The following is a 1,136,552-nucleotide window of genomic DNA, read 5'->3' as shown; positions in this document are numbered from 1 at the left end:
ATATCACCTATCTATTCTTTCAAGAGCCCATTATCTCCCCTAACGATCATGTACTGTCCCCAAATCCCTACATCTCCACTCCCTTTTCTCTGTTAAGATAGTGTATAAATTCTCAACTCTCACTGATTTGGGGGGTATTCACTTTTTTTTCCTGTGATACCTCTGTGCATGTAATAACAATTAATAAATGTATACCTTTTCTCCTGTCAATCTGTCTATTGTCAGTTTATTTCATAGACCCAGCTAATAAAACCTGGGGGTGGGAGGTGGGTAGATAGTCTTTCTCCCTATAATATACACTCCATGTATATCCAAGTTGAGATCACTTAAAAATAACAACGTCCCAGTAGTAACCAGCACACCAGCACCCAGATTTTCATGTCTAATACTATTGTTCCATAAAAGGAACCCAGGATCACTGGAGAAATGGCCAATTCTAGGACCGGGCAGGGAATATACAAGATGAACCTGGGATAACTTGTAGTGCCAGTTTGTAAGGAAGTGCTAAAATCACACAGACACAGAATATAAGAGGCAATTGAAAGGGTTCCCATGACCAAAGCTGGAACAATTTGAGCAAGAAAACACATAAAGTAGTTTTGGATTATAACCCAAAGCATGAAATACATATCCACAAGTTCATCCTGATTAAACAATAATTACATAAATAAATCAATGGGAAAGAATAAACAAATTTCCTGTAGAAGAATAATTCCAAATAATTTATGGAGATAATGCCCCTTCAGAAAAGTGGAGCATTACTTCCCACCCCTTAAATGTGAGCTTTTACTTTCCAAACAGTACAGTATGGAAAGAGTAGGGGGAGCAACTTTATATTGAAGAAGCCTGGCACATACTACTTCAGCCATGTCATCAAGCTTAATGCTATCAGTGATAAGTCATGTTGACAGCATATGCCCATGATAGGATATGATGAGATGAGAATGTCACTTTACATTTCTGGTCTTCCTCTCAAGGAACCATAACTCTAGGTTGATCATGAGAAAAACATCTGACAAACTCAAAATATCTGACTGGTACTCCTCAAAACTGTCAAGGTCATCAAAAGCAAGTCAAGTCTGAAACACTGTCCTAGACAAGTGGAGACTAATGACACATGATGATCAAATGTAATGTGGTATCCTGGAAAGGACTCTAGAACAGAAAAAAGACACTAGGGAAAACTAAGGAATTTGAATAAAATATAGACTTTAATTAATAATAGTGTATCAATATTGGTTCAATAGTTACACCAAATGTAATGTACTGTGTAAATGTGTAAATATTATGTTAACAATTGGAGAAACTGCATGCTAGATATACAAGATCCCTATGTGTAATCTTTGCAACTTTTCCATAAATCTAAAACTATTCTAAAATTAAAAGTTTATTTTTTTAAAAAGTAATTTAATAAATTCTACCTGAACTCTTAGTCATGTCAGTGACTACCTATTATCCCCTTTACAATAAATATAATTTATGTTATAAATCATGAGTTTCTAATGACTTCTGCTTGTTTTACTTCCTTTTTATATATTATTTTATAGCAGCAATGTAAAATTCACATCAACTCACTCTCCTTTGTAAAACATCGATCTGTAATTTTCCATGTGAGCATCCGATCAACATTTAATAATTTTCCCGGGGGGTGGCAAGAAATAATAGGAATCTACTTGTTGCAATACAAAAGCGATTAGTTCACACTCAAGAGGGTCTTTGTGTTCGACATATCCCCATACTTGTAGAGGTTCCTACTAAGTATGGGGTGTGCCTCTAGAACACCCTGGAAGTGATCAGGCTGTGTCAGTAAGAGTCTATTGGCTTAGAGGACCTGAAGAGCCTCACCACGGTTGAAAATTATCTGCTTTGGTAAACACTGTACAGGAACACCATCTCCTTCCCTCACCAACTCTCAAGGAACAGCCTTAATCTCAGAGACAGTCTACCAATAAGAGAGTTCAGAGGCCCCAAAACATTTTAAAAAGTCTTTTAGGTCAGCTTGCCAGGGTTGATATCAATGTGACCCTGTGGCTTTAGAGGACCCTGGAGAGGAAGCATGCAGGGAGAAGTCCTGCAACCTGGCAACCCCATTTGTACACCTGCCTAGCCATGGAACATCCTCAATATGTCTTCATATCAATGAGAGGCCCCCTCCCAGGAGGAAATAACAGGTACTGATTACTCTCTGGAGTGTAAGGCTTTAAGAAGATTTGATAACTGCTTCTGACAGCAGCACCTGTTTTTTTCTTAGTAAGAGACCTCCGGCTTATGAGAATTTGAAAACATTTCTGCCTAAATATCTCCAGGATACTCTATATCATACTTTGAAGGTCAGTCACTCTGAATATCCAATGGTTATTATGAAGACTATCTGTACATTGAACAGATGACATAATAGAGAAAAAAATTGCACTTACTATGTATTCTTAACTCCTGCCCTCTAGGAATCAGGTTGGGTCTTGGCTTTCCTATTTGTAAATTGTCAATTTGATCTAACTCTCAAAGAGGCAAAATATTATCAGACAAGGTTTTAAAAAAATCTTGAGTTGGGTTAAATATTAAATTTAAATTAATTTGGTTATATTTATATATTAAATATATTTTTATTATAAATGTGTACTACATTTAATTTTCTATAAACATATTCCAGGAGTATAGTAAGGTGCTAATAGTGGTGACCTTCAAGTGGTGGACATATTTTTATTTAATATTTTTTGTTTAATTTACCTTCTATATTACCTGTACACTAATAATACAAGGTTATTGTTTTTAATATATGCTATTTTGTGCGTTCAAGTGCACTAAATTTCTCTACTTTCTACCTGTTCCCTGCCTGGCAGAAAAGTAGTTTTTAAAAGGATAATCTATTTAATGAAATAGAAAAGCTACAAAAATACATACTAAGAATGTTAATATACTGAGTTTCTATTAATAAATAAAATGCGTTTCAAAGTTTTCCATGAGGTGTTGGACTTCAAGATGGAAATTTCCAAACTATTTTCACTCGCTACTATAAAAGTTGCATGAGTGGTCAGGCCTAAACACAGATGGGAAAACCTGGTGATGCCTGGATGACAAAAAGGATAATAAGGGCCAGATGCTGAGCTGTTTTCTTTACACTGCACCTTGTCTATGAGGGCCCAAAGTGCCCCAAAGGTGATGGCATAATTGGTTGTTGAGAAAATGAACTTAATGTCATGGAAAGGTCAGTTGTAACATTGAAAACTATTTGAACCGAGAACTTATTGCCAAATTACTTTGAACCTAATTTTTATACAGTTTTTTCTTCAACTGTTTTCACGCCTGGGATCAGTTTAAATTCTGGAACCCCTGAGAACAATGTTTGATAAAGTTCTCTACCTCTGCTGCTTATTAAATCCTACCATAACAGAATGCCAGGCAGGAAAGGAATAATTCCAAACCAGGGCTGAAAGAAGTTCCTTCTGAAGCCCTCTTGGGTCATCTGCGGAAGCAGTCTGTTTTTACCCTCAAGTCGACAATAATGCCTATTTTAATCTAACTGATCAAATAAATAACAAGCCCCAAATTCTTATTTCTTAAATCTTATTTCCTCTGTGATACTCAAAGCGCCTTGCATACCTGTTCGACCCGGCTTTCCCACATTCTGGATAGCCTGGGAGTTAGGGATAGCAGCTGAAACCAAAAAATTTGGTCCAGCTCACAAGTGATTTGCTTATCTATGGACAATTAATTGTCTATCTACCAAGCCCTACCTCCGCTTTCTTTATTTCCTTTCATGTCAATTTATATAGAACTTATTACTTAAACACTGCAAAAGTAAAAATCAAGTTTAAATACAGATTTTTAAAAGGTTTATTACTTCTTTCAATATTCTCTCAAAACAATGGTCAAAGTAAAAATTTCTTACCTGTATGTTTTCCAGACATTTGATAGAGAAGAGAACTCTTTGGAAGCGGTTTGTGACTTTACTTGGCATATGCTTTCTGCACTGAGATTTTTGTTTTGTTTTGTTTTGTTTTTCTGCTAAGAATTTGGAGGTGTGCTTTCTTTCGAATCACTCAATCCACAAATACTAAACACCTACAATCTGCAAAGCAACACAGACATTGCATGCTCTAAGAAATATAAATTACAAGGCCTAGTACTTACTATTAGAGTTTATAATCTAGCTGAAGAAGTCAGAAATAAATGTAAAAGTTTTAATAGCAACAGCAAGAGGTAGAAATAGGTTATAAATCCGATTCTGTGGCTGAATATGATAAAGTTAGACTATCCTTAGATGAGGGAGGACATCAGCAAAATGGTGGCATAGGAATTTCTAGTGCTTTTACAGAGCATATTGTAGAAGTAAACTTTCTTAGGAATACCATTTATAAAAATTCAGAACTTAAAGTGAATTTGAAACATGCACAAAGTGATAATCCCACAAAATAATAGACAAAGAATAGGACCAATAGAAGTGGAATAAGTAAAAAGTAAAAGAAACTATATCGGACCAGAAAAGAAACCATTATCTTAAATCATCCATGATTTATAACTTTCACCAATACCTGAAAGAGGGGGAATTTAAAACACTTATGTGTGTATGTATTATGTATATGTGTGTAATATCTCTGGAAGATTACACCAGACATTGATAAAAGAGGTTGTTTCTGGGTAGAGAAACTGGGACACAGGGAAGAGAGACTTAACATTTCACTGTGCACCCTTTTTATTTTGTTTCATGAGTATGCATTAACTAGTTTTAAAAAACAAAGCAAACAATTTTTAAATGAATGCATGTAACATCTAAAAGGATTCATACTAATGTTAATATTGGTTTTTTTTCTCTTTTGTATTTTATATTTTTCAAATTTTCTACAGTAAATATGTTTCTAATTTATAATCACAAAAATACGTATTTTTAAATTTCTCTGAAAACAAAAAATAATGAATAACCAATAAATCAAAATAAATAAAATTAGTAATATCAATATTCCCACTATATATTACTAGTTGTTGAATATAATTTCACCTAAGTCAATAATATAGAACTAAATACAGTTCTCATTAAACAGTATTCATTTTCAACTAATCTCTTTTGTTTTCTTCATTAATGCCACATCTAAAGGACCCTTATTATCAGGCATTATTACAGATTCTTGAATTAAAAGGTCCCTGCCCCTGGATACTGAGATGTCTGGGAAGTACAAAATTGGATAAGTAGAACCCCAAAGATGCTTTAACATGGTTAATTTCTATATATTATCTACTCAAGGCTGGTCCTAGAGAAGGAGATGCAGCTAACAAAGAGTAATTTACAAATTAATATTTCATAAATAAAATGTCTTTAAAACATTTGTACCTATACCTACTGATGTCTTGGATTAGTAGGTGAAATGAGGAAATTTCAAAACTTTTCATTATGACATTTCTCCAAAGAAAATATACAAATGGACAGGCAATAAGTTCCTAACATGATACTCAACGTCATTAATCATTAGGAAATAAAAATGAAAATCACAAGATACTAGTTCTTCCATGAGAATGACTATAATTAGTAACAGACACTAACACTAGTTGGCAAGGATGCAGAGAAATTGGAACCCTCATGCATTGTCGATGGGAATATAAAATCATGCAGCTGTTTTGGAAAACAGTTTAGTAGTTCCTCAAAAAGTTAAACCTAGAATTCCCATATAACCCAGTAGTTCTACTTCTACATATATACCCAAGAGAAATGAAACACATATCCACAAAAAAAACTTGTACATGTTCATAGCAGGATTATTATAAACAAAAAGCAAAAATAGCACATTTGGCCATCAGCTGATGAATGGCTAAATAAAATGTATATCCATAAAATGGAATATTATTTACCATAAGAAGGAGTGAAATACTAATAAATGCTACGACATAAGTGAACCTCGAAAACATTACATTTAAATGAAAGAAGCCGGGGTGCCTGGGTGGCTCAGTTAGTTAAGCCTCTGCCTTTGATTCAGGTCATGATCTCAGGGTCCTGAGATCCAGCCCCGCATCAGGCTCCCTGCTCAGCGGCGAGTCTGCTTCTGCCTCTTCCTCTCCTTTTGTGATCTCTCTTGTTCTCACTCTCTCTCTCTAATAAATAAATACGATCTTAAAAAAAAAATGAAAGAAGCCAAACACTGAAGACCACATGTTATTGCATGATAACATTTATATGAAATGTCCAGAGATAGAAAGTGGATTAGTGTTTGCCAGGAGCTGAGGGGAGGAGGAATTGGAAGTGACCACTATTAGATACAGAGTTTCTTTTAGAGGTGATGAAAATGTTCTGGAATTATAACAACCTAGTGATGATGGCACTAAAAACTGAATTGTATATTTTCATGCAGTGAGTTTTGTGGTATGTGAGTTATATCTCAATGAATTTTTTAAATTTCATTATGAGCTTGCCTAAATTTATTGACCCAATGGCATAAGAATCATGAGGGCTGATTCTTTAGGAGACCATGATGATATTATTACTTATTAAATAGCATGTTTAACCCAATGTAATACAGACCATATTTAAAATCTCTTCAGGGGTAAACTAATTCTTTTTTTTTTAATTCTTTTTTTTAAATTAATTTTTATTGGTGTTCAATTTACCAACATACAGAAAAACACCCAGTGCTCATCCCGTCAAGCGTCCACCTCAGTGCCCGTCACCCATTCCCCTCCAACACCCGCCCTCCTCCCCTTCCACCACCCCTAGTTCGTTTCCCAGAGTTAGGAGTCTTTATGTTCTGTCTCTCTTCCTGATATTTCCCAACATTTCTTTTACCTTCCTTTATATTCCCTTTCACTATTATTTATATTCCCCAAATGAATGAGAACATACACTGTTTGTCCTTCTCCGATTGACTTATTTCACTCAGCATAATACCCTCCAGTTCCATCCACGTTGAAGCAAATGGTGGGTATTTGTTGTTTCTAATTGCTGAGTAATATTCCATTGTATACATAAACCACATCTTCTTTATCCATTTATCTTTCGATGGACACCGAGGCTCCTTCCACAGTTTGGCTATTGTGGCCATTGCTGATAGAAACATCGGGGTGCAGGTGTCCCGACGTTTCATTGCATCTGAATCTATGGGGTAAATCCCCAACAGTGCAATTGCTGGGTCGTAGGGCAGGTCTATTTTTAACTCTTTGAGGAACCTCCACACAAGGGGTAAACTAATTCTTAAAGTTTACTTTGGAACTTATTACTAAAAGAAAAGTAATATGACACACAAATAACAGCAAATTTGCTTTTTTTCACAAACTTTTACTGTAACAGTATAGTGGTTCTGGCTGTTTTTAGAATTCTTATCACCAAGCTTGAACTACCACACAGAGAAAACTGGCAACAATATGGCCTCAAATATCAAATTGGACTTATTACAGCAAGTGTGTGACAGCATATAGAAATATGACCCAAGTCTTGACTTCTAATATCCATCAATATATTTCCTTCTATATTATACACAAAGATTGTGCAATCTGTGTTTTTATTAACATAAACTAAACATTATCATACTGATTTAAAATTATAATCCTTTTTCAATATTGAAAGTACACTGTAGTTTATTCAATTTCTATGTATTTAGACTATTTCAACTAAAACATCTAAATTTTCTTGGTTTGTCTCCTGAGTTATTTGTTAATATAACATTGTAAAAGGAAAATAAAATTGCTGAATAACAGTTCTCAACCCCTCATGTCCCTCTCTTCCCCCATACACATCAAGTACTCAAATTTTACTTAGAAGTGTTAAAGTGCTAATTAAAACATTTTTATTTAGCACTTTATTAGGACTATTTTACAAGCCAATAAAGAAGATGTTATTTTATAAGGCTGAATTAACTATTTACTGCTGCATAACAAATTACCCCCAAATTATAGTGCCTTAAAACAGAAGCATTTATTATCTCACAGTTTTTCTGAGTTTGGAATTTCATAGCAGCTTAGCTGGATGACTTAGGTTCAGAAACTTCCATAAGATTGTCGGAGCTACATTCATCCAAAGGCTTAACTGAGACTACAAGATCCATTTCTATAATAGCTCACCTACATGGCTTTTGGCAGGAGGCCTCAATTCATCACTGAACATACATAGAGCTTTTTAATGTATCCTCAAAACCTGTCAACTGGCTTCCCCCAGAAATCAGTGACCCAAAAGAGAGAGCAAGAAAGAAGCCATGATAAGTGATCTAGTCCTGAAAGTCACATATCACCATTTCCACCATATTTTATTAATATAAAGTGATTCCAGCCCACACTTAGAGGGGTGAATTAGGCCCTATCTTCATAAGAGAGGAATGGCAAAGAATTTGTGGACATAATTTTAAACCTCCACAAGCCCTTTAAAATCAATTAATTAGCATAATTATAGTTAAAGCATTGAAAATAAACCTTGTATATATATAGGGATCCCTGGGTGGCGCAGCGGTTTGGCACCTGCCTTTGGCCCAGGGCGCGATCCTGGAGACCGGGGATCGAATCCCACATCAGGCTCCCGGTGCATGGAGCCTGCTTCTCCCTCCGCCTGTGTCTTTGCCTCTCTCTCTCTCTCTGTGACTATCATAAATAAATAAAAATAAATTTAAAAAAAAAGAATTGTTTATAAAAAAAAATAAAGAAAGAAAATAAACCTTGTATATATATATATATATTAATTTGGCTCCAAATTTTACTTGACTAAGTGAACTTTGGAAGTTCTATAATGGGACTCTAATTCTTTTGTTTGGAAAAATTTCCTCTATTTCATATATCACTATTTTCTGAAAGAAAAAGTCAAGGATTAACAATAAAAGCAATGTGACAGAGACTATTAATTCTCATCAAACATGCCAGGGCTTCTGTAAATTTCATAGCCTTCCTTACAGTTTGTTTGAGGTCATATAATAGGTTCTGAACAATAAAATGTAAGTGGAAGTGATGAATGTCACATTCATGCTGAGACAGATAAGGCTGGGTTGCCTTATTGGAGCCTTCTTTCCTCCCTTGGCAACCATGAATAGCACATGTTCTAGTTGGTGGATCTACAAGAAGGAAGATGTCCCAACTGCTATTGGACTGTGTTGTAAATGAAAAGTAATTATATACTGTGTTAAGCAACTAAAACGTTAGGATTGATTTTTTTTTATCCAGCAGAGCATAGGTGACTCTGACTCATAAGGTGACTAATTCATACTGCTAATGCTTTAGTTAAATATTTAAAAGTATAATTCTCTTATGTCCTAAACAAATGTTTTTATCTTTACTGAAAATTAAGGTGTTCCCTTTCAAGAATAAATGAAAGCAACTGATACCAGAATATTCAAATCCAGTCAATGGAGCTTCATACTGAATCTCAGTTAACTATAGTCTAATTGTAGACATAAAGAAAAATAACCTCAAGAACAAAGAAACTTTGAGAAAGAAATAAGGATGGCAACTCAATCTAAGCAAAACACAGAGATTAAGAGAAACAATGAAAGTTCATGATTTTATGTTGAATTTACTCCAGTATTTCTTAAAGCTGAATCTAAGACTTAAAAATAATTCATGGATGAGTGAAGACAAAAAACAAATAAGCATATTCGTAATCTTTGGAGACTACAGTCTGAGATAAATTATTGTTTTACATGTCACAAAACCTAGGGCTATTTACATATCAAATAATCTAAAATTAAATTCTTAAATCCAATCACTATTGTTTAGAAATCTTGTCACAGGTGTCTTTTGATGTACCAGAAAATAGATTAAGGGAGGTGAAGAGGATGATGTTGCTCAAAACAACAAATGAGAATTGGGAATTTAAAAAAAACTAGCAACAAAGGAAAAGCAGGAAATATCAGTAAATCAGTGAAATAAAGAGAGAGCCAGATTATTTTAAATTAAGAAAAATAGGTATTGATAATGAATTCAACTTCATTTGAAAAGAAAAAAGGAAAAAAAAGAAAAAAGAAAAAGAAAAAAGGACCAGTGATTTGTTATTTTATTTTTTGCCTGCAGGTGGCAGCCTCTGCTAGATATATAATGGGAATGTGTCCGAATAATTTCTACACTATCATGATGTCAGGCTCTCACTTTAAAAAGGTGTGGGGGTAGGAGTAGAGCAAAATTGTATTTCAGTTATTTCTCATATAATACCAAAGTATATAATTTTTCAAAATACCGTTAATTCTCAAAAAATATAAAACATAAAAACATTAAAAATATAAAACATTAAAAATATAAAACATAAAAACATAAAAAATATAAAACACAAAAAATATAAAACATAAAAACATAAAAAATATAAAACATAAAAACATAAAAAATATAAAACATAAAAAATATAAAACTTCCTGGGGCATATTAGAAACAAAATAACAAATGTATGTACATGTCTTCCAATCTAGCAATTCTCAGTTACTTCTTAAACCTTTGAGGACTGTGTCTTGTTTTGTTGTTTTGTAAGTTTTGAATTGTTAGAACCCATTGGTGTACTGTAGCTCAGATAATGAAATGCCAGGATTGGGTGGATGGAACAAGCACTATACTCATTACATTAAAAAATGAGGGGCACCTGGGTGGCGCAGTCGGGTTAAACATCTGCCTTTGTCTCAGCTCATGATCCTTGAGTCCTGAGATTGAGCCTCACATCTGGCTCCCTCCTACGCAGGAAGTCGGCTTCTCCCTCTCTACCTTCTGATCCCCTTGCTTATGCTCACGTGCTCTCTCTCACGCGCGCTGTCAAATAAATTTTAAAAATCTTTTTAAAAAATGATAAATATATGCAAAGACCACTGTTTATTTTGTCAAGGATACGTATATTTCTTAATAGTTATCAGAACAGTGTATTGGAAGAGCATGTATTGCATGTACTAATTCTAGAGTCTGTGGATGAGAGGGAATGGGATTAGGGACAGAAAATGAAAGGAAAAAAATTAAGTACATTTAGATTTATACCTAAATAGTTTATGGTTTTGTTGCTTTGGTAAATAGTATGTTTTTAATTTCAATTCCCAATCACTTGTTTTTAGTATAATAGAAATATATTTCATTTTTATATATTGATCTTATATCCTAAAATTTTGCTAAATTCACTTATTGGCATTACTATATTTTTTGTAAATTCACTGAGATTTTCTATGTAAGATTATGTCATTAGTGAATAAAGACAAAGAATGCCTATTACCAATCTGCATTGCCATTATTTCTTTTCCTTGCCTTATTTCACTGTCTAGAACTTCCATGTTAATAGAAATGGTGAGAGCTGATATCCTTGCCTAACTCCTGGTTTTAGCAAGAAAATATTCACTCTTTCATCATTCAGTATGATAGTAGTTGTAGGTATTTAATAGACTCCATTTATCAGACTGAGAAAGTTTCCTTGCATTCCTCGTTTGCTAAAAAATTTTATCACACATGGATATTAAATGCTGCCAAATACTCTTCCTGCATCTAGTGAGAAGATCAAATGTATTTTTCTTTTTAGTCTGCTAATATGTGGTATTATGCTGATTAATTATTGAACTGGAACCAACCTTACATTCCTAGGGTAATCCAGTTAGGTTATAATGTGTTATCTTTTGTTTATATTATTAAATTTGATTAGCTAATATTTCGCTGAAGACATTTACATCTATACTTATATTTCTTCTTGACATGTTTGGTTGAAATCACTAGTGGAGCCATCTAAGCCTGGAATTTTCCTTGTGGGGAGTTTTTAACTACTAATTCAACTTCTTTAATAGATCTATTCCTTGATCTATTAAAAATAGATCTATCTAAATTAAATAGATCTATCTACTTGATCTATCCCTTGTTGAACTTTAGTATTTTGCATATTTCAAGGAATATTTCCATTTCTTTGAAATTATCAAATTTATTGGCATAAAGTTGTTTACACATTAGCTTATTTCCTTTTCATGTTTGTGAGATCTGTAGTAATTGTGTTTATTTCACTTCAAATATTGGTAATATGTCCTCTCTCTTATTAGTCTAGCTGGCAGTTAAACAATTTTGTCCATGTTTTCAAGGAAACAGCTTTTTATTTTATTGACTTTCTTTATATTCCTGTTTCCTATCTCACTAATTTCTGTTCTTATAATTATTTCCTTCCTTCTGCTTATTTTGCCCTTCTAGTTTCTTAAGGTAAAATTTGAGGTCATTATTTGTGAATTTTCTTCCTTTGATATAGACATTTAATATGATATATACATTTAATGCTATACATCTCTCTTAACTGCTTCAGATGTCCCACAGTTTTGATATGTTGTTTTCACTTTTATTCAACTCAAAATATTCACTAATTTTCTTTATAATTTCCTCTTTTTTCCAAGGAACCCATTTAGAATTGTGTTCTTTCATTTTCTGATATTGCAGGATTTTCCAGATAACTGGAAACTGATGTTTAGTTTAATTCTTTTGTGGTTGAAGAATATCTTTTTTATGACTGCAGTCATTTTAAATTGGTAGAGATTTCTATATACAGTCTACTTTGGTGAATATTCTATCTGTACTTAAAAATATTTTTGATGTTATTGAATGGAATACTCTATACATAACAATTAGATCAAGTTGATTGTTTAGGTTTTCTAGATACTTAATGATTTTTGGTCTACTTTTTCTATCAATTACTGGGATAGGAATATTGACATTCCAATTATATTTATGGATTTTTCTACTTTCATTTCTATCAGTTTATGGTTCGGTTTTTAAAAATTGTGTTATTAGGTGTGTAGATATTTAGGATTACTATATTTTCTGATATGTTGATCTCTATCATTATATAATACTTCTCTTTATCTTGGGTAAAATTTCTTGCTCTAAAGTCTACTTTCTCTCATATGAATACAGCCACTCAAGGTTACTTTTAATTAGCTAATGCAAGGCTAATTTTTGTGAGACATTTTTTCTTTTTGCTGGTATATGTTCTCAAATTTAAATTGCACTTATTCTAGGCAAAATATAATTGGGTCTTGTTTTTATATTCAGTCTAACCAAGTCTACCATCTGACTGGGGTGGTAGAAACATTTATATTTGATGTAAATACTTACATAATTGATTTTAAATCTACCACCTTGCTATTTGTTTCCTTTTCCCTGGCACTAGACTGTCATTGCTTATTACTTGATGGGCAGCTCATAGTGGGATAGAGAGGGTTCTCATTTCTCCTGTCTATCTTTGGCCTTAGGCAGGCTATGAGTTTTCAGGACCTTGGCTATGGGCTTTTTCAGTATTTCTGCCTCACCCTGGCTCAGGAATCAAACACTTGGTAGTCGGGTTGGAGAGAGTTTTCTATTACTCCTCCAGAACCCCTTTCCTATTTCCTTAGTGCAGGGCTCATGGTAGTGGCGAAGGGCTTCCTGTTCTAAGTTCTGTGACAAATGGCTTTTGCTTCTACCCCTCCTTCAGCAGAACTGTATCTCTGCCTAGGTCCAACAGGACCCACTCCCCCACCATCACCCCGACACACACATGCACACACACACACTGAGGCAATAGATCTTTGACTGGGTCCTAGGAACAGAATGGTTTCATGGCCCTCCCCTGGAGGTTTACAGTTTTTGTTTTGCATTTGAGAAAAGTCTAGAAGGCAGACAGATTTTCATGTCTGTGTGGCTCTACCTGGTCTTTACAAAAAAGACTCGATGTGAGTAGGGAGATCTGAGAGCATGGCAATGGAAAAGCACTGACAAATGAATGAAGACTCTAGAACTCCCAAAGATGCTAGCCTGTCATACAATTGTTTCATCTTTGGCACAGCACAAAAGGAAGAGGTTGCAGCTATAAAAGAAAACAGTTAACATACAGGATTAGTTTCAGGTGTACAATATAGTAATTTAACCATTTCATGCATCACTTTGTGCTCATCACAAGTGTGTTCCCTAATCCCGATCACCTACTTAACCCATCTACCCACCGACCTCCCCTCTGGTAACCATCAGATTGTTCTCTATACTTAAAAGTCTGTTTCTTGCTTTCTATTTTTTCCCACTTGCTCGTTTGTTTCTTAAATTTCACATAGGAGTGAAATCATATGGTATTTGTCTTTCTCTGACTGATTTTGCTTACCATTACACTTTCTAGCTCCATTCATGTCATTGCAAATGGGAAGGTTTCATTCTTTTTATGGCTGAATAATATTCCATTGTGTATAAATATCACATCTTCTCTCCGTTATTCCACCAATGGATGCTGGGCTGCTTCTGTATCTTGGCTATTGTGATTAATGCTGCTTTAAACATAGGGGGTGTATGTAGCCCTTTGAATTAGTGTTCTTGTATTTTTTGGGTAGACCTAGTAGTGCTGGATTTTAGGGTAGTTCTATTTTTAACTTTTGAGAAACTTCCATACTATTTTCCTCCGTGGCTGCAACAGTTTGCATTCCCACCAAAAGTGCACGAGGGTTCCTTTTTCTCCACATCCTCACCAACACATATTGTTTCTTGTGTTATTGATTTTAACTATTCTGACAACTGTGAGGGGATTTCTTGCGGATGCTCAACCACAGAATCACCCAGGCGTCCCTGTGCACAAGCTTTTTATTTGGATGTAGTCCCAGTGTTTTATTTTTTGCTTTTGTTTCCCCTGCCTCAGAAGACAAATCTAGAAAGAAGTTGCTATAGCTGATGTCAGAGAAGTTACTGCCTGTGCTCTCTCCTACCATTTTTATGGTTTCAGGTCTCACATTTAGGTCTTCCATCCATTTGGAATTTACTTTTGTGTATGGTGTAAGAAAGTGGTCCAGTTTCATTCTTTTGCATGTTGCTGTCCAGTTTTCCCAATGCTATTTGCTGATGACATTGTCTTTTTTTTACCATTGGATATTCTTTCCTGTTTTGTTGAAGATTAATTGACCATATAGTTATGGGTTTATTTCTAGATTTTCTATTCTGTTTCATTGATCTATGTGTCTACTTTTGGGCCAGTACCATGCTGTTTTGATCACTACAGCTTTGTAATATAACATGAGGTCTGGAATTGTGATGCCTCCAGCTTTGCTTTTCTTTTTCCAGGTTGCTTTGGCTATTTGGGTCTTTTGTGGCTCCACACAAATTTTAGAATTATTTGCTCCAGTTCTGTAAGCTGCTGGTATTTTGATAGCGATTGAGTTAGATGTATAAAATGTTTTGGTTGGGCAGCCCTGGTGGTGCAGCGGTTTGGCACGGCCTGCAGCCTGGGGTGTGATCCTGGGAACCCAGGATCGAGTCCCTCATTGGGCTCCCTGCATAGAGCCTGCTTCTCCCTCTGTTTGTCTCTGCCTCTCTCTGTATGTGTGTCTCTATGAATAAATAAATAAAATCTTTTAAAAATAAATAAATAAATAAATAAATAAATAAATAAATAAATAAATAGTTTTGGTTAGTATAGACATTTTAACAATATTTGTTTTTCCAAACCATGAGCATAGAATGTCTTTCCACTTTCTTGGATCTTGTTGATCCAAGATTTGATCAACATTTGAGCAATGTTTTATAGTTTTCAGAGTACAGGTCTTTCACCTCTTTGATTAGGTTTATTCCTAGATATCTTATTATTTTTGGCGCTATTGTAAATAGGATTGTTTTCTCTTTCTGCTGCTTCATTATTAGTATATAGAAATGCAACAGATCTGTACATTGATTTTGTATCCTAAGATTTCTGAATTCAATTATCAGTTCTAGCAGTTTTTTGGTAGAGTCTATATATAGTGTCATGCCATCTGCAAACAGTGAAAGTTTTACTTCTTTTTTATTCGTCTGGAGTCTTTTTATTTCTTTTTGTTCTCTGATTTCTGTGACTATGACTTCCAGGACTGTGTTGAATAAAAGTGGTGAGAGTGGACATCCTTAGCTTCTTCCTGACCTTAGGGGAAAAGCTCTCAGTTTTCCCCATTAAGGATGATGTTAGCTATGGGTAATTTTCATAGATAGTCTTTATTCTATTGAGGTATGTTCCCTCTAACCCTATTTTTTGAGGGTTTTTATCATGCATGAATGTGCTTTGTCAAATGCTTTTTCTGCATCTATTGAAGTGATCATATGGTTTTTATCCTTTCTCTTATTGATGTGATGTAACACGGTTACTGATTTGCAAATGTTGGAACACCGTTGCAGCCTGGGAATAAATCCCACTTGATCATGGTGAATGATTCTTTTTTTAATGTACTGTTGAATTAAGTTTGCTAGTATTTTATTGAGAATTTTTGTATCTGTGTTCATCAGGGAAATTCTCCTGTATCACTTTTTTTTAGTGGTGTCATTATCCAGTTTTGGTATTAGAGTAATGATAGCCCCATAGAATGAATTTGGAAGTTTCCCTTCTTTTCCTATTTTTTGAAATAGTTTGAGAAGAATAGGTATAAACTCTTCTTTAAATGTTTGGTAGAATTCACCTGTGAATGTGTCTAATCCGGAAATTTTTATCTTTGGCAGTTTTTTGAATGCTGATTCAATTTCTTTGTTGATTATGGGTCTGTTCAAATTTTCTATTTCCTCCTGTATCAGTTTTGGTAGTTTTTAATGTTTCTAAGGATTTATCCATTTCTTCTAGGTAGTCCAATTTGTTGGCTTATAGTTTTTCATAATATTCTCCTATAATTGTATTTCTGTGGTGTTGTTTGTTATTTATCCTCTCTCATTTGGGATTTCATTTGAAATCTTTCTGTTTATCAATTTTATTTTTTTCAAAGAACCAGCTCTTGATTTCATTGATCTATTATTTTTAGTTTCCATATCATTTATTTCTGCTCTAATCTTTATTATTTCCTTCCTTGTGCTAGCTTTGGGTTTTGTTTGTTGTTCCTTTTCTAGCTCTTTAAGTTGAGAATTTTCTTGCTTCTTGAGGTAAACCTGTATTGCTATTAACTTCCCTCTCAGAACTGTTTTTGCTGCACCCCACAGGTTTTGGACCATAGTGTTTTCATTTTCATTTGTTTCCATGTACTTTTTAAAATTTCTTCTTTGATTTCCTCTTTGATTCATTCGTTATTTAGTAGCATAATTTTTAACCTCTAAGTATTTGTGGTCTTCCCAGATTTTTTCTTGTGGTTGATGTCTAGTTTCATAGCATTGTGGTCAGAAAATATGCATGGTATAATTTCAATCTTCTTACATTTGTTAAGGTTTGTTTTGTGGTAATATGTGATCTATTCTGGAGAATATTCTGCGTGCACTTGCAGAGAACATGTATTCTGCTGTTTTAGGATGGAATGTTCTGAATATATCTGTTAAATCCATCTATCTGGGGCACCTGGGGGGCTCAGTGGTTGAGCATCTGTCTTTGGCTCAGGTCCTAATCCCAGGGTCCCGAGATTGAGTCCCACATAAGTCTGTCTGGGGGGAGCATGCTTCTCCATCTCCCTATGTCTCTGCCTTTCTCTATGTCTCTCATGAATAAATAAATATTTTTTTTAAAATCCATCTATTTCCACCTGTCATTAAAGCCATTGTTTCCTTGTTGATGTTGTGTTTAGATATCCTATCCATTGATGCAAGTAGGGTGTTAAAGTCCCCTACTATTGTTGTATTTTGATCAATTAGTCTCTTCATGTTTGTTATTAACTTTTCTGTATATTTCAGTGCTCCCATCTCGGGAGCACAAATATTTATAATTATAATTATTTATAATTGTTATATCTTCTGGTTGGATTGTTCTATTATTATATAGTGCTCTTCTTTGTCTCTTGTTACAGTTTTTCAGTTAAAGTCCATTTTGTCCAACATAAGTTTTGCTACTCTGGCATTTTTTTTTAAGATTTATTTATTTATTTATTTATTTATTTATTTATTTATTTATGATAGACATAGAGAGAGAGAGAGGCAGAGACACAGGAGGAGGGATAAGCAGGCTCCATGCCGGGAGGCGATGTGGGACTCAATCCCAGGACTCCAGGATTACGCCCTGGGCTAAAGTCAGGCGCTAAACTGCTGAGCCACCTAGGGATCCCCGCTACTCTGGCTTTTTTAAAAATCCATTTGAATGATAGATGTTTATCCATCCTCTCACTTTTAATCTGCAAGTGTCTTTAGGTCTAAAATGGTTCTCTTGAAGGCAGCATAATGATGGGTCTTGTTTTTTATCCATTCTGCCATCCTATGTCTTTTGATTGGAGTATTTAGTCCATTTACATTCAAAGTAATTATTAATAGATATATATTTGCCATTTTATTACTTGTTCTGTGGTTGTTTCTGAAGATTTTCTCTGATCCTTTCTTATCTTTCATGTTTTGCTGATTTTCTTTAGTGATATTTGGATTTCTTTCTCTTTATTCTTTACATATTTATTAGCCGAGTTTTTTTAAGGTTTTATTTATTTATTCATGAGAGACACAGAGAGAGAGGCAGAGACAAAGGCAGAGGGAGAAGCAGGCTCACTGTGAGGAGCCTGATGCAGGAAACAATTTCAGGACCCCAGTCAAAGGCTGAGTTGAAGGCTGACGCTCAGCCTCTGAGCCACCCAGGCATCCCTTATTAGTGGTTTTGATATATGGTTACCATTAGGCTTGTGTATAACCACTCCATGACCTCTGCATTTAGCAGTCTTCTTATTTGCTGCTGTTGTTAACTTCACTCAGTGTAGAGAAGCGAATTTTCTTGCCAAATGAATCGAGTGTGTTCTTTTCTTCTTTCTATATTTCTTTTTTTTTCTTTTTACCAGCTATTGGAAATACTTGTATAGTATTAAATCTTGGAAGGAAGGACTCCAATTATGAAGAAATTTTATGAAATATTCCAGTCCTTAATAAAAGATTCCACTATTTCTTAAATCACTTTTTAAAATAAACTTTTTATTGGTGCTCAATTTGTCAACATATAGAGTAACACCCATTGCTCATCCCGTCAAGTGCCCCCCTCAATGCCCACCACCCAGTCACCCCCCACCCCTCGCCCTCCTCCCCTTCCACCACACCTAGCTCGTTTCCCAGAGTTAGGAGTCTTTCATGTTCTGTCTCCTTTTCTGATATTTCCCACTTATTTTTTCTCCTTTCCCCTTTATTCCCTTTCACTATTTTTTATATCCCCCAAATGAATGAGACCATATAATGTTTGCCCTTCTCCAATTGACTTATTTCACTCAGCATAATACCCTCCAGTTCCATCCACGTCGAAGCAAATGGTGGGTATTTGTCGTTTTCTAATGGCTGAGTAATATTCCATTGTATACATAAACCACATCTTCTTTATCCATTCATCTTTCAATGGACACCGAGGTTCCTTCCAGTTTGGCTATTGTGGACATTGCTGCTAGAAACATCGGGGTGCAGGTGTCCTGGCGTTTCATTGCATCTGTATCTTTGGGGTAAATCCCCAGCAGTGTGATTGCTGGGTCTTAGAACAGATCTATTTTTAACTCTTTGAGGAACCTCCACACAGTTCTTAAATCACTCTTGATGGCTTCTTTTTCTTCACATAATTCTAATGTTCCTCAACTACCCATTCATTCTTAATATAGTTAATCATGTATAAGTTGCACAGTATGTGCCAGGCACTATGGTAGAAACTTTTATATACGTTACCTTCACAGCACATAGCCTCTCTATTTCTTGTTGCCTTCATCTTCTGCTCTGTCTTGATTTTCAATTCTAGTATCTCTAGGCCTGATCTTTGTCCACATATTGAGGTACACATTTCCAACAGATTACTGGGTTGTTGTTTTTTTTATATATTGTTCTCACTTGCCCTTCAAACTTGATATGCCTGACATAGGAAGCATACATTTATACTTTTACACATTCATTTATGCCATTCCAGCTGCCATTTTATATCACACTAGAAAATATGTCCTAAAAAATTACCACAGAAAGTACTATAGCATATTTCAATATTGACATAATTCTATATACCTCAAACCCTATACAATTATATTTTTAATTTGATATTCTTTACTATATTATTGATCATGATAAAAGGAAAATAAAAGGCAGCTGAAAAAAATCACAAAATATTTTAAGCACCTGCTTTAAGTTAAACATATGAAAATATAATTCCTAAAAAGGATGAATTTCACAAAATTTGTGAGTAATAAAAATCATTCTCTGAATTTTTTACAGTGTTAGAGTGTTCCCCCAAATTCCATCAGAAAGATTATAACTCTTTCCTTAATTTTATCAAAGAGAATAAATATAAAAATAAACTTCTGGTATTTTTTATTGTTGTCTACAATGGTATAATGGTAAGTAACTGAAGGATAATGATCATTATAGAGTCTAAAATAAGACAAAGAACAATGATTTCCCAATATTTGTCCACTTTATCCATAGCAGAAGGTATTGTGATTGATCAATTGAAGCATCTGGGTCAGACATACCATGTCTTTATAGTAAGAAGTTATTCTACTTTGATAACTACTTTACACAGGCTCATCTATCTACTTTTTCTTTTTAGTGTACCAAGTTGTTTTTCTTATTGGGAGGAAATACACTCAAAAAACCAACTCCCAGATAATTGAAAAATTGAATTCCTGTGTCTTGAAGCTAAGACCTGGGCCTTTAACCAGAGATGACTGACCCATTTATGACAGAGCTCCTCCTTGTGGCTAAGCAAGAAGAATCTATTTTCTCATTCCTCCACCACATCTTATAATAAGCTTCATTTGTGTAAAATTCTGCTTGGTATGACTTAACAAAGTGTTCCAGTTTTTATTATTGACCTAGAATTTTGTTCTTCATTCAAATAGCAAATCCATTTGCTTTTGCCTGAAATTCTTGAATGAATTTTTATAAAATTTGTTTTAAGAAAAATTATCAGTGTCTTACCTAAATACTGGAAAAAAATTGTAAAAGGAGAGAAAATTCCATAATTTTGTTATTTTAACACAGCTATTTTCATTTTTTGGTCTTTTGTTCTGGTCATATTGCTTTATAGAGGAGTGACAACAGTTGACAAATCAGTAATGTATGTATACTGTGGCAAGTTTTATTTCTTTCTTCAAAGGGCCAGATGGTAAATATTTTAGGCTTTACAGTGCATATAGTCTCTGGTGCAACTATTTGACTTTGCTTTGGTAGCACAAAAGCAGCCATAGACTTTATGGAAATGAATGAGTATGGCTCTGCTCCCCAAAAAAAATTTTTGAATTCTATGTAACTTTCATGTATCACTAAATATTCCCCTTTTGATTTTTTTCAGCATCTAAAAAGGTAAAATACAGTCTTGGCATATATGCCATACAAAAGTAGGCAGTAGGCTGGATATCCATGGGTCATAGTTGGCCTGTCCTGTTTAAAACCATAGCTCTAGTTTTGATCTATATGCTCAGCTCCTCAGCCATATTTTCAGGTTTTTCCTGTCCATCTTGATATGAATATCCCAAGAGCACCTCAAATCGAAATCATTTAAATCCCAACTCAGAACATAAGCCTCATCTAAACTATCTGCTTCTCTGAGATCTCCTACTTCTTTCCATGGAATATTGTATCTCAGTCATCCAGATCTGAAATTTAAAAATCACCCTTGTCAAGTCCTGTCCTGTCTCAAATATATCTTCAGTTTGTAATTCCCACATCCAGCATCTGAGTTCAGCCCTTCATTACTTAGCCTACATTGTGGCTATGGCATTATAATTGGTTTCCATGACTCTAGTTTCCCATACTCCAATGTATCTAATATACTGCTGTCAGAATAAGCTTCCTAAAGTGCTGCTCTAATTATGTCACTACACTACAATATTTTAAAACCTTGTACAACTCTATTGTTTACCAAATCATATTAAAACTCTTTAACTAGCATTCAGAGCCATCCAAAACATTATCCCAAATATATTTCTAAACTTGCCTCATCCTAAGCCTTTGTTCATTCATTCAACATATATGAATGAACACCTATTAGTGCCAAGGCAGTGTGATGGATACACAAGGAGATAAAATGACAAGAACAAACCAATCAAGACCTGCGGTCTTAGAGATTATAGCCTCCCTGTGGAAAAAGACATCAGTCAAATAATCACATAAAAGCTACAAGAATAAAACTGGCATGCAAGAAGAGCATGAAAAAATATTTTCAAAATAGTGAAAGAAAAGAACTTTGAATCTAGGATTTTACATAAAACTAAACTATGTATCTAATTGTGTGGCTGAAATAAAGATATATTCAGGCAGACAAGGAATCAGAACAGTCATCACATTCCACCTTCCGTGGAAACATTGGGAGTAAGGTCACTTAAAAGTTTGATATGGCTGGGACACCTGGGTGGCTCAGTGGTTGAGCATCTGCCTTTGGCTCAGGGCGTGTCCCGGGTTCAAGTCCCACATTGGGCTTCCTGCATGGAGCCTGCTTCTCCCTCTGCCTATGTCTCTGTGTCTCTCATGAATAAATATATAAAATCTTTAAAAAAAAACTTTGATATGGCCTGGTTGTGGTGATACTTTGTGCACATATGTCAAAGCTATATGAAATCATATGCTTTAAATATATGCAGATTATCCTATGTTAATTATACACCAAAACTACTAAATATTCAATAGCAAAATTTTATAGGAGTATATAAACCTAAAAATAAAAGAATAAAAGAAACACCTGTGTAGCCAATATCTCAGTTTTTAAAAAAATCACATAAATAAGTACAAAACTATGACTATGACTGGTGCTATGAAGAAAGGCACAGTGAGCCTAGAATAATGTTGTTGGACTTGGAAGCCTTCCCTGTAAAAGTCATGCCTAATCTGAGATTAATCAACTAACAGCCAACAGTTACATAGCTATGCTATATGCCAGGTACTATTTTATGTGTTTCACATGTGTTATTAACCCATTTAACCCTTACAACATTGCTTTAGGTGGTTCTTTTGTTCCATTTTTACAGCTGAAAAAATTAAGGTACATAATAGTTAAGTGTCTTGCCCTGAGATCGCACAGCATTTAGTAGTAAAATTGAGATTATAAACCAAAGTCTGGTTCTAGGGTACACACTCTAGACTTAACTAGAGTTTTAACTATATAATTAGTAAATTAAGAGAGAGGAGAAAAATCACAGGCAGATGAAACAATACACGAAAAGATCCTATGGACTTGGCAAGTGTGAGGCACTTAAAATAGGCCAGTGTGGCTAGGGCTGTGAGGAGAGAGAAACATAAAAATGCCTCTGGAGAGATGTAGAGACCCATCATGCAGAACCCTCTAAACCAGATTGTAGAATGTTATCCTTATTTGTAGGGTGAGGGAATGCCATTTAAGTATCTTAAGTAGGGGATAACAGAAGACATCACTGTTGCCACTACTACTGGATAATGCCAGCACTACTGTAAATGACTTCTCACCATCCTTTAATCTTTGCCTTTAAATCTTGTTCCAGATGTAAAGCCCTGGCAGGAATGTCCTGATGGTGAAGTCTAGGTCATATGCCCATGTTTTTTATTAGAAGACATAAAAAAAGGAGGAGTCAGCCTCTATGGCTTCTAAGCTTACAAATAGTGGGGGGGCGGGAACCTTGCTGCCAAAAGAAAAGATGAGGAGGAAGAGCATGTGTTCAGCTGTGGATGTGTTGAGATTGAAACATCCAAAGTAAGATGTCAAGTAGGCAGATGTAGTACAGGTCTGGAGAGTATAATCTCTTCAACAGCCTCCTGTGTGAAGGCTCCTCCAGCTCGGGGACAACTGGGTCACCCATCACCTATACAATGCCTCTTACATAGTTGACAGTTGCTAAGTATTTGTTGAAAGAAATGAATAACCCTGCCTTATTAGTTCTATTCTGAGCTTCCCTATATTTTACATGATATTTCTTCAACCTGAAATAGCCTTCTTTCACTCTCTCTGCCCAATTATAACTATTAAATTTTATCCAACCTATATTGAGGAATGCAGTCTCCTTACCTTAAACCTCTTCATGAAAGTTTAATGATTCCCCATGCGGGTTGTGATTGTCTCTCCTTTGAAACTTCCTAGTGGTTATTTATACATAGAGTACTTAACACATTCTCTCTTTTCATTTTACCCACCATTCTTGAACAAGTATCATTATGTATTGAAATATACCTTGTTTTGCTTTAAAGTACTTATGAATATTAAAAAAACTAATGAGAACTTACAGTTGGAAATAAAATCTACTCAGGATATTAATACTTATATATTTACCATTAAAACCCTGCATAAAGAGGGTGGTTCATCATGAGACATCAAAAATTTCAGAAAACTGCTGAGTATAATGTATCACAAGCACCTTCAGGCAAATAATCCAATGATATTGTGAAAAAAATTTTTAAAGGTTTTTAAATTTATTTATTCACGAGAGACACAGAGAGAGAGAGAGAGAGAGAGAGAGAGAGAGAGGCAGAGACACAGGCAGAAGGAGAAGGAGGCTCCATGCAGGGAGGCCGATGTGGGACTCGATCCCGGGTCTCCAGGATCAGGCCCTGGGCTGAAGGCAGGCACTAAACCACTGAGCCACCCGGGCTGCCCGTGAAATTTTACTTGAAGCAACTTTATTATTATTGATAAGAAAATTAGCAACTAGAGCACCTAGGTGAGCCCATACTACAATAACATCAGTCTATTATATTAAAGCTATGATAAAAGTCAGCTTGCATAATAAATGCGATAAAGGAATGATGAAAGTAAGATAAATTGGAAATAGATTTTAATTGAACAATAATAATTCAATATATCTTTTTTCAGTGAGTTCTATGTGCCAGATGTTTGTCTTGGTTTGGGATACAAAAATGACTAAAAAATGGAACGCCTGGGTGTCTCAGCAGTTGAGCATCTGCCTTCAGCTCAGGGGTGATCCTGGGGTCGGAGGATCCAGTCCTGCATCAGGCTCCTCACAGGGAGGAGCCCTCTCCTATGTTTTCCTATGTTTCTCCCTCTGCCTATGTTTTTGCCTCTCTCTCTGTGTTTCTCACGAATAGATACATAAAATATATATATATTTTTTAAATGACTAAAACACAATCCTTGTTTTGACCTTGAGGTGTTCACATCCTACTGGATGATTAAATTCAGTAAGTAAAAGGATAAATTGCAACATGGGGGATAATTGCAACGTGTGTAATTATTGTAAAGCTTTATTAATATAGTTTTGTGGGAACCCAGGCCTTGTTATTCACAGCCCTTCTGCTCTTAGATCCAGTCAATCATTTTGTCTATTCATATGGCCCAACACACACAATCACAGTCAAACTAAAAAAAGAAACATCTATATTCCAAATTAGAGAAGCACTAAACTGAAAGTGAAATAAGTCTTGTCACAGGTATTTTTCACAGCATGCATACTGTGAAAATCAGCATTTGAAGCCTAAAACTTTCGTGGTTCAAAATTCAACAAAATGACATGTTCCTCATAGATTTTTCCATTTACTTTAAGAACATTCTAGCTATCAAAGAGGAAGTGTAACCTAATAATAATAATAATAAAATAGAAATTCTATTTGCAGCTTTATGATTGTGGGAATCCACTTATAAAGATCATTTTTATTAGATTAAGATCTCAACATCTTCACATTAAGCAAAGTGTTAAATGCATTAAACTAGAAATGTTCCTGATAAATGTGGTAGAGGACATTTCTTCTCTACTCAGCATCCTTTCCTTTGGAGGACCCTCACCCATTTCATATTAATATTTTCAGTTCATGTAAAGCAGGTAGGACTACTGTGACATAAGCAAAACCAATCAAAATATCTCTGAATCATCAGAGATTTCATATGTGGTCACTACGAGAAAGTAGGATATTCTCTTTTTCTGGAAAAAATAATTTGTAAAATGAAGCATATCTGAAGCTAACAATAGGCGTCTTTCCATTATGATATTTTCTTTCTGAGATTAAGGTCAGGCAGAGCTGGGCAATCTGAAAAACAGACAGATACAGAGTCCTAATGATATCATTTCAACCCTTGTATTTAGATGTGTCTTAAAACTCTAGCTCCTCCTACAGATGAAAGAAATTTCCACAGATGTGAGCTAAACCAATACATTTTCTGCTTAAGCTTGTATAAACTGAGTTTCTGTAGTCTACAACCAAAAGGTCCTGACCACTTCATGCAAGAAGTACATTAACATTTATTGCTATTATTTAACAATTATTTAGCACCAGCAAAACGCTGTTGAGGTATTTTACAATATAAAACATATGCTTATTGCAATTCCTATCATCTAGGAACTTACCATGTAAGTTAGGTCATGAGAAAGATATTATTCCTTTGCCAGGAAAGAAACCAAGGTCGATAAAAAGGGAAAGACTGTGATACTACATTGATCTCCCCAAAGTGCTTTTCCTCAGACTTCTCCCTTGCTAGTTTGGAAAGCAGAAATTTGCTGATTAAATCAAGTGTGAAAAGGTAGATTAATGTCTAACAGGAGGATAGTTAAATTACCATATACTCAAAGAACTAGAATATTAACAGTAGTAAAAAAATGAACCACACCTTCACACATTCATATCCCTGAACCTCAAAAACTATGTTGAGTGATAGAGCAATATCAGAATACTATAAAAACATAAACACTTAATAATATACCATTAGAAACATTTATTAATATATAATGCATTTTATATATTAATAATACTTGTTAATATGATATATAAGTATTAATGGTATATAATATATATGTAGTAAAACTATGATGAAAAGTGAGGGAATGATAAGATTAATAGAATAGTTGTCACCTTTGGTAGAAAAGGAGAGAAATGTGACTGGAGAAAGGTATACAGGTGTTCTTAGAGGCATGGTTAATGTTCTATTGATCAACGTGGGGATCTGATACTTAGGTATATTAGTTCTCATTGTCACTGTAACAGAGTACCATAAATTTAGTAGTTTAAAACAACACAAATTTACTACCTTTCAGAGTTCTAATTCAGACATCTAAAATGGGTCTTATGGGCAGCCAGGGTGGCTCAGTGGTTTAGCGCCGCCTTCAGCCCCGGGATGGAGTCCCACGTCGGGCTTCCTGCATGGAGCCTGCTTCTCCCTCTGCCTCTCTCCCTGTGTCTCGAATGAATGAATGAATAAATAAATAAATAAACAAACAAATGGGTCTGATGGGGCAAAAATCAAAATGTTGGCAAAGCTAAGATCTTTCTAGGATCTAGAGGAGAGAACATTTTTTGGCTTTTCTATCATCTAGAGTCTGCTACATTCCTTCATTGCTGCTACATTGCTCCCATCCCTGCTTTCATCATCAGATCTCCTCCGATTCTGGCCTTCCCTTATGATTACATTAGGCTCACACATATTATCCAGGATAATAGCCCCATCTCAAATTATTTAAGTTAATCATACATGCAAAGTCTCTTTTGCCATGTAAGATACGATATTCACATATTCCAGGGATTAGGACACAACAGTTGCATTATTCTTTCCAACATACTGGTTGTATGTTTTATTCTGTATGTCCCATTTATATGTTATATTCATATGTATAATATGTTATATATGATGTATATATTATATACATTACATTATATATGTTATACAGTCATATATATATAAAAGATCCTGTGGTGGGGCAGCCCCAGTGGCACAGTGGTTTAGTCGCCGCCTGCAACCCCGGGTTTGATCCTGGAGACCCGGGATTGAGTCCTATATCAGGCTCCCTGCGTGGAGCCTGCTTCTCCCTCTGCCTGTGTCTCTGCCTCTCTCTCTGTGTTGCTTATGAATAAATAAATAAAATCTTAAAAAAAAAAAAAAAAGATCCTGTTGTGTACCACCCAGATCTCTGTTCAAACCTAGGGCATTCTTTCCCCTGGCTTCTGGGAGATTTGGGGAGTTGACAGCCCCATTGAGTTCTCTCCAGGAATTGCCCTTAGCCAAAGAAAGTCACCTCACCCAAGGCCTTGCCCTTTCCCCAGGATAAGCCTGCATCCCATGACTGGTAGATATAGGAGTACAAAGCCTGGTCTCCAGAGATACTCAACTCTTCCCTCTCTTAAATCTTTTCTTTTATTGGTAAAGTCTCTAAGATTTTTTAAAATTAATTTTTAAAAAATTTTAGTGTGACACACAACATTACATTACTTTCAGGTGTACAACACAGTAATTCAATAAGTTTAAACATTATGCCATGTTCACCATAAGAGAAGCTACCATATGTCCCAGACAATGTTATTATAATATCACAGACTTATGCTGTACCTTTTATTCCTGTAACTTAGTCACTCCATATCTGGAAACCTGTATCTCCCACACCCCTTCACCCATTTTGTCTATCTCCCACCCCCCCCCCCCTTTACTGCCACCCATTAGTTTGTTCTTTATGTTTACAGGTCTGCTCTTTGTTTTTTGGTGTTTTGTTTTGTTTTGTTTTGTTTTAGATTCCACATATAAGTGAAATTATATAGTATTTGTCTTTCTCTTTTTTTTTTTTTTAATTTTTTATTTATTTATGATAGTCACAGAGAGAGAGAGAGAGAGAGAGAGAGAGGCAGAGACACAGGCAGAGGGAGAAGCAGGCTCCATGCACTGGGAGCCTGATGTGGGATTCGATCCGGGGTCTCCAGGATCGCGCCCTGGGCCAAAGGCAGGCGCCAAACCGCTGCGCCACCCAGGGATCCCGTATTTGTCTTTCTCAGTATGACTTACTTCACTTAGCATAATACCCTCTAGGTCCATCCACATGGTCACAAGTGGCATGAGCTCATCCTTTTTTAAGGCTGCTTAATATTCCTGTGTGTGTGTGTAACACATATTATATCTTCTTTATCCACTCAAAGCCGTATAATCAAAACAGTATGGTACTGAAATAAAGACACATAAATCAATGGAACAGAAAAATCAGAAATAAACCAAAATTATACTGTCAATTAATCTATGATAAAGGAAGCAATAATATACAGCAGGGCAAAAGTCTCTTCAACAAATGGTGTTGGGAAAACTAGGCAGCTACATGCAAAAAAGTGAAACTGAACCACTTTATTACACCATACACAAAAATAAACTCAAAATGGATCAAAGACTTAAGTGTAGGCCTGAAACTATAAAAATCCTAGAAAGGGACACAAACAGTGATTTTTCCAACATCAGCCACAGCAACATTTTTCTACATAGGTCTCCTAAGGCAAGGGAAACAAAAGCAAATATAAACTATTGGGACTATATCAAACTAAAAAGCTTTTCCAAGTAGAGGAAACCATCAATTTAAAAAAAGGCAGCCCTGAATAGGAGAACATACTTGCAAATAATTTATCTGGTAAGGGGTTAACATCCAAAACATGTAAAAAACATATTCAACTCAACATACACACAAAACAAACAACTTAAAAATGCTCAGAGGATCTGAACAGATGCTCCAAAGAAGAAATCCAGATGGCCAACAGACACATGAAAAGATACTCAACATCACTCATCATCAGAAAAGGGCAAAAATAAACCATAATTAGATATCACCTTGCACCTCAAAATAGCTAAAATCAAGAAGACAAAAAATAACAAGTGTTGGTGAGAATGTAGAGAAAAGTGAATTTTGGTGCACTGTTGGTGGGAATGTAAATTGGTGCAACCACAGAAAAAAAGTATCGAGCTTCCTCCAAAAAACTGAAAACAAAAATACCAGATGATCCAGTAATCCCACCACTGGGTATTTACCCAAAGAAAATGAAAACACTAATTTGAAAAGATATATGCACCCCTATGTTTATTGTGCCATTATTTACAATAGCCAAGCTATAGAAGCAACCTAAGAAACACTCTCAAGACTTTCTTTACTCCCCTTAAAGGTACTGACTCCAAGAGCATGTCCCAGTAAACTGCTTAAGCATAAATCTCCCTTCCAGAGTGTATTTCTTGATCTAAGACTACATTATAAAGATTAAATATTTCATAACCATTTAAAACATTGTTAAAAACTACCTGGGGTACTTAGTAAGGAATAAATTCAGAAACAAAAACAAGATGAACTGGTGTAAAAAGAAACTAGATGCACAAAGTCCAATTTAAAATACTGGAGATATCAGGATACCTGGGTGGCTCAGTCAGTTAGTGGCTAACTCTTGATTTTGGCTCAGGTCATAATCTCAGAGTCATGATTTCAAGCCCTGCATTAAGTTCCATGCTCAGTAAAGAGTCTGGTTGTGGTACTCTCCCTTTCCCTCTGCCCCTCCACCATACTCTCTCTCAAATAAATAAATAAATTTTTAAATAAATCTATAAATAAATAAATAAATACCATAGATACCTAGGAGTATTAAATGCTTAGATTGAGGGATTAACGGTGGACTTGGAAAGAGTTAGATCAATCCAGTATTTCAAAATAATTTTCAACAAGATTTAACAACTGAATTATTTAGGGAAGGTAGGGTTAGCATTTTTAATTTGGATTTCTGAATTCAGTTCTAACTCTACTTCCTAACTTTTTTGGGTTGTGGTTTCCTTGCTATGAAATGAGGTGACTGGCTGCTAATTTTTAGTCTAAATAGTTCTAGAATCTTGTTTTGTTTTTTTAAAAGATTTTATTTATTTATTCATGAGAGACACAGAGAGAGGGGCAGAGACACAGCCAGAGGGAGAAGTAGACTTCTCACAGGGAGCCCAAAATGGGACTATGTGTCTCGATCCCTGAACCTGGGATCATGCCCTGAGCCGAAGCCATATGCTCAACCACTGAGCCACCCAGGTGTCCCAGTACTAGAGTCTTAATCTAGTCATAAGAAATAGAATTTATGCCAATTAGAAGACCTGCAAAAAGAGGGAAGAAGTAAACCAAACAATTTGACTTTGGAATAAATACTGTATCTTTTGGTCTGATAGCCATCATATACTCAATGGTTCCTAAGTCCTGAAAGAAAAAGGATGGAAAAATCCGGTCTTCCAAAGACAGTCAGTGATAGTTTAAAATCTGCATTTAAAAATATTTTCCTCCCTACTGACAAAAATCTGAACAAATTCTGATTTTCATATTTTACCTTGCATAAATTTCAAATATAATTAAAGATTAACTCAAAATTTCTATTACTCCTCTTAGAATATTAAAATTGTTTTGTAGATCCATGAATGAATGTATTTATTATTTTAGAATAGTACTTTTCATGTCTATCATGTCATTACAAAAGTAAGTTAAATATTGTATATAGCTACTATCCACAACAGTGAAAATTTATTTGGCTAAGGAAAATACATTATATGAACTGACAAACATGGGCTGATGTTCCCTGTAATCACTGAGTCACTGGTTTCGAGCCAGCCCTAGAAGCATAGCTCTAACCATCATGAGCTCACAGATTGGAAAGTAGTCCATTGTGGAGTAAAAACTTGTTCATTATCAAGTACAGGCTTTATGACAGTGTGTATCTAGAACTCTGACCCTGGCCTACAGCCCAACACAATTTTAGAATTCACAAAGTACTCTGAATTAAAAATAATAAGTGATTTTGAAATCCTATTTAGTGAAGTTCTAATACTTTATTTTTGCTTTTGTTTCCTTTGCCTCAGGAGACATATCTAGTAAGTAGTTGCTACAATCGATGTCAAACGGGTTAGTCTGTGTTCTCTAGGATTTTGATGATTTCCTGTCTCACATTTAGGTCTTCTATCAATTTTGAATGTATTTTTCTGTTTGGTGTAAGACAGTGATCCTGTTTCCTTATTTTGCATGCTGCTGTCCAGTTTTCCCAACACCACTTGTTTAAGAGACTGACTTTTTCCCATTGGATAGTCCTTCTTGTTTTGTTGAAGATGAATTGGCCATATAATTGTGGGTTCATTTCTGAGTTTTCTTTTCTCTCCCATTGATCTATGTGTCTGTTTACGTGCCAGTACCATACTGTTTTGATCACTATAGCTTTGTAATATAACTTGAAGCCTAGAATTGTGATGCCTCCAGGTTTGCTTTTCTTTCTCAAGATTGCTTTGGCTATTTGGGGTCTTTTGTGGTTCCACACAAATTTTAGGATTCTTTATTCCAACTCTGAAAAATGTTGGTGGTACTTTGATAAGGATTGCATGAGATGTGTAGATTGCATTGGGTAATATAGACATTTTAACAATATTTGTTTTTCTAATCCATGAGCATGGGATGTTGGAACTTCATCAAAATAAAAAGCTTCTGCAAAGTGAAGAAAACAACTAACAAAAAACGGCAACCTATGGAATAGGAGGAGATATTTGCAAATGTCATATCTGATAAAAGGCTAGTATTCAAGATATATAAATAATTTATAAGGCTTACTATCCAAAAAAACAAATATTCCAGTTAAAACATGGGCAGGAGACATGAATAGACATTTTTTCAAAAAAGACATACAAATGGCTTACAGATACATGAAAAGATGCTCAGTATTACCTATCATCAGGGAAATACAAATCAAAACTACAATGAGATACCACCTCACACCAGTCAGAACAGCTAAAATTAAAACAGGGGAAAAAAAAGGTGTTGGTGAGGATGCAGAGAAAGGGAAACCCTCTTACACTGTTGGTAGGAATGATAACTGGTGCAGCCACTCTGGAAAACAGTATGGAGGTTCCTCAAAAAGTTAAAAACAGAACCATCCTATGATCTAGCAATTGTACTACTAGGTATTTACCCAAAGGATACAAAAATACCTATTCAAAGGGATACATGCACCCCAATGATGGAAAAAGCCCAAATCCATTAATTGAGGAATGGATAAAGAAGATGTGGTATGTGTGTGTGTATGTATATATAGAGAGAGTATATATAATGAAATATTATTCAGCCATAAAAAGAATGAAATCTTGCCATTTGCATTGATGTGGATGGAGCTAGAGAATATTACACTAAGTGAAATAGGTTAGAGAAAGGCAAATACCATGATTTCACTCATGTGCAACTTAAGAAACAAAGCAAATGAACATAGCGGAGAAAGAGAGAGAGGCCAATCATAAGACAGACTCTAAACTAAAGAGAACAAACAGGGTTGATTGAGGGGAGGTAGGAGGGGATGAATTAAATGGATGATGGGGATTAAGGAGTGTACTTGTGATGAGCACTGGGTATTGTACATAAGTGATGAATCACTAAATTCTTTACCTAAAACTAATATAACACTGTTAACTACCTGGAATTTAAATAAAAATTTGGAGGAAAAAAAGAAATCCTATTCAGACCCAAGTCATGATTTTGTCCCGTGTTGGCTTTGTGAACCTGGATGCACCATCTAATTCTTTCAACTTTAGCCTTCTCATCTGGAAATCTAACCTACCTCATTGAGGAAAAATTTTTTTAAAAAGTAACTGAAACTATTTTAGGATTCTCAAGGGCTCTACAACTGTGCTGTTTATGGTGGGGTTAGTATTGATGTGATGGTAAGAGTGATAGTGTTACTACCTTTTCCATAATCATTAGAATCAAGATGTTAGAAAAAAAAAAAAAAGAAATGACTACAACAGCAGCATTCAAGAGGCTAGATGGGGCATGTTTTCTTGCCATTCAATAAATGACTAGCAAATGCAATTACTAATATTAATATTGGACTTATATACTAAATCCATTCACCTTCTAGGCAGCCATCCTATTTAACCAGTGAATCTTGCTAGCCCTTCTTTCCAGATTTGTAATTCATAAAACATGCCTACCTCATAGAAAACAGTTAACTGAGCTATATGCTCATTCTCATATATACTAAACAAGAAGAGAAACCACAAAAATCATTAAATGGGTGTTCTCAAGATAGTGTATCTGATAATTGCAGGAAAATGCTAAACATGAGTTCAATCCTCTTTTCTTGCTAATGGTTCTAATTAAGGCTGGTGGTTCAAAGGCCTAACAGATTATAGAAAAGGAGAGAAGAAACTAATTTAGAATATTAAAAAAAGACACTAGTCTAGCTGTCAGCAAACTGAATTCAAATGCTAGCCTTTCTGTGAAGGAATAGTTATACTTGTATAAGCCACTTTGGCTGGCTGGGCTTCTACAATTACAAATGCATTCATTATTCATTAGCTTATTTATTCAACAAATATTTCCTGATCATATGCTACGCGCTAGCCATTGCATTATTTGGTAGGGATTCAGTAGTGAGCAAATATGGGTATAGTCCTCACCATTGCAAAGTTAACACTAAAACAGGTTTCACTGGATTATTTTGAGAATGAAACATGTTAATATACCAAAAAATATTGTTATAATGAACTACATTAAATCCAAAAAAAAATCTCACTGTCCACCACTCTTGAATTATTTAATTTTTGAAGCACTTAGAAAAGTATAGAAGATAACATAAACCTACATGTACCTATCCCCTAGTACTGGTTGATCTTACCATATTGCCTCTTTGGGTTTTTCTTTCTTTTTTAAAGCTCTCCTCTCCTCTCCTCTCCCTCTGTTTTTCACCATCTTATTTCCCTTCCTTCTTCCCTAGATAAAGATACTGTCCTAAATGTTGTGCTTATTATTCGTATGTGACTTTGTAAAAAACATGTACTGCATTTATCAGTACCTGTATGGTAGTAGCATGTTTTGGAATTCCACATAAATTGTATTACACTGTAATATCATTCTGTGGCTTGCTTTTTTTCATTAAAGTTTTTATTGATGATTTAAAAAATATTGTAGTTCATTCATTTTCAGTGCTATACAGAAAGAATTGGCAAAATTTTTTTCTGTAAAGAGACAGATACAAAGTATCAGGGTTTATAAGCCATATGGTCTTTGTAGCACCTACTCTACTGTTGTCGCACAAATGTAGATATAGATGACATATAATACACAAGGATGGCTATGTTCTAATAAAACTTCATTTACAAAAATAGGCAACTGTAGGCTTCATTCGCCAATGTGCTGTTGAACAGTGGTTCTCTTCCTTGGTGGCACACTAGTGTTACTGGGAAGCTTTTTAAAAATACTCATGCTGAGTACTGAGACTAGAAGGATTAAATCAAATCTTAGAAGGTACACCCTGGCACTGGTAGGCTCCCCCTCCTTTTCTCAAGAAATTCCAAGATACTAGTAAAAATATTTTACAATTTGAAATCATCTAAATTAATATAGAAATAAATATGTGGATTCACAGATTTAAAATGTACTTTATCCCCTAAATATATTATAAAATTATATAAAACTCCTTGTTAGTAATATAAGTTGTAACGTGCATCATTCATTAAATCATTCTACTAATTTCCAAATCACTTACTGAATTTCATAAGTTGCTGGTGCAATCTTTTATTTTACATAGGTGTCCCTAGTTAAGTGACACTTGTCTCTTAGTCATAACTTGATATTGGAAACTATGTCAAACTGTTTTAATAAATTCCTCACTAAATTGAAAATCAGTAAGTAACTTGTTATCCCAATACCTAGAGAGGTTCTCTTAATAATTTTAAGAGAATTAAAACCAATAACCAACTAAAATATTGTTCAGCAGTGAGAGCAAAGTAAAGGTAAGAAAGCCATACAACTATGGCATTTACTGTTAAGATAACCGGAATGCTTTCATACTGGTTGGTAAATAGCTTTTGCCCCAAGTCCTTTGGATGTCCCATAGGACATTCCCTCCCCTCTCTCTAAAATCCAGCCATTAGAAGGTTAATGCCTGGCATATAAAGGGGCTTCCAGGACCTTGTTCCAGCCCTGTGATTGGTGTCTATCCTGATTAGTTGGGCCCTGCCTCTGCCAAATTCTACATCCGAGGCACTACCATTGGATGTCCAGGGAACCCCCAAAGAACTGGCCTATTCCTTGCCTGAGTCTATCACTTGACCCAAGTGGTGGTGGGAAGTCCTTGTGGGTTACTGAAAATATATGCAGGTGCCTGTCAGCGTAGAGGCCTACAAGCCAGGCTGCTGGGACTGCCATATGCTAGCTCCCATAATGCAAAGTTCACCAGCTAAAGTGGGCCTCTATTCCATTGTAGCAGCACTTGTACTCTGAGGGGCAAATGCCCAGTACCATTCTGGCTCCCTTCCCAATGCTGTGGCCACCTTCTGCAAGCTGGTACTCCTTTGGAGTCACCTTTGAATGGCCACTTAAGGGAACTGTAATCTCCTTAGGACTTTGACTCTGAGAAGCCATGGAGAAACAGAGAAATCAGTTAATAGCCAGTAACGAATGCCACCTTTGTCCTTGGCCAAATATTACAAGTTCTTCCAGCACAGAAGACATTCTGTGACAAGAGTGAAGCCATGGAAAATGGGCAGACCCATATGGGTAGTTTGGAGCCAAGGGATGCCCTTTTTTAGTACCATACTGATTTTCAGTTTTATTTAATGGGATGATTTTGCTAAAAACCTATTTTATATACCCTCCCTCACAGGCACACATTTGTTTTTATAATAAAAAATCAGGACTAAATTATATACTGCTTGCTCTGTGCAGGCATCACTGTAAAATATATTAGTGCATTTGGATGGATAATAATCATTATCACTCTCATTTTACAAATGGCAATACTAAAACATAGTAAAAACTTTGGTTGAAGAGGTGGGATTTGAAAGCCTACCTAGATGCAGAGCTAGTTGCAATCATTGCAATGTTATGCTTTTTTTTTTGGATTGTAGGAGGAGGTTCAATCTAATTATGATATTTCAGTAAGAGATAATAGAGATAGCAACTGTGTAAAGATCTTAGTAATACTAGAATTAGGAAAAAATCTAATGGAGGCCAGTATTTCTGTCATCTATGGTTGCATAAAAAATACCCCCAAAATTATTGCCTTAAAACAACTTATTATTTCTCACTATACTGTGAGGCAATAGGATGGTTCTTCTGCTTCATAAAATATCAGCTAAGATGCTGGACAACTAGAGGGGCTAAATGATCTCACTCCCATAGCCAGCAGTTTGTCTTGGCTGCCAGCTGGAAGCTCAGCAGGAGCTGTCAGCTAGAGCATTTCAGTTCTCCTCCACATGGTCTCTTTATGGCAGCTGGATTCTCAATTACTAGATATATATACAAAAGTTAGGATTCCTATGCTTTCTTAATTAATTCACCTTCTTCTCACAATGAAACAACCCTCTGAAGAGGCTCAGAAAGTCTCCCCAAAATATGCCACTTGGGCATGGGGATTGTTTTGAACTAAAGGCAATCAAGACCCATTGGCCTCAGGAAAATCTTTACTTCCCTCTTACCTGTATAAAAGAAATAAAAATTTCCCCATTTATGGTGAAATTATGCAATTACAAAGGAAATTTATACCAGAAAGTGGGCCTGTACCAGAAAGAGAACTATTATCAGAGATAACTTTTTACCTAAGAAACTGGTGCATATATCATAAATAAATAAAAAATTAAAAAAAAATAGGGATCCCTGGGTGGCGCAGCGGTTTGGCGCCTGCCTTTGGCCCAGGGCACGATCCTGGAGACCCGGGATCGAATCCCACGTCGGGCTCCCGGTGCATGGAGCCTGCTTCTCCCTCTGCCTGTGTCTCTGCCTCTCTCTCTCACTGTGTGCCTATCATAAATAAATAAAAAATTAAAAAAAAAAAAAAAAAAAGAAACTGGTGCATAACAGCACAAGATTGGTTTCCCAGACATCTCTTCTCCCCTTCCTATGAATGGGCTTCCCCTTGATAACCCCAGACCTCTGTACTTTTCCTTAACTCAGGATGTTACAGAAACCTCAGTTGTCTGGATGCCTTTTAAGTTTCATACCTTTTGGGGACTCCCATACATATGTTATTAAGTTTGTTTCTCTGTTAAAATCTGTCTTTTGTCATATTAACTTTTAGACCAGTCACAGAACCTAGAAGGGTAGAATGAAAATTTTTCCTCCTTAAACCTGTTTATCACTAGTAATGTTCTTTATAATGATGTGTAATTTGTCTGATATTAATATAATCACACCAACTCCATGATTAGTGTTTATATGGTTATATTTTTCTTCATCCCTATTTTTAATCTATGTTTTCACATTAAAAGTACATCACTGTGAACAACATGTGGTGAAGTCTTTTTTTTTTTTTTTACGGGGGGGGGGGGGATCCCTAGCTTTTAATTGGTGTGCTTAGCCCAATTACATTTAAATTAATTATTTATAAGGGGGCACTTGAGTGGCTCAGTCAGTTAAGCATCTGACTGGCTTGGGTCAGGATCCCAGGGTCCTGGGATCAAGCCGCACTTCAGGCTTTCTACTCGGTGGAGGAGAGCCTACTTCTCCCTCTCCTTCTGCCTGCCACTCCCTCTGCTTGTGCTCTCTCTGTCCAATAAATAAATAAAATCTTTTTTAAAAATAAAAAAAGTACCCATAGAATTGGTTTAAGTCTACCATCTAATTTGCTTTTCATTCGTCCTATCAATACTTCCTTCTTTTTCTCTCTTTTACTGCACTCTTTTGGATTGAGTTCTTTATCATATTTCCTTGCTTTTAATATTCCCCTTTACCTCTTCTATTGGCTGTATAGCTATAACTAGTTGGGGTATGTTTGTGTATGTGTGTAATGTAAATTAAAAGACCATTGCAGAAATAAAGGCATTTGAGAGCAGAGATTTTTAAAGAGCTAAACCACTCTGCATAACAATGCAAAGGTTTGCATTGTTGGCAGGGTTGGTTCACTTGGACTTTTTCTGGAGAAATATTGGGCTTTTAGGTGTTAAGCTATGATGTGCCTGCAAAATGTTACTCATTCTGATGGAAATATGTTTTCCCTTGAACCACTGTTGAGCACTACATTGCTGCAGCTGGGCTTAGCGAACCTAAATTTTCACTTTATAATGTACATAAATATGTACAAAAGAACTAGGTAATGCTGGATCAAGTTAACCTAGGCTGGACTATTGTTCCTTTTTTTTTTTTTTTTTTTTGGACTACTGTTATTTCAGGTATTATTAAGACTAAATATATAAGACTTAGGAACCATAATGATACTGGATTATTATATTATGAAGAGAATGTTCTATTTGTGTTTCCAAGACAAATATTCCTAGTTGGTAGGGAGTGAAGTCTCCCCATAAATCAGTGAATAATCTTACTTTCAATCATCCTAAAAAGAAGCAGATCATGGGACAGACAACCTGAGAGGTGAATATTTTCCTCCCTGTAGCCACACTTTCTTAGACCCTGACTTCAAGCAGAGGTATGGAGCATGCCTGAGTGCATGTCTAAGAGGTAGAATTTTGAAAAAGTTAGCATTTTTAACAGAATGCTAGACACATAACTACAAAGGAAAAAATAACTTGTTGATTAACATCTCCTTCAAAAAAAAAAAAAAAACACATCTCCTTCAATCTGAGGATAATAAAAACAATAGCTAATATTTAAATTATATTTAGGGTATTATAAGTAATTATAGTTATGATATATATAGTACATTATAGAAATTATAGTATAATCATATTATACTAATATAATAGTATATTATACTTGATATTATACCAAGCCCTTGCTTTTAATATTATACTAAGCACTCAGTTAAATGCTTAATCATTTATTTTTAACAACAAACTCATAAGGTAAATTTTATTATCTTATTATCTGTATCTTATTATCTGTAAGTTACAGCCATTGTATCTAGTATCCTGCTCCAATGAATTAAAAGAATGTATTTATGTCCATGTTTGGACCACTGTGGTAATGGAGCACAAAATTCTACCCCTTGAAGGGACCTCCTAATCCTCAGAAAAACATGATTGTAGCAACTGATCTCAAAACAACAAAAAGTGATTAGTAGCCAATACAGGAATTCTGAGCAAAAAAGGATTCATATTTGGAACCATATAATCCAGAAGACAACTAAAGGTATAGATTGCATGCTGACTCCAGAGTATCCATGAGATAAACTCTTCTTCAGCTTCAGAATAAAGCACTAGAGAGAAAGGAACTTTGCAAGGCATGGGGAAGGAAAAGTTCCTGCTATTTGGAAGGTGGGTAGATGAGGTCTCTAGCAAGCTGATAATAAGTGGCCATCACCGTTAATAATCTATGTCTCTTACTGGTAAATTGAATAATCTGCCTGGCAAACCACCATGAAAATCAATGTTCTAGGTGTGATAATTAACAGAATATACTTGACTATTGTTTTTACTGATTTCATAGCCATGCCCAAATGTAGGATTAGAGACACAATACTGTGCCCTGGCAGAAGCACAACAAGCCTTGTTGTCCAGAGACCTGGAGTTTCTTCATCTCTTGCCTTTAATTCAGTGACTCTGTGCAAATCATTTTAATTGCTCTAGGAGTCTTCTTTCTCATCTATAAAATGAAGTTCACCTGCTTTACAAAACAGCCCTTCCAGTTACAGGGTTTCTCCCTGCTAATTCTGCTTAACTAATAGCAGATCATTCAACTGATTGTTTACAAACTTTTAAAGCTACATTACAATGAAGATAAGATTCTTGATGTCAAATTTGGTGAAAAATTGCATGATAAAGTCCAGTAACCTCTTATGCTTCATAACTTAATATATTTCTGGAAAAACATTAAGTAGCTCAACTCATTAGAATCCATCAACATTTAAATCCTCATCACTTTCTAAATGTCTGCATTTACCATCAAATTTAATTAAGCTCACTATCAATTAATCCTTCCTGCTGATAGGCCAGATTTAAAAAATTTTCTGATTATTTTAAAAATTTGAGAAAACACAAAGAAAAAAATTCCCCCAAATCCACATTTTTTTCACATTCTTGATATAACTATTATTGTTATTTACCAAATAGCTCTTATTTTCCCCTAGGAATATATGTACGAAAGAATGTCTATGTATTTAAGAATGTATATGCTTTGTTTTAAACATGATTTGGAACACACATTATATATAATTTTCTATCCTAATTTTTTTCATACATTATTCTGCAGCATTTTGCCATGCTATTAGTTTTTTTCAAAATAGATTTCAAATGGTTATATAATATTGTAAGACCAAACCAGCAAACTTAACCATCCTTCAATTATTGAACATTAAGTTTGTTTCTGGCTCTTGATATATTTCCAAACGATTTTTCAGAATGAGTTTCACTATCCCCAGTTCAGGAGAATACTATTTCACTGTCTACCTGCAAAAACTGAAAATTTCATTTGTAAATTTTTGTCAACCTGACAAGTAAACAATAACTTTTCTTTGTGTTTGATTTGCATTGTTTTGATTAGTGAGGTCAAGTTTTAAATGTTTTAATCATTTGTACTGATTCTGAGGATCGTTCATATCCTCAACAGAGTTCAGATCTACTTTTTTTTTTTTTTTTTTAAGATTTATTTATTCATGAGAGAGAGAGAGAGAGAGAGAGAGAGAGAGGCAGGCAGAGACACAGGCAGAGGGAGAAGCAGGCTCCATGCCCGGAGCCCGACGCGGAACTCCATCCCGGGACTCCAGGACCACGCCCTGGGCCAAGGGCAGGCACTAAACCACTGAGCCACCCAGGGATCCCCCCTCAGATCTACTTTTTTTTTTTTTTTTTAATTTTTATTTATTTATGATAGTGAGAGAGAGAGAGAGGGAGAAGGAGGCTCCATGCACCGGGAGCCCGACGTGGGATTCGATCCTGGGTCTCCAGGATCGCGCCCTGGGCCAAAGGCAGGCGCCAAACTGCTGCGCCACCCAGGGATCCCCAGATCTACTTTTAATAGAGGCTTATACTAATGCCTAAAGCAAAAAGTATCCATCAAGTGTCCATAGTTGCATTAATTGTGGTGTCACAAATGCAATTGTGAAAAATAATAGAGAACTCACCACATATATCCTTTACCCAGTTTTCCTCAATGGTAATATCTTGCAAAACTGTAACGTAATATCACAAATAGAAAACTGACATTGACACAGCCAGGACACAGGTTTTCCATCACCACAAGGATCCATTCCCTCCTCCTAACCCCTGGCAACCACATAAGCTATTCTCTGTTCCTATCATTTTGTCATTTTTAGAATGTTATATAAATGGAATTATACAATATGCAAGCTTTTGAGACTGGCTTTTCAATTCCATATTATCTGTAGATTCATTTAATTTGCGTGTTCCATTTAATATAGCATGTTCCTTTTTCTTGCTGAGTAGTATTCCACAGCTTTCTGTAGAGCTTTATAGTTGAAGTTTTAAAGATTATTTCACAAATATATTTGCTTGATTTTAGGGGCTGAAAGAGGGATAGAGAAAATGGGTGGGCAATATCAGACAGGAAGATAAACCATGAGAGACTCCTAACTCTGGGAAACGAACAAAGGGCAGTGGAAAGGGAGGCGGGTGGGGGGATGGGGTGACTGGGTGACGGGCACTGAGGGGGGCACTTGATGGGATGAGCACTGGGTGATATGCTATATTTTGGCAAATTGAACTCCAATAAAAAAAATGAAAAGAAAAGAAAAGAAAAGAAAAGAAAAGAAGAAAAGAGAAGAGAAGAAAAGAAAAGAAAGAAAAGAAAGAAAAGAAAAGAAAAGAAAAGAAAAGAAAAGAAAAGAAAAGAAAAGAAAAGAAAAGAAAAGAAAAAATACAGTTGCTATTTAGGGATTCATTTAGTCATTCCACTAACAATCACTGGCTGCAGCCTACTGGGCCAAATATATACTTACGCACTTAATTACAAAAACGACTAAGACCCGAATAAGGTCAAAATGATTTAGGTAGCAGTTCTAAAATCGAAACCCAGGTCGGCCTAGATTTCAGGAAACAAGTAAATGAATAGCTCAAAGAACGTTTTTTTTTCATCAATAACAATTTTCTAAAATGTAACACTTTTCCTAGGGTAAATGAATGCAGGCTTAAAAATAGTTTTTTTTTTTTTTTAAAGGCATTTTTATCCAAAGGACGAGGTTTTTATTAAACCACGCCTTATACCCGATTTCCCCCCCCCAAATTCGATTGTAAGGCCAACCACCACGTCTCTCTCCACCTACTAGAGTTCCCGGCCGCAGGCTTGGATCCTCAACGCTGGTGCCCCTGAGAAACCCGGGCCCTCTTACTGCTTCTGGACAACACCCCCCCCCCCGCCCCGAAATCATTTGAAGATTTGATTTTAAACAAAACAAAAAGAGGCCAGTAGGTCGCCATTAAAAAGTCTCTCTAGGGATCCCTGGGTGGCGCAGCGGTTTGGCGCCTGCCTTTGGCCCAGGGCGCGATCCGGGAGACCCTGGATCGAATCCCACGTCGGGCTCCCGGTGCATGGAGCCTGCTTCTCCCTCTGCCTGTGTCTCTGCTTCTCTCTCTCTCTCTCTCTGTGACTATCATAAATAAATAAAAATTAAAAAACAAAAAAAAAAAAAAAAAAAAAAAAGTCTCTCTAAAATACTCAACAGTACGGAGGGAGAAAAGCAAACTAGAGACCAGACGAGAGAAAAATTCTTGGTGGGTTCAAAACTCCAATCAGCCCCCTGACTGCCACTCACGGTGCCGTGTTAACAAGACCTGAGCACACGCCCCACGGAGAAGCGCCCGTCCTCACACCCGACGACTCCTGGCCTTGGGCTCCAGGCAAGCTGCTCACAAGGCTTTGGTACAAAGTTCGAAGGCTGAGCCCTAACCGTCGCGACACAAAACGTTCAGGACCTAGAGGCGGGAAAAGCGAGGAGAAAGAGATTTCTAGTCAGGTCAAGGTCCAACGAAACAAAACACCCCCCCAACTCGGGAACTGAACCCGCCGCAAGGCCGAAGCCGCGGACACTGGAGCTTGTGGAAGTGACGTAAGAACCGGTGGCCGGAGGAGGCGGGGCCGCAGAGGGCGGGCGCCCTATGAGGGCCCGGGAGCGGCCGGGGGTGTGGCAGCGTCGGCCGCGAGGCGCCGGCCCGGGCGCGCGGGAGGGCGGGGCCTGAGCGCGCCGGTCGCGCGGACTGGCTTCCTCCAGCGGCGGGAGGCGGTCACTTGTGCTAGGCTGGGGTCCCGAGGCGGGCAAGGGGCCATGCGGACGGCCGGGGAGTCCCAAGCCCTGAGCCTGACACTCCTCCCTCGAGCGGCGGCGGCTTGCTGGCCGCTGGAGTAGCCGCTGCCTTTGTTCCGAGCGCCCAGCCCTCCCGTCACCCCGGCCCCTCACGCCGCCGCGCTCCGGCTGGCCCGCCCTTGGTCCCCGAAGCCTCATTCGGCTGGTGCCGCGCGGATGCGGCTGCCGGGCCTGAGTGTGGGCTTTGAGCGGGAGGAGGAGCAGCGGCGGCGGCGCCTGGGCGGCATGCGATGGGGAACTGCTGCTGGACGCAGTGCTTCGGGCTCCTCCGCAAGGAAGCGGGGCGGCTGCAACGTGTAGGAGGCGGTGGAGGGTAAGCCCGCTGGGGGAAGGGCCGGGCTCCTGCTGGCTCCTCCCGTTCGGCCCCTCGCGGGGAACCCCGTTCACTGCCTTGGCTGCAACCGCTTGGCGTAGGCCGGGAGCCCCTCTGCGCTCGCGACTTGCCGGGCGTCGAGCAGGTGGTCGGGGGGAGGCCCTGAGCCAGAGGGGCCTCCCAGGGCGAGAGCGGAGAAGGGGGCGGGTGTCGCTCTAGCCGGCTCCAGCAGGGCTCCCTCCGGTCGCGCGGTCACACGGGGTAGGAGCCCTGAAGGGCATCATCTCCGGGAAGCCTGAGGCCCCTTCTCTGAAAGGGCAGTGGGACAGGCAACACAGCGACCCGGACACACCCTGCGTCGGGCTGGGGCTTGATGCCAGAGGTGGCAGCTCCGTATTTGATCCTCCCTTGGCTCGGACAGAGCCGCTGAGAACCTGGCCCCAGAAAGTTAGGTACCACAGAGGGAATTTGAGTAAAAGTCATCTGGATGCTGTAGTACAATGAGGTTCCGGACATTGAGTTAACTCTTTGACGTGGACGAAGACTTGACGAATTGCAGGGTTTCCAGTGGGCAATCGCATTCTTGGTACTGATAACCAGAGAAGCAGTGCGTAGCTTTTCCGTATTCGTTTTTTTGGTTATTTCCAGAGAATTGCTGTGCTGTGATGGCTACCCATAAGCTCTGTAATAATAGAGAAGTAAAATAATAATAATAACTAATAATAATAATAATAATAATAATAATAGAGGAGTAAGTCTTTCTGAACCTTACTTCGCTTGATTAAAACTGGCATATGTAAAACTGACCTGCATAGGTTTTTCTACCCACAGCATCCACAGGATAATAGAATTTCATGATATTCCGGTTTTTTTTTGGGGGGGGGGGTGTTTGTTTGTTTCTTAGGGTATTGAAAAAAATTAGAACAGATTCCTTTGAAGCTGGCTTTGTTGTTGTGAAATCTTTCCCAGAAATTCACACTTTGAATCAAAAACCGGAAGCAAACCGCTTTATGTAAGGAATAAGACTTTTTTGCACTTCATGGAACAGATTGCCGAGTTTTCAGGATCTGTCTCATTCTAAACGACGTTAATAGGCAATAAGGCGTTCTGAATACACAAACTGAAGCTACACGATTTATAATTTGGATCTTACATGTGATTCACTGATTTTAGTTCATTAATTGCATTCATGGAGTCACCTCTCTGATACAAAGTAGCCAAGGTTATAGACTAAGTATCCCTGAATGGAAAAATAAGGAGTTAAAAATTTTGTGCCTGGTTTAATATTTTGATTTCCCTGACTTAAGAGTTATTATTGTCAAAGGGGAACATGACAGCTGTTTTTATCATGTCAGAGAGAATCGTCTAATTTATTTCTGATTTTTGTGTGCAGGTGTACCTGTGTAGTCAAGCGTGCATAAATTTGTTTGCCTAAGGACTAAATACCACAAAGTCTCTGGCTTTGTTAATATTTTATTTGTAGTTCTGTTGTAGCGTGTTAAATCCCAATTGTAGAAATGGAGTCTTATACTCTAATTGGGTAAGCAAAAATCGTTTGTATTTGATTTTGAACTACAGTGTGGTATCTGGGATTTTTGTTTTGTTCTTTCATTGTGATTTTACAAACTAATTATGTTTTCCTTAGAGGGTAGTGTTAAAATTGTGGATTTTACTCCCTGAGCAGGTGAGCTTGGAAGCATAGGGAAGGGGCTAAGAGAAATCAGTGGATTAGTGTGTTAATTGTCTGTAGATATGTCAAAAACATAATAGATGGATCTCTATTCTTTTGTTATGGACAAAATGTAAACAAACAAACCTTGTTGAAACAATGAACATCTGGGGGTGTGGACACTGTCATCTAAAACCGTATTTTGGTGATATTGATACTGTTTGTTTCAGTTCATAAACAGAAGTTTAGGCAGTTCACTTACTTGAATATTCTGAATAACTTACTGTTTTACATTAATTTTCACATTATTTTAAGAGCCTCCAGTAAGCATGCAAGGACAGGTAGATATAGTTAATTTTTATTTACAGAATAAAGTTAAACTTTGCCTCTCATTTTAGTTGCTTTTCTGTTTTCTTAATCACCTGGTAATTCGGATTTTCTTTTAGGTTTAGGTCTAAACAGTTAAGTAATCGTTCGTCTAAGGGCAGAAAATTTAGGGATGATCACAAAGACTTCATCTGATTTATATTTGTCACTGTAATGGCCACAGGTAGAATAATCCTGGGCTTTCTTAGACTGTTTTAAGCCGGACATCACAAGAATGCTTTATGATCTAGAGCCTTAGCCTGATAGATTTCTCAAGGGCATATCAAAAGTCAGATCACTCAGTTTTCACTATCCAGTTTCAAAACCAGAATTACTAATGTTTTAGTTTATAAGATATTAGAGAATTCTGGGTTTTACATTCTAGAATATCTGTCACTAGTCATATTAATATGAGAATAGAGGTATGTCAGGAACCTTGCTATTAATAAAATTATTTGGTGATTAAAGCAAAGAGAGTTAAATATCTTTAAGGAATAAAATTTAGAAGTCCTAATGAGTCATCCTTTTTCACTATAGGGAGTTTTGTTTACCAACACATTTTTAGAGGGCTCCACCTGCTGGTCGGTTCTTAGGTAGTATAAAAATCTTTTGTATAGATATTTTTGGTGTTAGTTTTTTCTCAAACTGAAGACTCATTTATGTTTTGCTGTGTTGTATTTTAATTATCATTTTTATCTTGCCGTATAATTCCACACAGTGGTTCCAGTTAAGATGTGCTATAGTTTTATATAAAAGTATGGTCATGTGTTTTATCCTTGATATATAACATTTGTTGTTGGCTTTTAGGCTCCTGCGGCAACTTGCCTTCAGACAAAGTTTACAGTGATTTTTCATTTTCTTTCCTGCCAGCATTCAGTTACTTCCTATACAGGCTCTGTTATAGGTACTTTACATTATCTCCTTTATTCCTCACCACAATCCTGTGAGGAAGATAAGTACTATTATATACATTACAGATTATATATACATTATAGATTGAAACTGAAGCGTGGAAAGTTTAACTTCCTCAGGATAGCTGAACTGGGATTGAGCTCTGAATTCAGAGCCTTTATCCTTAAACACTAATAGCTCATGGCTTTATCCTTAAACACTAATAGCTCATGGCTTTTTATTTTGTAGGTAATATATGCATACATCTGAAAAACTTGACAATTCTGTGGGATAAAACTATTCTTTTCTTGAAACTATGGACTTGACCTCTGCCACATCATTTTTATTATTTTCCTGTGTCTGTCCTGACCTTACTCCGTTTGCCTATTGAATACAAAATTATTCTCTGTCTCTTCTTTGCTTTAGTTAGTTCCCTTCACACATATACCCACCCCGGAAGAAATCTCATCCATTCCTATGATTTCAACCACCACAACTTCCAAATATGACGTTCTCTGAGCAGATCTCTTTTCAAAGGTTCAATACCATATATTCAGTTGCCTACTGAAGGGATACACTAGGATATATGAAGCCTCCTCAGATTGGCCTATCTCAAATATCTGATATCTGTGTTCCAACAAATATCTAGAATAGATAGTTCTTTCCCTCAAAATTTCTTTTTCCTATGTTCTGTGTATTCTCTCATTCCCTTAACAGTTACATTTATGGTTTTCCAAGCTACAAACTCAACTTCATAGTCCTCTACCTCTTTCTCATCAACTAAGTTAGGCTCTCCTTAATACATATTGAAGCCATCCATTTCCTTTGTTGGTACTTGTGTCTTTCAAGTCAAATCTCCCCTTCTCGACTGTGCTTCCCTCTTGTATCTCTCATACTTCAGTCCCATCTTCCCTTTCTGTTATTGAAGCTAGGCTTTCTAAAACCCATACTAGATCATGCCATGCCCTTGATTAACCACATTCTCTGTGTCCTATTTCCTACAGCTAACTTGCTCAGGCTTTTTCCCTTCTATGACAGATGATGAGTTGCATGGCATTCAGATGTGTGACATAATATCCATTTGTATGCTCAGGATTTTATGCAGTTTCCTTGTTTGGGGATAAAGAGTGTAAGCTCACTCTTTGTTCTCCAATTCAGAAAATAATGTCAGAATACAAATCAGTGAGAATAACATTAAAAGGAAAACAATCTATTCTAATTTCAAAAAACTTAAACTCATTCATAAACCTTCATATCTTAACTTTTTTGATAAATGATAACCTTCCATTCATTGAGAGTAATATTAAATTTAAACTCCTGACAAGGGTGCGTGTGTTGCTCAGGCCATATGTGTTTGAGACTTGATTTTGGCTCAGGTCATGTTCTCAGGGTTGTGGGATCAAGCCCCATCAGATTATCTCTCCCTCTCAATTTATCCCTCCTATCCACAGCATGTGTGCTCTCTCACTCTCAATAAATAAACAAACCAACTCCCAACGAGATAACCTAATCTTAGTCTATTATACCAGCCTAATTGTGTTTTCTAATGATGTTTTTCCTAGAATATACCGTTAAAATTGTAGATTTTACTTCTACTCACATGAGCTTGGCAGCATAGGCAGGGAAAATCAGTGAAAGTATTCTCTGCCATTCTTTCACTTGCCACATCCCCAGTATACTATATACTAGGTAGACCATATGCATTCTTGTTTTCCTGAAATACAGTGTTTTCTCATCCTTGTTTTTGTGTGCAATATTTCTTCCTTTCCTGTTGTTGGTGAGCTTTTACTTATCCTTAAGTATTGCTTTTTCTGTGAAACCTGCTCCAGCCCCCTGAGACAATATAATCTCCCTGAGGAAATAGTATTTTCTATGGGCTTAAATCTGCTTTATGACAGGGATTGGCAAGCTTTTCCTGTAAAGTGACAGATAATATATATTTTAGGCTTTGCAGGCTTTCTTGAAACTATTCAACTTTGCTGTATTAGCACAGAAACATAGACAATATGTAAACAAATACATGTGACTGTGTTACAATAAAACTTCACCTTTCAGAAACAGGCATTGGACCAGATTTGGCCCAGTGGACCACAGTTTGCTGATTTTTAGCATCTCCCATGGTATGGGTTGAGAGCTCCTCAAGGTCAGGGACTCTGCTTTATCTTTCTCTCTCTCTATTCTCAGTGTCTTGTGTTTGTTGAATGAATAGCCAGAGTATTATTTTTGAACTTTTGAGATATAGAAAACAGTATTCTCTTATCCTTCTTTTTCTTTTAGGCAATTGACTTTGGCAACAACATCATTCATTCACAGAGTTAAAAATATATCCTACCAGTTTTATGTTGATTTAGTTAAAAAAAAAAAAAACGACTGTATAGAGTACCAATGAGAATTTAATATTTTATCATTATATGTGTTGCTAAAATGATAATCAATAGTGTCATTATTGAGAGATTTAGTTTGGTTTTCTGCATGTTTGCCAGCTTTGAAAATACATATAAGATATTTCTCTTGAAATTTCAGAAATTAGGAAGGAAAACAGTAGATTTAAATGGATATGAATTTCTGAATATTCTGTATTTTATCTTAAAGACTCCCCCAGAGCTCTGTTCTGAGCCTCACTCTATTCTTCCTTAATGTATTTTTTCTTCTTTAATGTACTTTTTCTGGGTGATGGCATGAAAACACATGGCTTTACCTATTATGTGCATACTAATGAGCCTGGTCAACTCAGTGTTAGCTCTGAAATATCTTATTGCCCACTCAGTATTTCCTTTTGGGTATCAAACATAACTTCAAATTCAGTTCGTAAAGCTGAGCTCATCTTTCTTTCCTTCCTAGCCATTTCCTCATTTTTTTCTTTTTTAAAGCCCCAACCATTTCTGCTACTTTGTGTGCTACCTTGTGAGTGGCAAACAATGTATAGTCACCTAAGCCATGAGAATCATGTTAAACTCCTCCCTTTCAATTATGCTACAAATCCAGGTTGCCAAATCCTGTAGATTATACCTTCTGAATGGCCCCTACCTACATCTTTCCAACTTCTACATCATCGTTGCCTTTGTACAGATGTTTCCGTCTTCTAAATTTGTAGTTCTTTCTCTGGCTGATACCTTTTTGAGTTTATGTCTCTCTAATTTGAAAACCTAAAAGAAAGAAACATAAACTTACTTAGACTCTTGCATCTTCTCTAGCTACTACCCCATTTCCTGTCCTTTCCCTTTAACAACCTAAAAAATTCTTGATATCTCCATTTCCTCACTTCTCACTCAGTTTGCGAGACAGCTAAAATTCATTCTCCCAGCCACTGCTGCCTTTGTTGCGCTCCACCTGCATAACATCAAAACAGCCATCGCAATCCAGTAGGTATTAGTAATCCTTACTGTACTTGATCTTTTAGCTGCATTTGATGTTGTTGGCTCCTCCCTTAGCTCCTGTAATTTCCCACTCACCATATTTTATATCTGCCTCCCTGGGTAGTGCAATTTAAATTGATCTATCTTCCCTATCTCTTATGAATGTCCATTTTCCTCGCTTCAGTCATTAAATGTTGGAGTCCTTCAGAACTGAACTAGAAACAAAGCAAAACAAAACTGAACTAGATTCTTCTCCTACTGTACTTTTCTTAAAGCATTGGATGCATGTAGTCACTAATCTAGGAGCATCTTTGTGTTCTCCATCATCCCACATTTCTTAGTCAATCCTCATAACCAGATTTTTTTTGATACCTCATAGTTTTTCAGCCTACCCATTTCTCTCACTACTGCCCCCTTGTCCCAAGCTGTCCTCATTTCTTGCCTAGATTTCCAATACTCTGTGTTAAAGTAATACTATTCCTCATTCACCAATTTCTGACACTGCTTTAAGCTCTCATAGCACTTACCACTCCATGAGTTTGTAAAATCTGAATATTTGTTTGTTTGTTGTCTGTTCCCCTTTAATGAAGTATAAATTTTATGAGGTCGGAGACTTATATTTATTTATTTCTATATATCCAGTATAGCAACAGTGGTTGCCTCATATTAGGCACTCAATAAATATTTCTTGACTGAGTGGGTAGATTACCTTTGGATCCATCCACCCACATCTATTTCTGACCTTTATCAGTTGAGCATATATTTAAGTGCAAATCTGTAATACAAACACAGTTTAAAATTCTTCAGTGGCTTCTTGTACTTGTGGGATAAACACTAAAATCTTTAATGTAGGTTTCAAGGCTTTACATTATCTATACTTTGCCTTCCTTTTTTTGGGGGGGGGGAGGGTGGGGACCTCACCTGTGTTATACTCTACCTTGAATCCATTTCTTTCCTTTTTACTTATGTAACTCCTGCTCATCTTATAGATGCCAGGTGAAGGATTATTTCCCACAGAGGGCTTCCTAAACCACCTTCTACTCTCAGGGGATAAGTCATCATACCATCATTGAATCATCTTCCTTTTCTTCTGAGCACTTCTTCAGGTTTTTATTATACCTGACATAGTGTAATTATTTGGTTAATATCTGTTTTCTGCTTTCAACGTAAAGGAATAAGTCCATGACTTTTTTTTTTTTTTCTGACCATTGAATACTCAGCTCCAAGTTATATGCGTAGTATGTCCTATGTAGGCAATAAATACTTGATCACAGAATGAGTATGCTTCTTAAATGTATCTTACTCTTTTCATTCCCCCTTGCCTTTGGTACCTGCTACTCCCTGAAGCATTCTTTTTTTACTACTTGGCCTGCCTAATTCCCCTTCCAGCTGATTTTTGATGCCCTTCATCTGAACATGTGCCATTCAAAGCACAGTGGTTGTTAATTTACCTCTGCATCCATCCCATTAGATCCTAAGCCTCTTGGATACATGGCTCTATTTTTATTCAGTTTTGTATTTTAACAAAAAGCTATGCCTGTCATTCAGTAATCCAGGGAACTTCAGTCAGAATTAGAAAGTTCAATATCATAGATATATAAGTAGCAACAATTTCTAAAAGAAGGTAGTCAACAATTTCAGATGCTGCACACAGATTACAAAGGATGAATGAGAAAGAAGCAAAAGACCTCTAAAGTCCTTTCTAGTTACTAGTTTCCTCTAAATCAAGCCCCTAATAAACAGCAGTGACCTTCATACCATGCATCCTTTTTGACCATAATACTATGAACCTAGAACTCAACCACAAGGAAAAGTTTGAAAAGACCACAAATACATGAAGGTTAAATAGCATGCTACTACACAATGAATGAGTGAAGCAAACAATCAAAGAATAAATAAAAAATTTCATGGAAACAAATGAAAATGAAAACATGATAGTTCAAAACCTCTGAGATGGAGCAAAAGCAGTTCTAGAAGGAAGTTTATAGCAATGCAGGCCTACCTCAAGAAGCAAGAAAAATCTCAAACAATGTAACCTTGTACCTAAAGGAGCTAGCAAAAGAACAACAAACAAAACCCAAAACCAGCACAAGGAATGACTAACAAAGATTAAAGCAGAAATAAATGATATATAAACTTCAACAATAGAACAGATTACTGAAACCAGGAGGTGGTTCTTTGAAAAAAAATCAACAAAATCGATAAACTTTTAGCTAGACTTATCAAGAAAAAACAGGATTCAAGCAAAATTGCAAATGAGAGAGGAGAATTAATAGAAATACAACTGTAAGAGAATATTATGAAAAATTATATGCCAACAAATTGGACAACCCAGAAGAAATGGATAAATTTCCAGAAACATATAACCTACCAAAGCTGAAGCAGGAAGAAATAGAGAATTTAAATGGACTGATTATCAGCAAAGAAATCACTCAGTAATAAAACTCCAAACAAACAAAAGTCCAGGACCAGATGGTTTCACAGGGGAATTCTACCAAACATTTAAAGAAGAGGTAATACCTCTTCTCAAACTCGTCCAAAAAAATAGGAAGGAAAACTTCCAAATTTATTCTATGAGGCCAGCATTAACCTGATATCAAAACCAGATAAAGACATGACCAAAGGGGCACCTGGGTGGCTGTGATTGAGCATCTGCCTTTGGCTAAGGTTATGATTCCCAAGTCCTAGGAGCCTGCTTCTCCCTCTGCCTATGTCTCTGCCTCTCTCTCTCTCTCTCTCTCTCTCTCTCTCTCTCTCATGAATAAATAAAATCTTAAAAAGAGAGAGAGAGAGAGAGAGAACTACAGGCCAGTATCTCTGATGAACACAGCTGCAAAAACCCTCAACACAATATTAGCAAACCAAATTCAACAATTCATTAAAAAAATCATTCACCACAATCAAGTGGCATTTATACGTGCATTGCAAGAGTGGTTCAGTATTCACAAGTCAATCAGTGTGATACATCACCTCAAGAAAAGAAAGTATAAAAACAATATGGTAATTTCAATAGATGCAGAAAAGGCATTTCACAAAGTACAACATCCATTCATGATTTAAAAAAAAAAAACTTTAACAAAGTAGATTTAGAAGAAACATACCTCAACATAGTAAAGATCATATATGAAAAACCCACACCAAACGACATACCTGTTGGAGGGAGACTGACTTTTCCCCTAAGGTCAGGAAGAAGCTAAGGATATCCACTCTCATCACTTTTATTCAACATAGTCCCAGGGATCCCTGGGTGGCGCAGCGGTTTGGCGCCTGCCTTTGGCCCAGGGCGCGATCCTGGAGACCCGGGATCGAATCCCACATCGGGCTCCCGGTGCATGGAGCCTGCTTCTCCCTCTGCCTGTGTCTCTGCTTCTCTCTCTCTCTCTGTGTGACTGTCATAAATAAATTAAAAAAAAAAAAAAAAAAAAAAACATAGTCCTGGAAGTCATAGCCACAGAAATCAGACAACAAAAAGAAATAAAAAGACTTCAGATCAGTAAAGAAGTAAAACTTTCACTATTTGCAGATGGCATGGTATTATATATAGACTCTATCAAAAAACTGCTAGAACTAAAAACCGAATCCAATAGAAAGTCTTAGGATACAAAATCAATGTACAGAAATCTGTTGCATTTCTTTTTTTAAAAAAATTTATTTATTTATTCATGAGAGACAGAGAGAGAGAGAGGCAGAGACACAGGCAGAGGGAGAAGCAGGCTCTTTGCAGGAGCCCAATGCAGGACTCAATCGCGGGTCCTGGGATCACGACCTGAGCCAAAGGCAGCTGCCCAACCGCTGAGCCACCCAGGCGTCCCTGTTACATATCTATATACTAATAATGAAGTAGCAGAAAGAGAAATTAAGAAAACAATCCCATTTACAGTTACACCAAAAAGAATAAGATAATCTAGGAATAAACCTAATCAAAGAGATGAAAGACCTGTACTCTGAAAACTATAAAACATTGATCAAAAGAAATTCACGAAAATCCAAGAAAGTGGAAAGACATTCTGTGCTCATGGATTGGAAAAATATTGTTAAAATGTCTATACTACCCAAAGCAATGTACACATCTGATGCAATTGCTATCAAAATACCAACAGCATATTTCACAGAACTGGAGCAAATAATTCTAAAATTTGTATGGAACCACAAAAGACCCAAATAACCAAAGCAACCTGGAAAAAGAAAAGCAAAGCTGGAGGCATAATTCCAGACCTCATGTTATATTACAAAGCTGTAGTAATCAAAACAGCATGGTACTGGCCCAAAAATAGACACATAGATCAATGAAACAGAATAGAAAATCTAGAAATAAACCCATAACTATATGGTCAATTAATCTTCAACAAAACAGGAAAGAATATCCAATGGTAAAAAAGACAATGTCATCAACAAATAGCATTGGGAAAACTGGACCACTTTCTTACACCATACACAAAAGTAAATTCCAAATGGATGGAAGACCTAAATGTGAGACCTGAAACCATAAAAATGGTAGGAGAGAGCACAGGCAGTAACTTCTCTGACATCAGCCATAGCAACTTCTTTCTAGATATGTCTTCTGAGGCAGGGGAAACAAAAGTGAAAAATAAAACACTGGGACTACATCCAAATAAAAAGCTTGTGCACAGGGACGCCTGGGTGATTCTGTGGTTGAGCATCCGCCTTTGGCTCGGGTCATGATCCCGGAGTGCCAGGATCAAGTCCTTCATTGGGCTCCCTGCATGGAGCCTGCTTCTCTCTCTGCCTGTGTGTGTGTGTTTGTCTCTCTCTCTCTCCCTGCATGGAGCCTGCTTCTCTCTCTGCCTGTGTGTGTGTGTTTGTCTCTCTCTCTCCCTGCATGGAGCCTGCTTCTCTCTCTGCCTAAGTCTGTCTGTCTGTCTGTCTCTCTCTCTCTGTCTCTCATGAATAAATAAATTAAAAAAAAAAAAGCTTGTGCACAGCAAAGGAAATAATCAACAGGTCTTAAAGTCAACCTACAGAACGGGAGAATATATTTGCAAATGACATATCTGATATTGGTGGTATTCAAAATATTAAAGAACTTCTAAAACTCAAGAACTCTAAAACATTCCAATTTCAACATGGTCAGAAGATATGGACATTTCTCCAAAGAAGACATACATATGGCCAAAAGACATATGAAAATATGCTCATCATTACTCATCATCAGGGAAATGCAAATCAAAGCTACAATGAGATATCACCTCACAGCTGTCAGAGTAGCTAAAATCAACAACACAAGAAACAACATGTGTTGGTGGGGATGTAGAGAAAAAGGAATGCTCATCTACTTTTGGTGGGAATGCAAACTGTTGCAGCCACAGAGGAAAATAGTATGGAAGTTTCTCAAAAGTTAAAAATAGAGCTACCCTAAAATCCAGCACTACTAGGTCTACCCAAAAAATACAAGAACACTATCAAAGGGATACGTGCACCCCTATGTTTACAGCAGCATTATTTACAGTAGCCAAAATATGGAAGCAGCCTAAGTGCCCATCTGTAGTTGAATGGATAAAGAAGATGTGGGGTATACAATAGAATATCATTCAGCTGTATTAAAGAATGAGATTTCTCTGGGCAGCCCCAGTGGCCCAGCAGTTTAACACTGCCTTCAGCCCAGGGTGTGATCCTGGAGACCCGGGATCAAGTCCCACATCAGGCTTCTTGCATGGAGCCTGCTTCTTCCTCTGCCTGTGTCTCTGCCTCTTTCTCTCTGTGTGTCACTCATGAATAAATAAATAAAATCTTTAAAAAATGAAATTTTTCTATTTGCAACATATATGGGGTTAGAGAGTATAATGCTAAGTGAAATAGAGCACTCAGAGAAAGACAAATACCGTAACATTTCAGTCATATGTGGAATTTAAGAAACAAAACAAGCAAAGGGAAAAAAAGACAAAGCAAGAAACAGACTTTTTTTTAAAAAAGATTTTATCTTAAAGTCTTTTTTTTAATAAATTAATTTTTTATTGGTGTTCAATTTACCAACATACAGAATAACACCCAGTGCTCATCCCGTCAAGTGTCCCCCTCAGTGCCTGTCACCCATTCACCCCCACCCCTCGCCCTCCTCCCCTTCCACCACCCCTAGTTTGTTTCCCAGAGATAGGAGTCTTTATGTTCTGTCTCCCTCTCTGATATTTCCCACACATTTCTTCTCCCTTCCCTTATATTCCCTTTCACTATTATTTATATTCCCCAAATGAATGAGAACATACACTGTCCTTCTCTGACTGACTTACTTCACTCAGCATAATACCCTCTAGTTCCATCCACGTTGAAGCAAATGGTGGGTATTTGTTGTTTCTAATGGCTGAGTAATATTCCATTGTATACATAAACCACATCTTCTTTATCCATTCATCTTTCGATGGACACCGAGGCTCCTTCCACAGTTTGGCTATTGTGGACATTGCTGCTAGAAACATCGGGGTGCAGGTATCCCGGCGTTTCATTGCATCTGAATCTTTGGGGTAAATCCCCAACAGTGCAATTGCTGGGTCATAGGGCAGGTCTATTTTTAACTCTTTGAGGAACCTCCACACAGTTTTCCAGAGTGACTGCACCAGTTCACATACCCACCAACAGTGTAAGAGGGTTCCCTTTTCTCCGCATCCTCTCCAACATTTGTTGTTTCCTGCCTTGTTAATTTTCCCCATTCTCACTGGTGTGAGGTGGTATCTCATTGTGGTTTTGATTTGTATTTCCCTGATGGCAAGTGATGCAGAGCATTTTCTCATGTGCATGTTGGCCATGTCCATGTCTTCCTCTGTGAGATTTCTCTTCATGTCTTTTGCCCATTTCATGATTGGATTGTTTGTTTCTTTGGTGTTGAGTTTAATAAGTTCTTTATAGATTTTGGAAACTAGCCCTTTATCTGATATGTCATTTGCAAATATCTTCTCCCATTCTGTAGGTTGTCTTTTAGTTTTGTTGACTGTATCCTTTGCTGTGCAAAAGCTTCTTATCTTGATGAAGTCCCAATAGTTCATTTTTGCTTTTGTTTCTTTTGCCTTCGTGGATGTATCTTGCAAGAAGTTACTGTGGCCAAGTTCAAAAAGGGTGTTGCCTGTGTTCTCCTCTAGGATTTTGATGGAATCTTGCCTCACATTTAGATCTTTCATCCATTTTGAGTTTATCTTTGTGTATGGTGAAAGAGAGTGGTCCAGTTTCATTCTTCTGCATGTGGATGTCCAATTTTCCCAGCATCATTTATTGAAGAGACTGTCTTTCTTCCAATGGATAGTCTTTCCTCCTTTATCGAATATTAGTTGGCCATAAAGGTCAGGGTCCACTTCTGGGTTCTCTATTCTGTTCCATTGATCTATGTGTCTGTTTCTGTGCCAGTACCACACACTGTCTTGATGACCACAGCTTTGTAGTACAACCTGAAATCTGGCATTGTGATGCCCCCAGATATGGTTTTCTTTTTTAAAATTCCCCTGGCTATTCGGGGTCTTTTCTGATTCCACACAAATCTTAAAATAATTTGCTCTAACTCTCTGTAGAAAGTCCATAGTATTTTGATAGAGATTGCATTAAACGTGTAAATTGCCCTGGGTAACATTGACATTTTCACAATATTAATTCTGCCAATCCATGAGCATGGAATATTTTTCCATCTCTTTGTGTCTTCCTCAATTTCTTTCAGAAGTGTTCTATAGTTTTTAGGGTATAGATCCTTTACCTCTTTGGTTAGGTTTATTCCTAGGTATCTTATGCTTTTGGGTGCAATTGTAAATGGGATTGACTCCTTAATTTCTCTTTCTTCAGTCTCATTATTAGTGTATAGAAATGCCATTGATTTCTGGGCATTGATTTTGTATCCTGCCACGCTACCAAATTGCTATATGAGTTCTAGCAATCTTGGGGTGGAGTCTTTTGGGTTTTCTATGTAGAGTATCATGTCATCAGCGAAGAGGGAGAGTTTGACTTCTTCTTTGCCAATTTGAATGCCTTTAATGTCTTTTTGTTGTCTGATTGCTGAGGCTAGGACTTCCAATACTATGTTGAATAGCAGTGGTGAGAGTGGACATCCCTGTCTTGTTCCTGATCTTAGGGGAAAGGCTCCCAGTGCCTCCCCATTGAGAATGATATTTGCTGTGGGCTTTTCATAGATGGCTTTTAAGATGTCGAGGAAAGTTCCCTCTATCCCTACACTCTGAAGAGTTTTGATCAGGAATGGATGCTGTATTTTGTCAAATGTTTTCTCTGCACCTAATGAGAGGATCATATGGTTCTTGGTTTTTCTCTTGCTGATATGATAAATCACATTGATTGTTTTACGAGTGTTGAACCAGCCTTGTGTCCCGGGGATAAATCCTACTTGGTCATGATGAATAATTTTCTTAATGTATTGTTGGATCCTATTGGCTAGTATCTTGTTGAGAATTTTTGCATCCATGTTCGTCAGGGATATTGGTCTGTAATTCTTTTTGGTGGGGTCTTTGTCTGGTTTTGGAATTAAGGTGATGCTGGCCTCATAGAACGAATTTGGAAGTACTCCATCTCTTTCTATCTTTCCAAACAGCTTTAGTAGAATAGGTATGATTTCTTCTTTAAACGTTTGATAGAATTCCCCTGGGAAGCCATCTGGCTCTGGACTCTTGTGTCTTGGGAGGTTTTTGATGACTGCTTCAATTTCCTCCCTGGTTATTGGCCTGCTCAGGCTTTCTATTTCTTCCTGTTCCAGTTTTGGTAGTTTGTGGCTTTCCAGGAATGCGTCCATTTCTTCTAGATTGCCTAATTTATTGGCATATAGCTGTTCATAATATGTTTTTAAAATCATTTGTATTTCCTTGGTGTTGGTAGTGATCTCTCCTATCTTAAAATCTTTAAAAAAAGATTTTAAGTCCCCGACGTGGGACTCAATCCTGGGTCTCCAGGATCATGCCCTGAGCCAAAGGCAGACAACCGCTGAGCCACCCAGGCGTCCCAAGAAACAGACTTTTAAAGAGAACAAACTGATGGTTACCAGAGTAGAGGTGGGTGGGAGGATGGGTGACATAGGTGATGGGAATTAATAAGGGTGCTTGTCCTGATGAGCACTGGGCAATGTGCTATGTGTTGAATTACTATATTGTACATCTGAAACTACTATAACACTGTATGTTAACTATACTGGAATTTAACATTTATTTAAAAGAGCAATGACCTTTTTTTAACCCATGTTTTCTGTCTTAAACATACTTAGCAGAAAGAGTTGTCTTTCTCTTCCAAGGCATAAAATAAATTTTCTGAACATCTATTCTTCCTAAATTTATCTTAATTAATGAGGGACTTAATAAACAGTAAATATTATTACTTTATTAAAATTACCTATTTTGATTCTATCCCTATTTGGAAAATCTATTGATGGATTATCCCTTGGGATTTGAATTTTTACAAAAAAACCCATTGAAGAATTTGATAATAATTGAAAAATGATGTGTCTGTCACCTTTATTGCAATAGTTTTTGTAGGGCATCTGATTTGTAACCTTTTCCAATCTTGTTGAGAAAAAAAAGTCTTGAGAAGCTTTTAATTTTTAATATGCTTTGGAACAATTTACCATGGTGCTTCATTATTTATTTATATCAAACAGAAAATGTAAGGAAAGACTTTCTTATTTATTTTAACATATATAGGACAGTATGAAAAAAGGAGCAATATCAATGTAGGATTTCTGAAAATTTTTCAGTTATCTTTTACTTAAGTCACTTTGGTGTAAAAGAGTACCTGCTATGCAAATAACATGTAGAAGCATAAAAACCTGCATTTTCAGTCTATTCTTTGAGACTGATTTTATTCTTTTTGAACAGTCATCATGATATCTGCCTTGATAACAGTGATATGCAAGAATCTTCAACATAACACATTTACTTTTAAACTCTTCCAAATTTTTTTAAAAGATTTATTTATTTTAGAGAGACAACGTGCAGTGGGGAGGGGAGAGGGACATGGAGAGAATCTCAAGCAGACTCCCTGCTGAGTATGGAGCCTGTCACAGAACTTGATCCTACAACCCTGAGATGATGACCTGAGCCAAATCAAGAGTCAGAAGCTTAGCCAACTCAGCCACCGAGGTGCCCCACCCTTCCAATTTTTTTTTTATGTGCCACCACCATTCAGAACATGATAACCTGTCTTTTTTACCTCTTTAATACCCTTTACATGTTTTGAGTTAACTCTCACATTTTCAGCAGTAATAGAATGAATAAACAGAAACTTTATTTTGTTTAGAGACATAAGGGATATAAGGATTATGTATTAAATGAATGTCCATAGATGCCTTTAGGGAGCTCTAGACTGTTATGGAAGAGGAAAAATAACCTACTACTTTCTCCAAATCATTGTTTTTGGAGACACTTTATTTCAGCAGCTCAGTTTTCACAATTAATATACCTGAATATATATGCTCTTAAATAGAATAGTGGATTGTTGTCCATATTCTTTCTAACCTCCCCTTTCCCTCCAGGGCATATGGCTGAATTCATGAAAGTTAAATGCACACATGATGTGACTTGAACCATTTTCTTTATAGCTTAGCTTTATTTTTTGTGATACTGGATTCCTAAGGACTCTGCCAGCTTCTCATACCACTTTATTTGTTTATCACTTTATCATATCATTTATTTATCACTTTATCATATCATATTTCTTTATTCTTTTCACCTCTAGCATTTAAGTCTTATGCCTTGGATTTGCCACATTTATTTTTTCTCTTGTACCTCCATTCTTGGCTCCTGCTTCTTTCATATTATATCCCCATTAGGATTCTGACTCTCCCCATCATGTCATTTTCCAGTCCATCCTCCACCCAGATGATTTTTATTTTGTAAATGTTTTTTTCATCTATCCATTTCTCTCACTGACTCCACTGTAGTACATCCTATCATCATTTGTAAACATTATTTATGCATTCACTTTTTATGCATTTATCTCTCCTTATTTGTCTAGGAGTTACATGGTTCCTGGCACTTGCAGGAGCAAATTTTATGTGGGCCTAAATTTACTCCTAATTTGAAAGGAAGAGTGGTATTTTTATTCCCCTATAGTCTGAATACAGTAAACATTGATTAATTTTTTGAGGATATTGATTCTTTCTTGGAGTATTCAGAATTTCCACTTTCATGCATGCAGTTCTGGTTCATTCATTCATTTATGCTCCTGTTTAGTGTGTCATTGTATAAATAGGCTATAATTAATTTATCCATTCTCTTATTGATGAACATTTAGATTATTTTGAGGTTTTCTTGCTATTGCAAACTACTTCAGTTAATATTCTTATAAATGACTCTTTGTAGGGACTCCTGGGTGGCTCAGTGGTTGAACATCTGCCTTTGGCTCAAGGCATGATCCTGGGTTCCTGGATCAAGTCCCACATCAGGCTCTCTGCAGGAGAGCCTGCTTCTCCCTCTGCCTATGTCTCTGCCTCTTTGTATCTCTCATGAATAAATAAATAAAATCTTTTTAAAAAGTTTTTTTTAAAAATATCCCTTTGTATATGTATATAAGAGATATTTTAGATACCTGTATACATAGGAATGAAATTGCATAGCTGACATGCATCTTCAAATTTATTAGGAAATTTCAAACTTTTCAAAGTACTGTTACCAGTTTATACTTTTACCAGCAGTGGGTTTTCATTGTTCCAGTTCCTAACACTTGGTATTGTCAAATATTTTTCCCTATCAATTTGAAATGCTATCTAAAATTATACTAAAACTTTATTCCTGTATTCCAGCAACAAACAGATAGTGTATATTTTAAAAATCATTTTCCATGCTAGCAATGAAAACCATAAGAAACAAGGAATATATCAATGTTGGACATATAAGACCAAAATATTTAAAAACAAAAACCTGAAATAAATGGAGGAAAGCGCCATGTTTATGGATGGAAGGATAAGAATTGAGTGCAGTTCCAACAGTTGCACTGAACATCACAGGCTGATTCCAATGAATTTTATGAAAACAAGAAACCAAAGATAGTCTCTAAATTTTGAGGAAGGCAACTTGTCTTATCAGATAGGTTCTAATAATCAAAACCCTGTTATATTGGCACAAGGCTAGATGAATAGATAAGTAGAACAGGATGTACTCCCCAGACTCTGGGTATCAACCTAAGAGGGAGCTCAGTAATCTTCATTGAAAAAAAAAAAAATTATTTATTTGAGAAAGAGAGAAGGCATAAGCAGGGGGCGGGGCAGAGGGAGAGGGCAAAAGCAGCAGACTCCCCACTGAAAAGGGAGCCCTGGAACATGACCTGAGCCAAAGACAGATGCTTAACCAACTGAGCCACCCAGGCTTCCGCAGTAATAATTTTTTAACAAAGTGATTGTTACATGCCGAAGTATAAGAATGGCTGATTTACTAAAACAGCTATTAGAACTAAGTACATATATTATTGGAGGTATTTTTACATATTGTGTCCAGTTCAGGGACTCACTTTTTTTCTTCCTTATCTCAACTATCAGAGGTGTACAACAGTCTCCTGTCAGTAATAATAACTTATTAATTGATTTTTGCCCCAGGATGGGGAATGGATGCCTTCCTAGATTTACTGTTGCTATTTTCTCATGTTTTCTCTCATACTTAACAATATTCACTCCTCCGAAAATCTCTGGTCTGTACAAGCTTGAGAATTTTCTCTTGGAGAAAATTATTGTTATTATAAATTAAGTGCATTTGAGATTCAATAGTGTTAGTCAAGAGTAACAAATATGAAAACAGAGTATGGTTTTTAGCTGCCTATTTTTATTTTTAAGCAGTTATGTTTGCTTAATGAAAAATCTTAAATTGTTCTGTACTGATATACTTCAAAAAATTTTTTAGTGAAATTTAGGGAGCTTTGTACAACATGACCCACTTATATGCTAACAATAGGTCTACAAAAGTAGGATGGCTATTCTTTATTTTTAGATTCTTAAGGAGTTAATGAAAGTATTAGACCAAATTTTCTTATAATTTTAAATGTCATCAGATTTATTTACCCCTAATATTTAGTGAAGAACTCTATTAATAATAAAACAAATACTTTATGGATAATAGTAAAAGCATATATTGTAAGCAGAGTTACATATAAAATCAACACACTTTTAGATTCTAAGCTACACACATTGGAACATGCACATCAGTGTTTTCAACTGAAGAACTATGACCAACTGAACTTAGAGGAAGGAGGAATTAAGGAAGATCTAAAAGATATTTATCTATGTTTGATCATGGATATTTGTTGAAAAGAGCTCAGTTATTGGAGTTAGATCATTTTACTTTTTTTTCCAGTTTGTACGAAGTCTTCAAATCCAGTGTCTGTTTGAAATATTCAGACTGAATTCTTTATTCAGACTAGCCATATTTCAAGTGCTCAATAGCCACACATGGTTAGTGGCTATTATATTGAACAGTGCAGATCAAGAAGATTACAGTACCTCATAGTATTACTGTGGAAAGGCAAGTATATAAATATACATATAAAAACTCAAGTTCATTAAAAAAAACTCTATTCATACGTATATAATAATACCTGGCCTATTGTAGGTACTCAGTAAATGTAAATCTCTTTGCCTACCATTACAGTAATAAGGTTGTTATATACTTTGGTTTTGTAACATTATATATACTAGGAAGCTTCAAGTCAATAAAACATTTTTTTCAAATTGAAGAAAGCAAGATGTTATTTCTCTAAACCAAGTAATAGTAATCCAGAGTTAGGCCTTTGCAATAGACATTGCTGATTATAATCATTTTGTTTTTTATCTCTCCTTCTAAGATTTAATTTTGATCAAAAGTTTTTGGAAATGTAGTTTAGTTGTTACTGAATTTCTTTTAGACTGATCCAGTTTCTTTTTATCTCATTTTCCTCTTCTTTTTTAATGGTGACACTTATATACAACTAAAACTTCATTCTTGAAGAAAATATTCTCAACTAGGACCTATGTACTCTAATGAAATATTACTGCATAGGACTTGGGAGACCTGAATAAGACCAGTTCTAGCATTTTTCCTATGGCTAGTTTTGTTGTTTCATTAACACACAGTAATTTTGTCTCAACAATCACATTAGTGATTTTCCCTTGCCCCAGGCTCTTACTCGCAGCTTCACTGGGTCAAGCAGAGAAAACTAGAAAGCATATTTGGTAATTAAAAATGTGAAATATAACTGTCCAGGAACTGCATAGTACTTGTATCTTCAGTTAAGGACATTCTTTCACTATGAGTAAAGAATAATGGGATGGAAGTTCTTAGTGACTATAGATTCAGAAAAAGTTAGGCAATTCAAATAACCCATCACCTTGGAGCACTGTCAGTATACCACTAGGGCCAGACAGCTCAGTTCCTTGAACCAGGGACTCTTCTACAGATAGGTTTTGGATTAACTCTGCTAACATTTGCTTTTCTGTTTTCTGTCTTCCATTTCCTCTACTTTAACATATTTTTCTTTTAGATATTAACTATTTCTCTGTACTTTAAGTCTCAAAATCCAGGAGCCATTCTGTTTCTTTAAGGTAATTTAGCTTGTAAAGATAATAGGTACATTAATGAGATATTGCTTTTATAATTTTAATTTTTGTTTCTTATATTTCCATCTTTTTGGGAAATAACTCATTCTTCCTCTCTTTCCCAAGAATAAGCTATATTTCTATTTCTCCATAGCAGTTAGAACTAAAATCCTTAAAAAAACAATAGGCATGTATATATATTTGTGATAACATGAAGCAGACGTATGGGAGAAGAAAAATTGCTGGCATTGCATCTTTGTTAATAGGAAATCTTCCTTTAGACAGGAGAAGAAAAAAAGATAAATTTCCTGGGTTTGAAACCAAAAAGAAAAGAATGGTGTTCCTAAGGATCTGGAATTGAGAAGTAGCCCCAGGGTTAATTATAGACAGTATAAGAGGTTTTTGGACTGGTTTTTATCTTAATGTGCTAGACTGAGAATTTGAATAGAGGACTCTCATCCAGACTCTTAACTCTGTGTGTATGTCAAGCTTAAGGCATCTAAAAATACCAGTCCACTTCTTTCCTAGCCTTTTTCCTCTCAGTAAATGGCAATTTCTCATTCTTCTAGTTGTTCGGGATAAAAACTTAGGAGACATCCTTGATTCTTCCTTTTTATGTACGCTCCTACGACTAATTCATTAGCAAATTCTGTCAGTCTTTTCTTCAGAACTGCTTCTTATAACTTCAACTTGATGATCCAAGCTACCATCATTTCTGTGCTGTACTATTGTAAAAGATTTCTAATGGGCCTCTTAAAACTTAGATCTATTCAGGATCTTCCAATGAAGTTCTTATACAGCTAATAGATTCTTAAGGAATGATAGAATTAGAAAATCATAATTTTGTACTCATGAAATAATGGAGCTAAGCAGTGATTAGCAGTGGATGCTGAAATCATTTGATAAAAGGTTGATGGGAAGCTTTATAATGGATAAATTAGGCTGATAATAGCTGAAGCTACAGATCATTCTTAGAATCAGTAAAAGTAAGGCAGACAAAAATAAAATTCCTTATAATTTGGTTCAATAGCAAGTACCACATATGAAGTGTTCTTGCCTTAAAAAACTGCACTCGGGGGCAGCCACGGTGGTGCAGCGGTTTAGCGCCACCTGCAGCCCAGGGCGTGATCCTGGAGACCCGGGATAGAGTCCCACGTCAGGCTCCCTTCATGGAGCCTGCTTCTCCCTCTGCCTGTGACTTTTCCTCTCTCTCTCTCTCTCTATGAATAAATAAATAAAATCTTTTAAAAAAAAACAAACTGCACTCAATTTAAATCAAATTATTAGTACATAGGAAACAGAATAGAGGAAGCAAACAATACCAAGAGGAAAAAAGTCAGTCAAATCTAGGAAGTGAGAAATTCTCCAGGACAAATGACACAATTTCTCCAACAAATCAGTGGCATGAGAAAAGGTAATGGTGTAGCAAGGAGGGCTGTTATAGACTAAAAGAGGCCTAAGGGGCCTAACAAGCAAATGCAGTGTGTAGCATAGACCTTGTTGGAAATCTGACCAAATCATGTATAAAAAAGATAGGGAGATTAAAATATAGACTGGCTGTTAGAGAAAGAAATGATTTTTAATTTTGTTAGGTGATTATGTGGTTAGGTTTTGTTTTTGTTTTTGTTTTGTTTTGTTTTTTTAAAGGTTCTTAACCAATAGAGATGTTAACTGAGGTAAGGGTGAAAAAACATGTCTAGGATTTGCTTTAAGTTACTCTACCAAAACACAAATGGAGTTGTAGGAATAAGATTGGGAAAAAGGTAACTTTATAAGTAAGATGATGGGTATAAGATGCTTCCTATCTCTACTTTGGTGTATATTTGAAAATTCTCATAATAAAAACTAAAAACAAAAAATTATAAATGCCAAAGACTGAAATATCTTTTGTGAATTCTCAGCTATTAAGAATAAACTCCAAAACCCTTTCCTGGCCTACAAAGGTCCAATTCTCAGCTATTAAGAATAAACTCCAAAACCCTTTCCTGGCCTACAAAGGTCCAAGGTCCTGGGTGTTTCTCAGACCTTACTTCTTTCTCCTGAACTCCAGCCATTCAGGTCCCCAACTTACTTAGAATATACCAGGCACGATTTTGCCTTAGAGCTTTTGTGTTTGTCTTTCTTCTGCTTAGAATTCTTTTCCTCCAGTTGTCTCGCTGGTTGGCCTTATCATAGACTTGGAACAAAATTGTTCCAATTTTGCTTTAGCAGAAAGACCCTGACCACCCTATATAAAATAACCTCCCTCTCCTAGTTACTATCTTTGCTTACTCTGAGGTATTTATTTTTTCATAGCATTTCCCGTCACCTGATCATTTATGTACTTGCTTATTGTCATTCATTCCCAGGAATGTTAGCTGCAAGGCGACAGATTCTTTATCTGTTTACTGACAGTTGTATTGTCAGCACTTTAGAACTGTGCCAGGGAGTTAGGTACTCAATAAATATTTATGAAATAAAAATATAAACATTTGAGGCCACATTTGATAAGTACTTTTTCCCTCTTCTCCTCTGTTCTACTTAAACCTTTCACTTGTATTCTCATCTATATCTAGAAATGAGTAGTAAAGGATTGCCAAAGAGCCTCACTCCTTATTGTAGAACAAAACTGTGAGGTAGAAAATACAAAACATCAGGGCAGTTAATTACAGGAAACACTGAAAATGTTATATTCCAAATGTGTTAGCAGCCAATAATATGGAAAGCAGCCAATAATATGGAAAGATTTTAGTTTTAATTTCTTTCTTACTGATTAAGTAATGGAGAGTTCTCTGAAATCTGAAATGCTACTTTCAAACAGTTGCCTTTCTAATTACTTTGAAAATGTATATCACATTTCTTGACTTTTCAGAAAAATCCCAAGATAACGCTATTCTAATAAAAAAATTTGCCCCTGAGTTTGCCAAGTTGAGTAGTTGCCTTAATCTATTAATGTAATCTTGGCATTTATGATAGTAGGAGATAATATATGCTCTTTGTCAATAATAAAGTCTCAGTCTATCTTAAGGAAAGCTGAAATGTTTTTTCACTTATTTTGCTTTTCTATTTACCTTCCATTTTAATTGTTTTGGTTTGTTTTTTGTTTTGGTTTGGTTTGTTTTTCCTGTTAATTTGTTCTTTTGCCATTCTATTACATAGACTCATGTTTATTTATTAGGGAGGACTTTTGTTGTGGGGACGGAAATCCAGATCAAACTATCTTAAGCAAAAGGTAGAAATTCTTAAAAGAATACTAGGTTTCTCAACTACTAACCAAACCATGGGCAGAGTAGGAATGTAGCTGGTCCTTAGGGATGACTCAACACTATCAGAACATTCTTTTGATTGATTTCATTCTTCTCTTTACAGATTTTTAGATGCTTAACTCCTAGCACCTCCCTAGAGCTCTCAGGAAGATATTGTCTCTCTGCTCAGTTTCTGTATAACTGAATCAATCAAATGAGGTCTGGGGGTGGGCTATGGTCTAGTTTGGTCAGATAATCAGAGAGTCAGAGTCATGCAAGAGCATGAGCATCCTCACTATAATTAAATGTGGATAAAAGGGACAGAAAACAGACATTTACCACAGCCAACACCTTGGACTTCAACTAAAGTTAGGCATGAATCTGTGTATAATTGGAATAGAGCACAGTGCTGTGCCATCTAATAAGTATAATAGGATGTAGAGTATTACTTCCCTTGGTTTGGACAGCGTACCACCTGGCTTTAGGCTCTGCTTCAGCAATGAAGTCACACTGATGGTTTATTTGTTCAGTTACATCACTCAGTAAGTCTGGAAGGAGAAACAGATAAATCAGAGACAGATTCTTCATCCTGGGAAGAGAATGATAGTTACAAGGAGAGAGCATACAGTACTTTAAGCATGAATCATAATGCCAGAACACAGTGCTATTCGAAGGCTTAACTCATTTTTGTTTTTGTCTGAAAAATAGGGAAAATAGAAGAATGGGGACAACTAAATGATTAGAGAATTAAGATTATTTTGTTTGTACTGGATATGTTTCATAAATTAATAGATCTGTGAAATGACAACCCCAGGATTCTTCTCATCTCTTAAGGGATATTTTCTTTTGGATCCTGTCACATAAGGAAACCTCAGTGTGACTTTTGATCTCTGTGGGGGCATGGAAGTCTTCTCTTCCAGTAATTTGAGCAGCTATAGTAGGAACCACATTATAAGTTAAAGTCTTATAATCTCCTGGCACTTCTAGTAGTAAAGGAGTTTGGGTACTTCTGCCCTATAACCAACTTTCATACTATAATGGAGGACATAGAGTTAATAGAATATGGACAGGTCTTTGGAGATTCTTATTTGATTACATGTAAATTTCACTAATAGGCACAGAAGAGAATGATTAAAATTTGTATGGGCATGGAAGAATAAAAAGCGTCTAGCTTTGTTTAAACACAAGACTACCATCTTGAGGTAACCCCTCTTAGCATTTTGGCATATATCTTTTCAGATTTTTATTGTTTTGCATATATTTAAGAAAATTGAAGACATACTCTTACACATTTAACACATCGGTATTTTAACATGATACTTTCCTTGATATAGAAAAAATAATAAGGTAAATTTTTAAAATTGTATTCTGTTCTATGTAGTAAATACAATGAATTAATTTGTTATTACAGGTTTAGTAAATATTAGTGTCAGTAGAAAAGTACTGGCTGAACACTTTTAAACTTGTAACTTAGTTTGAAACTCTGGAAAATGTTTTTGTGGAAATGTTTTTATTCTATTATATTGGCTTGCTTTTAGTATTAATTGTGATTTTTAAAGTTTTTCTGTTTATCTTCCCAGATCCAAGTATTTTAGAACATGCTCAAGAGGGGAGCACTTAACTATAGAGGTGAGTAGAGTCATGAATCTGATTGGATGAAAGTACCTTCAGGAAGGCAGGAGGGACATTTTTCCTTTTGTTAAATTTAGTATGGATTTTTTCTATTTCAATATTATTGATGCTAGTGAAGAGGGAAAAAATTGAGGTGGTGAGGGGAGCGGTGAACAGGGAGAAGTTTGCAGAAGATTAAGGTCCTGTTCTTCTAATAGAATTGCTATTTCTTAAGAAGTGGTGTTTTTGTTTTTTGTCTTTTTTTCACCCCACCTAATTCAGAGAGGGTATACTCTTCTAGCAGTTACAATGGCTCAGTAGGCATTGATTCTAGAGATAGATGTTTGACCTGCCCCAATAGAGAGGTGTAGCAAGATCAAAGCAGAAGGCTGATTCTAAGCAACTCTACAGTATGAATCACTGAGCTGCTTATTCTTTGTATGTAAAATATAATAGAATCTCCTCAGCCTCTGCTGTGTACCACCTACTTCAACATACAGTTTATAAATATCATCACACATAATTTTTAATACAATTGTGTTGAATGGGTGGCAGTAATTCCATTGTATGGATGAGAATCAGAGGCTTGGACAAGTTGAAGAAGTTGGGCTTTATTACACAGCCTGTAAGTGACAAACCTAATTCCAGTCCCAAACTGCCTGGCTTCAGAGCTTGAACACTGTATTTCACTTCTTTCCATATTAAATAAGGAAACATGTAAACCAGGAAACAGTTTTGTTTTTAAATCACAAATAAAAAAAAAAGTTCAAGATAACAATTTTAAATAATTTTAAGTCATCTCTATAAATTTTTGTCTTTCTTTTTTTTTATATAATAAATTTATTTTTTATTGGTGTTCAATTTGCCAACATACAGAATAACACTCAGTGCTCATCCCGTCAAGTGCCCCCCTCAGTTCCCGTCACCCATTCACCCCCACCCCCGGCCCTCCTCCCCTTCCACCACCCCTAGTTTGCTTCCCAGAGTTAGGAGTCTTTATGTTCTGTCTCCCTTTCTGATATTTCCCACACATTTCTTCTCCCTTCCCTTATATTCCCTTTCACTATTATTTATATTCCCCAAATGAATGAGAACATATAATGTTTGTCCTTCTCCGGTTGACTCATTTCACTCAGCATAATACCCTCCAGTTCCATCCACGTTGAAGCAAATGGTGGGTATTTGTCATTTCTAATGGCTGAGTAATATTCCATTGTATACATAAACCACATCTTTTTTATCCATTCATCTTTCGATGGACACCGAGGCTCCTTCCACAGTTTGACTATTGTAATTTTTGTCTTTCTAAACCTTTTGAATTCATTGTTTTCTTGATCTTTAAGTAATAAGACAATGTTAACAATAAAACTGTTTTCCCCAGTGTATTTAAAATACAAATATTTTTGTTATACAATTTAGTAGTAATGACTTCATCTGGTCATTTGACACAATAGTGTTTATCATATCATCATCAAATTGTTTACATCCCTAAGCTGTAAAAAGTTAAACTGTATTTGGGAGTAGTGACTACCATCTGGCAGATTTTAATAAATAGTTAAATGAATGAGTAGATGAATAAACATTATAAGATAAATTTTTTAAAGATTTTATTTATTTACTTATGAGACACAGAGAAAGAGGCAGAAACAGGCAGAGGGAGAAGCAGGCTCCCTGTGGGGAGCCTGATGTGGGAGTCAATTCCAGGATTCCAGTATCATGCCCTGAGCCGAAGGCAGATGCTTAGCCACAGAGCCAATCAGGCACCCAGATAAATTCTTATTTGGTTATCTTTGAAGTCCCTGTTTCTTGAGTAAATTCTCCTTCTTACGACATTAAATTTGTTCTGAACTCAAATGGAAAATTCTGGTTGTGGATTTAAAACACCCATATAAAATAATTTGGTAAAAGTTTTAGTTTATAAGTTTTAAAGTTTCTGATTTATGAAAAAATTGCTATAATTCTCCTTTTTATTTTTCATAAAAATCATAAATAACAGTATATGCTTATCTTGGCTATCTTATAGGCTTGTTGGATATATCAACTAGTGTATGAAGGGACACATGACTCAAATATCTTAAAAGTATAAAGGTATATTATTTTTTAAGAAAAAAGGGACAATTTTTTGTGAGATGTACCTTAAATATCCTTTCTAACATTTACTTTCTTGTTCTTTCAGTTTGAGAATCTAGTAGAAAGTGATGAAGTAAGTATTTCCATAGTAATACAAAACCTATATTTATTCTCTTGAGGCATCTCATTAATTCTAGCAATTATTTTTTAAATTTTTATTTTATTGTCTTTTATTTCAGAATTTTTACCTTTTGGTTTTTATTTTTACTCTTTAGTCACTTATGTCCTCTTACTAATTTATATTAGCATATAATTCAGAATTTTCTCATATATAACATATATAATAATAGATATATGGTATACATAGGTTTATTAGTTTATTCCATGTATTATATATATATAACTATATGTATGTATATCATATTTTATTTATTTTTTTTGTATATCATATTTTAAAGCATACTATAGAACTCAAGGAACTTTAAAGAGGGATATTTCTAACCTCTTGCCATTAGGCAGGTTAAATTCCTCAACAATCCAGGATAGATCCATTCTTTAACCATAGTTTTCATAGATTTTTTCAGGGTAGAAGTTATACATGTCCATTCTACAATCACTTTCTGACTGTGGCCATTATCCTTTTAAACAGTTATTCTTTTTATTGATTTTTTTTGCATTTCATCTCATCTAAAACTTAAATGTAAGATCACTTCCAAGTACAGATATGTGAAAATTTGAAAAAAAAAAAAAAAGTATGGTTTAGAATTAGTGAAATGTGGTATATATTTCTTATGCACTGATTGTAGTTAGAACTGAATTTTAGTTTGTGAGCTAAGTTTTTTTTTTTTAATTTAATTTTATTTATTTATTCATGAGAGACACAGAGACAGAGGCAGAGACACAGGCAGAGGGAGAAGCAGGCGCCATGCAGGGAGCCCAACGTGGGACTCAATCCCAGGTCCCCAGGATCACACCCTGGGCTGAAGGCGGCGCCAAACCGCTGAGCCACCGGGCTGCCCGTGAGCTAATTTTCAACTTCACTAGACTAACTATATGAGTGTACAAGTTACTTAACCTTCCTTGGGCCTACTTTATACAACCCTAAAATGAGTTCTACTATAAGCTCTGACCTTTTGTCACTTTTTGTTTTCTAAGGAAAGAGGAAAATGTATCAACCTAAATTTAAATTATTATTTAGCCCAACATTTCCCACAGTGTGAACAGAATACTAGTCTCAGAATGAAAAATTAGCACATTAAAGCTAAGAAGAACTATTAAACTGTTGAGAAAATAATTTAAATCTATTCAACTTAGCATTTCTCAAATTAATTGGGTATAAGTCCTTTTTTAAAACGATAATACATGTTTATTATCAAGTAAAATATATTTGAGAAACTAGCTTAGCCTTTTGTGTCCCAGTAAAATTTCTCCCAAATGTTTCTTTTTTTTTTTTTTTAAGATTTTATTTGTTTATTTGTGAGAGAGAGAGAGAATGAGCAAGGGAAGAGTGAGAAGCAGGCTCCCTGTTGAACCAGGAGCCTGATGTAGGGCTCATTCCCAGGACCCTGGGATCATGATCTGAGCAGAAGGCAGACGCCCAACTGGCTAAGCCACCCATGGCCCCTCTCCTAAATATTTCAATGTAAAGAACCTAATTTCTTCCCCATTTCAAAAGTCACTTTAATTCCATGTATTTTTTAAAACAAGTATAAGCAAATACTTAACATAATATTTTTAAAGTTTCTAAACTTTAGAAGTGCTAAATGTAAGAGTTATTTCAACTTTTATTATATTTCATCTCAGCATCACACTGCATTTTAAAAGAATGTGGTTTCATGTATTTTCCTTAAGATACTTTTTGTTTGGTTGAATTTTTGTTCGCTTTCATTTTTACTAACCAGTCTTTTCCTCTTTCTTCTCATATTTTGTGTTTGGTTTAGTTGAACATCATCTTGTTTTATAGTGCTATTTCATATCATTTAGAGTTTTATTCCTGCTGTTACTTGACCATGTATTTTAACTACCACATGTGAATAGCTTACATGTATAAGAAAGATATATAAGTCCAAATCAGTCTTGAAAGTAGTTATGGTTTACTTTGGAGGAAAAAAAAAACTGTAGGTAATTTCATAACCATATGAAAAAAAAACAATTGATTCTCATTATTTGTAGTAGTTATGTCCTATAAAGTTGTCATAAATGCTGAATTAGTAAATACCAACTAGAACATTACTCTCAGGGGGAATAGAGAGTTAGATTCCTGTAAGCTTCTAGTCATAACAGTTTCATCAGCCAATCAGTAAAATACCTTAAGTTTCTTTTTGACAACTTATTTTCATATATATTATTGATTCATTAACTTTGAACTCCTGGCCAGCAGCACTATAAGTCGTACCTGAACAGAAGCCTGTCCAACACCAACATTTTCTCCCTTAGCCTTGCTCCAGGCTTCTTGGTACTAGGAACATTAGATAGCACTTCAACACCACACAGGGGAGTCATTTTAAACAGTGAAAACGCCAAGAAAAAGGACAAACATGCAAAAAAAAACCATGGTACTCAATAGACTGTAAAGACGACAGTGTGAGAACTGAAACGAGAAGGCAGAGCATCACCATCTCCTCCCTCCACAGGGAATATGCATATTGGACAACTTGAAGTTTTTGCTGTTCTGTGAAAGTCTTTTCATGATCTCAAAAGCACAGAGATTATTAGAGATGTTACAAATATGTTTTAACTCATAGGTGATTTTGCAAATATGGAATCTATAAATAATGAGGATCAACTGTGAATGATGAGAGCATAGAAAATATGTTGTCTAGTACCATCCTGACTCTAGGAATTTATTTGGTATAGAGTATATATTTATTTTAAAAAATTAAGAAATGTCCAATAATTAGTTGTTATATAATTAAGTTAGATATTAAATTTTGCTTTTGAGAAATAGTAAAATTTTAAAGTTTTTAAAAACATTTTAATAGTAAAATTTGTTTACTATTATAAATAAAATTTGCTTACTATGATAAAAGCAGATAAGCAGAAAGTATTTTGATTAAATAAAAATTTTATTGACTTGCCTTACATAGAATTCAGCTAGAGAAATTTCTTTAATTGTTTAATTTTTGTACAGGGGGAAAGCCCAGGAAGCAGTCATAGGTAAGGCTTTTTAATTTTTTTTTTTAAACAATGTCTGTGTGAACCAGGAGAAGCTCTCTAAGAATCGAGGCTCTATCATTTGCTTGCTGGAAGCATTGAATAATTTACATCTCAGAACTTTAATTTTCTCTTTCTGTAAGTTTGAAGCAAATAATAACATCTCAAAGTATTGTTTTGACCATTAAAGAATTTAATGTACTTAAGTCCCTAGTGCTCTCCTGTTAAACCTAAGTCACGTATTTTTTAGTTTAAAAAAACCCATTTAATATCAATAAATACATTTCCTTGAATTTTTAAATGATTATCCCCTTTTCCTTCCTCATAACATTCTAAAACTTGTTTTACTAACTAGGTTAACTAGAACCTTGATACTCTAATTTATTTAAGCTGCCTTTTCAGATTCTTTTAAAATTATATGAACTACTTGAAAAAGAACCATCTGTCTTTAACACGAGAATTCTTAATATCAAGAGAATATTTTCATACACTGTTTTGTATTTTGAATGCATATTCTTTACCTTATTTAGTTTAGCAAACATTTATTAGGCGGTTATGTGGCACTGTGCTAGGCACTAAAATGAAAAAATCAAACATGTTTCTCTACATTAGATGGAAGAATATTCTGGTCTGGGAGGTAGTTTGTATAAATGACTAATGTCAACATAAGATGGAAGAAGAGATTAAATAGCAGTTCTAAAACATGAAAAGAAAACCTAAAGGAGAGACCATTTGCCCAAAATGTGTGAGAAGATGTATGTCCAGGCAGACTGCTTTAAGGAGATAACACTTAGGTTGATCCTGGAAGTGTTGGCTAGTGATAACCAACCTTTCAGACAGAGGAATAGAGCCTTTCTGACAGAGGAAATTGCATGAAAAATATGGGTTGACTGAAAAGAGGCACAAGAGAATTTTGTGGAGGAATGGATATGTTTGGGTCTTGGAGTGTATGCAATTGCCAAAACTTAATGAACTGAGCACTTAAAATTTGTATTTTATTTTATGTAAGTTATACCTCAAAAAAAAAAAAATACAAAAACCTTGGCAGAAGTTAGGGGCTAGAGGAACAGAAGTAAGAGATATTACTTATACTGATGGTTAAAACCATGATAATGGTGATATCAAGATTACCTACCTGAGATTGGGAACAGGAGGAAGTGGGATGGTTGGAGCATGGAGAGAGAGAGAGAGCAGCAGTCTGAGGATTGAATAGGCAAATATCATAAGAGGATTCTGAAGACGACCAAGACTCAGTGAGCAAAAAGAAGTAATCATGGAAAGCCAAGGGAGGACATAAAGACAAACTGGCAGATGGATGGAATGGAGGGAATGGCCAACGCTGTTGCATCAAACTAAAGAAGATAAGAACTTAAAAGTATCTACTGTATTTGGCAACGTAGAAGTCACCTTTGCTAGAGTTATTAGAGTTGAAAGCAAAGAAAGACTGCCATGAGGTAATGAGCAAATGGGAGATAAGGTCATAGAAAGTAAGATAAGCACAGAAGAGCAAGGAGCCAGACTACTTGGATTCACATCATAGCTTTGTCACATATTATGTGACTTATTGGACACAATCTGTCTTCGCCTCATTTCCCTCATATATATCATCTCTATATCTACCTGATAGTGTTGGTGTGAGGATTAAAATTAGTTAATATGTGTAATGCACACAGAAGAGAACCTGACACAGTAAGTTCTAGATGCACTATCAGTGTACATTTAGTTTCACTAAATGTGAAGGAGAGATGGAGCAGTAGCTAAAGATAAATATAGGTCAAAGGAAGGTTTTTTCTTTCTCCTTTTTTTCTTTCTTTCCTCCTCTCTTCACATGAAAGAGAGGTAAAGACAGATAAGAAAAAGTAGGCTAACATGAAAGAGAAGTGCTAAATGACAGAGCAATGTCCCAGAGAGTTCCCTAGAGTAGGGGAGGGAGGGTGGCATCAGTGGTGAATGAATTAAGAGTGTAAGTGTAGCAGATGACCTTGAAAAAGTTGAAGAATGCCACCTCCTCAGAGGATGGAGGGAAGAATAGAGAGAATACTTAAGTAAGAAGAGGAGTGGCAAGAAGTTGAAGGAGTTGGTGGTTGATGCTCCCCATGTCTCAAAGTGGGGTGAAATTGACTTCTAAGAGAAGAGTTTGAATGAGAAACTTAGCATACTTGAAGATTTGAAATAGCTACCTTAGGATGTGAGAGAGAGTTGAGTATGTCTAAGAAATGGGTTATTGCTAGGGAACAAATAGATGTTAGATTTCCTCTAGCAGCTCTCAGGAGAAAGAGCAAATCATGGAACTGATCCAAGGTCAGAATGTAAGCTGGGTGAAGAAGGTATCATGATAGGAGTACAAAAAGGTGAGTATGCTGGTAAGAAAGTACTTCAAATTTGCCATGGTGTCCATGTTGGCTGTATGTGAAGTGTGGCACGGTAGACTAGGAGAAAAGGGAAAGACCAAGGGCCTGGACTGGCCAGTGATTGAGCAGGATAAATAGAGGGTAATGGCTTTGAAAGTTAAGAGTCCCAGGATGGTAAGAGGGTTATCAGAGCATAGCGTACTGAAGTTTATACTACATGGTGAACATTTTGGGATATGGTCAGATGGCTGAAGCAGAGCCAAAGTAAAGGTAAATGGAGTCCACATTTCCTAAAAGTGGTTGTAGTGCTAAAAAATGCTCTGATAATATATCATTCTATTCAAAGTATATGCTAAATTATGGCAAGTGTTAGAATGTATGTCTTTTTACTCTTAACCATTGAAATTATAGCATTTAATACATTTTTGACAATAAAATTTTAGTATTTTTCTGGTTGATGATTTTTTTTTGGACTTGTACTCATCAGAATTTTTTTTTCTTTCTTTCTTTTTTCTCCCTCATTTTTTCTGTAGGCCTCTTACTGAGGAAGAAATTGTTAATCTAAGAGAGAGGCATTATGATTCTATTGCTGAAAAACAGAAAGATCTTGATATGAAAATTCAAAAAGAGGTAAATAGTCTTTTATGTTGCTTATGTTGTTATAAAGCCTCTGTTTATACCATGGAGAAAGTTGTCATTAATATAATGTATATGGACAATCACTGGACCTGCATTTAGATATTATACAGACAAAAATTATTTAAAAGTAAAAAAAAAAATCCTAGTCTATTATAGTTTGTTTTATTTTAATTTATCAGAAATCATGCTGCTAAAAATGAAGAGAATACATTCTTCTAAAACCTAATTTCTTAATTCACAAGTAGAATCTCTGGCAAGATACATGTATTTTTGTGTTTAAAACCAACTTCTAAAAAGTCTGTTTCACAATAAATATTTTTTGTCTTTTGTCTTTTTGTTTATCTTGGGCTTATTTATTCTTAGTGAACCATAACTATAATCACAAATGTTATATTTATTTTAATGTGTTTATGGGAATGACCTATAATTTAGTTTTGCTATTCACTAAATGGAATTAGTCATATTCTGTTATACATTTAAGAATAGCCTGTTAAGTACCAATTAGTGATTTCAACAGCATTAACTTAAGCTATGCAGTAGATTTAGCCTAATAGATATTAGGCTAAAGAAAATGTTGAAATTTTATTTTTAAATTTAATTTGATGTGCAATAGGTTATCACTAAAACAGGTTGTATGCCATTATGAGTGGCAAGAGTTTAAATTTGAAAGTGATTTTTTAATAGCCTGATAGTAATAAAATTCAGGATACGTACATCAGTGAGACATCAACTTTGTGAAAGCTTACTTCACTTTGATAGATGGTGATATAATTGGCCTTAGTTTAAAGACCTTGGACTTATAAGAGCCAACACCATTAAACTAGTCAGGGGGATAGGCATTGGAACATTTTTGAGAATGAAGATCACTGCATATTCTAAAGGAAGAAACAATTTTGTATTTCTGCAAATGAAATGCTACTACTTCATCATTAATCTTCTAAAGAGTTCTATAATATGTCTGGTATCATTTGAATTATTTTGTAAAAGGAGAAATTGAAATAAGTCACAAAAATTTCAATTTTATTATGCTTTGTAGAGATCATTTATTTTTTTAATAATTTATTTTTAATTTTACAAACAAACATTTTATTTTTAGAGCAGTTAGACAGGTTCTGGTTTTTGTTAATCCTTATTGTTTTGTTCATGTACAGTTAGCCTTACAAGAAGAGAAGTTAAGACTAGAAGAAGAAGCTTTATACGCTGCACAGCGTGAAGCAGCCAGGGCAGCAAAGCAGCGAAAGCTCTTGGAGGTGAGGGGAAAAGACCCCAACATATATTAAGGCTGCTTTTCTCCTGATTTTCTCTGACAAATCTTAGTTGAGACTTTTCCCCCTCTAGAATCAAGGGCTTCTTGTTTAACAACAAATGCATTTATGTATATATTCTTAGGAATTTTAAAGGCAAATTAGCTTGTCTTTAACAACTAAAAATAACATCAAAGTATATGCTTGATATGGAATGCTGTTTAGCTTTAAATTAGCAGAAGCTAATTTTTGTTTATCCCAAAGATGAAATGTAGCTTTCTAAAATCCAGTATTTGGGGAAAATAAATACACTCTTAGGTGGAAACATTGCAAAACTAGTCTTTAAATATAATTTCTAAAAAAAAATAAATAAATAAATAAATAAATAAATAAATAAATAAATATAATTTCTACAGCATTTTTTTAGTTTACTTTTGTGAGTATTTTTTTAAACAATTCCTTGAACTGCTGGAATTTCTTATACTTCTTTGAATCTGGTAAGGTGGGCAAAATGCCTCATTTTTGAATATTGTGTATTTCTCATCTTTATTCTTGTGTCTTTGAGAGACTTGGAATTTGAGTTTTTATTTTATCTCACCATACTATCTGCTAGTATGGTATTACTATAATACCAGATCACAATTAAAAATATGCATTTATAGTATTACTGTTTTAATTAGTTTACATTTTACTTTAAGCCTCACAACAATCCTAGGAGATAGGTATCATTTTCAGTCCTCATTTTATAGATGAGGAAGCCAAGGGACAGAGATGTTAAGTAACTTGCTTAATAAGATCCTATAGTTAATAAGTGGTAGAGCCAGCATTCAAGTACTGTGGTGCTTAGCCAGTTCTCCTACTCATCGTTCTCTATATTTTGCCTATGTGAACTCTCTGCTGTAATATTCACTGAAGTAGTACAAAGATCATGTCACTTAATAATTACTGTAACTTAGAAAATAAAAATCATGTGTCATATTGCTATGAGTTTATATGTCACCTGTGCCCTTTCTCTCTCTTCTTCTCCCTCTCCCTGCATTTTGATTAATCTATTTCAGCAGATTAATTAGATTACATGGGAGATGGGGTCTTTGTTTTGGGTTTTATTTTTTATTTTTTTTTTGTTTTTTTTTTTTAGTTCTATCTAGTGGAAAAATTTAAAAATTAATTCACCTTCTAAAAAAATAAAAATATTTTTCTGGCTCTTATTTAGATAACTCTTTTTACTATTATAAAGTCTCTACTGCTCACCTTTGAAAGACAAAAGCAGTCCGGGCAGCCTTCTCGGGTTCTCACTCTCTTTGGGAGTTTTGTACTGTCATTCAATAAACTTTACCATCACTCAATAAACTTTGTTTTGCTGCTCTTCCCCCCAAAGAGACAAAAGCATTCCATATGCAGCATCTATTTGGGTTCTCTGAGTTTTTCCAGAGTGTTTTTCTGAGTGTTTTCTTCCCTGACTAAATACTAATGCAAGAACACCTAACAGTCTGTACAACATACATTGGCACACAAAGGTATACAGATATATATAAGTTCATTTGATTTTCACAATAGCCCCATGAGCTTGCTAGGGCAGTATTATAGCTTATCTATATTATCTCTATAATTTACATATGAAGAAACAGAAAGTAAAGGATGTGCCACCAATACACAAATGATAACTGTCAGAGCCCTAACTATCTGACAGGTCTTTTAAATCCTTTTCTTTTATTATTTCTGAGTCAGCTCAGCCAGGTCTTCTGGATCTTTTGTTTTATTGCTATTTATTTGAGCCAAAATAGAGTTTCATATGCTGTTTTAACAAGTTTTTTCTTACCCCTCATCCTTCCAGTTATTAGATGTTCTTAGGTATAATAAGAATGTTGAGTACACCAATATATATCTGTTTTAAAAGTTATTTTTTAATAACACTGTGAATATTCTGACCCCTCAAGGATTATACACTGAAAGATTGAGAGAAATTCCACCCATAGATAAGAGGATATAGAAATGAACAATGATATATTTAAGGAAGAAGACTTCAATAGAATAATTTAAAGTTTGGTGGTTTTTTTAGGAACTAGAAAAAAATACCTTTGGGTGTTGCATGAATGATGAATGATTTTTTAAAGTATAACTTTACAACAGAGTGATTTTGTATTGCATTATGTTTCCAAAGCAAGAAAGGCAGAGAGTTGTGCAGAGATACCATCCTTCAAACAATGGAGAATATCAGAGGTAAATAGTGAAACATATTACTTCACTTTGTGGTAGAAAATGTTATTTCCAAAGAGAGCACAGTTCAGCTCTGGGTGTTTATATACATACTATGTTTGTGTCTTCCCTAAAAAAAGAGACACTACCTTGTAAGAATGCTGAGACCATTTGCTCTCTTTATATAGGAAAGTGATCATTATTTATTTGAATTGATTTCATTGCATCTTTTAGAGTGGTCATATCTTCTATACAGAAAATGATGCAAAAAAGAAAGAAAGAAAATGATGCAGTAACACATTGAATGCCTTTGGATAAATTGCTTATGCCTTGCCTTGTTTGTGTTTTCCTTAACATGTCTCATTTTCTTATAATAAAGTTTATATGTGACATTTTTAATTTTATTTATTTTTGTAAATGTTTCAACACTGTTTTTTCTTAAGATTTTATTTATTTATTCATGAGACATACAGAGAGAGGCAGAGATATAGGCAGAGGGAGAAGCAGGTTCTATGCAGGGAGCCCGATGTGGGATCCGATCCCGGGACCCCAGGATCACGCCCTGAGCCGAAGGCAGACGTTCAACCGCTGAGCCACCCAGGCATCTCTGTGATCGTTTTTTTAAAGACACATTCCAGAGTCACATTTTACACTCATTCAAAGAAACTTGTTCATGATTCATTATTGTAAATTATGAAGATGGACTTATTACTAAGCTTTGATGTCAAGATTAACCAAAATGTTATCATTTTGAGTTTACTGCTAGCATTAAGAAAATTAAGATCTATTTTCAGTAGGTTACTGTAATTGTAATTATAAACTTGTATGGAATAGACCTTCAAACTAAAATGCCATAAATTAACTTAAGCATGCATTATGTTGTGTCTACTATGAATATATTTCTTTTACTTTAATTACAGTTCAGGACCAGAAGATGACTTTGAATCTTGTTTGAGAAATATAAAGTCACAGTATGAAGTTTTTCGAAGTAGTAGTAAGTTTCTTAAAATATATGCATTTTTTTTTTTTACTTTATGCCATAGTAAACAGATAATTGGAGATTCTGGTTCTGTTCCTATAGAAGAACTTCCTTGCCCTTTAAATTTGTCTTTTCTAGATAGGTCAGTTAACTCATCCTTAGTTGTACAACTTTATCTTAACTTTTTAAAACATTTTTATTTTTTAAGTAGGCTCCACCCACAGCGTGGAGCACAACACGGGGCCTGAATTCATGACCCCAAGATCACGCCCTAAGCTGAGATCAAGAGTTGAGCTCTACGCAACCATGCCACCCAATCACCCCTTTCTTTCTTTTTTAAAAGGGAGTTGGAGCAAAGAAAAACCTCAGGCTATTGCTGTAAATCTGGATGGAGAGTCAGGCACTCATTTTTCCCATTTCTACTCTACGTCTCCCCCTCCCAGAAAAAGAGAAGGTGGGAAGTAGTACAAAAGTGTACTTATTTTACTTATTACAAATTGATTACAAATCAATTTATAAGATTAAAGTATTTTTCTCTAAGTTTCAAAAGTCAGAACTCCTGTGCTTCCAATAATGGAAGCATAGTTGTGGTTTCTCTTGAAAACAGACTATTTTCATTTTTATTTTTTCATTTATTTTTTTGTCCCTTTTTATAATTGACTATTAAAAATATTACCTATAGTTCATTATATTGGAAAAGTTTATAATTCATTTAAATTTGCAATTTATCATGCTGTGTGGCAAAAAAAAATAAGGGGAAAAAAGCCTTTAAATTGTTCCTAACAGAAACTTACCAGTGTGATGATTTCAATGATTGTTTCTTATGATGTTAAAAGGAATAATAATATTTGGAGAAAGATAATATTATAAAATAAATGGTTGTGGTAAAAGAGTACAAATGACCACATTATATTTGGTGTATGTCCTAGGATTGTCATCAGATGCCACAGTTTTGACACCAAATACAGAAAGTAGTTGTGATTTAATGACCAAAACTAAATCAACAAGTGGAAATGATGACAGCACATCCCTAGATCTAGAGTGGGAAGATGAAGAAGGTATTTTATATTCACAATTTTACCTGAAAATTTTAATCCATGTTAATCTATAGAAATCTACTTGATGTTTTAAATTGAAATGAATTCAGGCCTTAAAAATATCAGTATCAAAGTTTCTTAGTCTCTTACTGTATTAGTGATTATCATTTGTTAGTAAATGGTTTAGAAAGTTGCTTAATTCTTAATGTTTCTTGAGCTTTAGAAAATAAATGTTAATTTTTCACTTTAAGGTTTCTGTAATCCAGCCCAGATTATTCTATTACTCAGTAAGAAGAATTACTGCCCCCTAGTGGTCAAACCTAAAGCCAAAATTTTATTATCTTTTGGTTCATTATGAATTAGCTGTTAGGGGTTTTCTTGTGTAGTTCAAAAGCTATACACGGACATGGGTTTGAATTTTAGCTGGTATGTCTTCCTAGCTGTAGTACTTCAGTAGATTTCTTATTCTCTTTAAGCTACAGTTTGTCCAGCATAAAAAGTTAATAATAAACCTACTTTAAAGGATGATTATTCACCGTTGTATACCCAGAGTCTAAAATTCTTGACACATAATAAGTAGTAAATAGTTGAACAAATAAACATCTGAATGTTGTGAGAATGAAATAAAACTTATATAAAACACCAGGTACAAGGTGTGCCACATAGCAAGAACTCAAGAATTGAGTAGCTAAAATGTGAAGAATTGTAGCTAAAATGTGGATTTTTTCACAAGTTTTCATTTTTACTTTAAGAACTAGGTAATCCATGAAAATGAAGAATGAATTACAGAATGTAGGACTTCAGGAAAAATACTAAGCATTAAATAGTTCATAGAATTTTGAGATTGAATGAACTTTGACTAGTCCTCTAGTCAAGCCATTTCTTTTATCAATAAAGAAGCAAAGATACAGGGCCTTGAATAACTTTACCAAAGCTTGCATTAACTTATTTACTTACTTAAGTCTTCTTCTCAGTTAAGCACTGTTTCCAGAATCCTGTACTTAAGTTATTTCATATCTGGATCCCAATCAGCAGACTTTAATAAAATTTATTTATTGTAGCATCTTGTTCAGTTTGATCTTTTAGATCTTTTAATTCCTGATTCTGTCATCTACACTCTATGCTAATTAGATTTGTAGATATTATGACTTTTGAGGTTCTTATTCAGGTTGTTAACACAGTTACTAAACTAGAATAGGTAGAGGACAGAGCCTACTAGAAACCTTCCCTTAACAAGGCCTCCATAGGACTGACTCTTCAAGTAAATTTGCAAATCAAGTCTGATTGTTAAATAAATATTATTAAACTGTAGAGTCTCTTAACGTAGCTTTTAAAATTTTCACTGAGATTCTAATAACTCTTTCCAAATAATAGGAATGAATCGCATGCTTCCAATGAGAGAACGTTCCAAAACAGAGGAAGACATTCTTCGAGCAGCACTTAAGTATAGCAGCAAGAAGACTGGAAGTAATCCTACATCAGCCTCTGATGATTCCAACGGGCTGGAATGGGAGAATGATTTTGTTAGTGCCGAAATGGATGATAATGGCAATTCGGAGTATTCTGGATTTGTAAATCCTGTATTAGAACTGTCTGATTCTGGCATAAAGCAATCTGATACAGATCAACAGAAACGATAGGGTAAAATCATATGACCCTGTTTATTAGTTGTGACCAAATGTTAAAAACCAACTAGAATGTATAAACGATTGTGCTGAGCCTTTTTGTAAGAGGGAAATAAACCATGTTGTAAGTGCTTATTAGAAAGGAATAGAAATGATAGGTTATATCTGAGTTGCTTCAGAATTAAGTGCAATTTCATCATCTGCCTTCTGCTTTTCAAAAACAATTTAATGATTCTGTCATGTCATCAATTAAATTAATTTCGACTCTTTGTAGCATTCCTGTTTACTATTTGTAGATTTTCACTTTTAAAAATAGTTTTATTAATTTTACTTTGAATGCTTTCTTAAGCCTATTTCAGTAGTTGACTGTGAAAATATTAAGGCATTTTATGTTTATTCTCAGCAGACGTGAAGGGAGCATGAAGACCATCTGCCAGATCAGATTTATAGTGGTGTTCCCTTTTCCACCTATTCCAGCATTATCTATTCCTATGACTTATTTAAATTTCATTATCTAATAGTAAGCACAATTGAGTAGATGACCCTAAAGAAATGCTGAAATATCCGTTTTTTTTTTCTATACTTACTGCATATCCTAATACAATAATGATGATTTAGTCTGAACAAAGGATGTATGTGAAAATAAGCTTTCAGAGTTCAGACGCTTGAAGCTAGTAATCAAAAGTAATATTTAAGAAAATATATATATTTAGGTTTTTCACTTCCTTTTACATGCTGCCACTATAAATGAATATTTACTTTAAGTTAATTGATATATTAAATTTCTAGGTGTTTTTTTAAATTCTATATTTCCGATGAATGGTCTTAGAAAGATTTTACACAGAACATTCTCTGTGCATGACTTATTAAGAAAGGAAACCTAAAAATGCAATACGGGTATTTCAAAATAAAATCCTTTCTGGTGTGAAAGGATTCATTGATTTTATTAAGCTTTCCTTTGCCTTGTAATACAAGGTGATTTAATGGGATGGAACTAAGTCTATCAATAAATATAACTGGTATTCATGATGTACAATGAACTCTTCTTTTCCCTAAAGTTTATGTATCACTTTGAAAGGCCAAGGCTATAAAGCACTCCCTGATTGCTTGTCTTAATTTTGCTGAGGATTGCATATGATCTTAGTAATAAGTAAACTGTTTTCTGATTTTTCCTTGGTGTTTTTTTTTTTTCTTTTTTTCTTGCAGCAATGACAGTGCATGTTCTCAAAAATATAGGAAGGTCCAGATATAAATAGTAACTTAAAGTTCCTGCTGTACTTAAAAAAAAAAAAAATCATGTGGCCCTTTCAATATTTGAACTGCTAGGCAATGACATCTATAGTTTCATCTTTTTTTAATCTCATAGAAATAAATATGACACTTTAAATATGTAAATATATTAGGTAATGCTATTATTTATGACTCTCAACATGATTTAAGTTGTAGCTTTGTCACTAGAAATATTTTAAAGGTAATCTATATTCACATTGCCTGTGTTATGCTTTTTAAAGTTTGTATACATCAGATGTATATTTTTGGTTTGGCATAAGCTACTATTGTAATTTTTCTTGGCATTTTGTTCATAAAAAATTTTTTGAAGGAATGGTAATTTCTCAAGGATTGTGAATAAACACATTTTTACATTTAAAAATAATAAATTATTTGATTATTACTAGTTTTGCTCTATAAACATGTAATAATTCTGACTGATATAGGAGATATAATTATTTTATTAAATCTGCTATGAAGACAAAAGGAGTGAATTAGGAAAGCAGGATAGAACTAAATTTGAAAATGTTTGTGCTTTAACTGCTAAGGAAAGATACTAATTTTCTTGTTTTATATATTTATAAAAAACACTGGATATAACATTTTTTATTCAGCAGATATTAGAGAATCTACTGTGTCTGATAGGGTTTTAGGGACATAGTAGTAAAAAGACATACGATGTACAACCTCTTTTGCCTGCAGTCTAATAAGAGAGACAAGACAGCATAATAACAAACAAACATATAAATAAGAAAACCACAGAATACAACTAGGAAATATACAAGATGATAAGAAGCAGGATAGCTGGGAACCAAGTGCCTACTTTGGTAGGTCAAGAGAGTCTTCTCTGAGATTACATTTGAGCTGAGACCTAACTGTTGAGCAGGAACCAGCCTTAACTTTAAAAGTTTGGTGAAGCATGTTTATAAAGCTCCTGAGGTATAGAGAATATTTACTATGTTCTGAGAATGAAAAGACCACTGGGACTGAAGCATCGTGAGGTAGAGTAATATGAAATTATTTTGGAAGGGTATTTAGGGGCCAGATCATGTAAGGTTTTGTAGACCATAGTTAAGAGCTAATTTTATTTGATGTGTAAAGCCACTGACTTTTTTTGTAAGCCAGAGTGTACAGTGATAAGATTTGCATTTTTTAAAAATTCCTCTAGCTGCTCTGTAGAGAACGGTTATACAAGAGGACAAGAGTGTATGTATAATACTTACAATGGGACGTGGTGTGACTTGAGTTGATAATGATGATAGGAATGCAGAGCTAATAAACCTCAGAGGTAGAATTAACAAAATTTTCTGATGGGTTAGATATGGAGGCAAAAGAAGGGGTGAAATCTAAGATAACTAGGGGTAATGCATCCAGCATGGTACCCTGGCGACCTTGCTCACTGCATACCTATATAGCAACTCTCAACCATACTCCAACCCAAATCTTGACAAAGCCCTGTAATCCTCCCTGGACCATGGCAAGATAGGCAGTCTTTGAGATGTGACAATGCCATTTATCATCAGCTCCTCTGTCTTGCAAGAAGGCTGCTATGGGGCAATTTCTTATCCAACTCCCTGGTTCTAGAGAAGCAGGGATTTCCACCTCACTCCCATTCACTACAGATATAATCTAATAAAACTGCTTGGCTGGAGTTTAGAGTTGGCTCTTCAATAAGAGAGCTACCTTCCATTTATGTGTCATTTGGCCTCCCTGGTCCAATGTCTTAGGGACATCTCTAGTGACCAGGGATGTGGGACACTGACTCCATGCTGATTTAGCTTTTGCTATCTGTGTAAGTAATAAACTAAGTCTATTCGAGCTCATTGGTCTCCTTGCTGGTTAAACCTATGGAAATGTGACAGCCAACCTAGCAGCTACAACTATGCTTGACAATAACTTAGTTTCTAACTTAATAAATATAGTGGAAAGAACAGATTTAGGAAGGTAAAGGAAATTAAGAGTTCTGTTTTGGAAGTCAAATTTGAGGTTTATGAGAAATTTGAATGAAGACATCAAGACAGTGATAGGATATATGTCTGTAGTTCAGAAAAGGTAGAGATACAAGTTCAGAAGTCATTAGTAGGTAAATGGTATTTTAAGTCATTATACTAGGTAAGATCACCCTGGGGAAGAATATAGGCAGAGAAGCCCAACTAAGTGTTGATAGTTAGAGGTCAGGGGTAGAGAAACAACCAGAAGAAACAGATTCAGGAGGGATGCAGAAACCAAAGAATGTGCTATTACAGGAACTACTTGTGACCAGGTGCCACCATATGGAGTGAGGAACATGGAAAATGAGCCAATATGCATTGAGGGGCAGAGCTGAAGGCATCTTAATCCCCAGCCACAGCCTCTGCCTGGGGTTTCTGGCACTCCTCCCTTAGAGTAAGCAGCCAAAGAATAGTTCTTTCCTTTCTTCAGAAAGAGTTTCAAAGAACATGGTTACAGAATTAAACTTTGACTTTATTATATGTAAGGGCGCTGTTAAAATTTCAAATTCATGGAATTTTAAAAATGTGTGGTACATAAAAATCAATTTAATATTTGGTGAGAAAACTGAAAAAATTCTAAACATAGCAATGGTTCATTAAAATGTCCAAAATATTGGTTTTAGATGCTGAATATACATAAGGAGAACTGTATTTTTGGAAATAAACACTATTATTCTACAGAAAGGAAATCATAGCAAAGGTATTATTGTTCAAATAAAGCTTCCATATTAAAACCACAATGATTCATAGACATTGCTCCAAAACACATTACAGTAGCACTCCAGTACTGCAGGTACCAACAGGCTACACTGCCAGTAACAACCTGCCCATAGCCTTGACCTTGAAAACAAATGGCTGCTTGTGAAATAATATGACCAAACCAAGAGATGGTTCCTTACAAAACAAAACATAGAACTAAAAGCAAGCATAAAAAGAAAATAATATAACCTTGAGAACACTATTCCTTCATCACCAAAGATACTTTTCGTACATTAGCCCTCACAGATATATACTCAAATACACTTAAACATTCTTCATACATCTAGGAATGCAACAGATGACTAAATCAATGACTAATACAATTTAAAGACTTCAAAATGATAATAAGAGATCCCAAATTTGACAACAGATGACAGTAATATACTAATAAACTATGAAGTCTCTATAAAACATTTACAGATTTCTTCATCCTTCATGATTCTCCTCTTAGCTGTGTTCACAATTCATTTTCATCCATTTCTGTAGGAGAAGTGTTTTGGGTGAAGCAGGATGAGTAACTGCCATACTCAGGAATGGGCTTCTGTATTGGCCAGTTGTTTTCTTGTAAGAGTGATCTTGGAGACAAAATAAATTGAGTTTCAAAAAATTCTAATGACTCTCCATCTTCCTTCTCTATCAGGAACTGATACTCACCAAATCTGACCATGCACTTGTAAGGCAGGTCTATTTTATTTAGGTAACACAGCTCCTTGTTGTCCACAAGCAGGCTGGTCTTCTTACTCATATTTTTAATTTCAAAAGAGAGAACTGAACTATCAAACTTTTTAAACAGCTGCAGAGAAAACTGAACTCGGGAAACCTGTTTGTCCTGAAAGGTATAACGACAGACGTTGGAATTTCGGCCAAATTTCACTACTTCACTGGAGGGAAGTTTTTCTCGGTTATAAAACCTTATTGATTGGAATATTCCATTTTGCAGCTGGCCAGGATGGTAAACAGTTATCTGGAGACAAGTTACTGTCTCTTCTGTGTCAGCATCTTCAAAATTGGACATCATGTGTTTCAGAATCTGATCTGCCTGCAATAATCAAAACAGCATGTTAGTTTACTCCCATATTTCAGGCATCAAAGTCTTTAATTTTAATTCTTTGATGAAAATCTTCTGATAGGTGATTTATTTAGACTTTAAGAAGACAATACACAGAATACTTTCAATTAACAATTAACACAAATGTGAAATTTTACACCAACTCCCATGAGATCTGGTGTATTAACTTTTTCTATCTCTATTTCTCACTTCTAGTTTGACAATAAGACCATACATAAAATCTGGACAATAATAAGGAATGCTAGTCAATAACAAAGTGATTTGGCAGGGGTATAAAGAAACGTCAGTTCCTTTCTCATTTAAATAGAGTGACTTGGCCCAGAGAAAACATGACAGTTATATTTTTTAAATCAGGAATAAATATCTTTGGTTTGAATGCCCTCAGAGGATATACACATAAAGAAAACCTACAGTTTATTAACTAGATTATAATTAGATATATTACGAATTTTAAATCCTGATTAAAGAAATTCAAAAATTATAAATAATTGCAACATTTAAATATGCTTTACATCCTCACTTAGATTTCTAGTAGGTAAAGGATTAAATATAATAAATGCTTAGCTAAGATAGAGAAGCAAGCTAAGTGTCCATCAATAGATGAAAGGGTAAAGAAGATGTGGTGTACACACACACACACACACACACACACACAGGAATATTATGCAGCCATAAAAAAGGGATGAGATTGCACCATCTGCAACAACTAGGATGAACCTAGAAGGTATTATGCTAAATGAAATAAGTCAGACTGAGAAAGACAAATACCATGTGATGATACTCATATATAGAATCTAAAAACAAATAAATAAACAAATAAAAAGCAGAATATGACCTACAAATACAGAGAATAAATTGATAGTTGCCAGAAGGGAGAGCAGTGGGTTGGGCAAAATGAGTGAAGGGGAGTGGGAGATAAAGGCTTCCAGTTACAAAATGAGTAAGTCACAGGAATAAAAGGCACAGCATAGGGAATACAGTCAATAATACTGTAACAGAAAGGGAGACAGAACATAAAGACTCCTAACTCTAGGAAACGAACTAGGGGTGGTGGAGGGGGAGGAGGGCGGGGGGTGGGGTGAATGTGTGACGGGCACTGAGGGGGACACTTGACGGGATGAGCACTGGGTGTTTTTCTGTATGTTGGTAAATTGAACACCAATAAAAATTAATTTATTTAAAAAAAAAGATTTTATATATTCATTCATGAGAGACACAGAGAGAGGCAGAGACACAGGCAGAGGGAGAAAGAAGCAAGCTCCCTGCAGGGAGCCGGGACTTGGGGCTTGATCCCAGGATTGAGGATCACGACCTGAGCCAAGGCAGATGCTCAACCACTGAGCCACCCAGATGCCCTAGTAATTGCTTTAAAAGTTGATTTTATAATTTTAAATTAGATATTACATAAGTTAGTTCTATAGTCTGCACTCCTACTGGAATTATTTACTTTTATCAACTGTTCCTAATGACTGGACAAACTTTCATTAACCACATTCTAACTGCTGTTAAGAGTTAACAGCATCAAAAAAAAAAAAAAAAAAAAAGAGTTAACAGCATCCCTCTCGAGCTCTTGGCCCTGTGGTGCCTTCCACCTACACTTGCTTACATGTATCTTTAAAAATCAGGGGAGTAGGGATCCCTGGGTGGCGCAGCGGTTTGGCGCCTGCCTTTGGCCCAGGGCGCGATACTGGAGACCCCGGATCGAATCCCACATCGGGCTCCCGGTGCATGGAGCCTACCTATGTCTCTGCCTCTCTCTCTGTGACTATCATAAATTAAATTTTAAAAAAAAGAGCCATTTACATAAAAAAAAATAAAAATCAGTGGAGTAAAGTAGTATTACAGGATAATTAACAAAATCTTTGAGAGATTATTCTGATACAGAACTGCCATTCAAAACTAATTTATTTCAAAAGAATTAAATGCACACAATTCAAAAATTGATACAGTAAAAAAAGGATTTTTAAAAAGAGTATCTTCTGAGGATGCCTGAGTGGCTCAGTCGGTTGGACTTCTGCCTTCAACTCAGGTCATGATCTCTGGCTCCTGGGCTGGGCTTCCTTCCCTGCTCACTGGAGAGACTGATTCTCTCTCTCTCTCTCTCTCTCTCTGTCTCTCCCTTGGCCCCTCCCCAATGCTCATTCTCTCTCAAATAAATAAAATCTTAAAAAAAATAAAAAGACTGCCTTCCCTCCACCCCAATCCTTCTAGAGTCAACCACTGTAAAAGTTGCTTTTATTCTTAAACAAATTTTCTTTATACAAGCATAACTATGGGTGTGCTCATAGATGCAAACACCTGTTTCTACACATAGAGAAAAATTTTTCTTACACAAATAGGAATATACTATATTTAGTTCTAGACCTTGCATTCTTAAATTAATAATACAAATAGGTGATTTGTTACCATATCCACACATACAGACATGCCTTATATTTAAACAGCTACACAGCAGTTGAGCATCTACCTTCAGCTCAGGATGTGATCCTGGAGTCCTGAGATCGAGTCCTGCATCAGGCTCCCTGCAAGGAGCCTGCTTCTCCCTCTGCCTGTGTCTCTGCCTCTGTGTGTCTCTCATGAATAAATAAATAAAATCTTAAAAAAATAAATAGCTACACAGAATTCCTTTAATCTAGCATGGTGATAAATTACACCAATAGAGTGAGCTGAGTATTCCCTGCATTCCTTAAAAACTGTTTAGGGTCTGGAAATCAATAATCTTAAGTGAAGCTGATTTGTGGTTTTGTCTGCCATCTATATTAGATGTTAGTATCAGAACTATTATGCCAGTTTAAAAAAAACAGAATGCTTTCCTTTTCTTTCTATGCTTGCTATTTACTTTTAGTATATGATCTTTTCTCCTGTTTTGCAAAATTATGGTGCTATTTTTTCTTTTTAAAAATTCTTTAGTGAAATTCAATTTAGTTAACTTATACTGTATTATTTATTAGTTTTAGAGATAGAATTTAGTGATTCATCATTTGCATATAACACCCAGTGCTCATTTACATCAAGTGTCCTCCTTAATGTTCATCACCCAATTATTCCTTCCCCTACCTACCTCCGCTCCAGTAATTGTCAGTTTGTTTCCTAGAGTTCAGCATTTCTCTCTTTTTATTTTAAAGATTTTAATTATTTATTTTTACAGAGAGAAAGTGTGTGCACAAGCGGGGGATGGGTAGAAAAAGAGACACTACAGGGCTCCCTGGGGGTTCCCTCCCACAACCCTGGGATCATGACCTTAACCGAGTGAGCCACCCAGGTGCTGGAGTTCAGCATCTCTAATGCTTTGCCTATTTTCACCTTATTTTATTTTTCCTTCCCTTCCCCTATGTTCATCTGTTCTGTTTCTTAAATTCCACACGAGTGAATGCTAAAAATCAAACTCAATTTATTCAATTTTTCAACAAATGTTATAGCTAAGCAAAATTCCTTTTTTACTGATTGGGAAATATATCTTTAATTTTAAATTTACTTTTGTCATATACTCTTTTTTGGACATTATTACTTCATATCACATTACCCAAGCAGATAAGACATGCCCAACTAGAAGCAGAAAATATGAGAGGAACCCTCAAAATCATGGGCCAACAATGGTAAAAATTACTATGAAACCAAGGCAGAAAGAAAAATCACACAATAGGTAGAATTGTGATTTGAAGATACTTTTTTAAAAAGAATTTATTTATTTATTTATTTATTTATTTATTTATTTATTTATTTATTTATGAGCACAAGCAGGGGGGAGCGGCAGGCAGAGGGAGAGGGAAAAGCATGCTCCCCACTGAGAAGGGATCCCAATGTAGGTCTTGATCCCAGGACTCTGGGATCATGACCTGAGCAGAAGGCAGACGCTTAACTGACTGAGCCACGCAGACACCCCTGAAAATAGTCTAATTATAATAATGAAGTCTCATTATTCAAGAAGCTGACAACATTAAAGAGAATACTTATAACAAATCATCAGATGATACAATTAATGGCTGACAAGAAAAGAATGAGCTGTTAACAAGTAAAGAACCTAAAAAGGAAAGGCAAGAATCTGTCAGTGATCTCAGGTTTATCTAGGAAACACTGTCATCAGTCTAGTTCATTCTTGGACTTTGGATAATGACAGTTCCAAAAGGACAACTGGATTAAAAACCATGGTGTAGAGCAGCCCAGGTGGCTCAGTGGTTTAGCGCCGCCTTCAGACCAGGGTGTGATTCTGGAGACCCAGGATTGAGTCCTGTGTTGGGCTCTCTGCATGGAGCCTGCTTCTCGCTCTGCCTGTGTCTCTGCCTCTTCTCTCTCTCTGTGTGTGTGTCTCTCTCATGAATAAATAAATTAAAATCTTTAAAAAATATATAAAAATAAAAACCATGGTGTATTCTGGACACAGTTTTTTGGTAACACCCAAATTTTGTTTTCTATACTTCATATAACCAATTAGCTTAGAATTCATTCTTTTTGAACAAATCTACCACCAAGAAAAGTTTCTCTCATACAAGTTCTTATGCTGAGTTCTCAGGGTAGATATATTACTCACGTAAGGAAAAAAAAAAAACTGGCATTCTGGTTTATCAAATCAGTGACTACAAATATCTTGGTGTGAATCAACTCTCAGGGTTTGATAAACTTTTGGGATCACAACTGTGGCCCTCCAAAATACTGAGGTAGATGGTAAAACTGTCAAATATTTGCTGCCCTTCCCTACCAGGCCTACACCTACTGGTTCTGCTCCTTTAGAGAGATAATACTTCCCACCCCATTGACAACCATGTCAATGAAACATGAATAGAAGTGACACAGAAGCTTATTTCCAAGCAGAAGCTTTGAAAGCCACTGTGAGGTTCCACCAATCTTCTCTGCCTCTACCACATCGGCAGTCCCCCAAAGCAGCTCAGTCTCCATTCCAGAGGGAAGAGCCAAAGACAGAACCAAAAAGAACATGTAATATGAGCAAGAAATCAAATCTGCTCTTTTTAAGTCACTAGTTCCTGAAACCTAACGTAGTCTGGGCTGACATGCGTTCACCTAGCCAATGAAGGTATGAAATGATTGATAATCCTGACAGTTAACGGGGTTACTACTTACTGTATGCCCTTCACATGCCAGGTACACATATTGTCTCATCTTCAAAATAACCCTATGAATCACCACTTCACAGATGAGGGAGCTAAGTTTTAGAGGGTTAACCTGGGCTACTTAGCCAGGTTACAAACCCAGGTTCAAAGTCAAGATTCAAATAGAACAGAAAAACACCCTCTCTTACCCACAACAAATAAGGCTCCCTGTTACCAGTTATTCCACAAGCTCTAGCAGTTAATCTGTAGAGAGGAAGGCCATGCAAGCTTACTAAAACCAGCAAGACACCAACCTAGAATCTAGTGTTCGGGAGGGAAATATGTTGTTACTGCTGCCTCATAAGAGAAAGAGGCTCTGCAGCAGCATGTTACTATATTAGTTATCACTCAGTCTTTACCTATGGATGTTAGCATGGACCCAGTACTCACTAGTAATTGTTTGCAGGTTGTTTGGGGAGCTCCAAAATTGAATAAATCATGGTCACGGTCTCTAAACACAAGGAACTGAGAATTTGTTAATTTCCAGAGCTGCAAGTTCCCTTTACAAAGTGGCCTGAATCTCTGCCATTTCTGAGTGGTCAATAGAAAAACAGGAAAGACTGAAACGAACAACAACAAAAAACCTAAAATAGGGGATGCCTGGGTGGCTTAGCGGTTGAGCCCGTCTCCCTTTGGCTCAAGTCGCAATCCTGGAGTACTGGGATGGAGTCCCACATCAGGCTCCCTGAATGGAGCCTGCTTCTCCTCTCCCTATGTCTCTGCACCTCTCTTTCTCTCTCTCTCTCTCATGAGTAAATAAAATCTTAAAGAAAAAAAAAACCTAAAACTAAGATTGGTAGATCTTTTTTATAGATCTTTTTAAAAAAGAAATCACTAGTGTACAAATGCTAAAAGGCAGCTTTTTGAAATCTGTTTGACATAAATTATCAAAGACAGAAGAACAATGAGGTTAAATACCAGTAACAGTGGTTACCTTGGGAGAGGGAAACGGGTCAGGGGTAGAAAGAAGACTGTTCATTGTATACCCTGTATCTGTGAAATTGTATACCATGTGTACTTAATATCTAACCAAACATAAAACAAATATTTTCTTTACAAAATTACAAACCATGTGATTCTTATGGAATTACATGGAGGTAGAGATTAGCTAAGTATTGAAATGGGAAACTGTGATATCTGACATCAAAAAGTTGTAAAACAGGGTTCACCTGGCTGGCTCAGTTAGTAGAGCATGCAACTCCTCATCTCAGAGTCCTGAGTTCTAGCTCCACGTTGGGTACAGAGTTTACTTAAAGAAAAAGTTGTAGGGATCCCTGGGTGGCACAGCGGTTTGGCGCTTGCCTTTGGCCCAGGGCGCGATCCTGGAGACCGGGGATTGAATCCCACGTCGGGCTCCTGGTGCATGGAGCCTGCTTCTCCCTCTGCCTGTGTCTCTGCCTCTCTCTCTCTCTCTCTCTCTTTCTGTGACTATCATAAATAAATAAATAAATAAATAAATAAATAAATAAATAAGAAAGAAAGAAAGAAAGAAAGAAAGAAAGAAAAAGTTGTAAAACATTGCGATGATATCTGATACACAGTAGCATCTACATTCAGAAATGAACTACAACAAATAGATAAATATATAGAAATAAAAATCAGCCCCGCTAGAACTTTATCACAGAAAGCATAATACAGAAGGTGAGTGCTCCATCCTTGAGTGTCAGAAGAAGAGTAAACCTCTCCTTTGCTGGTTCCTCCTCTCCAAGAAAATAAAGGATATATATGTATAGAGGTGTTATGTGCAAAAACATGCTCTCTATGCCTGCTCACACTCCCACACCCCCCATGCTTACTACTCTCCCTCCACCTCTCTATCTCTTACACACACACACACACACACACACACACACACCACCCACCCCTCCCAAAGTTGGGCAAAGCCAATAAAGAGATGTGATACCCTAACATTGCAAAAAAACTGTTTGAACCTCAACTGTCATGAACAAAAAGATATTTTTGCTCAAAGGAGGAACCAGGTGTCCAAGCAGTTTAACAGAAAGTCTGGTGCCCCTGGGTGGTCATGCATGCCAAGAGGACTCTCATGCTTTAAGTTTGTTTTTTAAGATAAGATCTACTGCAATATTGGAGTGTGTTCTGAGCAATGTGTTAAGGAAGGTATTCTAAAAGTTTTACTTTCATCCCTCCTCAGCTCCCACTATCAATAATCTCAAGAGAAAGTATGACTTTTGTCTTGTTGCAAGTAGCCTTTTTTCAAAGGCTCTCCCCGCCACCAACACTCAACACTGAGCTCATAGGAGAGAAGAGAAACTCTGAAGCACAGCAAAAGACAGGGCACTCCTCCTGACCAACCTCCCTCCTGACCACCTTCCTCCTGACCAACTCCCCCACACTGGGGTAGTAGAGTTCACAGATGTCTTCGAATCCACACTGGGGTGATGACCCCAGTGTGGATTCGAAGACATCTGTGAACTCTACTACTGTTCAGCAGAATCAACTCTTAAATAATAGGTTTTTGGGGGAAAAAAAAAAAAAAAAAAAGGTCGTGAAAACCAAAAAGAGCAAGATAAAACCCATGAGAGAGCTCACTTTTTCCCAAAGACAGTGTCTTCTTTGTCCCGCTCTGTCTGAGGAGCCTGTACGCAATCAGATTTGCAGAGTCCAGCTTCTTCGGTGGCTGGGGACATCCGCTATGAGGTACAGCGTGGGTTCTGGCTTCCGGAGGATTTGGGAAATTCCTCATTTCAATCTGAAAGCTGGGAAGTCCCAGAAAACAGCCGATTACCCTATTTTTCTAGGGAACAGCTAAGGTAAGGAGGCCAGGGCCGGAAGACCCCGCAGCAGAGAGCTCCAGGGAGCCCGCGGCCCCGTAGCCAAGTCCCTGCAGGTGGGAAGGGGCCTGGGGGACGCCCGGGGTTCACGCACCATTGCTGTGAGCTACACTTGATAAACGGAATTCTTTTTTGTTTTCTGATGGGGGGGGGGGGGGAAACACCTTGCAAAGCACAGTAAAGCACAAAGAAAACACACCCCATCTTCTGGTATTTCCTTTCAGTATTCCCCCCATCGCATCTATAAATATTCCTAAATTTTATAAAGCTGGGGCCGTGCTGTAATTGCTCAAGCGCCCCCGCGCGCTGGGCCGGCGGGAGCAGGGGGTGTGACTTTCTATAGCGCACCCCGAAAGACCCCTACACAAAGAAAGCTTCCCCCTCGGGGCGACAAACAGACCAGACACCCTCCGCACTTCACCCCCAGACCGCAGCCCGCCCGGATACCTCGCGGCCGGGGAGTCGGCGAACTGGCTTCCCCAGACCGGCTTCGCTTTTCCAGGCCCCGCACGAGACTACAGGGGGCCTGCGCCGAGGCTGGAGTCCGCCGACCGTCGGGGCCCCCCGCGCGCCCCCCGCCGCAGCTCCAGGGGGCGCCAGACCGCGCTGGGAGCCCAGGGGAGGGGGCGGGGCCGAAGCGGGGGCGCGGAGGCGGCCGCGTCCGCACCGCTCCTCCCGCTCCCGGCGAAGCGCTCCCGCTAGACGCCCCGAAGCCTTTATAAAGGCCGGAGCGTGGCGCGGCGGTTCTCAGGCCCCGCCCCCCCGCGCGCCCCCGCGCCCCCCCGCGCCCCCCGCGCCCCCCGCGCCCCCTCCCCTCTCCGCCGGGCGTGCGAGGCTGCTGACGCGGGGTGCGCGAGAAGCCCCGCCCCCTGACGGTCTTTCTGAGGTTCCAGGCCAGGTTTGCAGCGCAGTGAAACTGGCGAGTACCTTACCTCCCCAAACAGGTGGCCCCTCAAAAGGATGTGGCTAGTGAGCTAGAGCTTGGAAAGGGAGCGGAATCGCTGCAACGCCCTGTCCCCGCCCTGTGCCGCCCTACCTCGAGTGTTGGCCCGGGACGGGGCAGGGGAGGGCGGAGAGTTGAACTGACTTCCTAAACAGGCGAGGTGCACGGCCTGTAGGAGTTCATTTAGTCCTTACGGGTGAGTGACCTGCAGCCCTCAGGGTGGCTAAGTGTCCCGTTGAGCCAGGGCAGAGACCGGGTTTGGGGTGCCGCAGAGCTCCTAGTCAGCACTCACCCTACACCAGAGCAGCCCAGGGCTTCCCCCGCCGCCCCATCCACCTGGAGGGATCTCTCACTCAGCATCCAGAGTCTGGGGTTCCGCACGCATAGGCTGGTGCAAGGTGCATTGAGAAACACTTAACCCGCCCAGGAGTCCTTTATGGCCTCCAGTGGAAAAAGTAATCGTATTTTTCTGCCTCAGGGAGAAGGTTCGGAATAAACTACAGGTGGAGGAACTTAAAGACAATCAGTGTCTAGAGCGGGGTACGAGTAAGACTCTATATCGAGAGTGAAAGACTGAGGAGAGAGGACAAAGCTAGCAGTGACCAAGGTTAAACTGGCCCACTTACCTCAGAGCTTCGGAATCTACCTACCAATTCTGGAAACTACTCATCTGTCTGGATTTTGACCCTGATTTGCAGGAGAGTTGCTCCTTTGCAGGTCAGTTTCACTGGCCGTAAAACGACATTGATACTTGCTACTTCCCCATCTGATAAAGAGATTCTTTGAGGGGGTTAAATTTTGACCTCTCAGAGTTGGTTAGGTATAATTAGGAACCATAAACCTGAGGAAGGAAGAGTATGACTACAGAGGAAGCAGATTCCTGTAAGGCTGCAATTTTGTTTGTTAATCATCAGCATTTATTATTTCTTCTCTGGAGTGGAGATAGCTGGAGTATCTTCTTTCAGCTGAAGAACATTAGAGCATGTAGAAGGTAAGATACACAACTTAACTATACCAGTAAACCTAAACAATAAAATAACATTATCAGAATTGTAGTTTCTGATCTCCAGCCTTTGATATTAAGATTTGAAAATGCTTTATAAGTGGCAAAGGACTAGTATAGTAGATGCTATTAATAGCACGAATAAAGAAAATGCAACAATTGCCAAAATTTATGATGCTGAATATTATTCCATGTTGCTGTTCCCTTATATTATTCCTAGGCTACCGATTTAGGAAGAGATTAAAAGGAACCTTCAGGGAAATGGATATCTCATAAGTCAGGCTAGAATTGTTTATCAAGTCAAAATAGAAGAAAATAATAGGCAGATATGTTGTTGATTCTGAAAAGAGTGATTTACTGTTTGAACTATCCGTGATGAATCATTTAATGTAAAAATAACATAAAATGCCCACAATCTAGTATATTTTTACAAGGAAAGAATCTTAAAAATAGTTTTAGATACTTTCAGTAGCCCATTTTTAGCAGATATACCTGAAAGCCTATTGCATTTCACTAAGATCAAAAAATAATTCGTGGTAATACAGTCACACCTTAGAGAAGGAAAAAAAGAAGCATTGCTTGTTTTTGTTGCTTGCTGGTAATTGGGTTATATGAAACCCACCTTCTATTCAATACACTCTAACCCGCCTGGATGCGCTCTAACTCTCCACTGCCCAGCTCAGATGCTCAGATTTGGGGTAACTCAGCTCAAGAGTGCCTCACTCCACGGCTGAAGCTCTCTACCAACCTATGAAAATACTTCGAATTACTTGAAACAACTCACTTAACTTTTTCCATTATTCTCCAAAGGAGGGAGACAAGTGGATACCCAAAGTGTTGAGATTGAGACAAAGGAAAGCTAGTGTGGACTTCTCTTCCTCCTCCCTATTCCTGGAGTCAAGTGACTATGATTAAAACAAACAACTTAGATTTATGCGGAAAGATCTGCGAGATGCACTACTAAAGAAAAAAATCAAAGTGCTGAACAAAGATGCTGCCATTTGTGAGGGAAAAAAAAACAACCTGTCTGTAAATGAATGAACTATCTGCAAAGAAAGCTAAAAACAGAATGATTAGGGATCCCTGGGTGGCGCAGCGGTTTAGCGCCTGCCTTTGGCCCAGGGCGCGATCCTGGAGACCCGGGATCGAATCCCACGTCGGGCTTCCGGTGTATGGAGCCTGCTTCTCCCTCTGCCTATGTCTCTGCCTCTCTCTCTCTCCCTCCGTGACCATCATAAATAAATTTAAAAAATAAAAAAAAAATAAAAACAGAATGATTAATCTGAGAAAAATAATTTGGAGGGAGAAGGCAGCCAATCCATGTGGGGAGGTATTTTTCACTGTGTGCTTTTTCATTCTATTTTGTCTCATTTACATGCATTATGGTTACACACACAAAAAAAAACCCAGCTTTTAAAAGAAGAGCCAAGTAAGAGAAGCCTCCCAAGAGATAGGTTTCAATGTTCTAATGCCTCAATATTTCTCAAAAGGTGGAAGGCTGCAGTAGAACTCAGGTTCCCAAGAGTGTGGTCAGAAGGTAAGGTTGAAATTAGAGCCTGTGCTCTCTGAATGGAGCCTGTTTCTCCCTCTGCCTCTCTCCCTCTGTGTCTCTCATGAATAAATAAATAATCTTTAAAAGAAAAAAAAAAGAAAGAAATTAGAGCCTGTGAAGGCAGGGCACCGGATGGTGGAGGAGGAAGAGTCAGCCTGTTCGGGGCCATCTGTTCTGCGCCTCCCTGGAGGCAGTTGTGGGAAAGTTCCGGTGGTAAGCAGGGTTCTAAGATAGCCCCTAAAATACCAACCCACTGGTAAAAGCAATTTATATAACCTCCTCCCCTTGAGTGTGGACAGACCCTGTGAATATGATGGGATATCACTCCTATGAGTGGGTTTCTAATCATTTGTTTTTGAGAGATAATTCAAAGGGAAATTTCTAGCTGGGCTGGCCCTAATCGCATGAATCCTCAAAAGGGACTGAGCCCTTCAGAAAGGGAGAGACACACGCCCAGACTGACCAGGAACTGCCTATGGAAACCACATGGCAAGGAACAACAACTAAAATTCTGCCAACAATCTGAATGAGGCTTGAAGGAAACCCCAACCCTCTGATTAGAACTCTAGCATGCCCTACTATAATGGGCCCAGACTTCTGACCGACAGAAACATAGAAATAATAAACGGGTGCTGGGTGTTTTTGTTTTTGTGTATCATAGAGCCTTTATTATTTTTTCCTCTAAATTTTTAAATATTATATAACATCCATGTTTGAGTTACCATTTACAGATATTTAAAATACATCTTCATGGGGCACCTGGGTGGCTCAGTTGGTTGAGCACCCATTTTTTATTTTGGCTCAGGCCTCAGTCTCAAGGTCATGAGATTGAGCAGTGGGTCAGGCTCAGCGCTAAACAGGGAATTTGCTTGTCCCTCTCCTTCCCCCTGCTGGTGCACACGTGTGCTGTCTCAAAAAATAAATAGAATCTTTTTAAAAAATAAATAAAATGCATCTTCATTTAGAAATATTTTACATTTTGTCTATAGAACAGATAATTGAATGAGTGCTGCTTTAAGCTGCTAAATTTGTGGTAATTTTTTATGCAACAACAGAACACTAGTATAGTTTTTTTTTTTGTTAGAAGAGCTCAGTGGTGGGATCCCTGGGTGGCTCAGCGGTTTAGCGCCTGCCTTTGGCCCAGGGTGTGATCCTGGAGACCCGGGATCGAGTCCCACATTGGGCTCCCTGCATAGAACCTGCTCCTCCCTCTGCCTGTGTCTCTGCCTCTCTCTCTCTCTCTCTCTCTCTCTCTGTCTCTCATAAATAAATAAATAAATAATCTTTAAAAAAAAAGATATCAGTGGATTATAAGAGTTCCCAGTAGATCCTGGTACTAATACCCCATTATGAGATCTTGTGGCTTTGTAAACAGGAAAAGGGCCAGTTTGGGAGGGTTACATTATTTCTGTCAGATATCCTCTAAACCAAGTAACTTAATCTTTCTTGTTCAGTCTAAATTTTGTCATATAGTACTCCTTACTGGTGTAATTTTTAGTAAAAAAGTAAAAATCCAAAAACCTCCCCCCTCCTTTAGTATTACTGAAGTCCTTACTAATACTTACTAATACTTAATAATACTTAATATTTACAATGCATTTGTTAGTGCTTCTTGATTAATTTTTAAGATTTAAGGAATCGCTAGCATCCTAACAAATAACATTTTATACTACTAACGAGGGATCAGAAGCTATACATTATTTAATTTATAATTCAGTGATTTTATTTTCTCATAAAAAAAATGTTGCCTTGGAGAAATGCCATACTTGGAATAAGTTCTCCATCTATCCTCTATTTCTAGTTTTCTTTTGATGTTTACCATAATTGCGCTTCCAACTAAGTACAGAATTCTGGGAAGAAAGTTCCAGAATGACATTCTGGCCATGTCCCCATAGAAATGTCTCTATTACTTGCTGTTTGTGGCCTTCAAGTTTATTATATAATTAATTATATAATGTAATTAAAGGGTAAAGTTAGTTTTGAGATCATCTTGCTTCAACACTGAAATAACTTCAGAAGTGTAACCCCCTCTGAAAGTAGGCTCCATGTGCATATTTTATTTAACCTAGGCTTAGATGGAAAGGTTCTCTTTCTACTCTACTTATTTCTTACTTTTTTGTATTTAAAAATATTCCACCTGCCTTCTGCCACCACTTCACTGATTTTGTTCCTGTTAAAGCTATCTTTGACTTACTATACTAGCCAAGCCAGTGGACACTTTTCTGTCGTCACCTTTTTTCACTTCTCTGTTCCATTTAGTGCTGTTGACCACTCCCATTTTGAAATGGATCCCTAACATGAGTTTGTCTGTTGATAATAGATCAAAAACAATGCCATGTTCATTGCTTCTTACTGACATTTCTCTTTCCTTGGCCCTCAGAGGACTGTCTCTCCATTCTGACTTAATTCAAATAAGGAGGTTCCTTGGACTTTGTTTAAAAGAAGAATCTTCTCCGTAGTAATACAACTCCCAGAATACATCTCACCAAAGCCATCCCTAAAGGGGTGTGTCCTATGGTGCAAAACTGCTGAAAGTCCCAGAGTTGAATTACACAATCGGATTCTGAGACAATGACAGACTATTTTCTTTCAAATTTCTACTTCCTGAAACCGAGGCTGTTTATGAGAAACAGTGTATTTCAGGGAGATTGTGCTAAAATTAACCGTTTTCAGAGTTAGATTTGCTGGCAGTATAAGTGCTTACTTATCCTTTTCTTCGAGACAAAGGTGAGTATCAGCCTTTAAATGACAAACCACAGATGTGGGTACAAAAGATGGTATAATGTATAGACAGTATTTTTTTGAACTGTGACCTTGTTTCTAATTCCTGATCTTGTTTACATTTAAATAACTTTAAAGCTCTAAGAATACTTGCACTTCTAAAAATGCCACAGAAAGGGGTTGAGGGTTGGGAAGAGGAAGGACCAGTAAATGTAGATTTCTAGGGAAAGGAGAAAAAGACCTGTTTTTTTTAAGAAGATGTGGGGATTTTTAAAGAAAGCTTTAATAAGAAAGTCCTATGTCAAGGAGCTTGCTACTGGACACCTGATTTTGTCACTGAATCAAGATGTTTGATTAAACCATTAAGAGAGGTAGGCTCACTTATGTGAAAAAGTAACCTGGGACTTTTGCCTCAAGTACGTATGTAATCATAAGACAAGCCTTCACTTGTATGATGACCTCACTGATTTTTCCAGGAAACAGATAAGAGTGGAGAATTACTCTTTTCATATGGGAAGAACTGACAGGAATTCTGGGCATGATGAAGCATTATGTACACAGAAGGGATCTAGAAAAGTTAAATTCTTTCACGCTTTATGCAAAAGAGTCCCTTCATTAACACATTTTTTTATTTGAAATCAGGGCTCTAAATCACTTTGGAAAGCCACAAATTATGACCTTTAAGATAGTTTGGGACTTTCAGGTGGGTGAGAGTGCAGAGGCAGTAGTGTCAGGAAGGAGGGAATTTATGTCACAACATAATGGCCCCTCTAGAATATTTATTTCTATCTCCCTCTGTCTTTTCTTTCTACTTAGTGCAGCTACTGTTCTTATGAGAAGCAATATCTGCTTTTGGTTAGCTGATACCTCATTGTTAAAAACATTTTAAATTCCTTAACACATAATCACTGTTGCTGTTTGAGTCTCTGCTGTTGTCTCTATGTGATGCTTCAGCATAGTCTCCGCCCTCTTTAGTTTTTCCTCTTTCCTTCTTGGCCTCAAATACAATTGAATTATATAGAGCATTAGTAATTGTACCATAGAAGCTGTGCACCTCTTTCTAGACGGGGTGTCATCATATTACATGTCTGTATGGTGAGCACGATTTTGGGTCGGGGTGGATATAGATCAACTTACCACCTGAGAGACACACCAACCAGACCTCAACAAATGCCAAGTCAAGCCGTTATATCCACTGATCAAAATAATTTACTTCTCTCTTTCCACCTCCTCCTTCCAAACTCTGTCAACCTGCAGCGTCAAGAGAAACAAAACATTTAAAATTATTCTAGCAATAATTTACTCGCCATCTCAAATATCTTTTGAATCCAAGATGAATAAATTCCCCAAGTTCTCTCCCAACAAGACACCAGAATTTTATAGTATCCTTCACTAGCATGAAGGATGGCTAGTCATGTTAGGGTGGCTGGTGTTGGGAGCAACAAAGAATTTTACAAAGAGTGGGGCAATAAGCAAGGGAGAGTTTATTCACTCTCCAAGGGAGGATAAGGGCCAGACATCAAGAGAGATGTTAGCCTGAGTTTCTTTTAGGCTGGACCTTTTAAGGTTGTTGGTTTTTTTGTTTTTTTTTTTTTTTAGATTTTATTTATTGATTCATGAGATACACAACGAGGCAGAGACACAGGCAGAGGGAGAAGCAGGCTCCATGCAGATGTGGGACTCGATCCCAGGTCTCCAGGATCTTGCCCTGGACCGAAGGTGGCGCTAAACCGAGCCACCCGGGCTGCCCCTTTTAAGGGGTTTTGAAGGATTGTGAGAGGGTTGAAAATGTGCCTCTGAGGAGGAGGGCGGAGAGTTGAGGAAAGGGGCCAACTGTTGGCCAGGTAGAGCAGGAGGTGACAGGTTTCTTGAGGAGCTCTGTCCAGGGCTTGTCCAGAATGTGTGTTGTGGTCAAGCTAGAGAAGAATATGTTTTGTAGATGGGGTCTATTTTCTGAGAAAAAAAGAGTACCATGACCTAGAAAACAAAGAGTTATGGCCAGGTATAAACACCTGTGAGTTTTGTCTATACAATTGGCTGGGGAGGGGGCTTTGATTAGATTCCTTTCAAGTAAGGAGCCAATAATTGCTTTAAACTTTAAATATATGTGTATTTTAAAGCCATATGTAAATCGTGATGGATGTTATAAAATCTCTCATAGAATAATACTGTGTAATGAACACACTTGACATATTAAGCATAATAATTTCCACTTAAGTCCTATATGATCTAAGTTTGGGTTTAGAACCTGGAATTTTCTTTAAGAATAAATGTATTTACTTCAAAATATTTCTGAAACTCCATGGTTCCTTCCATGCCAAAATAATTTCACTAACCCCTTTACCCCAAACACAATACACATACTGCTTTTTCATCTCTTTCAGAAAATGTTTTCCTGAAATGTTAAGTACCCGTGTTTTGAAGAATTTTAATAGGGATGTACATTCAAACTTTTGTTGTAAACTCATCCCATATTTTTGTTATTGTATCTATTGCTTCTCTATATGGGGGAGTCTTTGTTTCTTGTTGACAGTGACATTGATTTTTGTAGGATGTTGAGATTTCCTGTGTTCATAGAATTCTGTCAGATAGACAAATTTAAAAGTAAGAATATTAAAAAAATAATAAAAAAATAAAAGTAAGAGTATTATCTGGTGCTATTACCCTTCTATGTCTAAAGAACAAAGCTGATTATAGCTTTAATATCAGTTATATATTAATACAGTTTTTTCAAAGTATGATGTACAAACTATTGATTTTAGGTGGCACATGTCCAAACTTTGAAAATTTGAATTACATCCTTAATTTAATGTGAATTAAAAATATAATTAATCAAGGGAGACTGGATGGCTTAGTTGGTTAAGCAAACTCTTGATTTCAGCTCAGGTCATGATCTCAGGGTCCTGGGATCAAGCCCCATGTCAAGCTCTAAGCTCAGGGTGGAGTCTGCTTGAGATATTCTCTCTCTCTCTCTCTCTTTCTCTCTCTCTCTCTCTCTTCCTCTGCGGCCCCACCACTCCTGGCCGCTTATACATATGCTTGCTTTCTAAATAGGTAAATAAATAAGTAAAATCTTTCTAAAAACCATATAATTAGCTCATAACATTTGTGATTTCATGGATATTATTGTTCAGGAGGATGTTAAGTAAAAAGAAAGTGAGGTGTTTACTACTGATTTTAAGAAAATGAGTAAATTGTGCTTGCTTCGGCAGCACGTACACTAAAAAAAAAAAAAGAAAATGAGTAAATAAATACTCTCATAGATAATATGCAGATATAGTAAAAGTTGTGAAGGTGGCATGTAAATAGCTGAAGTTTTGGAAATATCGAACTGATGTATTTGATAAGTGGATATTTTCTGAACCAGTGCAGAAATTTGAACCTCACTGGTCCTTAGTTATACAGCTCAATTAATAATATGATCTGGGGCAGCCCAGGTGGCCCAGCGGTTTAGCGCTGCCTTCGGCCCAGGGTGTGATCCTGGAGACCCAGGATCGAGTCCCATGTTGGGCTCCCTGCATGGAGCCTGCTTCTCCCTCTGCCTTGGTCTGTTCCTCTCTCTCTCTCTCTCTGTCTCCCATGAATAAATAAATAAAATCTTTAAAAATAATAATATGATCTGTTAAAATTCTTAATTATAGCTGTACAAAATAGTTGGTAAAAAATGCTTCATCATTTTAGCATATCTGCAGTCCTCATGAATTGTCAAAAAATTGAAGGGAGTTAGAAAGTAGCCAACCTGGTTGAGCAAGCCACTGAGATGCATTGGCAGATGCTCAACCATTGAGCCACCCAGGTGCCCCTGTTATTTAACATAGTGTTTTGGCTTGCATTGTGATCCCAGGGTCCTGGGATCGAGTCCCGCATCAGGCTTCCCACAGGGAGCCTGCTTCTCCTTCTGCCTATGTCTCTACCTCTCTCTGTGTGTCTCTCATGGATAAATGAATAAAATATTAAAAAAAAAAAAAAAAAGAATCATGGAGAGAATGGAAGCACCTGGGTGGCTCAGTCAGTTGGGTGACCAACCTGATTTTGGCTCAGGTCATGATCTCAGGGTCACAGGATCTGCCCATTATGGTCTCTGCACTCAGTGTGGAACCTGCTTGGGATTCTCTGCCTCTGCCCCTTCCCTGGCTTGCTCTCTCTCTCTAAAAGAAACAAATAAATCTTAAAAAAAAAAAAAAAGAAGAAGAAGAATCATAAAGATGATGAATCATCCCAGAGTAAGCACTATATAGTTCTACTCAACCTGCTTCACCCAGACACTGATATCTTTGAAAGGTGGGGAGGGGTGGAATGAGGAAAGGGTGAAGAAGAGAACGGGACCATAAACATCATCTAGATCAAGGGTCATTAATGTATCATGAAGTGTGTCAATGGCCGTTTAAAAATGACCATACTGGCAATTTCTTTTGAGGAATCCATTCTTGGAAGGATATAATTCTTATTATGGAGAAAATTCACAAAGGTGTTTATCATAAAGGTATTTATGATAAGAATTGCAAGCATTCTAACAAAAGGGAAAGGTTAAGCAAATTATAGTATAGTACTCCCTCCCTTATCCGTGGTTTTGCTTTCCGTGGTTTCAGTTATCTGCCATCAACCATCACCAGAAGCAGATGATCTTCCTTCTGACACTTCGTCATATGCCTGCATCATTCACCTCTCTTACTCTCCTCACATAGGCTTTTTACTGGCTCACATCACCACAAGAAGAAAAACAGTGAGTATGGTACGGGCATATCTCATTTTATTGTCATCACTTTATTGCACTTTACAGATACTGATGTTTTTGCTATCTGAAGGTTTAAGGCACCCTGAGTCAAGCAAGTCTGTTGGCACAGTTTTTCCAATAGCATTTGCTCACTTTGTATCTCTGTGTCACATTTTGGTAATTCTCTTAATGTTTCAAACTTTGTCATTATCATTGTGTTTGCTATGGTGATCTGTGATGAGTGATTACAACTTACTGAAAGCTCAGATGATGATTAGAATTTTCCAGTAATAAAGTATTTTTTTCAGCAAGGTATGTACATTTTTTTAGGCATAATGCTATTGCACACTTAATAGACTATAGTGTAAAAATAACTTTTATATGCACTGGGAAACCAAAAAGTTTATTTGACTCGCTTTATTGCAATATTTGCTTTAATATGGTAGTCTAAAACTGAACCCAAAATATCTTCAAGTTATACCTGTACAGTAAGATATTTTGAGAGAGACCGCATTCACATGTTTTATTAACAGTATGTTGTTGTAACTGTTTTATTTTATTATTGTTGTTGTTAATCTCTTCCTGTGCTTAATTTATAAATTAAACTTTATGTATGTATGTATAGGAAAAAATATGGTATATATAGGTTTCAATATGGCTTCAGGCATCCGTGGTCTTGAATGTATCCCCTAAGGATGGGGGGGGAACTACTGTATATCTGTAAGACAAGATGAATAATAATACCAGCGTAGAAAATGCTAAGTGAGGGGCATCTGGATGACTCAGTCAATTAAGCATCTGCCTTCAGCTCAGGTCATGATCTGAGGGTGCTGGGATCAAGCCCTGCATTAGGCTCCCTGCTCTGGAGACCTACTTCTCCCTCTTTTCCCTGCTTGTACTCTCTCTTGCTATCTTTGTTTGTGTCTCTCAAATAAATAAATAAAATAATTTTTTAAATTCTGAGTCAAAAACAGATTCAGGGTCAATGAACTATTATACTTACAATTATGTAATACATATAAAATATAGATATAGATAGATATAAATTCACAAATATTCTAAAAGTGGTTATTGTCTTACAGTGATTAATTTTTCATTTTCTTTTTTCTATGTCTGTATATATATTTTTACCCTAACTTTTTATAACATACTTATATATTACTTTTTTGACAAAACTAATAGAATGTGTTAAATAAAACTATGCTGCTATATAGTAACTACAACTGTGCAGTCTTTGGAAGATAAATCTTGCCTTTATTTACTTGGCATACAAATAACTAGCTATTTGAAAAAGAGGATTGAGTCTCAGTGCTAGAGTGAATGAACATAGGAGAGTCAGAAAACATAGAAACACCAATTGAAATACTATCAGTTGGTTTTTCTTGCATAAATTGCTTCTGTCTAAGCCATACTGCAGTCAACGTATACTTCTATTTTGACGAAAGGAAGAAAGAAGGGAAAGAGGAATGGGAACTTTACTTGATATGTATGCTAATAGTTTCCTAATTTGTTTCTCATTCTCTTGAATTCCTATAACCTGGATTCATACATTTATACATATACGTGTTGTATTTACATTCATTTTTGCCGTATCTTTGCACATATTATTGTACCTCAAAGTATATCATGTCATTGGCTTGGCCAGAAAATATGGCTTAGAATCTAAACCCTAGCGCGTCTAGTTACTATGGTACATTCTCCACTAGTGCATTATAAGCACTAGAAAATATGCAAAGTCTTCAATAAAAGTCTTGTCTGTTCATAGTTTTTTTTTCTTTTCTGTAAAAAAAATTCTTAGAGGGAATCCCTGGGTGGCTCAGCGGTTTAGCGCTGCCTTCAGCCCAGGGCATGATTCTGGAGATCCGGGATTGAGACCCGCATGGGGCTCCCTGCACAGAGCCTGCTTCTCCCTCTGCCTGTCTCTCTCTCTCTCTCTCTCTCTCTCTCTCTCTCTCTCTCTCTCTCTTTCTCTCTCTCTCTCTGTGTCTTTCATGAATATATAAATAAAATCTTTAAGAAAAATGCTTAGAGCCTCATCATATGTCCTTTTATTTGACCATTTCTTTGAAATAACTTAATCTCTGGTTAAAGCTTGGCTGCTATCAGTCATCATTTTCCAAGATAACTATATTCCTACCCAGAAATTTGCTTCCCTAAATCATGTGCCGAGTTAGTGTGAGGGATAATAAAATGTGAGTGAATAGCACCTCTTCTGAGATATTAATCAGGTCTAATTCACATCTCCAAAAGTTGCAGATTATTTAATAAGAAACATCTGAAGCCTTTTGGGCCCAGATTCCCTGCCACCCCACCTCCCCTATTCCCCAGTGGGCAAGAGAGACTGGGAGGATACCAGGAATTAGGTGGAGCTTCTTTTTTTTTAAGGTTTTATTTATTTATTAATGACAGAGTGAAAGAGAGACATAGGGAGAAGCAGGTTCCACACAAGGAGCCCGATGTGGGACTTCCTTCAGCTCAGGGTGTGGTCCCCACTCCGGGATCACACCCTGAGCCAAAGGCAAACACTCAAGCTCAACCACTGAGCCACCCAGGCGTCCCTAGGTGGAGCTTCTAAAGGCCCAGCTTGTCAACAGCTGAGAAGCAGACAGAAACACCCCTCCCCAATTAATTCCAGGCTGCAGGCTCCAGCCTTTTAAGGTAGATGTAGCAAAGCACTTCATCTTTGTAGCTCTCCTTAGGTATTTGAGACATATTCTTTAAATATATTTTCACTCAATAAAATGACCTCTCATTACTTAGTTCAAATCCAGAGGTCACTTTTTAGACTTCATCTTTCTCTCTTTTTACAATTTTGACACTGTTGACTTCTGCAAATTTTCTTTTTTGGTTTCCATATCCCCGTGCATTTCTGACTTTTCTCCTACTTCTCTGGCTACAGTTCCCTTTTATATTTTCTTTCTCTGCCCACTTCATTTACTACATTCTGCTCTCTGCATATTCACATTGGATGAGTGCCCGTTGCTGCACTTATACCAGGTTACACCAAGGGCCCTGTGTTTCTTCTTCCAGAGTTCTGGACTCTTACATCCAAGTGTAAACATCTATTACTAAATCTCTCTATTCTGCATCCCACAGGCATCTCACATATAACATTTTCAACAGTAGACCCATTTACCACCTCCATCAGTATTTTTTTACATTGATATCTGGCACTAAAAGCCATGTACTTGCTCAAGCTCAACATGTGGGGCTCTCTACACCCCTTATTTCTTTACCAACAATGTCTAATCATTTTTAAAGTTACATTGATTTCATAAATATCTTTGGGAACTACCCATATCTATTAATTCTTGGTTTAGGCCCTCAACATCTCAAGGCATATCCTGATCTCCTCAGCCTCTAGCCTTTGTCCTGTTGGATTAGACATTTCCTAGGACCCAGAGCATTCTTCTACCCCAGAACATTTTGCAGTAACCATTTGGAAAAGTAAGATATGTCTTCTATCTGAATTCCCATTTCCTAGCCCAGTGCACGACACATTGTAGATAACTAATATGAATTTGCTAAATAAAAATTTTTTGGATTCCTACTTTTCTGCCCTATTTCTTTTGTTTAAATGAGACTTAGCACTACCTAAAGCTCCCTAGCTCACAAAGGACATAATTTTTCCCCAGAATAAATAAAAAAATAAATCCATCAACTCAACACTTGAAGAATTGCATCCACTTCTCCACACATGTATAATGATATCTACTCCACTAGAGACAGTAGGAGGTTGAGACATTTAAGAGGCTCTGGGCCTTGGCAAATGCCTCTTCTAATTTGGTGTTGTTTTTTTAAAAAAAAAATCCAGAATTTTTGCTCCATTTAGATATATATAAGGATTCCCAAAAGGAATACTATATATTCTGTATTAACAGGCTCACATTTTAAAGCAGCTTGTCCATAGCATGGCCTAGTTTTTGCTTTTGTGCTATTATGTTATTTTTTTTTAAGTTTTTACTGTCTAGTCAAAAAAGAAAAAAAGATCTATTCTAGGCTACTTTTATCAAGTATAAGTGCTATCCTATGATACAGGATGCTTTTGCTCTGATAAATTGATTACCCCTGTTAGAGTCAGTTTTGTCCTTTCTTTTTTTTGCTACAAGACTTATATACATTTTTTAACTTAATAGTCATTACAGTGAGTCAGGTACTATTATCAGCAGTATTTGCTCAATAAATAGTAATAATTATTTCCATTTCTTTGCTACGTTGTCATTAGCATGGCTTCATTATTTTACCTCATTTCTATATACTTCCTCCATCTCTAATTCTAGCTGTTTACTACAACTATGCCATTTGTCCAGTAATAGCTCTTTTGAGTGAGATGACATACTTGCCAGACAAGATTTTCCTTATCTGTGTCTACAGTAGCTGCAGATGTGTCTGCTCTTCAATGTACCTTCCTGATGTAAATGAATAGCTCCAGAGGAGGTTCTGGCCCTACTCCAGTCTCTTCCATCCTGCTACATTTACATCATGCTTGTCCTAGACACAGTATGAGAAACCTTTTCCTAGGATAAGTTTTGATAAACATTAATACTCACTGATGAGGGATGGCTACTAGGATTATTAGTCACTTGTATTAGATGGAATGTAAAGGGGGCAGCAGAGTGGTGAGAATGTCTAGTTCCAAAGCAAGGCTGAAAGAAAAATGGAAGATGATACATGCAGAAAGCATGCTTAAGTTAACCATAAGACATGAGTGAAAGGAAGTGTCACTAAAATATGTTCAATGTCACAGTGTTTTGTTAAATCACTCTGACTACACTTAAGCACCTCAATTAAGAGGCAAAAATCAGAGTGCTCAATTGTTGTCAAAGAATAATTAGTTAAGTTTTGAAAACTTACACTTTTAAAAAGTTTATTATAAATATGAAGATATATGTGTATATATAATAAAACATATATAAACATATCTATGCAGAGAAACAATGATATCAAAATTTTATAGTGCTTATTTCTTTTTATTTAATTTTATTTAAATTCAATTTTTCAACTATATGTTGGCAAACCCAGTGCTCATCTCATCAAGTGCCCTCCTTAGTGCTGCTCGTGCAGTTACCCTATACCCCCCACTCTCCTCCCCTTCTGCAACCCTTTGTTTCCCAGAGTGAGGAGTCTCTTATGGTTTGTCTTCCTCTTTAATTCTTCCCCACTCAGTTCCCCCCCTTCCCTTATGAACCCTTTCACTATTTCTTATATTCCACATGTGAGTGAAACCGTATGATAATTGTCTTTCTCCTGTTGACTTACTTCACCCAGCATAATGCCCTCCAGTTCCATCCACATCAGTGTAAATGGTAGGTATGCATCCTTTCTGATGGCTGAGTAGTATTCCATTGTGTGTGTGTATATATATATATATATATATATATATATATATATATATATTTTGGTAGGGGGTGCTTATGAGAGATACACACACAGAGAGGCAGACATAGGCAGAGGGAGAAGCAGGCTCCCTGCAGTGAGCCTGATGCTGGACTCGATCCCAGGACTCTGGGATCATGACCTGAGCCAAAAGCAGATGCTCAACCTCAAAGCCACCCAGGCGTCCCTATATCACATATTTTATATCCGTTCATCTGTCAAAGGACATCGTGGCTCCTTCCACAGTTTGGCTATTGTGGACATTGTTGCTATGAACACTGGGGTGCAGGCGTCCCATTGTTTCACTGCATCTGTATATTTGGTGTAAATATGCAATAGTGCATTCCTGGGTCATAGGTTAGCTCTATTTTTAACTATTTGAGGAACCTCCTCACTGTTTTCCAGAGTGGCTGTATAGTGCTTATTTCTTAGTGGGACTATGGGTAATTCTTATTTTCTTTTTTACTGTATTTTTTCTCCAAATTTTTAAATAATACCATTTTGCACTCATTATAATGAAATGTTTCAAAATCTAGATCTTTAAAAATACATCGGAGACCACTATGGTACAATCTTCAGGATTTTCATGACCCAAATACTTTATGGAGCCTATTGGAAGACCTCCAGTAGACTGGTAATACCTCTCACTTGTGAGCCAGAAGCCACTGTGTATGAAAAAGCAAGTTACAGTGAAAGAAAAGAAAAGCGCTACTTATTATGCAACATAGATTTCAGAAGTCTTACAGTATCTCAACACACTCATTCCCCAAATCACAGTTGTCAAGGAAAAGCTTTTTAGACCACAGCTGCACATGCACAGAGTGTGAAAGGCTGAGTGAACATGAGGGAGCCAGGGAGTCCCCCTTGCCAAGTTTTCTCCAAAAGATGTATTCCTTCAGGGAAAAAAAGAGAAGGGTAGGAAACAAACCGTAAAAGACTCTTAACGATAGAGAACACACTGAGGGTTGCAGAAAGGAGCTGGGTGCGGGATGGGCTGGATGGGGAGATGGATATTAAGGAGGGCTCTTGTTATGGTGAGCACTAGCTGTTGTACATAAGTGATGAATCACTGAATTCTACTCCTGAAACCGATATTGCACTGTATGTTAACTAACTAGAATTCAGATAAAAATTTGGGGAAAAAAAAGATGTGTCCCTTTAGATTCTGTGTCCCTATCTGTTCCCATTCAGCGTCTTATGAATGCACAGCTCATCTAAGAGCTGGCCTTTCATTTCACTTTCCTGAAAAAGGTAGAGTCATTAGCTGAGACTGATTTGGAGTTCAAAGTGAACATGTTGAGAATGTGATGTTTACTGGATATCCAAGCACAGGTATCCAATAAACAGTTGAAAATATGCATCTGAAAATTTCAAGAGTTTTTGACAGTTGAAGTTTGGACTGGAGATACAAAGTTGGTGATTGTCAGCCAATACATGATATTTACAACTATGAACTGAATGAGACTACCAAGGAGTAGATTTAGATAGGAAAGAGAACAGGGTCAGAGACTGAGCCTTTGCACATTTCAACATTAAGGAGTCTAGGAGAAGAGGATGAACCAGCCAAAATAGCAGAGAAGGAGAGATCAGTGAGGTAGAGGAATAAACATCAAGAGAGTGTGGTATCCCTTTTTTAAAGAAAGATTTTATTTATTCATTTGACAGAGCACAAGCAGGCAGAGCAGCAGGCAGAGGGAAAAGGAGAAGCAGGCTCCCTGCTGAGCAAGGAGCCTGATGATGGGCTCATTCCAGGACTCCGGGATCATGACTGGAGCCAAATGCAGATGCATAACTGACTCAGGTACCCAGGTACCCCTGAGAGTGTAGTGTCCTGATGGACAATAGAGGAGGAAGGGTCTGTGTCACATGCTGTTGGTAGGTTACCAAGGAAGAGGAGTGAGAATTGACCGTTGGGTGTTGCAATTGAAGTTTACCGGTGACTTTGACAAGGGCAGTTTCAGTGGAGTAATGGAGCAGAAGTCTGATTGAAGTACATTTAAGAGAAAATGGGAAGAGACAGGTTGAAAGCTCAAGTAGGAGCGATTCTCTCAAGGAACTATGCTGCAAAGGGCAATAGCTATGAATGGAAGCGAAGTCAAGAGACTTCTAACACGGGAGAAATAATGGCATGTTTGTAAACATCAGAATGAACCAATGGAGAGCAAAAACTCAGAAGAGAAAATTCAGCAATGAGATTGAATAGGAAGAAAGGTGGAATTATTGTTTGAATGGAGTGACTGGTTCTGGATAAGAGAATGGATAACTCATCTCTGAAAGCAAATAGAAGGTCAGAATATGGGGTGCAGCTGTTGTTAGATTGGTAGAGGTGAGTGGGAGTCTGTGGAAGTCCTCTTCTGATTGCTGAGAATGAGAGTAGAGGACAAAGGGAGAGAAAGTATGAAATAGGCCACTAAGAGTGGAAGGTAGATGGACCTGAAAATCACAGTATGATTGCCGGGCACTATTATTGGCATCACTGAGTTTTAGAGTCAGAAATTTAAAATGAGATCAGGGGGCATGGTTATTTTTTTCTCCAGCATTGTTCAGCTGTGTAAAAATTGTATTTAACTGGAGTTATGATTTTGACATGCACATATTAAAAACAAGGGAATCAAAGGTGTATGCATGTGATGATTATCATGATTGACCACGGAAATTAAACTGGGTATAAGGAGGAGAGAGGACCTCAAGTTGGTGTGGACCCATAGAAAGGGTAGGATCAATGGATTATATAGGTCCAATGGGATTTTAGGATTGTTGGATTTGGGAGAATAAAAGAAGAAAAGATGGATAGTATTGGACAGAAAGTTGGATACATGAATTTGAGAGTATGAAAGAGTTGTTATTTTTGCTAACAATAAAGTCTAGGCAGATGACCTTGAAAGTGAATGCCTGAGGTTAGGTGAAGGACAAGATCTTCAGAAGGAAGGATTTCAAGAAACCAAGAGTCCCTAATCACTAAATAATTGTTGAAATACCAAAAATAGAGGTGTTTAGAGAGAGTAACAGTGATGCGGAATCTAAAATGTCCTAGGAGCTGGTAGTTGGCATTAACAGTGAGAGGCAGAGGGTGATGACATAAGATTCAAAGATTAGGGAGAGGTATGCAGATTAAACAAGGAAGGTAAAAGCAAAGTCCAAAAATGGCAATGGTCATGAGGCTGCTCACTTAGAACCAGTGGTTCAGGGGCTTACCAGCATAAGCTGCGCCTTGAGAGATTTTTCAAGGTAGTTGAAAATGTAAAGCACTTTATGATATGTAATATATTGCTATTTCTAGCATATGAAAAAGTAGTAATTATTATTGCAAACTCATTTAGCAAAATATTTATAAAAAAATAACCAGGAGGATTTTCTTTTTCTGGTAATCCTCAAAAAGTAATAAATAGATTTCTTTTCAAGTTACTGAGTAGAAGTTCAGAACTTCAAGATAAAATATTCAGAAAGGTTTTTCAGCAAAATCCCTTTATTTCATAATCTCTTCATTACAAAATTGTCAGTACCACCCCTGATTATTTAGACCTCTGATAGTGTGAGGTTTCTAAAATGTCAAAGGAGAGATTTGAAACCCTACCTCTATTTAAGGGAATGAGGGGAGAGATTTGTTCCATTATGCACTTTGGACGGGATTTGGTCTTCCTTGATTGACATTTTTCCTCTATGTGTTTCTAAAGTGGTGAACAGGAATGACCAATTATAACTTCTCCACTCTCATTTGGTACTCAGGAAGGTGAGTTCCTCTGTTTCTTACCTGGATATTTCAAGTAACAATCATGCAACAATGCCGATGACATAATGCAAGAAATAAAGAGTAGAGATTATTCCTTATGCTGTCCATTCTTTTATTATAATAAAATCCTCTGTGTTTAATATTTTTTAAACTAGAAAGTTCTAAATTAGGAATGGATCAAAATTATGAACACCAGTTTTGGATGTTTCCACATGAAACTTTTGAATTAATTATTTTTCCTAAATTATATAGCTACACACAGTCATTGTAGAAATTATTAAAAGAAGGGGGAAATAATTGAAAAGTATTACTGAGAGCCGGACTCTTAATATTTTGACAATTTTTTCTGATTATTTTGTGTTTAAAAAATTGTGGTAAAATACACATAAAATTTGCCACCATAATCATTTAAAGTGTACAGTATAGTGGTACTAATTTACATTCAGTGGTTATGTTACCATCACTCCTATCTATCCACAGAATTCTGTTCATCTTGCAAGATTGAAACTCTGTCCTATCAAATGATAACTTATCATTCTCCATCTTCCCTCATCCCTTGCAACCACTATTCTACTTTCTATCTCTATGAATTTAACTACTAGAGGTACCTCATGTAAGTAGAATCATGCGATATTGTCTTTTTGAGACTGGCTTATTTCACTTTGTATAATGTCCTCAAATTTATCCATGTTATAGCATTTGTCAAAATTTCCTTTTTGAATAATACTTAATTTAATATAAATAATATTCCCAAATGCTATAACATGGCAATAATATTCCTAAATAATATTCCATTTTGTTTATTCATCTGTTGAAGGAAGCATAAGTTACTTCTACCTTTTGGCCACTGTAAGTGAGTGTTGTTATGAACATGGTATACAAATGTCCCTGCAAATCCCTGCTTACAGTTATTTTGAATATGTTCTCAGAAGTGGAATTCCTGGATTATATGATAGTTCTATTTTTAATTTTTTGAGGAAACACCGTAATGTCTTCCATAGCAGAAATACCATTTTATATTCCCACCAACAGTGTGCTAAGATTCCGATTTCTCCACATCCTGGCCAATACTTTTTTATTTTCTGTTCCCCCCCCCCCACACACACACACACACAGGAGCCATCCTAATAGATATGAAGTGGTTTCTCATTGTGATTTTTATTTGCATTCCCTAATTATTAGTGATGTTGAGCATCTTTTCATGTACTTATTGACCATTTGCATATCTTCTTTGGACAAATGTCTATTCGAGTCCTTTGCTATTTTTTAAATTAGGTTGTTTGTATTCTTATTGTTGAGTGGTAGGAATTCTTTATATATTCTGTTTATTAACTCCTTGTCAGCTATATGTTTGACAAATATTTTTCCCTTTCCATGGGTTTCCTTTTCACTCTTTTTAATATGAACTTTGATGCACAGAGGTTTTTAAGTTTCTTGTACTCCAACATATTTGGGGTTTTGTTTGTTATCTGTACTTTTGATATCACACCCAAGAAATCACTGCAAAATTCAGTATCATAAAGATTTTCTTCTGTTTTCTTCTAAGACTTTTATAGTTTAAGGCTTGATGTTTTTGAGTTAGTTTTTGTTTCTGGTGTAAGGTAAGGGTCCAACTTTATTCTTTTGCATGTGGATATCCAGTTTTTCCAATACCATTTATTGAAAAGATTGTTCTTTCCCCCACTGAATGGTCTTGACATCCTTGTTAGAAATCATATGACCATATATGTGAAGGTTTATTTCTGAGTTCTGTGCTATTTCATTGGTCTGGATGTCTGTCTTTATGCCAGTGCCTCACTGTTTTGTTTTAAGATTTTATTTACTTATTCATGAGAGACACAGAGAGAGAGAGGCAGAGACATAGGCAGAGGGAGAAGCAGGCTCCCTGTGGGGAGCCGGATCGATGTGAGACTTCATCCTGGGACTCCAGGATCATAACCTGAGCCAAAGGTAGATGTTCAACCACTCAGCCACCTAGGTGTCCCCACACTGTTTCGATAACTGTAGCTTTGTAGAAAGTTTTAGAATTAGGAAATGTGAAATCTCCAACTTTGTTCTTCTCTTTCAAGATTGCTTTGGCTATTTGGGCTTTCTGAGATTTTACATGAATTTTAGGATGGATTTTTTTTCTATTTCTGGAAAAAATGGCATTGATCTTCATTGACTTTTTTTTTTTTTTACTTTTTGTTTTTATTATGTACTACATTAATACATTGCATAACCTTCTAGAAGGGGTAGATGAACCATAACCGAGGTATTTTCCATCAATCAGGAAAATGCTTCCTTAATCGATATTCTCCAAACCCTTTGACACATAGTAACGATTAACTCCAGAGACTCGCCTATCTCTTTGCATCAAACTCCACTGATATGGATAATAGGCAACCCTTTTTTCCTTGCCCCCGTTAGTGAACCTGTGGATGTGCGCCGTGGCTATGCCGGGGATGACCAAGCACACGGCCATGACGCCGATCCCGGGCAGAATCTCGAACCACATCGCACCGCAGTTGGCAGGGCCAAACCCTTAATTCCCCACCCCCGGCAAAGGTGACCGCGGTCGGCTCCTTCCCAGTAGGCTCCCGACTTTTTTTTTGAAAACATAGCTGTTACACTGAGTGAACAATGATATGTTCTGCTTTTCTTCCTTAATATTATACTTATCTTATTAAAAATAAACATTACTTCTTGGGGTACCTGGGTGACTTAGTTAAGTGACCAACTCTTGATTTCAGCTCAGATCATGATCTCAAGGTTGTGAAATCGATCCCCACACCTGGCGCTGCACTGGGCATGGAGTCTGCTTAAGATTTTATCTCTCCTTCTCCCTCTGCCCCCCCCTTTATAAAAAAATAATAAATATAAAATAAACATTACTTCTTTTAATTTAAATTTTTCATAAACATACTTTACAATAACGACATAAAGGAAAATGTACAAATGGAAGTGTAATTGAAAGATTAGAAAAGTTTCTACCTCAAATTATGTGATTTGGGTATACTTTAGATACTATAAACATAAAAATGAGAAAAATTTGATACAAGACTGTAATCCTTATGTTATTTTTTACCAACTACAATTCTGATTCTGGAATTCATTTATTTACTTAGCACATTACTGAGCATTTTTGAAGCCCTGGAAACCTAGATATAAATTAGGTATGATGTTCATCCTCAGGGAAAGGGAACAAATACTAAAATTTAGCAAAAGTCTAGTATGTGTCATGAGTTTTCACTTTCTGTTTTAATGTTTGCATTAATCTTAAGAGGAAGTGGTGTTAACTCCATTTAGGGATGGGGAATATAAGGTTCATTTCAGAAAGGCTGAAGTCAGCTGTCAGACGTGACACAGAGAGTGAATGGCAGGGCTGAGATATAGCTCAGGGTTAACCGCTTCTAAAACTTATGCCTTTTCACTCTCACTAGTTGCCTTTTAGCACTTACGAACAAGAGACGATACATATAGCTAGGTGTAATGTGAACAAAAACGATTATAGTTATGAATTCTGCTAGAAAAGAGTCAACAAAGGATTTAGAGAAATAGCATTGTAATTTAAGACTTGAAAACTGAGAGTTTCATTAGATATAATGAAGAGAGCAACATTCACTCATTCATCCATTCACAAATCTGCATTGAGCTTCTACTGTATGTTTGGTCACACAGCTAGCTCCAGCGGTGCAGTGAAGATTTGAAAAAGAATGAGTGTGACACTGACCACCACCCTCAGGAATCAGTCTCTTGGAAGACAGTTAAGTAACTGATGTACAACAGAGCCTGGTGCCAAGCTCTGCCAGAGTCAAAAACAGAGTGCTGGGGGACACTCTTCCGGGGTACTTAGCGCAAGTGCACAGTGGCAGAGGCCATGCTGAGCACAGCAGCCTGGATTCTCCATACCAAGTTCAGACGTTTGGACTTCATCCGACAGGCAGCAGACATTTTTAAGTAGGGAAGTGAAAAGGTTAATTCTGCTTTTAAGAAGCTATCTGGCAGTATGTGAAATACAGAGTGTGGGAACATGGGAAGAGATAGGTGGTAGGAAAACTGGTCTGGAAGCTAACAGTCCCAAGTAGAGATGGAGGGAACCCAGTACAGGCAAAAACAGCAGTGACAGAGAGTAGAGACTATGTTTACAAGAAGATAGCAGAATTCATTGACTGTAAGATGTATAATGAGAATAAGTTAGGAGTCAAGAGAACAGCATAAACAAAAGCTTCAGGATATATATATATATATATATATATATATATATATATATATATATATATATTCAGAACCACTACATTGCTTATAAGTGAAGGACTCATTTAGCATTTTATCAATAAGTGATGAATGTTATTTGAACTATCAGTATTCCTTTTATTTATTTAGCCATTCTAAAATCCTCTAATAGTTTATTGGATTTTTTTTTCTCCCAAGCAATGGCCTGCAATGCTATTTACACTATTGATTCTGTTAGCAAACTCTTTCTACATATATATTATAAGTGAAATTTTTATCATTGTTGTGTTGAAACATCATAGATTTTGAAACAATGGATTAGTGAATTTTTTTTCTAGAATGAAATTCAAAAGATTGACTTTTTTCTGAAAATGGGGTTCAGGAAAATAATAAGCAAAACTATTTTAATGTTTCACAAAAGTTTTCCACTTTCTTAGGTTATTAATAAGTCTTGAAATTGACTTGGTTCTTTTTTGTCCTGTAGAGCCGCATTCATTTTCTTTTTTTTCTTTTTTTTTTTAATTTTTTTAAAAATTTATTTATGATAGTTACAGAGAGAGAGAGGCACAGAGACACAGGCAGAGGGAGAAGCAGGCTCCACGCACCGAGAGCCCAACGTGCGATTTGATCCCGGGTCTCCAGGATCGTGCCCTGGGCCAAAGGCAGGCGCGAAACCGCTGCACCACCAGGGATCCCTTCATTTTCTTTATTAAGCAAAGTTATACATCTGGTTAAGTGGAATCTCTCATGCCTGTATTGTTATGTGTGACCAGAAGAGGGTGGCAGTGAGGCACTAGAAAGAACCAACAGGCCCTTAAATTGCAGGCAGTTAAGACCATCCTGTAAATGACATAAACATTTGTTGGGGCTGACATCTTAATTAACTGATTCATTTTCTGAGCCAGAGACTATGATGTAAACATTGTCACAATTTCAGAAACATCAGATAATGTTCTCATAATGCAATAGGGTAATAAATGTGTGGGAATTCCTGTTAAGAGTGATGACCATTGGGGCAGCCTGGGTGGCTCAGCGGTTTAGCACCGCCTTCAGCCCATGGTGTGATCCTGAACTCCTGGGATCGAGTCACACGTTGGGCTCCCTGCATGGAGCCTGCTTCTCCCCCTGCCTGTGTCTCTGCCTCTCTCTCTCTCTCTCTCTCTCTCTGTGTGTGTGTCTCTCATGAATAAATAAATAAAATCTTTAGGGAAAAAAAAAAAAGAGTGATGACCATGAACACTGAGAAGTATTCTGAAAATTTTACATCAGTCTGAAGGGAAAAGATTAGAAAATAGATTAAAAGTTAGAATTTTTTCTTGTTTAAGAGTGTAGGCAGAGAATTTAATAGTTTACAAAGACAATAGGAGGAATCTTATTTTCTTTGAACATTGCAGATATCCCTGAAATAAAAAGAAATATTTCCAATTTGTCAAATATATAGTAAGCAAAGCATAAGATTAAGCAACTAAGAGAGGTTGCCTAGATTCAGTAAATATCTCCTTTTATAAATAACAAAAACAAATGCTTTTTGAGTACCTCATATGTGCTAGGAATTATTCCAGGTACTAAATATTCCAGACTGTGGAAGGGAACAAAACAGACACACGCCCTGCCCTATTGGAGTATTTATTATAGTGGGGAAGATCAACATTAAACAAAACCACAAATTAAAGCATAGTTACAACTGAGAAAAAAATGGAAAGCAGTCTACCACAGGGCCCCAAGTAAACTTATTTAGGTTCATTTTCAAAACTGGAAATTAAATAAAATTGAAGATAGGACTTAAGAACAACTCAAAGTTCTTGATACCTATTTATATTATGTATTTCCTTTAACAATAAATAAAATGAGTAAGGGGAAATTTACATATTAATGAAAATAACATTGCAAAAGAGTATTTGGGTAGTTGATATACAGCAATAAAACACAGTCAGTTGAAGTGTCGTAAAATGCCCCAGGGTTTCTCTGACTGCCTGAACTTGATTAAACACCGTGTCAGTCATCAGGCTGGCCCCAGCTGCAACCGAGGATCTGTCCTCACTTGGTCCACTCTAAATCCCAGGTCCCAAACCTAGAGAACACTTGTGTAAATATAATCTGCTACCTCCTCTTTTTCATTCATCTTTTTTTTTTTTTTGGCTGAGTACAGTATACTTTATTGATAGTACATGACAAGGTAGGGCTCCCCAAGCCCCTCCCCTTCCTGGGGTCTAGGATGTAAATTGGAGGTCAGGAGATTCTCAGTGTGCTGGGGGATTAAGTTGGGGCAGGGACTCCCCAGCAACTGAGGGCCTCTCTCTTCCTCTTGTTCTTGCTGGGGCTGGTGGTCCAGGAGGCTCTTACTCCTTGGAGGCCATGTGGACCGTGAGGTCCACCACCCGGTTGCTGTAGCCGAATTCATTGTCATACCAGGAAATGAGCTTGACGAAGTGGTCATTGAGGGCAATGCCAGCCCCAACGCCGAAGGTGGAAGAGTGGGTGTCACTGTTGAAGTCATGGGAGACAACCTGGTCCTCAGTGTAGCCCAGAACGCCCTTGAGGGGGCCCTCCGATGCCTGCTTCACTACCTTCTTGATGTCGTCATATTTGGCAGCTTTCTCCAGCCGGCAGGTCAGATCCACAACTGACACATTGGGGGTGGGGACATGGAAGGCCATGCCAGTGAGCTTCCCGTTCAGTTCAGGGATGACCTTGCCCACAGCCTTGGCAGCGCCAGTGGAAGCAGGGATGATGTTCTGGGCAGCCCCTCGGCCGTCACGCCACAGCTTCCCAGAGGGGCCGTCCACGGTCTTCTGGGTGGCAGGGATGGCATGGACGGTGGTCATGAGGCCCTCCACAATGCTGAAGTGGTCATGGATGACTTTGGCTAGAGGAGCCAAGCAGTTGGTGGTGCAGAAGGCATTGCTAACAATCTTGAGGGAGTTGTCATACTTCTCGTGGTTCACACCCATCACAAACATGGGGGCATCAGCAGAAGGAGCAGAGATGATGACCCTCTTGGCCCCGCCCTTCAAGTGAGCCCCAGCCTTCTCCATGGTGGTGAAGACCCCATTGGACTCTACAACATACTCAGCACCAGCATCACCCCATTTGATGTTGGCGGGATCTTACTCCTGGAAGATGGAGATGGACTTCCCATTGATGACACGTTTCCCGTTCTCAGCCTTGACTGTGCCGTGGAATTTGTCGTGGGTAGAATCATACTGGAACATGTACACCATGTAGTTGAGATCAATGAAGGGGTCATTGATGGCGACAATATCCACTTTGCCAGAGTTAAAAGCAGCCCTGGTGACCAGGCGCCCAATATGGCCAAATCTGTTAACTCTGACCTTCACCATCGTGTCTCGGGGATGTGGCTGGCATTGCACCAGAAGATGCACTGTCTGTCGAACAGGGAGGAGCAGAGAGCCTTTTCATTCATTATCATTGGCATCTCTGACATTCCAGTTTGCCCAGACTAGGAGCCCACTTCTAGGCCCTCCAACCTCTCTCCGAGCCTGGACCCCTTGGCTCAAAAGGTTATCTCTAATTTGTTTGTTTGTTTGCTTGGTTTTTGTTTTTATTGAAGTTTGACTTGCCAACATATAGTTTAACACCCAGTGCTCATCCCATCAAGTGCCCTCCTCAGTGCCTATCGCCCAGTTACTCCTTCCCCTCACCCACCTCCCCTTCTGCAACCCTTTGTTCGTTTCCCAGAGTTAGGAGTTTCTCATGGTTTGTCTGGTTATCTCTACTTTTAAAGGCACTTTTGACGTGAATTATGTTCCTTCCTTCTACCGTATACACTTTCCAGATGTGGATTGACTGAGACAGCCCCTGGCTGACTCCGATAGCATCCATTGCTGATGAACCACAGCTGGACCATCACTGATTCTTTTATTCATCCTTAACTGACTGTCTTTCCAATTCTCTACAGCCCCTGTTTCAATCCAGGATCCCCCTTTTCAAGCTGAACTCACTCCTGCCACCTTACCTCCCAGATCTTGATCTGTTTGACTTGGGATACTGGGTTATCCATGATGAACTCTCAAGTTTTCTCTTTCCCTTCTGCCTCAGAGAGACAATATTCTCTACCTTGTACCTAGGTCTGTTCCTTCTGACTTCTTAAACCAACTCCTTTTAAACTTCTTTTGTTATTTTTTTTCATTCATATTCCCTCTCTTTCACCTTTTTTCTTTTCTTTTCTTTTTTCTTTCTTTCTTTCTTTTTTTTTTTTTTTTTTTTTTTTTTTTTTTTTTTTTTTTTGCCTTCTGACACCTCCTTGGCCTACACACATGTTCACATCCAATGATTCTTAAGAAATGTTCATTTCTCTGGGATCCCTGGGTGGCGCAGTGGTTTGGCGCCTGCCTTTGGCCCAGGGTGCGATCCTGGAGACCCGAGATCGAATCCCACGTCGGGCTCCCGGTGCGTGGAGCCTGCTTCTCCCTCTGGCTGTGTCTCTGCTTATCTCTCTCTCTCTCTCTGTGTGACTATCATAAATAAATAAAGAAAAAAATATTTAAAAAAAAGAAATGTTCATTTCTCCTGAGACTGTATTCCGTCTTTCTCCTTCCCTTAACACAGTGCTTCTCAAAGTAGTCTATATTTATCCCTTTCACTTGTGTAGCACTTGCCCATCCATTTTTTCCGGTCTGCCTTCTTCTGAAATATCTATCCAGGTGATCAACAAGAACTTTCCAAACACCTGATCTAATCCCCTCTTCCTAATGGTTACTCTGGGGCTTCCTGTGGAAATTGTTGCCTAGTGTCATGTCTCCACCATTCTCACATTTCTAGCTATTTCTTTGGAGGCCATTATTTTGCTATTTGGTTCCCAACAGGAGGCATTCTCTAGAAGTCCATGTCTTCTTCATATCCTACCTTTGCTTCCTTTGATCTAGTGCAGTGGCTTCTATTATTACCCCCATGTGAATGATCCCCAAATTCTTCTCCAGTCTTAATCTCTCTCTCTCCTGAGTTTGACTCACATTTCCCACCTCTTACAGAGAGCTTCATTTCTCTACAAGATTTATGGGTACTTAGAACTGGGAAAAAAAAAAAAAACAGAACTGAGCTGGACTCAGCATCTCTCAATGGTGCTCCATGCACCCCGGACCACCTGCTAACTCTAATCATGATCTGCAACGTCCTCTTGTGCCTTTGCTCTTGCTGTGTTCTCATCCCAGCCCATCTTCTGGAATGCATCTCTTTGTACCACTTTTCTTGTTCCCCAGACCTTGCCTCTCTCATTTTCTCCATTTGTTGGAGTCCTACCTATTCTTCAATGTTTAGCTCATATTTGGCCTTCTTAACAAACAAGAACTTAACTAAATCTCACCTTCCCCATTCTTCATCCATTCTTTGCTTAGAATTCAAACATACCTGATCCCCCTCAATCTTGTATTTGAGATACACATTTATGTTTGTCATCTGTATTAAACCCTGAGGACTAAAAGTCCTGGGACTGTGTTTTACTCATCTTTATCTCCTGCAGGACCTGACACATAGGAGAAACCCTAGAAATTTTGGTTAATTTGCATTGTTGGAAGAAAAGTGTCACAGACCTTAATTTTTAAGAATTATAAAGAGTGTGAAATTTATAATGTGCAGGCTTCAAATTTGAGAGACTATAGGAAGTAAGAAAACAAATTTACATCAAATATGGTTAACATTTTTCCTTTGTTCTATTTTAGGTAAGGCAGATTTTGAGAGGATTGCATAAAATTTTGCTTTGTAAGGGCCTTTTTTAGGGGTGATGAAATTCTTGGGAATGAAGATCAAGTTTCAGGGTCTGGGAATTTATTTTACTCTCTTTAAAGTTAATATATTAGCCTGCTATTGTTCCATGGGTGCTGGCAAAAGACATGGGACGCTTGGGCCAAAGATAGAGGACTTTATTTTTGAAAGCACAGCAAGCATCATGAGCATCATGTAGACATCAGTTTCTCATGTTCTCCAAGTCACAAAGGAGTGATACAGAGCAGTCCGGGTAGATGTGGGTGGGTTTGCGCTGAAGCCAAGGAACATTGATGTTGAGGAAGCCACTGCTTTTATAGCAAACCTGCTTTTGTCCCAGAGTGAGACATTACTTCATTCCTCAAGGTTGCTACAAATACAAACCTGATTAATAGCCCAGGAGAAGGGAAATCAGGTTGGTATTCTTGACACATTCAGCAAGAACTTGCAGAGATGCCCACAGTCCTTGGTGGATTGCCTTTCCCAAAATCATTCTGTGAGAGTAAGACTTTTGGTTATCCTGGTGCATCGGAGGGACTCAATAAATATCTGTTGAGGGATCCCTGGGTGGCGCAGCAGTTTGGCGCCTGCCTTTGGCCCAGGGCGCGATCCTGGAGACCCGGGATCGAATCCCACATCAGGCTCCCGGTGCATGGAGCCTGCTTCTCCCTCCGCCTGTGTCTCTGCCTCTCTCTCTCTCTGTGTGACTATCATAAATAAATAAAAAATTAAAAAAAAATAAAAATAAATATCTGTTGAATCAAATTAATTAATTAGTGAGAAAAAGGGGAACCATTGAGGAATTTAAAAAGTCAAATAGAGTGAATCCCTGAGGGAAGAGTTCTAGATTTCAGATCTGATTAGGAGGAAAAATCAGAAGGGTAATGAGAGCTAAGACTTTGTAGACCACCTGGCTTAATAATAAATAAGATTTCTAAAAATTTCACCTCGTGGGAAGTGAGAAGGACTCATATACAAAGCAATCAGATTAAATCCAAAAAACCTAAGACAATGCCTGTAGCTTGCTAAATTAGTATTACACTAACTACAGTTCTTTACATCTTCAGAGTTTTGCCATACAATAAGTTTCGTTGAAAGTTTAGACACTGTGCTCATTTGGGATCTATTAGCACACATTTCTTAAAACAGTGAATTGAACTACAAAGTAGATTATGCTAATGAGTTTGATCAGAATTAAATACTTGCCTTAAAAGTTGCAAACAAATGAAATATCTTAACCTCTCAAGATTCCTTTTAAAACTGAAGTATAATTAAGTATTAAATTAGTTTCAGTTGTACAACGTATTCAATAATTCCATGCATTACTTTGTGCTCCCCACAATAGGTGTATCCACCATCTGTCACCATATAAAGTTATTACAATATTATTAACTAAATTCTCTATACTGTACTTTTCATCTCTATGACTCATTTATTTAATAACTGGAAGTTTGTACCTCTTGATTCCATTCACCTATTTTGCCTATCCCCCCACCCACCTCCCCTCTAGCAACCAACAGTTTTTTTCTCTGTATTTAGGAGTTTATTTTTTTGTTTATTTGTCTTTTTTGTAGATTGCACATATAAGTGAAATCATTGGGTGTCTTTTCTGACTTTTTCACTTAGCATAATACCTTCTAAGTCCATCTATATTGCTGCAAATGGCAAGATCTCATTCTTTTTTATGGCTGAGTAATATTCTCTCATATATACCACAATTTCTTTATTCATCTATCAATGGACACTTGGGTTGCTTCCATATCTTGGCTATTATAAATATTGCTGCCAATAGAAATAGGGGTGCATATATCTTTATGCATAGTGTTTTCGTCTTCTTTGGTTAAATACCCAGTAGTGAATTATTAGATCACATGGTATTTCTATTTTTAATTTTTTGAAAAACCTGCATACTGTTTTCCATGGTAATTACATCAATTTACATTTCCAACAGCAGTGCCTGAAGGTTCCCTTTTCTACACATCCTCATCAACGCTTGTTATTTTTTGTCTTTCTGACACTAGCCATTCTTTTTTTATGATTTTATTTATTTATTTATTCATGAGAGACACAAAGAGAGAGGCAGAAGAATGTGAAAGAATGTGAAATTTATAATGGGGGGAGGAAGAGGGAGAAGCAGGCTCCCCAAGGAGCCTGATGCGGGACTCGATCCCAGGTCCCCAGTATCATGACCTGCGCCAAAGGTAGATCCTCAACTACTAAGCCACCCAGGTGCACCCTGATACTAGCCATTCTGAGTGATATGAAGTGGTATTTCATTGTGGTTTGATTTGCATTTTCCTGGTGATTAGTGATGTTGAGCATCTTTTCATGTGTCTGTTAGCCATCTGTATGTCTTCTTTGGAAAAATATCTATTTAGGATCTGTTCCCATTTTTTAATTGAATTTTTGGGTTTTTTTGGTGCTTAGTTGTATAAGTTCTTTATATATTTTGGATATTAACCCCTTACCAGATATATCATTTGCAAATATATTCTCCCATTCAGTAGGTTGCCTTAGAAAACCATCAATAACAAAAAGGCAACCTAGTGGATCAAGATTCTTTTGAAGAAAGAATTAACCTAAAGTATCTTGTCAGGGGATCCCTGGGTGGCTCAGCGGTTGAACGCCTGCCTTCTGCCCAGGGTGTGATCCTGGAGTCCCAGGACTGAGTCCCACATTGGGCTCCCTGCATGGAGCCTGCTTCTCCCTCTGCCTGTGTCTCTGCTTCTCTCTCTTTCTCTCTCTCTATCTCTATCTATCTCTATCTCTCTATCTCTCATGAATAAATAAAATCTTTTAAAAAAATAATAAAGTATCTTGTCAGAGTGTAGAAATGTGATATTTGAGGCACGCAGGTTGGAAGTCCAGATTTGTAAGGGAAGTTTATAATTGATTATTATAACTCTTGTTTCTCAAGCCCAAGTGACTAAAAAACTTTCAGCTACAGTCACAAAATTTTGTTACTGTTTATCTCAACTTCTGGCATCTCTTCTTTCCTTTCTTTTCTAGATGTTTTCCAGTCCTTACAAACTACTGTTGCAGTACTCTGTTCTCCATCTGCTATTCTCAAAATTGGAGATTGATTGCCTCCAGGGTTCACAAATGTTTCTGGCAAACTCAGATTCTTTGAACTTTTAAGCAGCTACTACAGGAAGGCTTTGTGTCTAAGATCTATAGTCTCTCTACTCTCCCAAGGAAGGTCACCCAGGTTCCCCTGAGGCAGCGGAGTTAGGAGACTTTTTGAGTAACCCATGCCTCACTCAGAGATTTACACTCAGACTGAAAACTGGTGTCCCTAGATGGGCCATACATCTGGGAACACTTCTCTACTCCACGGTGAGTTCTCAGCTTTCCTGAGACACTTTCCTTTTCTTTCCTCAAGTTTATAGAAACCTTCATCATCCATTTGTCTTTAAAAATCTTTATAATAGGGCAGCCCCGGTGGTACAGTGGTTTAGCGCCCCCTGCAGCCTGGGACGTGGTCCTGGAGACACAGGATTGAGTCCCACATCAGGCTCCCTGCATGGAGCCTGCTTCTCCCTCTGCCTGTGTCTCTGTCTCTGTCTCTGTCTCTCCCTCTCCGTGTATGTCTCACATTAATAAATAAATAAAATCTAAAAAGTTTTTTTTCTTAACAATAGAGATTGTCATCATTTCCTTCACCAATTACATCCTCTTTACCAACATTCCTTTTTCACACCATTTGCTCTATTCTCCTCTAATTGCTGAGATTGTCCCATGAAACGCCTCTTCCCTGAACTATCAGAGTCATTGTTGCTATACCTGAGTGGACCAGTGGACAGTTGATGCCAGAGGTAACAAGCCATGTGTTTGTGCTAAGATTTTGTCTTTGAACTAAGGATGCTGAGACTGAGTTAGTTTTTGTTGAGGGTTTGAATCAGGAGGTCATATAAAACCATGGCAAGTGGATCAAATAAGAATGGTCTATAGAGAAGAATAAAGCTCGTCTCTTTTGTTTGCCTCTATACTCTTACAACCTGACATGGTACCTGATATATAGTAGGCTCTCCATAAGTCTTGGTGGAATGAATAAAACAGACTCTGCAGGGAGAAAAAGAGAAAGAGAGTTAGAGAGAGAGAGAAGGAGATTACTTTTGCTTCTAACAGCTTTCCATTCCTGACTGTAATCCCTCATGAGAACTATCTGCATTTCCTGTTCTTATGTCCATAAGAGATCCCTGTATCTATCCAATAAATCCTCCTTTAAACTAAAGCTAGTTTGGGTGTGTTATGTTCCTTACAGCTAAATTAAACCTAAATATAAGGTTCCTAATCATTAGACTTTAAAACCTACCCGTCCCCAGGGAGTTATGGTTCCTCATGCAAACCAGAAATCGTTGAGTTCCAGAAGTAGGCATACCTCCACTTTGCCTAATTGAACCTCACATTTTTGGGACAAGGAAAAGAGTAGAAATGCAAATTGACCTGAAAATAAAGGAATTACCTCCAAAAATAAAGCTTGACGGTCTTCTTTAAAAAACAACCTCTCAGGGCACCTGGCTGGCTCAGCTGGAGGACCATGTGACTCTTGATCTTAAAGTCTTGGGTTTGAACCCCATGTTGGGTGTAGAGATTACACAAATAAATAAATAAACGTTTTTAAAGCAGCCTCTGAAGAAGAGCTCTAGAAACTTCAACCTGAAGATCTTTTTGCAGAAAGGGCCAGGCCCTAGGCATTGTTGATTGAATGTGACTTTATTAAAGATCAGGCATAATCAGGAGACACTTGCCAACCTAAGCTCCAGGTGGTGGAGGAGCAGGTCACAGTTTCACCTCGACTTCTGGAATGCTGTTGGACTAAACTTGGTGACGCAGGAGACTTCTTTGTAGTTTCTAGTTGTAGTCTTCATTATTATACAGCACATGGAGAAGAAAGGTTATTCTTTTCTGTTCACTAAAGTAGCAGGAAGACAATGCCTGTTTGAGAAGGCAGTATAACCTCTAAAAGGGGAAGGAGGTAGTTGAAAAAAGCCATAGGCAATCATTCTAGAGTTGAAAAACAGAAAATAAAATACTCGGAGGCAGTATGGTGGGTTTGCCAAGAACATAGAAAGTGAGACAGGTCTCCAAAACCACTTATCCAACTTACTAACTTAGCTCTATGCCCTGGATTAAGCTGCCTAAACTCTTATAACTTCAGATTTCTCATGTACAAGATGAAAATAATAGTTTGTAAATTAGATATAAATATTAAATTAGATAATGTCTGTAAGCTTCTTGGCCAGGGTACCAAGCTAAGTGCTCAGTAAATAGTAGGGATGATTAGGATTGTTAGTACTTAGTAATCCAAGCATTAGTAAAGAGTGTGTCATTTTATGTTGACCAAAGGGAGACTGATATTTTTTTAAGTTAAAGAAATATGTCACTAAAACATATAAATAATAGCTCTTCTTTATTTTTTTAAACATAAATCTCTACATGATAGAATATGTAAAAAAGACCAGTAAAGGGGATCCCTGGGTGGCTCAGCGGTTTAGCACCTGCCTTCAGCCAGAGCGTGATCCTGGAGACCTGGGATCGAGTCCCACGTTGGACTCCCTGCATGGAGCCTGCTTCTCCCCCTGCCTGTTTCTCTGCCTCTCTCTCTCTCTCTCTCTCTCTCTCTCTCAGATTAAATAAAATCTTTAAAAAAAAAAAGACCAGTAAATATCTAACAAGATGATAGTTGTACAGTAAACAGCCTTTGATTGTGGTATCAACCAACAGTTAGAAGTATAAACTTCCTTTTAAAAAAGGAGAAGAAGAAGGTCCCTAAATAGGAGGCACATCTGAATTCTCACAGGCAATCTTCTGACCTTAAAAGTAGTTGCAAACTGTATGACCTGTAGATGGCGAACTTGGATAGGGTGAATACCTAAGCAATGCCTACCTAGAGAAGAAAGCAATGGTTTTTGTTTTGTTAAAGGAAGGACTAAGTAAAATTGACTCGTTAATAAAGGCTATACGCTACAAGAAGACAAGAGAATTCTTTGCTGACACACTCTTGTTCCTTCCTCTAAAGGGACCATCCATCTGCCTGTCGAAGTGAGTCTACCACTAGTCATATATGCTGTCAAAGGACAAGACTTTACATTAGTTTCTTGGTTCAGCATTCATGCTGGCTATTAGTCACTGATACAAGAGAACTGGTTGCTAGTCCTGATACAAAAGAACAGAGTATCAAGTAGGGAACATAACTATATTTCTTATAAGTCTTTTGAAGAAAACAGAAATGTTACCCTCTCAGAATAACCATATGTAACACTTTAATTATCTGAGCCCCTGTACATGTCCAAAGTATCCATATCTTTTCAACTATATAAATAATTATATCCTCCCTTGCCCGCTTATTGACACTCTTGAGTATTTGTCCTATACACTTCCCAAGGCAATCCTTTAGGGACCAATTACCGCCCTTTATTGACATCATCTCCCTGGCTGATGGAGATTTCTAGAGTACCACAAAGGGCATTCAGGATTCCTAAGGGAGCTTTGTGTTACTTTACATATAACCTATGTGCCTGCTTGAGAAACATTTTCTTCCTTAAAATTCTACTTTGGGGCATTAGTTTTACCATATTTACTAGTTTGACCAGATCATAACTATATATAATATATGAATTAGTAGGAAAATTCATGTGACTTTCGAAAACTGTCTACTCATGCAGTGGCTTGAGATGTTTTGTTCATTCTTCCAGTTGTGAAAAAGCCTAGTAACTCACCCAACATGATAGACTGATGACCTTTTGCTGCATTATAAAAGGGTCACTGTTCCCAAAGCGCCTCTCAGTTTGTGGGACAGGTGAAGGGACATCTGTAGACTTCTATAATGCCTCTGTCCTGTCATTTATCACAAGGAGTAATTATTGCCTACACATTGGCCTCCCCACAACTATGTACTTCTGGAGTCCAGAAACTGTACCATATTCATCTGTTTATCCTCAAGCACATGGTGTCTGGCACATAGTAGATACTTATGAAAATGTTGAATGGATTAAAGAATAAGTATATGCACTTTGGAAGAATAAGAGAAGGCAGATGGAAGAGAGAGCAGAACAATTTAGGAAAAAAAAGAGGAAGATAAGCTAACCATCCATGAGGAATTGTATCTATGTTAGACAAATATTATTCCAAAAAGTATAGAAAAAAAGAAAACAGCAGTAGATTGTGTTCAGCCCAGTACATTTGTGTCCAGCTTACAGCATTGCCCTTATCCAATCCCATCTATTTCACATCTTCATTCATTTCAAAATGAAGAAAGGCCTTAACTTTCAGGATGAGACAGTTCTGGTTTTCTAGTAACTTCTAAAAGTTTCTAAAGAGTTGCAATTACTCTAATATATGGTAGATAGAGAAGTTATCAGAAACTTCAGAAATTGTAAGATCTTATCTAAGAGTAGATTTGGATTTAAAGATCCCACTGGTGAAAAGCCATATCCTAGAAGGTAAGAGTGAGCAACAAACAGAAAGAGGCTCTGAAAGACAGTCCAAATAAGAGGAGCCCCACATTACCCCAAAATGTTATCTATGGAGTTTGCCATAGGGCCTCTGACATGAAATAATAGGGATGGCAGAGGGCATAAGGACCATACACAGGGATGGAGAGTGTAGGACAGTCATGTCTGCACATAGTAAGCACTCAGTAATGCTGACTGAATGAGCAGGCCATTGTGTGCCTGAGCTTCTGCTAAGGGAAGTCATGAATTGCTTTGCTAACAGCAGGGTTTATTTATTTCCTTATGTATTTACTTAGCTACATCTAAGAAGGAACTGAAGTGATGTGCACTATTAAAATGTACATAAATCAAAAAAAAATAAAAAATAAAAAAATAAAATGTACATAAATCGGAATAGGAAAAGTTAAAGCAGAAAGTACTTAGAAGAAAGGAAAAAAAGCAATGTCCTGGAAACCTGAGTCAAGAGGATCATTACAGTAGAGCTTATTGGAAGCTCAGAGCTTCCTGAAACCAGTTCAAAAGAGAAACATGCTAGATTGTACATTCTCATCAGCCAGTAAAGGGAAATTTGTAAATTCACCTGGAAATGGAGACTTATTCTTGGAACTTAATTCTAGAAAGAATTTATTGCATGGACACTTAAATGAGAGGAAGAAGACATTTAATGCATTTTGCAAAAGCTACATACATGTTATTCATATACCAAACAATAAAGGTAACCAACAACAACACACCCTATATAAAATAATAGGTGACAAGGACAGAGAGGAGAAGGGGTTAATATATGAAAATACACACTACCACTCAAGAGAGAAAATATAAATATTGACTACAGTCCCCATGTATGCAACTAATTATGAGAAACATTTATGACTTATTTACTGCCTGCACTGTCAGTAAAGAGGCAGGTAGTATGGGAGGTTCTTTTTCTACTTGTTCCCTACAGTTTCTGGACCCATGTAATCTGTCCTTGGATGAAACAACACCATATATTGGTTATTGATTTGGAGCGTACACCGTTTCCTCTGGACCAGTAAGTACCCTCACCTCATAAGATGTCCTCCAGCTGGCTCTGTAACTGAGTCTTCAGTAGACTATTGCTTTGCTCTAAAGGCCAGCTGCTCCTGGGTTATGGTAAGACTAGTGAATCCTGTGGGAGATGGCCTATAGCATCTTCACCACAAGCAATGTTATATGGATTACTGTTGGTGAATTAAGCCTTTCATAAGTACACAGAAGATATTGCTAATAGAAGCATAGCAGGAAAGTCAAATTTATATCCAAAATCTCTAGTGAGAAAAATGGCTACCACATCCACAATGAAAGGGGTTCAATATAATCAGTCAATAGGAAGCTGGTCATGCCACCTGCATTGTTCACATTTGGAACTGTACGCAGGGCTCAGCATGAGTCTCTGCTGCTGGCAATTTAAGCATTCAATAGTGGTAGTAGCCAGATCTGCCTTGGGACGGGAAGTTCATGAGGTTGAACCCATGAATAACTTCTCTCTGTCACCATGGCCACTCTGTTTCTGAACCCACTGAGTAATACTAGTGATGCCCGGAAAGAGGACAGATGACAGTTGCAATCCAGGTCTTCTTGCCCATCTGATTCTGGAGTCTTCTCTGCCCATTGATGAGCTTTCAGACGCAAGCATTCTCACACCATCAACGTATTTTGAGAGGTCCATGAGTGTACCTCTATGCTAAACCTTCTTGTAATCCAATATTGTTCCTTTCAGCTTCCTCCTCATCAAACCAAACCTTTAGGTTCTATGTATGAATCTTCACTATAAGAATCTTCCCTTCTAGGTAAAGTGTGGAGTTTGATCTACTTCTCAAAGTTCTGCTTATTGTGAAGATTTATCTCCCTACTTGTCCTTTGTAGCCAACAATGAGAAGAGCTCTAATGCTATATCAATTTATTTATGGCTGGTGCCGGTATATTGTATTCATAATCATTACTAACTCAATCTTGAATCTTTTTTTCTCTGCCTACAGGGAAATTCCATAAGGATACATTAATGAGTGAGGGAGAGGTGGTATTGCAGCAGGATTAGGTGCCATAAGAGTTGAAGCAATTCTCTCAGGAAACTTTCTTGTGCATTTAAAACTTGCTCAGGCTGCTCTTGTATATGCCACTGCAAGTTGAGGATGGAGAGCCGCAGTGCACAAATTTGAGAACAGGTCAATCAAATACCATTTAATTTGGAAGGCAGCTCAGGTCTCATAACCAGTTCATTTCCCGTGGCCAGATATTTAGTCTCTACCAGAACCCAACAGTAAACATCAGGAGATGTTTCTCAAGGAAAATAGTTATTTGTCAGGGAAGTATGGCTTTGCTCTCAATTATGGGGCTGCACTATGGTTCTCTTATTGGGGAGTTTCATAGGCTCAATGAACTATTACAGACACTTTGTACACATTAGACTTCTGAGTCATGAGATCTAAGTAGCAAGAGTGGCTTATTCTTTGAACTGGCTAAAGAATATTCTTTTGCTTTGGGTTTCCCTTAAATTAAGAGCCTTATGGTTTATTTGGTAAGTAGGAAGAAACAACACCATTGTAACAACATTATTTTGCCTCTGTAATACTTAAAGCCCACCAAATGTGTGTGGCTCTGCCACTTTCTTCATGGAGCTGGGTACAAGGTGTAGCAAATTGTCTTTCACTTTGGAGAGGATACCTCTAAATATTCCAGATGTCTAGACTCCCAGAAACATCAGTGAATTAGTAGATCTCTCATGGAATTGATCTCTTATCCTCAAATATGTTTCTTATCAAGGCATCTTATGTATTTGTTATTTTCTGACCAAATTGTGATAGCCAAACCCACCTAGTGGAACTAGCACAAGGAACCCAGAACCTCTGGTAAAAGTACCCATGTTAATAATTTTGACCCAGGGATGCCTGGGTGGCTCAGTGGTTGAGCGTCTGCCATTGGCTCAGGACATGATCCTGGGGTCCCGGGATTGAGTCCCACATGGGGCTTCCTGGATGGACCCTGCTTATCTCTCTGTGTGTCTCTCATGAATAAATAAATAAAAATCTTTAAAAATTTAATTTTGACCCAAAGGAGCTATGTTGCTTTTTTCCTCCTTAGTCTAGCATTTTAGAATTCATTTTCACACATATTCCCTGGCTTCTGCTATAGAGAAAAGTCTTACAAGTCTTAAAAAGTCTTAAAAAAGTCTTAAAAGATATACAAGCTGTCTCCTCTAGGTATAACCTGGTCAGACTCTCCTTGTATTTAGATACCTCCACCCTGCAGTTCCAAGAAATAAGACACTGAAGCTCCTTAATTCTTTTCTTTCTTCTTTTATGTTTCTTTTATATTCCCTTCGTTCCTCCCCCCCTCCCTCCCTCCCTCTCTCCCTTCCTTCCTTCCTTCTCTCCTTCTTCCTTTTCCTGGGTAAGCAGCATATATTGGTTTTATTTTTATTTTTTTAACTTGATATACAGTAAAAATGACCTTTTATTTGGCCTTTATTTTATAATTTTAACACATATATAGATCTGTGTAATAACCAACATCACAATTAGGATATGGAACAGATTTCCCTCTAAGCACTGCTTTAGCAGCATATCATAGTCCCAAAGGGAAATAGTGTTCCTAGTCCAGATTGCCAACAATTGAAACTTTGTCAAGACCATTGTTAAAACTGGCATGTATTTAAACAGTGATTCAAATAGTGTAAACTTTGGGAATATTAAGTTTTAGAAAGTGATCAGCATGGTTCTGGATATATAGGAATTTTAGTATATTAGCAGGGGATATATATATCTCAGAGTGGAAAGTCAGGATAAGGATGAATATTTCATATTATTTTAAACCAGGTAACTCAGAGACTTTACTAAGTTAACCCAAATCCTTGTGCTTATAGGGTCCCTTTGGATCTGATTACGCTACTAGAAGCTGGATAAGAAAAAATCTTGGGATAATTTGTTTTATAAATCTTTATTTATTATATACTGTTTCTGCTAGAACCAGGAAGGCAGACTGGATGATGAAAATCTGTGCATTTGCTTTTGTCAGTCCTGTCACATTCCACAGGGAGGCAAGGGAGTCTTCATGGTAGTTATAGTAAGAATTGGAAGAAAACAGCCATTTGTTTTGGGGGGTTTATTATTGTCATTCTAATCATTGAGATATAGTCTTATCTGAAAGGAAAAAATAATCCAGATGGTTAAGTTTCTTTTCATTCTTCAAAAGATGGGCATTAATATTTTTGAGGTATGGGATGGTTGGGATACTGGTCTCCTGGAATATTGGATGCTTTTAGCTGGAGTAGAAGCTGGTGCCATCTTGGGTAGAAAGGAGTGAACTCGTTGGGATTCTATTTGAGGCAGGACAGAAACTAATATCAGTATGAAGGTGAGTCTCAGAATCTCAGCTTTGGGAGAACTGCATTATAGATATATTAAAGCCACATAAACAAGAAGCAAAAATCTAGCTTCTTATATTTTTCAATGACTTAATATAATCTCAATATTAATATGCCATTTCATCTGGATATGGGAAAGGTTGACCTAATTAAGTCCAAGCAGATTCTAATAACAAACATTTTTTTCCAATAATTCCAGGTTTTCTTGGATTTCTGAGGATGATAGGTACAAGGCTTTCACAGAAGGTCAGTTCAACATCTTTGATTCATTGCATGAGTTCTTGGGATCTTTATCCAGCCTGAATGGATGGAGAAAATGTTTATTGTTTATAGTCCTTCGCTATGAATTTTTCATGTGGCTTTGCATTTTGGAAAAAATAGATAAAAACAAACAAACAATAAACCCAGGCCCTTGACTTGAGTCTCTCTTTCAAAACTATTAAGGCTTCTTTTGTTTACTGCTGTATCCCTAGGGCCTAGAATAGGGTCTGGCACATAGTAGATGCTCAGTAAATATTTGTTGAATATCTAGATGAAAGTGAGTAGATGAATGAATAAAAAGTCTAGACTTTTAGGGCACCTGGGTGGCTTAGTCAGTTAAGTTCTGGATTCTTGGTTTCAGCTCAGGTCTCATGGGTCTTGAGATCAAGTCCCCTCCTGTGGCTCTGCACTCAGAGAGGAATCTGCTTGAAGAGTCTCTCCCTCTGCCCCTCCCTCACTTGAGTGCTCTCTCTCTCTCTCTCTCTCTCTCAAATAAATAAATAAATACATTTTTATTTTTAAGTCTAGGCTTTCACTAAGTTTTAGGCATCGTTTCCCCAGCAGAAAAATAATCAAATGAACAACCATATACACTGGGGATAGAAAAGGAATTAGTAGATTCACTAATAGAGCAGGTAATATGAGATTCAGTTAAATGTCTTTCAGTATTGAATCAGAGACAGGATTCAGACAGAAACTATATTTGGAGGTATAAATTCTAATGTAAAAAAAAAAAAAAGCTTTAACTGTAAGCAAGTTACTTAATTATCTCCTTGAGTGAGTCTCCTTTGCCTATTCTCTACATAAGGATGACCAAAAATAAATGAATGAAATTTAGCTAAATTTATAACATCTTTACTGAGATATAATTTATAAACCATAAAATATATTTAGGTAAGTGTACCATTAAATTTTTAAGATAAATTTACCAAGTTGTGCAAATATCAGAATCCAGTTTTAGAACATTTTAGTCACCCAAATACAATCCCTTATGCTCATTTACGTTTAACCAGTGTTCCCATTCCCAACCTTCATTCCCACTATATTAATTCTACTTTCTATCTCTCTTGATTTGCCTTTTCTTAAAATTTCTAATAGATGAAATCACAAAATACTTGGTCTTTTGTGTCTTGGCTTCTTTCATTTAGCATGGTTTTGAATTTCATCCATGTGGTAGCAAGTTCCTTTTCACTGCCAAATATTTCATTTAATGGATTTTGTTTATCCATTCATCAGCTGATTCCGTTGTTTCTACTTTAGGGCCATTATAAGTAATGCTGCTATGAACATTTGTGGGCAAGTCTTTAGGAAGACTTATGTTTTCATTTCTTTTGAGTAAATTTGATAAATATATGTTTAATTTTTAAAGAAACCATCAAATTATTTTTCCACAGTGGCTATACATTTTATATTTCCACAAGCATAGTATGCAGGCTCCTGTTTCTCCATATCCTTGCCAACTTCTGTTATTTTCTGCCTTTTTTTGACAATAGGTAATATAATTTTATGAAGAAAAAGCAATCACCTGTGTTTATTTATGCCAGCTTTATTGCTAGTGATATAATGACAGCTATGATTGGGATTGGGCGGCCCCGGTGGCGCAGCGGTTTAGCGCCACCTACAGCCTAGGGTGTGATCCTGGAGACCTAGGATCAAGTCCCACATCAGGCTCCTTGCATGGAGCCTGCTTCTCCCTTTGCCTGTGTCTCTGCCTCTCTCTCTCTCTCTCTCTCTCTCTCTCTCTCTCTGTGTGTGTTTCTCATGAATAAATAAATAAATAAGTCTTAAAAAAAAGATATGATTGGGATCATTTAAAATATTTGGAATGGGAGTTATAAAACTTGAAGAGTAACTCTCTGCCATCCTGTTAATTTTCTTAAAGCTCTGTCTTTTTCTAGTCTCTCTTCTATTAGAAACTCTTTGGGACCCCTCTTGGTAGTCTGCTGGGGTTGTCTCATACAGGGGTTTATGAGAACAATTATTACATTTTCAGGAATTTTATGGGCAACTTGTTAAACATAACCCCAAAATTAAATATATAAACTTAAAATCAGTAAGCTATTTAAAGACAAAGACAAAACTTATTTCTTAATTATTTTATGGCATTTTACTATAATCTGTTTTGAAGTTTCCTATGTCTATTATATTTGCATAGTAGACACAATACATAGTGGTGTGCTACTGGACATCTCTTCCCAAAGCTATTTTCAGTGATCCCACTTCATTAGCTTGAAGTCACCTATGGAAGGAATATTTACACCACAGAAATTGGCATGTGCTACAAACCAGGGCTTTTTTTTTTCCCTCCCAGAAAAGTGGCTGTTAAATATGTACTAAGTCTAAATTTATCCTGTTGGTATTTTTTATTAAATTTATTAAAGGTGTAGATGATTTTGGAGAGAATTACATCATTAAAATATTGAGGCAATTATTTGGTTGGTTGTTCTTCTACTCACTTCAGTAAAATTTTCTTTCCACTTATAGCTTGAATCCACTTCTTAGTAATTTTATACTTGGCAATTTATATTTTGGAGATAGAAGTAGGCAACAACTATGTCTACTATTGTTATGTATTTTTCTCATTGTCTTGGTCAGGTATTAATTATAGTATTATCTCAGCCTTATAAAATGAATGGGAATGTCTTTCATATTTTTCTATCCTCTGTAATAATATAAATTCTCTAGGAATTACATATTTCTAAAAGATTTGGTCAAAATTAACTATGACATCATCTGAAACTGGCACCTTTCTTGGAAATAATAGATAAATTTTTTTACTCATTATTAGTCTTAAGTAGATTTTAGATTTTTTCTTCAATTTTAATGGTATATTACAATTATCCTAGAAAATAATACATTATAGACAAATGTTCACATTTTTTAGAAGGATTTGTACATGATAGCTCTCTCTCTCTCTCTCTCTCTCTCTCTCTCTGTCTCTCTCTCCCTGTCTCTCTCTTTGAAGATTTTATTTTTAAGTAATCTCTGCACCCAACATGGAACTGGAACTCACAAGCTTGAGATCAAGAGCTGCATGCTCCACCAAATGAGCCAGCCAGGCACCCCATGATAGTCTCTTATACTTCTAAAATCTTTTTTTTTAAGATTTTATTTATTTATTCATGAGAGACACAGAGAGAGAGAGAGAGAGGCAGAGACACAGGCAGAGGGAGAGGCAGGCTCCCCACAAGGAGCCCAATATGGGACTTGATCCTGGATCTTGGGACCACACCCTGAAAGGAAGGCAGATGCTCAACCGGTGAGCCACCCAGGCATCCCATACTTCTAAAATCTTAATCATAATGGTGTTTATACCGCTTTTCCCATTCTGAAATGATTCTTTCTTCTTTTTTCCTATTAGGTTTTCCTGAAAGCCAATTAATTGGCCTTTTCAATTAGCTACCATTTTGATTTATGTGCTATTTTGTAAATCGTTATTTTTAAAATTTTTATGTTTATTCTTTCTACTTCCCTATGACTTAGTTCGTTAGTCACTTTCCACTTCCTTAATATGAAAGCATAGTTTATACCTCTTCATTTTTATTATAAAAAGTTATCAAGCCATGGATTTTTTTTTTCTGGGTATAGTTTCGTTTGCATTCTTTAAGTTTGGAAATATACTGGAAAAAGGCAATAAGGTGAGTTGAAAATGCTATTGAAATGTGCAAGCAGGCCAATTATAAAATCTAATTTTTTGTTAATAATTTAGAGCTTTTATGCATTATGGCCAAATAATTTTTTCTTTTGGGGGTTTGTGATGTTTTCTAAGACTACTGTATTATTAATTTTTTAAATGCTCAATGGTAGCACACATTTAAGTATATATTTTGGATAAAAGCTGAAGGGTTTGCATTTTTAAGTCATTCTGATTAATAAACTATTTTATGTCATTTTAATTCTTAAGTATAATTATACTGAATGGAGATTTTTTTTTTTGGAAGATACTTTTGAATAAAATATCATTAACTTTAAATATACCTCTACTTATTTTCCTACCTTGTTTGAATTAGAAGTATGGAAAGAAGGTGATAATAAACAGTCAATCAGGAAGATATGTGAGAACATAACAATCACACAAAAGAGATGCTTTAATAAGTTTTAAAGTGGCACAGACATAGAAAAGGCACACTATCTAGGAAGGGTATTTTCTAATACCTAGATGATTAATGTAAAATCTTTCAGAGTATGTTTAACCTTAGAAATGACCAGGATATAAAAATAAGCAGAGAATTATACTAATTATAAATGAGACTTCAGTTCGATTTTAATTGACACTGGGATTAAAGGGCATACAGCATGACAACTCATAGCAAAGTTTTTTCCTACCATCTGAAAGTGCCCAAGTGGCTCACAGCAAGAGAAATAATTGGTCACCTGTCTCAAAGCTTAGTCATCTCAGAAGAGCAGGCAAATAATGCCTGCCACATAGTAGATGTGTGACAAATATAGGCCTACTTAACTCTAAACCCTGAATTCTTTCCATTTGCCATAAAGCCTTTCTACCATATGCTTATAAAGAATATGGCCAAATTAAATATGGAACACTATTGTGAAATATATTTTAACTTGCACACATGTTCAAAATTATTTGAAATTACCTGTAATGAGAACACAGATGTGTCTAGAGCTACTAAACTAAGAGTAAATAATGTAGGCCAAATAATGAAGGGCCTGAGTTAGATGATTTGTACAAGATTATCTAAGTGAAGGACACCCGTGGAATTGTTTACAGAACCTGGTTCTGAGTTTCCTGGGAGTAAAGGCAAAAAGGGACAATGTGATGGGGTTTAAATCCTCATAATCTAATAAAAAGAAATGCATCCATTTGGTATGAAAATCAGAATGTCTCCTGCTTTAATCATACGAGAATTTATTATTTGGGACTTTAAGTAAAGATAACACTAAGCAGTATAATAAACATCTCGTAAAATTTTCAATGTTTGTTATATTTTACTGAAATTGGATACTGGGGCAGCCTGGGTGGCTCAGCGGTTTGATGCCTGCCTTCAGCCCAGGGCGTGATCCTGGAGTCCCAGGATCCGGTCCAGGGCTGGGCTCCCTGCATGGAGCCTGCTTCTCCCTCTGCCTGGGTCTCTCTCTCTCTCTCTCTCTTTCTCTGTGTCTCATGAATAAATAAATAGAATCTTAAAAAAAAAAAAAAGAAAGAAAGAAAAGAAACTGGATACTGGATTATCTACTTGCTCTTTAGTTGGGAACCATCATCTGAATCATCTTCGTCTATAGGAGCTACCTACAAATTACTACATCTAAATGTTATCCTATAACATCTAAATGTTATTCTGTAAAAATAATGTAAAGGAAAAAAGACCTGTGACATCACTGAGACTCCTTCTCCTGATTATCCAGGATCAGATTCCCTAGACAGAAGATGTGGTTAGCATTTGATCCTAATCAAAGGACCCCAAATACTTGGATATAGTTCATTTTAATCTTAGTTGAAAAGATTGTGGATAGACACTTAGGAAAAAAGTGAAATCAGCATAATATCTCCTCTTCAAGTGCAGTCCAGCTTTCAGAGTGGTAATGTGGATTTCAGCCTCCTCATAATTGTCCTTGATGAAAATAGAAGGATTTCACAGCACAGAAAGCAGTGGTTTATGAGGCTGGGTACAAGACAGACGTACAAGAGAACTCTGTTCATCGTCTTCAAAGTGATGCAGCGATGGCACGGCTGCTGCTGTGGCCACATGTAATATAGCCTGTAGCTCTTTAAAGAGGATTAGCTTTAGCGGCTGGGAGCATTCAATGTTGGATTTCATGTAGAGTAGAATATGCTAATGAAATGTAAATGTCCAAGGCAAACATTGCGTAATATCAAAAACCCTCAAAACTGAGCTTTGTCTCTTGCACAGTGAGAAAACAAACTTTATCATCATCAGAAGTAGAAACGGAACGACCTTCCACTTTTCTGCTTTATGTATCTGCTTCTATAAAAAGTGTATTTAAATATATATACATATATTTATATTTAAATTAAATTTTAATGTCAGTGGAAAAACCAAAGTTCAGTCATTGAAAAACATCTTGATAGATCTATGCCCAGAGATGGATGTGTAATAGTTTATATTTGTAGAAAAGGATATATACATAATATATATATGCAATAAAAAATGTAATATTTTAACACTATTTTTTAAATGCTATTTTAGGTTTACAAAGGGCTTTGCAGAGCAGGTCCCCACTCCATTTCACCTTAAAATTTTTTCTGCATAATGCCCTGTTGCTCAATGTTGAACTATTTTGTGTCTTTATCATAATTTTCCATTCAGTGTTTTTACTACCTTATAGGAAGCCAGTATGAGACTTAGTCTCTCAAAGCTGCATATGCACTCAATTAATATTAAAGTTATTTTCACATATTTAGAATTTCAGAACATATCTGACATTGAGAAGGTGAATTCACTATAAGATGTGTGATTTGCAATCCATGTAACTTGGAAGTGTGAAGCAACCTGAAATCCATACACAGGGTTCCCAAAGACTGAAAGTCCCCTAAACAATTTCATTCGAATTGCTGGGAAATAAAGATCCTAAGAAACACATGGAACCAGGTGCTATGTGCCCTTTCGTTAGTTACTAGCATTTCACTACACTCAACTGAGTAGCTTAGGTTCTCTTAGTTTTGTTGGTCAGTGGTGTGTGTGTGTGTGTGTGTGTGTGTGTGTGTGTGTGTGTGTTATACTTCAGTTTTGAAGGTTTGTCTCTGCAGACCCAGAGGAGGAATGGTGATACATATTCATGAAAGAGTGCTCTTTCCAGGCCCTGCTACCACTGACAAAGCCTTAGCTGTTTCACACAGCAAGCTGACTGGGATTGTGTGGGGGGGCTGCATGGCCAGATGAGTGCAAACAGCAAGCCCACTCCTCTGCTTGTTAGGCCTTGCCTTCCTGACAATTTCCCCAATTGTCACTTGTGACAAGGCTGTCATTAGGTGATGGCTTCTTTTGGCCATTTTCAGATAAAGATAATTTCCTTAACTTCCATTTTATTTGACAACAAGCAGTTTGGGAGAGAAAGGAAGTGCTTCAGTAGTTTATGGATTAGGGTTTTGTCACTTCAAAGGCATCTTTGATCTAAAAATATGTGCTGTACCAAATTCATTATGTCTTTCCTTAAAGAGCCTTTAAATTTATTGATCTTCTCCTCAATTATTCTCCTTTTACGTCCAGTAATGATGTGTGAGATGGTAGTGTTGGGAAAAGCCTAAGGAGGAGTGTGGGGAAAATGCAGCCAACTGGTCACTTCTAAGGCCATTACAAGAACGAAACAACAGGTGCTTTTGTTTAGTGTCGATTCTCTTCTGAATCCCTGTGCAGACAAAGGCCCTTCTGCTGTTTATCACCCAACACAAAGATATCAATACCAATAGGATAAGACAAAATTATATTTGGTATTAGAACCTAATAAAGATAAAAACTTCACAATTTGTATAAAAATTGTGCCTGTAATTGTTTTCATTCTCATCACTGACTACATGAATTTCAAAAGCCTGGGTACGAGTAATAGAGACAGAGTGGGTGACTTCTTTATGGACCAATCATTTGGCTTCCCTTAGAAGCAATCTTACATTGTACTGAGGCTCAGGTTGCTAAAATTCTTAAAACTGAATCGTTAGTCATAGAGAGCAGAAAATAAGAAGGTAGGAATCCATATGTGAAAATTTAGTTTAAAAACCTAGCAAGATGAGCATTTACAGCTTCCATAGTAGCTTTTCTTGTTTAGAACGTCTACTGTCTCTTTGCCCTCCTTTTGTTGTTGCTATTGTTGTTGTTCAAAACAATTGCTATGTGGAATTATTGTGTTTTAAACAACACCTGGGACAAAGAAGTAAAGAGTTTACATCTGAACTATCATGATTAACCATTGTCTTCTAACACTTCACATATAATAACTTCAATTTAGGACAGAACAAGGTACTTACTCCGTTTCTGCAACTAGAAAAAGGGAATTAAAACAAACAGCTTAATTTCTTTTTTTGTCTAAATGTATTATATTATTAGCCTCTTGGCAGAGTATTTTATAATTTAGAGATAACCAGATGCTTTTGATAGTTAGAAAGTTCATTTTAGCAAAGCATGATTTTAAAATCTTACATATTAGGGATGCCTGGGTGGCTCAGTGGTTGAGCGTCTGCCTTCAACTCAGGGTGTGATCCCGGGATCCGGGATCAAGTCCCACATTGAGTTCCTTGCAGGGAGCCTGCTTCTCTCTCTGCCTGTGTCTTTCATGAATAAATAAATAAAATCTTTTCAAATAAATAAATAAAATCTTACATATTAAAAGAAATATGTAATTTAAAAGCATGACCTTAGGATCCTAAAAGCAATAAAAATTGTTTGAAAAGTCCATTTTCTGAATTTCCAAAGACTAGTAGAACATTTTTCATTTTGAAAAATTAGTTTATATGTTTGGGACTCTACCCTTAGGCCATAATACTCCTCTCTATAAAGTCAGGATAAAAAATAGCCCTCAATGCAAATGTCAGAAACATTTTTCATGTGTTAGGTTATTTTATCCTTATTGAGACAGATACTATTGTTAATTCGATTTCACAGAAAGAAACTGAGGCACAGAGAGGTTAAGTACCTTACCCATTTTCTCATATCTAATAAATGGTAGACCCAGACTAGGGTACCTTGGTTACAAAGCCTTTGTTCTTAATGCTAGGGCCTAGAGGACATAGGATCTGGACTATCTCCCGATCCTGAACAAGTAAGTGTTCTCTTCTCCTTCCCATCCTTCAGCTACCCAATCCTGGTCCCATGCTCCACACAATCCAAGAAAATGGGAAGAGAAAGAAGGAAAGAAGAACATGAGGAGAGTCGATCCAGGTTTCCTTCCGCCTGCATGTCAAACACAGGGGGGCTGACATGCCAAAAATCTGATAAATTCAGACAGTGGGGTTCATGGTTCATCATGCTCTTTTCAAGGAACCCTCCACCAATTCATTACAGACCTCTGATGTAATTTCTCTTGACTTCATTTTAACCAGGAAATCTTAATTTTGACTTCCTTGTGAAATCAAGAAGGAGGAGGAAAGGAGTACTTTTTGAGCAAGAATGATTTGGGGAAAGATCTGTGTTTTGTCTTAGAGTTCACCTGCTTTGTGACACATGAATACACCACACATAAACTGGCAGGCAGCAACACCATCAGCCTGCCTCAGAAGAGACAAAAGTAAACACTCATTTCAAAGAGATTGCACTGAAATATGATATCAGCTGCAAGAGAGGGCCATCTCCTCTGGTCAAATGAGAAAAATCATATTATCCTCACTGTGGTATACAAATAGCTTGTAAGCCACATTCTCCATTTGAATGATAACAATAAAGTGCTAACCTCACTGCTGCAGGCCAGGGCCAGCCTGATCCCATCTCCAAACACAAACACTTCTGCCTCGGTTTTGGCTGGGGGCTGTGCAGTGGCCTCCCAACCCCCACCTTTTCTCCCCCCCGCCCCCCTGTTAATTGGCTGAGACCACCAGAATTTGGAGGACACAGATGTCACTGATAGTTTTCCTAGGGAGCACATTCATGCCCATCTGTTGCAGCCTAGAAGGCTGTTCATATATCCACAAGGCCTTCATTTAATTCTTGTCAGAAAGTAATGTAAATCCAGTTTACCTCAGAGGTCGCAGCCGAGATTTATGCCAATGAGCCCCCTGCAATTTACACACACTGTAGTTGTATAGGATGAAAAGAAAGCCTTTCATGTTGGTGCATATTAACAAGAAAGCCTGCCTTCCGAGAGGGGCTTTTTGATTGAGGTTTCTCCTGATTTTAATACAGCCGATGCCAGTTGGTATACCCAGCTTTAGAAAAAGGGAAAAAAAATCTAATCTTTAAACTAAAGTTTCTTCTTTTATAAGATGTAAAAGAGAGAGAAATCCTAGCAAGTGGCACTGCTATGTCTTTAATTATCTGTTAGAAGACAAAACTCCCCTGAACGTGCAGAAGATAGAGTGTGATAGGAAAGCATGTTCTGGCCCAGAGTCTAGGGAGAATTCAGTTGTATGCAATTGTCTTTCTGACATGAAAATAGTAGGAGTGACCAGTTGAATTAGTCTCTGACTTTTCAGTTGCCTCTTTGTAGTATGTTTAGAGGAAATTATGGAATTTGATTAAGTTACTTTGGACCAGGCTGGTAGAAATTGATTCATCAGAAAAGTATATATCACATATGTGATATATACATATATATTTATAGAATTCTTTTATTTGGGAATCTAAGAGTACTTAAAAGGACTTCCATTAATCCTATTTTTCTATATATTTTGAAATACTCAGGACTGTGCCAATTAAGCTGGAAGGCAAAATGTTTTAAGATTTAAACACCCATCCTGTCAAAATCTTCTGGAAAGTCTGAATATGCTTTTTATGAAGTATGAGACCTTGGGCAAGTTACTTAGCCTCCAAAACCTCAACTTTCTCAATTCTAAAGTGGAAATAATAAAGCCTATCCTTTAAGATTTTGTGTCTGAGGTATCTCCCATAGTACCTAAAATACAGAAAGGATTCAACCAATGATAATTTCCCTCTCCACCCTGCCTTTTGGCAGTGTCTATGAGAGCGAACTATATATTAAAAGTATTGGTTAACTTAGTTTAAAAACTCCAAGCATTCAAATCATCAGATTACTTTTCCACATTAAAAAAAAAAAATTAAAGAGAGGTGAAGTTGGAGATTTTCTTTCTACAGTTTGGAATTTTTGTTTTGAGTTGTTTAAATTTTTAATTCTGTAGAAAGTAGAATAACAGAAGTGTGTGACATAGTTTTGTTAAAATCAGGCTTGGCTTCTCTACTCATCCAGGAGTAGCCTGTGATTTCCCAAGACAGTGTTAATAGGGGGCGTGCTTCTCTTGTTTTTGTAGACAGTGCTCATTTACCCGTGCTAATGGCTTTGAAGTATTGGGTATGATTATTTTTGCACACGTTTAACTTTTTGTTTATATTTTACTTCAGATAATATTCAAATTGGGTTGTGATTTCTAAGCACACACTACTAACTGGGAAGTGCAGCAGAAAAGCCTAAATTATATGATGAGGATGTAGGTGGAATGGGCTGAGATTAAAAACACATGTTGTTGATAACTCATTAAGCAAACACTTGAAATATACGTAATCATAGTCTGGACTTAATTACAGAATCAGATGAAGCAGTGGCTTCACTTTACAGAGTAGGGTTCATATCAGGAAGGCTAAGCCCAGTTTTGTTGGCTATCTAAACCTGGGACTAGGCAGATATAAAATAATTTCAGAATGGTCTTTTTCTGTTTCTCAGAGTTTATTAAGACCATTTCTTTTTGCTTACAGTCCTTGAAACAATATTTAAACTTTTTTTATTAGAAATTACAAGCGTATTAAAGTGGAGGGGTTGGTATAAGAAATCATATATTTTATTCAGCTTCAACATGTAACAATCTGTAGCCAATCTTGTCTAATTTGTACCGTCACTTTCTCCCCACCTCTATACCCCAAATTATTTTGAACCAAATCTCAAACTACTTGCAATTTCATCTGTAAATATTTAATATTTAATAATATTTAATTTTAAATATTAGATATTTTCCCTAAAAGATATGAACCCCTTTCTTTTCTTTTTTAAAACAAACTCCTTTTTTAACATAACCACAGTACTGTTATCTCACCTTAAAAATTAACACTAATTCCTTAATATCATTTATTGTGACTTAATATAATCAGTGAGAAAATGGAGGGCCCCCCCCCCTTTTTGAGGAAATGGATTATTTGGCTTTCATGTTACAAATTTGCTCCCATGACACAAGAGTTTTCATGGATACTCTTTTGTAACAACTTTTATTGTTGATTTATGTGGTTGCAATGTTTTGTGATATATGGTAGTATCTTCCTAGAATGAAAAGTTGTCATTTTATTGGAAAATAAAAATTGCATCATTATTCTAGTCCTACTCCACCTTCATTGATTCATTTGGATAAGTGTTTTCCTAACTTAGTCTCAAATGAAATTATACATGGAAAGCCACTATGTAAAACGGATGGAAATGAAATTGCTCTGGGGCCATGCTGCCCACTACTCGTTTGGCCCAGTCTTTCCCCATGTGGGGTCTTGCAGGTTTTGGTAAGTAAAATGCCTTTTTATAAATGTATACCATTTTCCCATTTTGCTTTTAGAGCAAGACAAATTACTGTATGAAACAGTGTAAAGAATAAGAGAGGTTTGCATACACAGTTGAAATGACCAAAAATGACAGTACAGTATGTAATTTTTAAGCTTACTACCACTAAAAAGAATGTTTCACTTAAAGTAATTAAAATGTTTATTGTAATGGGAAAAATCCACTGTGCTCATAAATAATGGCCCCACTTCTTAGTTGACTATACTGGGGCCTCCTGGGAGGAGATGTATTTGCTCCCTGTCAGGATTAATCTATAAATGCAATCACCACTTAGACCTCATCAGTTCTTTCCTTCCCCTTCATTGGTCCCTCTGGAATTATATTGTAGCTTGAATAAGGTCAAAATTAGGATACTTTTTCCCCAGGAAAAACACAGCCGTTGTTATTCCAGCACTTTAAAATTTGAGAATCAACCCGCAAGATGTTTCTTTAAACAGCCTAGCATACACATTTCTGTCATAGAATCAATATTCTACCAAAGTAATGCATTCTGTTTTTCAGTGTATTTATTGGTTCCTTCCCCACAAAAGCCAGGGATTCAGAATGGTCTCACATAAAACCACAGTGGATTGGATGTTTAAAAGCTTGTATTAACACCTATGAACTTGGACAAACCACTGAACTTCTGACTTTATCCTCAAATGGGGGCCATATTACTAGCTATCTTCCTCATTGTAATCTTGTAAAAGTAAGATAATTCTATTTCCTTTTGTCAAGATTTAATATGAATGCCTTTGCTTCTATAATAGTGGAAAGGATAGAATGAATTCTCCAACTTGTCTAAATGTAAGTAAACTCATCCTGATGAGTCAGAATATTGCTTTGGAATTTTTTATAAGCTAAATCATAAACTTATTTTACTTCCCCGATAAGGCTGTCTTTGAGGGGTGTCTATTCTGTTTCAACACTCAGAAGTATCAAGTACAATATATAATGAATGGGTACTCAACATATATGCTTAACTATCATTCAGGAGTTTGCAAAGGCAGTACCTATTATTTTATAATTTAAACCTGTAAGTTAGCTATTAAAGCCAAACATTAAGGAAACAGTAGGAAACACATCATTAATTTTTGCTAGTAAAAGATTGTATAAAGGGATGCCTGGGTGGCTGAGTGGTTGAGTGTCTACCTTTGGCTCAGGGTGTGATCCTGGGATCTAGGATCGAGTCCCAAATCGGGCTCCTTGCAGGGAGCCTGTTTCTACCCCTGCCTGTATCTCTGCCTCTCTCTGTGTGTCTCTCATGAATAAATAAATAAAATCTTAAAAAAAAAAGATTGTATAAAAACTAATGTGTTTCTCTTGCTTACTTTGATTTATTTATTTTTAATTTTTTTCTGTTAGTTCTACAGTGGCAAATATTCCTTCATTAGCTAAAAGCAAAGAATAGAATTAACACTAAATCTCAGATCTTCATCCTCCTCATTAAAGAAAAGAGAAAATGTGAGTTCTTCTGCTTGAGGAACTACCAAAGAAAGTGAGTGGAGTAGTTCAAAAACAATCAAGTTATCCCCCAAATCAGGTGATTGATGCCCTGAGCACATTCACTCTGTGACTGAGCAACATTTTACCCAGTAACAGAACTCTTATAGAAAAAGTGGAGAATCCTGACATTCTAAAACTATACTCATTTTCCAAACCAGCCTGATGAAAGGAGGGCCTCAAAGCTCTCTGCAGGTTAAAGGGAGAGCAGAATTAAATCTGGTTTTCTAATAGAATCTTTCTGGCTCCTAAAGTGACCCATGTTAATTAAGGACTCTGTAATTTGTATATACCGTGGGATGCATAGGAGCTGTCAAGAGGTAAGTGAAAAAAATAAATAAATAAATGTGCCGCCTTTTCTCTATAGACACCTTTTTCCCCCTTACAAATCACACAGGAATAGTAAAATCCTACTGTGAACTGTCCTACAGATCTTCTTGCCTCTGGGCTCTATTGGTTATCACTGTGTTGAAGTAGTTCAGTGTGTGGATGTTTGCCTCACTGAATGTTACTTTTGCCTCTGTGCCCTCAAAGTATGTGGATATCCCGGTGGTTCTGCCTCAACAGACTCTTGCCACTCGAGAAAATGCAAGTCGTATTTGTTCCCAGGCCAGTAGGAGGCTCCCTGCCAAGACCCATCCGTTGCTGGTGACATGCACACGCTGTGTGAATCACAGGGCCACATGGTGGACTTTTATTATGTCAGCCCAGGAGTGTGGTCTGCCAATCCCCAATCCAGAAGCCCACCCCCAGGCGCCTTTGACATTTTAAGTAAAAAATAAATAAAGAGCTTTGTGTGTATCTCAGGGTGAAGAAGATGATGTGGGCCTGGGGGTGTTTCAGTCTGATCTGTAATCCCATGGACGCTCTTTCCCTTAGCCACTTCAGGGCTCACTTTCCTGCCACCTCAGACAGAGGGAAGAATGGCTGAGTGCTGGACACAAACAGCTGATTAAACCAAGTTGGCTGGGTTTTAAGGGCTTTTTTTTTTTTTTTTTTAAGCAGATAAAACTCACATCTTCCTGAAAATATCTAACTGGCCGTAATATTTCAATTCTCTAACAGATTTTTATTCATTAATTGAATGTGGATCTAGGGAATTACTTAAGGAATAATACAATTATTATAGGACTTTACACTGGGAAAAATATTGAGACTCCAAAAACTGTGTAGCCAAGCAATTTTCTGTCTTAAGAACATAAATGCTAATTTAGTCAACAAGCAGATCAAACCCAAATAAGATAATGAAAAATTAGGTTAACTTTAAAAAGTTAAATTTCATTTCCTGAAAATTTTATTGATAACAATAACTGATAACTATGGAGCATATATTACATGCTAGGCCATATCCCTTGTGTTTTACATATATATTTACATTTTTATATTTATACAATATTACAATATAATTCAATTGATCCTTATAAAACTCTGTGAGATTGGTCCTATTACTACCCTTTTTTAACAGATGAGAAAGCTGAGACATGACTTGTGTAAGCCTGCTCAGCTAACAAGCAACAGAACTGAAATTTTTTTTTTAATTTTTTTTTTTATTTATGATAGTCACAGAGAGAGAGAGAGAGAGGCAGAGACACAGGCAGAGGGAGAAGCAGGCTCCATGCATCGGGAGCCCGACGTGGGATTCGATCCCGGGTCTCCAGGATCGCGTCCTGGGCCAAAGGCAGGCGCCAAACCGCTGCGCCACCCAGGGATCCCTAGAACTGAAATTTAAACCCAAGAACCCTAATTGCAAAATGCATGTGCCTTCCTTGGCTACCTGCTGATGGCTCAGAGAGCAAAAGTACAATTCTTCATTTTATAATTTTTTTTTTGATTTTTATTTATTTATGATAGTCACAGAGAGAGAGAGAGAGGCAGAGACACAGGCAGAGGGAGAAGCAGGCTCCATGCACCGGGAGCCCGATGTGGGATTCGATCCCGGGTCTCCAGGATCCCTCCCTGGGCCAAAGGCAGGCGCCAAACCACTGCGCCACCCAGGGATCCCCCAATTCTTCATTTTAAAATCATCATTTTGCTGCTTCTGTCATTTCAGAGCTTACACATGCCTTTTCTCCGAGATAGACTGTTTCTTTTGTAAGCTACCTCTGACTCAAAATCTATGTTGACTTTGCAAAATATCTTTCCTGGCTATGAGAATTATGAATAGAAATTTGAAAATGTTTTGTTGCACAAGTAACCATAATCGCCACATTTGCTGGCTTCATCAAAAGTATGTAATGCTTCATAGCCTTGGGAATTTTATATCATAGTATACTACATGCCATTTCCATATACATACCACACCATCATCTGGACTTTCCTCCTACTCCACCCCTGGAAACATCCAGTAGGTTTGCCTTTCCGACTGTTAAACAGAGCATTTCAGTTGCCTCAACCACCAAAGCAGAGGCTATAATAACAGTTGAGTCTGCACCATTTCTCCTTTTAAAGATTTCTCTTCCAGTGAATTTATTCTTGCTGTGTTTTTCTCTAGAACTCTGATATCTATTTAATGAGAAGGTAAGCGTGTTTTGAGGACAAGTCAGAACCCCTGAATTCTTAATCTTGATCTTTGCTTGGGACTTTGGGCAAGTTACTCAACCTCCTCCTGACTCAGATTCTCAGAGTTTGGGTGGACAACATTTGCCTCCTAGAGTATACTCCTCAGTTTGAAGGCCCATCAAAATTTGTAAGGTAATTTTTTCCTGCTTTATGAAGGCCCCCTAGTGTCATAGCAGCTCTGGATTTGAGGACATATGGTGTTAGTATATGTGGCAACTCTTCTCTCATTTAAGGTGCAAAAATACAAAGAAAGCTCTTACTGAAAATACCCTTTGGAAGTATAGGATTCTTGAACAGAACCAGATGGCAGGTTTGGCTCACCTTGACCTGAGATGTTGCTCTTCTAGCGATGGGGGCCAGGCTCATGATTCTTCAGATGTCACCATAGCTGATGGAGTGGGTAACCGTAGCTGGAGAGTGTGAGCAACAGCCCCTGTGATGATGACCTTTTTTTCCCCTCCTCTTTCTTCCTGAGGCCAGCAAGTAACCCATTCGTGACCCGGAACATTCTGATTGCACTTTTCTGTGCAGTCACATTTGATAAACACCTTGAGCAGCCGGGAACTGGAGAGGGTGGGGCACACAGGCAGGAGGGACAGACAACTTGAAGAGAAGTTCTCCCACTCTGACAAGGTGTGGTGCTTAGGCTGGAATTTTTGAGATAAATAGAGCCATTGGAGAGAACTTCTCTTTCACTTATAGAAATCCCTACCTTTTTTTTTTTTTTTTAAATCACAGCACACTTCTTAATTTTCTTTGTAAGTGGAAGGAAAAGGTGAATTGAATTTCTTGGCAATCTAGTGTTTGTTAAACTATCTCATCTTTATTTCATCTTTATTTCAGTAGGCCCTGCTAACTCATGGATCCTTAATACAAGATGAGGATCTCCTCCTCAAGGTCTCTTGTCACATCACTCTCCAGCTAGGTTTCTTTTCCTCATTTCTTTTCCCAGCTATTCCAAGTCCTAGTCCCATGAGAAGTCCTAAGACAAGTGCTCCTCCATGCTCTGAAAGGCTCCTTTACTATCTCTCAGTGGAATCACTGAGCCCAACCCTAAGGACAAGAACTGATATTTATTACCTATACAATATTCCTAGACTGGAATTTCTATTTCCCTCTTTTTAATTTTTTCATTAAATATCAATATCAAAAAATTATAAAGTAGGTGTAATATACCCAGAACATGATGGATGCTCATATATTAATCTAAGCAAAAAACATACCACTTTCTTTGAGTCTCATAGATTAAGCAAAAAACATACCACTTTCTTTGAAGTCTTCTGTGTTCATACATTTCCCTCACATCTTCTTCACTCTTTCCTCAGTAAATCCACTGTTTTGAATTTTTAGTTTATCATTCACGTCCTTTTCTTTGTAACTTTACCATATAAGTTTGTATCCTATAATGTTATATTGTTTAGCTAAAAATGTTTTAAATTTTATGCATGTATCATCTGTGACTTGCTTTTTTATATTCCTAAGATTCATCCATAGTGCTATATGTAACTGTAAGTCTTTCATTTATTTGCTTATTCTATTCCAGTGTATGAATACACTTCAGTTTTTTAATCTATTCTGTTGAGGGACATATGGATTGATTCCTTTTGCTTATTTGCTATTACAAACTGTGTCACTGTAAACATGCTTATATTCCCTAGACACAGGTCCAAGATATTCTCTAAACTAGAGTATATGTCTAAGAGTAGACACCGGATGGAGCACCTGGGTGCCTAAGTCAGTTAAGCATCTGCCTTTGACTCAGGTCATGATCCCAAGTCTGAGATAGAGCCCTGTATCAGGCAATAAGGAGTCTGCTTCTCCCTCTCCTTCTGCCCCTCCCTTCCTTCTGCTCATGCATTTTCTCTCTCTCAAATAAGTAGATAAAATCTTCTTTGTTTTTTAAAAAGAGTGGACACTGGGTTACAGTGTACCCACTATGCGCATTTTCGTTTTACTGAATAATGTCAAACTATAGTTTCCAACAGTGGTGAATGGAAGTAACATAGACTGTTCTTGACATCTGTTAGCCAACATAATTTTTTTCCCAATTAAGAAGTTGTGAATAGTTATGGTTTGAATTTGTATTTCCTGATTACTAATGAGGTTGGACACATTTCATGTGTTCATTGGCCATTAATGTTTTCTCTTGTGTGAAGTGTCTGTTCAAGTCTTTTGCTTATTCTTTTTTTTTTTTTTTTTTTAACACATCATCAACATTTATTGTTCAGTTGTTCCGCAACTGGCCAGTGCTGGGCCCAGGGGGCTGGGCCTCTATGAGAAGCAGTTGGTCTGGGGGCCCACTATGGCCCCCCTAATGTGCCCTGAGGCCTGGTGGTAACCCCTGGGCCTGTCAGTCTCCCCTTAGGCTTTCCAGGTCCTGAAGTCCTGGTGGGGCCTGGGGCTATGTCAGACCCAAGAAAGCTGCCTCAGAGGAGGAGCAGGCCACGTGGGGGAAGGTTGCATGGTGCCTCAGAACCTAACAAGTCCAACATCAGCAGGTGACAGGAGGGAAACTGAAACAAAATAGAACTCAGAGGAAAAGGTGACAGGGAGTCTGAAGGTGAGAGGGAGACAACCAGCATCTTTCAGGCCCTGAACCAGAAAGGGGTAAGAGGGAGGCTTCCCAGTAATCCTCCTTCCTGGCTTCTGGAAAGTTGAGCAGGAAGGAGCAGGCCTATGTGGTAGGTCCTGAACAGCCCATCCCCGGGATGTCCAAAGGGAGCCCTGGCTTGAGGGAGCCATGGTGCCTGGATGGGTCCTGAGCACCCCCACACTTGGAGGGGTGGCAGAGGGGTGCCACCAGCCTCAGCCCCACTGGGCCTTCACTGAGCTTTTTTGGTCCCCTTCTGGTTCTTCAGCATCACGTAGGTGATGAACACTCCCACAAACAGGAGCAGCAGGAGGCCGGCAGCCAGTGGGATGGCGACAGCATAGGCTCAGGGCAGGAAGTACTTGTGGATGACACGCTGACTGTCGATGGAAGGCAAGAGAATCACCCAGGCGATGTAGTATATGAAGATGATTAGGCTAATGGCAACGAGGCCGAGTCCCACCACCTGGTCTGTCCCCGTGGCCATCTCCCCCACGATCTCACACCCCAGCCGGAAGCCTGCTTATTCTTTTTCTACTATGTGATTGGTCCTTTTCTCATTGACTTATAGGAATTCTTTATATATTCTAAAGAGAAATTATTTGTCAGTTACATACATTACAGATACTTTCTCCCAGTTTAGGACTTGTCTTTTCACTTTCTTTATGGTGTCATTTTACTAATCAGAAGTTTATCCCTCCAATTAAATATCAATCTTTGGTCATTTGCTTTTTTTTTTTTTTTTTTTACAAATGTTTGAGAAATTCTTCCCTAACTAAGGGATCAAAAGGATGTTCTCCCTTAGATATTCCCCTTTAGAAGTTAGATATTTTTGTCTTTTACATGTAAGTCTTTAACTAGCATTGATTTAAAAAATAACCAATTAGCAGGGTACCTGGGTGGCTCAGTCAGTTAAACATCTGCCTTCAGCTCATGTCATGATCCCAGGGTCCTGGGATGGAGGCATTGGGATCCCTGCTCAGTGGGGAGCCTGCTTCTCCCTCTCCCTCTGCCTGCCGCTCTCCATGCTTGTGCTTTCTCTCTCTCTGTCAAATAAATAAATAAAATCTAAAAAAAATAAATAAATTAGCTCAATATCATATGCTGAGGTAGTGTAATAAACTGAATTTCCATATATACATATGTCTCTTGCTGGACTCTATTTTATTTAGAAGGTCAATTTGCCTAGCCTAGTGCCAATAACTTTTGCATCATTTAATATGATTTTATGTTAATTATTGACAAAAATTATGACATTCCCCCTCCTTCTTTGTTATTTTTCATTAAAAGTATTTTGAATATTCTTGAATGTTATCCTCCCACATAAGTTTTAGGATCATTTTTTCAGGTTGACCACAAATACACATAGAGCTGTAGTGATTTTGATTGGAATTGCATAAAGATAGATAAATTTGGGAAAAATTGATATTTTAACAATACTGAGTTTTCCAGGACCCTACCACAGAATATCTCCTAATGTATTTAGATTTTCATTAATGTCTTTCAATGAAGTAGGTTTTATAGTTTCTCTCTGGAAGTCTTACATATTTATTATTAGAATTATTCTTAGGTTACCTCATATATTTATATATATATATGTATATATATACACACACATATATATATACACATATATATTTTTATTATACCTTACATATTTTTGCCATGGTAAAAGACATATTTTTATTAAATTACATTTTCTAGCCACTTGTTGCTGATTTAAAGGATATTTTGCATAAGATTGGATTTATTGGCCTATTGAATGTTTGGTAAGATTTTGCTGGTAAAACTGTATATTCCTGGTGTTTTCCTTGTAGGAAGATTTTTCAACTACTAGTTACATTTCTGTAAGATTATAGGAGCATACAAGGTGCCTGGGTAGCTCAGTTGTTTAAGTATCTGTCTTTGGCACAGGTCATGATCCTAGAGTCCCTGGATCAAGCTCCCCGATGGAGCCCCATGATGGAGCACCAGCAAGGGCTCCCTGCTCAGCAGGGAATCTGCTTCTTCCTCTCCTTCTGCCCCTCCCCCTGCTCGTGTTCTCTTTCTGGCTTGCTCACTCTCTCTCAAATAAATATATAAAAACTTAAAAAAAAAAAGATTATAGGACCATAAAGTTTTTCTGTTTCTTCTTGGTTTCTTTTAAGTAAGTTATGCTTTTATAGAAATTGCCCATTTTATAGTTTTCAAATTTGTTGGTAAAAAAATGTTTCTAATATTCCCTTATTTGCTTTTTAAAAATCTCTGTAGCATCTGTAATGCCCCCTCCTAAAATGATTTGTTCTCTCTTGATCAAGTTTACCAACAATTTGTCAATTTCAGTGGTCCTTTGAAAGAACTTTATTTTGTGAAACTTCCTTTTGAATATTTGTTTTTTATTACATTAATCTCTGTTCTTATTTGTATTTCCTTTTACTTTTTTCATTTATTTTTTCTATTTATTTCCTTTTGGTTATTTCAGCTCAACTCATTAATTTTCGAACATTCTTTATTTCTAAGTATTTTGCTTATAAATTTCCTTTCATAAAGGGACACCTGAGTGGCTCAGTGGTTGAACATCTGCCTTTGGCTCAGGGCATGATCCTGGGGTCCTGGGATCGAGTCCTGCATCAGACTTCCCGTGGGGACCCTGCATCTCATTCTGCCTATGTCTCTGCCTCTCTCTGTGTGTCTCTCATGAATAGAGAAATAAAAATATTTTTTAAAAATAGTAATAAAAAATTTTCCTTCTATGTTCCACTTTGAATTCCACATTTTATCTCTATGATTATATATTTGCATATTTTTCTTTATGGTTCTTTCACTTTTTGTTTCATATATATTTAAAGCTATGCTTCTAGATGCTACAAGTTTAAAACTACTATAACTTCCTGGTGAACTGAACCATGTATCATTAAGTGGCTTTTTAATCTTCATTAACATTTTTTTTGCCTTAATGTCTATTTTGTCTGATATTAATATACGTATACTTTCTTTTAGTTAGTATTTTTTAAAACAGCGTTTTCTATATTATTACCTTTGAGCTTTCTTTATTCTTATGCTTTAAGTAAATCCATGTAACTATTTTTAAAAATCAAATCTATCTTTATCTTTTTACTGTAGCATTTAGTTCATTTATATTTATTGGAAGTACTGATATATTCAAATTTATTTCTACCATCATATTTTGTATTTTAAATTTATTCTGGTGTGTCTGAGTGGCTCAGTCATTAAGCAAATGACTCTTGGTTTCAGCTCAAGTCATGATCTTGGAGTTGGGAGATCAAGCCCTGCGTCAGGCTCTATGCTCAGGATGGCATCTGCTTCAGATTCTCTCTCCCTCCCACTCTCTTTCTCTCACACAAATAAGTAAATTAATAAAATCTTTAAAAAAAATTTATCCTGACTCTTCATTAGTTTTTTCCCCTTTCTTTTCTTGTCTTCTTCTTAAAGATTGATTTTATTTATTTATTTATTTATTTATGAGAGAGAGAGAGAGAGAAATTGAGAGTGTATGAGCAGGGCTCTTTGCTCAGTGGGGAGGGACAAGCAGACTCTGCACTGAGCATGGAGCCCAATGTGGGACCTGATCCCAAGATCCTAAGATCATGACCTGAGCTGAAATCAAAAGTGAGTCACTCAACCAACTGAGCCATCCAGGTGCCTCTCTTGCCTCTTTTGGATTGTTTTGTTTCTTTTCAAAAAGTTTTTACCTTCTACTAGTTTAAAAGTTATAGTTTTTTATTTAAGCTTTTTAAGGATCACCTTAGAAAGTTTTATCAGTCTAAAGTTAATATCTCCCTTCATCCTACCAAATCCAAGATCTTAAAACACTTTAACATCACTCTCTTCCTGATATATATGCTGTTTTTATGTGTATTTTTCTATTTTTCATCTCATAATATGTTGTTATTGTTGTAGCTTTATACAGTCAATATTTATATTTAGCCAACAAGTCACCTTTTATTGCATAGTATTTTTTCTTGAATCTCAGGCCCTTCATCTGTGATCACTTTCCTTTTACCTAAAGTAGATACTTTAGAGATTTGTTTAGTAACAACCTGTTGATGTTTATTTTTAAATATTTTTATTTTTCAAGGTTTCTCCCCCAGCATATGAAGATATCCTTTCATTGTCTTCTAGTTTCCATTGTTGCTTTCAGTAGGTAGCTATAAATTCATTGTTGTTTCTTTGAAGTTACTTTGTCTTTTCTCTCTGGCTACTTTAAAGATGTTCTGTATGCCTTTGGTGTTCCCTAGTTTTGCTAAGATATTTCTAAGTATAGATTTTTATTTATTTCTTTAACCTGCTTGAAGATTATAGATATTTTAATTACTTTCTCCTGTTCTAAAAGTTCTTAGTCATTATCTCTCCAAACATTTCTCTTGCTTCCTCCCCTTCTTTCCATCTAGGATTCTCATGAGACACATGTTAGAGTTTTTCCATGAATGCTCTCTGTTTCTTAACTTCTCTTTTGAATTTTCCATCTCTCGGTCTTCTTTTGTTGCATTTTAGATGAGATGTTTTGATTTATCAAGGAGTTTAAAAATTCTAACTTCAACCAGAACTAGTATTTTACCAAACCTAATTCATGGAATTTTAAATTTTAAATTATTATTTTTTCATTTATAGAAATTCTATTTGATTCTTTTTCAACCTTCCTATGCCTTTTTATACTTTCTTACTCATAACTCATACATTCAACGTAATCTTTCAGATCTTTAAACATGTATATTTTATAGTCTATATATGATAATTCCACTACCTAAATTCTTTGAAGTTCTGATCTATCTGTTGTTTCTTCTTTCACCCATTATTTCCTCTTACCTTATGCATTTTGTGAGCATTGATCAAGAACTCATATTTCTTGGTATTTTAAAGATGGAAATTCTTTCAAGCTTATTTTGAAGCTGGATTCCTTTTGAGAAGATTATGTTTCATTCCACCAATTGCCTGGAAAACTACAAACCTAGAACCTTTCTTTTTTTTCCATGGACTTCACATATGTAAAATCACCTCTTATTTGCTGTAGCTATTTTAAATAGAAAACACAGGGTTAGAATATTATTTATCTCTGGAGATCTTGAGAAACATTGTATAAAAGCTAAAGAATAAATGAAAAAGATGTCTAGGTATTTGACATGTTTTCAATAAACATAGTTAATTTAAGAATTTACATGAAATCTGCATGATCTAAGGTGGGGATGTCATTATGTTATAAATTGGAGTTTACAAGGTGTGTCCTCCTGAAGCTTTAGGATCATTTTTAAATAACGTATTTTAAAGTAATTATCAGGTAGAGGTTTTGTGGATCTCATGACTTCAAATTCTCAAGGGGAAAACATTTCACTTTCCTCTAAGAAGGAGTATGTTTTGCCACAGGCAAATTTCTTGGGAGGTGGCAGGAGAGGATAGGGACTTATTTTTAGCTCACCCTTACACTGAAGATTCAACCTTTTAGGACATGAGTTTTATGCAAGGGAGAGTTTCCTCTTATATGTCCCACCTTGGGGAGGCCTTTGGTTTTATTTCCTCTCTTTCCACACTCCAAGATAGTGAAAACCAAAGTTTTGTCTTACAGTGTTTGCAAATACACTCAAGGCAAAGGCTAGTTTCTGTGTTCGTTAACTTTCTGGGTTCCACTTGTACTTGGTTGGTGTTTTCTGAGTAGTCTCTCCTTTCTTACCATGTTATTGATACATTTTAGAGGTGTTAAAGTGTTTTTCCAGCATTTTTACTTGTTTTCAGTGGGAATATTGGTCAGGATGTTTAGACTTCCATACTGCTAGAAATAGAAGTCTACTCTTTCAGGTTTTGGTGACTTAGAGTTGCCCTCTCTTCTCCCTTTCTATTCAATTTTAAAATGCTAACAATGGCCATTACCCAGAAATATCTATCCAAGGCACACAGTTGTCTTACACTCCAATCAGACTTCTCTTTCTCCTTTTGTTTCCCTACTTGCACCAACCAGTAGCAGAGGCAGTATGGTCAGAGTTTGTATGTAGGGTTACTCAGGGGAGGGTGAAAGGGTGGAAAAAAGCTGGATTGTCATTGCTAGTGACTGATTGGAGAAATGCATTTTGTTGTTCTATGTTGGAGACCAGAATACATTTTCTCATAGAAGCAATATGATAGGTGATTTTGAATGTAGATCAAAAAGTATGTTTAGTGTAATTATTTATGTACATATGAATTAAATGAGCTCTGTGGGTTTGCTTATGAATTATGAAATTGTGAAATTATGAAATTATGAATTATGAAACTGGTCATTAATTGAATTCCAACAAAGATATTTTAGACTGAGCTTTTGGACTATAATCATGTTAAATATGCCTTGTGTGGTTCATTTCAAAGTATTTATGTCTTATTCTTGTAATTTATAAACTCCTTGACAGTATAGACCATCTTTCCTACTTCTTTATCTTCCCCACATCTTCTAGTTTAAGAATTATGAGTAGATGGCCAGTGGATTATTTCAGAATGTCAGCCGGTAGACCTTTAGAATTCTTTTATTTTCCCTAATTTATCCCCCATCTGGGTACTAATTGTCCAAGGAAAAAAACCTCACGAATTCCAAAAGAAATGGGGCTTTGAATAAAACTTTTAATGATTGCTGATTTGTCAATTGTAACTCAGCCACTCAGTTAAATTCTAGGTCACCAATAGAAATGAAGTACACAAGTATCAAAATCAAACATGGAATGTATGAACACGTGATCATTTGGGTATGGGTATGCCTGTGTGCCTTAGATTCTAAACTTTGTTGGGTATCTAGTGTTATTCTAAAGGTATCTACTTGTATGTCCTATTGCTTTTGCTGACCTCTTTCTGTTTAATTTTTAGAAAAAAATATATAGGGGGATGTCAAAATAGAAAAACTAATCCATACATTACAAAAAATATAGGGAAACTAACGTTCTTCAATTTAGAAATAAGTACAGCTCGCAGAATGCCACAGTTCAGGGAGCAAAAAATTGTTATGTTTTGAAATTGAAAATGATTCTTTTATAAAGGAAGCTGACCACAATTTCCAGCAGGACTGTTGCCTGAAGGAAAATTTCCTAGGCTTCAGCCTCTGTTATGCTTAACAATGAACCATACAAGTCTGGACAGATGGTTGGATTCCAAAGTGTTTCTCATGTTACAGTATTTTTTTCCTATTGTCTTTCCTGAATTCTGCAGGGAAAAGAGAAAATGCTATAACTTTCAAAAAGTATAAAGAATATCCTCAGTACATTTTGGGAAGTCACAAGTACTAAATATTAATTATCTCAGAAATCTCTTTTTGTTTTTTTAGAAATACTTTCTTGGTTAAAATCCAATTGCTAAAAAAAATAAATAAAAATAAAATAAAATAAAATCCAATTGCTTATTCTGGACAGTATGACCTATTTTCCTTACTATCTTTATTGCTAGAAATACAAAATGTAAGATGTATTTATATCTTTTCCTAGAAGATCTCTTCTATGTTCCTTGTCTCAAAGTATGGTAAAATTATCCATTCCACTTTGAGCTATGGTGAAGTAAAAAAAAAAAACCTCAGGATTCCTTTCAAGGACATTCATATCCATCCAACAGCAATACTGCATTTATTCTCTAAACAGCCCTCAAATTTGTCCAATTTTCTGTATCTCTATTACTCTGGTCTGGTGATCTGATATTTCTCACCTGGATTGTTGCAATAAATGCCCAACTGATCTACCTGCAATCACCTTTTTCCTCTCTTCCCCTAATATACGCTACAATCCAAACAGAATGAATGTTTCCAGATGCAAATCTGCTCATGTTCCTCCTGCTACCAGTAGTGTCCTATGACACTTAGGGTAAACACAAAATTCCTTACCTGGCACACAGGTGCCAGCTAAACAACCTGAACAACCCCTACTTAACTCTCCAAACTCACCCCATATCAACTTTCTCCTTTTATCTCTAGGTCAACTAATTTGGCCTTCTTTCATTTCCTCTATATTTCTTTCTACATCAGAGCTGTTCTTCACCATTTTAACTTCATTAAGCCCTGTTCTTCTTACAGAGTTTAATTCCAACATCACATCCTTAGGGAATCCCCCATTCACCTTCTCTTGTTTTACCCAAATTATTAGGTCAAGTCCTGTTGTTTTCCCTCACAGAACCACATAGCTTATCTCTCTTTCACAGCACTTAGACAAAAGGAGGAGATTTATGATCCTGTGCATTAAGCATCCGGGTTTCAAGTGAGGGAACAAAAGCAGAGTTATATTTATTTAGTAATCCACCTCTAAGATTCAAGCCAACATTTCTAAACCACAGAAAAAAGTGTACATAAAAATATTATACTTAAGTGTTCTCAAAAGAGCCAGGAATTATTCAGTAAATAAGTATCAGATGTTCTTCAGCAATAGATAGGCTGCTGAGTATGTAATTTAAGACCTAGAAATATATTAGCAATTATTCCCACTTAACCCCCATAAAATACAGAGAAGAAAAATGAGTCTCAAAGTGAATCTCAAAGGTATCACAAATACTTAAAGATGAGAATGAAATAGAATTAGTCACAAATATCTATTGAACACTATTATGTGTAACAGTTTTCCTATAACCAAGTCTGCTTTTTATTACTACATGCTATTTCTGTTTAAACATTTACAGAAACAGAGCAATTAAGATTTATTTTAATTTTTCAGTATAACAAAAGACCTTTTAAGCTTTCTACCTTAAAAGGATAATATGGCACCAATAAAACATTACTATATGCCTTTTAGACAAAGGGATGATGTAAAAGTATATTACAGTACAGTATTATTTCTTTGTGCATGAACTCTTCATATTTTCTTATTATACCCCTCTTTCTACACGAAGTCCTAAAAAGGATCCTAGAAAAAAAAAGAACCTCCTTCTTGGTTTTATTTGAAGAAAAGGGAATGCGTCCTATTCACCCATAGCTAATTTCAAGCAAGGTTTGTTAACTTTCCGAATCACCAACTGCATTTCTCAATCACCAACCTAACCTCCCATTCTAGCCACATCTCCCTTTTTCAAGAATGGTGGGAATGGAATGCCATAGCTACATGGCCTCTTACGCACACTAGTCCACTAATTAGCTCTCTGACCAGCCCTTACTTCTTGATTCCTTTCGTAGAAAGACAAGCTAATGGTCAGCTCTTACTACACAACATTGACTTAAAAACACTTGAGCTAAAAGGGACATTGAAAACCAGTTAGTCCAACAACCCAAACCATACAGGAGTAATTTCTCAAACGTCTTACACAGAAGAGAAATTTAATTTATAGTTATGCTTAAATATTTCTAGTAACTAATTCCTCACGATCTCAACTTTTTTGGGGGGGGTTTATGATCTCAATTTTTGTGAATATTCTTTCAAGTCATAAGAATTTTGTATTCAAATACTCTACTTATATTCTTCACCAACAATACACAATTATTTTAATGAAACAAGCCTGTAACATCCTAAAATTCTGTTTTGGCAGTTTATCTGTATAAAGAATGTGTGTGTGTGTGTGTGTGTGTGTGTGTGTGTGTGTGTGTGTTTAAATCCAAAGCATATAGAGTATACCAGTCACGTTAGAATGAAAAATGAAAAGTGTAGATTATACAATTAGCTCATCCTTCATTTTGTGTTCCTGTTAAGTCTTAGAAAAAAAAAAGTTAGAAAAAAATGTTATCTTGCTTTTTGAAATTCAAAACTAGCTTCTTAAAGTGAGGCCTTTTTATCCAACACTTACACAATAATTCACAGCTTTAAGATTTTCAATGATTACTTCATTGCATGTATTAAGTTAGAAGACAAAGGGACTGGAGCCATCCATTTATCTGTTACTCTCTTCCCTTTCAGACTCTCTTGCTTTGGTAATAAAATTCTATGTGCCCTCTAAGGGTGTCTAAACCAGACAGCAGCTCCACATTCTATTCTGACAAACTCAGAAAGAGTTTCTTTGTTTCATTTGTTCATTATAAACAAAACAAAAGGAAGTTTGTTTTGTTTACAATGTACATTCTTTAATAAAGGGAAGGCAGACAAAAAGATTTGTTAATCTAGTGACTTTCTGGTATTTATTTGCCAGGCATTTTTGTACTGTCAGTAATTTATTTTGTTCTTTAAATTACCTTGACTGCCATAGATTATTACAGCATATTCACATTTACATATGAAATCTCTCAACTGTACATATGTTAAATAGCAATATAAGTAGATTCACCCATCCATATAATAAACTCATCCATATGATAGATCTAGGAAATTGAGTTATCTAAGATACCATTTCTCTATTTTATTTGGCAACCTGCCTGGCTGTGAAGAGCTTAAATTTGGTATCTGTCATTGCCTATCTTGGTCCAAATTATATGATGCTAAGTACCATGAAGAATACTTCACAGGGGAACTCAGTAGTGGGTTATGAGAATGGTAAACTTCATATCACCATGGGCCTGTATCTGAATATTAGAACTGTTAGCCAGATGCTTCCTGTAGACTTACAGACAGACAGAAAGTGTGGTGCCACTGGGATCCAGAGACACTGATGTAAAGTATGCAGGAGATACATAAATCATAGGGTATATTCATTTCATTTGGCTTCGTGGGATTCCACTGACATCACTGCGGGTAACCAAGGTCTGCACGAGGAGCCTCTCCCTTCTGCTCTCTGACGCCTTCGAGGTGCTGCCCATCTAGACCAGGCCCTGCAGTAATTTCACACACTCCCCTAATAAAGTCTTCAGGGGCTGTCATGTATTTTCATGTGTTTGCCCTATTATCCCTCCCTGCTTGAGTCTTACAGATAATTGATGATGCTTCAGTTAATCATCTTTCTCCCGCCTTTGTTCACCAGGTACCTCCGCCTTGAAGGGACTCTTTTATTGAGAATCGATGTCTTCTTCTGAGTAATTGATCACCATAGACCCGGGGACACTTGACTCATCATTGAGGAAGAGTAATTATCATGAATAATCAAAAAGCTATAGCTACACTACTGCAAGAGTGCAAGCAAGTGCTGGACCAACTCTTGTTGGAGGCGTCAGATGTGTCGCAGGAGGACAAGGGCGAGGACCAGCAGTACAGAGGTGAGGTCCTGATGGGGGGCACTGGGGGAAGGGGGAAGCCAGCAGGTTTGCTCTCAACTCCCCTGCCTGAACGACATGTTTTCATCTCTGCCCTATTTTTCTTCTCTTGGCAGATGACCACCGAGAGATGAGTGGATTTCTAGGGCATGAATGGGACATGGGCTGCAGGCGGACGGGCAGGGGAGGAAGCCCACTTTGTTGCAGTGAATTGCTGTCAGTTCTAATTTTAGGCTTCAGTAAACATGAGGCTACAAGAAAACAGTTTAGTTCAAGAAGAACAAAGCGTGCAAGTGGGCTGGTGCACGTAAATTTCAATTATTAAAAAATTGAAGCAACTTCTGAATGGTGGCACATACTTTTTTTTCAAACTAGGCTTTTGTGCCTCATCAGTTTTCATAGACTTCTATGGTTTCCATAAATATGTCATCTCATTGGTTCAATTGACACATTTCTCATGCTGCATTCACATGCCGTTTGTAAAATAAATCCTCTCCTACTGATAAATACTGATTGCATCATTATTGGGGTATAAGAATTTGGCCTTTTGCTCATTTCATAGTTTATGCCATTCATAGTTTTAGATAGGTCATTGTTTGGGAAGTTTTGATCACAAAGTCTAGAGAGTTAAAGTATTTCTTATTTCTTCCATAGCCAGTTTTGGAGAGAAAATCTTTTTTCCTTAGATTTCTTTTTAGCATTTGAATAAATTTTCCTCTATTTCTATAAGTGTGTCCCTTTTATGGGCTTTTAATATTTTTCTTTGTATTTTTAGTGATTTTCTATTTGTTGCAGAAATAAGATTACTACACAAAATACATACTACCCATTTCTTTTGTTGTTGAGGATTATGTGATGGGAAAACATTCTGGAGGAGCCTTTGCCTTACATTCTTGTATATAGGCACACACATTTTTTACAGTCACTTTTAGGTACCTATAGATGTCTTAAATTTTTTGTAATCTGTCATTTATGCTTCTTTCAAGATTAAGTGCCCTATGTTCCATTGTTTCTCAATACCTTAGTTTATGCATTTTCCTTATTTACTGGCCAGAAACACAACAGTGTGATTTTGCTTGCTAGTTATTTGTACCCATCAGCCTGAGCACACACTGGCAGGTGTTAGCCCCTTGTCAGGGAACAGCAGGTACCTCCAGAACATGCTTCACTGCTGCTTGTTCTAGTTCTCCCCAGGGGCAGTATGTTGTGTTCTATCTACTGAAGTTTTTCTCTTGTCTTTTTGTTACATGGCATCCTTTGTCTCTTCAGCCCAAATTCCTTTAAGTTCTGTGTTCTCCCTAGTGAAAACTCAGAGCCCCCAATTGGGTAGCATTTTCTTCTTTTTCTTCCCAAGTGCCACAGAATAATCAGTTTAGAAATAATCAGAAATAATCAGTTAAAGGAGAAATAATCAGTTTAGTTCCAGGTATGGCAAATTAGGGCCACAAAATCACTCAATTAGCAATGGCCCTTCAGGTAAGCTTCTTGGAGTGATTAGAGAAGCAGAAGAGGGTACTGCTCTTTCAGGGGCTGACTGCTGGGCTTGGCTGAATCTGATAAGCCAGTGGGAGAGGAAATCTATGCTGAGCCATTGACAATCTCAGCATTAATTGATCCCCATGGGGGCAAGCTGCATGATCCACTCCAAGCACCATCAGTACAACTGAATGTGGTCTGAGCATTCAGTACTTCCCTTAGCAGGTGGTTTCTGATTAATACAGGTGGGCAGACTGTGGGCAGACTGTGCTGCCACCAAAGTTGTCATTTACATGTACTCCAAGAGAAAGGCATTATTACAAGGTCACCTATGGTGACAGGACAAGTCAGAGGACTTGAACATGATTACTGTGATTTTATTCTTCCCTCTCCTCCTCTCAACCCTATACTCTTCCCTCAGAAATTGTCCCTGTCAACATGGGAGACTACCCCTAGCAACTTCCTCAAAAATAGAGAAGGAACTAAACTCTAAATGTAGACACATTTTTAAAATGTATTTCAAAGGCACCATTTACTTCAGTATGCCACAGTGGACTATCCAGGGTCTGGCATGATCTTCAGGGAAAGGTGTGGTATGAGGAAGGCAAAAATGAGTTGTATGGAATAGATTTTTCTCTGTCATCATGAAAAAAAAAAAGAAAATATTTATATAGTGCCAGTGTATGGTGAAATTCTTTGAATCCAAAAATCAGATTCCAGTTGTCATTTGACTACCCTTTTGACTCTTGAGCTTGATCCTTATGGACAGAATATCCAAACAATTTATCAGTCAAATGGGACACTTGAGAGTGAGAAGGAGCACTATTACTAAGTGCACTGGGACCCCACTGGAATGACCTAAGTGAATAGGACTAAATAGTGATCCTAATCCTTACTATTTAGAAATATCATTTAAGAGACTTTTTCTAGGGGCACCAAGGTGGCTCAGTTAGTTAAATGGCCAACTCTTGGGTCATGGGTTCACTGTCGTCAGTTTCAGCCCTGCATTGGCCTCTCTACTCAGTGTGGAATCTTCTTCAGATTCTTTCTCCCTCCCCCTCTGCCCCTCTTTCTCTCTCTCTCTCTCTCTCTCAGTCTCTCTCTCTCTCTCTCTCTCTCTCTCTCTCTCTCCTCTCTCTCCTAAATAAATAAAATATTTAATTTTTTTTCTCTACATATATATTGGAACACTTTTGGCCATCAGAGGGCCAGGCTTTCTAAAGATTATGACCACATAGGCTCCTAATATGGCTCTGCTTTCTTTGAAGGAGTGCTATCACATAGCTGGTGCTCAGTAGTTTTGGATTGCTGAAGCAGAGAGCAATGGTTTCAGTGTGATATTTGTAAATCATCCTCAGAAGTCCATACAGATTACTCATTGGTGTGGCCCATTTGATATCTCCTCAATACCAAGCAATGTTTTCCCATCAGCAGTATTCCTTACATTTGCCCAGTTGGTGGCAAGGACACAGATGGGCATCATAGACTAAGGCAGAGTTAGGTTTTCTTCCTTCTCTTCTTTTTGTTTTTCACTCTATCATATCTCTTTTTTCCTATTTAGCATGTCTCATGTAGATATAAGACTAATCCTTCTTTTAACCATCATGGTGTGATTTACAGCAATGATAAGACATGATGCCTGTCTTCAGGGAGCTCAAAGTCCAATGAGAGGACAGTGTGATTACAGAGCAATGGAATGAACACTGAAAAGCCATGCATTTTGGAGTCTGGGAGCACTCAGGAGAGACATTTTAATTCCACAGAGGGTAATCATGGCAGGCTGATAAGAAGTAGCCATGTTTGCCCTGAAGCCAGTGGGCCTGAGCTTGATCATGAAAGAACTGGGAGAGAGCAATGAAAAAATGAAGACAAGATATACAAAACCATTAAAGAATTTTATACAGGGCAATGGCCTGGTCTATCTTGTGTTTTAGCAAAATGAGGACCAACAGTGTGGAAGTTGGAGTGGATGGAGCAAGACAGGAAGTGGTGATTCAGACAAGAGTTACTGATAATGAGAAGGAGGAAATGGATTTTAGGATCTATAGAACCCAATAACCAGTTAGATTGAGGGAGGAAGAAAGCAAAAAGCCTTGACTGACTTCTAGATTTCGGCTTGGGTGACTCAGTGAATGGTGGTAGCATTCATCAAAATAAAGAATAGAGAAACAGATTTAGAAAAAAGATGGTGAGTTCAACTTTGGATACTTTTAAGTATGAAATGTCTGCAAGACAAGAACCTAAGGATTTATAATTGGCAGTCATATAATCAGGTCCATAACGCCATATCCAAAACACTGGGAGTTTACATGTGCTTGGGAATTCAGAATTCTTTCAAATGTTAGGAAGATAGTCTGGTGCAGGGGCCATCTGTTACATTCACACTCCAGCAGAAGTTGGGGCAGCATCTACAGTCAAACATTAAAATCTTTGCAGCAAAACTTTTGGCTAATCTCACTAAGTAAGTTAAACAAGACCATAAAGAGCCTTTAGTCAATTCAAGTCTGGTTTGGATGCTAAACTTAAGAAAAAACATTCTCGTTTCCAGAGCTTTTTGCATTTTCCAAGTTTGGAAAGGAGATTGTAGACCTCTATAATTAGGTTTGGCACCCAGGAAGAGATCAAATGTATCTACTAATGTAAAACAGGGACATTTCACAATACATTGATACCATTTCAAATTGCATTTGGGTTTTTTGTATTAATTGTCTATATTCAAATGTAGTCCATAGTGAAAGTATGAGATGAAGTGAGGTGAGGTCTTGGAGAAGTAAAAAGAGTTTGTACAAATTGACTCTGCATTACCCAGCTGCCACAAGTCCCAGGTGTCATTCCATCACAGGCCCATTCTCATTTTACAAGGAAAATAATATTTCCTTCATTCCTTTCTCTGATTCTTCATGCAGAGATAGTCACTGAAGTGTTTTACTTCCTGCTAAAAACCTTTCTTAATGCCTGACTACCCCAATTTACCTGAAGGGCAAAGTAGACCAGGGCCACCCCTGACAGATAGCTTTGCACTATTATTCTTTGAGTCAGAACCACCAGCTTTAGACTAACCAGCAAGAGGTAGGAAATTTTTTTTTTTTTTTTTTTTGCCACTGAGGTGCTTCATCATAACATTGGTAACTCAACAGCCTTTTCTTTGACTGCCATTTCCTTACCTGAACTCTGACCTTTTCAGCTTCACTCCCCAGCGAGCTAAGGACCCTGATCCAGGAGGCAAAGGAAATGAAGTGGCCCTTCGTGCCTGAAAAGTGGCAGTACAAACAAGCCGTGGGCCCAGAGGACAAAACAAACCTGCAGGATGTGATTGGCGCCGGGTTGCAGCAGTTACTGGTAGGAAAAGACACACCACCTGTTCCTCTGACACCCCAAAGTGAGGCATTTAGTCTCTAAGTGGTCTAATAGATTAAATTTCTTTGAAGCATAAGACAGCCCCTACCCTTATGGTCAGCTCTGCCAGATTGACTAATGTGGGGGAAATACCTTTTAGAAACATTGCTTGCCTATAAGGCCTTCTGTTGGAAAGCCAAATCAAGTAAAAGTGAAGAAGGGTGGACAGTGGGTCTATCAAGAAACCTGTCATCCAGAAATGTGTATTATATCCTTGGTAGGCTGGAAGCGGTAGTTTTGATCCTGCCATATGTCATAACATTTTTATTTTGAAATGCTTTTTTTTTTAAGTTGACTAGCTTAAAAAAATAAATTCACCATTATTTCATCAATATGACTTGCTGTCTGCCGCATACCCACCACCCCCTGCCCAAACCCAGGATCCTCCTCACTCCCTTATCTCCTCACGACACAGGCTATTCAGGAAGCATGGAATCAGAGTCACTGACCTGCTTATTCCTCAGCTCTTTTACTGGAAATTAATCAAACTGATATCTCTACCTTGGATAGAAGAAGGCCTCAGGAATAGCACATGAACTCAGACTTGAGCTCAGATTTCAGCCTTAGGTTCTGGGGATGCTACAGGGAGTGCCACTATTCTTTTTGGTAGCATTGTTTGTTACCTACAGTCTCTCTGACAATTGCCAAGGAAGAGAGTCTATTAGCTTTTATATATATTTTTTCTCATATAAAAATATTAATTATCTGGAGATCAGGCATTACAAGCACTGATAATATCCTAAAATCTTTGTTTCAGTTTATATGGGAATGTGGTTTTGGATCATCTCAAAATGAATGTATAGACTTTGTCTTTGCCTATCAAAACAGAAATCTGAGAAAGATTCCCTGATCTACATACATAAAATGGCATTTTTGGAGGCTTAATAAAAATAGTAAAACCCCACTTTTCCCACACCCCTCCCCCCAAAAATAAACAAATAGACTGGGGCTAAGTAGACTGGGAACTGCAGGCAAAAGAGAATGAATATCTGGAAAGAAGGCAGTGATGAGCCAGGGATTTTAAATTTGCAGTCTTGGTATAGGTGGAAAAGCAGAATGGAATAATAACTATAATTTGTCTGTCACTGTAGATTTTACAAAGTGCTTGCACATGAATCACCTCATTTAATTCTCAAAACGGCCCTCCGGTGATTATTACCATCATCATCCCCATTTTGCAGATGAGGAAATTAAGGTGCAGGGAAATTAACGTGTCCAGGGGAACAGACCAGTGAGTGGTGGCACTACTCCTTCCTCCATCTCACTGCCAATTCTCTGTCAGGTGGAATCCTTGAGACTTGTTTACTCTAAAGCAAGATGTAAGGCTGTCCAGTAGAATTTGCTGCAATCGTGAAAATGTTCCATATCTCTGCTGCCCAATACATTAGACCCTGGCCACCTATGGCTCTCCAGCACTTGAAAAGTGGCAAGTATGACTGAAGAACTGAATTTTTTTAGTATTACTTAATTTTTAAAATCATTTTCTATATAAATAGCCACTTGTGACTAGGGCTACTATTTTATTGAACGGGGACCTCTTCAGCAGTGATGCTTAAAATAAGACCTCACATCAGGAGCACTTGATTACCTGGAAATGTGTGGGATATTCGGATTCTTACCCTCCGCCCCCAGTCTTACCAAATCAAGAACTCTGGGGCTGGGAGTCTAACAATGAGCATTAGACAAGCCCTCTGGATGATTCTTGTGCATGCCTGAGTTTGAGAACCAGCCTTCTAAATAAAAGAATAGAATGAAGAGCGAAGGGGAAAATCAGAGAGCCTGACCAGGGATATGAGGGGAGAAGGGGCAAGGTAAGGTGTAAAGGAGACTCCAATGTGAAGGTTGCAGGAGACCAACAATAAAAGCAAACTCTCCTTCCCATCAATTCCAGGAACTTGTTTAGACTGAGACCAGCTCCTGAAAAGCCAATAGTTGCTTTACTTGCTTGGAGAGCCTTGGGTGATTTGGCCATTGGTGGCATAGAACTCTCAAGGCTTCCAAAGAAGGTGAGAACAGGATCGCTTCAGAGAAGGAGGGAACCCTGCTTTTGACCTCTGGGGCTTAGAAAGTTCCTCTGAAATTCAAACATAGGCTGAGTGGGGGAGACAGAGCACACCACCATAACCAGTCCATCCCACAACCATTAGATCCCCCTCAGTGCATGAAGCTGATAGTGACTTTTGCAGAAAAACTTTTGAAAATTTGGTCTTGGTGCATTTGGGGGTTAATGTGAGTTGGGAGACAAGCTGCTTAGTTAGACTGTTTTAAGGATCCATTTATTATTTCTTCTACCTTCCCTCTGTATACTGCACGGATGTCATGGTTGGGGGAAATGGAGACATAGGGAATTTAAGATGTTTGTGTCCAGCTCACAAGATTACTAGTGGCAGCTCTAAGAATCAGTCCATTAGGCTTCTTTGGCCCCTGATGTATTTAACCTGGGAGCTTTTTGAACTCTCAGCATCATTTTCTTTAGCTTCCCCAGCAAGCTATAAATTAAGTAACCACACCTCCTAAAGACTCTTAGGATGCTTTCCTATTGTGTCAGCCCCCAAGTGCACAATTACCAAACCACTCTGTTTTGTAAATAAGAGAACTATAGCACTCTGTGAACTCGTGCGACTTTTGATATCTTAGCTTGTCAAAAGTATCTCAAGTGAATTCCGTGATTTGTTTTTATACCATTCTCCATTGATTTCAATATTATACTTTACTGAAGCTGGATGGCCATGATTTAATAATCAATTAATTACGAGACTCTGTTCTGAAATAAAAAATTAGTCAAAGGCTGCTGACCTTGTCTTTTCAGCCAAGTTATCTCTTCTTACGGTTTTTTCACAAATCTAAACTTGCCCTGGTTTTCTTTGCCTTGAAATGAATCCTTCCCATAAAGAGTTTCCCCTCTACTTTTAAAATTCGCATTACACTTAGAGTGTAAACACTGCTAAGTTTAATTTATTAAACTTAATTCCGCGAATAACAGATCAAAGTTAAGCATAGACTTATGCTGAGTGCCTGAGTTTTGGTGAAATTAAGAGTCATTTATAATGTTATTCTCCTTAGACTGAACATAATCAAGAAAATTATATATGTTGTACGCTTCTCTTTCTGTTCTCCACAGCCTCCCTCATTTCCTACTTCCCTATATGCACCCCCCTCCTTTCCTACCCCCAATCTTTTTTCCTTTGGTGTGTGGCCACAGACAGAAATTTATGGCAGGGGCCAACCTCCTTTACATTCCACACAAAGCTTGCTGACTTGAGAGAGTTTGTTCGCTCTCTCCCAGAAAAAACACCTGCAGTACGCTCCCCAAGAAACCTGGAGAGATGGGAGATGAATGTGGCTGTAATAGCTGAGCAGTGTTTTTGGTATTATGCCCTCTCCCCAGGTAGATGGGTCTTTTCTGAGATGATACCAATTATTTATTGCTGAAACATCTGTTGATAACTGCAGCTGCCCTGTGAAACAAAGCATATCATGGGGTCACGGGCTATAGGGACCTAAAATCCTACCTCATGCTAGTTTGAGACTATTCAGTAACACTCTCAAGCCCATGGGTTACCATCATCTTTAATGTCTCATCATGCCATAGAAAATACTTTGTAAACACTGCACTGCCCTGCCCTACAGGCTTTGAAGTATTATTTCATCTTCATCGGTAATTTATATTCCAGTGCCATTGTGCTGTGGGAAAAAGAGGGGGAACCTTTTTTGTTTTCCATTTAATTGTATATTGCCTGACACTTTGACCTGTATTATTAGTATTAGTCAGAAAAAGGATTTTCTCCCTCTCTTATTTAAAAATAAAATTTCAAGGGAAAGTAAGCGCTCCTTCAGCTCTTTTCACTCAAAACAATGTTTACACTCTAAGACGGGAAGATGAAAAGCACAAGTGATTTTTTTCGAGTGTCGGAGAAGGGCATTTCAGTTTTTGAAAGAGAACAGTAAGGCCCTTATAAATATCATTCAGCAAAACCTTTGATGGATTTTTTCAAAAAGTATTGAAGGCATTTACCATTGGCTTCTGTTTAGCTTGCTCTTAGGCAGGCACAGTAGAGTTCTTAGTAGTAAATCTATCCTTGCTTCTGAGATGCCAAGGAATGATGGCACCAGCCTCAGTGTAGATGCCAACTTTTGTAATTTTTCCAGTAATTTTTACACTTCTAAAAAAGATGATTTCTGCACAATTCTTTAATTGAATTGAATATGAAAATAAAACTTCTAAAGAGGAGATAAAGAACATGCTTGGATTTGCATATCTGTGGCAGTTGAGAGCAAACTGGATTGCCAGGCTAAGAAAAAGTGTTGGGTAGGCCCTGGTTTTGAGCATTCCCTGCAGCTTTGGGGGCCCTGATCTTGGTGAGGAACTGGCCTCTCCTCAGCCCTGTTTCTAAAGGAATGGAATCTAAATTTCGTGTGGTGCCTCTGCAGAGATACACAGTAATTTTTAGAGGTTGACTAAAGTAAGGTCCAAGGAGGTAAGACAGTCTCAGAAGAAAGATATTTTTTCCATTTTCTTTTCAATTGTACAACCATAAAAATAGGTAATCTTATAAACTTTTATTTCACAAGTATTTTTAGAAATATCTGTGCTACCTTGCAGTAATTTGAAGAGTGACCCCCTCCCCGCCAAAATGATTAGTTGTTTTCCTGTCCTTTTTTTTTTTTTTAAGATTTTATTTATTCATGGGAGACACAGAGAGAGGCAGAGACATAGGCAGAGAGGGAAGCAGGCTTCATGCAGGGGCCCGATGTGGGACTTGATCCTGGGACTCCAGGATCACGCCCTGAGCCAAAGGCAGACACTCAACCACTGAGACACCCAGGCGTCCCTTGTTTTCCTATCCTATCTTGGGTGAAAAACCTTTGTGGATGAATACAGTTTGATATCTTTATTTTCCAGAATATTTTTCTAATATATCTCTTCAGTTAATCTTGGTGCCTTTAACTTATTGCTATTTTTATTTTTAAACTATTTAAAATACTAAGGAGTCAAAAATTAAAACATAAATAAACATGAGTAAATATAAGAGTTGATCATTACAATATTGCGGGGAACTGGTTTAAAAATGTCTAGTGTAATTAACCTAGGAACAGAGAGGGGCAAGAGTGTTTAGCAAAAATAAGCATAAATTTATTAGATAATGAAAAATCAAGTTGAAGAAAGATACATGGTGTGAGGATTAGGAAAGGCGAGATGCTATCCCTGGGAGCAATAAAATTCCCTTGCACGAATAAGCTCTGGGTTAATAAAGTTCTTAAAACTCATTTAAAAAATGTTTTCAGGTAGCAGTTTTCATATTAATAATAGAAGATTCAAAAGCAGTAATAGGTGATTTTTGGATTTTGATTTTTTTACCAAGTGATTTTTTCAAGTGAAATGTTCATCTTTATGTGCTTTGGGGTTTTAGTAGCTGAGATCTTTTTCATCAGGATGTAAAAAGCAAGATGAATGCAAGCTTCATATTCATTCATTTATTCACAGAAACTTTATTGGGTATTAACATGTGCCAGACATTTGATATATAGAACATGGAGAGAAACACAAAAGAAAAAGAAGATGTAGTTCATGTCCTGGAAAAACTACCAGAATGAAAAGATGGGGCAACCAACCTTTTGTCAAAAGACCCACTTGTTGAAATGGTTCCTCCCATTTATTGACCACCTAATATGTGGCAGGTGCTCAATACATATTCTTCTAATTCTTACAGTCTTGGCCACATGACCTGTCTTAGCCAATGAAGGGTGATTTGAAGTGACATAAGCAGAAGCTTTATAAGCCATTGTGTAGTTCAGCCATTGGAAGTTTTCCTTTGCCACATGAACAAGATAGTGACTACTCCTTCAGCCTGGATCCTGAAAAGGGCAAGATACATGGAGCAGAGTCTCAGAGTTAGAGCCAAACTGCAGCCAATGCCAAATATGAACATCAACCAAAATAACTTTGTTGTTAAAGGCATTGAAAATTTTGGATTATCACAATCTTACCAAGTGATATAGGTTAATTTATCCCCACCAAAATACATTGAAGTCTTAACCCTTAGTGTCTCAGTATATGACTTTATTTGAAAATAGGGTAATTGCAGATGTAATTAGTTATGGTAAGCCTTTATTCCAATCTGGCTGGTGTCCTTATAAGAAGATGGCCATGTGAAGAAGACGCAGAGACAGAGAAAGAATGCCATGTGATGACAGGAGCAGAGAGTGGGTTGGACAGCTATAGGCCAAGGAATGCCAAGGATTTCTGGCAACACCAGAAGCTGAGAGAAAAGCATGCAACCTTAGAGAGAGGATGGTCCTGCTCCCAACCTGATTTTGGACTTCAAGCCTCCAGAACTTGGAAGTAATACATCTCTATTGCTTTAAGCCACCCAATTGGTGATACTTTGTTACGGCTGTGGCAGGAAGCTAATACACTAAGGGAAAGCTGGATGATGTACATGTGGAAGATAAGGCAAGAAAGCTCTCAAACAACTTCAAGATTCTTAGTATGTGGCCCTATGCCTCTATAGAGAAGAAGGCAAAATACACCACAGTCCACAATCAAGAACAAAATTTGTTCAAAAGAACATTTCAACAAAAATAATGTCTAAAGCAAACAAACACAAAAAGGTAGGGTATAGTATTCACTATATTATTTCATCCTTACACATGAGTGAAGAAAATAGTTTGGAAAAAAACATACTATTCTTTCTACTTCATTCAGTTTTGGGCTGCAGTACAGTCAACCACCCATTAACCATCTCCATTCATATGTCCCAGATATCTCAAGTCTACTAGGGCCCAAACTGGCTCATCATCTTCCAACTTTTTTTCATATCCTCAACCACATTTTGTTCTCCTTCAGTGATCACAATATCAATGATACCATGAACCTCCCAGTTACCCAAATCAAGACCTAGGAATCATCTTTAGTTCTATCTTCCCCTTCAATCCTCATATCTTTTTGATTATCAAGCCCCACTGTTACCTCTTAAATGTCTGTCAAATACATCTTCCCATCTGCAAGCCTACTGCAACTATCACATCTCCTTCCTAGGTTATATCCAACCCCTCTTCCTACCTCTAGTCATGTCCTCTGTAAATAACCATGGTAAGGTTATGCTGCAGAAAAAACAATGCCAAAGTTGTAAGGACTTAAAGCAATAAAGGTTTGTTTCTTCATCTTTCTGTATGTCTGTCCGAGGGGAGGGGGCAGAGAAGAGACCTCTGCTTCATGTCACTCTCCCTCAGGGACCCAGCTTGATGGAATACCTACCACTTAAAATATTGCGGGTTGCTAGGGCAGGAGGAAGGGTAAATGATAAATTGCACTATGGCTTTTGAATACGTACATACAGAAATGACCATAGGTCACTTTAAGGTGGTTTTGGTGGTGACCATGGGTCAAATTAAGCCATGCAGTCACACCTCACTTCGAGAAGTCAGGGAAACACAATTCTACCAAGTGCTCAGGAGGAGACACAGAAAGAGATTGGCAGATAGCCCCCATTATCACCATGGCTTGACAGCTTTACTCCACACTGCAACCAAAATCATCTTTCTAAAATAGCAGTCTGACCCTTTTTCTTGCTTAAATCACTGGGAGGAATTTCAATTAACTTAAAAAAATTTTTTAGCATAATCTTACAAAAGTAGTTAATACTAATCCTGAACAACAAAATCTAAATAACTGTGGATGAAACGTTTTCATTAAAGTCATAGGATTACTAGTTACTTTTTTTTTTTTACTAGTTACTTTTATTCTTTATATATTTTTCTATTCTTCCCATTAAACATCTCTTACCATTACAAAAAAGGAAGGGGAGAGAGAGAGAGAAGCGTATCTTTATCAGTCACCTTTAAATCTAGGTAGGGCCCAATGTTCAGAAAAACCTAAGTAAGGATACTAAGACTATGCTGCACTACTTCTCTCAGAGCAAAAACAAATACTCAATTGCTTGTATCGTAACAATGAACAAGCTAACGTCATTAATTAAGTGATTTGGACAAGGCATCTTTCATTGATAAAGTAAGGAATATTCTTATTTCTGAATCTTCTATTCCCATTTGATGGCCTGCTGTAAGGTATCATTCTGCTCCTGCTTTGTCTCTGGAGATCATTTTAAATGCACACAGCTGTGTATCCACACATACACATATGGAATATATATGTGTATATATCAATATAATTGGTATTCACCAATACAAGTTATTTCTTTATCAAATGATAGAATATCAAAGCTGGAAGGAAATTTAGAGATCATCGATTTTGAGCCCATTATTTGATAGAAGGGGAACTGAAACCCAGAGAGAAAGAAGCGGCTCACCATAAATCACAGAGCCAGTCCGTAGGAGCAACAGGAGCAAAAGAGGTTGCCAAAAACATGGCAACCAGGTTTCCTGATCCTGACCCTGATGTTTCCTCTCTGAGTCTGCACAGTCCCATCCTTCACACAGGACAGTTGTAGGACTGGGCCAGCCTTTCCCTGCTACCTTGCTATGCTTCCTGCTTCCCTGTAATCTGCCCTCGGCATTCCCTCTGTTAACATGATTGGACTTTTTTACTCAGAGCAGAGTCAGTTAAGACAAATTTTAATTTCCAGTTATCAACATTTAAAGCTTTAGTTTCTTCTACTGAAGAAAGAAGAACTTCTAGTTCTTCTCTTGAAAAGCAGCCAGACAAAATGTTCAGGTTCATCAAAAGTTTCATTTAATAAGTGAAAATTAGGTGCCCTTGGAAGACAAATATTAGCCCCAAGGCCTATGAAGTTTCAGACTTTAAGATAGAGTATGATTAAAATCACCAAGGACTTAAGCCCTGCTCTAAAACTGTGCCAAAAACTGCCCCTTTTAATACGGTACTTTCAAGTTTCAATGGAAGATAAATTAAAACGATGACTTGTTTTTAAAATTCTACCAACGAAACTTTGGTTGCCACAGAATCAGGCATGCGAGTTATCCCTTTGATGAGGGCTAACCCTGTGGCATGAGTTTCATGTCTCCCCATAATGAGACCCAAAGGCTGAGCCAAGCCTTGGAGGAGTTGATCCGACTAAGATGAATGGGCAGAGCAGCCCAGTTCAAAATGTGGGAAATGAACAGGTTGCAAAACTGGGCAGACATAAAAAAGCAATGACTCGCAGAAAATGGTAAGTCCTAGGGGTGTGTTTGTTCATTCCTGTCAGAAAGTAAGAATAACATCACCTAAATCTTATATGTGAAATAAATAAGGAGCTTAAACAATAATATTATCTCTGAAAATACATCTCCATATGCTGACGCTGTTTGTATTAAACGATATGAAAATATTGTCTTTGTATGTCAACAAATGTCAAATAGTGGCAATTTAATATGATTCAATCTGATGTGTTTTTCACAACATACACTCTTGAGGAAAACCCTGGAAAGTAAATTTGATTATGCCCATTTTGCAAATGAAATGATTGGCTCAGGGAGCTTGAGAGATTCTCCTAAGCCACACTACAATGTGGCTAGGCTGAGATATAACCCAGACCTCTCCCTTGTGCCACCTCCCTTTGCCTGCCATCATCCTGTTATCATGTGGAATCACCTACCAGGCTTATTAAACCAGCTTGCCTCACTCTCAAGGGCAGACATCCAAAATTTTTAAGCTCAACAAATTTCACAGGTATTTGGAATTAGCCCTTTTTTTTTTAAGGATGTATTTGTATAGCACAAAAAAGAGACTTGCATTATCCCACTGATAAATTTATTCTGAATCAGTTGCCTTTAATCTTTTTTTTATTGCTCATCCCATCAGTAAAAACTTATTAGCAGGCACCCTGATATACATTTAATTTTTCATATAACAAACATGTTAAATGCATGTACTATGCATTCTTATGTTATATATTTCTATAGAATGAAAATTTAAAAACAACACAAAGATTAAATGACTATTTTAGAATATTTTTAATTGCATTATTGGGGGCACCTGGGTGGCTCAGTAGATTAAGGGTCTGCCTTTGGTTCAGGTTATAATCCCAGGTTGGGGATCTCTGCTTACCATGGATCTGCTTTCCCTCTCCCTGCTTGTGTATGAGCTCTCTATTTGTCTATATGTCTTTCTCTCTCTTTCCTTCTCAAATAAATAAATAAATAAATAAAATCTTTTTAAAAATAAATAAATTGCAGGGGATCCCTGGGTGGCGCAGCGGTTTGGTGCCTGCCTTTGGCCCAGGGTGCGATCCTGGAGACCTGGGATCGAGTCCCACGTCGGGCTCCCGGTGCATGGAGCCTGCTTCTCCCTCTGCCTGTGTCTCTGCCTCTCTCTCTCTCTCTATGTCTATCATAAATAAATAAATAAATCTTTTAAAAAAATTTTAAAAAAATAAATAAATAAATTGCATTATTGGCATGAGAATCTTTTTGTTCATGTTAAAATTATAATTGAGTATGCTTAATTAGTTTTTGAAATCTTAACACTGTACTTTGAAGATGTGGCTAGGACAGGTTTTTTTCAATACTAAGTTTTAATGGCAGTCATAGTTGAAAAAAATTATGCTTCCAAGCTTGGTAGATCCAAATAAAAAGAGGTCAGTTAATTCGTGCCACTCATATTTCAATTCATCCATCAATCCTGAAGAATCATTTGTTGAAATTCAGCTACTAAATTTCTACCTTCCTTAGTGTCAGTTGTGTCTTTTTGCAGGTTAATTGGGAGATATCTTTTTTTTTTTTTTAACAAAGGATGTAAAACTCTTCGTGTGGAAGATTTTTAAACAGGTTAAAAGTTTCCCATTTGTGTGAGTTATTTTTATGTGGTACTTTATTTTGGTATGAAGATCACAATGATGAAAAACATTTCCAGCCCTTATTATCTGAAAAATATTTTTTCAAAATACTGCTTGGATAGAACACTATTGTCAGCCACCTATCACAGGAAAAGGGGGAAATTTTGGAGAACTTGTCTTTTTATAAAAGAAAATGTCTAAACTCTTCAAATTTGACAATTCTTTAAAGAACTTTGCTTTCAGATGTCTGTAGTCTTTCCCTCTCTCCTTATGAATTATTCCAAAGTGTCTATAACTTGTGATAATGTAATCTGCCAATCTACTTAAGTAGGTATGTATAAACTGCAATACAAGCAACTAAAAACTGAGTTCAGTACTCTCATTGTTGGCCCCTCCAAGATGAGGAATTCCCCAAGGACCATCTGTGACAAATGGCCATCTGACATCCAGGCAAAGTAAGGAGCTGGTGTCCATCCATTTTTTTAAATGTCAGTAAAGTTTAATTTCCTTCTTACTGGTAAATTTCAGTGGAATTTTTTGTAAATTTTCTTTCTATTTTGAGATCTGAAAGACTGATTCCATAGACCTCCTCCCAATCCACTCTCAAAATTATGAGTTATTATTTTTTAAGCAGCTACTAGTGAGCATTTTACATACATTTTCTTTAATTTTCTCAGTGATCTACATAGTATTATTATCCTTATTTATATATAAGAAAGTTGAAATTAAAAAGTCAAAAAATTACCCCAAATCAGGTAGTGCCTCAGTAGACTCAAAGCACCCACTTTTGCACTTGCTTGCAGTATCAACTTGTAGCAACTGAGGTGACTCGTTTCCTCATGAGAATACCCTCAACAAGTTGGCTTCTTTTCTAGATATATGCATAATCTGTCCCATTTTGAAAGTATTACCAACTCATTCTGTAACTAGTTATATTTACTCAACATTAAAGACTGGAAGAAAGATATGCTTCTTTATGGTTACTGAAAATTTATCATACTAGGCATGAATTATTCCCACTGACACTATATATGAGATTGAAATCTCTGGGCTTTCTTGAGTCAGTGTCAGGTGGAACCATAAAAGGGCTTGCTTCGAAGTCAGATTCATAACCTTCTCTCTCAGCAGGTTTCTCATTTTATTATTTTGAGCACAAGAGTGTGACAGCTTCCCTTCATATACTTGAAATGTGCATTACTTATACCCGTTTATGACTTTAGTGGCTTATGCCAGAGATTCCAAATACTGTTCAATGAGCTGACTGAATCAAGATGATCTAGGATATGTGTGTGAGTTGGGTGAGAGGATGGGGGAAAGGACAGCTTCTTTAAGATATTCCCTGGAGACTGTGATTTTAGATCTCTATTGAGATCTAAGAATCTGTATTAATAAACCATCACTAGTGACTCTAATGCACAACCCAATGGAAATCTCACTATTGTACTCCCTTTTTAAAGTATCTTGTCATTAGTAGTATATTTATAATTGAATCATATTTAAAATACATTATAGAAGCTCTGATTCAAGAATATTATAGCGAATCATGAAGACTACTTTGTGACATGAATAATCATTCCTTAAGTTGACATTTTCTAGTATAGGAATCTGAGATTTTTTTCTTAATAAGGGTTTTATTAAAATAAGGCTAACCCTTACTGATTGATTGAACATTTATTTCTGCCCTGTTTATGTGAATATGATTCCCTTGGACTATAAGATTCTAATGTGACAAATCAGTCCATTTGTTTCTCTAAGTATGCATAGCTGTTAAAATTGCAACAGGCACAAGTAAGCTTTTAATCCTTTCAGTGATAACTAATACTTTAAGAACCAGTAAAAAGCCCTATGGACGATGAGGTCCAAACAGTTTTCTTTGTACTTATACTGCCACTATTCTAGTATATATTTTTTAACAATGACAATGACAATCTTGGTAAAATTAAGACAGTATAGGTAGGGGCTAAGGAAGCTGACTTGGTAGCTATACTGCTTGGGTTTGAATCCAGGTGCTGCCCCCTTATTAGCTTGTCATCATGGGCAACCCATGTAAACGGCATCAATAATAATAATAACAACAACAACAACAGTACCTACATAGACTAGAGGATTGAGTGAGTGGATAACATGGAGTGCTTAGAATGACTGGCATTCAATAAATGGTAGCTATGATAATGGAATAAGCTAATTGACAATAGGACATGGCCTAGGAATAGATGAGATTTTTATACTTATGAGGCAAGACAGAAGCTCAAGGGAAACAAAAGCAAACATAAACTATTGGCAGTACATCAAAATAAAAAAACTTTGCACAGCAAAGTAAACTGTCAACAACATAAAAAGGCAACCTACTGAATGAGAAAAGATATTTGCAAATGATATATATGATAAGGGGTTAATATCCAAAATATACAAAGAACTTCTACAACTCAACCCCAGAAAAGCAAACAATCTGATTAAAAAATGGGCAGAGGACCTGAATAGATATTTTTTCCAAAGAAAATATACTGATGTCAACAGACACATGAAGAGATTCTCAACATCACTAATCATCAGGGAAATGCAACTCAAACCCACAATAAGATACTGTCTTATACCTGTCAGAATGACAAAATCAAAAGGACAAAAAATAAAAACTGTTAACAAGGATGTGGAGAAAAAGGAACCATCATACACTGTTGGTGGGAATGTAAATTGGTACGATTACAGTATATAAGTTTCTCAAAAAGTTAAAAATAGAAATGTCATATGATGCAGTAATTCCACTACTGGATGTTTATCCAGAGAAACAAAAATACTGATTCAAAAAGATATATGCAACCTTATGTTTATTGCAGCATTATTTACAATAGCCAAGATATGGAAGCAACCTAAATGTCCATCAATAGACTAATGGATAAAGAAGATACGGGGTGTGTCTGTGTGTCTGTGTATTTATATGTAATGGAATATTATGCGACCATAAAAAAGATCATACTATTTACAACAACATAGATGGACCTAGAGGGCATTATGCTAAGTAAAAAAAGTCAAACTGAGAAAGACAAATAGCATATGATTTCACTTATATGTAGAATCATTTTAAAAACGAATAAACAAGTAAAAAGCAGAATCAGACCTGTATATACAGAGAGAAAACTGATGGTTTCCAGAAAAGGGGAGTGAGGAGACAGGAAAAATGGGTTAAGAGGAGTGGGAGATACAAGCTTCCAGTTACAGAATAAATAAGTCATAAGAATAAAAGTCATAACATTAAAAAAGAAAGCAATATATAAAATATTTTGTGAATTTTCAAATATTTTGATATTCCAATGTTACCTTTACTATTCATTTATATTTTTAAAACATACTATTTAGTTGTTAACAGACTGAATTATTATTCCTAAAAATCCTCTCAGGGCACCTGGGTGGCTCTGTCAGTTAAGCACCTGTCTTTGACTCACATCATGATCCCAGTGTCCTGGGATTCAACCCCACGTCAGGCTCCCTCCTCAATGGAGAGCCTGCTTCTCGCTCTTCCTCTGCCCCTGTTCCCATTGTTGTGCTAAATTACTCTCTCTCTCTCTCTCTCTCTCTCTCTCTCTCACACACACACACACACACACACACATGCTCTCTCAAGTAAATAAATAAAATCTTAAAACAACAAAAACAAAAACAAAAAAAAAACCCCTCTGGAAAGACACATAAGAAATTGACAAGGTCAATCACCTTCTTGGAGGGGAGGTAGGAGCCTGGGCCCAGGGTGGCACACTTTTCAGTGTATTCCTAAGTACATTTTGAACTATATGACTATACTATCTACACAAAAAATGAATGAAATGTAAATTTTTTAAAAAGACTGAAGGTAAAATCAAATAATTAAGCCTCTAGCCAAATTTTGCTATCAAGACATCAAAAATGACTGAAATATTTTCAGACTTATCTATTAATGTACATAAGCAACCTGTTAATGCAAAAAATTTAACATTCCAAATAGTATGTTAATGAGTCTGACAGGAACTTCTTCATAAATTCCTCCTTCACTACCAGCAGACACACACCACCACTATTTAAAGAAAAGAGAGAGAGAGAGAGAGAGAAAAGTTCTCACTAATGTAGCCATGAGAGAACCCCAGACTTCAGAACTGATTGTCAAGCTGGACTCTTTCTCTGCAACCATTGATAACAGCCATTGAGATTTAAAAAAACAAAAACAAAAACAAAAACAAAAAACTGTAAGTGGTGGTAACCCAGTACTTTGGATTCCTCCCTGAAATGCCTTAAGAGCAAAGCCTAAGACTTCTTAGCTATAATCCTTCTCACAGAATCTGTTGGTTGTTAAGAGGAGTAATACTGGGGCCTGGGTGGCTCAGTCCGTTAAGTGTCTGCCTTTAGCTCAGGTCATAATCTCAGGGTGTTGAGATCAAGCCCTGCATCATGCTCACCGTGCGCGCGCTTGCACTCTCATGCTCTCCCTGTCTCTGTCAAATAAATAAAATCTCTTAAAAAAAAAAAAAAGAGGAGTAATATCCACATGAAGTAGACTTAGTTCCCACGAAACAAAAGAACACCTTGTAACATTAGTTACAAGAGTCTTCCAACTCACTGTTAGATAAGAAGGACTTTTGCCTTTGACCTTAGTACTCTTTGGGAAGGGAGGGCATCTCCCCAGGAGCCAAGGTGGCTAGGACATGGGAGAAGAATATATGTTGTTCATCAAATAATCCTTCCTCTAGGGACCCATTTTTGGACTTGCGTTCAATGTGTTGACTGAGATTGTAATGCTAAACTTATGGTCTAAATATTAAATTTTTGTTTTTAACCCTGACATTCATATGTTTTATATTTTCTAAAAGCCACCCAATCCATTTTTCTGGGAATCTGCATCTTCAGAATGTTTACGATCAGATAACACCATGTCTGTCTTTGTTATTACTGTATACCCAAAGCCTATAAGATGCATCTAGGAGATGCTCAGTAAATATTTTGTTTGGTGAATGAATGCATTCTCAGTAAACCATATGCCAACAATTATTTGCTACATTGTAAGGCTTCATGTTCAAAGTTTTCCTCTATTAATAGAGTGTATATTGCAATGATGAGATCCCCCACATTTTTGAGATTAAGCTCGTGGACCCCAAATCAGTTAAGTTGTGTCCACAGTCAAGTGTTACATCAACTAATATAGACTTTTGATTTTGCTTTTCGTTTTACGTTTATTTCCATTGAAAAAGCCCTCTAAGAAAATAGTTTTGCTATAAGCTTAGAGACATTTTAATATTTAAAAAAGAAAGAATAACGATTACAATTTCTCAGGCTTCACTAATATTTCTTTGTCACTACATATAACCATGACATTAGCATCAATAATATTGTAGACATATGTACATAGTTTAAAGGCATAGCCAACAGGATTTGCTGATGGATGGGATGAGAGAAGAGTCATAAACTTGGAGTCAAAACCCTAAAGTTTTGTCCTAAGCAAATGAATAGATGGGTTGTATTTACTGAGCTGGAAGACACAGAGGGAGAAGCAAGTACAGAAGAGAAAATAAAGATCTGTTTTAAATATGCTGAGTTTGAGATACCTAATTGACAAGTTGGCAATTGTCTAGGCAATTTCATATACAAGGCTGCATTTCAGGGAAGAGACTTAGGATGATATTCAAATTTGGAGTTCACCAACAGAAATTATATCTGAGGCTATGGGACAGTGTAAGTGAATGTAGCTAGAGAAGAGAAGCAGTTTCAGGACTGAATCTTAGAGCATTCAACATTCAGAGGCTGGAAAAGAAGGAAATTCCAACAAAGTAGAATGAAGAAGAGAAGCCAGTGAAGTAGAAAGAAAACCAGGAGAATGTGAAATGCCAGAAATCACATCAATAAAAAGGAGGGATTAATTGGCTCAACCAAATACTTCTAGGAGTTACAATGAGGATTAATAAATGGTCATTAATAAATGGTCATTGAAAGTTGTTGGCAACCTTGAAAAGGATGGGTTCAGTGGAATGTTGAGAATGAAAGATAGAGATTTAAGAAAGAATGGGAAATGAGGATGTAAAGACAGTGAATTTAGACAACTCTTGAGATTGGCTGTAAAAGTAGGCAGAGACAATGGGATAGGAGCTGGGGAGAGATTATCATGGACCAAGTTTACATCCCCTTACCCCCCCAAATTCCTATGTTGCAGTCCTAACCCTCAAGGAAAAGGTATTAGAAGGTGAGGGCTATCGGAAGTGACTAAGCTGTGAAGACAGAGTTCTTATAAATGGGATCCATGCCTTTATGAAAGACGACCCAGGGAGACCCAGAGAGAAGATAAACTCCGAAGTGGGCTCTTACCAGACACTAAATCTGCCAGTGCCTTGCTCTTTGACTTCCCAGCCTGCAGAACTGTGAGAAATAAATTTGTGTCGTTTATAACAGAGTTTATACCACCCAGTTTATGGCATCTTATGTTATAGAGTGTGAATAGACAAAGACAAAGATGTATGGGTGGGTGGGGGAAAACTTTAAAGATGGAAGATAACTAGATTTGGATGCTGAATGAGAATGACCCAGCAGATATGAGGAAATTAATGATGCAGAAAAAGAAAGAGGGTGTTTACAGGCAGTGTCCTAGAGCAAAGAGGAAGGGATAGAAATGAGTATATAAGGGGGAGGCTGGCCTTAAACCTGCCAATGGGAGGGTAGGTGGGAACATGGGCTCCACAGCAAAAGGGTTGATAAATCTGGGTAAGATAATGCCGAAAGTCACTTCTCATTGAGGGCTTTCTCAGTGAAATAAGAAGCCAGGTTGTCCATGGGGAGTGTGGCAGCTTGAGAAGAGAGCAGAAAGTGTGAGCATAGCTAGACTGTCAGGTGCCGAGGACCAACATAAGGCTATGGTCATAGATTTAAAGTGTCATGGTTAAAATAAATAAATAAATAAAGTGTCATGGTTGTGTGTTTTTCTCCAGCCACATTCAATTGCTTGAGTAGAAGCTCGGGTTGGGCAGAGAAGTAGGTATAATTTGGGGATTGTAAGTGCCAATAAATAACATTCATCTCCACCTCCTGTGTTCAAAACCAACTGAAAGATAGATGCAAAAGAGCAACCTTCATTATTCTAAAATGGATAGGAGAATGTAGCTTTAGGTATTCAGACAAGTGGGTTGGTAAATTCTCTACCCCAGACTTATCTTATGGCTAGCAGGCTCCTTCTCTTGTTAGAACAGGGAGGTAATTTTGAAAAGATGGGAATGGAGGGTCTGAGGCAGGTGTGCCACTCTCATTAGATAATTCATTCCATCTTTAGCAAGAAGGAGGAAATGAGGGATGGGGAAAGGCTGACAGGCTAGTTCGGGGGTTTGCAGCTGTACCTGCACTTTGGAATCACCTTGGGGATATTAAAAGAAATCGATGGGTAGGTACACTTCCAGAGAGTCTGATTTAACTGCTCTGGTGTGCCATCTGGACATCTGAACTTTTTATTTTATTTATTTATTTATTTATTAAATTTTACTTATTTATTCATGAGAGACACAAAGAGAGACAGAGGCATAGGCAGAGGGAGAAGCAGGCTCCCCACAGGAAGCCCAATGTGGAGCTCCATCCCAAGACCCTGGGTTCACGACCTGAGCTGAAGGCAGAAGCTCAACCACTGAGCCACTCAGGTGCCCCTCATCTGAACTTTTTTAAGTCCCCCGAGGTGATTTTAATATGAGGCCGGCATTTTCCCCTAACAATAAATATGATTGGAGTCCTGACAAACGACAGAAGCAGAAAGTGACAAAGGAATCAAGAATACTTTTTTTAAAAAAGTCACTATATTAATGCACCGTGGGAATTTTAAGAGTCAAGTGAGAACATGAGGGGATTGGTAGCACAGCAAGAGATAGGGTCAGTGAATTATGTCATTGTCCCTAAAGAGTTGCAGAATTGTTGGAGTTGAGTTATTGAGAAAGGCAGCTAGAATACAAGATAAAGATCAGAGAATCAAGTAGTCAAGTTGAGGTTCAGACTGTGCCACCGATGAAATGGCAAGTTCTAGGGTATGAATGACCATGGTAGTCGTACATACCGTAGTCTTAGGGACCAAGGCTGGGTGTAGAACAAAATCATTGGAGATTCAGAGACTGTAGCAAGAAAGACCAGTGTGCTGAGTGAATCATGGTTGTGGATTTTGAAATGACCAATGATGACTGGCGTCATGGTGGCCATAGCAACCTGGAAGAGACTAAGGCATGGAGGTCCCCGGCTCCCAGGGGCCATGAGATTCACAGTGATCCTGGGTAGGTTGTTCTCTGTTTTGAAACTTTCTTTTTCTTTTAAAAGACAGTCAATTACATCTACGGTAGATTTGACAGAGAGAGAATGAAAAGAGATGATTGAAATGTTATCTTTAGGTATATGGAGAAATATATAACTATTTTCCGAAAGGACTTGAATCTGCATGTCCCACAGGTAAAACAAAGGAAGGTTGATTAAATGTTAACGGGCCTTGGGCATAAACCTTAGGAAAGGTCAGGATTTTTTTTCCCTTCCTCCTTCCTCACGTTTCAGTGGGTGGACAAATACGGAGCACGACATGCTTGGTCTTCCACTGACCTTGCATAATCCAGTTCGATGGCTTCTACTCTTACTCTTCTTCCATTGTTGATGTATAACTATGCAGGCATCATCACTTTTTATTTGTTTATTCTGCTAATTCCTCACCTCAGGACATCTTCCCTGCACTTTCCCCTGCCTTTTTCCAATCTCCCAATTTGCTATGCAGCAATAATTTCCCTTTACACTATTCCTGCCAATTGCAATGCCAGATGGCTTCAGTTCTGAGTCCTCTCACCCAGCCCCCCTAGAGAACAGCTGCCATTGTCATTGCTGTGAACACATCCCAGCTTTGAACCCATAGCTGGGATCCAAACTTGATGCTTGGCGTTGGGAGGGGCTAGCACTAATGCAAGGAACCATGAAAACGGCACACACTTTTCCTTGCTGCTGTTCAGCCAAAGCCCTTAGAAAAGGCTCTTTAGCATTTTTTCAATCATCTGTGTATTGAAATCTCATTGTGGAGTTTAATTCCTTTACCACCTGACTCAGCTTTCTAGCCATGAAGTTCCCTTTGTGCCATAAACTCAATTAGAACCCTGTCTTTCCATTCTGAAAACAGATGTGAAAAAACAACTGCTGAGTTGTTGCACACACATGCACAAGTACATTTGTAAGCCTGTCTCTAGAAATCCAGCACACTCTCTTATCTATATCTACATATTTGTATCCGAACATGATCAGTCAGCAAGAGAAATAATCTGGTGGCTTTGTGGACATGGACAATCTGACATCCCTTCCATCAGGCTGAAAGAAGACAAAGGGATAGAATTTCTGTTTTTTTTTTTTTCTTGAGTTATCCTACATCGATTCCAACACAAAATTCTGTTACTGTGAGAGTGTCTAAAAAAGATAATATTTTTGAGTCCTCTGTGATGGCAGGTCAGTCATAGGCCTACAAACCCAAACAAAAGAATCCTGAATCAAATTCCATGTAGACCAATATGCATTTCAAAGGCACTGCCCATGTAGGCAGTGGGTGAGGGTTTTTGTGTTGTTTTCTTTTTCTTTCTTTTTTGGGAAGTGGGGGTGGGGGAGGGACTCTCTTTCATGTTAATCTAATTGTGCATAACCCAGGCACATTTGACCATGTAGGGAAACCTTCTCTTTTAGTGTCCTCCCCTGCCACACTCTCTGGCCTCCTTTCATTCCCCTCCCTCTGAAGTCACAGTGCTCCCCCGGCGTACATTTGGGGGAGATTCCCAGGATGGTGATGTATTCTGCATTGCTGCCGAGGAATTTACTATCCCCTTACTTGGCAGCAAATGAAAGTGGGTATTAATTTCTCAGAGTGCTGGTAGAAACGCGAGAGAGGGGCTACAAGAATGATACCCACCTAAATCTGTATGTAGTGCACAGCATGCTGCTGTTTCAAAAGAGGGAGAGGAAACACAATGGCAAGAAAGAAAAGATTCTCCTGAGTTGACTTCTCTGCATTTTGCATCGTTAGGTTTTGGAGAGAGATGCGAGAGGTTCGGCCCTGAACGGAGTTAAATTATGCAGCTGTGGGGATGCCAGGTCCTCCAGAATAGGATGCTTCGTTTAGATTTTTCACAATGCTATTGAAGTGCTTATTTTCCTCCTGAAGAGACACAAACAGATGCAAACTTCTGTAAACACTTTAGAAATGAATTCAGTGAGTTTGGCCTCTCAGCAGTGCTCAAAAGCTGACAGAAAAATGTCTAATTAGTGCAAGTGGAAATAATAGGGCCACTTGGATTCCTTCCATCCTCCTCCAAGTCTACTTTTCCAAGGAACTCAAAGGGCCTTTGTCTGGCAGGTCACCCTCTCTCAGGCTTTTGTGCTCCAATCTATTAAGAGTAGAAGGGGGAAAAATAGATTAGGCAATGTTCTCTGCTCAAATATATGGCGTGTTCATGCGGGATGCAGAATAGGGTGTTTGCAGCATCAGTTTACAGGTGCTTGGGGAGGGATTCCTCCATTGGCCACAGGCAAAAGCAACTCGCACGTGCTGAGAAGGCCCCCTTTCAGGAACCAGCTTTCCCTCACCAACCCCATAAAGCCTGCTCATTTTCCTTTCTCTTTCTCAGTTTCTAGTAACATCGCTCCTCAGAGTTGGTGAAGAGAAGAAAGAGATTAAAAGAAATTAGAGGCTTAGCCATTTTCTGAAATAAGCCTTATAGATGCTATATACATGATCTATTATTTCCTTTTTGCTCTATTGAAAATTCCACTGACACTGATTTCCAGAGCCTGTCTCTTCTTGTTATTTCATCATGCAGGAGAGTAGGAATGCATAAACTGACTTTTTTTTCCTTATTTTTTTCCCACAGTGTTTCCTGTCATTTATTACCCCACCATGTGCCAGGCTCTGTGCTGAGCACTTGACTCACTTTTCCTCTAATCCTGAAATAGCACTGCAAATAAATATTATCCACATTTCACAGATGAAGCCAATGAGACTCAGAGAATTTAAATAACTTGCCATGGCGAATAAATGGCAGCTAGGAGACAAACTCAGATATCTGTGGTTTCATTTCAGGCATTGTATATTTTTTTAATCTCTAGAAGTTTGATTTGGATCATTTTTACATCCCCCCCCCCCATGTTTTTAATTCCACTTAATTTTTACTCTACCTTCTGGAACTGATGAAATAAATACAGGTATAAAATAACCATCATTTTGAGATCAGTTTCTATTGATTTATTTTTCTCTGCAATATGTGCTTTTTTTCATGCCTGGTAATTTTTTACTTGATGCCAGACATTGTAGATTTCACCACATAGGGTGATGGGCATTTTATGAGCCTATAAATATTCTTGAGCTTTGTTTTGGGACTCAATAAAGTTAGGAAATTGATCTTTTTCAAACTTGCTTCTAAACTTTTGGAGTGGGCCAAGAGCCATCTTATTCTGATTTGTTCTCACTATTGAAGTGATGCACTTCTGAATACTCTATCCAATGCCATGTGAACAACAAGATTTTCCTTTTCAGTTGGTGGGAAACACAAGGCCTACATGAAGCCTGGGGACTGTTTCCTCTAGTCCTTTCAGGTAGTTCTTTCTCCAGCTTTGGGTACTGTCTTTCCATGCATGAGCCCTCTTCATATTTCTGGACTTCTTGCTTTATGCAGCTCTCTCTGTGAACTCCCAGGCTCCTAGAAGCTCCAGTGTCTCAAGTCAGGAAGATCACCTCATGAAAGTTTCCACTGGACTCGTAAAGTGTCTTTACAACTTAGTATGAAGAATGTCCACTGGAATAATTTCCAGATAATCACCAAATCATCATTTGCTCTCAGGGTACCAACTTTTACTAGAGAATTTCAAAACACTGAAATTAAAGGCCATCTCCTATAAAGTTTTCTTTTTCTTTCTTTTACTTTAAAGACACAATGAAAACACTCTTTTAAATTGGTACCTTTTTTTGTCCCTTTTAGAATTTGCTCCTCACAATAAATGATATGGTTTCCTTAGAAACTGTTTGGATGCAGTGAGTGACAAGTTTAGCCCTTCCTCCAAAGACTGGCTTCCTCTGCCCAGATTAGGGACTGAGCAAAATCATCTCGATTAAACCATAGGGAGAAAACAGAAGAAAAACTGACCCTTGAGTCATTTGTGTTCCTCAAGTGTTGGCCAAGAATATGGAGAAATTGGAACTCCTTTCATTATTCGTGGGATTGTAAAATGGTGCAACCTCTAAGGAAGACAGTCTGGAGCTTCCTCAAAAAATTAAAAATAGAATTATACCACGATTCATATATTCCACTCCTGGATATCTAGCCACTAAGAAGCAGGATTTAGAAGAGATATTTTCATGTGCATGTTCTTAGCAGCACTATTCACAATAGCCAAAAGTTTGAAGCAACCCAAATGTCCATTAACAGACGAATGGATAAACAAAGTTTGGTATATACATACAATAGAATAATTCAGCCTTACAAAGGAAGGAAATTCTGTCACATGCTATAGATGGTTGAACCTTGAGAACATTATGCTAAATGATATGTCAATCACAAAAAGACAAATACCATATGATTCCACTTATTTGAAGACCTAGAGTATTCAAAGTCATAGACATAGATGGGTAGCCCCGGTGGCACAGCGGTTTAGCGCCGCCTGTAGCCCAGGGTGTGATCCTGGAGACCCTGGATCGAGTCCCATGTCCGGTTCTCTGTATGATGCCTGCTTCCTGCTTCTTCCTCTGCCTGTGTCTCTGCCTCTCTCTCTCTCTGTCCCTGTGAATAAATAAATAAAATCTTTAAAAAAAATAAAAATAAATTAAAAAAACAAAGTCATAGATCTAGAAAGTAAAATGGTGACTACCAGCGGCTGGAATATAATGGGGAAAGGGAGTTATTGTTTGATCAGTATAGACTTCCATATTCACAAGATAGAAAAGTTCTAGAGATCTATTCCACAACAATATGCTTAACACTGCTGAACTGTACACTTAAAAATGGTAAAGATGGTAAATTTTATGTTATGTGTTATTTACCACAATAAGATAATTTTTTAAAGAAAGATATAGACTTGGATTCCTGCCTGACCCTTTGGACTTTGTAAATTTGGAAAGTTATTTAACCTCTCAACTTGTTTCCTTACCTTACTTAGATTTTATAGTTACTATAAATTTAAGTAGGATAATGTATGTGAATGTTTTTCATAAACCAGATGGTGCTACAATGATGGAAAGCATTTTTATCAGAGAGGTAAAGATTGAGAATCACCTCTAGAAAATAGCTTGTCACTAAGCATTGCATCCCAAGTAGGTATACAGTTATCCTAAAACTGAAGTGGGGCAGCTGTGAGAAGGGAGAGCAGAACTGACCATCAGGCATACACCAAAGTGCAACCTCCAAGAGAGGGAATTCACTATGGCTTGCTGAATCATGAGCAGCGTGATAGCAATAGCATTGCTCTTTCCAAGAAGTTTCAGGAAACCTAGCAGTGGAAGAGGCTGCCAGCCAGTTCTGCAGATAACAGCTGAGACTGCAAACTAAAGAACTGTGTCATGGGTACCTAGCATAGGAAGGACTCTTGACTAGAGACCAGCCTTAGTGAACAGAGCTGGGGCATACATAAAACCATAAATTTCCCTTTCCATTTGAATGTAGAGTTTATGAATGTCAGTTGGCTGACTTGTTCATGTTTTAAAATTTGACAATTCTCAATAGAAGCTTTGAACATTTCAGTTTTAGATTTTTCTTGGGGGGGGGGGTTGGAAGAAACAGGTTCACTCGAGCAAATTCACAAAATGAGGTGTACATTTTTACAAAAACATAACGGAAAAATAAAGGAGGCCTGTAACTCTAAGAATAGCAGTCATGAAAAAGTACATTTGGATTCAGAGCTGTCATTTGTCCATCTTCAGTCAGCTGTTGCCCATAAATGTAACTTAGCTACATTCTGTTTTCTGCTTCTTTCTAACCTGACTACCATTTTTTCTATGTTTCTTAGTTCAGATTTGAAAGTTCATTTTTTCAAGCCAGGCCACAGTCATGGGGCCAGGGATCAGATGAGTATCTTAGGTTAGCTTTGACTGGTGGGCAGGGAGAGGGTGATTGGAAATGGGGTCAAGGTCGAGTAGCAAAATGCATGCCAATTTCAAAGGCAGGAACTGTGAGCAGAGCAGTTTTCCTTAGAAAGGATTATGGTATATTAGGCAATGATTAACGTTGGAACCTTTAAAGGATCCAGGAATCTTTCCTGCCTGGATTCTGAGCAGACAGAGAAATAAAACAAGAGTTAGGCAAACGAGAGGTTAAACATTACCTTTATTTCTGATAAAGGCTAAACTGAGAGATGTAGCTTCATATTAAAGCACAGGAGGTCTGCTAGCTGAACCCCAGAATTATGTAGACAATCCTCATTCAGTCACAGAGATTACTAGGGCAAGCAGCACACCACATATAGGGTGGCTTTCTAGGTAAGACTCATGATACATAATAGCAGAGTATCCTGCTTCCCTTAGACAGCTGTTCCCAAGGGGAAAAAGAGAAGAGCTAAGTCTGGCATGCCCAGTTTCTTCTTCCCAAATTTCCCAATCATATTAGTCAGTCATTCCACCTTCCCTGGGGCAGAGTGGGTAAAGGACTAGAGAGGCCAGGAGTGCTTCAATAAGTAAGCTCCCTTCACAAGGAAGGTAACACCAAGGGGAAGGGAGATATCCTACCCCCACCCCCTATAATTGGCATCTCTATCACAATGAGAACAGTGATCAGTTTGAACAAAAGAATAAATACAAGTGCAAATTATCACTTTCTAGACTTAATAAACACAGTGATAGTTTAAAAGACTTAATGAGTTAAGAATGCATCAGTATGAAAATAGGGAGGTTATTGTGCTGGTTGTTGGTAGGCATTACCTGATTGATGAATACCTATAAATATAAATGTTATGTTCTATATGCAGTGCTATAGATCAGCACACCAAAACGTAAGTCAAATCACGTGAATAAGCACCATTGATAGAACTCTAGAATGGACCAGATATAAAAGTTTAGGCCTGTTTTACTTAGAGATACATACACAAGTATCAAATTAAAACTCTAAAAGAACAGTTCTAGGCAGAAATTGAAAAGCAGAGGTTACTCCCTCGCAATTTGAATGCATCTTCTCTTAGTTTCAATTTGTTAAAGTAAGTTATGCTCAGACCAGCAAATGTAACAACACTGATTACATATTTGGTATTTATTTACTGGTATCACTGCGAGTATCAAATAATTGATATCCAACTCCTGTTTTCCTAAAATAAAGTCGGTACAACATGGGACTTGAACATGTGAGACTGGGACCTAAACATCCTGTGTTCAAATTTCCCCAGCTAGTCACAGGTCATGTGACCTTGGGCATGTTACTTAACCTCTATGAGTCTCAGGGTTCCCATCTGTAAAATGGGGGTATTGATTGAATCTACCCATTGGGATTGTTGGAAAGAGTAAGTGAATTAGTACACGGAAAGCACTTAGCACTGTGCCCCACATCTCGTTTTACCCAGTATTAGTACTTAGGACTATGTGGTGAGGAAAGCAGTGCTTTGTGTAATAACATTGCACTAGGAAAATGAACAGTGCTTTCTTGGACTTCCTATGTGAGCTAACATGCTCAGAAAACACTGCTTGATTTAGTTTAGCAAATGAAGAAAGTACTACTGAGTGGGAAACTCATTGATGCTGTTGGCTACATGACTTTGCAGGTCTTTAGTATAACACCTTGGAGACCAAAAGATGATGTGTTTCCATAGAAGTTTTACTCATTTATCTCTACTTCTCACTCTTTGTTACCCCTTCAGTTCATGCCCGTTTCCTTCTTTTTCTTGTTTCGTTCATTTAACTAAATATAAGATAAACCAAATTTAAAACGTTACCTAATATCCTACATTTCTTCTTAGTTAAAATGTAGGCAAAATGTGAAGCCTATAAATGTTATGAACTGATGTGGAAGCTCTTCTAAATTGTTACGATGACTGAAAGAACCAACCAGCATAACAATAGATCTGGTGTAATCTCATGTAATAAGAGAGAAAAAGAGGGAGAGGAGACAGGGGAAAGAGTAAGGCAAGACAAGGAATCAATGTCTAAATATACCTAAAAGAGTATAAATTTCTAGAAGGATCGCTCTGAAACCATCATGAGCTTGGATGAGAATGAGATTGGGGGAGGGGGAGGAAACATCAGGCAGAGTAGGGAAACTAAGGGGCGCTTCTCATTTTTACCTTGTGTGGTCCGAATTTTCTAGTAACGGGAAATATGCATTTATCACTTGCATAATTCTAGAAATGTGGTGGGGAAAATGAAATGAAAGAAAGGTTCTCTCTCACAAGTGAATTGGATTTTTCCTCATCCATTTTTTTCTTTCAGTTCAGCCGCCCATACATATATTTTTCTTGCCCTAGGTCTAGGTTTTGTCGTTCTTGTTTGGATTAAAAAATAAGATAAAAACCGGGCAGCCCGGGTGGCTCGGCGGTTTAGCGCCACCTTCGGCCCAGGGCGCGACCCTGGAGACCCGGGATCGAGTCCCACGTCAGGCTCCCCGCATGGAGCCCGCTTCTCCCTCTGCCTGTCTCTCTCTCTCTCTCTCTCTCTCTCTCTCTCTCTCTCTCATGAATAAATACATAAAATCTTAAGGAAAAAAAAAAAAAAGATAAAACCCGCCTAGAAGGCTAAGCTCGGCGCCTTCCCTGCTCCCCGGCTGCTGCTCCAGGCGTCCCTGAAAGCCTCCATCCTCGCCGGCGACTGCGCGACGGCGGCGGCCATTGTGTTCCTGAGCGACCGCTTCCTGTACGGGCTCGACGTCTCGGGCGCGCTCCTGCGGGTCGCCCAGGCGCTGCACCGGCTGCAGCCCGCAACGCCCCTGGCCCCGCAGCTGGTCATTCGCCAAGCGCGGATCTCCGTAAACTCAGGTAGGCGCCCTCCCGCCGGCCCTCCCGCCGCCCCTCGCCGCCGGGCGCCGTCGGGCCCGCGGCTCGCCTTCCCTCCGCCCGCCCTCGGGGCTGCCTGACTTCCGCGCGAGGCCGGCGGGCGCCCGAGGCCTGCGGGGCCATCTTTTCAGGCGGCGGGTTCTCCCCGCCCCCGGCCCTCAGAGGTGCCCTTGCACCCGCCTCCTGCCAGCACAAAGGCCCTGGCATAAAGGGTTTCAGAGCCAAAAGCGGTAGAGAAAATTGTGAAAGGGTGTGGAAAATACTAATTGGAGCTTTTGTCTTCTAACAAATCTGTCCTGCTGCTTTCAAACAGGGGTATCTGAATTGCTATACTTCTGACCAAGAGCCTTTAAAAAGCAGATTAAAATTCTACTATTTTCTCTTAGTTCTCCTGTCTCCTTTCTGTAGGGCCACTTGACTATGCTCACAATAGAGCTGACAAATCCACTGAAGTAATTTGAGGGTTTTTTTCCATCACTGGGAACACCGGTACAGTACCTGATTAGGCCTTAAAGTATCTTTTTTTTTTTTTTCCTTCTGTCACTTTGAATGAAATGAAAAATGAGGCTGACATTCTAACTTAGGATGTAATGTGGAGGGGCGTTGGAGGGAGAAAAAGGCCTGCTAATGTATTACAGTGAAGTGTCCTTCTATAGAATTTTTGAATTCTTTAAATTACTGATAACCTCGAGGTTTAGAAATGTGTAGCCTGCTATTCTCATTTCTAAGAGTGAAAGAATAAAGGACAAAAGTAGAAGGCAGATTTGCCTTTCCCAGGAACAGGACTGGCTCATTCTTTAAATGGATTTTAGCTATTGTTATTGTTTTAGTAAGTCTGGCCCTTCAAAGGGTTAAAATATCTTTACTTCATTTCCTTTGAAAAGGAACTGTACAGACATACTAAATGGGACAATTGTTAGATGCAGAGAGCCGCAGAGATAAAAAAAAAAAAAAAAGACATGAGAGAAATGGGCTTGTGAAAGTTAACTTTTCAAAAGCCCAACTTCATTCACTTTCAAGTTCTTGCAGCTGTGCATAAATTGTGTCCGTGTTTATTGCTTTTCTAGAGTAACTGCAGGGACGGAGTTGAACTTAGGAACACTTCTCACTTCCAATATCCCTAATTTGGGACATTTTACAATGTTTGGGGTTTCTATTGTCTGGGGTATGAGTGAAACCGAACTTGTGTTCCTTCGGATGGCATCAGATGGCAATGATGTGTGTGCATGGCATTCTGTGGGGAGAACAGAATGATGAGGGCTGGGTGTGCCCAGGCAGAGTTCTAACTTTGGTTTCTCCTCAGGTAGAACTTGGAACAGGGATGCCTGGGTGGCTTAGTGGTTGGGCATCTACCTTCAGCCCAGGGTGTGATCCTGGAGACCCAGGATCGAGTCCCACATCGGGCTTCCTGCATAGAGCCTGCTTCTCCCTCTGCTTCTGCCTGTGTCTCTCTCTCTCTGTGTGTCTCTCATGAATAAATAAATAAAATCTTTAAAATCCCTATCAAAATACCATGGACTTTCTTCAGAGAGTTGGAACAAATTATCTTAAGATTTGTGTGGAATCAGAAAAGACCCCGAATAGCCAGGGGAATATTAAAAAAGAAAACCATAGCTGGGGGCATCATAATGCCAGATTTCAGGTTGTACTTCAAAGCTGTGGTCAAGACAGTGCAGTACTGGCACAAAACAGACACATAGATCAATGGAACAGAATAGAGAATCCAGAAGTGGACCCTCAACCTTAGGGTCAACTAATATTCAACAAAGGAGGAAAGACTATCCACTGGAAAAAGGACAGTCTCTTCAATAAATGGTGCTGGGAAAATTGGACATCCACATGCAGAAGAATGAAACTGGACCATTCTCTTGCACCATACACAAAGATAAACTCAAAATGGATGAAAGATCTAAATGTGAGACAAGATTCCATCAAAATCCTAGAGGAGAACACAGGCAACACCCTTTTTGAACTTGGCCACAGCAACTTCTTGCAAGATACATCCACAAAGGCAAGAGAAACAAAAGCAAAAATGAACTATTGGGACTTCATCAAGATAAGAAGCTTTTGCACAGCAAAGGATACAGTCAACAAAACTAAAAGACAACCTACAGAATGGGAGAAGATATTTGCAAATGACATATCAGATAAAGGACTAGTATCCAAGATCTATAAAGAACTTATTAAACTCAATAATAAAGAAACAAACAATCCAATCATGAAATGGGCAAAAGACATGAAGAGAAATCTCACGGAGGAAGACATAGACATGGCCAACAAGCACATAAGAAAATGCTCCACATCATTTGCCATCAGGGAAATACAAATCAAAACCACAATGAGATACCACCTCATACCAGTGAGAATGGGGAAAATTAACAAGGCAGGAAACAACAAATGTTGGAGAGGATGTGGAGAAAGGGGAACCCTCTTGCACTGTTGGTGGGAATGTGAACCACATGTGCAGCCACTCTGGAAAACTGTGTGGAGGTTCCTCAAAGAGTTAAAATAGATCTGTCCTACGACCCAGCAATTGCACTGTTGGGGATTGACCCCAAAGATACAGATGCAGTGAAACGCCGGGACACCTGCACCCTGATGTTTATAGCAGCAATGTCCACAATAGCCAAACTGTGGAAGGAGCCTCGGTGTCCATTGAATGATGAATGGATAAAGAAGATGTGGTCTATGTATACAATGGAATATTACTCAGCCATTAGAAACGACAAATACTCACCATTTGCTTTGAGGTGGATGGAACTGGAGGGTATTACTCTGAGAAAGTTTAATATGAAGAGATGTTAACTATATCAGGAGGTTAATGAGGGATTACTAGTAAGTAGTAAAAAGAACTATAAGGAATACAAGATAAGCAGTTATAAGGAATAGCCACTATCCCTTGTACTGAGAGCATGCAAGAAAAAGTTCACAACCCTACAGCCAGGCACATCAGGAGTATGATCCAGACCTTGTTGGAAAAGGCACAGCCATAACTTACTGGATGGCAGAGAAGTCAAGGAGGTTCCATGCCAGCAAAACTCACTGGAAATCCACCTTTTTGGGTGCTGGGGGACTCTGTCGACAAAAAGATGCCTTGGAACTCACCACAAAGCTGCCTTTATGGAATGGCAGGAGGAAACATTCATGGGGAAGTCCCTCACTGGCAGCACTGTACTGTGAATCACCTGAGAGGATGCTGTGGGAAGCTGCTGGCCGGGGGTGCTGCTGACCTCTGCACACTGAGGAGCCAAGTGCTGGAGAAGCCACCTATGTTGTAGGAGGAAGGCACAGGAGAAGCCAGGAATGCTGCAGGAGGCAGGCATTTGAGAAGCTATATGCACTGCAGGTGCCTGGCAGGAATTCCACACTAAATCAGAAAGAGAAGCAGCCTCCCCTTGCAGTGTCTCTCCACACCCTCCGATGACAAAGCTGGTAAAGGAGAATTATTTACAAGATCTATTCCCATTATTGCAAAGCAGGCAATGAAGGGTGAATTTGGAACTCAACAGCAATAATCTGATAGCTGCATAAGAAGAAACTTTTTTTTTAAGATTGTATTTATTTATATTTAACAGAGAGAAAGAGAGAGAAAACACAAGCAAGGGGAGCAGCAGAGGAAAAGGAAGAAGCAGACTCCCCATTGAGCAGGGAGCCTGACATAGAGCTCCATCCCAGGACCCTGGGATCATGACCTGAGCCAAAGGCAGATGCTTAACCCGACTGAGCCACCCAGGAGCTCCAAGAGGGAACTTCCTAACCTGATAAAAGGAAGCAACTGAAAACCTTGGCAAAACTACTGATAAAAAATTAGAAATATTCCCCTTAAAATCAAGTAAAGAATAAAATGTTACTTATGATCACTTCTATGTGATACTGACCTGAAGTCCTCCCAATGCAATGAAAAAAGAAAAAGAAATAAGAGATATAAAGATTAGAAATGAGTAAACACAACTATCAGGATCTACAGACAGTATGATTGCTCACATAGAAAACTTCAAGAAATACACTGATTATTAGAATTAAGGCATTCAGCAAGTTTGGTGATTACAAATCAATATATGTTTAAAATAGCCATCCTGGGGCAGCCCCAGTGGCTCAGCGGTTTAGCGCCACCTTCAGCCTAGGGCATGATCCTGGAGACCTGGGATCAAGTCCCACGTCGGGCTCCCTGCATGGAGCCTGCTTCTCCCTCTGCCTGTGTCTCTGCCTCTCTTTCTGTGTGTCTCTCATGAATAAATAAATAAAATTTATTTTTAAAAAATAAAATAAAATAGCCATCCTTAGCAGCAAAACCTAATTAGAAGGGTACCTGATGGCTTAGTTGGTTAAGCGTCCAACTCTTGATTTTGGCTCTGATTATGATCTCAGGGTCCTGGAATCAAGCCCCACATAGGACTCCCCACTCAGTGGGGAGTCCACTAGAGATTTTCTCTCTCTCTCTCTCTCTCTCTCTCTGCCTCTATACTTTCCTCTGTTCGTGTGCTCTAAAATAAATAAATACATACATACATACATACATACATACATACATACCTAAGTAGAAAATATAACTTTTAAGAAGAAAGATACCTTTGGTAAAATTCATTTACACAGGTATTTCATGCTGTCTTTTCTAAACACATTCTTTCCTTCTTTCCTTCCTTCCTTCCACTTTCAAAGTTTCATTCATTGAAAGAAGACATAACGTTTTACAAGGGTTTGCCTTTACTTCTTAAGCCTTATTCTATATGAATGCATGTATATGTGTGTGTATATGTGTATAGATCTAATTGCCATTTCAGATATAGTACAACTTTCCACCTTATCAATTCCTGGAAATGTCATCTTTTCTGTTCACTTTTGTGTATAATGTAGTTATTGATTTTAAATTTTATTTTTTTTAAGATGTGTTTATTTTAGAGAGAGAGAGAGTACATGAGAGCACACATGCGTGAGGGGGCAGAAGGAGAGGAAGAGAGAGAATCTCAAGCAGACTCCCTGCTGAGTGTGCAGCCAGAGGTGGAGCTTGATCTCACCACTGGAAATCAAGAGTCCATCACTTAGCCAACCAAGCCACCCAAGCACTTCTGATTTTAAATTTTAAAATAGAATGTTTCCAAGACAAGTTATGTTCCCTATTATAATGTGTTAATCTTAAAACATAAACTACTAGTAATATTAAAGGCACCTGTTCAGAACTAATTGTGTGATGTTTGGTTGCTTCTTTTCAGGGAAACTTTTAAAAGCAGAATATATCCTGAGCAGTCTAATAAGCAATAATGGAGCAACAGGTAAAGTGCTTTCCTAACTTCACAACGACCTTCACATGCGGCTTTGGTCAAGAAACTTAATTCTCTGTTACTCCGCTTTCTCCAATTAAAAATGAAAACAAAACAACCAAAGTCCTAATATTTCCCTGTTTTATTGTAGAGTGTGTTGTCTAATGAACAATATGCTGTTAAAGCATGTAACTCTATGGCCTCAGAAGAGACTTAGTAGCACCCTTTAGGGGGACTATAAATGGAAATAAAGCCTGTAAATTGAGAAAAATACATATATGGGTTTATGTATTTAAATGGCTTGGAAAATAAATTTGATTTTACTCTATATGTATTTTAATAAGAGCTTATTTTGATGTGGATTTCTTTCAATATTTAATCATACACAAATGGAAGCGCATCCTACTAGTTGAGTAACATATCATTTATATCTCCAGATATCTTGTCTGAATTTCTGGGCATTAAAGTCAACAAGTTTCCCAGTAAGTTGAAGACAACTTCCAGTAGACTTTTAATCCCAATGTGTTTGGATACAAGGCCCCAAGTTTCTTGACACTTGTAGCCACTTCCAGTGGGGAGGCAGTTTGGAATACAGACTTTAACTACATACCCCTCATTCGTGGCCATCACTAACCTAGGATGTGCACACTTCCCATCTTCTACACCACACAACACACACACACACACACACACACACACACAGGGATTAAAAGCTGGGGAGAAAATAGAGAAGGTGATGTGACACAAAATCAAGAGGGGTGTAATAATGAATTTGACTCTATTTTTGGTGTTTGACCACCGATAATTTTCAGTCCCACAACTGGGCAGGCAGGCATGGGGGGGGGCTGTTTTTTGGGTTGTTTTATTTTTTTTTTTTTTTTAAGATTTTATTTATTCATTCATGAGAGACACACAGAGAGAGGCAGAGACACAGGCAGAGGGAAAAGCAGGCTCCATGCAGGGAACCTGATGTGGGACTTGATCCCAGGACTCCAGGATCACGCCCTGAGCCTAAGGCAGGCGCTCAACCTGCTGAGCCACCCAGGTGTCCCTTTTGGGTTGTTTTATTTATTTATTTTTAAAGATTTTATTTATTTATTTATTCATGAGAAACACAGAGAGGAGAGAGAGAGAGAGGCAGAGACACAGGCAGAGGGAGAAGCAGGCTCCATGCAGGGAGCCTGACGTGGGACTTGATCCCTGGTCTCCAGGATCATGCCCTGGTCTGAAGGTGGCACTAGAGCGCTGAGACCCTGGGGCTGCCCTTTTGGGTTGTTTTAAACATACTTATCAGTAAACTGAGCATAGCTTGTGGGAGACCGTACCCCAGCCCCACACCCTAATCACAATTAAAACCAAAGCCACTCACCATTCTTCATTCAAGTCAAATGGACCAGCTTGGGTGTCTGCCTGCCAGAAAGGCTCATTATATGAGTACTTAGTCTTTTCATACCTTCTTGACGTGTGTGTGCATCAAGTCCCAACCTCTCAACCAATTTGGGGTGGATTGGAAAGAATCGCTGGTCTCCTCAGGAACCAGAGGGAAGAGGATCCCAGGCCTCTTAGTGCAGATGCCATAAAGCAAGAGATAGCTCCGATGATAAGGAACACAAATGAAGTCAGTGTGACAGAACACAGTCCATTGGGAGACCAGACAGGAGTTCATTTCTGTGAAGCCTTGGAGGTTACAGCAAGGAGTTTGGACCTTTCCCTATATGTAGAGAAAAGATGGTCTCTGGAATCTGTTTTACTTGTGTTCATGAAGACTTGTGAGAAAGTGGTGTCATTTCACCAGGCTATTTCCTTGATAATTCAAAGCTAAAACTGCTTTACTTTTATCCCTCTTTTGTTGTAGGTACCTGGCTGTACAGAAATGAAAGCGACAAGGTCCTGGTACAGTCAGTCTGCATACAGATCAGAGGGCAAATTCTGCAAAAGTTAGGTACGGTCATCAAACATTTGCTCCTCTCAGGGCTCATTTATAAAGTCCGGCCGTGAGAGTTTACTGTGGAATTTTTGTATCTGGTTAAAATTACTAATCCCCACATCGTTTAGTTTCCTCATCAAAAAGAAAATGACATTTAAGATCCCAGAAGTGTTATAAACACTAATAAAATATTTTCTGGGCAGCCCGGGTGGCTCAGCGGTTTAGCGCCGCCTTCGGGCGTTGGGCTCCTTGGGTGGAGCCTGTTTCTCCCTGTGCCTGTGTCTCTGCCTCTCTCTCTCTGTGTCTCTCATAAATAAATAAATAAGACCTAAAAAATAATAATAATAAAATAAAATAATTTCTGTTGAGTTTTGTTACAGAAACACACAGCTGTGTGATATTAACCCTAGGGTTCTCAAGATTATTTCTGGCGTCTGGCTTTCAGTTCTACAGGACCCCATGTGTTAGAGTGACACCTTATTGTAAACCACCCTGACACCATACCCATTCATTCCCCAGAGGGCATTCCTGACTTTGTCAAACAAAAGTTGTAGAATGCTAATTGGGCTTTAAAATGCATGGCCCCGCCCCCGCTGGTTATAGCCGGGCAAAGCTGAGTGCGGTGCCAACAGTCCACAAGAGGGCTTCTAGCACTGCCCCCACAGACAGGGCAACCTGAACTTGGTGGGGGGGGGGGAGGTGATGGTGAGTGAGCCGCACTAGGGGAGGGGGTCCTGAGGAGGGAGGGACACAGGGCTGAGGCTCTGCTGTAGGCTGGAGAGCGGAGGGAGATGCGCTGGGAGGGAGGAGGGAGCTTCTGGGGCCCCTGTGGGCTTCCTAGCCTATCCCCGCCTAAACACAGAAGACTTTCAAAAACATCAAAAAGGAAGAATAAAAAGGAGCTGCAGGTGCTCAAATAAATAAATAAGTATGCAAACACATCTGAAAAAATTTTTTTAAAGATCTTATTTATTTTTTCATGAGAGACACACAGAGAGAGAGGCAGAGACACAGGCAAAGGGAGAAACAGGCTCCATGCAGGGAGCCCAGGTCTCCAGGATCACGCCCTGGGCTGAAGGCGGTGCCAAACCACTGAGCCACCCAGGCTGCGCACATCTGAAAATTTTTAACACAGAAAATTAGTATTCTTGTTAATTATGGGGCTAATTATTTTTTATTTATATATATTGTATATGGTATATAATAATTCTTTCTGTTTCTCTGTGAAAGGGAAGAATTATCTGTATTGAACCAACTGGAAAAATAGGTTGCTGTTTTTCCAGCAGATTGCTATCGATTGATTGCCATCAGTGTAATTCAGCCTTAAATTTTCCTAACAGGAAACAATGAATCTTCTTTCCGTATTAGTTTTCAAAGATATTTTCTAACACAATAGACAGATACTAGCAGTTTGTCCCATCTCCCCTTTTTCTTTTCAGGGATGTGGTATGAAGCAGCAGAGCTAATATGGACCTCCATCATAGGATATTTGACACTTCCTCAGCCAGATAGAAAGGTGATATATCTAGTGGTTTTTTTTTCCTCCTTTCTTACATTTGTCTTTGGATGATTATCTCCTTAAAGCACAATTCACTGTATCATTTATTAATTTTATTGGTTCTATTTTTCTTTTTATTGGTTCTATTTTTCTTGATTCTTCATGGGCATAGGACCAGAAACATTTGGTAACTTCCTCTTGTGTCTTGCCTTGTCCCCACTCACAGCTAGACTCCTGGCATGTATTTAGTGTTTCTGCATTCATTTCTCTCTATTTATATATTTATTTCTATGATCCATTCATCTATTTATTTTATTATAGATTTAGTCTTTACCTGATTCCATAGCAAAGTTGAAATAGCCAAGTTCCTTATTTATAAAATCATTTTTCCTGAGTTGAGTGGACAGGCTTCAATTAATTGTTTATGTGGCATCTTTATCCAAGAAGTTGAGAAGCAATATTTGTTTTCCTACTTGATGTTTTCATTCTCTGTACCTCTGTAGGAATATTCTCCTTGTTAACTGGAACACTGGGTCATCTTGTTTCCCTGAGCTATATAGCAGTGCGACTGCCTACAATCCTTTTATGACCCAAACAGAATGGGACAAAAGGCCTCTTGCTTGAACCAATTCTTTAGGCCTAGCAGTATGGAGAAGTTAGTGTTGACAGTCCAGTAAAGCCCAACTAAGAAATAGTTGTGTTTACATTGATTGGGTCTGTGTCCTCAGGATGTGATGATTTTGCAAACCCTGTGGCATCCAGTTTAGAAGTATTTTCGGTCAGAATAACAATAACAATAAGACTAAGAAGAATCAGCAGCAGCAGTAGGTAATCTGGAGAACTAATTGTTGACTTTAGGGCTTGAGATGAGAGCAGTAATTGACCATTAATTCCTAATCTGTGTTTTGTTTGTATTTTTCTTACAGGGTATTTCCACGTCACTAGGTATACTGGCAGACATCTTTGTTTCCATGAGCAAAAAAGATTATGAAAAGTTTAAAAACAATCCACAGATTAACTTGGTAATTATCAAGTGTCAAAATCATGGTGCAAAGTGGCATCACCTACAAAACTGCCAATGTTTTTTGTGATTGGTGTATCAATCTCATTCCTTCTCCAGGAGTCAGGGAGCACAGTGTCTCCCCTCTTCAAGTCACATGAACAATCCTGGAGACAATTCTATTGGTGTCCTACCTAGCACCTAGCACAGTACCAGACATATGAGGGTCTACTAAAAAATGACTAATACTAAAAAAATGACTTGTGAATGAATGAATATCATTGAGGTGATAAATGCTTTGAATCCCACTTACTTCCTTTCAAATCATCACAAAATTCAGTTTCCACACTTGGGACACCTCAGTGATAAGGTAAAGGGGTAACAATTTTAAAGATTTCATTTTTTAAAGTAAGCTCTACATCCAACATGGGGCTTGAAATTACAACTCTGAGATCAAGAGTTGCATGCTCTACTGACTGAGCCAGGCAGGTGCCCCAAAGGGATAACAGTTTTAAAACTTTAATTACCCTCTGCTCAAATCAGACCATGAGTTACTTGTCTAGGTTCTTATCCTTAGTAATAATGATTACTAGTATTTATCTATTCTTTTACAATTTAATATATAGGAGCACATAAAACCCTATGAGGTAGGTAGAGCAAAATGTATCATTCTCATTTTAGAGAAAAACTGACGTCCTGAGAAACTAAGTGAGTTCTATAGTTTGCACCCTGTAAGAAAGAATACTAGGAGCAGAACCCAGGTCTCTGACCAGTCTAGAGCTTTAGCATAGACATTGACCTGTTCTCCTGCACTGAACTGGTATTGAGATTTTTAATATTATCATGAAGATTACCATCTTTATTAAATACTAAAGTGACATAGTAATCATATTTAATAGTAATTAGTGTAGCATAAGAATACATGCAGCTTGCTGCTAGCAATCTGAGTCTTAGCAAAATGTTGCTTTTGCTGTCAGACCAACACACAAGAAAAGGGTTATATCCCTTGTTCAGTGAAGTTGTCTTTGATGATTGCTTAAAATTATAAACTGCTAGGCTGCCTGGCTGAGCATGTGACTCTTGTTCTCAGGGTTGTGAGTTCAAGCCCCACATTGGGTTTAGAGCTTACTTAAAAAAAAAAAAAAAAGATTAAATTAAATTTTTAAAAATTGTAAACTGCCTCCCTACCCTGAACCTCTTTGTGGCCCCTTCCTGCTTTTTCTCTAGAACAGTTATCACCATGTCAGATACCATGCATTTTACTCATTTTGTGTATTGACTGATCTCTTCCCCTCAACAGGAAGTAAGTTTATTGTAGGCTCACTGCTATCTCCTTCATGTCTAGAACAGTGCCTGGCACATGGAGGTACACACATTTCTAGGATGAATGAATGAATCTTAATTGCCGTGAAATCATACATTAAAAGGTTCTTTGCTAAGAACAGTGTAGAAATCATCAGCTCATCTGGCTGCAAAATATGCAGAGTTCCTGTGAACAAAGAGTTGCATGATCCTCCAGAGAAACTTGTGTAAACTATTTTGTATAGGCAGGCATTTGTGAATTTTTGCACACATTAGGCCCTCCCTGAGGAGGGAGGGGGGATGGGTTGTGTATGGGTGCTGGGGGAAAGGACACTCACTCAACAATCTAGGGGTTTGGGGCCACTTAACTCTTTCTTGGCACTGTTCTGAAATGGTTGTGATGAGGGGCAGAGTGTTTTTCAGAATACTGAAAGAAAAGCAAAGGAATTTCATAGCCTGACTTTTGCTAATGAACAAATAATTGTCAATACAACACTTGGCTTCCTGTTTTTTCACAGGGTTTTTTGAAGGAGTTTGACCACCATTTGCTCTCAGCTGCAGAAGCCTGCAAACTGGCAGCTGCCTTCAGTCCCTACACACCTCTGTTTGTGCTCACAGCTGTGGTAAGGAGGGTGCAGCCCCTTGCTGAACTGCTCCCCAGTGAGAGGAGTAACCAGTGAGAGGGAAGGTCTAACCTAAAGTGGGCTTTGTGCACATCATTAGATCATTGTGATCAGGCCTTAAGTGTAGAAAAGTTTTATCAGAGTAGTGACATCCTGTTGGAAGCTAAATTAATTCAGCCTAGGGGTATGATATTGTCTGCCTTATACCAATGGCCAAGCACATCAGAATTGCCCAAAGAGTCCTTTAGAAATGCACATTCCTAGTCCACCCTAGATCCACTAAATGCAAATCTCTGGGATTGGTACCCCAAAATCTCTCGTTTTGAAATACTGCCCAGGTGCAGAGGGGTTTGGAAGCTGCTACTCTGTTGTTTTGAGTACTATTAAATAAATGATGTTTTTGTATGTAGCAGCCTCCTTTTCACAGAGAAAATTACTATGTCCATTTCCCATATATAGACTCTCTTTGTTGAAACTAACAACAGCAGTAACAGCAACAACAAATTTATCATCTTTGATCAAAAAGTATCAGGCCTGGGGCCACCCAGCTGGTTCAGTTAGAGGAGCATGCAGCTCTTGATCTCAGCGTCATGAGCTCGAGCCCCACATTGGGTGTAGACATTACTAAAAAGAATAAATAAAAAAATCTTTAAAAGTATGAGGCAAACAGCAAGATTGTAGTTAAAACTAATTTCTTCCCCCTCATGCCAACCAATCACATGTATCTCAGGCCCTGCTCCTGATTCACCAAAAAGATATTAGGTCCTTGACTCAATACTTGATTGTATATATTTTTTAGAATATCTGGCAAGTGTTTATTTTCCTAAAATATTTCTAATTGCTGCCCCCCAGGAATGAAGTTTTTCCTGATTCACTTTCAGTTTCTAATTCAATTTCTGATTTTGTATTTGCTATTTTGCTCAGAATATCCGTGGCACATGCTTGTTGTCATACAGCAGTTCTAATGACTGTCCTCCAGAAATGAGAAATTCATATCTGCATGAGGCCAAAGAAGCGTTTGAAATTGGCCTCCTCACCAAGAGATATGATGAGCCAGTTACTGGAAAACAAGAGCTTCATAGTCTTCTCAAAGCTGCTTTCGGCCTTACCACAGTGCACCAAAGACTCTATAGGGAAACAGAGATGGTCCATGTAGCAAGTCAGCTCTGTAATAAAGCTATGGGAAAGCTGTACAGTTTCAGTACTTCCTCTGGAAGTCAGGAGAGAGAAGCTCTGTCTCAGGAGATCTTGTCAATTATTGCCCATGTAAAAGATCATTTACAAATTCAAAGCTTCTCAAATTTAGATGACAAGTCTTATGTTCCAGAGAATTTCAAGCATGGGTTGGATAAACCCATCTTGCATGGGCAAGTGGATTTCCAAAAAATCCTTGAAGCCTATTCACAGCACCATACTTCAGTGTGTCAAGTATTTGAAAGCTCTTGTGGAAACAACAATAAACAGAAAGATACAAAAACGGAAGTCTGTATCACTACTCTAAAAACCAAGACAAGAAACATAGATACTGTATGTACTACTGAAGACAAACCACATTTTCAAAAAAGCATGGTAATATCTTCCTCCCAAATGGTTAAGAATAATCAGGAGAAACTCAGGAGGAAAGGAAGGAAAAACTGGACTCATTCTGATACATTTCGAGTCTCCTTGGATCAAGATGTAGAGACTGAGATTGAGCCACCAGACTACAGCCATGGTGAAGGAGATGTTTTGAACAAGTCTCTGAGTGGCAGTCATTGCTCTAGTTCTTGGAGCAAGTTATCAAGGGTTAGTTCTTCTACAAGCTGGGAAGAAGTAAATTATATTGATGACAGGCCAACCAGAAAGGAGCCTTGCAAAGAAGAACATTTTGTGGATACTCAGTGTTCCACTGCCTTGTCTGAAGAGGTAGAGCTCAATGAGGAAAACAAAGCTTCACATCCACTGTCTTCAAAGCTTTATGGTCTCTCTCTCCAAGTGTCCAAGGATGACAGTTTAGAGTCTTCTCAAAATCAGCTACAAAAACATGTGCCCTTGACAACCTTTTGTCCTCATAATACAACAGGCATGTTCTTGGCCTCTGGTGCAGAGCTGCTAGGAGCTCCAGAAGGTGTACAGAAAGTCAGAAACACGGGATCCAGAAATACTTCTCATTCCAGACGCTTGTTTGATTCTGCTTCTTTGTCCTCTTCTGATTCTGTTTGGCCCAAGAACATAGCCACATATCCTTTGGTCCAAGAAGAAGAAACCTTTGAACTAATTGAATCTCCAGAAATCAACTGTGATGCCAGAGACAGGCATGGAGAAGAAATCAAGAGAGGCACGGACCTTACATTTAAAGATATTTCCTCCTGGGTTGACCCGGAAGGAGAAACAGTGGAAAAAGAAGAGGCTATGCCCTTAGACTCTCACATAGTCATGGGGGATTCTCTGGACAAAAGTTCTATGATGGCATATAGCTCTTTCACTTTTCCTTGGCCTGTTCAAAATCCTGACTCAGGAAAGAGTAGTGGCTCAGTGAAAGAGCAGGACATCGACCCTGATGCCTCCACAGTAGATGAGGAGGGCCAACTGCTCGACAGCACAGACATTCACCCCACAAGTGGATGTGGCTCTTCTAGCCTATGTGCTCTGAGGCAGCCGCATGGTCAGGGGGCTGAGACACCCAACCCGTCTGTTAGTAGTAATGTTGCCTTCCTTGATCTTAGCAAGGACTGCACTACCACGGAGGAAGGAAACAAGCCAGGAAGCATTCTAAACTGCAGCCAGAACTCCAGCTCATCTTCAGCGTGGTGGTTGAAATCACCCGCATTTTCTAGCGGTTCTTCTGAGGGGGAAAACCCATGGTCCTTTCTGAATTCCAGTGGAAGTTCTTTTGTTTCATTGCCAGGAATGACAAGGCAAGAGATCCTAGAGGCTCGAACCCTGTACCCTGATGACTTTGAAAAACTCTTGGCAGGGGTGAGACATGATTGGCTGTTAAAGAGACTGGAGAATACTGGAGTTTTTAAGCCTAATCAACTCCACCAAGCACACAGTGAGTACAACCTTTTCAGTAGGTACAGCCTCAGGAAGCCTCTATGTACATTTGGGGTCCTCTGAAGAACTTGATATGTAGATCACTTAAAATTCATGAAAGACACAGACCCCTGTTGCTTTGTGAATATACAGAAAATATGTACTTCAGGGATTTCCCTCACTCTTGGTGTGGTGGACTGTAATGGTCACAAAGACTAGAGGCTTACTCAGGCCACCTCATATATTGGGGGCTTGCCATATCCATATATTGGGGGGTGTGTGCCATATCTACTCAGCATCTGTCTTTTCCATGGATTCTCATTACCAATCAGCTTATTTCTGTTTTTCCCCATTCAGATTCTAGAGGGCAGTTTGACCTAGTTAAACATCACTCTTCTGCTAGGCAGAGATTTTCACACCTGTCCACAAGGTTTCTTTCCAGCCAGTGGATTGAGCAGGTGCCCCCTACTATTGCAATCAGCAACTACTTCTTGCTTATGGAACAACTCAAGGTCACTTACCATAGCAGGGAGCCTGGTTTGGGGCCACCCAGTAGTCAATGTGTCTGTTACAGTTTAGAAGTAGTGGAGAGTCTGGGAAGAAGACAAAAGAAGATTCTTCTCTTAGCCCAGAGGATCACATCATAGCACCCTCCAAGATACTGAAGAATTATTTGAAAAGAAAGAAACAACTCTTTGGGTTGCTAAGCACTAGATACTAAAGCAGTAGTTCTCTGGGTATCTGGGTGGCTCCGTCAGTTAAGTATCCAACTCTTGATTTCAGCTCAGGTCATGATCTCAGGGTCCTAGGATCCAGCATCCTGTGGAGCATAGCATCAGGCTCTATGCTCAGTGGGAAGTCTGCTGGAAGATTCTCTCTCATTCTCTCCTTCTGTCCCTCCCTCCACTCATGCATGTGCTCTCTCTCTCTCTCAAGTAAATAAATCTATAAATAAATAATTAAATAAAATAAAGTTGTGATTCTCAATCTTGGGACCATATAAGAATCCCCTGGGGGGAGGGAGCTTTTTAAATTTCCAGTACCTCACCCCTGAGATTCCAATCTAATGGGTGTCTGAGGTTTGGATTCAGGCATCAGTATTTTTTAGTAGCTCTTCAGTGAGTTTTTAGAAAGACAATGTCAGTAACTTTGCTTCAAAGTATTCCAGTGTTTGGCCTGCTGCCTTGAGAAGACTAAAATACAGATCAGGTTGTTAAAAAAGAAGCAAAATGTTCTTCTATAATAGGTTTTCCCTATTCACTATTCCCTTTTTAGGGATTTTGTAGGTTCAGAATCACATTTCTTAGAGTTAGGTAACTGCTTTATTGTTATGCCTATGTGCCAGTTTATGGGTAAAAAGCCACATGTACATGATCTCAAACCCATTATGGGAACATTACCATCCCTAGTGTTCAGATAAGAAAAACAGAGAAAACCCAAAGAAACAAAACAAGTTATACATCCTCCTTCTTTCTTCCCTCAGCTCATTATCCTTCCTATGAATGTGTGCAAGCAGCTTACCTTGTTTCCACCCTCAGCCTCTCTGATTGAGAGGCCCAAATGTGGTCACTCTTCTCAGCCGCCAGTCTTCTCCCTCCCCAGCCCCAGACCTGAGAGTTTATCTTACTTTGCATACTTTCTCTCCTGAGTCTCCTATAACTTCACTCATTATCACAACCTTTTTCACTTCATTTTAACTTGGATCCCAAAATGTTGCACTTCTTCCTCAGAATTCATGTCTTTCCTCTCAAATAAATGCTTTCTTGCTAGCACTGTTCTGCCTTTCCTTAAGGTAGAGACACTTTTTGTTTTTCCTTCTTTTTTTTTTTTAAGATTTTATTTATTTCTTCATGAGACACACACACACACACACACACACAGAGGCAGAGACACAGGCAGAGGGAGAAGCAGGCCCCACGCAGGGAGCCCGATGTGGGACTCGATCCTGGGACCCCAGAATCATGCTTGGGCCAAAGGCAGACGCTAAACCGCTTTGCCACCCAGGGATTTCCCCCTTTGCTTTTCCTTCTTATCTTTTCCTTTTTTGGTTGAGTAGCATCTTTGTACAGTTAGCTGTGTTTTGTCAAGTAATTCCTGGACTTTCCCAACTTAAAACAAGTAAGAGAAAATTAAGGTGCACTCTTCTGGGTAACCATGATTTCTGGAGTTGCCAGGAATCTCTGAGATATATTTCATTTATTTCAATCTATATCGTCTGGCACAGGTAGTAGGCTGCATTATCTGGTGCCCCCAGATAATTAGAAGGTGCAAGCATATATCACTCTTCCAAGATGGTCTCTGGGGTTTTGCTATTTAAAAAGCCCATTGTTGGGGCCCCTGGGTGGCTCAGTCGGTTAAGCATCTGCCTTCGGTTCAGGTATGATCCTGGGGTCCTGGGATTGAGCCTTGCATTGGGATCCTTGCTCAGCAAGGAGCCTCCTTCTCCCTCTCCTCCCTGCTCATGCTCTCTCCATTATCTCTCTCTCTTTCTCTCAAAGAAGTAAATAAATGACCTTTACAAAATAAAAATAAAATAAATAAAAAGCCATTTGTTTTCCACCATTTTCATATAGAAACTCTGGTCTTACCCTAATCTCTCACCATCATAAGCAAGGGATTTTGCGAATCTTTGTTATATTTACTTTTTTATTGTACTACACTAGCTTTGTAGTAGTAGTCAGAGAGGAGGCTGAAATATGAGAAAATGACTAAAGAAGCTGAAGATTTCAGACAAGCTGGATTCAAATTTGTGTCACATTGATTTTATTCATGAATTGTAACATCTTTGAAAATAACATCCATTTTTATTTTATCTTTTTTTCCCAGATGCTCTTTTATTAAAATACTCTAAAAAATCAGAATTATGGACAGCCCAAGAAACTATTGTATATTTGGGGGACTACCTGAATGTGAAGAAGAAAGGCAGACAAAGAAATGCTTTTTGGGTTCATCATCTTCATCAAGAAGAAACTCTGGGGAGGTATTTCTTTAAAACATCTATACCACTAATGTAAAAGGGGCTACTTATGCCTTTTTGCTAATTAATCATTTATGAGATTTTGAAAGGGCTGGAAAAGTTGTCCACATTGTATATTTTCAGATTCCTACTTCCTCCTCCTCCTCATTAATTAATAGCAAGTTACCACACACTGACCAACATTATTCAGCCATTTTACATAGACGTACATGATGTCAAACCTCTCAGGGAGACATTGTTACTCTCATTGTAAAGATAAGAAAAATGGAGTTTCTGACCATATGGCAGAACAGAGAGCCTCAAACACTCCCACTAAAAATGCTGGCAAGAAGTCTAGTTCAACTATGGAAACCATTTATACGTAAATAAATGAGCCTGCAAAAAAGGTAGGAAAATCCTTTGAGGCTAGGGATGAAGACTATCCAGGGATATGGGTGCATAAGCCCTTATGACATCACTATAGAAGTTTTGAGTGGGGTGGGATGAGATGGCATTGACATCTGTAATATGAAGTTACACATGTAAGGGAGTGAGTTTAGAGACCATCCAGATAAAGCAGGGATGCAGGAATGGCTACATACTGAAGGAAAAAGCTATCTTAAAACAAACAAACAAACAAACAAACAGGGATTCCTGGGTGGCTCAGCGGTTTAGCACTGCTTTCAGCCCAGGGTGTAATCCTGGAGTCCTGGGATGGAGTCCCATATGTTTCTGCCTCTCTCTGTCTCTCATGAATATATAAAGAAAATCTTAAAAAAAAAAAAAAAAAAAAGAAAGAAAAAAAAAGAAAGCAAGCACAACACCTCTGGGTGCCTGGGTGGCTCAGTTGATTAAGTGTCTGACTCTTGATTTCGGCTCAGGTCATGCTCTCAGAGTTGTGAGATCAAGCCCTGCATCAGTCTCCCCATTCAAGAGGGAGTCTGCTTGAGACTTTTCTCTCCCTCTGCCCCTCCACCTGCCTGCACTCTCTCTCACTATCAAATAAATAAATAAATCTTTTTAAAAATTCTAAAAACACCCCACTGAGGTAAACACTTGAAAAATTTTTTGTTTGGCCTTAGTTCTTGATGACAACTTCAAGCAAAAGCTCACATGAAAAGGTTAGTCACCTCAGGTGGTCCCCATTGTGTTTGAGGCCTAATTTTACATCATCTGTGTATTTAAAAAGATCTGTAAAGCCAGAATTTTAAGGTGGACCCTGTTATTTATCCAAATCTAAATAATGTAAGAAATAAATAGGAAGAGAGGGAATGAGAGACAGTAAGAAATTGGGTGATTTTTAAATAGTGGAAGTTTATTTCTTGAAAAGGTTGTTGATGATGATAATAATAATAGAAACATGTAAATATAGTTACCAAGTATTTAAGTGCCAAGCCTTATTTTATTTATTTTTATTTTTATTTTTTAAAATATTTTATTTATTTATTCATGAGAGACACACACACACAGAGAGGCAGAGACACAGGCATAGAGAGAAGCAGGCTCCATGCAGGGAGCCTGATGTGGGACTCGATCCCGGGTCTCCAGGATCATGCCCTGGGCCAAAGGCAGCGCTAAACTATGCTGAGCCGCCCGGGCTGCCCATAATTTATATACTAGTTTAATTAATCATCACAAAACACTATGAGATAAATATTATTATCCCCACTGTACAGAAGAGGGAACTGAGGCACAAAAATGTTAAGTTACTTGCCCCATATCACACATACAGGTGATGAAGCCATGTGTTATGGATTGAATGATTTTTCTAAGATTTTATTTATTAGAGAGAGAGAACACGAGCAGGGGTAGAGGCAGAGAGAGAAGCAGGCTCCCCACTGAGCAGGGAGCCCAATGTGGGGCTCAATCCTAGGACTCTGAGATCATGACTTAAGCTGAAGGCAGACATCTAACCAACTGAGCCACCCAGGGACCCGAAATGATTTTTTAACAGTTCTGTACTGTAGTCTCAAATTCATATGTTGAAGTCCTACCCCCTAGTACTCAGAGTGTGATCTTATTGAAATAGAGTCATTGCAGATATCATTAGTTAAGATGAGGTCATGCTTGAGTTAGGTGGGCCCCTCATCCACTATGACTGGTGTTCTTATAAAAGGAGATTTGGAGATAGACATGCACAAGGAGAATGCATGTAACATTGTAGTTGTGTTGCCACAAGGCAGGAACCAACAAAAGCCAGGAGAGAGGATTGGAAAACATCCTTCCCTAATGGCTTCAGATGGAACATGACCCTGCTGACATTTTGACCTTGAATTTCTATGCTCCAGAACTGTGAGGGAATCAGTTTCTTTTGTTTAATCACTCAATTTATGGCACTTGGTTATAGCAGCCCTAAGAAACTAATACAGCAGGATACATCATAGGAGGAGCTGAGTTGGAAAATTAAAGAGAGCATAAGAAATGTGGAAGATGGATTGAGAGGGTCCAACGTATGTCTGATCAGAAAGAAATAACAGAGCAAATAGAGAAGAATTACTATTTGAATAGATAATATGTGATAATTTCCCAAAATTGTCAAAACACATTAATCTTCGAGTACAGGAATCATAGTGAATCCTAAATAGGATAGAGAAGGAAGGAAGAAACTAGGAAGGAAGGAGGAAAGAAAAGAAAAGAGGGCAGGCAATCGAAAATCCACTTCTAGCTACATAGTAATAAAACTTCAGAACACCAAGGATAAAGAAATAATCTTAAAAACTGTCAAAGAAAAAAGAGTTTACAAGTAACAAATCCTTACTAAAGAAAATGATCCCCACAAAATGGCATAAGATGCCAGAAAGAATGAGCCTCTGTTCCCAGATTAATGATCCTGTACCTAGCCCTGGAGGTCCTCTGATAGAATATTTGGGAAGTGCTCCAGTACCAGGGTTTGCTCAGAGTTCTGAACTGATTCAAAGCTATTGCAGGCCCAGGGTCTGCCCGTAGTAGAAATGCTTGCAGCACAGGACCCCCGTTGTGACAACTGCTCCTCTACTGGCTGCTTTCGGATGCCATAGAGGTTCCTCCTCTGTCAGATTTCCTTTTTTTATTTTTTTTTAATATTTTATTTTTATTTATTTATTGTTTGTTTGTTGGTTTGTTTGTTTATTTTCTAGAGAGATAGCTCAAGCAGGGAGAGGGGGAGAGAGGGGGAGAGAGAGAGAGAGAGAATCTCAGACAGACTCTGCACTGAGTGCAGAGCCCATCACTGGCCTCAATCTCATGACCCTGAGATCAAGACCTGAGCCAAAACCAAGAGCTGGACATTCTGGAGAGAGTTTTCTCTAGTTGAAGTCTATAACTAACAATTCTCTTTGATTTTTGGAGGTCGGTCTAGACACATGCAAATTCCTTGTAAATTGACACTAGTTTACAGCAAAATATAAACTATGGTAAGGTGGGACAGTTACTGTTTTGCTCCTTTCAGCACCTAATCATTGACTGCCTCATATCTTGTTTCCAGCTATGCATAAGTCCTTGAAATATACAAATATTTCACACTTCCTTTAAAACACTCAGGACTGGCACAGTGCTACACACATACTAGGTGATGATGGAAACAAGTATTTGTAACGATGAAGTAATCACATAAGGAAAGGATAAAGGAAGGCTTCAGATTGATTAATTGACCTGTGTATGGCCACATTGCAGGTAGTAAAAGACCTGGTTGCAGAGTCTGCACTTTCCAGGGTCCATCTTGGCTCTCTTGGCTTACCAAGGAAGTCTGGCAAACTGCTGCAGTACGTGGACCCTCTCTCTATAATCAGTATCATCCTTAGTCAGTGTATCAGACAGTACTCTTCAGAAAAAAGAACCAAGAAGATGTATATACATATAGACAGAGAGGTATTGTCAGGAATTGGTTTGCATGGATAGAGGCCAGAAAATCTCAAGATCTACAGCTGGCAAGCTGGAGACCCAGGAGAGCTATTGGTATAGTTTCAGGACAAAGGCCAGCAGGCTCAAGATGCAGGAAGAACTGATGTTTCAGTTCAAGTCCAAAAGTAGGAAAAGACCAGTGTCCCAGCTCAAAGGCAGTTTAGCAAGAGGAATTCTCTCTAACTTGGGAGAAGGTCAGTCTTTTTGTTCTACTTTTGTCCTTCAACTGATTGGATTAAGCCCACTCAAATTAGGGAGGGCGACCTGCTTTACTCAGTCTATTGATTTAAATGTGAAATTCATCCAAAAACAACCTCACAAAAACATGCAGAATAATGGTTGATCAAATATTTGGGCACGCTGTAGTCAAGATGGCACATACAATTAACCATCACAGTCAGCCAACATGAATTATGTTCTGTTGTTCAGGAGGGCCTTACGAAATTATTTGAGTCATGAGATAAGTCAAGATAACGAATATTGACTGTCTAAGGTAGAGAAAGAGTAACATCTTTCAAGCATTTTTGCATATCTCCTCTGGTCTCCACTCTCATTACTCTGTGATAAGATCACTTTTGCATTTCTTTTGTGTGTTTTTTTTCTCTGGTCATAGATATGTTGGAAAAGAATATAAGGAGCAGAAGGGACTCTGGCACCACTTCACTGATGTGGAACGGCAAATGACCGCCCAGCACTATGTGACAGAATTTAACAAGAGACTTTATGAACAAAATATTCCAACACAGATATTCTATATCCCATCCACAGTATTGCTGGTAAGATTGAAGAGAGCTAGGGTTTGGTTAAGTGGGCCTCTAAGTATATATTAGGTTAGATTTTTGGTAAAATCCAATAAACTTGGGATGCCTGGGTGGCTCAACCATTGAGCCAACCTGCCTATGGCTCAGGGCGTGATGGGTCCTGGAATTGAGTCCCGCATCAAACTCCCCGCAGGGAGCCTGCTTCTCCTGCTGCCTATGTTCTGCCTCTCTTTCTGTGTCTCTCATGCATAAATAAATAAAATCTTTTTTAAAAATCCAATAAACTCAGTTACCAAAATCCTTCACCTACTTCATCTGCTTCATCTACTTCGAGAAATATGTAAGAACCATGACCTTCTACACCCTGAATACATCATTTGGATCTTCCAAGTCACTCTTTTAATTCTGGTATCTGGTCCCACATGGTCAAGTTAGCGATTTTAGCATCCTTTCTCTGTGTACTGTCTGTACTTTCAAAGAGAGAAGAAGGACCCTAAAGATTTTATGAAGTGCAAATTATCCCAACATGATGCATGAATTCCCTGTTTTACATCTGTTAGTCCCTATCCCTGGCAACCAAGTAATTACTAAGTAATTACTTTAGCTTAAACAATTTTATGTAGAAAAAATAATTATTCCCTTTTCCCTTTCAATTAATTCCAGTTGTTAGGAAGTTCTTAGATTTAGCCCAAATCTCTCTTCCCCTGATTTCTACCTATGAATTACAGCTCCGCCTTCTGGGGTCATTGAGACCAATCTGTTTTTAACTATATAAAAGCAACCATCCATGTCCACAGACTTTTCTCTTTTTGGGATTAAGAATACCCTGCCTCCCAAATAGATTGGATCCTTAGTTCATTCACACATAAAAGATACATATTATTTTACTTTGGACAAAGACATTTTTTAGACTCATATTTTATTACTTCCAATAATAGCTATCATTCACTTTCTTTGTGTCAAGCACTATACCAGGCATTTAGCACATTAACTCTAACCTTTGAAACAACTCTGCAAAATAGATCATACACACAAATGCTTGAGATGATATTCCAGCCCAGCATTCCAATGCATGATCTATCTACATGTCCTGACGAGCTAGCTCCCTAGGGTAGGTCACTTCATGGCCTCATTTTTAAGTGAGCATTTTAATAAAAGAATAATAATAATTTTAGGTTCTATTATACGCCACATAAAGTGTTAAGCACTTTACATGGATTTTTCTAATTTAATTCTTTTAACAATGGTATAAGGTAGCTGTTATTTTAATACCTGCTTTACAAATGAGCAAACCAAAATCTCCAGAAGTAGTCGAGCTCCCAAGTGGCAAAGTGAGGTCTACCCAACCCCAAAGCCAGAGGCTTTTGTAGCCATAATGGTACATTGTCTTCCGTTTCTATTTTTCAGATTTTGGAAGGCAAGACAATAAAGGGATGTATCAGTGTGGAACCTTACATACTGGGGGAATTTGTAAAATTATCGAATAACACAAAAGTGGTTAAAACGGAATACAAAGCCACAGAATATGGCTTGGCTTATGGCCATTTTTCCTACGAGTTTTCTAATCATAGAGATGTTGTAGTCGATTTACAAGGTATGTGAAATTAAGATTTATTTTTTTATGTTAATGCTATTCATATTAAATGTGAGGTCTTATAACTAGCTCTTTCCAGTCATTATATAATAGACTGTTCAATGCCTAGATTACTATTTGTAATTAAATTAATTGATTTTATTGTATGTAGCAAATGATGTCTGGAAAAAAAGCTTCTGCAAGTGTCTACAGGGTCACATAATCAGTAAGAAAACCTGGCTCATATTCTACTGAGCTTAATTCTAGAGCAAATCATGGGGGACCCTTGGTGGCTCAGTGGTTTAACGTCTGTCTTCGGCCCAAGGCGTGATCAGGAGTCCTGGGATCAAGTCCCACATCAGGCTTCCTCCATGGAACCTGCTTCTCCCTCTGCCTGTGTGTGTATCCCTCTGTCTCTTATGAATAAATAAATAAAATCTTTAAAAATAAATTCTAGTGCAAATCCACAGTGACTTTTTAAAATTTCACCTGTGTGTTTGAGTAATGTAGGTTTTTTAATATTGCATGTTTTGATATGTGAAAATCTTTCCACCCTTTCTTTTCTTCAATGGTTTACCTTTATTACAACTATGATATTCATTATAGAATAGAAAATTGTGTGTACTTAAATCTGACTTTTAAAATTTTTTTGCATTTATATTTTAATTTTATTTCAGTTCATCTAGTGTTTTATTTCTCAGAATTATTAGCCGATACTCTTCACTTCATTTAAATGATAAATGAGGTTTATTATCATTATTTTTAGTAATGATACTATGACCATCCCCCAAGATCTTCTCTATCCCCTTCCATAGCATTTATCATCACCCTCTGTTGTATTATATAGTTTGCTTACCTATATTGCTTATTAATCTGTCCCACTTTACTAGAATGTTAGCTCAGTAAGTATAGTGATTTTTTACTCACTTGTTCATTGTTAAATCCTCAGTACTCAAAACAGTGTCTTGTAGTATGTATGCTCAGTAAATATTTGTTAAACAGATGAACTAATGAGTTAGGCACTAAAGCAACTTATGAATCATGAAAGAAATATTTGATATATTGTGACTTTAGTAATTAAACCAAGTGCATTTTATTGCTGTCTAATTCCTTGAAAATTGGTGGTCTAGGTATGTCATATTTGACAAAATTAATTACCTAATATTCAGTTTCCCTTCTTAAACCAAAAATTGGAATACGCAAGACAAATCCCTTAACAGAAACTTATCAAACATTAACCTCAATATGACTGAGTTATTAAAGTACCTCTTTAAGTATATACATTTTCATTTTTCTGAACTACTTCACTGACATTTATAGAGGATTTAATTCTCAGACATGTTTATTTCTCTTTTAGGCTGGGTGACTGGTAATGGAAAAGGGGTCATCTATCTGACAGATCCCCAGATTCACTCTGTCGATCAGAATGATGTCTCTACCAATTTTGGAAAGAAAGGAATTTTTTACTTTTTTAAGCACCAGCACGTGGAATGTAATGAAATATGCCATCGTCTTTCTCTGACAAGACCTTCAGTTGAGAAACCAAATAAATCATAGATTATGTGGCATGGTAATGGGATGAGCTTGGCGCTCCTCACCAGTGTCAAGTCTTCCTCTCCTTGCAGGCACACACGGTATGGCATAGCCTGGTCTCCTTGGGCATAGTCAGGGCCTTGGACTACTTCTGGCTAATAATTTGTGAGATGAATGTGTATCAACTTCAGGCCCATTTAATTGCCAGTGCATGGACTCCTGGATAGCTCAGCGGTTGAGCATCTGCCTTTGGCTCAGGGCATGATCCTGGAGTTCCGGGATCGAGTCCCACATCAGGCTTCCTGCATGGAGCCTGCTTCTCCCTCTGCCTATGTCTCTGCCTCTCTGTGTGTGTGTGTGTCACTCATGAATAAATAAATAAAATCTCTAAAGAAAAAAATAATTGTGAGTGCAAGATGCTGTGGAGTTGCTTTCATCCTGCCACAATTGCCAAGAATATATGAGGATATAGCTGCTTATCAGTGTAAGTCCTGCAGTGAGGGCAACATGGTAGAGGCCTCCACTGACCCATCATGGACACAAAACAGATAAGAAATAAACTCTTATGGCTTAAGCCATTGAGATGTGGAGGTTTTCTTCACTGTCTATCAGCACTGATACTATGACTATTTTCTTTACTCATTCAGGAGTTCTCTGTATGTATAAAAGAATTCAGGATATTGTGATAAGAATTTCAGTTTTCTTCTGTTTGTCTTCTGACATGTGACTTCATATGAAACTTTTTTTCCATGCAGTATTTATTTTATACAGTTGAATTCATTAGTCTTTTATTTTATGGCTTCTAGGTTATATGTTGTATGTAAATCCTCCCTGCCATGGGTTTTCTTTATTCTTAATCCTACCATATGTTCTTCTAGCACATTTGCATTTAGAAAAGGTACAAGGGAAGAATGGTATATTTTAACAGCCATGATAGTCCACTCCTTACATCACACAGATCTGTTTCTTCACAAAGATTTGGGGAGCAGCTCATCCATGATCTTGCTAAAAGGAACTTACAGAAATGATATTGGTGAGGTATTCCCTTACCGAGGTTAGTTTTTAGGAATGCAATTGGTGTTCACTCTCCCTCTACTATTAATTACTTAATTTCCCTCATTCTTTTTTTTTTTTTTTAAAGATTTTATTTATTTATTCATGAGAGAGGGAGAGGCAGAACACAGACAGAGGGAGAAGCAGGCTCCATGCAGGGAGCCCGATGCAGGACTTGATCCCAGGACCCCAAGATCACACCCCGGGCCAAAGGCAGGGGCTAAACCACCGAGCCACCCAGGGATCCCAATTTCCCTCATTCTTAAGTATTACTTCAGCAAGTCTTAGTGGCTTACCTGGTGGTATGACTCAGACCTACAGACATGAGGTTTCTGTCTACTTGATAGTTAAGAGCTTTCTCTAACTAGAGTTTGGAGTTACTGTACAAGTCTGTCCACAATTGCATTTGGGGCAAGTGAGAACCTTTATGGAGCTCCTCCTGGGGGTGGGGAGTGTAGTTGACTGATACACCAGCTTCCACCCCTCTGGACCCACCACTGTGTTCAAACGAAGTCATGCTCCCCGGGGTGCTCTCAGCCAGTGACTCAGCAAGGCCAGGAAACTAGGCTAAGAATATTCTGAACAGGCGACCATCCACACAGTCTTCCCGGTGGCCTGATCACAGCCTTCTTAATGCTGTGCTGTCGTCTGAGACTTTTCCTGCCCAGTCCTCCTTTGCCCTCTCCTTTCACAGGTACCACACCTGCATACCCCTGTTCCCACCACGTAGCCTTTAGAATCATTTCTCCCAATAAATATCTTATTTGTCTAATATCTTTTTGGTATCTGCTTCTGGAACAACCCAAACCAACACAAGTTTATTAAAGAAATGGAAAAAACCTTCATCCTGATAACAAATTAAAAAGGGAAAATCATACCATCTCAAAAGATGCAAGAAAGGTCATTTAATAAAATGAAAATCAATTCTTGGTGAAAAGCTCTTTGCAAACCAAGCATAAAGGAAAGCTTTCTAAATCTGATCATGGGACTTTTTTAGTTCTTTTAAAGCAATGATATAATTAACAGTGAAACATTTAACTTTTTACATTTGAGAAAAGGAACAAAACACATTTGCTCACTATCCAAACTCTAGTCAACATTTGTGAAAAAATTAAAAGTATGTATATTGGTGTCTGACCCTGGTTTCTGGCACAGAGCTCCTAAAAGCCTTGTAATTCCCTAAGTGATAGGAGCACTAGGAGCATTTCTTGTTCTAATATTTGGTCTCTGACTCCAGTCCTGACAGAGAGCTCCTAAACCCCTTGAAATTCCCTGAGTAATAAAAGTATCTTTTGTTTTCACAAGGCAACTCTTGATGAGCTCCTAGATAACTTCTGGATAAGGACTGGTCACCAGAAAGACCAAGCGATGATTAGAAACTTAAAACTTCCAACTTCAACTCCCATTCTCCTAGAAGTGGAGAGGGACTAGCAATTGAGTTAATAATTAACCATGCTTACATGCTGAAGCCCCCGTAAAAAATCCCTGAAGTACCAGTTTGGGAGAGCTGCCAGGGTGCTGACCTACCTGGAGGTCCTGGGAAGGCGATGCTGCTGCAGAGGGAAGGGAAGCCCTATGGCATTACCACCCCCTACATCCTGCCCGACACATCTCTTCCACCTGAGGTTCGTCTATATCTTTCCTCATATCCTCTTATAATAATCCAGTGAATAACTATTTCCCTGAGTTCTGCGAGTCAGTCTAGCATAGTATCAAACCTAAGGAGGGGATCATTAGAATCCCAATTGGGAGCCATTCAGTAAGAAATACAGGAAACACCCAGGACCTACAATTAGTGCCTGAAGTGGGGGAGTCTTGTGAGACTGAGCCCTTAGCCTCTGGGATCTGATACTAATTCCAGGTAGAGAGTCTTAGACACAAATTAAATTAGAGAACATCCAGCTGGTATCAGAGAATTAATTGGTGTGGGAAGAAAACCCCACACATCTGGTTTCAGAAGTATTGTGAATGTGGTGTTATTGTATGTGAGCAAAGGAGAAATACAAAGGGGTTCCCCCCCGCTAAAACATATTAGAGGTATTCCAGCTAATAAACACAGAAAAAATGATAGAATTATGAAATTACCAAACATCCCTTAATGAAATAATGGACCTGGGCAAAAATCATTGATAACTGCTAATACTATTAGGAGAATAGTTGATGAGGCACTTTACAATGGAAGAATCAGGCTGATGCTACTCACACCTCAGTCAATTGTATCACCAAAAGTGGGATAATAAATCAACGATAAAATAACACTTTGGGCATAGTTCGGGATTTTTAGTGTTTACTGAGTGTTAGATAAAATTAGTGAAGTGGTATCTTAACACTAAAGCCCAAAAAAAAAAAAAAAAAGTGAAAGTAGAAGTAAGAAAAACTTGATTCTTTCTTGATAATGTTGAACCAGGGATATGGGTACATGGAGATACATTATATTAGTCTTTCTCCTTTTGTATTTATTTTTAAATGTCCACAATTTTTTCAAATTAGAAGGTCAGAGAAAGGAAGAAATACCAAGGATAATCCAAAGAATGGATAGAAAATAGAGATGATGAATACTATGATGTGTATCAAATAAGCTAATCAGAAAAGAATATAAGAAGTGTCAACGATGTAAAGTCCAACAAAAAATCAAGAAGAAATAGAGTATGTACTGGGTGAGGTCTTGAGGATAATGAAGAGATATGGCTGACAGCAAAAACAAGCCCTTGATTGACAGAGTGCCCTTTTGGATATTGTAGAATAGAGATCAGCAAACTATGGCCCCTGAGCCAAATTCCATCACCACCATTCCAGGTTCTATTGCAACAGGGCCACACTCACTCAGTTACATATTATCTGTGGCTGATTTTGTGTTACAGTGGCAGAGTTGAGCAGTTGTGTCAGATACTGTGTCCTTCAAAGTCAAAAATATTCACTACCTGGGCCTTTACAGAAAAGGTTTGTTAACTCTTGTTGTAGAAGATGAAATCAGGAATGAAGGTCAGGATGTCTAAATTTGCAAAGATATATGGGTGTCTCTAGCAACAGAAAAGAAAAGGAGGTAACAACAATGGATGAAGAAATTGGAAATTGGAGGCGATAAAGAAGGTTGATGAAAAGCATGTGTCAGAGCACCCTTTTCTTTGTAAAGTTGAAAGCCCAGCTACCTGTTGAATGAAATGAGGCTAGCAACGTCAAGGCTTTGAGAGGAGGGAAGGTTATGAAACAATACATATCTCTGTATCATGAAGAGCAGAAATAGCATCACTGAGGGGAATTTACAGAACATTACCTTTTAAAAATCTCTTTCAATTGTTATCTATTTACATCAACACCAATATACCCAATGACTGGCTTTAGAAATTAAATGTAATATTAATGTTGAAGCCTCCAATGACCTTTCCCTAATCTTCATCTCCTCCTCTATCCTAGAGGCAATTACTAACCAGAAAGTGTTGGTTATCATTCCCTTTAATATTGTTATACATTAATTTTATTTAATGTTGTTATACATTTGTATTTTGTGTAAAAGCAACAATAAATATCCAGTGTTAGAATTTTTTTAAAAAATACTTTTAAGGTTTGTATAAATACAAAAAAGACCAGAAGCATTTAAAATGAGTCAGATTGGTTATAGAAAATGAAAATTACAGTAATTGGTATTTATAATTTGATAGAAATGTTAAACCACAAACTAGACATCATTCAGGAAAGAATTCCTGCAATGCAAGTTAAATGTGAAGAAATTAACCAAAATGCAGCAGAAAAATAGAGGGATGGAAAATAAAAAGAAAGAACATGAGACTTGGAGGAAAGAAGAAGGTCTACCATCATCTAGTGGGAGTTTTAGAAGGAGAAAAAGACCATGAGGGAGAAGGAATCCTCTTATGAAGAAAACGAATCAAGAAGGGCATGATCAGTTGTGTCAAATGCTGCTTAGATAAGAGTACTGTGAATACTAGTGTTTACTAGTGTTTACTAGTAACCTTGGTGTGAGCAGATATAGTTGGGTATTGGGGGTGAAAGCCCCAATAGAAAGATGCATTTATTTTTTATTGCTGCATAACTACCACACACTTAGCAGCTTAAAACAACACATATTTATTATCTCACAGTTTCCATGGGTCAGAAGTCTGGGCACAGCTTAGCAAGTCATCTGCTCAGTGTCTCCCAAGGCTGCAATCAAGGGGTTGGCCAGGCTATGTTTTTATTGGGAGGCTTGATAAGGGAAGAATGCACTTCCAAGTTTACCAGGTTGTTCCAAAACTCATCAGGAGATGAGTAGTGGGACTGACATCCCCACTTTTTTGCAAGCTTTTGGCTGAGGTCAATCTCAGCTCCTTGGGGCCAACATAGCTTGTGACCATGTGACTCTGCCAACAGGCTCTCATCAGCTGAACTTCTTCAAGACCAGTGGAGGAGCATCCCCTCCTTCCCAGGACGCAGAGTGAGTTTTATCCACATAACTTAATCAAGAAGCAACTCACAACTTCTACCCACCATCAAGGGGAGGGAATTATACAAGGGCGTGATTCATTGGGGGTTCCCGTAGGGTGCATCCACACAAAAGAGTTCAAAAGAGGACGCCTGGGTGGTTCAGTGGTTGAGCGGCTGCCTTTGCTTTGGCTCAGGTCGTGATCCTGGGGTCCTGGGATCAAGTCCTACATCGGGCTCCTTGCTTCTCCCTCTGCCTATGTCTCTGCCTCTCTGTGTGTGTCTCTCTTGAATAAATAAATAAAATCTTAAAAAAAAAAAAGAGTTTAAAGGAGAAGAGAGAAAAAGAAATGGAGCAAGAGGATATGGAATACTGTGTGAGTTTTTCTTCAATAGAGAACAAAGAAATGGGGTGCTGGGTAGTGGGTGAAGTGGAATCAAGAGAGATAGAGGATATTTTTTATATAGATAGAAGTCACAGCATGCCAATGGGAAAGTTACAGAAAATGAAGAAATGATGATACAGGGGAAAGAGAAGGGAGAATTGTGGGTGCAATGCCCTTGAGGAGGCAAGAGGGATGGAATCCAGTACACAAGTGGAAGGGATAGTATTAGATTAAAGCATGCATCGTTTATCCGTGGTAACAGGTGGCATGGCATGGTACTAGAGTGCAACATCTGTGGGCATGAATAGGTATAGTAGGTAGTACTGTGTGGGAATTCTGTACTGCATCCCTTGGTCTAGCTCTTTCTGAATACAGTTCTTTCTCTGTCCCCATGACCAGAACCTTAATTGAGGCCTGCATGATCTCTGACTCCAGTGTTGCCCTACATCCTCCTCTGAGACACCAGTGATCTCTCTCAAATACAAATCTTACTATATCATTAACTTGCTTTAACTCCTCCCAGGAAACACAAATAAGGGGTTAAAAAAAATAGAGAAAGGATATGAACAGAAAATTCTCTATTTTCACTCATCAAATTGTGAATATGTTAAAAGGTAATACTCAATTCTGGAAAGGTTGGAAGAAATCCTGTTTTAACTGATGATAGGAATGTGTTTTATAGTAGGCTTAATGGAAAGGCTACTATATGCCTTGACAATATATGGTGTCTACTCTTGGACCTAGTAATTCTTCTATGAATATCTAATGAAGAAATAATCAGAAATATGAATAAATACAAGTGCATCTATCATAAGCTGACTCATGATAGCTAAAAATAATGAAATGATTTAAAAATTCGAGAGTAGGGGAGTAGTATTACATATTATAAAGCATCTGCAAATGTTAATCATCCATTGAAATTGAATGTTTTCAAAAATATTTAATTTATATACAAATTTTAGAGTAAAAAAGCAATTTATAATTATATATGAATTTTAAAGTTAAAAAAAGCATTTACAGTATTGATATCTGTATGTAGGTATCTATATGTATATATATGTAAGTAGAAAACATAATGTATAATATATGGAAATGGTTATTATATTTTTTCCCTAGCTAGTGAATTTATGGTAGTGGACATTATTTTCTTCTTTGTCATTTATATTTTCTAAATGTTTTAGAATAAGCATGCACCACTTATCAAATATGTATTTATTTGCACATGATGTAATGAGCATGGATAGTATTTAAGACTGATGAGGTACACCTGGGTAGCTCAGTGGTTGAGTATCTGCCTTCAGATCAGATCATGATCCTGTGGTCCTGGGACTGGGTCCCACACTGGGCTTCCCACAGGTAGCCTGCTTCTCCCTCTGCCTGTGTCCTTGCCTCTCCCTCTGTGTCTCTCATGAATAAATAAATAAAACCTTTTTTATTTATTTTAAAAAATAAATTTTATTTTTTAATTTATTTATTAAAAAAACTGATGAATCAGTGACCCCTACCTCTGAAACCAGTAATACATTATATGTTAACTAATTTAATTTAAATTTTTAAAAAAATTAATATAAATAAATATATAAAATACTTTTTTTAAAAGATGTATTTAATATGAAATTTAAATGGTTCTCTTTTTTTAATAAAAGTCTACATTATCAGATGACTGTATAGGGCCCATCATTCTCCTTAGCCCACCATGCCTCCTAGTCTTGTAATCTACTCTCTAGAAACACCAAACTGCTAATGGTTTCAGTATGAGGTCACCTGTCTCCTCCCACCCCACTATAAGCTGCTTTGTCGCTTGATGACTATTTTCGTGCTTTTCTTACATCTGCAGGGACAGTCACTCCCTATGTCTTCTCATCTTTGAAGATTCACCTCAACCAACACTTCCTGAAAAAATCCTCCTTGATATCCTTTATCCCCATTCTCTTTTTCTCCACAACCTAGTAAAGGACTCCTCCTTTGATGTCTCAAAATAATTGTGCAACTATCACTGTACAGTTATCATGGAAGCTAATACACACTTGTGTCATATTATCTACACTATAATTGAATTTTAATTATCTATTATATTATTTCTCTATTGCTGCTTGGAAAATTCACCCAAAACTTAGAAGCTTTGAATAACAAAGGATTATTATATACAGAGGATTATAAAAGTCTGTTAGCTTGAAATTTCTACAGATTAGAAATTGGAGAGTGGCTTTGCCAAATGCTAACTCGGAGTCTCCTTAAGTTTCCATCACAATATCCGCTGGGGCCGCAGTCATCTGAAGGCTTGACTGGGACTGACGCATCTGCCTCCAAGCTCTCTCACATGACTGGTAGCGGAAGGTGTCTTCCTTGTTGGCTGTTGGCCAGAGGCCTCGGTGCCTCACCACATGGGCCTGTCCCTAGCACAACATGGCAGCTGGCTTCAGAGTGAAAAATCTGAGGGAAAGAGAGAAACAGAAGTCACAGTGTCTTTTATGATGTAACCTCAGAAGTGACACACCATCATTTCTATATACTGTTGGCTGCACAGATCAGCTGTGATATGCTGTGGGAGGAGACCCAAAGGGCATGAATATCAGGGATCTTTGGCTGGCTTGGAGATCATTCTATCTCACCAGCCTAAATGGAGCCCTCTGTACCCACAGCACTTGTTTATATTACTGTCTGCTTAACAATTGGGGCTTAGCTCATTTTTGTTTAAATAATTGAATGAATAAGTAGATGTTAAGTCTATACATTTTAAATGCTCAGTAACTGCTTATTAGCTAACTACCTCTTGCTACATAAGGCAAGAGGCAATAAGGTTTATGTCTTAATTACAGAAGAATGTCTGAGCTCTCCAGACTTCAGGAAACCATTCTAGGACGAGGTAGGATATGGGTAGATATAGTGGATGGACAGAAGGATGGAAAGTTGGAAGGAAAGGATTTCTTCAGTTCTACTTCTAATTTATGAAGAAAGTTGTTTTGCTTCCTTATGTTTAAAATTTTCTAATTTCCTCCCCCGCTCTTATTCTTTTTTTAAGATGTTATTTATTTATTCATGAGAGACACACACAGAGAGAGGCAGAGACACAGGCAGAGGGAGAAGCAGGCCCCATGCAGGGAGCCTGACGTGGGTTGATCCCGGGTCTCCGGGATCAGGCCCTGGGCTGAAGGCAGCACCAAACCACTGAGCCACCTGGGCTGCCCCCCACTCCTATTCTTTAATGCTTGTTTCTTACAGCAAAGTGGCCGCTGGGATATTTTCAAGTAACCTTTAGAAAAACTCCATCGTCTTGTCTCTAAATTGAATAAATAATTAATTTTTAGTTTAAACTTTTGTGTGTAGTGTCAAATGGCAATATGTTAAAAGCTAAGTTTCAAGAGTTGGATTCAACTTAAAGAGACTTAATTAATTTTTGTCCCTTCAGACATCAGAAATGGCAGGCTTTTGTTACTGTCTTTTTGCACTGTTATTGTTTTGGAGATGATGTTTGGTCCGTGTAGTTTGGTTATACAGATGTCCTCTGCCCTCACAGTTCAGTAGAAACTAGGTGTAAAGTGTAAGAAGCAAGAGTGAGAGGAAAAAAATAAATCTCTTTATTATGGTGCATAAACCTTCAGTGAGAGGGAGCTTTGCAGCTGCACAAGGAGAAAAATGCATTCAAAACTATAATGCCAGTGTGAATAATCCTTTCTCGAATGCTGCTTGCAGACTGCTCCAGCTTTGTCAGGTGAACTTGAACCGGGCCATCAGATTTGCCCCCATTCCCATTGCACACTCTGTCTATCACCCCGGGGCATTCACCATCTTGACTGTTGTTTAAAGAGAACAAGCAATCCATCATTGAACCAGGGAGTCACTTTCTCATAGAAAAGTAAAATCAGCATGTGACACTACTCAGCCCTAGTGTTTTGCAGATTAAAATGATACATGGCGACTCACGTGTTACTAGGAAGATTAAGTCGGTTATCTTGTTCCGCTGCTCAGACAAAAGAATTCCCCTCGAGCAGTAAGTGGGAGCTTTCCACAAGCCGAAAAAGTTGGACCCCCACTATACGGTGGTAAAACAGAATTTAACAAGAAGACAGAAAGAGAACGTTATTTACATCTCCACACCTTCCCTGTGGAAGATGGTACAAAGCAAAGTCCGTCCCAAAAGGGGGAGCTGTTAAATCTTTGTGGAAGCCTTTACAGTTTGAGATGCCAATTTTATGACCAGAGACACACACACAATTTATTGTCTGACTGCCTCCTCAATTGATTTAAATATAGTGAAATAAATGAGCAGCCGCTGGCCCTGGGGCAGTTTGCTTCATAAGAGTAGGTTGCAAATCCTGCAGCTACAGTATCAAGTTATTAACACCGTTATTCCATTGTGTGATCTACACAGTAATAAAATTTTAAATGAATCTCATACAGAAATGAGCTCACAACGGACAGCCTTTAATTTGCCAAGCCCAGGCAAATATTTATCAAATAACAGAAAATAGTATTTTCTTTTCATAATTGAATCTGTAACTGTTATATTTGCTTTTACAAAGTAATTTTCCAAAGGAGAAAGACAAAAATAAGTATCCAAGTGTTTGATTTTGGAATAAGTGCATTAATTGAAATTAATGTAGGAAAAATACATTTCTTTTTAATTAAATATTTTTGAAAACTTAAAATAATTTTAAGGCTTATTATGTGTTTTGCCATTTAGATCTTAACCCTGTAAATGATGCAGGTTAAAGAGAAAGAGTATTGTGTTTTCTTTCAGGTTCTGATGAATTTTAGGAAACAACTGTTGTTGCCAAATGCTTTCTTAAAATACAGACCATTTTTCTAGTTGAAAGGGTTTAGAATCAAAGAATGCCCTCTTCTGCTACTTCTAAGTAAATTTTCAAACATTGCTCATCTATAACCATCTATATGTTATAGAAGTGTTCTGTAAGGGTGAATGCCAGCACCGGAATATGTAGGCTTTCACTGCCAAGGACAGACACCAGATTCAACCTTCTTTTCCTACACAAATCACCAGAAAGGAGAAGGACTGTTTAAACACTTTTGTTAGACATTTGACATGGTCTTTTCCAAATAACAGAAGGACCCACAGCGACTGGCTTTGAGGGGCCGTGTTCCCAATGTGCTTTCAATAGGGAACATTCTCTCTGGGCTGAGCACCTGGATCATGTGCAACGTTCCCTTGGGCTGGACAGCAGTCACTGAGCCACCTGCATCAGAGAGGATGGTAGATGAGGGACGGGAGCCTCTGGCCAGCTGTAGCTTTCCCCAGCCTACAGGGCATATTGGAGCAGGAGCCAGGCCAGGCCAGAGCAGCACATGGGCATCCATCTGAGTGGCTGTCCTCTTTGCCCCACCATAGACGAGTTAGCAAGAACCTTCAATGGGTATAAATAAAGGTTAAGAGCATTGGAGCCCGGGAGCCTTTGAAACATGCCTGTGCAAAGACTCGAAGGCATACATTATTCTGACAAAGGCAGTTTAAAATATCAGAGTCCTAGGACTTTCAGACAAGCACCAAGGAAGATGACCTGAGACAGAGCTGGATACTAGAGCAAGCTTTACAATTCAGCATGGCCTCAACAACCTACTGCAAAACAGACCTAAGCTCATCCCCTTCCCCCCATTCCCTCTTGCCCCTCCACCTTAGCAGCACAGCCTCTGCACTGTCTGAGCCGAGCAAGGACAGACACTCAACAAACAAAGATTACTCCTAAGTATCTGGAGACAGTGTGATCACATACTTAACATCTCTAAAACTCTGCAAAGTTAAATACTAGGGGTTTTTTTGTTTTGTTTTTGTTTTTTCTTACACTCAAGTCTTGGTTACCAGAAAGAAGACTATTGCTGCTTTATATTCGTCTATAGGCCGATAACAGTTTTGTTGTTGCTGTTCAGTGGCTACACAGCAACTGATGACTGGGAGGTAGACAGCCTCAGAATGCCCTGAATGTCAGGAGAATGCCAGACTTTGTCATCTGTAACCTAAAAATTAAGCTCAAATGCAGATCAAGATGAATTAAGTGCTTGGTCATTTGATGTATATCAACTATTTCACTGCCTTGATGGTTTTGAAACTGTGCCCCAAATGCCATGCTCAGAACATCTACCAACCAGAATGTATCTCAAATGATTTTTAAAAATAAACTGAAAAAGATAAGGAAAGGAAAGTTAATGTTTTATAAATTTTGAAGGCCAAGTTATCAAGAAAATATTGTTTTCAGGAAGCATTTTATAGTTTGGTATAGCTGATTCATTGGTATAGTAATTGCTAAAAGACAGAAGGGACCGTACTAAGAGGTTTGCATATTTACTGTAGTGTTTTCCATTGGAAGGATTAATTATCTATTCCACTCTGCTGAAAGTGGCTTCCCTTCTGCCCCTGCAAAATAACCTTACAGTGATTTTCTCTTTCAAACTCTAACAAAGTCATGTTTCTTATGGGAGAGGTAAGCCTCAGAGAGGCACCTAAATCTAAATTCAAACATGTGATCTTTAAGGAAATACACTCACTTTTTTTTATTGTTGTTTTGGAGAAAGCTGTTTAAAAATCCAGACTATGAATGGCTGCCTCTCAATTGGAAAGGTCACTTTGAGTGCACTGTCCACAACATTAACTAGAAATGACCCTTGTCATCACTCTCAGCATGTGGGACAGAAGAAACAAATGAAAAGACACACCCAAAAGATGGTTTCTAGAATAGGCCACTTGGATAATAGATGAGATGCTATACTCATGAGTTGCATGGGCCTCCTGAGGCATTGTTCCCACTGCGCATTGTAGTGTGCTGGGTGGCTTCAAGATTACAAGGCCACAGGGGACCACAGGGTCTCAACTGGGCCGCCATCCCAAAGCGATGGAAATGCCATCTAACTTTCAAATTTCCCAAGCTGAGAACACTCCTTTAGTAACATGCTTCAAGTTTTCCTGACAACGTTTGGCAAAACACATATTAAATTCTATGTGCATTTTTTCAGGCAATAAATCAAGAGAAATGTTTTCGTCAAATGATGTCCACACTGTTTTCTCCCCCTGCTATGTGACTGTTGTTAGGAAGGACTTCACTAAGCAGACTGTGCTCTGTTCTTGCCACAGTAAACAAAGAGTTAAGTTACAGAGCCAGCTGGTTGCTTGCCCTGGAGGTTAGAGAGGAAAGAGCAGCCTGCCTGTGCTTTTCTTCCCATATCACCAAAGTAAGCCTTACACACTCCCAACCCCATCTCCTGCCTCCTCCCGTCTGCCCCTTTCTACCTCCCTAAGACCAAAACAATTCAAATTAAAAAGCAAGGACTTCTGACACTGAAGTTATTCATGAGGCTACACCCATCATCTGGTCTTTCCTTTTCTGGGCAATACTTAAACATCAGTTCATGCTCAGTCCCTTCAGGTTCCACCAGCAGTCACTCTCATCAGGCCTCCTGGAAGGAGGGTGGAGGTGGTGAAATCACGTGAATGCGCCCTAGCAGAAGAGTGGCACCTAGCCTTAGAGTTCCAGGATGTCAAATAGGTATAAAAAGACACACCTAGTGGGTGCCTGGGTGGCTCAGTTGGTTAAGCATCTGCCTTCGGCTCAAGTTTTGATCCCAGGTGTCCTGGGCTCGAGCCCCACATAGGGCTCCTTGCTCAGTGGAGAGTGCTTCATCTTCTGCCCCTCCCCCTACCCACTGACATTCTCTTTCTCTCAAATAAAAAAAAAAAAAAAAAAACACCACACACCTAGGGACGCTGTTGTGAGGACTAGAGATAATGCACGAGAAGGACTTAGCACAGTAACCAGCACATTTTGGTGTTCAGTAAAGGAAAGAGTTTTATTATCATTATATCCACGCTCTTTCCACAGCGCTGTCCTGCAGAATCCATTTTTCCCAGTCCCACTCACGCTGACTTTGGCGGCCAAGCCCATTTACCTGTGTGTAACTTCAGAATCACCCCAGACACAAAAACAGTCCTGGTCCTAGGGATAAGTCATTTCTGATGGGGGTGGGAAGTGGAAAATGCAAATTACAGCACCAATAACAATAGAATTAGAGTCTATTCATGTATTTACTGATGCTCAGTCATCATGATCACGTCATCTTGGAATATAATTTAAACCATATCAAATTGCTGTTTTTAAGTCAGATTATTTGTCAATAATCTAATATTGGCAAATTCATATGATTTCAACCTAAATAATACCTGGATATGATCCTCTCGTTTTCTCTCTCTCCAACCTCATTCCCAGATAATCCTTCGTCCTCCAGCCTCTCCTGACTGTGGTTCCCTAAATGTGACAAGCCATCCCAGGGCTCCTCCCTGTGCCTGCAGTATCTTCTCCTACCTCCCCCCTTGAAAATTCTTGTCAATCAAGACACTGCGCTTGTCACTTTTTCAGGGAGCCCTTCTCTGGCCGTTCTCCTCACACTCACACACACACACACACAGAGGCTCCATTACACCATCACAAACCTTTATGGTGGGACCTCAGTTGCACTGTAAATTCTTGTTTATGAATATGCCTCCCCCATCAGATTATGAGCACATGAAAGCAGAGATGATGAGCTCATTTTATCAGCCTCAAGGCCTAGCCCAGCACTCGCTTGTTAATCAGGCCTTGTTGAATGAAAGAAGGAAATCATTAAAAATCTTCAAGATTAATGAAGAGTGTAGTTTTATGATTGGCCCATTGTGGGATAACTCTTAGTATAATACAGTGTTTAACATCGTGCCATGCATATAGCACGTGTTCCATAAATGTTTGTGAACTGAATGAATGAATGATGGCAGGTGAAAAATCTCTTAATTAGATCCAGAGGGTCCTCTTTATTTGTACAATCCAAATAAGAAAGGCGTTCTCAGACACTGAAAAAGCTATGCCGACATCTTTGTCTTACAAAAGACTCATCTGAATGATAATGAGCATGGAAAATGGATTAGCTCTTGGGTGGACAGGGGTTTTTTTTTGTTTGTTTGTTTATTTGTTATTTGTTTTGGAGGGTCTTTTTGGTCTGTGTGCAAAAGTAAAAATGCTTGAGTGCTTCATCATTTAAGGAGATTCAGTTCCCTCTTATTTTCCATGATTTTGATTTTAATACTTATTTAATTAAGAAAATTAAATTATCTGTGAGAAGCAAATTAAAACTGGCAAAAACTAATGGTTCACTGTATTGTATTAATGTTGATTTTTATTATATTTTATATATCTGCTAATTAGATAACTCTGGAGAATTGATTACCATCTCTTCTTGGACCCTAGTGATAAGGCATAATTATCCCTAGGTGTACTTTACTGCTGTGTGATCAAGAAGTGTTGGTAATCTAATTTTTTAAGATGATCAGCTGGGAAATCTGACTGGCTCAGTCAGAAAAGCATGTGACTCTTGATCTCAGGGTCATGAGTTCAAGCCCGATGTTGGAAATAGAGATTACTTAAAAAAAAGATGATCAATATATATTGTTAACTCACAATATAAAAATATATATATTATAATGTTACAATATATATATTATATGTTATGCTCTAGATAAAACATATGGATTATTTTAGAAATACAGAATGTCTAATTTATTGATCCTGGCTCAGAAACCATCTGTTTAAGTCTGTCTTAAGTGCATTAAGTACATATTTTTCAAATCACATGAATTAAAGATTTTACTTCCGTTTTAGCCTGAGCAGATAAGCATTATTGAGATTAAGGGCACATTGCAAAACTATAACAGGCACTTAAACTTGCTGTACCAAAATGCTATGATTGTTTCCCGGCTTTTTCCTGATTAATTTCAGGATCATTCTTCATCACCCCCACCCAAGGGTTAAAAGTAGACTAATAGCATCAAGCTCAAAGATTTTAAGATTAGAAAAAGCACATGTGAAGTTACAACAACTGTGTCTGGTGCAGAGTATTCTGTAAATGGCTATTGTTGCTGCTGTTTTATACCACTATTATTATTTATCCACCACATTTTCATTCTCTAAACCAAAGCAGAGCCACACTTAAGTATCTCAGTTTTGCTTTCCTCTTGACCTAAGGCTATTCCTATATGATTGCCAGTTGCTCTAATTCTTCTTTACTGATAGAATCTGCTTTCTGTATAGTTACCTCCCCATCATCCCACTGTTGTTTCATGGCATCTCCTCCATATTTTCTTTGATCCAATCTCTGCTAAAAGTCCATTCAACATCATGAATCTTACATCCTGATTATGAAAACATGTCTTTCCAAAAGCCTCTTATTCTGGTAACAAAGGATCACAAAATCATTTATGATCAGGGCTGCAGCATTGCCCAGCCTCAGAGGGTTCCATTCACCTGAAATCAACATGTATTAGTTTTCTATTGCTATTGACAAATTGCTACAAATGTAGCATCTTAATACAACACAATTTGTTATCTCCCAATTCTATAGGTCAGAAATCCAGAATGGTGTAGCTAGGATCTCTGTCCAGTAACTCACAAGGCTAAAATCAATGTGTCAGCTAGCTATGTTCTCATGTGGAGCCTAAGTCCCTCTTCCAGTCTCATTCCTGTTACTGGCAGGATTCAGCTCCTTGCAGCTATAGAACTGAGGTCCCTATTTCCTTGTTGGCTGTTAGCTAGGGATTGCTCCAGGCCACGTGTGGCTGCTCTCCAGTCCTTGCGCAGAGCTCCCTCCACCTTCAAAGCCAATGGTACAGTGAAATTCTTCTCATGCTTCAAATCTCTCCGACTTCTGCTACCAGCTGGCGAAAACTTTCTGCTTAGAAAGAAGTCACCTGATTGAGTCAAGTTCACTATAATAATCTTCAGATCTTAAGGTCAGATTTTACATCTGCAAAATCTCTTTAGAGCAGTACCTAGATAAGTGTTTGAATAACCAAGGTATGAGAATCTTGGGAGGCCGTTTCTAAAACCCTGCCTACCACACAATGTGAGTTTAGTTCTTCTGATTTTGAGATGCTGAGTTTCATGCATGTTTTAAGGTTTTTAATTGGAAGGAACAGACACTCTTTGAAGATAATTAAGTTGAGTCCGTATGAGATGATAAGGGAAGTAGTTGCATGTGAAAATCCAAGACCTGGAGCAGACAAAGGATCCAAGGATACACAGCAGGTGTTGAGTAGATTTTTGCTCTGGTGATTTTTCCCATAACATAACTTAGCCACTTCCCCTGATTGGCTCCCATCTGTCCTTCAAGTTTAAATTTCTAGAGTTTGCTTCTATTTAGGATGTAGAATACCAGAAGAAAGACATGGTTCCCACCTTAGCAGCCAAGAAAAGCTAGAAAATCTACAAATTGTTCTTGAGCCCATATAAGAGCTGAGGTTACAAGGCCATTAAATGAATTAAATCCCAAATAATTGCAAGCCCCTCCAAGGTAAGATAAGAAACACAAACTCTCTAACCTTTGGCAACACGTAAAAAGAAAGAGATGGCCACGATATAAGTCACTAGGAAAAAATTAACTAAAAATTTGATGAAGTCTTTAAAAAAATGATTTTATTTATTTATTCATAAAAGAGGCGGGGTGGTGGGCAGAGACCTAGGCAGAGGGAGAAGCATGCTCCATGTGGGAAACCGCAATGTAGGACTTGATCCAGGATCCCAGGATCATGCTCAACCACTGAGGCATCCAGGTGTCCCAACTTAATGAAGTCTTAAAGGACAAGTATGGACTAAAGTATGAGTTTGGAATAGCTGGGAGTCAAAGACACAAGGGGACTTTGCCGTAATTCACAAGTTCTTTTCCCCTGGAGTCTCATGAGAAAAACTAGGGACAGAGTAGGCATGTAGGAGGTGATCAGTGGTACAGGCATATAGAAAATTTGGGGCTGTCACTGTGGCAAAAGTGTGAAAGCCCCCCCAGCCACATGGGTCATTCTCTCATAAAAAGCAAAAAAGCCTGAACCTGCTGAAGGAAGGGGGCACACCTATTGCTTCTGGGAGCTGAATAAAAGCAAAAGCCCTATGCCCCTTAGCAGGAAAACTCTAGGACTCAGGATCCTACACTGGTGTAAAGATAGGTATACTATTTCTGGGAATAAATAAGAAACTCTTTTCTATCCATGATTACAAATCAGAATTCAGCAGGCAAATACTGATAAAGCCCTGTCTTTGAGAATCAGGCCAAGGGTCTGCTGAAGACTGAAGCTATTCCAGAAAAATAATCCCGTTTCCCACCATGAGCCTACCAGACAGTAATAAGAAATGGTAGCTAATAGCTGAAGGAAGATAAAGCACATGTAAGAGAAACGGGCATACAGGAAGTATAGAAAGCTGAAGATAGAGCAGGAGCAATAAGGAAAAAACAAAAAACAAAAAACAAAAAACCAACAACCGTCCACTGGCCCAGGCCCACCCAACTCCAGGCACGAAGAACAGTAGCCACCACTGCAGGAATTTAAAACTTACACTGCAGGGCACCTGGGCAGCTCAGCCAGTTAAGCGACTGTCTTTGGCTGAGGTCATGATTTCAAGGTCCTGGGATGCAGCCCTGATGTCAGGCTCCCTGCTCAGCAAGGGTATCTGCTCCTCCAACCTGTTCATGCTTTCTCTCTCTCAAATAAATTAATTAATTAAATCTTTAAAAAACAATAAAAATAAAGCAAGCTTACACTGCAATGAAGAAAATGAGAGTAACAACAAAACCCAAACCCAGATGAGCTTCTGGCTAAACTAACTCAACCTCTGACATGAGAGCCTGATAAAAGAAACATGCCCATTTTCAGATTTAAATATTCTTTAGGGCAGCCTGGGTGGCTCAGTGGTTTGAGCGCCTGCCTTCCACCCAGGGCGTGATCCTGTAGTCCCAGGATCGAGTCCCACATCAGACTCCCTGCATGGAGCCTGCTTCTCCCTTTGCCTGTGTCTCTGCTTCTCTCTTTCTCTCTCTCTGTATCTATCATGAATAAATTTTTTAAAATCTTGAAATATGTATATATTCTTTAACTCAACTTGTACTACTCTTCTACAAATGATGTCAAGACTGCTGAAATGATAAAAAGTTTTTAAAAAGCGGGATCCCTGGGTGGCACAGCGGTTTAGCGCCTGCCTTTGGCCCAGGGCGCGATCCTGGAGGCCCGGGATCGAATCCCACGTCGGGCTCCCGGTGCATAGAGCCTGCTTCTCCCTCTGCCTATGTCTCTGCCTCTCTCCCTCTCCCTCTCTCTCTCTGTCTCTCTGTGTGACTATCATAAATAAATAAATAGAAATTTAAAAAACAATTTTAAAAAGCATAAAAAAACATTTTTAACAAATAAAGCAATCAACAGAACTAGTTATCAGAGATGACCCAGATGTTGGAAGTATCAGAGATTTTTAAATCACTATGATTGATATTTAAAAGAATTAATAACGAAGGCTGATAGCATGTATGAGAACAGATAGGGAATTTCTGCAGAGACATAGAAACTTTTTTTTTCAAGTCGAATGGAAATTTTACATAAAGAAAAAAAACACATTATCAGAGATGAAGAATTCCCTAGATGGGCTAATCAGCAGAGTGAGCACAACTGAAAAAAAAAAAAAAAGAACCAGTAAATTTGAAGATAGATCTGTATATATTATACAAACTTAAATGAAAAGAGTTAAATAGAAAAAAAAGAGCTGTGTAGCAGTATCAAAAGAACTAATATATATGTAATTGGATTTCCAGAAAAAGAAGTAGTAGAGAATAAAGCAGATGAAATATTGAAGAGGCAATTTCTGAGAAATTTCCAAAATTAAAATCCAAAAACCCAGAGAATTCCCCAAAATAGAAATACCAAAAGAAGCCATACCTAGACACTTTACAATCAAACTCCTGAAACCAACGATAAAGATAAAATCTTGAAAGCGACCAGCGGTGTGAGTAGGGTAGGATGGAGGGGTTACAACATACAGAGGAACAGAGATAAGAATTATAGAAGATTTCTTGTCAGAAACTATACAAGTCAGAAGCCAATGGAGAAATATATTTGAAGTAGTGATGGGAAAAACAGTTAAATATAATTCTATATCCAATGAAAATCTGTCTTAAAAATGAAGACAGAGGGGCAGCCTGGGTAGCTCAGCAGTTTAGTGCCACCTTTGGCCCAGGGCCTGATCCTGGAGACCCGGGATCGAGTCCCACATCAGGCTCCCTGCATGGAGCCTGCTTCTCCCTCTGCCTGTGTCTCTGCCTCTCTCTGTGTGTGTGTCTCTCATGAATAAATAAATAAAATTGTAAAAAAAAGACAAATATTTTAAAATAAACAATAGCTGAAGGCTTTCATCACAAGAAAAACTGTGCTACAGGAAATGTTAAAGGAGTTTCCTCATGCAGAAGTATGATACCAGACAGAAAGCTGAATCTACAAAAACCAGAGTGGCAGAACTGTTTACACTCAACTAAGTAATTAAGGAGAAATAAATAAATATAAATGTATATGTAAAGGATGATTTTCTTATTTGTAATCACTTAAGATAATTGTGTAGAGCAAAAATTATAGCAATGTATTTTAATAGCACAAAGGGTAGGTAAGAGTAAATATAAAAAATAATTATTGTAAGTTTCTTATATTATACATGAAGTGAAATGATATTATTTGAAGATAGACTTGATACGTTCATGGTAGATATTGTAAGCTCTAGAGTAAACATTATGAAAAAGTCCAAATGGGAGTATAGTTACTAGTCCATAGCAAAGATGAAATGGAATCATAAAAAATAATCAAAAACAAGACAGAAAAAGAGGAAAAAGGAGAACAAATAGAAAACAACTAGAAAGATGGTAGATTTAAACCCAATCATACCAGTAATAGTGAAAACATGGATGTGGGGGGAATTTACCACCAAACACTAATCGAAAGAAAGCTGTAGTAGCTATAGTAATAACAAAGTAGACTTAAAAGAAAAGAAACAGTATTAGAGATAAAGAAGGATTTTGATTGGAATAGCATTGAGTCTATAGATCAAATTGGAAATCTAATAAAGTGTCTGACTCCATTTTTTTTTATTTTTTTAAAGATTATTTATTTTAAAGACAGAGAGCAGGGGAAGGGGCAAAGTGTGAAGAAGAGAGAGAGAGAAAGAGAAAATCTCCAGCAGACTCCCCATTGAGCGCCAAGCCTGATACACAAGGCTTTATCCCATGACCCTGAGATCATGACCTGAGCCAAAAATCAAGAATTGGCCAATTAACTGACTGAGCCACCCAGGTAGTGCCCCTCCATTTTTGATGTTTGATTGTTAACAGCTTTGAAGCCCCACCACTCTTTCTTACTTTTCTGCCCCCCATCTGGACAAGGTGACCAGAAAGCCCAGGTGCTTTTTCCTTTGGCACCAGCAGGAAGCAAATTCCAACTTATAGAAAGGGTTCTCAACCAGCACCACCCTCTAAACGCCATAAAAAAAAACCTAAGCCCATTCTTTCAAGCCATTTTAGATGTGTTTGGAAGCCCAGAAAGTTTTATTACACGAGAGATGCATGTGCGGCACCATCAGTCTCAACATCCAAATTTTGCATCTCCAGGCTGATCACAATAGGGAAAAACTGACTATTGTGGCAACAAAGCAACTTCTGATCCATGAGTACCATACATCTCTCCATATATTTAAGTCTTCTTTAATGTTCCCATAAATATTTTCTAGTTTACATCATGCCTATCTTTCCCATATTTTGCTATATTTATCTTTGAGTAGTTGTATTTTTATGCTATTGCACAAAGTATTATTTTATTTATTGTTTTCTATTTCAATTTCCAATTGTTCTTCAATAGGTCATAGAAGTATAACTGAAGTGCCATCAGCAAGATGGCAGAGTAAATGTTCTCCACCTTTATCTCTCCATGGTACGTCAATTTTGGCAGTAACTCACAGACAAGAGTCCATTTATGGGAGTCCAGGAGTCCAGCAGAAAGGAGGCATACCATTATAGCAGAAGAATCCAAGAACAGTTTTATTGAAGAGGGTAAAAGGAACAGTATCACATTGCCTCACTCTACCCCCAAGGTAGGATGGGTCAGAGCCACATGACACCTCTGCAGGCATGATTTCTCCCATAGGGAAAACTGAGAACATGTGACTCAGAGCCCAGCTTCCTAGCCATGCTGGATGCTACCCAAGAGACCTACTTCTTTCTCACCTTGCCCAGATTACAGAGGTGATCTGCAAGTCTAAGGGGTTGGAAGAAGTTAAGAGTATAGCAGCCAGGGCTCTGAACTCATCAGAGGTCCTACTGCTTCATGGTTCTTCTACTAACCAATTCACAAACTCTGTTAGGAAGCCCACTCACAAAAGACTGTGGAGGCCTCAAATGTGCACAACTGCCCCATATCCATCCCGAAGGTTCCCCATGCATAGCCCTACACTCCTCTCTCCCTGCAGGGCCAGATACCATAGACAGTGAGGAGACTTTGCAAGTGACTGCAAGCAAACTCAGAAAGCCAGATTAACTCTATGAGATTAAAGAAGACTCCCAAGCATTTCAGGGCACCGCCCACAGCACCCAGCCTGGTTTTGCAGGATTGAGAGAAGGCATTCAATTTTAGTTATTTCCCCTAAGAGCAAAAAGTGTAGAGTAGCCACCCCCACAGAGGAGGTCTGAAACAGCTCCAGAATCCCTAGCTGGACTAACATGTGAAGGTATCACTCTCCAAAAACCAGTCAGTAAAGCCTGGAGGAGATAATCACTTCTTCAAAAGTGAAAACAGCAATGTAAGACTTCAAGGAACATGAAAATCTAGGGAAACACAACACACCAAAGGAACACAATAATCTTCCAGCAACTGACCCCAAAGAAATGGAGATCTATCAATTGCCTGACAAAGAATTCAAAATGATTGTTTTAGGAAGCTCAATGAGGGCAATTCAATGAGTACATAGTTCATGCTATGAACTCAGTAAAAATATATATATAAAAATAAAACGAGAATTTCAACAGAGATATAAACTATCTGAAAGAGAAATTAAGAAAGGAATCTCATTTACAATAACATCAAAAAATAGGGACGCCTGGGTGGCTCAGTGGGTTAGCGCCTGTCTTTGACCCAGGGTCTTATCCTGAAGTCCCGGGATAGAGTCCCGGGATCGAGTCCTGGGATCAAGTCCCACATTCGGTTCCCTGTATGGAGCCTGCTTCTCCCTCTGCCTATGTCTCTACCTCTGTGTGTGTGTGTGTCTCTCATGAATAAATAAATAAAATCTTTAAAAAAAACACACAAAAAATAAAATTCTTAGGAATAAATCTAAGGAGGGAAAAAAATCTGTACTTTGAAAGCCATAAGACACTGATGAAGAAATTGAAGCCTCAAGTAAATGGGAAGATATCCTGTGTTCTTGGATTGGAAGAATTAGTATTGTTAAAATGTCTATACTATCCAAAGTAATCCATAGATTCAATGCAATCCCTGTGAGAATTCCAATGGCATTTTTCATAGAATTAAAAAAAAAAAGCCGGGGATCCCTGGGTGGCTCAGTGGTTTAGCGCCTGCCTTCGGCCCAGAGCATGATCCTGGGGTCCTGGGATCGAGTCCCACATCAGACTCCCTTCATGGAGCCTGCTTCTCCCTCTGCCTGTCTCTGCCTCTCTCTCTCTCTCTCTCTCTCATTCTCTCTCATGAATAAATAAATAAAATCTTTTTAAAAAAAAGAATTAAAAAAAAATCCTAAAATTTTTCTGGAACCACAAAAACCCCAAATACCCAAAGCAATCTTGAAAAGAAGAACAAAGTTGGAGGCATCGCATTTCCGGATTTCAAGCAATATTACATAACCATAGTAATCAAGGATATGGTATCATTTTATGATTTTATGTCAGTACCATACAAACAAACACACAGACCATAGAACAGAATAGAGAGTCCAGAAATAAAATACAGGCAACTAATCTTCAGCAGTGGTACAAAGCATGCACAATGGAGGAAGGATAGTCTATTCAATAAGTGGTTTTGGAAAAACTGAACATCCACATGCAAAAGAATGAAACTGGACCCCTATCTTATTCTACTCCCCAAAATTAACTTGAAATAGATTTAAAAAGCCTTATGTATAGATCTGAAAGTATAAAACTCCTAGAAAAAATATATGGGAAAAGTTCCTTGAAATTGTCTTGGCAGTTTTTGTTTTTGTTTTTGTTTTTATTTTTTTAATAAGAGCAACGAAAGCAAAAATAAACAAGTGGGCTACACCAAACTAAAAAGGAAAGGAAAAAAATCAACAAAATTAAAAAACAACCTAGTGAGTGGGAGAAAATATTTGCAAACCATATATCCAATGAAGGGTTAATATCCAAAATATATAAGGGACTCCTACAACTCAATAGCAAAAAACAAGTAAGTAAAGAAGAATACTATTTTAAAATGAGCAGAAGAACTGACTAGACATTTTTCCAAAGAGGATATACAAATGGGCAACAGGTATATGAAAAGATGCTCAACATTACTAACCATCAGAGAATTGCAAACCAACCAAAATATCATTTCACACCAGTTAGGATGCCTAGGACCAAAAAGATAAGAACTACCAAGTGTTGGTGGGGACGTGAAGAAAAGGAAACCCTTGTACACTGTTGGTAGGATTGTAAATTGGTATAGCCATTAGAGAAAAAGTATGGAAGTTCCTCAAAAAAATTAAAATAGGATTGCTATATTATTGAGCAATCCACTTCTGCGTATATATCCAAAGGAAATGAAACCAGTAACTTGAAGAGATATCAGCATTCCCATGTCCATTGCAGCATTATTCACAATAGTTAGGATATGGAATTAACCTAAATGTACATCTACTGATGAATGGATAAAGAAGATGTGAGACAGAAAATGCAATATTACTCAAGGAAATCCTGCCATTTGGGACAACATAAGTGAAACTGGAGGGCATTCCACTAAGTAAAATAAATCAGACAAAGACAAATGTTAGATGATGATCACTTATATGTGGAATCTTAAAAAAAAAAAAAACTTAATTTAGTAAAAACAGAGTGTAGAATGGTGGATCCCAGGAGCTAAAGGTAGGATAAGAGGGGGAAATGTTGATAAAAGAGTACAAGTTATAAGATGAGTAAGTTCTGAGGGTCGAAGTATGGCATAGTGACTCTAGTTAATACGGTATGCATATTTGAAATTGGCTAAGAGTAAATCTTAAGTGTTCTCACCACAAAAAGAGAAAAAGAGGGGCACCTGGTTGGCTCAGTCTGTGGAGCACGCAACTCTTGATCTTGGGACTGTGAGCTCAAGCCCCACGTTGAGTGTACAGATTATATATATATAATATACATGTATATATATTTATATATATATATATATATATAAGTTTTAAAAGAAGTATACTTGACTTCTGCAGTATGTGTTTATATCCTCTGATCCTTTTCAATTATCTTAGTTCTAGTAGCTTTTTTATAAGTAATCATGTCACCACTGAAAACTGGTATTTTACTTCTTCCCTTCTAATCTTTATGCCTTGAATTTCTATTTCTGGCCATTATCACTGATTAGGAAATCCAGTATAATACTGAATATAAGTGGTGAGAGTAAACATCCCTGCTTTGTTCCCAGTCTTAAAAGGAAAACATACAGACTTTTATTGCTAACTATAATAATGGTAGGTTTTTTTGTTGGGGTCTGTCATTGGGTTACCAACATAATTTCTTTCTATTCCTAGTTTCCTGGGAGGATTTCTGATGAATTAATGTTGAATGTTGTCAAATGCTTTTTCTGCATCTATTAATAATATGTGGATTTTCTTTTTTAGTTTTTTTAATATGGTGAATTACACTGGTAAATACTCAAATGCTGAGCCAACTTTGCACTCCTGGGATAAGCCCTATTTGATCCTGATGTATTTTATATATATATTGTTAGATTCAACCTACTAAAATTTTGTTAAGCTGTCTTGCGTCAATATCCATCAAGAATATTTATTTATTCACTAAACAAAATAAATATTTAATAAAATGAACTATAAAACTAATTATCTAATAAAATAAGTTTCTTTTATGATAATATCTTTGTCTGATTTTATTATCAGGGCAATCCTTGCCTCATAGAATGACCTGAGAAGTATTCCAATCTCTTTTATCTTCTGGATATGTTTGTGTAGATTTGGTGTTATTTCCTCCTTAAATGTTTGGAAGATCTTGTGAGTAAAAACCAATTGTGCCTGGACTTTTGTTTTATCTTTTGTGGGAAATTTGTAAGATAACACATTCAATTTCTCTAACAGATATAGACCTGACACAAAGAAAAGTAGCCATGTTCTGGTATGATTCATCTGGTACAAAGTGCCTCTTTAAGGAAATAGAGATTGTCTTTCTGGTTCTATCTTAAAGATTTAAAAGAGTGAGAATCTGTTGTTTAGTAGATACTGACTTTCTGTTTGAGTTGATGAACAAATTCTAGAAATGGATAATGCTGATGGTTGCACAATATTGTAACTGTATTTAATGCTGCTAATTGTACTTCCAAGTGGTTAAAATGGTAGATTTTATGTTATGCATATTTTACCAAAATAAAAAAGTAATATGTGTTCAGTGTCAAAAAATAGAAAATACCAAATAAACAAAAGTTATAAATTTTTAAACATTCATAACCCTAACAGATGACTGTTAATATTTCAAGTTTGAATGTGGGACACCTGGATGGCTCAGTGGTTGAGCATTTGCCTTTGGCTCAGGATGTGATCCCAGGGTCCCAGGATCAAGTCCCACCTCAGGCTTCCTGCAAGGAGCCTGCTTCTCCCTCTGCCTATGTCTCTGCCTCTCTCTCTGTGTCTGTCATGAATAAACAGTCTAAAAAATAAATACATACACATACCTAAAGTTTGAATGTCTTCATCTATAAAACAGAAATAATAGTGCCTACATCATTACAAGGGTTATTGTGAGGCTCTTACACAATAATCCATGCAAAAGACTTAGCAATGGCCTTCACATATAGTAAACCCATGATGAAATTTAGCTGTTACTATGCCTATTATGTGATAATTTTACACACATTATTATAATCTGCTCCTTTTAATCTAATGATATATTGGGAAGATGTTTCAATGTGAATAAAAAGACACATAATGTCTTATTCCTGTGCCTTCCCTCAGTGTAAGAAAATTAATTCTGGTGCATAGTTTAGCTACAAGGCTATTATTTACTAGAGCAATGTGTAAACCAGAGAAAAACTGTAAATACTTTGAATATCCTATGATAGGAAATATAGCTACACTCTAGGGGTTGAACCAAGAGTTCAAAAAGGCTAAAGAACGTACTCAGAATTACACCGAGAGCTCAAACCCAAACCAAACTCTTTCATTACAAATGATGTGCTTTTCTTTCAATATACTCCTTTTGACTATCAAACTATTAACCATTAGTATAGTATAGGCAAGAAGGTCTTTTGTTAGACGTTGAATTTTTTGAGAGACTTTTTTTCAGCTTGCAGGAATTCTCATTCTCTCTTCTATCTGTTGTCGCAGCAAAAGGCCACTGTTAGAACCTTCTTCCAACACATGCACCTGCTTTATTCTCAGATCAGCAACTGATCGGGACACCCGGGTGGTTCAGTGGTTGAGGATCTGCCTTTGGCTCAGGGAGTGATCCTGGAGTTCTGGGATTAAGTCTCACATCGAGCTTCCTGCATGGAGCCTGCTTCTCCTTCTGCCTGTGTCTCTGCCTCTCTGTGTCTCTCATGAATAAATAAATAAAATCTTTAAAAAAAATTTTTTTTAAATTAGCAACTGATCAGGAGCCTTATGCACACCAGATGTTTTGAATATGTGGTCACCTTATCCTGGGAGACCTTTTGTCAAATTGCCCTTCGTAGTTCTAAAGTCCCCTTAATACTCAAAATATATTTAATGACTTTATCCCCTTTTCATAAAAAAATAAAATAACAGGGATCCCTGGGTGGCGCAGCGGTTTGGCGCCTGCCTTTGGCCCAGGGCGCGATCCTGGAGACCCGGGATCGAATCCCACATCAGGCTCCCGGTGCATGGAGCCTGCTTCTCCCTCCGCCTGTGTCTCTGCCTCTCTCTCTCTCTCTGTGACTATCATAAAATAAATAAAAATTTAAAAAAAAAATAAATAAAAATAAAATAACAGGGTGCCTGGGTGGTTCAGTCTATTAAGCAAGTGACTCTTGTTTTGGCTCAGGTCATGATCTCAGGGTCATGCTATAGAGCACTGAGTGGGGCTCTGTGCTCAGCAGGGAGTCTACTGAGATTCTCCTTTTCGTTCTGCCCACACCCTACCCCTGCTCATACACAATCCCCCCTCCTCTCAAATAAATATTTTTTAAAAAGTGAAATAAGGGTGCCTGGGTGGCTCAGTAGGTTAAGCGTCTGCCTTCAACTCAGGTAACCATCTCGGGGTCCTGGGATCAAGGCCCCTGGTGGCTCCCTGCTCAGCAAGAGGTCTGCTTCTCCCTCTGCCCTCCCTCCCTGCTCCTGTGCTCTCTCTTTCTCAAATAAATAAATAAAATCTTTTTAAAAAATGAAATAGCACATCGTAAATTATTTTCAGGTAAGTCCCACCATTATCACTGTGCATCTTCCTTAGAAAGAAAAAAGCTTTGCAACACAGCAACAAATGGAATGGGATGTTTGTCAAGTTCCTTTGGGTAATTTTTTTCTCCAAAAATTATACCAGCTTACTATTTAATGTTTATTGAAAAACCAAGAGTCACTTTGACTAAAATGAAGAAATGAAGTTAGGATTGGATGATTCCATTGCCAATCTTATTTGCCTGAGCAGAAGCATCAAGATGACTTGAAGGTGACTTTGAAGAAGATGCCAGGTTAAGGGAAAACCCTACTGGAAAGTCTAGATTTGCTTAAATAGATGTGAAAAAAAAGAAATTTCCCAAGGAAAGGGCTGAAACTGATTGGATTAATCTGAATGTTCAGAAGCGGAAAATAAAAGGGCAGTAAGATTACCCCATGACAGATCACCAGGTCTCTTGGTGTCCTGAAATCGCTGCCCCCTGTTTATTTGTTGTTGAAGCAAAGTAAGGCATGATTTTTAAAAAGGGATAAGGGGCACCTGGGTGGCTCAGTTGGTTGTCTCCCTTTGGCTCAGGTCAGGATCTCGGGGTCCTGGGATGAAGTCCCACATCCGGATCCTTGCTCAGTGGGGAGCCTGCTTCTCCATCTACCTCTGCCTGCTGCTCCCCCTTGCTTATTCTGTGTGTGTGTGTGTGTGTGTGTGTGTCAAGTAAATAAAATCTTAAAAATATAATAAAAATAAAATAAAGGAGTCATTCCCCAATTTGGCAAGTGCCAAATATACACCCTGACAGAAATTTAGGAGACTCATCTTGACCGTATTTCATGTGTTTATTGGCTATTTTTAATTACCTAGGTGATATAAACTTCAATATTTTATACCCTATTGTATATAGTACAAAAAAAGGGCCCTTCACACTCCACCAATCTATCCCATTCCCCAATGGGAAGTCCCCTACTATTATTATTTGGTGTATATTCTTTCATATGCTTTTCTATGCTCATAAGAACAAATGGGTATAGATAAAAAATACGTTGATATTTTTATTTAGGTTGGATGATTTTTAATGCCTGCATTAAGCTTTGCACTGGCAAAATCCTGCATTACAATGGCAAAATCCACAAAGTTAATTCAGCAGCAGCTTGAGAAAGAACTCGACACTTGAGTCACCCGTTCTGCTGTCCCTGCACACTGGACAGTTCCAGTACTGCCTGCCTCCCCCATGCCTCACCTCCACCCCACTCAGCTGGGAAGGAAAGGCAAAGGATATGAGTTCTCACAGGTGCCCCTCAAAGCGGAGTTCCTGGAATGCGGTGCCAAGGGGGGAAGAGCACTGGCTTCGCTGACATCCAGGCCCTGGAGACGTGGCAAGCTAAAATCTCCTAAGGAGCAAATCCAAAGCGCAGGACATGAATGTGTGTGTGTTTGTGTGTGGCTGACAGTTTGGAAAAGGGTGTGGTAGCCTGGAGCTGATAAAGAAGGGGTGCAGAATGTAATTAATTAGAAACATTTTCTTGTCCTGAAAACACATTACTGTTGAAAGTAACTTGGAATATTTTTAAGTTTAGTTCTCCCTCATTGCTTTTTAGTCACTTACTCAACGTTTGTGTCTTCCCTTTGCTAAGGTGTTTGTCACATTCCTTTAGCGTATGCTTGATGTAGGGTCAAGGTCTTTGTGACCATAACAAGTAGATCCACATGGAGGGGATATTATCATGAGAGTATTGTTATCGTCTGAAAAGTTTATCCTCCGCTTATGTGTTTTGGTCCCTTTGCCTGAAAACAAAGTTGTCTGTGTATGGAGCCAGTTGGTTTCCAGTTTCCCTTGACATTCATGGGCAGCACATCATCTAGTCCTTTGTGAGTTCTCTGATATGTGGTTATAGTTACAACGTGATCTTCGGACATGTGAAGACAGGTAGAAAATAGCAAGGCTATGTTGACAGTGGATCTGTTCATCAGCTTGGTGACTTGTCACACTCCAGGCTCATAGCACTTAGGTTTCAAAAACATGTCTTGAACCCTGGAACTCATTCCCAAATGACAGAATTGTAAATGCTAAATCCCCAAATGCCGAGGGTCTAGTGTGTTCTAGTGGTTTCTTAACTGGGGAGTAGTATATGGAGATTTGGAAACTCTTCTATTTTTCTAGATGGCTGAGGGCTCCTGGGCTATGTTCATGTGCTGTTTGACCAGCCCCTATTTTGTACTCTTAACTAGAATGCTATGGAACACGTCTGAATAAAAAAAGTTCTCTATCAAAAAGAAAAGGTTGAGGGGCACCTGGGTTGCTCAGTAGTTGAGTGTCTGCCTTCGGCTCAGGGCATGATCCTGGAGTTCCAGGATCGAGTCCCACATCAGGTTCCCTGCATGGAGCCTGCTTCTCCCTCTGCCTATGTCTCTGCCTCTTTGTGTCTCTCATGAATAAATAAATAAAATCTTTTTTAAAAATTAAAAAATCAAAAAAATTTAAAAATTAAAAAATGTAAAAAGTTGGATAATTCCATATATAATATTCTACAACTTGATGTTTTAATCTACTAAAATATTGTTGACAATTTGCCTCTTGCCTGTTTTGCCCAAGGCAGACTTTTCCAGGAATAATGTAAATGGGAAGCGTGACTATAGCTAATTCAACCCTCTGGCAAAGAGGCCTCCCAAATTATATACACGTAGTTTAACCAAGGTCATCTGGAAATAATCCTTCATATTTGTTTTTATTGTCTTATTCCACAGTTCCTGAATGCTCATCCCAGACTGGTGCCAAATTGGTTGCATCAGAATCATTTTAGTTCTTTAAAAAAACATAGATTCTGGGCTCTAGCTTCAAAAAGTATCATCCATAAGTCCTGGGAAAGGGCTGAGAATCTATAAATTATAACACCAGTGATTCTGGTGATCAGCCAATTTTGCAGACAATGAAACCATCAGTGTTCCTGGAGACCACATTGCTGATATAAGTAATGGAAGATGAGCTTGTGATCATCCCAGCAAGTCAGTTCACTTAGCAATACTCCATTATTTTTTGATGGTGTATAGTGTTCCAGCACATGAATGCACCATGCCTCATTTAACTTATTCCCTTCTAATAAACATTTAAATTGACTCCAAGCTTTTTATTTTATAAGCAACACTATAATACACATCCATGTGTGTGTGTAAAGACAGAGAGATAATGAGAGAGTTTCTGTAGGATAACTTCCTAAAAATGGAATTTCTGGTTCTAGGAGTACATGCTTTCTGATTCTTGAAACAATCCCTTCAAAACCACATTACATAGACTCCTGTCTTTTTTCATGATATATTATCAAAGGATGAAGTATTTTATTTCATCTCTCAAAAGATTATATTACAGTTATTAACTATAAATAACCTCACTCTAAAGTCAATGGTAGTGGGACACCTGGATGGTTAAGCATGGGACTCTTGATCTCTGCTCAGGTCTCTATCTCAGGGTCATGAACTCAAGGCCCATGCTGGGCATGGAGAATACTTTAAAAAAAGAAATTAAGTCAATGGTAGTTATGATTATTCTACATTTTTACTAATATGGATTTTCCTTGATATTTCAATAGAACTCATGTTATTTCTGAAATAACTAAAATTCTAAAGCCTGTAAAATTTTTATATTTAAAATATCATGTATATTTGGTACTCAACTATTTCAAGAAAATAATAGCTACCATTTATTAGGACTTACTGTGTGCCAAACACATGAATGATATGTATTAGCTCATTTTACTCTGTTAGAAAAAGGGAACTAAGGGACACCTGGGTGACGCAGGTGGTTAAGTGTCAGATTCTTGATTTTGGCTCATGTCATGACCTCAGGGTCCTGGGACTGAACCCCATGTTGAGCCATGTTGACCCATGTTTAGTGGGGCGCCTACTTGAGGATTCTTTCTCTCCTTCTTCCCCCCCTACTCACTCTCTCTCTTTTTAAGATTTTATTTATTTATTCATGAGAGACAGAGACACAGGCAGAGGGAGAAGCAGGTTCCATGCAGGGAGCCTGATGTGGGACTCAATCTCAGTACTCCGGGATCATGCCCTGAGCTGAAGGCAGACGCTCAATCACTGAGCCACCCAGGTGTCCTACTCTTATCTCTCTCTCAAATAAATAAATAAATCTTTTAAAAGACATAGGGAACTAAGGTCAAATTAAGGTGCTTAAGACCACACAGATAATATATATTAGAAGTGGGATTGGTGGTTCAGTGGTTTGGTGCCTGCTGTTGGCCCAGGGCGTGCGTGCTCCTGGGGTCCCAGGATCGAGACTTTTGTCGGGCTTCCTGCATAGATCCTGCTTGTGCCTCTGCCCCTCTCTCTCTCTCTCTCTGTCTCTCCTGAGTGAATAAATAAAATTTTTAAACAAAAAAAAGAAGTGGGATTGGAAATCAAGCAGATTGATTCCCAAACCAAGCATATAATACTCAGAGTATTCGAATTTAACTTTATTCTATTGTGATAGCAACATGAATGGAGGCTCAGTTATATTACAATGCATGTAGAAAGGCAATACAATTTCCTTATAACCTATTCAAATAATCGTGTTTATGTAGAATATATTATGAACAGGGTGCCTGGGTGCCTCAGTCCGTTGAGAGCCCAAGACTTGGTTTCAGGTGATGATCTCAGGATGGTGAGTTTTAGCCCAAGTTGGGCTCCAGGCTCAGCAGGGAGTCTACCTGAAGATTTTCTCCCTCTGCCCCTCCCCAACCCCCTACGTGTATCTCTTTCTCTAAAATAAATAAATAAATCTTTAAAAAAGGAATATATTCTGAACCCCTAACTCATACCTCATCCACTACTTCACAGTATTCATGCAAATATGCTTTTCTCAGCTCTGGAAGATTCTAGGTGCAGCTGGAAAAGATGAATTGCTGTATAAAGAAGAAAAATGATTGTTTAGACAGACCCATTTATGACCACATCTATGACAGAAGTTGGGGGAAAGGTTAACACTTGAGAAAAACTACTTTCTTCTTGAAGAAAAAAGGGGATATTGGATGTCTTAATTGAGTATGCATATAAATAGGAATTTCAAACTGACTGTTCTTTGTCTATAAAAAATTACTTAGTCTACATTAACACAACAAATATTTATTGAACTCCTACTGTGTGGGAGAAAGTGTTATAGGTGATGGAGATAGCACTGGACAAAGCACAAACTCATGCACATGCACACACATGCGCGCGCGCACACACACACACACACACACACACACACCTGTCCTCCTGGAGCTTGCATTCTAATGAGGATGACAATGTAAGCAAAATACAAAATATGTTACTTTTGGTTACAAGTGTAAGAAAATTAATGATGGTTGGACATTTCCAAAGTAACTGTACCTCATAACTGGAACAAAAGTTTAAAAAATCATATATGTATTTAATACATTGTCTCTTACTGAATCAGTACCTAAAAAAAGCCACAAGTTTATAAAAGAAAAAGGTCACTTATTGACTTGGATCTCTTAAAGTCTCCGCATCATGAAGGAAAATAAAACCTTCTGACTAAAAGATCAATACTTTTATTACAAAAAAAATACTTTTATTACTTTTCATGAAATTCAGTGACAGAATAGTATACTTCATCATCCAGCCTTCAGGAAAAAAAGGATTATTCTAAGTTGATACTAGGGGAACCCTAGTTCATAGGAGTGAAGAAAAAATTCCCAACTGCAGTGCTTGGAGCTGTTTAGTTCAGATTTCTCTACCTCTCCCCTGTTCTACAACTCTCTGCTCTGAGGCCCCCCCTCTCCCACACTTCAGCAAACCAGACCATCATGTTAATAAGAGTTGATTTGTAAATAGCGTCTCCCTCACCCCATCTCTACCCCCCCTTTGGCCAGGCTCCTACTTTCTGCTCAATGGCACAGATGCGGCTTTGAGCTGACTGGGACCAGGCAGCTATTAGCAGCAAATCCAGTGAGGGAAATTAATGAAGGGGACAACTAATAAAAGACAGCTCAGGACAGCCAGACTAACTTGCTCGGAGCAGTAATTAACTTTTTTTTTCTTTTTTTCTTTCTTTCTTTTTTTTTTCTTTTTCTTTTTCTTTTTTTTTTTTTTTTTAGCTCATGAAGGTAAATATGCCATCAGCACTGGTCCAACTCTTCTTTATTAAAATGGCGAGAGCGGAGCTTTTCATGGGACCTGAGACTTAATCTGTCCCCCCCCCCCCAAGAAGAACAATTTTAAATTACTTGTGTGATGTGTTTATAGATCCATGATGTCCAAATCAAGAGACGCCTTTAAAGTTGAGAAATAAAGGAGACAAATGAAGGAATATGAGTCTGAATAAAAGAAATAGTCGTCCTCTGCCTGGAAGCAGCTTACAAGACAGAACTCTTTTTCAAAGGTTTGCTTTTCTTCCTCACCTAAAATGATGGGCTTCTGTTCAGTGCAAGTGCTAAATGGAAAATAAGATGGGATTTAAGGTGCATGGCAAGTCTTATATGTCAGTGTTAAATACCAGCCTAGCTTGAGGGACTTCCCGGTTGTCTTCTTCAAGCCTTCAGTTTCCATTTTTAAAGACACATTTATTAAAGGTGACTTAAAATTTGGTTCCTCCACCTATTTTTGGAAGTCAATGTCTCTTTCAAAAGTAAATCTTTCTAAAACTATATCAAGATAAAACTGTTAGGGGGGCACCTGGGTAGCTCAGTGGTTGAGCGTCCGGCTAGGGTCATGATCCCGAGTTCTAGGATCAAGTCCCGCATCAGGCTCCACACAGGGAGCCTGCTTCTCCCTCTGCCTATGTCTCTGCCTCTCTGTGTGTCTCTCATGAATAAATATATAAAATCTTAAAAAAAAAAAAAAGAAAAGAAAATCTATTATATTTTATAAGACCTTTGATCATCAGAACTAGAAAAGATTTTGGACATACTTAGTCCCACTGTACACAAATCAGGCTAAGGAACTTCCTCATGGTCACTCAGCTAACTCAGTAACAAAAAGAACTCTCACCAGGAATTCATCCTCTTGACTCAATCAACTGCTCTGGCTTCTCCAAAATGAAAAAGCCTCATCATATACCCTAAATTAATAAGTTATGTAGTACTGCACTTAAACATGTAGTTTAACCACGTGTCCTCCTTAGGCTTGGGTAAAAAACAGGATCAAATGATATTATCACAGTGAGTCTCATCCACAATGTCCCAGGAATCAATCTACTATTCAAGTGAACCTCCAGAACCTATCAAACCACCTCAGTCACGTTCTGGACAGAATAAGGCAAAAACAATTACCTTCAGCACTCTCTTGAGGTTAGGTGGCTTCATTCAAGAGGGACAGATACCCAGATAATGGTGCCCTCCTGCAAAATTGCCCTCAATCAGCCATCTCTATACAAAGGAGAGTACAGCTCCCTATCATGAATTATTTCCCACAACATAGCAGAAAGCGCAGGTGTGGCAAGTGATAGAACTTTATACAATGTTCACTTTTACATCAGCAATATGGAGAAATAAAATTAAATTTTATTAAAATGAGATAGAGAAAAGTGGAGTCAGGGACAACAAGTGCTTTAAAAATGAAAACAGCTTTTGTTATATAAGGTATGTAAAGGAGTCAAATTCATAGACACAAAAAATAGTGGTTGCCAGGGTAGGAAAAATGAGGAGTTGTTATTTGATGGGTATGGAGTTTCAGTTTTGCAAAACGAAAAGTTCTGGAGACTACTTGTACACCAATGTGAATATACTGAAAGCCATTACACTGTACACTTACAAAATGGTTAAGATGATTTTAAAAATCACTTTCAGGCTGGCTATAGATTCCAAGAAATGAAACTTCTTTGCATGGCCAAAGAAAAAAATTAAAATGGATTTTATAAGAGAATCTTCAAAGTTTTTCAGAGATGAGCCACCAAGTTTCAGATAACTATAAAGCGCGCTTTTTTTTGCTACAAATACATAAACATACACCTGTATCAATCAGAATAGGCTGTTATAATGCAATAACCACCAAATCCTATAACGGTTTTATTTATTTATTTATTTATTTATTTATTTATTTATTTATTTATTTACATTTATTTATGTATTTATTTATTTATTTATTTGATAGAGAGGGCACCAGCATGTGGCATGGGGCTGGAGGCAGTGGGCACAGAGGGAGAGAGATTCTCAAGCAGGTTCCCTGCCCAGCATGGAATCCAAGATGTGTCTCCATCTGAGAGCTGGGAGAGCCCTGAGTTGAAATCAAGAGTTGGACACCCCCCCACCAAAAAAAGAGTTGGACACCCAATTGAGCCACCCAGGTGCCCACCTAGTGGCTTTTAACTCACAAGTTTTTCTTTTTTAAGGTTTTATTTATTTATTCATAAGAGGCACACAGAGAGAGAGAGAGGCAGAAGGAGAAGCAGGCTCCATGCAGGGAGCCTGATGTGGGACTCGATCCCGGATCTCCAGGATCACGCCCTGGGCTGAAGGCAGGCGCCAAACCGCTGAGCCACCCAGGCTCATACTCGCAAGTTTTCTTTCCCTCATTCAACATCCATTGTGAGTTTAGGTGACTGATGAGAACCACTGCTCTTTATATGGTCACTCAAAAGCTCAACCAGCTTTAATATTTTGTCCTCACCATCTCAAAAGAAGGCAAAGATGGAGGTGGGAGATGGGGTTTCACCCAATTGGAAAGGGCCTGAGCATGTCCAGTAGAGTTGGAATCTCAGATACTTGGTGGAGACTAGGCAGGTCCTCCATAATACCCAGCAGCAGCGTTTTGTCAGCTGGAATGAAATGAAATAACAAGCTTTAAATAAGAGTTGCAGGGCAGCCCAGGTGGCTCAGCGGTTTAGCGCCACCTGCAGCCCAGGATGTGATCCTGGAGACCCGAGATCGAGTCCCACGTCAGGCTTCCCTGCATGGAGCCTGCTTCTCCCTCTGCCTGTGTCTCTGCCTCCCTATCTCTCTCTCTGTGTCTCTTGTGGATAAATAAATAAAATCTTTAAAAATAAATAAATAAGAGTTGCAGAGTCGTGTAAAGATAGTACCAATGAAATTATGTTTCCTGGAACATGCAGGAATATTGGCTAGTGTATTTGGGAGGCACTGTCAGGACAAGAAATAGGGGGATCCCTGGGTGGCTCAGCGGTTTAGCTCCTGCCTTCAGCCCAGGGCGCGATCCTGGAGACCCGGGATCGAGTCCCACGTCAGGCTCCCGGCATGGACCCTGCTTCTCCCTCCTCCTGGCCTCTCTCTCTCTCTCTCTCTCTCTCTGTGACTATCATAAATAAATTTAAAAAAAATTAAAAAAAAAACAAAAGAAAAAAAAAAGGACAAGAAATAGTTCTACTCAATGACACAAGCTGAAGGGCAACGGCTGTGAATATTACACTTTCTGTGAGAGCAGTGAGGATACTCTGGTATCATTCATAGTTGCCTTGTTGAATGTTGCTTTAAGACTCCTAGTCCCTTCAAACATACCATCAAAATTTCTAAAATTAAAAAAAATTTAAAATTCAAAACTATCACGAATACCAAAAAGTTGAGAAGCCTAATGTTTATGAAAACTTTCCTTCTAGTCCCTCACCAAAGATCTTATGATATCACTTACTTTGCTTGGGTAGAAAAAGGGAACCATTGAATTTTGGTCTCTTTTAGGTGGAAAAATACGTAAGTAGCACTTACCTGGAGAGCAATAACCAGTAGTTGCCACCACAGAGATTTGCTCCAGCCTGCTTTGTAATGTCTTATCATCATTATCATCTTATACATGTTGTTATGGAAGACATGAGTGTTCAAGAGATTCAGAGCAATGTGAAGGTGGGAAGATACCACTGGCGGGTGCCTTCATCGGGTCAGCTTTTTCTGCTGTAGTTCGGTACCCTTTTGATTTGAAAAAACTCTAGGAAGTCTAGAAATCTCTCCCCTGTTACAGGAGAGCAGAGTAGTCTAAGATTCTAGAACAGTTTTACTCAAGTGGAACTGAAGTCCTTTTTAAATTATTTGATCACAAAAAATAAAACTCATTTTTCACTGCACTCTTTCTGAACTTCCCAGACTGAAGATGTTGTCAGATGAACTCTCTGGGTCTCCTGAAAAGGATAGGAGCTTCTTTTGCAAATGCCAAGCAGAACTAGGAGGGGCTTTCCTGCACACATACCCACTGTCACGTGGATGTGGTGAAACATTTTCTTCCAATTAAGAGAAACTGGATTTGAACTCAGGACTTCAAGATCCTTTACTGCTCCCTCAAGAAAATCATGTTTTCTATTCCACATTTCTGCCATGGCAATTTGAGAGTTAAGGAAAATAAGTTTAGATGGGTTTGACTTTAAAACCTTTTTGATCATGTTCTAGGCATTGTGATATGAAAGATGCATTCATGCATTAATACCATACTTATCTAAAGTTATGGTTAGACTTTCCTCCACATAGTTTTAAAGGTATGTTCAAGGTTTTAACCCCATTTGATTTCTTTTCCAAAATTATCTGGAAAATAAGGCAAGACAAAAATTAATCATATCCTTACATTTGATTGGTTTTCTTGTATTTGTTTGCATATGGTATTTCAGTAGATAAAAGAGGTTGAAAAACACGAAATAAAATTAGAGTTATACCCAGAATCCTTCATTTTTAATTATTCAATGCATACGAAGATTTATGAATTACAGAAAGAAAACAAGGGCAAGCCTGTGGGGTTACTCTTTTGTTACACTGGCACTAGTTTGGCTTCTTTCTGCTATTCTTATACCAAGGAGGCAATAAACCCCCTTGAGAGTCATAGAGCTGCCCGTGGAGCCCTGACAGTGCTGAGAAGCTTTTATGCCAAAATACAATGCACAAAAGGATCATAAACACGTTTGAAAAGGAAGATGACCTCTTTGTCACAAGGAATTAAGCTTTATTGCAAGCTGCTGCCATGGAAACCAGCCCTGCGTTCTCTCTGCTTATTTTGAAGGTTCCAGTTTCCATTTTACATGGACTTCAGCACTTTTACTTAATTGTTTCTAGATCAAATAAAATAGGTGAAAGGTTTTGGCTCTTTGCTCCATTGTTTAACATCTCTAGGTATGCCTCCAGGCACTGGAGTGAAGACAAAGGAGAGAAGGTGAGGATGGAATCATTAAAAAGAAAGGAGAGATGAAGAAAAACTACAGTGGCTACCGGGTAACATGAATCTCAAGCACTGTCCCCAACGTCCAACCAAAATGCTTCTTTGGGGAGGAATCTTAAATCCCGAAGTCCTTTTATTTCCTAATATGATTTTGGTCTTGTGAGAAACTGGACACGAAAACCTAATGCTTCCACAGTTACAGTCTTGAAGAGTAATGGGAAAAAATAAGTGAAAAGAGAATTGATAATGAGCTAACCACCGTGGAAGTTCTGCGATCCAAAAGCTGGGCAAACACCTGAAGAGTGGCCGAGAGTCCGCTGGGAGAGAGGCGGGGGCCGGAGAGCGCGAGGAAAGCCCAGCGGACCCCCCTTCTCCGCCTGCACCCCCTCCCCGCGGGATTCCGGCGCTCAGATCCCGGGGGGCTGAACGTCCCTCCCGCAGGTGGGACCTACCCCGGCTGCAGCGCAGAGCTGGCGCCTGTCCGCGCGCTCCGGGGCCCCCCGGCCTTGCACGGGGTGTTCCTTCCTACCCAATAATCCAAGTTGACTTTCCCTCTTTGCGCTTCGAGGGGCTGGAGAAGCAGCCGGGGGCGAGCGAAGGCGGACTGGAGCGCTCCATCTTCCTCCCCCTCCTCCAACCCTGGCACTTAGAGGGGGGGAAAAAGTCATCTGTTGTAGTGCGCGCACCATCAGGATCCTTTCCCACTCCATCCTCCCGACTCACGCCACCTCGCAGGAAAATAATAGCTTCGGCCACACTGGCTTTCCAGTTCTGCTTTCCGGATGACTGCATTTCTTTGCTCCTCTCTCCCGTCGGAGACCATCTGAAACTGCCCCCAAGTTGCGTTCCCAGGATCCCCCCACCCCCCGGATTCGACTCGGGGACTAAAGAGCAAACTCACTTCGGCGTCCCTCGGTAAGAGGAGCTCATCCAGGCTGGATAAACCCAACTGGGAAAAGAGAACCGGGGTGGCGTGGGGGAGGGGTGCGGAGAGACCCGCTCCTGCCGTTCTCGCTCCTCCCCGCCGGGCGGACCTGGCCGGTGCCCACTGCGCGCCACGTGGGGCGGCCCCCGGGAAGGCGCATCCCCCCACACACACACCCCCAAAGGCTTTGGGGGAAAAACTGCCAAGAGTAATGAACCCTAAAGGACAGAGAGAAGTAGAGGGGGGTGCAAAACTTCGTTTTTCACACACCCCCCATTTTTGGACATTCCTTAAGTGTAATCATTAAAATGGATCCTCAAAAAAAAGGGGAGCTTAACGCTGCCGTTTCTGACAATCTGCCCCACACACTGTTAGCGAAGTGAAAGATCTGGATCGAGCTTTGTTACTTCGCTACCAATAGCAGACTTGGGGAGACCAAGCCTCCGATTTCTGGCCACATCAAAGCAGTGATTATGCAAATACACCCCCCCCCTTTTTTTTAAAGAATAAAATGGAAGGGGAATTATTTATCACACAATGAACCCCCTGCCAGGGATGGAAACAATAGATCAGACCAGATAGCCCTTCTAGCCCCAGGCTGGGGGAGCCAGGAGGGGGGTGCTGGAGCCCTCACGTTTTATTGGTCTAACCTAATTTCACTAATTCTCTTTTCACACATTTTCTTTTGCGGATTCGGAGGCCGGGACTTTTCACGCTCCCGGGAGCGCCCTGCATCGGTTCGATTCAAGGGCTGCCTGCTTTATTTAATTAATACATTCAAAGCTCGCCCGGGAGCCCTAGAGCCGAGGGGACAGCGGGGGTGGGGACACCGGGGGCGGGGGCTGGGGAGCCGGGCTCAAGGAGGAGGCGCTTTTAACGCCTTCCAGGTGTCGGTGCCCAGAAGTCACAACCTGCCCAAGGCTGTGCAATGCAGGGGGTGCGGAGGGCGAGGCGGGTGGGGGCGCGCAGGCCTGGGCTGCCGCAGCCCGGAGCCCCTGCACCCGGACTGGCGGGCGGGCGCGGCTACAGCGGGCCTGGGGCCCACACGTCCGTCTGCGTAATCGGGCTCAGGGAAGGATGCACTGGACCCTCGCCCTCTCCCGGACGAGACCGCCCGGGGCCTTCGGGTGCATGGGCCTCAGCCCGGCCTGCAGGGCTCCCCGGCGAGGGCGCCCACCCGCCCCCTGCTCAGCCCTGCTCTCGCCTCCCGCCTCGGCTGAGCCCGGCCCGGGGCCGGCGTGGGCCGAGCCCCGGCAGCCCGTCTCTGCCGCTTGTTTCCTCCTTGCTTGGCCCTCAGCTGGATTCATTAAACACCTGGTGAAGGAAAAATAAGTCAGTTAACAAGGCCTGGGGAGTTCAGAGCAAATAAATACCAGCGGTCCTGGAAGCCTGATGGCGAAGCGGAGCTTCCAACGAGGACAGGACCAACCTTCGCACCTCTCAGCCCCTAAGTCAACACGCGCAGCGCAGCCGCTGGCGCTGGAAAGATCTAGCAACCCCGGCCGCGTGGGACTGAGGCTGCAAGAGCATCGTGGCCCCGTCCCAGACGTTTGCCATCAGAGAGCTGCAGGAGAAAGACTGAAGAATGGCTGCTGGCCGCCCACCTGCCTGCTCCACGCAGACAGACCCAGCTCATCAGGTTGCGGTCATAACAACGTGGGGAGGAAATGAATGAAAGAGAAGAGCGACTATGTTCCCTCCTGCAGACGCTGTGGCCTCGTGGCTGGTTCTCCTGCTTACCCCGGAGGGGCCAGGACGGCTGGGCCGCGGCCCACCCGCTGCGGAGGTGGCTGCGCGACTTCCAGCGCCCGGGGAGGCAGAGGGAACCTCATCCTCAACCGCGGAGAGAGATTGGACGCTATAAATAACCATTGCACCAATTTAGTGTAAAATAAGGTCTGCTGTAGGTGAGGAAGGGAAAGCCCGAGTATAGGTTACAAATGGTAGGCGGGATTCCTGCCATTTATGACGTGCTGCTGCTGTGTGTGCGGAGCTCCACGCTCCAGCTCCACGCGTCTCTCTGGTCCTGTGTAGGGGTGGCTGCTCCATTCCGCTAAGTAGCGGTTTCAGTTTTTCGGTTCAAGGCTGCGATTGTTAGACCATCTCCCCGTCCGTGCCTCTCCAACTAAACACTAAGGGTCACCTGGTTACGGGATCGCCTCACCAGTTGAGGAGGTTTCCCTTAGTCTTGGGAGACTAGCTGCCCCTGAGGGTTTGTCTCCAGTGCTGTGCCTTGAAATGTGTCTTTGGCAAACTTCCAAAAGAAGCACCCTGTATCATCATACGCATCATCACTAGAACAGTTATTTGGCATTAAAACTGTGATGTTTTAAGACTCCCCTACTAAGATTGTTTTACTTGCTGGCTTAGCTTTTTAAACCCTAGAAACATAAAAGTGAATATAAAAGATATAGCACTTTCTCCTCATATCAGTTCATCAAGAGTGGTTAAGGAACAACACAGGCTTTACATTAGAAGGGTTTTCCAACAGATCTCTTTTATGGTCAGCTATGAAAACAAAACAAAGCAAACCCCTGGCTGGGTTCTTCCTTTGATTAAAAAAAAATGCTATTAAGATATTAAACACTTAATATTTTCCATACAGATAGAGAGGAGGAGTTTCAGATAGATATCTCAGGAGAAATTACTGTTACTTAATGCAGAGGAGTGGAAGAAATGAAATTCACAGTGGGTGGGGGAGGGGAGCATGAACAACCAACTTTTCTTTGCTTAGGTGACTTTTTTTTTTTTTTTTTTAGTTTGTGTTGTCCAGTGGACACCCTGGGCCAAGGAAAGGGGTTAAACCTAGAATGTGGTCAACTTTCACTTGGTCATCTTTGATCTATAGTGCTATTCATTTCTGCTTTGGAGGCTGAAGTGCAAGTTATAGAATTATGTGTTTGGGAGATTAGGAAACCATTTTTGCTTTCTCTTTGAGGCAGTTTTGACTATGTAATTATTTTAACAATAATGCAAAGCTTAGCTATTTCCCTCAGATACAATTTTATCCCAGTTCATTCTGGATAGTTTTTCTCCAGTTTACTTTTCAAACCAAAAAGTTTGTCGAAATGGCTAATACAAAACCAGCTTCCAGTAATGAATTACAAATACATCACAGATGTTAGAGCTGGAAGGGACTCTTGGAAATCACCGTCCAAACCCTACAATTTACAGGTGATAACTGAAACTCAGAGTATAAGATCTATACATTCTAACAAGAAACTTCAACTTCACTATTTTTTTTTACATCAAGATTTCTGAACTGTGTAATTTATTATGATTTATCTTTTAACCCTCTCTCCCCTTTTCCTGATCTTGTTCGCTCAGAGATTGATTTCTTAAAAAACAAGTTTTGTTTGTACGCAGTTATACTCTGATGTCAGTGTCAGTGTCTCAAATACGATTCTGCTTCTTGTGATTTCTTAGATTTTACATGTCAGTGAAGTTCTACACACAAAACCCACAAAAGTGGACAAAGGTTAGAATACAACACACAAAAATTATGAAAATTATATATTTATTTATAGTTTAATCACAAGAACAATTTTTTGTTCCAGATGTAAATACATACTAGAATAAACTCTGTAAAATATACAAAAAAATACATACTTTTCCCATGAAAAATTTCTTTATAATAAATAGAAGGGAACACGTGTGTGGCTGATCCTGATAATGCTCCGTGTCTGCTTAGGTTTTCAGTCTGTTGATTTATTTTTAATCTCTTGAAAGAATGGGGGAGTTCCTTCTCCCCTAAAAGGTCGAGATAAATAATGCATGAAGCAATCCTCCCTCCTGATTTTTCCCTTTTCCTCCACATTTTTCCTTTTGATAGAGAGTTCAGCCTAAATTTCCACGCTTGCATTCAATCATTACAAAGCCTACAAATTATACAATGACTTCTAACCTGGCCCTCTAACAAAACAACTTTTTTCCCCTTATAAATCATAAGAGACAGATGGCAAAATGGAGAAGAAAAAGGAAAGAGAAGGACGGAACAATGGGCATTGTGACGAATCTGGGAAACAGAACAAAGTGCACATCAGAGAGGGAAAGTTTGGTTTGACAGGTGAAATTCCCACAGCCCGCAGACAGCAATGGGAATAAAGCAGATGCCAGCCATTGCAAATCTGTGGATAATATTATTACCGGTAAAATCATTCAGATGCTAAGATACATTTCTTTCTACTCGACATTAACATCTCTATGTAGAAGCAAAGGTGAAGAGATCAGAGGAACCAGTTGCATTCCCCCAGGGAGATTCACACGAACCGCTCCGAGTCCCTCGGGCCTTACAGAGAGGGGGAGGAGCGTCAGTCCGCTCTGCAAACTCCTTAGCCGTGCCACCTTCAGCGCTTCCCAGCATCTTTTTTTGTTTGTTTGTTTTTTGCCTTAAGAAACGCCCCCACAATTGTACCATCCTCTTTGACAACAAGCTCCATCACACCGTCAATAAATTAGAGACCGTCCTAAAGAAGGAAACCCTTAGTCAAGGAATGCAGCAAACAACCCAGGATTCAGAACGGCTAAAACTGCCTGCCCGGTGAAGTGAGATGGTCTCCAGGGCATAGACAGAAGAGGGGACAGGAGAAGGGTGGCAGGAGGGCCAGATCGGGGACGGCAACGGGGACCCGCTAGGCCTGGCGCCGGCGGCGGGGATGGCAGTTCTAGATACAGTCCCTGACCATGGGGAGGTGAGGTGCGTAGCGGTGCTTGTCGGGAGGCGGGGGCTGCCAATAGTCCATGTCGGAACCGGCCGGGCTGGCGGGAGATAAAGTGCAGCTGTAGGGGGAGGTGGAGTTGGAGGACGCCGAGGAGGACGGCGCCGGGCTGTTGCTGCAGCTCCAGGTGGAGGCCGGCGACGGGCTGTCTCCGCTGCTGCTCAGGGTGGCGCTAGCGCCTCCCGGGCTCAGCAGCACCGTCTCGGGGAAGAGCGCCCCCGGCAGGCCTCCGCCACCACCCCCGCAGTGGTCCGCCAGGCGCAGGGTCTCGGTGAGCGCCCAGATATAGTTGTGGGCGAAGCGCAGGGTCTCGATCTTGGTGAGCTTGGCGTCCTCGGGGAACGTGGGGAGCACCTCGCGCAGCGCGTCCAGCGCCGCATTGAGGTTGTGCATGCGGTTGCGCTCGCGGTTGTTGGCCTTCAGTCTGCGGGTCTTCTTGATGCGCTGCACCGTCTCGGCCGTCTTGGCGCCGCGGGAAACAGCCCGCGCCCTGGAGGGGCGCCGCTTGCACTCGTGCACCAGCCCCAGCAGCCGCGCCGGCCGGCAGCCCTCGGCCCCCGGCGACGAGCCGCCCAGCGGCCCCGGCCCGGCCTCCGCCGCACGCGGCCGGCGCGCCCCGCCCGACGCGCCCAGCTCCTCCTCTTCCTCCTCGTCGGCGCTGGACGACAGCGGGGTGAGGGCCGCGGAGGCGGGGGAGGCCGAGCCCAGCAGCACCAGCACGTCCTCTTCCTCCTTCAACTCCAAGGTCTCGGATTTGACAAACATCCTACCGAGGAGAGCGGGGAGAGAGAAAGAACGGGAGGGACGTGAACACGGAGGCGGGGGCACAGCCTCGGCGCCCGCGGAAGCACTCGGGCGCGCGCCCGCGAGGAGGGTCGGGAGGGCGCCGAGGCCGAGGAGTGCTCGCCCGGGGCCCCGCGCCCGGCGGGCCGGCTTCACGGCTGCGGCCCCGGGCCGGAGACCTGCTCGAGCCCAGGGTGTTCGGGCGAGGTGGAGCAGGGCGCCGGCAACAGCCCGCCGAGCTGGGAGCCACGCGGCGGATACTCACGTCGCTCGCCCTTCGGCGTGTGCCGCGCCTCTCCGCGCCGCGGGCGGAGCGCAGCGCTGCGTCCTCTGCCCTGAGGCCGGCGGGGCTGGCGCGGCTCCGCGGGGGACCAGACCCGCGGACCAGGTTGCCAAGCGCCCCGGCGGCCGCGGCGATCCGCCCGGGTCTCGTGTGTTGTGGTGGTGGTGCGTGTCTGTCTGTCAGTCAGTCCTCGGCCGTGCGGCTCCTGGCACGCGCCTCCCGGGCACTCCAGTTAAAGCGAAGCTGCTTGTGGTTCAGTGGCTGCGTGTCTGGCACACGACTCTCCTTAAAACCCCTTATATACCACCAGGAAAACAATCAGATCTGCCCTCGGGGCCCCCACCTTCCCCCACCCCGGCCGCCGCCTCCTCTCCCCCCCGCGCCGACCCCCTCCCCCGCTTTTCCCTCCCCCGGTTTATTCTTTTCATTGCATTATCATCATTCATTTCTTTCTCTTTCTTCACCCACTTCCCCCTCCCGCCCTCCCCGGGCCTGCCATCCATCCTCCTCCTCCCACCGCCCCCGCCTCTTTTCCCCCCTTTATCTAATCAGCATAAAATGGTTCTAAAGCTCCTGTCGGAGCTCGGGGCTGCGGCCGCAGCGCCTGAAGCCGCGGTAGCGGCTTCAGCTCAAGCTGCGGCTGTTGTCGCCGCCGCTGCCCATTGTGATTGGTGGCTCGCGCTCGGCTGGAGCGTGCCGCTAATTTATTAATGAATGGAGGTCGCGAGGCGCAGCTGGCCAATCAGGGCGCCCCGGACTCCGGGAGGCCTGCGAGCCACGCGCACCGGAGCCCGCTCCCTTTCAGCCGCTCATTAGGGGCCGGGGCGCCGGGGGCCGTGGGGGAGACCGAGGCTACCGCCCCCGCCCCCGTCGCGGCGGCCGCAGCCCAGCCCCCGGCCCCGGCGCGCGCGCTCGCGCCCTCCCCGGCGCCGCCCGGCCTCTCCGCTGCGGACCGGGGGATCCGGGGAATTAGTTAATGGGGGTCAGAACGCCGGGGCGGGCTGGGGGGGCGCGAAGCCACCCTCTGGTGCTGCCGGGCGTCCCCTGGCAGAGCCTCGTAGGAGCTGTCTCAAACAGTAAATGATTTTAAAGCGCATTCGTCTGGGTGAGGGCGGAATGGGGCACCCGGTGGGCAAGCGGCTTAGGTTCCCGAGAGGCTGGCGGGCGGCGGGGGCGGCAGAGCACGTTGGCGGGTGCACCGCGGCGCCTCCGGGACGGATCGGGTGGGGCAGCGCTGACGCGCTGGGAGGACGTGAGCAGAAGGCCCCGGGGTAGAGCCAGAGGAGCTCTCCTCATTTAGCCTGTGACAGACGGAGCCTCCGGAGCACACACGGGTTTCGCCCTGTTCTGTTCGGTTTCTGGGTTCGCCCCACTGTACCGCAGGGCCAGACCGCAAGGTGGCTTCCGGCGGCGCGGGCAGCGAGCGGAGTGGGAGGGGCGGCCGACCTGCGGCCCAGCGCGCGCCCGGGCTGCGCTGACACTTCCGTGACCCCTGCTCCGCGCTGGGGGGCGTTGTAGGGACAAGGACCCGTCCTCCCGGGACTCCTGGCTTTTCAACGCGAAATTAGGGCTGAGGCTTACTGGACTTTGAGGAGGAAACTTGTCCTGAATTGCTCGCCAGCGCCCCCCCCCTTGTCCCCTCCTCCCCACGCTCATGCCCATCCTCTTGTCGACGCGGCTGTCGGAGAGACCGAAGCAGAGGCCCCCGAAGTGTGTGCTGGGCTGTGCAAGAATAGCGCCGATGCATCTGGACTCCGGTACTTGGGACAGGACGCCCTTGAGACCCCCCCCCCCCCCCCCCGTGCAAATTAAGTCTAAGCAAGGCGCATTTGGAATGTTGGGAGTTGAAAAGTGTCAAGAGGAAAAGATAATTGTCTGCAGGTCTGTCTCACTCCGTTTGTAGGAATTGGAAATTTCGGAGAAGGGCATGATGAAAATGGTTGTTAGTGTTTGGGCATGTTTTTCATTTGTTTAATATTTTCTGCAGGGAGTAATGAGCAGGGTTGGAAGGCATAAAGTAAAGAAAATGAAAACTAGAATCCCACAAAGGAGACTTTCGCCCACTTCGGCTCTCCAGGCTCCAGACCTCCTTCGGTCTTGAAATGATTGTAAAACTGCTACGATTTTCATTTTGCTTGCTGATATTTGTGTTTTGCCTATTCTCCCTTTTGAAAAACAAGTTCCCTACATTTAGAAGCTTTGTTTCCCCAGGTGGCCTCCTCCATCTTTTCAGGGCTTCATTTTGAGGAGTGCAAAAATTTATAAAGAAGGGAGAGACACTTTCAGTCTCCAAAATACAGCATCTGTCTCTCTCACACTTCTTTGGGTCTCTGGTTCTCTATCATGAACCTGCAGAATCAGAACCTCATAAGAGTTGCATCAAGCGGAAGACGTGTCCGTAGTAAAAGTTACCAGAAGCACTTACCGCGGTTGCATGTACACCTTAGCATTATTTTCCAGGTGATGATCACTGATAGCAAACAAACAAGCAAATATTCTTCACAGTCTCCCTACAGGAAAGCCTTCAAAGTCTTGGCTAGCAAGGTTCAGATCGAAAGAACACAGGAACATTGAGTAGATGTAGGATTTGGGGGTTAATTTGAATGCAGCAGGAGATGAGAAAGCTGAGTTCTGAGGAAATGATCAAAAACTGCTAAAAACCAATCCTGGGAGGATGGGAGGAACCTGTGATGTCAGTCTGTAGGTAGCTACATCTCGTGCTGGAGTTGCCTGCAAAGAAAGACAAGCTAATAGGCTAACAAAGCAAAGAAAGGTTTATTTTAGTATCAGTAGAAAGGTACCTCTTTGGACAGGTTGTTTTAAATTTTTAGTTTGGCTAGAAGTAATGGTTTGATCTGATGATAAAATATATTGCGGGGGAGGGGAACAGAATCAGAAACCAGTTAAGAAGAGGCTTAAAGGAAAGCCTGACCAGTTCTGTATGACTCTAAACAGAGGCAGAGATCAAGCTGGCTCTAATGCTTGTGCTAGTGAAACACACAATGGATTTCTTTAGTTGATTGTTAACAGCATTTGGGTGTCTGACTCCCCAGTTTTTATGTTCCTCCAGGATTTTATGTTTTTATGATGCACGGAAAGGGTACATGCTTTCTCTTGTCAAAATCCAAACTTTTTATACTGTCTGTAAGAAGTTAATAATGCATATTGAGGTGTGCCCTCTACAGATATTTAGTAAAAGTATAATATTATTAGGGTAAATTGCACACTTTTGATTCCAGAAGTTTCTTTCAAAAGGAAAAATTATGACAAGAAAGTTAAAGTTCTGTATATTTTCAAACATTGACATCAATAAACCTCTAATCCATGTAAATATAAAGGTATCATGGACTTTACAGAATTTTGTCTTTGAAATAAGGGCTTCTTTGGGTGTATGCGGTAGTGTATGCTAGATTACTGTGTCAAGTACAAGAGTTTTAACAAATCACCCCTAGATCATCTTGGAATTCTAAGAATTTTGGTTGTATGTTTATATTGTAGCTTTCAAGAGAAGCGTCACTCAGTAATAGAACACTTCTGGAACTATTTCCCACTATGAAGAATATTATTTTAAAAAAGAAAAGAAACCACCTCAAGAACCGTTTAACAACGCTAGTGAAATTCAGAAGCCAACTATTCACACCCAGTCGCAGGATTCTATTTGTTCAGCATTTTGCCCAGTTTTGCTGAAAGAAAGAAATTTCGATTTCTTTACTCTGCTTTGCGAAGACGTGACCAGCCCCAAATATCCTTAGCTGGACTCTTCTAGCACTCTTTTAACTTAAATAAATTCAAGAGGCACTTGTGTGGTCTAAAAGATTGTCCAGATGAAACGAGGCTGAAATGTTATGCGAAGGGGGAGGGGAGCGCGTGAATAGCATCAGGGAGGATGGTGACCGAGGGCCGCTCCTGTCCACTGCGTGAACTGTCCTAAAGGGTCAAACTGTTCATCTTCAGCCCCTCTTTCAGTGTGCAATCCTACTTTAAGAGAACAAAAGCTCAAAGCAGGCAGTTATCAAGAAATGGGAGCACAATGATTTAAACTCATCCCTAAGCCTTCGAAAGAAAGGGGGTCGAATGCGTGCAGCCAGAGAAGAGTGAAGTAAGGGGAGGGTGGAGATCTTTAGAAAGTCTTTGTTGCTTCTAAGAAGCTTGAACTTTGAGGCGACCCAAAAGCCCTAAAGTTTAGGGTAGGTGTTGCTGTGGGGCCATAGGCTACATCCCATCCACACTTCGACCTCACAAGTGGCCTAAAGAGGACAAACGGTCTCCTCCCCAAGCTCCCGCTGCGGCAGGTGAATGGGGGGGGGGGGGCGAGGGAGGGTGCTTTTCCCAGAGTGCGCGGCAGGGAAAGTTCGCCTGCGCCGCGAGCCTATCCCCCCAATTCCCAGGAAACCACCCTGCTTGCAAGAAGAGGGTGCGTCGACGCTCTGCTAAAAGGACAGAGTGACGTGCCTGCCGGGGGGGGGGGGGGGGTTGCACCCCAAGTCCTGATCCTCCGAGTGAGCTCTCAGGCGGAAAAAAAAAAAAAAGCGAGGACACGTTAGCCAATCGCGAGCACTGGGAGTGCTGGGGGGGGGGGGCGGGGGGGGGGACAAATGCAGCCTGCAGAGGAGCCGGGGCAGCCGGGCTGGGAGGGATTAGCTTGCCCCCCGGGGACTCGTCGCCCCGCCAGGGTTCCTTGTGTGTGATGACAAGTGCTGGGAGCCAGTGTGAGCTCGGATCTTTCGGTGGTCCCCTTCCGGGGAGCCAAGGAAACCCAGAGGAAATAGCCGTGTAAACTCACGCCCCAGCTTCGTCTCGAACCCCTGCACGGAAATCTCAGTCTCCCCTGCTCGCCCCCCCCCCCCGCCCCCCGCATCCTGTCTGTCCCGGGAGGCGCGAGCTTCACCGCACCAGCCCTTGCCCGACGAGACGCGAGGCAGGGAAGGCCATCCCCCGGCCCCGGAGCCCCCTTCCCGACACCCTTGCCCCAAGCCCGCGCGAAGGGCTTCGGTGTCTCAAACCAAATACTCAGGAAACCGACCTGGACGCCCAAGGCCGGCTTGCTGGCGGCGAGATCTGCCCAGCAAGTGCTGGGAGGCCCCGAGCCTACCAGCTCCCCTCCCGCTCTGGAGAGGCAGCGCCTTGCAGGCTCCTCTTGGCCCCCGACGCGACCCAAGTGCCTCTCTTCTTTCCCAGGAAGGAAAGAAATCGCTGTTGGAAGACTTTGCCAATCCCCGCCAGCTTTCTGATTGTTTTCCTCAGGTAAGGGGAAAAAGAACAGCCGGCTCGTGAATGGGGGCCCCCGGGGGCCCAGTAGTGAAAGGAGGCTCCCCCACCCCAACCCCTCTGTGCCTGCAAAAAGGGACATTGGCTATCCAGGGGAAAGTGCAAGAAAGAGAGCACTAATCGCTGAACCAGGAGACAAACACGATTACCAGCTCCGAGCCTTGAGTCAGAAAGTCTCATAGACTTTAAGATGTTAATCCCCAGCATAATCCTTCCTTTGGCGTGTAGGAATAGTGCAGCCACAAGAGTTGTTTTGTTATTTATATTGGCGTTTAATAAAACTCAGCCAGTGGTGAATGGGCTGCCCACTCTCCAATGGTAATTAATTCCCTATTTCAGTGACCCAATTGTCCTGGGACAGAGCGTTGGGCCCGTCCCGGTGCCCCGGTCCCCCTTTGTGCGGATACACGGCCCTCGTGCTTCAACAGCTATGGAAACTCATTCTTTTGATGTCATTCAAGGAGTTTTCCTTGGGCATCTTCTAAACTTCAAGGACCCTTTTCTTTCTCCGTTTCATGAAAAGCAGTGCGAGCTTGACCACCTCTGTAGAATTTAATGATTTGGTGAAAGGGCCCTTTGGGGTTTGTATAAGGAGTTAGACGGAGAGAAAGGAAATTTGGCAGCCTGCTCCCCAGCCCGGACAGTACCGAACCTGGAAAACACAAAACTTATTCAGAGCAATGGATAAAGATCTGAAAGCTGATTTTTTCCCCCTCTCCTTCCCCTTCCCCCCACCCCAGGCTAAAGAAAAAACAACACCCCCCTCCCCAAACACCGAATTCTCTTCTGGGGGAAAAAAAATGCATTCTTTATTGTTGCTGATAAAGATTAAAAGGGTGAGATTGCGGTATAGAAATTCGAATCTTCAGGAGAGAAGTTTCTTTGACCGTTATCTTTGGAGAATAGGCCATCAGCTTAGCACTTTGACCCATTCACTCCGTCATCCCTCCTTCCTACGTTCAGAATGGACTTAATGAGCGCCCAGTGTGTGCCAAGCACTGCCTCGACCTCCGGGCACCGTGCAACGCACAACACAGACACGACTCCTACACCATCAAGCTTGCATTCAAATTAGCGGGTAAAAGATAATAATAATAAAAAAATCACCTAAGTTAGTGTCTACTTACGTAGACACAGTAAGCGTCATAGGGTCGGTAGCCGCGTCTGCTGGGAGAGAGCGCCCGAGGCCCAAAGTCTATTCTAGAACCCCCAACATCCGGGCCAGCCTGGTAGCCGGGGTTACCGATGCTTTCATCGCCCCCCAACATTTCTGGGGCGCCTCCTGTGTGCCAGGCGCCGTGCGAGACGCACGGCGAGCGGAGGCGACAGCTGCATCGGGCTCGGCGGTCGGGGCCGTCCGGGCGGGAACGCGGCCGCTGACACCGCGCTCGGCCCCGCGCGCCGCCGCCCGGGGTCTCCGGGCCGGGAGGGGGCGGCCGCGGCGCGCCGGGCCCGCGCTCCCTGCACAAGTAGCTCTTCTATGTCTTTATACGCACTTCCAAAAAAACTTCGCAAGTCACAGAAACAATACAGAATTCAACTAAGAAAATACAGAGTGAACCATATGGCCTGGGTGGCTCGAGTCGGCTGCATTTTCCTCCAGACAAAGAAGGGATTGAGGGTTGAAGGAAAGGAGAAAAAAACCCAACTTTCCGGCTGATGAAGCTGTTGTCTGGAGGCAATGATCCCAAATCTGAAGGCTTTATTCCGGCTCCGACGGAGACGTGATATGTCATATGATTAGCATCTTTCATATTTACAAGAGTGGTATGGGCTGCCAGTCTTGAGAGAAAGGCCAGAGAAAGAAGGGGGCATATGCTGAAATGGATTTTGCATTTGAAAGAGAGAAAGGAGATCGGATAAATACACTTAAACGAGGATTTCGTTTTACTCCTGTTGAGTTCTAATGGATTGTTGATTGAGATTTTAGGGGCCTGGAACCGAGGTGTCAGCAGTAATTTAAAGAAGGCATTCAGTCCCCCAGCGCCTCTTTTCTCCATTTCCCCCTCCCGCCCCTCCCACCGTCTCTCATTTACGCCTTCAAGCAGTACCGGGACGGGGAAGGCTTTTAAAACAAAACACAAAACAAGATCTCACGCGAGGGCGATGTCCGAGGGAGCCCGAACGCTGATGGGCTTGGAGGAGGCGCCCCCTACCGCCGGGCGCGCCCCGGGGTCACGCTCCCCTCCACTCGCTCCTAGAGCTTACGGGCCGCGCAGCTGCTCCGGGGAGCGGGGTGCGCGGCGAGGCCCTGGCGCCCCCTGGCGGGATCCCGCGGCACTACGGCCGGGCCCGGGGCCGCCGGCCGCAAACGAGCCTGCGCTGGCCTTCCTCGCGGGGAGAGGGCGCGCTCCAGGGCCTCGCCCCGACTCGGGGTACGAACGCGTGGCGCCGGCTGCCTCTAGCCCTCAGACGCCAAAGCGTCCGCGGGGTGGGCCTCGCAGCCGAAGTAAACATACAAGACGCCACCCCCCAGCAGGCCTCATACCAATAGTAGAGTCTGACTAATAATAAATTATATTACTGTCACAATAATGAAATGTCATACAGAATTTATATTTTTGGCAGATATTTAATCTTTAAAATCATGCTGTAATGCTTAGTGTGACTCCTATTTGTAAACAATAAGTATATCTGGATAATTACAGGGGAATATAAACACACCCTGAAGAGAAAAATATTTATAGCGCTTTTTTTTTTAACCATTGGGTAGCATAATTTCTATTTTCTTCTTTGTGTTTTCCAAGTAAATTTGAGAACACTTAGAATTTAAAAGCCACTGGCCTTCTGGAGACCACCTTTGTCTTTTGTAGTTTTTGTCAAAGATTGGAAATAAGTTTCAGATTACGGATGTCTGAGATGAGGTGAGTGATTCCATAGAGGTCCTCCACAGTTAAAATTAAGGACAAGTAGCTGGACCATTTGGTTTGATACGGGCTTCTGTGACTTGAAAAAAAAAAAATCTAAAACTTGTTCTTGAACTACAATGTAAACATTATATAGAAGAGAAACATTTAGGGATCCCTGGGTGGCGCAGCGGTTTGGCGCCTGCCTTTGGCCCAGGGCGCGATTCTAGAGACCCGGGATCGAATCCCACGTCGGGCTCCCGGTGCATGGAGCCTGCTTCTCCCTCTGCCTGTGTCTCTGCCTCTCTCTCTCTCTGTGACTATCATAAATAAATAAAAAAAAAAAAAGAGAGAGAAACATTTAGTGCTAATTTCAATATTTTTGTAAATCACAACTCTTGGGGTTAGACAGAGAAAGGAAATCTCCTTGATGCTGTTATTTTCTGTATTCTGGGTAAATCACATCTAATTTTCCCAAAGAGATGAGATCTCTTCCTAGATAAGGTTTTGATGGATATCTAAAGAAAAATATTTTACCCATGTCTCAAAGTAAGATATCCCTTTTACTTTTTAAAAGATTTTATTTATTTATTGAGACAGAGAGAGAGAGAGGCAGAGACACCGGCAGAGGGAGAAGCAGGCATCATACAGAGAGCCTGAGGTGGGACTTGATCCAGCGTCTCCAGGGTCTCCAGGATCAAGCCCTGGGCTGCAGGCGGCGCCAAACCACTGCGCCACCAGGGCTGCCCAGATCTTGATTGTTTTTAAAATAGAAGCACTAAATGCTGTATTTTCAAACATAGAATGGGAGAGGAGAAAACTTTTTAACCACTATCGAGAACAGGTCAAGAAGAAATATATTTAAGAAAGATTAGACACAAAGAAATTTCTGTTAACAAGTGTTATTTAAAAGGGCGGATATTGGAGCAGCCGCGGTGGCACAGCGGTTTGGGGCCGCCTGCAGCCCAGGGCGTGATCCTGGAGACCCTAGATGGAGTCCCACGTCGGGCTCTGCATGGTGCCTGCTTCTCCCTCTGCCTGTGTCTCTGCCTCTCTCTCTCTGTGTCTCTATGAATAAAAAATAAAATAAAAACAATCTAGATCCAGAAATTGTTCAATTCTGAATGTTGCTTCCCATTGCTTTTAGGGTTGTGGATTTCTCTGCTGACAGAACCCATCTTTACCCTGAAGGAGGCTACTGTGGGTTTCTTTCTTTCTTTCTTTCTTTCTTTCTTTCTTTCTTTCTTTTTTTTTTTTTTTTTTTTTTTTGGGTTTCTATTTAACTTTGCATTTTTATGGCACCAACCACTACACTGGAACTATGTTGTGTTATTGTCCAGGCATAAGGGAGTAGGACTGAGAATAAGAGAAAGGAAAGGATTTGCAAGAGGTTAATGGCATTCCTCTCAGCAAGTTCTCTTTTTCTCCAAGGTTTTTTATTTTTAAGGCTTTGAGAGTTCATTTTTTCTTGAAGGAAGAAAAAGAATAATCTCACATTTCAATATTGAGCAGGAAAATCAAGAGATACTTTCCGAAGTTTTTTTTAAAAAAGAGTTTATTTATTCATGAGACAGAGAGAGAGAGAGAGAGAGAGAGAAAGGGAGAGGCAGAGACATAGGCAGAGGGAGAAGCAGGCTCCTCACAGGGAGCCTGATGTGGGACTCAATCCCTGGACTCGAGATCACACCCTGAGCTAAAGGCAGACACTCAACCACTGAGCTACCCAGGTATCCCTAAAGTTGTTTAATGATAAACGGGTGCTGAGAAATTTCTGAAAAAGAAAATATAGCTTGTTTTTAAGGTTCCCAGCATCATAGACTCTAATATACCCCTAAAAATTAGAGGAAAATATGGTTTATTATTTGTATGAATCTGACGACCTCTATCCTTATACTTCAAATTACTTGAGTTACACTGGATTTGAGGTCAACACTTTCTCAGAAAATGAGTCATTGGAAGGCTTAAAAGAATATGTTTTAGGGTTAACTGCATTGTTCCTTAGATAAATTGCTGGCTGCTTCCAAAGAATCACATAATGCTTGGTTTCTTCTCTGAATGAATATTTTTTTGGCCCCAGGTCTCATGAAATAGGTATCAACAGTGCTTATCTTCCCCCATAGTGACGCTTAGAAACAATTCTTTTGTTCAAGATAAACTAATTAAGGAGCAGTATCTTTTTTTTTTTTTTAAAAGATTTTATTTATTTTTTCATGAGAGACACGGAGAGAGGCAGAGACATAGGCAGAGGAAGAAGCAAGCTCCCTGCAGGGAGCTTGATGTGGGACTCGATCCCAGGACCCCAGGATCACAACTTGAGCCAAAGGCAGATGCGCAACCACTCAGCCATCCAGGCACCCCAGGAGCAGTGTCTCATTAAAATAAAAGCTTTTTCCTTCCCTCTTATACAAAAAGCTCAAAGTGCTTTTTCTTCATCTCATAAAATAGCGATGAAATCAAATAAGACATACAGACTTTTTTGAGCCTGGGAGGCTCAGTCAGTTAAACCTTCTACTCTGGACTTCAGCTCAGGTCATGATCTCAGGGTTGTATGATCAAATCCCATGTCAAACTTCACGCTGGGTATGGAGCCTGCTTTAGAATCTCTCTCTGCCCCTCCCTCTGCCCTTCACACACCCCCCCCAAATTAAAATAAAATAACAAAAAATATTAAATAAAATATATGAATAGAGTCTAACAAGAAGTCAGTAATACATGTCTTGGTTCCAAGCATTTGGCCAAGAAAGAATACTTAGTGATTTCAATCACAATTTGGCAATTGGAAATGTATGGAGAAATCTAACTAGAAAGCACAGAGTAAATTTAGTCATTGTAGAGAATCAGGTCAAAATTTAGGTTAACATAGTAATCACAGAGGTGAAGACCATCACTTTTTCCTCCTCTTTCTTTTCATCAATCAAAATTGATTATGTAGTACATAGTTCATAGCTGTGCCAAGGCTGTGTCAGATCAAAATCAGTGATCTTAACAAAATTGTCTTCTAAAGTAATGAATTTCTTTTGCCATTTTTTTCTCCATTTAGTCTTTCCCAAATTTTTAGGTTGCAGTGAACAGTCAAAAGACATAGTGTTAAAAAGAGAGAGAGATAGTGTTTTCTGACTGATACCTGATGGAAACTTAGAAAATAGAAAATATTTCTTGTAGAGGGGAGGCAGACTTACAATGAGTCAGACACTGTACCAGATAGCAACTTGCAATATATTATTATTTCATTTAGCCCTCACACGAATCCTAAGGATGACATTATTGTTGTGACCATTTTCACAAATGAGGAAACTATGGCTGAAGGGTGCATTTTAATTAAAGGTCAGGATCCCAGTCACAGGCTAGATCTATCACACTGTGTACCCATACTTGATGATTCCAAGCCTATGCCCTTGAGAAATGAACAGAAGAGATATTTGAAACAATAATTCCCCCCCCCCACAAATTAATATTAGACACCAAACCATAGATCCAGAAACCTCAGAGAATACCAAGCAGGATAAATGCTCCCCCAACACACATACACACACAAAAAAGAAACCCACCTAGGCCTATCATTTTCAAATTACAGAAAATTAAAGATAAAGAAAAATCCTAAAAGAAGCTGGGGTTGGGGGGACACTTTACCTGTGGAGGAACAAAGATAAGATTACAGCTGACTACTCCTCAGAAACTATGTAAGCAAGAAGAGACTGGAGTGAAATATTCAAAGTATTGAAATAATTGAGGTGCCTGACTGACTGGCTCAGTTGGCTGAGCTCCCAACTCTTATTTCAGGTCATGTCATGATCTCAGGGATGTGAGATTGAGTTCAGCATCAGGCTCCATGATGAATGTGTAGCCTGCTTAAAATTCTTTGTCTCCCTCTGCCCTGTCCACCTGCTCATGCTCTTTCTCTAAAGAAAAAAAAAGTGTTGACACATAAAAAAAAAAAACAACCCCACCCACCTAATATTCTGTACCCTGAAAAGTTATCCTTCAAGAGTGAAGGCAAAATATGGACTTTCTCATAAAAACAAAAACTGGAGGGGTTTTTTGCTAGTAAACTTACCTTAGTGGAAATGTTAAAAGAAATTCTTTAGAGAGAAGGAAAATAATGTAGTTCAGAAACTCAGATCTACATAAAGGAGATGAGCATCAACTAAGGAATAAATGAAGATAAATTGAAAACCTTTATTGTTCTTATTTTTGATTGATCTAACAGACAATTGTTCAAACTAATAATAGAACAATGTATTGTTATGTATACTTATATGTGTGTGTGTGTGTGTGTATATATATATATATATGGCTATTTCTTCTCATTTATAGGTGAAATGAATAAAAGCTAAGACACAAGGCATGAAAAAAAGGAATTAGGATTATATTGTTATTATAAGATATTTGTATTACCTGAGAGGTGGTATAGTGTTATTTGAAAATGGATTTGGATTGAGGCAGCCCAGGTGGCTCAGCGGTTTAGTGCAGCCTTCAGCCCAGAGCCTGATCCTGGAGACCCAGGATCGAGTCCCACGTCAGGCTCCCTGCATGGAGCCTGCTTCTCCCTCTGCCTGTGTCTCTGCCTCTCTCTCTCTCTCTCTCTGTATGTCTCTCATGAATAAATAAATAAAACCTTTTTAAAAAATGGATTTGGATTAGTTATAAATATGTATTGCAAACTCTAGGGCAATCACTAAAAATAGTAAAACAAAACTAAGAAACAACAACAAAAAATAAATATAGTTGATATAATAAGAAGAAGGAGAAATGGAGTCATATAAAATGTTCAATTAAAACCAAGAAAGATATAAAAAGACAAGAAGACAAAAGCAGGAATAAAGATCAATGGCAACAACAATACTGAATATGGTAGATATTAATCCAACTATATCAACAATCACATTTTGAGTGCCAATGGTCTAAATGCACCAATTAAAAAACAGAATTTGTCAGAGTGGATCAGAAAACATAACGAAACTATATGTTGTCTGCTGGAAAACCACTTTGAGTATAGACAAACATAGTTTAAAAGTAAGTGGAGGGAGAAAAATACACCACACTAACACTAATCCAAAAAAAGCAGGAGAAGCTATATTAATTTCAGACAAAACAGACTTCAAAGCAATGAAAGTTGTCGGGCATACGGAAGAGCATTATATAATGATAAAGGGGTCAAGTCTCCAAAAGATGTAACAGTCCTTAATGTGTATGCACCTAACACAGAGCATCAACTTAAGGGAGGCAAAAACTGATAGAACTGAATGGAGAAATAGATGAATCTACTATTATAATTAGAGACTTCAATATACTCCCAACTCAGGAATGGGCAGATTCAGCAGGCAGAAAATCAGTGAGGACATAGTTGCATTCAACAGCACCATCAATAAACTGGATATAATGGACATCTCTAGACTACTTCACCCAACAATAGCAGAATATACATTTGTCAAGCTAAAACAGATTCAGGGCCATAGAGCATCATAACACATTTAAAAGTATAGAAATCATACAATATTTGTTCTCAGACCACAATGGAATTAAACTAGAAATTATAATAGATAACTGAGACTAATATATTTTTTAAAGATTTTATTTATTTGAGAGAGAGTGCACTTGTGCAGAGAGAGGGGCAGAGGGAGAAGGAGAGAGAAAGAATCTCAAGTGGATTCTGGCTAAGCAAGGAGCCTGACTTAGGGCTCAGTCTCACAACTCTGAGATCATGACCCCAGCCAAAATCAAGAGTGGGATGCTCCACTGACTAAGCTACCCAGGCGCCCCTAAACAACACACTTCTAAATAACACATGGGTCAAAGAAGAAATCTCAAGAGAAATATTTTAAACTAAATGAAAATGAAAACACAACTTATTAAAATATGTGGAATGCAGCAAAAACAGCGCTTTAGGGAAGTGTATAGCACTGAGTGCACATATTCAACAACAAAAAAAAGATCTAAAACCAATAATCTAAGTTTCCATGCTAGGAAACTAGAAAAAGAATTAAACCCAAAGTAAGCAGGAAAAATATAAGAGGAATTAAAACAGAAATCAATGAAATTCAAGAGGAAATAAGTAAATAAATTAAACCAAAAGGTGGTTCTTTGAAAATATCATTAAAGTGGATAAGCTTCTAGGCAGACTAAGAAAAGAAGGAAGAGGACACAAATTACTATCATAGCAGAAATAAAAGGGAAAACATCACAGATCCCATGGAAATGGACCAACTCCTTGAAAGATAGAATCTGCCAAAACTCATAGAAGAAAAGCAATCGGAAAAGGCCTATCTTTATTAAAGAAATTTAATCAGTAATGGATAGCCTTCCAAAACAGACAGCACCAGACCCAGACATTCACCAGACTGGTGAATTCTACCAAATACTTAAAGAAGAAATTATCAATTATAACAATTCCCTGCACTCTCTTTCAGAGGATATAAGCAGAAGGAATTCTTCCTAACTCATTTTTTTTTGATGCCAGCATTACCCTAATACCCAAATCAGTCAGATATAGCAAGGAATGAAAACTACAGAACAATCTCTCTCATGAACATAGATGCAAAGAATCCTCAACAAAGTTTGAGCAAATCAAATCCAAAAAAGCACAAAAAGAATTATATACAACAACAACATGGAATTTATCCCAGATATGCAAAGTCTGATTCAATATTCAGCAATCAATTAATGTAGCAGTGCCTGGGTGGCTCAGTCAGTTAAGCGTCAATTCTTGATTTTGGATCAGGTCATGATCTCAGGGTCTACAGATTGAGCCCCTTGATGAGTGCCATGCTCAGGGCGGAGTCTGCGTGAGATTCTCTCTCCTTCTCCCTTCTGCCCCTGCCCTACTCATATACTTTCTCTCTTTCTTTCTTTCTTTCTCTCTCTCTCAAATAAATAATATCACTTAAATAAATCGATTAATATAATCTACCACATCAAGAACTGAGAGGAAAAGTCAGATGATTATCTTAATAGATGCAGAAAAGGCACTTGGCAAAATCCAATACCCATTCATGATAAAAACTCTCAGTAAATGAGGAATAAGAAAGGAACTTTCTCAACTTGATACAGGCTGTCTACAAAAAAACCTACAGCTAATAGCATGTGTAATGGTGAGGAACACCAAGCTTTCCCAGTAAGATAAGGTACAAGGCAGGATATCCCCTCTCACCACTCCTTTTCAGCATCATACTGGAAGTCCTTAGTAATGCAATAAGGCAGGACTAGGAAATAAAAGGGACAGAGGTTAGGAAAGATGTAAAACTGTCTTTGTTCCTAAATGATATGATTGATCTATGCAGAAAATCCAAAAGATTCCCTAAAACTAATATACAATTACAGCAAAGTTGCCAGTTACAAGGTTAATAAACAATTGTTTTCCTATGTAGCGACGATGAACAAGTGGAATCTGGAACACAATACTATTTACATTTTCACTTGATTGAATGAAATACTTAGGTATAAATCTATCAAAATAAACAATATATGAGGAAAATACAAAGCTCTGAAGAACAAAATCAAAGAACTAAATAAATAGGTATTCCATCTTCATGCTTAGGAAGACTCAAGATGTCAGGTCCTCCCACCTTGACCTACCGATACAATGTAATCCCAGTAAAAATCCCACAAATTATTTTACAGATACTAACAAACTGATTCCAAAGCTTGTGTGCAAGTTATAAGACCCAGAATAGCCAACATATTAATGAAGGAGAAGAACAAAATTGAAAGATTGATGCTACCAACTTCAAGACTTACTATAAAGCTTTAGTAATCAAGACAGTGATATTGAAAAAAGACTATACAAATAGATCAATGGAACAGAATAGAGAGTCTAGAAATAGATCCCTATAAATATAGTCTATGGATCTTTGACAAAGGAGCAAAAGCAATATAATGGAGCAAAGGATAGTCTCTTCAACAAATGATGCTGGAACAACTAGACATGCATATGCAAAAAAAAAAAAAAAATCAAGACACAGACCTTACATTCTACACAAAAAAATAAGCAAAGTGGATCACAGACCTAAATGTGAAATGCAAAACTACAAAACTTCAAGGAAATAACATAGGAGGAAACCCGGAGAACCTTAGGTATGGCAATGCCTTTTTTGATACAATGTCAAGGGTATGATTCATAAAATAAATAAATGAGGGACGCCTGGGTGGCTCAGCGGTTGAGTGTCTGCCTTCAGCGCAGGGCGTGATCCTGGAGACACAGGATCGAGTTCCACATCCGGCTCCCTGCTTGGAGTCTGCTTCTCCCTCTGCCTGTGTCTGCCTCTCTCTGTGTCTCTCATGAATAAATAAATAATCTTTAGAAAAAAAAAGAAATGATAAGTTGTGCTCCATTAAAATTAAAAACTTCTGCACACACACACACACACACACACACACACACAAAGATCGAAAGAATGAGAAGCCAAGCCACAGGCTGGGAGAAAACATTTGCAAAAAACACATCTGATAAAGAACTATTGTCTCAAAATGTACAAAGATCTTAACATCTCACTAAAGAAAATATACAGATGGCAAATAAGCATATGAAAAGATGCTCCACACCATGCCACCAGGGAAATGTGAATTAAAACAACAATAAGATATCACTACCCATTTATAAGATGGCCCAAATCCAAAGCACCAACAACACCAAATGCTGGTGGGACTATGGAGCAACAGGAACTTTTATTCATTGCTGATGGGAATGCAAACTGGAACAGCCACTTTGGAAGACAGTTGGGTAGTTTCTTACAAAACTAAATATAGGGGAGCCTGGGTGGCTCAGTCAGTTAAGTGTCTGCCTTGGGCTCAGATCAAGCTCTCAGGATCTTGGCATTGAGCCCTGCCTCAGGGTCCCTGCTCAGTGGGAAGTCTGCTTCTTCTTCTTCCTCTGCCTCTCCGCCTCCCCCTGCTCTTTCTCTCTCTCTCTCTCAAATAAATAAATAAAATCTTAAAAACAAAACAAAACAAAACAAAAAAGCTAAACTAGGGCAGCCTGGGTGGCTCAGTGGTTTAGCGAAGCCTTCAGCCCAGGGTGTGATCCTGAAGACCTGGGATCAAGTCCCACATCGAGCTCCCTGCATGGAGCCTGCTTTTCCCTCTGCCTGTGTCTCTGCCTCTCTCTCTCATGAATAAATAAAAATAAAATCTTAAAAAAAAACTGAACTAAATATACTCTTCTCATATGATCCAGCAGTCACATTTCTCGGTATTTACCCAAAGGAGAGAATGTCCAAACAAAAAATTCAACATGGATATTTATAGAGACTTTATTCACAATTTTCAAAATTTGGAAGGAACCAAGATGTTCTTCAGTAGGTGAATAGATAAATGACTTGTGGTCCATCCAGACAATGGAATATTATTCAATACTAAAAAGAAATGAGCTATCAAGCCATGAAAAGACATGGAGGAACCTTAAATGCATATTACTAAGTTAAAGAATCCAATATGAAAAGTATATAATTATATGGCTCTAACCCTATGACATTTTGGAAAAGACAAAACTATAAAAAGATCAGTGGTTTCCAGGGGTGAGGAGATGAATAGACAGAGCACAGAGGATTTTCAGGACAGTGAAAATATTCCGTATGATAATAATGGATATATGTCATTATTTGTTCAAATCCATAGAATGTACAATACCAAGAAGAAACCCTATGGTAAACTATAAACTTTGGGTGATTATGGTACGTCCATGTAGGTTCATCTTGGTAAAAAAATGGATCATTGTGGTGAGTGATGTTGAAAATGGGGAAGGTTAGGCATGTGTGGGTCAGGAGTATCTGTGTTTTTCCTTCTCAATTTTGTTGTAAGCCTAACTGCTCTAAAGTTTCTTAAAACAACAAAAGAGGGCACCTGACTGGCTCAGTCAGAAGAGCATGCGACTTTTGACCTTGGGGTGGTGGGTTTGAACCTCATGTTGGGGGTAGATATAAATAAACAAAATTTAAAATTAAAATAATAAAACCACAAAAGATAAATTCTAAAGAATCTCCTTGAGTGTAGGGGCGGGAGAGTCAAAGATATTAGACAACATTAAGAATAAAATGCTTAGATCAGTCCAGAAGTTCATAATCTAACCAAGTTTCAGAGAAAATAGAGATGGTGAAATTACCTCAGACGTGAAGGACTGGTGAACAGATTTAAAACAACTACTGTATGTTCATAGAATATTACTCAGAATTAAGAGGGATGAAATGCTGATACACCTAATAACATGGATACACCTCAAAAACACATTGAGTAAAAAGACTTGAAAGAGTAGACACTGGGGCACCTGGGTGGCTCAGTGCTTAAGCATCTGCCTTCGGCTCAGGTCATGATCCCAGGTTCCTGGGATGGAGCCTTGCATTGGGTGCCCTGGTCAGCGGGCCATCCACGTGTCCTTCTGCCCTTCTCCTCCACTTGTGCTCTCTTTCTTTCAAATAAATAAATAAAATATTTTTTAAAAAATAGATACTGTATGAGTCCATTTATATGAAGTTTTAAGGCAGGTAAAACTAATCTATAGTGACAGAGTAGATTAGTGGTAACCTTGGGTGGAGGGGGATTGAATTCATGGGATTTTTGTATGTTAGGATAATCATTCTGGTGGAAGAGTGACTGGAGACAATGAGCTGAAGAGCTTATTAGGGACATGATCTTCTGGGCACATGAGATCTGTGAGATCAGTTATCATAAATGTGTTGTGGCACCCATCTGCACATTAGCATAATTTTCTCCAGAGCACCCAGCAGCTCAGGTGTGAGAAATGGAAAAGGAATGTTTGGACTAATCAATCCATAGTTAAAGTTTTATCAGCTAGAAAAAAAACTGTAGTGGAGTCAATGTACTTGTGGAGTCAAGGCAGTTGAGCATGATTAGACACAATGCTGTCTAGGCAGACAGGAAAAGATCAAAGGAGGCCTATATATTGGCAGAACAGTAAGGAGTCAGGAGATGAGAGATCATGATGATGAAGCCAGGAGTTACATGTTGGGGAAGTGAGGGAAAGGCTGTGGTCAGTGGCATATTGGAGTAATTTATGGTGATGACAAATCGCAAGTGATTTTTTAAAAAAGTATAGACAACATGGAATGAACTCTGATAATACTGTTCAGTGAAAAAGGCAAGGTACATACAAGAAAGTGTGTATAGTAGACTACCATGTAAAAGGGCAACACCACTGATGTTTATTTACTTGTATGTTAGTAAAATATTTCTGGAAAGAAATATAAGAATCTTATAATATTGGTTGACTGAAAAAAACTGGGTAGCTAGGGGACACTAGACTTTTCACTCTACTCCCTTTTGTTCCTCTTGAATATCAAATCATGTGCATGTTATTACCTATTCAAAAATATATTTAAAAAGTAAACCAAAAAAGAAAAAGAAAACATGGCATAATGAATAAAAACAATACAAAATGAGATATTTATTCTTCAAGTATATATATTAGGCATACATATTAACAAATACTACAAAGTAAGATAAATAAGCTCGGTTTGTTTAAAAATATAGGAGAGGGATCCCTGGGTGGCGCAGCGGTTTGGCACCTGCCTTTGGCCCAGGGCGCGATCCTGGAGACCCCGGATCGAATCCCACGTCGGGCTCCCAGTGCATGGAGCCTGCTTCTCCCTCTGCCTATGTCTCTGCCTCTCTCTCTCTCTCTCTCTCTCTGTGACTATCATAAATAAATAAAAATAAATAAATAAATAAATAAATAAATAAAAATATAGGAGAAAATGTTTAAAAAGAAGAAAGAAAAACACAACACCTGGATATTCCAGATTTTATATTATTCAATGGTTAAACACTGAGCACCTATTGTTCATGCTGATCTCAAATTAGAAATGCAAAATATGGTTCTGAAGAGTGCCATTGGCACTAAAGTTTCAGTTCTGAAGAGCCATTGGCACTAAATTCCTTTGAAATATGTTCTTTATTTTGTTCTTAGTCCCTTATATTCAGTCAGCTTGCTTATACAGTATGCCTGGCACATTAAAGCAAGTCTCATATAATAATAGATTCAGCAATTACCCTGAAATGCTGTTCGTTACACTTTGTCTGATACCCTGAGATTCTGTACTCATGTGATGTCTTCTTGCGGGCCTGAAAGGTCATCATTATCCACTCAAAACACTAGATAGGGCCTGTGATACCTAAATAGAGTCACAGAACAGTTGGAGATTTCATCTGGTTATACACACATGCACACAAACACACACACCGCATCTTTTCTGAAAGACCTGGTATCTTTTCATGCCTCAGAATTTGCCAACCATGTGTCTTCTCTACTAGTTACCTCCCTCCATGCACAACAAGCCGTCTTTTCTTTTCTTTTTTTTTTTTAAGATATTATTCATTTATTCATGAGATACACAGAGAGAGAGAGGCAGAGACACAGGCAGAGGGAGAAGCAGGCTCCATGCAGGGAGCCGGATGTGGGACTCGATCCTCAGTCTCGAGGATCACGCCCTGGGCTGAAGGCGGCGCTAAACCGCTGGGCCACCCGGGCTGCCCAAAGCCGTCTTTTCCTTCTCAGTGCCTTACCTAGTCTTCAAAGATCTGGCCTCTACCTCACACCTCAAAGCCTGACACTGACTCTAGGGTAAAGGAACCTGAGAATGTAAGAAATCCTGTGTTTGAGCTCCCAACATCATTATGGCTCTGGTAGTTCTTGGTTTATTTAGAACTATACATTCCAAAAGAAGGGTCAAAAAAGCTTGATTTTCTTATCTCAAGAATTCCGCCAAATTTCTCTATCAGGAAGAGCTTTAGCTTGTTCCACGTAGGGGCAAGGTACATAACTAATTCACCTATACTCCATGCCTGGGCTGACAAATAAAACAAGCCACACATACGCGTTCCAGAATATCTAACCAGTCTGCTCTCCATTGAATACAGGGCCAGCCACAGAGTAGATGCTTAATGAATGCATGGACTTCAACTGAACCAAAGAATCCTTTCTATTTCCCAAAGCCACAAATCCATCATAATTCAGCCAATAAAGTATATGTACTCAAAGTTTTTGTTTTAAAAGAGGTGCCCTAAGATTCTCACTTAGGAAGTCTTTGCTCTACGGGATTTTTAACCTGAAAGTTGACTGCTTCCTGATTTTTCCACACACACACACACACACACACACACACACACCCTCATTTACTCTAGTGTCAGGACCAGATTTGCCTGATTAGAAAGGACTAACAGAAAAGTTAAAAATATCAATTTAACTAGTATTTCAGGATGAAAAGAACTCAGAGGCTTTCAGAGATATTTGGATTGTATTTTTCCTTTACTTTATAATCAAGTCATGTTAATATAAACCAAAAACATAACTTGAGCTAAATGCACATTTCACTCATGACTAATTACAAAGCAGGCATTTCAAATCCGCATTGAGCTAATGTTTTTAGAACAATTATTTAATTTTCAAGGTCCAATATCTGTGGAGCAAATCACCAATTTCCATTTCATTCTTATTTAATATAAAAAAATCAAATTAGTATAAAGCTATTTCACAGCTGTCTTTAAATTAAACCATAGCAAGAGCATGCAGCATTTGGGATTTGCATGGTATTGACAAATCAAACATTCTTTTTGTTCAAATATTAAAGGACACTACAAAAAGTTACATTTTACTGTTAAGTTTAAAGCTGGGCTTCATAATCTCAGATTTTAACTTGTGATTTTTCACAAGTGACTCAAATACTGAAATGTATATTTCTATAAGAACAGGTTGGCAGCAGAGCATTATATGAAACATATACATTCTTTTTAAATCAACTTTTGCAAATAAGATTTTTTAGAATCACTAGCTTAGCTATTAAAATTTTTTGTTGAAAAAAAATAAAAAATAAATAAAATTTTTTGTTGATAATCAGTTTTTCTTGCATTAAGTAGCAAACTGAATCCTCTAGTAGCAATGTAGACCTTCAAAGATCTTCAAAGAGAAATCAACAATCTCATTTCTTCACAGTTTGGATAAATGCTTAAAAGTGCAATTGTTGTCACAATCAGTAACATATTTGGGACAAGGCTTGGAGAATTATGTAACATTTTACTTGTATACTGGCTCTATTTTTCTCCCAAATATAATAGTTTATAGAAGTAGATTGGTCTTTTTTATTGTAAAATAATTCAAGTAAGCAATTTTCTTCATCTTTAAAATAACTATTTAATGACCTGGGTCACTGACATATTTTTTATTTTGTTATTTATTTTTTTAAAAGATTTTATTTATTTATTCATGAGAGACACACAGAGAGAGAGGTAGAGACACAGGCAGAGGGAGAAGCAGGCCCCACGCAGGGAGCCCAATGTAGGACTCTGATCCAGGGTCTCCAGGACCACAGCCAGAGCTGAAGGCAGCGCTAAACCGCTGAGTCACCCCAGCTGCCTGACATATTTTTTTAATTGGTAAAGACAAACACTTCATGAGGTAAAGGAGGGAAACTGAGTGGGGAAAAAATTAGAGAGGAAGACAAACCATGAGACTCCTGACTCTGGGAAACAAACAAAGGGTTGCAGAAGGGGAGGCAGGTAGGGGGATATAACTGGGTGATGGGCATTAAGGAGGGCATGTGATGAGCACTGAGTGTTATGCTGTATGCTGGCAAATTGAATTTAAGTATAGTTTTTTTTTTTAAAGACATACAGTTCATGGTTATTAATTATAATCAAGCTCTTGCCATTTTTCCATATAGAATGAATAAATGTTCCTTTGTTAATGTCTAAAAATCACACAACAAACAGATTAACTTAATATATATACATGTTAGCAATGATTATCTGTGGGTAGTGGATCCCTACGTGCTTTTGGTTTTCTATTGTATACTCTTTTATGTTTTCCAAACTTTCTGCAAAGAGAATGTATTCTTTCCATAATAAAAAAAATTTAGGAGTGACATTAACAAGATGGTGACACAGGCTCTTCCTGATTTTGCTCCCCCTCACAAAAAGAACAACTGTTCAAGAACAAGACATTACTGAGAGAATCTTAGAACACAAAGGTGAGACTAAAAGCATCCCCTGCCACACAGAGACTAAGACAGACTGCATTAGAAGAGAAAGAAATGGCTATGTGTTGACCACATTGCCCGTCCCCCAGGCCAGCATACCAGCACATGGAGAGGTCTGCCCTGAGCCTCTGGATCTTCCAGTCTCTCTAAAAGAGACCCAGGAGGGACAACTAGTCATCCCTAGCACTGTGGGTCACTTTAAGGGAGCCCTACGCTGGTCTCACACCATGGGTACTATAGGGGAATCTGCAGGACCCAGCCACTGGGAATCTGAAAGAAACAAAGACAAAGGTGAGAGGGTCTTATGATAATTAGCACAGGCAGACTGAGTTCACACCTGCAGTGGCCAACTAGTAATCTCAACCAGGGGGTTTGCTTATCTGTAGAACCAAGACCAGGCCACACTCTGGCCGGGGAATTCAGCAGTACAGACCTGCCTAATTTGGTTCCTCAAATGAGTTCTGCCACCCCTAAAGCTGGGCTAACCCCAAGCCCAGATCAAGGAGCTAACCACAGCTCCACCTGCTGTGGAGTGTCTTATCCATCTGATCAGAAGCACCGGCAACAGCTCCTGGAATCTGTGCAGTCCAGCAGCAATAATGCGGAGAAGTGGGCCAGCAGAGCTGATTGCCCCCAGAACAAAGCCAGTACTTGGAGTGGAGTGTTCCTATGCTACACACAAGCAGAGGGGTTAATTCCTAGCCAATACTGAGGGTAACTCCTGGCACCTCCCAATGAGAGAACCTCTTCAGAGCAGTCTGAAGTAGCCCATCCCCTTCCGACTCAGACAAAGGAGCTTCAACATAGCCCCATCCCTGGAACAGTGTGTTATGACCCCACTGACCAGCAGGGATGTGACAACCCCTGGAAACTGTGTGGCCCAGCAGCATTCAAACCACGCGGTATGCTGGAGAGCCAATAGTTTGACAAGCAAAGCCAGTGGCCCTGTTCAGTTGGGAAACTTGGGATACTGGTTGGCTTGAGTTAAGACAACAAAGAGCTTTAGCAGCTTTAAAGCTCCTTCTCCCACTGCATCTGAAAATCTAATTCTTAGCCCTGTTCACGGCTAAATACAGCCTTCAGCTGACCAGACAACCTAACTCCATTAACAGGACTGCTCACTCTGGCACTAGAGCAGAGCACAGCCCAGGCTTCCGCCATCTGCAGAGAAAAATCAGTGGCTTCACCTGACCAGGGAATTCAGTGAACACTCTGGCCCGATTTGGGTTCCTAAACAATGAGCAGTATAGGCCCTGGATCCTGTCCTGCTGCCCTGCCAGGGCAGGGAAGCTCACTCATAGCCCCACCCAGCAATGAATGTACACCTAGCCTCAACCATGCAATACGCCTTACCTAAAGATCAGGCAACTTCAGAGACCATCCTACAGCCTCACTTGGGTCAGCAGTTCTAACCAACCCTTCTCCACCCGGGGCACGATCCCTTTTTTTGTCCGCAGGGGGATCATGGCGACCGGGGTTCGAGTCCCGCAGCCGCCCCTCCAGCTTGCGCCTTGTTTGCCGTCACCATGGAAACCTTCTCCCCTGCCCCCGCCCGCCTCGTGGCCTGGGTGGGGCTTCGGGTGGGGCGGGGCCAGCAGCGCCGAGTTTCCCCTCAGCCTCCACGAAGAATTCTCCTCGGGCTTCATAGATCAGGGTTAGCGGGTCCCCTTGATGCTGCTGGAAGCACCGCAAACAGGAACTGAGTCCCCGCGCTGCAGCTCGCTGGCAGTTCCAATGAGTGCATGGTCACCTTCACTGGCCGCCAGTTTTGTCACCATTATTGATCCCGCTCCTTTCCTTGAACGAGTCAGGGATTCCTCTGCCTGTCACGGGGCTTGTAAATAGCATCACGAATGGCGACCGACCACCCATCAGTCGGTCAGTTTCCTACTGCTGGAAAATCCTCAGCACCAAATCCTGAGCACTCACCCAAAAGTAAACAATAGCATGCCCCACCTGCCCAAGGACAATATCAAGAAATCCAAACTGAGCTGACTGGTGAAGAACTGTCTCTGCCAAAGCAAATATGTAAAGACTGGAAGAGGAGCCTGATTTCTCAAATGTATAGATACCAACATAGGGAATCAAGGATTTTGAAAAAAAAAAAAAAAAAAAAAAAACAACTTGAAAAATCAAGTAAATATGACACCATCAAAGAAAGTTAATAAAGCTACAATAATTGACCCTAAAGAAACAGAAATCTATAAATTATCAAAGAATTCAGAATAATTCTCTTAAAGTTTAGTGAACTACAAGAAAACATAGACAACTAAACAGAATTAGGAAAACAATGCATTAAAGAAAAAACAACCCAAGAAGTTTGACAAGAAAATAGCAACCATCAAACAGGAAACCAGACTCCCCCCCCCCGCCCATTTTTAAGACTTTTAAACTAGGATTGTAATTGTTGGTGAGATTTACACTGTTTTTATAGTATTAATTAGCATTCTTTTAGTTATGTTCAAAGAACTTCCTCTAGCATTTCTTTTTCTTTTTAGATTTATTTATTTATTAATGATAGACATAGAGAGGCAGAGACACAGGAGGAGGAGAAGCAGGCTCCATGCCAGGAGCCCGACGCGGACTCGATCCCCGGTCTCCAGGATCGCACTCTGGGCCAAAGGCAGGCGCCAAACCGCTGAGCCACCCAGGGATCCCCCCTTTAGCATTTCTTATAAGGCAGATCTGGTGCTAATAAAGCCCCTAGGGCTTTTGTTTGTTCGGGAACTCTAATCTTTCTTTTTTTTTTTCTTTTTTTAAAGATTTTATTTATTTATTCATGAGAGAGAGAGAGCGAGGCAGAGACACAGGCAGAGGGAAAAGTAGGCTCCATGCGGGAGCCCGACGAGGGACTCGATCCCGGGTCTCCAGGATCATGCCCTGGGCTGAAGGCGGCACTCAACTGCTGAGCTACCGCGTCTGCCCTCTTTTCTTTTCTTTTAATACTTATCTATCGGAGAGAGAGAGAAAGCAAGGGAGGGAGAGGGGCAGAGAGAGAGGGGGAAAGAATACGAAGCAGATTCCATGCTGAGCATGGAGCCCAATGTGGAGCTCCACCATGGCCTGAGCCAAAATCAAGGGTTGGATTCTTAGCCAACTGTTTCTGAAGAACTTCACTAGGTATAAAATTATTGGTTGTCAGTTCTTTTCTTTTGATATTTTGAATATGCCATCTCATTCTCTCTTGGCCTGAAAAGTTTCTGTTGAGAAATTTGTCAATAGTCTAATGGAAGTTCCCTGGTATGTAACTTCTTTTTTTTCTCTTGCTGCATTTAGAATTGTCTTTGACTTTTGACAACTTAATTACAATATGTCTCAGTGTAGCCATTCGGGTTCAACCTTCTTGGGGTCCTTTGGGTCTCATGGATCTGAATGTCCATTTCTCTCCCACAGGGTCTCTGATTGCTTTAACTATATAGTTTCTGTCCTTTTCTCTTTCTCTTCTCCTACTGGAATTCCCATAATGTGAATATTGTTTCTTTTCATCGTGTGTCATAATTCCCATAGGGTTTCTGAACTTTTTTTCATTCTTCTTGGTTTTTGCTCCTCTGACTGGATAATTTTCAATATCTGTTTCAATGTCCTCTATGTCACAAATTCTTCCTTCTGCATGGCTAAGTCTACTTTTGAAACTATTGAATTCTTCAGTTTAGTTATATTTTTTAACTATAGACTGCTGCTTTGTTTTTTTGTTTCAGATGGTGCCTACTTCCTTGTTGAACTTGTTTTATTTATGCATTGTTTTCCAAATTTACATGTGCACTAAAAGGATCAGTCACCATAATCAAGTGAGATTTATTCCTGGAATGCAAGGATAGTTCAACATATAAAAATCAGTGTGATACACTGCAAAAATAGAATGAAAGAAAAGGATTTTATAATTTTAACAGATGCAGAAAAACCATATGACAAAATTCAGTATCCATTCACAACAAATTCTTAACAAATTAGGCATATAGGAACAGAGCTCAACATAATAAAGGCTTTATATGACAAGCCCACAGCTAATATCATACTCTATAATGAAAGGCTGAAAGCTTTTCCTCTAAGATCAGGAACAAGACAAGGGTACCTCCTCTCACCACTCCTATTGAAGTGGTACTGAAGTTAAGCTAGGAGAATAAGGCAATAAAAATTTTTTTTAAAAAATTAAAAAAGGAAAAGGTATTGGAGTTGGGAACAAAGAAGGAAAAATGTCTCTGTTGCATATGACATGACATATATAGAAATCCTAAAGACTGAACAAAAACCTGTTTGATCTAATCAATAAATTCAGGAAAGCTGCAGAATACAAAATTAACACACAAAAATCAGTGGTGTTTCTATAACTAAATTTTCTGAAAAAGAAATAAAGATTGAGCTCAACTATAATTGCATTAAAATCAATGAAATACTTAGGAATAAATTTAAGGAGGTAAATGATCTTTACTCTGAAAAGTACAGGACATTGATGAAAGTAATCAAAGAACAAATATATGGAAAGGCTTCTCTTGTTCATAGGTTGGAAGAATTAATATTGTCAAAATGTCAAAACTTACCTAAAGCCATCTATAGATTTAATATAATCTCTATCAAGATTCTAATGGCTTTTTTAAAAAATCAAAGTAGATAAAACACTCCTACAATTTATATGGAACCATACAAAATTAGGAAGTGTGATGCCTCCTGCTTTTTTCTTTCTCCACAAAAGACCCCAAATAGCCAGAATTCCTGAGAAAGAACCAAGCTGGAGGCATTACACTTCCTAATTTCAAGCTATCCTATTAAAGCTGTGGTCATCAAAACAGCATGGTACTGGCACAAAAACAGACAAGTAGACTAATGGAACAGAATCAAGAGCTCAAAAATAAACCCAAGCTATACAGTCAATAGTTGACAAGGGAGCAAAGAATACCAATAGAGAAGAGACAATCATTTCAATAAATGGTGCTGGAATAAGTGGATGTTCACATATAATGAAAGAAAACTGGACCCATATATTACAATACCCACAAAAATTAATTCAAAATGGATTAAAGATTTATTTTATTTTTTTTTTAAATTTTTTTATTTATTTATGATAGTCACAGAGAGAGAGAGAGGCAGAGACACAGGCAGAGGGAGAAGCAGGCTCCATGCACCGGGAGCCCGACGTGGGATTCGATCCCGGGTCTCCAGGATCGCGCCCTGGGCCAAAGGCAGGCGCCAAACCGCTGCACCACCCAGGGATCCCATGGATTAAAGATTTAAATGTAAGACCTGAAACCATAAAATCCTAGAAGAAAATATAGGAATAAATTTCCTTCCTTGACATGGACTTTGGTAATGATTTTTTGTTGCATAAGCAACAAAATAAAAAACAAGTGGGACTACATCAAACTAAAAGTCTTCTGCACAGCAAAAGGAACCCTCAACAAAGTGAAAAGAACATCTACAGAATGGGAAAAAATATTTGCAAGTCATATCTGATAAAGAGTTAATATCCAAAATGTATAAACAACCTATACAACTCAGTAGCCACAAAACAAATAACCCAGTTTTAAAAATGGGCAAAAGACCTAAAAAATATTTCTTCAAAGACTTATGAAAGGCCAAAGGTACATGAAAAGATGCTCAACATCACTAGTCATTAAGGAAATACAAATTAAGACCACATTGAGATGTCTCCTCATGTCTGTTCGAATGGCCAGGATTAAAAAGACAACATATGCCAGTGTGAATGTGGAGAAAAGAGAACCTTTGTGCACTGTTGCTTGTAGGATTATAAATTGATACAGCCACTATGGAAAACAGTATGGAGTTTCCTCAAAAATTTAAAAAATAGAAGTACCATATGATCCAGCAACTATGCTTCTGGAAATATATCCAAAGGAAATGGAAACTCTAACTCAGAAAGGTATCTGCACCCCTATCTTCATAGCAGTGTTATTTATAATAGCTTAGACATGGAAACAACCTAAGTGTTCATTGATGGATGAATGGATAAGGAAGTTATGATATAGGGGCATCTGACTGGCTCAATCAGTGGAGGGTGTAACTCCTGATCTTGAGGTTGTGAGTTTAAGCCCCACATTGGATATGGAGCTTACTTTAAAAAAAAATAGGAGTTGTAATCTATCTATCTATATGAGTATTATTCAGCCATAAAAAATTAGAAAACCCTACCATTTGTGACAGCATGCATAATGCTAAGTAAAAAAAGTCAGACAAAGACAAATACTGTATGAGCTCACTTACATGTGGCATATTTTAAAAATTTTTTGGTAAGATTTTTTTTAAAAATTGAAAGAGAGCAAGATATGAGCAGGGGGAGGGACAGAGGGAGAAGGAGAAACAGACTCCCTGCTGAGCAAGGAGCCCATTGTAGGCTTTGATCCCAGGACCCTGGGGTTATGACCCGAGCTAAAGACAGACACTTTAAGCCACTGAGTCACCCAGGCACCCCTATACATGGAATATTAAAAACCAAAAAACCAAACTCCTAGAAAAAAACATTGGACTTGTGATTATTAGAAGTGGAGTGTAGAGGGAGGAGGAATTAGAGGAAGGTGATCAAAAGGTACAGAGTTCCAGTGATGTCATAAATAAGTACTAGGATGTAATACACAACACAATGACTACTGCTAACACTGCTGTATGATAGACAAGAAAGTTGATGAGCTAATATATCCCAACAGTTCTCATTACAAGGAAAATATTTTCCTTTCTTTTTACTGTATCTATATGAGGAGATTGATGTTAGCTGAATCCACTGTGGTAATCATTTCACAATATATGTGAATCAAACCAACATATTGTGTGTCTTAAACTTATGCAGTGATGTATGTCAATTATTTCTCAAAACTGGGGGAAAAAAGAGTAGTCTAAATAAGTGAATTATTATTTTTACAGTAGAATATTAAACAGGAATGAGAATATTAAAAGCAATCAATATTCAAAACATGTGAATCAATCTTATGAGAATATTTAATAAATCAGATGTAAAAGCATAATGTGATTCCATTTATAAAAAGTCTGCACGTGATAACACACATTACAAATATGTTTTTAGAAATTATGATATCCTGAGAATAACAGTTTAGTATCATTGAGGTGACATGAAGAGGCTTCCTTGATGTTGATTATGTTCCATGAAGAGAGTGCTTGTTATAAAGATATATTCACTTTGTGAAAATTCACTTAGCTATATACTTGTAATTTATGTACTTTTCTATATATGTGTATTAAAAAATACTTCAAAAAAATCTATTATATAGTCCATATGCCAATAACTCCTGTGTGAATAAATGCACAGGAAAAAGACTAGAAGGACATGACCCAGAGGTAGTCTTTCACTCATTCATTTGTTCATTCATCCAGCAGATACTTAATGAGCATTTGCTATACCAGGTATGTGCTGGGTATTGGCCATGGCCAGGTACTGGGCACGGGCACTGCTATCTCCAGGAGTGAATTTCTAGTGTTTTTCTTTTTATACTTCTAAAAAGTTTTATTGTGAATGTGTTCATTTATAAAGTAACAGGACATTATATATATATATATATATATATATATAAAATATATAAAAGTATATATAAATATGTCTATTTATACATAATATATTTTATATTTACTATATATATAAATATATATTTAATATATTTGTTACAATATATTAAATAAATATAATATATATTTAAGATTTTATCTACTTACTCATGAGAGACACAGAGAAGCAGAGGGAGAAGCAGGCTTCCTGCAAGGAGCCTGATGTGGGACTTGATCCCAGATCCTGGGATTATGCCCTGAGCCAAAGGCAAGATGCTCAACTGCTGAGCCACCCAGGCATCCCTATATATATTTATTTTTAAAAGATTCTAATAGAGCTATATACTTTAGAAAGTAGTATATTAATACAACTCTGTAGCCATGTTCTAATAGATGAATTTTTAGATATTTATTTTTGAAGTAACACTGGTATTCTCCAGGAAGGCTTTTCCATGCCCTTTGTAAAATTTATTCCTTTAGCAAACAGAAACCATAATTTTTAGAAAAAAATGTATTTTTATTAGTAGGATTTTATATTACCTTCAACATCTGCCTATCTATAAATGTAAGTAAGTGCATTTTTTTGAAGAGCAAATTTTTTATATGTGGCTATTTAATTATATTTAAATATTATAAAGTTTTTTAATAACAACGTTTTAGGCTAATAAAAAATATAGAGTATAAAATGAATTTGAATTTATATAAATACAAATTATCTATACCATATCTTTTGTGAATGTGATTTATCTTTAGATTTATCTTTTTCACTTTTTTTCTGCTTTTCTTCTGCTCGTTTTTCAAAATACTCTTTAAGAAGATGGTTCAGCTGTGGTTCACACTGGCTTGCATGTTGTAATCCATCTCCCCTTCCTTAAAAAGATATAAAACATAAGACAATATTTCATAGTGGTCCCCTACTATTTCAGTCATTTCCCACAGTGGCAAATACAGGGCTGCTCCCACCTGAACCACTTCAAGTGCTAACTCAAGGTCAGTTGTTTTGTTTTGCTTTTTAAAGATTAATTTATTTGAGAAAGAACATGGGTGGGGGTGAGGGGCAGAGGGAGAGGAACAAGCGGACTTCCCACTGGGCAGAGAGCTCAATATGAGGCTCAATCCCAGGATCCTGAGATCATGACCTGAACTGAAGTCATATGCATAACTGACTCAGCCACCCAGGTGCCCATCAAAAGTCAGTTTTAATTCAAAATGCTTGTATTAAACATATTTTTATTTTACCTTCACAGTGTTGGATTACACGTCCCCAGAGTCGATTTTTCCGCAAACAGGCTAAATTTCCCACGATCAATAAATGCCTCCTTCCTCTGGTCAGTGCAACATTCATTCTTTTTTCTGAATCAATAAATCCTACTTGTCTTGTCCTTACACAGGACAGAATAATGATCTCCTTTTCAGCTCCCTGAAAAGCATCTACTGTGGATACCTGCACAGCTTTAATATCAGGATTGTCAAAGTCCATGGCACTGAGTAAATGACAAAGCTATGGAGGAAAGAAGGAAGAGATCATACAGGGGAGGGTACATGAAGAACTTCAGCCCTGAACCTATTCACAGCAACCATTTTTATTTAACTGGTAATGGGAAATTTTCATTTTCTTTTTTTATGATTCGCACAGATTTGGTAGAAAGTTTCTAAAGTGATACACAAATAACTAGGGGAAAATATAAATTAGGAAACAAAATCAAATTGATGATTTATCTATTGCTGGGGAATTTATCTGGATATGCTAATTCAGAGCTGACAAACTAATAAGATGAAAAATATTTTTTTAAAAAGCAAAAAGTAGCTAGGAGTAATTGGCTTATGTGTACATTAATATCTGGTATCTATCTTTGATTAGTAAAATGAAATCATAATGAAAGAACATTTTGGAAAACAAAAATTGAATCCCATCTGTCCCAAAACACAAAGCACACACTGTATCTTCTTCCCTCTAATTTGTTTATTTGCATTTTCGCCCCAACAGCTGTAAACTGAATTTAATTAAACCTTGTTAGGTTTACATTTAATTATACAGAAAAAAAGCCAGAACAGACAAAAATCAGAATTTTTAAAAATATGTTAACTATACTCCCAAAAGTTTTTAAGCACCAAACCAAACCACTACAAATGCAATATCAAAAATTATTTAACATAAAATTATAGTATTTAATATATAAGTACCATACTATGTAATACAAACCTTGTACATCTGGGATTTGTATAATGTTATCACCCCAATCATAGAGCCCGCTATCCCACTCGCAATCAGTGATTGAATCAGCTTGAGTGTAAAAGCAGCTTCTGCCACATTATGAAAGCTGTTATCTCTTTCAATCTGGAATAAGAAACAGATCCTAAATTGTATTTCCCAGAAAGGCTATGGAAAGACCACAAAAACCATATAAACAGCAATAGTAAAATTAAAGCAGGAAACTCAACCATGTTGACTCTCATTAACATTAATGTCATTTACCTGTTCCAGTCCTTTAATGTTATAGAAACATAGTGTTGGGAGCCATTCCAATAAAGGGCCCCTCTCTGTTTCGGAAATGCCATCCACAAGGTTTCCTTCATAAAACAGATCATTAGAGATAGCACTGATTGCAGGGTGACAACGGTACTGGGTTCTCAACAGAACTGGCTTATGGCCCTAAGAAATTTAAATGCAGAAAAATAAAAAATTGAAGCATTTTTTTTCTGCAGGGAAAAAAAAAATAACATTTTAAAATTTAAAAGTATCACCACATTGCACTCGTAGAGAATGAATTACAACCATGATGAAATAGACTATAAATTTTTTAATTACTTAAAATAGTTTTATGGTAAACTATTATTATACCACAAAATTATAAAATATAAAACATGTCAAATCTTCAATTTATTATCTAATAAGTTTGGCACCTAACATAACCTAGGTTTCATAACCTATGCGGAGTTGGACTGACACTAATTGAAAAGGAATCTTAAAAAAAAAAAAAAAAAAGAAAGTGTTGTTGATAACTCATTTCTTAATTTTGCTCCATGGGCACAAGCCATCTTTCATTTTGAATCTTCAAAGAAGTTTCCAATTTTGTTAGTGCACCATAAAATCCATATTCCATCTATTTTAGGATTCTTCTAGAGCATGCTCTTTCTTTGAAAAATCTTCCATAGCCCTGTTTGAACATTTCGAATAACAGCAAGGTACTCTAATAATAATAACACATAGTAAAAGGCAGGATTAATGATCACATAGATGAGGTATTTTTTATAGGAGGAAAACAGTAAAAAGAAATCTTTTTAATATAACAGCATGCATAGTATGCTAGCATTTGTTAAAAGAGGGAAAATAAAAAAGAGGGAAATATTTTATGTATTTGCTTACATTGGCATAAATTATCACTAGAAGGATACAAGAAAAAGGTGACAGTTGCTTTGGAGGAGAGAAACTGAGTTGTTGGGGGATAGCAGTGAAAGTCTTCACTCTACTTTTTGGGTTCTCTTCATAAATTCTGAATCACGTGACTATGTTAACCTATTCAAAAACGTTCTGGGATGGCTGGGTGGCTCAGCGGCTGAGCATCTGTCTTGGGCTCAGGGCATGATCCTGGGATCCAAGATCAAGTCCCGCATCAGGCTCCCTATAGAGAGAGCCTGCTTCTCCCTTTGCCTGTATCTCTGCCTCTCTCTCTGTGTGTCTCTCATGAATAAATAAATAAATCTTTTAAAAAGAAGTTTTAAGAATCTAAATAATTTTTTAAATTAAGGTTTTTAAAAAGCCACTGGAAAGATCTGGCTCAAAAGAATCTTAACACTGACATGGAAGGGGTAGAAAGCTGTGCAATTCAGTTACAATTAAAATCTCAAGACAATTGAAAGCTTGAGTCTTCACAAAATTGAGTACCACTCAACTCAAAACTCAAATCAACTTGAAACTCAGTGTAAGGGGAAACTTCTGAAGAAGGTAGAATAAAACTGCCTTGCAGAATCCATTCTCTAATATCTAAAGGAACGAAGATAACAAAGTACTAAAAACAACAAAGAAAAAAATTAGTAGCCAAGCAACAGATAAAGGTTTATAGCCAACCCAATGCCATAAACTTTAAAAAGTACTTGTCATCAAGAAAGAAAATTTTAAGTGGAAGGGAGGAATGCAGTACAGATCTTCCTTGACTTATGATGGGATAACAACCTGAAAAACCCATAAACTGAAATTATCAAAAGTCGAAATGTATTTAATACATTTACCCCATGGAACACCATAGCTTAGCCTAGCCCACCTTAAACACGCTCAGGATACTTACATTAGCATACAATTGGGCTAAATCATCTAACACAATGCCTAATTTATAATAAAGTGTTGGAATATTTCAAGCGACTTACTTAATACTGTACTGAAAGTGAAAAACAGAATGGTTATATGGGTGCAGAATGGTTATAAGAGTATGAGTTGTTTATTCTAATGATCATGTGACTGACTGGGAGCTGTAGCCCAGCATCATGAGAGAGGATCCTACCACATATTGTTAGCCTGGGAAAAGATCAAAATTCAAAGTTCAAAGTAAACATCAAACTGAGAGGACACCTGAAATCCAGGAATATTCCTCATCTGGGAAAGGGACAATATCTCCAACCGTGTGGAGTTAATCCTGGTACAGGATATACAACAAAACCTTAGAAATGAGAGAGTGCGTGTAAGCTAAAAAAGACAGCACATATTCTTAATTTAGTTCTGTTCCAATCCCATCCCTACAATACTCCACTACCACCATATTTTCAGGATACTAAGAAAATAGAGAATATAGAATACAAATCTGAGGGAGCTACCCAAGCATGAACATCAAGAAATCAAATAGTAATGGCAACTATACAAACATACTATAGCTTCTCTCCCCAAATTAATGAAATAAAGGAAGACAATGAAAACGATATGTATATAACCCAGCCTAGACAAACTATAACCAAGAAGCAAGAAAATTTTCAAGTATTCAAGCTTTAGAATATAATCAGAATATAACTGAATGAAATAAAATCTCAGAGGTCAGATGATGAAAAAGATAAGAAGATTAAAAAGGAAATTTTAATCCTAAAGAAACAAAGTAATTTTCTAAATAAAATAGTATTATTAAAAAATGAACAGACTAAGAGCAGCAAAGAACAAATAGGATTTCTTCATAAAACTCACTATAACCAAATTAAAAACTCAATGCAACTTCAAACTCAATGTAAGGGGAACAGACATAGTAGAATGGCTTCACAGATAATAAAGATGAAACCAAAGTAACATAAATGGAAGACAAATAAAGACACCCAATATAAGAATAACTTGGAGACTTCTTTGTTTTAGAATGAATGTGTCCCCCACTTCAGTTCCTATGTTGCAGCCCTAAACCTCAAAGTGATGGTATTTGGAGGTGAGACCTTTGGAAGGTAATTAAGTTTAGATGAGATCATGAGGATGGGGTCCTCATGAAAGATTAGTCTCATTATAAGAAAAGGAAGAGGCCAGAGTTTTCTCTCCACTATGTGACGATACAGCCAAGAGAGTTCTTATCAGGAAGCAAATCTGAAGGTACCTTGACATTGGCCTTCCCAGCCTCCAGAACTGTGAGAAATGTCTGTTGGTTAAGCCACCCAGTATACGGCATTTTGTTATAGCATGCTGCACAGACTAAGCTACTGATAGAGAATTCAACAGGTGGAACGAAAACCTTTCATGAAACAAAGAAAGAAAAGAATCTCCATTTTGAGAGAACTTACATGATAGAATGATTAGTTACAGAAAGCTCCACACTGAGATATACAGTAGTGAATTTTACCAACTTCAAGGTTATAAAGAGTTCTTGCATCCAGGTAGAAAAAATTGTAACAAGGGGAAAATAATCAGGCTGGTCCTAAAATTCACAGTAATAGCAACAATTCAACAAGTCAAAGGACCATTTACATTTAAAGGCAATAGACATTTTGAAACAAAAAGAACTCAGGAAAGTAGGCATCTATGAGCCATTATTAAAAACAAACAAAAAACTGAAGTCCAAGGCACCCAGGTGAAAAGATGTAGTGAATTTTTTAAAAATAGAACTGATTCTAAATAATTGTACAAATTATGATTGTAAAACGAAAAGAATAATGATTTAACTAAAACATAGAAACATGGAAGGGATAAGAAAGGAAGGGAAAGCACAAGAACGCTAATATCTCTACCTTTTAGAGCAAAGAAATCAATCTGTCTAAAATCTCTTGTGAGAGGATCTTTTAGGAAAAAATATCTCTTATGGGTGATGAAATATTTATTTGAGATTTAATCATTTCTAGTTTCATTTCAGTTTTTCTACCTCTGCTAAGAAAGTACAGATTACTGAAAGTTGAAACAGGGACGCCTGGATGGCTCAGTAGTTGAGCATCTACCTTTGGCTCAGGGCGTGAGCCTGGAGTCCCAGGATGGAGTCCCACATTGGGCTCCCTGCATAGAGCCTGCTTCTCCCTCTGCCTATGTCTCTGCCTCTCTCTGTGTGTCTCTCATGAATAAATAAATAAAATCTTTAACAAAACAAAACAAAACAAAAAACTTCCCAAACTGAATTGCAAAGAGTAAAAAAAAAAAAAGAGAAAGTTGAAACAGCAAAATAACCCCTTAAGTGCAACTTAAACTATCAACAATGAAAAATAAATACATAAATAATTAATAATAAATAAACTAGCAACAATGATAACAATGATTTCTTTTGGCAACAGATATTCTATAATCCTTTTGGTTCTAATATTTTAATCTTCTGCTTATCAAAATAGCTTGATTTAGATTATTGCATCAAAACGATAGTAATATTACATAGCTAAGAAAATTGAGGTATATACATACAATGAAGTATTATTCAGCCATAAAATTTAATCATATAGATCAATGGAATAGAATAGAGGGCCCAGAAATAAACTCACACATAGTCAACTGATTTTTGACAAGCATGCCAAAACCATTCAATGGGTAAGGATAGTATTTCAACAAATGGTGCTGGGAAAAACAGCACCATTTCTACATGGAAAATAAAAAAGTTGTACTGTACCTTATACCATATACAAAAACTAACTCAAAATGGATCAAAGAATTAACTGTAAGAGCCAAAACTATAAAACTCCTAAAAGAAAACATTGGGGGAAATCTGTATGACACTGGACTGGGCAACAATTTCATCTCTATGACACCAAAATCACAAGCAACACAAGAAAAAAAAAATAGATATATTGGACTTCATCAAAATTACAAACTTTTGTGTGTCTAATGATACTGTCAAGGGGTGCCTGGGTGGCTCACTTGGTTAAGTGTCCAACTCTTGATTTTGGCTCAGGTCATGATCTCAGTGTGGTGACTATACCCCATGCTCTGTACTGGCCTAGAGCATACCTAAGAGTCTGTCTCTCTGGACACCTGGGTGGCTCAGGGAGTGATCCTGGAGTCCCAGGATCGAGTCCTTCATCAGGCTTCCTACATGGAGCCTGCTTTTCCCTCTGCCTGTGTCTTTGCCTCCCTCTCTGTGTGCCTCTCATGAATAAATAAATAAAATCTTAAAAAAAAAAAAAAAGAGTCTCTCTCTCCCTCTGCCAACCCCCCTAACTTGCTCATGTGTTCTCTCTCTCTCTCTCTCTCAAAAAAAAAAGAAAAAAAAAGATATTGTCAAAAGAACAAAAAACTACCTAAGAATGGAAGAAAATATTTGCAAACAATGTATCTGATAAGGATTTAATATCCAGGATATATAAAGAATACATAAGGGATCCCTGGGTGGCGCAGTGGTTTGGCGCCTGCCTTTGGCCCAGGGCGCGATCCTGGAGACCCGGGATCGAATCCCACATCGGGCTCCCGGTGCATGGAGCCTGCTTCTCCCTCTGCCTATGTCTCTGCCTCTCTCTCTCTCTCTCTCTGACTATCATAAGTCAATAAAAATTAAAAAAAAAAAAATACATAAAACTCAACATCGAAAAAACAAACATCCCAATTCAAAACTGGGTAAAACACTTGAATAAGCATTTTTCCGAAGATAGGTGCATGAAAAAATGCTGTGTCATTAGTCATTAGGGAAACCACAATGAGATACCTACTTTCACACCCAATGAGAATTATTATTTAAAAAACCCAAGAAACATAAAACAAAAAAACAAACACTGGTGAAGATGTGGAGAAATTGGAACATTTTGTTGGGAAATTGCTGTTGGGAACGTAAATCGTGCAGCTGATATGGAAAACAGTTTGGTGGTTAAACATAAAATTAAGGATTTGGAGAAAGGAGAACACTCGTGCACTGTTAGTGGGAATGCAAACTAGTGCAGCCACCCTGAAAAATCATATGGAGGTTCCTCAAAAAGTTAAAAATAGAAATACCCTATGATCCAGGGTATTTGCACTTGTGAATATTTACCCCCAAAATACAAAAACATTAATTCAAAGGCATACATGCACCCCGATGTTACCAAATTATGGAAACAGCCCAAGTATCCACTGACTGAGTATCCACCAAGTATCAAGAAGTGGTATATATAATACAGCAGAATATTACTCAGCCATAAGAAAAAATGAAATCTTGCCATTTGCAATGACATGAATAGAGCTAGAGAATATAATGGTAAGTAAAATAAGTCAGTCCGAAGAGACAAATAACATATGATTTCACTCCTATGTGAAATTTAAGAAACAAAACAAATGAGCAAAGGGAAAAAAGAGAGAGAGGCAAACCAAGAAACACTCTCAACTACAGAGAACAAACTGATGGCTACTAGAGGGGAGGTGTGTAGGGGGATGGGTTAAACAGGTGATAGAGATTAAGGAGGGCACTTGTGAGAAGCACCCAGTGTTATATGGAAGAAATGAATTACTAAATTGTACACCTGAATTTTAACCAATTGAATTTGAATAAAAACTTAAAAACTAAACTGAGAATGGAAAAAAAAACTGAGAATGGATTAAAAAAAACCCATTAAATTATTATATGATCTAGTTGTAGCACAAACAGGTATTTGTATACCAGTGTTTATAGCACCATTATTCACAATACCTGAAAGATAGAAACAACCTAAACATCCATCCATAGATGACTGGATAAATAAAATGTGGTATTATACACAATGGAATATTATTTGGCCTTAACAAGGAATGAAATTCTGACACATACTACAACATGGATGAACCTTGAATGTACTTATGCCAAGTAAATAAGCCAAACACAAAAGGACAAATATTGTAGGATTCTATTTATATTAAATACCTATAGCAGGCAAATGCATAGAGGCAGAAAGTAAAATAGAGGTTATCAGTTCAAGAAAGAAGGGCATTAAACAATGGATACAAAGTTTCTGTTGAATAATGGAAAATGTTCTAGAAATGAATAGGGTGATGATTGCACTACATTGTGAATGTACTTTTAAAAAAATGTAATATATTACTGACATATACTACATTATGGATAAACCTCAGAAACACTGTACTAAGTGACAGAAGCCAGGCACAAAAGGTCACATATTGTATAGATTCCAAGTTGTATGATATGAAAGTTGTGAGACTATATGATATAAAATCTCCTGAATAGATAAGTCTATACAGACTGAAAACAGACTGGTGGTTCCAGGGGCTAGAGGAAGGAGTGAATGAAGAGTAACTGCTAAATGGGTATGGGGTTTTATTTTAGGGTAATGTTTTGAAACTAGAGAGAGATCATTGTTACATAGTACTGTGAATGTACTAAATGCCACTGACTTATTCACTTTAGAGTAGTTAATTTTATGTTATGTGAATGCGACTTCAATTTAAAAATATATTAATAATTAATTTAAAAGATTCTTTTAAATATGTAGCAGCACTCTACAACAGCTCTACAATAGGGGACATGGATAATAGAGACATTATAGAATTTTTTAAAATTTTAGAGCAAAAGCAATGTATTTATTACCCACTGCTAAAGTACATAGGGAAAAGATTCATTTTATTAAAAGGGCACTTAACTTAAAGAGTTCTACTAATCTTTAAGAGGGTACTTTCTGGGGCAGCCCTGGTAGCTTAGCAGTTTAGTGCTGCCGTCAGCCCGGGGTGTGATCCTAGAGACCCAGGATCGAGTCCCATATCAGGCTCCCTGCATGGAGCCTGCTTCTCCCTCTGCCTGTGTCTCTGCCTCTCTCTGTGTGTCTCTCATGAATAAATAAATAAAATCTTAAAAAAAAAAAAAAAAGAGTACTTTCTAAACAATTCCAGTTAAAATTATTTTAGGGCATAGAGTAGTTCTAATATTTTAATTTTCTATCATTCTATACAGTGTATAATCAATAAATGATGATTATGTATTGAATTAAGCAGTAGTACCATTAAGCAAAGCCGATCAAAAAGAGTTTGTTCCAATCCATTTTCATGGGCTGCATCAGAACCCTGAATAGTAGGAGAAAGCTGTTTAGGATCTCCAACAAGAATCAGCTTTTCACACTCAAACCTAAAAACAGAATTCCAAGAGTTAACCTAAGCAACAACAACAAAAAGCATGCATCAACATCACTTGTTGCACTATTTTCTTTTTTTAAAGATTTATTTATTTGGGGTGCCTGGGTGGCTCAGTCAGTTAAGCGTCTGCCTTCAGCTCGGATCATGATCCCAGGATCCTGAGATGGAGCCCGCAGTTGGGCTCCCTGCTCAGCGGAGTCTGCTTATTCCTCTGCCTCTCTCTCTCTCTTTGCTTGTGCTCTTTCTCACTCTTTCTCTGTCAAATAAATAAATAAAATATTTTTAAAAAATAAAGATTTAATTATTTATTGAGAGAGAGAGAGAGAGAGAGAAAGCAAGGGTGGGGTGGTGGGACAGAGGGAGAGGGTGAGAGAAACATAAGCAGACTCTTTACTGAGCCCAGAGCCCAACCAGGCTTGATGGGGCTGAGATCACAACTCTGAGCCTAAACCAAGAGTCAGAGGCTTAACCAACTCTCCCACCAGGTGCCCCTTGTTGCACTATTTTCTAACCTATATTTCAAAGAACTTGCATACCACAAAGAGTTCTGGGAAATGGGGTGCCTGGCTGGCTCAGTCAGCAGAGCATGCAATTCTTAATTTCAGGGTTATGAATTTGAGCCCCACACTGGGTGTAAAGCTTACTTGAAAACTAAAAATCTTAAAAAAAAAAAAAAAAAAGAGTTCTGGACACTAACAAGGCTTAATAATGTTAACAAATGTATTAAAGGGATTTGAAGTTATTCAGTAAAAAGTCCTTTACAACTGTTTTTCCACATAAAACTTGCTAAATGTCCCCCTGCCTCTGCATGGAATTAGCATTTTGCAGAACACATTTTGAGAAACAATAACTCTTAAATTCTATAAACTCAGAGGTTTTCTTAGAAGTTATTTGGCTTAAGCTCTTGTCTTAGAGATGAAGTAAATTAGTCTCCTGGGGCTAAATGTCTTTCTAAATAGAGGTAGGATATTGTGGGAAAATGTTTGTAGAAAAACCTATATCCAAATCTCAGCTTTATTATATTCTATGGACAACACAAGTTATTCTACTTTTCCAAGCTTCAGTATTCTTATTGGTAACCTGGATGTGTTAATACCTTGCAAAACTGTTTTAGGGACTTAGTGAAATATATAATGTGTTTAGTATACAGTAGGTGCTCCACAAGTAATACTCCACTATCCTCCATGCAAAGCCTTACTGTTCCTCTATTCCTGGCTCCTGAGAAGGGTGACCAACTCATCCTGGTTTGCCTAGGGCTGTCCCAGTTTACACTAAAATTCCCATGATGCTGGACCTCCCAAGTCCCAGGCAAATCATGAGAGTTGGTACCCTGTACCCTCATTAATTGGGGACAGAGCAAGGACTAAAACTCAGGTCTACTGAGTCCTGATCTAGCACTCTTTCTGCCACCTTTAGGATCTCTCAATTAGAGATGCGTTACAAGCATAATGTTTCAATTAGATGATACAGCTTAGATGTCATAGTCTTCTAAATTTTAGTAGATACATTTTCAACTTATTTTTCTTTATATATTTTACATCTTTTCATAATATAAATATTATTTTCAGAACCTAAACACTGGAATTTTATCAAAGTAAGCAACTGAAGAATCCTCTTCAGTTGGCTTATATTCTCAAAGTAGGACTAAAGTAGAACCTTTAATCAAGTAGAGAAATCTGCAAGGTCCTAGTAGAATCCTAGAGCACTAGACATATCAAGGCTTTAAAAATTATGTGAACTGGGGCACCTGGGTGGCTCAGTCAGTTAAGCTTCCAACTCTTGATTTCAGCTCAGGTTACGATATCAGGGTCCTGGGATAGAGCCCTGCATTGGGCTCCATCCTCAATGGGAGTATGCATGAGGATTCTCTCTTTCTCTCCCTCCCCTCCCCCAACTCGTGTTTTCTGTCTCTCTCAAATAAATAAATAAATCTTTTTTAAAAATCATGTGATCTATCATCCGGGAAATACAAATCAAAACTACAACAAGATGCTACTTTATAGCTGTTAGAATGGCTTAAATCAACAACATAAGAAACAATGGGTATTGGTGAGGATGTGGAAAAAAAGGAGCTCATGCACTGTTGATGGGAGTTCAAACTAGTACAGCCATTGTGGAAAACAGTATGAAGGTTCCTCAAAAAATTAAAAGTAGAACTATCCTACGATCTACCAATTGCACTACTGGTATTTACCCAAAGAATACAAAAACAATAATTCAAAGGGACAATGCACCCTTATGTTTATAGCAGCATTATTTATAATAACCAAGATATGGAAGCTGCCCAAGTGTCCATCGATTGATGAACGGGTAAAGAAATGGTGTGTGTGTGTGTGTGTGTGTGTGTGTAATGAAATATCATTCAGCCATAAAAAAGAATGATATCTTGCGATTTGCAATGATATACATGGAGCTATAGGGTATAATGCTAAGCAATCAGTCAGAGAAAGACAATTATATGATTTCAGTTGTATGTGGAATTTAAGAAATAAAATAAACAAGTAAAGGGAAAAAACAAGAGAGACAGAGACAAATCAAGAAACAGACTTTTAATTACAGAGAACTGATTGTTACCAGAGGGGAGGTTGGTGGGGGGGGGAGGGTTAAATAAGTGATGGGGATTAAAGAAGGCACTTGTTATAAACACTGGGGAATGAATGGAAATGTTGAATCACTATACTGTACGCTTGAAACTAATGTAACAATGTATGTTAATTCATTGAAATTAAAATTAAAACTTAAAAAAAAAAGAATTATGGGATCCAAGTATCTCAACTGTGATCTAACAAAATTTTGACACATTAACCACCACCCCCTAAATTTTCCTCTGCATTCTTTTAAAAAAATCAGCTTAGTACCTAAATTGCTAAGAATTTTCATAAAAGTTTGGTAAGAGTTTGAAGCACAAATTTATTTGAAATAATTATGACAGCTAAGTGTTTTCTAGAAAAGAAATTTTTTAAGTTACCTTGCAATAGGAAGGAGAGAGGCCGGTTCAGTTATTTGACTACACTCATCCAGCACAACTACAGGAAATTTAAGATCATTCATACATGGGAATGGGCAAGCTGCACAGGTAACTCCAACTACTCGTACCTTTTTTACAACAAGAATATTATTAATTAACAACTTTCTTAGAAAATAAGATAATGTATTTATCAAAGAACTTTTAAGGCTAAAATAAGAAATGAGCTGTCCTATTTACTTATCGGCAATCAAAAATCACAGGTCACTTTATCTCCACATTTTCATTATTTCCACATAGGAAATGGGTATCACAGAACATAGGCTACTTAAGCCACAACCCCCTTAATAAGAACAAATAGAAGGCACGTTTTGATATTACAAGGAAGGTATTACAATACCAAAGATTTTTTTAAATATTAAGGATGACATACATATTTTATCCTTCTAGAGGAAGCTGAATAAATACAACATGCATTAGTATCAACACAGGCCAAAGTTCTTCACAAGGAGCTCCGAACATGCTCATGAACTGTACTCTGCTTAACCTTCAGCACACTAGGATTTTTGACTTATCTAAGAAAATAAAGGTGGCTAACTATTTCTAAACTACAGTAAATTAAAGTGTACTTGTGGCCTATAAGTATGAATTTAATTAATTCTCAAATATTAAAACAGAATACCATTATTCTCAAGACAAAAAGCCTGATAAAAAAAAGCTAATATTTAACCTCTTGAACTAAATATAAACAAGAGGAAAATCACTGAACTTTCTAATTAGATGTAGTCATTTGCCCTAATAGTCTAATAGCTACACACACACACACACACACACACACACACGCATACATAATTTTCTCTCCTAACAATCTGAAATATAGTTCCACTTCCTGGTAGCAAGGGCAGTCCACACAAACTGATCATATTTTTTGTCAGTAAATGTGATTGACACAAATATGCTTTATGAATTAATACTGCCTCCACATATCCTGTGAAATAATAAATATTATACCATACTTTAATAATAAATAACATTCGTAAAAAAAAAAATAATAACATTCGTCATATACAATAGCCCTCTGTCAGGTTTTCTTTTTGTTAAAAACAAACAAACAAAAAAAATCCCAAAGCCTCATTTATATAGAAATTCCACAGTTTTAAAATATTCAGCTCTTTTAAAATGATCCAGCAGAAGACACCATCGTAGCAATGTACACTGCTCATAGTGCCACTCTCAAACATAATTCATTATTTAATTGCCAGGAACTGTATCTGATAAAGACAACCTAAGAATGAGACCCTGAAAGTTGTGAACCAGGAAGCAATTTTTTTTAGTTAAAGAAATTTCTAATACAAAAGCCTAAAGAACTAAGTTTTCTTTAAAATGTTGATTTTTTTCTTTTGTCATTATATTACTAAGATTCTAACCACTGAAGAGATTTTATTATTGATCTAAGAAATAGTAATTAACTATGAGGCATTTTTAAAATTTAATTTTATTGTAAAGACATATCACTTTAGAAAAGTGTTAGCTCTGAATGCCTAATTGGACCTTAGAAATTTGTTAGACAAAACCTTTTTTAATACGTTCCCTTTAAAAGAGTTTCATGGGCAGCCCGGGTGGCTCAGCGGTTTAGCACCGCCTTCAGCCCAGGGCCTGATCCTGGAGACTAGGGATCGAGTCCCACCTCAGGCTCCCTGCATGGAACCTGCTTCTCCCTCTGCCTGTGTCTCTGCCTCTCGCCTTTCTCTCTCTCTCTCTGTGTCTCTCTTATGATTAAATAAATAAAATCTTTTTAAAAAAATAAAAGAGTTTCATGTGGGGCTCCTGGGTGGCTCAGGTGAACACCTGACTATTGGTTTCAGCTCAGGTTATGATCTCATGGGTCATGATCTCATAGGTTGTGAGATGGAGCCCTGCATCCAGCTCAGAGCTCTGCAGGGAGCCTGCTTGAAGATTCCCTCCCTCCATCCCTCCCCTCATGCGCACATGTGTTCATGAGCATGAACTCTCTCTCTCTCTCTTTAAAATAAATAAATAAATCTTTAAAAATAAATAAAAATGTATTTTGTGATCCATCCTGCCTTTTTGCACTTCTGCCATGTATCAAGAGAAAGCCATCATGCCATAGGCAACTGTTGTTCTCAGAATAAGAGACCTGAACTATAGCCTCCAGTGGGGCCATGTCAAGTGACCTCTAGAGTCATAAGTTTGTTGTCTTATTGAGATTTTGTTAAGCAGCAATATTTCTGAAATAGCCAAGCAATATGGGGACCCAAGTATGTTGATTTTTCCAAATCTTTTGCATAAAGTAACTAATGTCCACATGGTCCAAGAAGTCAATAATCTTCTTTTCCTCCCTTCCTCTTTCTTTTCCTTATGCTCTCCTTTCATTGGAGGAAGCTACTCATTAACCTCTTTTTCATCAGCTACCATCTGAAGGGAGCTGCCCTGAATCAGAAGCTGATAAAAGGGATGATGCTACTTGTTATAGCTTGGGATCCTGTGTGTTCAGTCTTGGCCCATACTTAGAAGCAAGTATCTCAGCCTCCTAGATTCTCAGATATAGACAGACCCTGGAAGGCTTGGCTTGCTAGGAAAGCATTAAAGACAAATTTCACTTGGGTATTTTGCCCAGGGTCAGACCTTCTTTTCCCTCCCCATTTCACCTAAAAAAAAAAAAAACAGGTTTCTTTTAACTTGCCAGGAAATCTATTCCTACCTCTTCTCTTTCCTCTTTAAGTGTTTAAAAAGATACAAATATGGAAAAGGAGAAAGGTAATTCAGACCTGGTGAGTTAGATCTGTTGACAAATTTGAAGAATGTTCTTTGATAAGATAAAACATGCACTGGATAGACATACACCTTATTTTAATCTAAGCTATCACAGTCATTTGTTTTATTTAAAGGAAATATTTTCCATCAGCAGGAATAAAGGAATTCTGAATAGCATATATAAATTAAGAAACAAACCTACCTGCTTCAGCAGGGTTTTATTGGTCCCCAGTTTATGCTGCTCAATACTTTTTCTGACATAGACCCTTTCCAGAGGAGTCAAGTCTTCTTTCATTAGTGCATGTAGTTCTTTTAGTTGTTCATTTTCATTTTCTGAGCCAGCATGCAAACTAAAAAAATAATTACATAAAAGAATACCCCTCTTGATCCCATTTTCACAACATTGTAAAAAAGTAAAATAAAGATTTTCTCAGTTAACTGAGAAAAAAAAAAAGTTAAACCTTCTCCACTCTTCTTCAAAGACTAAGTTTAAGTGACACCTGAGTGGCTCAGTGGTTGAATGTCTGCCTTTAGCTCAGGGAGTGATCCTGGAATCTGGGATCGAGTCCCACACTGGGCTCCCTGCGAGGAGCCTGCTTCTCTCTCTGCCTACGTCTCTGACTCTGTCTCCATGTCTCTCATGAATAAATAAATAAAATCTTTTTAAAAATACTAAATTTAAAATTATATAAAATTATTATACTTCTTTGAGCACTGTGACTTTTGGAATTCAGTGTTCTTACCTATAAGGTAAAATTGGCTTGGCAATCTTCCTGACACTCCCAACTCTGACGAACTTTTCAAAACCAAGACTGAGAAGCCTTTAAAGAAAACAAGGTAAAATAGATTCTGATCATTTCAAAGAATATAAAGCAAAGTTTCATCTAATATTTATGTTATTAAAATTAATTTTGTATAACAGTATATTTTATAGTTATAGAATTCAATCTGATATGCTTAAACTCAGTAGATGCAATGTAAGTAAAAAACCTCTTTTATATATAATGTATTTTATAGGGAATTTTTAATTGTATTGAAGGTTCATTAAATGTTTAAGATATCAATGTTAGCATTTATGACAAATAAAATTGTCTCTAATGATATAATAATATGGAAAACAATAGCTATCATATACTTAGCATCAGGATTTATTAGGAATGCATACCTCATTTTACATACATTATCTCATTTAATACTCATTAAAGCTCTGCATGGTAGTATTTTATCTTAGAGATGAGGACTCCAAAAGTGAAGTATTTTGCTGAGGACAAAACTAATAAGTAGGGTCAGCCATGATTCAACCTAGGCAAGTCTGTCTACCTCCAAAGGCTATGATCATTTTTCTACATACATCACCCTCAATTAGGACTTTGTGAAGAAGCAACTTTCACCCACCTTCCCTCTCCTGTATCTTACAGCTCTGGCTCTATGCTAGGAACAGAAGAGGGAGCTCAATGAACATCCAGTCCTCTACAACACCTTCTGTCACCTCAAATGGGAAATTAAAGACTAGAATACTAAATAAACTATCCACATATAGTTTTCCAAAATTATTTTAAAGTAGTTTACTTAAGGTCAATACATGGATAGATTTTAACTTCTGCATATTTCATAGTCCTCATCTTGGAGAATACTCAGCTACTTTTTTAGTCTGAAAACATAGATTACATTTTTTTCAATGCAATTTTATGTTAATTCTATGGTAACAGAGGATGCAATATCCTTATCATACCACTAAAATAGGGTAAAAAGCATGTCTGGGGGAACCTGGGTGGTTCAGTTAGGTGTCTTCTTGATTTTGGTTCAGGTCATGATCTCAGGGTCTTGAGATCCAGCCCCACCTCAGGCTCTGCACTTAGTGTGAAGTTTGCTTGTCCCTCTCCCTCTGTTCCTCCCTCACCCTCTCGTGCGCTCTAATATAAATAAAATCTTAAAGAAAAAAAAAAGTACATTTCATTTCTTCTCAAGAAACTCTTTGTTCCATTCTGTCCATTACAGTCAGAGTATATTGTCCAAATACACTGCTAAGTGTTATTTTAATGTGAAGAAATGCGTGAGTCTAGCCTATATGCAGACTAAATATGGATTATAGATCCATATTTCTCAGGTCCTTATCAGAAACTTAAACACTGAAGAATCTTTCCCAAATGTTTAAGTATTCAATACTTACCTTCCTTCTTTGTTCTAACTTTATGATTTCTCTTTTCTAACAGGATACAGTTAAAATTCAATCTCAAGCTAAGCAATCTAAAGCTTTTTCCTGTTTAGCCCCCAAGTAACTCCTCATTGTCTTAAATTAATAAATATCTTCAGCTTCTGTTTTAGATTACTTAGAAGAGTGTACACTGGCAGATCCTTTCTGAAGGATGATTTTGCAAAATATATTTTATTTTAGAGGGAGGGTGTGGGAGAGGGAGAAGAACAAGCTGACTGCATCGAAGGTAGAGCCCAAAGCAGGGCTTGATCTCATGACCCAGAGATCCTGACCTGTGCAGAAACTAAGAGTCAGGGCAGCCCTGGTGGCGCAGCGGTTTAGCGCCGCCTGCAGCCCAGGGCATGATCTGGAGACCCCGGATCAGGTCCCATGTCGGGCTCTCTGCATGGAGCCTGCTTCTCCCTCTGCCTGTGTCTCTGCCTCTCTCTCTCTCTCTGCATCTCTCTGAATAAATAAATAAAACCTTTAAAAAAAAAAAGAAACTAAGAGTCAGACACTTAACTGCTTAACTGACTGAGCCACACAGGTGCCCCTTTCTTTGTATTTTAATAAAATTTTACACAATCACAAAAATTTTACACCTGCAGGACAGACTGTGATTGCCTTCCTTAGATCCTTCTTATTGAAATAAAAAACTTAATCTGACTAAACTGACCAGCTATTTTACTGTTATATGTTCCTACAGACAGGTATATAAGAGAATAACCCATAATTTGGCTCTGTAGTTTTAGCCTACTTCCAAGGTTCTTGAGTCAAAGGATTTTTATTCATGGCACAGGAAGCAGTATAAGCATCCACAAATATGCATCCCAATTCCCTTGGTCCCCAAGTCCAATGGAAAGACCAGAGAGTCCAGATAGAGATCCCTGCACATGCAAGGTGTTGAGCCGTAGAAAAGGAACACCGAACTTGGAGAGCCAGTACTTTTATAAATCAGTAAGCAAGCTGTTCTTTGTCCTGGACCTTGTCAATCAAGGTGCTTGCTGCAAACACTGAGAAATGTCCTGGCTAATAGTGGTCTGGGCCTTGGATCCTACTGAAACCCTACTGGGATGCTCAGTATCCCAAAGCAGATTGAGTCCCTCAACAATATACTTTTAGCCCTATGTGTTCTTCACTGAACTTAATTTTTAAGTGAGCATCCTATCCTTGGGCCAAAATTGTCAGGTTTGGTATTTGATTTTATCCTATTACAACTTAATGAGTTAGTTTACTACGATTTCATGGATGCTGGCTCTTAATTCAGAAACAAAGGTCTTGCATTTTTGAGACACCCACAAAAATGTGCATGGACACTCAGGGACCAAGATGGATTGCCTCTCTCACAAATAACTTAAAATATTAGCTACTCAGGGGCACTGGTTGGCTCAGTCAGAGGAGCATGTGACTCTTGATCTGGGGGTCCTGAGTTCAAGCCCCATGTGGCAGGTAGAGATTACTTAAATAAAATTTTTTAAAAATTAAAATAAAATAATAAAATATTAACTACTTAAACACACTAGCCATACCTACCCAAGAAGTACTCTGTCCACAGCTACATTAGTGGAAGAAGAAATGAGAAGTTTCCAAGGTCTTACATTTCCAACTGTGAGAACTTCACTCTTTTCAAATAGCCGTACAAAAAACAAAATCACCACTGCCAACAAATAACTCTTTCCTGCTCCAAAAACACCTAATTATTTTGAAGGAAGGGGGGAAAAATAAAGGCAATATAAATTTATGAAAGCACAAGAAACATTTCATCCATTTGCCTTCCTCTCTCCATTTAAATAAATTTATTCAAAAACATTCACTGAGTGACCACTACATGCTTAGCACAGGAGATAAGTAGATAGATAACCAACGACCTCCAAATTTAATGAGATCTTAGTCTACTGAGGAAAACAGACAAAGTAAAGGAACAATGATAAAATAATATGTAAGTAACACCGTTATGATATCAAAAAAAAAAAGAATGTTTCTTTCTGCTTTGATGGAGATGGGAATGTTTCCTAAAAATAAGTAGTAGCAGAATTAAGTCTTCCAGCATAACATATCCAGACTGCTTAAAGAAAGGATCATTCTAGGCAAAGGCATGATAAAGCATGTAGAAGTTAACTATTTCTATACAGCATATAGCAAATAGGCAAGAGACAAGGCTGACAAGATAAGCAAGAGGATAAATCATAAGAGTTCTCCACGGTACGGCTAAAAAGTTTAACTTTTGTCTTGCAGGCCAGGGAAAGTCACTGAAGGATTTTAAACAATAGAATTTACTTAGACTGTATTTTATAAAAACTACTTGAGTGAAAACATTAAGAAAGGTAATACTAAAGGTAGGTCACCTAGGAAGAAATATGAGATAACCATAACAATAATATATGCTAACTTTCCTGAGTGCCTCCTACGTGCCAGGCACCATTCTAAGCCTTTACCAGCTAGTTAACTCATTTAATCCCCCCAGTCCTAAGACATAGATATTATCAATTCCATGTTTTAAAGCAGGAAATTAAAGAGGTAAGTAATCTGTCCAAGATCATACAGCTAGTAAATGAAAGAGGCAGGATATAAATCCAGGATTCTAGCTGTAGAGCCCACCCTCTCCTCAGTAGGTTATATGAAGGTATGATGAAGGCTTGGATTGAGGGGATGCTATTGATCTGGAGAGGAGAAATCTGGTATGAAAGAAAAGTAGAAACTAAAAGGAAAATATCTCAGTGACTGACCTGATGAAAAAAGATAAACAGAGAGTAGGAGGAGGATTAAGGTCATTCATCTAGGAAAAAAGAATAATCAAAGATGACTCCCAGATATCTAACTTGGTCAACAGGGTATATGTGATGTAAATCCTCAAAGCAGCACAAAACAGCTCTGGAGTGGAGGTCTGTGAGAGGACATGAGTTGAGAAGGTGAGAGAATCCACACAGAATTATCAGCTCCAAGAGGGGAAAGTAAAGCTCCTTTACTGGAACAGAACCAAAAGATGTTAAAAATAGGTTCAAACTTAGGTAAATTGGAGGAGGACAGGATATTTTATTTACTTATTTATTTTAGATTTTATTTATTCATGATAGACATGAGAGAGAGAGAGAGAGAGAGGCAGAGACACAGGCAGGGGTAGGAGCAGGCTCCATGCCGGAAGCCCGACGCGGGACTCAATCCCGGGACTCCAGGATCATGCCCTAGGCCAAAGGCAGGTGCTGAACCGCTGAGCTACCCAGGGATCCCCCGGAGGGCAGGATATTGAGAGGAGTTTCTGTTATAAACTCCATTTCCTATTTTAGAGCAAGATGAATTTCAGAGAGAGTGGGGCAGGGGCCAGGAGAGGTTATGAGAATGGTTTGGAAAAGCTGCTGTGGGAGGATGAAAGAGTGAGCGGACTAGAAAGTAATAAAACGCTTTGCTGCTTAGAGGTGAAGTTTACTCTGATAATGCAACACGTAGATATCTAAATCCCAGATACACTGTGAATAATGAGTGTATAATGTTACTCATTCATCAGGCATGTGCAGCCTATTCTCCCCTTGAGAATCGTCAGTTCTGCTCTCATCTAACAGTTAATTAAAGCATGTTCAGATTCAAAATAATCTATGTAGAGTTATTCTGGAATATTGTCTGACTAGGAAAATTACAAGCAAAGTAAATTACAAAAGCTTATGTAACAATATAGTTGCTAAAACTATTATTTTTCTTACTTCTTACCATGTATGATTGTGATAGGGAGGGTATGGGTTTGTACTTCCTTCACTTCTTCAGCATTTTCATGTGATGCCATCATTTGAGCTATCTGAATTAAAGCTGTAGCTTGATCCTTATTTAAGTTGTATGCCTGAATTAATTCACTAGCTAACTGTAGTGTGGCTTCTAGGCTGAGAAGTTCAAATTTTGTGTTGATATTTGAGAAGGCTGGTGGGATAAATTTTCTCTTATTGATTCTCTTGTTGCTAACTATAGTTGATGAAGACCTAGTAAAAAGGCAGCAAAAAAAAAAAAAAGAAAAAAAAGAAAGGAAGAAAGAAAGAAAGAAAAGAAAAACGGTTTTTGAAGTAGGTAAGTAAACTTATTCATAATTTAACTTTCATTTCACACACATCACAGAGAACACTTTTTTAAAGGCACAAATGGATATATGCTCCAATTTGAAGGATGGGGAAAGAGAACTAACATTTGTTGACTACCAACCATGTGCAGGCACTATGCTAGGCATTTTATGTATTATTTGATGTAATTTTAAAAACAACACTAGGAAATAACCACCCCAAATAGAGATACAGAAATAAATTTTTCCCTAAAAGCACACAGATAATAAGTGGTGTACTGACTTTAAAGCCCATGTTCTACTATAAAACCTGACTCAGGTCATTAATATAGCCTTTATTTCAGGTAATACTGCAATAAACAAAGTGGTTTTATTTCTATAAAGAATGAATTCATTTCAAAGATTAAGTAACAAAGATAATAATGGAATCACAAGGATTTTTATTTTTACCTGGAACTTCATTATGGTAAGAAAAATGAAACACCACAAGATAGATCATAAAATTTCAAATTAGAAACTAGAGTTTTTCTACCATTAGTGAATTTAATACAATATCATTTGCAGGGGGATCCCTGGGTGGTGCGGCGGTTTGGCGCCTGCCTTTGGCTCAGGGCGTGATCCTGGAGACCCGGGATCGAATCCCACATCGGGCTCCCAGTGCATGGAACCTGCTTCTCCCTCTGCCTATGTCTCTGGCTCTCTCTCTCTGACTATCATAAATAAATAAAAATTAAAAAAAAAAAACAACAATATCATTTGCAGGGATGCCTGGGTGGCTCAGTGGTTGAGCGTCTGCCTTCGGCTCAGGGCAAGATCCTGGAGTCCCAGGATCGAGTCTCACATCGGTCTCCCTGCATGGAGCCTGCTTCTCCCTCTGCCTATGTCTCTGCTTCTCTCTCCGAGTCTCTCATGAATAAACAAATAAAAAATCTTAAAAGAAAAAAAAGAATATCATTTGCAATATTTTAAAAAGCAGTATGGTACTTGAAAAATCAAAAGTAAAGTTACAGGTTATGTCAAGAATAAAGTTACTATCAATATACATACTGAATTCAAACTATAAAAGGATTCTTTTAGATATTAAATAATATGTGGCATAAAAATACAAATGAATAAAAAAATCAACACTCAAAAGATCCTGAAAATATTATTCCTTGACAAACGGAAAAAAATTTGCAGTAAATTCCTTTTATTTTTAACTACTGACAAACATTAATCTCATGGTCAATAATAATAATAATATTGGCAAATTTATGTAATGTACTTCAATTACATTTTCATATTTACATTTAGTCACATATTGGAATACCAATGACCCAAAGGTAAATAATGACTTACATTGTTAACAAGTACTGTGTTAGAGGTAGAGTAGCTGGATTAAAGTAGTCCTGAATGTTTTTCAAAGTCGTCAGCTCAGTGCTAGCATTACAAACCAACAATGCATGTACCATTACTGTAGAGAGAATGCAGAAAATGAACATTTAATGAGAAAAAAATGTATTAAAAAAAACTATTAAAAATGTTCAGTTGGCTAGCATAGTTGGTTAAGCATCTGACTCTTGATTTCAGCTCAGATTGTTATGGGATCGAGCCCCTGTCAGGCGCTATGATGAGCATGGAGCTAGCTTAGGATTCTCTCTTCCTCTACCTCAACCCCTCCACTCCAAAAATGTTCATGTAACTCAGAGCTCAGCTACTGAATTAATCACATGACATAAAATAAACCCTTAAGTACATGTGGAGGTCCTTTTATCCATTAAACTACTATAATACCTAGTTATTCATACTTTTTATATGGGTATCCATAAACTGCACAACTTAAATCAAATTTGGACTTCTATACAACAACTAATGAGCAAGAACAACTGTTCTGAGTTAGTATATGGGGACACTGCTTGACAGTTCCAACTAATTACCATACCATCTTGTGTTGTACAGTAGTATTTGTGTAATTTTTGAACATTTTCTTTGATTTCTTCAGTTATTTTATAAGGAATATGCGGGAAGTGTAAAGTTAGAATGTTGACATGGCGAAACAATTGCAACAAATGTGAAAATATGAATACAAAAGTGACAAATTAACTAACAAATGTTTAAGTAATTAGACTTGACTAGACTCAAGCTAGTTGACTAATTTTTTCAGTTCTTGAAAAAAATCAAAAGCTAAAAATGTATATGAAATACTTGAAATGAATCATTAAATGTTGTGTCTCCAATTTGCTATAGACCAAATTCAACCATCAGGAATTATTCCAGAGATCAGGATGTATATAGAAAGCTATAGATTCTTAGAACTGGATAGAGATTCAACCTACTAAAAGCTCCTTTATTAAAAAATAATAATAAGGCTGGTAGCCTACTATCTTACTAAAAATTTCTGAAAATAAAAATCATATCCTCCTGTTCCACTGCTGGCAAAATCCCTGCAAAATCTATAAGACTTTCTCCGTGTGAAAATAAATGATGTGTTTACTAAATGGACTTTATCAGATTAACAAACCAAAAGAAGTTAAAAACCAAGAGAATCAGAACTTGATGTAAGATATTATTTGAGAAAATTCTTATTTATACTTTTGATGTTTATATTTTTAAAAATCAGGTATATAAAAATCAACTTTAGGGACCATCTGAGTGGCACAATAGGTTAAGTGCCGACTCTTAGTTTTAGCTCAGGTCTGTGGTCTATGAGATTGAGCCCCATATCCAGCTCTATGCTCAGCGGGGAGTCGGCTTGAGAATCTCTCTCCCTTTTCCTATACCTCTCCCCTGCCTCTCTCTCTATATCTCAAATAATAAGTGGATGGATCTTTAAAAAAGAATCAACTTTAACAAAATATTTAAGTGTGGGTTCAAGATTTTATTATATTGTTAGCCCTCTGAGACTTGAACTGCAGAAATATTTATATCTTCAACTTTTATCTTTTTTATTTTTTTTAAAGATTTTATTTATTTATTCATGAGAGACACAGAGCAGGAGGCAGAGACACAGGCAGAGGGAGAAGCAGGCTCCATGCAGGGAGCCCGACGTGGTACTCGATCCCGGGACTCTAGGATCACGCCCTGAGCCAAAGGTAGACGCTCAACCACTGAGCCACCCAGGAGTCCCATCTTCAACTTTTATATATATTTTCAGGAACTCATTGTATACAATAGTAGGGAGTAGAGATGGATTTTTTTTTTTTTTTTTTTTTTTGAGAGAGAGTGCATGAGCCAGGGAGGAGGGCAGGGGGAGAAACAAAGGGAGAAGGAGAGAGAGAATCTTAAGCAGGCTTCAGGCCCAGCATGGAGCCTTGCTGGATCTCACAATACTGAGATCATGGCCTGAGTCAAGATCAAAAGTCAGACACTTAACCGAATGAGCCACGCAGGTGCCTGGAGGTAGTTGTCTTTTTGTTGGTTTTAATCAAATAATCCCACACAAAGTTAGCATTCTTGCTCACAATGTATCTTATATCTACCATTCTTCAATATAATTAATATGGGCATGGTAATACTTACTGTTAGTGGGCCAGTTAGAGGGGAAATAACCTTTCAAAGGTAGTAGCTCCACCTCATTGATAGATGATGGTCCAAAGAAAGCACTACACGCAATAAAAGTATCCAATTCAAAGTCCAATGTTTTTGAAACCACCCAAAGGTCATCTGAAAAGACAAACATTTTTTAAAGAACTCAGAACTATGCTCAATTCAAAACTACTTTGGATTTCTTACATGCTCAGTCCTATATTTTCTCAAAACACAAAATTATTTATCATCTACCAGATTCCACCCAAACTAAGACATGAATACATAACATTTTATTTCCATGTTTTAATGCAATTACTTTCATGTTTTTAAAGTCATTTGACAATTATACTAAAAACAATGTAAATAAAGCAACACAACATCTAACTTTCTGTGGCTAAATAAATTTGGAAAGTGCTGTGTTAAGCAAATAACCTTAATCTAAGATTTTTCAGAACCTTAAACATGCTGATATGCATTGGACTTTCAAACATGGGAATGTAGCCCAGTAAATCATCTTTTCTGATGCAGCTAAGACTCGTGATTTGTCAATTAATTTTCAAAGTTGGTTTAGGTCAGGGATTTTAACAAATAAACTCCTAATCCTTTACAGATGATTGAAAGAAATTCTGGGAATGGAGGAGAAAGGGTTTTCCCAGCAGATTCCCAGGATAACCCCAAACTCACCAACCAAGGGAACAAGGAGGAATTGTGGTTGTAAAAGGTCAGCTGGGACATTAATTAATGGATGATGGAATAATCCAATCATTCTTGGAGCAGTTGACTCTAGGATTTGTCTTGAAGGTAAGTTAGGCTTTGGCTAAAACAAAGACTACCAGGAGGACTTTGAGCTAGAGAAATGGGGCGGCAACACACATAACTACTGCCACTAGGGATAGGTAAATTGATCAGAATCTATTAGCAGGCAAGTCATGTATCTGTGGGAATATTGTTTTGTTTTGTTTTTTAATAAAACACAATAACCCAGGGGCACTTGGCTGGCCCAGTAGAGCATATGACTCTTTCTTTTTTTTTTTTTTTTTTAAGATTTTACTTATTCATGAGAGACAGAGGGAGAGAGAGGCAGAGACACAGGCAGAGGGAGAAGCAGGCTCCCTGGAGGAGCCCAATGTGGGACTCGATCCTGGATCCAGGGATCACGCCCTGAGTCAAAGGCAGATGTTCAACCGCTGAGCCACTCAGGCATCCCGAAACATATGACTCTTTGATCTCAGGGTTGTAAGATCACCCATGCTGGGTGCTGAGATGACTCAAAAATAAAATTAAAAAAAAAAAACAACCAAGAAGAAAAAAACCCTCATACAGTAACCTACATTATATGCTGGGTCAATAGACATTTGAAATGTCAAATAGGTGCTATTATCACCATTTTATTGATGAAGGAGGACTGAGGCCCAAAGGAGTTTAAATAAGTTATCCATAGATACAAGGCCAGTAAATGGCAGATCTGGGACTGAACTCAACTCTCTGACTTCATTGGAACTGACCAGACTGGGGTCAGCCTTCACCTACATGCATTGCCAGAAAGAACAGCTGATATCACCAGGGGGAAATTAGTTTACGGGCCAAAATAATGAGACATTTAAGGAGAACAAAGGCTCCAAAAAAAACCCATACTGGATTACAGAGTCCTACAGAAAAGAAAATGCCAGAACAGATGGGCAAATAATTTAAATTTAGCCTGGAAAGAGATTTTCTTACAAGGGGTAAGAGATGATAGTAGCAATGCAAAATAAGAACAAGAAAATAATGAAAAGAAATGAACAAAAATACCAGATTGAAAAAATATAGTAGTTGAAATAAAGTTATAATTGATGGGATAAATAGCAGAATGGATACTTTTGAAGAATAACTAAGCAATTTAGAAGACCATATTGAGGCTATTTTGAAGAAGGAAGAAGGACAAAAACCCAGACAATATAAAAGAAATGCTAAGAGAGTCAGAGATGCTAATATTGGAATAATAAAAGTCCTAGAGAGGGGAAAAATAAAGTGAATATTATTTGAAGAAATAATGGCAATCAATTTCCCAGAATTAAAAAAAAAGAGAAACCATAAAAGACTTCAGTCATTTTTTAAAAAAACCACTTTATGGAGGTACAACTGACATACAAAAAGCTATACGTATTTATTGCATGTACTGGATGAGTTTGGAGATAGAGGACTTTAGATTTAAAAGGCCTATAATGTGCCCAAGGGGAGAAAAAACTTTTTAAAACCCATATTTAGACACATTATAGGGAAATATAAAAGAGAGAAAAATTAAAATTCTAAAGCTGCCAGCCAGAAAGAGCAAATAACAATATAAAGGAGTAAGGATCATAATGCCATCAGATTTTTCAACAGTAAGAGCATTACCAAGCATATTAATATGTGGTTAAAACATATAAATTGCTGCTTCTGTAGATCAAAGGTATTAAATGAAAAGAGCTTAAAATCCATACTAACCTAAAATTTATGAGTTTAGATTAGTGCTATTCAAAGTAGTCTGTTTTACATAGTTTTGTTATTGGTCTGCAACATGAAGTTTGTGCTAGAATGCAATTAACAAATCAACAACATGTTTCCTTCATTCAGATAGTCTTACTACAAACAAAACAAAGAGAAACACAACTAAACTAGTCTGTTTATTAACATAATGGATTTATACTCTGGGGCAGCTCCTCACCTCTCTTTGGGAACCAGTAACAATTTGTGGACTAGAATACCAAAGCCAGTGTGCTGATAATAATACTTTGAGTAGCACTATTCTATTTTTTTAAATTTTTAAAAATTTAAATTCAATTTGCCAACATATAGTATAACATCCAGTAGCACTATTCTAGACAATATCAACAAGATGTAGGGGAGGGAAAAGTGAAAGAAAACGTAAAGATAAGAACACCTGGGTGATTCAGTGGTTGAGCATCTGCCTTTGGGTCAACCCTGGGCATGTTAGAATCCCAGGATGGGATGGAGTCCCACATTGGGCTCCCTGCAGGGAGCCTACTTCTCCCTTGACCTTTCTCTGCCTTTCTCTGGGTCTCTCATGAATAAATAAATAAAATCTTAAAAAAAAAAAATCTTACAGTTCAGTAAGAACTTTAAAGCACTGTCTTCACTTGTTTCTTCCTCTTTTTTTTTTTAAAAAAGAGCTTGATTCTTCATCTTACTTACTTACTTACTTACTTTTTCTTTCTTGTTTTTTTTTTTAAGATTTTATTTATTTATTCATTAGAGACACAGAGAGAGAGAGACACAGGCAGAGGGAGAAGCAGGTTCCATTCAGGGAGCCCAATGTAGGGCTTGATCCTGGGACTCCGGGATTAAGGCAGACATTCAACCACTGAGACACCCAGGCATCCCTGAACTGTATGATTTTAAGCATCGATTTTTTTTTAAAACAAGAAAGGATTAAAAAGAGCAGATAAAGTGGGATAAACATATAACTAAGATTGTGGAAATACACCCAAACATATCAATTATTATAATTAATTTAACGATTGGACTTATTCCATTTACAAGTCAAATTTTAGAAATTCAGACATATGCTAATGATAAGGGACACAACTATAATGTAGGAACATACAAAGATGGAACAAAAAGATGAGAAGATGTATTGAACAAATATTTTGCAAAATAAAGCTCACATAGCTACATTAATAACTGGATTTCAAGAAAAAAGTATTATTAGAAATGAAGAGATCCTTTACATAATAAAAGTTTCAATTTACTAAGAAGATAATAGCAATTTAAAATATAAATTTAAAATGCACCTAATAAAATAACCTCAGGGGCACCTGAGTGGCTCAGCGGATGAGCATCTGCCTTCAGCTCAGGGCATGATCCTGGGGTCCTGGGATCGAGTCCCGCATGGGTCTCCCTGCGGGGAGCCTGCTGCTCCCTCTGTCTGTATCTCTGCCTGTGTGGCTCTCATGAATAAATAAATAAAATTTTAAAAATAAATAAATAAAATAACCTCAATGTATACGATCCAAAAATAATAAGGGTGCCTGCATGGTTCAGTGGGTTAAGTGTTTGCTTTCAGCTCAAGTCATGATCCCAGGGTCCTGGAATGGAGCCCTGCATCAGGCTCCCTGCTTAGCAGGGAGTTTGCCTCCCGTTTCCATGTGCCTCTCTCCCAACTCATGCTCTCCCTCCATCTCTCTCTCTCTCTTTCTTAAATAAATAAATAAAATCTTTTAAAAAATAAAAGTGCCAAATCTGCACTCTTAAAAAAAAAAAAAGAAAAATACCCCTCCAAATGGACTGAATATTTCCTTATGTACTATGTCATTAAGAAAACCTTAATAAACTTTGAAGAAGTTAAAAAAAAAAAAGGTCAAATTCATTTACATAAACCTATAAACAAAGAAAAGAAAGATGCTGATGAACACAGGGATGCAAATGATAATTACTTTAGGTTAGGAGAGACAGCCAGATGAGTTAGTGTGGTTACTTTATATTAAATCTAGGTAGTGGGATCCCTGGGTGGCGCAGCGGTTTAGCGCCTGCCTTTGGCCCAGGGCGCGGTCCTGGAGACCCAGGATCGAATCCCACGTCGGGCTCCCGGTGCATGGAGCCTGCTTCTCCCTCTGCCTATGTCTCTGCCTCTCTCTCTCTCTCTCTCTCTCTCTCTGTGACTATCATAAATAAATTTTTAAAATAATTTTTAAAAAATAAAAATAAAAATAAACCTAGGTAGTTATAAAGGTACTGGATTTTGCTTTGGTTCATAGATTCAGATTTAAAATAATTAAATAATTAAAGCAATTAAAGCAAGCAATGTGAGGACCAATGATAAGAACCAAAGACAAGGGATCCCTGGGTGGCGCAGCGGTTTGGCGCCGGCCTTTGGCCCATGGCGCGATCCTGGAGACCCCGAATCGAATCCCACATCAGGCTCCCGGTGCATGGAGCCTGCCTTCTCCCTCTGCCTGTGTCTCTGCCCCCCCCCCCCCCCGTGACTATCATAAATAAATAAAAAAAAATTAAAAAAAATATTAAAAAAAAAAGAACCAAAGACAATGATGAGTCCCATTTAGTGCATCTAAGCTCCTTAGAAAAAATTATTTTAAGGATTTTACTTCCAAATATACAAATCTTATGGTCCAGTGTTGTCTAATTGTGCAGACAGTAACAGAAGTACCAATAAAAATCACTACATTTTCAGTTTATTTTTCATATTAAGTTACATACAACTGAAGTAGCATAGTAATTTATGTTTTTTTAAACAAAATTAAATAGATTTGGGAGCCTTTAGTAAAGTCTTTAAAAAACTAAAATTTTAAAACATGCTTTTTGGAAATGATCCAATTTATTATACAATAATTCACAATATATGCTACTATTAAGCAGTACTTTATAAAACCTCTTTAAAGAATTTACAGAGCTGTTAAAAAACTGAGATACAAGGCTAGACTCAAGTCAACTCAAGTCGCCAACATGATCAACTTACTCTTGCTGTAAGTTGAAGAACTTTCCCTCCGACTCAGCTTAAGATAAAGTTTGCTTTTAGGTTCACTATAAAATTCAGGATTTACAGTATTAAACTTCTTCAGTTTGCCATACTGTTTTCTTTGAAAATCAAATCCTTTCCTGAAAAATGAGTAAAAAATAAAAATGAATTTAAATATTAAGGTACAAATTTTTTGCTGAGATGTAACTGTCATACAACACTATAGTAGTTTCAGGTGTACAATAAAATGGTTCAATATATACATATATTATAAAATGATCACCACAGTAAGTCTAGTTAATATCCATCACCACACAGAATTACAAACCGCCATCCTTGTGATGAGTACTTTTTTGTTTTAAAGATTTATTTATGTATTTGAGTAGGGGGAGGGATAGACAGAGAGGGAGAGAGGAGCTCAAGCAGACTCCCCGCCAAATGTGGGGCTCAATCCCATGATCCTGAGATCAGGACATGATCCAAAATCAAGAGCTGAATGCTTAACCAACTGAGCCACCCAGGGACCCAAGATGAGCACTTTTAAGATTTACTCTTTTAGCAACTTTTATATGTATTATATAGTATTATTAACTACAGTTACCATACTGTATATTACAATCCCAGGACTTTGAAAGTGGAAGTTTGAAGGTACAAATCTTTTTTTTTTTTTTTTTAAGATTATTTATTTATTCATGAGAGACACAGGCAGAGGGAGAAGCAGGCTCCATGCAGGAAGCCTGATGTGGGACTCAATCCCAGGACTTCAGGATCACACCCTAGGCCGAAGGCAGGTGCCAAACTACTGAGCTACCAAGGGATCCCCAAATCTTTTATTTTTAAAACACAATATTGAAAGAACCATGGTGAGTGTATGTTCATATACTTTATACATGTAAACAAATTTAAAAAAATACTGTGCCAAAGATAATAGTAACCATCACAGAATTATCATTAGTTTTAAGAGACTGAGATAGGAAAAGTACCTAAAAAGTATATAATAGAGTACCTCAAAAAAAAAAAAAAGAGTACCTCAGTTTCAAAGACTCTAAAATAAATTATCCCCATTAGTTCCATATTTTATAGATTATTATGATTAAATGAAATTATACATGTAAAGTGCTTAGAAGAGTGTAGCATGTATAAACTCCCCATAGATATTACTAAAATGCAAATGTTTATTATAGCTACATTTTGGATAATTCCACCTTTATAAGACATGCTACCTAAATGTAGCATTCTATTACCCTATAAAACTACCTAGTTCAGGGGATCCCTGGGTGGCGCAGCAGTTTGGCGCCTGCCTTTGGCCCAGGGCGCGATCCTGGAGACCGGGGATCGAATCCCACATCGGGCTCCCGGTGCATGGAGCCTGCTTCTCCCTCCGCCTGTGTCTCTGCCTCTCTCTCTCTCTCTATGACTATCATAAAAAAAAAAAAAAAAAAAAACTACCTAGTTCAGGCTTGTGAATGACCACTATTATCCTACACTGATAAAAATTATTCTTGTGGTTTGTTCAACAGGGTTTCCCTTAGGATTGTGATCATACATAAAGTATTAGAAAAATTCCATGTCTGAGAGTCATCTTGATATTGCTGACACTGCTTGATGTTTAGAGGGGAACAAAATAGCTTTAGAAAATTATTCTCAGGATGCTTGGGTGGCTCAGTGGTTGAGCATCTGCCTGTGGCTCAGGTCGGGACCCTGCGGAGCCTGCTTCTCCCTCTGCCTATGTCTCTGCCTCTCTCTGTGTCTCTCATGAATAAGTAAATAAAATCTTAAAAAAAAATTATTCCTATCTTATAGTTAGAAAAATTGAGGTTTTAGGTACTTTTATATATTTTTCCTATCTCAATCTCTTTTTTAAAACTGATGATGGGATATCTGGGTGGCTCAGTGGTTGAGTGTTTGCCTTTGGCTCAGGGCGTGATCCTGGCTACCGGGATTGAGTTCCCCATCAGGCTTTCCTCAAGGAATCTGCTTCTCTCTCTGCCTATGTCTCTGCCTCTCTCTCTCTCTGTGTCTTTCATGAATAAATAAAATCTTAAAAAATATATAGATATATATAAATAAATAAAATAAATAAACTGATGACAACTGGGGTACTTGGTGGCTCAGTCCGTTAAGCATCTGACTCTTGATTTTAGCTCAGGTCCTGATCTCAGGGTCATGGAGTCTAGCCCCACATTTGGTTCCACACTCAGCAGAGAGTATGCTTAAGATTCTGTCTTCTGCTTTTCTGCCCCTGGACGCCGCCGAGTAAGCATCCTTAAAGTCTCCCCTCCCACTGCTGTCATGTCTAAGTCAGAGTCTCCCAAAGAGCCCGAGCAGCTGTGGAAGCTCTTCATCGGAGGTTTGAGCTTCGAAACAACCGATGAGAGTCTGAGGAGCCATTTTGAGCAATGGGGGACGCTTACGGACTGTGTGGTAATGAGAGACCCCAACACCAAGCGCTCCAGAGGCTTTGGGTTCGGCACGTATGCCTCCGTGGAGGAGGTGGATGCGGCCATGAACGCTCGGCCGCACAAGGTGGATGGAAGAGTCGTGGAACCAAAGAGGGCTATCTCCCGAGAAGATTCTCAAAGAGCCGGTGCCCACTTAACTGTGAAAAAGATTTTTGTCGGTGGCATTAAAGAAGACACTGAAGAACATCATCTAAGAGATTATTTTGAACAGTATGGGAAAATTGAAGTGATTGAGATCATGACTGACCGAGGCAGTGGCAAAAAGAGAGGTTTTGCTTTTGTGACCTTTGACGACCACGACTCTGTAGACAAGACTGTCATTCAAAAATCCCATACTGTGAATGGCCACAACTGTGAAGTAAGGAAAGCCCTATCGAAGCAAGAGATGGCTAGTGCTTCGTCCAGCCAAAGAGGCCAAAGTGGTTCTGGAAACTTTGGTGGTGCTCGTGGAGGTGGTTTTGGTGGGAATGACAATTTTGGTCGTGGAGGGAACTTCAGTGGTCAAGGTGGCTTCGGTGGCAGTCGAAGTGGTGGTGGATACGGTGGCAGTGGGGATGGCTATAACGGATTTGGTAATGATGGAAGCAACTTTGGAGGTGGCAGAAGCTTTAATGATTTTGGGAATTACAACAATCAATCCTTAAATTTTGGACCCATGAAAGGAGGAAATTTTGGAGGCAGAAGCTCTGGCCCCTAGAGTGGTGGAGGCCAATACTTTGCCAAACCACGAAACCAAGGTGGCTATGGCGGTTCCAGCAGCAGCAGCTATGGCAGGGGCAGAAGGTTTTAATTACTGCCAGGAAACAAAGCTTAGCAGGAGAGGAGAGCCAGAGAAGTGACAGGGAAGCTACAGGTTACAACAGATTTGTGAACTCAGCCAAGCACAGTGGTGGCAGGGCCTAGCTGCTACAAAGAAGACATGTTTTAGACAATACTCATGTGTATGGGCAAAAAACTCGAGGACTGTATTTGTGACTAATTGTATAACAGGTTATTTTAGTTTCTGTACTGTGGAAAATGTAAAGCATTCCAACAAAGGGTTTTAATGTAGATTTTTTATTGCACCCATGCTGTTGATTGCTAAATGTAATAGTCTGATCATGACACTGAATAAATGTGTCTTTTAAAAAACAAACAAAAAAAGATTCTTTCTTCTTCTCCCTCTGCCTCACCCTACACTCACTCTCTCCCTCCTAAATAAATAAACCTTTAAACAAAACCTGATGACAATCATAGAGGTTATTTTCTGACATAACTACACTCATTATTTGGTACCAAGAAACATACCTCACCAAAAGCTGACATTCCTCAAAGAGGGGTATCTTTTGACTTCTTAAGTATAAGCCAATACTCTTTATATCACTTAAAACTATGCTAGGTAGAGACTCTTCTTGTGTCAAATATCCCGGGGTCATTTCTTCAAGCCACTTGAAAAATTTACATCGGTCAGCTTTGGGTCCATCACAGGTATAAAAAAGACGACCCTAAAAGGAAAAACATATACAATTTAGTAAGAAAAATTTTGTATTTTATTGTTTTTTTATTATGTCTGTCAAGACTTACATAAAAAGTTGTTAGGCATTAATGTATTCCAATAAATTATTCATTATACAAGTTAATCTTTCTATTAACTTTAAACAACACATTAAAGTTTAAAACCATTAACACATTAAAGTTTAAAACCATTAAAGTAAACCATTTACTTTCTCTTTATCAAAAAATTATTTTGAGAATACAAGTTTATTTGAAAAACAAAATTTGTTGTTTTCTAATTTAAAACATTCACTATAGAAAACCAGAAAGCTACCCAGAAACAACAACAAGAAATATCTTGTGCATTTCTTTTCGGCTTGTCACTCACATGTGTGTGCGTATGCACATGAGGATACATACACTTCTACTGTTTTTTCTTTTTAGATTTTATTTTTATTTATTCATGAGAGACACAGGGAGAGAGGCAGAGACATAGGCAGAGGGAGAAGCAGGCTCCATGCAGGGAGCTTGATGTGGGACTCGATCCTGGGACTCCAGGATCATGCACTGGGCTGAAGGTAAACGCTTAACCACTGAGCCACTCAGGCATCCCTGTTTTTTAGTTTTTGTTTTTTGTTTTAAATGAAACTCAGGTTATGATGTGTTTTCTACTCCGTAACCTAACCTTTATATACAACATACTGTACACTGACAACAATGTCATCAAATTATCTTCACTTGATCTTAGCCAAAAGGCCGAGAAGCGATCATCATCAAATTATCTTAAAAAGGTAAAAAGACTTTTGATGGTTCTGTATTTCATTCTATGGTTATATTATTTATAAATTCTTGCTTTAGACAACTAAATTTACATCTAAATTCACATACACGGGTATCCCTGGGTGGCTCAGCAGTTTAGTGTCTGCCTTCAGCCCAGGGCGTGATCTTGGAGTCCCAGGATCAGGTCCCTCATCGGGCTCCCTCCATGGAGCCTTCTTCTCCCTCTGCCTGTGTCTCTGCCTCTCTCTCTCTCTCTCTCTCTCTCTCTCTCTCTGTGTCTCTCCTGAATAAATAAAAACTCTCTTAAAAAAATTAAAATAAATTCACATATACAATACATAAACATTTTACTAACTTGACTTCTTCATAATAATACATTGTCAGCAATGTAAATTAAATCACTACACTCTTATATTCCTCAGGCCTTATCTGTTATTCATACTGGGTATCACATAGCAGACTACTTCAACTTTCACTTCTTTCAGGCTCACCTCTGCATTCTCTAAAACTTCAGGTTGGGACATATTCCCTTCTCAGTGCTCTAACTATAACTTGGGCATATCCCTCCTACTACATCAATTACAGTACTATATAAAATTACCGGGATCCCTGGGTGGCGCAGCGGTTTAGCGCCTGTCTTTGGCCCAGGGCCGCGATCCTGGAGACCCAGGATCGAATCCCACATCGGGCTCCCGGTGCATGGAGCCTGCTTCTCCCTCTGCCTGTGTCTCTGCCTCTCTCTCTCTCTCTCTGTGTGACTATCATAAATAAATAAAAAATTAAAAAAAATAAAAATAAAATAAAATAAAATTACCTTTTATGTCTTTTTCTCCATCCACCACTATGCAATGAGTTCCTAAGCAATTTGAAGGATGATCTTAACTCACACTTACGTATCCTAGAACACAGATTTCCTGGGAGTTTACTGTATGTTAGTCACAACACCCCAGGTAGAAGACTCCTAATCAAGACTTGCTCTTTAACTAAGCTTGTCATAAAGTAATAGGTACCTAAACTTTTTGCAAGTATTGGTGGGGCAAAGAGCAAGGAAGAGAGAACAATACCTTATTTGGACCTTCCTTTTTAACCATGACAAGTTTTGCAGGTTGATGATGATGGCAGGATGGTACATTACTTTCTACATTTTTTAGTTTCTCTTCCTTTAATGATGTGTAAAATGATATGTCAACTTTTGAAAGAGCTTTGTGCAACCTCTGTGCCAACCCAAACAACAATATATTTAAGTGTTCTACGAGAAAAGAAAAAAAAATAAGTACAGATGAAAATTAAATACAAAATAATTGTGTTTGTATCATGTGTCCTGTTTGTTAGCTAAATTTGAAAATTGCCTTTTAAGAGAGTAATCCATAACCTAAAGCTAGTATCTATTTTTTAAAGGCAAAAAGATCAAAATTAATTATGCATCATGCTTAAAATTTCTTAACAAAACCATTTGTAACACTTTTAGTTTTAAAAACATGAAAACTTATAACTTGAAAAAGATAATACTGTCATTTTCCACTTACAAAATTCAATTTGATCTGAAATTAGAATACAAGTTACAGTTGAAAACTGGAAGAAACATATAGAAAATAACAAATCTCAAGTAGAGAATTTAATATGAAAATTCACAATATAAGATATGCTTTCTCAAGGTTATACTACTTCTATTAAGCAGCAACCAATCATAATAAAATAGATAACAATCATACCTATGAGACAAGATGTAAAAATCTGCTTATAATGAGCAGGAGACTGAAAAACAGCTGGTATATGAATTTGCCTTTGGGGAAGATAAGCAGACTTTATTTTCTGCCCACTTGGGAAGCAAAGCTCAGAGGCATTTATCTCCTGAAATGGAGTAATTCAAGTTATTATAACAACTCCAGAAAAATACTGTTTTCTGTTTTTTTTATTTTTTGAGTTTCTTTTTTAAAGATTTTATATATTTATTAGAGAGAGAGCACAAGAAGGGTGAGCAGTAGGCAGAGGGAGAGGAAGAAGCAGACTTCCCACTGGGCAGGAAGCCCACCACAGGGCTCAATTCCAGGACCCTGGGATCATGACCTGATCCAAAGGCAGATGCTTAACCAACTGACACATCTAGGCACACCCAGAAAAGTACTGTTTACTAATGAGTAAATTATTTTCTATAGATATGTTTAACACATTTGTCTTTTAATTTTCAGAATTCTTAAAAATCATTTGCTAATTTTATATGAGTCATTGAGAGGCACCTGGGTAGCTCAGGTGGTTAAGTGTCTGCCTTTCAGCTCAGGTCATGGTCTCAGGTCCTGGGATTGAGCCCCACATTAGGCTCCCTGCTCATTGGGGAGTCTGCTTCTCCCTCTCCCTCTGCTGCTCCTCCTGCTTGTGCTCTCTTGATCACACTCTCTCTCTCTCTCTCCCAAATAAATAAAATTTTTCAAAAAAAAAAAGAGACATTGAATATAACAAGAATGGCTATGGTTGGCACTTTAAATCATATAAACAAGATTAAATGTTTTTAATCTGTCCCTTAATAAATTTTTAGTTTTTGCTAGGAAAATCTCAGCTGATAAGAACAACATTATATATTTCAATTTCTGGTTACAATTACAGCTGCACAACCAACGCATAATAAGATGTAACTTTACCTTAACAATGATCTGATTGGCAAAACTGAGCTGATAGTGAAAAATGAGAACAATCACAGTTAATAGTAGTAGTAAAGTGGAAACAATTGGAGCTATAACTTATTAAGTACTTACTATGTGCCAGATACTGCACCAGACACTTTCAAATACATAATTTCATTTAATGGTCACAACTACTAGGAAAGATTTTAAGTCAAAGAAGATATGACTGTCCCTAGAGTTTTGGAAAACTCAAAAAAGGGGGAAAAAAGCCATCAGCTCCAAGAGTAAAATCATTGCTCCTGTATGATTCTGGTAATTCTTTTGTTGAAATAACTACTGGGAAAAATGCACCAAAATACACTGGTACATTTCCTCACCTGTAAATCTCCTGTTACACTGTAGATGTAGCAGGCAGCAGACTCTCTTAACGTGTTTTGAATTTTTTCAGTCTGGGAAGTCAGCTTTAAATTCAATGAGAGTGCTTTCTTTCTGAAAACCAAATCCTGACAGCTAAAATCCTGCTGCTGTTGATAGAGCATGCCTTTTATCATTTGCAAATATATAGAGTCTAAAGAGCTTTCATTCACAGCACCACTCTGTCTTTCACATATATCACTTAAATGTGTCCCAGAAATAACTTTACCAGAGAAACCATCTGTTACTTTCTTATCAACTCTGTCTGGAGTAGTCAAGTTGCACTGGGGTATGTTCTGATATTTCAGCCACTTGCTTTGAGTAGATATATTATTGAGAAGCAAAACGTCCCGTGGAGTCACTTCTCTAGATTCTTTACAGAAGGAAGTTTCACATTGGTCCTCAAGCCCCAAGCTAAATGAAAGACCTCCTGATTCTTCACATAAGTTGAATATGGGGGAGGAACCAGAAAATTCTTGCCTGTCACAGTTGATCACGTATGAACAAGAATCTGAATCAGCAGGTGGCAAAGTAGTTAGTGGAACTCGGGTTCTACTTACTAATGGAAGCCTTTGAAAGTTCTTATTCTCCAAAGAACTGGATTTTTTGATAACTGAAAAAAAGAAAAAAGAGCTGATTAAATAAAAAATGTATTACAGTCATCACCTAGACTCTAAAAACCAGTAGCTATGTATATGAAAAAGTACCAACTTGCCTTAAAAAAAAATCAGATTTTATTTCCTTTTTCAAAATAATCAGGGGAAGATCCATAGGTGAAATTTTAAGAAAGGAGAAAGGAAAAGAAAAGTTAGTGGAAAGAATCCTACAGAATGTATTGTACTTATTAAAAAGCAGGAAATTACTCATAGGGAAGAGTCAAAATGTTTCAAAACACAGAGACCTGAGAATGCAACTGCGGAAACAGGAGTTGAAGATCCCCCTGATACTGCCACAATCCCAGAGCAAAAACAGGGGAAACATTAGACCAAAGTCAACCAATGGTGTAGATGAGACATTCACAATGAACCACTCCCCTGGGAGGGAAGAGGGCAATAGAAGGGCCTGGCTCTGGAGTTAGAGCTGTGAAAAGAACTGTAATGACAGAAGACACTTTCAGAGGTCCATGATGAGATGCTGACAAAAGAAAGAAGGAATCTGCGACTTAGAAGGGAATGTATTTGGAAGTAAGAGCCATCTGAAATAGAAAAAGGGTGTGGGAAGGCTTGAGGGGTATGACATTAAATCTGAGTCTAAGATATTTTTAGTTTAATAACAATTTCTCATATAAAAAACTTAATTTTACACAGATATTACAGCACTATGATAGTAGCTAAGTTGAAGAAGTAAAGGTCACCAGGTAAAGTTCTTTCTTTCAGGGACTCCTCAGAGAATTCTAGCACAAAGTCTTCATCTCTTGAGTTCAAAGAAAAAGTAGAATCAGGGTTTAATGTAGAGATCTTCTGTTCTGGTGATGTTACCTATTCAGAAAGAAAAAACAAAACTATTGACCAAAATGTTATTACTTTTTTTTCCTATTGTTTGAATTAATTCTAGTAATCTACATTATAAAAATAATGCTTTCAAGCACATTATGTAAAGCTATACTAGGGCAAAGATTCTTCCCAAAGAGGCAGGATAAAATAAACTCACTAAAATCAATAAAAATAATAAAAAGTAAAATACAGAACATAAAAACTATTGGATTTATTTGAAATGGGTCAAATTCTGATTTAGATAGATCTGGGTTAAGGGGATTCAGTTCTGAGGATGAATTTCCAGTCTATGGGGCTTAAGACTAACTTAGACCTCATGTTTGGAGCTGTGAAGGTAAAACTTCCTGCAGACTCAAGAAATGAACAGCTTTTTCTTATGTCCACAGCTCTAGGGTTTATCTATAGTTGACTTAAACTGCAAAACATTGCTCCCGAATGTAGTGAACTTTTTTGATATATTTTAGACCTGAATAATCATGTTACTCATTGTGCTATTCTTATAAAAGTATTTAATTTTTTCGCTGCTTGCAGAAATTAATCAGCTTAATATGATGATCACATTTAATATATTTGCATAACAATAGAATGAAAATAATGAAAGTTTGGAAGAATGCATACCAAACTGTTAAGAATGGTTGGTTTCTAATGAAGATGGAATTAGGAGGAAAGAGTTCTTGCAACCTTACATACTTCTGAATGATTTAAACTTGTTAGAATGTATCTGGGTTTTTTTGTTTTTTTTTTTTTTTTTTAGTAAATTACAATAAGTATAAAATTTATATACAGGGGTGCCTGGGTGGCTTGGTGGGTTAAGCATCTGCCTTTGGCTCAGGTCATAATCCAGGATCAGGCCCTGCTCAGTGGGGAGCCTGCCCCTCTGCCACTCCCCCTGCTTGTTCTCTCTTTCTGTCAAATAAATAAATAAAATATTTTAAAAGATTTATATATAAATTTTAAAACACTTTCTTGATTAGCTACTTGGTTCTAGGTGCTGTGCTAGGAAATAAGGATGTGAAGATGAATACTCATGATTCCCACACTCAAGGAATTCAGTCTAGGAGAAGAAACAGACAAACCAATGAGAAATTACATTGAATCACCACCATAGTAATAGTCTTACTGTATTAACAAACTCCTACTATGTACCAGGAACTAACCTAAGCACCTTATATTTTTAACTTATTTGATCCTTACCACAACCATATGAGTACCAACCAATTGGTACTCCCATTTTCCTTATTTTACCACTGAGAAAATTGAGAAGAGTAGGTAAGCAATTAAACTTGTTTAAATTCACCCAGCTTATTAGCAGCAGAGTTGGCATTCAAAACCCAGGCAGTCTCGATTGTATTGCACTTTTTTTTTTTTTTAAGATTTTATTTATTTATTCATGAGAGACACACAGATAAAGAGAGAAAGAGAGAGAGAGAGAGGCAGAGACACAGGCAGAGGAAAAGCAGGCTCCATGCAAGGAGCCCGATATGGGACTTGATTCCAGGTCTCCAGGATCAGGCCCTGGGCTGAAGGCAGCGCTAAACCGCTGAGCCACCCGGGCTGCCCTGTATTGCACTTTCAACAAAAGTAGCCAGTACTTACTACCACACCTTGCTCATGCAGTGCATGCTCTACAAACTAGCCAGAGTTCTTTTTAAACATAAGTTCAATCATTTCACTCCTTTCATTAAAACTCTAATGGTTCCCAAACTCTCTCAAAGTATGAGAAGGCTGTCGGAGGCAGCTGCCTTATAACATCAGGCCCCTCACTTCCTCTTTGATCTCCCTTCTTACTACTCTCTCTCTCCCTCTCTCTCATTCATTCATTCATTTCAGAGAGCTATCCCCTTTCTGTTCTACAAATTGGCCAGCATTCCTCTGCCTCAAAATCTTTATACTTGCCATCCCTTGTGCCTGGAATGCTCTTCCTCCAGATATCTGTGTGACATGTGCATGCTTTCCCTCCTTTTCTCTCTCCTTCCAGATCTTTACTCCAGTGTCATTTGATTAGAAGCCCTATTGTACCTATAAAATAGAACTTTGTCCCCTTTACACAGCTTTACTGCTCTCCATAGCACTTAAAACCCTCTGAGGTACTACATACTTGCTTATTATCTGTTTCCTTTCAGCAGAATGCAAGTTCTAGGAGAGCAGATCTTTGCCTGTTTTATTCACAGGCCTACCTCTAGCATGTACAACAGGGTAACACATAGAGTAGTTGCTCAAAAAAAAATACTTGAGGAATGAGTGACTGATACGCTAATCTTTTTAAGTTTTCCATATTTACAGTCACTATTTTTCACCTCTCATTTACTATTTAATCCACTCTAAACAGGTTTCTACCCTCACTATTTCATTGGAACTGCTCTTGCCAAAGTCACCAATGACCTCCAAGTTGCCAAATGAACACGTTTCTTTCATTTTACAACAATTGACATAACTAACCCTCTTCACCTCCCAATTACTGAGAATGGAATATAACACATTCTCACTTCTGTACACACTCTTGAAATGAACCCCTCCATTCTCAGTGCTTTAAACTTGGCTGTGTGCAAGTGACCACCCAAACTTCTCTGATCCAGACCCATGTACCCGACTTCTAACTTTACATCTCTACTTGCCTGGCTCATAGGCATTCCTTATCTGTGTCTGTATATTCACCAAATGTGCTCCTCCCTGCTGTGGACTGAACTGTGCTCCCCCCGCCCCCCAAATTCATATGTTGAAGTCCTAACCCCCAATATAACTTTATTTGGAGATAGGGCCTCTAAGAGATAACAAAGTATAAATGATAAATGAGATCATCATAAGAGTGGGGCCCTAATCCAACAGAATTAGTGTCCTTATAAAAAGAGAGCTTACATTCACTTACTCTCTTTCTCTCCATGTGTACACACCAAGGAAAAGCCTTGTCAGGACACAATGAGAAGTTAGTCAACATGAAGAGAGTCCTCATCAGAAACCAAATTAACCAAAGCCTTGATCTTGGACTTCTAGTGTCCAGAAGTATGACAAAATAAATTTCTGTTGTTTAAGAGACTCATCCCATGATATTTTGTTATGGCAATCCCAGCAGACTAATACACTCCTCCATCTTATTCCACCCAGCGAAAACCACCTGAGTCCACACAACTGTTAAGTCAGACAGCCAAGAATCTTTCTTCTCCCTTTTCCTTAACCACTCTCTACATTCAATCCAGAAACATCCATGTTTCTAACTCCTTTCACTGCCACAATCCCCACCTTCAAGTCTTTATCATTCAAGACTCCTCTTAACTGGTTTCCACCAGCAGTGCCCACCAAATCCATCTTCCACAGAGCCAGCAAACCTTTTAAAAGTGTATACTAAGTCAGATGATTTTCTGCTAAAAACCTTTCATGGATTTCCCAGTGGAACACAGAATATTATCAAAATCCTTAACCTCACCTGCAAGACCTGCTCACTTTTTCAATCTCTAATTACCACTCCTTTTCACTCACTATAATCCCACTATTTTGGCTTTCTTCCACTTTCTCAAGCCTCTCAACTTTTTCCAATCTCATGGTATTTACACTTGCCATTTCATTGCAAGGTATGTTCTTCCCTTCATTGCTGCCACAGCTGGAGAAGCCTTCCTAATTATGCATAAAGTAAATTTCCCTATAATTTTAGAGTACTTTGACAGCTTTCTTAGAAAGCAATTATCTCCATTAATTTGTTTGCTTGTTCTCTCTCTCTCTCTCTCTCTCTCTTTTTTTTTTTTTTTTGTTTGCTTGTTCTCTTGATTAACATGTCTCCCACTCAACCTCTTTTTCCTTGGCCTGTAAAGACAGAGATCACGGCACCTGGATGGCTCGGTCTGTTGATCATTCAACTCTTAATTTCAGCTCAGGTCATGATCTCAGGGTCATGAATTCGAGTCCCACATCTGTCTTTGTACTCAGCAAGGCTTGAGATTCTCTCCCTCCGCTCTGTTCCTTCCCCTACTTGCTTGCTCTAAATAAATAGATAGTAAAATCTCTAAAAAAAAAAAGACTGGATCATACCTGTTTTGTCCATCACTCTATACTCAAGTCTTATGGTTCTGATCTATACAGGGCATTTAGTATTGTTGAACTGCTATTTATTCACGAATTTTATATTTCACAGGAAAATTTCATAGTCTATTTCACACATGTTCCACACATTTCCAATTAAGTCTTTCTAGGCATTGTGTTACTATTGTTGGGACCCGTTTTCTATTATGTTTTCTAACTGGTTTAGGAAGGCATTTAATATTCCAAGTTTACCTTGTCTTTAGCTCCCTTACAAAATTCTTCTTAAACTTCTCGTTTTTTCCTGATTCTTTTAATGCTATTTCTTCCTCTCTAATTGTGTATGTTTCTCATAGCATGTCATATTAGAAAATTCAAAACATCTTTGAATAATAAAATAGCAGCTGTCCACATTTTGTTATTTATTCTAATAGAAATTATGCTGTTTAATCACTAAAATAATATTGGTTGGTTATTGATAAACTTTCTTGATCATGTTAAAAAAATCATCTGAAGATTTTTATCTTTTTAGTTTTTGCTGGATTCATTTCTTCTAAGATTACCAAGATTTGTTTTTAAAGATTGATTTATTTATTTGAGAGAGAGAAAGAGGAAGCATGCACGAGCAGGGGGAGGGGCAGAGGGAGAGAAGAGAGAGAACCTTTAGCAGACTCCCTGCTAATGAGGAGCCTGATGCGGGGTGCAATCCCAGGACCCTGAGATCATGACCTGAGCCAAAATCAAGAGTTGGCTGCTTAACTGACTGAGCCACCCAGGCATCCCAAGATTACCAAGATTTTTTACTCTCAACTATTAAAACTCTCTTTACATCATACCTTATTTGCTTCCCATGAAGTCTTCTCTGCTGATTTAAAACTAGAATCCAAATAATGATAAAAATGTTCTGAATTTTTAGGAGAGAAATCCAAAATCACTGTGAAGAAAAAAAAAAAGCACAGATTTTTACACAACAGTTTGTACAATGTCAAGTAACCTTTTAAGTTATATTTTACTTAGAAATTACTTACAGTCATTTTCAATTGAGTCCTTATTTGACTCAGCTCTCACTTGAAAATTGTCTTCAATATTAAAGCTAACATCTTCTTGTGGAAAGTTTCCTTCATCTGGGAACTAGAAAAACAGAGATCCATTTCTCAGTTTATTAAGTAAAAAGAAAAAGTGTATGTGTATATATCTGTATCTTTATCCACCTCCTATAAATACACACACACACACACACACACACACACACACAGAGACACAGTTCATGATTATAACTTGAGACACAGAAGAACAGAAGCAATATGTTATGAAGCCAACTCTATTCAGGGAAAGCAGAGTACATTATATTTCATCAATTCTTATAATTCACATTTTTTATATCTTAACATCACTGAAACAACGGATGCACCCTAACACTGATGACATTTTTTACATCTCTGTAACACAGGCCATAGTCATAACATAGCTGGTACTGCTATGCAAGTGAAACAAACTATATGCAAGTTAGTCATTCTGTTCATATAATCACTTGTTTAAATTAGCAGAAGATATTTACAAAGTATACAAATAACAATGAGTATATATTCACTATATAAAGAATTCCAAAAATTTTAAAAAGATAAACACATCAAGGAAAAACTGAGGAAGAGGGGCACTGAGTGGCTCAGTTGATTAAGCGTGTGACTCTTGGGATCCCTGGGTGGCGCAGCGGTTTGGCGCCTGCCTTTGGCCCAGGGCACAATCCTGGAGACCCGGGATCGAATCCCACATCGGGCTCCCGGTGCATGGAGCCTGCTTCTCCCTCTGCCTGTTTCTCTGCCTCTCTCTCTCTCTCTCTCTCTCTCTCTCTGTGACTATCATAAATAAATAAAAAAATTAAAAAAAAAAAAGCGTGTGACTCTTTTTCTTTTTTTAAGATTTTATTTATTTATTCATGAGAGACAGAGAGAGAGAGAGAGAGAGAGAAAGAGAGAGGCAGAGACACAGGCAGAGGGAGAAGCAGGCTCCATGCAGGGAGCCCGACATGGGACTCGATCACGGGGCTCCAGGATCACGCCCCAGGCTGAAGGCAGCACTAAACCACTAAGCCACTGGGGCTGCCCAAGTGTGTGACTCTTGATTTTGGCTCAGGTCATGATCTTAGCAGCCTAAAATCAAGACCTGCATTGGGTTCCTCCACGCTCAGCAGGAGTCTGCTTCTCTCCCTCTCCCTAGCCCTCCCCCATGCTCACTCTCTTGATCTCTCTAAAATAAATAAATAAATCTTAAAAAAAAAAAAACTGAAGGAGAAACCTAAATAAACATTTCATCAAAGAAAATACAAAAAAGGCCAATAAGCATACAAAAAGGTCCCAATCTCATTTAGTTTGTGGCAAACTAAAGCCACAAAGAAATACACTATATATCTACCAGAATAACTAAAATTCAAATCAAAAACTGTCAGCACCAAGTGTTAATGAAGATATAGTGATGGGGACTCTTACATACTTCTGATAGAAATATAAACTATAATAACCAGTTTTGGGAAGCAGTTTGGCATTATATACTAAAAGAAAGACATGCACATCTGGTGACTCAACAATCCCACCCCAATGTAGTATAACTGACAGAAAAATGTCATCTGTGTACATATTTATGACAGCACATGAAAATCTGTATCAGCATTATCAGTAATAGGCCCCAAATGCAAACTGAAGAATGGATAAACTGTGGAGTGCATTCATACAATGGAATAGTATACCAGCAATGAGTATGAATAAACTACAACCACAAGCAACAACATGGATGAATTTCAAAAGTGCTATGTTGAACAAAAAGAACCAGACATAACAAATACATTGTTATATTACCTATTCACATCAAGTTTTAAGAGCTAAACTAAGGGGTGCCTGGTGGCTCAGTTGGTTGTCTACTTTCAGCCCAGGTCATGATCCCAAAGTCCTGGTATCAAACCCTGCACTGGGCTCCTGCTCAGGAGGGAGTCTGCTTCTCTCTCCCCCACTGCTCATGTGCCTGCTTGTGCTCTCTCTCTGCCTCTCTCCCACTTGCTCACTCTCACATAAAATCTTAAAATAAAAGCAAAACTAACATGGTCAAGATAATAGTTATCTTCAGAGGGAACAGAAAAGCGTAGCAGTTCAAAGGGTGCCAGGTGACTTCTGGAATGCTGGTAATGTTCTATTTCTTTTTTTTTTTTATGTTCTATTTCTTAAGAGTGGAGGTTATATGGGTGTGTTCATTTTGTGGTAATTATTGAATTGTGCACTTATTTTGTACATGCATTATGTGTTAATAAAAAAGAAAAAAAATCAGGACGCCTGGGTGGCTCAGCAGTTTAGTGAATGCCTTCAGCCCAGGACATGATCCTGGAGTCCCCAGATCAAGTCCCACGTCAGGCTCCCTGCATGGAGCCTGCTTCTCCCTCTGCCTGTGTCTCTGCCTCTCTCTCTCTCTCTCTCTCTCTCTCTCTGTGTGTGTCTCTCATGAATAAATAAATAAAATCTTAAAAAAAAAGAAAAAAAATTTAATCTCTTTAAACAGGCAGTTTTGAATATATGCATATCATTCTCTTAATGATCTCTATTTGGTAGCAAAGAGAGATGCTTCGTTCATACTTAAAGAAGTGGGGGAAGGGATAACTTACATTTGTTCAAATATTTAAATATAATCTCTTCATAAAATTTAGTATTGACATAAAGAAAATGACAACTATAAAAGATATTTTTACCTGTAGGAAATCAATCTGCATACAAGCACTGGTCAATTTTGGTGTCAATAAACAAGTGTCTGTTGTGCAGTTTTCATACTCAATACTATCTGGAAACTGACCGCATTCTAGCTGTGAGCTGTATCCTCTTATCATTACAGCACTAGTAGCAGATCCTTTCACTTGGTGCCCTTGAAACTCAACAGGCTACAAGTAAATTATTAAAAATTAGTATTATAATACATATTAATATATAGTCACTATACATGAAATAAATCACAATTCAGCTTTCTATTAAATATTACTTACTGTAAATAATCTAAGTGACTAATACTGAAAACCAGAAAAACTCCTATTATCCTAACACATGTGAATTATAAAACATAGTTCAGTTATTGCTTTAATTGAATTCAAGTTCAACATTAATAAATATGAACTTTTTTATTATGAGCATAAGAAGTATAGTTATAATGGACTAATTAAACCAGGAAGATATAGTTGTTCTTTTCTCTATGCTTGTTCTGTACGTTATACAACTTTCCATTACAGACGTCACACACATTATACTACAATGAAGTTTCTTCTCATCTATATCATAACTATACTGTAAGATCCTTAAGAGACTTTTTTGTTTCATCAGGGTATCATGTGCCTTTAACACCATGCATAGCATATAAGAAGCAGTCAATAAACATGATAATAGGAAGTAAGGGAAGAAATAGAGGAAGCATTTTCCTTTGTTCAGGCATTTTTTAAACTATCAGGCTTCACAGAAGAGGGATGATGGGCTCTCTGCTTCCCAGAATATCTGATCCTATTGCTCTGAGAACAAAGGCCTAAGAATATGATGCCAATACAGGCACGTACCTTAGAGCAGTACTATTATCCCCTTTGAAACCTGATCAGCTTTCAGGCTTCAAATGGCTTTCTCTGCTGCCCCCTTGAGGGTTCTAAAATTTTTGTTCCTCACAGGGTGACAAACTCTACCCAGAAAGTGGAAATTAAGATTGCTAATAGAGCCAAAGGAATGTACATAAAGGACAAATTTATTTCTAACTAATAAATTAACAAAATTACAGTAACAAATAATCTGAATATTCTCTTATTTAAAAATGACGATTCTGTAGCACCTGGGTTAAGCCTCTGGCTTCGGCTCAGGTCATGATCCCAGGACCCTGGGATCGAGCCCTGCATGAGGCTCCCTGCTCAGCAAAGAGTCTGCTTCTCCCTCTCCCTCTGCTGTTCTGTCTGTAGGCGTTCTCTCTCTCTAATAAATAAATCTTTTAAAACAATAATAATAATAATAATGAAGATTCTAAATCACATATTTGAAAGGAAAATCAAATCTAAAATGTCCCTTATACAAGACTTTGGTTGAAAATATTCTAAATTTTAAAAGCATACACATTTCAATTTACAAAGTCTCAACTGTTAGACTCTGTATATTTCTGATTTGTTTTATGCGGAATACATTCTCCACAAGCAGATGCCTTGTTTTCTATGCTTCTCTGTAGATCTCTTCTAGAAGTCTGTTGGGTTTTAAATAGAATCAGTATTTATGAAACCCAACTATTTACAGCTATTTTCTCTATAAATTTTTGATTTGGAGTAGGTGGCACTATTAGAGCTTAGGTTATATGTACTTCTACAGAAATAGAAGTAATAGAGTAGACTATAATATGTTCTAGACTGTAACGATCTTCATTTTGTTCTTTGGTTCATTAGCAAAGAGAAAGGGCTCAAGATCAAACAAGGAGTAGCAGTCATCCGTTAGTTTTTCTTGTTCCTACAACCAGATTAATTGATTATGCTCATTAACCTTCTGCCTATGAAAAGTGATAGTGGTATGAAAAGACAGTTGATTAGAAAATCAAAGTTGTTCACAAATTTTACCTTAGGGTCACAGGTTTTTCTCTCTGATTGTTTAGGCATAACATCTAGAAAAGCAGTCTCTTTATCTCCAAAGGAAAAGAACTAGAATAAAATATCAATAGGTGTGTTAGCTAGAATAGTTTTATAGGCAGAACATCAGTTTGATGGGAAAATATTCCCAAAACTTAAAGTTTGCCATTTGAAAATATACTTGCCATTTCAATCTTGCTTCTGTATATATACATACATATATACATACACACATGCATACAGCTACCTCTGGTAAAGGAGTTCTCCAGCAGATAAGGTACTATGCTAATTAATTTTAAAACTCAGCAATAAAAAATTCTAATTCTAAAATTTTTTAAAAATTTATTTTTAGAGAGAGGGAGGAAACAACATGCACACACCGTAGGGAGGGGCAGAGGGAAAGGGAGAGAAAGAATCTTTTTTTGAGATTTTATTGAGAGTACATGTGCACATGTGCACAAGTGTGCACATGAGTGAGAGGGAGGAGCAGAAGACGAGGGACAAGCAGACTCCCTGTTGAGCAGGGAGATCAACATGGGACTCCATCCCAGGACCCCAAGATAATGACCTGAGCCAAAAGCAGGCATTTAACTGACTAAGCTACACCAGGCACCCCTAATTCTAAAATTTTAGAATGTGAGTTAAAATTGAGTATTTTAACACTAGAAAAAATTGTTGCATATCCAATAATTACCCATCTAACCTAATACTTAATGCAGATTATTTCATTCAAAAATTAGTAAGAAACCAAAGAAGAAAAAATTTTAAACAGTGTTGTTTATTTAAAGAATGAATCAGACAACCTCGCTGGCTCAGTCAGTAGAGCATATGACTTTTTTTCTTTTAAGATTTATTTCTTTTAGGGATGCCTGATTGGCTCACTGGTTGAGCATCTGCCTTCGGGTCAGGGCATGATCCCAGAGTTCCAGAATGGAGTCCTACATCAGGCTACATTAAAAATAATAAAAGAAAAAAAAGAAAAGAAAAGAATAATTTTCTAGCAACTATAAAAACAAGATATAGACAACAGCAACTAGTAATTTTTAGTTCCCCAAGTAACTATATAAAACAACCATAATTTCTACTATGAATTAGTCAAACGGAATTTAACTGAGAAACTTTTATGTTTAAAAAATACAGAGAAAAAAATTCCCTAAATAGACAGAAGAGGTAATGTAGTGTATTTCTTCAAATAATGGTTACTTTCCACTAATAACATAATACATTAGGGATGCTTGGGTGGCTCAGCAGTTGAGCGTCTGCCTTCAGCTCAGGATGTGATCCTGGGATCTGGGATCGGGTTCCATACCAGGCTCCCTGCGAGGAGCATGCTTCTCCCTCTGCCTATGTCTCTGCCTCTCTATCTGTGTCTTTCATGAATAAATAAATAAATCTTAAAAAAAGAAAAATACATTAGCACATCTGCCAACCAAGTAGTTCTTGAAAACATTCAACTCATATTTTAGAATTAGTATTTTCTAATACGATGAGTTTATTTTTTTAAGACAATGAGTTTAAAAATCAATTAGCACAGCATTTTTTCTTCTGCTTTACTATGTATAATTATAGAAATAAAATTAGCAGAAATAAAATAGCAGTTCCATTAAATATATCCTCAAAGAGCACCCTAACTTTAAATTTTAAGTTTTTTCTATACTAATGTACATGAAGAGACTTTTAGAAAGTTGTAGTATGAAAGGTATTACAAAAATGCAAATATGCTCCTATATTAATGCTAAAGATTTAAATAAAATTTTTTTTTGCAAAAGATCGTAAAACATTTTTCCGTACTGTGAGATTACAACAGCTTTTTAAAAATATATGATATTTGGGGCAGCCTGGGTGGCTCAGCAGTTTAGCATCGCCTTCAGCCCAGGGCCTGATCCTGGAGACCTGGGATCGAGTCCCACGTCGGGCTCCCTGCATGGAGCCTGCTTCTCCCTCTGCCTGTGTCTCTGTCTCTCTCCCTCTATCTCTGTGTCTCTCAGGAATAAATAAATAAAATCTTAAAAAAAAAAATATATATATATATATACACACATGATATTTGTTTTAAATGGCAACTCCTTCTGGAAAGTGATAGTATTTATTTGCAGTTTTACTTTGTGATAATTGTCCTTGAAAGACTTTAAGCCCTATTTTTTCAAGTGAAAAAAAAGAATTAAGAATGTGATCATTTGTAATAAGGCAGTTGCTAATTATGATTTTATATATTTGATCTTATTATATAAGGATGAAAAATAATTGAGCCACAACTATATGAATATTGTTTTGTTCTCTTGTAGGCAACAGAGTTGCAAGTACAGCTATAAAATTCCAGGATTAAGTAATGCTTGCAAGTTTACAAGCTTATTGGTGACAAAAGATTTGTTATTTAACCAAATCCTATTAACCATTTATATAAGACAGCAGGCCCATCTAAATAAGTATGAAGGGGTAACTAATTACAAATGAGATTGAAAGCTGACAATATAAAATATAAACATAAAATTATATGCCACATCTATACATACAACTATAATTTCTGGCTACTTTATATTTTAAAAATTAACTTACCTGCAAAGACTGAAGTGGTTCATTTGGTTCAACTTCATTTTCTTTTATAATCTTAGGAACAGAATATTAATATAAGAATAACTAAAAGGTACTAGTAAGTTACAAAATAAAATATAAATTCTATTGGACATAAATAAAAGAACACTATCACTAATAATCAAATGAGTAAAAACAAAATGTTAATTTAACACTATTCTGACAGCAAGAATTGAAAATACTTTTAAAAGATTGATTTATTTGAGAGACAGCACAAGAATGAGGGAAAGGGGAGAGGAAAAGAGAATCTCAAACAGACCTCACAGTGAGCACTGAGCCTGACGCTGATCTTGGTCTCAAGATCCCGAGATCACAACCTGAGCCAAAATCAAGAGTTGGATGGCAAACCAACCAAACCACCCAGGTGCCCCAGAATTGAAAATATCTTAGTACTGATGAATGTGAAGTAAAATAAATATTCATATTGTAAGATTTTTAGCTTTGACAATATAAATCAAGAAAATTGTTCTTAGCCTTTCAAGTCATCAGTTCCACTTGTGGGACTCAAATCTAAGGAAAAAACTTAAAATGTGAACAATAATTTATGTGCAAAAACATTTACTAAACTTCTATTTATCCTAGAAAAATGCTGGAAATAACTTAAATGTTCAAAATAGGGCACTGCTTATCCAAAGCATAGGATATCCATAAGATGGGATGGTAAGTAACCTTTAAAAGATATATTTAATTGCTGGTCTGTGGTGAGCTGCCCACTTGGTCTCTGTTCTGCAGGATAGGGTTTGTTACAGTTGTCAAGAATAAGGCTTACTTTAAGAGGTACCAAGTGAAATTCAGAAGATGATGAGAGGGCAAAGCTGTTTACTATACTTGGAAACACTTGATAACTCAGGAAAAAATAGGTACAACACATCTTAATACAGGATGATAGTTTGTGTAACCAACAGAGATATGATTTGACAGATTACTTATGCCCATATAGGAGATATGAGTTTGTTTAACTTACATCATGAGCTCCCAGTGTATGGAGTGAAGGTTGCCCTGACAAATCATGCTGCAGCATATTGTACCTGCAAGGCTACTGGCCCACAGGTTCTCAATAGGTTTGACATTGCCGAGTTCTACGAAGGCCAAGTGGAGGTGACTGGAAAACTGATGGTCAACTGGTACCTTCAACTGCTATTTGGATGCAGGGCTTGCCAGAACTACTCTTGGAAATAAAGCTTTTTGGGCCCTCCAGGGAGCTGTGAATGGAGGCTTATCTGTCCCTCACAGTACCAAATGATTCGCTAGTTATGATTTTTTTTTTTAAAGATTTTATTTATTTATTCATAGAAACAGAGAGAGAGAGGCAGAGACACAGGCAGAGGAAGAAGCAGGCATCATACAGAGAGCCTGATGTGGGACTCGATCCAGGGTCTCCAGGATCATGCGCTGCGCTGCAGGCGGTACCAAACCGCTGCGCCACTGGGGCTGCGCCGCTAGTTATGATTTAGAAAACGAGGAATTCAATGCAGAAGTGCATCAAAAGCACATCATGAGTCAGAATGTTGCAGATTATATGTGCTACTAATGGGAGAATATGAACATGCTTATAAGAAACAACTCTTTCAATATATAAAGAGCATAACTCCAGACAAAATGGAGATGTATAAGAAAGCTCATGCTGCTATATGAGAGAATCTAGGCTATGAGAAGCAGCCTAGGGACCCCTGGGTGGCTCAGAGGTTGAGCATCTGCCTTCAGCTCAGGGTGTGATTCCAGGTCCAGGGATCAAGTCCTGCATTGGGCTCCCTGTGGGCAGCCTGCTTCTCCCTCTATATCTCTGCTTGTCTGTGTCTCTCATGAATAAATAAATAAACAAATCTTAAAAAGAAAAGAAGCAGCAGCCTAAGAAAGAAGTTAGAAAGAGGTGGAGCCATTACAAAATGCCCCTTGCTCAAGAAGAAAGACTGGGTAGCTAAAAGGAAGGCAAGCTTCCTTAGAGCTCAGCAGCAGACTGCTAAGAGCTAATAACCCAAAACACAATTTTCTATGAAGATTTTTCAGACAAAGACAATAATAAACTTACAAACCAAGCAGCTAAAAAATTAACTAAACAAATAAATAAATAAATAGAAGATAGGGGGATCCCTGGGTTGCTCAGTGGCTTAGCGCCTGCCTTCAGCACAGGGCATGATCCTGGAGTTCCGGGATCGAGTCCCATGTCAGGTTCCCTGCATGGAGCCTGCGTCTCCCTCTGCCTGTGTCTCTGCCTCTCTCTGTGTCTCTCATGAATAATAAATAAATAAAATCTTTAAAAATAAATAAATAGATAAATAAATGATACTTAAGAAGTCTTTTAATAATGTGAGAAACATTATATATATAGTTTTAATACTTTATTTTATTTATTTATTTGAGAGAGTGTGTGAAAAGATTTTATTTATTTGAGAGAGAGTGTGTGTGAGAACAAGTAGGGGTTGTGGCTGGCAGAGGGAAAGGGAGAGGGAGAAGCAGGCTCTCCGCAGAGCAGGGAACCTAATGTGGGGCTCGATCCCAGGACCTCAAGATCATGACCTGAGCCCAAGGCAGACGCTTAACTGACTGAGCCACCCAGGCAACCCAAGAAAAACATAATATAGTAAGAGGAAAAGATACAAAACTATCTGTACACATCAATCTAACCATATTTTTAAAAATAGGCCACAAAATGCTGGAAACAGTAATAATTATCAGTGGTAAGGTTTTATTTTTCTTCAATTTTTTTCTGTATTTAAAAAAGAAAACACCCCTCAAGATTATTTAAAAAAAAAAAAAAACCAGTAACATGGAAAATAGAGTAAGATAAAAAATAAGGGTAAATGAAACATTTCACTTTCTTTTCTTTCAAACATGTCTTCTAGAAAGAGCAGTGCCATATAATGAATTTCCCTCCAAATATGATAATAGCATCCCCAAGAAGAAAAACTAATTTAAATGATTTATTCTAGAATTTCAGTGTATTCTAATCAGTGCTACAATTTTAATAGTATTACCATGGTTCCTAAACTGCTCAACAAGGTACTTTGGGGTGCCAGAGTAAACTCATCAGGGTCTCCACAAAATGTTTTAAATTTAAGGGAAGGAGTACCTGGGTGGCTCAGCTGGTTGAGCATTTGACTATTGGTTTTGGCTCAAGTTGTGATCTCATGGTTGTGAGACTGAGGCCTATGCTGAACTCCACACTCTCCCTTTGCTCCTCCCTCCACTTGTGTAGTTTCTCTCTCTCTCAAATAAATAAAATCTTTAAAAATTATAAAAATAAAAAAATAAAAAATAATTTAAGGGAAATAAAGTGTCACTTGACATCTATTGATCATTGAATGAACTAACTCAAGCTAGTTCAGTTTCAACATCAGATCTTATGTCATTTCAATGGCATATCTTTTGAAAGCTGTTTTCAGAAACTGCTCTGATAAAAATCAGTTACCATGTGAAAATCAATGTGAACAAGAAAACTAATCTATTCTAAAGCTAGGGAAGCTGTGCAATACCCAACAAGTGCATACATTCCATTAGTTATTGCATGTATTTAAAAATAAAATGCTTACACGGGGCTCTGCACTGGGGGTAGAGCATACTTATAAAAAAAAAAAAAAAAAAAAAAAAGGCAGGGTCAGGGATTGTGCCTGGGTGGCTCAGTTGGTTAAATGCCGACTCTTGATCTCAGCTCAGGTCTTAACCTCAGTGTTTTGAGTTCAAGCCCCATAGTAGGTTCTGCCCTGGGGAAGGAGACCACTTAAAAAGTAAAGTAAAAAATAAAGTAAAAAGTAAAGTAAAATAAAATAAAATAAAATAAAATAAAATGTTTACAGTAATCCATATACATATATCAAATCATTATGTTGTACATCTTAAACTGGTACAATGTTGTATGTCAACTTTATCAATAAAATTGGAAAAAATAAAAAGCTTACAAAATTATGAGGACATAATACTTAGTAAGTTGTTCACTACTATCTAATAAATGGAATTGCTAGGCTTTTTTTTTTTTTCTTTTTCCCCCAAAGGATGTAATGAAAACAATTACTGAGATACAGTGGGGAGGTCATGAAACAAAATATCTCAGGACTCTCTATATTACTGTAATCTCATTACATGAACAGAACATTCTATATCAAAATAAAACAATATAGGAAAAAATGTACCTGTTGAGAATCCTGGTTCAGAGGAGGCAACTTTGGTAAAGCTCGCAAAACTTCTGCAGTCGATCGTTTCCTAGCTAGAATAAATAAAATATGATTTTATTCCTCACACGTATAGTTTTTAAAAATTTTTAAAAACATCTCTAGGGGCACCTGGCTAGCTCAGTCAGTGAAGCATTTTTGACTTTTTTTTTTAAAAGATTTTTATTTATTTATTCATGAGAGAGAGAGAGAGAGAGAGAGGCAGAGACACAGGCAGAGGGAGGAGCAGGCTCCATGCAAGGAGCCCGACATGGGACTTGATCCAGGGACTCCAGGATCACGCCCTGGGCCGAAGGCAGGTGCTAAACCGCTGAGCCACCCAGGCTGCCCGCATTTTTTACTCTTGATCTCAGGGTTATAGGTTTGAATCCCATGTTGGGTATAGCACTTACCTAAAAATAATAACATCTTTTCAAAAATCCTCTTTTATAAAGCAAGGAATACAACTTAAGCTTGAAGATAGGGTAGCTTTGATAATTGTTGAATCTGGATATTTTAGGATTGTTGGCTATTTCAGGATTCACTCACTATTCTGTATATCTGTGTAGTGTATGTGTAGTCAAACATTTCATGATAAAAATTCAATAAAAAATACTTTTTTGGTTACTTTCTAAGTCAATAGTAGAAATGTTTCCTTTTCTTTCTTTCAAACTAATTGAAAAATAAATACCAAGCCAACAGCTAATAACTTATACTAAAATATGCTAAAAATGAAGTATTAACTCTTAGAATAAAGTTAAGACTATTAAGCTGCTAAGACACTGCTGCTATATGCAAATACAGACAAGAAAAAAGCACTTAATGCTATTTTTAAATCTATCTTAAACCCATTTGACTCTGGTTTGAGGAAAAAAAAATCAACTATCTTCTAAGTACATTGTACCAGGCACTGGGAAAATAGTAGTCTCTTTAACGAAAGGCCACAAAAAATTTAAACAACCAGATAAATTCAGATTATGATACAAAAGAGCTTCATAACAAAGGTTGATATGATAGAGAATAATGTTAGATAGGATGATTAGAAAGATCTCTCATGAGAAGCAACATTTAAGTTGAGATCTGAATACAAGAAAAAGCTATCAGCTATGCCAGGAATAAAGGTTTTCAGACAAAAGTCAGAACAGGCAGACTCTCCTGCCAACAGGAGAATTGACAAGTCTGCAGAATGGAAAAGAGGACAGGGTGGCTACGCCATACTACCTGCTTGAGTTATCTGTTTAAAAATAGGATTTTTTTTTAAGAGTTTATTCATGAGAAACACAGGGGGGGCAGGGGGGAGAGGGAGAGAGGGAGAGGGGGAGAGGGGGAGAGGGAGAGAGAGAGAGAGAGAGAGAGAGAGAGAGAGAGAGAGAGGCAGAGACACAGGCAGAGGGAGAAGCAGGCTCCATGCAGGGAGCTTCACATGGGACTCAATCCTGGGTCTCCAGGATCAGGCCCTGGGCTGAAGGCAGCGCTCAACTGCTGAGCCACTGGGGCTGCCCTGGATTTTTTTTTTTTCTTAAAGAAAAAGGTACATGTTCAATCATATCAATTTCTTTAAGAAAACTATAGTCTTCTTCAAGAAGACTATAATTTTAAAGTGGTTATTATTTGTAAAAATGAAACTCAGAAGAGCCTGGCTGGCTCAGCGGGGGAGTATGGAACACGTGATCTCAAGGTAATGAGTTCAAGCCTCATGTTGGGTGTAGAGATTAAATAAAACAACTTTATTGTAAAAAAAAAATCATAGCTCAATCTAGTTAAAAATTCATTTTTAGTCAACTGTTATTTCTGGTTTCATTATTTTCCCAATACATATCATAGATAAAGGGGTTAGCATCTCTAATAAAGAACTCTTAAAAATCAATGAGAATAAAAAAGACCAACAGCCATTAAAAATCTGGAAAAAAGGGTAGGACAGTTTATGAAAAATATATACAACTGATGCTTAAACATATGAAAAGATGTTAAATTTCACTTGTAGTAAGAGAAATACAAATTTAAATACACTGAAATGCCATTTCTCATCTATCATATTAGCAAAAATACCAAAGCTTGGTAACACACTCTTGGCAAGACTAGAGAAACAAACACTCTCCCACATTACTGGTAGGGGTAAGAAATGGAGGGAATTTTGAAGCATCCAATAAAGGCACATATTTCCCAAGCGACCCTACTGCTAGACATTTGCCCTGAAGATACAGTTCAAACAATGTGCAAACACACACACACGGTTACTTAGTATCACATTATTTGTAATAGCAAAGTATTGGAGACAGGGTGCATAAATGATGGTTTATCCACAGTCGAATATTACACACATGTAAACAATAAAATGAAGAAATGTCCTCTGAATTGATAGGAAGCAATCTCCAAGACATAGTAAGTGAAAAGAAGGTGCTAAAGAATATATACAGTATACTATCTTTTGTTGAAAAGTTAGGGAACAAGAATGTAAATATGGAGGTTATTTATTTTTGCAAAAAGAAACACAGAGATGACATATTGGCTATATATAAAAGGTAGGTAAAAACAGGATGAAAGGCATAAGGAAGAGATCTGAGTTGATGGTTTTATACAGCTTCGATTCCTGAACTAGATTAATATTTTACATACATCATTAAGGATGGGCAAAAAAAGCCCTCATATTGAATATAAACAGTGAACTTTAACTATATTTACATCAAATGATAACATAATCACACTAAAGAAAATAACCTAAGTAACTTTTTTAAAAGATTTATTTGAGAGAAAGCATGCACATGAGCAGGGGAGGGACAGAGAGAGGAGAGAATCTCAAGTAGATTCCCCACCCGGCACAGAGCTGATGTGGGGCTCAGTCCTAGGACCCTGAGATCATGATCTGAACTAAAACCAAGAGTTGGATGCTCAATCAACAAAGCCACCCAGATGCCCCTACCCAAGCAACTTCTGAACATGATAATCTAACTATATAGTCTCAGTAGGATACATGGCAAAACCAAACAAAAAAATCAAAGGATTTGTGAACTTTACAAACTTGCTAGTAGTGATAATACTGTAATAATTTGGAAGCCATTTGATGTGTATTATAGCCTGGGTGGCTCAGTTGGTTAAACAACTGATGCTTGGTTTCAGCAGGTCATGATCTCAGGATCATGAGATCGAGCTCTTGTCAAGCTCTGCACTGGGTGTGGAGCCTGTTTAAGATTCTCTCTCTCCTTCTCCCTCTGCCCCTCCGCCTGCTCTCTTGCTCTCTTTAAAAAAAAAAACAAACAAAAACTGTAATTCTTTAATGTAGCTTCCAAAGCAAATACTTTTCATCCTCTGAGATATATAAAGAACAATCCAAAACAAACATATCAATCTAACCTTCAGGATTACTATCTGGATTATATGTCTGTAGAGTTCCTTGTTGTTTAAAGGTAGTATTTTTCTTTTTCAGTATTTCCAAGCCTTCTAAAGCTGTACTATGTTCAGACAATGACTTTAAAAGGGAAATGTTATTTATTAATCCAGAGAGTTCTGAAGGATTCCTAGGACTATTCCAATGTTGTTTGCTTTCTCCAGCAGGTTCTACTTCAATATGGTCATGGTCTAAACTTCTAATCCTTCCCAAATCTTTGGATTCAGGAATACATGCTTTTGTTTCTTTGGAAATAGGATGCTCTTCTCCCAGAGGGTACAACAAAGAATTGGAAACTTCGGTATTTGATTTACCAAGAGCAACAGGTTCTTCAGAGTGATTCTGATTAACATTTAATTGTTGGATACTGATGTCACTGCTAGAAGTTGACAGTAAAACCTGTTCATCATTTTTGTCTAATTTATTTCCCATTATAAAAGGCTGAAGCCCAGACTGTTTCGAGAATAGGCTGTTTTCAGGAATCTGATTAGTGGCTATGTTTAACTGAGGAATATGTAAATTTGAGCTTATACCTTTAGACTTACTCAGTAGTGAAGTAATATCATAGTTAATTCTGACTTTTTGTATAGATTTATTAGCATCTTCATTGTTATCTACATATACATCATCAGTCCACTCTAAAGATGAATCAAAACTGCTTAATGTGTCATTATACTCTTCTATTTCTTTTCTGTTTCCAGTTTTCCAAGGTCCTGTGTCAAAACCTATACACGCTTTATCACAAAACTGTGACAGCAGAGTCTCTTTAGGAAATGTCTCTGTAGGCTTATCCTCCATAGATGTTAAATGAGACAAATGTTCACTGCCAACTTTCTTACAGCTTATATTTTCACATCTCTTTTGAACAGTTGAACTGCTATCATTAACCAGAGTTTCCTTTACCAAACCGTCTGAATCCTGGGAAATTTTGTTATTTTCTTGTGATTCCTCCTCAGAGTCACTGGTTTCAAAATTGTTCAGATTAAAAGTCACCTCCACAAGTGGCTGTGTTACATTACTCATTGGTTCAGGAATACTATTAAGATTTTCGTTATCAGTATTACTTTTAGAAAGCATATTGGTAAAGTCATCAGAGATCCTAGAATTTTTACTTATAGAAGACTCGATTTGTAGATGTTCAGATTCTGGCAGGGACGACATGGGTTGGTCATACTTTTCTGGGGTTCCACATATATTTATCTTCTGAGCATTTCCTCTAATGAGATTTGATCCTTTTAGACACATCTGGTCATCCTGACTAACAGGTATTTTATTACTTTTTTGAATGTCAGATTCTGATAATAGGCCATCATTCTCTACACTGCTACAGGTAAATGGTAAGCTGTTGCTTTTACAGAATGAAGGAATTTCCAATTTTACTTCCTGATTGCAAGATTGATCATTATCACCTACTGGCTTGTCTTCATTATAGTTTTTACCCTTTTCAGCACATGTTTCAAAAAATTGTATCCTTTTTTGTACCAGGTCTTTCAAATTTAAATTTACATTATCTCCCTGAGTTTTGGGTTTCCTTTCTATATTATTTCCATCTTCAGTAGAAGAATGTACAGGTGAACTCTGTGAGGATAAATACATGGCCCATCTGCTTTTATATCTCATAGTATTTTCTGATTGATGCTGGTAGTGTAAATTGTCTGTGCTCTTCACCTCACCACACTTGTCTTGTTCAATTATGCACTTTGGTTTAGAAGGAATGTTTACACTTTCTTGTAGTTGTATCTGAGGGAAATGTTCTGTAATCCCAGAATCTAGTTCTTTACCCATACTAGTTGATTTGGACTTCAGAAGAGCTAATATCTGTGCTTTGCTTCTGATGTTTTGTGAAACTCCTAAACAGTGAGATGTCAAACCATCTTTTTTTATGGCCTCATTGGGTAGTAAAGAATCTGAATGCTTATTTACAGAATAGACAGGTGAGCAAAAATAATTTTCTTCACATAGCATTTCTGGGTTATTCTTAAAGGATGGAGTAGAGACAACAGAAGAATAATATAAGCCATTTTTCTCTCTGTTCTTGTAAGTGACACTGTTCTCAGGGTCTGTCGGCATATTATTTGTATCTTTCTTGCCAGCAGTAGAAAACAAAGGAGGTGTGTTGTAGAAGGGAGAAAGAAAAATAGGGCCAGGTTTCTTAGCCTCAAGTGATGCAGCTGATTCATCACTTTCTGAAATAACCATTTTCCTTGGCACTTGACGTGGTCCTTGAAAACCCTAAAAATATTAAAACAGTTATTAGCTCTTCCATTATCTAGAAAGAAACTATGAAGTGAATTGGCTAAAAAAAAAAAAAAAAAAAAAAAAAAAAAAAGAAAAAAAAAGAAAAAAGAAAAGGGAGTGTGTTTTGCAAGGTAAAGTAATAAAGATATAAAATTTGTAAAATTAAAATGTAAACACTCATTTCTAATAAGATTTTTCTAATTGGGGTTTACTTCCTGTCTACCTAAACATGCATTATGAAGTACTATTTTAATGATAGAGTACAATAATTTCAAATTCAGTACTTCTTGAAAGAATATAAATATACATTGATTTCTTATTTTCAACAGAGAAACTTACAGTAAACTTCCTTTTTAAACCAGCAGGCTGACATCCAAGGGACCGCCCAGAGGATATAAATTTCCTTGGATTTAACTCTGATGTTTCTTTAACGACATCTGGTTTAATAGCAATGCTTCCAGCAACTTTAACCTCCTCAACTGTGATTAAGTATCGATCACCTTCTAAGTCATCTCCAGGCTTCACCTAAATTTTAAATAAATTTTAAAGAATTAATTTTTGAAAATAAATTTAAAATCATATACATCTAATTATTTGATTATTTGTTCCAGTAGGTCATTAGCACTAGCAAAACACAATATTCAATAAATAATTGTTATAATGTATGAATCAATAACTAAATCTTCATTTATTTTCATGTACCAGTTAACTATCAATAAGCACAAAAAAAGGATAATAATAGAGCAAAAAAATTTTCACTAATTTGCTTATTCAATATTATGTATGTGAGGCCCTTTGTTGTATGCAGGAGGTACAAAGAAAAGACAAATATGCTCTCTCTCAAGGAGCTCACCAAGCAAGACAAATATGCGCTCTCTCAAGGAGCGCACTAAGAATTCATACAACTAAATGCAATTTTTAAAATTAGAGCTGTCAAATACCAATGATACATTTTTATAAATTCATGTCAATTACATGCTCATAATTACCACAAATTAAATATTATTATAAATTACAGTTGCTTAAATCATATTCCAAAAAAGCATTTTCATTACTTTAATAACAAATGTTTTTTTTTTGAAAAATCAAAACAAACTAACAAAACCCCCAAAATATAGTACTCGCCATTGTCTCTGACTGAAGCATAAAAATGATTATCAGGGCATCTGGGTGGCCCAGTCAGTTAAGCGGCTGCCTTTGGCTCAGGTCATGATTCCAGAGTCCTGGGATCCATCCCCAGGCCAGGCTTCCTGCTCAGTGGGGAGCCTGCTTCTCTCTCTCTCTCTCTCTCTCTCTGCCTCTCCCCCCTGCTTGTGCACACATACTCGCTTGCTCTCTAATAAATAAAATTTTTAAAAAATAAATAAGATTATCAACCTAGTGGTGATATACAAAATCTGTGTATTATCACAGATAATGTGCTTAGTCTTTTCTAATGAAATGATTTAAAATGAATAACAACAGTAGTTATATCCAATTAAGCATCTACTGAGCTAGTACTTTTCATAGACCCTCTTGATAAATACAAAAATACCACAACCACTCTTAATGCCACAAAAAATTTTAAAAGATTTAACATCATGGCCAAAATCAACATAACGATAATAAGAATATGCATTTTAACACTTTTAGAATCACCAAACTAGGGTGCCTGGGTGTCTCAGTCGGTTAAGGGTCTCCTGTCAGCTCAGGTCATGATACCAGGGTCCTGGGATCAAGTCCCATATCAGGTTCCCTGTTCTGTCCTGTCCGGTGGGGAAGCCTGCTTCTCCCTCTTCCTTTGCCCCTCCCCCTGCTTGCACTCTCTCTCAAGCGCTCTCTCTCTCTCTCTCTCTGAAATCAATAAATTTTAAAAATCTTTAAAAAAAAGACTTACTAAATTGCACTTTATATAAATTATTTCAAGTTTTTAGACCAACACAATAAAGTCTGTCTTATTGTCTATGTTTTACCGTATCAAATTTAGATACCATGACTTTAACAATATTCACAAAGGAGGTAAAGAGATTTTTTAACTTAAATATAGAGATTTAAGTAACTTAAAAATAGAAACATTAAAATACCTCAAGGCACTTAAGAAATATATTCTCCAAACATTCTCCTTTGTCATCATATAAAACTGCCTATATTAAAACAAAATAAATGTTAAAAAGAAACAATATAATTCTGCTTTTCTTAAACATCTTCAATAGCAAATCAAAACTGTTTATATAAGTAAATCGTATCATGAGAGAAATACCCACTTTGTTCTGGATTAGAAAGTGCGTCTACTTCAAATGTTTCCTAAGCAACTATTCAGTCTGTGCAAAAAAGCAAAAGCATATGTGTAAGAAATTCACGAACTTAATCTCTACCAGGAGGATCCTGGAATGGAACTGGGAAAAAAACAGAATTGGAATGCATTAGAGGGCAAAACAGGAAGAAAGATAAGTAAACAAATTACAGTAATGGTGTGGCATGGAGGATTGGGGAGATGATCAGTGCTTGAAGTAAGTCATCAGCATTGGGATAGGAGACTTGTTTATGAGGTATAAGGAATAAAACTTTAAAAAGGAAAGCTACTAACTGGGAAAAATACTTACAAATCACATATCTGAAAAAGGTTTCAGTAAATATATAAAGAATTCTCTACAAGTTGAATGGAAGGAAAAAAAAGAAGCTAAGGTAATTATAATTTTCTGGGTTTCTCCTTGTGTCTTTAGCCATTTTTTTTTCCTTAAAAGGTTAAAAATAGCAATTCCACTCCACTCAGTATATATAGAGAAATGAAAACCTGTCTCCACAAAAAACTGCACACAAATTCATAGCAACATTACTCATAACAGCCAAAAAGTGGAAACTCAAATGTGTATCAATTGAAGAATGGATAAATATGATATATCCACGCAATAGGCTATTACTGAGCAATAAAAGGAATAAAGTATTGAAGCATGCTTCAACATGAATGAACCTTGAAAGCATGCTATATGAAAGAAGTCATTCAATGAAAGGCCACAATTATATAATCCCATTCATTTCCAGAACAGGCAAATCTATTGAGACAGTAAGTAGACTAGTGATTGCTTAGGGCTGGGAGGTGGGTACTAAGTAGTGACTATTAGTGGGTATTAGAGTTCTTTTGGGGGTGACAAATGTTCTAAAATTAAATTGTAATGATGGTTGCAAAATTCTGTAAATATACTAAGAAACAATGAACTGAATACTTTAAATGGGTTAATTGAAGAGCATGTGAATTATATCTCAATACAGCTGTTTGAAAGATTGGTGTTTACAAAGGCTCTATCTTTTCTCTGCTATTCTTTACATTCTATACTCTATCCTTTCTTTTTTTTTTAAGTAAGCTCCACACCCAGTATGGAGGAGTCCAACACAGGGATGGAGCTCGCCACCCTGGATCAAGACCTGAGCTAGATGAAGAGTCAGACGCTTAACCAACTGAGCCACCCAGGCACCCGTCTATACCCCGTTCTTGAGTAATAACATCCACACAAAGCAGATCATATCATGCTTCTGCTCAAATCCTTCCAGTATCTCCACAGCTCCCAAAGAACAAGAACAAAAGTTCAATGACCAATAAGGCCTAAATAATCCCCTTGATCTCCATTCTTATCCTTGCTCACTCTACTCCTAGTTGTTTGACTAAACGACTAGGAAAACATATTCATTTAGTTTACTGGCCTGTCTCCTCCCTGCTTTTTCCATGAAGTCAGAGATTCATGTGTTTTGTTCCCTTTGCATCTCATAGAACAGTGTGTAACTCGTGCTTACAAAATATCTGTTAAAGAAATAAATGAATGAATCACCTCCAGAAGCTTCAGATATCATCTAAAAGCCATATACTCCCCATCTGTATTAGTAGTCCAGAACTTTGCTGAGTTCCAGGTCTCTAGAGCCAATTGCTTAAATGTGTCCTATGACACTACAAATTCATTATGTTCAAGGGATGCCTGGGTAGCTCGGTGGTTGAGTATCTGCCTTCGGCTCAGGGTGTGATCCTGGAGTTCTGGGATCGAGTCCCAGATCAGGCTCCCTGCATGGAGCCTGCTTCTCCCTCTGCCTATGTATCTACCCTCTCTCTGTGTCTCTCATGAATAAATAAATAAATAAAATCTTTAAAAAAAAATCATTACATTTAAAATGGAACTAAAAGTCAATTTTGGGGGTGTCTGGGTGGTTCATTCAGTTAGGCATCTGACTCTTGATTTCGGCTCAGGTCATGCTCTCAGGGTCATGGGATCTGGTCCCACATTGGGCTCCACACTCAGTGCAAGGTCTGCCTAAGATTTTCTCTCCCTCTGCCCCTCCCCCTGCTTCTGCAAGCACATGCATGCGCATGTGCTCTCTCTCTCTCGCTATATATATATATAAATCTTTTTTAAAAATCACCATTTTTCCCCTAACTTGCTTTTTCTTTTCAAAATATCTTATTCAGTACCATAATCACCATACAAAAGCCTGAAAATCATGGATTCTTCACACCTTCCATATCCAAGAACTTAAGATTCTATAATATTTTCATAATTTCTCTCTAATCATCCTTTCTCTCCATTGTCATTGCTAATGACTACTTGGTCAGATCCCCATCATTTTTGTGTTATTCTTTAGCTTACAGTCTTCTTAAATTCAGTCTTTCATCCTACACAGTTTAATAGTTATGTTAGACATTGCTGCCAGAGTGATCTTTCTAAAACAGAAACATGATTATGTTACTCTCTGGTCATAATTCTTCACTGGCTCCTAAAGCTTATACAAACTCTCTCATGATATGACTCCTGACTACCCCTTTAAGCCATACATTCTACTATTTCCCAATACGAGCCCTTCATTCCAGGTATATTTAATGGCTTCTAGTTCCCCAAATGTTTACGTTTCATGCCTCCATATTGTTATAACTATGACACCAACTTTAGCTCCTTTCCCTCCAACCCATCAATTCTGTTTACAAAACAAAAAACAAATACTCAAAAAATACTCTTTATCTGGAAAGACTCCTCTGAACCAGACTTTGATATCGCTTCTATAGAACCCTAAGCATATCTCTATACATATTATAATCCTTATGTTCTTAGATAAAAGCTCCTTGAAGACAAAAACTATAATATTACCATTTATTGCATTCTTACAATGTGCCACTTTGTTAAGAGGTTTATACATTTTCTCATTTAATCCTCAAGACAACTTAAAGAGACCATAGGCCTTGAGAAGCTAAATAACTTGTCAAGATTATACATCTAATAAGTGAAGAGCCAGGATTCAAACTCAGGTCCATTTGACATTAACTGGTCTTCTACATTGCCTTTGTATGTCTTATTTAAATTGTCCCATTGCCTACCAGCAAAATATGTTTATTAAATGTTGACTCAAATAATGAAGATGATCAACCCTGACAGCAAAGACTTGGACAGGTAAAGGTAATACTAGCAAGAGAATAAGCACTGGCTTGGATTTGAGAAGAAGGGTGTTATTTAGTATACAGTGAGATTACTAACTTTCCTGGATCACAGAAAATCCCTGCGACTAACTTGAATTTATCTTGTTTTCATTAAGACTTATCAATGCAAGGGATAAAATGGACATTCAATAGATACATGCTATAGTTGAAGATAAAGTTGGATTACAACACTAGTGTGACCCAATATTATAATTTTGTACCAGAAGACAGAAAGGATATGCAGAATTTAATCAGAGATTTTTAATATTACAAAATCTGTGAGACTTTGAAGAGTTGGCCCAACCAAATAGGAAAAACGTTTTTTAGAAAATTACATAGAGGGCAGCCAGGTGGCTCAGCGGTTTAGCGCCGCCTTCAGCCCTGGGCCTGATCCTGATCCTGAAGATCCAGGATTAAGCCCCACCTCAGGCTCCCTGCATGGAACCTGCTTCTCCCTCTGTCTGTGTCTCTGCCTCTCTCTCTCTGTCTCTCATGAATAAATAAATAAAATCTTTAAAAAGAAAAAAAAAAGAGAAAGAAAATTACATAGAATATCATCAACAGTGAATGGATTCATTAGTTTAGGACAAATCAAATGATGAAAAAATATGAATGAGGACTCCAATTTACTTGGGACAGTAACATTTTTATTTAAAGTTTGTTTACTTATTTTTATTTAAAGTTTGTTTACTTATTTTTAAAGTAATCTCTCAACCCATCGTGGGGCTCAAACTCATGACCCTGAAATCAAAAGTCACACATTCTTTGGACTGAGCCAGCCAGGTGGCCCCTATGGGAAAGTGCCTTTTAACTCCTGAAACATTTGAAATGGACAGTGATAAGGCAGTAATTCAAACCAAATATAGCAATGTTTTGAATTAAGATCATGAATAGGTTTTTAGCAATTATGCATCCAATGATTTTAAAGCATTCTGTGTTATTTTAATTTTCAAAAAATATTTTTTATTTTAAAGTAGGGGCACCTGGGTGCCTTCGTCGGTTTAAGTGTCCAACTCTTGATTTTGGCTCAGATTATGATCTCAGGGTCATCAGATCAAGCCCCACATCAGACTCTGTGCTGGGTGTGGAGCCTCCCCTTCCCCCTCCACCCCTATCCGCCATCCCTGCTCCCTCTTTCTCAAAAAAAGACTTACTTATAATGCTTCAATTTACATTTTACATGCATCTAACAGATTAGACAAATTACACATTTATGACTCTAAATGTGTACTTAGAAATTAATTTTGGGTGTTACTTTTTAATTGAAAAATGGTAAGTTAATTTTACTATTTATAAACAGGATTAGAAAACTTACAGTATTTTAAGAATAATTATGTTTATGTTTAATTTCTTAGATACACTAGAAGGATTTAATTGGGAGGCTGTTGTTTGTTAGGACAACTATAGTGCTAAAGAAACTCAGGGACAGCTGGCTGGCTTAGTCAATACAGTATGTGAGGCCTGATCTTGGAGTTAGAGTTTAAGCCCGCCTTGGATGTAGAGAGATCACTTTTAAAAAGAGTTGGGGGCGGTGTGGGGCTCCTGGCTAACTTGATAGGAGCATCTGACTCTTGATCTCAGGTTTGTGGGTTCAAGCCTCATGTTGGGTGTGATTACTTAAAAATACTTTAAAAAAAATAAAGAAAAATTTAAAAAATCAAATAAATTTATAAATTTAAAATATTTAAAATTTTTATGTTTGTTGACAGATTATTAAAAGTATCTAACTAGAGCAACTGGGTGGCTCAGTTGTTTGAACACCTGACTCTTCATTTCAGCTTGGGTCATAATCTCAGGGTCATGAGATTGGGCCAGGCATCAGGCTCTGCACTGGGCATGGAACCTGTTTGGAATTCTCTCTCCTTCTCCCTCTGCCCACTCACACTTAAGAGCTCTCTGTCTCTCAAAAGAAAAAATAATAATAAGATAAAATCATTTTTAAAAAAGTATCTAGTGGGGCGCCTAGGTGGCTCAGTCAGTCAAGCATCTCTCTTCAGCTCATGTCATGATCCTAGTGTCCTGGGATCTACCCTAGTAGGGCTCCCTGCTGAGTGGGAAGCCTGCTTTTCCCTCTCCCTCTGCCCTTCCCCAGCTCTGCTCACTCTCTTACTCTGCACTCTATCTCAAATAAATAAAATCTTAAAAAAAAAAAAAAAAAGTATCTAGCTTGTACAACTAAGTTGACTGAACACTAAACGTATTGAAAGTTAAAGTTAATAGGATTTGTAAATTGAACTTGAAGGCTTAAAGCAAAACTAGTTTTTCACTTAATTTTAATTAATTAAATGTTAATTTACAAATAAGTAGGCTCTCTACATTGAAAAGCTTCTCTTATAACTTCACAATGATAGATAAGTGGAGTAAGAACAGAATATAGAGTAAGTCAGAGAAAGACAATTATCACATGAAGAGAGGATCATAGGGGAAGAGAGGGGAAAATAAGACAAAATCAGAAAGGAGACAAACCCTAAAAGGTTTTTTTTTTTTTTTTTTTTTTTTTAGGATTTTATTTATTTGAAAGACAGAGAGAGCACAAGCAGGAGGAGCAGCAGAGAAAGACCGAGAAGCAGACTCCCTGAGCAGGGAGCCCAACACAGAGCTTGATCCCAAGACCCCAAGATCATGACCTGAGCCAAAGGCAAACATTTAACTGACTGAGTCACCCAGATGTCCCAAAACTCTTAACTATAGGAAACAAACTGAGGATTGTTGGAGAGGAGGTTGGTGGAGGGATGGAGTAATGGGTGATGGGCATTAAGGAGGGCATATGATGTAATAAGCACTGGGAGTTATATGTAACTAATGAATCACTGAACTCTACCTCTGAAACTAATAATACACTATATGATAATTGAATTTAAATAAAGTTAAATTAAAAAAAAAAGAATATGGGAGATTTTTAACTGAAGATCAGGACTAAAGAGGAGTTCAATAAAATCTTTTAAAAATAAAAATAAAAGTTGCTAAGAATAAATCTTAAAAGTCCTCAACACAAAAAAGAAAAGAAAAAAATCTTGTTAACAATGTATGCTGACAGATGGTAATTACACTTATTGCGATCATTTTGTGACATATACAAATATCAAATCATTATGCTGTATACCTGAAACTAATATAATGTTTTTTTAAAAAGATTTTTATTTATTTATTCATGAGAAACACAGAGAGAGACAGAGAAAGAGAGAGAGACAGAGACAGAGACACAGGCAGAGGGTGAAGCAGGTTCTATGCAGGGAGCCCGATGTGGGACTTGATCCTGGAACTTCAGGATCACACCCTGGGCCAAAGGCAGGCGCTAAACTGCTGAGCCACCTAGGAATCTCTAATAGAATGTTAAATGTCAATTATACCTCAATAAAAATAAACAGAGCAGATTGCTTTCCCTAATTCGGTGGGCCCATGCAATCAGCAGAAGGACTGAAGAGAACAGAAGCACTGAGTAAGAGAAAATTCCTGCCTGTCTCTGAGCTATGACAGGCGTGCTCTCCTGCCTTTTGACCCAAACTGAAACACTGGCTCTTCCTGAGTCTCCAACTCAGAATTGTTGGGAAGAATAGAGGAGCCAAGAATGTTGCATAAGGTTATGAGTACTGGTAAGAAAAAATTACAATTCAGTATATGGAGACACTTGGAATGAGAAAAGAAACCCATAAAGGAGATAACCATATCTAACAGAGTAAAAGACAACCTAGGTAAATAATTCTCTCAAAACTGATAGGATCATATCATAATCAAAGTAAATGATTCAGAGAAAATGTGAAAATAGAAGAATTCTAAGGCAGCCCGGGTGGCTCAGCCCAGGGTGTGATCCTGGAGACATTGGCAAGTTTCCTAAAATGGTGTGTCAACTCTATATGTATCATTTCACTGAGAGCATTACGGTGTTAGAAATATATTTTAATATAGTTTTTTTTGTATCATTAAATTCTTATTGCCTGCAAAGAAAAAATGTGCCAAAATTACTATAAAGTTTTATAGACAATCTAATTCAAATTTTAAAAATCAAAAAACAAATTAAATAATGTTTACTGAACTTTTAAAATGCACAAATTAATCAGTGTAATGTGGCAACTTCTGTTTTCATATTGTATCAGCTTACGGACATATCCAACATTTTATCCTCTACAGGGTCTTCTTAATATTCGATCAAAGGCAAGAATCTAGCTTTCTTTTTTTTCTTTTTATTCTTTTTTAAGAATCTAGCTTCTGTAGTCAACTGCTTTGTACTTACTTTGTTTCCTAAGTGAGTGATCTTCAGAATTCCATCTTGCCACACTTTTGACTTCTTCATCTTTTGATGAGTATACAGTACCTTATTTTCAAAAGTACAAAAGAAATGGTTTCTATTTATATGTATTAAATATTATACATCCTTATACCCTTCCCCACATATAAAAAATATTTAGATATATTTTATTGAAATAAAAGATACCATAACAATAACAACAAAACATCAGGGCCCCTGGCTGGCTCAGTCGGTAGAGCATACAACTCTTGACTCAGGTTTGTGCATTCAAGCTCCATGTTGGGCATAGAGCTTACATTAAATAAATAAATAACAAAACATCAATTTCAAAAAACAAAACTCGGTAGTAAAAGAAAAAACAGGGTAGAAAGGCCACATAAAATTTAAGGAGAAAACTGAAAACTAAACAAAAAAAATAATTTGGGGCTTCTCAGTCATCAGTGGGAAGGCAAAAATTTGTTGGGTTACACATAGTCATAATCTATACTCAAAATGTAGTCCAGAGACTCCTAGAGATTCCCAAGACTTTTTTCAGGGGTCTTAAGGTCAAAACCATTTTCTTGATGCTATTTGTCTTTTTACTCTCATTTCTTTGGGAGTGCATAGTCATCTCCCAGGGTTATGTAGGTGCAATGTTGCAAGATTCAATTTCAGACTGAATGCAGGGATGGATATAAGAATTTAGCTGTCTTCCATTAAATCAAATGTTATGGAGATTTGCAAAAAAAAGTATAGCAATGCTACTCTTTTCAGTGTGTTTTTTTCTGTTGTTGTTTTGGAAAATATAGCTATTTCCATTTAAAAAGTATTTATGTTCAATATAACAGGCTATTTTTAATGAATTAACAAATATTTTTTATATTTGTTATAATTTCTCATATGAAAGACATCAATAGATATAAGCCCCATAATCAAAATTCTCTGGGGTAGTTAATTTTTTGAATATGGGGATCCCTGGGTGGCTCAGCGTTTTAGCGCCACCTTCAGCCCAGGGCGTGATCCTGGAGACCCGGGGAGTCCCACGTCAGGCTCCCTGTATGGAGCCTGCTTCTCCCTCTGCCTGTGTCTCTGCCTTTCTCTTTCTCTCTATCTCATGAATAAATAAATAAAATCTTTAAAAAAAAATTTTTTAAATAGAGGATTAAAAAAGAAATAAAGGAAAAAGGAAATAGTGAAAACTTGTACAACTCACAATAAATTCCTGGCTTTCCATTATTTCTTCTAAAATTATAAATCAGTCTGGTCCAGAAAATAGTCGTGGTTATTCAATTATTTATATGATCTAAAATGAAAATAGACAAGAAATATTCAACTCTGATGAAAATAATATCAAATTCAACTGTTCCCCATAAACTCTTGACATGAGAAAGGAATAAGAATTCTAAGACTATGTGACTACCAAGGGACACCCAGGTGTAATCAAATTATCTGATACTAAGCACACAATAAAAAAGTGACCCCATCCTGTGGAAAATGAATTTGCCAAGTAAAGAGAAAACTAAGTAAAATATATGAAATAATTAGCATTGTATTTTCCAAGTGCCCTAACATGCATCAGAGAATGATCCCTCTTCCCCCAACAATTAAATTCCTTATGGAAAGAGCTTCAACTTTCCATTTTCTGAAATACTATGGCCACCACAAGAAAGCCCCCCTTGTGTTTTGAATTTTTCCTTTTATGTCTTTAAGTCAAAACATCACAGTATCTAAGGACCTAATACACAAATTTCCTGTGCGAAGAACACTCTTTTCAGTATCATTGCAACAAGTACTCTATTTATCCTACGCTACTGGATAAAACTGTTATTGTGGGCAAATTTGGAAATCTAAATCTACTGTTGGTGAACTGAAGAAGTAAACAGAGATGCCAAAGAAAAAAATTTTTTTCTAAAAAAGTGGTTCCAAAGATAGGATTCCTGGACCAATAGGATCAGGACCACCTGGTAACTAGTTAGAAATTCAAGTTCTTGGGTCCTACACCTGACCTTTTAAATCAGAAAGTCTGAGGTTGGACCCATACTTTGTTTTAATATGCCCTGAAGGTGTTAGTGATACATGCTTTAAATCAGAAAGTCTGAGGTTGGACCCATACTTTGTTTTAATATGCCCTGAAGGTGTTAGTGATACATGCTCAAGTTTGAGAACACAGGGCTAAAAGACCTAGGAGAGATTCAATAAAACTATAATTTACAATTCTGGATTCAATTCCCTTCATACATATAAGATATACCACATACATATTATGTATAAATTACATATATTTATTACTTGCCAGACACCTAGGTTGAGGTACTAAAATGAACAAATACAATTCCTAATCAAGGCATTTTCAGTAAAGCATGCTGATAAACAGTATTTACAATAAAACATGACAGAAATAAGCATAGGAGGAGCACCCAAATGGGTCTATGGCATCAAATAAGGCTTCCCCCTAAGAATGTAATGTCTAAGCTGTAAACTGAAATAATCATAACCAAAAGAAGATGCCAGGAATGTATTTCCAAAAAGAAATCAATGTATAAGGTCCTGTGAAAGACACACCAAGGCATGACCAAGGAATTCAGTTCAATTAAGGGGTCAAGTTAAGACAATGAATAGTGAGAGAGAAGATTGAAAAAATGAGCAATAGGAGTCAGAGGGCCTTCTATGCTATGCCAAGTTGTTTGAACTTTCTATAAAGGGAGTGCAAATGGTAGGGTTTTAAGAATAAGATTACATTAACTTGGGTTTTACAAAGATCGCTCTGGTTGCTGAGATAGGAGGGATAAGGGAAGGTAGTCCTGGTTTATTGCTGCCTGCAGCCTGGGGTGTGATCCTGGAGACCTAGGATCCAGTCCCACGTTGGGCTCCCTGCATGGAGCCTGCTTCTCCCTCTGCCTGCCTCTCGGCCTCTGTGTGCTCTCATGAATAAATAAATGAAGTCTTTAAGAGGCCTAAGTCCTACGTTCAAAGGAGTAAAAAACAAAAAACAAAGGAATTAAAATACCGTTTACCGTTAAATGGTTGAAATGGTATCAGCTAACAACATGACTTTTAAGTGAAAATTAAAAAAAAAAAAAAAATTCTGGGGACGCCTGAGTGGTTCAGTCCTTGAGTAGACGTCTGCCTCCCGCTCAGGGCGTGATCCCGGATCGAGTCCCACGTCGGGCTCCCTGCATGGAGCCTGCTTCTCCCTCTGCCCGTGTCTCTGCCTCTCTCTCTCTCTGTGTCGCTCATGAATAAATAAATAAAATCTTTTTAAAAAATTTTTTTTTCTAAAAATCTTCATCTATCTACGTCAAATGTTGACCCACCTCCAACGGGTAAAAGTTCAACGTGCAAAGTTTTAAAAGCGGTAGGGAAACCTCAGATGTTTGCAATAATTATATAACCACAGATGTGCACATTACCTCCCCAAAGATATTACCCATACGTCCTTATGCTACTTTATACATTCATATATAAAATTCTGTGTTCTCCATAAAATATGAACCATTCTTATTTATTTTTAAGTACGAGGAGATGTTTTTGGTCTTTTTGTTTTGGAACAAGCAAGATCTTTAGAATCCCTAAACAGTTCAGATTTAAAAGTTGCAGAGTCTCAAACCCAGTATCCTGTTAAGTCACTCAGTCCAAACGACCAAGAGAAGCCCACATTTCATTGCCAAGATAGTAATTACCATGATTCTGTGTAACCGAATGGCAATGAGACTTGACCCTCTGTCAGGCCTAAATAAACACCAAGAGCAAAACTCTCTCTGGTCCTTACGCTTATGCCGGAAGTGCAACGCAGAGGCTGGAAAGGCTGTGAACAGGAGGCATCGATTTTACAGAGATTCGGAGCAAGCCGCGGCTGTCACTCCCCACACCTGGTTCAAACAGCACCAGCAACGGTTCGCTTCCGGCGCAATAGATCCTTTCAACACTTTGCCCTAAATTGCGACGCCGCCTCTCGTTCAAATCTCCTTTCCTATCCACCTTCACTCCCAGAGAAGCAAATGACTTCACCTGTCCGTAAAACACTTTCGAATTTCTCCCGCGAAAGGCTGTGACGTCATCAACCCGGGACCGCACGGGATCAGGACCCACTGCTGAGCCCGCCCACAAGTACCGACGTTTGCAAACCGCCAATCAAAACTTCTCGTGGTCTGTGAGCCTCCCCGGCCAGCCTGGTCATCCGACGCCCCGCCCCTTGCGCCAGCTCACGCCCGTGACGCAAGCGACGGACGCACCGTCTCCGTACTCGCACTCGCCTTTTCGGAGGCGTACCAGAGAACGGTGTCGCCCACCCTATGACGCGGAAACCAGCTCCATAAGGATCTGGAGACGGAAAGGTTGAAGGACGAAATCACCGGCCCAGTATTTTGGGAACTGGACAGAGTAAGTTCGAAGTAAACTGTAGATCGTGTCGCTCAGGTTGAGTGAGGTTTCAAGTCCTCTAAGTCCTTTGTCACGCGCTCCATTCTATCATGTGTCGGCCCTTTCACTTCGTCCCCTCCCACAAACCCATCGGTTTGGTTTGCGCGTCCTGTTTCTCTGCGCACGCGCAAAGGTCCTTCAGCGGCCCTTGTAGTTCCAGTTTTCGGAGATGGGGGGCGCATATCGTCCGGCTTTAGGAGATTGGGGGCCCGCCCGGTGTTTGGCAGCGTACTTGGGAAAGGACTGGTGTCGACGGGGGGCCGTCGCCGAAGGTGAAATTGCCGGGCCTCGTAGATCTGAGCGTTGGCGGCCAAACGATAGCGGGTGTGAGCACTTAAGTTTTTAAAGTTAAGTCATTTTCTCTTTTTCGGGATTCTAGTTTTTGTCATCAAAGAATCGAAAAATCCAGTTACGGAAGGGAACTGACAAATTATAAACGTCAGTGTAGTGTACTGAGTGCGTTAATAAATGTGCTTGAGGGAAAATAGATGAGGAGGCAGTAAATTAGGGGAGACGTGGTGGTGGAAAGCTAGAGAGAGTAAGATGCCATTTAACGTGGGCCTTGAAAATTGAATAGGAGTTTATAAGGCAAGTAAAGACAAGACTAATTCAAAGAACAGGCACGGTGTTCTGGTACCGTTGAATGGTCAGCCATGGTAGAACAATGACTTAACGTTTTTGACACCGTTTCCTCTAGAAATGGTAAAGGCTATAGATGAGCATCCTAGGAAGATGCATGCACGTCAAGACATTTTACGTATGATTTTGTTGGGAAATTGTGGAACACCTTGAAATGGCCAGGAAAAAAGATACTGGATGTCTTCTCTAGCTGGCTCTTCCAGGTTCTCTCTTTCATTATCATTGAGCTATTTTACATTTGTGTTAGTTGTAGGAAACTATTGTAATGGAACTTAGTCTTGTAGTTTATCAGTTTTGCAGTTATGGCCCTAACCAGTTTTGCATCTATTAACAAATTCATTTCAGTGTTCCTGATTGCTTAGATCTTTTAATTCTCCTTTGAACTAGTTTTTTAATAGAATATTTTAAGTAGACCCCATGCCCAATATGGGCCTTGAACTCTCAACCCTGGGATTGAGTCGCGTGTTCTACTGACAGCCAGCCAAGTGCCCCCTCCAGAACTAGTTCTTTTGTTTTGTTTTGTTTTTTTAAGATTTTATTTATTCATGAGAGACACAGTGAGAGAGGAAGAGACAGAGGGAGCAGGCTCCTTGCCGGGAGCCGAATTCGGGACTCCACCCCCAGACCCTGGATCACACCCTGAGCCAAAGGCAGAAGGCAGATGCTCAGCCGTTGAGCCACCTAGGTGTCCACTGAACTAGTTTTTAACACTTAACTAATTCCTTGATTAATTTCACTAAAATAAAATATTTGATACGTATTCATTTTATGTTAATTTATATTTAAATTCCTTTGTTTAAAATTTCTCTTTTGGGGCACCTGGGTGGCTCAGCGGTTGAGCGTTTGCCTCTGGCTCAGGTGGTAACACCGGGTTCCTCATATTGAGTCCCGTGTCGGTCTCCCCACAGGGAGCCTGCTTCTTCCTCTGCCTCTCTCTGTGTTTCTCATGAATAAATACATAAAATCTAAAATAATAATAATAATAAAATTTATCTTTCATCAATTTCACAGAATTCATAAGAATGTTTGAAACTCACCCAAAATTCCATAGACTTTAGGTTAAGAATATCTGGGTCAGAATACAGAATGTATCATGACAGGCTGTAAGAGGTCTACTAAAAGGTGGGCAATGTAAGGGAGTCAGACTTACCAGAGCTTGTTCACTTAACTGAGCATGTTTACCCAGCTGATTTTGGCCAATTCACTTAATTTTTAAGCCTCTGTAAAAAGAATTTGAAAGGAACCACCTAATTGTGATTGTGAGGATTTAAAACAATATGTGTAAAGTAACTGGACTTGTTACACAGTACCTTTATTGTTTGTGTGAAAGCCTCTGTTTAGAAGCCAATTTGATGTCACTAATTCATCAACAATTTTTTTTTCAATTATTTATGATAGTCACAGAGAGAGAGAGAGAGGCAGAGACACAGGCAGAGGGAGAAGCAGGCTCCATGCACCGGGGGGCCCGATGTGGGATTCGATCCCAGGTCTCCAGGATCGCGCCCCCGGCCAAAGGCAGGCGCCAAACCACTGCGCCACCCAGGGATCCCCATCAACAATTTTTTAAACTTACATATTCTAAGAAAGTACTAAGGAATTTTTAATGTTGAAAAGTTTTAACATTAAAATTATAAAATTAGATCTGTGTTTTAGACAAGTTACACAGCTTATGAGGAGGATGAATGACTTCTAGAACGGTTTATAAATTGTTCCATATTGTAGTGATACTTTTTGTGGAAAATATTGGAGGGAAATAAAAACCATTCCAGAAGTTAAATCGGTAGGACTTGGTGACAGATTGGTAAATGATAAAATAATGATAATGTTACATTTTGTCAAGTACGTGAGAAGGTAGACTTGTCTTAGATCAAGACTCACGAAAGTACTGCTGTGTGACTTGATTTTCATAGCCATTGCATTGGGAAGTGAAATTATACCATATCTTGTTACTTCTTGTATCTTTCTCTTATATATGAAAATATATTTGATTATCTACAGGATATGTTTCTTAAGATCACAAATTACAGACAAATGTTAGGCACACTAGGCAAGAGTTTTAGAACTTAGTTTTTCAAGTCACAAAAGTAAACCTTAGAAAAGAGAATGAAGGAAGGTCTCTAAGATGAGAATGATGGAGAAAATCTGGTTTCGGGAAAAATTTGGACTTTGCATTTCTACAGTTCTGTCCACTATTTCCTTAGATAGTGGTTCTGACAAAAGGAATTGGAGAGCTGATAGACTGTCCTTTACAATTTGGAGTTTTTGCAAAAGAGAAGGTTAGCATTGAATCCTGCTGTATTGATCATTTATAGCTTCTGTTTGTATTTTATTTATAATCCTACCCTTTTTTTAAGCCTGCCTCTTTCAAAAGAACTTGAAATGCTTAACACTTTGTAATAGGAGATCCTTTTAAATATACTATTTAAGAAATGGATTGTGATTAAGCTTAAGTCTCTGCCTTTGATTAAAGAAAAAGTCTCTGCCTTTGTAGTTTTTGCATTCTAGTGGGGTAGACAGACAATAAAATTGTAATTCCAGGTAACAACAAGAGGATACAAGGAAATAAAGTGGTAGGGTGCCTTTGGCGCAGTTGGTTGAGGGGCTGCCTTTGGGTTGGGTTGTGGTCTCAGGGTCCTGGGATGGCCCCTGCCCCTATTAGTGGGACTCCCTGCTTCCCCCTTGCTTGTGCTGTCTCTCACATTCTCTATCTCTAAATAAATAAAATCTTTTTTTTTTAAAGGATACAAAATTGTGGCAGATGGAATGGATAGGGTTAGGATTAGCAGAACAGAAATGTTTTTAGATTGAGTGAAAGGCCTCTTTGAAAAAGTGACATTTATAGAGACCTGAATGAACAGTGAAGTAATCCCTCCAGATGTGGTGAGGATGGTGAAGAGAACAGCTAGAGCAAAGGCCTTGGGGTGGGAATGGCCTTAGCATGTTTAAGGAATGGTATGTCATAGTTGGAGTGAGCCTGTTGGAAAGAATTGTTAGAAATGTAGTTAGATATCCCCAGGCCAGATCAAATAGTGCCAGGCAGGCCACAGTAAGGGCTTTGGATTTCGAGTATTGATAAACCTTTGGAGGATTTTGTCCCAGAGATTGGCATACTCTGATTTACATATTTAAATAATTATTTTGGTTACTATCTGGAGAATTGATGGTAATTGATGAAAATGGAAGATAATGGATTGGAGAATTGATAATGGAAGAAGAGTAGAAGCAAACACAAGTTACAGTGTTCTTGGAGGAGAGTAGGCAAGACATGATAGTGTGGACCAGGTGGTTGTGAAAATAGAAAGTATTCTTATTTAGGATATATTTTATAAAGTTAGAGCTAACATAAATGCTCCTAGATTTGTTGTGGCATATTAGGAAAAGAATTTTAGAATTTTACTCTCAGCAGTGTTGTGATCAGTGTCTTCTGAGTTGGGAATGCATGGCAAAAAAAATAGGTGTGAGTTGGATTTTTGTTATTCTACATAAGAGAAACTCTTAAATAAGTGGAGATGTCAAATGAGCAATCGAGTGATGGAATGGGGGGAGCAAATGGGAGAAGTCAGCTCTAGAACATACAGTTTTGTGAAACATCAGCATGGAGCTAAAGAGCTTAAAGCCAGAGACCCTCAGAAAGGATATGTGTGGAGATAAGATGGAAACCCAGGACTCAATAGCATGTAAAGATAGAGCTAACTAGGATGGTCCAGTAAAGGAGATTAAGAAAACTCTCCTAGAAGCCAAATGAAAAGGTTTTCAAGGAAGTTTAACTGCAGATGCCCCTGAGGGGTTCCAGTAGTCCATGGAGATCACGGTTTTCAATTCACTAGAATGGTGGAAAGAGAAGCCTGACAGAATGGGTTGAAGGGAGAATTTGGGTGAAAAATGGGATTACTCAGCACTAAATGACACTTGATTGGTTTTAACACTGGGATGGGAAAGGTCCCTTGGAAAAGAAAAACCCGCTTCTATAGCTTACCAGTTAAGTTCCGCTTCTAGTGAACAGAAAAACAGTTAAGGGGCACCTGGCTGGCTCAGCCAGTGGAGCATGGGAGTCTTGACCTGAGGGTTCAAGCCACATTTTGGATAAATTGCTGAAAAATAAGTTCTTTAAAAAAAAGTTTTTTAAATAATCAGGAATAAATTATTTACTTGGAGTTTGAGATGGAGAATGTCTGAATACCTTAATCTTACACTTTGACAGGTTGAATTAAAAAAAATAGAAGTGTAGTTTGGTGTAATATAGACCTACTATATAGGAAGATAATCTGGCCCTGCAGTAAAAGTGCTTCAAAAAGTAAAGCTAGGATTCAGAGGTAAAACAAGGAAAATGAAAAGTAAACAATTAAGAGACTGAAGATAAAAATTTAAAAACCACGGGTCAAATGAAAATTTCCTTAACTAATTGCTAGGTGTTACCCCAAAGTTTGTCCTCTGCCAGCTGACAGTCTCTTAAGCTTTCGGACAATTAAAGGTTAATAATTATCTGAAAGTCTTCCTATACTTAGGACCTAAATTTACCTTTTTTCAATGAACAGGAATGGAAACTGAAGGTGGAAATCAAGAAAAGGCAATGGAAGAATGCACTGAAAAGAAAAAAGAAGTAGAAAAAAAGAAACGGTCACGAGTTAAACAAGTGCTTGCAGATATTGCTAAGCAAGTGGACTTCTGGTTTGGAGATGCAAATCTACACAAAGATAGATTTCTTCGAGAGCAAATAGAAAAGTCCAGAGACGGATGTAGGTGTATTTTACTGTACAACAAATGGAACAATGTAGTATATATATTATGGTACACCACATATTATATACAGGAGCATCTTTTATTTTTCCACATAAAACTCTCATAAAGGACACGAATTTCCTTAAAGGACTTACTAGGATACAATAAATTCAGACCAAGATTTCAGTTACTTTGAAAGTAACTGGCAACTCAGGTAGACTCTTGACCTCAGGGTCAAATTGAGCATTACTTTGGGCCTAGAAGTCCAGGGTTTTTCTTATGTGCTTACAGGCTTAATTCCTATGGGTTTTATGCATAAAAGGCATTTTATTTACTCCAAATCCAGAACTTAGTTTAGGAGTGTGATTAATATTTTATCCAGAAATCCTGGCTTGTTACTTTATTATATTCTGTAATGTATTAACTTTTGTATTTCTATTAGATGTTGATATATCACTTCTCGTGTCTTTCAACAAAATGAAAAAATTGACCACAGATGGAAAATTAATAGCCAGAGCACTAAAAAGCTCATCTGTTGTAGAGGTAAGAATTGTTACACAATTTATTTTATCACATAATTATTAGTTTATTAACCTCATGTACCCATTTAAAAGCTGGACTTGGAAGGCACCAGAATCCGGAGGAAAAAGCCCCTGGGGGAACGACCAAAGGATGAGGATGAGCGGACAGTGTATGTGGTAAGCCATTTTAAAAAAAAGCTCAGAGATAGTGATCGCAGACAAAATGACAAACACTTTCATATTACTAGTAAAAATTTATTAACCTTGAGGACTTTACTATTGCTTCTAATTTATTGTAGGAATTACTTCCCAAAAATGTTAATCACAGCTGGATTGAAAGAGTATTTGGGAAATGTGGCAATGTTGTTTATATAAGCATACCACATTATAAATCTACTGGAGATCCAAAGGGATTTGCCTTTGTGGAATTTGAAACAAAAGAACAAGCAGCAAAAGCTATTGAGGTAGGTCCAGAACCTAAAAGGAAAAGCAAAAAAATTAGCGAGTACTTTTAGTGACAATTTTATTGGTTTTTAATTTATTGATTTTTCAGTTTCTCAACAACCCACCAGAAGAAGCACCAAGAAAACCTGGTGTATTTCCTAAGACAGTAAAAAATAAGCCCATTCCTGTCCTTAGAGTATCAGGTAATTTAATTCAATGTTAATACTTAAGCATATGTAGTTGAAGGAAAATGAAAACTAACGATAGCATCGTTACAGAAGAAAAGAAAAAGAAGAAGAAGAAGAAAGGCCGAATGAAGAAGGAAGACAGTATCCAGACCAAAGAGTTAAATACGGACACAGATAAGGAGAGTGTTGCTAAAATGAAAAGATCGAGGACCACGTCTGAGGGATCAGAGGTAGAAATAACTGAACCCCAAAAGCCGCCCTCAAAGAAAAAGAAAAAACGGGAAAGACAAGAAGTATCCAGCCTACCTATAGTTAGAACAGGAAAGAGAAAGAGAAGTATTTCTGAAGAAGCAGAATCCCCAACTCCCAGGTCAAAAGTAAAGAAAGTGACTCAGAAAGACGTTAAAAAAGAAGATTTAGAAGTTTCCAAAGAAAACAAAGGTACCAACAACATTTATCTTGAGCTTATATAATCAAAGTTTTCTTAAACTTATGTCTTTCCTTTCTGGCATTTAAGATTTAGAAGTCTCTACTGAAGAGGAAAAGGATACTGGAGATGTAAAAGATGGATCCCTTTTAAAAGCAAAAAGGAAGCATAAGAAAAAACACAAAGAGAGGCACAAGATGGGAGAAGAAGTTATACCATTAAGAGTCCTTTCAAAGTAGGTAGACTATACAGTTCTGGTGTAGATTGACACCCTCCATCACCATTGCTAAAGTGCAATTCCAATTTGTATTGAACAGAGTTGCATATTAGCAACAGTCATGGCATGTAGCCAAGATCTGCATAAATTATGGGTTTAGGATGACTGAGGATTAAAAAGAAACCACCACACTAAAACATGGAAGCACTTATTTTTATCATGTCACAGCAAGTGCCTCCATGTTAAAGTAGAGGGCGTTCCTTATAGACTCAAAAAAATACAGCGTAAATATACCAGACAGGTAGTTCGGTGAGGCAGTCTTAAATATTTATAAACTTCTAAAATGTAAAAGTAAGACTTAACCATCACTAAAACATGGAAGCACTTACTTTTTTAGTTTCAAAGCAAGTACATCCACGTTTAAGTGGTGGGGAGCCCAGTCTTGGAAAAACGTAAATTGTGAAGATTCTTTAGCCTGTAAAGTAAGCTTAGAAATTAAGTCGTGTCCACTTGGAGACACCTCCACTGAAACATGGAAGCACTTACTTTTGTTTTACACAGCAGGTACCCCCATGTTAAAGCAAAGGGGAATCCCTCGGGGCTCTAAAATTAACAAACTTGCCATATTACATTCGGAGGAATAATTTGGGTTCACTTCTACTAAAACATGGAAGCACTTACTATTTTGAAAGTCAAAGAAAGTACTTCCATGTTAAAGTTAAAGGGAGCCCAATCCAATCCACTTGAGGAGTGGAAAGCAAGTTAAAAGAAGAAAATTCCATACCTTTGGGAAGAAAGATTTTCTTAATTTTCCGGAATAGTACTCGCCCAGCGTTTTGTCTTCCCCTTGAAGGTTAAAAGGCAAGGACTTCGGGCACTTGTATTTATACTATTCTTAACTGCTGAATTCCTTTTGCCTTTTTATCTCTGAGAATCATTACAAGAGGTTTTTGTTATTCTAATGTATCAGCTCTCAGGGAATGTACGATCCTGGGTGGGTCTGGATACTTTTTTTTTTTTTTGAAGTATACAGATGTCAATAATAACAGCTAAGACCATTACCACAAGATATCCTCCTCTTTAAAAAAAAAAAAAAAAATCCCCTATCTGCTTGTTTGATGGCATAGATTAGAGTAACAATGAGTGCTCCTGTGGAGCCTGGAGAGGCATTGTGTTTCTATCTAGAGGACCTCTAGCTGTTTGAAGAAACATCTACATGTTAAATGTATGTAAATAAATAAATTGCTTCCATGGGGTGTTTTTTTCTTCTTAGAAATTCCTTTTGATTCTGGTAAATAATAAAGGATGTTATCTCCCAAATTGGAAGCAGTTTAACTAATAATCTTTAAATTATAATCTGCAATTATTCTCCCAGAGATGACTAATTGTTACTAGTTAATTAATTCAAAATTTTTATTTTCATAAATAAAAATATTTGAAACATACTCAAGAATTGAATGGCAAAATTTTAAACATTTAATCTAAATGTTAGGTCAGGGGAAACTTCCCTTTTCATATTTCCTGGATCGCTTAGAACTCTGAAGTAATTTGAATGTGTGTGTTTAAAGAAGGAAAAGTTAGGAGTGGTTACAAGATACTGAATGTATGTATTTAGATATTTACTTTTGCTCATCTGTGTTCACTATTTCAAAAGTGCATTCTTTTCATTGCAGGAGCGAATGGATGGATTTGAAAAAAGAGTATTTAGCACTGCAAAAGGCCAGCATGGCTTCCTTAAAAAAAACAATATCCCAAATGAAATCAGAGTCAAAAATGGAAACAAATGGAGTACCTACTACATCTGAAATAAAAACTGAAAAAAGTAAGCAGCACTATGATAGTTTTTGTAGCATTACATAATTAAATTTTCATTCTTCATCAGATTTAGTAATGAGTGCCTAGTTTATGAATTAAGCAAGTTTTGTAGTAACAAAAACTGTAATTTCTCATCCGTAACTTATCCTAATATATTAAGATATTATTTTGAATTCTTATAAATTGAAAGTATAATTTTTTCACATTTTAATCATGTTTATAGAATCTTTTTACTTATTTTGTGTCTATTAAGTCAAGTACTTTTTGATCAAGGGAAAGGGTCGGGGTTTTTTTTTTAAGGTTTTACAAATGTTTTTCTAACAACACTTTGCAATTAGAGTGGTAGAAATTACGGTATTTCATTTCATGGTAATCTGCAATAAGCAGGACAGGCAACATAACTTACTAAAGTACTTTACAGTTAATTTAAAATTAAGTTTGAATTAATTATTTAAATCAGCTTAAGTCTTCATTGTTATTCTAAAATGGGCCTACTATGTTAACTTATTAAGTGTAAGAGGCTTATTTCTGGCCTTTCCTTTTCAAATCAACAGCAAACAGTGAAGAGTGTTGTCCCCAGGAAAAGGTTAATGCAGCCGGACCACAGTTTGTGAGTGGCGTGATTGTGAAGATCATTAGCACTGAGCCTCTACCTGGCAGGAAACAAGTCAGGGTAATGCTTTTGTGTGTCAAGGGTAGTTGTTACTCTTTCCTCTTTAAAATTTCCCTGTATGAAAATGTTTTGCATTATAGAAAACAAAGCAAATCAAATTAGAATTTATTCCTCTGTGGAAAAATACTTGTATGATTTAATTCCACAATAATTATTGTGTTTCATTTGAAGCAAAATATGAAGTCTAAAATTGTACACTGGATCAGACTTGAGTACAGTTTAAACATCCTTTTATAGAACTGTACTTTTTTCTTATTTTTCAAGGTGCCCTTAATGGTTGTTGTTGTGTAGTTGAATGACGAAGGCATACTGTGGTCATTATAACTTAAAAGAATAAAAGTGGTAAAGTATTGTTATTATATGCCTTATTTAGACTTTATCTGTTTTCAGAGAAAATGGGTTTTAGAAAATACTTTGTCAAAACTTTAATCAGCATTAGAGTTCTCTGAAATTATTTTGAACTATTAATCATCTACTGTTGTAGATTTTTGAAGCAAGCTAGAGAGTGTTATGTGTTTTTATTAGAGCTCTTAGCTTTCAGTACATTCCTAAACGATTTTGTGACTTAAAGTCAGAACTAGAACTATTTTGATATAAAAGGGATCAATTGCATTTTTTATCTTAATATAAACTTTTTGTTTGTTAATCCTTTTGGAAATTGAAATTTTTTTCCTGGGAGAAATGCAAGATTTATTTGGAGAAAAGAGCTTTTGTTAAATTTTATTTTAAATGTTTTTGTTATTTTCAATTTGTGCTGGATAGTTCTAAAAATGAGAAACTGTTAAAGTCTTTTGTGAAAAGCCACAAAAGTTTTGTATCGGTGTGCAAATAGTTTTACACAGTTTACAAACATCTACTTTACAATCATTTTTTATTTACACATTTTATTGTCTCTAACAGCCTTTTGTACCGACACAATAATATTTCTTTCTCAGTGGCATATTCCTTTGTAAAATGTCATATGGTATGGCAAATATATTTAAAATTGTTATACTGACATTCATCATATGTTTTGGTTTTGCATAGACTCCTATCATTCATGTTTTTTAACTTGCATAAATCTTGTAAACTCTCATTATCTGAAACCCTGCTTCTATTCTATAAAATCTTGTAGCTATCACTAACACGGAAATTTAGATTCTTAAATATTGATAAGGCATTTAGTTAGTGCTGCCTGACTTGCCCCTGTGATTACCAGGCTAGTTTGTAATTTTAAGAAGGCTTTTAATTCAGGAGATTTGCCTAACATTATAATGTATATATATCATAAATATCTTTTGATTGTAGTAATTGAATCTATTATAAAACTTAATACTACCATTTAACATTCAGATTTCATCAGCTTGCTATCAATTAATGGTTTGCTTTATGTCTAAATTTAGTACTTAAGTATGTAGAGAAATGGGAAGAATTAAGTATATTTTGAGATAGGCAGTATGCTAAGAGTAGGGATGAGTTAAAATTTAGTCCTTGGCTTCACAGATTTTTACTGCTTAATCATTATTAAAATCTAATAAGCTTTCCTTATTTTATGAAATAACATTTTCACATATTGCTCAGTTTTTTCTGTATTTCAGACTTTAAAAAACCCAACTGCTAAAAGTAACCTAAATTCCTTGTGGCTTGAAATTTGGGTCAAAAGGAAAGGAAGCCAGTTGAGTAAAATACCTTTTCTTAGGTTGGGAATCTCGAGTAATTTCTTTAGCTTTCTGAATGGAAGTTGATGAATGAAGAATTATGTTAACATTCCTGCATAATTGCATTGTTTACACCTCAGAACTTGCTGGGGAAAAAATGATTAGGAATGCAGGAATCTTGTTAATTTGCCCTCACAGCAGGCATTATAGGTTAAACTTTTCCTTGCTGGGTGACCACAACTTGTTCAGAGGAGATTGTTTAAGCCTGTCATCAGAACGTGTGAGCTATAGTGAGATATTCCCATAGATCTACTCGAGAACCTGGGATTTTTGTAGAATCCCAGGAAACTTTTTTTCCATTCGTGAGTTTGAAAAAGCTGAATGTCTTTTACATACATTTTAAGTCATAAGTGATTTTGTACAAGTGAATGAAAACACTGTGCCCACCAATCCATTGTGAGTGGATAATTTTTAATTTTATTCACTATTGTAACTACACCGCCTTGGTACCTTCTTGATTTGGGGGTTGGGAGAAATTTTTGTACTTTATGTTCTACAAATCTATTGTCCTTGTGCAGTGTTCCCATTCTAATTAATATTTTAGGATTGTGCTTAATTAAAAGAGTTACGAATAGAGTTCAAGTTTGTTCAAGTCAATTTTTCAGTGTATTTGTGTAGTTTTAGGAGTGCCTAGCTGGCTCAGTCCCTGGAGTGTATGACTCTTGATCTCAGGGTTTTGAGTTTGAGCCCCAGGTCTGGTGTAGAGATTACTTAAAGATAAATCTTTAAAAGAATATATTTGTGTATATTTTAGAAGAAATGTTTAATGTAGGAAAGTTACTCGTTTCAAACTGTATGTGGCTTATTTGTATACTACATTTTGACAAAACCATGTGAATAATTTAGAATTCTCATGAAACATTATTATTTATTTCAATTTTTTCTAAATTCTAACGCAGGATACTTTGGCAGCAATCTCAGAAGTTGTTTATGTTGATTTGCTAGAAGGAGACACAGAGTGCCATGCTAGATTTAAAACTCCTGAAGATGCTCAAGCAGTAATAAATGCATGTACAGAAATTAAAAAGAAATACTGCTGGAAACTGGAGATCCTTTCTGGTAAAAATTCACAAAATAATCTTTTTTAATTCTTGTTTAGGGGTGATTCTGTTAGATTTTCTGTATTAAGTGCCATCAGACAACTATAGTTTTATTATTGAAATGCAATTAATGCCTTGAATATGTTTCTTCATATGTATCAGTGATCATCGTTTTTGTTTTTAAGGTGACCATGAGCAGAGATATTGGCAGAAGATTTTGGTAGATAGGCAAGCCAAACTTAATCAGCCTCGTGAAAAGAAAAGAGGCACTGAGAAGGTAATTCATTTTTTGGTTTTTGTTGTCGTCATTATTGTTCTATAGCCTAAATTCAACATTTGGATAAATATTTTCTGAAAGTTAATAATATGCAGACACAACAAAGACTTACATGGTAGATTTGTAGATTGCGACAGAACATTTGTTTTTCTGGATTTTAAAATACATGAAATCTATGAAATTAGAATTATTTTCCCCGTAAGGGTACACAATTTAGAGTTTTCTTGTTTTCCATTCTTTTATTGTAACTAGTTGTGGCAATTTAATCAGTATTGATTTCTAGCTGCTATGTTTTGTGGTTTGGTAGTAAATGATTATTTAAAGATTGTCTTATTGGTAAAACCCAATGTATTAAAGAGTGTAGTTTTTAAAGATATGAGCCTCCCCGGATAAGATTGGGAGGCTTTATGCATAATAGTTGCTACAGCAAAGATGAGCTTTATTCCTTTTTCTCTAGAATACTCAACAGGTGAAACAAACAAGCGTAAATTAAGCAACTTAAAGCAAGATTCTCAGTAATTTTGTTTTAAATAACAATAATTTATCATGCTTACTGTTGCTTGTGAGCTGTCACGTTTGTTCTATTGAAACAAATTACATGTAAAGATTAGTGCATGCTTAGGACTAATTAGGGCACATAAAAACTAATACTATTAAAATTTTAAAATGTGTGTGTTATAAAATATAAATCTGAAAACTTATATGTTCTTCTAGAATTGGTTAGCACTTAAAATCATACATACTTCCTGTATCCTATTTTTATTGCTTCGGGGTTCTATTTGTACAGTTCTCTTTTTTTTTGTTTTTATTAAATAAAAATCAAGTGTTTTTTCATCAACCTTGCATTGCTTAGGATTCACTGGAATTTGAGATTGAGGGAAGGTTTCCTACTGATCTTTATTAATTCTGTTTGCATGAGTACAGACTTAATTTGCTGAGATGTAGGAAGGCTACCTTCCTCCCTAAAGACTTTTTCAAGTCTATGAGGTGTTCATTTTAAAGCCTGCCTGAGATTATTTAAATGTTAAAAAATTGTTGATCCAGAACTCACAACTAAAATGAAATCATTTTGGTAAATAATAGTTATCCTTCTGATTGATGTGAAGTTTCATGTAGGTTATGTTTTTAAAAGTAGGAATTAAGCATTTTCTTTCCAGAAAAGGCTGACCTCAGTAAACTAAATTTAAGGCAAGGAAGTAAGCACTGAAGAGGGAGTTTTATAAATTCATTTGGAACACAATGCATAGCTCTATTATTGAGTTGGAACGTTTTTTCCTGATCTCATTTATCTGTTGCACCACCAAGCATTTTCTTAGCATGATTTTTTTTTTTTTTTTAAGATTTTATTTATTTATTCATTGGGGGGAGGCAGGGGCAGAGACCAAGGCAGAGGGAGAAACAGGCTCCATGCAGGGAGCCTGACTTGGGACTTTATCCCCCGTCTCCAGGATCAGGCCCTGGGCTGAAGGTGGCGCTAAACCACTAAGCCACCCGGGCTGCCCTCTTAGCATGATTTGTAAACAATAGAGGATCCTAGCTGAACCTAGGAACTGTGATAGTTGGCTCCTGTCACAAAATGAACATAAGGTGCCACACAAAGTGGGTATTATACAGGCTTTTCAGAGAAGACAGTAATTAGTATGTCAGTCTACTTTTTTGATAATCACTAAATTAATATTTTCTGAGTGCTTCTTTGTGTTGACCACTGTTCTAGGAACTGGACATAGAGCCATGAGTAACAAAATTCCCTGTTTTCATGAAGTTTATAGATGAACAGTTTAGGTCAGGTGATGACAAGTACTATGTAGAAAAATCAGATTTAAGGATATCATGAGATAGCTTTAAGTCAAGTGAGGTTGTCTGGGAAGTACTCTGTGAAAGTGACATTAGGAAAGTCAGCAAACCAGCAGGAGAGTTTAAAATGCACAGCTTTCAAGGCAGAGGCAACAGAAAGTACAGAAGCCTTGACGGGAAAGAGGCTGTTACAGTTAGAATACTGGGAGTAAGTACCTTAGTAACAGAAGTTAAATGTTACTAGCAGCCAAAAGTATAACATTGGCACTTTTTTCATATGACCCCTCAACCTTTCCACGGTAGTATTGTATTACTTGGCCAGTAATTGAATAAAGAAAAGTATTTAAAGTATTGATAATAAATCTTGATTTTTGATTTTCACCTTATGAGGCAGGAGACTGGGGATTTTCCTAAGCCTCAATTTATATGGAATTAAAAGAGGAATAGGTGAAGGAAACTGTTATTTTCTATTTTTGGTATTTTTACATATAAAAATCAAGTGTGAGGGGGCAATCCCTGGGTGGCTCAGCAGTTTGGCACCTGCCTTCAGCCCAGGGCATGATCCAGGAGTCTTAGGATCCAGTCCCACATTGGGCTCCCCATAGGGAGCCTGCTTCTCCCTCTGCCTGTATCTCTGTCTCTCTCTGTGTGTGTGTGTATGTGTCTCTCATGAATAAATAAATAAAATCTTTAAAAAAAAAAAAAATCAAGTGTGGGTAAGACCTCCCGCAAAAGATTGGTAAGATGAGGGAAATCTCTATCAGAAAGGGTCTCCTTGCTAAACCAAGCCTTTGTAGTCTTCCCTATCACTTTGAGCACTTGGTAAGAGTAGATAACAGCTACTGGAGACAGTTTGTCTTTTCTCATTTGTCATTAGCTTTTAAAACATATTTGAAATGTTTTTTATCACCATGGTCTTTTCTCTACAAATTACTGGTATTTGGATATTCAGCAAGTAAAGACAGAATTCACAAGATTTGTGAACAGTTATAAATATTTATATTTTTGACTTACCTCACTGATGAAGCTTTTTAGTTTAATCTTAAAGTGACTTCCTAGGAAAACAACAAATACAGGGTACCCCTGTTTTCATTTCCAAAGTAACCAAACCTTTACTTCCATAGATGCAAGCCTTAATTCTGGCTTTGCTGAAGTCCAAAGACCTTTGAAATTACGCTGGTCAAAGTGGTCCTCAATGTGGCCATCCATTACTGTTTTCTGTCATAAACAGATCATTTGGTAACCTGGGCAACTTTTGAACTTTAAATACTTGTATTTTTAACTCTTCCAGCCAGTCTATTGACTGACTCACTCTCTAGCTTTTGAGTAAACTTTTAATGTTTTACTAAACATTTTAAGAAACTAAAAAATAAATCAAGTGACTTCCTGCCAAAGCCACAGTCACCAGACACCTCAAAGAAACTCTGGTGAATACTTTAAAGAGAATAAGATTTTTATTTCTTCCAAGGATATATAATTAAAAATTTTACATCAAGAAATCTTTTCAGCAGCCCCAGTGGCTCAGTGGTTTAGCACCGCCTTCAGCCTAGGGTGTGATTCGGGAGACCCAGGATTGAATCCTGTGTCAGGCTTCCTGCATGGAGCCTGCTTCTCTCTCTCTCTCTCTCTCTCTCTCTCTGTCTCATGAATAAGTAAAATCTTAAAAAAAAAAAAAAAAAAGAAAGAAAGAAAGAAAACTTTTGGAATATTTTGACATCGAAATATTGATGTCTGCTTTCTACATTTCATTTGCCACCTTTAAAAATATTAAAGGGGCACGTGACTGGCTCAATCAGTGTAGTGTGTTATGTGACTCTTGATCTCGGAGTTGTGAGTTTCAAGCCCCATGTTCGGTGAATAGATTAATTAAAAACAAAGTCTTTAAAAATTTTTTTAAAGTTAAAGTCTTTATGTAAGGGTATAATAAATAATAATAAGTACTCTTAAAAGCAAATCCTTAATTGGAATATTCTAATTTTCAAATTTGTAAGCAAACGTTTGTTTAGCACTCAGCCCAAAATAAAATGTCTCATTCAAATAATGAATTCTCATTTATTATGTATTTACAAAGGACTGAATATCCTTTAAGAAACATCTTGGTAATTAATACTGAATCCCACGGGGATATGAGACAACTAACAAATATGGGTCCCAAACCCTCCTAAGAGGTTAAAAATTGCCAACATGGATTGGCTATCTTTAATTGAAAAAATCTTAGTGATGTGGTACTATAGTGGGAGTATTTTAGTAATTCTAAAGATTTAACATCTATTATATTTAATAAACCATAATCCTAAATAGTTCTCCCTCTAATTGATTTGGACTAAGCTTAATTTATCTCATTTGTCTATCTTTCCCTCTGTATTTTTTTTTTTAAGATTTTATTTATTTATTAGAGACCATACAAGCAAGGGGAGCAGGAGAAGGAAAAGCAGGGTTCCCAGTGGTCAGGGAGCCCAGTGGAGGGCTCCATCCCAGGGCCCTGGGATCATGACCTGAGCCAAAGGCAGATAGATATTTAAATGACTGAGCCACCCAGGCACCCCCACCTTTCCAAAAAAATTGTATTCAAACTGATAGTTTTGAAATTTTTTTACTCTTAATTATCTTTTTGTTTTAGGTGTCCAATATATTCTAATTTCTAATTTCTTTCTCCATAGTTAATCACCAAAGCTGAAAAGATAAGACTTGCGAAGACTCAACAAGCAAGTAAACATATTAGATTTTCTGAATATGATTGAAAAACAATTTTGCTTCACCTCTTAAGATTTCACTGGTTACTTGAACTTTTCTTAGGAAATACATTTTATTTTATAGTAATAAATAATGTTTTTCTGAAACCTATGTTAATGAGAAGAAATACTTTTGTTCCTTGTAAGACTTTCTTGAGACAAGTACATGTATACCACAGCTTTTCATTAAACATTCTATTTGCTGAAATTATCTTACACAAATCAACCCCAAAGTGATTTAGTAAATGTTTTCAACATTATCATTAATTTTGTTGTTTTTATATTACAAAAACAATATTTGCAAAAATAATACTATATAGTAGAAAAAAATGTTTGACATTGGATTCACTGTACTTATTTTGTAATTTGCTCTTGCTTTCCAAATGTCTAGGATATCTTTTCATGTTGATTTATACAGAGACATATGTGTGATATTTCATTCTGTTTCTTGCACTTTGCTTACCTGAGCTTCCACTAAATGGGCCATATGAACTGTTCCCAATTAAAATGTTAAACTTTAAAAGTATTGAGTTTGTTTCTCATAAATGAAATTAAACATTTTATTTTGTCTAACTAAAATAACATATACCAGATGCTGTGAACATGGGGAAGAAAAAATCTAAAAATCAGCCATAAGCAAAACTGTATATTTTTTTTTTTATTCAGAAAAATTTCAGACCTGGAGTATTTAAGGTCTTCTCAGAACTGAACCCACAGGGCCTATTCATTACTGGCATCTTAATCCCTTATCAGAATATCAAAAATGTACTCTGGACAGCCATGGGGTTTATTCCCTTAGGCTATAAACTATATGCAGTTCCATCAGCTTTGTCCAAAATTGGGTGCACTTTGGATTTGGTGCCCTTTCTATGCCTTAGGAAAGACTTCTAGTCAGGAAACTACTCTCAGGAGCCAGGGATTTGAGGAGATTGGCTACCTCACTGTTGGGGTGACAACTGCCACATTGCTCATAGTAGTAAGAAAGAGCAGACAACTACAAGTTCAACAGAAGCATGGTTATATAAACTACAGTACATCACTACCATGAGATGCAACAACAATCACTAGAAGGTAAGTTTCATGGAAATAGGGATACAGTATTGTTCACTATTTTTTTTTTTTTTTAGATTTTAATTATTTGACAGAGCACAAGGAGTGGGGAGCAGCAGATGCAGAGAGAGAAGCAGACTCCCTGCTGAACAGGGAGCCCAACTGGGCTCAATCCCAGGACTCCAGAACCAAGATGTGAGCCAAAGGAGGCACTTAACCAACTGAGCTACCCAGGTGCCTCTTGAATAACAATATCAAAATGCTTATAGCTCTCCAAAAGATGTAGCTCATGCCCCGAAAACAAAAAGCTATTTTATGTCTTGAGTCCATTTGATATGTTTGGTTAACTTCTGATTGGGTAGATCTGATTTTGGCTCAGGTCATAATTTCAGGGTCATTTGATCGAGCACCTGCATCAGTATCAAGAGTCTGCTTGAGTTTCTCCCTCTTGCACTCATGGTCTCTTTCTCAAATAAATAAATCTTTTTTTAAAAAAATTGTCAGGGGTACCTTGCTGTCTCAATTGGTTGAACATGTGACTCTAGATCTGAGGGTTGTGAGTTTTAAGCTCCATGTTGGGCATACAGCTCTAAAAAAATTATCATGATTTAAGGGTTTTTCCCCCCTATGCTTGAAGAACTTTTCTTGGAATTACTTAAAAAAAGAACCATTCAAACATATACCTGCCTAGTCTGTATTTTATTTTATTTTATTTTATTTTTTTTAATTTTTATTTATTTATTTATGATAGTCACAGAGAGATAGAGAGAGAGGCAGAGACACAGGCAGAGGGAGAAGCAGGCTCCATGCACCGGGAGCCCGACATGGGATTCAATCCCGGGTCTCCAGGATCGCGCCCTGGGCCAAAGGCAGGCGCCAAACCGCTGCGCCACCCAGGGATCCCATGTATTTTAAATAAAGTGATTTATACAAAAATTGGATGGATGTATTAAAATTAATCTTGATATCCTATGGCTTAACTAGTAAATTCATTATTCAGCTGATTAGATTTTGAACCCAATGGATATGGTCAAATAATAATGTATGTCCTAAAATAATAATGTGTATATTACAGTACTTAAGTATTATAAAATCCATTATTTCTGTTGCAATATAAATAGCCCATAAATTAAGGTGTGCAGGAAATACACCTTTGTTTTCTTAAAATTCAAGTTAATCTCTATTTCAAGCCTCATATCCCACAAAATTCTTTTTTTTTTTTTTTTCTTAATTTTATGATAGTCACAGAGAGAGAGAGAGGCAGAGACACAGGCAGAGGGAGAAGCAGGCTCCATGCACCGGGAGCCCGACGCGGGATTCGATCCCGGGTCTCCAGGATCGCGCCCTGGGCCAAAGGCAGGCGCCAAACCGCTGCGCCACCCAGGGATCCCCCTCCCACAAAATTCTTAATCAATTTAGGGTTTTCTCCCTTTTTCTTAAAGTTGAATCAGCATTCTGGATGCTTATGCAATACCAAGTGGGAGGAGCACCCATTTGTCTCAGTCATATTATCTGAGAAGGCCACCATCCCAGTTGGTTCCAAGTCATTCGTTTACTCCAGGTTTATAGGTATCCCTGTTCCTCCCACATAGTTAGCCCAGTAGGTCTCATCCTACTTCTCAGGCATGCACAAGACTCAAAAATAAGCAGAGAGCTTTTGTACTGTGCTATACTTGCCCAGTTCATGAAATAAACAGTGATTGTTGACTGACTTCACCATTGGAGTAAGGATAGGCCATATGCGACTCAGCAGCATATTTATACAATAAGTATGCTAGAGAAGAAAAATAGAAAAAAGAATAAAGCTTAAGAGCAAGTGAGAAATTATATTATTTACTCGTTTTTTAAGTAGGCTGTGCACCCAATAGGAGTTTAAACTCCTGACCCTGAGATCAAGAGTCACATGCTTTACTAACTGAGACAGTCAGGCGCCTTTGCCCTGCTTATTTACTATTCTTTGGTTGCAAGAAATAGAAACTAACTGCACTAGATTAAGCAAAGGAAAAGATTAAATATGTGGGAGACTTGTGAAATCTGAGGAAGTAGATGAATAATAAAGCTCATGAAGTACAGGAGACCAGGCAGCTGTGGATTTCCTGACAGGAGTTTTTAGAGAGGCTACTTCAAATTACTGTAAGTTGACTCAGCAACTGTGTTCTTTAGGCTCATGGACTCTAAGTTTAAAATTCCAGTTCCCTGATTAGGAGACAGTGATGATCAAGCTTGAATCAGGTGCATTCTTACGTTAACAATTAGAAGTAGATACTCTAATACATCAAAACTACAGGTTTGATAATTCATTCTTAACGAAGGCAAAGGTTGTTAGCTGACCTTTGTTACCACCAAACCTACTAATTCTTTTACATCACTAGAATTGAAAAGACAGCATATGTAAAGATACTAAAGTAGGAACTTGCCTAGTGTGTTTGGGACAGTGAAAAAATCTTACCAGCTGAAGAAAGTTGGTAAAAAGAAAATGGGACAAGATAAAGAATGAGAAAGATTGCTAAGGATCGGTCTATAGAAATTTTTTGAATGTCATATTCAGGGATTTGCCGTGTAGCAACTATAGATTTTAAACAAGGGAAAGAGGGATCCCTGGGTGGCGCAGCGGTTTGGCGCCTGCCTTTGGCCCAGGGCGCGATCCTGGAGACCCGGGATCGAATCCCACGTCGTCGGGCTTCCAGTGCATGGAGCCTGCTTCTCCCTCTGCCTGTGTCTCTGCCTCTCTCTCTCTCTCTTCCTGTGTGACTGTCATAAATAAATAAAAATTAAAAAATAAATAAATAAACAAGGGAAAGAAAGAAAAAAATAAACAAGGGAAAGATAAAGTATAGGTCTCAAAAAACCAGCATCAATATGTCGACTACTGGAAGGGAAAAAGGAAGAAACAGGTATCAGTGAATCAAGGTTAAAGCTACTAAAATACTTCAGTCTTGAAGAAATGGGAGTTCAGTGAAAATAACATTTTGTGAATGCAGGCCTGGGTCACCAGAAGAACTGACAATCCTTGGTGACTGATCAAAGTGTTGGTGGAGGAGTGCCTTGGTACTTCAGTCTGTTGAGCATCTGCCTTCAGCTTCCTGGGATCAAGCCCAACATCTGGCTCCCTGCTCAGCGGGTGTGCGCATGCTTGCTCTCTCTCTCTCTTGCTTGTGTGCACCCTCTCTCCCTCTCCCTCCCTCTCTCTCTCTCTCTCTCTCTCTCTCTCTCTCTCTCTCAGATATCTTTAAAAAATGGTAGGAATGAAAGAGCCAAAGCTATCTAGGAGATTTTAGGCTAGGTGACCGAACACATCAGTTGATTTAAAAAAAAAGAATGAGGGATCCCTGGGTGGCGCAGTGGTTTGGCGCTTGCCTTTGGCCCAGGGCGCGATCCTGGAGACCTGGGATCGAATCCCACGTCAGGCTCCCGGTGCATGGAGCCTGCTTCTCCCTCTGCCTATGTCTGTGCCTCTCTCTCTCTCTGTCTCTCTGTGACTATCATAAATAAATAAAAATTTAAAAAAAAAATTAAAAGATATTTTAAAAAAATAAAAATAAAAAATAAAAAAAAAATAAAAAGAATGAGAGTTGATTTTCAGGAGGTGGGCTGGTGGAGTAAAGATATTGTAAGCTTTTTAATATGTGTTAATTTGGGGGTGGAGTTCTACATGAAAAAGTCCAACAAATTGTTTGACAATTATAGAAACTATAATCAGATAATAGCAGAGGCCAAATACAAGGACATGGGTTTCCCCCAAATAACTGCTATTGAAGCTGTGATGAAAGAGCAATCGTCTGGGAGTATAGGTTTATGTGGGGTTTTTTTGTTTTTTAAAGATTTTATTTACTCATGAGAGACGCAGAGAGAGAGGCAGAGACAGGCAGAGGGAGAAGCAGGCTCCATGCAGGGAGCCCGACGTGGGACTCTATCCCAGGACTCCAGGATCACACCCTGGACTGAAGGCAGGCACTAAACCGCTGAGCCACACAGGCTGCCCAGGTTTATATATTAGCCATCTAGTCATCTATATATGCAAAAGCACAGCTAAAATTCGATAAAAGTAACCTAAGCATTTTGTGTTGCATAAAGCACCTTAAGTAGTACAACATGTAATAGAGAACTGGGGGTGCCTGGGTGGCTTGGTCGGTTAAGTTTCTGACTCTGGCTCAGGTCATGATCTCAGGGTCCTGGGATTGAGCACTGTGTCCGGTCCCTGGGCACAGTGGGAATTCTGCTTATCCTTCTCCCTCTACCTCTATCCCTCTCCTCGAGCTTTTTTTAAAAATAATCTTTAAAAAAAAGGGGGGGGGGGCAGCCCTGGTGGCGCAGTGGTTTGGTGCCACCTGCAGCCTGGGGTGTGATCCTGGAGACCTGGGATTGAGTCCCACATCGGGCTCTCTGCATGGAGCCTGCTTCTCCCTCTCCCTTTGCCTGTGTCTCTGCCTCTCTCTCTGTGTCTATGAATAAATAAATAAGATCTTAAAAAAAAAAAAAAAGATGGAGTGGTGAATGGTTCTAAAATAAAAAACAAAAAAAACTGCTTTGAAGTTTGTAAAGCGCAATGAAATTTTACAAAAGGAACACCTGGATAAACCCCCAAGTGAAGAAACAAGCACCCTGAGCCTCTCTTCCAGTCACCGTCCCTCCACAAATGGAGAAGGCTTAACAGTATAGGTTACTTTCAACTGATTTTGTACTTTATATAAATAGAATCAAATGTTTAAATGTTCTTTTGTGTCATTGGTTTGCTCTTTCCAAGAAAACTTCTAAATCCTCAAAAAGAAACCAGTTCTTTACATCAGCATACATTTATACAGTTGTGAATGCTCTGCAAAGGTTAAGATTGAAGTGGAGGAGCGATGTTAAAAGTCACTAATAATAAATAGATGATGAGCCCGTCTGAGTACATATATTAATGTGTCTAATTTTAAAAAGCATGTATCAAATGTGTGCTGTTACATTCATTAAACACATTTTAGGGGTGCCTGGGTGGCTCAGTTGGTTAAGCACCTGCCTTTAGGCTCTGGTCATGATCCCAGGTTCCTGGGATGGAGCCCTGAGACAGGCTCTGTGCACAGTGAAGAATCTGCTTCTCCCTCTGCCCCTCCCCCTCCTTACTCTCTGTCAAATTTTAAAATTTAAAAAAAAATTTTTTTAAATACACAAATCAATAACTGATCACTTTGGTGAAGAACTGAAATAAATATACTATTTTAGGTCTTTGTGTCCTGCTTGTGTTTTGTTTTTGTTTGTTTGTTTTTAAGATTTTATTTGGGAGAGTACCTTTGAGCAGTGGGGAGTTGGAGAGCAGAGGGAGAGGGACAATCAGAGTGCTGAGCATGGAGCCCCAACTTGGGGGCCCCATCCTGGGACCCTGAGATCATGACCAAAATCAAGAGTCAGATGGTTAAAACAGTCGAGCCACCCAGGTGCCCTATTTGCACATTTTAATAAACATGAATTTTATTCATCTTTTTAAATATAAGTAAGAAGTAAAGAATCTTTCAAATATAATCCTCACATTTATTTGAGAATCCTTGTTGACACCTGTGCAATAAGACATTGGCCCGTGAACTTTAATTACATTGTTATTTTCAACAGACCATTTTTGGCCTGAAAATTCTTGGAGTAACTGGTGACCCACTTAAAATTGTTGAACTGTTAAAATTGTTGGTTTAACTTTGAATCAGGCCATTTTCAAAGTCATGATTTTTCAAGTTCCCTAAAATAAAATCAGACTGATAATTAGTATGCATATCTATTACTCAGGAAATCCAAACAGTTTTAAAAGAAAGTAATAGAAAAAAACAAAAAGAAAAGAATGTTTGGGAGCTTTAGCTGCTATTACTAAGGAAACCAACTATTTGCCCTGTCACTAGATATAAAAAGGAAAAAAAATAAAAGCCAGGAAGTCTAATAAAGAGTAAGGAAGAAAGACTAAATAAAGGAATGAATATATATTTTTAAATTACTACAAGCACTAAAAATAACGGGGTGCCTGGATGGCTCAGTTGGTTAAGTGTCTGACTTCAGGTCAGGTCATGGAGTCTTTGGAGTCCTGGGATAAGCCCCATGTAGGCTCCATGCTCTATGGGGAGTCTACCTCTCCCCTCCCCAGTCATGGTTTTTCTCTCTCTCTCAATTTTTTAAAAAAATAAATTACTACTTTTTTTAGCTTCCATGCCCAAGGTGGAGCTTTAACTCATGACCCTGAGGCTGAGTTACTAGCTGTACTGATGGAGCCAGCCAGGCACCCTCATAACTTTAAATTTTTGTATTATTTATTTATTAAAAAATGTATCTTTCTTAAGATTTTACTTAAATTAAAATTTAATTTCTACATCCTATATGGGGCTTAAACTCATGACCTTGTGACCTATAGTCAGATGCTTCACGGAATGAGCCAACAAGGCTTCCCATTGAGTTGTGAACTAAAGTCCCAGGTTGAGCATAGAGCCTACTGTAAAAAAAAAAAATTGGGGGGAGCACCTGAATGGCTCAGTTGGGCATCCAACTCTTGGTCTCCATTCAGCTCTTGATCTCAGAGTTATGGGATTGAACCCCACATTGGGCCTACTTAAATAAAAATTTTTTTCTTAAAATTCTTTTATCTTTGAGTTACATAAATAACACAAATTCACTAAGAAAAAGAACTAGAAAATACATGAGAACAAAAAAGAAACGGAAGTCACCAAAATTGTATATGTATTATTACACTTTCTTAACTTCCCATGTTTACTAAATAGTATACAGTAAAAATTTTTCTGTCAATAGATACTATGTTCTCTGAGTCAGGTTTCTTGTTGTTTTCTTAAGATTTTATTTTTAAATAACCTCTACACCCAGCATGGGGCTCAGACTTACAACCCCAAGATCAAGAGTCCCATGCTCTTCCAACTGAGCTAGCTAGGTGCCCCTCCAAGGCAGATTTTTAAACTACAAGTTATAGATGGTAATGTTATGTACCATCTAGCATATGCTTGGCATATGGTAGTCATTGGTCAGTTGTGCATCTTTCAACAATAGCATCATTATTTTTAATAGCTACTTGGTACACCATTATGTACCTACTATAGCTTGTAAGATTTATTTTATTTTTAAATCTCTACAGGGCAGCCCGGGTGGCTCAGTGGGACCCGCAGTTGAGTCCCACGTCAGGCTCCCTGTGTGGAGCCTGTTTCTTCCTCTCCCTGTGTCTCTGCCTCTCTCTCTCTCTTTCTCATGAATAAATAAAATATTTTTAAAATTTTTTAAAAAAAATTTCTATACCCAACATGGGACTCAAACAACCTTGAGATCAAGAGTCACTCTGCTGACTTGAGCCAGGCAGGCGCCCCCTGCTATAACTTATTAATCAACTCATAATTACTTGACATTTGGTATGTGTGCATTTTGGATAAATTCCTAGAAGTGTTGGGGCACCTGGGTGGCACAGTCAGTTGAGTAACCAACTCTTGATTTTGGCCTAGGTCATGATCTCAGCGCCCTGGGCTTGGACCTGCATCAGGCTCTGCACTCAGCATGGAGTCGGCTTGAAATTATCTCTCCTCCCTCTGCCCTCCCACTCGTGCTCTCATTCTCTCTCTCTCTCTAAAATCTTTTCTTAAAAATTTCTAGAAGTGTTCATGACAGGCAAGTGGTGGAGTACAAAGGAAGTGGTCCATGAATTCCTAAGTAAGAAGCTGCTAAATATTTCTCCTTTTTAAAATATTTATTGGGACGCCTGGGTAGCTCAGCAGTCAGGTGCCTGCCTTCGGTTCAGGTCGTGATCCCAGGATCTGGGATTGAGTTCCGTGTAGGGCTCCCTGCAAGGAGCCTGCTTCTCCCTCTGCCTATGTCTCTGCCTCTCTCTTTCAGTCTGTGTCTCTCATGAAGAAATAAATAAAATCTTTAAAAAATAAATAAAGCAGGCAGCCCAGGTGGCTCAGCGATTTAGCGTTGCCTTCAGCCCAGGGCGTGATCCTGGGGTCCCGGGATCTAGTCCCACATCGGGCTCCCTGCATGGAGCCTGCTTCTCCCTCTACTTGTGTCTCTGCTTCTCTTTCTTTCTCTCTCTCTCTCTCTCTCTCATGAATAAATAAAAATCATTTTTTAAAATAAATAAAGGCTTCACTAAATGTAAAACTTGGAACTATAAAACTCCTAGAAAAAGACATAAAGAAAACACTCCTTGATTATTGTCTTCGCAATGATTTTTGGGATTGGACACCAAAAGCTTAGTCGTCAAAGGCAAAAAGAAACAAGTGGAACAAAGTCAAATTAATAAACTTTCATACAGCAAAGGAAACAACCAACAAAATGAAAAGCAACATATGTAATGAGAAAATACTTGTAAATCACATATCTAAGGAAATCATATAATTTAGTAGCCAAATATGTATATACATATATCTGATTAAAAGAATGGGCAGAGGACCCAAATGGACATTTTTTCAAAGACATACAGAGGGTGGTACTGTATGCAGGTACCTAAAAAGATATTAAATATCAGTAATTACCAGGGAAATTAAAATCACAACCACAGTAAAATCACCTCACACATGTTATCATGGCTGCTATCTATAGAACAATAGATACCAAGTGTTGGTAAGGGTATGAAAAAACAGGAACCCTTGTACCTGTTGGTGGGAATGTAAATTGGTACATCCATTATGGAAAATGGTATAGAGATTCCTCAAAAACTTAAAAATAGTACTACCATGTGATCTAGCAATCCTGCTACTAGGTATATATACAAAAAAAAAAAAAAAAAATGACATCAGTATCCTGAAGAGATGTTTGGGCTCCCAAGTTCCTTGCAACATTATTCACATTAACCAAGAAATGGAAACAATATAAGTGTCTGTTGACAGATGAATGCATAAAGAAAATAATGATATATGGAGGCAGTGGATTATTATTAAGCCATAAAAAATGAAATCCTGCGATTTGTTACAATGTTGATGATCCTGAAGGACATTAGTGACTAAGTAAAATAAGTCAGACACAGAAACACTATGATTTCACTTACATGTGGAATTAAAAAGGTCAAAATCATAGAATTATAACTTAGAATGATGGTTGCAAGGGGCTGAGGATGGTGGAAATGAGGTGATGTTAGTCAAAGGGTATAAACTTTCAGATATAACAGAGTAAGTTCTGGGGATCTAAAGTACACATGGTGACTACAGTTAATAATAGTGTATCGTAGGAACTCCTGAGTGGCGCAGTCAGTTAAACATTTGACTCTTCTTGGTTTCAACTCAGGTTATGATCTCAGGATCATGAGGTTGAGCCACCGATGGCACTCTGCTCAGTGCAGATTCTGCTTGAGATTCACTCTCCCTCTCCCTCTGCACCTCTACCGCACTCGTGTGAGTGCTCTCACTCTCTCTCTAAAATAAATAAAATCTTTTTTTAAAAAATAATACTGTAATTGTGTACTTGAAATGTACTATGAAAGTAAAGCTTTCTCACCACAAAAAAGGAAGAAAAATTAAAAATTGGTAACTATGTGAGATGATGGATGTGTTAGATTGGTTGTGATCATCATTTCACAATGTATACATAAATCATTATGTTGTCTACGCTTAAGAAAGATAAAAGTTGGTCAAGCACCTGCCTTTGGCTCAGGTCATGATCCCAGGGTCCTCCAATCTAGCCCCGCATCTGGCTACCTGCTCAGTGGAGAGTCTGCTTCTTCTCCATCTGCCTCTCCCCCAGCTTATGCTATCTCTCGCTCTCTCTCGCACTCAAATAAATAAATTCTTAAAAAAAAAAAAAAAGAAAAAGAAAAAGGATAAGGGTGCCTGGGTGGCTCTGTTGGATAAGCCTCTGCCTTCCGCTCAGGTCATAATCCTGGGGTCCTGGGATGGAGCCCTTCATCAGGCTCCTTGCTTAGTGGGGAGTTTGCTTCTCCCACTACCTCTACCTGCCATTCTGCCTACTTGCATTCTCTTTCTCTCTGTGAAAAAAAATAAATATATAAATATATTAAATAAGTAGAGACAAAAGTATAGACTAAGCTTATTTTAATTATTAAATAATAAGCTATTTTTATTAAAATTCATTTACAAAAAAAATAAAATTCATTTACATATCCTATTAACTTCAAATGATTCCTATTTAGTGACATTTTCTTGCACTCTGCTAGTCCATCTTGAAGCACTACCGAGCAGTTTATGTCACAATAGTGTAATTCTTTTCAGTTATTCTTTAAATCATATTTTAACTAATGGAGACATCTTTATCCATTGGTTTAATTTGTGAGGCCAGCATCTATGAAATCACATAGAAGGGAGATTCCTGGGTGGCTCAGCGGTTTAGCACCACCTTCGGCCCGCGGCATGATTTTGGAGACCCCGGATCGAGTCCCACATCGGGCTTCCTGCATGGAACCTGCTTCTCCCTCTGCCTGTGTCTCTCTCTATGTCTCTCATAGCAAGCAAGGACTGCACTGGTTTGATGAGGCTTAAAGAGTGTAGCCTTTACAGCTCCATGCAGGTGGAGGGGCTTCAGAAATGTGTTTCATGGGCGCCTGGGTGGCTCAGTGGTTGAGTGGTTGAGCGTCTGCCTTCGGCTCAGGGCGTGATTCTGGAGTCCTAGGATCGAGTCTCACGTTGGGCTCCCTGCAGGGAACCTGCTTCTCCCTCTGCCTGTGTCTCTGCCTCTCTCTGGGTCTCTCATGAATGAATGAATGAATGAATGAATGAATAAATAAATAAATAAATAAATAAATAAAATCTTAAGAAAAAAAAGATGTATTTCAGAAATACAGTGTTGAGGGGCACCTGCGTGGCTCGGTTGGTTAAGGGTCTGCCTTTGGCTCATGTCATGATCCCAGGGTCCTGGGATCGAGCCCTATGTTGGGCTTCCTGCTCAGTGGGGAGTCGGCTTCTCCTTCTCCCTCTCCCATTCCTCCCTGCTCATGCTCTCTCTCTGTTTCTTACATAAATAAATAAATAAATAAATAAATAAATAAATAAATAAATAAATAAAATATTTTTAAAAATACAGTGTTGAGATTGGTTCAAGAAAACTTGAACTACTTTTGTATGATAGAACTCGGTGTATCAGTCAAAGGCTATTCTTTCCAGCACAAATTTTCAACAGACTATTTTACACAGTGATGCTGGAGGAAATAGGACAGAGCACTGTGAAAGCACATTAGGGATACAACAGGCGAAAGGACTAGTAGTGCAAAATGTTATTATATATCTTGTTCACAATAATTCTTGCTTTAAATGGCTTATATTGCCAACAATATAACTCATGGATTTTACTTCTATATCAATAGTCATTTTGGAAGTCAGCCTTTTTTAAAATTGTTTTTTATCACGTCACTGCCTCATTTGTGAATCTATCAAGATTCCTTGTTTACTGGTTACCGTATCTCTTAGCTTAGCATTCTGGGCTTGCTGTCAGCTCCCCAACCTCATCTTTTGTCATTCCCTAACATGACCTTCTTTTTGAGCCAAGTCAATTGGCAGATAGCACCCAGCACATGACTTGCTAGTTCCTCTCTGTGGCCCTTGGAAAGGCCATCCTTTAAACCTGGAATGCTTTCCCCCTCTCTGCCAATCTGTATCCATCACTTCCTCTCAGTGCTGGTCCAAAACTTAACTTTCTCTGGGGAGCCTTCCCATTCTGATCATTTTTTTCCTGCATATTCCCCAGTCACTTAAGCTCTGAGGTGCTTCTTATTATGGTCCTTGTTAAGTTCCTTAAATTACTTCATGTAACTGTTGTCTCTAGGGAGCTGGGACTGATTCTTTGTTTCTTTGTTATTTGAGCTGAATTTAGCACTAGGTAGCTAACTGCTCTCCTCTGTAGGAGATTCAGTGCTATTGCCACTACTTGTCATAAATGTCAGAGTTGGGGCAGCCCGTGTTGCTCAGCAGTTTAGCGCTACCTTCAGTTTAGCTCTACCTTCTAGTCCCACATGGGGCTTCCTGCATGGAGCCTGCTTCTCTCTCTACCTGTGTCTCTGCCTCTCTGTCTCTGTCTCTCATGAATAAATAAATAAAATCTTTAAAAAAATAAATGTCAGAGTTAATTGTTTAACGTTTGTAAACCACTGAAAAGGAAACAAAGATTGTAAAGCATAAAAATAGTAAGCATATGGATTCAACTGATACATGGAAGTGGCACATAAATCAAGTGAAAAGAAAGCCTCGGATAATTAATAGATAAAGCTAAAGCACAAATATACAAAATATAAAACAAAAATAAAAATTGAATCACAAAATAGGATGTATATACTGATTTCAAATCAGTAAAATATTATGTACATTTATTTCATACAATGTAAATAGCATTAGAGATTAATTTTTGTTCTGTAAGTTTGAGTATAATAAAAGCCAAAACGTAAGAAAGAGTGATGGAAGTTGAGTAGTTCTGCTTCTTCAATTTATGTGACTATGCTCTCCCATCCCTCCTTTCCTGTCTTCCACAAGTCACAAGAACTGATGAAGAACCTATTCTGTGCAAGGCATCAGCAGTTATGATCTATCTACCAGCAGGTTGATTGGCACTTATTAAATGTTGGAGAATTACTGCACTAGGGTTGAGATCTTGTACTCAAACTTTAAGGTGGCATCAGCATCATGTGGGGGGTTTGTTAAACTCTCTACCTGCAAAGTTTCTGATGGCATAGGTCTGACAATTTACATCTTAAACCTGTTCCTAGGTAATGCTGATGCTGCTTGTCCAGGAACCACACTTATTTAAAAATACATATATTTTTTATTGATTATTCATGAGAGATACAGAGAGAGAGAGGCAGACACATGCAGAGGGAGAAGCAGTCTCTCTGCGGAGAGCCTGATGCGGGACTCAATCCCCAGACCATGGATAAGGCCCTGAGCCAAAGGCAGATGCTCAACCGCTGAGCCACCCAGTCATCCCAAGATGACTCTGCTTTAGTTGGCATCCAAAGCTGATGTTTAATCCCAAAATTGTGAGACTGTGTGCAGGCCTGAAGAAGTGTTTGGGTTTTACCACACCTCTGGCCCCAAACTGCCTATCATTGAACTGTTGCCTCTTCTGATGATACACTTAACTTTGGAATGGTTTGAAAACGTAGGAGGGGACTTAAGACCTCCCTTATGTTGTTCTGCTCTCAAAAGGTTATTGAAAATTGATTCCAGGAAGACACAGAAACTGTAGCAGAGGCCAAGGTACTGGTTTGAGGCTGCTCACGCTCTCAGAAGTGAGAATGCTGTCACCACATGATAAATGTTCTGCAGCAGCTGGGAAGGCACACGGAGCTTCCAATGTGATACAGTGTATTTTTGCCTGGAGTCACGTAGTCCTTGCCTTTAAATATCCAGGTTGCACTTTGAAAGGATGAGCCAAATACCAGATAATTTTTAAATTTCTGATTATTATATGCAAAATAGAGAATTGTTAACCTTAGTTTCTTAAACTTTCCTACCTGAAAGTTGAAACCAGGAACTCCTTAATGTGTGCCTCGTTGACAGGCTTTTATTTTGGCAGACTTATTTTGGCAGGCTTTATTTTTTACAGTACAATGTAGCTATATTTAGTCATTCCTTTCTAGGCCCTTGAAGTAATTTTTTTCCCTTTTTTTGGATCTTATAACATAAATGAGAAATGGCCACAAAAGGGTTTTAATACAGCAGTGAAATTTCTTAAATGAGGGTTGGGTTTTCCTCAATTGTCAGAAATTTTATCTATCTATCTATCTATCTATCTATCTATCTATCTATCATCTATTTGACAGAGAGAGAGCACAGTCAGGGGAAGCTACAGAGGGAGCTGGAGAAGCAGGCTCCCCACTGAGAAGGAAGCTTGACCTGAGGACTCCATGAGCCTCATGGAGACTTGATTCCAGGACCCCAGGATCATGGCCTGAGCTGAAGGCAGATGCTTAACTGACCAAGCCACCCAGGCTCCCCCTCAATTGCAGGATTAATGCAGTATTATTTCTGGCCCACTACAGAGAGTTAGCCTTCTGCACAATGATCAAGTAAACAGATTTATCTTCAGACTCTAAGACTGCCCCATTCTCAGGGATCCTGGCTGACTCAGCCAGTGGAACATGTGACTCTTGATCTTGGGGTTGTGGGTTTTAGCTCTACATTGGGTGTACATTTTAAGTAGAGAATACTTAAAAATAAAATCTTAGGGAAAAAAAAGGGCTGCCCATTCTGTGTCCTTCACATCCTTGGGTGATGTCCATCTGATTCTCATACTGCCTTTCGTGATTGTACTTTCATTAAAATATTTTCTGGGGCACCTGGGTGGATCAGTCAGTTAAGCATCTGCCTTCAGCTTGGCTCATGATCTCAAGGTCCTGGGATTGATTCCCAGGTTGGGCTTCCCACTAAAAAGGGAGCTGGCTTCGATCTCTCTCCCTCTCTGCCGCTCCCCACTGCTCATTCTCTCTCTCTAATAAATAAATAAAATCTAAAAAAAAAAAAAAATTCTTAGGACCCTGGGTGGCTCAGTGGTTAAGTGTCTGCCTTCTGCTCAGGTCATGACCCCAGGGTCCTGGGATCGAGTCTTGCATTGGTCTCCCTGCTCAGGGGGGAGTCTGCTTCTCCCTCTGCCCTCCCCCATGCACATGCACATGGTCTCACTCTCTCGCTTTCTCTTGTTCTCTCTCTCTCTTAAAAAAATAATCTTTAAAATATTTCCTAGATCTTCCATTACAAATGGCAATGTATAGGATTCATTTTTTCATTCAGCAAATATTTATTGTATAGCTATTATGGGATAAGCATCAGCAATAAAATAATATATCTTCCCTGGTTGAGCTTATATTCTAGGGGTGGGAAATAGCAAGAAATATTATATATAGTATTATATATATATACACATATGCACACACAAGCACATGCTATGTAGGATTATGATACACACTATAAAGAAAAATAAAGCCAGGAAAGGAGATAGGGAGTTCGACTGGGTGCCGTGTATACAGATATTGCAATTTTATGAAAGGCACTCAGGGTTGGTCTCACTGAGAAGATGACAGTTTTGTAGAGACCTAAAAGATTGTGAGACAGGAGAAAGCAAGCTTTCAAGCTCAGGGAGAGCAAATACAAAAACCCTGAGGTGGGAGTGTACCTCAGATATTAAGTTATGACAAGAAGACCAGCCTGGATGGTGTGGAATGAATGAGGGGGAGAGTAACAGGAGATGAGACCAAGCATGATGCTGCGGGTCGGATGACATGGAGCCTTGGGGATCACTGCAAAAAAAATTATTTTGATTCTGAGGGAGATGAGAAACACTGGAGGGTTTTGAGCAGAATAATGTGGTCTAGAGGCTCCTCAGTGGCTCAGTCAGTTAAGTGCCTTCAGCTCAGGTCATGATCCCAGCTCCTGGGATCACACTGTAGCTCCCCTAGCTTGTGCACTCTCTCTCTGTGTGTCAAATAAATAAATAAAATCTTTTTTTAAAATATTTTATTTATTTATTCATGAGAGACACAGATAGAGAGAGAGAAAGAGACAGAGACACAGGCAGAGGGAGAAGCAGGCTCCATGCAGGGAGCCTGATGTTGGACTCGATCCCAGAACTCCAGGATCATGCCCTGGGCCAAAGGCAGATGCTCAACAACTGAGCCACCCAGGTGTCCCTAAACAAAATCTTTGTAAAAAGAAGAAGAAGAATGTGATCTAAAACATCTTAGGGATGCCTGGGTGGCTCAGTGATTGGGCACCTGCCTTTGGCTCAGGTTGTGATCCCGGGATCCCAGATAGAATCCTGCATGGGGCTCTCTGCGAGGAGCCTGCTTCTCCCTCTGCCTATGTCTCTGCCTGTCTCTCTGTGTCTCTCATGAATAAATAAATTAAAATCTTTAAAAATAAATAAATAAATCTTTAAAAAATAAATTTTTTTAAAAAAGTACTGTCCCTTTTAGGACTACAAAATTGTAGAGATAAAGTAATGACAATATATAATATGTATATTACAGTGATATTAGAAATAACCAACATATATTGAACAACTAATATGCACAGGCACTATGATAAGCATTTAATAAGGAGATTCTGAAATAGAATTTCAGAGATAGGGACGCCTGGGTGGCTCAGTGGTTGAGCATCTGCCTTTGGCTCAGGGAATGATCCCAGGTCAGGGGATTGAGCCCCACATCAGGCTGCCCACAGGGAGCCTGCTTCTCCCTCTGCCTATGTCTCTGCCTCTCTCTGGGTCTCTCATGAATAAATTGAATTAAATTAAATTAAATCAGGGATCCCTGGGTGGCGCAGCGGTTTGGCGCGTGCCGTTGGCCCAGGGCGCGATCCTGGAGACCCGGGATCGAATCCCACGTCGGGCTCCCGGTGCATGGAGCCTGCTTCTCCCTCTGCCTGTGTCTCTGCCTCTCTCTCTCTCTGTGTGTGACTATCATAAATAAATAATAAAAAATTTAAAAAAAAACTTTAAAAAAATTAAATTAAATCAAATTAAATTAAAAATTTCAGAAAGATATTTTTAGGCAGGGGGTGTCTTTATGAAATACCTCATTTTCTCTCTTTCTCGGTCTACAGACACCATTAGCCATACAGTGCTCTGAATTTTGCTGGTAGTGTGAGAATGAAACTATTCTTTCAGCGAGAAGAGGTAAAATAGGAAATAAAAAGTTTCAGATTACATTGTTCCAGAAATATTCTTACTGTAAATCCATCATTAAGGGAAACCCATTATTGCTAACTCATCATTAAAAAAAAATGCTGAGGGGTAGCTGGGTGGCTCAGTCGGTTAAGTGTCTCCTTTCAGCTCAGGTCATGATCCTGGGGTCCTTGGATCAAGCCCTGTGTGGGGCTCCCTGCTCGGCAAAGAGCCTGCTTTTCCCTCGCCCCAGCTTGTACTTTCATTCTCCCTCTAATTAATAAATAAAATATTTTTAAAGATTGCTGACCAACTCTTAGATCTTCATATTCATTCATATTCATCTATATGGCTCTTTCCTTTTGAATCCTAAATTCTTTCTAGGACCTGGCAGAGAAATTATGTCTTTTTTCTTTCTAAATTCTCTGCTTGAATCAGATTTATATCCAGAGTCTCTGAAGCTGATGGCTAATGCAAAGTCCTATGTAACTTTGCAGTCAATTCAGTAGTGCAGACCCTATGGCAACATGCTAGAAAACTCCTGCATGTCCTACTGGCCACACTTTCAAATTCCCAATCCCTTTCTTTTCTTTGACATGCACCCAAGTAGACTCCTTAGTGTGGGATAAGTACATGGCAATGTTGAGCACCATTTTGCAGCATTGAAAGACCAAGGAGCTTTCTCTCTCCCTTACAAAATTTCTCAGATGCCTCTACTAGTAAAGACTTGAACTCAAGTTTACATGAACTCATCTATTTCCCTCGGTTGCAGCACATACATGAGACACCATTCTGGCTGTAATAAGAAAAAGAAACTATCTGCCTGGCCATATATTCGTCTTTTTGAATAAATTATTTTATTTAAGACTTAGATTTTTAGGGATCCCTGGGTGGCTCAGTGGTTTAGCACCTGCCTTCTGTGCAGGGCATGTTCCCAGGATCTGGGATGGAGTCCCCACGTCGGGCTCCCTGCATGGAGCCTGCTTCTCCCTCTGCCTGTGTCTCTGACTCTCTCTCTCTCTCTCTCCCTCTGTGTCTCTCATGAATAAATAAGTAAAATATTAAAAAAAAAGACTTAGATTTTTGGTTAGATATTATTAGCTCCGTTTTGTCTATGGAAATTGAAGCTTGGAAAATCCTCAATGCAGTTCTTACAACTAATAAGTGGCAAAGTCAGAAGAAAGATTTCAAATTTATCCGACAGTAAAGTTCATGTTTTATCAGCACAGATGGGGGTAGCCTGGGTGGCTCAGCAGTTTAGTGCCGCCTTCAGCCCAGGGCCTGATTCTGGAGACCCGGGATCGAGTCCCACTCAGGCTCCCTGCATGGAGCCTGCTTCTCCCTCTTGCCTTTCTCTCTCTCTCTGTCTCTCCTGAATAAAAAAATAAAGTCTTTAAAAAAACAAAAAAGAAAGAAAAAAATGGTACTGAGAAAATAGAACATCTATTTTACAAAGTAGAATCGATATATATCAAGCATACAATCCACATATATATGTTCATTATTCTGTGGAACATTAAACATAATTAAACTATTTAAATTGTGTATTTCAGTGGCAATACAGTTCTATCTTTTATTGAGGCACCAATGTTATCAAAACACAAGGAAGTGCCCTAAGGCAATGCCAATCACTAGAAGCCCTAAGAAATCATTTAGGACCAGCTGGAATGTCATGGGCATGTGCATTGTAGGGTTAGCACAAGAGAGCGAGAGTTTAGTCTTATCATGTCTTAACGTGTGTCTCCTCAAGGGCAGGCACTTGGGTGTTCGGCAGGAGGCCCAGTGCAAGATGAGAAGCAGCAGCAGCTGAGGATCCAGGGCCTCTCAACCTGTTCTTCAACCTTGACTCATTATTTCCATTTTATTTTACATCCAGCATCAACCTTCTCTCACTTTGTGTTTCCTGTTTCCTGATCTGAATAGATAAAGCTTCCTAAATCCCTTTGAGAAAAACATCACAAGAATATGAAATTTCATTCCAAGGATGCAGCTTTTATTTTTTTTCTAAGATGAAAAATTAGGTTTTTCTTCACTGTTAATGACAACACAGATAAGTGCAGATGAAGTGCAAGGCTCAAATACACATACATATACATTAAAAAAAAAAAGATATAGGGGAGCCTGGCTGGCTCAGCAGGTTAAGAGTTTGCCTTTGGCTCAAGTCATGATCCCAGGGTGCTGGGATTGAGCCCCATGTCAGGCTTCCTGCTCAGAGGAGAGCCTGCTTTTCCCTCTCCCTCTACTGCTCCCCCTGCTTGTGCTCTCACTCTGTGTGCTTGCTCTCTCTCAAATAAATAAAATCCTTTAAAAAAAAAAAACATTTTTTTAAAGATGTAGAATGGTATATTCCAGGAGTTAGTCTTGTTGCTTGGATTACAGTGTTTGTATTTTTTTTCCTTGTCTGTTTCATAATATTCTTTAAGTGACAATTCATATATATATACATGAAAACTTACAAAAATATTAAAAGTATAAAACTAACAAATAAATTGGAAAGCCTATGTAAGGACAAATGTAGCACCAAAATAGAATTAAGGAAACTCAAAATAATGAGTGAATAGTTAAGGAAAATCTGGCATGGAGACTTCTGTAAGTATACCTCCACTCTTTGGAAGTCTGTTGGGTGGACATGGGGTGCTAAGGGAGGACAAAAACAACACTTGACTTGATAGATTAATCTAATTAAACTCTGATGGATGACTATTTAAAAATAGTAAAATACAAATCATATTGATACCCATAATAAATTCCGCAGAACATTATTTTCATTTAAAGTATTCTTGTGAAAACTAGTATAGGAAAATGTCAAATGAATAAATCACGATGTAAAATCATATTTATAGTAATAAAAATAAGTTTTTTTAAAAAAACAATAAAAGTAATCTAAGTATTAAAAAAGTAACTGAAAGGAAATCTATGAATTCTCTATCTATGACAGTGACTGGGTCGTGGGATAATGAATAAGCTGTTTTTCCTACTTCTTTCTTTCTTTCTAAATTTTTTTTTAAGATTTTTTATTTATTTATTCATAGAGACACAACTAGAGAGAGAGAGGCAGAGACACAGGCAGAGGGAGAAGCAGGCTCCATGCAGAGAGCCCGACATGGGACTCGACCCTGGGTCTCCAGGATTACGCCCTGGGCTTCAGGCAGCGCTAAACCGTTGCGCCACCGGGGCTGCCCTCTTTCTAAATTTTTAAAAATAAGTATATTGCTTTTGATATGAAATAACAGTAAAGCCATAGTAATAAAAGTTTTTGAATAACTATCTTTTCATATACATTAAAAAAAAAAAGATATAGGGGAGCCTGACTGGCTCAGCATGTTAAGCATTTGCCTTCGGCTCAAGTCATGATCCCAGGGTGCTGGGATTGAGCCCCAATCAGATAATTTGAGAAAGACTGTTCTTGTGGAATTTTTTTCTTTTTTTAAATTTAGATTCAATTTGCAGGGATGACTGGGTGGCTCAGCGGTTGAGCGTCTGCCTTTGGCTCAGGGTGTGATCCCGGAATCCCAGAATCGAGTCCCGCATCGGACTTCCTGCATGGAGCGTGCTTATGTCTCTGTCTGTCTCTCTCTCTGTGTCTCTCATGAATAAATAAATAAAATATTTTTTTTAATTAAGAAAAAATAAATTCAATTTGCCAACATATAGTACATTATTAGTTTTAGGCATACTGTTCAACAATTAACCAGTTGCATATAACACCCAGTGCTCAAGTTCAGTTGCATTTTTGTCTTAGTCATACAGATATTGAATAGAGAGACATAATTAAAATAAATTTCAAGGTATTAGAAAAAGACATTCATTTTTTTGTTAGTAATCTCTACCCTCAACATGGGGCTAGAACTCAATGACCCCTGAGATCAAGAGTCACATGCTTTACTGACGGAGCCAGCCAGATGCCCTTTAGATCATAATTTTAATTTGGAGAGTTGGATCAAAATAATGAACGTTTGAGAGCACCTGGCTGACTTAGTCAGCAGAACATGCAACTCTTAATCTTGGGGCTCAGTTTGAGTCCCACATAGGGTGTAGAGATTACTTAAAAATAAAATCTTAAATAAATTAATTAATTAAATTATGATCCAATACTTCAATCCAAAAAAAAGGAGTACTACTTAAATGCTATTATTTACTTATTTATGTATTCTTCAGGGCTATTTATTTTATTTATTTATTCATGAGAGACACACACAGAGAGAGAGGCAGAGACACAGGCAGAGGCAGAGGCAGAAGCAGGCTCCATGCAGGGACCCTGATGTGGGACTCGATCCCGGGACTCCAGGATCACACCCTGGGCCCAAGGCAGGCGCTAAACTGCTGAGCCATCCAGGGATCCCCTTCAGTGCTATTTATAATAAGGAAGAATTGGAAGAGGATGTAAGGGGAATAGTTATTGGAATTGGGATGTAGATGCTTTGTATTAGACAAGCATTATACATGCTACTTCTCCCTCACGATACATCTTTAGTAAATATTAGTTTTATCATCAAGAAAAAAAGTATTGAAAAATATGCTTCTAAAATCTATTAGACAGAAAGGCTTTCTTTCCTCGCCTTTCCAGCATCCAGCACATTTACTGGCTTTCTGTCAGCTTGCAGAAATATGAGATAAATAAATCTTTAAAAGAATCAACAAATGAATAAATGAAATAAGATGAAGCCCTGTGTATTTAGGCCACTTTAACTGCTAACTTGTTTCCACATTTCACATCCAGATCATTCTCAGCTTTTGTTAGCCTTCCCTTTATACACAACCCAAAGCTGACCTTTTTTGTAACCGACACTGATACCATTCTAGTATAAACTACCAAACTTGTAAAACTGGGCAAATGCAGTAACTTCTTAGCTGGCCTGCCTACCTTCATTCTTGCTGTCTACAAACAAGCAGTAAGAGTGTAACTCAGAATGCATAACTCCTGTGCTCTGAGCCTCCAATGATTTTCAATGACAATCTAAATGATCAAAAGTGGCTAGTCAGGCCCTTTGCAAGCACCTGGCCCTGCCCTACTTCCCTCTAACCTCCTCTGCTGCCTCTCTTCAGTCCGTTCTGGCTACATTAGCTTTTTGCTCCTGCCCTAGGTCCTTTGCACCTGCTTCGCTCTCTGCCTGAAATGCTCTTTCCCAAAATAACTACAAGCCTTGCTCTATCACTTCATTTAGGTCCCTGCACAAATGTCAGCATGTCAGAGGGGACTTCCCAGATCTTTCTATTAAAAGTAGCACTATTCCCATCTACTTCTCTCCTGTCATTTTCTGTGACTTTGTCCTTTTTTTCTTCACAGCCCCTTTAACTATCTGAAATTGTATATATTTATTTGCCACACCTGTCTCCCCTTCCATCTCCCTAGATATAAGCTCCATTAAAACAAGGGATGTTCTTGAGTTTTTCCCTGCTATATACAAAATTAATTTTTTGAAAACTACAACACAATTACTAATGGTCAAAAGATTAATGATAAGTTCTTCCCTCTGAATTATCTCAAAGATTTGTAATAAGGATACCTTAAGTTTGTTACTTCTTTAATTTTAGTTTTTAAAGCTGAAAAGTTCCAAAATGTCTTAGTGCTATAAGATAATGTGGTAAGCAGAGCTGTACAATGAGAGTTACTAGACATCTGGTATATAAGATACTATAATGTACCTGTGTACCAAATTAGGAATATTTTGATTCATTAAATTTTTAAAAATATTTTGAGTGGTTACTGGCTGGCTCAGTCAGAGTATGTGACTCTTGATCTCAGGGTCATGAATTCAAGCCCAAAATTGGGTCTAGAGCTTACTTTAAAAAGAGAGAGAGAGAGAGAGAGAGAGAGAGAGAGAGATAAACATTAATCTATGTTGAAAATTATATATAAATTATGACAGAAGAAATATGGTAGTAGCCATTGCTTGATATTTTTCTGAGGTTGTGTCTCTATAAATATGACTCCTTGGGGACCTAAAATTTTATTTCAATCTCCTTGCTGCAGTCTTAATTACCTAGAAACACTGGTTCCACAGAGCATGCTCCATATATTTGTTTCAGACAATTTAGGTGGACTGAATATTATAAGCCTTGTTCATATATGAATTACTGTAATAATGAAAAGATTATTCAACTCTTCACTGACTTTGTGATCTTGGCCAATGGATGTAACTTTTCCAAACTTCAGTATTCTTGTCTGTAAAATGGGACTAATAATAGCAGGTAACTAGTAGGCTCGTGGTAGAAATTATTTTTTTTTTCGTGGTAGAAATTAAATCAGATAGTATCTACCAAAAGTAGAACTATTCTATGACTTAGCAATTGTACTACCTAGGTATTTATCCAAAAGATACAAAAATATAGATTCGAAGTGGTACATGCACCCCGATGTTTATAGCAGCATTATCAACCATAGCCAAACTATGGAAAGAAACCAAGTGTCCATTGATGAATGAATAAAGAAGATGTCGTATACACACACACACACAAACACACAGGCATATTACTCATCCATAAAAAAGAATGAAATCTTGCCATTTACAAAGACATGGATAGAGCTAGAGAGTATAATGCTAAATGAAATAAGTCATTCAGAGAAAGACAAATACCATATGATTTCATTCATATGTGGAATTTAAGAAACAAAGCAGATGAACATATTAAAAGAGGGGGAAAAGAGAAAGAGAAATATTGGGAAACAAACCATAAGAGACTCTTAACGATAGAGAACAAACTAAGGGTTGATAGAGGGAGGTAAGTTGGGGAATGGGCTAAATTGGTGATGGGTATTAAGGAGGGCACTTGTAGGGACACTTGGGTGGCTCAGCGTTTAAGCATCTGCCTTCACCCCAGGGCGTGATTCTGGAGACCCAGGATCAAGCCCTGCATCGGACTCCCTGCATGGAGCCTGCTTCTCCCTCTGCCTCTACCTGTGTCTCTGCCTCTCTCTCTGTGTCTCTCATGAATAAATAAAGTCTTAAAAAGAAAAGAAAAAGGAGGGCACTTGTTAAGATAAGCATTGAATGTTATATATGAGTCACTAAATTCTCCTGAAACCAATAATACACTATATATTAACTAACTAGACTTTAAATAAAAATTTGAAAAGAAAAATAATCAAATAATGTCTATAAACTACTTAGCATAATACCTGAAACACAGTATGTGTCCAGCAAATACTAGCTTTCATTATTATCACAAAGACATATATGTATATATGAAGTGAGGAACACAATCTCTAGGGTATTCTCCCAAGCAAAGGCACCCATGAAAATATGAAAGAATAAATTCAACCTCATTAGTTATCAAAAAAGTAAATTAAAACAATATGCAGTATTTCACAGGGCACCTGGATGGTTCAGTTGGTTAAGCATCTACCTTCGGCTCAAGTCATGATCCCAGGGTCCTGGGATTGAGCCCCGCAACAAGCTCTGTTTGTTAAGGAGTCGGCTTCTCCTTCTCACCCTCCTACCACTCATGCTTGCTTGTTCTCTCTCTGTCTGAAATAAATAAATAAAATCTTTAAAAAATATATGTCATATTTCACCTATCAAATTGGCAATATTTTAAAAATGAATGCACACTGTTTATATGGCGAAAAGGTCACTATATACTTACCGCTCATGGGAGTCCAACCTTGTAAAATCTTCCAAATTTGTATTATATATTTTAAGCTTCAAAATGGGAGCACCTGGGTGGCTTATTTGGTTAAGCATCTGCCTTCTGCTCAGGTCATATTCTCAGGATCCTAGGATTAAGCCCCGCTTTAGGCTCTCTGCTCAGCAGTCTGCTTCTCCCTCTTTGTGCTCTCTCTCTCTCTCAAATAAATAAATAAAATCTTTTTAAAAAAGCCTTTCAAAATGTATATGTAAAATCTTAAAAAACAAAAACTACAAACTCCTAGTTAAAAAGTAAGTCATGGGGATGTAATGTACAGCACAGCAAATATAGTTCATAATACTGTATTAGTATATTTGAAAGTTTCTAAGAGTAAATCATAAAAAGTTTTCACTACAAGAAAAAGAATTTGTAACTATGTGTGGTGACTGGACCTATTGTGGTGATCATTTTCAATATATATAAGTATTGAATCATTATGTTGTACACCTGAAATTTTTTTTACACCTGAAATTAATACAATGTTATTTGTCAGTTACAGCTCAAAAAAATAAAATAAAATAAAAGGATAACATTATAAAAAACCAAAAACTTGTCTCATGAGATTTAATGAGTTAACGGATATAAAGTGCTTAGCACAAACTCAGAGTTAAAACAAAACAAAAACACACCTTCTTCAGAAAACGGCCTGGTAGCCCTTAGAGGAAGATCTACAAAGTTGGTTGACAATCAAATAAAGGAGGGGAGATCTCATGACAGTAGGCTGAGCAAGCCTGTAACCTGTAACGTAATCAGCTTAGTGGAGGTTACAAGATTGTTTGAAAGAGGCACTGATAGCATAAATTTAAAAGGGATTACAAGATTTACCTGATAAAACGATGATTTACCATTTTGGTGAGGCTTTAGTTTTCTTTCTGTAATTACTGATATATATAGGCCTATCTTATTTTGGAGGAGTTCATTTCTGCAAGAGAAAATGCCCAATAAGCAGTTGCTCTCAAACTATTATCTTTAAATTTTTTTTCATTTTTTTGTGGTGAGTCCACCTAACATGATGGCTACTCTCTTAAAACATTTTTAAGTGTACAATACATTATTGTTGGGGCAGTCCGGGTTGCTCAGCGGTTTGGCACCGCCTTGGGCCCAAGGTGTTGATCCTGGAGACCCAGGATCCAGTCCCACATCGGGCTCCCTGGATGGAGCCTGCTTCTCCCTCTGCCTGTGTCTCTGCCTCTCTCTCTCTCTTTCTCTCAATCTCTCTCTGTGTGTCTCTCATGAATGAATAAATAAAATCTTAAAATAAAAATACATTATTGTTGACTATTTAAATTATCTTAGTCTATTCATAACACAGTAAGAAGAGTGTTTTTGTCTTCATTTTTCAGGTTAGGGAATTTATAAACGAAATAAAGAGGGATCCCTGGGTGGCTCAGTGGTTTAGCGCCTGCTTTTGGTCCAGGGCGCGATCCTGGAGTTCCCGGATCAAGTCCCTCCTCGGGCTGCCAGCATGGAGCCTGTTTCTCCCTCTGCCTGTGTCTCTGCTTCTCTCTCTCTCTCTCTCTCTCTCTCTGTCTATCATAAATAAATAAATAAATAAAATCTTTAAAAAGATGAAACAAAGGGAGAATAGCTGGTTACCCAAAGGGACCAAGGATTTAGGCCTGGATCATCTTTTCTTAAGCTCATGCTCTTTTCATTTCACCATATACTGAGGAATATCATAGACAGTGCCAGATATTTAAATCAAATCAATTTTACAATTTGTCTTTTCACAATACCATATCTTTTATTTATTTATATTTTCTTTTTTTTATAAATAGACTCCACATCCAACATGGGGCTTGAACTCACAACCCTCTTGTATGCTCTACCCATGCAGCCTGTCAGGCATGCCCACAATACTATATCTTACTACTATTTTTTAAACAGGTATATGTTCACACACTAATTTCTGTTTTGGTGGATTTTAGTTTTTTAAAATGGTACTAAAATTTGATACATTAAGACCACTGCTATCCAGAACCAAAAAAATCTTGAAGTAAGGAAAGTGTTCTGAGTAGACATAAAAATAGTTGTCATAAAGTCCAGTACTCTAGAGTTCATGACTATTTTTTTTTTTTTAAAGATTTCAGTGGGACACCTGGGTGACTCAGTGGTTAGGCACCTGCCTTCGGCTCAGGTCATGATCCTGGGATGGGCGATTGAGTCCCACATCCGGCTCCCTGCAAGGAGCCTGCTTCTCCCTCTGCCTATGTCTCTGCCTCTCTCTCTCTCTCTTTCTGTGTCTCTCATAAATAAATAAATAAATAAATAAATAAATAAATAAATAAATAAAATTAATACAGCCTAGAACATTTTTCTTTTCTTTTCTTTTCTTTTCTTTTTCTTAGAACATTTTCTACATAAAATGATTAATACGAAACGACTTTTGGTGCTTATAAAGAGCACTGTCAGCTATTCTTTAAAATCTCTGTTCATCCATCCATCCTTCCATCCATCCACTAGACACCATTCAAATTGAATCCACTATGCAGGGAATTTACATTCAAGCAGAGAGGAGAGACACATAAATCATCAGGACATAGTGACCATATTGTGTAATTCCTGGCATGTAGTAGGCACACAAGTATCTGTTAAACGAATCGAAGAGTAACATGGGTAAAATAAGAACATAAAGCAGGATTTTTTTTTTTAATTTTATTTATTTATTCATGAGATACAGAGAGAGAGGCAGAGACACAGGCAGAGGGAGAAGCAGGCTCCATGCACCGGGAGCCCGACGTGGGACTCGAGCCCGACGTGGGATTCGATCCTGGGTCTCCAGGATCACCCCGGGCCAAAGGCAGGAGCTAAACCGCTGAGCCACCCAGGGATCCCTAAAACAGGATTTAAAATTAGATTAATGTGGGTGGGGATATCAAAATCCAGTAGAAGGACCTTGAGGAAGCATTGTTTTATAGAAATAGGGAAAGAGCATTTGAGTCCTAGGGAGCAGGGTGTTTGAAGGCAAGATGGAGGAAAGGAGCGATGTATATTCGGGGTGCTGTGTGCAGTGTGCACCTTATGAAAACGGTAGCCAATGTTGCAATAGCCACGGGCAGGGACCAGACCATGAGGAGCTTTGTGCAATTAAACTAATGGGCTTGGATTTTATCCTGAATCCTATGCGGTGCCTTTGAAGGAGTGGAGGCAGAAGTGCCACCTGATTAGACTTCTGTTTCAGAAAGATCATTGTAGGATAAATCACAGGAACTCACAGGATCAGAGTGGGACAGAGCAGTCAAGAATCCCTGCAGTAAAATGGAAAAAAAGAGGCAAGAGCCTCAAATCGAGGCTACTGTGAAGAAAGAGAAAGGGACTGTCACAAAAGAAGTTGGTATGAGAGAATTTAATAACTGACGTGGGGAAGATTGGTAGAAGAGAAGAAGGAGATTAGGATAATCCCTGAATTTCTGGGTTTCACTGTGGTTTGTACTGAGAGAAGCAGCTGAAGTTGGTTTGGGTCCTGCTGTGTGGGGTGCTTGCTGGGTCTGAATAGTTGACCTATATAAAGGATGTTTTATCCTCATCCTGGTCTTTCAGTATTATTTTTCTCCCTATCCCCTTTTGTACTTAAAAAAAAAAAAAAAAAAGAGGCATGGAAGTGAAGAAATTATTTCAAGGACACCAACTGAAACTATGCTTGCATGTCAAATTGAAAGAAAAAATAGAGATACTTATCTTAAAAGCTAAGTAACATATAAAGCACTTTTAACATAAACAGGAAAATAATTGTTTAGTTTGCAGATCTAGACATTGCTTTGGCACTGAAGTAAATTAGTCTTTATTTCTTTCCTGTCTCTCTGATCTATTTTTAGACAGTTACATTTATGTGCCATCTGCAAAACTATGAAATTTGCTATTCAAATTTTCCTAGTTGCCTGTGAATATTCTGCTCCAATTTACAGATTCTTAGATCACGTTTTAATTGATAAAAAAAAACATAAAGTGTCAAATCCACATTCTCTCGTATATAAAATTATATCTGACTTGATTTCCTCTGTTTTTATTTTCTTAATCACCTCAACAAGAACCAATATCTATTAGGAAAGAAAAATCTATCACATGGCAAAAATTCTTATATATTTTATAATATTGTTTTTGATCTACTTTCTTCTTTTAGAAAAGTCTTTTTTAAAGCACTTAAACAAAAGGGTGCGGGGCGCCTGGGTGGCTCAGTTGGTTAGGCACCTGCCTTGGGCTTGGGTCATGGACCTGGAGTCCTGGGATCCAGCTTTGCATTAGGTTCTCTGCTCAGCGAGGAGTGCTTCTCCCTCTCCCTCTGCCTCTCTCTACTCCCTGCTTGTGCTCTCTGCTCTCTCTCAAATAAACGAGAGAGAGAACAAAAAAGGGGGGGAGGGCAGGGAAAAGGAAAGAAACTTAAGCAGACTCCTGCCCATCCATCATGGAACCTCATGCAGGGCTGGGCACGGGGCTCAATCTCACAAACTTGAGATCAGGACCTGAGCCAAAACCAAGAGTTTGATGCTTAACTGACTATGCAGCCTAGGTGCCCCTACAAAACTGCTTTTTGAAAGAGTACTATTTCACATTTTCTTTTTTTTTTAAGTTCCTATCAAGTTTATTTACAAACAAACCAATGAGTACTGGCTGCCAGCACATGGGAAACAGCCGAGAGTGGTGTCCCACAGCTGGCCGGCACCATAAACATTATAATTACAGCATGCACATCCGGTTCTGGCTTCTCCAGGGCACTGAGCTCACTTCTCATGGACTTTTCTCCTTGTGTGTCATAACTGCTTTGGGCTTATTTGCATTTAGAATTGGACTGGCAGGGTTTGAAATAAGGGGTTTTCATTTTATTTTTTAAAAAATATACATATTTTTTGGGCAGCCCAGGTGGCTCACCGGTTTAGCACCTGCCTTCGGCCCAGGGTGTGATCCTGGAGATCGGGGATCGAGTCCCATGTCAGGCTCCCTGCATGGAGCCTGCTTCTCCTCTACCTGTGTCTCTGCCTCTCTTTCTCGCTGTGTGTCTCTCATGAATAAATAAATAAATAAAATATTTTAAAAAATACATATTTTTAATTGAAGTTTGATTTAACAACATATAGTATAACACCCAGTGCTCATCCTGTCAAGTGCCCCCCTCAGTGCCTGTCACTCAGTTACCCCATCTCCCCACCTGCCTCCCTTTCCACTGCCCTTGTTCATTTTCCAGAGTTAGGAGTCTCTCATGTTTTGTCACCCACTATTTCACATTTTCAGAAACACTTTCTATAGCTGTTTCAGCAATTCTGAGGTGAAATGTGTCCTCAATTTGCAGTTTTCCTCAGGTATCTTTTACTTCACAGTTTTCCTTTTTTTTTTTTTTTTTTTTACTTCACGGTTTTCTAATTGCTCCGAATGGTCACTATTATCTGTTTAGTGGGGTGAGGAGTAATAGTATCTTAATTTGGTCACTATTATCTGTTTAGTGGGGTGAGGAGTAATAGTATCTTAATACACTGTGATACTTCCTGTCTTTCAACAGAAGTTGTTTCAAACCTAGAGCAAGTCCGTAAAAGAGTACTTCACCTGTTTGACCTCCTCAGCTGATTTTCACATGGGCTCTTCATGTACCAGGCATATTGCCCTGGATGAACTAGAAATATTCCAGTGGAGAAGAAGGTCAGAAGCCTTCTGGAGACTTCTTTCAATCTAAGATTACTGTTTTTGTCCCTTAAGGTCTAAGTGTATCATGTCGACCAAATGATAAAACATACAGTCACAGGGACCTCTGGCTAGTTCAGTGATTGAGTATCTCCTTTGGCTCATGCCAGGATCCCAGGGTCCTGGGATCAAGTCCTACATTGGGCTCCTCATGGGGAGCCTGCTTCTGCCTCTGCCTATGTCTCTGCCTCGCTGTGTGTGTTTCTCATGAATAAATAAATAAAATCTTAAAAAAAAAAAAAAGCATGCAGTCACAGTGGGTCTATGTTAATTTTATAACATGGTCTTTGACTTTTAGAGTCGCTTTTATTTGATTTATTAAAATGTGTTGTGATAGAAGATGCTGTGGTGTCTGATAATACCACATTGTTTATGGTATTAAGACTTACTACTACACTGCAATCAAAAGAAATGAACTATTGATGCATGCAACAACCTGATTGAATCTCCAGAGAATTTCTCTAAGCAATAAATGTATCTCAACAGCTTGATCTCAGCTACAGAAACGAGATGATGAAGATGTTATCATCTGGAAAGTGTTGCAGTAAGATACACATGTTGTACTACTGCTCTGGTCAAAGACCTACCACCTTCAGAAGTTGACTTTTGGCAAATGTGGCTATCCCGCCAGGAGGAGGAGGAAGTATAATTGGAGTACCAAGACTAAAAGACAAAATAGCACTGGGACAGGTTGAATAAGGCACCTAAAAATTGTATTCTGCAGATTCAGGCCTGGATTTTGTGAAGGAACAAAACCTAAACCAAGAGGGCAGCTGTTGGAACATCCAGTTCATCTTAAGCATTTCAATGACAAAGATTCACACAGTAAATGTTCTAGTTAAAAAAAAAAAAAAAAAAAAAAAAAGCCAGGGATGCCTGGGTGGCTCAGTGGTTGCACATTTACCTTGGGCTCGGGGCGTGATCCCAGGGTGCAGGATATAGTCCCACGTCGGGCTCCTGGCATGGAGCCTGCTTCTCCCTCTGTGTCTCTGCCGCTTTCTGTGTGTCTTTCATGAATAAATAAATAAAATCTTTTAAAAATAAAAGTAAAAATTAAAAGAAAAATTAATCCTGGGGCACCTGAGTGGTTCAGTAGGTTAAGCATCTGACTCTTGCTCTCAGCTCTGGTCTTCATCTCAGGGTGTGAGTTTAAGCCCCATGTTGGGCTTCATGCTGGGTGTGGAGCCTACTAAATAAATTTATTTTTTTTTATTTAATTTTTTTTAATTTTTATTTATTTATGATAGTCACAGAGAGATAGAGAGAGAGGCAGAGACACAGGCAGAGGGAGAAGCAGGCTCCATGCACCGGGAGCCCGACGCGGGACTCGATCCCGGGTCTCCAGGATCGCGCCCTGGGCCAAAGGCAGGCGCCAAACCGCTGCGCCACCCAGGGATCCCTACTAAATAAATTTAAAAAAAATTTTTTTAAGTCAATCTCAAAAGACAACACTTTGTATGATTCCATTTATATAATATATATATTTTTTAAAGATTTTATTTATTTGAGAGAGAGTGCAAGTGAGAGAGAGAGAGCACAAGCAGGGGGAGCGAGAGTAGCAGGCTCCCCATTGAGCAGGGAGCACCATGTGGTGCTCAATCCCAGGACCCTGAGATCAGGACCTGAGCCTAAGGCAGATGCTTAACCCTCTGAGCCACCCAAGCACCCCTATAGAACATTTTTTAAACGACAACATTGTAGATATAGAGGATGGATTGGTAGTTGCAAGGGTTAAGGAGGGACTGTTTATAAAATGGGTTAGCATGAAGGATCCTTATGTGTGGGAATAGTTTAATATCTTGCCTGCATAGGTAACTATCTGAATTAATAGGTGATAAAATTGTACAGAATTTGGGACCCCTGGGTGGCTCAGAGGTTGAGCCTCTGCCTTTGGCTCGGGTCGGGATGCAGCGGTCCCAGGATTCAGCCCCCAATAGGGCTCCCCACAGGGAGCCTGCTTCTCTCTCTGCCTCTCTCTCTCTCTCTCTCAATCTCTCTCTCTCTGTCTGTCTCTCATGAATAAATAAAATCTTTAAAAAAACGTTTTTAATTGTATAGAACTTACTATAAACATATGCATGCCCACATACACGTACACACAAATGGGTACAAACCAACACTGAGGAAATCTGAATAAGATTGGCAGATTGCATCAAGGCACCATACTGGTTGTGAAGTGCTATCTATAGCTTTGCTAAGTGTCACTGTGGAGGTGACTGGGCAAACTGGACAAGGGGTTTTGCTGTATTATTTATGATTGCATGTGATTATCTCAAAAAGTTTAATTTAATGAAAATGGCAAGAATTCATGGTTTCATTATATCAATATAGGCTCATCTCATCATGTTTTATTTTAATTATTATATATCTGTTACATAAGTTGTTTGTGGGTATCAAGTGTATTAAAATTTTAAAAACTAAGTAGATTTATATATACTGATATGCAAACGTGTTATATTGCAAAGAGGAAAAAAGAGCACTTTGTGGGGGGAAAAAAGGGGAAGAAAAAAAAAACCACCATGTAAAGTAGCATAGCATATTTCCTGAAATGTACTTAATAGATCTTTGCAGACATGTATGCTAAGAGTCCAGGAAGGAAAAATAAGATCAATTTATGGTAGTTGACTTCGGGGTGGGGGGGCATGGGACTAAAGTAATGGGAAGTAAAGGACTCTTATTTTTCACTTTATATACTTTGCAGGTTGTTTGTATGTTGTATGTTGTTTACTACAAACACGCATTGCCTCTATAACTAATATTTTACAAAAAAAAGATTCTTGCTTAATAATTATTTAGAATCTTAATAAAATTTTGTAAAATACTGAGATATGCTTATAAATATAAAGGTCCGGGATGCCTGGGTGGCTCAGTGGTTGAGCATCTGTTTGCCTTTGGCTCAAGTCATGGTCCCAGAGTCCTGGGATCAAATCCTGTATCAGGCTTCTCGCAGGGAGCCTCTTGCTTCCTCTGTGTCTCTCATGAATAAAAATGAAATCTTTTCTAGACTGTGAGCTCCTCGCGGGCAGGGACCGTCTGTGTTCACTCTTTGTATTTCCTATGGCACCTAGCACAGGGCCTTGCACTTAATAGGTGCTCAATAAACGTCTGCTCAACTGAAAAAAAAAAAGAAATCTTAAGAAAGATAAATAAATAAATAAGTATAAGGGTCCAAAACATCTGGAATAACTTCAAGTAATAAGGTATATTGCTATTTAATATATGAATATAATGCAATATAATGAATAATATATATACAGTATAAGTTGTCAACTGAAGACCAATGTGTTCTTTCTTCAAAACTTGCCTCTCTATACTATTATTTTGAAGAAACTGAGAATGACTGGAAAATGAGAAAATAATCCTTTCTTTTTAGAGTTCTTGTGTAAAAAAATACCCATTTCTAGGGATTTTTCCATTTCTGGTGACTTTTCAAAATATCAGTATCAATCATTTATTTCATGCCTATTCTGTGTAGAATGTGTGCTGAGTTCTGGAAATAAAGGCGAGTATATGGCATAACCCCTGACTTAAAGATGTTAATGACATAGCAACTGGGAAATAGACTACATACATAAAATACAGGTAACTGTAAGTATTATACTATAGGTATTATATACACATAGAATTACATGATTGCTACAGACAATAAGTGCTAATAAATAAGCAAAGAATGAAGCCACTACAAAATCCAGGGAAATCCAGTAATACTCTAGCTAGAAGGCAGAAATAAATGTGGAGTTTTTGTTTTGTTTTGTTTTGTTTGTTTTTTAGGCAGGCTCCATGCCCAATGCAGGGCTTTAACTCAAGACCCTGAGATCAAGAGTTGCATGCTCTACTACTGACTGAGCAAGCCCTGTGCCTCTGTAGGGGTTAAGAATTAGACCAATTCAGCTGAAAAAATGTTTATGTAGAGAAAAGATAGGAAATAAAATTGGAAAGAAACAAAGGAGTCCTAATGTGAAGTCTTCAATGTCAGCTTCCTAACATTCAGCCTATATTGAATATGAAATAGAATTTGGATCAAGGTCTATGTAGGCTGGTATATCTGAATTTCAATCTATTGATTTGTTTTGTGTAGGTGAAGCTCCTGTTCTTTTAGTTGATTACTTTTAAGATTGCTCTGGACTGGGCAGCCCTGGTGGCGCAGCGGTTTGGTGCTGCCTGCAGCCTGGGGTGTGATCCTGGAGACCCAGGATGAAGTCCCACGTCGGGCTCCCTGCATGGAGCCTGCTTCTTCCTCTCCCTGTGTCTCTGCCTCTCTCTCTCTCTCTCTGTCTATGAATAAATAAATAAAATCTTAAAAAAAAAAGATTGCTCTGGACCTTATACATATTGATTTAATGTGTTTATTTGGGAATAGGCCCAATTTTCTTTAGAGATTTGTTACCCTTCTCAGTTTTGTCAGGAAGCTGTAGAAAGATTTAAAAATTTTTTTCTTTTTCTTTTTTTTTCTGAGAGAGAGAGCAAGTGCACCTGCTCAGCACGGAGCCTTACTAGGGTCTCAATCTTACCACTCTGAGATCATGACCTGAGCTGAAATCAATAGTTGGGACACTTAACCAAAGGAGCCACCTAGGCACCCCCACAAGCTTTTTTTTTTTTTAATTCCAGCTAGTTAACATACAGTGTAATATTAGTTCCATATGTAGGATTTATTTATTCATGTTTAAAAGATTTTATTTATTTATTCATGAGAGACACAGATAGAGGCAGAGACACAGGTAGAGGAGAAGCAGGCTCCATGCAGGAAGCCCAACGCGGGACTCCATCCCAGGACTCCAAGATCACGCCCTGGACCCAAGGCAGTCGCCAAACTGCTGAGCCACCCAGGGATCCCCTTATATGTAGGATTTAGTGATTCATCACTTACATACAACACCCAGTGCTCATCACAAGTGCTCTCCTTAATGCCCATCACCCATTTAACCCATCCCCCTCCCCTCCCCTTCAGCAACTCTGCTTGTTTTCTTTTTTTTTCTTTCTTTTCTTTTTTCTTTCTTTTCTTTTCTTTTCTTTCTTTCTTTCTTTTTTGAGTAAAGTTGACACACATAGCCATTTTTTAATCTTAGAGTTTAGTGTGGAGAGTAAGGTTTAAGGTCTTTAGACTATCAATCCTGCCTAAAATACCAATTATGAAAAAATAAAATAAAATAAAATAAAATAAAATACCAATTATGCCATATTAAAACTATCCTCTCATATGAATAAGATGAGTCCTTAGCCTTTTATCCCAGTTACACATAGAATTAGAGAAGAAAACACCTATAAACGAATTAAAACACTGTGGCCAGGTGATATGCTGAGGACATTGATACTTGACATTTGTAAGCTCTGGCTACTTATCCACATGGTACCATCACATAAATTTGATCCTCTGGAATTGAGCCTTTGATAAACATCAGAAGGGTTCGAGTAGTGGCACATTAGTGGAGACCCATAACTTCCAAGGAAGTTGATTCAGCATTTTAGGTGATGTAATCTGGTTACAAATTGAAGCATGCATTTCATGTCCTTTGTGGTCTTCAGTTTATTTTAGCAAATAGGGAAAAGCAGGTAGAGGGAAATAAAGCCTCAGAGTTAAAAGAAAAGAAAATGCTTTTAGTCAGAATCAGAAAAAAACCTGTGGATTTCCTCCCCTCTCCCCCAAAATACCTGCAAATTTTAATAAAGCTCCAATGTATTATAATTCAGCAGTAAGTGTCCAACCGGGCTCTGAAAATAGCGGTAGTAAGGATGCCACTTGGGTCATAGATCTAAACTCTGGATGTCATTTTCCTTATTTGTAATATAAGGGTAACACTGTCCTACTACTCCACGTAATAGTTGTGAAGAGAAAATATATGACACATGTAAAAGCCTACAAATACATGAGTAATTCTAGGGGTTCCTGGGTGGCTCCATGGTTGAACATCTGCCTTCAGTTCTGGTTGTGATCCCGGGGTCCTGAGATTGAGTCACATATCAGGCTCCCCAAAGGGAGCCTCTTCTCTCTCTCTCTCTTCCTATGTCTCTGCCTCTCTCTCTGTGTCTCTCATGAATACATGAAAAAAAATTTTTTTAAAAGAGTAATTCTAGGGGGATCCCTGGGTGGCTCAGTGGTTTAGCGCCTGCCTTCAGCCCAGGGCGTAATCCTGGAGTCCCAGGATCAAGTCCCAAGTTGGGCTCCCTGCATGGAGCCTGCTTCTGTCTCTGCCTCTCTCTCTCTCTCTCTCTCTCTGTCTCTGTCTCTCATGAATAAATAAAATCTTTTTTTTTAAAAAAAGAGTAATTCTAAATATGAGAATGTCAGATTAAGGAAGAAAATAGTGCCTAATATTTGCAGTCATTGAGTTTCCAGACACAATAAATGATTTATATGCCATCCAAATCCCCAACTCCCACCACATACACACAGTTTATGAGGTTTAAAGGGGTGATTTATCTAATGTTACAGATTATAAGTTACAGAATCCATACTTATTTTTTTAATTAATTTTTATTGGTGTTCAATTTACCAACATACAGAAAAACACCCAGTGCTCATCCCGTCAAGTGTCCACCTCAGTGCCCGTCACCCATTCCCCTCCAACACCCGCCCTCCTCCCCTTCCACCACCCCTAGTTCATTTCCCCGAGTTAGGAGTCTTTATGTTCTGTCTCCCTTCCTGATATTTCCCAACATTTCTTTTCCCTTCCTTTATATTCCCTTTCACTATTATTTATATTCCCCAAATGAATGAGAACATACACTGTTTGTCCTTCTCTGATTGACTTATTTCACTCAGCATAATACCCTCCAGTTCCATCCACATCGAAGCAAATGGTGGGTATTTGTCGTTTCTAATTGCTGAGTAATATTCCATTGTATACATAGACCACATCTTCTTTATCCATTCATCTTTCGATGGACACCGAGGCTCCTTCCACAGTTTGGCTATTGTGGCCATTGCTGATAGAAACATCGGGGTGCAGGTGTCCGACGTTTCATTGCATCTGAATCTTTGGGGTAAATCCCCAACAGTGCAATTGCTGGGTCGTAGGGCAGGTCTATTTTTAACTCTTTGAGGAACCTCCACACAGTTCAGAATCCATACTTAAAGCTAAGTTTGTTACACTAAAATACATACCTTTAGTTTTTGGACCTATACAAATATCTATATATTCTCCCAATGATGGTAAGAGTCTCTGTTCTGGAATAGAGATCAGTAGATATTTAGACATTTGAGAAGTTGTAGGCCTTATGTTTTCTGAAGCTTGATTGAAGTAGTAATTAATGCAGATTTTAAATATATTTATAATGTACATAATACTATTTGGGTAGTTTTATGTATCTAAGAAAATATAAGACTTTACAAATTTATGCTTAAATTTCTATATCTCCATAAAAGGAGTTAAGTCTTTGAGGAGACAAAGCCTACACCTTTGAGAAATGTTGACGACTGTTTTCTGAGAATTATAAGGTTTTTGTTTCTTTGTTGTTTGTTTGTTTTAGGAATGCCCGGGTGGCTCAGCGGTTAAGTGTCTGCCTTTGGCCCAGGGTGTGATCCTGGAGTCCTGGGATCGAGTCCCACATCGGGCTTCTTGCAGAGAGCCTGATTCTCCCGCTGCCTCTCTCTCTCTGTGTCTCTCATGAATAAATAATTTTTAAAAAAATCTTAGAAATAAAATTTTTCTTAAAGATTTATTTACTTAGGGGCACCTGGGTGGTTCAGTCAGTTAACTGTCTGCCTTCAACTCAGGTCATGATCCTAATCAGGCTCCCTGCTCATCTGGAAATGTGCTACTCCTTCTCCCTCCGCCCCTCCTAACCTGCCCTTGCACCTGCCCCCATTCATGCTCTCTCTCACTCTGCTCTCTCTCTCTCTCTCTCAGATATTTACTTGAGACAGAGCAAGCATGGGGGGAAGGCAGAGAGAGGGGGAGAGAGAAACTCTCAAGCAGACTCCCAACCGAGCGCAGAGCCCAATGAGCAGCTAGATCCCACAACCCCGAGATCATAACCTGAGCTTAAACCAACAGTTGGATGCTTAACCTACTGCCACCAAGGCACCCCTGAGAATTGTAAGTTAAGAACTATGTAGTTATGTTTCTTTGCTTCATGTTTGATAAAATGCTCTCCCAATTATTTATACAAATACACAAACCTACCTATACATACACACATTCTCTCTCTGTCTCTCTTTCTCACACACATGCACACACAGCTTGATGGAAACTCAAAGCAAACAGCTAGCTGTAGTTATAAATTATGATTCAATATTGTTTCAAGTTGTGCTTCTTGAAATCACAACCTTTATAGAGCACTTACTAAATGTGAAAAACTATGCTAGACACTGAAAACTCAGAAAAAAAAATACAGCCTAGTCTTGACTTTTGAGATCCCATAATCTGGTTGGGGAGATAATTGTGCAGACAGAAACATTACAGATGGGCAAATATTAAAATAGAACCAGCTAAAATTGCTCTGGGGGCACTGAGAACAAAACTCTATCTAAGGGAGTAAGGAAAGACTTTCTCTTGATCTAGGTCTTGCAAGATGCACAGATGTTAGGTGAAGAATAAAGGTGAGGAGATTCTGGACAGATGGAGCCCAGCATGTGGAGGGCCATAGGCACAGTCAACTCTGGCTTCCAAGGACAAGAAAGTGGCAGGAACAAAGAGTGAGTCAGGAGCAGAAGGAAACAAGCTCAAAAGGCCAGTTGTAGAAAAGATCACGAAGGGCATTAAAGAAAAACAACTAATATCTTGAAGAGATTTTATTGTGATAACTACTATACCTGAAACATTTGCCTAAAGTATTATTTGAATGGCTGAATGGCATTCCATTATACATTCCCACACGTGGAAGTTCCATAATGTATATACTTCATTCCCTCATTTAGAATATTTAGGTGATTTCCAGGTCGTTGTTATTATTTATTTTATGTTTTCACTATTATAAAGACTGCTGCAATAAAAAAGATCTTTGCTCATGTTTATGATTTTCAAACTCAAAAATTATATATATATTGTTATGGCTTCTAAAAAAGATTTTATTTACTTATTTATTTGAGAGAGAAAGAGAGAGCACTGGCAGAGGAGCAGAGGGAGAGACACAGGCAGACTCTGCACTAAGAACAGAATCTGACGTGGGGCTTAATCCCAAGACCCTGAGACCATGACCTGAACTTAACTGAAATCAAGAGTTGAACACTTAATGAACTGAGCCGCCCAGGCTCCCATATGGCTTTTTTTTGTACAGACTGACAAGATACCCTTCAGAACATTCATACCAATTTACATTTCTATCAGTAATGCCTGAGTATTTTTTCTGAAGCTCTGGAAGGATTTTCATTGCTTAAAATTCTCTTCTCTGCCAATTTATAAGTGAAAATAGTATTTGTCATTTGAATTTGCATTTCTTTTCTTTCTAATCAGACTAAACATTTTTTCCATCTGCTCATTGGAAATTACTATTCTATTGTGAGTTCTCCTAAAAGTCCTCCTCCCCTTTGATAAGGTACTGATCTTGTCTATATATCAAGGTTATTAATTCCCTCTGTCCACAAAAATTGTGTAAATATTTTTCCTTGGATCACTTAGCTTTTAATTATTTTCTGTTCACATGCAAATATATACTCAAGTATCTTCATTTTATGAAGATAACCTTCATAACCTATAACAAAATGAGTTTTAATATAATGAAGTTTTACAATTTTATATAGAAAAATATATCACTTCTCCTTTAAAAATGTTTTTTTCTAGCTATCATTTTTAGGAACATCTTCCTGAATACATGAAACGTATATTAATATTAAGAAGAGCTTTTACTTCCAAGCAAAGGGTTGTAGATTTTTATCCTGAAGGCAATGGAAAGCCATCAGGGCTTTTGAAATGGGAGTTTTTTTTTTTTTTTTTTTTTTTTAAGGAAGATACTCTGAGTGAATTATGCAGGATGTTCCAGAATAGAAAAAGCTCTGAAGGGTCATTATTAAGAAACGATAACAATACACTAAGTGTAGCTGAACTAACCTGGACTAAAGCCATGAACATGGAGAAAAGGAAGCAGGACTTTACCATATTAGAATTCACAGGGTTTGGTGAAGATTACAGAATGTGAGACATGTAGAGATGTGGAGAATGACACTAAAGTTCCTAGTTTGAGTGACTCAGTTAACAGTGAAGCTCTTTAAAAAAAATTATTTATTTATTTGATAGAGTGAGAGACAGAACAAGAGGTGAGAGGATCAGAAGGAGAAGATTGCTCGCTAAGCAGAGAGCCTAATGCAGAGCTCCATTATACATTCCCATATGTGGAAGTTCCATATGGGAACTCCAATCGCGGGGCTGGATCCCACAACTCCGGGATCATGACCTGAGCCCAAGTCAGATGCTTAACCAACTGAGCAACCCATGTGCCCTGACAGTCAGACTCTTTATGTAGGTTAGGAATGAAGAGGTTGGAGCTGGTTCTGACTATTTAAAAAGTATATGGATGGATAGATGGGATGGGTAAGGGAAAAGGCATGTGTTGTATTTTGACAACACAATATTTGCTTTATATTTTAAGGGCTGAATGATGTCTTTTCTTAACCCATTGAAGCTAGGTAACACTTATCTGAGGCACTCTTCTTTTTTCTTTCTTTTTTAAAAAGATTCATTTATTTATTTGAGAGAGCAAGCATGAGCTAGCAGGAGGGGCAGAGGGAAAAGGAGAGAGAATCCCAAGCAGACCCAACACTGAGTACAGAACCTGTCCTAGGGCTCGATCTCATGACCCTGAAATCACGACCTGAGTCAAAACCAAGAGTGAGACACTTAATGGACCACACCACCCAACTTACCCCTTCCCTGAAACACTATTAACTGTTGTAGCAAGTGACAAATGACACCAAGATTTATGAAAGTGAAAAATGGAGTAGTATCCTACTTATAAGATTATATTATTTATCTATCCATATCTATTGTCTACTTAAACCTTTAATGTTATTTATTGATATGTTCATTTTTTTGTTAATTTAAAATAGGTACTTAAAAAAAGAATTAAAAAAGAATAAAAAAATAAAATAGATTCTTCAAATCACTAGATATCGAAAACCCTGCTTTGGATTATGATGTGCTCAGTCATGACATAGGACAGCAGGGAGTCTTAGCAGCATTACATAACACTTACTTGCCTTGCTAAATTTTCCTTTATTCTCTGAAATATAGGGTTTCCTTTTTAGTTACTTTTATTCTCAGCCTCCTATTTTCTAGGTAGATATCATTACATAAGTTAATAGTAATAACTATCTTATTGAGTGCATTCATTGTGTGTTTATAATGTTTCTGTATATCTATTTAATAATCACAATGACCCTGTAATTTAAGTACTATTATTTCCATTTCACATATAAGAAAACTTGGAATAGAAATGTTAACTTAGGGACACCCAGGTGGTTCAGTAGTTGAGCATCTGCCTTTGGCTCAGGTCTTGATCCTGGGGTCTCAGGGTCAAGTGTTGCATCAGGCTCCCCATGGGGAGCCTGCTTCTCCCTCTGCCTGTGTCTCTGCCTCTCTCTGTGTGTCTCTCATGAATAAATAAATAAAATCTTTAATAAAATAAAATAGTGAACAAGAGAGGCATCTGGGTGGCTCAGTCGGTTAAATGTCTGCCTTTGACTCAGGTCATGATATCAGGGTCTTGGGATCAAGTCCTGGGATAAAGCCCCACATCTGGCTCCTTGCTCCGTGGGGAGTCTGGTTCCCTCTCCCTCTATCCTTCCCCCTACTCAGGCTTGAGCACTCTCTGTCTCTCAAATAAATAAATAAAATCTTTTTAAAAAGTAGTGAGTGGCACCTGGGTGGCTCATTTTGTTAAGCAACTGCCTTCAGCTCAGGTCATAATCTTGGGGTCCTGGGATTGAGTCCCGCATCAGGTTCCCTGTTCAAAGCTTTTACCTTTCTCTCTACCCTTCCCCCCATCCTCTCTTGTGCTCACTTGTTTTTTCTCTCTCTCTAATAAATAAATAAAATCTTAGAAAAAATAGTGAACAAGGGCACCTGGGTGGCTCGATCTATTGGGCATCTGCTTTTGGCTTGGGTCATGATCCTGGCGTTCCAGGATCAAGCCCCATATCAGGCTCCCTGCTCAGGGGGGAACCTGCTTCTCCCTCTCCCTCTGCCTGCTGCTCCTTGTTCTTGTGCTCTCTCTATTAAATAAATGGGTGAAGGGGATCCCTGGGTGGCTTGGCGGTTTAGTGCCTGCCTTCTGCCCAGGGCATGATCCTGGAGTCCCAGGATCGAGTCCCACATCAGGCTTCCTGCATGGAGTCTGCTTCTCCCTCTGCCTGTGTCTCTGCCTCTCTCTCTGTGTCTCTCATGAATAAATAAACATAATCTTAAAAAAAATAATGGTGATGTCTGGGTGGCTCAGCAGTTGAGCACCTGCCTTCGGCCCAGGCCATGATCCTGGAGCCCCTGGATTGAGTCCGGCATCAGGCTCCCTGCATGGAGCCTGCTTCTCTCTCTGCCTCTCTCTCTGTCTATCATGAATAAATAAATAAGATCTTAAAAAAAAAAAAAGCAATATAGTGAATAAGGCCACATTCCTATATTCGTGGAACTTACCTTCCAGTGATAGATAAGCATCAATAAACAAGTAAATATATAAACTGTATTAGGGATACGTGTACAGGAAGGATATACTGAGGAGGAGAGGAAGAAAGATGAAAGTGTTATTATTTTATAGGACATATTAGTTTTCTAGGGATGCTGTATGCTGTAACAAAGTACCACAAACTGGGTGGCTTAAACAATGGAAATCTATCCTTTCCCGGTTCTGGGGGCTAGAAGTCTGAGGTCAGTGTTAGCAGAGGAGGTTCTTCTGAGGGCTATGAGGGGAAATCTATTTCATGCCACTTTCCAAGCTTCTGGTAGTTTGCTGGCACACTTTGGCATTTCTTGATCTGTAGATGCATCATTCTAATCTCTGCCTTTATGTTCACATGGCATTCTCCCTGTGTGTGTAGCTGCATCCAAGCTTACCCCTTTTATGAGGACACCAGCCATATTGGATTGGGGATCCCCCCACTATGACCCTATCTTAACAAATTATATCCGTAACCACTGCATTTCCCAATAAGGTTACAATCTGAGGTACCAGGGACTCGGACTCATTAGATAAATTTTGGGAGACACTATTCACCAAGGAGACCTCCCCCTCATGGATAAACTGATATTGGCTCAGAGGTCTAAAGGAAGTGCAGGAATGATGTCTGCAGATATCTTCTGAGAGGAGTGGTTGAGGTACAAAAGGACTGAAACCGACTATGCCAGGAATGCTCAGGAAGTAGTAAAAAGGTAGTGGGCAGGAAGGGAGGTTGGATTACACAGACTTCATTTTATATCAAAAGGTCTTTGCTTTTTCTCTGAGTGAGATGAATAGACATAGGAGGTCTTTGAGAATGGGCTATCTGCTCTGTTGCAAGCCAACTGTGAGGCGCAAGAGTGGAAGAATTCAGACTGATAGAGACTTTTGCTATCAGGCAAGTGAAAGATGATGGGGATTTGAACTAGTAAGACTGTGGTAGAAATAACCAAGTTGGATTCTGTATGGATGTAGAACCAACAGGATTTACTGTTAGATCAAAAGTGGGTCATGAGAGCAAGCAAGGACTTAATTAAGACTATCTCTAAGGTTTTTGCCCTGAGCATCTGAACGGTGGGTAAAGCTATAGCAGAGCAGTTGATTTGGCAGGGGAAGAGAACAAGGAGCTCAGTTTGCCCATGGTAAGTTTGAAACTCCTAGATACCTCAGTAGAGGAGGAGGCTGTTGGCAATAGGAGTTTGAACTTAAAGGGGAAATTGAGGATAGAGATAAACATTTGGAAATATGAATCAGAATACAGATTCTAGGGGCACCTGGGTGGCTCAGTGGTTGAGCATCTGCCTTCGGCTCAGGGTGTGATCTCAGGTTCCTGAGATCGAATCCTGCTTCAGAAGCTTGCTTCTCCCTCTGCCTACGTCTTTGTGTCTCTCAGGAATAAGTAAATAAATTCTAATATATATATATATTGTTTTGAGATCAAGCCAAATGAAGCTTGAGAAATGATTTGGTAACCTGAACATCATTGGAACCTTGTCAGTATAAAGTTTGGTGGGATAAATGGAGGAATACTTGGATAGATTGAGACAGATTGAGTTCAGTGGAGAATATAAGGAGAAGGATAGGAGATATTGAAACTTTGTAGAAGATCTTGCTGATACAGGTGTAGAGAACTGCAACACTACCTGGGGAGTGCCGGCAAGGAAGGGTATCTGTGGTAACATTTTCTTTTTTAAAGATTTTATTGATTTATTTTAGAGAGAGCTAGAGAGCACGGCTGGGGGAGAGGGGAGCAGAGGGAGAAGGACAAGCCGACTGCACTGAGCGCTCATCCCTATCACTGCTTAAGGCCAGCACCCTGAGATCATGACCTGAGTGGAAATCAAGAGTCTGGATCCTCAACCAACTGAGCCACCCAGGCACTCCCTAATGTTTGTTTTTTTTTAAGGTAGGAGTATGTTTATATCTAGATCCATAAGAAAGAGGAAATTGCTGCATGAGACAGGGAACAATTATTCTCTTGAGGGTCACCTTATCTGTAAAAAGCCATAATTTCCACCTCAATGGAAATAATTGCTCATAATTGCTCACTTCAATGGGGCAGCTGAGCCAATAATTGGAAAAAAACGATCAGGTCTTGGAAAGTGGTTTGCGCTTAGTCAATGATAGCTCCAGCTGTATCCCTGAGAAACAATAATGGAAACAAAGCTGGGCCCTGTGTGGGATTCATTCCTCCTGCCACAAGTTTGTGCACATACTGAGATCTGCAAAACTTGGGCCTGTCTTTTAAGCTCTTCACAGGGGGGACGCCTGGGTGGCTCAGCCCTTGAGTGATCCCAGGTCCTGGGATGGAGTCCCACATCGGGGCTCCCTGCATGAAGCCTGCTTCTCCCTCTGCCTGTGTCTCTGCCTCTTTCTCTCTCTCTGTGTGTGTCTCTCATGAATAAATAAATAAAATCTTTTTTTTTTTAAGTTATTCACAGGGTTATAGAGGATGTGGTCTTCACTTTAGTGAGGATGGGGCCCTCACTACCCATCTGGTAGCTGGACGAGGTTTCTCACAGTGAATGAAGATGCGAGGGGAGAAGCCCGAATAGGAAATGACACACTGCCTAAGGCACTCCATCAGCCCACATTTGACATTGAAGTGCCTGTCACACCGCGTTCAATCCATAAATTAGGGGAATCCCCGGGTGGCCCAGCGGTTTAGCACCTGCCTTCAGCCCAGGGCGTGACCCTGCACACCCAGGATCGAGTCTCACGTCGGGCTCCCTGCATGGAGCCTGCTTCTCCCTCTGTCTGTGTCTCTCATAAATAAATAAATAAATAAAATCTTAAAAAAACCCACATATTAATTCCTGCTTATAGGTGGAGATAAGGTTGGCAGAACAAAGAATGCGTGCGGTGCAGGCTGGCTGTGCGCGCGTGCCCACCCCGCCGAGAGGGGAGAGGGGCGCGAGTGGAGGGAGCCGGGCGGGCGCGGGGGCGGGCGCGGGGGCGGGCGCGGGGCGGGCGCGGGCACCGGCGGAGGAGGGCTGGCCGTGCCCTCCAGGCCGGGGCCTCCCGGGGGAGGCCGGCCCGCGCAGGAGCCTCCCTGTCCCCACCCACCTCCCGAGCTCCGGCAGTCAGTGGTGCATATAGACATATTTCTGGGAGCTGTCCATGAGCTCATCGCTCTCCCGGCGCTCGCGGCCGCGGCGAGGGAAGCCGCCTCCTTTCTCCCCGCGCCGCTAGAATAAGCCCCGCTGCCCGCGCACCGAGCTCCGGGAGCGGCCGCCGTCCGCCCCGCCTCGCGGCCAGGGTCGCGCCGCCCCCGGCCCGCCATGGCCCGGAGTGCCCCCGCCGGGAGGTAGGTGGGCGCGGGAAGGCGCGAGGGCTGCGGCCAGGACTCGGCCGGCGAGCTCGGGGGGCGGCGGCGCGCGGCCCCCTGCGGCGGAGCAGCCGTCGGCGCGGCGCTGCGGAGCCTCCCGGGCCCCGCGGGGCGGCGGGCGCGGCGGGCGCGGCGCTCAGGACCCGGGCGTGACCGGAGCAGGAGCCCCGAGCGCGGGGAAGATGGCTTCTCCCACCTCCCCGGCCCCGGAAGGCGGGGCCTGCACCCCGCCGAACCCGCCGCGGATTCGCCAGGTGGGTGCACAGAGTGCGGGAGGGGCGCCCCCATTGTCCTCGCCTCCCCCGGGACGGGACCTCGCCCGGGCGCCGAGGCCGACCGAGAGGCGGGGCTGACATGGGCGCACTTGGCCGCAGCCCCGGCCCAGGACCGGTCTCCGAATCTCTTTTTCTTAGTTCCACTTCATGCACACACACACACACACACACACACACACACACACACACACCCCTGCAAACTCATCCTCTCCCCCACCGCGCACAGAGGCACACACCCAGATGTCACATGATCTGCTGCGGAGCTACACGCTGGAAGGACTCCACCGTGCCTTCAGGGTGGAAATGCACCCCAGGTCCAGATCCGCGGGGGACCCAGGCACTGCTGCAGGCATCCACCCCCCACCCTTGGGAGGGAGGGAACCGTGTCTGGATGTTACTCTCCAGCTCTTCACTTTCAAACAGAGCTACACCAGACAACTGCAACCCTGTATCAGACGTGCAGCGCTAGAAAACATGTGTTCCTGCTCTCTCGTGTGCAAAGACAGTTTTTTTCCCCAACACTGCAAGGGGGGGGGGGGGGATGCACATTGCTTTGACTGTTAGAGTGAGTCCTGTTTTCTGTTTGTATGGTAATATTAAAACAAGGGAGTACTCCATCTGGTTGTGATCTGTGATTTGGTATCTAAGACTTTTTTTTTTTTTTTTTTTTTTTTTTTTTGGGTTTCCTGCTGTCATTGCCTGAACTACGGCATTACCACTTTAGGTTATCGTGGTAGAAATGCAAGTGTCCGCTTGCCCTGGTCAGAGTAGCGCATGGGCGTGAAAATATGATCCACTGATTCCAAGTAGGCAACCTCTTTACCAAAGAGAATTGGATTCCTGTTTAGAAATAGGGTGAAAGTGGTTGGTCGAAACTGGGTGGGAAGAGAATATCCAACAGAATGGTCTTTCTTCAGGGTGATGTAGAAATTTCCAATACCAGGGGCTGCAGAATTTCTGAAAATCAGACGGTGAAACTGGTTGACACTTAGCAAGGTCTTTGCCACATTTGAATTTTATTATGTATAGGTAATGTTATTTTAGGGGCAACCTTTGCTTATGTACATTTTTAATGCCATAACTAAAAATTAATGTATACTTTTTTATGGCACTTTGTGTTCCAAACAAATTGTTAGGGCTTTAAATTCTTAGGGGTTACAGGACTCTAATTTTATGACAATGCATTTTTAATTGCACTTGAGCTATTTTTTTTTACCCTGAATTGTAGTGGCAGTCATCATTAAATTTGTCTTTTGTGATATTTATGCATCTAAAAACGAAGGGGAAATTATTGGTACTTGCAACGTAAGAGAGAGCACATCCTATGCAAAAAATCATTTTTGTATCTATTTGGCCAAATATGCATGTATGTATATTTACATAAGCATTAAGGACAAACATATTAATTATATAGGATATACGTACTCATAAATTCCCTATGAAATCTGATTCTATATTTAGATTACTCCTGTTGACCTAAGACATAGTATGTATGAAAAGAATTACTAGAAAAAATTTGCAAGAAAGGTCATTGTTATTTTGCAGAGTAGATACTCTCCTTAGAGGACTCACAGTTAGAAGCTGTATAAATGACATAATGCTGCAACATTCAAGTAATGGACTGGTGTCCTCTGTTTAGGTTTTCATTTATTTGACCTTATGGAAGCACTCTTTTAGTGATTGGTGCATTAATTTGCATAGGATGTAGAAATAGGTTGCTGAAATTATTGGTCATTCCATTCTACCTGATTCATCCAGGCAAGTGGAAAAAAAAAAAATACTGACAGCCTCTGACTGCAGTATCACCATTTGCCTGCAAGTGATTTTGAACAAATTAGAAATAAAAGACAAAAGGGATAACAGTGTTTTCCTGCAAGTGGTGAAATATGTTAGGCCCCAGTCCCAGTATATTTTAACTGTGTCACTGTTTCTCAGACATCTTTCTCCTTGTTTTTTAATAAGGATTCTGGATTGAATCAGAATTCTGGATTGAATCAGAATGAATTAAAATCTAATTTTTCTTCCTTCTTAAACCATGATTAAGAGAAGAAGTATAGTTGAGAAAGCATAGAAGTCCAAAGGGGTGAATTTTAATTATATAATGAACATTTAGAAATAAAAATACTTTAAAAAAGGGCTTTTGGTGAGTATAAATATAATTGTTAAAGTGTATTTGTTAGTGTATTTAATACTAATCTGCTGCAGAGCTACAGTGTTAGTGTATTTAACTTCTAATCTCCATGCAAATATGCTATGTGAAGATTAATTTATTCAATAAACATCTATTCAGCATAAAGTAATATTTCATGCCCTAAAGATAAAGGAAGGAAGAGGACAAAAAAAAAATCTTACCATTAGGAGGTGTACCTACGTATTTTTAATAAAGACTAACAAAATGTTTGAAATTTTAATTGCTTATAGGGTCCTTTCCACATTATTTTAAAAAGTGTTTATTTCTTAGATTTTGTTTTGATCATTCTCCTAATAATGAGCCTAAATAATACCTAAGTTTGCATATATCTAAAAAGTCACTGTACAGCTGAATGCATGTTTGCATTTACTTGATATATTCTGTTCTCTCAATTATTTAATATAAGAATTACATATCAGATACTATATATATTATTTTACAACTTGATCTTCTGGACAAAGTTTTTTTTTTTTTTTAAGTTTTTGGGAAATACTGATGCAGCATAAAATAGCTAAAGTAGTCCAGTGCCATTATGTAGTATGGTTAAAACCTAGATTCCAAAAATGAGAAGGTCAGGGGAAAATGACCTTCAGCTTCATTCTGTCATGTTTGGGGAGAGATAATTGATCAATATACTCTGTCTTAGGCTCCTAAGATACTTGATATGTCATTTTTTTCCTCTTTTAAGAAAAAGGTTATCTTTATTTTATATGCAATGCAACTGAGGTACAGAAATTTCACCTACTTTTTAAACATCTAAGTCAAATTAGTTACCAATAGAAAGACAAATTTCTAGATTTCATCTTGTGTTTATTCTTTATTCATTTTCTCACTTTGCGAAAGAAAATATTAAGAAATTAAAGTTTTGAAACTAAGTTTTTAAATAGTTTGTATTATGTATATTAAGAGACCCACATGATTCCTATGGTCATTGCCAGATAATTTAAATCAATTAATTAAATGAGTATTTATTGAGATCCTGAGGTTAAGATACTTTGCTAGCATCTTTCTGGGCTTTAACCATTTTTCTGATGAACTCTGATGGGAGTTTCCAAAGCAATGATTGCTTTGAGAATTGGTAAGCTCTAAGACATCCTTTATAAATTGGTGCCAGTAACATTTAGTGTCTTTCTTGTTTCATGATCAATCCTTCTCCAAGATTTGTAGTGTTGGTGTCATTGCCACTTATGGCAGCAAACTAGTGTTCCTTCATTGTTTACCGTAGAAACTTAGAGAACTTGTGCATGGTAATAGTAAAATATTTATGAGTTAGGTGTGATGCTAAGCTATGTACAATTTTCCCAACAATCCCCTGAAGGAGGTATTGCTAGTCTCCTTTTCCATATGAGAAGTGTGAGTTTACAGAAATTGAACTACATGCCCAAGGTCATAGCTAGGAAGTTGCAACTCAGGGATTTAAAATGTGGTCTTAACCATGCCTTGTTTCACAATCACTATTATTGTCTTCCCCTTCTAATTTTCAGACATTGTGACTACTGCGGGAGTGTATCTTAGCACTCCTGCTACTTTGAGCTATCTGAAACCATTCTTATGAAATTCTCCTTCAGGTTACCTTGAAAATAACTGTAGGACAGTTGAAGTAATTTTCATTACTCTTACTCTTCAAATGAGAATAACTTGAATTCCATGTTCACTTCTGTATTCTCTAAAGAGAGCATTTCGTTAGCGTCATGGTTGGTGAGAGAAGAGACTAAAGCCCTCATTTAGCTTTTGCGTACCCCTGAGAACTCCTCAATTATTCTTGCTGTTTCTATGATGTCCTGAGAAAAAATAATTCTAAGAATCAGTTGGGTTAATGGACAGTCTTCTTGAGCAGGCATAAAGAAACAAACAAATAAATAGGCTTATGTTTTCAAGTTTTTCAGTGCTTCTAATATTAATTCTATTCTTTGTTTATGGTTGTCAAGACAACTTATATTTTGAATTTTCATGTTATGCAAAGTATTTGAGTTACAAAAGGATAGTTCCTTTAGACAGGGAAGGGATGGGAGAACAAGGCAAGAAAATAATATTGCGATACATTGATATAATTGGTGTAGAGTTTTTAATTTTTAAAAATTTACATACAGTAAAATTCACTTTTTATACAGATTTATGAGTTTTGGCAAATACTTAAGTGGTGGATCCGCCACCACAGCCTAGGTTCAGAAAAATTCTCTTTCCCTGAAACAGTCCCTTGTGCTAATTCCACTGTAGTCAAACAGATCTTCCCTTCTCCAACACCTGGTAGTCACTGCCTGTTCTTTGTCTGTATATTTTTGCCTTTGCCAGAATGCCAGAATGCATTCTATAGGGAATGATCTAAATAATACCTTTTTGAAAGTGACTTTTCTCTTTCAGCATAATGCTCTAAATATCCATCTAACGTCCTGCGTGCATTAATATTTTGTTCCTTTTTATTATGGAGTAGTATTTCCTTGTACCACTTTTTAGCCATCGATATGAAGGACATTTGGGTTATTTCCAGATTACAGCAATTATGAATAAAGTTGCTATTAAATATTTGTGTGCAGGTTTTATGTGAACATAAAGTTTGAATTTCTCTCATACCTATTTCTCTCAGAAATAGGATTACTCGGTCATATGTTAGGTATATATTTAACTTTATATAAACTGCCAAACTCTTATCCAAAATGGTTGTACTATTTTGCATTCCTCTCAACGATGAGAGTTCCTAATGCTCCACGTCCTTGTTGATATTTGGTGTTATCATTTTTTGTTTTAGTCATTCTAATAGGTGTGTAGAGGTATCGCATTGTAATACTAATTTCTCTTTTTTGTATTTCTCTAATGACTGATGTTGTTGAACACTTTTCATATACTTAGTTGCAATCCTTAGATTATTTTGGTCGAAGTATCCAAATACTTTGGCCATCTTTTTTTTTCTTTTCTTTTTTTTTTTTTTTTTTTATTGGTGTTCAATTTACCAACATACCGAAAAACACCCAGTGCTCATCCCGTCAAGTGTCCACCTCAGTGCCCGTCACCCATTCCCCTCCAACACCCGCCCTCCTCCCCTTCCACCACCCCTAGTTCATTTCCCCGAGTTAGGAGTCTTTATGTTCTGTCTCCCTTCCTGATATTTCCCAACATTTCTTTTCCCTTCCTTTATATTCCCTTTCACGATTATTCATATTCCCCAAATGAATGAGAACATACACTGTTTGTCCTTCTCCGATTGACTTATTTCGCTCAGCATAATACCCTCCAGTTCCATCCATGTTGAAGCAAATGGTGGGTATTTGTCGTTTCTAATTGCTGAGTAATATTCCATTGTATACATAAACCACAGCTTCTTTATCCATTCATCTTTCGATGGACACCGAGGCTCCTTCCACAGTTTGGCTATTGTGACTTTGGCCATCTTTTAAATCGGGTTGTTGTTTTCTTATTGTTTAGAGTTATTTACATGTTCTGGGTTTAAGTTCTTTGTTAGATATATGATTTGAAAACATTTTTTCTTAGTTTCTTGTCTTTTTTTTTTTAAGATTTTATTTATTTATTCATGAGAGACACAGAGAGAAGAGAGGCAGAGAGACAGGCAGAGGGAGAAGCAGGCTTCATGCAGGGAGCCCCACACAGGACTCGATCCCGGGTCTCCAGGATCACACCCTGGGCCGAAGGTGGTGCTGAACCGCTGAGCCACCCAGGGATCCGCATTACACTGTCTGTCTCAAGCAAAGATTTTTAATTTTGATGAAGTCCAATTAGCAATTGTTCCTTTTATGGGCTACACTTTTATCATATTTAATAGTTCTTTCCCTAATCTAAAGTCACAAAGATTTTCTCCCATATTTTCTTTTAAAAGTTTTATAGTTTTAACATTTTATATTTAAGTCTTTCACCCATATTGAGATAATTTTTGTAACTTATAGCTCAAGATCCTCCCCCCGTTTTTTGCCTATCAATATCCAGTTATTCCAGCACTTTTTGTTGATAAGACTATGCTTTATCTATTAAATTGCTTTTGCATCTTCATAAAAAAATCAATTGACATATCGGCATGAGTCCATTTCAGGATTTTGTCTTCTGGATTTAGATTTTTCTTTTTAATTAGAGAGAGAGAGAGTGCGCACATGACTAGGGGGGAGAAGCAGAGGGAGGTGAAGAAGCAGACTCCCTGCTGAGCAGGGAGCCTTATGTGGCTCTTGATCTCAGGATCTCAGGACCTTGAGATCAAGACCTGAGCTGAAGGCAAGCACTTAACTGAGTGAACCCCCAGGTGCCCCATTAGCTATTTTGAGTTTTTCAGATTTTAGAAAAAGGTATGTATCATGTAATTTTCTTAAAAAAGATTTCATTCATTTATTTGAGAGAGAATGAGAAAGAGAGCACAAACAATGGGAGGAGCAGAGGGAGAGGGGCCAATGCTGGGCTTGATCCCAGGACTCTGGGATCATGACCTGAGCTGAAGGTAGCTGCTTAATCAACTGAGCCACTCAGGCACCCCTATGTCATGTAATTTTTAAGAAACCTTAATTATACTACGATATTTTTGTCTTAATTTTTAAATTATTTAAAAAAAACCATTTTATTTATTTATTCATGAGAGACACAGAAGGAAAGAGGCAGAGACTTAGGCATAGGGAGAAGCAGGCTCCATGCAGGAAGCCAGATGTGGACTCTATCCAGGAACTCTAGGATCACGCCCTGAGCCGAAGGCAGTCGCTCAACCGCTGAGCCACCCAGGCGTCCCTGACTTTATTTTTTAAATATGTTTTTTACATAATTTTCAATCTGAACATTATATGAAAGTATAAGGCAAGCCCTCATGTCTGGGAGGGAAGCTATTTATGGAAGTGAAATATGTATACAATAAAACTATATCAAGGTAACAAATGGAAAATGACAAGATAATGCATCATGTTGTGAACCTACTTGATAAATACAGAGATTTTCCAGAGGCTTTAGAAAAAAATTCTAGATTAATTATATTCAATATGGACAATGTAATGAAACATAAATGGGACTTTAAATTTTACTCACTATAAGTTTTAAAGAACATTGGCATTTCATGTTTTTTAAAGAGATATTTTTTAAAAAGTTATTTTATGGGTAGATTATGATATATTAAGGAGCCAGTTGGGGGGTGCCTGGCTGGCTCAATCAGTAAGCATAAGACTCGATCTCAGAGTCATGATTTCAGGCCCCACGTGGAGTATAGAACTTTTTTTTTTAAAGGAGCTAATCATCTATTCCTAGTGACACATACAGCCTTGAGTTTAGTATTCTATAAATGTAGCTTTTAAAAAACAAAGAGGGCAGCCCGGGTGGCTCAGTGGTTTAGTGCCGCCTTCAGCCCAGGGCGTGATCCTGGAGACCCTGGATGAGTTCTGCCTCAGGCTCCCTGCATGGAGCCTGCTTCTCTCTCTGCTTTTCTCTCTCTCTCTCCCTCTGTGTGTGTGTGTGTGTGTGTCTTGTGAATAAATAAATAAATTTTTAAAATAAATAAATAAATAAATACATAATTTAAAAGGATTTATTTATTTATTTTCGAGAGAGAGAGAAAGAGAGATGGGGAGTGGAGAGTGGGGCAGTGGTTGAGGGAGAGAGAATCTCAAGGAGACTCCACACTGAGCATGGAGTCCTGACACTGGGCTCCCATCCTAGGACCCTGAGCCATGACCTGAGCCAAAATCAAGAGTCAGACACTCAACCAATTAAGCCACCCAGGCATCCCTGTAAACTTAGCTTTTATTGCAAGGATATATAAATAAAGTTTCAGGTATCTATTGCTACATAACAGATCACCCCAAGCATAGTAGTTTCAAACAATAGTAATCATGTATTTTGCTCATTAACCTGTAAAATGAGCAGGGCCTTGATGAGGACATTGGGAATCAGTTGGGATTACTGGAAGGCTTGAGGTGACTTTATGACTGAAGGCAGGAATCATCTAAGCTTTGCTTTCTGATAAATCTGGTGGCCGATGCTATCTGGGCCGTTGGTTGGAACACCTGTATGAATCCTCTCCATATAGATACTTCTCTTCCTCACAGCATGATAACTGTGTTCTAAGAGTAAGTCCCACGAAATCACAGCAAAAGTAAATGGCATCTTTATGACCGAGCCTTGGAAATCACATAGGGCCACTTTCGCCATATTCTCTTGGTTGAGGCGATCACAGAGTTTCACTCACATTCAAGGGGAGAGGACATAGATCCCATTACTCTATGAGAGGGATGAATATCAATATTACAATGTAAGAATAGCATGTGGGATATTGGCCACGTTTTGAAACATGATCTACCAGAGGGAGTGAAAACGAAGTTAACACAAAGTAAGCTGGTATGTTCATATTATTTTTGTCATTGGATTAGGAGGTAACATACATGTGACAACAATTAGTTAAATAAACATTTCAGAGAGAATATTTTCCAATTTAAATCTTTATCAATCACTATATGAAAACACCAAATATACTCTGCTTGAGTTTCAGTTGCTCAGTAGTCCTGGATTTGGGTTTTACCATTGGAGTTTGGAGGAAGTTACACAGTAATATCCTTAGACACAAGCAGAAGCCCTGGCCTGTGGAGGCTCCCACTCTGGGCCTCCTCTGACGATATCCTTTCCTACTAAGTGAGGAGTGTGTGGAGCCAAAGAACTTGCTTGCGTTGAATAAGCACTTTGTCTTTGAAACTATGCTCTAGGTAGTCAGGAATTAGGATTTTCTGTTCCAATGACCTCAAGTCTGCTTTCTGGGTGGGAACCAGTCTTTCCTTCCGGTCTCTTCTCTAAAGAATGGTTTGAGGGGCACCTGGGTGGCTCAGTGGGTTCAGTGTCTGCCTTCAGCTCAGGTAACAATCCTGGGGTCCTGGGATCAAGCCCCATGTCTGGCTCCCTGCTCAGCAGAGGAGTCTGCTTCTCCTTCTGCCTCCGCCCCCTGCTTCTGCTTGCTCTTTCTCTCTTTCATAAATTTAAAAAAAAAAAAAAAAAAAGAGCAGACTGAGAGGTCAATGTGTATACCTCTGGCCCAAGTATTGTGTGTGGAGGATATAGATAAAGTTTGACAGTAAAGGCTGGGTATGTACATGTTCTGTGCAAAGTCTGGTTTAGGCACTTACTGGCCATACCATGTAACCTTAGGCAAACTACTTAACCTATTTGTGTCTTGTTTCTTCACTTATGGAGTGAGGATCATAGCGGTATCCATTGCATAAAATTAGTTTAAGAATTAAGTAGTATAGTGAATACAGGGATCCCTGGGTGGCGCAGCGGTTTGGCGCCTGCCTTTGGCCCAGGGCACGATCCTGGAGACCCAGGATCGAATCCCACATCGGGCTCCCGGTGCATGGAGCCTGCTTCTCCCTCTGACTGTGTCTCTGCCTCTCTCTCTCTCTCTGTGTGACTATCATAAATAAATAAAAAAAAATAAAATAAAAAAAAAAAAGCTTCTTATCTAAAAAAAAAAAAAAAGAATTAAGTAGTATAGTGAATACAATGCACAATGCATTTTGCTTAATGCTTAGCACTTAGTAAATACTAAATAATTTTAGGTATTATTATCTTTTAAAAATATTTTATTTATTTATTCATGAGAGACAGAGAGAGAGAGAGGGGCAGAGACACAGGCAGAGGGAGAAGCAGGCTCCATACAGGGAGCCCGATGTGGGACTCCATCCTGGGTCTCTAGGATCACACCCTGGGCTGAAGGTGGCGCTAAACTGCTGAGCTACCCAGGCTGCCCAATTTTAGGTATTATTATACATGAAATACTTAATAAATATTAGCCCCTTTCCTTCCCCCAGGACAGTGTCAGAAGCTGAGAAGCTTCTTGCTGAGAAGTAGACCTAAAAGTCAGAAGTCAGGCTTATATAGCTGCCCTGTCACTATTTGCATAAATAAATTATTATGAGTAAATAAATTATTTAATTTTGCTAAGCCTTAGTTTTGTAATCTATAAAATGCAAATAATTATCATTCTATCCTATAGGCCTGTTATTAGACTCTAATGACTCTAAGTAAACCTTCTTCCAAACCAAAACTCTGTAATCCTCTACCCCTGAACCAACCACTTCTTGTGTATTCCCTCTAGAAATATTCTGTGTTTATAGAAAAATGTATCTGGGTACATACCTCTCTCTCCTTTTGTTTACATAAAAATGCGATCCTACTATGCACACTGCTTTGTACTCTGCTTCTTTCTTAAAAATTTATTTTGGTCATCACTCCATTTTGATACATACACTTCCTTTTTTTTTTTTTTATTTATGATAGTCACAGAGAGAGAGAGAGAGGCAGAGACACAGGCAGAGGGAGAAGCAGGCTCCATGCACCGGGAGCCTGATGTGGGATTCGATCCCGGGTCTCCAGGATCGCGCCCTGGGCCAAAGGCAGGCGCCAAACCGCTGCGCCACCCAGGGATCCCATACACTTCCTTTTTTATTCAATTACATACTTTATTGAATGGATGTATCATAACTCATTTCAATCTTTCTCTATGATTGGACATTTAGGTTGTTTCCAGCGTTACGCAACAGTGAACATCTTGCACATTTTGTTTAAGGATAATGTGTTTTTGAATACATATATTGGTAGATAAATTCCCAGAAGTAAAATTGTGCATAAAAGGCTAGTTTTTAACCTCCTCTCACTTCTGAGTACTATATTTCAACATGGTAGAAACCCCGAGTAACAAACTGAATTACATCAATTTTGGTTTTAAGTATACAATTGCCAACCAAGTTTTGTATCTTGCAAATCCTTTTTTGTTTCTTCCACTTTTAATTATTACATGCTTACATGTCAATGTATCAGGGAAAGAGCTATCATAATATTGTGATGAGTCATTATAGATTATACATACTTTTGCTGAAAAGTTGATTTAAGTCCATTCTTTTCTTAGATCACTTTATTTATTTTTAAGGAATTTATTTATTTATTTATTTATCTATTTATTTATTTATTTATTTTAAGGAATCTCTATATTCAGGTTTGAATTTACAGTCCTGAGATCAAGAGTCAGATGCTCTACTGATTGAGCCAGCCAGGTGCCCCTTTAGATCACTTTAGATTATTAAGCTCTGGAGTGTTTACTTTTTTTTTTTTTTTTGGAGCGTTTACTTTTTTAAAGATTTTATTATTTTATTTATTTGAGAGAGAAAGAGTGAGAGAGCATAAGCACAAGTAGGGGGAGGGGCAGAAGGAGGCGAGAATCTCAAGCAGAGTCTGTGCTGAGCTAAGAACCCAATGCAGGGGTTGATCTCACAACCCTGAGATCATGACCTGAGCCAAAATCAAGAGTCCCATGCTTAACCGAATGAGCCACCCAAGTGCCCCAAACTCCACAGTGTTATTAGCAAGTACTATTTCTGGTACTTGTGATTATTTTTCGGATTCCTTCTTTCAGTATAATTCTTTACAGTCATTTAATGACTAATATCTGTAACAGCTTGGAAAGTAAATAATCTGTAGTTTAGATTTCAGATAAGGTAAATGGATCCACATAGAGTATAATGTGCTCAGGATTACCTAGCAAATGAATGACAGTCTGAACAAAGCCCTGATTAGTAACTATTTGCTTTTAACCAATGGAACTTTGTTGCCTTTCTTTTTTTTTTTTTTTTTTTCTTTATTGCCTTTCAAACAAGAGAGCTATGGACAGTCACATTTTCAATTTTAACTATTGCCTGATAGACGATACACCGACAATGTAACTCTCCTTTACATTTTCATTGGACATTTGAAAAGGTTGCTCTTATTTTTTTTAAGATTTTATTCATTCATTCATTCATTCATTCATGAGAGCCACACAGAGAGAGGCAGAGACAGGCTGAAGGAAAAGCAGGCCCCCTGCAGGGAGCCCAACATGGGACCCGATCCCAGGACCCCAGCATCATGACCTGAGCTGAAGGCAGACACTCAACTACTGAGCCACCCAGGTGCCCCATCTTAAAATGAAAAACCAAATTTAAAATTGTAGGTGTCACCTGGAATATATCCTTATATGGTCATTATAGAGATAATTTCCTCAGGTTTTTCAAAAGATAAGCCATGATTATAGAAGTTATAGTTCATTTGGAAAATTTTCTTAAAAAGGACTTTAGATTTATCACTACTCTCAAGAATGTTACTATCCAGTTATAGAAGATGAAAATCAAGCAGTGTATAGAGCTTACTATATAGTATAGATAGAATATGGTAAATACAATAATAGAGTACAGAGGTGACTGGTTTAGGAGTCTGATTCTTGATTTCGGCTAAGGTTGTAGTCTTAGGGTTGTGGAATCCACTCCCACGTTGGGCTCATGCCCAGCGGGGAGTCTGCTTGGGGTTCTCTCTTACCATCTCCCTTTGCCCATCCCCTTCCTGCAGTCTCTCTCTCTCTCGCTCTCTCTCAAGTAAGTGAATAAATCTTTTAAAAAAATAATAATACAATAAGAGGACAGATAAAAGACTGTTGGAAGAAATCATAATAAGTTTAGTGAAGTAGTTCAAGTTTCAGATGTATATTGAATTGGTTTGATTTTGACAGGTAGAGATTGGATAAAAAGCATTTGAGATTTAGAATGAGTGCATCCTCATATGTGGAATTTAAGAAACAAAAGAGAGGATCATAGGAGATGAGAGGAAAAAATAAAGCAAGACAAAATCAGAGAGGGAGACAAACCATAAGAAACCCTTAATCATAGGAAACTGAGGGTTGCTAGAGGAGATGAGTGAGGGGGGATTGGGTAACTGGGTGATAGGCATGAAGGAGGGCACGTGATGTAATGAGCCCTGGGTGTTACAAAAGACCGATGAATCACTGACCTCTACCTCTGAAACTAATAATACATTATATTAATTAATTGAATTTAAGTAAAATTTTAAAAATAGAATGAGTGCATGAAGAGACACACAGAAATTGGAAAAAATCGAAGAATAGTCAGAATGGTTAGTAATCAAAACTGGCTACAGAGTAGGAGACAAGGAGTGATTAATGAAAGATAAAACTGGAAAGATAATTGGTATATCATGGAGAGTCTTTAATTCACTAGTGTTTGGTCTTTATTCTATAGAAAGTGAATCCCTGCTAGGTCTTGACTCTATCATAATTGTCATCATCATCATCACTTAATCCTGGATAAGATATATTTTCAGTCTTAACTAAAATGTGAATAAAATAACAGTAGGAAACATTGCATTGCTATTTTCATAACTTCTGTAATATAAAATCCAAGAAAAACAATATGTTTACATTCTACATAACTAACTTCATGCCATGCTTCCTTAGAATCTCCCTGTCTTCCTATCAGTTTGCCTTCCTTTGGTCCCAACTAAGTAGAAATTCTGGAGCTGTCATTGCATGTAAGGATTTTAGTTGAAAGAATAATTTATTTCAAAGGCTGAACAATAATAAATTTAATATCATAGGTCTAACTAAGATCATTTTGTGCAAATGTAACTTGTAGAACACTCAGAAGAAAAAGAATGTTGTAATAGAGTTGATTATCTGGTTTGGCTTATTTGAGCACCAGGATCTTGACTAATATCCAGGTATGAGACTAGATATCTTTTTATAACAATGCTTGGAAGAGATGTGTTTTGTTTGTTTGTTTTTAAGAAAGCTCTACATCCAACATGTGGCTTGAATCATGACCCCCAGATGGAGAGTCCTATGTTCTATCAACTGAGCCAGCCAGGCACCCCCAGGTTCTTTAATGTAGGACTTATGAAGATAATAAATAATTCATAGGGACTAATGGAACTCACAATATAGAATGAAAATTACATGCATTTAGGGTTGGCTGGGTGGCTCAGCCGTTGAGTACCTGCCTTTGGCTCAGGGCGTGATCCTGGAGTCCCAGGATTGAGTCCCACATCGGGCTTCCTGCATGGAGCCTGCTTCTCCCTCTGCCTATGAGTCTACCTCTCTCTCTGTGTGTGTGCTTCATGAATAAATAAACGAAATCTTTTTAAAAAAGTGCTCATACAGTTTATTTAGACACCTAAAAATAATTAAACACACATTCGTAAATATAAGAAGCTATGTTGTACAAGAATTCTAGAGCTGTTAACTAAATTAGAGTTCGAATTGGGTAAGGGAACTTGTATGCCAATTTAGAAAATCCTCTCTATTTTCTTTTTTTAAAGATTATTTATTTATTTATTTATTTATTTATTTATTTATTCATGAGAGACACAGAGAGAGGGAGAGAGAGGCAGAGACACAGGCAGAGGGAGAAGGAGGCTACATGCAGGGAGCCTGATGTGGGACTCAATCCTGGGATTCCATCCTGGGACTCCAGGACTATGCCCTGGGCCAAAGGCAGGCGCTAAACCGCTGAGCCACCCAGAGATCCCCCCTCCTATTTTCGATAAAAGCTTAGGTTGTTGTGTTACTGACTTAATTCTTTCATTCAGAGTAAAAAATGTGATATCTATAAATGCCTCTTTTATAGTCACCTTATTCAAATATAAAAGAAGACTAGAAACATACCTCTACCTCTAAACATAGTATTTTTACATATTCTTGCTTTCTTCCTATTTCAGAGGGAGAGTTATCCTGACCTTGATCACACTCCTTTTGCCTATTCTAGGGTGTTATTTTGTTCAGGAATTGTCCCCCCCCCCCCAACTTTTTATCTTCATTGTTATAGAGACTGGAGCAGGATTGAGCCTGATGGTGAAATTAAAGAAACCAAACTGCTGAGAAGAGAAAGATGCTTTGGTCGAAAATTTATCAAACTGACAGATCTAATGTTACTAGACTTCTCAGCAGTTTAGATTCTGTTGTTTTTTCCTTCCTTCCTGAAACTCTTCCAGGTAGGATTGTAGAACACCATTCATATATTCCACAATTATATTGAACTCCCTCTGAAATATGATGCTCATACTTAACTGAGCCTGAGTGTGAGCCAAGTCCTTTACATGTATTCTCTCATTTCACTCTCCCATCTATTCTAGGAGATAGGTACAATAATTATCCCAATTTAATGAAGCAGGCTTAGTAGTTTACTTAAGATCATACAACCAAGTGAATGGCAGAGTAAGGGATTTATACCCACATTTAAGGTATCACATCTTTAAATAGAGCATATAATACCACCTCTTCATGCCAGGTGCCGTGTTAAGGCCTGGAAATGCAGAGGTGAAAACACTGACTACTCATGGAATTTACAGTATAATGGTAAGTAAACAAATAGATTGTGATGATTTGGATGATGGAGGTATGATCCTAGGCATTGGGGGTGGGTGGGGGGCGCTTTATTTACTTGGGGAATTCAGCAAAGGCCTCAAAGAGAAGCTGGGGCTTGAGGGAAGTGTACAGATTTTCAACATGATTAAGACAGGGAGGGAATTCCAGGCAGAGGACATGCAGGTACAATGGCATAGAAGTAGGAAGAATATTGCATTTTACAGAGTAATCAGCAGTTCTGAATGGCTAGAACAGAGTGTTTGTAGGTGGTCACAGGAGATGAGACTGGTGATTCAGTAAGAGCCAGGTCATAAAAAGCCTTATTTATGATCATGACTCGTTCATGATTTTTCTCCCAGTGCTTTCCCAAGCAGTTCTTTATTATTCTCCATCATTTCTTCTTCCTTCACTTGTTATTTTATTTTTTTTAAAGATTTTATTTATTTATTCATGAGAGACACAGAGACAGAGAGAGAGGCAGAGACACAGGCAGAGGGAGAAGCAGGCCCCATGCAGGGAGCCCGACGTGGGACTCCGGGTCTCCAGGATCACGCCCCAGGCTGAAGGCGGTGCTAAACCGCTGAGCCACTGGGGCTGCCCACTTGTTATTTTATTATTAGTGTCTCTCAGGCTTCTGTTTTCTATTTTTTATTTTCTTCTCTTATATATTTAAACTTCTTATCAGACAAATTATTCACTCTCATAGTCTACATTCCCACCCATATGCAGAGCTTTCTTCATCACTATCTTAGTGGCAACCCCTCTTTTGACTTAATATTTTCATCTTCTGAAAACCTTCTCATCTTTATCCTGAAGGCCCTTCAAACATAACATGTCTAAAAGGATCTCACTATTTGCTCCTCACTCCACAAAGAGTTTCATACATGTAGACTGGATAAAAGGAAAAAAAATAGACTTTGGTTTTATAATGTATGTTTATTATGGTATTTCAAACCACTTTACTATGTAATGGATAACTCAAATATTTGTTGTCTAGAGATTGTGTTGGCAAATGAGAAACCCATAATGTACTTAAAAAGAACTTAACTTTGTGAATGTTAGAGAAGGATAAAGGACATATGACTCCATGATTTCGAAGTTTTACTTACTGTTGTTTTTCTGAAAAGTACTACGGATTTATTTTAGTATTTAGGAAAATCCCCCCCCCCCAACCTCTGCCAGTATCTGTGGGCTCTTTTTATCCTTTCCTTGCTGCATAGAAAATAAAATCCCTGAATCCTCAAGTTCGAAAACCCATGCTCCTAGGCCACTCTAAAGGTTGGATACATGAAAGGGAAGATACTGAGGAAAAGATAGGGCAGGAGATTGAGAGTTCTTCTGTGCTTCTTAGAAGTGAGTTTGCCATTGTGATGAAGATATTGGAGACTACTTTATCATCCTGGAGCTGACCAGGGGTTTGGCTGCCCCAAGGAAGACAGTGTTCCTCTACACCTGGAAAAAGGTTGTGAGTCTCCAAATTGGAATATAGGAGAAATAGAAAATAGGGGAAGTGATTCTAAAAGATATTAGGGGCATCTTGCTGGTTCAGTTCATAGGGCATGCAATTCTTAATCTCAGGGTTGTGAATTTGAGCCCCAAACTGGGCATAGAGATTTTTTTTTAAAGATTTTATTTATTTATTCATGAGACACACACACACACATACACACACACACAGAGGCAGAGACACAGACAGAGGGAGAAACAGGCTCCATGCAGGGAGCCCGACGTGGGACTCAATCCCGTGTCTCCAGGATCACACCCTGGGCTGAAGGTGGCACTAAACCGCTGAGCCACCTGGGCTGCCCCAGATTTTTTTTTTTTTAAACTATCAAAAGCAAGTCATTGTTTGAGTAGGTGAATCATCTGGGATCACACTAATCTACACTCATGGCATCTAGAATGATTTCTGAAAGTGAATTTCTGCTAGAAGAGAATTGAAAGCATCAGAGAGGGAATTTGCATATCTTACATGCATTATTATTGGATTTCATTTGTTATCCTTAAATTTAATGGAAAAAACATAATCTCATAAAGCATTTTTTAAAATTAACTTTTATTAAATATTTTGTTTAGATAAAGATTTTGGAGCACCTGGCTGACTCATTTGATGAAGCATCTGACTCTTCATCTTGAGGTTGTAAGTTTGAGTCCCACACTGTATGTAGGCATTACTTAAAAATAAAATCTTTAAAAAGAGATTTGCTTCCCTAACTTTTATGTCCACAGATCCCTGACCCTGCAGGTATATTATTTGAGTCATTTCTTTCTATTTTTTTTAATTTTTAAGATTTTATTTATTTATTTGAGAGAGAGAGAGGGAGACCACAAGCAGGGGGAGCAGCAGAGAGGGAAGGAGAAGCAGGCTCCCTGCTGAGCAAAGAGCACAATGTGGGGATTGATACCAGGACCCCCAGGATTGTGATCTGAGCTGAAGGCACACACTCAACAGACTGAGCCATCCAGGCGCCCTCTTTTTTTAAAAAAATTATTAATTTATTTGACAGCGTGAGAGAGAGCACAAGCAGGGGGAGCAGCAGAGAGAAGGAGAAACGGGGTCCCCACTGAGCAGGGAACCCCAATGTGGAACTAGATCCCAGGACTCTGGGATCATGACCTGAGCTGAAGGCAGATACTTAACCGACTGAGCCACCTAGGCACCCCTATTTGAGTGATTTCTAATCAGCTACCACCATTCCGCATACCCTAAATTGCTTGAAGGCCAGCAGGAACAGCTCCAGCAAACAACATAGTTGCAGTTTCTCTTATGTTTGGTCCTCCACTTTTTAAAAATTTATGCTTACTTCAGTCTCCAAAGCTTTAAAGTTTGGAACACCGAACAGTCAGTCTCTCTCTCCTCTCCATCCTTCTCCCTCTCTCTCTCTGCAAATGATGAAGTTGTGGTCTGGAATCCTAGCTGTTTAATGGGAGAGTCTACCTAAAACCCACACACACATACACATGCATCATTTAAAATGTTTCGTCTAGGGGCAGCCCCGTGGCGCAGCGGTTTAGCACCGCCTGCAGCCTGGGGTGTGATCCTGGAGACCCGGGATCGAGTCCCACATCGGGCTCCCTGCATGGAGCCTGCTTCTCCCTCTGCCTGTGTCTCTGCCTCTCTCTCTCTGTGTCTCTATGAATAAAAAAGTAAAATCTTAAAAAAAAAAAAGTTTCGTCTAATCTTACCTTAAGCCATAAAGAATCTACTGTTTATCCAACAAGGAGGAGGCCAGAAGTTATTAGTTCCAGGATTATTAGTTCAGTGGCTCAATAATGTTATCAGTGATTAAAGCCTCTCTGGTCTGTTTTGTAATCCTCAGGTGTAAGCTGTGTCATCCTTCTTGGTCACAAGATGGCTACTACAGTTCTAGACATCATGTCTTTTTTTTTTTTTTTTTTTTAAGATTTTATTTATTTGGGATCCCTGGGTGGCGCAGCGGTTTGGCGCCTGCCTTTGGCCCAGGGCACGATCCTGGAGACCCGGGATCGAGTCCCACATCAGGCTCCCGGTGCATGGAGCCTGCTTCTGCCTCTGCCTGTGTGTCTGCCTCTCTCTCTCTCTCTCTCTCTCTCTTTCTCTCTCTCTCTCTGTGTGTGACTATCATAAATAAATAAAAATAAAAATAAAAATAAAAATATTTTATTTATTTATGAGAGAGAGAGAGAGAGAGAGAGAAAGAGAGGCAGAGACATAGGCAGAGAGAGAAGCAGGCTCCATGCAGGGAGCCTAATGTGGGACTCAATCCCGGGACCCCAGGATCACATCCTGGGCAGAGGGCAGGTGCTCAACTGCTGAGCCACCCAGGCATCCCTGAACCTCCAACTCTTGATTTTTGGCTCAGGTCCTGAGCTTAGGGTCGTGAGATCAAGCCCCACAATGGGCTCCACTTTCATTTTTTTTTTTTAAGATTTTATTTATTTATTTATTCATGAAAGGCAGAAAGGCAGAGACACAGGCAGAGAGAGAAGCAGGCTCCATGCAGGGAGCCTGATGTGGAACTCTTATAATCCACTGAGATCGTTTTTTTTTTTTTTTTTTTTAAGATTTTATTTATTTATCCATGGGAGACACACAGAGAGAGAGGCAGAGACACAGGCAGAGGGAGAAGCAGGCTCCATGCAGGGAGCCCGACGTGGGACTCTATACCAGGTCTCCAGTATCACGCCCTGGGCTGAAGGCGGCGCTAAACCACTGAGCCACCCGGGCTGCCCTCCCCTCCCTTTTTTAAGTACTCACTACACCCAACATGGAGCTTGAACTCACAACCCCAGGATCACATGGTTTACTGACTGAGCCAGCCAGGAGCCCCCTCCCCCTAAGCATGACATCTTGATATAATGTTGACCAAAGCAGAAAATAAGATTAGGGGCTGAGGAGATGGTGACACTCTTTTTTTTTTTTTTTTAAGATTTATTTGTTTGTTTGTTTGTTTATTTATTTATGATAGACATAGAGAGAGAGGCAGAGACACAGGCAGAGGGAGAAGCAGGCTCCATGCCGGGAGCCCGATGTGGGACTCGATCCCGGGATTCCAGGATTGCACCCTGGGCCAAAGGCAGGCACTAAACCGCTGAGCCACCCAGGGATCCCTCCTTCTTTTTCTTTATCAGGGAAAAGAAATCTTTCCTAGAAGCCATCCCACAAAAACCTTTCATTTCATTGATAGAACTGGATAATGTGTTCACCCCTAGAAAAATATCTAGGAATGAATAACGAGATGTCATGTGTTGTTGGGTTGGAGTACATTATCATTCAACCAAAATGGCTGGGGAAGATTAGAGAAAGGTGTTAGGTAGCAAATCAACAATATCTGCTACATTTAAATAGCTAAAACTTTTTTTAAAAAGGATTTTATTTATTTATTCATGAAAGACACACACACAGAGACGCAGAGACACAGGCAGAGGGAGAAGCAGGCTCCATGCAGGGAGCCAGATGTGGGACTCGATCCCGAGACCCCAGGATCATGCTCTGAGCCAAAGGCAGATGCTCAACCTCTGAGCCACCCAGTGTCCCTAAATAGCTAAAACTTGATTGAATTTTAGATCTTATGAATCTGCAACTAATTTACTAGATATTTACTACTTTGGCTTAAATACTGAATCTTATGTTCAATTTATCATGCTCAGTGGAAAGAAAGTAGTTTTTAAATTCTTTTTTCCGTTTAGCTGTCTTTAAAAGGGCTTGATATAAACTTTGTGGTTAATGTTTCCATGGTGAACAAAAGCATCATCATCTAAGAGCATTTCTTTAGAACTAACAGCAAAGGACATAGTTTAGATGATGATCACAGGAATAAACAAAAATGGTCCTTGACAATTGTTGGGAATGTGTTTTGAAAGAATTTGTTCCTCAGTTGATGTGATATATGCATTACATTACTGAAATTACATCTGGATTTAAATTTTAAAATAGCATCAATAGAGATAAGAGCCTCAATTTTACACTATATTCTGAGCAAATCTGTTGCGATGGTCTATAAAATAATTTTTACAATAACTATTCTCTTATCTTTCAACTTGAAAATTATGCTAAGCTAGGGGTACCTGGTTGCCTCAGTTAGTAGAGCATGCGACGCTTGATCTCAAGATCAAGCCTCACATTGGTCATAGAGTTTACTTAAAAAAAAGAGAAAAAAAAAGAAAATTATGCTTCTAGGATAAAAGAAATCTTTAAGGTGTGGTACACTTAATTCATTCTGCAAATATTTTTTATATATATATTTAAAGATTTAATTCATTTATTTGAGAGAGTGTGCACGAGAGAGAGAGAGAGAGAGAGAGAGAGAGAGAGCACACGGGGGGAGGGGGCAGAGGGAGAAGCCGACTTGCTGAGGAGCAGGGAGCTGGATGTGGGTCCCACCTGAAGACCCTGAGATCATGACCTGAGCCTAAGGCAGATGTTAGCTGAGTGAGCTACCCAGGCGCCCCTACAAATATTTTTTTGATGCCTATTATGCTTATATAACACTGCCAGGCAATGTTATAGAATTTGGGAAGCAACAGTGACAAAAATGAAGTCTTGGCCTTGTGGAGTTTATATTGTAGTGGGTAGGACAGATAGAAAAGAAAGATATAAAAATAAATATATGCCACCTCACATCTATTGGAATGGCTATTATCAAAAGGCAGCAAATAAGTGGTGAAGATGTGGAAAAATTGGAACCCTTGTGCACTGCTGATGGGAACGTAAAATGGATATAGTTGCTGTAGTAAACAGTAGGGCAGTTCCTCAAAAAATTAAAAACAGAACTACCCTATGATCCAGTAATTCCATTTCTAGGTATAAAACCAAATGAGTTGAAAACAGAACTTGAATAGATGTTTGTACATGCATTTTCATAGAAGCATTCTAGCCAGAAGGTGAAAGCAACCAAAGTGTCCATCAGTGGACTAGTGGATAAACAAAATGTGGTATATACATATAATGAGATATTATTTAGCCTTAAATAGGAAGGAAATTATGACATGTGCTACAAAATGTATGAACCTTGAACATTATATTAAATGAAATAAGCCAGTCACGAAAGGACAGACACTGTATGATTGCACTTATATGAGGAACCTATAGTAATCAAATCATGGAGACAGAAAGTAGAAGGGTGTTGTCAGGGGCTGTGGGGAGGGTAGAGTGGGAAGCTGTTTAATGGGTATGAAGTTTCAGTTCAGGAAGATGAAGGGTTCTGGAGATTGGTTGCATGACAATGTGAATGTACTTTATACTATTGAACTGTACTTAAAAATAGTTAAGACAGGGCAGCCCGGCTGGCTCAGTGGTTTAGCGCTGCCTTCAGCCCAGGGTGTGATCCCGGAGACCTGGGATCGAGTCCCACGTCGGGCTCCCAGCATGGAACCTGTTTCTCCCTCTGCATGTGTCTCTGCCTCTCTCTCTCTCTCTCTCTCTCTGATGAATAAATAAATAAAATCTTAAAAAAAAAAGTTAAGACAGTAAATTGTATGTTATGTATATTTTACCACGATTAAAAAAAAATAAGAAGGGAAGGGGGGGAGGAAGGAAGGAAAGAAGGAAGGGAAGAAGGAAATATCTTTATGGTTTATAGGAAAGAAAAAACAAAGACAGTTGAAAGATGTGGGAGCACAGAAGGTAAAGGGGGTGTGGATTACTACTTTATATTTGGTGGTCAGAGAAGACCTCCCTGGTGAGTCATGCAGAGTTTTGAAGCTTACGAAGGAGGGATCACACATCTAGAGGAATAGCATTTTAGTCAGATGTTAAGCAAAGGAGAATGGGCAGAGGTAGGAGCAGTTTGATACATTCCAGGAATAGGGAGCTTGCCATTGTAGCTTAAGCGGACTAGGTGAGGTAGAATGAGGCCTCAGAAGTAGGATAGGCAGATCGTGTTTCAGGTTATGACACTGAGCATGTACAAATGCATCTTGGTATGACTAAAATATAGGTATTATATTTCTCTATACTTGTAGGCATAATGTCATTTGTTTGAAAGCAGATGATTATATTGACCTAAATCATATATGTTTTTGCTCTCTATACTCCTACAGTTAACAGAGGAATGTTAATATTGCTGTACACAGTCCCTAAACTGTATTTAGTGTGATTCTCCTCCACTCCCCTTACCACCTCCCACTCTATCCCATCTTGACAGTCTTTTAAAGAAATATTTTTCCAAAATTTTCATATTACACAGTATTGTGTTTATATCTTCAAAGTCAGAAACTAAGCTTATTTTAAGAATTCTGTTATTGCAAGGGCAAATTTAAAAGTACAGAAATCAAAGTACAAGACCTCTTTATCTTATTTTATTATTTTTAAAGATTTTATGTTTTTTTTAAAGATTGTATTTATTTATTCATGGGAGACACACACACACAGAGAGGCAGAGACACAAGCAGAGGGAGAAGCAGGCTCCATGCAGGGAGCCCGACGTGGGACTCGATCCCGGGTCTCTAGGATCACACCCTGGGCTGCAGACAGCGCTAAACCGCTGAGCCACCCAAGGATCCCTAAAGATTTTATTTGTAAGTAACCTCTACAGCCAACCTGGGCTTGAAGTCGGCAATCCCAAAATCAAGAGTTGCATGCTCCTCCAACGGAACCAGCCAGACAGCCCTAAGCCTTCCTGATTTTAGAATCATTGAGTAATTTACTGAAAATATATAATAAGATGAATTTTCTTAGTGTTTATAAGTATCCAGCAATGGTTTACTAGCAACTTTAAGCATAAAATTAAATATTATATACATGGTTCAGCATATAATAACTGTAGTGTGCAGTATAGTTATTGTTAAAATGCTGTTATATGAATTATTTAACTCAAATTTTTACATGAAACTGAAAAACAAAACAAAATTTGTTCTAATTATGGCACATATGTGATTATACCATAAGACAGCCTCAAAAGATGAGGTTCAAGTATATGTTTTTTTTTTAAAGGCTCTATTTATTTATTCATGAGAGACACACACACACACACACAGAGAGAGAGAGAGAGAGAGAGAGAGAGAGAGGCAGAGACCCAGGCAGAGGGAGAAGCAGGCTCCACGCAGGAAGCCTGATGCGGGACTCGATCCTGGGACTCCAGGATCACACCCTGGGCCAAAGGCTCAACCGCTGAGCCACCCAGGCTGCCCAAGTATATGTTATTTAGTAGATATAAGCTCGTTGGAAAGTTATGAAGCCTCTCTGAAACTCCGTTTCTTCAGTTGAAAATAATATCCACCCAATATGGTTGCTGTAAGGACTAATTGAAATATATTGAGAGAATATGGGATATGCTCAATTAATTGTTATGAAATTATAAATGACATGTCATTAATAATGTCATCCAAGTAGTAATTATCCATGCATTTTCAGTGGCTCTCCTCCATCTAGAAGGAGATTAAAGGTGGAAATCTGATTAGAAGGGGCAGAAACATTGGAGGAATCTGGCTTGAAGCTACATTTGTAGAGCAAACATACTGTTTTAGTTAGGTTGTATGTTCTTTTGGGGCCTCTAGGGAAGAAGAGTCCCCCTAGGCACCACTGTGAATTTAGTTATTCTGAACATTACTGTGTATATAAACACTTCAAAATCAGAGGAAATGGTGTCATTTATATTATGTATAGTATAGTAACTAATATCTACATATTTTATGTATAAAAAAATTAAAACTGCAAAAGTAGTTAATTGGTAGAATAGGCTTACCAAGTGCCTGTTTTATAAATGTTTTACATGTAGTGTTGTGCCATCTACCAGTTCAATAGAGCCTCTTGTTAAAATATCAAAAATTTTGTGAGCTGATTGACCTCACATTGGTAGCTTGACCTTGTATCAGTAGGAAATTGGCAATTGCTACAAAGCAATCTTACCCCCTAGACCAATTTTAAACATTTGCCATCACACCATTGTGTGCACCAACTCCTCTTACTCTCACAATGACTCCATAAAATGAATACCATTATCATTCTCATTGTAATTTACAGATGAAGAAATCAAGGCCAGGGAAGTTGAGGTCACTTGTCCATGGTCACATGGATAGTAAGTAGCACAGGGATCCCTGGGTGGCTCAGTGGTTTAGCGCCTGCCTTCGGCCCAGGGTATGATCCTGGAGTCCTGGGATTGAGACCCACATCGGGCTCCCTGCATGGAGTCTGCTTCTCCCTCTGCTTGTGTCTCTGCCTCTGCCTCTCTCTCTCTCTCTCTCTCTCTCTCTCTGTTTCTCTCATGAATAAATAAATAAAATCTTTTTAAAAAAATAAGTAGCACAGAAGAGATTTTTATTGTATTAGTCAGGCTCTGAAGTTCATGGTCTTAAACTCTACATTGTTACTGTTGATTGCTCCTAAAGCAATGTTCTCTCCTTGCAGTGTTTTCTACAAAACAGAATGCAGCCTCACAATTGAAGGTTGGAATGTACTCTTAGAAGTCGTCTACATGGTTCTCCACCAACACCAAACTGTATGGGCTACTCTGGTTTGGAAAGAGCCTAGATCTCCCTCTAACTAGTACTCATTATTTCTCCTGAAATTCAGATTCCTCATCTAAAAGTAAGGAATTTGGATTTGATTATATCTAAAATGTCTTCCAGATATAAAATTCTCACTTAAATAAAGCCTATCCACTTCTGTCTCTTGACACTGGTTCCAATGGAGATTCAGTATCTATTCCACAAGTAGCCTAGAACTCTACCAGTGAGCAAGCATTTGAGTTCATTGGCAATTTTTCTCTAGTTGTTTTACATATGTATGTATTTTTAACAAATTAGGTAAGTTTTAGGCTAATAACTTATCATGATTTTGAAAATTAGATTTTAAGGGCAGCCCCAGTGGCTCAGCGGTTTAGCGCCACCTTCGTCCCAGGGTATGATCCTGGAGACCTGGGATCGAGTCCCACGTCAGGTTCCCTGCATGGAGCCTGCTTCTCCCTCTGCCTATGTCTCTGCCTCTCTCTCTCTCTCAATCTCTCTCTCTTTCTGTGTCTGTCATGAATAAATAAAAATTAATAATTAAATAATTAATATTTATATATTAAAAAAAGAAAATTAGATTTTAAGCTTAGTGAAGGCATGAACTCTGTTTTGTTCACTGGCATAGAACATCTAGCTCAAATTAGACATTTGTGGAAGAAATACTTGAAATTTTCTTCAGTTCATTGCAGCAATTTAACTTCTATTGAGATCATCAAGAGTTAATATTATGGGTATAGGTTGAATATTGGGGGTGGAAAGAAATTAGAAAATTGGAAACAGAGACCAGGTATATAATGCAATATGATATATGTGTGTGTTTGTGTAACATGCATATATAGGCATAGAATATCTGTGGAAGGACCTGGAAGAAACTGATAATATTGCTTTCCTTTAGGAGTAAAGAGTGTGAGTTCAGTTGTAAGCCTACCTATATACTTTCCTTAAAAGAAAATGCCAATGGGATGCCTGGCTGGCTCAGTGCATAGAGCATGACTATTGATCTTAGTTTGTGAGTTCAAGCCTCATGGGCCATAGAAATTTTTAAAAAATAGGGGGTGTCTGTTTGGTACAGTCAGTTAAACATCCAACTCCTGGTTTCGGCTCAAGTCATAATCTCAGGGTTGTGAGCTCCAGCCCCACGTTGGGCTCCAAGCTCAGTGTGGAGTCTGCTTGAGACTCTCTCTCCCTATTACCCTCCTTTCCTACCGCCTCAGATAGATAAAGCTTTTAAAGAGAGAGAGAGAGAGAGAGAGAGAGAGAGAGAGAGAAGATGCTATATCTTCTACTCTTTTGAGGAGGAAACTAACTCTCCAAACTGGCTCACTGATGGGACTTTTCAAGTTATATAAAACATTATCCTTAATGTAGTAAGTGATGGAATCATTCCTGCTATTCCCTCTTTCTAGTTAGGTTCAGGGCCAAAATGCACCTCAGGGATGGCTTAGTGACTTTCCATATTATGTGATCAAACTCATTAATTGTCAGGAGTTACTTACTGAGAACGTATGTGGGGAAGAACTCTTAGGGGTATGCAAAATCAATGAAAGACAAGCCACTTGCCCCCAAACAGCTGTAATTTCCACTTTGTTTGGTGATACAGAGATGTAGAGAGTAATCTGAGAACTCTGAGGGAATCTAACCAAGAGAACATGTCCCTTCACTTTATCAAATATGATCCCCATCATTTTTCTTTCAGGATCTCAAGGACTACTTCTTCATTTTCCATTGTCATTTATTATAATAGCAATTTGTTTCATTAAATGTTTTTCCATCAGAAAAGATATTCATGCTTATTTTTAAAACATGGGGGGCAGCCTGGGTGGCTGAGTGGGGCAGCCTGGGTGGCTCTGTGGCTTAGCGCCTGCCCTCAGCCAGGGTGTGATCCTAGAGACCTGGGATCGAGTCCCATGTTGAGCTTCCTGCATGGAGACTGCTTCTCCCTCTGCCTGTATCTCTGCCTCTCTCTCTCTCTCTCTCTCATGAATAAATAAAAAAAAAATAAAAAAAAAAACCAACATGGGAATAAAAAGTAATACAGAGAAGGTCTTCTATTGTTTCACTGCCCCAAAATACCCACCATTGCTGTAAGACACTTCTTTTCATTTTCACTTTTTTATAGTACTTTGTTGGTATGTGTAGGAAGTAATCTGGGCATTTTGCCTGGTTTGGTTTAATTTTTGGTTTAATTTTTGTTTATTTGTGAAGTGTCTTAGATTGCATTACACTTATTAAATCATTACTGTTATTAGCTGTTCCTAATGATACATCATAATGTGTTCTTATCAATTTAGAATTGAAGCAATAGAAGTTCATTCCTTAGGGCAATCTCATATATTCTCTCAATTATGAAGAAATGACACACAGTGGAAATATAACTCTAACTACAATGAATTAAAAATTCCCTAGGCTGTGGTTCTTTAAGTATTTCTTCCCTGTATATAATGTTTAGTGTGGAATCAGGGTAGTTCTTTTCCTATCCCCCAACACATCATGGCTTTTCTACCTTCCAGATTTTCTCATTTCTTCAATCTTCCCAAATTCTACCTGTCAAGATTCAATCATCTTCAAGGACTGCCACCAATTTTACTTCCTACAAAGAGGCTTTCCTGTCACATTGACGTTCACACTGAATGGATATCACATTTCTTCAAACCCCTACACTACTTACTTTCTGTACCATTCATGTGGTATTTATATTCTATTTCCTTACTTTTTTATTGTGGTAAACAACTCATAACATAAAACTGACTGTCTTAATTAACCATTGCAAATATACGATGCAGAAGTGTTAAATATATTCATATTGTGGTGCAGCTGGTCTCCAGAACTTTTTCAACTTGCAGAACTGAAACTGTGCCCATTAAACAGCAACTACCCATTTCCGTTTACCTCAGCCTCTAGTATCCACCATTTTATGTATGTTTCTATGAATTTGGCTACTCTTGATACTTTATATCAGGGATATCATATAGTATTTGTCTTTTTGTGACTGAGATTTTGTATATTTGATTTTCCTTGGTTGTATTTATTTATTTATTTATTTATTTATTTATTTATTAGACACACACACACAGAGGCAGAGACACGGGCAGAGGAAGAAGCAGGCTCCACGCAGGGAGCCTGACATGGGACTCGATCCCGAGTCTCCAGGATCACACCCCGGGCTGAAGGCAGCGCTAAACCTCTTGAGCCACCCGGGCTGCCCTGGTTGTAATTATATATATATATATATCTTTTCCTTTCTTTTTTTTTTAATTTTTATTTATGATAGTCACACACAGAGAGAGAGAGAGAAAGAGAGAGAGAGAGAGGCAGAGACACAGGCAGAGGGAGAAGCAGGCTCCATGCACCGGGAGCCCGACGTGGGATTCGATCCCGGGTCTCCAGGATCGCGCCCTGGGCCAAAGGCAGGCGCCAAACCGCTGCGCCACCCAGGGATCCCTATCTTTTCCTTTCAATCATATTTTAAGCTACTGGAAAGATATTGTCATGTACATTTTCTGATTCTTCATATTAATCAGTACAGAATAGTTTTCATTAATATGTTCAATAATTTTCATTACAGAACTGTATACTTGCAATGGTTAAGACAGTTTTTTTTTTAAGATTTTATTTATTTATTCATGAGAGACACGGAGAGAGAGAGGGGCAGAGACACAGGCAGAGGGAGAAGCAGGCTCCATGCAGGGAGCCTGAGGTGACTCGATCCTGGGATTCCAGAATCACTCCCTGGGCCACAGGCAGCGCTAAACTGCTGGGCCACCAGGGCTGCCCCAAGACAGTCCCAGTTTTATGTTGTGAGTTGTTTACCACATTAGAAAAGAAGGGAAATAGAATATAAATACCACATGAATGCTACAGATAGTAAGTAGTGCAGGGGTTGAAGAAATTGAGTCCAGAGAACTTGGTATACAGAAGAATATGGCAGATCTTCGTCAATTCCCCTCTGTGATGGCATATTTCAGGCATCTACCAGGTGGGGAAGAAATCTTTGGTCACATAGACTTTTCCTTGCAATTACATCATTTCCAAAGGTGCTGAATATTGGTAGGGTTAACTTTTTTCCTGCAAATCCTTTGTAGAGATAAAATGGGTCATGAATCATCCTGCTCCTAGGCGCTGGTGAAGGACTAACTTGCAGTGATACTGCCCATTGTCTCAGTAGCCCTAGGGGAGCATTGCTGAAACTAGAGAGAGAAAAGCAGTTAGAAGATGTTGACAGCAAATCTTTCTTTAAGGAGTACAATTAACATGCTTATGACTATTGGGTAGTAGTGGTGGTGACAGCTCTTTCCAGAGTGTCCCTTGGTGTTTTTAAGATCTAGGCTCTGAAGATTCTCTGTCTAGGTTCAAATCCTGGCTCTGAATTTTGCTCACTGTGTGACCTCAGACTGGCTAAAATCATTTCCCTAATCCTCAGTTTCCACGTTGGTAAATTAGGGATAATCTGTGTGGCATAGAGCTGTTGTGAGAATTAAATGATATCCGGTACCTAGGATATGATTTTCTTGTGGGCTCAAGAAAATTCTGATTTGCAATGTAAAAATAATACATTCTGTAGGAGTTTGATGAAAGTAGAGAAGCAAAGGTAAAGTAAGCAAGGAAGAGTCTGTTTTGTCTGCTGTTAAATTATGTGAAACACTTAAAATAGTAAGGTGTAGGGGAGGATGCATTCCAGATGAAAGAACCCAGGGCTGAGCCTGGAAGCAAGCCTGTGTGAATGAGTAGTTCCTTTCTGTAGCAGGAGTGCTGGGTTTTACTACTTTACTGCTCTCTAATTTGGGACCACGGCACGTGCTTACAAAATAGCAAGCAGAGAGGAGTGCATTTGATACTCATGAGTCTAGGGATTGACCCTTCAACCTTGAGGTTATCAACAAAATACCTAAGTGATTCCAGCGAGGGAGAGGCAAATGTGCAAGGGAGGCAAGCTTCTAAAAGCTGCCTCTGGTGATACCTGGGTGGCTCAGAGGTTGAGCTTCTGCCTTTGGCTCAGGGCATGATCCTGGGGTTTGGGATCGAGTCCTGTAAGGGGCTCCTTGTGGGAAGCCTGCTTCTACCTGTGCCTATGTCTCTGTCTCGCTCTTTCTTTTATGAGTAAATAAATCCTAAAACAAAAATAAAAATAAAAAATAAAAGCTACCTCTGTTCTCCCCAGACCGTTTTGCCAAGTTACCAAATTCTTGATGTTACCCTAGGAGATCTGGGTGCAATTTCTCCCCACCTCTCCTCCAATCACTTGTTCTGACAAATCTGTGTTGTTGCCTTCTCCTTTATTAACAGAAGAAAATATTAGAGGACCATTGGTTTAATTCAAGTGTGCTAAGAAGTTTCCAGAAAAATATTTCTTAATAAAAATATCATTGTTGGGGATCCCTGGGTGGCTCAGTGGTTTAGCGCCTGCGTTCAGCACAGGGTGTGATCCTGGGGTATGGGGATCAAGTCCCACATCAGGTTCCCTGCATGGGCCCTGCTTCTCTCTCTGCCTGTGTGTGTGTGTGTGTGTGTGTGTGTGTGTGTGTCTGTTTCTCATGAATAAATAAATAAATAAATAAATAAAGTCTTTAAAAATATCATTGTCATTGTTGAATATTATCATTGTCCAATTTTCTATTTAAAATAGGAATTTTTGTCAATTAGAATAAAACAAGGACGCATTTAGTTAATTTAGGCCTACTCACCTGTATGATAAGGAAGCTGGATTAGATCTGTTAGTTTAGGTTTAAAACTGTTTCAGCTTTAGGAATGAAAAACATGTAGTTTGAGTTTTATTTTCCAAATATATTTGTTTCATTTATAGACATCTTTTAAAAGCATACACACCAAAATATGTTAAGTACAAAATTTAATAACTGAAAACCACAAATTTGAGTTAAATTAAAATCTCCATTTACTTCAAGCCTGCACCCCATTGTTAAATTTGATCGAAGAAAAATACACAATGATGGTGCCTGGTTGTCCTTTAGATTAATAATCCTGAACCTCAAGGGTCTCAATGCTGTCCAGAAATGTTATTGCACTCACTTCCCTCATCCTAGGCACTCAGATTTCAGGGAGTATCACTCTTGCCCCTGGTTGGGGTGGCAGAGTTGTTAAAATGAGATGAAAGGATACTGCACCTCCAGTTTCTGATTAGGCCTTGAGAATTTGTAATTGCTAACAAGTTCCCATGTCATACTGGTGCTGCTGGTCCAGGTAGCACATGCCAAGCACACAATAAGCTCAGTTATTTTCTTAGAGGAGTCTTATGCAGTGTCTTTACAAAAAAAAAAAAAAAAGATTTGAATTAAAAAAAATGCATTTAAAAAAATAATTAAAAAAATAAAAATAAAATAAAATAATGCATTTAATTATTTTAGAGAGAGCAGGGGGAGGGGCAGACAGGGCAGAGGGAGAGAATCTCGAGCAGACTCCTTGCTGAAAGTGGAGCCCACAGCGGTTTGGTGCCTGCCTTTGGCCCAGGGCGTGATCCTGGAGACCACGGATCTAGTCCCACATCAGGCTCCCTGCATGGAGCCTGCTTCTCTCTCTGCCTGTGTCTCTGCCTTTCTGTCTTTCATGAATGAGTAAATAAATAAAATCTTAAAAAAAAAAAAAATGAAAGTGGAGCCCATTGTGGGGCTTGATCTCACGACCCTGAGCTCAGGACCTGAGCCAAAAATCAAGAGTTGGAGGTTCAGGGATGCCTGGGTGGCTCAGCAGTTGAACACCTGCCCTCTGCCCAGGATGTGATCCTGGGGTCCCGGGATTAAGTCCCACATTAGGCTCCCTGCATGGAGCCTGCTTCTCTCTCTGCCTATGTCTCTGCCTCTCTCTCTGTGTCTCTCATGAATAAATAAATAAAATCTTTTTTAAAAAGTCGGAGGTTCAACCATCTGAGCACCCAGGCACCCCTATTTGAATTTATATAACACATTTATCCTAATAAAATACAGCCAATATCACTTATATATTGGGTTGCTATGCATTTATCTATTTAAGTTCTTTTTAAAAAAATATTTTATTGCCCTGAGCCAAAGGCAGATGTTCAACCGCTGAGACACCCAGGAGTCCCAGTTTATGACCTTTAATATCTCTTGCAGCTGAATTACTTTTGGACTTAATGTAATGTGGAATAAGGAGATAGGAATTGAAATGAGACAGAATAATCCTCAAAAAGGAAAGAAGGGGTGTCATTTCCATGGAAAAATGAAGTAGAGAAAAACTGCAACGGTTATTTTTGTTGGACAAAAGGTCACTGTCATGATGAAGAACTTCTATAAGGAGTTGCTTATTAGTAATCAGTCACCACATTAAAAGATATTATGGAGGTGAGTGACATCATCTGAATTATCTTTAAAATATATCAATTGCTACTGTATGGTGCTTCAGTGGAATGAGGACAAGAGTGTTAGCAAGACTAGTTAAGATAGTACAGTAATCCTGGAAGAGATAATGGTGATTTGGATTAGTGCCATCAATGGAGATAGAGAAAAGTGGGTGGTATTGAATACTTAGGAGACAGAGTTCCCAATCTTTTTGACGAATATGGTGGGTGAGGGAAAGAAAGGGAACAAGAAGATGCAAGGTTTGTCATTAATAATAGTTTGAATCATTTTATTTTCCTCTTAATTCTTTCTGTTTTTCCCCAGTTGTCATCTTGGATCAATAATGAGAAAGAAGTAACAAATGTCATTTACACTATTAAAAATAGTGAATAAGGGTGCCTGGGTGTCTCAGTCGGTTAAGCATCCGACTCTTTGTTTCAGTCAGGTCATGATCTCAGGACTGTGAGATTGAGCCCCACTTTGCCCCTCGTGGGGCACCCAGGTGCCCCAATAAAATAAAATATTTTTTAAAAATAGTGAATAAAGTTGTAAGCCATTTAAAAGAAAGATGGAGGTATGCCTGGGTGGCTCAGTGGCTGGGCATCTGCCTTCGGCTCAGGGTATGATCCTGGAGTCCTGGGATCGAGTCCCAAGTCAGGCTCCCTGCATGGAGCCTGCTTCTCCCTCTGCCTGTGGCTCTCTCTGCCTCTCTCTCTCTTTCTCTCTGTGTCTCTCATGAATAAATAAATAAAATCTTAAGAAAAAAGAAAGATATGTTAGAGTAACTTCTGAAATATCTGAATGCTGTATAAATTCATAAATGCTATACTAATGAAAGAAACTTTCTAATTTGCCTTTTATGACAGTGTTTTATTTTTTATTTTTAAAATATATATATTCTTACTTTTTTAAAGATTAAATATAAACTCTTTTGTTTACAATAAACAAATTTGACATATTTATTGAACGATAGATACTTTAGGTGGACAATCTTCAATCTCTTCAGTATTAGCATGTATTACTATATTTTCTTCAGAAGGATGTGGGAACTTCAAAATACTCCAAACTGATTGGATCATTGTTAATCCCAGGGAATTCATTCTAGTTCTAAGAAAGCCCAAGCAAATGTCAGGTTAATTTTTTAATTTGTGGTTTATCTATTTACTTATTTCCATGAAGAAATAACAGTTTGCCCTGAATTAGAAACATGGTCTACTTTAGATGTAAGTGTGTAATTAATGCTCATGCAGTGCCAGAAATCACCAGTATGCCTTTTTTTTTTTTCAGTTTATCTGAAAGGTATAATTAGAATTTTAGGGCTGAGAGAAGAGCCATACAAGACATTTTTATACTTAAATAATTGATTAAGGGGCCCCTGGGTGGCTTAGTTAGTTAAGCAGCTGCCTTCAGCTCAGGTCTTGATCCCAGGGTCCTGGGATGGAGCCTCCTTTCCCATCAGCATCCAGCTCTTTCCTCAGTGGAAAGCCTGCTTCTCCCTCTCCTGTCTGCCACTCTGCCTGGTTGTGCTCTCTCTGTCAAATAAATAAATAAAACCTTAAAAAAATAATCCATTAAAATGAAATCTTCGCCACTGTGGTTTCTTCCTCCCTGATAGGATGATCTAGTATTGTCTCTGCTCCACCTCTGCTCCTTTGCTTTCCTTACTCTCTTGTTTCTTATTAGCTTGTCTCTAGTCTCATGCTGTTTTAGCTTATCCTTTACCACCAGAGAGATCTTTACAAAGCTTCAAATTTTATAAAGATTTATTTCCTTGCCTCAAAAATTCAATGATTCCTTATTGCCTTTAATATGAAGTCCAAATTCTTAATAAGGCTTCTAAGATCCTCCAGGATCTGGCTTGTCCCTCTTGGGCAGGGCCCCAGGTCTCTGAAAGAGCCAGGCTTTTTGCTTCTCATCCAAATGCCTTTGTTTTGATCCAGAGCCTTCCTCATCCCTGTCAACCAGGGATCCTACTTCTCTTTCTAGAATCATCTCAAGAGTCATCCCTCTATGGGAACCTTTTCTGAGTCTCCCAGGATGAATTCATCAGTCCTCTGTGCTCTGCCTCCACCTTTACAGGCTTTCATTGCTGCCTCCTACAGCAGCTTGATGCACTTGTTTTTTGTAACAGCTGTCACCTCCTTGAGGGCATGGACTATGTCTTATTTATCTTATCCCCAGTGTCTAGCCCAGCGCACAGTGCAGAGAAGGCACAAGATACATGTTAAATGCATTGTTAACTGAATGGTAATGTTTTCTAGGGTAAAAAACCTTTTCAAGGGCAGCTCTGGTGGCTTAGCGGTTTGGCGCCTCCTTCAGCCCAGGGCATGATCCTGGAAACCCGGGATCAAGTCCCATATCAGGCTCCCTGCATGGAGCCTGCTTCTTCCTCTGCTTGTGTCTGCCTCTCTCTCTGTGTCTCTCATGAATAAATGAATAAAATCTTATAAAAAAAAACTTTTCAAGAAATAAAAATCTTGGTTACGGGCTGATTTTTCTAGCTTGGCTATTTTATTTTCCAAATTCTCATCATCAGTCATCAACTGGTTCCTTTAAAAAAAAACATTTTATTCATTTATTCATAGATACACAGAGAGAGAGAGAGATGCAGAGACACAGGCAGAGGGAGTAGCAGACTCCACGCAGGGAGCCCAATGTAGGACTCTGTCCCGGGTCTCCGGGATCACACCCCGGACTGAAGGAGGCGCTAAACCCGCTGAGCCACCAGGTCTGCCCCAAGTGGTTCCTTTAAATGTGGTTAGCTGGCAGTTTTTCTAGTGCAGGTTCTGAAGAGGGGGGAGGAAAAGAGGAAAAGCAGAAACAAATGACTGTTATCAAAAGGGCAAAGGCATTATTCTCTGAAGGCATATTATCTCATATGACAACTACTCTCTCCTTAGCAACAATCATTTATCATGTGCTTCTGTATCCAGAGATTCAGCTTTGCCTTTCTCACCCAGGCATAAACACCCAGGAGAAAGAGATTAGCTCAACTTCCTTTTCTAACTGCTCCCAAGAGGAGCCAATAGACTTCCCCTTTTCCAATAGCACTTTCCAATAAGGTATCTTCTCTCAAAGACTGGCACTCCTACATTTGGCCCTATCCAGAGAGCTTCCTTTTCCTTACATGGTCATCCTGACTGCCCTGTCCATGCTCTCTCTTAGGACTGGAACTGGGAAGTGTGGGTGGCAGAGCAGTTAAACGGTAACCCACCACAGCCAGCTCTTAACAGTGCTGGGGTTCACAGAGTTGTCTAGTGCAAAACATTCATAGTCAGATTTTGTTCTAGATATAATTTTATAAATTTGTTCTTTTGTTCTTTATTCCCTTTTGATTTTATTCTTCCTATAAAATGGCTGGTTTGTGAATCTTTATAATTGGCTTTGGACTCAAAACACTTCATAAAGCATTTTCTTACTAATTGGTATAAATAGTTATGATATAACAGTATTTCAGGTACTAGATGATAAATACCTGGCCCCTTTACTTGAATAGTTTACTGTTTAGAACAGAGAAAAAGCACTTAGTCAAATAAAAGTGTGATAAATACCAAACAAAGCTGAGAAAGGTCTTCTTTCTACTTTATGTTAACACTACATCCTGAGGGACGCTTGGGTGGCTCAGCAGTTGAGGGCCTGCCTTAGGCCCAGGGCGTGATCCTGGAGGCCCAGGGATCAAGTCCCAGGTGGGGCTCCCCACAGGGAGCCTGCTTCTCCCTCTGCCTGTGTCTTTGCCTCTCTCTGTATGTGTCTCTCATGAATAAATAAATAAAATTTTAAAAACCCACAAAAACACTGTCCTGATTAAACTTTTCACTCAAGAGTGTATGTGTGTGTGTGTGTGTGTGTGTGTGTAAGGGAGTGTGTGGAGTTGGATGAACAGAGACCCTAGATAAGGCTGGTTCAGGTTGGTTGGGGCCAGAATGTTAAAGGCCTTGTTTGTCTTGATAAGGAAGAGTTTGTGCATTATCCTTTGAACAATGGTTACCCATAATAGATTTGCAAGTAAAGGAGTAACAGGATCAGATATATCTTCATTCTTAGAACAAAGTAAAAGTAAAATTGAAAAAAAGTTCCCCAGAATGAAATGTCAGATGATCCAAAATTCAATGACAACAATCCAGAACAGATTTTGGGGATTGCAATTTCAGTCCTCATTCCACATCTCTTTTTGAGATCTATTCGGGCTACCATATAGGGCCAAAACTCAAATATTGACCCCGATCCTTTGCATGAAGAATATGGAACTTTAATCTTCCTTAGGCTGTAAAAGCAAATATTTTCCCGTATCAATTCACTACCTTGCTTGGTCAATAATGTTGTTATTAGGGAATTGGCTTCTTCCCTACTCTTACCAATTTAATGGTACTTCTAAAATCTTTCCTTTTCTTTTGAGACAGAAATTGTCTGAAAGTGCAGGCAGTTCTCTTTGGCTGATACCCGACAAGTCTACGATTGTAGAATTTTATATGGTTCACTTTGTTAATTTACTAAATTATGTACATATTTTAATTTTACATAATGAATTTTATTTAAGAATGTGTCATTTTGGGCAGCCTTCATGGCGCAGCGGTTTAGCGCCGCCTGCAGCCCAGCTGTGATCCTGGAGACCCGGGATCAAGTCCCACATCAGGCTTCCTGCATGGAGCCTGCTTCTCCCTCTGCCTCTCTCTCTCTCTCTGAATAAATAAATAAATAAATCTTTTTAAAAAATTTTAAAAAAAGGATGTCATTTTCTGTTTACAGCATAATATATACTTGTAAAACATCAGACACTATAGAAATATATTAAAGGGAAATGAAAGTCTTTCATAGTTCTCTAAAGAGAACTTCCTTAGTATATAGTCTTCCAGCTTTTTCATATGTCTGTTGCTTAAACCAACACTTGTAGATGTATATTTTTATTTCTCATTGAACGTTGTTTTTGTTGTTTTTTTAAAAAGATTTTATTTATTTATTCATGGGAGACACAGAGAGAGAGGCAGAGACATAGGCAGAGGGAGAAGCAGGCTCCATGCAGGGAGCCTGATGTGGGACTCAACCCCAGGATCCCAGGATAGCCACCTGAGCCAAAGGCAGATGCTCAACCACTAAGCCATCCAGGTACCCCTCTCATTGAACATTTTTGGATAAAATAGCACAAATTGAATGGCTACAGAGTATTACATTTAATAGATAATTCTACTCTCTGAGACATTTGGATTGTTTCCAAGTTGTTCATGTTATCTATAAAATTTCTTTATGATGAGATACTAAATGTAGAATTTTGAGATCAGACTATGTGTAGCTCACATACTACATTTAGTATAGTATATTTTGCTAAATTGTCCTCTGTAGTTATGACACAAATTTACATTTCTGCTTAAAAAATATGAGAGTGCCTGTTTCAGCAAATGCTTGTCAACGTTAAATATTTTATTTTTTATCTTTGCCAGTCTGGTAGCCAAAATAAATTTCATTAGATTCACATGTATTTCTAAATTTGTCATCAGATTAAATCTGGTCGTATCACACATCAACACATATTACAACATCAACTGTAAATCATACATAAAAACTCTAATAAACTTTCTCTCTCTTTTTTTTTTTTTGCAATATAGTATTAATCTTGTTCTTTTATCCACCCCTTCTCATTTCATCCTATTAAGGTAATCTACTGAATTTTCAATTACGAGTGGCCTAGATATTTTGGAAGTTCTTAGATGAGATCACACATATTTGAGATGACAAGTTAGTATGTATAACTAGCTTCTGTTGATCATCATGTACAAGAATAAAGAAAATTGAAAAACTATATTAATCATAGATTCGTTTTCAAAATATAGCTAAAGAGCAAATTGTGTTTAACTTTAGTTAAAACTGCCTTTTTAGCTTTTACTTACGATGTAAATAAAGGAGAATCTAAATAAAATGTTTGATTTGTAAAGTAGCAGAGTTAACTAGGGAACCAGAAAATGCCTTTGATAGCTACCTCTCCTGACATGAGTAATTTTCTGAAGAAAGACATCATTATTTCTCTTATATTGGAAAGATACAGATGATGTGTTCCTTAGATTAAGCATATGCTTTACTGTTAAGTAATATTAGTATCACATGAAGATTTATAAAATAGGAACAAATATTTGACACATATTAATCCAAAGAAATGTATTCATTTTTATAATTTAAAATAGATTTAAATAATGTATTATGTACATTTTAATCATGCACAACAGAGAAGGCCTGGTAAAAGATTATTAAAGTTATTCTATTATTTGATGACAAAAGACATGATATTATTTTTCTGCAAATACTTAAAATATATTCAAATATCCAATTTTAAGCAGTAAGTAGGTTTATAACCGTATTCACACTTCTATAAAATCCCTAAAGAGAATTTCAACATGTGTTATATTATTTTGGGAATTGAGTACAATTAATAGTATCAGACATTACCTTTACAATCCCTTAAAAGAAGACAGGAACAGTAACCAGATCTTTTAAGGTTAAGGAATTTCTAAGAGCGTTAGTTATAATAAAGGGTATCAGCATCCTGAGGTGATACATTCTTCACCCAAACTGTGGGGATTTTCAAAGTGAGAAATTCTTTTGTATCTTTGAAAGCAGGAAAATCAAAGGAATTTCTTTTAATCTGGCTTACATCCAGGTCAGTGAGTGGCACTAATAAGGAACAAACACATTAGCACCAAAAGGACATGATAATTAGAAACGAAATCTTAATCCGTAGACCACAGGCTGGGATCTCTAAAGCCTTGCCACCAGACTTTAAATGTAAAAATCACATTCAAATGTGCAAAATGGTAATACACAAGAATATTTGCATGTGAAAATGAGTGGCTTATGCGCAAATTGATTAGGTGAATACCTTTTGTTGGGGAGTTGGGAGACGGTTGCTTTCTCCTAGGAACTCCTGGGGGTGGGGAAAGGAGCTTCATTTTACATGAAAAGACTGAATTTAAGAGTAAATTTATTTCTCAAATTAGAAGGTAAATATTAAGTGTTGACAGTTGAGCAAAGTGATTTTGTTCTGTAGTGATACATCTTAGGATGGTTCTCTAATTTTGGCTTTAATTATTGGAATCTAGCTTCCCTCTTCATACTGACAATGAAAGGAAGGTGGGAGAATTATGAGGGGTTATAAAGCAGAGTAACAACAAACCTTAAATAATAGACAGTAATCTTCCAGTATTTTAGGATTGGAAAAGAGAAATACTAATTGTGAAATAAAATTGCTAATGATTTTAAATACTGATAACTGCTGATGTTATCAGTATAATCCTAGCTCAATGGGTTAACTTCTATTTTAGAGCATTCATAATGCTATTATCATAGATATATTTATGAATTTTTTCATTGATGAAAAAATTTGGCTAATATCCTACAATATAAGTCCTCCATTAGCCATCGAAAGGTAGTAAAAGCTGTTTTCATACATACGTTTTTTTTGGTAAGGCATACTCCAAGTGATTTCAGTATCTTCAGTATATCAGGAAAATATGATGATTAATATTGTATGATGTATAACACTAAAAGCTCTTCTGGAAGACTGTCTTGTTCTTGAATTTCCATACCACTTGACAAGGCATGCCCCAAGCCAAAACTAATTTTTAATCTGGAGCTGAATACCACCAGATTTGCCTCTTTACACATGTTTACTGTGTAAGAGTTGTAAAATGGCAAATTAAAATGATCACTGTGGGTTTTATAGAGTAAATGTGATAGCACAAGTCAGAAATAAGTTTCAAGGTCCCCAGGTGGTGGTAAATTTAACTCAGACTTGCTAGACCTGAACCTGCTGTGGAAATGTAGAGAACACCTTCATAATTAACCTGAACAACTTAGTTCCTCTAGGAATGTGTGTGTGACCAGGTGTCCTTAATCCCTGTAGAGGGTCAGTTCATAGTGATAAATTCTTCCTTTTTCAAATCTGCTTTTCTTCTTGTTTGCTTTTTCTTTAACCTATAAGAGTATGTTAATTTCATGCACAGACAACAAATTCTTGTTTGACCTTCCTGTTTTTTCTCTGATTCCTGCTGGTGTTCTGCCTGAAGTTTCTCACTACATGATTTTGTCCTGGATATGCTCTGAAAGTGTGTGAATACAAGATACTCATTTGCGAACATGTTTTATAGTCTCCTGAAGCAAGGCAATTGAAAACCACTTGGTTGGAGGATATCTTGAAACATACCTTGGAATTGGAATCAAGAATTATTACACAATCAACTTAGTAAATAGCAGTTAAAAGTAAGGTTGGTTCTCTAAAATAAAGCTATAGGGCTAACTCATGATTCTCGAGCACCTTTAATTGATTCGTTATGAATACTGCACATTTCTGCAGTTATCACCATATGTAATGTCTCCACTGATGTTAATGGTAACATATATATGAGGATATTATGTTTCTGTTGGGAAAATGTCATGGGTTGACTGTGCTTAGCTTTATTTTCTTTTCTCTTTTTTTATTATTTTTAAAAAATTTATGTATTTATTCATGAGAGACAGAGAGAGAGAGTGAGAGAAAGAGGGAGACAGAGGCAGAGACACAGGCAGAGGGAGAAGCAGGCTCCATGCAAGGAGCCCGACTTGGGACTGGATCCCAGGTCTCCAGGATCACGCCCTGGCTGAAGGCAGATGCTTAACTGTTGTGCCACCCAGGTATCCTTGTGCTTAGCTTTATTTTTATTTTTATTTTTAAAAAAGATTTCATTTATCTATTCATGAGAAACCCAGAGAGAGAGAGAGGCAGAGACACAGGCAGAGGGAAAAGCAGGCTCCCTGCAGGGAGCCCAATGCAGACCAGATCCCAGGACCCCGGGATCACGCTCAACCTCTGAGCCACCTAGGCATCCCTGTGCTTAGCTTTAAAAATAGATCCATAGATACTAATGGCAAGCACTTTTAATGGATCAAAATAAACTTTGGAATTTGGGAGAAAAATGTTACACTCAGAAAATGTATTGAAAAGCATGAGCTGTTTACTCTAAAATTTCCCAAAGTCAGCTGTCCCCACCCCAGCAGAACTTGTGAGCTAGATTGTCTGAATAGAATCACCAGATTGAAAACAATCACAACAGTATTTTCTGGGATTGTCCTGGATTTGTAGGATCGTTCCTGGATGGTGCTGGATAATAAGGAAGCAAATCGTTGTATCAACATTTACCATAGAATATAAAAGGTGTTCATTTTCGGGTTATTCACCTCTAGCACCTTCTAACACATTAATTTCCTCCTTCTACAGTTTTTTACTAAGTATCTTAAGGAAGATGCCCCATGCACAACTTTTTTTGATTACCCTAATGATATGAATGAGAAAAATCCAAACAGATCAGGACTATATGCACACTTGTTTGTTTCCATGCAGTGGACCATAGATATTATTAAGATTTATTTTATTTGTAAGAACTCTTGCTTTCTGTTAAAGGAAGCAGATATTGAAGGAGTAAATCTCAGGTTAACTGAAGAGTAATTAACTGGGGGAGTCAGTGGTTATAGAAAGCCTCTAGAATCCCCTGCCCTGTTCCACATATTAAGGAAAGACAGAGAAATAGAAGCCCTTCAGAAGTTCACTCAGTAGGAAAAGTCTACCTACTTTTTTAAAGAAAAATCACCCTTTGGGATGCCTGGGTGGCTCATTGGTTGAGTGTCTGCCTTTGGCTCAGGGCAAGTCCCACATCAGGCTCCCTGCATGGAGCTTGCTTCTCTCTTTGCCTATGTCTCTGCCTCTCTCTCTCTCTCTGTGTGTGTCTCTCATGAATAAATGGGTAAAATCTTTATTGAAATAAAAAAAGAAAAGAAAAATCACCCTGGAAAGATTTATGTATTTACATCTGGATGAGTTACAGCTGCAGATAGGAATCTCAGCACACATCCTTTTAACCAATTTTATTGTTTACTATCATATTTCTACACACATGCAAACACACTAGTATATACAGTGTATATATTGTATATATTTGTGGATTTGGAGATTTCTCCAAAGCTCTTTCTACCACCTGCCTGCACAGGTTTTCAAATTTCAGCAGATAAATCAAGACTGGCATTCTGAACATAAGAGAAGAACCTGATGTATCAATGAGGAGCCCTAAGAAGGAAAGTCCCTAGAACTGGAAAAAAAGCATAGGCGGGGATGAGCACCCAGGTGGCTCAGTCAGTTAAGCTTGGGCTCTTGGTTTAGGCTCAGGTTGTGATCTTGGGGTCCTGGGATCAAGCCCCTATTGGGCTCTGTGCTTATGGAGTCTGCTTCTCTCCCTGTGCTCTCTCTCTTTCTCTCAAGTGGATAAATAAATCTTTAAAAAAAGGGGGTGGTGGTGGTGGAATGTAGGCCTGTGGAAAGTGAGAGACCAGACTAGTTGAAAGGCTACTGAGAACAGCACTGGTATGAAATAATAAAGGCAATGGGTGGTGAGAAAGATAGTCCCAGCCAGGGAAGTGTTGCTTAGGAGAGAGCTGCTGAGAAACACTGTATGTATCATCTATGACCAGACTGAGAATGATGCAAGAAGTGCCTATTGCCTCAAATTTAATGACCCAGAGAAAAAGTGCCTCCCTTGCTTCATCTTTGTCCCATCCGTATCCCAGGTGTAAGTGGGGTGTTCATCACGGGTAACCTACCACTGTCTCTCAGGGAGGGTTTGGTGGGGTTGAAACAGTTGGTAGGGCAGCCCGGGTGGCTCAGCGGTTTAGCGCCGCCTTCAGCCCAGGGTGTGGTCCTGGAGACCTGGGATCCAGCCCCGCGTTGGGCTCCCTGCATGGAGCCTGCTTATCCCTCTGCCTGTGTCTCTGTCTCTCTCTCTGTCTCTCATGAATAAATAAAATCTTAAAAAAAAAAAAAGGAAAGAAACAGATGGTAAGGAGCGGAGAGTAATGTTAATTTAATGAGGACCAGAAACACAGAGTGAGGTTCCTAACCAAGTGTTCAGTATAGAACTCGGTAGAGGACTGTGAATGAATAAAGGGTTGATTTTCTTTTTCCCTTATAATTTCTTTCTTTCTTTCTTTTTTTTTTTTTTTTTTTTTAGATTTTATTTATTCATTCATGAGAGACACACAGAGAGAGACAGAGACAGAGACAGAGACACAGGCAGAGGGAGAAGCAGGCTCCATGCAGGGAGCCCAACGCGGGGCTGGATCCCAGGTCTCCAGGATCAGGCCCTGGGCTGAAGGCGGCGCTAAACCTCTGAGCCACGCAGACTGCCCTCCCTTTTAATTTCTGTCTCCTAAAAATGTAGTCATTCCGGGGAGTGGGCATCAGGTTGTGGCATGTATAAGAAGTCTTGGCTTCAGTGGTCATTTACCACTGAAGTCCTAGAAATGGAGGCAAATACACCAGAGCACACCCCAAACTATAGTCCCTCTATTCTTTTGTACTGAGAGCAAAAGTAACTCACAAAAATTTCACAGTATTCCTTAAGCAGGCTTCCCACCTCTGGTGCAACATCCCTTCTTGAAATTTCACCACATCCCCCCAGAAGAAAATATCCCCAAATTTGCCCCACTACTTAAATCCTTAACAATTCTCTTGGGATTCTTTATGCAGATGAACCTCACTTCCTCCTTTAGAGATAAAATCTCTGCCATCTGCTGTAAACTCCCTCCACACCTTCCCATATCTCTGGGTGCATTCCTGTCCCTACATTTTTGCCAAAGCTGCTTTCTTCAGTTTTCCCCTCCCCTACTTCTAATTCCATCCCTCCCCCACTGCTACTTAATCCTTCTCATCCTTTGGGACCTAATCTAATCCGTGGCTTCTCTGCAAAGTTTTCCCTGACATTTCCTGCCCACAATGATATCTTTCTTCTTTGAACTTCAATGAAGTCTGTCATAAAAAGTCTTAGAATCATCAAACTGGCAACTCCTTAAGTCGCCTTCCAGTCTAACATCATCAGTTTACATATTTGCCTAGTCTTTTAGCTAGTTAATGGCTGAGCCAGGACTAGCCTTCTGTTTTCTGATTCCAGGGCTTTGTTAGCTGAGTCACCATATTTTTAAAATTAAAAGCCAAGTGTTTCTTCCCTTTCACAGGTTGCCTGATACTAGTCTATGGCATTCTAAATGCTGGCAGGTTTTCTCCATATTTGCAAGCATTGTCACATTTTATATTGCTACATTTCCTTGGTGGGAGGGATTGGGGTTGTTTTTGGGGAACCACAAGGCAGTATGATAGAGCAGGAACAGTTTGAAGTTGGAGAAGAGAGTAGGGTTGAGAGGACGGCATTGGCTGGCCATAGACACCTGATACTTTTATTTTCTTTCTTTCTTTTTTTTTAGATTGATTGATTGATTGATTGATTCAGAGAGAACGAGAGAGTGGCAGAGACACAGGCAGAAGGAGAAGCAGGCTCCATGCAGGAAACCCAACTTGGGACTTGATCCCAGGTCTCCAGGATCACACCCCCAGCTGCAGGCAGCGCTAAACTGCTGCGCCACTGGGGCTGCCCAGATACTTTTATTTTTGTTCTATTTCTGTACATTGAAAAATCTTATTATTGCATGGACATTGATAAAACTGCTTTCCAGGTATTCACAGATTATTTCTTCCATGAGACTGTGAGCAGCTTGAAGACTGGGCCTTGAAGGCATCCGAGTCCTCTGCCTGGTGTAGTAATACATTCCCAGTTAACATTTGTTCACCTGCACTGAAGCCACAATCCCTCTTTGGGTCTGTTTCTTTTTGCTATAAAACAATGTGTTTACTCCTGATGATTTCTAAAATCCTTTCCAGTTCTAAATTTTTATGGCCAATCTGAAGCTTCTTATAAATCAAAATCAGAGGCAGCTGACTACTTATGGTCCGGATTAGGTCCTCGTCATATTTTTGTTGTGTGTGTGTGTGCGCATCTGTGTTCACCTGCATTCTGCATTTATATTACTTTTAATTAGTTTGCAGTGATTAAAAGACTTCATATTAACGTGTGAATTTCTACCTTCTCTCAAAAACAAAAAACAAAAAAATATGGCACATTGAGCTTGCTTTCCTTCAGGTAGGCAATGGCTGCTGGAATCACTGTCATGTGGCTGCCACATGGAGACTCCTTAAAGTTCACCAGTTCCCAGGTCTCTGATGCTGTGTCGGCCTTTCATGTGATTTCCTAACCACTTTATGTTCTTTGTCTGTAGTCTCTGCCATATGGCTGCCCAAGAAAACTTGGCAGTGGTAGGAGAGTGAAGGGTTGTGTAATGAAAAATCCAGAGTAGAGATTTAGGGAATGAAATATTGAATTGAATGACAAATTTTTTTTTAAACGATTTTATTTATTTGAGAGAGAGAATGAGAGAGAGAGAGTGAGAGAGAGAGAGAGAGAGCAGAAACGATGGGGTAGGGCAGAGGGAGAGGGAGAAGCAGACTTCTCACTGAGCATGAAGCCAGATGCAGCTAGATTCCAGGGCCCTGGGATCATGACCAGAGTCAAAGGCAGACGCTTAACTGACTGAGCCACCCAGGTACCCCAAATGACAAATTCTAGTATGATGACAGTGGTTACCTTGCAAATAGAAATAGAAGAGTTAAAAAAAAAAAAAAAAAGAAAAGAAATAGAAGAGTAGAAAGGAAAAGGAAATCTTTTACTTCTTACCTTAAACTCTTGTGTTTTGACATCCACAATGGAAAAAATCCAAGATGAAAATTTGAAGGCACATTGACAACTTAAAAAGTAGCTAATATTTACTTTGTCAAGATTTTATGTCTTATGTATGACCAAGGTACATGCCTTGTGGCATGAACAACTCTTTTTCATTACCCTATAAGCCCGCAGAATGCTACTGGTATGGAATAAATGTTTATTGAATTGAAATAAGAGAAATATTTATCTTAAGGTTATTGTTTTTATATAATTGAAACATGCATGTATTTCAGTATTTCTCAACGTTGATTCCTAGAATCTTTTGGTCTAGTCTTTGCCTGAATGAGGTTTATGAATGTGATTTGCATCCATTGGAATGATGGTTCCACTATACCTGACCATGTATTTGCTAGCATCTAGTCCCACTATGCACTGGAGGATGTTCATTCAGGGGGTCCTAGGGCAGGTTATTGGGTTCTAGTTCATTAGCATGTCATATGACTTTGTTAGTGAACTTTAGACTGTGAACCTGGTTTCTACAGTTTAAAAAGGAGAGACTAGGGTCACCTGGGTGGCTCAATTGGTTGAGTGTCTGCCTTTGGCTCAGGGTGTGATTCTGGAGTACAGGGATCGAGTCCTGCATCCGGCTCCCCAAGGAAAGCCTGCTTCTCCCTCTGCCTGGGTCTCTGTCTCTCTCATGAATGAATAAAAACAAAACAAAACAAAAAAAAAACCTTAAAAAATAAAATTAAAAAAATGAAAAGGGGACACTAGGTTTTCTAAGCTCAGCTGATAAGTGCTTCATAAATATTTGTTGAGTAGATGACTGTGGTCCTTCCAATATTATCTTATCAACATTTTTATTCAGGTCTCCTCTGCTACTGAGCATAGTGGAGGAAATCAAAGCCTTAACTTTAAAAATAAATATAATTCCATTTCAAGAAGTTTAAGTAATCTAAAGATGCAAGGTCTGTTCAGGTCTATCCATACTCCCTAACAACTTCTGGATGCCAGAGAGATTCAACTGTACCACTTAAGATTCTTTCAGGAGAGTCATCTAGTTTATTCTGTAGATCTGCCTTTTCTATTTTTTTTTTTTGAGATATCCAAAGTTACTCAAATGAGTAGTTGTTCTTTAACAAAAATAATGTTTTTAACATTTTTAAATGGTTGAAAAAATGGAATAATAATATTGGATGACATGGATGAATTTAATGAAATGCACATGTCAATGTCCATAAATAAAGGTTTTTGACACCACAGACATTCTTATTCATTTATGTAGTGTCCATGGTCACTTTTGCAGTGCATTGTGGCAGGTGAGTAGTTCAGATGGCATAGTTCAGAGAGACGATATGGCTGGCAAAACCTAAAATACTTTCTATTTGATCTTTAATAGAAAACATTTGCTGACTCCTGTTTAGTGTCATTTCTTTTGTAATTGTCAGAGTCAGTGGTTTTATTCCATGATTCTGGTATTCTGGAACTCTAAGATTCTATCAAATGTTATTCAACTTCCCATTCAGACCTGAACCTCAAACATAGGCCAGTGGAAGTACCTGGCTGGCTCAGTCTGTGGAGCACGCAACTCTTGATCTCAGGGGTTATGAATTGGAGCTGAATGTTGGGTGTAGAGATTATTTAAAAATAAAATCTTGGGCAGCCTGGGTGTCTCAGCGGTTTAGTGCCGTATTCAGCCCAGGGCGTGATCCTGGAGACCCGGGATTGAGTCCCACATTGGGCTCCCTGCATGGAGCCTGCTTCTCCCTCTGCCAGTGTCTCTGCCTCTCTCTCTCTCTCTCTCCTCTCTGTGTATTCTCATGAATAAATAAATAAACTCTTAAAAAATAATAATAATAAAAATAAAATCTTAAAATAAATAAAATAAAATCTTAAAATTTTTTTTTGGTTGACTTCACGCAGGGAAATCCACTGGGGCTATTCCTCTTCTTCATATTTTTAGTCCCTCAGCTTCACCCCTAGTTCAACAGGTTTTGGTAGGATGTGGGAGGCAACTGAACATTTTTAGGCTGTTGTGTTTAGGTATCAGACAATCTGAGTTCAAATTTTGGTACCTTTAAACATTTTTGGAATAAATGTCTTTTAATTTTGAGGTAAGGTCTACTGTTGTTCTTGTACTAAATTTTGTTGGAAGAATACCAAATACAGTACTAGCTTTTATAAAATCAGACTGTTGAGGGTAAAAAAAATAAACTCACCCACAGTTTATAGAAAATAGAGACTCCAAAAGTTCTCTATAGTTATAACTTTATCAACATCTGTATTCTATAGTTCAGTTGATGCCATTAAGTGAGAAGGTATTAAATGTGAAAGGAGGGGATCCCTGGTTGGCTCAGCAGCTTGGTGCCTGCCTTTGGCCCAGGGCGTGATCCTGGAGACCAGGGATCAAGTCCCATGTTGGGGTCCCTGCATGGAGCCTGCTTCTCCCTCTGCCTGTGTCTCTGCCTCTCTCTCTCTCTCTCTCACTCTCTGTTGCTCATGAATAAATAAATAAAATATTAAAAAGAAAAAAATGTGAAAGGACCCTTCTAGCCCTTAACTGCTGACAGACTGGGGAGGAGGAAGGGCAGTGAACTAAGAGTAGCAGTGTGATGTAGGGGTAAGGGGTTACCGTATTAAGGCAACAAAATTAAGATGTTGCAATTCAAAATGACATGTTTTCATAACATGTAAAATGGCAATTACTCAGAGGCAGTTAATGAGCATTCTTTTAATCTCTTTATTTAATTTACAACTTTGTCTAACTTTACCAATGCTCTTATATAGATAAACTGTTCTATTATTATTTTCCAACCATTATGTTTATAAATATTCTACATTATCTGTCTATGTAACAATATCTTTTTTTTTTTTTTTTTTTTTTACTGGAAATGATTGTTAAAATGAGTCACTATGTTTCTGGATAGTTTTAAACAAAGAGAAGAAAATATCATCTACTCCTTAATGACTGAGTAGAAAATATATTTAGGAGAGAAAGACCCCTCAGTCCTTCTAACAAAGGGCTTTCCTTGCTGAGAGCTCAAAGGCCCTTGAAAGAGTCAGGAATGCAGGACTGGCTTCTGGCTAGGGAGCCTTCACCAAACTAAAATGGGATCTAGTGACAGGCCAGTGCAAAAGGGCCTAGAAGAGAAAGCAAATGTAGGTGATTTTATTTATTTATTTTCTTTAAAACACTCCTTCTCCATATTACAAAAACAGTGTCCAAGTATTTGCTTTAAACAGAGTGACCATTTCTTGTAGGATTCTAGAGAAACTGATATTATTTGTTGTCTCTGGAAAGAGGAGCTTATGTTGGGGGTGGGGGAGTATACTTTTGTAAATTTTGTCTGAAAATATTTGAATGTATAAGTAAAATAACAAGTGATATCTTGTAATTGCAGAAAAATAAAAAAATTAGTAAAAGAAGAAAGTAAAAATATCCTAATTTTATAACCCCCAAATTATCATTGCTAGTGTTTAGTGTTTTTGAATTTTTGTTTTTGTCTTTAAAGGAGATGGAACTTTATTGAATACACTGCAAGAGAGCAGCGCAGTGGGCAGGACAGCAAAGGACAGATGTGCTGCTTCTGCTTGCTTTCTGTCTCTCTCAAATAATAAATAAATAAATAAATAAATAAATAAATAAATAAATAAAATCTTTAAAAAAAGAATATTTTAGATCTGGAAGGAATCTTAAAGATGGAATTCAAATCACATATTTATTTATTTTAAAGATCTTATTTATTTATTTGAGGGGGAGAGAGGGGAAAGGAATGGGGATCAGGAGTGGCAAAGGGAGAGGAAGCTGACTCCTCACTGAGTAGGAAGCCCAACGCAGGGCACCATCCCAGGACCCTGAGATTATGACCTGAGCTGAAGTCAGATGCTTAAAGGACTGAGCCACCCAGGTGCCCCCAAATCCTTAATTTTAGAAATGAGTTAATTGTATTGCGAAAGGTAAGGCTGGTGGATGAGAGAATTGGCCTCAGTCTTAGGTGAGGGATCCCACATTGTGTCACCATCTAATTCTTCTGAAAATCTTAAATTTCAATGTGTGGAAAGACCCCAAATAAGAAGAAAGCATAGAAATGACTTGACTTCCCTTAACACTGAAGAAATTTAATTTTGTTTTATGTGGAAGTTGTTTTAAAGTAAAGGCCAACGCCTGGGTGGCTGTCTTCAGTGTCTGTCTTGGGCTCTGGTCATGATCTCAGGGTTCTGGAATGGAACCCCATGTCATGCTTTCTGTTCAACAGGGAGACTGCTTCTCCCCTCCTTCTGCCTGCTGCTCCATCTGCTTGTATGTGTGCTTTCTCTCTCTGTTCAATCAATCTGGCCTAAAGCAAAGGCCAAGATTATTAATGGCAGTAGAAATGAAGAACAAACCAGCAAAAATAAAATTCCTTTGTTGAATTGATTAAAACTTTTTAAGGTAGCAGGAGACTCAATAATAAATAGTAGTGATTAATTACATGGTTGTTTTAATAGCTGTGTACTTCGTATTGCTTTTCCAACTCTAATTCCAACAATTAAAATTTCTTACTATGAAAGTTTAAAGCCGGGATGCCTGGGTGGCTCAGTAGTTGAGCATCTGCCTTTGGCCTGGGATGTGATCCTGGAGTCCAGGAATCAAGTCCCACGTTGGGCTCCCTGTGGGGAGCCTGCTTCTCCCTCTGCCTATGTCTCTGCTTCTCTCTGTATGTCTCTCATGAATAAATAAATAAAATCCTAAAAAAAAAAAAAAGTTTAAAGCCTTTATAGAAGTAGAGAATAATTTAATAATCCTTTCAATAGCCATCACTGATTCAACAGTAATCAACATTTGACACTTCCTTCATCCATCCCTATTTTTATCTTTCTTCCTGTCCTTTATTTTTGTTGTTGAGTGTGTTAAAGCCAATCCCTGACTTCTCCTCATTTCACCTTTTTGCATTTGTGATTATGTCCTTCTGTAATCCCCATGTTATAATTTAATTGCTGACAATTTAGGTTGGCACTTTTCCTGAGCTCTGTTACACTAGCAGTGACATGTTTTAGCAGTAACTAACAGAATTTTTTTTTTAAAAGATTTTATTTATTTATTCATGGCAGACACACACACACAGAGGCAGAAACACAAGCAGAGGGAGAAGCAGGTTCCATGCAGGGAGCCCGGTGTGGGACTTGATCCCCGGTCTTCAGGATCACATTCCTGGCTGAAGCCAGTGTTAAACCCCTGGGCCACCCAGGCTGCTCCAACTAACAGGATTAATGAGAGTCTACATTGGTGGACAATGTACTGTACTGCGTGCCAGGCACAGGTCCAGGCGTCTTATATGTATTATTTTTTTGATCAATCCTTTGAGGTGTGAGCTACTATCATTTCTGGTTTTATAGATGAGGAATTGAAGATACACAGGTTATGGTAGATTACTTTTGGGCAGTTAATCACTTATTTAATGAGTTCAGTTAAGAATTTTTATAAAATAAGGGCATGAATATGAATATTTTATATTTTTCTCAGTCATGAATATTTTATATTTTTCTACATTTTACCCCCTAGATTTTAGGCCAAATCTTATTTTTGTGTCTGTGGTCATACTGTCCTACCACAGGAGTAAAGTCTGTGGATTGAAAAGCGGTATATGTGAAGAAAAAAGAAACATAAGAGGTTTCTTAATTTCGAGTTGTTCATTGTTTTCCTTAATCTTCTAAAGTTTCCTGGCTAGGTCTGAAACGTAGACTGGCAAAGATTAGCATGAGAAAGCACACAAATGTAATTTAATATAAGTTTTATTTATTTATTTTTAAAAATATTTTATTTATTTACTCATAGAGACAGAGAGAGAGAGGCAGAGACACAGGCAGAGGGAGAAGCAGGCCCCATGCAGAGAGCCTGATGTGGGACTCATCCAGGGCCTCCAGGATCCACACCCTGGGCTGCAGGCGGCGCTAAACCGCTGCGCCACCGGGGCTACCCCTAATATAAGTTTTATATAACATGGGGGCTCTTTTTTTTTTTAATAAATTTTTATTGGTGTTCAATTTACCAACATACAGAATAACACCCAGTGCTCATAACATGGGGGCTCTTATAAGAAAAGATGTGAATAAGTGGTTAAACCTGAGTTTTGTTATGGTAGGTTTGATGAAGAGTGAAGTTGTGGAATGATATGATAGGACAAAGGATATGAAGTAGTTATAGTAAACTGGAGAAATTTAACAGGGCCTGTCCATTCAGATTTATTTTTGTGTCCCTTTCTGTTTAGAGACAGGGATGCTTCTTTCTATAGGGAGGGCATATTTCACATGAGGGACTTAAGACTTGCTTCAGGGAAGGTTAAAGTCCTTCCTGCATCTGCTGTTTTTCAGATTCCTCCAGTTTAAAGTGTTCAAAATGCAAAGGTGCTATATTTTGTGGTAGCATGTCCTGATTATGAACCCTGTAAAATCCTTTTAAAGATATATAGTTTGGGTACCTGGTTGGTTCAATTGGTAGAGCATGTGACTCTTGATCTCAAGGTTGTCAGTTCTAACCTCACACTGGTGTAGAAATTACTGGGGAAAAAAAAAGATGCATTGTTTTAGGTGTTTGATAATGAATTACATACAAGTTTTACTAATAAGTTGGAAAAAAAAAGTTTTTTTTTCCTGTCTATAGTCTATCTGGAATTGAAATACAAGCCTAAATGTATTTTGTTGTCTGATCAATTTTAAATTTTATTTCTTCCTAATTAGTTTTTCTATTGATAATTCTTAGAAAACCACACCATAGTTCAGATCTATTATCAGAATAGTCTTTAAAAGATAGCAAATTTTTCTAATTACTAAATTTAAATAGCTGTTTTCTTTACCTTTCTAGGAATTGTTATCAGACAATAAGAATAGAGTTGGGAGTTGCATAAAAATAAGAGGATTCCCTGGGGTCTGTCCCTTGGTGGTAAATTCCATCTCAATACTGTAGATAATGGGGAGATGAGTCAATTAGCATGTGCAAGGAAAGCCCACTTTCTCTCTCATCTTCAACTTCTCTTGTTTTGATTAGGTTCTGCAGTATCAGTGCAGCACTTTTCCGTCTTTCAATCCTGAATTGAATTTGATTAATAATGATTATTATGGCTCCATATATTGTAGAGGACTTTATGCTTTAAAAATGCTTCTGCATCCATGATGTACTAAATGTTGTCTCTTTTCCCTTCATTTTTCTCCCATTCTATTTACTGCCTAGTTCTTAATGATCTCTTGTCTATAATGTCTTTTAAATTCAACCCTTCCATTCCAGTAGCTGATACCATAAAAATCACAGCATGGTGGGGCTTGAAGTATCCTTAAAGACGATTGAATAGGAATTCCTCATCTTTTATTTTTTATTTATTTTTAATTTATTTTTATTTTTGGAATTCCTCATCTTTTAAATGAGGGTATTGAGATATAATTGTTAAATAACTTTGGTAAGATTGTAGGTACTCCCCAAGTCCCCTGGCCACTTGCCTTCCAGGCCCACAAATTAAGGTTGGACTGCTTAGTTTCCCCCACCCACCCCCACCCTACCCCAATTCTAGTTCTTTACTGTGAAGCTTGGAGGGAAATCTATTTCAAATTCTACTTTTGTAAAGCTGGGCTTTCTCTTCTAGACTTAATGAGACTTCTTATTTACTTATAAATTAAATCAAAGTTGCTTTAGGTTGGTTTATTTATTTATTTTAAAGATTTTATTTATTTATTCATGAGAGACACACACAGAGAGAGGCAGAGACATAAGCAGAGGAAGAAGCAAGCTCCATGCCGGAAGCCCGACATGGGACTTGATCCTGGGACTCTGGGATCATGCTCTGAGCCAAAGGCAGACACTGAACTGCTGAGCCACCCAGGGTTCCCTTTAGATTTGTTTAATATGCGTTCTTTTAAAACAATACTTTTTTTACCTGAACACATATGCATTTTCTTTATAGTAAATTCATTACATTTGAATGTATATTGCTTTTATTAATGTCTTGAGGTTTTGGATACATATGTTTTATTTATCCAGTAGGCTTAACATATCTCCTGTTAGACATAGTACCACTTATTTCTTTTGTATGCTTTTCCACATGCCTAAGACTGTGTTCTTAGTTGGTACTCAGGTAATAAAAATGAGACTGTCTTCCCAGGTGAAAGTAAAGACAGTGCTTGGAAGTATTTTTTTCAATAATGAATTCATAGTGTTTACTAATCTTCCTTTGTTATTTATTTCATTACTATACCCCTATTTTTGCACATAATTGTATTTTTCTTCCTCTCATTTCCCCACTCTATTACTAATAGTAAGAGAGCAAAGTATCTTTTTCCTCTACCCTGTTTAGTTTTCAACCGGACAATCAGCAACAAAAAATAAAGAGAAACAAGAGAAAAGCATACAAGTGTATTTAATGTAAGTTTAATGTGACATAATGGCCTTCATGACAAAGTGAAGACCCAGTGAAATGGTTAAATCTGAGTGTTTTCATGCTAGGTTTGAGAAAGAGTGGGAAATCGTGGAAAGATATGATGGAACAGAGGATAGGAAGTAAGTGTAGTAAGCTAGGTAAACTTAGCAAGGCCTGTTCATTCAGATTTCTCTCTGTCCTTTCCTCTGCAGGAGTGGGAATGCTCCTTTCCTCTGGGACTTGTGACCTTTATCAGGGGGAGGTCAGAAAGCCCTTCGGGCAGGTGCATTTTCTCAATTTTAATATGCCAATTTGTCACATTTAATATTCAATATTTAAAATATTCAATATCCAATCTGCCATGTTTTGGGGTAGCATGTCCTGAGCCCTGTGATATAAACTCTTTGAGGGAAAAACTGAGCCTCTTGCATGGCACACAGTAAATTGTTAAGAAATATTTCCTTCCAGGGGCAGCCCCGGTGGCTCAGCGGTTTAGCGCCACCTTAGGTCCGGGCCGTGATCCTGGAGACACAGGCAGAGACACAGGCAGAGGGAGAAGCAGGCTCCATGCAGGGAGCCCGACGTGGGACTCTATCACAAGTCTCCAGGATCACACCCTGGGCTGAAGGCGGTGCTAAACCACTGAGCCGCCCCGCCCTCCCCTTTTAAAGATTTTATTTATTTATTCATGAGAGACGCGCGCGCGCGCGCACACACACACACACACACACAGAGAGAGAGAGAGAGAGGCAGAGACACAGGCAGAGGGAGAAGAAATCATAACTTTTTCTACAGGTGATGTCCTAGAGAAAGCTGGACCAATATCTGACCTAGGCCTAGAATTACTGGGCTAAGGGACAGGACATTCCAAGTAAAAGAAATTATTTTGGGATGCCTGGGTGGCTTAGTTGGTTAAGCATCCTACTCTTGTTTTTTGGTTCAGGTCATGATCTCAGTGTCCTGAGATCAAGCCCCAAATCGGGCTTGGCACTCATCACAGAAGTCTGCTGTCCCTATCCCTCTGCTCCCTTTCCTCCAAATTTCTCTCATAAATAAATACAATCTTAAAAAAAAAAAAAGGAAATTATCTTACCAAAGTAGGGAGATTTCCAGCATTTTATTTTTTAAAGATTTTATATATTTATTCATGAGAGATACAGAGGCAGATACACAGGCAGAGGGAGAAACAGGCTCCATGCAGGAAGCCTGATGTGGGAGTCGATTCCCCGTCTCCAGGATCATGCCCTGGGCTGAAGAGGGCACTAAACCGCTGAGCCATCGGGGCTGCCTAATTTCCAAAATTTTAGATGTGATTTTATCCAAGTTGTCCTAGTTGATTAGTGCATTGAAAGATTGAAAACACAGATCTCTAAGGGTTAGAGTTCCTTAAAATGTGTTAAGTAAAAATGTTTTTCTTAACTTTTGATTAAATCAACAGAACATGAAAGGATGCAAAGATACATGCTAGTTAAGGGGAAATTACTAAGCTCAACTCTGCACTCTTAATAAAGTGAGGTAATCAATTTGGTTAGGCAGAGTAACATACAATTTGAAATTGAACCAGGAGGGACACCTGGGTGGCTCAGCCATTGAGTGTCTGCCTTTGGCCCAGGGCGTGATCCAGGAGTCCCTGGATCAGGTCTCACATTGGGCTCCCTGCATGGGGCCTGCTTCTCCCTCTGCCTGTGTCTCTGCCTCTCTCTCTCTCTCTCTCTCTCCGTGTCTCTCATGAGTAAATAAATAACATTTTAAAAAATAAAAAGAAATTGCAACAAGGATTGATTATATTATTCTGTTGAATCCTTTTTAAGAGGTTCAAATACTTAGCAGCAATGTTGAAAAATAAGTTTGAAAATATCTAATGGAAAAAGAATACAATTAAGCACAAGTTAGGTTTCCTAAATATTTCAAGAGTGTAACCTGTATTTTTTTTTGTTTGTTTTTAATACTTCATAATGGAATTGTGAAGCAAATTTGAAAACCTGTGTGTTTTGTGCTTGTGCTTGTGCTTCTTGGCTTTTAGTGCCCTCCAGTGGCAGGAATGAGTGGTTAAATCCTTAATTAAGTGTTTTGGAAATGCTCAATACTACTTGATATAGTTAATTTATGCATATTCAACATTTCATTAGGAGAAAATTAAGCTTGCAACTAATGGGAAGGAAGTACTAATTTGGATTAGTATAAAGTAATAATTCCTAGAAATATTGTTGGAACACATGATGAATATTCAATGCATTTAAGGAAAAAAAGAATCTGTGGGTTACAGTTCTCGAAACATATTAAGATACATAGTTTGGAGCTGAATGCCATGGAAATTTTCTCTAGTAAGATAAGTGTATCAAGTCAAGAGAATGTGGAGACCATAATAAGTGGAGTGTAATTTACATAAGTGGAGTGAAATTTTTACAATTTCACCTATAGATTCATGATAATTAGGAAATACTGCCTCTGGGAGGGGTAGTCTGCTGCATTTTAAAAAGATAAGTAACTGTTGGAATTTACCCTGGTCCCAGAAATCAAATTGTAGAATCCCAGAGTACCAGATACCTGGTCAGGTTTCTTTTGGAAAACTCAAGGCAGAATCATTCAGTTAAAAACTTTAAAAGACCTTGGTTCTAGTTCAAGATCAATCTTTGATCACCTTTCACTAGTCAGAGGGAGGTGCCCACAATATTTTAAATGCCCTTATTTCCATTGTGTTTGTGGTGGGCTCAAGATCCAGAATTTCAGGACACCTGGGTGGCTTAGTGGTTGAGCATCTGCATTTGGCTCAGGTCATGAGTCTTGGGGTCTTGGGATCCTGTTCCATCTCGGGCTCCCTACATGGAGCTTGCTTCTTCCTCTGCCTGTGTCTCTGCCTCTCTCTCTCTCTGTGTCTGTCATGAATAAATAAATAAAATCTTTAAAAAAGAAAGATCCAGAATTTCAATGCTGAGTTTGGGCACTTGCCCCAGATCTAACTGGCTGTTGCCATTATCCTTACTGGGCTTCAGTTTCTCATCTGTAATGTGCCAATAGTAAGAGTTTACTATTTATTACTTTATGTGTCTTGAATGACATGTGTTTATAGAACCCTTGCTAACTTTTTTTTTTTTTTAAGATTTTATTTATGTATTCATGAGAGACACAGAGAGAGGCAGAGACACAGGCAGAGGGAGAAGCAGGCCCCATGCAGGGAGCCGGATGTGGGACTCTATCCCATGACTCCAGGATCACACCCTGGGCCAAAGGCAGGCACTAAACTGCTGAGCCACCCAGGGATCCCGGTTCTTTCTATACTTTGACTAGATCTACCATCTGGCAAACAGGAAATTTTCCCTCATAGAAGTCATTCCTGGGATGTCTGGGTGGCTCAGCAGTTCAGTGTCTGCCTTTGGCCCAGGGCATGATCCCGGGATCCTGGGATTAAGTCCTACATCGGGCTCCCTGCGTGGAGCCTGCTTCTCCTTCTGCTTATGTCTCTGACTCTCTCTCTGTGTCTCTTATGAATAAATAAATAAAATCTTAAAAAAAAAAGAATGCCAGAAGAACCTTGCTTGTGTTGAATTATGAAAATAATTTGTCTCTTTAACTGAAAGCAGTGACAACTGCCAGCATTTCTGAGACAGAAATTTCCTCTTACCATACTTTGTCTTTTTTTTTTCTAATGGAAGGTTGAGTGCTTCCTATTTCTGTATTTTATTAGAGTCTTTTATTTAATCCACACAACTTTATGTTGGAGGTATTACTATGAGCCTCATATTACAGATAAGGAATTGGATGGAATAGAGAAGTGAAATAATATGTTCAAAGTCAATTCCTAGTATTTAGCAGTGTAAAGATTTGAACTTAAGAAGTGTGACTGCAGAGTCCTTGTTGTTAACTGCAGTATAAAGCTGGTATTTGTTTTAGGTCCCTGGTATCAGGACCTGAGCTGAAGGCAGACATACTCTTAACCTACTGAACCGCCCAGGGATCCCAGTGTTTTCATTTTTTTAAAACTTCCTTTCGTCTTGGCATTGTTAAGTCTTTCCTCTTTCTTGAAATTCTTTTGTTTTCTGTAACGCATGAATCTCTTAATTGCACTGCATTCCTTTGTTCCTTTTTTAAGGCATTTATTCAGGCATTCATTTAGTGTGTGTATGAGAGACAGAGACAGAGATAGAGACAGAGAGACAGAAAGCAAGAAGGTTGAAGCAAGAAGAGAGGCCTATATACCATTCTTTGGAGGTTAAAAATGAATTCTATGGTATTTTATGTTTTATTTCTTAACCCAAGTGCTTATTATAAGGATATATTTACTTTGTGAAAATTCACCCGTCCTACATTACTTGTGCACTTTCTTTTAATCTTCAGTAAAACATTTTTTTTAAAAAGACTTTATTTATTTATTCATGAGGGACACACAGAGAGAGGCAGAGACACAGGCAGAGGGAGAAGCAGGCTCCATGCAGGCAGCCCGACGTGGGACTCGATCCCTGGTCTACAGGATCATGCCCTGGGCTGAAGGCAGGCGCTAAATCGCTGAGCCACCCAGGGATCCCATCAAGCATTTTTTTCTGCGTTGGTCCTTATCTCATTTGCTTTTTTGTAACATTTTTTTCTATTTAATTGAAACCCTTATTTGTCTTTAACCTTGTAATACTTGATACTGCTCTGTTCTGCTTTCTGGAACAAGTTTACCTCTTCTACTTTTTTTTTTTTTTCTCATTGGGACTTCTGACATTTTTTATATACATGATATGCCTTGATGGCTCCAAAATCCTTAGTTCTATGATGTCATGGTCTGGATCTTTCCCCAGATTCAGTGGTTCTCAATCAGAAGTAGTACTGCCCTCTAGGGGAACTTGTGGAATGTGTGACACTTTCTGCTGTCACAGTGACTGGGGAGGATATTGGGCAAAGGGGAGGGTTGCAAAGTTCTTCTTTACTTGGAATGATCTTGAGCAATTAAGAATTATCATGCCTAAAATAATAATAGAGCCTGTGTTGAAGAATGCTTGATCCTACTTAATTTCCTCTTGGGTTGGAGACATCTGGGTGGCTCAGCGGTTGAGCGCCTGCCTTCGGCCCAGGGCATGATCCTGGAGTCCCAGGATCAAGTCCCACATTGGGCTCCCTGCATGGAGCCTGCTTCTTCTTCTTCTTCTTTTTTTTTTTTTTTCAAAATATTTTATTTATTTATTCATGAGAGACACAGAAAGAGAGAGGAAGAGACACAGGCAGAGGGAGAAGCAGGCTCCATGCAGGGAGCCTGACGTGGGACTCGATCCTGGGACCCCGGATCACAACCTGAGCTGAAGGCAGACGCTCAACTGCTGAGCTACCCAGGCGTCCCTGGAGCCTGTTTCTCCCTCTGCCTGTGTCTCTGCCTCTCTCTGTGTCTCTCATGAATAAATAAATAAAATCTTAAAAAAAAAATTTCCCCTTGGGTTAATTGACAAGATGTGATACACTAGCACACAGTGGGTAAAATATTTGTTGAATGAATGCATGGACTTTGAAATTTGACTTTTTAAAGCAGACATTTCTGTATGTATGTATATGTATTTAATCTCTATACTCACATCCCCAAGTTCAAGAAGATTCTCGTGCTGTTCTAAAACGGCTAGGGATCCCAATAAACTCTCTCTCTCTCTTTTTTAAAGATTTTATTTATTGACAGAGAGTGACAAGCAGGGGGAGCAGCAGAAGGAGAGGGAGAAGCAGGCTCCCTGCTGAGCAGGAAGCCCAATGTGGATGCAGGGCTGGATCCCTGGACCCTGGGATCATTACCTGAGCCAAAGGCAGACTTTACCTAACTGAACCATCCAGGTGCCCCATCTTTTTTTTTTTTTTTTTTTTAAGAAATCTCTACATTCAATGTGGGGCTTTTTTTTTTTTTTTTTCAATGTGGGGCTTGAACTCATGACCCTGAGATCAAGTGTTGCATGCTCTACCAACTTTATCAGGTAGGCACCCCAGATAATGGAAGTTTTGAAAGTTTTTAAGAAGAGATTCAACAGGGCAAGACAGATGCTTTATCTGAAAAATAACCCATGCTATTATTTGTGGGAACTAGGGTTAATAATTTTTTGGAACTCCCAAAAGAGGATTTTTGTTGATATACAACATGGTCTTCCTACCAGCTGCTTCCCCCCTTGTGGGTTTTGTCCAATAAGAGTGTGGGGGATAGGTTTGTCTGGGGACCAGTGAGCAGTGAAAAGACTGATAAATGATTCTCTGCAGTATAGACAGCAAAGGTAGGATCTCAAAACCCCAAGATCAAGAGTCGCATGCTCTACTCACTAAGCCAGGCAGGCGCCCTACCAAGTATAGGTTTATAATCACAGGCTAACAAGGACTAAAGCCTTGGTGGTGGATCAGATTGCCTGGCTGCAGTAGTTTTCCATACTTTTGGCTTGCATCTGAGCCACCGGGAGGCCTTCCTGAAATTAATTGCAGAATCTCATCCTTGGAGTTTCTGATTCAGGCTGGGTAGGGCCCAAGAGTCTGCAGTTCCAACACATTTCCAGGTGATGCTGATGCTGCTGGTCTGGGAACCACACTTTGAGAAGTACCAGCCTAAAGAAATAGGTAGTGAAAGAAGAGAGCTGCTGGTGGGACTTCCTGGAGTGCCTAGGTTAAGAAGGAAGTGAAGGAAGAAGAGCTAGTGAGAGATACCTATAGCCATATCTTACAGTTCCCTTGCATGGTCATAAAAATAATTGCACATTAAATCTGTACATTATGCATATCTATTTGCATACTAAATATGCACACATCAGGTGTACAGTTAGATAAGAAGTATCAGAAGAGAACTGGGAAAAGAGAATGCTGTGAATCCTGGAAGTTTGGTCTTTGGAGGAATCCCTCTCACTCTGTTTAATCTCTGAGTGGTTTTCGTTTGGGAGTCATCCACGACATACAGGTCTCAGTGGCTACTCCTCTCATTAACTGATGATGAGCTTACCCATAGAAAAAAAATGTCAAGGGGCAGGCCGGGTGGCTCAGAGGTTTAGCGCCACCTTCTGCCCAGGGCCTGATTCTGGAGACCCGGGATCCTGTCCCATGTTGGGCGCCCTGCTTGGAGCCTGCTTCTCCCTCTGCCTGTGTCTCTGCCTCTCTCTCTCTGTCTCTCATGAAGAAATAAATAAAATCTTTTAAAAAAATATCAAGCCAAATTTATAATTTGAGATTTTCCGTGAATTGCTTCTAAAAAATTGAAATTGATTTTTTTTATTACAAGGAAAAGGAAAATAACATCAATAACAAAAATAAGTGATTGTTGGCATAATATAGGCTTGTTAATTTTGTTGTTTCAGGGCACCCCCGGTGGCTCAGCAGTTTGGTGCCGCCTTCAGCCCAGGGTGTAATCCTGGAGACCTGGGATCGAGTCCCATGTCTGGCTCCCTGCGTGGAGCCTGTTTCTCCCTCTGCCTGTGTCTCTGCCTCTCTCTCTGTGTGTCTCTCATGAATAAATAAATAAAATTTATAAAAAAAATTTTGTTGTTTCAATATACAGTTTTGATTTGAGGAGGAAGCTGCATACAGCTGACCAGAAATATGCATATAGAAGACTCAGATGAGCACAATCACATTGTCGTAGATGCTCATCAAAGTAAAAATTTAAAAAGCTCTGTTAATAAAAATATTGGAAAGTAGTGAAATTAGTTTTAAAAGAATGTATCCATGATTTCTTGTTTGAGAAATAACCACCACGAAGATTTAGGTATATTTCTTCCCAGTCTTATATATATTGTAGGGGAGGAAAAATTATTTTTCCTATTATACTCTAGGTTTGCTTGCTGGGGCTCTGCATAATGGACTGAAAAAAGACTAACAAGAGAAAAAATGCATACACATTTAAGTTGTTTTCTTTTGTTTTTAAAGATTTTATTCATTCATTCATTCATTCATTCATTCATTCATTCGTTCATGAGAGACACACAGAGAGAGAGGCAGAGACACAGGCAGAGGGAGAAGCAGGCTCCTGGCCAGGAGCCTGATGCAGAACTTGATCCCAGGACTCGGGGATCACCACCTGAGCCAAAGGCAGATGCTCAGCCACTGAGATACCCAGGTGCCTCTACACATTTATGTTTTATGTGACATGGGAATCTTCACAAGGAAATGAAGCCCCGAAGAAGCCATTAAATCTGTTTTTATACTAGATTTGATGTAGAATGTACAGTCATGGAAAAATAGGATAGAACAAAATTTTATGAATGAAGGGTAGTAAACTGGGGAAAACTTAGCAAGGCCTGTTCATTCAGATTCCTCTTGGCATTCCTTTGTTTTCAGAGATAAAGGATGTTTCTTTCCTCCAGATAAAGGGAGGGCACCTTTCACATGAGAATCTCATGACCTGTGTTAGGGGAGTCCAAGGAGGTCAGAGAATCTTTTCTGCACTTGCTGGTTCCCAAACGTCTTCAGCTTAAAATATTCAGTATACCAAGTTACCATATTTTGGGATAGCATGTTCAGAAGTCTATCAATATTTGGAAAATTAAAATAAAATAATTTTTAAAAAATTTATTCATGACAGACACAGAGAGAGAGGCAGAGACATAGGCAGAGGGAGAAGCAGGCTCCCCGGGGGGATCCTGATGCAGGACTCCATCCCAGGACTCTGGGATCACGACCTGAACCAAAGGCAGACAGACAATCACCCACCTGAGCCACCCATGTGCCCCTAAAATCAAATAATTGATTCAACTTTGTATCACATTCTTTTCCATTCAGTGTTATAATGTGGACATTTGTCCATGTCATTAAGTGCCTTTTGGAAACCTCATTTTTATTGGCAGCGCTAGGTTCTAGTTTATGGTTGTATCATCATTTATTTAACTATTGCCTCAAGTTGTTTCCTTTTAAAAAATCATTCTAGGGTGCCTGGGTGTCTCAACTGGTTAAGTGTCTGCCTTCAGCTCAGGTCATGATCTCAGCATCCTGGGATGCCTTGGGCTCCCTGCTCAGTGGGGAGTCTGCTCCTCCTTCCTCTGTTATGCCCCCCTACTCATGCTTACTCTCTTTCTCTCAAATAAATAAATAAAATCTTAAAAAATCATTCTAATCAAAACACAATGAGGTAAATATTAATATTCTTTTTTATATGATAGAGAATTTCTTTTTTTAAATTTTTAAAATTTATTTATGATAGTCACACAGAGAGAGAGAGAGAGAGAGAGAGAGGCAGAGACATAGGCAGAGGGAGAGGCAGGCTCCATGCACCGGGAGCTCGACATGGGACTCGATCCCGGGTCTCCAGGATCAAGCCCTGGGCCAAAGGCAGGTGCCAAACCGCTGCGCCACCCAGGGATCCCCTGATAGAGAATTTCTACTAAAATGTCATGAACAGAAATTTGGTTTTTGGCAACATTCTCTGCTTTTTAGATATTTAAGTGATATTTTAGTTAGGTGGATGCATCTAGTGCTCAAATATGCTCAACAGTTTTACTTTTCTCAATTTCTTTTGTTAGACACGAGTCAACTGTTTGGGACAATTTTTTTTTGCTAACTCTATGTGTGTAACTTATAACAATACTCAATAGTAGACATGTATTGACTCTGTTATCAAGAAATATTAGGTATTGGGGGATTCCTGGTGGCTCAGCAGTTTGGTGCCTGCATTTGGCCCAGGGCATTATCCTGGAGTCCCGGTATCAAGTCCCACATCAGACTCCCTGCATGGAGCCTGCCTGCTTCTCCCTCTGCCTGTGTCTCTGCCTCTCTCTCTCTCCCTCTCTCTCCCTCTCTCTCTCTCTCTCTCTCTCTGTGTCTCTTATGAATAAATAAATAAATTATTAAAAAAATATTAAGTATTATGGGAAATTACGAGATAAACAAGATGGGACCTCTGCTCTCAGAGAGATGATCTGTAGTGTAGTAAGGCGAAAATATGATTAGACTATAAGTGATAATCAAATTTATTGTAAATTTTATTTTTAAGTTATCTCTGCACCCAATATGGGGCTTGAACTCACAGCCTGAGGTTTGATCTCAACCCTGAGATCAAGAGTCACATGTTCCTCCAACCGGCCAGCCAGGCTCTCCCCAATTTTTTCTTTAAATGATAATCAAATTTAGTTTATTGGTCAACTACTTTCTGATCTAAGGTTTTATTTATTTTATTTTATTTATTAATTTTTAAAATATTTTATTTATTCATGAGAGATACATAGAGGCAGAGACACAGGCAGAGGGAGCCTGATATGGGACTCAACCCCAGGACCCCAGGATCATGACCTGAGCTCAAGGCAGATACTCAACCACTGAGCCACCCAGGTACCCCTTTCTTTTTTTCTTTAAGATTTTATTTTTAAGTAATCTTTACATCCAACACGGGGCTCGAACTCACAGCCCCGAGATTAAGAGTTGCACACACCACTGACTGAACCAGCCAGGCACCCTCCTAAAAGAGTCTTATTCTAGAACTACTTTTGTGGACATTTAACTCTCTTTGCTTTCTGTCATCTTTGATCTGGCTAATCACTGCCAGGCCAATATTCCCAATCCGCAGCTCTCATCAGAACAAAGTGAGAACAAAATCTTTGCTGATTTGGGGCCACAGCTAATTCTGGGATTGTCAAGACAGTTGTTCTCCATCTTGGTCACAATCAAGACCAAGATCCTGCTGTTAACAGTGAGACTGTGAAGAGCAAGTTATGGTGGCTGTCAGCAGCCCTTTTCTTTGGTTGCTGGAATTGTTTTTCTTCTTCTTCTTCTTTTTTTTTTTTTTGAATTGTTTTTCTTTTAAAGATTTTATTTATTGAGAAAGAGCATGAGAGAGAGAAAGAGAGAGCACAAGCAGGGGGAGAGGCAGAGGGAGACGGAGATGCAGACTCCTGCTGAGCTGGGCCCAAGACCCTGAGACCATGACCTGAACCAAAGGCAGATGCTTAACTGACTGAGCCACCCAGGCATTCCTGGTTGTTGGAATCCAGTAGTTCATCAGATGAGGTTTGGAGAAAAGCACACCTGGATACAGTGTAACATTCCGGGTAATTTTTTTTTTATTTTTATTTTTTATTTTTAAATGACTTTATTGCACTGGATTTCCATGAATCAGAGACAACTTTTAACCATTAGGTGTCCTGACTTCCCATTTGTGAAGAGTGGCATGACTCTGATCAAGAAGTATGGTCCTTTTTCATAGGTATTTTCAATTTTTATTCTTAAGTAGAAGCCCAATTAGAAGTTATTTATTTGTTGAATTGGTTGTTTATTGATTAGCAATGGTGCAGATCTCATGCTAATTGGGAGTTCAGAGCCAAACACAAGATCTGGCATGACTACAAACACTTTATAAATATTTTTAATCAAGTGAATGAATTTCAGAGGTGTTATCTAGCAAATATAGTTTAATAATATATTAACTTCATTTCTGACTACAGATTGAGGTGGATGCACACTCTTTGTGCCATATGCAATTGTTATATCCCAGGCATCAATGAGGCCCATATTAAGATCTTGAAAAATTTCCTTAAGGGCAAGATACTGGATGTAACCATGAAAGTCACATATTAGCCCATATTACCTATCTTTGTGTCTTTAGGGAAGTGTCCCATGTAGTCTTGGTCAGCTTTTATAAATCAGGATAACAACTATTTAGCTCTCTCTGGAAGTTATGGTAAAAAAGATACCAGCTGTTATATGAAAGTGCTTTCAAAAAGGATAACTTGTTTCACAGATGTATGTAAGTTAAATTTTGGCAGTACCCTGCTACTGCAAAGGCTGGCTAAACACAAATCCTGAGATATTATAATTTACAGTCAACTGTAACTTCAGCAGACATCTGAGGAGGAATCAATGAGACCCTAGTGTGTTAAGGGCTGGGGAGACAGGGATAAATAGAACACAGAGCTCCTCTTCTGAAGGGGCTCATCATGTCCATCTCCTCTGAAGAAGGTCCTTATGCCTTGCTTGCTCCCTTGTCAGAGCTGTGTCATGGAACCGAATGTTTGAGGATGGATCCCAGCCTGCAACAGGATTGCTAGTTAGAGTGTTCCTGTTTGTGCTTGGGGGTGGGGGAGGTGGGGATGGGATGTGGGAATGGCTGAGCATCAGACAACTGCCCAGCACACCATTGCCTACAACTGATCTGTCGGTTTGCTAATCTTTTGTATGGCGGAAAATGAATGTAAAATGACTTCCGACTTCTCAGCATTACCATTTATAGGCAGCTCTAGTACTTGCCACTGATTTCTAACTTGCTGAGCAAGCTTAAATTGCCTATTCTTTGCATAAAATTGGACCTCTAGGGAAATCTAGTTTGTACCAAAGTGGTTAAGATTGGAAGCCTGCTCCTGTGGGAGCTTTCTGGATCATCAGGGTATGTGATCTGCAGCCCCCATTTTTCAATGCTGTCTTCTTGGACTGTGAAACCACTTTTGGGTGAGGTCCTGGTGTGCTCTCTAGAGCTGTGCACATCTTATAATATCAGTGTACAATATGTATGTAATTTTTTGATAATGCTGCTTTTTTCTTTAAAAACCAGTCACCTTTTTCTTATTGACAATGCAGTATAATAGTACATAGATTTCTTATTCTCTTCTCATTGACTCACATAATTATCTCAATTAAGTGTATGAGAGATATTTTTAGATTTTACCACAAGATTTAGCATTATTCTCAAAGTCCTGGAGGGCGGAGCGTTCTTTCTACATGACTCTTTTACATAAACATTTGTACGTTTTAATTTCAGACTTTTTCACAATTATTTTATCAGACAGTCTTGTCTTGCCTTCACCTGAAAAGAATCCTAAAGTAGGGTGATGGAGGAAAATAAACAATTTATGATAGAACTTGACTTCCTTCTTTTTCAGAATGAGGGGTTTGTTGCAGTGCATCTTTCAAGGTTTTCTTCTCCCAGGGCACTATGCCAGGAGAAGGCGCTGTGCTCCCTAGCCCCTCACTGGGACCCAGTCATTAGCCGGCAGTGAAAACTGTAGTTGGAAAGCCTATTAGTCCCAGAGAGATTAAGCTGACAGGAAATGAACTTGCTTTTACATCTCCAGTCAAGGACAGTGCCAGTAACGGCTGCAAAACTACAATATCCTGGACTAAAGATTTTCAAATTCTATTGCTGGAGCACCATTAAGACACTTTCACTTCAGTTTCGACCCAGGGCTGGAAACCTGAGTAATAGAACCACAGTTGTTAAGACAGACGCAGTTGGGATTATGAAAGAAATAAGTGAATTCTAAAGGGAATCGATATATTGAGTTAGCTGTAGAATAGACCTCTTAGTGTTTGTTACACTCGAATGACTGTAAGTTGAATCTGTTTTAAATTTTCAATGGCATTTCCTTTTTAAAGATGCTAATTGATGGTTATGCCTGAAAAGACTGCACTGGCAAATTTTACTTTAAGTAAATCTAATATGTGCATATAGTAAAGAGGTGAACACTAAGAAGAGTAAAAAATAAAAAGTAATACTTGCCTTATTGAATTTCTGACTTCCATTCCCACTGCCAGTGGTAATAGTGTTTGAAATATTCTTTAAAAAAATAATGAAAAAGGGATGCCTGGGTGGGTCAGTGGTCAGGTTCCCCTCAGGGAGCCTGCTTCTCCCTCTGCCTATGTCTCCGCCTTTCTCTCTGTGTCTCTCATGAATAAATAAATAAAATCTTTAAAAAAAATGAAAAAAAAAACCCCAGGTTATCTAAAAAGCAGAAACAGGCCCATATTCCTCACCATTTTAATGTTAATTTAAAAGTTAATGGGGTGACTGGCTCAGTTGGTAGAGCATGAAATTCTTGATCTTGTGATCTTGGGGTTGTGAGGTCAAGCCTCCTGTTGGATATAGAGCTTACTTTTGTTTTTTGTTTTTTTTTTTTTGAGTTTTTTTTGTGGCTGCCGGGGTGGCTCAGTGGTTGAGTGTCTGCCTTCAGCTCAGGGCAGGATCCTGGGGTTCTGGGATGAAGTACCCTGCATTGGGCTTCCCACAAGGAGCCTGCTTCTCCCTTTGCATATGTCTCTGCTTCTCTCTGAGTGTCTCTCATGAATAAATAAACAAAATCTTTAAAAAAACAAAACAAAACAAAATATATTTTTTTTGTTTATTCATTTGAGAAGGAGGGAGAGAGCACCAGCAAGAGCACAAGCAGAGGGGAGAGTCAGAGGGATAACAAGAAGCAGGTTCCCTGCTGAGTAGGGAGCCTGACTCAGAGCTCAATTCTAGGACACTGGGAACAAGACCTGAGCCAAAAGCAGCCACTTAATCCACTGAGCCACCCAGGCTACTAAAAAAAAAAAAAAAAAAAAAAAGGTAAAAAATTACTGTGGAAGAGACCATCAACCACATGTAGAATATGGAACCTTGTTTGGATCTTGATTGGAAGAAATTATTAAAATTATAAAAAAAAAACAAAAACCTGATGACATCTTCTATTTCTTCTCCCAGGTGCTGGCTGGTTATGTAGGTTGTTCATGTGGCAAAAAAATTCAGCAAGCTATATACTATAAACACTGCAACACAAAATTTACCTATAAGTATTTGTGAAACAAGCAAGGGAATTTTTATTTATTTTTATTTATTTATTTATTTTTAAGTAACCTCTAGGCCCATTGTGGGGCTTGAACTCAGCAGCCCAAGATTAAGAGTTGCATGCTCTACTGACTGAGCCAGGCACTCCATCAGGGAAATTTTAGTAGTGACTAGATATTTGATAATATTAAGGAAATGTTAATTCTTCAAGTCTGATAATAGTATTTTTTGGTTATGGTTTTAAAAGTCTTTATGCAGGGACCCCTGGGTGTCTCAGTCAGTTAAGCATCTGCCTTTGGCTCAGGTCATAATCTCAGGGTCCTGGGATAGGGCCCCACAGTGCAGAGTCTACTTCTTCTTCTGCCTCTGTACCCCCTGACCCCCCACTCGTGCTCTCTCTCTCTCTCAAATTAATAAATAAAATATTTTTATTTATTTTTCTAAAAAAGATTTTATTTATTCATGAGAGACACAGAGAGAGAGAGGCAGAGGGAGAAGTAGGCTCTATGCAGGGAACCCGATGTGGGACTGATCCTGGAACTCCAGGATCATGCTCTGTGCCAAAGGCAGGTGCTAAACTGCTGAGCCACGCAGGGATCACCAATAAAATCTTTTTAAAAAGCCCTTATATTAGGGATATACAATGAGATACTTACGGATAAAATCTAGGATTCCTTTCAAAACAATCTAATATATGTTTTTGGGAAGGTAATAGGGTAGAAGTGAAATGTGACTGGCCATGATTTTCTAATCATTAAAGCAAAATGATTGGTACATCTGTGCTTATTTTGCTAGTCTCCCTGCTTTTGTTTATATTTATAGTTTCCTATAATAAGTAGTAAAAAATATTTCCACGAAATATTCCAGGCATACCAAAAGGTCTAAAATACAGGCATTAAGGAGAGCACATGATGAGCTGAGCACTAGGTTATATATTATATGTGGGCAAATTGAATTTAAATAAACTTTTAAAAAGCTATAAAATATAATAGCAGCTAAATTAAATAATGCTTATCCATATGTCAGGCATTAAGTGCTTTACGTATATTAACTTATTTGATCCTCACTCTGCCCCTGTGAGATATGTATTATTATTATTATCCCCGTTTCACAGATGAAAAAATTAGGTTATAGCTTGTCTAGGGTCACAGAGCTAAGCAGTAGTGGAGCCACATGAGTTCCTGTGAATATTTGCCTCTCAGCTTAAGTGATCAAACTTTTTAACTTAGCCAAAGACCACTTACATATAGGTTGAATTATGTGATGTGTTTGTAGGTCAAAAATGGTGGAACATTGGCAATGTCATGTAGGTTGACCCAATACCTCTTCCTAATTACATCCTACCCTGAGTTCCCAGATAGTAACTACCATCATTCCCACGCATTTACTTGTATTTTTACTTCACGTGTAAGCGTCCCTAACAGTACATAGAATTGTTTCTCATGTTTTAAAATTTTATATAAGTGGCATCATACTATTAGTATTTTAACAGATTGCTTTTGGCTTTCACCTTATGTTTATGAGATACATTTATGTTGATACGTTAATGAATTTATTGTGGTATACTCATACTATGGCATATTTTACAATGGTAAAGATACAATAAAAACTAAACGTTTTATTTTCGCTTTCACTTACTTTTTTTTTTTTTTAAGATTTTATTTATTTATTTATTCATGAGAGACACACAGAGAGGCAGAGCACAGGCAGAGAGAGAAGCAGGCTCCATTCAGGAGCCTGATGCAGGACTCAATCCCAGAACTCGCAGATCATGTCCTGAGCCGGAGGCAGGCGGGCAATTGCTGAGCCACCCAGGTGTCGCTCACTTACTAGTCTTTGAAATGTTTTCTGTAGCAGAAATATAGATCTACCTCATTTCTGCTAACTAACTGCATAGTATTCATTCACTGTGTGGGTAAACTAATTTAACCAGTTTCCTGCTGATGGATATTTAGGTTGTTTCCAATCTTTTGTTAAGACAAGCAATGATCCTACAAATATATATGAAATACTTGTATGTGTATGTTAAAATGATAAACTCCTGGGGCGCATACCTGGCTGTCAGTGGGGTGTCAGACATTGATCTCAGGGTTGTGAGTTCAAGCCGCATGTTGGGTATAGAGATTACTTAAAAATAAAATCTTTTATTTTTACTTTGATTTTTTAAAAAGATTTTTATTTATTTATTCATGAGAGACACACACAGAGAGAAGCAGAGACAGAGGCAGAGGGAGAAGCAGGCTCCATGCAGGGAACCTGATGTGGGACTCGATCCTGGGACTCCAGGATCACGCCCTGAGCCAAAGGCAGATGCTCAACCACTGAGCCATCCAGGCGTCCCAAAATAAAATCATTTAAAAAAGAATATCAACAGCGACAGTTTAAAAACTTTAAAATTAGTAGATAAAAATGCCACACTAATCTTCTTTAGCTTCTAGAACATATTTGATTGGATTTTATTTAGTCCTTCCTGACAGTATTCCAGATGGTTCTCACCGATTCTTGTGACAGACTTCATGTCATCTGTTCTTACCAAAAAGTATAACTCCCCTCAACAGCAAGTAAAAATGTGAATAGAGGGCAGCCCCGGTGGCTCAGCGGTTTAGCGCCCCCTTCAGCCCAGGGTGTGATCCTGGAGTCCCGGGATCGAGTCGCTCGTCGGGCTCCCTGCATGGAGCCTGCTCCTCCCTCTGCCTGTGTCTCTGCCTCTCTCTCTGTGTCTCTCATGAATAAATACATAAAATCGTTAAAAAGTTATATTATCTTAAATTACCTCAACATAGCTTTGGGAAGACAGCTACTTGCTCTAGAGAGAAATCCATCTTCAAAGGTCTGTGAGCTGTGGATGCAAATAATGGAAAAGTTTGTGCATCTGTATGCAAATAGTGGGACTATTTATCCTTTTTTACTGCCCACTCTCCCATGCTCTTTTGCTACCTCTCTTTGATCCCTAATATCTTTTTTTGCCTCAGTGTGGTTTATGGTTAATCTTTCTGGTGACCCTCAAGGGTGAGGCTCTTGTCAGTAGTGACTCTTACCTAAAACCTGAAAAAGTGAAGGGAAGTCTGAGGTTCAGTGATGAATCCTGGGCATCCCAAGATGAATATTCTCTGCCTAGCTGCAGTGGCCCTTGAGATGTTGGTGCACACGTTTGTATAAAGAGGTAATAGGTACTGCAATGACTTTGAAAAATAGTTACCATTGTGTGTAAGCTTTTCTCTTATTCCAACCTTAGCAATCCTCAGCAGTCAACGTTCCTGCATTGTAGATAGATTCTTAATTGAGACCATCATGGAAAACAGGATGTTTGCTTTCTTTATCTGCATACTAAGCTTGTTTTGTAAAGGTTTCAGTGTTTATCTCAGCCTTCGCTTCAGAGAGAGCTAAGGAAGACATTTTAATTAAAGGATGACAGTTTAAAAAATTTTAAACATACTAATTAGACACAAGAAAAAACATTTTAGAATCTTTAACTTTCTTGCTGCTTATGCTTTGCTTTAGAAATCCATATCAGAGGAGACTCCATTATCATGCATTATCAGCCAGAACCCTAAAGCCTTAATATTCCAGTTCAACTGCAAGAAGAAGAATCAATTTTTGAGATATCCTGTAAAATTATAAAGACCAAAATATTTTAACTTGCCAAAGCTATCCCTTACTATGTGGAAAAAAACATGGCAATATGAGGTGTGGGTGTAGATGTACATTTTTTTTTTAGAACAGTTTTGGGTTCACAACAAAATTGAGAGGAAGTTATAGAGACTTCCTATATACCTCCTGCCCCCACACATGCAGAGCCTCCCCCATTATCTACATCATTCACCAAAATGGTATATTTGTTACTGAGCATAAACCTACACTGACATATTGTAATTATCCAAAGTCCACGGTTTACCATAGGGTTCACTCTTGATGTAGTACGTTCTAATTCTATGGGTTTGAACACATGTATAATTACATCCATCCATCATTATAATGTTGTACAGAGTATTTTCACTACCCTAAACATCTTGTGTGTCTTGCCTACTTATCCTTCCCTACAACCTCATCTCTAGCTGTACTGATTATTAATTATCAATTACTATTATTATTTAGAGAGAGAGAAAGGGGATGGGGAGAAAAGGGGGGAGAGAGAGAATCTTAAGCAGATTCCACGCTCAGCATGGAGCCCAATGTGGGGCTGAACCTCGACTCTGAGATCATGACCTGAGCTAAAATAAAGAATCAGACACTTAACCGACTAAGCCACCCAGGTGCTCCATCACTGATTATTTTTTACTGTCTGTATTTTTGCCTTTTCCAGAATGTCACATAGTTGGAATTATACTGTACGCAGCCTTTTCCGATTGACTTCTTTCACTTAGCAGTTCATATAAGATTCCTCTATGTCTCTTCATGGCTTGGTAACTCATTTCTTTTTAGTGTTGAATAATATACCATTGTCTGGATGCACCACAGTTTATTTATCTATTCACCTACTGAAGGACATCTTGATTATTGCTAAGTTTTGGCAATTACGAATTAAGCTGCTATAAATATTAGAGTACAGGTTTTTTGTGTGGATATGTTTTCAACTTTTTGGGGTAAATGTAAAGGAGCACAATTGCCAGATTATATAGTAAGAGTGTGTTTAATTCCTAAGAAACTGCAAAACTGTCTTCCAAAGTGGCTATACCAGTTTGCTTTCTAAAAGCAAATAACAGTTTAATAACAGTTCCTATTGCTTCACATGTTTGTCAGCATTTGGTGATGTCAATGTTCTAGATTTTGGCCATTCTAATAGGCACGTAGTGGTATCTCATTGTTTTAATTTGCATTCCCTTGGTGACATAAGTAGCGGAACATCTTTTCATACGTTTATTTACCATCTGTGTCTTCTTTGGTGAAATATCTGTTAAAGTCTTTGGCCCATTTTATAATCTGGTTGTTTATATTCTTATTATTAAGTTTTAAGAGTTCTTTGTGTATTTTGGATAATTGTCCTCCATCAGATATGTCTTTTTAAAAAAGATTTTATTCATTTATTCATGAAAAACATAGAGAGAGAGAGAGAGAGAGGCAGAGACATAGGCAGAGGGAGAAGCAGGCTCCCCATGGGGAGTCCGATGTGGAACTCAATCCCAGGACCCCGGGATCACGACCTGAGACAAAGGCAGATGCTCAACCACTGAGCCACCAGGCGTTCCTCAGATATGTCTTTTGCAAATATATTTTCCCAATCTGTGCCTTCTCTTCTATTTCTCTTAACATAATCTATTGCAGAGCAGAAATTCTAAATTTTAATGAAGTACAGCTTATTAATTAGTTGTTTCATGGATTGTGCCTTTAGTGTTGTATATAAAAAGGCATTGCTATATCCAAGATAACGTAGGTTTTCTCTTGTGTTATCTTTTAGGAGTTTTATAGTTTTTGCATTTTACATTTAGATACGGTTTATTTTGAGTTAGTTTTTCTGAAGAGTGTAAGCTTTATATAGATTCATTCTTTTCTATGCAAGGATTTCAGTTGTTTTACCACTGTTTGTGAAAGAGACTATCTTTGGGGTGCCTGGGTGGCTCGATTGAGTATCTGACTCTTGATTTGAGGTCATGATCTTGAGATTGAGCCCCATGGGATCTGTGCTCTTGTCAGAATGAGATTCTCTCTCTGCACCCCCAGCCCCTGCACTCTCTCTTTCTCTTTCTCTCTCTCTCAAAAAATAAGGGACTTTCTTTGTTCCATTGTATTGCCTTTGCCCCTTTGTAAAAGATCAGATGATTGTATTTATGTGGGTCTATTTCTGTACTCTCTATTCTGCTCCATTGATCTATTTGTCTACTCTTTTGTTACTACTACACTTTAAAATTTTTATTTATTTATTTATTGAAGAGAGTGAGCATGAGTGGGGAGGTGGGAGTAGAGAGAGGGGGACAATCAGACTCTGTGCTGAGTGTGGAGCCAAATTGGGGCCCAATCCCATGACCCTGAGATCATGACCTGGGATCCGATCCTGAAATCAGGAGTTAGATGCTTAACCAACTGAGCCACCCAGGCTCCCCCCACACTTTCCTGATTACTGCATTTCTAGTACATCCTGAAGCAGTTTTCCAGCTTTGTTCTTCTCCTTCAATATTGTGTTGGCAATGCTGGGCTTTTTGCCTCTTGATATAAACATTAAAATCAGCTTGTCAATATCTATAAAAAGACTTTCTGGGATTTTCAGTAGGATGGCATTGAGTCTATATGTCAAGTTGGGAAGAATTGACATCTTGACAAAATTTAGTCTTCCTATCTGTAGACATGGAATATTTCCTTGTTGATTTACTTATTCTTTGGGTTCACTAATCAGAGTTTTGTTTATACACATCTTGTATATATTTTGTTAGATTTATATCTAAGTAGTTAATTTTGGTGGGTGGTAATGTGAATGGAATTTTTTATTTAATTTAATTTTTTAAAGATTTTATTTATTTACTCATGAGAGATACACAGAGACAGGCAGAAGGAGAAGTGGGCACCCTGCGAGGAGCCTGATGTAGGACTTGATCCCAAGACCCCGGGATCATGCTGTGAACCAAAGGCACATGTTCAACCACTGAGCCACCCAGGTGCCCCTAGAATTGTGTTTTTAAATTTAAATTCTATTTGTTTGTTGTTGGTATATAGAAATGTAATTGACTTTTGCATGTTAATCTTGTATCCTGCCACCTTGCTATAATCACTTATTAGTTGTGGGACTTTTATTTGTCTAATTTTTTCAATCTTCTAATGGATAATTATATCTTCTGTGACCAAAGACAGTTTTATGTCTTCCTTCCCTGTTTCCTTTTCTCGCTGTATTGTCTTAATGAAGACTGCCAGTACAATGTTGAAAATGGTGGTGAGAGGGGACATCCTTTCATTGAACTGATCTTCGTAGGAGATGTATATCTTTTGTGTGTGTGAAAAAAAGGGAAGATTTAAAGCATCTCCTTATTATGTCAGCTCACTGCTAGACTTTTTAGTGCTTTTGGTAATCTGTGACAAAATATGTATAAAATCAAGGATTTATGTCATTTAAGTCATATATCTGTTAAAAATTAATTTCAGTCTAGACTCTTAGGTTCTTTTTTAAAAATATTTTGCCAAATTCAAGTAAGAAATTGGCAAAATTAGAGCAAGATTAGATAAAAAAGGAAAAAATATAGCTAGTGTTCAGTTTTTCACATGTGAAGATCGTAATCTACTTTTTCCAAACATAACTTCTACTTCTCTGGATAAATCCTTCATTCAGGGTAAATTTGTGTATTGATTGCTTCCCAAATATATTACATTAATTTGAAGATGTAATATGAAGATAAAGGGTTTTATTGTGAATAGCCAGGGCTTAGGGATGCCTGGGTGGCTCAGGTGATTAAGTGTCTGCCTTTGGCTCAGGTCAATCCCAGAGTCCCAGGATTGAGCCCTGTGTTGGGCTTCCTGCTCAACGGAGAGCCTGCTTCTCCCTCTGCCCCTCCCTCCACTTGTGCTGTCTCTCTCAAATAAATAAATAAAATATTAAAAACAAAACAAAACAAAAGAAACCCAGGACTTAGACTTTATCTTTTGGTATTTTCCTGGGTGAGTGCTCTCTTCTTTTTTTCCTCCTGTTCAATCCTCTCTAAATTCTCCAGTATAAATTTTGGAGGGATGTAGTCTGATTGGGCCAATTTCCATTGCCTTAATAGGAAGAGTCCTCATGGGTCAGGACTGGAGTTGTCACCCTTGGGTCAAGCACACTCTGGTCCAATCATGTGAGAATAGAGTAACATTACTGTCACAGGTAGGCAGTTTTAGTTGGAAGGATTAAATTTTCTGTGTGACTCTGGGGACTGTTATGTCCAGGACATGATTAAGCTATTTCCACCTCTCTGCTTTTGCTAACACCTATTCTTTTATACATAGGGTATTCTTTATGAATTTACACATATTTTAATTCTTTTTTTTTAAGATTTTATTTATTTATTCATGAGACACACAGAGAGAGATAGAGGCACAGACACAAGCAAAGGGAGAAGCAGGCTCCAAGCAGGGAAGCCCAACGTGGGACTCGATCCCGGGTCCCCAGGATCACACCCTGGGCTGTAGGCAGCGCTAAACCGCTGAGCCACCTGGGCTGGCCACATATTTTAATTCTATCTAAAATATTAAGTAAATCCTACCCCAATATTGTAGTCTGTTAACATATTTCAATCTATGATCTTTTATTAGATTATTACTGAGCAGATATCATATGCTAATATTTGTTAATTATTAAAATTATACAATGAATCATTTTTAGTAGAGTAAAAACTTTCTGTGGGCAGGGGCCAATCTCTGGTGTGTCTTTATTTTCCCTAACATGTTTTAGGCATGGATTCTAAGTACTAGATTATGGCTTGGTGCCTTTTGCCAATTCAAAAAATATCACATCCATTTCTTTTTTTTTTAATTAAGATTTTATTTATTTATTCATGACAGACACATACACACACACACACACACAGAAGCAGAGACACACGCAGAGGGAGAAGCAGGCTCCATGCAGGGAGCCCAACGTGGGCTTCAATCCTGGGTCTCCAGGACCATACCCCAGGCCAAAGGTGGCGCCAAACTGCTGGGCCACTGGGGCTGCCCTCACATCCATTTCTAATGAAAAAGTAATATAAATACCTACTTGGAGTAAAGTAGTACTTTAACTAAAAAGTCATTGTATAGAAGGGTGCTCTGTTACGGTTATTTTGATCCTTGAATAGCATAAGTTAGAATGGCAGGGTCCACTATATTTTTATATAGTACAGTACTGTAAATGCATTTTCTCTTCTTTAAGATTTTTTATTTTTCTAAAAGATTTTATTTATTATTTATTCATCATAGACAGAGAGAGAGACACACACAGAGAGAGAGAGAGAGAGAGAGAGAGAGGCAGAGACACAGGCAGAGGGAGAAGCAGGCTCCATGCAGGGAGCCTGACATGGGACTCGATTCCGGGTCTCCAGGATAGCGCCCTGGGCCAAAGGCAGGCGCTAAACCGCTGAGCCACCAGGGATCTTCAGATTTTTTAAATAACATTGTTTCTCTTCTCTAGTTTACTTTATTATAAGGATACAATATATAACACATAGAACAAACAAAATATGTTTTAGCTGTTTATATTACATAATCATCAGTAAGGCTTCCAGTCAATAGTTTCCAGGCTATTAGTACTGAAGATTTTGGGTAGTCAGAAGTTATATGTGGGGGGTGTGGGTGCCCCTAACCATGTGGTGTTTAGGAGTCAACTGTACTGTGGTAAGATGGCCGGTTCAGAAAGCGATTAGAACAGACTTGAAGAAAACCTCCAATTTCAAACGAGTCAAAGCCTGGGGCTCACAGCTCATTAGAAAATCCTCAAATGTTAGAAGACTGTGAAATATATAAGAAGAAGATAGGTGGGACAAAGGCATCCAGAATAAGAACATCAAAAGTGGAGAATTAGCTAAGGTGATACTTGATGACTAAATCGTTGGGGATCCTTGAAGGAAAAGCACTGATATATCATCTAAGTCAGTAGGTAAGATGACTATCAGGGAAATGGTTATGATTTAAGAGTAAGGAAGTGGGAGGCGCCTAGAAATGAAAGACTTCTACAGACTATAGGAATGTAAACATAAAAATCATTATTATACTTATTAAATTTAGAGTTGAATTTATACTGGTCTTGGGCATGGGGAGAGAAGTAATGTGTAATAACAAGGACAATAATGACCACTGAATGGTTAACTCTAGTGATTTACCTCAGGTTTATGTAATTTATATCCACTAGTTCTCTTATACTCAAGTGGATCTGTGCTTTTGACCTCTGTGTTATGGACCATAGCAGTTGGTATTTAAAGTAATTCTTTATGGCAGCTTAGATGTGATATTTTTATAAGAAAAGTCAAAGCAATTGAAATAAACTAGAGAAAAAGAAAAAAATAAGGACTGGAAGAGGACATGAACCAAAAGGTGCAGGAATTGAAGGCAAAAATCTCTCTTTGATCCTTGGAAGCAACACCAGAGAGTTTCGAGATCGTGACAGCAAAGGATTCATTAAGGAATTCCCTAAACACCAAAGAATTAGGCTTATTTGCTCTACTAATGTAGTAGAGATAGCTTATGTAAATGTGTATTGGACTACTTAGTCACTCTGGAAAAAAGAACGAATAAGAGAAAACTCATTTAGACATTTTGAATATAAGAAAGATGATAAAATATAAATGAACTTTTATTTGTAAGAAGGAAGAATGAATTCTTTGTCCATAGAAACCTTGAGGTAAATAGGACTAATCTGTCCTTGATGATGTACTCATTTATCCTTGTGAAATATCAGATCTTCAACCGATTGATCTTTATTTATTTATTTTTTTTAGATTTTATTTATTTGAGAGAGAGAGCAAGCAAGAACAAGCAGGGGAGCAGCACAGGGAGAGGAAGAAGCAGGCTCCCCATTGAGCAGGGAGCCTGACCCTAGGACGCTGGGATCCTGACCAGAGCTGAAGGCAGATACTTAAACCCACTGAGCCACCTAGGCACCCCTCCAACCAGTTGATCTTGAAGTCTATCTTGTTGATATCTGAGCCAGCTCACTGGATTTACAGCAGCATGGGGTGGGGGGTTTTAGAAGATTTTTATTTCTAGATAGATGACCTTGTTGACTGTTCCCTTCCTCTTGAGGGTTTTTAAGAGTGTGCAAACATAAAGAGTGGCTTTTCCTCAGGAAAGTGCTACATATTAGAACTAATTTTAGCAAAATAGTTTCCCTGTATTATTCATATTTATAGAGTATTTGAAATGTCTTTCTAGCTGCCACATTTTTAAAAAAGATTTTATTCATTTATTCATGAGAGACACAGAGAGAGAGGTAGAGATACAGGCAAAAGGAAAAGCAGGCTCCTTGCAGGGAGCCCCATGTGGGACTCGATCCTGGGTCTCCAGGGTCACACTCTGGGCTGAAGGTGGCGCTAAACTGCTGAGCCACCCGGGCTGCCCTAGCTGCCACATTTTAAAGAGAGTCTTGATAAGCTGGAACATTTCTAAGAAAGACCCTAAAAGACAGGGAAGAATTCTTAAAATAGAGTCTTTGTTTTTTTTAATCGAAATTTTTTTTTAATTGAAAGGCAGAATTAAATTTATTCCATGTAGCTCCAGAAGGTAGAAGTTGGATTATTGGGTAGAACCTTCAGAAAGCAGATTTATTCTTAAAATAAGAACTTTCTAACACTTAACGTTGTTTGAGAGTGGAATTGGTCACCTCCTGAAGCAGGCTGTATTTGTCAACTTGGGCAGTCAGAACAACCTACCATGGGCTAGGTGGTTAGACAAGAGAAACTTACTTTTTTCACAGTTCTGGAGATCAGGATCAAGGTTCCTGCTACCTTAGTTTCTAGTGAAAACTCTTTTCCTGGCTGCCTGTTTGCTGTGTCCTCAGATGCATGTGCATGTCTTTCCTCAGTGCATCTAAGCAGAGAGAGAGAACACAGGAGTGAGTGGAAGTGCCCAGTGTCCTTTAGGAGGACACCAATCCTATTGGATCAGGGCCCCACCCTCATGAATTTATTTACCCTCAATCACTTTCTTAGCAATCTGTCTTCAAACATAGCTATACTGGGGTTAAGGCTTTGGCATATGAATTTTGGGGAGACACAAGTTAAACAGGACAACCCTACTTTTGGACTATTTAAATAGAAGCTAGTTAGCCATCTGTTAGGACTGTCATAGAGGAGAATCCTCAAACTATGAGTGACTTGATCTGACAATCACAGTTTTCTTGACTCTAAAGGATAGGGTAAAGCTGTAGGTTATTGGAGATAGGCATATATAAGGGTGCACATTTGAGAAAAAAATGATTTGATCTTATTCTGGGAGCTTCTTAGGAACCAAAATCATTAGGTATTAGAAAATCAAAGTAGAAATAAAGAAAGCCTCTTAACATCTAGAGCTGCTTGGTTAGGCATGGAAATTGAAAAATGTTAGAATCTACCGACACAGAATTTCCAAATACCTTGATCTTCATTAATAATAAAAATTAATGGGGATCCCTGGGTGGCGCAGCGGTTTAGCGCCTGCCTTTGGCCCAGGGTGCGATCCTGGAGACCCGGGATCGAATCCCACATCGGGCTCCCGGTGCATGGAGCCTGCTTCTCCCTCTGCCTGTGTCTCTGCCTCTCTCTCTCTCTCTCTGTGTGACTATCATAAATAAATAAAAATTAAAAAAAATTAAATAATAAAAATTAATTATAAAATTAATAATAAAAATAAAGGAGATACATACATACATATTTGTCATGTAGCTGGTTCTTTAAAGGACAAATTCATAATAACATTATAGATATGTTGTGTCATTAATAGATGCTAATAACTACTTTTATTTATTTTTATTTTTTATTTTTTTGATAACTACTTTTAGAGAACTTAAACCACATTTCATTTTTCAACACATCCTGGCACATATTTCCTTTTTCAGTAGGCAGTGAAGTAAACTTTGCATCTAGTAGGATAGCAGAATTGGACCTAATAACAACTAAGCATTTGCATTATTTGAAGACAGTCTTATAAACAGGTCAAATTGTGATGGAATTTGAATCCATTCAGCATTAAAAAATGAGTGAGTCTACATTGTTCAGTGTTGCTGATGACTATAAAATGGTTACTAGGAGGGGATGGTTATCATTTTAGGTGTTTGGTATTTACTATGATTCTCCCAAAAATTAATACTTAGGCGAATTATAGCAAAAAAAATTGGTTTGCTGCAAGACATGTAAGAAACGTACAGATGCTACACATTATATGATTTTAATTGTAAGGGCCCAGGGCAGGCTGCCCCAAGATAGGCCACTTTGGCATGAAGATTATTTTGAGTTAAAAATAATCAGAACCCAGTAGGTGCAGGAAAAGCTCTCTGCCTCCCCCTCAACTGCCTAAATTTACACTGGAAAGGAGAGCCTGTAACAGGAAGAGAGCTAAGAACAGACTCCCTTTTACCTCAGAACCTTATCTGCATAATAGGGCAACATAGTTTTTCCAAATGTCTCCTTTCACCTTCTTGCTAATAAGCTTTCCTTACATTTTTATCCTCAGGCCAATTCCTCTCTCCTTAGCGCTATAGGCCTCACATTGCCTCATGGTCTTTGGAATTTCATTTCTTTGTGGATTCCCCATAAGTAAGCTATTAAATTTGATTTTCTCCTGTTAATCTGCTTCCTTGAGGCATTTGATTCTAAGTCCAGTTTAGAAAGACCATAGGGCAGAGGAAAGTCTTCCTCCCAAAGCCATCTTCACTGCTTAGTTGATTTGCTGCTACTTTGGGAACATGGAGCAATGAATAGCCAACAGAAGTATAGAAATAGAATAGTTCTGCCCTGATATAAAGGAGGTTGTGAATTCTATTTGCATGTCATGCTATTTTTTTGTTTTTCTTTCATTATAAATTTGATACATGCTTATTATAGAATGCTTTGAAAAAAAGGCATTATTTTTAAACTAACCATCTGTTACCTCAAAACTAGATTTTTTTTGGACACTATGAATTCATCATTCCTTTTGATCCAAAATTTTTAAATAAAATGAAAACAATGTGGTTTACTTTGAGAAGAACCTCAATTCTTACTATTAAAAACCTAAAAATATTTTAAAATGTAAGAAAATCTTTGAATTAATTTTATGTCTTTTGATGCAATTTATTAACTTGTTTTGTCCAAGAAATAAAATAAATCACAAATGAGCCAAAAGTTAAGATGTTAAGGTGGTTCATACCAAAAATTTTTTTTTTTAATTTCCTTTTTTTAAAATTTTATTTTATTTACTTATGATAGTCATACAGAGAGAGAGAGAGGCAGAGACATAGGCAGAGGGAGAGGCAGGCTCCATGCACCAGGAGCCCGATGTGGGATTTGATCCCGGGTCTCGAGGATCACGCCCTGGGCCAAAGGCAGGCTCCAAACCGCTGCGCCACCCAGGGATCCTCATACCAAAATTCTTGATAAGAAGTGTCGCCTGGGTGGCTCAGTGGTTGAGCATTTCCCTTTGGCTCAGGGCCTAATCCCACATCCGGGAATGGAGTCCCATGTCGGGCTCCCTGCAGAGAGCCTGCTTCTCCCTCTGTCTATGTCTGTGTGTGTGTGTGTGTGTGTGTGTGTGTGTGTGTGTGTGTGCGCGCGCGTCTCTCATGAATAAATAAGTAAAGATAAAAAATAAAAAAATTGTTGATATGAAAGGCTGGAATAATATTTATGTTTTGTTCAAATAATTTAATTATTTATGGGCATAGTAGTATCAGATAATAACTTAGAAAAGTGGTTATAAGGCAAGAAGCTTTTAATCATTATTATTTACCCTGAAAATCCCTTGTTAGTGTGGAGTCTCCTGATCAGATGGGGGCCACCAAATGTGGGAGATCCGATCAAGCGGAGGTAAGATCAAGTGGAGGTAGGCAGTGTGGTTGGTGAAAGAATTCACCCATGACAGAACAAGGGAGATAGAAGTTGATTGACTATACTGCAAGGAAGGGCAGAGCAGCAGAGCAGAGACTATCTGCTAGGAGGCAGTGGTGGGAGACAGTAGTTAAAGGGGGAAGATGAGGAGGTATTGAAGCTGTATAGAGTTTTCCCTTTTTGGTACCTGGGTTACGTGTAAGTAACTCATTGGTCATCTAGGTGATGGGGGAACAGAACAAAGCAGGAGCCCGGAGTAGCACATTGACAAGTCCTTGGAAGGGGCAAAGGGACATTCTTCTATAGATTGAACTGCCTCTATATTAATACTTTGCTAAGAGCAAAAGGCAATCTTAGCTTGACCCCCAGGATCCTGTAAGCCTACTTTTTTTCTTTTTTTTAAGATTTTATTTATTCATGAGAGACACACAGAGAGAGAAGCAGAGACACAGGCAGAGGGAGAAGCAGGCTCCATGCAGGGAGCCGGATGTGGGACTCTATTCTGGGTCTCCAGGATCAAGACCTGGGGTGAAGGTGGCGCTAAACCGTTGAGCCACCCAGGGTTCCTTAAGCCTACTTTAACATACAAAAATTCCTTTAGAAATTTCCTTTTATCTCTTAACCCCCGAGATACATGTTGGCAATCATCCCCCAAGCACATGGCCCACTGATATACATCTGAAGGGTCTCATGACACGGGTTTTATTAGACGGTAATAAGTGACCTTAAACCTTGCTTCCAAAATTTCTTTTTTTTCTTTTTTGTTTTTTAAGATTTTATTTATTTATTCATGAGAGACACAGAGAAAGGCAGAGACTACTTCCAAAATTTCTTAGCGAGTACGCTGTCCTCAAACCCCTCCCAACTCCCCGATATATAATCAGCCACCCCTCACAGGCCTGGGGCAGCAGATCTCCCTGCCCATGGGTCCTATCCCCCTGCTTTAAACCACCATTTTGCACCAAAGAAGTCTCAAGAATCCTTTCTTGGTCATCGGCTCTGGACCTCACCCCACCAAACCTCATCCAAATTCCAAAACTTCATCATAGGGATTATGGATATTTTGAGGTGGGTCAGCTAATGGGCATGTTTATGTCCAGCCAGGGGGTTGGGGGTCATTATCCGCCTTTCTACCTTACTCAGGTTTCCATTGTTCAAGTTGATTGCCTAAAAATGGCCTCTACAGTTGTGAATTTTATCTTATTATGCCATTACTTATTAAAAATTAATTAGGAACTAGGGCAGCCCCAGTGGCTCAGCCGTTTAATGTCGCCTTCAGCCCAGGGCGTGATCTTGGAGACCCGGGATGGAGTCCGGCGTCAGGCTCCCCGCATGGAGCCTGCTTCTCCTTCTGCCTGTGTCTCTGCCTCTCTCTCTCTCTCTCTCTCTCTGTCTGTCTCCCTCTGTATGTCTCTCATGAATAAATAAATAAAATCTTTAAAAAATTATTTAAAAAATCAGGAACTATTTTATATTTTGGTTTATCATATTGATGAATAATTAAATCATAGATACTCAAAGACTGAAATATCCTTGGAGATGATTTTTTTTCAATTTCATCATTCATAGATGAGAAAACTAAAGCTCAGATAGAAATAAAATAAATTCCTCCATTTGGGTTACTAGCAGCAACCCCTCTGCCTCCCATCATCACATTTCTTCAGTGGGGGTTTTAACAGAATAACTAATTGTTGATTTCCCACCCCAATCCAGTGTGTTCGAAGATATATTTAACAATGTAAAAGAGCTCTGAAGTACTTTATGACAAAAGTGAATTTTATTTTAAGACAAGCTACAGAAGGTCACGATCCGCTGGAAAGTATTCATGCAGTTAATGGTTTATCTGTACAGATTCCTAACTTGGATGTCTTATAAAATCAGCTACTGTGAATTAAGATTTTATTTATAAGAATTTATGTATTTAAAAAAAAAAAGAATTTATGTATTTAATACAGTATTTTGATAGACAAATCTGTTGCCTAGAAGAGGAGTCAAATCATTTGTTGGAAGACACTTAATTGGTTAAATGATTAATAAAAGCCAAATATGTAGTTATCTTATTTATTTCTTTGTCTATTCTTAGCCACTTAAGTAAAACCAACCTCATAACAAATACTCCTGGAAATCAATTTAAGTGTAATCAAGTCTGCAGAGTCTAGTGTGCTTGTAAGGGAGTAAAATATCAAGCCTGAATTTAAACTTAGTGATTTTCAGGCATCAAGTTTAATTTCTCTTAATAGAAGTTGGTGGCTCTGTTTTTTTTAAAAAAATCAATTTTTATACTTTTGAACCAAAGGAGGCGCTAAATGCAGAGGTATGAAGCACTTTCTTCTGTCATCCTAATTATTCTGGCTGGGAATCAATCTTAAGTGCTTTTTGTCAAAGAACAAATTTGCTGCTAGGAGCCTTATTTATCTGCCAACATGAGAATTTAGGTGTAGATTTTTAAAATTTCATAGTAACATAGCTCTTTTCAAGGAGGAGCCATTGTCAGAAATTGGCTCTACAGGCAACTGTGAGACAGAATAATAAAATGAGCCTGGGCTATTGAGTCCAAAAATAATTAGATTTAAATCCTAGTCCTAGAACTTGAAACAATATAACTTTGAGAAATACTAATTGTTTTGAGCCTTAATTTAGCTATCTATGAAATGAAGATAACAATGTTTGTTATGAGAATCAAATGAAATAATGAATGTCAAGCACCAATGGCAGTGTCTGGTACATGTTGCGTAAGTCTTAATTACCTTCCTGTCTTCCTACAAATTCAATTCTACTTCCTCTGGATTCCTTTGCAGAGTAAGCTGCAAAATAATTGAAGTGGGAATAGAGCACTGGGCTACTATGGAAGCCATCTTATTGGTAGACATTACCTTCCAATAAATGTAGGAGAGGGATCAAGATTACCATTCTCCATTGTGCCCCATTCTTAACCCCAACTCTAATTGCAAATGGCACACACCCAATTAAATCCAATTTCCAGAAGCTTCATCTTTGAATATTATTCAGTGATTTGACATAATGATAACCAGTTCTGTATTCCAGGACAAGATAATCCAGGGTTGGCCCCATTTGCTTATAGAGTCCCAGTGCTCAGGTAAAGTGGGTTACTATTTTTCTCTATGAAAGATGAATAAGAGGTACAATTGCTAAAGTAAAGTAGATGTCAAGATCCAGGGACAGGATCAGAAAGGATGACTAGATTAAATTTTTTAAAAATTATAAATATGTATGTACATATCATAAGCTTGATCATTGTAGCCATTTTTAAGTGTATAGTTCAGTGACATTAAACCCATTCACATAGTTGTGCAACCATCCCCACTATCAATTTTAACACTTTTTTTGCTGTGTCTAAACTGAAATTCTGGGCAGCTTGGGTGGCTCAGTGGTTTAGTGCCACCATCAGCTCTGGGCGTGATCCTGGAGACCCGGGATCAAGTCCCACATTGGGTTCCCTGCATGGAGCCTGCTTCTCCCTCTGCCTGTGTCTCTGCCTCTCTCTCTCTGTGTCTCTCATAATAAATAAATAAAATCTTAAAAAAAGTAAACTGAAATTCTGTACTCATTAAATAATAACTATCAGCCCCAGATGTTGGCAACTATTCTAGATACGTCATACAAGTGAAATCATACAGTATTTGTACTTTTGTGATTGGCTGTTTTGCTTATAATGTCTTAGAGGTTCATCCATATTATGGCATGTGTCTGAATTTCCTTTTTTTTTTTTTTAAGATTTTATTTATTTATTCATGACAGACACAGAGAGAGAGAGGCAGAGACATAGGCAGAGGGAGAAGCAGGCTCCATGCAGGGAGCCAGATGTGGGACTTGATCTGGGGACTCCAGGATCCCACCCTGAGCCAAAGGCAGACGCTTAACCCCAGAGCCACCAGGAGTCCCCTTATCTAATCGTATCATCTTATCTTATCATCTTATCTTATCTATCTTATCATCTTATCTTCTCCTCCTTCTTCTCCTCCTTCTCTTTGATGTGACACTGGATCCCAGAACCTGGGATCACAACCTGAGCCAAATACTCCTTTTCAGATAATGTTATCCTGGGGCAGCCCCGGTGGCTTAGTGCCACCTTCAGCCTGGGGTGTGATCCTGGAGACCCAGGATCGAGTCCCACGTTGGGCTACCTGCATGGAGCCTGCTTCTCCCTCTGCCTGTGTATCTGCCTCTCTCTCTCTCTCTGTGTGTGTCTCTCATGAATGAATAAGTAAAATCTTAAAAATGTTAGATAGATAACATTATCTTAGATAATGTTATCCTAATTGGGTGTAAGTGGTAGATTACTCTTAAAAACATGAATTGTGATATATAACACATAACCCGTCTCATTTCCTAGCCTAGGATCTATGCACATAATAGGTGTTTATTGAATGAATGAGCAAGAATTCACATATCATATATGAAATGAAATATCTATAGAAAACAATCCAGGAAATATTATGATACAATATATTCATCTATCCATCCATTCAGGCAATAATAGGAATATGTGCCATGTACTATGTTAATTATTAGGATTTCAAATTTCAATAAAAAGTGAAGCCAAGACAAATGCAGTTCCTTATCTCAAAGAGCTCACAGTCTGTTATCTCTCTAGAGAGGAAGGCTGAGTCACCAAGATATGGCAGTTCAATGAGAGTATCCTTTAAAAAAAATCTAATCCTTTTGGCATTAAAATCTATATTTTTAAAGCCTCATCATGATTACCAATGATACTATATTCTAGTTTTGTTGACGTGTTTTCTTTTGCAAGTTAGTAAATAATACATATAATACACACATTTGCATGTAGATACATATATCTGCATATCTATATCTGTGGTTTACTTCATGAGCTTTAGGCTTTCTGGAATTCTGGGATTGAAATAAGCCCAAATGGCTACAAGACTTCCATTGTTTGTAGTGAAGTAACTTTTCATCTAGAATGGTACTAGTTATTTGCCATCTTTGGGGGAATTGAGAAATAATCACTCAAATCATTTTCTGTATACTGTGTTCAGATGAAGAACCCCTGTTGAGAAAGTCTGCCTCAGTGACTTTCCACTTCTCTGTGAAATAATAAAATTGATATGAACCTGCAAAGCTGAAGACTATTCAGCAGTTCATGGTAATGATAGAAACATGTAGGACACCAAAGACATCAGTTAGATTACTGCTTTTGCTTTCTCTATAAATTCAGAAGGCTAGGAAGACATATATTTGCAACTGAATCATAGTCTGACTTTCTTTCTGTAGAGAAGAATGGGCTTCTTCTTTGGGTAGGATATATCTTAAAGTTCAATCAAGAAAATGCTGTAAATGATCATGCTGTCATTTGGTTTATGATACTCAAGCTATCCATTGAACTGCCTCCCTTAATATAAATGACCGTACCTTGCTATTGAGGCTCTGCATTACTTTTTCTACCTATTTAATTACATTCATTTAACAATTATTTATTGAGATCCTACTATATACTCAGTACTATGGTAGGTCCTAATAATACAAAGGTGAACTGATCCTGTAGCCTAGTGGTAGTGAAAGACAAATGAATAGACAATTATAATTGCTAATATGAATAAATAACAGAGCAATCACAGGATGCAGAGGTATCACAGAAAAGAGACCCCAGCATAGACAAAGAGGATTAGGGGAGACTTCCTGGAGGAATTGAAACTAAATTAAGACCTACCATTGAATTGGAATTAACGGAGGAAGGAAAAGTCCTTCCTATGAAGAATCAGCACAAAGTCCCAGCATGGGTAAGCATTGCATTCTTAAGAAAATGAAAAAAGGGTAAGAATGGCTTGAGACCACATTATGAGGGTGTGAGGTGAAGCCAGAGAGATAAACAGGAGCTCACTAATCTAGGATATTATGAATCCTCTTCAGAATTCCATTCTGAAAACATAGAGACTCAGTATAGAGCTTGAAGAAAGGGTGCCTCACGATGAAATTTATGTTCTGAAAAGATAGCTCCAGCTGCAGTGTGGAGAATGGGAAAGGGTAGGGCAAGATGGAAGTCTGGGAGACCATGAGCTTTTTGTCCTAATCCAGGAATACAGAGAAATTTATAAATGTGAGCACTCTTTTCCAGGATTTGGCAACTTTTTTGGATATATGATATGGAGGAAAAGAATGATTTCCTGGTTTCTGGCTTGGCCACTGGGTTAGATGGAAAACAGAAGGAGTAACAGTTTCCTATGGAAGATCATAAATTCAATTTTAGATAATTTATATTTGAGGTGCCTGTGAGACAACCAAGAATGCTGTTGTGGTGGAAGTTTTAGGGAGAGATTAGGGGGAAATTATTGTTGATGTTTAACTTTTGCTCTTATTGCCGGTCCTCTTTTAGGATGTCACTATGCAATTAAAAATTTAGTAACTAGAGGTATTTCCTGTGGAATTGGATCCAAAAGTATAACAGGAAGGAGTACATAACTTGCTGCTTCTTGGGAGCATCATGGGCTGAGGTAGCATTATTTTGATTATCATTTTCTGCCAACAGCTAAATGATTGCTCCCCCCTATTTATATAAATATATAATTGCATATATATTTAGATATACATAGATAATATGATCTTGATATATCTGTTGATGTGCTTATTTTGGGGAAGTAGGATTAGTTGGAGGAGAGGGGAGTTGTTAATTTATATAATCTTAACATGCTAGAATTATTTTTGCACAAAGCACTTTATGAAAAAAATAATTAAATTGGGGCACCCAAGTGGCTCAGTCAGTTAAGTGGCTGCCTTGGGCTCAGGTTATGATCTCTCAAATAAGTAAACAAAATATAAAAAAAAAAATTAAATAAAAATTATTGAGTAAATAATTGGGTAAAAATTTTGAGTAGACTGTGTTGATAAGAAAATAACTGAGGGAGTGGGAAAATTTCGAAGAGCAATATAGAAGACATAGGAAGGAAAAAAATGACTGGAGTTGAGATAGGAGGTTTGATGATACTCCACAAATTATATGGACAACTCTTCCTGCCTTCTTGCCTCTGTAAGAGGTATCTTAGGAACCATGTATAAAGAATTTTTGTCATTCAGTTGCTACTTCTTATTTATTCTCCTGTAACAAGACTCCAATATTACACTTTTTAAAAAATATTTTATTTATTTATTCATGAGAGACACACACACACAGAGGCAGAGACAAGGCAGAAGGAGAAGCAGGCTCCATACAGGGAGCCTGATGTGGGACTCGATCCCAGGACTCCAGGATCACGCCCTCGGCTGAAAGCAGATACTCAACCACTGAGCCACCCAGGTGTCCCAATATTACACTTTTTTTTAAAAAAATTATTTTTATTTTTATTTATTTATATTTTTATTATTTTATTATTTTATTTTTATTATTTATTTATTTATTTTTAAATATATATTTTTTATTTTATTTTTTTAATTTTTAAATTTTTTATTATTTTTTATTTTACCAATATTACACTTTTTAACAAGACTGATGCTCAACTCTTGCTCACTGGTAGGCTGTGGTGGTTTTTTATAGCTGATATCTGTTCCGGTTGGTCTGTTTCCTGATTGTTGTTACTACTACTGCTTTACTAATTTATATTCTCTGACAGCATTGATTTAGGAAGCCTTTCTTATTTTTCTTTATTTAAAATAAATTTTTATTTATTTATTTTTTAAAGTAAGCTGTAAGCCCTGTGTGGGTCTTGAACTCATGGCTCTGAGATCAAGAGCCCCATGCTCTACCAACTGAGCCAGTCAGGTGTCCCTTATTTAGGAAGCCTTCCTTGATATCTGCCTTTTCTTTCACTTTTCAGTTTGAATTATCAGCTCCTTCTCTGCTTCTCCAGCATTCCCTGGTAGATGGCACCTGTCATAGGCTGAATTATGGTCCCCAAAGGCATCAGGTCCTAATTCCCAAAATCCTTAAATGTTACTTTATTTGGAAAAAAGGCCTTTGCAGATATGATTAAGTTAAAGATTTGGAGATGGGACAATTATTTTGGGGCCCTAAATCCCATCACAGATGTCCTTATAAGACACAGGCCGAGGGAGATTTGACACAAAGAAGAGAAGGCAATGCAAAGGTGGAGCAGACAGAGATTTGATTTGAAGGTGTTTGCCTTGAACATTGGAGGGATGTGGCCATAAGCCAAGGAATGCCAACAGCCACCACCAGAAGCTAAAAGAGACAAGGGACTGGTTTTCCCCTAGAGCCTTGATTTCAGCCTAGTGAAACTGATTTCAGGCTTTTCAACTCCAGAAATGTGAGACAATGAATATTCCAAGTATTGCATGGAATGTACTTGCACATATTATTTATCGTTTATCTAAAATTCAAACTTAATTAGGTGGGTCTTCTATATTTTATTTGGTAACCCTTAGAGATCATGTCTTAATCATCTCAGTTTTGTTTAGCAGTATTTAGTAAAATGGATGTTTGGTGTAAATGACATGATAATTTTGCAAATAGTTAAAAAGTATTTTTATTATTGAGATTTCCAAATATATTCAAAAGCAGAGAGAGAACAGTGTAGCAAATTCTCATGTATCCATTACCTAGGTTCAACAATCATCAATACATGACTGATCTTACAATTTTTCTCTCTTTTTTTTTTAAGATTTATTATTTATTCATGAGAGACACAGAGAGTGAGACAGAAACACAGGCAGAGGGAGAAGCAGGCTCCTCGCAGGAGGAGATGGGGGACTCAATCCCAGGACCCTGGGATCATGCAAAAGCAGATGCTCAACCGCTGAGTCACCCAGGCGTGGCTGATCTTACAGTTTTTATTTATTTATTGATTCATTTTTGATCTGACAGTTTTTTTTTTTTTAAATACTTTGTTCAAAAGCAGCAGCTCTGGTGGTATTGTTTTGTGTGTATATATTTCAATGAGTGTGTATGTGCTTATGCCAGGAGGGGTGGGTGGCAATAGCATGAATTTTAAGATGCTACATTCTTTCAAAAGAATCCTGGAACTGGAGAGTGGGAACCATTGTATATGAATAGCAGGAGAATCAAACAAGATTTCAATGATTGAGGGAACCTAGTAGAGAATGCCAGGTGAGATAGAGCACATGACCAATATTTTCCAAATATAAATTGAAACATGGACACAGATTAATGCCCAGTAGAATCGTTCTGCTGAAAACAAAGCATTTCATGAATGCTCAACTAACTTTGCTGACAACTTCACCTCTCAGAATAGTGAGAAAGCAATCAGGAGAGTGGATATCCAGAACTTGATTCTGAATGCCAAGGAAAAACAGGTTGTTGACAATGGAAGTGACTGGCACTGAGGGAAGGGTGTGATGTTATATGACCATATTGTCCCTGGATGTGATGTAGCAAGGGAAAAGAAGGCTGGACTTAGACCACGGTTTGGAAGAAAAGTAGGCTTCAAAATTTCAGAGGAGAGATATAATTGCATCATGTGGATGTTGAATTATGCACAGTTGCCAGAGAAACAAGAAGCTCTTTAAAAAATGAAATTTAGGGATCCCTGGATGGCTCAGTGGTTAAGCGCCTGCCTTTGGCCCAGGGTGTGATTCTGGAGTCCCAGGATGGAGTCACCTCAGGCTCCCTGCATGGAGCCTGCTTCTCCCTCTGCCTGTGTCTCTGCCTCTCTCTGTGTGTCTCTCATGAATAAATAAAAAATCTTTAAAAAAAAATGAAATTTAGGGGTGCTTGCCTGGTTTTTTTTTTCATCAATGAGCATGTGACTCTTGATCTCAGGGTTGTAAGTTTGAGCCCCATGTTGGTGTAGAGATTACCTAAAGATGAAAATAAAAATAAAAAAAATCTTTATGGGGACGCCTGGGTGGCTCAATGGTTTAGTGCCGCCTTCAGCCGAGGGTGTGACCCTGGAGACCCTGGATTGAGTCCCATATCGGGCTCCCTGCATGGAGCCTGCTTCTCCCCCTGCCTGTGTCTCTGTCTCTCTCTGTGTGTCTCTCATGAATAAATACATAAACCTTAAAAAAAACAAACCCTTTTATTTATTTTTAATAATCCAGGTTTTTTTTTTAAGATTTTTTTAAAAGATTTTATTTATTTATCCACGAGGGACAGAGAGAGAGAGGCAGAGACACAGGCAGAGGGAGAACCAGGCTCCATGCAGGGAGCCCGACGTGGGACTTTATCCCGGGTCTCCAGGATCAGGCCCTGGGCTGAAGGCAGCGCTAAACCGCTGAACTACCTGGGCTGCCCAAAGAAAGAACCTTTAAAAAATAAAATGATACAGTTAAGTTTCATATATTAAAATTTTTTTTTAAAGATTTTATTTGTTTATTTGAGAGGGAAAGAGAGCACAAGGTGGGGGAGGGGCAGAAACTGAGGGAGAAGCAGACTCCCCCTGAGCAGAGAGCCCTACCCTACCTGAAGCTCAATTCCCAGGATCCTGGGATCAGAAACTGAGCCGAAAGCAGACACTTAACCAACGGAGCCACCCAGGTGCTCCAAGTTTCATGTATTTTTTTTTAAAAGTTTTATTTATTTAAATAATCTCCACACCCAACGGGAGGCTCGAACTTATGATTACGCGTCCCATGCTCTTCCCATTGAACCAGCCAGATGCCTCAAGTTTCATACATTTTTAAATGGAGGGAGGAAGTCAGAAAATACCTGTACCAACTGCTGTTGGTTGCCTACCTTCATATCAGATAACCTGAACCAATGAAGTGAGCCAGGCCAACAAGTCAGCCAACAGATCCTTTTTACCCCCAGCTTTAGTAATATGTAATTGACAGATAAAATTGTATATATTTAAAGTGTACAATGTGATGATTTGCTACATGAAAACCTACCACAAGCAGGTTAATACATTTATTGCCTTACATACTTAGGTTTGTGTGTGTGTGTGTCTCATAAGAATGCTTGAGATCTACTCTCTCAGCAAATTGCAAATACATAATACAGTATTATTAAGTATAGTCATCATACTGGACATTAGATCCTCGGAACTTACTTATCTTAAAACTAAAGGTTTATAACTTTTGGCTAGCAACTCACCATTTTCCTCACTCCCTAACCCTGGTAACCACCATTCTATTCTCTGTTTCTAGGAGTGTGACTTTGTTTGGATTCCATATATAAGTGATCATGAAGTATTTGTCTTTCTCTTTCTGGCTTATTTCACTTAGCATTATGTCCTAGTTTTGTCTATACTGGCACAATTGGCAGGATTTCCTTATTTCTCATGGTTGAATAATATTGAGTTGTGTATTTATTCATTCATTTATAGACAGACACTTAGATTGTTTCCATATCTTGGCTGTAGTGAGTAATGCTACAGTGAACACGGGAGTGCATGTATCTCTTTGAGACACTGATTTCATTTCCTTAAGATAAATACCCAAAAGTGGGATTGCAGGATCATATGGTTGTTCTACTTCTAATTTTTTGAGGACCTCCGTACTGTTTTCTATAATGGGTGTACCAATTTACACCCATCAACGGTGTACAAGAGTTCTCTGTTCTCCAAATCCTTGCTTATACTTGCTATCTCTTGTTTGTTTGTTTTTGATAAAAGCAATTCTAAAAGGTGATATCACAATGAGGTGGTATCTCATTGTGGTTTTGATTTGCATTTTCCTGATGATTAGTGATGTTGAGCACCATTTCATATACCTTCTGGCCTTATATCTTCTTTGGAAAAAATCTATTTAGAACTTTACCAATTGCTTTACCAATTTTTAAAAAGATTTTATTTATTTATTTTAAGAGAGAGAGAGAGCCTGAGCAGGGGGGAGGAGCAGAGGAAGAGGGACAAGCAGATTCAGTGCTGAGCACAGGGCCCAACTTGGGGCTGGATCCCATGACCCTGAGACCATGACTTGAGCTGAAATCAAGAGTCAGGCACCTAACTGACTGAACTACCCACCCATGCATCCGTTCTTTACTAATTTTGTAATTGGATTCTTTTTTTTTTTTTTTTTTTTTGGCTATTGAGTTGTAAAAGCTATATGCTACTGAGTTGTTTATATATTTTGGATGTTAACCTCTTATTTGATATATGATTTTGAAATATTTTCTCCCATTCAGTAGGTTGCTTTTTCATTTTATTGATGGTTTCCTTTGCTGTGCAGAAGCTTTTTAGTTTGATGTAGTCCCACTTGTTGATTTTTACTTTTGTTGCCTGTGCTCTTGGTGTTATATCCAAAAAAATAATTGCCAAGACCAACGTCAGGGAACTTAACTGTCTATGTTTTCTTCTAAGAATTTTCAGGTTTCAGTTTTACATTCAAGACTTTAATCCATTTTGGTTAATTTTTGTGTATAATGTAAGATGAGGTTCAGTTCCATATTTTTGCATGTGGCTTTCCAGGTTTCCTAACACCATTTATTGAAGAGACTGTTCTTTTCCCATTGAATATCCTTAGCTCCTTTGTCATAAATTAATTGACTATATATGTATGGATTTATTTCTGGGTTCTCTATTCTGTTCCATTGATCTATATGTGTGTTTTTATTTTTTAATTATTTTTTATTTAAAATATTTACTTATTTACTTGAGAGAGAGAGAGAGAGCACAGAGGGAGAGGGAGAAGCAGACAAAGCAGACTCCTCACTGAGTAGGGAGCCCCATGTGGGGCTTGATCCCAGGACCCTGGGATCATGACCTGACTCAAAGGCAGATGCTTAACTGGGCCACCCAGGTGCCCCAAGAACTGTCTTTTTAATTGCAATAGTCTCATGGAACTCAGAAATGAAAGCTCCCCGCCCCCCCCATCCCTGGTTAGCCAGGCAATCAGGAGGTACCTCTCTGTAGCAGCAGTAAAATCCAGGCACCGGTTGTAAAAACTGGGGTAGCAGACACATATAACAGCTCCATTGCAAGGAGCTGGTGCTTTGCAGCACAGCAGAAGGGGAGTGCAAAGATAGTGTCTGCCCTCTGAGGTCCCAGGAGAGGTTTTTGGTCAACCCTTAGATGTGTGTTTAATTAAAAGCCTGTCTCTCAGTCTGCAGCTCTGATGAAAAGCTAATAGGCCTCTTTCACAGAAATATTGAGCACCTGGGTTTGTTGTCTCTTGCTGAGCCCTGGGGGTGGTAGCTGTTTAGGGGCTCTTTCTCCATTGTTACAGTCCTATGGGACCTGCAAGTATAACCTCTGCTGGTCACTAGGGCCAGTGATGTAGAGGTGTCCCCTAAAAATGACATCAATAATCATGACACCAAACAAAAGCATAAGCTCTGTTCTGGAAGATACTAGTGAAGTGGAGTGAGGTAGAGGGAGAGAGCAAAAGTTGTCTTCGTTAGCCTCTCTAGGCTCCTTTGAATATGCTGAATGAGACGTCTGACCCTCAAGCCAAAACTCCTGGATGAGAAATAGGCCTCTTTCACAGAAATGCAAGGGGTGTGTTTCAGGCTGCCATCCGTGTGGTGCTGTGAGAGTGGGAGTCTGCCAAGAAGAGTCTCTCAGATTGTGACAGCCCCAGGGGACCCAAGAACAAAGTCCTTCTGGCCTCTAGAGCCAGGTCATCAAGGGGCATGCCTTGAGTGGCAGCTGCAAAAATGAGGAGCACCATAAATGTGTAGAAGCTACCCTCTGGGAGATACTGGTGCTCTGCAGTACAGCAGAGGGAGTGTGTGAAGATGATACTCACTGGCTGGATTGAAGCAGAGGGGAAATTGAAAAGATGGCATCAATAAAAGGAAAAAAAAAAGAAAGAAAAAGTAAAAAAGGAAAAGGGGAAATAAAAAGAAAAAAAAGGAAAGTGGGGCAGGGGGCAGGGAAGGCCCTTTCTGGCTTTAGTAAGCTAAAGGGTGAATGTCCAAGATGGTGCCTGCTGGCTAGAGCATAAAGATGGTACCTGTAGGAAAGGGATTTTAAAAAAAAGGATGCTACCTTCTGGTTTTAAAAGTGCATTGTAAGAGCAGGAAGATGGTGCCCCCCCCACCAGCCTCCTACACCAGAAAATATCTCAGCTGGCCTTTGTCCCTCAGACCAATGCTTTAAAATAGGAAATGAATCTCTTTCACATAAAGCTTGGGCATTTTTCAAAGGACTGTTTCTTGGCCCTGGAGGGAATGAGTCTGTGTACAGGCCCTTTAAGAGCTGTTCCCCAGTTTGACATAGCCCCAGGATCTCGTGGGCACAAGCTGCCCTGGTCTTCAAAGTCAGATGCTCTGGGGGTTCATCTCTCAGATGCTGGTCTTAGAGGTTGGCATGTCTGATGTAGGGTAAAACCCCTCGCTCTTTAGGGAGGAGTTCCTGTTTTGAGTTATTCCTTTTTTTTTTTTTAAAGGTTTTATTTATTTATTCATGAGAGACACACACACACAGAGATAGAGATAGATAGAGAGAGAGAGAGAGAGGGAGAGGGGCAGAGACACAGGCAGAGAGAGAAATAGGCTCGATGCAGAGAGCCCAATGTGGGACTCGATCCCGGGCCTCCAGGATCAGGCCCTGGGCTGAAGGCGGTGCTAAACCGCTGAGCCACTGGGCTGCCCCTGTTTTGAGTTATTCCTGACTCCTGGGTTGTTTCACCAGAGGTTACTTGTTTCCAGTTTATAGGGTTTTTTTTTTTCTTTTTTCCAGAGGAAATTGTTCTATATATAGCTATAGCTTTGGCGAGTCTGCAGGAGGAGGATGAGGTCGTTATCTTCCTATCTTTCCATCTTGAACCAGAGCTCCATTATATTTTCTTGTTGAAAAGACTGGGTCAATTTTCTGGTAGAATTCTAACTTCTGGATGTATACGATTACTTTCATTGAAATTTTAGTTTACTCTCCACTGTATTTCCTATAAACTGGACATTTCCAATTAAAGTTGTGACTAAAATGAGGTGTCAGGTAAAACATTCTTGTCAAGAATATTTCAGGGCAGCCCAGGGGGCTCAGCAGTTTAGCGCCGCCTTTGGCCCAGGGCCTGATCCTGGAGACCCAGGATTGAGTCCCAGGTCAGGCTCCCTGCATGGAGCCTGCTTCTCCCTCTGCCTGTGTGTCTGCCTCTCTCTCTCTCTCTCTCTCTCTCCCCATGTCTCTCATGAATAATAATAATAAAAAAGAATATTTCATGAGTGATTCTGTAAACATTGTATTGTATCATATCAGGAGTTGTGTACGACTCATTGTCTTTATGGTGTTATCCTTCATCATTGGATTCATGATTAATGTGAAAACTGCCACATTGCTCCATTGGGAAGTTATGAGTTTTCCTCTTGAGATAAGTAAATAATCTGTGTGTCGACAACTTTGTCAGCCTTATGCTCAATGCTTTTTGTTTTTTAAAATAATCTCTACACCCAATGTAGGGCTTGAACTCGCGACCTCAAGATTAAGAGTCACACGTTCTACCAACTGAGCCAGCCAGGTGCCCCTGTCCTCAATGCTTTTAGCACTCATTGCTGATTCTTGACTGAACTGATTATTCCATTATGGATTGCAAAATGGTGATTTTTCCAATTCTGTCAATCCTTTTGCATTTACTAATTAGGATTCTTATGTAAGAAGAGCTTCCCCTCATCAACTGGAGCCGATTGTTAACTCTGAAATAGAGTTCCATATGGTAAAGAAATAATACATAAACCCTTTTCTCTTTACCAACTTTTGCATAAGGACTTGGTATAACTGTCATCTCAACTCTTGGTGAATGTGTTTTTTTTTCTTTTTGTTTGAAAGTATTATTAGGATTTTTATATATTTAAGTGCATTAATCAGTGATGGTATCTTTATGATGCTGTTACAGATTGTATTTACCTAAGAAGTTACACTAATATATTTGGTCCCACACGTTCTTCTTATAATGTGATGTTGACACTTCTCCATTATTTCTGCCCGGCACTCTTGGTATATGTGATTTCAGTGAAATGCATTCACCCTGAAGCCACCACATTTGGTAAGAGAAAGCATATGGAAAGAGAACATGGAATTATAGAGAGATGACTAAGGAGTCCTAATTCTTCCATCCCTTACCTGTTCCAGGTCAGGCAACAAACTTTGTGAATGAATGAGTGAGCCTTCAGAAGATTTCAGCCTCTAGCTTTTGAGCTGCTCAATTGATGCTGAGTACAGTGGACCCCAGCTGACCCACTGAACTCTGCCCATACTGAAAATTTACGAGAATAATAAGTGTTGTTTTTAAATTTTTTTTGTTTATTGAATTTTTTTTTAAGTTTTATTTATTCAAGTAATCTCTACACCCAACATGAGGCTCGAACTCACGACCCTGAGATCAAGAGTCACATGCTTTTCTGACTGAGCCAGCCAGGTGCCCTGTTTATTGAGTTTTTAAAATAAGTGTTTTGAGTCAGTTTGATGTCATTTTTTGTATAGCCGCAGTACCTAGATAAAGTTGGCCTGTAGGAGCCTCCCCAGATTGATTCCCATGTCCTTTGACATGATGCCTATGCTCTTCAATAGTTTCCTTACTTTCTGGCATAAAATGATATCTTAAGCTTACCTTATAAATTTTCTACCTTCGGATCTGAAATCAGCTTTTTTCCCAGAGTCCCAGTTCTTTTTAGTGGGAAATGGTATTTAGGGTTCAAAATGTGGGCATTAAGAAAGATTTCAAAGGAACAAATTTCAATAGAAAAATTACAAACTTGATGATAAGACAACATTTCAACATGTTTTCCTGAATGCAGAATTGAAAGACAAACTATAAAGGTCAACATAATGGGCAAGAAAAGTAACAGAATTCTAACAAAAATAAAAACAACATGAACAAGGGTGCCTGGCTGGCTCAGTCAGTAAATCATGCAACTCGATCTCAGGGTTGTGAGTTTAAGCCCCAGGTGCAGGGCAGCCCCGGTTTAGCGCTGCCTGCAGCCTGGGGTGTGATCCTGGAGACCTGGAATCGAGTCCCATGTCGGGCTCCCTGCATGGAGCCTGCCCCCCTCTGCCTGTGTCTCTGCCTCTCTCTCTCTCTGAAATGAATAAATAAATAATCTTTAAAAAAATAAAAGTGATTAAAAAAAAATCCCCAGGTGTAGAGGTTAAACAAACAAACAAACATGAACAGACAATTCTCAAAAGCTGGAATGCCTATGGATAATGAGTATTGAATCATATTCAATTTATTCATACTAAAAAATAGAATATTATTTTTCCTTTATCAAATTAGTAGATATTTTTTAAAAAAGAAATAAGCTTCAACATTGACAAGAATGCAGTAAAAAATGTAATCTTGTACACATTGGTGGAAATGCCACTTGATTTTTGGCCTCCTGCTAAGTCATTGGGCAATATGAATTATGCTGCAATATTTAAAAATTGCAACTATTTGTACTAGTCAGGTTAGAGCCTAAGATACTGGGACAAAGAGGTACCAAATGAAGTGTCTTAGAATTAAAAAAAAAGTTTTTCTGTCTCATACAACAGATTAAAAATGAGTAGTCTAGGTTGGAGGGGCAGCTCTGCTTTCTGTGGTCATTTAGGGTTCTGGTTCTTTCCACTCTCTTCTTTTCCCATTTTCTAAGTGTTGAAGCTGTGTGGTTGAAGCTAGGTCACAGGCAAGTCTGGGTTTCAGCTTGCATAAAGGGGGAAAAAAGAAGTCTAGGACTAGCAATCTTTTCTTAAGCTAGAAATATAGAAATCTGCTAACACGGCCACACATAGCTGGAAGGGAGGCTGAGAGCTGCAGTTCTTAGACAGGAACTGTTTATCTGGCTTAAACACTGTTACTTAGGAAGAAAACCATATCCTTTGACTCAATAATTCCATTTCTGAAAACTATTTTATTTTATTTTTAAAGATTTTACTTATTTATTCATGAGACACAGAGAGAGAGGCAGAGACACAGGCAGAGGGAGAAGCAGGCTCCATGCAGGAGCCCGATGTGGGACTCGATCCTGGGTCTCCAGGATCAGGCCCTGGGCTGAAGGTGGCGCTAAACCACTGAGCCACTTGGGCTGGCCCTGATTACTATTCTAATGAAATAAGTTAATTGTAGAAAATGTGTTAATTAAAAAAAAAAAAAAAAAAAAAACTAAAAAAATAAAATAAATAAAAAAAAAGAAAATGTGTTAATTACCTAACAATAATTCAGCCAAGGAGAATAATGTTCAGTATTACATACTAGAGAGGAAAATCACTTAGGAAACATCTGCATATATTATTGAAGCATTTTAGAGGCCATGGTGAGGAATTAAAGTGGAAACCAGTGGAGGGTTTTCAGTAGAAGAGTGATTAAATTTAGGGGCACCCGGGTGGCTCAGTGGTTGAGTGTCTGCCTTTGGCTCAGGTCATGATCCTGGAATCCTGGGATTGAATCCTGCATCAGGCTCCCTGCATGGAGCCTGCTTCTCTCTCTGCCTGTGTCTCTGCCTCTCTTTGTGTCTCTCATGAATAAATAAATAAAATCCTTAAAGAAACAGAAGAGTGATTCAATTTAAGAATATCCTGCTTGTGGGGCGACTGAGTGGCTCAGTCAGTTAAGTGTCTGCCTTTAGCTTGGGTCATGATCCCAGAGTCCTGGGATCAGGTCCTGCACCCCCCGGTTCCCTGCTTTGCGGGAGCTTGCTTCTTCTCCCCCTCCCTCTGCTTGCTGCTCCCACTGCTTGTACTCTTACTCTGTCAAATAAATGAATAAAATATTTTATTTTTTATTAAAAAATTATTTTTAATTATTTGTTTATTCATGAGACACAGAGAGAGAGACAGAGAGAGAGAGAGAGAGAGAGAGGCAGAGACACAGGCAAAGCGATAAGCAGGCTCCATGCAGGGAGCCCCATGCTGGACTTGATCCCAGGACTCTGGTATCATGCCCTGAGCCGAAGGCAGATGCTCAACAGCTGAGCCACCCAGGCATCCTAATATATATATATATATATATATACACACTATATTCTACTTGCTGTTTAGAGGACAGGGTGGAAGCAGTTGCCATAGTCCAGGAGATGAATGATGATAGTAGTTCAAACTACTATCATATCCCACCAATATTTTATGTCTTAAACATATATATATGTAGGGTTTTAGCAGTAGTAGTAGTATAGTCAATTGAATATTAAACTTTTATTAGCTGTATAGATTTTGGAAGGAGCATTTTGTCTGTGAGGCCAAATTTCCCACTTTACTTAGCCCATATAATAAGAGATAATGGCAAAAGATCACTAAGTGGGGTGTTGGTACAGACATATACCTGGAGTGTTATTTTAAAATGTTCAAAGTTAATTATATTTGTAAAGTTTAAGAAAAAATGCCAAGAAACTCAAAAAGATATTTCTCAAGTAAAAAAAGTATCATTTTACTTTTCTTGTACCTTAGTTTATTAATACGCTCTTTCCCATGGAATAATCACAAAATATGAAAACCTTAGTTTTCATTATTATTATTATTTTCAAAGATTTTATTTATTTACTCATGAGAGACACTGAGAGAGAGGCAGAGACACAGGCAGAGGGAGAAGCAGGCTCCATGCTGGGAGCCAGATGTGGGCCTCCATCCCGGTCCTGAGCCAAAGGCAGACATTCAGCTGCTAAGCCACCCAGCGTCCCTTCATTATTTTGTCTTAATTACTTACATTTAAAGTAGATTGTAGGGGCATCTGGGTGGCTCAGTGGTTGAACATCTGCCTTTGGCTCAGGGCCTGATCCTGGAGACCTGGGATCGAGTCCCACATCGGGCTCCTGCATGGAGTCTGCTTCTCCCTCTGCCTGTGTCTCTGCCTCTCTCTCAGTGTCTCTCAGGAGTAAATAAATAAAATCTTTAAAAAAAAATGGATTGCATGATTTTTTATGTATTTACTGGAACCATAACATCAATATTTAAGTAGTATCTATATATCCTCTTTGTTATGGAAATAATTTAATCTAATAATGATCTATTCAACTATGATTATTAATCTAATAACCTATTTGTCATTTTTTATATAATTTTTAAGTCATCTGTTTGTTTTGTGTCAAGCTTGTGATATTTTCTCCTGAAAAGATGACCAGCAGGACGCCTGGGTCGCTCAGTGGTTTGGCGCCTGCTTTTGGCCTGGGGCAGGGTCCTGGAGTCCCAGGATCGAGTCCTGCATTGGGCTCCCCGCATGGAGCCTGCTTCTCCCTCTGCATATGTTTCTGCCTCTCTCTCTCTCTCTCTCTCTTGGTCTTCCATGAATAAGTAAATAAAATTAAAAAAAAAAAAAAAGAAAAGATGACCAGGTTGATTGTAACTATGGAATTCAATATGAGATTCCAGGAGGCAACTAATGTCTATTTGATTTCTATAGGGAATGAACCATATAAAGAATAATACTGAGTCAATTCATTTATTCTCAGTACTTGTTGAACACCTATTGTGTTTAACATGTATTTACATTATGTCACTGTAAATAATACCAAGGTGCATGACATTCAATGGATTTATAAGCTGATTAGAGAGATCCTGTTTCTACATAAATATGTGAAATATAATCGATAAACTAAATTCACAGGAAGTAATACAATTAAAGTAGACTAAGTGAATTCTCCTCTTAGCCACGGAAGAATTATACTTCTGATCACTGCAGTGTAATTTAGCTATGATTTTGCTTCATAAAAGCTTATTAATTTTGGTTATTCTTACCTTAAATGTTACATTTATTGCCATTTATCATCATAAAACCAAGATGAAACATGGCTCTGTTACTAGGCTTCAGATTTAGTATTAGACACAAAACATGTTATAAGGAGCTTTGATAAAGCTATTACTTCTTTGACTTATTACAGAAATAGAATTAGAAGCCCTGTGTCAGGGATGCCTGGGTGGCTCAGCGATTGAGCATCTGCCTTTGGCTCGGGTCATGACCCCAGGGTCCTGGGATCGAGTCCTGCATCGGGCTCCCCACGGGGAGCCTGGTTCTCCCTCTGCCTATGTCTCTGCCTCTCTCTGTGTGTCTCTCATGAATAAATAAATATCTTAAAAAAAAAGCCCTGTGTCAAAAAAAGAAATATTATTTAAAACCATGCACATTGTTCGAATACCCTGCCTGTAAATCTCTTATCCCTGCTTTGTGCTAGGTACCTAGTAGGTGACCAGTAAATGGGTATTGAATGAATGAATGCAAGCATGAATAGATGATTCTTAGGTTCTTCCTGCTTATCTGTCTGTCTGGGTCTATAGGTCTATTTCTGTTGGACTGAGTGCGAGTTGCCTCACAGTGGAATTATTACACATGGCACTGGATCTAGTGGTTAACCTCCCTGAGAAATTCTATGAGCTAAAACCACTAGTAACTAGCTTAAATAAAATTCACAGAAAACCCACCAATATTTTATGTCTTAAACATATATATATATGTATATATGTATAGTCTGCAGAAAAGTAGGGGGAAGTAGTAGTGATTTGCAGATGAAATTACTTCCATGGTTATTGGCCTCTTGACTGTAGCTCATTTTTCACCTTCCCCGAGCTAGGCATGAAACTCCAGTTACTTCCCTCTATCTGATAAATTCTGGCTGCAAACAAATCCAAGTGTTTTTCTTGCTTATTTTTTCCTTCTGTTAGCAACAGAAGGAATCAGGCAAAAAAATATTTTGTGAGAAAACTACAATTCCTTACTCTGTAGCACCTGCTTAAATGTAAGCCAAAGGCACCCAAATGATGCAACCCATTAGTGTAGAAGAGGCCGGTGGATGGGCTGTCACGTCTGGCTGATGTGATGTCAGAGCAGATCATGTGGTGCTCTGTGGGCCGCTGGGACTGGCCCGCGGAAAGCACATGGATTACAGTCTGAGGCTGTAATGGGAAAGTCGGCTCCGGGGCTGCTGTATCATAGACACCAGCCTGCAGGGAAGCTGGGGGCTCTCCGATTTGCCCTGCTCTGGGGCCCCTCCTGCTGTGTGACTCACAGGCACATTGCAGAGAGAAGCTGCTGCTCCCAGTAAGTACTTAAAGAAGATTTTTATTCAGAGCATTCTGGAAGCAGGGAGGAAGTGTTGGTGTTGATGGGGGTTACTGGAAACCCTTTGTAGAACACTCTCCCAGGGTCTGGGCTGGGCAGCGTGGCTTTCCATGCCATCCTGGAGTTGATAGGCAGCGGTGATGTGCAAACGTCCCCCAGCCCTGATTTCGGTTTGTTCTCCATGCGATGTGTTTTTCTGAATTGCATTTTCTATTTTTGTAATTGTAGGATAGATTCGTTAGATCTGGTTAAAAGTGAATTGATTTCAGATTCTCAGTCCCTTGAGTGGTCTTGGCGTTCTCTGTATGGTAAGCAGGGAGAGGGGAAAAAGGGTGGTGTCTCCCTTAGTCAGAATCACTGTTTGTGTTAAGATATCGGCTGTGTCTGTGCTGGAGAAATATTTAGTGGTTGCCACCTCTTTTTTGCTTTGGGTAAGTAGGTGATGAGAAAGAAAGCAGGGTGAACCAGCAGTGAGGAGCAGTTGGATTTGAGGATTTACTGGTAAACCGAGATGCTGTTAATATATTGCTTTTTAATGGTCAGTTTTATATTAGGTGTCAACTGACAGAACAGGTGCCAGTTGTGGAAGAATGATGGAGTTCTCTCTCCCTTTTCCCAACAGGCAAATTGTTTTTCTTGCTTTAGAAGCTCCGTTAAAGAGTGGCGAGAAGTGCAAGCAGTGAGGATTTCTAGGCACTGTTTTTTGTTGTTCTGCTGGTAACAAGCATTGCATTCCCACACTCATGCATCAGGAGAGAGCCTCACCTCTGTGATGTTTAGGTGTGGTCTTTTTGGAGAGCAAGGGAATACATTCAGTAACATCTTATTGTTCCTTCAGGGCCTATAACACTAAATTTGTTTTAAGAGAGACTGAAAGTAAGTGCAGTTGGAAGGGGCTTTAAAGGGAAAATTAGGAGAAGAGATTGTTTATTTGCCTTGGCACTTCTCTGTGAACACTTGACAGAGTTTTAGGTCGAGGTGTAGGATGTCTTGAAAGACATAAGCAGATAATTAAATAATTAGGCTATGTCTTTAAGCACTGGGAAATATTTATTCTTTTTTTGCTTTGTTTTTAGGAATCACCCTAGTCTTTTCTTTGAGTCTCTGCACAAACTGTAGGCTTTGCAAAGCCTGATTCTAGATACATTTAGGCATTGAAGAAACTTTTGGGTGGGAAAAATGGAGGGATGAGAGCAAACAAAGTATGCTTAGATGAGATCTATTCTTTTTTATAGGCTTTTGCAATAGATGACTTAAGTCACAGAACATCAGACAACAGACAAGAGCTTGCCCCACCCATAGTGTTGTGAACATGGATTATTCACTTGCCATTTTATTCCAATGAACTGCATAAGCACGAAGTGCAGAGAAGGTTCTATCTAATTCATTGTTTGAGTCCTATGAAACAGAGTACAGCCAAATAAAATGAAGCCATAGAAAAATGAAGGTTCCCTCTTTCCTGCCCCACCCCATCTTGTTCTCCCTCCATATTGTTGAGTGAAGCTAGATTTATCCTGGAAGCTAGATTTATCCTTATTACTGTTTGTAATTTTGTTAGCCATTTCAGAAGAGCTGACAAAGGGCACAGGATATGCAGCTGGTACTTGCTGGAGGAGAGTAGGTGAGCACAGTGTGAGAAATGTTTTCAGAGATACTCTTACTGACCCAGCCCAGACCACACCCCCTTTTTTGGCTACATGCCAAACACAGTATCTCTCTGTAGGGAAGCCTGATGAACTGATGCCCATGCTTTGGCACATTGATTCTTTGATTATAAAACCAAGGAGTCCTCATCTCTGCAGGCACACACCACCTGCTTCTCAGGGTAGGCATGCCATTTTAGGGGAGTTTTAGAATTTCTTTTCTTCAAAAATGAATACACTAGTATAAAAAGACATGGAAGAAAATTACTCATTTCCCCATCTCACTCACAAAAGCTCTGTTTGGTGTCTTTGTTTTCTTCATGTCTTAATCGTCGTTTTCAGCAGCCCATGATTAATGCATAGGGGCCATCTACACCCCAGATTTCTACTTTTCAGAGAAGACTGATGCAGTCAGAGACTTAGAACTGAAACAGACCTTAAGGACTGACAGTCCATCCTCTTATTATTATTTTTTAAATTTTTATTTATTTATTTGACAGAGAGAGCACAAGCATGGGGAAACAGCAGGCATAGGGAGAAGTAGAGGGAGAAGCAGTCTCTCTGCCGAGCAGGAAGCCTGATGCAGGTCTTGATCCCAGGACCCCGGGAGCATGACCTGAGCTGAAGGCAGACACAACCTACTGAGCCACCCAGGTGCCCCAGTCCATCCTCTTTTACAGAGGGGGGAGACTGGCCTGAGTTATACGTGTCATGAATGACAGAATCAGGACCAAGAGCTGCTCTCCTGGCTCTCGGTGCACCTTTCACAATCACATAACTTAAGGAGAAGGCATTTTCTTACAAAGTTAGGTGTTTTGTTTTTTTTTTTTTCCAATTTTAGGTTATTTTTTCATTTTATTTAGCTGTGGTACTACTGGACTAGTAAAATCAGTACAATTTCACATTTTTTTCCTAAGAATATTTTATTTTATTTTTTAAAAAGATTTATTTATTCATGATAAACAGAGAGAGAGACAGACAGAGAGAGAGAGAGAGAGAGAGGCAGAGACACAGGCAGAGAAGAAGCAGGCCCCATACTGGGAGCCCGGCGCAGGACTCGATCCCGGGACTCCAGGATCACGCCCTGAGCCAAAGGCAGGAGCTAAACCTCTGAGCCACCCAGGGATCCCCTCCTAAGAATATTTTAGACTAGGTTGGAAAATCCTTAAAAAGAAAATTAAATTTTTTCTTAGGGGAGTAGTATGTTCTTTGTGGGTCATGTTATGAGATCTCAAATACATGATTATTAGTTTTCCAATCCTGCCTTGCTGAGAATGTGGACTACTCTAATTAGTAAAGTAATCATTATTCAAATAAGGCAAACAGATATCACAATAACACTGAGAAGCTTCTTCCCATTTGGGTAGTTTTTTTTTCTGTTTTTTTTTTTTTTTTCAAAGATTTTATATTTAAGTACTCTCTACATCAACATGGTGCTTGAACTCACAACCCTGAGATCAAGTGTCACGTGCTCCACTGACTGAGCTAGCCAGGCACCTCTGGGTAGTTTTCTGAGTCATATTAATGTTGTTTCTTTATGCAGGCCCTATTCACGGTGACTATTTAAAACCATTTAAGAGATGTTTCAGCTTAATTTACTCTCTTTAAATTACTGCTAGACCTGAAAGAGATTTTCAAAAAATAGTTGTTGATTGAATGATAGAATATACAGAACATTATAGTGCCTGCTTATGAGTATATTAAGATTTAAAAGGTAACACAATGTTATGCTCTTCCATAATTATATTAGAATACCCATCTGTTAATTACTCGGTCTCGTTTTAGTCAGAGTGAGATTCATATTTGTTTGAAATCAAGATAAATATGAATACATGTCACATGTAATTCATCTATACAAATGCTGTTTGTAAAAGCAATAAACACATCATTAGATTGGGTGTTGTTTAATTACATTTTTTAGAAATCTTGACTACAATACAGAGGACCTCTGATTCTATCCTTAATGTGTAATAATCAGTTTCTCCTGATCTAGTGAGAGCATCTTTTCATTCTAGACATTAAACTATAGTGATATATTGGAAGAAATTAGTTCTGGTGGCTTTGAGTGGTTTCAGCAAGAATAATTGGGACACTGTTCCAAAGAGCCTGCACTCTAGCTCAGAAACAAATGGCTGCATGTGTGACATTTCTAAATGGTGACATCTTCAAGGAACCCTCCGGCTGATTTCTTATTTTAAGTTTCAGGTTATATTGGGAAAAAAGAAAACAGAAAAGAGAAGTTGGGTGTTAATATTTCTAATATGAAGAGACAAAGACTTCAAATAAAGATATCACTTACTTTAAACAGATCTAAGAGGAAATGCAAAAATAATGGTCAAGGAAACCTCAATACAGTGAATAGCTGCTGTCCTTGTTGTAAATTCCACTTTTTAAGGTCTTGGATGCCTTTAACTGGTTCCATTTAGGGAGAAAGCACAAGCGAATATCTCTTGCTGTAAACAAAGCAACAGATTTAAGTTAATGCTAATGTGTTCACAGCCAGAGCCAAAAGCTTTTCAGGGTTATTATAACACACTGGGCTCTTAGCCCATCCATCTAAATGTCTAAAGTAGACTAAAGTTATGGATCAGCCCATTGTATACACCATCCCACATGAGAGCCAGATGCTACTGTTTACTGTGCTAGTAACTTTGCCAGCTTCAATGTGAAATCTGAGATTACTGTTTGGGGTCAATGGAAGTTATAGATTGATTTCTTTGATCATGAATTTAAGCTCCTACACTCCAGTCTGTTTTGATTAATTCTGATTTTTTAGAACAATCTCTTAAACTTAATTTACACCCAACTGTCTAAACTGTTTAGATGGAGGGCTTCCTCATGAAAACTGTGTTTATTTATTATCTTTTGGGTCTTTGGGTTTGATGTAGGTCTTCAGGATATTTTTTCCCTTTATCTTGAGCATGGAAAAGAAGTCATGAAGTTCTGTTGCACAACACCATACTTGAAAATATCAATCATCACAACACAACTTTTGAGAAGATTTGGTAGAAAAATATATATGTGGAAAATGATTTAGGAAAAGATTATCCACTGTCCTCTGTCAAAAAGAACATTCCATCATTTAAGACCTAGTATTGGGTTTTATTGACATTGTTAGATCTTTGTTCCTTAGTTTTAATCTTAATTTGATTTGTGCCTTTTGTATGAGATTAAGCTGGTTTTTGAGGAAGTATCAAAAGTAATAATAATAACAACAATAGCAACTGGCATATGCTGAGCACTTCCCATATGCTAGACCCTTCATAACCTTCCATTTATTTATGGACATTTCACAGATGGTAAGGTGAACTTGCACTAAAGCTCATGACTTGTCAGCTCAGATTCCAACCAGGTCTTCCTAAGTCTAAAGCTCTATCTATAACTTATGCTATTGTTTCAAGTATAGATTTCCATAGAGTTGTGCACACAAACATAAAGGTTGTGACAAAGACCTTTTTATCTATAACACACAGATTTGGGGAGGGGTTATATTCTCTCCTTATACCTAAGGAGAGAATGCCTTTATTTTTGATAAGATTTCATTGTGTCAATAAATTGTGGTGTGATATGGTTAAAAGAAATGGCAAATGCTTAGGAGTAATAATTGCCTGCTATATCTGCTATAAGTACCTAGAAGACAGTCCCCACAGCAAGTTCCCAATGAAAATATCATAATTCAACAAAAATTTGTAGTATAGGACCTTATTCTTAAAAGCACAGTTCTTTTAACTATCCAATACATGGTAGCTTTGTAGTCAGTTTAACTTGCAGTGAAATAATTAGGGATTTCCTAAAAGTAATCAGTATAACTTAATGCCCTAATAAAAATATTTCACAGAACACTTTGATTAGAAGTCTGAAAAAGCACAGTATCATATTTATTATGTTTTCCTCCTCTTGCACATCAGTCCATTTTCCCTAACTTGAGTAGTTAATTATCCACTTACCTTAGACTTCTATTTGTTTTAAGATTTTATTTATTTATTTGAGAGAAAGAGCATGCATGAGCAGGGGGTGGGGCAGAGGGTGTAGCAGACTCCCCAAGGGGCAGGGAGCCCCATTCAGGACTCAATCCAAGGACCCCAGGATCATGACTTGAGTCAAAAACAGACATGCCCAACTGACTGAGCCACCCAGGCTCCCACCTTAGACTTCTTTAATGCTCCTTGAGAGAAGGGCTGTTTTATCACCTTTGTCTTCCTAGAAATGAGCACAGGGATTGGTGTAGGATGTTCTTTATTCTCAAAATTGCCATCTGCCATGAGGCCCACCTCTTTAAAGGTGTAAGTTTAGTGGTTGAAGCTCAAAGTAGGATTTCTTTGACATTTGAAGAGAACACATTGTAGAAAAACAGAACAAAAAACAGAAAACAAAATGTAAATAATCCAAACTGACTTGCTTGTGTCTTGTTTTTTAGCAAAGCAGTTTCACAGATCCTTTCATGCTAATCAGACTATCCATTGTTGTGGTTTTTGTTTGTGACACTTAAAAGTATACCCTTGAATGTAGTATTCAAGTGCTAATGAAAAAAATAGGTTCTAAAAGTTTCACATGATTAGATCTTTTCTCATCTTGGTGTTGGAATATCAATGTCTTAATTCATAATTTTTCCTTATATCTTAATATTATTGGGGTTCAAAAATTTTTATTTATTTTTAAAATTTTAAAAAAGATTTTATTTATTTGAGAGAGAGAGAGAGAGAGAGAAAGAGAGTGCACAGTGGGAAAGGGGGAAGGAGAAGCAGATTCCCCTCTGAGCAGGGCTCCATCCCATGATCCTGGAGACCATGACCTGAATCAAAGGCAGATGCTTAACCCACTGAACCACCCTGGAACCCCTATCATTGGGTTTTATAATAATGGAAACATTAAACCATCCCTAATGAAGAATAAAGGTGTGTTGAGAGTAGATTTTGCATCATTTTACAGTCATACGATTATTTTGTTTTAATCAGAAAGGACTATTGTTCCTTCACATTGTACATTTTATGCTTATGAAAATTTTGTTGATATCCATATATAAAAAAATATTCTTTCTCGTTGTAAAGTTACTTGTAGAATAATACTGCAGAATTTTAAACACCTCATTCTGGTATTGTATGGTATTCACTTTCAGAATAAATGGAATTCTGTAAGAACATTTGGCTCAGATGTTACTAAAAATAATTGTTGCTCTAAAATCTCACACAGGGAATAACATTCCATGGTTTTCTACTTGTTATGCATTTTTGCTTTGTTTCCATTTGAGATTGAAAAGAGGAAATCTTAAAAAAAAAGAAAAGAGGAAATTTAGAAGAAATATTTTAAAAGGAAAAAAAAAAGGAAATGTATGGGTGCCTTTTTTTTTTTTTTAAAGATTTTATTTATTTATTCATGAGAGACACACAGAGAGAGGCAGAGACACAGGCAGAGGGAGAAGCAGGCTTCCTAAGGAAAGCCTGGTGTGGGACTCAATCCTCAGACCTGGGATCACACCCTGAGCTAAAGGAAGACACTCAACTGCTGAGCCACTCAGGCGTCCCATATGGGTGCTTTATAAGCTCCCAGTATGCTGCCTCAGTTAAATCTACATTGTTGCTGTAAACAGACAACTATATACTTGTTTTTAGGCACTAACATATTTAAATTCTTTAAAATTTACTTTAGAAAAAGCAAATCTTCCTAAAGATAGCTAGCACAGTATATGTTAGTTAATCTATACTTAGCTAGACCAAGTAGGTTGGAAGGACAGAAAATGATCTGTAGTACTTACATTGTGAGGTAAATCTCATTTGGACATGGAACAGTTTTTTGTTTTTTTTCTTTTAAAGATTTTATTTATTTATTCATGAGAGACACACAGAGAGAGGCAGAGACATAGGCAGAGGGAGGAGCAGGCTCCTTGAGGGGAGTCTGATGTGGGACTTGATTCCAGGATCCCAGGATCACTACTGAGCCAAAGGCATATGTTCAACCCGTGAGCCACCCAGGTGCCCCTCTCTGGAGTATTTTATTTTTAAAAAATATTTTAAAATTGTATTTATTTATTCATAAGAGACACACAGAGAGAGGCAGAGACACAGGCAGAGGGAGAGGCAGGCTCCATGCAGGGAGCCTGATGTGAGACTCGATCGTGGAACTCCAGGATCACGCCTTGGGCCGAAGGCAGGCACTTAACTGCTAAGCCACCCAGGTGTCTGTGGAGTATTTTGATATAAATCCTAGATATCATGTAATTTTACCTATAAATACTTTAGTGTGTATTTCTAAGACATAAAGACTTATCAATAAATCACAATACCATTTTCACATCTCTGAAAATTAAAAGTAATTCTTTCTTTTAAAAAAGGTTTATTTATTTTAGAGGAAAAAAAGAGAGAGAGAGCACAAGTGGGGACGAGGAGAAAGGGAGAGGGAGAAAGAGAGAGAGACTCCCCATCAGACTCCCTGCTGAGTGTAGAGCCCACCATGGGGCTCCATCCCAGGACCCTGAGATCATGACCTGAGCTGAAAACAAAAGTTGGCCCCTTAACTGACTGAGCCACCCAGGCACCCCAACAATAATTCTTAGTATAATCCAAAATCCAGCCTATTTTCCAGTTTACTTGATTTTCTCAAAAGTATCTTTTTATAGTTGTTTTGTTTGAATAACGAGTCACATTGGGTTCACATATGATATTGATCACATATGATTTTAAACTTTAATCCCTCTTTTCCTTAAAAAAGTCATTCATTTATTTAAAAAAACTAGATTTTTGGGATCCCTGGGTGGCGCAGCAGTTTAGTGCCTGCCTTTGGCCAGGGGCGCGATCCTGGAGACCTGGGATCGAGTCCCACGTCGGGCTCCTGGTGCATGGAGCCTGCTTCTCCCTCTGCCTGTGTCTCTGCCTCTCTCTCTCTATCTTAAAAAAAAAAAAAAAATAAATAAATAAAAAAACTAGATTTTTAAAAAGATTTTATATTTTTATTCATGAGAGACACACAGAGAGAGGGCAGAGACACAGGCAGAGGGAGAAGCAGGGTCCATGCAAGGAGCCTGATGTGGGACTCGATCTGGGGACTCTGGGATCATGACCTGAGCCAAAGGCAGACCCTCAACCACTGTGCCACCCAGGCGCCCCTAAAAATCTAGATTTTTATCCTGTAGAAGACCCCACTTTCTGTGTTTGACTGTCTCCTCCAAGTACTATTCCACTTGTTCCTCTATTCCTTGTATTTGAGGCTTGATGAAATTCATGTTGAATATTTTTGGCAAGAATTCTTTCTAAGTGCTTCTTGTTTAAGTGGTTCTTGTTTTCTTGCTGTATCACTTTGGAAGGCTCATACATCTCATGTTTCATTTTGAGTGATCCTAAGATTGAGCAGAGGGCTTGGGTGGTATCAGTCTGATTTGCCTGTATAAAGTTTCCCATTAATGTTTCACCTAATGTTTTTGGCATCCAGTGATTCTTTTTGCTTTAGTCCTTTATTCCATTAAGGGTTGCAAAATAACTTTCTAATTCATTCATTTTGCATTTATTACCTGGGATTGTTTTTAAAAAAATTTTTAAATTTATTTTATTTTTTATTAAATATTTTATTTATTCATTCATGAGAGACACAAAGAGAGAGAGGCAGAGACACAGGCAGAGGGAGAAGCAGGCTCCACGCAGAAAGCCCAATGTGGGACTCGATCCCGGGACTCCAGGATCATGCCCTGGGCCAAAGGCAGGCACCACACCGCTGAGCCACCCAGGGATCCCCACCTGGGATTGTTCAACGAAGACACTTCCCTCATCAAATTTTGATTAGTCTAAATAGAGTTGGTTCATTCTTCTTAAAGACCGTATAGCATTTTATTGTACCCTAATTTGGTCTCCTATGGATGGATATTTAGAATTTTTAAAAAATTAAGCTCTACTGCCAATGTGGGGCTCAAGCTTATGACCCCAAGATCAAGAGTCACATGCTCTACTGACTGAGCCAACCAGGCAGCCCTTAGAATGTTTCTTTTGCTATTTCTTTAAATATTTTTTTTCTAACTGCTTTACCTTGTATACTTATGTATTTATAGTGAGTAGTAAAACTATGGAATTTTAAGAGAGTTATATTTTAATTGAAAAATTCTTGCATTTTTACTTTCTGTATGTTAGCTTAGTATAAATGCGAGAGAGTTAGACAGACCTGTATTTTAACCCTGGATCACTTATTAATCATAGGACCTTGGACAAGTTACTTATTCTTTCTAAGTCTCTTATATTGGGAATAACAATAATATCTGACTCCGAGATTGTTTTAAGAATTAAATAAAATAGGGCAGCCTAGGTGGCTCGGCGGTTTAGCGCCGCCTTCAGCCCAGGGCCTGATCCTGGAGACCCGGGATTGAGTCCCGCGTCAGGCTCCCTGCGTGGAGCCTGCTTCTCCCTCTGCCTGTGTCTCTGCCTCTCTCTCTCTTTCTCTCTCTCTCTCTGTGTCTCTCATGAATGAATGAATGAATGAATAAATAAGTAAATAAATAAATAAATCTAAAAAAATCCTTCGTATAGTGCCTATCATACAGTGTTGAATAAGATGAAAATTTTTGTTAATATTTGAGGATTAATTGAAATAACACGTGCAAAGTCCATTGTACAGGACCTTATAAATAGATGCTAAATAAGTAAGGCACTCTTCTCCCTTTCTTCACTTTTTCCCAGTAATGAAGATTATTCTTTCTCCCAATCATTTTCAGGAATAAAAAAGAAAGAAAGAAAGAAAGAAAGAAAGAAAGAAAGAAAGAAAGAAAGAAAGACAGCTGCCCTGAGCTTTTTGCTGAGAGAAATCATTCTGTAATTCTCCTATTAGTCTTTCTGGAGACCCTCCAGGTATTGTTTGGGTCACAGCTTCTTATCCCAGGAAGCCTTCTTGCATATTGAGGATGCTAATTTTCAGACTGTCTCAGTCCAGAAAGGACCAGATAGAATGCAAACCACACTGCATTTTAACCTTGAGCTGTGGAAATAGTGTTCTTCCTCTCTGCCTTGCCCTCTCTGCCTCATCCATAGTTTCCAGTTCAGTTTTAGGATTAAAAAGTTAGCCTGATGTAACTCTGTGTCTGTTTTATTCCCTGTCCTCTGTCTAAATTCAGTGTGGGAATTAAAACTAAAAAGTATTGGGGGGTCTGGCTGGTTTAGTCAGTGGATCGTGTGACTCTTGATCTTGGGGTTTTGAGTTCAAGCCCCACACTGGATGTGGAGATTACTTAAAAAAAAAAAAAACAACTAAATAGAATCATGACAAATTAATCTTTCCATCAAATCATGGCATTTGCCTGAAAATTGATTAATTTTTTTCTTTTTTTAAAATATTTTATTTATTTATTCATGAGAGACACAGAGAATGAGAGAGAGAGGCAGAGACACAGGCAGAGGGAGAAGCAGGCTCCATGCAGTGAGCGCAATGAGGGACTTGATCCTGTGATCCCAGAATCATGTCCTGGGCCCAAGGCAGAAGCTCAACTGCTGAGCCACCCAGGTGTCCCTTTTTTTTCTAGCAACACATGAGAATTACTATTTCATCTGCTCTCTTGGTATTTCTCTTTTCCATATATTCCTTATATTTGAAACATCTTAAGGCCTTCGCTTTATTGCTCTACTTTCCTCTATCAAATCATGGTCACTCTTTCCTCTTTCCCCTGTGGACTTTTCTAACATCCCCTCTTCTTACTTTCTGCCTACATCCTATAACCTTTCAATTCTTTTTTTTTTTTTTTTTAAATTCATGAGAGACACACACACACACAGAGAAAGGCAGACACATGGGCAGAGGGAGAGGCAGGCTCCCTGAGGGGAGCCCAATGTGGGACTCATCTTGGGACCCCGGATTCATGCCCTTAGTCAAAGGCAGACGCTCAATCGCTGAGCTACCCAGGCGTCCTTAACTTTTCGATGTTTAGTAGTACCATATGTCTGTGAAGTGAGGAAATATTTTGCACCACTCCTTATCTGTGATTGGATAAAGCTTTCTTGCCATTATCTTATTTCTTTTTCCCGTGTTCCTATGTAATCCTCACAAGCTCTGTACTTTTGTTCACTGATCCCAAGGTTTTAGGTATACAGAATGCAAAATGGTTAAGTGATTTGAAAAGTTGTGTTGAAGATAATAACATAGAGCCAGCAATGCAGACTTGAAAGAACACTTGGCTCTCTGATGTTCAGGATCAGGCTGTTTTTCAATGAAATCTGCTGAAGGGGCACATACATATTTTATTTTATTTTATGTATTTATTTTTTTCACATACATATTTTAGTAACAGCCTGGTCATTCTAATGATACTCATCTATTTTGATAGAAGGATATCATGAACATGGGCTGAGTCTTTAAAGAGTGATAATACTACATATTTTGACAAATTTGAATGACTTCTTCAGTATTAAAAGGTGGTTTGGTTAAAATAAATGCTATTTGGGGGGATGCCTGCGTGGCTCAGTCAATTAAATATCTGACTCTTGATTTTAACTCAGGTCATGATCTTGAGGGTCATGAGATCAAGCCCCATGGAGCCTGCTTAAGATTTTCTCCCTCTCCCTCTGTCTCCTCCCTTCCACTCTCTCTCTAAAATAAATGAATAAATCTTAAGAAGCAGATAAATGCTGTTTGGTGTATTAATTAAGATTTGGAAAAAAAAAAAGATTTGGAGCATCACAAATTCTCATAGAATGGCACTACTCCTTAAGTAATAAGTTGCAGTATAAAGCAGAGGGAGGGGATCCCTGGGTGGCGCAGCAGTTTGGTGCCTGCCTTTGGCCCAGGATGCCATCCTGGAGACCCGGGATCGAATCCCACGTTGGGCTCCTGGTGCATGGAGCCTGCTTCTCCCTCTGCCTGTGTCTCTGCCTCTCTCTCTCTCTCTCTCTCTCTGTGATGCCTATCATAAATAAAAAAAAATAAAATAAAGCAGAGGGAAAAGATCAAGCACCGGGAGGCTGCTTATTTCTCCAATTATCTTAGGATTAACTCATGATGAGATCAGATTTCAATAACCAACTTTCATAATGATCCATGTCTGCTCTTCATCTTGGGTATAGAGATTATTAGTGTTTTGATTAAAGGGTGGCTTAAAAATTATATGTAATAGTTGAAATTTTCTCTTGCTCATTCTCAGTGCCTGGGACTGCTTCAGGGGGAAAACCTCTTAAAAATGCCTGTTTCTGATATTTCTCTGCTAGTTTTGCACTCCTCTGTATGTTGGGCAATGGATTGTTGTTCCCAATCTATGAATGAAAGTATTTCTCCTCTTACTCTCACATTTTCATTCAACAGTAATTTATTAAGCAACTATTATGTTCTCGGCCTGGTGCCTCATGCTGCAGGTACAAAGAGGAGTAAGACATGGCCCCAGTGTAACAGCTGCCTCTAGAGCAAGCATCTCTGACTGGCACAAACTGGGTTCACTCTGGGGCCATCCTGTGGTCTCTCTTGGCCCCCTACATCAACTTTGAATAAGAATCTTGGAATAGGCTTAGGAATCTGAATTTTTGTCAAATGATTCTTAGGCATTGTGGCACAGAGCATGATAGGAGTCAGGTGGTACATGGGAAGAGTAGCAGTGAGCATACGATATATTGCTTCTTTTAGAGAGAGCTTTCTACTCAGCATTAACATTTCTGGGAGGCTCTTCAGGAGGGAAATACCTTCCTGGCTCCAAGAAGCTTCCACTGAAGCAGGCAGGCTGAAGGGCTAGAGGAAAGGAATGTGTGAATTCTGTCTTGAAAGTCATGGTCCTGGATTGAGGGCCAATGTTCTGGGTTGAGAGGATAAGAGCCAAGGATTTGGATCCCTAGAAGATTTGTAATTTTGCTCCTGCAGTGTCTAAGAGGGAGGACATAGCCAACAGTTAATATTGTGAGGATTCATTTAAGAGAGATAAATGCAGAGATGAAACTATAAGAGCTAACACATATACAATGTCTTGCTATGCATAGCTTCAGTTTCAAGCACTTTATATGTTCATTCATTCAATCCTAACAACAATTTTATGAGATTGATGCCAGTCCTATCATCTTTGTTTTATAAATGAAGAAACAGAGAGGTTATGTAATACTCGAAGTCCACTAGCAGAGCCAGGATTTCAACACAGATAGGTGTGGAGCAGAATATAAACTCATTACCACTGCCTTCCACTGCCTCTCAGAAGCATTATCACTGGAAATGGTAAAAGCAGAAGCACACATCTTTCATACTCTTCTACTTGAGTGTTGACTTCTTTCAGCTTGTCACCCAATAATACCCATCCTTCCTCATGGGCCATGCAAAGAACATTTGTGGAAACCCTGACAATTGCCCTCTTAAATGCCGTGATGCCTGGTTTCTTCTGTTTCAGAGAAGAGATTACATGCATCTTTTTATTGTTACCTTATAATCTAGATGCATGTGAAAATCCCCTTTACAGTATATCTGGTTCTTCATTGCCTGGAGTGAAGACTGGTTGCACTATTTTTAGAGACAGACCCGCAACATCTTAGCCTTTAAGCAAGTGTGTGATGTTAAAAAAAAAAAAAAAGAAAGAAAGAAAGAAAGAAAGAAAGAAAGAAAGAAAATTTGCAGTGCTTATTTAGAAGGATGAAGAACTTTTCAGTCTTTTACGTTTGATTTTAAGATAGGATTGGGTATCTAAAGGCTTTTGTGTGTGTATTCAGTAATGTGGTAATTATTAACAAATTACAGAGAAAGACATTTTAATTGCACTTGAACTTCTGACACGAAGAGTTGTTTAACTTGAATTATTTTTCAGGAGGTATATTACTTTGCATCTTGTACCAGATGATGGAGACCCAGTTTAGACACTGATCTAAAGATGCCCTGAATCAGAAGCAAGTCAGGGAGCTATGAGATGGCTCTTTTTTTTTCTTCTTTTCCCCTGCAGTATGAAGAGCAAGAGGGCTGCCATTGGAAATTTTGCTTCAGCCTGGCAACTTAACCTTTTTCTCTTTGTTGCAAAAGTTATACCTACAAAACATTATCTTATTGACCAAATCATTCTCAGATATAGGTTTGTTACATAAACACTTATTCTTTTACTCAACCAATACCCTCGCCTATCTGTGCTAGCTCTGGTTAGATTTACTGTAGGTCATGGTTATTTTTGGCTATGAAAAGATGCATCAACCTCTCATAACTCAGGAATCACTATAGACTCTACTGAATATACAAATCCCAATGATTTTCATTAGTTTCAATGTAATTATTATTATTACTTTTTTCAATGTAATTATTTTTGATTAAAAATAGTATGTGCTTCTTGGGTACTTGGGTGGCTCAGTCAGTTAAGTGTCTGCCTTTGCTTAGGTCATGATCCCAGGGTCTTGGGATTGAGTCCTGAGTTGGCTCAGGGAGTCTGCTTTTCCCTTTGCCCCTCCTTCCACTCATTCTCTCTCTTAGATAAAAATAAATAAAATCTTAAAAAAATAGTATGTGCTTTTTTTTAAGGTTTTATTTATTTATGCATGAGAGACACAGAAAGAGAGGCGGAGACACAGGCAGAGGGAGGAGAAGCAGACTCTATTCAAGGAGCCCGATGTGGTGGTACTTAATCACAGGAATCTGGATCATGCCCTGAGCCAAAGGCAGATGCTCAACTGCTGAGCCACCCAGGTGTCCCTAGTATGTGCTTCTTTAAAAAAAATCGATAGAAGAAGACATGTTTTAAGTAAAAGGTGAACAGCCCTCACCTCAAATTATTTTCAATGTCAGCAGACATCTGGTGCTTCTTTTAAAATAACATTCCTGGGGATCCCTGGGTGGCTCAGTAGTTTAGTGCCTGCCTTCAGCCCAGGGCATGATCCTGGAGTCCTGGGATCGAGTCCCACGTCAGGCTTCCTGCATGGAGCCTGCTTGTCTCTTTGCCTCTCTCTCTGTCTCACATGAATGAATAGATAAAATCTTTAAACACACACACACACACACACACACACACATTCCCACTGAAGAAAGCAATAGCTTCAACTTGTGATGACTAGAGTTAATGATTCCTGAGTAATTTATTTTTAACTACTCAGAGATTATGTTAGTTTATTATTGCTCCTGTAACAAATTTCCACAAATTTGGCGGCCAACACAAAAATATTACTTAGTATTCTGGAGATCAGAGGTCCCCAAAGTGTGTTTTACTGGGCTGAAACCAAGGTGTTGGCAGGATTGTGGTTCCTCTGAAGTCTCTAGGGGAGGATTTGTTTCTTTGCTTTTTTGAAATTCTAGAGGCTACCTGTATTTCTTGGCTCCTGATGCCATCCTCTGTATCCAAAGAACATTACTCCAGCCTCTGGTTCTGTCACCACATAGACGTCTTCCTTGTTGACCCTCTTGTCTCTTTATAAGAATCCTACCTGGATGATCTTTCCATTTCAAAGTCCTTAGTTTAATCACATCAGGAAAGTCCCTTTTGCCATATGTGGTAACATTTACAGGTTTTTAGGATTAAGATGTGGACATCTTTGGGAAGAGGGCATTATTAAGTCTACTGTAGAGATGTATGACTCTGCTAAGGGATTAATATTAAATTAGCATTTCTCCTTCAACTCTTCTTTCTGTTTTCATCCAACTACCAGGAGCTCCATTGTGATCTTGGATTTGATTTATCTGAGAATACCTGACAGTGATGTGAAGAGGGTCCTAGATCAACATTCTCCAAACTGAAGCTCATATTATGGTGCATAAAATGTTAAGAGATACTCTATGTTAAAAAATGTTCTGCATCAAATAAGATTTAAGAACATTGCATGGTCCATCCCACCAACTTTTATCTTTAATATACATTAGCTTGTGAGAAATGTACTGAGAATTCTTGCTATTGTCTGTGATTCCAAATGTGTTTTATAATGAAATCTTTTATTTCCCTTTGTTTCTTTTCTTTCTTTTTTAAAAGAATGGCTATTAATGATCTTCTCAAGAAAACCAGTGTAAGGGTAGGAGTCATCACTATATCCAGTGTAATGGTAGGAGCCATCACTATATTCTTTGTGGTGCCTGCCTCAGTGCTTCCCCCCCAGTGTTTGTCAATGGATGACTCACTGAATGAATGGATGGATTAACTTAGGATGGAAATATCAGGTGTGGACTACAATCACCCATCAGTTGATATACCCATTTAAATCCTTCCCTAATTTGTGGAAACTCACAAGGATATATATAAAGTAAGGAAAAAGCTAAATTAACAATAGGTAAGATGACTAAGACAAAGGAAGGATAAGGGTTAGAAACTAAAATGGTTTTAGGAGTGAACCTAGTTCTGAAAAACATATGCCATAAAATTTAATGCATTTGTAAGGGGAGGACATTAACTTGTACTCAGCTTACTAAGAGCCTATGAAGAAAGCAGTTGGTTTTTTGATTTTCAATATCTAGATAATTTTAATGTCAGTTGCTCACATGAAACACCTATTCCTACAATGAGGATCAGAGATAAATTAATCCCATTGGATATCAGAAGGAGTTTACTGTTTAATATGAAGAATGATATATTCAATTCATCTTTATACTAAACACAGCAATGCATTTCAGAATTTCTTATATTACCCTTGGCTTATACTGATAGCATCCCTACCATCATGGCATAACCAAATAAGGAATTCAGCTGTAGAAAAGGATAAGCAGTGGTTCAAGAAATCCTGTTATGCTAACAAAATTGCAAAATAGCTATCAAACTTTTTTTTTCTCAAAATTTCTAATTAGCAATTAATGTGGGTATAAAATTTCACTAGTAGGGAAAAGAAACTAGTATGGGAACATGCAACATCTATTGCCTAATTGTTAGGATCAATAAATTATAATTGATCTTTATAATCAATTATCTGAAGATGGGGCTCAAATATTGGTGACCGTCATTTACTTAAGGTGTTTTTTTTCCCTTTGTATAAACTACTACAGAATGCAACAAATAGGACTAGTTGTTGAACAACAGAGAAAAGTCAGTTAACATAGAATATATTTCTTCCTTAGGTTGCAATTTAAGTTCCTTTCAATAGAAGGAAACTGACTCTAGTGAGAATTCACAGATACCAATTATCCCAGAAAACGATGACTTAAAAGGAAGGTGTGAGAATAGAAACCAATTAAAGAAGGGCAGGCACCTGGAGCCCTCTCTAGGGAAAGGGAAAGTTAGATGGAAGTGCTCTAACTGCAGGGATGTGATAGATGGAAATAGCACGTCTCCTGGGAAATTAACTGACACTCACTCCCCTTCTTATGTGCCTGTGTGGATTGCATACTGCCAACATGTCACAGAGGCACCACCAGTGTCAGTTTGGAGGTATCTGTCAACATCCATCAATTTACTGAAAAGAGTTTATAAGAATGTGGGATTCCCAAAAGTTATTTTTAAATCTTGGGAATTTTCTTGGAATGTGGAGGTTCTAAGGTTAGGATAAAAACTTGCCCTCATCTCCTTGACCTGACTTCCAGTGTTGGGGCTGACAAGGGTGCCCAGCCAGATCTAGGATGGCAAATGAAGCTTCTTATTTGGTTTCTAACTCCTTTGAGTCACCGTGACTTTACATTGACTCACATTTAAGGGTTTTGTTAAGTCTATGTAAGAAATTGTAATCCTGACTTGCAAAATGCTTTTTTTCCCCATCTCTCTTATTCCCTTTATTTTTGTATTTTTAAAAAAGATTTAATTTATTTATTTAAGAGAGAGAGAGATAGCAAGAGAGAGAATAAGGGGGGACGAGAGGGAGAAGCAGGCTCCCCACAAACAGGGAGCCTGACATGGGGCTTCATCCCAGGACCTTGGGATCATGACTTGAGCTGAAGGCAGATGCTTAACTGAACCACCCAGGTGCTCCTCTTCCTATTAACTCTCTTTCTTTCTTTCTTTCTTTTTTTTTTTTTTAAGATTTTATTTGACAGAGAGAGCGAGCATAAGCAGGGAGAGTGGCAGGCAGAGGGAGACGGAGAAGCAGGCTTCCCTGGAACAGGGAACCAGATGTGGGGCTCCATCCCAGGACCCTGGGATCATGATCTGAGCTGAAGGCAGATGCTTAACCAACTGAGCGACCCAGGCATCCCTTCCTATTTACTTTTAATAGGCCATCTACCTCTACAACTTCACTGACTTTGTTGTGGCAAAAGTTACCAAATCTATTAGCTTCTTTTTAATACCCCTTCTAGTTTTCCCCTGCCCTATTTACATTTCTGAACCAGGCTTTTTGTCTGAAGCATTCTCCTCCCTCTTAATCTCCTCCTACATCTGTGGCTGTTTCTTTTTAATCTGATGAATGGAACTTAACTCACTTTTTAGAGATTGTTATTTGTAATTGTGCTCCTCTAAGTTTTCTCCCTTCTTTTCCTGACTGATCTCATTCATCCTGAGGTTTCAACTATGTGCAGATGACTCCTGCATTAGTTAGAGTAAGGATGTGCTACTGTAACAACAAGGCAGATAGGTGATTCTGCTCCATGAGTCGCTCAATTTTCTTCTCTCTTGTTGCCCTACCATCCTCTAAGGTGTTGTCATTATCTGCACCATCCAAAATAGTTCAGTAGCACCATGTCTGTGTTTCAACATCCAGGAATCGAAGGTAACAATTTCCTTATAAGGAAGTGAAAAGAAGTTGTACATGACATGTCTGCTTCAATTACATTGGTGAGGATGCAGTCACCCGACCACATGTAGCTTCAAGGGAAGCTGGGAAATGAATGGCTATGTATTCTGTAAAAACTACCTGGTTTTTTTTTAGGTTTATTTATTTATTTTAGAGAGAGAGAGAGGGAGAGAGCGAGGGGCAGGAGGAGGCAAAGGCAGAGGGAGAGAGAAACTCATAGAGGACTCCACGCTGTTTGCAGAGCCTGATGTGGGGCTCTATCTCATGACCCTGACATTAGGACCTGAGCTGAAATCAAGAGTCATGATGCTTAACTAACTGCACCACCCAGGCAGCTCAGTAAAAACCGTTTTGATAAGCATGAGGAAGAATAAAAGGAGGGATATGGGGGCAAAAGTAAGGGTTTCTGCTAAAATACCTTCAGACCCACTCTTTGATTTTCCAGGTTCATGTATCTGTCTACTCTGTGAGGTCTTCTGCCTTTTTTAGTGGTTCATTAGATTTAAAAAAAATAGCTTTAGGGTGCCTGGCTGGCTCAGTTGATAGAGCACATGACTCTTGATTTCGAGGTTATGAGTTTAAGCCCCGCATTGGATGTAGAGTTTATTTTTAAAAAGTAAAAATAAAAATATCAGCTTTATTGAGGCATAACTGTTGTATAAAATTGTTAAAATATTTAAAATGAACATCATGGTGATTTGATATACATATATGTTGTGAAAGGATTTCCCTTTTTTAAAGATTTTATTTATTTATTCATGTGAGACACAGACAGAGAGAGGCAGAGACATAGGTAGAGAGAGAAGTAGGCTCCATGCAGGGAGCCTGATGCGGGCCTCGATCCCTGGACCCAGGATCACGCCCTGAGCTAAAGGCAGATGCTCAATTGCTGAGCCACCCAGGTGTCCCAGAATTTCCCTTCTTCAGTTAGTTAAGACATGTGATGTCTTCTATGAGTCCTGCAGATACATGAAAGATGTCAAGACAAATCTGAACTAATTTTAGGATTGTATTTATTTGAGAGAGAGAGAGAATGAGCAAGGGGAACAGCAGAGGGAGAGGGAGAAGCAGACTACCTGCTGAGCAGGGAGCCCAATGTGGGACTTGAACCCAGGACCCTGGGATCATGACCTGAGCTGAAGGCAGATGCTTAATTAACTGAGCCACCCAGGCATCCCTGAACTAATTGTTTTCTCTAAGCCTACATCTTCTACCAATTTCCCCATCTCAGTTAATGGTCATTATTCAGCGGTTTGAACTAGAAATTTTAGTCATTCTTGATTCCTCTGAATGTCTTGTTTCTCACAATAAATTTGTCACCAAGTTCTGTGTATTTTAATTATTGAATGCATCCTTATACCACTTTCTGTGTCTATTTAGGCCTTAGAAGGTCTATCTTATGTATGCGCATATATACATATGCACTCACACATGCATGTATACACACACATATATATATTTCTTTTTTTTTTTTTCTTTCTTTCTTTTTTAAAGTAATCTCTGTGTCTAGTGTAGGGCTAGAACTCACCACACTGAGATCAAGAGTCACATGTTCTACTGACTGAGCCTGCAAGCACCCTAGTCTTGTATATATTTTTGATAGTAATATTGTATAATTTTTGAAGGCTCCTGACTGGCCTCTAGCCCAAGAGTTGTCTCCTCAGATGACCATCCCTACCACACAGCTACTGTATTTATCTTTCTAAATCACATTTGTGATGATTTTGCTTTCATTCTTTTTTTTTAAGATTTATTCATTTATTTTATTTAATTTTATTTATTTTTTAAAAAAGATTTTATCCATCCATTCATGAGAGACACAGAAGGAGAGGCAGAGACACAGGCAGAGGGAGAAGCAGACTCTGCAGGGAGCCCGATGTGGAACTCGATACTAGGACCCTGGTATCATGACCTGAGCCAAAGGCAGATGCTCAACCACTGAGCCACCCAGATGTCCCTTATTTTAGAGGCAGAAGGCATGTGGGTACCTGTTTGCATGCATGTGAGCTGGGGGAAGGGCAGAGGGAGAGGGAGAGAAGCAGACTTCCTGCTAAGTGCAGAGCCCAACATGGGGCGGGATTGCACAACCCTGAGATCATGACCTGAGCCAAAATTAAGAGTTAGATGCTTAATTGACTGAGCCAACCAGGTGCCCCATTTTCATTCTTAGGTCTGTAATGACTCTCCACTTGCTACTATGTGATTTTTATTTTTTAATTTATTTTATTTTTTTTAATTTTTATTTTTTTTAAAGATTTTATTTATTCATGAAATGACAGAGAAAGAGAGACAGAAGCAGTCTCCATGCTGGGAGCCTGATGTGGGACTCGATCCCGAAACTCCAAGATCACACCCTGAGCCGAAGGCAGGCGCTAAACCGCTGAGCCACCCAGGGGTCCCTAAATGTGATTTTTATTTATTTTTATTTTTATTTTTTATTTTATTTTATTTTTTTTAAAGATTTCATTCATTTATTCATGAGAGACACAGAGAGGGAGAGAGGGGGGCAGAGACCCAGGCAGAGGGAGAAGCAGGCTCCATGCAGGGAGCCCGACGCAGGACTCGATCACAGGACTCCAGGATCATATCCTGGACTGAATGCAGGCACTAAACCGCTGAGCCACCCAGGCATCCCCTAAATGTGATTTTTAGAAATAGAACTGTTTTTCTTTTTCTAGAAAAAAATATACTACAATAAATTACCCAATATTAAAAAATTGGAGAACTTCTTGGATGGACATTGTCCTCACTGTATAGTTTAAAATTGCTGGCCTACAGAATTTTAATTCAGATTACTTGCTAATGACTAGAAGGCCCTTCACAACCCAGTACCAGCTGACTTTCTCAAATGTATTTTTAGTCAGTATTCCCATCATCTTCTCTGCTCTAGTCGCATGGCATTAATTACTCCTCTCGCTGTGGCAGGCATTCATGGGGCTGTGTGTTCACTCTTGTTCCTTCAGTCATAAGTAGTGTCTCCCTATTTTTCACTGGGCACATTACTCACCTGAAAGAGCGTGAGTTTTGAAATTAGACTTGTATTAAGAGCCCAGTTGAGGGGTGCCTGGGTGGCTCAAGGGTTGAGCATCTGCCTTGGGCTCAGTCATGATACTGCCTTCAGCTCAGGTCATGATCTCCCTCTGCCTATGTCTCTGCCTTTCTCTGTGTCTCTCATAAATAAATAAAATCTTTAAAAAAAGAATAAGAGCTCAGTTGAGTCCTAGTCCTCTCATTGAAGAAATGGATTTAATAAGAGAATCTGCATAAAATACACAGGCGATGAGAGGAGCCTCAAGATGTCAAGGCAGCATTGCAGGAAGGACTAGTTTTCTTCAATTTGTGTTTTCATATTATTTGATAAAGCTTCTATTAGAGAACTTTAATTATTATATTTTTGTATGTATGTGGTTGTCATACCTGCTGGACTTTCAACTCGTTGAAGGTTGAAGTCCTGACTCATTCAGCTTCGATCTTTAGTGCCTGGAAAAAATTGACGTGAAGTAACTGTTAAACTGAATTGCACTGAATTGAAACGAAATGGATTTACAGTAGAAAAATAAAGGTCATGCTCTGACTCATCCTCCCTATAAGGAATGGAGCAAGATTTTGATGGATGTGCATATGCTGTTTTGTAATATATAAAGGAGCAGTCTTCTGATTCTGAACATGAAATAGCAACTGCTGGACTATGAAACAATCTGCAAAATTGCATTTATCCTGGAGTGTTTTGTTTTGGCATCAATAGGGTAGAATGTTGTTTCATAGTCCATGTTTATTGAACCATGTAAGGGATTTACATGAGCATCTGTATGGAGGCCAAAGTTAAAGTGGGGCACAGTCCCAAAAAAGTGACATGTAAAACAAATTGATGCATTCAAGCATTCAGAGTTGACAACATAATCTGCTATTTTTATAGAGGACATTTTGGCACTAGTGGCAGAGTGGGTATATAGGTGACAAATCAAGCCCAATACCACCTCCCCGCCCCAAACAAATAAACAAATTTTTCTTCTTTTTTTCTCTATTTCTTTTTTAAAAATGTAGTTTAAAAAAACCATATGACATTAAATTGATCATTATGACCATTTTTATAAGTACAGTTTAGTAGTGTTAAGTGTGTTCATATTATTGTGCAACAGATCTCTAGAGCTTTTTCATCTTGTAACACTAAAATTCTATACCCTCTAAACACTAATTTTTCCCTTGCATCTTCCTCCTGCCCTTCCTTGGCAACCACCTTTAACGTTCTATTTCTGATTTTGACTACTTTAGATACTTCATATGAGTGGAACCATACTGTATTTGTCCTTTCATGACTGGCTTATTTTGCTTAGCATAATGTCTGGGGGGGTTCATCCATTTTGTAGCATGTTACAGGATTTCCTTCCTTTTTATTTATTTAGTTTTTTAAAATTTTATTTATTTATTCATGAGAGACACAGAGAGAGACAGAGAGGCAGAGACAGAGGCAGAGGGAGAAACAGGCTCCATGCAGGGAACCCAACATGGGACTCGATCCTGGGTCTCCAGGATCATGCCCTGGGCTGACGGTGGCGCTAAACTGCGGAGCCACTGAGGCTGCCCTCCTTCCTTTTTAAAGTTACATAATATTCCATTGTTTGTATATATCAAACATTTTCTGAGGGACTGCCATACTTTCAGTAATGGCTGTACCACTTTACATTCCCACCAAAAGTGCATAAGTGTTCCTAAGTCTCATTCTCACCAACACTTGTTATTTTCTGTCCTTTTGATATTTGTCATCTTGCTAAGTGTGAAGTGATATTTCATGTGGTTTTGATTTGCATTTCTCTATTGATTAGTGATGTTGAGCATTTTTTCATGTGCTTATTGGCCATTTTTATGTCTTTTTTTTTTTTTTTTTTTGCGAAATGTCTATTCAAGTCCTTTGCTCATTTTGTAGTTGAATTATTTGGTTTTCTTGTTGATGCTGTTGTTGAATTATAGAGGTTTCTTATATATTCTAAATAATAACCTTTTATTAGATATTTGATTTACAAATATTTTCTTGTATTCTAGAGGTTGCTTTTTTCACTCTGTTCATTGTTTTTTTGGTGGGCAGAAGTTTTAAGTTTGGTGTAGTGCTATTTATCTTTTTATTTTTTTATTTTTTTATTTTGTTGCCTGTGCTTTTTGGTGTCATATCCGGCCTTTCTGTTTCTGTTAATGACCGGTCTTTACATTATACACCTTTGAAATCTTGAAGTTATTTCTCTCTCAGATCCTATAATTAAAATTTGCTAAGATCTCTCAGGTCTATATAGTTGTCACCTTTATTCATTCTCTCTCCTCACTCTCATCTCACTATACACACTTGGTTTATCACCGAACTCTGAATTTCTCTCTTTTGCTTGTATGATATCCATTATCTTTCCAAACTAGTAAATATGCTGTCTCTAGTTTATGCTTCTTAAATAAGAGTCTAAGTCATTCGGAATTCTTAAGCTTTTTTTATTGTTCCCTAGAAATGTCTAAATTTTTCTAGAATTGGGCTCTAACCTACCTTTCTTACCTTATCTTTTGTTCCTTTTTCTCGTTACCCACACATACTTTATAATTTAGTCAAACAGGGTTAATTGTTTTTTTTCTCATAGTGTCACATAATTTCCTGATACTGATTGTACTATTCTTTTTGCTTGGAATATATTGGAATGCTTTAATGACTCTTCTTTGGTCATTCATTTGCCTGCCATCTTCTGCTCTTATTTCTTTACACTCACTCCTAGAGAATTCAGCTTCAACTAAGACCTATATGTTGTTTATTTCTCAAATCAGCATCTCTGTGTATGATCTCTTTGCCTGAAGGATATAAGTGAAGTTTTAGGAGACCAAAGAAAAGCTTTAATCATCCACAGCCAAGATCTGAGCCAGTTAAGGGATAGACTAAGATAAAACCAAAATAAAATTTTTATCGCTAATAGAGCTGCAACTGGAAAATGTGGCTTTTGGTTGTGAAAATTGCCTTCCTAATACTGGGCCTAGTCCACTTTAATCCACTTTGAAACTGAAACAGGTTGGGTAGAGTAGAGTGCCCTGTCTATTGACAGTTGTCACCCCAAAATAAAGAGCAATACTATACATGTTCAGCTTTTGCTCCCGACTTCCCCAATCACCCTCATAAGGAGTGAGTGAGGAGGTGGAGTGGGGCCAAGGGGCTACACTACTGGGTATTTGCCTACGTGGAGGAAACATTGGGAACGGAAAGAATATTTCTCTTCTGTCCTCTTCCCTAGATATATCTTTATCCAGATATCCCACTATCACTTCACATCCATGTTCATCACATTCACCTTCAAGACACCCCTCATCCCCAACTGCTCTTACTACGTACACTAAAACATTGAGTCAGCTTTGACTTGACTTTCCTCATATGCTATGAAGTTGAATATTATAATATCATTGTTTTCTTTAAAATGCTTCTTTTATTTGTTTGTTCTCCAATTTTGCTACCACTAGCTTGTGACAAACCTTTAGCATTATTTTTTTTAAATATTTTATTTATTTATTCATGAGACACAGAGAGAGAGAGAGAGAGAGAGGTGGAGACACAGGCAGAGGGAGAAGCAGGCTCCACGCAGGGAGACTGGCGTGGGACTCGATTCCGGGTCTCCAGGATCAGGCCCTGGACTGAAGGTGGCGCTAAACCGCTGAACCACCAGGGATGCCCAACCTTTAGCATTCTTGAATAGATAATGCCCAATATGTTAGTCTTCTTTGCTTCTGGTTTGCTTCCTAAAGACTTCATGAATTTGTGGCATTTTGGATTAGATGCAAACTGGCATTTAAGTGTATCTCCACTGATCTAATACATGACATTCTTTTCTTTTTTTTTTTAATATATATATTTTTAAGATTGATTTATTTGTTCATGAGAGACACAGAGAGACAGGCAGAGACATAGACATAGACATAGAGGGAGAAACAGGCTCCATGCAGGAAGCCTGATGTAGGACTCAATCCCGAGATTCCAGGATCACGTCCTGAGCCAAAGGCAGACGCTCAACCACTGAGACACCTAAGCATCCCTAGAAGAACTCCTATTAAAAATTAGCTAATCAATTGCATATTCCATCTTAATAAGTATTTTGGAATTTGGGGAAATCTAGGAGAAATTGGGAATGTTTCTTAATTAGCAGGGTTTTACTATTTTGGAGAAGATGCCATTTCTAGGAATGGCCACAAGATGGTGTAGAAACAAATACCTGAGCATGCATAAATGTCATTCATTCATTCATTCATTCATTCAGTAAACAAGCATTTAATAATCACCAACTACATTTTTGGAATAATGTCAGGCACAAGAGATACTGAAATGATTTATATACAGTTCCCGTGCTCAAGGAACCTAGAATCTAATAGAGGAAAATGTATCTATAAGAAAAGAAGGACAATAGTGTTACAGGAGCGAAAGCTATAAATGGCAAAGAATGGAGACCAAAGAAATAAATTGGTACTTCTATTGGGGGGAGATTTGGAAAGGCTCCAGAGAGGAAATGATTCTTAAACAGAATCTTATAAACCTGGAAGAGAGTTACTAGGATGATATAAATTGATATAGATTGATGATATAGATTGCAAAACTGGAGGAAGTGGTGTCTGGAAATAGAAGGAGATACATGAGTGAAGGATCAAAAATATAAGAACCAATCTGGCATATTTAATGAATTTTAAGCTGTTTATTATGATTAAGACACACAGTAGGAGATGGTAGTTAATGCAGGCTGGATAACCAAATGGCCTGACATGCCTTCTTTGGTGAGGTTGTGTTTTAGGGAGGTCACTATTACATAGTTTACATAGTTTACGTGGATGGTGGTGAGGAGATAGGGACATAAATTGGGAGACTCTAGTGGCCTATAGGGAAGAAATGATAAGGACCAATACTGAGGGAAAGAGAGGTTAAATCTACATGATTCGCGATGGAATGGCTGCACGGAAGAGGTAGTATTCTAGGACGGCATCAAGGAGTTTTGGCTTAAGAGAATGTGGGAGGAGTGGGGTAGGATGAAAGGTGAGGTGCCATGATTTGATTTTGGTTATTTACATTCCTGTATTATTTGTGTTTCTGATTGGTTATTAGAGATTTAGGTTGAGCACATATTGCCAAACCACAAAAAAGATTTTAATCTGTTTCTAAATATTAAGCTCCTAAGGATACAAGTATTAACTGTTGTTCCCTTGCTTAATCCTGCAAATATGTTACTTATGACATGCATACTCTCTGGGTATGGACCATGAACGTGGGTTCTACACTGGCTATATGACATTGGCAAGTTCATTATTCTTTCTTCAATTTCTTCATTTCAGAGTGGAAAACTTATTCACTAGGGAGCTAATGTATAAAACTTTTCTTTTCCCCGTGAGTTATAAATCGAGAATGACAAGGACTCAGGCAAATGGACAGAAAGTACTTACTAACTTTAGTACTGAAGAAAGCTCTGTGAGAGGAGTTGGCTTAGATGTGTGGAAACAGTAAGCTTCCTAATATTTGCTTTCTCTCATAGAGACCTTGGAATAGAATTGGAATAAATTGCTTTATTAGCAGGAGTGCTTTCTGCTGTATTTGGTGAAAATTAAAAACAAGTGCCTGGACCTGGGGCATCCTCCAGAGAGACGCCCCCAGCCTGTGCAAATTCCTGGTGGGGTTGCCCTGCCTCCTAAGATACCTCAGCAGCAGCACCACTGTCCCAGAGCTCTGTATCCTTCTGCCTTCAGTAACCATCAGCTTGCTCAGACTGAGACACTACCAACATTTCTACTTTATTGTCATTGTGGATTTTCAGTGTCTGCTGGGACAACTTTCAGCTGTGTTAAGTTGCCAGTCTGGACAGTTTAAGCCATACCGTTTTATATACAGTTTTCTGATGACAGGTTGCATAGTTTCTGAGAGGTACATCTATTCCTTCTGCTTCTATCCCCTTCAGCCCTTTGTTTTTAGAGCACAGTTTTTGAGAATACAGAGACTTTTTTTTTCCAGAATGTATATATCAAGACAACTAATACTTACTATGTGCCAGGCATTACCCTAAATGAATCATACATACTAACTTCAAAACAATGACAAACAAGGTAGTATGCTTATAGGTGAGAAAATTAGAGGCACAAGAGTTAGGTGACTTATGCAAGATCCCACATCTGGAGAGAGACAGAGCCAGGGTTCAGATTCAGGCAGTCTGGCTCCAGAGTCCATGACTTTCACCACTGTTGCTTACCTCTTCAATGAAACAGCAAGTGGTGAATAACAATGGGCACATTGATCACCTCTACCTCCTTTTCCGATCTTTGCTTTCTCTGGTTCTCGTCCCATTTTTCCAGTACCCTCCATGATTACGTTTCATCATTTTGAATAAACAGGAGTTATCTGTGAACTGCTGCAGGCAGTCTGGGCTCTTCTGGAGCTGTCAGCTGCAGGTGTGTCACCCCAGCAACATGGGCCAGCTGAAATGCCTCTGATCTTACCTGGGTGTTCCAGCAGGGCTCTTCTCTCACTTTTTGACTGCATGGCCAGTAGGGCCTCTTCCGGACTGCTGCACTCTACCTCTGCACTGTCCACCCTTAAAGGTAAAGCAGATTTTCCCATTGTCCTGTTACCTGAGAGATGAGAGGGTGGTGATGGTGGTGATGGTGGTGATGGTGGTGGTGGTGGGGGTGGTGGGGGTGGTGGTGTGTTTGTGCATGGAGCAGTTATAAATGCTATACCTTCATTCTTTCCTTTATAAGCTTCAGTGTTAAGACACATCCTTCTGTTCCTGCTTTTCCTTCCTGAAAATGATGACGTCCTCACCATAAAGTTCAGCAATTTTCACCAAGTAGTTCACAATGTGAGATTTAAAAGAGTTCTGTGGCAATTGCCTTTGGGAAAATTCTGGATTAAACAAAGTTACACAGGCTCTCTTTTTTTTCCAGATTTTTCAGAACCATTAAATGGTAATTAATTTAGAATTTTTAAAAAGTTTTTATTTAAATTCTGGTTAGTTAACATACAGTGCAACATTAGTTTCAGGTGTAGAATTTAGTGATTTATCACTTACAACACCCAGTGCTCATCACAGTAAGTGCCCTCCTTAATCCCCATTATCCATTTAACCAACTGTTCTACTCCAACCCCTGCCCCAACCCCCCACTCTCACCCCTGCCCCAACCCATCCCCTTTCTCCTGGCTCCCACCTCTGGTAACCAACAATTTATTCTCTATAGTTAGTGATTTAGAATTTTTTTGTATGCAAATGAACGTATCTTTAAACAGGGAAGATTGAGTATGCATTCTTTCCCAAGTTTTTTGATCAAGGAACGATTTTTTGGAGAGCATCTCATTGGCTAGTGTTCATAGAACATGGCCTTGGGAAACGTAGATATGGATAAAGAAGTACACAGCCAAAGAGATCCCTATAAAAGTGTCCTGAAATTGTCTTATCATCTACCTACATTTTAATGACTGTATCTCCTTTGACCTATTTTGCTAGTTTTCAGACTTCAGAGTGTTCAGAATTCTGTTCAAAAACATCCTCGATGGGGATGCAATAGCTTGATGTGATGGGGTAGTGTTACCTAACATACTTGATCTCTGGAATTGGACTACTTATCTTTGGTTCTTAGGTCCCTGTTGCCATTTGGATGGCCTTTGGAAGGATATGAGAGATCTCATGTAATTGCTTTTCTGGTACTTAATTTGAGTTTCATGAACAGTGTGAGTGAAACTTAGACATGGGTACCTGACTAAAATGTGAGTTCATGCAGAATCAGAGTACCTCTCTATTCAGCTTGCTCATTTCTATCCATCTTCCAAACAAAAATGGATCATTAATATTTTGGGACTTCCCATTTTTGAAGTGTCATTTAGATGCTTGATTTTCTTTTGACTATCCCTATCTAGCATTCTGGATGAAATTACACTCTTGCATAACTTAACTTGGATTTGGTAAGCTAAATAGTCCCAAGTATACTTTTAATAAAATCTATTTTATTCAAATAAACTGTTCCCAATTTTTATAGCTCTCTATGGATAAGTTATACTTCTTGCCAATGTTTTTCTGTGCTCTGACCGCCTCTTAAGAATTTTTAGGGAAGTGTATCGTTAGAGAAAAAATTATTCTGACACTTGCTAAACCGGCAAGGAAGGCTATTCAGGACTATTGTAAAAGGTGTCAAAACTATTGTAATAGGAGAGAGAGAGATGGAGCTGCACTCCAAACACAGCAAAGACACCTGGAGATTTACAGCCAAGGAACAGAGTAAGGGGCTCAGTGGGTGAGAAATTACTAAGAGGAGACATAAAGGTAGGGAGATTCTTTCCAAACTGATTTTACAGGATTCTTGCTGAAGACAAGCCCGGGTGACCAGATATAAAGGGTAAGAGATGAGGAATTTGATCAGATAACTGAGAATGGGGGATTCTTTATAAACTGTCTAAGCAGGATTCTTGCTAAAATTTGGCTACCCAAGCCCATCAAGGATGGGGATCAAGTTGGAGACTTAGCTAAGGAAAGGGCCCAGAGGAACCTGACCCAAGTCTGTTTAAGGAGAGAAAATACAAAAATATCCAAAAGAATATGCAATATGCAAAAAGAAAAAAAAGGTTTTAAAAAAAAGTTAAAAGAAAGGACTTGTGGTTGAAATTAGTTTTTAGCATTTGTAAGATAGTCTACCTTCTGAGTTCATCACCATATATTACTGAAAATACGATCTCTTCTACAACGGCCTTAGCACCAAGGGCAGATGCTCATGATGTGGTGTAGGCATGCTAAAGAAACATTAGGAAATACTCATCTAGTATCCTCTTGTGTATTATGTTTTAGTTTACAAGAATATATTTGCCCAGATTTTGGCACCATGGATATTCCAAATCTTTTCCACATTGTACAAGGTTCTAAATGGGTTTTTCAAAAAAGAAATAATATGTTACTCTGCTGCAATGATTTACTTAATCACCTCTTACTGATGGGAAAGAAAATAACAAAATACTACCACTCTGAGTTGGCTGGGTTTGAAGTGTCATTAAATATACAAGTAGAGGGATATGGATAATGAAAGAGCCAATGTGCCTCAAACTTTAATATGTATACAAATCACTTGGGATCTAATTAACATGCAGATTCTGATTCAATAGATCTAGGGTACAACCTCAGATTTTGCATTTTTATCAGGCTTCCAGATGATGCTGATTCCTCGCTTAGATGAATAGCAAAGATCTAACAAAAGGAAGAGCACTAAATGCTCTTTTGAGCTATTTATTTACTTTCCTCTCTGTAAATTTAGAAGAGGTTGTTTCTACTTTCAAAACACATGTATATACTTGTAGGGGAGGGAGATAAAAATATGTCCTCTATTGTCTTATTTTTTTTTAATTAAAAAAATTTAAAGATTTTTATTTATTTGAGAGAGAGAGAGAGAGAGCACAAGTGAGGAGGGAAGGGTAGAAGGAGAGGGAGAAGTGGACTCCCTGCTGAGCACAGAGCTTAAGTTGGAGTTGGATCCCAGGACCTTGGGATCATGATCTGAGCTGAAGGCAGATGCTTTACCTTTACCCACTGAGCCACCCAGGTGCCTCTCTCTTATGTTTTCTTACTAGCATGTGTAAATTGGACTGACAGAAGATTGTTGGCAGACAAGGTATTTTATTTGTTGTTAATATTTTAATTTCTTTGTGCACAGAAGCCTTCCTAAATGAAATGAAAATTCAGAGAAGCTATTTGGCCCCAGAGCCTTTATACTGTTTTAACAAAGGGTGATAAATTGCAGAGCAGTAATTGATTAAGAGAAAAGGTGTTTTGGCTCCTGAGGGCAGTAAATTGTGGGAGGGTAAATATATGGGGAAAACTGAAGGAAGATAGGATTATTTTAGTAAGTTCTGCTTGTGCAGACCCATTTCAGTGTCATCTTTCTGTCTCTGCTGATAATTACTGTTTTCTTCCCCCTGATAGACAAGGGAAGGGGGCAACACCTTCACGAAGGGATTTTTGTGTTCTCTTTTTAAGTGGATAGGGGTGAAGCAAAGACCTTTTCTACATTTGCTGCTTTTTAATTGCCTTCAGTTCAAAACAGTCCTTATGCCAAAGTGGCATATTTTGGGTGGCATATTTTGATCCCCATCATATTCTTGTCAGATGGTGAAGAAAATCAGAATTGTAAATTATTTACAGGCAGTGAAGATGACTGTTATTTCATGGAAAGATAGTGCATTATTTATAGATAGTACTGCTTCCTCAGCTCTAGGATCCTTTGTTAAGATCTGTATTTTTATGGGTACAGGCTCCTAATGAGTGACAGTATTATTATTCATAAAAATAACATCCATAACAAAAATAACAAAACTCTCATATATTGATCACAGACTACGTGCTAGACATTTTTCTAAGAGCTCTATATAATATTGATAAGTCCTTACAATGACCTTGCAAAATAGTTATTTTTTGTTTATGTTATGTTTTGATTGATGGATGCAGAAACCATAGTTGAGAGAATTAAGGTAACTTGCAAGTGATAGAAGTTTGAACTCAAATCTACTTGGCTTCAAAATTGTGTCTAATCTCTAAGAGCAAATATGATAGTAGTAATAGGAATAATATCAAAGTCCCTTATTCTCCCAGGTCGATTCTATTCCTTATAATCCATCTTAGTTTATGTACGGACTGAAACAAAGGGAAAAGTAGGAAAGAAGACCAGCTTGCAAAATGATTCTGTCTTGGACTATGGTTGTAAAATCTTTGAATATTTACTCTTATTTTTCTCCCTTTAAAATGTCTCTTTTTGGGGCACCTGTGTAGTTCAGTCAGTTAACTGTCTGCCTACAGTTTAGGTCATGATCTGAGGGTCCTGGGATCAAGCCCCACCTCCAGCTCCCTGCTTATTGGGGAGACTGCTTTTCCTTCTCCTTTTGCCCCTCTCCCTGGTTGTGCTCTCTCTTGTTCTTTCTCTCAAATAAATAAATAAACCTAAAATAAAAAAATAAAATAAAATAAAATAAAATAAAATAAAATATCTCTTTTCTTAACCTTCTCTCCACATTGTAGGTGATCTTCTTTTCCCCCTTTGAATTGAGTGATGCATACAGTCTAGAGGTATTTGGCCAGTCAACAATTATCAGGTTCTTTTGGAAAATATTCTCAGTAGCTTCTTATGGTTAATATCATGGGGACTGTGGATTCTTTCCATAAAATTTTTATGTTAAAATGAAAGCAAGTCTCAATCAAATTCTGTTGTACCCATAAATACCTATATGAGTAAGAAGATTAGAAGGGTTATAGAACTTGTTACTGGAGTGCCCCAATTTCTGTCCTCAGGTACTTGTACTCTGTTTCAGAACTTCCTATGAAAACTTCACTCTAAGGAAAACACAAGAAATTCTCATGACAGGACCAGCTAAGCTTGTGGGAAATGAGGTGGCAAAGCTCTCCTAGACATGGAAAGAACTGGGGGCCCAAGCAAGTCTCCATTCATTTTTCAAGGAAAAATTATTTCAAACCTCATTTGTATTAATTGACAAACCTTTTGGGTTAGTTAGGTTGTAGGTAGGATAAATTGAAGTGTTTAAGAAACCTCCTCTGACGTATTGATTCACAATTACATACTGCAAACGCTAACCAATCACTCTAAAGGATAGATTAAAAATTAACACATACAAGTGTTTTCAGTGAATTACCACACTGGCAGCATCATACTCAGCATAGTGTTTGTTTTGTTTTGTTTTGTTTTTCCTCCACAGAAGTGGGTTCTTGTAAAAAGCAGCAGCAAAACATTTGATGGGTAGATAAGCTGACAAGGCCTGAGAACAAAATCAAAAGGAAGGGGTCTGGAGGATCCTATTTATTGAAAATTGCATGTGATTCACAGCTTCAGAGGTGGTGCCTCTAGGCACTCCACGATCCCATGGTATTCATCCGGTCAGCAGTCAGTGGATTGATCCATGTACAGCTACCAATATTACCCTAATCTATTGTTCTTTTCTTTCCTAGTTTATCATTTTTTTTAAATTTTTATTTTTTATTTATGATAGGCACACAGTGAGAGAGAGAGGCAGAGACATAGGCAGAGGGAGAAGCAGGCTCCATGCACCAGGAACCCGACGTGGGATTCGATCCCGGGTCCCCAGGATCGCGCCCTGGGCCAAAGGCAGGTGCCAAACCGCTGTGCCACCCAGGGATCCCTAGTTTATCATTTTTTAAACTAACCTGGGCATTATAGAAGTGAATACAACAGTGACAACTTTTATGGTAATTTATTCTAGAAAGGGACATAGTATGGATCATTTCCTGTCAATTTCCAGTTTGGTTAGGAAAAACAAACACAAATAGAGGTAGGCCATAGTGGGATCCAATGGCACATCTCTTTTTAGAGTGTAATCACTCAACAGTTTCAGGTTCTTTCTAGTGCCTGTAGGAGCCTCTATGAGTGGTGGAGGTGATTGGGAGCTGCCTTCTGTCCAATCCATAACCTCAGTACCAGGTAATCTGATACATGTGTCAGGCCAGATTGTGTCCCATGAACATACATTTGATAGTGAATAAGCATGAAAGCAGTCATACAACCTGGAAGGCCACTTCTGGTCTCCACTGTCTTTTCTTCATTCCTGCAATCAGCAGCATATGGAAGGTTCATCTGAGGCAAATGTAATGATGTTCTGGCAGTAGGTTTCCTAACCTTGTGGTTGGATCAGGTGCCAGATTCCTTAGCTATGTGACAGACACAGGAACAAATGAAGTTCTAATTATAAAAGCTACCAAAAAGTTGTTATGCCAATAGGCTAGACAGGTGCTCATTTACTGTGGAGGCCAGAACTGTCCGTTCAGTGTTTTCCAGCCAGCCTCTGCTATGTGGGCAGCACTCACTTACCTGTAGTAGGTAGTATCTAAGACTCTTTTGTTAATTAATAACCTCTTTTGCACAGCTTGAGATGGAGATGTTCAGTGTTTGCCCAAGCAGCCTTGGGAATCTAGTTTCCTCTTGGGGTTTGTCCATTGCCAACAACCACACCAGGAAAACGTGACTTAACTGTCCTCAGGGTGTGGATTAAAATCAGGGTACAATGCATTGCTTATCTTGATGCTTTTTGAAGTGAGTGACAGACACATAATGCCTGACCAAGGGCTAAACAGTTCCCGGGCAAAGCAAAAGAGAGAACTCAGTGTTTTTCTTAGTTGTACTCTCTCAAAGGATTGTAGTTTTACATAAGATAATTATGATCATCTGTTTCAATATTTACATTAAAATACCATGACTTTTAAACTCATGGTACTCTTCTTTTGGGCTTTTTGGATTTGGGAAAGGATAGAAAGAGGTAGGCCCAGTTAGATGTCTGTCTTTCTGAATTATCCAGCCTCAGCAGGATCCTCCTTGTGTCCAGGAAGTCTCCAGCCCTCAAGGGAGGAGAACTATCTTGGCTTAGGCTTGTACCCTTCTATTGCCTCTTATTTGCTGCCAGCTTATATGGCTGGAAGCCAGAGAATTTTGTTCCACTGCCTAAAGTCTCTTTAATAAAGTCTCTGCAGAGGAGCAAGTACGTGTGCAAAAGGCATGGGGGCAGCTGCATTGCTACTTCTCTGTGACCACCCTGCCTGGACCACAACCCCTTTCTGGGGCTCTCTCTCACCTGGCTGATTTCAAGTTAGATTGTTAAGCGGGCTAGCATAAAGGGATTTGTTTTCCTGAACTGATGACCTTTATTACTTGAAAAAAATAATAAGAGAAGATGAAATTTTAGTTGCTTACTGTGTCCTAGTTTCCATGATGTTTGTTTGCTACCTAACAGATGTGAATACACTGGCTGATTGCTGCTCTGCCAATAATAGAGCAACCATTCTCTGCAAAATAAGGGGGCGTTGTTCCATCCGTAGGGTGGTACATACCAGCAAATCTGATCCATCCTATGGGGGCAAATTGCTCTAGTGAAAGGAGAATTCATGTCCATGTTTTATTTTTACAGTGTTCTATCACTCAGACAATAAAATATCTATTTGCTTACGTGCCATTTACTGAACTTCCCTTCCCAGCCACCTTCTAGTTCACACGGTTTGTTGGAGCCAGATTTATCATTTAATGCGACCCAAGTTTTTTAGCAGAGGGTTTTCTCTCTTTTTTTTTTTTGTTAAAATAGTGTTTTTTTTTTAAAGTTTATTTATTTAAGTAGTCTCTGTACTCAACATGGGACTCGAACTCACCACCCCGAGATCAAGAGTCACATGCTCTTCTGACTGAACTATCCAGGTCCTCCTGTTTTTTTTTTTGTTTGTTTGTTTGTTTCGTTTTGTTTTGTTTGTTTGTTTTGTATTTTTTGTGCTTTTTTGGGGGGTGTTGTTATGTTCCTTGTTTGTTTTTAAGTTTTTATTTGAACACTAGAAAATAATTGAAAAGATCTGGGTTCTGGATCCACCCTGCTACTAACTGAAAAAGATATTTGAAACCTCTGGGCCTTAGACTAAGTATCTGGAAAAGTGAAGTAATCGGAGAAAATGATTTCTGATATCTTTAGGTCTAAAATTCGATCACCAAACATTTTACAAAACAAGGCAATACTTAATGAATTAGGGGCTTGCTTCATTATGTGAGTTTCATAAATACTGTAGAATATATAAGAAGTAGAATAGATAGAAGTAGAATATATAACAATATATAAGAAGTTAACATTTTAAAGTGGAAAGATTTTACAATGACTGTTTTTTGGATATAAGTCTTACTTTCTAAGATTGGGTGACTGGGCCTATTGTGGTTTGGGGTCCCTAGCCCTAGGGGCTGCCAAAGGGTACAAAAGAATTGCTTCACTGTTAATTCTGCTGGACTTTTCTAACGGTAAACAAACTTCCTTTGACATGCACAAGTTTCCAAAGCTGTGCTTAGAGAAGGTAGTTGAAGCTAAAAGAAGCAAAGCCTTTCGATTTAATTCAGTGGGTGAACATGAAAGCCACGCATAAATCTTAGAAGAGCTGTGCTTTCCTGGGAGGCAGAGCATTCCCCCTACACTCTGATGTGGGGGATATGCTGGAGGGGCCCAGGGGGTCCCTGTGAGGGTGCAAACCAATTAAGTAGAAATCTTGAGCTGAAATAGCTTTTTATCATCTGGGTGAGAAGCCATGGATTTCAAGAAAAGGACTATTGTTTGCCAAAGACCTAATTAGCTGGGCTACACTCAAGCTCTTGGATTTATATTTTATTAGGGAAAGGAGAGGTTGATATTGTATATAGTATACTCATTAGGTTGGAATTCCTTAAAATTTGGAACTTAAATCTATTTCTTAGGAATACAGGATTCTTGCAATGGCCGTGTGTATTCTCCTAACTAGGTTTTATATCAAGACCCAAACTAAATATGTGATTACTCTGATTGACTGAGGATTGTCTTAAATATCTTCTTTACTGCCGGCTTGGTAGGCAGCACACATGTTTTAGCCGATTCAAGAATATAAACTCCAGAGTAAATAATAGATGGGTTTCCTTTTTTTTTAAATTAAAAATTTTTATTTATTTATGATAGTCACACACACACACACACACACACACAGAGGCAGAGAGAGAAGCAGGCTCCATGCACCGGGAGCCCAACGTGGGACTCCATCCCGGGTCTCCAGGATCGCACCCTGGGCCAAAGGCAGGCACTAAACCGCTGCGCCACCCAGGGATCCCAATAGATGGGTTTCCAATTCAGCCATACAAAATCTCAGCTGTCCACTCAATAGCTATTTGCTTTGAGGGTAGTTGCTTGCATTACTTGAGTTTATGTCTAAAATGGGGTATGTACAGGGTTATTGGCAGGATTAAATAAAATTTAATGACATTATTAGTGCCCCAGGCAACCTGATAGGGCTTCTCATTCTTACTTGGTATAATGTTTAGAATGCGGCTCTTTCAGGGTGGCAATATTTTATTGTATACATGAACTGAGATAATTCTTCTTTGTTAAAAATAAACAGGCAAACAAAACAATGGTAAGAGAAAAAGAGGAACGAATGGGAGCAGGACTCACAGCTAGGTGGAGAACCAAGAAACTAAGAAAATGTTTCCTTATCCTTTACGAGCAGCAAGAGTTTGGCACTGAGTTCAAATGTTGACTCTGGTTGAAATCTAGAGTGTGCCACTTATTAATGGAGTGGGGCAAGTTATTTAATTTCTTTGCCTTAATATCCTCATCTAAAAATGGTGAGGATAACAGTACAGTGAAGATATAGGGAAATAAAAGATATAAAGAAAATATCTGGCACATACTCAGCAGCCAGTAAAAGCCACCATCATTATCTCTGCCACTGGCATTAAACTGCTGAGAACCCAACTTGCAAAAATAGGGAGAAAGAGCTTTAATACAGTAGTGTTTGACAGATTTAAGGAATAATGCTTTCCCTTAAAGTACTTTAACTTCATTATTTTTTAGCATCCAATTATTATTTTTTGATTTCATAAAGAGATAGAGATGGTTTGTCCAATGAAAACAGTGCTAAGCAACATTTTTAAACATGCTAATCTTCCATGTGAAAGCTGGGCTTCATTATTTCTGGAGTGTTCCTGGCCAGGGCAGATCAGAGTTTTAACTTTTGGAATGCTCAACAAGGGCAGCTGTATTCCAGAGTCCCAGTTGTTTTTATGGGATTTTTTTTTTTTTAAAAAAGCACAGAAACAAAACTAGTGGGAAAAATGTTTATGGACTCTGGATTAAGTCTAAATCCCTTGCAAAGGATTATTTATCATCAAATTAGGTGACAATAAAATTACTCAATCAGATATGCGAATGTCTTATTATTTATAACTATAGTTAGATTAGTCTTTTTGTAATACTTTATATATTTGATTTAGGAAGCATTTTTAAGGCATGAGATACTTGTTTTTCCTATGGATGAAAAATTAAATGAGAACCATTTACTCTAGAGGACTCAGGGAATTCGAGGGTTTGAATTTTCCTGTAAACACAGCTTTTACATGTAAAATTCACACATATCTTTGGTGATAAAGTAAAGTTTTGGAATTTATCAAATACTTTGCCATTTCATAATTTATTCTAATCTATACTTGCTCTTTTTTTCTCAAACAAAAGGTTTAGAAGTTATCTTTTTTTTTTTCTCAAAACATGTTATATTTCACTTTCAAAAAATGATTTTGAGATACTAATTTCTATTTGGTCAGTATGATGATAACCAGGGAATCTTTCAATAGAAAGATGATCTTTAAAATGATCTTTCTTTAAAAAGATCTAAATGATCTTTCAATAGAGAAAAAGGCTAGGAGGAACTTTGGCAATATGTGGGTCATGGAAATGTTGGTGGTTTAAAGTTTTTTATCTTTCAAATATTTTTTATTTAAAACATTTTAATGATCATGTTTCACTCCTAAATTAAAAAGCCATAATTTCTTACTTTATGTAAGATGTAACAAATTCAATAGCCTGAAATTTCAGCATTATCTTAAAAATTACAAAATCTTTTTTTTTTATCTCATTAGAGAAAATACCTGACTTTAAAGTATCTTTATATTATTTTGATGTGGTATTGGCTATAATGGCCAACTCCATTTTATGTAGTATGAGGAAAATAATGAAGCATTTACAAAAAAAGAAGATCAAAAACTAAATGATAGGGGTGCCTGGGTGGCTCAGTTGGTTAAGTGTGTGCCTTTGGCTCAGGTCATGATTTCGAGGCCCTGGGATCGAGCCCGTCATCGGGCTCCCTGCTCAGTGGGAGCCTGCTTCTCCCTCTCCCTCTGCCTCCTGGGTCCTGCTCTCTCTTTCTCACTCTCTATCTCAAATAAATAAATAAAATCTTTAAAAAACCTAAATGGTAAAACTGTTATTGAAAGAATTAATAAAAAAAATAAAAGATGATACAGTCCAGGATCCCTAAGAGCCTTACATGTATGTGGGAATACATGCAAGCAGAAAAACTCTTTCAATGTAGAGGTCATGGGAAGTAGCAGCAAGGAATAGATAAGATGTTATGGAGAAGAGCCAAAAATTATTTGTAGTGAGAAAAAAACAGATGTGAAATAAGAGAGGACTAAAATAAGGGTCCTGGTTAATTCATGACTACATTTCATTCATATAGCATTCAACAAAGATTTTGTTCCAGGTAGGATCAAGATATCCTCTACTCAGACATATCACCGATTTTCAGTGTCATATCTTATCACTATGACATTATGACATTTGGGAAGGACTAGTAAAATTGTCATTAAATATTTTAAATTCTGCTTAATTGAATTATAATTGACATATAAAATAGTAAGGTATTTGCAGTGCACACCTTGGTGATTTAATATACATATACGTTGTAAAGGGAGGACCCCATCTAGTTACTAAACATATTGATAAGGATTTAAAAAAATTTTTTATGAAGGGCACTGCCAACATCTGCATTTATGACTTTTCCTTTTGTGTTCCTCCACTACTGATAAATTCCAATTTGAAATAGCACATTCTTACTTTTGATGTGTTTGTATGGTTAATGAGGTCTCAAAGTATTAATGATCTTAAAAACTGTCACTCATTTACTCAACAAATATTTGTTGAGATCCTGTTAGGTAACAGGCACTGATCTTGGCAGGGGGTAGTGACCAAAACAGACAAAACTCTCTGATCCCATGGGGCTTTCTGAACCTCCCTTTATTTTAACTTCAGTTACTCTGCCTCTTTAAGATGACTTTCAACTATGGGCTGATTTTATAGGTTAATAGTTTGGGGCAATTAAATTTCTCTTTTGTGACTGTTGCCATTATAGACTGCTTATAAATAATAATAATAAAAAAACAGGCAGTATTTCTCTTAAGGTTTTGGAAAAGGGAAAAAGACAGAAGTTCAGTAGATAATTAGTGTTGGCATATGCACCTCCAAGATTTTCTTTCTTTCTTTCTTCCTTCTTTCTTTTCTTTCTTTCTTTCTTTCTTTCTTCCTTTCTTCCTTTCTTCCTTTCTTTCTTTTTCTTTCTTTCTTTCTTTCTTTCTTTCTTTCTTTCTGATTTATTATTTATTTATTTATTTATTTATTTATTTATTTATTTATTTAGCAGAGTGAGACACACACACACACACACACAGAGACAGAGAGAGAGAGAGAGAAAGAGAGCTAGCACAAGCAGGAGAAGTAGCAGGCAGAGGGAGAGGAGAAGCAGGAGGAGGGAGGAGGGAGGTGGATGGAGCAGGCAGAGGGAGAGGAGAAGCAGGAGGAGGGAGGAGGGAGGTGGATGGAGCCCAATGCAGGGCTCTATCCCAGGACCCTCGGATCACCATCTGAGCTGAAGGCAGACACTTAACTGACTGACCTGCCCAGATGCCCCTCTTTTTTTTTTTTATGTTTACTTAGCCAAAAGTGATTCATTAACTCATACTATGTTTAGAAATCATATAAAAGCACCAAGTGCTGTGTTTGTGGCACTTTGATTTGAGTGGCTGTTAAGAGTAGAAACAAGGGATTCATTAGCTTTAGAAATGACATTGGTGAAGACCTGTGCTTTGTAATTACTATAACCCACCCAATGCTATGGGCATTCTGTTGCTATCAAAGTAATGTGGAGAACTCTCACTCGCATTGTACGTCATTAATTTCCAAAAGCAATATAGCCAGTCATGAAACTTAGCGTGAAGAGATTTTAAAATTGCAGTAAATAAAATAACCTTCCCCCACCCAAAAAAATAACCTTCCCATCTTTCATTTTCTTCCAACTCTTTGAAAGCTCTTACTGTAGTTACAATGAATTTTATACCAAATTCACAACTACAAAAGGTCTCAATGAGGATGTTTGTGTGTGGTTTTTAATTCAGATTTTCTGAGTGTATAAAAAGCATTACTCTGCCACTTAAAAAGGATATATATATATATTTGCTGCCGGTTTCACCTATGAAAAATAGATGAATGAACTACTTACAAAATGGTTAAGGCAAAACAAAATGTAGTGTGGGGTTGTAGAGGTGGGGAACACAATGAATTGCATGAAGTTTTGTGTCACTAGAATTTATAGACCATGAGCTGATAGAAAATACTATATCTAATTGTATACTATAACCTTAAAAAATGGAAATATTGTCATTTATCTAAGATTTATTTCCTGACATATATGCTTAAAATGCTGAAGATGGATGAGTTTTACAAATTATCTTGCAACTTTATAAAGATCTATTATTGGTATGGATAGTCTAGCAGGTTCTTATGTATTAATTCCAAAAAAAAATCATTGCTCTAGCTTGTTTTTATTTATTTATTTGAGAGAGAGGCATACCTGTATGGTGAGGGGGGTAGGAGCAGAGGGAGAAGGAGACAGCGAATCTTAAGCAGGCTCCACGCTCAGCACAGAGCTGGATGTGGGGCTTCATCTCACGACCCTGAGATCATGACTTGAGCCAAAATCAAGAGTCTGAGGCTTAACTACTGAGCCATCTAGGCCTCTGCATTGCTTGAAGTTTTAAAGAAATTAGGTGCCCTATTATTTTCCATACCAATACATGTTTAAATTGTCTAATAATGTTTTGTAGGTAAAATTAATTATACACATGGACACACAAACATACATGTTTGGCCTTTAACTCTTTGGTGGATCATCTTGCTACATTTATGAAGCATTCTATTTTAACAAGAGAGCGGTGTAGTTTTTCTAAGGACCGGGCAAAACCGGTTTTTAGTTTGGGTGCAGTCTATGGTATAGCAAGGAAACATACTTTTTGGAGAATTAAATATTCTTAACTATCAGTTAATAGGCATGCACTTTGTGACTGTAGTTTATGTTCTTCCCACTGCCTGTAAACCTAGACAGGAAAATCTTTAAAGCAGCGTAATACAATGGCTGCTTCTTATCCAGCTGGTAGGTAAGAACATCAAAATCTGGGTTGTAATAGACCCCGTTAAGGTTTTAGTCCACATACCTGAGGGAACCATTTATATGAGGTTATATAATGACAATAAAAAGATCAAGTGACAGGGGTGCCTGGGTAGCTCAGTTGGATAGTTGGCCAACTCTTGATTATGGCTCAGGTCATAATCTCGGGGTCCTGGGATTGAGCCCCGTTCAGGCTTCATGCTGAGGCTTGGTGCTCATCAGGGAGTTTGCTTCTCTTTCCCCCTCTGACACCTTTGTTTATTTGGAGTTGCACCAATTATTTGGCTCCTAAAACCGACAAATTTCTTCTGTCTTTTAAAAGTTGAAAATGCCGTGTGTTTATGCAAGGAGGCATGAGTTAACAGTTAGTTCTTGCATACTTTTTTCGGTAGATAAAAAGTTTTGAACTTTTATTATTAGATTCACAATCTAATGTTTTTGTTAAGCTATCTGCAGTAAATTGGTCCTAGAATTTGGGGTTGAGTGATAAGAGTAGTAGTGGCAATAGGTAAAGAGTTATTAGGGTATTTTCTCATGTGAAAGATGGTTTAATGTTTATTTATTTATTTATTTTTATTATTATTATTATTTTGGTTTAATGGTTTTAATATGATGTGTATATTCACTGTGTTGTGTTGCAATTAATATATACAGGTAATATAGGGTGGTAATAATAATTTTAATGCCTATTAGGATAATAGTAAGGTTAGATCATGAGAATGAGGTTATTACTACACCAATTCTCTGATTATATTAATTGTAGGGGCCCCACTTTGTGCTCTTAGTCTCTCAATTAAATAAATAAATAAAGTCTCTTTTTTTTTAAAAAAAGACTTTATTTATTTATTCCTGAGAGAGAAAGAGACAGAGGCAGAGGGAGAAGCAGGCTCCCCACAGGAAGCCCGATGCCGATGCCGATGCCGGACTCCATTCCAGGATCACGCCCTGGGCCAAAGGCCAAAGGCCAATGTTCAACCATTGAGCCATCCAGGTGTCTCTTAAATAAATAAATCTTAAAAAAAAAAATTAAAAGATTGAGTGACTAAACCTAAACTACAGAATATGAAGTTGAGTATTCTTCGGGTACTTTAAACATAGGTATATTTACATGACATACTAAAATTAATGTACTTTTTTTTATTCTTAAATGACTTAGCTGTTGCAGAAAAATGATAAAACTTTAACAAATAAACAAACCGGAGATAATAAAGTTCACTTATCATCTAGGCACCCAGAAATTAAGTTAATTTAAAAAATTATTTATTTATTTATTCATGAGAGACACAGAGAGGTAGAGATATAGACAGAGGGAGAAGCAGGCTCCCTGCGGGAAGCCCATTGTGGAACTCGATCCCAGGACCCAGGGATCACAACCTGAGCCAACCCAGGTTCAACCACTGAGCCACCCAGGCACCCCAATTAAGTTAATTTTTGATGTTAATACTGGTGTAAGCTTTATGTATTTTTTCCTTATGTTTATTATTATTTTTTAAAGAGATGGTAACATTACGGTGTGTTCCTAGAGTTAAACTCTAAACATTTCTTATTTATTTATTTATTTATTTATTTATTTATTTATTTATTTTTTAAAGATTTTATTTATTTATTCATGGGAGACACACAGAGAGAGAGGCAGAGACACAGGCAGAGGGAGAAGCAGGCTCCATGCAGGGAGCCGGATGTGGGACTCCATCACGGGACTCCAGGATCACGCCCTGGGCTGAAGGCAGCTCTAAACTGCTGAGCCACCTGAGCTGCACCCCCCCTTTTTTTTTTAAAAGATAAACATTTCTTAAAAGTTAATTATGACTAAAAGAAAACCCTATGTCGTGTTCTTTCCCCCTTTTTCCTCACAACTCCATATTGTAGCTTAACAAAAATATGTTGGTTGATAGTTGGAAGTGTGGATTGAGAAACTGAAGGGCCAGAGGCAGGCAAACTAGTTTGTTTTTAGGATTTTAGGCAAGAGACACTTAGATGAATGAAGGCGATTCTGAGAAATTATGTTTAAGCTCTCTAATCACTTTTATTTTCTGCTTTTATCATTAAAACAAATGTGAAATAGTCCCTGGATATTTGGGATTTTTTTCTTCTGTAGAACATTCAATGTCTTTCCAATATTTTAAAGTGGTTTCTTGCATGAGCATAATAAGCCCTTTGCTAGTGCTATTTTTCAAATAAGTTTGTAGTTTGAATAAATAGAAAGCCAATATATAAACTGAGCAAAAAGCAACTTAAAGGGACTCACTACTGTGATAATCACAGTATCTCTTCTTTAAAATAGGGAATCCTGCTTGGAATTTCTGTGTGCTTCTAATTATGTTAATTTAAGTCAATGCAATTTTACATATATTGTGGGGGCATTTTGAGAGATCATGCAGCATTATCAATAGGATTCCGACAGAAAGCAGCTGGCACACTCAAAATAGGATAAATTAAGGCGGTTTTATTTATGTTAAAACTATTTACAGAGGTAACTGAAGAGGAGGAGGAAGCCAGGGGAATGGAAGGTATTTTAAAAGCAAGGGAAAAAATGTGGGGGATGGAGGGCACAGGTGTGGGTTTTAATTTTGAAATGAGATGTACCACTTCCTCTAACCCTGCAGGAAAGGACTAAACAAACAGATGTGGAAATGGATATATGGGAGCCAAAAGGTGATGGGAAAGTGCATGTTGTGTGTCTGGGCCGAGACTGGAGTTCTTGCCTTGAATTCTTACTGATTGTACAAGGCCTGTTGTACAAGGCCTGTTGGCTGGTAAGGGGAAGAAGATATCTTCATCTTCTGGCTAAACAGAGTAATTTTCTCATTGCAGAGAAATATTACCCAGACATATTTGCCTCCCCATGAACCTATACATCAGATACCACATAATGCATTATCTCAAATGACTCTTGTCCCCTTGTACCCACTAGCAGAGATAATCTGTCACACTGGATATAGGAAAAGTGTAGTGTAGTTGTACTGACAGCTATAAATAACACAGATCCATTTACTCAATCCATTATTTTAAAATAGTTTTATTGATTTATGTGCATTATATTTAATATGTAGAACTTGACAAGTTTTGACCTATGAAAACAACTGTGACACCATTAGCACAGACAAGGTGGTGAATATATCAATCACCCCAGGAGATTATGCCTTTGTATAATCTCCCTCTCCCAGCCTTCCCTTATCCCTAGGTTTGTGGTCACTATGGATGGATGTGCATTTGCATTATATAAATGGAATTATACAATATCTACATTTTTCATTGACTTTTTTTACTCAACATATTTATTTTGAGATTTCTCTATGTAAAATATTACAATATTAATTGGGCTCTCAGCTTCATGTTCAACCCTTTCACCTCCTTTTGGTGAATGTTCTTTCCAGTTCTCTCTGGTGGTAATCTTTTTCTTATCAAGTTCTCTAGCCAGCAGTTTTCTCCACCTTTCTCTGAATGGATGACTTTGTTTTTTTCTTCATTGAGATAAATAAGACCTTTGGACCAGAGGTCTGTTCTTTTTTTCCATTTTCACTTTAATTCCTCTAGTCTCAGAGATTAGGTGTCCACGTTCACTCTATTCTCATTCCCTTCTTTCTCATCGCTATTTTACTCTGTCACCCATCTCCTCTTCTGTACCTTCATCCTCTTTCTACCATTGCCTTATTTCCCTAAGCCTGTAAGTCTTTCTTTCTTTTTATTTTTTATTTATTTTTTTTCTTTCTTTCTTTTTATTTTAAGGTTTTATTTATTTAGTTGTGTGTGAGAGAGAGATGGAAAGAGAGCACAAGTGGGGGGAGTGGCAGAGGGAGAGGGAGAAGAACCAGACTCCCTACTGAGCTGGGGCTCAATCCCAGGACCCCGGGAGCATGACCCGAGCCAAAGGCAGATGCTTAACCAACTGAGCCACCCAGGTTCCCCCCTGGAAGTCTTTCTCATCCTAAAATAAAAACTAACAACAACTAAGAATAACCACAATAATAGAAGAACTCTTTGCTGTCTACATATCAGTCTTATTGCTTACTGCTTTCTCTCTCTTTCCTTGCTTAGTTAAGCTTTTTAAAAGTATGGTCTATACAGGACTGACTACAGAGTTTGCAGAACTCAGTGCCAACTGAAAATGCATGGCCACTTATTCAAAATTATTAAGAATTTCTAGATGGCAATGGCAGAGTATTAAACCAGGCATGGGCCCTGGGGCCCTATATGATTGCATAGGTTGTACAGCATGAAGCCGGCTCTGGATCTACCTACTTCTTCTTCTTTTTTAAAAGATTTTATTTATTTATTTGTCAGGCGGGGGGTTCAGCAAAGGGAGGGGAGAGGGAGAAACAGGTTCCCCACTGAGCAGAGAGCCTGACATAGGGCCAGATTCCAGGACCCCAGGATCATGAACCCATCTGTGCTCCCATATGCTTCATTTTTCCTTACTGAATTCCCATTCACCTCTCAAACCACAGCAAGCTCTTTTCCTTCTTTTTTTTTTTTTAAGATTTTATTTATTTATTCATGATAGTCACACACACACAGAGAGAGAGAGAGAGAGAGAGAGAGAGAGGCAGAGACAGAGGCAGAGGGAGAAGCAGGCTCCATGCACCAGGAGCCTGACGTGGGATTCGATCCCGGGTCTCCAGGATCACGCCCTGGGCCAAAGGCAGGCGCCAAACTGCTGCGACACCCAGGGATCCCTCTTTTTCCTCTTTCTTAATGCCACATGAGATCACCACCTAGCTAAAATCAGTATATATCTTTTGGTTCTTATTTTGAACTTTTTGCTTTATTTATTTATTTTTAAAAGATTTTATTTATTATTCATGAGAGACACACAGAGAGAGGCAGATACACAGGCAGAGGGAGAAGCAGGCTCCATGCAGGGGGTCTGATGTGGGACTTGATCTCAGGACTCCAGCCAGGATCACACCCTGGGCCGAAGGCAGACGCTCAGCCATGAGCCACCCAGGATCCTGAACTTTTTGCTTTAACCTAATCTTCCTATATATTCCCATCTTCCTTCCATTCATTATGGTTGCTGGAAAATTATTCAATGAATGAATGAATGACCATTCTTGGATTCCTGCTCATTGGATTCTTAGGTCCTCTTTTCTCACTTACTCCATACCTTTATTCTAGTTAATCCCTCCAGGTTTATTTGTAAACTGGTGACCTCAAACTATGTCTGGGTCTTTCCCTAACTTTAAACACACACACACACACACACACACACACACACTCACACACACACACACACACACACACCTCTGAGATATTTTCACCTGGCTGATCAGTTGATGTTTCAAATTCAATGTGTCTAAAACCAAACTTATTACCATTTCTTACTCCAAACTTACTGCTTCTCTGTAGTTCTTATTTTTAATGGCACGTCTCAGCACAAAATACTAGGGAGGAGTCACTGATGAATATATTTTCTCTTTTCTTTTTTTTTTTCTTTTTGAGGGAGGGTTTATATTTTCTAACCAGTGTAAGGGGTTTAGGAAAGATATTAAGTCTGAAATAAGATTTGAAAGGTGAGTAAATGTGAAAAGATAAAAGTGAGACAGAAGTTGCATAAGAGATAAAATGTTATTGTATTTTTTTTTTTTAGAAAAAAAGATGGATGTGACTGTGGTAGTCAAGAGCTAGTCTTGGTGTAGTCAAGATGGTCTCCAATGATACCCCCTCCTGATATTTAAGCCCTGTAGTTATTTCCGATACTGAATGGGGCTGACTTGTAGAGCATACACTACTTGGTGAAATAATGAATTTTGACTTCTGAGGCTGGGTTATGAAAGATATTGTGGCTTCTATCCTGTTCTCTTGGATCACTAGTTTTAGAGGAAGCACTTTCCATGGTGTGGGGCACTCAACAGCTCTGTGGAGAGGTCCATCTTTTGATGAACTGGGGCCTCCAGACAAGAGCCGTGTATGTCCCTTCTTAAATACAAATCCTCTGCCCCAGGCAAACCTTCAGATGCTTGTAGTCCTGGCCTTATGTGTTGATGAAGTTTTGGGGTAATTTGTTACTTAGCAAAATTAACTAATAAAGGGGGCTTTTCCTTGTATACATTTTTGTAGGTGTTACCCTTTTAAACTGTGGAAGTGTATTATCTATATAAACAAACACAACAACAGAACTACAAAGGAAGCTCTGAAAATAAATACCCTGCCTAAATCCTCCAATGGTTTCCCTTTACATTTAGAATTCTTTGTATTTACCTACCCAGTCTATGTGACCTGGCTCCTGCTGCCCTCTTCAGCTTTTCCAGCCAAGAGACACTTAGGGCTGGTTCCCCTGAACGTCTATCAATGTTCTGATATTTCTGAATTCTAGGATCACTAAAGATCAGGTCCTTGAACTGAAACTCTAGCTGTATACCCTAAAGAACTTTTTAACAAAAATGATATCCCCTACATGTTTCTAGTACAGCGGGACACACACACACACACACACACACACACACACACCTTTATAGAGGTATAATTAAAATATAATAAACAGTACATATTTACAGAGTATACTTTGATAAATTTAAAATAAAATTTGACACATCCACTTATGTCACTACAGTCAAGGTAGTGAACATTATGCTTAAAAGTTACCTTCAGTCTGCTTTGTAGTCTTTCCCTCCCTCCCACCTCATCCCCTCTTCCTCAAATTAATTATACGGACAGACTATAGAACATTTCCATCATTACTGAAAATTCTATTGGAAAATGCTGGTGTAAGTCTTGTAAAGGATACCCTATTTTGTTTTGTTGTAGTTAATAAACTGGTTGTTTACAAAGCCCATGAGTGTTGGAAGCTAGTAGTACAGGAAAACAATTCTATCTATTGACAGCTGTTGATGAGATAATTCTTGGGTTTTAGAGATCTGTCTGCCAGATCAGCTGAGGTATATCAAGTTTACACCATTGTGCAGTGTGAAATGCCAACAGCAAAACATCATATTCCTCTAGGAAACTAGCTTCTGACTATAATTAGAAAAGTTAGCTTTATTAGGTTGAAAGAGAAGTCTGTAGTCTTTGATTGAGGTAGGGGAAAAACAGAACTTGTTCCTTCCATTTAATTATCAGATACAAATTTGACCAGAGAATCCTGTATCTCTATCTTCTGATCCTGTTTCCTTTTCTTTTTTTGTTTGCTTACTTATACCAGGGTTTGGTATCTTTCCTATAATTCCTTCTAAGAGGTTGATGGAATTAGGAAGGGTCTTACTTCATTTCTTACTTCTTCACTTCATTTGGAGTCCTATACTGAGGGGAAAATGGAATAATACAGTTTTTTTCCTAAAAAATAGCTCCAATTGTTTGTTTCTTATTACAAAAGCTTATTGTTAAAATTAGATGTACAAATAAGTTAAAAGAAGAAAGTAAAAATCATGATGATGCTTAGTCACACAGAAATAACTACCTAATGTTTTAGTATGAACAGAATTTTCATTCACCTTTATAAAAATTAAAACTACTACATAAATACATTTTAAGTCTTATGTTACTAAATCAGGAGTGTATTAGGTTATCAAATACGTTCTGTAGCTCAATTTTAAACAACTGATGAGAGTGTATATACTGTTGTTTAGTGAATATTTGAATGCATCAGCTACTGTGAAAAAAACTTTTTTTTTTTTTACTTTTTTGACTTTTTCCTTTTAAGCCTTTGACCCTTGAATTGTTTTTATAGTCCCATATATAGGGAAAAATACACAGAGGTAATTTCTAGCAATATTAGAGTCAAGATTACCAGTTTACAAAAGAAGAAAAAATTAAATCATTTTTTAGTTGCTGAAGTATTCATTAGTAGTTTAAAATGTGTTTTTCATCTCAAATTCTGAATGATGTTTACTAATTTTCAATGGTTGGAAACCTGATCTGAGAAATGGAATGTGGCAGCTGTTCAGTGGTTCAGAACAATAAGAATGTTGGTTTAGAATCAGAATCAAAGGATGGCATATCTAATTAAAACTTTATGTAGAAAAATTTATGTAGACAAAATGAAATTTTCCAAATTAGAATTAAACAAGAATATGGGGTCTAATGCATCAATAAATAAAAGATTAAGAAACAAAACAGAACAAAAAACCTAGGTTCTGTTGATTTCATTCCTTAATATAGGCAGATATATTTAATAAAGTTAGGAACCCTGAAATATTTTTACGTAAATTCCATGAAAGTCAGTATCTCTTATGAAGGATCCAAACTGGGGTTCCTTGGTGACTCAGATGGTTAAGCATCTGCCTTCAGCTTAGGTCATGATCCCAGGGTCCTGGGATTGAGCCCCATATTAGGCTCCTAGCTCAGTGGGGGTCTGCTTCTCCCTTTCCCTCTGCCTCTTCCCCTGCTTGTACTTCCTTTCTCTCTCAAATGAATAAATAATCTTTAAAAACAAAAACAAATGATCCAAATCCATATTAGCCTGTAACAAATTACAGTGGAAGTGCTTGGAACTGCTAACCAGGCTGGATCAACCTATATTTTCTTTCCCCTGTGGAACACATTGAGTGGAGCCATGATGTGCTGAATGTTGTAGCTAGTGAGCTCTTTCTGGTTTGCCTGGGAGTTGGGTGCCTACTCATGGTCACTTATGTTTCTTCTCACTTGTATCTGTTATTATACTTGTGCAATTTAATTATTACATTAGCAGATGAAACGTTTGAAAAAAGTTATCTCTTTGAAAAATGGAATGCTTTGTCAAGACTTGATGAATAAAGGTGGGTTAGGAAACTGAAAGAGATTAGGGAGAAATTCATCAAAAATCTTGAAAGGTCTGTATTCAGATTGCTTCTTATTTGGCTTGATACTTTCCTTCCACTTAAAGAAGCTGAAATTTGGAATAGGAGACTTCAAGGAAGAGAACTATATATTGCAGACAAGCAATCACACAGAGGGCTTTGATTCTACTCAATAAAATGGTAAATAAATGTATCTTTAATGAAATTAAAATGTTTAAGTTATTTTATTTTATTTTTAAAGATTTTATTTATTTATCATGAGAGACACAGAGAGAAGGCAGAGACACAGGTAGAGGGAGAAGCAGGCTCCTCACAGGGAGCCTGATGTGGGACTCAATCCGGGGACTCTGGGACCATGCCCTGCACCAAAAGCAGATGCTCAACCACTGAGCCACCCAGACATCCCAAAATGTTTAAGTTATTTATATATCTTTTTAATGGTTCTCAATTCTAAGTTTTAAAATTTATAATGAACACATAGAACTGATTGCTCTAGATAAAAAAAATAGGAAAGTGATTGTTTTCCAATAGAGATTTAAAAAATAAAGGCAATGAAGTTTCAACCAAATGTAGTCTGATTTCATAAATTCCCCTGAGTATGAAAATATTACTTAGACCTATTAACATGTTTGGCAGTTATAGAAACACTTTTCCCATGTTTTTTTCTTTTTTATTGTTGTTAATATTTAATCCATCCTTCAAGATTTTATTCAAATGGTAGGAATTTTCAAAGAGGCTTCTCTGAATTCCTCCAATTTGAAATAATTTATTTCTCTTTTGACTTCTCACTGATTGATGTCTTTTCCAGGGTATTATTATATTATATTATTATACTATAGTATTTACCTATAGTACTTACCTATAGTATTATACTATAGTATTTACCTATAGTACATATAAATACTATAGTATTTATATATTTACCTTCATATACACTTTTTTCCCCCTGGTTGAGGTCAGGTTTTTTGTTTTTGTTTTGAATGTTTTAAAATTTTTATTTATTTATTTTAAAGATTATATTTATTTATTTGAGCGAGAAAAAGAACATGAGCAGGGGGCAGAGGCACAGGGAGAGGGAGAAGCAGATGCCTCACTGAGTGGGAAGGCCAATACAGGGCTCAATCCTAGGACTCTGAGATCATGACCTGAGCCGAAAGCAAATGCTTAACTGATCTGAACCACCAGGCACTGCTGTTTTTGTTTTTTTAAATCTCTTTAGTCACTAATGGGTTTTCTCCCCAAAATCATATAGTAAGCACTCAGTAATTACTTTTGAATACATGAGTAAAAGATGTATGTTCTACATACTGTTGTTTAAAAAATATTCACTTTCTGAAATTTTGTATTCTGTATTTACTCGTGTACATGTATACATGAATGGAAAATCCTAAATGTTATGGATCATGAGTTTTTACACAAGTTTCCACAAATTAGCAGGATAAAGTGATTTATCTTTTCTCCATATAAATGGAAAAAGTAATTGCTTATTGTTTTTATCCCAGAATATTGAATATAAATCTAAGTTTATCTTCTCCACTAGAAGTTTGTTTTGTATCTTCTATATTTTCAACAATTTCTGGCACAAAGTAAATGCCAAACATTTACAAAATGCCATAGTTACTGCTAAAAAGTAACAAATATATATTAAATGTCTAACGTTGATTAATATTTGGCCACATTTTGACAAGTATGACAGACATTTTATCATTTTATGATAATCTATTTTAAAGCACTTGAGGGTCACACAAAAAGCTTTCAGGGGTACCTGGGTGGCTCAGTCAGTAAAGCCTCCGTGACTCTTGATTTCATCTCAGGTCATGATCTCAGGGTTGTGAGATTGAACCCTGTGTTGGGCTCCACATGCAGTCAGGAGTCTGCTTGAGATTCTTCCCTTTGCCCCTCCCCCCCATGTGTGTATATGCACATACTTCCTCATTCTCTCTCAAATAAATAAACACCACTAAAAAATATTTTATGTATTTCTTCATGAAAGGCAGAGAGAGAGAGGCAGAGACATAGGCAGAGAGAGAAGCAGGCTCCCCACAGGGAGCCCAATGTGGGCCTCGATACTGGGACTCCAGGATCACACCCTGGAGTGAAGGCAGATGCTCAACTGCTGAGCCACCCAGGCATCCCAATAAATACAACTTTGAAAAAAAAGCTTCAGAGTTTTAAAATATTTTTTCTCAGAACTTTTCTTGTAATATAAAGCCTATCAACTAAAATCTACATTTTAACAAAGTTTAAGATAAGTAGTCTTTTCCCTTTTTTGTTACTTTCTTTCAAGATGGTTTTATCTGTACATTTTAAAACAAGATTTATTTATTTATTTATTTGAAAGAGAGTGAGGGGAGGGGCAGAGAGAGAATCTTCAAGCAGACTCTCCAATGAGCTGGAGCCAGAGGCAGGGCTCTATTCTGTGACCCATGAGATCATCACCTGAGCTGAAATGAGAGTCAGATACTTAATCTACTGAGTCCCCCATGTGTCCCTTAGCTGTACATTTTATTGTTATGTATACATTTCATACTGATAGTACTTTTATGTTCCCTTTGGTAACACCTCATAAATTAAAAAATATAAGCTGGTGGGGAATTGTCTAGTTATATAGAGGGGGAAAGTGGTTAATAGAATGTTTAATGTCATCATATTTTAAAGCTGAAATGTACCTGAGAGATCATCTAATCACTAGAGGTGATGAAAAATGAGTACCAGAAAGTTATAGAGAATGGATCACAGAGTTAGAATAGGTTAATATTTTTTATTTACACTTAATTAACATTTAATAATGTTAATAATAATATTATTTTGTATATTAATAATTTTTTCAAACAAAAATATATATGATTTTTTGCATTCTGAAAATACATAGAGGTTTGCATTTTAAAATATAACTAAGATACATACCCAGTACCAAAGCATATTTTTTGGGGAAAGTTTTAGTAATGTAAGCCCTAAATTATTTTAATTTTGATATCTTCTTTTGACTCTACGGAAAGGGAGCCCCATTTGTTTTCTAACCTTTCAACCTCCCACCCCCCAAAAAAGAAACAAACCAGCAGTGCTCAAAGAGATAAATCCAGCCTTTGTTCTACCAGATTCTTTCACTCTGGCACTGGCACTACTACTGGCTTGGTTTGATTATTACTAATCCACTGCCTACAACATGACAAATGTTTTTGGTCTAAGTTGAATGGTAAAGTCTTTTCAAATGGGAAAAGCAGTAGTCAGCTGTCATTGTTGTGGTACCAACATGTATCATGTCAGGACAGCCAAACAAAGAGGAGGATGATTCAGAGTGCTGACCCGGGTACACTGAGCCTTATGAACTCTGGTGGTTTCCTGGAAGGCCTGTTAATTGTAGTGGAAAAAAGAAATCCGGGCATAAACTCCATATTATATTGGGTCCCTTTGACTAATGTAAATGTATCAACTAGCTAACATCAAGTAGTGTTATTAAACTGTGAATTGCAATTTCTAATTCCCCTAGAAATGGCATTTCTCTTTTGAAATCTCTCCTTGAAATTTCCATTTATGAAGGTTTCTTTAAAATAATTTTTTTCCAGTCTATTAAGCTTGTTTTATGGAAGCTATTTCACTTACAGTTCTTGAATTCTATGAGTGCTGTTTCTCTTGAAATACTCATTCAAAAAGATAAACTTGAAATCTACTTGAACATTGTGCCTACTGTTGGTTGTTTCTTCTACGGGAGATTTTGCCCTCTTTTCTCTTTGGGGTGAAGAGGCATGATGTTTTTTCTATAATAGAATACTACAGACTGTGATACACATTTAGGGATGTATGCTCTACACAGTCTATCTTAATCTTTCTAGGTACAGTGGAGCCCACAGTTCTGCAGAGCTATACTGAGTAGATTAGAATAAACTTACCTCAGTTTTATGTTAGATGTCCTACTTTAGATTTTTTGGAGCTATCATCTATTTTTAGATCTTTATGTTTTCCCTTCTTTTCTTGTGGGTTCTTGATTGTTTTCCTTTCTTTTTCTTTTTAAATGACCAATTTCTACTTTACAAAATTAATGTGAGAAATGAAAGTACACCGTGATATTTTATTTACTAATAAAGCATATCATGATTCAATAGGTTTTTGTTTTAATTTGTCCTTGGAAAGAACTGAGTTTATGGTCTTTATTTCACATCCCAGCTGTTAGGGAGTTACTAAATCCATGGGGAGTTGCATGAGTTATTTAATTGGCATGAATTATTTGAGTTTAAAGAAGCACAGTCACCCCACAATGTAATGTTAGCCAGTGTTGGATGAATTCACATTCTTCAAGGATTCAGGGTTGCAAAGGTTTGTGGAACTGTAATGTTTTTTTAGTTGAGTGCCGTTTTAAATTTATTTCTTCTTTAATAGTTTGTTAAGTGAAAACACATCATTCTTTAGCATCTTGCCTCATTCCTACCTAAAAAAGCCATACTATGAAGAAAGACTACTTAAAAGATGAAATAAACAATTAAATAGGCTTAGGAAATGTTAAACTAATAATATCTAGTAGTTTGCAGTATATTCAGACCCCCTCCATTCTTTCTCACCTTTTTTTCTTCCTTTAAACACAGTAAAAGGAGATATACACACAGTGTTCCTTGCCAAATAGTTCTGTTCTTTCACAGTGGGAGAAAAGCAAAGAGCTTCCTCCTATCTTGCTGCTCTGGGATTTCCTTTCCTCGTCCTTCAAAATGACTCTTAAAATTTGGCTCTTTAGTCTTTGAAGTCGTAGATCCTAGAATAAAAATAAGTATCCAAAGCATGGTGTGGTTTTGCTACTTCTACATACATGGTAAGACCACCCTCAATGACTGAATACTTGGGCCATAAAATATTACATGGCCTTCGAGGAATGCATTATGAAATAATTCCCAATGCTATCACTCTAAAGAATAAAGATTGTAGCAAGAATTAATGCTATAAATTTCTATTGGTCCTGTAATGTTAGGCACCTCTCCAAAGGCTGTTTAATACCTCTAAGAACTCATTTTCATTTTCAGAGGAAAAAAGCATGTATAGTATCTGAGAATCTGTGTTCCAGAGAATAACTGAAAAAAAAAAAAAAAAAGAATAACTGAACAGCTATTTTTTTTGAAATCTTATATGTACTGGGTGCAAAGTTACTGCTCTAGGTACTTTTCCTATGTTATCCTATTTGCCTTTCATCATAGCTCTGGCAGTTAGGGTTTTTAATTGCATTTTATAGATAAGATTAATGGAGACTCAGAGAGGTTATGTGACTTGCCTGATGACACCCAACTTAATCAGTTAGCAGAACTTGGTCTTGAATCAATTTCCTTTGACTGCTAGTTTTTTGTTTTTCTTTCCTTTTCATATTCTTTTTGTGTCCCAGTGAATATGTTATAAAATTAGTTTATCTGGCTCAATAAAATCTACTAAATTGATAATCTTGTTTTATTGTTTTCTATCCCAGCTATTCCAGTTGACAGTCACTCTTTTATTGGAAATAGGGTGAAAATATAATTTATTCTTCAAAGAAGCACAGTGTAGGCGTGAAAATCTAATTACTAATATCTAGTAATTATTCTGGAAAAACAGACTTATAGCAGAATTATCCCTGGCAAATTAGGATGCACACGTGCCCTAGTTATAAAACAAAAACAAAAACAGACATAAAACTTGACAAAGTCTAGCTTACTAGAAATAGCAGCTCTTGTGATAGAGCTAAGTTCAAACCCTGATTCCAGTTTACCAACCAAATGATTTTTGCCAGTGCCTTACCACTGTGCTCAATTCTCTCAGATGTAATACAGGAATAATATTATTAGTATCTGTTTTATAGGTTCATGTATTTTTTTAAAGATTTTATTTATTTATTCATGAGAGACACACAGAGAGAGAGAGAGAGAGAGGCAGAGACACAGGCAGAGGGAGAAGAAGGATCCATGTGGGGAGCCTGATGGTGAACTCGATCCCGGGTCTCCAGGATCACGCCCTGGGCTGAAGGCAGACGCTCAACCACTGAGCCACCTAGGCATCCCAGGTTCATGCATTTTAAATGATGCAATACATGTATATCATTGAAACAGAGTAAACACCTGATATTATTTATTGTTATAAATCGCTTGTTGGCCTTTTAGCTAAGATCAAGTATATATATTGTTATATGCAGAGAGAGAAAAGGACTTCTGTAAATATACTTCCTTTAAGTGCTATCCAAAGACTTTTCAAACATAAATACAACTTCATTGTTTCCTAGAATTCAAACATTAATTTTCCGGGGACACCTTGGAGTTTCAGTTCGTTCAGTGTCTGCCTTCAGCTCAGGGTCTTGGGATCAAGACATTGGGCTCCTTGCTCAGGGGAGAACCTGCTTCTTCCTCTGCCTGCTGCTCCCTCTGCTTGTGCTCTCTCTCTCTGACAAGTAAATAAATAAATAATCTTTAAAAAAACATTAGTTTTTCAGAAATACTACAGAATAAGTTCTCAGCAAGTATTTATTAAAAAAATGAATATGCACTAGTATCCATTTGTGCTACAAAGATAACTTGTATTTCAAAGAGGCAGAAAAGAAGAGAGATGGGTTAGGTAAGTTTTGATGATGGCAGGGGGAGGATGGGAGTTTGCATGGGAGAAATATTGCATGGAATTCCCAGGAAGACATCTCAGATGGGATGTGGGATGGATGTGAGATGTGCCAGACAGCTCTGGGCCAGTGAAACTTTTCTAGATTCCAGGTGGAAGGAAGAAGTAGAAATGGAAGAGGCCCTCAGATAAATGTTATTTGCACAAAGATTTTATTGGCATCGTGTGCTGGGAGAAGAGAAATAGCTTTGGTATGGCAGGAAAATTTGGTCCTTGAAATAAGAATATCTTTATTAATCTTGGGCAAGTCCCTTGGGCAAGCAGCCTCAGCTGCTTCATATTGGGGAGCTAGAGATAATCATATTTACTTTATGGAGCTGTCATAAGGATCAGAACAAAGTATGCGTGTGCATGCGTGTGTGTGTGTATGTGTGTGTGTGTTGTGTATGCATGTATATAATGTTTGTTATTGGTGAAAACAAATGAGGGCTTTTATAATTTGTCAGGCTCATGACAATACCTGATGTGTAGCATTTTGAAGTCGGGTATTTGTTTGCTCTTTGTGAATGTAAAGTGCTTTACAAAGATAGGGACTTGCTGTGAATGTTGGCATTGTCCTCATTACAAGCCCAGGCCTTTGGGTGTGCTGCTTTCAGGAAATCATGGTGTTCTATGTTCAAGTGGTCAGAGCATCGAGGATTTATTCAAGGTTGTGACTGATGAGTATGCTAAGAGTGTATTGAGGTTAAACTTTAAAGCATAATTGCTCTTTTTATTCCTCTTCTCTTAAACGCTTCTGAATCCTGAGGTCATAGGATATGAGGCTTTAGTGCTTTTGAGCTTAATCACAATTTTTGAAAAAAACAATTGGCTCCACATACTTAATACTGCCATGACAATGGCCTTTCAAGTGGGGAGGAGGTAAATCTCCGTGCATTTTGACATGCTTTTTAAGTATCTTTCCCATAACTTGTTACAAGTTATTCATTAAAACCGATAATATATTCCTAAAACGCTCATTTCCACTACATTTTGGTTAAATGTCTAAGTTTTTTTTAACTTAGAATTTTAAAAATATGTCCCTACGAGATCATTCTGATAGTCTAATCTTGTGGATATGCTTAGGAATTTGAGCTTCAATTTTCTCAGGTATAAAATGGAGATAACACTTTACGTGGTTGTTGACTGGGTTAATATTGATAACCTTTATAAGGTGCTTATAAAAGGACATTATACCCACCAGTATGAGATGTTATTATTATTGTAAATATAAGTAATAATGCATCTTTAAGTCTTAACTTGCTATAAAGAACCTCCGGAAATACTATCATAATAATTGCCATTTGTCACTCTGCATTTTGCATATGTTCTCTATTTTATAATGGTCTTGCAAGATTCTTCTCTTTGTAGAAATGGAGAAAATCTCCATGGAGATTGAATTATTTATTCAACATCTCACAGATTGGAAATGGCAAAATCAAGATGCAAATACAAGCCTGTCTGACCCCAAAGCTGATGCGTTTTCTACCACATTATGTTGATTCCTACTATCTAGGCTCTGTGATGTTCCAATCAAGATTTTTAGTTGACTATTATAAGCATACTCTTTTTTTTTTAAAGATTTAATTTATTTATTCATGAGAGACACACAGAGAGGCAGAGATACAGGCAGAGGGAGAAGTAGGCTCCCTCTGGGGAGCCTGATGTGGGACTCGATCCCAGGACCCAGGATCACCACCTGAGCCAAAGACAGACGCTCAACCATCGAGCCACCCAGGTCCCGCGTACTCTTTTAAAAACCTAATTATTTCATTTCTTGAGCAATGACTATGTGCCAGGTAAGTCATAGACCCTAGTAATACAGAAGTGAATACAATACTGGCTCTATCTTTGAGAAATTCAATCTAGCAAGGAAAGAGGACTCCATGCATTTATATAGACAGATGGTACCTGCTCGACTTTTGTGTTTTTTAAGGAAATTGAAACTATTGACTCACATAAAGCCTTTTTGACTATTTGCCCTGAGTGCACTATAGAATGTTCCATAATTGCCTAAGAGATATAGAAAACACAGTAAAATCAAACATTCAGAGATCCATGTCATTCTTCATTGGAAGCATAATATTCTCTTGGATTAAGTCACTTGCCCCAGTTTTTCCACTATCCCTTAGCTACTCCAGTATAACTACGGGAATGAAAACAAGAGGGAAGTTTTTTATACTTATGTTTTAGCTATGGTTTCTTTGAGTCAATGAATCAGGCTTTAGAACAACAGAACTCTTAGATATGCTGAGGTTGCATGATCTGAATGCCAGGTTTGATATATGTTTTTTTTTTTTTTTTCCCTGGGTCTTCATGACTAACAAATGATAAAATTTCAAGTAATTCACTAAATGCCTGGCAGGGTTAATGAACAAATTATACCACCCGTGACATCAGGATGCTGGTGCATTAGACACATTTTTTTTGTAATAGCTTAATAAGGTCACTCCCAAAGGAGTTGCTTAGAAATGAAGAATGTGCTGGTAAATGACTGAATGGTAATTTAGTTATCTTGAATACTCTTAAACATATTTTCCTAATGGAGATTTTTATTGTGATAAGCATTGAGCCACTTGGTATCATTGCTATCATATTCCATTTGTCTGGGCAAAGATACAGATGGTACTAAAAACAGGCATATTAGCCTAATGTCATAGTGGATGACATCAATACAGTAGTACTTAGGGAGGCACTGATACACTGATCATAAAGACTTCGAATCCTCTCTTTCACAGACTTGAGTAGGCAAGCCTATTTTCAATTTAAAGGAAAAAATAATCATTCAAAGCAGAATTTGCAAAAGGAATTTTCATTCATTCATTTATTTTTTTAAAATTTACCTATTTATTTATTTGACAAATTGAGAGAGAGAGAAAGAGAGAGAGAGAAGGAGAGAGAGAGAGCGCGCACAAGCAGGGGAAGGAGCAAAGGGAAGAACAGACTCCTCATTAAGCAGGAAGCCCCATATGGGCTCCATCCCAGGATCCTAGGATTATAATCTAAACTGAAGGCAGAGGCTCAACCAAATGAGCCACCCAGGAACCCCAACAATTTTAATTTATTAATGAAGATTGGGATTACTTTCTCCACCTATTTTATGATCTTTTAGGTGAAGAATGTCATCAATTTCTCTCCATAGTGATGGAAAGTTATCATTGTCTATTCTTTGGGAAATTAAATAGATTTTTAAACTGCTCCACTGAAATCACAGGTTAACTGTTATGCTTAGATAGCACCAGAGCTTGCAGATGCTGGCATTTTTGTATTTTCCAGAAAAGTGAAACAATCATCATAGGAGCCCAAAGGAACACTTTTAGTTTATAAACAACTGCATCACATACTTTAGTTGCTTTGAAATTATGCCTGTTGTGCCTAAATGTATCCCCAAACTAGAGAGTAATGCAAGACTCCTATGCTTAAAAAAATGCCAACAACAACAGCATCCTAAGTATTTATGAATTCCAAAATCAAATATGAACAAAAGTAGCTTAAAAATAGTTTTCTTTGTTGACACTAATTTCAGAAACAAGCTAGAAAACTCTTCAACTCTGAGAGTAAGTATCAAAGTGAAAGCATTCAAACCGTGTGTGTTTCAATGTTGGCACATTGTGTCCTCTGCATCGCCCCTAATTGGGTTGTGTCTGTGAGTCCAACTCTCATTTCGTCTCAGCAGGCTGCACAATGGAAGCATTTGTTCTCATTCTCTTGTCACCCTACTGCTTCAGCTCCAGGCCAGGCTGCTATGTCCAAACTCCAACAGAGCACAAGGATCTCACGTTAGAATGCTTTGAAGGGTCAGCAGGATTGCTGGATTTGGGAGTATGTCCATTGGTTATTTGGAAAGCTCAACTGATTGCATTGTATAGCTACAGGGGAAGGAGCTACAATGTACTTGCAAAAACTTTTTTTTTTTTTTAACCTCCTGTGTGATACAGATTATGGTCTGAAAAAGTTGCTTAGAGCCAAGGTGTTTATTCACCAGGAACATATTCTCACGTGCAAATATGAATTTCTCCTACATGCAATCTGTACATGCCAAGTCCTTTGGTTTGTCTAAGCAAGTAACAATTCTGAGAGGTAAAATATGTGCATTGGAAACAAAATATAAATCACTTCACCTGAAGAAAATAGAGAGGGGTAGAAAAAAAGGATTGAGGAACATAGGATACAACTTCTCAGTTTACTGAGCCTTTTCCTTCCTTGCAGAAAGGGTGAATGAATGTGTGGGTGCTGGTAATCCTTTCCTCCAGGTAGAGAAAGACAGCCTTTTTCTCATTTAGTTAATTTCAGACGCTATAATGGATGTTAAAGAGCTTTTGGTTGGGGACACCTGGGTGCCTCCCCGGTTGAGTGTCTGCCTTCCACCTAGGGTGTGATCCTGGAGTCCCAGGATCAAGTCCCACATCAGGCTCCCTGTAGGGAGCCTGCTTCTCCCTCTCCCTATGTCTCTGCCTCTCTCTCTCTCTCTATGTCTCTCATAAATAAATAAATAAATAAATAAATAAAATCTTTTTAAAAAAAAGCTTTTGATCAAGTTTGTTATTGGTGGTAGGGGGTTGGTTGGGAAAAAAAACCCCATAAATGCTGGGCTCATACGGCTGGCTTTGTGGGTTGTCATTTCTGCTGTCACCAACCTGAGACCTTATTGGGTTCTCTCTGTCTTCAACCTTGGAAGCATGGTCACTTACCTAAGAGAAGTTCCTTCCACTCAGTCATCACTGGCTTCATAGTAAAGGTCTTTTGTAGAGGAGAACAAACCACTTACCTCCAAGTGTAAGGATGCTCTCAGCTTACTAACTATGTGCAGATATGCCAATTAAAGTGCAGGGGAAAGGGCGCCTGGGTGATTCAGTTGGTTAAGCGTCTGCCTTTGGCCCAGGTCATGATCACAGGATCCTGGGACTGAGCCCTGCATGGGGGTCACTGCTTGGTGGGGAGTCTGCTTTTCCCTCTCCCTCTGCCACTCTCCCTGCTCATTCTCTCTCTCTCAAATAAATAAACACAATCTTAAAAGAAGTAAAGTGCAGGGGAGATTATTCCTCAATTGTGAAATCCTTATTTCTGTCTCCCTTTTCCTGTACACCCTCCTACTGATCCTCTTCCAGCTGATCTGACAAGTCCTGTTCCTCCTATAGCCAGGCCCTCTCCCTGGGCTTCCTGATAACTGGTCATTGAGGAACTAGTGAGTTCTTCAGAGATCTGGTTATTCAGGTTTTTACTCAGGTAGAATGAAAAGCATATCTGCCTCAAGAAACCTTGTATGGCTGTAGTTTCTGGTCCTCCATGACAGATGTTTCTCCCTCTCATGGATTTCCCATGAGCCTTGTGTTCATTGACCTGGTCTACCAGTTCTCTCTCTTTCTCTTTGTTCAATGCTTCTGACTTTTGTTTTTATCTTTGCTTTTTTTTCATTGGACCCTTTTCCATAATAGGAATTCAAATGGAAAAGATCACTTGTCTCAAGCAAAATTTATTTGCATACATGATTATAAAGAAATTGGCTGATTGTTTAAACTCTTAGGATCAGTTTATTTTTCACATTTCAAAAAAGTATTAAGGGGATTGCTTATCAGAAATTAGTTGACCATTGAAATTTCCTCATCTGTGCAAATGAAGGGATTAGAGCAGATGATCGCTTAAGGGTCTCTCTAGTCCTAAAAATTTCCATGCACTGGTGATGATCTCTCTTCTTGTGGGAGAGGACAGATGGATGCTCAGCTCTCCATACTGCACATCTTTTTGATCAATGAGTTGAACATCCGTTTGGGACCTCTAACACCAACGCACTGCAATTCCTATTGCTCAGTGTTTCAGCTAGCGCAGAATGCCTCTCCAGAAGGTGTCAGGCCTCCTGTCTCTGGAAGAGCTTTTTATTCTCATTATTTCCAAGAATAATATAAGAGCTAATTCCTTCTATATTTACTTTTTGAGATTGACTAATCTATTTTGGAGTAATGGAGAAAATATGAATATTCCTCTTAAGCATCTCAAAAGGACAGAGATTTAAAATCTAAACCCCATTATTAATTTATAAACCATAACATATAAATAAAAAAGGTAAGACTATATTTTGACTTATTTCATCAAGGGAGAAGCCAAGCTTTTTAAAAAAAAAATCATAGACTTTATATTTAGAGCAGATTTATATCTATAGAAAAGTTGAGCAGGAGTGCCTGGATGGCTAGTTGGTCAGTAGAGCGTGTGACTGTTGATCCTGGGATTGTGAGTTCAAGCCCCATGTTGGGTATAGAGATTATATAAAAAAATAAACTGAGCAGACACTAGAGAATTCCCATATTCCCCCTCTCACCCCCCCCATTTCATCTATCATTAGCGTCTTACAAAAGTATAGTACATTTCTTACAGTTAATAATAAATTATTATTAATTATAGTCATAGGTTATATTATTATTGGGATCTCCTTAGCTTTTATCCTACTGCACCTTTTCTGTTCCAGGATCCCATTTAGGACACCACGTTATGTATATTCATGTCTTCTTAGTCTCCTCTTGCCTGTGGCAGCTTCTTTAGGCTTTCCTTGTTCTGATGACCTTGAGAGTTTTGGGAGTACTGATTTGGTATATTGTAGGATACACCTGCATTGGAATTTGCCTGATGTTTTTCTCAGGATTTGATAGGATTAGATGTTTTTTAGAGAAAGATTAGAGAATAAAGTGCCATTTTCATCACAACATGTCAAGGGTAATGCTATCAACGTAACATCACTGTTGACATGAACCTTAGTCATCTGGCTAAAATAGTGTTTGTCAGATTTCTCCACTGAGGCCAACTATTTTTAAACTAGTGTTGACTATTTTTTGAAATAAAAGTTCTAGATTTGGGAATTAATTTGGAAATTATCATGAGGAAATGGCCTTTATTATAATGAAAACAAATGAAATACTACATTTGTTTTCCTTCTCTTGTCTAAACAACACAGAGTTAGATATCTAAGCTCATGACTTACTCAGACCATTCTCCAAGGATGATAATTTTTTTCTGTATAATTGACACATCAAGAGATGAAAAGAGAGGAAACAGAAGGTGATTTTTTTTTTCCCTCTGGGAAGTGTTCAGCTCCATGAATGAATTGCTGCCCTGTTGATCATGACTGTGGGCTAATAAATTCCTCATTGGAGAGACATTTAAAAAAGTGATCATCCAGGGGTACTTTCAGCACTTTAGAACACCTTGCTCAGGGAAGGAAAAGGCATTTCCCTACCCTTGTCTGAATCTTTCTAGGCTTGGTCTACTCAAGTTAAATTTAATCATGTCTCTTGTGTCTCCTTTGTAACTTGTCCATATCTGTACATCATGTGTGAAGACTTTGGATTGCTGTCACTAACTTTCTGTCTTGCCTCCCCTATCTGATTATGAGATCTCTGAGGTCAGGGACAGTGTCCCATTCACCTTTGACTGTCAGCACACTGTAGGCTCAATAACCATGAGCTGAATAAATGAATGAGCATAACCATATTTGGAGGTTACCTGGTGGACATCTCCATGCATAGAGTAAAATTTTGGTGTTTGTTTCTATTTTATGGCCTACATTCCATAAGACTCTTAAAAAAATCTTTTATGGGAGTTTTCCAACACAGACCAAAGTAAGGAGAATAGTGTAATAAATTCTCATGTATCCAATCAGCTTCAAAAATCTTCATCATCTTGTTGATTTTGTTTCATCTGTGTCCCACCCCACTTTTTGTTTGTTTGTTCATTTATTTGTTTGATTTTGCTAGAGTATTTGAAGGCAAACACCAGACATCATGCCATTTATTTGTAAATATCTCATTATGTCTCTAACTAGTAAGCTTTTTTCTTTTATCATGCCATTATCACACTTCTTTAACATAATTTAATGCCAAATATGTAATGTCTATAATTCCTCAAGCCTGTCTTTTTTTTTTTTTTTTTGTAGTTGATTTGTTCAAATCAGGACCTAAACAAGGCCTGTAAATTGCATTTGATTATGATGAGGCACTGTTTAATATGCACATAGAGGGGAGTGTGGTTTATGTCAAAGATGGGTAAGTGATGGTCTGCATAAAAATGTATTTCCACTTTGTTTTTTCTCTGTTCTACATAAACATTTAATAACTTCAGGCCTAGAATTAGACATTTGCATGATTGAGCATTTTGACTCATTCATACATTTATTCATTTAGTAAGTATTTATTGATGTCAACTCAATGTTAGGCATGTTCTAGGTGCAGAGAGTCAACAATTAAAACAACAACATGGAGCTTATGTTCAAGTGGTTGGAGCCTCTGCAGGTGTTAGCTTTAGATTTGACCTGGGGTGAGGGTTGGGGAAAGTTCACCAATAAATCCAGAAGGTTTAATTGATGCAAATTTAACATGTAGGAGCTAAGATCTAATTCTTAATATTTGAAGGTGTTTTGCAATTATCAGATCCTTATTAGAACATTATTATTTCCATCATAGTTATCTCTTTTTAACCCCTATACAAGTCAGCCTGCCCACTTACTAGATGAAGTTCCATAAAACTCCATATTGATCTTGTCATTCCCTTACTAAAACACCAAAGCATGACTTGTCATAGTCTGTCAATAAAGGTCAAACTGCATAGCTTGATACTTAATACCTACAAAATCTAAACCTAACTTACACTTTCCTTTTTCTTCTTCTTCTTCTTTTTTTTTTTTTTAGATTTTATTTATTTATTCATGAAAGACACAGAGAGAGAAGCAGAGACATAGGCAGAGGGAGAAACAGTGTCCCCATAGGGAGCCCCATGTGGGATTCGATCCCAGGACTCCTGGGATCACGCCCTGAGCCAAAGGCAGATGCTCAACCACTGAACTACCCAGGCGTCCCCCCTAACTTACACTTTCAATTTTATCTTTTTGTTAAGTCTACTATAACTAGACTGAAGTCTTGAACTTGCCTTGAGTGATCTTGCATTGTATCTTTACTTAGGCCAATATTAACTTAGTACATTTTCCTTTGGGTCTTTGTCTTTGCTTCCTTCTCTTTTCTTCCAATTTTCTTTTCTATTCTTTCGTTTTAACTCAGCGTAGTTTTCATCACCTCTGTAAAATTACGTACCACTGGGGCGCCTGGGTGGCTCAGTGATTGAACATCTGCCTTTGGCTCAGGGCGTGATCCCAGAGTCCCAGAATCGAGTCCCATGTTGGGCTCCTTGCATGGAGCCTGCCTCTCCTGTCTCTGCCTCTCTCTGTGTTTCTCATGAATAAATGAATAAAATCTAAAAAAAAAAAAAAAAAAAAAAAAAAAAAGATTACATACCACCAAGCCATTTAATGCCACCAATATGACACTTAGTTTACATTGCCTTGGTTTATAAAACCACTAGTGGCTAAGACCTAGGTTTTATAAATCAGGAAGCCCTGGATTTGACTCAGTCCAGCCACTTATTAGCAATATGGTCTTGGGCAAGTCCCTTTACTTCATAGAGTTTCACTTTCCTTGTCTATGGAATGTAAATATAGGATGATTTTCATGGGGTTATTTAAAATAATAATTGAGATTATGTAAATTAGTCAATCCAATTTTTGATACTTTGGAAATACTAGAAGTGATAGGTTATTATTAATTATATTTAATTAATTATATAATAATTAATTTAATTATATTTTTGTCTAGTTATGTCATCTCCAACTAGATGAGAAGGCATTTAAGTAATGCCTTGTGGGGATCCCAGGCTTAGCAGTTTAGTGCCTGCCTTCCGCCCAGGGCGTGATCCTGGAGTCCCAGGATCGAGTCCCACATCGGGCTCCCTGCATGGAGCCTGCTTCTCCCTTTGCCTATGTCTCTGCCTCTCTCTCTCTCTCCCTGTGTCTCTCATGAATAAATAAATAAAATCTTTAAAATAAATAGAGCCTTGTACACTGTTGATACTATATGTTGTTTTGTGAGGTGTTGTTTTTCAGATTTCAGACCTACCACTTTTAGCTCCTGGGGTTCCTGCACAGTCACCTAAATATTCATCCAGTTGTTCAGCTATGGTTTTTAGTAGTCATTTGAGACTGGACAACTATAAGGTAGGAATGGAAACATACATTCCAGAAGATGCCTAGATCATGTGGGAAAGCAACTGTACTTACTATTCTATTTAAGTAGTTGTTAAAATTAGTGGAAAATGTGATTGAAATTAGTGGGTATTTTCATATGGGTGTTTTATTAAGTTTAGGGAAAAAAAAGAGATGTTTGTGAATCTGATGCTAAGAGTATCTGTCTAGTTAATATTTTATTTGTTCCAAATGGTTTTCAGTGTTTTTTCCTTGCCAACCTCAAAGCAAAATCCTTTGCCTTGAAAGAAGACAATTAAGAGGCATGATATATTTCACTAAGGAAAGCTATTCATAGTCGGAGCCAGGAGAATCCAATTGAATTGTGGATCCGAGGGGGGCCAAGAAAGAGCATTTTAAACCTAGCTAAACACAAGACATTGCATCATTAAAGGGGGAGGGTTACAGGCTCACAGTGAAGAAGAGAGGACTTAAATTGCTCTCAATTCTCTTGGAGAAGAATTAAACCTGTATGCAAAGGCTTAAGAACTCGATCTCAGTTTCAAAAGGAAATAATGTGTGTCCTGTCAGTGGAGCTCAAACTATTCAAAGGCTCAACCGGACAGCCCAACAGGAGCTGGAAGCAAGGACCTCATGCGGTAGCTCAGTGTCTTTGGCAGTCTCTTGAAATTGGGACTAAAATTAAAAGTAGTTGAGTGCAACCAGTTCTAAATGTCAGATGGAACACTTTGCTCAGCAGGCAGTGCGCAATACTGATTTTCCTGTTATGTTCTGCATTGTTGTGTGAGATGTTGAATCAGGTCCTTGTTAGTGAATTTGCTAATATAAGAGCTGAAAAGCAATTTGGTCCACAATTAATATTCTGTGATGTTATTGCCTATTTGCCTTGGACTTTAATTGGGCAAGGTTTTTGTGAACTTTGTTTTTTCTTTTGACACCTGGAGGCAATGTTCTTCTTTCAATCTGATTGGTCTTTTCTATGGATGTCTCTTATGAATTCTTAAAAGTTGTACTTTCTAAATTGGTACTAAGACACAGAAAGGGTGATTCACACATACAAAGTGAAATATGGGAAGACTTTTTCAAAAGAGTATTATGCTAAATATTTGATCTCTCTGGTTACATATACAATTTTAAGGGAATTTTAAATTATTCTGATTTAAATTTCTGAATACTTGTTTACAATTTTGGTAGCTCCTAGTAAGGTTGTGTGAATGTGAGCAGTGCATCTCTTGAAACTCTAACCTTTCTTTTCTTTTTTTTTTTTTTTTAAGATTTTATCTATTTATTTGAGAGAGAGAGAGAGAGAGAGAGAGAGCACCACATGTGCTAGCAAACAAGGGGGAGGGTCAGAGGGAGAAGGAGAGAATCTCAACAGACTCCATGCTGAGTCTGGAGCCTGAAGGGGGCCTGGATCTCGACCCTGAGATCATGACCTGAGCTGAAATCAAGAGTCAGATGCTTAACCCACTTGAGCCACTCAGGTGCTCCCTAACTCTAACTTTTTAATCTAGACATAGGGTATATCAAATAAGATAGGCCAGGGAAGGAGAAAGGGTGGACTTTGAACACTGTATGTGCCAGGGTCCTGTTATTAAGTATTCAAGGAGCCTCCTGGGAAGATGAAGAGCAACATGCCTGGCTCTGTAATGGCTCTAGAATAGGCCGTAAGTGAGAGAATGCAAATAGTACAAAGGATCCGGGAAATTGCTTCACATAGGGCAATTCTCCTCAAACTTTTCACTTACATCAGAATCACCTGGAAGGCTTGCTAAAACACAAATTATTTCCCCATTCTCAGAATTTCTAAATCAGAAGGTCTGAGGTGGGGTTTAAACATTCACATCTCTAACAAGTTCTTAAGTGATGCTGATATCTGCTGGTCTGAGGCCCACTGAAATAAGGCAGTGGTTCTTGTCATATTTCTTAAACTTTAATATACAGAAGGATCACCTTTGAGAATTTGAGAAATCTGTAAAGTCTTTAAAAATTATACTGGTGAGGGGCACCTGGGTGACTTAGTTGGTAGAGCATGAGGCTCTTGATCCTGGGTTATAAGTTGGGTGTAGAGATTACTTAAAATCTTTTTTTTTTTTTTTAAGATTGTATTTATTTGACAGAGAGAGAGCACGTGAGCGAGCGAGAGCGAGTGTACAAGCAGAGGGAGGGGCAGAGGAAGAGAAAGAAGCAGGTTCCCCACTGAGCAGGGAGCCCAATGCAGGACTCAATCCCTGAATCCTGGGGTCACGACCTGAACCAAAGGCAGACGCTCAACCACTGAGACACCCAGGCACCTCCATTACAGTATTTTAATGGCTTACTGATGTCATAGGCTAAATCACATCTCATGAAAATATGATATTGTGATAAAATATGATAAGCATTTAACAGAACTTAATATAACATGATTTTGGTATGAAAAAGCTGTCAAATCTCCTGATATATAGGTAAAAAGTAAGTAAACAAGTCTCTTAAAGGAGGCCAAAGGATATAGTGAAAAGAAGATTTGGAGATGGATAGATACTGGCTGTAACATGAAGCCTGGGCAAGTTACTTAATGTTTATGATTAGTTTTCTCATCTGGGGACTTAGTAATTTCTGTCTTACATGTCGTAAAGAATAAGTAGGTAATATATATAGAGAGAGGGCTAATGCAGCTTCTGACATATTGCAGATTTTAGTAAATGGTAGTTAAAGAAGAAATGATGGGACACAGGCATCTCTCATCTCATAGTTTTTTTTGTTTTTGTTTTTGTTTTTTTCATGCAGTTTAACTGTAATATGGGAGATGCTTATCCATCTTAACATAACTTGGTCTGCAGTTTCAGCAAATGCTTTTGTATGGATTTTAGACTGACTATGAAAATAAATATCATCCCTTAAATTTCTTTCATATAATTACTATTATATGAAATTATGAATGCGACCTTTGGAAATACAAATTAAAACTAAGAAATTTTAAAACTAATTTTGGAAATTACATAATGAAAAGAAGGCCCTTTCTTTGATTGAATATATGGTGCATGCATATTTGCTGTAAGGCTAAGAAAATATTTTTAATATTCTTTTCTTTTTTTTTTTTTTTAAGATTTTATTCATTTATTCATGATAGTCACACAGAGAGGGATTTGATCCCAGGTCTCCAGGATCGCGCCCTGGGCCAAAGGCAGGCGCTAAACTGCTGTGCCACCCAGGGATCCCAGGAAATATTTTTAAAAAGATGAAGTGAGGGGCAGCCCGGGTGGCTCAGCGGTTTAGCGCCACCTTCAGCCCAGGGTGTGACCTTGGAGACCCTGGATGGAGTCCCATGTCAGGCTCCCTGTTTGTAGCCTGCTTCTCCCTCTGCCTGTGTCTCTGTCTCTGTCTCTGTCTCTCTCTCAGTGTGTCTCTCATGAATAAATAAATAAAATCTTAAAAAAATAAAAAGATGAGGTGAGATTGTATATAGTAGCATGACCAAGGTCCATAAAGACAAAAAAAAAAAAAAAAAGGAAATTCCAAAACAGTATTATATAATTTTTCAGGTAGTAACAACATGTATGTACGTAAAGCAATTTTGGAAGTAATGTGATTCTTCTTAAGCTTGATTATTTTAAGAGTATCTTTCTCTTTACATGCCTATATGTAAATAAATAAAATCTTAAATAAAAGAACTAAACCTTTACAAAAAATAGTAAAGAGAAGTGAGATAGTTTAGGGAACAAAAAGGGGTGGTAAGAGGCCACAGGACAGCCATCATCACTGTTAGGCTAAACCTGAAGGACTGAAGTTGAGGAAACTGTGTTACTAGTGTGCAGAAAAGGGGCCATCTGATGGAAGCCATAGTGCTAGAAGGATACAGCCGTTGCCAGAATGTGAAAGCAAGGAGAGAATAAGAAGGAAATGTATATCGGTGTCTCTCCTGTCCCACTTTGAGATCTCTTGCTGGTGCATCCCAGTGGCCAAACCAAAATAGGAGCCAGTGGTTAATAAAGCTTGAATAACACAGTCTGTAGAGGTCAACTTCACAGGACAAGAGCAAGCAAGGCAGAGAGAAAAGACATAAACAGATTGAAGTTCAATGGTGCCTAGAAAATAACCAGCACAAGCAGTTGTTATTTTATTTTTTTGTAATAAAAGTCTTAAACGAATTATGTTGAAATAAAGCATAGAGACAGGGGAAATGAGATCAAATTTTGCATGTATGTAGAGAGGAATATCAAGAAATTTGGTATGGTTGTAGGATGAGTGAAAGGAAGTAGTGATGATGATGGAAGAGATATTTTGAATCATATGGATTAGATGATTTTTAATGACAGTTTCAAGATTACGACATTATTCACTGGATTTTAAAGTAAATTTGTAAAGACTCTTTTCCAATTATTACAAATTAAAAGGAGATCTTTAGAATATTATGAAAAGCTGGATCTTAGTGGGGAAAAAGAATGAAAACAGAAGACAGGATGTTACAAATGGAGAGAACACTGACTTAGCATTAGGGAGACAATGGCTAGAATCCAGATCAGCATTGATCATTTGTAAACTTGTTCAGTATAGACTCTGAACCCATTCCTCATAGACTCAGTGTGCATAATATTTCATATGGCTATTGTGAGACTAAATGAATACATGTATGTAAAATGCTTAGAATGAAGTCAAGACATAGCCTTTTCTCAAATACCACCTTTGGAGTGCCAAATTTATGCCAGGAGCATCTCTAATCCTCCAAGTAACCTCATTTCATTACACGAGTGGAGGCTCAGAGTTTATGCAGTTTTCACAGGACCGTAGTTAGCAAGTGGTAGAGTTAGGCCTTGAAGCCAGGCCAATAAGATTCCAAAGCCAGGCTCTTACTGTTAAACTGCAGTTCACATCCTTTGACCTTTTCTCCCATAAAGCACAAACACACTTAAAATAACTTTCTGAGAAAAGCCAAAGAATAAAATTGTGTAGTAAATTCTCTCTGAAAATCTGTTCAAGGAAGCTGTTTAGGTTGATTTTATACAAGCTAAGGTATAAAATACTTAAAATACTTGAATATTATGTGTGACCAAAGCCTCCTTTTGAAACGTGGCTCAGGAAGTCATCTTAATCATCCTCACTGCCATGGACTCCAGATTGTTCTGCATATCATAGTTTATCTGCCTCATTATATTAACTTGTATCATAGGGATACTTGGGAAAAATTGGTGCATTTTCCAATAGCTTTTAAAAATTGTTATGTAATCAGAGAAATGTCAAAAACTTTAAAGAGTTTATAAACTCTAAAGAGAATAAATACAAAATAAGAGTAAGGATTAATAAGATTTGTGTGTATCAGAGAGAAAATGCAACAAGAAAGAAGATCCTGTTGACAATGGTAAGAAAAAGAATTAAATACTTCATAATGAGCTTAGAAAAGGGTGTGAATCGACTATACAAAGAAAACTGGAATGCTTTTTTGGGAGATGAAAAGAAAGATGTGAATAAGAGTTGGATGAGATGATAAACAATTGTTGGAGCTGTCAATTCATGTCATCTATTTATAGACCAAATGCACTTCTATTAAGTCTGGTGGACTTTAAGGAATTAAACTCAACAAATTGATACCAAGCTTTAATTGGAAAACACATAGGCATGAATCTACAAGTTTGTTCTCGGGACACCTAGGTGGCTCAATGGTTGAGCTCCTCCCTTCCGCCCAGGGCATGACCCTGGAGACCCAGGATTGAGTCCCACGTTGGGCTCCCTACATGGAACCTGCTTCTCTCACTGCCTGTGTTTCTGCCTCTCTCTCTCTCTCTCTCTCTGTGTGTGTCTTTCATAAACAAACAAACAAACAAACAAATAAATAAATCTTAAAAATAAAGTTTGTTCTGGAGAAAAAAGAAAAAAGAGCAACAAAGAAGAATATATCCTACCAGATATAGGAACACACATAAATCAGTAAAAATTAGGAGTAAAGATGAATGGAGCTGAAAAGAGATGAAAGAGGGATACACGCACACATACCCACGAACACACACAATACACACTCATAGTTAAATTATATTTTATAGAAATTTGGCAATTGGGATGCCTGGGTGGCTCAGTGGTTTGAGCGTCTGCCTTTGGCTCAGGGCGTGATCCCGGTCCTGACCCTGACTCTGACCCTGATGAGTCCCACATGGGGCTCCCTGCGGAGAGCCTTCTCACTCTGTCTGTCCTCTGCCTCTCTCTCCCTCTCTCTCTCTGTCTTTCATGAATAAATATATAAAATCTTAAAAAAATTATTTTGGCAATAATTTGAATGTCATTAAAAAGGTAATGGGTGGGTAAATTTGCAGACATTAAAATGACATGCATGGGAGCAGGGCACCTGGGTGAGTGTCAGCTCAGGGTGTTATCCCAGGATACTGGGATTGAGTCCTGCATCAGGCTTCCCAGAGGGAGACTGCTTCTCCCTCTGCCTATGTCTCTGCCTCTCTCTCTGGGTCTGTCATGAATAAATAAATAAATAAGTAAATAAATAAATAAATAACATCTTAAAAAACATAACATGCATGAACACTAGGCAGTGACATGGAAAAATAATTATAAATAATAATAAGTTAAAAAATTACAAAATTCTGTATTTATAGTGTGTTGGATATGCTAGCTTTGAAGGATACATACTTATATTCATGCTAGGATTATATTCATCTATTTAACTGAGTACATATTCATATTCATAGATGTACAGGAAAAAGAACATGAGTAAATAAGAACAATGCTGAATTTAGAGAGTAGAATTAGAATGATTTTTGTTGTTCCTAAAGTTCTTTTACTGTTTTTGTAATATGCTCACAATAAAAGTTTTAGTATAGGTTATGTAAACTTTATATAGAATTTGACCAATGGGGTGCCTGGGTGGCTCAGTTTAAGCAACTGACTTTGGCTCAGGTCATCATCTCAGGATCCTCAGATCCCCACCCCACTTATAGTCCCCCACTCAGCGAAGAGTCTGCTTGTCCCTTTCTCTCTGCCCCTCCTTCCACTCATGCTCTCTCTGTCTCTCTCTCCAATAAATAAATAAAATAAAATAGAATATGACCAAAGTGTTGTTTGGCATACTAAATTTGAGCCAATAGAGACAGGTTTCAATTATGAATGCAAGAGTTTTTTTTTGTTCACAATTATCTTGACCATGTCAAATCTACTAATGTTGCTTAAAGTTCCTTATGGTTAGATGTACATTTTCATAATTTCTCAAATCTGTTCCTCTTATATATGCTATTTTCTATCTTTTCATCTATTTTGTTTTGTCTACTTTTCTGAGCTCTTGAAATAGTTACATATTTTTGTTTTGCTCTTTTGCATTTATAATAAAGTGAGTTTTCTTATAAAGTAATTAATTAATGTCTACTACAAACCTAATTAATTAGAAATGGAAAAATTTTTCTTAATGACAAATTAAAATGATTTCAAACTTATGTTTCTTTTCTTTGTTCTTTTAGGTAAGTAACTCAACAGGGACATGAAGAACTGATATTTCAAATGACAGCCATGTTGCAAAAGGTACTTTTGGTATTTTAATATTACTGTAAAAGGAATCCTATAAAAGACACAAAGCTTGTAACTGAATACAATTTTGGCAAAAATATTTTTTAATGTAAACAGATTTAAAGATGTTATGGCTTTAACAATATTTTAATTATGAGAAATGTAATATATGACTTTTTTCTGTAGTCTAGGAGATTATTGTCAGTATTATTTGAGAGTGGAAAGATAAATAAATTGATCATTATGTCCACATATTCACTGGTAGAAAGAGGGAGGTGGGGGCAAAGTTTGATGCCATAGAAACAATGAACATATTGGGATGTCTGCATCATAGTCATCTATTATCTCTAAGGGCTTATTGTTTCTTCTCTGTGATCAAAACATTATCTCCAGAATTGCTCATAAAATTGATTGCTTTAAGCTCATCAGTAAAGCAATTTGATTCTGGATAATTTAAATAGATTAGATCATAGTGGAGAATTCTCCAGATCTATTTCTGCAAATAAATAAATAAATAAATAAATAAATAAATAAATAAATAAAATGGAAAGAGGGAAGAAGGAAATACTATACTTAGGGAAATAATAGAATATAAAAATTCTTAGTCTTGGTTATCTATCACATGCATAATTTGTGGAAATCTGATTTTTTAAGTCATAAATCTGGTATAGAAGAATCTCTTTTCTAGACAAAAACATTTAAAATGCTGTAGAAATCATCATGTCTTGTTACAGGGGAAACAATTGCATTATGAACTGTTAGATGAGCTGTGTGATGTCTTTAACATTGGCAGTCATGCAAAAGATCTGTGATATTTAGATGCAATGAAGCGTGTATTGTCCCTTCATACTAAATTAACAATTCATTTCAATGAACAGAAGATATATGAGAATATCAAGAGAGGAGAAATCAACTTAACTTATTTTAAGATCAGAATTTTAAAAAGATTTCTTATTTTGCTTAGAAATGTTCTGAAGGGTCTTACAGATCTCAGACAGGTGCCACTGAAGAGGTTTAATTTGAAGAGAAGTTTGAAAAAAAGTTGGGGAAATAATTTTATACCAAAAAGTTTATACTCTTTTAATGGTGATCATTTAATTGGCCTAAATTTTCTCTACTTTGTGGCTGTTTTTTTGAGTGTCAAATGAGAATCAGGGAATTTTATTAATACTGATAAGAGGAGAGCACTGATCAGTTTGGGCTATTTTTAGGATGGGCAGATATTACCTTGTTTTATGATATTAATATGTTATGATTAATTTAATATATTATATAATTTAATTTGCTTCACTTGAATTATCAGTGAGACCTCCATGTATAAATGCTAAGTCAGCAGTTGGATAGATGAGTCTCAGAAACTCGGAAGAGAGATCTGTGATAGATTTTGAGAGTCATTTTCTCATGGTTGGTAACTAAGACTCGGAACCAATGAGGCCACTTTTGTAGAGATTATAGTTTGATAAAGACTGAGGACTAATTCCAATACTTGAAAGAAAGGTGAGACTAATCTGTTCACAGGAGAGTCAAATGTTGCTGACAGATCAAGAAAGATGAAGACTTCAATAAACCCATTAGATTTTTCCACGTAAATGCTCTTAGTGACTTGGCAAGGGAAGTTGTGGTAGATTGGTAGGGGCAGAGACCAGATTGGAGGTGGGTTGAGGAATAAATAGGAGTCAAGGAGATGGAGTTAGCAAAAATAATAGTTCTTTAAAAATTTTGTCTGTGAATAAAAGTGGAGAGAATCCAGTAGCTGGAGAGGGATGTTGGGACGAGAGAGTCTTGACATGTTTAAATGTTAATGGGGACAATGTAGAAGAAGGGGAGGGACTTAAATATGGGTTTCTTGAGAATGAAGGAAGGGATGATGTAGGCAGGGCAGGAAAAAGGATTAGACATAACTGATGGAAAAAAAAAAGACATAACTGATGGGAAGATACCTGCCTCAACATAACTAAGGCAATGACAGTAGTGTGTGTATAGATACAGACGGGCTCACCAACTCATTAAAGGAAGGTTAGGGGGTATCAACAATGATCTCTATTTTCTCCATGAAGAAGGTATGGCTAGAGTAGTTAGTAAGGATTTGGGGAAAGGAGAAAAATTTGAAATAGTGTTTATAAAGAATAGAAAGGGAGAGGGAAAGTTGCATTAGGGTCTGTGTTATTAGAGTAGGCTGGTATCAATGACTTGGAATTGTAGTGTCATCAGATTCTCTGAATTTTGCCAGTGGTCTTAAGCTTCCAGTTTGTAAGCTTTTCAACTTTCAGTCAACCATTGTAGATTATGACAAGTGTTAGGTAGTAGGACTTATTTCAACCTAGTAAATAATGACTTTCTTCTGTTGAATTAAGATGGAACAATATTTAAGGACATTCATTTAAGTGTGGTCTTTTTCCTTAATTTTCATGAATATATATTATACATATTTATAAATGTACTAACTGTATGAATATTACTTTCAGTGATATTATGAATTACTGTATGAAAGTATGAATTACTGTATTACTGTATGAAAGTATGAATATTACTTTTAAAAAATCAGAGGTATTCTGCTTCAGGGAAAGGAATAAGAAAGACAGTGACTATTCTTTTTTCAGGTCCTCATTTTTAGTGTGTGTCTCCTAATGATAGTATTTGCATGGCAAAATTTCAGAACAGTATTTGACTTTGATGAAAAGATTACTTTTTTTTTTTTTTAATTCCAAAGCTTGTGTCCTGTTTGCCATGACAGAAGAGAGCCTACTGTCCCTACTCAGGCTCATTAGCTTGGCATATCCTTCCTGTTTTGGTGAATATCCTATGGACAATTCAGTTAGGCTGTGGAAGTGTTAAACAGGCCCAGAAGATGAAGAACTTCAGTTTGTTGACTTTGAATTATAAGAATGTTAATTTTAACATTTCACTAGAAACTCTAAATTCCGTTTTCCATTTTGATTTTTAAGAGTGTTTACTTGAGGGCACAGCTCTTTATTAGACTGAAGACATCTTCTAGTTAAGGAACTTTCAAATTTTTTTTAGCTGCAAAACCACTTTGAAAATTAAAATTTGGTGTGAACAAAGATTAAAAGAGAACTGCTCTGGTTCCAGTAGGCATGGAAGACCTGGGACCCACCTACTCTCGCCACCTCCTTTCCCCTCTCCTCATCTCACTTTCAGATAGGTCTTCTGAGACATCACCAGTGAACCTCCATGGAACATTGAAAATTAAAATTCTAGATGATCACAGCTATAGTGAGTTACATCAAAATATAAGATTTTAATATAAGTTTGAAGATAACTTTTTGTCTCTTTAATAAAATAAGCAGGTTACTGTCTACTTTGACCCAAATTGTATAATTATCTTATTTTGGTAATTTTAGTGATAATAGATACTGATTTTGGCTAAAAATCTCCATAAAAACCATTGCTAAATCTGTTACAAATCTGGGGTTGAAAAAAATCAGGCACTGCATTTAATTAAATCTACTGGTTGGGGTGATCAAAGTTTGTAAATGGGAAGCCCTTGACTAAGCTCATGAATAGAACTGTTCTTTATTGTCCTAAAATGGTAAACATGTGATTATGGTAGAGAGGATTTAGCTGCTTTGATCTTGAGCCACCATGAGAGTGTAAGTTACCAAGATGGTACTCTTATAGGGTATGACTTTGCCTAGGGCTGATGGTATTTACAGACATGGAATAGAATGTTTTCCAGAAAATAATAGTATCTTGTCTAGTTGGAAAACTAGAACATGGATAAGATAGATACAGGGAATGGTCAAACAAAGGCTAAATTGGAGTATGTAGAACTTGCTAACAGAGTTATAAAGACAGACTAATAAAACTAACAGGGAACAGTACTAAACATATGATGCATGACACATACAATATTGAATAACTTATTTGTGTTATTTTTAATAGTTGTTATTTTTAATAGTCTTAATAGATGTGTTATTCCAATGCAATGAAATTGGTATTATGACTTGGTTTTCTATTTGATGAAAGGGAGACTCATGGAAGTTAAATAACTTGTCCAATTTGCACAGTAAATTACCAGCAAATGTGATGGAACCAAAATTTAGCTGGATCATTTAATTTTAGGACCGAAGTGGCCTAGTGAAGTCAGACCCAACAGCCAGCTGGGATTTCTGAAGTTTTGAAGGGAAAGTTCAAAACTGTTAGAGATAGCAAGGAGAAGTTTAGTCCTCCATGCCAGAGAGTGCTATCCAAGAAGTTAAATACTTCCAGTGTTTCACTGAGAAAGAAGTGGCTCTGAGAGTACAATGAAGATTTGTATCCTTAAAACCTACTACCTTATTAATTGCCTCCACAAAGCCCTCCCTCTAAATACCTGTGGTGATTAGAGGACCATCTCTGTAGGACTCAGGCTATGTGGGGCCTATGCCAACAAGAGCTTTTAATATAGAGATCAATGGGATGAGCTCTGGCTGGTTGAAAACAACCTGTGGTGTCCCTGACTTTGGAAGTCCCACCTGTTATCCTTTCATTACAAGATTCATTTCTTGGGGAATGAGAAGGAGCTCAGTTCTGGATTATGTCCCTGACATCTTCTATTCAGATGTATATTCTTAAATCATAAATTAGAATCTTTATCTACTGGTACGTGAAATCTTGTTCTAGTTATAGATAAGCAAGTAACAAAAGGAAATGAGAATAATTAAAAGCGTTAAATATGACATCATATGAGCCAAATACAATATTTACAGTCTTGAGTTTTTACATTTTTAAAGACTTGTTTAAATATGTAGCACCTAAAAAATGATAATAATAAAAAACTTTAAAAAAGGATGCCTGGCTGGCTCAGTAAGAAGAGCATGCAACTCAGGATCTCAGGGTCATGAGCTCAAGCCCCAGGTTGGATGTAGGGGTTACTTACATTAAAACAAACAGACAAACAAACAAATAAAAAAAAGTAAAATCAAACTTAAATATGTAGGGCTACTGGGAGAAAATAGCAGAGACTAATCTTTTCAGGTATTAGGGAATAGAATATCCTGCATTGACATGATTATTGATAATATATGATTTTTGTTTGCCTGTGATGTCAACATTTTTATACTTTGAGTGGTGCCAATTTATCTTTTCATGTAAATCGTATGTAATATTTGAAACATTTCCTATGGTGATGGAATATTGGTCCTTTGTTCTGATCAATGATTATAACACAATTTGTTTACATTTAGATAACTCCAAACTCTCAAGCTCTGTATTTTCTGGGGTATTTTTTCATGAAGAACATATATAATTGAGAGAATGATAGAATTACATTTGCTCATCTTAATTCATTTTAGTCTTACCAACCAATCAAATCAAAATGGGAGCTTTCTAGTCTCTCCTTCTCAGCTCAGTTTAATAGATCATTACATTACTGTAATTGTATTTGACTTCCAGTTCTTGTGACCAGAGAAAAGAATCTTTTTTGGTTTCATCCTGTTTCCTCTTTTGTTGTGTTTTGGTTTTGGTTGAAGCTGTTTATAGGTGGCATAAAAATCCCTTTTTCATCCTCATTGTGAAAAAAGGAGAAAATGAAGACTCAGAAAACCAAAGTACTACTAATGTTTCTACATACTACTAAGGTACTAAGAAAATAACTTAATTTGGGGGATAAAGTGTTCACTCTGTGACAAATTTTCTGTACCACAACTGGAACCATTCCTTCTCTCTGTGGTCAGTCTATGTACAACAGAGACCATGCAGAAAAGATTGGTATCTGACAAAGTGAACAAAGCTCTAATAACCTAATTGATTACTTACTTTTTTCAAAGCAGAATTTGCCTGCTGCTCCCATAATTCCTCCATTTAATTTGTATAAATTAATTGTAATTCCAGTAATGCTAGTAACTCCTTATTACAGTTACTATATTGGTCACATAATTAACCAGAGGCACAACAGTAAAATTTATGTTAATTTTTGTTGTCAACCATGTCTTAGTGTTTAAAATTTTTCAACAAATAAGGATAGAGTAAGCATGTTCTTCTTGGTAAAGTCAGAGGGACTTCTTTTTTTCCACAAACTTATATGACTCACATCAATCTCCAGTGTCTGAGGCCACATGCTTACAGGCAGAGCATAAGAGGAAAGCAGGACCTTACCCCGATCAGTGAACTAAAGCTGAGAAAACTGATCTCGCAGAAAAGAGCATGCCCTTCTCAGCATGCATCTGGCCCTTTTCATTTTGCTTTCATCAGCTGGGGCTGTTCAGTGGTGCAAAGAAAACATTGTAAAATGCTTACAGCTTTTATAAGTGCTTCTGAACTCTTCAAATAATGGTAAGAGTTGCAAATCTTATAGGAAGAGCCTATCACAGAAAAGCTTTATTCAGCTCCACAGGGAATGGTGAACTCCAGTTACTGAGAGCTGCTCTAAAGTAAAATACTTATAATAAGGAGGTACTGAAGTATTCATTGTTGTAAAGCTTAACGGGAACAAATGTGTGTTTCATTGCATGTCTAAACTTAATATCTCTAAAGAGTGTCTGTGACCACCAGCAGAGGGAAAAGAGTGAAATTTTGCAGATGGATAAAAAGGAACTTTCAATAACCAAGCTTAGTTTTTTGGCAAAAATCCAATGCACTGGGAATTCTCCAGCAAAATGGGTTGAACTTGGCAGATCTGCAAATATGCATATTTCTACTCAGAACAATCAAGCAAACATGGAGACTTCCAGAGGAACTAATTATCTTTTGTCTTTTTTACCTTAGAAAGAGGGTAATATTTGGAAGACAATCAATTGCTAAGAGATTTTAGAAGCAACATTTTAAAAATGTTGAAAGAAAAACCCATATTTAGCCTTTTTCAAAAGTGTTTTTAATACCCGTTTTTGCTCCCAAAATAATTTATCATAATTGACAGAAGCCTGAGCCATATGCTTTATAATTTGAAGACTTTTTTTTTAAAAATTTTTTTTTTTAAAATTTTTATTTATTTATGACAGTCAGAGAGAGAGAGAGAGAGGCAGAGACACAGGCAGAGGGAGAAGCAGGCTCCATGCACCGGGAGCCCGACGTGGGACTCGATCCCAGGTCTCCAGGATCGCGCCCTGGGCCAAAGGCAGGCGCCAAACCGCTGCGCCACCCAGGGATCCCTAATTTGAAGACTTTTATATTGTTATTTGCCTTTTAAGTAAAAAGGAAATTCTATTTCAATATCTTTTATTTTTCTTGCTACTTACTGCTATCGTTCCATCATTATGAGACGAATCAATGCAGTCAATTTTCTAAGTATGTATCCGTATGAGACAAACCCTGTTTACTGACTCAGATTATTTACATTACAGAAAAACAAGCTACAGAGGAGTATAGATAGCTTATCTCCAAAGAGCATTTTCTGGAAAATATTGGCATATATGAAAATATACTGTATATATCAATATTAATATATAGTATATGTTTTATATTTGATTATATACATGTAAATGAATTGGGTGATGACATGGTCTTTCAGTACAAAGTATTACAGCAATTACAAGCAATTTGACCATGTGTTCTAAATTCAAATAGAGATATTTTAAATATTTTATTAAAAAAACTAAATCACAGAAAATAGTAGAGAGAACCGATTTAATTAAAACATAAATTCCCGATTTTCACATTTTGTAAATTTTTCAGTTACAGTTGGGGTATTATAAGATATTTGGGCTTAAAATAGACAAATTAAAAACAACATTTACTTTAAGAGTGGGCTGGTAGAGAGCTTTTTAACTGGAATGAATACATTTATGTTTTCTGAGGTGGAATGATGGTCAAGGTAAGCAAAAGAAAAAGGACAAAAGAAAAGAGGTAGAATGCTATGCATGAATCTATTTCTGTCATAAATATCTGTGCATAGCTATAGAAAATATCTGAAGGACACTAACAGATAATTATGGCTATCTTTGGTAAATAGAACTCTGGGAGTGGACATAGGGAGACTTTCACTTTTATAAATGTGTTTTATATGTTTGGATCTCTTTTTCTCAATGAGTTTGTGTTCATGCACACAGACACACTCATGTTTTTATTTAAGGGAATATGTATATATGTTTAAAGGGACTAGCATAGTGGAAAGACTACTAGTCCTGACTTTGCAATTGACTAACTGTATGACCATCAAAAAGTAAATTGAGGGACGCCTGGGTGGCTCGGTGGTTTAGCGCCTGCCTTTGGCCCAGGGCGTGATCCTGGAGACCTGGGTTCGAGTCCCACATCGGGCTCCCTGCCTGGAGCCTGCTTCTCCCTCTGCCTGTGTCTCTGCCTACCCCCCCCCCCCGTGTCTCTCATGAATAAATGAATAAAATCTTAAATAAAAAGTAAATTGATCTGCTTATTTTATATGATTATCATGAGAATTATTTGAAAGTACAAATAAGAAAGGGAAGATTAGCTCTTTGTTGTTGTTAAATATGAACTCTAAAAGCTAGAAAATGTAGCAGGTCTATTGAGACAGTTAGGCTACCAACTCATAGATCTGGTTGACTTTGCAAAAAGTGTAGAATTAAGGTAGTATCTTTGTGAGAGTAGCACTGCCATAATGTTGTTTCTATTTGTAAATGTTACCCTGAAAGGACTGAAATTAAGGAGTCACAAAAACATCCATGTGATAAAAAGATTGTATGTGGTGGTTACAAAATACATCATTAGCCATTGTTAGTGAGTGGAAAAAAGTAGCAATTGGTCCCCTCTCCCACCGACATCCCCAATGTATGTAGAGTTCTGATTTGGGTCCATTAGTTTCACCTACTGTAAATCTATGTTAAAATTCCATATGGTCTATAACATGGATAATTTAAAAATATTTTTATAGCATAGACATGCATAAACTCTTACACTACTGTTCTAAGCTTCCTAGATTATGTGTATATGTATATATCTATACCTATATCTATGTATCTGTATATCCCTTTAGCTGACCAGTATTCACATTTTATTATTATATTTTCTGCTTAGTGAAATCTGTAAGAAATAAAACTATTTAGTAAACTTATAGACCATCAACTATTTGAAAGATTTAATGCATAAACAAAACTTGATCAGCAAGAGACAAAAAGGAAGAATGGTAATGACAAAGTAGTAGCAAACATAAAGTATTACAGAAGCCCTATATTACAATTTTAAAAGTTTTATGTTCATAGGTTTGATGGAAACAGGGAGTATATATATCAGGTATGTAGGCAAAGTAAGGAACCAGGGGGTAGGGATTCTCATTTTAAACTAACCGTATGATAGTTTGTTGTAATTAATCATCTACAGATTAAGATTACATAGAATTACATGGGCTAAAATGCTGATGACTTCTTAGATATATTAAATTTTATATGGTTCTATTACCTTTGCTCAGTGGATGTTTTTGTAGTTGACTGGAAATGTTCTCTTTGGCTAAGCCTGAGTGTATTTGGGGCCAGGTCAATGGAGTGATTAACTGATCCTATCAACAATATGCTTTTTTTATATTTGCCTTCAAAATTTAGACACAAATGTTTGGTATTTTGTAAGCAAGTCAGAAATGAACAACATCTTTCCAACAGTAGATCTATTTTAGTTAGTGCGTTTTTACCAAATGTTCCATACTTGGGGGCTGGGTCTTAGCATCCCCAGAGAAAAGCCATTGGTTTTATCATGTATCCTATAAATCTTGGGTGGAAATTCAATATTTTTTATTGTGGTAAAAAAACCACAACATTATCAATATGATTTTTAAAAAGTATAAATTATGATTTTCTTTTTTCTGTCCCTCTAATTTCCTCCATGAAAAGCTATTTATCTTTTCAGTGGGAATTCCCAAAGGACAGAATGTATATTCTTAGAAAAGTAACATGGGAAATATTACACAGTTCACAGAACTGGATAGTGGATGGTCCATACTATGGTTTCTAGAAGTCTAAATTTGTAAGCAGTTTTTTATTAGGATCAGCTTTTGAATAATACATTTTGAAAAATATTTGTTCTTGAATTTTCCCCAGTTAGATTATGAATTCTACATGAGGTCAATACCTTGAATTATCTAATAGTTTTAAAAATCTCTTCATATCCTCTATTATCTTCATCTGTATTGACCTCATATGTAAATTTGTTAGACATGTATGATAAACTTATACAGATGTACCTATTTTTGTTCAGTAACTTGAAAGGTCTATTTGGAAACCATAGAGAAATTGGAATGGAGTTTGACAAGAGATCCAAACTTATAAAAACAGGACAGTTTGCTATGAAATTTAGTTATTTTTTTAAATATAAATGCATCTTCAAGATATTTTTTCTACATTTATGTTTTATTGTATTAGAGTACTTTTCACAGATGTTTATCCTGTGTTCTTTTCTTTTTTTAAAGATCTATTTACTTATTTGAGAGAGAGAATGTGTGTGTGCATGTGCATGTGCAAGAGCTGGGGAGAGGGGCAGAGAGGGAGAGAGAGAGAACCTAAAGCAGACTCAGAGCACGGTGCCTGAGCAGTGTGGGTTTGATCTGATCCCAGGATCCTGAGATCATGACCTGAGCCAAAATCAAGAGTGGACTGCTCAACTGACTGAGCAACCCAAGAGCCCGTATTTCAGTGGAAATGTTTTATTGTAGTAATAGCTGATATCTTTGGTGCTTACTGCTAAGGACCTCAGGTGCATCATACTTTGAGGTAGATTTTATTATTTCCATTCTGTAGAAATGGAAATTGATGTAGGTATGGTTATATAAATTGTTTGGGTCGTATTAATTGTGGCATGACTAGGCTTCAACCCTACACCTGTCTGGTTTCAAAACTCATGATTTTACTCACGAAATCAAGCTGTATCTGAATACACAGATATCTGTAAACACAATAACGGAATGTGTATTTGTTTTAACTTTATTGCATCCAGTTATTTATAGAGTTAGCAAAGGGTAAAATTACATATGGTTGCATAAAGCATCTAATGTGAACTAAAATCTGATCTTTCCTTCCCACACCTGCTTACCTTTTCTTCTGTGAGCTGAGGGAGAAAAGATCACAGCATATATGTATTAAGACTTGGGAAAGAATGGTGCCTGCTGTTTCCTAAAATGTAGAGATGGAAGGGGCTTTGGAGAGTTAATCCAACTCCTGAATTTTTAAAATTCAAATTCCTGTCTCATGTTCGAAATGATAGCTGAAGTAAGAACATCATGTTTCCTTCATTGGAGGAAAAGAATTTGTTGGGGAGGCATGATCACGTGAATTTGAAGATGAATCCTACGTTTGGAAAGCTCAATATAGCAGTCTCATAATAACGGTAATGATTGGTGTTTCTGGGGCTGCATCCCAATGACTGCTGCTTTCTTCTGAATAGTTACTGGAAAATATATCTAGACTAAAGTTTGTGGCTAAATTTAGGGTCCATATTTTCTGATTTTCCCAAGATAATGAGTTTATGATTTCTACTGAATTACAGAGTTACAGAAATTAGATTTTGATTTCTTCTCTAGGGATTATTGCTTTTTCCATTTCCTTGTGTGCTTTCTAGAGAAAGCTCCTCTGGAGCAGTGACCTTATCTGCTTTTTTAGCCTCAAGATCCTCAGTGTCTCAAAACTCATGATGAGAGTTCAGTAAACATATTGGGATATATAAGTAAGTGATAAATATCAAACTTGGTCTAATGAAATCCTTACTGAGAACATAAGACCTTCTAGGGCAATAGGCTCCAAAGACTTTTGTTAAAAAGGTAAGTTAGGGGCGCTTGGATGGTGCAGTTGGTTAAGCATGCAATTCTTGGTTTCAGCTCAAGTCACAATCTCAGAGTTGTGAGATTGAGTCCTGAGTTGGGCTCCGTGCCCAGTGGAGTCTGCTTGAAAAGTTCTCCCTCTCTCCTTCTGCCCCCCCCCCCAGCATGTTCTCTCTTTTAGAATAAATATGTAAATCTTTTTAAAAAATAAAGGATACGTTAAAATTCTCAAAGAAAATATTGGACGGAGTATATCTTGAGTAATATTTTGGGGTTTTAACTTGTAACAAGATCATATGAATTATTTTTCAGTTTGTGTTGGTTTCAGTCTTGTGTTTGCTTTCATTATTTAGGCTTTGCAATTTTGTTTGTAGGCATGTGACTTTGCTTAGTGTAATTATTAAGTATACTTAGTAAAATGGTTGCCTCTTATCTTACTAATTTAAAAACGCAAATTTTTTCTTTCCTCCTACTTTTTAATGTTTTTAATTGAATTTAAATGTTGCATTGAGAACGGCTGATACATGTTTCATTAAGACCAAAAAGTTTTTCTTGTTGTCTAGTAAATATATTTGTTTTAGAGCTGAAACAATACTTTTAGCTTGTGGATTCTAAATGTCATATTTTCTGAGTTAATAAACCAGTTGAATGAATCTATTGCATTTTTTGTGTTCTGATGTGGTTTTGCAGAAAAAATGGGCTAACATTAAACCTAATATTTTATGAATATAAGTAATAAAAATTTGCCTTCAATTTGGTTATTGAAGGTTAATGCACTAAATGTACTATTGCATCTTTACCATTGAGCAGGTCTGTGAGCCTCAGTAATGGAGAATTAGGAGAATGTGGGGTTATTTATCAAAATCATCTTTGATGCATTATAATTCTTTTAAAAAAATATTCTTTATTTTGAGAGAGAGAGAGAGAGAGAACAGGGTAGGGGCAGTAAGGAAAGGGAGAGAGAAAATCATAAGCAGACTGCACTGAATGTGGAGCCAGACATGGGGCTCAGTCCCAGAGGACGCTGGGATCATGACCTGAGTCAAAATCAAGATAAGATGCTCAACCAACTGAGTCATCCACATGCCCCTGATGTACATTATAGTTCTATACCTAAGCTGTAGTTATGAAGCAGAGGAAATTGATCTATAAAGACTTGATGAATAACTAATGCATAAATTAAAATTTCTGCCTTTAATCTATTAAAGTATTTCAATGAAACGTTTGTAGTCTATGCATATTTGGTGGCATATTTGAGTAGCAGTGTGACTCAGAATAAAAGTGTCAACTTTCCACTAAGACTATAATCTCTTTAGTGGTCAAGATTGAGTCACTTCCATCTTTTCCATTCCTAGCACAAAGTCTGACACATTAAAAAAGTGAAAAACAAAAATCTTGATTATAGGTTTGCTAGATAAGTAAATAAATGATTATTTATGAGAATATCTTCAACCATTATGATGGCATTAGGATTTCATTCAGGGGCAGCCCCGGTGGTGCAGCGGTTTAGTGCCGCCTGCAGCCCAGGGTGTGATCCTGGAGACCCGGAATCGAGTCCCACGTTGAGCTCCCTGAATGGAGCCTGCTTTGCCCTCTGCCTGTGTCTCTGCCTCCCTCTCTCTCTCTCTCTCTCTCTCTGGGTCTCTCATGGATAAATAAAATCTTAAAAAAAAAAAAAAAGGATTTCATTCAGTGATTGATTGATTGATTTTAAATATTTTATTTATTTTTTTGACAGAGGGAGAGCACACAAGTAGGCAGAACAACAGACAGAGGGAGAGGGGAAAGCAGACTTCCCACTGAGCAGGAAGCCCGATGTGGGGCTTGATCCCAGGACCTCAAGATCATGACCCAAGCCAAAGGCAGATGCTCAACCAGCTGAATCACCCAGGCGCCCCTCATTCAATGTATTTTAATGACTAATTCAATATCAAATTTCTTATCTCCTTACTATATGTAAAGTACTGTGGAAAGTACTTTTGTGGAATTAAAATGACAAACAGGGCCTTGTTTTAAAGGAATTTATACTCATAAAGGAAATATGTAGTGACAACTCAAATTTCAATGCTTTAAATGCAATGGGAACAGAGAGGAGGCAAGGCTAGTTGGTGTTCCCGGAGAGAAGGAAGAGCATGTTGCAAGGGTATAGGAGTGTGTGGAATGTGCCAGTTTCAGAACAGCCAAATAATTCATGGTTACTAGAATCAGAGTTTGTGGACAAGGTAGGTTTGAGTAGTGGGGTTTAAGAGTCACACAACTGCTTTCAGTTGCCATCTTTCTGCCAGAGTTGCAAGCATCACAATAAAAGAGCTCATGACAGTTTCTTGAGTGATCACTCGTTTGGAACTTAACTCAGTTGCCATATCATATTACATCCAGGTCAATTCTACAAGCTTTCCATGCTCCCAACTTCCAGTGTGGTTTCTTACTCTTCTATTCTAGATTTTGCTGCTTAACTCTAGATTTAATAATGAAGCAACATCCCATCCTTCTCCACGAACACTGCCATGGGTGGTACTCTTGTTGGTACTATTTGTTCGATCACATTGAAGGTAAAATTGGAAAAATAAAAAGGGCAGGGCTCAAATCAGGAGGAACCTTTCTTCCATGTGTGACATGTTGAGAGTCTAGTGAGAAAGCTATCACATTAGCAATAAACCCCAGCTGTTTGGTTATTAAGATAAATTATTAGACAACATAAATCTTGGGGAGTTAGTTCATCCTAGTTTTGCATTGAATCCTGACTTTATAGCTCAGAAACTAAGTGCGTCAGCACACCAAGCAATTCTTAAGGTGAATTCACATTAACTGACCTTGCAGAAAGTTAGGTAAAACAGAATTCCAATGTATTATTGCATAAGATTTGAATAGTAGTGCCAGCGTGAGTGTGGTATTCTAAATTTATAGGCAAATAAAATTATATGGGAACCAAATATTAATCAGAAGGTTTTTAATAAAAGCATGAGATCAAAAGAAAGGGGGGAAGTAATTTATAATTTGATTGTCATTGGCATTAGTATCCTAGTATCCTGAGGCACTGTCTGCAATAAAAGGACTATCTGGCTGCTAGGATTGGGATGCGGGATACGTGGGGCTTGTGCATCACTTCCCTTGCTTGGATGGCACTATCAACATCTTTCTTCTCTGTCTCTGCTTTGACTGTGAATCCACTGCTGCCCAGACCCCCAAAGAATGTCAGAGCATTCTTTGATCAGCAGTATCTTCAGGAGTTAAATAGGTTTTATTTTATGGGCCATCTCTGATTGATTGAACATGGCTGCCTGGGACAGTCTCGAGAGGAACTCCCAAGACTCAGACAAGCTCAAAGGGCTAGAGTACCTAGAAGGTGGTGCTGGAGGGCTATTCTGGGTTCTCAGGGAGTAGAGATAATTTACTGGATTTGCCTTCCTTGCATGAAGAGTTCAGATTCTGTAGAGCACCTGGAAGAGCATAAGCAGGAAAGTGGCATCATCAGATTTTCATTGAAGGACAGGCAAGATGATCAGGTCGCCTGCCTAGATTTGGTGCACTCAGCATCACTCTGGGTGTAAGCTATTTGACCAGAAGTAGCTGAGAAGTATGGCAGCAATATTTAATTCCAGATACTGGTTTTCTATGCTTGCCTTTACAGTGGCTGATGTATTTCTTCTCCAAATGAATATTACCTTACCTGTCTGAAGAATAAAGAGAAACAGATTAAAAAAAAAAATCTTGGTTTTTCTTGAGCAAAATGGAGGGGATTTTTTTTTAAAGATTTTATTTATTTATTCATGAGAGACACACACAGAGAGTGAGGCAGAGACACAGGTAGAGGGAGAAGCAGGCTCCATGCAGGGAGCCCGACATGGGACTCGATCCCGATCTACAGGATCACACCCCCGGCTGCAGGCGGCACCAAACCGCTGCACCACCGGGGCTGCCCTAGAGGGGATTTTTAAATTCAGTCAAGGCTCCTCAGTTATAAACCAGAAAATTGTTGCTTAATTACTTGGCAATGGGTGATTGAAAGATAAGGGCATCATACTTTATTAATGAAATCTTCTTGTGCCTTTTCCTGAATGTTTTCTAGTAGTATTTAGACCTTTCTGCTAAATGCTTTTAATGCTTACCACTGCACTTCGATGTTCATAGCTAAGGATTTATACATTTGTTTGTTGTTTATTTCATAAATGAACAGAATCAATTTGATAAGAGACTTTCATTGATAGTATTTTTTTAAAAGATTGTATTTATTTATTCATGAGACATTTATTCTCACACAGTGAGAGAGAGAGAGAGGCAGAGACACAGAGGGAAAAGCAGGCTCCATGCAGGGAGCCCGATGTGGGACTCCATCCAGGGACTTCCAGGATCATGCCCTGGGCTGAAGGCAGGCGCTAAACCGCTGAGCCACTCAGGGATCCCCACTGATGGAATATTTTCATCAGTTTTGCTGATGGGATTAGGGTGTCCTTTACTATAGCATGAGTTGCGTGCACACCTCACTAACAGTGTTAAGAACCTTTCTTGGGCAGCATTTTTTTTTTTCTGGAAACAGACTTTTTAAGGACCAGAGTCTCATTTGCTTGTTAAAGATTTAAAAAAAATATTATATTATATATAAGGCACTATGTTTACGTATATAATTTATTTTAAGACATAGTTATTTTTCCAAATAACTGTGAATGAGTAGATTTGGGCCTTTTATTAACCAGATGCTTTTTATGTGCTGGACACTTTGTGGATGTTATTTTGCATCCCACATCTAATCTTTGAGGGAGTATTACTAATATTCTTTTGAAATGTATATTATAAGGAACAGAAGCCAAATAATTTGCTCAAGTTAGGTAGCTAAAAATGATGTTTAAATGATGTTTGAACCCAGGTCTGTTTTAATGATGAAGCCTTCAGTCATAACTACTTAGGAACATATGTGAGGGAATATAGTTTGCAAAATACAATAATCTGAATATTATTGGTGCTGTTTTCCCCAAAGGATTCTGTAGGGCATAAATCAGTTGATACTATATACATTCTCTCTCAGAACCTCTTAACCTGAAGATTATGCCACATTCTAACAAATGAAATAAAAAAGTATGGCAGTAATACTAATGTTACCTACTATCTTAGTATTTTGCATTTTATATTTATGTTGTTTGTCATGTTGGTTTTGGATTGCAAATAATTCTTTTGCATCCTTTAACTTTCTTGCTGATTACGTTATGCTTTTGAAAAATATTAAAGTTTTGCCAGGGCAGTTAATTTTCCTGTGTTCCCACCTGTTTGCTTGGCTGCTGTTTACTTGGCTACCTCTGAAACTGGGATTAGTGTTTGCATATTATCATTTCAGCATAGTTATTTGAGTTCTGTGTACTGCTAATCAGGGATGGGAATATGCTCTGCTTTAATGAACCACTGATTTTTTATGCTATTAAATTCTATTTTCTTCTACTGTATATTTAATAAAGATTTGTTTACCATTTTTTTTACATGCAAAACCTTTTTGGGCTGACTACAGAAAAGCTTTTCCCATCTCAGTAGAAATTTTTTAGTTTACTGGGATGTGCATATTAATATTATTCTCTGGCCTTAGCTCCTTACTGAAAATTGGCAGAAGCATCTTTTGTATTAATTTATAGGTGACAGTGAAAACTGGTAGCGACTCTATAGAGTGAAGAATAGCATTACTGAAGTCATTATTTTTCTATTTATACTTTCAATCATTTTAGTCAAGTTTGATTTCTTTAATACATGTTTTTATTTATAAGTAATAACTATGTTTTGAAAGTGGTATTTTAAAATAACTTTAAAAACTTAACCTAAGCTCACTCATTGATGGTCACTAACATTGGTTTAAGTCCAATCTTTCAGGTGAGGATATAGAACTATTAGTTCATCTTATGAAGATCAACAGAGGATAATTAGTACATATACTAATTTTGATATATGTTGAACTATTTTTAATGTACCTAAGTCCTAACAGCTTGTTGCATAGAGTTTTTAATATTCTCTTTACTTTTCCTAAGACAAATGAAATAAGTGCATTACTAAATCTAATTCCCTTAGCAAAAAATAAGTAGAAATTTATAAACCAGTGTTTTGTCAATACTTCTGGAACAGGGAATAATCCTGTTTACTTTATGTACTAAGTGTCTTGCTAATGCTTGCAAATGTAGCTGAGTGGGGCCCAATTAAAGTTCCAGTTGAGAAATGCAAAGGTGAACTTTAAATGCATTGTCTATGTGTGTTATCGATGAAGATTGAACATTTTTGTCTAGACAAGAATAAATATCATTATATTTTAATCAATGACTCTACCCATCTGCATATAGTTTTATGAACTCATGTGCCTATAACAAAATTTATCATATTTTATAGTGAATAATAAAATTATAGAATTTTAGGTCCCTTGAAAAGGGCCCCTAGATGGTCCAATGATCTTATTTTAAGTACTATAGAAGTAAAGTTTCCCCCCCTGGCTGGTTAGTGTCAAAGCAAGATGCAGAACTCACATCACCTGTTGCTAAGCCCAGAATGTTTTTCACCACTCCGTGCTGCCACTGATTTATGATAGCTACTAAACTTTTTATAAGATCCAAAGTCAATCTGCATTCCCAATATTGAGGAGACTCAGCTCATTTATCTTCTTAAATATTTATAAAATATTATGTGCTGGCGTATTAGTGGTTACTAATGTTGTCAGGTGAGATACACAATCTCATGATATTCGAGTGAGAAATGTTAATGTATACATGTAGCCTTCCATAGCCAAACAGAATGTTCCCTATTGGAAAGCAACTAATTAAGAAATAAAAAATGTTTTCAAAATTTTCTACACACGTGGAGGATATTGAATGTAACACTGAAGAAACAAGATGCATTTTATTTTTTGAAAAATCTGTGCTTTTAAAATCTGAACAAAAAAAATATCTGAACAAAGTAAAACAATCTTCAAGGATTTTTGGTTAATAAAAATTATATATTATTTTCAGTTATAAATAATGCAATTTCAACATTAATATTTTAAATTCCCATGGACTTTTGGAAAGATTTGCCGTATTAGTTATAAACAATGTGCAGATAGGCACAGAGAAGCCATTTATTTGCTTTCTTTCCTCATAGATATAGTATGGATAGATTTTAATACTACCATCAAGGATGGTTTGTTCTGTTCTTATTAGTTGAATTGCCATGTTTATTTTGTAGATTTGCTTTAATTTTGGCTATCCCTTATTGCATATACACATATTTAATGATCTAGATTTTTCCCATTCTACCTGCACCCCTTCCCTTTCTGTTAGTATTGCTTTGAATGCTGCATATAAAATTGTTTAATTTTATATTTAGAAATGCAAACTTAAATTACAACTTTGGCCTGTGTAGCTCAAGGGATTTCTTGTTAGGAAATATTCAAGGAATTCTATTTATTGAATACATCATGTTATCAGAGTATTTTTAATGGTGATTAGTCCAAATGAGTAATTCTATGTATTATTTTCTTATGAGAACACTTTTTTTTAAAGGTTTTATTTACTTATTCATGAGATACAGAGAGAGAGAGAGGAGAGAGAGAGAGGCAGAGACACAGGCAGAGGGAGAAGCAGGCTCCATGCAGGGAGCCCGATGTGGGACTCGATCCCGGGTCTCCAGGATCACGCCCTGGACCCAAGGCAAGCGCTAAAAACCACTGAGCCATCCACGGGCTCCCCTTTATGAGAACACTTTTTGCATTTAGTTTCTTTGATCCTTTTTATAATTGCTGTTATATACTCTGATACAGGAGTAAGTAAAGGTATTTTGAGAAATGCAAGACACTATTTCTCTCATTTTTATCAAATTTTTAAGAGCTAATTTGAGATACAATTCTACTTGTTTGCATTTTTCTCCATTTGTTCCTGTGTTTAAATGTTTGTTACCATAGCAACTAAGAAGAATTTATCACTTATTTCTTGTTAGATGTCAAACAGCACGGGCTCCTGTGTGTTGGGCTTAGGACTCACAGCAATTCAGGTCTAGTTCATTTGTTCTTGCCTACCTTTGCCTGGAAACTGACATCTGGAACAGAACTCTGGTCTGGACATCAGAAGACTCAAATGCTGGTTCCAGCTTCAGTGCAGTTTAATCTTGTGGCCTTGAACAATTGACCAACATTTCTGGACCTCAGTTTCCTGAGTTGTTAAATGAAGAAGTAGGGCTGGATAATATTTAAGGTCCTTTTTAGTTTAAGTATAATTAATAAAATTGTAGGGCTAATGTGATTGATCTTGGGAGTGTTCACATACATCAATCTCTTGCGCCTTTGGTTCCCTTTAACTGGATATTTAGAGAGGGAATCTTTGGGAGTTTTGAGGAGAGAACGCAATGTTTGAATACATCTGTATTGGGCAGCACTTGAGTCATATTGTACTAACTTCTATAATTTTCTTTATAGTAGTCCAGTCCTCTTTTTCAAGTAGCCCAAGGGTTCTAGAGAAACTCATGATATCACATTCAGTTCTGTGACTGGATTCTTTATCATCCCTATTAGCTAACGAACTTAGCCTAATTAGGATGTATATTGGCAAACTTTGAAGTTTCTCAATTAATGCTCTGGAGCAAAGTGATACAAAGAATTGAAAGAAGACCTGATTTAATGACACTTGAGTAGGAAGAACTCACTTCTGTGTGTCTCTCCTTTACTACTGTCACAGAACATTTCACTTGAAACTTCTGGTCACCAAATGTGTGTGAGGTTTTCCCATACCAAAAGTTCTGCGACACTTGCCAGATGTCCTACAATTTAACTCAAATCTGACACTCTTTACCTGGAGATGCAGTTAGACCCTATACATCAAGGGCTTGTCCTGCAAGACTACCCCGACCCCTCAGATGCTAATGGCAAGCCCAGGTTGTTACCAATGCTCTGACTGACCAACTATATATTTGACGATTTCATAACATTTTCCTTTGGTTCAATTAATATTTTAGAGCAGCTCATAGAACTAGGAAAAGAGTGTAATGGGATCCCTGGGTGGCGCAGCGGTTTAGCGCCTGCCTTTGGCCCAGGGCGCGATCTTGGAGACCCGGGATGGAGTCCCACGTTGGGCTCCCGGTGCATGGAGCCTGCTTCTCCCTCTGCCTGTGTCTCTGCCTCTCTCTCTCTCTCTGTGACTATCATAAATAAATAAAAATTAAAAAAAAAAGAGTGTACTTACTGTTTACTGGCTTATTATAAAAGGATATATAAGGATACGGGTGAACTTCCAGATGGAAGAGATGCATAGGGCAAGGTATGTGGGAGATGTATGAAGTCATATGCTGTCTCCCAGTGTGCCACTTTCCTCGCACCTCCATGTGTTCTCTGAACCCCCTACTTTTGAGATTTTTATGGAGGCTTCATCATGTAGGCATGATTCATCGTTAACTCTATTTCCAGCCCTTCTTCCCAGTCTGGGAGGCAGGACTGAAAATTTCAAGCTTCCAGTCATGGCTTGGTCTTTCTGGTAACTGCTCCCCAACCACGATTTCACCAATATCCAGGATCACCTCTTCAAAACAAAAGACACTGTATCACCTATGAAATTCCAAGAGGTTTAGGAACTCTGTATCAGGAATGAGGGCTAAAGACCAAATATTAAAACAGAAGATGCTCCTAGTTATAGACTTTACAAGGGTTTTTAGGAGATTTATGCCAGGAAGCAGTGGCAGAGGCCAATATATATATTTTGTGTTATCTCGTAACACTACAGTTCATATGAAATAGTGTAGTTTGCTACAGTTCATATTAAATAGTGTAGTTTTTGCTCGGGAATGTTTGAGATTGTAGCAAAACTGCTCAGCCTGGTGTGATGGAGTCTGAGATGAGATGAGTCACTTATTTTGAGCAAAAGTTTCATAAAGAACATCTTTGAAATAGTAAAATGAAGGTTTTGAAGTTTGATACTGACTTAATGCATTAAGCAATTCAGACAATTCAGTATTAATATTGCATTTTAGGTAAGTTTGGTCAAACCGTGAAGAACAGCTATAATTAAAAATGTCTGTCTAATATTCATTGTTATTGACAGCTGCCTAGCAAATCCCAAGATGCAGTAGGAGAGGGAAGATATTAAAGATTATATTATTTTAGGTTGTCTCCTTTTTCTTTTTCTTTTTTTTTTTTCCTTTTTCTAGTATTATAAAGGATAAATTGTTTCTAATGCTCTAAAAAAAAAGAAAAAAATCTTATATACTGCTAAGGTTATTTTTCTAAGCATACAAAAATAATACTTTAAATTTATTGTTAGAGAGGCGATTTAAAGGTCACAAGATACATACTTCCAAAATGGAGGTGCAGTTTGGTTAATCAATGTACTCTAGTGGACACATTATTCTATTTTTAGTTTTTAGTGTTTTTTTTTGTATTTTGGCATTTAATAGCACTAGATTTAAAGCCTACTCCATTACCACATAGCACTAAACTATAGATCAGACAAGTTGTTTATTTATATCCCAACACTTTAAATAATTGCTGTTAGGGATAATATTGAAGGGTTATATTTACAATGTCTTTAATATTGTCTTCTTTGCCTTTTCAAATAAAATGCCAAAACAATTGCTGTAGTTCAGAGTGCTGTATGTTTTGTGTACTTAAACTGCTAGCCAAATATTAAACTCCATAATATGGAATTACTTTTGGAATGATGTTGATTATTAAGCTCATCGTCACTATATTGTTTAAAATGAGCATTGAGCTAATAAAATCCCAATAAATAGCAAGTTCAAGTAATACATGAAGTCGGGGGGGAAAGAATACAAGGTAGATCTTTTTGGAAAGAAAAAATTTTTGTCTTTTGCAAATATGAATTGGATATCAAGCAAAAAAAGAAGTTCATGACAGCTCTACAATTAGAATATTCATTTTAAGTACCCCAAAGGGCCAAGTACTGATATATGAACAAAATGGGAACCAAAATTTAACATTAAGCAATCTCTTGAGTAAAGTTGTAAAAAAAATAAAGGATTGGTCACTTTTGTCATGTTGCTAGGCTTTAGATCTTGGAAGAGAGAGAAAGAAGGAATTTGGAAAAGACTGTAATGAACCGCCCAAATTTTTGGAATTTGATTCAGACCAAAAGGAAATGATTTCTGAAATTCAGGACAGACTTAAAAATAATGATTCTTCCAGTTGTGAAACACTTTTGTCACACCTTTGTTTTAATGTCCCAAAATAGAATTGTATAAGTTTTGGCATAAGAAATGAAAACTTGCTATGTAAAATTGATTTTTAAAATTTAAGTAATTTATTTACTTAATTTTTCCAGTTTTATTGAGAAATAATTGACATATATCACTATAAGTTTAAGATGTACAGCATGATGGTTTGATTTATATATATTGTGAAATGATTATCACATCAGGTTCAGCTAATATCCATCTTCTCATATAAATACAATAAAAAGAAAGGAGAGAAGGAAAAAATTTTTCTTGTGATCAGAACTCTCAGGATTTATTCTCTTAACAACTTTCCTACATCATATAGCAATGTTAACTATGGTCATCATGTTGTATATCACATTCCTAGTACTTATTTGTCTAATGACTGGAAGTTTGTATCTTGTAATGACTTTTATGCAATTCATTCTCCCCGAATGCTCCACTTTTGGTAACCACACAAGTCTGATCTCTTTTTCTATGAGTTTTTTTCTTTTTTTTAATTCCACATATAAGTGAGATCATGCAGTATTTGTCTTTGTCTGACTTATTTCAGTTAGCATATTGCCTTCAGGGTCATACATGTTGCAAATGGATGGGTTTCATGTTTTATGGCTGAATAATATTCATATAAACATATGAATATAGTATATACAAACACACACACAATTCTTTATCCATTCATTCATTGATGAGCATTTAAGTTGTTTCCATGTCTTGGCCATTGTAAATAATGCTGCTATGAACAAGGGTGTGTACTTATGTTTCAGAGTTAGTGTTTTTGTTTTTGTGTGTGTGTGTATATTCCCAGAAGTAGTATTGCTGGATCATAGGAATTTTATTTTTAATTTTTTTGAGGATCCTCAAAATATTTTTCAAGATATCTTCTATAATGGCTGTACCCATTTACAATCCCACCAACAGGACACAAGGGCTCTCTTTTCTTCACATTCACACCAGCATTTGTTATCTCTTGTCTTTTGACCATTCTAACAGGCGTGAGGTGATACCTTATTATGGTTCTAATTTGCATGAAAATTATTTTGAGGTTAATTTAAAAAGCTGAGTGTATACTGACATTTAAAAACTAAGGGGGGAAAAAAAAACTAAGGGCTTTTTAGATTTCCTGAAGCATCTCTGGAAAATTTGATTTCTTTATCCATGGCTAACACTTCATCTTAGGCAATTAGTTGCTTGGTGAGAAAACAGCTTTTTAAAAGCTGGCTCACAATTATTATAATTGTCCCAAATTGAAAATAATTATAATATTTAATAATGAGGAAATCGTTAAATAAATTATGCTATATCCATGAAATGGAATATTATGCATCCACTTAGAAGTAGTTTTTAAAAAGTTTTGTGACATGAAAATGCTCATTGTGTATTAATTTAGAAATTCAGGATGAAAAACATGTATCTACTATGCCTAAACTATATAATCCATTTGCAGAGAAACATGCAAAATAAATACATATGTATCAATAGCAGTTTTATCTGGATACTTATTATTTTTCTTAAAATTTTTCCTGGATTTCAAATTTTTCTTACATTTTTTCTTACATATTTATCACCTTTTATAATTAAGAACTACACTTTAAAAACTTACCGATTGCAAATGTTACTGGAAATAACAGTGGTGAAAATAATCATTTTTCAATAGCATATGATAAAAGCTAGTTTTTGCTGAAATGGGTGGGGAAGAAAAGAACAAAGAATGCAAAAATACCTATGTTACCCTGAAAGTAGCATCAAATGCTTCAGTTCACCTCCCAAGCATAGTAGTCACTGTCGTAAAAGAATAACATCCATCTGTTTTCCATCTGCCATAGTGAGTTGTATAATATTTTTAGAAATGTGTATACTTTCATTTTATCATCAATATAAAAGATAGATCTTCCAAATGTAGATCCCATTGACTCTATGAATTATAGTTTGAAAGAAAAATTTCACATGGTTGGAAGAAAATCATAGCTTAAATCTGGTAAATCCCTGCCAGTATGAACTTGGTATTGCCCTCTTATGATAGTGGTAATAAGTACCTCACAGGAATTTTTAATTAATAAAATCAAGTACTGCAAGTGCACTATAAACATTTTGGTACTATTTGAGAGGAATAAACTTGGAAGAAATTTGAGAAATTATTTGGAGGATCTAGCTGGTACAGAATATAATAAGTAATTTAATTAAAATTACACACCATGAAATGAGTTTCTTTCCTAGACTTGCCTGGTAATTGATCCATTCTTCCACAGTTGAATGGAACTACGGTCAGCGAAGAGAAGAAGTTTGTAGTGATCGTGAAGAGTAAATATAGTGATACTTTGCTTTTAATAGAATACTTACAAGTAAAGTTAGGCTTTAGTTTGTGTTCTGGACTCTTTCACTATTTAGAAATAACTTCCCTGAACCTTTTTATTTTTAGTCAACTAACAGTGTGTCTCTTCTGTGGCTAAACAACAGAGTCATTTAAAAAGTTCAGAGACTTGGATTCTGTGCCCGAAGAAGCTGATTTTGGTGATTTTCAGTAGTCAGGGTGAGTGTATTTAAACAAAACGAAACATAAAACTTCCTCTAGTAATTTTGATGTGTAGCCCACATTGAGAATGACTGGGAATGTATATGCAAGTCACTGTGGATACAAAGAAATAAAACATTAGGCTAGTCCTTACATTATCCTCTGAAAGAACAGTTCAGAGTCTACTCTTTCAAATCAGTAAAGTATTCATTTTTCTAATACAAAAGATATTCTTTTGTCATGAGCTCTCCACCCACATGTTGATAGATTTTATGTGTATTGTCTGAGTTTATATCATTCCAGGAATACAAGGGCAAAGAACAGGCTGATTGATTCAATTATGTCAGAATACATGGTCAAAGATCTAAAATGGGCAGAAGAGATTAATGGATATTTGTTTAGTGGAGTACTGGGTGTTGTCTAGCCACACTCCAGGAATTATCTGCTTTTATAAGGGTGTGCATACTTCATTCTCTTTCAAGGCCATTTTACAACTTTGTAGAAATTAATTTGTAGACAAATGATAGTAATGCAAATGATTTCTAATAGAAGTGCTAATAAATTTTGTCTAGTACGAATACAATTAATTTTAACCTATGGGAAATATAATCCCAAAGATAGTATTTTATTACCATTAGGATATTAACCAGTTTTACATGTACTAGCAAAATCATTTCAGTACTTCGCATATATAGTTGCCTGAGCATAAGTCTGTTCTTCAGCAAACCCATAACTGCTTTTTACTCAATAGTGAAAAGCATAAAGCTTTTCTTCTCAGATCAGGAACAAGACAAGGATGTCTACTCTTGCCTCTTTTATTCACCATAGTACTAGAAGTCCTAGCCACAGTAATTAGACAAAAGAAAGAAATAAAAGGCATCCAAATTGGTAAGGAAAAAGTAAACTGTCACTACTTGAAGATGACTATATATATATTTGGAGTCAAATACCTATATATTTGGACTCCACCAATAAACGTTTAGAAACAATAAAAGAACTTGGTAAAGTCATCAGTTACAAAATTAGTATAAAGAAATTTGGGACACCTGGGCAGATCAGTTAGTTAAGCATCTGCCTTTGACTCAGGTTATGATTCTGATGCCCCAGGATTGAGCCCCACATCAGGCTCCCTGCTCAGCAGGGAGTCTGCCCCTCCCTCTGCTCCTCACCCTGCTCATGCTCTTTCTCTATCTCTCTCTATTGCTCTCTCTCAAATAAATAAACAAAAACTTAAAAAAGAAATCTGTTGCATTTCTATACACTAATAACAAACTAGCAGAAAGAGAAATTAAGAAAACAATCCCACTTACAATTGCATCAAAGAATAAAATACTTAAGAATAAATTTAATCAGGAAAGTAAAAGACTTGCACTCTGAAAATTCTAAGACAATGATGAAAGAATTGAAGATGATGCAAATAAATGGAAAGACATACTGTGTTCATGGACTGGAAAAATTGATATTGTTAAAAGTGTCCCTACTGCCAAAAGCAATCTACAGATTCAATGCAATCCTTATCAAAACACCAATAGCATTTTTTACAGAACTAGAATAAATAGTCCTAAAATTTATATGTAACCACAAAAACCCCAATAGCCAAAGCAATCTTGAGAAAGAACAAAGCTAGAGATATTACACTTCCAGATTTCAAACTATATTACAAAATTACCACAATCAAAATAGTATTGTATTAGCACAAAAATAGATTCATAGATTAATAGAACAGAACTGAGATCCCCCAGATAAGCCCATGCTTATATGGTCAATTAATTTATGAATTAAGAGGCAAGAATATATACAATGGAAAAAAGCATTCTCTTCAATAAATGATACTGGGAAAACTGGACCACTTTCTTACATACCATATATGAATATAAACTCAAAAAGGATTAAAAACCTAAATGTAAGACTTGAAACCATAGAACTTCTAGAAGAAAACGTAGGGAGTAAATACTTGGACATTGGTCTTCGCAGTATTTTGGGGGGATCTGATCTGTTTTCTCAGATAAGGGCAACAAAAGCAAAAATAAACTATTGGAATTATGTCAAACTGTAAAGTGTTTGCACAAGCACATCAATCAAATGAAAAGGCAGCCTACTAAATGGGAGAAGATATTTGCAAATGATATATCTGATGAGGGATTCATACTGAAAATATATAAAGAAGTCATACAACTCAACATGAAAATAAACAAACAAACCAACAAATAATCTGATTAAAAAATGGTCAGAGGATCCAAGTAGTCATTTTCTCAAAGAAGACATACAGATGACCAACAGACACATGAAAAGATGCTCAACATCATTCATCATCAGGGAAATGCAAATCAAAATTGCAATGAGATATGACATCACCCCTGTTGCAATGGCTAAAATAAAAAAACACTAGAAACAGCAAGTGTTGATGGGGATGTGGAGAATAAAGAACATTTGTACCCTGTTGGTGGGAATCCAAACTGGTGAAGCCACTCTGGAAAACGGTATGGAGATTTCTCAAAAAACTAGAAATTGAACTACCCAATGATTCAGTAATTGCACTCTTGGAAAATCCAAAATACAAAACATTAATTCACGAGGATACATGCACCCCTATATTTATTGAAGTATTTACAATAGCCAAACTATGGAAGCAGCCCATGCATGTGTCCACAGATGAATGGATAGAGAAGTCACACACACACACACACACACACACACACACACACACACGAATATTATTCAGCCATAGAAAAGAATGAAATCTTGCCATCTGCAACAACTTAGAGAATAAAATGCTAAGTGAAATTAATCAGAGAAAGACAAATACCATACGATCTCATTCATTTGTAGAATTAAAAAAAAACAGCAATTGAATAAAGATAAAAAAAGAAGAGAGAGAGAAAAACCAAGAAACAGACTCTTAACCTCAGAGAACAATTTACTGGCTACTAGAGGGAGGTAGTTGGGGGAGGGATAGGTGAAATAGGTGATGGGGATTAAAGAATACACTAACCATGATGAATAATAACCAAATAAATAATTTGATATGAGAAAAAAGAGACAAGAAGTAAAAAGTGTTAGCAAGTATGTGAATAAAAGGGAACCTTTATGCACTGTTGTGGGAATGTAAATTTCCACTTTGGGAAACAGTATGGAGGTTTCTCAAAAAATTAAAATAGAAAAGCCATATGATTTGGCAACTTCATTTCTGGATGTTTACCCATAAGAAAACAAAATCACTAAATGAAAAAGATATGCACCTCTATGTTTATTGCAGGATTATTTACAATAGCCAAGATATGGAAGCAACCTAAGTACCCATTGATAGATGAATGCCCATTGAAGATAGAATGAAAGGATAGACCTAGAGAGTATTATGCTAAGTGAAGTAAGTTAGACAGAGCAAGACCAATACCCCATGATTTCATTTATATGTGGAATCTAAAAAAGAAAAGAAATGAACAAACCAAACCAGTCTCTTTTATACAGAGAACAAACTGGTAGTTGCTGGGGGATTTGGAGGGACGTACAAACTTACTGTTATAAAATAAATAAGTCACAGGGATATAAAATATAGCATAGGTAATACCATCAATAATATTGTAATAACTTTAATTTGATGGTAGTAGAGGTAACTGCATTTATTGTGGTGAGCATTTTGTAATATATATAAATGCCAAATCACTATGTTGTACACCTGAAACTAGTATAGTATTTTATGTCAACTGTGCTTCTATTAAAAATAATAAAATAATAAAAAAATTGTTCTTCAGATTCTTTGAACCAGTTTTAACATCTTACTCATTTTTTCATTTCTCATTAACTAGCTACTTTATACCTTTGACATGTATCATCTTATATTTGAATGATAATTAAGATTTACCTTTTTGAAAATGATGATTTCACAACTATAAATATCTGCATGACTTATACTTGCCTTTGGAATGGATTTCCCATCAGCGATATTTCTACACCTTATGCTTTTTCAAGCAGTGGCCGTTTTCTCCAAACTACTTGCCACTAGAGATAGGATGTATATCCTCCTTGACTGTCATTGCTTGTTTCATAAGTTGTGATGATATATTGGTGATTTCTTCTCTGGTATTATACAGAAAAAAGTGTATAGAGTCATCTACCCTGACTTTTTCTGAAAAATATATTCTGGCAGATTTGTTGACGAATATCAACTCTCTTGCAGCTATTGATTACATTATAACCATTTTTATGTCTTTTGGTAAGCTATAATCATAAACTACTGTGTTCACTGGAGAAGCATTTCTCACTGCCATGGCAACAGACAAAATATGTCAAAGTTATATGTAAATTGTACTTATTTCTTTGACCTGTTATATGGAGATGTGACTTTGCTCTTGAAACAATTCAGAGATAACCTCTCTTGCTTTCCAGACCAATAAACTTTCTCATACCAAGTGATCATAGCCAATATAAGGCTATCTCTAGACACTCTCTGTACTTAAGAAAGCCCCTGCTGTGCTATTAGGCTATAAAGTTTATAAGCATTTTCTGATTTTCTAATGGTCATCTTCTAATTAAAGTAGTCTCATTTTGATTTAAAACAATCAGAAATTAATGAATACACTTTGAAAATAATCAGAAAATAATATTTGCCAAAGTGTAGAATCATTTATGACAATACATTTAAGTTTTGAAATAATGCAAAGATAGAGAAAAGAATAATACATTGGATTTCAGACTAAAACACGTGCTATTTTTGTTCGTTTCAAGCTAGCTTTGGAAATACTTGCAATTGACGGGAAATACTTTTAATTTTTGTAATCTAATACAATTGGGATATGTTCTAAATAGGAAAATAATACATCCTCATGTCAATAGCACTTGTGATACAGAACACAGGGCACTGTGAGATATTTCCATTGTCAATCATAAAAATACACATTTTTCTTAAAACATGTAAGTTAAAATTTTTTGGCCATAGTAATTGTTACGGACTGAATTGTGTTCTGTCCAAACTTGTATGTTGCCTAACCTCTAGTGCTTCAGAATGTGACTATATTTGGAGTTAGGGTCTTTAAAGAGATAGATGAAAATGAGGTCATTGTGTGGGTTCTAATCTAATAAGACTGGTGTCCTTAAAAGAAAAGTTTAGGATCCAGACACATCCAGGGGGAAAACCACATGAAGACCCAGGGAAAAGATAGCTATCTATAAGCCAAGGAGAGAGGCTTCAGAAAAAAACATCCTATCAGCACTTTCATTTTGGACTTCTAGCCTTCAGAATAGTAAGAAAATAAATTCCTATTTTTTTTAAGTCACCCAGGCTTAATTTTGTTTTTTTCATTGAGTTCAAGGTAAATTCGGGCAACCATGTATATCAAAGTCTATAAGTAAGTTAATTTGTGCTGCTTACCAATCACAATTTGTCTTTTTGCCGCGGGGGGAAGATGGGGGAAAGGTGTCAAAGTCAACTTGTATTTTTAGGAAGTCTCTGATTTATACTACTACACATTGCTTAGTTTAAACATTTTTTAAAAATTTTTATTTACTTATGATAGTCACACACACAGAGAGAAAGAGAGGCATGCACCGGGAGCCCAAAGTGGGACTTGATCCGGGGTCTCCAGGATCGCGCCCTCGGCCGAAGGCAGGCGCTAAACCGCTGCGCCACCCAGGGATCCCCGCATCGCTTAGTTTAAAAGATGATTGAGGGCAGCCCCGGTGGCGCAGCGGTTTGGCGCCGCCTTCAGCCCAGGGCGTGATCCTGGAGACCCGGGATGGAGTCCCACGTCGAGCTCCCTGCGTGGAGCCTGCTTCTCCCTCTGCCTGTGTCTCTGCCTCTTTCTCTCTCTCTCTCTGTGTCTCTCATGAATAAATAAATAAAATCTTAAAAAAAAAAAAAAAAAAAAGATGATTGACCGGGGGCGCCTGGCTGGCTCATTTGGTAGACCAGGTGACTCGATCTCAGGCTGGGGGTTCAAGCCACACATTGGGCATGGAACCTACTTTATAAACAGGTAGATAGATAGATAAAGGATGATTGACCTGCAATTTATTCCCTAGACATATATCTATTGTAATACAGGTTGCAGTGTTTAAACAAATTGCTTTCAGGATTATGAAAAATTACTGAAATGAAGAGGCCTTTGTGGAAGGGAAGCTCCTAAACCTAATAGACTTGCTCTAACAAATATTTGTATTTTTGGGTGGAGGGATTCATTATATTATTGTGTTCATGTGCAGCCATTGCATTAATCTTCCTTTTTTGTTTCTGTTATGGCTAACATAGGCACTAGCCAGCGGGGCAAGCTTATTTTCCCTAAAGAAATCTTCCGTTTATTACCCTCCAATTATCTGTTTTTAGGTGAACTCCGAGATAAATGAGGTCTGGATTACAATGAGCTATTGTTCTTGCATCCCGAGGTAGACTCCTCTTTTGTTTTTCTGACCCTAACAATTTGCACTACAGGCAACCTTAATTTTTTTCTCTGATGACCACAAACTTAATGATATTCCTCTGTGGAATGAGGATTGACATGTGGCCTGTTCTCTTCAGAAAATGGCAAGTCTATACAGATGTTGGAAGTATCTCCCATAACCAATGTACATTGAATTAGACATTGCGCATTGAAGAGACTGGGATACAGTCCCTGATTCATGGAAGGCAATCTCTTGAGTGATTTGTCTGCTGGTAGCAGAATAATGCACTCTTTGCTTCCAGGCCCATAAAGTAGAATTGGAAAATAGGATGGTACCAAAAGGGTGGAGGAACATAATATTTGGTTGTGGAAGATCTTATTAGAATGAGAGCTCACTTTTTTTATTTTTTTATTTTTTGAGAGCTCACTTTTTTTTTTTTTTTTTTTTATGATAGTTACAGAGAGAGAGAGAGAGAGGCAGAGACACAGGCAGAGGGAGAAGCAGGCTCCATGCACCGGGAGCCTGACGTGGGATTCGATCCAGGGTCTCCCGGATCGCGCCCTGGGCCAAAGGCGGGCGCCAAACCGCTGCGCCACCCAGGGATCCCGAGAGCTCACTTTTTTACAGTCATTTTACTGCTTATTGAAAATGTTCAAGTGTTGTCTAGAGGTGCTACATGTGAATGCCAGGCAGAGTTAGGGTTTGAGGGGCAGAAAGAGAAGGCTGGATTGCATTGTAAGTGGGGGTAAAAAAGAGATATAAGAATAAGCTATAAGTGATAAAGGACAACAAACAGGAATAACAAATGGGGTCTCCAGACATTTACAAATGTAATATTCCTTACGAGGGAAACTAATTTAAGTAAGGATTGAGAAAAGCTGCCAAGATTTGCTCAGAGCACACTTGGAATAGGACCTAGGGGCTTCAAGCTATCAGAAGTGTGAACAAGCAGGCAGTTTGATGAATTGTAATGATTTTTATTCCTTTTTCTCTTATGGTGGTAAGAACTTTAACACCCATAGTAGACTCTGCATATGGCTAGGGAAGAAGCCTGGTGCAGGTAATAGGGAAACATTTCTGGCAAGTGGTTGAGCAGAGCGGGGCTGTGGAGACCAGAGTCTTATTGGTTGGAAATAGAGGCTGGCACCCTAAAAAATTGGTTTGTCCTCTAATCCCATTTTATCATACATTCACAACATAAATCTATAGGGATTCAAGTAGCCATGTGTTTGTTGCAAGTTAATGACAAGCTTCATTGCATACTACTAATTTTTTACACAGTCCAAAGATTTCTTCCTTAATAATTCCATGAAGGCTTCTCTCCCACTTGAAGTAACTGCAGATTGGTCTTGATGCCTTGATTAGAGAATCATGTGATAATTACATCAAACAGCATCCAGTACTGATTCAGATAATCCAAGTATCTATCATTAACAATCACACTTTATTTATTTATTTATTTATTTATTTATTTATTTATTTATTTATTTATTTATTTTCAATCACACATTTTTACAGGCAAAATTAACTTTCACTCATATTTGGGAGTTGTCATGAAATCAGAAAATGAAAGCTAATAGTGACTCTAAAAAATGGAAAATCACTACTTAATATAAATAGGTTCTGGTTTCCATTTAATTCATATCTTAAAATGGATGTTTTAAAATGTGTCCTTTTTTTTTTTTTTTAAGTAGGCTCCATGCCTAGCATGGAGCCCAATGTGAGGCCTGAACTCACAACTCCAATATTAAGACCTGAGCTGAGATCAAGTGTTGTTCCCTTAACTGACTGAGGCACCCAGATGCCCCTAAAGTATGTCTTTTGAAAGACAGCAGGATGTCATAATGTTTGTACTGCTAAGAACCAGTTATTTATCAACAAGTGTTATTTTGTCATTTGATAAGTGCAAGGATTAGCCTCTAGCCTGATGAGAGTGATAAACATAAAATATTTGGCTAAAATGTTGAAGAGTCTTTTTAAAAAAAATACATTATTTATTTATTTGAGAGAGGGAGAGAGAAAGAGAGTGGAGGGGCAGATGGAGAGGGAGAGAATCTCAAGCAGGCTCCATGATCAGCACAGAGCCTGCTGCAGGGCCTGATCTTGTGACCCTGAGAGCATGACCTGAGCTGAAATCAACCAACTGAGCCACCCAGGTGTCCCTGAAATGTTAAGCAAGCTAGCCTTATTCTCTCGTCTGCAGCCGTGACTTTTTGCTTGGCATGTAATACAAGATTTCGTGGTAATCCAAAGTTTTAGTTGTTTGTCATCAGATTTCATAGAATGTTTTAAGGCCAATGAGAAAAAAAAAAAAAAAAACTTGAAAATATTTGCCAGGGGTGGCTAGGTGGCTTAGTCAGTTAAGTGTGTCTGCCTTTGGTTCAGGTCATGATCCCAGGGTTCTTGGTTCAAGCCCTACATTGAGCTCCCTGGTCAGCAGGAAGTCTGCTTCTCCCTCTCCCTCTACCTGCAGCTCTCCTGCTGGTGCGTGCTCTCTCAGTCTCTCTTTATCTGTCAAATAAATAAATAAAATCTTTAAAAAAAGAAAATATTTACCAGATCATCATATATAATTTTACTCTTCAAAAATCTCTTTAAAGTAGTTTTCAAAGTGGTTTCATACTAGATAAAATGAAAATTTCCCTAATGTATAGGTAAGGGAAAATGATGTGTTAATAAAAAACTTTAATAAAATTGCAAGCATACTTTTCCTTCATTTAATCTAAGGAGTCAATATCCTGTTACATTTGATATTCTTCTATTTCTTTCTATATTCTGAAAAATGTAAAAATCTGTTGATCATTCAACAATGAATTTTTCCATTCATCTTTACTTCCTTAAGCATACCTTTATCTATTTTATTTAGAATTTCTATGATGTGGTAGAAATAAGAATGTATCAGAAGTTACAGGATATAACTTAAGAACAAATTAATTGTAAAAAAATGAATTGTTTTTTATATACACAGGGAAATTTAAATGTGGAGTGAGAGATGATTAAGAAATCATTTCTCATCATCATTGATTAAGAAATTATTAATACTTTTTAGTAGGCTGTGCACACAGCCTACACACAGTTGTGTGAACACACAACCCTGAGATCAAGAGTTGCATGCTCTACCAATTGAGCCAACCAGTGCCCCAATATTAAGAAATTATTGTTAATTTTGTTAGATGTGATACCAGTTCATGGTTATGTAAGCAAATGTCCTTATATTTTAAAGATGCATCCTAAAAGATTTAGTGATGAAATGCCAGGAGGCCTGGAATTTGCTTTAAAATATTTTATCCAAGGATAAGAAAAACTTAGATGAAGACAGTACTAATACTTGTTAGAGTTCGGGGGAAAGAATATGGATGATCATTTTACAAATCTCTCTGCTTTTATGTATGTCTGAAATTTTTCATAATAAAAAGTTAAATGAAAACAGAACTAAGGGTGTCTGACTGGCTTAGTTGGTAGAGCATGCTGTGAAGGGTTGTGAGTTCGAGCTCCACACTGGGTGTAGGGATTACTCAAAAATAAAAACATCTTTTAAAAAATCAAACCAAAAGAAAACAAAATCAGAAATAGGTATTCTGACATGTGATCCACATTCTGTAGCTTTGGATATATCAACTAATTGTTAATGATTTTCAGTTTTTCCAGCTTTAAAATTGAAGGAAAAAAGCTTTTTACAGTGATGACTGAACAATATAATTGATGTGAAAGAACTCTGAAAAAGTAGAAAATGATTTTCTAATATAAAGTATACATTATTAATATAACCATAATCATTAACTTGGGCCTGTCCTTTTCAAATAATTTTTTTAAGAAGCAAACTGAAAAATTATGATAGCTGTAAGGGCGATCAGCTAAGAGGATGACCATCTGGAAACCATGTTATATGAGATGGCCAAAGACACTAGGGAGATTGGGCTTAGAGGAGGGAAGATTTGTGTAAAGGGTGGGGGTGTTGGGCCTGTTAGGGGTTTTTGAATATTGGAAGAGTTGTGGCAATGGAATCAGTGTAGTTCTGGAAGGCAGAATTGTCATCAGATTATGGGCAAGAAAGTAGAAGTTTTGGGTTCAGAATTTGGAAGAACTTCTTAATGAGAATTTTCTCCAGATAGAATTTAATTGTCTTGTGAGTAAGACTATTCCTGTGATTGATGTTTTCAGTTGAAGCTAGTGACCAACTATAGAATCCTGCCGAGGTGTTTTTGTCTTCAAATGGGAAGTTAGATTCTCTTGAGCCCTGAGAAAACTTCCAGCTGTTTGTGGTTTCATTGATCCCTGTTGCTCCATATCTTTCTATTTTTCATTTTATCCAAGACTTACTCTCTCTTAACATTTTTTTCTTCTCCCTCTGGTCTTCTAATTCCTCTCTACTTGAATTTTTAGTCAACATCTCTACTTTTTCAACATTCAAGTCATTTCAATGGTATTTATTAGATTCCACTATCACATTTCCTCTTTTAGTCACTAAAGGTCATTATCAATTCACCTCCTCCCTTTCCTCAGTATTTATTGTATTTATTTGCCCTTATTCTGTTAAATGTATTGTTGCAGATTAGTAAAATGATATCAGGGGCTCTTGGGTGGCTCAGTTGGTTAAGTGTCGACTTCAGGCCAGGTCATGATCCCAGGGTCCTGGGATCTAGCTCCACAGCCCTGCTCAAGTGGGAACTTGCTTCTATCTCTCCCTCTGCTGTTCCCCTGCTTGTGCTCTCTCTCTCTCTTTCAAATAAATAAAAATTAAAAAAAGAAAATGATATCAAATTAATTTGTAATAAATAATTTGAGCATTTCCTACATGCCAGGCAATATTTTGCATACTGGAGATACAACACTGACCAAAATAAACAAAGAAGTTTATATTCTAGTGAAGTTTTTATTCTTGCTTTTTTTTTTTTTAATATTTATTTATGATAGGCACACAGTGAGAGAGAGAGAGGCAGAGACATAGGCAGAGGTAGAAGCAGGCTCTATGCACCAGGAGTCCGACATGGGATTCGATCCCGGGTCTCCAGGATCGCGCCCTGGGCCAAAGGCAGGCGCTAAACCACTGTGCCACCCAGGGATCCCCTTTATTCTTGCTTTTATGAATTTTATATTCCAGTGGAAGAGGACAGAAAACAAACACGTAATAATATATTTGTTAGCAATAAATACTAGAGAGAAAAATATATGAGAGCAAGGGGATTAGGGAGTACAGAGGGGAGGATGTTCTTTTATATAGGATGGACAGGGAAGGCCTCTGTGATCAGATGACAGTTGAGCCAGATCTGAAGGAAGAGAGCAAATAGAATATTGGAGGAAAGAACATTCCATGTGCAGGTAAAGGCAATGTCTTTGAGTAGGAGCATGCTTGGCTTATTCTAGGACTTCCAAGGAGGCCACCATGACTGGAATGGGGTGAGCAAGGAGAGAGAGTGTGGAAGCTGAAGTCAGAAAAGTGTGTGCATGCTTGTGTGTAAAGGGTACAGTTGGAGTGCTAACACATAGGGTGCTTGTTAGGTCTAGCTTAGAATTTCTAGGCGAGAAGGGACATGATCCAAAATGCATTTTAAATGTTTTCGTTTACTCAGAATTTACTGCTTTTGGAAATAAAAGCTAAAAAAAATCTTAGAGTAAAACTGTGAAAGAAAATATAATTTCATCATTTGCTTATTTGAATAAATGTTTTTGGGTATCTACTATAGGACTACTACAGAGTAGAGCTTCTGTAGAGCTCAATCTTTGGAGAAAAAGATATCTAAGTCACTTCCCACCTTCTAGACCATCTGCCTGGCATCTTGAACTCTCAGTTCTGTGATTTTTCAAGCATACAATAGACATAAAAAGGATAACAACAAGTGTCCTCTGAGGGTCTTCCTTGGTCAATACCATGAGGGATATAAAAATATACAAGACCTTTGCCTCGAGGAGTTTATAATCATTCATAGTGGGAGCAAAAGAAAGACATGCAGAAATTGAAAATTTAAAATAATAAAGCAACAGCCACGATGTAGATAGAGAAAGTTTGTTTGTTTTTTTTTTAATTCCCAGCAAATAGATCTGAACTTGTTTTTGAAGAGTTTGCAGCTATCTGAGCAGGGCTTTGAAGGATTGGTAATGTGGTGCAAGATGTTGAAAATCCTATCTTTCATTACTTACCTTTTGGATGGCAGGCTTGATGTTGGAACAGCTATAAAGCTACTTAAGATATATATGAGTATAGACATTATCTGAATGATCACAGTTCTTACCTCTTTAAATTTGGGCATTTTTAGGTCTGATTAGCTTTAGTTCCTTGTATGAAGCAGTTGTATTTATTACTTTCTCATGCTCTGAAAAGAATTCCTGTTTTTTAGCCCCAGTGTACCCTAAATGTTCCATTGTCTATGATGTTTTTGGTGCTATAGAGCTCTTAAAACAGTTCATGTAAAACAAACAAACAAACAAACAAACAAACAGCTCATGTGATAGGTGTGATGTATAGGGTGTGGTGGTCCAGGGTAAAAGATAGCTGTGTGGCCTTTGGCAAGTCATTCTATCTCTTTCTCTACTTCTCAGCTGTAAATGAGGATAATAAAGGTGTCTACCTTGCTAAATGAATTAATATTTTAAAGCAGTTGGAACAGTTTATGATACATAGTAAGCACTAACTGAAAAAGTAAAGTTAAGGAATATTATTTACTATGTTCATAGTTCCAAAAATCACATATTTTCTCTTAGCCAAAATATCTTATTAGAACTAAATGGCTAAATATGTCTAAAATAGCAGACTTTAAAATCATTTAAATCATTTGATCTTTATGAGACCCTTGTAAATGAGTAAGGATATACTGCTCCTATGTTTTCTAATGAGAAACTTATGGTTCATAGTGATTAGATGAATTGTCCATGGTTGCTCATCTCAGGTTGGGTTAAAGGGAAGCTAAAGCTAGGACTTGAATGCATACCTCTAGACAGTATACTATTTCTTCTTAAGAGTTCTAATCATTGGTAGTGAACAATCTGTCCACCACCATGTATGTTTGGGTACCATTGAGTGATAGATTAGTTAAAAATCACATCTTACAACTTGTTATGTTAGAAGGTGGTGTGCTCCAGCAAACTTAGACTCTTAGCTTATCTTTTTGTATAAATTTTGTTTTCCCCAAAATGCTATATTTTAAGCTGTCTTTTGGTCACAGAAAAAGCAAGTTTAAGAACAAAACCGAAGGAAACAGAACACATTCCCCTGGAAACAAGGAGTTACTCTCATCAATGAGACAATGCCACCTAGTGGATTTTTTCTAGATAGGTAATCTAAGAAAGAAAAAGTAGAGGAAGTGAAAACTTAAATGGAAAATGCTGAAATTAGTGGTTTTAAGAATAGTATCTATTTATCATCTCAGAGTCTCTAGATTCCTGTTAACCACTCATCAGTGAAATATTAGGCTGAAATGTAAATGCCATAATTTTTCTGTTTTGTTCACCAATGTATCTGCCAAAACTCAGAATAGTGCCTACCATTTATAGTAGGACATCGATGTTTATTTTATTTTATTTTGTTTTGTTTTGTTTATTTGAAGGAGAGAAAGAGAGAGCACACAAGCAGGGGGGAGGGGCCAAGGGAGAGATAGTAACCTGATGTAGGGCTTGATCCCAGGACCTCGAGATCATGACCTGAGACAAAGTCAGACGCTTAACCAACAGAGCCACCCAGGCAGCCCCTCAATAAATATTTATTAAATGAATTGTTAAAGTTGACTTTTTTAAAATTAAAAATATTTTTCAAAGGGATGCCTGAGCGGCTCAGTTGGTTAAGCATCCAACTCTTGATTTCAGCTCAGGTCATGATTTCAGGGTTGTGAGATAAAACCCCACATTGGGCTCTGTTCTGGGTTTGGAGCCTGCTTAGGATTCTCTCTCTTCCTTTTCTTCTGCACCACCCCCCCCCCCAACCCTACTTGTGTGCTCTCTCTAAAAAAAAGGTAAAAATATTATTCATATATTTCTTTCTGCTGGATAAATTTCTATAGTTCATATATGAAAACAGTTTGTCAGTTTAATTCATGCTTTATAGTTTTGTATCCCAGCTCCTACTGTAAAGTTAATTTGCTAATTTTTGGTAGAAATTGAAGCGAATGTCTTTTTATTTTTTATTTATTATTATTTTTTTTTTGCGAACGTCTTTTTAAAACTAAAATAAGACTTGTGGAAATATTTTCATGACTAGTGTTTAAATTTGCTTGGGAAATAGCAAGCTAGTCAATAGAAAATGGGAAAGCTAGTAAGCATATTAATCAAGTCAAATTCACAAGAGACTATAAATTTAAAAAACAATATCAGAGAACAATTAATTCTTTAAAATTTAAATTTTATCTTAAAATTGGACATATTGGGCAGCCCTGGTGGCTCAGCGGTTTAGTGCCGCCTTTGGCCCGGGGTATGATCCTAGAGACCCGGGATCGAGTCCCATGTCGGGCTCCCTGCGTGGAGCCTGCTTCTCCCTCTGCTGTGTCCCTGCCTCTCTCTCTCTCTCTCTCTGTGTCTGTCATAAATAAATAAAATGTTTTTTAAAAAATAAAATAAAATTGGACATATTAAAATGATTCAAAATTCAAAGGTACAGAAAAGACATAGTATGAAAATTCTCCCTTCCTATTTCTGTCCTCTAGGTACCTGATTACCTTACTGGGAAGCCACCAATGATATTTTTCCATGTGTCTTTCCTGAGACATCTTAGGTGTTTGCGAGTGAATATGGCTTTCTATGAAATTGTACATATTATTATAAAGAACAAAATCAGATAGGCAACTTAGAGTTGTCTCAAATGTTATAATATGTTTTTAATTATTAATTAAAATGGCAGTGTTTTCCTATGGAAAAAACTTCCTGTCGGTAGTCTCTGGATTATGTTTATTTTCTTATTTTTAAAGATTTATTTATTTATCTTAGAGAGAAGGTGGAGAGAGGGAGAGAGAATGAGAGAGAGCATGAGAGGGAGGGGCAGAGGCAGAGGGAGAGAGAATCTCAAGTGGACTCCGTGCTGAGCACAGAGCCCTACCCTAAGGTCAGGACCTGAGCTGAAACCAAGAGTCAGATGCTTAACTGACTGAGCCACTCAAGTGTCCCTGATAAGTCATTCTTAAATCCTTTATTCTAGTGACTGTAGAAATCACTCAATAATTATATAGAGCATTTGTGAGACAAACTCCACTTTGGAACACATAAATAAAAGAACCTAGTGACATTTAAAAAATTGGCTCTATCTGAACACACACAGGGAATGTCTAATTACTTTAAAAAATTACTGACACCAGATTACCTTCAGTATTTTGTTATAATGAGAAATGACATCATTAGTATTTTCAAGAATCTCCCAAATGCTGCAGGCATCATACAGAAAATGAGAACACCCATTAATATTATGTGCTGGGGTTTGGACTGTCTGACATATGGTCAGCTGAACAACTGTTGTAGGACTTCATTTGGAATAACAGCCTCTGAATCATAACTACAATGCTCGCTCAGTATTTACATTTCAAATAGAAAAACCCAAAGCTCTGGAATCTATTGAAAATCTTTGGACCTTTTTTTTTTTTTTGCATGGAAAGGCAACATTTTTAGTTCAGACAGTTTAAAGCACATTGATTTGTCCCTGAGGCATCTGTTCTGTCTTGGTGAAAGCATAGCAAAACAAGAATTCTTAATGTCGAGAAGTATGTTTTATTTATGTTCTACAGCACAGATTTTAATATTTGCATTACCATTAAGAACTTAAGATCAGTGGGAGAAAGGGACAGATATTTTCAACCCTCTCCTGTTGTTATTAGTAAGATTTTGGCATTTAAAAAAATACATTTTATTTACTTCTTTGAGACAGAGAGAAGTGCAACGGTAGAGGGGAGAGGAGAAACAGAGGGAGAGGGAGAAGCAGACTCCCTGCTGAGCAGGGAGCCCGATGCAGGGCTTCATCTCAGGACCCTGAGATCATGACCTGAGCTAAAGGAAGACACTCAATCGACTGAGCTAACCCAGTGCCCCAGATTTTGGCATTTTTAAAGATTGAGAAAACACCTGCTGAAAATTGTCAGAGGAGTTTGGCTGCTTTTCATTGAAGTTATTAAATGTATCTTTAAGATTTTTATATTGGTCATTTATATAATATCCTATTAGATGCTCAAAAATACTTTAAAATCATGTTGCTTTTAGAAAATTAGGAAAATGAGGAAAACAAAAGAAAATAAATATATATAATAGTCTATAAAACACTATGCATAGCAATGCAAACAACAATAATAGCTACCACTTATGTCAGACCCTGTTCTAAGCATAAATATTACTTTCTATAATCAACATGTTAATTTTATAATTGAGTTATTTAAAAATATATTATCTACCCAAACTCTGTCATTAGATATTGGAGGGATAGATAGGATTCTATCATTCTCCTTTGCAGTATATGCTGATATTATTTTATTTATTTGTTTGTTTTTAAAGATTTTATTTATTTATTTGAGGGAGAGACAGCAAGCGTGCAGGGGTGGTGGCAGGAGGAGCGGAAGGCCAGAGGCAGAAGGACAATCAGGTTCCCTACTGAGCGGGAACCCTACATGGGGCTCAATCCCGTGACCCTCACACCCCAGATCATGACCTGAGCCAAAGGCAGACACTTAACCGACTGAACCACCCAGGTGCCCCTACAGGCCGATACTGAATTATTTGTTTGAGGATTGTCTTCTCCAAGAAGCTGTAAGCTCCACTGATAGGGCGGTGTTGATTTTAGTTGATTTTAGGTCTTACTGATTTTAGTTTCCTTTGTATCTAATGCTTTTTCACTTCATGGTTGGTGCTCAATAAATACTTGTTGAATAAATGGAAGCTAAGGATATATTCAAAGTAATTCATAGTCACCTAGTACTTTGAGGTTTAGTTTATGTATTATGTCATTTAATATCACCCCCATCTTATAAATGAGAAAACTGAACAGACAACAAACAAGTCTGGGGTCAGAATTTAAACCCAGGTAATCTCCTTGAAGTATATTGCCTCCTATAAGAAAAATTAGGAAAAATGATCAAAGTAATACTATCTAGGGAATTACACTAAAACATAAGACACTTTTGAAATATTTATTGGAATTAAAAAAATGAAACTGTGAGGAGTGGAACAGGATATGTAGCGTATCTCTCATGCTTTACAAATAGGTATGTGTGTGTACACATGCTATCTTTATAATTTCCGAAACAAGTAATTATTATTTGTATCCACTTTGTTTTTACTTGCGTATCTCTATATCCCTTCTTATTCATAAAACAAAATTCAGAAGATAATTTTCTCCATTAATTTCTTACTAACTTTTTCAGTGAGGGGTGCTATTTTAAAAAATATTTTATTTATTTATTTGAGAGAGAGAGAGAAAAAGAGCAAGTGAGCACGAGTAGGGAGAGGGAGAAGCAGACTTTCCTTTGAGCAGGGAGCCCATCAGGGGCTTGATCCCAGGACTCTGACACACTAAACTGGGCCACCCAGGCAGCTGTTTTTTGAATATTTTAAAATATTTTTTGAGGAATGCTTTATAAAACTAACTGCAGTCTGAAGTATTAGCTGTAAAACAAATTGCTAACTTGAACCCGATTTTACTTGCCCAATATATAAATGGTTAAACCCGGTAACCGTTTTCACAGCCCTTACTCTCTTTCCTTTCTTCGGACTTCTGTGAACCGGGGCCAGGCAGAGCATAAGTCTCATAATGGACTCCCAACTCTGAGAATAGATTTAAGCAGTAAAAAGAGGCTTCAGCAGGTGGCTATTTCTCATCCTAGGTCATAGGTGCTTAGGTCTCAAATGTAAAACTTGAATGGAAAGCGAGTTCTCTGTGAGAACTCTTTCATCATAAATTGAAAGTTTCTCTCTTTCTTCTCTTTTAATTCTCTCTTCTTCTTTTCCGCCGTCTTCTCTCATTCCCTCCCTCCCTTCTTTCTTTCATCTACTTGCAAATATAGGTAGCCTCAATGACCAATCTAATGATTAAACAACTGCTGGAAAATATGAAAGATTCTGGGGGAACCAGATTCCTGTTATTCTTCTCTTTTCTGTATATTTTCACTTGTGGTCATTGTGCCATGAAGGAAGAAATCCTTGACTGGGAGTTACATAATCTGGATTCCAGTCCTAATTTCTGTAGGATTCTTTCTCATCTTTACAATAATGGCATTAGGCATCCAAGTACCCTTTCAGCTCTAAAGTCGTCTGATTGTATATGCACATTTTTTACTCAAGATGATGTCAGGGTTAATGAAGTTTCACAGAAATAATAGTAAAATGGAACCTATATTTTTTTTTCTTTCTCTTCTACCTTGTTTTGCCGCAAACATTTAGAGGATGGAGTAGGGGTGGTAGAAGGAGAAGATTACTGTGAGAGAACATAATTTAATTTGCTTTCTGGCATTCTTGGGTAACAATTTTTAATTAGGAAAGCAGAGTTGGTATTCAGTAACAAGGTTTATGGATTCAAACCTAATTTGTACGTCAGATATAATTTAGATGATTTTAGACTCTTTATATGAAATGGGAATGGTTTTTGGCAGCCCTTGATGAGAGAAACATGAAGTATATTTTGCAGATTTTTCAGTCCATTGCACTGATATTTATATTTAGCAAGGGCTAGAAAACACAGGTATAAAGGTTATCTATATAGAGAGCAGCCCTTAAACCCTCTTCCTTTTCTGGACCAGATTTTCAGTCATTGTTCTGGTAGTGTTTGGTCTTGGTATGCATCTCTTTGTTATGGCCTTTTCCTAATTGACAAGAAATAAGTGTGTTGAATTAGCTGCCTTGTCTATTTGTTTACCATGATCTCACTCATAGACTACTGCACAAATATTTCCATTTCCAGTTAATAAACTGAGGAAATAACTTTTGCAGTTGACAGACTTGCCAAACATAGTATTTTCTTTAACTTGGGTAAATAAAATTATGTTAATTTGGAGTTTGTAAAAAAGTGCAAACATTCGATGATGGGGATGATGGGGATGATGGGAAATTATTATTAATGAATACAGTTAATGAATGTTACAGCATATAAAAGGTACTCTTAATTTTAAGAGTCTAGGACCTAATAAACCCTAATTTTCTCTTTTATGTCCATTTCTTCTTCCATTAGTGGGAATCTCTAATGGACGAATTGCTGAGGTTTGATGAGCAGGGTAGTTGTTTGCATATGGGAATTGGGAAGTGATTCCAAGGTTAAGATTTAACATAGAAAAAGAAATGAAAAGACTACAGTTTGTTTGCATTGAAGAGAGCTGAGGCAGATAGCATAGAATAAAAATATGGCTTGAAGAGGAGGTCAGAGGGAATGAGAGGTGACACAGCCTTCAGTGGACCACTGAGGATGATTTCTTGCCTTTGAAGAATATGATTTTGTGTAGATAGCTCTTCTTCTCAGGGCTAATTACCTTTTAGGAAAACATACCTTACTGAAAAGACAATGCTGTAGTGAGAGCTAACATTCTCAGACCAAGAGTACGATATCCAAAGTTGTGTGTGTCTTTTTTTTTTTTTTTTAAGATTTTGTTTATTTATTTGTGAGAGACAGAGAGAGAGAGAGAGACAGACAGAGAGAGAGAGAGAGAGAGAGAGAGAGAGAGGCAGAGACAGAAGCAGGCTCCATGCAGGGAGCCTGGCCTGGGACTTGATCCCGGGTCTCCAGGATCAGGTCCTGGGCTGAAGGCGGTGCTAAACCGCTGAGCCACCCGGGCTGCCTGATATCCAAAGTTTTATATAGTTATTACACAATATTTAACCATCTGTGTACCAGTCAAAATAGACTAGGTTATACTAACGTATAACTTAGTGACTTATAAACCACAAAGATTTACCTCTTGTCATACCACATGTGCATCTCGCATTGATGGGGACTCTGCTTCACATTGTCCTCAATCAGGGCACAGGCTGGCAGAGTTTCCACCATCTGGGATATTGCTGTGTGCCACAGCACTGGGAAGCAGTAGGATGGAATGTGTGTTGATTGTGAAAGTCTTCTCCTTGGAAGAGAGAATTGTTACTTCTACTTCTACTTAATTGACCAAAACAAGTGAAAGAAAGGGCAGTCCAACCTTGTACCCAGAAAGAGGAGAACCTGAGATATTGGGGAATTGCATAAACCTCAATCAAAAAGAGCAAATAATATCTCAAAATATATGAAAATTATTAAAGTAATAAATTAGTTAAGGAAAAATGGACTTAATGACTAATCACAAAAATTATTTTTAAATATGTTTATATAGCTTTTTAAAATATTTATTTGAGAAAGAGAATGAGAGAGAGAGAGAGAGATCAAGGGCAGAGGGAGAGGGAGAAGCAGACTCCCTGCTGAACAGGGAGCCTGATGTGGGGCTGGATTCCAGGACCATAAGATCCTACCCCAGCTGAAGGCAGATGCTTAACCGACTGAGCCACTCAGGTGCCCCACAAAAAATTATTTAATAAATCCTAGGGTCATGGCTACCATTTCTGATGGGTGGCTACATAGCACTCAGTCTAAGAAATCAACATTTTCTGAAAGTATCTGTTAGTTGCAAATTCTCACTAAGGAAAAGTTTATCTCCTTTGTAAAGGAATGAGTTCAACAGACTCAAATTTGAGAAATACAAGATTATATCACATAGTCCTTATAATAAATGATGGCAGTATTAGAATGTCATTTTACAGATGAGGAACCAGGCTATAAGTGGTCAAGTCACATCTCCCAAGTAGCACAGTTCAAAAACAATAGAGCTTTGTCTGGCCTCAAAGTTCATGTGCTCATCTGTGTACTCTGCTGGCTTGTAAAAACCAGGGCGCCACATGATACCTGAGCCCTGGGTGGCTTAGGGGACAGTGATCAAGCGAACTGGTGCAGCCGGATCAGCTGGCCTCCCGGGAAGAGTGATCTTGGCATCCCACAGTAGTCATGCTCATGATCTTACCAGAACACAGAAGTGTTTTAAAATTAGTGGTTTTCTGGGCTTTGGCTACAGAAGCTCAGTAACTGTTGTTTTTCCTGGGCCTGGGAGAGGGGCTCTTCCTGAGGCTGGGAGCCAGGAATATCCCAGAAGATGAAGACCAGAGCGCTTCCCGGAAAGGAGCCCTTGTGGGGGCAGAGCAGCCTCCTGATTCCCAGATGTGGTGCAGCGGAGGGTGGGCTGCCTTTGGTGAGCCTGAGTGCTGAGCTGGTGAGCAGGCTCGCTGATCCGATTAGACCACCCCGCCCTACGTCTGCGAAAGCCAGAACCGGGTGTAAATGGCACTGGCGGTGAGGATTCTTGTAAATCGACGGCCTCTAATTTGATTAAGGCTCAGACAGCTAATGGACCTTTATAGGAGTGCTTAAAGCAAATCACCAAGCGAGGGAGATGGCACTTGGGGGAGAATTAAAACGCAAATAGGGTAAAATTGCCAATCAGATGCAGATGTCCATTATTCACTGTTTCAAACTTATAAATAAAGGATGTGTATATCATTTATATGTCATGTATATATAATTTATGTATGGGAACAATGTCAAACTAATTTTGGAATTTGTAATAGTAAAAATCTACTTTTTCTTGAAACTAGCTACTCAGCAGTGCCTGGTACTATGCCAAATACAGATTGTTTGTTGACTCCTTATAACAATCCTATAAGGCAGGTATGATTATTCCATTTTATAGATAAACGGTCGAAGCCTAAGGAGATTAAATAGTTTTCTCAAAGTTGTATGGCTGGAAAGTGGTGGTGTTCAGCTTCAAACATCTGCTTTCCTTTGAAATACACTTACAGGGGTGATTACATTCAGTGGATCAATTCGTTCAAATTGAAGAATTACATCTTTCTTAAGGTTTTTACTCACTCCACATTTTCTAAACTACCTTTCCCAATTAACACTGATATGCAGAAACAGCAAAGCAGTATTTTCTCTCAAATGATTCACTCATGAATTGGTACTGCATGCTTATTAAGTCCATGTTATCTCCACATAATATTGTATGCCCTTTGGGATTAAGAACCATAGCTACCCAGTTGTTTAACTCCCGTTATTCTTAGTGTGGTGCCCTTCCATTAATGGCTGATTTTATGAAGTGTAGTTTTTTTTATGGCAAGGCATTTCATGTAGCTCATTAACTGATAATATATACTCCAATTTTTTTTAAAAATTTTTATTTATTTATGATAGTCACACACACAGAGAGAGAGAGAGAGGCAGAGACATAGGCAGAGGGAGAAGCGGGCTCCATGCACCGGGAGCCCGATGTGGGATTCGATCCAGGGTCTCCAGGATCACGCCCTGGGCCAAAGGCAGGCGCTAAACCGCTGCGCCACCCAGGGATCCCTATGCTCCAAATTTTAATGGAAATCATTGCTTTTGTATCTTGCTATCAAATAAGTTGCTTACAGTTTGTTCTCAGTTATGCCAACAATGACTAGAGTTATTTAACTCTATTTTTATAACCTTGAAATATGGAAAAAAGAAGTGTGCAGGCATCTGGAGCAAAGCCGCTGAGGGAAGACAACTGAAATCTTCACAATTGAAGGCGATAATTTTATTGTTTCCAGAGAAGTAAGGGCATATATTTAACATAGATGTTATACTGATACAGTACAAGATTTAGAAAATGAAAAAATCAATGCAATTTATAGTAATTAGCCAGAGAGCTTGTGGGAAGTAATGGAAAGGGCATGGGACAGTCTGTCAGGTCAACTTAAGTTTACATCCAAGCTCTCTCACTAATAGCTATGTCACCTGTACCAATTTAAATAATCGTTTTGAGCCTTAGAAAATATGTTCTATGAAGTTTAATTTCTAACTTGTAATGTTGCTTTGAGGATCAAATGTGTGTGTACAACATTGAGACCTGAGCAGGCATTCAGTAAACAGTAATTGCTATTATTATCATTTAAAAAAAGATTTTATTCATTTATTCATGAGAGACACACAGAGAGAGGCAGAGAGACACAGACAGAGGGAGAAGCAGGCTCCTTGAGGAGAGCCCGACGCAGGACTTGATCCCAGGACATCCCTATTATTATCATTTTTGAAGCCCAACATACGGCACAATTTTGATAAGTTAAAGAATCTAATAAAGATGCCATCTTTTTGTTTTTCTGGAGAACACATTGTAGCTAATTGGAGAATCTTATAGTATCTGCCAACCTTACGCAAGATTTAAAGTTTTTGGTCCTACTAAGTGCTCAGAGCCCCTCTCCCATATTATTTTATTACATGCATTTCCTAGTGTATACATGCAGACCAATGATCATCATTTTCCTCTTCACATTTTTCTGCCCAAATTAGAAATTAGAGCAGGGAAAGATGTGAAAAGGAGATGTTGGGGGTGTTATCACATAGGATCAGTTGTATGCCACTAGCTGGGGAAAACTGGGCATTAATAGTGGATAAGGCTGTTTGAGGAGCTGGCAGGCTTTTATCTACTTCCTAAAAATCAGCGCCTTGGACAAGCCAAATGTCTACATTCTATCTATGGTTCATTTTTGTAAGAATTGACACAACATTTTAACTGTTTTGATTAAAGTTGAACATATTTGTTATTTGTCTTTGAACAATTTAATAGTAACAATAATTAGTCATTAAAGCTGGCTCTGATGAAGAGAACAGATCAGTGAGTCAGAATAGAATCCAGAAAGAAATCTGATTATTTGATAAATGTGTAACTGGCTTGATTCAGTGAAGGATTTGCACACAGGAAACAGCTTTGATTTTTCTCCCCAACATTTCATTCACACAGGCTCTGTCATCCGTCTTCACTGGCCCTGGATATTATCTCAAGTCATCCGGTAGCTTTTTGTCACTCTGATGTGGCCAAATGGTCTCATTTTCAGACATTAAGGAGTCTGGGGTGCTTCACTGGCTTAGTTCATAGAGCAAATGGCTCTTGATCCCTGGGCCATGAGTTGCAGGCAGACATGGGGTGTGGAGATTACTTAAAAAAAAACGAAAAAACAAATTTGGTCCAGGTATATAAAAACTTTGCCTTGATATCTAATTTAAAGACCTTGTCTTTGGGACACCTGGGTGGCTCAGCGGTTGAGCGTCTGCCTTCAGCTCAGGTTGTGATCCTGGGGTCCTGGGATCAAGTCCCACATCGGGCTCCCTGCATGAGGCCTGCTTCTCCCTCTGCCTGTGTCTCTGCCTCTCTCTGTGTCTTTCAGGAATAAATAAATAAAATCTTTAAAAAATATATAAAGGCTTTGTCTTCTTTCATCTCAGGTAGGACTTACGGTTGACACTGAAATTGGCAGGGGATGAGGAAGAGTATGTCCTGTTCTTTCACTCTTCTTGCCCCATATTCTGCTCACATTTAGATCTGCTTGAGTTGGGAGAAAGAGGCTAATGAGTAATGTTGTTTGTGGTACTTTCCTTGTATCAAATCCCCTTTTCATTTCAAGTATTCAGATGCTGTCTCTTTTGTGAGGCCGGGAGAGTTCTTTGAAGATTATATGTGGGATTATCTCTCAGTAACTCTCAGAGTTTCTCTCGCTCCTGAGCTTTTGCCCAAGGCAGCGTAGTTCCAACCATTTCTTGTTACTCTTTTGCCTCAGCAAGTAGCAACTGTCTTGAGCAATGCCTGTCAAGTCAAGATGGCAAGAAGTCTAGCTAGCTGCTCAAATCTACTTTTCTTGGTTTCATTTTGAAGGAAGAACTGGTATCTGCTCAGCTAGATAAAATTTGCAACCATCTAAAAAACTTTTTTTGCAACCATCTCCAGAGTGGTTCTCTTAGTCCCTCCTTTTTCTAGACAATTAGAGGGAGGGGAAAATCTCACAGGGCATTTTCCTGAAATTCTCTTCAAAGAAACAGTCTTCCTAATGAATCAATAGGCTTCTCATATATATTCATTGGCTGAGGTTTGTGGTCTTTTAATTTTTGTAAAGATGATGGATCTTTTGGTTATTTTTAGAATATATGTGGATATTGCTGACCTATTGCCTCAGTTTGGGGATTCAGTTTAAATTCTGAGCCAATATAGGAACACCTGGGTGGCTCAGTGGTTGAGCATCTGCCTTTGGCTCCAATTGTGATCCGGGGTCCTGGGATTGAGTCCCACATTGGGCTCCCCATGAGGAGCCTGCTTCTCCCTCTGCCTACGTTTCTGCTTCTCTGTGTCTCTCATGAATTAAAAAGAAACTTCAAAAACCAAATTTTAAATTCTGAGCCAAGGTAAAGAGTTTCATTTAACCTTTATTCAAATGTAATAATCAAATATGTTGGAAAAAGTTTTTTCTAAATTGCATTGGTACTTCTTACTGAACACTTAGAACTTTGATCTCTATTTTAATATCAAACACAAAAATAAATCTGAGATGGATTAAAGATTAGAATGCTGGATAGAGTTAATGAAAGTACTAGAAAAAAGGAGATACTGTTGTCTTGGTCTGGGAAAGACCTTTCTAAATTTCATGCCAAAGCCAAGAAAACTTAAAGGAAAAGACTGCTCAACTGAGATGTGTAAAAATTAAAAGCTTCTCTATGGCAACCCATTAACAGTTAAAAGACTAATTATGCAATGGAGAAATACTTTGCAAAAGAGTTAATATTCTGAATATATAATGAAATATCACTAAGAAAAATATAAACATGATAGAAAAAAGAACAAGACTAGAAATAGGCAACTCAATATAAAAGAAATGCAACTGGCCAATAAACATAACTATTATTACATTGAGTTCTCACAGATAACTTTCTCTTTGGTCTGCTTTAAATACCTCTCCCCTTTTCTCACAAATATTGTAAGTTTGATTCCTGTTCCTTCAGATCTTCACTGTAATATTCTTTGACTCAGTAACTCTCTGTGTTACTGCCTATCTGTCTGTCACCATTTGAATAGAAGTTTTTTGAGATCAGGGCCCTAATCTCTGTTTTTTTCTGATGTATGTCTAGTGACTGGTCCCAGTAGACTCTCAAATGATCAGTGAATAATGTGTACATGAATGAAAGAATTAATAGAGAGTAAATCAAAACAATTACATAAAATATTACCTATTGTATTGAAAAGGTTAAAAACTGAAAATACCAAGCATGGGTGAAAGAGTGTATTCTCATTCCTGGAGGTGTAAATGAGCACATTATTTCTGCGGGAAAATTTGACAGTTTGCTTCACATTTAAAAATGTGCACCCCTTAAAAATTAAAGTGTGTACCTTTTTTTTAAAGATTTTATTTATTTATTCATGAGAGACAGACAGAGAGAGAGAGAGGCAGAGAACAGGCAGAGGGAGAAGCAGGCTCCATGCGGGGAGCCCGACGTGGGACTCGATCTTGGGTCCCCAGGTAAACGCCCTGCACTGAAGGCGGCGCTAAACCACTGAGCCACCAGGGCTGCCCAAGTGTGTACCTTTTAAAAAGAAAGATTTTATTTATTTGGAGAAAGAGAGAGAGCACATGCACACGTGCATGTGCGTGTGTGTGCTTGCAAGCAGGGGTGGGGGCAGACAGAGGGAGAGAGAGAATCTTAACCTGACCCTGTGCTGAGTGGGGAGCCCCTTGCTTGCCTGGATATCACAGTCTGAGATCACTACCAGAGTGAAAATCAGATACTCAACTCACTGAGCCACCCAGGTGCCACACATGTGCACTTTTTTCATCAAGTAACTTCGTCGTTTGGAATTTATCCTAAGAAAATTATTGGGCAAGTACACAAAAATATATGCATGTGGTTTATTAAAGTACTAATTATAATAGGAAACAGTTATTAGCAAGTGTAAAATGTCTATTAATCAATAGGAATTTGATATATTGTAGTATATCCAAATAGCCAAATATAATGCAATCACTAAAAATGATGTTATAGATTTATATATCTTGACATTAAAAAATGTGATACAGTAGGAAAAAAATAAAATTACAAAGAATTGTGTTTAATATACTCCTATAAGGTTATTCACCAAAATATCGAGAGTACCTAATTCTTTTTTTTTTAAGATTTTATTTATTTATTCATGAGAGACAGAGAGAGAGAGAGAGAGAGAGAGAGAGAGAGACATGCAGAGGGAGAAGGGAGAAGCAGGCTCCCTGCAAGGAGCCCGATGCGAAACTTGATCCTGGATCCCAGGATCACGCCCTGAGCCAAAGGCAGATTCTCAACCCCTGAGCCACACAGGCATCCCGACAGTACTTAATTCTTGAATCATGTTATGGGTCATTTTCCTTACTTTATATGCCGTTGTTTATTTTCTGAACTTTTTATACTGAATATGGGTTATTTTGATAACCAGCTCTCACAAGATAGCTTTTAGAAAGGTCATAATTTACTTTTGAAATATCATTTAATGAATCAAATGAAAAGAAAACAGATGAAGTAATATTTGTAAATTTCTTTCTAGTTTGTTTTCCTGAGGTTTTCTTAATTCTTGTTACTGCCACCTAGTGGATAAGTGTTAGTTTACTTTTTGGCTTTTTGAGATTATAGCTTGTTTTTTCCCAAAGATAGCTCTTTTTACTTAAGAGCTTACAAAATAAACAGTGAGGTATAGTAAATGCTTAACAACTAGCTCTCCAAAAAACAGTTACTAAATTTTACCTACATAAAGGATACACACAATTTATGTAACAGTAACAGAGTTTACAAGTAATAATAAATCAAGAAATACTCTTTATTTAAATGATATATAGCTAATTGATCCCAAATGCTTTCATTGATCTTTGCTGAACTCATGTGTCTATAGCCAACCTATAGTTGCAGTTCAATCATCAATCAACACATAAAGCTGTATTCCAATCCATTAACTTTTTTCCATTTTTTAAAGAGATTTTATTTATTTATTCATGAGAGACATAGAAAGAGAGAGAGAGAGAGGCAGAGACATAGGCAGAGGGAGAGGCAGGCTCCACGCAGAGAGCCTGATGTGGGGCTGGATTCTCGGACTCCAGAATCATACCCTGAGACGAAGGCAGACGCTCAACCGCTGAGCCACCCAGGCATACCCATCAACTCTTTTTCCAATTACATTAAATATGATATATGATCTACTATATATGTTTTAACCTTTTACAAATTGTATTCATTAAACTCAGATCTCAGCTTTAGCACTAAATCAAGCCTTTATGTATAGCACTTGTAAGCTTTGGTTGTATAAATATTCCCACCATGGCCAATTTCAGTTTTTTTTTAATAATAAATTTATTTTTTATTGGTGTTCAATTTGCCAACATACAGAATAACACCCAGTGCTCATCCCATCAAGTGCCCCCCTCAGTGACCATGGTCAATTTCAGTCTACCAATCACACTATACATGGGTCTGGGAACAGACACACAGTAGCACACCAGTATATAGTATTTTTACCACACAGATATGACAGATGTAACTTCAAAAGCATCAATAATAGTTAAATGTAGTAAATATAGTGTAATAAATAGGAAGTGATGAGTTTTAAATGTATATTTATCTTTCTTTTTAGTGTAATTTATTTAATTATAAGTTTATATAACTTAAATGACGGGCTTGCAAGTTTCTTGAAAATTTAACACTTGGCTCTTAGGAGCCTGTGTGAGTCAGCTCTAGCACGTCCCTGAATATAGCTGTTATCTTTGCTTTCTATCTTTATTGTTCTAGGAAAACTGCAGAACCATAAAAGAGAACCATTCTTTGAGTTTCTCATTTGTATTTGTGCAGTATATTATGGCACATTTTATTGTTTTCTATCACTAGTGCATGTTAAGGAAGAGTAATTGCTTCCTTAACATGCACTAACTATGGAGATTATTCTTCCTTACCGTGTGTTTTAAGCCTTTGAGCTTCTTGTTAAAAACAAAAAAAGAAGAAAGCCTAAAAGATATATGTAAATTTCCCCATTACTTAAGTGAAATTATTACTACACAGATACAATTATCTAAACTAAACTATCTCTTGGAGATACTTTTATAATGTAATCTTTTTACTTTTAAATTGCTTTTCCATGTTGTTTCACTTAACTCTCTTAAAAAACTTGTTAAGAAGGGTATTATTCCTCTCATTTTACAAGTTGGGAAATGAGGATGCAGAGAGGTAAAGTGACTTGACCAAGATCCTGAGAGATTAGGAGAGCTATAATTATAAAGGTAATAACAGCAGCAGCAATGTCACTACAGAAAGGTTGGCTGAGACCTGAAAATATGCTAAGCAATATTCTAAATACATGGGAGATATCTTTCACTTATCCTCTTAAGAACCCTATAAATCTCCATTGTTTAAGTAAGAAAACCAGACCAGGGAGATGGAGCAACTTGCCCAAGATTATAAAAGAAGTGGGGAACATGGGGTTTAGAGCCAGGTGTGCCCGACCCCAGAACCTAACTCTAAGAGCTGCTATAGTTTCCTGCCCCCAGTCTCAATCTTTCCTCTGCATATGTAGATAAAGAACTAGAAATGCAGTTTCAAATTCTATTCATTTCTCAGGCAGGCATAACTTATTATAGCTTAAATATTGCAAAAATAGTTTCAGGGAAATATCATTAAATCTACCTTTCTCCTTAAACACAATTGTTTTTCCTTTTTATTTCTTGCTCTAATTGCTCTAATTTTAAGAACCTACAGGGGATTTTAAATATCTTTCCTTATTTAAAAGCAGAAAAATTATGGTGAATGGCATTAAAAATTTCCCCCCAAATTTGTGGTAGAAATAACACCAACTGAAACTAACTATACTACTTATAAAACACAGAGATTATATTTGATTACAGTTTTACTGTTTTTCTTTGTGTCCATACATTCCCTTCCCCCTTTTCTTTCCTTTGACACTTTTGACCTGCCGTTTTGATCCTTCACTTTACCTGAGAGACTTCTCATCCAAGAATTAATGTATAGTAGTAATTTCTCTTTGAATATTTTAATATCTAGGGGAAGAATACACTATAGCTATTCTTTTTTTTAAAAAAGATTTTATTTATTTACTTATCGAGAGAGAGAGAGAGAGAGAGGGAGAGAGAGAGAGCACACAGGAGCGGGGGTGGGGGTGTGGGCAAGTGGGAAAGGCAGAGGGAGAAAGAGAATCTTAAGCAGACTGCATGTTGAGCCCTTTGCTGGGTTCGATCTCTCGACTCTGAGATCATGTCCTAAGCTGAAATCAAGAGAGGCTCAACCAACTGAGTCACCCAGGTGCCCCCACCATAGCTTTTCTTTTTTCTTTTTTTAAAAAAATATTTATTTATTCATGATAGATGTAGAGAGATGGGGGGGGGGGGTGCAGAGACACAGGCAGAGGGAGAACAGGCTCCATGCAGGAAGCCCGACGTGGGACTTGATCCCGGGACTCCAGGATCACGCCCTGGGCCAAAGGCAGGCGCTAAACCGCTGAACCACCCAGGGATCCCCCCATAGCTTTTCTTTTTTTTTTTTTTTTTTTTCCCCCATAGCTTTTCTTAATAATAAATAATTTTGTGGGAGAGCAGGACTTTAGCGGGTAAAGAAAATAATAAGAACGGGGATTTCCATGAATGGCAACAGCTCTATGTGTGTGGCAAAAGTCAATTATTCCTGCCATTGGTCAGTATGTGCTGAAAACAGCAGTGATGGTGGATAGACAGCCAGGCCTGTTGAGGTCAGTTCTCCTATCCCCTGTAGCCCGCTAGTTTATGTTCCTCTGAGGCTTATGCGGATAGTCCCCTATGTTCCCTGTTGCCCCTCATGTGATTGGTTTCTTGAGTTGTTTTTCCTTCCTTGTTTTCACATACTTTACATTCTACAATAATAAAACCGAGAGCCAACCTGGACTCGGGGCTTCACCTCCATACCCGCACCACTTGGTGGTACCCTTCTTTATTCCAAGATATTGGACTCTGAGTAATCATATTGTCTCTCATCAGAGCACACCATGTGACATAATTTAAACTAATTTCTCATAACAGATATACTCTATCATACCACATCTTTATTGTGTATACAACACAACACAGCTTGTTGATTTTGGTTGAATGAGACTTTCCCTCTGCTAAGTTGATAAACTTAATATCCTATATTCAAACAAGTAGCCACTAAGTACTACAGCTTCATTGTTCTCAGCTACATATGTTCCTATTTTCATCTTGCCAGAAAGAAGTAAAGTGCTATATTCAGATATGTGATGCTATGGGAACTTAAAGGCTAGAATTCTTTTCTGATGTTCCAATGAGGGAGACGTTCATAGTAAGGACCACCCTGTTACTGTTCCCAAGTTTCCTGATAAGGCTGTAGTGAGACTCCCATCATTAGTTTTTTTGAGAGGATTGCTTATGTTTAGTGTGCATTAATTTCAGAGCTTTGGCATTAGAGTTTCTCATATGAGACTCTTTCTGATAGATATTAGTTTTCAATTAAGGAAATTAAAGTTTTGGCATTCTCTAGAGGTCAGCTCATTGATTTTTCCTTGGCTCTCCATTCTGCCAGAAGGTATTTTTTTTTGCTTATTGTCACTAAAGCTTGCCTTTTGAATTTTGGTAAAGTTTTTGTTAGGCATTTGGTGGTTTGTTTAATAAGCATCTTATACATTCTGAAAATAAATAAGAACTAGCCACAGAGAGCTTATCCATCCTGTTCAAATATCCCAATTTTTCAGTTTCTTTTAGGTGGTTGAAGTTACATGAACAGATATTTTCTTCTTTTGTATGAGTGTAAAGGCAAAAAAAAAAACAGACTAGAATATAGGATAGGTTGGCACTTCATAAACTCACAAAAATGCAAAAACTTGTGTCCATGTTTTTTTTATAAAGAATTTATTCATTCATTCATTCATTCATTCATTCATTCATTCATGAGAGACACACAGAGAAAGGCAGGGTTATAGGCCGAGGGAGAAGAGGGCTCCCTGCAGGGATCCTGATGCGGGACTCAATCCCAGGACCCCGGGGATCACGACCTGAGCCAAAGGCAGACGCTCAACCATTGAGCCACCCAGGTGCCCCTCTGTCCATGTTTTAAACCCAAACAAGATTTCAGTACCCGATTATTGCTATGTAAATAATTTGGTTTCTTTTTGTGGAATTAAATTTACCACTGGGTGATACCCACTTTACTCCCCACTGCCCTCCCTCCCTTTTTTTCTTATTCCTTTCTTCATCCTTCCCACCCTCCCTCCTTCCCTTCCTCCATTTTTCCAAAAGCCAGTTCAATAATATGTCAGTCCTAAAGAGCATAGTTCCTTCTACAGAATTACAATGGCAAAAAGCACTTCCATTAAATTATTTTCCTGACCAAGGCAGAATATTTTTTTGAACCCTTGTTACACTTTTTACTGTCAATGGAAAGAATGAGATAAATTATTTAAATGGAGGAGATTGTGCACTAGGAACCCAGATAGCTCACATCTAATACATAACTCAAATACAAATACACTACTTAAAACTCTAAACTATTAAACAGGTGGTTGGCTTTGGGATTTTATTCATCCGAAACTAGCTTTAGCTCTCTAGACCAATAATTCCTGACTCTCATCCTTCATTGGTTTCTTAACAGATTTAATTTTATTTGATCATTAACCATTAACATTTATTTCTAAACAATATGAATAGCAAAATATAAATATAGTCTTTAACAAGAGTCTTAATCTAAGAAGGTGCTAATTTTAAATATTTTATTTCTTGTTAGAGAGTGAGAGAGAGCGTGTATGAACAGGGGGAGGGGCAGAGGGAGAGGGAGAGAAAGAATCTTAAGCAGGCTCCATGCTCAGCGAGGAGCCCAATGCAGGGCTTTATCTTCACCCTGAGCTCTGTGGGAGGTGCTAATTTTAGAATGAAAAAGTTCAGAGAATTATCTGGCCATCTTTTCTTTTTGTATGTAGCATTATAAATAGGGTTTTGTTTGAGTGTAAGATGGGATGATATTTTTGGAAAACAATTTGGAAATATATGTTAAAACAGATGAAAATGTACATAGGCAAAAAGTCAACTTTTAGAATCAGTCCTAAGCAAATAATCCTAAATATGAAAAAAAAAAAAAAGCCCACCAAAAACCAAAAAAGAAACAAAAAACCCCAAACAACAACAACCTTATGTGGCCAAATATGTTTATAATTATTGAAAATGTAAGTCTTCAGCAAGAGGCATGAAGTTATACCAGCTATGCTCATGTTACAATTATGTTAACAAAAACAAGGCAATAAAATGGAAACTTATGACAATGTTAGTAAAAAAAGAGATGGAAATCATTCTTTGATGAAATCATGTAAAATTTATTAAAAACAGGCAACAACCTAAGCTCTCTGGAGGAAAATACTCACTATGTTAATACTGGTTGTATTATGAATATTTTTCATCTTTTTTAGTTAAGAAGATCATATTGCCTTCATAAAAAAAATTATGGGGGCGCCTGGGTGGCTCAGTTGATTAAGGGTCTGACTCTTGGTTTTGGCTTAGGTCAGAATCTCGGAGTCATGGAATCTGGCACCACGTAGAGCTCCACACTCAGTGAGAGTCTGCTTGTCCCGCTTCCTCTGCTCCTCTCCCTGTTCCTCTCTCTCTCTCATTCCTTATCTCTAAAATAAATAAATAAATAAATAAATAAATAAATAAATAAATAAATAAATAAAATGTTTAAAAAAAAAGGGAAAAATGAGAAGCTGTAATCCTGACCCAGAATTAGGCATCAAATTAACCTAGTCCTAATGATTGTATAAGCCATCTTTAACTCAAATGATATTTTAAAATTATGCTCAAGGTTAAAGTTTTTAATAGGGAAAGTGCCAGAACCTTAGAGATCATGTATTCTAAGTTTTCATTTGGCGTACAGATGTAAGAACAGTAGTAACAAGAAAGACTAAAACCTTTTAATTCTTAGTCCAAAATCCTTTAAACCCCAAAACATCTTAATATAACTATTTTAAAAAATGAAAATGGAGTTATTGTGCAGTTGATTATGTAAGGAAGTAGCAATTTACTGCATGGTACACATGCAGCCCGATACAATGGGATTCTAGCCTATTGTGTCATAAATACTACTTCTTGAAAACAAACATGCTGTATGTACCAGAATGCTGGGCATAATAAATCATATATATATATATAATCACCATATTTGTGTGCTAATCTTTTGTAATTAATAGTATTTGAGAAATGAACAAAAACAAAGGACTCATAACCCTATTTAGGAAAGTTTATTTGGATGCCATCTTTTTCTCTAAATAAATTTTTTTTCTAACAAATACAGGCATTTATTTACTCACATATTTGCTTAATAGATGCTTATCAATCACTTATTACGTGCCAATTGCTGGACTTAATGCAGGAGAGATAGTGGTTCATATAAACACACAAAAACATTAAAAATAATTTTTCTATTCTTCCATCCAAAAAGAGCCATTGCATTTTATAAATATTAAGCACCCCTAAGGTAATCATTGTGGATAATCTCCCCAATCATTACTACCTGAAGTCTTGATGAAAAAACTAACACTGAATGAAGAACATTAAGTTTATAAAGACATTGAGTGCTCTGGGTGTTAATTAAATTATTAATTAAATTTATTTTAAGTAATTTATACACCCAAATTGGAGCTGGAACTCACAACCTCAAGATCAAGAGTTGCATGCTCTACTGACTGAGCCAGCCAGACACACCGGATGTTAATTAAATTTAATGGCTAAAGATATCTATTCTATCTAAAGATAGAAAGACAAACACTATAAAATGTATTTTATAATACATTTTTAAAAGATGGCCTTTTAAATTTCCCTAACATGAATCTGCAATATTGCCCTTGTCTTAAAGATTTAATATATACTACATAAGGTCAATTGTTTGGTATCCTTTTTGATTTGACTTTACTCAAAAATCATGTTACAATGTATTATTATTAATATTTGGAGCCAAGTGTTTATCCCTATTCATTGATAATAGTTATCTTACTGGGAAAAAGGGAGGTTAAAAAGCAGAGTGGAACCCTAACTTAACCTCCAATGAAGCAGATTTTCTACAGGAAAAAAATAGTTTGTTATAAGATTTGTTAATTTTTTAGTGAAGCCCTCCCACCTGCCACGGATAAGAGGATGCTCCTTGGGAATTTTGAAAGTTATTTTTGAGTCTCTAATGCATTCATCAACATTTGCTCAATTGTATTGATACAAAGGTAAAAAAGTGAAAGTTTTGGAACCTCATGGAAATATTATGGGACACATGCATATGGATAGGTAGCTAGATAATGGTTTATTCTATTTGAGATAGTCTCTGTTTGTAGTATTATTCCCTTTCATGACCAAAATTCCTGCCTCAAATGTGTCCATATGTAGGAATATATGTACACTACAGTTTTCATGTTTGTAACTAGCAATGTTACTAATGCAAGTGCTGGTATTGAGATCAAAGAGCAGAAGTAAAAGGAACACTGGATCATAGACCCCAGGAAGAATGGGATAAGAATTGTCGAATCCAGCTCCAATTACTTGCTGGATCTTTCAGGAGTACCAATTTGAGGGGCCCTCTTCTTTGAAATTTGTCTCAGAACTGTCAACAATTACAAATATTCCTACAATCTGAAGGCCAAGACTTAAACTGATTTAATATTAAGCAGCTGAAGTAGTTTGAAACCAGAGAAACAAAGTGCATAATAATAACTGTGATGAGCCTTTCAGTGTATTGGTATCCTGGTGTGACACTGGTAATAATACTAATTTATTTAAAATAACCTAGGTGGAGAGAAAAGTCTTTATGAGGAAACCATACTGTAATAACGTTAAGCCCATCCATGTCAGTGATATCAGGAGGTGCCACTAGGCTTGAGGACCTGCATCTCTATCTGAGAGCCTTCTTCTTGAGTAAGGTTGTCTGTAGGGTGACCATAGATGAAATGAATGTATTCTTTCTTTCTTTCTTTCTTTCTTTCTTTCTTTCTTTCTTTCTTTCTTTCTTTCTTTCTTTCTTTTCTTTTCTTTCTTTCTGAGAAAAAGAGAGAGAGAGAGAGAGAGAGAGAGAACGAGTGAGCGGGGAGAGGCAGAGGGCAAGGAAAGCAGACTTTCCACTGAGCCCAGTGCGGGGCATGACTGTGGGATTATGCCCTGAGCCAAAACTAAGACTCAGACACTCACTGAGCCACCCAGGTGTCCCTGTGGAGTAGGTTTTAAGACAGAGAAGTAACAGTGTTAATATCTTCTGTAATTTTTAAAAATACTATTTTCTTCTGGTATCTCATTTCCAAAACCATTCAAAAATATAGAAAATAGATGAGTATTATATGAAACACATAAGAAGCTTCTCTTTTCTTTTTAAAAAATATTTTATTTTTAAGCAATCTCTACACTCATTGTGGGGCTCAAACCCACAACCCTAAGACCAAAACTCACAAACTCCACAAATGAGCCAGCCAGGCACTCCAGAAGTTTCTATTTTCTGACAGTTTTCCTGGCTTCCAAATATAAACACTGCTTTCTTCTGTTGTTTGCTGTTTCTTAAGAACCAGACCCAAAACATCCTTTATTAATTAATTAATTAAAAAAACCCATCCTTTATTTTAGATTTCATTAGTTCTAAACTTTGGGGCAATCATAACATTCCAAATTAGATTGTATTTAGTTCAAGACCAGAATGATATCAATTAAAAAGCCCACAAGCACTACTATCTTGATAAATTTTTTTCTTTAAAATAATAAATTAGTTGAATATTAGTGTATATTGTACACCTGAAACTAATATAACACTGTATGTCAACTATATTGGAATTAAAATAAAACCTTAATAAATTAAAAATAATAAAGTAATAAATTAGTGATAATTCTTCTTAATTAGTGGTTCTCTACTAGCGTTTTCCTTAACAATAGCATTTTTCTAAGTAATAAGAGTAATTTGTTATGTATAATTGGTTTGCCAAGCTTCCTGCCATGCTTTTCCCCTTTTCCTACGAGGATACTGAAGGTAGGTATCATCATTGCAATTTACAGATAAAACCAAGGTTCAGAAAAGTCAATTTTTTTCATTAGGACATAAGGTCCACATTATTCTTTGCCACATTGCCTAAAATCATCAGACACTTTCACAAGTAATCAGATAAGGAAGGTATTTGCAATCCTCAATTTCCATGTCAATTTTGTATGGCATTGTTATTTTTTATAAGGTATATTAAAACGTTTTTAGTTTATATAAATTATTTAAATAACTGCTATTATAATAGTGGGCTTAATAGTGACAAATATGCTTCAGATACAATTCCATTACAAAAATGTCACTACGGAAAACAGTTCTGTACAAAAGCTATTTACTTGTCTGGGCAGACAGCCCACAGAAAGTGTTTGATCTAGTTGCAATGAATTCTGTGCAAAGAAAAACAAGCACTTTCTCTGGATTCTAAAAGTCAGTATAACAATAGCAACAAAACTTCTGTGTGCTACTTTCAGTGTAGATAGGAAAAAGAACTGAATTAATGTTTGATTTTTTTAGGTATATAGAGTGATAGTTACTTGTTTCTATCTCAAAAATATTACCAAATAGAACCCTTCTTTGCCTCAAAGCTGCAAACATAAAGGTTCCTGAACATAGGTTGGAGAAAGGAAAAATGTGTGTTTTGTAAGTTCCCTGTTTCTTTAATGGACTCTAAATACCTTAAATGCCTCAGAGACCAGGCCTTGGTTTACCTATAGGTACTGTAGGTTGAAAATACCATCGGCTTTCTGTGGCCTGTGACCTATGTAACTAGAATGAAAGCATGCTACATTTCCCTTCATCATGTTTAAGACTGTTGATCTGTGCGTCTATGCTTAACGTCTTGTTAGCGGTTTTCTCTCAAGTTAATGTGAGGTATTGTGCTGATGATCTTCAGATAAAAATTGCCAGCATAATTATAATGACCAGAGCTGACTGAATTGTTTCAGGAAGTGAAAATGACGCAGTGGTTCTTAACCCTGTCTGTCTATTATAATGTCTTGAGGTCCTTTAACTATACTGATATTGGGCCCCTCTCCAGAGATTCTGATTTAATTTGTCTTGCATGAGGCCTGGGCTTAAGGAATTTTTCTCAAGCTTTCAAAGTGCCTACAATGTACAGCTGTAGTTCAGAACCACTAATCTAGTCTGTGGTCCTCAAATTTTGGTTCCCTGTAGATAATGAGGACTAATTAAGGAAACACATGCCTAAGCCCATCCCAACCTAACGAATCCGAATCTATGGGGAGAGAACTGCCAGCATCTGTATTTTTTGAAAGCCTTTGAGAATCACTGATTTATGGCAAGAGGAGAATGGCATGACTTCACTAAACCTTAATTAGACTTAAATATGGAGTGATAAGGAAGGAAATTATTTACTCTGGGAATCTCCAGTAGGTTACTGCTAATCATTTGTGCGCTGAAGTGTTATTCCTTTTTATGCGCCAGCTTTTTTTTTTCCAGCTAATAGATGAATACTCCCAATTATTTACTTTGTTTCCCATCATTTAATTTTTTAAATACTGCTTCATAGTCAATTCCCTAGGAGAAATGTTTAATAGGTGGTGGCACATTCTGAGTCTGTTGTCCTGGTGATGAGACTGACCTTTCTAAGTGATCTGAAGCTGTCTCCCCTCTGAAAGCAATATGAGAATGTATTTTGACTTAATTCTTTTTCTTTCAAAGCTAAGTGTATTTCTAAGTATATGTTGGTTTTCTTGATGTACTCTTTTAGTTTTTAATTATCTTGATGATAATAAAGCCATTTCACCTTTATAGTTATGCTGTATAAGGCAAGAACATTCTTTTCTGGGAATGCAGTGTTTCATGCATCTATCGCCTCTTCACTTCTAATAGTCAAAATATCACAGCACCAAAGGTAATTATACCTCCTGGGTTGAGTGGGTTTTGGTAAGATTACTTACATTTTAGTCATTCGTGAAATTACAGAAATAATTTATTAGTTCAAAATTTTGATAACTAAAAATAATCCATGGGCCACAGTAAGAAAGTAGCATTTGGCTTTGTATGGATGTTCAGAGAAGGAGCAGAGTTGAATTGCTTTCCCAATTCAATCACTATTTCTCTGTGACATTTTTCAGTCTCAATGGGTGAGTCTATAAGATAGAAATAATAAAACATTTATTAACTTCTCACATATTTCCTTCAGGGAAAAATAATAGCATACAAAATTTTCATAGAATATGGAAAAAACATGTCTATATAGAATATGATAATTGCAAGAACCTACTATAATTCAAAATATCTAACATTACTTTGAAATAACAAAATGAAAATCACAAATGATAATATCCACTTACTAGCACAGTTTCATTATTTCTGACCCTTTGCAGCCTTTATCCCTATTAGTTATAGTAGCCAACTGTTTATACTTACTAATGTTGATATTTTGTAACCACTTTTATGATCTTGTACAGTCATCCTATTCACGGTGTTGATGCCTACATTATATTATTCAACTATATCTCTATTGTGGATTCTTATGTTATTTACAAAAAGAATGACATTTTCAATTTTTGTCATCCTTTTATCTCTAGTTGATATTTTGAATCACATTTATTAAAATATCTCTGTTATAGCAAACAGTACAATACTGTATCTTATAATACTTATTGCCTAATTTTATGAAGCCATCAAAATTCATAAAAAGAATTGTATGACACTTTCAAATTAAGAAAATCTCAAATTTAATATATTTAAATAGGATTATATGTCACATTAAGTATAAAACTTTTAAAACTTGAAAACTATAAACATCTTTGATTATATATATTAACTACCTGCATCAATTAAGGTTAAAATAGTTTAGGCAGAAACTACAATGATATGTTTCCTTTGCCTTATGGACACTCACTTTTGCAAGTGAGTAATTCTGTGACACCAAATTATATTATAAATGTTTGATTAAATTTATGGTATCTTCTGCTTCTTCCTAAAGGATTGTATGACTCATTAAAAAATTAAAATAAAAAAATTAAAATATACTAAAATTATTTTTGTTTATGCAATTTGAGGATAATTCTTTTCGTATATATTTTTTATTATAAAAGTAATCCATATTACTAGTAGAAAACAGAAATATATTCACATTGGTCACATTAATCATGTAAATTAATGGTAATGTTTTGTTTTTCATTCTAGTGTTTTTAAAATAAATATGTGTACATATATATACAGTATTTAAAAGAAAAGCAAATTTGTGATCATAGTAAAAATTAATCTTTTAACTTAATTATATAATGAGAATTTCTTTTTTTTTAATTTTTAAAAAAGATTTTATTTATTTATTCATGAGAGACACAGAGAGGCAGAGACACAGGCAGAGGGAGAAGCAGGCTCCATGCAGGGAGCCCGATGCGGGACTCGATCCCGGGACCCCAGGATCATGCCCTGGGCCTAAGGCAAATGCTCAGTCGCCAAGCCACCTGAGCATCCCCAGTATAATGAGAATTTCTTATGTTTGTAAATATTCACAGAAAATATCTTATCCGTGTTTTGTTTTGTTTTTTTGCTATTTTGTTATTGTTATAGTGAACATTTTTGTTCCTAGAATAGATTTTTAGAGAATTAAAGAGGCCCATATTTGAGTATTTAAGATGGTAGATGTAGAAAATAATGTATTTTAAATAAGCCTTTTAAAAATATATTGTGAAGTTGATTTACAGACATTTAAAAAACTTGATCTGTAGTGTTGGATTGACAATGCATAAATGCTATAAAACCTTATTATTATTATTTTTTGCTATAAAACCTTATTAAATGAAATTGTGACTCCCTCTGACCCCCTCTTCTTGGGATGGCAAAATCTCATTTTCAGCCTGAACAAGCACTGTCAATAAATATAGGAAAATATAAGAAAGCTTTATGAGAGCTTGGGGGTAGCATGTCAGGGGAAATTGCTAGTTGTTTTGGCAGAATAGTTATTTGGGGAGTGTTCTTAAGATACATTGAGAAGTTCTAAGTTGTAGGAGAAAATGTCTCCTTTACAGACAATTTAGACAGTGTCTCAGTTAACCCCTCATGAAAGAAGTACTTATAAATTTTAAATGTTGAAATATTATGACATTGTATTGAGTTCCAAATAAGGAAATAAATGCAATGTCATTTCTACCCTCCAAGAAGGTGCAACTTGCAAGCTTGTGTGTATGGCCTTAGCTTTCCCTTTTCAGAGACAAAAGAAGGTTGGGTTAGCTCTTGGGCCTTCCTGGGCCTGGAAACCAAGAGTCAAAATTAGAGTAATCCAACTTTTTCCTTTTGCAAGTGAGTAAGGTGATGCTAAAAGGAGTTAAAAAGGGTTTCTCCAACAATTCTCAGTTCCAAGTCAGAGTTGAAACTTGCCTTTATAGGACCGAGTTTGATCACCACTTCCTTTTATAATCAAAACAGTAGTTTAGATGACAAAAATTACTCACTCTTATAATGGCTTTAGCTTTTTTTTTTTAAAATCTGAAAAACGCTACTGAAATGATGTATACATTTCCAAAGGTGTGAAAAAATAAAAATGATCAGAAATAAAACCAAATTTATAGCAAATCGAAAGTGTTAATGATTTCATATTTCTCTTTTTTTAAAAAAAAACCAGTCATGTCAGTATATTTTTGATGTTATACTGATTTTTATTTCAGTTAGAGCCTTCATTTTTCACTCTGTAATCACATTCAGATTTTAAATGCAAAATCCTTGGTGAGGGTGATAGAAGCGGAGAAATAGCAGCTTGCTTATTTTAATATTTAATCATCTCCCCTTTCAGCTTGAGGTGGATAGACAGAGACTTGTGTATATGTCAAGGAAGATTGAAGAATCCATTGTGTCCCATAAAGAAAAATCTAACTGATCCATTTCTATAGGCATCTTTACCTAGTAGTTGTTAGTAAATTATATGCTAGTAGAGATAAAATTGGATAATACTTACTTGTTTTTTTCCATCTCTGATCTTTTTTATTCCACAGAGATTTACCTAGTAAATTCACAGAATGTGTAAATTTCAAAAGTATTGAAGTCTCTTTTAGTCGATAATTCATTTGAAGGTCTTTCCTATCAATCATTAATTAGTATTTAACATTAATTATTAGTAAGTTAGTGTAATTCTTGAACTGAAATTTTTATTACCACACAGGGTTCAAAGAGGTAGTAATGCTTTTGAATCATGGTCAGATGAATTGATCTTTTTACCCACAAGATTTTGCTTACAGAGATTAGGGCCAACTGGGACATCTATCACCCCATAATTGATAGGGCTTGTTGTACTGGCTGGACAGTGCTGTTTCCTATCTTAGCTCTCCTCCTCCAGCCCCTTGACTGAAGAGGATGGCTATCCAGAGAAAAGGCCATCTTTTGTTGAATAGTTTATGCAACCTTAGGCCAGATCTTTTCTTCTACTTATCTCTACTAAATTTATCCTGCCACCAAAATTCAGAACAGAGAAAGGGAATGGGAAATGGGAATACAGAATTTCTGCAAAGACTGATTCGCTATAGTATTATTGCTTTTTCCCCCCCTTGCATCTTTTTCCACATTGTGATTGCTGTTGCCTATAGCAACCACCATTACAACCTTTAAAGCAATTTTTACTACAATGGAAAGGAATCTCAAGTTAGAAATTATATGCTTTTTCCATACTGGACATTCATGACTTAATTAGCTTAGTACAGGGCTAACGCATTAAACATTCTATTCCAGAGAGGTTAATATTTTTACTTGCTCTTTAGTTGCTTGTTTTCCTCCTGACACTGACCTTTCTTGATTGTTCACACCAATTTAAACTGGTGATAGATCCCTGGAAAAACAGCGTCTTTTTGCATCTTGGCTTCGGATCCATTTCCACAGCCTGACTTCAGAATTGTCTTTTAAAAACTATGGATTAGAATAAGTTAGCTAGCATGTTGTATGGGCCAAGAACTATGCTGAGGCTCTGCATTGTTCATTCTTCACCTTGAACTTGCAACGTAGGTGCAATCATCCATATGCTACAGATGGGAAGATGGATTTATCCAAGGCTGTGTAGTTAATAAATGGTGGTATCTAAATCTCTCAGGCTTCAGGCCCTGGAACTCTCTTAATGAATCCACACTAACTCTGTTAGTAAGAACTATTTCAGCTTACCTAAATACTGTTTGCCTTGGATATGCAGCATCTCATTTCTCCTGAGTAAGAGTCTACCATTTCTTGAGAATGTGGGGTATAGGTGTTGGTCAAAATTTCCCTCCTTACTTCCAAATCTCTCTCTTAAATTCTTATCCTTTCAGCCTTTCTTTCTCACTTCTCATATCTTTGGCTTTACTTGGGACATCAATATTGAAATGCTTTATGCTATTTCCACAACAAGTTTAGGCTCTGCAGGGGAAGGCTTAAGGGAAATGAAGAGTAAAGAGGAAAAATGAGCTTGAGGCTAATGCTCTAAAGAGGCAGAGTATGAACTGAATGGTATGGAGGAGAAAAACCAGGCAAACATCATCTAGCCAGTTTTTCGAAATATTTTAAGACATTTTCTTTATAGAATATTTTTTCTTACATTTAACCCAACTTTTGCCCTGTGGAGTGATCCAATATCTTCTTATTCTCTCCTTGGTAGATATGGGTAGAAATTTATTCAGCAACTTTCTTTTAAACTAGATAAGGAGTGTTGTATTTCTTCATAGCTGAGCCTTCACATAGTACTTAATATAGTCCTGCTACTATGAGAGGGCTAGTATCTAGTCCTACATACCGTTTTTGATGCAAGCCCCTGTTATATTGTTGTATTTGACAATACTGCTAAACCATGGGTGCGTGCGTGCGCACACACACTCACACACACACCCTACACACACAGAGGTAATACGTATTTGTATGGTACTTCCATATGTAAATATATATAATCTCATTTTAATTTATTTCTACCTGACTTCATTCTACACATGATAGATAATTCAGGTGAACTTAACAACAAAAATACATACAAAAAATAGGAAAGTATAAATGGAAATTTAAATTTATGATTACATAAAATATACTAAAGTATAACTTTAAACATGAAAAATCCTAACTCATGAAAATATAAAATATATGCATATTACAGATTTCATTTTTCTTATTAATTGATAAGGAAAACAGTACAATGTTAAAAAATAATCCAAAGAACATTCGATTTTTATCAGATTTATTGTAATTTACTGGATTGCTAGATTAGATACAAGCTGGCTACTGTCCAACAGCGTCATAAACCATAAGCTTTGGGTTCCAGTGGACAGCCATTGTTTATATTTCTCCTAAACAAAATCTACAAGTTAATCTCTGCCCCCACACAATTGTCAAATGACCACTAAATAGAATGTCAAGTCCAGCAGTGCATTGAAAACATACCTAAGAATTTCTTTTGCCTTTTTCCAAATTTTGGATAATTTTTCTGACAATTTTTAAAATTTGTATAAAAGATCACAATCAAGGTGGGAAATGGAATGTAAGTGCATAGGCAATAAGAGCCTCTATAATTATTACATTTGAAATTTGTATTTAGTTGTGAGTCCTGTGGAAGCCAAATTGAATGGAAGATGTGAAATGTTAGAAGATTTTATGATTAGAAAGAAGAAATACATTAATTCCTTCAGGGAAGAAAAGTTTCTCTTCAGAAAAAGACATGTGTATCCTGAGGAGCTTCATACTGGGGGTCAGGGAGTTGGAGCTTGGAATTACACATCCCACAATCCTCAGTCATTTATCAAATGAAATAACAGATGCCAGAGAGTTGTTTTCTTGAAGTACCCTGTGATGGAAAACTTGGATATATTGTTGAAATCCCCCCTGGAGAAACCAGTCCCAGTAGAGTGAGAAGGGAAAAGAAATGATAATTATAGTCCAAGAGTCTGACTTTTAAGATGGCTCACTTTTTTAAATATATATTTTTAAGATTTTATTTATTTATTAGAGACACACAGAGAGAGACAGAGAGAGAGAGACAGGCAGAGGGAGAGCAGGCTCCATGCAGGGAGCCTGACGTGGGACTCGATCCCGGGTCTCCAGGATCATGCCCTGGGCTGAAGGCGGCCCTAAACTGCTGAGCCACTTGGGCTGCCCAAGATGGCTCTCTTGATGCATCTCTAGCAGTGGTTCTTCATCAAAGGGATGTGAAAGGATAACTTAAGTTCAGTGGGACTTCTTCACAATTCTGTCAAGAGCATGTTAAGTTAAAGGGAGAGCAGTCTGGTCAGCGCAGGAAAATAAAGTAAACATACTTAGCCTAGTGCCTGGCATGAAGTAAATATTCAATAACTTTGCTACTATTATCATTGTTCTAATTATTATTATTATAAAGTAAGCTTTAATATACTTCTTAGTATAATAATATAATTATTCAAATATAATTTCCTCAATAGAACTTGATATGAGTAGGTCAACAGAGACTTGAGGTTATTTTCTCTGGAATGCACATTTTTTATGCTTTTATTATTTTTTTTAAAGATTTTATTTATTCATGAGAGACAGAGAGAGACAGAGACATAGGCAGAGAGAGAAGCAGGCTGTCTGTGGGAAGCCTGATGTAGAACTTGACCCCAGGGCCCTGGGATCATGAACTGAGCTGAATGCAGATGCTCAAACACTCAGCCATCCATGGGTCCCTTCATGTTTTTATTTTAAAAATCAAATGAGGGGGATCCCTGGGTGGCTCAGCAGTTTAGCACCTGCCTTTGGCGCAGGGCGTGATCCTGGAGTCCCGGGATTGAGTCCCACATTAGGCTCCCTGCATGAAACCTGCTTCTCCCTCTCCCTGTGTCTCTGCCTCTCTCTCTGTGTCTCTCATGAATAAATAAAACCTTTAAAAAAATCAAAATCAAATGATCACATATAGTTTGAATATCACAAAACTCTGGCAAAGAGGTGTGGTAGGGCATTTCTATCCCCATTTATGACTAAAGTAAAGAAGTAATGAAGTGATGTGCTCAAGATTTAAACATATATATTTAAATATACATATATTATATATGAATAAATATATATGTATAAATATATATTTATCTAGGAGATGGCAGAGTTAAGTCTTGGCCTCAGAACTTGTGACTAGTTTATTGCTTTTCTATTTATTTCTCCTCCCCCACTATGTTTATCTCTACTCTCCTTGCCGAGTCTTGTTGTGTTGTGTTTGATAAAGGATCCAATTAGATATAGTCACAGAGAGCTGATTAGCATTTTCTCGGATGCTGGTCTCTGCCTTCCTTTAAGCCTGGCTTCCTATGCCAAGTTAATGAGCGTGTTTCTTGTGCCTTTATTGAGAATACTGACTGAAATCTTAAATAATGCAGATGCAGGACCACTTCTGACTGTTGTTCCTTCGGTCTAAATGGCCACATTTTGGGTGATGGGTTGTATGATGTAGATGGTTCTCCATTAAGAAACTAGATTAAAACCAGAAACTTATTTCTTACGGGCCACTGCACTGTTGTTAGGGGTCAGTCACTGCCCATGTGACTGGATAGATAACTGAAAATAAGAAACATTTCATCATCATCTTAAGAAAGCCTCAAACTATTTATGTCACGTAGAAAAAGCCATTAAAAGTATAATGACTAAAGGAGTACCTTGCACTGACCTTGCCACTTGATTCTCTGAGACATAAAAATTGGTTGCAACATCAGTCGGCTTTTGATTTGCGGTGTGTTTGAAAAAACAATTCAAATCATGTATTGGAAAGAAGCCAGAGACCCATCTGCTGAGAGTTTGTCTTTCTAAATTGGGTGCAGTGCGTAGTGTTGAGGGAAAATGACACACCTCTCTTATGAATATTTTCATGAACCTTCTCAGTCTCTAGAGAATCCACCCATGCACTGTTAAATTGTGTCATTTGTGGGAACACAATGACAAGGACCTAAATTGGAAAGCAATACAGATTTAGCAAGAAAATGTCTTCCATTCCAGGGGGTCCTTGCTACTTCCTGTGTCCAATATAAAGAGCTAGGGGGATCAAAAGAAACAGAATCAAGTGCTAATCCAAAAGGCCTACTTTCTCTTGTTACTAAATTAAAATACTACCTGATATTTTGTATAGATCATTACACAGAGTGAAGTGGAATTATAAAATGTTTGTAAAAAAATGTTTGTGAAGAGAGGGAAAATAAAGGAAGGAAGCAAAGACAGAGATAAGCCTGGACTAGTCCTGTTTCTCCTTCCATCTCCTCACTATAAATAAAAAATAGCACTAATAGCCAGACTTTATTGAGTGCTTTCTATGCATCGGGGACTGCATATGGATTATCAGGAGAATTTTACTGTTTCACTTTATTGGCGAGACAATGAAGTCTGGAGAGATTAACAAATTGGTCTAGTTTCCCTAGCTAGTTTTCTATAAAGAACTCACAGTCTCCATCGAAATTCTTTTTCAGTTTCTTCTCTCCTGCTATCCAATTTAGTTCTTGGTTTTACTGTGGCAAAGGTAGAAAAAGAAGAAAGGAAGTGACCATTAGTGTGGTCTCTGCCTCCTTGAAGGTGAGGAGACAGGGTTGTTGAAAGAAGAGTGAGTGGCATGCTGTAAGAAGGAATTTGGCCAGTCATCTTAGTCCAACATTTTTGTTTTCAGGTGGCTTAGCTATATTTAAAGATAGTAAAGTGAAACATTTAGTTAAAAGTAAATCTGGGTTAGAAACTGATCGTACCCATTCCCAGTCCAGCACTTTTCACTTATTGCATTGCTTTTCGTTATTTCAAATCCTCTTTTCCTTCCACTGAGAAAAACTGAAATTATTTATCTGACTGACATTATTTTTTGTAAAGGAATATACTGTTTAGGAACTTCCATTTAGCTACTTGTATGAGTATATTTTATTGGATATTAAGTTCACTTAGCAGGAATCATATTTTTCCTAAAGTTATGATAATCATTTCTTAAGATTTTTTTCTGGCTAGTGTAAATTCAGAGATGCTATAATTCCTTCAAAAAATGATATATTCACAGTTTTCATATTGTCAAGTATAGTTGAGATAGATATAAACTTGGAAGGTAAAAAAATCTTATTGGATCTTAAACAACATTTTGGAAAATATTACACAGAACTTTAAATAATTCTCCATTGTTCGGTGTATCCAGTAACATAGAAAAATGGGTTTAATTAAACTGGAAGAAATAAATCAAAAGGAAGGGCTGACAGTTTTATTTAATGTGAACTATGAATTGAAAGCAAACACCATCAGCTGCTCTAATTTTTATTTCTTCTATAAATAATATACAACAGGACTGGAGGCAAATAAACTTCCTTTTATAGTTCTCCACTTCTTTCTCTCTCTCTGTTTTTCACAAATGCCTTCCTTAATGTTGACAGTAATCAGGTAGCATGGTTCAGGGGCAGTTCCTCTCTATTATGTATAGCAGATATTTTATTTAAACCATCAGATTGTTTGATTAGAGCACAAATTCATTACTTTTTTAGAGAATTTTCTAAAATTGGTAACTGAGTACCATATATGGGTACATTTGGATATGACTAATAATCTGTGTCTGGTACTAGTTAATCATTAGGGCTTTCATTTCATTTTATTTTTTTTTTCCATTTAGCTGCCTAAGTGGTTATATTTAGTTGCTGTTTCTCAGATTGAAGATTTAACATGCCGGCATGTGCTTCTGACATGTCTTCATGTTATTTTTTTCTGAAATCCACAAATTCCTTATGCCTTTCTTTTGTAAGCAAAAAAGTGTGAAGTTTAGTGAGGAAGCACTTTAGAAATTTAAAGAGTTTATTATAAATAGCCCTGAATTTACTAACAGCATAATTTTGAGCTGGCTGCTTCTCTGAGAGACACTTTCCTCATCTGTACTGTGGGAATAATCACAGAGTAGTGATTATTGTAGTGTTGTTACATCCAGTAAAGCAGTGTACAAGAAATCACTTAATAAATTTGACAATGAAATATTGGGGGATGTTTGAAATGGAAGGTGATGTTAATGCTGGATATTGGTTTCTTTCTGAAGAGGATCTTTCATTCCAAACCAGAGACACTTGTAATTTCCTTTGTTTCTTTGTTCTTCCTTTCAAGAGATCTCCAGCTTAGAGGTGATTCCTTCTTTGTGTCTCTACTCTACTTTGAATCTACCTCTTTGATGAAATCTACCTCCTGAATCTCTGCCCACAATGTAGAGATGCATTTATGTACACGCTTCAATCTCCCGTGGATTCAGTTCGTTAAGGGCATAGAGAAAGGGTTTTAGCCATTTTTGTGCTAGGGCACCTAGTACTGGGGCTTGTCAGCTGTCAGCTCTTGCAAGTCACTGTTGAATTAGATTTAATGTGGAAGACTGGAAAACCAGGATTTTATGTTCTATTCTTACTTTTGGTTTTCTTTTCTTAAAGTGGTGGTTTGTCATTCTAAAAGAGTAGTTAATACTGGCCTAAATTTATTTTAAAAACTGGATTTTTATGAAAGGAGCAAACAGTAGGAATTAGACTGCATCTATATGCCTTTCTTCCATCCTTATTTTAATCTTTAAAGAAATGAGTTGATTATGTCGGATTGTTGGGCTATTTCAGTATGGAAAAAAAATTGCTTTTAGGTCATCTATTGTGAACAATTACCTTTCCTCCTTAAAAAATATTGCTGAAATGAACAATAGCAAAGTGTACTTTTCCTTTTAAACAAGGCACAGACTTGTTAGAAAGTGCTTTGTGGATACTGAAGAATAGTTTTATATCAATATAAAGAAATTTGAAAAGTAAATTTAAACCATTGACTGTAATGTCTTTTCAGAATTTCTCTTAAATGTGATTTTTTCCCTAACATCTACCTTTATTCTTCTTTATTTTATTTTTTTAAAAAGTGTCTTCTTTTTTTTAAAGATTTTATTTACTCATGAGAGACAGAGAGAGGCAGAGACGTAGGCAGAGAGAGAAGCAGGCTCCATGCAGGGACTAATGTGGGACTTGATCCTGGGGCTCCAGGATCACGCCCTGGGCCGAAGGTGGTGCTAAACTGCTGAGCCGCCCAGGCATCCCTACCTTTATTCTTCTTTAAGCACTCAATAAACATTAATTGATTTTTTTCATAAAATTATGATAAAAAGAAATTATTAGTTTTTTTAAAGTTTGTTTTTTGTTATCCTCACTTTATACTGAGTCTGCAATGAAATTTTGTTCCATTTTTAAAAATTGTGGTAAGATATCCATAAAATAAAGTTTAAACATTTTTAGGTTTACAGTTCAGTGGCATTAAGTACATTCACATTGCTATGTGAATATCACCACCTTCTGTCTCTAGCATTTTTACATCTTCCCGGACTGAACCTCCATATTCATTGAACAATAACTCCTCATTTCTCCCTTTCTTCAGCCCCTGACAATCACCATTCTACTTTGCATCTCTATGAATTTGATTACTTTAGTTACTTTATATAAGAAAAATCGTAAGATATTTGTCCTTTTGTGTCTGGCTCATTTCACTTATAAGTAAGTATTCATCTGTGTTGTAGCATGTGTCAGAATTTCCTTCCTTTTTAAAGCTGAATAATACCTCATTGTATGTATATGCCACATTTTGTTTATCCATTTATACATCGATGGATGTTTGGGTTGTTTCTATCCATTTAAAAAAGTTCCCAGTAGTTTGATGCTTCTTTAACTTTGATGCTTCTGTAACTTTAGCAATTTGAAAATGCTCAACAAATACAAATTTTATGTAGTCAGTTGACCTCTTACACTAGTGAGACCATAGTATGGTTAGGCCCTTAAAGGGGCTCAAATCTTAACTCTGCAGATTACTAGCCATGTGACCTTTAGTAAGTTATAGCCTCCCAGAGTTCAGCTGTCCACATTTTAACAATGGAAATAATAGCATAATGATTGATGTGAATGGTAAATGAAGAAAAGACACTTAATTCTGCCTATGATAAGAGTATTGTGAAATAGCCATGCCACTTGTATTCATTTAAACATGTATGGGCTGAGTGCTCCAATCAAGACATCAGGTTAAGTGATCTACTGTATGCTAGCAGGTGGTGTAGTTTCTTCCTTTTTGGGGTACTTAGGGTCGCAGTGGGAGTGATAGTAGGAATTAGTAAACACAGCAAAGTAGAATTTATGTCATTATAGCTGATTATAAAGTGAAATTTTTTAATTGTGAAATTTTTAACAGGGAGAGATTATTTCAGAATAGAGGAAATTAGGAAAGGTTTCAGTGATCATACGATAATGATTATGTGCCAGAAACCCTGTGTGTGTGTGTGTATATATTTTCTTTAATCTTTATGAATAGCATATGTGGTAGGATTTTTCCCCCCAGTTTTACGTATGAATGTACCAAGGATTAGAGAATTTACAGCTGGCAAGAGTCAGAGTTGAATTATTAAGAACTGAGTTGGATTAAGATCTGCCTGATTATGAAGCTTGCACACATCTGTACTCATTATTTTACTATAGCACATTCCAGCTTGAAAGTGTAAATATTTGAGATGGATCTAGAAGGAAAAATGAGGGAAGAGTGTAAAGGAAGGACATTCTGGATGAAAATGGCAGAGATGTGCTCAAGTGCGGTGCATGCTTTAAGATTTTACTGGTACACGAGTAAGGGAATAGTGAGCAGTAAAGCTGGAAAAAGTAATTTGACTAGGAAATTGTGGGGCAGGTATCCCAGAAGAATGGCAGTTTTGTGTTTGACTTGATAGGCAATGGCAAGATATTGAAGATTTATATACAGAAATGTCAGAATTGCCTTCAGGAAAACTAACTAGTAGAAGTGTAGAGAGGATCAAAAGAGGGAGGTGGGACATAAGGATCAAAAGATTGAGAACAGAGAAGAGGCCATTTGAAAGTTTAGATTAGAAGAATTTATATCAGGGCACCCAGGTGGCTCATTGGTTGAATGTCTGCCTTCGGCTCAGGTCATGATCCTGGGATCCTGGGATTGAGTCCTGCATCGGGCTCCCTGCGGGGAGCTTGCTTCTCCCTCTGCCTATGTCTCTGCCTCTCTGTGTCTCTCATGAATAAATAAATAAAATCTTTTTAAATAAATGATAATAGCAATTACTGTTTACTGAATGCCTGCTCAGGTCTCAGTATTTACACACATTTGATCTTCAAAGCAACATTACAAGTTAGAAATTAAACTTCATAAGATAAATTTTCTGAGATTAAAAATGATTATTTTTGAAGATTTATTTTTTATTTTTGAAGATTTTATTTAAGGTCAAGTGAGTCTGGATTAGAGAGAGGAATTTGGGATTGTGAAGTACTCCCTTTTCCTTAGAAACAAATCCTTAAACTCCAAGATGAAGAGGAGGCCAGGTTGTGTGATTCTATTTTTATTTTTCAATAATCATAAAATGCATTTTCCTGGGAGTGGGGTGTGTGAAAGGGTTTTTCTGCCTTTTGACAATTGTCTCTGCCAACATGATGCTTGTGGAAGCAGCAAAACTTTCACTTTGACTCAGAGAACAGCTGGAACAATGTTTAAAAATCTCAAAGAAGCTTTAGCAAACTCAGCCCTTCTCCATGTGTTCTGAGACACAATGATCATTGGTCCATGAGGACAAAAAGGAGGGCCATGGTCAAAAGAGGTTAGAAATTTTGAAATAGTAATTTTTAAAAATCCTAAGCATAACAAATAAAAATATTCCTAATTTCTCTTTAGTTGGGATGTGCTACAGGTGTGTTTGTCTTCCTCCATGTGAGTATCCCCAAACTCACAAAACAGGACCCCAATCCCAACATCTTTTTTCTTAAGACTTTTGACCAAGACAGACCAGTCAATCTCTTTTTCCCTCCTAGCTGAAGTCTATCTTGTCTATGGATTTTCTTCTTTTGTGGGTCTTCAGCATGAATGTCGACCTCACCTGGCTAATAATATTCTCCACGGTTAGTGTGAAGTAGTATTAATTTTGTAAGTTTTAACTGAATAATTCCATTTCAATACAATATAATACAATATTTGTTATGGGCTGAACTTGTTCTCTCTTTCCTGATTCATATGTTTGACATTCTAACCCCCAGTATCTCAGAATGTGATTGTATTTGGAGATTGTTGTCAGAGATAATTAAGTTAAAATAAGGCCAGTAAAGTGAACCCTAATCTAATATGACAAGTGTCCTTATAAAAAGAAGTAATTTGAACACTCACATGTTCAGAGAAAAAATGATGTGAAGATACAGGAAGAAGGCAGCTATTGTCAGGCCAAAGAGAAAGGCCAGCAACAGATCCTTCCCTCATAAGCCCTCCCAAGGAAGATCTCGACTTCTAGCCTCCATACTCTGAGAAAATACATTTCTGGTATTTAAACTGCTCTATCTTTGAAAAATTGTTACAGCAGCCTTAGTAGACTAATACATGAATTCATTTATAAAAGCATATATATACATTCTTCTCATACAGTAATGAAGGATGTTAAAGGGAAAGACTAGGAACTATCATTTCCTTAGAATGAAGTAGGTGTCTTCATCAAGGACATTTTTGAAGCCTGGTGGAGGATGAAATCATTGAGGGAAGGATTACAGAGACAAAAATTGATCAAAGGAAGAAACTTCAAGAAGGTGTCTTTTTTGAATGGAAAGATAGAAAAGGAGTAGAATGCAGGAGATGTGGGCATTGAAAGGCAGAAGGAAAAGCATAAAATCAATGGATTGTAGAAGCTAAAAGGGGAATAATTTTTAGTTAGTTTTTAGTTAGGGATCTCCAACATTAATTTTTTTTAAGGTTTTTATTTATTTATTCTTTAGAGAGAGAGAGAGAGAGAGAGAGAGAGAGAGAGAGAGGCAGAGACACAGGCAGAGAGAGAAGCAGACTCCCTGCAGGGAGCCTGATGTGGACTCGATCCTGGGACTCTGGGATCATGCCCTGGGCCGAAGTCAGGCGCTCAACCCCTGAGCCACTCAGGCATCCCTAAAGTTTGAAATGTGATCATCATCTGATGATGATGATAAAAGGACACTGAAAAGTCCTTTTATTATCGTATGTAGAACTATCCATATAAAGTCTTTAGAAGGCAATAATCTAATTTGGATTAAGAATATGAATTCAGCAAATTCTGAAATCTAGATAGCATAAGAGAATTGTTCTCAACAAATGGAAATTAAGGGATACCTGGGAAGCTCAGCAGTTAAGCGTGTCTGCCTTCGGCTCAGGGCATGGTCCTGGAGTCCTGGCATCGAGTCCCAGATCAGGTTCCCTGAATGGAGCCTGCTTCTCCCTCTGCCTATGTCTCTGTCTCTCTCTTTCTGTCTCTCATAAATAAATAAATAAATAAATAAATAAATAAATAAATAAATAAACAAATAAATAAATAAAATCCTAAAAACAAAACAAAATGAAAAAACAAATGAAAATTAGCTTTAACAAGTATAAATGATCCAATTAAAACATGGGCAGGTGACCTCATTAGACATTTTTCCAGAGAAAATGTACAGATGCCAACAGACACATGAAAAGACACTCACCATCAGAGAAATGCAAATCAAAATCATAATGAGATATCACTTTACACCTATCAGAGTGACTGGAATCAGAAAGACAAGAAACAACAAGTGCTGGTGAGAATGTGGAGAAATAGGAACTCTCATGTACTCTTGGTGGGAATATAAACTGGTGCAGCCACTGTGGGGAACAGTATGGCGGTTCCTCAAAAATTAAAAAATAGGAATTTCATATTATCCAGTAAATCCACTAGTGAGTATTTACCTAAAACAAAACAAAACAAAAACCTCACTAACTTGAAAAGGTATATGCACCCCATGTTTATTACAGCATTATTTACAATAGTCAATACATTGATAGATGAGTGGATAAAGATGTGGTGTATATACAATGGAATATTATTTAGCAAAAAAAGGGAATGAGATTTTGCCATTTGCAACAACATGGATCAACCAATAGAGGGTATTATGCTAAGTGAAATAAGTCATAGAAAGAACTACCATATGATTTCACTTATTTGTGTAATCTAAAAAAACAAACTCCTAAATACAGAGAACAAGCAGGTAGTCAGTTACCAGAGGTGAAACGGGTAAGGGTGGATGGGTGAAAGAGATAAAGGGGATTAAGAGGTACAAACTTGTATTTATCTCTACAAATTGTAGAGATGTTAAATAAATTGTAGAGATGAAAGATATAGCATGGGGAATATAGTCAATAATAATTATTAAAAGGAAAAAAGGCCTATATTTGTTGCTATGCTCATGAAAAATAAATTTGAATTGATACAAGAAATTTAAAAAAATGATTAAAAAAGCCATGTGGTGAAATATCTTAGGTCAAGGGGGAATTTCTAGGATCTCTGTCTTAGAGGAAAAGTCACAGAGAACACGGGAGCCAGCCCTAAATATGGGCTTTTGAAAATTCAGAGGAAAGAAGGCACCATGGGTATGAACTGTAACTCATATGACAAATCAATCCCTGTTGGAAGCTGTAGATGGTGGGGGGGGGGGGGGAGGAATGACATAAATGCTGACCATATTCAAAACTAAACTACCAAGAACATACTGTTTACATCTTTCAGTTAAGCAGTTCCAGAAAGTTTCATCATTTAGTATACATTGTATGTTTCCTCCCTGTAGTTGAAGGAGAAAGAAGAAATGAAAAACTGTTTTGCAATCTGTGCAATAGAATTCATTCTTTCAACTCTTGCTATTGATTGCAGAACTGTATTATCCTCTGCTTGAAGAACGCAACAATATACACCATGGCAACCAGTGCACCAGGCCCGTACGGCATTTCAGCCACCCCAACAAGACTAACAATAGTAATCATTTTCATTTTTCTCATTAACTCTAAGCAGTATTGTTAGCCATCTTTCAAGTCAAAATTCCCTTTTATTGTCTTGAAGAAATACTATCTCACTGAATTTCAAAATAATATGCATTTCTGAAATTAATGGCTTTATTTCCTCACAAGAGTATATATTTTATTCAACATACTAGATTCCATTTTACTTTCTAGTTCACACACACACACACACACACACACACACACACGCACACACACACTATATTATAAAATAATTATTCAGACAGTGGCAAAAATGATTATATTCCCTTGGTATTTGGGTGTATTAAATCTCTATTAATTTGAAGTGTATGGACTTTTAACATCATTGTGCAAAATGGGAGCTAAAATTAAGAAATTGAACTCCCTTTATAAATTTATCTCCTGTGTTTCTTTTCCTCTTTCTTCATATTTTGATGGATAAAATAAAAGGCAGTAGGTGTTGAGTTCTAGAAGAAGAGTTAACAGCTATCTTTCTCTTTTTCTCTTCCATTGTGCTTCCATGATTCAGTAGATACTTCAAGAATTTTCAGGACTTCGAGGTCAACATTCGACAATCCAAGTATTTTATTCTAGATAGATGGAAGTTAATGAGACAAAGTATACTTAAAAGAATTCATGCATATTTTTAGCATTCTTGACAAAATGATAATTTGACATCCTACTGCCTAAAGAAATTTTATTTTTTTAAGTTTATTTTTAAAGTAATCTCTACACCCAACATGGGACTCAAACTTGGGTCCCTCAGATCAAGAGTTTCAAGTTCTTCCAACTGAGCCAGCCAGGTGCCCGTAAAAGCAATTTTAAAAGTTCTAGACAATTTTTTGCCTGGAAGGGGCTCAGCCAATATGGAATCATAACCAAAGGTCTTCAACAGTGTGTTTACATCAACTATGTAAAATTTAAATTGGTATCTTGGTTTTTCTGTTATATGGGGAGAAGATCACAAAGTTTGATCAGTATAAGCAGTGGGGTCAATTAGGATCTGAACTATGATTCAAAGCCTGGGTCTATATTACTAGGCTCCTGGCTACTTGGAGAATAAAGAGCACTGGGTGTGTAGAGCCCTTTAGAAATTTATCCAAATTGGGCATCCCTGGGTGGCTCAGCGGTTTGGTGCCTGTCTTCAGTGTAGGGCGTGATCATGGAGTCCCTGGATCAAATCCCACATCGGGCTCCTTGCATGGAGCCTGCTTCTCCCTCTGCCTGTGTCCCTGCCTCTCTCTCTCTCTCTCTCTCTCTCTCTCTCTCTCTGTGTGTGTGTGTATCTCATGAATAAGTGAATAAAATCTTTAAAAAAACCAAAAGAAATTTATCCAAATCTAGTAGATTATTTAAAAAATCAGCTTTATTGAGGTATAATTGAAAATAAAATTGTAAGATATTTAAAGTGTACATCATGGTGATTTGATATGTGTATACATTGTGAAAAGGTCCCCCATATAGTTAATTAACACAGTCAACATCTCACATTTTTATCTTTTTTGATGAGAACATTTAAGTTCTACTCTCTTAGCAAATTTCAATTATACAATACCGGGTGATCAACTATAGCTATCGTATTTTACATTAGATCTCACACCTTATTTATCTTATATCTGAAAGTTTGTATCCTTTTACCAACTTCTCCCTGTTTCCTCCAGCCCCTGAAAACCACTTTTCTACTCTTTGTTTCTCTGAGTTTGACTTTTTAAAAGACGCTGCTATAAGTGATACCATGTGGTATTTGTCTTTCTCTGTCTGGCTTATTTCACTTAGCATAATGCCCTCAAGGTCCATGCATGTTGTCGCAGATGTTACTATTATTAAAGTTCATACTAGCAGTCAAGAGTGAGCTCACTCGCCCCACCCTGGGGAGAACGTTTAGACAGTCTCTGGATTTAGGTTGTACAATTATATCACCAGTATGTCTTGTAGCTATACAAGATGTAGTACCTGATAAACTGAGCTTAGTGAACTAACTCCTTCTCTATGGCTTGATATCACTTTACCACGTCCAACATTTTATGATGAAAAATTCCAAATATACAGAAAGTTGAAATAAATGTGTAGTGAATATAGATGTGCCACTTAAATTCTATGATTAAACTTACATGAAGCTTTTTACTTTTAATTAATTTATTTTTTAAAGATTTATTTATTCATGAGAGAGAATGAGAGAGAGGCAGAGACACAGTCAGAGGGAGAAGCAGGCTCCATGCAGGGAGCCTGACATGGGACTCCAGGACTCCAGGATCACACCTCAGGCTGCAGGCGGCGCTAAGCCACTGCGCCACGAGGGCCGCCCTAAATGTAGCTTTTTAAAGTCATGGTGATGTTGTCATTTGAAACTGGACTCTACTCCTATCTCTACTGACAAGAAAAGAGAATTATTTGTATCTCTAACCTGTCTACTGAATTATCTAAGGCACTCCCTCAAAATACTCATTTTTGAAATACTGTTCAATGCCTAAGCCACTCCAACTGAGATATAGTTCCAGGTATTAATCAAGTGTGTCTACAAAGTTGTCATGTGTGACTCTGACGGGTGAGAGATTTCCATTACAACTTAGAGCACCACACAGCGCCTACCTGTGCCACTACACTAAGAATGCTAACTCCAGCCTGTTTCTTCTCTGCTTCTCCCCCTTTTCCTAAGGGTGAAAAACAGTCAGTGAGAGCAGAAAGGTTCTACGGAGGGCTCTCGTAGGACTGTGCTTTCCTACTATCTGGGCTGTGGTTTTAACAGAAAGAAAACTCTTCCCGAGCTTTTTTGGAGCATAGTCTTTATTCTTTGTATTTGTAGAGTGGTTCTCATCTGAAGATTTATGAGGACATTTGCTATTCCATAAAGATCTGCTTGGTTTAATGTTAGCTCTTTGAAGCCACTAGCTTTAGAGGACATCTGTACGTTGTTTTAATAATATAGAAGTCTATCTTTAGTCTCATTATCAAGTTATCCAGTGGACATTCTGATTAGAGTCCATAGCTCTCCCTGCAAGGCACAATTTGGGACTGAGAGTCAGATACCTTAGGCTCTGATTAAAGAAATAGACTCTACTCCGGGTTAGCAGAATCAGAGGGATCAAGATCCAAGTAAGTTCAGTTTTGCTCTCTAGTTTCTGTTTATAATTGACACAGTACATTTAGAGAAATGTATAGCTCCTATATATAAAGAGACAATTCTTTTCTTAATTGAATAAGTTATATCTATATATACCTTTCAAATGTATTTTAAGATTTAAAACATAGTAGAGCTTCATCTATAAAAAATATAAACTTACTGGGACACCTGGGTGGCTTAGCGGTTGAGCGTCTGCCTTCGGCTCAGGGCATGATCCCGGAGTCCCAGGATCGAATCCCACATCAGGTTCCCTGTATGGAGCCCGCTTCTCCCTCTGCCTATGTCTTTGCCCCCGGCCCCCCGCCCGTCTCTCATGAATAAATATAAACTTACAGAATTTGAAGCACTTACAATGCTAGTTTTATAGGAAAGCGTGTGTTTTGGTAACCCACATGAACATAAAATGCAAATTATAAAAACCCCAGAGAGGTAGTCAGCAGACTGTTTTCTCATATGTTACTCCAGTAGGGGAACTGTTGAGAGTGGGAGAAGAAACATATTCATAGAAGAAATAGCTTTTGACTTGGGAGAAGAATTTTCCTGGTAACATTCAGCTTAGAAAATCTTCACATCGGAGATGCCCTATATTGTGTGTGTTCAACAGATATCTTTGTAGGTGACGTTTTTACAGAAGGCAGTAACAGAGTGCTTTTAAGGTATTTCACCGTTAAACATTTCCAGTATTTTAAATTTGTGAAATATCAAGTGGGAAAAAAATCACTAGAGTAATAGCATAATGGGCAATGAAATAGGTAGAGCCATTTAGAGTGAACACTGAGTACTTGCAGACAAGACTATGCAGCGTTTCATCTTTTCTGTTCAAATTGCACTTAACTTGCACTTTAGCACATTAGATGGACATCAATACATGTTGTACATATTTAAGTCCATTTTTCACATATCAGCTACCTAGCGAGTTCAAGGTCTTCCGTGGGTCTGTCGCTAAAAGATCTTCCATCCTCCCATCTTGTTCAAACTAGGTTGGCATACAAGGCAGATATCTGCTTTTTCTGCTTGAACTTCTTCCACCCTAACGCTGTGGGGAGTGCTGGGCTGTAAGCAGGTGGCAGTGGAGCTTGGTGATGCCCTCTGAGCTCACCACTTCTGGTTGTTGGGGTAACAGTGTTACTGTTGTTAAACAGTAACACTTGATCCCTTGCTTCAGGTACTAACCAGGTTCAGATTGGAGGTTGGCTTTCTGACCTGCCAATGTTAGGTGGCAGGTCTGTGGGGAAGGGAATGCCTGACTAAATGTGGCAGGTTATGGAAATGACCAGTTGGCTTCCAGGATAGCAATTTCCAGACAACTGTCAAAATTATCACTTACCAACAAGATTGCACGACCCTTGGGACGCCTGGGTGGCTTAGCAGTTGAGCATCTGCCTTCCGCTCAGGGTGGGATCCCGGGGGCCGGGATCGAGTCCTGCATCAGGCTCCTTGTGGAGAGCCTGCTTCTCCCTCTGCCTGTATCTCTGCCTCTCTCTCTCTCTCTCTCTGTGTCTCTTATGAGTAAATAAATAAAATCTTAAAAAAAAGAAGATTGCATGGCTCTGGGAGAGGCGGTTCCAGAATGATTTTTTAAAAAAGATTTTATTTATTTATATGAGAGAGAGAGAAAAAGAGAAAGAGAGAGAGGTAGTGAGAAAGAGCACAAGCAGTGGGGAGAGGGAGAAGCAGGCTCCCTGCTGAGCAAGAAGCTGACATGGAGCTTCATAGGAAGACAGATGCTTAACTGGCTGAGCCACCCAGGCATGCACCCCCAGAGTGAAATTCAATTTGGGAATTATTTATCATGCTTGATTTCTAAGGTAACAACTGTAACATGCAAATTTATTACCCAACTTTGAGACAATAAACTTTGTCACTTTTTTTCACAGATTTATTATGTATGAAAATAGGGAATTTTATACATATGATTTCAGATCCCGGGAAGTGACAATATTAAGTATGCAATGGCAAAGGGTAAAGAAACAGGGGAGGTGACTCAGATACCAGAGCAGAGACCTAGCATGACAAGGGATGAATGGGTTCCAAATTAAGATGTAGTTGATGTAGTTTATACTCTAACATTTCTTCAGTGTTCTAGTGAAAGGAATCAGTGGTTTACACTGCAGAGTAATAATAGCTGTTTGTATGTGGCTGCTATGTGAAAAAACAAATCCTTTAGAGACTGTTAAGGAAGCATATTTAAGGCCAGTTAATTTGTTTATTGGATGTTTGATGAGTATCTACTATGTGCCAGGCACTATTCCAGTAACTAGGATGTACCATTAAATAAAACAGAGAAAACTCTGTGCTCTCTTGGTACTTATATTTTTGTGAGAATCAAGTGTTCTCAATAGACCTTTGTCCTGGTTATCCTGGTGACTACATCAGAAGTATCCCCTACAGGATAATGACCAAAATACCTTGAGTGGGTGATCTACTTCTGACTTATGTAGACTTGTTATTTCATGTTTTGAGACATGAAGGAACTAGGAGGTCAATGGACAGAAAGATTGAACTGAGAAGTCAGCATGTATTTACTCTCTAAGGGAGAGTGAATTATTTGCTACTAGCTAAACAAATATAATTATCTCCAGTCTTTAGATTTAGGAATGGAAATGGGAGAATAGTACCTGGAGATATAATGACTGATTAATTTGGGCTGTATCTTAGTATTTATTTTTTGTTAAATAGCAACAGCTAAAATATATACAGTGCCTTATTATCTACAATCTTCTTTGTCCCTAACTTATCTTGTTGGAACCTAGCAGAAATCCTTTGGGTATATGGAAAAGGTAGTATTAACCTAATTATGTGTGTGAGGATGGGTGGATGGACTAGTTGAAGGAGATTAGAGTCCTTAAGGTACTCACAGTTTTTAACCAGAGACTAATATATAAGCTTTTGCTGGGTAATCCAAATGGTTAAAAAAAAAAAAATCTGGTGGGAGCAAAAAAGAGCATGGTCTTAAAACAGTCTGATGAGAGGAGGAAGATTTTTTTTTAAAAAGATTTTATTTATTTATTCATGAGAGACACACACAGAGAGAGGCAGAGACACAGGCAGAGGGAGAAGCAGGCTCCACGCAGAAAGCCCAATGCGGGACTCGATCCCGGGACTCCAGGATCACACCCTGGGCCAAAGGTGGCGCTAAACCGCTGAACCACCTGGGCTGCCCAGGAGGAAGATTTTTCTAGGTGTGCCAGGTCACATGGGAATGATTCTGCTGATTCTGTATAGGCAAATGTTACTTAATTTATGTGTAAATAAATCTCCAAGTTGTTTTTCAAGTAGATAAAAACCAACACTAGGACTAGAGGTAACCGTGGAGATCTAGTTGTCATGTTTTGAATGAGAAAACTGAGATACAAAGAGGTTATCAGTTTCCAAGTTAAAAATTCTTGCTTAACAGGATAGCAGAAATTCATAAATAACTTTAATAAGATAATTTACATTTATAATATCGATGAAAGTGAAGACTGTAGACACAAACATATGATAAAACATGTGGTCGTACTGATTCATTGATTCCTCTTAGCCATAATATTTACCTACTAAATTTCCTTCTATTTGTAGTGGTGTTTTATGTTTATTGTAGCTAATTGATTCTGGGGATAAAAATAAGCTCTGGTGCCTCTGAAAGGCTCAGCAGCTTTGTACAGTATGTTCTCATTATACTTTCATAATGTAAGTCTCTGGATTACCAGATGTTAAGATAAATGAATAGTTTCAGAAAATATCCTGAAGCCTTGTGGAATAATCTTGTCAACTCCTCAAAATGGTGGAAATTCATCAGAGATCTTGGAAAGAGTATAGTTTAAAAAGGAATGCAGGGAGATCAGGGAGCTTGATGATTTAAAAAGTTTTAGTTTAAAAGTTTAGTTTTAAAAGGCATGAAGGGAGGTCATGGAGCCTGATGGTTTACTGGTAACATGTAGTATATTAATACTCTGCTTAGAGTACTGTAAAAGTAATAAATGCTTTTAAACCAATTAATTATAAGGAAGCACACATACATATGCATGCATGTGCATTTTTGATTTGGGGTAGTTTATGACTGTATCCTTCCAGGATAAAATTGAAAATTAACATTTAATTTCATAGCTCAATAGTCATTGTTTAAATTATAGCATTTTAGCAAACTGAACAAATGGTTTTCTAAAATAACGTAGGTATTAAGCCAAAACAATAGCTTTGAGGATGTAAGAAGGCTGGCATAATCAGAATCTCTAATAGTCAATGTATGAAAGTTCCTTCTCTCAGGTGTTAGATAACACCCCATTCTGAGTAATTATTTTTTTTTTTTATTAATCCCAGATGCTTCTTTGTTCTTTAACGTCCAGCAAGTTTGCAAGAGAATTTTTTATACCTGTCTTTGTGTATCTAAGAGTTACATGTCCATGCTTGAGTCTTTTCCAGGAAAGAGATTCCAACTTATCATCTCTAATGTACCCATGTAGATCAACATTTCATTTTCAAGTGATAGCACTCCAAAAAAAGAGAAAACACCAATTTGGGATTGGTAGACAAAGAAGGGAATAATCCATTGCTTGTTTGTATAGATCTTCTACCCTCAACCAGGACAGAATATGCTTAGAGCACCAGCAGTCTCCTCTCCCCTTCTTGCTATCTACTCTCCACCTCCACCCCACCCCACCCCATCCCTCTACATATGTATGGTTAGTGTAATTGTCATTTTGATGTGTCCATTTGGCTAGGCTACAGTTCCCACTTATATCATCAAACTCTAAACTAGGTGTTGCTGTAAAGGTATTTTGTAGATATGATTGTAGTCCATTACTGACTTTTAAATAAAGGAGATCATCCTAAATAATCTGGGTGGTCCTAATTCAGACAAAAGGCTTAAAAACAGAACTGAGGTCTTCTTAATGAAGAAAAATTCTCTTGTGAATAGCAGCTCAGCCTATTCCTGAGAGTTCCAGTTTGCCTTTCTTGATGATCTACCTATATGGAGTTCAGACCTGCCTCGCCAGCCTCCAAATTGCAAAAGCCATTCCTTGTAATAGATATTTTAATATATACCTCCTCCAGTTCTGTCTCTCCTGTTGTATGTCTTCTATATGTCATGTACTGTTGTGGGTACTAGAAGTATAGAGCTAAACCAGATGAGGTTCCCATGTACATGAAGCCTACATTCTAGTGGTAATTGCATTCCTTAGCTCATCTATACACACAAACATATTTCCATTTGACAATCAGGAGCACCTTCTTCATTACTAGGTAGGTTTACATGCTGAGACTAGGATCTAGTGGAATACTGAATGAATTAATAAAAACATATATTGATGTAACCAATTTTCTTGTAATAATTTTGACATAATCTCTGAGAGAGCAACATTTTTGCAGATTCTCTTTGATGCTTGTAGAAAGGACATTTCTTTTTCTATGCTTTTGCCACAAACTGCAATAAACAAGTAGACATACTATCCTTTACTGGTAAATTCATTGCAACTAATAGCAAAAAGAGAAATCATGGGATTCTTTACAAAATTTAAATATTATTATGTAAGCTAGGTCAATTACTCATGGGAGAATTAGCTAAGAATTACTATGGAGTTTCCTTTACTGATAAAATTTTTGGGGACACCCGGGTGGCTCCATCACTTAAGCACCTGACTCTTGATTTTGGCTCAGGTCATGATCTCAACTCTAGGTCGGGCTCTTGCTCAGTGTGGAGTTTGTTTGAGATTCTTTCCCCCTCCTTTTCTCTCCCCCTCTGGTCTTCCCTCAACTTGCATACTCTTTTGCACACTCCCTCTCTAAAATAAATAGATAAATAAAACCTTAAAAAATAAGTTTTGACAGCACTCAGAATGCACATTTTCGTGATCAAGTCTCATTAGTTTAAAAAATTCTTTATGAGGGAAAATTAGTTCAGCGAAATAATTCAGGAGATAGCTGTAGTGTTATTTCAGGTGAGAGATGTTTGTAGCTTAGACTAGGGGTTTGGAAATGGAGAGAAATAAATGAATTTGACAAATACGTAGGATGTGTAGAATGCATATACTATGAAATAGATATAAAAAACATTGAATGATTTCCCATTTTTTATATAGCCTTTTCTTAGAACACCATTACTCCTTAATGGTGTTTCAGTGCCTATGATGCTTCTATATTTGTATTGGTGGAGGGAACAAGGAATAATACAGATCAAGGATAAGACAAAAATTGCCAATGAATAGTCATCCAGTACATCTTGGTAGCACCTCGAAATCCTCTTTGGGTTATTCAGTCAATTCAATGCTCAGCTCCTAGTAAGTGCTATTTGCCCTTTGTCAACATGTATTCTTTCCTTTCTTCCCTTCGTCTCCCTGGTGGGGAGAGGATCATTTTGGTCCTTTGCTGACTTCCCTCTGCCTTCAACAAGTTGTTCACTTTGCCTGGAGACTGTACTCTGGGGTCTGAAATGAAATCTGTTCTATGATTAGAGAAATAGAACACTTGCTGTCAATAGTCTTGGATTATCCCAGATGTATTTGGGTGTTTTTCCTTCCAATCCTCCTGATGTTTGCATTGTAAATAGGAAGCCAGAATGCTTGTTTCAATATTCCTAAACATTTTCATTTCTCCACATCATTTACCTATCTCTCCCCTAATTCACACCCACCCTCAGTATCTAAATAGTCTTGCCCATTTCTTATAAGAAGGGACTTTCTCTACATCATATCATGAGTTTCCATGTCATTCATTTCCCTATCATACATCCTCCTTGCAAAAGATCTTATCAGAATGAAGTTTATATTTTGTTCCTCCAAGTATACTTTATATTCCCCAAGCCTTAGTCTTGGTGTGTAAATATAAACTTTTAGTAGTTGAAAGACTTTGTCTATATCTATAAACCTGCATTTCAAGATGAAAATTTTACCATTCACACAAACTAAATCCTAATTTGAAAGTCAAAGTGAAGCAAAGAGCTATTTATTCTTGACTATTTGCCCTACATAGTATGTAATAATTCAAAGATGGAAAATGTGAGTCCGTTATAGAATTATATTTATATGGAATAAAAAATTGAAATATGTTTAGAAAAAAATTCTTTGTGATATATACATTGGGCTTTTGATAGGATGGTCCATTTTTCTAGGGTATTGGTGAGGATTCCACATCCTTTCCAACATCGTATACTGCTGGTGGAAATGTAAAATGGAACAATCACTTTCAAGAACAATTTGACAGTTTCTTAAGAAGTTAAACATATATTTATCATATCCAGCCATTTCACTTCTAAATATATACCCAACATAAAGAAAAGCATGAGTCCATACAAAGACTGGTATGCAAATATTTATAGCAGCTTTATTTATAATAGTCCAAAACTTGAAACAGTCCATCAACTGGTAAATGGGTTAAAAAAAAAAAAAGAGAAAAACTATTGATACATACAGCACAGATGATCTCAAAATTATTATTTAAATGAAATGAGTCAGGCATAATACAAACACATACTGCATTATTCCATATAAATACAATTCTAGAATATGCAAACTAATCCCTAAGTGACAGATAGCAGATCAGTGAGTTCCTAGGGATGAGAACAAGAGTAGGGAGACATAGATTACAAAAGGCTATGAGGAAGCTTTTGAAATGATGTAGTTAATTTATATATTAGGACCTACAAAATGGAGGCAGTTCCAGTGGCCTGGGCCACCACACAAATCCAAACCTAAGTCCAAACCTAAATCCAAACCTAATTTGTAGTTTGCAGACTACAAATGCCTCACTGTCAAGGAAACCTGACACACATCAATCACAATCCTCCAGCTCAGCCTTGGTTAGTCTACCTTACTTAGAAAATAGGACCTGGTGGTCTTATAAGGAAATCCTCACTTCCTAGCCAATCATACCCTGTTTCTCCATGTCTCTTCTAATGTTCTATAAAACAGGCTGTTACCCAAAATCCTTCAGGAAGAGTGTGCCACTACTTGTGAGTCACTGCACTTCCTGAATCTATGGACCATTTCCCCTTGAAGAAAGGACATCAGGGCAGCCCAGGGGAGCGCTCAGAGGTTTCTCGCCGCCTTCAGCCGGGGGCAGGATCCTGGAGACTGTGCGTCTCTCTGTGTCTCTCATGAATAAATAAATTTAAAAAAAAAAGAAAGAACATCAAACTCATTACTAAATTGTTTTAGTTTTGTAATTTGATACGAATTGATGAATATGTTCATTATTTTAACTCTGGTGATAGCTTACATGTATACATATGTATTAAAATTCATATAACTGTACTCTTTATACACAGATTATTGTACGTCATTTATACCTCAATAAAACTATATTAAAAAAGGGAAACATATACTCACTTAAAACATGTCCTATTCTTATAGAATGCAATAAGAATAGTTCCTTTTATTGCACCATTCACTTAACTGTCATAATATTTCATTTATTTTAACCCACATAAATTTTAGGGTTCTCTCCTAGTGCACTTGTACTCTGTGTCTGTCATGTGTCTTACTGGTCAAGATTATGACAAAATTAATTTTCCTGTGGTAGGACTATGTAAATATTTCAAGTTGCACATATATCCCTGTTCTGTGGAATTTCTGACAGACCAACTCTAGGAGTTCCCCTTGCTCAAAACTACTAATGTAAAATATGCTTTATAGACACAACCAGCTCTTCACTTGAAATCCTTCGGATGCAGAGGTGATATATCCATAAATCTCATGGATTTTTCACCCATTTCTAGCTAAACACTTAAAAAAAGATTCTCCCTGCTTGGGGAGAATGTTGCATTGTGTTCTTTTTTCACAGTATATGTGTACACAAATATTTTGGCCATTATTTTCTAATTGTGGGGCCAGTTTTCATAAAACATTGGTGCCATTGACTACTTTGTCTAATTAGATAGCATGTGGGAAATTGTAACCTATACAAAGGTCATCTTTTGAGCATGTGGTCCTAAATATGATGATCTTAATTCTTCATATTTTATTCTTAAAATCTACTGGAATTATACAAACTCTGTTAGTTGAGACTAATATTTTTATACAGAGTCTGACACATTGTGAGTGTCTCATAAATCTTAGATAATCCAGTGATAATAAATAATTGCCATTTTCAAGGTGCATTTGGTTGTTTTGCCAAGGGCAAACTGGCTCTTTCATGCAGAAGTCAATTATGCCTGCCTTCTTGTAGGTGCAATTTCCCCCTTGCCCACTGAGCCCTTAGGGTATAATTCATAAGAAGTTTGGTGCCTAAAATGAGTGATGGTCTTTAACAACTGTAATACTTGGTACCATTTGCCAGAAGTGTCCTCTGCCTTTGATTCAGTCTCATCCACATGGATCATATGCATTTGCTGGGTTTTCCTGGATGACTTTTAGGTTGAAATGTTAGTGAATAAGAAGTGCTCAGCAAGCATAGTTTAGAGTCAATGTTGGGTGTCATTTTTAAAAATTAATTTTTAAAAATTTTTTGAGGGAATGTCTTTTATTTTATACATGGCTGCTGCTTATTTGAAACACATTGCATTGATCAGCTTTTCCCAAATGGTGTTATGCAAAGCACTAGAGGTTCATGAGATATTAATAGGTGGTTGGTTAAAAAAAATAGAGCATCTCATTAAATAAATTTGGTAACTGTGTGTTAAACAAAATTGAACAGATTTCTCTACTGCAGGATTTCTCAGAACCTTTCATGTCACTGAATTTTTTTTTTAAAGTAAGCATTGGCTAAACATATTTGATCACAGTACCTTTTTTTTTAAATTCAAAAATCCCTAATTTTCATCTTCCAAATATGAACACACTTTGAAATTAATTTGGAGAAATCTTTCTGTGTATGTTCTTTTTCACATATATTTTAACTGAACATCAAAATAGGAGAAATCAGAAAAATGACTATAAATTTAGCAAGAATCTTGTCTCCATACTTGTATATGTATAAAATACATACATACATATATTAAATATTGTAACACATGTATTATACAAAATGCCATATATGTGTGCATTATGCCTTTTTAAATATTACAATAAATAATTTCCTGCCATGCATTACACCTCCCATTTTCCTCTGCAATATTCACTAAAGAACATTTAATTTAAAAATTTAAAAAGACTCCTAACTCTGGGAAACGAACTAGGGGTGGTGGAAGGGGAGGAGGGCGGGGGGTGGAGGGGAATGGGTGACGGGCACTGAGGCGGACACTTGACGGGATGAGCACTGGGTGTTTCTCTGTATGTTGGTAAATTGAACACCAATAAAAATTAATTAAAAAAAATTTTAAAAAAATTAAAAAATAATAAAAAAATTTAAAAAGAACATTTAAAATTTTGTACTACAAAATTAGTAGGAAATTTCCAGCGAAGTGTTCCTCTTCATCCCCACCTCTTTCTCCTCATCCTCAAAAAAAAAAAAAAAACAAAAACCCAACACAAAAAAAAAACAACAAAGAAATAAAAGAAAAGAAAAAGAAAAAAATAAGAGCTTATATCTCCTGTCACAATGCAAAATATAAAGTATTTTGCTGTAGATTTTAATTTTTTTTGATGCCCCTAGAATTCTTTCTCGCTTTTCTTGGCAAACATGATAGCAAATTAGTGTGGGAATGTGATATCTGAAGGTCTAAGAAATGACTGTCGTCTAGAGAGTAAAAAGACTTTTTCAATAACATGTACTTAGGTTGGGACAATTGAGAGTGAAGTTTGTGTTTGTTTGTTTGTTTGTTTTAAATTCTCTTCTTTTTTTAAAAAAAAATAAATTCTCTTCCTTTTAGAAAAAAAATTAAGATCTATGCCCTACATGGGGCTTGAACTCATACCTCTGAGATCAAGAGTCACATGCTCTACTGACTGAACCCCAGCCAGGTGACCCAAAGTTTGTGTTATTTTAATTTACTGTCTAATATTTTAATTTACTGTCCAATATTATCCCCATCATACTGCACTGGCCAATGTGTTTATGAAAGAAAGGTATTCTGATAACTGAGCTTCAAATTTTTCAGGAATATAGAATGATACGAAAAAATCCATGAGAATAGAAGTTGAGAAAACCTGAATATGTCAGCTAGAGTCATGTTTTGAGTAAACCACGAAAACTAGATGTGTGCACACATGTAGTCCACTCAAAACACCCAGTACCTTTACATAGGTTCTTATTACATGACCAATCAATGACATTAGGATTGTTGATTTCATTATTATCCTCTTCATTACCCATACTATCATCACTGTGAGGAAAAATGGCTACTTTTATTTCTTTTAAGATTTTTTTATTTATTTGAGAGACAGAGAGAGTGAGAAAGTGGGGAGTGGTAGAGGGAAAGCGAATCTTAAGCAGACTCCCTACTGAGCAGAGAGCCCCACACAGGGCTAGGTCTCAGGACCCTGAGATCATAACCTGAGCTGAAACCAAGATTCGGTCGCTTAACCAACTCACCACCCAGATGCCCCAGAATGACTACCTTTTTATATGTTTTTTTCTAATTGTTTACAAAAGACACAGGAAATGGTTTCTACAAAATTTGGGCTCATGTTTGAGATGAATGTTGAATATCCTCTTCCTTTTCAATTTATTTTCTCGTCCTTTCACTTTTCTTTAGTAATAATGTAAAAACCTTTATAATTGGATGTTAATAAAAATATCTTTATTATAAAGAAAAAAAAACATGAATTGTAAAGCAAAACTCCCAAAGGGAAGACTGTGTTCAATGGTTGATATATTTTTAAATATTCTAGGAATGTCAGATTACTAAACATTTAATTAAGATTTCTCCTTTCCACCCCAGATTCAAAGCATTTCAAGTGTCCCTATGCTTTTTGATTAGGTGAAAGTTATTCAAATATTATTTTACCTTTGACCCTGGTGACCATTCATACTTTATGAATTTGGTCCTGTACTGGATTCTGAGACACCACTGAGTAAAATTCCACTTACCAATCTGGTCATTCCTCAGTCAGGAAGTCCTTGCAAGGATTTCCTTTCTCCACCACACTCAGCATTTGAGATTTCCTAGATTTCTGTTGTCCTGCTTCTGGCTTCTCTTTAGCTCTCAGGTGAATGTGAGATAAACCATCACCAAATGAGGATGCTGACTATAATAGTACGTTTCAATTACGCTGTTTGTCCATCTCCTTGAAGTTCTCTCTCTAATCCTGGCCAGGCATCTGCTCACACCAAAAAGCTGGAATCTTCTCTCTTACTTTCCCTAGTCTATCATTTATTAGTCCTAACATTCTACTTCCCAAGCATCTCTTTAATCCACTCCTTGATCTCCTTATTTCAGACTTTTGTTGTTTCCTACCTTGGAAATTGAAATGGCCTCTATTTTGCTAATCCTTTGGGAGCACTTTGGATCTTGTCTGTTTATAACCCTTCAGTGTCTGTAAAGTCCAAAGCCTTTAGCAGGACATAAATCCCCGTTGTGATTGGGCCCTTGTCCACCTTTGTGGCCTCATCTCCTCCCACTCTGTCTGAGTCTGACAGATTTGCTCTAGGGCAACAATTTGCAATACATCAAATTACCTCTTTCTCTCGGGCTCTGTACAGACTTTCTCTCTCTGTGGCTCTGTACAAACCTCTCCATCCATCTGAAGTGTCTTTGCCTCTTTGTCTGTTGGGAGACACCTATTAATGCTTCAGGTGACACTCTTTTGTGCAGTCATCAACATGATCCCACTCCTGTAACATGTTTTCACTGAAGTTTTTATTGCCTGTATAGCACTATATTTTAGTGGTTTTAGTAACCTGTGTGTTTTATTTGCATATGGAAATCTTATCTTGCAGTTCTTTGTACTTCAATTACAATTGCAACATAAACGATAAAATGACTAGGAATAAACAAAATGAGAAATGTATGGTCTTTTATGAAAAACGTTTATATATATTCCCAAGGTCTCAAAAGAAGACATGAACACATGGAAAGGCACACTATGTTTTCACATAGGAAAATCAGTATCATATACGTTTTTCCTGAATTAATCTATATATTTAACATGCCTCCAAAAATAATACTGGTTTTTCTCTTTTTTTTTAACTTGACAAATTGAATCTAACATTCAAATGAAAAATAAAGAATCGAAAATTGACCAAAAGTTGCTTGAAAAGGAGAATAATAATTGAGGGGAAGAGGACTAGGCTGGATATTTCAAATATTTTAAAATATTGTATTAGATATTTTAAAAAATCATACCACTATAAAACATAGAACATAGTTTTGGAATAGAGGGGTACATATGAGGATCGAGTATATAATAAGGTAGTATCTCAAGTCTGGAGGGACCAATAATTGCTATATGGACAATGATCAATTTTGAAAAAATAATCTTATGTGACACCACAATAAATAGCATTGAACTAAAGATTTAAATGTGAAGAATGAAAGCATAAAAGAAATATTTTAATAAGCCATAGGAAAATATTTTTATAAAATTAGGGAAAAGCTTTCTAACTATATGACATTAAAAAAAAGCCATAAGAAAGAAAATTGATAAATTGATAACTATATTAAATAATTTCTGCACGCAAAGATTACCATAAATAAAATTCAAGAAATAATCTCCAAATCAGGGGGAAAAATTTGTAACTCATATCACAGACATAGGGCTAATTTATCTAATATACAAAGGGCTCTCAAATATTAATAAGAAAAAGACCAATGAACAATTAAAGATAGAAATAAAGGAGGAGATAGTTCACAGAAAAGGAAATATAAATGTCTCTTCAAAATAAGATAAAAAGCATGACTTTACTCACTAGAGTAGTACACATGTAAACACATTGAGATTCCGTTTATTATCTCTCAGATTAGTAAATATGAAAACATTTTGTGTTACAAGATGTGGCTAAACAATCTTTTCTCATAGATTGTTGGTAGGAGTGTAAATGGGTACAACTTTTATAGAGGGAAATTTGGCAATACAAATGAAAGTTACATGGATCCCTGGGTGGCGCAGCGGTTTGGCGCCTGCCTTTGGCCCAGGGCGTGATTCTGGAGACCCGGGGTCGAATCCCACGTCGGGCTCCCGGTGCATGGAGCCTGCTTCTCCCTCTGCCTGTGTCTCTGCCTCTCTCTCTCTCTCTATCATAAATAAATAAATAAATAAATAAAAAACAAATCAAAGTTACAAATCCATTTATTTGATCCAGTGATTTGATGTGTAAGGATTTAATTCACAGATATATCTGGGACTATGTAAAGGTATTTCCCATTTTAAAGTGTAAATAAATTTTTAAATTAAAAATTAAATGAACTTTTGTTTAAAAAATAATCATTTCACCATCTTTTGGTCCAGGTTCTCCCTACATTTTGTTTTAAACATACAGAACTTTGTTATGAATCCACTGTGAATCTGGCAAATACATTTCTCTAGAAAACTACATACATCAAAAATTGCTAACAATTAGTAGAAAATTTAGAAGGAAAATGTTTACTCTTCATATCTTATATTCTGGAACTGAAATGCTAGCATTTTATTTAGGCTGAGAAAGTAAATGGTTTTAAAAAATTACTGATGAAACATACATTGGTTATATAGCATCCATTGCTTTTCCAAAACACTTATTTAAAACAAAAATCAATTTTATCTTTTAGAGTAGATGCTTTGATCAAATGTTGTAAGAAAACTTATAAGAAACTTCTAAGAAAAACAAAAAATATATAGTATATGGAATTACCTGACCTGATTGTTTTCTGGAGCTGTTAGTATAAATATTTGACCTTCATCTTGGCCTCTGGAGAGCAGAGTAAGCATTAAGCTTTTCAGATTGGAGTTCTCACACATATGGCTACATGCTCTGCTGTCCTGGAGAAGCAGGTGGCTAAGTCTGGCCCTGGCCACAGAGTCCCCAAAGATTTCCTTTTACCTGACAACTACACTGAGAAACTGTGTATAATCAATAGTTCTATTATAGGATACCCAGAATACCTTGTGCCTAAATGGGTAGGAATGTCTTAATTCCCATGTGCTTCACTGAGAATGTTTTATTCTCCCCATCTTTATAAGAAAGCTATTCCTCAGAGAAAAAATTCTGAAAGACTTCGATGTAAGGAAATATTATGTAGAATCACACTGCATTTAAATAATGACATGGGTTGCGAAACAGAGCATGCATACTGAGTTTATTGGTGCTGAAGAAGTTTGTACCTTGAAGTGTAGCATTAAGATTTAAAAACAGAAGAAAATAGATAAAAGTGAATGAATAAGACAATGTTATACAAACACAAGCATGGTGAAAATGAAAGCCAGCATTGGAGCGGATTGCAAACTAAATATGAGACAATACTGTCCTACTATTGTAATGTGGCATCAAAAAAAAAAAATGAAAATGCAGCATTCGGGAATTGCAAAGTGCTGTTTCTGAGGACCGTGTAAATCCAGGCTGGTGAGTTCATGCATTGCAGTTCATCTGCTCCACAATCTTCCAGTTTCAGGAACAGCATACATTTTCATCTTTGAAGCCACCATTATGTGCAGTTCTAATTCTTACATTTTATAGTAGGTTTATCCTGGCAAGATTGTACCCACATCATTCACTTATTAAGTTTTTGCATTTTTTTCTCTGAATGGAATTTTCTTGTTTTTCCTTTTAAACTACATTTTTGATAGAAAAAGAACGCAGGTTGTGATTTCAGGATTTTTCAATTGCACAGGACCCTAAACACTGCATAATGCTTTGAGTGATACACATTATTGTGTTTTAAAAGCAGTTGAGTGGAGTTTATTGTACATACGTCTTGTATTTGTAGTTAGAGAAGAACCTCACATGATTACCATCTGTTTGTTTTTGCAAGACTGACTTTAGAATTTAGTTTTGATATGCCAATGGAAATGTTATTTTAGTTTTAGTTAAGACTGGAATTTTTAGACAGGAAATTTAATTCTCATACCAGAAAGAATATTTGTGACCTCTGATTATAAGCCACTTTTAGGTCAAAATTTTGAAAGTCACTTACAAAAAATAAAATAGGTGATATAAGAATTTCCATTTAATTCATGCGTGTTACACGGTTGGGGTCCCTGAAATAGGCCTTTGTTATTGAGGATCTTAATGTGGAATAAACATATCCAAATACTATTTGGAGAACTTAGGAGGAAAATTATTGAATCAAGTGGTCGCTTTGAATTTTGTATCATTAATGGAGTGATTTTATTATCTAATATTTCAGACTCTGCATTACTTAAAGTAAGCACAATCCTTGCTGGCTGTCGGCGGATTTGGCTCTGTGATTCTGTATTGCATGTCTAAGTGCTGAATGGGAGCAATCTGGTCCAGCTGCCCCACAGACTGAGCCTGTTCATTAGGGAAAAGGCCTCAGTGACCAGAGCTAACAAAGACAAGCTGGGGAATAAAGCAAAAAACTTGCAGCTGCTGATCTTCAGCTGCCTCACTTAAGAGGTCCCAGAGAAAGAATTCAATTTGTCCTAAACAGCAGGTTTTAAATGACAATACAACACACCTGCCCACAGAAGTATACATGGAGGGCTGTCAAGAACTGGTTCTTCCACCATGCATGAACCAAAGATTTTAAATTATAAGCGTACAGAGACACAGTTAAAGGAGAACACTATTCTGGTTGGTGGAGCTTTTACTTGCTTGTTTGTTTTGTTTTTTTGGAGCTGCTTCTGGAATTAGAGCAAGAGCTGAGTGACATGGATGTGGTGTTGAGTGGATTCCTCAAAATGATGGCAAATCCATGCTGTTCTTTGGTTTAAATGTATTCTGGAAATGACAGTGTCCAAAAAAGTCTGAGACTATTTTAAATATACATTAGTTACTTTTATTTTTCCTAAGTAAGTCTATGCCCACTGTGGGGCTTGAACTCTCAGTCTATGCTGGATCAAGAGTCACATGCTCTTTGGGTTGAGCCAGCCACGTGTTCAACATCAGTTATTTTTATATTTTATGTGTTCAGTGTGTGTTTCTTCATTTTCCAGATCCATTTTTTTTGGAGTACCTCCAAATTTACAGCAAAGGGCCCAGTTGTTAATCTGGAAAAGGTAAAATAAAAACAAAACAGAGGATGCAAAAAGTCTACAAACACCAGGAAATTTAAAGTAGTTTACCTGAAAACATGTCTGGAGGTTGAAGAAAAACATATTGAGAATATTTTGTGTAAATAACTGACTTTTCTGTTTCCCAATATCCTATAGTTCTAGAAACTGCAATTGGGTAAGAGGATGTCTGGTACATTTTCTTGCTCAGTGCTCAACCTCTCCTGAGGATAGAAAGTGTCTTAGGAATGGACTTGGAATTTTTAGCATTCGGTTGTTGTATGTCCTTTGTAATCCATAGTGACTCACTGTGATAAATCATTTTTGTAAATGCTTAATTGTATATTGAAAAAAATGTCTTGCCTTAATAAAGTAGGTATGTGCTTCTCATTTTCATCTTATCTTCATAAATGAACCCAGAGATTTGTTAGATTCCCTGTTTTCCAAGGCTTCATTGTTAGGAGAGATCACACACACACACCGCTGTGCTTATGGTATAATATGGCAGCACTTTGGTTTGGGATTTAGACAGAAGAACAAATAACATAATAATTCACACATGGTGGAGGGCAAAAGAAGAAATGTGGAACCTCTACTGGGGCTTACTTTTATCTTTCACTTTTATTTTTCCTGCCTTCTCATTTTAGAAGAATTGCTCTGTGTGATCTTGACTGAAGAAATTCTTGATAGAAGATTGTGTATTTTTTGTAATAAGTGCTTTGAAAAAAGTGTTTGGTGTGATGTGAATCAATTCAATCACTATTATACTGATCACTTAAAACCCGTTCCCTCTTTTACAAAAAAGAATACATTTTTCCCCACAGAAAAATTTAAACACAAAGATAAGCCTCAAAGGAAAAAAAACCCCTACTTCCACCAAATTGTTAAATTAGGTCTTTTTTCATCTTTTAATGCACATTTATTTACAAAAACTCATTCGTTTACTCATTTATTCATTCAGCAAACGTATGCTGAGTACAGACCAGGTGCCTGATGTTTTGCTAGAGGCTGTGAACAAGACAAATAAGGTCTCTGCCCTGGCACTAGTTGGGGGAGATAGTCACTAGATATGCAAGTGAAGAAACAAACAAATTCATCCATGATTGTGATAGTTGCTATGAGGGAAATAAACAGCATATGAGAGGACAGTAAATGCAGGCATTCTCTTTAGACATGGTACATGGGAACTAGCTCTAGGAGGAAATTTGTAAGTTCAGACCTGAAGGATGAGAAGGAAAAAACTGTGTAAGAGTCAGGGAGAGAATATTTCAGGTAGAGAGGACACTAGGTGTATACATGGTTTTTAACATGCCCTTTTCTCCTAAATATAAATATCCACAATTCTTTTTTTTTTTGAAGATTTTATTTATTTATTCATGAGAGACACACACACAGAGGCAGAGACACAGGCAGAGGGAGAAGCAGGCTCCATGCAGGAAGTCGGATGTGGGACTCGATCATGGGACTCTGGGATCATGCCCTGAGCCAAAGGCAGGCGCTCAACTGCTGAGCCACCCAGGCGTCCGGAGTGTCCACTATTCTTTATGGATGACTCTTGTAGTGATATTTTAGAATTCAGAATTTTTTTTTTAAGTAGGCTCCACACCCAGCTTGGAGTCCAGTATGGGGCTTGAACTGACCCTGAGATCAAGACCTGAGCTGAGATCAAGAGTTGGACGCTTAACTGACTGAGCCACCCAGGTGCCCCTAGAATTCAGACTTTTTTGAATTTTTGAAATATTATAGTTAAGTATATTTATTTGATAACATTTTCAGCAGTGTCTGGAGCAGCACCCTCTAATCAAACACAGGGATATTTCTGCAGTGAAACATAAGAATAATCACACTGTGTAAGATAAATAAATCCTCTGAGTAGTCTCACTTCCAATTAGGTTTTGGTGTCAAATGAGTTCTAGTGAGATTGTGTTTATATACAATATATAAATATACATACTTTTGATTTTTTTTTGCACTTTTTAGGTTTCAAATCATAGGTAAGGGGATTGTAGAATGATATTTCATGATACAAAACACCATAATTAATGCCACATTTTTATATATTTTAGACTGTCTCCACTTAAGTTATTTGTTATCTTAGCCTGCTGGGATGAACATTCTTCTAGCTGTATAGATTTTCTTAGGAAGTATTGTATTGTTATCTGAGGGATGTGCAAAAAAAATTTTATGCATATTTTATATAGATTTGCTCTTTTAAAGTAACTTACCAAAATTGGGGACCTCTCAAAAGGGCTTCCTAATTCTGTAGCTTAGCTGAGAGTAATTATTTTCATAACATCATATTCATGGCTCAAATTTAATGACTTTTAAAGGCAATGAGAACAACAATAAAGCATATCTTTGCTTCTGGTTGGTTAATTCCTTTTCACTCCTCATCTCCATTTGTAATAGAAACCACATATATAGAGAGATTGGATTATTAACCACTAAAATGTAGCCACTCTAGGGGAGGGGGGAATGCATTTGGTTTATTTCCCATGTCAAAACAGAATGATTCAGGATCTGTGCTTATAGAAAAGCATCCTTCATTTAATTATAGAAACATGGGTCATATTTGCAGATTTCTGGGCTGTCATTGTCTTCTCTGAGCCTTCATAGATCTGATCATGCATCTGGCCTTCCTGTTTAAGATCAGCCTGAGGATAGCTCCAGAATTTAGTCTTCAAATCTTATCCTTCTCAGAATGTGACAGATCCTTTCTTTCAAAGCAGTAACTCAATCAGTCCCTCACATCAGCTCTGACTTAAGCATGTGTGATATCAAGGCCACACTTGTGCTATGCATCCTTATAATGAGTCATACCCTCTTTCTCAGTGGTACCTGGTTTTTCAAGTGTGACTCTAGTCCTCATGAAAGCTTTAGAATCAAAATGTCAAATTCTTGCTGTTTGTTGTTGCAAATGTAATTTTATCATCTCTGTTCCTGCACTCTGAAAGAATATACAATTTGTCTGAAAAGCATGTAAACTTCAGCTATGCAATACTAAATTCAAGGATTCTGCTATTATTTACATATATATACTCCAAGGGCTAAATGAAATCCTTTTTTACTTACTACTGTGTACAATACACTTTTATATGTGTTTATTGTTATACCTACAGGATGTGTTCAAGACCCAGGTGCATTATTTATTAACTCGTTTTTTCCTTTGGATCTCACAGGCCTCTCAACCATAGATGTCTATCACTGAGATCTGAATATTTTAAAAATTGGAATGTCAACATTATTCTTCTTGGAATAAATGAAGGGACTGTGGGTGTCAGTTGTGGCTGGTTGCTAAGAATATCTAATCAGGTTGCATTGCTATAGCAACAGTGTTGCTAGGACTTTAAAGTTCCCCTGCAATCAGTTGGAATTCATAAGTGAAAGACATTGTTTATCTCGGTGGTATTTTAAAGTGATCCTTGCTGGCATAAGGCAGGAATCCCATACTTTGGAAAGGAATGATACTCCCAATGAACCGCACTCTAGTTTGTGATCAGTTCAGAATATGTAATCTACAATAAGAGGGTGGTAATCTAACAGCCTGTTTTTTAAAGTGTTTTGATTTCATAGACACCACCTAATTCAAGGTCATTTCCCATCTGACTCTTCCAAGAGCTCACAAGGTGGCCAGACCATCAATTATCACACATTGATTATTTGACTGGAAAAGTATCATTTCATATTTCTATCATACGTCAGAATGTTTAGGACTCCACAAAAATTCTATTAGTGTTCACATTTCTCTCTTTTCCAAAATGAAAATAGCTTTTTTTCTAATTATAGTTTACATACTTCTTACTTAAATGAGGACTGTTTAGAAAGCATAAAGCGGATAGTTAACAATCACCAACAGCTAACTACTTTTAACATCTTGTGGTAAAAATCATGTATATCCAGAGTTGCTAAATAAATAGATATAAAACATGTATATGTCTCCTTGGCAGTATGTTTTCTCAAAGGTAACTTTACATTGGATTTTTAAACTGCTTTAGAACTCTCTTCATGTTTGCCCTATTGTAGTTTTTAACATTTTTTTTCCTTTGCAAGTACACTCACAACATTGAAATTGTCAGGGGGTTAGTCTTAGAGTTGAAAGCCTCTGTGTTTACGAAAGATATGCTCTGTCCTATTCTATGAGGTATTCAAAAGATTTCATTAAGGATTTTTAAAATCACCATCTTAATGGAACATAAAACCAGCATTTTTTCCTTGTTTCAGTCATTACACTTTTAAGTGAGGGAAAGAGATTGTATGACTCATTTCAGCTTTGTAATATAGAATTTGATTTGATTTTAGGAATTAAAATAACTTTAACAGGCTGAGTACTGAGGATTGAAAAGCTGGTTTTACGTTGGCTGAATATGTGGTTGAATGAAGTATGCATGAACCATAGGTAGCATTCTCTTGTTTGTCACTTCACAGAGATCCAGAAATTGAAATGAAACAGAAAATATTTGAAGATTGCATTAGCTGGCTGGCTAATCAATTAAGACTGAGCTGCTTGTGGACCTAAAAGATAATAATAACTAACAGTTTTTGAGAAATAAGTATGTGCCAGGCACTGTTATAAAAATTTCACTGTTAACTCATTCAAGCTCTATGATACCATATATAGGTTCTATTACTTATGAGAACCCTATAAGATTTCTGTTATTCCCATTCTATAGATAAGAACATGGAGGCAGAGTAAAGTTAAACAAGTTCCCAAATTTGCATGGTACTAAATATCAGATCCAGAATTTCAAAAATGAGAGTTCACTTCCCGAGCTCTCTTTTAAAACCACTGTACTTTGCCCTGGGGGACACTGAGTGGCTGTTTAAGCTTTTCTATTGGATTCACGGCCCATGATTTCATCCACAGATTTGCTGGTCCAGACTCATTTTTGGTTTTTGTTGATTTATCTAGCGGTACACTATCTTTAATGGTTTGCTTGCAACAAGTCAATGGACAGGGTGTGGATTTGTAACCCATTTAAACCATTTGCAAGGGAAGATAACACGTTTTCCAGATACATAGACTGGTCATCTCTACAGAACTCACCTAATTTTCTTTGTATAAACCTACTTCAGGGAAGCAAATGACAAATCTGACAAAAGTTCTGGTGAATGACAAATGACAAAAGTTCTGGTGAAAATGACAAAAGTTCTGGTGAAAATGGAATTAGAATAAGTAATTCTCAAGAGAAGTTTTCATTTTCATTGTTTCTGATTTTAATTCTAGGAGTTTATGATGTCAAGAAAGAAAAAAGGAGTCATGTACTTTCTCTTCACAGTGGGACTGATGCAACTTACCCAGTTGGTATTAACTGGTTCTTCTTCAGGCGATTAGCTCAGCTTTTGTTATGACAAGGTTAAGGACGTATTGCAAAGTGGCTTAGGACCATGACTTTTGCAGGACAACAGACTAGGTTGCGTCCTGACTTTGCCACTTAGTAGCTGTGTGCTTCTAGGGAAAGTTAATTCTCCAAGCCTTGGTTAGCTCATCTTTATAAATAGAAATAGTAAGTAATTCTCTGTTATAAACTGAATATGTCCCCCTCTCACCCAAATTCGTATGCTAAGAACCTGTGCAGGGTGATGGTATTAGGAGGTGGTGGCTTTGGGAGGTGATTGGGCCCTCATGGATGGGATTAATGGCCTTATTAAAGAGACCCCAAGAAGCTCCCCTGTCCCTTCTGTCATGTGGGGGTGCCATGAGAAGTCAGCAGTCTGCAACCTGAAGGAGGCCATGCTGGCATTGACTGTGCTGACATTCTGGTCTTGGACTTCCAGCATCCATAACTGTGAGAAATAAATTTCTATTGCTTATAAGCCACTAGTCTGTGGTATTTTATTATAGCAACCTGAAGGGACAAAGACATACTCTTAAAGCTATTGTACTGATTAAATGAGGAAATGTACGCGAAGTGCTTAGTACTGTGTCAGTCACATGGTTCTCTTAAGCAAGCTAATACTCTGTTCATATTGATTGGATTGAGGCAATATTTCTGTAAGTGGGTATCATATAACATTTTGCCTGTTGTTTATGGAACAGGTTTAAAGAAATTGTTAGAAATAGCCCTGGCACCTAATAATGTGTAACTTTTGGCACATACCTAACCTCTTTTAAGCCTTAATTTCTTCCTACCTTTGAGAAGATATAATAATACCTGATTTTCAAGGCTGTGATAAAGTTTAAGGATGAGAAAAGATCTAGCTCAGAACTCTAAATAAGTGCTAACAACAATTTTTAAAAAATAATGTGACTAGCTAAAATTTTAAAAGGTTTTACTTTCCTGATCATATGTCCAAATTTTGAGAACATCCAACCTATAGCTAGCTCTCTATGCACTGCTTACTGCATTTTTAGTTGTTGAACTAAAAGTTATGATTTAATATATTCATAAAATCACTCATAATATCAATATTAGATTTTTGTTTTGTTTTGTTTTGTTTTGCCTGCAGTTTTGCTACTCTTAGTTTTACTCCATGAATAATGAAAAATATATGGGTTGTTAGATCACATTGCACAATGTTCCATTTTCTGTGCAAACTCCATGGTCTAATGATTCTTGTTATGTCGGGTGCCATTTCACAAAAGGAATTTAGAAATACCATGAAAACCTGACAGATTTTGAATTCCTGGTTGTGTGTATTTTCTTTTGTCCATCATGTTTTTTGCTTTCATGAATTTTTGCTTATTTCCAATTCAGCATAAATTTAAATAGTCTTGCTCAAAGTTGGAGGATTAGCATCTTGTACATTGTGGAGATAAGCAAGTAAGGACATAATGATATGGTCTTTAGGAGTCAGTATTAGCAAAACATACACAAACTTTTTCAGGGGAAAATAAGATATAGAAGCATTCAAGAGGATCATCAGAGAAAATTCTCATCAGATACCTTTGGTTTTTTGTTCTGGTAGATGACCGGTTTCCTATGGTTGAGGGCAAGTCAGGAGGCCTTAGAGACATAAAAGCCTCATCTGATGTGTGTCCCATAGAATTTTTTATGGACATTTTTAACGTGCAGGAAGCACAAATTCTGTTAGATTCTTCACCCACCAAACTTCTGCTCAGGAACTCTTAGTTCAAGTGCCAGATGATGATGCAAGACAGTTTTGATGGCATGGTAAAATTGTCACACTTTTTTTGACAACAACCCTTTTCTTTTTCAGAGTCTCCACGGTCTCTTCTTCTTCTTCTTTTTAATTTTATTTATTTTTATTTTTTTTCTTTTTAAAGATTTTATTTATTTTTTCATGAGAGACACACACACATAGGCAGAGACATAAACAGAGGGAGAAGCAGGCTCCATGCAAGGAGCCCGATGCATGACTCCATCCTGGGATTCTGGGATCAGGCCCTGAGCCAAAGGCAGACACTCAACCACTGAGCCACCCAGGTGTCCCTACTGTCTCTTCTTTGCCCTGGCATGTTCTTCCCCAGGTCTCACCTTCTTTGCTGGGCTGCCATCTTGGTCTTGCAAAGGGCTAAAATGCTGAAGGCATTAGCTATTAATGTCATCCTTCCTCTTACCTCTTGTGGCAAGAGCTGTGGCGTATCTCCCCCTCCATATGATTGGTGCTTTTTACAAGAGCTGCCTTCAAGGCCTAAAAGAATAGAAAATTATAAAAAAGGAAAATTGGTCCAGGGTAACAGTGAGGAAATGATTCTGGTTTTTTAGTGTCTACTTACAACATCCTACCAGAGAGTCTAGTCATGGAGAGACTGTGGGAAGGTAGTGAGGAGGAAAATTTCAAAGAGCCTGCTTTTATTACTGTCATCCTCTGCCCTGCTGAGTCTGAAGCTCAGAGGGGTGTGGATTGTCTTTGATTGCCCACCTCACATCAACTTAGAGGGCTTAGAGGCCATGTCTCCATACCTTCAGCCTAATTCTTCTTCTCCAGCGGGTGAAGGAGAATTACCATTCTCTACTGTTCCCTTCACTTTTTTTCTAAGCAAGTATACTATTAGAAATGAGACACACAATTTCTGAATGTTTTCTGGGCACCCAGTAAATAAACAGCACTTAGTTTTTTATTTAAAAATGTATCAAAGGCTTTGTAGCTAGTTTTTTTTACCTTCACGTATGCTGCTGGATTGTCTTTTGCAAAAACTTATCTTCCTGTTTTGTTTAGCTAAACATTAAACTTATTTCATATTCCTTGAGTATGTTATATAACTTAAATTTTTCTAAGCAGCCATTTCACTTTCAAGAAATGTCTGGGTGTGTGAAAACTCTGAATTTTTCAGTTTTCTGTTTTGTAAACAACATTGCGGTTGACAATATGAACTCTGCAGAAAATAAAAATAGAAAGAAACAAAGGTTGAAGCCCAGTATGATGCATGTATGAGCATAGTAGGTTTTTTTTAAAAAGTTTTTATTTAAATTCCAGTTAGTGAACATGCAGTGTAACACTTGTTTCAGTTGTACAATATAGTGATCCAACACTTGCATACAACACCCAGTGCTCATCACAGCAGGTACATTCCTTAATCCCCATCACCTATTTCACCCATCCCCCTTCCACCTCCCTTTTGATAACCATCAGTTTGTTCCCTGTAGTTAAGAGTCTGTTTCTTGTTTTTTTTTCCTCTCTTTTGTTCCCCTTTGCTTGTTTGTTTTGTTTCTTAAATTCCACATATGAGTGAAATCACATGGTATTTCTCTTTCTCTGACTTATTTTGCTTAGCATACTTTCTACCTCTATCCATGTCATTGCAAATGGCAAGATTTCATTCTTTTTATGGCTGAGTAATATTCCATTTTATATATGTATCACATCTTCTTTATTCACTCATCAGTTGATGGACACATACTGTTTCCATATTTTGGCTCTTGGAGATAATGATGCTATAAACATCAGGGTGAATGTATCCCTTTGAATTAGTAATTTTGTGTCTTTGGCGTAAATACCTAGTAGCAAGCATAGTAGTTTTATATCTTTTTCCTTTAAAGAGAAAGTTCTGTAAGACTGAACTCTCTACTTTGGCCTATCATAGAAAAGCTAAAACCAACATTGCAGAAATGAGAACTGTAATATATTTTCTAAAGACTCTAAAATTTAATTAATGGACTCTTTCTTAAGAAGTATGCTACAACTATAATTCTTTTAGGAACCCATATTATTTGGGTTCCATCCAAACCTTGGATTTACATCTCATTAACATGAAGATTTTCATATGGACCTTTAATGCTCCAGTTGTTTCAAGTGCACTTGAAAATGGATTAGAAAAACTTGACTAGTGAAGGTTGAATTTTAGCTGCAGCATCAGTTTTTATGGAAGCTCCTATTAACTAGACACTCTGAAGCCAATGGTATATGATGCAATGAGATCCATACCAATTTCTCTGAAAAGCTTTTTCTCTCTACCTTTATTTCAGTGTCAAATGACCCATGAGACCTGATCCTCAGATGTTGAAAACATTCATTTTCCAAATAATTGGATATGGTGGGTGTAAAAGTAAAGGGCTGCTGAGACACTCTTTCTTATGTGGACTTAATGGGATACAAAGAAGAAAAGTTCAAAGTAATATGATGTGTGAAAACAATGGGAATTTATCACAATTCTTGATGATATTTCCCTGGAAACCAACAAAATGAAATGCTTAGTACATTATATTTTTAAAGAGTGCTTTAGTTGTCAGTCAGTCTCATGTCTGTGTGTTCAAACTGATGAGGCCAGTATTCTGTAGCTGGAGGCAATTGGCTGAAATTAATGATATAAAACACAGGCAACTTGACAGCAAGTCATTTTGCAAAGCTAGTGGTTGTGACTTGGAGAAAATTTGAAATTAAGTCTATCTTGGAGTAAGGACCATACTTTGAGGGATTATAGTCACTGACCATCAATCAAAACACCAGTTTACAATTAAAATGCATGGTTTTAACTTTGGTAGCAAAATCTCTAAGGAATCGTTGTATTAAGAGTCAATGTTGTGTTGATCACATTCTCCTAGGAGAAAAGTCTATGTGAATGGAAGATAAATTAAATCCTTTACTATTTGACAGCTTACCAGTTCTGAGATTTAGTTTAGGTGTAGAGTCTAAAGGAAACTTTACCATTTGTACTAGATGTGGTTAAGTGAGATGATTTTTTTAGGGCCATAGCCAGGGCCAACCAAAACAAAACTGTAAAGAATATACCAATTCTAGCATCAACATGGTTTCTTTCGCTGTCATCCTACAGAATCACAGGAGTCGGAGGCTGGGGGAATGTTTCTCCAGCTTGTCCATGACTGTGTTTCAGCCATCAACATACAACTTCATCCTTATTTATTTATTTATTTATTTTCCTGAAGGGCTGATTTCTGGGTGGCACCTTTCTCTTCATTTCCCCCATTTCCTTGAGATGTGAATGAGCAGAGTTGGGTTGATTCTTGCAAGGATATCAATTTCTTGTATTAATTCTATAACTCTGTGATTATTATTTCTTTCATCTAAGTTGATGCATAAATTCAAGATGAAGTCAAATATACTAAATGATTGGACTTTTTCCCAAATCAACCAATTTAGAGCAACAGTGTGGCCTTCTTATTTCTGAGCATATATGGTAGGATTTTAAATCTTTTAATTTAAATTAGCAATTAAAGATATGTGTATATACTTACATTTAAAGATATATGTACTTACAGACTCTTTACATAAAAAGAACTAGTTAATGATGTGTCAGTAGGTTTTTAAAAATTTTAAACTAGCCCTATTGAAAGTATTTTGTATTTCTCAATAATATCTAGTTAAAAGTTCTCATCAGTTCTGTCACTACACATATTCTGTGAAATAGATACAAAGAGAACATGTTACTTTAACCACACTTGTAAATAAACTTGTGAACACACTTTTTGTATCTAAAATCTGCCCTAGATGTATAAAAGTCAGTTCTTCCAAGTAAAATACTTCCAGTTAAAGTTTTTATTTGATCTTATGTAGCCTTTAATTTTATGGACAGAAATAAATCAGGTGAAACAAAAAACACGCACACACAAATACAATTTTCCAGAAAAAATTATACTCTTTAATGATTTAGTAAATACAATATTTTTGCTTGTTAGTATTTAAATTTTTTTTGAAAGAATGGATTCAATCTTAAAAAGAAATTAAGAGGTCTGTTGTTTATGAACACAGATTCACAGCCATTTAAGCCTAAAAATACTTCATACATGAGAAAATTATAATGGTATTCAACAAAATTTCAATACTTCTGAGAATTTGGGTTTGGACCATTATTATGTTGTTGAAAAATGGGAGACAGCTCCTATTTTTCTGTTTCCTAGAAGAGTTATATCACTACTTTAAAATCTGAAGTAGCCAAGCTATTTTTTTATGTTTCATAAAAATCCAGAAAAATAGTGAATGTATTCCTAAATACAACTAAATGTATTTATGTTGTGGATTTTATTTCTAAACTAAGTGTGCACTAAGGAGGCATTCCCTATTATCTAATAAGTGTAGTGCAACTATACAGATAACTACCTTCAAAGACTGGATGTTGTTTATTGGATTAAAGATATATTGATCTTACTGTGATTCAGAAGACCTGTGTAACTGGTTATTCAGTCATGAGATAGATATCAGCCGTGTAGACTTTTTCTATTTTAAATATTTATCATTTAGAAAATTCATATGCAAGACACTTTTCATTTTCACGGTCTTTGATTTTTTTGTTTATATTTTTTGAGCCCCTGAGCCAAAGAAATCCTTCACTTTTGCTTACAAGTAGTTGTAATGATAAGATGTTTCTGGTCTACATCCTGCCAAAAGACAAGGAGGGATTCTTAATGCATTTATCTGAAAAATGAGAGAATAACAACAGCAGTTCATTTAGAAGATAGAAATATAATTAATTCAAGGTATTGCTTTGGGTTAGAGAAATAGAAATAACAAACAATTTTTCTTTCATTTTACTCTTTTCAGCAGATATTCATTTATTACAAGACAGGAGCTATAGTCTTAATTAATAAATAATAGTGACATGGAACATGTTCTTTGGAATGCAGTTCATGGCTTCTTGCCCAGGATGGCAGGACAGCTGTTTCTGCTGAATTATTGGAATGTGAGAAGCAATGATGTAAAGCTCTTCAAAACACAGAGAGTAAAAGAATTTTTTTCTCTTAAATCCCAATGAATAGAAGCTTTTATACACAATTCAGAGAGCCATGTACTCTTTGAGCGAAACGCTTCTTCCCTTTGCACATTCCCATTATTTCACTAGATTTTTAGTGTGAGATGTTTCAGGGGTTTTTGGTCACACAGTAACCAAAATAGTTCTCCTGTGAACCATTCAGAACCAGATGCCCCTAGAGTCTCCCTTGGGTGAACACCAGTAAGACCTCTGCAGCGAGAGGACAGAGAGCAGTGTCAAGTGGAGAGAAACTTGCTTGTGGCTGTAGGTGGCCCGTAAGGGCTCTGGAGCTGAAGGACCTCCGATCTGCCTCTTCTTAGCTCTGGGACCTTGATCAAGTTACTTAACATTCTGTGCCTCAATTCCTTATCAATAGCATGAGGATAATAGAATCAATTCTATTGGGTCCTTAATGAGTATTAACAAATAAGATTTATGTAAAGCAAAATGTCTGGCTCATGGTAAACACTGAATAAATGGTAACTCTTTTTATGTGGCATTTTTTTCTGAAGCATTTTTCAATAAGTTCATTGCACAGAAGGTAACATGGTATTGGATGATCTGTTTATAAACTATCCTGGGATAAAAATCAAGCAAATCCTGGTCAGGCAGTACTAAATACTGGCTGTATGATTTAAAAAAGTCATTTAACTTCTTGAAATCTCAGTTTTCATATCTGAAAAATGGAGGTTATAATGGCTTATATTGATTCTATTTATTATATGCTAGGTACTGTGCTAAATGCTTTACATGCCTTAGCTGATTACATTCTCCAAACAACCTTAAGTGATAGGAACTATTAACAACTTTATACAGAAGAAGAGAACAAGAGAGAAATTGGATTCCATTCATTTAAGTAGTTCCTGTTGGGCATCTAATATGTGCAAGACATGTTTTCTTGAAGCTGGAGATGGAGCTGTGAACAACATAGACAAAAACAGCAAAAGCAGGGCCTTTATAGGCCTATGTTCTAAGGAGAAGTGAATGAACAAAATTTTTAAAAAAGAAAATACATCATAAATTGGAGTGATAGATGCAAAGAAAAAATAAACAGAGAAAGAAAGTATGAAACATGTGAGATGATTTGTAATTTTAGGTAAGTTCACCAGGGGTGATCTCATGGCAAAATGTGAGATTTTGAGGGTAAAAAACATGAAAGGATTGAGGAAGAATTCTAGGAAGAGGAGAGAAGTGTTTGCATTTCCAAATGCTCCCCTAATGCTGCTAGTAGAAACCTTAGAGCTCTTGAGAAGATCACATGAAATAATATAAGTAAGCTTTATAAACAATAAAGCACTGGGTAAGAATTATTATTCAAAAGAGGAAAAGAACATTGTGATACAATTTAGTAGCAGACAGAGCTCTATTAGATATTCTCTGCTCTTTTGTTCCTTAAAGCTATGTTTCTAATACAGAAGGCAATGTGAATTCACTTCCTAAGGCAAATCTCCATAGAGAAGATGCTTTGCTCTGCTATCTACCGCATGTAGATGCATCACTAAATTTCAATAGCTCCTTGGAAAGTTTCACAATAGTTCTCTGCCTGTAATGGAGACCAAACATATTTTATAAAACCATTCTTGATTTCTTAAATGAAGGCAGTTTTGGCTATCAAAAATTTATTTCTCCTCTTGTGATAGCAAGTTCAAATGAAGTAGGTCTTTCAAAGTTTTTTAATCATTAGTCCATTAATCATTAGTCACCCATATGATTCAGCCCAACCTGACTCAAAACTAGCACTGAAAACACTTGTGAGTTTTAACAGCTTCATGGTTCTCTAATGACCCAGATGAGACCAAGTTAGCTAAAATGACCATTTATTCCAGCAATTAAATAAAAAATATCCTCTTATTTTCCATTGTTGTTTCTTTTTAAGGTAATGTGGGTTTAAGTAAGAATTCTTCCAATATATTTACTGGAGTTTTGGAGTCCACAATATAAAAAGGATTTATTTATGAGAAACTCATACAATTAAAAGAAGCTTTTCTTTCAAGGCTGCAAAACTTTCAGGTCATGTAGCCCATAAGCTTTAAGCCTTGTATCAATTCTGACAATAGTGAGTACTACTCTCAATTAAGCAACTATTGATACTCTAGGGAATGCTTCATGTTTCATTCCTGTTGTTTTTTTTTTTTTTAATAAACCTTAAATATATAATATTCAAAAAAATATATAATATTCACGTCAGCTTTGTGGTGAAATGGCTTCCCAAATATATAGGGACAAATGACACAGAGACACTCTGGTGATTGATCCTGAGTTGAGAAAGCATATTTATAGTGGAATCAGGGAGAAATTCCAGACTGGACTCCTGAGGATCAAGCAGAGAGCTAAATTCTTTGGATATTTTTTATTTATCTCTACTGGACTGGATCCCATTTTATCTATCTTGTATGATTTTTTTTTTTAAAGATCGAGAAACATTATCTTGGAAATAAGTTTGCCATCTTTATAGGAAGATGACTTTCTAAAGTACATATAAGTATTTGTAATTCATTGAAACATTTTATTAGGTATTTATGGCAACCTCTCCCTATGTGATTGTTTGTTAAATCTGTATTACTTACAAATATGTGTTAGGTAATTTGAGGTAATTAGGTAATTTGAGGAGCTTGGAATCTAAAAAGAAAAAAAAGGCACTTAAATAAAACTATTTTAAGAATTAATTATGTTTTAAAATTTTAGCAATAATACCTAAAATAATCATTAAACAATGTAACACTAAGCTTCTTACTTTGAAGTCAACAGTCCTTGGATAGCTTTCTTGCTCTCTTCCATTTCCCTTTTTTTCTAACCCTTTGGAGCTTTCTAAGAGTTCCTCCTGTTTAGGTAATTTTATATTAGTAGATAAAAACTTTGGGATTCTTTGCTTTCCAGGGGTCCAGCAAGTTTGCTTCTACAAAGAATATATGTGTGTGCACATGTACATGTTTGTGTGTATTTTTTCCCTTGAGAAGGGAAATTGGGGCAGGTGATCAAGTTGTGCTTATAATGTTGCTCATCATATGTATTTGATAACACACATAAATCTACAGATAAGTATTTATGGCAAATTCAGCATCATTGTTCCCACCATTTATGAAGTGAATATTTTACCAGATTGCAAACTACGCCTTAAGAGGAAAAGTGTTATTTCCAATAAATTTTATTCTAGTTCCTCATCCTTAAATTGTACATTTCTTATCTATATTGTGTTTGATATTCAGATCTAAGATAATGGAATTTTCCAACTGGGAGGGGTTCTAGCACAAAGCCTTTATTTTTCACAGTGACACAGAATGTTCAGAGATTTATCTAGTGCCTAGTACTTGGTAGGCCTTGAATCCTGGTCACATCCTGCAGGCACTTGACTGTTGCCAGAAAGTAGGCACAGACTGTATGTGGATTTTTAGGGTGTATTGTATCCATTTAGAGCTAAACATGATAAAGAAATTTAAAAACTAAAAATATAATTGCTGCCTCTTCTGTCAATGTGACTGACACTAGTTCATTTAGTCTTGAGGGAGTTAAGGGAGTGGATTTAGTGTCATAGAAACCATGGCCAGTTTTTAGCAGAAACTTTGTATCACCTTTCATTGACTGGATGATGCAATAATAAGTCCTGAAAAATTAGCCAAATTAGCCTCATTATGCTTTTGCCATCCCAGTGGTAACACTGCTGACGAATTTCAAGAAGTTAGCATAATCAGTGCAACGAAGCTACAGCAAAAGGGAAGGTTTCCCTTCTATTACTTGAATCTTATAGAGGTAATAAGTGTTAAAATTGATTTTTAAAAAATCTATACATAGCTCTAGGGGGTGTCTAATATTCAAAACTAGTTGGATTATAGGTGGGAGAGGAGTGAGTCAGTCCATAAATGAGAACCAAAAAGTAGAGTGAATTCAGATCACAGCTTACATTTCACACTACTCTCTATTTCAATATTAAGCCCTCATGTTGTTCTGGAGACAACCCACCCATAATCTAACCCCGGAAGTGCCTTGCCCTGTATGGGTGGTTCCAGCTACACCACCCCATTGCTCACCATCTTGCACCCTCCATAGTTCTCCTCCACCTCCTGGGTCTTCACCTGAGCTCTCCACACATGTGCACTCTCATCCTCTGCCAGGCGTGCTGTGAACTGATGTGCTGGTAGGTGATGCCCATACTCCTTTCAGGTCCCTGAACAAAAGTTACTTTCGCAGAGACGTCATGTCTGAACACCTCATCTAAAATAGTCCTGCCCCCATCACTCTCTATCACCTCACTTTGTACTGTCTTTGTATCACCCGTGGCCATATTCTGACTTCATTTGTTTGTTTTCTGCCTCCTGTCACTGCCATGTAAGCAATTAAGTGGGGTCTTTGATTTGTTCACTGCTACCACTCTAACACCCAGATTAGTTCCTGGCACTTAACAGGGGCTTAATACTTAATTGGGAGGAAATCAATACATTTCTTTCAGGAGAAGATAATTTTGAAAGGCAACAGTGAAGGAAACAGATGAAGTCCCTTCCTTCCTCGAACTTAAAATACTTGTTTTGTATAAAGAGTAGGCTTCAATTTAAACTTCTTATTTTAGTAACTTTACATATATTCCAGATCCTTAACACAGAACATATGTTCCTAACAGGGTTAAAGAGCCCAGGGAATGAGAATAGAAACAAAAGAACTTATGTATAAAGGAATTCCTTAATTTGTTAACAGCATGAAATTATATATTTACCCTTCTTAAGAGCATCCTCCTTCATTGTAGAGGCAGGATTTAATAATGAACAGTAGATGTTAATGTATTTTACTCTTATTAAAAATTACCAACATGCTAGACATACCCTCAGACAGACAGAGGTGAGATTAGTCTGTAACTGTATCCTAACTTAGGATACCAGATTTCTTTTCTTCCATTCAAGTTTTTCTTTCTGCTTATGTAGTTTGTCAATTTGCCACATAAAAAAACACTTTTAAAATGATGCAAACATTTTCCTTGATATAGAAAAACAAACAAATGAAACAATATGAAGAGGGGGATAAAAAACAACCCAAGACACTTAAGAGAATACTCCTCACTGTCCCTGCCAAAAGTTGTGTAACTATAGCAATAGTCACGTGCCCTGTGGCCAGCATTGTAATTGTGAAGTACTCCAGGACAAACCATTCTCCCGTGTCTTTGTAAGGACTGCAGAGCTTGTACAGTAAAGATTCCAAGGACATTATGCAAATTTAAATACACCTCCACTTTCCAGCCTTACGAAGCTTATACAATGAATGCCATGTATAAATTATTGTTTGAGGCTAGAAGACAGTACAATTCAGGTTATTGATTCTAATTCAGTGTTAGTCATAAAATTTCAGGCCCTGTGGTACTTGTAAAAAGTATGAAGAATGTGTTATTAAACATGCTAAAGGGATCCCTGGGTGGAGACCCAGGATCGAGTCCACATTGGGCTCCCTGCATGGAGCCTGCTTCTCCCTCTACCTGTCTCTGCCTCTCTCTCTCTGTCTCTCATGAACAAATAAATAAAAAAGTTTTAAAAAACTAAAAAAAACCCCCACATGCTAAAGATTAATCTTTTCCAGCATACGTTTACTAAAAGAAATCTTTCTTTTGAAAAAAAAACTTTGTAAAAAGTAGTTTTAAATTCACATCAAAATTAAGAGTAAATACAGAGATTTCCCTCTGTATGGGAAAATCTACAAAGACCCCCTTGTCTTTATATTTATAGTTAATCTAATTGTGTTAATTTTGAGAAACTGTATGTCACATTAGTTTTGTACCTCTTGGTTTTTTTTTGTTTTTTGTTTTTTTTTTTCCTCTTGGTTTTTGTAGCATACAGTCGATACTCTTGGAATGTTCTCTCGTTATTATTCAAAAACTGAAATTCTCAGTCATTGTTTTTTTCCCTAATGTAAGAATCGTAATCTTTATGCAAAGTATCACTCGTTATTCCCTTTTTTTTCCTAATCATTTTTCCACACTCTTTTCTCCCTTCTTCCCCATTTTGTCCTAAACCTAACAGCAAGGATCAGTCCTTAGGTGCCACTCTAATCACATTACACCTTAAAAAAAACACAAGATAACATACATAAGGTGACTGACTCCATGAACTCCCCCGTCCCTCATCCTTCACAACACACATCCATGATGTAAGAATTATGACAGCACAGGAAGTTGTATATGTGGATAGTGGGAGTCTCCCTGGGTATTCTTAAATACTTATTTCATTCTTGCCACCCCTTCCTCACATATTTATTTCCTGATAGGCCTATTTCCAGTTATATTCTTCACTTTGTTCAAACAAATGTAAATTTCTCTTTTTTTGTACCTTTGTGGTTCATTTCCAAGTTCCTAGTATATTTCTTCTATTGAAAACTTTGCTTAAAATTAATCTCAGTGACATTTTCCAAGGCTTCTCTTTGATCATACCTACATTTCTTCAAAATGAATAAAGCTATCTCCTCATTCAGGCTTTGTATGTTTTTTCTTTGGTTCTCGTGAATGGTTAATGAGTCCCTCTTTCTTCTTCTACGTGAAATCTGTAAATATAAATTACCAAGGAGACCCAAGGGGTGGGAGGGGGAGGGAATTATTTTGTGTAGAAGAAGTTTTTGTGAGATGTGGATGTATAGGTGGTATAACTAATAGCTATGTAATTTTAGATAGTGAGAACTTATACATAGGTGAACTTATATAGATGATTTCATCCTTATGTGTGTTCATTTCCTAATTTATAAAATAAGGAGACCAGGGACATAAATTAAAATAGGAACAGACAAGTAAATAAATGAAGTTGAATGAGCTAAGAATTGCTTGGTTTCTTGGTCATTTTGCACTTTGACATTTGATAGATACAGAGTATGAGATAAATTTCTTAAGGAAAAACAAAACTCACAAACACAAGTGCTATGATATATGGCAGTTGACACTTGGGACCTGAGATGTGGAAAGCAAATGTCTTCTCTAAAGGGAACTGCTGCAATTTAGCTCTACTTATTGTTTCCATATAGAGATTTGAGCTCCATGTTGCCAGATTTGAGTTTTTAAAAAATGTAAGAACTTAAGGGTACCTGGCTGGCTCAGTTTAAAGAGCATGTGACTCTTTTTCTCAGGGTCCGGAGTTTGAGCTCCACATTGTGTGTAGAGATTCCTTAAATAAATAATAAAACTAAAAAAAAATTTTTTTAAACGAAATTAGAGTTTTGATATCAAACCTGAATTTGATTTTTAACTTTAAAAAATTTCTTTTTTAGTTTTTTGAGAGAGAGAGAGAGAGAAAGAGAGAAGCCAAGGGGGAGAGAAACCCAACCAGATTCTACTTAGTGTGAAGCCTGATGAGGGGATGAGGGACTTGATTTCATGACCCTGAGATCATGATCTGAGCTAAAACCATGAGTCCAACACTGAACCGACTGAGCCACTCAGGTACCCCCCCTCCATGACTTTAAATTTAAATTCAATTTGCCAACATATAGTATGACACCTGGTGCTCATCCCTTCTAGTGCCCTCCTCAGTGCCTGTCATCCAGCTGCCCCATCCTCCTACCAACGGCCCCTTCTGCAAGCCACTTTGTTTCCCAGAGTTGGGAGTCTCTCATGGTTTGTCTCTCTAATTTTTCCCATTCAGTTCCTCTCCTTTCTCTTATAATCCTTTTCACTATATCCCACATATAAGTGAAACCACTTGATGATTGTCCTCTGATTACTTACTTCACTCAGCATAATACCTTCCAGTTCCATCCACGTCGAAGCAAATGGTGGGTATTTGTCTTTTCTGATGGCTGAGTAATATTCCATTGTATACATAAACCACATCTTCTTTATCCATTCATCTTTCGATGGACACCGAGGCTCCTTCCACAGTTTGGCTATTGTGGACATTGCTGCTATAAACATCAGGGTCCAGGTGTCCTTGGCGTTTCATTGCATCTGTATCTTTGGGGTAAATACCCAATAGTGCAATTGCTGGGTTGTAGGGTAGCTCTATTTTTTACTTCTTGAGGAACCTCCACACTCTTTTCCAGAGTGGCTGTACCAGTTTGCTTTCCCACCAACAGTGCAAGAGAGTTCCCTCATGACTTTTTATAGTGAGTTCTGACGAAAACAAAAAACTATATGGGCCAACTAAACACAAAGAGGTCATACAATGAAGCCATCTCCAGCCCAAGGAGTGCCATGATCTATGTCCTAAAAACTAGAGTATCTCTAAGATTTCTTCTTGTGACAGAGAGCTCTATTCTAAATTCCTTGGGGGGCAGGAAGTGTCTACTTGCATCTCTTTACATCAACAGAGCACTGCTACTGAGGTGAGGATACACAACTGAATACCAGAAATATTTTCATCAAAACTTTCATTGGATCAAATTTTTAGAGGGAAATTTGACTCACTGAGGTATTTTCAGTGGACAGAGAGCATTGATAATTCTGAGAGCAGCCATTTATAGGAAAGGGCCCAAATGTTAAGCTTTGAAACATAGTCTAATTCTGGTTAGAAAAGATCTAATAGGATGGAAAGAAAAATGACAGAAATGACTGGGGAAGGTGGGATTATGTCTGGAAGTGCAGGATCAAGGAGAAAGGAGTTATATTCATAGTAGTGGACTGTGCTGACTGGCTTTTTGGAGGGAAAAAATAAAATGATTAGCCTAGGGAAGAAGCAATTTGATTTGGCTGAGAGGAGGTTATTGGAAACCTTGGAAGGGGCAGCCCTTTGCAGGAATTGGGATGGAAGCCAGATTGGAGAAGGTTAATGGAGTTAGAGGTGAGAAACTAGAAGCTCCAGAGGTACGCTGCTTTTCCAAGAGCTTGAATATGAAGAGAAGAGGGACTGGGATAAAAGTGGAGGAATCCATTGCTTTCAGAGAAGCTGGTGCATTGAAAATGGGGAACATCTGTGCTTGCTTGAACCTGGATGGTGATACACTCTCTTCATTGTCATTGGTGTCTTGGAAAGTAAGTGACTTCTTTTGACTTGCATGTCTGGTGAAATATGTGAACTCCTCTATGGTATGAATGGTGGAAACAACATTTCATGGTAACTTGTGTGTGGAATGAGTAATACAATTTTGAATTATTATTTCAGTATATTCAGCATATATTCAGAAGCTCAATTACCTTCACTAACTCACAGGTTGCTGGAGATAATAGTATCTCCCTATGTGTGAAAGTCATTCTAGCATGTAATAATGTCTCTAGACTCCAGACCTTAAAGGTGAGTTGTACTTTCAGTAATATCACTGTGGGCTCAACCTGAACCAAGAGTGTTCTGTGGTTATTTTTGCTGACCATGAAGTACCTGATCTCTAACTGTTTACATGCAGCCCTTCTACTGAACTCTATCTGTCCCCTCCTGAGACTACCATTACCTAAGCTGAACCACATGCTCTGGTCCCCACTAGCATCATATCAGGTTGCCAAGAAGTAAGGAAGAGCTCATGTCCCCAACGTGCCTTATAGCCATTTTATTCCACCTTTTTGAATGGTATGGTATACTTCTTCCATTTTCAAAAATTTCAAAATTCCTGCTAGCCTGTTGTTTGATAAAAATAAACATAAATCTTCTGTTGGGAGGCAAGTAGGAGATAAATAGAAATAGGAGTCTTTCTTTTTGTTGAAATTCCATAAAAGACAGACATATAGCTCATGTACAATAGAGGAGACTAGTGGATTTATTTAGAAATGGTGACTTTGGGTGAGATGATTGATTTCTTTGTTTACAGTACACTATTGTGTTGTCATGTAATGTGGTGGCATTGTTTTGTTGATGGTACAAATAACAAAATTATGTCAGTATAAAATGCATTCCTCTAGCTTGTCCATTTATTTATTTCAAATTTCAAATTTATTTCTTCTACTCTGGTAAAGCTATTAAAATAGGTGACTGACAGTCATCTTTCCTACACTTGTTTAAGTGTAGGATTACACTTAATCCTACATCTTAATCTTCTGTGGATTATACCCTAGTGGTGATGGTAAATAATTTGCACATGTCTACTTGAATTTACCAAGAGACATGGCCAATTAAGCAAGCAATTGCAATGGAGTGACATGTGCCATGGCCAGGGGGTGCAAAATACTATGAGAGTACAGAGTGGACAAGCAACTGATCTAACAGGATAGGGCTTTCTTAGGAAGTTACCTTTGGAATAAGACCCAATGAAGTCATAAGAGGGAGCCAAACAAACGTATAGTTCTGAACAGAGGGAAAGGCAGGTGATGCTTTCCAAGAGGAAGTCAGGGTATAGCAAGTCAGAAAATGGAGAGAACATTTATTAACTCTTTTCATCCGACAGGCAGGTATATTAAGCACCTATTAATGTACTAAAGGCTGTATTAGGCCCTGCGAATTATAATATGTGAAGTGACTGTCTTCGTGGTGTTAATTATGTAGGCAGGAAGTAACTTAGCATTAAAACATTAACAAATAATTGCAGGAGATTGTCTAAGTGCTGGAATAGAGATATGTACAAAGAGTACAGTAAAACAAAGGAAAAATAATCAATTATGTTTGGAGTCTTGAGGGAAGGTTGGAAATTTATTTTACAGCAACCCAAATGTAAAGGGATCCTTTGTTAAGCTTTTATTTAGGTGCTTAATTCAGAACTTAATCTTATGCTGCCAAGACAATATGTTTGCTTTGCAGCAGGCTGTAGAATAAGAAACCTAGAATAAATGAGAAGAATGATGCTTATGGAGTGTCTATACATTCTATTCAGGAAAAGGAAAGCACGCATTGTTTCCATGATGGAGAAAAACAATTTGCTAACCAAAGGTTGCAAGAGATCCATCAAAGTCCATCTACTTACATTATAATTTGCTTTATATGAACCCAATATGCACAGTCTCCTCAGATACGAGATTGAAGCACGTAGTCAGCACAAGTACTGCATATTAATATACATTAATATCTTGGAATGACATTACTAAGTGTTCTGTTAGTGTAGCTCAGCTTCTGAAGGCTTGATCATATCTGCTATCAACACAGTAGAGTGAATTTCGAAGATTAAAATAAAAACCTGGATTCAGAATAACTGGAACTACTCCAGGCATTTTTAACATATGAAAGTAGATTATATATTACTTGTGATTTTTTTCCTAGAAAAATAATATTTTAAGAAAGCAAAATTATTCTAAAGCAAGGACTTTTGTGACACATGAGGATTTTTTTTTTAAGATACTGCAAATGAACGTGGCAGAAATTTCTCTAAAATAAAATCGACCTTTGGAGCTTACAAGACCATAGTGATCAGTGTCTGAGGCCCAATGAGTTGGAGTGATGTGCTCAGAACTACACACCCAAAGTAGAGCCTGACTTGTGCATCTCTCCTAATTCTTGACTGTGTTTTTCTCAGTACTTCTCATGCCTCAGGATGACAAGCCTAGCTTGACAGCCCAAATGCCTTTCTTCAAAATGCCCTGGGAAATTAAGGATGTAGAGTTATGGAGGATGCTTGTTGACTTATCCTTAAGTTATAAGTGAGAGAAATAATAAAGCATATATACCTACCAAAAAAAAGGGCATATATACCTTATCACTTGATTAATAGTCAACAATTTTACATGATTTTCTCATTGTTCTATTTGAACTTGAAATGTAAAATCTGGCTTACTTTTTGGTTTATCTGCTACTGAGGTACACTTTTTTTAGTGAAAGAAAATCATGATATTTATTACCTAGAATAAAATGTACATATTAAAAAAATAATATCTAGTGTGCTATGTGAATTATAACTATCAGAATACAACAGGATGATGGTGTATAGATGGTGTATAGAAAACAAAGCATGTGTTTCATCTGTAGAACTAAAAATTAGAAGAGAATACATTCTTCATATTTTAGTAAAAAGGAAAATAAATCAAATAACTTATAAGGGGAGGAGCCAGCCATCCAGAGAATGGAGTCTTTTTTTTTTTTCTTTTTAAGATCTTATTTATTTATTCATGAGAGACACAGAGAGAGAGAGGCAGAGACACAAGCAGGCTCCATGCTGGGAGCCTGATGGGGGTGGGGGGTGGGGGTGAGAGGGTGAGGGGGACTCAATTCTGGGTCTTCAGGATCATGCCCTGGGCTGAAGGTGGCACTAAACCGCTGAGCCACCCGAGCTGTCCAAGAATGGAAAGTCTTATATTTGATTCATTTGATAGTTTTCTAAATAGTGGTCATCTCTAGCCTGGCTGAACTGTTGAGAAAAGAAGAGAGCCTGAAGCAAGAACCTATACAGTTCTCCATAGCTCAGTTCTCTTCTTAGGAGATGTCAAGTGATGGGGCTGGGTTTGAGGTCACTTGATTTAATATCTTTACAATGACCTGAAAAAAGAATCTAGAATATGTCTGCCAGATTTGTACTTAATGCTTAAAGTAGGTGAAACCCCAAAGGATAGAAATAAAAATTCAATTTTGCAAACAGAATAAAAATTATACACAAATATGGTGCCCTTTATAATGCAAATACAGGATTGGATTCAGCATAAGAAATGAAAGACCAGGGGAAAAAATCTGGAAAAAAAGCTAAATATGAGTCAGCAATACTTAGCCATTGTTTAAAAATGCCTACACCATGCTGCCTGTGTTTTGTTTTGTTTTTTTAAATTCCATGTCTGTGAATGGCCAAGGTGCTTTAAGAACTAAGAGGTAAAACTCAAGAGTGTTAAAATGTAATACAAATGAAGAGAAAAAAAAGGAAGTTACACATGTGTACAGGTTTAAGAAATTAGAATGGTTCTAGTCAGAAAATTTAAAAAGAAGATAAGTTAAAAAATTAGTCCTATAGATGCTTTTAAGTGCAGGAAAGGATTTGTTGTTGTTTTTTGAGTGAGGAGGAGATCGATCTTTCCTTTTTATACTGATATGAAAGGAGAATGGGTTCAGTGAAAGCAAAGAGACATTTTGGTGACTATCAGAGTAATAAATATTGGAACAAAGAGAATAGTGAAATTACCATCCTGGAAAGCCTGACTAAGATAATGAATGGTTGTTTTTCCTTAAGATTTGAGATATTTACTTGATTGAAAAATACGTAGCAGATGACTCGAACTGTCTTGTCTGCCAACTCCGTGACTGTAATTTGAAGTTTGCCAAAAAGTCTTTGAAATAGATTATAAATTTTAATTAAAATAAATGAAAGGAGGAATTAGGTAACTTTATTTTTGAGACTTCTCTAGAGATGCATTAGGAAAAAAAATCTTAATTTTATAATGAATTTATTATTTGGCCCCAAATTTCTTTTGATTTTCATCTTGTTTGGAGGTACTTGTCTTTTCCTGAACTATCCATTCATCTTGCCTTGGATTTATTTATTTAAGAGGAGAGAGAATGCCCTGGGGACTGTTGCAGAATAATGGGCAGATGGGCTGATTTCTTGCTTATTAGTAAGCTGGAATGGTTATAAACTTCTTCCTAAGGGATAGGAGCCACTTAAAATGAGCTTACTCAATCATGGAAATATAATTAAAGATAAAGATATTATTTTGTCTTTTCCATTCTCCACCTTATTTCTATTTTTTGGTATTCTGGTTTGACTTGATGACTTTGTGTTATCCCTGATGAAGTCTTAAGTAGACCAGTGGTTTGTTCTTTTGTTCTTTTGTTATCAGAGTTGGACAGATGTAACTGCAGGATTCAGCAGGAGGTAGCTAGGAGAAGCCTCTCATTAAAGAAGAGTTGGGAAATCCCATCTGAACACCCTTCCTCCCATTATTTAGAACATGGGGGACACGTGATGAATAAAACAGTGAAATTCTTAGTATCAAACACAAGGATACGCGAAAACTGCCATACACCTACATGTGTTTTCTTATTTATTTTTTCTTTTCTTAAACAAAACATTTCTATTCACTGAAGATAGGCAAAGCATGTTTTGAGGTAGTCACAGTTAGAGGTAATTACTATGTGGTCAGGTTGTAGTCTTGATCTGTGAGTCTGATAGAGTACTTTAGAAATAAAGAACTTCTGTAACCAAAGCATCCCAAACATCCATGGCAGGAATGTTAGTGCTATCACACATAAATCAAAGCATGATTTTTGATTCTAATTAATAGTTCTATTTACCATACTACTCATTGGCTACATACACTATTTGAAAATATATGCAGCTTAAATCATGTGTCTGCAATTTTTGGAAGAAGAAAAACATAGAACGTTTTGAATTAATCTCTTTCTCTCTTAGTCCCTCCTTTTTTTTTTTTTTCTTTCTTTCTATTTTTCCAATTGATTTCCTAATGTTCCATGAATTTGTTCCAGACCTGGGCACAAACTGTGTGGAGAGTCAAGGGCATGAACTGTGAGGAATGTGAAGCAGTAGGAATGGATACTAGGAAGTCTGCGTTACAGCCCCTTCTCTACCACCAATTGGGGTTTGTTTGGTTAGTAACTTCTCTGAACCACAGGTCCCCACCCATTTAAAACAGGAGAACCTGTTCATAGAGGGTTATGGTCTATACTATGGACAATAGTCTAGGTGAAGTCACCTTTGCATGTTAAGTCTACAGTACCAGTTTCGTTTCTCATTGGATATAAATCCTTCTTTGAGTATTTTTTCTATTGCCAATTCTTCTTTATTCCCACCTTCATTTTAGCAGTGAGTCAGGCTGTAACATAATTAAGAAGTATTGCACAAAGTAGCTTTTTCTGTTTTCCAAAGTCAATGATACTAGGGAAAGACCTAAGAATCAGCTTGGATAGGAGGAAGGTACTCTTTTATAATTAAATGAATTTCACCTATATTATCCAAAAAGGCAGTCTACCCTGTAGTGTTTTCTTTCTGATAGGATTGTGTTCTTAGGTTGAATTAGAATACTCACTCAAATACTTGTAGATATATTCTTTCTGAAAACATCTACTGTCAGCTAGGTGAAACATTCTTCTCTGATTCATGAAAGCAATGAGTTCCTCCAGAAAAATTGCATTTTGGAAAGAGTTTTAGAAGAGGGTCCAGTTGACATTCACCATACCATAAAACAGCTTCCAGTACCAGGAAAATCATATGCATGCACAGTTATGGAATCACAAATACCGCTCTATTTGCCCACATGGGCTATTTAAATTAGATTATACTTTCCTGTGTTTGGAAAACTGCTCATTATCTGGATTTAAGAAACATGGTAGAGATCCAAGGAACATCATGTGGCCAGTAGTGTAACACAGTTTAACTGTGTTAATATCACAATCTTGTATTACATAAGGTAAGGATGATTGAGTGTATACCAGAATTACAGGTTCATAGAAAAACCTTTGAAATCATACCTGTAGTTTAACTTTATAGAAATAAAGGCACAGAGATTCAAGTGACTCGCCGGGAGTTGCAGTCCCGGACTATCCAGGAATGAGATTCTTGTGTCCTGACTAGTTATCCTATAGTGCAAACCAAAAACTCATGGTCTAAAATGGCATGATACGGAAAATAATTCTCTTTAGGGAATTAAGTCTAAAAACGTAGAGAAAAGTACTTTAAAAAACAAAACAAACCTCCATATCAAATGTAACTTTGTGATATTATCATATGCTTTTATTAAATTTTTGGAGAAGAGAGATTTCTTTTTCTAATATTAACTGACAATTTGCAAAATAAGTTTGTGGATTTGATTTCAAGTTTGGTCAGATGGAAGTTGTCATCTTCACTACTGCCTTCATCCAGCATTATCAAGATTCCCAGCCAGGTATGTGACGCTTTATGTTACAAAGCAAATTAAGTGGTATTTTCCATTTGTTCTAGGAGTATAGGTTCTGAGACAGACAACAGTGTAGGGATAATCTAACTGTCCATTTGTTACTAGCACTTGACCCCTGTATGGACAACCTCCAGTAGTCACCTGCCTGAATTCTCTCTCCTACATTGTCTACTTCCTATACCTCACATACTTGATTAGTCTGAGTTGCAGTCTGATTAGCCTGAGCTGTTTTAATGATCCTGAAGAATGTGTCTTGCCTTGCTGGCTGAACCTCTATTGTCAGACAAGTTTCCAGACCTAGTAAGTTGATTTGGGGGGACCATCTCTTTCCCTGCTTGCTCTGTTTTTCTGTGAGTGTGCTGCCGTACCAAATTTACTGGCAAAATGGAATAAATAATTTCCTGGGAATTACCAAAAAAAGTTCAAGAGGAAGAGGCTCTAACACTTAATAAAACTGATTGGTAGAACAGGAAGCTTTTAAGATGGGGGCAGATTTGAAGATGAAAATTATATCAAGAGAGGGACTCAAGATCAATTTTAATTATGTCACAAATATTCCTTAGGTGGGCCAAGAAGAGGAATCCATGCTGTTTGTATTTTTGTTTAACTTACAACCAGATGGAGTTTTCCAATTAAACTAATAATAAATGAATAGTCTTGATTTATCTGCAATCTATTCAATTGATCAAGAAATCTGCACTGCCTGCTATGTGACCAGTACTAGCAGAAGTATTGATGAGAAAAGACTGCAGCCAATATAAAGGAATCTCCTAGGGCTGGTTTTACCCTTCCTAGGTTAAAGTGAAGGCAGAACAGAGAGTTCTCAGTGAGAAGAGAATGCTTTTTCATGTATACCTTTGGGGGTAAGAATCATGTCTTAATTATTTGTGTATCTCTAGAATGGAGAATAGAACCTGGCACTGAGCAAGTGTACAATAATATTTGCTGAAGGAGTATTGACAGTCTTTCTGAGTAAATGTAGAGAATGAGTAAATTACTTGATTCTTTTTCACATAATGAAATCCCTCTCTCTACTTTTCCCCACTACCATGATGAGGAAGTGCATTTGGAATCTCTAGTGGAGTATGAATTTCGTTTTCCTGTAGAAGAAATGTTTAAGATGGCACTTCAGATATAATTGAAAACTGTTTGGGGGAGCACAAGGAATTTTGTTGATTATCCAGGAACACATTAAATCATATCTATCATACTTTCCAGGACCAAATGTGTTCAAAATTGGAAACACAACCATTTTTCTAAGTTAAGTTCATATCTACCTGTTTTTTTTTAAGTTTTATTTAAATTTCAGTTAACATACAGTATAATATTAGTTTCAGGTGTACCATATAATGATTCCACACTTCCATTCACACTCAATGCTCATCACAAGTATACTCCTTAATGCCAACACCTATTTAACCCGTCCCTCACCCACCTCCCTTCTGGTAACCATCATTGTGTTCTCTATAGTTAGGAGTCTGTTTCTTGGTTTGTCAGTTGAACCTCTAACTCTTAGTTTCGGCTCAGGTCTTGATCTCAGGGTTGTGGGATGGAGCCTCATATTGGGCTCTGCATCCAGTGGAGAGTCTTCCTGGGATTCTCTTTCTCATTCTTTCTCTGCCCCTCACCCTACTCATGTGCACTTTCTCTCTTTCTCTCTCTCAAAATAAATAAATAAATCTTTAAGAAATCTGATCATATTATATATTATCTATCTGCTGTTATAGGCCAGGAACTTGGAAACAGGAACATATAAATGAATTTGAGCAATAATTGGAGATATTTGAATTTATTCTGAGGACTTTGAAGACTAGAAAAAATGTTTTGTGAAGAATAAAAGTGCAACAGTCTGGGGGTCAGTTTTGAGGAGGAAACTTGAAGGTGATGAGACAGCAAATCCTGTTGATTAAAATAGTTCAGGTAGGAGAGAAAAAGAGGTGGTGCCATGGTGATAAGAATAGAATGGAAGGAATACATAAGATGTATTTCCTGAGTAGAAACAAAAAGTTTTATTTCCTGGATATGAGAGACTGGAAAAAGGGAAAGAAAACGTGACTATAGTTTCAAGCTTACTAGATACTTTTTTATTCCTGTTCAAACTGGTGGGTAAACACAGCATTTATACCAGTGCCAAAGTTGTTTTCCAGGTCTAAATAATTTGTGTCATAAATGTTAGCATTTCTGTTTTCCTCATTTTCCAACTTTGTTGACCTTGAGAAAAGTAGGTTCTATAGTCTTGCTTGTTGTCTAGTAGAAAAAAAAGACAATTGGAAACAAAAAGAGCTAAATTACATTCTGTTTGATATTGTATCACTGGCCATTTCATCTGTTCGTTAAATTCTTTTTGAGTCATTTTTCCCCTTAAAATGTAGGTTCATAGATTTAAGGACTTCTAGCAGTAAAAAAAAAAAAAAGATGTAGAAAACTATCTTGGAGAAAAATAGCAGAATGATCACACTTTGGGAGAGATACAGAAAATGAAGCCCAGGTGAAATATATGATATGTTGTGAACAAATGACAGTTAATGACATGAGGATTAAAACCTACGTGTACTGACTTTCAAACTATTGCTCCTTATTGTATGCCATAGCAATGCTGGTAAAACTACACATAATGTGTGAAATCTTCCAAATGATATAACTAAGCTAACTGTTAAAACTTACTGCACAGACATGTATGTATGACTGCAGAGAATTTGCAGGAAATCTTGCTTAGTTTCCATTTAAATTTAGACTGTCACGAAGGGCAATTTGGCATTTATCTCTTCAACTGTAGGATAACCTGTATTTTTTTTGAGACTTCCTGTTGAAGAATTTTCTGTGGGTTTCTTACATTTCTGTACAGCTTGTAAGCAGAGGCATTGGCTGTCTTTGTTCCAGATTATTTTTTTTTTTCAAGAATGTTGGTATAGCAAACAGCTATAGAGAGAGAAGCAAAGATCAGGCATGCTTACCATCCAGTATAATAAAGGTAGTGGGCTCCCTCTGGAGCGAAGTTCGAATATACTTGCTGCCTATTATAAGAGATTCAGGTTTTCTAAAGTCACGGTTCCTCTTGTTCAACCCACTGAGTGTGGAGGCATCCATCAGGACCATATCCATCCAGAATTACGTCTTAATTCTGTGAGAATTAGGAATAAGGAAAACTAACACAAGTATGCTGATGCTCATGCATTGTGCTATGCTATGAGTAACAAAGTTCTTTGTCTCTGACCCAGGAGTCTCATGTCTTCTGGCAGTATCCAAAAAAATTAAAATAAGGCTAATTTCTTAGCTTTTAATTAGGATCTCAGGTCCCTCACAGTTCCTGACATTTTTTAGGTGTAGAGGTTTATGGGCCCAGGAAAAATCTGACAATCAACTAGATATAAATGAAATTTGAAATGCATTTCACTTTTTGCTCAGTTAGACTCCTAGAGTTTCAGATAGAACTGCTTAAGATCCAAGTGTGCTATTAACATCTTGAGGCCCACTGATAGGATTCGTGAAGTAGTACTTGCTCTCACCCATTACAAACTATATAGCACTCAATACAGTATTGTTATATTTTAAATGCTCTTATATATTGATAGGTTGAATAAAGTTATTTTGGGGACAATTATGCAGGATAAGCTTGCAAACACATTTTATGTAATAATTTGTATAGACAGTCCATGTGACCAAAATGGATGGATTGACCATACTTTGGTTTCTAAATTTTGCTTGTGTGACTTGAAGAACTTCCCAGAGGAAGATCCTTCTTCCTACTTGAATTTGGAAACTCCCTTTTCAGATCTGATTATAACCATATTATCAAGGATCCAAATAGTTTGTTCTTGGGAGTTATGCAGACTGAATATTTAAAATAGACGTTGTCTGTTTTAGTTTTGCTTCTAAGCTAGAAACACTAAATATGATGTTTGTGCAGAAGAGGACATCATAAAGATTGAATGACAGAGGGACCCTATCAGATACATAGGCTTTGTTAAGGCCCAGAACATAGTACTCGAAATTTACACAAATCAGTACTCCAAACTAAATTTGGGACTATGGTAATAGTGCAGTTAACAAGTTAGTAATCTTGCCTCTAGCTCTAATGCATGTTTAATCATTTTCCTGGCATTGGTTTTAAAGCTAACAATGAATATGTTTGCACTGCATGTCTCTTTTTAGACATTAGTTCAGCTTAGTTCTAACCTGTAATATACTTTTATTTCCTTTGTAAGTTTTTTAGATCATTTTTTGTACAGTAGGATTTATGATTGTTTTAAGATCATCCTGATATTGTATAAATGGATAGAATGAATACAAGAGTGGGTGAGAGGCCAAGGAAAGTGCAAACAGAGTGAGAGTAAAGAGAAAAGTGCTTGGGGATCCCTGGGTGGCTCAGCGGTTTAGCGCCTGCCTTTGATCCAGGGTGTGATCTTGGAGTCCTGGGATTGAGTCCCACATCAGGCTCCCTGCATGGAGCCTGCTTCTCCCTCTGGCTGTGCCTCTGCCTCTCTCTCTCTCTCAGTCCGTGTCTCTCATGAATAAATAAATAAAATATTTTTTAAAAAAACAGAGAAAAGTGCCAAAGAAGCTGTACTTCAAATATGCAATACTTCCTGTGAATGTATTAGACACAATGGCTCGCATTCAGAAAGTGTGATACATAAAACTCATCTTTGGAGAGCAACAGAAACTTTGCTTTGAGAGGAGATAGATTTTGACCTAGTAAGATGTACTTAACCATTCCAGAAATTAACATTGATAACCTTGTTTGTAGAAGAAAAATGTATGCAGAACAGTGCATTTCTAGCTGGCAGAGTCATGCTTATTTGGGAAAAGACCTTGTGTTTATAGTATGCAAAGTCAGCCCCTATACTCCATCTCCCTCATGGCCTACTTTGCTGGCTAGCCATCTGTGGCAGAATCCAAGATGGTTCCCATCCCATATGTTCTTCTGCAATGTAACCTGTCTACTCCCTCTCATCAAGAGGTGGAGGCTATTTCTTTACTACTTGAATCTGGATGGGCCTGGCGGCTGCCTTGATTGATAAAATATGGCAGAGCCCTTAAGTGGCCTGGCGCTTTCTACTTCCTGCCTCTTCAAACCCAGTTGTAATAGAAGAATATAAACACATTGACACCACCAAATAGTAAGAAGCCGAACCATGTGGAGAGGTTCTAGAAAAAGAGATGCCACATAAAGGGAGAGGCCAGTGAGCAACAAGGAACCAGGTAAGTGAGTGAGGATGTCTATGTGGAACTGGATCCTCCAGCCCTTGCTGCCTTACTTGACACCCCATGAATCAGAATGAAAAGGCTGTTGAGCCTTTCCTGAATCCTTGTCCAACAAGTTTGTGAGCAAAATAAAATTATTCTTCTAAGACACTTAGTTTATGAGGTAGTTTGTTACAAATATTTGGAATACCATTGATCTTGACTGCAAGGCAATTAGAAGTTAGAGAGTATTAACAGATAACAAACTCTTTATTTCGACCTTTTAAAAGATTTATCTGTTTAAAGTGGGAGAAATGGAGGCACCTGGCTGGCTCAGTTGGTAGGGCATGCAAACTCTGGTTGTGAATTCAAGCCACATGCTGGCTGTGGAGCCTACTTAAAAAAATGTGGGAGAAACAGTAGTGGTCATTCATTAATAATTTACTCACAGGAATAAGACAGCACACTGACTTCATTGGTCATCTCTCTTGTCTGATTATATCCACTTGTTTAAAGGCTTGCCGAAGCTTTCCTGTTCATATTTTCTCTCATTCTTGAGATTCTTTGGCAAATAGTAACATTGTAAGAAAACAAGCTCATCCACCCATTAATCCTCCTTTACCTCTCCTACTGTGATTCAGGTTTATAGCGAATGTTCACCTAAACTTGGGATATTGTGCAACATTAAAAAATGTTTATTTTGTCTTATTCAGTTCTCTGTTTCTAATGCCTGATATATTTCTGGCTTGTGTATAATGAATTGTATAATTTCTTTTTTTCCCATTCTGAAAATAAATGGGCAATCACTGGGCCTGTGTGTTTGCTGAGGAGGGAGGGACTCTTGAAGCTCATTTGGGTGGTGAGACACTCCACTAGAAGACATCTACACTGTTTTAGGAATGAGAAAACTTGGAATTTTATTCAAACTGCTGCAAAGTGTATGTAGAGCCTTAAGTAAGTAACATAACCAAGTTGGGCTCCAATTTTCTAACTTGTTGAAAAGTGAGGAGCTGGATGTCATGGTCTCTAAGTCACTTTCTACATTGTGATCTTTGTGTTTTTGTCACTTCCATTACCACCATGGTTACATATATTTTAAAATGTTTTTAACTTCTATAAAACTTAAATATGAAGCTCCTGGATAATTTTTGTGTTCAGGATTTGTCAATAGATATATACTCTCTCTTCATAGTTAAAAGAAACAAAAACATTTGTCATAACCTAATTTTAAGCTGGTTTAAGTTGTAAAATATTTACAATAATAAAGTTAAATTCCACTAGAAAAAGATATATCTGTCAAGGACACAACCTACCCCAATGTGCTATTCATTTGCATCTACAGGGAAACCAATTATAATAGCTATTTTCAAGAACTAATATCACTGGAGACTGAGCAGAGCTACCCTATAGTAGAGCAAGCAGGTAACAGTGCGTCCTAAAAAACTGACCTAGACAGGAACATGTACATGGTGAGCTCACCCACATTTTGTTATTCTCCTGTGGAATAGTACATTTGATCTAAAATATTGTTGCTAATGTTTATGTAAAGTGAGATTATAATTAATCACTATTCTAATTTTAATAATTTTGTGCCTCAGGTGGATTGAGGTGCTAAAATTGTATGTCATGGGTTCCAAAAAGCTCTCTTTTTTTAGGTTGGATATGGTAACTTTTGCAACCAAACACCTCCTCAGTAAATGTTATGTAAGACTGACATAAAGTGAAAGAAGCAGGTCCCTAATCAATTGTTGCTACTGCCTTAAGATCTATCTCAATGAAACATTTGTTGAGTTCACTCCTATCCAGGTCAGAACACACAGCATATTTACCTGAGAAACATGGATCCTTCTTCCTAATTGTTCCTTCAGGGAGTGGACTAATTACTCTCTGGTCTCTTATACCTTGTGCAACAGCTGATGGCTCCTTAAATTCAAATAATAGTAGGTAAGATTTGACATGGGCTTTTTAAGTCCATGTGTCAAGGTTGCTCAGTGAGGTGGCACGATCCTAGTCTTCCCTATGCTACTAACTCGTTGTAGAGTGTTGGGAGCAATCTCTAATCTTTCTGAATTTTGTTCCCTGATTTGTTTTTTTTTTTTTATAATTTTTTTAAAATTTTTATTTATTTATGATAGTCACACAGAGAGAGAGAGGCAGAGACATAGGCAGAGGGAGAGAAGCAGGCTCCATGCACCGGGAGCCCGACGTGGGATTCGATCCCGGGTCTCCAGGATCGCGCCCTGGGCCAAAGGCAGGCGCCAAACCGCTGCGCCACCCAGGGATCCCATTGTTCCCTGATTTGTTAAATGAAATGGGTTTCAAAAATTTTTCTTTGAGGCCTCTTCCCAATACAAGACTTTGATGAAGTCTCTTTCCTTTGCTATTTAGTCACGAGGCCTCCACACTGTTGTCTTCTTGCTTCTTACTTTCTCTTAGGGCTTACAGTGAAACACCATTAATGGTGACAGACTACTTAGTGTGTCTGTCTACTTGTTCACCATCTTTTTTTTTCTCCCAGTCTGCTGATAGAGCCTCTTAAACACATGTCTTCTCATCCATTCTCTGTTTGGCTCCCACACAATAGTTCTTTACAAAGAATGCTCTTTAAAAACAAAAACACCAAATCTTATGATTTTTCTTCTCTCTTTAAACCATAAGAAATGGCTTCATGTGGCTTTTCAGTCTGAATCCCAAGCCCCTAATATGGCTTACTGGATTCTCTGCTGTTTAATCCCTCCCTACACCTCTGTCATTTCACATGTGAGTCTCATCTTTTACTCTGCAGCAGCAGCCTGGAGTTGTCCCACAGGACTGAGGTGGTGGCATGGTGATTATGAATACTTTGTTGTGGTATAAATTTGCTGCAGTAAGCACAATGGATATATACTTTTACCAAAGGACTTGGTGATATCAGACTGAGGGAAGTTGCTGGGTATGGCTTCTTAAGTGTTCCTTGTTGTTCATGGGAGATGTGCTCAGTTACATGGTCATAGAATTTTTCATCTCCCGATTGAGGATTGTTTTTCTGTCTCCAAACATGTTCCCTGAAACTGTAGAAATGATATGCTATATGGTTGCAAAACCTGCCTTTTCTGGACATATTACCTGGTTTTAACATCCATAAACTAACAAGGTCATCTTGCTACTCGATTTGTAAGTTGTATAATAATGATTAGATATCATATATGGATACTCACTTGGAACAATAATCAGTCTATGGAGTATTGCACTTAGTGATATTTTAAGGCCTAAGGTGGATTCACTACAGTAGAAACACATGGGCCTTGTCTCAGTTCTGCCAATGCCATGTTCTTTTCATTCTTCCCAAATCCCACCCTAAACCTTCCTTTCCACTTAGATAATTCCTACTCATCATTTAAATCTTCTCAATAAAAAAAAAAAAAAAAAAAAAAATCTTCTCAATATTTGAGTCATTTCCTCTCAGAAGCATGTCCTGTTCTTTCAGAAGGTTGGATATCCCTGTTTTGTGCTTCCATAATGTACTTAATATTTCCTAAAAATAGAGTCCTTGCACTTCTAGTTCAATGATTGTCCCACTTTTAGATTGTAAGCTCTTTAAAGGCAAAGATCATCTAATTTATGCTAAAGCCTCAAATATCAAGCAAGAGGCCTGACATATAGTAGTCAGTCACCCAATAAAATATCTATTGTATGACTAAAGGAATAAATGCACAATGGAAGGGGAAGTCATAGATGAGAAGAAGGAGCAGATCACAAGGAAGGAGAGGAAGTACCTTCTGCTGATGCTGATGGTGGAACTACAAAGAACTGGGAAGGGTAAATGAGGTCTCCTGACTGGCCCATGAGCCTGACTTCAGCCTCCAAGAAGGTGTAACTGTTAGAGTCTGCCCAGATTTCCTATGGAAGAGAGATCGTATAGAATAAGACTTGTGCAGAACACCTGGCAATTCAGGAAGAGAGCAGCCCTCAGGCCTGGAAGTGGATTTGAGCCCAACTCTATCTACACCCCAATACACACGAGGACCTTTTATGGTGAACTTTGAGAAACTATGTTTTTCCTTTGTTTGCTATCTTTCCTTCATATAGTACCTCACTGATAACAAAAGTGCCAAAAAGGAAAGAGAAGGAAGAAGACTTAGAGAACCTCCAGAAGCTATGTGCTTGCTCATAAGATAGGCAAGCATTCTATGTTCTCATTCTCAATCGATCAGAAGCAATGACGTCTGGAAATAGGAAAAGAAACAAAGGATTTATCGAGGAAGAGAGATAGGAGAAAAAGGAAAGTGGACCAAAACTGCTTTGAAATTGTGATCCCATGGGACCTATCAGATATCTCTCTCTCATGCCCATCCCTAGTCAATAATATTCTTCTCTTTATCTCTTCTGACTCCCTTCTAATTATTTGTGGTTCCTTTTTTCATCATAGTAGCTCTTTTGCCCCTGGATGTAAGATCCATTTCCAATGGCTAAAGGCTTTGATGCACTGAGAGCATCATTCATTTAACAGGCAACTCAAAATAGAAGTATAACTAAATATTACCTAGAAAATATAAGTAGATATGGTTAGCTACCATAGGCTAACTGTTGTAACAAACTACACTATAATCTCAGTGACAAAATACTCATGAGAAAAAATTACTCAGGTCCACTGAGGGTCAATGGAGGAGGGAATAGGAAGAAGAGAGACTCTGCTCCACACAGTGACTCAGGGACTTAGGCTTTTTTCTGACCTGTTGCTCTTCCACATTCTAGGTTCTGTCTTCCTCTGTATTTGTCCACTATATGGGTAAAGAGAGAAGAGTACTCATGGGAGGGTTGTATTAGCTAGACCTGAAAGTGGCACACACTTCCATCTTTTCTACAGGCTAGAAATAAGTCACATGGCTGCAACCAATGGCAGAAGTAGCTGAAAAATATTGAAAAAATATTTGACATGGTTGTCAAAACAAAGTACTGGGTGGCTTAAAATAACAAAACTCTATTGTCTCACAGTTGTGGAGGGTAGAAGGGTGAAATCAAGGTGTCATTGGGGCGAGACTGCTTCTGAAGGCTTTAGAGAAGAATCTTTCCTTACCTCATAGCTTCTGGTGGGTTGCTGGCAATTTGTCATCACTGGCTTGCTGCTACATTTCTCCAGTTTCTGCCTGAGACTTCTTCACATGCCTATCTTCCCTCTGTGTCTCTGTGTCCAAAATTCTCTCCTTTTATAAGGACACCAGTCATTGGATTAAGACCCACTGTAATCCATTATGACCTCATTTTAACATGGTTACATCCACAGAGACCCTAATCCCAAACAAGGTCACTTACATAAGTACTGAGGGTTAGGACTTAAACATATTGTTTTGTTGGAGGTGGGTTTGCAGGACACAGTTCAACTATGACAATGACCTGAAGGAAAAGAGAAATTGATGGACCACTATCCAATGTCTCTGCCTAGTTGTTAAGATTCTCTACCACAAGTAATAGTGAATAGGAAAGACTTGTGACGATTTTTTTGATAGTCTTTGATAATTAAGCCTTTATTTATAACATTGTTTTTGTAAAAAATGTATTTTTAAAACCAGATAACTCTAACAAAGGAACTTTTGGAAGTTAACCTATCTCTAAGACATAATTGCTTATACTTCAGGGAGCTTTCCCCCACTCAAATAATGTTACAAGATTTTTTAAAAGTAGTATGTGTCATATTTTGTAATATTATTAACTCTAATGGTTCAATAATATAGAGTAGCCATACTAAAGTTAATATATTAATTTCTAAAACTCCATGCCTATTAAATATGCTTAGCCTAAAATCAATAAAGATTTCCTTTTTCTCCTTGGGCCACTGTCATCTAACTGTGGTTTCTGCAGTTGGCACTTTCCATCTTAGTCTTTGCTCATCACACTTTATTAAGTGTGCACTTTGTTAAGTGAGCCATGATTTAATAAAGGAACAGTGGCCTTAGAATCAGAACTTTAGCTCTGTATTTTTTTCTTTAGCTCTGAATTTTATTAACTTTGTTATCTTGGGCAAGTCACCAAAACCACTTTTTACCTCAATGTTTTCACCTATGCTGTAATTGTTATTAACCCTTTCCCTGTATGGTTCTAAGAATCCTATGAAGTCACTTAATTTTTGAGTGTGTCATATGCATATAGCAATAACACATTTACATAGGCACCTTCTGTTTTCAAAGTGTACTGAAACTCATTGGTTTGATCCTTACTTTATTTTTACATTTAAGTATTCTGTGTATTATGCTTTGAGTTTGTTTTCTATGAATACAGATGAGTGTTTAGTGTGTGCATGTGTATTTGCACAAAACATATTGGGGTCTGGTTGCATCCTCAACTTAATATGTTCAAATACACAAATATGGCTACATCGATCCAAAAGATGAAATTGGGTTTCTTGTGATGAAAACAGCCCTGTTTTCTTATCAAGAATAATTCTGGAGCTTTATATATAAGCTCCTTGAAAGCATGGATTCTGTTTTATTTATCAGTCAATGAGGAGAATTAGGTTGAGATTAGTTATAGAATGTCTTAACTGCCTGAATTTCTTGTATTTGTGTTCCCCAGCCTATTACATATATATTTGACAAACCTTGATTAACTGCCTTTAATATATCATGCATCATGCTTGGTTCTGGGAAATTTAATGATCTCCTTCCAATCCAAGTAAGCGCGTGAGTGCGTGCGTGTGCAGACACACACACACACACACACACACACACACACACACACTATCCCTGGCCTTAAGAAACTCCTGTTGGGTAAACATGCAGTTATGTGAGGTGTTGCAGGTGCTCTGTCAGAAGTGTACAGTGGAAGGAGGAGACACTGAGAAGGAGTCGTCTGTGTTACCTGGTTGATGGGGAACATGTTCTCAAGGCTTCATGTCATCCTTGAGCTGAGTTTTGAAAGATTATCATTTGAAATCAAGATTATCATTTGAAATCAAGTAAATAGCATCTTAAAACTGTAACTTTCTTATATGCACTTTAGGATATTAACAGCTAACCCTTTTCCTTGAGTAGCTTCTTCACTGGCTGAAATGCATCTCTTCAGGTTCAGAGACACATTCAAGATTGTTATAGTTTTCTCATTATGCATTGTGTCTGTTCCGTGTTGAAGTACCTGTAGGAAGAAAATTAAGTGCAGGTTTTGTGCGTGGGTTGAGAGCTGATCGAATTGAAGGTGTGTCAAGAACCAACCAGCAGAGTCCCCAAATCATTCCAGTCCCTGACATTCTTTTTTCAAGGCTTTCTTCATTGTAACCGCTCCCTGATGGTAATTGGTTGAATCAGATTTAACAATGCAGTCAGATAAACAGTTGTGGCAGCTGCTGCCATGGCAACGTCACCGTCCTTACCCTCCCAGCGCGCGCCCCTTCCCCACCCCTCCTCCTCCTCCTCCTGCTTTCCTCCAGTAAGTGCATACTCGCTAGTGGTCTGTGCAGGCAGCAGGGTTTAATGGCAGAGCTATTTTCTTTCCAAACTGTTCAAGATGATGAACGAAGATGCAGCTCAGAAAAGCGACAGTGGAGAGAAGTTCAACGGCGGTAGTCAGAGAAGAAAAAAACCCAAAAAGGTAAATTGCTGGGATTAGGAATGTCTGTATATAGATATGTGTGTATATGTGTTGGTGTGTAATATCAATGAGATTACAGAAACCGTGGAGCATTATGAGTAACTATAGACTCTAGCAGTGCCAAACATTGCTTTTTAAAGAGGCAGGTGCAGACTGCTGCTTTCTGAGAATAGGAAAGGAACCAGGGTTCGTAATGGATACATTGACTGGAGCATGGTGAAGTGAACAGAGATAAGGTGTGCTCTGCATGTGTATTATTGAGGATTGTGGCCACTGATGGATGCTTCCGGTGTTAACTGGGTATAGAGAGAGTCATTTTATTTTTAGAATGAGTGAGTTTAAAAGGAAATGTTAAGCGAGGTGGATTGTGAAGCAAAAGGAAGATTTTTGGCCAGATGTTTGCTTGCGGATGATCTTGAGATGGCTAGACAGCAAACGCCTTTTGGTTCCATGCTAAGTGTATTCTTCCTAAGGAGAAAAGACTGTTGTGACAGGAGAAATATGATCCTCAGCATGATATTTCTTTGGTTTGCTTAGCTCCTCTACAGTTTTCCCAGACGTTATAGTGTGATAGCTTTTTCATTGATTGAGATCAATGGCTAAGATAGAGATATTATGGGCTGGGGCTGTTGGGCACACAAAGCAGTCTGTAGGATTTCTTAGCCTGGCATACATTCCCACACCCTTGATTTTCATGGAAATGATACCAGTGAGAAACAGTGGGAAAAGATGCCAACTATTCAGCCCCACCCAATGCTAGCACTTCTTTCTTTATGGCCTGACTCCTTCTGGTAAACTGTTGCAGCCTCGCAGAGCAACGTGAGCCCCACCTCTAACAGAGATGTCTTTTAAATAAATAAATTCACCTAAAATCCATTTATTTCTTGAGGCAATGAGATGGACGGAATATAGGATGATCCTAATGCAAATGGATTCCAGTGTTAGCTTGTTTGCATTTTGAATGAGCAGGTTAAAAAATTATCACGAACAGATGAATATTTTTCATTTTGACAATTTTGGAATCGCAATGCACTTCAAAATTATAGATCTCTGGTGCTAAATGTTTCATGGGCTGAAAAATCGGAAGTAATTGGACACCTCTGATATTGAAAAGATCATCATATTAGCAAATGAGGGATTACTGTATTTCTATGGAGCCTTGTAATTTGATAAAAATAAGCATGCCCAGATATGAAATTTCTTAAATGATAGCATGAAAATAGTGATGCAGTCTGCCAAAGGCAAAGGATAATTCGGGGCAGGCAAGAATATTGGTAGAATGTCCCTTTGTACCTGACAATTCTGGATCCTCCAGCCCTCGATGGCATTTTTGTAGAGCATTAGCTAATCAACATTTTAAAAAAGGAAAAAAAAATAGAAAAGAAAAAGAGAGCAAGAGATAAGGATAAAGAAAGAAAGAATTTTTGCTTCAATTCACAGTCATTTCATATCCCACTTAAATTTCTCTCTGAAGTCTCTGCTGCATTAGAAACATTATACTCAGAACTACTAAAGGGGTGGAGAATTTATATCATGGAGATTTTAAGCTCTGAGTCTTGATACTAAATTCACATGGCCAAAGCCATATTAAAGTATTTGAGGGGCAGAGCAGATGAAATCATTATATGTGATAACTATAATTTTTATTCAGTATATTTTCTCAAACATATTTATTTAGGAATAAATTCTTTTCAAACTTGCAGTCGAAATGATAGCAATTAATAGTAAGTTTTGAGTATATGTATGTATTTTTATATGCATTCAGAGGCATATATTAAGTGAGCTATTAAAATACAGTGAATATTGAGGGTTAAAAGTAATTTCACCTAATAGGAAAGCATCCACACACACAAGCACACACAAATAAACATCCTTCAGTTTGTCAAGTCAGACATAAGTGGGCTTGAATCCTTTACTATAGTGTGTTTGGAGCTTATCATTTAATTTTTCTGATTTAGGGCCCTCATCTATAAAACATGAACAATTCTAAATACCTTTTGGTATTTTGTGATGATTATAAATAATGTACATTGAATTCTTTAAGCAGTATTTAATATACAGTTCATGACAATGACTTTTAGGTATTGCTACTGTTCCCTTGAATGGAAATTATTTATTGGAATAAGCCCTATAGAAGGAAAGTCTGTTTATATTTTTAAGAGAGGCAGAATATAATATATTGGTGCTTTGCAGAGGCTAGTAGTCATTTTTCAAAAGGCCAAAAGTTATATACTAAAATTGGAAACTTTTTATCTCACACTAATTATATGGAGATTTACAAACTATACCTCAGGTCTTTAGATTACTGCTTTACATCTTTTTTTACAGCAGGCAACTTAAATTTTCATATTTATAAACTAGACCATTAGATGTGCTTTGGTGAGGAAATGATAATCAAGAGATAAGCATCCCTAATAAGGATAAAATCTGAGAAAAGCAAGAATTTGAGCGATGTCAGTGTCTTAGCCACATCAATTCAATTGTCTGTTTTTCTATTTTTCTCCTAGAGATTCACATTGAATCCATCATAGGTTTCTGTATTAGCTACCATCCAGGACTATGGACCACCAGGTTCACTGTGGCCTGGGTGTTGATCTAACATGATGAATCATATTCCTTGAAAACATGGCTCTTCCTCTAGTAAATATTTAACAGATGAGCCATAATCCACTTGTTTATTCTACAGCTTGCAAAAGTAATTCTTCCAAGGGACAGGACTAAAGGGGCTTTTGCAACAAAACCCACAATGTGATAAAATAAGCTTAAGGAAATTATTTTATATTAGAATTGTAGCGAGTACCTTGAAGAGAGAAACTATTTTAGCTTTTCTTAAAAATTTTATTCTGGTTTCAGTAATTGAGCTTGTTGATGCCTTCCATGCATGATCACCAGGAACACACCTGTGGTTGAATGTGTTGGGGTTACAGCTCATTGTGGTGAGGGTGGATGCACGTCATGAGGAGCCAAGTTAGAAAGGACTCATAGGATTTGGGTTTGGGCTGTAGTTAGTAAAAAAGAAAAAACAAAAAAGAAAAGAAAAAGAAAAAAAAAACACTCAGCAGTCTCTCATTTAGCAAGAGAAGGGCATGTCTGGTATTTTGTGGCTTGGACAATGTATGTGTTTTGTCTGTGTTCAGACATGATAAGGGAGTGGTGCCATTTCTGACCTGCTCTATCACGGTCACAGAGTGGCCTGGTCTGAAGATGACACTCCATGAAATTGTTTATGTTTAGTAGAAGAACACAAAGCCGATTTGATAGTACCAGGTTAGTTCCTGGCTGCTGGTGGCTTCTTTTCTCTTTCTCAAGCTTGAACACAAAGATACTTTTGGTGAGAGAGAGAGATGCATTTATTATTGAATACTCTTAGTGTTCAAGGAAAATAAATCAGACCTTTTTGCTAAAGCATTCATAGAAATCTTTTTCATCTGCTACCTCAGCAAATAGTATACTTAAGGTCCAGTTCTTTTACATAAATATTGCCCAAGGTACAGATTTGGGGTGGATGTTCTAGGGATTGTTCAGTGGGAACTACTCTAATTCTCACCTGGAAGCCAGGCCTAAAAGGAGAGACCTGTATGAAATGTACCGGTTCTAAATCCTAGACAATGTGATAAAAATCTCTTATTCCAGACAATATTTTAGCAGATTAGGTTAAAATAATTCAAGTCCATATTAGTGTGCAGTACCCCACACTTTCCAATTTTGTGTCAGTGATAAGGCACTGGATTTGTACTAGAAGAAGCTGTAGGAGCCCTTGATAATTTACATAAATGAAAATGGAAATGCCCAAACATCAATCACACATGACAGGGCCATCTGAAACTGCTAGGCTTTGTGAGTTATTCTAAACAAGTAAAAAACTAAATGGCCAATAACTATTTGCTCATTTGGTGGAATATCTATATAAAGATTAAAATATAAATACTGTTGTTTCTAATAGAGTAGTAAAGTAAAATGGCTTTGTAGCATATTTTGTATTCACTTAAGAGGTTTTGTTCTGGGCCATAATTTTAAAATATTCATAGGCATTGCAAATTGTTTTTGTTATATATATATGTATATATTTATTGCTGTTTACTTGCCACTACCTGAGTAGGGAGATGAAAGTGGTACCAGAGGTGTGATTGAAATGTTGCGCCATTGAAATGTGAATGAGAGACATAGAAAAAAAGTTTATTTTTACAGCAGCCACAGAACGTATGGCTTTTTTCGTGGAATCAGGTAGCAGATCCAAAATTTGGGTGTTCACATTTTCTTGAAGTCAAATTAGTTTTGAATTTAGCTGGTGCCTTATTTAGTTCAATCAAATCTAGAAACACTTTCATGTATAATTCATTCCGAATGATATCCCCATTTCTCCAATTTTCCAAATAACTTATGATTTACCTTTTTTTAAAACATGAATTTATAGCCCCAAAAAGCACGTGTTACCTGAAGACAGCAATTCCCCATCACTGAAGGTATTTAGGATGACCATCTGTCAGAGATGATGGAAATTTTTTTATTGGAAAGAAAAATCCCTTACAACCTGGTATTCTGTGGTTTTCTTTCTGTCTCTGTTTCTAACTTTTTCTATCTACCTTTATGATACAAAGTTTTTTCACTGATGATTTTCACATACAAATAATAGCTAGATATTAATCTCAAAGTATCCTTTTTAGAGTAAAGTGTTGTCTGCTGACCACACTACCAGAATTACCTGGGTTGCCTCCTAAAAGAACTGAGTTCTTAGAACCCATTTCAGACTTGCTCAATCACTTTTGGAGATTTTTAACAGGCTTCCAACGCTTTGTTTTTTATGTGGTCAGAATGTGATCAGCATGCATGAAATGGAGTTATTTTAGAAAGAAGAATCTCTCATTTCAGTTAGATGTGTTAAATTACTTGGCTCTTACAGTTACATTTATTTCAAGTGTAGATGGCAACAACAATGACACAAGAGAATACAAAGCATTTTTCTCCCTTATTTTACTATTATTCTACATTTAGGACCTAGAATTATTTCATATCCACCATCTCTTTTGATCTAAAGAATAATTCTCAGCGAGTATTAATACCCTAGTTTTGTAGATGAGGAACTAGAGACTCAAACTTTACATGGGCATGGTGCTGGAGAAGTGATAGATGTTTTTGTATTATTCGGCACATGACATATTTTGAACCATTTCTGCCATGGAAACCAGGTGCTAAGATATACCTCTGTGTCTTCTGCAAAGTTTCTAAGGTATCTGCAGCTTCATCTTCTGCTAAGATATCCTCCAAACTTTTCCCTTAGTGTTACTTCCTATCTTTTCCCAGTTGACAACATTTTCTAAAATGCTGACTCTAATCTGGGGATAATATGTAAAGATGATTTCTTTCCTGGCTGTAAGTAATATTCTTGCAACCAGGACTCCTCTTTTCCCTTCCTTTGCTTCCTTACATTTTGTGATATGTTGGTGTGGATGTTTCTTTCAGTCTATATGGACACATAATAGACTTTGAAAATCCACAAAAATGAACGGGATAACATAAGTAAACAGGTATCTTTATGTGGTTTAGGTGTATTATTTTTTTTAAGATTTTATTTATTTATTAATGAGAGACAGAGAGAGAGAGAGAGAGAGAGAGAGAGAGAGAGAGGCAGAGACACAGGCAGAGGGAGAAGCAGGCTCCATGCAGGGAGCACGATGTGGGACTCGATCCCGGGACTCCAGGATCAGGCCCCGGGCTGCAGGCGGCGCTAAACCGTTGAGCCACCTGGGCTGCCCCGTTTAGGTGTATTAAATTGAGCTAGCATAAAAAGGTCTTATTTTTGCAACTTTATTCTAATTTCTTGAGATACTTTGTTATTATGATATTCTCAATAATTGTTTTCATATACTCATATACTCTTTCCTGAAGTGTTTCTCGTTTCTTTTTCCTTCTTAAGAAAGTTTCTAAGAGACAAGTGAATGCATAATGAAATAGGATTAAGATTTTTAAATCTGTATTTGTTACTATCTTGTCCTGATTTAGAGCATACTAAATTATAAATATGCCTACAGCTTTGTTTCTTTCATGCTTGTATTGTGTTCTAATTCCTATTGGTAGCAGAAACAAAACCACTATCTATTTTTATCTCAGTGGGCACTGGCAGGATTCATCACAACACATAAATTTAACATCTCAATTTCTTTTTACTTAAAAGGGTAGAGTTGAGGTTGCTATCAAATGAGACCATCTTTTTTTTTTTTTTTTAAGATTTATGTATTTATTTGAAAGAGAAAAAGAGAGAGGATGGGGGAAAGGGTGGAGGGAGAGATTCTCAAGCAGACTCCCTGCTGAGTATGGAGCTGGACAGGGGGCTCCATCTCATGACCCTGAGATCATGACCTGAATGTAAATCAAGTCGGGCACTTAAACAACTGAGTCACCCAGGCACCCCAAGACCATCTTTTGATAGAAAAAAGTTAACTATTTTATACACTTGAGACCAATATGATAGAATATTATTTTTCTTTAATCCATTAATCCATTAATACCTGCCAACCCTTTATGGAGCATCAGTTTTTAAAAGAGGGACATAGCAAAATGTGTTCTAAATAATGATATACCTACATCTAGAAGGTGAGCTTCTACTTAGTTGTCAGACCTGGGTTTTATTCATGTTTTCTGTTAACTCACAAACAACTATCATCTTCTACCCACTAATTTGTGTTTATACTAATTAAGACAAAGACCTTAATTTCTAACATTTACTTAATGAGCTTCAATATCTAAGAATCAACTTGTTTAACTCAGTTTAACTTAGATATTTCCTTCTAACGCATAGGAAAGCTCCTTAATTCAACAATTTTGTATTGGTTTGCTAGGTGTATAGCACTAAATTAGCTATTACGGCATTTCAGGGCTGAAAGTCAATAATTGATACCTTCATGGAGTTTAAAATCTCATTGAGGAGACATTTATACTGAAAAAAAGTAATGAGCAATTCAGAAATATTTTAAGTATGTAACACTTAACAAGTATTATAAGTATTATGCTGTGAAGTGCCAAAAGTAAATTCTATAGGAGACTGGAGAAGAGCAAGAGGTCAGTGTGATTATATTAAAATCTTAAGCTCTACAAGTGGGTGAGCAAGAGCCTTAAGCCTTGAATTATGGCTAGTGCTTAATTAAGTATGACGGGAGGGGACAGATAGGCAGCCTAGATGGGGCAACTTCAGCCATATAATTACAAGTCATACTAAAGATTAGAAAACTGTTGAGAAATTTGTCGTAGGTTATTGCCATAAGTTTTGTGGCTGAACTCTTCCTGACATATCTGTATGCTCTGAGCCTTAGTCAATTCTAGGTTCACATTTTAGAACCCACCTTATTTGGGTGGGCTTATTTTGTGTCCTTCTCTTAGAGCACATATTTCTTTAATCACTTATCTATGAAGCCTTGCCTCATATATATTTGTGTTTATAAATTATTTCTTTAGTCAATTGTAAATTCAAATAAATAAGCCTCTGAGTTAATAAGGCATATTAATCTAGGAGGCACACTTTTTGTAATTATCCAAATAATCTTTGCCTTTACCTTTAGGGAAACTGCTGTGGTTACCCTAGGACTGTAATTATCTAGAATATTTACATAGGAACTCCTAAGTCTTTACATTTACATGTTAGCTGAAAATGGCTTTTCTCATTTGGTTATTATTACATGTGCTATATGTTAGCCCACTTCCTGTATTGGCATACTTTTGAGTTTGTTCTGAGTGACTAAGTCCTGTTGGCTTTTCAGGTTTTCAAACATGAAAATTCATGACTTTTCCCTCCTTTCTACTTGCTGATCTATCCATTTCTACACTTGGTCTTTGTTCATCTGCACTGGTAGGGAGAGTGACTCATGGCCAATTATTTTACCTCTGGCTGCCTTGGACTTTCTATCCATAAGAACAATTATAGGGGCACCTGTGTGGCTCAGTGGTTGAACATCTTTCTTTGGCTCAGGGCATGATCCCAGGGTCCTTGGATCAAGTCCCACATTGGGCTCCCTGTGGGGAGCCTGCTTCTCCCTCTGCCTGTGTCTCTACCTCTCTCTCTCTCTCTGTTTCTCATGAATAAATAAATAAAATCTTAAAAAAAAAAAAGAACAATTATAGCCACTGCCACTTCAGAGAACACTCAAGGTTAAAAAGAAAAAAGTAAGGGGGCATATTAGAAATAAAACTATGGACACAGAAATAAGTGTTAGGATCTGTGTTGATTTTGAAAGTTTGAAGAATTTAAAAATGGAAGGTGGACCATTCTAGAATGTTTTACAAAGTACTAGTAAGTGACACCTTTTTATAAGTACTTAATGTAATAATGTAGTAATTTATTGTATGTCTGATCTTTAACATTTTAAGAATAAATATTTCTTTTTTTTCTTTTTAAATATCTTATTTATTTATTCATGAGAGACACAGAGAGAGAGAGGGGAGCAGAGACATAGGCAGCAGAGAAGCAGGCTCCGTGCAAGGAACCCGATGTGGGACTTGATCCTGGTTCCTGGGATCAGGCCCTGAGCCAAAGGCAGACGCTCAACCACTGAGCCATGCAGCCATCCCAAGAATAAATATTTCTCTGTGAAAGTTGAGCCAGTATAGGTAAAGATGTTCTAACTGGAAAAAAAAAATACTAAAAACTTTTTTAAAAATTGAAATATTATGAAAATTTTATAGGAGAAATTTGGTGTTTTCTGTGCCATGATTTCAATTCTCTTTTCACATAATTAATACTTATCCCTAAAGATTCCTTTTCTTAGATGTTCTAAACGTTTACCCTGAATTCAGAGGGCATGTTGGCAGGATTCCTCTCTTATTTTGTAGTACTCCTAATGATTGCACCAGGGTGAGGAGTGGGTGTGGAGGGTCGTGGCAATAGCGATAAAGTCCAATATTTTAAAATGAAAATCAGGAAAAAATTAGAACAAGTACAGACATTTTGCTTTCAGTGATTTGGAGATGCCATTAGAACTAGCAGATCTATTCATCCTATTGGCTTGTTAAAATTAGTATGAATACCTGCTTTAATTTTTTCACATTCAATCCAACCTGTATCAGATCAAACTGACATGATTGTTTAGTATTTTTCATATAGTTGTCACAGTAAATCATTCCAGCATCCTCTTGAATCAGTCAAATTCAAAAGACTAGATCTACATAAGACTTTGGTATGTGTATATTGTTGGTATGAACTGTAGTAAATATATTTTAAAATTGTTTATGCAACTTAGTATGGTGTACCGCATCATTTGTGTAGAAAAGTTGTTCAAGAGCTCATTTTTAAATGGCCAGTGAACATACTTTATAAGTAGCCTATAGGAATCGGTTCTTCTGCCTTAACATAAAGAGGAGATTACTATAATGGTGTATTCTTATAGATCATTCTGTCCTGGTACTTTGATGTGGCTGTATGCCACACGTCTGTGCATTGCTAGATCACACAGCATGTAATGAGGATGTGTGTCTGTGACAGACTTAAGGCAAACTTGTCACACTCAGAGTTGTGATAATTCTTCTAAGTCTCATGAAGAAAATTGGTATGCCTTTCAATATGGTTGTCAGCTTCCCACCTTCTGTAGAAAGTCAAGATTACTGCTCTATCCTAATTATAATGTTTATCCCGTGTGGTATAACATGAGAAAGATTAAGGAAATGTCATGTAGGTAGCTCTTCCACCCATTTCAGAAGCTACGTATAGAAGTCTGCAGATTCAGTAGGATAAAATATATTCACTCCTAAGCTTTATCTGCAGATCAGTTTTGTTTTTGTTTTTGTTTTTGGTATGTGTTTCAGGGTAATATGGTTGTTTCATGATTTGGGGAATGTAAGTCTGATATCAGAAAAATTTACATTTCAGAGTTTACGCTCTACCAAAGGGATTTGGTTTTCTCAATACTAAGTACAGAACAAAATGAAACATGTGACAGGAGCAAAATAAAATATAGGGATAAAATTCTTTTTTGAGAAATTTTTATATGTACTTTGAGTATTCAGAAATTGGCAGCATTTTTCCTTATAGTTTATGATTTATAGTAGTGACTATGAAAAACCTTACTATGAATTACTAATTTGTTTTCATTATCTTAGACTCTTGAAAACCACGTTTGAGTAGCATTGGTAAAATGTTGGTAAGTAACACATTAAGTAACTCTTACTCTGAGACTCAGAATAAGTCTGTTTACTGAGGTTTTAGGATGAGTGCTGACTAGGTTTTCATTTGAATTGCTCAGCTAGTCAGGATATAGTGCTAACCTAGCCACTGACATTCTATACAAGCTAAGTATCTTCATTTAGTCTCAAAGGCATAGACTTCATTCTTAACCTCAGAGAGTAACTGATCAAAGGGAGGCAGGGCAGGAGAATACTGTTAGATGTATACAAACCTGAACCTATTACCCCCCAAAAAAATACTTTAAAAAATGGACATTCTATAGGCACATATTTATATGTCAAGATTACCTCTAATTACTTATTTCCTCAATATGAAAAAGAATTCTAATCCTTTTCCAGAAGGTCCATGAGGAGTAAAAACAGTAGTATAAGTAAAATGGAAGTCCTCTATGGCTTTATGATGAAGTGAACCTAATTCAAACTTATTTGAATAAATTATGTTTTTTCCAATAAGCTGAACAGTTTAACTATAGAAAACTTCATTAGGGAAAATATTATACCTTATTGAAACTTTTTATTATAATAATACTACTAATAACAATAGGAACATTTTTCAATATTAAGAAGAAATAATTAATATATATTGAGATCTTACTATGCACTACCCATTGTGCTAAGAGTTCTACATATATTATCTCATTTTATCTGCACAAGAATTCAATGAGTTGGCGCTACATATATTATCAGGAGGTGACTAATGTCGAGAGGGATTGAAAAACTTCCCTGATTGAATCCATATAGCTACTAAATGATGGACCCAAGATGTTACTCCAAGTCAAAAAGACCTGCCTCCCTATCTCCAAACCCCTGTGCTATGCTGACAGAGCAACATTTTATTTTATTTTTTATTTTTTAAGATTTTATTTATTTACTCATGAGAGACAGACAGAGAGAGGGAGAGAGGAAGAGAGAGAGAGAGGCAGAGACACAGGCAGAGGGAGAAGCAGGTTCCATGCAGGGACCCCGATGTGGGAATCGATCCCGGGACTCCAGGACCACGCCCTGGGCCAAAGGCAAGCACTAAAACGCTGAGCCACCCAGGGATCCCCCAGAGCAACATTTTAAACAATTAAAATAGGATCAAGAATTTAAAAAATAGAGGTTTCTTTATGTTCAAAACCCACCCAATATGCCTTCACTGATTAGTCAATGAATCCAAAATGCTCTTTGGATTGATGTTTTTTCAAATGGAGTTCAAAACAAGTATAAATCCAAATAGGAAAATGTTTTTTTATGTGTATTCATAGAGTAAAATTATCAGATGCACTCATAATATTCAAGCCAGATGTGAGGTCCTGGAACACTGAAGAATGAAGCTTTATATGTTGATATTTCCATCTGCACTTCAACTATTTTTGTCAAATGGCTGATACCCTTAACATAGCCTGTTCAATATAAGGGGGAATTTGTTAGTGAGTTCATGTTGTTTGTCCTAATTCAAAAGGTCACTAATCTATCATGTGCTTCATAATCTCATTACGCAGCAGGGACTTCTTTCCAGTGTTAAAGAATCAGTAGGAATGATTGGGCTATTACACAGGGCAATCAGGCATTTGTATACTGGCTCATGTAGGAACATGCACTTTAAAGTGTTTTTTGAGTGGGTAGGAAACGGTTCCATCAGGAAACTATTCCAGATGACCTGACCCCAAGTGGCTTCCATGCCTGATTTGTGAAGATAGATCTTGGTCAATAGCAATAGGTTGACTGTGGTTTGGGAACTTACTCTTATCTTGACAAAATGCCTTGATCAGATAAAAAACTATCATTGCGACAATTTTATGAATAACCCACTGGCCAGAGTCCAGTGGAAGAGTGAAGTTTAGCATCTTTTTTTTTTTTTTTTTGAAGTTTAGCATCTTATTGCTTCTTCCTTATAATAATATTGAGGGATGATTATTTTTAAAAATATTATTTATAATTTATTACATATGAGGAAAGTTAGCTGAATGGAAGTAATTTATCCTTTGCAGAGCAATTAAAAATTTTCATTTTTCAAAAAGGAAATTGGGAGATACTTTTTGTAGGTTGCCTATATAAAAAAGTCAAGAGTTTGGGAAAAATGATATATACACATAAATAAACATTTGGATTATTCTGGGTTTCAGGTACAATACTATTGGAAATGGATTAGAAACTGGATTTTTAAAAACAATAATTATAACCATACTCTAATTCCTAGTTGCCTGGTGTTAGAAATGTTTTCATTATTGCTGTATCATAGAAAATTTTTATAATGACAACTATCCTTCTAAAAACCTAATGCTGTGTCATATGCAGATTTTAGATTCTTGTCTAAGGTTGGATTATTAATTTAGAAGTCATAAGTTGAATTTCCAGATATTCAAACAGGCTTCCCTCCCCCTGATGTGGATTGGACTGTTTTTCTGTGTGTGTATGTCAGGATCTATGAAGGCCATCTCATGTTCTGACACAAGAGTCAAGGGTTATGTGGAGAGTATCCTGGGATAGCCTAATCTATAATCTAAATATTCTATATGTTTCCATTTAATACTTTATTTTTTAAAAAAGATTTTATTTATTTGAGAGAGACAAATACAGATAGTGAGAGTGGGCATGAGCAGGGAGGAGAGGGAGAAGCAGACTATGCTCTGAGCAGGGATCCCAACTCCAGGCTCAATCCCAGAACCCTGGGATCATGACCTGAGGCAAAGGCAGACACTTAACTGACTGAGCCACTCAGGCACTGCCCCCCATTTAATACGTTAAAATAAAGGTAATGTTTTTGGAATTTTTACTCTTTGGAATGGTTTCTCAAATTCGTTTCAAGGTACTCAGTGACCAATGAGTTTGGATAATATTATATTCTTTATATATTCTTTATATCTGCTGCGTATACAGCGGTTTATGTACTTCTGTATGAATATATATCACCCTTTTACAGTATCTTTTTTTAACATCCAGAAGAGCCTTATTTTAAGTAGAGATTGTTCAGTACTACATGAATTGCAGAAGTGAACAGTTGTGATAAATTTAATAAATTGAGAATATGTGGTCCAACATGGAACTTCTAAATTATTTTTGATATGAATGATTATATCACAAAGGTGATTGATAGGAAGATACAGTTGGCTACGTCTTTCAACATATTGAATGTTCTGGAATATGAGAAGAATCTTTGGCATCTGTTTCATGGCAACTGTCTAGTACACATTTATTTACTATTTGTTTAGTAGTTTCAAGGCTATATAGCTTAGATATATAAAAATAGGATTAATATCTTGCCTTTTTAAAAGATTTTTATTATTTGAGAGAGAGGGTGCATGAGTAGGGAGAGGAGCAGAAGGAGAGGGAGAGGGACAAGCAGACTCCTGGTTGAGTGAGGAGCCCAAGGTGGGGTTGGATCCCAGGACGCTGAGATCATGACTTCAGCTGAAGTTAGACGCTTAAGCAACTGAGCCACCCAGGCACCCTTGCCTTTCCTTTCTACAGTACAAATTTGATTATTTTCCCTGGGCCTACCATGATGACAAGTAATTATGTCTGTTGGCCCTGAAGCGACCTCAAGGAAATGAGGTGCTTATACCAATTTAGGTAATAGATGATAAGGGTCTGTATTACAGCTGCCTGAAATTCAAGTTCTATAGTGTAATATCTACTTGGAATTGGAAATTCTTAAATTGAATATGAATATATCGGGGGATCCCTGGGTGGCTCAGCAGTTTAGTGCCTGCCTTTGGCCCAGGGCGCGATCCTGGAGTACTGGGATCGAGTCCCGCGTCGGGCTCCCAGCATGGAGCCTGCTTCTCCCTCTGCCTGTGTCTCTGCCTCTCTCTCTCTGTGTCTATCATGAAAAAATAAATAAATCTTTTTTAAAAAAGAATATGAATATAACCAGTGGAGTATATATAACCATAAATATATGTATGTGTACATAATAAATCTTTAGATATTGCCAATAATAGCAAAAATGCCAAAAAATTTGCCATGTTTCCTAAATGAATTGTATTGGGTTATTATTTAGTAAAAGTTTTCAAATTATACCTGCAGCCAATATTGCAGATAACTTCATTATAGTCATTATTAAAATTCTGGGAAATGTAGATTTCAGCATTGCTTTCTCAAAAAATATGTTGTAGTACTTGTGTTCACTTTCTTCCATGTATCTAGTGAAAATTTGTATTTCTTTAATGATGCAGATACATCTTTTCTCAGTGAAAAATGAATTGCTTTCTGTTACAATCAAGAGGCATTGTTTTTGTGTGGCTGCTTTCTCAGTTGGGAGAGGATGAAAAAGATCAAATAGACTGATAAGTAGAATCTAAATCTATGATATTAATTGCAGATTACTTTTGTCGGCTGGCAGTGGTAGGTAGGTACTTTTTATAATTTAAAAAATTTATAATTTGGGACGCCTGGGTGGCTCAGCGGTTGAGCATCTACCTTCAGCCCAGGGCGTGATCCCAGGGTCTGGGATTGACTCCCGCATCAGGCTCCTTGTGGGGAACCTGCATCTTGTTCTGCCTATGACTGACTCTCTCTCTGTGTGTCTCTCATGGATAAATAAATGAAATCTTTAAAAAATTTATTATTTAAAAATTTTTTGAAAATTAACAGCATTTGTGGAAGTCAAAGAGCTGAATTATGGAAAGTGGTATTTTGGCTCATATTATAAAATATTTCAACTTTTTTAAAATTATGAAACTGAACTCCATGTAAATACAAAAGTAAGACTGAAAAATAAATTTCAGAGCTATCTTGAGTAGACATTGTGGTAAATTGAATTTTTTAGATTGCAAAGGGAAAAATACTTTTCCGTTTCTTTATTTCATTTGCTGGCTCAGATGGCAATTTACTTGCAGGAAGCTCACCCCTCAAATGATTTTAATGTAATGTTTTATTTTGGGGTTGATCTAAAACATTAAACTGAAACTAGTTTTTCATAAACACACACACACACACACTTTTTTTCCAGTAGATATATACAAATGCCTTTCTTCCCATGGAAAATTATTTTTGGAGTTTATAGTAATACTGTCCAATTGAAACTGTGTTGCTTTTAGGTGTTAAAGATCTATATTACTTATTTTAACCAAAATTTGTCTCATTAATTCTTTAGGGACATGAGGTACTTTAGAAGTTGGTTATGACATAGCTGTATTGTTCTGTGAGTCTCACAGGAGAAAAAGGTCCCTTCTACCTACCTTATCATCTCTCTGTACAGATTAAGTTCCCTCAAGAATACTCTGTGTGGTTTATCATCATGATGATGGGATTTTGTGCCTGATTTAGTAATGTTTCCCTTAGGCAGGTGCCAATTGTTCTGTGAGCATATACATAACAGCAGGTGGTACCAGTCAGAATTCAGCTAGGATTAAGGAGGAGTTCAAGTGTTACTTCAGCCACTGTCTGTTTTTTTCCATGATTGAAAAGCCCCATCTCCCCACTTGCCATCCTGTTTTACCCACACCTCTCTCTCTCTCTCTCTCTCTCTCTCTCTCTCTCTCTCTCGGAGCTCAATCTGTGGTGCTGTGCCTTGCCACAGAGTACCAGTCCTCTTCACCTTTCCCCTCCATTTTGAGAAAATCTAAACTATTGTGAAAATTGTAGCCTTGTATGTTTCTTCAAAAAGTTAATTTTTGGGATTGAAGCTGTGAATTGACAATTATTTCCTTGTGCATCTGTAAAATGTCTAACAAATAAAAAATGTTTGAACCAAACTTTAAATGAGCACAATACTTCTCGAATTTTACAGAAACATATCAATTATGTCACTTATCCTATGTGTATAATAAAGGTAATGATTATTTTGCTATTGCAGTTGATATTAATATATGAGTGTGCTTTCTCGTGTAAGAGAATGTGTATGCATACAGGTGACTTTAATATTTGATTAATACTCATTTTCTTTTAAGGTAATACAGGCAGTCTGGGGTGGAGGACATTGGCAGAAGAGGGTGGGGAGTCAAAAGAGTCCTTGGCTTTGTGCAGGAGAGAAATCAAGCTAAGTGGAGAAAGTAAAAACAGTTTATTGAATAGAGTGAGTGACAGAGAATAGCAGGCAGAGCGTCAAGGAGACTTGGAAAGGAAAGGAGAATGAATCCTGTGATTGTTTGTGGTTGGGGATTTATACTGGAAAGGGATCTAGAGTACGTGTGTGTTCCTTCAGGAATCCAGGATAGGGTCTGATCAAAGGCGAGTGTCATGTAAACAATAGGTATTATTCTGGAAATTATTGAAGGTAGGGGTATGATGCCTGCATCCGTAGAGGTTTATTTGAGGCTAATGTCCTGGAATATGTTTGGGATTTGGCTCTTCTTCAATATTATTAGGTGTCTGGGGCCTAGGATAAAACTCAGAGAATGATTACCTTGAAGTGGGAACAGTTTCTTTGGCTTATTCAGAGGCAAAATACAGACATATGTAAAGGGATCCTAACAGAAGAACAGCAGAGAGAGAGACAGCCTTTCTAAAATGGAGTTCCCTTCAGCTTCCCTCCTCAAGAACATAGACTGTTAGAGCTGCAAGTGGCTTAAAGTAGAGCTGAAATTAGCTTTAAATTTCCAACTTCAAATGTCTTATTTTATATGAGGAAACTGAGACCCAGAGAAGCGAAGCACGTTGGCCGGAATCATGTAAGTTGTTACATGAGCCTACACTTTACATCCCTTGACTCCTAGTGACCTTTTTATTGCTTAGAGATCATCCTAAAGAGCAATGAAAGCCTTGCAGCAAGAAAAAAAATTAAATGTTGTGTTTGAGAGGTACAGCATTAGAAATAGCCCTAATCTGCTGAATGAAGGAGACGTGGGCCAGGTTGACAATGAGCACAAGCTATGTTTCTAGCACCAAGTGAGGTACCAAGTTTTTATTTGCAAGGTCATTATGCAAAAGCTAACTTCTTCCTATCTACTAATCAAATGCTTCATGAGAATTACCAAACTAGAACTTTCAGGTGTGAGTTGGGAAAGGTGAAGTGCTTTGCTCTACTCATTACTCTGGGGTCTCCCTGGGTTCAGGTATAAATTTTATGATACCTTAAAGCCTTCTTAAGTTAGAACTTTAAAGCAAACTAAAAAGGTAGTTGAAATCAAAACACTATAAGGAAACTACCTATGGATTTATTGAACCATTAATACACATTAGTCTTATAAAAATTCTTGGTTTTACTTAGCCTGTATATATCTTCTATGTTTAGTCCCTCCTTCCCTCGGTTCATGTTGTTCCCACCCCCCGCCGCATACACACACACACCCATACACACACACGCACGCATGCATTTAGGCTTCTTAAAGTTTTTATAAACTGACTGCAGGGGCCACTGGACTCTTTCTGTAAGCACTAGTAGTTCAGTTACTACGGTACTCTTATTAGGAAGGGTTCTTCATTACTGGTGGGAGTGCCCTTTATTCATCTATGTACTTACTCATTCTTCACTCAGCACACATTTATTGAATGCCTCTTAATTGCTGGACACTGCTGTGCAAAATATGAAATAAAATGTGGGAGACATCTTCCTTGCCCTCAGTTAAAGAGAATTCCTCAAGGAATATGTCCCCTTCATTAAAAGATCATTTTTTAAAGTTTATTTATTTAAGTAACCTCTACACCGAACACAGAGTTCGAACTCATAACTCTGAGATCAAGAGTCACACACTCTTCCAACTGAGCCAGCCAGGTGCCCCTAAATGCATAATTGTTAGATGATAACTGCAGTGATGGGAATATACAGAGCCTACTATAGAAGCACAGAATATAGCTTACTATAAAAACACAGAAGTGGCCCCTGTAAGGAAGGGGAGGAGGTCAGGCAAGAACTCTGCAAGTTGTAGTGACCGAACCACTATAGGCTATGATGATTGAGTTGAGCTTTAAAAGATAAGTAGGAGTGAAACCAGGCACAGGGGTGTCAGAAGATACAACCTTAGCCATGTTATGGTGGTGAGAACCAGGCTGCACACCCAAGGAGGAAGGGCATAATGGGGTACAGCATGGGGTCTGAACCTGGGCCACATGTTCTGACATCTTCAAAGTGTGAAAGTAACTTACTTCTCTGCACCTGTTTCTTCATCTATAAAATCTGAGGTTATTGAAGGACTTGCCTAACAGGGTTTCTGTGAAAATTATGTGAATTAATGTATATAAATTCTTAGAGTAGGACTTGGCAATAATGAACACCATGTAAACTTTTTGTCACTAAATTATAAAGTGAAAATTAAGTAAGATTTGTGATAAATGAGCCTAAAGACGTAGGCAAGAGTAAGAATGTTGTATCTCATGTTAATGAGCTTGGACTATATGCTGGGTAGCTAAAGAGGAGACTTTGAAAGGCTCTAAGCAGTAGGACACCATGGCCAGATTATCTTTTTCATTATTGTGGAGACTGCAGAGAATAGGAAAGTCCAGAGGCAGATTTTATTTAGGGAGCTATAATGCTAGGGAGATAGGGAATGAATTGAGAGGTAGTACAGTAGGTGTGGCAAGGAAGAGATAGATAAAGACAAATTAACCTGAATAGGCCATTGAGTGCACATAGGGATGAGTGGATTGGGGAAAAGTAAGTAAAAAATGTCTCCTAGATGTCCAACTGTGGTGATTTGGTAGCTGGTGGTACCAAGAACTAACATAGCCAATAGTAAAGGAGGAACAGGTTCAGAGGAAAAGGTACTGGGTTCTGATTTTCACATGTAGGGTCTGAGGTTCCTGTGGGACATGCAGGTAGAAAAGTCTAGTAAGCATTTGAAGTATGACAGTTGGAAGAAAGGTCAGGATGCATATAATTTTGGGAACCATCAGCAAGGTGAGGTTAAAATCATAAGACATAATGAAATCACTCATCAGTGGAGGACAGGGTTTTGGTGTGACACCTGTATTTACAGGGAAGACTAAGAAAGAGGTTTACAGGAGAGAGACAATGAAAAGAGATAGAAGAGCTCCTAGGAAAACCAGGAGAGAGAACATGTACATTTTTTTTGCCTCTAGGTATGATTTCTTCACATATGAATGCCAGGCTTAGATTCTAACAGATGTTTCTCTAAGGCTGCACTTTATAAATCAAAGCCTCAAAACATGTCTCTAGATTGCCTGGTTTGCCATCACTCCACCTAGGCTGCATGGCCACAGTGAAAATAAGTTAACTGGTCACATCTTTCTGTCTGGTTAGGTTGACCATACTTGCACTCCTTTTATTCTGGTTACACGATAACTGTATCTCTGGGGCCACTCAGTGATGCCAGTTGCTTTTTAAGCATGTTGTTATGAGTGTATCGCATTTCTGGGGGCAAATACAAATTTAAGAGATCATATGGGCAACTATTCCTAAAGAAAATCAAATCATCCCTGTCACATTCTTATTTCTTTTTCCTCTTTTCTCCTGGGTGTTGGAAAGATGTGAACTTTATAACCACATCTTATAAACAAAACAAATCTGCCAATAATTGCCTATGAGTAGCAGATAAAAGTTTTTAAATTTTCTCTGCCCTTATGGGTGAATTTCACCCATACAATGAAAAAATTGTAAAGTTATAAAAAATTGAGGCAATTAGTTATGTCTATACTGTATAGTTGTATATGAGTGATGCTGGAGGGGTGCCTGGGTGACTCAGTGGTTGAGCATCTGCTTTCAACTCAGGTCCTGATCCCAGGATCTGGGATCAAGTTCTGCATTGGGCTCCCCGCAGGGAGCCTGCTTCTCCCTCTGCCTTTGTCTCTGCCTTTCTCTGTGTCTCTCATGAATAAATAAATAAAATCTTAAAAAAAAAAAAGAAAATGATGCTGGAAATTATTATAATATTTACTTTGTTATTTTTAAACAGTTTGCATACTGGACATCCCTGGCAGTCCTTTAAATTTATTTTACCTTTGTTTGCAGCTACCATTTGATATATTCTGAATGTAACATAAATAGGCTTCTCATAAAAGCAGTGGAAAAATTTGGAGCACCTGGGTATCTCAGTTGGTTAAGTTTCTGACTCTTGATCTCAGCTCAGGTCTTGATCTCAGGATTGCGAGTTCAAGCCCCATGTTGGGCTCCATGCTGGGCATAGAGCCTACTAAAAAGAAGAACAAACAAAAAGCTTTGGAAAATTTCAACTAACAATGTAATATGAAAAAAATAAAAATAAATAACATCTAGAAATAATATTATTTCTTATATAATAAGTATATAGTATTATTTTAGTAATGAATTTAAAAAGTGCCTTGTGAAATTTCTAAATGTACTTTCCAGATTTCAGATAGACAGTTTGATATCACTTGAAGATAAAGAGAATGATCAGAAATGGATCATATGATTGTATATTTGGATATTTGTATTACAGTGAGAATAATGACATGAGAAGAGTAAAAAAATTATAGACAATTTGATAATAAACAAATAATAAACTACCACTTTAGGTTTAAGGGACCCTAAAAAAGTATAAAGTTAAGTAAAGGATTTCAGACTCCACGGATTAAGAATATTGGAAATGAAATTTGGAGTCTTGAAAGTATTGAGTGATGTAAGCAGATCGCAGAAGAGAATGTAACACCAGGAGTGAGAAACTGCTGCCGGGGCATGTCATCACAAGCAGAGAATGAGCAAGGTCAGGGAGAAACAAAGAAAAGAACATTTATGCCCTAATTAGCCAGCAATTTGTTATAAAACAGCCTTGCCACCTGGAGAGCAGAATTAAAAAATTTATTGGCACAAACCATCAAAAGAGCCAAATGAGAGCAGGCCGTCTTCCAGGTCCTCAGCACTGACTACAGTGGACAATTGGCAACAGCGACGCAGATCTCGTAGTCTGAGTGAGAAGAAAGCGTGCTTTAGTAGAGTGAGACATAATACAATCAAAGATTAATACAATCAGAGTTCATGAGACCTACATATTGCAATTAGTTCAATAATGAATTTGGCCTTTGCACAACTACATGATACTCTAAACTGGGTGTTTTGCTGCCACATGAGACTATATAGGACAAGGAGAGAGCTGCCCATCTCTTTATTGCATCATCCTTTATGCTACACTTTTCCATTGAGAGGTAATGTTTCCCTTTAGCTTTGCATCCATGTGTGACTCACTGTTCTTTCTTATGTTGAATATCCGGTGTATTTCTCTAACTCATCACTCCTACCTTTAGCACTATTCATTCATTCTCTAGCCCCCTACAAGGACTGCATGAGACTCTTCTATCTGTAATGCTCCTTCCAGAGTTGTCTCTTCTGCTTGACTCCTCCCTTTCATCTTGTGTTCTAGGCATGGGTACTTACTAGCATTAGGTCATGCTGCTACCTGATACTATCTCCCTCTGTGTTGACACTTGACCAGAACAATCTGACCTGATCTAACCCGGCTCATCCCAAGCCCCATTGGATGCCCTGGTCAACACTGTCACTTCATTCATGTGCTGAGAGTCAGTCCACATTTCAATCTTTACACCACTTGTCTCTTTTGTCCCTGACCGCAGGTGGACACTGCAGAGAACTGGCACACAAATTCTCCGCTCCATGCTTTTCTGCTCAGAGAGACTACATCTTTATTCTCCAAATTAAAGTGTAGGTCCCTTTGTTCATTTCCCTTCTCTTGGTATGCTTTTTCTCCTGGATAAAGTTAATCGGCTCTATTCCTGGAATGCCAACTTTGTCACTCTATCATTTAAAAACTCTTGGCATCGCTAAAGTCATGAAACTATGAGTCCTAACCAGAAGGTTAGTGATGATTCTCCCAGCACATGATTACGTGGCATCTTTTACTTTGAGATTAATCAGTATAAATGGCATTGTCCCATGTTTTAATTTTTTCTTCTAATTGAGTGAACTTAGTGACTCTGAGTTTGAATCCCAACAAAAATGTACTTACTTTAATTTCCTGGTTTAGGCACAGCAGATAAATAGTAAATTCACTGGAAGACGAAGTATCCATTTACCCTAAGAGTCCATCAGTACAATTTAGGAGCCAACCAACCAAACACTCTTAATATTTTCTTTTTAGAGAGATTTTATTTTTATTTTTTTTAAAGATTTTATTTATTTATTCATAGAGACACAGAGAGAGAGAGGCAGAGACACAGGCAGAGGGAGAAGCAGGCTCCATGCAGAGAGGCCCACGTGGGACTCCATCCAGGGTCTCCAGGATCACGCCCTGGGCTGCAGGCGGCGCTAAACCGCTGCGCCACTGGGGCTGCCCGAGAGATTTTATTTTTAAGTAACCTCTGCACCCAGTGTGAGTCTTGAACTCACAACCCTGAGACCAAGAGTTGCATGCTCCAATGACTAAGACAGCCAGGCATCCCTCAAACACTCTTTTTTGTCCTCAGGTAGTAATCATTCCTGCTCAACCAGACTACTCTACCTTTCTTTCCAGAGAGATCCTGTAACCCCATTCCCTTGTGTAACTTTCCTGATTTTACTTACTGCTGCCATTGAATGCACTGTCTTTTAAAAACCCTTAAACACTAATTAAATTAATTTATGGAGTATGTCATTACCATCCCCTTCTGCCTTGATCTTTTCTATCCGAGACAATAAGCCCCTGGGACGTTTGAAATGCTTATGTTTAGTTGCTTAGTAAATCCTTAGTACCCATCATAACATTAGATTTTGATGACAGTAATGGTGATGGATAAAGGAGGCTATCACACCCCAGAGAAGTTATGAGCCAAGAATGTCTAGTTAGATTTATTTAGAAAGAAGTAACGGACAGGATGAAGCAGTAAGAGTAAGATTGGGTTCATTTTAAATTGAGATGACAACCATCCCATAGTCCTAAAATAATGACTGCTTCTCTTGTATATTGTACATGTCTAAATTGCCTCACATTTATTTAAAAAACAAAGCCTTAAATGAAATAGCAGCTGACAGAAGCTTAGGCCTTATGTCCTTTCAGTCAGATTTGGGACAGGGACTGGCAGAGAGCATGGTTTCAAAGTCAGTCAGCTGACAATAGTAAGCTAGATAATAAATTGCAATTAGAGTTCACTGTGATAAAGGTTATGATACGTATTTCTTTTTAAGATTTTATTTATTTATTCATGAGAGACACAGAGAGAGAGAGAGGGAGAGGCAGAGACACAGGCAGAGGGAGAAGCAGGCTCCATGCAGGGAGACTGATGAGGGACCTGATCCTGGGACTCCAGATCATGCGTGGGCCAAAGGCAGACGCTCTACCACCGAGCCACCCAGATGTCCCATGATACGTATTTTTCAAGAGTGGTACAGAGAGGGGCACCTGGCCGGCACAGTCAGTAGAGCATGTGACTCTTGATCTTGGGGTCGTAAGTTCAAGCCCCAGTTGGGGATAGAGTTTACCTTAAAAAAAAAAAAAGAGTGGTATAGAAATTCACAGTATGGCTCCCTACTCAGACGAAGGGACAGGCAGGGCTTCATAAAAATCTCCATGGATTTCACACCTTTGTCTTACATGGACTCTAACCTACGTTGGCTACCAAGATGACTCTTGCCAGACTTAATTCAAATCTACCTTCTCGGGATCCCTGGGTGGCTCAGCGGATTGGCGCCTGCCTTTGGCCCAGGGCGCAATCCTGGAGTCCCGGGATCGAGTCCCACGTCGGGCTCCCAGGTCGGGCTCCCGGCATGGAGCCTGCTTCTCCCTCCTCCTGTGTCTCTGCACCTCTCTCTCTCTTTCTCTCTATGTCTATCATAAATAAACAAATAAATCTTTAAAAAAAAAATCTACCTTCTCCTTAAGCCAGATTTCCTCGTTGCTTGATCACTAATATATTCACTCTTTCCTACTTAGGGTTTTCTTAACCCTGGTGGGATTCATTACTTCCTTTTAGTTGTCAAAATCACTTTCTAGTTTGGTCTAGGCTTCGATAGCAGTATACCCAATCCCTCCATGATTTTGAATAAAGTTAACACCGTACAGCCAGAGAGGTCCAACAGAAGGACAAGTACCTTTGGCAAGGCATTGACAGGCTAAACCACGCACTTTTACCAGCACGTTTACAATTGCCCTATTAATATAGGTAGAAAAGGACTCTGGCTTAATGATAATCTAAGGGTGACTTGGTATGGAAAAGAAAGCCAATAAAAAACCCTAGCTTTTTCTAATAATATTTACATGCTCAAACCAGCTCCCCTTTTCAGGGCTCATTCAGTCCGGAGGGAAGGATTCAAAGACTCAGTCCCATGGAATCATAAAATTAGCAATCTCAAGCTGCATATACAATTGGATTTCTGGGGGGAAACTGTTTCCAGTGCTACAGAGTTCTGGTGCTGGTCCCTTCCAATGTTCAAATCATTTTACAGGACTGGTCTTTGTGATATCCAAATAACATGAGCATGAGATATCCTCAGGATTCAAAGATACCAGTGACTATTTTCTTAGAGTTGAGTTGTGCAGGGAAGTTGTGGGACTGTTTAGGCAATAACAATGCCCATGCAATACTCAACCAAAATAGAAGTGCAAGATAGTACCTTGATGACTTCTTTGATTTTCTTATTTTTTCCCCTAAAATAAATTGTTCCTTCAAAGAAAGGTTTGGTTTTTTTTTTTTTTTCTGTCCTGCCTTTCCAGCATCTAAAACATGGGTTTAGACTTTTTATTGGGTGCTATGATTGTAGATATCAGAGTGTCTTTACTCAAACTATTTCTATGATAGGATTTATGACAATTATATCTTGCTGTTAGTAGACCTATCTTCTCAACTGTCACAGAGATTGTGTCTTTTAATTCTTAGTTTTGCACAATGCGTGGCACATAAATGTGGCTCAGTTAATTTATTTTTTAAATAATGAGTCAATAGACTAATTATTGGTTCAATATATACAATTTAGATCTCTACTAAATGAAACTGAAGAATACCATAATAGATATATCTGGATAATACATCCAAAGCAATGCAGTATACCTAGATCATCTGTGTAATTCAGATGAAACTAGATCTCAACCTGAATTATTTAAATAATTCCTCTGCAGAAGACTATAGGCTGGGGTAGAACAAAGCAAGGAGAATGGCATTCTTTCCTACAATCAGCTTTTAAAACACCCGACTCTCTTGTTACCATGGCAAGAAAGTCTCCTGGGTGCATTGCCAGGAGGTTCTCCCTTAGAAATTGAAAAGACGAAGGAAATGAAGGGAAAGAAGCAACCTATTGCTGTATTTTCTGAAAACAGCCTGACTCTCCTGCTGATCATCGACTGCTGCCACGCCATGGAAACACCTCATCCAATGGTGCCCAGGCCGCCTCTACTCAGCATGCTGGAAGCTGGTGATTAATTTTGTTTGACAGCAGCAAAAAGTGTGTCCTACCTTGGATGCCAGCTGATTATTTCCAGTATGGTTGCTGCTGAAAATTCCATTAATGATTTGCAATAGCTATTCAACTTGAAGAGAGAAAAGTGCTTTCCTGAAAAAAAGAAAAGTAAAATGGACCTAGTCTTAAGGAAAATCCTAATCTACAGAGTGAATATTTGATGGCAGAGGAATTGAGGAATATGTCGGTAACTTCGAAGGTTTTTTTTGTTTTTGTTTTGTTTTTGTTTTTGTTTTTGCACAAAAGGATTGGTCTGTTAATGTCAATGTATCACTAAAGAATGTGTTGTGAAAATAATAAAAAATTTTGATTGATGTGCTTTCCTTTTCTTTCCAGTATTCAAATATGACAAATTCTCATGTGCGACTTGTGTGTATTTGTTAAGTGCCTACAATGTTCAAGACCCTCAGTAGAATTTATTGAGTTGAATTGAGAGTACTATTATAAGTATTTGCAAATAAGACCTTGTGCAAGCCCTTGGAGAGCCGCCCTCTAAGACAGTGATTCTCAACTGGGGCTGCATATTAGAATCCCCATAAAAGACTTAAAAAAAATTCTCTCATCCCCAGAGAGTTTGATTTAACTCATCCAGTGTGAGGCTTGTGCCTCAGTCTTTTTTTGTTTGTCTCCTCATGTCCATAACATGCAACCAGATTTGAGAATGAATAGCTGATGTAAAAGGTAATACATGGCCAAGTCTCGGTCTATGGACAAGGGACATTGTTTTTAATCATTTGTCTATTTGAAAAGTATAAATATTTAAAAGACTGGAGTTATCAAGAACAGCAGAGATAGGCATCCAGGATGAGCATCAAACGCAAAACTAAATTTGAGCCAATTCTGTGAACACTGGATAACTAATGAATGATTGCTATTATGGAAGTTATGGTGGATTTGTAACTTTAGCTAGCTAGCAAGAACTCAAATACATTTACGAAATGGTGGGATATTTCAGTAGTTTTTTTTTTTTCACACTCCCAAAACAACAGTGTTGAAAGTACCTAATATATGATGGAGCAGACATAGATTTAAAAATGTACTTTAGGGGGGATCCCTGGGTGGCTCAGCGGTTTGGTGCCAGCCTTAGGCCCAGGCTGTGATCCTGGAGTCCCGGGATCAAATCCCACATCGGGCTCCCTGCATGGAGCCTGCTTCTCCCTCTGCCTGTGTCTCTCCCTCTCTCTCTCTCTGTCTCTCATGAATAAATAAATAAAATCTTAAAAAAAAATTAAAAAAAGTACTTTAGTACCTTGCAATTGAAAGTATGTGGTCCACAGATCATCAGCATTGGGATCATCTGTAGTTTGTTAGAATGTAGAATCTTGGGTTCTACTCCAGACCTAATGAATCAAAATCTGCATTTAAAAAAGATTTTTATATGGACACCAGAGTCTGAGAAACACTACTTTAGTATCTAAATTACTATTACGTAATTAGCCATAATCAGTTGGGGGAAGCAGAGAAATAGATATATGTTTTAATGGATTAAATTTCTATTGGACTGTGTGAACAATGAATAGTATTGACAGGCAACAGTCTCATTCAATCAGTTAGCTTTGTATATTCGTCATACTATATATCTCCATGTAATAATTTACTTAAGTTTGATGAACACATTGAAATTCCCATGACTTTGTCTTGGTATTCCTCTACAGTTCCAATCTCCTTCTCTTGAATAAGGATCTTTTCACTTTAGACATTGGCAATATTTCCTGTGCTTTTCAAATGAATGTCCTCAAAATCACCTCTGAAAAGCAATTTTATTCTAAGATGTTGTCTTCCTGCCATCCCACTGCACATGGGTTTGGGTGGCATATGGCAGATGGGAAAGAAAGGGAAGGGGCTGGAAAACTCTATCCATGGAAACATGGATGCCAGAGTAAACCTGCGGCACACAGGAAGAGGGTCTAGCTTGGGTGCTTACCCATTATTTACCTCGTTAATCTGAATTAAACAACTGTAAATAGTGATTCAGAGAACTTTTGCAAAATAGCAGAATATTTTATGGATGGCTATTTCCCAACAGTGCCTCTGATTCAAGAAAAGACAGTGTATTTACCAATAATTGTGAAAATATTTCTTTTCCCAAATAGTATTAATTTAGTGATCTAGTGAAATACCTTTAGGTTGATAGTTAGCAACAAGAGCTATAATATGCTTTATTTTTTTTTTAAGATTTTATTTATTTATTTATGAGAAACAGAGAGAGAGAGAGAGAGGCAGAGACACAGGCAGAGGGAGAAGCAGGCTCCATGCAAGGAGCCTGATGCGGGACTCAATCCCGGGACTCCAGGATCATGCCCTGGGCCAAAGGCAGGTGCTAAACCGCTGAGCCACCCAGGGATTCCCCGTGTAATATGCTTTAGTTAGCAGAAATTATCTGCCTTTCTTGAACTTCAGTGTGCAAAAGAAGATCTGAGAATGTTGATCAGAAAAGATATTCCAAACCCTACTGAGATTCTGATTCAGTAACTTGGAGAAAGGCTCAGGAATCTGCACTGAAATAAGCATCCCAGGAAATTCTGTTGTTGGTGCTAAGAATATCACATTTTGAAAAGACATTGCTCTAAGGCATTATGTTCTTAGAAATTGCTAACTTTCCTCCAATATCAGTATTATTTAAATCCCAATTGCTAGTATGTTACCAAGCCTGGTAAATTGTAGATTGATCCACTTAATCAGGCAAGCTTTCTGAAGGAGATATTAGAAAATGATTTTGTATTCACTGTAGGATTTCATATTCTAAGCATTGAAATATGCAATCCATTATATTTAATTATTGATCATGTTGCATTTTTCTAGGAAGTAAGTCAGTTTTTTTTTTTTTTTACAAGAAACCTATAAATTAATATCTGACTTTACTGGTGCTGGGAAGTTGTTTTTTTTTTTGTTTTTGTTGTTTTGTTTGTTTTTCTTAGTTACTTACCATTATAGGAAGAAAGGAAGAAGGAAGGGAAGGAGGTGAGAGGGAAGGATAAAAAGAAAATAAGTGATGTGTATTGTGAGGTGCTTCAGTGGACTGAGAAATATTGGAAGACAATTGTCCTGTTGTAAATCTGCTACATGGATCAAAATCAGGAACTTTTAATTTTGGAAGAGTGTGGAGTTTGTACCATTTCTCATGCTCAGTTTAGCAGTGAATATTTGCAATTATGACTAGCCAATGACTTCATTTCATTCCCATGTAAAATGGAGCTAAGAGAATTTCTAATATATGTGGAGATATAGAAATTTAAATATTGAGGTTGACAAATTTGAGATCTATCTGACAAATAAGGGAGAAAAATATTATTGACTTTTGTTACTTCTATTTGAGGATTTATGGTATGACCAGAAGATGATTAAATATCCTTTATGTTTCGTATTACTTTATCTCTTGTTCCTAACTTTATGTTGCATCAAACAACAGCACTAAGTGTTTACAACATTTTAGACTTTGTTATATTCCACACAGTTTATCTCCAATCGGTCATGCAGGGTTTTGTCATGCATGGGAGGTTGTCAAATCTCATTCTCTATATGTCTTTAAGAATAAAATATATTTTAGAAATATATACTTCTGTATTACCAAAGTAAAACATGGGATGCCTGGGTGGCTCAGTGGTTGAGCATCTGCCTTTGGCTCAGGTTGTGCTTCTGGGGTCCTGGGATCGAATCCCACATTGGGCTCCCCACGGGGAACCTGCTTCTTCCTCTGCCTGTGTCTCTGCCTCTCTCTACATGTCTCTCTTGAGTAAATAAATAAAATCTTTACAAAATTAAAACATAAATACAAGCATAATATTTAAAGTTGAACGTAAAGGATCCTTTTTAATATTATATAATATATATTATATATTTTTTATATTACTGGTGCTTTCTTGAAAACAACTTGTCAGTGTTGCAATAAAAATCATAAAATCTGAAGTATCGGGGATTTTAGTAATTCCCTCACTAGGAATTTGTCTCAGGAAATAATTAGAAACTTGCAAGATTTGTATAAGTAGGTATTGTAGCATCATTTATCAATAGCATAATAGACTTGACTATTGACCTGTAGAAACATGAGTAAACATATCATGGCATATCCATATGAGAGGAAAAGACAGCCATTTAAATTAGTATTTTCCAAAAATAACATACAAAGATTCCCATCATACAATGTAAAGAGAAAAAGAACAGGTATAAGAAAGTTAATTTTGAAAATTAAAAAAAATATATATATATACATTAAAAATTCAGATGGAAACATGTCAAAGTGAAAGTGCAACATTGATCAAATCTGGAGTATTGAATTGCAGATGATTTAAACTTTTTTTTCTTTATAACTTCTTGTATAATGCAAAATCCCTTCAATGATCTAATATTACTTTTAAAATTAGGAAAAATTTTTAAAGAAATATAACTTCAAAAATCTGTGTTGTTTTATGGGTAGCTCTGCTTAAGAACAGGTAGATGGGGTGCTCCTGGCTGGGTCAGTCTGTAGAGCATTCGATTCTTGATCTCCAGGTTGGGTCGTGGAGTTGGGCTGAGAGCTTACTTAATAAACAAAACAAAACAGAATAAACAAAAAAACCCAGGTAGATGGGCTAAGTGAACATTTAGTGTCCTTCAGTTCTATTAGCCATCTGCCCAGTCCTATTAACCAGTAACCACTGAAAGGAATTCTATCCAATTAGTAAAGGCAGAAAGAAACCATGCTTTTGTGAGTTCTATCTGTATCTCTGTGCATATCTGCTGCCTTAAACTAATGGACTATTTATTGAGTTCAAGCTGTCCCCAAGGAAGGCTGTTTTACTTTGCTTCTATGCAAGCGTTCACTTTTTACAACTAGCTACTGAATCAAAACCAGCAGCTGGCCAACCATGCTGTCGCACAGAACAACAGCCTGAGTCCAAGATTCTCAAGAGTGAGCCTGCTCGGATATCTTGAATATGCCTGCATAAAAAAGCAGACACCACTGAGGATGGTTCTATCTTCTTCTGTTCATATGATAAATACGTAAAATTTGAAGACAAAACAAGGGCCACATCCTATTGGGTGACCTTGGGAAACTCCATTGCACTTCAGTTTATTTATCTTTAAAATAGGAATCATAATGACTTTCTCGGATTATCTCCTATAAAATATTGTAAGGTAAAGGTTTCTAAACTGCAGTGTTACATGATAATATTCACCTTTTTCACATTTTTTTTCTTTTCCTTTTATATAGTGATGCTAAAGAGACAGTAAAATAGCAGCAGTCTTCCTGCTTTGCCCAGGACTCATGCCGCTTTTTAATGTGATCTCAAAATGGAGTGCAACTGGATGGCCTGATGCTATTTATTATCACCACTTAAAGTGAACCCATATGCCAGTGACATATTGAGCTGACAAGCTGTGATGTCATTGGCAGGAGCAGCACTTCCAGAAGGCGGAATTGCTGAGGATTGTTTATGACATTATCGTATGAACATATTGAATGCTGCTTGGTCAATAGTAGCAGTGGTGTCTGGGGAAATAAGGTCAAGTGAACTGAAGTACTGAGTTACTAATGATTTAGGGGTGACAGCCGTTTCGAGGCAACAGCTAGACGCAATGGATTATGTGTTCTCTTTCTAAAATTAAGCTTATGTCCCAAAGAGTTGTCAGCACTTATTTCTTTTGCCTTCAAAGAGCTTATTAATTTTGTGGTAGATGGACATTTTCCTTTTCTTTGTCAAAATAGAAAAATGCCCAGCTGTGAACCCATCCTGCTGTTTTCTTTAGCTGTTTTATTACTGAATTTATAGAACAGTATTCCTGCCTTTTTGAGAAAGGAGAAATATTATTGATGTATTTTACAATGGAGAGTATACTGTTCTGATTCTCTTTCTACCTTACTGATTATACCTTCCCTGACACCCTACCTAGATCATTCTATGACTTTTTTTTTTTTCTGGAGCCTGGTAAGGAAAGAAACTTGAGTCAGCACCACGTATTTTTAAAGCCTTAAAAACCAAAATTCATTGTCCTGTAGGTAATGGAGTTTTGATGAAGGCAGGGAGTTATGGTAATAATAATCATGGAAAGATCATGTTGGCAGGTATGTGGACTGCAGGCAGGGAGACATGTAAGGAAGTTATTAAAATCCAGATGACACATGGGGATTTCTTTAATGAGAGCATTAGTAGTCAGGGATTAGAAGGATTCAAGAAAAATTTAAGAGGTAAAATCAACAAGTATAGACTGGGTGTAAAGATGATTCCAGTTTTCTAGATTAGGTCCCTAGGGTGATACATCAAGAAGTAGCTACCAGTGCTTTTTGTCTACTTACACTGTTTCTTGAAGTTTTAAAATCCACATCTTTAAATTGTATTTACTTGTTTTTTATGTTTGTTTTTTTCTTTTAGATTATTCGATACTTGACAGGAAAATGCTTTGTTTGCTTTAGGTCTCTTACTGCTCAGCACACTGCTTGGCACATTTCAAAAAATGTTTTTTAAAGGAGTCACCTTGAATATAATTATAACTGTATTTTCTTTTATTTATTTAAAGATTTCTATTTGTTTATTCATGAGAGACACAGAGAGAGGCAGAGACATAGACAGAGGGAGAAGCAGGCTCCCTGCAGGAGCCTGATGTGGGAGTCGATCCCAGGACCCTGGGATCATGCCCTGGGCTGAAGGCAGACACTCGACCACTGAACCACCCAGGTGCCCCTATAACTGTATTTCTTTTAAACATATGTTGACTTTCTTTCTCATTAATCTGAATCATTGTGTCATTATTGAAAATGATCTGATTAGGTGAAATAAATATTTCAATTGCATGAGTCCTTGTCTTAATTGACTTTCCCTCAGTGTACCACAAATATCCAAAATATAATAAAGCAAAAATACTCAAACATAACCAAAGATGAAAACTCAAAGCTGTTTTAACTATTAATTTAAGAGAGTAGAGCCAGTTGCAAGCCCAACATTCTTAATGTCTTGCTTCTGGAGGCTGTAGTTCTAATTAACCTAAGTATGGTCCTTCATGACTTTGGAGAATGATGAACCTGCCAATGGGTTAGCTGGACTTTAAGATTATCTCTAGAGCAAAACTGTTGATACTACTCTCCTAAGGAAGAGATTTATTTGTGGTTATCGCAGTGGAATCGTTTTCATTTCTTAAAGCAATCTGTCATTTCACGGTCAACCTAGAATGGTGGTATTTTCCATTGTTATTCTTTATCACTAGAAGACTATAAAAATCAGGAATAATAAAATCAAAGCTCCTGGGAGCCTTTTAAAACTGTTGGAAAGCGGTTTTGTTTATCAAGTACACAGTTTGGTATGCCTACTTTTCATATAGTTTTGAGAATATATGCTCGATATAATTAATATAAACTCTACTATTTATAAGATTTAGATTTTAATCAAATTAAAGATCATTGTCTAAATTGAGCCATGACCAATTTTTATGATTATGAATTATGACTAGGCTACACAGGAAAACCAATCTCATGACTTTATACTCTTATGTGTTAGAATGTTCAAGCCTGGAATTACTATGAGTATCTGCAAGGTCATTAGAATCCCTTCAAAGGGAAAGCAAGGCATTCTGCTACTTGGAAAAATCTGTCACATCTGTAACTGGCATGGTCTGCTTCACTCATTTTTCTTAATCTGTGCCCTGTCACCTGTTGGTTAGTGAGTGACCTGCTGATTTTGTTTTCTTTATCAAACCTTTGTTTCTGTAGGACTATATTTAGAATCAGTTTCTCTACGACAGAAAGGTAAAAGGAGAGGTGAAAGAAGATGAAACCAGGGATGCTTTGAAGAGCAAATAGCAAAGATGGGAAGGGAGTGGATGGACAGAGGAAAAAGACACAGGAAAGTCCCCAGTAGGGACAGTGTAGTAACCTCCACACGATCTATTATTTGTGCATTGACCATACGGACAAAATTGTATGGAAACATTTTAACCTATAAAATACATGAGCAAACTGTCCTTCAAAGGCATTACTTATATATATTATTCTTATTAGACTCCAGAAATTTATTTTGTCTACTATAAAGAAGTTGAATTTCTTTAAACAAAAACCTCAATATAGAGTTTTCACTAACTCAGAATATCTTTTTTTAAAAGATTTTATTTATTTATTTGAGACAAAGAGAGAGCATACGTGTGCATGCATGAGCAGGGAGGGGGTGGCAAGAGGCAGAGAGAGGGAGAAGCAGATGCCCTGCTGAGCAGGGAGCATGTGGCAGGACTCCATTCCTGAACCCTGAGATCATGACTGAGCTGAAGGCAGATACTTAACTGAGTCATCCAGATGCCCCAGAATGTCTTTTCTTTTAATTAGTCCCATTAATAAGATTTTACTGCATGTATCTAGTACCACTCACCACTTTATATTTAAAAACTCAATGTTAACTGACATCAGTGAGAAGTTCCCGTAGACATTGATTGCTTTTAAGTTTGAAAGGAGTATACTTCTAAATAGTCATTAGTTCCTTCAAAGAAGATGATTCCATTCCAGGGTAACACATTCCTTGGTGCCCAGCTAGAATGATGAGGCATTTCTCCCAATTAGTAAAGCTGGCTTGCATTTAATTTAAATTAATCACTAATTGAACTATCTTGATCCTAGCAGCATGACATGTAGGACTATTTAGCAATGAAGTAGTAAGAAGCTGAGTATTTATTTATTTATTTAAAATATTTTATTTATTTATTCATGAAAGAGAGACAAAGGCAGAAGGCAAAGGATCCCTGCAGGGAGCCTGATGTGGGACTCCAGGATCATGCCCTGAGCCCAAGGCAGATGCTCAACCACTGAGCCACCCAGGCATCCCAGAAGATGAATATTTAATAGAAAGAAAGATCTGTTTTTTAATTGAAAAATTCATTATCACTGACAATTCTTGGGGAAATTTTTGCTATCATGGCAATTATTCTTAGGAGAATCTTGCCTTGCTTTTTTGCTGTAGAATCAAGGTGTTTTGATGATATGACTCTAAATAAGAATCACCTTGGGAAATAATTTCCCTTGAAGAAATTATTTAAATCACTTGTGGAGAATACTTAATAGTTGTTAGTTTAGACTTCAAATAAATTTGCATGGTAAGTGATAAAGTGTTTTTAATGATGATGAAAGTTTATTTATTATTAACAAGCACAACTGGCCACTCATCTGTCAAGTCTCCATTTAGATGTTTTTTCTTCAAGGAAATCTTTTCTACCTATAATTAAGTGAACTTAATCATTACATTCTACACAAGTCCTCAATAAATATTTGCTAAAAAAAATACATGAAAACCTATATGTAATATACAAAAATTTTACTTTTTCTATTAACTTGGATTTGAATTTGCATGATTTATAATTTGCATCTAAATATGCAGCAAATATCTACAATAATTCAGCTTTATTTGCTACTAGGATGCATTACTTCTTATTTCATTAAGATTACATTTATTTTTAGATTTTTAAGAAGTTATACATATTATTAATTTAGTTAATAATTAATTTAATATCACTATTAATGATGAAATGCCCATCATTATTAAAACTTAATGAAAGATGTTTAGCTTTTTTTTTTAAAGATTTTATTTATTTACTCATGAGAGACACACAGAGAATGAGAGAGAGAGAGAGGCAGAGGGAGAAGCAGGCTCCCTGCAGGGAGCCCGACATGGGACCCGATCCCAGGTCTTCAGGATCAAGCCCTGGGCTGAAGGCAGCGCTAAACCGCTGAGCCACTCGGACTGCCCAGATGTTTAGCTTTAATGCACAATTTCCTCTTCCACTTTATCCATTGGACTGATTATAAGACCAATTCACCTTCAGTATTTGAAACATACATGAGACTATTCCTCTGTTGTGGATAATTGTTTCAGTTGTGAATATTATATAAGCAAGGAGAGAAAATATGGTTTAAATGTTCTGACTTAAAATACTTTGCATCTTATGAATATTATGTGCAGAATGCCTCAGTATTTTATTCCCTGTTCTCTCTTTACATTTTATATATTTAGTGCTCATTGTTATGTTTCTTGAAATAAAATATCATATAAGTTCTGCCATAAATGTTGAGCCAGCTTTATAAAAGTGGTCTTGCTTAAAACTACAGAATTTGTCTGGGAGTCACACGGGAAGGTAGGAATGTGTCCGGGCAACTCTCAGATGCATGCCCTCTGCCCTTTCTTGAGAGCACGATGCATGTCTCTGTAGTTTCTCAATTCCTCTTGCAGTTAGATAGCACAAGTTACTTGCATCTGGTTTTCAACTCAATTCCCAAATAGGGTCCATGGCTATAAGGAGTGGAAAAGCAGGATTACTATTTATTCCTCTCACTGTGTAATCTATAAAACTCTCTAAGCCAAGCAAAGTCTTGTAGGCATTGAAGGTCAAAACAGCAACATAGATACGTTCATTGATAGTGCTAGTGTTGCTTGGGTAACAGGAAATCTAGACAACAGGCAGCCAGAAATCTTAATCTCATTAAAGAAACTAGCTAATAGCAAATTGGAAATATTTGATTTTGTATATCTGGTATTTTGAGTCCATTCATTTAAGGTTTTTTTTTTCTTCTTAAGACTATATCTCCAAAGGATATTGAAATTTTATGCTAAGTTTAACTGATATGAGAGTTATGGCTGATATGCTTAGACTCCGGTTGGTAGAGACTCTGCTTCTCACATTGGGCTTCTGAGATCTCCCTCGGGGTTGTCATCCACCTGCCAAATGAGGAGGTGAGAATGTGGAGGATGGTGCAGGGGGTCTAAAGGAGGATTGTGCAACCCTGGGAGGGGGTATATATATATGTATATATATAATCTTCCGCTTAGGTTCCATAATCTATCTTGTGGTCTAACCAAGTGAAAAAGGTGTGAGAAAATGAGGTCTTCAGGGGGGTGACCATTTTCCAAAAACAACACTTTTTCATGAAAAGGCAGCATTAGTTTTTGGTGATTCACTTCTCTACTAAGAGAGTGAATGTGATTGCCATTTTCAAACAACAATGAAAACTGTTTTTAGAGTATGGTATGGAAAACAAGGCTATTTTTAAAAATGGAAACTAGGGGGCATCTGGGTAGCTCAGTCAGTTAAGCCTCTGACTCTTTTTTTTTTTTTAAGATTTTATTTATGTATTCATAGAGACACACACACACAGAGACAGAGAGAGAGAGGCAGAGACACGGGCAGAGGGAGAAAAAGGTTCTATGCAGAGATCCTGACTTAGGAATCGATCCAGGGTCTCCAGGATCACACCCTGGGCTGCAGGCGGCGCTAAACCGCTGCGCCACCAGGGCTGCCCACCTCTGACTTTTGATTTTAGCTTAGGTCAGGATCTCAGGTCATGATCTCAGGGTTCAGCCTGAATTGGTCTCTGTGCTCTGCGGGGAGTCTGCTTGAGGATTCTCTCTCCCTCTCCCTCTGCTCCCTCTCCAACTCACTCTCTCTCTCTCTCATATAAATAAATCTAAAAAAAAAAAAAAACCCAGAAACTAAATACTATTAATTTGTAATTGAGTAAGTTTAGGACTAGCAGGGTTTTAGAACTAGAGGGGTTGCTATGTCATGAAATAGAATCCCATTTAGATGATTAAGGAGATATTCTTAGATTTCAGAAATTCAGAACAGTTGTTCCCCTTTTTTACTTCTGGTGATTATTTTTAAGTGAAGAGATAAAAATCCCTCTTTCTGCAGTAGCTTAAATAAAATTGCTAAGCAGAATGATAGTTTTATTTAGAAGATATATACAACACATCCTTTTGTGTTATAATGATTATATAAATATTCTATGATGCTAAAATAAATTACTGTGATTAAGAATAACTATGTCCTCATATACTTTGCAAAGTATTTCTAGGTCTTTATGCCACTTGGGCCCCTCGATGACCCTTTGAGAAAGTTAGAATAGGTATTTTTACCTCTCCTTTTGGACAAGGAATATAATACAGAGTTGGAGTTTTTGTTTGTTTGTTTTAAGATACTCATAGAATTTAAATGGCTATCTCAAAAGCCTTTGGATTATAAAGGTTAGATGAGTGAGAACTGTAGCCATTATGATGCTGTTTTCGTGACCCATAGTGATACCTATCCAGACACCGGGAAGGACCATTATTGTAGATTTTTCAGTTTGTACAATCTATACACATGACCACAGATGCAGATAATGTGAGCATCACCAAGGTGACTGAAATGACAGATCAGCATTGCTGGTTTTTTCATTTTGCTGGTGCAGGCATATTTTGTGTATTGGCTTTTAAATATTTATAGGATAGAATTCCAAGAGTGGACAGATATTATGCGTTTTTTCTTTTAATCCACAAGGCGAAAGTCATCAAAACTGTAGCTTCAATGTATGTATTTCTAAACAAACCCAGATCTATTTCTACTATTTTCAAGAACTGCCTTTATTTCGTACAATTGACTTTTCATCCTTTATTCGTTGCCTCTTTATTGAGTTTTTATTGCCTAGATTGTTCAGTACAGAGATAAAAGACAAGGCCCCTTTACTCAAGATCACAGTCTCATGAGATACAGACCGAGAGGAAGCTGAGAATTCTTATAGTCTAATAAAGGTGAAGAAAGAAGGGAGCCTTATAAGCCCTGGGAAGAGAGGTTAACAGCCTTGGGGAGGATGGAGAATGGGTGGTGTAGAAGTGTTCTGGAGGAGGTCATATTTGAATTGATTCTGGAAGGATGAGTAAGAGTTCAAGTGGACATGTGTTGCTTTTTAAAATGTAAAATAAGTCTAAAATATTATATCCACATTTGGGCTTCAGAAAAAAATATTTAAAGGACAGCTCAGTAGAAAGTCATTAACACTGGGAAACAAAAGTAATAAAAAATACTAGGTGCTAAAGTCAGCATGAAATAAATATGGTTAGATTCATAATGAACTTGAACTTATTATGTACTTCCTCACGTATAGTGACCTACATATATTTCTTGATTTGTAAAGTTTATCCTTTTCTTTAACTCTGTCCCTGTTCTGACTCTAGTTATCCTAAATGAAATAAGTCCATACACCCACTGTGAGGCACTTATTATATGTATTTTTTTCCATAAGTATATAAATATTATGTATGTTAGTTGATTATTTATGCCTAGTTTCATTGTATCAGCCCTCATCTTTCATAGATTTCTGTAGCACTTACATTTCTGTGGGTTTTTTTTTTTTTCATTATTCCCAGGGCAATATAGATTGCCTACCTAGATGTCATCCATGTTTGCAAATTTTGACTTTGTATGTGAAAACAAAAACCTTTATCTAATTTTCTTTTAAGAGAGATAAATTCTTATCTTCTGAAACAGTTTATTAGGAGTGCTGCATGACTGTAGGAGAGAAAGGGAAAGATAGAAAGTCTGGTCTGGTCATTAAGATAAAGCACAGTCAAATTTGAGTTGTCCACAGTGAGCAATGATGAACTTCTTGCTGTTCTTGACTTTCTTGAACCCAAAATGCTCCATGTTTTCTACAATCTTCACATCCTCTTTCACTTTGCCAAAGACCTTATGCTTGCCATCAACCACAGTCTTAGCAGTGCAGGTGAAAAACTGGGAATCATTTGTATTGGGTTTAGTATTTGCTGTGGGCAAGATGCCAGGACCTATATGTTTTGGGATAAAGTTCTCATCAGCAAATTTCTCCCCATGGATAGACTTGCTACTAGTGCCATTATGGTGTGTGAAATCACCACCTTGACACATAAATTCCCAAATAATTCCGTGAAATGTGGAACCTTTATAACCAAATCCCAGTGTTCGGAATGCAAAAGGTTTCTGCAGTCTTTGGAACTTTGCAAATAGTGTGAAGGCGATGCAACCTAAGGGCTTGTCCTTGACTGCAATGTTCAAGAACAGGGTGGAGTGACCTTGGCTGGGTGGCAGCATTGTTGGTGGCATCTGCAAAACCTCATTGGTCCTCTTTTTGAAGATTGAAGTGCTTCTAGAATTCCCCGAATAGCATCATATGCTGTCTATAAGAAATCAGAAACCATGAATGTTTTTTTACTGGGTATGTATAAATTCCTGTGTCAGCTATCTCTTAATGCTCTTCATTATAATAAGTACTGTGGCGAACTAGTAATGTTTTGGGAACTGCAGGCTGTGTAGAGCTCAGGGACTCTGGAGTTCTCCAGAGGAGGAGGCATCTCCCTGAGAGGCACAATTGAGTCACTGGGAGTTTTCATAGGCGCCTTTCTGGCTATGTGAGAGGGCCTTCATTAGTATTAGCATTAGCATCATGCTTCATTTTCTTTTTTAAATTTTTTTTATTTTTAATTTGTTTTTATTGAAGTTCGATATGCCAACATATAAAAAATACAGAACGCTTCATGAATTTGCATGTCATCCTTGTGCAGGGGCCATGCTAATCTTCTCTGTTCGTTCCAATTTTAGTATATGTGCTGCCAAAGCAAGCACCATCCTTTATTTTCAAACATAATTTTAAAGTGGAAGTGTTTACCTGTGTAAGGAAGGATTTAAAGCACACCATCATGAACAATTGGCCTCACAGTTCTAAAAGCATGATCATAGTCTTGTTTTAATGGATTTCATGTAACAAAGCTCAAAAACCTCGGAATATTAATCTTTTACAAAACGGTATTTAGAAAAGAAGAACATTGTATGTCTCCAAAAGACACTGAAACAGAAGTCAAATGACCTGATCTGGAAAGGAAACTAACATTTATCTGCATATGGGCCTTTACCTCTGCTGGTGGAACACAGTAGTTCATTGACCTGCTACAATTGTTACACAGACATAATTAGCACCATACTATACAAATGTGTAAACTGAGGCCCAGAGAAGTTGGGTGACTGTATCCCGAATTGGAATACAGGCTTTTCTGGCTCTCCTATGTATGGTGTCACCTATCAGTTCTGCTTAAATGCATCATTTGATCTTTCTCAGCTATAGTTCTCATAGTTAATTATCACAGCGTAATGAACTACCCCAACACTTAATGCTTAAAACAACAATAATTTAAATTCTCTCATGCTCCACTAGACTCCATTAGCTTTCTTATAGTGTAGTCTCAGGACAGCATTCCAAGAAGGTGAAAATGGAAGTTGTAGGATGTCTTAAGGACTAGGCTCTAGAAGCCCCATGGTGCCACTTCACCACGTTCTTTTAGTCCAAGCAAGTCATAAGGCCATCCCAGGTTCAACAGGTGGAAAATAGATTTTATCTCTTGTGGGAGGAATTGCAAATATTCTATGACCAACTTAATCAGCCACTATTCTTTTCCGATTTTGCTTTTTAAGATGTATTATGTTGCAGTATTACCAAAGCATTTAAAAATGTTAGAATGCAGATTTAGATTCTTAAATGTGTCTTCTAATTTTGTCCTACTTTATCACTGTGAAGGAGCTATTTGAAAGAAGAAAATGAGTGTGAAGGTACCTTGAAAGCCTATAAATAGAACCCTCTGTAAGCTAAGGTGTTATTAAGATTTATAGAAGATGCTGGGATTTATAGTTGAAAGGCATTTTTAATAGATTAAAAATAAATGAAAGAGAGATTTGAAACAAAATCTAGTTCATAGGGCATAGAAATTTTCCTCAAGACTCGGAAGCATTGTTGGTTTTTTGAAATGTAATAAAATGTGATTTTTAAAAATTAAATGTTTTGTTGCTTGTGTGTGTAGAATCAAGCAACGAGTAAAAGTTGTGTGAAGTCAAAGTCTTGCCATCTTTTGGGTAGTTAATAGTATTAGACCCAGATACTCCCACACCAAGAAGTCTGTGGAATCATATTATGGACATGGGATCATCCTGCCTAATGCAGAAATGCCAGATAACTCAATCCCAATTCCTCTTTCTAAAATCTAATTCCTTTTGGCATCTCAAAATATTGTTGCAGTGTGCAAAAATGAGTTCTAAAATGAGAAACCGCAATGGTGCTACAAAAAAGATATGGGATTTCTTTTCTAAGGGAGGGCTGAGTGAGATGTTGGGACTTTATTTAGGAAGAAGTTCTTAAAAATTAACAACCTTCAGAGATGCAGATTTCCAATTAGGGAATGAAGAAGTCATGAGAATAAAAGGTACAGCATAGGGAATATAGTGAATGGTATTGCAATAGCATTGCATGGTGACAAATGGTGGTGAGCATAGCACAATTGTGAGCATAGCATAATGTATACAGTTATTGAATCACTATATTTTATGCCTGGAATTAATGTTAAATTGTGTTTCAACTGTGGTCAAATTGAAAAAATGTATTGATGTGTCAAAAAGGATTTATAAGCTGGTCACCATGACCCTACTTCCCATACTCACATAAGCTGCTTGCCTGTGTGAGGCATTGAGTTTGAAATGGTGACAGAATTATGGCTGAACAGAGCCAAACTCCCTGATGTTTAATAACTAAAGAATCTGGGGGCTGCTACTGGGCATATCAATGGTACATTAGTGACAAAGAGTGGAGACTCTCTGGTGTCAGGGTGCAAAGTGAAGAGATGAACGTAAGAGTTCATGTATCTGCCTCCTGATCAAGCTCTGAATAAGTGATACAGATTCGGTCTGTCTACGAACCATACCATAAAAGCCGATTTGGGCAGTAATACTTTAGCACAGATTGCACCTGCTGCTCTTAAAATGCTGCTTATCAGGCATCTTTAGGAGCATTATATTGATATCCAGTCCAAGACAGCCTGAAATTTTGACTTCTCTCAATATTTCTGTAACTGGTTGATGGGCATTAAGGAGGGCACATGATGTAATGAGCAGTGGATGTTATATAAGACTGATGAATTACTGACCTCTACCTCTGAAACCAGTAATATGTTATATGTTAATTGAGTTTAAATAAAAAATATTCCTGTAAAACTACTTCAAAGAATGGAGAAGAAGAATTATAACTCCAAACTGCGTTGAATTCCAAACTCAGAAATTAAGGCAAACTGAAGAGTAGTCCAATTCTTTGATCGAATTTTGGGTTGGTATGGTCTTTATAAGATGTAACACTTTATCTATATATATATTTTAAAGGTTGTGAATTTTATTGTGTTTATCATTGTTAACTTTTTCTCAGAGTGAAGTTATGATTTTCACACCAGCTGGCAACTTTAAGATTGATTAGGAAGAAAAATTATCAAATGATGGTAGTTCAACTTTCTGAAACAAAGAGATGAAATAGATGAACATGGATAATTTTGAAAATTGTCCAAATTAGCTTTAAATAATAGTAGCTAACATTATTGAGTGCTTATTATGTGCCAATATTTTAAGAATTCCACATTAATTAACTAATTTATCCCTATTAGACAGCCCAGCTTTATAGATGAGGAAATTGCAGCATAGGGAGGAAATAAAACTTTGTCTAGATTCACAGAGAATCTAGACAAACTGTTTCTGGCAGTTTTATTTCCATGTCTGCTCTTATTTTTTTAAAGATATGTGTATATATATTTTTAAAGATTTTATTTATTTATTCATGAGAGACACAGAGAAGCAGAGACACAGGCAGAGAGAGAAGCAGGCTCTCTTGTGGGGAGACCGATGTGGGACTCGATCCCAGGACTGCAGGATCATGATCTAAGCCCAAGGTGGATGCTCAATTGCTGAGCCACCCAGGTGTTTCACCATGTCTGGTCTTAATCATTCTCTTCTACCATCTCTTGGCTTATCTCTGTCAGACATGCATCCAATCTCCAATGGATTTCCCAAAGGCCTGGGTAATGGATTTTGTAGAATTGTCAAAACCCAATTATTATGCATATGTTATCTTAATCTATACGAATTTGTGATAAGGTGTTCAGATGGCTGCTGTTTTGTGACACTAGGTTGGGTACTTTTAGAAGCTTTAGAAAATCTTTCAGGTTATTAAATTACCATTTCAGCCACAAATATATGCTTTAATTCTCTATAAGCTTTCAGGTTATTAAATTACCGTTTCAGCCACAAATATATGCTTTAATTCTCTATATTTAGTCCCAAACTCATTATTTGTACAAGAAATAATTTGCTATTTTGAAATTCTGCTCATTATGTAATAGTATTGACACATTCATTGAAGCTTCAGATAAAAGTCTTCTGTCCTCTCTTCTATCACCTTATTGTCCAGGCACTATGTGAGCACACTGGCTGAATTATCACAGGCATGCAACAAATCTTCACTGAATGAAAGACAGTGACTTCACCCTAATTGTTCTTCATTTGAAAATTCACTGAAATTTGTTGCTTCCTTTTTTTAGTAATAGAGCTTGTAGCAAAAATGTCAACTCTATGATAACAAGAACTTAGGTGTTTGGAATTCACTGTGATTCTTCTTTGATGAAAATCTGTCTCAAATTCATAATTAATTCAGCCAGTGTTTATGTTGGACCCAAGTGTATAATGAAACTTTCATAAATGAATAGAACTTCTTGAGCTTCCTTTTTGGTTGTTTTTGTTTCTCTTTTCAATTAATGATGATAAATTTTCCTGGTGAACATATGGCCAACATACTAAATAAATGTGTGTGTGTGTGTGTGTGTGTGTGTGTGTATGTGTCTTAAAGATTTAATTTATTTATTTGAGACAGAGAGTGCACATGAGAGGGGGCAGGGTGCAGAGAGGAGGGGGAGGGGGAAGCAGACTCCTCACTGAGTGGGAAGCTGGATGCTGGGCTCAAACCCAGGACTCAGAAATCATGACTTAAGCCAAAGGTAGACACCTGACTGACTGAGCCACCCAGGTGCCCCACATTAAATAAATATTTAAATTAAATTGGAATTGAAGTAATTGCAAATCAAAGTCATTTTCTCTGCTTATTCTAATATATCTGCAAGTCATATCCTATTGAATTCCTCTGTGATTTAAAAAGAATAGTTTCTTAAAAAGTAGAGGAATACTATTTTGCTTAATCATTAGATTAGTAAAAAAGTAGACTTATCAACCTATCTTTGAGGCAACGACTTAAAGTCATTAGAAAAGATACGGTCTTGAAGGAATCTCATTTATGTAAAGTTTACAAGTTTGGACATTTAACTGGAAACCTTTGATTATGTATTCAAAACAATTACTTCAGCACCAAGAGGACCAGAAAGAATTTATTGCCATGGAGAGCACTGTATTGCTCTCGTATATAATATAAAGTTAAAACTGCAGTGGATCTCAGTTATCTTCTATTTCTCAGCAACTTTTTTTTTTTTTTTTTTTTTTTTATTTATGATAGTCACAGAGAGAGAGAGAGAGAGGCAGAGACACAGGCAGAGGGAGAAACAGGCTCCATGCACCGGGAGCCTGACGTGGGATTCGATCCTGGGTCTCCAGGATCGCGCCCTGGGTCAAAGGCAGGCGCCAAACCGCTGCGCCACCCAGGGATCCCGATTTCTCAGCAACTTTTAAAGATATGATTGATATAGATATTTAGTGTAGGGTACAGTTGGATGTTTTGACATATATGTAAGCCAAAAAGCCATCACCACATTGAGAGAATCAACATATTTAGTGATCTTTGGATGGATGATGGTATTTGAGATATCAGAACCAGATTCCATTTTTTCTCCAGCAAAAATTTTACTACTGAGTTGAATTTTAACATTAAAGTGAGATTTGTCTGCATTTATTTGTGTTTAGTCACAAAGCACTGATTTCTAACTAGATTAGATATATTCATTTTTAAATTCGGGGTGTGGCTGGAGTATAAACTGTAGCATGACTGGCCTCCAGTGGTGTCTTTGAAGAATAGCACTGCTGCGAGATTCAAAGAGGTGAGATTTTAGCAAAGAGCCATCACATGTTAGCTAAGATCCTATGCACTAATCGGCAGGGCTGGTGAAATGGAACATCCATGATGGGATTTGGGAACTATTTTCCTCTAATCTCAGGATTCCCTCGTATGGAAAAAGTGTTCTGATGCTAGCTGATGCTTTAATGAAATTGCTGCTCACAACTTTTTGATAGAGGAAGAATTACACTGCTTTTCATTTTCTAAGAGAAGACACTTAATTCTCTCTGGCTATCTTTTCTCTACCCTGCTGATACTTCCTCAATATATATATTTATTAGAGGTGCCTGGGTGGCTCGGTCATGCCTTCAGCTCAGGTCATGATCCCACAGTCTCCCTGCTCAGTGGGGAGTCTGCTTCTTCCTCTCCCTCTGCTTCCACCCCAGCTTGTGCTCTCTCTCTCTCACTCATTCTCTCTCTCAAATAAATAAAATCTATCTATCTATCTATCATCATCTATCTATATCTATATATCTTTATTATATTACCTGTTTTTTTTTTCTTACAGCTTTTAATTTTGGTTAAATACTCCAAGAACTCTGAAATTGTACCTGTATATGTAAACATCAATGATCTACATAACAATGGCATTGTTAATTTGAAGTGATTTTAATGATGAACGTAGGTAACCAGGAGATTTGCTTGTGATTAGTATCAGGCAGGAAGACAAGCAGTATTCAGTATTCAGATTTTAAATGATTATTTTTTAGCATGTCCTTTCTTGATAGTATTTCTATTATTCTATTGTCCACAGCAGTAGAAAAGAGGAATCATAAATAAAATGAGGGAAACCAGGGAAAGGGTCTAGGTTAAAATAAGCAAAGCAGATATTGTGTTTTTCTGGTTGTAAGTGTAATAATAATTAGTCTATAGAAAATTAAATCCTCCAGCATAGGAAAAAGAGAACTTCAAATACTTGGATTGGTCAGGGCCAGTTATGAGTTAGGCATGAGTATCTGTAGCCCACTTAGGTTTTTTCTCAGACTTTTCTACTCACCTCCTCCGGGCCACCATCACTACATACCTTTCTCCTTCTGATTTCTGGCTGAGGGCAGGAACTCTGGAATATTTATTTTTGCCTAGTATCTCATCTAAATAGATTTCTACTGTACCTCTCATTGTCTGTGTATGCTTACATTTATGTTCTTCTATGGTTTTTGTACATGTGGGTTTGTATTAGGTAAGTGTAATTCAGGCAATGGCAGATGGAGACCATATCCAGATGTCCAAATTTTCTTAGGTCTCTTCAGCCATGAATCCAAATAAAGTTAGTTTAATAGTCACATGTCTTCTTTTATGCATATCAGCATCTCAATCTCCTGAAAAGCCAGCTCTTCTTGTTCCATTCACTACTCTTGTATTTCTTTTTTGGAGGGGGCCTCTCCAGGTGGGGTCTAACGTGTGCTCATGAACAAGTCATGTGAACTATCTTATCAGCTGCCATAGAGTGCCTGAACACATTGTCCCTTTTCTTCCACTGCCTAGTCCTCTATCACTAGGCTCCACTGAGTCACCAGCACTCCGGTGCCAAAGATACATGTTATCTGATTGGAGTTCATTCCCCATTATGTTATGTTGAAGGGTGTAATGTTGCTTTGTCCCAGTGCCTTACAAAATCCATCCTAATTCTTTGAATAAGGTTCAAATATGAGGAAGATTTGGGAGCTGATAAGGAGTTAAATGTCTGTGACAGCAGCCAGCTCTTCCTGTTTTATGAAGAAGACCTTGTTACTACATGAATCTCCTGTGATTTGATCCTCTTTCCATTTGGATGAGTTCTTTACCAAAAGGCTCCCTGGTCTCTTTATTAATTAGGATTAATTGATTAAATAATTGATTTGCCATTAGAACCAGTGAAGATCCACAGCAACAGTGGCTTAAATGAGTTGGAAGTTCATTTCTCTCTCATCAAATAAATCGAGACATGAATAATCTGGGGCTGGTATGGTACGCACTTGACTGGGTCAGGAATCTAGGGTTCACCTATCTTTTGCTCTGCCATTCTCACCATGAGATTTCTACCTCATAGCCTGAACTGATGGCTCAAGATCTAACCATTATGTCCAGCAGAGTGGAGAAAGGGAGGGCATGCTTTGTCTTTAAGGACAATTTCAAAAGTTGCAAGCAACTTTTTAAAAAATCCTATTGGTCATCACAGAGTTATGTGATCACACCTGGCTTCTGATGAGGCTGGAAAATATAGCCTTCTACTATGCAACCACATGTCCAATTATTATCATGGTGATTTTTCAAAGCAAGAAAGGAGAACAGCTACTAAGGAAAGACAATTGGATTTTTTCACAGTACCATTCAAATAGATTTCTGGAACACCCAGCCTACCAGTCAACCTTAGACCAAACCAGTATTAATTGCTTTTAAGGCCATCATAGGCTATTTTATTTGGTCCTCTGTATGACAAATTATTACCACTCCTTTAATTTCTCTTCTGGCTAAGGTTGTCTGTTAATTCTTTAAAAAATTGTCCAGTGCACTTTTCCTTTTCCTTTTATCTCATTGGATTAGCTTAAAGTGAGACACTCATTCTCTGTGCTGTGCTAGAATTATCTATATGATGTGATTAATTACCTGACTATGCTCTTTGTACCAAATTGTGTCAGATGGCATGCTTTGATGACAAGTATTCATTCCCTTGATAACAAAATGAGATAAAGAAATAACAAAAAAGCCAAGCTATAGACCAATATCTGTCATGAAAATAGATGTGAAACTTCTCAATAAAATACTAGCAAAGAGAATGTATAAGAAAGATTTGTACATCATGACTGGCATTTATTCTAGATAGACATGTTAGGTTCAACATTAAAAAAATCAATTAGACCAACAAGGTAAAGAAGAAAAATCACATGTAGAAAAAACATTTGACAAAGTGCAATATCAAGTTTTGTTTTGTTTTGTTTTGTTTTTAAGTAAGTTCTACTCCCAACATTGGGCTCAAACTCACAACCTCAAGATCAAGAGTCACATGCTCCACTTACTAAGGCAGCCAGGCACTCCCAATATCAAGTTTTAATATATATATATATATATATATTATATATATATTACCTATATATATATATATATACCATATATATATATATATAACAGCAAACTAACAATAGAGGAAACTTACTCAGCTTGATAATGAACATATACCAAAAAAAAGGTCATATACAAAAAACCTACAGCTAGCATTATATTAAATGGTGAGAAATTAAATGCTTTCCCCTGAGACTGAGAAGAGACAAGAATGTTCCCTCTCACTTTTCTTATTCTGCCTCACAGGGGAAGCTTAGTTAATACAAAAAGACAAGAAAAGGAATGTATAAAAATATTGGGGGAAAGAAATAGAAAGATGGCAAATACACATGTTAAAATATGCTGGACATAGTAAATTTAAGGAATTGCAAGTTAAAATAACGAGACACCATTGTACACCTATTGGAATTATTGAAATCCAAAAAAAAAACCCCAAAAACTTGATACTATCAAATACTGGTAAAGATGTGGAGTAATAAGGACCCTTATTTATTACTGTGGGAATGCCAGTGGCACGGTCACTTGGGAAGTCAGTTTGACAGTTTCTTAGCAAAGCTAAACATAGTTTTACCATGCAATCCAGCAGTTGTGTTCCTGGGTATTCACCCAAGTGAGATGAAAACTTCTGTCCACACAAAAACTGCACGTTTATAGCAGCTTTAATCATAATTATGCAAAACCTGAAACAATCAAGATGTCCCTTAATAAGTGAATGGATAAGTGAACTGTGTTGATCTGTGTAATGGAACACTATTCAGTGATCAAAAGAAATGAACTCTCAAGTGACGAAAAAGACATAGAGGAGTTATATAGAGTTATATATATATATATATATATATATATATATATATATATATATATTTGTTTATTGTAGTTCAATTTGCCAACATATAGTATAACACCCAGTGCTCATCCTGTCAAGTGCCCTCCTCAGTGCCCATCACCCAGTCACCCCATCCCCCCGCCCACCTCCCCTTCCACTACCCCTTGTTCGTTTCCCAGAGTTAGGAGTCTCTCATGGTTTGTCGCCCTCTCTAATTTTTCCCACTCAGTTCCCCTCCTTTCCCTTATAATCCCTTTCACTATTTCATATATCCCCGGATGAGTTAAACCATGATTGTCCTTCTCCAATTGACTTACTTCACTCAGCATAATACCCTCCAGTTCCATACGCATCGAAGCAAATGGGGGGTATTTGTCCTTTCTGATGGATGAGTAATATTCCATTGTGTATATAGACCACGTCTTCTTCATCCATTCATCTGTTGATGGACACTGAGGCTCCTTACACAGTTTGGCTATTGTGGACATTGCTGCTATGAACATGGAAGAATTTTAAATGCACATTGCTGAGTGAAAGAACCAAGACTGAAAAGACTTCATGCTATTTGATTCCAACTATATGCCATTCTGGAAAAGGCAACAGTATAGAGATAATAGAAAGATCAGTGTTTGTCAGGGTTTCTGTGCTGAGATGGAAGAGTGATAGGTGAAGCATGGAGATATTTAAGATGGTGAAACTATTTTGTACGATCCTTTAATGTTGAATACCTGACTGACATCTCACATTATTTCCCCCTATACTTCTAAGTTTTCTCCTCTTTGGATCAAAAGAAAAGGATGTTAAAAAAAAGAAAAGAAAAAAGAAAAGGATGTTGCAGAGAGAGGGGAGGTAGAGGACAAAAGAAAAAGTTAATACAACAGACATGCAACATCTAATTACGTTGTTCTGTTCTTCACAGAATTACTTTTCCTTCCTGTTACATTTACCTAAGTTACTTGCCTTCATCTACTTAGAAAATTCAATTATAAAATATCTGTTTAATATCTGAATTGTCTGAAATTCAGTAGAGACCCGAGGAGAACTTTTCATCAAACCCATGTAAATACACCCTTGTTTTGTCTACTCCTGGTGTAATTAAATCACAAATGGGGCTTTTTTGTATTGCTGTAATCCATAACATAAAATGCAATTGACCTTAGTGTGAAACACAAATACTGTGATACTGCTTTTTTTTTTAGATTTTATTTATTTATTCATCAGAGACACGGAGAGAGGTAGAGACATAGGCAGAGGGAGAAGCAGGTTCCTTGCAGGGAGCCCAATGCGGGACTCAATCCCAGGACCCCAGGATCACGACCTGAGCCAAAGGCAGTTGCTCAACCACTGAGCTACCCAGGCATCCCAAACAGCAACTGTTAAAAATAGTGTTATCTAAGACTATAGAGTTCTTCGAAGTGGAAAATGATTTTTTGAAATAAAGGGAAATATTAGTGATTTTTTGAAATAAAGGGAAATATTAAATTTTTGAAAAGTAGTCAAATGTTGCTCTAGTATACATCACCATGAATTTATTGTAAGTGGCTAAAATAATGGAGAATCCGGCTTAGCACTAAGCAAAATCCAGCTGAAATATGTGCTTAGTACTTTTGAAGCACCTAGGATCTCTGGAAATGCATTACCGAATACTATTTGTACATTGAATGATTCATCAACATTCAGGAGGACAAGCTTTTATTGTCAGTGTTTTAAAAGTCAGCTATATGGAGTTGATAGAGTATATACGTTAGTCATTTTTCAGGAAATGGAGTATGCGTGTAAATCTAGATGTTTAGGGGCAGCCCTGGTGGCTCAGTGGTTTGGCACCACCTTCGGCCTAGGGCGGGATCCTGGAGTCCCAGGATCGAGTCCCATGTCGGGCTCTGCCTGTGTCTCCCTCTGCCTGTGTCTCTGCCTCTCTCTCTATGTCTTTCGTGAATAAATAGGTAAAATCTTTAAAAAAAAATCTAGATGTTTATTTAAATCTAAAACAAGAGGAAGATAAGCCTAGCTTTGTAGTAAAAGACTAATATTTGAATTGTAGCAAGTTAAAAAAAATTAGTTGTTCTTTTTGTACTCTTCCTCCATGCCTCTCATTCTTTCCCTCTGAAGACACACAAACTGCTTACCCAGGCAGTAATTTTTAAAATAGCAATGATCTCGGAAAACTGGGGTTTTGTAGTATTTGATAGTGTTAGAACAGGCTGAAGGGTAAATCTTCTTTGTCCACATTATCATTCTCCAGTCTGTTTCTCTTTTCAATATTAAGTTAGGAGTATAACCTCTACTTAATAATGTTCTTGTTCCCTCAGTGAAATACCACAATCCTTTTTTTTTTTCAAAGTTAAATGCTGTGTGTGTGTGTGTGTGTGTGTGTGTGTGTGTAAGAGAGAGAGAGAGACAGAGACAGAGAGACAGAGAAACAGAGATTTTGATGGAGACGTGGTGGGAATTCTGGGTTGGGAAAAGGGGTAGAAAAAGAAAGGAGTTTTTGCTCTTTTAAGAATTTTGGCAGACTTCATCACACTAAGAACTTTACAAATCTGGACAGTTGCTTTGAAGAAAAGAATTGTGAAAAATGTGTAATTAAGAAATAATTGAAAGAGAAGATAGGATCAAAAAAAAAAAAAAAGGACGGCAAGTGAAGTATGTCTGTTACTTAAAATTAGTAAAATAGAGAGAGGCCTGGCTGGCTCAGTCAGTTAAGCATCTGCCTTCGGCTCACACCATGATCTCAGGGTCTTGAGATTGAGCCCCACAGCAAGAAGTCTGCTTCTCCCTCTCCCTTTGCCCCTCCCCCTGCTTGTGCTCTCTCTTAATAAGATAAAATCTTAAAAAAGAAACCCCACAATCCTTCAAAAATAAATAAAATAAATTTAGTAAAATAAAATATAATGGGTGAGGGTGGAAAAACCTAATATTGGTAAAAGTGTAGTATTGTTACTGGACAGAGAACCAGTTCTGAGCTGAGCTCAAGTTTGGCTACTTGCCGCTTGAAAATCAATACTCAAGAGACAAGTGATGGTAGGAAAGAAAAGGTTGCTTTATCCAGAGAGCCAGCAGCCTGGGGAGATTTTAGACTGCTATTCAAAGACCCTCTTCTACACCTAGATGAGGCTGGAGGGTCTTAAAGAGGGAAGATGCAGAAAAAGGGAAGGGGGCCTATGTTCAGGAGATGCAGGTACCCAGGCTAGTTGCTTGTTGATATGATCCTGAACAGACATGCTATTCTCCGGGGCAGCTGTGTTTGGATTGTAGTCAGGGCTTATCTTCTGGGAAGGTCTGGTCCTTCACTCTTCAAGGCCACTGGTCTGCAAATTTCAAGGCATGTAGGTTATTTCTGCTGCAGACTTAGGTCTGTAAGGGACTTAGGTCACAAGCAAGGAGTACATAAGTTTGAAGCAAGCTTAACTCAAGACTAGTTGGAGTGGGACGCCAGGGTGAGTCAGAGATTGAGCGTCTGCTTTTGGCTCAGGTTGTGATCCTAGGATCCTGAGATCAAGTTCTTCATCGGGCTCCCCACAGGGAGCCTACTTCTTTCTCTGCCTATGTCTCTACCTCTCTCTCTGTGTCTCTCATGAATAAATAAACAAATCTAAAAAAAATTTCTTAAAAAAGAAAACAACAGTAGGAGTGCTGTTATAGGGTCTTGGGACCCCTCCTGGCAGTGTCTAATTAAGGACAATGAACAGCAAACATAGGAAGTAGCTAGACTCCAAATACTCAATGATTGGGGTGTTCATAGAAAATGGCCCCAGGAAATAGGTAATAATCCACCCAAATTGAGAAAGTCTAATGGACATGACAGCAGTGTCCCAGCAGGCAGGTAGAGTGGAAACAAATTCAGGAGAGGTTTGGCGATTCAGTGGAATTATGAACAGTTGGTAAACAGGTAAATCTTGTCAGTAGGTAGCACTTCTGAAGTCCTACACATTTTACCAACCCAGTTAGGGATTAAATTTAACATCAAAGCGTAGACACAGTTATCTAAAATGAAATGTGAAATGAATTGATCCTACATTTTGGCAAACTGGAAAGGAATTCCTCAATCCCTTTTTGCCTCAAGATAGGATTAGCAGAATTTGGAAGTGTATATCAAATGGCCAATATCGTGAGTGTGTGGAAGTTGAAGAGACTGTGAACCAGGCAAAACTTTATCAATGGTTTAGGAAGCAGCAGGGACAGAAGTGAGGCATATGCAGAGAGGGCTGAAAATAAGGAGTTTTAAGTGAAACACGGGAAGATGGGATTTTGAAAAGATCAGATATGTGAAGTAAAATTAATGATTGACCCAGGATCTTGAGACTTTTTCAAGACTCAATCATTTTAAGGCTTACCATTGAGGTTTTCAAACACAAATCAAATACTTTTCCAATTGGGATTGGTATAAGCATGAAGGGTCCGTTTGTAAAACAATTTTTGTAAAGATAATAATATTCTAGGACATGCTTCAGAAATTTTATATCCATATTAAGAGTTGAATACTGTAGAGTGATTCTGCCTTTGTATTGAGAAATTTTCTTACACTAAACAAAATGCCTGGGTGCCTGGGCAGCTCAATCAGTTAAACTTCTGCCTTTGGCTCAGTTCATGATCTTAAGATCTTGGGATTGAGAACCAGTTCTGAACTCAAGTTGAGCCAGCAAGAAGCCTGATTTTCCCTCTCTCTCTGCCCTCCCCTTGCTGGTACTTACTGTCTTTCTTTCTCAAATAAATAAAATCTTAAAAAAAAAAAACCAAACCTGATCATACTGTACTGCTCAAATGTCCGTAAGACTAGAACTGACTTAATGCATATTAGTGTATAGTTTGAGACTATATTAGCAAATGATTTTTAATATTAATTATGAATATTGTAATCTAGCCTAGAATGAGGTTAAGAGAAATACCAACTAGGGATTTGACAACTGAGAACTCAAAATATCTTTTGTGCTCAAATTGTACTTTGTTTCAATTTCTATTTTTATTAAAAAGAATCCTGCACAATATTTGAATTTATAATCTGCGTTAGATTCTTCTAGTTTAATGCTACGTTGTATGGCTTGGCATAAAGGATATTTCCTGTCTTTCTGTAAAACAGAAAAATATCCATTAAACTACAATTTAAAATATAGGTAGCAAGCAGTAGAGTAGTCCTCTAAATCTCGTGAAACATTGAGTTCCTCAAATAGTACTTTCCTGTAACAAGATTTAATCTCTCTCATCCAGCAGAGGGCTATCATACTCCATTACTTTCCATTTACACACACACACACACACACACACACACACACACACACACGACAGCATATAGTTTATTTTACTCTTCTGTTTTGTTTTGTTTTCTTTTTTTCTAAGCAGTAAGTTTTTCTCAAAATGGAGATTATTAGGGAGCCTAGGTGCCACAATCTGTTTAGTGTCTGACTCTTAGGTTTCGCTCAGGTAATGATCTCAGGGTAGTGAGATTGAGTCTCTTGTAGGCTCCATGCTCAGCACAGAGCCTGTTTGGGATTCTCTTTCCCTCTCCCTCTACCGCACCCTGTGCACACTCTCTCTCATAAACAAATAAATCTTTAAAAAATGGAGATTATCAATATGTAAAGGAGATATATCTGCAGCTGCTCTAATTGCAGAAGGGGTCGGAACTGTCTCTGCAAAAACCCCAGCAAGCTGTCGAGGATAATGGAAACTCTCCACTCTGATCTATCCATAATTACTCTTCCAAATTCAAAGTCAGCTCTTCTTGAGTAGAGTTGTAAATATTTTTCCTCTGTAAAAATCCAAATGCTGACACTGCAGAGAAAATACTTAAGCAGAATAATTTCCAAGTTATGGAAGTTCATTGTAATTCCTACTATGTGGTTGTATGTCTTTTTTGCTTTTATTATGTTTAGGAAAGATGGCATTTTATCTACAATCTTATGAGTGAAGAAAGTATTTATTTTAATAAATTTTCTTCACAGTATTTCATAGGTGTGCCACATTGATGTACTGGTTGATTGTGTCCTTCTATATCTATTACGGTAATGGAGCCAGTTTTGCCTTCTACTAAAACTGAATTTTAGGGGTTAATTATAAAAGAGTGAAAAAGTATTCCATCTCCAGACTATTTATTACTTTGCCTTAGTAATAAATCCATTGGCAGAAGAACTTCTTATAGAGCCTTCCCTTTGGAATGATGCCTACTTGGTGGTCTAATCGTAATTGTTCTTTGTTTGTTTTTTCCATTCAAAGCAAAGCTTTTACATGGTGTCCCTTTATTTGTATTGAGGCCTGGTACTGAATTCACTTAAGTAAAATGAGCATAAAGAGCTGTGTTATCATGGGGTTAATAAATACTCTCTCGGGCCCATATTTTTTTAAAATAAAATTTATTTATTTATTGGAGGAGAAAGGGCAGTGGGAGTGAATCTTCAGACTCCTCACTGAGCATGGAGCTCTCTGAGCTCTCAGGTACATACTTTGTCTTAGTCTATTCAGGCTGCTATAACAAATCCTATAGACTGAGCAGTTTGTAAACAATAGAAGTTAATCTCTCAGAGCTCTGGAGCCTGGAAATCCAAGATCAGGGTGCTAACATGGTCAGGTGAAATGAGGGCTCTCTTCCAGGTGGCTGACTTCTTGTATCCGAACATGGTGGAAAGGAGGTAGGGAGCTCTGTGAGGTCTCTTTTATAAAGATATGAATCTCATTCATGGCCTAATCACTTCCTAAAGGACTTCTACTAATATCATTCTAATGCATTTGGCATTATGATTTCAATGTATGAATTTTGTGGGAGGGACATGAACATTCAAACCATAGCTAATGTTCACTGATTTTTAAGACTCGTTCCACAGTGTTACAAGCTTTGTGTTAGATTTTATCATTACCAAATAGTCTTAAAAAGTGTGAACTTATTAATGATAATGATCATACAGAGTGACTGGCATTTCTTCCCACACACTATTTTTGGGGGTGATCCTATCTTATTTCCTATTATTTCCTGAATTTCTGTCTCAAAAGTCTACTTAGTCTACTTTTCTTCTCTTTCATGGTTTTGTATTTATGTTTTATATTTGTTTGTTTTTCTCAGAACAATAATCATAGTATTTACTATTTATTGAGCACTTACTAGATGTTTTATGTATGCTATTTCTCTTGGGTCTGTTAGGTAGACATTATCTAAAAATCTATATAAAATGAGATTGGAGCTTACAAAAGCTAGGTAATGTACCTGAAGTTACAGAGTCCAAGTTGGAATTCAAAATTCAAACTCAAGACCCTTCACCACACAAATAAAAGCTCTATTTTATAACATATTAAAACTATGTTATATGATTAATTGATTTAAAAAAATTAGTTAAATAGACTACAGAATGGTGAGTAGTACTTAGGAGTATCTTCCTTTAAGACCTAAACAGGAAGTTGTTAATGCCTCAGCTATACCTTGGTGTACTAATTTTGAAAATGTCAAACATTACATCAAAACCTTTAGTAAACAACATCTAGTTGGTTTATTTAATATTTAATATTATGTAATGTGCTTATAGGTAATAAAAAAGGTAGACTTTAAGAAAACGATGGTTAAAGAATCATAAACAATGATGTGTACATACTTTTAGTGTTTTATTTTAACCTGAAACATGTAGATTGGAATTCTTTTGCCAATGATTTAATGTTGGGTGATTGCGTTTTGTTTAAAAGTTTTCCACCATGTGGGGTTTTGCTTTGTTTTTTTGAATAAATGGTTATGTCCTGATAGGTATTATTTGTATTTTCTAGTTTGCTATCTTAATTGGAGTCAGAACTTAATGATTCCTTTTCCTTATACCTGGTGTCTGCACTTCCTCACATTCTAGGGTCCCATATGTCATCACCTCTTACAGAGGAAAAGAAGCCGAAGCTACAAGATTCATGTACAAGAGGGTCACGTCAACTTTAGAGCTATTTGGTGCTAATGGCTTAAACATTCTAGTTGACAAATCAGCACTAATACCTACTCTTAAAGACACTTGCAAAACAATCTGATCACAGAATTTCTAGAGGTTCCCAAAACCTCCTCCCTAGGTTTTTACATGTGTTTTGGACATATCTGTAATGGAACAGTGGTATTTGTCAGGTATTCATCTTTATTAAGTCCTTGAAAAGCATTCATATTAATTTTCATAAAACAAAAGCTTTCTTGCACTTATAGTTCATTACATAATAGAAGACTTATTTAAATTATGTTACTGTAATAACAAATACAACTGGGATAAAAAATTTGGTAGTAAACATACCTGGCTGTTGGTAAACATACAAATTTGTTGGTGGGAGAAGAGGATACACAAGCTTTTTTTTTTTTTTTTTTTTTTAAGATTTTATTTATTTATTCATGAGAGACTCAGAGAGAGAGGCAGAGGGAGAAGCAGGCTACCCTTAGGGAGCCTGATGTGGGACTTGATCCTGGGACTCCAGGATCACACCCTGAGCCGAAAGCAGAGCCTAACCGCTGAGCCATCCAGGAGTCCCTTGTTTCAAGTTTCTATTTAAATTTTAGTTAGTTAACACAGTATAATTGGTTTTCAGGAGTAGAATTTAGTGATTCATGACTTATATATAACACTCAGTGCTCATCATAACAGCATCCTCTTAAATACTTATCACCCATTTAGCCCATTCCCCATTCACCTCCCCTCCAGCAATCCTCAGTTTGTTCTCTGTAGTTTAGAATCTCTTACCATTTGCCTCTCTTTCTCTCTTTTTCCTTTCCTTATGTTCATCTGTTTTGTTTCTTAAATTCCACATATGAGTGAAACCAAATGGTATTTGTCTTTTACTCACTGACTTATGTTGCTTAGGATAATACACTCCAGCTCCATTCACATCATTGCAAATGGCAAGATTTCTTTCTTTTTAATGGCTGAGTAATATTCCATTGCATATACATATATACATATAAATCATATATATGTATATATCTCACCCCTTTTTAATTTTTTATTTTACTAAGTTGGTTGGATTGAATATTGGCTAAAGTTTCTACCTAAACCATCAAGTTTGTTTTCATATAAAATTTTCAACATGTGAAATATAATCTATTGCAATTTTTCAGTTAACCTTATCAGATTTTGGTGACTTTTTTGTGTTCTCAAATGCTTAGGGGTGCAATTTTCTGTTATGATTTATTCATTATCAAAACTGTTTATTAAGAAAAAAATAAAGCTTCTGAAATCCTAAAATATATATCGTCCTACAGTACATATTGTTTCTACAATTTATTTGGTGCTTAAAATGCTCATTTACCAACATTTATTAGTATCTGTTCTTATGCAAATTAGTATAGGTTGGTAGAGAGGTAGAAAAAAAAGTGAAATAAGCTTGAACTCTATGAATTCAGATTACTGAACCTCTCAACTAAGTGATATTACATTGGGGGAACCAGACTGTATATTTGTTTTTTTATTTTTATAACTCATCCCTTTTGTGTCATTGTCTTGTCCATACACAGTTTTATTATGTCTTTATCGGTCTGTTTCTCTGTTTTGTTGTTTCTGCTGTATGCTAGGCTGTCTTTTATTTTTTTGGCTAATTACTGTTCTTGGAAAATTATTTATGTAAATAATTTGAGGCCAAGGATGAAGGTCACTCCTTCACAGAGATATATATTTACTTAAGGCCCTGTGGTTAAAAATGATTTGAACATCACTCGAAATCAAGTTCAAGGCTTGAGTTTTGTTGAAACTACAGGCAATAAAACCCGGCTGTAAATCTGCTGGAGAGCTGGTTATTTATTATTCTACCCATGGCCTAAGACTTTAGATTTTTGAGGTTTCAGATGATTGTAGGGAGGCCCCCCATTAGACCCTGCACCTTATATAGATACTGGCATTTGATTTCTACCCCCTTGCTTATGATGTTTTCAAAACAAAAGTTAAAATTTTCTAGGGAAATATACTCAGGAAACAAAAGCAAATTCTCTGCTTGTTTATCTCCCAGTGGTTCCATTTTCCTTCAGAAAATCCTTATTATCATGTAAGCTGTTTGTTGCTTATAAGAAGTTATTTATATTTTATCCAACATTCCTAGCTTGTTTCAGGGAGAGGGTTGGTCTGAATGACTGGCTTCTATTCACTGGAAACATATGCTATATATATATATATATATATATAGGTGCTTTGTATTTCGGTGATTGATTTGATTTAGAAGTGATAGAAACACCACATTGCCAAAAAGGTTTGATTATGCTGTAGCATTGAAAATGTGGTTTCCAGAGAAAGTTTGATTGAATTTTATGCTTTGGTTTCCATATTTATGGACCATGACTCTGCATGAGTAGGTATAAAATGAAAAGTGCTGGTCATGCCTAAAGCAAGAAACATTGACTGCCTAGCAACAGATTTTATTTATAGGTCAATTAAACAGGGGTTGCAATAAAAAGGATAGCTTATATCTGTTGCTGAAGAAATGAAAATGGTTCATGGAAACTCTTTATCAGTGTATATGTGAGGAGGGCGGGGAGATAGTTAACTAAATGTGGTGGCATCCAGAAGCAGTTATAATCCAGATGTTTATACCTTCATAAATATTACTAACCACTCATAGATACAAGAGTGGCACTTTGTAGCACTTCAATTTTCTGGTACCAGCAATACAACCACAAGAGGATTGTTTTTTGAATGACTGTGTTATTGAAACAACATATTTTATAAGTGTTTTATATTTATTGCTGTATCCACTGCACAAAAGCTCTACTGGGTATAGAATTGATTGTAGGAATTGCCAAAAGTGTTTATTTCCATGCTTTAGTGATAAGGGCATTGGGTTGGAAAACTGGAGATCTGAAACATCTGTCACTGATTTGATGTTTGATCTTCAGCAGATTTGGATATACTCTAAGATTACATTTTACCATCTTTCTATTGTTAATCTTGGAAAATAACGAGATATTTTTGCGAACAATTGGCCAGGAATGCTGAGTAAGAAAGCTATAATCCATGGTCCATAGAAAGTATAGGATTAATATAGCCCAGTCATTAAAAATGCATGTTTACTAGCTTTTAAGCCTTACTGACTTATATGCAAATATAAATTATTTCACAAAAATTTAAGATACACATGGCTTAAATTTGGAGTCATGTAAGGAATAACAATTAAAAATAGTTTTGTCTCAATGCCATATGATTTCACTCATATGTGGAATTTAAGAAACAAAACAAATGAACATAGGGGAAGGGAAGGGAAAATAAAATAATATGAAAACAAAGAAGAGGCAAACCATAAGAGACCCTTAACCATAGAAAGCATACTGAGGGTTGCTGTAGGAGAGGTGGGTGAGGATATGGGGTAAATGAGTGATGGGCATTAAGGAGGGCACTTGTTGGGATGAGCACTGGGTGTTGTATGCTGGTGATGAGTTACTGGATTCTGCTCCTGAAACCAGTGCTGCACTCTAAGTTCAGTAACTTGAATTTAAATAAAAATAAATAAAATAAAATAAATACATTAACAGGTAACCATTAAAAAATAGTTTTGTCTCAATCAAGAAAAATTACTCTTTGTCTTTTGTAAATAATCTAATTAAAACATGGTCTATCATATTTCCCAGTAGCACTTCTCATTGACATTATGTAAATGTAAAAATTTCAAGTATTTATCCAACTTCTCTCTCCATTACCAATAAAGTTATTTCTTTTGAGATGCTAAAACTACTAACGTATAATTCCTGAATAAAAATATAATTCCTAAAATAAAAATAAAAATAAAAAATTTCTTTATGGATAAAGACACAAATCTTGTCTTCAGGGATCTTTAGGACTAACAGGCTTACATCTTAACCACAGTTTAGCGCTTTTTATTTGACCAAAATGGCTCAGAAATATGCCCAGAGTTTTCATGAAAAGCTGTTACATACCCAAAAGGCAACTTATATGTGTTTTAAACCAAGACAGTAAATTGTCAGCAGGAGTTAGAGCTTAACTCCAAGGTCTTAATCCCTAATGGACTATGGGGCATTCTGATCCAAGATCAGTAAGTTTTTCCCAGAATAAAAGTCCATTTATGAGAAGAGAAGAGCCCCGAGAAGACATTTAAAGACATGTAGAAATGGCTTCACACTTGAAGCCAAGCATTTGAAGATTGTGAAGCCACTTTCTATTTTAGATCTGAGTATCTGTAGTTAGAGTGACTGTAGATCGTACACAGTGACTGAGATGGTGTAGAAGTCTGAAAATAATTCACTTAAAACAGCTGGATTGTTAAGACTATCATTTTCACTAGTGGATCCCCAATCCTTCTTGACTGGCTCATATTAGACCCTCAGTTACTGTATTTGATAAAAAGGTGGCACCAGAGATAGAAGCCATGCAGTAATGAGATGACAGGGAGAAAAATTTTAACTGAAACAAAGTGTCTTTGAAAGGCAAATATTAATTTCCGGTCTTTCAATCTAAAATAACATATAGTAAATTAAAAGGACGACAGATTTTAGCCTTGTGAGGCTTTTCCAATTTCTGAATGAACTTATTCCTTTATTTCCTGTCAAAGTGAGCACAGAGAAAGTAAATTTGATTAAGAAGCCTCAGCAAAGGGATTTTTCTGTCAGAAGAGTTTTTTTACAATGTGTAAATCCAAGCCCCTTTACATGAGCTGACTCCAATTTACGCAAGCTAGGCTAATGCATATTCATCTTTTTTCACCTGGGTTCACACCTTGGGGATGAATGAATAGAGCCAGGGATAAGGGTCAGGGAGATGCAGGGAGAAATAGGCTGTCTCTCTTTTCCTTGTGGCTATTTTTTTTTCTTTCTCTGTGCCTTTTCCTTCCCTCTGCTCACTGCAGATGTGGCTGCTGCCAGTAATCCCTTGACCATCCTCACAGTCCTTATAGGGCCACAGTCCATGGTGATAAAATGCTAACTATTTGTGACCTACACTTCATGTGGCTTTATCTTCTTTATGTAAAGCGATCACCAGAGGGAAGCTTTTCGCTTCTTGTGTACTTACCCTTGTTATTAGCTGGAAAGTTTCTACCAAACATCAGAAGTGTTCAGAGCTTGTTTCAGACGCTTGAAGACGGGGATCTTGAGACCACTTCTCCTTCCTCATCTTAAACTATAGAATATACTTTATTTTGACTTGGAACTGGGTTGTCCTTGCTTCCATTCCTCAGGCAGAAGTAGAACTACTCCACTTTGATATTCTAATTTTAATCAAATCCTCTTCTCGCAAAACTGTTTTCAACAGAAAGTAGGATCTAGTATTCTTAGCAAGCTCTGCTTTATTAATTTTGCGTTGTAAAATTGGCTTTTGGATTTGGTTTCAAGTAAAACAAACTGGAAATGAGGTATCATCATTGTCATTCATTCTGTTTGCTTTACCTTACCTGACCATTCGAGAGCCTCAGAACACACGTGAATCCTCAAATACAAAAAAAACACCATTGAACTTGAGTAGAACGTACTCTTGGCAGATAGCTTAAGTGAGCAGAACCTTTCTTTCTTTCTTTTTTTTTTTCCTGATTAGGTGATGATTTAACTGTCTTTGTGGTGCATCTGCTTCTTTTCCCACTTACCACCCACACTCCATTTGTGGTAGAGTGACAATATATGCTGTTTAATTGCATAGCTGCTTCTCCTGGGTGAGGTTGGGAGAGAGAGTGGGGATTAAGTTGCATATGGCTAGCTCAGTTGTTATTGAACGATGCCCTGACTGATGCCTGATGTCTGCAGAGGATTTTCTTTGGATTCTGATCAATGGAGTGCTGGATTCTGAGAACAGCAAATGGCCATTTTCTCTCTTGTCTTTAAAATGAAGTATGTCCTCTCTGAAGGGCAATCTATGTAGGCTGGCTCTCAAGTTTAAATGTAAACGACACAGTGTTCCTTACTTTGAAGGCAGACACAAGCTTATCCCATTGATGGCCAAGATGCTTTGTGGAAGGAAGCAGCTTTTGTTACAAGTTTAAAATTCAGCCAGTATTATATCTCTGCTGGAAGCTTGATGGGAAGACTATTTTAATGTGGCGCATGTATCCTTTAAATGGCTGGGAGCTCCTGGGACTGGAACCTGGTGCCCTGTCTGTGCAGAGGTCAGTTGGTGAGTGTGCCCTGCTCTCTTTCCACAGAAAGACTGACACTGATTTTTTTCCCATTCAAATAGAAATCATAGGAAAATTTGAGCAACACAAATATACAAGAAGATATGGTTTAAAAAATCATTTCCTCAACAGCTTACTATTGAATAAGTTAGTTGTAGAGAGACATTATCACTGCATGGGAATGTCTAATGTGCCTGGTGCTCCAAAAAGAATTCTACAGGGCCATCCACCTCAGGTGGAAGCAATGTGTTTTATGATTAGAAAAAAGATAAATGAAACATTGTACAGTAAGAAAGGATTTGTAGTCGGTTTATTTTTTAAAAATATTTACAGCCATCTGAGATTTCCTGTTTTGTGATTTGAGTAGTAGAGCTAGTAGAGCCCAGAATGTTTTTTTTGTTTTGTTTTTTTTGTTTTTTTGTTTTTTTTTTAGTGGGTTCCTTCTCCTGAGGTGGGCCAATTTGAGAGTACTTAAACTTGGCCCTCTTGCCATTGCAAACTGTCCTGGGAAAGCTATCTGGAACAAGTTATTTGCCTTCTAGTGTACTATAAAAACACAGTGACTTTGCTTCTCTGCATTGCATCTAAGATATAATGAAAATCCGTAAGCGAAGTAGTTTAATTATTGTTTTTAAAGATTTGGCAATCACACGTTTTGTGAAATATTTATGTCATTCAAACTAACACCTAACAAAGTAACATCTGATTGATTACCTTTTCTTCAAGACAAAGTAATGAAAAAGTTCTCAAATACTGTTGTAGAAAAGGGAAAGCTGGGGCACTTGGCTGGTTCAGTCCCTAGAGCATGCGGCTCTTGATCATGAACTTGAGCTCCCAGTTGGGCACAGACTTTATGAAAGAAAGGGAAAAGAAAGAAAGAGGAAAAAGAAAGAAAGAAAAGGAGAGAGAAAGAGGAAAGGAAAGGAAAAGGAAAGAAAAAAGAAAAGAAAAAGGGAGGGAATCTTGGGGACTAAAATGGTTAATCCTGCAAGAGCTTGTTATCAGATTAAAGTTTTAAAAATGTGTAATTTTCCCGGCATTAGGAAACAACATAATTCAATTGATACTGTTCAATTTTATAAGTAGGTCTATCGAGCTCCTTAAAGGCTAATGAAATAAACTTGGGTTTTTGTTTGTTTTTGCTTTAAAAAAAAACAAACAAACAGGAATTCCCCACTTTCTTCTCTAGCTGTGTTTGTGATTTTCCACCTTCCTTTTGGGAAATCTACAGAGGGGAGACTATATTGTGAGACAAGATGAACAGGTGCTAGAGGGACTGGGGAAAAGAGCATTGTTCCTGCAGAAGCCAGAAAGAGTCAGCCTTACTAACAGGGAAACCACTGTGTGTCTGTAGCTCAGCCACATTTTTATTGGGACACATGTTTTTAAGTTAAAAGGACATCCATGAATCAAAACAGACTAGCTTGGTTGTAAACATTTTAAGAAAGTATTTAGATGAGGAAAAAAGGCCAGATGGTGTTAAGAACACATTGTGCTCCAGTCTTACTGCTTTCCCTGAACCACCTTCACTCCTAATGACTGCTTTGACATCCTCACCACTGATTATCTCGAAGTCCTCACCACTGATTATCTTGAAGTAACTCAGAGGAGAAAAGATTTCAATTATGTTATATCAAGTGGCAGGCAATGACTCACCTAGTTAAGAACATATAGGAATCCTCCCCACATCCACATATTATCTTCCCAGGAAGCTTAAATACCTATGTGTGTTTCCTTGCAAATACGTACAAGATTTTCCAGAGGAGGGAGTTAATAAAAGCTAATTTTATTTATTTCTTTTAAGGAGATGAATTCTCAGCTGTTTATGTCAGAGAGGGCTGTGCTTCCCATGCATAAGAAACTAATAGTGCCGGCTGGAAGTTAGTTGACCCGTGAACCGTCACGGTGCCCATGAAGGCTGGCCCCTGCCATGGCAATTATTTTTTCCTTTGACTGACTTTCGGATCAGATTAAGTGCTGGGTTCATCCTGAGTTACCAGGTTGTATCTTCTTCTTTCATTGTGTTTCCCTTTGCGGGTCTATATACAGGAACATCTAGAAACATTAATCCCACTTTACTTCATCACATTACTTAATGTTACCTTGGTATTTAACAAAAGCCTTTGATAATTAAATAATGAGTACCTGTGTGCCTGTTAGAATGAGAGAGAGTTGTCTTAGGTGTTGCTGGCCTTCCTGTCACCCTTTCTCAACCTCTGCCCTCCGCTGCCTCTTTTGAGGGCCCCCTCTTTCTCCAGGGGGTGGGGTGGGGGATAACCTGGCTGAGCCCAGATTATGCTGTGTGCTCACTGACAGCTCCTTTCGAGTCCCAGCTTAATGCAGCTCCCTAATGCAGCCTCACGTGGGTCTGTAAATGACACAGTGAGGACCGGGCTACTCCCAGCCCTTCCCAGACTGCTCACCCGTGTATTGCTATAGCGGTGGCCTGGCAAGTACCTCCAACGGTGCTTGTCTTCTCCCAGAATGGCAGCGTTGGTTCTTTTCTAGAAATGAACCTTGGAGGAGGGAAGGGCTGAGATTTAAAAGGCAGGAATTCATGTCATGTGCTACAGCAGAGCTGCCGTAGCAACAGCACTAGCAGCAGCAGCAGCAGCAGCAGCAGCAGCAGCGAGTCATTTAGTGAGACTGCACCATTTTCTTCTCACCCTGCATAGAGGTGTGGTTGGAAGCGGCAATAAACTACCCACCCCCTAGCAGTTCCATAGAGGTGGCCTCTTCCTGGCTCCAGTCGGAAGACACAGACTGTCTGGAGGAGTCCCCACAGACTGTTCCAATTGGTGATGTGTGTCTAAGGAAGGCTTTTTCAACTAGTAGGATGCTTGCCTGCACTTGCGGCCACCCAACTGCTGAAGAGCTCCAAGTCTAGTGCTCCGCCTTCCCCCGGGACCATTTCCGAGTGTGGGTGCACACCTATGCCTGCGTGTGTGCAGGTGTGCGCTGCTGGGGGGCTTGGCCTGGGACCTTGGTACGTTCTGGTGAATTATGGGTGCTGCAGAGGCTGGAGCAAGATTATGACCTAGCTCCGGGGCGGAGTGGATTATTTTGTGAGTGCTCTGGCTGCCAGCCATTGCCCTGGTGGGGAAAAAAATCACATCTCCATCTAGCTCTAAAAATCACCTGGCTTGCTGGGGAGTGGAAATTGAGCCGCGGTAACTGCTTCTGCTGATTTTCTCTGCAAAATGGCTCACGCTGCTGCTTCTATTAAAAAAGTTCGAGAGGCTGAACTGGATGAAAAGGAAAAAACCCTTGAGAGGGAGAGAAAAAAACAACGGAAAATCCCGAGGGAACGTATGGAACGGAAAAGAAAGGTATGAGGAGCATCCCTTTAGCCCCTTCCCTCTGAGGCTCCGTGTAGAACCATCCAGCCTCAGAACTGGCAACTTCATCTTTCCTTCCCTCCATCATTCCCCTGCACCATTTCCAAGCTCAGTTTGCAGCCTATAGCTCATGTCCAAATTTGCTGCATTGGGAGGAGATGCCGGAGCAGGGCAAATTTCTTTGCTTTAACCACGCAGAGCCTTCCCTTCGTTTTTCTCAGTTCTGTGTACTCAATCTCAGAGCCAGGTGCTTTATTCCACTAAGTAACTCTCAACACTTGTCATAGTAGAAGGAAAGGGCTGATTTATGGTTGGAAGGTTAGAATATTTTCCCCTTCTTGTTCCTCAGCTCTACTACTAGATCTTTAGCCCTGTGCCTTCTCACTGTGTATTTGTTGTAGATCTCTGATTAAGAATAAACCACAGGTTTTATTTACTCCCCCCACCCCTTCTGAAGGTTGAGACTGTTCTGTGTGAAACTGCACTAAGAGTATTGGTGCAGTGAGCTGTGTCCCTGCATCTTTAAAATTTTAATTAATTTATTTTCTGGTTTCCATCATTAATCTTATGAATTTATCTTCTGACTATAGCAATTAGGTGAGAAGACCAAGGTTTAAATAAGGAGAAGAAACATTGCTTCCCTTTACATGAAACTATGGAATTGTTCTTTAAAATATTCTTTTCTTTAAAATAAAAATAATCTTGTAACCTGGTAAAACCGAAATAGTCATTTAGCCAGTGGTCTGGTTCTAAAGGGGAAGAAGATCTCTGTAAATGCCTTAATTAACAAAGTAGGTCACTGAATAATTTCAGAATGTGATAAATGGCATATTACATTTGCAAAGCATAAAAATAGTGGTTTGTACACAAGCTGTTGTTAAACATAACTCCGGGGTTAGGGATGCACTGCGGATCCAGATGCTCAATAATCCATATGCTCAATGCCTTTTTTTCTTTTCCTCATTCATAGGTATGTTTATCTTTCCATTTTGGGGATGTTATCTTTGCCTTATTTTTGGAAAAACACGTAAGGACCCCACATTAAATTGAGGTCTTACTACAGAGGGACTCATCCCACTTCAGTTTTACTACTTATTTCACCACTAGTTAGCTTAAGTAACTATTATTAGGCAACATAATTAAATAAAATTAGCAGTATATTATAGTTTCCCTTCTGGGGGGAAAACTTTAGTATTGCTTGTCTGACCTTTAGAAGGCCTTGTTTCAAGGATGTAGTCATTCTTTTTTTATAACATCGAAAGTATTGTTGACCATTTTTGTGGGAGTTGGCTTCCTTCTTGACAGCTACTACAGTTCTGTTTCTAATCCTCTAAATGGAACATTGCTACATTAAACAATTTCCTGTGATTATATCTTTTTTATCTTATGTTCTCCAAAACACAAGATTACTTCCTGGTCAGGAGTGTTTGTTCAGCATTCAGTTGTGACCTAGTAACTTTGAATAGCCAGAGTACCATGCATACACTTAGAAAATTTCTCGTTCTCACTCTGGATCGTTTCTGTATATGATTCATTTCCCCCCCTTTCCTATACTTTATTAAAATTGAAAGACTACATCATTAAAATGGAGTAGTGCCAATAGTTGTTGATAATCTCAGTTGCTTGGATGCTGCATTGCTTTAGCTTAAATCCAACACTGTGAGCAAGATCATTGGTTAATAATGCAGTCGTATGACAGGATTATCTGCTCTTCACCTCTAAATAATACCATTAAGCTAGAACCAAAGAAAATTGGGAGAATAATGGTATTGCTATTATTTGTTCTTGTTCTTGTCCTCTCTCTTTTTTTGAACATACCTACCCGACCTCTTCCCTTTCTACTGCAGATGTATTTGGTATTATATGAGTATTTATATGGCACAACAAATGCTTGCTAGAAGAGTGGCTGGGATTTTTAGGTATATCAGATTAAATTTTTAGCCCTCCACACATAGAACTTCTTGAGCTAGTTCTAAAATTTGGTTTGAGAGAGGAAAAATTTACGTTATTCTCTAAGGTATGTAGAATTTTAGTTCATAAAGATATGAGAAAAAGATAGTTGCCTATTAAGTGGCACTCTGGAACATCATCTTCAGAAAGTAACCTAAAAATTATTATACTTTATTTGCTGTTGCCATTTTATAACCATAAAAAAATATCAGTTGTAGTGATGACTAAAGGTATCACATATATACATTTGTAAAGTATCTTGCTAATAAACCTGTTTATTTGCAAAAGTCAGATGAGACCTGCCCCAATGCAGAAAGAGGCAGCTGTGGAGCTTGAAAAATAAGCTGATTTTGAAAAGATTTTCACTGGAGTATAAATTATTAAGTATTAAATCAATTAGGCAGCTTCATATTTGGATCTCATTTTAAGATTCTTTTGTAAACTTGCTGTTGATTAGAAGAAACTTTGCATTATATTTTGTACTCTATAAAACATTTTGAATAAATTTTAATTACTGTAAACTTGAAACATATTGCATGCTTAGCTATAAGTCCTCTACCAAGTGGTATTTTTTAAAAATATCTCTATTTGTATAGTAGGAGACCTAGTTTCAACTGCATTATAGGCAGACTTTATCTAAGAATAAAAATGTTTAGGCTTCTTCAAGCTATAGTGTAGATAACTAATATTTAAATATAGTATGTGCCAAATATATATTGTGTATGTGTCATACTATGATAGAGCTAGAATAAGACTCATCTTAAAGCAAAGGGGCCAAGATTAAGATTAGTTGAAGCAAACTAAATTTATTTGCTCAAAAGAGTACATTGACATTCTAGGTTTTTTTTTTTATAGGAATAAGGATATTTTTGTTCTGATTATTAGCTTATGTTAACTTAAGTCACTTCTTTGTATGTCTACTGTCTTATTTTTATATTAGAATCTGAGAATTTTAAGATTTGAGAAGGATACCAAAAGGAATGACCTCTCATAGCTTTTAAGACTTAATTGTAGGAAGTGATTTTGAGTATAATATTTTCTCTACAATCACATACATTTTTTGTAATTTGGAAAGACATAATTTCACAGAATCTGCCAAAAACAAAACAATCCCATCTGACATAAAGCATATATTTAAATAATCTTTCTCATTTAAACTTATGATAACCAGTTATTTTCAAACAATAGATAGGTTTTCCATTTCTCAGCATGAACAAACCATCCTTCAATTCATCATAGTGTCTACAACACTCACTGGAATCATATCTCAAGAGGCAATTTCTATGACTGGTTCTCAGCATTATACATCTTAAGAAGTTCTTCCTTTTTATTATAATTTATACTATTCAAAAAGCCAGAGTTCATGCTTCCTGTAAAAATTGTAAGATAATAATACTTATTGAGTACCAATATGGCCCTGTATCTGGCACTTTACACACATTGCACTATTTAATCCTGAAACAGGTCTATACATTAGGAATTATTCTCTCCATGTTACAAATAAGGAAACCTAGACTTATGGAACTTACTTAATCATATGCAACTACTATGTGGCAGAATTGGGATTTGAACTTAGGCTCCAAAGTACACTGGGAAAAAGAGTTAATGATTTCTTAGTCTTGTACCTACACTGAATGTAGGGAATAAGTAAATCATTTAATTTGTGAATGCTTCAACTTTGTAATCTTCAAAATACCTTCCTACAACTGAAAGGAATTTAATTACTGTGAGAAGAAGTTAAATATCATGTTTTTAAAAAATTATTTATTTATTCATGAGAGACACAGAGAGATGGAGGCAGAGACATAGGCAGAGGGAGAAGCAGGCTCTATGCAGGGAGCCCGATATGGGACTCGATCCTGGGACTCCAGGATCACACCCTGGGCTGAAGGCAGGCGCTAAACCGCTGAGCCACCCAGGGATCCCCTAAATATCATGTTTGAGAGGATACTATGAATTTAGGTTTGTGATTCTATCATAATTGCATCAAAATATTTCATAAGATTTCTTGGAAAATCAACTATTAAAATCAACATTTGCTCCTTAGATATAGCAGTTGCTGTCAATGACAGACTTTGATATATAATCATTCTTTGTTGCAATTTTATCAGGCCTTGAAAATGTATTTGAATATTCACAGTTTTTTAAACTGATACAGAAAGGTGATTCTGCCGGGGATTATGTAGAAAATGAGAGCCAACTTTTTTCGAAGTCCTTTTTTATTGAATTTCATAGAAAAAGTTCTGTTTGGTTCTTTACTTTTATCTTTTATATAGATAATTTTTATCTTGAAGGGAACAAGACTCATCGTTTCTAGGATAACCTTTGGGAACCCATCACCATCCCCTGCCACAACCACCACCATATTCTCCTTGTCCACATGGTTATTAAGTTGATGACAATGAGAATACTTATTCAATATATCTAATACACCTATCAGCACGTTGTAAGGGGACATGAAAGATGGAGACTTTTTAAACTTACTAATTAATATACTTTATTAAAATGGAAGAATGTTTTATTTGCAAGTATAGAGAGGAATATATCCTATAACTTTTGAATTGTGTTATAAGAATGAGTTGCAAATAAACATAGAAGATAATGGACAACTGTACTATTTCCTTGGTGTTTTGTCGGTGAACCCTCAGTGTATAGGAGGAAGGTGCTTAGCCCAGTCATCCTTCCTGTCCTTGAGTCTTCCTCCTTAGGCACTCAGCAGTCTGATTCCAAATGGAAGGCCAACTCTGAGAGTAATGATACTTAGCCAAGAACCAAGTACACAAAGATTTCTGGGCACCAAACCAAATATAATGTGATTAAAAATACAATGACAATATAATAATGTGGTCCTGTATAATGTATTACATGCCAAAACTATTCAAAGATGGCAAATCCCAATAACATTTTTTAAAGGGGCAGGGTCAGAGGAGGAGGGAGAGAGAGAATCTTAAGCAGGCATGGGCCTGAATCAGGGCTTGATCTCACAACCCTGAGATCATGACATGAGCTGAAATCAAGTCAGACACTTAACTGACTGAACCACCCATGTGCCTCCCCGATAGCAATTTTAGGGCCTACATCAAATTGTCTTTATATAATTTCTTAAAACCCCTCTATCAATATGTCAGTACTTTCAGAGACTACACTAATATAAGATAGATTGGTGAGATCTTGAGCTTTATCTGGACATTTGCTGTTCTAATGTCCTAATGTCTACTCATAAATAAAAACTTAAATGTTTTGTTGATTTGATTTCCCATTTGAATAAATATGTTCAAGTAAAAATATCTATTTACATGTGGAGGCTTCTATGAAATCATGATTTTTTAAAAACCCACTTTCTTCATCTTTAACACTCCTTCTATTCCCTTTCTTTGTTCAATTCACAAACCCTGTCTTGGCTATGACAATTATCTTCATATAAGTGATTTATACTCTTAATGGCATTCTTTGCCAACACCATAAGTTTGAGTTTTTATTAGTTTTTAATTGTAAAGAACCTCTTTCAACCATTGAGTGGGTGACAACTAGCTTAGGGTTGTAGTTGTCAAATTTGTGGCAAAAAATAGTCCCAGTTATATGGCTTGAGATAAGTTTTTAAGAAGACTGTTAAAAGACACACTCTTTTTTTTAAATTTTTATCTATTTATGATAGTCACACAGAGATAGAGAGAGAGAGAGAGAGAGGCAGAGACACAGGCAGAGGGAGAAGCAGGCTCCATGCACTGGGAGCCTGACATGGGATTCGATCCAGGGTCTCCAGGATCGCGCCCTGGGTCAAAGGCAGGCGCCAAACCGCTGCGCCACCCAGGGATCCCAAAAGACACCCTCTTAATGTAAGAAAGCTACTATGAATCTGTGTTTACTTTTGGAATCCAAAATCTTTAAATACAGCCCGGTAGAATTTTTTCTTTTGTTACATTAATCTAAGTTTTTATTTTTTTATCTTGAAAAAAAATCAGAATTAATTCATTGGTGATCTTTATTATGAGACTTTTAATTTTATTAGTTACCCCATTCATCAATAATATTACAGCACATTTTGACATTGTAAAGAATACTGAATATATTGTAGAAGTATTTTAGGAGTGTTGTAGAGTCAGTGAAAAATACAAGGAAGTTAACAATTCTACACACATACTTAATCTTTTTATGGTTTACGTTTTCCAACATGTCACCCTTTTTCATTTGTATTTCTCAAAATAATTTCTTCCTCACAAGGAATACTTACTTTTATTCTCAGTTACAGGGACACTATACATTAAAATAAAGAATAGTACAAGGAAGGCACTTCCCAAATTTCGGAGTTCTCCATGAATTAGTAGGGGACTCATCAGCTATATGAGTGTGACCGTTTTAGTGTAGAAATGACTCATGATTTTAAATGTGTACAGCATTGTGGAAAATCTCATCAGAATGATCTAGCTTCATCCCAGTTATAATAAACCAGAATCTTGAGGTAGACTAAAACGGAAAGGAAACAAAATCTATATATTTTTAAAGCTCTCCTGGTGATTCCTACCAGAATTGGAATCTACTGGAATAAATATTTCTGTCCCTCCCCCTCCCCGGCCCCAACTCTTACTTTGTCCCATCTTTGAATTTGGAACAATAACAAATTTACTTTTAATAATCATTATAACTCCAAATTGCCATTGAGAAAATTTTTTCCTTTGCTAATAGAAGGCACCCTGGTAACATTTTGAAAGTTTAATGAGACTAACTGGTCTATATAATAACCAATTAATTCTGAGCATAGAGAGGAAGAACCAAGTGTTTAAGAGAGAAATTGTAAAGCTTCATGATCTGTATGACCATCTCTGCCCAAATGGAGTAATCGTCAGGAATGAGGTTTGTGTGTTTCTGAGTTCCGTGTTAACTAAGCTAAAAAAAAGTCAGTTATGCAGGCTAGGTTTTTGAAGGAAGGCCACTAAAATGTGATTTAAAAGTTATGTCTGAAACAGATTTTGCTGTTTTGAATAAACTCAAGTAAATGTCCTAGAGATTTAATTGGTAACTTAGCAGTCTTGACGTCCTCAAACCTTTAGAGATGTCAACACTTCTGGAGCTCCTCATGCAAGTCCACAACTACTTTTTATTTCTTGTACTTGACTTTGATAGATTTTCTGTATCTTATAAAAAAATCATATACATATGCATGAATGTAGGGGAAGAAGAAGGAATGAGAAACTCATAGAAGTATTATCTCCCCTAACTCTTCAGATATTTCCCTTTAATATTTCTAACTCATTAACTTCTTATGGTGTCAGTTTTGTTGGTTTGTTTGTTATGTTTTTGTGTTTTTTTTGCATGAATATTTTACCAACTGCTTTTTCATTCTTTTCCTGGTTGCTCCTTCCGTATCCCCTCACTTTATTAGTAGCTCGCCAGGGAAAACCTTTTTCATTCCCATTAGAGCCTCACTGTAATTCAATATAACCTTATTCCAGAGAAGTTCCCTTATTGTATATCATTACTATGATTCTTAGGTAAGGGGGAACACCTGAATAGAAAACCATGTAGGTAGTATTAAAGAAGAGAAATATCTGGGTATAAAAATTATTATAAATGTATCAACTTAGTCTTTATTTAGTCAGGAATAATAGTATTATTTCACATTAATAATTTTACATTAGTATATATTTCTTGAATTTTTATATATTTTGGATAAAGACCTGTTAATTATCAATTTTAACTCACTTATTTATAGTCCATCTGTAAAATAAGGTGGAAATCGTGGGGTGCCTGGATGTCCCAGTTGGTTAAGCTTCTGACTTTTAGTTTCAGCTCAAGTAGTGATCTCAGATTGTGATCTTAGGGTCATGAGATAGAGCCCCATGTAGGCTTCTGTGCTCTGTGGGGAGTCTGCTCTTTTTTCCTTTATCCTCTCCCTTTGCCTCTCCTCCTGCTTGCACTCATGCATACTAGCCTGTGCACGTGCTCTTGTTCTCTTTCTTTCTCAAATAAATAAATAAATCTAAAGAAAAAATAAATCTAAAGAAAGAAAACACAGGCACAGAAGACATAGACTTCTCTTTTTATGTATCTGTATGGGAGTGATGATGATTTTCTCACGTCTCTTTCAGGGGAGTTATTTAAGCTCTAGGTTAAATTTTATTTTTATTTTTTATTTTATTTTATTTTTTTTAAAGATTTACCTATTTATTTATTCGTGATAGACAGAGAGAGAGAGAGAGAGAGAGAGAGAGAGGCAGAGGGAGAAGCAGGCTCCATGCCGGGAGCCCGACGCGGGACTCCAGGATCGCACCCTGAGCCAAAGGCAGGTGCCAAACCGCTGAGCTACCCAGGGATCCCCTCTAGGTTAAATTTTAAAAATTATATTAACATTACAAACATGAACTCTGAGAACCTGCATTAGTTTTCTTATGAATACAAAGATCACATATTACTTTTGCATTTGAAACCAAGTGTAGTTGTTAATACTTTCAGGACATTAAGCATAATTAGAGGTAGATGTAGACTGTAAGGCTATAAAGAATAGGCAACATACCAGAAAGGTATTTACTAACTTAACTGATATTTATACACGATTACCAGACACTTCTAAAGCTCGTAAAGGCAAATTTAGGAGACCCGCGTTTAAATCTATCTACTAACTGTGATGTTAGGTAAACAACTGACTTGACCTTAGTTTTCACAGCTAAAAAAAACGATCAGGACCTGAGATATGTTAGAATTCTTTCTGATATTGTGTGACTGCACCATTTTTAATTGTGTCTTTGCCTCTTTTCATTTTTATAAATGATTGAAGTATTCAGGGGGATCTCTAAGTTTTTCTTTATTTAATAGGGATTTTTTTTTTTTTTTTAATTCATACTATGTTCAAGTCACAGTGCCTTCATCCAAGGGATTCTCAGACTACCTGGGGTAAAAGCTACCCATACACATAACAAGAATAAAATGTTATTTGGGCCATTAAGTTGGACTAGAGATTGCCTATTTTTATATATATTATGTAAGTTTTCTTCAATAGGTCTTGTGTTAATAAGTTCTTATCTGGCAGAAGAAATAATAATGGAAGGAAATAGTTCCTGTTGTGGTACTTGAAATTTTCTGGAAGTTGTTAAGGCAGGATATGTATGAAATGAAGTAATCTTATGAAACTGTGTAGTCATTTTTCTTTTGTATTTCAGATACTTATTTCAGTCACTTTGCACAAAAAAGTTTATTGTGGTTCCCTTAGTTTTTATGGATCCTCTGTATACTGATAATACCATGACTTATAAATGCACAAAGGATAAAATCCTTTATGCACCATCATGTTGTTTTTAATAATTTTATAAAGATATAATAGCTATCATATAGCTGCACTTCAAAGGCAGCTATCATATATGATATAATATATGCACTTCAAAGGCAGCTATCATATATCATATATGATAGCTGCCTTTGAACTGCAGGATGCTATGATGAGTTGGAGCCCATGTAAACACTTAAACCTCAGCGATTCACAAACCATTCAACTGCAAAGCTCAGTGAAAATAAGACACTGCCTGAGTTCTTCCAGGAGTAGAAACTTCCTCCTTATTTACGGTTCCAGCCTCAAACTGGGCCAGAATGCTTAATTAAACCATGTCACATTCTGATACAACTGAAACCAAAAAAGTGTAAGTGGAACAGGTTACCTGGAAACAGTAGCTCCTTTGAGAATAGAAGTCACTTAGGAAATCAGAAGCTTCTGTTCAGGGTGGTCATCTACAAAACATGGGGCTTCAGTGTGGGCTCTGAGGGACAGGAATCAAAGACTAAGTGTGGGCCGGGGGAGAAAAAAAGACATCTGTGTAAGCATAAGTTGTCCTTACTGGGGAGAAGACAGATGACAAAGGACCAAGTGGCAGATGCCAACTCTGTGGCTACAAACATTTTATCAAATTGTATAAGGGCCTTTTATATAACATAAAACACCCATACTCAGTCATTTCACACAAAGTAGACAATATTTCAGGACCTCTGGCTTTTCTATTAGAAAATAGCACTGGAGAGAGAAGAATTTATAATAAGCCAATATGAGAAGTGTTTTGCCATGGAAGGACACTTGGTAACAGAGATATATTCCTTTTTAGTCCCTGCACTTGGCTTTCTCACATGATCCTTCTAGATTATATATTCCATAGTAAGTTGTATAAGAGCTTATGAAACAAGTTAGTCATTCCAATGATCTTTAACATTCTATAAAATTTGATTAATCAAGAAACTCAGATAATTATGCTTTCTAGTTTTGATTATATTTTCCACCTAGGGTCAACCAGAAGCTCCTTCAAGTTATAGTTTGTTTCTCTTCTTTCTTGTGTTGGATAAAAAAAATGATCATGCTTCATTTCCATCAATCATCTTCTCTATTTCAGATGTGAGTTTGATGTGTATAACACGTGTAACATAATGTAGGATACTGCAGTCCTTTGGATCAAAGAATTATTAAATGAACAGCTAGTATGAGCTAAATTTTAGGTTAAGACTGGTCAAGATTTTGGTTGATTTAAAGAATATGTTTTCCTCAAGCAGTTTCTCTTCTAAATAGGTATTTAAGGGGTGCCTGGGTAGCTCAGTCGGTTAAGTGTCTACCTTCAGCTCAGGTCATGATCCCAGAGTCCTGGGATCGAGCCCCACATCTGGGGCCCTGTTCAGCGGGGAGTCTGCTTCTCCCTCTCCCTGTTTTTGCTGTCTCTCTCTGTCAAATAAAATATTTTAAATAAATAGATAATAAATAAATAAATAAATAAATAAATAAATAAATAAATAAGGTTATCGTGAATGGCGATAAAGTAGAGGACACTCCCAGATCAGATATTCTAGCTTTTTATTTTTATAGAGGTTGAGGACTTCAAATTGGGCCTAGGGAAGATAGTTAAGGTTGACTTACATGGAGGGAACATCTCAGAGTACACTCATAGGAATTGATGAATGACATGGCAGGGCTGGATAAGAAGAGTTGGTAGATAGAGGGGCAGCCTGGATGGCTCAGCAGTTTGGCGCTGCCTTCAGCCCAGGTTGTGATTCTGCAGTCCCGGGATCGAGTCCCGCATTGGGCTCCTTGCATGGAGTCTGCTTTTCCCTCTGCCTGTGTCTCTGCCTTTCTCTCACTGTGTCTCTCATGAATAAATAAATAGAATCTTAAAAAAAAAAAAGAGTTGGTAGATGGAAATAATGCTGACTGCACAGGAAGGAAGAGGTAACTGAACCTAATAAGGAAAAAAGAAAGAGAAAAGAAACGAAACAAAACAAAACTATGGAAGATCATATAAGATCATAAGATTATAGGGAGGAAAGTGCAGGTCACCCAGGAGACTGTAAAGTAATCCAAGAGATATGAACAGGGCAAGATTAGAAGAGTTGCACAGGAAAATCAGTGGGGAGGGAAATAGGATGGATATTAGCAGTCAACTGGGAATAGTGAAAGAAAAGAGAGTTAAATAAACATGATTTAAGATTACACATTTTAGTGATATTTAAAAGATGGTGGTGTCATTGACAGAAACAGAAAAAGTTCAAGTACAACTCAAGAGGAAAATAAAAATGCATTACTTTATATACGGTGAAACTGAAATGATGGCAAGATGATGTCTGTCATACTTAAATACAGAAAATTTATATATAAAAGGCCAAAAAATCAAAATGTTATCATTCTGGTTTGGTATAGTGGAAGAAGTATGAAATGTAGAGTCAGAATACACTGCTCAGCTCTACCACCTTTTGGTGTTCTGATCCTCAAATTGGTTTTCTTTTTTGTCAATCTGGGTTAATAATAATTAACTCTAATAATTAACAATATATATATCACAGAGTAATTGTAAGGACTAAAATGAAACAATATTTTTGAAATCACTATGCAAAATGATATTATTCATTATTATATTCCTAGGCTTCCCCACTTTTTATGTAAGGAAATATACTTACCAAAGCATTAAAATGTCCATCAAAGCATCAGTATTAACTTATTTCTTCTAATATGTGTGTGTACATATATATATATATACATATATATATATATGGGAAATGTATAGAGATGTGTGTTATATTTGTCTGTACATATGCATGTTTCCTAGCTCTGTCCACTGGGAGGGTCTGGCAGCAATGATACCTCAATAGTGATGAGAACATGTCACCCAGATTTTTTCTAAATACCATTTTCCAATGGGAAGAACCAGAAACTTCTTGGGGAAATGGCCAATTCAAGTAAGGAAGAATTCAGGAAACGAATGGGGCATGTCAACTGGAAGGCGCTCCCAACGACCTACTAGAGAGAAATTTGAGCAACAAAATAATGGAAGTAAGAAATTATAACTCATAGAATAAAATGAATACCTATGAATTCTTACTAACAGAAATAAATCATTGAATAAATGAATAAATAAGTAGGGAGAAGGAAAAGCTTTTTCTTCTAGTAGAATTCCACTTAACAAATCTGGAAGAAATCATGTAAAGTGTAATTGATACAAAGGTCAGCAATCTAGTCTATTTGATAGTTCAGATTACCAAAAGTTCTATTAGTGAATTGTTGTTAACTACAGAATTCAGTAAAACTTAATGATGGTGTCTCAGTCATCACAGAAAGAAAAGTTTAAGAGCCACAATCACCTAGTTTAGAATAGCTTTTGTTCTCTCTTTAACTCCCAGACACGTTCAGAAAAAGAGATTGTTACCATATTTTTAATGATTTATTTTAAAGTCATAATGAAATCATAAATGCAAAACAGAATTATTTTGGGTTTTTTAAAAAATGTATTTCTGCAGGGTTTTACATAAATTACTCTTTTAGGAAATGGAACATGTAAAGAACTTTTGTATAGTATATTGAAGGATATAACCAAAATTATCAGAACAGTATTTTGTTTGTGATAATTTTTTCCAAATATTTGAATTTGGTCTTTATGAAACCCCTGCCTTCACCCTTGACATAGATGATGTTGACACTGATGCAGTGCTTTACTTATTTTTCCATTTTATTCCTGAATTCTTTTTTAGTTAAATGGTTATTTGAAAGATAGGAGTTTTTTATGGAAATGGGTGGAAGTATATTTAGTTATTTGCTGGTGATAAATAATATTTAATATATAACATTACATTGATAACTAACATTTGTTTAGCATTTTTTATCTTCCTACTGGTGTGGAAGATTTCATTTTACTTAGTTGGAATTACTTGAATAATTGTCTTACTTCCTTGCTTTTAAATTTTTTTATTTAAATTAAATTAATTAACATATAGTATAATATTGGTTTCAGAGATTGAGGTCAGTGATTCATCAGTCTTGTGTGCCCTCCTAAATGTTCATCACCCAGTTACCCTGTCCCCTCACCTCCCTCCTCTCTAGTGACCCTCGGTTTGTTTCCTATGACTAAGAGTCTCTTATGGTTTGTCTCCTTCTCTGAGTTCATCTTGTTTTATTTTTTCGTCTCTTCCCCTATGATACTCTGTTTTGTGTCTTAAATTCCACACATGAATGAGATCATATGATACTTGTCTTTCTCTGATTGACTTCTTTTACTTAGCATAATATCCTCTGATTCCATCCATGTAGTTACAAATGGTAAGGATTCACTTTTTTGTTGGCTGAGTAGCAGTCCATTGTATATATATATATGTATATATACCACATCTTCTTTATCCATTCATCTGTCAGTGGACATCTGGGCTCTTTCCATAGTTTGGCTATTGTGAACACTGTTGCTATAAACATTGGGGTCCAGGTGCCCCTTTGGATCACTCCATTTGTATCTTTGGGGTAAATACCCAGTAGTGCAATTGCTAGGTCATAGGGTAGCTCAATTTTCAACTTTTTGAGGAACCTCCATACTGTTTTCCAGAGTGGCCGCACCAGCTTGCATTCCCACCAACAGTGTAAGAGAGTTTCCCTTTCTCTGCATCCTCACCAACACTTGTCATTTCCTGATTTGTTCATTTTAGCCATTGTGACTGATGTAAGGTGGTAATCTCATTGTGGTTTTGATTTGTATTTCTCTGATGCCAAATGAGACATTTTTCTAGTCAACCTTACTACCCTGTGAGGTCAAATCCTTGACCTATTTACTCCATGGTATTAAATGATAATTGAGCTCAAAAAGGAAAGAGAAGGAAAAAAAAAAGAAAAAGCCTTTGAACATTTAAAGGTTTTGTCTATACATTTTTTCACGTGTCTGTCGGCCGTATGTATGTCTTCTTTGGAGAAAAGTCTGTTCATGTCTTCTGCCCATTTCTTGATCGGATTATTTGTTCTTTGGGTGTTGAGTTTGATAAATTCTTTATAGATTCTGGATATTAGTTCTTTGTCTGACCTTTCATTTGCAAATATCTTCTCCCATTCTGTAGGTTGTCTTTCGGTTTTGTCGACTGTTTCCTTTGCTGTCTTTGCTGCTTTCTTGGAATTAAGATATACCATGAGTCTGTACAGGAACCTGTGTAATACACTGCTTCTGTTGCAGTGGGGATAATGTATGACTGAGTTACCCTTTTCATTCTAGCCATGAGAATTAACTTTCTCTTTTATTTACCATACTTGATTCTCTAATAATTTTCATGAGCAGGGAGCTGTTCTCCATATACAGATAATATTCTCACAGCTAATGTACCACTCCCTGGTCTCTCTGAAAAGTGCCCTTCATTTCTCATTTTAATTAACTTTGCTACCTAATGGCCAAACTCAATAAAATTTTTCCTTCTGTTTTCTCTGCCTTTAGTAATTCACTTGCCTATCTTAATCTAGCTTGGTAAAATATTTAGATATGTAATGTTGGTTCCTTCTTGACACTAAGTTCTTGGTTATAATCAAGTGTATAATGACATTGTAAATTAAGCATATATTTTAAGTGCTATAAAAACACTTGACTATTGATCGGAGACTACACAAGTACTTACATTAACATAACATGCATGTTCTCTTTGTAACGTACTGTATGTTTTTTTTTTAACGTACTGTATGTTATAGTGATACCTAAACATGTTTACCCAGGGGAACTTTAGGTTCTTTTTCTAAGCCATGCACTTTGAAGTTGTAATACACAAAATGAGAACAATATCCTGCCTAGAACAGCTTAATGCCCTTGTGTCATGGTATTTTACCAGCTTGCTGTGACCATAATGACCACTGATTTTCTTCCTCTATCATGTCACATCACCTTAGACACAGTAAATACCTTACTGCAAATTACTGTTTTTGTGTCTTAAACTCAAATTTGTCACAGGTTAGTCTTCTGAATCAAACCTAGAAAGCAAACGCTGTTTGGGCATCTTGTAGATGATACCAAGCATAAACACTTGTTAAAGAATGACATAACTAGAGATTTTAATTTCTTGTGATCAGCTATTCTCATTTACGTATATTAACAAGGAAATTCAAGACATTACAAAAGATAGGACAAAAGAATTTTCTGGACAAATATATTTTATCTTTCTTTGTACCTGTAATATATTTATTTATTTATTTATTTATTTATTTATTTACTTATTTGTTTATTCACGAGAGACACAGGGGCAGAGACATAGACAGAGGGTGAAGCAGGCTCCTCGCAGGGAGTCCTATGCAGGACTCGATCCCCAGACCCAAGATCACACCCTGAGCCCAAGGCAGACACTCAACCGCTGAGCCACCCAGGCATCCCTGTACCAGTAATATTTAAATGTTAATTCACTATGTTTGCATGTAAAAGTGACATTAATGTTTAAAGACTCTAAAAAACCCTTTAATTAATAGTTTTATATACTATGAATTTTACTGTTTTCAATACAAGTTTTCTCATCTTTGTAGGACTTGAAATATTCCTCTGGAGTATGTGAAGGCTACTACATCAGGCTGGCAACATCCTCTCATCACTCCTATTGCATGGTTTTTTCCCTAGCCTTGATTCTTGTTCACACTCAGTACCTATTAGTGGCCTATGTAGGTGCCCTAAAGCAGGTTCAACTCAGTAACTGTCCTTGGTCTCCTTCTGCTTTGTTTGGATGGATGTCACTCAAGCTCCTGTGATGAGGTGTCTATATGCCAGTGACTCACATATACAGGTTATGTAGATGTAGGTTACATTGCTGACATCTAGATTCTATTCTTTCTCATATGGATCAGTGTTCCATTGATCTATGAAACCTTTGAAGAATCCTTCCTCTGACATATGGAGGTTTCTTCCTTTTGAAAGCCGCTAAAAGGCATGTCCATCCTTGCAATGCAAAAGGAATAAAAAGCAAGGCATTGAAGTATGATGCTCATTTAGACTTTAAAGACTGGTTATGTGATTGTGCCATGTCAGAGTATTTTGCAGACTCTCCAGTGGAGAGAAACCTGTAGAACAGAGCACCAAAGACAAACTTCTGTTCCAACAAGCAGTATATTGTAACTAAGTTTAAAACCTTCTAACATTCCTGCACACCAAAGCATAGTGGAGTTAAATGGAATCTTTGTGATTCCACATTTACTGAAGAAGTAGTTTTTCTCTGTGTGAAACCACACAGATTTTCATGGATGATTCAGGGATAAAAACACATCCGGGCAAGATATAAGAGTGAAATGTATAGACAAAAGCTTTAAAGGTTCAAAGGCTTTTTCTTTTTTTTCCCCTTCTCTTTCCTTTTTGAGCTCAATTATCATTTAATACCATGGAGTAAATAGGTCAAGAATTTGACCTCACAGGGTAGTAAAGTTGACTAGGAAAATGTCTCTACCATATAAAAGAAAAAATAGAATACTATTCTGAGATATCACAACTATCAGACCATAAACTCTAATACCACTCCATTAGAGGATTGTTGTTGTTTTTCTAATTAGCTCATCTCAAAGTAGGTTCTTTTCTTTAAAGATTTTATTTTATTTATTTGACAGAGAGAGAGAGAGAGAGAGAGAGTGCAAAGCAGGGTGAGTGGCAGGCAGAGGGAGAGGAAGAAGTAGGTTCCCCATAGAGCAGAGCCCAATGTGGCACTCAATCCCAGGACCCCAGGATCATGATCTGAGCCGAAGGCAGATGCCTAATGACTGAGCTATCCAAAGTAGGTTCTGACTTGAGAAAAGCCATGCTTGGAATTCTGTTCCTAAGGTATGATGTGTATGTATATATGTATGCATGCCTGTATATACATATATATCTATATTTCTCAAAATTTTATTTTTATATGTATTTTGATAATCTCTCTCTTTACTTTTTTTCCTCTGAATTTTCAATATATTGAAGTTATGGTGTTTCAGTTTTACTATAGTATGTACTTCAAATGTACTTCAGGGAATGAACATTTTAATAAGGTTTAACAAAGGGATGGATCCTTTTCTGAAATATGTGAAATTGAAAACAAATTTCATAAGTTAAAAAGTATTGTAATTTAAAGTGTAGAATCGTTCCACAGAGCAACTTTGTACTTTGCAAGTATAACCTGATATATGGTGGTACTGTCTCTACCACACAGTCCATGAGGGCATTTGGGATCTGGGTTTAGTATAGGTCTAGCTGCAGACACTGGGGCCAGCAGAGTATGCCAGGCATGGGATCAAATGATACACAAAAATATTTCTAACATTTCAAGGAACAAAGCAAACAGGATAGGGGGAGCCTCTTAAGAGTTTTAATGTGGTTTACACAGTGACAGGGTCTCCAATAATAAGATTATGGGAAGACACAATGGTTGAATTATCAAGTGATCAAATCATCTGTACTACCTGCATCACTGACAATTGGAATAGTATCAAAGAAGATGTCTAAGTCCTAGAGGTCTTCAACAGGAATCTCTTATAAGAATGGGGGACAGATGAAGTAGGTTTCACAGCCCCAAAATTCAAATGATTAATATGAAGTTAGTTTATCAGAATAAAGATAGAAGCACTAAAATTTCCTGAAAGTCAATTTTTTCACTGAAACCACAGACAGACCCCAAGGACATAAATACATAACAAAGTGGAAAAGGAAGGCTACTGGGGTACTGCTGGCTACAGACACAAAAAGGTAGCGCATAAAAGTCTTGAAATGCCATTTCCACTCTGTGGGACCATGAGGCCAAGGGTTTGTATGATGCCTTTATAACACAGAAAGATCCTTCTTCCCTTATGTTAGTGTGGGATAATAATAACTGAACTATATCAGGTTATAAAACAAAGCAGCTAAAATTGAATGTTACCAAAATAGAAACAAAATATTTCAGTAAAACTGACATTTTAAAATGTCAGTGGTTAATGGAAACTGCGTTTACTCTTATTGATGATTCTTTTTTAGAAAGAATTTAGTATAAAATTAAATTGCCATGACATACTTCTTGATCAAATATAATGTGACCTATGTATGTAATAAAATTCGGCAAAACTTGATTAGACCTTTGCCATATAGTTTAATGAGTTATCAAAATATGAAGTCAGAAATAAATGATATTGTCATGGGGAGTTAAAAATTGGAAATTCTAATGTTAAACATTAGGTTGTCATAAAAGAAGGCAAGCCTTTGAATTTTTATGGTGCTTCTTTCTTCAAGATGCACCTTTACTGCAGTTAACATATATCTGAATTACTGATGTCTAATAGTGGCAAAGATTGGGGAGTTCCACTTGAGCACTTTGATTGGTTGTTTATCATGGAAAAAAACCCCAGGAAATGCATGTCTTTTCTATGACTACTTGCCATAGGATGATAACTGTGAGGTATTCTTGCATTTGTGAATTTGCTAGATTATTGGTTGTTGTCTACAAAAGGTGTTTTGCATTGAAAGTAAAACATGTTAGAAGTAAAGGTATATATGAAGAAATAAAGAAAAATAGTGGAGAGAAGGAGAAATAATTGAGCATTATAGATAAGAAGCAATGTCAGAGAAGGTCATGGCCAAAAGAAAGTGAGGACTGTAAAGAGGATTAGATAGACAGTAATGGGGCACCTGGGTGGCTCAGTCGGTTACATGTGTGCCTTACCGTCAGATCATGATCCCAGGGTCCTGGGATCAAGCTCCACATCAGGCTCCCAGCTCCATGGGGAGCCTGCTTCTCCCTGCCTTTGCCTCCTTCTCTCTCTCTCTCTCCCATAAATAAATAAAATCTTTAAAAAAAAGATGTGACAGTAAGGACAGGGATCTATGGATGACCCATCATCACTAGTAAAAATGGGAGCCAATCATGAAAGAACACAGAGCAGCTCTATATTTATAAAAAATGGAATGAAAAGAGGTTCCCATCACACATAATACCCAAGAGGCCCATGATGGCCAAACCAGTAATGGAGGTGTGTGTGTGTGTGTGTGTGTGTGTGTGTGTGTGTGTGTGTGTGTAGACTGTCTGTAAGAGTAATCTATTGGACCTCTAGTGAATTATAGGGGTATTTCTCTGGCATTAGCACTGATTACTCTCCATAGGTATTAGGTATGGCCGAAATATCCACAATATATACTATTTGTGATCATTAGTCTTATCCTTACTTAGTAAATCATCTTTTGGCTTGTGGTCACTGCTGCTCTTGTGGCCATTTGCAATAATATGCTTTTGAGTAGGTTCAGTGAGTAGTCTGCTTCACGACAAAATCAAACATCTGAAAAGATAACAAGTGTTGACAAAATAGTAATATGAGCAAACAAAGGGGCATTTACTGGTAATTGAATAGATTGCTGCAGATTGTCATTCCCAGAGATTTATTGAAGAATTTATGTGTACATCAGAAATATTGCCCACTTGCCTCTTTTTATTTAAGTGACATGTTCTGGCCTGACGTAGAGTGCTGAACAAATATTTATGGGATGAATGAAATAAATGTTTGTGAAAACCAATCATATTTTAAATGCATAAGCAAGACTTTTTTGTTTATTTACTCAGTAATCAATTGTGAGTTTCTGCTATATTAGAGGCATTGTCAGAAGTTCTAGGAACAAATAAAATATAATGTTTGTCCATCATGAGCTCATAGTCTAGTGAAGAAGACAAGCGTGTAAAAGAGGATTACAGTGCAGGATAGCAATCACTGTGTTGGCTCTATACTTACAATTGGCCCTTAATCTTGTTGGCCAGGAAGGATTCCAAAAGAAGTCTTGTAAATATAGAGAGAGGGAGGGAGGTGATCCAGATGGAGGATTCGTGGTTTATAAAAGTCCAGAAGAAATTATGAGAGAAAAGGCAAAGATGAAATGGAGGAGGAGGACCAGATGACGACTCTATAGCACATTAAAGGTTTTGCCTTTTTTCATGGAGATTATAGGATGTGTCCTGAATAGATGTGAGCTTTGGAAAGCTCGCTCTGGTTATTGCGTGGGGGAATGGATTGGAATAGAGCAAGGCTAGAAGCAGGAAACTATTTAGGAGACAGTTACAGTAATTCAGTCAGGAAATGATGAATTCCTGACCTAAAATAGTGGCTATGGGATGGGAAAAAAAAAGCAGATTCTTCAGGCCCAGATGTATAGAAAAGGGAATGTCAAAAACATGAACATTTCCAACTTGAGCAGCAAAGAGTATAGGGGTGCTGGTCAGTTGAGCCAGAGAAGGCAGGGCCAGGAGCAGGTTTAAGGAGAACACTGGCTCAGGGGAGAGATTCTTTATTGACCAAGGAAAGCCCTGAGAATATTTAAATACTAGCTTTAAAGAACTAGTAAAAAAGAAAAACATTATTATAAAAATACTGCTCTTAAAGAAAAAGCCCTTCTTAAGTTTTAGAAATAGATCTGTATTTTTGTATCATATTTACAATCTTTCTTTCTCCTACCTTCCTTCTCCTTCTTTAATTCTTTCTTACCGTTCTGCAAAGAAGATAAATCATATTCTGACTTCATAGCATGATTTATAAACTTATGACTCTAATGATTTAATGCATACAAATAGCGTAAGAGTCTATTTACTGTAGCTCATTATTATATAGATTGGAATACTAGAGTTAAAAGTGGCAGCTGGCAGTGCTCTGCCAGGAATTCATTCTTCACAACATATGGGCAATAACATTGTAGCTCAGCAGACATAAGACCACAATGATACAATTTTAGAAGAATTGCATTAATGATATTGATTTTATAATATTTTAATTTTTGTATTTGAAGGGTTTTTGATGCCTGTAAAATTATTCCATTTTCCAAAAAAAGTAGGACATAATTAAAAACTTTACCAAAAAATTTCCCATTATCCAGGGGGAACAAATGATGTATAATCAGGATGTTTATTCCAGTATGAATAATAGGTAAAGGATTATAAACAGTTATTTATACTTTAAGATGCATAGAACAAATTTTCTCTAGAGAGATCTTGAAATGGAACCCAAATAAAGTATCAATTGGACAATTAGGTAATAATAATTCAGATTATTTTTGGTGCTCTAAGTTTTCTCAGCCTTTGAAATAAATTGAATTTAGTCTATCATTCTATAATTGTAGTTAATTGAGTTCTTGATTAAATGCACACTCAACATGTAGTTTTTATTTATTTATTATTATTATTATTTTTAAAAGATTTTATTTATTTATTTGAGAGAGTGACAGAGCAAGCATGAACAAGGTGGTGGGGGGATGGGCAGAGGGAGAGGGAGAAGCAGACTCCCCTCTGAGCAGGGAGCTGATGCGGGGCTTGATCCCAGGACCCTGGGATCATGACCTGAGCTGAAGGAAGATGCTTAACCACCTGAGCCACCCAGGCGCCCCTTTAAAAAAAAACCTAATAATACCATATTTTACAATCACAGAAACGTCTTAATTTAACATTTTATGTAGTACAAGGAAACAGTTACCAACCTCATAATAAATCAGGTTTAATTGGTAATTTTGATAATGCTTATATCTTCTCCAGTTTGAACCAGTATTAGAAATTTAATTTGAACTTGAATTTGTTCTATTGATCAAAGCTTGGCAGTTGTATTTAATTAATTAACTTTTTAAGAGATTTTTAGATTTGAGAGAGATAGAGGTGTGTGCATTCGAGCAGGGAGGGGGTGCATGGGTCAGATGGGGAGAAAATGGGAGAGGGAAGGAAAGGGAGAGAGAGAGAACCTCAAGTTGACTCCATGCTAAGCCTGGAGCCTGACATGGGACTCCTGTGACCCTGGGATCATGACCTGAGTGGAAACCAAGAGCCAATGCTTAATGGACTGAGCCACCCAGGCAACCCCACCTGGCAGTGTATTTTAAATGTCTGTCTCCTATTTCATTTCAAATGACATGTGTGTGCATGTGTGTGTGGATGTGTATGTGTGCATTTGTTTTGAGAAATTATTATTTTAAAATTCTTTGAGACCAAAAGATTACAATATTTGAGTATGTGATTACACTGAACTGGGCTCTGTTTTAAACTGAAGACTTTTTTTTTCAGTAATGACAAATATATTGAAACATTTAAGCCTTCATATTGTATGTCATAACCCAAAAGCTCTTGAAAAGTTGCTATTTTTCTAGAACCTTTAGGGTGAATGTACAAACTATGAATATAAATGTATGAAACTTTATATTGATGCCTGTGAATCATCAAAGCAAAACTGTCCATATACTTAGTGAAATAAGATTTGACAATATCCTTATGGAAAGGATAAATGAATTTTTATTTGTTAATCTCAGTCATGGATAATTTATTTGAGTTTAGTGGTGGAGTTTCTTATATGCTTAAGACATTATTTGGAGAGGTTGATTATGAATTCTCATTAGGACAACACTCCTATTTATCTTGTCCTAATGATCAAGCATGGTGTCTAACTACCATGGCATGTGAGAAACCATTTTGATAGATAAGTCTAGTCAACTGTGGCATGCATCCTATAGAGCATAACTGGTCAGCTTATTGTGAAGAGTTACGTCCTATAAGAACATTGCTCCTTTGGGCACTGGACTTTACCCCATTAAGTGATCAACAGTTGTGCTGTGCACCATTCACTCATCTTAATATCCCCTTAACAGCGTCCTTTTCAGATTACCTCTCTCCACTCTCCCTAATTTACAGATGGAAACTTAAAAGAAATGTCAGTAAATTAAAGTACTGACTTAGGTTTTAGAAAGTAACTCTTAAAGTCAGATTGCAATGGAGCTTCCCACTTTTTTATTTTCATCCTTGACTTTTTCTACAAATAAAGCTTTTGGGGAGTCCCTGTTGTAGTAGTTAACCGTTTTTCTGAGTATTCTGTGGATACGTATTTTTCTTCAGAAAAAGTAGGAGTGGACAGTGGCTAAATTGTTTTCTTCATGTTGTGTTTCAAAATGCAGTCCAATATGACTGCGTTGAACAAGTCACAAGGCTGTTTAGGCTTGCTTTGGACACCCTAGACTTCTTTCCTCATAGTGTCTTTAATGTCAATCAACGACATTTATTGAGTGCCCACTTTGTGCAGGGCATTGTATGGAGTAGCCTTTAGAAAACTTCTCAAGTGGTTAGCACTGTTTATTAAAGAATGTCCTCCTTTATATACCAGGAGTCAAGAGGCAGCAATCTGGAATGAAAATAATCGCTGGGAGGAATGTAAAATTAAATTGGTAAATTGATGTTTGTGGGCACATAAATAGCTTGACAGTATCCATTTTGATTAATTTGTGCACAACATAAACAGCAAAACTCATTTATACTGACCTCAATTAAAAAAGTTATGCCACATGTTAACATAGAGATTCTGTTGTAGATCTATAAATTATGCAACAGTTTTCCTGATTGATCAATTATATAACAGACCCAACTGGTGAAAATCATTACATGTTTAACTTTTAGCTAAAGAAATTATATTGAATGTGTCCAAACATAGGAGAAAATAATGTGCTGTCTCTGTTGTTGCACCAAATGTTCTAGTTTTTTTTTTCCTCCACAGGTCAGTGATTCCCAAAGTTAGAAGAATTTGTCCCTGGTTTCCCGTGATTGGGCATGGAGAATTCTGCATACAATAGGAGTAATGAAATATTAGTTTAATCAGATAAATATATTTAACCCAAACAATCAGTTTTCAATTATGGGTAGCATGGTTTTTTAAAAAAGGAAAAGCTTGTAGGGGGAGGTGAATTATAATCTAAACAGTTTTCTAAATTTGGCAAAGGTAACATAAATTATACATATTAATGATGAACTGCAAAAAAAAAAGCACTTTGTTAGCACAAAGTGCTAACACTATCATATTAGGACAGTTTGTGCTGTAATGATAGTTTAGATTAAGAGATTGGACTTTGCTTTTTTCATTTTTTGTGGTATATATCCTTGAATAACCCTTTAACTTGCAAGACAGAAAAAAAATTAAATTCCATGATTCTGAGTGAAATGTTCTTTCAGATTTTCCACTTTAAAGACTCCTGGCAAAATGTGTTCTTCAATATTATTAATATGGTAACACTTTCCCTTTAAGAACAAGTTAATTGAAATAGGGAGACTAAAATCCCTACTATTTTATGCAGTTGATTTGCAAAAACTTGTCCTACAAAATCCTATAAACCTGTCTTACAACATCAGATTCGAAGACTGAGGCCATTTCCAGGTGAAAGTTGTTTTACAGTTGTGAGATATAGAAAGCTGGCAGAGTGAGCTTTCCAAAAATGTTTCTAGTTTTTCAGTGGGGCTAATATTCAGGAAAGGAGCAAGAGCAAAAGGGTCTTCACTTTGGAAAAGAACCCCTAGATACCGACAGAGTGAAATTGTGTGAGTGTCCCATGGAAGAGCCACTGAACGCAGTCAGCTCATAGAACCAGAGACCCGGGATGCTAGATATTGAGTTGTTGTTTTCTTTCTTTTTTTTCTTATGCTAGCCAACTAAATGGATGGTCAGCTTCAACTACCACCTGTGAGGTATATGTTCAAATGTAAACAAGTGCTGTTGTTTGGAAGTAAAGAGCTTCAGAGCTGGAAGGGATCTAGCAATCATCTAGTCTGAACCCCTTATCTTAAAAAAGAGAGAACTAAAGCCCAGATTTGATAAAGGTTACACAAATCCATGCAGGTAAATTAGTGATAGAGCCAAAATCTGGGATTATTTTTAGCTGAGAGGCCTTTTCATTCCTCTGCAGGAGCTGTGATCTAACTCTTTAGATTAAATTGGGGGAACTGATAGTTATTTCTTCTCCAAGGTGTTAGTTTCCTGATGGTTCTGTAATCATTGCTTGTTATTTAAAAAGTGAAATTTAAAACTGCAGTGAATGGTTTTCAGCTTTGCTGTCATAGGGACTTTAGTAGCTACTTTGGGAAGATTACAGCTGAGAAGCTGGCCTTTGTTCTCAGTCCTTAATCGCTTTTCTCTTTTGATGGATTTGAACCACAGCAATAAAGATGAAATAATAACAGTAAAATTGCCTGGAAATTTAAGAAGGAGATTGCAAATATGTCACATCATAGGGGCTTTGAATTTCACATTCTAAATCATGCACCAAATTCAAGTATCCTGCTCTAAGTGTGGCCAAACATGCAAATATTTGCTTTCTGAGTAATTTGCCCTAATGACTTTGAAGCATTTTTGAGAAACAGTGGTGACATTGTTCTGCCCTGGCAGAAAGCATATCCCTTGTCACATGTCCACAGAGATCCTAACAATCTACGAGTGCATTAAGGCATGAGTACTACACAGTATTCGCTAACCTTACCTTCTAGTTGGCAAAATGTTAGATATATAGGTCATCATATCATCCAAACTTTCGTGACAAGTCTGACTTAGTTAACCACTTGGAAATAGAACTAGCAATATATTGTTTTTAGAGACTTATTTATTTGAGAGACTGTGTGTAAATGCATGAGGGGGGGATGGGGCAGGAGAGAGAGTTTTCAGGCAGACTTCCCACTGAGTGCAGAGCCGATGAGGGGCTTGATATCTTGACCCATGAGATCATGACCTGAGCCAAAACCAAGAGTTGGATGCTCAACTAACTGAGCCACCCAGATGCCCCTAGAACTAGCAAAATTTTAACCTCTGAAGTAATGCTCTTTTTTTTGCAAAGTCCTCACCCTTTTTTTGATTATACAGAAAGCAGAATTGGCAAAGTCTGGAGTGATCACGTATGAAGCTGTTCATTGAAAGTTCTGTTTTCACAGCTATATCTTCCAGATTGATAATTTAAATCTGTTTTGCCAGAAAATAGGAAATTTTAGCAATCATAGGAGCACTAGCAGTGTATATTTGCCTTTCTTTTGCTCATACTTGTTTAGGTACTAAACTTTAGTCATGAGATTTTGGTACCACCGTGAAGCATATTTTGGGCAGCTCTAATGATAAAAAGCATGGATATTACTGTATTCAGTAAGTAGGACTTTTTTCTATTAAAGAATGAGAAGATTTCCCTCTGATGAAGAGAGGAGAGAAGGGTAGAAAAGTAATAGTCATTTAAAATGAGTATAAGTGTTGTCAACATATTTCTTTTTTGGTTTATGTTCTCAGTGTACTTTATAAACATTTTTTTTTCTTTTGGAACAAAGCACTACAAATTCTTTTCCAGGAAAATTCACCCCAAACAATGTAAATATTTTTTCAAAGACTAATAAGAGTGTTTCTTGTAAATGTGGAAATGAAATTAAAGATTTGTCATGTGTAAAAATGTTTAAAAGTATTAAATTTGTTATGTTAATGTGTAAAAAGGTCAGTGTAGTGCAGTTAAATATTGATGTTATCAGTTGTATTCTGATCTATGGCTGCCTTTTATTCATTTACTTAGCAAACATTTAAACTACTGTGTGTATTTTACATCTGTGAGAAGGTCAGTGAGAGGCAAGCCATATTCTGTAAAAAGAGCAAATAGCTGATAGTGGTCCCACCTTTATTCAAAAAGATAGAACAAGTTAAAGGACTAACATGGGTATAATTAAGACTTTTAGGGGAAAGTGAATTTTAAGGTGACCTTTGAAAGAGCCAATGAACAGACTGGTGAAGAAAGAGGGATGCAAGCTTGGCTGAGGGAGAAGCAAAATTGAAGGCATAGCGGTAGAATAGGTAATGTATTAATTAGACAGAAAGATTCCAGGAACCGATTCATGCTATTAGAGCATGGCACAATTATTTATTGAACACCTAGGGACATCTTTCCCTAAGCTGGAGTAGGTAAGTATTCCTTTAACATGTGTAAGTGCGGGGATTCACATCTCAACTCTAGAATGAAGGAATGAAGCCAGAAAGAATTTTTAGGATTTGCTTCCAGGCTTTAAGTTGCATGGTTCTGTGTTAAAAGATTGTTGAATATTGGGCAGCCTGGGTGGCTCAGCGGTTTAGCGCCACCTTCAGCCCAGGGCCTGATCCTGGAGACCCGGGATTGAGTCCCACATTGGGCTCCCTGCATGGAGCCTACTTCTCCCTCTGCCTGTGTCTCTCATGAATAAATACATTAAATCTTTAAAAAAAAAAAAAGATTGTTGAATATTAAATTTTTATGTTTTAAAAATAGTCAACTAACTGATTCCAGGAGACAGAGAAAAGTGTACCTCTTTTAACAGTAAAATCTTGGCTTATTCTGAATAAAATAGTTGATGTATACCCAAGATGAAGCATCTGTTATAAGACTTTGTGCGGCACTAAAAGTGTGAAGAACTTTAGACAGAAGATAGGAAAATTGTAAAACATATCTTTTTGGAAGAGTTTGCAAACTCATTATTATACAACATTGCTTACTTAATTTCTACAGTATATCGTTCAAGTATGTGTAACATTTGATGAGAAATGACCATGTTATGAAAAATCATTAGTTTAGTCTTTATAAAAATAATTTGAGCAACACAAAAGGTTTTGCTTGGTACATCTCAGCTACCAGTCTGATCTTGTTACTAATATTAAAGTTTGCTTTTATGAACACTTTTACCTAAACCTTTAATATTTTCCCCTAGTTTTTTTCTAAGTTTTTATTTAAATTCCAGTTAGTTAACCTACAGTATATATTAGTTTCAGGTGTGCAATATAGTGATTCTGCACTTTCATACATCACCAGTGTTCATTGCAAGTGCACTCCTTAATCCTCATTAATCCTTTAACATTTAAAATGTTTAGATTACACCTGTCTTTCACATGAATGGAGAAATTATGCCCCCCTTTTTATCATAATATTAGTGGGTCAGTCAATAAATTAAAAAAAGCTTTTAAAATATGCCATCACCTATAGCTGAAAGATAAAGATTTCACTGAATATTGATGGTGCCTCTCAGAAATTGGAATGTAAGGTTAAGGATCTTTCTAGTAAATAATATAATCTAGGTTCATAAATTATGGGATAAAGAGCTATTCAAACAAGATTGATGAAACAGAACAAAACAAAACAAAACAAAACAAAAACATATCCCAGCATGGGGCTATAAGAATCAACCTTCCAAAAATGCCATTCTTGGATTTGAGCTTGTAAGGGTTTGAACAGCAATATAGAGTGATAGAGTATTTCAAGAATACTGTTTTTTGTTTTGAATATTTTATTTATTTATTCAGAGAGAGAGAGAGAGAGAGAGGCAGAGACACAGGCAGAGGGAGAAGCAGGCTCCATGCAGGGAGCCCGAAGCGGGACTCCATCCCGAGACTCCAGGATCGCGCCCTGGGCTGAAGGCGGCGCTAAACCGCCGAGCCACCGGGGCTGCCCAGGAATGCTGTTTTTAATTTAAATAAATAATTATAATGACTGGCATTTTTAGTTTAAAAAATGGCAAGTCGGAAAGATAAGTTTTATTCTATCAAATAAACTGTAGTTAATTTCTAAATATCTTTCATATCATTTTTTCCCCAAGTGGTTGCTTTCAATTCAGTAGATTTCTTTAACATTTAATACTTAATATACAATGTGGGTAAGTGATACAAAAATCTAGCTCTTCATCCTGCCATTGAGTAGTTTCAAGCCTATTTTGAAGATATGAAAAGAGAAAGCAAATATCAAATGAGGAAGGATAGGACTAATAGTAAAATATTATATACATAAAGTTTTGGAGGAAACTTTAATGGGGAAATGAAATTTATTCAATAATAGTCTAAAAGTTTTGATGTTTATCATAATTGGGTTCATAAATCTATGGTGCATTTGCTGTGCTTATCTCAGTGGGAAACAACTTTCAAAAATCTGTAGTATGGTTTCAGAGATACTATGTATGTTTTTGAAAGCCATTCTCAATTATTTTTTATAAAGCTGGGGGAAACATTTTTAAAATATTAAAAATTAAAAAGAACTATAAGTAAGGCAAAATGTTTGCTCTACTGTGGCACGATCATGAATAAAGGAAAAGTGTAGATACTTTGTAAAATTCGGAACATCCCTACCATTGTAAAATGAGCCATTTTGATGGATGTGTTTCTGATGAATTTTAAATGCTGAAAGGATGGCCAGTTGTTTTCTGTAAATTATCATGAAAAAGATGATGTATGTAAGCTGAGTGGATGCCTCTTGGTTTAAACAATTACGCAAATAACTTCTGCCTATTGTGCTGGTAAAGCAAGATCATTAGCAGATTTGGTTTTCTGTGTGAGTAGAAACCGAGGGGGAATGTCAAAGGATTCAAAGGCATTCACTGAGTAATGCAAAAATTCTCTATGTAGAGATATTTTACTCAGCAGGAACTTAAGTCCATGTGTAGAGTTGGCTGCTCTCATGGTGAAAAACAAAACACCACCACCCCCTCCCCTGCTCGGTCTCAGCTCACCCCCCTCACTCCATTGACATGCATAGCTGGCCTGGTAGGTGTAAAAATAGACCGGCAGAGCCTGAATTGGAAATGGTCACCGAATGCAGCCTGCAGTTGCTGGGGTTTTGAGTTCTCTCTGACACCAGCAAGCCATGAGGGGCGTGTAGGGGAATCAAGCAGAGGAGCCAAGGATCGCCTGGATGAATTGTCCACAGTAGTGTCCCCCTGGGAGCCCCGGACAGAGCACAGAGGGCAAGCACAGGCCCAGTGACAGCGGGAACTGTAGAACTGAGATGGGTAATGCAGCTCTCTGCCCATCTTGTCATGCGGATAAGAGTGTAAGAGCACAAGGACACATGCAGGAATTGGATAAAACCCCAGACTACTATGGCTGTAACAGCGAGGACACCAAAGAACTTGGGGTGTGGGTAAGTTCTGAGCCACAAAGGAGAAGGAGGGGAGGATGGTGGCATAAGAATCAACAGTGGAGCTCATTGGTCCACCTCTAAGCTTCCTGGAAGGAAGTTGACAGAATAAAACCAATGTGATCAAACTACCCAGCTGCCTCCGGTTTGGTGGCATGCTGTTGTCTCCTTTCCGTGCCATGCAGTGTCACATGTTTGTACCTCCTGAGTTGGCTTTAGCTGTGAATTGACATTTGGGAATAAGCGGTGATGCTGTCTTTTTAATGTGAAATTTTGCGCAAAGCTGAACATATATCTTATTATAGGATGACTTACAGCCATACTGCAGAGATTCACTTACATTCAGGCTGTCAGATTCTTCTGCCTATTTATATATTCACATATAGTTCATTTTCCATTAGGTCACAGGGCATTTTTTTAAGCACATGCTAACTTTGAATCCCAGTTGCAGCCTATAAAGGCATTTTACTTCTAATATTTGACCAACTTCAGTGAAAAGGCCTTTAAATACCATTCTAATTATGATGCTAATATGTGCAGAGGCTTAAAAGTTGAGCAATCAAATATTTAATTTGCCTTTCAGGTTTTAATAATTCATAGTCATGATATGTTCCTTAAAATGGTTACAAAGGCCTATTGTGATTTTTGGTGGACAGGGCCAAAATCTCTTTCTGAGATATTTTGCTTTTCAGATTTGCTGGAGAATAGAGTTTATCTTTGATCTGTCAGACCCAGGAATTTGGTCTTATTGCAAGTTATTTATTTCAGAGTGAAATCATGAGACTATGATATGTAGGATTTCTGAGTAAAAGAAACAAAGGGGTTGTACCCCATTCGGTATGTGGAACCTGCTATTTCCAGGGGTGAGAAGAACAAGTAGGCGCGGATTCTGAGGTGCTCTCTGGCTGTTACCCTGACTTCAATGAATCTCATAATTCCCCAGCACTGACATTCTGTCAGGCCCCAGCGAAACTGAAACAGAAACTAAGAACTTATCAATAAAAACAACGTGCAGAGGCAGTGTTTGCAGTTAGTAGAAGTGAAAAGAAATTTTGTCAGCCCTGTAGTGAGAAAGAGGACAGTGCTTTAGGGAATGAGAATGGAATTCAGGAGAATCAACAGCAAGGTGGGGAGGCAGGCAGACCCCTGGGGGTGGGGGTTGGGGATGGGGAAGAGCACCTGCCCTAACAACCACACAGCTGAGGTTTCTCCTTCTGGGTTGTGGTTTAAATTACCCACACTCACCAGGAGTCACTACAGATTTCTAAGTGGCTGCTTCTAGTGCAATTTCTGAACTGAGGTGGCAAAAAACGGTCAACTTTTTTGGTGACTTTATTAACTCTACATGCTTGCTTAATTGCAGCATGTAAATATATTCCCTAAGAAGTGAACGCCTTGTTTAAAAGCTAGTTTCTATGAATGTATTAAAATTAATTTAGAAACCATTCTTTCAAATATTAGTTAATAATTCCTTCCATATTTTTCAGTTACATTTTCACCTTTTAAACATCATTAAGAAAAATGCAATGCATGAAAATAAAGGTGCTTTAAAAATTAAATAGAGGTAAACAAAGAGCAAGTGTCAACCTGCTTTTGAGGTCCAAGGGCCGGAATGAGAAGTTCACCCCAAACTTCTGAGTTCAGAAAACAATTAAAAATGTTTTTGAAGAAATAATCACCAGCAGTATCATTCCTTCGCTAAAATTCTTCTATCCCTACTAACATAGATCCTGATCCTGAAAAATATGAGTTGATTTAAAAAATAAATTACAATTTGATTTCTCTGAATTAAGTAACATTTATAACCTGCCAATTATTGAATAAACACTTCTGTCAAAGATTTTATAAATGGTAGCATATAATGATTGCTGGGACTTGGAAAGTTATGGTACAGGAGTAAATGCACCTGTTGTGTACTTTCCCAAGTGATATTCTATTCAGAATAGTAGAGTAGACTTTGGCTGTGAGCCATAGTAATAATAATAATAATAATAATAATAATAATAATAATAATAATTCTTAATACCAAGGATGACTTAAGCTACATATGTGGTTCTATCTTGCTGAAGTTTTTCAAACTTAAGAACTCTATCCTCTTTCTTTACTGTTAAATGTGTACTATAAGTCTGAAGTCACTCACTCCCTAACTGACAAGATATATTCCTTAGTGAATTTCTATCCTTCATGCTTGTTGCAAATAATGATAAGCAGTTGATAATAACAAAGTAGTTATTAACCTAACTTATATTTGTATAGTATTATTTTGGGGGGAAGGAAGACAGAAGTACTTGACACTTTTATCATAGATATAAACTTAGAAATGTTTTAGATAATTTATTGTACTATTAGGCCAAATATTTTAAATAAATGAATTTTCCAGTTTTTTTTGTAATCAGAATTAACCCTATGGGAAAATGTAATTTTGCAATACTAAAACTGCTGGGTTTTATATAAATTAACACTTCATTCTTTTCTATAAGTTTTACTTAGGATTTTGAATATTCTGACATTTATTTGTGTAGATAAGTATAGTAATAAGTATAGCAATAAGGAATAAATTAGTTATCAGGAATTGTGTTGGAAGTAAGGAACCAAAAATAATTTCCTCCTGAATAATGTTATTGTATGTCTATATTTGCAATTCCACTTAAAAGCTTATAAGTTTTTTTATAAAAAATATAAAATCAGTCCAGAATAATTTCCAGATGTATTATGCAGCAAAACACAGAAATTACACTAAAAAATAGAATACTAAGTATTATTTTGGGAATATGATAATTTTCTTAAGTTTTAAAGCAACTTTAAAAAAATTATATTGAAAAAGACGAACAGCTAATATGCCACAAATATTAAAAAATTCTTTAACTGGACAAATATGTTATTTTCCTAACATATATACAAATTAATGTTTGAATTCCAAAGCAAAGGTCAGCTAACTTTTTCTGTAAAGAACTAGAGAGTGAACATTATAGACGTTGCAAGCTACCTGGTCTCTGTGGCAGCTGCTTCTCTCTGTTGTTGTAGAGTGAAAGCAGCCATGGGCAATGGTAAACAAATAGATCTGGCTGTATTTGAACAATTATGAAGTTTTTCTATTACTATTCAATTGCTAACTTTTCAATTTCTAAATATTAATTTCGTTACTATTTTTCTCATTTGTAAAGATACCAGTTAAGACCACCAGAAGTTCCCATTCTGTTAACAAAGATACAATAATACTGTTTTAGAAGATTGTGTTGAGACTGGTAGACATTTATGAGTATGTTGTAACTTTTTCTAATTACTTGAAGAGCAATTCAGATATAAATTTCAAACTCTAGTTATAATTTCTGTTTTTCACTTTTCTAGTGCAGTGAAGAGTCTAGTAGCAGGGATGTATTTGCATGGAGATAAAGAGCAGGCAAAACTTCTGGGCAGATTCTGACCACCAACTGCAGATATAAGCTGCACTGGACTCTAATCCATTTGTTATGAGTTCTCCCAACGCTTGTGAGCATCCTTCCTTTCTTTTTTTTTTTTTTAATTTTTATTTATTTATGATAGTCACACACAGAGAGAGAGAGAGAGAGAGAAAGAGAGAGAGAGAGAGAGACAGGCAGAGGGAGAAGCAGGCTCCATGCACCGGGAGCCTGACGTGGGATTCGATCCTGGGTCTCCAGGATCGCACCCTGGGCCAAAGGCAGGCACCAAACCACTGCGCCACCGAGGGATCCCTCTTTTTTTTTTAAGATTTTTTTATTATTTATTCATAGAGACACAGAGAGAGAGAGAGAGAGAGGCAGAGACACAGGCAGAGGGAGAAGCAGGCTCCATGCAGAGAGCCTGATGTGGGACTTGATCCAGGGTCTCCAGGATCACGCCCTGGGCTGCAGGCGGTGCCAAACCGCTGTGCCACCAGGGCTGCCCTCTTTTTTTTTTTTTTTTAGCATCCTTCCTTTCACTTAAACTTTAGGGTCAAGAGAATATTACTACCAGAGAGACCTCATTCCAAATCCACTGAGAAAATATCTGCCTTCCTAATGAAGATGTTAGGCTCCTGACATATCTTAGGATTTTCCTTAAAATGTGGTTGCCTCTTCCATTAGACCTGAAAAGACTTGAGAATCTGTTATTATCATGGTTAGGTTGTGTGTGTGTTTTTTTTCAATTTTTATATTTTGAATATAATTGGCACACAATATCATATTAATTTCAGGCATACAACATAATGATTCAACTCTGTGTTATGCTATGCTCTTCATAAGGATACCTGCCATCTGTCACTAGACAAAGCTATTGCAGTGCCATTGCCTATATTCCCTATATTGTACCTTTTATTCCTGTTGCTTATTCATTTCACAGTGGAAACCTGTATCTGCTACTCTCCTTCACCCATTTTGCTCATCTTTCCACACTCCTCTCATCTGGCAACCATCAGTTTGTTCTCTGTATTTATAATTCTGCTTCTGTTTTTCATTTAGTCTTTTGTTCTGTTTTTTTTTTAGATTCCACATGTAAGTCAAATCATATGGTATTTGTCTTTCTCAGTCTGACTTACTTCACTTAGCATAATACCCTCTAGATCCATCCATGTGGTCACAAGTGGCAAGATATCATCTTTTTTTGTGGCTGTGTAATATTCCATTATATATAAAGATCTGTCTATCTATTGTACATCTTCTTTATCCATTCACCTACCAATGGACACTGGGTTGCTGTCATATTTTGGCTATTATAAATAATGCTGTGATAAACATAAGAGTACCTTTAACTTTTTGGATTAGTGTTTTAATTTTCTTTGGATGAAGATACAGTAGTATCACAAGCGGTTTGACAGTTCCATAAAGAGGAAGCATGAGGGGCAGGAAGGAGTCACAAACAAAGTTAATCTGTTTTTAAATTCTTATTCAGAATAAGTACTAGTAATGGTTCTATATTTTTTTTATTGATCTCAAGAGGGAAAACTGCACCATCTCTCAGATATCTTTTCATTTTCATTTATGCAGACAAATGGTATACATATTATAAGGTAAAAGACTCCAAGTAGGCTCCAGAGATACAGCTTCTTGATCATGCTTTGGTAAAGTGCAATCCAGAAGAACATTGAGAATATACCTTCATCTCATATTCTTCTTGGCTTGTATTTTTATTATGGCATCATTTATAGATTTGTGTATTAGCCCAAATGTACTCTCTATTTTTCTTGCACTACAGATCGTGTATTTTTAATTGTAGTTTCTTTGCCATGTCAGATTAATTTGCTTTGTCCCAAAAGCAAAACCGTAAATGTGATTCTTCATCACAGATATTACTTAGGTTACCTGTCCTAGCTGCCTATTGAGCTATTACATTCTTCACTTTTTGTAAGCTGATTGTCAGAGATTTTTATTTTCTTGTTTCATTTATCTTAACAATTTTTCTGATTTTAGTGAAGAATTTTATCTTGTTTATATCAACTTTTTTGTTATTCTATACATTTTCCTGTGATTTTAGACTATAAGCAGTGATTTCTGGTATTGTGAAAACATTTTAGTGTTTTATACTATGCTGAATCAAAAGGTAGTAAGTCTGCCAGTCAGCAATAATTGAGCTAGGTATAGTGCTAAATGCTGGTGATGAATTGATAACAACAGTTCCCTTGGTGGAAAGACAAGCTTTAAACATATGTAGGGGCTGGGGGAACATGCTGCCTAGCTGAGGTAGTAGATGCTGGGTGTGTTCAAGAGACAGAAAGACAGCATGGCTGAAGCACAGTCAACAAAGAAGAGAGTAAATGCCAATGAGGTCTGAGAGGCAGGCACAGGCCTACATTGGCCAAGGTTTGGATTTCTTTCTAATTGTAGTGGGTCTTGGTAAAGGAGTTTGGATTTCATTCAAAACATTTTGGGAATCCTCTGGAGGGTTTTAGTCAGGGCAATCGTAGGACCTCATTTACACTTTGAACGTTCTCTCTCTCTCCCTATCTTCCCACACACTTCCCTCCTTCCCTTGGTGGAGGATTGATGGTGAGTGCAGCCAGTGGAATAAAAGAGGCCAATTTTAGTGGTCCTGGAAACCCCTGAGGTGAACTGATGGAGGATCAGATTTAGAGGCTAACAGGAGAGGTCAGAAGTGATCAGATTCAGGGTGTATTTTTGTTCTTATTGAAGGATTGTTTTGGCATTGTAAAAGAAAGAGAAGGGATTAGGCTTAAGTAACTAGGTACACCATGGTGCTGTTTATTAAGATGGAATGGTGTGTGTGTATGTGTGTCTGAAAGAGAGAGAGGGAGAGAAGAGAGAGAGAGATGATTCTTTATCTAATTAAACAAGCATGTCAGTATGTCAAAAGAGTTAAAAATTTTCTTCAGTTTTGAGTTCTACGAGGGTAGAAGTAAGAGACATGAAGTGATTTAGTGAGCATTATCTTGAGTAGCCTTTTTATAACTGCTATAAGGAAACTTTCTTCATATAGTGTTGATATTACCTCTAAAAAGAGCCAAGAGTATAATGAAATCTATTCTGACAAAGCATTTCAAAAATATGAAATGATATAGACCATGGTTATGTAATTTTTGGATGATTATTTATTTATTTATTTATTTATTGGATTTTATTTATTTATTTATGAGGGATACAGAGAGATAGAGAGGCAGAGACATAGGCAGAGGGAGAAGCAGGCTCCATGCAGGGACCCCGACATGGGACTTGATCCTGGACTCTGGGATAATGCCCTGAGCCAAAGGCAGACACTGAACTGCTGAGCCACCTAGGTGTCCCTGGATGATTCATTTAAAGATTAATGTTGAAAGAAGATAAGACATGGCTCTATCCTCTAGGAATTTCCAGTCTAGGTTTAGGAACAGAATTATCCACGTGTAATCAATTAACTCTAGACAATCACAATTACATGACAATGCGAGTTTTTTTTAAAGATTTTAATTTATTTATTCATGACACACACACACACACACACACACAGAGAGAGAGAGAGAGAGAGAGAGACAGAGACAGAGACACAGGCAGAGGGAGAAACAGGCTCCATGCAGGGAGCCTGATGTGGGACTCAATCCTAGGTCTCCAGGATCCCTCCCTGGGCTGAAGGTGGTGCTAAACCGCTGAGCCACCAGGGCTGCCCCAACAATGCTAGTTTTGAAATGAGTACTTACAAGATGCCGAAGAAGGTGATAATCAGTGCAAGCCAATGTTTGGGGAATGTCTCGTGCTGATATTCAGCCAGCGTGGAGCACAGCATCTGTACCAGTTGTCTACACTTTGAAATGCTTCCGTAAAGGCTAATTAAATGGTTGCTTCTATAAGCCCACCAAGCTGTGCCTTCTACTGAGGCTATCTGGAACTTATTTCCAGGATTCCTCAGTCCACTCCATCCCCCAAATGAGCAAACAAAACAATAGAGCCTGGATCAGCAAGGGGCCTCCAGGATCACCTTCCTCTAGTGCTACAGTCAGCATCCATTGCGATTGGTTGGTGTCTAAGCTGTACCAGTTGTTAAATATTTTGAATATCCCTTCTGCTAATGGAGAAGTTGGAGTCTGTAGTAGATCTTGGAAGCAGAGTACAATCTTGGTTCCTGTTGAGAAGAAAGTATACTCAGTAAACATGTATTGAACATCTACTAAGGGCCAGGCACTTGGTCTACCAAGATGAATAAAACATGCAACCTTGGTTTAAGGAATGTAATCCAAGATGGACAAAGCAGAAGACCCAATATCGTTATGGTGGATAAGAAAGCCTAGGGTGTTCTGGAATACCTAAAGGGTGACAACTCAGTCAGAGAGTTACAGAAAAGTCAAATCTTGAAGCATTATGGGCAGATCACAAACTCAGTGTTGGAGTCAATAGTAACATTGGAATGATAGAGAAACAGTGTGTAAACCCCCACAGCTATGACACATATAGTTTCTATTGGACGTGAGGGGAACTCATGAAATTTGGATAACAGGCATGGGATAAAATTATCGAGAGCTTTATAAGCCAAGCTTTAGAATTTGGACTCTATACTAGGGAAAGGTCATTGATCGAAATCTTTAGAAGAAGCAGTTAGATAGTGGTTTGTACATTAAGCTCCATTCTCTTTGCAGTGTCTAACAGAGTACCTGGCACTTAGTGGAAGCTTAATAAATATTTTTGGAAAATATGAATAAAATAATGACTAGGAAATCACCCAAGCTGGTAAATCTAGTTGTGGGCATTTTCCAGCTGTAGGTGACAATCCCCCAGATGAAACCAGAGGCTGGGAAAACTGAAAAGTGATAGAGGCAAAAAAAAAAAAAAAAAAAAAAAAATTGCTAAAAACATTTAAAGAACTTGGTGACTAAGAAGTTTTCATTATAACCTTCTTTTCAAAAAAGGAATGTACCTTTACTGCAAATGCTTACACATTACTGCTGTGAAATATTAATTGGGTGAAGTATATTTACTTTATAAAAAGTATATATTTTCCTGAAGTATTATGAATTTTTTACATCAAGTCATACATATAATACAATAGTTTGAAATTAATTAAAAGATGACATTGTGATAAGAGAAATCATTATATGCAATATCTAATATAATATTTCTATTATATTTTTCTTATAATGAGGTCCATCCAAATAAAACACAATTCTTTAATTGAACCATGTAATAATTTTTAATAGTCTTTCTTCTGCTACACTTAATAAGAGTAGTTCTATTGTACAATTTAGTGGCTTTTTCAAGGTCACATGTATGATGGAGCTGAAACTACTCTGTGGAGAGAGCATATTTTGCTTCCTTCCCACATGGACATCTGCTGTACTTCTTACCCATTTTCAATTGCTGTTTTAGATTTAATGCCCTTTTAGTGGTGAAACTTAAAATTTATTATGCCACAAGATTCCTTTATTTTCATTTGAAAGTTCTTGAAATTTGGGGGAAATTAGATTATATTTGACTGTCAGAATTTTCAGTGTTTGACTTTTCACAACTTACATTCATATCATATTTGTGTGGGCTTATGTGACTATAGTAAAACACTTTTGTGCCTTTCTTTGTATTTGCTTATAAGAAGTAAAAACACTAAAATGATCATCTGAAGTGTAATCATTTCAGTGGTGTCTTTGAGCCAACGAATTCTATCAAAAAGCTATGCAAAAGTCAGGTATTTAAACAGTGTTTTTGATGAATTATAAATGTTGCTGACATATTTAAGTTTTGAGATTTTTTGGGGACTCTTTATCTACCTTAGTTATCAATGAGTTACAATAAGGGGCTTTAAGGTATAATCTTTATGTCATACCTGATACTCTAACAATTTCTATATTCTAGTTAACAACTCTATTAAACATATCATGTACTAAAATTAAATTTCTAAGATTGATAATTTGTCTAAATAAGAATTCTCTCTTTATCAAGGATAAATATGAGAAATTGGATCTGTCCAGGCAGAAATAATGTATTAAAACTACAGTTGAAGTCTTTTTAGATTTACTACTTAGTGTATCTTTCTAGGTTGTATGGCCTTCTGAAGGAAATTAGAAAGCATCTACTAAGACCTCTAGTAAAACAGAAGTGCACAGTTAAGCATCTGCCTTCTGCTGAGGTCATGATTGCGGGGTCCTGGGATTGAGCCCCACATTGGGCTCCCTGTGCAGCAGGGAGTCTGCTTCTGTTTCTCCCTGTCTCTCCGTCTGCCTCTGCACCAGGGTCCTCCAGGATCACCTTCGTCTAGTGCTACAGCCAGCCTCCATTGTGATTGGTTGGTGCCTAAGCTATACCAGTTGTCAAATATTTTGAATATCCCTTCTGCTAATGGAGAAGTTGGAGTTTATCCACCCCGCTTGTGTGCGTGCATGCATTCTCTCTCTCTCTCTCTCAAATAAATAAATACAATCTTAAAAAAAAGGACATGCATAAGAAAATTTGTGACTCGTAACTTTTTGGAAATCACTAGTTGTCACATATCATTTCTTATATTCTCCCAGATTTACAAAAGGAAAAAGGTAATTTTCAGAATTAAAAGGCATTCAAAAGATTACTACCAATAAAGTATATGTTTTTCAAACTTGTCCATATATCTATAATACATTATTATTTTTTAAATGGCTTATCATATTCAGCTTCTTCTGCATTCCTACCTCAAACATTTTGACTGACTAAATGATTGATGATGACATAAGGGATAAGGTATATTTGAGTTGAGTAATAAATACATAGAATGAAAGATCTAGTTAATCCTTTATGTCAGCACCTTCCAAAGTGTGTTCTGTGAACCACTCACATCAGAAGAATCATCTGGGGTGTTTCAAAGTGATGTGGATTGCTGAGCCCCACTCCAGACCTCCAGAATTAGAGTTTCTGATGTGGGAGCCAAGAATATGTATTTAACAAGATTAAGCATGATCTCTAAGTAACCCTTGAGTGCACTAAAGTATGATAACTACTGCTTTATGTTCTCAGAGGTTGATTTTACTGAAGAGACAGGCTGAATATGTAACCATCAGCGCAAAAGGGCACAGGAATATAAAAACCCTTCACATTTTATTAAGATTCTTCTAATCCAGGTTAACTCAACTGACTGCCAAAATTCTATTTAGTGGCAATTACAGAAACCAAGACCACGCAGGACAAGTGGGAATAGAGTTGGCTTTGCTAACAAATGTTTCACAAACTTGTCCATATAATACATAATATTGTATGAACTCCTACAGTTCTTCTGTATGGATTTAAAAGGAGGAAAGTGCTTGCTTGCATTACACTGCAATGGAATTTTAAATCACAGCACTTAGAGTACATTTAAGCTCCACTTTCAGAAGCTAATAGTTACTGTACACCTATATAGAGTCCTTTTATTCATTGTTTAACCTTGTAAACTCCCGTCAAAAATCTAGGCACTGAAGTTCTAGAAGACACTGTTGTGCAATTTTTTTAAATTAATTTTTTAAAATCAGAATTTCATTCCACTGTTGAGCAGTCAGCTTGAACAGCAAGACTGTACCAAATGATTTGATTCTTTACTGGAATCAACATCTAATATAATATCCTGGTTGAATTCCACACTTATGCCCTAAAAAGTCATGTAGCACATGACAGATGATTAACAAAATTCTTCTGGTCTCATTAAAAGGTCTTAATACATCAACTAATGTGAAGTGTCAAATATTCATTCCATGTATTTTCAACTTTTAAAAATTACATATGCATTTTTTTAAAGATTTTTTAAAACACTTTAAAAAAATTATTCATGACAGACACACAGAGAGGGAGGCAGAGACAGGCAAAGAGAGAAGCAGGCTCCATGCAGGGAGCCCAATGTAAGACCTGATCTCAGGACTCCAGGATCATGCCCTGGGCTGAAGGCAGGCGTCCCTTTTTTAAAGATTTTATTTGACAGAGAGCACAAGCAGAGGGAGCAGCAGGCAGAGGAAGAGCTAGAAGCAGGCTCCCCACTGAGTAAAGAGCCTGATGCGGGGCTCAATCCCAGGACCCTGGGATCATGACCTGAGCCCAAGGCAGATGCTTAACCAACTGAACCACCCAGACGCCCCTATATAGGAATTTCTAGAAGATCTACTAAAAATTAAGTATTTAATCAGTATCTATTGAAAGTAAATAATGAATTAAATTGTCTACACTTTCTTCTTTCTTTCTTTCTTTCTTTCTTTCTTTCTTTCTTTCTTTCTTTCTTCTTTCTTTCTTTCTTTCTCTTTTTTCTTTTTATGATTATACATAATCATACATAACATGATACACATAACATAAATACAGACTGAAAAATCAATCTTTTCTTTGGTATTGATTTACATATACTCACTCACCAATTAATTTTTTGAAGAATTAATCAGTGATCCAGATGGACATGTTAACTTCCAATCCTGTTTAAAATGTGACCCATACAGGGGTGCCTGGGTGGCACAGTGTTAATTAAGTGTCCACCCTATAGTTTTGGCTCAGGTTGTGGTCCTAGGACTGTGAGATCAAGCTCCATGCCAGACTCTATGCTTAGTGTGGAGTCTGCCAAACTTTTTCTTCTCTGTCCCTCTGCCCTCTCTCCCCACCCTGCATGCTTGCTCATGCACGCTCTCTCAAATAAATAAATCCTTAAAATATAAGTAAATAAAATGTGACCCATACGGTTATAGCTATTTGTCAGAGCCTAGCCAATGATATTGTCAGCCAAGTTATTGATCCTAGGTTGCTTTCTGTCCCATCCCTAATGTCTTGATCTGGCATTGGGAATAGATCTATTCAGGATCAAAAGTTGAGTTAGATGCAGAAAATAACAGTAGAATGAATGAATGAATAAAATGTAGGAATGTGGGGGATTCTGTATTAATTATTAATAATAAAGCTACCATTTATATAGCTCTTATTATTTATCAGATTCTATAATGGCAAAAAAAAAAAAGATTCTATAATGGCATCTGCATACCTTTGACAGAACATAAATATCATTTACTCCTGTTGATAGCTTTGTGAGTCAATTTTGTGTACTAAGATTTCCTTTTAATGATTGTTTTTGCCTCAATATACTCTCCTTAGGGACTTCACATATGTTACCTTATTTAATTCACATAACTCTATACGTTTTATAGGCCAGAAAACTGAGGCTTGAGGTCAGTAATTTGCTCAGGGTCAAACATCTTATGGTAAAGGTTGGAACCAGGATTGAAGAGATCTTTTTTTTTTTTTAATAATGAGTTTTCTTTTTTTTTTTTTTAAAGATTTTTATTTATTCATGAAAGACACAGAGAGAGAGAGAGACAGAGAGGCAGAGACACAGGCAGAGGGAGAAGCAGAGGGAGAAGCAGGCTCCATGCGGGAGACCGACGTGGGACTCGATCCCGGGTCTCCAGGATCACACCCTGGGCTGCAGGCGGCGCTAAACCGCTGTGCCACCGGGGCTGCCCGAGTTTTCTTTTTTTTGTAAATCCATTTAAGATTATTTATTTATGGGAGAGAGAGAGAGAGAGAGAGAGAGAGAGAGAGAGAGAGGAGAGAGGAGAGAGGAGAGAGGAGAGAGAGAGAGAAGAGAGAGAAGCAGGCTCCATGCAGGGAGCCCGACATGAGACTTCATCCTTGGACCCTAGGATCACGCCCTGGGCCAAAGGCAGGCGCGCTAAACCCCTGAGCCACCCAGGGATCCCCTGAAGAGAAGATCTAAGCTCACCATGTTATGCTGGTTTTTCAAAGAAAGAAAAATGTTAAAGAGGAGACATTAGAGGAAGTTTAAAGTGAGTTGAAAGATTTTCAACAATTGGAAAAAATTGCCCACTTGGAAAATTTCAAGTAATATTGTAACTTATGCTTAATATAAAAATAAATTTCAGGTAATTAAAAGTTAAATGAAAAAAAAAGAAGTAAATTTTTAAAGCTAGAAGAAAATGAAGAAAAGTAGTTCATTGATTTCAGACTTGGGAAGCTTAAAAGCAATGGAATAAAAATCTTAAAGTGAGGTTTATACTTTCTAATAAAAATTCTGAAAGTTGAAAGATGTGTTAAGAAAATAAACTCAGGATAACTTGCAGCAAATATGACAAGATGTTAACTTGTTTTTTTTTCCTTTTTAAGATGTTAACTTGTTAATATAAAGTTTTTAAAAGTAAAAAAAAGACATTAAAAATACATATAGAAAGAATGAGAGAGAGAGAACGCGAGCACAAGTAGGGGGAGAGTCAGAGGGAGAAGCAGATTTCTCACTGAGCAGAGAGCCAGATGTGGGGCTCTTTCCCAGAACCTGGAGATCATGACCTGAGCTGAAGGCAGCCGCTTAACCGACCCAGCCTCCCAGGCGCCCCTGCTGGCTGATTTTTAAAATTTATTTTTCGAATGATCTACTATGAGAATATATTTGCTTTTATAATGATTCCCCTACTTTGTTTTTGGGAAGGGAGATCACAAGAACAAAAAAGGAAGTAAAGAACATAGGAAGTTACGTGATTTTAGACAAATACTCTTATGGGATATATATTTATTCCTTGGATTTCTTAACATATTATTACTTTATTTATATCCTACTGTTATTTAGCTTTTCAATTGATTTGGAAGAACTAACTTTTTATGGGTACATTTTTACTACTTAATTTTTACTGGGAAAATAAGATTTATTATTATCCTTTCTTATAGGTGTAATCAACATTTAAACAGCAGGTGTGGTGATTAATTAAGAACAGCTGAGAGAGGTTTCATCCCTCTTGGAAGTAGTCCAGGTTTAAATCCCACTCGGAAATATGTCAGTATGAGCTAGTAGAAGTCTGCATGCTGCTTTAAAAACAGGAACAAATGTTGTCTTTGAAGTTTACCATGCTGTGGAGCTTGAAAACACTTTTCCTTGGTATGGTAATAGTGATCATTGTGATAGAGACATTGCTCTAGATTCACTTGTCAAATATAATATGCAGTAATATTTTAAAATAGTATATCTGTGTCCTTAAAAGTCATGAATCTTGGGTTAGCAATGTTAAAGAAAAGAAATCTGGGTATTCTAGAGGTGTCAGTACCTTATGGTTCAATCTTTGGGCTCTGGCCCTAGCACAGGAAGGAGAACTGAGCATCAAGAGAGATCAGAACATGATCATTGGGTCAGTTTGTGGCTGCATTAACTTTTCCCCAAAACAGAAAGCAACAGAGACTTCTGTAGGTCAGTCAACAGTGAAAGGTGAACAGCAAAAACTGTAGTGGGGGTGCTAGGGAGACGGTAATCCTGATGGTTATGATTATGGCCTCCAGAAAGAGACTGAGTACTGGTCTTAGCTCTGGCATTTATTGCCAAAAGTCCATGGACAAGTGGCTTCACCTTACTAAGCCTCAGTTTCTTTATTTGGATGGTTTATGAGGATTAAATGAGAATATAAATGTTTTTGGCATACAACACAATTAACCATTAATATTATGGCTTTGCACGAGGGAGAAATACAAAATAGTGTTCGTTCCTTTCAGGTGTTTGCAGACAGGTTGACTAGCAGAGTGTAGGTGCACAAAAGCAAACTGAAGGTCGTAGAGTCTCACAGGTGAACAGTTTAGAAGAAGCAAGTCCAGGTGGCATGTAGATTCAACATGGTGTATGTCAGTCCCTATTCTGTAGGAAAATATTTATACATTTCAATAAAAGAATCACTAAAATGACATAAATATACATGAATCATGTAAAAATGATTGACTTGCTTGCTCATAATGCTTTTTGAAAGTTATCTTAAAACAAAAAACAGTGAAAAAAATTCAGTAAACCCAATCAAAACATGTATAATCAATTTTCTTACTTAAAATCATAACCAGAGAGAAAGACTCTTTGTATAGTTACTCTACATAATAAGTGCTCAATTAATAGTTACATTTTTTTAGCTTTTTTTTTTAATTGAAGTTTGATTTGCCAACATACAGTATAACACCCAGTGCTCATCCTATCAAGTGTCCTCCTCAGTGCCCGTCACCCAGTTACCCCGTCACCCAGTTACCCCATCCCCCTGTCCGCCTCCCCTTCCACTACCCTTTGTTCGTTTCTCAGAGTTAGGAGTCTCTCATATTTTGTCACCCTCTCTAATTTTTCCCACTCATTTTCCCTAGTTACATTTTTTTAAAAAAGATTTTATTTATTTATTCATGAGAGACACAGAGACACAGGCAGAGGTAGAAGCAGGCCCCACACAGGAAACCCAATGTGGGACTTGATCCTGGAACTCCCGGATCACACCCTGAGCCGAAGGCAGATGCTGAATAGCTGAGCCACCCAGGTGTCCCTCTCTAGTTACATTTATGAGAAGATATTATCCGTAGAGGAAACTCCGTTACCAAAATGCCCCACAATTCTTATATGTGGGAAAAATAAACCAAATACAAATGGAACTTCTCCAGCTACAGAGGTATCACCACAGGATATGAATATATACCCAAGTTCTCATCACGCTTCACATTATGGGCTGGGTTCCGATTTCAAATGTTGCTAATCAGAAATGGCCCAATATAAACATCTTTTAAACGAAATTCTCAGGATCTCTTATTTTCATATGTCTTGTTCTTGGATTGTGGAGACAAAGGTAGCCTGCCACTTGGTTCTTTGTCAAGGACCAATAATGAGATATCTATGGTGATATTTATGAAGAGTTTGATATTTCAACTAAGTTAATTTTGTTGGATGAACAAGATCTTTTTGGCTAAGGTTAACTACTGCTTCACAAAAAAGTTCTTTTTTTTTTAAATTTTTTTTTTTTAATTTTTATTTATTTATGATAGTCACAGAGAGAGAGAGAGAGAGAGAGAGAGGCAGAGACACAGGCAGAGGAAGAAGCAGGCTCCATGCACCGGGAGCCTGACGTGGGATTCAATCCCGGGTCTCCAGGATCACGCCCTGGGCCAAAGGCAGGCGCCAAACCGCTGCGCCACCCAGGGATCCCCACAAAAAAGTTCTAATGCTGTTTTTTATGTGTGCAAAAGTAACCTAATTCTTTAGGAATTTTCTAAGTTTAACTTTTGAGCAATTAAAGCTAGAATCACTTGTAATTATCTTGCCTGTTGTCAGCTTTGTATGAACTTTGTAAACACAATAATGCTCTTCCCAGGGTTTCATTATCAACCTAATGATCTTTATTGGCTAATGTATTTTAACCATTGAACTAGCCTTTGGAAATTCTAAGAATTCTAAGACATGGTTCTTGCCTTTAAGTACATTTATAGTTTTGCTCTGAAGATGGGATATATGATTCTGTATCTACACACACACATATACACACGTTTGACAGTTTAATTTTATGTTATACCACAGATAGATATTTATATAAGAATACAGAGGTAGAAAAAAAAGAATATAGAGGTAGAATTAAATATGTAGTTTTTCTGTGACTAAAATGAAGTATATTTATATGCATAATAATTCTAAGAGAAAATAGCTTCTCTTTTCTGTATCTTGGTCAGAATAATTTTAACAAACCAATGATTTTTTTTTTAATTTAGAAAGTTAATTAGTCTTATAGTAACTACTGAGGTTATTGGAAGATAATACTGTATGATATACTCAGAAATACTGAGTAGTCAGCAATTCTCTTCTTTGGATAATTTATAATAATAAAAGCTTATGTATTGCTTTATATAAAATCTTGTCTTTTCCCAAAGAAGAGTAAAATTATAGTTTCTTATTTCTAAAAAAACAGAATACTAATGGTTCTGTGTAGTTAGTAAGATGGTAGTTGCTTTTATATTTAATTTCTTTGCTAATGTCATTGTTGTCAGAGTGAGGAAATGTTGAGCTCCAGAGCCTATCTAATCAAGTCCATTGCTGTGGACAGTGGTTTTGTCATGACTTCAACCAAAAGACAATAATGACACAGATGGAGGCCATCCTTACTCATTACTCTTCATTCATTTACCATTAAAGAAGAGTTAGGTATTATTTGGTTTTATTGTAGATATCTGATATAATTATAAAGGAAACATCAAAGAGATTTAATGGTAATGAGTTTCAGGTAAATTAATATAACAGGTATAAATCTTGCTAATCAAGATTTGAAACCAAGTTTTAAAATTTAGTAAATCTGGGGGATCCCTGGGTGGCGCAGCGGTTTGGCGCCTGCCTTTGGCCCAGGGTGCGATCCTGGAGACCCGGGATTGAGTCCCATGTCGGGCTTCTGGTGCATGGAGCCTGCTTCTCCCTCTGCCTGTGTCTCTGCCTCTCTCTCTCTCTCTCTCTCTCTCTGTGACTATCATAAATACATAAAAATTAAAAAAAATAAAATAGAATTTAGTAAATCTGCAAAAGTATTTACTGGATTCAGCAAAATTTTCACTAGTTTTGTTCATATTTACCAATGCTGCTTCATGCCCTTCTTTGGTCAAATTAACTCTATTGAACTTCTTCGTTTTGTTTCATTTCCACCAATATTTATTGAGTTACTCTTTGTTGGGCATTGTGCTGTAGAAGTCATGGATGCTTTTTATCCTGGAGGCTAGTTAGGGAGATAGATAGGGGTAAACAGGTAAACTGGGGGTCTTGGTGAATGATTGAATGCTTAGAGTGTTGTGGGACCCCAGAGTAAAACTTAAGAAGAGGGTAGGTTGGGAAGGTATTCTAAAGAAGCTATCCCAAGCCTCTGGGAAATAGATCCACAGGGTCCACTTAATAAAAATTCTTGTAGAGTCAAATCATAAAAAACGACTAGTAGAGAATTGTTCATTTCTCATTAAACCTGGCTTAGGCCTGATTTTTGTTTTAAAAGGGTCTTGGGCATCTGAAACAAAGCTTAGTTCTAGCAGATGAATTAACCCTGCTTTTGTTTAAATTAGGAGTTTCCTTTTCAAAATTCTTTTTAGAGTTGATGCCAATGCTCTTATACCAACAGCAAGAATTTGTTTTGAAAGCTGCTTCAGAAGAAGTTTAGATATTCTTTGCAATTCAGTAATAACTAGAGGAGTTTTTATTGACTAATTTCCAACAGAGGGATTTTGTAGTATAAGCTGAAATGTTTAGAAAGAAAAAGAGTGGTGCAAGCTACAAATACTTGATTTGTTAATCTTTTTTCCACTGCCATGTGTTATTACTGTAATTAATCAAACACATTCCTTTTTAAAGCCATTTTTCCATCCTATGTTTTATGTTTCAGTGTAAAATTACAAAAGCTCTCTACCTTGCATAGAGTTAGAATTGAATAGCTCAAACCATTCTTGACAATTACAGTTCATAGCATGGAGGTAAATTTAGGAAGTTACAGCAGGTCACATCCATTGAGGATAAAGCAATGCCTCAATTGTATCCCAGTCTTATAGGGAACTGTCAGCTGCATGATACCAGTATTTTGATCTCATTAGAAAGTTCCTGTACAGAATTCTATTTTAGTCCCACTAATATATATTTTTATACATCTATATATGTATAGATACAGAAGTATATATGTATCTATGTGTTTACTGTATCTATACATGTATACATATATATGTATGTATGTATATACTGCTGTATACATATATACTGCCATTTCTGCTTTATTAGCACTTCCTGGTATTCCATGCAAGATGTTGATAGGCCAATACTATCTGCTTCCTGAGGCAATACAAAAGGGCTTCCCTAATCTTCAGAGCTTTATGGATAGAGAAATGGTAAGGAGTGAAGCAAAATCCAGTGTCACTACAAAAAACCTGGGATCTCCCGGAGGTTATGCTATGGCCCATTTCTTTAGTCTGTACTCTCTCCTGAACCTTTTTTTTTTTTTTTAAGATTTTATTTTTAAGTAATCTCTGCCCAGCATGGGGCTAGAACTCACAATACTGAGATCAAGAGTCGCATGTCCTTGGGACACCTGGTGGCTCAGTGGTTGAGCGTCTGCCTTTGGCTCTGGGCGTGGTTCAGGGGTCTGGGATCAGGTTCCATGTCAGGCTCCCTGCATGGAGCCTGCTTCTCCCTCTGCCTGTGTCTCTGCCTCTCTCTCTCTCTGTCTCTCATGAATAAATAAATAAAGTCTTAAAAAAAAAAAGAGTCACGTGTCCTTCTGACTCAGCCAGCAAGGTGCCCCTTTCCTGGACTTTTTTAGTTTTGTGTTTTTAACACACTACTATATAGTGATAGCACTTCAGATTTAATCAGTCCAAAACCAAACTGTTATATTCTCTCAAATTTCAGGGTATTCTATCCCCAAATTACTGTTCTTGATTCAAAGTGTCAGTAATTACCTGCCAAAGGTATAATTTCTCTTCCATAAACCCTCAAATTCGATTTCCCCAAATTTTATAACTTTTTTCCCCCCTATATGACAAATGGTATCTTTTTCATATTGCTTTCCTGAGGACATTTCTTGTCAGGACTATTGCAATAGTATTCCAAATTGTCTCACAAACTCCACTCTTTCCCCTCTAACTATCCTCCATATGTTACTAGAGTGACTGTTTTAAAACAATGTTCTGATCCTGTTTTTTTTTTCCCCCCTATTTAAAAGGTAACAGTCTCCTATTATGGCATACAAGAACATTCATGGTCTGAGCACTGCCTGACTTTTAAATTTTACTTCTTTCTTGTTTTCAGCATGTTCTTACTGAACTACTTACACTGAATTACTTAGAGCTTTTTGCATACTATATTTTTATACTATATTTTATGCTATATTTTATTTTTTATACTACTATGACCTTGCACTTGCTAGTCCCTGTGCCTGCTATGTTTCCCACCTGACTTATCACCAGGAGCTTTATCAAATACTATATTGCTATTCCTATTCTATGTCTAAATATGTTTATGAGCAAATATATTTCTTTGTAATACATTTGTAAATAAGATAAGCATTTGTTGCTTGGACTATTTCCTCTAAATTGATCTTCTTGGTTCCACTTTTGTCCACTTCTAATTTATGGATTGCACTGCAGCTAAAATTGCTCTTTTAAAATCTTTTGAGGTGATGGACTATATTTCTTCTATATTCAATCTCTTATATCTAACATAGTGCCTGATACACAGTAAGTGCTTCAAAAATATTTGTCTGATTCCTGACTAAATAATTTATTGTTAAGCACCGGTTAAACTATTTTAATTATTTATTATCAAAATAACTTGTGGTTTGACTAATTTGTTTACACTTTTTTTCAAACTGAAGCTATGATTTTACAGTGTGTACACATTTAGATAGGTAGAACTGTAGAGCTTCTCATAATTTAATCAAGGTCATTTAATGAGTCTAAGAAGTGATTTCCTTCTTAAACAGTGCATATATAACAAATTCTTCAGTTTTTTAAAAAAAGATTTATTTATTTATTTGAGAGAGAGAGTGTGTGTGTGTGTGAGTGGGGGGAGGGTACAGAGAGAGAAGACAGAGACAGAGACAGAGCGAATTCCAAGCAGACTCTCAATGTGGGTCTGAAGCCCATGACCTTGACATTATGACTTGAGCTAAAATCAAGAGTCATCTGCTTAACTGACTGAACTGCCCAGGCACCCCACAAATTCTATAATTTAATTTTAAAAAGTTTGTTGATATTCTGCTATCCACCACTGAACCAGCATGATGGGGGCCAGGAAACGGGTGTAAAAATGATTATATATATATTACATTGAGTTTAATGCTGTCTTATTAGAATTGTAATTTTGCCTGCTAAAGTTCATTGTTGGCACTCAGTGTCCACATAGATCACCACAAATGTGCAAAAGAGGCTGAAGGCATGCCCTTTTGAACCTACATACTTTAGAGAATGGGGCGAATAAACAACTTCTTAAAAATTATATGCACATTAGAAAGATGGACCCTTGCCATCTTACAGATGATGATGAAGTTAATAACAGTATAATGAAAGAGACTAGAGACATACAAATTATTTCTAATAAACAACATAATTATCATGCTGAAATCCCTGACACCCAGTTATTAGAAAGATTTTCCAAAAGAAAAAAAGTAACTCTAAGGGTGGTACAACTAAAATTCTTGAGTCTGTTATTCCTACAAAATAAATATAGTGTCTTGAGACAAGAAATTATATTAGACAGTAATGAATTTAAATTCCTGCATTGTTTAGAGCAGATATTAATATTGCAGGACTTATGTACTCAAAAAAGGGAAAATAAAAAATTTGAATTGGGTAACTGATCCATTTGCTCTACCTTGGTCTTTAAAAAAACCAAGACAGTATAAATGAGTTCAGAATTGCATTTAAACACGTAGAGTCAGGTTGTCACAGTGTGTGGCTGTGAAGCTGTAATTAAGTGAACTCCCTGGAAAAATCAATCTGACTGACACTTACAGATGTACTCTAGGCTGTTGTAAACAAAAAGCCCTTCTATGTTTCCATGTACTTCTTAACTGGGCTACACAAAAATCAACTGCATAAGATACATATCTTGACCGGAAAAATATATGCAAATTCTTTTAAGATGGTTATGTTATAAAATAAGCCATTCTGAAGCTTTCATTGCAAGAATGTACTTTTTTTTCCCAATCCTGAATAATTCAATGCTAAATAAGCAGTCTACCTTTCAGTATGTGCCATCCATGTCGGTGCAGTCAGCACCTCATCTGTGCTGTGTCACGAAGCTGCTTCTGTTTGAGTGATGTCTGCTTCAGAGCAGATGGTCTGAAGAATAATCAGACAAATGGGGGGAAAAATGCAGTGCCTACCTCAAAAGGTCAGTAGTAAATTAACTGTAGGATGCCTGGATCATAAAAAACTTGAAAGATATTTTCAGTTGGTTGGGTTTGTTTTTTCATATCCCGACAGTTCTAAGAGCCTTCAAGGGAGACTAAAAACTAATTCAGGTCCATTTAGCCTGATCTTTAAGTATAGCAGTGGGATGAACTCTGACATGTCTTTCCCTCCCAAAGGTCCTGTAAATTTTGAACATGCTGATTAGTCAGGGAATGAAAAGAGTTTCATGTAGAGGAGATTCCTTAAAGGGCTCAATATTGTTACCCAGTTATATCAAAAGCTCTTTTTTTTTTCTCCTGGCCTAATGTTATTACAGTTGGTTATTATTCATTTATAAATCCTGCTCTTTTTATGACCAGTGACGATCCAAAAGGAAATTCCTTTGGAAATTTGTGAACTCTACATAAAAGCTTGATAAGCTCTTCCATGTTTTGGTGCATATTCATTTGAGGCATATTGAGTTTAATGTTGGCTGAACATTTTTACAGAGATGTCCAACTAGTTGGAAATTAGAAAAGAGATCTGGTTTGGGATACAACTTATTTAATTGTTTTCATTATTTTTCACACAATTAATACTAGTTGGTGATCTCTGAGTCATAATAGAGAACTGTCAGGATTCAATCACCTATGGATGTAGTAGGTATTATTCAACTTCTGTTGCAGATCTCTAAATTTTCATTATTTTTATTGTTGGCATGTTAAATGCAGATTTCCGTGTTACTTTAGTTATTGAATATATTAGGGAATATTATGGGGAAATTATAATTTTCAGTGTGGAATTGTGGACAATTTTGCTTGCTTTTGCATCATCAGCATCTTGAGTGGAAAAAACGAAGCAAGACTTTTGAATATACCAGTTCAAACAATAGTGTACTAACTCTTGTTAAGTTTATTAGCTAAAGCAATCATTAAAGTTCTTACCTGACTGAAGCAGTAATGTCTTAAATCTATGTGTGTAACTGACACCTGCCAAAGTGTATCTTATCCCTTGAGAAAATCTACAGCATTCAATGGCAATGCCCTTCTATTTAAAGTCTTTAAGATGAATGTCAAGTTATTTAATCTGATGTTTGAATTACAGCTATAGCCAAATATTTTCCCTATTATTCTGATTTTCTTGCTAGAGATTTGTAAATATTGTGAAAGGAGCCACAAATATTTGTCTACAAACTTACCATTTTCCCATTTAAACTCAGAAAAAATTGATATGTTCTATTTAGTGATGGAACTTCTGAATTCAGTAGGTGTTTCAGTCATAGGTAGAACATATGCTAGCATGCATGCAAGTAATCAAAGACTGTGGATTTTTCTGCCTTACGAGGAATTACTTAAATTCACCATAAAGTTCAATGGGCAAGCTAGAATTGCAAGCAGTTAAGAATGTTCCTACCTATCAGGGGCACCTGGGTGGCTAAGTTGGTTAAATGTCCAACTCTTGATTTTGGCTCAGGTCATGATCTCAGGGTCCTGGGATCAAGTCCCATGTCGTCTGTTTGTCTCCCTTGCCCTCTGCCCCTCACCCTCTGTCCCTCTCCCTGCTCACAAGCTCTCTCTCTCTCAAGTAAATAAATAAATCTTTTTCTTAAAGAATGTTTTCACCTATATTTGTAAAAGTTCCCATTTTAGTGAAAGTGTTGATGTGTCTCCTTACAATAAGCATCTTATTAATGAGCCTGAATATAGAAAATTTCCTGAAGCCAAACTAATGTCAGCAAAACAAAGTCATTTTTCAAGTCAGACTTCTGTCATGAAATACTAACTGGGGAATTCATATCCTCTGTTCAATATTCCTTTTAAAAGTAGACATGTATAAGAACTTTTGCAAAGTTCAAAATCATGTACAGAATTTGAAATATAAAATAGTTATCAAGTGTGCATTATAAATGTCTTTTCTGGCTTAGAGTTATTGTTTCTACTAGTTTAGGATTTTTTGTTCTTATGTCATAATTCTAATTCATTGAGGAAGGATATCATCATATCATCATATTATTAATATTTTGGGTCAGTTTTCAGAAAAATGAATGTACAGAAATTTTTTAAGGTATAAAATTGTCTCTGGCAAGTTACTTCACTTATATTTACTCCAGAAGATTTAACAACTGAGATCTCTGAACAAGATCTGGTCTTCTGCGATTTAGTAAGCGTTTTGATGATCAGGGGAGTACTATTTGTATGATGTGTACAAAGGACAAGAAAAGTGGAATAACCTTCACTAATGCTAATGGAAAAGTGTAATCAATGTATGACCGAATAGAATCATAAGGCCTTTATAATTGCAAAGCTCAGTAAATGTCAGAACAACTAATAAAAAGGTGCTCTAAAATTTGACTTAGGAAACCTTTTGAGGGCACCTGGGTGGTTCAGTAGTTGAGTATCTGCCTTCTGCCCAGGTCGTGATCCCAGGGTCCTGGGATCGAGTCCTACATCAGGCTCCCTGCAGGGAGCCTGCTTCTCCCTCTGCCTATGTCCCTGCCTCTCTCTGTCCCTCATGAATAAATAAATAAAATATTTGTTTTTTTAAAAAAGGAAATCTTTGAGTTAAACAAAAAGAACTCTGAATTGTTTTTTTAGACCAAGTAGTACCTTAAATATATTTTCATTAAAAGCCATGGATAATATATTTTGCATTAGAAAAATTATCTCCACTGTGAGAAAAACATACTGCTTTTGAATACTAATGTTTTCATCTATTTAATGTTCAGTGATTTTGTTACCACTGTGTAAGTTAAAAACAACTTACTTGTCAGTGTCACCATCTTTTTTAAGTAAACATTTCGTTTAATTATAACATATACAAAAATGCATAAATTATAATGTTCATCTGGATATTTGTCACACCCGTTTATAACACCCAGAACTAGAAAATAGAACTAGAACCTTATCAGCAACTAGATGTGTTTTCTGCCTCCTTCCAGAATCTACTATTCTTTTTCCTTTTTAAAGATTTATTATTTTATTTTAGAGAGAGAGAAAAAGAGAGAGAGAGTGGTGGGGAGGGGTTGGAGGATAGGGAAAGAGTCCCAAGCAGACTCCATGTAGAGGAGTCAAAGGGCCCATTTCACAACCTTGAGATCACGACCTGAGCTGAAACCAAGAATCAGCAGCTCAACAGACTCTGCCACCTAGGCACCCCCAGAACCTACTGAGTCCTAACAGTATAGATTAGTTTTGTCAGTTTTTGAACTTTAATAAATGGAATTATAAAGATGTTCTCTTGTGGATCTGACTTATCTTGCTTGGCATTGTTTTGTGAGATCCATTGATGCTACGTATAGATGAGATTTATATTCATTCCTATTTCTGTTGCTGTATAATATTCCACCTTTACTCTCTTTTAAAATATATGAATCTTCACATAGTATTGTGAATAATCTTAATGCTTTGAAAGGGATGGAATTGGTGTGCTGTAGTTGGTTCTTATTTTTAGAGGTGATAATAAGGAGAGCATTGATGAGTGAAATAATTTATCTATTGTGCTAGTGAAAATCAATGTTAAAATGTCATACTTAGGGAAAAATCCCTTGTCTTTATAAAAAAGTGTAATTTCAAACAATCTCATGTAACAAAAAGATATATGCTTAAAATATTCAGATGGAATTTATCTGTTTAGTTAAACTTAGTTATTGTTCTGATCCCAATTCTAAATTTTATGTGTAGTATTATTTTAAAAGCAAAATATGAACACCTGTATTTCAGCCAATTTTCTTAGCACATAGGTTGCTGGATTGAGAAAGTCTTTGGGGAGGTTGCATGAACGCGCTTTGAATATTAGATCACGTGTCAGTATTTTGTACTTAGTAGCAATCTAAAGACCTATTGAAATGACACTAAAAATGTAGGCTAATCTGGGTGCTTGAGCTAAAGCATACAAAATAATGGTTTACAGCAGATTTTGTTGTTAGTGGCAGCAGAATGGAAATTATTAAGTGGGATTTTGTGGTGTAAAGTGTTTTACCTGTCATGTTGTATTCTAACTGCAGAAAGACAATTTGTGAAATTATTTCTAAAAAATTCTGGTGCACCTAGTGTTCTAGATGCAGTTCTCAACTGTCCCCCAATTTTTGATTTATCACAGGATAGTGATAGCAATTTGAGCTACTCAAAGATCTAAATTATTTAAATAATCCAGTCATCCTTATACAAAAGTATGATTATTTAAGTGAAAGTATTAATATATCCCAAAAAGTGTGCTTTGTAAAATCTTTGTTATTGGAAACAGACCACAAACACCCCATTCTGGTTCCCTTTTTGTTGTTTAGTGCTTGTGCACACCAGAGTATTTTCAAATATTTTGGTCTTCTGGCAACAACCTTCATATTTAAAGAAGATCATGTGTATGCATCTATGCTTAGATTTATACTTATTTATACTTAGATTTGCTGTTGTTATTTTGCATTTACCATTTACAAGAAAAACCACAATTAAAAAACAAGCTCCATGTGTCCTTTGTGTCTGTCATTGGGCTGGTAAGCACCTTCAAGTCGTCTTATTTAATTCCTCCAGCAACTCTATAATGTACTTTTATGTTTTAATAAGGAAACTGAGATACATAAGGAAGGACTTGAGATCATATAACTTGTGATTTGCTGGACATGGAGTTAACTTATCCAACATTCTTAGGAAAAGACCTAAGGAATTGTAGAAATGTCTTCTATTTCATGCTATTCTTATTAAGATTCCCCCCAAGTTATTTTAATAAATTTTATTTATTTTGTATTGCTTTAAAAATGTGGATCTCAGCTAGACTGATAAACCATCCTGTTTTTATAAAGGAATAACTGCATCCTAAGAAAATAAGCAAATTATTAAAATTCCACAAGGAACATGTGCTTTCCTTCAGGTTAATCAGCAAATATTTGTGGAGGGTACTCTGTAAGCCAGACTGAGGGGACGTGCTCTGCTTAGCTGTCCTCAGGCCAGTAGAGGCTGCTGGTCGACTTACGCTACTTGACCAGTGCTTCTCATACTTCAGTCATGTAGCCCGCTCTTTCAAAATATAAAAACAAGTTCATGACCTCCAGGGTTGTTATTTTATTATAGGGTTATTTTAAATGTAAAAATAAAACTGCACAAAATTCCTTAAAATCTTTGACCATTACTAAAAAGAAAGTTTTGCAAATTGAGCATTAGCAAAATTCAAATACTTGACTCCAATTTAAGAGTGGGTAGTAGAATTGACTAAAACTAAATAACAAACTAAATAACAGATATTGGGTTTATTTATTTTTAAAGATTTTATTTGCTTAGCCATAAGACACACACACATACACACACACACACACAGATAGAGATAGAGAGAGACAGAGAGGCAGAGACACAGGCCAAGGGAGAAGCAGGCTCCCTGCAGGGAGCCCGATGTGGGACTCGATCCCGGATCCGGGATCACACCCTGGGAGGAAGGCAGACGCTCAACCGCTGAGCCAACTCAGGCGTCCCAGATATTGGGTTTAATAGTAAAAGGATCTAACCTTAGATTTCTATAATTTAATATGCTTCTGAATTTGACTCCGATGAAAATAACATAACGGATATCTTTTTTGTCTACGTTGTACAAATCATCATTAATATGTTTAAGGTTTTGTCTTTCAGTTCAGAGTAATAAAACTTAAAGCTATTAGAGAAATTTGCTAATGTCAATTTTAATGGCATGCCTTTGGATAATCGTTTAAAGCTCCCTCTATTTGCTTGGAGATAAAATTAGTATTGCAGCAAAGGTTTGTACATCTGTAATCCAGTAAAAGCGAGAATTGGGAACTGAAAAATGTTTCACCGTGGATTTTCTATTACTAGAAATGCAATGGTTTGCTAACGTTTGATGCAAAGATAGCATCTGAACCTTATGTTTATTTGCTACGGTAATGTGGCTGCTGACTGCTGTTCTTTTGGTTTATCATGCATTCCATCCTGTCATGTATAATGATCAGAGAATCTGCACCACAGCAAAATGTTTTGTAAATCATGCATCTGTATATAATATCTACTTCACTTGTTATACACTGAATTATAAGCACAAAGGCTCATACCAAAATTACATGATTGTACTCATTAAAGGGTAGCCATCTAGATGACCTGGAACATGCTTGTATTTTTCTTATTAGGTTGTTATTGAAATGCAAGCACAGAATTTAAAAAAAGAAAACATCTTGTGGAAAACTCATGGACGCCTGTGACTCCTTGACTTTGGAGAAGTACTTCTTTAGGATATAATGTGGCTCTGTGAATGCACATTCTTCTTTGCCTTTCACATCCACCCTGCTGGGTGCTAAGAAAGTATTCTGTTTTTCTAACATTTAGATACAAAAAATGTACAGAACTGTGTCAAGAGGAATTTTAAAGGAAATTTTTCTTTCTCGACTTGAGATGCCACACCAGGGTTGTAAAAGGGGCAAGTTTTAATGACATCCATCTGTTGCAGATTAAAATAAGTGGGGCTCAGCATTTGAATTCCTTGCCCAGAATCAGACTTTATAGGCATAAGTAAAATTGGTTTTAGGATTTGGGAGTCCTAGGGACATAATGCAGTAGAGCAGAAAGAGGTTAGTTTTACATTTGTTGGGGACTTTCCCCCGCGCATTTGCTATTGCCTCATTTTCCCTTTATTGAGCTATTATGTGTGAAATCTCCTGGTTGAACCAGGAGACAACAATCTATTTTGAAAGCATACTTCCCCCCTATGTACACTTAATTTTGAAATAATTACTTCTGTCCTACTCAGAGGGAAACACAGGGTGGTGAAAGTTGCTGCGTCTCTCACCATGAGTCCCTGAATCCTTTTTCATCTCTGTGTTGATTGAAGGTAACCAGACTGACTACTGTTTATCTTAAGCTCTTGTGTCAAGAGCTTTAATCACAGATTGACCTCGTTGTGGAGGAGGGTATGCCTGTGTCTACGTGAAAGTGGCGAAATAATACATATTTCCATGCAGGTCTCTACTTTTTACCTAAAATGATGTCAGCATCTATACATAACATCTGAAATCTCATTTTAATTTTGTTCTCGAAACCCATGTTCTGGAACTGTTTTCTAATGACACTTTCATGTATTTGCATTTGCAAAATGCATTTTTAATGCATTTTCTCACTTGGGGAAAGCTAAATTTTTTAACGGGTTCTGAAAGAATCCAACTTATAGCAAAGGCTACTATGACTCACTGTTGAAGAGGTCCCTAGTGGGAAATATTACATTTCCCTTGGGTCTAGAATCCTCCAGAACACTGGAAATATATTTTGCTAAAATTCCAGGGATTGGCTGTAAGTCTTCGGCTCACATCTACTTTTTAGAAGTGTGCTTTAGAAAAGAGAAAACGAGTTATGAAAACCAGTTATGTAATAGCAAAAGCAATCTTAAGAAGGTTCTAAGAGGGTCAATTTGACATTCCTCCGTGGTGCCTGCAGCTCCCTTCAGACCAACATCTTCATTTAAGCCTCCACAGTCATATCTGCAGGTGTTTCTTCATCCCTTCCAGATCAGGTGCTCCCTCTGGCTCTACTTATTCATGGCACTCTTTTCCCCACAGGAATGATAGAGCACCCTGATCTTAGTTCCTGAGTTTAATCATATCAGGCATGGAGACAAGGATAGTCAATGGCTTTTCTAATGCAATGTGTACTTTACCATCTCTTTTCCTCATTCCCAGGTGATTATGCTTTTAAGTAGTTTTCTTAAGCCAGCTACTACTTCTTCTAGGTGTATGGATGTCTGAGAGATGTGTGGACAGGGATATTAGCCAAGAATTCTCTCTGCAGCTAAGGGACTCTATTTAGCAGGTGCCGTGATTTACAGAGCAAATATGTAGATCAAGGGCGTAACAGTGGTTCTCACAACTGAAAAAAACCTATAGCACATAGGTTAGGTACCTGTAATAATATCTGCCTTGATGCTTTGGAAGGCTGAGATAGAGTAGCAGTTTAGACTAGCTCCAGGCTGATAAACATAAGTTAAATCTTGGATCTTCTGGGGTGCCTGGGTGGCTCAGTCAGGTAAGCATATGCCTCAGGCTCAGGTCATGATCCCAAGGTCCTGGGATCCAGCCCCAGTTTGGGCTCTCTGCTCAACGGGAAGGCTGCCTCTTCCTCTCCCTCTGCCTGCTGCTCTGCCTACTTGTGTGCATGTGTGCTGTCAAATAAATAAATGAACAAAATCTTAAAAAAAAGAATGTTAAATAAATAAATCTTAGATCTTCCACTGAATAACTGTGTGACCTTGGAAACTACCTAAACCTCTTTCCTCACTTATCAAATGAACATAATGATAGTTTCTCATTCTATTATTGTGAATATTAAGGATATAATACATATGATTGACTCCCTTAGCTCTGTGCTTGACCCATAGTAAACAATGAATGTTAACTATAATAAGTTTCGTGTACAAGATAGCAGTGGTTTCTAGGCATGATCTTTAACATAATATATAACATATAGCACAGATTTATTTTTTTAAAAAAACTATATGTGGAAAATAATGTCATATTTCTGCCACCTAATATTGTTTAATTTTAGTTGTTTTATAGTAAACAATGTTTCCTGTGAGTTATTGACCTAACACAATGCACAGTATTATCTTTCACTTTTAAGTGCTGTGGCAAGAAACCTGACGTGGAAAATCTCGCTGGAGTTTAGAATTTGCCACAAACCATAGAGAAGTCATTTTAAAATGAGTCACAAGTCAGTCACTGCAGCATTGCAGATATCCTTAGGGCACCCTGCCATGGGCACAGCTTTCAGGAGGGACAAAGAGTGAGGCATTGCAGCCATGCAGGGAGGGAAGAATGGTCGGTTAGTAGCCAGACTGTGATACTCTTCTGAAGCATCGGGACATGAATTCTAGCTGTATAGATTTTAGGCATATCTCTCAACTCTTCATAAGTTATCTGTCTGATTTGTAAATATATCAGTCATTATGGTATTTGAGTTAAATTTGAGGTAGTTTGGTCCTGTGGCTTTCCATCTTCCCATGTGTAAATCACTTTAACAGTATGCAAACAATTCTCTATTTGAGACTCCCAGAGAAAATACTTCCATTTCTATCTCTGTACATCATCACCAGTTGTAATAAATAGGTCTTGAAAGAGTGTGCCAAGAGCCCCTGCCAAACATACTCTTTGAGGAAGAGAGGCAGTGTAGCCTACCAGGGAGAGTGCTGGATTATGAGCTGTCACAACTGTGTCTCACTTCCCTTTCATGTTACCACGTTCTCTTTAGTCAGATACGATACCACAAGAATTATAAAGTTGCACAAGTTGTTCTGGTACCTCACAAAGTTTATCATCATTATTGGGTTAATTTTCAAAAGTCAGGTTTTACAAGCAAGCTAGGGTGGCTGGGTGACTGTAGCTTCACCTTTGGAGCAGCTCTGCTTTGGATGTTCTGTGGGGGGAAATTCAGCTGTTTCTTCCAGGATCTGATGTTGAGAGGCACTGGGGGAAGAAGAGGAGTTAAAAAGCAGCCCCGTGATGAATGTTTATCTTTACCAAGGGATTTTAGTCTGGTATTGTGTCAGCTGGGTTAAGTTTAATCTTGTTTTCCCAAAATCACTGGGATCACAAAATTTGCATTGGCTGAGTCCACACCTGCCAACTAGTGTTATCCTCTTTCCTCAAAGCATCCTCAGAGCTTTCTCCTTTTCTCTTGTAAAGAGGACAGATGACTGCCAAGTGACCCATACTCAGCATTCTCTCTCAGACTCTTCTGAAAACCAAACAGCAAAGGAAAAGAAAAAAAGAAACCCAGTCCCTTTAATTTCTTTTACTTTTCTGGTTCCTTTTTTGGCTTGACATTAGGCTTGCTATAAGGTCATGAGCACCTTGAAGCTAAAATGAATGGTTAACAGTGGATTTGGGAGTAGCATAAATTCATCCTCAAATGTGGCAAAAGATTTATAATAAAGCAGTAACAATTTTTATTTTAATAGTTCTTTTGTACTCTTCAATATAGCAGAACATACCTCCCATTGACTTTAAACAACTCTCTAAAAATATGATGAAGTTGCTACCTTGTCCTGGGAATTATTATTCAGTGTTTTAAACTCAATATTGAGATATTTTGCAATAAAGGCTTTTCTGATTTGCAGTGTAAACATTTTTTGTCTTTCTGTCTTTGATGTGTCTTTATTTTATCCATAATTCGCTAAAGGCCTTTTCTTTTTTTTTTTTTTTCCTCATAGTCGGACAGCAATGCAAGCTTCCTCCGTGCTGCCAGAGCAGGCAACCTGGACAAAGTAGTGGAATACCTGAAAGGGGGCATAGACATCAACACTTGCAATCAGGTAAGAGCATGGCTCCATACACAATGAGGCAGCACTCATTGTCTGTTAGATGTATTCCAATAGCCTAAGGCTATTTTTTGTCTATTGAATTTACTAAAATATCAGTGATTTAGACTTATGAATGTCTATTTTCATCCCTTTACCAACTTGTGAGGCCTCAAACATTTGTATCTAAACCTAATATTGCAGCAAAGTAGATAGATCAAAATTAACAGCCGGATGTCCATTTTGTCTATGAAATGATCTGGGCTGCTCTTAGCTGGGATACTGACCAAGAATGATGTTTCATTTCTCACTTATCATCAACTAGTTATCCAGACTCTGGTTTCTTTTCTTCTCTGCCATATGCCTTTTACTCATGGATAACTGATAGTTAAAATTTGAGATAAAGAAATAAGAGAAAAGGGGCACGTGGGTGACTCAGCTGGTTAAGCGTCTGCCTCTTGATTTCAGGTCAGGTCATGATCTCAGGGTGGTGATATGGAGCCCTGCATCAGGCTTTACCCTCAGCGTAGAGACTGCTTAAGATTCTCTCCCCTCCCTCTGCTTCTTTCCCCTGCCCCCACTTATCCACTCTCTCTCTCTCTCTTTCGGAAAGGACTGACAGGGAGCACCTGGGTGGTTCAGTTGGTTAAGCATCTGCCTTTGTCTCAGGTCATGAGACTAGGGTCCTGGGATTGAGCCCTGTGTCAGGCTTCCTGCTCAGCAGGGAACCTGCTTCTCCCTCTGCTGCTTCCCCTGCTTGCTCTCTCTCTCTGAAATGAATAGATAAATAAATAAAATCTTAAAAAAAGAGAAATGACAGAATAAAATAAAAAAATATTTCCCCCTTTCCCCCTAATTAATTTTAAAATATGGATTAGAATGAGAAGAATTTGAAACTCCTTAGCTTAAATGAAGTGTTTGGATTATCCATTAATCACATTCATTTGATAAGTACCTTAGACATTATTATACATCTTGGATATTATTTGGTCCCATGGATGTTGAGATTTTTTGTTTTATTTTTGACTAAGATTTTTATGTCATGAATAAAGTGTCTAGTAGACTTCAGTGTTCACTATAGTGCTCTAAATGTTGGTGCACTCGTGTGTGTGTGTGTGTGTGTGTGTGTGTTTGATAGAGCTAACTGGGAAGTGAATAGTCTTGGCTAATTTTAAGTTAACAAAAAGTAAATTTCATTGTTGGATTCTAAATTGTCTATAGAATGCCTCTTCCTATCCTGGTATATATTAAGATCTATGATCCCCTAAAATTAGTAAATCTTTAAAATACAGCTTTTCAAAAAGTAGACTTGATATCTCAAACTTCTGTGTGCTGATTTCCTCATGAATGTCAATTCTAACAATTCTCCTCCTATTATCTCTCCCTGCTCCAGTATAGCACTCCTTTCTTGGTCTGTCTACTACATCCATATTTGCATTAATTGAATCACCTCGTAGTCACTTACCATGGTTGTTATATAGCCTCCTTAATTAGGTTCTGTCCTCATCTTGTCCAATCTGGTTAATCTCCATACAATGCCTTGAGTTACCTTTCTAAAGGAAAAATATGATTATGGTGTCCCCCCCACCCCCACCTCCTGCCAGATGGTTGTACCAAAATCACCTGGAGCATTTTGTGAAGATTTCAAGATTTCCATTGCTCCTCATGAGAATTACCAGTGTAGAAAGCATTGTCACTGATGGCAATATTTCTTATCCTTTAGAGGAATGCATTTCTTGGCATTTAAAACCAGTGAGAATCCAGGCATCTGGGTGGCTAAGTCGGTTAAGCCTGAGCCTTTGGCTCAGGTCATGATTCCAGGGTTCCAGGATTGAGCCCACATCAGGCTCCCTGCTCAGTGGGGAGTTTGCTTCTCCCTCTCTCTCTCTGCCTCTTCTCCCCTTCCTCGTTTGTGCATGCTCTCTCTCTCTCTCAAATAAATAAATCTTTTTAAAAATAGTGAGAGTCACTTGCTGTTGGGAAAAACAACTGCTGTTGCCCTGAGCATCTCCACTATTCTTTTGAGTATGACAAGAATAAAAGACATTGAATGCTCTTTATCTGGGCCATTTCTTAGGGTGCGCTTGCAGTAAGCAACTCTAGGTACCACCCCCTCTCCAGACAAAAAGTAGGCTTGCGTTTTCTTATTAAAAGCTGTGAATCCCCCACATCAGTTCCCCTTCTTTAACATAACCCATAGTGTGTGCAGGCATCTGTCGTTGGTCCTGTGTGTCACTTCTATGGTATTGGAAAGGAAGCACAGGGAAATGACACAAGCAGCATGTTGACACTCAGCAGCAGCTTTTGCTATGAATTATGAAGTCCTTTGTCTCTGACCCAGGAGACTCATATCTTCTATCAGCATCATGAAAGAGTAGAGTTTAGCTTTTTAGTTGGTAGGTAAGATAAAACCAAACAGACCTTACATACTGACACTGACCTGTGGAATAAGGCCACATGCCTTTATCCAAACATGTAAGATTTTCATATTCTGCATCTATATTCTTTTATTTATCCATCTTGTTTTCCATTATGAGTCTTTTTATTTGATATGTTTTTCATATTCTTTAGAACAAATAACTTGAACTTTAGGTACATTAGTTACTCTAAAAGAAGAACATCTACATTCCCATATAGATATATGAACTTCTTCCAAAAATGCCTATGAGATTGAGTAAGAAATACTTTAAGTTTAGCATAGTGCCTTAGGTATTTTGAAGTATATGAAATACAGTCCCAAATTTTAATACCAAGTCATTAAGTTTCTAAATTTTCAAAATTCTAGAGAATAAGCAATGAAACTATAAGTTCATTTAGGTAAAATTATCATACATAATGTCAAAAAAGCAACCCAGGGAAAAATGTAGTTAACTACAGTCAAACCAAGTGCACTCAACCCAAAGTTATAACAGATACATTAATTGTATGAACAATATTGGGGTATTTTTTTTAGAAAAATGATTTTTCAGCAGCAAATAATCAGTTCTTATCTGCTTCATAGACCAACCTAACTTCTTGAGTTACCTCAAAAAGTTTTTAATGCCTAACATATTTTGCTTATAGTGGCTAACTGTCCACTAACATGTTGCTATAAATGGGACAAAGGTTTATTTTTGTAAAAAGGTAACATGGTGTCATGGAACCACACAAAACTTGGGAGCCCAGAGACTGAAAGTTACATTCTATCTCCACTTTTATCAAGTCATTTCAGTTCAGATAGTGACACTTTTCTAATCTCTAAAGCAAGATAATAATAATATATTTAATCTTTTTTTAAAATTTTTTTTATTTTAATTTTTATTTATTTATGATAGTCACAGAGAGATAGAGAGAGAGGCAGAGACACAGGCAGAGGGAGAAGCAGGCTCCATGCACCGGGAGCCCGACGTGGGATTCGATCCTGGGTCTCCAGGATCGCGCCCTGGGCCAAAGGCAGGCGCCAAACCGCTGCGCCACCCAGGGATCCCAATATATTTAATCTTATATCACTATTGCAAAGTAAATTAAATTATGAAATTATGGAAAGGAATTTTTAAGGTATACTTTTTTACTGCAATTACCAATTTACAATATATAATTTACCAAGAATCAGAAAAATTAAAATTGGACTTCATACAACATATGAGATAGAGTCTGCTCAATCACCTGAATTTACTAGGTATAAAGTAAGTATTGTCTGGTGTTGGTCTTTATTATTATTCAAGAATGAACACTAAATAGAAGTTAGAGAGATAAAGTGACTAATGTTAACTAGCCACTGTGTATCAGGCTTTCTGCTGGAGGCTTTACATGTGATGCTTCATCAGAAGAGACAAATGTTATAAAGTAGGCATTTGCTGAAATTTATAAATGCAGAAACAGAACCCACAAGTGGTTAAGTGATGTTCTTACAGCCACACAGTTCTCTCTATCTCACATGTACAAGTGTTTTCTACTGCAGGACATGTTCCTGAAATATTGGGATCTTCCTTTCAGAGCATACAGTGTAGTTTCCTTTATCTTGAATCTCAAATCTTTTTTTTTTAAGATTTTATTTATTTATTCATGAGAGACACACAGAGAGAGAGGCAGAGACACAGGCAGAGGGAAAGCAGGATCCCTGCAAGGAGCCCAATGTGGGACTCGATCCCAGATCCCAGGATCACGCCCTGAACTGAAAGGCAGACGCCCAACCACTGAGCCACTCAGGCATCCCTCAAATCTTTTTTAAATCTACCATTGGTAATGTAGAAAGAACTTTATTCATCCTTAAATTAACATAATAGTAGTTTAAATATTTTTATTTTTTTATTTTTTGAAGTTTATTTATTTATTTATTTATTTATTTATTTATTTATTTGAGAGAGAGAGAGAGAATGCTAGTAGGGGAGAGGCAGAGGGAGAGAATCCTCAAGCAGACTCCCTGCTGAGTGCAGAGCCTGATGCTGGGCTCTATTTCATGATCCATGAGATCTAGACCTGAGCCAAAAACAAGGGCCGGCCACCAAACAACTGAGCCACCTAGGTGCTCCATAGTTAAATTACTTTTAAGTCAAAGAGCACCACTACCACGATTACTACTAAAACTCAAATAAAATATAGAACAGAAAATAATTTCCAAAAACCAAGGAAGGCAAAAGAGGAAGTCTTTAGCCAAAATATCATTTTATCTAAATATGTAAAAGCTCAAAGCTAATAAGGCATATGAAGGAAGAGAAGAAAATGTGTCCATTAATTTGCTAGTAAACCTGGATTTCTGGGGAGCATCATGACATGTAACATAGAAACCAGGACTTTCTGTACCCTGCTATATTTCTCAATGAAAGGCAATCTGGACTGTACCAACTTTCCAAAAATATCGCATGTGTTGGCGTTCTAAGATTCCTTAAACTGAAATTTGGATGAAAATTTTTTTCTTTTAAAATTTGTCTCATAACTACCATGAAAATTTTGAAATTTAATCCATAAGTACAATTTGGATTTTAATCATTTAAAGGATATGAGAAAAATTCATAATTTTGTCACAATACAATTTTCTTAGACAACCAAAAACAAACGTCAAATTTTCATTTTTCTTTTCCAAATGGATACAAATCTCTTGTTTTCTTTAGAAGATGAACCTAGTAATTTATTTATTATCTCTTGTATACTCAGAATAGAGAATAAATCAGCATTTGCTCCCTATCTGAAACTCATATATGTTTAATGCTTTTCTTATTTCAGTAATTGTTCACACTAATAATGTTATAAACAAGGTTAACATCCGACATTAAAAATAGACTCTATAACCTTTTCATAAAAAATTTATAGCCAGATAAAATCAGGAAAAGGCTAAGAAGATTCAAGTACTTTTACTGTGTATAAAATTTATTAGTTTCACTGCAGTGACTTCAAAATAAAGTATATCACATGTCATTTATTGGACATACACCTATATATGACACTGAATGTTAACAGTTTTCAATGTGTCCTGCTCTTTTGGTCTTACCCTTTTCTACTGAGGTGTAAAGGTCCAAAATTATCAGTTAAATCCTGTGCTTCCTTTCTCAGAAACAGGAGACAAGGTCAAAAGCACTTCTTTCAAAATAATATCAATATTCCTAAAATATCAGGCCTTTACCAACAAGAAGGTACACCCAACAATGACTTTCTCATATGCTCACATAGTTATGACTCAGACCACAAAGCATTTTTGGAAATCACCTTAAAAATGTGGGTGCTAGAATCAAAATTCTCATTTTATCCATTTTCCAGCTATGTGACTCTAGGCATTCAGTTTTTCCAGGGCTCCGTTTCTTCAACTGTAAAATAGTGATCATAACAACACTGGAGTCATAGGATTGTCATCATAATTAAATGAGATGTGGCAAAATGCTTAGGAAAATATGCATTCAGTAAATAGTAGCAAAGGATAACACCTTTTATAATAATATGCGCTTTTTATATTGATTCTAGACCTAAGCTTTAGTGAAAGTGGTGCTGGTTCTTATAGACAGTAAAAAGGTTATTCTCATCGCTTGTGTCATCAAATAGGAAAGATTACATTTGGTAAGAGTTTCCAAGAGCAATTTGGTAAGAGTTTCTTTTATCTGAGTTAAATGAAACTAAATTTTTTTTCTGCAACTAAAATCTTTTTTACCAATGTCATTTGGTCTATCCAGTTTGGACCTCTCTTTAAAAATACCAAAACCAATTATATAAGCTTGGGCATTTATAAAGGCAATGAAGATGAATACTTGAAGATTGAACTCCTGGAATTAATGGGATTTGGAATGATCTATCTCCAGTTTCCTAACCAGTTCAATGAGGCACAAATATAACTTCAAATATTGTTACATATTTATTATTTGACCTCTCATTTAGAAGAAGCAAAAGGTGGTGCATCTGTCTGGATCTGGATTCTGTATTATTCTCTACTTCTCTTCAGTGCATTAATACTGGTCTTTGTTCTACACTGAGTAGCGGCAATTCAGGTTGGATTTGAATGATGCCTGCGTAGTATTTCAAGCACTTAGAATTTTCAGTTTTAATGTTGATGGTTGTTCAGTGCAAAGTAATTCCAGTAGAGACTTTTCATCAACGACTTGTTCATAACTCTAAAAAGTTTTGTCTCACAGCTTTGTGAAGATATTTGAAGTGCAATTCTTATTTCATTTAAAAAATGCCAAGGGTAGCTTCGTGCAAAGTATTTCTGTGACTGTCTTAAGTACACTGCTACAGTAGTTTAGATGGAAACAACACAATTCATATTCTGAGAATTCTCTTGAACGTTCTTTTCCTATGAAAGACATGGATTTTAATATATAAGTCCGAGGTAGCCCCTCCACCCTCCCTAATTCATCTCGGATATTATAATCACAGTATAATCACATTCTTTCTGCCAGTTGGAACTCAGGCATTTGTTCATCTCCTTATTCATACATGTAATGTGTGTTTAATGTATGGTAGGTACTGTTCTAGGTGCAATGAAAACAGAGACAAAACCCCTACTCTCATAGAGCTTATAATCTACAATGTGACAAGAAAGAGATAATTACAAAGCAAAAAAATAAAATAAAATATGTGAAGGAGATAAGGTAATAAATGATAAGGAGAAAAATATAGCAAGGGACAGGCAGAGGGAGCAGACGGGAAGCAGTGTGTCATTTTAGATAGGATACTCAAAAAAATGCCTGAAAAATTTGACCAACGAAGCCCTGCACTATTTGGAGGAAATATATTTGAGAAGAAGGCTTGATAAGTGAGAAAGCTTCAAGGAGGGAGCATGCCTGGTGTACTCAAGGTCCAGTAAGTAGGCCAGTGTAGCTGGAGTAGTAGGAGATCAGAGGAAGAGAAGTAGAGGTCGGAGAGAGCCATCAGTGGCACCAGGTCATGTAAGACCTCATAGGCTATTTTAAGAACTTTGGCTTTAATTCCGAGAGAGAAGAGAAGTGATTAGAGGATTTTTAGCAGAGAAGTGACATAAGCTGACTTAAGTTTAAATAGTAACCCTCAGATTGAAGAGGAGAAAAGACAGAGGAGGGGATGCTTTTGTAATACTTTAGGTAAGAGATGAAATGTTCTAGACCCAGGCAACAGGCAGGAGAGTTGGATTCTGGATATATTTTGAAGATAGAGCTGACAGATTTTTTTTTTTTTTATGGATTTAATGTAAGATAAGAGCAAAAGAGTGGAGTTAGGGATGAAGGTTGAACTCACCAGGAGAATAATGAGGGTTGAAGATTCATTAACGGAGAAGAGAGAGAAGGTAGGAAACAATCATCAAGGAGAGTGAGAGAGAGAGTAAGGGTAGCAGAGTGTGACTGCCAAGGAGCCTACTCAAGGATCATGAGCAGCTAGCGTGGATGTGGGTTCTGCGGCCATGCTCAGGCATGGACTCAGATGGAGTGTTATATACAACCAGGACTGTGGCTTAGCTAAGCATATGTAGTATGGACAGAGAAAGACAAGCAGACTGAGGATGTATATAAGGGGATGAATAAAATGATTTTAAAGATTATGCATGGAATGTAGTTCCACTGAGCAAGGAGAGAAACAGGCACTGTGAAAAGGTGAACAGACTTAGGTGTAAGGTGTAGAAGGATTGTTTGAAATGGATCAGTAGATTGGCAAGAGAGTAAGTTGTGGTCAAAGGGTCAATGTTTGTATTTGAGTTCTGAGAGAAATTATATTATTGAAAATGACAAGGTCTGGAGTGTGACCATGGATGTGAGGAGATGATGTAGAGAAAAGAAAAAAAATCCTTGGCAGAGAAGTCTGGAGTTTGGGAAAAATCACCTTCAAAAATGTTGGAGAAAGCAGCAGTGAACTAGTAGCTAAAGTCCTCCAGGATGAGGGAAGTGGTCTAGAAGATACAGACTGATGATATCTGCAGATGTATGCAAAAGGAGGAGGATAGTAGTTTGGAAGAACAATGAGCAGTAAAGAGCATTGGCACAGCTCCACCAAATTCAGTGGTTAAGTGAGGGGATAAATATCTATCACTTGAGTTGACTTCAGGGAAGTAGTGCCTGTGGGTTATATTTAGAGTGAAAAGGTTAAGAGAAATGTTCAGAGAAAAAATTTAGGATGCAGAAATGTTGCTAATAACTACATTCATGTATTCCAGAGGACTCAGTGCAAGAGGGTCAGGAAATGAGAAGAGATCAGAGATGGAGTCAGGAAAGGTGATATAGAGAGGCACACAGGGGTTGCATTTGGAGGGATGGGGACTGACCTGGTGACTGGCACATACAGGAATAAAAAGCATGAGTTTAGTCTACATGGTCACAACCAGAGCGTGATGGTGAGATTTGGAGGTCATCTGGGGAGAGACATAGTGGGCAGGGTATGTGGAGAATCTAGCCAGGAGCCTATAGAGTTCTGGAGTCCCACCTTGACTTCTACCAAGGTCAACGGAGGGGAGATCTTAATCCACATGTGTGTTCAATACAGCTCTTCAGGGGTGTACTTCGAGCAAATGCAGGTGGTGTGTGAGATACGATGTAGAGGCTATTCCTGCCTAATCATTTTTCTGCTCAGTTATTTTCTTTATGCCATTAAAAATCATCCCAACACCTTTGCAGGAGCTGAAATTTTGTGAACTCTTAATCTAACACTCTCTTTCTTTGCTTACACCATAGTCTTTTCCTCCTTCTGTAGAAGTTTCCCAGTCCTTCCCCACCCCTTCCTACCCACATGGATTTCTCCCTGTGTGTGTATGTGTGTGTGTGTGTGTGTGTGTTGATGATTGTAAAGGAGTAAACTAAATCTTATCATCGTTAGTCTTTTAAGGCGTTTTGTCTTCTAGAATAAGAAGCAGGGGGAATAAAAGAAGAACTTATTTTCATATGGTAATTTTTTCAAAATGCTTAGAAATGAAGGAGATAGGTGTATGGAAGAGAATGTAGCAGTCCGTTCTTAGGAAGTGGTTGTCTGCTGAGCTGGGTATGGTCAGGACCTACCCATCTATAAATGAATGTGTACATGTGTACAATTTGATGTAGGCAATTCTTTTTAGTCCTGTACTCAGTTTCTCTCCAGCCTCTTCCTTCAGAAATGAAAGGTCTTCAGGGTAGGATGAAAGAGTTCAAAATGCAGATACAAAAGCTCATAAGGGTACACCTTGGAGCAGGCAACAGCTGGTTCCCCCCTTCTACCACCCCCCTCCCCCAAAAAAGACAACATCAATGAAAAAAGAAAGTTCTTTGCACAGGGCACTGTGACCAGTGGGGACAGTCTAAAATGATACCTTGTAGTGGTATGCAAAGTCTTTGCTGGGCTGAAAGAAGAAGGTTTGAGAAAGAGATTTTTTAGAGAATTTATGGCATGATGTTTCTTTGAGGAATGAGTCGTGCCCATGGGAGGCAGAGGAAAGAAGTAGGGAGAGAAAGATACAATTTATTAGGGAGTTGAGAATATATTTTCTTATCCAAAGCAACTCTCACAACCCTGAGATCATGACATGAGCCAAAACCAGGAATTGGATGCTCAACTAACTGGGCCACTTAGGCACTCAAAAAAAAAAAAAAAGAGTTATTGAAAAATAACAGACATACGAAGATTTTTGTTACTTTCAGGTGTATAATATGGTGATTCGACAATTCTATACGCTAAGCAATTCCCACCATGATAAGCGTAGGTACCAGCTGTAACCATATGATGTTCTTACAATATTATTGCCTATATTACCTATGCTGTATTTTTCATTTCATGACTTATTTATTTTACAACTGGAAATTCATACTTCTCCATCCCATTCCTCTACTTCTTTTTACTCTGGCAACTACCAATTTGTTCTCTTTATTTATAAGTCTGTTTCTGTTTGGGTTGGTTTTTTAGATTCCACATAAAGGTGAACTCATCTCTGTCTTTCTCTGCCTTACTTCAGTTGGCATAATAATCTCTAGGTCCATCCATGTTTTTCCAAGTGGCAAGATCTCATTCTTTTTTATGGCTGAGTAATATTCCTTTTTATACATATACTCTACAGCCCTTTTAACAACACCTTTTAGTGAGATTTTTGTGTGTCTCTAAAGAGGCACTAGATGATTATTAACCATTTGCATTCACAACTAAAGATTTAGCAATATGCAGAAAGGAATGCAAACCTCATAAAATAGGAACTTGAAACATTAGCAGCACAGGAAAATTAAGGGATTTAAAAAGAAGTTCATAAAATATACCATTATAAATATGGCTAACATTAAACTTAAGGGAAAGGGAGGCTAGCACAGACTTATATGACCCATGACAAGGAATGTTTATGAACTAGAATTTAAGCTTCAGTGCTATTTAGTGAAAAAGAGCACTGTGTTGGAAGGGACTGAGACCCAGGACTGGCATTTAAGAAGTATCCCATTTAATACCTAAGATATCAAATAATAGTAACTTTTATTGCATATGCTTATCACTGTGCTGCATACTTCATAATCTCAACATTCTTCTTTGCCAAAAAGGGAGACTACCAGGGGCTCAAATTATACATGTGAAAACCCATTGTATTGTGCACACTCAGGAGACCAAAGTATCACTCTGACAGTTGCAGTTAGGTAGAGTTTAATTAAGCTGTATGGCCATAATAGATGATTTCACTCAAACTAGAGTAGCTGGATGGACAGGTTTGGGGAAAGTTCTAACAAGTTTATTCCTTCCAACTTAATCAGGACTGTCACTGTTTCTTTCAGATAACTTATAATTCTGTGTAATACTGAGGAAAGTTCTGGTAATGCCTCCTTAAACATCTATTCTGCTTTCTAGATGGAAAGATCCAGGTTTTAACAGTTATGTTTACAAACCACCTGTTGAGGCAGTATTTCTTCTAAGTAGAGGGGAGACTTTTTTTTTTTTTTTTTTTTTGGAACACTGAGAATACATCCATATACTTCAGTTTGAAAAATACTGCATTAAAATTTGGGTGTTCCTGCAGTGATCACGTGGCATGAATTGACAGTCATAAGCATGGTCAAGAAATTACTAGATGATATTTAATTAAATGTGATTATCCAGATGATCCAGAATATACTTCTATTAGTTTTTATTTTCAGATTGGCACTGAAATGAAAATGTCAAATAAAACACTCTCAGAGAATCCTGAGATCCTTAAGAACATATCAAGGGATTCCAGACTGAGAAAAGCCCTTTTAGATTAAGTGCTTGTCTCAGGATCTACTTTCCTCTTATACGTGTTAATGTTAACCAGCTTTAGCCTCAGATAGTGAACTTTTCCTGCTTGTGTTTTCAAAGGCTAAGAGATAGACATATTTGTACCTGATTTGTCCAAGCACTGACTACATTTATGGACAAATGTAGAATAACTGGATGAATTAAGCAGACTCCTATATACCTTTGTATGGTACATGCCATTCATTAGCTCACTCACTGTACAAACATTATTGAAGTATCCTTTTTCTTGTGCTAGGTACCATATTAAGTGTAGAGGTTACAGAGGTGAATAGGATTTGATTCTTGCTTGTGATAAACCTTGCTGGGAAGATAAGCAGAGAACATAAATACAATAAATTGTAAAAGGAACCAAACTTTGTGATTGCTCAGAGGATAAACTGACTATGCCAGCTTATGAGTCTTAGGCAATCAGAAATTGATACTAGAGGCAATTAGTAGGAATCATTTTATAATGATAGAAAGCAGAGTAATGGTGTGTTTCTTGGAAGACTCCTAAAGCCAACTTTATTGTTTGATGGCTCCTTCCTCACTCTCCCCATATTCTTTTAGAGTCCAGAACATCAAATTTGGCTTATTTTTAATAAAAATCGTAAAAAATGCAGAGAAAATTAGAAGTCATTGTAATTCTCTAACAACATTACTAGGCTTTTATGTGGATACCTTGAAATGTAGACTTGGTTCTTAGCACAGTTTGGAATGTTCAGTGAATGTTTTAATATGTGTATAATTGAAATTGAGTTGTTCTTTGTTTTGAATTTAAGCTTTCTCTATTCTATATTAAATTTAAAGTCTATACCATATTTTTATCTAAGCTTAATATTGTGTACAAATTGTTTGTACTTGTGCCTCCTTAGGAGGATGGGGGGCACCTGTTTGGCTCAATCAGTAGAGCATGTGACTCTTAATATCAGTGTTGTAAGTTCAAGCCCCCTGTTGAATGTAGAGACTACTGAAAAATAAAAATCTAAAAACAAACAAACAAACAAAAAGTAGGAGGATAGGGCACTGCCTGGAATTAACTATAGAACTTTTTTTTAGGTTCTGTTCTCTCTTCTTGCTTTCATTTCCTTAATATCCTGCCACTTTTTCCCTCTTGTACTTCAGTCTCGTCCTTGGGCCCTGGAGACACATCTACTCCAGGCCGCAGCACTGGAGAGTTCTTCCATTTCATTAATAATTAAAAAAAAAAGAGTTACTGGTTGATTCGGATCCACACACCTTCCTTGCTTACCAATTTTGAAAAATTCAATGTTAGAAAGACAAAGTCCAGGTTTTAAATGCCCTCTTTCAAGATGAGCTGACTGAAATATTAAGTGAGTCAGTGATAAATATACAAAGACAAGATTTATTCTCTTGGGTATTTTTTTTTAAATCTTCTGGAAATTACAGTCTCATTTCTTGTCCTCTGATCCAAGAACCAAAGAATTTTATTACCATAAGAAACGTAAGGGATCAGCCATTCTAAACCCTTTCCTTGATTTTTATAAAAACTAGCTAAGCTTGACATGGATATGATAATAACATTCTAGAATGCATTATGGAATACCTTTCTAATTTTGACACACTTGTACATTCTATGTCTAGAAAGGAGATAATTTTTCTCCTTAACTGCTGACTTATAATGAGAGACTGAGATATTTCCTATTCCACAGAATACCAAATAGAATTAATGAGAAACTGAAGTCTAAAGAAAGCTAAATAGGATTATAATATAGGGTCCATAGATTTTTAAAAGATTTTATTTATTTATTTATTCATGAGAGACAGAAAGGGAGAGGCAAAGACATAGGCAGAGGGAGAAGCAGGCTCCCTGTGGGGAGCCTGATGCAGGACTTGATCCCAGGACCCTGGGATCATGACCTGAACCAAAGGCAGATGCTCAACCACTGAGCCACCCAGATGTCCCAGATTTTTTTCAAATTGTAGGCATTAAGAGTATAATTTCTGAGCTAGAATCACCAGGTAGGGCAGCCCCGCTGGTGCAGCGGTTTAGCGCCCCCTGCAGCCCGGGGTGTGATCCTAGAGACCCGGGATCGAATCCCACGTCCAGCTCCCTGCATGGAGCCTGCTTCTCCCTCTGCCTTTGTCTCTGCCTCTCTCTCTCTCTGAATGAATAAATAATAAAAAAAAATTAGAATCACCAGGTAGATCATAACCCATAATATTTAATTGAAGATTTTTAAATGAGTTAATGCAATTAAAAGCTTAGAACCACATCTGACACTTAAAAATAAGTTATAATAAGTTTTAGCTATTATTTAAATAATTTGCTGCTGACTTTTAAAGCTAATATTTAAATCTCTTTAACCCATGACTATTATAATAAGTACCTAAAATAATTTCTTTCTTTGAGCTTCATATAATGCTTTCCTTTAGCACATGTAAAGTCAAATATGAAAGGAATAATTTATCCATTATTTCTCATAAAAATTAACCAAAGTAATGAGTCCGTGTGTAAACATTTAAATTAGGAGAGTTAAAGTTTTCAGTCGTAAAGTAGTAGCTCTTAAAATTATTGACAAGGATGATTACTAATGGACCAGGTTCCCATTTGCTTCCTAGGTTTCATTAGAACTGAAAATACTTTTTAAAGTAAATCACTTCTGCATGAATTAATAATTTCCCTAATCCAGGTAAACATTATATGTTAGACTCAAAAATGCTCAATTCAACTCATTCTATTTAAACAAATCTCGATGATAGAAAACAGGAGTTAGGAGTATGTGAATTTATTACTTCTTGCACCTAACCAGGAAATCATAATATTTTACATTTGTATGTTATTTTATAGATTTGAAATAGCATAAGCATACATGATTTTATGTTCTTTTTAAAATAACTATCTGGAGTAGGTAGAGTGGGAAATTTCCCCGTTTTACTAATGAAGAAACTAAATCGTGTTGTTAGTAATGGAGAGAAGCTAGGAACTCAGGTTTTGCATTGTCACCACTGCACCACGTGGCCTGTCATAGCCTGGGTATGCATGCGGGTCTGCAGTGATTTAGCCCATATTCTCAAAGTGAAGAACTCTGTCGTGTCTCATCATCATCCTTCCTGTTTGCATCACAGCACTCATCTAAAATAGGAATTATTAAGTTCAGAAATTCAAACAAGCATACCATAAAAACCACTCCTCTCTTAGAATGGTCTTGGTGAGAGTCAGGTTTTTGCTTATTTGGTCTGAGAGGACATCTAGTTTCCCTAAGATGCCCTCTTGTCTTGGGTCTTGCCAAAACCTCCTTAGCTTTTTGTAGTCTAGAGAACTCTGTGTGCACACACACTCTCTCTCTGACACACATGTGTGCATGATTGCATATTGAAAAGTTCCACCAAAACCAAAGCCAAACAAAAAACCTCAAACAAAATCAACACTTGCTCATCCACAGTACACTTTTTATTTTTTTTTTAAGAGACAGAGAGAGAAAGCATGAGCAGGGTGAGGGGCAGAGAGAAAGGGAGAAGCGGATTCCCCACTGAACAGGAAGCCCTATGTGGGGCTCAATTCCAGGACTCCAGGATCATGACCCTAGCAGAAAGCAGACGCTTAACTGATTGAACCATCAGCCCCCAGGTCCTATTTTTCTTTATTCCACTTTATGTTTTAAAATGTTGATTGGCAATCCATTAAATAGATTTTATGACCTACTATGCATCATGACCTACATTTTGAAACTTGGCTTAGAACTTAATTATTTTAGCTTAAAAAACATAAATTTTTAAATTAGATCAAGTTTGGATTTTTGCTATTCCTATTTTGGTGTTGAGGATCTTTGAGGCAAAACATTTTACTTTTGAGAATTATGGGGTCCTTCTCTGTAAAATAGGATAATGTGATATGTTATATGCTAAATACAAAATATAATAATGACATATGTGTCATTAAGGTTTTCATTGTCTGATTTATGAAATATTTTTCTCAGCCCTTATAACCTCTTCATCCCTCTTGATCTTGGTAAGATTTTGAAGGATTTTCACAACTCTTTCTTCTTCCAGGCTACCTCATAATCATATCTAATGTCTCTAATTATCTATATTTTGAGATAATATGGTAGAAAGATTTGATGGGGCTGGACAAGGGAGAAAGACCTTTGGCCCAAAAGGGAGCAACCAGCCAAAAGCACTACAGATTTCTGAGTGGCCCTGGATCATCCTGGATCTAAGGATAAAATGGAGATCTGGAAGTGAATTTTACAAAGTAATATTTTCAAAGCATTCTTATTCTAAGCATTTTCCCTATGAAATGATCAATGAGCTACCAAATCCTAAGTCCTATTGTAAATTAACAAATACCTTACTAAAATTCATCATTTGGGAATTACAAAGAAAGCCTTGAAGATCTGAGAATAACTTACTAATAAAATAAGTTTCTTCAGGGGTCATCCATAGTTTGATTTACTTTATTAAATTAGAAACCTTTGGAGACCAACCTAAGGCACAGTAAAATCAGTTAAAATCAGTTAAAAATGACACATTATTTGCTTTGATGTTCCCAAAGTTCTAAAAACTGAATGAATCTTTAATTCCATGGCAGTGAGTAGTCTTAGTTTGGAACAACCACCATAGAAGAGGTAGGAAAGGTGCAGCTAGAGTATAGCTAGGTATAAGGAGTAGAAATTGGGTTGGGAATATATAAGAGGTTATTTTTGTTTTGAGTCTGCGTTCTTTTTCTCAACGTATAGATAATTTCTTTTGCTAATATCATTTATCTCAATGGAAGTATGAAATCATATTTCATGATTACTTGTATCTCTCTATGTGGGCATGTAGTTCCTCTTGAAAAGAAGATCCTGGTTTAAGACATCTCTGACACAGGAACCCCAGAGTGGGGGTGTGATGGAGATTGGAGGTCAAATTTCACTTTCTTTTTTTCTATTACTGCCCTTTGTCCCCATTTGCTCTCCTTCATTTTCTTCTAATATTTTTCAAGAATTCATGTATTCCAACTGCCTCCTTTCAAATATTTACATTTTAGTAGATTTAAGGAAGCTATGTAAGTTAGTTGTACTTTTCTGATATTCGTTGGACAGATTGGAGTACCCTAAACTCAACATGTGAGATTTGTGGGGATCCCTGGGTGGCTCAGCGGTTCAGTGCCTGCCTTTGGCCCAGGGCGTGATCCTAGAGTTCCGGGATCAAGTCCCTCATTGGGCTCCCTGCTTCTCCCTCTGCCTGTGTCTCTGCCTCTCCCTCTATGTCTATCATGAATAAATAAATAAACACTTTTTAAAAAATGTGAGATTTGCAAAGTAGAATAGCTAGAGATTTGAAAAAAAAAACATAGACAAGTATATGTAGCACAGAGATGATTTTCAATTGTTTAATAATAAATATTTTAGGGTACTTTGGGAGCAGAAAATATGTCACATGTCCCTTAGAACCTAGCACCTAGAGATGACCACTTGGTGGGTGCTAGACAAATACTTGTTGGTTATGTATTTGTACTAAGATGCAAAACAGCTTAATGGATTTTGATGCAAACATTTAACCTTTATGTATATTTAGCTTTATTTATGCTTACCTTCTTGAATCTGTTCTTCAACTTTTCCAGATGGACTGCTCTATTTCTTTTCTGTATGTGCCAGAAATGTACCTAATGCTTGAATGGCTCTATAATTTTTTGTTAAATGTCACATTTTTTTCTTTAATAATTTTTATTTTTTTAAAGATTTTATTTATTTATTCATGAGAGACACAGAGAAAGAGAGAGAGAGAGAGAGAGAGGCAGAGACACTCAATCCTGGATCTCTAGGATCAGGCCCTGGGCTGAAGGCAGCGCTAAACCGCTGAGCCACCCGGGCTGCCCCTCTATAAAAATTTTTATTGGCTACCTGTTCTACCTGAGGTTTCATGCACTTGTTTTATATGATCATAGAAAAGCAGTCAATGGGCAAAATATTTCATAAAATCAAGAAGAGAAATAGTGAAACAGCTTACTCTAAAATCTGATTATAAACAAAATGTTATAAAATTGCTTTATAAAATTTTAACAGAAGTGCTAAACAAAAAAAACCCTGCCCTTTAAGATTGATTAATTTGCATATGATTGGGGCTCCTGGGTGGCTCAGTTGGTTGAGCATTTGACTTCATTTCAGTTCAGGTTGTGATCTCAGGGTTGTGATAAGAAGCCCCACCCTAGCTCTATGCTAGGAGTGAAGCCTACTTGAGATTCTTTCTCTCACTTTGGCTCTTCCCTCTCCCCAAAATTTTTACACATGGTTGTTTCAAAGTAGCACTTAAGACCTACCTTTCTTTCTTTCTTTCTTTCTTTCTTTCTTTCTTTCTTTCTCTTTCTTTCTTTCTTTCTTTCTTTCTTTCTTTCTTTCTCTTCTCTTTAACTATTTGGTATATTTAGTCATTTTAATGATTTTCTTTAGAAATAGTGTTATCCAAAAGTTGTAGAATCAAAGGTGATACTTTGGCTGGGATTCACAGATCTACAAGCCCTTCCCCACAATACAAACTCAATGAATATTTATTGATCATTTCAAAAGACTCAAATTCATATTATTTTATCAACATTAATTTACATAAAGCCAATAGCAAGGACTTATCTATAGTAGCCTGCTTTGATTGGTTCCCATTTAGTATTTGGTGACATTATTTGGTAAGGTCAGCCCTGGGATTCCCAGGTACAGGAGGACCTACAGTCCTGGGGACTGGCACAGGCATCCTGGACAAGAGTAGCAAGGAATGCTTGGAGGAGATGGAGGTGGAGATTTGAGCAGAAATTTCTGAGGGTTATGATACTAGAATCCCAGTTATTGTGCCTGCTGTACCCAAGGTCTCCATGGTAATACCCATACAGGTCCCAGCAGCTCCTGTGATTCGCCCAACTATTGTGACCAAAATTTAATAATTTAAATTAACAGCAGGTCCAACAGACTCTTAGACTCAGGTTTCTCCCGTAGTGAGTGATTCACTTAGCTTTTGTCCTGGTGATTGGAGTCACATGGGCAGTCCAGGGGCTCAGGAAGCCCTGTTCTTATGGCATGCAGCTCTGGTTCCCCAGAGGACCCCTATCCTGAATCTGACCTTCATTTCCCATTTACTACAGAGAGCAGATTATGTCCTTTCCTCTGCAGCAGGTAGTCACCCCACCTCTGGCTATGCGGGCCCTCCCATTAGGTCCTTGTGGGACCTGCCTTCAATGGCTGGCTCCCACTTCCTGTCTCCATGGCTGCTCTAAGGCCTCCGCTGGAAGGGCCAACAACACCCCATGAGCTGTGCTTAGGCCTTGGCATTGGACCTGAAAGAGAATGAAGAGGCATGGTGGTAGCAGCAGCTGGGCTAACGAAGACTAGTACATTGGTTGTGGTGGAGGCAGGAGGCACTCCAGCTGGCCCTAAAGTCTTTGAGCTCAGCCTACCAGGGGGCCTGTCCATGCTTTTTCTTGAGCTTGAGCTTGAGCCCCACCCATTAGGAGTATGAGAGGGAAGCCTACTGCCCCCACTGTGCCTTTCTGGATTCTTGTCCCCAAGTCCATGGACCTAACCGCCTTGCCTTGGCTTCATGGCTTTGGAGGTCCCAGAGCCTCTGGGTAAGGGCAAGAAGGAAAGAAAGCTAGAGAAGTTGAAATGCTACATTTGTTTGGCACCTGGGAGGATCCTAGCCTGCTGGAGTGGAATGCAGATGACTTCCACATCTTCTGTAGGGATCTGGGCAATGACGTGAATGTTGACATCTTGGCACACACCTTCAGCCACTTCCCATCCTTTCTTAAGGCTAGCTAATGTGATCTGCGACAAGTCTGAGGCAAGACCAAGGATTAGTCAGCTTTTGGACCCCAGCAACTATGCACAGACTATGTGTGCTCTGTGAAGTGAATGGGAAGTGGTGAGCTCGTGCCCCATCAAGCCTCACAAGAACAGGTGGAAGAACTGGAAGCTGGACGTGATGTGCAAGAAGCAGAAGGAAAGAAATCAGACCTAAAAGAGAGTCTGTAGCCAAGCACCTTCTCCCTCCCCTCCTGGAGGTTGGCTTCTCTCCACAGTTCTCTTTGGAAAACCCCCACCTATTCACCCACACAGCCGCCTCCAAACCAATTTCAATAAATTTACATTCATTTTTTAAAAAGGCTAAAACAATGGCACACAATTGTTGCTCATAAACATTTATTTCTTTATCATTGTCCTTGCATTTTCATTGTCACTATTATCATTTTTTAAATCAGATCTTTAGAGGGCAAAGAGGTTAAGTGATATGCCTAAAGTCACACATCTAGTTAGTAGCAGAGCGAGGACCAGATTGCATTTCTTATTTCCAACACCATGTTATTATTCTGTAGTTGACCACACTGTCTTTAAAAAGGGAAAACAGAAAGATAAAAGGAAGGGAAGAAAGAAAAAGAAAACAATTTCAGTGAGTTGCATACAAATGAAAAATATTTAACCTTTTAACAACTTTAAAAGGAAAGATTTCTAATCAATGCCAAGGATGATCTTCCAATATCTCATACAATCATTTGTTTACTGTGTATTTATCTATTTTCCTCCAGATTTGCTTCATCAGAGTTAGAAAACCAACAGTTTTTATTTTCAAGCATGCTAAATAAAGATATTAATTCACTATTTAGACTAATGTTTCCCAGGTTTAATCAATTCTTAGATTTTCCTCTTAAGATTTTGTTTTTGATTTTTAAATTATTTTAAATTTTCATCTAAGTTGTTTCCAAAGTGTTGGTTAGTATGTTGAGCCAATGAGTAGCTAATTAGAATCAGCAACCATAAATATCAAAGCATAATTACGGTCTATAAATCCTGCGAGATAGGGAGTAATACATCAAATACAGTGAAAACACTTTGCATAATGCTGTTTTAAGATACAAAAGGTCTGAAGAATTTTGACAGTAATGTTTTGATGACACAACTCATGTACTGTGATTCTGATATCATTAAAAATGAAACTAAGCAACATAAAGGCAAAAGCAAGGAAAAGAGGAATAGAGAACCTTGTGGTAATTAATTCTGATGGGTACTGAATTTATTCTGTGTTTCTTAGAAATTAGAGAAAAAGACAAGCACAGTGATTTATGCAGTTTTCCTAAGTTAAAGTTCAGTAAACAGAAGCCTAGAGGCTCTTCCTCTTACTAAACTTTTTCTGTTATTGAACTCAACAATAGTTAATCCAGAAAACCCATATAAAATAAACACAAGGGTATAAATGTTGCTCAAATGTACATTTCTTATATTTCTTTATAATATATAATGATGTTTTATAATTCAATGATCCATTTCTGTAGGGAATAAAGATAACATAATCCAGGTACATTGTTTTGTGGTGATGTAACTGCTTGTCTAATCTGATATTAATTTAAGAGAATGAATAGTTATTGTTTCTGTTAAATATGAGTTGTTTCAGAAGACCCTTTAGCCGGAACTCAGTAAGCTCATGATGCGTATTCTAATAAATACAGAAACTGACAATATTTTATGTTTTGGATATGTGCCTCAAATACTATATATGTGGGAAGCACTATTGGGAGAGTCCTAGAACATGCCCTATATTTGCACCCAGATATAAAAATTCTGACTAGGAACACCTGGATACCTCTGTTGGTTAAGTATCTGTCTTTAGCTCAGGTCATGATCTCAGGGTTCAGAGATCAAGCCCCATGTTAGGCTTCTTGCTTGGTGGGGTGTCTGCTTGTCCCTCTGACCCTCTTCCTGTTTGTGTTTTCTTCCTCTCAAATTAATAAATAAAATCTTAAAAAAAAAAAAACTAACTAGTTAGGCATGTCCACTTCCTCATTCCCCGTACCTGACAAAGTGAAGACTATCTAACAACAAAATAACATCCATTGAAATGTAGGCCAGTACTACTATTAGACCATGGTAAGCTAAAGCATGTCAGTGTGTGGCTCCTGTGGGAAATTTGATTTTTAGAAACATGACCTTAGGGACTAACCAAAATGGGTTAACTGCAAAATATATTCTCTAAGAGTTAGCTACGTTGTATTACTGAATAGGATTATTTATCACTTTTCATTTAAACATGATTAACTTATATGTTAGCTTATATTCACAAGATAAAATAGTTTTTGTTTCAGTCTAGTTGATACTGAGTTGCTTTTCCTGATAACAATCACTCACCATATTCAATTGCTTATTAAATCTATTGAAATTCTAGAACCAAAAAATTAAGCATAATGCAAGTTGCTTGTCTTCTTTTTCCTACAGCTGATTCAATAATATGAGAGCAATAATATGATAGTCCCAATTTGGTTGCATTTTAAAAGAAGGCAGATTAAAAATTTATAGCATTTATAACTAGAATGTCATGCATCATCTGTCTTTTTAACTACTCTAGTTTTAGTAGTATTAGTATTACAGAAATCTTAAAAATACACATATATCCTGAATTCATTATACATGTTACATACAGTTTGGTTTCTGAACAATTCCCTCATATGGAAAATTTTAATCATATTCTTGACAATGTTTTCAATAAAATGCAACTGTATTTCAGTGATTTGTAGCAGGATCTTTTTGCCTCCAAAAATGGTACTTTTTCATTGGAAAAAATTTTTTAACATAGAGCATCAACCTTGTAATTTTTTTTAAAGATTTTATTTATTTATTCATGATACACACACAGAGAGAAAGAGAGGCAGAGACACAGGCAGAGGGAGAAGCAGGCTCCATGCCAGGAGCCCGATGTGGGACTCGATCCCGGGTCTCCAGGATTGTGCCCTGGGCTAATGGCAGGCGCTAAACCACTGAGCCACCCAGGGATCCCACCAACCTTGTAATTAATTGAGAAGAAAGCTAGCTAATTTTTGAGGAAATGTTCTATTCTGTTTTGTGGATTTAAGTGTTTTTTTGTCTGGTGAAAATAAAGTCAGTTACATTTTTAATTCATGAAAAGAAAGCTATGGAGGAAACTAAAATAGTTTGTCATTGGAGTCCTCCTTAGGATAGCTTCACCTAAATCCATTTAACATAAATATATATTTGAACTTTATAACTTTTCAGACTATGTCAGCTGTATTCTATTTGAGATAGTGTCTTGTTAGCTTTGTCAATTTTTTAGAAAAAGTTTTTGTCAATGTTTATTAAAACATGAAAATAGAATATCTGTATTCTAGTGGTCTGGTCTACAGCAAGTTAAACCTTTCAGCTGAGCCTGATGCTATAGAGTGAAAGGAGAAAGACTCCCCAGAAAGGAAATTGAGAGGAGTATTGTGAATCCTCTAAACATCAGAGTTGGCCACTCATAGAATTGAAGAAAATTTTACCCCTTTTATTCTTTTTAAAGATTTTATTTATTTATTTATTTATTTATTTATTTATTTATTTATTTATTAAAGAGAGAGAGTGCACGCTTATACACGAGTTGGGAAAGGGGCAGAGGTAGAGGGACAGAGAATCTCAAACAGAATCCCCGCTGAGTGCAGAGCCCAATGTGGGGCTTGATCTCAAGACCCTGAGATCATGGCCTGAGCCAAAACCAAGAGTCAGACACTCATCCCACTGAGCCACTCTGGCACCCCAATATTATACCTCTTAAACATCTTAATTCTCAAACTTACCTATTTTAAATTAATAGAAAATTATATTCAGAATGCCACTGTTGAGATCATTTTCAAACCAGTCTAGACCACCCATTTTAAGCAATACAGGATTGGTGATTAGTTAATAATGCTTGACTCTTTATTAAAAAAAAAAAAAAAAAACTTGTAAGCAAGAATACCTATAGACTGATCCCACATGAAGATCAGATTCACGGGATCCCTGGGTGGTGCAGCGGTTTGGCGCCTGCCTTTGGCCCAAGGCGCGATCCTGGAGACCCGGGATCAAATCCCACATCGGGCTCCCGGTGCATGGAGCCTGCTTCTCCCTCTGCCTCTCTCTCTCTGTATGACTATCATAAATAAATAAAAATTAAAAAAAAAAAGACCAGATTCAGGCCAGTGTACCTTAGAGAAATTGACCATTGGGGAGCCATTTTTCCAGTTCACATTTTTTAAAGATAAAACTGCTTTCAAACCTGAAACTTTGACATGCAAACAGTGATATTGCTGGTAAATGTTTAACAACTGGCTCTTAGGGTGGGAGGAAAAGAAGTCTTGATGCATATTATTTGTTGATTCGCATAGTAAAGCATTTCCATGACAGGATAGGAAGGTGTGATACTGAGAAATATTAAATTAAGGAACTAAAAGAGAAATCACTGGCAATTTTGAAAATGTTGAGGACATGCTTTATTATTCTTTTCCCTCCCCTTCTGCTTTTTCAAGTGATTGCAGCTCAGAAGCCATAGGTTCAGTCTGAGAAAATCTTGTAACTGGGGTGCAAGGGTATGAAAATACCTGACTTTGGGTATCCTAAATAGATTAGGTTTTGACATTCATCCCTGACAAAATCCAAAAGTAGAGAGATGAGTGGGGGGTGAAACAAGAAAGGGATGTATTTCAGAGATGCCAGAACAAGCAAGACAGCAGGCCAATGTCTCAAAGACTGTCTCCAAAGTGCTAAAAATACTTCTAGATTTATATAAGAAAAATGTGGGACAGAAGTGGGTGGGTGCATGTAGATGGGCAGTAAAGGTCAGGTCCATCATTGTCGAGGGGTCAATCATGCCAGGTTTCACTCATGTCAGATCAGGGCACTATTGCTTGAAGGGTAATTTCAGTTCCCATCGCGGGATGCTTTGCCCACTAAATCGTTTGCCTGAGTTTAAAGATATGCTGGAAAGAACTTAATGAGTTTGAAAGTACAGACTGAGGTCAAAATGGAGCTGGTTCAAGATCCCAGGATAATGCCCTAAACTGCTGGAGGCAGATTCTCAACTGCTCAGCCACCCAGTAGTCCCTCAAGTCTTCTTTCAATTTGATCTATTTAGGATGGTTAAAGGACTCTGAAGAGCATAAGGTAAGAAATCCTCCAGGGATGCCTGGGTGGCAGCGGTTTAGAGCCTGCTTTCAGCCCAGGGTGTGATCCTGGAGTCCGGGGATGGAGTCCCATATCCGGCTCCCTGCATGGAGCCTGCTTCTCCCTCTGCCTTGTCTCTGCCTCTCTCTCTCTCTCTCTCTTTCTCTGTGTCTCTCATGAATAATTAATAAAATCTTTTTAAAAAAGAAAGAAATCCTCCATATTCCCTCAATTGGGAATTTTAGTTAACAAGTTAAACTTTTATTTTAAGTTAAATAAATATTGACACCAGATAGAATAATTACTAAACAGTAAACATGATCCACTGAGAAAATTCTAATGGGGCATAAAAGTTAATGAAGATAAATATTTTTTTTTCAAAAACTAAAAGAGAATTGCAGAAGAACAAATCAAATGATTCCCCATTCTAGTCTTGAAGAGGAACTTCATAAAAAATGGGTCAACAAAGGGTTGGGGGTGCAGCTGCCTGAGTGGCTCAGTCAGCAGAGCATGGAACTTTTGATCTCAGGGTTATGAGTTTGAGCCCCATGTTGGGTGTAGAGATTATTAAAAAAAAAAAAAAAGAAAGGAAGAAAGAATGGATCAACACAGATGTCATATATGGAGAGGTTTTGTTATTTGAACAAGCCAATGTTTGCCCCTCAAGTAAGAATGCCCTGAATTGTATGGCATCAGATTTTAGAAAAAAGAAAATATAACCAAACCAACGTGAGTTCTCTCCTTGGTGAGTCACAGATATACCAGCTGGGGAGTTGTTGCATGAAGTAAACTTTATTTGCAGCAAATAGGGAAATTATGGGTAATAACTTACACAGTTGTGACTCCCCTAGCATGCATTCCTTTTATTTAGGGTTAGAATGACTAGATAGAAAAGCCTTGTCACTGTATGTAGAGGCAGGCATAAGGCCATGTATGCACCTTAAAGAAAAAAAAAGGAAATGTGCCTGTATACGCCTTGTATGTTATGTAAATGAAGCTTGTACTCCTCTTTGTGTGGAGACGTTAGCATTATAATGAGGTAAATGTAGTTATCAGTCATTCTAGAGGTCACTCAATGGTCCACCTGTGCAGGCTTGAGTCAGGGGTTAAGCACAAACTGGTCTGGGTGATCTGGGCCAGCTGGAGGTCTTGGCAGGCAATTCCATAGCTGGGAGGTGGTTTTGGTTTCCAGTTGCCTGAGTTAAGAGACAAGCTGTAAAGAAGAGCTTACAGGAAAATGTGGGACAAAGGTTGATGGGTACAAGTGGATAGGAAGTAAAGGTCAGATCTTGGGGTCTAGCCGGTGACAATGACAATTCCAGGGCAGAAAAAAGTCCAGTTGTCCTTTGGGTAGGCTTCAAGCACCTAGAAAAAATATCCCTAAACCAGTCATCTCTAATCCCATTTGTACAAAAATCCTGATCTATAGAAAGCTTATAAATTCTAGAGTCTTTTTCTTTCCAATATATTAAATAGTTTTGATTATTTGTTAGGTTGCCTGAGTGGCTTAGTCAGTTAAGTGTCTGCCTTCAGCTCAGGTCATGATCAGGTCCTGGGATTGAGCCCTGCATCTGGCTCCCTGCTCGGTGGGGAGTCTGCTTCTCTCTCTCTGCCTCTACCCCTTTAACCCCTGCTCATTTTTTCTCTGTCTCTCAAATAAATAAATTAAATATTTTAAAAAGTAGTTTTGATTATTTGCAAATGTAATCTTTACCAAAATATTCCCTCTATGCTCTCTTTAGGTTTATTCATTTATCCAACAGTATTAATGGAGTAGATACTATGTGTCAGACATGGGGTGGGCTGAGTGTTATGTAAATCACCTGGTTAGATGTCTCAAAGGTCCTTTCAAACTCTAAGGTGGAAACTTCACATGGAGGCAGATGCAAAAATTGAGGAAAATGAAAGGCAACTTCCTACACTAAACATCTGAAAATGAGGGACACCTTGGTGACTCAATGGTTGAGCATCTGCCTTTGGCTAGGGTCATGGTCCCCTGGTCCTGGGATGAAGTTCCATATCTGAGCCCTCTGCAGGGAGCTTGCCTCTCCCTCTGCCTATGTCTCTGCCTCTCTCTCTGTGTCTCTCATAGATAGACAAATTTAAATAGATAAATTTTAAAAATCTTTGAAAATGAAAAATTCTTTAAATATTAGTTCATTAGGGGGAGCCTGGGTGGCTCAATCAGTTGAGCATCCAGTTCCTTCCAATTCCACTCTTGGTTTCAGCTCAGATCATGATCTCAGGGTTGTGAGATTGAGCCCTGTGTGGGCTCCAGGCTCAGTGAGGAGTCTGCTTGAGATTCTCTCTCTCTCCCCCTCTGCCCTGCCCCCTGATCACATGTGTACTCTCTCTCTCTCTCTCAGATAAATAAATAAAATATTTTTAAAAATATATAAATAAATATTAGTTTGCTAGGCCATCTAACAACTCACAGTGATTGGAACATTTGTTTCTTACTGACTGAAATAGCAGATCCAACTCTAAAAACACTTATGTAATGGTCCATGACAGTAAAAGATTTCTTCCTGTAAGCAACTTAAGAAAACTAATCAAATGTCATGCTGAAAAATACATAAAATAAAAAGATATCAGTAAAGTTAAAGGCTCTAAAATATCAGGTTAATTATCTCCTTAAAAATTCCTACCCTATGATCACTGCTTTCCCTTCATTGTGTCAAAATAAGTTTACCATTTGTGAAGTAGTTTAGGTCTACTTAATAAGTACTTCCTGTTACCAAAGAGATTGGTTGTTGAATAATTTTTTTAAAGATTTTATTTATTTATTAATGAGAGAAGCAGACACATAGGCAGAGGAAGAAGCAGTGTCCCTGTGGGGAGCTGGATGTGGGACTAGATTCCTGGACCCCGGGATCATGACCTGAGCCAGAGGCAGATGGTCAACCATGGAGCCACCCAGACTCCTCACTGAGCCTGGAGCCCACAAGGGGTCAATCTCACAACCCTGAGATCATGATCTGAGCTGAAACCAAGAGTGGAATTGGATGCTCAATTCCAAACCAGCCACCCTGATTGTTGAATAATTAACTCAGAAAACAACTTTGGTCTGGTAAAGGGAGTGGAAAACAATTTTTATCATTTATGTGAAGTTAACACAGTTAACATTATTTGCATGTTGGTAGAACACACGAGTCATAAAACTATCTTTTTCAAGTTTTTGTTATATTGTTGATTCATTTGCTAAATTTTCTAGGAATAACAAATTTTGAAAGTACTTAAATTCTAATAATTTTGTGCTGATGAATATTTAAAAACTGTGACATGCATGTATTGATAGTGCAACTATATTGGCTACTCAAAGTTAAGTTTTGTTGAAAAACCAGGACCATGTTTTGCAGGAAGGAAAACAAATATTACTTAATTTTTGAACCAAATATAAAGCCCTGAATGCTTTCCATAAGAAAATCATTCAGTGTAAAATATACAGTGACCACAAACAGGAAATTTGCCAACTAACAATTTGTATATGTATTTGGCTTCCTTATATGTGTTCAAAAACAAAATTCAACTAAGTAGATTTGAAGATAATTAGCTTTATTATATAGTTAATGAAATGGCCAGCATCCCATCTAGGAGCTCTAAGGAGTGGCACAAAAATGGAACTTTTTTATAGGAAGGACAGTAGGGCAAGAAAGTTACTAGCAAAAGAAATGTTCCAGGCAAGGTCACTTTCCCTTAAGGAAAAAACAGGGGGTCTTACCATTTAGATTACCTCATCTTCCTTTGGGGAATGGAGAGGGCCCATGTGACAAATTACTTCATTGGCACTGATAATAAAAGTTCAGATTGACTGGTTAAGTCACTCTGGGGAGAGGTCAATATAGTGTATGTAGATACCATTTTTAGTTAAATTGTCAAAGAGTTTTTTCAGTGCTATGGTGAGTAATTTTTCAGGAATCTAGATAGATGTGATTCAGATATTACAGTCCTATCAAATTAGAAGATAAACTTCAATTTTTTTTGGGAAAAAAACCTCAGGGCAAATTAGTGATAATGGTGCTAAATATCTTTTAAGTATAATGTTGTCATCGCAAAATTGTTGTACCTTAGAATTGTCCTACAGCTTTTTAATCACTCTTTATGAAAAAGCCATTCCTTCCCATTTGTTAAAAAGTAAGATGTATTTAAACTCGGTATTCTAGAAACTGGAAAGAATTACATTTCTGGCTAGTCCAATAAATGATGCAGAGTTGCTCTTTATTTTCCATTAGAAAAGTATTTAGATATTTCTTGGTTAAAAAAGTTTATTGAGAAAAATTGCCAAGTCCACATTTCTTTTTTAAGATTTTTAAAATTAATTTGAGAGAGAGAGAGAGAGAGCAAAGTAGGTAAAGTAGCAGGGAGAGGGGAACAGCAGACTCCCCACTGAGCAGAGATCCTGATGAAGGTTGGATTCCAGGGCCCTGAGATCATGACTTGAGCTGAAGTCAGAGGCTTAACCAGCTGAGCTACCAAGGCACCTCTAAATCACAGTTCTAATGGATATTTACCACTTTGCTTCTCTGAATCAAAAACACTGGAAATTAGTCTCTCTGAGCTTAACAGCTTCAAGCTAATGCAAAAAGAAAAAGTACAACAAATAGACCAGAGTCTATCTAGTCTCTGGGTTAGATATGCGCATAAAAATCAGCTACTTTCCGGGCATCTGGGTGACTCAGTGGTTGAGCTTCTGCCTTTGGCTCAGGTCGTGATCCCAGGGTTGTCGGAGTGAGTCCTTCATTGGGCTCCCGGCAGGGGGCTTGTTTCTCCCTCTGCCTGTGTCTCTGCCTCTCTCTGTGTCTCTAATAAATAAATAGAATCTTTAAAAAAAAAAAAAAATCTGCTGTTGGCAACTATTACATCACTTCTGAAGCTCGTTTGCTTCCTTTCAGAATGGACTCAATGCTCTCCACCTGGCTGCCAAGGAGGGCCACGTGGGCCTGGTTCAGGAGCTTCTGGGAAGAGGGTCCTCAGTGGATTCTGCTACTAAGGTAACGATTCATGCCGGTAGAATTTATTTCCTTGGAAAATAGGAATGATTTAAAGTTGCTTTCTCTGGTTATGCTTTGCAGAGGTTTGCTGGAACACCAAGATTCTTGACAATGCAGAACTGAAATTGAGACTCCTCTAAACTTTGCAGAGTTTGAACTGGTTCATATAGGGCTTTATCAAACATGAGACAGAAGAATCTTTGTACCTGGTTTCTAATATTTTGTCCTTTTTTCCTTTGGTTCACAGAGAGAATAGATTAATATAATCCTCTATAGACAATAGCACCTCTTTTCCTAAGGTCAATTCATTTAAAAAAATAAACTGATGTAGTGAACTTCTCAGTTGAAATGGGCAAGTAATTTTCATGTTTTAAGCTTTTATATCTTTTAATGTATTCACTTAACTTGGTAAGAGAATATACAGAATCTTTTATATTGTAATGGAAAGGAGATTTTGGATCATGGATTGAATTATTGGGAAAATTTGATTTTGCCACTGTAATGTGTATTTGTACAGAGAAATTGGACTCATTTTTAAAGAAAAGTACCAGATGTTTGGTTTGCCAGAAACTATTGTTTTTTTTTTGTTGTTGTTGTTGTTGATATTCCTTTTACTAAAGAAAATTTGAACCTTGTCTTTGGGGAGTCATTTCAGAAACCACAGATATATTTTTGAAATATCATCAGAGGCAACAAATATTTGTCTTTAGAAGGGGTCATTTTAATTTGGAGAAAAACAGTAGCCAGTCAGAGTCAAGCCTGTTACCCAGGGCTGGAATGTGATTTATGGTTGTGAGAGAAGCAGAGAGGCTGCAGGCCCTCTAGCCTCCAGCTGGAGATTATTTTGATCAGGGATACACAAAAAGAATGCTGGAATAAGTTAGGAATATGGCCAGGTAACCTGGATTTCTAACACCTCATGCATGCATAATTGCCTAAATGTAGACAGGCCCTCCCTGCTCATGATATTCAGCAATTCTAGTGGAAATTTAAAAACAAAACCAAAAGCTCTCTGGCAATTGCAAAGAAAAATTAAAATACAAGTTTACTATAGGCAATAAATTGTCACACATCTGCACGTGCACACAAATCCCAAATTTGATTCAATAAGAAATCAGTCTTTCTATGTTCTTAAACACCTCACCAGAATTATGAAGGCTAGAAAAGGAAAACACTATATGGGAGGCTCAGTGTTTTGATGGCAGACAATTATCCCTTCCCGATGTAGGCCACTATCCTGATAGAATGACAGGCTTTAACCACTTGAAGTAATTAGCAAAATTGAAAATGCCTGTACATTTGATTTCTACAAAGTTTGGAAACCTCTAAGATTTTCTATTTTGTTTCTCCGAAACAGAAGGGAAACACTGCTCTTCACATTGCGTCTTTGGCTGGACAAGCGGAAGTTGTCAAAGTTCTTGTTAAGGAAGGAGCCAATATTAACGCTCAGTCTCAGGTATTACATTAAGATTTTCTCTTGTGTAAATGAATTCAAATTATTTTTTTAAAAAGATCTTATTTATGTATTCATGAGAGACACACAGAGAGAGGCAGAGACAAAGGCAGAGGGAGAAGCAGGCTCCCTCTTGGGAGCCCAGTATGGGATTGATGCTCAACCACTGAGCCACTCAGGTGCCCCAAATGAATTCAAATTAGAACAACTATGTGAAACTGATTTAATGGGGTTAGCCAGTTGGGTAGATAAGTTTACTATAAATATTTTCTGTTATTTATTTCAGCCAATTATTTTATTAACTCATGCTGTGGTATTTCTTATTTTTTTGATGTATCATGATCTCCCTCTTAATATAACTGAAAATTTGACAACTGTGGTCTCTCATTTGCTTTAAGTGCATTAAAAAAGAATATAAAGTGGTTTCTTTCCAGAATGACAGTGACATCTGTGAAATATGAATTATTCATGAAAGTTCTGCGTTGCGCTATAAAAGTATTTTCTCTCCTTAAGTTTTAAAAATTCTCAGAAGATTAGCATTCCAGTAGGAAATCTGCTATGGAGTGGGAATCACACTAATTACCTCACACCCCAAATATGGACTTTACAAAACTCCTGAAGGAAACAGGAAAATTCGTGACCCACAGCCTATGATGCATATAATAACAATAAAGTAGATCCTGATTTCTTGAGTGAAAACTATTGCTTTGCCCAAAGCTTTACTCTTGGTATCCTGTATCTATGTAGAAACTGAGGTGCATATCTTTATAAATCCATTTATTTTCTCTCTTTTTAAAAGTTTCTAGTCTTCTTTATATCACAGGCCATGCCATGGGGACTACTGGCAAAATAAACCAGTTCCTCTCTATCTGTTCTTTGGGATAATCTTACCAGCTTGCTTTTGAAGGCCTTTGTGTAGGAATAGTTCTACTGATTTTGTTCATTCATTCATCATGCAGACATGGTAGAAATGGAACTCTAGGGCATAAATGGAACAAGTGCTGGACCCAGAAAATACTATAGGGCAAAAGTTGGAATCAGCCCTATTTTCTTTGACTGATTATATGGAAGAACCTGTTGAAATTATGACAGACATTATTTATTTTTATTTTTGGAATAGCATACTGTTTTAAATAACCACATTTTTCTTTTAAAACCCAAATTTTCTTTTAATACCCAAATAACATATCTCTACTTTCACATTGATTGAGAATATGCCATATTCTAAAATCTTATTAAATGAAAAACATTTTAAAAATGGTACCATCTGTAAAGAATTCCCATATAGTCTATAAAGTATAATGGCATCTTGGGTCTAGTGACAGGATTTGACAAAATCTTCTGCTCTAAAGTAAGGGCTTAACACCTTTCCTTTATGATAGCAGGAGAACATCTTGTTGCTCTAGAGCTAAAGTTCTCAAACTTTAGCTGGCATCTTAATCACCTGCAGGGTTTGTTGAAACACATGATTCTAGCCCCAGCCTCAGAGTTTCTGATTGAGTTCTGGAATGGGACCTGAGAATTTTCATTCCTCACAAGTTCTCATGTAACGCTGACACTGCTGGTTCAGGAACACTTTGCGAACCACTGCTTTAGAGAATGTAAGAGAAAACTGGGCATAAGAACCTTGCAGTGAGATTCACCTAGTATGGATTTAACAACGTGCATAAATCAATAGTTTGTGTACTTAAGATGTGTGGAAATGAAAGCCTGGTCAAGTGCAATTGCCCATAGGAGGTTTCTTTTAATGGAAAGTTCACACGCTGTTAGGGCTGTTAGTATCTATAAAAAGCACTTAGTTACTTTTCTCAGAATGATCAGTTGAACATTGTGATTTCATAAAAGTTGACAGGTAGCAAATACTGCAAGATAAATGCTTGTTAAAAGTTATAGCAATTATTATACTGTGATTATTGGAAATTTATATGCTTTGGGGATTTTTCAAGAAGAGCAGGCTCAAACAATTTAATTGGTAATTGCTTTCAAGAGTCAATGAGCCCATTCTTTATAGTCATAATCACACCAGATTATAATAGATCCTACAGGAAGATTTGTATTGTCATTAAGAGATTAAAATAATCTTTATTTGTGTTATACTTAATGAGCTCAATTGAAGATTCATATTGTAGGGAATTCTGATTTTATTTTGTGAGAAAGTTTTAGAATGAGAAAAATTAATAAATAAAATTTAGGATGTTTTTCTAAATGATTAAGTGATTCAATAAGCCCCATGACATTATTTATTATATTGAATTTGGGTGGCTTTCACTACCTATTAACAAAAATTACTATTATTTAAAGTATAACTTAATGATTGAAATTAAAATACAGGAATTTATATAAAAGAGGTTGATTATTTTGTTCCTATGTGTGAACAAATCCGAAAGGTATGGTTTCAAGGGCCATGAGAGAGGATATGAGTCCTTCATACCTCATTCTCATTAGTCTTATCTTATTTAAGGTACAGATTTCTTACATGGTGACAGCGGACTTCAGGTCGATGGGTAGGACCATGCTCATGGTAGATAGTCATTTCCTTTTGAGAATCAGAAAAGTGGCATAGGAATGCCAAATGCTCAAGATAAATTCTGAGTTAGACTCAAATTGCACCTTCTATACAATATCTTTCCAAGAACACAATGCAAGGCAAATGCAGGATAGTCTGTTACTATAGGAACGTTGATATCTGCCTAATAATTAGCCTTTGACAAACTTCTGAGTTATTTGGAAATGGACCACTAAGGTTATTGTTGAATTAAGAAGATAAAATCTCTCTGAAAAGCTCCAAGGAATAAATGTTCAGAAGTATTTACAGGGCTCATAGGTTATGGAGAGGTATACATCTGTGGATTTTTCTGCATTCTTTACCTAAACTATAAAATCCATGTGAGGCTTACCTTCACATGACACAGTGCCGATTATGGTAGTCGGTGTCCTTAATCATGAAGACTTCCAGGATGCCAGCAGAACCAATTTAAGTATTTTAACTAGAATTATGTGATCAGTGTAATAACCATCCACCAGTGTTTAAGTTTCTGTGCTCATCAGTGGTGGCAGTGGGGTCTCCACTGAGTCCGTTCTTGGTATGATTTTAAATATTGCTCAGACAGTGTAGCTCTCTGGCTTGGTTCTTTGCTCTCCTGGATTTGGTGGCATGGAGATCTCATTCAGACCTAAGTGAGAGCCTTTTTCGTAGAATAATGCGGCTGAAAGTCAAATTAGAGTGGTTGGAGGAATGCTATTTGCCTTGAGTATGGTTCCTTGCTTTCTGAAAACACAGGTACTTTCAGACAAGCTTTAGTAGTCATATTAACATCTTCTAAACTGTCCTACCTAAGTAATGCTGGATGCTATTACTTACTTCTGGCTATTGGTACTGCCATTCATTTGTCACTTTTATGATCTATAAGCCTATTAGACTCAGGGATGCAACTTTTATTTTTATTTATTTTTAAAAGATTTTACTTATTTATTTTAGAGAGAGAGTACCCGAGTGTGAGGTAGGGCAGGGTGGAGCCCATCATGGGGCTGGATCTCACACAGGACCCTGAGATCGTGACCTGAGCCAAAACCAAGGGTCGGACATTTAACCAACTGAGCCACCGAAATGCCCCAGAGATACGATTTAAAAAGAAATCATTCCAATTATATATTATAAAAGAAATTTTGAAAAAAATTTTAAAAAGACTCTCAGGATTTAAAGGATGTGTTCCTTTAAATTTTTGTAGCACTTTTTACCCATTGATATTTGCCTATCTCATGAGGTTTATTTTTTGTAATGTGTGTATATATATATATATATATATATACATATATATATATATATATATATACAGTTTCTGCAAGGTGGTAAATTTCTTGGGAGCAGATATTTTTTCTCACATTTCTTTATATTTTTAGGATTTGACATAATACCTTGCACACATATGCATGTCTAACAATAAGCTTTGTTGTATATTCCAATCATTCTTAGCAGTAGATGTTAATAATAGTACAATAAATAATACTGACTGCCAGGCACTATATCTAGTAAATTGTGTACATTATGTCTGCATCTTCATTTACTCTGTCCTTATCGATGACAGACTGAGACAAAGATGATGCATTTACTCGCTCATAATCTTTATCCCTGGGCAAAGCTCCTTCTTATAGCTCCCATAACAGTTCTATGTTCACTACAGACTCCACAGAACAGCTTTTATAATTCTTTTTTTCTTCTGGCCCAAACCCTATTAAGGTCTAGGTAAGTAGATTTTCCTGAGGTAGCCTCCATGCAAAAGATTTAAGGTGAAAATTTTCCCTTTAGTATTTTTTGTGAACTATAAATGCTATAGCTCTGCAAAAATGTTCAAAACACTAAGAGATTTTGTTGTTGCTGCCAAGGAAATTTGACCTGAGAAATTTCCCGTTTAATTTTCTCTACAACAAAATGTGACTTTTTGTTTCTCACACAAGGGTATTTTTCCTTTAGATTTTTATTATATTTTCTTATGTAAAATCATTAAAATTGTCTCTTGTAATAAAAAGTTACTTTAAAAATATCTATTTACTGTTTTGTTTTTACATAACAAGCTGGTTTATGTGATGCATATTTGACTATAATAATTTAAAGAGCACACTGGCTTCTAGAATATGTAATATCTCCATGCAGCAGAAACTAAGTGAAATTGTGGAATGTGGGTACAGTAAAACCTGTGGTCAACTGTATAAGGTTTTTTACCTTATACAGTGGGGCCTGGGATGTTTGAGTTCCCTGGTAGTGAAAGGAAAATGAGATTTCATTAGGAGAAAGGGTGGGCCAGAAAGTCCCACAAGACTCTTTAAGAAGTATGTGGAAGAATGTGTTCAGGATGCTAAGCATAGGTTAGAATAGAGTCTAGATGCCACAAAATTGCAATCCTTTTTTTTTTTTAATTGCAATCCTATAGTAATACCTTACACTCAGCCTCTCAATTTTAAAGTGTACTTTTTATTATTTAATCTCATTTTATCTTTACAATGATGTGAATTGGCAATAATTACTCTCGTTTTGGACATAAGGAAAATTGAGACACCAGCAGGAATCTCAGGTCTTATAACACATTAGTGATGGAGTTGCAAATCCAGGACCATTTGAAATGGACACCTTCCTTCCAATAATCTTCTGTATACTTCACTGTTTACTTTTAAGCTTTCTGTACAATTTCTGCCTCTTCTGGGGAGGTTCATGACATTACTTAACCTCCCACAAGAGCCAGGTCCCTGGCTTAGAGGCTATCCATTCTTTCCAGGTCTAATTGCTCAGATGCTGGGAATAACTAAAAGCATTCCACAAAAGCTAGGTATTTGCAAGTAAAAGGGATTCATGTACACTGGGACACCTATCCACAGTTGGGACTTTTTCACTCAGCCATCCATTCTCCTGGAGTGTTCTTTTACCAAACATGGTTCTTAACACAGTGGTAGACTTAAGTATACTTTCTGAAGTTTAGTTTGTGATGTCTTTTTGATTCATTTTTTTTGTATCAATGTCTGCATATTTCTACTTTTTCTTGGAATTCCTTATGTTTCAGTATCATGAGGACTCCAGAAACAGTTTTGTTTTCTTTTCATCTTATTTTATTGGTGAGTACAAATAAAATATTCTGACTTGGTATTCTTTATACCATATATTTTTTAAAGATCTTATTTATTTATTCATGAGAGACAGAGAGAGAGGCAGAGACATAGACAGAGGGAGAGGTAGGCTCCTTGCGGGGAGCCCGATGTAGGACCCAATCCTGGGACTCCGGGATCATACCCTGAGCCAAAGGTAGATAGATATTCAACCTCTGAGCCACCGAGGTGTTCCTCTTCATATCATATTTTACTAAAAAAATTTTTCTATTTTTCTTGAATCATCTTTTCTTATGTTCATTACTCTTTGTTCTTTCAATCCTGGAAATTTCATTCCAAAAAGAAGGCTTTTCTATTTGTAACACAAATATGATTAGACTTTATTTTATTAGCTTTTAGATTTTTAACCCATGACCATTCACGCCAGTTGCAAGATTACATTACCATTAATTACACCCCCAGAATTTTAGGAGTGCATATGCCCACTATATGCAATGATAAATGTCTTGCCAGGTATAGCTTCCAATAGTTTTTTCTTCACTGGCCCTCACCCATTGTCACAAATAATTTGAATTGGGCTGTGAAGAGGAAGAAAACCTACACAGTTGGCCAGCATGCCCATTACACTGAATTGCTTCCATATGGCCATGGAGCCATCCCAGGCTCTCAAAACAAAAACTCGTAATGGAACATTCTGTTCTGTCACACACACACACACACACACACACACACACACACACACACACTGTATAAAATGGGATCTAGGATTACAGATTTAAAAAATTGTTTTGTTTTCAGCATTTTTTCCTCCAAATACATGCATATGGTTCTTTCTTAATAAGGTTCTTGGCTATTTTAATTAAGAAAATTATTGGGCACCCGGGCGGCTCAGTTGGTTAAGTGTCTGCCTTGGGCTCAGGTCATGATCCCAGGGTCCTGGGATTCAGCCCCACATCAGTCTCTGTGCTCAGCAGGGAGCCTGCTTCTCCCTCTCCCTCTGCCTGCCACTCCCCCTGCTTGTGCTTTCTCTCCCTCTCTGTCAAATAAGTAAATTCTTTTTTAAAAATTAAGGAAATTATTGTAACAATTCTCTGAAGTTAAGAGGCATGTACTTGCATTTGACTGGGGATAAGAAAGAACTTAGGATACTAAAAGCTAATAAAATAAAGTCTAATCATGTTTGTGTTACAGAGCCTTCTTGACTGAAAATCAGGTTACTGGGTGATTATACGTTTGTAAGTGCATCTGTGTTCCTCAGCATCCAAGTTAAACAAAGGAAGTGTACTTTCTCCAATTCCCTATTCTCTGATATATTTAGAGAAATAATGAGAATTGAGATCTTTAAAATTTTATGTAAAATGGATTATCTCCTATTCTAGTAGAATTTCAACATTAAAAGTAGTAGTCTGTTCATACACACATACACACATCTGAAGAGACATAATCATATTTTCATTTTTAATAAAATAAAGCAATTTTCCATTTTTGAAATAAAATTAATACATGTATATTTTGTCTTTATGTTCATTTATCTGGCCACAGGTAGTGCGAAATGACTGAAAACTAGTTGTCAGTTTGTCCTGAAACTTGATGGAAATAAGACATAAATATCATTGAATCTAAATCTGTGGTAGATGTCCCATTTATTTATCACTTCAGAAGCCTATCTGTGCCCACTATTATTGCATTTTAAAGAAACTGCATTTGTAGAAAGGTAAGACTTGTAGGGAGAAGAATAAAATGTCTGAGATAGCTCTGCATTTCTCTTAATAGAAATAGAGCTCACATTTCATACAGAAGACGCTTCTTTTTCTATCCTTCAGAGTTAAAATGGAGGATAAGCAACTCTGGTGACAGTTAAAATAGTATAGCAGCAGTCTGCTTCTTACCTCAGATGTCACAGCACAGTGTCTAAGCTCCACAGCAACTGAGATGCTAGGGAGACCTCAAAGCAACCAGCCTTCCAGGCAAAGATCACAAAACAGAACAAAAATGTGAAAACGTTATAACACTAAATAAGCTAAATAAAACTTGCCAATAGAAAATTGGTGGGAGTACGCATTCATTCCCCTACCTTCTCCCTCCCTCACTCAGAAGGTATTTGGGTATTTGACATGTGCTCACTTATACTTGCTAGAGATACAAAGATGGAGTTGGGAGTGGGGGAGGCCTGAGGAAGTGATGACTGAACTACTTTCTGTTTGTTTATTTTTTAACTCATAGATAAATTTTATTTTTTAAACCTATTTTTTCCAGCTTCAGTGAAGTATGATTGACAAATAAAATTGTACATTTGATGTATACAATGCGATGATTTGATATATGTATGCGTTGTGAAAAGAGGCCAGGTTAATTAACATGTTCCTGGCCTCACATGTTACCTTTAATTCACTTTCTCTCTCTCTCTCTTCTTTCTTTTTTTAAAATGAGAACGTTTTTGTTCTCCTGTTGTAGCAAATTTCAATTGTACAGCATAGTGTTATCAACTACATAGTAGTCATTGGGTTATACGTTAAATTCTCAGAACTTACTCATTTTATAACTGAAAGTTTGTATACTTTTACCAGCCTCTCTCTATTTCTCTCACCCCCCCCCACTCCCTGAGAACCATTTTTGTACTTTCTGTTCCTGTGAGTTCAATTAAAAAAAATAGATTCCACATATAAGTGATACCATGCAATATTTATCTTTCTCTGTCTGTTTATTTCACTTAGCATAATGCCCCCCAGGAACTGTTCCCTTAAAAAAAGGAATTAACATAAAAATCAGGGGTAAGAGGACATGCAATGTGCTATGGGAAAATGAAACAGTCAGGCAAGAACCTAAAAGAAATCTGGGAGCTGGAACATGAAAGGGAAATAGGGTATATATGAGGCTGAGAGAGAATATTAGATCCTGCGGGACTCTGTGAGCTATATTAAAGATTTTGTTTTAAGATGTTTATCCTAAGCCTAGTATGAGGTAGAGGTGGGAGGTAGAAAAAGATAAAATTTGGGTTTTGAAATCACCCTGGTGCAGTCTGAAGAACTATAAAAGGGGCATCATCATAATAGAACCTCCCTCATAGTGGTTATGAGAATTGAATTAGTTAATCCATGTACAGCACTTAGAACAATGCCTGGCATAAGAACTCAATGAATGTCATTGTTAGTAGATTCAGTGATAGCTCATTTGTGCAAGAGCAGCCACTCTGTATGCCACTGCTGCCTGTGGCACTAGAGGAGATGGCAACAAAGTCAGTTTCTTGATGTAGGTTAAGAGGTTGCTACTAAAAATGAAATCTACAGCTATGATAGGATTTTTTCACATGTTTTTTGGAACACTGTCAATTCAGGTGTTTGAAATAGCATTATCTTAAACACAGTTGCAATAGTAATTTAATAGTTTAAGAGTAATTCAGTAATGAGGATATTTAGAATATAGACATTGATCAGCTAGAGACATATGCAGGTTTGGATTAATGGATAAAATATGAGAATTCTCATCTCAGATATATATTCTGGGTGGTGAAAATTGAAGTACAACTAACAAAATATGGATTTAACCAAGTATTATTTTTGAAAATCACTTTCAGAGATAATTCCAAATGCAGAAAACCCTACATAGAATATCATAAATAAAAAATGTATTATTTACATTTACTTAAAATAGTAAAAAGATTTTTGAAGTGTCTAAAATACAGTATTAGCGTGCCTTAGTTAAAACAAGCTATCAATGAAGCTAGTGTACAAGTTGAAGATGTGGAGAAACAACTTTAAATTGCTTTTTAAGAAACATCTGATGATCTTGATCGATCTGGTTGGTTTTCCTTCAATATAAAGTTCCATTCTATATTTTTTATTTGGGCAGTTACCATTTTTCAGGACTAATGATCATAACTTTATGGGTCATTTTAGTTCTCTACTACAGATATTTTTGTGCCTGGTATTTTAATATTATTTTAAATGATGTGTTTAAGATGTATTCAAATTAAGATTAAATTTTATTTTTAATAACTTTATAAAGTTACCCAGCTAGGAATATCAGATTGCTTTTTGAAGAAATATACAAAAACTACTGCAAAAACATTTAGAATGATAAGATATTAAAAATATTCTCATTAAAGCCAGTAACAAGAAAAGCCAGTGATAGTATTCAACATTGTGTTTGAGCTCTAGCCAATATAACAAAATAAGAATATGAATAGAAAAGAAAAAATGTTTTATATAGCATATGTGATTGTTTAGGTAACCCAAAAGAATCTGCAAAAAAATTAAGATGTTTTTACATAAATTTATTAAAAGCCTACTTACTGTCAGCATTAATTTTATCCCATGCACATCACAGACTTGGACTTTCACAGTCTTTGGCTAAGATTTTCTTCAGCCTAAAAGTTGAAATGAATTATTCTTTTAAAAAGTTAATACTAAGACAAAGTAGTAAGTTCCATATCTAAAAATGTTAGATTAGGACTTTAAATATTCTATATAAAATTAGATTTTTGATGCACAGGTGTGTTGGGAAATACTTTTTGTTTAATGATTTTAAAAGGTCACAAAATCATACTGAAAGTACATATGTTTTGATTTGCAAATAGTAGCTCTTTAAACTTTTGGATTTTTAGGAATTGAAACACATGTGAACCAACGATGTCATCAAAAGACATTAATGAACTATCTGTCTGAACATAACTTGGTACAGTTTTTTAAATTGTAACCCTTTAAAATTTTAAGTTTAAATAATGTAAATTGACTTGAAGATAGGAATAGCAGTAAATTTAAGCAGTAGAATAACACCTTGCCATTATTGCAAATCAACAAAAGCACATCTTTTCAGGAGAACAAGGTGAGGACATCTCTAGGTAGAGACAGACACAGAGGCAGGGAAAATTCCACTCCAGAATAAGAAAAGGCAATAAAGTATGTTTAAGTAATCCAGGAATACTACATGCATAGATAAACAGACTTCATGAGAGACTTTATAGTGATTAGGAGCCCTACTCTATCACTTATTATTTGTTTTTTTGTTTGTTTAAAAAATTTATTTATTTATTCATGAGAGAAACAGAGAGAGAGGCAGAGACACAGGCAGAGGGAGAAGCAGGCTCCATGTAGGGAGCCTGACGTGGGACTGGATCCCAGGTCTCCAGGATCACACCCTGGGCTGAAGGCGGTGCTAAACCACTGAGCTACCCAGGCTGCCCTATCACTTACTATTTGTGTTACCTTGGGCTTGTTACTTAACCTCTCAGTGACTCCATTTCCCCTTCTGTAAAATGGGGGTACTAATATTCACTGCATGGGGTAAATATGAAGATTAAATAGGTTAATACATGTGAAGTGCTTAGAACAGTGCCTGGTACATAATAAATGTAATATAAATGATAGTTTTTCTCTTAATTATTTGATATAATAGTTTATATAAAATTGTTGAGTAAGTAATACATGGTTTGGAGCAGAAGTTAAATTAATTTTTAATTAATTAAACTGTTATTTTGGTTGATTGTCCATTGGAGCTGAGAAATCATTATGTTCTAGAAGTAGTGGTAGATAAAAGATTATACAGAAATTTCATCTCTAGTGACTAGCAATATGTAACTTGTCCTTGATATAATATAGGTTTGGCACACAGGGCATGAATCTGAATGATTAGAAAAAGCACTTGCTACAAACAGCAAGAAAGAAAAATTACTATATTCATTGAACACATACCATAGCACTGTTCTATCCACAGGGGATGGAACAAAATCTCTGCTTTATTAACTTTTGGTACTTAAAACATTCAAATTTAAATCATCACTTCTTTTGTGTTTTCTAGTAATTAATTTTTCTATTTTCTGTTATTTTAACATAACTTCTGTTTTTAACAAATTTAACAAATATTACTTATACAAATATAACAAATATTAGTATTTAACAAATTTACTTAAATATGATTTAATAAAGGAAAAAGGTGTTCTTTACCTCATACACATGAAAAATGCATTTTGAAGGCTGAAGATAAGGATTTTTTATTTAGAAAAATCCTTATTTTTTTCTATTTCAACTGTTAAGCCAGGCTACTCTCCCATTTTCTTAGTATATTTCAAGTCCCAGTCTCTTATTGTATTACTTTCCATGAGAAGCAGGGAATTTTTGGCCAAACTATCTCATTCCTAATATTTATCATAATTTTTCAATTTACAGAGAAACTTGTTAAAAGAGTATAGATTTTCATAAACATTTACCAATTTTTGTCACCTTCTAATTTTATATTTAGAAACTGAGTCTGAACTATCAGATACCATCAGCAATCTCAGACAAGATAAGCTTTCTCAAATAGTGCAGTTTTTAACATAAGGAGAGGGTCGCACTATCTACTGATGGGTGACATTCTAATTTTAGGCCTTTAAAGGTACTTATATCTAAACAACCTAAAACTGTACTTACATGATTCAGTAAATATTTACTTGCTACAAAAGAAAAGAATTCTGTTCAATGGCAATGATAATACCTAAAGAACACAAACTAGGATTGATCCCTTTTTTGCAGTTAGATATGTTAAATAACATAATTTGAAAGCATAATAATAATTACTTGCTCACAGGCATGACAATTGTTGTGGGTAGGCATGCTCCAGAAAACACATTTGACAGGTCAGCCTTGTTGGTTGTTTCTGGGTACATTTTGAAGCCAATATATCCAGGTGAGACTATCAAAAAATATTTTATTTTATTTTTTTTAAAGATTCTATTTATTTATTTGTCAGACACACAGAGAGAGGCAGAGACGTAGGCAGAGGGAGAAACAGGCTCCATGCAGGAAACCCGATGTGGGACTTGATCCTGGGACCCCAGGATCACGCCCTGGGCGGAAGGCAGACCTCAATCGCTGAGCCACCCAGGATCCCACAAAAAATATTTTCGTTAAAAATTTATAATGGGAGAATAAAGAGTGTATAGGGCATACTTCTGTATTTTTATGGTGAGCTTTGAGGGGTGACATCCTCCCTCAAAATGATTCAGGTGCCAATTGTAGCTTCTCTATTTTGAGATCAAGAACTCTGCACCCAACTTTTTCAAGTGGAACACTTTGAAGGAAAGTATTGCTATGGATACCTCTAGATTGTAGTAAGGCAGCCTCTGTCTCAGTGAGGATATGTCGCACAGTTTTCAGGAGCAGTGTGAATCAACCTTGCCACCTCAGATTCTAATTAGATATATTTTCCAGGATAAGAACCCTCTCTCTCTTTCCGTGATGATTCTTTCTGTGACATATTTGTACTTAACAGAACTCTTCCAAGGAACAGCCTAAGGCACATTTAGACAACCAAGTTCTGTGTTCTCTGCCCCGTGTATGAAATCAAGATTTTAGAGGCCAATCAGCAAGCTTCCGTTTTTCAGAAATATGACAGTTCCTATCATCTGTTACATTCTCCTTATTTCCATGGCTGCCAAAATCCAAAAGTTCAATTATTGCACCTAGCCCATTCTGGGTTTTGCTTGTCTCCACTAGTGCTCTGCAGCCAAAGATTGTTTACATCTGCTTTTTATAGCCTTACCTTCACTATGGATATATATGTTAACTATCCATATATACAAAGTGTTTTAAATAACCTTAAATCCTTTGTGAATATGATTGTATTTCAAGATATAAATTATTTAAAAAGTGCTACAAGGGACACTAAGCATGAGCATGTGATCAAGTGGTTCACGTGTTATCTATGTGAGTTTTGGGATCAATACATTGACAATATTCATTCTTTGAGGTTATATCTTTGCCAAGCTGTGAACGAGAACTTGTGTTAAGTAGCTGTTAAATATTGAGTATATCACTTGGGACTAGTTACTTTAATGGATCTATTTTCTTGCTTGGTCTCAGCACTACTCTAACTCCCTAGCAACTTTTAAAAGAGCTCAGAGAAGGTCAAGTCAGCATGCACTAAAATCCACACTTAGTAAAGGAAAAGTTCCATACTGAGGCTTTTGTTGCCCTTAAACTACTCTGTTTCTCAAACGTTACTGAACCTGTGTGTATTCCTAGGTCTTGTTTCAATTTCTATTGGTATAATACGTATAGTATGATATGCTTGAAACTTTGGTTATCCCTGTTAATGTCAGAGAAGAGGTAAGAATAATATTATAATTCTGACCACTTTTGAGTGACTGAAAAAACTTACAGCAAACATTTTGCAGAGAAAAGGAAACTTTTACTTTGAAATTTTTTTTATAAATGTTTGAGTCCTAATGGAGTTTGTCAGTGTGTTTGTATGTCTGCATGCCCTCAACTATGTATTAATTTTTAAATTGGAATACCAAGTACTCCAATCATTAAATGGCAAAATGGATTGGCATTGCTAAAAGAAGCAATAATTTCATTTCATTAAATATTCAGACATTCTAGATGCCTGTTATTGAGCAATAAAAAAGATGTATGATTACCTTTTGTATTTATTAACAAAGCTACGTCGATTAGTTGTGCCTTTTGACAGGATTATAAATGTGACTTTACATAAGTTGGTCCAAATGAACCATTTAGCATTTTGGTAGTAGATGTGCTTTTAAAGACTTGGAGCAGCATTTTATTTTCTCAAAGACAGTTGGTTAGAAATAAGAAAACCTTTTGGTAATCATTAATTACAAAAATTTTTTTATAATATATGAGAGAAGTAAAAGAGTCATAGCTGATTTTGTGTATTTTATAATGCAGAGTCAAAACTCTTTGATCTTGATTATGCCCAGTCAACCTCAAAATGATAAAACAATAACCAGTTAAATTATTATGGCTTAATTAAAAATAATTATTTCAGACTTATGGCTCTTACTATGTTAGGGGAAAATGAAAGCACACTACAGTGATTGTTAGATTTAATTTTCTCAATACATGAGCCTATACTCAGCAGTCAATATTTTTTCTTTGGGAGATGATACATTTCCTTTTTTTTTTTTTTTTTGATACATTTCATTTTGCTCCTAAGCTACTGGGTCATTTACGAAGTTGCTCAAAAATGTATATTTTTAAAGCAACTGCTGCTTATAATAAGCAAATTGCAGTAGAGATTTTTGAAAATAAAGACATATAAAGATACAAACCTAGTAATTATATTGTCCAGTAATTTGAAAGTTTAGAAAAATTTGCTTAAAATATATCAGTGAATTAATTTCTACCCAATTTCAATATTCAAATATTTATTAACTTTATGTTAAAATTTAATCTCTGATACTGAGACATTTTCATTGCATCTATAGAGATTAGGGCACAACATCTGCAAATTTAATCTTAGTTTTTTTCATTAAAATTATTATATTTACAACATAAAAACATTCTTATAGATTATTATAAAATTTTATGTGATATAGTGAGAAAGCATTAAATCCAGTGATAGGAAAACTTGCCATTTCTATCAACAACTTAAATGAAAGTTAGCATTACATATGCAGAAATAACAATAGAAGAAAACCTACTACTGAATATTTTGTTTGCCACTCACACAGAAAAAAATATTTTAAAATCTCATCTCTTGGAAGAGAAAATTTATTTCCTTACTGAAAATAACCCATCTGGTTTTTTTGTACTTTAACCTTATTCTTAAAAATCGATTTTATACTTTTCCTGCAGATGTATTTCAGGGTCACTGAGTAACATATTTTCAACATAATAGAAAATTCTGCTTTTAATACTTTTATTTCTGTACTATACTTTATGATATTCTGGATTTCTGGGAAAATGCTTCATTTTAACTAATGACAGTAGGGTAAGCTATATTTTAGTATAGATGTCTGTATCAACTAGAATGCCTTCAGTAGCAAACAAGAAAAATCTTAGTTTGTACTTGCATAATTAAGAAAGGGACTTTCTTGGCTTTTCTGAATACAAAGTTAAAAAGGTGAGGTAAACTCCAGCAGTATATTGATTTGTTTCAGTTTTTTGTTTCCCTTCCAGTGGCTTATTCATAACTAAGGGCTAAGATTCTCTTTCTCTTTGCTATCATTTCTGCAGTTCAAGCTTTATTCTAGGCTGATCTTCCTTGTAGACTTAAGATTGGAGCCATACTTTTTCTTGTTCAGAGTCAAAATAAGGGAGCCTTGTCCCAACTTTACAAAAGAGAATCTGAATTTGACTGATTGGACCATTTGACTTCTTTTGCCCAGACTTGAACCAGTCATTGTACCCAATAAAATGGAATTTGTTGATTGGCTTAAACCATCTGATACTGGAGCTAGTAGATAAAAAGAAAAATTCAGCTTCATTGAACTTATATGAACTATGGGGGGGACGCATAGATACTTTAAGGAAAAACCAGGATGCTATCAAAAAAAAGAAGGTTACCAGGTAGGCATGGTAGTAAGTAGATGCCCACTGGTATATTTTGGGTATTCCTTTTTAAAAATTCATTTGCTTTCTTTGTTTTTAATATTTTTTTTACTTTATAAATTTATTTGCTTTTTCCATGGTTGCTTAAAAGTTTGACTTCTTGTTTTTTGGCTTACAAATCCAAAGACATAAACAATATAATGATTCAGTTACAACTTAATAGTTTAATGAAGTATTTATTCATTTTTGCAAAGTGAAACATAAGATAAATGTTTTCAATATTTTGGAATTAAATGAGAGTAAATTAAAATTATCACCAGCCACCTCAACTTCTTTGTAGAATGCAATAATGGTGAGTCACTTGGTACCTTTAAATTTTAAACGTGAATAAAGGAGAAATGTAGAAATCTAAGTTCTCTGTGATTGTCAGGAACCAAGTAAAATACAGGTAAGGGTAAACTGTTAGCAGCTGTTTATTGGGTGCTTATTGTATACTCAGGAGAGTTCTCATTTCTGTGGAGGACTTTAAACAATTGTTAGACAGGAAGCTGCTTTTAAAAAGTGTATAGACCACATACAAAGTCAAGACAAACACACAAGAAAAAAGGCAAACAATGGAAGAGAGTATATGACTTGGTACTAAATTGTATAGAACCAACTATATCCCAGAGAGAAAACTGGAATTGGTTAAACCCTGTTAATGAAAAATTCATGAAAGTCTTGAGCCGAGCATTGACAAGGAGATAAAGGGAAATTCTCCCCTGCAGAGGGGAAATTGAAATGAAAGACTTTCCACATGGAAAGATTAGTAACAACATTGTTAAGAGGTACAATTCAACTTGGTCAGTGTAGAAATATGGTGAGAAAAGCTCATCTGGAAAAATGTCAGAATTTATAAGGATTTGCTCTTAATATGACTGTGGGGCAAAGGTACAAAAAAGTCTTGATCTTCAGCTGTGGTCTGTGAAAACTGATCTTAAGTCATGCTTGGTAAAATAGTTCATGTTTTCTTGGTTATTACTCATGAGGAGCTGAAAGCAGGGATTATGGTAGACCTTGTGGAAACATAGTATTTTCAGTGGTGTTTCTGATTGCTAGCAAGACCTAGATATGATAAAATAGTGTCTGTCAAATATATTGCTAAAGCACATGACACAATAGTGTCGTAGAAAGAGCTTGAGCTTTAGGATTAGTTATATGTGGGTTCAAATCCCAGCTGCATATTATGAGTAGTGGGAAACTTAACATGCTTCATAATAGCAGTGAATGTTCATTTCCATGTGTTGTACAATGATAAATGACTTATTTCACTGGAAAAATTCTTACACCTAAGAGCACATTTGGACACTACATTAAGTAGTTTATGATAATCCAACACTGTCGTTAGGCACTTCCCTCTCTCTAAGTGAATGGCTTAGGAGAAAATGGAAGAAGACTAATTCTCCAATTACTAGATAAAAGTGTGGGTGATCTCTGTGACAGTTTGATCTCAGTTGAAGAGCTGAAGAGAGTGGAAGGAGCACTAGATTTGGAGTCCTCCAGAGCTCCGACTCTGATTGCACCATTTGTGAGTACGCCTTTGGGTAAATGACTGCCAGCCATTGTCTTATCTGTTAAGTGGTCCTAACAGCATAGTTGTGGGAATGAAACAAGATGACATGGAAAATACTCCATACAGTTGAACCCCCTTTGTAAGATGTAGAACATTAGTCATTGTAATGTCATTTAATAGTTTAGCTATAATCCTTTAAAGAGGACCTTTGGAGAGAAGAAAGTGGTTAAAATAACCATAATATCTTAACCTTGGTAAAGAACTGTCAAGTTCAAATCACTTGAGAAAATCCACATGATATTTTAATTAATAAAATGCCTTCTTCACTACCAAGCAAGTATGGTCATATCTTTTGTTCTTTTGCCCTAAGTATACCCTCAGAGTACACAAAATAGTCTTTATTTTTGTGACTACAATTAATACTCATTGGGTTTTTTTAATCCTTTGCAGCTGTGCATTTACGATATATTTAAGGAAATAATTTGAATCATCTTGACCTTAAAGCTGGGTGATAATTGGGGGATGCTTCCCAACCTTATCTCTCATAATGCTAGTTCAAAGGAAGAAGATGATACATAGTATCCGGGATGGTCTAACTTGAGTAATTATCAACCTATGATAACCATTGTGTGATGAAGAGTTTTCTTCCTAGCATGTCATGGCTAAGGCTGCTGAAGTGTTCTGCTCTGTGAAAAAAAACCCTAAATTTTATCACTGACCTTCCTGCAAAAGACAAAAGCTTCATCAAAAGGGGAATTCTTCTTTTGCTAAGTTCAAACCCAGAGCTATCTATAGCCATTTCCAATTTTCTACTGCAGGAATTGGGTATGTAATTCATTGATTAGTTTTCTAGTAGATATGAAGCATATATGTAATACTCTTAGAAAACTGGCAAAAGGCACATGGGATTCAGGATATCATAAAGATTTAAAGCTGTAATTTTCAGACTCTCTTAGGCTATAGATTGCTCCATCTAAGCAAATATACACAATTGACCTATTTCACTGATTCCTTCTTGTAAATGCAAAGACTTAAATCTTATCCCATTGCAAAATACTATGAACAAGGATAACACATGACTACCATATTAGATTGTTTTGTCTTTTCATGAGGTTATTTGAAAATAATTGTCTAGGATATGAATTTCTTTCCTGGAGAGAAAGGAAGCAGTGTAAAGTATGAGTGGTAAGAGATGTGACTGGCAAGGTAGGCAGGGCATGGTGAGATCATATATGACGTTGTTGGACATTGTGTTAGGAAGCAATTGCTGGATAACAATTATCTCCAACAGCAATAAACATTATTATCATAACAGTTTCTGTGGATCAGGAATTTAGTAGTGGTTTAGCTGTGCAGTCATGGCTCAGAGTCACTCACGAAGTTGTGATGAAGATTTGACCATCTGAAGGCTTTCCAAGGGCTGGAGGATTTACTACTGAGGTGTTTTTTCACATTGTTGGCAAGTTGGTGCTAACTATTGGTGGGAGGTCTATTCCTTCTCACTTGAGTCTCCATAGACTGCTTGAATGTTATCATGATTTGGCAAGTCATTATCTCCAGAACAGGTGACCCTAAAAAAGGGCAAGGCAATAAGGCAATGGCTTTTAAACCCCAGCCTCAGTCATTTCTACCATAATTAGTGCATTGAAAGTGAATTACCAAGCTGGCCCACTTTCAAAGGAAGGGGAATTAGGCTTTAACTTTTTTGAAGAGAGGTGTGTCAAAGAGTTTGAAGACATGTTTTAAAACCACCACAGGCATAAAAGGAAGTTGGTTTTTATTCTATTTTATTCAATAACTCATTTAGCAAATATTTATTGAACATCTGCTATGTGCTGTGAGCATTGTTATGGGCACTAAATAAGGCCTCTTAGAGAGGGCAACTCTTGTATCAAGGCCTGAAGGATGAAAAGGAAAGAGTAAGAGTTTCCAGGCATCCCTGCATCATCTGTGTCCATTTACCTCCCCTTCTCAATCTATGAATCTGGCGAGTCCATTTGGTGGTCTGCTTAATCTCTGGGTTGAAATTTCCTCAACTGTAAAATGATGAGTCCCCTTTCAGCTATAACATTTCATCTAGAAAAATAGGGCAGTTTCTTTTAATCTTTTATGTTTCTCTTAATCTTTAATGTATGTGGCCTAATGACTTAGGCCACATAAGAACAAAATTAAGAACAAATAAAATAACAAGGAGTAGTTTACAGAGATATACCATTTGAAATTTCCATAATCACTTTCCACTCTTTTAGTTTATGCTTGATCCATGAAATTACCTAAGGTAAATCTTTAGCTAGGTAGTAATGCATTTGCTCACTAGTATATATGGAGCTACAGATAATCCTATATACATGTATTCTGTGAGTTCTGTTATATTTTCTGCTTATGAGGATAGAAACAATATTGTATTCATATTTGTTACTCTCAATAACTTAACAGTGCTTAAATGAAAAACTGTAGAATAAACTTGGCACTATAAAAAAGACCCTCTGAATTGAATGGCAACATTGACTCTAGTTAAGATTAGAATGAGTTCATATGATCTATCATTTCAGGTCATCTAATTGGTGAATCTTCATTTGCATAAGGGAGGAATAAGGTTACATGTGCTGTAAAAATTATGTTTGAAAAGTTAAGAATCTTAAAAAATGGGAATGATGATAGTTCTTAGAGTTTTGGTCCTTGTCCAAAGCAATAATTATAAACCATTCATTGCCTTGCATACTGACATTATTTGTCTCTATATAATTTCTTTGAAATGACATACAAATACCAATAGATCTAGTTGACTTTAAAATGTTCTGAAAAGCTTCAATAAATCTACATTTGATGAGTAGATATATAAATACTGACTCATGCTCATTCAATTTTCCCAGAAAATCCATTTACCTAAATAAATTCTCACCAGTGGCAAAAACCTGATTACTGGTTTATAGTTATATCACTAATGAAAACAGGAAAAACATTTTAAAAATATTATTTGCATTTGAATTCTTGAAATATAGCCTAATTTCTGGATTTGAGAAACCTGTTATAACTTCTCAATAAATCTGAGAAATTTTATTAAATATCGTCAATCATACAGAGTAAAACCACTTTAAATCTTTAAGTAGAACATAATAAATACATAAAAAGCTACATTTAATTACTTTTTAAAATATCAGAATCAAATTAATATTCCTAATCCTCACGTATCAGCTGGGATTATTACAAAACCCTTATTTCTACTTTTACAGACTATATTCTGGCCATTTTCCAGTTCATCCTCCCCAATCCTGGCAAATTCATCTCTTTAAGATGAAAATGGGATCATGCCAAATCCTAGCTTTAAACTGTGATTCCCAAGGCTTCAGAATAAAATTCAAATTTCTTAGCATGGCACATGGGAACTGATCCCTGCCTGTCTCAGCCTCCTCCTCTACTAGTCACACTGAATTATTTGCAGTTCCCTAGATGTTCAGTGTTTTCTCATGGAATTTCCGCTGTTTGAAATCCCTTTCCTGCTTCTGTGCCAAACTTCAGTTTTCGTGATTCAGTTCAAACCAGATCACTCACGGTGTCTACCAAATATCATTCCTAGTGACTTCCTTTGGATATAATTTCCTCATCCAGCTTTGTTCTGTAACCTTCAATGCTCTCTATATCCCTCATGTAACAACAACTTCTCCTCCTCCTCCTTTCTTGCTTTTGCTTCTTCTCTTTCTTTCTTTAAGTAGGCTCCACACCCAGCGTGGAGCCCAACACAGGACTTGAACTCAGGACTCTGAGATGAAGACCTGAGCTGAAATCAAGAGTCAGATTCTTAACTGACTGAGCCCCAGGTGCCCCACTTCTTTTTCTTTTTCTTTTTCTTTTTTTCTTTCTTTCTTTCTTTCTTTCTTTCTTTCTTTCTTTCTTTCTTTCTAAGAAACTAATTATATATGAGTTCACTGAACTGTGACATATTACTTGCCTATCTCAACCTCTGGACTGAGCTCCTAATTAACAGGGACTTTGCCTTTCATCTCTGAGTCACTATGCTAAACACAATGCCTAGCAGTAAAGAGTCACCAAACACGTTTTTATTGAATAAATGTAAATGAAATAAATGAATGGCAAATACTTAATAATTTGCTATGGAGAGGAATCATGTTAAAAATATTTAATAACCGGTTAGTTGAGGCACTTGTCAGTCCCATAGAAGCTACTATAACAGCTGATAATTTTGTGCTTGTTTGCAAATTCCAAACATCAGCTCAGGTTGTGGATGTTTTTGACTTTTGTATACCAACAGGAAGAAAATACATATACTTTTATACCTACATCCAGCCAGACTATTTTAGAAAGATGAATAGATGTAATACATTGGAAAACACCTAGATGCATGGACACAAGGCAATAATCCTGGGTTGTTAACCTGTTTATATGAAGAGATAAAAGCTTTCCTATAAAATTTACAATGCCATTAAAATGCTGCGATGCCCTGTCCTAATTACCCAGAGGCATGTTTCACATTCTCTGGCGGAGGATTTCTTGTTAAGTAGCATCAGTAAGTTAGGAAAGGATAATATCCCACATCTTTAGGACTTGTCATAAATCTTATTGCCTTTGTACTTCACATATTTTTTAACAGTAAATACTGTCTCCCTCACCTCACCAAGATGTTGTTTTGGCTCATGCTTCCTCCATCTTTTAAATACACTATTGCAAATACTACAAAAGCAGATTAACCCCTTACTTTCTTGTTTTGTACCACTCCAAACCAGGGTGGATTTGGTTCACTCAGTGCTCATCAGAGGGAACTCTCAGAAATGGAGATGTGATCATGGTACTTCCTGTCCCAAAGCATTCAGTTATTCTGCATCACCTGTAACAATGTTCTTCAGGTGATTTCAGAAATTGAACTTTTTTAAAAATTGCAGGTGCTTTGGCTTCACACATGGAGAATCCAGTTCAGTAGGGGACAAGGTAGTGCCTCGGCATTCTTAAAAGTGTCCACAGCAGATCCTGTCACAGGGCCAGGCTGGGAACCATGCATCTACAGGATCAAGTCCCAACTTTTATACAGGGAAGAAGACTATTCATGAATGTTTTTTTTCCCATCACTTTCAGTTCACTTATTAGCTGTAAGATTTGGGTCAAGGTACCCAGATGTTTGAGCCTCAGCCACCTCAGTTCAAATGGGATACTAGGGGTACCTGGCTGGCTCAGTTGGTGGAACATGTGACTCTTGATATCGGGGTCATGAGTTTGAGCCCCACGTTGTGGGCAGAGTTTACTTAAAAAAAAACAAGTGGGGATGATAGTATTAATGTGCAGCACTGTTCTAAGTATTAGAGATAGTATTAGGCCATTTAATTTATCATCCCAACTGAGACACTATTGTTAATTACTTCAGGATATTACATGTAAACTTAGACTGTCCCAGGCAAACAGAGACACATGGTCACTGCAATTTGAGGTGACATTTTCAAAGCATCTCTCAAAGTGAATAGCATATAGCAGACGTTCAGTAAATTCAGCAAATTATTTTTATTTTTATTGTTCTTCATATCTACAACCCCTACACTGCTGAAAACCCTTGCATACCGAGGCTGTGGCACCAGGCACAAATGGGATTCATCATATAGACTAAACAAGATCCTGAATGTCACTGTCCTTCTTCCCCTTCCCCATGGACTGTTTGTGGATATTTCCCCCTTTTTATCTCTACCACTAGCCCCCTATTGAACTTGCAGAGCCCAGGGCTTGAGTGAAAAAGAGCCTTACTTACAATATATTTTTACTTACAATATATTTTTTTAAATTAAAAGCTGTCTATCAAACTGTTAAATATGTATCTCTTATCTTTCTACCTTGACAAATATCTTCATAACAACATGACAGGTCCAAATTTAGATTTCTCAGAAACCTTGGAGGATTGTGGCTGGGGATATGTGATTCTAAACCCTGGCCTGTAGCTGATTCCTCTTCCTGGCCCACCTTGGCTCCATCCATACCACAAGAACATCACGTGTGAAGGTGTGGACACCCTGACCTACACATTCAAGCTCTGTGCATCTACTACTTCCACCCTCTCTAGCAAACAACTCTAGGGGTGTCTGTTTGGTTCCTCTTGCTGCTATAACAATTTACAACAAATTCAGTGGCTTAAAATAACAGATTTGTCATTTTCTCATTTTAGAAATCTGAATTAGTCAGACGGGGCTAAAACCAAGGTGCTGGCACTACTGGTTCTTTCTGGAGTCTCTAAATGAAAATCTCATTCCTTTGGATCACGTCCCCTTCTTCTATCTTCAAAGCCAGCAGTTCAGAGTCTTCTCTCCTCCCTGAACTCCTGTCTCTCTCTTATAAAAACCCTGTGATCACATTATACCTGACTGGACCATCCAATATAGTCTCCCCACCTCAAGATCCTTAATCACATCTGCAAAGTTCCTTTTGCCATTTAAGGTAACATTTACAACCTCCAGACATTAAGATGACATATTTGGGGGCCATTAGTCAGCCTTTCTAGGCATGGCAACGGACCCTTGGGAGAATGAACCCAAAGACGGAGTCTGAGCAAGCACTGGCACCTCCCTGGGGGCTGCATCCCTAGTGTGTGGTCTAGAAGCAGGGGAGCTGTAAGATCAGGAAGGGTATATGCCCCTGGGCCTCTGGATCCCCTGCCGCACTCAGCTAGAGGAGGCCCCTCTAAAGCCCAGGACCCAGGAGTCTAAGAATGGTACATTTCTTCTCCCTATTGATCCAGCCACCAGTCTATCTTCCTTTCTCCTGGTCTATACACAAGATTCTGTCAGAGGAAAACATGGAAGGAAATTGTTTTACTCTATATAAAGGGTTTTTTTTTTTTTTTTTGCATCCTGCCTTTTACTTGTCATGAAAAAGCCCCATCCCACACCCACTCTTTGTTTTTAACCATCCTCACTGGCTTTCCTTTCCTATGAATCTCTAATTTTGTCCTTCCGCCACCTCTTCAGTGTTCTTAAAATACCCAACATTTCACCTGTTTGCTGTGTTTTAAAAAACATGCTACCCAGCTAGCAAGTTATTCCCAAATCCAAAAAAATTTTCTGTTCGTTCCTCTTACAGTATTTCTTAGTTTTAAATTTTCCTTTTCCATTTGAAGCCTGCAGATTTTCTTTCATAATCAAATTTAAAATTTCTTTTCTTGCTCTACTTGGATACTCTGTATTTTTATATTTTGCTGGACCCTGGCCATTTTGAATAATGTTTCCACACTTACACAATGCATATAGAAGAACTTTTCAAAATAGTTTATTTTTTCTCCTTTTGAGTTTTTGAAAATCCCTGAGGTCTTGTCTGTGTTTTTGCTTATTCTCATCAATGCATGGAATCTTTAAGGGAATCAACAATGTTTAAGATCCTTACATTGTTTTGAGAAAATTGTTAGGTTTGAGAGTTTATGAATTACTCTATGTTTTCTATTTTTTTGCAGTTTTACTTTTTTAAAATGAGGTGTTATCTATTGCAAAGTTTCTGATAAAAAGAAAATTTGCCAATTTAAACTTAATTTTAAACTCAAGTCATTCAATTTCAGTGATTTTTTTTTTAATAGGACTACATAATAATGTTATAATATTACTATAGTATGTACTTCATGAGGGCAGAGGTCTGTCTTATTTATTATTGTATTCCAGTGACATCCCAGCTATCAGTAGTCAGATTTTAGTAAATAACTGAATAAATGAATATGGGAATTAATGAATGATAGAATTTCAGAATAGCTCTAGAAAATAACGTAGAGATGTTCAGTATAAACTATGCCACTTCAATTGGAATACTGAAATGATAGATTTTTATAAAAACTTTTTCAATCAGATTTGCAATCTCTCCTAGACTATTCTGGAATGAGTAATAATTTATACCTCTAATGGTGCTAACTAAACAGTACATTCAAGATAATGGTGGTCCATTTAATGTTAGTTTATGAATTAATAAATACAGATGATATTATATAAATATTTTAGGGCCGCCCTGGTGGCTCAGTGGTTTAGCGCCACCTTCGGCCCAGGGCCTGATCCTGGAGACCCAGGATCGAGTCCCACATCAGGCTCCCAGCATGGAGCTTGCTTCTCCCTCTGCCTGTGTCTCTGTCTCTCTCTCTGTGTCTCTCATGAATAAATAAATAAAATCTTTAAAAAAAATATTTTAGAAAAATATTACATATAGTGAGAATTTTATGTATGTTAAGGATTACATTAAGATACTAAATATTTTTTAGCTTTAACAAAGTATTAGGTGATGGGAAATGTAAATCTCTGGAACTGAAATGAAGACAGGAAATGAGGAAAATACTGCTTCCATATCACTTTGTCCTCATTCTTTTAGGAATTGTGTGTGGGGATTGGTTCACTTTGATTGTAGTTAGTTTTATAATAGTAAATATATGTATTTTATTGTGGAGGTATGTTATATGTTTTGTCATTTCAAAAGCTTACTCCATAGTATTCTCTTTTTGCTTGTCTGGTATTCTTCCGTAGTTTAAACTTTATAAATGGTTAAAGATGTACTTTTTATTGTTTGTCCTCAGAATGGCTTCACTCCTTTATACATGGCTGCCCAAGAGAACCACATTGATGTTGTAAAATATCTGCTTGAAAATGGAGCTAATCAGAGCACCGCTACTGAGGTGAGACTGGCAACCCTATAGGTTCAAATTCTCTGATCTTAATGTCTATATTCTTTATATCTAGCTGCAAAGGATCTCCATTGTCTTGTCTAAATTATGCTATGAATGTTCACATTGCTTTTACAATTTACAACAGTGGCCATGAATGAATGACCCAATGCACATAGTTCAATGAGTTTATGCCTTGTTTTGGGATTCATGTCATTTACTCTTACATGAACTCACGCTTCCATCAATTTGCCATTCTCTTGGTTTTGGGAGCTTTTATACTATTCTAAAACTCGAGTATAGTAAATTCTATCCATCTCTTTTCATCAATATTTTATCTGTTAAGATCCAATTCAAAATTCAAAGGAATAACTTTTAATGATCAGAAAAGGAATAACTTTTAATGATTATCTTTGTAAGATATTTGTCTTAGCACAATTTTATGAGGAGTATGTCACGAAAAAAATTTCAGATTTTCTGAAGCACAAATTATGGCACATAGTTGTGTGACTGATTATAGCAACAACTAAATAGAATGTTCAAAGTCAATTCAATATCAACATATTCAGGACATCTAGACATAAGAAGGGGTTAGCGTGGGCTAACTTAGAACATGGCTTTCTTTTTCCTACGCATATCCTCCAGTAAACAGAATGTGCTTTGTTATTTTCCTTCTCATTGTTACCTAGGCAGATTAAGGAACAAGTTCAGTGGTTGCTTAGAACAGTGACTTTTAAGCAATGCCCAGAAACCCTTGAGTTTGAAGACATTGCCTCAAGGGGCCACCAGAAGGTTGGAAGTGGGTGACACAGAAGAGAAGGCAAAAGAGTTCCATTGGGCCATGCTTCTCCTCACCCCTTTCAACCAGATCATGTTTTTTTTTTTCCTTTTTCATATTCTGTGTCTCCACTGATGAAACTTAAAAACTCTTAACCTGGAGTGAAAGATGACTGATTGGTGCTTGTTACCCAGAAACTAACTGGAGAATTTTTAATGTCCAATATGACTTCCTTTCTGAACAATTAAGTCTTTCAGTGAAATAAACATGGATTTCCTCATACCCTGTACTGGGGGAAGAGATCATCGTAATCTATTAAATCCACTTCCAGTCCCTTTGGCAGAAAACTTTTTATGGAGCCACTTGCAATAACTTTGTAACAGCTTATTCTAATTAGTTAAAAACAAAATCCCAAGAAATCACTATTAATGGAACCATGTTTCTTTTTTGCTTATGATTGGAAAACACAGCTTCCCAATGTAAAAATGATTTCAGGTTCTCTATTTAACATACACAGATTGTACACTCTTACCACATGGGTACAGTGTGAATTTTGATTTGGGGCCATCCATTTTTTTTTCTGAGACACTAATTATGTCAATGAGTAGGATGTGATTATCTTCAGGCAAAACCTGAGTACTAGATGAGACTATTTCTGTATCAGGACCACTGAGAAATATACCAAAATAAGGCAATCTGTGCATATTTTATTTTATTTTCTTGAATGCAGCATCACTTACCCAAAGAAACTGTTGCACTACATAGTTCTCCTATTTACCAAATAGACTTATTATTTCTATCATATGGTTTAGGAAAATTCAGATTGCTGGTATTCTTAGCTGTCTCAAGGCTCATTTGGTCTAGCCCTCTGTAGCGTTTTCGTGTGGTTTCAAATATCCCTTTATGTATATTGCATCAGCAGAGCCCATGTTACAATGTGATTCCCAGAAAATTAAAACCCTCTCTGATTTCTACACAAAAATGGAACTCTCACAAGTGAATCATATGAGGTTTTGAATCATAGCTTAGACACATATATGCTTGTTTTTGTTTCATTGTTTAATCATTTAAATAACTAAAAAAATTTTTCCTGGCTAGACATATATAAATTTAGTTGATTAATCTCTCAACGTTCATCCTCATGATTATCAAGAAACACACTTATGGGCTGACCTCTTTATATTCCCTTTTAATCTATCATTCTGTAAAAAAAATACCTACTATCTATACAGGGCTTTATGGCTGATTATGGTTTGATATTTTGTTATATTACCATCTACAATCTTATGTACACGTGTGAATATGCCCGAAGAAGACATTTACTCTGAACCTATTAGTAGACCTAACTTGTAAAGATTAATTACTAATCAAGACACTGTGACCCCTTTAAAAATCAGATAGTTATGAGATTATTCAATATATCAATGAAACTCCTGTTTGAAAACAAATACTTAAATATTTGAAATTTCCCATAATTATAGCAATTAGCATTGGTAAATAAATGATGGAAAATGAAGCTACTGAATTTTAATATGAGTTTTCTTTTCATAAAGTTAGTTGAGGTGCTTGAATATTTTCAAATATCCACCCTTCCCCCATGAACTATGGATTAGAATAAAATGCTTGTGGTGGACACCCAAAATTAAATTCTCTGAGGGGGATCCTCTGTCCCCTCAGTACCATTTTTATAACTCTTTACTCTCCTCCTCTTTCTGAGTGTTACCAAAATTGAAGGCTAAAACTTTTTAATTATGTTCTGTACTGTCAGCAAATGCCTTATCTTTAAGATAAAACGAAGTTTGCACTCATTTTATGTAAACTATCACAGTGTTGCAGTGGATCATCAAATATATAAATTATAAGGAGCCTGTTCTTTCCTCCATAACAGAGTGCTTAATTTGTGCCAAAGTTCTAAATTTAGGCTACTATTTTTCACTTTTACAGACGTGGTTTATTTTTCCATTCTACTCAGAAATGTGTTTATTTAAAATTCAATTCTTATTAAAAGAAATTCCAGTCTTTTGTGCAATAGGAAATCATTTTCCCTCAAAAATCTAAAGTTTTAAAGGATCATCGCTGAAAACAAATTGAGTGATTAGATTATGGTAAATTGCTGTTGTCCCTAAAATGTATCATTAATGTACGATCCTATTACCCTCATCTCTTCTGTGAATGGAACCTTCTAACTGAGACTTGTTTTCAAGCTTTTATAGAGTAAGAGAGGTTTTAATATAAATAGAGCCTAGGAGATATCTATTTTTGTATTTATTTGCCACCTTTCCATTAACTGAATGCTTATTTCTAGAGAGAAAACATAGCTTCTAATTTTTCTAGCATGGTATCTATCTACTCTTAAAACTCTTTTGACTTTGATGATCTGTGCTATTGGTTTTTTTAAGTTGTTTCCCAAGTTTAAAATTAAAAATCTGTTTTTTTCATTACCTAGCACATGTAATTTTTATCTAAATGATCTAAGTAATATAAAATCTAACTAAGTGCAAAATTAATGAATTAGCCTTATCTACCAAAAGGTGTTAGATTACATTATGTCCTAAATTTGCCAAATTAATTGGTAATAGACATTAATAGTTATTATTGTTCTCCTGTAAACAATACAGAGATATTTAGTAACAGGGTTATTTAGCAACTCAGTTAATCACATAATTTATTTCCTTGTCTTGGCTACCATGTCTTTTATTTTCAGTCAGGCTTGATTTCCATTATTTCTACCCTTCCCACCTTTTCCTTTCTGTAAGATGGTATTACTTAAGGTTGGTTCTAATTTTTATTTTCCCATTCTAAACATTTAAGCACATCTTATGTATAGTATGCTTTGTTAAGGAATGCAGATGTTTTTCCAAAGAAGAACAGAAACTAAGGAAACAATCTGATGGAGCCAGTCCATAGTATGGCAATTGACAGATTATCAGTTGCTTTCATCTTTTTTTAAATTAGTTTCAGAGGTAGATTTTAGTGATTCATCAGTTGCATATAATATTCAATGCCCATCACCCAGTTATCCCTTCGCCCACTCACCTCCCCTCCAGCAACCCTCAGTTTGTTTCCTAGAGTTCAGCTTCTCTCATGATTTGCCTCCCTCTCTGTTTACATCCTATTTTATTTTTCTTTCCCTTCCTCTACATTCATCTGTTTTGTTTCTTAAATTCCATATATGAGTGAAATCATATGGTATTTGTCTTTCTCTGACTGACTTATTTTACTTAGCATAATACCCTCTAGTTCCATCCGTATTATTGCAGATGGCAAGATTTCTTTCTTTTTGATGGCTGATGCATATATCCCACCTTTTCTTTATTCATTAATCTACCAATGGACATAAAGTATGGAGCTCTTTCCATACTTTGGCTATTTGACATTGCTCCCATAAACATTAGGGTGCCTGTTCCCTATGTTTGTATCCTTTGGATAAATACCTTGTAGTATAATTGCTGGGTCATAGGATGGCTCTATTTTTCTTTTTGAGGAACCTCAATACTATTTTTCAGAGAGGCTACACCAGTTTGCATTCTCACCAATAGTGTAAGATGGCTTGCCTTTTTCTGCATCCTCGCCAACATCTGTTGTTTTCCTGAGTGGTTAATTTTATTTATTTTTTTAAAAGATTTTATTTTACTTATTTTTTAAAGATTTATTTATGTATTTATTCATGATAGACATAGAGAGAGGCAGAGACACAGGCAGAGGGAGAAGCAGGCTCCATGCAGGGAGCCCGATGTGGACTCGATCCTGGAACCCCGGGACCACGCCCTGAGCTGAAGACAGATGCTCAACCACTGAACCACCCAGGCATCCCTGAGTTGTTAATTTTAGCCATGCTTTAATCTTCACAGTAATACTTAATCCTTTTGCTTTCTTCTCTGTCTTAATTATTGTTTTAAAATTAGGGACATTGCTTAGAGTTGAATCCCATGCTTCCCAAAGTCAATGGAAGATTTTTTTCTTCTTCTATTTTGCTAGGATGGCTTCACGCCACTAGCTGTGGCACTTCAGCAAGGACACAACCAGGCAGTGGCCATCCTCTTAGAGAATGATACCAAAGGGAAAGTGAGGCTGCCAGCTCTGCATATTGCAGCTCGGAAAGATGACACCAAATCTGCTGCACTCCTGCTTCAGAACGATCACAATGCTGACGTACAATCCAAGGTAAAAGCTGAACACATTTGTGGAAGGGAACTCTTCGGCTGCCAGGTTCCTCCTGGGGAATGAGAAAGAAGTAGGCCATGGTGATAATGCAAAATTACTTCCGGTCATCAAAAGAGCTAAATTACTTTCAGAGGTATTTCAAAAAGAAGGGGACTATTGGGTATAGTAACAAAAAATTTAAAGATACTTTTCTTTTAAGGATGAGGTTCAGCTTTCTAGAAATCTGCTTATTTATTCTATTTGTATTAAAAAATAATAGAAACAAAATTAGAAAGATAAAATAGAATTATATAGTGTTATGAATGTCTTTTCTCGGTAGAATGTATTTTGGCATGTTGAAACGGTGTATCCAATTGCAGTAGGCAGGTTGACGGTTTCCTTAATTTTGCACTGTGTAATATCTTCCCTCTTTTTCTCACACCACACTGCTTCAGATGATGGTGAATAGGACAACTGAGGTACAGTATTATGGTTATACCAAAATATATCTTGTTTTTATTGATTTTAGTTTTTTACCCAATTAGAATAAATGCTCACTAATTCATACTAATGATTGGAATTTTCGTGGGTAGGAAATTAGTTTAAAAACTTTTCCCATAATTAAGGCAAATGAATTATTCAAAAAATTTAATGTAACATGTATTGGAAGCTATTTTTATCAGGGAAACTATTTAAATAGCTTATTAGAATAGAGCATGAAATGAAACTCTTCCTTACTCTGTATTTTCTGAGCGAGCTTTACTATTAACTTTTTGCCAATATGAAATATGATCTTCTCTTAATGAGATTTCTCAGGTTGGAGATTAGCAAAGTGAAATTTAAGGAGATATCTTTGCCAGTGTTTTATCCTTTCATCTTGCAGTTGCCCTTTTTTTCCATACTTTTAAAACCACATTGTATATAATCAATAGTGATATTGAGCATATCATAATCAAAGCATTTGCTTTTATCTTGCTAAGTCTTAACAATACCTGACATAAAATCATCTATTTTCTGCATACCAAAGTAAATCATTGATCACTAGGAATATTCAGTTCAGAAATCTATCAGTATTCTGTGTGTGTGGTTTTGTGTGTGTGTGTGTGTGTGTGTGTGTGTGTGTGTGTGTGTGTGTGTGTGAGCGTTTAGCGGACTCCTCCACCATTGCTACAGAGAGGCACTTACACGAACATTGTTGCAAGTGTATTGTAAAATTTAACCTGTAGTCAAAGACAAGTGACTCTGTAGGTTGATTTTCACTTTGTTAAGAAGACTCTTTAGACTAACATCTGGTGATCACTGAGTTGTGGAGCTGGAGAGGTTTTGAGCATTCATTTAGTATTTACTGAGTAGTGTTTTTATAAAACTAATATCTTGTTTATTAATAAATTTACCAATTGAAATGTGAATATACTTGAATTAGTCATATTATTTCTTCTGTTTTATATCTGTGAATGGAACTTAGGATATAGATTTTTAAAAAGGCCCAATTGCTTGATGAAATTGCTCAATACTGGAACCATAAAGTTTATATCTTAACTACTGATTTTAATACTTGTAACTTATAGGTGATTTTTGGTGATTTTTTAAGAGATTTTTTTTAACAAACTATAGCAATTATCCCTGAAAGCACTGGGTGTTATACTATATGTTGGCAAATTGAACTTAAATAAAAACAAATGTAAAAAAAAAATAAAGATACTGTTCTGGGGAAAAAAAGATCTTTTTAAAGCAATTTTGGCTCTAAAACATTGTGTTGAAAACAGTTTGGGAAGGCTTTACTGAGTTAGAAATATTTCTTTAAGGACAATAGAATAACAAGAGGAGAACCTTTCCATTGATAGCCCTGTAGAAAAGTAAACTGAGCTTTCTACCTTCAAGAGAGGCAAGGGTTCCTCTGAGGGATTTATAGAAGGTTTGTGTTGGTTGTTCTGAGAGTCATAGTCTGAGGCATCATCATGGATGGTTGACGAAGCTGTGTCACACAATAAATTGGTTTATTTTTGCAAATGAGAATAATAGTTTGAAAATGATTCACCGGCAATCACTGTTTTTTTCTGAAATTAACTTACAATTTAAATGATGGACGTACACTCAGGATATGTCTGTATGACAGGAAACATCAACATAAAAATGAAAAATTTCATCAACTGTTTCCTAAAATACAAAAATTTGACATTTTATAAAAATAACAGCCAGGTTGTAACCTGATTTTTCCCTCCATTTTGACATGAATATTTGGCATCTTTTTAGACGCAAAAATATCTTTACCACGAGTGTGGGATTTGGATTGATGGTTACTATTCTTATTTTGTGTCTTGTTTCTCTATAGTCAGAGATTATTTGTAGCTAATTTGGCTGATAGCACAGAGGGATTTCTATGTAAGATATCTGAATGCTTATTTAGGCCATTTAAAAATATAGTCACCAAAAACTATTTATCAAGTGAATAGTAAAATAATGGTTGTGATTTAGATAAAATTTCTTAAAAACAGTATTATATAAATCAAAGTTCATTTCAAATAAAAGGGAATGATACAAAATAACTTCAAAACTGCAGGATATCATATCCAATTTTGTAAGAACAGACTTTATTGTTCCTATCATCTTTCATTGAGTAAAGAGAATTATGAAATTATGGAGAGCGGGGATAATACATTTTTCATACTTTAAAAAGAAAAGTTAATGTACATCTCTTGTGAAAATGGCAAAAATTTCTAACTAAATTTCATCAGAAAAAGAAACGAAAGGAAGTATACTTTTCTTCCATGAAGGTTTTCAGACTCATTTTTTAAACATTCTGAGAGTAAACAGTTCTCTAATGCCTATGTAATTGATTTAACCTGCATATTTTATTTTATAACAATCTTATTGATAAAATTTCTTTTAACTAACATTCAAAATTGTGTTCAGCTGAATTTTTTTTCTTTATTTTATATTTACATTGATGCCAGGTGTATTGTTTAATCTTTGTTTTTTAACTTTTTTTCATTATTAACAACATAGTCTCACTAAACACAGTTAAAGAAGTCAGAAATATGACAGTGTAAATGATGTGGAATGAACAGTATATCCTCTATAAGAGTTCCTCACAACATTTTCATAGTTCCAAAAACACAGTGCCAACCTATGCTGGCTTTGGGGGGATTTATTTTTTTGTTTGTTTGTTTGTTTTTATTAAAATTCCCAAATAAAACAAAACAGTTTTTGAGCCTTTCTCTGGAGAAAAAAAATTTGTATTCTTAATTATGTTAATCCTATGGCTGAAACCTTGTGTTGTTAAACGTATTCTATTTTTCTCTAAAGCTAAACCAGCTCATGAAACATCATTTTGTATAAACAATAAATCTTGTAAACAGATAAATCATTTAGCTAATTAGAAATAATGTTGCCAAGAAATGTATTTATTTACCTGCTTATCTAGTTATTTACTACCTCATAGCACTAAAGTTTAAAGAGCCTTATTAAGGCATTTATTATCATAATTGTATTGCTCACATATTAGGTCATGTGATTTTCTTCACTAATCCAGGGACTGCAGCATATGGAAGTGAAATGCTTTACTGACTGTCATTTTCTCTGCTTTCCGTAGAGTGGTTTTACCCCTTTGCACATTGCTGCCCACTATGGAAATGTCAACGTAGCAACTCTTCTTCTAAACCGGGGAGCTGCTGTGGACTTTACAGCTAGGGTATGGATTAAAATAGTTTCTCATTTTAAATAGCAGTGAATGGACATTTTACTAAAGTAAAAATGAACAATAGTAAAGGTTTGCTTCTTTTTCCTCGTCTGGATCTATGTTGGATATATTCGATTTTTCATTTTTTTCTTTGAATCACATGAAGTCATAATGCCTCGATAAATGAAAAATAAGCATGAGTAAATCCACACGCAAACAAATCACTTGCGGTAGTTAAGGACAATATTAATTCTGACATCAGTGTGACATCAGTTATATTTAAAGATCACTCCATGAATCATAAATGAGCAGCTTCGAGTCAATAAATAAACTGTTAGAACATTAGATATCAAATGTTTAAGTACATTTCTATACTGTTTTAATGATTATGGGGCACACAATGTGACAGAAAAATGTTTTTAATGAATTCAGAATTCATATAAAGTGTCTTACCAAAATACATTACAAGACATCATGTTGCATTGTATGTTTAATGATACGCATCACTGGAAAGAATTCACTTACATGATAATTACAAAGCTCAATGTACTTAAAATGAATCAATAAATGCAATATTTGAATATTTGCAAAATTATGATAATTAGGTAATATTCTTGCCATAATGATGATATAGGATAGCCAATAAAATAAATAACCATAATTCATATATATGGTGTTTTGTCCTGAGAAGCCTTCTGTATTGAAACTATGTTGAGTTGTTTTCAAGTTGTTTTTCATACTGAATTATTCTGAAGAAGGTGTTTTTAAGAATCATTTTTCTAATGGTTATTGAATATGTATATTTGTATTCTATTTTAAACCACGGATAGAATCTTTCAGTACATGGATACTGTAGAAAGAGAGATAGACTTTGGACTACTGGCTCTGTCCTAAGTAGAATCTAAAATATTTATTATGCAAAAGTGCTCCCTTTGTCTCTTGACAATGTGTACAATGTAATGTATGCATTCAATACATATGTCGTAGTTACGGACTAACTTAGTTATGCAGTTTCATTCCATTTTTCATTCTCTAACTATAGTGCTTTGTGGTTTATGTGCTTTTCTGTCCCATAAAAATCAAAGACATTGAAACTTTAGTAACCTTGAATCAAATTACTGTGGGTCACAGCCTTCTTTATGCCCTCCAATGCAGTCTCTAGCATCATGCCCTGTCATACCCAACATGCTCTTGTTTGGTCTTTCCATGGTGTAGAATGGAATCACTCCTCTGCATGTGGCTTCCAAAAGGGGAAACACAAACATGGTGAAGCTCTTACTGGATCGTGGTGGTCAGATCGATGCCAAAACTAGGGTGAGTGTCTCTGTTCTTTCAATTTCCTACCAATTTTGCTTTTTTGTATTCTTTAAGCAGGCACCTTAAAATACCAATCCCTAAATATAAGCAGTGTGTTTTCAAGGAAATTGCTTTCCTGGATTCAATTTAAATCTCATGCAATATTTAAAGATTTTTCCTTGTAAAGTGGAATTAATATTTGCTTATCAGTGCTGGGGGAATGGAACGCTAGCCCCTCAATGAGATAGTTTTTCAAGTCCTTGTTTATTTTGAGGGACAAAGATCAAAGATATATGCTAATGGAGCAAAGGCATCTGGTTATTACGTTGCAAATTTGCTCATTCCAGTTTGGTAAGAGGCAGTGCCCTTCATTCATTTCAAATTTGTAAAGTCAAATATAAATCTGAGTTTTATCTCCTCCCAACAAATAGATAATAAAATAGGCAGGAAAATATAATTGTTCGAAGTGCACCCTCTGAAGGCAGACTACTTGATTTCAAATTTACTTCTGCTACTTACTAGCTGTATGATATTGGCAGTTTCTTATTACCTTCTCTGAACTTAGGCTAATATCGGTACCCATCTCACATGGTTATAAGAGAATTAACTCTTAGCTATTATTATTTATCTTTATAAAATAGGATGGATCAATTACTTATCTACTCATAATTTTTCATTATGTTACTGAAATCATATGTAGTTACTTCCTTAAACATTTAATCAGTACTTCAACTCTAGTTCTCTGGAGTAGCCTTGATTAATCATAGACTTCTGTGAAACATTTTGAATTATATGATGTGAGAAGTCTGTAAAAGATAGCAGATAAGATTTGTTCCTTGTGATATTTTATCTTCACTTTGTTTAATCCTGGGACTTTATACTCTCATAGTCTAAGGACTAAGGATCAAATCTAATTCCTCTGTGAGTCTTGAGGCTAGAAAATGTTTTTATTTAATAAGCTTTATCATCTCTGAGTTTTAAGGGACTACACCAGTCCCAGACTATAAATTCTGGGTTTTTAAAAAGATTTTATTTATGAGAGAGAGAGAGAGAGAAGTATACACATGCACACAAGCATGAGGAGGGGTGGAGGAGGAGAGGGAGAAGGAGAGAATCTCAAGCACACTCTCCACTGGGCACCGAGCCCATCTCTAGGCTGGATCCTACAACCCTGAGATTATGACTGCAGCCAAATCAAGAGTTAGACAGAGTCATCCAGGCGCCCCCATAAAATCTGGTTTTTAATGACCTCAGAAAATGTTGCTTTCTTAATACCATTTCTCTACGACATTTGGTCCAGAGTATCTATGTCATATTATCATGTGGGAGTTCTGGAGTGGTTTGCTTTGTCCGTCAAGATCTTTGTTGTACTGTCCACTGTCTTTTCATAAGAGTTTTACCTGATTTCTAACCTTTGCTTTGTTGACATGCCTTTTCCCTTGCTGTGCTGTAGGTATGCAGAAGTTGGAACAATTGCACACACACTGCATGCTTTGCTCACTTGTTTTTCATGTTTAAAGGAAAGAGTTTGTGTGCCTGCTCTTTTAAGTACATTACTAACATTATGTCTCCCTTTACACTTACATCTCTGTTTCTATTGATACTCTCTAATAATTGAGAGTATCAACGGAAAGAAAGCACTTAGTAAATCAACAGAATTTTATCTTAGCCAGTGTCTTAAGATTCACATTATTCTTATTAATATTTTTCTGGAGTATTCATTCATTTTTGAAGCAATTGATTTTGTTTTTATTGATCATTGCAATATTTCCTTAGTTATTCAAAATATTTCCTGGCCTACATACATTTGCATATGTAATTTAAGTCTAACTCCAAATACGCAATGTGTTTTCATAAAAAAAATACTAAGATATGGAGAAATGGACTCATGCTAGTTCTGGCATTAAATAATTGTCCTTGAGCAAGTTGATCAAATGTAAGTCTTGGTTCCTTCTGTGAAGAGAATATTTGGACTGTATTTCATCCAGAGAAGCCTTTAGATATACAAATAAATTGAATTTCATTCAAGAATTTATAAAGCAAAAATAGATTTTATAATTGTGTATATTGTGTGGACATTCTGTTCATTTACTCCTTAAATGTAAGTTAAAGTCCTTCCTCACCTCTAAGGAATAGGATTTTAAAAGCAGTTCAATTCTTTTAATTCTGGCTGTAACTAAAACACCTGTATCTTTTTTTTTTTTTTTTTTACCAAAAACAAAATCAGGTAATACTGAAATCAAGGACTGTGGTCTGGAATTGGGAGGCTAGTTCTGGAAGTGTAATATTTTATTATTAAAGCAAAGGAATCTGATTAGCCTTTTCTTTTGCCTTTGAAAATATATTTTAAAATAGAAAAAATTTACATGTACTTTTGACTATCTTTTTAGGTAGTACAATAAAGCTTCTATATAAGGAAATAAAAAATATTTTTCTTTAAGTTTTTTATCATAGAGGTCTCAGTTTTTCCTCCAATCATGTTAGTCATAAACATTCTGAATCTAGTATAATCTATCAAGAAGTTTCCACTTGATCTTCTTATTATATTTCTCATTTATACGATTTTCATTTTTGGAGAAAAGCAAGATATGTAAAGGCTTAGGGATAATTAAAAAATAATCTTAACCACTTTTTCCCCACTTTCACCAGCACTTTGTCAATCATTGAGACATTTTACATCTCATTGACATTCTCACTATTGACGAGGATCTAGTGTGAAACTCAGATGCTATTACCAGAGCTCTGCTTTTCTGGTATTTAAAAAACCTCATTTTAATGTTAAAAAAGAAACTTCATAGTTAGTTAAAAATGATATTATTAATTCAGGTTTTATTAAGAGCATTATTCTTTTTTATTTTTAAACATATATTATTTAAATGTGGAGATACTCCACATAAGATTGAAATATTGAAATACATGTTGCAATGCAAACTGTAAAAATTTACAAAAATATTAAAAGATAATGAACAAAAAGCTATATATCATGAAAAAGGGATCACAATAATTAAGCAACAATAGTGGGTACCAATTGTCATATACATATGATGTTGTAGGCAACCTGCTACGTACTCTACAAATATCATCTTATTTCCTCTTCCTAACAATTTATGAAGTATGTATTATCTGCTTGTAGAGGAAATATGGAGGTCTTCATTTGAGAAATGAGACTACCAAGGGGAAAAATGATTTTCAGAGGAATTATGTAACTTGACCTACCACACACAGGGTGGTAATTAGAAGAGCCCATGTTAATACACAGACTTCAAGATACATCTACAATCTAAGCAGGAGGGAGGAAGGAAAAAGATAAAGAAAGAAATAGTTGTACAAAGCTAATGCTGTGGATTGCCAGCTGGAAAAGTGGTGTTCCTGTACTGTTGATTGATCTAATCTTTTAAGGATTATCAACATCATAGTGTGATATGAACTGATTCTAGTGAAGGGAAAAAAAAAAAGAACACGAGAAGGGACTCTGGGCAGTAGAGGGGAAGTAACCTTCAAATAGAGTCTTAAAAATTTAAGTTAAAGATAGAGAAAAGATCATTGCCCCTAAGAGTTAATAAAAAATTAAGTAAAAAAGTCCTTGAAAACAAAACCTTGGTAAGATTTTTTTTTTGGTGACAAAAATGAGATACTAATAAAAATATCTAAGATCTATTCAGATGGAGCATGTTGGGGAAGTTGAATTTGATATAAGGGCAGATAAATTGCATCAGGTTTAGAATCAACGTAATCTTTATTACTCTTTGATGTTCTTATGGATTTATTAAGGGTTCTCCATATTTTCCTGTTGTATTCTGAGAGTATTTGAAGGTTTCCACATAATTACACAATGAATATTTCATGTATTCCATAGAAAACAATACCTTTCCTAAAAATGATTTAAGGCAGAGTCCCCTCATCTTTCAAACAAGGTCGTAAGTTAAATGGTATAAGAAAAATTACCCCATTATGTTTATTGTGAAACTGAGCATCAGAAAGCATCATCCATGATAGCCTGCCTGAGACTCGCACTTGAGTCCCTGATTCCAGAGCCCAAATGCAGAACCGTTGCCTATAATGCCTTTATTCATGATGTTGGATTTCTTCAAACTCTAGTTCTCCGTGAAGCCCCCACCAAGAATATGATTGAGAAATCAAGCTGTAGCTAATAGTTATATAACTTAAATAGCAACCAGTGCTCTATACTTCCACCACAAGGTATGTTATCAAGATACAAAAGCATAATTATCCTAATCACTTTGTCTACACGGTTTCTTTTTTTAGTCTCCTCTCTGGCAAACTTTAAAATAACTCAGTATCCCAACTACAGTAGTTAAATCCTTTTTAAAAAAAAAATTCTGGAAATGCAGTCTTTTCATGCTAATTCCTAGATATTCAAAATTGCAAGGTCTATTTTGGATGTTCAGTATCTTAATACTAGTTGAGTAGATTTAACAAAGCAAAGTATCATTATAACTCAAGGGTCTAACTGAAAACAGAGAGCAGACTTGCATTTGATAATTTGAATATAGATTATTAAAGACTCTATTTCTAACACTGTAGGTGGACTGTAGGGAAGATACAAGAGGAAGTACAGTGTTCCCGGAGCTAGCAATAGCAGGACTCATTACCAACCCCAGGCCATGGTGAGAAGTAGGGTACCAGCACTTCCAAGGAGAGGATTTTGGCTGCAGCATACCCTTTGGTAAAGACACATAGCCTAAGGACCAAGGACATCCTTTAGAGTGGCTCCCATGTCTTGCTGCATTTCCCATATCCAACCAGAGAGCAATGTAGCCCACTTATACAATCCAAAGAGCTTTTCCTGTCAGACATGGAGCAGAGTAGAGAAAGCCAGAGCATGGATCTTGGAGGGCTAAGGGAAGAAGATATCTAGCATAGAAATCCCAGAATGTTGGCACAGGAAGAGTATTGTAACCCAGATATTTATATTTCTTAAGAGGAAAGCATAACCCACAAAGATGGTCCTGGAAACAGAGACACAAAAGATAGGCTATTAGATAGAGTTCTGGATATAAATCAGAAGCTTTTGAAGTCCTATTAACTGCTCACCATTCATCTTTTTCTCTGACTGCTACCTACCTTCTCAACATATTTCCCTATGACAGTTTTTTTTTTGTCTTAAACTTGAAATCTTTAGCTAATTTATATACTCAGGATTTCATTTTCTCTCTCACTCTTACCCAATGTTACATTTTTGTCTGATCTTACCCACCTACTCTGCTTTCTGGCCATGTCATCTTAATGAGAAATAAATCCAAAAGACAGAGGGAATTTGAGGATTGCTCTGGAATCAGAAACTACCTGCAAAGTATAAAGGTCAGAAAGTTTTATAAAAACTGTAACATATAGTTGTGTCATAATTTTGTTTGACACACCATTCTGATGTTATTATTGTTAATAACAAATTTAATCTCTGAGAAATAATTACGTAGTTTGTAAAATGTTGAGAAATATGTGTGGAAAGCTTTGGAAGAATGTGAAAAGAATTTCCATGAGCAACAGGGAACATTTTAGGAGGATTTCTGAAAATAGTGACAATTCAAGAGATCAAAGATGGACATGTTATATTAAGAAGAACTGGGGGGGGGGGCAGGCAGTAAAAGTTGTATTAGGACATCCAAAATGAAAATAGCTTGACAGTATAATCTCGGGGTTGTGGTTCCAGGCAAGTAGTACTTTTAAGTTCAACAGCTGCAATTAACTGCTTTTCCATCTTCCTGAAAATTAAGACACTGGACCAGCAATGTGTTTTTTTCACATTGAACCTCCACATGTGAGATCTCTCTCACCCTTGCCCTCTCTGTTTCATCCCTATCATTCTTTTTCTCTCCCCTGCCCTCTGTCAGGATCTCTCACTGTCTTACTTTCTCTCTCACTCTTCTCTATCAAGTAACGAGTAGCAATTGTATTACTGATCTACTGAGTCAGTAGGAATGAGTTCAGCTTCCATTAAAGTGGCAAAAGAAACAATCTTGATTTTTTTTTTAAAGTTAACTCAGGCTTCATTCTTTCATTCTTTTGGCAGGATGGGTTGACACCACTTCACTGTGCTGCAAGAAGTGGGCACGATCAAGTCGCAGAACTTCTGCTGGAACGGGGAGCTCCCTTGCTGGCAAGGACTAAGGTGGGTCATTCTGAGTAAGATGGGATCTACAGAGCTCTTTAAGCCACTCTTTTGCAAATCTTTGTTCTTGAAATCGAAGCATCAGTCAAATGTTTTCTAATTACTCAGTAATTGTGTGCCGGGATGAGGAATATATATCAAGCTGTTTGAAAATTATTTAAAATTAACAAATCCATGCATTAAGATGTATTGATTGTATACCTTCATGTTCTTTCTATATTTTTGCCTGCTACTGTTACTACAGATGGATATTTGAACATATTTATGTTATATATAAATGAGTATATTATATATACATGTATACATGAGAATATTTCTTATATTCTATAGGTTTATACTTTAATGATTCTCTAAGAGGCTGTAAAATACATATAAAATTGTCTTTTAAAGTAGCACAATTAGCAATACAAGATAATCTTTTAACTCTCCAATCTTATTTTTTTTTAATATTTTTGATTGTTTATTCATGAGAGACAAAGAGAGAGAGAGAGAGAGAGAGAGAGAGAGAGGCAGAGACATAGGCAGAGGGAGAAGTAGGTTTTCTGCAAGAAGTCTGATGCAGGACTCAATTATGGATTCCGGGATTACACTCTGAGCCAGGGCAGACGCTCGGTTGCTGAGCCATCCAGGTGTCCCTTAACTCTCCAATCTTTACCTCTTAGGTAATACTAGTAAAAAGAATGACTTACTGGTGGTATTGGGTGATTATATTTAGAATTAGTAGATAATATGGAAAGCACAATTTAGGACAGGCCATCTGCAAAGAACAATTAAAGAAGTATAATGTTCTCTATGGCTCAGGACATCTAGCATTTCTTGCCTTATTTCATCAATATGCTCAACCATGAAGAAAACTAACTGAAAACCCCACCAGGAGCTGATTTATTGGAGGTTTTCATTATAAAATGTATTTTACAAGCATTATTACTGTACAAGTCCCCAGTTTCTAGCCATACTTTGGGTTTCCAAAAAATATCACGAAACATAAATAAAAGATAATCACACAGAACTATTTAATGGGATATGCAACAACCAATGTATCCTTAATACAACAAAAATTGAGTACAAAGGACTTACATTTTCTCTGTATTAGGGCTCTCCTATAGCCCCGGAACAGGGCTGGCATCAACTGATGATGTTACTAGGGTAAATTGAGAAAAATAAGACAGCCAACATAAGCAACTATTTTTCAATTTGTATTTTAATTGAATATTTATTTGAAATTATTTGGAGTAAAAATTAAACTACACATTTAAAATATGTGTAGAATGAACTTAATCATTAAAGATGGGCTCAATAGGCTAGGAAATAATGACTTCAAATCATATGTCTTATTTTCATTCTCATAGTGATACCATGACTGTTATAGAGTTTTATCTTTAAAATATGACATTTTGGGCTGAGTAATGCAGGGATAATTATAGAAAGTTTTTTTAAAGATATTATTTATTTTAGAGAGAGAGAGAAAGAAGAAAGAAAGAAAGAAAGAAAGAAAGAAAGAAAGAAAGAAAGAAAGAAAGAAAGAAAAGAAAGAAAGAAAGAAAGAAAACACATGAGCTTAGGGGAGGGGTAGAGGGAGAGGGAGAAGCAGGCTCCCTGCCAAGCAGAGAACTTGACACAGGGCTGGATCCTAGGACCCTGAGATCATGACCTGAGCCAAAGGCAGAGGCTTAACCGACTGAGCCACTGTAGAAGGATACCCCGTAGAAAGTTTTGTTGAGAAAACTAGTTGAAATCTAAATGGAAATAACAAAATTTCACCAGTCATGTTATAACCAATAAAAAGTATATATCAAATTGAGAATAGGCTGATTTGCTTTCCCACAAACTATAAAATAATCTTATATACAGAGTTCACCTATAATTGTTATGTCACTAATGAAGACAATATATTACCTAGATGAATTTTTTTTTTTGCTGGCCTTCTTATAGCAAAATCATTTATACGTAAGGATCTAGCATAAAATGTCTGTGGCTACATGATTATATCCACATTTATTCAGTCATTCATTCATCTGAGCATCCAACTATCATAGTGTAAGTAGTTACAGTACACTAGGCAGTGTTCTGATCACTAAGGAACTATCAAGATAAATGACACACGGTCTGTTTGTTCACGAAGCTCAAAATTGAGTGGAGATAAGGAGATAATAAGAAAAAGTAGTATTCAGGGTAAAGAACACCAAGAAATGACTAATTAGGTTGGTGAAGTGATAGCATTTTACCCGAAAGTGGAATAGGCACCTAATGCCAGACTATTCTTCTCATTCCATAAAAACTGTTAGTTTTGAATCATCCACTGTTCCCCCTTGAAGCAAATATTCATCTATCTAGTTATCATTCCACCTCATTTTTTGAAAATTCTAGCTTTTGGGAAACTATGACTCTTCTCCACAACCCCTATTCTAATTCATGATGATTTTAATGATCTTAGAGCAGTAGAGGATCTTTTTAGTTGGCCTGTCAGTTTTGGTAGCTGTAACCCCTCTGGAATTCCTCCTCTAATCTCTGACTCTTCAGACACTGCCTCAATGTTTCAGTTACCTTTCTCTGAGACCCCAACTCCAGAAATGTGTTTTTTCTTCTGAGTCCATCATCCATTGTTTTATTATCCCACATTCACCTTATGCTCTCACCTCTGCCCAACAGAATTATTCATACCACTCCCTGACATACTCATAGACTGAGCCACTGTAGAAGGCTCACTTGCTGTATTTTATCCTGATTAGATCCAACTCACATTCTTGTAGCTGAGTGTGCTGGCTGAAAACACCCAATCATACTGCCTAGGCTCACTTTAAATTTATGATTGCTAACTTCGAGTTGGCCTTTAATGCTGCTTAACAATCAATATATTTCTGAACCGTATTCACTCTCACTCCCTGCTACCTGACTATTCTATACTTTTTTTTCTTTTTTAGACTTCTTAGACTCCTTTCCTTGTCTTTATTTTCCATGATGCTGAAAAAATGGAAGCAATCAGGAGGAAATTTCTATAGACGCCTATCTTCCTATCTACCCAATTATGTGAATCAGCCCATATAGTCCACATTCTCTCTTTTTGCTATCCCTGACACAGTTGCTTGTTCCTCCCTTTTCAAAAATAACTCTCCTTTCCTTATATGCCTCCTAGACCATTACACCTCTCTGTCTTCCCTCTGCTCAGCCTCCTTTCCTGTTTCCTCTTCACTCCCAGGTCTCTGGATGTTAGAACGTCTGGAGCTCTTTTTGTGTGTTTTTCTGTCTGTACTCACTAAGAAATCTCATCCAGTTTCATCTTTAAATACTACTTAGACACTGATGACACAGGACTGTGTAGCTACAGAATTCTGTATTATATAGATGTCAACTCACCATTGTTGTGTAGAAGTCTGCTGTGCATATCAAACTTAGTAAGTTCAAAACTCAGCTGCTGATATTTTCCCCACCCCTATTCCTAATCCCCTTACAGTCTTATCTTAAATAATGGCCATTCCATTTTTTCAGTTTCTCAGGTCAAATACCTCATGCAGTGCTTGGCTCTTCTCTCTCTTCATATCCTGTCACTAAACCTTGTCATATTTCCCTTCAAACTATCTCATAATTCAGCACCCTGGTCCAAGTTACCATCAACTGTACCTGGATGAGTGCAAGAGATACTAATTGGCCCTCCTTTTTCTCTTTTAACCCTGTTCAGTATATTCTCAATACAGCAAACAGAGTAATCCTGTTGTCCTAAACCTTCCATAAGCACTTATACTCATTTAGAGTATAAATCAAAGACTCTATTCTGACTCGCAGTTCTCTTACCTGAGTTCCCCTCCTTATTTACCCTCTTGCCTTCAGATGCATTCTCCTCCCTACTCTTCATCAGTCATGCTCAACATGATATGCTTGTATTTTATTTTCCTCACCCTCAAATGTTTTTCCCCCAGATCAGCAGGACCCACTCTCGTACTGTCGTCATGTCTTTCATTAAAACTCACCTTCTCAGTCAGCCCATTTCTGGCTAGCCTATCCATAATGCGCCCATATATACAAACTTCCTTGGCCATCCTCTGCTTTAGTTTTCTTCTTAACACTGGTGGCCTTCTAACATACTATATATTTTAATTCTTATTCTCTTTGCATTGTCTGAATACTACCCAAAACATGACCTTCATGAAGACAGGGGCTCCCTGTCTGTTGTGTTCCCTGTTGTATCCTCAGTACTTGATCAGGGCTTGAGTAGGTGCTTAGCAAATATTTGTAAAATGTAATAAAGAATTAAATGGTGAAGATTTTATTTTCCACATAACTTTTAACTGGATCAAACAACATTAAAGATTGATAGAATATCAGAAAAACATGCCACACTAACCGTCTAAACATGGCTACAACCTGAATTTCTTCTACACTTTGTCCTTACACTATCTTCCCCCCTCCCCATGCATAAATACCTTATCAATCCATTGTGCCTTCTCAGTTCATTTTAGGAATTTATTAATATAAAAGCAATAATTATGAGTAAAGTGTACTTCAAAAACCAAGAAAGTATATTAATAATTTCAAAATCACATATACTTCTACCTCCCAGAGACCACCACAATTAAGATTTTGCTGTATTTGATTTTAGCTGCCCTTCATTGTTGAAATCACTTTCCTTATTGAGAATGTTGGGCCTTTGGCAGATTCTGGCTTTTTATCCAGACCCAGCTTTTGCTTCTTTGAATGTAATGACCGCCATGCTGGGTACTTGGTCAACAACTATTGCCTCGTGACTGTATTTGCATTATTTGCATTGATTGTTAAGAAAAGACCATATTCCACTCCTCTTAATGGGCGAATGTATTCTAACTTAGTTTCTTCCCTAATTTTACATATTTTTTGTATAAGCTTATTTATTTAACTTTAAAAAAAAATAAGAGTCAGGATCCCTGGGTGGCGCAGCGGTTTAGCGCCTGCCTTTGGCCCAGGGCGCGATCCTGGAGACCCGGGATCGAATCCCACATCGGGCTCCTGGTGCATGGAGCCTGCTTCTCCCTCTGCCTATGTCTCTGCCTCTCTCTCTCTCTCTGTGACTATCATAAATAAACAATAAAAAAAAACATATCCTTTAAAAAAAAATAAGAGTCTTACCTAGACTGATAATCCTCAGGGAATTACCCTGCTGTTGTCCTTCTTCAAGAATTAAGATTAAAGCTGTTTTGGGCAGAATCACTGATGATAAATTTATATTATCCTCAAAGTTTAAAAGTTGGGAGATCATTGACCATGTGGTCTACATTTGCCTCACACTTTTCTAGCTCTTACCTGACTGCTTTGTCCAAGTCCAATTCATGTCTCATGTTAGAAAAAGGAATCATAGGATTTCAGGGCAGCATGGCTCTAAGAGATGATCAAAATATTTTTCTTTCCCTGATGCACCCACTTGCTCTTCCTTTATTTGCACTCCCCGTCATTTAAAACTAAAGAAATTCTTGCAGAGGGATGAATTGAATGGGATCAAAAAGCCTCAGCTATCACTTGTATTACATATCTAATATTGCCTTAATAATTGTGAGATCCATCTAAATTGTCACACAATACTATGCATTCATTCACAAAGGGCATATTAATTTGTTTTTGCCTAAGAATAGCTTAATTATGAAATAAAATGTTCTCTTAGCTTCCCTCTGTGCCATACATAACCCACTGGACATTTAGATGTTAAATGGAGATTAGTTTTTCCTCTCCTACCAACTGTACCAAATATTGAGAATTGACTCTGCTGTGTTTTACAACCTGGAAATCATGACTGAAATGTAGACTTGGTTTCGTTTTGTCTTGATGTGCAGAATGGGCTGTCTCCGCTTCACATGGCTGCACAGGGGGACCATGTGGAATGTGTGAAGCACCTGTTACAGCACAAGGCACCTGTTGATGATGTCACCCTAGACTACCTGACGGCCCTCCATGTTGCTGCACATTGTGGCCACTACCGTGTGACCAAACTCCTTCTGGACAAGAGAGCCAATCCAAACGCCAGAGCCCTGGTAAACCTGGCCTAGTCCACATTAACAGAAAATATAGATTGAGACAATATACCATAGTGGTTGACCATTGGCACATGGGCGAACCATGGTTACAGATGTATAGTTAATTCTACCAAGTTTGTTACCTCCCACAAGTGGCCTGCCTACTTCATGCCTTCACAGTTTGCTATAAATGATGGTGGGGAAGGATAGATTTAGGAAAACACTAAGGTAACATTTCCACAACTAGCAGCTGCTGATAGATATGAAACCTCTGGAGTGATAAGCAATTTTGAATGGAAAATAGAAGTTGAAAATAGGAATCATAAAATAAATTCTAAATGCCTCTATGAAGAGTCAGTAAAAGATTGAAAAAGTTGAATATTATTAATCTCTATTTGGAAAAAAAAAAGGTTTTAAAGTGGTGAATAGATTGGCCATGTAAGATAGTGTAAAATGTAAGCCTGCAAAGAGTTCATTTAGAGAATTTCCTTATTGACTTCATTCCCTAAACACAGTGTAATGGAAAAATGATGCTTAGCATTTTATTGCTTTAGGAAGCATTTTATAGAAACTATTCCAGGAATTGCTGAAGAAAAAACTAAATGAGGTTGTCCTTAGAACAGCTTCTGTATTTCCCAAGGTCTAATATTGAATAAATCTCCCTGCTTCACTTATGCTTTAACAATAATCATTGGAAGTATTAGGCATGTACTAATTTATGCTCTTATTTCCTAATTCTCAAACTGAAAGCATTCCTTTTATCCTATACATTTACATGGTTTATGCTGGTTAAATTAGTCTTCAGACAATATTTAAAATGGGATAATGCCATAAGAATTATTAAACAATAAATCTCATTTTTATTAGAAAGTTTTCCATTGGAATCCATTTATTCCTAATTGCCCAGGAAGCAGATCTACTTTTAGGGTTATGTACAATTATGTGAGGATACTTATTTTCTCATAAGAAGCGAAATACTCATTTTCAATTGGGTAGTGGTCAATAAGCTTATAAAACATTACAGTCATATAATTAAAATCATTTAAGTCCTACACATACATTAGGCTATTTATGTCTGGCTTTACTACAAAGCTCATAAATGGGAAATGACTTAACAAACACTATGAAGTGTAACAAGTCATTAGGTTAGGTAAGACAATATGCTGTCGTGAGAACGGCTAGTGTAGAAAAATACTGACTGATGATCAGTCCCCACTGGGACAAGCAAAATAACTAACTGGCAGAAAAGGTATAACTATTCTATATGTAGGGATCATTGTTCAAATAAAAATATGATACTTATACGTAAGGATTATGCGTGGGACTAGTTAACAAATTTAACTTCTAAAGCATCCTTGCCCGTCGAGTTTTCCTTCTTTGCAGAGTAGGCCCATGTAGTTTCTTCTACTTCTGTTTTGCTCTATAACCACACAAAAGGAATGACATACAGGCCCACCACATAGAAGCCAAGGTCAGTGCCCACAGGAACACACCACCACTTTCCTTTCCAAATCCCAGCACCTACAGCATCAGAAGAAATGGTAACGTTATGTGACGATGTAACACTATTGCCTGCAGTGTGCCAGCATGGAGTTGTGTGAAGATCGTTTCTGCATGTTTTCAACTAACTTGATTGTCTTTTGCACAGAATGGTTTTACTCCACTGCACATTGCCTGCAAGAAAAACCGCATCAAAGTCATGGAACTGCTGGTGAAATATGGGGCTTCAATCCAAGCTATAACAGAGGTAGAAAAATGTTTCAGCTTGTCACGAAACATTCCTTCGCTTACTCCTCCTTCCCCTTCCTGTCGCCCATCTTTTGTCCTCTTCATTCAAGCCTTATTTATCTGAAGAAGTCCCCAAAGCCCACCTCTCCACGGGTGCAGAGGAGTAAAACTACTGTTGCTTTGTTTCGCAGTCTGGCCTCACACCAATACATGTGGCTGCCTTCATGGGCCACTTGAACATTGTCCTCCTTCTGCTGCAGAACGGAGCCTCTCCAGATGTCACTAACATTGTGAGTATGGCTGGGGTCAGAATAACCACAGGAAGAAAGAGCGAGAGGAAGAGAGAGGATGGCTGTGTGTAGGGATGTTTGTGTGTACATCAGCAAAGCAAGTAGCTGAGCTTTGAGGAGAACCTCCGTGATCCCAGGTTCCCGAAATACTCACTAGAACTTTGCTGAGAAGAAATGTGTTAGGGAAATAAAATGGGAGCTGGGGAAGCTTTTTCAGCTTCCTGGTGCAGACGGATTAAACCTGCATCTTCAATACATTTATTAAAACAAGATACATTTCAAAAGCTCCTTGGAACGTGAATGAATGATTGGTTGAAGTAAAATCTGAAGGACTCATTCCAGTTTGAGTGAATTGCGTTCCAGGTAATTTTGAATAACATGCCAAGTCAGTAACAAGATAAGTCATACCAAATGGTTAATGAGACATAGACCCATAGGAGGGATTTTTATTTGATACCAGATCCTTCCCTCTTCAATAACATGGATTTTTCATTTTTTAACCTTTCTTTGATTTTTCATTTTGATTTGATTTTGTTGGCTAGAGTGGAGTCCTCTCTTCCTTGAAATAATTTAACCATTGCAACTTTTTTGTATATCTTGAAATGAATGTTAGTCTCCAGACAACTTTTATTCTGCCCATAACTACTGGATATCCGAGAATTCTTTTACCTAATTCAAATTAGGATTTTTACTTCCAACTTCCTTATTATTTCTTCCATTTTTCTTGGAGTCTGCCCCTTTAAACTTTGGTCATTTAATGCAAATTTTCTCCTTACTCTGCACAAGATGTAGTCATGTATTTGAAGCTCAACAGGGACCACTGCAACACTGAGATTTTTTAAAGTATGCAGTAGAAATAATTCTACCCAAACAAACATCAGTGCTTATTATTGAGTCATGTTTTCAAAAGCAGTTGATTGACTATTGTTAAATTTTGGTATATCATTCCATTTGAGTTGTGAAACAGAATGATCAATTTCACTTTTCATCTGTAGTCCCTCTCACATTCTCTTTCTTTGAATTTTACACACTGTTTATGTGCTAAAGTCTCTGATGCATGGACAAAATCCATGTGAAATAAATTTATCTGGCTTAAATATTATTTAATACTCTATATTATTCATAATTGGAGCATAAAACCATTAAATATTTGAAATGTAGTCTATGTTTGTTTCCCTAATTATAGCTTATGGGTCATAAAGTAATAATATTATACACTAATCTTTAATTACTCCATTAAGGATAATTTCAATACATGCCAATTTGAGTTGAATTTCTAGTTACTTCTTAGAACTTAGAAGAAATCATCATCATCCTTTTTCTGTGCAGAGATGATAACCACCTCTTTTTTAAATTGAGAGCTGTATGAGTCACTAACTTTCAAGAAAAGTATCCTATGTACTTTCCCACCATACTGTATTTTCCTTATTTGTATTTCATTGCCTTCAGGATCAAGGAACAATGGTGATACTGTGTTAAATTATGTTATCATATTATAATGGTAACATATATAACTATGTTCTGTGATACTTTATTTTGTTTTATCATCTCATTTGTCTATTACACATTATTCCCCTTCAGTCCTCTCAAAACAGATACTTGAGAGGCACTTGCTAATGTAATCCTCTCCTCAAGATATTTCCTACTTATTTTTTGTTTGTTCATTTTTATTTTTGTATTATATATCCTTCAGGGAGCAGATACCATGTTGATACATAGGGTTGCCAGATAAAATACAGGACTCCCAGTTAAATTTGAATTTCACATAAATGACATTTTTTTTTTTTTAGTGTAAGTATGTACTGTGCAAAAGTTGAAACACATTTATACTAAAATAATTATTCATTGTTTGTCTGGAGTTTAAATTTAACTGGTCATCCTATATTTTTGTTTGTCAAATCTGACAATCCTACATTTAGAGGAATTTAATTTCTTTAGTAGTGGGATGCCTGTGAACTCGTGAATTCTCAAGATATAGAGGCTATAGCTACGAGATCCAAAACTCTGTGCAGGTTGTTTAAGAAACTGTGTGAACACTTACTGCCTGCTTGCTGTGTCAGAGTTGGTCATTTCCTGACCCTAAAGTACCCCACCCTTGGAGCCTTTGTGTGTTGCCTGAAATCATGTTGCATTTTTGAATGCAATGCTGTCTGTTGTGCTTTGATGCTTTCCAACTGATGCAGCCAAAGTGGAAGTCAATGTAGCTGTCGGCAAAATCAGTTTTAACAACTGAGAAGAGGGGCATGAAATTGAGTACCTGCTTTGGACATGAGCATACCCATTCTCTTGCCAGTCTTGTTTTTGTCTCAAAATTCACTCCAAGCGTGAGATGTACCAATAACTCAGTCATGTGCAGTTATTTTTACTGGAAAGCTTCCTTTACGGAAAGCTCATAAATATACGTCAAAACAGACAGCTGAACTACCAGTAGTAATACATCCATAATCTGAAGTATTCATTGACAACCATGGGGATAGAAAAGTAAACACTTTGGGGGTTGTCTAGGATACAATATGAGGTATTACCAAGTTTTCTCATATAAAAATCAATGGATTCATGGCTAAGTTCACACTTCATATTATGTTTAAAATTTCTTCCAAAACTTAAGTGAATAAGCTTAACATAAAAATATTTTATATTTTATATCTTTCATTTTTATTTAAACTTATATATAAACAAGGGTAATATAAATATAAAAGGGTAAGGGTAATTTATAATAAAAATCAATTACCCTGGAGTCATTAAATAAGATTGAACGAGAACTCATTCTAAGTATATAATAAGAATTTGGGGAACCTTAAGATCAGTAATGGAAACATATTACATTCTAAAAACCCCTTATTGATAAAGTGTGGCTTGTAAACAAAACTTACAAATCTATCATTAAGTAGGTACTTATGATACCTCTTTGACTTAACTTCTTATAAGGAAATTTATTTTTGTTTTTATTTCTAGTAAAATTGCTATCCTTTTATAAGACTTAGAAATAGAGCAAGGATTTGAGGGCTTTTTGTTGTTGTTGAATAGTTAGACCTTAACTTGATCTATTTAGTGATAGGTTTTAAGTGACACAGAACAAAAGTTAGAAATAGTGCAATAGTTGTGCAATAGTTGAAACACATTTATACTAAAATAATCTTGCCATACACCTCAAATTTTAAGATAAATATTGCTATTCCAATAATGTGATTTTATAAGCTAACACACTCCAGATACATTTACTTTGCAAAAGTCAAAGCATGTCATCATTAAACAAGGCCATTAGAGGCTAAATGAATTATCAACCAAAAAAAGAAAAAATATTAGAGTAGATGTCCAGTTTAATGCTTTCAAAATCAAATCATTTGAAATGAATTTTTCATAACTTCCTAAGGAATGGTTCTCAGATACTAGGAAAAAATGAACTGTGAGCTATGTATCAAACTTAGGTTGTACAAGAAATAAGAAGAAATTATTCACTAGAATTTGTCAGAAGTATCCAATTACCACAACCAACTTAAAATTTTTTTTAGCTTACTTGGAAAGGTTTACTTTACTTGAATGAAATCAGCTTTATTTTCTAGAATAGTTGTGGTGACTAGAGGTAATCATTTCTGTTCGTGTCTTGTTTTTTTATAACCGTAGAATTGTTTAGAAGAATGAACCCTTACCTGAACCAGAACTACATGGGTTTTAAAAAATAGGTTGATTAAAATGAAAACAAAAACCTTTTCTCTTACAGGCAGTAATTAACAGGCTTCTCAATGACAAAATTTCTTTCATCTAACCATCATCCTTCATGCTACAGTTTAAGCTACCATTTCCTGATCAGTGTGCTGTATCTTGATGTGGCATGAAGATACTTGAAAAATGACCTGATGCCCAGTGCTGCCCACCTCAACAGATGACACTGTTAACAGATGCTTTACTCATCTCTTGGTAGTTCTTTCAAATAACTGTCTATAATTAAATATGCTCATTAATCATAAGGGGACATCCTGGGCAAACCAAATTTCTTATGTAAACAGACATTGTCTAGCCTATAACACAAAGACCAACCCAATGTAAAATAGTTTATTTCAGAAGTAAATTTTGAATTCTGAAAAGGAATGACTTATGGCTGGTACAAAAGACATGATTTTTTTTGCACTGTGTTGACCTGATCTTTCACATCTGGAGTTTCTCCTTAAAATAAGATCAAGTTGTAATTACATAGTCAAATATGACAATGACAGATTTTAGGTTTGAAGGATAGAAGTCAACTTCAAATCACCTAAAGCAATTTAAGTTATGCCAGATTGACTATGAAGTTAAACCTGAGGGTATACTCGATGTCTGGGTAAGTTCACTTGTTTGTCACAGACTGAAAAAAATGAAATAAATATTTGTTTTATCCCTATGAAGATGGAGGATACAAAATTGTATTCTTCCAGACTAAATATGAAATAATTATGCCTTTTCATAGATTTCCTAACCTTTGGATTGACTGCTGAATTTCACAAAAAGGCACATTTTTATCCTTTACCGTACAGAGCTGTGGGTTTACATATGACTCAATGATCTTTGTTTCCTGGCAGCGTGGGGAGACAGCATTGCACATGGCAGCCCGGGCAGGGCAGGTCGAAGTGGTCCGATGCCTACTGAGAAATGGTGCCCTTGTTGATGCCAGAGCCAGGGTAGGTGCTGGTGCTTGGGGTTCTCTCCTCTTGTGTGCATGAGTTCTATCTTAAGAGAGAATGCTATTCTTCATTTCCTTGATTTAGAAATGCCATGGACTTTAAGTGAAAGCATCAATTCAATAGTTTTTCAAGCAGAGAAGGAAATGGTATAGTAAATATACTCAAAAAAATGCAGCCCAATTTCAGAAACTGACATTTGAAATATATATATATAATTTAGGACCTCAGAAATGTGTCATTGACTAACCTAATCATTTTTAACCTATAAAAATATTTTTACATATATTTTTCTTTTCATGAATTAAACAAAATTACCTATATTATAGATACAATGAATATTAAAATTTATTTCATACCTTAAAGCCAATCGAATTTCCATAGACATTACTTACTTGTTACTTAAAGACAATTGTACTCAAAGTTTGAATGTTATCTATTTTATTTTCTTCCTTTCTATAATGAGTTCTATTTTTCTTCTTTGACTTTATGTAGTTGGACATTCTGCTCTCCCACTGTTCCAAAATAGAAGAATTTTGGCCCTAAGGATTCCTTGACTGGATTCTCTTGTTTCTAATTGGCTTCTAAGCCCTTCACAGACTGATTTTTCCTTCCTTTTCTTTTAAATTCACTTTCCAATTGCTTTTTTCACCTTCTTCCTCTAACACTGAATGCACTAATAATTTTTATCAACATACTATATCTTCAGTTTCCTTTTCCATGTCATTCCATTAACTTTTACACTAGCATCTTTGGGATTCTCATCGACTATTTGAACACTTTCCTTCAATATTTGATGTACCAAAGCTAGAACTCAGTTCACCTGAATTGTGCCATCATGACTCCCTTTTGGAAATGGCACTGTATTGGAATGAAAGCATCTGGCTAGAGTCCTGCACATTGTCATTTCAGGCAAGTCATTGCACTTCTAGGTTTTTATCATTAAAATATAAAGGTTAGACTTAGAAACTTTGAAGCTCCTTTCAAGACTTTCTTAACACTCTCTGACTCCACGAATTTAATAGCATTTTTTCCACAGACCTTTATGAAAAATCCAGTGAAACATGGGCAGCTTTGACCTTAGTCTTGTCCTTTTGGATTTTATCTGCCTTTTTATCCATTGTGTGAGTAGTGTAATTTATGTTCTTTGGTAATCATCATCGGTATTTTATGTTCTTATATGTTTAGAGTTTTTGTTTTTCAAACTGTATGCTTCCCAGCCTTGGCATTTTTCTTGTTTCTCCCCTACCCCAAGACAATTTTTTAAGAGCAGTTTTAGGTTCATAGCAAATTGAGAGGAAATTACAGAGATTTCCCCTATATGCCCTGATTCTATATGTGAATAGGCTCCTGAGTTATCAATTTTCTCCACTAGAGTGGTACATGTGTTGCAATTGATGAACACACATTGACACATCATAATCCCCCAGCATCCATAGTTTATATTAGGGTTTATTCTTGGTGTTTCACATTCGGCAGGTTTGGACAAATGTATATTGACATGTATCCATCCTTATTATGCAGACTAGCTTTACTGCCCTAAAAAACTTCTGTGCTCTGCCTGTTTTCATTTCCTTTCAAGATTACCTGGCATCCAGCTATTTAAAAAAATGTACTCTGAATATCATGATCTTCACTATTGTGATAATATTTCTGATAAATGTTTGTAATCTATATTGAATAATAAAAGGATTTCCTGTTTATCTCTCAAAATAAAACCATTTAATATTTGTCCATATTCAAATTATAATTTATTTTTAGTGGAAATTTGCTTATTTTCATGTATCTTTGTCAATTTTTTTATGTTATCAATTTAACCTGTTATTAGTGCCTTGTGCTTTTTTGGATACCATCTGAAACCCCTTCCTCCAATCCGTTGGCTACAGACTCTTTACTTTGTAATGTTATAACATTTATGTATTTTTAATTTTTTCCACACAAATTCCATCAATTCTATTGTTTTGTTATTTTTTTTAGAGAGAGAGCATGTGTGAGGGGAGGGACAGAGGGAGAAGGAGAGAGGGAATCTTAAGCAGGCTCCATATGGGGCTCCATCTTACAACCCTGAGATCATGACCAGTGCCAAAATCAAAAGTTGGACACTTAACTGAGTGAGCCACCCAGACACCCCCAATTCTATCATTTTAATTCTCTTTTGCAACTACATTTAGTGTCATGGTCTATGTATGTAAATAAACGTCTTTAATTATTTATTCCTCCATGATCCTGTGATTTTTCAGCTCTACCACCCATCCTAAGTTGCAACTAAAATTCCTTCCCTATATTATCTCTCTGGCTCTGGACAGGAGAAACTACCATAGCCTTATAGAGCCTTGCTACTGAAAAGTCATTATGTCGGACATCACCTGGGGATCTTGTCAAAATGCAGACTGAACTCATAAGATCTGGGGAGAGGCCCAAAATCTGCATTTCAAACAAACTCATAGGCGATGCCCATGTTTCTGATCCTGAGATTATACTGAGCAGCAAGAAGCTAAGGTTTTCCTTTTCACATGTTCTATTTTAAGTTTTACTTTCACTATGAATTTCTTTTCTTTTCTTTTCTTTTCTTTTCTTTTCTTTTCTTTCTTTCTTTCTTTTCTTTCTTTTTTTTTTTTTTTTTTTTTTGTTAGCCCTTTAGGTTTGACTGTAAATCTTTTGATTTAGTTAACCTTTTCACAGTGGTCTATACTTCATAAAGCATTTTAACACAAATTATCTTATTTAACACACAGAACAATATGTCTTGTAGGGTGGCTTTGGGTCCTGAAATCCAAAATTGTGCTGTCTTGCCTGATGTCCTGAGTTAGAAAGAGTAAGAAAAGGGTTCTCCCTTGGTTCTGTATCTTTCTCCTAGCTTTTTTCTGCTGACATTATTATCTCCATTTCAGATGTAAAGAGAGCCCTTATCTCTCCTATCTAAACAAACAACAGGATTCTAAATTAGTCACATTTCCACCTGAGCTGATCACTATGGCGAGGATATAGTATCAAGCCTAGGTTCCATGCTCTTTCATGTGGTTCATTCATGAAGTGTGGTGAGATGATTGGCAGCCCCTCCAGAGCCACATATAGTGTGAGATGCCCCCTTTTCCCAAAACAGGAAGGGCTCTTCCCAGAAAAAGGTTATAGGAGATATTGAACAGAAAAATAAAAATCTATCTTTTCTGTTTCACCTCCTGGTTTCTCAGCACATATACTCACATGCACACACTTCTGAAAATTCTCTCTCTTAACCTAATACATTGCTCTATAATTCACTCCCTCCCAGAGGGGAGATGGTCAACAATTATACTTGGTTACTACACTAAATTCTAAGGGTGAGATCTCTGGATAGTCTGTATTCTTAATCAGGTTTAGAAATAATATCTCATGGTTGTATAATCATGGTGCTATTCCCAATATATAATGAAATAAAAAAATCATTTACTATAACATTGTCTTTCATTTTAAAAGTGCGAGCTGGATATTCTTCTAAGTCAAGAGCATAAGGCATATTTTTCTGGACAGACTAGAAAGCAGGGACTGCAATGGCATAAGTTTGTTGGCCAGTCAGTGTGCTTGCCCTCAGACCCTGCTCTCACAAAGGTCCTTCCTTGACCAGTATCCTCCATGGATATGACTGAGAGAACCACTGGGGCCTCCCCATCAGGGAGCTCCCTTATTTGAGGTGCCCATGTTCTGTTGGCACAATATGGGGGTGCTGGCATTTGCTTTCAGAGATTGAGCAGTCACAGAGGCCCTAGACTTAAACTCACTTGAAACATAATTCACCTTAAAGCTTGAGTTAGCTACCAGTCAATTTGGTTCATGGGAATCTTGTTAGTTAGAAACTAATAGCAGAAATTTTATGAAATATTTGAACCTTATCCCAGCCATTGCTATTTGTCTTTTGGTAAAGTAGTTGGGGCTCAGCAGGTCTTCCTAATTTTGGAAGACTGTAGCTTGTGGTAGTAAGGCAGAGCTCATATCTTCCTGGTCCAGGCTGTCTCACAGTCAGTGACACTTTATGATGAGGGAATTATTGTCCTGTATATTTGGAAGAGGCTTAGAAGATCAAGCTAACTCCCTCTTGTTAAAGCCCTTTCCATGAATATTATTTTCTGCGCTTTCCCAATTTTTTGGCTTGAATTTAACTTTAGTTTGGAGCAGCAAATTCAACTTTTGCAGTTCAACAGGGAAATAATTACCCAAACCTTAAAAAAATTTCATAACCTAGTTACGAATGGAAGGACTTTCTAACCAAACTTGTTTGTTCTTTCCTTTTTCGCTTTCAGAGAGAACTATACCAAAAGTTGAAGAAAGTAGGCAAGACAGTTTATTTCTTTAAAAAAATTAAAAACCCAAACAAACAAAATCAAGTACTTTAATACTCTGAGGTCTAAGAACCAAGGGACAAGAGTTGATAATTTAACCAAATACTTGGCTGCTACCAACTCTGGATGAAGGTGTCCTTATTGCCCCAGCTCTCCTACCTTTTAGATTATGTCACTTGCAATGCCCACCTCTATCAAATTGTCCTGGGCAGAAGTATAAGAAAGGAAACCCAGAAACAGCAGATGTTCATGATAGCCATTTCCAAGTTTTTCAGTTCTTTTATTGTTGTTTTGCTATCCATTTATCCTTGTAACTTAATTTTCCTTATTTGGCTCTTCTTCTCCTCCACTGTATTTCAGAAGACAGTTCTATCTTCTAAAGTGTTGTCAATTTCCTTTCCTGTTGAGAGTCACCTCATTCAGTAGGTTTTCTCAGTGGCCAACTGACTGTGTCTATTTCTATAGGATGTGTAGGCCAATGAATGTCTGTGGAATCCAATGCCTGAATTCAAGTCCTGTTTTAATAACCTGATGACCTCAAACAATTCTGGAGAAACACTTTAATTCCTCTTAACCTGTTTTCTAGAAAATGGTGTAATACATTTTATGACTTCCTCTCGGATCTTTTGTAAGAATAGGATCAAGTATGCATCATACATGAAGGAAGTTTATAAATTGCATTTTTTTAAAAAAAGATTCCAATTCTATTGCTAAAACACTTGTATTATTGTTTTTTATTATTTACTTCTCACCACCCTGAAATACATACAATGCTATTTCATCTCCTCCTGTAGCTCCCTCTGAATACTTTTTTTTTCTTATACTTTAACATACTACATTTATTTGAAAAGCTCTTTCCCACTTTATCTTTTTTTTCCATTCATTCATAGCTTAGGAAGCTAACCCAGCTTTTCCTTCCTCACTTTGATTATAACATGCCCTTGAACACATTGTAAAGACATACCTTTTTTTCATTACTAAGGTTATGCTCACTGTTCTTTTTATAAAAGAATGGTTTAGCCTAATTCTCTTAACACTGAAATGAAAACATTTTCCTGACTATACATTAGAGTCACATGATTTCTTGAGCCTCTTCCAACATGTCCTCCCTATTCCTCGTACCAGCCATGTCTTCTTCTCTGTGTTTCTAAATGAAAGCACTTGGCAAGTACTCATTTGCTTCTTGCATTTCTTGTTGAAGTCCTGGATGCAAGTCCCAGAACCATCTGCAATGTTTCCTGGAACAACATTTTTTAAAAAATCAGATTATAACATCTTCTTTATCTGCAGTCTCTCTTTGAAGGAAATGACCAGCATTTCTATCCTTGGCTTGTTTGAGTGGAGTAAGAACAGTTTTCCCAGCATCCCTCGTTCTTTTCCTCTTGACATAGTTCCCAGAATAAATACTGTCTCGGTGAAAGCTTTTGGATGAGAATCTAGGTCTTAGTACTTCTGGACTAGATTTCTTTCTTATTCAGAACCACACACTAGTTTGTATTTAAGCGTAAGTAAGAGCTGAGGCCTTAATGAGTTGAGAAACATGTTGTTGTGCCCAGGAAACAGTGACCAATTTCATGGAAATACATACTACTAAAAAAATATAAGAAAGATTTTGTGACCAAACAGGTTACCTCCATAACAAAATATGAAATAAATCATGGTCAGAGTAGTAATAATTTCCTTTTGGATAGGACTTCCTAGAGATGCCAAAAAGACATCAGGAAACATCTGAGTGAAATATTTTATCAGTGAAGCTTGGCTTGTTCTGGCACTAATCTTTTACTTGGCTTGAGTTGTAGGAGGAACAGACACCTTTGCACATTGCCTCTCGCCTGGGTAAGACAGAAATTGTCCAGCTGCTTCTACAACATATGGCTCATCCAGATGCAGCCACGACAAATGGGTACACACCACTGCACATATCTGCCAGGGAAGGCCAGGTCGATGTGGCATCAGTCCTCTTGGAAGCAGGAGCAGCCCACTCCTTAGCTACCAAGGTAAGGGGGATGGTTCCATGACAACATGGACTAAGTGGGATCCTGAGTCAGGATTTCCCAGTGCTACTGTACAAGAAGGGAAGATCTTCTGTAGGCCTCTCACTTACCTCTTTCTACTTGAATATTTTAGATTCATTTCCGAAATCATCAAAGGGGATTGTGAAATTCCATATAATATCTTCAATAAAGAGTGCTAGATTCCATTCTTCTAAATAGTATTGTTTCTAATACAAGTATCTAGTGCTTTAACTAAGATTATTTCCATAGAGTAAGGGCTACTTTCTCCTCTCTCCATTAAAAAATCTATAATATATTCTGAAGGGGAAAAAATAGAAGATCCCCAAATATATTGAAATAGTATTACTAATGAAGAAAAGAAAATTGCATTAAATTGGCAATACTATATTTGTTAAGAGTGTTAGTACTATCTAGAAATTCACTTAATTGCATTTTTTTCCAGCTGTCATTCCCATTCTGCTCTCTAATCTTTATCAGCTATATTCTTGCCTGGTCATTTACAGTGTCTTAAGAGAGCTGGGCTGGACAATCACTTTATTAGTTGTATATTCTTTGTATACACCAGCCTGAAAGTTTCATGCTAGGGCAGAATAATTTTTTTCCCACTGATACATTCTATTTGAAATTCACTATTCGGATATGACTTAGAATAAGACATGAACACACTCAGTTAATCAGAGAAAAAGAAATTGGATGGGTACAGAAGAGTAGAAAAATGAGACACGTTTAAAGCCCACAGCAAGCGTATTGTTTGCAAGGCGAAATAATTCCCACAAATCAACAGTGATTCATATTATTTAAAAGACATTTTCAATGTTCTCATAACAAATAGGCATAAATGCTACATTGGAGGGAGAAGTATGAACTAAAATAGTGTTGTGGCATCTGTCCCCCTAGAGGTAGGAGCAGCCTGCTAGCCATTATGACTTACTCTGGTTGCTTGAGGCTATAAAACATGTTTTAATGTAAGAAATAGATAATTATTCAAATGCTGAAATCTGAAGAGTTGAAAGGATTTTAAAAGTCATTAAAAAAAAAAGAAGCTAATCAACAAACATAATAGTAATAACAAGAACAACCCAAGAGACACTGGGTGATTGTCTCATCAGACGAAGGTGACAAATTCAGATCTGTAAAATATAGGAATAGAGAATAAAACAGTGCCTTGCAAAAATTTTTAGGATTTAAAATATCTAAAACAATAGTAAAATAGGGTGGTTAAATAGAAGGAACTATTAAACTGAGCAGTTCAATAGTAGAACTCACTGGGGTTCTGATGAATAGTTGACTCATCATCATTAGAACTATTTGAGTGTTTATAAATATCAAAGGGTAAATGAAATCCTGATGAGATTAACATAGGGGAAGGAGGAAGATGTGTGACTCAAGAGATGCTTTCCAACCTCTATTTTGTTATTCCACAGTAAAGATTCTATGTAGTTTTGTCTAATAATAGGTTCCAAATTTACAAAGGGGCTGGATCACTATTCCAGCAGGACTTTAAGGACAAGGCATTTATTTTTCTTCCTTTACCATGTGGTTGTTTCTTAAAGAATTCTACTTCTTCCTGACTGTCACCCCAATCATTGTGTACTTTGAGCAGAGATAGAACATTAACAATAAATGTTGGCTGCAGCGGACTAATGCAAGAGGAGGAAATACTTCCTATATTTGTCCCACATTTGGAGACAGTGAAAGAATCACTCTTCTCCAAGGACTTATTAGTACCAAATGTTCAAAAGGAAGTGAAAAGAAAAATAACATCTTAATTAAACATAATTTGTGTGGTGACACTGTGAAAGGGCAATATTGTTTCTTGGGAGATATTCTGTGTTGTGATAAAGGCTTCAGTGGTCCCAAGGATAAACCATACCTTAGACCACCTACTCCAGGCACATTTGCTTTGTGTGTTACAAGCCCTGGTCAGCTTTGGAACTCTCGTACTTTCACTTTCGTGCCAGAAGAGCATGTGGTTAGACTGTCTGGCCAAGAGGATGGATTTGAGATCATGGTGTAGGAACTGTGCCATCCTTGAGATCTGAGTCCAAGGACTTGGCTGTTTTTGTAACATGCTGCTAATTACAGAGAATGGCATTACTTAGGCACACAGGACATTGAATCTGTATATGTTAACATGGATAACAGAGCATTCTTTTTAAAAAAGTTTTAGACTTTGGTGTGTTTAAAAGTCTGATGTTAATCAGCTCAACATTATGCCAGAAGTAGAGTGTATTTTACAAAAGGAATTGATCTTTTTTATACAGTGTGGGTCTTCTGGGAACGGGGATAACAGGATGGGAGGTGGTTTTTAATAGTGAGCATTTTTTTCTCTGTTGACCATTTATCTAGCTATTTCTGTAGAAAATACAAATCAACTGAATCACAATAATTTTTTACCAATGGCTGCTGAAATATACTAAAATTTAAAGGTAGAAATTTAGAATTCAGGTATTATAAAATGTGTAGAAAGAAAGAGAAGGATTGGAGAGAAGGCAGCTCTCGTCTCCATCCTATTAATTTTAGAGGCAAGAAAAAGACAAGCTCTCCCCATCTCTACGCCCAATCACTAATCAGAGCCCTTTGAGGGAGAGTAGTGGCTTTTATAAATCTCAAACCTATAAAGTTAAATAGCAGTTTCAAGTCCTTAAAATACAATTTGTTTTGTTCAGGCTATCAAGTCAAACTCTTACATGTTAGGTTTCCTTCTCTATTGTAGTCCTTGTTCATGACTAACAGATTTAATGCTTCTAGTATTTTTCCCAAACATAGAGACTCAACGTAGTTTGCTTAATATGTTAACAAATAAAAAAAGATTTTGTTAGGAACCACAAAAACAAATATTACATTTTACTCTGTTCTTCACATTTTCAGAAGGGTTTTACTCCCCTGCACGTAGCAGCCAAGTATGGAAGCCTGGATGTGGCAAAGCTTCTCCTGCAACGCCGTGCTGCCGCAGATTCTGCAGGGAAGGTAAAGGGTTTTTCTAATACATGACAGTTACGTAACACTTTAGTCAGGTTGGAAGCTTTGAAGATCTGTACTTCAAGATATTTTTCTCACTACTCTGGAAGGAATATGAAAGCAACTGATGAAACTATGCCAAATAGACACGATGGGGACATCTGTCCGTGACCTGTCCACATACACACTAATTTAGAAGGCATTCAGAGCTGTGCCTCAAGTGTATGTTCCTGTCACAACAGGGCCCAGAACTTCTCTAAATTTAGAAGCATCCTTGCAATGTCAATTCTTGCATAGCATTTTAGACTTTTATTTATAGTGGATATCAAGATAAAACCTGTGCTAACTTAAGCTCCACCAAACATTTTCAGTTTTAGCTAAGCTTCTAATATGAAAATCATTAGGTATTCATTTGATTTTGCATTGACCGTATTAATTAATTAACATGGATTTAATCTATATCAGTCTCCATGCATTTTGGTAGCTCAGGGCAGCTCACGCTAATTCATTAATGCTGAATTTAAACACACCCTTTACAGAATGGCCTTACCCCGCTCCATGTTGCTGCTCATTATGACAACCAGAAGGTGGCACTGCTGCTACTGGAGAAGGGTGCTTCCCCTCATGCCACTGCTAAGGTGAGGACTGCAGAAAAGGATTTACAGATAGAGGGTATAACTAGTAATCTGACTGCAAATGAGAATTTTTTTTATTGTTTTTAAATTTTAATTTCAGTAGAGCTAACGTACAGTTTTTTTAAAAAAAGATTTTATTTATTTATTCATGAGAGACACAGAGAGAGAGGCAGAGGGAGAAGCAGGCTCCATGCAGGGAACCTGATGCGGGACTCGATCCCAGGTCTTCAGATCACATCCTGGGCCAAAAGCAGGCGCTAAACCACTGAGCCACCCAGGCATCCCCTAATGTACAGTTTTATATTAGTTTCAGGTATATGATATAGTGATTCAGCTCTTCCATATATCATCACCCTGTGCTCATCATGACAAGTGCGCTTCTTATTTTCTATCAACTACTTCAACCATCCTCCCCTCTCCACCAGCATTACCATCAGTTTGTTCCCTATAGTTAAGAATCTGTTTCTTGGTTTGTTTTTTTCTTCTTCTTTTTTCCCTTTGCTCATTTATTTTGTTTCTTAAATTCCATGTATGAGTGAAATCATATAGTATTTGTCTTTCTCTGACTGATTTCACAAAGTATTATACTCTCTAGCTCCTGCCATGTTGTTGCAGGGAATTGTTTTTATTTTTATTTTTTATTTTTTTTTATTTTTATTATTTTTTTTTCCAGGGAATTGTTTTTAAACACACATGGTATGGTGTAACTGCAAGTAGTCCTAGTGATAGTGGCTTTTGGTATTGACTTTTTTTTTTTTAATTTCTACCAGTTACTTCCACAAAGCCTTTTAAGATTTTTTAAAAGTCAGCATAGATTAATGGACTGTGCCTACAAACCAGCAGAGATGACTCTTATTACCAACATTCAGTGTTTTAGAGACTAAAGTTTAAAATTTTAAGGAATGAAAATAAAGGCAGGGGCAGCCCTGGTGGCTCAAAGGTTTGGTGCCGCCTTCAGCCTGGGGCCGGATCGAGTCCCATGTTGGGCTCCCTGCATGGAGCCTACTTCTCCCTCTGGCTATGTCTCTGCCTCTCTGTCTCTCTCTGTGTGTCTCTCATGAATAAATAAATAAAATCTTAAAAAAAAAATAAAAGAAAGGCAGGATAGGTTTTTCCTTTTCCCCCATAACCAGAATGTTAAAACATAACCTTTTCTTCACTTGTTCTTTTAGACCTCATTTTTTTCATTGTGGTATATGAAAGACTCTTTGTTTCTTTTTTCTTTAAGTATTTCATCTATGTTAACTACAATATACATCCTTTTAATTTCCTAGGAATTCCTTTTTGATGTGTATGTATCACCAATTTCTGAAACAGTGTCAAGTAAGACTTGAACCTATGGACAGAGCATTTCTCACCATTTGAGTTGCCCCTTTATTACACTGAACATATACATGAAGCTCATATAATACATAAAGTAATCATTGCATTTTTCATTAATTAATTCAGCAAACATATATTGAGAATATACCAGGATTCATTTATTTATTTATTTATTTATTTATTTTTTTTATTACCAGGATTCATTTAAAAAGTACTTAGTGTGTTAGGAAAATATTCATGCTATGTTAGATGACATAATAAAACAGCACAACTACCATTTATTTACCAATACTGTGCCTACCACTTTACATGCAATCTCTCATTTAATCTCATAATAATGCTGTGAGATTGGTACCATAAATTTCTATTTTATAGATAAAGAAGTGAGATTTGAATAGGTTAATTTGTTTATCCAAAGTCATATGACTGGTAAGTGATAAAGCTAAGATTTAACCTCCAGCAATTTGACTTTAGAATTAGTAGTCTTTTTTTTTTATTTAGTTTTTTTTTAGTAATCTCTACACCCAATGTAGGGCTTGAGCTCATAACCCTGAGATCAAGAGTTAATGCTCTTCTGACTGAGGCAGCAAGGTGCCCCTAGAACTAGCACTCTTACCCACTAAGTCCACTGTGTCCCAAAGTAGTAGAGAGAGGATTATTCTACTTCTATTACATAAATATGTACGTTACCCAAGTATCTATTTAAATTATACATATACATATAAAATAAAATGGGATATTCAATATAAAAATTATACTCTGTATAATACCATATATTTTGTATATAAATATAAAATATAAATATGCATAACTTTATACACATACTACATACACATCTACATATATGCATTTATATATACATATACATTTTAATTGGTATAAATATATACTAACAATAAAATATTTAAACTATCAAAGAGGGGGCAAATATTTATAATTATGCATATCATTCTTATCCCTTTATACCCTTCTCTAAATAGTCTCATTAATTCTGCATTTATTTGAGGTTTTCCTTCCTATTAGATGATAAATTTCTTGAGGATAGTAATCATGTCGTATTCATTTACATATCCCTGAATTATCTCATACAGTATTATGTGGATTCTCAATAAATTTAAATGAAATAATGGAGACTAAGCAACTATTTCAATGGAATAAAAAAAATACCTCCTCATACAACATGCCAGTATTTTTTTCATTAACTCTCCAAGCTGGCCATTCTCAACATAGATATGAAAGAGTTCATCAATACTCAATAACACTTTATTTGAAGTCTTACTATTTATAAAGAAAGGGTTGTAGTAAAACTTCATTCTCCTCCCACAAGGGGTTTTCAATCTACTTGGGAGAGAAGACCTAAATTATAAAATAATCTATATGGTTTTCCCAAAAAGACAAATCTAGCCATGATCACTCAGCCTCTCCAGTGTCTGGTTCTTACTCTTAGGTATACACATAGAGTCCATAAGACCAGGTTGAGCAATTCTCTACTATGTCCAGAGTAGACTGGTGGTCAGGAGGCTTCTCTAGTGTCTTCCACTCATCTGCCCCAGCCTGTGATAAGCATGAGTCTTTCCATGCTGGGACCACTCCAAGAGGCTTCCAGTTGGTTGATTATCCCTATCTCTGCTTTTTGACTCTCTATTCACTGCAACCACCTAACCCAACCACAGACGAACTCCCTTAAACTCTAGAATCTGTTTGCTTTCAACCAGAGCCTGGAAGCTTTTATTAGTTTTCACTGGATTTTTTTTTTTTTTTTTTGGTTCCAAGAATTTTTGCTCTATGTGGAGTAAGGAGGGCTATTTAGATCTTATAGTTTGACTGCTGGACAGCCAACTCTCTTATATAAGAGATCATCTTTTAAATGGTCTCTTATGTTATTTTGATAAAACCTCCTGTCCTCTTCCACATAAGTCTCTGACTTCTTTTTTTATTTTTATTTTTTTAAATTTTTTTTAAAAGATTTTATTTATTTATTCATGAAAGACAGAGGGAGAGGCAGAGACACAGGCAGAGGGAGAAGCAGGCTCCACGCAGGGAGCCCGATGTGGGACTTGATCCCGGGACTCCAGGATCACACCCTTGGCTGAAGGCAGGTGCTAAACCGCTGAGCCACCCAGGGATCCCAAGTCTCTGACTTCTTAACGTTGTTAGACTTACTCTGATAATTCACCTAACCTTTGTAGAGCCTATGTACAGGAATGGGGGACATTTGAACTGAAGAAAACACTATGGCAAAAAAAAAAAAAAAAAGATGCTAAACTTACAGGGTCTGCAAAGATTTAAGTATCCTTTAATCTTAATAGAACCCATGGTCCAAGTGCAGTGTTCCAGAACACCTGGAGCATCTTGAACGTATGATCAGATCATGAGCAGGCTCCTAAGGAGAGCTGCCAAATTTCCTCAGCAGCTTAAAGAGAAATATCATTTATCTGAGCTGACAGATGCTTAGTTTTGTTTGGAGAAATGGGGGCAGAGTAGTTAGATATGGTAGGACCGTTGAGGATCAAGATTTGATGATGGCATATAAAGACATTTAAATTCTCAAAACCCCTTCTAATTTTTGGTATCCTCTGCAGTTAGACTTCAGGAAATGACCTAACCTAAAATTACCTCTTATGATAGATTCATAAGAAGCAATGGATCATTTTGCAGTCTTTACCTTCATTGTATCACAGTTAATGGCAAAGCTACTGTTTTTAATTTCTATTACATATTTTTCATAGAAAATTCTAGCAGACTTGAAATAGAAAAGGAAAGGAAACAATAGAAGTTCCAGACTAACATTTTTTCTAGAGGTCTGTTTGCTTACTTGTTTTTTCTTTTAACTAAGTATAGGGTTTAAAGTTTGGCTCTAGTAAGCAAAGTATGAATTCCTCTGGTCCTATCCACAAACCACCACATAAAACTAGTAGCCTCATATTTCTACTTTTGAGCTCACAAATTATACAAACAAGTGGAAGGTCCAGGATTTTGACTGGCTACAGGATTATATAAGCCAATATATTTTCCAGTAGCAGGCAGCCCCTTAAAGACAGGGATTGTGTATCATCCACCTTTGTATTTCCATACCTAGCACGCTGCCTGGCACATGCTGGCAACTTACTAAATAACTACTGAGTGAGTAAAAAGTATAATCCAGCGAGAAGCATAATAACAGGAGTGTTCTGAAAAGATCATGGAAAGAATTCCATTTTATTCTATGCTACTAAAACTGTACCTGAAATATAGCATTCAGTTCCAGGTCACACAATTCAAGAGCAATATTGGCAAACTAGAATCAGTCTAGAACAGGTCATCCTTAATGGAGAGATCTATAAATGGGACTTATATCAGGAATAGTTGAAGGACTTGGAAAGTTTAACCTGGAAAAGAAGACTGAAGGGAAATATTAAACCATCTCCAGGTATTTGAAGGATAGTTCTGTAGAAGAGGAACCTGGTTTATCTGTGTTGCTCTGCAGGAAAGACTCAATATTGTAAGAAGGAAATGTTAAGCTTTGGGACTTTGTGTCTATACCTGTCTTACTGTAGGATGGGTGCCCTTTGATATTGGCTGTAAAGATTTGGTTATTGTTGGATGGGAACTTGTAATGAGTAAGAATTTGAATTTACTATAAACTCACTTTTTAACTTTTCTGTTCATTAGAGATTTTTATTTCCTTCATATATATATATATATATGTATGTTACATATATATGTTATATATGTGTGTATATATATATATACATACATACACACATATACATTAGGGCAAGTATTAAGCTTATAAAGTATATTTGTTTTATTTTATTCTATTTTTTACAGAATGGCTATACTCCTTTACATATTGCTGCCAAGAAGAATCAAATGCAGATAGCTTCCACACTCCTGAACTATGGAGCAGAGACTAACATTGTAACAAAACAGGGAGTGACCCCACTCCACCTGGCCTCACAGGAGGGGCACACAGATATGGTCACCTTACTTCTGGATAAGGGAGCCAATATCCACATGTCAACTAAGGTATTGTTTTTAGCCAAGGGTCTCTTAGATTCATGTAAGCAGAAACCAATCAAAGAAAACTTGGAACAAAATGAGGGGATGTATTAAAAGGAAACAGAGATGACTTATAGAATTCAAGGACAATAACAGTTGAGTCTTATGAGGAAAAGACCACAAGGAAGCAAGAAGCAGGCTCTTTGCCTGTATGGCTGCATTTTTGAATCTTGACTTTTCCCTGCAAGTCAGTTTTATTTACCTCTCTCTGCAGATCTATTTTCTCTGTTTCTCTGTGTGTATGACCAAAGTGGTGACCCTATAGCTCCCAAGAGTTAATATCACTGCAGTTCAAGCAGTGAGTCCAGATTGCCATAGTACCTGCTGGTCTTAATTCCAAATTTCAGACGGAGAAATGGAGAGTGAGAGAGAGATACAGAGAGAGAGTTGACAGTTCATCTGGGCTCTGGCTCAAACAACTGCTTCTAAGCTATTGGTCCATGGCCACTACCCAAGCCATTCTCAAGCCCAACTGAGCATCAGAGCCACCTGGGGGGCTTGGGGAAGGGGGCATGCAGGGAACTCAGTAAAATATATATTTCTGAGCCAACTTTAGCTTAGCTTGGGTGGTTGTGGTGGTGGCAGCCAGTGAAGCAGTGTTTTTAATAAAGAACCTCAGTTGTTTAGCCTTTGTGGGCAAGCATATTAACTATAATAGAGTAAGAGCCAGGGGAAAAGACATTATTCAAATATGAAAATATTTTGATTTTTACAAGTACATGTCTGTCTATACATCTCCTGCTTTCTCTACATATATATCTGTAACTGTACCTACCCACCTATCTATTTAATGTTTATCTATCTTACACTTATACATATGCCACTGGAGTCAGCTTCTGAGAAACTAAAAATTGAGGCCTATATTTAGAAATTAGCTCATCATTTAGATCTTTTACTGCTTTTTTAACACAAGATACAGGTTTAGTGAAAATTAAGTTTCTTAGGATTTTCCACAAATATGCAAGTACTATGTTTTCTGCATCTCACTGTTGAACTAATTAGTGCTTTTGGAAACTCAGTTGTAAATTGGTTTTAATAATGTTTATCGATAAGTTATGGAGCATTATGTCCTTTAGAAATAGCTATGAAAAAGACAAGTTGTCTTGAATGCCCTTAGAGTCCTATTCTGTGTCTTTTTATCACTCAGAAGTATTCCAGTAAACCCGTTGTCCTTATAAACTTTTTTGTTTTCTATCAAAAATTCTCATAGATCCTTTTTTATAAGGATAGTGAGAGCTAATTATAGAGTTATTCCTCCAAAAGATATTTTCATTTTAACAGAAATGAACATGATGAAGCCTTATGGTGAAATTCAGTGTATCAGTTATCCTTAAAGTCTGGGGGCATGGATTTCCTTGTGGCCATTGAAATCATGCCATTCAAGTGGTCATTTACCCTACTAGGGATATTTTCACTATAAGACCAATGGTGGAGTATTTCATTTAGCATCAATATATATATGAAGGGGCAGATAGTGTTTATTGTACATTAAAATATATATTCATTTGAAAATAAATACAAGAAGTCCATAAATAAAGGAAAATTTTGAGTAGAATGAAATTCTAGACCTTTCATGAAACTGATCATGCAATGCTTCTGATAGTGTTATTTTTAATTTATTTTTGTATCTGGAAGCACTTAACTATGTCCTCTTGATGGTATTCTTCTAAACATATTACTTCCTTTGAGAGGGTTTTAGTAGTCAGTCAGCAAATATTTAATGAGTATTTTTGACTTGCATGCTCCGCAGTGAAGAAATATATTCAATTTTTAACCACAAAGTAATTATATTATCTTTATAACAATGATTTCAATATTAGATTTGGGTGCTGTCCTAAATAAAGGTATGATATATTTGTCACTAGAGTAAAACTGTAATAAATATGCTCAGATATATTTGAATAATGGTATAATATATACGATCTATCTATAAAAATATAACCTTGCCTTTTTGTCGGTATTATAATGCAACTGTAAAATTATTGCAAGTAAAAAACAAAACTGATACTAAGTTTTCCCATTGCTTTTGAAAAGTACATATGTTCTTTTTCTATTCAAGACCAACTGAAATCAATAATTTCATATTCTCCAAATGTTTATTTCTCAGTAAGAACTAAAATATAGAAATGATATTACATTTCTTATCCATTGCCATGTAATAAAATCCAGTTGTAGAGTCCACTAGTGCATCTTAGGAAATAATTTTTTTTAAAAGAACTCTTTCAACATCTTCTATTTTCTTGATTTATTGGAGAAGTTTTCATAATTTGATTTAGGTATGCAAATTTATCATAATAAATTGTAGAGGATTTTCATACTGGTTGTTAGTTTGCAATCTTATATTGTAGAAAATCCATTCTGCAGATAGTGTAGAAAACAGCATACATGTTTGACATGCCATTAAAAATGTCTTCGATATATTTGATGGTCATTTCCTTTAACAGTCACTTCCATAACATTTTTAAAAGACCAATTGTCTGCATAAAGAGAAATATTTTTACGTTTGCTATTTTCACATGAAGAAAATGAAAATAAGAAAGAATCTTCTGTTTTGTCCCAATATCCATATTGTTTATACTTTAGGACTAGATAGTATTTGTTTAGAAGTGAGGCATGTTAATGCGAAAGGGTGTACCTTCCATCTTATCCTAATGGTTTATGAAATAGAGCTGAGCTCAGCTGGAACTTTAAGGATGAAAAAGCCCCAGGCTCTCAATTAAAAAAAACCTTCTCTTTTTAGTTGGAGAATGTTTTTCCCTCTGTACATATCACTTTGTTTTTTTTAAAGATCAGAGGACTTGTCCATTTCTAGGAGTACCCTCTGGCTAGAGATCATGAATTTTGAAAAACCTAGCTCAACTGTCTCAACCTAACTTGACTGTGTAAAAGCAGAACTGCAAAGCCATGGTTGGGGGGTGCTGGTGGGATCTAATTGGACATGAATTGGGACAGTGTGGGGAGAGGGTGTTGCTCATAAGTCAGCTCACTCATTGTACAGCCGCAGGATTTACAGGAAGGGATGAATATACTAAGTATTTGAGCAATAGCAGAGAGAGAAACACAGGGTATAAATACACTGTTAGCTAGAATATAGGGCAGAAACTTTTGTTCACTGATATATTCAAAAACCTAGAATACTTCTGGCATATGAAAGGTACTCAGAAAACACCTGTTAAATACACAAATGATTTAGGTTTTAAAGATACTCTTTTAATTTCAGTTTTGTTTGATGGAAGCTACTTGCACATGTAATGAGGCTGCCAGATTGTGGTAGTGACTGAATAAACCACTCTTTCCCTCTCCTTTCTCTATGCTTTCATCTTGTATTAATGCTTAACTATATTTTAATTGCATATACAATTAGTCAGAATATTTACTTGAGGTATAACTGCCAAACATCTTACATAAAACTGGTGAATTTATGGTGCTATATATAAATGATGGGGTTGCTTTTTATTTAGCATTTAGGAGAACCCCCCCAAATAATATACTATCCTCAACTACTACAGAAAACTATTCTGAACTCATTTCCTGTAACTCTACAATTTTTTACCTTGATATGATACTTTATTGATGAAAATATAGATTTTTGCTATGGTTATAAAGCAGAAGTAGTAGTTGGTTAATTATTTAAGGGAATAAATAGATTCAGCAGAAGGCACAGATGGATTTGTGTTTGGAAGCTTATTAGCTGAGTTATTTTAAAGTCTCACATCATAATAGAAGGACCCAAATAAAGAAAATGTAATGTGTTGAAAGAGTTGATTAAGAGAGAATATGAGAGAATATGTCTTACAAAGACATATTAACTGGGAGAGTTTGTTTTAAATATCAAAAGTTGCAAGTTCTCGGGAAAGACTATGAATTGTCCTGGGTTTTTTCAAGACATGACATTATAGATGATGAAACATATTTTTTTTTCATTTGTACATTTTTTTTTCAAGTGTACCTATTTGCTTCCATTCCTTCTATAGAGTGGACTCACATCTTTACACCTTGCAGCCCAGGAAGATAAAGTGAATGTTGCTGACATTCTTACTAAGCATGGGGCTGACCAGGATGCTCACACGAAGGTAAAAAGTGAATCACTTAAAAAAAAAAAAAAAAAAAAAGTGAATCACTTTCAATATTGTGACAGGTTCTGACTTGGATGACTCCCAGTAGCCCCCATTCAGGTCATCACAAGTCCAAGCACCCTTCCTCAAAAGCCCATTCTGCATTATGATTCTCTTTTACTCACAAATCTATCATGGTTCTCCATTTTGGCTTGAATCAAGTCCAAATGGAGATCATGATATCAGGACCCTTTATAAAAGGATTCTAATTTTGCTGACTTAAGCCAACCTCTCTCTCTCTTATTGCTCTGCCAATCCAGATGACTTGCTCTTTTCTTCCTCTACTGGCTTGCCTCCAGCCCTTGTTCTTGAAATGGCTTTTCCTTCTCTATGCCATTAAAATTTTCAAGCCCACCTAAGCTACATTTTCTTGCATCTCCTCCAGATCTTCCCATTTGTGTCTCTCTCTCTTAGCCTCTATCAGATCAAGTCACACACATGTCTGATTTCCTTTGCTGGTGTTAAGTTTCTTGCGCTCTTTGATCAACTTCTGTCCATATCTGTATCCACAGGAAATGTAAATAATCTGCTTAGTAATATTTATACAATGGAATAGAATTTTGACCCTTCATATATTGATATTCTAACCAATACCTATCCTTCTGAGTATTAACCACTAGAGTATATATGTATTTATTTATATATTTATGTATTTATTATAGCTTGGTTACACTCCTTTAATTGTGGCCTGTCACTATGGAAATGTGAAAATGGTCAACTTTCTTCTGAAGCAGGGTGCAAATGTCAACGCAAAAACCAAGGTAAATAAAATACTTGTACTCATTTTCATTTTCTATAAACAAAATGGTTTCAACTATATGGATACTTCACTAGTTCACCCTAGCTACAAATGTATTTTTTTTCTTTTCAGTTCTTCTAAAGTGATTTTGAATAAGCAATATAATTTTGTACAATTGTTTAGGACTTTTCATTCTCATAACCTTTGTCAGCCACATACTACTTTTATTGTAGAGCTAAAGTAGCTCATATCCAGTTAACAGTTTACTACAGAATACAATAAAAACCTGCTAGATATGGGCAGCCTGGGTGGCTCAGTGGTTTAGTGCGGCCTTCAGCCCAGGGCATGATCCTGGAGACCCGGGTTCGAGTCCCATGTTGCGCTCCCTGCGTGGAGCCTGCTTCTCCCTCTGCCTGTGTCTCTGCCTCTTGCGCGCGCTCTCTCTCTCTCTCATGAATAAATAAATACAATCTTTAAAAAAAAAAAAGAAGTCTGCTAGAAAGAACATTTTGATGTTCTGGCCAATTCTTTATCTTGTTTTAATGCCTTGGACCCTCTTCCAGAAAACCTCCTCCATCCACATGAGGAAATACAGACAGGCACCCTAGACTGTGTGCCTTTCATTATTTTTAAATATTTATTTAGTTAAGAGAGAGAGAGAGAAGGCATAAGAGGGGAGAGGAAGAAGCAGACTCCCCTCTGAGCAGGGAGCCCCATGCAGGGCTCAATGCCAGGACCCTGGGATCATGACCCAAGCCAAAGGCAGATGCCCAACTGGCTGAACCACCCACATGCCCCTGTGCCTTTCATTTGTAAAAATATTTTTTAGGACTTTATTTATTTAGAGAGAGGGAGAGAGAGCAAGTGAGAGAGAGAAAGAGCATGCATGTGAATGTGGAGAGGGGTAGAGGGAGAGAGATCTCCAGCAGGCTCCCTCATGAGTCAGAACCTGATGCGGCACTTGATCCCAGAACCTTGAGATCATGACCCAAGCTGAAATCAAGAGTCTGGTACTCAACTGACTGAGCCACCCAAACACCCCTCTCATTTTTAAAAATTTTAAACTAATATTCATTAAGTACATGCTAGGAGTCACATATACATTATATATGACTTTACATATATTAAATCATTTAATCCTTAAATTAACCTCAGAGTCAGAGGCTATTACCATCTATATTTTCCATAGTGAATTTAAATAGCTCATCTAAATTCACAGAGTATTAGTTGGAGGAATTAGACTTCAAACCCTGACTTCCTCGGGTCCAATGCTCTTAACTGTTAAAATAAACTGCTCTAACTTCCAAATTGCTACAGGTCATTAACATCAACTCACTATACCTAAAATCTCATCAGTTATCATTCACTCTCCTACCTGACATTTATTCCATGCTATCAAATCCTGTTGCTTCCCTCTTCTGAGGAGTTCTCTGATCTAGTCATCCTTTTCCATGTTTTGAGCCTCTATGATGGGACCTACTGTAATGTAAGTTCCCAGATGACCACCTCATAACTTCCCTATAACTAAACTATTAGTGCTTTACTTTCTCCCAATTATGTATTTTCCTGTTTTACTCATGGTCTCTCCCTCTCCTCAGATGCTCTTTTTACTTATTTAAATCTTATCTATCCTTAAACTACAACCATTATAATGCTTTCTCAAACTACTTGAACATTTTGATTCCTAAGTCCTATGAATAACAGTAATGCTTCCTTTTTAAATGTACCTGTGAAACATTTTTTATCATGAGTACATACTTCTAAATCTCTTTGTGTTTTTATTGGTGATACATTATAAAAGATGCAGTATGTTCTAATCACCACCTCTTGACCTCTGAGGAAAGGATCCCTCTGTCTAAATATGGAGGAGATAGCTGAATACAGGATACCCAATGTCATATAACATTTAAATCCATTTTCTTTCACTTAAATAAGGTTTTTAAGCCTGTGATACCTTTCACTCATTTCTCCTAACTCCCCTCCCCCTGCCTCTAACAACCTCTATCTGCCTCAATCTGTTTTCTGTATCTAGGAGTTCAGATTTTGTTTTGTTTAAATTCTACACGTAGGTAGGATCATGCAGTATTTGTCTTTCTCTAACTTATCTCATTTAGCATGATAATCTCCAGGTCCATGCATGTTGTCCCAAATGTCAAGATTCCATTCCTTTTTATGGCTGAATAATGTTACAGTGTGTATGCGTACGTGTGTGTATGCAGTTTTATTTATTTCTTCATTCATTCATCCATTGATGGGCATTTAGGTTGCTGCATATCTTGGCTATTATAAATAATGCTACAATGAACATGAGAGTGTATATATATCTTTGAGTTTTTTTTTTCTTGATAAATACTCAGAAGTGGGATTGCTGGACCATATGGTATTTCTATTTTTAATTTTTTGAAGAGCCTCCATACTGTTTTCCATAGTGGCTGCATCAGTTTTCTTTGCATCCCTACCATTTCCACCAACCCTGTTACATTTGAAATATCACATGGTAATGCTTAGTGAGGCAATGATGTGTAAGTTGTGGGTTAGACGTTGTCAGGGATAATGCAGCACTGACTTGATCCCAAATGTTTTTTCCCAGTGGCAAGAGAAGGGTCCTATTCAGCAAAGTAAGGTTGGATGTAACACCACACTTCAGTGCACTCAAATTGTTTCAAGGGAAAGAGAAATGAATAATATATAGCTATTGTTACTATGCAGGATATAATTTGCAGCTCCAGATTCCTTGGTCCAAAGAAATGTATAATTACATGTTTGTTAATTTTTTTAAGTTTATATATCAGAAATTCTTTTTTTTTAAAGATTTTATTTATTTATTTTATTAGAGACAGAGACACAGGCAGAGGGAGAAGCAGCCTCCACACAGGGAGCCTGACATGGGACTCGATCCTGTGTCTCCAGGATCACACCCTGGGCTGAAGGCGGTGCTAAACCGCTAAGCCTCCAGGGCTGCCCTATGTCAGAAATTCTTAATGGAACTTTGAGTGGGCTCAACTAAACTAGTGTGAGCACACTGAAGAGTTTTCAGAGTCATCATTCAAAATGCTAATAATTAGAAACATAAGAAGTTTTGGAAGTCAGTCTTTTTATATTGTTAAAGCAGAAACAAAATCATGTCTGTACATAAGTATATTTACAAGAGAAGTAAAAATAGTTAGTTTTAAAATTATTAACAATACTATTGACGTTCAAGATTCAAAACTTCTAATATGACTCTAGCAAGAATAGCTGCTGCCTAGGTTCTGAGCAATCATTGAGTTCTTGTGAAATTGTACTTTGAGATTATTTAAAAGGTCTACTATGAATTTTCAGACATCAGCACCAAACATCATTTTTTGCTGAGTCAGATCACACATAAGCTTATAGGAAAGACATTTTTGTTGGAATCCAGGTCTTCTCCTGAAAGGAATAAATGCAATGAGACTTTGGAGGAACATGAAAACAGTTACCGTATTTTTTTGTTAAATGTGTGATTGTTGAAATAATATTCACAAGACACATATTGTCTAGATAGTATCATTTATCTACCTGGGGTTTGATATGCATTCAAATAGACATTTGATTGAGAGAAACTTTTCAGGTTTTTTTTTTTTTTTTTAAGTGAACTCTGTAGAGTTTACTTGCCTTTGGAAGTAAACATATCTTCTGATAGGTCTTCTGGGGGGTGGGGCTGATAAATAAATCGAAAGACATTATTTAATAAACACTTTAGAATTTCTTTTCCACAAAGAATGGCATTTTTGGCATAGGATTTGTGTTTCTGCCTCATATCTCATGTAACTATGGTTACTAAAATTGTTTTGTTATGAAAATGTAAGCATATGTATTGCCTTTAGTCCTCAAACATTCATGGTCTGGTGTAAAAATCTAAAGAAGTGAACTTCTTTTATGGGACTGTTTAAAACTAAAAAGAAAGCCTATGAACATTGGCTTGAGGTAAACTTACAAAAGTTTAGAACTTCAGCATATAAAAGGAAATTTTCTTTATAAAATATACTGCAAAGATCATGGAGCTCTTCAATGAGAAAGAAAAAAAGCAAAATAGTGATTGTTAGGGTTTTCATACAACTTAGATAAATCAAGGAAAAGTTTCATGGACAACACATATAATCCTTCAATGGACTTGAAATCTTGGCTATTCCCATTTTGTAAATGAGGAAATGGAGGGTTGGGGGCTGTTTAGGAATATGCTAGAAGTTGGTAGACTGGGTCTAGAGCGCCTAGCAGAATGGGCTTAAGACCATGGATAAGCTGCAACCAAATGTTCATGTAAAAGTTTTTAAGCTGCTCCAGACTTCCCTAACAAATATACTCATGCACCAGAGGCTATAGGTAAAGGTTAAATTAAATCAGGCTGGGGAGATATTTTCCTGGTCATGGTGTCTACTGAGGACTCCGTAAAATGTGAGCTCTTGGGAGCAAGAATGTTACTCTTGGCATTATTACTTTACATAAGCAGAGTGTCTCCTACTTAACACATAGCCTGAGGTTAGTAAATGCTTGCTGAATGAATTAACTTGGCTGATATGGAAGAGGTGAAATAAATTTGGTTGGTAGAATATTTGTAAACACAATGGAGAAGAATTTTCAGGGAAAATGGTATCACTTACTTTATGCTTCTCAAATGTCCATGGATTACCTCATTTGAGAGCAGAGTCCTGCATTGGCAATAAGTTTCTCTGAGTCCCTGTAATTGGCTTCTATTTCCATTGGTGATGCCAATGGAGGGATATATAGCAAACATGGCAGACCTGATGATGTTCCAGACTGATGGACATGCAGACTGATAGACTCTCACACATATAGGGACATCCCCATGGATGGAAAAGCCACAGTGAAAGTATAGAAGGAATCATGTAGCTAGCACCTTGTATATATAGACAGGCATCTTTTGTAGACAGAAGTAACAAAAATACATGTTGGTCATGAGGAAGTAGTGACACAAGATAAAAGGGACATATACCGCTAAAAGTGTATGGTATGAATGGGCTACTCAGAACTTAGACCCCAGACAATGGATACAATTTTATCAGGGTGAGACAGCTAGATAATTTAAGCATGATACCCATTGGCTATCATGATCTACACAGGTTATGAACCTAGAATGACTGCAAAATTAGTTACTGAACTGTTATTTTCCATTTAATCATCTCTGAATCGGGAAGAAAACATTTATTCAACCATGTATTCATTCACTCAGTCACTCATGATTTATGAGACACCTACTGTGTACCAAGCACCCTTATTTTTAGGATGTTAATAAAGATTAAAGACAAATCCAAGGTTTGGTATCTGGAGCCAATAAACGTTAAATTAATGATAGATATTAATGTTTTGTTAATGCTTCCAAGGATTCCAGTGCATTTGATTAATGTCAACAGGCAGCCAACCTGTACCATACCTGCCACCCACTAGAGTTCTAAGCAAGTCTTGCTACCTCAGTAGCAATTCCTCACAAATCATGGATTACAGAGCTTTCATATGTGTGGAAGTTTAGACCAACATGTTAAAAGAATCGTTTTTAGGGACGCCTGAGTGGCTCAGCGGTTGAGCATCTGCCTTTGGCTCAGGGTGTGATCCCAGGATCTGGGGACAAGTCCCATAACAGACTCCTAGTGGGAAGCCTGCTTCTCCCTCTGCCTGTGTCTCTGCCCTTCTCTCTTTCTGGGTCTCTCATGAATAAATAAATAAAATCTTTTTTTAAAAATCTCATTTTTAAAGTCATTTTTAGTTGCAAGTGGGCCAGTCATCATCCAATGAAATCTCCCATTCTCCAAATGTGCTTTTTTGACCAAAGCTGCTCTCTGAAAAGAATGTAAGATTAAATTTACTTCCATTGATTTAGAAAGCCCTAAAGCTGGTGCAAAGGTTATTAGACAAGTCCTGACAAACAAGCAAATTTATTGACAACACTAAATCTGTATGATCATCTGCAGCTTCCCATTAAAAACGTCTTACTTTCTTTTTCCCTAGCGAAGAAATCACATCACTGTGATAACGCTCTTCTGTCATAAATCTCTCAGCATACCCATTTTCAATGCTAATTAGTTGAGATATATTAATAGCTATAGCTTGGAGTTTGTTAGTTTTTCTAGTTCATAAGCTGTTTTAGTTGTTTTTTTTTTCTCTCTTTGTTTCGCAGACCATAAGGTGAGAGGGAGGGTTTGTTGTTGAGAAATGGGCTGGTGTTGGGGGGGGGGTGGGGGGGTGGGGAGATACTGAGCTCCAAATAAACAGCATCCTTGACGGGTTTGTTGTAACGTAAGACTAAGCAATTCAGCATGAAGGCTAACCTGGTTTCCCTCCTCCCGCTGCAAACCTGCGCTCGGTCCGTGGCCACCGTCACCCCCAGAACGGCTACACGCCTCTGCACCAGGCCGCGCAGCAGGGCCACACGCACATCATCAACGTCCTGCTGCAGCACGGGGCCAAGCCCAACGCCACCACCGCGGTAAGACCCGCGCCCGCCCCCTCCCCGCCCCGCCCCGCCCCGCCCCTCTGGAAAGCCCGGGGTTTCTGGAAAGCCTTTCCAGAAATCAGCGTGACTTCTCCGGGGCGGGGGAGCCGTGGGCCTGACTCGGCCGCCTGTCCCGGGAGAGCGGGGCCCCGCGCCGAGGCTGCTGGAACGTGCTGGGCTCGCAGCTGCTGCTCAGATGTGCGCGCGAGTCCCCCCTCCCCGCCTTGCCGGGCCTTCTTAAGGGAGCCCGGGGGGTGGGGGGGCAGCGAGGCTCTTCGCGAGGTGGAGCCATTGAAATGTAAACTAAGCGGTGCAATTAAACGAACCGGGATCCCCGGGGGCTGGCGCTGCAGCCCGAGTTGCTGGCTAGTGTTACTGTGTTGCACCCTGAGCGCCTGCACAGCTGTAGCTAAACCTGTTACTGAGCGACCCGCGGTGACATCCTAACCTGCGGCGCTCGGCCTGACCTCGGAGGAGGAGCAACAGTACTCGGTACTGGCTGAGAATTTTTGGAGGCATCGTCCTCCGTTCAAGAGGTACTTTCCCAAGCAGGGTGCAGTATCCGCAGAGACGTCTGACCACCTTAGGGTTAAAGCGTCAAGTGCTTCTTATTAGAAGAGCAGACAGATGCAGCTTGTTGTGTTACCATGGTGACCTGGGCTATAGTCTAAAGAAGTTACAAAGGGAGTCAGATGTAATGGTAAAAACTAGTGATTTTTCCTAAGCTGTGCCTTGTTTTGGACGGAAATGCTGGCTCATGCGGAGCAGCCGGTGAGCTCATTGGCTGGGGCGCAGTCCTCCCTCTCTCTCCTCACTCTTTCTCTCTCTCACTCTCTGTAGAATGGCAACACTGCCTTGGCGATTGCTAAGCGTCTGGGCTACATCTCCGTGGTCGACACCCTGAAGGTTGTGACGGAAGAGGTGACCACCACCACCACGGTGAGTAGAAGGGACTGATGGGCTTTGGTTCCATTGTCTTCGCTCTCAAGCCACATACTTTTTCACTTAGGAAATGTGTTGAGCTTTTGGTTTTGAACTTACTCTGGTGGATAACTTGCTTCTGGTACAACTAGAAGCATGTAGATGCAGATGCACTTACACAACCAACACTGGGGTTTTAGCCGCCTTTAGTTAACACAAATCCATATAAAATGTGAGCGTAACTGTAAAATATTTAGTTCCTTTTTCTCCGACTGCCTTTTTTGGGGGGTGGGGATGGGCGGGTTGCTGCTCTGCACTTTCACTGTAGTTGGGTGTGACACCTACTGCTGGCACAGTGGTAGGACGCTCAGCAAACTTCTGATCTTAGCCTCTGGAAAGACCCTGATCCTCCTGATACTGTGCTGATGACTGGGTCAGATTCATTCCCTTGAGAACAGTTCATCCTTACATTCTTCTTATTTCTGATTATTATTTTTTGTTGAAAAAGGAAATTGGTTGTACTTAGTAGGTAAACTGTATCTGTATCACAGAGCATAGGGTCTAAAATTTTTTATTTGCGCTGGCTTGAATATGTCTGCTGACTCTTTGGGAGGAGCAGTGATCATCAATGGCCTTTGCCAGAGAAACTCTAGGAGAGTGAAGACTATGGGAATAATGAATCCTAAGGCTCTTTCTTATACTGTTCAGTTGAAGCAAAGCTTAAAGGAGGCCTCCTAATGGGGAGACTCACAGCTGAAAGTGGAAGTTCTGTTTCTCTCTGTACTTATTTATTGACTTTTTTCTTAAGCATGAACTCTCGGAACAACAGCTCTTTCTCTTTTTAAAATAGAAAAATAGAGTGACAGTAGAACATTAGATGTTGTTTAGAGACAATAAGATCACAAATCAACATAAAAAATCTGAATGGGGCTCTAGTAAATGCCTTAAGTTAGAAATGATGCATATAGAGTTTTAGAGCACTTGTTTCTTTTGATAGATATATGGAAAAAGAAAGGAATTTTACTCTTCAGACTGACACCAAGTCTGTGTTGACATTGAGGTAGATGGAATACAGTTGTTCTGATGTGAATTTTTTAATAGGGTGGAGTATGATTTATTAATGAACCATGAGACGCAGCCTGAATTTAGATGGGAGATCTTAAAAACTTTGGCTAGTACACCACAATATTTTTTAAAGATTTAAGGTATAGCTTCAATAAATTATATAGGAGGAAAAAAAAAGTCTTGTTACTACCTGTCACTATACTTCTGAGTTGCTATATATGGCTGAATCTTAATTGTTTTTTCTTACTATATGATTTTTTATACCAGAAAAATCTGCATATTAGGGACCTATACATATGTGTCTTTATTTGGCATCTTTGAAAAAATGTGCATATCACAGATAAGTGAAGCCTGTAGTGGCAAGATTGGCCAAGCACATCTGTTCTTAGAAGTCATGTTTTCTGTAAACTTTATTAGCTTTTCCGTTCTCTGGTTATCATGTGCATACTTTTTTGTCAAATGACCGCTAGATGGCAGGCTTGTGTCTTTTCTGCTACTTGACCTGCTTTTCTTCCATTCATTTCATTAACTAATTTATTCCTTCAATATATATTGGATATAAAATATGCTGAGCTCTGTGCTGAGTGCTGAAGAATCATCAGTGGTAAAAACATTACCCCCTGCCCCCAGAAGCTGTTTAATGGCAGTGGAGAATGAGACGTCTGTTTTTTAAGAAATTCTTTAACATCAACAACACTATGTAATTTACATGTTCAGTTTCAAAGAGATTTCAGGCTGGTAAATATGACTTAGAGTGAATGTCTTTAACTATATAGATCTATATTTGAAAAGAGAAGCAATCAGCTTGCTAAATACCATGACTAAACGAGTTCATATACCTTTCAGAAATTAGAGATAATGTTGTACCTCTGCGACATCTAGCTTTAGTGGAATACAAAAACCACTTTTAGAGCTCCCTGTGAGCTTTTCTTCTGTTCTGGTAACTATTATTCTCTACCCTGCCCAACCGAGCATTTCCCCAATAAAAACCACTATACTTAGAAACCAAGTTTCTAGGTAAGGAGTCAACAAATGAATATAAAACATAATGGCATGTTTGCTTTTAGTTGGATAAGAAGTCATTGTCCGCACTAACTAAATGAGTACCTCCTTTGTCTAAATGGGTAATTGTATTGGTACCATGTTTTGATGCTGCCAAATTTTTACTTTCTGCCTCTCTTAGAATTGTGACTTTTATTGTTTGGTGAAATTGAATTTGGGGTTAAGGATTGAAAATATGAATTTATTACTGTCCATTATGTGAACCTTCTTACTTTCTCTCTCTGGGAAGAGATTTTTATTCATACTTTTTTTCACATAATGATGTTATTAATGGTATTAAAATGAATATTTAGTGATTACAAATGTGGCAGGCATTGAGAGTAGATCTAGGATTCAAATTTAGCTTGTCACATTCTAAAGTCCTGTTCTTAACCACTCTAATGTAACTGATCTTGGCTTTACAAAAAGTGGCTTAATATGAATTTTGTGAAAGAGGTACTTTCACCTAGTTTTCTATTAAAAACAACCTTCTTAAATAGTGCTTTTTGTTGATTTTCATGGAGGCATCATACGCAATATTATTTTCTAAAGAGAATTTGGAACTGCTCACTGGTGATAGGTCAGTATAGCACACTAGACAATTTAATAATTATGTAAAATTAATAAAATTAAATTCAGTTTAATGTTATTACCATTTAAGTGTAATAGTTAAATTACAGTTAACTAACGTACAAATTTCACATCATTGGATTCATATGCTGTGACATTTGAGCAGTCGTGAGAGTTCTCTTCCATCAAAGAAAGTTTCCTATGCTGATTCTCCTTCCAAAGTTCTTTACCCCAAAGTATGAATAAAGTCATTGTGTAGAGAGAAGAGTATGGCAGCAGTCTGTAAAGGAGAAGCCACTGCCTCAGAAATTTTTGAGACGTTTTGGAGTTGTGGTTTGTTTCCTTAACCTTTGCTTTTCTAACTTTACTTTGGGGAACCCAGCAGGGGTATGAGGCAGCTCAGCATTCTCCCAGGATTATAATCATTGCGTGTGTGCTGGAATGAACATCAGAGTGCCGGGGACACATTTCTGGCAGCAGAAGCCAACAAGCTCAATCCCCTAAGGCAGTTTGGAAGACTGAGATATGACTCATCCCTCTACTTATTGATAAACTGTCATCGATTATTTGCATAATTTTAAAATGATCATGTTTTAAGTTGCTTATAATCATTGCTAAGCAGACCAAAACTTCCTAAAACAAAAATTACATCATAAATGGCTAAGTTAACTATTAAAATAAAAATAACATTATATTATCATTTAAATAATGGGGACATTTTTGACAATTAAGAAAATGTAAATTTTGGGCAGCCCGGGTGGCTCAGCGGTTTAGCGCCTGCCTTCAGCCTGGGACGTGATCCTGGTGTCCCAGGATCAAGTCCTATGTCAGGCTCCCTGCATGGAGCCTGCTTCTCCCTCTGCCTGTGTCTCTGCCTCTCTCTGTGTCTCTCATGAATAAATAAATAAAATCTTTAAAAAAAAAGTAAATATTCAAAGTCCTAAATTTTATCTGATGCTGTCAGTTAAAATGGGAATCATAGAAGTAGCAATGCAATAAATACATGTAGTCATTTGACACCTTTTGAGGTAGAGTCAAGATCTTTCCTTTGAATGTAGACCCCATTGATTAGAAGGAGGCTAAATGATCATCCTTACACAAAGAACATCACTATTACATACTATATCCTATGATATTTATATCTTGATAGTATTCATCCTGTGTATGTATGTATATATATATATATGCATATATATGTATTTTAAAAGATTGATTCATTATTTTGTTATTCATTATTCATTATTTTGGGGGTGGGGGACAGAAGGAGAGGGAGAAAGAAAGAATCTCAAGTAGACTCCCCACTGAGCATGGAGCCTGACACAAAGCTGGATCTCATGACCCTGATTTCATGACTGGATCTGAAATCAAGAGTTGGACACACTCAACCAACTGAGCCACCCTGGTGCCCAGTACTCATCCTGTATATTATGTTAAAGTGACATTATTCTGAGTGCAGAGCCTTTTGAAATTTTTGACATACTTTTTTTTCTAATCTGCTTTAATTGTCTCAACCACACCTAATTGAGTAGCAGTTATTTTTGGTGACTCGTCTTTGTTGAGATTTCCAAACTATTTACATTTGTTATTGTGGAAAATATTATTTACATACTATTTAAGTTACTACAGACATTCTGTTAGCATACACATTTGGTATAAATAGGTTGGGGACAAAACCAAATTAAGCCTGTCACCCCACTGATGGGAGCCATTGCATGTGGGCATTAGAAGGTGGCATACTTGCCAAGATCACTCATAATGCTGTTGTGATTTGGTGAGTATGTGATACAAAGAAAATGGTTGACAAGGGGAGTAGGCTAAGTGGAGGTCAGTTAAATACACTTTTTCTTTTGCATAAAACAAACCAGATGTTATCTGTTTACAAAACAGCATGTTAAGTGCTCATGCTTTATTTTTTACATCTTTCCTACATTATGAAATATTAAAAACTCATTATTAAGCCTTCCATCTATCATATCCTATTTTTATTGCTGTATTATCTGATTTAATTATATACTATTAAATTTGTGCATAGTACACTACCCATTTTAACTTTAAAGTGGTTTCTAATCTTAACTATAGAATCTTAGATTCTATAGCAGATGGAGTTGCCCATGATCATTTAATTATATGTTTGTTTTCTGTGTATTATTCATATGCATTTGTATAAAACCATATTTATATTTTAATAATCAAGTTTTCAAAAGACACTCCATTTTAAAGGAAAATATGTATTCATTTCTTATAACATTATTCTTAAGTAGGAAGACTTATTTATCATCCATTCAACAAATATTTATTGATGGCCTTCTAAAGGTCAAGCACTATATCATGAACTAATACATACTATACTTACTGCATTGCATATAGGGAGCATTTTTACTACCTATACAGGAAAAAAAAAAATCTGTGATTTGTGTGATCATTGTGTTACTCTTTCCGTTGCTACATATATTTGCTGGTAATAACTTTGATAGTATTCAATGACCGAACTAAAACAATGGTATTTCTACTCTTAAAAATTCCACTCTACTCTTAGATATTCAGAAAATATAGTCCTACTATCAGTGTCTGAAAATGTAAACTAAATACATCAGGCAATACAAACTAATCATTTTAAAAAACATTTCCATCACTTATTTTCAAATAGAGAAGCATCCTCTTGTGGAATGTTTCCTATGAAGGGCAAATCCTCTAGAACACCTCCGTAAAATAAACATTCCTGGTGTAGTCTAGTACAGTAGATATTCCTTCACATTTTTGAATCATTTATTTACACTGAGAATCTTAAATTTTTTTTATAAATTTATTTTTTATTGGTGTTAAATTTGCCAACATATAGAATAACACCCGGTGCTCATCCCGTCAAGTGCCCGCCTCAGTGCCTGTCTCCCAGTCCCCCCCACCCCCTGCCCACCTCCCCTTCCACCTCCCCTAGTTCGTTTCCCAGAGTTAGGAGTCTTTCATGTTCTGTCTCCCTTTGAGAATCTTAATTTTAAAAATCTTAATAAAATTAAAAAATTAAACAATAAAACAAAATAAAAAGCTTAAAAATAATAAAAATATTTTTAAATGCTTCTTAATAAAAGCTTAATAGGTTATTCATAGTTTAATAGGATGTCACTGTCTCTTTCCTATATTTTAAGTGAAAATCACTTTCTGCAATTTATATACTTTTCCAAATGGGTTGCAATTTAAATTGTATGGTACATCCATCTGAGCAACTTTCTCATAGCTGGGCCCTCAGGGATTCTGATTCAATTGTTCTGTGATAGGATCCAAGTGATGGTATTTAAAATTTTTCTCTAATAATTTTAATATGAAGCTAGAGTTGAAAACCACAGATAATGAATATAGGCTTTAATTTTTCCATGTTAAACTTATAAATTAATTACTATTAAAATAATTAAATGAAGGGGCACCTGGATTGTGCAGTAGGTTAAGCATCTGACTTGGTTTTGGCTCAGGCCATGATCTGAGATTGAGCCCCACATCTGGCTCCATGATCAATGCATGTAGAGTCTGCTTTAGATTCTCTCTTCCTCTGCTCCTCCCACTCATGCTCTCTCAAATAAATAGATAAATCTTTAAAATTAAAATGATTAAATGATAATAATCATTTATAATAGTCTTCTTAAGTTTGTTCGTTTAACCAATATTTATTGACCAGCTATTATTGTCCAGAACTTTGAATGAATGCTTTTGTCATTACCAAAGTTTAGTTTGTTTTCAGTGAATAAGACACTATGGAATTATTTAAACATCATAAACAACATGCAGGAAAGCTGAATTCAATCCTTTAATCTTCAACTGTGCCTTCATCAGGGTAATATGAGACTTTTCTTACTTTGTCCCCATTCTTCAACTGTTTTATCACTTAAAAGAAAATCTATTTAGTTGTAATATGGATTTTAAATATATTTTGCCTAATTTTATATCATTGATTTATTCAATATATATTTGAGAAGCACCTGCTATGTTTCAGGTTCTGTGGAAACATACTCTTTAATGACTCACACTCTTATGTGGGCACATACAGTTGTGTATGATGTGATATATGTGATATATATATGTATGTTGTAGCAGTACACAATACCAGATAATCACAGTTAAACAATTCATCAGGAAGGATTAGGGAATGTTTCTCCCAGGAAATAATATGTAATATGAGCCAAGAAAAGAGAGAAGAATATTTCTGGTCAAGGAAAGAATATATGGAAAAACTTAAGAGGTATTAGGGAACATAGCCTGTGAATATGGCTGGAGCATGAAGTGAGAAGAGGCCTCCCTCCTCCTTACTATATCACCTGGGTCTTCTGAGCTACTTTGTTTTGCTTTCTTTTCTGAGGAAATGGGGAACCACTGAAAGGGCATATAGTATCACATTATGATTTAATCAGTCCCTCTTGACACACAGGTATTATACATGTATATATGAATATATTTTCAAATTAGTTGAATTTCCTTGTAAATATATTTGAGGTTCTCTACTGCTTTTGGAAAGAAAATAATTGGTGATAGGGTCATTGTAGCCATTCAAAAAAGTCTGTAATATCTACGTTGCAAAGCTTAAAAACCTAAGACACCCTGTTTATTACTGTATTTTATTGACTTTAGTTGAAGATTTGATTTTCAGAGATTAGATTTTTAGAGTTCCCATAACAATGCCAATCAGTGCACTTATTGCATTTTCAGTGTAGAAACTAGAGATATGAATTTGAGACTTGACCATAGATTATATTTAAAGTAGTGAGATTTGAATTTTTTTTTTAAATCACTGTGGTATCCTTGGTGTCTGAAAACAATGTTTGGCATGTGGTAGGCACTCATAATTTTTCTTGAGTACCTAAATGACTAAAAAGTTCAGAGGTTCTTCAGTTTTAAGATGAATTTAATATTGAATTACAATTATAATAATGATGTTATACTAGCTGGTATTTATTGAGTGCTAACATATTCTAAGCACTTTTCTTAGAGTTCTTATATATATTATTTCATTTAATCTTCCTAACAATTTTATGAAGTACTAGTATTATTCCTGTTTTACAGATGAGAAAATTGAGATACAGAGAAATAAGGGAACTTGTTAAGCCTCTTAGCTTAAAAATGACAAAGTTAGAATTAGAACCTAGGCAGCCGGTCTCCAGAACTTGGTCTCTTAACATTGCGTCACATATCAGAAATGGAAGGCAGTGGACTTGGCAGCTCTGGAGTGCCTTTGCAGAAGATGAATAAGCAACAAACCAGAATTGTAGACCAATGAAATACCATAAGGATAATTGACTCTATTGTTGATCCTCTGATCCCAGAAGGGATGCATCACATTTTTTGCCCAAATAGTTTGTCTTTCACATTGTTTACAAGTTCTTTTCCAATGGCTTTGTTTTTAATAAATTGCATATGTTCATTGCTTCTTTTTCAAGCTTTTCTAGACATTACTTTGTTCATTTTAGGGAAGCCCTGAAAACATTAATCTGCTTTCCCAATATGACTAATTATTAATGCCATTGTTAAAGAATTTACTTTTCAAACAGGAACTTAAAATAATGAACTTCTCATATGACTTCACTGAAGTCAATGATCATTTATCTTCAGACAGAACAAATGACTTTTCCTGAAAGAGAATAAGCTTCCAGAGCATACATGTGGAAAGATGAAATGCTCAGGGACTGATGGCTTGTTGATGCTGTCCATGTGACCTCCTCTGTGATTCTTTTGCTCTTTTGATTTTAACATGTGTATTGATGATATTTTTCTTTCCAGACTATCACTGAAAAACACAAGCTAAATGTTCCTGAGACGATGACTGAGGTTCTTGATGTTTCTGATGAAGAAGGTAAGACTTATTCAGTCTCCTATGACACCTGTCATTGTCTTACACAAAGACAAGCTAGCAATCCTTTTTTCTCAGGGACTAATGAACTGGTACATTTAAAGTCACTTTTTTTTTTTTTGCCTTTGTTTCAAAACATCTACCTTTGTCATTTGGGGAAAAGAGGACAGTGATTAGTCTCTTTTCAGTGGGTATTATCTTTAATGCCTTACTAAATAGCAGAACTGGAAAAGGAGAAAGACACTGGAAATTGACCATCTGTCAAAAAAAATCTACTGGATAATACCATAATTATTAATATATGTTTTAATTATGTTAAAATACACTTTTTATTAAAATACCTTAAAGTGAAAGACTTTGAAGTGTACTCTCTCAGTGGTATATCAAGAAATTTCTGTTTCTCATTGGGCCAGATCAACAGAATACATTTTAAGTCTAGGAAAGGAGGTTTAAATAAGGTTAATAGCAAGTCAGTAAGTCATACTAATTCAACATAAAGATTTGATTTTTTTGAGTCCTAAAATATGCTCTGTATAGTTTTAGGATTTGATAAAAATAATCTTAAGACAGTGGATGTCAAAGTTTGAGAAGCCTGTACTCTAAAAGAAGTACAAGGGACTGCCTGGGGTGTGGATGGGGCATGGTGCTGCAGGTCTGTCCCTCCACAAGAGTTTCTGGCTTCCTTCCTACTTCAATTTGAGCAGTTGACCTTTCTTGAGTGAAAAAATCTGCCAAAAACACATGAATGCAGCAAATGAAGTGTTAACCAAATTTCAGTAGTACAGCTTTTGATCAAATGTATATGTTTGAAAAAATACTGCCATAAAAAATAGTACTAGTTAAAACTTGCCACACCAGTTAAAACTTGCTTCCACACTGGAGAAAGTCCCACCACTCCACTGCAGGCAGAGAGAAACTCTGCAGAAGACTAATCTGAGGGAAGGAGAAGCCAAAACCCAACATCAGAATGCGCACATCATACACCAAAGACACTTCCTGAAGCACCAGGCCCTGGACAATATAGGACCTCTTCTATAGCATTACTGTCAGGAGCAGGAAACATAACAGGCTTTCCAGATACACAGAAGATGACAGAGATCTAGACAAAGTGCCAGGATGGAGGGACTCATCTCAAAAGAAAGAATAAGAAGAGGTACATGGCCAGGCGTCTAATCAAAACAGATTTAAGTAATACACTTGAACCAGAATTTAAAACAACAGTAATTAGGATGCTAGCTGGACTTGAGAAAAGCATAGAAGACACTAAGGAGTCCTTTACTGCAGAGACAAAAGAACTAAAAACTAGTCAGGCTGAAAAGAATTAGTACTGTTCTCAATAATAATTGCTTCTACTGAGAAATAGAGTAGATTTTTAGGTTCTTCAAGATATAATCAGAAGGTAAAATTTTACATTGAGGAGTCATTATTTGGAGCCAGTTTGTTCACTGACTGGTAGTAGGCACTGGGTTATCTCAGCTCTTGCAAGAACTTATGACAAGAACGAGCACATATTTGGTTGGTATGTTATTATAAGTAAATTAATAATTGCCAAAGCTAGTATTTCCAAGTATTATTATAATTTTGTGTTCCATCCTAATACTTGCCAGCTAATTTTCAGCATTCGTATATGCACATCATATTTTGTTTTGTGGGATCATCTTTCTTAACAGCTTTTAAACAGTTTGGTGACTTTATTGATGGGGAAGTGCTTAGTGATTCAGGTACCTTTAGAGGAAGTTATTGGAGTGAAAGCTTTGCTTTTAATTTTTCTTAACTAGATAAAAGCAACTTGCTTTGTATTTAAATCTGGGTGTCTAATACTAATCTGTTTCTTTTAAAATAGCATGCGTACTATGGTTGGAGTTGTATATGTGTGCATGTCAGTGTGTAGATTTCATTAACTTGGATGCTTAAAGCTATAAATTGCTTAATCTATTAATGATTTTGCCACTCTTGTTGAGACCTATTAGTATAATTAAATTATCTAATGAGCATCATAAATATTTGACCAAAACTAATCTCTGTTTTTAGAATACAAATTCAGAGAAAAAAATAATTCTTTGTATAAGCTGACATTTAACTAGCATGAACCTGTTAAAACTAAGTTAGACTGCTTGACTGAATATACTTCAGATCATTCTGGGCTGAAGATATGTTTTAGATGTGGTTAAAAAATGTGAAATTGATAGTTACAGTGCAATTTTCGTAAGTAGCTAGGAATAAAAATAAAAACCTTTAAAAATAATTTAGGAGGAGCTTCGGCATATAGGGAAAAAGGAATAATATAAAATATTCTATTTACCAGGAGGTTTCCAAAGTACATGTGGTACCACTTTAAGCAAACCTATTACATGAAAATCTAAATTTATAAGTCAAATAGAGTGATTAATTAAATTTTTTAAAAAATTTCCTAACTGTTAAATAATTCCAATATCAATGGATTCAAAGTATTGACTGGCTTTAAAGAAATTCCACTTATATGAAATAGCTTTTTGGACCTGCTCACTGTATAATATAAGATCTAGCTATAATACCCTGTATTCTTTTATTAAAAATGTTATAGATTAAGAGTTTTTAGTGATAAAAGATCTTGCTTTGAGAGAAATACTGGCTAATGACCAAGAATATGGTCATTATGGTGAGAAAACAAGCTTTCCTTCTTTTAGACATAGCCAAAAACTTAGTAACATTTTTTTCCCCAGAAAGAAATTCAAGTTGAATAATTTTTATGTATAGGATATATTTGAATATTGTGAAATAACTTTTAGTACAAAGAATTAGTATAAAGAAATTTGGCGGTTGATGTTGCCAACTGTTTAATGTTTTATATGCTTAAAATGTTTTCATGGAACTTATTCGTATGGACAAAATACAGCCATATATTTTTTAAGATATTAGCCAATTCTTTCTTTTTTTAACAACTCTTCTGTTTTGATACTTGTGTGTATATCAATACTCAAAAGAATATTCTTTTTTTTTTTTAAAGACTTTATTTATTCATGAGAGACACAGAGAGAGGCAGAGACATAGGCAGAGGGAAGAGCAGGCTCCCTGTGAGGAACCTGATGCGGGACTTGATCCCAGGACCCTGGGATTATGACCTGAGCCAAAGGCAGATGCTCAACCACTGATACACCCAGGTGCTCTGTCATCCACTTTTCATATCTGCCTTGGGAGATAGAGAAGGAGAGATCTAGCACAGTTCCATAGAATTGCTGAAACTGAGGATTAATAGGAGGTGACACAGGTTTTAGAGAGTGGAGAAAGAACAGTATGGAAGGTCCTGAGATAGGAAAGCGCCAGAGAGAGACAGAGAAGGGCAAAATAATCCACTCATTCGGTTTGGCTCATGCATTAAAACATATTTGGCTTTGCTGTGAATGTTTAAATTCTTTACAGAAAAGTCCGGGAAATTAGGACATATTAAAATTTTTGATTAATGATTGAAACAATTAAATCTGATTTTTATAAAGATTAAACCAGCAGTTATAGATATACTAAAGAAGTGTATTAGGAAGAAATTGGAAGGAAGCAGATATCTGACCGAAGAGAAAACACTTATTAAACATTTCTAATGCTAAGTGCATTGTCTCATTTAATCCCCATAGCATCCGCATGAGATAGGCTATGATTTCCCCCTTATTTTTTTTCAGGTAAGGAAAGGCTCACCTGAACAGAAGGATGCTAAGACTTAAACACATGAAGTAGTTTGCTCAACAGCACACAGTCATTAAGTGGTGAATGGGGAATGTAAACGCAGTATGAAAGCTGTTATAATAGCTCAGTCATATTATAAATAAGTCCTGATGGAGCAACATGGCAGAGAAATGGAAGGAAATGGTGGAAATGGGAATTCAGTCTGAGAGTATTGTATTGTCCAGATGGAACACAGCTGTAAATGTAATCATCTGCATCTTCATAGGATCATGAGCTGATCCCTACCTTTGCTGACTCAGCGCCATAGCACTAAGTTATATGGGGGACTCAGGGGTGATAACACTTAGGTAACTAAAATACCTGTAGAAATGTGACCCATGTGTCCCATATACTCAAAGATTTGTGCATGGATGGTTTGTACGAACTTCACTAGTTCTGTGGAATGATGTGTACTACTACTAATTGAGAGAATGGCTGTGTGTTATGATGAAGTATAGGGGAAACATCTATTACTCCTTTTGACACACTTCTGCGAACACTTGACAGTGGAGCTCCTCACTTCCTCCTTGCATTACATGACAGATTCTGTATCCAATTATTCCTTTCACTTTTTCATATGTAAGAGTAGAGTTAGTCTTCCCAAACCCAACAAGTTTGCTTTTTTTTTTTTCCTGGAAATAATTTAGGCTTATATCCAAACCACACAATGCTCGTTTTTGGTAAACCAGTTCATAGAATTGATTTTAGAATTTTTTCTTCCTGAAATAAACAAGGGAGACCCCAACTTATTAGACTCATAAAAATACTCCTATGGAAAGATTGACCAATTACACAAGAGGAGGGAAATAGCAGGAATAAGTAAGTCCTACAAGGCTTATAATAAAATGTCTAACCTTGGTTTTATCATTGTTTAGACGCTAACTTTCTTCCTGGACTTTTTGCCATTGCTCACCATCATGTACTTTTACTTTGCCAGGTTATTTCATGTAGTACTCTCTAAATAAGTAATATGTATTACTCTTTCATTCATACTGTTTTTATTGTCCTCCATGACCCCTTACACATGAACCTCTCACCTGAAGTAGCCTCAACCTCTGCCCATTAAAAACAAATCCAGACAAATGATCAGCTCCAATTCCTTCTTCAGCGATTCCTTCTCCAGCTTCACTGGAATTTCCTAGGAATGTCACGAGGAATTATCACAAACTTGGTGGCTAAAATTTATTCTCTCACAGTTCTGGGAGTGAGATGTGTATAGCGGGTCCATGCTAGCATCTCACAGCTCTAGAGAAGAGTCTCTTTTGTCTCTTCCAGCTTCCAGTGGCTGTCAACGATTTTGGTGTTTGTTCCTTGGTTTGTAGACACATCACTCTAATCTCTGTAGCAGAGAGCATATGTAGCATTTTCCATATCTCTAAGGGCACTCACATTAGATTTATCCAATATGATCTCATCTAAGTCCTTAACTTATTTACATCTGTAAAGGCCCTATATTCAAATAAGTTCACATCCTTAGGTTCCAAATGGAAGTGAAATTTTGGGGCGACACCACTGAACCCACCACACCATCCTAACATGATCTCTCTCTCCTCTGACCTTTTTGGTTCTTAAAGTTGACCAACATCATGCATTTTGTGTTTGACTATAGTGTCATCTGTACATTGCTGTTATTATTACATCTTGCTTTGTGAGGGAACAATTTGAAGAAGAAAATATATGTAGGGGCAGGCCAGGGACCCCTTTAACAAACATTTTGAAAATTATACGGGATGCCTGGGTGGCTCAGGGGTCGAGCATCTGTCTGCCTTTGGCTCAGGGTGTGATCCCAGGGTCTGGGATTGAGTCCCACATTGAGCTCTTGCAGAGGGCCTACTTCTCCCTCTGCCTGTGTCTCTGCCCCCCTCTCTCTCTCATGAATAAATAAATAATATCTTAAAAAAAACTTATGTTTTCCTTGGTGTTATCAGATTTATGAATATTTAAACACAGTACAATTATATTTCTTTATAACATTAAAACTATTTTTTGTGTAAATGAAATTGAGCTCATATTTCATTAATGTGTTATTCTTTCACTATTTTGTATTAATAAAAACAATAGCTAATACTTATTCTGGCACTTTATTACATATTCTTATATGTTATTTAATTCATACAACTATTATATGAGATAGATTATTAATATCATTTCTATTTACTAGTTGTGGAAACAGGCTCTGAAAGATTAATAGGCCAGTATTAATCCAATAGGATTAGAATTTGAATCCAGGTCTACTCAACTTTTAATTAATACTCTGTGTAGCCTAACTCATTGTGCTAAAACTCAATAAAAATCTAATGGTGTCACTCAAGGAGCCACGAAAATATTTTCAGTGGTGAGACTTATGACTGTCTGTCAAATGTTAAATGCATTGGTTTTGAGACTAAAATCTTATGGTGAATAGATTACATCTCCATTTACTGGAAGGTCTTTTTTTTTTTCATTTAGTCTTTCATGAGCTTTAAGTAATTTAGAGAGCCAATAATCCTTTGATATATACCTGAGATCTTAAGATCATATATATAGTCAAACAATGAAATATCAGACATATCATTAGAATTCTTTAATGCTGTATGTTTATAAATTAGTGTTGATTTTGAACAATTATTTGAAACAAATGAGAATTAAATAAAATTTAACTTCGTTATAGGAATGAAGTACCTTCCTTCAAGCTTTCCTTTACATAGATCATAAGACTTAAGTAATATCTTAAAGAGTCATCAAAAATAGCTTCTCTCAGCTGTATTATTTTTTTCTCCATTTTAGCATATTAATGGTATATAAAGCCTTTCTGTGAATGAGGTATTATTTATTGAGTTACCTGAAAAAGATATTTTTGAAAGCATCCTATTTCTGTTCACAGGCAGGGAATGTACCCTTACCATTTGGGCTTCTAAATATGAGCTACTACACCTACTTATCTTTCTGCCACTACTTAATTACTTAGTTACTTTTTTCCCTGTAGTTCACCTTTGGGAAGCCACCTGGTTTCCAACAAAATATCCTTTTTATGTTCCATAATGTTTTTAAAATTAAAGTCCAGGTTGTTTATTAAAATGTCACAATCTCCTCCTTTCATTCTAGTGCTCTTTCCCCGATGTGTATATCTTGTTAATCTTATAAATCACATCTCTCCACATACTGTCTCACATGTTTGTTTTAGAGCAGTAGATATTTCTTAGTATATTACCAATGACATGAAGAGACTGTTAATGCCGGACATTATGTACACAATTAGTGGAACTGTGTCTAGAAGTTAAGTAGTCCACATGGTGGAAAAAGCTAAATAATACAAGCTAAAAACCAGCGATAGTGATAAAGAAACGAGTAACAAAAATGGACTGATATTAAGAGAATTACAATTCTCTTAATTCTTCTTGGTAAGCAATAGGAAAATGTGTCAAATATCATTTCTCTAAGTTTTAGCACTTGGTCGTTGCATGTGTTCTGCTTTTGGCTGCTGTGTGGTGTTCTGGTGATGTCAGTGCTATTCTGATGGTTTTCAAAATCATCATCATATTTTGTAGTGAATATGACATTCAACAAATAATTTTCACTCCATCTTCCTCTGATTGCTTCAAGGTGATGACACGATGACAGGCGATGGTGGAGAATACCTCCGGCCCGAGGATCTGAAAGAACTGGGTGATGACTCTCTACCCAGCAGTCAGTTCCTGGATGGTATGAATTACCTGCGATACAGCTTGGAGGGAGCTCGCTCCGACAGGTATTCACCTAAAGCCAACACTTGGTATCAGCCAGAAGGGAATGAAACACTTTTTCAAGATGTTAAAAAAAATAGACATAATTATGGATACTTAATAGGAACTGCACTACTCTTGGCATGTTCTATCTTACTGTATTCTCATGCAACTTTAAGTGCCTATTTTAAAGAACAGGAAACTGAAGCCTAGAGAGATTAAGTAACTTAGCAGAAGTCCAACAACTAGTAAGAAGCAGAGCAATGATAAGATTGCTCTGCGTTTCAGTATAGTGTTTGTAATCATTTTCCACATTTTTCTCTAGGCCAATAAAAAGGACCATTTTGCTTTATGCATATTTTTGTTAGTGGCATAATTTCTGTGAATAAAAATAGGTTGTGAAGAAGGATAAAAAAGAAACAAAAGGAAAATGCCTGAAACTGACTTTTTCATGAAAAAGAATTAGACCAGAATCCTTCAAGATCTTGAATACAAAAGCAATCTGAGGGGATCCCTGGGTGGCGCAGCGGTTTGGCGCCTGCCTTTGGCCCAGGGCGCGATCCTGGAGACCCGGGATCGAATCCCACATCAGGCTCCCGGTGTATGGAGCCTGCTTCTCCCTCTGCCTGTGTGTCTGCCCCTCTCTCTCTCTCTCTGTGACTATCATAAATAAATAAAAAAATAAAAAAAAAAAAAAAAAAAAAAAAAAAACAATCTGAGCAAAATCTGAAGGAGCACAAGTTCTACTGACAAATCTGAAGAGGTTTATGTCACATTCTGAAGTATAAAATCAATGTAATTTTTAAATTATTAGTAACTAGCACAACTGGCCTTTGTTATTATTTGAGGTAAGATGAATAAGAACATTCCATGATACCTCATCAAAAGAATGGCAATTTAGGTTAACATATGGTTGTCCATCCAGTGTAATGTTTTTCACTAATCAATAATCTTAGGTTTATAGTTTTAATTTTGGCTGTATTCAAAGCTGTAGCTAACATATGTGCAGTCTAAGAAATAAATACCTTAACGTGTAGTTAATTCTAAATGAATAATTAGCAAAAACATTTTTTTCATGGGGCTTTTCCTTGAGCATCAATGCCTCTTCTTTCCTTTTTTTTATTTTCAAACAATTCAGTGTGCATGTAATAAGTGCCTTTCTGGGCTGGCTTTGTGGCAGGTGCTAGAAGTACAAGCATGACCAGGAAACAATTGCTAAAATCATAGTCTAATGGGATGTGAGAGAGAGTCCCCACAGAGTGCAACTGAAGCCCCAGGGCTCAAGGGCTCAGGCTTCCTGGAGGCAATGAGCCCAAATTGAGACACAGTGATGGGGAAAGATGGTGGGAAATCTGGGGAGGGCATTTGAAGCCTTAATGAGATTGTGAGCATAGGCTCATGGTGTGTGAGAGAAAGAATAGCACTGTGTTGGCAGGGTGTAAATGTGAAGGAGGGGAGATCTTGTATGCATTTTAGATGGATGGTGTCCTCTGACCATGAGATAAGGATGAATTTTAGAGGAGAGCTGTCAAAGGGCTAAACCTGGCAGTGGCAACCATCTGAAAAACTATTGCAGGAGTATTAGCTGAAGCTCTTAAGAGAAGACTTGACCTTTAACCTTAGTGATAGCAATCATGGAGAGAATTTGGGAAGTGACAAATTTCAGAGCATTTCCACGAGGTAAAACCAGCCAAATTTGGTGATGGATTTCATGGGGTGGGTGAAGAAGAGGAAGATTAGATTGATCCCTTGGTTTCCATGACATTGATAGAGGATGGCTCTTGGGGTCAATAGACAAAAGGAGGAGCCACCCAGGGGGTAAGATGGGGGTACTGGTGATAGGGCCAGTGTCTTATATATTGGATTCTAACATACTGATAGATTTGGATCTCACGATCTGAAATTCTCAATAAGAGACTCCAAATTTTCATAAAATGAGATTTATAGCTTATACAAATTCATAATAATGTATAAATAATCATATTACTGTCAGAGAAAATACCCTTCATTTTCAACATGGTCTATTTCATCAAGTTCTTGATCTGATCCTTTTTCTTTCCTTCTTTGAAAGTACTAGGTTAAGAAAATTTACAGTTCTTTCTATAAAGTGGGGGTTCATGGTTTGATGATTCTACTTAAATTGAACATTTACCAACATGTAAAGGATGAGGATATGAAACAAACAGGTCACAGTCTGATCTCCAGGTCCACACTAGCATTTCAAGAACCCCAGATGGTATTCATGATCTCCAATATGGACTTCTTATAAGCAACATCTCATGTTCATGGATTTCTTGTTTCACTGATTTTTTTTCTTAACTTTTGTTTATGCAATTCAATGGGAGTTATCTTTTTTTGGTAACCATTTTTACTTTTCATTATTTATTTGGTATGCTTTCAATAGTACCATGCCCAGGTAGGTATTAAATAGCATGAAAACACCAGAACACTTCCTGGATACATCCACATTTCCCTGCTCACTGTGCAATGTGTGTGTGTGTGTATGTGTGTGTGTATGTGTATGTGTTGGCAGGAGGTGCTTATATTCTAGAATTATGGATTTATTTTCAAATTAGGATTTTTATGTATTGAATTGAATAACTGAGCTAGAAAGGGGACTCTATCACTAGCATAAGTCTATGACATGCCCCTGGCATGACTTTGTGTTAATGGTCACAGCTCCACCTTGTGGTTGGTAAAGCACTAGCATGACTTCCCCAGAGGAACCTTATCAGTCTGTGTATAGTTGGAGATGGAAGAAAAACCATTCTGATGCCTAAGATGTACATGGATGCAGGAGAACAAAAATAGATGCAATTTAATGTCCATTGATAAAAGTATATCCAAGTTCTTATTATTTAGATTTGTGTGTCTGTTTTATTTTCTTAATGCTTACAAATTAAATTTAATATAAAACACTAAGTAACAATGAGCCACAGAAGCTTTTCCATACAATAAAGCCAACATATTGAAATTTCTGGATATTCACTTGTTTAACAGGATTCAAAAAGTCCATTAATTGAATGTCTCATACTACAGCTCACTAAGATGTAGTTTCATTGAAAGATGTAATAATTACTACTTTCAATAAAATGAATTACTATGTATTATGTGTCTATAAAGTAGTTTACTATATAGTGCTAAGAAGTAAAACTTAAGACCATAACATAACTTTTGGCATACCCCTCCACTGAACAGCAAGTATAAATTTATACTCCCACAGATATGTGTTATTATACATTTATTAACTGAACAGGATGATGTCTGACTTAATGAAAATGAATTGTATTGGACTGTAAAATATTTAATTAACCTTGTTTGTAATGTTTTAAGTCAGGGTAGACAATTTTTTTATGCAGAGACTTGAATTATTCCTGATATTTGTGCTGCTTGTTATTCCGTTAGAACAATTTCTCTACTGTTGGAATATTCCAATTTTATTTAGTTAAGCAAATTCTATACATCAGAGAAAAGAGCAGTTAGAAACTATAAATATTGATTAAACCATGAATTAGCATTAGAAGGCAGTAAACCCTGAGCCAGAATAAAATCATAGAAGTAGAGCTATTCAGGCATAGTTCCAACTTATTCATTCTCCCTCCCTCTGTCTCTCCAACTTTTCTCTCTTTTCTCCATATCCTAATACTTTTCTCTCTCTTCCCTAATCTCCTTTTTTGTTTTAAGTCAACTTTATCGCTTTCTTTTCTTTCTTCTTCCTTTCTCTTCCTTTCCTGTTGGGGCTGTTGGGAAAGACAAAAACTGACACTAATACCCTTTCCCCCCTCCTGATTCAAACCAGTTGAGAGACAGATCTGGATATTAGGTAGATTGATATCAAAATCAAAATTGAAAAATCAATAAAAATCCGCCTTTATTGCTGATACATTGGTACCTCCCTGAGAGTGACAGTTGAGCCCCGGCTGCCTGCTTTCAAAGTTTGATCTTTACAATGGTGGCAGTTACGTCACTAGGTCTTCTTTGAGGGACCTTTATTTGCCATTCAGTTTGTTCCCCATCCAAGCTAAATTTCCATTTCCTTTCTGAGACCTCTGTTTCCTCTGTTCCAGTGCTGCATTTAAGAGTCATTTCTACCTCCTGACAGAGTCTCTACTTGCTGTTGGGAGCAGCCATGACTAGTCCCATACCTCAATGCCTCTTGCTCCTTTTGCTCTGTTCATTCGTATAGATCTAGCACTTTTACATGTATAAAGTTACAGTTTGGATCTTTGAATTCTAAAGCCACGGGTAGAGATTCCAAGTTAGCCCAGAGTTCATCAGAGCAGCCTGCAGCTTGTTTATAAAGTGCACCATCAAAATCCAACTACACACCCGTGAAACCAGCCCCAATATCTGCTGTCAGGACTAAAACCCCTATGGATGGGCTCAGTAAGGCATCTGGGCTGCCCCCGCCTTGGTTATGTCTGGAGCCTCAGCCTTCTTTGGGAGCCTATATAACCTAAAAGAGTGAATTACCAAATTATATTTAGATTTTGCTTATTATAAAACATTTATATAGGATCAGACAATCAACTCCTTTAATTCATGTTCCTTACCATCTAATATTCCAGGTCTATTTGGGGGGCATAAAAACTACAGTAGAATAGGAAGGAGAAGGCCCGGAGATTCCTGGGTGGCTCAGTGGTTTAGCACCTGCCTTAAGCCCAGGGCATGATCCTGGAGTCCTGGGATCAAGTCCCACATCAGGCTCCCTGCATGGAGCCTGCTCCTCCCTCTGCCTCCCAATCTCTCTCTCTCTCTCTCCGCCCCCCCCCATAAATAAATCTTTAAAAAAAAGGAAGGAGAAGGCCCTAAATTACTATGAATTATCTACCAAATGGTGATTTCCTCAAAGATAATTGAAGTTGGCTATACTGATACCTTATAAAAAAGACAGCATATGGCTTACAAAATTAGATATATTTGTAACATGAAAATAGTTTCTACTAATAAATATGCTAACCTGATACTTAGTCCATAATTCTATGGTGCTTCACTGGCCAAATACCTACTAGCTGAAAGTAAATTAAACTTTGCTTCTTTAAATATTGTGAAAGCTTGCGTATCTCTCTTTTTCCCTATGGGCTTTGGGCTAATATTTTGAATGCAGATATTTAATTCTTGGACTAACATGAATGAAATACAGCTTATATGAGATCTCAATCTATTCATCATTTGATTATACAAATTGATTAGGAAGGAATGAATTGCACTAATGCAAATGTCAAGTTTTACCCATCACATTTGCATCTGCAACTCGGAACTTTGAAATTCAGATTTATCAAAAATACAAAGCATTAGTTATCAAGGCCTAAATCCCATTTTGAAGCCAAACCTCATTTTTGGTTGTGTCATTGGCAGCTTGTTTTTGTGCTGGCAGATGTGTCTGTGTTCTGGGTTGGTGCTTAGAAACAGTTTCTCGTGCTCTTGCATCTTATTGCCACAGCAACCGGCACTCTTTGGTGCCTCACTCCCCACACACAGGACATGCAAAGGGAACAATGCTGCCCTTTGAAATAGCATTGTTGGAGACACCAGAGACAAACAAGAGGAACTCCACTTCCGCAGGAAGCATGCATCTGGCCACAGTTCATTTCACTCTGTACCTTCCAGGGGAATGCACCAATGTTCAGTCATTCACAGTTGGAGAGGAGGAGAATGAAACATGGACAGAATGGAAAATGAGAGAAAATGAAACTCGTGCTTTCATTTTGTTTTCTCCGAGGGTGGTCTATTTCCCCCTCTAATATTTTTCTTAGTTGCAGGGAGATTAACATTTAACACAGATTTAAGCAGTCTATCCTGGCATAGTTTCCTCTGTGAATTTCTTGTACTGGCAGTCAGTAAACGACAGTTGCTGGTTTCAGATATTTCTGGGAAGAAAATAAATCAGATTAGAAGTATCAAATGTTAACTTCTGGATTCCCTTGTGCCCTTGCCATTGAGTGCTAGGAACCAGTCAAAAGATGTGTGAGGTTAGCTGTTGGACAAAGAGGTAGGGCAACAGAGAGCTCTGTATTTTCTTCTCCCACGATTACGATTAATGTACCCCTGGAAGTTGCACTGTTAGCTAATAGCACACTTTTTTCACTCTCCTGCTCGGCTCATCATCCCATCCTCCCAACCCTGCTACTGCTGTGGGTATATGACCATGGCCTCCTGCCAACCTACCAGCCTCCGATCCTTCAGTTCCGACAGGTCTCACACCCTGAGCCATGCCTCTTACCTGAGGGACAGTGCCATGATTGACGACACAATGGTCATCCCCAGTCACCAGGTATGTGACTTTTTACTTTCATGCTTCAGTTTTCTGGAGAGCTCTTTGACATTACCCGTTGCTGAAAATGTCTGGAGCAAGTTTGTCAATCTAAAAAGAAATCCTCTTAATTGAGTTGACAAGCTAGCAGAAGAGGTGGTGGGCTTTTCTAAAGTGATATGCTGCTTGCTACTTCAGTTATACTGAATTCCCCCGTGGAGATTATATATAAAAATTAATTTCTTTATAAAAATCTCTGTTAAAGAAAAAAAGCAAGATAAGGGTGCGCTTAAGGCAGAAAATGGAAGGTACTGGTGGAACTACATCTTATATTGAAAAGTGTTATCTGTTATCAGAAAACTGTCAGAGGTTATTGTGGAATATTTTAATTTTAGGTGTGATTCGATCGGTTTTGGCTGGTTGGATATACAGCTATAGATGTGAATACCTACTCCTTTCCAAGACAATTGCACAAATGTGGTCTAATGTCAATAATATAACTTAAATGGGACTGTACTGTAAAAGATATATTTTAAATGGCTCGGTCTTATATTTTTAAATGAAAAGATGGTAATATCACCTTCCTGTGATACCACTTTTTAGGGTTCATTATATTTTATTTAATTGAAGGAAAGTCCTTTTATTAAATCCAGTGTTCTTTGTATTTAGGTGTCAACTCTAGCCAAGGAGGCAGAAAGGAATTCTTACCGTCTTAGCTGGGGCACTGAGAACTTAGACAACGTGGCTCTTTCTTCCAGCCCTATTCATTCAGGGTGAGTACATCAATATTATGTATCCAGATCAAGAGGTAAAAAGAGATGAGCGTGAAAATAACAGCTTTGTCCAGTAGCTTTAGCTGATAGCTAGCTTACAGGGGAAGTGACCTTTGTTTAAACTTGTAAATAACATTGCTTTATCCAATGTGGACTCTCTCTACACAGACAGACCAGCAAAAAGGGTCGAATTCAGCATAGAAAAACTGACTATTGTTTTAAAATAACTAGTAGAATTGCATCAGACAGCTTGCTAACTAACAAGAACATACCAGTGGCCTCCCTGCTGTTTACATTTTGTCTTAAAGACATCTTCAAAAGAGGAGCAGGATTATTTGCTCTCTAGAAAGTTCTATGTGCTAAGATTAACTGACTAGTTTAATAAATGCCTACCCTCACATAGTCATGAATTTAAAATAATGTTTACAGAAGTTTGAATCACACAAATATACAGAGGAGTTCATAGGCTGTTTGAAGTAGGGATATAACAAAAGGAAATTTCAATGCAACCAGTCAGGTTCCCAGTCACCTTCTAAAAGTCATCCAGATAATATGTAAATCATTACTTAAGAAATGCTGCCTGTTTGTATAAATTCAATAAAAAGTAGGACTTTGAGTTAATAGTTTTAAACATACTTATTCATAAGGTTTAACAATTCAATTATGCAGCAAATAATTTCCTTAAGGAGTTTTAAATGATAACCCTCTTCACAATTCGTTTTTCTCTTATATTTTGGTAGTTTCACTTTGTATAGTAATTTTATTATTACATATGAACTTTAAAAATATTTTTCACTTAATCACTTTCATTTTCACTTAAAAATGTGTTTTATCTGTGCAGTACTTTGATTTAAATTACTATCCCGAACTCCTTATGCATAATCCCTAGACCTATTTTGAGTGGTGGATCCTTCCTTATTCTTATTATTCTAAAATATTCTGTCAAGAAAAGCATTCAAAGATATTGTAGATAAAAACTTGGGAACTTTCAGTCTAATTGTCTACTACAGGCTCATAGAATATAAAATTAGTTATACAGATATTGAAAATAACTATAATATTCTTTTCCTTTTAAATAAGTGGAAGCCAATTCCTGATGCAAAAGTCATTTCAAGGGAATAAAAACCAAGTTAAAACCTCATCCAAATTTACTAACATATTTTTTAGATATAAAGTGAGATAATTAAGATCTGACATCTTTCCATTATCCTAAAAGCATAATATTGCATTCTGCTACTAAAATTTTCCACAATTCTAAGAAGAAAAGAGGCTTGGACCTAGAGTATCAAAGAATTAAAGAGTCTGGAAACCTATAATAAAATATTTGAAGTCTAAATCCAGCCTATAAGATGACAAAATTATTGTAGGCAACTGTGATTAACTTTCAATAGCCAAGTTTGTAAGAGTCAAAGTGTTAAGGTAATACTTCATTTTCAAAATAAATAATTGACTTTAAAAAAGGAATTTCTTAAAAAAAGTCTTTTAACTACTGAAGGGCAATAAAATACTCAGTTTAACTACATCATTTACATACCAATCGTATAAACTAGATACATGCATAAGTAGTTCTAGTTGATTACTTATGATAAAACAAGATCATCCAGTGGTTAGAAGTTAACCACTAATTAAGATGAGAGTCTTTAAACTCTTGTTCCATAATAAACTAAATTTTCTATGAACTTCAAACATGATCACTTGATTGTAAATAATTTTCCACTCTGGCTATAAATTAGAATTACCTCAGAGCTTTAAAAAAATATACCCAGACCCCACGCAAACCAATTACATCTGCATCTCTGTTGTTGAGGCCTTAACATGGGCATTTTTACAAGCACCAAAGGTCCAAATATGTGTGTTTTATGTATACTGTTAGAAAGAAACCACTTTGCCTAATAAAGCTTTGATTTTTGGGGGGAGATCTAGTTAATTAACATACATCTAGTTCTCTCTAATGCTTTTTTTTAAATTTCTTCCATTCACTTATTTGTTCTTCACACATTGTTAAATTCTACAAAGTACCAAACTTTGTGCCAGGTACTAAGGAAAGTAGATAAGTAAGATCTAGCCCTTACCTTTAAGAACCTCTCTGTCATTGGAAGACAATCCATGGAAGAGAAATAACATGGTGGTTAAGAGTACACTTTGGAGTCAGACCAATGAGAATTCAGATCCCGACTCTGACCCTCAATATGTGACACTGGGCAGGTTATATAAACTCTGAGTTTCAGTTTATCCATAAGATGAATGTTGTATTATGGACCCCACAGGGGAGCTTTATGGATTAAATGCTTCTTAAATAATTAACATTTTGCCTAGAAAGAATAAGTACTCAATTGATGATAGCCATTAGTATTTATATAACCCGCATACATCTTTCAAATCCTTCACAAATTCCAAATCAGTTAAGCAGAATGTATTCTGAATCCTCCAAATGACAATACCACTATAGTACAATTCATAATGGTAAGGTAATGTTTGACTTGATATTTTTATCAGGTAATCTGTCATCTAGTGAGGTCTCTAGAATTTGAAAACAATGCAACAGATGACTCTAATGGGATGAGTAATTACACTGAAAACATAATCATTTTGAGTGTCATGGTATTTAAGGCTACCATGATATTAAGGTATATGAGTCACTTTCATAATATCACATCTAATAATGATTTTTTTCATTTTATTCATTATACATTAGTTACCTGTATAGTAGTTTTTATATCTATTATTAAGGAACTAAGGTTTTCTTTAATTAATAGGGAGAATTCTTTTTTTTTTTTTAATAGGGAGAATTCTTGAGCTACTTCAAAATCTGCCCAGAATGTAATAAATAAATGATTCTTAGAGGAGATAACAAAGCCTTTTTTTAATGCACATGTCACTAATTTTGTGTATATTGTTCTATCTGATTCCAAAAAGGGATTTTAGAGTAATAGAAGACACAGCTTCTACCAATAAGTATATTAGTAATGTTCTTTTGTTTTTTCAATGACTAATGTCCATGACTACAAAAGAGTAGGTATCGGTACTTTTAAAAATCTACCTTACCCAATATGTACAGCCAATATCAATCCTGTAAGCAAAAGAAAGGCTGACAGTAATATTTTTTGTTTTTGTTCTTTGGATTGTGTTACTGATTCAAAATTTAATCAGTAGTCATTTTTAGCATCCTAGCAATAATCATACCAACATAAGCTTGGACAAGAATTTGAGTTTTATAATTCTCCATTTCAGAAGTACATAATGAATTAACAAATGAAAGGCACAGTTTTTAGTAATAGTTTTGTGATTCATTTTAAATGTTATAATTTCAGTGGTATTATTTTTATAGTTCTTTAATGACAGCCAAGTACCAACAATTAAATGCCATTCCCTGATATTTTGCTACAAAATATTATAGTAACTAGAAGTTGATAAGAAAGTGATCTATCAAAGCATTCCTTTTTCATAAAAAACATGTTGACAATTTTGCTGTGAATCTAAAACTACTCTAAAAAATAAAATCAGTAAAAAAAAAAAGATGTGAAGGCAATTAGCTCAAATAGTAGAATTTGACATTAGAAAGTCGAGACTGTTCCTCATTTGACAATATTAATATTTATCAAATACCTATATCAGTTAATTTAGTTATCTTGTTTCAAACACCCTAGTTTTTTTAAGGTACATGAAGGTAAATTCCTTTGGATGGAGAAAATTATTTTCTAAGTGGCAAAATAGCTGTTTTGTAAGGTTGGATTTCTGGCCCATTATACATGTATCCTTTTGTATATTGTCAGGTATTGAAAACACAAGTGAATCCTATGAAAACTTAGAGGGTTTTGCAGAAGAGCAGACTCAGGTAGAGGCATGAAAGGATTGTAAAGTGAGATTAGACGATATTACCAGTGAGGACAGCAAACCACAAAGTAAGCAATGAAAGCCTTGAGAAAAGCACTCTGCACAGTTTTTTGTTACCTACTAGTAGGTAATTAACATTACCTGCTCTACCTTATAGTTGATGCTACTGTTTGTTGTTGAAGCTATTCTTTATATTGAGCCTTTTCTGTCTGCATTTTTGTAGTAGAAGCCCAAAAAGGCACTACCATTATTTTGAAAATATTAAAGTATGAGCGAAAAGTTTGGAGACAAACTATGTCCATCAAATCAAAGACTCTGAGACTGTCCTTATAGTGTCCCTTGATGTTTTGCAACTTCATGGACACTAAAACTTGGTTACATGACCTCCCCACAGCCAGTGTTGAATAAGGCTACAAATCCAAATCCGGATGTTTTATCATATTCCCAGTTCCCTCCACTGGGAGTCACTCTGAACCCCCATACCTTGCTCTTCTCTCCGCATTTGCATAGAGCTATATCTCATTTGTATTTCCATCTTTTTTTTCAATGAATAGTGTATTGGTGTATAAGTAATATATTTCAGTTGAAAGTCACTTCTGATTTCCTTCTTTATATTTCACTTTATCCATTCCTTCTCTGTGCTAAAGTATCTATTCTGTTGCAGCCGCTCCTCTCCATGTCTTGATCGTGACAACAGCAGGTGAACTTCTGCATAATTCCTTCTCTGAACATGTCGCCTCCCCCTCTGCCCCTTTCACCATCTCCTTCTGCATATACCCCATCTCAGGATGCTTTAGTGTGAAGGTACCTAGCCAGAGAGAGAGATTTATATTCTCCAAATTGTGGCCATTGCTGAAACTCTTTTCTCTATGGTGGAAAGAAAGTGGTTATTTTTTATTTCTTTGGAAAGCAGGCGGGGTTGCACCGAAATTAATGTAGTCTTACTGCGAAAGCCTGTTTTGGCCATAGATCTCCACGTCTCCATTTCTTTTGTGAGGAAAAAGTGCTACGTAGAGCTGAAGAATGTTATTTCCAACAATTATGCAAATTGGTTGAGCTATTTTAAAGTTATATTAAAGGTTATGATTTTAAGTGTTGCTTAGCGGGGTGTTTTTTTAAAGCTGTATTCTAGGTAAACCAAAGGCTGAAAGTTTATTAATAGTACATTTCCTTGCTAGTACTGCTTTAAGTGCAACCTTTTGATATTTTGGAAATTGTGCTATAGGATGATTCCAGTCAGTGTTCTAAAAATATCCATTATTCTTTATTATTTCAGTGAGGTTATTTTTAAAGGTTCTTATCAGACTGCTGATGATAGCATTTTTATTATACAGTCATCCACCATGATACTACAGATTGTCTACAAATAAGACAATTTTAATTTTCCAATTTTGGGAATTCTATATCCATCCTTTCACTTTTTCTGAAACACACGCTAAATATTATGTTTCTGTACATGAACATATGATAATTAATTGGTGATTTTAGCAAATTAGAGCCAATTTTTTCAAAGATATTTTCCATCAGTTTTTCAGTCTATGGAATTTCGAGGACGAGGAAGAAATTAAGAGGAGAAAATTACAGATGAGAAAGCGCTCATGATGTTTTCTCACATAAGCCCAGAAACCAGATTTAATTTAAGGGCCTCTTGCTATGTATGTGTGGATCACTGAAGCACCCTGATGACTTTTTTTTTTCCTATTTTCACCCAATAACTAACTGAATGCTATAATCTCCTCCCTCTCCCCACCCCATGGTCCTGGATGAATTAAAAAGTAAACCTAAGGATTAGTAACTTTTGGGGTGGAGGATGTAGTCCTCAAAAGACCAGAATCATTGTTTTCTGCTGCCTCCTCTGAAGCATGTACCTGTTTAGCTAATCAAATTGTGTATTTGCAGGCAAATCATCTGCATAATAATGGTGGACTGCTTTTGCTTTTATTCTTTTTAAATTGTGATAACATTGTATCTCACAATTTAGAAAACTTCAATGAGAATTTCTATTTTGCATGATTGCTGAATTTCATTTGGAGAGTAAGATATGCAATTCCAGCTGAGTATATTCTGTGATCAATTTTGTCTGTACAGTCTTCAGTGTTTAGTGTAATGTGCGTACCCATTTTCTCCAAAACTGTTTGTGGAGTGTTTTAACCATACAGCAAAAATAATATATATTTCTTGGAGTAAAAGCAGTTTATTTTCCAAATAAAAATTCTGACAGAGCATCTGACAGTCATGAAACATTTCAGGAGGTTTCATAGCCTTAGTTAACAGGAAATGGTATAGAGAATTTTAACACCAGATAGCCATAGAGTTTATTTAGCTGAAGCCTCTCGTTTTATGGATGAAAAAACTAAAACTTGAAGACATGAAGTGACTTGTGTGAGATTACAGCAATAATTCAAGACAGAGATAGATTTCATGATAGATGGGACCTAGTAATAGTGCTTTTGTAGTTTATTTAAATAGTGAAGTTCAAAAACTAGTAAAAAAACACCTCCACCCTCGTATTAAACTGTGTTAGCAAAGTCTCCAGTTCATTTAAGGTATTTGATAAAAATCAGTTTCTCTGTTTTTAGGTGTTGTATTGTACCATAAATTTTAAGACATTCAAGATACATAAAATTATATGGGCATAGGGAAAGGAAAATGATGGCAACAAGCATTCATTGAATTCTTTTTTTTTTTTTTTTTTCATTCATTGAATTCTAAATGCTTTACCCACACAGGATTTAATCCTCACTACACCCTCAGTGGTAATGGTAGGATTGTCCCTAACTGACAGACTAGGCTTCAGTCTTAAAGCTCGCAAACAGCAGAGCTGAGCTTCAGGCTGTACATCTACCATCTCCTCTGTACATATTTAAATATATGCTTTTACTTTAACTCCTTTTGTCTCCAAATGTTTACAGGTTTATTTTGTCCCATTTTTATATCCTGAAAATATGGGAAATCATATTTATTTAATCAACTCTAGTATGTGAGCTGATTCATCTTATGACTCATAGCTTCCAGCCTTTCACTTTTTCCTGTGGTACAAAACAGTAAATGGTCTCTTAGAGTCTGTTTTTTACATTGCAGAATAACTTTACTAATTCTACCACATACCCAAATAGTGAAACCTTCTGACATTTGGGTATTTTTAATAAATATACACTTACCCAATTGTATATTATAAACTATTGGGATTAAGTAGCATGTTTTATCTAAAAGACTTTTTCATCAGCACTTGAATCATCATTTCTCTTATTTGAAGAAAAGACTTATTTTATTGTACAATTCTGCATATTCAGCTTTTCTGTTAGTTCTACTATTACATTATTTGAATCTGATTTCTTTAGAATATTTATAAACATTTGTATTTATTTTGACTACTAATATTCAGTTCTTTCATGTCTTTTTTTTTTTTAAGATTTTATTTATTTATTCATGAGAGACAGAGACAGAGAGAGACAGAGAGAGACAGAGAGAGGCTGAGACACAGGCAGAGGGAGAAGCAGGCTCCATGCAAGGAGCCTGATGTGGGACTTGATCCTGGGTCCCCAGGATCACACCCTGGCCCAGGATCACACCCTGGGCTGCAGGCAGCGCTAAACCACTGCACCAAGCCACTGGGGCTTCCCAGTTCTTTGATGTCTTCTAGCCTTTGTTTCTTTCTTGACCTCTTTTTGTTTTGCTTTCCTCTCCATTCTCCTCAGTTCTCTGACTCTCTCCCTCTCCCTTCCCTCACTCCCTTCCAACCTTCCTCCCCAGCTACTCCCCCTTCCTCTTTGGCTAAAGACAATCCTCCCCCAACCCACGCCCCCACCCGAATTTGTCACTTTTTTTTTTTTCGAATTTGTCACTTTTGTTAGTCTCTTAGTTCCTTCAGTTAGTTGAGAAAGACACAAAGACTTGTTTTCTTTGGAAGTGTAATTCTTCTTTTCTCTGAATTATGCGTATTGGCACCTTACTTTTCCCAATTTGCTGTGGTTGGGTGCAGTACATAAGTATTACTTTCCAGATCTAGAGGATGTTGAGACACTTAGAGTTAAATGTATCTCCTTGCAAATTCAGTCTTTAAGTTCTTTCCTTTTGATTTCCCAATCTCAGTCTTTCTTCATGGAATTTTCACTCCTAATAAAATTATTTCCTTTGTTACATTCAAACTCTTGATTTTTGATTACTCCCATTTTCTACTAATCACCTATCAGGGGAAATAAATATATCCAGTCGCTTATTTGGGAGCAGGAAAAGATCTGTAGAAGAATATTTGACATTGAGTATAGTCTTTCCCAACTATTTTGCTATTTTATGAGCTGAAATATCAGAATGTAGTAATTTGAATAAGTTCTAACTGGATTGGTTGTCCAGAGACCAAACAATTAAATTACCTTCAATTTTGCTGCCTTATCTCTTTATTAGATAATTATATACAACTTCTTACAACCTGCTCTTTTCTGTCTTCCATCCATTCACTTACTCAACAATTGTTTGACTGCCTACTATGTACTCCATCTACATTGTGCTAGGCACCAGGGGAATATAGGAAAAACAAGATCACTGCCAATAGGGTACTTACATGGTTCCTGTATGTGGTTATAATTCCTTTCTTATTGACCAGGAAATGAAATGATTCCGAGTAAGCAAAACCATCCTGTGAAACCTAGGGCTTAGACATGAGCTTTTTGGCAGGAGCAATTATGGTTTTACTTTAAGTATCCTCGGTTCCAAGCAGGGTAGGTGGCATTTAATAGGCGGGTAACAAACATTGCCTGCTTCTCATGCATGGAAATGGAAACTATGGAGTAAATGAGAGCAAAGAGAATTTCAAAAGGAACAATCAATGACACAAAATCAGAGAAAGTAATCAACCATGTAGTTATTGAAACACTTATAATTAATAACATAGCTACTGTAATTAACTTTTTTTTAATAAGAAGATGCACTACTAGAAGACATTCTATGTGTTTTTCTAGTTGGAGACATTTTATAGGTTATAAGTCATTACTAGAGTAAATATAGTGGAAACATAATAGCATGTAACGTGTGCTGATTTCTTGAGTGCCTTCAAAACGTATAAAAGATTGGTAATGTTGACTAGATGTATTATAATAATTTCTTAAGAGTTTGAGTCCCTGTTCCATTCATCAGGGGTGACAGTAATCAAAAGATGAAAAAAAATTAGGGAAAATCAGAAATATTGCAATGCATTTGGAATAGCCCTAGTTCAAACTTAGTAGACTTGCCCCTAGTTTTTATAAAAATTGGCATTAATAGCATAGTTAAATAAAAATAAATAAAATGGAGTAGAAACTTTTGTATTCATCTAGAGGTGTTTTCAGTTTTTTTCATTCTTTTAAAATAGTACATTTTAAAAAACAAATAGAAAAGAGCTTTTTTTAAAGAATTCATTCTTAGGCTAGTAATAAGAAAAGCAGCCAACATTTTTTCATTGTGTTTTAAGACCAGGAACATCCATTCTTGAGTACTGACCAATTGAGGATACTCCCCAGTTTTTGCCCTCTACTAAAAACTTAGAGGGCTGGGTGTGAAAGGTAGTTCTAGGCTGGCTCCTGCATGTCATGGGAAGGATGGTGACAGCTCTTCTCGTGGTCTCATTCTGCATGACGTGCTTCAGACAGGCACTCCAGGCTTCCTCGCATCCATTTTTATTACTAGCAACAGGATTTCTGTTTAATAGCATGCTTAATGAGTTCTGTGTTCTGCTATGAAGAAGATGCTAACATATTTTTCATCACTTGTCTAAAAAATAACATCAATGTGTTGCATTCTATCCTATAACTTACTTTGATAAAATATCTTTCAAATGTTTTAAATGTTGTCATGGATGCAATATCTGGACGTGGTGAATCTGGTGTAGTTCTGTGCTAGTTAAATAATAAGTACATCCATAATACACCTGTATGTTGCTTTCCTCTTTGTTTTGGTATATAAAATCTTGCAAATGCGATGAAAATTGGGAAAGATAGTAATGTAATCTGTATAAGGGTGTACAAACTGTTCGTTGGTGTCTTTGTGTATATGTGACCAACACTGGGGTTGTCTGGTTTAATTTTTGCTCTTTGAGGAAGTGAGTGCCTCCAAGACTTTAATGAGTGTTAGGACTATCAGAGTGACAAGAATTCAAACTAATCTGTATCAGGATCCATTTAGACCATCCCACAGGAAATAATATTAAAGTTAAAACTAATCTTTCTCTTGGTACACTTAAAATGGTCACTTGGATTTTCGTTCTTTTATGCATGAACAATTAATTCAGCAGTAAAAGAGCAGAAATAACAGAAGACTTTACATTTCTAAATTTTTTTAGTTGTGATTTTCCACATACAGTTTCCTATAATTTGGGGAAAATCATGAGGCACAGATCTTTTCCATCCTCATGAACCCAGGGTTTCTTACTTCAAAACACAGAATAGAAGGGATTTATGATCTTATGTTCTGACCACCCCATCTTTGCTTCAGTTAGACCAGTACAGCAGAGAGATTCCTACTTAAGAGCTGAAAAAGTGAATGTCAACCAATAAATTGAGTCTATCCAAAGCATTTAATTTTTTGCTTTTCCTTCTCCATTAGAATGCAATAAATTAAAAACCTGCATCCTGGGTAAGATAATGTTGGAGGAGGATGCATGTACATGGGTTTGATCTTGGGAGAAGGCCTATGAATCTTTTTTTAAGTCATAGAATTGTATTAAAATGGGCTGGACAAGGTGTAATTTTGAAAAGTCAGGTCGGATTAACTTAGAAAAACTGCAGTTTGGTCTTTTCTTTCTATTCTGTCCTTACATTATTTCAAGATGTGGATTTTTCAGGACTCCTCTAGACAGAAGCAGAAGCAGAAGTCATTGCATTTATAACAAAAGAAGACTCATCAGTCTTCATCATATAATTCCACTTTCTAAGCCAATTAGACAGATTTCTAATTTACAGTTTGTATATAATATCACCATTGTCAACAAAAATCAGCAGAATTCTTTAGTCACAGATCAAAATAATACAAAAACTAAAATAATGACCAAACAAAAATAGAGGCATTAGCATAAAGTAAAATAACTTTTAAGGACAAATATTTTGCCACCGTGTGAATGAATTTTAAAAAGCAGACTAACTTGACAAAACTTGTTTATCTTCTTCCAGTATTTCAAAATGCAGCTAATCTTCTATTTTAATTTTTAGTTTCCTGGTTAGTTTTATGGTGGATGCTCGAGGTGGTGCTATGCGAGGATGCAGACACAATGGGCTCCGTATCATTATTCCACCTCGGAAATGTACTGCCCCAACTCGAGTCACCTGCCGTCTGGTCAAACGCCATAGACTGGCTACAATGCCTCCAATGGTGGAAGGAGAAGGCCTGGCCAGTCGCCTGATCGAAGTGGGACCTTCTGGTGCTCAGTTCCTTGGGTAAGGGTTTCTGATAAACCTCCACTTAGTCACGGATGAGCTTGTGTCCTCTACATGAAATCACTAGGATGGAATGGAAAAAGGTACGTCATGACGTTGTGAAAGAAGATTGGCCCCTGTGAAATTATTTAAAAATTGGAAGTAGCACCACAGTGTTTGACTCCAGTCACATACCTCTTATTCTAAGGCACTCATGAGTTTGATATTCAGGTGAATTATTATTCCTTCTCTTTGGATGTGACAATAGCTGCTAGACTTCCAATGTGAATAACCACGTTTTAGCCGATGGTAGGTATTTTTTTTTTTAATCCTGAGACTCACATGGTAAAGTCATAAAGAAGAAGTAGTACTCTATTACAAACATAAATTTAAAGTCTGTGTAGTTACAAAACAGAGTGATTATCTTTGGAAAGCAGTGTTAACTTTATAGGATACCCAAAAATTTACTCCATGTGATTTGTCTTTTCTGCTATCAAAATTGCTATCTTGAGTCTGAAAATTACACCGGCAGTCCCTTTAGTTGTAGTTTTCATAAGACGACAAAATCGAGACCACTTTTGCCATGTTCATTTTAGCAATTTTGGGCAGAAATTAGCATTTCTTCCTTCTTCTGGTTGTACAGCTGCTATTATATATGAAGTGGTGTCTCAACATGCCAAGAAATGACTACCACTGAAAACTGAAAAAAGGATGAAGCTTTGGATGGGGACAAGTTTCAAAATATTTTGAAACAAATCATTTGTATTTTAAGTCTTGTCATAACAAGTCTTTGTGCTCAAAAATTGGGAGAAAAATCCTGTTAATCATGAACTCTTTGCTTTGCTAGTGTTGTTTGCGGGAGAGGATTTGCTTTAGAACTTGGAGAAATGTTCTAAAGCCTTGTAATTTGGAGCAAATTATTAACAGGTTGCTGCAAATTATGTTCACACCTGAAAAGGGTTGTCTGTATCCCCCAGTTATAGAAGCCACCTCCCTTGTCCTCCTTAAATGGCCAGAGATTTAGGAGGAGCCTGTGAAGTTCTGGGTTGCATCAGAAATGCCATTATGGTTGGAATAATTCCCCAATGACCCCTTTCACATTCTGTACCAGGCCCTTGTGCTCAGGTAGTTTTAGGCTTTTTAATAAACTTCACATCTGTTGAGGAATATCCCTGAAAACATCTGGCCTCTCTACAGAGTTTTTATTATATTCCCAACAGCTTTGTCTTTCCTGTGGAGCATATTTTTTTGTTGTTTATTTTTCGGCTCATGCCCTGGCAGTGAACCTAAGTAGGGACAGATTCCACACCTAAGGGTCTCCTTCCACGCGCCTCCATTGTACACTCTGGGTCTCGGTTCCTTACTCTTTGTGACCAATGGAGGGAACAGAACCAAGCGCAGTGTGAAACCAGATTTCACCCTGTTGATCAGCCGGTGACGCTGGGGTTCTGTGGAGAACAATACCTGAAGCTTACTTATGTTCTTTCTTTCACTGCTGCTTTGGATGTACTCAGTAAACTTCACCTGCCAACGGCTCCTCCCCCACTTAATGAGGGAGAAAGTTTGGTCAGCCGCATCCTTCAGCTGGGGCCTCCTGGAACCAAATTCCTTGGGTAGGAGTGACTTAAAACAAATTGATGGCTGCTGGCCCCCATTCTTCTCCTTCTTCTGCAATATGATTTCTCTTTTTGTCATTGTGCCCATGACATGTCCCTCCCTATGATTTAAATTCTGTATAACCTATCTTTAGTGGACCATTTCTGACCCTTGTGGTATGTGACTTTTATTTTCGAGTGATGTTTTTTATATCTTTTCCCTTAAAGTGCTGTGATCTTCATTTTCGTTTAAAGCATGAGATCTGCCTAGTTGTACTATGTGCTAGTTATGATGTTGTTATGATAAATTTGAAGTCTGTATCAAAGCAACCTGGACTGAAAAATCCAAAGCCTCTGTAAATTTTGAAAGTGAATGCGACCTGAAAATGTCAGGGCAGTGCATGTTCCAGATCCTGAGCTAATAGGCATGGGACATAGCCAGGCTGTCTATTGAGGTGCTGCTCAGCCACCTGTGGCCACGCTGTGTACACATGCCTATTGTTCCCTTGAATGAAAAAAAAAAAGGCAAAAACCACGAGTGCATGTCTCCTTAGTTCCCAAGTAGCTAACTTTTCTGACATCTTTTCATTTACAACACATCAAATTATGCAACATACAAGCCATGTTCCTTCTTAAACCATTTTGTCATTTGCACCTTGTAGAAAATGTTTTAGGAGATTGGCACACCTCATGGATATGCATGTACATTTCTTTTGGTTAAATGTGTTATACTTAACATTTATCAAAGGAGAAGTTCCAGAATGCCACATGCACTCATAGGGAAACTTTATTTGGCTTAAGGTAGCAGCATGTCCCTAAGGATGGTGCCCCAAGGTGGAGTGCTATTGCGTGACCATCTGCTAGCCGATGGGCTCCGGAGGACAGCCCACAATGCCCCTGTCCCGAGAAAGAGAATGATTCCAGGTCACTTTGCAACAGACAGAGTCATGGTGCTTGTCTTGCTATTGGTTAGCTCTTGTCCACACTAAGCACTCTACCTTACTATGTCAGGCCTGTGATCGTGGAGATCCCTCATTTTGCTGCTCTTCGAGGAAAGGAAAGGGAACTGGTGGTCCTGCGCAGTGAGAATGGGGACAGCTGGAAAGAGCATTATTGTGAATACACTGAAGACGAATTGAATGAAATCCTTAATGGCATGGATGAAGGTACTTCATAGTAAGGGTTTTAAAAGGATTCTGAAATGGAAGCACTAAAATGATGTATTTCTTTCTTATGACCTCCGGGTGTTTGGGTGGGGGGTGGGTTTGGGTATGGGTGTTCCTGGTGTCATTTTATCATGGCAAGTATTTTGGTATTTTCCAGTGGTCTGTATGCTCCAGGGTTGGAATGCATGATATATTTACCTAGTCTTGCCTCCATTATATTCAAGAAAATAAAACCCTTCCAATAGTAAATATCTCATTTTAATAAGGAGGCATAACACCTCTCTATCTTTAGTGTAAACTTTTCAAACCTAAGACATGAGACCGAATAGATATTGCTGTTTAGGCTACAAAATGAACTGATACTGGATAATAAATCCATGATTTTTTAAAAATGCTGAACAGGAAAATTTAGATATTTAAGAAAGACACTGATAAAAAGTGCTAGCCTTTTTTTTTTTTAATTGGGAAACTTACATATATACCTGTAACTAGTGCATTATAGGATAATATGATTTCTTCTTTTAACTTGCTATTACTAAGGAGATAGGAAAATTAAGTTCACTCAAACTTCTACATATAATTAAAGTAAGGAGTTGCCAGGGTAGAATTTCGTTCTACACACCTACACATAGAGTTAGGGAATTCATTGTTCTCATTAGGGCTTTGATCTCTGTAAATCCCAAATCCATCTTGGACCATCTAGCCACAGGTTGAAATATCTCAGTGTGACTGGAGGGGATTGGCTCATTCTCTGGCCTCCTTAGGCTGCACAAAAACAAAGACTCAGTCCTAATAACGGGACATGTGTTCACTTTAAGGAACCACACAAATAGGGCATGATCTTTTCTTAAGTGCCAAGAGCATACCAAATTTTGTACAGAACCGGACTTACAGCTGTATGTGAACATTTGTCATGTTCACCAGTCTTGCAGACTACTGCCCGTAGCCTTGGGTGTGGCTCTCAGAGAGTAAGGGTAGCTGGGCAACAGCTGCTTTAGTCTTTCTGCATCCTGCTGAGGTGGAATAAGAATAGAGTCCAGGCTTACCCTGTGCAAGGAGGTAGAAGGAAAAAGAAATTATGCCCTCTAGATACATAGGTCAGTATTTTTCCAAGCAAGATAAAAAGATCAGGATTCTCCTGATAAAGCTTGTTTCATGCAATATTTAGCTGCTTCTACTTCTTGAAGCCATTTCTTTTGCCTACATTTAGGTTTAGGATATTTTCCTCTGAGATATTTACCTGTCATTAACACCGCCATGAGCACTGGCATCTTGACCTGGAATGAGGACTCCTATAACTCTATGTGTATGAAGCCTATTGTAAAACAAAGAATCAGAGTTTTGTACTTTTTATGTTCTCTATCCTTGGAAATACAGTCTTTTGTGAGTATGTGCTGGTGTTTGCCAGTACGTCAGTTTTCAGTTATGTATGATCACATCCTGGGACTTTTGGCTTTTGTTATATCTAGTTATATTCAATTGTCAAGAAAAAGGGTAGTTGCTGTTCCTGCCTCTAGAATGGATTGCAAATGGTATCTGAAGATAAATAACTTTCCATAATCCCTAAAAATTCAGTGATCCCCTTAGTGCAAATTTTCTACATTTTAAGCCAGTCTGATTTTTTATTTGCCCTACATAGCTACACTAATGCAATTTACAAAGAGCCCATTATCCTGTCTTCCTGATAGTAGATGATATGTTTGGTAAACTAATGGTTTCAGGGGAATACTTCAACCCTGAATTCATAATCACTGATTTTTTAAAAAGATTTTATTTATTTATTCATGAGAGACAGAGAGAGAGAGAGAGAGAGAGAGAGAGGCAGACACACAGGCAGAGGGAGAAGCAGGCTCCATGCAGAGAGCCCGACGTGGGACTCGATCCCAGGACCCCAGGATCACCCCCTGGGCTGAAGGCAGTGCTAAACCACTGAGCCACTCAGGGATCCCATGATTTTTTTTTTATATCTGACTGTTTCGGAGACAATTATGTCACTATAATAAACACACAGACACAAACCTTACCCTTAGAAGACAAATTTTCTTCCTGCACTATGGCCCTGAGGACTGAAAGGGCCATATTTCTTCTTCAAACCACAATAACTGGTTTTTGAGCTAACTTTGAAATTCACGAAGAGAAGGAGTCCATAAACAATTTCCTCTCTATCATGTGAATCAATAATAGAACAGGTTCATTTCCATTCCAAATTTGCCCTCCAAACCCCTCATTTACAAAGGCAGCCGGTCCTGCAGCACTGCATCTGGAACTGGAGGCTTTCCTTTCACAGTACCCTGAAAAGTTTTTAGTGTCCACAAAGAAATAGAATGTGCAGACTAATTGCTGATAGGTCTTGAAAGACTGCGTTTTTTTGTTTTTGTTTTTGTTTTTTTCCTGGTGTTGTCAGGATAGGGAGTCTTTTTAAATTTTCCTATTACTTTAAAAAAAAAAAAAGGCGTTTTGTTCCCACACTTGTTTACTATTAACCTCCGCCATGGAGTTTGCTAGAATGCAATTGGAAGGAAACCCTTTGCTGTATGAAGATGGGTCATTTCTTGTCTCAGTGCTGGATAGCCCGGAAGACCTAGAAAAGAAGCGAATATGCCGCATCATCACCCGTGACTTCCCACAATACTTTGCAGTAGTGTCTCGCATCAAACAGGACAGCAACCTGATTGGCCCAGAGGGAGGCGTGCTGAGCAGCACGGTGGCCCCCCAGGTACAAGCCGTCTTCCCAGAGGGGGCACTAACCAAGAGGATCCGTGTAGGCCTCCAGGTATGCCCTCGTTGGATGCAAGTTAACCTAACATAGGTGTAATGATTAGAAATCAGCTTTTCAAATAAATATATTGATGTAAATATAGATATGCTGTTTAACTTTTTTTTTTCTTTGAAAAGGCTCAACCTATGCACAGTGAGCTGGTTAAGAAGATTCTAGGCAACAAAGCTACCTTCAGCCCGATAGTCACTTTGGAACCTAGAAGAAGAAAATTCCACAAGCCAATTACCATGACCATTCCTGTCCCAAAGGCTTCAAGTGATGTCATGTTGAATGGTTTTGGGGGGGATGCACCAACCTTAAGATTACTATGCAGCATAACAGGTGAGTCACATGTGACTGTGCTAGTAGAAAGTTCTGAAGGAAGAAACATAGGTTACCGTAAATATTAAATTATCTTTGTCATCAGATACCTGTGAGGTTATATATTCATTCAGGAAAAAACTTCTAATTAGGGAAGTGGAAGGTGAAAGGAAATGAACTAATACTTATAAAATACAGCCTGTATGCCCTACTACTAGACCCTTTACTGTCACTTCAGCCTTTACAGTGGCCCTGTAAAGAAATGTTAACTCTATTTACTGAAAAGGAAGTCAAGGCTGAGAGGAGTTCTAGAACTTGAAATCATACCATAAATATTTGGCAGAGTTGGAATTCAAACCCAAATTTACATACCTCAAAGCCTAAGTTTTAAGCCTTCACTGAAGACTTCATCTTAATGTGAAATCTTTTATGAAAAATAAATAGCATATTGGATTATTATATCCAGTTCAAACTTCTGTCTAGGAATTGTTTTGCCTTTATCATTGATCTTGGAAAAACAATGTGAAGATTATTAATGATTAACTGAGTTTTGGTCTTTTCAATTGGAAGTTGTAATGGCTTTCAGACAACTACCACATTCCAGAAAGACATTACTGGAGCATTGTTTTTGTTTTTTTTTTTTTTTTTTTCTGCTCAATAATACCACCACAAATGGTATTATTGGTGAGAGGAAAAAAAATAAATAAATGGTGAGAGGAAAAAAATCCACACAGATAACCTTTGTTAGTACTACATCATTGACCTAATAATTTCCCTCTTTAACAATAACTATGTGGGGATGCCTAGGTGGCTCATCGGTTAAACGTCTGCCTTTGGCTCAGGGTGTGATCCTGGAGTCCCAGGATCAAGTCCCACATCGGGCTCCCTGCATGGAGCCTGCTTCTCCCTCTGCCCATTTCTCTGCCCCTCTCTCTCTGTCTTCCATGAATAAATAAATAAAATATTAAAATAAAAACAACCATGTGGTGTTGGCATTCAGTAAATATTTATATTGTTGTCAATAGGAATAATCACCATCCCTGTTGTTTAGGTATTGTTAGAAGTTTTTTTCATTTCTCTTCCATATTGAAAGGAATGTTCACTTTTATTTTGTTCTCTAATTCTCCCTTCTTCTTAGTGTTTTGTGTGTGTGTGTGTGTGTGTGTGTTTATGATAGGAGACCACTGACATTTTACCCCATAAGTTTAATAATATGATGAAATTTTAAAACACATGGACTACAATGAGTATAGAAGGAAATCTTATGCTTCACTTATGATCCCTTTCTCAATTACCCATTTCTGATTGTTACCAGCATCTCTGGGTGTCATTCCCAAACTTTTTGTTTCATGGGTACACAACCTTTCTATAATGTGCAACATAATTGCATGGGAGCAAAAGGACACTGAAAACTGTGGCACACCCTGCCCTTTAGATGATCAAATGAGGATACCACCTGGGCCTAGGCACCATCTAATATAGTTATTCTAGCCATAGATCTTCAGATGGGATTGTACTAAACAATTTCTTAAACTTATTTGTTAATTTAAAAAAGTATGTTAACCAGAATATTTGGATTTTGGGGTTTTGCTCTGTTTTATGGTTCTGCTAAGAATTCCTATATTAGAGGCCTACTAGAATAAGTTTCCATGAACTTTCTTTGATAACTCAGTTCCTTCTTTAAGGAATTTTAGAGTCACAATTTTCTTCACTCAAACATACATTCCTCCTACAGTGCTTTAAGACTGTTATATCCTGATCTATGCCAGCATAATTTCCCAGTAGAATGAAAGTCAACATCAGCCTTCATGGTGATCTTTCTGTATCCAGAGGCCATCCCTCAGCACTCATTCATTTATTCATTCACCGTGCAGTATTATTGAGCTCTTAATATTTTCCAAGCATTTTTTTTGCCAACCTTGAACTGCAAGTTGGGAAGAAATTTTATTTCTTTAAAATAATTCCATGAAATATGAAGTTCAGGAACAAAAGAATATTTAGATTTTTTCTTATTTTAACAAAGTATTCAGCTCCTTGGCGGATCGAAGTAGCTTTCAAAATCATCAGCTGTTACAATTTAAAATGATCTTCAAAGCCTAGCAATTATAATAAAAACTTCAGAATATCAGTCAGATCTTAACCATAGAGAACAAACTGAGGATTACTGGAGGGGAGGTGGGTGGGGGGATGGGCTAGATGAGTGATAGGGATTAAGGAGGGCACTTGAGCGCTGAGCACTGGGTGTTCTATGTAAGTGATGCATCACTAAATTCTACACCTGAAACTAATACTACACTATATGTTAGTTTTCTAGAATATAAATAAAAACTTGAAATGTAAAAAAAAAAAAAAAAAAAAAAATAGAACACTTAGTAAGCAATTTGAGGCAGTTGTTCAAATAACCTCCCTTAAATTTCCTTGAAAGGTAGTGTCTATTGTTTGTTTTCAGAGTACCATTTTTTAGCATATGGTTTTTAGACCTGTTGTTTCCAATATGTCATGTTGAGGAGTGGGTGTGATTCTATGAGTGGATGATACAGCCAGAACCACAAAGACTTTATTTTACAATTCAAAGTCTGGAGTTTTGCCTGATTTTTTTAAAACAATCATATTATTTCAGGTGGAACCACCCCAGCACAATGGGAAGACATTACAGGAACTACGCCTTTAACATTTGTCAATGAATGTGTTTCCTTTACAACTAATGTGTCTGCCAGGTATGTTATGCAGCCCAGGGTAGCCCACTGTGAGATTGCTCCTCCTCACTGTCTTGTTTTGTTTCTTACATTCTTTAAGAGTGAAGCTTTTTGGCTTGCTTTTAAACATGATCTGCATTTACTTTCATATTTTAAGCTAAATCTGCCAGCAAATATAATAGTGATGATACAATAACAAAGGGCAATCAGGTCAGATTAAAATCTAAGAGAAATAAATGATTGTGACCCTGACTCTGGTCTTTGCTGGCACCAGCTGATTTTTCCAGTCCCAAAGGTCTCGGGAAAGATAAATTTCCTGCTGTCAAAAAATAGACTGAACTACTTTTTCTCCAGCAGAGTAATAAAAACACAAAGCCCACTGTGGCTTGCTTAAATGGTTTAGAGGTTTCAGTGACTCTTAGCATTCTAATGCATTTACATATTTGATTTACATATCACACATCTTTTAAAATCTGTAGCTATCTAGTTTTCTGTCCTGCACACACTAACTCATTTGATTACTATTAGTTTCCGTTTGCATAGGGATTAAGGGATTGCTAATAAGCATTTTCCCATTTATTTGATTACTACAACTACTGTGTGCTTCAATAGGAAAGGAAGTATTGTGTCCATTTTACAGATGAGAAAACTAAAGTCAAGAGTGGTTAAAACTTAAATTTCTACTCAAGGGGGAAAAGAAAAAATAGAAATTCATGAATAATTTAGTAATGGTGCATGACATACTTGGGTGTGGTGGCATGTGTTTATAGTTTCTACCACTCAGGCTCAACTACCTAGTCTTGGGTTCTGTGGGCCATTATGGTCTACCACTCAGGCATCTACATTCTAATGCAAGACAATGGGACATTTTGAATGAGAGGTACACCAGAGGTACTAAAGAATTCAGCAGAGGGCATTTGCATCAGAATAAGAGAATGTCCAAGAAGAGGTGACTCATGAGACAAGTAGGAACCTTACAGATAGATAAAAGTGGAAGACAGAGTAACATGAACAAAGATGCCAAGACAGAATGCAGAAGGGTACTGGGGGAGAGCAACAGTGACCCATTTAGTCTGTATTTCAGAAGTGATGCTGGATTGTGCATTGTTTACAGAGGCCTCATGGTATAGACCAAGAAGTCAGTATTGTAAATGTACTTAATACCGATGAATTATACACTTAAAATGGTTAAAATGGTAAATTTTTAATATATTTTACCAAAAGCCAATAAAAAAAAAAAAGATGGATCAAGAACTGAAGAAAAGAGGCCAAGACAATAGGGAAATCTCAGGAATGTTGAAAAATTATGGGAAATGAGTTAAGTGAAAAAGGGTGATCATTGGTTGGGAAAGGTTTCAGAGCAAAAGGATGTGAACCAAACTTTTAAAGTGTATACATAGCAAATTGAAAAAATGTCCATCAATGGCCTCTACTTTCTCAGTGAAGTTATCTTTCTTAGAGCCTCAGGTGAGGTGGGAACTCAAAGAATGTCATAAAGATTTAGCACAGTTACAATACTGAATAAAATGATAGCTGAGGAAAATGTTGCCAGACAATGTCACAGACTTAGCTGAGGCTAGAATTCATAAATTGGCCAATGATTTCTTCTAAAATTATATTCAGCAATGTTAAGAAGCTCTGGAGCAAAAGCAAATTTTTAAAAATGGCATTATTTCACCTTGGTGACTGGATAGGTTGTTGGAAAAGAATGATGAAGAAAAGCTGTGTGGGCAGCCCCGGTGGCCCAGCAGTTTAGTGCCGCCTTCAGCCTGAGGTGTGATTCTGGAGTCCTGGGATCGAGTCCCACGTCAGGCTCCCTGCATGGAGCCTGCTCCTCCCTCTGCCTGTGTCTCTGCCTCTCTCTCTCTCTGTGTGTGTCTGTCATGAATAAATAAATCTTTAAAAAAAAAAAGCTGTGTAGATTTTATTGAAAAGGGTTTCAGGAAATGAAACAAAGAATAGGAGAGAGAAGCAAGAAAAATAGGAACTCTCATTCAGTGAGATACTTGTCGTAATGTCTTGATATGGAGCTTACATGCTAGAAGATTCTAAAGCACTGAAATATATAGTTCAAAAGAGTCAATACTCAGAAGAGTCTCCAGGGAAGAAAATTACAAATACAATATTTGATAGATGATCTTAAACACCTAATCTTTCTCTTTTCTCCACACTCTTTTCTTCCTTCCTATCTATCCTTCTACCTTGCTTCATTTCACTTTCTTTCTCTTTAGTTTCTCTCATCTTCCTCCCTTCTTTTCCCAAGAAACATTAAATGACTATTTTGATCATAGTGAAGGGACTGGGTTTTTTTATTCAGTGGTATACTTTAAATTTCAGATACCTGACCTTTATTCCATTTTGTAGGTTCTGGCTGATAGATTGTCGACAAATCCAGGAATCTGTTACCTTTGCATCACAAGTGTATAGAGAAATTATCTGTGTACCGTATATGGCCAAATTTGTTGTGTTTGCCAAATCACATGACCCCATTGAAGCCAGGTTGAGATGTTTCTGCATGACTGATGATAAAGTGGATAAAACCCTTGAACAACAGGAAAACTTTGCTGAAGTGGCCAGAAGCAGGGATGTAGAGGTACTGTATTTACAAAAATAGTTTATGTTAACCTGTTGCTTATCCCCTTACTAGTAGAATATATTTAAAATAGTATTTAATAAATAGAGCCATAAAAAAAAAACAGTCTACATATTGATCAGTTAGTAGGTCAAGGTCCAAAATCCGCCATTTTTAAAAAGTTTGGATATAGGGATAGTCTTACTGTATGTGAGGAGGTAAAAAGACTCTCTTGAAGTTATCTTGGGAAAAATTATGAGTTATTAGTAAAGTATGTGACTGTAATCATTTAGATATCTTTATCTCTCCCTGTTGGTTTCATTTTTAGTACTGAAGAAAACAGTCAGGAAGTATATTCATTATGTAAATGTGGAAGTACCATAGCCAGGGCTTTTCTACATTACTTATTCTTATTTCATAATTTTCTGTCTGCAGGCCTTTGGATATTGAAGTCAAGTAAACTGACTCATTATAATGTCAAAAATAACCCAATCAGGAATTTATTAAATTTAGCACTTAAAGATAGATACTGGTTAGTGGGAGGTAACATAAAACAGTGTTAGAAATGGAAACATTAACATTCAATGCTACCATGCACTGGAAGATTCCTGTACCAGTAAAAAGAGGGAGTACTAGCACATGCTTTGTCACAGATAAGACAAAATGTCAGCAATTTAAAGATGTATATTTTAAGAATTCTGATGTTCTAAGTAGTACTACCACTTTTTTATATAAATAACAATAACGATTATAGCTATTATATTCTTTGTTATTTTTCTATTTTTACCAGGTACTAGAAGGAAAACCCATCTATGTTGATTGTTTTGGTAACCTGGTGCCATTAACCAAGAGTGGCCAACATCATATATTCAGTTTTTTTGCCTTCAAAGAAAACCGACTTCCTCTCTTTGTCAAGGTAATATAAACATGGCATTTTGTAATAAATTTTACTTAAGATCAAGTAAGGATTTGATTTCTTTTAGTAGGAGATAATACTGGCTTTTAAGTCATTGCAATAATTTCTTAAAACCATATCTGTGAAACTTTAAAGTCCTAAAAACCCAACCATTTTTATTTTTGAAGTTCAAATTCAACCTTCATTTTTACATATGAACTATGTTTAAGGCTAAGAATTAGGACAAATAGCCAATTCATTAATTTAAAAAACTAGCTACAGTTTTCCAAATTTTACAGAAGTCTCTCTCTCTTCTTTTTTACTATTATTTCTTTTAAATATTTATGCTTATATTTTAAAAATGTATGAATTTCATTAATGTGGAGACCAAAAGAGGTCTAAGTGACAACTTTTTGTAGTAAAAGCTCTCAAAGGATCCAGGAACTCAATCTAGTAAGAGATTATTCCTGATAGAGCTGTGAACTGGATATATTTTCATAAATTCATTCAGCAAACATTTATGGAGATACTTCAGTACACCGTAAATTTGTTGTCTCTGTTTAAGATTATTAATCCAAGTTATGAATTTGGCAGCAGCAATATATACACATTTCATTCTGGATTCCAGTTCTAAAGAGGGGCAAAAATATGTGATGGTGAGATTCATGTAATGAAAAGGAAATAATAAATCTGTTCTCTATTTTTCTAGCCAGCTCATTTTTTTTCTTGTTTCTCGCAGTGTATTTCACTAATCTAGAAGTCTGAATGCTCAAGCCTCACAAGATAGAAGCTGGTTTCTATCAGTTTTTTACTACACCAATGTCAGATTATTAATTCCCAGTTTGTCAGCAGTGACTCATTTTATCCCATTATGATTTTCCAAGTATATGTCAGTAAACCTCTTTTAAGTTTTTTAAAGTCTATTAAGCTTTCCCAAGATCTCTGCTGAGTCTTTTGTTGTGCCATTTCTGGTTTGTTTTACCTGATCAAAGATAGGTTCTTATAGATCACCACATTAACCTGTAACTGCTGAAGGGTAATTGATCCATTTAACACAAATGACTGTGTAATTAAGCCAATACTATATTGCTGATGTGCAAAAGTCGTTCTATGAACCAAATGCAGAAATGAGCAAAGGACTTAGACGTTTCTCTAAAGAAGGCAAACAGATGTCTGCAGCTAAAGGAAATTTAGATTCAAACCACAATGAGATACCACATCGTATCCTTTAGGATTGCAGTGGTTAAAAAATAAATATATAAATGAAATGAGATAGCTAACAAACGTTGGCAAGAATGTGGAAAAATGGGGGCCCCAATCACTGCTGGTGGGAATATAAGACGATGTAGCCACTGTGGAAGACTGTATGATGATTCCTCAAAAATTTAAACCTAGATTAGCATATGATCCAGCAATTCCACTTCTAGGTATATATCCCAAAGAACTAAAAGCAGGGACTCAAATAGTTATTTGCATACCAGCATTCATAATAGCATTATTCACAGTAGCCAAAAGGTGGGAACATCCCAAATATCCATTGACAGGTGAATGGATAAATAAAATATGGTATATAGGCACAATGGAATATTATTCAGCCTTGATAAGGAATGAAATTTTGATATGTGCTATAACATGGATAAACCTTGAGGATATATGCTAAGTGAAATCAACTAGACACAAAAGGACAAATATTCTGTTTCCACTTGTATGAGGTACCTAGAAAGGTCAAATGCCTGGAGTCAGCAAATAGAATGGTGGTTGCCAGGGGATGAGGGAGGGGAGGAATGAAAAGTTCTTGTTTAATGGAAACAGAGTTTTGGTGTGTGAAGACAAAGAAGTTCCAAAAATGAATGGTGGTGATGGTTGTACAGCAGTGTGAATGAATCTACTTAATGCTGCTAAACTGTGGTTGTAAAAATGGATGAAATGATAAGTTTTATGTTATGTATGTTTTACATACATAAGAACATAATTCTTTTAAAGAATGAAATTCTGATATGTGTTGCAACATGGTTGAAGCTTGAAAATATTATGCTAAGTAAAATAGCCCAGACTCAAAAGGAACAAACATTGTATAACTCTATTAGGGTATCTGAAGAGGCAAATTACAGAGATAGAAAGTAGAATAGAGGTGACTTGGGGCCGGCAGAAGATGAGGAGCTGTCATTTAATAGGTACAGAGTTTGTGTTTAGTATGATGACAGATTCTGCATGGCAGTGATAATTGTACAAGTTTGTGAATGTGCTTAATGCCAATAAATCGAACACTTAAAAATGGTAAGTGAAAAAATGGAAACAGTAAATTTTATGGCATGTCTATTTTACCACAACTTTGTAAAATGGTTTTGTAAAAATCATTCTAAATGATAATAGAAAAAGAGAAACATCTCTAAATCCTTGGCGTTATCAAATGAATTGATTTTTTTCCTCATTCTTTCTTTTGAGTATTACCTAATTAAAATAAATAGTATACGTCATATCTGTGTGAAGTATGGATGCCTTTCTTGTTCAAGGTACGTGATACAACTCAGGAACCTTGCGGGCGACTATCATTTATGAAAGAGCCAAAATCCACAAGAGGCCTGGTGCATCAAGCTATTTGCAATTTGAATATCACCCTGCCAATTTATACAAAGGTATTGTCAAATCTGCTTAGTGCAATTCCATTTCTATAGGATTTAATTTTCAAATCCTTTAAAATAAGTAAAAGCAAAAACTTTTTTGCATTTTACTGAATACAAGCACATGTAACAATCATTTTTTATTCCCTGTCAGATTTGTGATATTCCATTTGAGTAAGGGAAAAAAGGAGCTCTCTTTTATTTTGCATTACATTGACTCTGATAGAAAATTTTCTATAAATCTGTATTAGATATGAAAGAGAGAAAATGTGAATTTAAGATTTAACTTTTTGGACTAATTTTTAAAAATAAGTTGGCTTTGTCTTCATTGGTTTATATGCGCCCTTCTGGGATCATACTAGTCCATTTGGCCCTACCAAAGTATTATGAGTCCATTGGCTTCTGCCAATTCACTAGTGGATTATATATTATTAAAGTCAAAGCAACCTCATGAGATTTTATCTTATTGCTAAAATAAATACCTGTTCATCTTATAATCTATAATATTTTGGGGCTATCAAAATAATTTTTGACTATTTTAACATAATTGGGATACAGTATACTCCCATGTTACAAGGAGTAGATTTGAAACACTGTTGAAAAGGTACAATTTGTCAATTCCTGACCCAAAGTCTCCTTACCAGGTATTACTTTGTGTTCAGATCACTCACCATTACAGAATTCCTGGCTTACTTTGATCAAGTTGAAGATGACAACTACATGAATTAAATGTTGAGGATAACTTAATTTTTATTACTTAAAAAAAATGTTAACCAACCTCTTCCCAATAGAACCTCCCCTCCCCCACCCCATGGCGGTCTATAGAGGGCTGCAGCAGGATGCCATGGTGTGTACTAGAGGTTAGGGAGGGGCATGAGTAGTGGCAGGTAAGACCTGGAGACCTAGAAATATAGTTAAAACCCTAAGTCTTGATTCCACAATATAAAGCATCTTCTACACTTCTTTTTACCCACCATGGTATATCTTTCTTAACCAATTAATCTTGTAAATAGAGATCAGACACATAGAGAAAAGCCCATACCATCATGCTTAACATTGCAAATTCTTATTATATGATAAAAATGAAGTGAAATATTATCTGTATAAGTAAACATGCATGTTTTTCCAGTCATTGGAATACAGCAATAGGTATATCTACCTCAGTGAGCATAATCTAATCACACTCCAATGATGTAAAATGTATTTTGGGGTTTGTGTATTTGTGAGTCACCGAAGTGAATGCCAAATAAGAACACAAGAAAATGTGTACTGCTGTGGGCAGTCCTCCTGAGTGATGTGTAAAGATGAATGAGCTTTGTCTCTGATTTCAGTCAACTCTCAATGTGCTATAAAAGAAAGTGTTTGTTATTACACTATATTTCTAAGTTAAGACATATCATTAATTCCACGGTGGTCCTGGACAGCTTTCCATTTAGTAACTGAAAGGAAAAAGGAAAACAATGCCAAACATTGTACACTTTAGATAAACTTTAGAATTTAGTTGCTCTTTATTATAATGGAACTACTAAATATTGCCTATATATTCAAAATATTTTCGCCATATGCTTATTTGTGGCTTTTAACATTTTCAGCCAGTATCTGTAATGACTGGGAAATATCATCACCATTTCTCTGGGCATAAGCATCAAATTAAATATCAAACTTTAAGTATGTTAGTAACCTAGTATCTGAAATAAGTATATTTGTAATTTTAGCTTTTTTGCCTAAGGAATTAGTATATTTATAGTTTTGGTCTTTTTCCTCTTGAATCTTTAGACTTTCACATTTAAATCAATCCTTTTAAATTATTTGCCTGTCTTCTATAAACTGTTAGTAAGAAAAAAAACAAGAGTATGCTGGCTGTATGCTTGCCTGTTGATGTTTGTTGGCAGCGTATTTAATCTTTTCTTCTAAATACTCTCTACTCTTCCTGCTTTCTTTTTTCCATCTCGCATGACATCTTGGGGCGGCAAGGAATCAGAGTCAGATCAAGAACAGGAAGAAGAGGTAATTGTATGATACTGTCGCTTGTTGATGGCTCTATTTGCTATAACCACTAATAAGAGCACATAATCTGTGTTCTTAGAAGGGTTACACAGATGTTAGTAATAGGAGGGTCACAGTTTACCTAACCCCTCTGAGCCTGTTTTCTCATCTCGTGGACTGAATTCAAACAACAGTAAAGCTTTCCCTGTCAATTGTTACCTGTCTCTGTGTAGTAATATGTGTTTCTCTACCAACTACTAAAGGCCAAGCCATTATTTCATTTCTCAGAGGTTGGTCTGGAGATGCCTGGAGGTCAAAGCTTTTTTTTTTTTAAAGGTTACTGAGACACTTCTTTGTCTTTTACCTCCCATATCTCCACAAGCTATAGCAGAGTTTTCCAGAGACTACATTACATATGATGACATCATGGCTCTGACTCTGGAATGTGTAGTTGTGTATACTTGGGTTCTAGCATTTTCCTAGTTTTAATGTATAAAACAGATAATTGTATATATCAAACATAAAATGAAGTTCTTCAAGATCCTCAGTAATTTTTAGGAGTGTAAAGGAATCTTAAGACCGAAAAGTTTGAGACTAAAAACTTAAAGGAGTGTATAATTCAACCATTAGACTATAATATTATAATGCAGAACTCTGCCGGTCATGAGCACTTCTTACAAGGTAGATTCTTTAAATGCTCCATGTACCTCATCAACACTGATCTTCACAATTGCCCTGTGAGGTCTGTGTTGTCATATCATAGAAGAAGAAAGCAAGTCTTCGAGAGATTACCTTGAATAAAGAACCACTTGAATAAGACCTCTCTGATAGTTCAGGCACATTTGTGTTTGTTTCCCCATATAAAGATTTGAAGATGCCCAAACATTATCATAGAAATGAAAGGTCATTGGGAAATTCCTTCCACTTTCCTATTTATTTATTGGTTCCTGTTTCTAAGATAGACAAATGTAGTTGTTGTTAGTTGCACATAAATATTTTCAAATATACTAGTTTTATATTTTTATTTATTTAATTTTTTTAAAAAGATTTTATTTATTTATTCATGAGAGACACAGAGAGAGGCAGAGACACACACAGAGAGAGAGGCAGAGACACAGGCAGAGGGAGAAGCAGGCTCCATGCAGGGAGCCTGATGGGACTCGATCCCAGGACTCCAGGACCATGGCCTGGGCTGAAAGCAGGCACTAAACCACTGAGCCATCCAGGGATCCCCCTAGTTTTATATTTTTAATGTTACTCCGATGGATTTGGAATACAGAAACATAAAGAAAAATATAATAAATACCCTTGTACCCGGCAGCTTAAAATGTAAGGCCTTTTCAGTGCAGAGAATCACCCTGAATTCACTTTTTACTCCTACCCCGGCAGTAGAGCAGGACAAGAGGGTTGATGATAAACTCACTGTCCTGCCATATGTAACCATATGCGGTACTAATTATGACAAGACAGATGTCGTCCTTACCCTCAATTGTACAGCCACTTTTTGTCTCACATAGTTTCCTTCCTGCACTTGGTGACTCTTATCATCAAAGCTGTTCAAAGTGGTACCTACACCCTTTACAGAAGAACAGTGCAATTATAAAACCATTTTTACTATGTTTAAATGAATTTCTTGCATTAAGTTTATGATATTTCTATTGAATATTTTCAGAAGCTATGCAGGGCAATAGATCCAGTTTGTATTCTTTTCAGGATTTGGAATTTTGGCTTGTAATTAATGATAACAAAACTACTTCTGTAGAATGTATTACCCTGGCATGTTATTTGTTCTTTCCTTCTTTTTCTCCACTAAATTGACACTGTTTAACCTCCACTTAACTATTTTCCTGGCTTTTCCCTAAATAAATATTTCTAACATCAAACGCACCCTGGATCATATCTTCCTAGAAATAACATATTAAAAAGTACTTTCCACTTATAACATCTAGAAAGATTTTTTTCCAAGTTAGGATAAGAATCAAGGAGATTCTCAGGAAGAACTGTAGCAAATTACCCTGACCTTCCTCTAGCTTCTGCTATCTCCCTGTGGGTGTGATTATGAATAGGAGCTTATTTGCACATCAGGGGCTGTGAAACAAGACACAGTTTGTAACCATTCAATTTATGTATGTTTTCTTTCAGATCGATATGACATCAGAAAAAAGTAAGATTTTAAATAAAATTGAGTTTTTTTTGAAAGCTGGCTACAATAAAGAGAAGCATGAATTAAGATGCAGCTAGTTGCCATTACTAACCACTGTAATAATTATGTTTTTATATTGTCCTTATTAATCATTAATGTCTACTTAGAAAAGCAGCTTGGCCAGTTAAATTACAAAAATACCTAATTTGTGAGCTAATTAGCAGTAAAATGCAATGATTATTCATCTAAGCATTCACTTTCTTTTGATACCCCTGTTAATCCTGCTATTGCTGTTATGCTTGTTTAGAAACCCACCCTACTGTTTTTGTCCATTTGTTAGCATAACATTGTCATCTCTCTTTTTTTTTTTAAGCACTGACATGACAGTATCACTTTTTGATATCAAGCAACACTGACTTGGGGAGAGAGCTCATTATTTTTGCAGGCTACACTTGCAAAAATGATACTGTCTTAATAGTTCTCAGCTAAAGCCAACCCTTTCCCCACCCCCACCCCCTAGCACCTCTTACTGTGGTGAAGTATAACTGACTTCTTTCGGGTTGAGGTCTAACGGATTTTTGTGAAACTTTTTGAGAAAAGTAAGAACCAAGAATACAAAAATCAAAACCTCCTGGATGAAATTATTAATCACAACATTGTGCCATTATAGGGCTAATTTTAAATAATGATGCAAATCCCACACATAATTTTGTACAGAGAGAACTGGTTTTTACAGACCTTAGGAGAGCTATCTTAGAACTCATTTTGGGTTTGTAACAATTCATTAACATTTTAGTTTTGGGGCCTGTTTCTGGTGACTCTGGCTTCTTGTGTGGAAGAAGTTGAGTTTTTCAGGTTTCTTTCTTGCTTTTATGCCACAAGATAGTTTAAGGAAAAAATACTAATTTTTATTGCTTATTCATTTAAAAATTCATTTTGAGTCACTGTATTTCAGGGTACTATTCTTAAAAGGAGAAAACTTAGAACCATGTTTGATATGGCCATCTGGTTCTGTGCAATGATCTGGGGCTTTTTTTTTTTTTTTTTGAAGACCTAGTACAATGTAAATTACTGTTATTAAAATGCTTTTCTTAAAAAAAAAAGATTTTATTTATTTATTTGAATGTGGGGCTCTATCCCAGGACTCCAGGATCATGACCTGAGCTGAAGGCAATGGCTTAATGGCCTGAGCCACCCAGGCACCCGTAGAATGCTTTTAATTGAGAGTCTCTTTGCTCTTATGTTAAAATCACCATTCAGGACTAGATTATTTGAAATTCTGGGTGTTTTCATTGGTTTGTATATGAACAAATTTGCACTGGTATAAACCATTTTAATATATCTTTATATATGCATAGTCACAGAGTTTATCTCCTCAACAAATGACAGTTCTCTCAGGAAAAGACACTTTCTTTGCTTAAAAAGTGACATTATCATTGCCTTCATTCCTTTTTTAAAAAAGAGATTTTATTATCCCATTTTCTTCTTCGGGACTACTATGTTATTTAAATCACCCTTTCCTTTGTTTCTTGAATACCAGATAGTAGAAATTGAAGTGTAATACCTCCAGCTGGCTCAGTCATTTAAAAAGGAAAGGGAAAAGGTTACTATATTTCTATAATGCCACAGATTCTTCTGTGATGACTTCTTCTTCTTCTTCTTAGATGACTCCTAAGTGTTGTGAATATTTTTTAAAGTTTAAACATAGACTTGTGTTTGTTTGTTTTTTAAGTCTAAGACCATCCTTAAATAATCATCTAGGTATGAGATAATCTCTAAAGAAGGGCTCTATTGAAGGGACTCTTTCCTAATTCTTTTCAAGAGCAAATCCTAAAAGAGTGTGACCCAGTGTTTTCCTTTTTGCTTTGAATGGGTGCAGGTCCCCACTACCTATTCCTGGAATATATTACATTCAGCACCTATGTACAGACTTGTAGGGAAATAAATATGCTTCACCACAGTAATGTTTTACATACTTGTTCTAATTTCTTAACCATCCTCCTACCCATGCATTTCAGCAAAGCCATCTCTCCCACCAGTTTTCCTCCACCTTTGCTTTGCATGGAAATAACTTGGCTTACATAAATTGTGCGTGTGTCCCGTGTGACTGTCTCTGATTTGGATTGCCATGCATCACATTTTAACTTTGGACTCACATAATAAGTTTAATCACAGTTGTTATTTTGTTATTTTTTTCTTTCCTTTCCTTTATTTCCCTCCTTGGTCTGTCCATTTTGTGTCTAAACCAGGAGGTTGCTCCAAGGAAAGGACCATGCCTCTTAGCACAAGACCATTCGTTTCATTGTTAGGTGTGAATTTCCCTTAGATGAAATGCCGGTTTGCAGCTGATTCAGACATCTTTTATGTGTCATTGTAAATTGACAGAACAAAACATACTGAATTCTGGATTTTCATATGATAAAAAACATATATACATCATTAGAAGGCATTCTGAGTTTGCTACTACTGGCTTTCTCCTAGAGGAAATCAACTTTCTGCAATTTCTAATGCTTTTTTCCTTTTTTTTTCCCATGTTTATATTTTTTTCAACATCGATCTGTAACATCTGAACAATCTTGAGATACTTCTGTGTAATTTCACTGTGTCCGTTCTTTGTTTTGATCTGTGGTGTGTGTGTGTGTGTGTGTCTGTCTGTCTTGGCTATTTGTTATAGCTTTGTTGTATGTGTGGATGTGCTACAAGTGAGAAAATTAAGCAAGTTATTTCCTGCTCATTTTTCCTTTTCAGTTTTGGTTCTTTTTTTTTTTTTTTCCGTTAGCCTTGCTTTGCTTTTGTATCCTGAGACCTTGTGGATCCACCATTCCCAGCCCATTCTGTTGTCCCTCCCGCCACAACAGGAAAAGACACTGTGTCGTTTCAGTCCTGATTACATTTGCCGATATATTTTTTGATTTCCATTTTACTTTCAATGTTTTTCATTCACATCAAAGATGATGAGACAGAGTCTACAGAAACATCTGTCCTGAAAAGTCACCTGGTTAATGAAGTTCCTGTCCTAGCCAGTCCGGACTTGCTCTCTGAAGTTTCTGAGATGAAACAAGATTTGATCAAAATGACCGCCATCTTGACCACAGATGTGTCTGATAGGGCAGGTTCTATCAAAGTGAAGGAGCTGGTGAAGGCTGCTGAGGAAGAGCCAGGAGAGCCTTTTGAAATTGTTGAAAGAGTTAAAGAGGACTTAGAGAAAGTGAATGAAATCCTGAGAAGTGGAACCTGCACGAGAGATGAAGGCAGTATGCCAAGGTCTCAGCTGGAGAGAGAGTTAGTGGAAGAGGAGTGGGTGATTGTCAGTGATGAGGAAATAGAGGAGGCTAAGCTAAAAGCACCTTTAGAAGTCACCGAATACCCGTGCGTAGAGGTTAGACTAGATAAGGAGAGCAACGTCAAAGTAGAGAAAGACTCAGCTGGGCTAGTGAACTACCTTACTGAGGATCTAAGGTCCTATGTGTCTCCTCATGAAAAGCACCTGCAGACAGCTCAAGAGAGAGCAGGGGAGAAGCGTGAGGCTCCGCCTATTGGCAGGAGCTCTGAAAATGAAGGGAAAGATGCACCCCCAGAGACACAGAGTGCACAGAAACAACAGAAACCAAGCCTGGGAATAAAGAAGCCAGTGAGAAGGAAATTAAAGGAAAAACAGAAACAAAAAGAGGAAAGCGTACAAGGTAGTGCAGAAAAAAGTGAACTTAAAAAATGTAGTTCAGAAGAGTCATTAGAGGAAGATGCAGGTTTAGCCCCTGAGCCTCTTCCCACTGTAAAGGCCACTTCACCTTTGATAGAAGAAACTCCCATCGGTTCCATAAAGGACAAAGTTAAGGCCCTTCAGAAACGAGTGGAAGATGAACAGAAAGGTCGAAGCAAGTTGCCCGTCAGAGTCAAAGGCAAAGAGGATGTGCCGAAAAAGATAACCCACAGGACACATCCAGCTGCATCACCCTCTCTGAAGTCAGAGAGGCATGTACCGGTGTCACCCTCCTCTAAAACAGAACGACACTCTTCTCTTTCCTCCTCTACAAAAACTGAAAGGCACCCTCCCCTATCACCATCAAGTAAAACTGAGAAACACTCGCCTGTGTCACCCTCTGCGAAAATTGAAAGGCACTCCCCCGTGTCATCATCAAGTAAGACTGAGAAACACTCACCGGTATCACCCTCGACAAAAACTGAAAGGCACTCCCCTGTGTCATCTACAAAAACAGAAAGACACCCACCTGTTTCACCTTCAGGTAAAATGGACAAACGCCCCCCTGTATCACCTTCTGGGAGAGTGGAGAAACATGCACCAGTTTCACCTGGGAGAACAGAAAAACGTTTGCCTGTGTCACCAGCTGGACGACTAGAAAAGCATCCACCTGTATCAACCTCTGGGAAAACTGACAAGCACTTGCCTGTGTCGCCTTCTGGGAAAATAGAAAAGCAGCCCCCTGTATCCCCCACCTCAAAAACAGAAAGAATCGAAGAGACAATGTCTGTTCGGGAGTTGATGAAAGCTTTCCAGTCAGGTCAGGACCCATCCAAACATAAGACTGGACTCTTTGAGCACAAATCAGCAAAACAGAAGCAGCCACAAGAAAAAGGCAAAGCTCGAGTAGAAAAAGAAAAGGGTGCTAACCAGAGGGAGACACAGAAAACAGAGAGTCAGACCATCAAACGAAGCCAGAGATTTGTGGTAACAGGAGTTTCTGAATCCAAGAGAGCAGTCCGTGCTTCTTCCGTAGGGTTTAAGAGAGAAGATGTAGTTGTAGAAAAGGAGAAAGCTCTTAGCCACAAAACACCTGAACCTGTTCAGTCCGCACCAGAAGAAGAAAGCCATAAAGAAAATGAAGTTCCCAAAGAAAAGCTGGCTGATGAACAGGGAGACATGGATCTTCAGATCAGCCCAGATAGGAAAACCTCCACTGACTTTTCTGATGTCATTAAGCAAGAATTGGAAGACAATGACAAATACCAACAATTCCGAATGAGTGAGAAGACGGAAGAAGTACAGCTCCATTTAGATCAAGTCCTCACTAGTCCTTTCAACACAACCTTTCCACTAGATTACATGAAAGATGAATTTCTTCCGGCTCTGTCTTTACAAAATGGTGCTTTGGATGGCAGTCCTGAGAGCCTGAAACCTGAAGGGGTGCCAGGTTCTCCATGTGGCAGCCTGATGGAAGGGACCCCTCAGATTAGTTCGGAAGAAAGCTATAAGCATGAGGGCCTAGCGGAGACGCCTGAGACAAGCCCAGAAAGCCTTTCGTTCTCACCAAAGAAAAGTGAGGAGCAAGTTGGGGAAGTAAGTGAAACTACCAAGGTAGAAACACCGGCAGCAGTTCATTCAGAAAAAGAACATCCCTCAGTCAAAGACATCACCGATGGTTTTGAAGAGCAGGGTGCTGTGGTCACTAAAGGCACAGAGCCCTCAGCGGAGCATTTGCTGAAGGAGGCCACCCTGGACCCTTCTTCTGAAGACACATGCCTCAAACGAGAAGATGATTCCCTTGGCAGCTGTAGTATGTTATTAGCAAAGGAAACACCCAAAGGATTGACCGAGGAAGCATCCTCTGATGAGGCTCAACCAACAGATACTGGTTCCACCCACAAGACACAGACCGATACTGAAGCTCAGAAATCCACTACCACTGAGCCCTCAGATGAGACAGAGGCCTCCCCGCGGCCTAATGCTTCTGTAAAGACAGGCACAGGAACTGAATCAAAGCCCCAGGGAGTTGCTAGAAGTCCCCAAGGGTTAGAACTTGCACTCCCTAGCCGAGACAGTGAGGTCCTCAGCCCCGGTGCTGATGAATCGTTTGCAGTGAGCCACAGAGACTCCCTGGAAGCCAGCCCTGTGCTGGAGGATAACTCCTCACACAAAACTCCAGATTCTCTGGAGCCCAGTCCTCTGAAAGAATCCCCTTGCCGTGACTCTCTTGAAAGTAGCCCCGTGGAACCAAAGATGAAGGCTGGAGTTCTCCCAAGTCACTTTCCTCTCCCTGCAGCCGTAGCCAAAACAGAACTCTTGACAGAAGTGGCCTCTATGCGGTCCCGGCTGCTCCGAGACCCGGACGGCAGTGCTGAGGACGACAGTCTTGAGCAGACGTCACTGGTAGAGAGCTCAGGGAAGAGCCCCCTTTCTCCTGACACCCCCAGCTCTGAAGAAATTAGCTATGAGGTCACACCCAAAGCCACAGATGCAAGCACACCCAAACCGGCTGTAATTCATGAATGCGCGGAGGAGGATGACTTGGAAAATGGGGAGAAAAAGAGATTCACACCTGAAGAGGAAATGTTTAAAATGGTAACCAAAATAAAAACATTTGATGAACTTGAACAAGAAGCAAAGCAGAAAAGGGACTACAAAAAAGAACCCAAGCAAGAAGAATCTTCTTCGTCCTCTGACCCAGATGCTGACTGTACAGCAGATGTGGATGAATCAAAACATATGGAGAGTGTAGAGGATGAAAGCGATGTCCCTGTGGTAGTAACATCAGAGAGCAGAAAGGCTTCTTCCTCCTCAGAGAGTGAACCTGAGTTAGCACAGCTGAAAAAAGGTGCCGACTCAGGCCTCTTACCAGAGCCAGTTATTCGAGTGCAACCTCCCTCCCCACTTCCATCCAGCATCGACTCCAATTCCAGTCCCGAAGAAGTACAGTTTCAACCTATTGTTTCCAAACAATACACTTTCAAAATGAATGAAGATACTCAGGAAGAATCAGGTAAATCAGAAGAAGAAAAAGATCATGAATCCTGCGTACCTGAGGAGAGTCCTACCATTTCTCCTGATGGCCAAGATATGTTTGATGATGATTTGGACAGAGATGCTGCTCAAACAGAAGTCTGTGATGGCCACGGGTGTGAGACTGGGCGTCCTGGCAGCTCAGTCACTCCTATATCTTCAGGTCTCTACAGCTCCCCTAGGGAGGATACCAATGAGCAGCAAGTTATCCGTGAAGAATCATTACCTCTGCAAGACACTGATGAAAAAATCACAGAAGGGGAAGAGCTTGATGTTTCTAGAGTAGAATCTCTACAAGGAGATTGCCCCAGTGAAAGCCCTTCATCTTTGTCCTCTTTGCCTCATATTCCAATATCTGAAGGACAAGAATTAGATGAAGCCGTATTCTCTCCACCTTCTACTACAGAAACGGAGGATACCAAAACCGACCAAGCTTTTGAAAGCTTACCAGAGGACTCTTCCACTCAAGACTCATTGACTGCTACTCAAACAGACAAATTGTCCGTGGATGTTCCAGCGTCTGACCCAGCCGATACTGATGAAATTTATGATCCTCAAGTAATAAGCCCTTACGAAAATGTCCCTTCCCAATCTTTTTTCTCCAGTGAAGAAAGCAAAACCCAAACAGAGACAAGACACACAAGTTTTCAGTCTTCAGCAGTACATTCTGTTACGACCACATCCTCTGTTGAAGACGTGGTAGTAACAAGCTCCTCCAATAGAACTGTTTCAAGCCAAGAATCTAATTTTGAGGACCAAAACATGGAAAAAGAATCCAAACAAGAAAGCATCTTGTGGGAAAGGCAATCAGATGGAGCCCCTTCATCTTTAGAGCCTTCTGTACCAAATACATCAGCAGTTGTTGGTGAACAAATAAGCAAAGTCATCATCACAAAAACGGATGTGGATTCTGATTCCTGGAGTGAAATCCGTGAGGATGATGAAGCCTTTGAGGCTCGAGTGAAAGAGGAAGAGCAAAAGATATTTGGCTTGATGGTAGACAGACAATCACAGGGTACCACCCCTGACACCACTCCTGCAAGGACCCCAACTGAGGAGGGGACCCCAACCAGTGAGCAAAACCCATTTCTCTTTCAGGAAGGAAAATTGTTTGAGATGACCAGAAGTGGTGCCATTGATATGACCAAAAGGTCCTATGCAGATGAAAGTTTTCACTTTTTCCAAATTGGTCAAGAATCCAGGGAAGAGACTGTCTCTGAAGACATGAAAGAAGGGAGTCCTGGGGCTGAGCTCCCACAACAGGAAACATCAGCTGAGTCACTAGCTCTCTTAGAATCAAAAGAAGCAGTGAGTGATGAAGCAGACTTACTTCCAGATGACCTGAGTGAGGAAGTAGAGGAAATATCTGCTTCAGATGCTCAGCTTAACTCCCATGTGGGGAATTCAGACTCTGTTGAAATATCAATGGAAGAGACTCCTTCTGCAGGTGCCGAGGACCCCCCCACCATGCAAATGGGTGATATGTCTCCTAAGTCTAGTGTGAAAAATACATCTTGCCCTGACCCCCCTGAACCAGTTGTACATGTTCAGTTAGATTTTTCCACAGTTACCAGGTCTGTGTATTCAGATCGGAATGATGATTCTCCTGATTCTTCCCCAGAGGAACAGAGATCCGTAATTGAAATTCCTACTGCACCCATGGAGAATGTGCCTTCTACTGAAAACAAATCCAAAATTCCTGTAAGGACTATACCCATGTCAACCCCAGCACCTCCATCTGTGGAGTATGAGAATTCCCTTTCTGAAGATTTTTTACCCAGCCTGGATGAGGAAAGTAAAGAGGATGAAATAAAACCAAAGTCTAAAATCCCTGTGAAAGCACCTGTCCAAAGAGTAGAACAGCAGCTTTTGCATCTAGATTCATCTCTCCAGAAAATAGTGGCTCCTCAGGGTCAGGACATGACAAGCAGAACACCAGAGAGTAGAAGCAAATCTGAATCTGATGCCAGTCCTTTGGACTCAAAGACCAAATGTCCAGTAAAAACTAAAAGTTACACTGAGACAGAAACAGAGAGCACAGAGGGGGATGAGGAGCTTGAGTTAGAATCAGAAGAGGGGGCCACAAGACCAAAGATATTCACATCCCGATTGCCAGTTAAGAGCAAAAGCACCACATCTTCCTGCAAGGGGGCTGTGAGCCCCACAAAAGAAAGTAAGGAGCATTTCTTTGACCTTTACAGGAACTCCATAGAATTCTTTGAGGAGATTAGTGATGAGGCTTCCAAGTTAGTGGATAGACTTACACAGTCAGAAAGGGAGCAAGAATTGGTTTCAGATGATGAAAGTAGTAGTGCCCTGGAAGTTTCAGTAATTGAAAATCTGCCACCTGTTGAGACCGAGCATTCAATTCCTGAGGACATCTTTGACACAAGGCCTATTTGGGATGAGTCCATTGAGACTCTGATTGAACGCATCCCTGATGAAAATGGCCATGACCATGCTGAAGGTATTTGTCAGCCACTGGGATTCCCTGTGCTACGCATGTCATAAATTTGATATAGTTTTTCTGTATATCTTTTATTTGGTGATTTGTGTCTCATTTTCTTTAAGCTTTCTGTAGTGGTTACTGTGTTTGTGTAAGCCCTTTGTGTTTTGTGCCTTCTCTGTGTACTCTTGTCCATGAAAACAATCTCAAGATTGAGTAATGAGAATGCTTATGGAAAACATAAACATGATAAACAGGCAATGGTGATCTTGCCTTTCTCGAGCCGCTGCACGTAAGGCCATGCAAGCTTTGAGTTTTGTTGTTCTGAAGTCCTGGGCTTAGCTTCAAATTAAGCACTTTTGCTTTTGCATATGAATATGTTGGGCTTTGTTTCATATGGTAAGGATTCGTTGCTTTTTTTTCTTACCCTCAAGTACTTTAAAATAATTTGTACTTAATAATTCTGTAATCATTAGGAAGCCATTTGCCCAAGCAGATTTCACATTATCATGAAATTCCAATTGTTGTGGATCTGTTTTTGACTCAAAAGGCTGGATATCAGATACCACTGGTAAAAACTTTAAGAATACAAATATAAGGTAAAAAACAAACAAACAAACAAACATGCTTTTCATTAGAGTGTCAGGTAAATGGAGAATGTACTCCAGTTAGATGCAGCAGACAACAAAAACTCAAACTTTGCATGATGTAAGTGACCGTGAGAGGATGATGACCCTTGGAATTATAAAAAAGGAAACCATTGATGGCTTTGAGAAGTAGCCTCTGGTCTTCCAATATCTCTACAATGAAGACTATTATTCTTAAATTTGTGTTGTAAGAAAATGCCATAATGCCTAAAATGCTGCCCATCGATTAATGGGATTTAAAAATGAATGGAGAAATTATAGTTTGTGGGAGTTATATATAAGCTTACTTAGTAGTAAGCAGACAGAAATTTCACGCAAAAGACATCTATACCTATTGATACAATAGACACAAATACATATGCTTTTATCCTCCCTTCTTCCAAGGTCACCAGGACCAAGGAAGATGTTTCTGGCCACCCTGTAAAAAAAAAAAAAAAAACAAAAAAAAACCTAGCATGGCCTGATTAACCCATGATCTATGTCTCTTATGAATCTTGGATGTGATTTCTTTCAGACATGACCCGGAAGTGATCTATGCTGCCACAGGCAATAATAGTAGGTCCTAACCAGTTACTCCACTTCTATATCCCATTTATGATTTTTCTGTTTTTTGGTGAACAGGATGATTGTCTTCTGGTGGGCAGTATTCTCTCAGATAAATTTTTTAAAATAGTCCTAACATTACTAGAAATCAGCAACTTGTATAATGTGGCCTGTGACTAGTCTTGATTAAAGAGATATGGAAGCAGTTGGTTTTCATGATTTATAATTAAATTTATTTCCCATTCCATTCCAGAAATCAGGCAAACACACAATTTAAAATGATTTAAAATATAATAGCTAACTTGTGCTATTATCAAATATTTGGACAAGTGACTTCCTTTCTTTGGATGATCAGTACTGTGGTTGCTCTCTTGTCATAGACAACCTTTGGCCATTCTGTTTTTGACCTTCTATAGATCAACAGGATGAGCAGGAACGGATCGAGGAGAGGCTGGCATATATTGCTGATCACCTTGGCTTCAGCTGGACAGGTAAAATTAGTGTGACTCATTTTTTCAACAGAACTTGCTTCGTTTAGGAAACACAATTGCATCAGCCAACTATCATTAACAGTGAAGAAGACCACGTGGAATAGTAAAAAGAATAATAAAGTATGAACTAGAAAATCCAGGCAGGCCTTTTATTATCTCTGGAATTTAGAAAAATAGAACTTTAAAGTGGGGGATTTTGAGAATAGATCAATGTCACCATCCTCCTTTCAGAGCTTTGGATATTCAAACTTTGGGGAGATGACTGTGTTTCAAAATCATTGTTAGATGTAATTGTCATGAATTTAGTTGGAGGTTTAATCTAGGGCTTCTTATTTTAGACATCTTATATCAGATATCTTCATCATGAACAGTACTCAAATTTGCTTTGGATGCATGTTGAAATATATATAATACGATGTTTCACTAGTTTTCTGAGAAATGAGGCTATTTCAGCGTATAAATTATAATGTATGTTAAATTATTAAAGGAAAGTAAATTAGAAAATCAATATGATAAATAGAAATCCATAAAACCCTTAAAAAGGTAATACAAAGCAGAAAGAATAGTCATCTCCTCACTTTTAAACAATTGTTGAATGCTGGTCAGATTTTTTTTTTTAATAGGGGTTATAGGGGAAGGAAGGACATCAAAATGTCCCTGGTTGACTAATTAAATAGGTAACATTCAGAATTATTTAATTTATTTATTAAGTATGTGTGCATTTGCGTATAAAATGTAACATCTATATACTTGTTGAAAATGCAAACCCTACAACCATACAGAAATGGTATACAATGAAAAGTGTAAATAAGTTTCTCATGCCTGCATCTGATATTCTATCTCTATGCCTCAAAAGTAACTGCTTACACTTTCTCATGTATTCAGGAAAAAAAAAAATATATATATATATATAAATACCCACATGTATGTGTACTATTTAAAAATAAGCACAATTAAAAAAAATAAAAATAAAAATAAGCACAATTTTCCTCAATACTACTCCTTATAAATATTCCATCAGCATAGACATATTATCTCATTCTTTGAAATGGCTATTTAATTTTATTGTATCTAAGTATAATTTTATCAGTGGCCTTTATTACTGGATATTTAGGTTGTTTCCTGTTAATGACAAACATCCTAGTGCATTGGTATATTTTCATGACTGTCTCTATAGAGTATATTACTAGAAATAGAATTGAATATCTGCATAGAGGATATATATATCTTTAATTTTGAAAGATATTGGCCAATTGCCCTCCAAAGAAGACACTTATTTTTACACACACACACACACACACACACACACACACACACCACAATATATAAGTGTCCACATACAATGTTGATGGTAGACTTTAAAGAAAAAATTTGTGGCTTTTTCCCTACGTCAATTAATGCTTCCCGGAGTTTTTATTTATGTGACATCAAATCAAAGAAAGGAGTTTATCCAACCATCATAATATAACCACAGGCAGTATTTATCCAAGTATACAGAAATAGGATTTATAGTACTTAAAATGTTACTTAATGATGATTAAAAGTGAGAAAGTCTATTACTCCTGTTTTCAGTAATTTATTTTCCATTACCTTGGTTAAGAGTATAAGCCTGTATTAATGGTCCAGTCTGCATTTTGGAATTAAATGGGTCGGAATTATACATATTTTATCATTAGTTGCCTCAAACTTAGTGTTTCCACTGTGAAAGTGATTAATTCTATAACCAATTTTAAGGAAACCATCTACAGTTAGGTCTAGAAGAACAAAGGCATGTTGAGAGTCACTTCTAATACATACGGGAAAAAAGGAACCCTGTTACAGTAATACAAAGAATGCATCATTTACTGAATCACAAAGCCATGTGTGGAGACTCAAACTTTGAAGTTAAGGTACTTATGGAGTAATATTTTCTTTTCTAGAATTAGCGAGAGAACTGGATTTCACTGAGGAACAAATTCATCAAATTCGAATTGAGAACCCTAATTCTCTCCAAGACCAGAGTCATGCGCTCTTGAAGTACTGGCTAGAAAGGGATGGCAAACATGCTACAGGTAGGTGGGGAACTGTATGTAAAAAACATTAGACTAAAGGTTGAGATACAAGGCCTATTCACCAACCCTTTCTTGCAAATTCAGTAAAATAATAAAATAATGAATGCCATCCATCTGAAATACTACTGTAAACAAGTGAGAACGAGCTCTGACATTTCTAAAATAAGCTGACAATTCTTACCCTATATTCCCCTGAACAAGGCCAATTAGTGGAAACATTGGCTGCTAACAGGAATGTTTTTAAAGTCCTAAAATTTTCTAAATATGAGAATGGACAGTTACTTTATTTGTCATTGTTTTATTGGTAGTGCCTTACCTTCAATTCTTACTTCCTTTACTCCTAAATTACTCCTAAATAACTTAAATGAGGGAAAGATGTCAAGAAGATATTCTTTATAATGATTTGTATGTAATATGCTGGCCACATCAAATAAAGTGAGAAGTGGTAAAGACCTTTACTTTGTCCCATTCTTCAGCTAGTCTAAATTTGCTACTTCCTTTAATGTCTCTCTAAAGATCAACCTAGAGACCTCCCTTATTTATAGCCAGTCTACATTTGCCTTTCCTTCTATTGCATTCTTCTAGGTAGGATTGCCAGATTTGGCAAATAAAAATAAGTCAACAAATACTTTTTCAATATAAGTATATCCCCAGGTAGTATTTGGGATATACCTATGCTTTAAAATTTGTTTGGGTTTTCATCTGAAATTCAAATTTGACAGTGTCCTGTTTAATATCTGGCAACTCTACTTTTGGGGCTTATGCCTATGCTTTCCCACTTTTTCATACACATATCTTTTCTATTTGCTCCTTTTTACAAAGACGTTTAATAAGTTTTGTTGTTTCCTGTGCAAATATTAAAATTTTAGTAAGGCAACTAAATGAAAGACATTTTAGAAGGAATACTTTTTAAATGCTTTTTCTCTGATATTCCAGATACCAATCTCATTGAATGTCTCACTAAGATCAACCGAATGGATATTGTTCATCTCATGGAGGCCAGCACAGAGCCTCTCCAGGAGCGCATCACTCATAGCTATGCAGAAATTGAACAGACAATTGCACTGGATCATAGTGAAGGTCAAACAATTAGTGTGTGTGGGTGTGTTGTACCTGTGTTTAATTCAGGCAACTGGACCAAATCTTCCTTTATTTAGAGGGTGGTCTGTGGACTTTGGTGATCACCAAAGTGGTGATTTTTCTCATTTTATAAGTACCCATATTGCTCATTCACCAACCATTGCTCATTCTTTATTATTTCACTATTGTCCTAACCTGTTTGGATTGCTATAACAAAATGCCATAAATTTGGTAGCTTAAACAAGAGAAATTTATTTCTCACAGTTCTAGAGAGTGGGAGTCAGAGATCAAGATGCCAGTATAGTCAGGTTCTGGTGAGGGCCCTCCTTTGGGTTGCAGATGGCCATCTTCTTGCTGTTGTCCACACGTGGGCAAAGAGATCTAGCTCACTCTTTGGCCTCCTCTTATAAAGGCACTAGTCCCATTAAGGGCTCTACCCTCAGTGACCTAATTACATTCTAAAGGCACCACCTCCAAATACTATCTCACTGGGATTAGGGTTTCATCACATGAGTCTTAAGGGGATACAAACAACAACATGGATGACCTATCCAGTGCCTTTTTTTTTCAGTTCCTTAAAGGCACTTCTGATACTTGGGTCTTTCACTTTATTTTAGCTATCTACTTCAGTGCTCACAACCAAGACTATATTACTACCACTGACCATACTACTTCTGCATCCTAACTTGAAGAATTATGCTTACTTCCTCTTCTGCTTCCACACTAACAATTCTCCAAACCCACTGGGACTACTGGCCTTTGGCCCTACCACCTACTAAAGTTTCTCTAGTCCATTCTTATTTTTTTTTATATGGTCACCCACTTTCTTTCTTCTTCTCTCTCTTATCTCTATTTTATACCTTCTCTTCTTTCAAGCCTCTAGCATTTCTCTTCTCTGTATTCAAATCCGATGACCAAGCTTCCTACTTCTTAGAAAAAATAAGGATCGTCCTAAACAAATGTCCATATTCTTTCTTTCTTTTTTTAAGATTTTATTTATTTATTCATGAGAGACACACAGAGAGAGGCAGAGACATAGGCAGAGAGAGAAGCAGGCTCCTCACAGGGAGCCCGATGTGGGACTAGATCCCTGGACTGGGGTCACACCCTGAGCCGAAGTCAGATGCTCAACTGCTGATTCACCCAGGGGTCCCCATATTCTTTCATCACAAAATCTGCATCTCTAAGTGCATCTTAATGCCTGTCCTCTACTTTCCCTCCTGTATGAAATGTCTGTGCTTTGCTAAAACCATCATCTCTTGTTTTGTACTGGATCTTGTCCCCTTTTTATCCAATTAAGGACCTCACTCCTATAGTTATCCCCTGTAGCTTCCTACAACTAGACCATGCTCAACAGCATTGAGCATTAAAAACAAAACCAATCAACTCCTTTCATCCCATATTCCTCCTTGTATGATTGTTCTGTTTCTCCATTTTATAGAAAATCTCTTTAAAAGTATAGCCTAAATTTCCTGTATCTACTTCATGTCTTCCTAATCTCTCTAGAACTATTTCTAGAATCTATGCCAGACTTTTGTCATCACCACCCAATGGAAAACAGTCATAAAATTCACCAATTATTTCTTCTTTCCCAAATACAGTGAGTAATTTGTCAGTCTTTAGCTCATGTACCCCTTAGTACATTTGACAAAAAAAAAAAAAAAAACCTCTCCTTATAGTATTTTCTTTTTTTTTTTAATTAATTTTTATTGGTGTTCAATTTACCAACATACAGAAAAACACCCAGTGCTCATCCCGTCAAGTGTCCACCTCAGTGCCCGTCACCCATTCCCCTCCAACACCCGCCCTCCTCCCCGTCCACCACCCCTAGTTCGTTTCCCAGAGTTAGGAGTCTTTATGTTCTGTCTCCCTTCCTGATATTTCCCAACATTTCTTTTCCCTTCCTTTATATTCCCTTTCACTATTATTTATATTCCCCAAATGAATGAGAACATACACTGTTTGTCCTTCTCCGATTGACTTATTTTCTTCACCCTTTCCTCCCTTCATGTTTTTTTCCCCACTATTTTACTGGCTATTCTTCCTTGGTTTCTTTCTGTAGCTTCGTACTTTTCCTAGATTTAAATGATGATGTGTGTCACTGTTCAGTGAAAGCTTATCCCCTCTCCTATCTCTCTCCTTCTTTCATAAATCCCGTCTGGCCTCCCTGTTGTTCCCTGGGCACCCTGCGTATTCTCAGGCTTTGGGGCTCTGCTCCTTTTTGTTTCCTCTACTCCCGAGTGTTCTTCCCTCAGAGCATCAGTACCCTTTTGTCTTTTAACTTAATTCAGACCTCTGCTTAAAATCCTCTCCTAACAGGACTCTTTCCTGACAAGTCTACCTAAAATACTAACCCTATTTGCTCTATACTTTTAGCCTGGTTTCTTTTTCTCCTATTTTTCTCCTAATTTTGTCATAAATACATATCTGCAGAAATCAGATTTCAATGAGGACTTTTTTTATCTTGTTCACTGCTGTATGTCTAACGTCTAAACAGCACCTAACACATCGTTGATACTCAATATGTATCTGTTGAGTGACATAACTCAGTCATAACTCTGCTAAAATTTTTTCAGTGACTCCTCACTGCCCTGGACATAATCAAATTCCTTAGCCTGGCTTGAGAGGCCCTCCATAAAAAGGGTATTAAACTTCAGAGTGTTGTTAATATAAGTTAATACTCTTGAAGCACCTAGAACAGTGCCTGACACATAATCAATTTAGAATGTATGAGCTATTATTAATTATTCTTAAACTCTAGTTCTTACTACTTACCTTCTGTGCTTCAGTATCCCAGTCAATGCCTACTTATCATTAGGTCTCCTTAAAATGTCACACCCTCTGCATTTCCTTTCCTAATTCTTTAACCCTGAGTTGGGTGCTCCTGCATTCATTGACTGGCACTGTGGCCCAGTCACTCTGCACTTTAATAGACTCTTACTTGCCTGAGCATTGCTAGATGATCTGCATCTTGAAGGTCAGCTTTGTAGCCATGGGTCTATCACAGGATGTGGCACATTAATAGTTACTCAATAAATACCTGTTTAATAATAAGTGAGCTTCAATTCAATGCTTAATTTCCATTTTCTCCCCTGTAGGCTTCTCAGTACTTCAGGAGGAGCTAAACACTGCACAGCACAAGCAGAAAGAGGAGCAAGCTGCTTCTAAAGAAAGCGAGTCCTGTGATCACCCTCCCATTGTCTCAGAGGAAGACATTTCTGTTGGGTATTCCACTTTTCAGGATTGCATCCCCAAAGCTGAGGGGGACAGCTCAGCAACAGAGCTCTTTCCCCAAACTCACAAGGAGCAAGTTCAACAGGATTTCTCAGGGAAAACTCAAGGCCTGCCTGAAGAGTCATCTCTTGAATGTCAGCAAGAGTACTTGTGAGTGTCAAAAGAAAGCCCATCAAATGTAATTCTATGAAACAAGCCAGTGTGACAAGTGTGCCCAGGCATATACAGCTGTAAATGGTTTTCAGGTGGATTTCAAATAACCTCACCAATAACAAGTGCCAGAACTACAGAAAAAGAGCAAAAGAGTTGAGACCTTATTGTGACAGCCTCATGTGGTAGATCTGATGGAACCAACTTCCAGTCCTGTGACCTTGGGCAAGTCCCAAAGCCCTTTTGATTTCTCTTTCCACCTCTCTAAGTTATATTAATATGTTCCTTATTCATTTCATAGGGTCACAGGTCAAGGATGTGTGCGTGAAAGCATTGTTTCAACTCTAAAATTTCATATGGACCTCATTCTTATTACTCATTAGAGTACTGCCCCTCACTTCTCTGTAGTGCTTGGACAGGTGCCAGTTGTCCCTGGCTCGTTGAGAGTGTGAACAGTGGCAGCGTACAGTGAAGCAGCTCTCAGTGTGTTTCACCAAAGCGATGGGGTGGCCAGCAGTAAAATTGGAAACACAGCACAGATTATTCACACAGAAAGACAGACTATTAAAATAAGGTGGGATGGGATCAGAGTGGGAGTAAAGAAAGTCTTTGGGAGAGCTTCCGGCCAAAGGAAGCTACAGAACAGGCATCTCAGAACCCAAGTTCTGGGCTTTTATAGAAGCGAAGGAGAAAGAGTTGTTTAAATGGCACTTGTTATTTAGAGAAAGAAAACAGACTATGCAAAAGGAAATTGTGTCCCCAGCCCTGAAATCTGAGAACAGTGTGTCAGGAGATTGCATCAGAGCATTTCTCTTGTCATTAAGTGAGTTTTGTGCTGGGGTCACTGGAACTTGAAAAGAGAATGAAGTGAATAATAAAATCATCTGTATTTCCACTGAACCACCACCCTCCCAACTACCTTTAGATTTTAGGGAAGAGAAGAAAAAGAAAGAGAAAGAAACAGGTGGGAAGCAAAGAGGGCATATCAGAGAAGCACTTGGGGCATTTAATATCTATGGAGTGACAATAATGTACAGTAAGTTAAAAAAAAAAAAGCAGAGATTTTTCTTATTTAGAAAATCAGAGTATAAAGATTGCATTGGAGTAACTCCAAATTATAACAGTAGAAAAAGTTTTAACCAGGTCTTTCCATGAAGTCCTATAGTTTTCCAGAGGTATAATAAGATTCTATATATTTACAGTTATGATAATGATATTAACGTAGGGTTTATATATTGGTTTTTAAATTTTTTTCCCAAACTTTGATTCTTGCCTCGAAAACCTTATTATTTACAGGTCTTTGTTATATAAACTTTCTCAAATCTTCAAGTTCACCTTCAGTTATCAAAGAAAAGATGAAATTATAATTTATATACTTTGTAGAAATTAGGAAATGGTAATACATTTTAGGATAATTTTTTATCTCTAGAATACACCTTTCTCAGTCAATGCTAGATCAATGTGCAGTAACTTAACATGACTTCCCTGGACCATGAAGGTAAATTCCATCTTTCCTTCCAATTCCCTTGCTTCGGCAGGACGAAAAATGCATATGCTTTCATGCTATAACTTGGCTTCTCTGTTTCAGTGTGACAACCCCAGGGACGGAAGTGTCAGAGACTCAAAAGCCTACAGCTGAATCTGCCTCTCCCAGCAAGACACCTGAGGAAATCAGGACCCCTCCTGAGGAGGAGAGGCCATACCTCCAGACCCCAACATCTAGCGAGCACGGAGATTCTCCTATCATACAAGAACCCGAAGAGCCCCCAGAACGTGGGGAGGAGAGTCCTCGGAAAACCAGCCTGGTGATAGTGGAATCTGCTGATGACCAGTCACAGATACTTGAAAGACCTGATGAAGATGCAGCTTTCCATAAGGTAAGAATGTACTCCATTTCCCTGCCCACAGGCAGTGAAGCTACAAATCTTCCCCAGTTTCCTTTTCTCTGATGGCTTATGTTTTCTCTGAAAAAATTAACCTGGGTCATGTGAACCTCTCAATCCCTTTTAAAACCTGAGGCCTAGAGAATCTAGAAAAAAAATGATACACGTTCCAATTCTAGCTACTTGATCGTGAACTCTAATTGGAAAACCATTTCCTAAGGAAAATGAACCCTGGTGTGAAACAAGATGCCTGGATGTAACTTTTAAAAATTGATAACCATGGGCTTGAAGACTAGTAAGAGGGATGAGCAGGGCCTCAGGTAAGTGCCAGCCGTGGAAACGTGTGGCAGGCAGACTCTGATTAGATCTGTCTGTGCTGTCAGCTGATGAGCACGCAGATTGTGGATATTTAGTGGGGTTTACCTCCTCAAACAAAATTTTCTCATTAAAGGAAAGATGATTTCCAAAATAGATCTCCTTATATCTGTTTTTAAAATGATTTTGAAAAAAGGACACTGTTTCTCAACTTCTTGCTGATTGAGAATATCGGAATACCTGACTGGAGTAGGAGCTTGCATCACACCCTTTCCTTTGTCATTAAATGAGTTCTGATGTTCTGAAGAGAGGTGGAGACCATATTAAGAAATTCACATAAACCATTTATTCTCAAAACATATTCTAATCTCTCCACATCCTCAGCATTAACTGGCGGGGTCTGAGCCCTCCTCAGAGCTTGTAAATCGAAATGAACCTCAGAGAGGGAAGGGGGACCCAGAATCTGTATTTTAGGTAACTCCCTAGATGATTCTCATGCACAGAAGAAAGTGCCAGGATCTTTTTGCGTTAAACGTAATTTAATATCAATTAAATTCTATATTTTTCCTTTTAGAATCCAAAAACATTTTCTACATCAAAGTGTTTTTAAAGCATTACTATATGTCTCAGTAGTAGAGAATGAGTTATATAAAGGAACTGAAACTTTGAGGAAAAGAGTACAACTTATCTGCAGGCTGAAGGCTCACATTTATTTTTGTTCACCGTGAGGATGACATCTGCTCATAAATCTGCAGGATTTATCTAAAATCATAACTAAAATTAGGAGAGGTTCAGACGAATGAAAACTGTGTCCCAATTTTGGCAGTTATCTTAAATAATGAATTCATCCCATGAATGGAATTTTATTTTAAGTTTACATAGAATTATTCATCTCCCAAGTTCTTATCTTAAATGAATTCTAGTAAAAATGTTTCAAAGATGCTATCTGGACCTAAAAGTTAACTAAATTTAGCCTAAGAATCTATTGGCTAAATGAAGCATAGATCTCAAACAATTATTTGGATAATTCATTTACTCTTTCAATGCACATAAAGAAATTTTGATAAGTCCTTCTGTATTCCACTTTATACAGACCCATTCCATTTATTCATGATGAATATCCAATTATCTCTGTGATGCTTCCTAGTTTGACCCTTAACTTCTCATGACCCTATCTTGAGGATCCAATTTCAATCACTTTTCTTGCTGATCATATTTCTAGGCAGTAGATTCCTGAATATATTTAAAGTATAATTTGGCTTAGATTTTACATGTTTTCTTTTAGTAGAAAAGCATATAGAAATATACCAGATATTTAAAAATATGTTGGAAAAATTTCATTGAGTTTTCTTTAAAAAAAAAAATAGCATCCCCTTGAGAAAGAGTACATTGACAGAATGCCCCCAAGATATATGTTCTAATCTAAAATTATGTTTTAAATTCCATCTCTGACTCAGGGCCAGACCCATAATATCAGACTGGCCAGTGCACCTTAACTTCTCTGCAGAACGAGTCTAATATTCATAGCCTGCCTCCTTTGTTCCCAGGGAGATGCTTTACTGGCTAGATAACAACTATTAGGAAATACTGACTTTTTGCAGAAAGTTGTGCTCCAAGCATAAGTTATTTTATAGAAATATGGGTTAAATATGGTTAATATAGATTAACCTGTGGGTTAATCATTTCAAGACTAAGCCTGAGTGTCAGTGGCTTACAAGTGTTGTTTGTGCTGCTTAACTTCTGTGTTTACATCTAGTTATTTATCAGGAATTTAAGTCTAAGAAGTGATGTGGACAAGCTGCTTATTTCTTCTGACAGATTTTGACAGATGGGCACTCAGACAGCTTTCAGAATTCCAGATTTTTTTTTCATTCATGAACACAAAACTATCTTCTTATCAAAATGTGAGATAGGCACACACCTGTTTGCCCTGCTGGCTTTTCCACCAAAGCTTCCATGAATGAGACTTTGAGAAAACAGTGTGAACTAAAGCAGAAACCAGTAGTGAAGACATTCCTTAGCATGTTAAACAAAACAATGCTTCCATGCTTCCACCAGGAGCTAACAGAGGAATTAGGTGAGCTGGAGGCCAGCTCAGATGAGGAGGCGATGGTAACTACCAGGGTTGTCCGCCGACGAGTGATTATTCAGGTACCAGTTACATTACTGCACGTCTGGGACGCTTCTGTCCCCATAGTCCTCAGAGAGTGATAGACCTGGAGCATTGAGGGCTTGGCATGCTCTTTAGGTAGTGCATGGCCATTCAAAAGCAGATCCTTTAACTCTCCTAAGTTTGGTTTGTTTAAAAAAAAAAATGCAGCAGTGATGACATTGGCAGCCCACCTCCAAGAGAGCGAACAGCAAGAGCAAGAGTGCTTCTTCACTCCCACCCACCTCACCTCGCTTGTCTGTTTTTGTTCGTTTGTTTGTTTGTTTTACACCTAACTTTGGTCCAGTTCTCCTAAGCATGTTATTACCCATTTTTTTCCCTTTCTTTTAAACATACTACTCGACAGGACTTGGCATCTCAGCAGTGCTTCTTAGTAGCTCCCTTCCTTTTCTAACATGGCTCACATTATAAGCACTTGGGAGTAGTTTCTCAGAATTGGTACCAAACACCAAAGTGACCCTTTTCTCTCAACCATTTAGGGAGATGATATGCCTGACATACCCCCAGAAACAGTCACAGAAGAAGAATACATTGATGAGCACGGACACACTGTGGTAAAGAAGGTATTAATCTAATGTGGTTGATGTCAAACTTACCAGTACCCCGGTACTGCCGCTCAAAGACGAGCTGCATGAATAAAATATCTTTCAGGTCACTAGAAAAATCATTAGGCGGTATGTATCCTCTGATGGCACAGAGAAAGAGGAGGTTACGATGCAGGGAACGGCACAGGGACCCATCAGCATTGAGGAAGGAGATGTCTATTCCAAAGTCATGAAGCGCATTGTATTAAAGAGTGACATCGAACAGTCAGAGGTAAGATCATCTGATTCTCCAACCTGGTTTTATGGAGAAGTATAAATTAGAGTCAGAAGAGGTGGGTGCAGTTGTTTATCTCTATTGGCCCCTTATATGGCACCCTGATTTCAGCTCACATTCGTTTTTCTCTTCATGATTTTGTGGAATTTTAAAATAGCCATAGAGGAGATTTATAGCCATTATAGTCATTATCTCTCTTTGGCCCTTCTTATTTCTATTTCCTGTTTAATTCATAGTCAAGTACATACAACAGAAATCCAAAGTCAAATTTTAGAAGACCAGATTTTCATTTGCTGGCAAACAATGTCACACAAAGCGCCTACTCTTGTGTTGTTGTGCTTGTTCCCTGGGTGGGATGGCAGCCTTCTGTAAGGCACTATAGATAAATATCTGAGAGTTAAGCTTATGCATTTTAGAGTCACTAAAGCCAGGATCCCAAGAATCCCTGATCAATAGTTTTCTTTCTGTTCTACTTCTCTCTAAGGAACATTTACCTCTTTGACATATAATTTCTGACATACTCACTGTTTTGCATTCATTCATATCCTCAAAATTTTATTATTATACACAAAATTTCTCTAGAAATCTACTTTTTCAGTTTCTCATATCTTTGAGAGTTTCTCCTTTGGGAATTAATTTTATTTTCATAATGTCAAAACCATTTAAACTTGGAAAGAGAGGGTTCATCTACAAGCTGTTATGGCCACATTGCACTGAGCAATTGGTTTCTCATTCATAATACTTCCTGACAGATTTTCTTTCAAGTGACTCATGAGTGGTTGGTTTGGTGCTGCGTACATTATAGCAGCATTACCAATTGATGCTTTTTGTAACTGCTTCTCTTTTCCAAAATACTGTTTTTAGAAGACCAATATATATCATTATAGGGTTTTGGTGTTTTTGTTTTCTACATAGGAAAATTCATCACTGTTACATTGTGTCAGTCAGAAACTGTGTATCATGTGTCCTTCATTCATTAGGTAACTTTGTCTGAGCCCAGCATTTTGTCCAGTACCTCACAATTTCAGGCTGAACCAGTGGAAGGCCGTAGAGTCAGCAAAGTTGTTAAAACAACTGTGGTACATGGAGAGAGGATGGAGAAACATCTGGGTGATTCTAGTTTAGCCACTGATCTTCCTTCAGCCAAAGATGACTTTGAAGAGGTATAGAAGCATTATCACTTTTTTGGTTTTGTGTTTTATGTTTGCTTTGCGTTTAAAAAGAAAATGGTTTATCATTATGTCATTCCATATATGTGTTCATGGGAGGGCACAGACTAATTCAAGAGTAGAACTCCTGTTTGAGTAACTCTACAGCGAGTTAATGTTTCCACAACTTGTGATATTCATTGGTGCCACTATAAATGCTTTAAATATCAAGATGACCAACATTGACTTCAGCTGAATCAGAATCAGAATCTTTAGAATTAGGTCATGATCGTACATCTTGCTTGGAAGTCCCGGAAGTGACTTCCCAATTACGAAGAGAAAGAAATGAATAGGTTGCAAATTATCATTACTAGCTGATATTTTCAAATGTTTCCAAAGATAGGCATTAAAGAAAGTTCAGGTTTATTTTAAACCTAGAAATAAAATAAGCATTTTTAATTATTTAAGTTCTAATTTCCAATAATTAGGAAATGAGTCTATGGGGACAGATCCTTCCTAGGATACAAGAATCCAAAAATTCTGAAAACCAAAACAAATTTTCTAAGTTAGTAGCAAGCTAATTGGGCAGTGAAACTTAAGATCAGCTGACATGGAGGGTTTTTTTTTTTCTTTGTCCTACCTAGAATGAATATTCATGTTTTGCTGTTTATTTGTTTATTTATGAGTTTGATTGCAGGATGCTGTCCCAACCCCTTCTGGGGTATTAGAATGTACATTGTATATATCATACTACCTTCCTAAAATCCAAAAAGAAAAAATTCTGAATTCTGAAACACAGCTGGTCCCAAGGGTTTTGACTAAGGGATTGTGGGCATATGCAAACATCCACCAAACATTTTTTGCTATTGAGACATTTTGAAGTTAAATGTTACACGTGTGTCCTCATCTATACCCATGGTATGCGTTAGGATTATATATGAATGCATTGGGATTTGAAAAGCATACCTTAATGAAATACTTTTAAGGGAAGCATTTTGACCTTGGATAATCAAAAGATGAATTATGTGAGTTGTACACTGTAGACCGTATTTATTTGTTGCTTATTGTGTCTCTGATCATTATATTTACCAGTGGAGTCTCCACTGGGAAAGGAAGGAAGATGAAATGAGGAGAAAATAAAAGTCAATCAGTTCAGCTATTATTTACCAGCATTTATGAAGCATTATAATGCATGTCCCTCACAAGTGGGAGAAATTTAAATAAAATTCAATACTTGCATTTGATCCTAATATTGTTTTTACTTATCCTTTCAAATATATATTTTTATACTTATTATCAATTAAGCAAAGTAATAGATTATTTCTAAGTCTATGGTTTATGATGGGTTTTGTCCTGTTTTCTTTTTTCTTACTTCAGGCTTTGAGTTATACAGGTAGCCACATGAAAGTGCACCTCCCCAGTTTAGTAGAGAATGAAATTCTGAAAGAGGATGGATCAATAATTAAAAGGTTTGGGTTAGCATGGGGTTACGCTTTGCCAACTAACACCTTAAATTTTTCTCCAATTTTAAGAAAAGAAAAACAGAGCCCCTACATATACCCTAACATCCTTTGGGAACTTTCAACTCTCTCTGTATTGTACACTTTTGTCAAATGGTAGATCTGTCAATGTGTCATACCTATAGATGCTTTGAAGGTATTACTAAGGCTTGAGAATGAGACACCTGTTTACACAATCACTCCTTGGGTTTTATCAAGTCATCAGTTTTGCTGAGGCCAACTGCCTGGGATAGTCCATTGTGTTGATAGATTTGGAGCACATATGAAGAGGAATCTAATCAACTGCTCACAAATTAATCTTGTGACCAGCTGCCTTCAGCTCAATCTTAGCAAATCATAACTTTGTGTGGTACATGCTTAAGGTTTTTTTCTTCTTTTTTTTTTGTTTTTGTTTTTGTTTTTGTTTTGTTTTTAGCTCCTTCTAAAAGCTTTGAGCTAATTCATGATCTGGCATGTGAGTGGCAAATAACATGAGCATGAGTTTGATACCAACAAACCTGAATGTACCTAGCAGTACTGAAACCAGGGAATCTACTAAGTTAAGAAAGAATCATAAAAGCAGTAAGCAGCTCACTTTTGCACCTATAAAAGGGGACCAGCTGTGAAACGCTCTGGTCAGCCCACCCCTACCACCAATTTGATGTATGAACTTCAGTACCCTTGCCTTGTCTCCTGGCCCTTGTCTCTGGTCCTCTAGCAGCACCATGCTGATAAAGTGCTCTCTGCTTCTCAGTGAAAAGACACAATGGAAACTCAAGTTACTATTGTGCTTTCCATGTCATTGTAAAGAAGAAAAAGATTGTCATTTATAGTACTCTACAAAGCTATTTTTAGCCTGTAGAACATAATAATTAGAACAGTGAATTAAAGGTTCTATCACAATTCCGTCCTCCAATCGCATGTGAACAACCACAGCAGCTAAGAATTTAAGGGTATAATTGCCAAGAGAACTATAAAAATGCTACATAAACTAAGGATAAATGCTTTTTATACTCTGAACTTTTTTAAAAAAAGATTTTATTTATTTACTTGAGAAAGAGAAAGAGACAGGGAGAGGGAGAAGCAGACTCCCCATTGAGCAGAGAGCATGATGTGGTGCTCGATCCCAGGGCCCCAAGATCATGGCCTAAGCAGAAGGCAGACGCTAACCCACTGAGCCACCCAGGCACTTCTGTACTCTAAACATTTAAGTCTTTTATTCAGTTACTCAGACAAAGCCATATAAACCATGTACATATCCTAGCATCATGAGATGTTTAAATTGGAATACATTTAGAGATGAGTTAATCCAAAGTTCTCAATTACAACTGGTGAATTTGAAGCCAAAGATACAGATAACTCACTTAAATTCTATAGCTATTTAGTACTGGAACTGTATTTGTCATGTATAACACTTTATCTTGTATGTTGCTGAAGACATTTCATGATGCCCACTGCTCCCCTGATATGCATAATGGGTAGATTCATTTCACTGCTTGAAGAATATGCATATGCATACTCATAAACACATTCATCTACACATATCTGCACAAAATATCAGGGATTGTCCTGTGAATAAAGCTTATCCCCCCACACCAGTGCCATGAAGGCTTCTCTTAGCTCTTGGCAGAAATAGTCAGATATTTGCCTTTTGGGAGAAGAAAAATTATAGGTGCTACATAGTTTTTAAAAAAAAAACAAACATGATCTGATGTCAACCATTGGAACCAGATTTGACCTTTTATAAGAAGAGCAAATTTAGTGTGCCTGGGTGGCTCAGTCGGTTAAGTGTCTGACTTAGGTCATAATCTCAGGGTCCCAGGATTGAGCCCCATATTGAGCTCCATGCTCAGTGGGGAGCCTGCTTAAAGATTCTCTCTCCCTGTACCTCCTTCCCAACTCTTTCCCTCTCTCTCTCAAATATATAAATAATTTTTAAAGGAACAGATTTGTTTTCAGATACAAAATAATTCTTGTGGTGTCAAAGGAAGGGAGAGAAGAAGAGAACATGAGAGGAGAAAGAAGGAAACAAAGATGCCCAAAAGAAAGCTGAAAACATTTCAGCTAATAGAAGTCATTTAAAAAAATAAATAAATAAAAATGATTTTAAATGCATGACAGTGTTAGAAGGCAGAATAATGATGAGAGCAGAACCTCTAGCTCTTTAACACTAGGAATCAATAAGAAAAATGCTGGGTAAAGTCATGAAAACTGCTCATTTCTTCCATGGTTTTCAATGAAGATGCATGGCATCATGGTAGGGATTCAGGCTCTGGAATCTTTGAGTCTTGGCCCCACTTCATACTAACTGTTATTTTGTATTTGGAGCATTGCTTAAAATCTCTGAGATTCATTTTCCTTATTCATTATAATAATAGTGCCTGGCACATAAAAATGTTCACCACATATTTACGGAATGAATAATTATATTTAGAAGTAGTGAGAAGAAGAGAGGATGTACAAATTACAGCATAATCGTTTTCAAGTAGGGATACAGGAAAATAGTACAAAATATCACAGTACATCATAGCCCCTTTGTCGAGTAATCACTAGTTAAGAGGGAACCAAGAAAGCAGCAGACTGTTCAATGGCGTAGAAGACCAAAAATGGGCAAAGTCCATGGAGATCTGAGCAGATGGAGGAAGAATTTGTCTCGGTGTTTTTTTTCTTTCCTCTCTCTTCCCCACCATCTTCAGATGGGGTTTCAATATCTGGGCAGACCTTCATCTCTCACTGGTAGTCACCTTCCTCTATGTTGATAGAAGAGGATTCCAGTTTTAAAGATCTGTGTCCATGGAAAAATTTTCCTAGAACAGGATGCAACTCTAAGGAGTAAGCTGGCAGTGAAGGTGTTTCAAAAAAAAAGATTTACCCTCTACACAAATCAAGAACTATTCTCAGCCTGTCAAGAAGTACATATGGAATCCCTGTTTCAGGATGAGCCAAGTTTTCCTTTCTTTTTTTTTTTTTTTAAGATTTGTTTATTTTAGAAAAAGAGTATGAGCAGGAAAGGCAGAAGGAGGGAGAGATTCTCAAACAGATCCCCACTGAGTGGGAAGACTTATGCAGGGCTCATTCCCATGATCCTGAGAATACGACCCGAGCCAAAATGAAGAGTCAGATACCCAACCAACTGCACCACTCAGGTGCCCCAAGCCAAGCTTTCCAAATCAGTGTGCCTTGAACAAAACATGAATGATTGGATGGTTACTTTTGGAGAGAATCACATTAAAGCATGGTTTTATTTATTTGAAATAGTTCCTTAAGTTTTAAAAAATACTCTTTGTTCCAAAACACTTTAAAACACTTCATGACTCACATCAGATAGAAGAAGCCATGTTTCAAAGACAAATGTGGAAAGATGGCTGTTGTTCAACTAATAGCTCAGTGTAGAATTATCCGGAGGTAGGACAGTAAAGTACTTTCATGTCACGGTTACCCCCATTCCAAAGATGGTGGCTGTCTTTTAGTAAAGAAAGCATAATTCTCTCTTGTCGCTTTCCTCCAGGACAACAATGAGTAAAGCCAGTACACAGAAGAGGGCTGTGGTGAAGGACCAGCATGGAAAACGCATTTACTTGGAGCACCTGGAGGATGTACCAGAAGCACTAGACCAAGATGACCTCCAGCGCGACCTCCAGCAACTCCTTCGGCATTTCTGCAAGGAGGACTCGAAGCCAGAGGCCAAGTGAGGGGCTGCCCAGTCCTCACACCAGAAACCACACATTCACTCAATATGCAACTTCCCGCGTCATTAGCAGAGTGACCTAACCGGCCTCATGGGATACCCTGACACTTCCACTTTGAGCAAATACACACCGCATTTTGTTTCAGTTTTTCCCCGTCCTCTCTCTGACTGTAAGCTAATTTGTGACCAAAGATAGCATCCTTCAGACTGGATGCTGTATCCACTACTTTGTTGTGTCTGTGCTAAACTGGGAACTGGCCACCTCCATTGTTCTTTGCTCCTGCACAAGCTCCATGAAAATCCATCGATCAGAAGAACTTCACCTACAGACCTCTTCAAGTGATGCTATCTAGGAGTCCTTCCATGGGATATCCTTATACCATGTATATAGCTAAAATGCTCAGATGAACAACATATTAAAATTAAAACCACTGCCTATCATAACTACACTGGGCATCATGGAATAAAAGGCCTCTAGAAATTGCTGAACAATGAATGGTTAATTAAGATATTGCTAACACAATCGAATGATAATACAGTTCTACTGCAAAAGAAGCACTTCAGACCTACCATGTCCTTAGAACTTCCAGAGTAGCCATTGCTCCTAGTTAAAGATGGGTTGATAACCTCAAGGAACTATCCTAACTAAGCACTTACTGCTGGTGCTGGCCAGCCTTGATTTAGGATTCTCCAACAGCCACTCTGAGGGAGGGGAGAGGGGAGCAGACGGCTAAAGGAAGGAATCAATGAGGTATTCAGCTGCTAGCAGCCACAGCTGGTGGCGTTCTAGCATCTTCAGGTCTTTTAGATTTTGGACACATTGGCAGGGTATTTTAAAAGCTATAACTACTGTAGTTTTCCAGTTTTCATTGCTGCTTTAGCAAACCACGCTGTCTTATTGGTGGTACTTTCTTCTGGCCACTGCACTGTAGATAATTCATTGGAAACCAGATTTACCCTCTACGCAAAAGGTTTAACTCCTTCACCATGTTGGAGTGGTTCCCCTCCCCTGACCCCCCGCCCGGGTTTATATCTTCTCTAATACCTGCATGTAGCATTTAAAAATCAAAACCACAGTCAAAACTCCTCTTCTGATCACACTGATGGTTTTCATTCTTTTGACCCTGAGCAAGCACTTTTCACTTTTCCACTAGGTCTGTTTTTTAGCTTGCAGACAAGGTTGAGAAATCCTTACCAATTTGGTTTTGGTTAAAATTTTTGATTTATTTATTTGAAATCCAAACTCCCTTGGAAACTCTGAAGTGCATTTGTGCACTTTTTTTGTTTCAAAGAAGGAACTTTAATCATCTGAGTGATTTCCATGTCCTATTCCTTATTCCTCTAGTGGTTGAAGCTGTGTAGCATTTTAACATATATATATATTCACAAATATATTCATATAAACAGTATACATTTCGAATCAGTTATTTGTTAAAGAAAAGTATATTCAATGAAGATGAAATTTAAAAAAAAAAAAGAGTCTATCCTCCAGGGATTGAACATTTTCCAATTCTATCTGGTCTTTTCCTGTTGTGCAAAAATGACTCACTGCTCCGAATGTCAAAAACAAATGTGACAAACAATGGCACTTCATCATTTCAAGTAATGTTGCCAAGGGAGAAAATTTCCTGGGAGGGAGGTTTCCCACAAGCCAAATCTCTTAAGCCTCAAATGCTAGCACTTTTTGGCAGTTGGATAGGAAATAAAGCTTTCTTTGGCAGCCAAAATGAGAGCGGCTCATGGTGAAACTTTTTGAGACACGCCATGGCCTTCTTGTCAAAACCTTCACTGGAGCTCAAGAAAAGCATTTCTGTTGTGTTATTTGCAGTGCAGATGATGTCTGTGTAACAACATAATGGTTATTCACCTTTTTTTGATTTTTGATTTTTGCTGTGTAATCAAAAAACTTGAATACTGTGAGAAGAAGTGAATTTTCAGTTGATGAATCAGCATCTTGTTCCCATGGTGATAACACTAATTGAATATATCTATGAGGGCATGTATTAGTTAATGGAAAAAAAATACAACACTAACAATACATAGCTGCAATGTGTACAATGGCTGATTTAATTAAATAAAATGTACAAGTGTTAAATGTGGCAACAGTAATTTATTCTTCTTTATCACTAAGTCTGTGATTTCATGAGATAAGAGGTTATTAAGGAGATGACATGGGTATGAAGCCACAGAAGGGGCACAGAATGCTCTTTCCCTTCTAATTTTTATTTAGTGACTGAATATGCTATATGCCCAACACTGTATATAAGCACTGAAATGGGTAGAAAGATTTTTGTCCTTGCCCTCAAAACTTTTCGTTATGCAAAAGGAGAAAGACAAAGATTTATATTTAGTTTCGGGATCATTAGTAAATAAGAAATAGGAATTTGGAGGCTGGGGCCAGTGAGGAGAGGGGAACCAGAGATTGGTAGGACATTAAGGCTCATTGGGCAGGAGTCTCCCATTTCGGTTCTCGCTTATAATGCAGGGGTGTTCCAGAAACACCTTCCTCTGGGAAGTAGCATTTCGCTGGGGTGGGTGAGCGTGTTATTTATCTCATGGCTTGAGAATTAAACATTAAATGGATACATTAATATGAGTAACAAAAGGGCAGAAATACACAAAACTGAAATCAGTTGTATTTGGAGAGTTTTTTGTTTTTGTTTTTATGAAAAATCCCTTTGGTGCTACTATAGTATTTTTTACCATAAAAACAGTACAAGAAGGCATGGTTAGGAAACCGATTAGGTTTTACTTAAGTCCTATCCAGCATGAGCTGTGAAGCTCACTGGATCTGGCTTATCTTAAATCTTTAGTTGATTTAGGAGATCTCACAAAATTAAAATACAAATTATTGCTCAAAATTAAAAAAAAAAAAGAGTCGAGGTTAAAGAAAATCCCAAAGTAGGTTTGTCTATGTGACCATCCTCTTCCTCCCATTTTTCTCATGGGCTGTGCTTTCTATTGACAGGAACTCTAGGCTTCCATTGCTTTGAGTTTGACTAAGGGAATATTCAATGTTTTCTCAGTACAGTGATGTAATGACTTACTGTACAAACTCCATTAAAAAATGAGCAGTGATTCATCTGCCCTTTTACAGGAACATATTTAAAATACAAAGTGGGGTGAACCCTCCAGATTGAGGGAAGAGTTATGCACATCTCAAATGACTTGAATTAGATACAAAGAGATGAAAATCACATATAAGTACATTGAAACAGGCTCAAATTGAGTTTGAACTTTGGTTGCTAGTGGAATGATTCAATTTATATCAGCATGGAGGGTCTGGGTGTGGGTAAGGAGACAGGCTCACGAATAAGACAGATGAAGAGAAGCTAACCAAATATTTAATGAAAACCAAAATCACAAGGTTTTCTTGAGTAATGGCAAAAGATGGTCAGCTTGTTTTCATTATACCATGAGAAAATAATTACTTAAATGTCTTTGTCTTCAGTTGCCACTCTGCTTAAGAACTGTTTTCTCTTCCTTCAGTCAAGGTCTGATTTCTGTTTCTGATCTAACTAAAGCTAGAATTACAATCTTAGAATGAACCACCCACGTAAATATGTAACACAACTTTTGTTTCACTGTAGTAATGGAACATTTGAGAAAATCGTTTAAATATCTGAAGAAAAACCTTTGTTCCTCACTCCTACACACAAATTATTTATTTTTTTGGTTAGACTGACTCCCTGGGAAAAATAAAAGTACCCCTTTACTTTAAATTAGCTCTTCTGAGTGGAATGGATGATTACATATGAGTATCCTGTGGGTGGAGCTGCTATATTTGGTGGACAGGGGCATCAGAAGATGGTATTTGTAATACTCCAGCAGATCTCTTCAATCGCTGGAAATGTTCAGCTGCTAGCCCTGGAAGTGTTTCGGTGAAGCACTACAACAAGATTGTTAAGTAGGTGATCCTGGAGTAAGCCTGGATTCAAATCAATCCAGCTACATTGGTACTTCTGTGACTTTGTGCAAGTTTACCCTCTGGAATCCTCATCAGTAACACAAAAGAGAACAATGCCTGAGAACCCTCTCACCATACCAGATGCAGGGAAGGGCAGCAAGCCCTTCCCCGTACCCTCCTGCCCCACCCCATCATCCTGTTAATCTGGAAGTGCCACAGGGGCCTGTGTGTTCTCAGAGCCCATGATATATGGACCTATATTTGTGACCTTCCACTTCTTTGGGAAGGGTGATCTTCCAGGTGGGAGTTGAAGTTGATAGTTTAGAAGGTATAAGTTAACTACTTATACCTCACAGGACAGTCATTGTCAATCAAGCCTTTTCATTCCCTTCCTACTCTGAGGAAGGATTCTTTAGGATCTCTTTTTCTCAGTAGGCCTTCAGAATTCAGTTCTGGTTTCCATCTCTTCTTCAAATTCTATGCACAGACTATTTTAGGTTTTCATTTTTGTCTTTACCCTCAAAATAGACTGCTGAATTAGAGAAAGCCACCAAACTCCCCTACTGAATGTTCTCTACCAGCAACAGGTCCAGCAGAGCTGCCACAAAGACCTGGAGGTGGGAGGAACAGACTAGCTGTCTCTGTGGGTGTGCAGAAACAACTGAATGACCATGTTGCATGACATCCACACTCTACCACTCTATCCCAAGTATTGATCGGAACTCAGAATTTTCATGGCATTAGTATAGCAGCAACTTCTGGGTGAGTTGGGCCTTGCGTGAAATTTTCAAGTGACTCACAAATATGCAATACCTTCAACACCCTTCCAACCACACTGACTCACCCCAAAGAATCAGAGGGACAGCTTAGAGTCATTGTTCTAACAATCCAGCTACTGTTCAGACTGGTATATTCTTTTCATAGGGCTGCCATGTGACAAAGTACCCCAGGAGGATGGTATTTATTTTCTCACAATGCTGGAGGCTAGAAACCTGACCACAAGGTCTCAGAGGACTGGTTTCTACTAAGGCCTTTCTCATTGGCTTGCAGATGGCCACCTTCTAGCAGTGTCCTCAAGTGGTCTTTCTTCTTTGCGAGTGCATCCCTGGTGTCTCCTTGTGTATCCAAATGTCCTATTCTGATCAGAACATCTGTCAGACTTGGTTAAGCCCACCAAACTGGCCTCATTTTAACGTAATCACATCTCTAAAGGTCTATTTCCAAATGCAATCATAACCTGTGGTACCAGATGTGAGTGCTTCAACCTATGAATTTGGGGAGGACACAATTCAGCACTTAACAATTGGGTTTAGTCCAAAAGGCAAAACCCATGAGATATTTTAAGCAGAAAAGCATTTAAAGAAGGGAATTAGAAACTTATATAAATGTTGGAATAGAAAAAAAAAAAAAGGTAAGGAAGCTGTTGCTGCCTTGAAGAAACCCATAGTGCAGAAATCAGAACTCCAAGCAGTCACTGATGGGTTTGGCTTCATGTTGCAATGAAGTCTATGGATAATGCCCAGATGTAGCTGCATGAAAGCCTTCATCTGTCTTCTGCCAAAGTCCTACACACTGCCCAGCTGCTTCTGAACAGATAATTGTTTTCCTTCTCTCTCCCTTTCAAACTTTGGGCAAACACTTATTATTGGCTGAATCTAACACAACCCCACTGGAAAGCAATTCCAGAATTTAGTTCTGAGGATCTTCCCTCAACCTGCAGAGAAGATTATAGAATAGGGTGGAAATTATGATGAATTGGTAACCATTAACTGTAGAGGCTAAGCCACCAAAGAATAGTCTTCATCCATCTAGTAACGCATCCATTCAAGATCTATATTCCAAACATTTTGCTAAGTGCTCAGGCAGATTGAGGCCAAGATGACCATGATTTTTACTATTGCCAGTCACCATTGAAACTGTACTCAAGATTTCTTAATTTTCTACCACAAACCTATGAAGTAATAACAGATGAGGAATCTGAAGAGTGGAAAGGTTGAGTATCTCGCCCAAGATCATGCAGCTAGAAAATAGAAAATCTGAGATAAGAACCCAAGCAAACGACTCCAACAGAAAACCATGCTCCATCTTTGAAAGACAATCCTTACCCCTTGAATTTATAATCTTGCAGGGGAGATATATGGAGCCAATAATTTCACAAATAATTCTCAGCAGATGACCTTGACTCTGTTTTTATAAGACAGTATGTATGAATGGGCACAAATTACTTCAATGCCTTATGGGCCAGGGTTCTGTAGAGAACCTGTATATATGTATGTGTATGTATATATATATATATATATATATATATATATATATATATAGAGAGAGAGAGAGAGAGAGAGAGAGTTGGACCAAAATCTGTAGTCAGCAAGCTGAGACCCAGGACAGCCGATTTTTCAGTTCTAGTTTAAAAACTGGCAGACCCAGATCTAAGAGCTGATGTTTCAGTTCAACCCAGAAGGCAGGAAAGGACTGAAGTTCCAAGTCAAGAAAGTCAGGCAAGAAGAGCTCCTTCTTACTCAGGGACAGTCAGGCTTTTTGTACTTTTCAGGGCTTCAATTGATTAGATGAGGCCCACCAACACTGGGAAGGGCAGTTTGCTTTACTCAGCCTACGATTCAAATGTTAATCTCATCCAGAAACACTCTCAGAGACATATTCAGAATAATGTTTGACCAAATGTCTGCCACCCATGTCCCAGACAAATTGATGCATAAAATTAATCATCACAAGTGTCTTTCCTATTCCTACCTCCAAAATTACGTATATCTCCCTTTACCCTAGCACATGTTAAAAAACAAAATTTAACTTAGTTTTAGATCTTATTGGCTTTATTCAGAGACTCATGAATTGGGCAGCATCCTATCTAGGCAGATAGAAAGGAGCTCTATAAAAGTGTTTATAGGCAGAAGGGAGCAGGGAAAAGGAAGTTATACTAGGCAGAAAGTAGGTTAGTTATTAAAAGGTTACTTCCCTTTAGGGGATGGCTGGGGTCTGTCAGGCTCCTCACTACCTCATTAACATCAATCAGGCTATTCCTGACTGATGTTTAAGATTCCATTATAATTACTACCTGAAATTGTAATTAAGTCTTTATTTGGTGATGTGGGGCTTAGCATCAGTGATTCTATTTTGTACTTGTGGGCTTGTTTTTAACATATTCTTGGTTTTCACCAATGTTCTCAATGGCTCTCTTGCCCAGCTGAGGCATACATTCATTCAGATTTCTCCTGGTTGCAGAGAAAAAAATTATAGTGCAATCTTGGCTTTGCATCTAACTAATGCTCTCTTCTCTCTCTCTCCCTCCCTCTCTCTTTTGCTTTTTTTCTTTTTTCTCTCTTACATATGCTTCCCCAGTTTCTTATCTTTCAATCTTCCTTCAACCTGGCTTTGAAGAATCTAAAAACTTAATGTATTAGAAATTATGGATCTGGCCCAAGAGAGCACAGAAAAACCCAAAGCCTTAAATGGAAGAGTCATAACTAGAATGTCTACAGGCCAGACAGGAAAGTAATGAATGAATTGTGTAGGCATGGGAAATAAGAATTAGTGGGGCCTGTGGCAAACTTAAGACAACATGCTGCATGTTATATATATATATATATATATTGAGATAAATATGAATTATCAATAATTAATGTATTATTTAGAATAGAAAAATACTAAAAATATAAAATGTATCTGAGAACTCTTTTTTGAAATAATATAGATAATGGCCATGAACATAAACAAGCAGAAATGTACAATGTTAAAAAAGGAAATTGGGGAGTATGATATTGTGATTTATAATAATTAAATATATATTTATCATTAATTTCTGGTACATTAATTTCTGGTACAGAGCTCCTAAAACCCTTGGAATTTCCTGAGCAACAAGAGCATCTCTTATTATAATATTTAGTCTTTTACCTTCAGACCCATAAAGTGAAATATGTGTCTTATTACTCTTAACAAGCTCCTTTCCACCACACCTGAGTCTATGTTAATGCGGTGACTGTTGGAAAACACCTAAAATCGTGGCCTGGTTGCCAGGAAAAACAACCATAAACAGAGGGGAGGAAGTTTTATTTCCACCCTCTGATTTCCAGGGAGGGGAGAATGGGCTAGAGATTCAATCAATGGCCAATGATTGAATCAATCATGTCTATGTAAGAAAGCCTCCATAAAAACTCCAAAAGGAGGGGGTTTGGAGAACTTTCAGATTGATTAACATGTAAAGGCTTTGGGAGAGTGATGTGCCTAGAGAGGGCGTGGAAGCTCTCCACTACTTGTCTCACACCTTGTCCTGTGCATCTCTTCAGTCCAGGTGTTCCTAAATTATACTCTTTTATAATAAACCAGTAATCTAGTGAGGGAAATGTTTATCTGGGTTCTGTGAGCTGCTCTAGTAAGTTCAAACCCAAGGAGTTTGTTGGAACCTCTGATCTATAGCTGGTTGGTCAGAAGGACGAATACTAATGTGAGCTTTTGACTAGTGTGTGTGTCAGGGCGGGGGAGAAGTCCTGCAGGACTGACCCTTGACTTGCAGGATATGAAGCCATCTCCAAGTGGATAGGGTGAGGATTGAGCTGAATTGTAGGACTCCCAGTTGCTGTCAGAGAATCATTTGTTGGTACGGAAAGCTCCCTCACCCACCACATACTGTAATTAGCAGCAGAGCCTCTTTAGTTAGATAATCAGGGGAAATAGCTATAAGAAAATGTTACCTAATTTTATGCAAGTAAATGTAGAAACCTGAATGAATGAGATTATTTTGTTTAAATGAAAATTAATAAAATTTACCACAGAAGATACAGCAAAGGTAAACCCCAGTGTGTCTATCTGACTGGGGAAAGGGATGCCTAGAAAGCTGGTCCAACATTATATCTGGGTGTGTCTACTTGCTGTTAACAAGTAGCATTTGAATAGGTAGATGGAGTAATGAAAACCTACCCTCATCAATGCAGGTGGGCATCATCTAATCCATTGAGGGTCTGACTAGAACAAAAATGCAGAGGAAGGACAAATGTGCTTTAGCTGGAATATGTAACTTCTGCCTTTGGATATCTATGCTCCTGGTTCTTAGGCTATGGAACTTCTACCAGGACTTATGCCATGGGCCCCCTGGTTCACATGCCTTTGGGTTTGGACAAAAATTACACCCCTGGCTTCCCTGGGCCTCCAGCCTGCAGATAGCAGATACTGGGACCTCTCAACCTCCATAACTGCATCAACTGATTCCTCTCAATAAACCTTTATCTACCCATATATATCCTATTGGTTTTGTTTTTATGGAGAACACTATTAATATACCCAATCATCATGGAAGAAATTGAGAAAGTAACCAAAGACTTAACCCCACAAGAAAACTCCAGATCTAGGTGCTGTCACATAATCAATAAAGAGATCATTCCAATACCATTTAAACTGCTATAGCGCCCTGGGAGAAAAGAAAGTTCCCACTTTTTTAATGAAGTAAATATGTCATTGATACCAAAACTGAACAAAATGCACTTCCAAAACATCCAAAATAACAAAAACACAAACCAATTTCACTCAGGAATAGCTGTGGAAAAGTCACAAATAAAATGGCAAATATAATTTGGCATACATTTTGAAAATTAAACTATAACCAAGTGTCTTCAAGATCCCAAATGGTTTGTTACTAATAGCTGTTAACACAAGTGCCCATATCAAAAAGTCAAAGGAGAAAAACAATGTATTATTATTCCCATAGATGACCAAGAGCCATTTGGTATAATATAGCATTCATTCTTGATTTTTCTATTCTTTTAAGAAAATCAGAAGATATTCTTCCTTAAATTGATCAAAGAATTTATGTATATATAAACAGCACTTCTTTAACAAATGTTCAAATAAATTTAATTTTTTAATAAAAGATTTTATTTGAGAGAGAGAGTGCAGAGCAAGAGCAAGAGCGAGGAAAGAGCACAAGGTGGAGGGGAGGTACAGAGGGAGAGGCAGAAGCAGGCTCCCCCCTGAGCAGGGAGCCCGATGCCGTGCTGACCCCAGGACCCTGGGATCATGACCTGAGCTGAAGGGGGACACTTAACCAATTGAGTCACCGAGGCGACCCTAAATAAACAACACTTAAGTTATGCTCACCTTATTTTTTTTAAGATTTTATTTATTTACTCATGAGAGACAGAGAGAGAGAGAGACAGAGACAGAGAGAGAGAGAGGCAGAGACACAGGCAGAGGGAGAAGCAGGCTCCATGCAGGGAGCCCGACTCAATCCCGGGTCTCCAGGATCAGGCCCTGGGGCTGAAGGTGGTGCTAAACCGCTAAGCCATCCGGGCTGCCCATATTATGATCATTTTAGCACAGCTTTTGCAATAATTTGCCATAATAGAGTAAACCTTACCTTTGCACACCACACACAACTGAGTTGTTACGTGTAAGGTAATATCAGTTATGGAGTGTTTATGAATCCTGTCATGTAATAGGTTCAAAATTAATACATTCATTAAATAAGTTATTTCTTTTAAATCATGAGAAAAGCAGGAATGAATGTGCAACAGAGGACTCTTATCACATAATACAATTAGAAAGAATTTACATTTAAGATGTAGTTCACAAATGAATTTGCAATTTTAGCCCAAATTTGTACTTCATAGGAAATAATTTTTATTTTGTGTTTTGCAATTTTTTTAAAAAAAATGAGTTTTTAAAAAATGGATTAAAACACTAAAGAGAGGACATGTGCCCCTCATGACAAAATTCATCTTGCTTAATGATGAACACTGAGAGCATTCCTATTTTAAAGCTGTGAACAAAACAGAAATGCTTTATTTTTTTCTATAACTATACAGGATAGATCATGAGTATTAATCAGTGCAAATAAAAAACCCCAAAGAAAGAAAGCATAACAATTAGAAAACAAGAGGCAACCATTATCAATAGAGGTAGATGATATGTTTGTGAACCAGGAAAATTTAGCTCAAGCTCGTCTGGGTGGTCTGGGCCACTGGAGCGCTTCCTCCAAGCAGTCATTATTATTTGAGGGGTAATCTTGGTTTCCATCCAGGATATTATGTCCATCCTGTGGGAGTCTTTTGCCTAAGTTAAGAGTAAGCAGAAAAGAAGAGCTTACAGAAAAATGTGAGACAAAAGTAAATGGGTACAAGCCAGGTCTTGGGGTCTAGCTGGTGACATAAGCAATGAAATAGAATGGAGAATCCAGAAAGAGAAATTGATCCAAATTAAAAAGAAATTTGCCATACAATAAATGTAACCTTTCAAATTAACCATAAAAGGGTGGACCATTCTACATAGTGTTAGGTCAAATGTTTAGTTATTTGGAGGAAGAAATAAAACTAAGCCCTTATTTATTTCTTTTATTAAAACAAATTATAGATAGCTCAATTATTTATATATAATTTTTTGAAAGTAAAAGTTATAAAGAAAGCAAAGGCAAATTGTTTACTACTTTCAATGAGGAAGATCTTCTTAGACAAACAAACAAAAACAGAAGCCTGGGTGGGAAAAAAACAAAAACAAAACCCATACATTTGACTATCTAAGAATTTAACATTTCCACAAGGAAAAAATAAAAATAAAATCAAGAGATAAATGGAAAATTACTAATTTACTGATTATAGGAAGAGTTTGCATATGTCAACAACTAACATAAATAGCCCACTATCACCTATAATTAGAAATCATAAATTAAATCATTAAGATGCTATTTTTAAACGAATCAATTTGGAAACAATTACAATTTTCATAAGACCAAGTATTAGCCCAAGTGTGGTAAAATGGGTCACGAATACCAGTGAGAATGAAAAATGTCTTCCAGAATTAAATGTGTACAAATTCCTTGACTCCACAGTTCTACTTTAAAGGATTTATTGATAGTCTCCATGTAGAAGGAAAATATTTTACCTTTTTAAAATAATAGTTGAGAAAACTGAAGACAAATTTTATATCCATAATAAGATGCATAATGGGAACAGTATGTAGCTGTTGCCTTCAAGCATGTCTATGTGAATAAGTATGAATAGGTGAGGTCCAAAGGAGGGGGGCATAATATGCCCACATCTATGTAAAACTTAATTTATAGGTGTTGTTGTAAATCTGTAATGATTGTTCTCCAAGTCTGTAGGTAAGGAAGACTAACCTAGTACTATGTAGCCTCTGGTTGTGTTTACTTTCATTCTTCTTTTTAAAAAAAATCACATACTTCTTGAAAGACAGGAGTGAGGGTCCAGTTATTACATGGATGATTAAGCCCAAATGGAGATAGATACTGGAAATGAACTGGTGTTAAAATAACAACAAAACAACCAAAACTTAAGTAATTTTAAACAAATGGGGAGGTGAATTAAAAATGGAAATGTTGATACTCAAAATGAGGGAAAATCCCTTGTATGATTTGTATAAAAATATTTAAGCTACTTATAAATATAAAATAAAAAATCTAGCAGTTTTACCTTTCACTTCAATATAGAGACAATGTATACAGACTATTACATTCCTGGTGAGCCCTCTATAAATAAGTGGTTCTTAGGATTTCGTGTCCATCATTGTACATAAAAAAAAAAAAAAGAAGAAGAATCTCCTCAGTCTGCCATTAGAGGGCAGCAGACGATAGGTCATTTGCCCAACAGCTCAAGGTAGTGGCTGCCACAATGAAATGGAAATCACTCAGCTCCGGAGTTTTGCAACCTAAAAAGTTGATGAACTTTTCTAGATCGCAACTTTGCCAGCAAAATGTAGAGGGGGTTGTGGACCAGAAGACTCTAAGACCTTTCCCAGGAATAGCAGGCTGTGATTTAACTCACAGTAAGTAGATTCACATGACTATAGTGACTCCTGCTCTGATAAAATGTAACCATGTTAAAGTGTAACCATTAGACAAAAACTGTTTAAATCTTTTTTTTTTAATTTTTTTTTATTTATTTATGATAGGAACACAGTGAGAGAGAGAGAGAGAGAGAGGCAGAGACACAGGCAGAGGGAGAAGCAGGCTCCATGCACTGGGAGCCTGATGTGGGATTCGATTCCGGATCTCCAGGATCACGCCCTGGGCCAAAGGCAGGCGCCAAACCGCTGCGCCACCCAGGGATCCCTAGACAAAAACTGTTTAAAAGCCCAAATCTGTCTAGATACTATTCTATTCTTTTAAAAATAGCTAACAGTTTTTGAGAGTTCTTATGAGCCAGATACTGTTTTCAGCACTTTACTTGTCTTGTTATTTATATAGCCCTCCTGTTGAGGTAAATGCAGTTTGTTATTCCCATTTTGCTGATGAGCAAGGTGAGGACAGAGGCAAAATAACTTACCCACAGCTAGGAATGGCAGGGCCAGAATGTGAGAGCTCTGATACCAGAGGCCAAGTTTATAAAGCTCAGTTATGCAATGAAACTACTAGTGCAATGAAAGGCAAACCCAATGTCTAATGAAATCTTAATAATTACATCTGGCTGGCAAAGCATAGCTTTGTCCTTATAGAAAAAGACTTTCGTGGGAGCTTTTCAGGGTATATAATCACACAATTGTATCCTATACTTCCTACTTCAACAATATTTGGTTACCATAAAAACATTGTAATCTGTCCTTTGCAATGACTGTTGATCTCTGAGCTAATCTCTGCCCACCCCCAACTCCATAGCTGCTGGCAGTGTCCCATACAGCTTTGCTGCCAGCCCCACTGCAGTTCACACAGGCTGTTCACTAAATGGCTCTTCCCTGTCCCCATGGGCCATACTTCTTTATTCATTCACTCACTCATTCATTCATTCATTAGAGAGAGGGAGATTGTGTTAGTGCACATGCTTGCATGCCTGTGTCAGGAGAGAGGCAGAGATGGAAGGAGAGAGAGAATCCTCAAGCCGACTCCTTGCTTTGCATAGAACCAGACACCAGGCTCCATCCCAGGACAATGAGATCATGACCTGAGCCGAAATCAAGAGTCAGACACTTAACCTACTGAGCCACCCAAGTGCCTCCCCGTAGGCCATGCTTCTAAACCATGCATCAAGTGTGGTCTCCCTGTAAAGCTTTCCCCCTACCCTATGAGGCAGTCTAAAGTTCCCCTTCTTGTAAATCTCTACTTTGGCAACAATCTCATTGCACTGTATTTGTTTATTTTGTTTTCTTTCCCCAGTTTGATATAAGCTCTCCATATTTTCTCTCTTTTCATCTTTGTCTCCTAAGGTCTAACATAGTACTTGGGATATAGTAGATAATAATTATTCTTTGAACGAACGAATGAATGAATGAATGAATGAATGAATGTAGGTTTTTCAAACCTTTGCTCTGAGGTCTTTTAACCAATCTACCTATTACATAGTTGTTGGTTTTTTTTCCTGCCAGTGACCTTAATGATTCTGACTGACTTAAACATAGTTCTCTGAAAAAATAATTCTCTGACTTTATTTAAGTGTTCAATAAGTTTGCAATAACAATTCTTTTGTTTTGCTTTATCTTTTAGGTCATTATGCCCAGGTATTTTTGATGCTGAAAACTTCATTAGCAATCTCTGCCTACAAACTGGTATCCATTGTGGAGAGGCAGGATTGCAAAAACCAGTACAGTGTGGGAGAGTCCCTATATCTCTTGGGGGACGCAAACAACCAGCTAGATGGAGAAGTAGCTTCTTACCAATTTTGGAATAAGCAATTAAAGTCAGAACCACTCAACTTCCATCCAGAAACATCTTATTCAGCTTGAGGGGTCACTGGATTGAAAACATTCTTGCTGATTCTAAAACTAGATTGTTTCTCCTCACAGGTGCTCAGGATTCAAGCCAGGGATTATACCTGGTGGATAATCATTTTATGCCTTTGGGTCAGCTCTGCTAGTTTTTGTTTGTTTTAAACTTGTCTTTGCATCAGGTTCCATTAAAGCTGTGGTACTTTAGGTGAAATGTCTTTCTAAAATGGATGTCCTTCTGTTTACAAAGATATGTGGAATCAATGTCTTCAATGTACTTCAACCTCCCACACTTCTATAAGTAGCAATCTCCCTCACTGACCTACATTTTTGATAGCATCCTATCTCATCGCAGTTCTTCTATCTCTCTGAGACATGAAGTTCTCCCTCCTTGACTATAAATATGCTTATACTTTTTCTAGCTTAATTAAAAAAAAGACTTCACTAGAATCTGCCATGCCCCCCCAAATACATTCCCTCTCAGGCACTCATGCTCTTTCTCTTTGTCTCTGTCATTTCAAACTAAAATGTTCAACTAACATTCCTAGAAAGGTGGAGAAGAGCCTGGAGAAATGTATAAGCACAGCAGGGAAGATAGAATATGCAAAGCATATGCAGGGAGTGTGAATAGTCGGGTTTCCCTGACAGAGAAGTTTTGGTGAATAGTGAAGTAAATCTGAAAAGATTTTTTTTTTAGTTAAATTACAGAAGGTCTTGAATGCCAAGCTGTGAAGTTTGGATGTTATGTGGTTGGTCATTTATAACTACAGCAGTTATTTGATCTGGAAAGTGCTGGGTAGAATGAGGTTAGGGGTACAGACTGGAGACATTAGAATGTGGTCTAGGAATGAGGTCCTTACACACTGGAAAGAAAAAGAGATACTGATCGTGTTATCAGGATTAAACATTTTGAAAATAAAGTTATTGGAAATAGAATATAGTTTACCAAGGTCAAGGTTGGTTAAAATAAAGCTGACAGTAGTCTTTAAAAATGTGTTTATATGTGTGTTTATAAATGTGTTCATACAAAAATGTGTTTACATATAGCTGAGAATTTTAAATGAGTGTTACTAGTATGTGGAGTAAAATGTTATTCAGCGAAGGAGAAATGCACATACAAACACGTATATACATAACTAATGCTTTGGAAAAAAAACTAAGAGGGATTAAGAAGTATAGGTTGGTCTTCTGTGCTGTGCTGTGTGTGTGTGTGTGTGTGTATGTGTGTGTGTATGTGAGACAGAGAGAGAGAGAGAGAGAGAGAGAGATTGAGAGAGAGAGATGTGGCCTGCATCCTTCTCTCCCTCTAACTGAGGGTCCCATCTCTGAAGTCCTTCACTGGCCACTTGCTAACCACTCCCACAGCCCCAGCTACCAATAGTCTGGGCGCTGGGGGGCCACCTCTCTGCCATGCCCTCAAAATGAGTCCTCCAGCAACTCAAAGCCAGTCACCTTTTCTTGTCCACTGGCTCTTGTGTATTCTTGCCCTGTTAATATTTAAAAATTCAGGGCCTGCTAGAGCAGAGCTGTTTCTTCCCTTTGCTCTGCCACCAGAGAGCGCTTTAGACCTCCCAGGTCAACCTCCCCAACTCTGAGGACTTGCACTTATTTTTGCAAGTGGCTTCCCTGAAGCTCCACATGCTTAGCTGGGGAGTGAAAGAGGAATTCACAGGGCATCAGCAGTCTCTGCAAAGTAGTCCACATCAACAGGCCTGGCTTTTCCCCTACTTTCTCCCGGTTAGATTCTTGCAAAGTAAGTGATGAGCTGGAGCTGCCAAACTGGTTTCACAAACAGCCTGTCTTGCAAAGACGGTAGTCAAACACCTATAGTTGTTGACCTTTGGGCTCTGAAAGCTCTAAACTGAGTCAGGAGGAAATTTAGCATCTGACACACACACACACACACACACACACACACACATACACACACACACTTTCATGTGTTCACACATTCTCACACACCCATGGAGAAAGGGCTAGGTGGACAATAGTTACCTGAGTACAAGAATTAGCTCAATCTTTTTCTCTATATTTTCTGTGTTTTCCAAGTTCTCTGCCTGGAAAATATATTTCTCTTTCAAATAACAAAATAGTAAATATTGTAAAATAAATCATAAGCAAAATAAATTGCTTATCTACTATCTGCTCCAATTTAACAAAATTCCATAGAGAAAAAATATTTTCTCTCTAATATGTCTGATGACCCATTGAAATAATTTCTTTTTTGAAACTTTGTTTTAATATTTACTTTTCAGAAATCCTTATTTATTTATGTAACAAAATCAGTAAAAATATTTATATACTTTTAGTTATTATACATTGAAAAGGAGACCCTACAATTGGGATGATTTCCCATTTCAAAAAAAAAATCAGTCTGGGGCTTTATATGGCATTAGGAACTGTTGTGGCTCATAAATATTTATTTAGAAAATGTGATTGATGCTTGAATGTTCTTCCTTTCCTTTAAATAATCGCAACATAAGCCCTGAATCACACGTGTGATTTAAAAACTTTGTTCCTACCCCATTTATCTCACCATAAACTGGGAGTTCTGAACTTATATTTTGGCCTCATGTATCACGTCTTATCATCTCTAGTGATATTCACAGGAAACCCTGAATTTGATCAATAACAAACTCAATAAATCAAAGAATTCAAAAATGAATTTTTGAAATAATTTTTATAAACCAAATCTGAAATATGTATGAGGAAGTTAATCTTCTTCCTTAATTATCCATTCTTCTGCCTGGAGTGAGGTCTGAGGGCAATGGTGAATCACATCCTCTCTCTCTTGTGCGTTCTTACCCAGACGGGGAAAGTTTTAGAGTTATTATCAGCTTTATTTTGGTAAGTAAAAATAAAATAGGATTAAGCATAGATTCAGAGCCCAAATTGGGCTTTCTTCTCTGACTTTTCCACATGGTTCCAGGGTGGGTGGAAAGGCTTTGCCCTGATGGCTGACTTTTCATGTGGTAGCATGGCATGTGTCCTGGAAGAAATGTGTTCTGCAAATATCTGGACCTGCCAATGCATGGTGAAAAGAAAAAAAAAAAGTTTTCTTCTAAAGCTGTTGATTCTTAGGAAATAGAACTCCCTCTTTGGCAAAATAAGGAATAAAGTAATAAATGCCATGCTTACTACTGAACATGTCTGAATGCTTTTTTCCATTGCTAAAAATGTAAGACTGTAGATGAAATGTGATTGGTGAATCACCTCTCACAATGTCCTTGGTGATTACTTTAATAGTGCTTCACTTAGGATTTCATATATTTTCTTCTTTTGGATTTAATGAATGGGGCTGAGTGATCATCAAAATAAACAGAGTAGATGGTGAGGATTTTGAGAGTAAGAACTCCTTCCAAGAAGAGTGCCCAACATGTATTCATTACTGTTGTGTATTGGTTTGATATGATTTAAAATCTACCTGTTTATGACTTACGTAAAGTTGTTTTAATCCATTTGTTTATGACAAATACCAAAAGAAAAAAAAGGGTTTTGTTTTTGTTTTTTTGATACAAGAAATAAGTTTTGTCAGGATGGCATCATCTCACCTGTTCTCACTGATAAGAACTCAGTTGCTAAGAGGCCCTGCTGGGGGCTTATGGATTAAAAAAAAAAAAAAAACTGAAGAAGCAACTAACTGTGGCAAGGTGATATTTAGACTATAAATACCAAGGGTTTGTGAGAACTATCTGAGTATTCAGTCTGGGCAAGGTGGCTCTTTGCTGATCTAAATAGCCCTCTGAAGACCTTGGAGCAATTGGCTCCTGTGTTGTAAAGGCAACTGTTTTACCAGGCGTAGCAAAAGCTGTGCAACAGCCTGGAGAAGCTTGAGCAACAAGGGGCTTTTACTTTTGCTCAGGACCTCAGCTCTCTGTGTTGGCCGAGGCATTTCACCCGGGGCCTCACTGGCATGAAGGTACACCTCAACTACATTTGGACTGAATTCCTTTTATCTCCCATAGCCTGGAATAACAGTGTGATCAATCTATCACTGATTTGGAACTTGTTGTGTCTTGATTGGCTCATTAAGAGACATTATCCTGTATGTTATTGGCTGTGAAATTCACACAGCGAACCCGTGTTAAATAAATTGTTGGCAGAGACAAGCTCAGTCTCTGAGTATTAATTTGCCTCCCAAACAAAACACTGGTCTCCCTGTTTAGCCTAGGGCTAAATGGAGTAAACAGATCATGATAGCCATGTGCTTCCCTATGGGAAGAAAATCTGGTAACTGGGCATCCATGAAACGATCTGTGAGTCCTGCAACAAATGGAAACTGATGAATAAAGGTCTTCATTGTTTCTGGCCTTCATTCCTCACCAGTGATCCAAGATTTTGTTCAGGGAACCAAGATTTGGTGTTGATCCAGGGCTTTGTATTAGGAGCCAATTTGAACTAAGAGCAAATTGCTGAGGAGAGGTTCAAACGCCTCTCCTTGACCATGGAGGAAGGATGGGAGCAGAGATGTTTCTCTACAATGGCTCATGTTCTCCTTCCCCCTCAGCTGTTGCATTAACAGAGGTCAACCCATTCTTCTAAATTTAAATCTCCCAGAACGTGCAGAAATGTGGACATGAGGGTAAGTGTGGGCAACCACGGACTAGCTGGAGTAACTGAACCAAACCAGGCCCGGACTTGCGTCCCTCATTCACTCAAAAGGCTCGGGAGCCTAAAGGGTGAATAGTTGGTTGACGCTTGATAAAGGGCTTTAGCAATGGTTCTCAGGGCTCGCTTGTACGTGATCGCCCACATAACACAATAGATACAACTTATTCTGGCCTGGTCATAAATGTAAATAAGGGTCTGTGCTGTCCTTGCTGGTCTGTTTACCATACCTAATATTCCTTTGAAGTATGCACATCTGGAGCAACAAGCTTATCTATTTACCAAGGTCTTCTGGCACCCATGAGTCTGTCTTGTATGCTGAGAAAGGGGAACTTTGGAGGGTTTCACAAACCTGCTAAAAATAGACACCTTCTTAGTTTTGTTTTGCTCATGCTATAAAATGTTGTAGAACCTTGAATAAATCTGGCACTTCTTGGACATCATCCACGGTGTCCCTCCTGTCCCCATCTCTTTACTTTTATTTTCCTCATCCCCTTAGCCTCAGGACCCTGATCGTGTTGCCGCAGCACGCGCAATAGGTAAGGTTCTTCAGATTAAAGGGAAAATAGGAAAGTTTGTGCTCCCAGCAAGTGTCTACTGCCCAGTACATAGTATATACTCAATAAATGCTGTTCTAGGAACTTGAGGTAGTTTGAAAATGGCTGTGTCAGGAAACAAATCACACAATATTAGATTGAGCAGCAAAGCCATATGAGACTAATAGATCAGAGCTCCTTTGGAAGCGGTATGAACCATCTCTGTATCCAGTGGGATTGTCTAGCCATGGTAACCTTGAGTTGCAGATGTGAGCAACACCTTGCTCTGTGGGAAGCCTGATAGTAAGCATCAAGATCTGATAAGCCCTGGAGGGGAAGGCAGCTCTTTTGTACACGTGTACATTGGCTTACACGTGGTGGATGCTCAGCAAATAGAGGGGAACTCCTTTAAACATGACCCTGGAGGACAGTAGATGCATGTATGACTGTTTTTGTTTTTTTTTTGAGCCAGGCTGAGAGAAATACCATATCGCCTATGACACAGAGAGGATAGGGTTTGGTCTGACCAAGTCCACTAGTTGAAGCATGTTCCACACAATGTTGTGAAGGACATAAAGGTCACTTTTTAGGGGCCCGATCTCTTCTTATACATTCCTCCTTTTTTATAGGTCCTTTCCTCTGTAACCCATGTCACGATCCCTTCTCGGGAAATCTCTGATTGGATTTCAACTTTTTCTTTTGTCCAACCCTAATAAAAGACAATTTGTCTGGGATATATATAATATTCTCTTAGTAATGTTCTCCTTAGTGAGATGATTCAATCAGAGATAGAAAGTCATGCATTTCCAACAGTGGAATTTAAGGCAGTGTATTAGGTAGGATAAGTAGATAAGTTCAGCCACCATATCAATGGTTCAAACACAACAGAATTTTATTTCTCAATCATGTAACAATTCAGTGTGGATGTTCAGGTGACTGAATAGATTTCCTTCACATGGTAATTCAGAGACCATACTCTAGGTCTCATAGTTACAATTACAGCCAGCAGTGGGAGAGCCCAGCTTCTCTGTTAAAAGCTCTCATCAGGAAGTGGCACAGTCACCTGTGTAATGTTTCAATGATAAGACCTTAGTCACATGGGCACACCTACTTGCCAGTTAAAGTTCTACCGCCCTGGCAGAAGAGGAGGGTGCATTTTGGCATCAAACCAACAGTCTTAGCCAAAATTGTTAATCCAGGGTGTGGAGCTACATTGCTCTGGAGAGGTGCGGACAACAAGGGATAATGATCTCTATTAGTAAACTGTGTCCTGTAGCAGTTACCACATAAACTGAAGCCTATGCTGCTGAGGAAACTAATTCCCAAGATTTTCAAACAGATTTGCTAACACCATTTTACTTCTTTATAGATCTCCCTAGTTTTGCAATGGTAGAAATGTTCAGTGTGGTGCTGTTAGTGGCTCCTGGACCTAGAGCCATTATTTACTAGCTCCTCCACTGCTCCAAGTAGACCCAAGAAGTCAATCCCAAAAGCCACTACAGTGGAAGGGCTCCTAGTCACTGACTCAAGGCCTTTGCTTTGCTTGGGATCTGCCACTGGCCTCTGATTTCTCCACCTTCTCTTGATTTCTTCTCTTTTCCCTTGACTGTTTCAATGCTGATTCGTATCTGAACCAGATGGTGAGGAGAAGGTGATGGAGGTGGCAAAATAAACATAAGCCTGTTAATTACTTAAAACTGTTGAAAATAGGGTTGACCAGCTCCAGCTGAAATGCGGTTAGAGCTGTGGATAATCATCCTTTATCTTCTCCCAGTAGCATAAGCACAGATACTTAAAAGGTGTCTGTGATATTATTTAACACTGTAAATTGATCACATATTCAAGAAGTTTAATGCATTTTTCTAATTGTAACATTGTAATGTTGTAATGTGATTTATAATAAGAAATATATATTTGGTCTTCATCCCCATTTCTGACATGGAGATCCTAAAACCCTGGGAATTTCCTAAGTGTTGAGAGCTATAAAATTGTCTTATTATGCTAATGAGGCAACTTTTGGTAAGCACTCAAGGAAGAGGGCTGGTTGCCATTGGAACCAACCATGTGATCAGAGAGTTAGACATTTCCATCCCATCTCCTGACCTCTGGGGAGGAGAAAGGGGGCTGGAGGCTAAACCAGTTACCAATGGCCAAGGAATTTATCAGTTATGCCTGTGTAATCAAGCCTCAATAAAAACCAAGAGGGGAGAGGATTTGGAGAGCTTCTGGGTTGGTGAACACACTGGCAGTGCTGGGAAGGTGGTGTTCCTGGAGACAGCATGGAACCTCCTTGCTCCTTTCTGGCTAACTGGCACTAGGCATCTCTTCATTTGGAAGTTCATCTGTATCCTTTCCTCTATCTATCTATCTATCTATCATCTATCTGTTCAGTGTGCACAGGCACGTGAATAGAGGGTAGGAAGGGGCTAAGGGAAAGAGAGAGGGAGTGGGAAGAAAAAGGAGGGGAGAGAGAGGGAGAGAGAATCTCAAGCGGGTTCCACCCTTGGTACAGAGCCCATTACAGCACTTAGTCTCCCTACCCATGAGATCATGATCTGAGTTGAAATCAAGAGTCCAGTGCTTAACTGACTGAGCCACCCAGGTGCCCCTCCCATAGCCTCTTATAACAAAGGTAAGTAAAATGTCTTCTTAGCCCAGTGAGCTGCTCTAGCAAATTAAAGAAACCCAAGGAGAGGGGTGTTGGAAGATCTACAGCTGATGGGTCAGAAGCACAGGTGACAACCTGGGCTTGTCTGTTGGCATCTTGGGTGGGGTTGGCCAATCTCGTGAGATTTGATGCTGCATCTGCAGTGTCCAGAATGGAGTTAAATTGTAGGACACCCACCTGGTGTGAAGAATTGCTTGGTATGGGGGAAAAGCTCCTTCACATTTATGGCCCAAAGTGTCAGAAATAAAGTGTTCTGTGCAAATAGTAAAGGAAACAGGAAAGAAGAACACAAGAGAAAGGTTCATAGGAGGGAAAAAGTGGGTTTTCTCCCCCATACCGTATGAAAGAACTGTAGGTTTTTCTTTTCAAACATGTTAACAAGAAATAATTGTAACAGTGAGTGTTTATTGAGAGATTACGTGTCCAGTGTGGTCTTAAATACTTTATGTACATGGTTTCATTTAATTCCCTCTACAACCCTGAGTAGTAGGGACTTTTATTGCCCTGATTTCACAGTCAAGAAAATTGGGCTATAGCCAAACACACATACTTAATAAGTGACAGAGGCAGAACTATGTGATTACAGTGCCCAAGAATTGAACCTTTATGTTCTTTGCCCTCCTTATTCCAGCCACAAACTGTGACATACTTGTTTTTAAAGAAAATATGACAAACATATATTTCTTTTGAGAAAGTGAATTAATTGTGAAATTTTGCTTTTTCCACAAAATTTATAATTAGATATGGAATGAGATATCGAATTGAGAACTGAGAAGCCCCATTCTATGTTGATAACTCTGTCATCAGAGCAACACTCCCTCAATGGTCTTCATCAAATTAGTGGGTGACAACTTACCATGGAATTTAGATGGCCATACACTTCCACACCCCTCTACTCTACAAGGAGAAGAGAGTTTACAGCAGATAAAAATGGGAGGCAGAGACAGGCCGCCACACGGCATACCCCTCACCCCCCTCACAGAGAACAGAAGAAACGCTGCTGGTACCAGTTCCTGTTGACTGGTCTACCTAGTTTATGAAGGAGATCTTCTGTGAGGCTGCCATCGCAGATCACACTAAATCTTTTTCTGTTCTGTAACTCAACAGATTGTAAGCATTTCTCTAGCAAACGCCAAACAAGGTAGCAATGAGAACCGGAGCAGGCAGCTTGGGTCAGCTGGGGACACACCAATTGCTGTGTCTAATGACAAACATCGGAAAGCCCAATTAGGCTCCAGAAAGTTCCCCTGAGCAATCCCTGATATGGTGTTGACTTTCATGAGGCCTCAGCAATGCTGAGCACCTGCAAAGGGCTCATTAGCTACAGGAAGTTATCTTTTGCTGTTCAACTGCACCTCCAACATGAAACTCTTGGCAGGTAGAGCCTGCCAGCAGCTCAGGAAAGTTTTTTCTTTGGTTTTCACTCATAAGGCTAAGCAACCTCTTCAGTCAACTGAAAATCCACAGTAACCTGCAGCCAGATGCCCCATATAGAATAGTTATGGTCATACGCACTGCTTCCTGTTGTAGAGTTCCAAGCATTGGAAGGCACTTCTGAGAATTGGACTCTCTAATCCAGATTTTTTATAGGTTCCCCCACCCCCATCCTGACAGAACTCACACTTTCTCTTTTGTAATATCTAAAAATAACCTCCCACACATATTTTAGTGTGTTTGATGTGCCCCGTGGTGACCTTTTAGGATATGTTTTCCGTGGATATATAAATTTCACTTATAGCTAAGTGACTTCACAGATCACTTCAAGGCATTTTTTTGAAGGCAAATGTTTATATTTTTTTAAATTTTCTTTATTTCAGAGAGAGGGAGAACACAAGCAAGGAGGAGAGGCAGAGGCAAGAGTCCCCACTGAGCACAGAGCCTGATACAGAGCTGGATCCGGGGACTCTGGGATCAGGACCTGAGCTGAAGGCAGCTGTTTTGCTGGCTGAGCACCCCCCCTCCACAAGGAAAATTTTTAATCCCAGTCTCTCCTTCCTTCATTCAGTAAGTCCTTATTTACTATGCATTATACACCTACACTTTAGACCTTAGGGATATGACAGCAAATAAGAGACCAAGTCCCTTCCCTCATGGATAAAGCGGTGCCCTTCTTAAATAAATTAAATGAATGAGGTAAATAACACTGATGATAAAGGTTCTATTGAGATGACTAGATCAGGGAAGCACAATTGGAACTAGGGTGTTGGGAGGGAGGGGGGAGGGCATTGTTGTCTTGAACCAACAAGGCAGGGAAGGTCTTACTTCAATGATACTTGAGTAGAGACTCAATAGTGGCAAGAAAATAAGGCACCCCTGGGTGGGGAGAAGCACCTGGTCAGAGAAGAATGAGTGAGGTTTTATATAGACTGAGTCTTTTTGGTCCTTGTTTTGCAAAGGGAGCAACAATTCTACACTGATTGGTTGTGTTTATGACTAAAACCTATTGTGATGGACTGGATTTCTGTGTGCCTCTCGGATTCACAAGCTGAAATTCTAATCGCAGTGTGATGGTCTTTGGAGAGGAGGCCTTTAGGAGATAATCAGGTGATGAGGATTGGGCCCTCACAAATGGAATTGGTGCCCTTAGAAGAAGAGGTTGAGGAGCTCCCTCATGCTCTGCCCCCACCCTGAGGATCTGACCTGAATTTAGCAGTCTGCAACCTGGAAGAGCCATCTCAACAGGACTAACCACGTAGGCATCCGAGTCTTCAATCTCCAGCTTCCAAAACTGTGAGAAACAAATTTCTATTGTTCATAAGCCACACCCAGACTATGGCAATTTGTTATAGCAACCCAAACGAATGAAGACACCCATAAAATTAATTAGTTTGGAAGGATAAAACAGTGTGATGAAATCTCAAAAGGTTTGGTCTAAAATGGCTATGTTTATACAAACAGATTTGACTGTTTTATTTTAGTGTTGAATGCAGGCAAAACAAAAGTTGATTTTTATCAAATAACTGCCTTAACTACATTTCATTTTGAAACAGTTATTTTTATGGCAAGTAAAAAAAAAAAATGCCTCCTGTGGAGAAAGAGTGAAGGTATTAGGCAATCACCAATGAAATGCAAGTAAAAAATATTTCTTCAGGAGTGAATTAATCTCACTTGATTTCCCAGCTTCTGTTTATGGGTCAGACAAATATAATAGTTTGCAAGCACTTCATTTTGCAAGGCTGATATGATCTGCATCTCTGAATCTTCTGTTATTGACTGAGACATTCCTAAACTGTTCTCTTTTTCTTTTTTAAGATATTTTTTATTCATGAGAGACACAGAGAGAGAGACAGAGACATAAGCAGAGGGAGAAACAAGCTCCTCACAGGGAGCCTGATGTGGGGCTCGATCCCAGGACCGGGATCATTCCCCGAGCCGAAGGCAGACACTCAACCGCTGAACCACCCATGCATCACTCTAAACTGTTCTTGTGCATGAAAGAAAAAGTTCTGGTCATCCCCTCTATATACTGATAACTGCAGTGGGAAATCCTTTAGAGCCTATGCAATTATTATCCTGTTTGCCACTATGAGAAACTCTAGGGAATGAAATGGTGCAAAAGCAAGGATGCTGGCACACCTGGGTGGCTCAGTGGTTGGGTGTCTGCCTTTGGCTCAGGGCGTGATCCTGGAGTTCCAGGATCGAGTCCCACATCGGGCTCCTAAGAAGAGCCTGCTTCTCCCTCTGCCTATGTTTCTGCCTTCTTTCTGTGTGTCTCATGAATAAATCTTCCAAAATTTTTTTTAAAAAGCAAGGATGCTGTAATTCCAACGGTTTTGCTCAGTGGTGACACTGTCAAAGTCCCAGGAAGAGAAGTTAAATGTTCATGTCTGTCCTATGCCAGAGAGGGAACCCCACTCTGTTCAGGGATTGCAGTGGGCACAATCCACCCTTGGATTCATTGAAGGTCAGTACAGCTTCTCTATTCAACAAATGTTCAGAAAACTTTTCAATGTGGATGCAGTGATTAACTTCGTTTTGGGGAGTTGTAAACCTGGTTCTATTATTTTGAGTAAGTGACAGCACAGAGTACAGCAAAAAACCCCAAAGGATTGGGATCCAAGGGTCTCTGGCAATGCATAGAAGCCCCAGATAGGGGGCTCTGCACTCAGGTCAGGCCTGATGTTGTAAGCTCCACCCTTGCAGAGGCATCTGTGCACTTAGGGCCATGAAAGGTTAAGATCCACTAGGCATTTAAATCTGTCATTTGAACATTGTCAGCTTCTAGCTGAGAACCATATTTTCATTTTCACAGTTCCTTTTAAAAACACTCGGTATTTGTTACTGGTTTGGGACCATACCACTGAAATGGCCTCTTTCTTTGTGGAGTCCTGAGGAATCTGCGAGGACTTTTAGGACCTTCATATTCCCTAGCAGTGGTTTTAGCTTTTTGGCTATTTGCAGAGTATTTTTTTTTTTGTAAGTTTGTTTGCTTTTAATCCGAACTGTATTATGTAGTTTGTCAGCTAAATGGCTTCTCTCTATCTGGTGTGCTGTTCTTAATGATTCTCTGTGGCATCCTTTCCATTTCCTACTCCCTGATCACCAGAAGTTAATAACAGAACTCTAAACAAATGAGCCACTATTTCCAAGGGACCGTTTCTGCCAGTATTAGATTATTTTTGTATTGTGTGAGGCTGTTGCCTAGGAGGCTTTTATTTTCAGTAATCACAGTTTTTGTTGTTTCTTGATTTTTTTATGGATGGTAAAAAATTAAATTAAATTTAATTTAAAAAGCAGTTTTGGAGTATGTATAGAAAAATTCTTTAAAGTCCCCAGTTACCATAGCATATAATTTCCTATAAAATTCTTCCTGCGAAACACAGAAAAGGAACCTTTAATGGAAGTAATTACTCTAAGCTTTGTATTAAAGCACCTGTGAAAAGAGATTTTTAGAAGTAAAATCCCATATCCTAGAGCCCATGTAATTTCAATAGGTGAACTAAACAAAACCAGTTTCAGCCTGTAGAAAATAATTTTATCAAACAAGTTACTCTCTTGAAAAAATCTCTAACAACCGACAAGGACATTTAGCCAATGGAGAGATATTTGGTTGAACCCTATGAAATAGCCTTTTTTTTTTTTTCTGTCAGAAATGGTGGGATATCAGCAGTTTCATAGGGTCTGATTTAATAGATAAAATCATAAAAGTTCAAAAATACAATAACCCAGGTCTATACAAAGACCTGCAAAAGTGGGGGAGAAAAGATCTCTAATGGTAAAATAGAGCAACTAAGCGACCAGGAGCCAATTCTCCACACTGGATACTCTTTTTGCATTGGTTCAAAATTCAATGCTGCTTTTGTGGAATATTTACAAGGAGCAATCCTTGCATTAATCTCTCTTTATGATCTATATATATTGTCTAGAGACACCTCATAGATTGACAGCATAATGTATTTTTATCTTCATTTTTATGTGGGAAGGAATTGTTTCCCAGGATTGAAACAACTTTCCCAAGCCTGGACAACATTCAAGACTACTCTTGCCTGATCCTAAAATTTCTTTCTTTCTTTTTTTTTTAAGATTTTATTTATTCATGAGAGACAGAGAGAGGCAGAGACATAGGCAGAGGGAGAAGCAGGCTCCTTGTGGGGTGCCTGATGCGGGACTTAATCCCAGGACCCTGGATCATGACCTGAGCCAAAGGCAGATGCTCAACCACTGAAGCATAGGCGTCCCTGATTCTAAAATTTCTGCTCTGAATCATTGTGCCATTTTTGTCTTGTAACTAGAAAGCAGGAGAAAGCCTAGATGCTGGAGAGTTTTGGGGGTGCTCTCTCCTTTTTTTTTCAAGAGAAGAATCTATACCCAAAAGCAAATTCTGCAGTGTTTCCCTTTTCGGGGTTCTCTCTCTCTCTCTCTCTCTCTCTCTCTCTCTCTCTCTCTCTCTTAATATCAGAGCTTTAAACCACCAGGTGTCAGAGTCACACAGACTTTAAAAGAAATCCTTCCCTTTCTTGCTATACCTCAAAGATTACAGTGTTTTATTTACAGTTGGAGTCTAAGTTATAAATGTCATCTTTTTATTTTTCTGCTAAGGATGCATCAATGGTAGAAAATAGCTCAGCTACAAGAGCTATGGATGGATAGAAATGGGTCATGAAGGTATTAAGGAGACCAGAGGATTTCCTTTACCCTTCCCTGGTGGGAGTGAGGAAATGTCTTTGTGTTGCATCCTAGGGCCTTGATGCACTAAGCATGTCTTGGAAGATAATGAATGGTGTACCCTCCCACATCACCATATTTCCTTTTTCAATTAGTGCCTGATTTATGTTTTAAAAATAAAAATACATCTGTATCTTTAAGAAGGGATGAAGTGTGAAAACAAGGGAGGAAAAAGATGTTTTAAAAAAATTAAGGCCTTGGACAAATCTACATATGTGTATTTACAAATGTTACTTTAGTTGGGGAGAATTAGATCAAAAATCTTTTTTTTGGGGGGGGGGGGTGGAATCCCTGGGTGGCTCAGTGGTTTAGCACCTGCCTTCAGCCCAGGGTGTGATCCTGGTGTCCTGGGATTGAGTCCTGCATCGGGCTCCCTGCATGGAGCCTGCTTCTCCCTCTGCCTGTGTCTCTGCCTCTGTCTATGTCTCTCATGAATAAGTAAATAAACCTTTTAAAAAAAATCTTTTTTAAGAGATTTTATTTATTAGAGAGCACACACACAAGTGGGGTTAGGGGCAGAGGGAAAAGCAGACTCCCCCCACTGAGGAGGGGCCCAGATCCCGGGCTCCATCCCAGGACCCTGGAATCATGACTTGAGCAGAAGGCAGTCGCTTAACCAACTGAGCCACCCAGGTGCCCCAGAATCTTTATAAGCCATAACAATGTCTTAAACATCCCTCCCCACGCCAAAAAGAATACCACATGGGCCTCCTTCATATTTGTAAGCTTGCCTTTTATCTTGGGCATTTCGTCTTTGGGAGCTTCAGCTGGTGTTTGTTTAAATATCTCTGTCCCATCAATCTTAGATCTGGTGAAGCGGATGCAATGCAGGGTTGAGACACGGAGAACTGGCTGGGTAGACAGCGAGAGTTCCACTATGGATCTCACACCACTAGAATACTAAGAGTTTTCCTAGAACCTTGTAGGAGAAACTAGCGTTACTTTCCCAGGAGGTTAGTTTGATTCATTCATTAGACTATCGTTTTTCCATCGCCTACTTTAAGCTTTAAGTCAGGCATTTTGCCAAGAGTTGTGGCTACACAGATGGCTTGGGCATAATTTTTACCCTCAAGGAGAAATGACAATTAGTTCCGACAAGCTGTCAATGACACACTACTATAGGAGGACTGAAATGACTGAGGGGAGCGTAGGGTGCTGGCTACACCAAAGGGAGTAGAAGAAAAGGTCTGCTGAAGTGATAGGGCTGTTCATACTGAAACCTTAGCCACAGTGGGATGGTATGCCTCAGTTTTTTCTGCCTATTGGGTAAAGCTTTATTTAGGGCACAATGCTCTGGGTCTCTAATGGAGTACTTTCCTTCATGTGTGATGTTTTTTGTGATCCATAAAATAAATGCATCTTCCTCATCTGACATCAGGCAAATGTGAAGAGAGGTTATAAGCTGATCAGGAGGAAAGCAGGAAAGGAGAAATGAGTACATCTCTATAACAAATACTTGTGCATTTGTATGTGGTCAACCATGAAGAGGCTAGCCACTCAGAAGAACTGCTGATAGTAAAAAGAATTGTATGCACCAAAGGTAAAGTTTCAGTAATTTGTCTAAGAATTTATGGCCATCTCTACTGCTAAGGAAGAAAACCCATCAGTCCCTTATTCTGTCTCTCAGTGGCTAATGAAGCATGTAAAACACCATTTCTGTATAGCAAGTTGGCTATAAGGAATGCCTAAGATGTAATGATCAGCAGCCAACAATTAGAGCTAGTTAAATGTCTGTTGACATGGGGCTCTCTGCATGAATGTTATGAATCAACTTAAATAAAATTGGTCCCTAACTTTTTAGATTGTCTCCTAAAGTGGGGTCAGAGGACTAGCTGCATTAGAACCCTATAGGCCGCTTGTTTCCCTTGGAGTTCTCTTCCAGATCTTGGGTTTCTCTTCCAGATCTATTGGGTCAGAATTTTTTTAGGTAAGGACACTAATATGAATTTTGAAAAGTAAATTTCTCCACGATTTTTATGTATGCCACAGTTCAGGAAGTACTGCTATGGGAGCTTATAACCTTAGAGTGTAATCTGGAATAGACCTACATATAAAGTAAAAATAGAGATAAAAGGAATACATTTAACAAATGGATAGAAAAGGAATGATATTCATGATATTATAGTCCTGAAAACCATTGAAATACAATCAATATTGAGCAATAATGCATAAAGAAAACAAGTTCAGAGTTCTTCTTAGACCTAAGATTACAAAAAAAAAAAAAAAAAAAATCTTTCAGCTGGACTTCAAAAGAAGCAGCCTAAAAATCACTCTTTACCAAATTTGTCAAATAATAGTCCCTTTCACATGGCATGCAACTTCTAGACATATTGCATAAATAAATGGCAGGAGGCTCACAGGTACCAAGGACCAAGACATGGGGGTGATCTGTGAAGAGTTCAAGTACACATGTGCCTTTTCTCTCTCACGCCTTTCCTAAAGGAGCAAAAAGTTTTAAGTACACTCCATGCCTCCCAGCATTGGAATCCTTCTTGCTGCTAAGTACAAACTACAAATGCTAATTGCTGACCAATCGCAGATCCAGGAGTTTTAGATAAATTTTTCTGGTCGGTTTGATTGGCATTTATGCTATGTCTATCTTCCTAGCTGTAAGTTCACGGATTGTTCCCTAGGCACTATGGCAACTTGGCATAAATGCAAATTTGAAATCAGAGTCCATGTTATTCCATGATATTAGCCAGGATCTCGGTGAGGGAGGGTCCTAGTATAACCAGAAGAATTGTACACATTTTATCAGCTTTACCAGGAATTTTCTTAATTATTCAAGTCCAGATTAATGGACTTACACATTCAGAATCTCACCTTTCTTCGACCACTATTCATCTCAATGCAGACGCTGATTTCTTCCTTTCTTGGTTTAGCCCTCTTCCTCTTTCTTGGGTTTAAGTACTACATATTCCTAGTGATTCCTGCTAAACAGATAATTCCAGGTTATGATCCATGTTGGCTACAGCTAGCTAAATTAGTGAGATAATTAGAAGAAAACACAGAAGGCTCAAAAGTCTGTATTGAGAACTTAGATTTTCATATTGGATAGGAAGAAAGAGTGATGAGAAAAGGAAAAATGGAGGAGAAAATTATGCTTAAAACAGAAAGCAAGATTATGCCAACTGGAAATATCAGGTGACAGTGATAGTTTATAAAAGTCAAACTTGGAAGGGGAGACACTTTTACCTATTGTTGGAATAACATTGCTTCTCTTCCTTCTTGTTGTGGGTTATATTTTCTTCCCAAAAGATGATGAAGTCCTAACCTCCAGTGTCTGTGAATGTGAACTTATTTGGAAATACAGTCTGCGTAGATGATCAAAGTAAGATGAGGTCATGAGGGTGGGCCCTGTCCAATGTGACTCCTGATTAAAAGAAGAAATTTAGGCACAAAAATAAACAAGGATGAACGGAAAACAATGTGAAAACTCAGCGGGGAAACCATCTGCAATGAAGGAATGCCTGAGGCTACCAGAAACAGAGGCAGGAAACATTCTTTCTTAGAGACCACAGAAGGAACCAGCCCTTTCAACACTTTGCTGATTTCCAGCCTCCAGAACTATGAAACAATGTTCTGTTTTGTTTTGTTAAGTCACCCAGTTGGTGGTACTTTGTTCTGGCAGCCCCAGGAAATACATATACTTAAAAAATATTTAAGAATTAAAAAGAACAAATTAGAATGTCATTAAGATAGAGAACTTTGGTCTATGGGACGTGAGAATTCTCCAAGCAATTTTCTGATTTGGTAAATGACTGATAGAAATTGAGAATGTACAAATCCTGGAAACCAACCATTTCTCTGAGCCTTGCTTCCTTTTATGGGAGGATGGTATACTTATTGCCACTGGGGTATTGTTTCTTCTAGGCCCTCTCAGCTCACAGAGGAAGAAAATGTCTAAGTGTATAATCACCCATACATACATTACAAATGTTATATGTAGCCATCTATATCTTCATTGGACTAAATTTGAGTTCATAGTGATAATTCCCACTGGAATCCATCACTACATGGATCATTCTACTCTCCATTATTTATCTTAATTCCCATTCAAACCACCCATTTTCCTTTTTTTTTTTTTTTACTATAACACTCTTCATTTTACTTATTTATTTATTTATTATAAATTTATTTTTTATTGGTGTTCAATTTGCCAACATATAGAATAACACCCAGTGCTCATCCCGTCAAGTGCCCCCCTCAGTGCCCGCCACCCATTCACCCCCACCCCCCTCCCACCTCCCCTTCAACCACCCCTAGTTCGTTTCCCAGAGTTAGGAGTCTTTCATGTTCTGTCTCCCTTTCTGATATTTCCCACTCATTTTTTCTTCTTTCCTCTTTGTTCCATTGTCCAGTTATATAACATTTGCTCCCAGTGTTGGATGTATAGTGGTATCAGAATTATAAATCTATACACCCAGGGGAAACAACTTTCTCAACTAGAGTAGATAATGTTTTGCTTCTAGTCTTACAGACTTCACTCTTCTACAGTTACCTGGGTCAGCATCTCTTCCTTCACCCTCTTCAGTGAGGCTGGTTCAGCCATTTGCAATACAGTTAGGTTGTACTGTCACCAGCTGCGTGCCATCTGTGGGTCCCCCCAATTTCTTGCATGCTATTTAAAAATTTTGTATAAAGATTCATTCTTCATACTGCAAAATCCTGTGGATTTTAACAAATTCATAGTATCATGTATTCACTACTACAATATTGTATGGGATTTTTTCACAGCCTTAAAAAAATGACTTGTGTCATTTTGAATAGAAACATTAAATATTTAACTGTTAAGCCTCTGCCAACCATTATTTTTCTTTTAACTATCACTAGAATTTAATCTTTTCCAGGATGTCCTATAATTGGAATCATAGAGTACCTTCTAAGACTGCTTTCTTTCACTTATCAATATGGACTTAAGATTCATACATGGCTAATTGTAACTTAATAGCTCTCTTTTATTAATTGCTGAAAAAACATTCCATTGTGTGGACATACCAGTTTGTTTACCCACTTACCTTTTGAAGGACTTGGCTGCTTCTAGGCTGGGCTTTGAATAAAGCTGCTATAAACCTTCTAGTACAGATTTTTGAGCAGACATACATTTTTCACCCATTTGGGTAAATATATAGAAGAGTGAGATTGTTAGATTATATGGTAAATCTGTGGTTAGCTTTGAAAGAAGTTGCTGAACTAACTTCTAAAGTGGCTGTACCATTTTAAATTTCCACCAGCAATGAGTGAGAATTCCTGTTGCTTACCAGCAATTTGTGTTATCAAGTGTTTTGGATTTTAACCAATCAAGTGAGTATGCAGTGCTATCCTATTGCTGTTTTAATTTGCAATTCCCTATGACATATAATGTTAAGCATATTTTCATATGTTAATTTGGCATCTGTGTATAGTTTTTGGTGAGGTGTATGTTCAGATTTTTTTAACCTATTTTAAAAATGTGTTTTCTTGTTTTTACAGTTAAGAGTTTTTTGTATGTTTGGGATACAGGTCCTTTATCAGACATGTGTTTTGCAAATATTTTTTTTTCAGTCTAACATGTCTTCTCATTCCCATAATGATGTCTTCCACAGAGTAAAAGTTCAGCTTAACAATGTTTTTTTCTCCCATGAAATATGCTTTTGATGTTGTAACTAAAAATTGCCACCAAACCCAACATTATATAGATTTTCTTCTTCTAGAAATTTTTATATTTTAGAGAAAATATAGAAGTATTTCTGTAATTTACCATTCAATATTATGTTTGTGATATATTTTGAGTTAGCCTTTGTGAAAAGTGTGAGGTCTCTGTCTAGGTTCCTTTGTTGTTGTTGAGACTGGGTATCTAGCATCATTTGTTGAAAAAACTAGTCATTCTCCATTGAATCGCCTTTGCTGCTTTGTCAAAGATCTGTTGACTATATTTCTTTGGGTGTAGTTTTTGGCTTTCTAGTTTGGTCTAATGATTGATGTGTCTGTTCTTTCACAATACCACAGTGGTATTGATTATTTGATTACTGGAGTTTTATAGTCTGCACTGAAATTGGGTAGTGTAAGTTTTCCAGCTTTATTTTTCTTCTTCAATATTGTGTTAGCTATGCTGGTTCTTCAATATTGTGTTAGCTATGCTGGTCCTTTTCATGTAAACTGTAGAATCATTTTGTCGATTATCTACAAAACCGTTTGATTTTGATTGGGATTGCATTGAAATTGTAGAGCAAGTTAGGAAGAAAACACATCTTAACAATATTGAGTCTTCAAAACAATGACCATGCAATTTTTCTCTATTAATTTATACCTTTCTTTGTCTTTCATCAGAATTCCTAGTTTTCTGCACATAGATTTTGCATATATTTTGTTAGTATGTCATTTTTTAGTGCTATTATAAACAGTATTTATTTTTGTAAAGATTTTATTTATTTATTCATGAAAGACACAGAGAAAGCGGCAGAGACACAGGCAGAAGGAGAAGATGCTCCTTATGGGGAGCCCAGTGTGGGACTCGATCCCAGGACCTGGGATCAGGACCTGAGCCAAAGGTAGATGCTCAACCTCTGACCACCCAGGTGCCCCATAAACAGTATTTTTTAATTGAAGTATAGCTAACACACTGTTAACATTAGTTTCACATGTACAACACAATGATTTGACAAGTCTATATATTATGTTACACTCACCATGAGTCATCAGTCACCAGACAATGTTATGACAGTATCACACACTATATTCCCTATTCCCTTTTATCCCTATAAATTATTCATTCCATAACTAGAAGCTTTTATCACCTACTCCCCTTCATTCATTTTGCCCTTTATTATCTTCTCTGCTGGCAACTACAGTTTGTTCTCCATATTTATGAATCTGTTTCTGCTTTTTTGTTTTTACATTCATTTTGTTTTTTAGATATGTGAAATCATATGGTATTTGTTTTTCTCTGTCTGACTTTTATCATTTGGCTTAATACCCTCCATGCTGTCACAAATAGCAAGATCTCCTTTTTTTATAGCTGAGTGGTATCCCATCATGTGTGTGTGTGTGTGTGTGTGTGTGTGTGTGTCTGAGACATATTTTTAATGATTCATCTATTGATGCACACATAGGTCACATTTGTATGTGGGCTATTATAAATATGCTTTAACAAACATAGGGTGCATACATCTTTTCAAATTAGTATTTTTGTTTTCTTTGGATAAATACTTTGTAGTGGAATTAGTGGATATTATGGTAGTTCTACTTTTAATTTTTGGAGGAAAACTCCATACTGTTTTCCACAGTGGTTGTACCAATTTACTTCCCACCAATAGCGCATGAGGATTTCTTTTTATTCACATCCTCACCAATATTATATTTTGTCATTTTGATTCTAGCCATTCTGACAGATATCAGGTCACATCTCATCATGGTTTTGATTTGCATTTTGCTGAGCATTTCCGTGTGTCTGTTTACTACCTATATATCTCCTTTGAGAAAAAAATATCTATTCAGATCCTCTGTCCGTTTTTAAATTGAATTGTCTGGGGGTTTTGTTTGGTTGGTTGGTTGGTGTTGAGTTGGATAGTTACTTTGTATAGTTGGATATTAACACTTTGTCAGATATATCATTTGTAAATATCTTCTCCCATTCAGTAGATTGCCTTTTTGTTTTGTTGATAGTTTCCTGGTGCAAGAGATTATTTTAATGCAGTCTTGATAGTTTATTTTTGCATCTCTTTCCCTTGCCTGAAGAGGTATATCCATAAATACTAAGACTGGTGTGTAAGAGATCACTGTCTATATTTTCTTCTAGGAGTTTTATGATTTCAAGTCTCCAATTTAGGTCTCTACTCATTTTGAGTTTATTTTTGTGAATAGTGAAAAAGTGGTCCAGTTTCTTTTTTTTTTTTTTGCATGTAGTTGATCAGTTTTCCCAGAACCATTTATTGAAGAGAAGGTCTTTTCCCCACTGTACATTTTTACCTCCTTTGTCATAGATTAATTGACCATGTAAACATGGTTTTATTTCTGGGTTCTCTATTCTGCTCCATTGATCTGTGTGTCTGTTTTGGGCTAGCCATACTGTTTTGATTACAACAGATTTGTAATATATTTTGAAATCTGGGTATGTAGTACCTTTGGCTGTGTTCTTTTCAAAGACTGATTGGCTATTCAGTATCTTTGTGGTTCCATACAAATTTTGGTATTATTTGTTCTAGTTCTGTGGAAAATGCTATTGGTAATTGAAAGGGACTACATTGAATCTGTACTTACTTTGGATAATATGGACATTTTAATGATATTAATTCTTCTAATCCATGAATATGAAATATCTTTCCATTTGTTTGTGTCACCTCCAATTTTTTCATCAGTATTTTGTAGTTTTCAGAGTACAATTCTTTCACCACCTTGGTTAAGTTTATTCCCTTGACACAATTATAAATGGAATTATTTTCTTAATTTCTGTTTGTTATTCTGTTATTATTAGATAGGAATGCAACTTATTTCTGTGTATTATTATTGTATCCTCAACTTTACTAAATTAATCAATTCTAATAGTTTTTTTGGTGGGTTCTTTAGGGTTTTCTATATATAGCATTATGTCATTTCAAATGGTGACAGTTTAACTTCTTCCTTACCAATTTGGATGGCTTTTATTTCTTGTCTGATTGCTGTCACTGGGACATCTAGTACTATGTTGAATAAAAGTAGTGAGGATAAAATCCTTGTCTTATTCCTGACCTCAGAGGAAAAGCTTTGTTTTTTTGCCATTGAGTATGATGTGAGTTTTTCATATATGGTCTTCAATATGTTGAGATATAGTCTCTCTAATCCCGTTTTTTAACATGTATGGATGTTGAATTTTGTCAAATGCTTTTGCAGAAAAGATCTATTAAGATCACATGATTTTTATCCTTTGTTTTTTTTAATGTGTTGTATCACATTGATTGATTTGCAAATATTGAATCACCCTTGCATACCCAGAATAAATCCCACTTGATTGTGGTGAATGATCCTTATAATGTATTGTTAAATGTGGTTAGATAATGTTTTGTTGAATAATTTTGCATCTATGTTCATCAGGAATATTGTCCTATAATTTTTTGTTGTTGTTTTTCTTGTAGTGTATTAATCTGGTTTTGGTATCAGGGTAATAGTGGCCTCATATTTGAAAGCTTTATTTTCTCTTCTATATTTTTGAATAGACTAAGGAGAATAGGTACTAACACTTTAAATATTCAGTAGAATTCACTAGTGAATCTATTTGGTCCTGGACTTCTGTTGGGAGTTTCTTGATTACCAATTTAACTTCTTTGTTAGTACTTAGTCTGTTCAGACTTCTATTGCTTCCTGATTCAGTTTTGGAAGATTGTTTCTAGGAATTTGCCTCGTTCTCCAGCTTGTCTGATTTTGTAGCATAGAAATTCTGTAGCAGTCTCTTATAAGCTTTCGGGTTTCTGTGTTGACTGTTTTTTTTCCTCTTTCATTTCTAATTGCATTTCTTCGGGTCCTCTCTTTTTTTCTTGAATAGTCTAGTTAAAGATTTATCAATTGTATCTATCTTTTCAAAGAACCAGCCTTTTATTTCACTAATATTTTCTATTTTTTTAAAATTTAGTCTCTAGTTCATGTATTCCTGCTCTGATCCTTATTAATTTCTTCTAATCTTTTTTCTCTTCTTCTTTTTTACTTTAGGTGTAAGGGTAGACTATTTCAGATTTTTCTTGTTTCTTGAGTAGACTGGAATCATTATAAATTTCCCTCTTAGAATTGCTTTTGCTTCATCCTAGAGATTTTGGACTATTATGTTTTCATTTTAATTTGTCTCCATATACTTTTTAAATTTCCTCTTTGGTTTCTTCATTGACCTGTTGATTTTTTAGTAGCATGTTGTTTAGCTTCACAGGTCTGCATTCTGTCTAATTCTTTCTTTGTTATTGACTTCTAGTTTAAGACCATTGTGGTTAAAAAAGATGCATACTATGATATGAATTTGATATGAATTTTAAATTTATTGAGACTTGTTTTGTGACCTAATATGTGACCTATCCTGGAAAATGTACATGTGCACTTGAAAAGCATGTGTGTTCTGTTATTTTTGGATGGAATGTTCCACATATATTTGTTAAATCTGTCTGGTCTAATGTGTCATTCAAAGATACTGTTTCCTTATTTATTTTCTTCCTTGGATGATTTGTCCCATTGATATAAGTGGAATATTAAAGTCCCCTTTTATTATTATTCTATTGTCAATGTCTGTCATCATGTCTGTCAATATCTGCTTTATTTAGGTGCTCCAAAGCTGGGTACATATGTATTAATGATTGTTATATCCTCTTGTTGGATTGACCCCTTTATTACTATGCAAATACTATTCTTTGTCTCTTGTTACAGGCTTTGTTTTAGAGTTTATCTCTTCAAGATAGTCATTTTGTTTCCTTTCAATATATTCCCAGAAATGATATTGCTGCTTCACATAATAGTTATACTTTTAATTTTTTGAGGAAACTCCATACTATTTCCATAATGACTATAAAATTTGTGTTCTCACCAATAGGATACAAGGGTTCCCTGTTCTCCACATTCTCATCAACACTTGTTAGCTCTTGACTTTTTGTTGGTAGATATCCTAACAAATGTGAATGATATCTCATTGTGGTTTTGATTTTAATTTTCCTGATTATTAGAAATGTTTAGTTTTTTTATTCATATAACTATTGCTCATTTGTATTTCATCCAGTTTTTTTTAAAGATTTTATTTATTTATTCATGAGAGACAGAGACACAGGCAGAGGGAGAAGCAGACCCCATGCAAGGAGCCCTATGTAGGACTCCATCCTGGGACTCCAGGATCATGCCCTGAACCAAAGGCAGACGCTCAACCGCTGAGCCACCCAGGCGTCCCTCCATCCAAGTCTTTTGCCCATTTTCAAATGCGGTTTTGTTTTTGCTATTGAGTAGTCATTTCCTTTTATATTTTGGATATTTGCCCCTTATTGGATAGATGGTTTCCAAGTATTTTTTCTCATTCTGTAGATTGCCTTTTTACTTTGTTGGTTGTTTCCTTTGATATGCATAAACTATATAGTTTGGTGTAGTTTAACTTGTTTTACTTATCTTGCTTTTGCTACCTGTGCTTTTGGTGTCAAATCCAAAAAATCATTGTTAAGAACAATGTGAAGATTCCCCTCTCCATTTTCTTCTAGGACTTGTATAGTTTCAGATCTTACATTCAAGTCTTTCATTCATTTTGAGTTGATTTTTGTGTGTGGTATAAGATAATTGTCCAGTTTCATTTGCATGTAGATATCCAGTTTTTCCAACACCATTTATTGAAGACTCTCCTTTCCTTATTGTGTATTCTTGCTGCCTTTGTCAATGATTAGTTAACTGTATATGTGTGAGTTTATTCCTGGGCTCTCTATTCTATTCTATTGGTCTTTGCACCAGAACCATACAGTTTTAATTACTCTAGCTTTGTAATATAATTGCAAATGAGGAAGTGTGATGCCCCGAGCTTTGGTTTTCTTGCTGAAGATTGCTTTAATTATATGTGGTCTTGTGTGCTGTCATATGGATTTTTGGATTTTTAAATTTTTTTGTGTGTGAAAAATACCATTGGAATTTTTATAGATTCTGTTCAATCTGTAGATTACTTTGGATAGTGTGAACATTTTAATAATATTAATCTAATCCATGAATATAAGGCATTCTTTCATTTATTTGGTCTTGAGTTAATTTCATCAATGTGTAACAGTTTTCAGTGTATGGATATTTCACTTACTTGGCTAAGTTTATTCTTAGGTACTATTATTTTTGATGCCCTTGTAAATGAGGTTGCGTTCTTCTATGTTTTCAGATAATTTGTTTCCAGTGTATAGGAAAGTAACTGATTTTTACACTGGCATACCTTGGAGATAATATGTTTTTTGTTTCAGACCACTATAATAAAGTGAATATCCAATAAAGTAAGTCAAATGAATGTTTTTCCTTTCCTAGTACATAAAAAAGTTATATTTATACAATACTGTAGTTTATTGTGTAGTAGCATTATGTTTAAAAATAGTGCATACCTTATTTTTAAAACACTTTATGCTAAGAAATGCTAACTATTATCTAGACTTTCAGCAAGTTGTATCTTTTTGCTGCTGGAGGGTCTTGCTTTGATGTTGATGACTACTGACTAATCAGGGTGGTGATTTTTTTTAATAATAAATTTATTTTTTATTGGTGTTCAATTTGCCAACATACAGAATAACACCCAGTGCTCATCCCATCAAGTGCCCACCTCAGTGCCCGCCACCCAGTCACCCCCACCCCCTGCCCTCCTCCCCTTCCACCACCCCTAGTTCGTTTCCCAGAGTTAGGAGTCTTCCATGTTCTGTCTCCCTTTCTGATATTTCCCACTATTTTTTCTCCTTTCCAGGGTGATGATTGTTAAAGGTTGGAGTGGCTGTGGCAATATCATAAAATAAGGCAACAATGAAGTCTGCTCCATTGATTCACCCATCCTTTCACTTGAACACTCAGAGGCCATTGTAGGGTTCCTAACCAGCCTAAATTCATTGTTGCTGTGTCTCAGGGAATGAGGAGGCCCGAGCAGAGGGAGAGAAGGCTGGTCAGTGAGCTAACCAGAACACACACAACATCTATTTTATTAGGTTTGCCATTTTACACTGCCACAGTTCACAGTGCAGCAAAAACAATTACAATTGTAATATTAAAGATCACTGATCACAGATCATTACGACAAACATAATGATAAAAAAAAAAGTTTGAAATTTTGTAAGAATTACCAAAATGTGACATGGAGGCATGAAGTGAACGGATGCTATTGGAAAAAATGGTACCAACAGACTTGTTTAACTGGGTTGCCACAAATCTTTGAAAAAAGATTTTTTTTTAAGAAAGGAGGGGGTGGTGAGCAATATGTGAAAAGCACAATGAGGGTAAGTGCAGTAAAATGTGGTTTGCTCTGTATATTGATTTGATATCCTGCAGTTTTACTGAATTCATTTATAAATCTTAACAGGTTTTTTTAGTGGAGTCTTTCAATATTTCTCTATATAAAATCATATCATCTGCAAACAGACAATTTTACTTTTTCCTTTCCAATTTAGAGGTCTTTTATTTCTTTTTGTCACCTAATTCCTCTAGCTTCAACTTCCAGTGTTCTGTTGAATAAAGCGGTGAGACAGGGTGTTCTTGTCTTATTCGAAAAGCTTTCAGCTTTTTTTAAAAAAATTTATTTATTTATATTTATTTGAGACACAGAGAGAGAGAGATAGAGAGAGGCAGAGACACAGGGAGAGGGAGAAGCAGGCTCCATGCAGGGAGCCTGATGTGGGACTCGATCCGGGGACTCCAGGATCACACCCTGGGCTGCAGGGGGCGCTAAACCGCTGCGCTACCGGGGCTGCCCAGCTTTCAGCTTTTCAACATTATGTTGAGTGTGGTATTAGTTATGGGCTTGTCTAAATATCCTTCACTATGTTGAGGTACATTTCTTTCTTTTTTTAATTTTTTTTTTTTTTAGATTCTATTTATTTATTCATGAGAGACACACGGAGAGGGAGAGAGACAGAGACAGAGACACAGGCAGAGGGAGAAGCAGGCTCCACGCAGGAGCCCGACGTGGGACTCGATCCTGGGTCTCCAGGATCAGGCTGAAGGCGGCGCTAAACCGCTGAGCCATCGGGGCTGCCCAAGGGGGACATTTCTTCCATACCTAAGTTGTTGAAAGTCTTTATCATAAAGCAATGTTGAATTCCATCAAATGTTTTTCCTGCATCTATTGAGAGGATTATATATTTTTATTCTTCATTTTGTTAATGTGATACATCACATTGATTGATTTCATTATGTTGATTCATTATTGCATTCCAGGAATAAAGCTCACTTGATTATTATAATACTTTTAATATGCTGTTGAATTTGATTTGCTAGTATTTTGTTGAGGATTTTTGTATCTATTTTTATCAGTAATATTAGCCTTGTAGTTTACTTTTTCCTTAGTGTCCATATCTGGCTATCGTCTCAGGGTAATGCTAGACTTCCAAAATAAATTTGGAAGTGTTTCTACTACTTCAATTTTTTATGTGTGCAAAAAAGATTGGTATTAATTCTTTAAATGCTGGTAGAATTGTCAAGTGAAGATCTCTAGTCATAGACTTCTCTCTGTTGGGAGATTTTTGACAACTGATTCGATATCCTTTCTTAATATATTTAGGTTCTCCAGTGTTAGGTAAAACTGTATCTACAATTGTTATATCTTCTTAATGAATTGACCCTTTGTCATTATATGATGACTGTCTTAGTCTTATTGCAGTTTTGGACTTGAAGTCTATTTTGTCTGATATAATTCTTGCTCCCTCCTCTATCAGGTTTCTATTTGCATGAATATTTTTTCATCCCTCCGCTTTCAACCTGTGGGTGTCCTTAACGCTGAAGCAAGTCTCTAACTGGCAGCATGTAATTGGTTGGGTCTTGTTTTTTAATCCATTCAGCTCTTCTGTCATTTGATTGGAGAATTAAATCCATTTATCTTTAAATTATTAATAGATTAAGACTTACTATTGCCATTTTGTTAATTGCTTTCTAGCTATTGGTTTCTTTGTTCCTTTATTCCTCTCTTGCTGGCTTCCATTGTTATTTGACTTTCTCTATTGATGTACATTGATTGCTTTTTCTTTATCTTTTGTGTGTTTACTATAGTCTTTTTTTATAAATGCTATTAACCTTACATAAAACATCTTATAGTTATATCAGTCTATTTTAAACTGATAATTTTGCATTAAAAACTACCATTTTACTCTTTTACCCACATTGTTTCTTTCAAATATAGCATATTACTCATCACTTCTTCTAGTTTTCTTAACAATCATATATTATTGTGTAAGTTTGAGGCACATAACATGATAGTTTGAGTTACATATATTGCCAAATGATTACATTAGGTTCAGCTAACCTCCATCTTCTAATAGATGAAATTAAAAGAAAAAAAAGAATGAAAAAAAATTCTCCTGTGATGAGAACTCAGGATTTACTTTAACAACTTTCCCATATATCACAAAGTATTGCTCACTATAATCATCATGTTGTATATTGCATCCTAATACTCATATCTGGAATTTGTACTTTTTGACCATTTCTTCTAATTCCCCCTTCCTAAAACCCTACTCTGGTAATAAGTCTGATCTCTTTTCTGTGAGTTCAATCTCCTCCTTTCTTTATATTTTACATTTAAATGAGATTATAGGGCACCTTGGTAGCTCAGTGGTTGTCTGCCTTTGGCTCAGGTCGTGATTCCTGGGTCCTGGGATTGAGTCCTGCATCAGGCTCCCTGCATGGAGCCTGCTTCTCCCTCTGCCTGTGTCTCTGCCCCTCTCTATCTCTGTCTCTCATGAATAAATAAATAAAATCTTAAAAAAAAAAAAAAAAAGAAACACTAACTCAAAAAGATATCTGCACACCCATGTTTATAGTATGATTATTTGTAAGTCAACACATGAAAGTAAGTGTCCATTGGTAGATAAATGGATAAAGAAGTTTGTATATATAATGGATTGTTATTTAGCCTTAAAAAAAAAAAAACAAGGAAATCCTACCTTGAAGATATTATGCTAAGTGAAGTAAGTCAGACAGAGAAAGAAAAACACTATATAATCTCATTTATTTTTTTTTTAAAGGTTTAAAGGTAATCCTAGGACTCCAGGATTACACCCTAGGCCGAAGGCAGGTGCCAAACTGCTGAGCCACCCAGCGATCCCCAAGTGTTTCCTTTCTTTGAATATATTCCCAGAAGTAGAATTACTGAATCTTATAGTAGTTCTATTTTTAATTTTTTGATGTTCCTCCATAGTGTTTTCCATAGTGTCTGTATCAATTTACGATCCCACCAATAGTACACAAGTATTCCCTTTTCTCCACATCTACACCAGCAATTATTCCTTGTCTTTTTGATGATGACCATTCTCATGGGTGTGATGTGATAAGCCATTGTGGTTTTATTTTGCATTTTCCTGATAACTACTGATGTTGAATATCTTTTCATGGTTTGTTTTTCATGTATGTTGTTTGCAGAAATGTATATTGAGGTGCCTGCCCATTTTTTTAACTGGGTTTTTTTGGGGGGGCTATTGATTTGTATAAGTTTTTAAAATATTTTAGATATTAACCTTTTGTCAGATATATGATTTGCAAATATTTTTTTTCCATTCAATAGATTATCTTTTCACTTTGTTGATGTTTTCCTTTGCTGTGTGGGAGCTTTTTAATTTGATGTGATCCCACTTGTTTTTTATTTTTGCTTATGCTTTAGGTATCATATCTAAAAAAATCATTAGTAAGAACCAGGTCAAGGAGCTTGGTTCCTATATTTTCTTCTAGAAGCTTAATGGTTTCAGGTCTTACGTTTGAGTCTGTAATCCATTTTGATTTAACTTTTGTAGCTGGTATAAGATATGGGTTCAGTTTAATTCTTTTACATGTGACTATTTAATTATCTCAACTCTGTTTATAGAGGAGATTTTTTTTTTTTTACCATTAACTATTCTTGGCTACCTTTTCAAATACTAGTTAACTAAATATATGCTCAGGTTAATATCTGGACTCTTGATTCTGTTCCATTGGTCTAGTTGTCTGGTTTTTATGTCAGTAGCATACTATTTTGATGATTATAGCTTTATAGTATAGCTAGAAAGCAGTAAGTGTGATATTTCCTGCTTTGCTCTTTTTCAATATTTCTTTGGCTAATTGGGGTCTTAGTGGTTCAATACAAA

At 37.4% G+C, this 1,136,552-nt stretch overlaps 9 protein-coding genes, 1 long non-coding RNA gene, 1 other non-coding gene and 3 pseudogenes across 90 annotated transcripts; 6 read left to right on the top strand and 8 right to left on the bottom strand.

The window, feature by feature from the left end:
• Positions 1-18,696: 18,696 nt before the first annotated feature.
• On the bottom strand, positions 18,697-43,326 carry LOC140598574 (uncharacterized). Of its 2 annotated transcripts, XR_012001027.1 has the most exons (3): positions 43,066-43,326; positions 28,445-28,599; positions 18,697-26,854 (listed from the first exon to the last, which is right to left on the bottom strand). It is a non-coding gene; the product is annotated as an uncharacterized lncRNA (long non-coding RNA). The 2 variants fall into 2 exon arrangements; XR_012001026.1 differs by lacking the exon at positions 43,066-43,326 and having other exon boundaries at positions 28,445-40,976.
• A 104-nt stretch (positions 43,327-43,430) lies between these two features.
• On the top strand, positions 43,431-86,481 carry AP1AR (adaptor related protein complex 1 associated regulatory protein). Of its 9 annotated transcripts, none has more exons than XM_026013432.2 (11): positions 43,452-43,927; positions 69,499-69,547; positions 71,706-71,732; positions 74,730-74,755; positions 77,637-77,733; positions 78,894-78,992; positions 81,148-81,206; positions 82,103-82,176; positions 82,505-82,615; positions 83,091-83,219; positions 84,573-86,481. In XM_026013432.2, the coding sequence occupies exons 1-11, from the start codon at positions 43,845-43,847 to the stop codon at positions 84,836-84,838; spliced, it is 1,020 nt and encodes a 339-aa protein (XP_025869217.1). In that variant the 5' UTR covers positions 43,452-43,844; the 3' UTR covers positions 84,839-86,481. The 9 variants fall into 9 exon arrangements, with proteins under 9 accessions (XP_025869220.1, XP_025869218.1, XP_025869219.1 ...); XM_072755419.1 differs by having other exon boundaries at positions 43,465-44,534; XM_026013433.2 differs by lacking the exon at positions 78,894-78,992 and having other exon boundaries at positions 43,440-43,927.
• Positions 86,482-88,534: 2,053 nt separating this feature from the next.
• On the bottom strand, positions 88,535-98,413 carry TIFA (TRAF interacting protein with forkhead associated domain). 2 transcript variants are annotated; one of them, XM_026013436.2, is made up of 3 exons: positions 98,256-98,413; positions 97,567-97,733; positions 88,535-89,881 (listed from the first exon to the last, which is right to left on the bottom strand). In XM_026013436.2, exon 3 carries the CDS (start codon positions 89,858-89,860, stop codon positions 89,300-89,302), a length of 561 nt encoding a protein of 186 aa, XP_025869221.1. In that variant the 5' UTR covers positions 89,861-89,881; positions 97,567-97,733; positions 98,256-98,413; the 3' UTR covers positions 88,535-89,299. The 2 variants fall into 2 exon arrangements, with proteins under 2 accessions (XP_025869221.1, XP_072611523.1); XM_072755422.1 differs by lacking the exons at positions 97,567-97,733; positions 98,256-98,413 and adding an exon at positions 96,186-96,303.
• Positions 98,414-98,442: 29 nt separating this feature from the next.
• ALPK1 (alpha kinase 1) lies at positions 98,443-228,008 on the top strand. 18 transcript variants are annotated; one of them, XM_072755401.1, is made up of 17 exons: positions 98,692-98,947; positions 99,230-99,742; positions 108,617-108,759; positions 139,824-139,870; positions 169,500-169,731; positions 174,389-174,543; positions 202,067-202,265; positions 207,494-207,553; positions 209,397-209,483; positions 210,908-210,984; positions 211,893-211,988; positions 213,787-213,891; positions 214,816-216,925; positions 219,733-219,886; positions 224,355-224,517; positions 225,910-226,096; positions 227,433-228,008. In XM_072755401.1, the coding sequence occupies exons 5-17, from the start codon at positions 169,611-169,613 to the stop codon at positions 227,630-227,632; spliced, it is 3,714 nt and encodes a 1,237-aa protein (XP_072611502.1). In that variant the 5' UTR covers positions 98,692-98,947; positions 99,230-99,742; positions 108,617-108,759; positions 139,824-139,870; positions 169,500-169,610; the 3' UTR covers positions 227,633-228,008. The 18 variants fall into 18 exon arrangements, with proteins under 18 accessions (XP_072611508.1, XP_072611511.1, XP_072611512.1 ...); XM_072755403.1 differs by having other exon boundaries at positions 98,700-98,947; positions 99,666-99,742; XM_072755402.1 differs by having other exon boundaries at positions 98,826-98,947; positions 99,689-99,742.
• On the bottom strand, positions 120,013-120,413 carry LOC112930992 (NADH dehydrogenase [ubiquinone] 1 alpha subcomplex subunit 1). Its single transcript, XM_026013466.2, has one exon. The coding sequence runs from the start codon at positions 120,342-120,344 to the stop codon at positions 120,132-120,134; it is 213 nt and encodes a 70-aa protein (XP_025869251.1). The 5' UTR covers positions 120,345-120,413; the 3' UTR covers positions 120,013-120,131.
• Positions 124,315-125,403, bottom strand: LOC112930987 (glyceraldehyde-3-phosphate dehydrogenase-like; annotated as a pseudogene).
• Positions 158,910-159,207, bottom strand: LOC112930991 (dolichol phosphate-mannose biosynthesis regulatory protein pseudogene; annotated as a pseudogene).
• Positions 228,009-271,463: 43,455 nt separating the features above from the next.
• NEUROG2 (neurogenin 2) lies at positions 271,464-273,327 on the bottom strand. Its single transcript, XM_026013463.2, has one exon. The coding sequence runs from the start codon at positions 273,325-273,327 to the stop codon at positions 272,509-272,511; it is 819 nt and encodes a 272-aa protein (XP_025869248.2). The 3' UTR covers positions 271,464-272,508.
• Positions 273,328-304,722: 31,395 nt separating this feature from the next.
• ZGRF1 (zinc finger GRF-type containing 1) lies at positions 304,723-380,704 on the bottom strand. Of its 2 annotated transcripts, none has more exons than XM_072755395.1 (30): positions 380,262-380,704; positions 377,706-377,795; positions 376,499-376,579; positions 368,900-368,959; positions 367,176-367,361; positions 364,565-366,830; positions 361,196-361,269; positions 357,033-357,083; positions 354,468-354,548; positions 352,596-352,781; positions 349,894-349,996; positions 349,702-349,799; positions 344,719-344,842; positions 343,328-343,977; positions 342,045-342,183; positions 341,397-341,581; positions 339,367-339,563; positions 335,618-335,757; positions 330,154-330,297; positions 327,994-328,108; positions 326,319-326,581; positions 324,150-324,309; positions 321,166-321,243; positions 320,625-320,772; positions 317,651-317,778; positions 314,551-314,674; positions 306,703-306,879; positions 306,430-306,564; positions 305,466-305,727; positions 304,723-305,096 (listed from the first exon to the last, which is right to left on the bottom strand). In XM_072755395.1, exons 2-30 carry the CDS (start codon positions 377,724-377,726, stop codon positions 304,939-304,941), a joined length of 6,534 nt encoding a protein of 2,177 aa, XP_072611496.1. In that variant the 5' UTR covers positions 377,727-377,795; positions 380,262-380,704; the 3' UTR covers positions 304,723-304,938. The 2 variants fall into 2 exon arrangements, with proteins under 2 accessions (XP_072611496.1, XP_072611497.1); XM_072755396.1 differs by having other exon boundaries at positions 343,925-343,977.
• Positions 337,895-338,831, top strand: LOC112930971 (heterogeneous nuclear ribonucleoprotein A1-like). The gene has a single exon (XM_026013448.2). The coding sequence runs from the start codon at positions 337,910-337,912 to the stop codon at positions 338,774-338,776; it is 867 nt and encodes a 288-aa protein (XP_025869233.2). The 5' UTR covers positions 337,895-337,909; the 3' UTR covers positions 338,777-338,831.
• LOC112931004 (large ribosomal subunit protein uL18-like) lies at positions 357,464-358,311 on the top strand (annotated as a pseudogene).
• Positions 380,705-380,734: 30 nt separating the features above from the next.
• Positions 380,735-398,617, top strand: LARP7 (La ribonucleoprotein 7, transcriptional regulator). 3 transcript variants are annotated; one of them, XM_026013447.2, is made up of 13 exons: positions 380,735-380,872; positions 386,086-386,286; positions 386,712-386,812; positions 386,884-386,967; positions 387,090-387,254; positions 387,344-387,437; positions 387,516-387,863; positions 387,940-388,084; positions 389,740-389,888; positions 390,436-390,554; positions 393,151-393,310; positions 393,477-393,568; positions 398,023-398,617. In XM_026013447.2, the coding sequence occupies exons 2-13, from the start codon at positions 386,088-386,090 to the stop codon at positions 398,101-398,103; spliced, it is 1,737 nt and encodes a 578-aa protein (XP_025869232.2). In that variant the 5' UTR covers positions 380,735-380,872; positions 386,086-386,087; the 3' UTR covers positions 398,104-398,617. The 3 variants fall into 3 exon arrangements, with proteins under 3 accessions (XP_025869232.2, XP_025869230.2, XP_072611499.1); XM_026013445.2 differs by having other exon boundaries at positions 387,513-387,863; XM_072755398.1 differs by lacking the exon at positions 380,735-380,872 and adding an exon at positions 381,107-381,258.
• Positions 398,618-550,111: 151,494 nt separating this feature from the next.
• ANK2 (ankyrin 2) lies at positions 550,112-1,093,362 on the top strand. Of its 50 annotated transcripts, XM_072755427.1 has the most exons (51): positions 550,134-550,328; positions 626,081-626,141; positions 896,183-896,284; positions 925,674-925,772; positions 927,130-927,228; positions 953,177-953,275; positions 958,020-958,205; positions 958,640-958,663; positions 961,777-961,875; positions 963,079-963,177; positions 969,191-969,289; positions 975,085-975,282; positions 976,913-977,011; positions 977,184-977,282; positions 981,839-981,937; positions 988,053-988,250; positions 991,140-991,238; positions 991,769-991,867; positions 996,998-997,195; positions 1,001,203-1,001,301; positions 1,002,006-1,002,104; positions 1,008,444-1,008,542; positions 1,009,389-1,009,487; positions 1,017,906-1,017,978; positions 1,025,254-1,025,398; positions 1,031,544-1,031,646; positions 1,032,295-1,032,398; positions 1,036,897-1,036,932; positions 1,043,411-1,043,635; positions 1,045,129-1,045,227; positions 1,046,221-1,046,375; positions 1,048,937-1,049,148; positions 1,049,271-1,049,475; positions 1,052,075-1,052,171; positions 1,054,515-1,054,743; positions 1,055,513-1,055,638; positions 1,058,131-1,058,253; positions 1,060,213-1,060,245; positions 1,062,367-1,062,388; positions 1,065,319-1,071,570; positions 1,073,156-1,073,230; positions 1,075,150-1,075,281; positions 1,076,218-1,076,361; positions 1,079,460-1,079,745; positions 1,081,334-1,081,622; positions 1,084,002-1,084,094; positions 1,084,593-1,084,676; positions 1,084,765-1,084,929; positions 1,085,913-1,086,095; positions 1,087,458-1,087,549; positions 1,091,088-1,093,362. In XM_072755427.1, the coding sequence occupies exons 2-51, from the start codon at positions 626,121-626,123 to the stop codon at positions 1,091,269-1,091,271; spliced, it is 12,378 nt and encodes a 4,125-aa protein (XP_072611528.1). In that variant the 5' UTR covers positions 550,134-550,328; positions 626,081-626,120; the 3' UTR covers positions 1,091,272-1,093,362. The 50 variants fall into 50 exon arrangements, with proteins under 50 accessions (XP_072611537.1, XP_072611569.1, XP_072611532.1 ...); XM_072755431.1 differs by lacking the exon at positions 1,036,897-1,036,932 and having other exon boundaries at positions 550,117-550,328; XM_072755434.1 differs by lacking the exon at positions 991,769-991,867 and having other exon boundaries at positions 550,136-550,328.
• Positions 807,512-807,617, bottom strand: LOC112931034 (U6 spliceosomal RNA). Its single transcript, XR_003237254.1, has one exon. It is a non-coding gene; the product is annotated as a U6 spliceosomal RNA (small nuclear RNA).
• Positions 1,093,363-1,136,552: the final 43,190 nt, after the last annotated feature.

Source organism: Vulpes vulpes, chromosome 4 (genome assembly GCF_048418805.1).
Source record: "Vulpes vulpes isolate BD-2025 chromosome 4, VulVul3, whole genome shotgun sequence".
Classification (NCBI taxonomy): Eukaryota; Metazoa; Chordata; class Mammalia; order Carnivora; family Canidae; genus Vulpes; species Vulpes vulpes.
This window is presented reverse-complemented; position numbering and strand designations above follow the sequence as displayed.

Coding starts and splice junctions, on each gene's coding strand:
- AP1AR (XM_026013432.2), top strand. CDS start 43,845: ATGGGGAACTGCTGCTGGACGCAGTGCTTCGGGCTCCTCCGCAAGGAA. Junction 77,734..78,893: donor ATATGAAAATTCAAAAAGAG/GTAAATAGTCTT, acceptor GTTCATGTACAG/TTAGCCTTACAAGAAGAGAA. Junction 82,177..82,504: donor TGAAGTTTTTCGAAGTAGTA/GTAAGTTTCTTA, acceptor CTTTTTTAAAAG/GGAGTTGGAGCAAAGAAAAA.
- TIFA (XM_026013436.2), bottom strand. CDS start 89,860: ATGATGTCCAATTTTGAAGATGCTGACACAGAAGAGACAGTAACTTGT.
- LOC112930992 (XM_026013466.2), bottom strand. CDS start 120,344: ATGTGGTTCGAGATTCTGCCCGGGATCGGCGTCATGGCCGTGTGCTTG.
- ALPK1 (XM_072755407.1), top strand. CDS start 169,611: ATGAATAATCAAAAAGCTATAGCTACACTACTGCAAGAGTGCAAGCAA. Junction 169,732..174,388: donor CGAGGACCAGCAGTACAGAG/GTGAGGTCCTGA, acceptor TGACCTTTTCAG/CTTCACTCCCCAGCGAGCTA. Junction 174,544..202,066: donor CCGGGTTGCAGCAGTTACTG/GTAGGAAAAGAC, acceptor CTGCTGCTCCAG/GCGTCCCTGAAAGCCTCCAT.
- NEUROG2 (XM_026013463.2), bottom strand. CDS start 273,327: ATGTTTGTCAAATCCGAGACCTTGGAGTTGAAGGAGGAAGAGGACGTG.
- LOC112930971 (XM_026013448.2), top strand. CDS start 337,910: ATGTCTAAGTCAGAGTCTCCCAAAGAGCCCGAGCAGCTGTGGAAGCTC.
- ZGRF1 (XM_072755395.1), bottom strand. CDS start 377,726: ATGGAAAGCCAGGAATTTATT. Junction 343,978..344,718: donor GAAAGAAAGAACTTTACCTG/GTGACCTTTACT, acceptor TCTTTTTTTCAG/TTATCAAAAAATCCAGTTCT. Junction 314,675..317,650: donor TCTCTCCTTCCTATTGCAAG/GTAACTTAAAAA, acceptor TTCTGTTTTTAG/GTTTGAGTGTGAAAAGCTGA.
- LARP7 (XM_026013445.2), top strand. CDS start 386,088: ATGGAAACTGAAGGTGGAAATCAAGAAAAGGCAATGGAAGAATGCACT. Junction 387,864..387,939: donor AGTTTCCAAAGAAAACAAAG/GTACCAACAACA, acceptor CTGGCATTTAAG/ATTTAGAAGTCTCTACTGAA. Junction 393,569..398,022: donor AGAAAAGAGGCACTGAGAAG/GTAATTCATTTT, acceptor CTTTCTCCATAG/TTAATCACCAAAGCTGAAAA.
- ANK2 (XM_072755423.1), top strand. CDS start 767,786: ATGATGAACGAAGATGCAGCTCAGAAAAGCGACAGTGGAGAGAAGTTC. Junction 991,868..996,997: donor CCCCTCATGCCACTGCTAAG/GTGAGGACTGCA, acceptor TATTTTTTACAG/AATGGCTATACTCCTTTACA. Junction 1,043,636..1,045,128: donor TCTGGTGCTCAGTTCCTTGG/GTAAGGGTTTCT, acceptor GGATGTACTCAG/TAAACTTCACCTGCCAACGG.